The sequence below is a fragment of the Pan troglodytes genome, chromosome 8 (assembly GCF_028858775.2).
Source record: "Pan troglodytes isolate AG18354 chromosome 8, NHGRI_mPanTro3-v2.0_pri, whole genome shotgun sequence".
NCBI classification, from domain to species: domain Eukaryota; kingdom Metazoa; phylum Chordata; class Mammalia; order Primates; family Hominidae; genus Pan; species Pan troglodytes.
In genome coordinates this window covers 110444753-111598185 of record NC_072406.2, presented here as the reverse complement: position 1 = coordinate 111598185, position 1153433 = coordinate 110444753, and the positions used below count along the sequence as shown (strand labels likewise).

The window sequence follows — 1153433 nt, the reverse complement described above, 5'->3', positions numbered from 1 at the left end:
TTATAAATAGGATTGTGTTCTTGATTTGACTCTCACCCTGGATGTTATTGGTGTATAGAAATGCTACTGGGCTGGGCGTGGTGGCTCACACCTGTAATCCCAGGACTTTGGGAGGCTGAGGTGGGTGGATCACAAGGTCAGGAGTTTGAGACCAGCCTGGCCAACATAGTGAAACCTCATCTCTACTAAAAATACAAAAAATTAGCTGGGCATGGTGGCGGATGCCTGTAATCCCAGCTACTCAGAAGGCTGAGACGGGAGGGTCGCTTGAACCCGGGAGGCGGAGGTTGCAGTGAGCTGAGATCGCGCCATTGCACTCCAGCCTGGGCAACAAGAGCGAGACTCCATCTCAAAAAAAAAAAAAAAGAAATGCTACTGATTGTCGGACATTGATTTAGTGATACATTATCTTGATTACTGTGGCTTTATAATAGTGTTAGTCCTTCTACTTTTCCTTTTTCAAAGTTGTTTGGACAATGCTTCTTTTCAAAGTTCTTCGGACTTTGCATTTCCATATAAATTTTAGAAATAATTTTTCAAATTCTACTAAAAGTTTGCTGGGATTTTTATTGAAACTGCATTGAATCTACAGATCATTTTGGGGAGAATCAACATCTTAAAAATTTATGCTTTCAGAGTCATGAATATGGTGTATCTATTTAGGTTTTTAATTTCTCTCAATGTTGCTTTGAAGTTTTCTATGTACAATTCTTCCACATCTTTTGTCAGATTTATACATAAGCATTTACATCCTTCGTCAGATTTATACATAAGCATTTACATCTTTCAATGCTCTTGTAAACAGTATTTTAAAATTTCAGTTTCCAATTGTTCATTGCCGGTGTATAGAAATATCATTATTTTTTGCATATTGATCTTGTATCATGCAACCTTGCTGAACTCATTCTAGAAGTTTTTTTGTAAATTCTGTAAGACTTTCTGCATAGATGATCATGTCATCTGTGAATAGAGAACATTTTACTTCTTTCTTCCCCACTGGATGCTTTCATTTTCTTTTCTTTATTATTTCATTGTCTACATTCTCAGTACAGTGTTGAATAGGAGTATTAAGGGTAAATATTACTATCATGTTCCTGCTCACAGGGAGAAAGGATTCAGTCTTTCATCGTTAAGTATGTTAGCTGTAGATTTTTTAGAGATTTAAAAAAAAAATCAGGTTGAGGATGCTCCGAACCTTTCCTAGTTTGTTCATTAAAAAAAAAAATCAGAAATGGATGTTGGGTTTTGTTAATAATTTCTCTGCATTTGTTGAGATGACTATATGGTTTTTCTTTTTAATTTAGTTAATACGGTGAATTACACTGATTTTTCAAATGTTAAACCAACCTTATATTCCTGGGATAAACCCCACTTGGTCATGAAGTATTATCCTTTTTACATATAGCTGGATTCATTTTGACAAATTTTGTTTAGCATTTTTGCACCTATGTTCATAAGGGATATTGGTCTGTAGTTTCCTTGTAATGCCTTTATCTGGTTTTAGTATTGGGGTAATGCTGGCCTCATCAAATGAGTTGAGGAGTATTCCTACTTTTTCAGTTTTCTAGAAGAATTAATATAGATTTGGTATTATTTCTTCCTCAAATGTTTGGTAGAATTCACCAGTGAGGTCATCTGGGCCTGAAGTTTTCTTTGTGGAAAGGTTTTTAATTACAAATTCAATGTCCTTGATAGATAAAGGGCTATTCAAGTCATCAATATCCTTTTGAAGAGCTTTGGTAGTTTGTGTTCTTCAAAGAATTTGTCAATTTCATGTAATTTGCTAAATTTATTGGCATTGATTTTTCATAATATTCCTTCATTATTTTTTAATATGTTTAGCATCTGTGTGGTCCCTGTCTTATTTCTTATATTAGTAATTTTTATTTTTTTTTTCCTGATCAGTCTGGTTAGAGTTTTATCAATTTTATTGATATTTTCAAAGAATCAACTTTTGGTTTCATTGATTTTTTTTTTTCTATTTTTCTCTTTTCTACTTCATGTCTTTCTACTTACTTTAGATTTAATTTGTTCTGTTTTTTCTAGTTTCTTGAGGTGGAAGCTGAGATCCACCAATGATTCAGTTCATTGACGTGAGATCCTTCTTCTTTTCTAATATAGACATTTAATGCTATTAGATTCTCCCAAGTAGTATCCCACAAATTTTGATATGTTGTATTTTCATTTTCTTTCAGTTAATATTTTCTTCTTCTCCCCCTCCCTCCCCCTCCCCCTCCCTCTCCCTCTCCTCCTCCTCCTCCTCCTCCTTCTTCTTCCAGAGTCTCGCCCTGTTGCCTAGGCTGGAGTGCAATGGTGCGATCTTGGCTCACTGCAACCTCTACCTCTGGGGTTCAAGCAATTCTCCTGCCTCAGGCTCCTGAGTAGCTGGAATTACAGGCATGCACCACCACACTCAGCTAGTTTTTGTATTTTTAGTAGAGGCAGGATTTCACCATGTTGCTCAGGCTGGTCTCGAACTCCTGACCTCAGGTGATCCACCTGCCTTGGCCTCCCACAGTGCTGGGATTACAGGCGTGAGCCACCTTGCCCAGCCCCCTTAAAAGGGGGATTAATATTTTCTAATCCCCCTTTTGATTTATTATTTGATTCATGAGTAAGTTAGAAGTTGTCATTTGATTTCCAAATACTTGGGGATTTTCCAGAGACCTTTGTTTTCTGTGTCTACCTTAATTCCATTGTGGTTAGAGAACACACCTTTTATGTCTTGAATTCTTTTAAATGTATTTGACTAATTTGTGGCCGAGTATCTTATTTATATGTTGGTGAAAGTTCCATGTGCACATAACAAGAATGTGGGCTCTGCTTATGTTGCATAACATGTTCTATAAATGTCAATTAGGTCAAGTTGGTTGATTGTGTTGTTTAAATCTTCTCTACCCTAATTTTCTTTCTACTTGTTTTATGAATTGTTGAGAGAAGGGTATTTAAATGTCAAATTATAACTGGATTTGTCCATTTGTTTTTACAGTTCTACCAGTTTTTGCTTCCTGTATTTTGAAGTTCTGTTCTTAGGCGCGTAAATGTTCTAGATTGTTATGTCGTTTCTTTTTCTTTTCTTTTTTTGAGACAGGGTCTTAATCTGTTGCCCAGGGTGGAGTGCAGTGTCACGATCACGGCTCACTGCACCCTCCACCTCCCAGGCTCAGGGACTCTTCCTGCCTCAGCCTCCCAAGTAGCTGGGACTACAGGCACATAACACCACATCCAGCTGATTTTTAATTTTTTTTTTTTTCTGTAGAGATGGGATCTCGCTTTGAGATCTCATCTAGTCTCAAACTTTTAGTCTCTAGTGTTCCTCCTGCCTTGGCCTCCCAAAGAACTGGGATCATAGGCATGAACCACCACATCTAAGTGTTATGTTCTTTTGATGAAATGGTTTGACATCTTTATCCCTGATAATACTCTGCTCTGAAATCTATACTGCCTTAACATAGCAACTCCAGGTTCCTTTTGCTAAGTGTCAGCATGGAATATCTTTTCCTGTCCCTTTACTTTTAACCCATATGTGTCTTTAGATTTGAAGTACATTTCTTATAGATAGCATACAGTTGCTTCTTGCTTTAAAAAAATCCAATCTAACTATCTCTGATTTTGAATTGTAGTAGACCATTTACATTTAATGTTGTTATTATATGGCTAGGTTTAAATCTATCATCCTTTGCTCTGAGGACTTGACTGGGGAGGGAAATGGGGGGAGGGAACCAATAAATCTATTATCTTGCTATTTATTCCATCTGTTCTTCTACCCCTTCCATCCTTTTCTGCCTTCTTTTGGGTTAATTTTTTTATGATTCCATTTTATCTCCTTTGTTGCCTTATTATCTATAACAGCTTTTAGTGGTTGCTTTAGGGATTATAGATACATGTCTAGTATATCACAGTTTACTTTCAAATGATATTATTCCACTTTATATTTAGTATAACAACCTTACAATAGTATACTTTCCTTTCTCCCCTCCTGACCTTTGTGTGATTGGTGTCATACATTTTACTTTTACATATGTTATAAACTCCATGCTACATTGTTATTTTGTTCAGACAATAAATGGGCTTTCAAAGAGACTTAAAGAAGTATAATAAGACATATATTTACCTGTTTCCAGCTTTCTTATTTCTTTGTGTAGATCCATATTTCCATTTGTTATAATCATCTCTCTGTTGGAAGGATTTATTTTAATAATTCTCTTAGTATGATCCTGCTGGTGATGAATTCTTTCAGCTTTCGCTTTAGAAAGATATTTTCACAGGGTATAGAATTCTTGCCTGATACTTTTTTGTCCTTTCAATATTTTAATGATGTTCCTACCTCACAAGGAAGCATTTGCATTGTTTCCAAAACCAAATCTGTCAACCTATCTTTGTTCCTCTGTAAGCAGTGTGTCTTTCTTTCTTTTTTCTGGCTTCTTGTAATATTTTCTCTTTATCACTGATTTTGACTAATTTGTTTATGATGTGCCTTGGTGTTATTTTTCATTTGCCTTATACTGGAGGTTCACTGAGCTTCTTGGATCTATGGATTTTCATAATGTTTGGAAAAATATATTTTTGGCCCTCTTCCCTCTCCTTTTCTTGGAGGACTCCAATTATGTGTATAATTAGGCTTCTTAAAGAAATTACTAGTGAGGTAAATTGGCTCATGCCTATAATACCAGCATTTTGGGAGGCTGAGTGAAGCAGGTGGATCACTTAAGCCTAGGAGTTCAAGACCTGCCTGGGCAACATGGCAAAACCCCATCTCTACAAAAAATGTAAAAACTAGCCAAGTGTGGTGTCATGTACCTGTTGTCTCAGCTACTTGGGGGGCTGAGGTGGGTGGATTACTTGAGCCCAGGAGATTGAGGCTGCAGTAAGCCAAAATCATCGTGCCACAGCACTCCTGCCTGGGTGACAGGGCAAGACTCTGTCTTTAAAAAAGAAAGAAAGAAAGAAATTACTGATTCTCTGTTTTTATTTTTATTTATTTATTTAATTTTGTCAGATCTAATGGTGGGATGTTTTTAAAATACTATATTTTCTTTGTTCCATTTTGGATAGTCCTATTGCTCTATCTTCAATGTCACTAATCTTTGCTTGCTGTGTTTAATTTGCCACTAATATCATCCAGAGTATTTTTTATCTCACATATTGTTTTCATGTCTACAAATGTGATTTAGATTTTTAAAAAATATATATTCTTGCTACAGCTGAACAAAAAAGAATTTAAAAATGGGCAAAAAGTTGAATAGACATTTCTCCAAAGATGATATACAAATGGCCAATTAGCATATGAAAAGATCCTAAACATCACTAATCATTAGGGAGATGCAAATGAAAAATACGGTGAGGCCTGCATGGTGGCTTACACCTGTAATCCCAGCACTTTGGGAGGCCGAGGCGGGCGGATCACCTGACGTTGGGAGTTTGAGACCAGCCTGACTAACATGGAGAAACCCTGTCTCTACTAAAAAAAAATACAGATGTGTTGGTGCATGCCTGTAATTCCAGCTACTTGGGAGGCTGAGGCAGGAGAATCGCTTGAACCCGGGAGCCACCTCCCGGGCAACTAGAGCGAAAGTCCGTCTCAAAAACAAACAAACAAAAAGAAGAACACAGTGAGATATTACCTTATATTCATGAGGATGGGTACTATCAGAAAGACCTAAGTTTACCTACATAACAAAACTGCACATGTACCCTGAACCAAAATAAAAGTAAATTAAAAAAAAAAAGACCTAAATAAACAGAAAAAAAAAAAGTGCTGGTCAGGATGGGAGAAATTGAAATGCTTGTTTACTATTGATGAGAATGTAAAATGGTGTTGCCACTATAAAAAATAGTAGGGTGGTTTCTTAGAAATTAAAAATAGAATTACCATATGATAGTAATTCCTCCTCTGGACATATATCCAAAAGAATCTAGGCCAAGCAATATCAAAAAGAGATATTTACACTCCCCAGTTAACAGCAGCACTATTCACAATAGTTAAGAGGTAGAAGCAACCCAAGTGTCCATTGCTGGAGAGGTAAAATGTGGTATATGCACACAATGGAAAATTTTTCAGCCTTAACAAGGAAGGAAATTCCGACACATGCTACAACATGGATGAACCTTGAGGACATTATGCTAAGTGAAATAAGCCAGTCACAAAAAGACAAATTCCGTGTGAGTCTACTTATATAAGGTATATAGTGTAGTCAAATTCACAAAAACAGGCCGGGCATGGTGGCTTATGCCTGTAATCCCAGCACTTTGGGAGGTGGAGGCAGGCGAATCACCTAAGGTCAGGAGTTCGAGACCAGCCTGGCCAACATGGTGAAATCCCGTCTCTACTAAAAATACAAAAATTAGCTGGGAGTGGCGGCATGCTTCTGTAATCCCACCTACTGGGGAGGCTGAGGCAGGAGAATCACTTGAACCTGGGAGGTGGAGGTTGCAGTGAGCCGAGAACACGCCATTTCACTTCAGCCTGGGCAACATGAGCAAAACTGTCTCAAAAGAAAAAAAACCCAAAAAACAAAAAGCAAAACACATTTATAACAACAAAGTAGAATGGTGGTTTCCAGGGACCAGGGGTAGGGGGAAATGGAGAGTTGTTATTTAATGAGTAGTTTCAGTTTTGCAAGATGAAAAAGATTTGGAGATGGGTTGTACAACAATGTGAATATATTTAACACTACTGAATTGTATACTTAGAAATGATTAAAATGGTACATTTATGCATTTTTTACCACAATAAAAAATCCATAACAAATTATGAACAAGATAATAAGAAGTCAATTAACATAATGCCAAAATATTATAATAAACAAGAAGTCTATTAACATAATGCCAAAATATTTTTGGGAAAAGTAACATATTGGTTGTCCCTCAGTAAAGTCCATTTTTAAAACATGTCCTTTCTAACCACATAATTATAAATAAATGGTATTTGTTTTTAAGAAAATATATCTTCCATGTCTCTACTTAACTTTTGGAGCATATGTAATAGTTATAATTATTTTTAATGTCCTTCTCGGCTAAATCTAAATCTGTATCTGTTCTGTTTCTGTTTCAGTTGTTAATCTCCTTGCTATAGATTATACTTTCTTGCTATTTTGATGTCTGGCAAATTTTTACTGGATTCCAGGCATTTAAATTTTTTGTTTGGTGCTGGTTATTTCTGTATTCCAATAATACTGTGGAGTTTTGTTCTAGAATTTGGATAAATCACTTGGAAACAGTTTGATCCTTTTGGCTCTTGTTTTTAAGGTTTGTTAGATAGGACTGGAGCTGTGTTTGGTCTAGAATTAACTAGATCTTACCACTGAGGCAGTGCCCTTATATAGAGTCTCACATACCCCACCATGAACCTTGAGGTCTTCAAGTCTGGCTGGTGAGAACAGATGCTATTCCCAGCCTTATGGGAGTGACTGCCACTGTTATCTTTCTTTTCTTTTCCTTTCTTTCTTTCTTTCTTTCCTTCTTTCTTTCTTTCTTTCTTTCTTTTTTCTTTTTGAGACCAAGTCTCACTCTGTCACCCAGGCTGGGATGCAGTGGCACGATCTTGGCTCACTGCAACCTCCGCCTCCTGGGTTCAAGTGATTCTCCTGCCTCAGCCTCCCAGTAGCTGGGATTACAGGCTTGCACCACCATGCCCAACTAATTTTTGTATGTTTAGTAGAAATGGGGTTTCACCATGTTGGCCAGGCTTGTCTCGAAATCCTGACCTCAGGTGATCTGCCTGCCTCGGCCTCCCAAAGTGTTTGGATTACAGGCGTGAGCCACTGTGCCTGGCTCCTTCCTTCCCTCCTTCCTTCCTTCCTTCCTTCTTTCACTCTTTCTCTTTTGACAGGTTCACACTGTCACCCAGGCTGGAGTGCAGTGGTGTAATCATAGCTCACTGCAGCTTTAATCTCCCGGGCTCAGGCCATTCCCCCACCTCAGCCTTCTGAGTAGCTGGGACTACAGGTGCATCCACCACACCTGGCCAACTTTTAAATTTTTAGTAGAGACAGGGTCTTGCTATGTTGCCCAGGCTGGTCTCAAACTCCTGCCCCCAAGCAATCCTCCTGCCTTGGCCTCTCAAAGACGTGGGATTATAGGTGTGAGCTATTGTGCCCAGCCAGTTACCTCTAATTTTTTGGGTGTTTTTTTTTCTGGCCTCCGATAGTTTCCTCATGTGCATCTGCTGATCGGTCCTTAGCTGAACACTTGAGTGGGAACCCTCTGCAAACCTCAGGAATGTCCTAGCAGCCTTGGTCTCCCCAGATTCTCTGCTCTGTATTCTCAACTCATGGAGTTTGGTTCTACCCAGGTTCCCCTTTCTTTGTGGTGTGGCTTGCAAACTCTCTCAAGGCAGTAAACCATGGCAATTGTAGCACTTACTTCATTACATCTCTCGAGACCACTGTCCTTTTTTGCCTGATATCCAGTGTCTTTCAAACTGTTGTTTCACGTATTTTGTCAATTTATTTGGTTGTTTCAGCCAGGAGAGTAAGCCAATCCTTGTTATTCAATGTTGGCCAGAAGTGGAAGTCTACATTTAAACTTTACAGCATGCTTTTATCCTAAAAGTTACTTATGTATTTTGCAGAATTAAAACTAATTGATTTATGTAGTTCTCAAATCAAACCATAGTTTTGTTCACCTGAAAACGATTCCTGACCAAGTGGATTGCCCTTTAACAGGAACCCCACTTCTCTCTCCAAGAAGTTAGAACAGAGCTGCATCTGAACATAAACCAAGCTGCATTAAATCACTGTGTGTGTACTTCACAATGACTGGTGAAACACAACTGTAGTTCTAGGTATAGCCACTTGAACGAGAGCAGCAGCGTTAAATCTTTGCCTCACTCAAGTATGGCCATTCTGTGGTTTGCTTTACAGTTGACACGTCAAAGACATTATGAGGAAGAAGATGAAACTCAAAGGTAAGATTTATAAACATATGCTCCCTGCTCTCAGATTAAGTGTCCCTGAAGACTTCAGCCTAAAGTGGATCTCTCTAAGTCAAAATCCTGATCATGCACATGCTGATGTCTTCTATTTGGACGCCAGTGCAAACTCTTAAGTGACTATGTAAATCTGACGATAGTGAAACACAACCATTTATTTGTTGGTGTTGAATGGGGGAGCTGCAAAATGTGAAGCAGTAATAAATGGAAACTTCCTGCAGACCTAGAGGAATGACAAGGATATTTCAGGCATGTACTGAGGTATTAAAGTATAAGTGTACTATAGAAAGGATGAGGACTCTGCAACCTGGATGCAAATCCTGTCTGTGACAATTATAGCTGTGTAACCATGGGGAAGTCACTTAACCTTCCTGTCTTAGTTCCCACAATACAACCTCCCAGGGTTATTGCAAGAATTAAATAAGATAATATGTGCAAAGCACTTAAAACAGTGCCTGGACATAGTGCACTCCATATAAATGTGAGCTATTGGTATTATCATCATCATTATTGTTGTTATGGACAATTGCAAAGGCGGGAAGGGATGTAGAATGCATGGAGCATCAGCAGGGAAGGCCTCAACAAAGTGGACTCTAAGCTGCGCTTTGATGTATAGAAATTTTCAAGTGATGGAAATGGACAGTGATTCTGGGTGTAGGGAACAGAATAAGCCAAAGTCCAAAAGAAAAAAGTTTGAGATATGCTTAGAGAAAAAGTAGGCAGTCTAGCTGAAGTTTATGATGTTGTTGGGAAGTAGAGAGTGATCAGGCTGAAAGGGGAAAAATTATAGGGTTTGGCAACATTTTGATATGACAACTGAAGAAGGAGGTGTTGTATATAATCCAAATATAAGCTGTACATCCACATAACTCAGTCTCAAAGCAACACTGAACTGAAAAAAAATCTAACAATCAAAAGTATTTTAAAACTAATTCAAAATTTTACTTGCCGTTCTCTAAGAACTTTAAAAAGCATACAATTCATAGTTTAGAAACAATTTTTAAACTTCCCTTTTCTGTCTTTAGTACTTAGGACTCATCAGTTCTGGAGTTTCTCACTCTTCTAACCTCCTACTTTCCATCTATTTTTCCTGGAAACTCTCAAAAGCCTCAGCCCATGAGGCCCTTGTCTTTTGTTCTTTTCTTTCCTTCCTTCTGCCTCTTCAGTCTTATCTTTGTTTATCCATTCTCTTGATTTTGAATCATGAAACTCAAGGGACCAGCCTGAAAAAGGCTAAGAGGGCAGGCTTAGCCAAGCTATCAAAGACAACATTCTCTTATGAGTAGGTGGTAGAGAGATTGGGGACATGCTCATATTAATACATTTTTTAATTCATCATACAAAGATAACGCTAAGATTTGGAGCCTTGGTGATAAGATAATGGGAGGTATACCATCAAGAAATGAAAGAGCTTTGGGGGTAAGATGTTGAGTTGGGCACTGAACATGAATTGGAGCCTAGAACATCATCATTTAGATATAGATGGACAAAAGAAAGCAGGATAAATAAGTCATGGATCTACACAGATTTGAGCATCATCCTGAAATAAGTGATAGTTAATGATGTAGGAGTGAATGAGAAGAGAAATAGAGAAAAAAACAGAAATATGAGGGTTACAGACAGAATTTTAGACAATATCTGCATTTCAGGGAGAGGACTCATGAAAGGAGAGAAAAATGAGAAATCCTGGTGTACAGGCCTCATCCAGACCAATTCCATCAGAATCTCTGGAGCTGAATTCATGCATTAACATTGGTTAAAACTCCCCGAGTGATTCCATATGCAGCCAATGTTGAAAACCATTGTTCTAGTGGCTCATGCAATGCTGAATGTTTTTAGAGTTTTACAGGAAAGCAGTGGTTAAGGAATGAAGTCCTAGTTCATTGGATTTAAAATCCAGAAACTTCAACACTCTGATTTTGCTGAGGAACTTGAGGCTCTAAGGGACTGATTAATTTTGGACCTTAAACAAGACACTTAATGAATTTCCAACCTACTGCTTACCTCCATTGCCACTGATGCAAACCCCTCTTTCTCCTCTTTTCTTGCTCCAGACTTCCTCACCCTAGCCCAGGTCCTCTACCACCCTTGCCCTGAAACTTCCTGCCCCTAGTTTCAAGGCTGTGCAGTCCTTCCAAAGGCTCTTGGTTCAGGTCTTAGAACACCAAAATCTGTCAGGTTAAAGGCTCATTTGAGGTACTTTCAGCAGCGGCAGACCTAGAGGAATGATCTGCATGGAAATGCTGCCAGAGGAAAACTGTTGAAGGGGTTTTCTCATAACTTTGTGAGCCTGGAAGGAAAGTTTTACCTCTAGAAGAAAATGGGAGGGAGGGAGGCATCCAGTATTTTTAGGTGCTGGAGGTAAAGATGCCCTGACTTCTAGCACAGCCCCCTCCTCAGAGACTCCAGCAACGCCCTCCACACTGTTTATAAAGTGGTGGCGTTGTCTGGGGCTGTGGTGGTGAGTCCTGCCAGAGCTGATGAGGACACAGCATTTGTGGGAATTCTGTGACTCAAGAGGCAAAGGGTCAGTTTCTTTTCATTGACTGTGTTCTTGCTGCCCAAGGGTTTATCTCTGAGAATCTTGACTGGTTTCCAGGGTCAGGCTTCACCTCCATTGTTATCTGGAAACACAGGAACAGCCCTTTTGTCGTGCCAGAATGGGTGAGACAACCCCATTCCCTGTGGCACTGTAATCACGCTCTTCCCCCATGAGTAAAGTTCCACACACTTTCAAAAGAGCTAGAAGAGGATTTAAAAAAATATATACAAGCCAGCTCATGTTTTTCTCATGCGTAGACATTTGTGCTTGACTTACACCCTCCTCTATATTTCATTTTCGCTATGGTTCCACAAAATACCCATGAATGTGTTCTAACAATGGAATGCACCCTGGAGCTTGAGGATACGCCTGGAATCCCTTGCAAACATTGGTCTTTCACTTGTCCTCATACACATAAAGGATATGCACGTGTAACCCCTGAACTCGCATATGACTCCAGCCCAAAGGCACGCTCAATGTGGGTTCGAGTTACACATATGCTGCTTACACCTTGGTTCACAAAACCCCACCTGGAGGTTTGTGTCCATAGGGCCGTTCACTCCTAGCAGAGCCGGCATCTGTGTTCACAGTCACATGAAAAATACACTGTTAGGTTTCTGAGAAACAAACGGCAACAGAGAAGAGAGCCAGGGCAGCTGAAAGAGTGGAGCTGCTCCTTCCGCCTCTGTCCTGAAGCAAAGCAACCAGGGTGTTTTGGGCGAGTTTAGTGTGCTGGGTTCCAGTGTAGACTCTCATAACAGACCCTGATTTAATTCCAAGGCCATGAGCAGCAATCTCCTCCCCAGCGATGTCTGTTGGGTTCCTCCAGCTGTCTCCAGGGCAGTTCTCCCTCAATGCAAACTATTAGCATTTCCTGTTAAAACATTTCTAATAAATAAATGAATACATCATCTTCCCAACCCAAAACAGGTCTCAAAGCAGCCTTAGGAACTGCTCTGAGCTAAGGACCGACATGGACCACCCAGCACCAACCCACTGGCCCAGAGCCAATGCTGCTTTTGTTTGAATTCCTGTATGAGTAACTGCTCGGGCTGACGCCAGCCAAACTCAGTGAAATATTATTTTTAATATTAAATAAATAGATGGTGGGGTGTGTTGATCTTTTTTTTTTCTCAGTAAATTGCAGCATCACAACCTAGAAGTTGGCGCTTGTATCCAGATTTCCTCAGATAGCAGAAGGAAGGTTGACATTCTCTTTGACCTTCCTCATGGAGCACTTACCCCCCAAGAGACAGAAAAGTCCCAGTTGGTGTTGACAGGACCCTATTTGGAGTAAACTGGGACTTTAAATGGTAACAAAGCATATAAACGATCACCAACCATTTTTGTTAATTTTTCTAATTTATTGTTTCCTTTCAATATACAAAAAACATATGCTCTTTTATATAAAAATCAGAAAGCACAGATAAACAAGAAGAAGCTGAAATGAACTACCCTGGAAGCGAAGATTACTGATAAATTTTGGTGACTGCTCTTCCCAGCTTCGAATATTTATATGCATATGTCACACTCAGTGTATGTTGATTTGACAGAAATGGGATCACAATGGGCGTACGTATGTTTGTTACAGAAAATTATTTTGGGGTATCTATTTTTAAATACTCTTCTAAAACTCCACTCTTCAGAGCTACCTGATTATATGAATACGCCACAGTGTACTCAAACCATCTTCCATCATTGGATATTAAGGTTGTTCTCAAGTTTTTGTTATTACAGAAAACACTCCAGTAAAGAATCCTTTTAGCTAACTCTTTGCATCCATTCTTAATTGTTTTCTTAGGCTAAAGTCCCTCAAACAGAATGTGTTGCTTTTTTTTTTTTTTTTTTTTCTAATATAGGGTCTTAATCTGTTGCCCAGGCTAGAGTGTAGTGGTGTGATCACAGCTCACTGCAACCTCTGCCTCCTGGGCTTAAGTGATTCTCCTACTTCAGCCTCCCAAGTAACTGGGACTACAGGCACGTGCCACCATACCTGGCTAATTTTTCTATTTTTTGTAGAGATGGAGTTTTGCTTTGTTGCCTAGTCTTGTCTCAAATTCCTGGGCTCAAGAGATCCTCCTGCCTCAGACCCCCAAAGTACTGGGATTACAGGCATGACCCACTGTGCCTGCCCCACCACTCAATAGAATTTTAAGGCTTTGGCTACATATTACCAAATTGCCCTCTGCAACGATGGGAGCATTACTACCAGCAGGGAACCAAAATATTCCCCTGCTTGTACCTCTGCCACACTGCAAGTATTCTCCAAAAATCATCTTTGACAATTTTTTAGAAAAAAAAAAAAAACAAACAACCAAAGGGAGGTGAGCAATACAGGACTTTTGCAAGTCTGAGTGGTAGGTGGCTGCAGGGTGGGCAGTGAAGGCGGTCACCCAAAAGGGAGACCCTGACTGTGGTGGCCCTCAGCACGTGAGAAGACACCTTGACATCAGGCTTGGCTGGATGAAAGAAGTGCTCAGAAGCCCCAAAGTGAGGAAGACAAGAGGCTCTACCACAGAGATTCTCAATGAGATTCATTTCTTTGGAAGGAAAATGATGCTGAGGTCAGGAAGTTTGGGGAGCTCTGGGATAAGGCAAGTTAGACAGTTTCTTCACAGCAGAATTTCTCAGAACCTGTGGAATGTGGATGCTCCAGGAAGCCGACACTATTTCCTGAACTTATTGAATCACTGATGGCCCTGCTTCAGACCCATCTTTTTTATTTTCCACAAAGCAACCTGTGGATCCAGTGCTTGGTGGAACACACTTTGGGAAACAGTCTGATGCCATAAAGGGAAAACAGTTTTCGCAGAAAGGGCAGCGAAATAGGACAGAAAAGAAAGGATGAGGGAGAGAAGAAAAAAGGGGAGGAGAAAAAGCAAGAGAATAAAAAGGGAAATTAGAAAAAAAGGACAGGAGAGACACCAAAGGAAATGAGATAAAGAGAGGGAGAAAACAATTTAAGAGAATAAGGAAAAGAAATTGGGAGCAGGAGAAGTATAATAGAGAAGTCCCTTATTACTAACCACCTCCCCATTGCTTTTAGGAGAGATGTGGGTGCCTGTCATCTCTTCCAGGCACAGGGCTCCTACAGGCCACCCCAAACCTCAGCCTGTCACTCTTCAAGGTGCTTTTCTCTGAAATGTTCTCATTTGATAGCTTTTTCCTCAATGGCTATTACTTAAAATGCAAGAGTTCACTGGCAAGGGAAACTCAGATAGAAATAAATGGTAGGCCCGGCTGGGCATGGTGGCTCACGCCTGTATTCCCAGCACTTGGGAGGCGGAGGTGTGTGGATCACCTAAGGTCAGGAGCAAGACAAGCCTGGCCAACGTGGTGAATCTCTGTCTCTACTAAAAATACAAAAATTAGCTGGACGAGGGTTGGCACTCCTGTAGTCCCAGATACTCAGGAGGCTGAGGCAAGATAATTGCTTGAACCCAAGAGGCAGAGGTTGCAGTGAGCCAAGATCATGCCACTACACTCCAGCCTGGGTGACAGAGTGAGATTCCATCTAAAAAAAAAAAAAAAAAAAAAAGAAGTGGTAGGTCCTAAAGAAACCCTGGAAAAATAGAAAGAAATTCCAAAAATATGTAATCATGTCTTTTATGGTTGTTGTGTAGCTTTATGTTGAAGCACAGTAGGACATGACCAAAATGAAACAAACACCCTATGGGCCTACCCACTTAGAAAGCCTGGTTGCCTAAAGAGCCGACAAGGCAAATCGATGGCTTTTGGACACCAGCTGGGCCTTTCATCTATGACGGCCTGCTTTCCGGCAAACTGAAAACACCAAAGTAGTCAAATAAATGAAAAGCTTAAATGCAGTGTATGTACACAGTCCATAAACCCTTTAGAATTCTGCAACAAAAAGACAATTATTTAATAGAAGCTGTTTATGTTATTTTTTTCAAAAAAGTCTCAAGTAATTGCATACTGAAATAGAAATAGGCATTTTGAAATAAACTCATGGTGTGTTCATCCAAATCTGAAGCCCCTAAAAATTTCAGAATTACTGGGTAGGATTTGAAGCAGTTACATTAAGATTGATGTCATATTTCATTAGAACATTGATTCCCAGGCTCTTAATCACCAGGAGTCTCTTTATTACCATTGTTCTCTTCAAGCAGTCACTTATCTTAGGTCATCACTGTGTATTCAAGTCCACAATTGCTCATGGGTTCAATTGGCATCCTGGACTGTCAGGTGGACCAATAACATTCCGGAAATTTCTGTGACTTCAACAAATGTCAATCATAGCGACTAGCGTGATACGCCATTAGTGAATGGAGTAGATACTGTTCTGCTCAAAAGGAAAGAACCTTGACAACCCTATCATAGGGAAGGAGTTGGGCCTTCATATTATCAAAAATAAGATATAAGTCATTATTACTAAGTTTGTAAATGCCTCACGAGTCAAGACCCCAAGGATGGAAACGCCTACATTTGAGATTTTTCTGAAAACCTTCCAGCTTTCAATAATTGTGACTTTATTTATTTATTTATTTTTAATTTAAGACGGAGTCTCACTCTGTTTCCCAGGCTGGAATACTGCAGTGGCACGATCTTGGCTCACTGCGACCTCCACCTCCCAGGTTCATACGATTCTCCTGCCTCAGCCTCCCAAGTAGCTGGGATTATAGGTTGCCATCACGCACAGCTAATTTTTGTATTTTTAGTAGAGATAGGATTTCACCATGTTGGCCAGGCTGGTCTCGAACTCCTGACCTCAAGTGATCTGCTCGCCTTGGCCTCCCAAAGTGCTGGGATTACAGGCCTGAGCCACCGTGCCCGTCCAACACTTTTCTGAGTTGACTCATCTTGAGCCTGTCAACCAAGGACAGCTAGTGATGCCACAAATGTGGCTGTTCTCACTTCCCTGTCTGTGCAGACATCTCCAACCCATCTATATTCTTTCCCATTGAGTGATTCTTCTCAATGTAATGTTCTAAGCAACCAATGAACCAGAGCTGTTACTGCAGATGGAAGTCACTTGCCTTCCTGTATCCCAGGTGATTTGTCCATAAGGCAAGTATGAGGGATACAGGCTCAGATTCTCTTAAGTAGGGAAACTTGAGATGCCATGATAAGGGTGGAAGATATAGACATGAAGGGAACGAAGGGATATAGAGGTCACCTCAAGAATAAGAATCTGGCCGAGCACGGTGGCTCATGCCTGTAATCCTAGCATTTTAGGAGGCCGAGGCAGGTGGATCATTTGAGGTCACGAGTTCGAGACCAGCTTGGTCAACATGGTGAAACCTCATCTCTACTAAAAATACAAAAATCAGCCGAGAGTGGTGGTACACACCTGTAATCTCAGCTACTAGGGAGGCTAAGGCAGGAGAATCACTTGAACCCAGGAGGTGGAAGTTGCAGTGAGCAGAAATCACACCACTGCACTCCATCCTGGCAACAGAGCTAGACTTTATCTCAAATAAATAAGAATCTGACTTCTCTTCCACCCCTATTGACAAGTGACTATAAATCCTTATTCTTTTTGCCTCCTGTGCTCTTCCATGCACAGATACAAGGGTTGAACAAAAAGGTATCAGAGTGAATAGGAAAGGTTAGTCCAAGAACAAATTAAAGGAAACTTCCAAAGTATTCTTGGGAAAATACCCTACACAACAAAAAGGCCAGAGCTTCCTGTTCTCCCAAGTCCTTTTTCTCACATTAACTACTTGGAGCTTGATGCTTCTATGAGAAAGGGAGAGAAGGTGTTGGTGTCATCCTTTCTTTCACTCATGATGAAAGAGAAGCTTAAAGATGATGAGTGGTTTTTCAAGATCAAGACTAGGAAAGCATGGTATTGGAAAAGAACTTAGATTTAAAACTCTAAGTCCAGTCCTCTTTCTGATGTACATGTGCTTCTCATATTGGGGTGTGAACATCTCAGGGCAAGCACGGTGGGACTAGGAAATTATTTCAAAGATTTGAGATAAAATGGCCCTTCTCAAAGGTTTTTAGGGAGACATTTTGATATAAAAAATATAAAGGCACATGATGAAGTAGAATACAGAAACTGCATAACTTTTTATGACAAAATACAGGATTTCAAAGATATTGGCACAAATGGTAATGGCTTTTCTGGCTGTACCCTGAGACGTCCTGATGGTGTGCTTTCATTGTTCTCTGCTGTTCTGGTGGAGATGAGAAGTACTACTCTTCACCACAGCGCCTCACTTCTTTCCCTCTTCTCCTCCTCTTCCTCCTCTTTGTTGCTCTTCTTCTTCATGTTTTTAGTTGATATTGCCACTCTCTCAGCACTCCAATGACAGCTTGTTTGCAAGATCATTTCAGAGGCATGATGCTGCTGTCAGGACTGCAGTTGTGGGAGGAGCTGACTCTTCCAGGGGTGATGCGGACAGGGTTGGGAAGAGACTGAGTCACACTCTAGGCTGAGTCACCTTCACTGGGTAAGTGTGGACCTGCAGTTGAACCACTCTGCTGGTGGCATGTACCCTAATATGCCTGTATCAGCGTATTAGTCAGATTGGGCTGCTGTAACAAAATACCATAAACTAGGTAGCTTAAACAATGAAAATGTGTCTTTTTTGCAGTTCTGGAGGCTGGACATCTGAGATCAGGGTGTCAGCATGGTCAAGTTCTGGTAAGGGCTCTCTTCCTGGCTTGCAGATGGCTGCCTTCTTGCTGTGTTCTTACGTGGCAGAGAGAGAGAAAGAGAGGCTTTCTAGTACCACTTTTTATAAGGATACTATTCCCATCTTGAAGGTCCCATCCTCATGACCACATCTAAATCTAATTATCTCCCAAAGTTCCAGTCTCCAAATACTATCACGTTGGGGGTTAAGGCTTCAGCATATGGATTGGCGGAGAGTGGAGGAGAACAATTAAGTACATAGTAATCAGTGAGGGTGATTTAAATTGTAAGTAACGGAAGACCCAACTCAAAGAAACTTCAACAATGACAGGCATCTGTTGGCCCAGGAAACTGGAGGCACGTTAGGGTGGCTGTCAGGAACAGTTGATGCTGAACAGCCTGAACCATGGAGTTCTGGTGTCCATAGCACTGCCTTCATCCTAAGACTGCTTATTCTTTCAGTGTTGAATGTCTGAGACTTCATGCTTCCTAGTTCACTTCCAGTGAACATGTCTTCTAAGTTGAAATTATGTCAGGGCCTCATTCCCACATCAATTACTGTGGCCAGTTAAACCAATCAAAGTTTTTTTCTGGGAGCTGAAGAATCAACCCATTCAAATTCCATAGCTACTTCATAATCTGAGAAAGAAAGGAACAGAGATGGTAGGAGATGATTATGTTGCCCATTACAGTTTTCTCTTTAAAATTGTCCACTTTAAAAAGTTGACTGTGTCTGGTGCATGGTAAGTTCTCAGTAAATATAAGTAGTCTAACTTATATCCTGCCTGTGTATTAGGAGTTATTGTGAATGTCCAGGGAAGGGGTAATAATGATATGGACCCTACGGAAAGCATAAAGGGAAATGCTGTCAACACCTCTCTGAACTCTTACGTTGTGGCAACACAAAGAAATTCAAGAGAGAGGCAGAAGTTTGTGGCCCCAGAAGCTGCATTTGGGGTTTCACTGGGATCACATTGCATCTGTATGCACTTCCTCTTCCACATCTGGGGAGAGCCATTTTCATTATGGAAATTGGCATTGGGTCAAGCCAGCCTGGTAGGATCTGAATTTTCTCTTTACTTAAAACATTCGCCTGATGTCAGGAGTTTAAGACCAGCCTGGGCAACATGGTGAAACCCCATCTCTACTAAAAATGCAAAAATTTAGCTGGACGTGGTGGTGCATGCCTGTAGTCCCAGCTACTCGGGAGGCTGAAGCAGGAGCATCACTTGAACCCGAGAAGTGGAAATTGCAATGAGCCAAGATGGCGCCACTGCACTCCAGCCCAGGCGACAGAGCGGGACTCCATCTCAAAAAAAAAAAAAAGAAAAAAGAAAAAAAGAAAAAACATTTACTATGACTTATATCCATACATCACATTGTAAATGACTTTGGAATATATCTAGTTAACAAGCTGGGAGTCCGTTATGCTAAGTGAAATAAGTCAGTCACAAAAAGACAAATACTATGTGCTTCCACTTATATGAGGTACATAGGGTAGTCAAATTCATAGAGACAGAAAGTAGAATGGTGGTTGCCAGGGAGTAGGGGAAGGTAGGAATGGGGAGTTAGTGTTTAATGGATACAGAGGTTTCAGTTTTGCAAGATGAAAGGCGTTCTGGAGATGGATGGTGGTGATGGTTGCACAGCATTGTGAATGTACTTAACGCCACTGAACCCTACATGTAAAAGTGGTTAAGACAGTAAACTTATGTGATAAATATTTTACTATAATTGTTTTAAAATTAGGAGTCACGTGTGGGATTTCCATTTTTACCTTTTACCATCATTTTTTTAAAGCTCTTTTCTATTGCTACTTTAATCATCTTACTTGTACAGTCAGCAAAAAAGATGATTTGTTTTTCCACCCCAGGCACCAAGATTTCTTTTTTAAGGTTAAATTTAGACCTTCTAGTGAGGTACTCTAGATTATTTTCTAGATTTACTATGTATTACTTTTCTTCTAAAATTTTCCTTTCCATTTTTGCCCTCTCTGATAGTGGAATTGTTTTGCAGCTCATTTTTCTCCTTTTTCTTTTCCCAAAATTGACTAACTTTAGTGGCTATTAGAGTTACTGTCATTATACATTTTCTTGGGAGGATCAGAACAGCCCAGCCAAGTTTTGGGTAAGATATAGCAAAAGCCAAATTCTCCCATGTATTGTGGCTGTAGCCCGAGTGTCACATCCTTCGCCAGGTGCTCAACTGTCACCTACTTTGCCAGGTCCCTTATAAACATGACTTCATTAGCTTGTCACAGCTTCCCTGTGAGGTGTGTGTCTCATTGTCATTATACACCAGGACACTCAGCGAGGTTGAGTAACTTGTTCAAATCTCACAGCTGATATCCTTGGCCCTGAAGCTTGATAAGGTTTTTTTTGTTTTTTTTTTTTGTTTTGTCTGTTTGTTTTTGAGACAGAGTTTTGCTCTGTTGCCCAGACTGGAGTGCAGTGGCGAAATCTCAGCTCACTGCAACCTCTGCCTCCCAGGTTCAAGTGATTCTCCTGTCTCAGCCTCCCAAGTAGCTGGGACTACAGGCGCGTGCCACCATGCCCCGCTAATTTTTGTATTTTTTTTAGTAGAGATGGGGTTTCACCATATTGGTCAGGCTGGTCTTGAACTCCTGACCTTGTAATCCGCCCGCCTTGGCCTCCCAAAGTGCTGGGATTACAGGTGTGAGCCACCACACCCGGCCAGATCTTTCTTTTTATACTCCACTGCCTCCATCCAGTCTTTGCCTCCTATCAAGGCATTAGGATAGCCCCATCTCTGACCTCCTGGGGCACTGTCTGCCTTTGCAGGGGAGTGAAAAAGCCTGCTGGGAAGAGCTGGTAGTAGAATCCCCTGTAGTAAGAGATGGGTTATCCTGGCTTTCGAATTGCCTCCCACCTTATCCTCCCTCCATCTGCCCAGTTCCTCCAGGTTCCCCTAGTTCTCCAGCTGCTGTCACCACATCTAAACCAAAGGACACTTTGATCCTCTCTTGGAGCCAACATGGGTGTGGACAAACCCCCTTATTCTCTGTGTTCAGCAGAAACAAGGATAGCACTTTTCACAAGTAAAGGAACATTTTCCAAGAAAGAAGACGAGACCAAGCTGCAACCAGAAAAGACAAAAGCATCCGAGTAGATGTACTGACAGTGGATGTACTGCTTCTCTTTGTAATTTAACTGCAGTCCTTCCAGAGTGGCTAAGAGTTTTTTTTTTTTTTTTTTTTTTCCCATAAGTTATTGGAGTACACGTGGTATTTGGTTACATGAGACATTCTTTAGTGGTGATTTGTGAGATCCTAGTGCACCCATCACTCAAGCAGTATATACTGCACCATATTTCTTGTCTTTTATCCCTCACTGCCTTCCCACTCTTCCCCACAAGTCCCCAAAGTCCACTGATTTAGCTGCAGTTCTACTTCTCAGTCCCCTCAAGGGGAAGCAGAATCCCAATTCTTTCTTCCTTCCTGGGGCAACAATAGGTCTGAGTGGCCGGTGGACCGCTGCCCCTCAGGAGATAACGTTCACATTTCTCCAGGGTTAAGGTTACATGACCAATTTCCACACGTGGAACTTAGTGTCCTCCTCTCCTGACAAGGGGATGAGGAAACTGACATACTGAGAGGAACTTGACAGGAGTTTAATCCTCAAGACCACTCCCACAAAGAAGATATTGTAAAGAAGAGTTAAGAGTGTGTTCAAATTCCAGCACTGCCCACTGCTAGCAGTGAGACTTCAAGGTAGGCAAACTGTTCAGCCCTTTAAAGTCCCACTTTCCCCATGTAGGGGCTCAGGGAGAATTGAAGAGGTTTGTACACACAGTGCTCAAAAAAACCCCAAAACATTCAATGTTATTAACGACCCTGGGAACTGGGTGTCAATACTCCACTTTTACAATTAAGGTAGGTCGGCTGAGCTCAAGGCCCACGTTCTTTCTATTTCCCCATTGCTGCGGCCCTCATCTGAGCACTTGTTCTCATACTGCCTTGCACCATTACCAGACTCTGCATTTGTGGAGGCCATAATAACCCTAAGTAAATAACTGTTTGAATTAAATGCATGAATGCCTGTGTTAGTAAAAGGAGAGGAAATGATTTGAATTTGAGAGACAGCAAAAGTACTTATACCAGAGGCGAATAGATTAATTCATTTAGACAGTTAATATTTACTGAGTATTCACAGGGTACCCAGCCCTATACATGCTGATTCCACAATTTTGGATGCCTGGAGGGCATGGGGAAGGTAGGGCGGGGTGACTGGAAGAATGGGGAAGTTGGTCTAAAAAAGTCTGAATTATAATTAATATCCTTCTTTTCAGATAATTATAATCTTCAAGTTGGGTTGAAAAAGTATTGTTGGATTAAGTAAAAAAAGATAATATCATTTGCGATAGCTATACTAGTTATTATTATGGGAAAACATTTCTGCCTCTTCTATCCCCAAATCCTAGTTCATGAATACTTTGCATACTCTCACAAAGCTAGTAATTTTAATTGTAAATTAGTATAGAGTCCAAGTGAAGCTTTTTATTAGACTGTTCCTATGGGCAGAAAGGGACACCATGCCTAGGATCAGGGGACAAGATGCCGGAGAGCAGGACTTCCTGTCTTGAAGATGGCATATGATCGCTGACTTGGTCATTCATTTAATTTAAGAACAGGACAAGTAGCACAGGTGGGAATCCCAAAGGTCACAGGCATCTGCAGTCAGTTTGGGGTAACATTGCCATTGCTACAAAGGCTTGATGCAGTCAGGGTCCTGGATAGATTGGTGAAGTGAGGGGAAGACATGGAGGATTCCAGGGCTGAGAATCCCTCAGTGTGGGCATCTGCAGGTTCAGACAGGTAAGAGAACAGACAGGTTAAAGCAGGTTGGATCACAGATGACACGGTGAGAAAGGACCCATAGGAGCATGAGTTCTTGAAAGTAGTGTTAAAATCAGAGTGAGATGAATCTGGGGACCTCAGTTCTCTTGCAATCAATCTTGAGTCATTAAATGGATTTTGGCTGATGCAAAAAGGGGACTTGTGAAGGCAGCCTAGTAATGTGCCTCCAAGCATATAGTATTTGAATCCCAATCTGTCACAAGCTGACTGATAGCAGTAAAGTATGTAATCTTTGGGCTTCCACTACCTCATTTGTAAAGTGGGGATGACAACAGTACTTGCTTCATTTGGATGTCATGAGGATTAAATAACTTGGCAAAGGTTACATGCTTAGCAGTACCCAGCACCTAGAAGGTGCTCAGTACAAGGCAGCGATGATTATTATGAATGCGTAGGACCTAGAGTTGCCACATTTGGTTTGTGAGTTCCTCGAGGGCAGGTTCTATGGTTTTGTCTTTAAGTACTCATCAAATTACTTAGTTCATCACCCTTATTGTTGTTAATAAAATAACTCTCAGCTACTTTGAAACATGGCCTCTGCTTCCAATGGCGACTACTGTCTGATACCAAGCAACCTCTCCGTGGACCTGGAACCAATTCTTCCAGATTATTTCCACCAGCAAAGAGATAGCTGAGCCATGGCAATGTGCACAAGCTATCACGTGAGTCATCCCTGTGCCCATCACATACCGCTACACTATTCCCTGGACCTCAGATCCCAGTAAAGGCGACAGTAGGGAGTACTTCTGAAAGCAGAAGTAGAGAATTGTGGACTCAGAGGGTTGGAAGGGATTTTGAAGGTCCTCCAGACCAACCACCACACAGTAACAGTAAAAGTAATTAGAGTAACGACAAGCAGGAAATGGAGAGTAGTGAAGGGAGGAAGGAAGGGAGTCCTCCGAGAAAAGGCAAGTGTAAAGGCCCTACGGTGGCACAACAGAAGCCTTGCTTCTAATTATGAGGTTATCAACTGTTCTCCTTTAATTTGGGTGGTCTGGGATCCCTGGGGAATAGACAGGACATCTCTTCTTCAAATACTGAGGCCTCTGGCTGAGAATTACTTTTGGAAAGAGGCAGCTAGCATTTCTTGTGTATGTTCTCATCAGATAATCTTAGTTAAATTATAGAGATTTATAACTTTTTTTAACCTTACTCTCTTTTGTGTGGCTTTCTTAGTATGTAATGCATGTTACCATCTTTCTTTCTTTGCAGTTTTTAAATGTTAAGGCTCTCTACATCTCATACATTTAGAGTAGAATTTTTTTTTTAAAAACTCCCTTCATTTTCTTGTTTTCTCTACTCTGCCTCTTCAATTCTTTATATTCTGCCCCTTTGCCATTGTCTTCTTTATTTATTTTCTTTTCTGTCTTATTCTCTGTTCATCTTGCTCTAATATTGCATATGAGTTTCTATTCAGTGAAGGTTTTCATTGGACTGTTGCTATGGGCAGAAAGTAGTTAGAAAGTATCTTCAGCCCATGACAACTCCATCTGTTTATAGAGAGGGAAAGCTGGAGGTTCAGCCCTGGACTGGAAACCAGGATTCTGGCCCTTCCCTTATTGTGTGGCTCTGACATTCCCTTAGTGCTTTCCATTCTTAGGTCTTAGAATTGAAAAGAGAGAATAAACTAGGGCATTGCTCAGTGATGCATTCCATGAATCACCTTTTTACGAAAGTCTTAGAAGACACAGCTTCACCATTCAAGGTGCAAGATGTTCCAGGCTGATATTATGCTCTCAGAGAACTAGGTGTTCTAGCTGAAGCCCAGTCTCTGCCGCTCTACTGTCCACAGGCATTGTGACCTTTGTATTTCTGGGTAGGCTTTGCTTTAGAATCAGAGACTTTGTGGGAAAGGTTCTTCAAAGTCATGCAGTCCATCTAGCCATCTGATGTCTGAATCCCTGAATCCAGGGAAGGGAAACTCCTACTTCCCAAGGCAGCCCAATTCATCCCATGGCCAAATAATAAAGCTGAATTTTCAAAGAAAACATCTCTATGTGGTTGTTTGCTTAGCAGACACTCCTTCCATTAATTACAAGGTTATCAATTGTTTTCCTTTGATTTGAATGGTCTGAGACCCCTGGGGAATAGATAAGAGGTCTCTTCTCCAAATACTGAGGTCTCTGGCTGAGAATCACTTCTGCAAAGAGGCAGCGAGCACCTCTTGTGGATAATAGCTAGTCTTAATTTTCAGTAGTCATGGCTCATTTCCTTTCTATTAAGGTTTTTGCTGGGTGCAGTGGTGCACACCTATAGTACCAGCTACTTGGAGGCTGAGCATAGGGTGGGAGGATCACTTGAGTCCAGGAGTTTGAGTCCAGCCTGTGTAATAAAGAAAGATTCCATGTAAAAAAAAAAAAAAAAAGAAAAAAGAAAAGAGAGAGAGACACAAAGGGCTTTAAAGTTATCAGAATACTCCATTAATATTGCATTATTTTTCTTAAATTTAGATATGGAGGTAAAAATGTGTCTCTAGTGCATGGATCCATGCTCATCATCCATAGCAGGTCAATGATAATAGCTAACACTTCTATAATAGCTTCCACTTCTATAGACACTAACAATTCTAACACTGTTATGTGCTAGGCACCATTCTAAGCATTTTGCAAAATTAAATCAAGAAAATGTCATTTTTCTAAACAACTTTCCTTATTTGCTTCCCTCCAGGGGCCCAGAATATGATGCCACACCAACAAAAGAAAGAATCTGATGTCGTCTAGTCCAATACCAACTTTCCAGATAAGTGTCAGGATATATGCCTCACTGAAGGCCACACAGCTATTAGGGGCAGTCAGATCTCCTGGCATCTGGGCCAGAAAATACCCTGAGCACTTCAAACATCTTAACAAGAACAAGCTGACTATTCGTAACCAGGATCAAGTAAGGTATTTTAGGAACCTGAAATTATTTTATCATAAGAACCAGTCTCATTTTGCTCAACATGTGTGCAATACTCTTCCACAAGATGGCAAAATCACCTTTCTATTTTTCTGAATCTTTTTCTTTAAAAATAAGCCCTTCTTTGAATTTCCCTTTAGGCACTTGTATCATCGCTCTTTCCATTTCCCAGGCTCTTTAAAAACCTTCCTTATGTAGCCAAGTGAATTTTTATTCAAGTTAGGACAGGGGTTTCTGGAATGGGAGCAAAATAGTCATTCAAATTTCTCTACAATTGACTCTCTTATCAGAACTGACAAACACAGTTTGGTTGACCTATTCAAGATCTGTTGGATCTTCCTCCTATGTGGCTTGTGGTGAGGGATATAAGATCAGTGGAGGGAGATGCCAGAGAGAGGGAAACCCTGAGTAGAACAGGGACAAGGATGGCATCTTAGCTGGCTGCATAATGAACAGAACACACCCTTAGAGGGAGAGAAGAGCTGGCTCCCTGGCTGTTTGCTTCCATGGAAATCCATCTGATACCTGCTTCTGGGGCTGACCAGAAGCACCATATGGAAACTCACTGACCAATTCTGCTTCTCAACATTTCCTCCCAAGAATCTCTGCCTGTGCCCTCTCCACATTTGGAACCAGGCCTGGCAACATCAATAAAGATGAAAGACTTTAGTGTTCTCAGAACATGGGGATATTCTAAGTCAATAGCAGTTTTTCAATAACAGTTTGATGAATCAGTATGTGGATTACATAGAATATTCTAAAAATCATGTTTGCCTGCAAGAAGTGACAGCTTTATAAACAGCATGGACATGGATGAATGAGTCAAATTCACTTTAAAACATATGCTAAGACAATATCAAAACGATTTTGTTGTATAAGATATTGTCCAGAATGTATTCATTGGGTTTGAGCTTCTTTTAATTTTACAAAGAAATTATTATAGCTATATTTGTTGGGGAAAAATACTGAAGATAGATTGGTTGATTTTTAGTTAGGTTTTGGGCAAAACATGTTTTCTCTAATTATCTGAACTTTTCTCCACTTTAGTAACTAACAAGATGGGATTTGTATGGGTTTTAGAGTCACACACACCTGGGACTTACAATTGTGGGAGCTTGTTTATGTTACTTAACTCTCTGAGTCTCTGCCTGCTTACATGTGATAGTACTTATCTCACAAGCCATGGTGAGCTTCAAATAAGATTTTGCACATAGAATATATTTGTACAGTACTAGGTATACAGATATTCTGTAAAGGTTTCTCTCTCTCTCTCTCTCTCTCTCTGTGTGTGTGTGTATGTGTGTGTGTGTTTGAAGAGAAGAGGAGGAATTGAGTTGAGTATGAATTGGAGGACCGTTCCAGAAATAAAGGATCTGTAAACATCATAAGTAACTAAAAACCAAATACAAACCCAGAAAGGAACAGAGATGAGAAATAGAAAAAAGAAGTTTGGAAAAATGCTGTCAACAAAAGATATTTGTTAAATACCTGCATTTAGGGTCCTTTGCCAGGTAACCAATGTATGGGACTGAAGGATAGTTCTTGTCCTCGAGGAGTCTTTAGTCCATTTGAGGATACAAGACTTATTCATGTGTAAAAGACTTAATTAAAATGCAAAGGAATCATTACTGTTGCAGTTGAGAGGAGAGAGCAATCTCTGTATTTATCATGTCTTTAGAGACCATATAGAAGTTCAAGGGTGCTGTGGGCAGAAGGAAAGGGCAGATGTGAACATTTTGAAAGCACCAGCCTGATGAGTCTGATGACAAAGACTCACAAATGTCTACACATTTAGTTTTGTTAAAACAGCAGCGGTGAAAAATTATCTTAACAATCTTGGAAACAACAGAAAATCCCCAAACAATGCTAAGTGGGGCCTGGTAGCCTCGCTGCACTTATGCCAAGGGGGAGGGGACGGGTGGACTAGCTGAAGATGTTCAGTGCTTACTCCTGCCTTCCTTATTCGGTCTAAGAGACACCGACACCGTTTGTAGAGTTATTTATCCAGATCCTCTTTAAGCTCCATTTCTTTCTCTTCCCAGCAGATCCCTGGAGAGATGCCCTTTCAACCCTCCATCTCTGCTAAATGCCTGTTGGATCCCAGCAGTGGAGGCTGCTAGATGGTTGGATTTACTTAGAACAGACTATTATGAAGGTCTGTTAGGGTTGGTGAAAAGAATTCTAGACAAATCTTCCAGGTTAGAAGATAAATGACAGCTCTTCCCAAAGGTATTCCCATGAGAAAGCACAGCCACCATCCTACAGAGGGTTAATAGTCTCCCCCCTCTCCAACCCCCAACTTGCTGTCAGAGATCAGCTAATCTGATAATTACGGCAACAAACACAGTTTAGACAAACAAGACCTGACCCTGAGGGTTTGGAATGAAAACATTTACTCTCTCCCTCCCCAGAGAGATGGTGCCTGGAGCATACACACAGAGAGACACTGGGAAAATACCCTTGTACTGGAGCAACAGGGTGAAAACATCTGTGTTCCTGAGCTGCTTAGGAAGATAAAGTTGCTGGGGAGGCGGCTCGGGCGGGGGAGGCAGGAGGAGCGGGGAATGGTGCAGTCCAAGGGTGTGCATGTTTGGAGCAGATGGAAAATGTACCCCCATAACTGGAGATGTAAGCAAATTATAATTGATTTTACAACAGAGACAGAGTGAGAGGAAAGGTACAAAGGACACTGATGCAGGATTTGAGTGAAAATCTGGGGAGTGGCTAACAGAAGAGAAACAGCTTAAAACACCAAAGTAGGATTTATTCCCGAGAGCAAGAGAGGAAAGATCTTCACAGCAGTCTTGATTCTAAGCAAATCTAATATCTGCCTGCCAGTGAGGAAACCCAAGTTCTAACAGTCTAAGCTGGCCAGTCATCCTCTTCCTATCCCCTAGTTTAGCTTCTAAACTGAACAACGTGCCCTTTCCCCGTCACTGCCTGTCCTCAAAAATTATCAAGCTATTTTTCCCCTTTTACTTATAAAAGCAGCTTCCTAGAAGAAATCTTTCTGGGTTGCTTGAACCAGAGATTGTGACTTGGATCTGCCTCAACCTGGAATTCCAACAGTTACTCCTTTCCCAACTCCAGCCTGAAGTTTCCCACATATCCCCGTCCTAGCAGCCACACATCATTTCGGTTTTGCCCATGACTGAGGGTAAGTCAGCGGGCAAACACTCCTTGCCCCTTAGGATTCTCCAAATTAGATCTAGGCATCCACATCCTTGGGGTATTTGCAGATCGCATGTATGGATGCACCAAGCTAAGAGGATAACTGCTGTGACTGATGATAGGATCAAGATTTTAAATGAATTTCATAAGCTGAAAGATGGTCTCAAATCAATAAGAATGCACCAGGAAAAAATGCAAAGCACTGCATTTAGGCCCAAAAATCAATTGCACAAATATAGGATGGAAAACAAAATATAGACCTACAAAACAACAGTTGAAAAAACAGACCAGTTTTTGTTCTACAATTGGCTCAGTATGAGACAGCAATTAATCTATCTGCTTAAATAGTGAATGCAATCATAGTAGGTATTAATAAAAGTATCGTGATCACATTAATAGTTCCCTATGTTCTTAACAAGGGAAAGGTAGGATAGGACTGAACAAATCTTTTTTTTTCTTTTTTCTTCCAACTTTAGCTGTTGGTTGACCAAGTACATGGAGTCCTGTAGGCTGTGCAGAGCAGTTTTGTCTTTTGTTTTGATTTCAGGTTCAAGTCCCCTATTGCAATCTATACAAGGTCCACCTTGGCAATTGTGAGTGGCTCCCACATCCTGTTTATCCTGTTTATCCCACTTGCTCCTGTGTTTTGAGGCTCAGTTGGCTGCTCCTCTGCTAGTCTGTTGGAGAGTCCTCTACTCCCAGAGACAGAGACACCTCTTTCCAGACAGAACAGTTCCTCACACACACCATGGTCATTTGTTCATTCATATATCCATGGAACATCCACTATGTTCCAGGCACTGTTCCAGGAACTGGGGATTCAGTGGTGAACAATAAAGACAGAGTCCTTGACTTCATCAAGCTTCCATTCTCATGGAGGTAGGCAGGCCCAAAACAAAAACTTTAAAATGTCAGAAAACAAGAAGGTATGAGAAGTTACCTGGTACTTGAAAAACCTTCCACCTTCTGCCTAGACTTTTCAGAATGTGACTTCCTGCTTCCTAACCCAGCTCAAGTTCCACTTTCCCCTTGGAGGCAGAGAACTCCTCTGAGCCGTCATCATCCCCGAACTGTTGCCCAGGGGCTTGTACCACATAATTTAGCACTTAACTGTGCTCTGTTTCCCTAATGCCAATTTTGCTTCCCCAACAGACTGTAGGAGACTGTTAGCTCTTTGAGGTTATAAGATATGCCTTCAATTTAAATATATTTAGTCAAGCGCTAGCTAGGATGCTCTTTAGAGGGAAATGAAAAGCACAGTTCAAACATGACTTTAGGTTTTTAAGCCGATTCCCAGATAACAAAAGAACTTCTTCCTGTGCTCCTGAAATCCTCTAAAATACGAATGTAAAGTTAGGACAATAGTTTGTTTATTTGCTGAACTTACATCCCCCAAAGAGTCCTAGACTCTGTAAGGAAATCTTTAAAACAACAAACATACCTTAAATCAGGCAACAGCAAGATTAGGAGGGACCAGCAGGAGAGAAACATCCAACAAGCTCAAAGAGGGAGAAAAGGTAAGTACAAAAAATGTCAAATTCCAAAAAATGCTTAGTTTAGAGTTTAGCCCAAAACAATGTTCTTCTGGGCCCCCTCACACTCTGTGGAATCAAAGCAGGCCAAGAAAACCCAGAAACAATACAAATGGTCATCAGTAAAAGACTGGTTAAAGAAGTAATGGTGCCTTCATACCGTGGGCTGGTATGTGGAAAAAATTAAGTTGGTAAAGCTATATACAAAGATATAAAAAGTTTGATCATTATATAGTTTAAGAAGCAAGTCTCAGAGCAATATAGATAATAGAATCCTTTCAATTTAAAAAGTATTTGTATATATGTATGTGTATATGTGTGTGTGTATGTATATATGTGTATATATATATGTGTGTGTATATATATATATACCAAATTGTTTGCCATGGATATTTCTGGTAATGGGGTTACAGGTAATAGGTTGGGGGAGACAGGGGAATTTAATAACTTATTTTTGCTTTATATACTTGTGAAATGTTATATATCCTACACTTGTTTTATTTAGAATGAGCATTTATTGTTTTGATAAAACAATAAACAATAGAAACAACCAGAGCATTCATTGATCTTTCTTTTGGAGAAGACACACATGTTGTAAGGAACATGTTCATTACTACTGTTTGGTTTGCTCCTTGGAGAATTGTGGGTGCCTTTTGCACCTGTGGGAGCACTTCTGGAGATAAATCCTAAGCATTTGTCAAGGGACTGTACGTGGTTATCCCCTAGGGTACACTCCTAGGGGGAACGAAAGCATATCCAAACTGAAGACATGGCAAGGCACACCAGGGGAGAGATGTGGAGGCAGCTAGAGGCAGGTTTCACAAGTTTGCTTCCTAATGCAACTCAAGGATGCACTCAACAAATGCCTTGACGATTTTTTTGTTGTATAAATGAATTCCTAGAAAAATATGTATAAGTAAAATTTTATATCAACTGTAATTTTAAGCAGCAAGGGAAAACAGTATTTAAGAGGTGTTGAGGTCCAGAGCATGGCTCTGGAATGTTAGAGATGTTTTGAATTCTAAGTTTGCCACTTACTAGCTTTGTGATTTGGGGCACATTGTCACCTCTCATGTTTTCTTACTACCTCTCTGAGTCTCTTTTGGGGACTCTTCCTTCTCTTTCCATTCCTGAAATGCTGGCACATCCCAGGCTGCTGGCCGAGGCCCTCTTTGGTCTTTCCTTGGTAATGTCATCTTCCCATAGCTTCAGTTCCCACTGCATGCCCATGGCACACATTGGCTCAAGCCAAATCTCCTCAGCTACATGCTTTGACTAATACCTTATGAATCTCCATAGACACACAGTAAAACCCTTTAAGGTGTTTTATAGGGTGCTTCTAAATCTGGGTCCAGTGTATCTTGATACAAAATATTTTACATATTTATGGGGTACATGTGATATTTTGTTACATGCATGGAATGCATAAGAAGTCAGGAGTATTTATCATTTGTAAGTGTTGGGAACATTTCAAGTCCTGGCTTTCAGCTATTTTGAAATATACAATACATTGTTGCTAACTATAGTCACCCTACTCTGCAACTGAATATTAGGACTTAATTCTTCTAACTGTAAGTCTATATCCATTGACCAACTTCCCTTCATCCCCCTGCCATCCCACACACCCTTCCCATCCAGTGTACCTTTTCAGTCTTGTTGCTGAAACCTCTCTTTCCTCTCCACTCTAATCATACCAAATCACTTTTCAGTTCTTTGACCATGTTATATGCTCTCTTAACTCTGGGGCTTTGCAACTGCTGTATCCTCAGCTGTGAGTCCCCTTTCTCCTGCTTTTGTGTTGGCTAATTTGTGCCCATATTTAGATCTCAGCTTATACCTCACTTTTTCTGAGAAACCCCTCTTGATCCTCCTTGTCTAGGCTAGTGTGTTAGCACCTAACCTAGCAATTTCCTAGAACTGCTCTCCTCACACTGCACTGAATGGTTCATTTATACATTTGGATTGCTCTCAAGATTGTTAGCACCATGAAAGCCAGACAGTTGTGAGTCCCTTGGTATCTGGAGGGAACTGGTTCCAGGACCCCTGCAGATACCAAAATGTGGAGATGTTCAAGGCCCTTATATAAAATGGCATAGTATTTACATGTGGCCCATGCACATTCTCTCATCTACTTTAAATCATCTTTAATTACTTATAATGCTTAATACAATATAAATTCTCTATAGATGGTTGCTATACTGTATTGCTATATTTTAATTGTAATTTTTAATTTTTTTGTCTCAGATATTTTCAATCAGCAGTTGATTGAATTCATGGATGGGGAACCTGTAGATTGGGAAGACCAATTGTATTTGTCTTGTTTGTCACTGTATGCTTAGAGCATAACCCCTAATACTAGCACTTAATAGTCCCATAATAATTGTTGTATCAATTACTGTTATTATGAATATGAGCAAGGTGATATAATGGTTAAGAGTTGAACTCTGGTTTCAAATTTTAGTTCTTAACAGCTAATAAAAAGCAATTGGCTAAAATCAGCAGCTACTATGACAAAGTCATGTGGCAGCATCGGGCTCAGCAGGGACTTTATTGGGAGTTACCTTCCAGATGGGCATCTGAGAAGTTGGCACTGGGTGGTCTCTGGGAGGCGCTTCTGCTTCAGGGAGTGGTCTCTGGGGACTGTTGTTATCTTCAGAAGAACCCTGAAGATGAACTGGCTCTACCTTTAACAGGAACAGCTGCTGAGAACCAAGTCTGGGCTTGGCAGCCAGTGGGGAGGGGAGCTGCCCCAAGAGGTGCTTCTTGAGGGTGCTCTTAGGAACCCTGGCTAGAGGTGCTGCCCTGGGCAGCTGCAGATAGTAGCATTGCTTCTCAAAGGGGCCCCAGGATTACCTGCAGCCAGACTCACCTAGAGAGTTTGTTAAAAATGCCTATTCCTTGGCCCTGCTCCAGATCTTCTGAATCAGGATCTGTATTTTAAACATCTTTTTAGGCTGGGCACGGTGGCTCACGCCTGTAATCCCAGCACTTTGGGAGGCCAAGGTGAGCGGATCACGAGGTCAGGAGATCAAGACCATCCTGGCTAACATGGTGAAACCCCGTCTCCACTAAAAAATACAAAAAATCAGCCAGGCATGGTGGCAGGCACCTGTAGTCCCAGCTACTCGGGAGGCTGAGGCAGGAGAATGGCGTGAACCTGGGAGGCGGAGCTTGCAGTGAGCTGAGATCGTGCCACTGCACTCCAGCCTAGGCAACAGAGCGAGACTCCACCTCAAAAAAAAAAAAACAAACCAAGAAAAACATGTTTTTAAACATCATTTTAAAAGTCTGCTTCACAGATTTTTCTGAGGTATGTTAAGATTATAAGATTGGAGAACCACTGACAGAGGCTGAGTTGAAGAGACCTTGAGATACCAATGCATCCCAGCCTCTGCTGTCTGGAGTGGAGAGGCATTTTTGTTTCATTACACTCCCCTTCCTGAAAATCCAGCAAAATCAGAGTCCCAGGCCCTCTGCGTGGAACCTCAGACTGACTTCTCAGATCTTAAGTGGTTGCCAGCCCTCAAAGACCAGCTGGAGGATGTAGCCGGGAAGAGATGTTTGTAAATCAAAGTGTAACTTTCTTTGAATTATTAGGCATTATATGTACTTTTCTGAGGAGAACATGAATGAGCATTTGGTTTGCAGGAACTGTCTTGTTAAAAATGATTTTCTTTTGCGAGAAATCTCAATTATGGTAGATGAGCCTTGGTCTGGATTCTTCCTGTTGGGTCCTTTGAGGTCGACAGGGCCATCCCGGCACATTTGGTTGAGGTGAGTGAAATGTTTTGTAGGTGACATCTACTCTCTGTATCTGTCAAACAAAGATGGATGAGCAGGGCCTCGGCTGCCGCGGGGGACATTACCACCTTGGTTTTCCCATCAAACTCTGTCAGGCTTTGTAACTTGAAGAAATGAAACAGGAGCTGGAGAGGGACAGTTCCTAACGAGCTGTCAGCAGGGCCGCCACGATCTGGAAGCCTCCCTCTCTGTCGGCCTGCTTCAGCCCTGACTTTGTTCCAATGCCATTAGGGCAAAATCCTTGATTTTCTCCTACAGAAAAAGAAGTGGCCTGGAGCTGAGAGGCACAGATTTATAAGTAGTTTCTCTCATTATGCACTTCCAATGCTTAATCACCATTTCAAAGAGGAAGAGCTATCACAGCAGACTTCGAGGATTTCTCCCTAGACAGGATGCAGATCCCTGCTCCTGCAGCTTAGTCAGTGTACTTTTCTCACTTGCCTGAAATGGAGGCGACCTAACCCTCAGCGAGGCTGAGTTGTAGATGGCTGTCTGTACCCGGTGATTTTTAGGGCTGGGCCGAGGAAGGATTTACAAAGTACTAACATCAAGATTCTTCTAGAAGTACAGTGCTTGCCTGGGTGAGTTTTCCAAGGGAGCAGAGAGGCTGTTAGAGTCAATGCCAAGCATAACGTTGGATAGGGAGGGTATCCAGAGAAGTCAGGGAAACACAGTTCCAGCCATCTTAGGGTCAAGAAGTGACAGGCTCCATAACAAAAGCCCTGCGTGTCCTAGGAGCTTTTGTTTTGAGTTTATATTTAGATTTGCTTTGTTTTTTTGTCAACCACTATATTATTTATTATAGAATTATTCACTCAAAATTGTAATATTAAAATAATAGTTTAAATAGTCTATTATCCAGGATTATAGATGGTATGACAGCTGACAGCCCTGGAATATGTTTTGAATAGTTATGCAAGCAGTGCATGAATATGTTTTTGTTGTAAAATGTTTAGAGGTTTACACAGCAAAATGTCCCTTTCCCTTCCATTCCTATTCCCAGATGTAACCACTGTCAACAATTTGGTACATGTCCTTCAGTAATCTTTCTAGACGTTTATGTATATGTGCATGTATATATGCACATAGCTTTTACATAAATGAGTTCATATATCACGTATTGTTGTGCGTTTTGTTTTACTTAATAGTATATATCTTGGAGATGTTTCCACAGCAGTACATATAGGTCTGCCTCATTAATTTTAACAGTGCAGTATTGCATCATATGGATGTGCCCTACTTATGTAATCACTCACTAATTGGTGGACATTAAAACTGTTTCCATTATGTTTGTTATTACAAACAATGTTGCCATGAGCCTTCAGGTATATACCTCCTTGTACACATATTTTGGCAGGACAGATTCCTGGAGGTAGCCTTGCAGGGTCAGTGGCAAAGCTCAAGCCATATTTTTCAAGCAATTTTTAGTCCCTTAGCATTTCTATGTTTGCTTATTACACAATGGATCTAACTCTCCTCATCTCAGGACTCATCTCTATCAATGGTTTTCAACTCTGGCAGTATGTTAAGATTCACTTCCACTGAATCAGAATCTTTTGGGAATAGGGCTCAGGCTCTGGATTTTCAGAAAAATTTAGAAAATTCTGAAGTGCAGCAAGGATTAAGAATCATTGATCTAAACAAAATAAAACAGAACTCTAGAACATTTCAAGATAATATTTAATATAACCAATTATGGAAACAAATAGTCATTGATTAATCTTTAATTTACTCTAAAAAAGTTTGAATAAGTCAAGTTGTCCAGGTGCAAATAAATTTTATATTTAATAATTCTATTGCACTTTTATCTTTTGAAAATGCTTTCTTTTTTAAATTTTTTTTTTTTTTTTGAGATGGAGTCTCACTCTGTCACCAAGCTGGAGTGCAGTGGCGCAATCTCGGCTCACTGCAACCTCTGCCTCCCAGGTTCAAGTGATTCTCCTGCCTCAGCCTCCCAAGTAGCTGGGACTACAGGTGTATGCCACCATGCCCAGCTAATTTTTGTATTTTTAGTAGAGATGGGGTTTCACCATGTTGGCCAGGATGGTCTCGATCTCTTGACCTTGTGATCCGCCCATCTCAGCCTCCCAAAATGCTGGGATTACAGGCATGAGCCACCTCACCCAGCCAAAAACTAATAATAATAATAATAATAATAATTTTTTTTTAAATCTCAGAGCGTCTTCCCTTCAAAGCTGTAAGCAGGGTGGGTCAGGAACGGCCTTGTCCATTTTATAGTCCAGGAAGCTCATGGGAGTAAAATGATGCTTCTTTATTTATTGTGCTTGGGAAAAATCTGAGGATCATCTTAAAATGCAGATCCTGATTTAGTAGGCCCAGGGTGGGGCCTGAGATTTTGCATTTCTAACAAGCACCTGGGTGGCGCTATACTGCTGGTCTGAGGACCAATCTTTGATTAGAGCACCTAGATAAAAGTCAGCTCAATACAAGGGAGAAGGAAATTCCCTGGAAGAAACTATGTGTCATCGAAATGATAAATACTTGCCATAACAAAGAAGTGAAAGGAGAAGGAAATACAGGGTGGGGAAGGGTGGGAGACAAAGAGGCCCTTCCTCTACATCAGCTAAGCAAGGGTGTCCTTCATCTTAGGGTCCATTGCCTTAAACAGGGGCATGTCCTGAATATGACATTAAAGGCATTCTAAGCTGTTGATTGTCACACCATCTATGATTCTGAAACTTTTCCAATATTGTTTCTTGCCTCTGACTATATATAACCTTCCCTTCTGGGGGATCCTGATGGAGTTCATGGACCCTTTAGTTCTCATCGCACTGCTTTCCATGCCTCACTCACAGCCCAATCCTCCCTTGGGGGAACCAGAGGCCCCAGCTCTGAGCTTGACCTGTCTATGCCCATCACCTGCTCTTTTGACACAACGGTCTTCCAGAGGAGACTTTGCAGCCTAGCTCTGGCCCCCATGCCCATCACACATGAAGGAGATGCTGCATGTCACTTGGTGATGTCCACGTACCACCAATGACAGAGCTGTCCTCTTTGGGCAGTGCCAGTATGTTTTCCTTTTAACCTTTAGAGATTCTTGTCCTATGTAGTATAAGAATAACAAACACAAATAGATGTTTCTGGTTCTACCTTCTCTTGATATTTGTGTCTTCCTTTAACTTGATAAAGATCTATATTATTCTTACAGGAAATGTCTTATTCTTCACATTTCCCAACAGAAACACAAAGATAAAAGTACTTATATCTTATGAATGCAAATTAGATTTTTAAAGTGATGTTTTTGTCTTTTGGGGAAAAAGCTAGAAGCAATAATAAAATGACAAGACGATAAATTAAAAATATTATTTTTAATGGGCCATTTTCTCTTAAAAACATTGGCTGCCAACATGGACTCCAGAACTTTGTCGTATGTGCAAACTGTAAGGTCTAAGAGGTATAGCTGGGGTAGGAATTAGAAGTGGAATGCTATCCATGCTGGATGGAAGATTCTGAGGGGGAAAGAACTGGTCTCAACTAGATTAATTCCCTCTATTTTATGCTTTCATGGACTTTTTCCATGAAGATATGTGGCACTTACCATGGCTGTAATTTAGTAATCTCAGATTATTAAGATATGTAGCACTCAGATATGGCTACAGTTTAGTAATCTTAGTATTTCATTTGTGCAATACTCTTATTATCTGTTTCCCCATTAGATTTCAATCCGTGAAGAAAGGGATTTTGTCTTTTTGTTCATCATGTTATTCTTAGCACCTAGTGCAATGCTGGCGCATAGTAGATGGTCAATCAATATTTATGGAATGAATGAATCATGAAAAAAAGAAACACTGGTATTGTTATGGAATGGAGTTAAACTAAGGTTAAAATGAAAACTGGCTGGGCGCGGTGGCTCAGGCCTGTAATCCCAGCACTTTGGGAGGCTGAGGTGGGCAGATCACCTGAGGTTGGGAGTTCGAGACCAGCCTGACCAACAATGGAGAAACCCCGTCTACTAAAAATACAAAATTAGCCGGGTGTGGTGGCGCATGCCTGTGATCCCAGCTACTTGAGAGGCTGAGGCAGGAGAATCACCTGAACCCAGGAGGTGGAGATTGAGGTGAGCCGAGATCATGCCATTGCACTCTAGCCTGGGCAACAAGAGCAAAACTCCATCTCAAAAACAAAAACAAACAAACAAACAAAAACAAACAAAAAACAAAAACTAGCCAGCAGGGTGGGTTGTGCTTATAATCCCAGCTACTTGGGAGGCTGAGGTGGAAGTATTGCTTTTGCCCAGGAATTTGAGGCTGTGATAAGCTATGATCATGCCACTGCACTCCAGCCTGGCAACAGAGACTCCATCTTAAAAAAAAAAAGCCTACAAAGCTTAGATACAAAAAAAAAGATTCCTGATTGAAAAAGTTGGAGACTCATTGCTTTAGTTATGCAAAAGATTAAAATACACACAAACAACCTTACCCCTTTAAACAATTTTGACATTGTTATGTAATTCTCTGTAGGCCCTATGCCTCTTCCATTTCTAGAGCAAGATGTTTCTGTGTTTGGAACTTGGAAGTGTTGTCATGGAAATGAATATGATGTCAAAAAACAAATACAGTGATTTTATCATAGGAACAATGACCTCCCATGTTCTTTTTAAACACAACTATTAAACCAGTAATACACTAAAACATGATTTTAGAAATATGCTCTACCTCAAAGGGAAGTTGTGGGAATGATTTTTAGACATGATTTGATATCAAATATTCTGAGCTTTCTGGGGCAAAAGCATAATATAATTTCAAAAACAGTAACACTTTATGCATTCTTACATTTAGTAAGTTTTTACCGTGTGGGATGCAATATGGCACCATGGAGAAGTGACCCTGGAGGCAGACTGTGTTCATATCCCCACCATTGTCTAGCTGTGCCATCGTGGGCAAGTTACTTAATTGCTCTTTGCCTCAATTGCCTCATCTGTTAAATGGAATAATTAGACCACCTGCTTCACTTATACAACTTGAATGAGTTAGTGTTTGTGAAGAACTTAGAACAGTACCCAACATATAATAAGCACTATATAAATTCTTTTAAATAAACCTTTGTGATGTGTTAGACACGTATAAGTAGTGAACTAGTTATCTATTAAACACTTGTTGTAGAACAAGTAATAATCATTAGGCAATTTTACATCTATTCTAATTAAAACTCGGATGCAAATATCCTCATTCATTCCTTCAGCCAATATTTATTGTCTGTTCGATGTCAGGAGCTGTTCTCGGTCTTTGGATACAGAATTGTGGGATTCATTTTTTTTCTTCAATTCTCAAGTTCAGGAGTACATGTGCAGGATGTGCAGGTTTGTTACATAGGTAAATGTGTGCCGTGGTGGTTTGCTGCATAGATCATCCCGTCACCTAGCTATTCAGCCAAGCATCCATTAGCTGTTCTTTCTGATGCCCTCCTTCCTCCTACTCCCACCCCTGACAGGCCCCAGTGTGTGTTATTCCCCTTCATGTATCCATGTGTTCTTCATCATTCAGCCCCACTTATGAGAACATGCAGTATTTGGCAGTATTTGGTTTTCTGTTCCTGCGTTAGTTTGCTACGGATAATGGGGATTCATATTTTTAAAAATCACTATTTTATTAACTAAGGAGCATCAATAGCTCCCCAGATTTCCAGATCAACTCTAAACTGTAGCACACCACATTGTTCTTTATTTAAAAATAGTTTCTCATAGTATCTGAAGTTTTAAGTTACTACACACATACATACTTTGCTTTGGAGAATTACTTTTTCCTGTCCTACTTCATTGTCATTGTTAGAAACTATCTAAATTTTCTATTCCTGTGAAGTGTCTCTCAAGCCTGTTTTTAAAAAATTTTTATTTATTTTTGTTGACTCAGCAGGTGACTTGTTACACACGCCTTAGTGGATTCGACTTCCATGGCCACTGTCCTGCTTCAAACCTGTCATTTTTATTTTCAATAAAAACTTGATTTTTTTTTAGGCTACAAAAATAATACATGTGTTTACTCTTTTTCTATTAAAGCAAAGCTACAATGCATAACTGTATGCCTACATACCTATCTTTGAAAACTTGTATAAATTTCTTTAGGATAGATTCCTAGAGGAGAAATTGCTTGGTCAAATGGTATTATGTGCATTTTAATTTTGACTGTTACTACCAAAATACAAGAAAAGGCTTTATTCATTGACAGTCTCCCCAATAGTGCATGTCATTGCTCTTTTCCCTCAACACTATTTTTTGAACATTTAAAATGTTTGTCAGTCTAATGGGTAAACATTGATAAATCAGCGTGGTTTCAATTTTATAATGAGGATGATTTTGGACATGTTTACTGGTTATTTGTATTTATTCTTTTCTGAATTTCTTTATATCCTAATTTTTCCACCAATACAATGAAGCTCTGACTATATAATAGATGTGACTAATAAGCATGTTGCAAATATTCTTCCATGTTATCACATATTTATTTATGGTGCCTATAGCCATGCAAAGTCAATTATTTTCTTTATAGCTTCTGAGATTGTGCCATGATTAGGAAAGTCTATTCTACCCCAATACTGTGTTTCAAAAATATTATTTTCCCTACATTGTTTAAAATATTTAAATCTTATATCCATCTATAATTTATTTTGTGCAAAGGAGAAACCAATTTTTTAATATATCAAACAAATTTGACATAATTGACGGTCACAACATCAGATGAAAATCTGTGCTTGAAAAGGTGCATTGTTTTTAAAAGAGTTAAATACAATCTTGCCATCCTGAGAGTTCCAGAACTCTCTACAGCCAATGCAAGGGCCTTTTCTAGGACAGTTTCCCGTCATACTCCAGGCCTCACACGTACCGGCCAAATAAAAATGCTATTGTGATACCAATAGTGATTAGAAATAATACTTTATTTTCAGTAATTAACAAAAGTCAGATATCCTGAAAATCAAATAATTGGCAAGTGAGTTTATATTTTAACCTGATAATTTCCTTCTCATAAATGTTTAATTGTATGTTAGACATAAATCACTCAAGAAAGCATTTCATAGCGGCACCTTCTTTTCTGGCATCTATTTTCAGGTTTATAGAAAATGGCTAGGCCAGGCACAGTTGCTCATGCCTGTAATCCCACCACTTTGGGATGCTGAGGCGGGTGGATCACTTGAGGTCTGGAGTTCTAGGCCAGTCCTGGCCAACATGGTAAAACACCATTTCTACTAAAAATACAAAAATTTGCCAGGCGTGGTGGCAAGCACATGTAATCCCAGCTACTCGGGAGGCTGAGGCAGGAGAATCACTTGAACCTGGGAGGCAGCAGTTGCAGTGAGCCAGGATGGTGCCACTGAACTCCAGCTTGGGCGACACAGCAAGACTCTGTCTCAAAAAAAAAGAATTCTGGATGAAAAAGTCCTAGGGATGTGTTGCACAACAATGTGCATATAGTAAACACTAATATACAGTATACTTAAAAATGGTTAAGATGGTAAATACATGTTTTTTTACCACAATTTTAAAAAGAGTTAATTATGTCTTGTGGTTTATGTTTTTAATCAACCAACAAATATTTGAGTACCTAGATACCTTGTTGTGGAGGATACCAAGAAGTGCAATTGATGGTTTCAGTTCTCAAGGAACTAGCAACCAAGTTGGGAGAAAATATTGAGTATACATAAAAGTTAATTAACAATCTCAGGCAATAGAATGATACCAAATGAGGAGAAGAGACATAAAGTCTTCTAGGCAGGAATCTTTTTGGGCTACAGTGATAGAAATATTCATTAGGTACTTAAATGGCTTTCAAACCATTTTAATACATATTTTCTAAATTGACCCTTTTAATAAATCTAGGAGGTATTATCTCCATTTAACAGATGAAATAAAAGCTCAGAGACTGTAATTTGCCCAACTTCACATGGCAGAGCTGGGAACTAGACTCAACGTCTTTCAGTGCTTATTCCTAGTGGGATTTATCTAAATTGGCATTGAAGATTTGCTGCCAAAAGAGTTTTCAGGGTTAAACAGAATCCAAATGTGCTAGGATTACCATGGTTTTGTATTTGCTAAAATTAGAATTATTCTGTCAGCTTGCTAAAGAGCATCAAGTAACTTTAGTAAAAAATAACAGATCATTTTTTCTTGCTGTTTACCGGTTAGGGAAACTCAAATCATACTGTGATAGAATGACGACGAGCATACAAGGCTTCAATTTCACTACTTATACACAGCCATTTAGCCAACTGCAGTCCCATGAAAGACATTCTTTACCCATCTTGTCTGACACCACTCCTTAAAGTCATAATACACATACTGTATTTGAGCTAGTTCTGACCTGACCCACGTATGACAGAGAGCAACACTAACACAGCAGAATAAAGGCAGTGAATAAGAATTTAGAAGCACTTATCAGGGCTAAGACTATATGAGTTACACACATTTTTTAAAACCACATCCTGCTATTTCAGTAGATTGACTTCTATCCAGAACGTGCAGGAGCATTAGGTCTGTTCATACAATAACCCTATCTGATTACCCAGGGTCAAGCTACTGTTTATCTTTACTAGACAGAACCCATATCCTGAGTGGGGGACCTCAAACCTTCCGTGTTTTTTGCATTACCTGGTGCACCACTTCCAGGCAATCCAGGCTCTGACATTCTTTATACATAATCACCTAAACCATAATAAAAATACTCCAATTTTTTGTTTTTTTTTTAATGATAAAAGTAAACACAGACACAGGGGTCAGGAGCTTTGCCTTTATTTTCCTTCTCAAGAGTGCTCAACATTTTGCAAAAGAAGGACAGTGCTGCCCTCTACTGCTCAATGTTGAAATATTATTAATAAACGAGGTTCCTACTAGCTTTGTGTACTAGATTACCACAATTTATTACACTGTTTTAAACGAACCCTTTAAGAGTTATTTAAAAGACTGTGTTCTTGGCAAACACATTGAATTTGTTTCCTTCATTATCTCTTCATATACCTTCATCTTGTACCAAAGAGTAGGATTTTAGGACACGACACAACCAAAAGAAGGACATTACAACTTTGGGGAAGAAAGCTTAACATGGCTCTAGAAGTAAGAGACTGTACTGATGATCCATTTAAGGAGAAACGGGGCAAGGAGAGGAAATTTTCTTCTGACTTCAAGGTCTGTAGCCTTCCCATTCTTCTGTTATTTGGAGTGTCTTCATTTGTTTTTTTGCTAAGGCAATCCATTTCCTTCTTTCTGTTTCTTTGGAGAAGGCTGCTGCCCCAGGATGTGGAGAGAATAGTGTTTCTAAAACATTTTTCTATTCTTCAGAAAAAGATAATATAGCTATACAAAGGGCTATCATTAACATTTACATTTTAATTAATTATTAATAAAGTTGTCTTATTACCTTTAAATTGCCTTGAGATTTTATAGATCTCTACAAAGACTTCTTGGAGGGCTCTAGATATTTTGAAAATTGTGTTCTCTGTTTTCTTTTCCATTTGAAAAATATTTCGGAGTACACGCCTGCAAGGGGCCAGATCAGGCAGACTTCAAAGAGAGTTTGCCCAGCCATTAGCACCCTACAGCAACCCAGGGACGAATTTCCTCATATGACAATAGTAAAAACAATAATTTCTATAACTGTGTTAAATGTGTGTATATCAACACTAAGCAAAATTCTTTTTAAAAGTAATTTACATATAAGAATATTAAAACTCAGACACATCAAGTAATTTACTCAAAGTTTCAAAACTATAAGAGGCAAAGCTAGAATTTGACTCCAGGCCCCAGCCTACGTACTGTTCTACTATGCCGCTCGTAATTTAATAAAAAAGCTAAACAAATCTCAAAGGCAAGTGCTTGTAAACAACATCTGTGATGATAATAACGGTCCCAGTTAATACTTGAGTACTAAGTGTCAAGTACAATTCAGTTTTGTATGAAATCATTTAATTAAATTAAATCATTTAATCCTCATAGCAGTCCCATGAGGTAGAACTATTATTATTCCCAGATGAGGAAACTGAGGCATACAGAGGCAATCTAGTTCCAGAGGCCATGCTTTTAACCATTATGCCAAACTGTTTCTTAAGCAACATACGAAAACTATACAACACAATTTCTAAATGGTGCCATGGAATTTAGTCACGTTCAACAAGTAAGTAAAACCATCAGTAGTTTTCAGTCCTATTGATCTATCTGTTATACAAAGATTTCAGCAGCTTTAAATAAAGTTCTGCATATGTGGGTACTTAGTTCAGGAACTAACCTTAGACCGTGTCCACTCTATGCCCTTCTATGAGGTAGGAAACAGAAAAATACCCTCACTTGGTTCAGTCCATGTGTGCGGATTATGGGAGGAGTCATACGTAAGGGAGGGAAGGAGAGAACTGAGGGAAGAGAAGGAGACATGGTTCCATGAAGGCACACTCACGAAACAAGCCAGTGAATTTGAGAGGAGAGGTGATAAAGGATCACTTTCCTTAGGAAGAAGAGTAAACTCATTACAGTGGGAGAACAGCAACACCTCAGGAGCCCTATGCTTATCTTATCGCACACTATTTAGCCACACTGTGCCTCTATAACAGATCTCATACGGCTTTGGTTTTTAAAGAAACATTTGCTCAGTACACAACTCAGCTTCTAAATAATATCCTACCCATAGTGCCAGCACTCACCCAAATATAACGACTCCAAAGAATGATAAACTCATCCCTCCCCTGACTTTTTCCTAAGTTTAGACCTTCGGGTATTCAGGGGCAAGACTGAGTAAAATAAGCATGTGTGGCCTGGTGCAGTAGCTCACGCCTGTAATCTCAACACTTTGGGAGGCCGATTGCTTGACCCAGGAGTTCGAGACCAGCTTGGCCAACACGGCGAAACCCCATCTCTACAAAAATTAGCTGCACATGTTGGTGCACACCTGTGGTCCCAGCTACTTGAGAGGTTGAGGTGGGACAATCACCTGAGCCCAGGAGGCAGAGGTTGCAGTGAGCTGAGATCGTGCCACTGCACTCCAGCCTATGCAACAGAGTAAGGCTCTGTCTGAAAAAAACCCAAAAAACCATCCACATGCAGATTTACTTACAGGTTCATGCAGTGCTCACTGCTCTTCTTGCCTGTCCAGCCCTGCAGGCTTCAGATTTCCAAGACAGTATGTTCTAAAGGAATTCATTCCAGGTGATGCTGTTGCTATATGGGTTCCCAGTTCCTCTTTTCCACTTCTTTTGAAGAAAAGGTTTCAGGGACAGGAGCAGGGGAAGGCAGAAGAAAGATGCTAGGAGGACTTCTGAACAGACAGTCATAAGGAAGGCAGGAGGCAGTGAGAACACCAGCCTCTTTCTCTTCTGACCCTTACTGCTCTTTCCCTGGACACTCACTTTATCTGGCTGCCTACCTGTCTGGGCAGCATCCAGCTCTTGAGTTGTTTGCTTGAATTATCCATTCAGCAAGGAGGCAGTGTTGAGTCAATTCTAAGCAATTCTAAATTTAAAGTGTTAAAATTAGCGATGACTTGGAAAGCATTCTGTTTATTTCAAGACTGGCATTAAATTAGAGGGGCAGCCTACAAGGCTCAAGACAGAAAGGTACTGCACTTAATCTCCAAGAATCTCACACTCCCTAGGAAAGCAGTTTGAGACTTGGATCCTACATAATATATAGGCTTCCTTCTCCCCCAGTAATTGCCTTTTAAAATTCAGAGCAGATATTGTGGGGACATGGAGAAAAACTGCACATGGCACCTTCTTTGTCCCTATCAGCATTGGCTTGATTATGGGGCTGCTTAGGATGTTAATAAATATTTGGTCTTCGCCAACATTGTTTAGGTAACCTAGGGTTGTTTTTCTCCCAGGGAATGACGTAGGGAGTGACCATGATATTGCTGGCCAACGCTGTGAAGATCATACTTTTAAATCAAATTCTGGGAAGGTTAGGCTATACAATGCCCCCCTCAGCAGTTGCCCTCTGCCCCTGCTTTTGGAAGCACTGAAAGTTCGTTGTCATTTGACCTTCAGTGTTGAACTTGTAATGCTTAAAATGTTATTAGTGAAACACTGTGGGCAGTTACCTTTAAAACCAGAGGCAATGTTTTGGAAAAGAAATAGATAACACAAAAAGTTGACGGATGTTATACAAAGTTCTTTGGCTTGTGTTTATTACTCTGAATGAAAATTCATTTTAAGATTTATAGTATTATCCAGTGGAGAGGGGCTGTGATATTGTTTTCTTCTGAAACACCAAGAGAATTGACTCTTCTACCATTTGTTGAAGGCTTAGTAAGTGCAAGAAACCTAGGGAGACTCACAGGTCCCTAGCCAAAAGAAGCTACATGGCCAACAAGCATATAAAATACTCAACATCACTAATCACTAGAGAAACCCAAATCAAAACTACAATGAGATATCATCTCACACCAGTCAGAATGGCTATTAATAAAAGTCAAGAAATAACAGATGCTGGTTTCTGGTGAGGTTGTGGAGAAAAGGGAATGCTTATACAATGCTGGTGGGAATGTAAATTAGTTCAGTAACTGCGGAAAGCGGTGTGGCGATTTCTCAAAGAACTTAAAACAGAATTACCATTCGACCCAACAATCCCAGTATTGGGTCTATACCCAAAAGAATATAAATCATTCTACCATAAAGATACATGTACATGTATGTTCACTGCAGCACTATTCACAATCGTAAAGACATGGCATCAACCTAAATGCCCATCACCAGTAGACTGAAGAAAATACAGTACATATACACCATGGACTACTATGCAGCCATAAAAAAGAAAGAGATCATGTCCTTTGTAGCAACATGGATGGAGCTGGAGGCCTTTATCCTAAGTGAACTAATGCGGAAGAGAAAACCAAATACTGCATGTTCTGACTTGTAAGTGGGAGCTAAACAGTGAGAACACATGGACACAAAGAAGAGAACAACAGACACTGGGACCTACTTGAGGCTAGAGGGTGGGAGGAGGGAGAGGATCAGAAAAAATACCTGTCAAGTACTATGCTTACTATCTGGGTGACAAAATAATTTGTACAACAAACCCACATGACAAGCAATTTACCTATAAAACAAACCTGTGCATGTATCCCGAACCTAAAATAAAAGTAAAAAAAAAAAAAAAAAAAAAAGCAGTTTACCATCTACGAGGGGTGTGGCAGATATGCAATGTTAATAATAGCTGACATTTAGAGAGTCCTTCTTACATGCAACTAACCACTTCGTATATGTATTAACTCACAAACTCCCCACACCAACTCTGAGGAAAATACTATTATTTCCACAGAGCAGGAACTTCCACAGAGAGGTTAAAATAACTTGACTAAACCTGCCCAAATTCGTAAGCGGCAGCCAGAATCTAAACCTAGATAGTCCGGTCCCGGAGATAGGTTTTTAACCACAAAGGCATTTTCTAAAATTGTGAAAGTACAGAAGCACAGGAAAGAGACATTTTGGCAGAATAAGGGTTAAGGGAAGGCTTCATGGATGAAGTGGCATTTTGCTCTGGGTCTTGAAGGTCAACAGATGGAGAGGGCTCCTGGGGAGGAAGGACTCTAACGGGGAAGGAACAGCCTGACGAAGAGGAACTTTGGGTACCAGCCAGCTGACGACAGCAAGATCTGGTCCGGTGCGCGCGGGAGGAAGCTGGGAAGGGACGTCGCGCCCAGATCCCGAGGTCCTTGAGGACCAGGCCCTCTCTGCAAGGAATCGGGGAGGAAAATCTCAAACTATTAATAGAAGAGCGGCAAAAAGGAATTCGTGGGCACCCCTCTCTGTTGGAAGGACCTTCCCTGCCAGAGACCAAGGCTGGCAGGACAGGTATACTTCCCTCAGGGGGAAACAGCCGACAAAGGTGGTCAAGGTCGCCCGCGCGGGCTCCGGAGCTGCACGTCCTGGCCGAACACTCGCGTCCCGAGCACAGACGCTGGGTATTTGGCTGCCAGCCCGAGCCCGCCAGGCCGGGCCTGGCACCGCCAACACCTGCTCGGCGGGAACAGGAAGACCTGTGTTCGGGAACTCCCTCCGGCCACCTCCCCGTATCCTCCTGGCCCTCGAAGGTCGAAAGGTGGCCTCTCAGGGACACCCGCCGCTCGCTCGGCTCCTCCCCTCAGCCAGGAGACCCAAGGAATAACAGCCTCTGCGATAGGAGCACGCTCTACCAATCAACCGTAGTCTCCGCCCACGCCTCAGCCGGAGGAAATTGCATTGGTTGCATCATTCTCGGCAGTCGATAAATTGTTTTCTTGGATTGGCTAATAGCGTTCCTTCTCCCCCGTGTCTTCGTCGTCAGAAGCTGGCGATTGGTTAATCGCGTTGCCAAGCTTTGGACGCGGCTCGACCATTGGAGGCCGCGGGCCCGCCCCCGCCGGCTAGGTGAAGGTGAGTGTCTCCTCCAGTCGCAACGGCCAGACCTGACCGGCCAGCTCCGGGCGTGGGGTGAAATCTCTTGATTCCTAGTCTCTCGATATGGCACCTCCGTCAGTCTTTGCCGAGGTTCCGCAGGCCCAGCCTGTCCTGGTCTTCAAGCTCACTGCCGACTTCAGGGAGGATCCGGACCCCCGCAAGGTCAACCTGGGAGTGGGAGGTAAGGATGTAGTGCTCTGGAGTGTGAGCAGCTCGGGGAGTGGAGCGGACCCAACCCAGGTCGTGGAGACTGTGGGAGAAGCCGAGGCCCAGTGTGGCGCTGCCTGAAGAGGGCGGCGCCGGAGAGGAGGCTGGATCCACGAAGGCTTCCTAAAACCTGCCCATTTTACAGATGCAGGTGTGGAGTCCCTGGGAAGGGGCGATGTGTCCGAGGCCGCACAAACCAGGTGTAGCAGCCAAGACACAAACTCAGTCTTTCCGATTCCCCATTCTGCCTTCTTTATACTGCATCCTCCTAAGAAATGAGGCTGCCGGAGCTTGTAGAGAGAGGGAGAAAAATAGGAAGCCTGATAGGCTTAGGGTTCTGGTTGCTAGGAAATGGGTAAAGGAGAACTTTTAACGCTAGAAAGCTCTGTTCTGAGTCGGTAAATATTTGAGTGACCACCGAGTATCAATCAGCCACCTTATTAAGCTTTGTAGGGGGAGACTGAGGCTTGATTTTGCCCTTAAGGATTTAAAAATCTGCTGGTGTTACACAATGCTTTGAGACAGGTTAATGCTGCCCCCGGGGGGTCTGGGGAGATGGTTCTGGCCGTCACAGATGTGGTAGGAATGGGTAGAGATGGTGGAAAGGAGTAGAGAGAAGTATGGATGGTAGAAGCTTACTTTCCACACATCCTATCTTCATTTCTTGATTCAAGTGATTCTCATCTGTACCTTGGACAGCTCAGAGCATGGGCCTCAGTTTCCCCATCTGCCAAGAAGATTTATATTGGAGTGCCTCTCAAATTTTTTACCCCTAACCCTCTCTGATGAATTTGTTATTCTTCTCACTATCATTTGGATGTTTGAAGCCCCACAGACACTTACTTTCTCCATTTGGATTTTGCCACGTGCAAAGACCAGCCAGAGAGATGAAAATGGGTAGGATAAAGTCTTATGCTAGGGAATAGACTTAGAATAAAAGGACTAGAAATTGTGGAAAGAGAAGGTGGAATCATTTTGTAGCAGAGTGTGACATGAAGGACGCTCAGAATCAGGTTTCTCATAGATAACGTTTTGTCTGTGCATAGCATTTGTTAAAAAAAAAAAAAAAAAAAAAAAGTCGGCCGGGCGCGGTGGCTCAGGCCTGTAATCCCAGCACTTTGGGAGGCTGAGACGGGCGGATCACGAGGTCAGGAGATGAGACCATCGTGGCTAACACGGTGAAACCCCATCTCTACTAAAAATACAAAAAAGTATCCGGGCGTGGTGTTGGCCGCCTATAGTCCCAGGTACTCGGGAGGCTGAGGCAGAAGAATTGCTTAAACCCGGGAGACGGAGGTTGCAGTGAGCCGAGATCGCGCCATTGCACTCCAGGCTGGGCGACAGAGCGAGACTCTTTCTCAAAAAAAAAAAAAAAGTCTTCACTAAGGAGTATGGGGAGGGGTAAGGAAAAATCCATTGAAAAGTGATGGTTTGTTGAAGCTGGTAATTTGTTGAAGCTGGGTGATGGGTACATGGGCATACGTTATATTATTCTCTCAGCTTTTGTATAGGTTTGAAATTTTTCATCATAAAGCTTTTAAAATAAGTCAGTACTACATAGTTTGGCCCATTGAGGGAAAATGATGTTTTTAGCAGGCAACTGAGTGGGAGAAATGTTGAAAGATTGCCTCAAATTGAATTTGAATGGACACCATTTGGTCTCTTAATTTAAAACCAGTCCAAAACCTCCAAGCGTTTCTTTGCAGCCAGATGTATACAAAGAACTAGTATTACTGTCAATCTAAATACATCTTTTTAAAACGTCAGATTTTGCCTGCCACGGTGGCTCACGCCTGTAATCCCAGCACTTTGGGAGGCCAAGGCAGGTGGATCACCTGAGGTCAGGAGTTCGAGACCAGCCTGGCTAACATGGTGAAACCCCATCTTTACTAAAAATACAAAAATTAGCCAGACGTGGTGGTGCACACTGGTAATCACAGCTACTTGGGAGGCTGAAGCAGGAGAATCGCTTGAACCTGGGAGGTGGCGGTTGCAGTGAGCCAAGATCACGCCATTGTACTCCAGCCTGGGTAACAGAGTGAGACTCCGTCTCAAGAAAGAAAGAAAGAAAAAAAACAAAAAACCACGTCAGATTTATTTTATTAATTCAATTTACCTTTGAACTATCTTACAGGGTTTCTGTGAGGATTAAGTACATTTAAAGTGTTTATAGCTGTATCTGGCACATAAGTAGGATTTATGTAAGTGTTAGGTATTACTGTTATTGTTGTTTTGGCATTTCTTTGAGTGATTCTCATAAAAGATATTGAATAAAAATTTTCAGTTCAAGAACTGCAAAATGAACTAATTTATGACCTTGGTTCAGAAATAAATTGCTCATGCAGAGAAAAAGCACCCCGACAGCACAGGCCAGAAGCAATGGACTCAGAATTGGAGTCATTGACTCAGACGGCCACCTCAGCTGTGATGGTGCCTATGTCATGTTTTCCAGGAACTCTAACTCCTTACCATGAGCAAATTATTTATGCATGTAATCTCACTGAATGCTCACAACTCTGGAGGGTGGTTTATTACTATTACTGTTTAGAGGCAAGGAAGCCGAAGACTGGAGAGGTGAAGCAATTTGCCCCAGGTCATTTGACCACTGGGTGGTAGAGCTGGGAATCCAGGCCAGGTCTCTCAGGCCTCAGAGTCTCTGCCCACACCTGTATTTCAGGTACCTCCAGGTGGTAGCCAGTACACTGTAGTGGGAAGAGCCAGGAGACCTAGGTACAGGCCCAGCACCGTGGTCCAGCCATGTGACTTGGAAGGGTTGTTTAACATCCCTGGGGCTCATCTGTTAAATGAGGAGACAAGATTGAATGACCTCTCTCCCAAATTCTACTCTTAAGACTCTACTGGGCCAGGCATGGTGGCTCACGCCTGTAATCCCAACGCTTTGGGAGGCCGAGGCGGGCGGATCACGAGGTCAGGAGATTGAGACCATCCTGGCTAACACGGTGAAGCCCCGTCTCTACTAAAAATACAAAAAAATTAGCCGGGTGTGGTGGCAGGCGCCTGCAGTCCCAGCTACTCGGGAGGCTGAGGCAGGAGAATGGCGTGAACCCAGGAGGCGGAGCTTGCAGTGAGCTGAGATCGCGCCACTGCACTCCAGCCTGGGCAACAGAGCGAGACTCCGTCTCAAAAAAAAATAAATAAATAAATAAAAAAGATTCTACTGTACTAAAAGTCAACTCCACAATTCACTAGCACATTCTATGACTGTAGCGTAGGATAATAATTTTACTGGCCTCATCAGTTGTCTGAGGATTAAATGAATAATTATATGTGAAATGTGATATGTAAATGAAAAGTGTTATATATAAATGTTATTTTTGATCATCACTGTGACTCGTCTTTTTGTGGATAGCAGGTGTTTGGATAAGGATCTAATTAGAGTAGAATAAAAGGTCTCCTTCCAGCCGTTATATGTCCTAGTCTTATTTATACACATCCCCAAGTATACCCCTTGTGAAGAAAATGTAATTAATCATTGACCTTAGCGAAGATACTTTTTTTCCCCCAAGTTAAGATAAAACCTAATGGAGGTTATCTAGTTAATGTTCCAGTGATTTTGGACACGTTTAGAATAAACTGCACCTGTAATCTCAGACAGTTCCTACTTGCAGCTAGTTTCCTCAGTTTTTCTTCTTGCTGTGATGATTTAAATAATTTCCTTATAGGTAAACAGAGGAGAGTATCACATTTTCCACTGCTAAGCACAATGCTTTCTAAGTTGATCATTTTAGTGCTTCTCAATGCTTCAGACTGAAGTGGTTTTAAGGACATGGGAAATGGATCCAACCTGGTGCAACCTGTAGCAAGAAGTTTCTTCAAAGACTCCAGTCCATTTTTTCATGTGAGCGTAGCTTTCTTTTGGCCCAGATAAACTCTGCTAGCTTTAATATTTCTTATTTTCAACATGGTTTCCTAGCATCTTCAAATAAAATAGTTGGAAAAATATGCTTTATCAGATGTTTCTGAGTACCCCTGGCCTTCTCCCCAGTATCCTAATAGGCTCTTGAGTGGGGATAGGTGAGGGAAGTGGCGATCTTAGGAGGAAGATGAGGGTGATGGTTTGACCATTTAAATCTGTGTTCTTTCTTCCTTTCCTTCTGCAAAGCAAGACTGCTGGGCCCACCTGTAGACTGTGTGACTCCCCTAAAAGGGTTTATGTCCAGGAAGAAGAGCAGTGGGGCGTGGAGCTGGGGAGCATGCTGATAAAAAGGCCCCTGACATGGTCCCAGGGGCCTGCTTGCTTCAGGCTTTCTCTAGACATCTCTTGCTTTTAAAAAAGCACATGGATCCATGAACTTAATAGTATGACAGCCTAGCTCTTGTTATCTCTGTGATCCTGGGCAAATGATTTGACTTTTCTGGCTGCAGCAGCCAGATCCTTAAAATAGACATCACAATATCTATTTTGTGGGTTGCTATACGAATTAAATGAGAGTAAAGAAATGTATTTAGTGCAGTACCTTGTATGTACAAAGTATTTAGTAAATCCGTGTTGTTATTTCTCTGCCCTCAGGTTCCGTCAATGTCTTTCTCCATGCCCCAGACCTCATCTCTGAATGTCAGGCCTACAGTGGACACATCCTACAACTCCCTCAAATTCAGCATGTTCAAAGCACAGCTCATCATTTCCACCTTCCCCTTGATCTTTTCTTCTATCTTCCCCTTGTGTTCTAGATCTTGGTCGACCCCACTACCACCATCCACTCATTATCCAGACTTGAGGGAGACCTTGGAGTCAATAGCAGCCCTTTCCCCAGTCCCCTGTCTTTTTATTTGGTCAATAGGTTCTGTCTTTTCTACCTCGAATCTATTTCCAGTGGCACCCCTTTTCTTCATCCCTGCTGCCATTGTGTGAATTCAAGGCCGCATTATTTCGCTTCTGGAATATTGCAGTAGCTTTCTACTCCTTCTACTTCTAGTAACTCACCCTTCTTAACTACTGTCTCTGTCCTTCTCTCCGGTTTATTTTCTGTGGTGTCACTCAAATGATCCCATTAAAATGTGCAGCTGCTCATGTCACTCTCTTGCTTAAATGCTTTCAGTGGTTACCCATTGAAACTGAAGTTCCCTAAAAGAGACTCCAGGATTCTTTTAGCCACTCCCGGCTAATCCTTAGTGGATTCCACATCAGAGTCATGAAAATGCAGATCCTCAAAGACCTCATGCTCCCCAGGCCTCTGGGGCCTTGCACAGGTGTGGCCTCTCGCATGCCCTTCTTCCCTTGTTTACCTTTTAAACTCTTATTCATCTTTCATTCTTCATTCTCTGTAAAATCTTCTCTGATTCCTCAAATTAGAATTAAAGGCTCTATCTATGCTCTGTGTTTCTTGGAGAGCAGATGGGATCTTATTTTATCAGTCTCTATAGCTTCTACTAGCCAGTGCCTGGCTCATGGTGAGACTTAGTAAGTACTTGTTATGTGAGTGAGTGAATGAAAGAGTGAATGAGAAACTCAAGGGTCCAACAAATAGGAATAAAAATTCTTGGGGAGAGCAGGAATAGTGGTTGTTGTTAATGCCTGACCTCACTGCTCCAGTCACCCAAGAGGAATCTGGTTCTGCTTCACTAGGGCAGTTAGGAGAGGCATCAGAAACAAATCTAGAACTCAACCTGGGAAAAACTGGGCAATGGAGAAGGAAGGGGAGTTGTAAATTGGCCAGTTTTTTTTTAGTCACAGTATAGACACAATGCCTCTCCAACCATCCCCAACCCAAGTAGTAGTATTGGAATTTTAGAGTTTCACAGAGTATTCAGTAGTGGTAAGAACAGCAGTATTCCAGTCTTTTCTTTCTCTTTCATATTTTATTTATTCATAGCACATTATTTGTGAATGACATATTATCATAAATATAAACACATAGCCTAATAATGTTATAGAATAGATATAACACCCAGACACAGAACTGAAACATAACAGAACTGGTTTTTCTATAAACATCCCAAATTTTTTTGCATCTACCTAGTATCCTTTGTAGGTAGTTCAAATACGCTTTTCTTGTTCCAAGATTTCTAGAAACCCCTTTTAGACTAGCTATCAAGGCATGTAGGACCCACACAAGGGATCATTTTTTAAAATAATTGTTCTCTGTGAGTTTTACCCAGCTTATTCACCCACTCTTTTCAATGGAGATGATGCAAATGCTATTCCCGAAAAATAATTGACTTTCAAAGGACAAAGATTTGGCACTATTGAGGCTATTCAAAATAATGAGATGTTGCCTCTAGAAACAATTCCAAAAGAAGTTTCAAGAATATTTTGAACAATGGTAACGTTGTGATCATAGATATGTTGATGTGCTTTAGGGACAACTCTTACTTGGAAGTAGCTATTTTGGTACATCTTTAGAGAAACCAGACCAAATCCCAGCTGGCGAAGGAGGCTTTTTGAACTTGTTGAGAAGTTTGGTGGACTAAGGGGTATATCATGAATGGTATGAGAGTACTGTGAGTTGGGCCAGGCATGGTGGCTCACTCCTGTAATCCCAGCACTTTGGAAGTCCGAGGCGGGAGGTTTGCTTGAGCCCAGGAGTTTGAGACCAGCCTGGGCAACAAAGTGAGGCCCTGTTTCTATGAAAAATTAAAAAAAAAAAAATTAGCTGGTCCTGGTGGTGAATGACTTTGGTCTCAGCTACATGGGAAGCTGAGGCAAGAGAATTGCTTGAGCCCAGGGGGTTGAAGCTGCAGTGAGCTGTGTTCATGCCACTGCACTCTCACCTGGGCAACAGAGTGAGACCCTGTCTCAAAAAAAGAAAAAAATATTGTGAGTTAGATTCACCAGAGCCGGAGGGTAGACTATGAGTGGTATGAGAGTATTGTTTGATTCACCTACCCAGAGGCATTTGGTCAGTGGCTCTGTCAGTCTGTAGCCCTGTCCACATTTCTATTACTAACTTGAAATGTTTCTCAGATTTGCAGATGACATATTCCTGGAGGGTAGAGTTAGCTGATCATTCAAAATGATCTTATAAAGTCTTTTTGCTGTATATCCTGTGACCTAATAAATTAACATTTAGATATTTTTCCTAAGAAAACACTCACGAATATGTGTAAATATATGAACATTTATCACAATGTTTATAACAGCAAATAATTTAAAGCAACACAGTTAATAAATTATATATAAAACAAATATTTATCCACTAAAATGATGTTGTAAATGGCTCATATTTGTGAAAAATACCCAATTGCATTCATAATAAGATAAATGCAAATTAAAACTACTTGACATATTATATTGGCAAAAATACACTCAGTGCGTAAGGCTGTGTGGAAGCAAACACTCTTAAACAGTGCTGGTGGGAATGTAAATTGATATAATTCCTGTATCAATTTGGACAATTTGGAAATATTTGTCAAAATTACAAAAACACATACTTCTTAGCCCACTCTTTTGTTTTCCACCCGGCATCTTACAGATATATTTGCATACATGTGAGATGACGTATGTACAGGGTCGTTCACTGAAGTATTGTTTTAATAGCCAAAGATTGTAAACAACTCAAATGTCCAACAAGAGACTGGCAAAGTAAAATATGGTACATTCATCAGCTAAGCAGCTGTAAAAAAGAACAAGGACGCTCTCTATGCGCAAATGTAAAATGATTTTCAAGTGGAAAAAGCAAGGAACACAAAACAGTGTATAGTATGCCGTATGCTACCTTTTGTTTAAAAGGGCATATGTAAGAAGCTGTGTTTGCTTGTGTAGGCATAGGGAAATGCAGGAAGGATATGTAAGAAACTAACAGTTGTTATTTATGGAGGGAGGGATTTGAGAACTAGGTAGATAGAGGATAAGAATGGGATGGAGACATGCAAACATGTCACCTATTAGAAGAATAGTTAATGAGGAGGAAAAATGCATAGTATATATTTAATGGAAAAAAGCATGTTGAAAATTCTATGTATAGTTTGATCCATATTTTATAAAAGAATATGCCCATCAAAAATAAAGCTTAGAAGGTTGTACACCAAAATTTTCATACTCCTTGTCTCTGAGTACTGGGATTATATGTTATGTTAGTTCTCACACTGCTATAAAGAACTACCTGAGACTGGGTAATTTATAAAGAAAAGAGGTTTAATGGACTCATGGTTCCACCGGCCATATAAGAAACACGGTTGGGAGGCCTCAGGAAACTTACAATCATGGAGGAAGAGTGAAGCGCAAGCAAGCACCTTCACATGGCCCAGCAGGAGAAGAGCAAAGCGGGAGGTGCTATACACTTTTAAAAAACCAGATGTAGTGAGAACTCACTCACTGTCACAAGAACAGCAAGGCAGAAATCTGCCCCCATGGTCCATCAACACTGGAGATTACAATTCAACATGAGATTTGGGTGGGGACACACAGCCAAACTATATCCGTCTACTCCTGACCCTTATCAAATCTCATCGCCTTCTCACATTTCAAAACACAATCACATGTTAATTATAATGTTTATTTTTTACCTTCTGGGCTTTTCCCAATTTTCTACAATCAACACGTGTTGTTCAGTAAATGGTAACAACAACCCTAAAATGTAATTTTTTTTTAAGTCAGGGATTAATTTTGGGCAGAAATCAAGAAAATAAAAATCAGTATCACTCTAAAATTTTGTTTCCATTTCAAAATCACTTGCGTAAGTGTAGGATTATTGAGGACCTAAACATTCAAACAGAGAGGCAAATGACCCCTGCCAGGAATCCTACTTGGACAGATTATTGGCGTGGGTGCAAAGCTAAAGTAACTGCCCTGTAAAGCTCTAATCCTAACATAATCATAGAATAGTGTAGGGAAAAAAATTGGTGCTGGATAACTCAGAGTGACTTAAAAATACTTTCAGAGGAAGAGGAAATGCTTAGAGGTTTACTGTAGAGCAGGATTAAATATTGTGAAATAGATCAATGAAAGGGTGAGGCAGATGAAGTGGGATGAAGTCAGAAGGGTAAACACTGGCTGAGGTCAAAATACAGAGAGAGGATAAAGATGTGTTTAAGTGGGTCCTTGGGTGATTGTGTCACCTGTCATTGAAATCGTCAGGGCATTTGCTTATCATTCGTCTTATTTCTGTTCCTCTGGGACAAGAGGAGTGGTGGGCCTTCTTCCACTCCTTCTCCATGTTTGTGTTAAAGGTGCCAGGTTCATGTGGAAGTAGCACCTAGGCTTTTTCTGGAAGTCTCTTGGGGAGATGCAGAAGGAAGAAGACTGCTGGGCCAATGGCCTAGAGACCTCAGTGCACTAGTGATATTGACATGACATTTGCAAGATGCTTTTTGCTTTGCAGAGTGCTTTTCTATGTACTTTCTCATGTGACCAGGCTCTGTGATGTCCCAGTTTTATTTCAGCATTCTACTTTTTGGAGGTCACATAGTTAAGAGCTGTAAGTTCCACAAGGATGGGGACCACATCTGCCCTTATGTTTGCCCAGCACCTAGCCCAATGCTTGGCTCAAATTAGGTACTCAGTAAGTGAACAAACTTTTCTCCAATTTCCTTCACTGTTCTGTTTTGACTGGAAGGTGGTGGGATTCTCCTAGTTCACAGTTACAAACTCTTAACTTGGACACAGCATGAGCCTCCACTATGTATAACTCTTTTCCATTCTCCAGCATATCGCACGGATGACTGCCATCCCTGGGTTTTGCCAGTAGTGAAGAAAGTGGAGCAGAAGATTGCTAATGACAATAGCCTAAATCACGAGTATCTGCCAATCCTGGGCCTGGCCGAGTTCCGGAGCTGTGCTTCTCGTCTTGCCCTTGGGGATGACAGCCCAGCTCTCAAGGAGAAGCGGGTAAGTTTTGGGTAAGGATGTATTTTCTCTTTAGAAACTGAAAGTAAAAAGATGTTGAGAATACAGTTTGTTTAAAATATTAGGCGTTATGTCTATTGAACTGCCAATGAATAAGTGTTTCTGTAGCGCGAGTTCAGGAACCTGATAGCGCAAATAATGTGGCCATGTACAAAGCACGGCTTTTTCACTTGTTCAGTTTTGCCCAGTAGATCATCAGATTTTAGCTACTGCATTTGAAGCAGTCAGTGGAGATGCCAAGTAGAAAGAATTCAATGGAGTGATAAAGACACCAGGGTTCTAGATCCAACTCTGCCACTACTTTTGATCATAGGCAAGTCATTGAGCCCTCTGGGCTCACATACACATGTTAGAAAATGACCACATAGTGCGATTCTGTGATCCCATGAGGAGCACTTGCGTAGGGAATTGTTTAAGGGGCCTCTGAGTCCCCTGAAATTATATGCAGAATTTTGTGTGTACTTATTTCTTGGGAGAAGGTGCATAGCTTTTATCAGATTTTCAAAAGGTGTCTGTGGCCCTTCAAGGGTTCAGGAGCTACTAGTAGATGCTGTCTAAAGTCCCTGCCAGTTCTAATATTCTTTAATACTTCTACTGTTGATCTCAGCATCTATCATTTAAGTGCTTCCTGGTATATAGTCTATGTGTAACTGGAGATACATGGAGGAAGAACACATTTGGAAGTAGACACAGCGAGATAGGCTGTGTGTTCCAGGAAGTGGAACAGATTCTCAGTGTTGTAGGAATTCAGAGGGGAGGGAGACCTATGAGTGCTGGAGATGGCACTTGAGCTGAATCTTACAGAATGTGTGAGCGAGGCCGGGACACTGGTTCTCAGCTCCAGCTGGATATTAGTATTACCTGGGGAGTTTTTAAAAACATACTGTGGCTGGGCCCTGTGGACCCCATGCCAGGCCAGGTAAATCAGAATCTTGGAGGCACCACCCTTCTCCCCTCTCTTTCACTCCCTTTTCTTCTCCCCCATGGGCATATTTTTTAAATACTCCCCAGGTGTTTTCAAAGTATAGCCAGTTTTGAGAACCATAAAATATGGAAGAGGGGCAAGAGGAAGGATATTCATCTTGAATGGTAGGAGTCCAGGGACAGAGGCAAGAGCTAAGCAGGTCTAGCTTGTAAAGAGACCTACCTGATGAGAGCTGGGAACATGTTGGATAGGTTAGGCAGGCTGATTCTGGCAGCCAGGGCAGGAGAAGCCAACTGAAGGTTGGAGCAGAGGAGTTACCCAATAAAAGTGTTGTTTGAAGAAGATAAGTCTGATTGGGTGGGTGGGAAAAAGAAGAGCTCAGATTTTTGCACTAGTCCAGTTGGGAATTGCACAGTTTAAACCAGTGGCCATTATCATTCCCCTGGGTCAGTGTTGTGAGGTAGCCTGTAGTTCATGCATTGAGGAAACCACATCTTGGAGTCATCTGATTTATTCCCCACATGCTGTGTACAGTAGGTTTTCCTTTTATATATCATGTTACCCAGATGCCCTGATAAGCAGAACGGCAGAGGACAATAAAGGTTGCACACCCATACATTTGTACATGTACCAGGAAGCAGGGAAGGCCCTGGTGAAGGTCTTGGGACTCAGGTCCATGGTTAGGCAAGTAATGAACTTCATTAAGGTTTTGTATAGATTGGAATGAGAGACTATGATTTGCCTCAATGAACTGAAGTCATATGGTTAGAATAGTTAAGAGTATAGAGATTATTAATCATATTGGTAAGTTTTTCTGAAAATCCAGTGTTTCTGCAGAGGTGGAGGAGAATCCTAATGAAGTTTGAAAGTGGGGAACTGGCCAGGCATGGTGATGCACGCCTGTAATCCCAGCACTTCGGGAGGCCAAGGTGGGCAGATTACTTGAGCTCAGGAGTTCAAGACCAGCCTGAGTAACATGGCAAAAACCCGTCTCTACAAGGAAATACAAAAATTAGCCGGGCATGGTGGCATGCATCTGTAGTCCCAGGTACTTGGGAGACTGAGGTGGGAAGATTGCTTGACCCCAAGAAGTGGAGGCTGCAGTGAGCCATGATTGCACCACTGCATTCCAGCCTGGGCAACAGAATGGGACCCTGTCTCAAAAGAAAAGAAAAAAAAAAAAAAAGAAAGTGGGGAACATAGGCCACTGGGGCCTCTCTTCTGAAACTAAATAAATTAGTTGGAATTCTGTTGCTGACAAATGAAAACAGAGATTCCATGTTGGGGAGTTTCTTCCTCTAATACTGCATTTCTTATATAGTTGTTAACTATGTTGGGCAGATGCTGTTCCTCTGCCCATTGATCTCCATTTGATGACTTACACTGTAAGACTTAAGGCTATTTTTTGTAGCCTTGACCCTGGGAACGTAGCCCTCCCTCTTAGTCTAGTTTCTCCTGTTTTATATTTTTGATCATAAAACAATTTTAAAAGGCCATCTTCATGGCAGCAAATATTTGAAGATATACTTTTTGGATACTCTCTTGGCATCTATTAATACATCACTGTGGGTACCAGTGGTTATTGAGCTCTGAGCCTTTCTTTATATATATATATATATAAAGATATATATATATAAAAAATACATATTTTTTTATTATACTTTAAGTTGTAGGGTACATGTGCATAACATGCAGGTTTGTTACATATGTATACATGTGCCATGTTGGTGTGCTGCACCCATTAACTCATCATTTACATTAGGTATATCTCCTAATGCTATCCCTCCCCCCTCTCCACACCCCACAACAGGACCCGTGTGTGATGTTCTCCTTCCTGTGTCCAAGTGTTCTCATTGTTCAATTCCCACCTATGAGTGAGAACATGCAGCATTTGGTTTTTTGTCCTTGCGATAGTTTGCTGAGAATGATGGTTTCCAGCTTCATCCATGTCCCTACAAAGGACATGAACTCATCCTTTTATATGTGCCACATTTTCTTAATCCAGTCTATCATTGATGGACATTTGGGTTGGTTCCAAGTCTTTGCTATTGTGAATAGTGCTGCAATAAACATATGTATGCATGTGTCTTTATAGCAGCATGATTTATAATCCTTTGGGTATATACCCAGTAATGGGATGGCTGGGAAAATGGTATTTCTAGTTCTAGATCCCTGAGGAATCGCCACACTATCTTCCACAATGGTTGAACTAGTTTACAGTCCCACCAACAGTGTAAAAGTGTTCCTATTTCTCCACATCCTCTCCAGCACCTGTTGTTTCCTGACTTTTTAATGATCACCATTCTAACTGGTGTGAGATGGTATCTCATTGTGGTTTTGATTTGCATTTCTCTGATGGCCAGTGACGATGAGCATTTTTTCATGTGTCTGTTGGCTGCATAAATGTCTTCTTTTGAGAAGTGTCTGTTCATATCCTTTGCCCACTTGTTGATGGGGTTGTTTGTTTTTTTCTTGTAAATTTGTTTGAGTTCTTTGTAGATTCTGGATATTAGTCCTTTGTCAGATGAGTAGATTGCAAAAATGTTCTCCCATTCTGTAGGTTGCCTGTTCACTCTGATGGTAGATTCTTTTGCTGTGCAGAAGCTCTTGAGTTTAATTAGATCCCATTTGTCAATTTTGGCCTTTGTTGACATTGCTTTTGGTGTTTAAGACATGAAGTCCTTGCCCATGCCTATGTCCTGAATAGTATTGCCTAGGTTTTCTTCTAGGGTTTTTATGGTTTTAGGTCTAACATTTAAGTCTTTAATCCATCTTGAATTAATTTTTGTATAAGGTGTAAGGAAGGGATCCAGTTTCAGCTTTCTACATATGTCTAGCCAGTTTTCCCAGCACCATTTGTTAAATAGGGAATCCTTTCCCCATTTCTTGTTTTTGTCAGGTTTGTCAAAGATCAGATAATTGTAGATGTGTGGTATTATTTCTGAGGGCTCTGTTCTGCTCCATTGGTCTGTATCTCTGTTTTGGTACCAGTACCATGCTGTTTTGGTTACTGTAGCCTTGTAGTATAGTTTGAAGTCAAGTAGCATGATGCCTCCAGCTTAGGATTGACTTGGCAATGGGGGCTGTTTTTTGGTTCCATATGAACTTTAAAGTAGTTTTTCCCAATTCCGTGAAGAAAGTCATTGGTAGGTTGATGGGAATGGCATTGAATCTATAAATTACCTTGTACAGTATGGCCATTTTCATGATATTGATTCTTCCTATCCGTGAGCATGGAATGTTCTTCCATTTGTTTGTATCCTCTTTTATTTCGTTGAGCAGTGGTTTGTAGTTCTCCTTGAAGAGGTCCTTCACATCCCTTGTAAGTTGGATTCCTAGGTATTCTATTCTCTTTGAAGCAATTGTGAATGGTAGTTCACTCATGATTTGGCTCTCTATTTGTCTGTTATTGGTGTATAAGAATGCTTGTGATTTTTGCACATTGATTTTGTATCCTGAGACTTTGCTGAAGTGGCTCATCAGCTTAAGGAGATTTTGTGGTGAGACGATGGGGTTTTCTAGTTACACAATCATGTCATCTGCAAATAGGGACAATTTGACTTCCTCTTTTCCTAATTGAATACCCTTTATTTCTTTCTCCTGCCTGATTGCCCTGGCCAGAACTTTCAACACTATGTTGAATAGGAGTGGTGAGAGAGGACATCCCTGTCTTGTGCCCGTTTTCAAAGGGAATGCTTCCAGTTTTTGCCCATTCAGTATGATATTGGCTGTGGGTTTGTCATAGATAGCTCTTATTATTTTGAGATACGTCCCATCAATACGTAATTTATTGAGAGTTTTTAGCATGAAGGGCTGTTGAATTTTGTCAAAGGCCTTTTCTGCATCTATTGAGATAATCATGTGGTTTTTGGCTTTGGTTCTGTTTATATGCTGGATTACGTTTATTGATTTGTGTATGTTGAAATAGCCTTGCATCCCAGGGATGAAGCCCACTTGATCATGGTGGATAAGCTTTTTGATGTGCTGCTGGATTTGGTTTGCCAGCATTTTATTGAGGATTTTTGCATCGATGTTCATCAGGGATATTGGTCTAAAATTCTCTTTTTTGGTTGTGTCTCTGCCAGGCTTTGGTATCAGGATGATGCTGGCCTCATAAAATGAGTTAGGGAGGATTTCCTCTTTTTCTATTGATTGGAATAGTTTCAGAAGGAATGGTACCAGCTCCTCCTTGTATCTCTGGTAGAATTCGGCTGTGAATCCGTCTGGTCCTGGACTTTTTTTGGTTGGTAAGCTATTAATTACTGCCTCAATTTCAGAGCCTGTTATTGGTCTATTCAGAGATTCAACTTCTTTCTGGTTTAGTCTTGGGAGGGTGTATGTGTCGAGGAATTTATCCATTTCTTCTAGATTTTCTAGTTTATTTCCATAGAGGTGTTTGTAGTATTCTCTGATGGTAGTTTGTATTTCTGTGGGATCGGTGGTGATATCCCCTTTATCATTTTTTATTGCGTCTATTTGATTCTTCTCTCTTTTCTTCTTTATTAGTCTTGCTAGCAGTCTATCAATTTTGTTGATCTTTTCAAAAAACCAGCTCCTGGATTCATTGATTTTTTGAAGGGTTTTTTGTGTCTCTATCTCCTTCAGTTCTGCTCTGATCTTAGTTATTTCTTGCCTTCTGCTAGCTTTTGAATGGGTTTGCTCTTGCTTCTCTAGTTCTTTTAATTGTGATGTTAGGGTGTGAATTTTAGATCTTTCCTGCTTTCTCTTGTGGGCATTTAGTGCTATAAATTTCCCTCTACACACTGCTTTAAATGTGTCCCAGAGATTCTGGTATGTTGTGTCTTTGTTCTCGGTGGTTTCAAAGAACACCTTTATGTCTGCCTTCATTTCCTTATGTACCCAGTAGTCATTCAGGAGCAGGTTGTTCAGTTTTCATGCAGTTGAGCGGTTTTGAGTGAGTTTCTTAATCCTGAGTTCTAGTTTGATTGCACTGTGGTCTGAGAGACAGTTTGTTATAATTTCTGTTCTTTTACATTTGCTGAGGAGAGCTTTACTTCCAACTATGTGGTCAATTTTGAAATAAGTGTGGTGTGGTGCTGAGAAGAATGTATATTCTGTTGATTTGGGGTGGAGAGTTCTGTAGATGTCTATTAGGTCCTCTTGATGCAGAGCTGAGTTCAATTCCTGGATATCCTTGTTAACTTTCCGTCTTCATTGATCTGTCTAATGTTGACAGTGGGGTGTTAAAGTCTCCTATTATTATTGTATGGGAGTCTAAGTCCCTTTGTAGGTCCCTAAGGACTTGCTTTATGAATCTGGGTGCTCCTGTATTGGGTGCATATATATTTAGGATAGGTAGCTCTTCTTGTTGAATTGATCCCTTTACAATTATGTAATGGCCTTCTTTATCTCTTTTGATCTTTGTTGGTTTAAAGTCTGTTTTATGAGAGACTAGGATTGCAACCCCTGCCTTTTTTGTTTTCCATTTGCTTGGTAGATCTTCCTCCATCCCTTTATTTTGAGCCCATGTATGTCTCTGCACGTGAGATGGGTTTCCTGAATACAGCACACTGATGGGTCTTGACTCTTTATCCAATTTGCCAGTCTGTGTCTTTTAATTGGAGCATTTAGCCCATTTACATTTAAGGTTAATATTGTTATGTGTGAATTTGATCCTGTTATTATGATGTTAGCTGCTTATTTTGCATGTTAGTTGATGCAGTTTCTTCCTAGCCTCGATGGTCTTTACAATTTGGCATGTTTTTGCAGTGGCTGGTACCGGTTGTTCCTTTCCATATTTAGTGCTTCCTTCAGGAGCTCTTGTAGGGCAGGCCTCGTGGTGACAAAATCTCTCAGCATTTGCTTGTCTGTAAAGGATTTTATTTCTCCTTCACTTATGAAGCTTAGTTTGGCTGGATATGAAATTCTGGGTTGAAAATTCTTTTCTTTAAGAATGTTGAATATTGGCCCCCACTCTCTTCTGGCTTGTAGAGTTTCTGCTGAGAGATCAGCTGTTAGTCTGATGGGCTTCCCTTTGTGGGTAACCCGACCTTTCTTTCTGGCTGCCTTTAACATTTTTTTCCTTCATTTCAACTTTGGTGAATCTTACAATTATGTGTCTTGGAGTTGCTGTTTTTGAGGAGTATCTTCATGGCATTCTCTGTATTTCCTGAATCTGAATGTTGGCCTGCCTTGCTAGGTTGGGGAACTTCTCCTGGATAATATCCTGCAGAGTGTTTTCCAACTTGGTTCCATTCTCCCCGTCACTTTCAGGTACACCAATCAGATGTAGATTTGGTCTTTTCACATAGTCCCATATTTCTTGGAGGCTTTGTTCATTTCTTTTTATTCTTTTTTCTCTAAACTTCTCTTCTCACTTCATTTCATTCATTTGATCTTCCATCACTGATACCCTTTCTTCCAGTTGATCGAATCGGCTACTGAAACTTGTGCATTCATCACGTAGTTCTCGTGCCATGGTTTTCAGCTCCATCAGGTCCTTTAAGGACCTCTGCATTGGTTATTCTAGTTAGCCATTCATCTAATTTTTTTTCAAGGTTTTTAACTTCTTTGCGATGGGTTCGAACTTCCTCCTTTAGCTCAGAGAAGTTTGATCTTCTGAAGCCTTCTTCTCTCAACTCGTCAAAGTCATTCTCCATCCAGCTTTGTTCCGTTGCTGGTGAGGAGCTGCATTCCTTTGGAGGAGGAGAGGCACTCTGATTTTTAGAATTTTCAGTTTTTCTGCTCTGTTTTTTCCCCATCTTTGTGGTTTTATCTACCTTTGGTCTTTGATGATGGTAACATACAGATGCGTTTTTGGTGTGGATGTCCTTTCTGTTTGTTAGTTATCCTTTTAACAGTCAGGACCCTCAGCTGCAGATCTGTTGGAGTTTGCTGGCGGTCCACTCCAGACCTTGTTTGCCTGGGTATCAGCAGCGGAGGCTGCAGAACAGGGAATATTGGTGAACAGCAAATGTTGCTGCCTGATCGTTCCTCTGGAAGTTTCGTCTCAGAGGGGTACCCGGCCATGTGAGGTATCAGTCTGCCCCTACTGGGGGGTGCCTCCCAGTTAGGCTACTCAGGGGTCAGGGACCCACTTGAGGAGGCAGGCTGTCCGTTCTTAGATCTGAAACTCCGTGCTGAGAGAACCACTACTCTCTTCAAAGCTGTCAGACAGGGACATTTAAGTCTGCAGAGGTTTCTGCTGCCTTCTGTTCGAGCTCTGAGCCTTTCTTCTGCTTGGAAGGCCTCACCATTCCCAGGCTGCTGTCTTAGTTCACTAATAGCCTCTTAATTTACCTTCCTGCCTCTAGTCTCTTCCCTGTTTTAGTACATTCTGCATGCTGCAGCCAGGATGACCTTCCTTGGCAAAACAAGCTACTCATGTCACCTGTTCCCACTCCCCACCCCCACCGCCCATAGCTCCCTCGTTGCCTGTAGGGTAAAATCCAGACTTTGAGCTTGGCATGCAGTGAAAGTAGGTGACAGGTGACAGTCTTCATCCTGTTCTTACAGTTGCTGATTTCCCCTCACTCCACTAGAGGTCCTGACATTCTAAGAGCCTTGCTGTTTTCTAGACCTACTGGGCCCTGTCAAGACTAAGAACCTTTGCCTGGCCCTTCTCTCCATTTGGAATGCCCTCCCTTACTGCTCTAGCTATCCAGTCCCCACCTCTAAGTCCTTCAATAGCTGATCAAGGGTCACTTCCATACTGAATCCTTAGGTATTTTAGGCAGAGCTTGTTGTTTAAGCTCTCTGAGTTATCACAGGACTTTGTTCACAGCTTGGGAATAACAGTACTTAACTGTTCTTACTATAATGGATAATTTTATAAGTCTTCATCTCCCACAAGGCCCTAACTTTCCCCAGGGCAGGGATCATTGCTTATTTACCTTGCAGATTTTCAGCATTTGGCTCCTATCCAGGTACCTCAGGTTCCAAAGGTTGGGATTCATTCATTCCTTTAGTCATCAGATGCCCACTACTAGAGCCAGGCACTGTTCTAGATGCTGGAGCACAGCAGTGACTCAAACACACAGAATCCCCTGCCCTTGCATTCAGTTTCGGGGAGAGGAACAGACTCTAAATGTAATCTTTTTGACTATATCAATAAGAAAATGATGTAGTATACTAAAGATGATAAATGCTATAAAAATAGAGCAGGAGGAGGCATGTTAGGAATTCTAGGAGTGGATACAGTTTTAACTAGGGTGGTTATGATAGAAATAGAAATGACATTTGAGCCAAAACTTAAAGACGAGACATAAATGAAAGAATGAGTGAACAAGTAAACCAACAGTAATTGTTTCTTCCCTTAGATTTTTCTTCTCCAGATTCAACATTTCCAGATCCTTTACCCATTTTGAGGAGACCTATTTTCTAGACTCCTCACTGCCTTGTATTACTTTTCCACTTTCAGATCTTAGGATCCAGACAGAAATGTCCATTTTTCATCTCCGGCATAGTGCTGTTTCAGCTTTGAGATTACTGAGCATTGTAGAAAGGAGGGCTCATGGGCCATAACTCATTGTCACATCATGACATCCCACTCTCGCTTTGATTGCCTCTAGGCGACTTGGGGCTTCTGCTGTGACTCAGATCTTTTCACCACTGTCTTCTTTCTTTATCTAGTTCAGCACATGCTTATGTAGTACCATGTGCCAGATGCCGTGAGAGATGCTGGGGGCACCCAGATGAATGCAGCATGGCTCTGGCCACAGGCAGCTCCTGGTTGCTCTCCTACTCCTCATGGTGAAGTCATAGTATCGGCAAATTGTTATCCCAGACAAGGGTTCTAGAATCCAGCAATCTTATGCTGACATGTCCAACAGAGGCCTGCTCTATCTAGCTTCATACCAAGTCTTCCTGGATTTCCCTTGTTCTGGATACTCTTGTTTACCCAGGTCCAGTTGCCTGGCTCCTTGAGAAGTCTGTACTTACTTCCTTTGATGTTATTATTTTCCTTTATAACAAGTACAGGACATTCTTAGGCTGTAGGACAATTTGCCAAAAATCAGTTCACAGAATGACCACATTGCTATATTATTGATTCACCAAAAACTTGTTTCTGTTAGTTGCTGATGTTTAGAGCAACTTGTGTTTCACTGAAGCCATCCAGTATTTAATATATTTTTAGGGAGTGATAACTTCTTGAGAATTTGATATTTCAAGTGTCATATATGTCATGAATGTCAAGGATTAGTTAATGTGGAGTGGGTTTATCTCTTCTAAGCACATTTTTAATGTATTCTACTGATTTTTTAAAAAATGAATTTGCTTTCTGTAGTGGGAGAGAAAGGGTGGAGTTAAAAGTTGAGCACAGGAAATGAAAAATTATGCCTGGGAATGTTTCCACTGGTATCTATGCATCTATCGTGTTTCCAGAAGTTAAAACCATGTTCAAGGGAGGTCTTGCTCATTTGCTTAGGAAGTATTAGCACTCTAGAGTGGCTTAGGTATCTGCAATGTGAAGTCATGTATGAAACTGACATTCAACTTAGCTGGATGACAAATCCATAAAAAATAAATGCACATTTGTGTTATATCATCTTGGTAGCAATTTGCATAAAGAATTCAGGTAAACCACAATGTGGGGGCAAAACTTTTAAAGTAATAGCAAAGGATGAGTGCTCAGTAAGGATCACTGTAAATAACAGAGTAGTTAGTCCACCAAATCTGACACACACTGAGCATTTTCACCCCAGTGCACTGCCTTTGCCCCTCTCTGTAATGTACAGCTATGTTTAGTTCTGCATCCCCTTGAATGTCAACTTTGCTTATATTTCATATTTCAGATAGTATTCTTTCACAGATGCTCACACCTATAAATACAAACAGAACATTGGTGCATAATAGTGCCGATAATTGGTAACATTACCTTGTTGTTGGCTTAAATGGGATTTCTACTAAACGATTCGTTGTTTTTAAGCTGACTTATGGGTTAAATGAATTTTTTTCAGTCATTTTCAGGAAGTACCCACTGTTTCCTGTTTTACTAAGCATTTATCTCAGGAATAGCCAAGCTTTTCTTACCTGTTGTCATGATCATTTGGGTTTTCTCTATCTAGCAGCATGATTGGTTTTATATCTCTTATAATCCATTCATGGGATGACTCTCAATCAAGGGGGTAATTTTAATGTACTGCTGGATTAATATTGTTCATTAATGTTTACTTGGGAAGTTAGCATCAAGGTACGATCTAGGTCTCTCATTCTACTTTTTTCCCTTTTGTTGTCTTTTAGCAGCAATGTTATGTTAGGTTCTTGAAAAGATTTAGGAAGCTTTTCTTCTCTAAGAAGAGTTTTAAAACCTTTTTATTGGCCAGGCGTGGTGGCTCATGCCTGTAATCCCAGTACTTTGGGAGGCCGAGGCAGGCGGATCACGAGGTCAGGAGTTGGAGAGCAGCCTGACCAACATGGTGAAACCCCATCTGTACTAAAAACACAAAAATTAGCTGGGTATGGTGGTACGTGCCTGTAGTCCCAGCTCCTCAGGAGTCTGAGGCAGGAGAATCACTTGAACCTAGGAGGCGGAGGTTGCAGTAAGCCAAGATCGTGCCACTGCACTCCAGCCTGGGCAACAGAGCGAGACTCTGTCTCAAAAAACAAACAAACAAAAAACACAAAAAAAACCTTTTTATTATGGAACATTTCAAATCTATATGAAAGTAGAGAAAACAGTATAAAGAATGAATCCCTGTGTATCCATCACCTAGCTTCAACAATTATCTGTATAGGGTCAATCCTGTGTATTTCCTTCTACCCCACTCCCTGCCTCCCTGCCTCCCTGCCTCCCTGCCTCCCTGCCCTCCACCAAAGCTGGATTATTATTTAATAGTAAATCCCAGACATCTAAATAGGTGTTTTAAATTGTAAAATTTTATGACTAATACATGAATACATTCATCTTATTTTTAAAAAAACGACTTATAGATTAGGCCAAAGTCCCTTTCAACCACTATTCCTACATCCTTGGACCCCTCCCCAGAGGTTGCCACTGTTAGAAGATTGGCGTGTGTCCCTCCTTGTATTTATTTATTTATTTATTTATTTGAGACAGAGTCTCATTGTGTTGCCCAGGCTGGAGGGCAGTGGTGCGATCTTGGCTCACTGCAACCTCTGCCTCCCAGGTTCAAATGATTCTCACGTCTCAGCCTCCCGAGTAGCTGAGATTACAGGTGTGTGCCACCATGCCCAGCTAATTTTCTTGTATTTTTAGGAGAGACAGGGTTTCACCATGTTGGCCAGGCTGGTCTCAAACTCCTGGGCTCAAGTGATCCACCCACCTTGGCCTCCCAAAGTGCTGGGATTACAGGCGTGAGCCACTGCGCCCGGCTAGATAGACTTTTTCATGTGATCTTTTTCTTCCTTTCTCTTCAATCCTTTAGTCAAATTGGGCAACATGGGGTTTATGACATTTTTCTGCTGAGAGACTTATGCTGAAACCTAATTAGAATTTTGAAGAGGCAAAATCAAAGATCTATAGGCAGAGAACTACATCATAAGAATGTAGTGACTCCATCTAGAATGGAAAACCTGGATTTGTGCTGAGCTGTGCCACTCACAACTGTGTATCCTTTGGGAAAAACATGTCTCTGAATCAGTTCCTCATGTTTCAGGGGATATAGACTTGACTTTAGAGGGCATGTGGGCATTGAGTATACATGAAAGCATTTTGTAAATGATAAAATATAGGAATAGAAAACCAAACACTGCATGTTCTCACTTAAAAGTGGGAGCTGAACAATGAGAACACGTGGACACAGGGAGGGGAACATCACACACGGGGGCCTATCAGTGGGTGGGAGGCAAGGGGAGGGAGAGCATTAGGACAAATACCTAATGCATGCAGGGCTTAAAACCTAGATGACGGGTTGATGGGTGCCACAAACCACCATGGCACATGTATAGCTATGTAACAAACCTGCACATTCTGCACACATATCCCAGAACTTAAAGTAAAATAAATAAATAAATAAATAAATAAATAAATAAATAAAATATGGCTTTTATTATTGCCTATGTTAGGTCACTTTAGGATGAGAGGAAGCCAGCCAGGCGCAGTGGCTCACACCTGTAATCCCAGCAGTTTGAGAGGCCAAGGCAGGCAGATCACAAGGTCAGGAGTTCGAGACCAACCTGGCCAAAATGGTGAAACTCCATCTCTACTAAATATACAAAAAATTAGCCGGGCATGGTGGCAGGCGCCTGTAGTCCCAGCTACTCGGGAGGCTGAGGCAGGAGAATCACTTGAACCTGGGAGGCGGAAGTTGCAGTTAGCTGAGACCATGCCACTGCACTCCAACCTAGGCGACAGAATGAGACTGTCTCAAAAAGAAAAAAAAAAAAAAGATGAGAGGAAGCCAAGGAGAAGAAAGTAGTACTCATGCATCACCTCTGTTTTGTTAGAACATACTTCTAAGGATTAATAAGCCTGAATTCTAGAGATGAGGAGTAGCACAGATTGATGTCAATGACAAGTTAGGAACACTGTTTTAGAGGCTTATGCTAGAGGGTAAGTTTGATCTTAGGATGGGTGCTGAAGAGATGGGTTTGCCTTCCAAGGCATGTGCGTGCATGCACACACACACACACACACACTAATGTGGCCTCGGTGTGTCCTCTACCTCTGTGTTCAGAAGGGAAGCTTCTTCTAGTGTCAGACCTCCTGGGTTGAAGACTGGCACTCCTGCTCAGTAGCTGGTAACTTTGAGCAAGGTTCTTCACCTCTCTCAGCCTCAGTTTCCTCAGTTGTAAACATGGGCAAATCATAGTACCTTTTTCATGTAGTAGTTGTAAGGTTTTGATGAGATAATAATTAAAAGCCTTAGCACAGAGCAGGCACAGAGTAAGTGCTCATTATTACCTTATTTTTGTAAATATTATCTGACCTCACCATTATCAGCCTGTGACCCTGTTTCTTCTCTTTCAGGTAGGAGGTGTGCAATCTTTGGGGGGAACAGGTGCACTTCGAATTGGAGCTGATTTCTTAGCGCGTTGGTACAATGGAACAAACAACAAGAACACACCTGTCTATGTGTCCTCACCAACCTGGGGTGAGTCTTTCAGCTGAAGTGAGAGGAAAAACAGAAACCAGAGAGAATTATCCTCATGACTCTCCCTGGTTACACAGAAAATGTAATCCAGCCCTAGAACAACTGACTGTTGGGAATGGCTTGAACAGTGGGTTATGGCAGTGCATGAGAAACCTGCTGCTCAAAATCAAGTTAAGAATACTCTTTCTCAAGACTCTTAGTAGACTTGTATCTACCAAGGCTATGTTGAAACTCCCCAGAGGAGGCATAGAATGTAGATGCAGGAAGTATCATTGTAGTAGAATATAAGTCTGGCATTAATGTGACTGGTTGAACTTGTTCTTGGTTACAATCATTCCTCTACATCTTAACCCCCAGCCTGGATGATGCCCAGTGGACATTGAGCCTGGGAGGGCCCTGGAAGCTGACTTGCATCCTTTCCACTCATGCCTCCTAGTGTTTGTAAAGTGCTTAACTTTTTACTTCTTTGCATGCAGAGAATCACAATGCTGTGTTTTCCGCTGCTGGTTTTAAAGACATTCGGTCCTATCGCTACTGGGATGCAGAGAAGAGAGGATTGGACCTCCAGGGCTTCCTGAATGATCTGGAGGTGGGTGATTTAGAGGAAAAAGTAGAGAATTGCATGGTGTCAGGAATCTCAGGCAAAGTCTTTGGACCAGTTGCTAAGTGAAGGAGTCTGAGACACCTTCCCCATACCTGATGGTGGTTTCTGACATAGCATGTAAGAGAGAGGGCACAAAAGAGACATGAAAGAGTGACAAGAATATGGTTGCCCTTTGCCCTCCATCACTGACCAATCTGCTGCTGACTCTGTCTCCCAATATTCCCATCAGTGTCAGAGCTGACATAGCTTCCTTCTCCTCAGAATGCTCCTGAGTTCTCCATCGTTGTCCTCCACGCCTGTGCACACAACCCAACTGGGATTGACCCAACTCCGGAGCAGTGGAAGCAGATTGCTTCTGTCATGAAGGTAACTGCCCCTTCAGAGCATCTCTTAAAAAATAGTATATATTCTTATTTAATGTATTTAGAAGCAATACCTGTTTGCTGTTTGCTGAGGAATTAGGAAAATGGAGAAAAGTCCAAAGAAGAAAATAAGTGTTAACTGTAAATTTTATTACCTAAAGAAAGACACTGTTAATGTTTTGGTAGATAGAATGTCAGACTGTGTGTGTGTGTGTGTGTGTGTGTGTGTGTGTGTGTGTGTGTGTCTAGTTTTATGTATATGTTTTACAAAGATGAGATCATTTTGTCTGTACTGTTTTGTGCAACACAATTTGTTTTTCATTTTCACTTCTTTATATACATGTCATTGAATATTTTGCAGCATCATTTTTCATAGCTATATTATATTCCTTTCATGGATATGTCATATTAGGGATGGGGTAAATCATCTGATGAATATTTAGGTTTACTTCAGATTGCTTGATCTGATGAAAAATTATGTAACAAAATTTCCTTTTATTATTTCTTTGGCGTAACTTTCTAGGTGGGAATTCCTAGCTGAAAGTCTGTATATTCTTCCTTAATGAGTTTGTAGAATACGTATTAAGGAACTGCTGTGTATTGGACACTGTGGGAATACAGTATTGAATGGAGCAGATGCAGTCCCTACCCTCAAAGACAGACAGCCTGTTTGGGGAGATGGACGAGTACTAAGGCAGCTGTGATGCTGTGAGATAGCTGTGTTGACAGTGTTATAGGGGGGTACATAGCCCAGACTTTGGGCAGTGTATATGTGGGAGTTGGGGGGTTGGTGGCAGGAACCTTCCTGGAAGCAGTGGTTTCTATGTTGAGTCCTGTAGGATGGGGAGGAGCTAAGAAGGCATCAGCAGACAGGGGTTGACAGGGAAGGGATGTGCTCTGCAGAGGACGGAGCATGGTCAGAAGCCCCAGGCAGACATCATGGGGAGTGTGAGTGATGAGGCTAGAGTGAATAGGGGCAGGGTCTGTGCTGAGGCTTGGACTTTATTCTCAGGGCAGTGGGGAGCCACTGAAATCTTGGATGTCGGGGAGTGACATGATTGGATGTGCATGGTCTTAAGGCCACCCTGATGTCATAGCAGGGAATGGGTCAGAGAGAGGCAAGACTAGACAGGCCGTGGGAGCAGTTAGGAGACCATTGCCATAGCCCAGGTAGGAGTTGATGGTGACCTGGATGAAGTAGGTAGCAGTGGGTTCAGTGAGATGCAAAAGGATTTGGGAGCTCTGAAGAGACAGGACTGATGAGACTTGGGGAGTGCCAGGATGTGGGGGATGAGCTGCAGAGTTAGGAGTCCAGATTCCCCCCAGTCCCGCCTAGTCAAGATAAACCTAAGAGATGGGAATCAAAGTACAACCAAAGATTTGGACAGTTCCGGGGAGGGAAGTGGTGTCCACTCAGAGAGCACAGCTGTAGAAGCAGGTTCCCTGTGGAGAGCTCTTTGAGGAGATGAGTGACAGGAATGGAGGCTACTCTGTTCCCTTCCTCTTGAGTACCTAGCAGAATAGCCCATGAGGAGCCCTGGGGATACCAAGCCTACACTTGACTAAGGCTCTCACGCCAGAAATTCACAGAGGAATATCCACAATGTAGGACATTGTCTCTTTGCATCAAAAGTAAGCCCTGTTTCTCTAAGCTGAATTGGGACACTCTAGGACAATTTACTTTTAAAAAGTAAAGTTTACGGAAAAGGTTACACTTGTTGGTTGTAGAGAGAAATGGATGTAAAGTGGTGCTTGGGTGCATATAGTCAAGAAATAGGAGAAATGGACAGCATTTGAAATTCCCTCCAGGCATCAGCTGGGGAAGGAAGGCCAGTGTCTGAGGTTGGTGCCAGAAGGATTTCCTGCCCTGACTCACTTTCCTTCCCCGCAGCACCGGTTTCTGTTCCCCTTCTTTGACTCAGCCTATCAGGGCTTCGCATCTGGAAACCTGGAGAGAGATGCCTGGGCCATTCGCTATTTTGTGTCTGAAGGCTTCGAGTTCTTCTGTGCCCAGTCCTTCTCCAAGAACTTCGGGCTCTACAGTGAGTGCTCTCCTGAGGAGTTACAGCCCCACCTCCTCGCATCACTCCCTGCTTCAGCAGCCACAGCTGATTCTGGTCCCTCTCTTTAGATGAGAGAGTCGGGAATCTGACTGTGGTTGGAAAAGAACCTGAGAGCATCCTGCAAGTCCTTTCCCAGATGGAGAAGATCGTGCGGATTACTTGGTCCAATCCCCCCGCCCAGGGAGCACGAATTGTGGCCAGCACCCTCTCTAACCCTGAGCTCTTTGAGGAATGGTAAGGGGCTCCCAGTCTGGTGGGCCGGGGGGTGGGGAGTGCAGAACAGTAATTGTCCCAGTACATTTAACTGGGTCTCTTCCTTTCATTTTGGCAGAAGCAGGATAAAATTACTTTAACTTCTTTGACTCTCAGATATTTGTAAAACAGGGGCTGATATCTACCTCACATGTGCATAACACAACACCTGGAAGACAGGAGGGGGCACTCGATGAATGGTAGTTTTCCCCAATTTCCCCCCCACCCAGTCTTCCTCCCCATGAAGTTGGAAAACCCAAGAAGGTATTCCCAGCAAAATAGAATATCGAACGTCTAGGCAGTTTAACAGTTTGGGAGCTCTTGGTTTTTATCTGTAATTTACATACACTTTATCTTATTTTAGAACAGTAATTTTTATATAGTAGCTAAATCTGCAATCTTTATTTAGTAAGTCCTGATGAAACATATTACCCTATTAATATCTATAGCAGCACCTCAGTGAAGCCTGAGTTGAAATGTGAGTGTATTCTAGCCAGTATACCCAAGACTAGCACTAGACTCACTAGTAAATGCAGTCCTTTCCTTCTGCCCCCTAAGTCTCTCTCTCTGGTATGTTAATCCACCCATCCAGACATCCACATGCCATAATAGGCAGGTTATGATCCCATTGTCAGCTGTCGTTTAAATTAGAGTTTTTAAACCTGTGTGTTTTCGGGTACCATCTTTCCTGTCTGGATTGGTATTTATGTCGCTGTCCATGCTTCAGGACAGGTAATGTGAAGACAATGGCTGACCGGATTCTGTCCATGAGATCTGAACTCAGGGCACGACTAGAAGCCCTCAAAACCCCTGGGACCTGGAACCACATCACTGATCAAATTGGCATGTTCAGCTTCACTGGGTTGAACCGTAAGTGGCCCCCACCACCTCCAGCCCATGCGTGCATGTAGACACACAACATTCCTTTCAGTCGCTTGCCTTGAGCTGAGCTCACCTTCACAGCCTTTGCCTAATTGGGCAGCCATTGCTTTGGACCAGGACAAGTTAGGTTTTCTTAGGGTGTCCCACCATCTCATAAACTGGGTCTCAGAAGAGTATTGTGGTCTGCCCTGCTGACCCACAGCCAAGATATTTCCGTGTTTGTGGGCTGGGAAGTGGCTCAGAGCCAGCTGGGAGGTAACAGGATTGGTAGCTGGGAGCCGTAATTTATGAAAGGTTCTTATAAATGCTCAGGTACATTTTGGGTTTGCCTTAATCCTGAATATAATGATTATTCAGGGAACTGATTTCTTAACAGGTCTTTCCTATTTCTAGGTATTATCCTCAAAAAGAGATTACAAAGTTATCTCTGCATTTCATAAACAAGAACCTAGATTGGGCTGGGCACAGTGGCTCACACCTGTAATCCCAACACTTTGGGAGGCCGAGGTGGGCAGATCACGAGATCAGGAGATCAAGACCATCCTGGCTAACATGGTGAAACCCCGTCTCTACTAAAAATACAAAAAAATTAGCCGGGCGTGGTGGCAGGCGCCTGTAGTCCCAGCTACTCGGGAGACTGAGGCAGGAGAATCACTTGAATCCAGGAGGCAGAGCTTGCAGTGAGTCGAGACCGCACCACTGCACTCCAGCCTGGGCGACAGAGCGAGACTCCATCTCAAAAAAAAAAGAAAAGAACCTAGATTGGTGGTTGGAATTAAAAGCTGATTGAAAATCTAGTAGGTGGTCATGCATGGTCTTTGTCAGTTGTCAGTAGGGCACATCTGCCATCTGCAGTCCCATCTGATGACAGAAGAGTCATTTCTTCTTTTTTTTTTTGAGATGGAGTCTTGCTCTGTTGCCCAGGCTGGAGTGCAGTGGTGTGATCTCGACTCACTGCAACCTCCGCCTCCCGGCTTCAGGTGATTCTCCTGCCTCAGCCTCCCGAGTAGCTGAGATTACAGGCGTCATTTCTTTAGTAATTCCCACAGTGCAGATGTGGCGACTCACCTGTGTGTCCCAGTGACTCTAGAGAGGGATGTGTGGCTGGCTTGGTTTGTAGGCAGAACGGCAGAGGCCGTGGGGAGGTATTTAACTGGGGCCATCACAGTGCCAGTGTGAAGTGGGCTCAGAAAAATCCAAAGGAAATAAATATAAATGGCAGTTAATAGAGCTTGTATTGTGGACCCCTCAAAATACTTTGGGGTAAAATGAAGCTACCTAAGAAAGTAAAGAAATAGCTCAGTTAGCTGTAGATGTCCTCTTGACTGAGGAACAGAGAATTAGTTCACTCACAATTATAAAAATATTACATGTAACAGAAATATTAATAGTCTTTAGTAGTAATAGTCTAAAAGCTCACAATATGGGAATGTCTCCCTGTAAAATATCCATATCTTCCCATTATCCACAGGAGGAAATTAGTTTTATTAATATCATGAATTGGAAAAATGATGAGAATAGAACTGTGCTTATAACACAAAAGTTATATTTTTAGCGCTTGGCATCATTTGCCCTTATTAAAAACAGGGGTTTTGTTTTCCTCCCAACTTTTTTTTTCTTTTTGAGACAGAGTCTTGCTCTGTTGCTCAGGCTGGAGTGCAGTGGCACAATCTTGGCTCACTGCAACCTCCACCTCCTGGATTCAAGCGATTCTCCTGCCTCAGCCTCTCAAGTAGCTGGGACTACAGGCATGAGCCACCACACCCAGCTAATTTTTGTATTTTTAGTAGAGACAGGGTTTCACCATGTTGACCAGGCTGGTCTCAAACTCCTGACCTTAAGTGATCTACCTGCCTTGGCCTCCCAAAGTGCTGGGATTACAGGCGTGAGCCACTGTGCCTGGCCTTTTGTTTGTTTGTTTGTTTCAGACAGGGTCTCGCTCTGTCACCCAGGGTGGAGTACAGCGGTGCAATCTCGGGCCACTGCAACTTCTGCCCCCTGGGCTCAGGTGATCATTCCACCTCAGTGTCCGAGTGGCTGGGACCACAGGCGTGAACCACCATGCCTGGCTAATTTTTTGTAGAAACGGGGTTTCACCATATTGCTCAGGCTGGTCTCAAACTCCTGAGCTCAAGTGATCTGCCCGCCTCGGTCTCCCAAGGTGCTGGGATTATAGGCATGAGCCACTGCACCTGGCCAGAAAAGTTTTAAACATACAGAAAAGTTGGAGGAATTGTACAGTGAACCCCTATATATCCGCCACCTAGTTTCTACAATTCTCACATTACAATACTTCCTTTGTTATCTTTTTTCTGTCAGAATGGGGCTTTTAACCTGGAATCCCTGGATGTACATTTAGGAGAACTGTGAAGCCCCTGAAATGATGTTTAAAAAATTGTATATGTGTATTTTGGCCCTGCTCTAGGGAAAGAGTCCATAACTTTTACTAGCTTTTCAAACTGTGACACTTCCCTTCTCTGAAAAAGTAGAAAGGGCTCATTTTTACTAAAACAAAACCAAAAGCCAGGGTAGGAGTCGTTTAATCACTGCCTCAGGGCACAGGCTTTTAGAAAGAGTGGCACACCCAGGGCTGTGTTGGCTTGAGGCTCTATCCCCTTGGGTGACCAATTCACACAGGTAAACCTCTTCTTAAGCTTGCTTTCTTTGTTCACTGGTTTGGAGGGGTCAAGGGAAAACTTACCCTTTGCCCTCTGAAAGTTTGCTGGAAATCAGCTGACAAGAGGCAGATTAATAGGAGAAAAGGCATACAAATTTATTTATTTATTTTTGAGTCAGAGTCTCACTCTGTTGCCCAGGCTGGAGTGCGGTGGCACAATCATGGCTTACTGTAGCCTCAACCTCCCAGGCCCAAGCAATCCACCCACCTCAGCCTTCGTAGTACCTGGGACCACAGGCGTGTGCCACCATGCCTGGCTAATTTTTAAGATTTTTTTGTAGAGACAGGGTCTCCTTATGATGCCCAGGCTGGTCTTCAACTCCTGGGCTCAAGCAATCCTCCCTCCTCGGCCTCCCAAAGTACTTGGATTACAGGCATGAGCCACTGTGCCTGGCCAGCATGCAAATTTATTAACTTGCACAGGTGTCTTACAAAATAGAACTCAAATAAATGGCCAGATGATTGATGCTTTTATACCATCTTGGGGTTATAGAAAGAATGGGAGCTTGGAGCTTGCCAGAACAGATTATGGCAGGCAGAGAAGAGAAGGCCTGGTTAGCAAAGGTGGTCTTGTTATATTATGTAGATAAGACAGGTAGCAGCCCTCGGAGAAAATAGCGGTAAAGGTCTATTTCTTTTAGACCTTTAAAGGCATCACACTCTCAGTTAATCTCCCCTAGATCTGGACAAGGGAGGGCCTCAGAGAAAGCCTAGCTGCAGCCATGCAGATTTTCTCTACAGATACAGATCTCTCCCACAAAAGACAGCTTTGCAGGGCTACTTCTGTATGTAGGCCCTCTCAACAGCCATCTCAAAATATGTCAAAGTATATTTTGGGGTGAACTATTTTGGTTTCCTTCAAGGAGCACTGAGTCCAGGGTCCAGATTTTTCACTTCCGTAGAGAGGCAGTGTAGCATCACGGGGGCAGTGTACAGCCCAGACTTGAAATCCTGCCTGAAAATCCCACATCCACCATTGACCAGCTGTGCAACCTCGGAAGGCCATTTAATGTCTTTATGGCCTATCTGTAAAATGGGCATGATAAAGTTATTATCAGGATGAACTAAGATGCAGTGCTTAGAACACTGCCTGGCACATAGTGTTCACTCCTCTGATTATGATGATTCATTATTATTCCATTTCCTCAGGTTGGTGGTATCTTAAAGGTACTAATTACTTAAGCAATAATTCACTAAAATTCTTTTTTTTTTTGAGACAGAGTCTCACTCTGTCACCCAGGCTGGAGTGCAGTGGTGTGATCTCGGCTCACTGCAACTTCCTCCTCTTGGGTTTCAAGCAATTCTCCTGCCTCAGCCTCCTGAGTAGCTGGGACCATAGGCACATGCCACCACGCCTGGCTAATTTTTGTATTTTTAGTAGAGACTGGGTCTCAGCATGTTGGCCAGGCTGGTCTCGAACTTCTGACCTCAGGTAATCCACCAGCCTCAGCCTCCTGAAGTGCTGGGATCACAGGCGTGAACCACTGTGCCCAGCCAAATTCACTAAAATTCTATCAATGGATTTGCCAAATAGCAAAACTGCTTTAGAGACTGCTGTATAAAGGAAGTACAGGTAGTCTCTTCTTACCCATATGTGATGCATTTCTGATAACATGGAAAAACTACTGCATCTGAGAGAAAGCTGAGAAATGAACAGAAGTCTGATGGTGCCAGGTCAGAGAGGTCTGTGTCATTTCTCAGCTCATTGGTTAATTCACACAGGATTGATCAGGTACCTCATGCATGGGGCCTTACCCAATGTATTGTAAAAATGAAATGTCAAAGGGAGGCTGCCGCGGGTACTCAATGCAAGTCCAGGTTAGGGAAGAACTAAAGGAAGCACTTCATAGCCAGCATTTCATATCGCTGTCCCTCTGATGGTTGTTTTTAGGTGATAGGGGTGTCCCGGTGGATATAATGTATAAGGCTTGGTTGGAAGGCAATCTCAGATTAAAATTCCCATCAGTAGTAGCCATATTGAATTTTCTGGGGATTCAAAGGTGAACTAGTAAGAGTACTTTCCAGAATCTAGTGAGTATATTTTTCTGTTTGTCAGTTGGACAAAATAGCGCCTTTTGTTTTGCTTCTCTCTGTTAAGGGGAAAGAAGTAAAGCTGTAATTGTCATATAATTGCTGAGCCTCCACTCCTTTAAGGATCCCCTCTGCTCTGATTATGTCTTCTTTTGGTTTTCAACAGCCAAGCAGGTTGAGTATCTGGTCAATGAAAAGCACATCTACCTGCTGCCAAGTGGTCGAATCAACGTGAGTGGCTTAACCACCAAAAATCTAGATTACGTGGCCACCTCCATCCATGAAGCAGTCACCAAAATCCAGTGAAGAAACGCCACCCGTCCAGTACCACCAAAGTAGTTCTCTGTCATGTGTGTTCCCTGCCTGCACAAACCTACATGTACATACCATGGATTAGAGACACTTGCAGGACTGAAAGGCTGCTCTGGTGAGGCAGCCTCTGTTTAAACCGGCCCCACATGAAGAGAACATCCCTTGAGACGAATTTGGAGACTGGGATTAGAGCCTTTGGAGGTCAAAGCAAATTAAGATTTTTATTTAAGAATAAAAGAGTACTTTGATCATGAGACATAGGTATCTTGTCCCTCTCACTAAAAAGGAGTGTTGTGTGTGGCGGCCACGTGCTTCTAGGTGGTGTTTGACTCTGTACAAATTCTAGTCCCAAAGATCAAGTTGTCTGAAGGAGCCAAAGTGTGAATGTGGGTGTCAGCTGTGGCATTAAACTCATCATCTCAACCCAGAGTGTCTGGTCTCCCTGCTCTTTCTGCATGGTTGTGTCCCTAGTCCTAAGCTTTGGTTCTTTAGGGTGACTGTGCTAAGAAGGATATTTAATCATGACATGCACGGACACATACATATTTAACTGAAACAGAAGTTTTACCAAACAGTATTTACTCGTGATGTGCGTAGTGCATTCTGATATTTTTGAGCCATTCTATTGTGTTCTACTTCACCTAAAAAAATAAAATAAAAATGTTGATCAAGACATGGAGTTGATTTTATGACCACTAATGGGTTGTGACCCACAGTTTAAAATGAATGCTTTAGAGGGTTTTACTAGTGGCTAAAGGAAAAACTACAATGTGTTCTTACAGTATAGCTTCCTTCAGTGAACTCACCATATAACTCCCTGGTGATTTTGCGGGCTTGTCATTTGGAGGCCAGCTGTCTTATGTTACTTAAGAAACTGGACTTCTTGGACTGTGAGAGGAGATGACATCACTCAGGTTGATTATAGAATATCAGCCCGTTCCCTGCTGTCAGAGTCCCTCCTGGTTTATTGAAACAGAACCACAAAAACATAGATCACAATTTCCAGAGTCCAAGGGCCGCTCCAAATGGCCATTTTGTAGAATTTGGTGGGGTTTGATGTTACTTAACACAAGAGGTCTATTATTTGGAGTTTTTAAATATTTAAAGTTAATTCTTGTGATTTTAATAGGATCTGCCACTTTCTAGGACTCATTTGGGTTGTTAGAAAATCCTGCAGTCCTGAGGGATGACTGGGGCCTCAGAAGTCATCAAGTCCTGCCTCTCCGCCAGTGAAATAGTCTCTCCATATTGTCTCTGACTCATCCATTTCAACTGGTGGGGTGGTGGTGGTGATGGATTCTTTAAATACCTGGTGAGGCATCCCCTTCTGCTGGTGGAGCCTCTTAATTAAAAAAAAGAGGCTCATTTACCTTTTGCTCACGGTAAAAGTTCATCTACCTTGAACCAGAATTTGATCTTTGTTCCACTCCCCTGCCCCTCCTTTCCTTCCTTTAAACCACAGATAGTAAATCTACTGGCACTTCTAATCTACCACCTTTCAAATATTGGAAAGTAGCAGTTGTCATTCCTTGTTTACACTTTTCCACGTGAACTGCCTCTCCCCCACCACTTTTGTTTCTGCACAGGATGTGGTTTCCAGATCCTTCCCTGTCTGGCTGGAGCCCCAGGAGTCCTTCAGAGGACACTTACTCTGCCAGTGTGTGGTTGGGCTGGTGGAAGTTCATGAGTGAATGTGATTAGATGCCCTCCCACCCATCTCTTCACAGCTTTCTGAACATATCAGTCTTTGTTCTCCTCCCAATGTAAAGATGCTTGTTGTTAGTAAGGGAAGGCAGCCAGCAGAGAAGTCGAATGATTCTACCTTCTGTCAATCTGCCATTCTCTCCAAATGCTTTCAACCACTCATTCTCCATGGGGACGATACTGCCTCCATGGGGACGAAAATTGGCTCTCTGGGGCAAAAAAAAAAAAGCCTGAAATACTAAAATGTTGCCTTCCAAAGTGCAATCCTACCTGACCATCTTATTAGTATTTAATTTCTCTTGTTAGGGAAAATTAAAATTTTCTCTTTAGGGGGCTGCCAAAACCATTAAAGATAAACACATCTTTAAATCTAAGTGACAGTACCAAAGTGCTCAAATGTTTTTAGCACTTGAAAAAAGCCCATCTCAATGGGAATCTGGCCTTCTTCTATTCCGACAGATATGTTGGTTGGTGTGGTTCCCACTGCGTTCACCTGAAAAAGGGCTGTGAGTTTGGGAAGCCGGCAGGACTCCTCAGGCCTCTGACATGCCAGTGAACTTTAGAGGTGGGATTGTTTCACCAATTTTGCTCACTCAAGAGCAGGGCACTCCAACCTCCAGGCTCTGCCAGTTCCCAGGTGTGTAACCGTGAGCAAGAAGACAGTAACCTTGCAGACAGTAACCCCTCCTCCACAGGGTGGTTGAGAAAGAAATGAGCTAGTGGGTACTTAGCAGAATACTTGGAACATAAAGCCCTTGGCAAAATAGTTGTTTCCGTTATTTATTATCACCGTTAGTGAAATGAATAGCCTCTACTGAGGTTCCTGAGAAGAATCTTAAGAGGTTTTGGCATAGGCCCCTGATCCTCCTGTTTGCTTTGAGAAATGAGTAGTAGGTGTCAGATTTCAGCCTTCCTTCCACACAGGTATTATATGCCCAAACACATCTTCCCACCTGCCTGGCTGTTCCCTCCCTCCAGCATCGGCTTAAAACTGACCAACAGGCCTGGCCCATTCTTGTGTTCCGTTCCCTAGCCTTTGGTTGCAAACTGCCAGAGTCATGCCACTTGGACTCCTTTCTGAAGGTTCTGCAGAAGCGAGCTAGTGTGACCAACATTCTGTCTCGGGCTTGTCTGGGTTTAGCCCCCAAGACCTTGAATTTGGACGGCACCCAGCACAGCACCTCACCCATCACATGGGTTCAGCAAATGCCAGCCCTTCTCACTGTCGTCTTAGTTCCTTCCTTGTCTTTATGCATACTGGCTTCTCATTTGGGTTTTACTTCTCATTTCTGGCATTCACTCCTGCAAAATCTTACCATCTGGCCTCCCAAAGTAGTGTGCCAAGGCTTCCCCGTGACCTCACCGCAGCCTCACACCTGGCCCGGAGCGGCATGCCTCTTCAGGCAGGTGGTGCACAGGTGAGATCATCACACGTGGGCATCACTCAACCTGCATCTCAAATGAAGCCACGTCAGAAGATTCCAGGGGCAAGGAAAACAGCCACATTCCAGGAAAGGCATTTTCATTTTATTTAAAAATTATTTACAATTTATTGAGCCTTCATAAATGCTTTATTTTAAAATCTTTTTTTTAAACTTTTTTTTTAACCTGAAGAAAATCTTTGTGGGGTGGGGGTATATAGGGAGGGGAGCGGTGACAGGCTCCATAGGGATTTTGCAAAGGGATGGGTGTAATGCAACAGCAGTGGCTTGAGCCTGGTGGCCTCGGGTGATGAAGACCAGCCAGGCAGGCACCCCTGGGGCCAGTGGTCAGCTGGGCAGGAAGCCTGCATGATGGTAGTTCTTGTTCAAAACTCACCATTTATTGGTTTGGGTCTAAGTACCCAACATTGAGGGCTGACACTTCGCCTGTTCCTACCAGGCAAGAGCAGGTGTTGGGACTGGATGACTGTGAAGTTATCTACGAGAAGTCATGCACTGCTGAGCCTCAGGCCAGGCCAGGCGAGGGGTGTGGTGAAGTCAATAATCATTGCTGGAAAAGGCATCTCTAGCTCCAAAGTCTTTACTTCCACACGCTGTGGCCCTCCTGTCTGCAACACCTGCTCTGGGTTGTTGGGGAAGAGGGGACAAAGTTATGTGGGGGTGTTGGTTGTACAATACTCTAGGGTGTGCCAAGAATTTCTGAGGACTTCCACTTCTTGGTGGGTGCCAGCCTTCCCCATCAATTGATGGACATTTGAAAAGACCACTTATGATTAAAAACCTGTCTCGAACTGCCCAGTATCCACTTCACTCTGCATTGCAGAAACGCTGGGCTGAAAGTTCCACTATTTAAAATAGTAGTGTTTTTTTTTTTGTTTGTCTGTTTGTTTTAACTCTTTGTAGGTCTGAGACCTTTGAGAACCTTATGAAAGCTTTAATGCTCTGGAAAAAACATACAAGAATAAATACATTAAATACTGACAGTTTTAGGGGTTTCATAGACCCTCTGAAGTCCAACTATGGACCCCCTGGGGTGATGGACCCCAAGTTAAGAACCCCTGAGTTAACAGTTCCAGTGGGTAAGCATTTTCTTTTGAGATGCAGATAACCCAGAGGAATGATCAGTCTCCCTCCTCCCTGTGAATGACTGAATGGGTGTGGGGAGGTGGGAGGGAGGGTTTTGGAGGAAGGGGAGGGAAGCTGGATGGTATACTACGGGGAAAGGTTTGGGAATGGTTTGGAGATTTAGCAGACAGCACTCGATCAATGAGTTCAGTGAGTACCTGACTGAGAACATCTAAAGAGTAGGAGACAGATCAGAAAGGGAGATAGTTATTCTGAAGACAAATTTCACTTACTTCCAAGTTTTCCCTAAGGCTGGCTGTGGTTGCTTTTCTTTTCTTTTCTCTTTCTTTCTTTCTTTCTTTCTTTTTTTTTTTTTTTTTGCGGGGGGAGACAGAGTCTCGCTCTGTTGCCTAGGATGAAGTGCAGTGGTGTGATCTCAGCTCACTGCAACCTCTGCCTCCCAGGTTCAAGCGATTCTCCTGCCTCAGCCTCCCGAGTAGCTGGGACTACACGCCCAGGAGAGATGGGGTTTCACCATGTTGGCCAGGCTGGTCTCAAACTCCTGACTTCAAGTGATCCACCCGCCTCGGTCTTCCAAACTGTTGGGATTACAGGTGTGAGCCACCGCGCCCGGCTTTGTGGTTGCTTTTCAGAACTGTTTTATTCTTGGAAGCAGGTATGCGCGGTCACTCTGCCATCTGGTGGTTACGCTTGGAATTGCACCTGCCCCAACTTCAGGAGAAAAACCAGAGATCCAGTAAGTTCTTGGAATAAAGTACACTCAGCTGATCTGCTAGGGTGTAGTAAGGGGGTGGGAAAAGGACAAATGCATGAAAAAGAAGAATGATTCTTCAACATTCCTGTGTAACTCTCACTGAAGTCCCATGAGATTATGTATCTTTCTTGGCTGACCTGGGCACTCTTTGGTTTATCATGGCTAAACTTGCTTTCAGCACTTACAGTTTTTCCATGTAAGTTTTGTTTGTTTTTTGCTTTGATTTGCACTTAAGACCTGAAGTTCCATCTCTGGCTCCCAGTTGGGTCTCTCTGCTCCCTGTTCCTTCTCTTCCAGAGCAGAATTATTGATCGATTGAAGACTGCTGATTGGGAGCCAAAACAGATGTGTCCCTGGTAAAAACAGTGACTTGAGGTTCCATCTCACATTCTTTCCATTCCAGCTGAGACATACTGCCCCAGGCTGCTGGAACCCTTATCTAACAGGAAACCAGTCACTAACAGTTTTCTGTGCTGTAATGTCAATCACGCGCCAACATGGCTGAGTCCCACTTCTTTAAAGCTCTGGGGGAAATTCTTGGTCCATCCCCTGAACTAATCTTCAGACCTCCTACTCCAGCCTCCCATGTGCCTGTCTGCCAATGGCACCTTCTGAGCCAAGCTATGCATGAAATGTGTTAGAAAGTTAACATTTTGTTGTGGGGGAAAGAATGGCAAGTTCCAAGACGATAGGTCTCCTATGGCATCAGGGGACCCAAAGAACAAAGAAGAGCATCAGGGGTCCCAGAGTGGCATTGTCAGCTTGCAGTCAGACATCTCTTTTCCAGTCCCAGACTATGCTGTGGAAAAGACCATCTCTAGCATGTTCTATCAGAGGCACCTCCTTCTGTTATGGCCATGTCAAGGTTCTGAGTCGAACTGGAGGTAACGAGGGAAAATCTGCCAAACTGACAGCTAGGGGTGAAGAGACGGAAGGGAAGGCAGAACATTCTGTCACCTGTGGGAGGCCTTGGGGGAAGCAGATGATGGGAGGGTGGATTCTCCCCCACAGCTCTGGAATTTCACACACCCAGTGAATGCTGGCTTTGCCCTGTCATGTGATCAGAGGTGTTAAATTGGAGTTGTCCTCAGAGGTTCTCTCTCCTTCTGGTGACCTCTTCCTTTTTTGGCCACCTGAAAAAAACAGGTTGCAAGTATCAGCCTGTAACACTGGAGGAACATTCATAATTGCTTGGCAGTCTGAGTTCTTTTCAAAACAGAAGCAGAAATGGAGACAAAGCCCTTGACAGCTTGGTTAGAACTAACCGGCATTGTATGCTGGTGCTGATATTGGCATATTTACATCTTGAAAGATTAGGACGTACTTTCCACATAAGATGCCATCTCTGAAAAGTCACAAACCCAGGCTGGTGCCTGGAATTGAGACTTCCTGGAGGGGACTGAGTAAAGCCCATGTAACACCTCAGGCCCATGCCTCCTGCGCCCCTTGGGGGCCAGCCCCTCTGACTGCCAGACACCCTCAGAGAGGACCAATCTCATAGACTTTGATGTCCCATGAATCAGGGTTGGTGGCTGTAGCTGCAAGCCATTTCCAGGGACCTGCGTTCTCTAGCTCTGAAGCAACCTCCCTTCTGCAGTGGGGCAGGTGGGCATAATTACATAGTTGTCCTCAAGGTTGAGAGAGCAATCTGTTCCCAGGTCTGTTTTTAGGAAGGAATATCTTCACCTTGTTCTCTCCACCATTGACTTCCATCTGTGGAGGAGATTGCTCTCTTTCTATTGAGTCTCCTGGACACCAATTCTTTAAAGGACTAGACAGAAAATATTAGAGGCCTGTGGGCCATATGGTCTCTGTCACAATTACTCGACTCTGACATTGTTGCCATAGATAACAAATGGATCTGTCTGTGATCCAATAAGTCCTTACTTACAAAAACAAGTAAAGGAGGGAGGTCAGAATTGACCTGTGGGCATGGTGTGCAGACTTCTGTCCTAGAGGACAAACAACTGAATGGGACAGATCCCAAAACTATCAAGGGTGCAGTGCTGGCCCAACCCCTTCTGCGGATTTCCACAATTGTACCTCATTAGGGTTTCTAAGCGGAGTCCATGGCTCCTCCCCCAAGAGGAAGATGCTAACATGCTTTTCCTACTAACCATCAGCAGGGTGGCTCTCATTTGGGTGAAGAACTAGCTACTCACTCAAGGTTCTCAGCAGCTTCTTGCCCACGTTTTCCTCAAAATCGCTACTGCAGGGGCTGGTCTCTGTATCCAGGTTGATGTTACAACATTCACTATCTGATGCTGAGAAAGGAAAGGAGAGAACTCAAGTTGTCTCAACCTACACACTCAGGCATCAAGAGAGGGTGATTCTGAGTGATGACATCCCTCAGCAAGTGAAGTTTAAGACGTGAGCCAAGGTGAGGGTGGTGTAACAAGGCAGGGACGCCCAGGAAAGTACAGGGTGTCATTAGTTAGCAAGAGGCATTTTAGTGCCACAAAAGGAACAAAAAGATGGAGAACAGGAGCCAGAATCCAACGATCCATGCAAAGTCAGAAATCATTCCCTCTTCTCAAACACTGTTTGGCAAGAGAGAGGGTTTAGAGAACAATGTGTTCTCCACCCAGTCTACTTGCCAGACTAAAAGCACACGTGAGGATAGGTGGAGGTCTCCTTGGTCTATTTGCACAAACCCTGGAAAGCCACAGGGTTCAACAACAATGCCCCTGTCTTCTCCCACAGGACTCAATGGGAATTCAAAGAGTTACAGAATCTGAGAGCCCAGAAGGGGCCAAGCCTTACCACCAATGCAAATAAAAACCTAAGGCAGAGCGGTGTGTTGGAAATGGCACTGCACTGAAGCCATGAGGCTGAGCCTGCTTCTGATGCAGTTTTTGGACTTGAGCAAGTTATTTCCCTTCTCTAGGCCTCCAGGGTCCTCAAATGTCACAGGACGAGGGTGGACTAGATGATCTCCAAGACCACTCCATCGCCTTCATTCTTATTCCTTTGTTACATTTTCTTGCTATGTGCTTTAGCTACTAGATTTGGTGTTGGGGGCAGAAAAAGAACATCAGTTCTAAATTCAGGTCCTGGAACAGTGACTATGTATGTCCCAGATTTTCTGGGTCAGCCACAAGTTCGAACATATTGTCTTGTTGACTTTAAATTTTTTTTTTTTTTTTTTTTGAGATGGAGTCTCACTCTGTCACCCAGGCTAGAGTGCAATGGCGCCATCTCGGCTCACTGCAACCTCAGCTTCCCAGGTTCAAGCGATTCTCCTGCCTCAGCCTTCCGAGTAGCTGGGATTACAGGCACCCATCACCACGCCCGGCTAATTTTTGTTTTTTTAAGTAGAGACAGGATTTCACCATGTTGGTCAGACTGGTCTCGAACCCCTGACCTTAGGTGATCCGCCTGCCTGGGCCTCCCAAAGTGCTGGGATTACAGGCATGAGCCACCGTGCCCGGCCAACTTTAAAAATCTTGGAGCACTTTTTCAGGTTGTTGTTCTGGACTTGAGAGGTCTTATACTATGGACTGAAGTAGGTCTGACAGGTCGGGTGGGGGAACTGCTGGCTTGGGTGCAGGCATAGGGGGCTACTGAAAGCTTGGGGAAGTACATCTTAGTGAGGCAAACACAGAAGCTTCTCAAGACTGCTGGGACCCTGGGAGCTCAGAGCAACACCACTGTCAAGGCAGAAGTGTTCAGTGTTTCAGAGAGAGGTGATATGGTCTTAGACCTCAGGAAAAGTCTTATAGGATACACCTTTGGTCAAAGCCACAGCTAGTTAGAATGATGGCTGACATCAGTTTCCTAATCTGTAAGGTAGGCCTAATAATAGCTATGTAACATTTATAAAGCATGGTACTGAACACTGTAATATGCCTTTTATGTATGTTATCTCATTTATACTCAAAGCTACTTTATAAGATAGCTGTCATAATTTATACCTATTAACATAAGGATACTTATCCATTCAGATAAAAAAAACCGAGTCTTAGGTTCAATAACTTGCCTAAAATTGCATAACTCCTAAATGAAGGAGCCAGGGTCTGAATCCAGGCAGAAACCCAACTCCTAATACTGCCCTACACAGTTTTCCTAGGAGAATGAATCAGACAGGGCCTGATGCATGGTAGATGCTCAGTAAATGTTTCCTTTCCCTGGCTGTGTAAGGAGGTCGGAGGTTTAACGCACGGGCTGCGGTCCCAGGGCTCCCCTCAGCCAGCTTTCCCTGGGCCATCCCAGTGCCCAAAGGCAATGATCCCCCTTGCTGCACTGGGCCCAGCTGGCCTCCCTGACCTGCTCTCGTGGGAACGGCTGCAGGAGACAGCGTGAGCTGCTGTGTGCTGTGCTCCTCGAAGTCAGTCATTTCTTCCTGGGTGAAGGCCAGCTCCTCCATCCTCAGGTACACTACCTCGCTGGGGCTTCTCAGCCCATCTGAGCGGCTGCCTGGGGAGGACAGTGAGTGCATCACCTCTCTGCTTTGGAGAAGACCCAGGGCTCAGGTGGTGTGAGCCGTGGGAAGGGCTAGAAGAGGAAGGCAGGGTCGTCCTCACCCCACACCAGCCCAGCCTGCCCGTCTGCCCAGCTGACTTACACGGCAGGCTGTTCCTGTTGTTGAGGAGCGTGATGGCGGGGTCATCCTTAGGGGTCTGGGGTGTGCCCCGGGTTGTGGGGGCCTTAGTGGAGTCCCCGTCTGTGAAGGCCTCCATGTCAGGGGACTGAGGTGAGCTGTCCATGTGGCAGGCAGTGAGTGCGTTCTGATATTGCTGCCGTGTGATCTGGAAGGAAGAGGGCAGGAGCTTAGGAGCAGCTAGGCAGAGACCACCCGGATGCAGCCAGCCTTCCCAGGCTCGGGGGCAGCCTCGCTGGGGTGCTTGGAACCCTCGGCCTCTGAGGCCTGAGATCCACGAATGGGGGCCTTACCCACGCTGTAGCAGTCCAGCAGGGACAGTGAGGCGGCCCTTTGCTGGTCTGCCACCAGCTCCCACTGTTCATTTTTATTGGCACCTGGAAGAGCCAAACCTTCTGAGACCCTGGAGAGGATGGAGGGCATCTTCTGAGAGCAGGGTGGTTGCCCATGGAGAAGTTTAAAACACCCATTTATACTATTGCCAAAGGCCCAAAGGGTCAGTCGGGGGTGACTTGGTGAGAATAAGGTAGGACTCCAGCAGGGAAGCTCTCATGCCCTAGGTCTCAGTGTTGGGAAGCTGGAGGCTAAGGCCTGAGAGAACACGGGCATTTCTGATTTGGACTAAGCCCATCCCTGGATGTAGGGTCATGCTCCTATGCTGGCTGGGACCACAGCAGGGAGGTTTCCCAGCTGTCTCCTCAAATCACAGGAGTCAGACTTGTGACTTTCCTGATGTGTCAAACATCACCCACAACTGAAGGCATCCGGAGGGTCAGGCTGCAGCCAGACCAGACAGGAGTCTCCACGATTCCAGGCAGGAAAAATATGGATCAAATATCTCTTCTAAAAGGCAGGAGGGTGTCTCTGTCACCCCTGTTCTCTGGGTGTACATAACAGACTGGCACTGTGAATCCTTGCTAGCAGTGAAAACAGACTAGGTTGTGTGCCACCCAGTACAGGAATGTGAAACCACTCATCAGCGGCTGGCACTGGGGGAAGAAGGGAAATGGTACATGGCATAATATCCTTCCCAATCATACCATCTCCTAAAGCGTTTTCATCCCTCCTTCACTGCATTAGTGCTAGTGAACGGACAAAACCACAAATTCTGCTCATTTTGCCTTCTCTTTCCTTTGGGGCAGAATTGGTATTACACGTTGAAACAGAAAATATTTCTGCTGGAAATAGGAGAGGGGATGGTTAAGGCTTACATGTTGGGAAAGAGAGTAGGCTTGAAGTTGTCTTTGTATCCGGCAAGGTCTCAACAGTGGCTCCTTGTCAACTACTGACAAGACGCATTATTTTACTGGACACGATCAATCCTTTAACAAACTTCAGGATATTTTGCAAGAGAACCAAGCAAATTCTAAGCACAACCAATCGAATCACAAAACACCAGTTAAGAATACGTGCCTTTTTGCAGAGCATATGGGACACATACATGCAGAGATTCCAGGCTTCTAGTTATACTACTGCCCATTTGAGTGGGCAAATAGAGTTTTCTCTTGATGGTTTAAATCAGTGATTCTCAAACCTCAGCATCAGAATTATCTGAAGGACTTGTTAAAACAAGATTTTTGGGTTTAACTCTCAGAGTTTCTAATTTACTAGGTCTGGGGTGGAGACTGAGAATTTGCATTTTTAGCAAGTTCCTGTGTTCCTGGTGCTGCTAGTCTGGAGATCACACTTTGAGAACTGCTGACTTAAGACCTAGTTAAAATTAGTTACAGGTACTACTCAGGTTTTGGTTTTTTTCTTCTAAAGGATTTTACAGGACAAAGCAGCAAAGTGTTAACAACTGGCTTTGATATTTTTCAGGTCAAAATGGTATGGAACCACAGGTCTCCACTTAGCATTTATCCAAAGTCTTCAATCGATTCAATGTTCTTGTTGAAAACACCTGACTTTTGCAATTCCCTCTGTTGGGAAGTGAGAAGTCAGGTTCCAAAATTTCCCCCAAAGATGAGGAAATTGGCTCTAACACCAAAGGACGGGAAAATTCCCTAAATGACACTTGGTAAGCCCAGTAAAGCAGTTGATCTTACTCTATTTGGGTTCTTTAGTTATTTAGATTTGGCTTCTAGTTTAGTCAAAGGCCAAATGTCCCTTCACCTAAGAAATATGGCAGGAAACACAGTGCCAAGAACTGAAGTTCAAGTCCCAATTTTGGCACTTTCAAGCTGGGAGACCTTGGCCAAATACATATACATTTTTAATCAGCCAATGGGCAAATGAATACACTGGCCACATTGTTAACCTCTCTGATCTTATAAAAGAGGCCCAGAGATAATGAGATAACATGAGTGAATCCATTATACAAAACTGTTAGGAATGGTTGTTTAAAACATGCCCACATGCATGTCTCACCATTTGACTTTATAATGGGCATACATTTCAAAGACAGCTGTCAAGCTTACCATCTCATTATGTCTAAATTGCTGATGCCACACACAGGGTGGAGGTGGGGGAAGGAGCAGTGTCCCCTCTGCCCCCAAAGTCAGTGTGACTGGAGATTCTGTGAAAGCAAGACTAGGTCTTGGAAAAATAAAGCCTTAATCAAGAAAATAAAGCAAAAGGGAAAGTAGGGGAAGGAAGGCAATTCCAAGTATGGACAGTGGAGAAGCGGGACAGAAGGAAAGGGACAGTGAGTGAAGAAAGGAGAGGAGGAAGAGAGAAGGAAGGGGCTGTTTCAGTAGGCTTTGAAATGGATTTCCTGGCTCAGGGCCCCTATAAGTTGGTAGACTGGCTGCGTCCCCCAAGCTGGAAGTCTCTTGGGAATGACTACTGTTGCAAAATGCTCTATATTATTTAACTAATTTATTTTTGGAAAAGTTCTGCCCAGATTTTATCTTCAGTGAGTTGTACCACCCTTTTTTTAAATTTTTTTTTTTTTTTTTTTTTTTTTTTTTTGAGATGGAGTCTCGCTCTGTCTTGCCCAGGCTGGAGTGCAGTGGTGCAACCTTTGCCTCCCAGATTCAAGCAATTCTGTTGTTTCAGGCTCCTGAGTAGATGGGACTATAGGTGCACACCACGACGCCCAGCTTATTTTTTTGTATTTTTAATAGATATGGGGTTTCACCATATTGGTCAGGCTGATTTTGAACTACCGACCTCAGGTGACATCACCCTCCTCAGCCTCCCAAAGTGCTGGGATTACAGGCGTTAGCCACTGCGCCCGGCCTCTTTTTGTTTTTAAAAAACAATGATAAGCCCCTCTTGTTACCTGGAATCAAGGATCCAGGAACTCTAACCCTCTTTTTAAGCATTGTCAGGGAGGAAAGGATGGGAAGAAACTATTTTTGGTAACAATACTGAGTGAATGGGACACACTTCCTCGTAAGGTACCGAGTTCCTCATCATTGGAGGCATTCACACAGATGTTAAACCACCACTTGTCAGTGATGCTAAAGAGAAGATTCAGACAGCCACATTAGTGGGAAGAAGCACGGCAGTGTATGGCAGTGAGGGTGGGGAGGGGTAGGGGCTGGAGAGGGTCTGCACTGTTGGTGGGTGTTTATATAAAAGGAAAGGTACCACCCAATGGCTAAATCCTCTATGTGACTCACAGCCTTAACAGCCTTGCTTTCTTTCACACAGCTCTCTTTTTTAAAAAAAATTTTTTTTAAATCATGAACTCCTGCCATGTCAATGTGTTGCCTTAAAAGAAATTGTTGACAAGGTGCCAATGTATCCAGGGAAGCAACTCTGCTCTGCCTCTCCCAGAGGCATTTCTAGGTTCGGGTATCACTTCTTGTCAGTTCCTTCCCCTTGTTCAACAACTCATGACAACTTATTTTAATCTAGCATAATACTGTTGAAGAGAAATGTAACGTGAGTCCCATCAGTAATTCAAAGTTTTCTAGTAGTCACATTTTAAAAAGTAAAAACAAGTTAATTTTAATAACATATTTCATTTAACCCAATATATCCAAAATAATTTCACATCATCATGTGATTAGTTAAAGTGATTAGTGAGGGATTTTACATTCTTTTTCGCACTGGTCTTGAAATACAATGTGTATTTTGCACTTATAGCACATCAGTTGGAAAGAGACACACTGCATGCGTTCAACAGCCACATGTAACTAAATGGCTGTATTTATACATGGCTATTGGCTGCTGTACTGGATGGTGAAGGTTTAGTGGACGGCCTAAACGGCTGTGCCCAGTTTCGATGACCTGGCCTCGCAGGGCCAGCAGCACTCCCACTACTCACCAGGACAGAACCACTGGTCCCGCCCAGCTTCTCTCTCTACCCAGTCCCTCGAATGCGCCATGTCTACTTGCCTTCCATACCTGTTTAAGGGTGTCCCTTTGCATGGCATTGCCTTAATTCTCCTCTTGTTCTTTCCAAATTCCTAAAGTACATTCTCCAGCCAATTAGTGCTTAAAAAATTCCAGATAGTGGCTCACACCTGTAATCCCAGCACTTTGGGAGGCCGAGGCGGGTGGATCACAAGGTCAGGAGTTCGAGATCAGCCTGACCAACATGGTGAAACCTTGTCTCTACTGAAAATACAAAAATTAGCCAGGCGTGGTGGCGCACGCCTGTAATCCTGACTACTCAGGAGGCTGAGGCAGGAAAATCGCTTGAACTCAGGAGGCGGAGGTTGCAGTGAGTTCACTGAGTTGAACTCAGTGAGGTAGAAGATCACGCCACTGCACTCCAGCCTGGGGGACAGAGTGAGACTCCGTCAAAAAACAAAAAAAAATTCCACATAATTTTGTAATAAATTAGATAGTACCCTGCATTGGTCACTATTATTTAACTTACCTTAAGCTTCCTCTCTCTAACTGGTCTTAATCTACTTATAAGGCAGAGGATATATTTTTATTAGATTTATATTTCTGTAGTATAGCTCATGGCACCCAGAACCATTGTTAATGCTTAACAAATACTTATCAATTAGTTGACTGAGGGAATCAAGCCACTTTTCAACAGACTCCATGTTTTTGTTTCCTCTTCATTGCAGTAGATATAACCATTTATTAGCAACAGCTTTAGTTCAAATTGTCTTCTCTTATAGAGTGGCCAGTTTAGAATCCAATCACCCACTAAGCTACAAAGGAAGTGGAGGTCTGTTTATTCTGAAAGTAGTGAAAAGCAAGGGTGCCTTTCTGGACTTTTTGACTTAGCAGCCAAGGTGTCCAGAAGTTAACCTTTAGGCTAATGTGATGTCTCCTGTCATTTTATTTTAGAGACAGGGTCTCACTCTGCTGTGCAGGCTGGAGTGCAGTGGCATGATCACAGCTCACTGTAACCTTGAACTCCTGGGTTTAAGCAATCTTCCTGCCTCAGCCTCCCAAGTAGCTGGGACTACAAGTGCATGCCACCATGCCTGGCTAATTTAAAAATTTATTTTTATAGAGATGGGGGTCTCACTTTGTTGCCCAGGCTGGTCTCACACTCCTGGCCTCAAGTGATTCTCCTGTCTCAGCCTCCCAAAGTGGTGGGATTACAGGTGTGAGCCACTGCACCTGGCCTCCTATCATGGTATGATGTTGTTTTCACTTTCAAGTGGTTTATTCATCCCTGAAGACACAATGCTGCAATCTAGGGTGATGAGGAATCTTGGTCAAGGTTACGTAGTTCAGACTGTAAGACATCTGCCAAGTAGTCTTAGCTTAATGATGACACAGAACACATTTCAAAAAACTTGCTTCATAAGAATTCTTTGGTACCTTCATAACTTATTAACTACCATTAATCATGGCTTTGTTTAACACCTTTCCCAGATAACTATTAGATGCACCTTTCTATCTCATTTTGTAACTTATCTTGAAGTTCAATTACTCCTGGACTTAATTCTGGACCTTCAGTCTGTTGGATATAAAAAGCCCTTGAGAAACCTTCCAGCAGCCAACCACAGGGGCTTCGCCCTGTGAAAACACTCATCTTGCAGTCTTCTCTTTAGCTTCCCCCAAAACCCTCATGTTAAAAAACACAATAACAACAGAAGGAAAGATGGGGAGAGACAGGTGAGGGAGGTAGATAAATGAGCGGCCTAAATAACGTCCCTAACACAGTCTAATCAATCAGGAGGAGGTAATTTTCAAAGTTAATCTAAGGCAGAATCTTATATTAAAAAAAAAAAAGAAAAGAGAAAATCAAAACAAAAAAGACACTTGTGTTAAAAAAAAGAGCTTGAACTCACAGAATTCCTTTTTGGAGAACTACCCATTTTAATCAAAGTTTTTTTTTTGTTTTTTTGTTTTTTTTTTTTGAGACGGAGTTTCGCTCTTGTCGCCCAGGCTGGAGTGCAGTGGCGCCGATCTCGGCTCACCGCAACCTCCGCCTCCTGGGTTCAAGCAATTCTCCTGCCTCAGCCTCCCGAGTAGCTGGGATTACAGGTGCCTGCCACCATGACTGGGTAATTTTTGTATTTTTAGTAGAGATGGGGTTTCGCCATGTTGGCCAGAGTGGTCTTGAACTCCTGACCTCAAGTGATCTGCCTGCCTCAGCCTCCCAAAGTGCTGGGATTACAGGTGTGAGCCACCGCGCCTGGCCTAAAGAGGTTTTTGAATAACACTCTTTTTTTTCCTTTCTTTTTTTTTTGAAGACAGAGTCTCACTCTTGCCACTCAGGTGGAGTGCAATGGCCTCGGCTCACTACAACCTCCGTGTCCTGGGTTGAAGCGATTCTCCTGCCTCAGCCTCCTGAATAGCTGGGATTACAGATGCCCACCACCATGCCTGGCTAATTTTTCTTGTATTTTTAGTAGAGATAGGGTTTCACCATGTTGGCCAGGCTGGTCTGAAACTCCTGACCTCAGGTGATCTGCCCACCTCAGCCTCCCAAAGTGCTGGGATTACAGGCGTGAGCTGCTGCACCTGGTTGAATAACACTTAATTGGCTTCCACCTTCTTCTCAACTTCTCTACTTCTGACATTTAGTCTTCTTGATTTCAAAATATCCAGGTGGAAAGAAAAATCAAATTTTGTGCTGCTCAGCTGCACTGATTGCGGCAAAGTCTTCTGTTTGGACAAAAAGGACAGACACCTACACCCGAGAACTGACCTGGGACTTGGGGTTTTCAACACTGACACTATCTCATGTTGGGAAACAGACTTTTATGTTCCTTGTGATTTGTAGAATGTTCCCTTTCCTTATGTTCTAGGGTTGGAGATATGAGATCATTGGCAAGTTTTGTTTTGTTTTTTCTTTTTTTTTTTGAGGCCGAGTCTCCCTCTGTCACCCAGGCTGGAGTGCAGTGGCACGATCTCAGTTCACTGCCACCTCCGCCTCCCAGGTTCAAGTGATTTTCCTGCCTCAGCCTCCCGAGTAGCTGGGATTACAGACGCCTGCCACCATGCCTGGCTAATTTTTGTATTTTTAGTAGAAACGGGGTTTCGCCATGTTGGCCAGGCTGGTCACAAACTCCTGACCTCAGGTGATCCACCCATCTTGGCCTCCCAAAGTGCTGGGATTACAGGTGTGAGCCACCGCACCCAGCCCATCAGCAAGTTTTAAGAAAATCCTTACAAACCTAATGCTAGGTGATCATCTTAGCACATTCCTCTGAGGAGTTGCCAAATCCATCTCCTGAAAGTACTGTCCAATCTGTAAAGCCTAATGATGTTTTGCCCATTGAACATGACTCTTCAAAATCTCCTTCACTTTTCTACTCCAAGCAGCAAACCAAATCTTCATACTGATTTTCTCAACTTCTGATATGAATGGTTATGGACTGAATGTTTGTGTCCCCTCAATATTCATATGTTGAAATCCTAACCCCAATGTAGTGGTATTAGCAGGTGGGGCCTTTGGCAGGTGATTAGGATATAAGGGTGAATTCCTCATGAATGGGATTAGTGCCCTTAGAAGACGAGAGCTTGTCAGCACTTTGGGAGGCCGAGGCAAGAGGATCACTTGAGGCCAGGAGTTTAAGACCAGCCTAGTCAACACAGTGAGACCCTGTCTCAAAAAAAAAAAAAAAAAAATAGAGAGAGTTTACTTCCTTTCTTTGCTCTCCACCATGTGAGAATACAATGAGAGGTAATCTGCAAACTAGGTAGTGAGCCTTCTTCAGATGCTGGATCTGCTGGCACCTTGATATTGGACTTCCCAACCTCCAGAATGGTGAGAAATAAATATCTGTTGTTTAAGCCACACAGTCTATGGTAATTTGTTACAGTGGCCAAAACTGACTAATATAAATGAAAAGAGAAACAAACTTAAAAATTCTGGCTGAGTGCCGTGGCTCATGCCTGTAATCACATCACTTTGGGAGGCTGAGGTGGGAGGATCGCTGGAGGCTGAGAGTTTGAGACCAGTCTGGGAAACATAGTGAGAATCCTGTCTCTACAAAAAAAAAAAAAAAAAAAACCCCGCCACACTTAAAATAGAATCCAAATTCCTTACTATGGCCTAAAGATACCAGGTGATACCACCTGTGATGCTACATTCTCATGGAGCCTCTGCCTTTGCACACCATGGGCCGGCACTCAGACCCTTAAACTACAAGCTCCTTCCAGCCTCTGTTGTTTCCATCTTGAACATTCACCCACTCCCCTTTCAAGTCTCAGCAAAAATGTCCTTTCTCGGCCTGTCTGATAACCATTTCAAGAGCAGTCTCCTTGCCTTCTCTGCCCAATTACTGATCCCAATTACCTCTTTATTTCCTTCACAGCCCTTATTATTACGACCTGAAATTACCTAGGTTATGTATGTGGTTGTTGTCTTTCTCCCTCATTAGCCTGTAAGCTCCCGAAGGGCAGCAGCTTGCTGTCTTCACCACAGTATCTCAACAGTGCCAAGAACAGAGCAGGCCTCCATTAAATATTTGTTGAATCATGTAATCATACTATGATTTTCCATTTCTTTCCCCACAGATCACATGTCCAACACGAAAACCAACCAGACTTAACATATTAGAGTTCCTCTTTTCCCACTTTTTCCCTACCTCCCCTTCTGGGGAAGGTCTGCATTAGCAATGAGAAGGCTTCTGGAAGCTATGAGGAGCAGAATCGTGGGCTATGATTTTCTAAGGTTTAACCTCCTTGTCACATTAGACTTAAGTGTCCACAGTCATATGCACCCATGAGCATTGCTCGGTCAGCTCGTAAAGGCACTTCCCTGGGGTTCCTTTAGCTCTGATGTCCTGCCGCTCACTCTAAAGCCCACTGACTTCAGGGCTTGGATTCTGGAGGCAGAAAGACCCAACTTTGAAGCTTGGCTGTGCCATTTACTAGCCATGTGACCCTATACTCCTCAAACCTGAACTCTTCATCTAGAAAATGGGAATGACAGCAATACCTACCTCATAGGGTGGCTGTGAGATTAAATGGATAATTCAAACAAAGGACTCAGTAAAGTGCCTTGCACAGTTTACTGCAAAAAAATAGTTATTGTCTCACCCCATCCCCCAGGTTCTATCCCTCCCTCTGGCAACATTCCATGGTTACTTTTCAAGGTTACTTTTATAGGCTGATGTCAGTTTTAACTCAGGGCTGTCCACAAAGTCCTGAAACACAGAAAACCGGCCAGCACACACCCCTCTCCAAATAATGAAGGCGTGCGTTCTGGAAAGAAGGACCTTCTTCCACCCTGGTGATTTCAGTGCACCTCTCATGACCCAGCCTGCAACTGTGCAACAGCTACCAAGTGAACTCACTGGGTGTTCTGCTGGCCTGGGATAAATGGGGCTCTAGCTAGATCTCAGGACAAAGTTTGTCATGGTTTGCAGAATACTAGGAAACAAAACAGGCTGGGCGCGGTGGCTCACGCCTGTAATCCCAGCACTTTGGGAGGCCGAGACAGGTGGATCATGAAGTCAAGAGACAGAGACCAACCTGACCAACATGGTGAAACCCCGTCTCTACTAAAAACACAAAAGTTAGCTGGACGTGGTGGCACGTGCCTGTAGTCCCAGCTACTCGGGAGGCTGAGGCAGGAGAATTGCTTGAACCTGGGAGATGGAGGTTGCAGTGAGCCGAGATCACGCCACTGCACTCCAGCCTGGGCAACAGAGCGAGATTCTGTCTCAAAAAAAAAAAAAAAAAAAAAAAAAGAACCTACGGAAACAAGAGGAAAGGGGAAAATGTTAAAGGCTCCTGTGCAATGCCAATCCCAGTGAGAGGTATGAGGAAATAGCTCCCCTCCTCTTTAATTATGATGCCATGAGCCTTTTGCTACCTCTCTCCTGGGCAATTGCACATGGTTCTCTTCAAATAGCTTAGTAATTTTCAAGGGGTCTTACTAGTGACTACAAAAGATTTTCAGTTAACACACAGGTCAAGTTGTGTTTTAGACTTTAAGGTATAAAATTATATTATCACATGTAAAAGTATAGCATGGTTTCTTCTTTTTAACCAACAGACAGGCAGATGTATAGCATGGTTTCTTCTACACATCACTTTGTTTATTAATCACCTGCAAACTTATCTTAGAAAAATCTTATCTTAGAAAAACCAATGAATAAAATCAAACTGATGCCAATGGTAGGGGATGCAAAGGAAATGGTTCTGGCAGCAACTTGTGTCAGGCAAGCTAATCTATTGCTTTGTGCCTCATTTCCCCACATGAAAAAAGGGGGTCAGGAGATGTTAAAAGAGTGACAAATAATGAACCGTCCTAAAGCTTACTGAAAACAGCCTTTATACAGCCAGTAGCAGTTACCACCCAGCACTGTATTGGAACACAGGGGAATGGTGCGCACATCCCTCCTAGGAATGGGGGTGGTCTTCTTGTCCCGCTCAGCCAGCCAACACTGCCCACTGGGAGGGAGAGGATAACCTTCCTGGGGGAGTTACCTTCACAAACTGCACATCGCTGAGGATGTGGACTGAGTAGTCAGGCATGTAGAGGTTGTTGCTGCTGCTGTACAGCTGGGTGTTGCTGCCCCCAAAGTCACTGCGCTCTCGGTTTGGAGACTCAGAGCGATTCAACCCACTGCAGCGAGAAGGGGACCGGTTTACTGCAGATGGTGAGAGATGGAGAAAAGACAAGGAGGGATGGGTGGGGAGGAAGAAGGGGGAGGGAGGGAGACAGGGAAGGAGGGAGAGACAGGTGTTGTTTACTGAGGTCCCATACGACTTTCAGGCGATGGTAACACTGGGTGGTGGTGATGGGCCTCACCCTTCCCATCAGAGCCCGAGGAAGGAGCTGAGCTGCTTTGTTGATGTTTATTCCTAAGAGGAACAGATACCTAAGACAAACTCATGGCTCCCTTCCACTCAGCTGCTCCCCACAACCTCTCCCAGTGAGGAGCTGGAGCATCTATTTTCCCCAGACAGGGGGGACAGGTGGTTCACATCTTCCTTGGTTCTTGTCTTCAGGTTAGGTGCACAAGGACCCCGAACGAGATGAGGGCAGTACTACAAGCATGGCTTGCTACCCTAGACCATGCGCCCCTCTACCATGGTGAGGCATTTTACATCAACTCCAATCACAAACCTTATTTTAGAAAGGCCAAGGCCTTGGGTTTGCCCTCAAAACCATCTGTCACAGCACAGGCAACCAATCCTCATGTGGCCATACATTTTAGTGGGAAGAATTCAGGCCTGCCCCCACATTGGCAGGGCCTGAGACAAACGGAAGCCCACAAACCACAAGGATAAATATTTTTAAGTTAGAAGTCACATTGATAAACGGTAAAAATAGGCTTTATCCTCTTCCTTGACAAATATTCATAGCAACCATGCCAGAAAACAGAGCTGTGGGTGGATAGCCAGCACTGGCCCTAGGGCTTCTGGACCCCTGGTCCCCTAGGATTGTTTGGGTGGGGATTCCAGGATTCTGGATATCTGAAATGTGGTTTAGAAGGGAGGACACAGGCTCTGGCTCAGCACATCCCTTTGGCCCTGAGAACTCTTTGCCCCATATAGATGGACTGGACTGAGAAGGGCCAAAGTGTGGGTCTAGGGCTGGGCCCCCTCTTGCATAGGCCTGAGGGGGGCACTGGGATCATCTGCAGGCCTTCCGTCAAAGATCTCCTGAATGCTTAGCCAGGTTCTTTTCACATTTTAAAGAAATACTTCTTGGAAAAGTTCAATTAAGACCATGTCACTTGGTTTTATGTGAGCTGCCCTCTCCAGGAACAACAGAAAAGAGGATACCGAAGGTGACTCCAAACATCATCTCAACCGTGGAACCACCCCAAGTGATAGACTGCAAAGCTCCCCCAATCCTTCTGCTTCTTCCAAAAAAGGGGAGGAGGAGGCTGTCAGCTTCTCTTAACACAGATTTAGCTCAGGGGCCTCAAATGAAAAATCAGATTCTTTATAGATTCTGCTCTTTCAGGGTAGAACCTTGGGAATTTAATCCTGTCTCTTGAGATAAAGCAAAATATTTGATTAGCCTCTATTTAGAATGAGTCATGGAAGGTTGATGATCTATTTAGCTGCCAAGCTGTTGTCTGGCAAACCATGTAGCAGAAAGAGTAAAATAATAGGTTGAATCATTTTCTCATTAGAACCATAATCATCACTGCCTTGATCTGATTATGGAATTAAGGAGTCCACTTCCAGTCTTCCCCCTTCTCAGTAAGTGTCATCCACTTACATGCAGTTCCTGAAACCAGAAACCCCAGGATTGTCCTCGACTCCTGCCGCTCCCTCAGCCCCACATGCAGCCTTGCGATCCATCTGACATAATGAGCCCATCGGTCCTATCTCTGTCTCCACTCAAATCCCAGCGACCTCAGCCTCACCTGGACCACAGTCTCCCCACTTAGAATCTTATAATCTGTTTTCACCTCAGCTGCCAGAATCACATTTTTAAAACACAAATCAGCTTCCTGTTTTGTCTGAATAAAATCCAAATTCCTTGCTGTGACCTGGCCCCTGCTTTCCTATCTGATCTGATCTTGGGACCTCCTTTCCCCTCTCTTGCTTTGCTTTAGCCACTGGCCTCCCTGGGCATCCTTAACCAAGCAGGCTTTCCCCACCTCGATGAATGCCATTTCCCTTCCCCACCCCACCTCCTCCCGCCTCAGCTAATGGCTGTCTGCTCCTCAGTCACTAGTTCTCAGCTGAGGCACCACCTTCTCTGAAGACCTTGTCTGGTCACCTAGGAAGATTCCTCCTGTTCTCCTCTATCATGACTCCCTGTCCATCCTTTCAAAGCACTTTCACAAGTATTAATTACATATTAGTAACTACTTGTTACATCTACTTAATTCAACTTTTAATTCCATGAGGGCAGAGACCTTGTCTTCTCTGGTTATCCTCATTGTACACCCAGCACCTGGCACAGTGCCTGGCCTAGAGAAGGTACTCAAGGAAAACGTGTAGAATAAATGAATCAGCACGTCAAGGTCCCACAGGGCGATACAATGACTCTTAAAGTTTATAATCTAAATTTGTTTTATAAAAAGGTTTCACAGCTCTTAAATCATCACAAAGCTAAAGTCATTAAAGCTCTTAAATCATCAAACTAAAGCTCTTAAAGTCACTAAAGCTCTTAAATCATCACAAACCTAAAGTCATTCTGGGGAAGCTGACTTCCCCAAGAAGTAAGGGTGGGGAGCAAGACACTCCAGAAATGTGGCTGGATAGAGTAAAATAGTGTGCAACTAGAATCAAAGGGCATCAAGAAGCCTCAGGCCTTGACCCAGTAACTTGAGGAAGAGGCCACATGGAGCAGCAAGACTGTTTGTTTAATAAGGGCATGTGAAACAAGGGGTCCTGAAGTCAGATGCCCAGGGCTCTACCCATCCACTGTGTGATGAAGGACCAGACCCTTCTCCAGAGTGACTAAGAACTGACAAGGACAGGGACAGTGATGGTGCTGTAGAGAACAACATGAAGCACCAAGGTAATTGTAAAAAGCAGAAGTGTTGGGCAGAAAAAGGTACATTTCACTTCTGGGCCTGATTCCTTGAAAACAAACTGATGAGTTCTTAAAAATATAACTACCATTCAAGCCAGAAATCCCACAACTGGGTATCTACCCAAAGGAAAAGAAATTATGTAAAAAAGATACCTGTACGTGTATGTTTCTTGCAGCACTATTCACAATAGCAAAGATACAGAATCAACCCAAGTGTCCATCAATGGATGACTGGATAAAGAAAATGTGATTTTGTATATGTGTGTGTGTGTGTGTGTGTGTGTATGTGTGTATACACAATGAAATATTATTCAGCCACAAAAAGAATGAAATCATGTCTTTTGCAGCAACATGGGTGGAAATAGAGGCCATTATCTTAAGTGAAATAACACAGAAAGTCAAAGACTGCATTATTTCCCTTGTAAGTGGGAGCTAAATAATATGTACAAGTGGACATAGGGAAATAATACACATTGAAGACCCAGAAGGGCAGGAGAGGGTGAGGGATAGAAATTACTTAATGAGTACAATGTATACTATTTGGGTGATGGCCACACTAAAAGCTCAGACTTCACCACTATGTAATATATCTATGTAACAAAAATGCACTTGTACCCCCTAAATCTATTAAAAAAAGAAGAAAAGAGAAAGCAAATTGATGAGTTCTGGCTTGGCCAGACCCATTTGTAGCTGTTTTAGGGTGGTGGCTGGATAAGTCTGTGTTCTTTCCTCCAGGCTAGTTGTTGCAGAAAAGCGGGGCAGAGAGTCCTGCCCAAGAGTAGCTTCTTTGGCCCCAGTGCAGCATCTGGAAAACCATACCTTGACCTGGTGGGTTTTGACCTCAACTCAGTTTGGACATAACCAAGGGAAGAGAGTGTGAGCAGGGCTTGTGGCTTCAGCTGCCCAGAGAATCACCCCCATTCCTCAATAATCCTCCACTTTGCCTGGCCAGACATGGGCTTCACACACCCTACACCAGTTGTTCCACATCCTCATCTGTTATGTCACAATTAAAGATATGTTCAGGAAAGACAACAGGGAAATAGCCCTATTTTATCTACTAAACTCCTTCCATCCGTGGAAGCTTCTCCTGTTGAAAACAGAGGCAACAGCTACATCCCAGTTCCCTCCAAAGCTCTCATCATTTCACTGGCACCCAGGGTAGATGACACCCACAGGGACTCACATGTCAAACACAAGCTACATCACTATTGTGCTGGGAGGAGGAAAAACATGTCTTTTTTTTTAAGTAAAAACAATGTTATTGAAAGTTTATTTATAAAATCATAAAGGATTCCCAACACCAAACGATACAACTGTCTTACAAAGATCGAGTCTATAAAAGCAATTTTTAAAAGAAAAAAGAACCTTTACTCCGTGAGAAAGTCCCAGCCCCTCTGAGTATTGCGCGAGATCAATGTTTTCGTGTCCTGGAGTCTGACATTCCTTAGTAGGTTGGATGCTGATGACTTGGCATTTTGGTAATTATGCATATACACTCAGAGGTTTCTGAGCAAGGGACATGGAAATGCTTTTAATAAAAAGCAGAAGAAATCAGTAACAGACGAGTGTCCTAGCAGCATGGCAAACTAGTTCAAGTTGTGTAATTCCCCTTGGCATATCCTAAGAGCACAGAGGCACAGCTTGGGGGAGTGAAGTGAGGAGGAAAATCCTAAGCATAATGCAAGGAGGTCTGGAAGGAGACAGATCAAACAGTATGATATGTGACACCAACCAAGGGACCTGTCAGCAGGCAGCAGGCCAAGCAACCAACCCATCCCTTGCCCACTCTTGCTCTTGCATCAGACCCTCGGGTTGGCTCAGGTGTAACCGGGTGATGGGGAGCAGGGTTTTCTGCTCTATGAAATTGTGGCAGACCTCATTCCTGCAGCCTTTGAGTGGTCAGTCTCTAACAGATATCTGTCCTGGGTTGGCTACTTGGATTGCTGAGGTTTGGGTGGAGAAGGCACTAGGGTAAAATTGGGGGCAGGGTGGCAAAGGGTATGGAAGAGGACTTCACACTGTAATTGGGGCTGGATGGAAACTCCTCTCCTTCTGCAGTAATAGTCAGGGGCCCTGAAAATCTATACACAGCAGCTCTGGGACTCTTGCTTCATTTGTGACACCTGTATCCAGGGAGCCTTCACAACCCTATCCTGGAATCAGACCCCAAGATACAGAAGTAGAATGCTAAGCTCCCATTTTCCTTAAGAGGATTTGAGGAAAAAGGAGGGTTCAGGGGTTGCCTGCCTACATCTTTTGTACCATCAGTGAGGGATGAGGGGGAATGGCCTACTTTGGTCTGACTGTGATTGTGCCGTGGGCCATCTCTCTTCTCCAAAATGGATGAGGAAGCTTAATTACATAGACCTGTAAGAGTACAAACTAGAATTGTTAAAATTCATTATACTGGGGCAATATTTAGCATCAGACAACCGAACACCAAAGCCAGCTGTCTGTCAAAACTACAATGTGAACTCTAAGCCCAAGTTAGGATCCCAGATGAACTCATTCACTTTACACGGAGCTTTAATGGTTCCCAAATGTTCATCACACAAGAGCCAACCCGAAGGAATATTTCCACTTACCACATTTTGCAAAGTAGAAATATTATTTTTAGAGATTCCCTGTATATTCAAGCAGAAAACTGTCATTATTGATCTCAGTGCACATTATGAATAGATAACCGAGCACTGAAAAAGAACCGTTGGTTCCAAAGTCTCTGTCTCTGTGCTTTTGTGGATTTGAAAGGACTGTCATGGGGAATTCAAAATTATCTCCACCACCAGGAGAAGAAAGAAGGAGTGAATATGGGGAAAGGGAATGCTAATTGCAGTGGGGCCGTGTACTTTCAGGGGAAACCCCTGATCAGAAGTTTCATTTTTAAATGAAAGCACCTGCCAAGTTGGTTAACCACACCACAACCTGGAGGTAATCTGTGAACCACTGTGTTCTTATTTCAAACTAAGGCTCAAATAGAAAGAGACTCCCTATGGATAATGATGGCAATATTTGGTGCAGAGACCCCTAGCCTCAATCTAGTGCGAGCACCAGATTCGTAATTAGCACTGCTTTCAAAATGCAAATAAATCACAGCCCTCTAGGGGCACAAAATGTCTATATTCAGAGGTACAGCAAGGTCCCAGGCAGTAGGTGGAGAGCAGGATCTAAGACTTAGATTCCAGTCCTTGTCCCTCTGCCTACCTAAGACACATACAACACTGACTGACTTTCTCAGAACCTGTTTTTTAATCTGTTGTTTTTCAATGACTATTCCTGCCTATCTCCCAAAGTGATTGTGGGGAGTCAAATAAGACAATGACAATTCTTTCTTAGACTTCAAGGCCCTACTAATTTCTAGGATTTATTTTCCTCCCATATAAGATACGGTTGAGATTTAGCATATATGTAAATTAATGTATCTGGATCAGAAATCAATATTTCCACTTAGCACATTTTGCAAAGTAAAAAAAATTTTTAGGTACTTTGGTATATTCTAGGAGAAAATGGCATCATTGTTGATCTCAATGCACACTATGAATGGACGATCGAGCACTGAATAAGAGCCCTTGGTTCCAAAGTCTGTGCTTACAGGGCCAGAAGTTACCTGGAACTTCTTTCTACAAAAATCCCAGACCTCTGAGGCTACTTCTTTTAATGATATGGAACAAAAGCAAGAGTGACAGAGGAAATACCACAGAATAGGTCCTGTGGATGTCAGCTGATCACTGGGAAGGCACAGTGATTAGCTCTAGATAGAGACCAGACACAAGGTGGAGAGGAATAAGCCAAAGGAGAAACTAGGCACTCCCTACCTCTGGTTTTCTCCCACTGTACCCACCATTGCTCCACCCTGCAGAGTTAAACCAAGGGTGGGAATAAGCTTACCTCTTTATGGGTAGGGTTTCCGTTGTGTTGACACTAATCTCCTGTTGTGTTGAATATCCACAGTCATGGAAAAGGGGGGAAAGTTGAAAATACTCTCAGGGGCACATGACACCACCCAGAGTTGGATCAGAAGTCTCAGCACTTCCTGGGGGTTCTGCACAGCAGGAGGGAATCACTTTCATCTCTGTCTGCCATTGGGTTATCATGGACTTTATCATAATCAGTACAGATGAACTAGAATTAACCTTCCTTTAACTGGGAAGTTACAATTAACTAGGTCATCTGGTTAACTGAAGGTTAATTAAAAAGGAAAACACATCCTCGCTTTGATCTTTTGGGCTGAAAGTCTTTTAAAATGTGCATCTCCCCTTTCCTCTGAACCTTCACAGCACACTCGTGGCATTCACCAAGATTCACTGCATGTGAAGGAACTTGAAGGTCCATCAAGTGGTCATTTCTAATTTTGCGGGCATGTAGGAGTAGACCATTTAGCTGGTGAGGGCACCAGATTGGCATTTCACATTGACTGTCCGATCCTGTAGTCATTATGAAGGCATGAGCTCTCACAAAGCAAGAAAAACTATTTCTTAGTGGAAAATCACCATCGAGAGAGAGAGAAAACTTTGGTGAAATTTGAGAAGGTGGTTAACTTATCTTGTATAGATCAACATGAGGACCAGATGGTTTTTGATGAAAAAAAGTGATTTTGGGAAAAAACAGAAGTCAACATAAATACTTCTGAGGTTGCAAATTGGAGGGTTTGAAGTCTCAAAACATGGCCTTTTTTAAATGTTGAGGGTCTACTATACAGACAGAGAAACATAAGCGATTTCTTGATGACTGAGGATATGGTGGGGTCTTAGTATCATTACCCCAGCAACGTGATAAGGGATACAGATTTAGAGGGTAGAGGAAATTGGACTGTGTTCTAACTGCAGGGCAATTTAACAAATACATTCCTGGTTTAGTCATTAGTTGCTCTATGAGCCCAAGAGAACCGCTGGAGATGAAAACAAACGGTTGATCATTCAGATTTGTGGCATTCTACTCAGTCATTGAATCATTGTCTAGCTCTATGAGGAATCGTTACCTGATTAAAAAGAAACCCAGTGACTATTTCATTTATCAACAAAAGAGGTTAAACCTAATGAAAAGTTGTTTTGAAAGTTTTACATATAGCATCCTTTGTACGAGCAGAGCTAGTGAGCATATGATCATCACATAGTAACATTATTAGGAAGATGAGGACATGGAAGGAAAGAAAGGTAGAAAGAAAATAGGTAGAAATAAAGCATAGTATTCCACTATTCCTACTTCATTCATGCTGTACTCCTCATCCCTCCATTCTGTAGTCAGACAAATGAGGAAAAACTCACACTATCCCTCACCCCCACCATTTTTCCATGTGCATACACAGATACATTCCTGGGAGGTAAACTCACAAATGACACCACTGAACCAGCAATGCCTGGGTGGTATGTGCAAATGAGTGCTATTTGTGCAAAGTGCTATGCCTTAGTCACAGGAGTGCCTGTTGGAGAGATTAGTTCTCATGCAGGAAAGTGACAGAGACCAAAGGCTTCTTGCAAACCCCTCTGGATCTACAGAGACCCGAGACACCCATGCATGTTTACCTGGGGAGCCTGCCAGAGAGTCCCCTCTGCTGACAGCGAAGGTACGAGACACAGAGACGGGCACTAAAGAGTCAGGGGCCAAGGATTTGTGAGTTGCGAAAGGGAAGATATAAACACAAAAGGAAAGAGACAAAGAACAAAGTGGGTGAGACAGTCTTTTCCTGGATCTTCACAACATCACATTTCTCTGCAAAAAGGAATCTTGACTCTGAAAACACAGGAATCACATCCTCTTACAAAGTCACTCTCCAGAAAGACAAGAAAATAAAATGGATTTTGCTGAAGGTCATCTGAAAAGATGTGCAACACATCTTGGAATCAGATGTACAAGCACAAGCCGAGCCCTGTGGGAAGCATGTAGGCAGCATTCTCTGAGGCTCCCATTTTGAGCCAGAAAACATGCTGGGAGCCCAGCGCTGCGTTCCCACCAAGCTCTCCCAGCTCCCATGGAGCTCAACTGCCAAGGGCACCTGCATAGGTACTCAGAGGCCTGAATGGAAAGCGTGTGCTCCTGCTAGGGGCATCCTTGAGGAAGCTAGATGCTGCCTCAGACTCCTAGGAGATCCCTCTGGTCACAGTGTTGGTGAAGAACTGTGCATTGCTAGAGGATAGGGATAAAGGAAGAACAATATCTCTAGCAGTGTTAATGTGAATCAACTTGATGAATTAAATCAAAGCCACTTTGTGGTAAGTACCAGTGGTCCAAAGTATCTCTCCATTCCATTGTCCTTCTCTTTCCCCACAGAGTTTGAAATGGTGCTGGCTATCACTGGGGGACCCGGCTAGAGTTGAGTGTGTATTAACAGTCCAGCTGCTCCCCCTTCAAGTGGTGTCTAGGCAGGGGAACTATGGGAACCTGTCTTCGTCTCTCTTATCTGATCATTCCCAGAGTCCTTTTTAAGGAGCTAAATGAAACCAGTCTGCAGATGATAGCATACGGAAATAGACTGCTTCTGCAGTTTTATTTGCTACATCAAATGATTTTATTTGAAATTACCTACCTGATAATCCTTTGCTCTGACATGAGATGTTAATGAATATTAGAATGGGCCTCTAATATTATGAGACACAATGGAGTTAAGAAACTCTCTATTCTCAAGAAGAATCATAGTTCTAAATGTATAAATGTATACACCAAACTGTATACATTGTATACACCAAACAGACAGGAGACCTGTTCTTTCCACATCTGCACACCTGTGTGTGCACCTATTCCAGCTACCCTGGGTTCCTGGCAATCAGAACCAAGAAGAAGAAGACAGTGTAGATTATGTTCCCTTCACCTCATGCAGGAAAGCCAGAGACTTCTTTGTAGCCTCAAGTTCAACTTTGAAGCATAGGTCATCGTGCCAGTATTCCAGCAAACTCATAATCTCACTCCTCATCCTCAAAGGCTGATTAAGCTAGCTTCAAGCATAGGGGGACGGGGCTGGGCCAAGACCCTACAAGATTTTATTGCCTTTTAGCTTAGACTTAAGCTCTCCCTCAACCTATAGGTTGAGGTTCTTGGCCAGTGAAAGATGCTGGGTGGCTGGACCATGGGCTGAGCATTCACCCGGGATAACTGTGGGGTATGGCTGGCCTTTGCAGTTACTTCACACTTCACTACACTAAGTTTGGGTTCGGGGAGGATGGAAAATGTCTTTTTACTCCATTGGCTAATAATATTTCTTTTTCCTTCTGAAGATTTACAGAGATGCTCAGTAACATGGTGAGAGAAAGAGAAAGAGTGCTATGCTTCTTTTCAGTTAACTAGTTTTAAAGGAGAAATCAATGTTGCAACTTTATTTCTATCTCACTGATGCAACTGAAAGCTTTTGAAAGAAAGAACTAGAGACAAGAAGGAAGGAAAGGAAGAAATCAGATAACATCTTCCTTCTACTTAAAACAATTTTTTTTTTTGAGATGGAATCTTGCTCTGTAGCCAGGCTGGAATACGGTGGCATGATCTCGGCTCACTGCAACCTCCACCTCCCAAGTTCAAGCAATTCACCTGCCTCAGCCTCCCTAGTAGCTGGGATCAAAGGCACGTGCTACCATGCCTGGCTAATTTTTGTATTTTTAGTAGAGACAGGGTTTCACCATGTTGGCCAGGATGGTCTCGATCTCCTGACCATGTGATCCACCCGTCCTGGCCTCCCAAAGTGCTGGGATTACAGGTGAGAGCCACCATGCCTGGCCACAGCAATTTTATTTTATTTATTTATTTATTTATTTTTTTTTTTTAAGAAAGAAGGTCATATAAATTGTGTGGGCTAGGAAGCCATATGTAGGTCTTTTTTTCTCAGAATTTCCACCTCTTTTAGTCTTCTGGAAGAGATCACAGACATTTCTAGGTAACATATTAGAATCCCAGGAGTAGTCCCTAATGTGATGGATGATGGAGATTTCCTTTAGAGAACTAAGGTTTGCCAAAGTCCTGTAGCCCGTCCCTCACCCATCCAGAGTTCTACTGAGCACTGATGTTTCCTTCATCAACCTTGATTGAGATTCATTGTCTTAAGTATAATAATGTACCAGGGTCTTTTCAATTTTACAGAGCTCCTCCAACTCAAGTTCTGCCACTCTTCACACTGGGCAGGTACTTCATTTCAGCCACTGGCTGGGCTATTACACTGTAACAATTACACTGTAAATTGTTCCACTATTTCCACTTAGAAATTGCATTCCAGAATATGATGGATCTGAAATCTGTATTTTATTGTGCTGTGTGAACTAGCCAGGACACCAGGAAGCATCTTGGCCGCTCACCAACTTACTGGGTGATTTGAAGCAAGTCATTTCCTTAGCTTCACTCATGTTAAAATGGTATCTACCTTGCCATGTTCCAGGGACTATGATATCAAGCTCTGGGACCCTCTGATAATTCCCACCACAAGGCAATATGTAAAATCTTTTTTTATGATGAGAGGAAAGACCCTATTTGGCATTGAAGTCGTCACTGTAAACACTAACAGCTGAAAGCAATGCAAAATTCGGAACCGTGAATCAGAAAGAAATCTAGAGAAATAATTCTTTCTGTATCACACTTTTAATCACAAAAAATGCCATGCCCTTTAAGCGCAAGTGCAATAACTACACAGGAAACAGCAAGAAGGCACAGCACAGAAAGGGCAGAGCAAACCAGCCATCAGCCCTGTGCCTGCCCCCGACCAAAAGCATGCACAGCCAGCTGGCAGATACCTCTCCACTAGCTGAGAGGTGGAGAACCAAGAAAGAGAGGCAGATAAGCAACGTACTGCACAAAGGTGGAACTTACATCCCCAAATCTTGCAGTCACTTCTTACTGAGGACAAACCCCACAGACACAATAATAGCATATGAGAGTGTTTGAGTAAAGGCCATGGGTGAATTGTTATTGCACAGGAGGAAGGGCTGAGCCTCTGTCCAAGCACACAAATCACCTGCCTGCATTCACTGGAAGGTGGCAATAAGCAGTGCCTTCCCTCACAACCCCTGCATCCCCCCAACCAGGTGAGCAGAGAAGCAGCAGAAAACATTCCAGACACACAGAACCTAAGCTCCCATGGTCTGTGGGTACCTGGCAGGAAGCAGTGTTCCTGGCAGAACATTACAAAGGGGCTGCCAGCATTTGTCTTAGCCCCAGCCCAGGCTCAAAGTGCTCGGTCCAGGTCCCCAGAGCGGGCTGAGGCAGGACTACGATGGGGAGGACGAGGAAGGGGTTTGAGAGATACATACGAAAGACAGAAGATCCAGCCAGACTTCCAACCTTCCGCACGTCATTATCTAAGGACAGAAGGATGCAGTGGGTTTCAGAGGCAACTCAGAAAACACACTTCTTATGGGAATCTTCCCTCTTCTATCCACCCCCAGCAACAATTAACCCTGTAAAAACCAGGCAATTAAATGGAAGGGTAGGGAACAAGTATAAAAAGCAAAATAAACTTGTCTTTTCATACTGAAATCTACCACCCTAGATCCCTAACACTTGACAATATTACTGCTTTTTACAATTCAATTTTTTGCACTTTTTTTAAAGCACTAACTGAATGAAAAGTGATTCATACACCCATTTTGCAGAGGAAGGAACTAAAGCCAAGGAAGTTAAATGGCTTGTCCAGGCTGATTAACAAGAGTCAAAGGGGGAGTCAAGACTTGAACCCCTGTGCTTTTTCTACCATATCCCATTACTTTCCCAATAAACAAATGGAAACTAGAATACCTGAGCAGGCAGTGGTCATGATGGCTGGGACGCCATAGTAAGTAAAGGCTCCATTTTCAAAGCGAAGGCCTTCCTTACCAACCTCCACCTCCACTTTACCCTGGAAAAAAAAAAAAAGGAAGTGTACTATGAATGTGTATGAGCACTTCCAGTTCTACTATTGACTAGAATCCTAAGCATTTCTGCTTGGATAACAAGTGGACTAGACCCATGTTCTTATCACAGAGGAATGTTAATTCTCTCCAGATTTACATGTGAGAAAGCACCACCAGCTTTAGTAGCTCTTTGCAGTAAATTCAGTGCTTCGTTGTTCATAAAATAGCATCCAGTCATGAATAACCAAGCTGTCCTTGTGTACTGTAGTGGCCCTTCCATGATGCAGGCCTAAGCACCAGCTAATCCAGGGCCTCATAAACTGCCCCACTGGTTTAGTCAAAGATTGGACCATTTCTAAGTCAGGTCAAGATAAAATCTAGGCCGAGTGCAGTGGCTCACGCCTGTAATCCCAGCACTTTGGGAGGCCAAGGCGGGTGGATCACGAAGTCAGGAGTTTGAGACTAGCCTGGCCAATATGGTGAAACCCCATCTCTACTAAACATACAAAAATTAGCTGGGTGTGGTGGTGCACACCTGTAGTCCTAGCTGCTCGGGAGACTGAGGCAGGAGAATCGCTTGAACCAGGGAGGCAGAGGTTGCAGTGAGCTGAGATCGGGCCACTGCACTCCAGCCGGGGTGACAGAGCGAGACTCTGTCTCAAAAAAAAAAAAAAAAAAAAAAAGATAAAATCTAATTCTGTGTGAAGCTTGTTTAATTCATTGCCAACAATAGTGATAGCTGATATGTAATGCATAGCATGCATGGACATGACACTGTATTATGTGCACTGCATAGATTCTCATGCAATTAGCCCCACAACCCCATGAAGCCTATGCCATTTTAATCCCTGATTTACAGGGGACTCAATTTTGAGGCTCAGAGATTGAATAACTTGGTCAAGGTTAGTTAGGAAATGGCAACAATGGAATTTTAAAGCCATAGTTTTCAAATTTCTGAGCGTACACTCTTGCTACTACATTTTATTCCATGTTTTATTTGAAAACCGTTAAGTTTATATTCAGCATAAGACATGAAACTATGTGATCATTACATTATACAAACAATGTAACAGGATTCTTGTTGATTTCCAACAGTGAAGCACATGACTACATTTTTTGGAGAAGAGAGGTCACTTTGTTCAGACCATTTGGAAAGATATATGTGAGGCAAGTTACAGTGACAGAGCAGAGAGGCTGGAAGTGGACAGTAACAAAGAGACCATTTCTAAGTTCATGTGAGCTTAATCAAGATTTTAAAATACAATCAGTGTATTTAGGATTCACAACATTATGTTGGGAAGGGACAGGGAATCAGTGACAGAGCTAATGGTGAAGCCAGACAGGGCACCAACAGTGTTACAAGCTGCAATCATGTCAGACACTTATTTAAGACAGGCCTATTCAGGTATCCAGAGCAGAAGGTGATCATACTTATGTGAGCACTGGGGAGATGTTGCACTTCTTTGAACAGGTCATTTTCCCCCTTCCTGGTCCTCTGAAGGGGGAGAAGATTTCAGGAACTGCAAAGGCTGAAATGCAGCAGAGAGAATGAATGTGTCCCATGTACCTCCAGAGAGCAGAGCAAGGACCAGTATGGAAGTCACAGATGGTGAGATTTCCACTTGACAGAAAGAAGGGTTTAAAGAAGAGTTGTCTAAAGTTTAGGAGGCAGTGGGCAGTTTCATTTCAGGGGATGTTCAAGCAGAAATGAGGAGGTATTATAGCTTCCGCAGAGCAGCAGTTCTGGAAGTTTAGAAGCAGAACCCCTCTATTGGAGAGGTATTCAACCCACCCCAAACATCGCTGAGTTGTCAGACTAAATGTCAAAGATCCCAGCACTCCCAGGACACCAGTCTTCCATGTCTAGGCCCCTCCTGTGGGTCATGAAGAAATGTCCACCCAGCTGGCCTTGTTGCTGAGGCAGCCAGCCAAGTCTTGGAACTTGGTGCTGAAGGAGGCATGGCCATTTCTTCACCCTGGAGATGCCCTCCTCCGGCTCTCAGAGGTTCCCTGACTTTCCTACTCACCTGTAGAAGCAGCACAAAGTAGTCCACAGGGCGGTTGCGCTGGTAGAGGTAGTGTTCCGGGGCCTTCTTGTTCTTCTCATCAAACTTCAGCTCCTGGATCACGTTGGGATGTTTCAGGAGCCGGAGCAGGATCTTCTCCGAAAGGTACAGAGACTTAAAGGGCTCCACTTCTAGAGGAGAGTGAGTGGGAAGGGAGGAATCAGCATCAGCTGTGTCCCACCCATTCCAGCAGTGGCAGCTGGGAGGAGTCAGAGTGGGCACAACTGGGACCCCTGTGCATGTACCTGGGCACCAGGCTGGCAGGGCTTCTGCAGTTCCTCCAGAGTGGAGGATCCTAATCCCAAGTGTGCATCTCAGGGCCTTACCCACGTCCTCTGGAGATGTGTGTCCCTGCACTGGCATCTCAGGAGAAACAGGTCTCCATTTGGAAATGTCTGTTTCGTTATTAATTTTCTTTGATTTTATTTAAAATTGGACATGGACAACTAAGCCACATAAACAACAAAGACTTTAATGCTATAATTGAATGAAATGCAGATAATTTAATCTGGCTTATTTGTATGACATATATCTGCTGAATGAAATGAAATCCCATGTTACTAAAGACAGGAAATTATTTAAATAATAAGTTGTCAATAATGTGAGGCATCATTGCATCATATTTTTATATTACAGCTATTGCTTATATTACATATGTTAAACTTATATTACTTATATAACATAGGCTCTGGGAAGTAGTTAAAAAAAATCTGTACTCAGAACTAGAAATTCTATCTTAAAACAGCTCCAACTTAAAATTTTCTACTCTTTAGCACCTAAAACAGTGCTAGCACTCATTATATACTCCATAAATATATGTTGGATTAATTAAATATTGAAGTTAGTGATAGATATGATCATTCTAGGTCAGCACATTAATTAGGCATGGATGGTCAGAGGGTTCAAAGACAAACTTTATCTTCTTCACAAGAAGGAGTTTATCTTTGGATTTTCTCACTTTTTTTTCTTTCTAAAGATCCCAAGATTCACAATACACTTCTGTATTTTAAAAATTCAAGCTCACAGGCTTCTGTGGCACTGCTCTAGGGCACTGCAAGTCTAACAGACAGGGAGATGGCCTCGGGCTTCAGCGAGGAAGTGAGTAGAAGAGGGAAAAGTGCAGCAATGGTTTCTTTAGCTCTTTTCTCTGGTAGAAGAGTTGAGTTATACTCATTTCTTCCTCTATAAGATCAGGCCTGGGGCTCAATACAACAGTAGGTGGCATCCATTACCCTGTCTAAAGCAACCTCCTTCCTAGAACAGTGCTTCTCAGTCCTGACAGCACACTGGAATCAGGCTGGAAGGTATTAACAACGATTGGTGCCTGGGTCCCACCCTAGAGATTCTGTTTTAGCTTCTCTGGAGTGGAGACTTGTCCTACCTGTGGCCATGAAGCGGTGTGTGGCTAGCAGAAGCTGTGGTGAGATCTTCACCCGCATCTCCGTGTCCGAAAGCTTAAACAAGGAGAAGTCATGCCGCTTCCGCTCCCGGTGCGGGACCCTCTGCTTTTTCCGATTGTCAGCTGTGGGGTCACAGAGGACAGATTACAGCTATCTCAGAATCACGTTGGTCTTTGGAGGTTTTCCCAGAATCACAGGGGACAGATAGAACATTTCTGCAGTGTCAACTATGGGTGACATCACAATATCACCCAGGAAGTAGAAGGATGTTGGTGAGGGATAGACAATGGGAGACTGCCATCATTTCAGTGTTTTCCACACTTAGGGGGTGTATAGTAGAAAAAGGGGAAAGCAGGCTTGGGGTACCCAAGTCTGGGGTTCTGGGGCTGGTTCCCCTACTTACTCACCATGTAATCTCTCTAAGCATCAGAGTTTTTATTTTAATCTGTACAAGGAGGCTAATAATATTTAATATAGCTCTCATACTCATCTTGTGCAATTAATTATGAGACTCCAACTGGAAACTACCTGTGAGAATGCTTTTACACAAAGTCATACACACACAAGGGACCTGCATTCTTAGTATCAAGAGGGTTGCAGGGGCCCAGGGAATTTCTGACTCTGTCCCCCTCCTTTGCCCTGAACTGGCCTCACCTAGTCTCCTGCTGCTTATGTGAACCATGCTCTGAGTGGTACCTGAAGCATGCCACACAAGGAAGGAGGGCAGCCACCACCTCTTATCTCACATTCCCTGCTTCAACCCCAGTCCCTCCACTGGGAGGGAATCAGGGGAAATATAGGGAAGAAGAGAGGAGAAGAAATAAGATTGGACCTATAATCTCTAAAGGTGGGTTTTCTGGATGGGGGCCTCAGGCAGGGTCTGGTACCTCCCAAGAGCCTATGTATCAGGCATGTAATTATTGGTTGAAAGCATTTGCTTTTTCCAATTTAATTTGTTCTCATTCTTTTTAAAGCTTGTCTAAATATATCTACTTCCCCCCCAGCCCCCGCTTTTTTTTTTTGTTTTTCTTTTTGGTAGAGGAAATGTCTTCTTTGGTTCTTTCTCTTTTGCTTTCCCTGAGTTTTGAGTAAAATTTTGAAACTGCTAGCCCATCTTATCTGCACTAAGGGGAACAGGGAGAGGGATTTGGGTTTTCTCCAAACTTCGCCTAAAGAGAAACAGGGCTGTGGGGGAACGTCTGGTGCAAGCTGAGTGGATGCAGTGAGAATGAAAGGGAATGAACCCCTGTGGCAGGAAAATAAGGCCCCAGAATCCGGCTCCCTGGTGTGCCCCCTCTCCTTTTGGGGCCTGCTTTTGGGTTTCCTTCTAGAAGGGTCAAAGTGCCCTCCTGCCGGTGCAGCTCTTCCATGGCCCGCTCTGACTCTGGGCCTTCACAGTCATCTGGCCCCTGCTTTGACACTCCTTTTGCTCAAGTCACAATGGGCAGACCCAGACCCAGGTGTCCAGATCACGTAAGAGGTCAGGGTCATGCAAGAAGAAAGACAGTATCCCTGGCTTCTGGGCCTTTTCACAGCTCTTAGGGAATCATGCCAGCAGCTATTTATAGGTAGAAAGACCCTAACCTGCTCCTGTAGAAAGAGGATCACTCAGCAAAAGAGTAGCAAATACAGGCTATTAGCCCAGCTCTTTCGCTCTCACTAGTGAGCAACTTTCTGATTTGTATGATAAGTTTGCCTAAATAGCCCCCTTCTCCCCCATCAGATTGCCACTTAACATGGCATTATTAGGGAATCATTCCTCTCATCGCCCCCTTCATTCCTTAGATTTCAATAGTGTGTGTTGGAAGCCTTAAGGTTGTTCAAACAAGTGCCCTGGGAGGAGCTTACTCATTTAGACTATTATCAGTACCTAACACCTTCACTAGTTTATCTGAGACACCTGGGGTTTTTTTTTTTTTTTTTTTTTTTTTTTTTTGAGACGGTCTTGCCCTGTCACCCAGGCTCCCATGCTGGAGTGCTGTGGCACAATCTCCACTCACTGCAGCCAGGACCTCCCAGGCTCAAGTGATCCTCCCACCTTGGCCTCTCAAGTAGCTGGGACTACAGGCACACGTCACCACGCCTGGCTAACTGTTGTATTTTTTGTAGAGATGGAGTTTCACCATGTTGCCCAGGCTACACCTGAGAATTCTAAATCAAGAGTGGCAGGCAGAGGTGGGGGAGGGAGAGGACATTTCCGAGCTCGTTCCTCATGTGAGGAAGACACGCCTGGTCCGGGCAAGCACAGCAGTGCCCAGGCTCTTGGAGGGAGGTGCCATGACTCTCTTGCTTGTCTTTGCCAAGGCCTGGCCCACCTTTTAGAGTTGATCTCTTCTTTGTCTAAAAGGAAGGCACTCTTTCTGCACTGCTCACTGCCTTATGATATCAAAGCTCTTTCTACCAGGAGCCAGTTTCTGAAAGGCCGCATCTCACAAACTAAGGACCAAAGTCTGAAATGAGTTATCTGCAAGGAAGAAAAGGATGGCTATTCCATGAGATGAAATTCTCAGGAGGAAACACTTCCCAGCCTAGGGACTCCCATGGACTTAGATAACATTCCAATCCTAAAGACAAAGCATGCCTTTGTAATGTTTGCAAGCAAAGCTTTGATAAGGTTCAGTAACCCAAAGTACTCACATCTGCATAGAAAAGTCTGTATTGTTCCTGAGTGAGGGAGTTAGGAGGGGCAGCAGACCAGAAAGAAGGAAGCAGAGACAAGAGCAGGGATGCTGGTGGCAGGGAGAGAACAGAAACCCAGGGTGGTGGGCTGAAAGGCATAAGAGGACAGGGAAGTTTGTAAGAAGGAATATTCAGTTTTTGGCTTAGGCTGTGAGTAGGCAATCTCATGACAGTCTCCACTGCTCACTGCGATGTTCTGATGTGAGTGGAACCCCTGTTGGGGTCTGCATCTAGGTGGATGAAGCAACCAAACAAGAACACGGGGGACAGAAACAAGGGCAGAGAGGCCTCTGGGCACCGTCCTGGGAACACTGTGTTTCCTGTAGTCCCTTTTCTATCCAAAGGCTGGGAGGTCTCCTTCTCATAGTCTTGGCTCAGTTCCTGAAGGTTCCCTCCTGATAAACACTTAGCTAGCATGTTCCCAGTGACTCAGAAGTGATTCCAACTAGGGTATCTTGCCACAGCAGCACCTGGCATAGGTGGCTGACACACATCAGGGCATAGGGTTTGCCCTGACACCCTTTCTATAAATCAAATGAGGCTTTACCTGAGAGTCTTGGAGGAAAATAAGATGACCCTGGAGAACAGCCAAGGCCGTGCACTTACTGTAGAGATCAGTTTCATCCAGGATCTCCGACTTGATAATCTCCTCTATGATATCCTCCAGCGTGACAATGCCCATCACCTCATAGAAAGGGTCCCCTTCTCCCTCATTATTCACCCGCTGGACAATGGCCAGGTGAGATTTTCCTAGAGAACAAATGAAATCACAGTTAAGTATCGGGGACATTTTCAGAGATCTTTTTTTGTGAGAAAAATGATACAAAGTTGCTGTCTGACCAATCTCAGGATTGCACTCATCCCTGGACCTCCTTAAAATATGAAGTTTTTATGCAAGCGCTTATAAATGCAAGGGCTTATAAATGCAAACCTTATTCTTCTAGATTTGTGTTTCTATTTAGGGAAGTTACTGAATATACTCAAAACCAGTTAGTTTTTTTTCTTTGAACTTTTACGTATTAGCAAGTATATGTTAGCTGATATAATATATACTAATTGAAAGAGCAAGAATTTAGAGTCAGAATTATGGTAAAAGTCATTCTCCTCCCCTAAGCCCCCTTCCCCGCTAACTATCCCAGTTACTATTCCTTGACAAATCATTTAATCTCCACTGAATTACCATCTCTCATCTCGAATCAGGAAATAATGCCAGTGTGGTGATCTTAAAACATGGCCTTCGTGGTATGCCTCCCACGGAGAGGTGTGATCTACAGCCCCTCCCCTTGAATCTGGGGGGGCTTGTGACTACTTCAACCAAAAGAGAATGGGAAATGAATGTTCATTATAGGACTTCTGAGGCTAGGTCATAAAGGCATGTAGCTTTTGCTGCAAGAACATTGTAAGAAGTCTGACTACTACCCTGAGGCCACCATAGTAGAGAGGCCAAATGTAGGTACTTAGGTGCCAGTCCCAGCTGAGCCCACCCTTCCAGGTTTCCCACCAAAGTGCCAGGCAGTTTGGCAGAAGAAGTGGTCTTGGAAGTGGATCTGCCAGTCTCAGCTGATCCAGCCCCTTGTCTCACTCACTCCCCAGCCTTTCTTTCTTCCCTCCCTCCCTCCTTTCTTTCTTTTCTTTCTTTCTTTCTTTCTTTCTTTCTTTCTTTCTTTCTTTCTTTCTTTCTTTCTTTCTTTCTTTCTTCTTTCTTTCTTTCTCTTTCTTTCTCTCTTTCTCTTTCTCTCTCTCTCTCTCTCTCCCCCTCTCTCTCTCTCTCTCTCTTTCTTTCTGAGATGGAGTCTCTCTCTGTCGCCAGGCTGGAGTGCAATGGTGTGATCTCAGCTCACTGCAACCTCCGCCTTCCGGGTTCAAGTGATTCTCCTACCTCAGCCTCCCGAGTAGCTGGGACCACAGATGAGCACCACCACGCCCAGCTAATTTTTGTATGTTTAGTAGAGATGGGGTTTCACCATGTTGGCCAAGATGGTCTCGATCTCTTGACCTCATGGTCCATCTGCCTCGACCTCATGATCCACCTGCCTCGGCATCCCAAAGTGCTGGGATTACAGGCATGAGCCACCTCGCCCAGCCTCCCCCCAGCCTTTCAAGCAGCTCCCAGCTGTGGCCCCAGACACTGTGAAGCAGAGATAAGCCATTCCCGCTGTACTTCTTTTGAATTCCTGACTCACAGAATCTGTGAGCATAATAAAATAGTTGTTGTTTTATGGCTCTAAGTTTTGGGGTAGTTTGTTAGCAGCAATGGTAGTTTGAACAATCAGTACCTATAAGGTGACTGTGGAGCTCAAATGACCTAGTGAATATGTGAAAAGACTATAAACTACAATGTGTCACCGGCAGAGATTTCATAAACTTCATTTTTATTGCGCGATGACAGAATAATAATAGTTTCCATTTATTCAGGTCTTACTATGTGCCAGAGAACTCTAAATTTATCTATTTAATTCTCATAAAAACCACTGAGGTAAGTGCTATTCTCCACATTTTACAGATAACAGAACTGAGGCACAGATTGGTTAAGTAGCATGCCTGAAGTTACACAGCCTGTAAGAGCAAAGCTGGATTGCAAACCAGGTAACTAGGTTCAGTACTAACCCGGGACTGAAGTTTTGTCTAATAGTCCTGCTTCATATTGGTTTGTTTCCTTCTGCGGTATAGACACATTTCCTGGTCCTTTTTCTAAAATAAAAATCTGGTTGGTTCTTTCCCTTGGCTCAGAGACATTTAAGGAGAAAATCTGGGGTACTGATTCAGATGTTATTATGGAAAACAATAAAAAGCAAGTTCATGCTTTATTAGTACCCTTTATAAACTCTTTTTTTAATTATACTTTAAGTTTTAGGGTACATGTGCACAACGTGCAGGTTAGTTACATATGTATATATGTGCCATGTTGTGTGCTGCATCCAGTAACTCGTCATTTAACATTAGGTATATCTCCTAATGCTATCCCTCCCCGCTTCCCCCACCCCACAACAGGCCCCAGTGTGTGATGTTCCCCTTCCTGTGTCCGTGTGTTCTCATTGTTCAATTCCCACCTATGAGTGAGAACATGCGGTGTTTTACCCTTTATAAACTCTTGCTTGGCCATTGCTAAAAAATATCAGTCAAGAGGAGTGATCAGTTAGTGGGAGGCATAATTAACCATTAAAATGTAAATGAACTTCTGTATCAAATATCTGAAATCATAAGATAGCTACCCCTTGGAGTTTTTAAACTGAAACGAAATTGGAAAGATGGCATTTGTATCACCCAAGAATGGTCTCTAATTTTTTCCCCACCTTCAACCTAACCTTCAGCCTCCTTCTGTACTGATCTGATCATGTTACAACTCTCCTCAAAAACACTCTATGGCTACCTACTGCTTACAGAATCAAGTCCAGGCTCATTAGTTTGGTGTAATATCATCAAGATTCCACAATGTGGCTCTTCCCTGTCTAACTGTATGCCCTGCTACGTCCCCTAATCATTCTATACTTCAGGCATACCAGGTTACCACCACTTCCTTGATTTCTCTTCCCCATTGCTGCCATCTCCCCTACCCCCAACTTCGAGCTCTAGCCCAGGTACCAGCTCTCCAAGAAAGCTCCCCCAGATCTACCCAACTCTGAATCTGAACCAACCTCTCTATTACAGCATTTATCACAAATTGCTACTTCTTGTAACTAGCAATGTATGTGTCCTACACTAGACAGCATTTCCTCCTCAGATCATGAACTACTTTAGGACAAAGGATCATAGACTTAAATAAAGTTCCCTCCATATATCAGACAGCCCATCAGTGCCTGATGAACTGAAGACTGAATAAAAACTCATAATTTATACAATAGGTGATATTAAAACCAGATACTAAAGAAAGCCTTTATTTTTTGATAAAATATAACAGTATGTTTAAATTAAAATTTAAACCTTGCATCAGTGGTTCTAAAATTATCCTTCTTGGAAACAACTACATCCTACCCAGTTTGGCCAAAGTACTTTGTAGCTTAAATTAGATTATATTAATTGTTAGAATGTGCTCAATTTAAAGTTTTTCATTTCTAACACATTTTTCTTAACTTATGGCACCTATTCTCACTTTTCTGCTAATATGTGCTAGCAGATGACAAAACAAATAACTAGTATAACAAAAAGCCTTGGAAAAGTGATTTCTTAAAATTGCTTCCTATAATTGGTTATTTTTTGGTAATGTGAACCCTAGAATACATATAATACAGCCATACTCCCTACCACTAACATAATTTATTCATATGATGAAATTAAATTAACAGTTTTTGATATTTTACAAAGAGTACTATAATTTCCACATTAAAAAACCATCATTGCTCTACACTTTGAAAGTTCAGTTTGAGGACACACTATGTTATCACCAAGGAATAGAGATTTTAAGCCCTAATTATATAATATTTAAGATAATGTACCTAGGTAAGCTATTTAGAAACATTTTATAATTTACTCTCAGCCTCTGAGCTTCCCTCCAAAGCCTGTTGAGATCTGCTACACACAAATGAAGGAAGCCATTTCTTCTTAAGTACAGACTGGGATGGGAATTGTCAATCACAATCCTTATTCCGAGTTGACACTCACAGAGACAAGAAAACCAGCTGTTTCCATGTCACACATACCACACACACTCATGAAAGGTTGGTCTTGAAGAGCCCTATGCCTGCACCTCCCTTACTCCCTTCCTGGGCCCTAGAGGTGCTGGGGGTGGCCCTATGTGAAGCCAATCTTGAGACAAGCACAAGTCACTCCCTCCTGCCACAGCACTTTGTACACATCTCTGTATTGGCATTTATAATAACAATAATAGCTGTTATTATTATTATTGAAGCTACCTGTTGCTATGCACACTCTAGGGGCCAGGCACAGTGTCAGGCATTGCACACACATTATTTGACCTTGGTTGTTTTCTATTTATATGTGATCCCCACCCCCACCCATGAGGGTAATCTCCCTGAGAGGCAACAGGTATGCTACATCCTATTTACTTCTGTTTCCTCAGAATCTAGAATAGCATCTGGCATATCATCAGTAAGGAAATACAAATCAAAATCTTACAACTCTTAAGAAGACAACTCCAAAAGTGGGCAAAAGATTTGAGTAGATATTTCTCCAAGGAAGATAAATAATTGGTCAATGCACATGAAAAGATGCTTAACATTGAGAAGTCAACAAATAGTAGCTGGTAACTGGATATCCACATGCAAAAAAGTGAAGTTGGATGCCTACCTCATACTATACATAAAAGTGAACTAAAAATGGATCAAGCACCTACATATAAGAGTAAAAACTATAAAACTCTTAGAAAAAAACATAGGAGAAAACCTTAGAGTAGAGATTGATTTCTTAGGACACCCAAAACACAATCAAATTTAAAAAATAGATCAAATGGACTTCACCAAAATTAGAAACATCTGTGCAAAGTACACCACCAAGAAAGGTAAAAGACAATTCACAGAATGGGAGAAAATATTTACAAATCATTAGATAAAAGACTTATATCCAGAATATATAATGAAATATTACAACACATAAAAAACCAACTCAATTAAAAAGTGAGCAAAGGATTTGAACAGATATTTCTCCAAAGAAGATATACAATTGGTTAATAAGCAAATGAAAAGATGCTTAACATTGTCATCATGAAGGAAATTCAAATCAAGATGCTAATGAGATACTTTATACCCACAAGATGGCGATAATAAAAAAGACAGATAATAACAAATGTTGGTTAGGATGCAGAAAAAATTGAACCTCTCAGACATTGCTGGTGGGATTGAAAAATAGTCTGGTGGTTCCTCAAAATGTTAAACACAAAATTATCAAATGACCCGACAATTCTACTTTTAGAGAAATGAAAACATATGTCCACACAAAAACTTGTACATGTTTCCAAACAAAATGTGTTATATCAATACAATTGGATATTAACCTGCCATCAAAAGGAATGAAGTGCACCCTACAACATGGATGACCCTTGAAAGCATTATGCTAAGTGAGAGAAGCCAGACACAAAAGGCCATATGCTGTATGATTCCATTTATGTAAAATTTCCAGAATAGACCAATCTACAGGGGAAGAAGTAGATCATGGTTGCCAGAAGCTGGGGAAAGGAGAGTGTGGGGCATGGCTAAGTGAGTACAGAGTTTCTTTTGGGGTGATGAAGTGTTCTGGAATTAGATTAGTAGGGATGCCTGCACAACTCTGTATATACTAAAATGCATTAAGTGTGCGCTTTAAAAGGATGAGTTTTATGGTACGTGAATCCTATCTCAATGAAGCTATTATTTTTTAAAAAGAAAACCAATTGAAAAAAATAATAATCCATGCCTGAATGAGCAGGAAGTTGGTGTGGCTGAAAGTTACAACCTGCAACACAAGTTGAGTAAAAGTAGGGACTGCTTCATAAAGAGAATGGGTTGAAATGAGAGGAATGCTGGTTTGGACTTGGGTAATAACTTACAGCACACATGATCATTTTGTGCTCTAGGATGTGTGGAGAGTAAAAATGGTCTGCCACAGGTGAGGCCACTGGGAGACAAGAAATAGGGGAGAAGGCACCATATTATGAGTTTTGTGCAGGCGGAAATGGTGAACAGGGATGAGGGCTTTATCACAGGCAGGAGAGGGAAAATATGAGAACAAAGAGCTGTTGGCCTGGTTCACATCTTTCAGAAACCTCATCAACTCTCAGGGATGACTTGTGAATATTTACAACTCCTAAACTGGGTCCAACTGGGGCAGTGGGCGCTCAAATATCCCAAGCATTCCCATCTTTCTCTGGGCAAATGCTTGTATCTAACACACATTATTTCTCCTCTCTACCTGTTTACCATTTCTACCTTTACTTCCTAATGGCATATGTGGTAAAGTGGCTTAAATTTTGGTTTTTCTCTTCTGCCTTCCTATGAGATTATGTGAATGAGAACTGTGGCCTTTTCTGTTGAGCCATCCCTCTGCAGACTAGCAAAAATTCTCAAATGCCTTCTCACAACTATTAGTCCGATCTCAATTTCCTTCCAACTTTCTAGAAAAGTGAGATGCCTGTGAAATAATTTAGGCTAATAATGAAGAAGAATATCATTTATACAGAACTTCGTGGTTTGTGAGAAGGCTTTATACAGAGTACAGAAGAGCACTGAAGTTGGATGTTCTTCAGGACTTCCTGTACCCCTCATGGTGTGAATCAATGACTGGACAGGCTCTCAGCTTTCTCCAGAATCTATTGAGACATGTGTCTTGTGCATATTTTTAAACAAGTCAGCCTTGTTTCCAACTTCCGTTAAAGGGTTCTATCTCATTTGGTGGGCATTTTCCTTGGCGAGGTGGTGGTGGTGGCAGGGTGGAAGCAGAGACTGTATTCCCTTAGGATCATTACTACAAACAAGACCACACAGTAAAGTCATATTAAGCTACAGATGTTGAGGAGTAGACTAAGCTAAGTTTGTTCCACACACTCTCAGTCTTAAGTCAGGTCCAAAACAATTGGGGCCCTGGCAAAGTCACCCTTCCAATTGCTAAAAATAGTAAAAGTGACAAACTTTAATCCTGCTAAGTCCAAGAGCATAATGTATCTCATAAAGATTCAGCAGAGGCAAAAGGTACTTCTTTGGGTGGAAAACTCTTGAATGATACTAGTTTATGAGGCATTTTTACATGTTTCTTGAGCATACTACTGTGCCATTGAACATCAATAGATGAGAAATCTCTGGGCTGAGTTGAAAAGTAAAGAAACGGTGGGTTTTATGAAAATGCACTTTCTAGGCTACATCTGTCTCTGAGGTCTAAAGAACATATTTAACTCTGGGCTCACTGGTGTCTCACTTCAGATCTGGTGACTACAAACTCTGGCCTCTGGCTTGATTTTCTGCCATGTTCCTGGTGATCAGCCTCAACAGAAGCCCAGCTCTGTCCTGATGGCCTTTCCTGATTTCTACCAGCTGTGAGCTCCTCAAGCCTTGGTTTGCTTCCCTCGAGCCTTGACGACTACTTCCCAGCCCAGCCTCTGATTTACAATCTCTGGCTCCAATCCTGCCCACATCTTGATGAGACACAACAAAGATGATCTGCAACTGAGATTTGAACCTTGTTTGGGCTACAGTGTTGGGATGCATTTGGGTGGAACAGGAGAAATAATCCTCAATGAAGCCTCATGGGTTGGAGTCATACTTCTCTAGGATTAACTGATATTTACTGGTGATCTGTCTTTCCTCTATTAAACAGGGCCACCTGGTAAGACCCTCTACTCTCAATGCTTTGGACTGCATCTCACCTAGTTCAATGGTTTTCAATGCTGGCTGTGCATTAGAATTACCTGAGAAGCTTTAAGTATATTCTATTAATATAACTTGATCTCACACCTGGAAATTCTGATTTCATTGGTGAGGGGGTGGCATCAATAGTTTAAAATGACCCCCAGGTGAGTCTAACGTTCAGCCAAAGTTGAGAACTACTATCTTGGCTTATGACATTGGTCCTCAAAGTGTGATCCCTGGACCACCAGCATCAACATCACTCGAACTAATTAAATATGCAAATTCTGGCTGGGTGTAGTGGCTCATGACTGTAATCTCAGCACTTTGGGAGGTTGATGCCAGGGGATTGCTTGAGCCCAGGAGTTTGAGACCAGCCTGGGCAATATGGGGAAACCCTGTCTCTATCAAAAAAAAAAACCACAAAAATTAGCTGGGCATGGTGGCATGTGGCTATAGTCCCAGTTACTACAGAGGCTGAGGTGGGAGGATCACCTGAGCCTGGGGAAGTTGAGCCTGCAGCAAACTGTGATCGTACCACTGCGCTCCAGCGTGGGCAACAGAGCAAGCCCTTGTCTCAAAAAATAAAAAAATAAAAATGCAAATTCTCAGGCCCAACCCTAGACCTAGTGAATCAGAATCCCTGGGGGCATAGCCCAGTGATCTGTGGTTTAATAAGGTTTACAGGTGGTTTTGATGCAGGCTAAAGTTTGAAAAACACTGGTTTATGGGTAAGATTTGTCACACTGGTTATGAGGAAGAGAAATCAGTACCAAGATGTCTAGTAAATCCTGGTCCCTTTGGTGTACCTAGCTTAAGGGTCACAAGATGCTAAGTATTCATGAAAAGAACCTCCCAAAACAAAGGGTAGCTGCAGTGGCAAGGTGATTAATGCTCTATCTTATATTGTGTGAGTGGTTGTAGTATTTTGTTGACATGGGCAAAAAGTAGTAATTGACTATTCAACGCTGGGTTTGGGAAAGGGTCTCTTTGTGGCTTCTGTACTAATCTCCTCTGAGACATGCTTGAGATACCACATTACCTATTAGGTTCTTGGCACATTTGAGGTCAGTAAAATTACCCATTACTGAAGGTCAAATTAGTGTTTTCCATTGCCCCAAGAATCCAAAGGGCAGTCCTAGTACTGGTTACTGGCAGTGTTCTACCTAAGGTGTTATCATCACTACCTCGTATTGACATACCCAAACTACAAGTCAGATTTCTTAGAAGATGAGGTTTTCAGGCATTGCTTTTAAAGCAGTGGTTCCCAAATGGAGGTGATTTTGCCCCCCAGGGGACATTTGGCCATGTATGGAGACAATCTGGTTGTCACAACTTGGGGCAGGGAATGCTACTGGGCATTTGGTGGGTAGAGGACAGGGATGAAGCTAAACATCCTTCAATGCACAGGACAGTCCCCTTCACAAAGAATTACCTGGCCCCAAACATCAATACTATTGAGGTCGAAAGCCCTGGCCTATTGGGGTGTGGGGTTGGGGGAGGGAGAACATTAGGAAAAATAGCTAATGTATGCTGGGCTTAATACCTAGGTGATGGGTTGATAGGTGCAGCAAACCATCATGGCACACATTTACCTATGTAACAAACCTACACATCCTGCACATATACCCCGGAACCTGAAATAAATAAAAATGTAAAAATATACAGAAAGGCAGTGGCAGCAACATCACAACTGTATTTTGATATCTGAAGAAGCTAAAATAGCCTCCAAAGTCTTTAATAAATATAGCCTTATCTATTCTACATGGTTTAGGCACATCCATAGATAAGAGCTCTCAAGGACTCCATTAGCATACCTCTGATGCCTTAGGGGAACAAAAAGGCAAATAATTGATTTGCTTCCTCTCTTCTTCAAAAATAGCTACAGCACTTTGGTAACTGTTCCCAAGATAAAATAAAAAGCTAGGAGGAAAGCATATTGCTTGGAAATAGAGAACTAAGCAAAATCGTTTTATGGTTTTATGGTTTCTGCCTCACTTGTGACCTTCACCTTATAAAATATAGTGGCTTTTGCTACGTTCTTCTTCCAGGTGTGCTTGCAGCATCTTTTATTCATTTGGTAGACAGCATTGAGTGTCTCCTCTTTCTTACCTTGGTCTTGGTCACTTGGTACCAATGGAAATGTATTCCTTGGAGTAGCAGCATGAACACTACCTGGGCCTTTGTTCAAAATGCAAGATCTGAGGTCCCATCCCTGCCCTACAGAATCAGGACCTTGCGGGGTGGGGCAGGGTCCAGATAGCTGTTTTTTGTGGTTTTTTTGTTTTGTTTTGTTTTGAGACTGTGTCTCACTCTGTTGCTCAGGCTGGAGTTCAATGGTGTGATCCTGGCTCACTGCAACCTCTGCCTCTCGGGTTCAAGCAATTCTCCTGCCTCAGCCTCCTGAGTAGCTGGGACTACAGGCACATGCCACCACGCCCAGCTAATTTTTGTATATTTAGTAGAGACGGGGTTTCACCATGTTAGCCAGGATGGTCTCAATCTCCTGACCTCATGATCCGCCCACCTCAGCCTCCCAAAGTGCTGGGATTACAGGCGTGAGCCACTGCGCCCAGCCCAGATAGCTGTTTTAATGAGCTCTCCAGGTGATTCTTATGCACACTAAAGTTTGAGAAACACTGCTCTTGACATGTGCTACTCAAAGTGTGGTCCTTGGATTGGAAACATGGTATTACTTGGGAGCTTGTGAGGGAAGCAGAAATTCAGGCTCTCATCTTAGCTTTCTGAATCAGAATTTGCATTTCCTCAGTATCTCCAGGTGATTCTTATGCACACTTGGGTATCAGAAATCCTGGTCAAGACTACCCTACTTCTCTTCCCACCCTTATGATTGGAACTTTTCTATTTCCATTGTGGATTCCTTTTTTTTAATCCTCACCTACAGATAAATATATCTTAAAGACTCCGACTCGTGATTCTCGACCCTGGCTACACGTTGGAGTTACATACTGATGCCTGTGTCCCACCCACAGAAATTCTGATCTAATTGATCTTGGATGAGGCTGGGAAACTGGAATGTTTAAAACTTCTTCAGGTGATTCTAATGGGCACTTGCAGTTAAGAACTTCTGCTCCTGTCCTTGATCTTCTGCTCATCTCTCTTGCTGATTAAAGATCCCAGCAAAGCCTATTAATTTAAATATCACAATCACCTCTTTACTGAGAACTGGATTTATATCTGAACATAGGTTTCTATTTTTTTATTTTGAGACAGGGCCTCACTCTGTTGCCCAGGTTGGAGTGCAGTGGTGCAATCTCAGCTCACTGCAACCTCCGCCTCCCAGGCTCAAGGGATCCTCCCACCTCAGCCTCCTGAGTAGCTAAGACAACAGACTCAAGCCAGCAGGCCTGGCTATTTGTTTGTTTGTTTGTTTGTTTTTGTAGAGATGGGGCTTTGCAATGTTGCCCAGGCTGGCCTCGAACTCCTGAGTTCAAGCAATCTGCCCACTTTGGCCTCCCAAAGTGCTGGGATTACAGGTGTGAGCTACTGTACCTGGCCTCGATGTCTATTTTGAACACCCTTCCTGTTTTAGATATTTTGCCTGAGCTGTCCTCTTGTCAAAATCACTTACCCAAATAGGAACTCCTAATCTTCAAGACACATTGCCCCTGCTCTTCCTCCGTCTTCACTACAGTAAATGATACCATTAACTCTAGTTACCCTAAGTCATAACCCAAGAGTCATCTTTTATCTTTCCTTTATGTCAATTTAGAAAAAAATCCCCACATTCTTTCAATTCTTCTTCCTTTATTCTTTTAACAAGTACTTACTGAATGACTACTACATGCCGAGCGCTCTTCTAGGCACTTGAAATGCAGCAATGAGCACAATGCACAAAATCATTTTCCTCCTGCAGCTTACACTCTTGTAAGTAGAGGTAAGAGATAATAAAGCAAATACATATCTAAAATATATAGCATAAGGCTGGGCGCCGTGGCTTAAGCCCATTATCCCAACACTTTGGGAGGCTGAGGCAGGAGGACTGCTTGGGCCCAGGAGTTTGTGACCAGCCTGGGCAATGAATCAAAACTTCATCTTTACAAAAAATTTAAAAAAATTTAGCCAGGTGGAGTGGTGCATGCCTGTAGTCCCAGCTGCTTGGAAGGCTGAGGCAGGAGGATTGTTTGAGCCTAGGAATTTGAGTCTGCAGCTAGCAATGATTGCACCAATGCACACCAGCCTGGGTGACAGTGAGATGTTGTCTCAAAAAAAAAAAAAAAAAATATATATATATATACACACACACACACACACACACACACATCATATATATAAAAATATATATATAGCACAGTGCTAAGGGGAAAGCGAAGCAGGGAATAGTGATGAGGGAGTGTGTGGGAGTGAGAGAACAGGTGTTACAATTTTAGGGAAGGGAGACCGGGGATGAACTCCCTGAGGTGATGTTTCAATAAAGCCCTGAAGGCGGTGAGGTAGGGAGCCCTGTGGAGATCTCTGCAGTAGAACAGGGTGTAAAGGTCATGCATTGGGAGTGTAACTGATGTGCTTAAGGAATGGCAAGGAGGCCAATGCGGTGGCTGTAGAACGTGGGAGAGGAAAGTAGTGGGAGCCAAGGTCAGGGAGTTGAGGGGTAGGGGAGGTGCCAATGTGATAGAGCCAGGAAGGCCTTTGTAAGGACTTTGGGTCTTACTCTCAGTGACATAAAAACAAGCCATTGCAACATTTGTGTGTGTGTGTGTGTGTGTGTTGCAAAAAGGTGACGTGATCTGACTTATGTTTTTGTTTTGTTTTGTTTTTTTTGAGACAGAATCTTGCTCTGTCCCCCAGGCTGGAGTGCAGTGGTGTGATCTTGGCTCACTGCAACCTCCGCCTCCCGGGTTCAAGCGATTCTCTGCCTCAGCCTCCCAAGTAGCTAAGATTACAGGTGCCTGCCACCATGCCAGGCTAATTTTTTTGTATTTTTAGTAGAGATGGGGTTTCACCATCTTGGCCAGGTTAGTCTTGAACTCCTGACCTCGTGATCCACCTGCCTCCGCCTCCCAAAGTGCTGGTATTACAGGTGTGAGTCACCGTGCCTGGCTGACTTATATTTTAAAAGGAACTCTAGCTGCTGTGTTTTTTTTTCCTTTTAACTTTTATTTTAGGTTCGGGGTATATGTGCAGGTTTGTTATCTAGGTAAATTCGTGTCACAGAGGTTTGGTATACAGATTATTTCATCACCCAGGTACTAAGCATAGTACCCAATAGGTATTTTTTTCTAATCCTCTCCCTCCTCCAGTGCCTGCTGTTGCCCTCTTTGTGTCCACGTGTTCTCATTATTTAGCTCCCACTCATAAGTGAGAGCATGCGGTATTTGGTTTTCTGTTTCTGTGTTCATTTGCTAAACTGCTGTGTTAAGAATAGACATAAGGCCGAGTGCAGTGGCTCACGCCTGTAATCCCAGCACTTTGGGAGGCTGAGGCAGGAGGATTGCTTGAGCCCAGGAGTTCCAAGATCAGCCTAGACAACATAGTGAAAGCCCATTTCTATAAAAAATTAAAAATATTAGCTGGGCATGGTGGCTGACACCCGTAATCCCAGCTACTAAGGAGGCTGAGGTGGGAGGATCACTTAAGGAGTGTGTTTGGCAAAAAGAGTAGGAGCTCAGTTTTGGGCAGGTTTAAGTTTGAGATGTATTTTAGACTTCTAAGTGGAGATGTTCAGTGGCAATTAAAAATGTAAGTCTGGAGTTCATGTTGATAAGTTTGGGAGAATGAATGAAATAATCGAGGGAATAAGAGTAGACAGAGAAGAGATCAATTTCTGAGCCCTGAGGCACTGTAACATTTAGAGGTCATAGAAATGCAACATTCATGGGACAAATATTTGAGCATCTGCTATGGGTAGGCACTGTGCCAGGTGCTGAAGATACATCTGTGGATATGATGTAGGCAGAACCAGTAAAGGAGACTGAGGAGGAGTGTTCACATGTCATGAAGTCTAAGAGATTTTTTTCCTCCTCTAATTCAAAGTGTCCTTAATTTCTATGCCCTCATCCCATCTTGGACAACTGCACCAATATCCTAACCATTCATCCTTTTGGTTTTTCTAGCCCTAATACATCTTGTACACTAAAACCAGATTAACGATCCCCCAAATACTGCATTTGTGAGGTTACTCCCCATCTCAATCACATGTAGGAGGATCATTTAAGACTAAGCAGGATCATTTCTGAACTCTTCTTCCTTGCATTAAAGGCTCCTATGATTTTTTGGTATTTTTTTTTTTTTTTTGCCTTATTTCCCACTACTATGTCAAAACGTATTGTTTTTAAAATAGCTGGTCCAGAGGCAATGCAGAATCAAGGGTGGTGGCTCATAATCCCAGCACTTTGGGAAGCTGAAGCGGGAGGATCACTTGAGGCCATGAGTTCGAGACCACCCTGGGCAACATGGTAAGACCCCCACCTCTTAAAAAATTTTTTTTAAATTAAAAAATATAAAAGAAAACAAAAATAAAATAACTGCTCCAAGAATACTCCGCCAATAAATGGTGAAGCCAAAATTGAGCCCTGGTTAGGATTTCTGGAAAGCTTCAAGACCCAACCAGAAAAATCTGGATACATTAAGCTCAGCCCTCTCAGATACAGAACTGGTCTTGGAGACTGCCTGGGCGGTCAGTTTGACTCTCTCTCTCCGGGTTCAGCCTAACCATACCCAGAATCCCCTGCTTAAAAATCACCATGGTGACCCAGAGTGATTTGGCTATGCTTTGGCAGATGCTGTCATTCTCAGGTCACAAACCAACCTCAGATATGAGGATGATACATTGAAAGGCAAACAGGGCCAACTTTAGTCATCACTTAGTTCTGGGCCAGCCAGGGAGTGTGGTCAAGCTAGGCTAGTCCCTGGAAGAAGAGAGATATGTGGACTCTCAGGGGCACTATTCGAAGTAAGCTAGATACCTGAGATAATCTTAAAATCCACGCTTTTGAAGGTTTTCATTGCAGCTGAAGACAGCCTACAGATTCGTCAGTGTTCTCCATATCATTTTTTATCTAAACCAAGCTGAATCCTGAGACTCCATTTCCTAGTTTTTGCCATAGTAGTTTCTGTAATACCTACTGTACATTGGGTGCATATGTTACCTTTGGTCTTCATAATATCTCTGCAAAAGGGGGGTTGTTATTACTAATATGTAGATGAGGAAACTGAGACTTGGAAAAATAAAATGACTTATCCAAGGACAATATTAGTATGTGATGGAGCCAGGAACAACCCCAGGTCTGTCTGCCTCTTGACCTTGTGCACTTTCCAACACAATGCGGACTCCACATTGCAGGCCAAATCTCAGGTTTACTGTCTCTGACGTGTTAAGAGCAATGGGCACATATTCTGTAAATGCCTGGAGGCTGCAGGAAGGCATGCTGAGCTAATGCCCGGCACCTCCCTAGTGATTAGCAAGGGAGGAGAACGGCTTTGAACTGGGAAGGGGAAAGGAGTCACAATTCCACCTCTTTGCTACACTTCTGCCTTCAAGTCCAAGCCTTCTTATGTTTAGCCTGATATTTTATTTTGGTAGACTGCTTGGAGCTTTGAGGAGTTTTGTTTATATGGCTGTGTTATTTGTTTATATGGTCAGGTTTTTTTATTTGCCTGAGATGTCTGAGGAAGGGCAGAGTGATGGGGGAGGAAACTGAATTCTAACTGATGACAGGATAAAAGAAATGGAAGGAACCTCCTACGGTCCAATTTTCATCCCCTGGGCCCTACCCAAAGTAAACAGCTTTCAATTTTGTTTTCTTATTATATACAGTTTTACATGGGCTGGATCAGAGAGAGAAAGGACTTGTTATACAAGATGACTAACTGTATAAAATTCATTTAACTAGATGAGGGAGGTAAGAGGCAAATGGTGGAGTCTCTTTAGGGCTATACTGGAATTGTCTTCAGCCTTCACAGTAAACTCACAATGTAGTATCACTACTCCCCCCCACCCCCACCTTTTTTTTTTTTGAGACGGAGTCTCGCTCTGTTGCCTAGGCTGGAGTGCAATGGCATGATCTCAGCTCACTGCAACCTCCAACTCCCGGGTTCAAGTGATTCTCCGGCCTCAGCCCCCTGAGCAGCTGGGATTACAGGCACCCGCCATCATGCCCAGCTAATTTTTATATTTTTGTAGAGATGGGGTTTCACCATGTTGGCCAGGCTGGTCTTGAACGCCTGACCTCAGGTGATCCGCCCACCTTGGCCTCCCAAAGTGCTGGGATTACAGGGGTGAGCCAGCACACCTGGCCTATCTTCCTTCTTCTTAAAAGGGGAATAGGCCGGGCACAGTGGTTTATGCCTGTAATTCCAGCACTTCGGGAGGCCAAGGCGGGCTGATCACCTGAGGTCAGGAGTTCGAGACCAGCCTGGCCAATATGGTGAACCCCATCTCTACCGAAAAAAAAACAAAACAAAAATTAGCTGGGCATGGTGGCGGGTGTCTGTAATCCGAGCTACTCAGGAGGCTGAGGCAGGAGAATCGCTTGAACCCAGGAGGCAGAGTTTGCAGTGAGCCGAGACCATGCCACGGCACTCCAGCCTGGGCGACAGAGGGAGACTCCATCTCAAAACAAAAAAACAAAACAAAACAAAAAAGAAGGAAGACAAGTCTCAGAGTGATATAGTGACCTGCCCCAGTCGTAGCTAGTCAACGAAGGTGCTGGGATCTGAGTTCAGGCCTCTGGGACCCTCTGTCTGTGTCCATGGCTCCATGGTCTGAGGTGGCAAGTCAGACGTGTGAGTTCTGGTTCCACCTCTGTCACTAGCATTGAGCAGGACACTTCTGTCTTTAGATCTCTGGTGCTGCATATACAAAATGAGGATAAAAAATGCTGACCTCACATTTATGGTGGGCACACAATGAATTACTAAACTGGAAATTTTGTTTATATGGCTGTGATATTTGTTTATATGGTCATTAAAAAACATTTGCCAATAAATAAACGTAACACCTTTGCAACTACAAGGGATTATCATTTCTCTTTTTAGTATTTGTCCTTTCCGTGCCTCAGTTTTCTCAATCATAAAAGATGTGCCGGGCGGTCACGGTGGCTCATGCCTGTAATCCCAGCACTTTGGGAGGCCGAGGTGAGCAGATCACCTGAGGTCAGGAGTTTCAGACCAGCCTGGCCAACATGGTGAAACCCCATCTCTACTAAAAATACAAAAATCAGCTGGGAGTGGTGGCAGGCGCCTGTAACCCCAGCTACTTAGGCTAAGGCAGGAGAACTGCTTGAAACCGGGAGGTGGAGGTTGCAGTGAGCCGAGATTGTGCCACTGCACTCCAGCCTGGGCGACAAAAGTGAGACTCCATCTCAAAAAAAAAGAAAGAAAGAAAGAAAAAAAAAGATGGGACCAGGTGATCACCAAGGTTCCATTTCTGGCTCTAAAATTCTATGCTTTTATAAGTCTAAACAGTTCTGGGCTACAAAACAGTTTGGTTTTACAGGATACTTCTTTGCAATGATATATGCCAGAATTTTAACAGTGCTGTTAGAGCCTCTTGTGTTTATAAAGGGCTCTGAGCTCCTAATCTTTGTATCTTAATATTTGAAAGCCTCCTTTGGAATGAGATGAGAAACAGTTACCTTGACACATACTAGATTTTTGTTGTTGTTGTTGTTGTTTTTAACTATACAATCAAGTGAAATCATTCTCTACCAAATCAGGAAGAGAAACACAAAAATGTTATTCTACCAATCCTGCAGCAACCGCCTTGATTTGGAAAAACAAAACTGTCCCTTTCTCTAGCTTAAAAAAAAGGCTGTACTTTATAGTAATTATCCTGCTCTATTTTATCAGAAATAATCAACACCTTTATCACAAAATAACTTCTTGAGCCACTAAAAGGCAATTATAAAAAAGCCAACTGTGTCATCCAGAGCACCATGGTAACCAACATCACTAGGGCATGAAAAAATAGTTGTTCGTCACTAGAATCTAAGCCAGTTGGTGGTTTGGCTTGCTAAGCAACACTGTAAAAATAGCAGAGTAACAACCCATTATCTGGAGGTCTGACTTCCCACTGTTTTGAATACGGTCCCAGAAAGAACTGTCCCAGGTCTCTCCATTGACTCCCTACCCTAGGCTTACAGTCAAAACCTAACTAATCATTTAACCAACAAGTATTGATTGAAGTATACTACATATCAGGCACATGATTCTCAACATGGTATTCACTTAGTTTATCAGTGAAACAGAAACTGTAAGTGAGATAAACACAGGAAGAGTGGTTTTGTGGAGAACGGTGGGGCAGGGATTTGCTGGAGGCAGATTCAAAGAGAACTAACAGCTGTCAGCCAGAGGACAGAAAAAAATGTAAAAAATAGGGAATACAGCATAAAATAACTACACTCTCATGATCATGATCCTGCGTCATCAAGAAAAGATTAAGTTATATTTAGAATCCTTTGTTAAGAAAGGCAGGAATGGGTATAAAACATTTTAGAAATATCACCATCAAAAATGGTTAAAATATACAGTTTTAGCATTTGAAGGAAACAAAATTATGTTTGACAAATATCTTCGGCTGCCTAGCTCCCCATTTTGCTGGAAGAAAAGCAGCATTATGATAATGGCTTTCCCAGCGTTCAGACACAGTGTCGGCTCCCTCTCTGCCTTTCTTTTTCAGCTCAAACTCCTGCCTCAGCTGGAACACTCTTCCCTTCATAATTGCTTAGCAGGGTCCTTCTCCTTCTTTAAGGCTGAGCTGAAATTCCACTTTCTCAGAAAAGTTTTCTCAGATCACCCAGGGACTATTTCTCCCTTCCCTTTTCACCCACAGATGTTTTCTGGATTCCCTTGCCTGTACCCCAGGCTGCCTCTTATCATCATTTCCATCATGGCCCTTCCTTCTTTCTCGTTCCTGGAGGGCAGGGTCAGCACTGCATTTATATCCATGTCTATCTGCCGAGCCCTGGTACTCAGTACATGCTACTGAACTGACCTGCCCAGACGATGTTGAGAGTCACTGGGGGAAAACAGGAGGGTGGCTGGCAGAGGTGGCACTTTCCCTCCTGGATGTCACACAGCCCAGGAGCCCAGCATGGCACCCATGCTGGCCCTCCTTCCTCAGGGCCTTTGCATGTCTGTTCCTGTCTCCTGGGAAGCTCTTCCTCTGATGAACTCCTTCTCACCGTTCTTTAGGATTCAGCTCAAATACCACTTGGCGAGGGAGAGTCTCTTTACCTATAAGACCAAGTCTATCTATTATATGTTCAGAGCTCCCTATACTTTTTCTTCAACTCACTTAGGACAATTTGTAATTATTTATTGCTTGGTGTCGCCTACTCGACTGCAAGCCCTAGGAGGGCAGGAATGGTGTCTGTCTTGTCCACACTGCATCCCCAGTGCCTAACACAGGCCTGACAGAGAATGGCCATTCAATACAGGCAGGCAGGCAGGCAGGCAGGCAGGAAGGAAGGAAGCGGGGAAGGAGAGAAAGAGAAAGAAAAGAAAAGAGAAAGAAAGAAAGAAAGAAAGAGAGAGAAAGTAAGAAAGAAAGAAAAGAAAGAAGGAAAGAGAGAGAAAGAAAGAAAGAGAGAGAGGGAGGGAGGGAGGGAATGAAGGAGGGAAGAGAGAGAAAGAAAGAAAAGAATTGAGGAGAATCCCATTTTGAAAAGGAATATAACAGTAGCAAATAAAAAGAGAATTTAGAGTTGTTATTGAAGGTCCCAGAATCCCCAAACATGGGCCTAGAAGGAACTCGTTTTAAGACAGTACTACTAGGAAAACCCACAGACCTTCCTTGGAGACACCCAAATGCTGTAAGGGAGCGAGAAACACAATCAAATGTATTTGGTAGCTAAAAAATGGAATTGAGATGAGCTATGATATTCTTCAAATAAAAGAATACTCACAAAGGATGATAAATGGAAAAAATGGAATTTAACTGCAGCCTGTGGGATTTAGTTAGATAAAAAGACAAGTTTGACAATGAAGGCTGGTATGGCCTGGGAAAGATAACTAAATCTGAAAAAAGTGTGAATGAGATTCTCTCACAGGTTTTTTCAGTGCCCCTTCCAGTTCAGATTCTATTGTTACCTGGCATTTCTTTTGCCAGGCTGGAAAAAAATGAACATAACAACATTATAACAATGACAATGAAAATGTTTAAAGGAAAAAACCCCACAAGTTTATCATCTTGAATATTATTCTCACTTTTTCATTTCCTTTCATTCTTTCTCTCTATATACAATGGACTACACTTGGTTTACTGTTTGCTCTATTGTTTAGAAAGTAAGCATCTCATTACAAATTTTACTAATTATTATTTAGCAACATTTAACACATTTTAAAAACGTAATACATCTATTTATAACAGTGAAATGTAACTGTGAATGAAAAAATTTATTTTCTTTTATGGAAGACAAAGAATATAGCACTAATGTTTTGGCAGGTATAGAATTAAGCAATGGAATGGTTATTCTTCCTGCAAAAATAGCTACGGTCAGCATTTGGAGTGTAAAGTAAAACACTGGCATTTTGGACTAGATTATTCTGCAGTGAAAAGGTCACATTGTGTGTCTGGGCCAGGAACACTTACTGGCTGGTTGGAATACTTTAGGCCAGAGGTCCCCAACCTTTCTGGCACCAGGGACAGGTTTTGTGGAAGATGATTTTTCCATGAACTAGGGTGGGAGGGGGCACAGTTTGGGGATGGAACTGTTCCACCTCAGATCATCAGGCATTAGATTCTCACAAGGAGCACGCAACCTAGATTCCTTGCATATGCAGTTCACAATAGGGTTCTCGCTCCTAATGCCCCAGCTGATCTGACAGGAGGTGGGGCTCAGACAGTAATGCTTGCCCACTGCTCACCTTCCACTGTGTGGCCCAGTTCCTACCAGGCCACAAACTGGTACCATTCTGCAGTCTGGGGGTTAGGGACCCCTGCTTTAGGCAACAGACCACTTGCAGGAAGACCAAAGATGGAAGAGGATATTTTTAGCTCCATAATGTCTGCCTAGCTCACCACTGTATTCCCAGAGTCTAGTGTAATGCCTGGCCCAAAGCAGGAATTCAAAAAATGTTTACTGAATGAATCAATGAATAAGCAAAGACTGAGTATGGATTGTGCAGTAGGCTGTGTTACAGCCATGCTAGCGTACAGGTGGAGCAGCCTAGCATACGTGGGTTGTGCTCTTTTGTTTGCAAAGATGGTGTTACTAGCCCAGCAAAGCTAAATTGTTTAATTGAGTTAAATGTCAGTCAGTGCTGTATTACTCAGAAGCTTTGACTTCAGAACAAAGCTTTATTCCTTTCCCCTGTTGTCTATACAGAACTCAGTGTCTCCTAAAAGCAATCCAATAATAGAGTAGTAAATTTAAGAAGTATGATAAATCTCTACGGCTCCGTTTTTAAAATTAGTCTTCCCAAATTATAGCACTCAACCCTGAGGAAACTATAGCAAAAATACCACCCTATAAGAAAATCACTCTTAAGATTAGAATGGGACATTTGATTTGTGCTTGATGGCAGGACAATGGGTTTTTCCTTTTGTTTTCTTTTTAAGAATTTCATTAAGATTGTTATTATGTGCAATATATTTTTAATATGACAAAATATTGAGTTACTATTTCAGGACAGTGGGATGATTATCCTCATATGATTTTCATACTTCTTTTTTCTACTATTCTATATTTAAATTTTTTCTGTATAAATTATAGAAACATAAACTTCAGTAAAAAATTTATAAAAGCAAAATATGACTGGGTGCAATGGCTCACACCTGTAATCCTAGCACTCTGGGAGGCCGAGGTCGGCGGATTGCCTGAGCTCAGGAGTTCGAGACCACCCCGGGCAACACGGTGAAACCTCGTCTCTACTAAAATACAAAAATTTAGCCGGGCATAGTGGCACATGCCTGTAGTCCCAGCTACTTGGGAGGCTGAGGCAGGAGAATCGCTTGAACCTGGGAGGCGAGATCACACCACTGCACTCCAGCCTGGGCGACAAAGTGAGACTCCATCTCAAAAAAAAAAAATGCCACCTAGTCATAGTTATTGTATCCTCCATGTTCCCATTGCATTTTTGCATTTCTAGTATAGCACTTTCATTTTAATGCTTTATGTACCAAGGTCTGTCTTACCCATATCCTGTACTTATATACTGAGACATGACTTGTAAATTCAAGGTCACTGGAAGTCATGGGAAAGGTGAGTGTCCAGCTTGCCTTCTAGCTTTGCAAAGGGAAGTGCTATTCATCCACCATGCTTTAGGCTCTTTGGGAACAGAGATTTTATCTCATACCCCTAACTCTTAGCACAGTGCTTTACATGTGAAAAGAAATTGTTGTAATAAATATTAATAGATGTACCTAAAGAAGCTGAGAAACAATAGATGCAACACTTTTCTTCTAACACTAACAAACTTATAAGTTTGATTTGTTCTGCTGCATAGTCCAAAATGATTTAATTCATTTTCTAGTGCTCTGCAGATCTCTTCCATTATATTAAAGTTTAACTCCTTAAGTCATCCATTCAGTCCTTAAACAAACATTCATTGAAAATTTACTATGTGTCATATCCATCGTTAGCTGCTGGAGCTACAAAGATAGATAAGAGTTTTGCCCTGGAGATGCTCATTATATGGGTGGGAGGCACTTATAAACAAACACTGATAGTACAGCTTGTTAGTTCAATGATTGAGATATGCACATAAAACAATGAAGCTGGCCAAAATATCTATTTTTGTATTTTGGGGTTTACAGGAGAAGTCTCCCAAAGGAGGAGGCCCCTGAGCTGAGTGTCAAAGAGCTGGCAATGAATTAGTCAGGCAAAGCATATTCCTGACAGAAGTGCAGTGTGAATAAAGGGACAAAGGCAAGAATAGCACAGTGCACCACAGAGTTCAGCATTGCTGGAGGGTAAAGCTGTGGCAGGGAGTGGTGAGCGATGAGGCTGGAGGGGAGGGCAGGAAGCAGGTCATGAGTGCATTGCTGGCTGCCTTACCAGCTTAGCCTCTCTCCCGTAGGCAGCGGGGAGCTGCAGAAGGGTTTTAAGCAGTGACATTACTGGAGATTATTTTAGTGGCACTAGAGAGAACGAATTTGAGGGAGACAAAAATGTGAAAAAGTGTAACTTCTTAGGAGGCATTTGCATAAATGAGTAATAGACTTGTGTTTATATTTAATAATCATAGCTAACATCTACTTAGTACTTATATGACAGGTAGTAAGTAAGCATAATGCAATAGTCTTAATATTTCACACAATCTTATGAGTAAATATAAGTATTATTTTCATTTTACAGCTAATGAAACAGACATAAACAGTTAAGTAATTTGCCCAGGGCCAGTATCAACCCAGGCATTCTAGTAAGTCTTATGTTCTTTTTTTGAGACAGGGTCTCATTCTGTTGCCACTGGAGTTCAGTGGCATGATCTTGGCTTACTGCAACCTCCCTGCCTCAGCCTCCTGAGTAACTGGAATTACAGGTGTGCACCACTACTGCCCGGCTGATTTTTGTATTTTTAGTAGAGACGGGGTTTCACTGTGTTGGCCAGGCTGGTCTCTAACTCCTGACCTCAAATGATCCACCTGCCTCGGCCTCCCAAAGTGCTCGGATTACAAGCGTGAGCTACCACGCCTGGCCAAATCTTATGTTCTTAATCACTATCCTGTTTGTTTAATTTCTGTTTCCTGTATTAGAGTGAAGCTCTATGGAGACAAGGACTATGTTGATGATGTTCTCCACTGTGCCAACACAACTATTTGTTGAATAAAATCAGTGAATAACCTAAGTGGAACAAATAGTGGATTAAATTATGTACAGATTTAAGAAATCGCATGCACTGCTTAACTATGGAGACACTCTCTGAGAAATTCATTGCTAGGCAATTTTATGATTGTGTGAACATCATAGAATGTACTCACACAAAACCTAGAGGATATAGTGTACTACACACATAGGCTATATGTTATCATCTATTGCTCCTAGGCTATAAACCTATAGAGCATGTTACTGTGCCAAATACTGTAGGTAATTGTAACACAATGGTAAGTATTTGCGTATCTAAACATAGTAAAGGTAATGTGTTGCCTTAAGATGATGTTAGGTGTTATGACTGCTAGGACATCACTAGGTGACAGGAATTTTCCAGCTCCAATGTAATCTTATGGGATCACCATCATACATGCAGTCCATCATTGACCAAAATGACATGACTGCAGTTGGATGCAATATTGGCATTCAATTATTTGGTCAGCTTTGGTGATTGTTATGGACTGAATGTTTGTCTTCCCACAAAATTCATATGTTGAAGCCTAACGACACCCAGAGAGGCCTCTAAGGAAGTATAGTAGTTAAGATTAAATGACGGCATAAGGGTGGGCCCTAATCCAACAGGATTGGTGTCTTTCTAAGAAGAGAGGACCAGAGCCTCTTGCTGTCTGTGGACAGGCACTGAGGAAAGGCCATGGAGAGAAGGCACCCACATGCAAGCCAGGAAGAGCGTCCTCACCAGAAACTGAGTTGGCCAAAACCTTGATCTTGGATGTCAAAGCCTTGAATTGCGAGAAAATAAATTTCTGTTGTTTAGGTCACCAGTCTATGCTATTTTGTAATGACAGCCTGTGCAGACGACAATGATTAATAGGATGAGGTGAATGCAAAGGAAAGCTTTCTAGTCTGGGAGACTAAAGGGACAAGTGGTGCCACTTACTGGGGACAGAGGCCCATGAAGAGGAAGAGGAGAGATTTGCTGGGATCAAGGAACAACATTAATTATTCCGTACATAGGGTTCACCTCACTCAAACATAGAAATATAGAAGTTAGGTATTTAAAACCATTTATTCAATAAATGGTTATACATCCCCTAGCCATGGCGGTCACTATACTTGTCCTGAGAATACAAAATAAGTAAGATTCATTCTCTGTCCTCAAGGAACTTACAGTCCAGTGGTGAGAAATATTGTTGCCTTTTGTAAACCTCACACTCTAGTGTGAAAGACCATTTTCCTCTTCCCCACTTCTAAAGACTTGCAACTCATAAGAAGTAAAAAGATAAAATCCCATATCATCACCTGTAACTGCAGAGTTGTTTAAGATTGGACAAGAGAAGGTATATAGAAATGTTTTATCAAGTGCAATATGCATGTTAGCAATTACTGTAATTATAAAGCTACACTACTAACCTGCAGAAACTGGAGGTGAATCAGCCATGGGCAGCAATCAGAGGTGAAAAGGCAACCTTTGAACCCTGTGGGTGGCAGGAATTCCAGGATGGAGGAAGGAATAAGACAGGTGTAGCAGGGAAAGAACAGGCTTTCGGGTCCTACAGATGTAGTTCACATCACAGTTCAGTCAGTTATTAGTTATGGAAAGTTGTACAAGTCATGTTATTGATCCGAGCTTTAGTTTCTTCATCTGTTAAATGTAGTTAATGACATCTACCCAGGAGGGTTGTTCTGAGTATGTAAAGGGCCTGGCATGGTGCCTGGAAGAACTGTTGGTGCTCAATTAATGGTAACTGTGGCTCCTATTAATATCATCATTTTCCTCTTCTACCTTCGAAGGGATTTGTTGGTGGTTACGTTACTTGAGAAGCAAGAAAGTAAGGAAAATGGAAGAGCTATTAAAGACCTGCTTTAAAATTATTTTTTTCTTATTTATTTATTTATTTTGAGACAGAGTCTTGCTCTGTCACCCAGGCTGGAGTACAGTGGTGCGATCTCAGCTCACTGCAACCTCCGCCTCCTGTCTCAGCAATTCTCCTGTCTCAGCCTCCCAATTAGCTGGGATTACAGGTGTGTGCCACCACACCTGGCTAATTTTTGTATTTTTAGTAGAGATGGGGTTTCACCATGTTGGCCAGGCTGGTCACGAACTCCTGACCTCAGGTGATCCACCCACCTCGCCCTCCCAAAATGCTGGGATTACAGGCATGAGCCACTGCGCCCAGCCAAAAAAGTTATTTTTAAAGGTAAAGGAAAGCAGTTCAACCCAGCTTTCATCTCCACTATGTTATATGGCTTGCAGCCTGAGAACATCCACCTTGTTCATTATGTCTTATATTCTATCTTAAGTAGATCTACCAAACACTGTTAATAAGGGGTCTCTGAAGGCAATGCTTCTCAAACTTTAATGTTACATAGGAGACACCTGGCAGCTTGCTAAAATGCAGATTTTCATTCAGTGGATTTAGGGTGAGGCATAAAATTCTGCATTTCTAATAAGCTCCCAGGTGAGACTAATGCTGTTGTTTCATGGACCTTACTTTGAGGAAGTAGCAAGGCTATGAAAGGAAGTGGAAATATCTTCCTTGGCATAGTATTCTCTGTAATGGCTTGCTTCTCTTTAGTGATCTGCCTAAATACAAAGTAGCTATTAATAGAACACTAAAGGAGCTTTTTTCGACCAGGTTTAGAAATTCTGCACAGGGATTCATTTCAGATCAATATCAACTTTTTGGAACAGCTTACTATTTACAAGGCAATGTGTAAGGTGCTGGGGACATAAGAGTTGATATGACAATTCCTGCTTCAAAAGACTGCTCATTATGCCCTGTATATTGCTAACCTCCTGAGGACAGTCTTCTTGTCTCCCCTGTTGCCTAAAACTGTATAGATGTTTTAAAAATACTAAATGAGGCCAAGTGCAGTGGCTCTTGCCTGTAATCCCAGCACTTTGGGAGGCCAAGGCAGGTGGATCATCTGAGGTCGGGAGTTCGAGACCAGCTTGGCCAACATGGTGAAACCCTGTCTCTACTGAAAATACAAAAATTAGCCAGGCGTGGTGGTGCACTCCGGTAATCACAGCTACTTGGGAGGCTGAGGCAGAAGAATCACTTGAACCCAGGAGACAGAGTTTGTAGTGAGCCGAGATGGCGCCACTGCATTCCAGCCTGGGTGACAGAGTGAAATTCTGTCTCAAACAAACAAACAAACCTAAACAAATGAATGAATGAGTTCATAGGAGTTTCATTTAAAACATCTTCTGCCAGCACATAACAATGAGACACTATCTTAACTGCTCTGTATCTTAACTATCAGTTTTAAGAAGTGACTGAGTTAAAATGAGGCCATTAGGGTGGGCTCTAATCCAATCTGACTGGTGTCCTTGTTAGAAGAGAAAATTTGGACACACAAGGAGACACCAGGGATGCATACATACAGAGGAAATACCATGTCAGGACACAGTTAGAAGGTGGTGACTGCAAGCCAAGGAAAGATGCCTCAGAAGGAACCAAACCTGCCAGACACCTTGATCTTGGACTGCTAGCCCCCGGATCTTTGAGGAAATAAATTTCTGTGGTTTATGCCACCCAATGCCCGATCTAAGACCCTACTTCTGTAAGATATACAAAATGTAAGCATAATTCTAAGAGTGGATAGATGAACCTCAAGTTGCAGTGGGAACTATGAATGCAAGGATTAAGGCGAGATGGACTGAACAGGGTGAGACAGCAACCGAAAATGGACTAAAATAGCTGCCATATATACATTTCTCTCCCTTCTCATCATACCAACACAAAGTCTAGGGCTGTTCTCTCAAATCTGAGACTGAAAGTAACTTTTAGACCTTTTTCCCCCCTTCCAGGCTACATTTTAATATTTAATATGATTTCAAAATATTGTGGCAGGAAAAAGACCCCAGATTTGTTTGTATTCAAAGTTCTAAAGATTATTTATGATGTTAAAGTAGTGAGATTGAATTTTCCCTTCCCTCCCTCCCTCCCTCCCTCCCTTCCTCTCTCTCTCTTTCTTTCTTTTTTGAGACAGGGTCTTGCTCTGTTACCCAGGCTAGAGTTCAGTGACACAGTCATAGCTCACTGCAGCCTTGGGCTCAAATTATCATGACATTAAATTTTTGACAAAAAATTTATACAAAATGCAGTTAAATGAGAGTACTGCTAGCCATTAGGAAGCTATATCTGAAGGCTGAATCTGAAGTCAAGGGATTGATTTTTTTGGTTTTTGTTTTTAATAAACATTCCAACTCATATCAGATGAATGCCTCCTTCAAAGGAGTCATTCTGGGAAGTTCTACACTTATTCTAATTATGTCCCTGTTTTCAAATTATGATGTCTGGAGTTGCTTTCAGGGTTTGGGAGATAGTCTTTTGAATGCTCTCAGTGTTGACTCTTGAAAGTAGATTTGATTTTAAAAAACAATCAAGGGTTCTGGGCCAAATCTGGTGAACTAGGGGGGCGGTCAAACTGTGTAATGCCAAGAGGGGTGACTCTAATGTATCCAGGCTGATTTTTCTTGAGTGAATTTGTAGTCATCAGAAGGCACTTTCTGAAGACAAACTCAGACATGAAGTAAACATGTTATAAGCATGACATCAAGCTTGAGTTTGGGGAGGAGAGTTGGAAGATGGTGACTGCGCTGAAGGAAACCCCACTCATTTGGGTATGCAAGTTTTCTAGGATCTCCTCTACCCAGAATATTTCTTCAGGTCCAGATCTATCCTATTTCACAGGACCACAGTTCCCAGAATTACAAGGATCCTACTGCCTTAGTCAACTTTTAACCCCCAACCTGTGTACTTCCCTCCCCCCCGGGCAAAGACAGGGTCTTGCTCTTTTGCACAGTGGTGGGATTACAGCTCATTGCAGCTTTGAACTCCTGGCTCGAGTAATCCTCCCGCCTCGGCTTCCCAAAGTGCTGGGATTAGAAGCATGAGCCACCGCGCCCCTGGACCTGAGTACTTGATATGTGTGCAATCAATACCTGATGGGAAATTAAGTATGGGGAAGAACGTCTAAGGTGTCTGGGTTTAGTCTACATAATTCAAAAGGCAGAAGAGCTAGGAGGATTTGGAGACACAAATTCTGCTCCATATGAGGAAACATTGTCAGCCACTGGAGCTGTCCAGCAATGGAATTAGTTTGCTCTGTAAATAGTGAGCTTTCAGCCCTGGGAGGAGTTTAAAGCAAAGGCTGCTTGTATGGGAACCTGCAGAGGTGCCTCCTGTAATAGGTGGGGAGCTATGCAATGACCTTCAAGGGCTATCTCCCACCTACACAGTATCTGACACTTGGTAGGCCTTGGGAAAACCTGGTAGAATGGAATAAATAAGGAATATGGTGCATCTTGTGAATCAAGTAGAGAGGAAGAGGCCTGGGGCTCAATCAGGAGCAAGAAGTGAGGCAGAAGTGAGATGAAAATAGCCAGGGAGGCAAGAGGTAGAGTCTTCCTTGGGTTTTTAGTACCATAGGAGAGAAATTGCTTTGGGTACCTAGAGCCTCACGTGGTTAGGAAAGGATAATACCTTAGAAGGGGATAGGAGTTGGGGGAGAAGATAGACTACTGCTCACCCTTCTTAAACTCCTCCAGAACCGTGTCCAGTCGGGTGTCATTGAAAACACAATGCAGGGGCCGGTTGTAGAAGCGGGTGACAGTGAGGAGCGGGGTGCAGTCGTCGGGGTCCACGAAGGCCAAGTCCTTGACAAATAAAATGTCCACAATGTTGTGCCGCTGGTCACCCTCGTACACTGGGATGCGAGTGTAGCCGCTGCGCAGGATCTCGGAGACAGTGGCGAAGTCGAGCACCGCGTCTGAGCGCAGCATGAAGCAGTCTCCCAGGGGGGTCAGCACCTCCTCCACCACTTTGGTGCGCAGCTCCAGGGCACCCTGAATGATGTTGAGCTCCTCCTTCACCAGGTCACTGTAGGGGTCTGCGGCCCGCAACGTCTCCAGCAGCTTCTCCCGCGTGTAGAAAGTGCTTATCTCCTGGCGCAGCGCCCAGTCCAGCAGGCGGCCCAGCGGGTAGCACACGGGGAAGGCGGCTGCCATCAGAAGCCGGGTCAGGCACACGCTGTGCGAGGCGATGGCCAGCCCGTGCCGCGAACACACTGAGTAGGGGCAGATTTCGGCGCCCAGGAATACCGCGCCGGTGCACACGAGCGCCGGCAGCCACGGGAAGTGGATCCCCTCTTCGCTGTAGTCTTCCCCGGTGCCCCCGACGCCCGGCGGCAGCGAGGTGTACAGCCAGCCAGCCAGGGCCGCGTTGGCTCCGGCTTGGCCCAGGAGTAGGGTGCAGAGCAGATGGGTCCCCCTGCCGCGAACGGCCTGCACGCGGCGCGCCTGCTCCTGCTCGGCGGCCGAGCCGCTGTTCCGCAGCACCCGTAACTCCACCGGGTCCAGCGACAGCAGGCTCAGGCGCAGGCCGCTGAACAGGGCCGACAAGGCTAGCAGCAGGAGCGCCCCGAGCGCCCGCAGCCACGCAGGGGGCAGCAGGTCCCCGCCTGGGCCGTACAACCGCGGGCGGACGCGCAGCAGGAAGCCGCCGGCGGCGCCGTGGTGGTGCCACGCGCGCCCATCCCAGGCGCAGAGTGAAAAGAGCTTCCCGCCACCGCCCGCGCCGCCCCGCTCCGCCTCGCCCTTGCGCAGCTCCCGCACTCGCACCTGGACCAGGGCCGAGCCTGCCACGCCCCCGGGACGCAAGGGCCCCAGGACTTCCACGTCCGATGCCCAGTCACTCTGCTCCCTGCAGCGCTGCGGTCCCGGGGGGCGCGTGGGGACCGCGCTGGGGGCCACGCCGTTACCGCCCGGCGGCTCCTCGATGAACACCAGCCGCGGAGCCCAGTCGCCGGTGCCATTCTCCCCCGAGTTGAGGGTCGGTGAGGGCACCGGTGCGGCGGTGGCCGGCGGTCCTGGCTGGAAATAGACACGCAGGAGGAAGCTGGTGCCTTCGGCGGCGCGCAGGGTGCCCCCCTCCAGGGACACGCGGCCTCCAGCAGTGTCCTCGGGCCGCAGGCCCAGCAGCCAGGCGGCGGCGGCCGGGGGCCGAGGAGACAGGGAAAAGAAGAGCAGGAGCACCGCGCCTCGGCTGCAGCAGTCCCGGAGCCTGACACCCACCGCTGCTGCCGCCGCCGCGGCCGCCGCCATCCTGCACCCAGCGCGGCTGCACGTGATACTGCAGGAAGCCGAGGGAGAGCTGGAGGGAGGAGGAGCCGGAGCTGGGAACCCAGCCGCAGGCAGGTCACCACGTGTACGCCCACTGCGCGCGTGGGCTGGTGGCGGTGGGCATTCAGACTCCGCCTGGGCAGGAGGTCCCCGCTGGAGGCTGGAGGTGGCCAGGCATCACCGCACTGTGCGTAGCGGGTACACACTTCGGTATATCTGAGATGCAGCCTGAAAAGTCTGGGTTTGCAGCATGGCCTCCTACTCCAAAAGTAAGGTGCTCCTCTGCGAACTCCTACCCGGCAGTAATTCCCTGCCGGCTCCACTGCTTCCCCATTGGCCCGGGAAATTTCCCAGCTTTTCGCTTCTCCTGCCACTTGCATTCCCCCTTCTGGTCAAAAGAATATTCTGGAGTCAAGTCTTGAATATGTGAAAACTTTTAGCCTCAACTCCAGCCGACCTTTCATTATTGTAAAAATTTCTGGATTATTTAAGTTCAATTCTTAGTTAAGATCCGAATGTCCATCAATAAGAAACTGTTGAAATAAGTGAAACCACTGTGCAATGGAATACTATGCGGCAATAAAAAATAATGCGGTGGATCCGTTGTATATGTGATATGGAAAAAAATCTCCAAAGTAATTGTAGAAACAAAGTAAGGTGCAGAACAGCAAGTATAATATGCTACCATTTGTGTTAAAAGTATTTATGTATAAATTTGTACACACATACTTATATGAGATTTATTTATTTATTTATTTATTTTGAGATGGAGTCTTGCTCTGTCGCCCAGGGTGGAGTGCAGTGGCACAATTTTGGCTCACTGCAACCTCCACCTCCCGGGTTCAAGCGATTCTCCTACCTCAGCCTCCTGAGTAGCTGGGATTACAGGCGTGCGCCACCGCGCCCAGCTAATTTTTGTATTTTTAGTAGAGATGGGGTCTCACCATGTTGGCCAAGCTGGTCTCGAATCCCTGACTTCAAATGATCCGTCTGCCTCGGCCTCCCAGGGTGCTGGGATTACAGGCGTGAGCCACAGCGACCCACCGGTTACATATTTTAATTAATTTATTTATTTATTTTGAGACGGAGTTTCGCTCTTGTCACCTAGGCTGACGTGCAATGGCGCGATCTCGGCTGACTGCAACCTCCGCTTTCCAGGTTCAAGCGATTCTCCTACCTCAGCCTCCTGAGTAGCTGGGATTACATGCGCCCGCCATCACGCCCGGTTAATTTTTGTATTTTTTTTTTTTTTTTTTTGGTAGAGATGGGGTTTCACCACGTTGGCCAGGCTGGTCTCGAACTCCTGACCTCAGGTGATCCGCCTGCCTCGGCCTCGCAAAGTGCTGGGATTACAGGCATGAGCCACCGTGCCTGGCCGGTTACATCTTAATTATAGTACAATATCAAAAGCAGGAAGTTGATATTGGTGTAATGTGCGTGTATAGTTCTCTATCATTTTATCACGTGTATGGATGTATATGACCATCACTGCACTCAAAATACAGATCTATTATCACCAAGATCTGGGAGGGAGACTTTCTTATTAAATTCCTTATATTGTTTGAATTTACTCGACTATATTATTTTTATGCATTTATTTTTAAACTTTATATAGTAAAATTCACTTTTTGGTGTACTGGTCTATGAATGTTGACAAATGCATATACATGTAAACATCACAATAAAAAGTAATTCCATCACCACCACCCCCCAAATTCTCTTACTGTCCTATTGTATGTAGTCAACCCCTCCCTTCGTCTTATCCTCTGGGAACTACTGATATGTTCTCCCCTATAGTTTTCTTTTCCGGATTATCATATAAATGGAGAATACAGTCTGTAGCCTTTTGGGTTCTCCCTTCCTTTACTAAGTTAGCATAATGCATTTATGATTCATCTATGTTGTTGTGATTTTCAGTAGTTCATCCTTTTGTATGGCTGAGTAGCATTCCATTATATGGATGTGTCACTGTTTGTTTATCCATTCAATAAAGGATATTTAAGTTATTTCCAGTTTTTAGCAATTATTAATAAAGTGGCTATGAACATTTGTGTGATGGTTTTTGTGAGAACATAAATTTTTATTTCTCTTGGGTAAATTTATCATAAGTCTGTATTACATTTTAAAATATAGTAATCCTAACTACTTGGTAGGCTGAAGTAGGAGGATCTCTTGAGGCCAGGAGTTAGAGACCAGCCGGAGCAGTGTAGGGAGGCCCTGTCTCTAAAAAATTAAAAATTAAAAAAAATTAGCCAGGCATGGCGACACATGCCTGTAGTTTCATCTACTTGGGAGGCTGCAGCAAGAGGATCACTTGAGCCCAGGAATTCAAAGCTGCAGTGAGCTATAATCGCATCACTGCACTCCAGCCTGGGCAACAGCATGAAACCTTGTCTCTAAAAATAATTAATAAATTAAAAAGGAAGAGTTATTTTACATACCACCCTTGGCACCTGGGTTTAGTGTAAAATCATCCCTATGTGTGAAATCTCATTTTCCATGGCATTTGTGACATGCCATTGTCTCAAAATACACTAGATCCTGTCCACTATAAGCTGCTTTTTGCATGGGCTACTTAAGAGACAGAAGGGAGGTTTAATCTTATGAGGGAACATTGAGGCATTTATTGGAAGTATAAGGGAAGGAGAGAACTGGGGTCAACCATATGATTGTTTTTCTTCCTTTCTTTCTTTCTTTTTTTTTTTTTTATTGAGACGGAGTCATGCTCTGTCACCCAGGCCGGAGTGCAGTGACGCGATCTTGGCTCACTGCAACCTCCGCCTCCTGGGTTCAAGCAATCCTCCTGTCTCAGCCTCCCAAGTAGCTGGGATTACAAGAGTGTGCCACCACACCTGGCAAATTTTTGTGTTTTTAGTAGAGATGGGGTTTCACCATGTTGGCCAGGCTGGTCTCAAACTCCTGACCTCAGGTGATCCACCTGCCTCGGCCTCCCAAAGTGCTGGGATTACAGGCGTGAGCCACCCGCCCAGCTGATTGTTTTTCTTAAGTGCAAAAAAGTGCTTACTTCTCTCCTGAACTTAGACTTCTTTCCCTTCCCAACCTAAACTCCTCAGCACAAAGATACCTGCTATCCTAAGGGCTTTCCCAGCCCTTTTAGACCACAGAACATTATCATCATTACAATACCACTTAACATCTTTAACAAGCTTTAAAGTTATGAAGGAATTTCTTATTTATTATTCCATATACACAAGAGCCCTGGGAAGTAGGTATAATTATACCCATTTTACAGATCAGGTTAAATGACTGGTAAAACTTCTTTGGACCCTAGGTTGATGCTTCCTTTATCTGGTAGAGCTGACAGAAATAAAATGTTTAAAAAATATTAGAGCAGGAATTAAAAAACTGAAATTTCTGGTTATAAAGTATTACATGCTTATTAACAAAAATTTTAATGCAGAAGAACATATATAAAAATACACCATGACCCACCAACTAGAGATAAACACTGTTAACATTTTTTATACTACTTTTTACATTTTCTACATAGATAAGTAATGGAGAAATACATGCACACACACACACGTGCTCTCCATATAGTTACATATTTTATAATTAAATATGTATTATATATAATTCTAGTCAGCTCCTGTTACTTAACACATCAAGGGCTTTTTCCCCAATGTAATAAAAAGTCATTCATAAATGTCATTTAAATAAATCAAATATATATGTATTACATATGTATTGAGAAAGAGAGAGAACTGTAAGAATGAGCCTATTCCCAATTGCACCAGCTCTATTATTAACAAATGTTAGGCTTGGAAAATCAATCTACTTTTCTGGGCTCATTTCCTCATTCGTGAAATGACAGTTTTAAGCTCCCTACCCTTTCATGAGTCAGTACACTGTGTGAAGATAATCTAGAGAGACTGAGTACTTTTCCTTTTACTGAATAGGAGGTTCTGGAAAAGTACTGGGTTTCCAGAGCTCTGCTGTAACTGAAAGGATTCCTGGGGACAGGTTCAGGCAGTGTGATTCTCCTAAGGAAGAGCTGCCAAAAATAGCTCCCCAGAATCTGAATGTTTACTGTCTTCTTAGCTTACAAGATGGGCACTTCCTCGCTTCTCAGAGAGATGGAGGAAATAATACTTACTTTTAATATCATGACTATACTATTTCAGAATGTACATGTTAAAATGCTTTTGTTTATTTCATTTCTTGTTCATCCATTCCATAAATATTTGCTAATCATCAAAGTGCCAGGCCTTGTGCTAGATATTGGGCATATCTGACACCATCTTTGTCATCTTGGAGCTTAGATTCTCCTGAGGAAGACAGACATAAACCGGAAATTACCTACCTGCCTAATTAATTAATTATTGCCATGAAGGAGCTGTTCAAAGTGCCCCGAGGGTGCATGGGACCCATCATCTAGGGAAGAGGGTCTGGGAACTCTATCCACAAAAATTAGATGTTATAAAAATGGAAGAATTTATACATTAGGAAGAACATAAAATTATTAAATTTTGTATCTTCTATTCCTTTTTTGTACTTTAAAACTATGACAGTATATTAGTAATATTCCTAATAATATAATCTGTTAGCTTTTTTTTTTTTTTTGAGGCAGGGTCTTGCTCCATCGCCCAGGCTGCAGTGCAGTGGCGTGATCTCCACTCACTGCAACCTTTGCCTCTGGGTTCAAGCGATTTTTGTGCCTCAGCTTCCTGAGTAGCTGGGATTACAGAAGCACGTCACCACTCCTGGCTAATTTTTGTATTTTTAGTAGAGATGGGGTTTCGCCATGTTGGCCAGGCTGGTCTCGAACTCCTGACCTCAAGTGATCTGCCCACCTCGGCCTCCCAAAGTGCTAGGTTACAGGCATGAGCCACCGTGCCTGGCCTGTTAGCATTTATTGAGTGTTTGCCATGTGCCAAGTACATTATCCCTCTTAATTCTCACAATAGATGAGAAAATTGAGGCTCAGATTAGGTGACTTTGTGAAAGTCACATGATTAATGGCTAGTGAAGCTCAATGGGACACATAGTTTGAGTCCAAGGTCTACAGTTCCAAAAGTTAGGAAAACGGTAATACCAGGTAACCTTTACAAAAGGCCACTATGTTTCATGCATAAATAAACTTATTTAATTCTCATAAGAACCTTTGGAATTAGGTGTTATCATAATTTCCATTTTACATGAGGAGGCTGAGCTACAGAGAAATTAAGTACACTGGTGTCCAAGATTATACAATGAATGGCCAAGGCACTGCCAATACACCACACTATTTTATACAACACTACATTATAGCAATCTGTTGTACTTTTATTTACACACATCGTTTTACATAGCTGCACTTATAATGTTCCTTTTTTTTTTTTTTTTTTGAGACAAGAGTCTCGCTCTGTTGCCTAGGCTGGAGTATAGAGGCGTGATCTCGACTCACTGAAACCTCCGCCTCCAGGTTCCAGCAATTCTAGTACCTCAGCCTCCCTAGTAGCTGGGATTAAAGGCGTGCACCACCATGCCTGGCTAAATTTTTTTTGTATTTTTAGTAGAGATGGGGTTTCACCATGTTGGTCAGGCTGGTCTCGAACTCCTGTCCTCAAGTGATCCACCTGCCTCAGCCTCCCAAAGTGCTGGGATTACAGGTGTGAGCCACTGCGCCTGGCCAGTTGCACTTACAATGTTCTTACCATTGAAGTATTCTTAACTTTTTTTAAACTCCTCATTATAGCATATTTTCCCTCACTAAAACTATAAACATGCTTTTCCTTTTTCCTTCCCTTCTCCCACCCTCAGTTGTTGTTGTTGTTGGTGTGTGTTTGTTAGTTTTATCACAGGCACAGATAATTGAGTTAATCATCTTCCTCAGTTGATAGTTGATGGTACACTAGCATCATTGGCTATAAAAAGCCTCTCTTACCCCATTCTAATCCCCAGTCTCATCCCTTCCCCTTTCAGATAGCCACTCCAATATTGATTGATATATCTTTAAGTATGTATGTATCCTTGTAGAATACTTAGTATTGGTTTGTGTTTTTCTTTTATTGAGATACAATTTACAAACCATAAAATTCATCCTTTTATTTTTCTGTTTTTTAGAGACAGGGTCTCTGGAGTGCAGCACCAGGATCATAGCTCACTGCCCTCTTGACTGCCTGGACTCAAGTGATCCTCTCCAGTAGCTGGGACTACAGGTGCACACCACCATGTCCAGCTAATTGTAATAAAAATTAAAAAAAAAAACTTTGGTAGAGATGGAATCTCTCCATGTTACCTAGGCTGGTCTCAAACCCCTGGGCTCAAGTGATCCTTCCACCTTGGCCTCCCAAAATTCTGGGATTACAGGTTTGCGCCGCTGTATTCGGCCAAATTGACCCTTTAAAAAGGAAAAATTCAGTGATTTTTTTTTAGAATATTTACAAAGTTGTTCAACAATCACCACGATCTAATTCCAGAACATTTTCATCACACCTAAAATAAATCCTGTACCCATTCACAGCTTCTCTCCAATCCCTGCCCCAAGCCTCCAGCAACCACTAATCTACTTTCTGCCTGTGTATGTGTTTTTAATTTTCATAAAATTACTATAGAACTTGTCCTTTTTATTACATTTTCACACAACACTCTTCGTGTAAAATCTGTTCATGTTGCTGAATGTATAGCTGGTTTGGTGTTCTAAATGCTGCATGGTGTTCCATAGTGGATAGCCAGAACGTTATTTTTATCCATTCCTTTGGAGATGGACATTTAAGTTACTTCCCATTACTACTGATAGAGCCACAGGGGAATCCTTGACCATGATCTTACTGGATCTGTGAGGCAATTCCTTTAGGATGTAGCTGCCATGGGACTGTTGGACCACAGTGTATGCGTTCCCTCAGAATTGCCTCTCCACCAGTAGTGCCTAAGGTTTTCTGTTTTCCTACATCATAGCCTACATTTGGTATTGTTCACTTTCCAATTTGGCTAAGCTAATGGGCATGAAGCGTTATCTCATTCTTTCAGTTTGAATGTCCCTGATTCCTAACAACTTTGTGCCTCTCTTCATATATTTGTTAGCCTGTCAGGTGTGAAATTGGGAGCTAAAGTTTTCAGCTGGCATTTAAGGTACATCTGTTCTCTATTATAGGACATTCCACATTCAACAGAGCTTCACATATGAAAACATGAACCTATGCTTTACTGTGCTTGAATCTCTGGACCCAACTCAGGCAGAAGCTGAGAGATACAGCTTCCATTCCACAGCGTAGAGCTGGCTGCTTCTACACCTGCCAGTAGAGCAGGTACAAGACCATCTAGACTTGTTAATGCCGACAAGAAATGATTAGTTTTGTGTATAGCATTTCTGAGATAAGCTGTTTCTATCAGTTAATAAGAGAAGCTGCCTAGGCTAGGGAGGTTTTTTGTTTTACCAAAAAGGTTAAGAAGTTTTTCTGGAGGGAATGAGTAATCCACAGCTTTTGGGCAGTCAGAAGGTCAATCCCACTTTGGCTACCAGTTTACTCAACACCTGAATCAGGGTGGGGTGTCAGACTAGCTCAACAGAGAGCCAGAAGCAAAGGTGATAAATTCTAGCCAAACCGAAAAAAGATTGAAGACGTTTTCTTTACTGAGAGGAGATGAAAGAATGGAAAGCTGTATATATGTAATTGGCTTTGAGTGTTGTTTGTCAGGATAATCAGGCTCTTAAATGGGTAGGGGGAAAAGGTCTGCCTGATTGAGACAGCCTTTAGCACAGTTAAACATTCATTCTTTTTCTTTATAGAGCAATGATTCTCAAATTTTATTGTACATAAACATCATATAAATCACCTGGGGAGTTTGTTGTTGTTGTTGTTGTTGTTGTTGTTGTTGTTTCTGCTTTGTTCTTTTGTATTTTTCAGGTTCTAAAAAATATACAGAAAACTGGTAACAGTGGTTGCCTCGCTGAAAAGAAACCGGTAGCTAGGAAACAGGCATAGGAGATTTTTTGACCTTTCAAATTTTGTACAATTAACGTACTTATCCCAGTCAAAAATAATTGACATTCCTATCTCCATTTGCATTATGTATGTTTAGAATAGGGCCTAAGAATCTGCATTTTACTAAGCATCCCATGTGATTCCAATAGAACTGACTGTTGGCTCAGTCTTTGAGAAATAATGATATAAAACAAAGGTTCTTAATCTTTTTGCAGTTTACACACTCCCATGAGATTCTTTTTTTTGTGTGTGAGACAGAGTCTCACCCTGTCTTCCAGGCTGGAGTGCAGTGGCGCCATCTCGGCTCACTGCAACCTCCGCCTTCTGAGTTTAAGTGATTCTCCTGCCTCAGCCTCCTGAGTAGCTGGAATTACAGGTGTGTGCCACCATGACCAGCTAATTTTTTGTATTTTTAGTAGAGATGGGGTTTCACCATGTTGACTAGGCTGATCTCGAACTCCTGACTTCAAGTGATCCACCTGCCTCGGCCTCCCGAATTTCTGGGATTAGAGGCGTGAGCCACCACACCTGGCCCTCCATGAGATTCTAATGAGAGCTATTGGCCTTTTCCCTAGAAAACTGCATATCTACTCAAGGATACAACAATGTTAATTTATTGTGAATACAATCACAGGGGTGCATGGGAACCCCAGTGTGCCATCGTGTCTGTGATCCCCATGTTAGGGATCCCTGATATAGACATTTTGTTCATGTCAAGGACTGTGTGTGTGTGTGTGTGTGTGTGTGTGTGTAAGAAAAGAGTAGAGACAAATTCTACTTTTGATGAATGGGCTCCTTCTCCATTTCTAGAACCAATACCTAACTAATAAAGGAACAGAAGATGAGTCCCTCAGCACTTCCCTTCTAGCTACATCCTGTCCACAAACATGTTAATGAAATTTTCAGATGACACTAAAAGAAGACATGTTGCAAACACCAGGAAAGTAAAATAAATTATATAAAACATTAACAATATGGCAGAGGGAATGACACTCAACTTGGAAAAATTTCAAGCAGAAGCATCTGGGGAAAAATAATTGGAAAGAAATTTTTTCATGAGGCAGGCAACACCTGGAAAACAGTAATAGCTGTAAGAGGCCCTAGGGTGATGCTAAACGGCAAATTAGATACATGTCTGCTGTATAATATTGTGAGAAAAATATGACATTGGTTTCTTGTCATAAAGCAGGGAGATAATAGCTCTTTCTGTTTGGCCCTAGTGAGATAGCACCTGGGATGCTGTTTTTAGTTTTGGACACTTCATTAGCAGAAAATTGTTGATTAGCATTTGGGAATTTGGAGGCAAGAAACAAGAACAATTAAAAGCATTTATTTGACATGACTCAACCATTTAAAACCAATGGCACAAAGGGAAAAAGAAATAATACAGCTCTGTACTTAGATTGTGTTGCTGAGAAATCAAAGGTCTCTTCAACTTCAGCATCGAATCACTGATTATTAGAATAGGAGGGACTTTGGAGATGAGTTTTCATGAACTTTAAGTTCCTGGGCAGTGCTGAAATTTTGTTAGCTGAGCAGGTTGCTTGGGGCAATGCGTTTCACAGAGATCTAGAAAAGGTCTTCTTAAAACATAGCCCTGATAATATTATTTACCTGCTTAATACCCTTCAGTGTCTTCCCATGACATTGAAAATAAATCCAGCCTCTTAACAGGATACACATGGTTTTGCTGAATCAGGCCTTCACCTAAACGTTGGCTTAGCTTCCGCCACTCTCCCCTGAGCTCACCAATCATCAGCCACACTGGCCTCTTGTTGTGAGAACTCTCCAAGCTCTTTCCATCCTTATGATGGTTCTTATGGTCTTTAAATTTGCTGCTTATTTCTCCAGCTCCTTGCATTGTTGATTCCTTCTCATTTTTCCTCTGTCCCTGACCATCTTACCTAAAGTCTCCATCCTCATTCCGTTATTCTCTTTATAAGATTATCATACTCTGCGGTTATCTTTATTTACTTGATTGTTTATTATATTCCCCCTCATTAGTATATAAAGTCCAGGAGAGCAAGGATCTTCCCTATCTCACTCATTGCTATATTCCCAGTGCCTAGCATACAGTAATAGCCAACACTTATTGAGTTCTTAGAATATTCCTGACTCTGTTCAGTATTTTACATATATCAACTCATTTAACCCTCACAGTAACCCTATGAGACAGGACCATTATCTCTACCTTACAGATAGGGAAAGTGAAGTGAAAAGTGGCTAAGTATAACTTGCCTAAGGTCACACAGCAAGTAAGTGGTTGAGCCGGGATTTGCATCTCAGCAGTGTGACTTGCCCAGGGTCTAGAGAACAGGCAATGAATTAATTACTTGGATAGTTATGGATGATTATCTTTTTTCCTATGAGAAATTCTGGTAAATAAGAATTTGCCTCCCTATTTGAGAATGTGTGATCTTGAGTCATTTCTTTTGGGGATAATGAGGAAAAGAGACAGTTTAGGGAGAGGAAAAGGGAAAAAAAAACAGGAGAGAAAACATATGTAAGAACAAGATTTGAGCTTTTTGCGATACAGTCTGGGAGAGTCAAAGGAAGCTAAGAGGAAGTAAAGCAAGGATTTGTTTTCTGGTCTATTAAGAGGCAGGGAATTGGGCTGGTGTAAGAAGAGTTGAGGGCATGTGCCTTGTCACGAACTTATGTATCATGAGCTGAAACAAGATCTACAACCCTGTATTCTGGTTAGAGGATTAAGAAATACCTCTTCAGCTAGGCATAACAGACTAAAGTGTGCCGAAGGCCTTTCTGTATTGAGTACACAAGTGACTCTGTCTCTGTGAACCTGTGGGATCAAGGATAATGGGAGTCAGAGACAACCCTGTGTTACAAAATCAGAAAGACATATTTGGATGGAGGAGCCAATAGGGACATCTTTTTAGTTTGCAGATTATCTGCAACGAAGCAAAACAAATTTCCAATCATCTTGTCAAAACTGGTAAGTTTTTGGCAAGCAAGGGATGATAAATTGAAATTATTTGGACACATTGCTATTATTCACGTAGGTGAATGTTAACATTGACAGCCTTCACTGTTTTATTAGTAAGAGTGAAAACATATCTATAAGGGATTTCATTGGTTCACTCATGGTGGCCTTGGCTTCTTCAAGCCTATTTTTCCTGACTCCCGTCTTGTTTTGTTTTTCTCCTCCGTTCTTTACAAGGCAGAGAGTAATCTTTATACAATATAAATCTAATTATGTTAATCCCCTGCTTAAAACCTTCCAGTGGTGCTCTATTGTTCTTAGGATATATCATATACCCCTTAATATGGCTTCTCAAAGTCCTTCACAAGCTGCCTTTTCCAATCTTTTAAAGATATTTAATTTTATTAACTTGATTTTTTAAATTGACAAATAATAATTGTATATATTCATGAGGTACATAGTGATGTTTTGATACATATACTGTATGGTGATCAGATCAGGGTAATTAGCATATCTATAATCTCAAACATTTATCATTTTTTTGTGTTGGGAAAATTCAGTATCCTCCTTCTAGCTATTTGAAACTATTATTATTGTTAACTATAGTCATCCTACAGTGGTATACAACACTAGAACTTATTCCTCCTATCTAGCTGTCATTTTGTATCCTTTAAAAAAAATCTCTCCTCTATGCCTCCCTTCCTGCTTCTCAATAGTGGCAAGTGGGATTTGAACACAGATAGGCTACCTCCAGAACCAATAGTCATAACTACTCCCTGCACTGCCACCATTCAGCCATATTGAGTTTGTTTCAGTTTCTCCAATGAGCCATGCTTTCTCTTGTCTTCTCTTGCTACACGCTGTGGCTTTTGCCTGGAAATTTCTCTGTCCACTTTCCTTGGCTTAGAAAACTCCTCCTTATTTGTATTTTAGGTCTCAGCTTTGAAGTTTCTCTAAGCTTTCCATGATTCCCCAAGTGTGGGTCAAAAGCACCCCCATGTTGCCACAGATTCTTGTTCTTCTCCTGGCATTTATAATATAATTACTATATCCATTATAAAATGATATTATTTTACATATAATTATTTTATAATTAATTATAAATGTCAGGAGCACCCCCATGTTCCCACAGATTCTTGTTCTTCTCCTGGCGTTTATAACATAATGGATAATAGCTTATTTTTATTTAATGGTAAGTAAACTGGCCAGTAATAGCCAGTTTTATTTATTGCCAGGAATTTGGATTCTGTCAAATTCTTGCCAATAAATGATGCATATGATGATTCCAGGGACTGGAATATTTCCAGTATCCACCACACAGTAAGAGCTGGGAATATATTGTTTGTATAAACAAACAGAAGATTTAAAAATCCATAGTAGGGGGTTCTCCCACTCTGGGAGTTTTCAGAAAGTACACGCTAGGTGGCCAGGAGAGGTGGCTCACGCCTGTAATCTCAGCTCTTTGGGAGGCGGAGGCGGGCGGATCACCTGAGGTCAGGTGTTGGAGACCAGCCTGGCCAACATGGTGAAACCCTGTCTCTACTAAAAATACAAAAATTAGCCATGCGTGGTGGTGCGCACCTGTAATCCCAGCTACTGGGGAGGATGAAGCAGGAGAATCGCTTGAACCCCGGAGGCGGAGGTTGCAGTGAGCGGAGTTGGCGCCACTGCACTCCAGCCTGGGCGGGTAGAGGGATACTCTGTCTCAGAACCACCAGCACCACCACCACCACCCAGGCTGGGTTTGGGAAAGGAATACAATAGTTATTTTCTTGTTTGGCTCTGAGGGGGCGGGGGAAGATACTCTGGGACAAACGGAATCCGGTGCTGTTTTGCTCCGAGGGCTTCCTAGTCAATGGCCCTTCTCTGCTGGTGAATCAGTATTTTGTCTGGGTGGGGCTGAGACTGCGAGGTGAGAGGCTGCGGCCACACACTCCCCTGCATGAGCGCCGGGCAGGCTGCTCGCCCTCAGCCAGGCCCGCCATCGCGGAGCCTCCTCACAGGCCCGGAACTTTTGCCTTTGAAAGCGCTTCAAGGGTCAGGGAAAGTTCGAGAGCTTCCTCATAGGCCATGACTCTGCAGCGACCCTCTAACACGTGTTCCGCCTCTGCCCTGACATTCTGTGGCTTGAATGCCTCAGAACAGCGGACTCGAGTCAACAGAACCTGCGGAAGAATAGTGGTCTCTGGAGCTGAGCTCCTGAGAGGAAAAGGCGCCCGAGCGCACAAGAGCCCGCCTGAGCCCCCGCGGAATGGCAGCGAGAGCAGCCAACCGAGGCCTGGCGGGAGCCTGTGCCCTCTGAGGGGCAGACCGCGGAGGGTCCAAGAAAAGCGATGATTGATGTCAGAGGGGCGAGAAGGCTCTACTTCCAAACAAGAGGGAGCCAGAGAAGATTATTTTCAGCGCCCCCGGGTGGGTGGACAGAAGATGCTGACGACAGCGCGGAGCCGCCGGCACCCAACAGTGGGCTGAGGGACCCAGGGTTGAGGAACCGGGAGCTGAGGGACCTGGAGATGAGGAAGCCGGAGCTGTGGGACTTGGAGCTGAGGGTCCGAGAGCAGCAGGTGGCGGCTGAGAAGAGAGGTGAGCATCCCCCTCTTTGAGGACTCCTAGAGGGACTAATGGGGAGGGACTATCCCAAGAAAATATGGACTCCCTGTTAATTAAGGGCACACGATTTGGAACGTGTCTGTGAAGATGCTGTTTGGGGAAGAGGGCTGAAAATCCTGGTTGTATTGGGACTTGCAGTTCTGCAGCCGGGTGACCCTGTTTATGGAACTGAGGAAGAGATTAGTGGGTAGGACTCAACTGAAGAACCTAGTTGTTATAAAACGTTGATATAAAATCGCCATAGAAATAACCACATCGCTGGCTGTGAATCTGCAAGCTTTTTGTGTAGCCCGAGCCCAGAGATTGAGATAGATTTCCTTCTTGCCTGTCTTCATTCCATTCCTTCTACCTGTCCGTCTCCTCCTTTCCTCGCTTCGCTTTTCACCTCTCCCCTGACTGCTTCGCTTCATCATCACTCCCTTCTTCCTTCCATTGTTAAACTAGGAGTTCTTAACCCTAGAATTCTGGTCGTCTGTGAACGAGGGTGGAAAGAAAAGAACATCTTTGTTTTGTCTAATATCTGAGTAAAGGTTAGCATCTTCTTCAGTTATGAAAACAATCACAAAGCACAGTAATTTTAGCAGTACCTGTGACTGTCACCAATAGAAATCACAGGAGTGTTAACAGTACCCGTACTCTTGTCACCATGGAAATCATGGAACTGTCACGCACCTTGTGGTATGTAGAAATATTTTTGCTCACGGCTGTGAAATTATGAGGTATTTGACCTACTGCCTGATCTTTTACTTAATGCATTAACATTAAAGCATATTTAATACTATGTCCCTAGTTTTAAAAAATATCTTGATAACTATACTTAAATAAAATTAGTGTTCTTTGTGTACTTCTCATCCATTCCTACTCTTGCTAAGGTGCATAGAAGGAAAATTGGTGCTGGTCCTGAAGTGATTGACTCAAATCTTGGAGCAACAAATCTTTTTCAGTTTAGGTGGTTTCTTTCTTTCAACCAAATTGAAGAAAGACCTAATGTAGCTATTAACCAATAGATAATTAAACGTAATTTTAAATCATAGATCACCATGGGATGTTTGGTATGTAACTCTGAGGAGATCAAAAAATTTTGTGACATTGCCATTAAAGAAATGGTCACTTTTCCTATCTACTTATTTATGTAAGCAAGCTTTCTCAGAGCTTATATTTAAAAATAAAATAAAAAGGATTTATTTTGTACATTGACTAATACTATTATAAGTGCACAGATTTGTAAAATAAAATCCACATTAATCTCATTAAGAGATACAGCCATACCTCGGGGATACCGCGGGTTTTGTTCCAGACTAACACATTGCAGTAAGTCGAAGTTTTTGGTTTCCCAGTGCATATGAAAGTTATGTTTACACTATATTGTAGTCTATTAAGTGTGTAATAGCATTGTGTCTTAAAAAAACAGTGGACATACCTTAATTTAAAAATATTTAGGCCAGGCTCAGTGGCTTATGCCTTTAATCCCAGCACTTTGGGAGGCTGAGGTGGGAGGATCGCTTGAGTTCACGAGTTCGAGACCAGCCTGGGCAATATGGCGAAACCCTGTCTCTACAAAAAATACAAAAATTAGCCGGGCATGGTGGCCTGCACCTATAGTCCCAACTACTTGGGAAGCTGAGGTGGGAGGATGGCTTGAGGTCAGGAGGCGGAGGTTGCAGTGACCTGAGATGGTGGCACTGCATTCCAGCCTGGGCTGCAGAGACAAACCTTGTGTCAAAAAACCAAAACCAAAAACTTTATTGCTGAAAAATGCTAAAGCTCATCTGAGCCTTCAGTAAGTCATAATCTTTTTGCTGGTGGAGAGTCTTGCCTTGATGTTGGTGTTTGCTGACTGATGGGGTGGTGGCTGCTGAAGGTTGGGGTGGCTGTGAACATTTCTTAAAATGAGATAACAATAAAGTTTGCTTCTATTCACTTAAAAGATTTCTCTGTAGCACGTGATGCTATTTGATAGCATCTTACCTACAATAGAACACCTTTAAAAATTGGAGTCAATCAGCTGGGTGCGGTGACTCATGCCTGTAATCCAGCACTTTGGGAGGCCGAGGCGGGCAGATTATGAGGTCAAGAGATCGAGACCATCCTGGCCAACGTAGTGAAACCCTGTCTCTACTAAAAATAAAAAAAAAATAGCTGGGCATGCTGGTCATCACCTGTAGTCCCAGCTACTCAGGAGGCTGAGGCAGGAGAATCACTTGAACCCGGGAGATGGAGGTTGCAGTGAGCTGAGATTGCACCACTGTATTCCGGCCTGGTGACAGAGTGAGACTCCGTCTCAAAAAAAAAAAAAAAAAAAAAAATTGGAGTCAGTCGTCTCAAACCCTGCTGCTGCTTTATAACTAAGTTTATGGAATATTCTAAATCTGTTGTTTTCATTTCAATAATATTCACAGCATCTTTACCAGGAGTAGATTTCATCTCAAGAAATAGCTTTCTTTGCTTATCCATTAGAAGCAACTCTTTATCCATTCAAATTTTATCCTGAGATTGCAGCAGTTCTCTCACATCTTCAGTCTTCACTTCTAATTCCAGTTCTCTTGCTATTCCCACCACATATGCAGTGATGGGAACCTCCACTGAATTTTGGAACCCCTCAGAGTCATCCATGAGCATTGAAACCAGCTTCTAAATTCCCGTTTATGTGGATATGTAGTCCTCCCATGATTCACAAATGCTCTTAATGGCATCTTGTATTAGTCTGCTCTTGCATTGCTAGAAAGCAATACCTCAGGCTGGGTAATTTATAAAGAAACGAGGTTTACCAGATTTAAAGCCTGCACAGTTTTGCAGGCTTTACAGGAAGCATGATACTGGCATCTGCTCAGCTTCTGGGGAGGTCTCAGGAAGCTTACAATCATGGCAGAAGGTGAAGGGGGAACAGGATTGCCACATGATGGCATAAACGACTAGATCTCATGAGAATTCACTGACTATCATGAGAACAGCACCAAGGAGATGGTGCTGAGCCATTCATGAGAAGCCCATCTCCATTATCCAGTGACCTCCCACCTGTCCATACCTACAGTATTAGGGATTGCAATTCAACATGAGGTTTACATCTATAATAATGAATCTTTTGCAGAAGGTTTCCAATTGACTTTGCCCAGACCTGCCAGAGGAATTGCAGTCATAGCCTTATGAAATGTATTTCTTAAATCATAAGACTGAAAATTAGAAATTATTTCTTCATCCATGGGCTACAGAATGGATGACGTGTTGGCACATGTGAAAACAACATTAATTTCCTTGTACATCTGCATCAGAGCTCTTGGGTAACCAGGTACATTGTCAATGAGCAGTAATGTTATGAAAGGAATCTTTTTTTCTGAGCAGTAGTTCTCAACGATGGGTTTAAAATATTCAGTAAGCTTTGCTGTAAACAGATGTGTTGTCATCCAGGCTTTGTGACAACAAAATGGAATATTATTTATACAACACAGGCAAAGTAGATTTAACATTCTTAAGGGCCCTAGGATTTTTGGAATGGTAAATGAGCACTGGCTTTAGCCTAAAGTCGCCAGCTGTATTAACCCTTAACAAGAGAGTCAGCCTATCTTTTGAAGCTTCAAGGCCAGGTGTTGACATCTCTCTAGCTATGGAAGTCCTAGGTGACATCTGGTTCCAAGAGAAGGCTGTTTTGTCTACACTGAAAATCCGTCGATTAGTGTAGCCACCTTCATCAGTTATTTTAGCTTGATCTTCTGGATAACTGGCTGAGGCTTCTACATCCAGCACTTACTGCTTCATCTTGTAATTTTATGTTATGGAGATGGCTTTTTTTCTTAAACCTCGTGAACCACACTTTACTAGTCCCAGCTTTTCCTGGGCAACTTCCTCACCTCTCTCAGCCTTCATAGAACTGAGGGGAGCTAGGGCCTTGCTCTGGATTAGGCTTTGGCTTAAGGGAATGTTATGACTGGGTTGATCTTCTATCTAGACCACTAAAACTTTCTCCATATCAGCAATAAGGCTATTTCAGTTTCTTATCATTTGTGTGTTCACTGGAGTAGCACTTTTAATTTCCTTCAATAACTTTTTCTTTGTATCGATAGCTTGGCTAACTTTGGCACAAGATGCCTAGCTTTCAGCCTATCTCAGCTTTTGACATACCTTCCTCACTAAGCTTAATTATTTCTAGCTTTTGATTCAAAGTGAAAGATGTGTTGCTCTTCCTTTCATTTGAACACTTAGAGGCCATTGTAGGGTTATTATTAGGACTAATTTTAATATGGTTATTAATAGGACTAATTTCGATCAGGGAATAGGAGGTCTGAGATGAGGGAAAAGATGGGGGAATGGGCCAGTCAGAGGCGCAGTCAGAACACACACAACATTTATTGGTTAAGTTTGTCATCTTACATAGGCATGGCACCCCCAAACAACTACAACAGTGATACCAGAGATTACTGATTACAGATCACCATAACGAACATAATAATCATAATGAAAAAGCTTGAAATATTAACAAGAATTACAAAAAAGGGACATAGAAACATGAAGTGAGCACATGTTGTTGGAAAAATGGCATTAATGCAGGATTGCCACAAACCTTCAGTTTTGTAAGAAACACAGTGTCTGCAAAGTGCAATAAAGTGAAGCACAATAAAATGAGGTATGCCTACACATTGCCAATAAAATTTTTATGTTCAATATCTATATACATTTTATGATGTTTATGTTATTTTGCTCAATTGGGTACTAATAGTAATTGTCATGACAATATGACTCAGAAGACTTTTTTATTTTTTAAATACTCAAAGCCTTATGGTCAAAAAAGTTAAAATATTAAGTTTATCATACTTTTTTGTATCAGAGAATTATGATAGGATGATTGATAGATCTCCAAATATAAAAGTATAATACACTCAGATTAAATGCGGTAGGGAAAGTGGAATGAAAAATTATGTTATAGGAGAAATAAAAATGATATGAATTTCTGAAGATCTCATTATTCTGTTTTTAAAATGGATGATGGGTGGCTCATGCCTGTAATCCCAGCACTTTGGGAGGCTGAGGCAGGCAGATCACTTGAGGTCAGGAGTTTGAGACCAGCCTGGCCAACAAGGCATAACCTCATCGCTACTAAAAATACAAAAAAATTAGCTGGGCGTGGTGGCTCGTGCTTGTAGTTCCAGCTACTCGGGAGGCTGAGATGGGAGAATTGCTTGAACCCCAGAGGCAGAGGTTGCAGTGAGTCGAGATCACGCCACTGCACTCCAGCCTGAGCGACAGAGCGGGACCCTGTCTCAAAAATAAAAATAAAATGGATGATGCTGGGTGGGTATTAAATCATTCCAATATTTACATTCCACTGGGTAGATCTGAAGGGGTGATATAACAATTTTCTTTAAAAATATCTTTAAAAATTATGCTAAAATTCACTGTATATCCTTTCTAACTATTTACACTTTACAATGAAAAATTTTAGATGTTAATTAATGATGAGCAAAGAACACTGTAGGTTTTTCTTTTCTTTGAAGTATAACATGCACACAGGAAAAACTAATCAATTACAAGGTTACAACTCAATATGTTTTTATGTATTTTAGTGGCTCTATATGCCCTGGAGTGGAATTGTTGGATAGGCTGATAATGGCTCCCAAAGATATGTCTATGTCCTCATACCAGGAGGCTGTAAATGTTACCTTATTTAGAAAAAAGATCTTTGCAGATGTAATTAAATTAAGGATTCTGAGATAAGGACATAATCCTGGATTTTCCAGGTGGGCCCTAAATGCTATCATAAGCATTCTTATAAGAAGGAGCTGGTAGGAAGTTAGAAATATGCAGAGCAGAAGGCAATGTGAATATGGAGTGATATAGCCACAAACTAAGAATGCTGGCAGCCACCAGAAACTGGAAGAGATAAAGAATTTTCCCCTAGGGCTTTTGGAGGGAGTGTGGTCCACTTGATACTTTGGTTTCAGACTTCTGGCTTCCCAAACTGTAAGAGAATAAATTGTGTTGTTTTAAGTCACTAAGGCTGTGGTAATTTGTTACAGCAGCCACAGGAAACTAATACACAAATATATAGCATATACAAATGTTGAGTTACAGTAGATACTGCCGTATAGTTTTCCAGAATGGTTGCACCAATTTATAGCCCCAGTAGCAGTGTATCAGAGTTCTGGTTGCTTCACATCAAGGGTGGTGGGCCAGATATTAATAAGCTATATAATAGATATTTTAGGCTTTGCAGGCCATATGGACTTGTGGCAGATACTCAGTTCTGTCTTTGTAGAATGGAAGCCATAGACAGTACATAAATGAATGAGCATGGCTGTGTTCAATAAAACTTCATTTAGAAAAGTAGGTGGTGCATAATAGTTTGCTGACCCTGCTCTGTGTCTTCATAAACTCTTAGAATTTTCTGTCCTTTTCATTTTAGCCATCTGGTTGGTGTGTAGTAGTATCTCATTATGGTTTTACTTCACATAACCCTGATGACAAATGAAGTTGAGTACCTTTTCACAAATTGACTGTTTAGTTGTACTCTTTTGTGAAGTGCCTGTTCAAATGTTTTGCTCATTTTTAAATAGTTTGAGATATATTCCACGTAATATAAAACTAATCCTCTTAATGTATACAATTCACTGGTTATTAGTATATTTACAGAGTTGTGGAACCATTATGACTACCTAATTTCACAGCATTTTCATCACCTGCCCCCCAAAAACCCACTTATACCCATTAACAGTTACTCTCCATTCTTTCTACACCCAGCCCCTGGCAACTACACATCTACTTTCTGTTTCTATGGATTTTCTAATTCAGGACATTTCATATAGATGGAGTCATACAATGTGTGGTCTTTTGTATCTGGCCTCTTTCACTTAACCCTTTTCTTGTTTAGAAAAAAAAAATACAGCTCTCTGCCAGCACTCATTTAATTTTACATAAACATACTCTTTGAGGCTGAAGCAAATCTGCCTGTTTCTCAATGTGAAAATAAAATACAAGAACTGTTCTTGGAGTTATTTCTAAACTGAACTAACATCAGCATCATCTGACTCATCAGAATCGCCTATTTTGGAAAAATTAGATTCATCAAATGAATCTTTGGCCAACAATTGTTCAAGAATGATGTTATCATCCCACGTAGGAATGCTGTGTTTTCTAGGATTTGACATTTTCAGTGATCAAGAATTACTATATTTTGTAAATGGAAATGCCACTACTAAAAACAGAATTCTATGAATAGAATGATATATTTTGTCTCCAAAGTTGATATACTAAAGTGATGCAAAAATAATAATAAAAGTGAGATATTCTGTGGCAAAGTTATCTCTGGGTAACCCTTGCAGCCACAGGTGCTGCTGGCAAGTATTCCTGGGGCAAACGGAAAAAGGGTTAACGAATTTCGTATAATGTTTTCAAAGTTCTTTCATGTTGTAACATGCATCAGTACTTCTTTTCATGGCCAAATAATATTCCATTGTATGGATATGCCACAGTTTGCTTATTTCATTGGTTGATGGAGATTTTGATGGTTTCCTTTTTTTTTTGAGACAGAGTCTTGCTCTGTCGGCCAGGCTGGAATGCAGAGGCAGAATCTCGGCTCACTGCAACCTCCACCTCAAGCAATTCTCCTGCCTCAGCCTCCTGAGTAGCTGGGATTTCAGGCGTGTGCCACCACACCCGGGTAATTTTTGTATTTTTAGTAGAGACAGGATTTCACCATGTTGGCCAGGCTAATCTTGAACTCCTGATCTCAGGGAATCTGCCTGCCTCGGCCTCCCAAAATGCTGGGATTACAGGCATGAGCCACCGCGCCTGGCCGATTGTTTCCATTTTCTTGCTATTTTGCATAATGTTGCTTTGAACATTCATGTATAAGTTTTTGAATGGACATATGTTTTTAACTCTCTTGTGTGTATACATAGGAGTAGAATTGCTAGGACATATGATAAATTTAACATTTTGAGGAACTGCCAAAGTGGTTTCCAAAACAGATCTTATTTAGATCAAATTGTGAACCTCTGTTTCAGGTTTTTGTTTCTTCCCACTGTAGCCATTTGTGTGTGTGTGTGTGTGTGTGTGTGTGTGCATTTACTAGGTATAATTCAAGGGGACTCTTCTCTATTATGCTCATATTTATCATTTTTTCATTCAGAGATTCTCAAATTCATATAATCAGGGTCAAGGGCATACCCCATGGTAATGGTTGTTAAGGATTTAAGGATCCCGGGTTTAACATGAGCCTGAATTAACTCCTTGGCTGTGCCATGGGGGTGCCATAGATATTTTCCTCTATAACCATAAGGATCAGAATCTTCTTTTTTTGGAGCAGAGGCCTAGCCAGCAGAAGCAGAAGCAGAAGCAGAGGTGTTTAAGGCATAGGGTGTTGTTGAGCCATATGTTCCTGGAGGAGTGGACTTCAGCACGCCACTTGGTGTCTACTTCTCCTCCACATGAGTGATGGGCCATGTATCACACAGTGTATTGGTCTTCTCTCTGAGTGTTCTATAAAACAGGGGCTACCATCTGATTGAGGTGCACAATCAATAGTCACAGGGTAAGAGTCATTCCCCTAAGTCTAGTGTTATAGCTTATGCTGGAATTGAGACATACGATTTAATATGAAACACACAGATAAATCCTGGTCGAGACATATGACCCAGGGCCATTTTAAGGAGGGATCCACTCCAATACTCCTGTTTCTAAGTGCCAGCTATTGAAACTTCCAATGTAGGTCTGTTAAATTTCAAACAGGAGTCAGTAAATGGAGCACAAAGCAGCACAGCTCCAACTGCAAACTCTCCAGCAGGCAGCAGCATAGCTCAAAGAGTTCACTTGCCAGCAGGCAGCAACTTAAAGTATATTCTTACTAGCAATCAGCAAAGCCAGTTAGCAGGCTAAAACAAGTAAAGAAAGGCCAGGCATGGTGGCTCACACCTGTAATCCCAGCACTTTGGGAGGCTGAGGCGGGCGGATCACCTGAGGTCGGGCGTTTGAGACCAGCCTGACCAACAGGGAGAAACCCCGTCTCTACTAAAAATACAAAATTAGCTGGGCATGGTGCCGCATGCCTGTAATCCCAGCTACTCGGGAAGGCTGAGGCAGGAGAATCACTTGAACCTGGGAGGTGGAGGTTGCAGTGAGCCGAGATCACGCCATTGTACTCCAGCCTGGGCAATAAGAGCGAAACTCTGTCTTAAAAACAAAAAACAAACAAACAAAAAAACAAGTGAAGAAAGATCCCCATGGCGATGATCATTGTCTCAACATCTTGCTCACAGTACCAGTTGTCTTATGGTTGCCCTGTGGAGGTCAGGATCAACACACTCCACCCAACATTTCATTCATATGTTGGGACTGATGATGCCACACATACACCAAGAGGGCATAAAAAGATATATTATTCACATAATGAGGTTTTTTTGGGGGTAACAGGGCAGGTTGCAAAGCAGACCCCCAAAATGGCTTGAGAGAGCAAGGAGGAGAGACTGGCTTTAGCTTTTATTGTGGATAGAGGGTGGAGCTGGAGTAAGTGCACATTGGCCAGGGCTTACGTGATTTGAACTTCTTGCCAGTGCCAAAGGAGAGAGCATGCAGGCTGTCTTATTGGCTTGTCCAGATATGGGTCAAGAGGGTAAAATGGAGGAGGAGGGCTTGAAAGCTGCCAAAAAATGGAATCAAACAATTACAGTGGGTCTTTCATCACTTTTAGAAAATCCTCCAACATATCTCCTCAAATACTGCTGGTGTTCCATTTCCTCTCTGCTCTCCTTCTGGAATTCTAAATACATGTATATTAGATATTTTGCCCATGTCCCACAAGTCTCTAGCACTGTTTTCCCTCTCTGTCTGTGTCTTCTTCATTTTTTTTCTTCTCTCTTCCTTTGTCCTCTCCTACTCCCCAGCAGTCTGGTGTGTGTGTGTGTGTGTGTGTGTGCGCGCGCGCGCGCGCGTGTGTGTGTGTTTGGATATTTTCTATTGATTTCTTTTGAGTTTACTATCCTGTCTTCTGTTAGGTCAATCTATTTTTACACACATCCATTGAGTTATTAATGTCAGATATTTAGTTTGAGTCAGAATGTCCATTTGATTCTTTCTATAAATTCCATTTCTCTGTTGAAATTTTGTATCTTTTCATTTCTACTGTCTGTCTTTTCCTTTATTTGAATATATATTCATATATATAAGTCATAGGTATTTTAAAGTCCTGGTCTGCTAACTCCAATATCTGTATGACCTATGGGTCTGCTTTTATTGGTTATCAGCCATGTAAGATGTATTATGTTAAAATAATAACACCCCAACTCTCAAGGCTTCAGAAGATGGTTTCTTCCACCAGAGGTGATTTACCCATCGACGCTTCCTTCCTTTGTTTTTTCCTTCCGTCCTTTTAAACACTTATTTTTAAAATTAAGATTCACCCTTTCCTAGTCTAAGAAAATAGAATGGGGATCTGAACACCTTAATCCAGTTTATGCACTTATTTAGGTCAAGTCTGGTTTGCAATTTTGGTCAGACTAGTCCACTTTTGTTTCCCTGTTCCTAGGAAGTGGTACTTCATGGCTTTTCATTGAGAGCCTGGGGTCCTTTGTTTAGAACCAAGGCTCTGTGGAAATTTTCACTCCACTTTACAGAGGTTTTGGATTAGCTCTTTAGCCTTCCACCCCATGAAGCTTCAAAATATCACAGATTTATTGAGGAATAGAGAGGCTGCTGGTTTAAAGTCTGTCAAGTCTCCAATTTTGGTACAACTGTACAACTGCCAAAACTCCACCAGTTTCTCTATTTTTCAGAAGCAGCCTTCTGACAAGTGTGGATTCTCAGCCTCTAGCTGTGCCCATATTGGCAAATGTGACAGCAGATGTTAGTATTAATCTCCAGGGCTTTCACCTGCCATGGCTGTATTCAAGGCTCTTTTCCCTAACCAGTCTTTGTTTCCTAAATAATAAGTATTCATAGACTCTAGGAAATTCCATTCTGCTTTTCTAAAGTTTTGGCTCATCTTAAAAATTCAGAAAATACCTTGAGGAGGAAGCTTGTGTTTGAGGCTTCTTAAATCTTCCATTTTGTCACTCCTGCCCATGTGTCTATAAAAAGTTTCATTCGTTTCTGTCTGTAAGCAGCATTCCTGTGCTTGGCCCAATTCCAGATCTCAGCCACTAGCCAAAGTCCTTGTCCCAGGAGTGAGCACATACCCCAAATATTTGCTCAGAAATGGCAAATGCCCTGAAAGCACTTTAGACCCTTAGATCACCTATGAATGGTTCTCTGCTCTCTGGAATTTTGTTTCTGATACTCCTTATTGCCTTTGTAGCTCTTTGATACCTTTAAACGTATGATTTTTACAATGTATCTGATGCAGGGCAGGCAAGCCCCAAAGTGGAGCTTAGCCCGCAAGGGTTCTTGGCTTTGCCCAGGAAAGAATTCAAGGGCAAGCCAGAGGTAGAAGAAAACAGCATTATTGAAGAAGCAGTGTTACAGCTCTGTGAAGCTCCTGCAGAGCAGGGCTATCCTGTAGGCAGAGAGTGGCAGCTCAGGGCAGCTTTGCAGTCATATTTATACCCACTTTTAATTGCATGCAGATTAAGGGGCAGTTCATGCAGAAATTTCTAGGGAAGCAGTAGTAACTTTTGGCTCACTGGGTCATTGCCATGGAAAGGGGCAGTAACTCCTGGGTGTTGCCATGGCAGGCTGGTAGGCATGTCTGATTGAAAGTTGCTTTTGCTCTGGCCCTGTTTTAGTTAGTCCTCAATCTGGCCTGATATCTAAGTCTCACCTCTGGAGCTGAGTCCTGCATCAGATTAGATACTCCTCCTTAATCTTAAACAGGCTTCAGAAGGGTGGAGGTCCATCTTCTGTTACTGCTTCCTGCTGAGCTTATGGGCATAGGCTCAAACCATAGTAAAAAATCTCTGGATGCCTAATCTAAGGGGCCCAGAGGCAGAATGCTTTTATTCTCCAGGTCAGTAGATGGGATGGGTTGGAAGCCTTGTGCCAGCATTGTTTTACCTGGAACGGTTGTAATCTAGAATACATTAACTTTAAGAGGCTAAACAAGCAAGGGCAAAACATTAGTGAAAAGATAGTGATCAAAGATCCTAGGAGGGGTAAAAAACAGAGCAGGAAGAAGAGCAAAATTAAAGTGCCTTTTCCTACCCACAGCATCATGTTACCACTTCTGGCTGAGTGTTGATTCTTTTAAGCAAGTAGCAGAGATCCTCCAAAGGCTCATATATGTAGTTTGTGGTGTCCTCCTTTTGTGCCTGCGACTCATACAAAACATGTTTAATCCTGAACGGGTGTACCCAACTAGCTATTCCCTGAAGTTTAACAGTAGTGTGGGTACTCAATAACACCTGATAGGGGCCCTTCCATTTTGACTGTAATTGATCTTCAGGGGATCCTTCTTTCCAAGTTTTTAGCAGGACTAAGTTTCCTGGTCGAATAGGGAGGTTAATTATTTCCCTTTGGGGAGGGGGCAATATTTTATTTCCATATGGTTGGAGGGCCTTCAGAACCTGGCCTAAGTTGATAATATGGGTGCTCATTCTATGTGTCTCTTAATCATGCAGGAGGTCTGAAGTTAAAAAGGGTCTCCATGAGTCAATTCAAATGGACTAAGTTTCAGAGTTCCCTTTGGAGCCATCTTTACACATGAAAGGGCTGTTGGTAAGAGAGAAACCCAGGCCTCTGAGATCTTCTGACAGAACTTTGCTAATATCCTTGTTAAAATATGAGCTTTTGCTGCGTTACCTGAGGACTGAGGTCTCCAGGAGGAGTGAAGTTGATAGGTAATACCTAAGGCTAAGGAAACCTGCTGGGTCACTTTAGCTGTGAAGGAGGATCTGTTATCACTCTGCAGACTTTTAGGTAATCCAAATCGTGGGATGATCTCTTTAAGTAAAAATCTGGACACTTTTAATGCCTTCTCTGTCCTTGTAGGGAAAGCTTCAGTCCACCTAATGAAAGTGTCTGTAAATACTAGCAAATATGTTAGTCCCCTGAAAAGTGGCATCTGAGTAAAATCTAGTTGCCAGTCCTCCCCAGGGTATGTCCTCAATATTGTACAGATTTGAGTAGAGGTGGGGCTATGGGGTGTCTTCCTGGGCCATTACAGGCACAAAGTTCATAGGCCTTGGTGACCCTCTTTACAGTCTGGAATAGTTTCTTTCCCAAAAAGATTTGAAAACCTAATTTGAATAGGGAGTCCCATCCCAAAGGTGAGGAGTCATGGAAATACTTAACTATCTTCCATTGCTCAGCCTTGGGAAGAAAAAGTTTGTTGCTTCCTAGTAACCATCCTGAGGGATCTTTTTGTAAGCCTTTCTGTTCTGCCCAATTAATTTCCTCATAGGTATAATATCGTGTGGCTGACATGGGTGGAGTACCTGGCATTAGTGCAGTGGCCTGTAATACTGGTGTTCTTTAGCTGTGGTCTTAGCTGCTCTGTCAGCCAGAGCATTTCCTTTGATAATAGAGATTTCTCCCTTTTGGCGTCCCCAGTAGTGAATAGTGTATAACTGCTACCTCCTTTGGGAGCTGGACAGCATCTAAAAGTTCCAGGATCTCAAAGTGATATTGTATGGGGGATCCCTTAGCTGTTAACAGTCACTTTTCTTTCCATTTAACAGCATGAGTATGGAGCAGCAGAAACCCATATTTAGAGTCAGTATATATATTGACTCTTAAGTCTTTTCCTGATTGGAGGGCCCCGATTAATAAAGCAATTAGTTCTGCTTTTTGAGTGGAAGTCTGGGGAGACAATGTTTTTCCCTTAGTGACTGCTTGTTGGCTAACTGCTGCATAACCCACCCTTTTTACTCCCTCATGTGTAAAGCTACTCTTCTCTGTAAACCACTCAACATCAGGATTAGGCAGGGGCTCATCTTTGAGGTCAGGCCTGCTAGAGTAGATCTATTCTGTGGTTTCCACATAGGCATGAGTGAGTTGGGGATCTGTTTCCTGGTACATGAACTTTGGTAACAAGGTAGCAGGGTTTAAAATTTTACATACGTTAAGAGTTACATCTGGAGTGTCAAGCAGAAGGGCCTTGTATTTAAGTAAGTGAGCTCCTGTTAACCATTGGTGTCCTTTTGCTGCTAAGACCTCCTGTACTTGGTGGGGGCTCATGATATCTAATTGTTGTCCAAAGGTAAACTTTCTGGCTTCTTCTACCAGTAGAGTGGTGGCAGCCATGGCTCACAAGCAACCTGGCCACCCTGCTGCCATCTGGTCTAGCTGTTTAGAAAAGTAAGCCACTGGTCTGGAGCTATTCCCTAACCTTTGAGTTAGGATGCTGTGTTAGTCCATTTTCACACTGCTGATAAAGGCATACCTGAGACTGGGCAATTTGCAAAGGAAAGAGGTTTAATTGGACTTACAGTTCCATGTGGCTGGGAAGCCTCACAATCATGGTGGAAGGCAAGGAGGAGCAAGTCCTTGGGACCAAAGTCCTTGTCCCAGGAGTAAGCACATGCCCCCAATATTTAACCTTCTGCAAAGATCTGGGCTATATGGGGGGATACCTGATACCCTCACTTTCCCAGAAAATTAAAGAGCTGGATTGTGTCTCTCTCAGAGTCTTCCCTAGTAGGGCTAGAAACTAATAAGTCATCTACATATTGCAAGAGGGACCCATTAGTTTACTGTAGTTCCCTTAACTCTTTGTCCAAATCATTGCCACAGAGGTGGGAACTATCCCTAAAACCTTGGGGAAGGACTGTCTAGGTAAGCTGAGATGCAGCATGAGTGTTTGGATCAGTTCATTCAAAAGCAAAAATATACTAGGAATATAAAAAGAAAGCATCCTTTAAGTCTAACACTGTGAACCAATAAGCATCTTCAGGGACTTGGGTCAATATTGTAAGGATTAAGAACTATTGAGTGAACTGGGACTACTGCCTTATTAACTGCCCTTAGATCCTGAACAAATCTATACTCCCCATTTGGTTTTTTTACAGGTAAAATGGGGGTGTTACATGGAGACTGACAGCATTGTAATAATCCATACTTTGGGAACTTTGTTACTAGGGCCTGGATGCCACTCTGAGCCTCGGGTCTCAAAGGATACTGTTTTTTCCATGGGTAATTAACATTGGGTTTTAAAACAACCTCAACTGGGGGTATATTAACAGCTCTGCTGGGAACTTCTGTGTCCCAAACAGAGGGGTCTACTTGAGAAACAATATGTGACGGAAGGGAGGTCTTCTTTCTGTGTTAAGAAAAGCACTTAGAGTTAGGAGAAGTGTCCCTTCCTGGCCTGTTGCCTTCTCATGAGGCATCCCAAACTGAACTGTGGCCTGTAATTGGGAAAGCAAGTGTCTCCCCATGAGAGGGATAGAACACTCAGGCATGAGGAAGAACCTGTGGGAAAACATATGGTACCCCATGGTACAACCAAGGGGGTGAGTGAATCTCCTAATTTTTGGCTGGCCATCAATTCTCATTACTGTACAAGAGTAGGAAGACAGTGGCCCTGAGAAATGGGTTAAATCTGAGTAGGCTACTCCTATATCCAATAAGAACTCAGTATTTTTGCCTGTTCCATCAGGAGTTACCCGAGGTTCTTCCATGGAGATTGTAAGGTGTCCAGTGGGAGCCGTAGAGGACCTTGGGCCTCATCAGTCCTCTACCTTCTTGGCCATTATGGGTCTGGGTGTCTTAAACTCCCTCTTAAGCCTGTGGCAGTCTTTCTTTCAGTGGCGTTCTTGATTACAGAAGGCACACTGATTTTGACCTAGAGGCTGTTGAATGGGGGGCTCTTGTCTGAACATCCCAGATGCTGATCTCATGACATTTCCTTGACATGGGTATCCCTGAGGCAGTAGGGGGCCCACAGCAGCGTCTAACAATTGTGCTTTTTGGCCAATTCTTTTTTTTTTTTTTTTTCTTCTCCCTCTGCCCTGTCCCTATTATTGTAAACCCCAAAAGCAATGTTTAAGAGTTGACTCATGGAAGTTTGGGGTCCCATTGTTCCCTTTTATAACTTCCTACTAATGTCAGAGGCAGACTAAGTAACGCAATGCACACCCAGGAGAGCTCACTCTTCTGGGGAGTCTGGGTCTGTAATAGTATATTTCCTGAGTGCCTCAACTAAACAGCCCTGAAATAGAGCAGGATTTTAATCTTTCTTCTGAGTTATTTCTCTCACCTTTTCATAATTTACTGGGTTGACTGCACACTTCTTCATACTATCTATTAAACAAGTTAACATATGATTTCTGCATTCAAGATCTTGAGGTCCTCTCTGGTAATCCCACTGAGGGTCGAAATCTAGAGCTGCATCTCTTCCCACACGATACATGGCATGGCCTGGATTATGCACAGCCACTCCATCTGCATATTCATGAGCAATACCTTGAATTCTTTGTTTTTCCTGTACAGTACAACAAGTGGATGATAATTTCTGCATGCCATGCCAAGTTAAAGCAAAAGACATGGTCAACTTAACAAACTCCTCTATAAACTTTCCTGGGTCCTCTGAAAACCAACCAACCAAATTTTTCCTTGCAGAAAGCCAAATCAAACATGGGAAAAGGCACATATTCTCTGATTGTTTCTCCATCTCCATCAGCTGCCTCCTGCAGTAGACACAAGTTCAATTTAGGGGGCTGATCTGGGGCCCCACTCCTAGTAGTACTGGTCCGGCTTACTTCCTCAGGCAATGGGGAATAGGGACCAGGGCTTGTTGGATGAGGGGTAGGGGTTCCTGATGACTTTGGAGTAGAATTCTGCACTAGAGAACTAGTGGGGCCCCTCTCAGAACTAGGGGGGAGGGGAGGCTCCAAAGAGGGAGCACAGACCTCCTATGGGGAGCAACTAGGAGGGGGTCATCTAGGATAGCTGATGCAGCTTCTGGGTCTCTGGGAGTATCAGGAGCCAGAGACATTCTACAGCTAGCCCTTAAGTTAGCATTCTGGTAGAGAGCTATAAAAACCTGTACAGGCTGGGCACAGTGGCTCACACCTGTTATCCCAGCACTTTGGGAGGCCAAGGCAGGCAGATCACAAGGTCAAGAGATGGAGACCATCCTGGCCAACATGGTGAAACCCCATCTCTACTAAAAATACAAAAATTAGCTGGGCATGGTGGCACATGCCTGTAGTCCCAGCTACTCAGGAGGCTAAGGCAGGAGAATCTCTCGAACCCGGAAGGCGGAGGTTGCAGTGAGCCAAGATCATGCCACTGCACTCCAGCCTGGTGACAGAGCGAGACTCCGTCTCAAAAAAAAAAAAAAAGAAAAAAGAAAAAAAAAGCCTATACATAGGGAACTTCTTCCCATTTTCTTTACTTTTTACAAAACAAGTCTAATTGTACAGTATCATTATGACAAAGAACCATATCTAGGCCAGATTTGTTGATTTGCTAATTTTTATTGAACCCAAACTTTATTGCCATAGTAAATGAGTTTTTTCTTTTTCAATTTGGCTGATAATGTGAACTAACTCCAGTTGTCTAAAAGACACCTTAGTGGCAAGGCTTTTGGGTTGCTTGCTGTTGTCCCTATGTCTAGTAAGGGTCACTACAAGGGGTTTCAGTTAGCCTAAGTTTAGTAAATGCCTACTTACTTTTCTCTTTTCATTTCCCACTTTCTATTGATAGCAAGGTGTTACAAAAGTAGATTACAAGCTTCAAATGGGCAGTTAGGTGGCTGTTAAGCCAAAATTCCACAGAGAGTGAGGGTTGTGCAGAGAGATGGGCTAAACAGATGGTGACTGTGTAAGGGAGGAAGGGAAGGGTAGACAGCGTTGCCCAGGTGGAGACCTCAGAGGCTCTGACTTGCCAGAGAACCTACCCAGTAGCAGAGACACTGAAAAAGAATATTGGGTGGCCACTTGGCTAATGCTGTAGGTAGCTCTGTCAGGCCAGGGGCCTAGGAACTCCCATTTCCTTTGACCAAGAGGGGCTTGAGCAAAGCAGTTATAAGACAGCACACAGGAAAGCACTTGGAATTGGCAATTAAGAAAATAATACTTCAAACTTTAGGGCAGAAAAAGGCAAGACCAACATTCGCCTGGGGGAGCGGCTATAACCCACAATACTAGAGGGAATGTCAACACCAAATACCCCAAAGCATCTGGAGGGTGGTCAAAATTACCAATGCTGAAAATTCAGAGTGTCCAAATTACAGCCAATAAGGGTCCCCTCGCCAAGTGTTGAAAACCCTGGGCCACCCAGGGGGTGGCCAGCAGTGAACCCAAGACCAAGTTGGGGTCACAGAACGACATGACTCTGGCATCCTAGAGTGAACAAAACAGGGGTCTCTCACAATCAAGTGTCTTGTTATAATTACCCACACACAATTAACAGAAAGTTAAAAGCAAACATAAGACTGCACCCATTTTAGGACTGAAAATAAAATGACTGATGGAACAATACAATGGAGTCAGAAGACAAAGGAGTGGGAGAAGGGGTGACAAGGACATGCTTTCTGGCATTCAAACAATGAGGGACTTCTAAGCAATTGCCTAGCCAAAGGCTGTTACTTTATTCCCTAGTTCTCCTGATACTATGGGAGTGTGGGCAGAAGGAACAGTCACCTCTTCACCAGAGTGGAAACGGCGCTGACTGATTTTTAGTGTGGGACCTTGGTGAAGATCTCTCCAGGATACCTCAACTTGCATGGGCTTGGTTCAACTGCAGCAGTGGGAAGGGCTTGCATGGGTGGTAACCCACCGGGCTGCCAGCAGGAGGGGCGGGTGTCACATGAGGCAGACTGCATTATGGCCACTCCACCAGTAGGCTCAACTGTGGCAGTGGGATGGGCCTGCACAGGTAACCCACCAGGCTGCGGTGGGGAGAAGCAGGCCCTACACGAGGTAGTGGAACTGTGGCTGCTTGCTCTTCTGATGGGCTCTGCTGCTTGCCGGGGAAAATGTAGCTCTGAAAAGAGCCCTTGGTTGGTGTTAGAGTATTACAGCTCTGCTTTGCTGCCTCTCTGCTCCTCATCTCGTCAATTGCCACCCACTGACTGCTGTCCTGCCTTCCTGCCCTCCCATCGATGATTGCCTTCCTGCCAACTGCTGTCCAGATGATTACTTTCCTGCTGACCATCACTCTGTGGATTGCCAGCAGGCAGATCTCTGACTGCCGCCTGGCCAGTCCTTGACTACTGCCCTGCTGACTGTCACTGGCCGACTGCCACCTTACAGACTGTGGCTCCCAGATCTCCGACTGCCATATCTCATGAAGCCATCTTCTTTCTTCACCCTACATTGGGTGCCAAGCTGATGCAGGGCAGGCAAGCCCCAAAGTGGAGCTCAGCCCAGGAGGGTTCTTGGCTTTGCCCAGGAGAGAATTCAAGGGCAAGCCAGTGATAGAAGAAAACAGCATTATTAAAGAAACAGTGTTACAGCTCTGTGACTGCTCCTGCAGAGCAGGGCTACCCTGTAGGCAAGAGAGTAGCAGCTCAGGGCAGTTTTGCAGTCATATTTATGCCCACTTTTAATTGCATGTAGATTAAGGGGTGGTTGATGCAGAAATTTGGGCTCATTGAGTCATTTCCGCAGAAAGGGGCAGTAACTCTGTGTTCATGGCAAACATAAATTGAAACGGCATGTTGGGGGGGCATCTGATTGAAAGCTGCTTCCACCCTGGCCCTGTTTTAGCTAGTCCTCAATCTGGTTCAGCATCTGAGCCCTACCTCTGGAGTCCAGTCTCACCTCCTATCTCATATCCAGCCTTTCCAGTTATTGTAAGTGGTAATGTTTACATGCTTCAGACTACTGCATCCTACATGGAAAGCTAAATGTTCAGAGGCCTGTATTTAATAGAAGTCTTTTGGAAGGCTATATGAGCAAGCTTTTTAAAGTTTGCTTCAAACTTCAAAATAGCTATTGAAGTTCCCCCAAATAGAAAGTGATTAAACAGACAATACTCAGTGTGATAAGTGATACGTCACATTTGGGGTGTAATTGCTCCTAAGCCAAGGCTAAAGAAGCTAGATTTAGGCAGTCAGGGGACACTTTTTGGAGGCAGTGTTGTCTAAGATGATAACCTAAAGGTTATGCTGGCCTGTACTTCAGACTGAGAAATAATACCAAATTTCTTTCCAATTTGTTTCCACCTGAACCATCTTATTTGATCTTTGCAGTGATTGTAGGGTTTGTTTATATCCCCATTCTACAGATGAGGATAAATCTTCCTTACAGGGTTTGGGTGGAGTGTTTGAGGTTTTTCAGCATAAGTTTTTTGATTCCAAAGGCATAATCTTTATCTGCCTAACCTTGCTATTTTTCATAAATAAGTTTTTGAAAACAAAGTGTATCGTTGAGATCTATTCTCTCATCAGCAAAAGTATGGCTGTACTTTCCAGTTGCCTCTTGTATAAAAAAGTTAAATACAGTATTACAAAGATTTTAGAAAATATAGGGAAAAAAGAAAAAAACATCTTTAATTCAGTCTTGTTTTACTTAGTTGGAATAATAAGTGTGAGTGTGTTTATGTATGATTTTATCTTGCTTTTTTTCACTTAACATTACAACATAAGCATTTCCAAAGTTTGAATACATCATTCATAAACCCACATCAGTGGTTATTTAGTAGTCTATTGTGTGGACATACCATAATTCCATTCTCCTGAGAGGCAGTATTTTATGGTTGTTGAGAACACAGACTTTGGATTATTTCCTGGTTCTACCACCTTTTATCTGTATGACTTTGGACATCTTAATTTGGGTATGTCAATTTCTCTATTTTAAAATTGAGAATATAGTACTCGTCTGTTGAAAGGATTAAATGAGTCAACACATGAAAACCTCTTAGAATATTGCCTGATACAAAGTAAATGCTATTTATGAAAGGCTATTATTACTGTTAATTTTCCACTGATAAGTATTTAGCTTAAATTCATTTCTTATCTAACAGATTATGCTATTATGAAGATCTCTGTTTTTATAGATTTTTGCGAGGCTATAGTTACTTCAGACTTCAGAGAGTAGAACTACTGAGTGAAAATGTGTGTGTGTTTTGAGACTGAGTCTCACTCTGTTGCCCAGGCTGGAGTGCAGTGGCGCCGTCTCGACTCACTGCAACCTCCACTTACCAGGTTCAAACAATGCCCCTGCCTCAGCCTCCTGAGTAGCTGGGATTACAGGCGTGGTGGTACACACCTGATTTTTTGTATTTTTACTAGCTGATTTTTTTTGTATTTTTAGTAGAGACAGGGTTTCACTGTGTTGGCCAGGCTGGTCTCAAACTCCTGACCTCAGATGATCTACCCGCCTCGGCCTCCCAAAGTGCTGAGATTACAGGTGTGAGTCATCACGCCCGGCCAAAGTGTACTTTTTTAAAGCTCTTGAAATATCTCTCCCAGTAGATTGCTAATTTACAACTTGCCAGTCCCACTTACAATGTCTTAGAATGAGTATTGCTCTGTCCTGTGAATGCTGTTGGTAAAGTATAATAAATATAGCGCAGCAACATATATATAATATGTATTTATATATAAATATATTATATATTATTGTATATGTTAATATATTATATGTATGTATTATATATTATATATGTATATATTATATATTTATATATTATATGTATATTATATATTTATATATTATATATTATATGTATATATTATATATATTATATATTATATATGTATGTATTATATACTATATAATATATACAAATTTACATATAATATATAAATACATACACATATAGCACAGCTCATCTCTCTCTCTCTCTATATATATATGTGTACATATAAATTAGAATATGTATCTTCATAAGAGTGGGGATTATCGAAACCCTGGTGGTCTAATGCTCAAGTCTGCACTCTTTACCACCATCCTATTTTGAGTGTTAAGAGGTGTTAATTTAGGTGCAATCTTATTAGATATAAATTTTTAGAACATAATCCACTGGTCAGACACTACTGCCGCATTCACCTGAGATAAATATCTTGAGGAAGGGTCATTCATGCCCTAAGTAGGTTTACTAGCAGGTGAAGACTGAGGAGGAAACCTGAATCTGGTTTGGAGTTTAAGATGTTAGCCTTGTCCATCAGTGCTGGACCTGGACAAGAATTTGTCCAGGCATTTGGACAAGGATTTTGTCTGATAGACCTGGGAAGTTATAGGAATAATTTGGGTTTGGACTGAGAGAATAAGACATTTATACCTTTCTCTGTAGGCCATGCCCTGCACATATTTTCCTCTATTTTCTGTCTCTTGTAATTGACTATAATCTGGGCTGAAATTTTGAAAACTCGTAATTGTTGTATTATTGATTAAAGTATAATGTTCTGTTTTCTTGATTAATTTTTTAGTTACTCTTTTGTCACTATATACTTTTTAAAACTGTTTAAAGATTAAAAAAAGCTTCGCCAGTGTCTGTTTTCTTTTAAAACTGGCAGCTGTAAAAACCAGTTATGTTTCACTTGATCATGACCCTTAATCTACCAACCTATCCATTTTTATAGGAAGAACAAAATGTTCTTATCCCTTTATGTAAAAGTTATCCTAGAACTGGGTACACAATCTTCTCAGAAATTTTTAAAAATGCATTTTAAGTGATGAATGGCCCAAGTTTTCAAATTCTTATTTTTATATGACAAAGGCAAAGTATTTTATGTTTTATTTCAATGTGCATTATTCATTTTTCAAGATACAGTTCAAATCCCATTCTCTCAATAAAGGCTTCCCTGACTGTTCTGGCCTATCCAATGTTTCTCAGTTCTAACTTATACCATTTGCTGTATGATCAGGCACTACTTTTTGAATCAACTTATATAGCTTCCTTTTTTTTTTCCTTTTTGCTGTTTACTTCCCATGTTACTATTTTATTTTATATTTGTGTGATGTTAAGATTTTATGACAATTTTCAAATAGATGTATGTGTGAGTGGTATGTGGGGTATGGGTAGCTAAGTATCAGACCTTACAGGTGAAGAGGGTCATTTATACCCTGGAAAACCATAGAACTTTTGGCCCCCTGCTTTAGCCAGCAAAGTAGAGATTATCAACTGGGTAGGAAGGGAGAGGCGAAAATAGAGAATTCCTGCTTGAACAAGGAAGGGTTTGGGGAGGCGGGAGCAGAGAAGGTGTATATCAAAAACTTCAGACAAATGTAATATTTATGTTTATCAAAAGAAGTTTGAGAAGTATTACTCTAGATCTGTACCATCCAATAAGGTAGCTCACATGTGGTTTGTGAGCACTGGAAATGTGGCTAGAGCAAATTGAGATGTGCAAATACACAGTGGATTTTAGACTTAGTACGAAAAAAAGAATGTAAAATGTAAAATATCTCATTTTTATATTAATTACATGTTGAAATAATATTTCAGATATGTTTGGTTAAATAAAATATATTATTAAAATTAACATATCCATTTATTTAACCTTTTAAAATATAGCTGTTAGAGAATTTTAAAATATATGTGTGGCTCATATTTGTGGTTCTCATTATTTTTCTGTTGGACAACACTGCTCTAGAATGTGAGTTCCATGAGTGCAGAGGCTGTCTCATTCATGTCTATAACACCTAGCACCTACCACAGTGCCGAGCATGTGGTAAGCACTCCCTGAATGCTTGTTCAATCATATGTCCTCCCTCCAACTAAATTACAAACTTCTCATGACTCAGAGTGCATTTTAATGTTTTGAGTACTTCCTTCTGGGCTTAGAAGAGTGTTATACACTAGTAGACATTCAGAACATATTTATTTGATGAATGAATAAATAAGAATGCTTTCTGGTGCAAATTTCCAGCCAACTTCCCAACTATTTACTTACTCTGCTTTTAGCCAGTTCCCAGCCTGTTTTCAAACATTTTCCATGTGATGTGTCTGGCTACTTCCTCCTCTCCCCTTTCCTCCCCTCCCTTCATACTCTTCTGCTTTTTGGACGTTTTCAAACCAACAGGATATGTAGGCCCTTACAACCTTTTATTTATTTATTCAAAAGCCATTTATTTGGCCCCCTCTGGTTTCTAGTTTTTTGTTCATTCTTAAAAATTCATTTAAATTTAACTGGAGGGGAATGGAGCTTGCCAAAAGCTGAATGGAAGAATCTGGCTTTTCTCTGTCTCTGCCCAGACACCTGTGCAGGCCTTTCTCAGTGGGGCTCACTACAGTGTGATTTACTCGACAGTTTGGAACCCACTATAGGCCATTATCTTTTATAACTAAATAACTAAATGGGAGTGAGAACAAGAGAGAGAATGTGAGCCAAGGAAGAAAAAGTATGCAAACCTAGATCTGAAGATCTGAGTTTGTCTGGGTGATGGGCCTAGCCCTATCACTTACTAGGAATGTAGTTTTCGAAAATCTCTTCTCTTGAGGCTTCATGGATCTTCATCAGAAAGAAAAAACGAGATAGGATGCCAAAAGGTTGATTTCCATGGTCTCTTCTGGCACTAACATATGGTGATTCTTTTTTTTTTTTTCAGATGGAGTCTCGCTTTGTCACCAGGCTGGAGTGTAGTGGCGCGATCTCGGCTCACTGCAACCTCCGCCTCCTGGATTCAAGTGATTCTCCTGCCTCAGTCTCCCAAGTAGATGGGACTACAGGCAAGTGCCACCATACCCAGCTAATTTTTGTATTTTTAGTAGAGATGGGGTTTCATCATGTTGGCCAGGATGGTCTTGATCTCTTAACCTCGTGATCTGCCCGCCTTGGCCTCCCAAAGTGCTGGGATTACAGGCGTGAGCCACCGCATCTGGCCCATGTGGTGATTCTTTAGCCACTAATCAGAGAGGGCAGAAGTGAGAAGCAAATGAAGACCAGACCCTTGTAAATTCAGGATGGGACCTCCATTGGTTTTGATCCATCCCCTGTGGCCTTGTGTGCTAATTCATGTTATTCTGACATCAACCTTGTAAACTCTTTTACCCTTTACTCCTACTTGTAATTGTTTCCTCCCCAGTATTCCTTCTGGGGACAGAATACTCATAAGAAGGGGGCTTCTTCATGGTTCACTTTAGCTCAAATTACTTTTCGTTGTTCAACAATTATTTTTACCCTTTTCACTTATATCAGACCAAAAAGTCTTTTTGAATGATTTCTAAATGTCAGTGACTATCCCTAGGACTTAATTTTCTTGATTAGAAATATTGATGACACCTCCAAATATCCTCAGAAATCTTCAGCTCTGTTGATCCAGCAGCTCAAGAAAGTTCTACACCTCACATTCCAATAATTTATCTGGGTCACCTAAGGTCATAGAATGTTAAAGTTGAATTAGACCTTTGAGATTATTTGGTATAACCTTCTGTTACCATTAAACTGAGGCTTGGAGAAATTGTTGTTCTCCACACAGCTAATTTGTGGGAGGTTCATAACTAGAAACCAGCTGTTTTATTCCTTACAACTCTGTGCCCCAACCCACTATGGGCCAATAGTCCATAAATGGAGCAGTGATCAGAGAGAAACATAAGAACCACCTGGTCTGAGGTGGAAAATTTCCTCAGGCTTTTCGCTCCACTGATAGCTGTTTCTTAGTAAATCACATGATCATCTCTCCAGTAAAGAGATGGATCCCTTAACAGTGAGTTGCTCTGTTGTCAGTTGGGCTCAGTGGCACCCTTTGCCCTCCTGGAAGGAATGTAGGAAGATATGACTGACATCATTGGGAAGCCTTACTTAGACCTTGTTCAATAATCCTTTTACAATTCTTACAAGGTATGAGGCATAGTGTTGGGTACTAGGGACACAGAGATGAATGAAATACTCAGGGTTCTGCCTTTTAGAAGCTCCAAGCTTTTTCACTCTGGCTTTTTCACTTCTCCATTATATCTGCCCTGAACCCAAATAAAGGCAAAGAAAACTTTAAGACGACTCTCTTCCCTGCCCCCTACTCTCTTTATCATTTTATGAAGATGTAAAGTTAAAAAAAATAATTTTAATCAAATATATTTTCATAATTTAAAATTTAAACAATCTATAGGTTTATAGATCTATAAGTGGGCGGGGAGGGGAAGCTGTTCTTGGTCCAACCCCTGCTTACCTCTGAGTCTTCTGTCAGAAGCAACCATTTTTAGTTTCTTCTTTAGCATATTAGATATTGGGTGCCTTCTGTGAAAGATGAGGATTTTAGTTCATTTATACTGCCCTGTCCTCCTCCTGCTCCCCTTGTCTTCTAGTTATAATATAACCTTTCGTTAGCTGGTATTTATTTATTTCAGCAGTACCGTTTTAAATGTAATTTTGTTTAACTGAAACCATAATTTAATTTGCCGTAAACTGAAGTGAAAGAACATTACAAATAAGCTTTTGGCTTGAGTGTCGGTTAAAATAACCCTTTGCCAAGACGTCAGAATTTAAAGAAAATGGCATTTCATTGCAAGTAGGGCACCATAAGTTGAAGAAAAAGAAAATAACTACTTAAAAAAACTAGTCATCTGTGATTGGAAAACCTTAACTTTTATATGAAATAATATTTTTACTCCACTGATATTCCCCCTATGTTAAAATACTCTTGGCACTGAGTAAAAAATTAATTAACTTTCAAGAAGATGACTCAATCAGAATAATATAAACTGCATTCTAAAAAGAAAAATCATGGATAACAATTTTTTATTGCTAAAAATTGCCACCAGTAATTGTAGGATGTGAAAAATAAAGGAATAGGACATTTACTACAACCAAACGAAGAAGAAAGTTCCAAAAAAAACCAGATGATGTCTCCATTAACACACTCTTGGGTTCTAATATTAGAAATAATATTTTTTGCAGCCACGTAAATTGTTTCATCTTCTATTTATGATTTAGTTTAAGTACTACAGATTTTTTAGAGACTTCACCTTATTTACGCAACCTGAAATTTTGCAATCTGTTGCACTGTGGATGGTTTCAAACATCAGCTGCCTCTCAGTCCATCTTTAGGCACTCCTGATGCTTCTTAAATTGCCTCTCCTGTGACCCAAGTCTCCATTTTTTGTCACTTCTTACAGGGACGCAGAATGTTACCATGTGAAAAAATCTTTTGGGGCTTGGTAAAACAGAAGACAGTGACCATGGCCCAATTTAATGATATTAGATTTTTAGCTGGTATTTTAATGATTACTAATACTATGAAAATATTCACAGCTAAACTATATAAGTATACCATAATTAAATTTCTTTCTTACACAAATTTTATTTTCCTTAGGGTTGAGAATTACCTGGCTGATTTTTAAATGCATCTATCATTATTTCATCCCAGATTCTCCATTATGTTTCCTCAATTCACTCAAACATATAATCTACCAGTTTTCATTCTTTTTTTTTTTTTTTTTTTTTTTGCTTGAGGCTGTCCCTCTTGCAGCTCTTTCATGTCTTTTTCCAATCTGGATTGATTGTTCTCTAGGCTGCTGTACAGCTGTATAGTTCCCAGTGTCCCCCTTCACCATTACCTTGGGTTCCCTTTGCTTTTCTCCTGTGTTGAATTCCCTGGTTCCTGGATCCCATGTATTTTTCCTCATTTCATTCCCTCATTTTGGTGGAAAGGAGATAAACTTTTCATCAGTTATATGTCTTATTTTAGCCATCCTTCTCCTCCTCCTCCTCTGCCTTTTACTCTTTTTCAGAATTTACACCTTCTTTTTATTCTGGGATAATTAAATTCTAAAAGCTTAGAACTTCAAGATACCTAGTTGCTTTTGTATTAAAGTGGCAGAAGTCTTTTGTATCATGTACATAAATATATACAACATAAAATTACACATGGAACTTATGTGTAAGCTATCCTGGTAGAGCTTAACAGAACCATCCACCGTGACCCTACCAATTCAACATCATGTTCTAGATTTTCTTGCTCAGGGCTCCCTGGAACACAATTTAAAGAACACGATGTAATCTAGCCTATCCCTTAGATTTTAGGAATGGGGAAACTGAAGCCCTGAGAAAGGACTTACCTAGGGTCTTAACTTATTTCCTTCACTCTCACTCTCATCATGTTAAATTTCTCAACTTACTGTGAACCCTATTCTTACATTTTTGCAACTCAAATTATTACGTCAGTTCTACCTGTAAAATTCAAAATATGACATGACCTAACCCCTTTAGCTACAGCTTCTAGAAGAATCTAACCTCATGCTGTCTTAATCCAATGACTAGTGTTTCACAACATTTCTTTCTTTTTTGACTTGGGTTTAGGATCCCCTACCAGAAGCCATTTTTAGTATAAACTATTTTTACTCCTCAGTAACTAGCTTTCTTATTTACCAGTTATTAAAGATAAGCAACTTTGGCAAAGTAATGGCTGAATGAGCTTGAGACATCAAAATATACATCTCTACATTGAGATATGAATACTATTGATTTTCAGACTCCCTTGTTTTAAAGTGAACCACCTAGGGAAAAATTTCCATTTTCTTAAGGTAAATGTTTGAAGTTGGTGTGATAATCCTGGAGGTGTACTGCTCAGATCTCCATTTAAGAGGATCTGCTGCAAGAAACATAGCTGGATGACTCCAGATGTTCACACCAGACCATATTCTCTTCACATTGTCTGTGATGTTCACTCCAAGCCACACACCCCTGCCACCCTCACACCCACTGCTGCTCCCAGCCAATGACTGACCTCAGCTGGTTTACTAGGTTGGGCCATTTCTGCTCAACTGGGACTCCTCTGATGGCAGTCTTTGCTTGGACACTCCATGTTGGCCTGGTGAAGACTTTCTCTGAGCTGTGCTCTAGCTTGAGGTTCTTCCTGCCCAGTCCTCATTCCTTCTCTTCTTTCACAATTATCATACCTAATCATAACTTGAAGGCTCTCCTCATTTATTGCTGCTTCTTCTCTCCTTGATCCTTCGTGGGCATTTCCTAAGTAAATCTCTTGGATGTCTGATTCCTTCTTGGCATTTGCTTTTCAGAGGACCTGAACCAACACATTTGATATTTGCAGGATTAGCTCTAAGATAATTCAACAAACATTTAATGAATCCTGCTCTAGGGAAGGTTCTGTACTAGATGCTGGAGATACAAAGATAAATGAAACAAATCTCTGCTATTATGTTGTTTGTGAGAGGTATTTAGCAATCCCCAAGTATAGGATAGTGATTAAGAGGGTGAATTTCAAGTTCAAATCTATGCATCACTGCTTACTGCAAGCTCTCTAAGCATCATTCTTCTTATTCAAAAAATGGGATGATAAAAGTATCTATCTTACAGTGTTACAGTGAGAATTAAATGAGAGACTATCCTATTAAGCAGTTTGCACAGTTCCAAGCATTTAATAGTACTCAAGGAATACTGGTTGGTATCAACATTAATGTAATGGGATAAGTCTTAAATATTTTGTTTTTTAACACATTAATTTTTTTCATTTATAAAGCTTTTTTATTGTGATGAAATATACATAACAGAAAATTTTCATTTTAACAATTTTAAGTGTATAATTCAATGTCATTATATTCACAATGTCATACAGTCATCACCATTATTTCCAAAACTTTTTCATCACCCCATACTGAAACTCTTTACCTATTAAGCAGTAACCCTCATCGCCCACTTTCCCCAGCCCCTGGTGACCACTAATCTATTTTCTGTCTCTATGAATTTGCTCATTCTAGATATTTCATATAAGTGGAATCATACAATATTTGTCCTTTTGTGTCTGGCTTGTTTTGCTTAGTGTGTTTTCAAGGTTCATTCATTTTTATGGCTGAATATTCCATTGTGTACATATATAAGATTTTATTTATCCATTCATCTGATGATAGACAACGTGGATCATATTCACCTTCTAGGTTATTGTGAATAATGCTGCTGTGGGCATTCATGTAGAAGTATTTGAGTCCATCTGTTCAATTATTTGGATATATAACAAGTGGAATTGTTGGGTCATATTGTTGGTAATTCCACGTTTAATTTTTTGAGGAACTGCCAAGCTGTTTCCCCAGCAGCTGCGTAATTTCACGTTCCCATTAGCTATGTATGAGGATTCTGATTTCTCTACATCCTCAGCAATATTTCTTCTCTCCCTCTCTCACTTTTGTTATAGCCAACCTAGTGCATGTGAAGTGGTGTCTCATTGTGGTTTTGATTTGCATTTCCTAATGACTAATGATTGGAATATGTTTTCATGTGCCTGCTGAGTGTGTGTGTGTGTATATATATAATTTTGAGACAGGGTCTTGCTCTATTCCCCAGGCTGGAGTGCAGTGGTGCAAACTCAGCTCACTTCAACCTCTGCCTCCTGGGTTCACATGATCCTCCCACCTCAGTTTCCAGAGTAGCTGGGATTATAGGCATGTGCCACCATACCTGGCTAATTTTTGTATTTTTTGTAGAGACGGGGTCTCACCATGTTGCCCAGGCTGATCTTGAACTCCTGGCTGCAATCCACCCACCTTGGCCTCCCAAAGTGCTGGGATTACAGGTGTGAGCCACTGCACACCCAGCCTCATTTATATATTTTCTTTGGAGAAGTGTCTATTCAAGTCCATCACCCATTTTATCCTTCCTTCCTCCATCCCTCACCTTTCCCTTCCCCTCCATCCTCCCTTCCTCCCCTCCCTCCCTCCACCCCACTCCTTCCTTTTCCTTTCCCTCCCTCCCTCCCTCCCTCCCTTCCTTCCCTTTCTTTCATTTGCACTTCTTTTTTTTTTTGAGATAGCATCTCACTGTGTTACCCAGGCTGGAGTGCAGTGGCACACTCAGCTCACTGCAGCATCAATCTTCCAGGCTCAAGTGATCCTCCACCTTATCCTCTTGAGTAGCTGGGACTACAGGCATGTACCACTCTGCCAAGCTAATTTTTTTTTCCTTTTTTTGTAGAGACAGGGGTCTCACCATGTTGCCAGGCTGGTCTCAGACTCCTGGGCTCAAGTAGTACTCCCATTCAGCCTGCCAAAGTGTTGGGATTACAGGTATGAACCACTACCTCAGCCCATTGTCCATTTAAAAAATTTAAATGGGCCATTTAAAACCCATTTAAAAAATTGGGTTGTCCCTGCACATGTGCCCCTGAATCTAAAATAAAAGTTGAAATTATAAAATAAAAATAATTGAATTGTCTATTTGTCATTGAGTCAGAGTTCGTTATATATTCTGAATAGTAAACCCTAATTACTTAAGTGGTTTGCAGATATTTTCTCCCACTCTGTAGGGGTGTTTTTTCATACTCTTGACAGTGTGCTTTAATATACAAATGTTTTTAATTTTCCGTGGTATATATGTATCACATTTTCTTTATCCAGTCTATCATTGATGGGCATTTAGGTTGATTCCATGTCTTTGCTATTGTTGAATAGTGCTGCAATAATCTGTATAACAAACTCCCATGACACAAGTTTACCTATGTAACAAACCTGCATTCATACCCCTGAACTTAAAATGAAAGTTAAAAAACCCAAATATTTTTAATTTTAATGAAGGCCATTTACCTATTTTTTCTTTTGTTGCTTGTGCTTTTGGGACCATATTTAAAAAGCTGTTGCCAAAAAAGAGAGAAACTATTGCCAAATACACAGTCATGAGGATTTGCCCATGTTTTCTTCTAAGATTAAGAAACTTTTATAGTTTTAGCTCTTAATTTTAGGTCTTTGATCAATTTTAAGTTAATTTTTGTATCTGGTGTAAGGTGAGGTCCAGCTTCATTCTTTTGCCATTGAGTATGATGTTAGATGTGAGTTTTTTTGTATATGGCCTTTATCACTGTGAGGAATTTTTCTTCTATTCCTAGTTCAAGTGGTTTTATCATGAGAGGGTATTGGACTTTGTCAAATGCTTTTACTCTATCAACTGAGGTCATTATATGTTTTTTTCTTTCATTCTGTTAATATGGCATATTACATTGATTAACTTTGTATGTTGAACCATCCTTGCATTCCCGGGGGTTAATCCTACTCACTTGATTGTGGTAAGTAATTTTTTTAATATTAAGCATTTAATATGCTTGCTGGTAGTTTGTTGAGGATTATTAACATCTATGTTCATAAGGGATATTGGTCTGTAGTTTTCTTTACTTGTGTGTTTGTCAGGCTTTGATAACAGGGTAATGGTGGCCTTGTAGAGTGAGTAAATGTTTCTTCCTCTTTAAGTTTTTTGGAATAGTTTTAGAAGGATTGGTGTTAATTCCTTTTTAAATGGCAGAATTGGTAGAACTCATCAGTGAAGTCATCCAGTTCTGGACTTTTCTTTGTTGAAACATTTTTGATTACTGATTCAGTCTAGGTTTTTGATTACTGTTTCAATCTCCTTACTTGTTTTAGATCTATTCAGATGTTCTGTTTCTTCTTGAGTTAGTTTAGGAGTTTGTGTGTTTCTAGGAAATTATCCATTTCCTCTAGGTTATCCAATTTTTTGGTTTACAGTTATTCATAGTATTCTCTTTTAAGCCTTTTTATTCCTATAAAATCAGTAGTCATGTCCCCTTTTTCTTTCTGATTTGAGTAATTTGGGTCTTCTCTCTTTTTTTATCTTAGTCAATTTGCCTAAAGGTTTGTTAATTTTGTTAATCTTTTCAAAGAACTAACTTTTTATATTGTTGATTTTCCCTTTAAAAAAATTTTTTTTTAATTTCTTTTTTTTGATTTTTTGTGAGGGTCTTGCTGTGTCACCCAGGCTGGAGTGCAGTGGTATGATCAGCTCACTGCAGCCTTGACCTCCTGGCTCAAGCAATCCTCCCACCTCAGCCTCCCAAGCAGCTGAGATTACAGGTATGAGCCACTGCAGCCAGCCTGTTGATTTTCTCTTATTTTTTTCTCTATTTTATATATCTCTAATATTTATTATTTTCTCCCTTCTGATAGCTTTGGGTTTGTTTTGCATTTTTTATTTGTAGTTCCTTAAGTTTAGGTTATTGATTTGAAATCCTTCTTTTTTTTTTTTTTTACCTGAGACGGAGTCTTACTCTGTCGCCCAGGCTGGAGTGCAGTGGCATGATCTTGGCTCACTGCAAGCTCTGCCTTTTGGGTTCACACCATTCTCCTGCCTCAGACTCCCCAGTAGCTGGGACTACAGGCGCCTGCCACCATGCCCAGCTAATTTTTTTTGTACTTTTAGTAGAGTCGGGGTTTCACCATGTTAGCCAGGATGGTCTCGATCTCCTGACCTCGTGATCTGCCCACCTTGGCCTCCCAAAGTGCTGGGATTACAGGCATGAGCCACCACGCTCAGCCCCTTCTTTTTTTAACATAGGCATTTATAGCTATAAATTTCCCTTTCGCTTTTGCTGCATCTCGTAAGTTTTGGTATGTTATATTTTCATTTTTATTTGTCGCAGTGTATTTCCAAGTTTCCCTTGTGATTTCTTTTTGATCTGATTGTTTGTTTAAGCATGTGCTATTTAATTTCCAGATATTTGTGAATTTTCCAGTTTTCCTTTAGTTGTTTTCTTGGTTTCTTTCTATTGTGATTGGAAAACATATTTTGTATAATTTTAGTCTTTTAAAATTTGTTCTGTGGCTTAACTTACAGTCTGTCCAGGAAAATGTTTCTTGTGCACTTGAGAAGAATCCGTTCTGTTATTTTTGGGTAGAGGATTCCGTACATTTGTTAGGTGTTATTAGTTTGTAATGTTGTTGAAGTCCTCTATGTCCTTGGTGATCTTCTATTTGGTTGTTCTATTATTGAAAGTGAGTTATTGAAATCTTTAACTATGATTATAGAACTATATATTTTGCCCTTTAGTTCTGTCAATTTTTGCTTTATTTATTTTGGGACTTTGTGCATATGTATATAATTGTTATATCTTGATGAGTTAAGCCTTTTTTCAACATACAATATCTTAATTTGTCTTTTGTAACTTTCTTTCCTTTTTTTTGAGACGGAGTCTTGTGCTGTTGCCCAGGCTGGAGTGCAGTGGCATGATCTCAGCTCACTGCAAGCTCCCCCTCCCAGGTTCACGCCATTCTCCTGCCTCGACCTCCTGAGTAGCTGGGACTACAGGCATCCGCCACCATGCCTGGCTAGTTTTTTGTATGTTTAGTAGAGACAGGGTTTCACCTTGTTAGCCAGGATGGTCTCGATCTCCTGACCTTGTGATCTGCCTACCTTGGCCTCCCAAAGTGCTGGGATTACAGGCATGAGCCACCGCACCCGGCCTGTCTTTCGTAACTTTCTTTGGCTTAAATCTTTTTTTTTTTTTCTGATAATAATATAGCCACCTCAGCTCTCTTTTGGTTACTGTTTGCATGGGATATAGTTTTCTATCCTTTTACTTTCAACCTGTTTGTGTCTTTGTATCTTCTTAAAACCCTGAAATGCCTTTCTGGTATATTTAGAATTAAATCTAAACTGTTTACCATGATCTACAGGGTCTTACACGATCTGTTCCTTGCTTAACAATCTTAATTTAAATGAGACAAACTCTTTTAATAAAGTAATCCAGTAGAGTCACAGGATTAATCACAACCTTTAATGATAAAGGGAAGATAAAGGAAATTTCAAAGCTCTTTCACTTACTTAAGAAAGAAACTTCCCAAGTAGCATACTTTTCAGAAAATAGATAATAATTCAAATACTATTGCGAGAGCAGTAAGTTATTAAATGAAATAATCAAGAATGGAGAATTTTAGGAGTTATAAGTTACTTTCGTAGGACAAAGCAACAATTACTGATTTCTTGTGTTTTTACAAATGACACTTTTATTATAACAGTAAACAGAATATATGTTTTCAGATGTTCTCAAATGAGGTGGCAGAGTAAGTTGGATATTTTGTGAATTCTCTCGATATAACACTTTATTAAATATAGTAATTATAAAAATAGTACAATAATAAGTAACGTATTACTTATACAATGTATAGTATATATAGTATATATTATTATATATTAGTATAGGCACTATTCTGTTTTTAATATTTACTTAAAATTAATAAGATGTAATATAAAATTAATAAGATAATATTAATAAGTTATTGTTTAACAATAATAAGTAACATACACAATGTACAGCATCTATGGTGTATGTTGTTATATATTAATATAGGCACTATTCTAAGTTTTTAATACGTACTAACTCTTAATCCTTCTAATAACTCATGAGATAGGTACTATTATTATCATAATTTTACAATGAGATTTGAGGTACAGAAAGTTAAGTAATCTGCCCAAATCACACATTTAGTATGTAGCAGCTCAGAATTTGAATCCATGCAATCTGGCTCCAGGATCTAGAGCTGTACCTCACACATAAAGGCACTTAATATTTGTTGAGTGAGTGAATAAAAAAAGTAGCTGAACCTCAGGGATTTAAGTGTCTAGTTCAAGGTCACAGAACAATTAAATGGAGGAGTCTGGATTTGAATCCAGAGCTGGAATTTTAATAACTGAGCTGTATGGCCTAGCTTGCAATGTGAGACAGACATACTCACAGTTAATCATAACACTAGGTGGCAGGAAGTGAGAGCTGTGTTACATATGCAAAGTAGGTAGGGAAGGTACTGAGTAATTCCCGAATTTGGTCAGAGGTGCTTTTATACTTCAAACTGTGACTGTTCCATTGTCCTTAAGAGTCTAGGAAAGGGAAGGGGAAATTCTGTCGTTGTTAGCTTCTCTAATGAAAGGTGTGGAAGGGAAGTTGAAGTAATCATTAGGCAGTTGATATTTGGGAATGCATATGAATCTAAAATGCCCATTTTGTTCCGTTTTTATGTAACTGGGTACATTTGAGGCTTTACTATACAGCAGATGTTAGATAAATGTAAGTGTGCTTTAAAAGTTGCAGTGGTATTCAAAACCCTTCATGGTCTGGCCAGACCTCTCTCTTCAACCTTTTCTCCTGTTATTACCCATACTGAATCCTTCTTTACATGATCAGGTTCATTCACTGACCCTCTAATAGACCTTTCACTCTCCTTTCCTTAGCTCTTGCCTCATGAGGCCTGTAACCTGCCTTGTGACAAATCTGTGATATTCACAAACTAATCATTTTGGATTTGGAAGGGACTTTGAAGAACTTCTGATTCAGAGAGCTGAAGAGACTTGTCCAAGGTCATACAACAGTTAATGGCAAAGCCAGTGAAGAACCCAGCTCTCCTGGACCTTATAGTCACAGGCTCTGTGCATAGCCCCACTCTATCTCATTTTTGGGTTGCTAGAAGGAGTCTCCAAAGGATTTGCTGAGAAGGCCTCTGGGTCTCCTCTGACATCAACTTAAAAATATGTGCCAGTGTGAATTTTCATATACAGAGTATGGGATTTTTCAAGAAAGTCACGTCTGTTTTATTTACTCAGTGTAGTCCCTGACAGCAATATGCAAATAGAGAATTTATTTAGTCTGCCTCCTCTGGTGACTTGCCAATCTCTGAGGGAGTGGAACACATTTTATGTTTCCCATGGGTTTTGTTTGTCATAGCTTGGTTTCCCATAGTAAAAAGAGCCCTGGGTAGCCCCATATGGGACAAAGCTGGAGATTATTAAATGCTTCTGTCTTATGTACACTGGGCATTCATATTTACTTATGGAGTTGTTCCGTGCATTAAATTTAGAGCTTGTTAAAACCTACCACTCAAAAGTTAGTTTCACGGGTATTCTGATGAACCACAGTATTTGACAAAGGAAAGCTATTCTTTTAGTTATAGTGTAAGAAATTGGAACCTGGATTTTATTTACAATTTAGGAATCTCTCTAGTAAAGCATACTCCCTTAGGTAAGTAATAAAAGCCTTGATTTTTATTGAGAACTATGAACTCTTTTACTTCTGTTTTTCCTGTGCCAACATGTTCTTTATCAGAGTGGATGTTCTTGGTCCAAAAATCCAGCATCATCCTGCCTTTCTGTATATAATTTGCGTGTAGTACTCCTCTGAGATAGCTCATTTATGTGCTATCACTTTCCATGGTATCAGTAAAGAGCAATGGAATCCTTTCATGAAAAGAATCAATTTTCTTTCTCCTTCCTAACTGGTTCTGTCTTCTATCAAAAAGAACAACAATTGCAACCCTGTTGAAATTCTGAAATGATATTTCTTTTTTTTTTTCTGATGATAAATGAAGATCCAGGGAATCCATATGAGCTCAACAACTAGGAGAGAAACATAGTTTTTGTAAATTGTGATTTTGATGACTTAGTTATCTTTGGTAGTTTGAAGTGTAGAATCTAAACAGGCATTTTTTGAAAGGGAAATACTTGCCTAGAACATAGTCTCCTTTAAACATTTCATGATTATTCTTATTCTCCATTGCAGAACACTCTTTTGGTACTTTCAGTAAAGGAATGACCTGAACCTTTCATTTACTGAACACCTACTGTGTGATAGCTACTTTTACATACTCTCCCTTCAATAAGTTTATGAAGTGGCTATTTTAATAGTAAATTAGAAGAAGAAATAGAAAGTCCAAATAATTTGCCTAAGATCACACAGTAAGTTTAGTGGAACTGGGATTTAAATCCAGATTTATTGATTTCTGTGGCCATGAATGCTTGTTGCCTACTCAGTATTCATCCTTTTTTCATCCTGATAAACAGAAGCCCACATTTTATTTGAGGCAGCAAAATTATGTATTTCTCAGCCTCCTTTTTAGCTAGGAGTGGCCATGAGATATAAGTGGAAATTTTTGGATGGGAAATCCAGGAGTGACGCAGCCATTCCTGTATAGAAATTAGATGTGATGACTGGAGTTCCAGCAGCTGTCTTCTGAATGTGAGAGAACCCTGAGAATGGAAGCTGCATGCCAATGATAGGGCACAGTGTAAAAATAGGAATTTGAGACCCTGGTGATAGGGTCAAATTTTATTTTTTAAAAATTATTATTTTGTGAGGACATAAGTAATATGTATTTATTATAGAACATTTTGGAAATATAGAACACTATAAAGAATAACAGAAAATCACTTGTAAATCCAGAAACAGCCTTGTCTATCTTCCAAACTTTTTTTTCACATACATATTACTTTACAAATGTTCATTATCAAAATATTGTGAAGAGTCTTCTATCCCTAATTTATTAAGTTTGGAGTTTGGCATGTCAGTTTTTTTTTTTTTTTTTTTTTTGAGAGGGAGTCTCGCTCCCAGACTGGAGTACAGTGGCGCGATCTTGGCTCACTGAAACCTCCGCCTCCCGGGTTCAAGCGATTCTCTCGCCTCAGCCTCCTGAGTAGCTGGGATTACAGGTGCGCACCACCATGCCAAGCTAATTTTTGTATTTTAGTAGAGACAGGGTTTCATCATGTTGTCCAGGCTGGTCTTGAACTCCTGACCCTAAGTGATCCACCTGCCTTGGCCTCCCAAAGTGCTGGGATTACAGGCATGAGCCACCATGCCCGGCCGCATATCAGTTTTTTTAAAAGTGAGGTCCACACATGTTAAGCTGTATTATATGATATTTTTCCATCTTTTCTTAGGAATTTGTGGATTTATATTTTACTGTATTGTGCATATGACATTTATACACAGAAAAACCACCATGATACACAAACGCTAAATGTTTTTATTAGAAATATTAAATAGAAATGCTACATATTTCTATTAGATGCCTGTAACATGGAGGGTCGGGAGGGGATCTTAAGTTCCCTCAGGGATAGAAGGGCTCATGGAGCTCTCACTTGGTGAAAAACCAACACTCTTCCACTATTTCTGTCTTTTCATGGTTTCATCCAGTGACACTGAGCTCACTACCTCATAAGGGATTCATTTTATCTTTGTTGAACAGCTTTACTTGGCAGACTTTTCCTTAAACTGAGCCAAAAACCTTATTTTCGTTTACTTTTTACTTGTTGGTTCTAACTCTGCTGTCCACAGCAAAACAGAATAAAATGCTTGAGCTTCTTTCTGATTTTCTCAAAGTGGTGTAAACATCCCAGGAGAATTAATGAGATTATCTATGGTTTTTAACTTATATTTTTGCATGCATGTGCACCTGTGTGCACAATTTTGACTTTATAAAGCCATAAGATGATATGATAGAGATGATTGTTTTTATGTTATTTATATCCCCACGGGATATCTTGATTTGAACGGGTGATAAATTAACTCCTAGCAATTTTCAAATGTCTGCCTTAAGTAGTTTCCCTGTAATTAGATAAAAACCCACAAGATGGCAGTCACTATCCATTGTCGCCTCTGTCCCATTCTTTCAGAATTGACCTGGTAATTTAGCTTATGACTGGGTAATATAGCACCATAATTTAATATTTCTATTCTAAGCGGGTGACAGAAGTATAAATGGTTTCAATCAGCAGTTTTGGCGTTATTTTAAATTTACAAATATGCTCAAATATTATTATAGTAGGATAATATTTTTATATTACAGTATTCTTTCCAGTACCTAAGTCACTCCACGGCATCTAATTTGACATACTAGGGTACTTCTGTAGAATTAAATGGCACCCCTGTGGCTTGAATAAAAAAGAATTTGCCTGTCTTTGTATTTGTGTCATTGTGCCTAATTTAACAACCTCTGCAGAGAACTCAATATTGTTTCTTGTCTGCTATTACTAATAGCAGCTTATCCTATTTATCAGTTATGGGGATTTCAAGACTCCAAGCATAGATTAAAAAAAAGATGTAAAAAGAATTCTGGAATGCATTAAAGAACATTATAAATATAATTCGTATGAGGTTATGAATGTTCAGATGAGAGCACTAGAGAAAATAAGGGGCTAATAGGTTATTTGAGACATATATATGAAAGAGATTAATGTGTAGTGAAAAACCCTGGGCTGGAAGCAAAATTCTTTAAAAAGTGATGGCTAGACAACCATGCCACACAAATACCCAACTATGCAATTTTAATACTTTTCTATAGAGTTTTCTTTGCTAATGAAATAAAGACATTTAGTGATACAAAGAATAATCATTGGGTTGTAGTGTAAATAGGCATTAGTAGAGAAAATGTATATGAAGCACCAAGTATATAGTGTCTGGCTCACTGTAGTTGTTACTAAATGGAGTTGTTATGATTGTTGTTCCAACGAATATTGTATTTATATGTAATAATTCAAAAATTAGTTTTATTCATTTTTCAACATAATTATTGGGCATTTACTACAGGCGAAGCACTATGTGTGATAAAAGGAATAAGATCCTAATGTTTTGGGTATATATACTACCATTATTAAATATTACTAATAAAACCAAATTTTCAGTTATTTCTATTGGGCTGTTTTTTTCTTATCTATGTCCATGATACGATGTGCTTTTAATAAGTCATTAACATTACCAGGATTGCACATCACATACACACACCCACACCCACCCCTTCATGTAATAATCTCTTCCCTTCATTCCCAATAGAAGGGTTCTCTTACAGTCCCATGCCCTAGATGTTCTGGCCTGAAGGAGCCTGCTCTGAGCTGGTACCAGAGATGGTGTTGCCTGCCTTAGGGGAAACACTACAATCATTTTGTTGGGGGCAAGGGTATGGAGAAGACCCAAGACGGATGTTACTGTTGGAAAGAGGGAGGATTCAAAGAGCATGGGCTTCACATATCCTTGGGATGGAGTTTAGGATTAGAAGAATGCCGTAAAATGGGTCAGGATTAAATTCAAAAGGAAAGAAGGGAGAGGAGCTGTTGCTGGGATGGTTTTTAGCCCAGACAACCAAAGCAGGTAATACTTAAGAAGGGTGACCATAACATGTTCCAGTTTGTCTAAGAAAGTCCACTTTATGTGTTGGTCATTGTTTACTTATTAGTAATATTCCCTTCAGTGCTCATAAATGTTCCAAGTTAGATAATACATTATGTGGTCACTGTACCCTTGGGGTACTAAGGCGTACGAGTCAAGAAAGACTTCCTGCTTCATGCCATCTGCATGAGCACCTGCAAAGAAAACAGAGATGTACTAAAGAGGAATGATAATAAAAAGGGTTAACTGTAAATGGTAAAATAAACTTTAAAGATTTCACCTCAGTTTGGCTTTATCTTAATCGAAAAAATTAGAAGCTGAATGCAAAAGTACTTCAGTTCTCTAACAGCCATTACTTTTTTTCTCTTCCCAGATATTTTTGGAAGGAACTAATACTGGATTTGGGGGGAACTGTTTTCTAAATTTGAGTCACTCACTTGCTACAGTAACTTGCTCTCTGGCCCTGCAGGAGCCCAAATTTCTACATCTGTAAAATGAAGGGCTAGATTAAATTATTTCTTAGGTACCTTGCAGTTCTGATATTAAATAATAAAATTTTCATGAGAACTGGACTGGAAAAGGGTGCCCTTGAAGAATTTTATTCTAGTTTAAAACGTTACACCTATGTAAGTGAGACAGCTAAGTCTGCTTTGGCGAAGTATATTTCCCAGATGAATGTTGTATGGTTTGACTTTATGCTATGTGAAAACTTCCTCCAGTTTACTCTGGAAATTTAAAAAGAAGTTATTTTTCAGACAGCTGCAGTACCATCCTTGTTAGAGAATTTCATTAGCTGCATTTCGCCTCCTAATAACTAATCTCAGAGAGAATGGGAAGTTCTGAAAGCATCCAGCTGCTCCTGGAAATGTTATCTCTCTTTTTTGTGGTTGCATTTTTTTTTAACGTATATGACAGTCAAATTTATTTTTTAAATGGTTAACACTTTAAATATTTGGACACAGACTACAGGCTTGACATATTTAAGTATAAAAATAACTTGAAGGAAAACCTTACTTCTCTATTAATGCTTTTTAATTTTTGTTAATTTTTATGAAAACTGAGTCTTAAAAATAATTATTTCTTTTCTGTTTGAAGGGTTTTTTTTAAATTTTACTTTATTTTATTTTAAGTTCCAAGGTACATGTGCAGGACGTGCAGGTTTGTGGACTTCTTGCCTTACACTGTTTCTTTTTATTTTGAGACAGAGTCCCAGGCTGGAGCACAGTGGTAGGATCTTTGCTCACTGCAACCTCCGTCTCCCAGGTTCAAACGATTCTGCTGCCTCAGCCTCCCGAGTAGCTGGGATTACAGGCGCAGGCCACGACGCCTGGCTAATTTTTTGTATTTTTAGTAGAGACAGGGTTTTGCCATGTTGGCCAGGTTGGTCTCAAACTGCTGGCCTCAAGCGATCTGCCTGCCTTGGCCTCCCAAAGTGCTGGGATTACAGGCGTGAGCCACCGCACCTGCCTGCTTTACACTGTTAATAGGCATGTAGCTATTCTTTACTTATACAGATGTTACCAGGGAAGTTATATGACTCCAGATTGATTAATGATGGGTTTGCCTTTCTCTTCTGTAAAGGCTTGCTTCAGACTGGATCTTAGAAATTATGTCCCTGGCAGCAGAGATAGTGCACACATTCTCACTGGCCAAAGGATCATGGCTTCTTTTTGTCTCTGTCATGGTTAAAGGGCAATCCCTCCCACCTGTAGTACTCACTTTTAAAAGAGAGTTCTGTCAGTTACTGGATCATTTATTTGTCCCTCCCTGCATCTGTTTGTCTATCCATCTTTCCATCCATCATCCATCTGTGTGTCCATCTGCCCATTTTATATGTGTTCTGCCTAAATATATGCATCAAGCAATTCCAGGAGAGAAGACTTATGTCCTCTGTTTCTCTTGGAAACTAGTCTCATATCTTTAGGGGTTGGTTTATGTCTTGGACCTGATTCTCCCAAATTTCAGTGCCTGGATTTAGAACCCAATTTTCTCAGATAACATTTTCCTTGTCTATCATTTGTAAATTATTGCATTTAGGCCAAAGGCAGAGGCAGAAGGAAAATTCTCAGACCATGATTTTTTTTCTTCCACTAAAAAAATTTTATTTATTTATTTATTTCAATAGGTTTTTGGGGAACAGGTAGTGTTTGGTTATGTGAATAAGTTCTTTAGTGGTGATTTTTGAGATTTTGATGCAACCATCACCTGAACAGTGTACACTGTAGCCATTGTGTAGTCTTTTATCCCTCATGCCCCTCACTCTTTTCCCTGATTCCCCAAAGTCCATTGTATCATTCTTATGCCTTTGCATCCTCACAACTTAGCTCCCACTTATGACTGAGAACATACAAAGTTTAGTTTTCTATTCCTGAGTTACTTCACTTAGAATAATCCTCTCCAATTTCATCCAGCTTGCTGCAAATGTCTTTATTTTGTTCCTTTTTATGGCTGAGTAGTATTCCATGGTAGATATATACCACAATTTCTTTATCCACTTGCTGATTGATGGGCATTTGGGCTGGTTCCATATTTTTGCAATTTTGAATTGTGCTGCTATAAACATGCATGTACGAGTATCTTTTTCAAGTAATGACTTATTTTCCCCGGATACCCAGTAGGGGGATTGCTGGATCACATGGTAGTTCTTCTTTTAGTTCTTTAAGGAATCTCCACAGTTTTCCATAGTGGTTGTACTAGTTTACTTTCCCACCAGCAGTGTAAAAGTGTTCCCTTTTCACCACATCCATGCCAACATCTATTATTTTTTAATTTTTTTTATTATGCCCATACTTGCAGGAGTAAGGTGGTATCGCATTGTGGTTTTGATTTGCATTTCCCTGATAATTAGTGATGTTGAGCAATTTTTCATATGTTTGTTGAACATTTGTCTATCTTCTTTTAAGAATTGTCTATTCATGTCCTTGTCTACTTTTTGATGGGATTTTTTTTTCTTGCAATTTGTTTAAGTTCCTTATAGATTCCGGATATCAGTCCTTTGTCAGATGTATAGATTGTGAAGATTTTCTCCCACTCTGTGGGCTGTCTGTTTACTCTGCTGATTGTTTTGCTGTGCAGAAGCTTTTCAGTTAATTAAGTCCCATGTATTTATCTTTGTTTTTGTTGTATTTGCTTTTGGGTTCTTGGTTGTGAAGTCTTTGCCAAAGCCAATGTCTAGAAGGGTTTTTCCAATGTTTCCTTCTAGAATTTTTATGGATTCAGGTTGTCTTTGTCCATCTTGAGTTGATTTTTTTTTTTTTTTGAGATGGAGTCTCACTCTGTTGCCCAGGCTGGAGTGCAGTGGTGCAATCTCGGCTCACTGCAACCTCTACCTCCCGGGTTCAAGCAATTCTCTGCCTTAGCCTCCTGAGTAGCTGGGATTACAGGCGTCTGCCACCATGCCTGGCTAATTTTTGTGTTTTTAGTAGAGACGGGGTTTCACCATGTTGGCCTGGCCAGTCTCGAACTCCTGACTTCGTGATCCACCTACCTCGGCCTCTCAAAGTGTTGGGATTACAGGCGTGAGCCACTGCACCCAGGTGTGTTGATCTTTGTATAATGTGAGAGAAGAGGATCCAGTTTCATTCTTCTACATGTGGCTTGCCAGTTATCCCAGCACCATTTGTTGAATAGGGTGTCCTTTCCCCATCTTATGTTTTTGTTTGCTTTGTTGAAGGTCAGGTGGCTTTTTGGCTTTATTTCTGGGTTCTCTATTCTGTTCCATTGGTCTGTGTGCCTGTTTTTATACCAGAACCATGCAGTTTTGGTGGCTATGGCCTTATTGTATAGTTTGAAGTTGGGTAATGTAATATCTCCAGATTTGTTCTTTTTGCTTAGCCTTGCTTTGGCTATGTGGTCTCTTTTTTGGCTCCATATGAATTATAGGTTTGTTTTCTCTAGTTCTGTGAAGAATGATGGTGGTACTTTGATAGGAATTGCATTGAATTTGTAGATTGCTTTTGGCAGTATGATGATTTTCACAATATTGATTCTACCCATCCATGAGCATGGGATGTGTTTCCATTTGTTTGTGTCATCTGTGATCTCTTTCAGCAGTGTTTAGTAGTTTTCCTTGTAGAGGTCTTTCAATTCCTTGGTTAGGTATATTCCCAAATTTTGTTTTGTTTTGTTTTGTTTTGTTTTGTTTTGTTTCACAGCTATTGTAAAAGGGGTTGAGTTCTTGATTTGATTCTCAGCTTGGTTGCTGCTGGTGTATAGCAGAGCTACTGATTTCTGTATATTAATTTCATATCCTGAAACTTTGCTGAATTCCTTTACTAGCTCTAGGAGCTTTTTGGATGAGTCTTTTGGGTTTTCTATGTATACAGTCATGTCGTCAGCAAACATTGACAGTCTGATGTCCTGTTTACTGATTTGGATGTCCTTTATTTCTTCCTCTTGTCTGATTGCTCTGGCTAGGGCTTCCAGTACTATGTTGAATAGAAGTGGTGAGAGTGGGCATCCTTGTCTTGTTCCAGTTCCCAGGGGGAGTACTTTCTGCTTTTCCCCATTCGGTATTATGTTGGTTGTGGGCCTGTCATAGATGACTTTTATTATATTAAGGTATGTCCCTTCTATGCCAATTTTGTTGAGGGTTTTAATCATAAAGAGATGCTGGATTTTCTCAAATGCTTTTTCTGCATCTATTGAGATGATAATGTGATTTTTGTTTTTAATTCTATTTATGTGGTGTATCACATTTATTGTCTTGCATGTATTAAACCATCCCTGAATTCCTGGAATGAAACCCCCTTGGTCATGGTGGATTATCTTTTTGATACACTGTTGGATTCAGTTAGCTAGTGTTTTGATAAGGATTTTTGCATCTGTGTTCATCAGGGATATTGGTCTGTAGTTTTTCTTTTTTTGTTATATCCTTTCCTGTTTTGGTATTAGGGTGATACTGGCTTCATAGAATAATTTAGGGAGGATTCTCTCTTTATCTTGTGGAATAGTGTCAGTAGGATTGGTACAAATTCTTCTTTGAATGTCTGATAGACTTTAGCTGTGCATCTATCTGGTCCTGGACTTTTTTTTGTTGACAATTATTAAATTACCATTTCAATCTCACTGCTTATTATTGGTCTGCTCAGAGTATCTATTTCTTCCTAGTTTAATCTAGGAGGATTGCATATTTCCAGGAATTTATCCATCTCCTCTAGGTTTTCTAGTTTATGCATGTAAAGGTGTTCATAGTATGATCTTTTTGTATTTGAATAATTTTTTGTATTTCTGTGGTATTGGTTCTGTGGCATCTCCCATTTCATTTCTAATTGAGCTTATTTGGATTTTCTCTCTTCTTGTCTTGGTTAACCTTGCTAATGTTCTATCAATTTTATTTATATTTTCAAAGAACCAGCTTTCTGTTTCATTTATCTTTTGTACTTTTTTGTTTCAACTTAATTTAGTTCTCTGATCTTGTTATTTCTTTTCTTCTGCTGGGTTTGGGTTTGGTTTATTCTTGTTTCTTTACTTCCTTGAGATGTGACCTTAAGATTGTCTATTTGTGCTCTTTCAGACTTTTTCACGTAGGCATTTAAGGCTGCTATGACCTTTCCTCTTAGCACTGCCTGTGCAGTATCCCAGAGGTTTTGCTAGGTTATGTCACTATTATTGTTCAGTTCAAAGAATTTTTAAATTTCCATGTTGATTTCATTGTTGACCCAATGATCGTTTAGGAGCAGGTTATTTAATTTCCACATATTTGCATGGTTTTGAGGGTTCCTTTCGGAGTTGATTTCCAATTTTATTCTGCTGTGGTCTGAGAGAGTACTTGATATAATTTTAGTTTTCTTAAATTTATTGAGGCTTGTTTTGTGGCCTATGATATGGTGTATCTTGGATTATGTTCCATGTGATGATGAAAAGAATGTGTATTCTGCAGTTGTTGGGTAGAATGTTCTGAAACATTAAGTTCATTAAGTTCTAGCATAACATTAAGTTCATTTGCTCGAGGGTATAGTTTAAATCCATTGTTTCTTTGTTGACTTTCTGTCTTGATGACCTGTCTAGTGCTGTTAGTGGAGTATTGAAGTCCCCTGCTATTATTGTGTTGCTATCTATTTCATTTCTTAGGTCTAGTATTAATTGCTGTATAAATTTGGGAGCTCCAGTGTTAGTTACATATATATATTTAGGACTGATATTTTTGTGTTGGACAAGTTATTTTTATCATTATATAATGTCCCTCTTTGTCTTTTTTAACTGCTGTTGCTTTAAAGTTTGTTTTGTCTGATACGAGAATAGCCACTTGTGCTCACTTTCAGTGTCCATTTGTATGGAATATCTTTTTTCACTCCTTTACCTTAATTTTATATGAGTCTATGTGTTGTTAGGTGAGTCTCTTGAAGACAGCAGATGCTTGATTGGTGAATTATTTTTTTTTTTGATGAAGTCTCGCACTTGTCCCCCAGGCCAGAGTGCAATGGCATGATCTCGGCTCACTGCAACCTCTGCCTCCCAGGTTCAAGTGATTCTCCTGCCTTGGCCCCTCAAGTAACTGGGATTGCAGGTACCTGCCACCATGCCCAGCTAATTTTTGTATTTTTTTTAGTTGAGATGGGGTTTCATCATGTTGGCCAGGCTGGTCTCGAACTCCTGACCTCAGGTGATCCACCCGCCTCAGCCTCCCAAAAGTACTGGGATTACAGGCGTGAGCCACCATGCCTGGCCCATGAATTCTTATCCATTCTGCCATTCTTTATCTTTTAAGTGGAGCATTTAGGCCATTTACCTTCAATGTTAGTATTGAGATGTGAGGTACTATTCTCTTCATCATGCTATTTGTTGCCTGAATACCTTGTTATTTAATTAATTAATTAATTAATTAATTTATTGTGTTTCTGTTTTGTAGGTCCTGAGAGATTTATGCCTTTTTTTTTTTTGAGACAGAGTCTTTCTCTTTTGCCAATGCTGGAGTGCAGAGGCCCGATCTCGGCTCACTGCAACCTCTGTCTCCCAGGTTCAAGTGATTCTTCTGCCTCAGCCTCCCAGGTAGCTGGGATTATAGGTGCACACCACCACACCTGGCTAATTTTTGTATATTTTTTTAGTTGAGATGGGGTTTCACCATGTTGGCCAGGCTGTTCTCGAACTCCTGACCTCATGATCCACCCAGCTCAGCCTCCTAAAGTGCTGGGATTACATACAGGCGTGAGCCACTGCACCTGGCTGAGATTTATGCTTTAAGGAGGTTCTGTTTTGGTTTATTTGGAGGATTTGTTTCAAGATTTAGTGCTCCTTTTGGCAGTTCTTGTAGTGTTGGGTTGATAGTGGCAAATTCTCTCATCATTTGTTTGTTGAAACAGGCTGTATCTTTCATTTTTATGAAGGCTTCTTTGCTGGATACAAACTTCTTGGCTGATAATTGTTTCATTTAAGGAGGCTAAAGATAGGGCCCCAATCCCTTCTAGCTTGTAGGGTTTCTGCTGAGAAATCTCTGTTACTCTGATAGATTTTCGTTTATAGGTTACCTGGTACTCTTGCCTCACAGCTCTTAAGATTCTTTCCTTCATCTTGACTTTAGATAACCTAATGACTATGTGCCTAGGCAATGATCTTTTTGCAATACATTTCCCAGGTGTTTTTTGAGCTTCTTGTATTTGGGTGTTTAGGTCTCTAGCAAGGCCAGGGAAGTTTTCCTCCGTTATTCCCTCAAATACATTTTCCAAACTTTTAGATTTCTCTTCTTCCTCAGGAACACCAATTATTCTTACGTTTAGTGTTTTTTTTTTTTTTTTTTTTTTTTTTATGGAGTCTCGCTCTGTTGCCCAGGCTGGAATGCAGTGGCGTGATTTTGGCTCACTGCAACCTCCGCCTCCCAGGTTCAAGCTGTTCTCTTGCCTCAGCTTCCCGAGTAGCTAGGACTACAGGCCCCGCCACCACGCTGGCTAATTTTTGTATTTTTAGTAGAGATGGGGTTTCACCATATTGGCCAGGCTGGTCTTGAACTCCTGACCTTGTGATTCACCTGACTCAGCCTCCAAAAGTGTTGGGATTACAGGCGTGAGCCACCATGCCCGGCAGGTTTGGTCGTTTAACATAATCACAAACTGCTTGGAGGCTTTGTTCATTTAAAAAAATTTTTTTTTCTTTGTGTTTGTTGGATTGGGTTAATTTGAAAACCTTATCTTTGAGCTCTGAAGTTCTTTCTTCTGCTTGTTTGATTCTATTGCTGAGACTTTCCAGTATATTTGTATTTCTGTAAGTGTGTCCTTCATTTCCAGAAGTTGTGATTGTTTTTTATTTATGCTATTTCACTGAGGGTTTTTCCACTTGTATCTTGTATCATTTGTTTGTTACCTTTCTCTGGTGTCTCCTTGATTAGCTTAATAATCGACCTTCTGAATTCTTCTGGTAATTCAGGGATTTCGTCTTGGTTTGGATCCATTGCTGGTGAGGTGAGCTAGTGTGATCTTTTGGGGGGTGTTAAAGAACCTTGTTTTGTTATATTACCAGAATTGTTATTCTGGTTCCTTTTCATTTGGGTAGACCATGTCAGAGGGAAGATCTGGGGCTCAAGGGCCACTGTTCAGATTCTTTTGTCCCATGGGGTGCTACCTTGATGTAGTATTCTCCCCCTTCCCCTAGGGATGTGGCTTCCTGAGAGCTGAACTGTAGTGATTGTTATTTGTCTTCTGGATCTAGTCTCCCAGCAGAGCTGCCGGGCTTCAGGCTGGTACTGGGGAGTGTCTGCACAGAGTCGTGTGATGTGAACAATCTTCAGGTCTCTCAGCCATGGGTAGTAGCACCTGCTTTGTTAGAGGTGGCAGGGAAGTAAAATGGACTCTGTCAGGGTTTTTAGTTGTAGTTTTGTTTATTGTACTCGTTTTGTGTTGATTGGCTTCCTGCCAGGAGATGGTGCTTTCAAGAGAGCATCAGCTGTGGTAGTATAGGGAGGATTAGGCAGTGGGTGGGGCCCTAGAGCTCCCAAGAGATTATGTCCTTTGTCTTTGGCTACAAGGGTGAGTAGAGAAAGACCATCAGGTGGGGCAGGGTTAGGCGTGTCTGAGCTGAGACTCTCCTTGGGTAGGGCTTGTGGCTGCTGTGGGGGATGGGTGTGTTGTTCTCAGGCCAATGGAGTTATATTCTCAGGGGGATTATGGCTGCCTCTGCCGTGCCATGCAGGTCACCAGAGAAGTGTGAGAAAGCCAGCATTATAGGCCTTACTCAGCTCCCATACAGCCCAAAACGTTGGTCTCATTCCCACCATGCCGCCACAACAGCACCCAGTTTATTTCCAGGCAGCAGGTAAGCAGGGCTGAGAACTTGCCTCAGGCAACCAGCCTCCTGGCTGAGAAAGCAAAGCAGGGCATTCAGATTTTGCATCTCCCGACCTGCTGTGGCTTCTGTGCTGTGTCTGCGCTGGCGATTCACTCCCTCCCCCAAGTTCTGTCCGGGAAACTTCGTGTTAGGTTGAAATTGTTACAAAGTTCAACTGCAAGTTTCCTTCTCCCTGTGGTCTTTTCCCAGTTCCTCTGGTAGCCCTCCCCAAGAACCTCTGTGAGACAAAGTCAGAAATGGCTTCTCTGGGGACTGAGAGAGCCCACAGGCTCTTCTTGCTGCTTCTTCTACCCCTGTATTTCACTTGGCTCTTTAAATTTGTCTCTGCTCCAGGTAAGGTCAAATCCTTCTCCTGTGATCTAGACCTTCAGGTTCCCCTGTGAGGGTGTGTGTTTGGGCGTGGACAATCCCTCTTTCACACTTTGGGCACTCACAGTTTTTTGTCTGTCTCCCAGGGCCTGCAGGAGCAATCCACTTCCTTCAAAGGGTCTGTGGACTCTCAGCTTTCCTGGTATGTTCCTGTGGTAGTTCTTGGAGCAAAGGTTCATTATGTGAGTTTCCACACACTGCTCTGTCTGTCTGAGTGGGAGCTGCAATTTAGTCCTGCCTCATATCCACCATTTTTCGCTTTCACTCCTTTCTTCAACTTTTAAGTTCAGGGGTACATGTGCAGGATGAGCAGGTTTGCTACATAGGTAAACGTGTGCCGTGCTGGTTTGCTGCACTGATCATCCCGTCACCTAGGTATTAAGCCCAGTGTCCACTAGCTATTCTTCCTTTTGCTCTCCCCACCCCAAGCCACCCGACAGGCCCCAATGTGTGTCATTTCCCTCCATGTGTACGTGCATTCTCATTGTCATGCATGTCCATGTGAAGAGACCACCAACAGGCTTCGTGTGAGCAACAAGGCTGTATATTTCACCTGGGTGCAGGTGGACTGAGTCCGAAAAGAGAGTCAGCAAAGGGTGGTGGGATTATCATTAGTTCTTATAGATTTGGGTTAGGCGTACAAAGGACCTTCTTAAGGGCAGGGGAGAATATTACAAAGTACCTTCTTTTTTTTTTTTTTTTTTTTTGAGATGGAGTCTCGCTCTTTCGCCCAGGCTGGAGTGCAGTGGCGCGATCTCGGCTCACTGCAAGCTCCGCCTCCCGGGTTCACGCCATTCTCCTGCCTCAGCCTCCCAAGTAGCTGGGACTACAGGCGCCCGCTACCACGCCCGGCTAATTTTTTGTATTTTTAGTAGAGACGGGGTTTCACCGTGTTAGCCAGGATGGTCTCGATCTCCTGACCTCGTGATCCGCCCGCCTCGGCCTCCCAAAGTACCTTCTTAAGAGCGAGGGAGAATATATCGTGTCAGTTAGGGTGGGGCAGGAACAAATTACAATGGTGGAATGTCATCAGTTAAGGCTATTTTCACTTCTTTTATGGATCTTCAGTTGCTTCAGGCCATTTGGATGTATATGTGCAGGTCACAGGGGATATGATGGCTTAGCTTGGGCTCAGAGGCCTGACATTCCTGTCTTCTTATATTAATAAGAAAAAACAAAATGGTGAAGTGTTGGGGGGGCGAAAATTTTTGGGGGTGGTATGGAGAGATAACAGGCGATGTTTCTCAGGGTTGCTTCTAGTGGGATTAGGGGTGGTGTGGGAACCTACAGTGGGAGAGATTAAACTGAGGAAAGATTTTGGGGTGAGGGGTGATACTGTGGGGTTGTTAGAAGGAGCATTTGTCATATAGAATTAGTGGTGATGACCTGGAGGCAGTTTTGTATGAATTGAGAAACTAAACGGAAGACACAAGGTCCAAATAAAAGAAGGAGAAAAATAGGTATTAAAGGACTAAGAATTGGGAGTAACCAGGACATCTAATTAGACAGTGCCCAAGGGGGTTCAATGTAATTATTTGCTTGGTTAGCGAGTTTTTGGGCTCCACCCTTGAGTTTTTTTATGTTGTCATATGCCAGGCCAGATTCATTTAGGTAAAAACAACACTATTCATTTAAAAATATAGAGTCCCCCTTTTTTTTAGCAGTGAGTAAGTCAGGGCCTTGGTGATTCTGGAGGAAAGAGAAATGCAAAGCCAGCAATTGTTCGTTAAAGATGGATTAGAAACTGCTAGGAGAGGCTGGGTGCGGTGCCTCACGCCTGTAATCCCAGCACTTTGGGAGGCTGAGGCGGGCGGATCACGAGGTCAGGAGATCAAAACCATCCAGGCTAACACAGTGAAATGCTGTCTCTACTAAAAATACAAAAAATTAGCCGGGCATGGTGGTGGGCGCCTGTAGTCACAGCTACTTGGGAGGCTGAGGCAGGAGAATGGTGTGAATCCGGGAGGCAGAGCTTGCAGTGAACCGAGATAGGGCCACCACACTCCAGCCTGGGCGACAGAGTGAGACTCCATCTCAAAAAAAAAAAAAGAAAAAAAAAAAAAAAAAAGAAAAGAAACTGCCAGGAGAGAGTGAGTGAGATTGATAGCGTGGTTGAGATAGCTGGGGAGAGGTAGAGGGTGGCATAAGAACAGGAACGAGAATAAGAGTGAGTATAAAAGTAAAGAATAGGACTTCATCAGGGTGAAAGTATTGGAGTGTGTCCTGTCAGCAAAGATCATCTCTCCACTCCAAGAGGGAGTCAAGAGTGGTGGACTGGAGATGGATTTTCACGATGGAAAGGAAATGAGAGGTTTTAAGAGGTGGGCTAACAGCTTGTAACCTACATGCAAGAGGTTATGAAACGATGACAGAATAGAATGAGCCTGTGAGGCTGGAAGGAGATATTTTTTTTTTTGGTCTAAGAACCATCTGCGTTGAGTGTAGAGGGATTGATAGGTGGAAACTTCAGTGGGAGAGTAAATAGGAGTGACCAATGAGAAGGAGAAAAACTGGCCATGAGGGACAGAAGTTGGAACACTAGCTGCCTCTTTGGCTACCTTACCAGCATAAGTGTTCCCCTGAGTGATGGAATCTGATGCCTTTTGATGGCCCTTGCAGTGAATGACTCCAGCTTCCTTCGGAAGTAAAGCAGTCTTGAGAAGAGTTTTTATTAAAGAGGCATTAATGATGGAGGACCCTTGCGTAGTGAGGAAACCTCTTTCAGCCCATATAACAGCATGGTGGTGCAGGATATGGAAGGCATATTTAGAGTCAGCATAAATATTGACATGTAGTCCTTTTGCAAGAGTGAGGGCTTGAGTTAAGGCAATGAGTTTGGCTTGCTGAGAGGTAGTGGAGGGGGGCAGAGCAGTAGCCTCAATGATAGATGTGGAAGATACTATAGCATAGCCTACCTTTGCTGGTGAGTGGCGATTAGGCCTGGTGGAACTGCCATCAATAAACCAAGTGTGATCAGGGTGAGGAATAGGAAAGAAGGAAATATGGGGATATGGAGTGAATGTCAGGTGGATCAGAGAGATACAGTCATGGGGGTCAGGTGTGGTATCCGGAATAATGTGGGAGCCAGCTTAAAACAGTAAGGTCAAGTTGTTTGGACAGAAAGGCTACAGGGCACGGTCCTGGCTCTTGTGTAAGAATTCCGACCACACAGCCCCACACTTCGGCTGTGTGTAACAAAGAAGGTTGGGATGAGTCAAGGAGAGCTAGTGTGGGAGCAGCTTTTAGGGCTGTTTTTTAAGGAATGGCAAGGGGAGTGGGGAAAGGATTTAGGATTTATGGGGTCAGCTAGGTTTATCTAGAACAGCATAATGGGTTGTGGAGGGAGGTATTGAGGATAGGAGAGTATATGGATTTGGCACCATGGGGTGGATAGGCAAGACAACTTGGTTGATAAGGCACAGATCCTGAACCAACCTATAAGACTTGTCTGGTGTTTGGACAGGTAAAATGGGGCAATTGTAAGGAGAGTTTATAGGCTTTAAAAGGCCATGCTGTAACAGGCGAGTGATAACAGGCTTTAATCCTTTTAAAGCATGCTGTGGGATGGGATATTGGCATTAAGCAGGGTAAGGGTGATGAGGTTTTAATGGGATAGTAAGGGGTGCATGATCAGTTGCCAAGGAGGGAGTGAAGGTGTCCCATACTTGTGGATTAAGGTAGGGAGAAACAAGGGGAGGATGCAAAGGAGGCTTTGAACTGGGGAAAAGGGCGGCAGTGAGGTGTGGCTGTAGTCCAGGAATAGTCAGGAAAGCATATAATTTAGTTAAAATGTCTCAACGTAATAAGGGAGCTGGGCAGGTGGGGATAACTAAAAAGGAGTGCATAAAAGAATATTGTCCAAGTTGGCACCAGAGTTGGGGAGTTTTAAGAGGTTTAGAAACCTGGCCATCAATACCCACAACAGTTATGGAGGCAAGGGAAACACACCCTTGAAAAGAAGGTAATGTGGAGTGGGTAGCCTCCATATTGATTAAGAAGGGGACGGGCTTACCCTCCACTATAAGAGTTACCCAAAGCATCTGTGATGGTCCTGTAGGCTTCCGAGGCGATCGGGCAGTGTGAGTCTTCAGCCACTAAGCCGAGAAGATCTGGGAAGGAGTCAGTCAGAGAGCCTCGGAGTGTCTAAGGGTTGTTGCCAAATGGGCCATGAACTGGGCTGGGTTTTTATATTTGGTGAAAAAGAGCCTAAACGCTAACTGATTTGGGAGAGGTTAGATAAAGAAAAAAGGAGCATTAACCTTGACTATGCCTTTAGCTCCAGCCACCTCTTTAAGAGGAAATTGTTGGGTAGGTTGGGGAGGGCTATTCGAGGAACGAAACTGTAAGCCGGACCGGGTGTGAGGAGGGGAGGTGATAGAAGGATTATAGGGTGGCGGAGCAGAGGCTGAGGAACAATTGGGACCTGACTTGGCCTGGCAAGGAGCAGCCTGGGGAGGAGGGGAGAGGTCAGATGGGTCTGTAGAAAAGGAGGATTCACAGAACTCAGAGCTTTGGGTGGAGACTGAAGGAACAGACAAGAGAGAAAGAAGAAAGATGTGGGATGAATCGCATTGGGAGCAGAGACTAGGGAGGGACCAATGTGTAAAAGAATGCCTGGACAGCAGGCGCACCTCAGACCCATTTGACCATTTTTTGACAAAAATCATCCAGCTCTTGTAAAATGGAGAAATTAAAAGTGCCATTTTCTGGCTATTTGGAACCACTGTCGAGTTTGTACTGGAGCCAAGTGGTATTGCAGAAGAAAATAAGACGTTTAAGTTTTAGGTCAGGTGTGAGTTGAAGAGGTTTTAAGTTCTTGAGAACACAGGCTAAGGGAGAAGAAGGAGGAATGGAGGTCGCAAGGTTGCCCATAGTGAAGGAGGTAAGTTTAAAGAGAAAGGCAGAGACACGGAGAAGGGGATGGTGAGCAGCCCTGGGCTGCAATGTGGGTGAGCAGCCAAACCAGGCGTCCCCACATTTGACTTGCCACCAAGGGAATGTGGGTGAATGACCAAGGCAGGCATCCCCACAGTGATTAAACACCAAGGGAAGACTGTCTTCCCGAGTCTGGGACTGCGCCAGAGTTTTGGGTCCACGGATAAAATGTGTCCTCTTGTCTCTACTAGAGAGGAAAAACAACTGGAATTGGAAGGGCAGGGAGATTGAAGGGTAGCGTGAGAGGAAGATTGAAGGGTAGTGAGAAAGGCTGGAGAAGAGTGAAAAGACTGCTTACCTGATTTGAAATTGGTGAGATGTTCCTTGGGCTGGTGGTCTGAGGACCTGATGTTGTAGGTGGATCTCCTCATGAATCGAGGGCAAGGACAGGGGACCAGTCTCCCGAAAGAGTCCTCCTATCCCGGGTTTTGGCACCAAATGTCACGCGCATCCGTGTGGAGAGACCACCAACAGGCTTTGTGTGGGCAACAAGGCTGTATATTTCAGCAACAGGGTTTTTTTTTTTTTTTTTGTAGGAGCTCATGGCTGTTGCTATATTTGAGATTGCTGTTTCATCTATCATTATTCTCACAAAGATGCATAGGCACATCTGTGGGCTTTAACTTTAACAATATTTCTGATTGATCTATTCCATATTTTAGAATTGTTTACTTACCATCAGTAACAAAAATCTTGAAATTCTGGGTTTCTGCTACTGATGGTGAATAAGCAATTCCTAGAGCAGCAGTCCCCTACCTTTTTGGCACCAGGAACCAGGTTAGTGGAAGACAATTTTTCTACGGGGGAAGGGTTGAGGGTGGGGATGATTTTGGGTTGAAACTGTACCACCTCAGATCATGAGGCATTAGATTCTCATAAGGAGTACACAGCCTAGATCCCGCGCATGGACAGTTCACAATAGGGTTTAGGGTCCTATGAGAATCTAATGCCACCTCTGATCTGACAGGGGCAGAGCTCAGGTGGTCATGCTTGCTCGCCTGTTGCTCACCTCCTGCTGTGTGGTCCCCCTTCCTAACAGGCCACAGACCCATACTGATACCAGTCTGTGGCCTGGGAGTTGGGGACCCCTGCCTTAGAGTGTTTACCTAGTCCATTTCTGTTGTCTTTGATGTTGGAATATTGTTTTATTCATGACATCTTGGTATTGCATATTCCTTTCTTCCCACATTTCATTGTGGCTTTAATTTGCAACTCTCTTACTGACTAATGATGTTGAGCATCTTTTCATGCAATTTTTTGTAATTCATGTATCTTCTTTGGCAAAGTATCTGTTTAAATATTTTGCCCACTTTATTATTAGGTTGCTTGTTTCTTATTACTTTTGGAATGTTCTTTATGTATCCTGTATACAAGTCTTTTATGGTATATGTGCTTTGCAAATATTTTTTCCCAGTCAGTAGCTTGTCTTTTCAGCCTCCTAACAGTGTCTTTTTTTTTTTTTTGGCGGGGGGAGGGGGGTGGGTTTCGCTCTTGTTGCCCAGGCTGGAGTGCAATGGAGTAATCTTGGCTCACTGCAACCTCCACCTCCCAGGTTCAAGCGATTCTCCCGCCTCAGCCTCCCAAGTAGCTGGGATTACAGGCATGTGCCATCATGCCTGGTTAATTTTTGCATTTTTAGTAGAGATGGGGTTTTGCCATGTTGGTTGGGCTGGTCTTGAACTCCTGACCTCAGGTGATCCACCCACATCAGCCTCCCAAAGTGCCTAACAGTGTCTTTTGAAGAGCAAATGTTTTATTTTTCACAAAGTCTTTTATTACATTTTTTCTTTCATGTGTTTTGCTTATTGTGTTGCATCTAAGAGAATATTCCTTAACCAAAAGTCATAAAGAACTTCTATGTTTTCTTCAAAAAGCTCTATAGTTTTAGGTTTATAGTTGGGTCTATGACCCATTCTGAGTTAATTATTTGTATGTATGGTGCTAAGTTTTGTTTGTTTATTTTACATATGGATAGCCACTTGTTTCAGCAGCATTTGTTAAAAAGGCAACCCTTTCTTTATTGAACTACCTTTGCATCTTTGTCAAAAATCAATTGTCCATGTATGTGGGTCCATTCTTGGACTCTATTCTGCTCTACTGATCTATTTGTCTTGATGCCAATAACACATTGCCTTGATTACTGTAGCTTTATAATAAGATTTGAAATCAGGCAACGTTGGCCCCAAATTTGTCCTTTTTCAGACTGGTTTTGCCTGTTCTAGGTCCTTTGTATTTTCATCTGCATTTTAGAACCAACTTGTCATTTTCCCTTAAGAACAAACTGGGATTTTAATTGAGATTGTGTTGAATCTACAGAACTATTTTGGGAGAATTGACCTCTTAACAAGATTGAGTATTTCAACACAGGGTCAAAGTATATATATATATATGTATATTACTCCATTTAGTTAGATTTTCTTTCACTTATCTCTCAATGTTTTATAGTTTTCAGGTCTTGCACATCTTTTGTTGGCTTTAATTCTAAGTATTTATCTCTAAGTATTTCCCAGGTGTTTTAAAATTCCTGAGTTCTATTATAAATGACATTGTTTATGAAATTTCAATTCTTTATTTGTCGCTAATACATAAAAATACAATTAACTTTTGTATATTGATCTTATAACCCACAATCTTTTTTTTTTTGAGATGCAGTCTGGCTCCAGTCACCAGGCTGGAGTGCAGTGGCATGATCTCAGCTCACTGCAACCTCCGCCTCCTGGGTTCAAGTGATTCTCCTGCCTCAGCCTCCCAAGTAGCTGGGACTACAGGCGCACGCCACCACGCCCAGCTAATTTTTGTATTTTTAGTAGAGACAGGTATCGGGAGAACCTGTCCCCGATAGTCACGTAGGTTCTTTTCTATTTTCCCTAAGTGTCGGCTGGTCTGAGAAATAAAAGGACAGAGTACAAAATAGAGAAATTTTAAAGCTGGGTATCCAGGGGCAACATCACATGTCGGCAGGTTCCGTGATGCCCCACAAGCCGCAAAACCAGCAAGTTTTTATTAGTGATTTCAAAAGGGGAGGGAGTGTATGAATAGGGTGTGGGTCACAGAGATCACATGCTTCACAAGGTAATAGAATATCACAAGGCAAATGGAGGCAGGGCAAGATCACAGGACCACAGGACCAGGGCTAAATTAAAATTCCTAATGAAGTTTTGGGCACGCATTGTCATTGATAACATCTTATCAGGAGACAGGGTTTGAGAGCAGACAACCAGTCTGACCAAAATTTATTAGGCGGGGATTTCCTCGTCCTAATAAGCCTGGGAGCGCTACCGGAGACTGGGGCTTATTTCATCCCTACAGCTTCGACCATAAAAGACAACTGCCCCCCGAAGCGGCCATTTTAGAGGCCTACCCTCAGGGATGCATTCTCTTTCTCAGGGATGTTCCTTGCTGAGAAAAAGAATTCAGTGATATTTCTCCCATTTGCTTTTGAAAGAAGAGAAATATGGCTGTGTTCTGCCCGGCTCACCAGCGGTCAGAGTTTAAGGTTATCTCTCTTGTTCCCTGAACATTGCTGTTATCCTGTTCTTTTTTCAAGGTGCCCAGATTTCATATTGTTCAAACACACATGCTCTACAAACAATTTGTGCAGTTAACGCAATCATCACAGTGTCCTGAGGCGACATACATCCTCCTTAGCTTATGAAGATGACAGGATTAAGAGATTAAAGACAGGTGTAGGAAATCACAAGGGTATTGATTGGGGAAGTGATAAATGTCCATGAAATCTTCACAATTTATGTTCAGAGATTGCAGTAAAGACAGGCGTAAGAAATTATAAAAATATTGATTTGGGGAACTAATAAATGTCCATGAAATCTTCACAATCCACGTTCTTCTGCCATGGCTTCAGCCAATCCCTTGATTTGGGGTCCCTGACTTCCCACAACAGACAGGGTTTCACCATGTTGGCCAGGATGGTCTTGATCTCTTGACCTCGTGATCTGCTCGCCTCAGCCTCCCAAAGTGCTGGGATTACAGGCGTGAGCCACCAAGCCCAGCCATAACCTACAATCTTGATAAATTCATGTATTAGTTCTAGTAGCTTCTTAGTAGAGTCCATCAGGTTTTCTATAAAGACATTCATGTTGTTTGAGAATAAAGATAGTTTTACCTTTTCCTGTCAAATATAAATGCTTTTTATTTATTTTTCTTGCTGATTGCACTGTCCAGAACTTCTAGTAGAATATTGAATAAAAGTGGTAACAGTGGACATTCTTGTGTTATTGCAGGTCTTAGTGTCATAGTCCATTTTGTGCTAACGGAATATCAGACTGGGTAATTTATAATGAACAGAAGTGTGTTGGCTCAAGGTTCGAGACACTGGGAAGTCTAAGATTGAAGGGCTGGCATATCATAAGGACCTGTTTGGTGAGTCATCTCATGGCAGAAGGGCAAAGAGAGGGCAAGAAAGAGCAAGAGATCAAACTTGCAGGCTCAAGCCTTTTTATAAATGGCATTAATCCATTCATGAGGGTGGAGCCTGCATGACCTAAATACCTCCCATTAGGCTGCACATCCCAACACTATTGTATTGGTAATATGGTTTGGCTCTGTGTCCCCACACAAATCTCATGTTGAGTTATGATCTTCAGTGGTGGAGGAAGGGCCTGTTGGGAGGTGATTGGATCATGGGGGCAGATCTCCCCCTTGCTGTTCTCACGATGCTGAGTTATCATGAGATCTGGTTGTTTAAAAGTGTGTAGCACTTCCCCCTTCACTGTCTCTCTTTCCTGCCAGTCATGAGAAGATGTGCTGGCCTCCGCTTCGCCTTCTGCCATGATTGTAAGTTTCCTGAGGCCTCCCCAGCCATGACTCCTTCACAGCCTGTGGAACTGTGAGTCAGTGAAACCTGTTTTCTTTATAACTTACCCAGTCTCAGGCAGTTCTTTATACTGGTGTGAAAATGGACTAATGCAACTGGGGATTAAGTTTCCAACATATGCTTTTGTGAAGGTGGAGGCATGTTCAAACCATAGCAGGGTGAAATCATTCAGTCTTTTGCCATTAAATATGATGCTACCTATATATTTTTCATAGTTGCTCTTTATTAAATGAAAAAAGTTTCCTTTAATTCTCATTTTGTTGAGAGTTTTTATGAGGAATGGATTTTGGATTTTATCAAATGACTTTACTGCATCTATTGTAATCGTGTGTGTGTGTGTGTGTGTGTATGCGTGCATGCGTGCATGTGTGTGTATTAATTTGTTAGTATGTTGAGTTATATTTATGCTTTTGAATGTTAAAACAACCTTATATTCCTGGATAAGCCCAACTTTGTTGTGATGTAGTATCCTTATTTGTCAGTAGTTTTATTTTTTTCTAATATCTTTTTCTGGTTTTGGTATCAAAGCCATGCTGGCATCATAGAATAAATTGGGGACAGGTATCTCCTCTCCTACTTCCTCGAAGAGTTTGTATAAAACTAATACTATTTCTCCCTTAAATGTTTGTTAGAATTCACCAGTAATCACGTTTTCATACACAAATTTAAAATAAACAAATATAAGAAACACATTAAACCCTTTTAGTGATTTGATAGACGTCTAAATATTGCTGTAACTTTTCTAATGTCTGTCCTTTGGGATCATTAGTTTTCAATGTGTTCAACTAGGCTGAAAGAAAATTTTCCTTATATATTTTTAAGAGCCTTATTGAGATAAAATATATATAGCACAAAATTTACTGATTTAATATATAAAATTCAGTGTTTTATAGTATATTCATGGATTTTTATGGTCATCTCCATAATTGAATTTTTAAACATTTTCATCACCTTCAGAAGAAACTCTTTACCTGTTATCAGTCATTCCTCATTAACTTCTTCCCAATTCCTGACAACCACTTATCTATTTTTTGTTTCTATATGTTTGCCTGCTCTGGATATTTCATATAAACAAATTTTGTATTATGTGGTCTTTTGTGACTGACATCTTTCACTTAGCATAATGTTTTCAAAGCTCATCCACATTGTAGTTTATATTAGTACTCCATTTCTTATAATTGTCAGATAGTATTCCATTGTAAGGATCTCATACATTTTAAGAAAGACACTTTCAACTTACATTAGATACGCTATAGGAAAAACTAAACTTTTAGTTAAACAATTAGCTATTTTCAGTCAAGATTAAATTACACCTAATCACATTAATAATGGTGAATAACATTTATTCTTTTTAAAATTTTTTTTCAACTTTTAGATTCGGGAGGTACATGTATAAATTTATTACTTGGTTATATTGCATGATGCTGAGGTTTGGGGTACAAATGATCCCATCACTCAGGTACTGAGAATAGTAACCAATAGTTAGTTTTTCAACCTTCCTTCTCTCCCTCACTCCTCTAGTAGTCCCCAGTGTCTATTGTTGTCATCTTTCTGTCCATGAGTACCCAATGTTTATCTCCCACTTAGAAGTGAGAACATGCATTATTTGGTTATCTGTTCCTGTGTTAATTCACAGCTGCATCTATGTTGTTTCAATGGATGTGATTTTGTTTTTTTTATGGCTGCACTGTATTCCAAGGTGTATCTGTACCACATTTTCTTTATCCAGTCTACTGTTAATGAGCACCTAGGTTGATTCCATGTGTTTGCTGTTGTGAATTGTGCTGCCGTGAACATGCGAGTGCATATGTCTTTTTGGTAGAATGATTTGTTTTCTCTGGATGTATACCCAGTAACGAGATTGCTGGATTGAATGGTAGTTCTAAGTTCTTTGAGAAATCTCCAAATAGCTTTCCATAGTGGCTGAGCTAATTTACATTCTCACCAACAGTGTACAGGCATTCCTTTTTTAAATAATAGCTATTCTGACTGCTGTGAGATGGCAACTCATTGTGGTTTTATTTGCATTTCTCTGATGATTAGTTATGTGGAACACTCTTAAATGCTTGTTGGCTGCCTGTATATCTTCTTTTGAGAAGTGTCTGTTCATGTCTTTTTCCCATTTTTTTAATGAGGTTATTTAGTTTTTGCTTGTTCAGTTGTTTAAGTTCCTTATAGATTCTGGATATTAAGCCTTTGTTGGGTGAGTAGTTTGTGAATATTTTCTCCCATTCTCTAGGTCATCTGTTTACTCTGTTGATAGTTTCTTTTGCTGTGCAGAAGCCATTTAGTTTACTTAGATCCCACTTGTCAATTTTTGTTTTTGTTGTAGTTGCTTTTCAGGGCTTAAGTATAAATTATTTCCAAAGGTTGATGTCCAGAATGGTGTTTCCTAGGTTTTCTTCTAGGATTCTTATAAATTGAATTAATTTTTTCATATGGTGAAAGGTAGGGGTCCAGTTTCATTCTTCTGCTTATGACTAGCCAGCTATGCCAGCACCATTTATTGAATAAGGAATCCTTTCGCCATTGCTTTTTTTGTTGTTGTTAACTTTGTCAAAGATCAGATGGCTGTAGGTGTGCAGCTTTGTTTCTGGGTTCTCTATTCTGTTCCATTGGTCTGTGTTTTTATACCAGTACTATGAGTGGTACAGTTTTGGTTACCATAGCCTTATTAGTATGGTTTGAAGTTAGTTAATGTGATACCACTGGCTTTGTTCTTTTTCCTTAGGATTGCCTTGGCTTTTCAGGTGTTTTTAGGTTCCATATGAATTTTAGTATAGTTTTTTTCTAGTTCTGTGAAAAATGACATTGGTAGTTTGATAGGAATAGCATTGAATTTATAGATTGCTTTGGGCAATATGGCCATTTTTATAATATTGATTCTTCCAATCCATGAACATGGAATGTTTTTCTATTTGTTTGTGTCATCTGTGATTGCTTTTAGCAGTGTTTTGTAGTTCTCCTTGTAGAGATCTTTCACCTCCTTGGTCAGATATGTTTCTAGGTATTTCATTTTTTTTTTTTTTTTTTTTGAGACGGAGTCTCGCTCTGTCGCCCAGGCTGGAGTACAGTGGTGCGATCTTGGCTCACTGCAAGCTCTGCCTCCCAGGTTCACGCCATTCTCCTGCCTCAGCCTCTCAAGTAGCTGGGACTACAGGTGCCCGCCACCACGCCCAGCTAATTTTTTGTATTTTTTAGCAGAGATGGGGTTTCACCGTGTTAGCCAGGATGGTCTCGATCTCCTGACTTCATGATCTACCCACCTCAGCCTCCCAAAGTGCTGGGATTACAGGTGTGAGCCACTGTGCTTGGCCGGTATTTCTTTTTTTTGTGGCTATTGTAAAGGGATTGTGTTCTTGATTTGGCTCTTAGATTGAACATTATTGGTGTATAGAAATACTACTGATTTTTGTACATTGATTTTGTATCCTGAAACATTGCCGAAGTCATTTATCCATTCTAGGAGCCTTTTGGTGGAGTCTTTAGGGTTTTCTATGTATAGAATCATATCATCCATAAAGAGAGATAGTTTGACTTCTTTTTTTTTCCCTATTTGGATGACTTTTATTTCTTTCTCTTGCATGATTGCTCTGGGTAACACTTCTAGTACTATGAAGAATGAGTGCTGAGAGTAGGCATCCTTGTCTTGTTCCAGTTCTCAAGGGGAATGTTTCCAGTTTTGCCCATTCAGTATGATGTTGGCTGTGGGTTTATCACAGGTAGCTCTCATTATTTTGAGGTATGTTCCTTTGATGTCTAGTTTCTTGGGGGTTTCTATCATGAGGGGATGTAAGATTTTATCAAAAGCTTTTTCTGCATCTATTGAGATGATCATATGTTTTTTGTTTGTATGTATGTATGTGTTTCAAGACAAAGTCTCACTCTGTTGCCCAGGCTGGAGTGGTATGATCATGGCCAACTGCATCCTTGGCCTACTGGGCTTAAGCAGTTCTCCTACCTCAGCCCCCTGAGTAGCTGTGACTACAGGCACGTGCCACCATACCTAGCTAATTTTTTTTTTTTTTTTTGGTAGAGAGAGTATCTCACTATGTTTCCCAGGCTGGTCTCAAACTCTTGGTCTCATGTGATCCTCCTGCCTTGGCTGCTTAAAGTGCTGGAATTACAGATGTGAACCACCATGCCCAGCCAATTGTTTTTAATTCTGCTTGTGTGGTGAATCACATATATTGATTTGCTTATGTTGAACCAAACTTTCATCCTAGAAATCAAGCCTATAAGCCTATGTGATCATGGTGAATTAGCTTATTGAATTAGCTGCTGGATTCGGTTTGCTAGTATTTTGTTGAGGATTTTTGCATCTATGTTCATTAGGGATATTGGCCTGTAGTCTTTTTCGGTTGTGTCTTTGCCAAGTTTTGGTATCAGGTGATGCTGGCTCCATAGAATTAGGGAGGAGTCCCTCCTCCTCGATTTTTTGGAATAGTTTCACTAGAATTGGTACCAGCTCTTCTTTATATGTCTGGTAGAATTCGGCTGTTAATCTTTCTGGTCTGGGACTTCTTTGTTTTTTGGTAGGTGCTTTATTACTAATTACATTTCTGAACTTGATATTGGTCTGTTCAGGGTTTCAATTTCTTGCTGATTCAATTTTGGGAGATTGTATGATTCCAGGAATTTATTCATTTCCTCTAGGTTTTGTAGTTTGTGGCATAGAAGCATTCATAATAGTCTCTGAGGATCTTTTGTATTTCTGTGAGATTGGTTGTCACTTCTGTCATTTCTGATTTTGCTTATTTGGATCTTCTCTATTTTTTCTTTGTTAATCTAGCTAGCAGTCTATTGATCTTGATCCTTTCAAAGAACAAACTGTTGTTTCTGTTGATTCTTTGTCTGGATTTTTGTGTCTCAATTTAGCTCAATTCTGCTCTGATTTTAGTTATTTCTTTTCTTCTGCTAGCTTTGGAGTTCTTGTTTTTCTAGTTCCTTTAGGTGGAATGTCAAATTGTTAATTTAAGATCTTTCTAATTTTTTTGTGGTAGCTATTTAGTGCTATAAACTTTTCTCTTAATATTGCTTTTGATACAACTCAGGGATTTTGGTATGTTGTGTCTTTGTTTTCATTTTTTACTTCAAAGAATTTTTTAAATTCTGTCTTAATTTTGTTGTTCACCCAAAAGTCATTTAGGAGAAAATTGTTTAATTTTCGTGTAATTGTGTGGTTTTGAGAGATCTTCTTGGTATTGATTTCTATTTTTATTCCACTGTGGTCCAAGAGTATGGTTGGTAGGATTTTGAGTTTTTTGAATTTATTGAGACTTGCTTTATGGCCTAGCACGTGGTCGATCTTGCAGTATGTTATGTGTGCAGATGAGAAGAATGTATATTCTGTGGTTGATGAGCAGAGTATTTTGTAGATGTCTACTAGGTATAATTGGTCAAGTGTCATGTTTAAGTCCAGATTCTTTGTTATATTTGTGCCTCAATGATCTAATAGTGACAGGGTGGTGTTGAAGTTCCTCACTATTATTGTGCTGCTAAATCTTTTTGTAGGTCTATTTATTAGTCTATTCTTTTGTTGCTATTAAGAAATATCTGAAACTGGGTAATTTATAAAGAAAAGAGGTTTAGCTGGCTCACAGTTCCATAGACTGTACAGGAAGCATGGTTGGGGAGGCCTCAGGAAATTTTCAATTATGGCAGAAGGGGAAGCAGGCATGTCTTACATGGCTGGAGCAGGAGGAAGAGAAATAAAAGGGGAGGTGCTACCCACTTTTTTTTTTTGAGATGGAGTTTTGCTCTTTTGCCCAGGCTAGAGTGCAGTGGCATGATCTCAGCTCACTGTGACCTCCACCTTCCAGTTTCAAGTGATTCTCCTGCCTCAGTCTCCTGAGTAGCTGGGATTACAGGCACCCGCCACCATGCCTGGCTAATTTTTGTATTTTTTAGTAGAGACAGGGTTTCACCATGTTGGCCAGGCTAGTCTCGAACTCCTGACCTCATGATCTGCCTGCCTCAGCTTCCCAAAATGCTAGGATTACAGGCATGAGTCACCACACCTGGCCACTACACACTTTTAAACAACCAGATTTCATGAGAACTCACCCACTATCACAAGAACAGCAAGGGGCAAATCCACCCCCATGATCCAATCATCTCTCACCAGGCCTTTCATCCAAAATTGGGGATTACAATTCAAATTGAGATTTGGGCAGGGACACAAATCCAAATCATATCATTCTGCCCACAACCCCTCCCAAATTTCATGTCCTTCTCACATTGCAAAATATAGTCATCCCTTCTTAACAGTCTCCCAAGTCTTAACTCATTTCAGCATTAATTCAAAAGTCCACAGTCCAAAGTCTCATCTGAGACAAGGCAAGTCTCTTCTGCCTATGAGCCTGTAAAATCAAAAACAAGTTAGTTACTTCCAGTATACAATGGAGGTGCAGACACTGGGTAAATACACCCATTCCCAAAGGGAGAAATCAGCCAAAAGAGAGGGGCTGCAGGCCCTATGCAAATCCAAAACACAGAAGGGCAGTCATTAAATCTTAAAGCTCCAAAATAATCTCCTTTGACTCCATGTCTCATATTCAGGGCACACTGATGCAAGGGTTGGGCTCCCAAGGCCTTGAGGAGCTCCACTGCTTTAGCTCTGCAGGGCTTAGCTCCCATGGCTGGTCTCAAGGGCTGGTGTTGAGTGCCTGCAGCTTTCCCAGGCACACTGTACAAGCTGTTGGCGCATCTACCATTCTGGGGTCTGAAGAACAGTGGCCCTCTTTTCACAGTTCCACTAGGAAGTGCCCTAGTGGGGACTCTGTGTGTGGGATCCAACCCCACATTTCCCCTCCACACTATCCTGGTAGAGGTTCTCCATGAGGGCTTCACCCCTGCAGCAGACTTCTGCCTGGACATCCAGGCATTTCCATACATCCTCTGAAATCTAGCTCAAGGTTTCCAAGCCTCAGCTCTTGCCCTCTGAGCATCCAGAGGCTTAACACCACATGAAAACTGCCAAGGCTTATGGCTTGCACCCTCTGGAATAGGAGTCTGAGACCTATCTGGGGCTCTTTTAGCCATGGCTTGAGCTGGAGGGCTGGGATGCAGGGAGCAGCGTCCTGAGGTTGCACAGGGCATTGGGGTCCTGGGTCTGGCCCACAAAACCATTCTTCCCTCCTAGGCCTTGGGGCCTGTGAGGGGAGGGGCTGCCACAAAGGTCTCTGAAATGCCTTTGAGGCATTTTCCCCATTGTCTTTGCTATTAACACTTAGTCCTTTTTACTTAGGCAAATTTCTGTAGCTGGTTTGAATTCTTCCCCTGAAAATGGTTTTTCTTTTGTACCATATGGCCAGGCTGCAAAATTTCCAAACTTTTACACCTCCCTTTTAAATATAAGTTCCAGTTTTACATCATTTTTTTGCTCATGAGTGTGCATAGGCTACTAGAAACAGCCAGGCTACATCCTGAATGCTTTGCTGCTTAGAAACTTCTTCCACTGGATACCCTAAATCATCACTTTCAAGTTTAAAGTTCCAGAGATCCCTAGGGCAGTTGCCCAATGCCTCCAACCTCTTTGCTAAAGCATAGAAAAGTGGCCTTTTCTCTAGTTCCCAATAAGTTCCTCCTCTCCATCTGAGACCATCTCAGCCTGGACTTCATTGTCCATATCACTATCAGCATTTTGGTCACAAGATTTTAACAAGGCTCTAGGAGGTTTCAAACTTTCCCTCATCTTCCTGTCTGCTTCTGAGCCCTTCAAACTGTTCCAACCTCTGCCCATTATCCAGTTCCAAAGTCACTTCCACATTTTCAGATATCTTTATAGCAGTACCCTGCTCCTGGTACCAATTTTCTGTATTAGTCATTTTCACACTGCTATAAATAAATACCCCAAACTGGGTAATTTATAAATAAAAGAGGTTTAGTTGGCTCATGGTTCTACAGGCTGTACAGTAAGTATGGCTGAGAAACCTTAGGAAACTTACAATCATGGCAGAAGTGGAAGTAGGCATGTCTTACATGGCTGGAGCCTGGGATAGAGAGAGAAGGGGTAGGTGCTACACACTTAACCCAATCTCATGAGAACTCACTGAGTGTCATGAGAACAGAAAAGGGGAAATCCACCCCCATGGTCCAATCACCTCTCACCAGGCTCTTCCTCCAACATTGGGGATTAGAATTCCACATGAGATTTGGGTGGGGACACAAATCCAAACCATATCACCATCTCTTTACTTTAAGCCTATGGGTGTCATTATGTGTGAGATGTGTGTCTTGAAGAAAGCAGATGGATTGGTCTCATTTTTTAAAAAAATCAAATCACCACTCTGTGTCTTTTAAGTGGGGCATTTAGACCATTTATATTCAAGGTTAATATTGATATGTGAGGTGTTGATCCTATCATGACATTGTTAGCTAGTTGCTTTGTAGTTTCTATTGTGTGGTTGCTTTATAGGATCTATGGGTTATATACTTAAGTGTGTTTTTGCGGTAGCGGGTATCATGTTTTCATTTCCATGTTCAGAACTTCCTTACTTTTAAAAATACATAGTAAAGCTGGAATGAACTTAGGTTTGACAGCAGAACTAATTCTTTTCATGTTGCAGTAAACTGCCTTACTAAGATTGTTTTCCTGGGAAGTGATCTTTACCAAAAGGTTTAAAAATGTCTTATGGAAGTCTTTAAAGGAGATTATATGTTTATCTAATTGGGGAAATTAAGATAGTTTATCTTTGTGAGTCTTAACTGTATAGCATTCTGTGACATTTACAGTGGCGATGGAAGGGTATGTGTGTATGCTTGTGTGTTCTTGATTTTCTTAAATGACATGAAATCTTGTAAGAAAGATACTTCCTACTCTCTAAAACTAGGGTCCTGAACTATATGATTTCTAAGATTTCTTCAAGCCCAAATATCCGATTATGGGTATGATTATTTTTGTTTTTGAGAACAGATTGTGAGGTAGTTGGGGGAATTTCAAACATTTCCACCAGCAGATGGCACTCTAGCATTTCTACAGCAGGCAACCCTTAGCTATTACTAAAGTAGAAGCTAGGCAAAACTGGACACATAAAAAGAAAAACAGTATGAAATATTTTAGTAATTATTGTGATGCAAAATTACATATGTATCAAGTAATAGGCTTCTATATATACAAATTGATTTTTTTTTTTTGAGATGGAGTCTTGCTCTGTTGCCAGGCTGGAGTGCAGTGGTGTGATCTCGGCTCACTGCAACCTCTGCCTCCCTGGTTCAAGCAATCCCCCTGCCTCAGCCTCCTGAGTAGCTGGGACTAAAGGTACGCTCCACCACACCTGGCTAATTTTTTGTATTTTAGTAGAGACGGGGTTTCACCATGTTGGCCAGGATGTTCTCAATCTCCTGACCTCAGGTGACCCGCTTGCCTTGGCCTCCCAAAGTGCTGGGATTACAGGCATGAGCCATCACGCACGGCCGCAAATTGATTTTAAGTCATAATCCCTTATTGTGCTCCACAGCACCTTTCACCACATTTTTATTATAGCACTTATCAAATGGATTTGTTAGCCTGTTCATTTTTCCAGGTACACTGTGAGGTTTCCAAGGGCAAGGATATTCTTATTCCTCTTTGGATCTCAAGGTGGCAGGAGGACACAATACCCGGTCCATTGTCAGACCTCAATAAATATTTCTTGTATTTCCCCCCCATAATTGGTTAAGTATTGCCTTGAATGTAAGAGACTGTTTACGAACATTGGTCCATGAAAAGTCTTTTTGTTTTATTTTCTTTTTCTTTCAACAACTATCTTATAGGCATCAACTCTAATGCATTTGATGTATGTCCTTTGATGTTTCTGTATCCTTGTAAAATATATTGTTTAACATATGTGTTTAATTTGCACTAACATTTTGCTATAGGTATCATTCTGGTTTTGCGTGTTTCTCACCTATCATTGTATTTAAAACCTATTTTATGTACATATGTATGTGTGTACATTTAGTTCATTGCTTCTAACAGTTGTCCTCATTTTACCTATCTATTTCCTTTATGATGGACATCTAGGTGTCTCCAATTCCTCACAATTAAACTCAGTGCTTTACTGACCATCTTCATTCAAATCTTTTAATGGCCTTTTTGCAAATTTTACTACTGGAGTTTATGCCCAGCAGTGGGATTACTGGCTCTTAGGGAATATACATATTTAATTTCACTAAGTATTGCCAGATCAGTCTCCAGAGTGGCCCAATTACTTTATACTTCCATCAGCATGCAAGAAGTTTCCCATTTTTCTACATTCACAATTAGCGTTATTCAGTATTTCAAATTTCCTAATCAGATGGTATAAAGTGAAAATATTTATTGAATGAAAGAATGATCAGTTTGAGAATCTGTTAAAGCTAGTAGGATGTATGGTATTTACTTGCATAATTTTCCCCCTTAGGGGATGGTCCCTCTCTATCTGAACTTTCACTTTCTAAATTAGGTGTAGAATAGATTCCAGTAATTTTTTTGAGATATCCCTTAGAATCTGACCTATTTCTCCTCATTACCTGAAACCTAGGAATCAAATAGATTAAATAATGTGGTATCCTTTGTCATCTAAATTTGCTCTCTGAAATTAGAAACCAAATAGAATTGTATAGTGAGGGATCTGGAATATTCTCAGGCCCTACTCCAAATAAATTATTAAAAAGCTCCTCAGATGATTTTAATGTGCAGCCAGGGGTGAGAATCCCTGACCTAGGCTTGCACATTATTTTCATTTCTACTTGAAAGGGGAAAAGACTATTTTTAAGTATTTCAGCACAGGAAATACTGTTTTATTGTGTGGTCCAGGCTTCAGAAAATCAAAAGAAGAATTTAAAATTTAAGTGTCTGATCAAAATTAAATATACTTCCCAAGAGTCATCAGCATGTCAATATCTCTAGATAATGAAAAGGACTAGAAGTATTAGAAAATTTGGTGACAGGGCTGATAAGGTTTAATATAACTAGTATTGAATTAAGGAAGGTCTTGGATCTGCTTATGTGGGGACAAAACTACTCCAAAGAATTAGGGGTCTAGATGTTAATTCAAGCAGAAGTAAAATATTCTATTGAGTAAGTATGTACTACTAAAGTCTGTCAGCTGATTTTGATTATTGAGTAGTGGAATGAATCAGTGGTAAGCCTTCTGTTGTAAACATTTGCTTAACTCTCCTTATAATGAACTAAACATATTAGAGTATTTAAAAAGGTCAAAGTCTCATGCCTGTAGTCACAGCATTTGGGAGGCTAAGGTGGGAGGATTGCTCTAGCCCAAAAGTTTGAGACCAGCCTGGGCAACATGGTGAGACCCTGCCTCTACCAAAAAAAAAAAAAAAAAAAAAAATCCAGGCATAGTTCACACCTGTGGTCTCAGCTACACAAGGCTGCTGAAGTGAGAGGATTGCTTGAGTTTAGGAGGTAGAGGCTGCAGTGAACCATGATCACACCATTGCGCTCCAGCCTGGGTGACAGAGTGAGACCGTGTCTCAAATAATAATAATAATAATAATAATAGAAATAAAAATAAAAAGGTCAAAGTATGCCATTAGCCTAGAGAACAAAAGAAAATACCGTTGTAGGCCGGGCGTGGTGGCTCACGCTTGTAATCCCAGTACTTTGGGAGGCTGAGGTGGGCGGATCACGAGGTCAGGAGATTGAGACCATCCTGGCTAACATGGTGAAACCCTCTCTCTACTAAAAATACAAAAAATTAGCCGGGCACGGTGGCAGGCGCATGTAGTCCCAGCTACTCGGGAGGCTGAGGCAGGAAAATGAGCCGAGATAGCGCCACTGCAGTCCCGCCTGGGCGACAGAGCGAGACTCTGTCTCAGAAAAAAAGAAAATACAGTCGTAGCTAGTCAGTTTTTTGGAGTTGACAAACACAATTGTATTACAGGCAAATGTTTTATTACAGGTCCATTAATCTCAATGTTTGAGATTAATATTTTATTTTATTTTCGAGACTGAGTCTCTCTCTGTTGCCCAAGCTGGAGTGCAGTGGGGCAGTCTCTACTCACTGCAACCTCCGCCTCCCAGGTTCAAGCGATTCTCCTGCGTCAGCCTCCTGAGTAGCTGGGATTACAGGTGCTTGCCACCATGCCCAGCTAAGTTTTGTATTTTTAGTAGAGATGGGGTTTTGCCTTGTTGGCCAGGCTGGTCTCAAACTCCCAGCCTCAGGTGATCTGCCTGCCTCAACCTCCCAAAATGCTGGGATTACAGGGAGATTAATATTTTAAATGTATTGAGATAAATATACATGATTTATATACATTGCTTTCTCAGAAATTATCTTTAAGATTGATTAATATGTAATAACTGTCTAAGAAAACTACATATAAAAACAACTTATACATACATACATAGTTAATGAAGCTATAGAACATGTGAAAGGCAATCTGATTTTTTACCCCTAGGATATTAAAAGTTCTTGGTATTTTCAATAAGAAACATACTCGAAGTGTAGTCAGTAGAGCTGGCATTAGTTTCAAATTCTTCAAGAAACAGCTTGAAAATTTTAACTCTATAATTTTTTTTTTTTTTTTTTGAGACAGAGTCTTGCTCTGTCGCTGAGGCTGGAGTGCAGTGGTGCAATCTCAGCTCACTGCAACCTCTGCCTCCTGGGTTCAAGCAATTCTCCTGCCTCAGCCTCCCGAGTAGCTGGGACTATAGGCATGTGCCACCACACCCAGCTAATTTTTTTTTATTTTTAGTAGAGACAGGGTTTCATGGAGTTAGCCAGGATGGTCTCAATCCCCTGACCTCGTGATCCGCCTGCCTCAGCCTCCTAAAGTGCTGGGATTACAGGCGTGAGCCACTGTGCCCGGACTTAACTCTAATTTTTTATCCAAATTATGAAGATAAAGTCTGTGCTTTTTTATGCTATGAGCATAAAATTAAATAGCATATATGTAAATTATATTTCAAAACCTTAGGTTGTAGGTATATAATTTCCTTGTAACCCATCTGTGCAAATTACACTCATTTCCACAGTGAAACCCAACCAGGAGAAGGACAATGAGTAGCAACTATATGCCAGGTACTAAAGATATTATCTCATTTAATTCTCACAACACATTTGGAGGGAAGTAATCTTATGCCTGTTTTATAGATGGGGAAATTGGGTCTCAGCAAGGATAAATAACTTGTTCAACAAAGGTCACATTAGCAGATATTAAATTGGGAATTAGATTTTAATCAGTCTATCAGACTCCAAAGTCCACGCTTTTTTCAATATAATATGATGCTTTTCAGGACTTACCTGAATGTATAAATGGCAAAATTGGCAGGGATGGTAAAAGATAGGTTCTTCACTGGGTGTGACTAAGACATGAGTAATTTTAATCTGCTTTTCTGTTAGTTTTCTATCTCTAGCAGTCCCTCAAGTAACTGTCATCCCTACCTCCAAACATGCTAAGGGGTTTCAAACTGAACTTATTAGAGTCAATCACATTTATTATGGTTATGATCTTCCCCAAATAAATGTACTGCTTGATGGCAGTAGTAAGGACAAAGACCAGAGTTTTCTTAATATGATGAGGTGGAGCAATCACAGTTATAAATTATGAAGCCATCGAACACATGAAAGGCAATCTGATTTTTTTCCCAGGGATATTACACATAAAAATTCTCAGGTATTTTCAATAACAAACATCCCCAAAGTGTAGTCAGTAGAGCTGCCAATTATTTTCTCCTTCAGCATTCCATATGGAGAAAGTGTTGTCATCCCTTGCTTCTCCTGGCAGGACAGAGACAGTCCTTGATGGTAAAATAACATACTTTGTAACCAGGGTTCTCTTGTACTGTCCTTTGCCTATTCCTGTTTTCCCTTTCCTAGTAGAAAATCAAAGACATATAAAACCTACTCTAATTTCTTCCTTAAAAGATGCTAATCACAGGCAGAAGAGCCTACATGATTAAAATATGTGGTATAGACTTGTTTGACCACGTTTATTAACACCATATTATATTAGATAGAGTTCACCTTTTGTTTCAGGTTTACCACTAAGTCATTCATGTATAACTTAATTCTTACCATAGTCATTAGTTAAGGGGATGTATTTGTGGCACGTGTGGGAGACAGGAAATAAGAATGAATAAGAAAGCGATAGCACAATTGTATAATTTTTTTTTATTTTTTTGAGATAAGGTCTCGCTCTGTTACCCAGGCTAGAGTGCAGTGGCATGATCTCATGGCTCACTGTAGCCTTGAACTCCCGGGCTTTAGTGATTCTTCCCACCTCAATCTTCTGAGTAGGTTGGACTACAGGCATGTGCCACCATACCCGGATAATGTTTTAAACATTTTGTAGAGACAGAGTCTCACTGTGTTGCTCAGGTTGGTCTCAAACTCCTGGGCTCGAGCAATCCTCCCGTCTTAGCCTTCCAAAGTGCTGGGATTAGCATGAGCCACTGTGCCTGATTGATTGTATATTTTAGAATTTATAAAGTACTTTCCCCGTACATAAACTTACTAATTATTGCTTTACTCTTGGATATTATATCAGTTTGACAGATAAGGCAGCTGAGGCTTAGAACCATTAAAAATTTTATCCAAGTTTACAAGACTAGATCTGGTAAAGTCAGGACTTAAACCTAGAGCCTCCAACTCCTGCTCTAAGGTTTTTTTTGTTGTTGTTTTTGTTTTCCCACTATACATTGATAGGTTCTGGAGGGTTATACAATACTTTAGCCACTTGTGTTGACTAAGAACACAAACCTAGGGTTTAGAGTCAGATGGCCCTTGGTTTAATTCTGTGTGGGTACTTATTAATCTGTGTACCATGAGAAAGTCAATATCTGAGTCTCAATTTTTTCATATGTAAACTAGGTATAAGAAGAAGTTTATACAAAACTCTTCTTAGGGTTTTTTTGAGAGCACCATGCTTGAACCATGAGATCTCAATAAATATTAGTCATCATAGTTGGGTATACAGGCAGTAAGTGAGGACACAGTGGACTGGCTGTTATATCTTCATGCTTCCCAGTCCTAGTTACAGTGTAAAGCATTTTTTAAAATTTCTATTAGACAGCTAGGCATAATTATTACAGAAGGGGAAAATGGGAATAGTGAAAACTAAGCTTTGAATGTTTAGTAGAAGGAAAGGGCAGGCGGCATATAGAGTTAATGAGTTTGTGACAGGCTGAAAGTGAGAAAAAGGCATAGGAAAAGTCAAAAGAAATCATTGTAGGCTGGGCGTGGTGGCTCACGCCTGTAATCTCAGCACTTTTGGAAGCCGAGGCGGGCAGATCGCGAGGTCAGGAGGTCGAGACCATCCTGGCTAACACGGTGAAACCCTGTCTCCACTAAAAAATACAAAAAAATTAGCCGGGCATGGTGGCGGGCGCCTGTAGTCCCAGCTACTTGGGAGGCTGAGGCAGGAGAATGGCGTGAACCTGGGAGGCAGAGCTTGCAGTGAGCTGAGATCGCACCACTGCACTCCAGCCTGGGTGACAGAGTGAGACTCTGTCTCGAAAAAAAAAAAAAAAGAAAATCATCGTAGTCAAGATGACCATTAGCTGTACATCTTGTAATACTATATGCTACAAAGTAGAATCTGGACATAAACACGGAATAATATCTCAGTAGTCCCATTCACCAGTCCTAGTAGCCATGTTGGTCACTGGTATATATTTCCACTTGTCTGAGATGAAATGATAATAATATAGGGATTTTTCTTTTCTTTTTTTCCTTTTCTTTTCTTCTTTTGAGATGGAGTTTTGCTCTTGTCGCCCAGACTGGAGTGCAATGGCATGATCTCGGCTCACTGTAACCTCCACCTCCTGAGTTCAAGTGATTTTCCTGCCTCAGCCTTCTGAGTAGTTGGGATTACAGGCACCCGCCACCATGCCCAGCTAAGTTTTGTATTTTTAGTAGAGACTGGGTTTCACTATGTTGGTCAGGCTGGTCTCGAACTCCTGACCTCAGGTGATCCACCCACCTCGACCTCTCAAAGTGCTGGAATTACAGGTGTGAGCCACTGCACCTGGCCGAGATTTTTCATAAAGCTAAATTTACTCAGTTTAAACAACTGCTCTTTATTTTGACATGTCATTTTAGCTTTTGTTCAGATGTTAAAATTTTCCTTTCTTTTGGAAAGTAATAGAGATAAGTAGTTGACAGTTTTTATTAAGGTCCTTACTAGACAATATAAAAAGTTGACAAACGGGGCTGGGCGTGGTGGCTCATGCCTGTAATTCCATCACTTTGGGAGACTGAGGTGGGTGGATTGCCTGAGCTCAAGAGTTTGAGACCAGCCTAGGCAACACGGTGAAGCCCCGTCTCTACTAAAATACAAAAAATTAGCTGTGCGTGGCGATGTGCGCCTGTAGTCCCAGCTACTTGGGAGGCTGAGGCAGGAGAATTGCTTGAACCCCGGAGGTGGAGGTTGCAGTGAGCCGAGATCATGCCACTGCACTCCAACCTGGGCAACAGAGCGAGACTCTGTCTCAAAAAAAAAAAAAAAAAAAAAATCCTTGACAAACATTATGTCCACTCCTCCCCATTAACTAATATTTATTTTGAAAAACCAAAGTCTAGAAATCACTGAATCAGTTAATCTTCACGTTTTCTTACAGTTCTGGGAACCTGGGCTCTTAGATATCAAAGCAATTTATCTATGAAGACCATTCAGTAGGCACTAAGCAGAGCGTTTCCAAGGAGACATCAGTGCATCTAGTTCCTGACAGTTCATATTTTATTTTTTTAATTTTAATTTTACTTTTTATTTTTTTGAGACAGAGTCTTGCTCTTGTCACCCAGGCTGGAGTGCAATGGCTCCATCTTGGCTCCCTGCAACCTCCTCCTCCCAGGTTCAAGCAATTCTTCTGTCTCAGCTTCCTGAGTAGCTGGAATTACAAGTGCCCACCACCATGCCCAGCTAATTTATATATTTTTAGTAGAGACGGGGTTTCACCATGTTGGCCAGGCTGGTCTCGAACTCCTTACCTCAGGTGATCCGCCTGCCTTGGCTCCCAAAGTGCTGGGATTACAGATGTGAGCCACTGTGCCTGGCCTGACAGTTCATATTTTATACAGAGGCCCAATACTTGTCTTCTAGGAAGTTACAATCTAAGACAAAACAGAGATGCAGATTGCTGTCACCTAGCACACAGAAGATAGGATAGAAACATCAATCTAATATACTGATTACTAATGAACTACTTACAGCATATTAATAGATAAGAGGCAAGACAAAAACCATGATATGGTGTATGTGTGGCACCTATTTGCAGAGTATCTCTGGAGATCTAAACCCAAACTAAAGCAAAGGACCAAACAATCAAATCATCTTAGAGACCAACGAGGGCTAACCTCTTAAATATCAGTTATTTCTTTCCCCTGATGTCCTCTATAGAATGACTTAGAATTTCAATGGCTAGACTAGGGAAATGGTTTTCATCAGGAATTAAGAAAACAAGCACTTTGTTTTGTTGGTTTTGATTTTAATACCACATACAGATTCTGATGAAAACATTAAATACTACTTAGTTAGGCCAATAAACCATTATAGAGTAGTTAGGTCAGTAAGCAAAAATGGTGAAAATTCATAATTATGTGCATTCTCATTATACTCAAGTTCATTCTTGGTCACAAGAATAGGTATTTTTGAAAGGTATTAATTATAGACATCTAGTGAATATACGTATTCAAATTGTCTTCCATTGGTCCCAATTAACATGGCTTCTAAAAGTGCATTCACTTGTAAGCCAAGGGTATTTTAGGCCCTTGGAAAATCTGGCTCGTTGTTAAAAATATATAATTTTAAAAATTCTTAGTATAGCAAATGAACTAATGCCTTTACATGTTAAGTATTTTTTGAAGGAGATGGCCAGGAAAATGTTAATAACTGGGAAAACAAATTATTGAACAGAGACCCAAAACATAATTTACTGTGACAAATAAAAGTATTTATTTTTCACATTGTTCTGGAGAGGGGCATATTATTTCAGTGTGTTGAGCATGATTGGATTTACCATTAATTTACTTCACAGAATTTATTGAGTGCCTACTAAGTGCTCCAGTCTGGGAACACAAAGACAAAAGTGTTTGCTCGCCAGGCTGTTGCCATCTCTAAGAGGTGCTCAATACATACTTAAAAATTACAAGAATTTCAACAGAAATTTATGTCACACCACACACCCACACACAGACACACACACACAGTTTAAAGGATCTAGATGTGTTAGAAATGTTCAGGAACTGAAGGAAACAGGCCTTAGGGCTGGAGCCAACATCCAATACTTCACTATGTAACAGCTTGATTTAAAAAAATCATCTTTAAATAATATGACTTGCATTTGCTTTCTCCCATATCCTCATCTTATGCAGTCCTATTTCTAGAAGGTCGTCATGGTGCTTCACAGATGAATGCAACATAATCTCGATTTCCTGGGTGCTTAGGTTGGTAGAGGCTTTTCAGGGAACTTCAGTTGAAGGTCATCTATTCCAGCTGTTTTCAGATTTGTTAATCCTGGTCTGGGTGGAGGTAAGAGGATACAGGTTGCTATTACAGCGTTTGCTGGGCTTTAAGACTAACCCTTGTCCATCCACCTCTGGGGAAAACCCTTGCTCTGCATTTTAGGGTTTTGCTTGTTTGATACCAAGGAGGGCCCTGGACGCTTCTGCGTTTCTGACTGCCCGCACTACATAAAGTAGTTCCCTTCATCTGCCAAGTAGAAGGCCCATTTTGTCTCAGAAAGAAGCCGAAAGTGGGGCCCAGCAATGTGACTGCAGCAAACTGTGCCTGATCCCTTTCCCGCGCTTCAGGATAGGACCTAGAGTTCAATTTGCAAGCTGTTGTGGGGTGGAAGCTCAATGAGCAGCGGCGGGTCGTGCATCACAGCGGCTTCCGGCTGTTATTCCCCATCCAGGGCTATGTGACTCTGGTTTTGACTGGGGGCCGAGATGGAAACCCGAAAGTGTCACTATGGTCCCATCTGGCACTGTAAAGGCGCACTTCCCTGCAGGAGGGCTAAGTATAGGATTGACCTCCAGGAGGGTCTGGAGGGGGGACTCTACCTGTGCAGCAGAATAGAGTGGCAAAGAAGTGGCACAGTTGGACGCAGAGCCGCCCTGACTATCCAAGCACAGCTCAGGTAGCTTCGACTTGGCCAAAGCCAGCATGTATTGACGCTCCCAAGACCCTTATTCCTCGGTTGCGGGAAGAGCAGAGCAGAGCGAGGGCGCATGTCCCTTTTGGCCCTCGGATCGGAAAAGCTTCTTGACCAGGTCACTGTGTTTTTCCTTCTTGCTACTCTTTGCCCTATGGAGGTCAGAGGATGCTTCGGTGTGGCTACCCAACGCGTCACAGAGATCAGGGCTCTTCTTCGGGGAATGTCCTTCAGGGCTCTATGCTTTGACAGGAATCACCGCCTCAAGACCCCTCTGCAACTTAACCGCCCTTGGTATTGCTGCTTCAACCAGAAAAGGGCCCTGAGCGGACGAAGTGCCTGACGCTGTCAGGAGAAACAAGCGTGCTGTCGGTGGGAACTCTACCCCAGCGCGTCCCGGGTTGGCGCTGGGGCTTTCGGGTCGGAGTCGGAGCTTGAACCGCCCTCCAGAGCCTCTCAGGGAAGGACGTAAAAACGAGACCCTTTGCTCTGTACCCAGACGGTACAACGGCATGGTTTGGATTCCTCCCTCTGCTTCCTGACCCTAGAGGGTTAAATTAGGAGGGTACAACGCCACCCTTTTCTCCTCCTTCCCGCCTGCTCCCCTCCCCTTACCTTTAAAAAGTTAAAAAATGTCTGCAGTAGAAATCTCTTAAAGGGGCGGTGCCGGTGTACGAGTTCTCTTGGCAAGAGTCACGGGGAAGGCTGGCTAGGGGCGTGAGTTCGCTCCACCAGCACCAAAACACTGAAAAAAAAAATAAAAAAAAATAAATAAAAAAAAAAAAACGAGCGAGCGAGCGAAAGAGAGAGAGAGCGGGAGAGAGAGAGAGTGTGTGTGTGTTGGGGGGGTGGTGGGAGGAAGGGAAAAAAAGGGGGGAAAAAGGCGGACAGACACACACTTTAGATAAGGACAATTAGTCACTAGCGAGACCCAGTAGGAAGAGAGGTTTAAATCAGAGGGATTGAATGAGGGTGCTTTGTGCCTTCCCTGAAGCTATGCCCTCCAGCAACTCCCGCCCCCCCGCGTGCCTAGCCCCGGGGGCTCTCTACTTGGCTCTGTTGCTCCATCTCTCCCTTTCCTCCCAGGCTGGAGACAGGAGACCCTTGCCTGTAGACAGAGCTGCAGGTTTGAAGGAAAAGACCCTGATTCTACTTGATGTGAGCACCAAGAACCCAGTCAGGACAGTCAATGAGAACTTCCTCTCTCTGCAGCTGGATCCGTCCATCATTCATGATGGCTGGCTCGATTTCCTAAGGTAAGGCAGGGGTTTCGATGGATCATTTAAAATTTTTTAGTAACACCCCCTCAAGCCCTTCCTATCCCCCATTCCAAAGGGGAAAGAAGAAAATAAGCCAAGCAGATCTCTCAAAGAGAAGAAAGGAGGTTTTCCTTCTCCTGGATTGTGTGCTGTGAGGCTGTAACTAGTGATTGAGAAAAGCAATGTTTTCTATTAAGATGCACATGTTTGCAATGCAGAAGGCATTTCAGAAACTTATCAGTTATGACTGAAAAAATGTTGTGCTTACATATATCCACAATTAGCCTTCCCGTCTACTTCTGAAAAAGAAACAAGAGGTTCAGAGCAGTTATAAAAGCGAAGAAAAGGTCTCAAACAACAAAGAGCTGAAAGGAATGGGTATGTGTGTGGGTGTGTGTGTGTGTATGTGAGACAGGAGAGTGTGTGTGTGTCTGTGAGTGTTCAAGCGGGATTGCACGAAAGTGGAATTTTCCACGGAAAGATCGTTTCGTCAGTTCTCTCCCACTCTCAGACAGAAAACGAATTTAAGCAGAGGCTTGAGTGGTGGGCAAGTTGGATCGGAGTTAAAATTTTTTATTTTATATCCTCCGCTGTCATTTCCAGACTTCAGGACTTTGTAAGGCGCTTTTTATAGACGGAATGCCCCCCTCCCCCCGCCAGTTCCTCCTCCTTAAATCTCCTGCGGTAACTGCACAGTTTAGCTTTTCTTTAAAGGAAAAAAAAACAATCCTCGCTGGGGTCACAGCGTTATAAGGGAAGCGGTAAGAGTCCTAGAAATACTCCAGGGAGGCTTCGGAGATCTGAACTCCGCACCAGCAGATTAGCAAACCCGGAGGTTTGTGATCCCCTTTGCTCTAGGGCTTGTAATCTAATTGGGCTCACACTCTTCCCGGGTTGTTGCAGTTTGGCAGTTAGGCAACTGCGATCCCTTCCCATCAGGGACAGAGTTGCAGTGTAAAATAAGAAATAAATCCTCTGCAATGTCGAATCCAAGTGTTGAGTTTTTAAAAATTCCCTACAAGTTGGAGCCTCAGCTGTGGGTTCCCCTCGAAGAGCCCTCAGCGCTCTCAGTCCCACTTTGCCCCGAGGCCAGGTCCGTTGTGCGTCCTTCGTATTTTTCACTCCTTGCGAAATTCGAGTTTTGCTTCTTGAGGTGCGCCCGCCTCTCAGCTCTTGGGGTTGTCCCCCTGGCCCGGGTCGGGTCTGCGGACGCGGCAGGTAGCGGGAGGCGCCACGTGGAGCGCTCCTTCCACGTGGAGGAAAGGTAGCCGGAGGACTGAGAGGCTGTAGCTGCCCTTGCCGAGGCCGTTTCGGTTCCTGTTGGTGCGGTTGCCGCGAGGGCGGAACAGCCAGCTCCGCGCGGCCCAGCTTCCTCTTCGAAAGCTCTTTCGTGCAGCAGAGCGCGTCTATGAGCTCGTCCGAATGTAGGGTGCAACGGAGTTTTCCGCAACGCTTGTCCCACTTTCATTGAACTCCTTCAGCTGCGCAGACCCCCTTTCCCCCACCAGCTTTCTTTCTTTTTTAAAAAAATCTGCCTGTTCGCCTAATGCTTTCCTGCCTCAGAAAAGAGTCTGGAAGGCAGATTTTCGGGGAAGAAGTCCTGGCGGAGCGCATTCGCATTGGCTGTGCAGGCTTCTGGATGAAAGGTTGTTGGAACTGCCCTTTCCCCAGGACCGGATTCGCGCGGACGTCTCCTTTGCCACAGTAGGCCCACGCGACGCCCTGACTGTGCCTGTCCTGGAGTGCGGTCCCGGAGACTTCTGCCAAACGACCATTCTGGTTACAAGACCCTGGGGTAGCCACGTCTCTTCTCAAAAAACTCTCCAAAAGCAGAGTCTGTTTTTTCTTTCTCGTATCCACCTTCTTTATGATGCTCTTTAACGTCACCATGTGGATTTGGGTTTTCAGAATCTGAAACAGTAAAGCGTTAAAAAATAATTTACAGACCCGGAACTCAACAGCTGATCCCCTCTGCATTATCAGTATCTGCATTGCTCCTTTTCTACTCCTTCCCAAAGCAGCAGCCTTTGGCTTTTAAAAAACCTATTGATGGAAATCCTGACCTTAAATAGATGCAAATGCTATTGTTTTGTGCTCATTTAGTATCCCATAACGCGCAGGTTCCACATTTCGGCAAGCTTCATTTTCCCTAGCGGTTCCAAACGGCCCCAAGTGGGAAAGAAGAAAGATGGAGCCTAACTCGGGGGTGGGGTGGGGAGGAGGATGTTACCTTTCCTGAGATCAGGCGGAATTATTTCAGGGGCCAAAGAGACTTTGCCTTTACTGTGTGTGTGTGTGTGTGGTGGTGGTGGTGGTGAGGGAGTGGAGAAGTGTTCTTGGAAAGGCGAGGGTTTACCCTGGGGATCTCTCCGTCCGGGTATTTGGGAAACAATGCAGTTTTTACAATATAGTGAAAAAGGAAAATCAACTCGGACATTAAAAGAAAGAAAGTAGGAATCCACTTAAGCTCAGGCGCCGGGCCTGGTCTAAGAGCAACAAGGCAGGTTTCACCTCCTGCACGGAGGTTTGTGGGGCCCCTGGGGCTGCGGAGGCAATGCCGGCTTTCAGCATACAAGTTTTTGGCAACAGTCGGAAGCCAGAGGTAGGCGCGCCTAGCGCGTCTCCGCCCGGAGCGCTTTCCTGGCAGTGGCAGAAGCCGGGCAACTGCGCTTTAGCGCCGTGTTCGTAGCACGTACACCCACCCCATACAAACACTCTATGAACAAACAGTATCTGTAGCCTTTAGGAGATCAGGATCTGGGTGTCTGGGGGAGGGGGCCGCTGCGGGCGCCTGGAAGCGGGAGGCACAGCCCCCGGAGCCGGGCGGTGAGGGCGGGCTGGGGCGCAGGGCAGCGGCCAAGGGCCAGCGTGGACTGCCGGCTGGGGCAGGCACAGAGCCTCTAGCCCCGGCCAGGTCGCCCTCAGGGAGTAGGAAGAGGGCCCTTCTCCGTGCCCCACGCGCTCTCGTCCTGTCCTGGGAACCTTTCCTCACTTATTCTCTTCCTCTGCAGCTCCAAGCGCTTGGTGACCCTGGCCCGGGGACTTTCGCCCGCCTTTCTGCGCTTCGGGGGCAAAAGGACCGACTTCCTGCAGTTCCAGAACCTGAGGAACCCGGCGAAAAGCCGCGGGGGCCCGGGCCCGGATTACTATCTCAAAAACTATGAGGATGGTGAGAAACTTGATTACCATTCTTTATTTGGGGAGCGGAAGCAAGCACCCGCTGTGTTTGTGTATCTGTGTGTTCGTGTGTCTGTGTGTTCGTGTGTGTGTGTGTGTGTGTGTGTGTGTGTGTGTGTGTGTGTGTGTATGCATGCGCGCGCGCGCGTTGGGGCAGATTTGGAGAGCCTGGTTGCAGCTCGCCTGAAAATGAAAAGTTGGAAGCTTCAGATGAGGAGACTCTGCAGTGTGGAACTCCTGACCTCATTGCGCAAAGGGGGTTCTCCAGGTTGTTCTCACCCAGCTGCCGGCCTTTTGCTGGGCGGCTGTCTTGGAGGCTGAGAGCTGGTAGCCCAAACTGCTTAGCAGGCTGTTCCTGCGGGGTGTAGATGCAGCAGGTTTTTTGAGAAAATTCAGCCAGGTTCATAGATTATTAAAGGTCAGAGTCATATTTCATTGCTAAAATTCTAGGCAAAGTGCCTTTCTGTTTTTCTTATTTCTTGCCTTCCTGTGATTAGGGTACAGAAGGAATTCAGCCGTTTTTGAAACCCACTCTAAAGTTTTCTGGAATAATCCCTTTTAAATTGGTCCCTTGTTGAGGAAGGTTTGGAAATCTCCACAGTTAGTTCTTCTTCAGATTGCCTAATCTCAGAGTTGCATTTTTTTTTTCTGTTTTAAAATGGGATTACAAATGCCAGCTTTCTTTCCTGACGGGATTAGATAAGTGTTGGAAGGGCTTTGAAAACTTGAAATCCTATTTCAATCTGAGAGGCCAATCTTTTTTGGTTTGAACGGTCTCATTTTTACTAGGGAAAAAAAATGAAAATGCTATTGAAAAATTTTTGTTTAGAAGGTTAGGTGTTAACATCTATGAACTTCCTGTTTAAGTGGAGGGATGTACTTTCAAAGAGGCACGATGAGGGTATTGGCGTTTCTTGAGCTATTGACACTGTTAAGATTGGATAGAAGAGGCATTAGTGTCCATTCTTGGAGGGCTATCATCCCCGTTGCTGTTCCTTCTCATAAGTAAACTACAGTTTTATATGTAAAGGGCTCAGGGACAGATTTTCAGAGCCTTCTGAATTTTGTTATATCTTGTCCTTACAAATCAGCTAAAGGAGCAAATGCCCTTGTATTTTCTTGGGCCTTCATTGAAAAGTACTTCTGGAGAGGTATTGGAATGTATTTCAAGGGTGGCAGAGGAACATTTTTTTTTAAGTGCCAGAATAGAGAAAGAGGGCAAGGCTAAGGCTTCTTGAGTTTGGAGCATGACTAGGACTTACTCTTTTATAACATTTGCCAAAGCATGTAGGTGTTTAAGGCTATATCTTTTCAAAGATAAAAGTCATTGCTATGAAAGTATGGATTGCAAGTAGACTTTTGCTGTCACTCAGCATAAATGCTGAAAGGTAAAAGATAGTCTTTAACAGCACCTCCTATGGTAATTTGACCCAGAACCTTATAGCTCCCAGAGTCACTGTCAGCTCTGTGATCAGACATAAGAAGGGAGAATATTAATGGTTTTTCTGATATTAATGGTTTTTCTTCTTCCAATCCATATGAACTACTTCCTCTTTAGTTTGTGGGAAAACTTGTAAGAGCCCCAGGAATTGCTGGGGGTGAGGGAGGGAGGAAAGGACCATTATAAGCTTAGAAATTGGTCTGTTTCTCCCAACCTTGTACCTAGGATTATGTTACACTGAGAACAATGAGATCTGCTTAAAATGAAGGCTACAATTTGTTTCCCTTTGTGAAAGGAGAAAGTGGGCATCATGGGGAGAAAAGAAATTGGCAGAAGGCAGTGCCCTGTAAAACTATATAAAATTTAAAAAAAACATAAACGGAAAAGATCTAAGAGGTTACCTTCAGTCCTCTATCACGTCAGGGGCCAGTATAGGATCATTCCATATGGAATCCTTTTCTTGTTTTGTCCAACCTGGCATTAAATATCTCTAGGAATGTAGTTTTTCACCACTCACAGGGGAGAGAGTTCTTCTGTCCCATAAGCTTTTGCTGGGAAATTTCTCCTGAATTTTCCCTTTATAAGGATTTACAATTATTCCTGTTTGCATTTTTTAGACATCTATCTTCAAAATAATTTGTGCCTTTGGTGTGAGTGTTAGCTTTAAAAAAAAATGTTTCCTTATAGCTGTTTTTTATCTAGACTACCTGGATCTAATTCTTTTAAAACTTTCTTTAAAGTCAGTCCTTCCAGACACTAATCTGTTTTATTGCTCCTAGCTGAACTCCTTTTGATTTATGTTTTCCTAGTAATAAGATGCTCTGAACTATATCAGTATTTGAGGCTTTAGCAGAGTCAAAGAGAATGAGAATGTCCTATTTCTGCCCTTTGAAGCTCACATATCCTTAAATTACCCGTACTGTCTTTGTTGTTGCATGTTGCATTGCAGAATTCAAGGCAAAATGTTCTTGGTATAGTCTCAGCAATTTTGAAAACATTATGCTTCTGTTGTCCCTTTTCATCTAGTGATAACTGTTATCATCACGAGCATCTTAAAGTAATTAAGCCTTCTTAGGAAATGGCCCTGTAGTAAGCACTTGGGCATAAAGGCATCTTATTAAAAAATGTATTTACTTAGACGTAGTACAGAATAACAACATACATTTTGAGTAATAAGATATACCTACTGGCACATTATGAAACTGAATGATACAGTGAAGAGAAAATGGAATTTGGACTTAGGAAGATTGCACTGCATGCCTGGCCCTATGACTTATGAATGTGTGGCCCAGGGCTTACTGTTTATAGCATGTGGATGATGATGATTACCTGCTGTACATTGCTTCTCTGAAGGTTCTAAGAGGTAATGTTTGTAAGTTATTTTTTTGACTGCACAACACTATAAGAAAGGTAAGGATTCTTACATTCATTAAAGGCAACTTCAGCAAATTTCTAATATATATTTAATGTTTTAAAGTGGGATTAAGGAGTGAGTAAGATTTCATGAGACTGAAGCTTTTACAGAAGGCAGAAGGTAGATTTATGGAATTACCTGAGAGGATTGAGAGAATGTAAGGAGAATTATCTTTAAGGAACAGAGTTGAGAACCAAAGGTGGCTTTTGTTATGTACTAATGTTAAAATGAATGGATAGTTGTAGTGTTGAGCAAAAAGCTTCCACTTTTCTGGTTAATCCGTTTATATTGCTACCCTGATAAGATTTTTTTTTTTTTTCGAGATGGAGTCTCCTCTTTTGCCCAGACTAGAGGGCAGTGGCATTATCTTGATTTACTGCAATCTCTACCTCCCGGGTTCAAGTGATTTCCATGCCTCAGCCTCTTCAGTAGCTGGGATTACAGGTGTGCGCCACCATGCCCCGCTAATTTTTGTATTTTTAGTAAAGATGGGATTTCACCATGTTGGCCAGGCTGGTCTTGAACTCCTGACCTCAAGTGATCTGCCCAGTTCAGCCTCCCCAAAGTGCTGGGATTACAGACATGAGCCACTGTGCCTGGCCCCTGATGTGATTTTGTTGTTCCCCTTGTTTTCCCATGAATTAATAATGCAATTAACAACTCATGTGTCTTCTGTTTTCCAGATACTTTCTGAGCACATTAATGCAACTGTATTTTCTCTAACTTTGTAAAACCACTGTTTATGTATCACTTTGGGAGCTTCACTGGTTACTCCTTTAATGCAGTTAACTATTCTACTCTATGCTTAGGCACCTTGAATTATATACACAAATAGTGATGATGGAAGAAGTAAAAATAGAGTTGTTCTTTATACCCAAGGAATCTTACTGTTGCCTAACTTCCTTTTTGTTCTATGTAATGTTATGCTTTACCTGCTCTCAACAAGGAAATCTTGGGTTATTCTTCTGTTCTTAAGTTTATTTTTTTCCAATCTTCCCCTCTTTGTATTGTATTCAATGTGATTTATTTGTATGCATGTTTTTTTAAGACCATAACTGCATCTTTAATGAAGATGTACACCATTTTTTAATGTACATCAAAAGCCAGCTTAATATTTCTAAAATGTCATATTCATCATGTCGCTCTTTTGCTAAAAAACTATGGTTATTTTTGGATTGCTTACATAATATGTTCAGACTCCTCAACCTGACATTCAAAACCTTTCACATTTCAGTCTCAGCTTACTTTTACTACCCTGTGTTTCCATATACCTTTTATTACAGCCCAACTTACTTGATTGTTCACTGTCTTCTTAAAGCACCTTTATTATCTCAACCCCGTACCTTTGTTCAGTTACTATATGAATATGCATTGAATGTATTTCTCTTGGCTTAAGTCAGAGCTTATTCCATCTCACCTAGTTTTTGAAGGCCCATTGCAAATGTTCCTTATTTGCACAAAACTGTTCTTGAACAGGTCATTCCACAGTGATCTCTTCTTTCTTTAGACTGCTGTAGCTTTTACTCTTTATGCTTTTCTTTTGGCTCCTTCTGCCTTGTTTTGCCATTTAATTTTATGTATACATATATATATATACACACACACACATATATACACATTCAACTTTATATATATATATAGACATTCAACTATATATATATATATATATATATATATATATATATAACCTTTCCATCTAGAATGCAAATTCTTTATAGGAAGAGACCATATCTAATTATTGTATATCCACAATGTCTAGCCTTTATGACACATGGTAGATCTTCAGCAAATTTTCTTGGGTGTATGCTAGGTTAAAAGCACTGTGAAAGGCCCTGGGAAAATGGAGGTGACCAGTGGAGAAATGACTGAAGGTATACATGAAGATTCTATTCATTTTACACTTTCAACACATATTCCCATGCAGTCCATTCTTGATGCTTATTTTTTAATGGCATTCTTCATGATTTTAACCATGTGCTCTTTATCTGTGGTTGTCTAAGTTGTCTTTATTTTATGCTATGTGTTAAATTAACTTTATTACCCAGTTTAAAGCCTTGCACTAGAACTACATTTTAAAAAATTGTATCTGTTTCTACCTTGCCTTTACTTTTGCTTTTCTTTGTTAGTCTAATGTAATTTCTATTCCTGATTTTTCAATTCCTGGTGTAACAGTGCCTTTTCACAACTTTCAAATATCTTTTATCTTTATCTCCTGAAGATTTTTCTCTTCAGAGAGCTTCTGAATTCTAAATGATGAATGTGTGTATACTTTGTAAACTCTAAGACACTGTATAACTATTATTATTCTCTTTTCTCTAGGAAGCTTTTCCACAGATGAAGTAGTTAATTCTTTTTCTTTTTAATCCCATTCTATCAATCAAGACTTATGGTGTAAGAACAGCACAACTGCCAAAATACATATTGCCTTGAACTTATCCACTTTCTATTATCTCATTTTATTTCACATAATGGTTTTGAAATTCTGTTACATTTAATAAGTATGTACTGATTATCTACTCTCTGTTTAGTTTCATGCTAGACAAAGAATGGCAGAATATAAAATAAATAAAAGATGCTATCCCAAATCACCATTAGAACACAACAGTAATAATTGCTTTAGGCGAGATACCTTAATCAAGTGTTGGACTTAGTGGGTGGAACTTTAAAAGAGGATATTTGCATAGCCTTAAAGCATCTCCCTCATAATATTTATTAACTAATTATTGTGGTGGTTTTAATATATGTCCACAAATTCTCCACCTCTGGGAGGTGGAGCTTAATTCTTCTTCCCTTGAGTGTGACTTGGATTTAAAGAAGAGAGTCTCCAAAGGGGAAAATAGTAACTTTTCACTGAAGAAATTGACAGATATCATTTTATCAGTGACTAAGGTTAACATCAGCAGATAAGTCATATTGATATCATGTATTATTCTCTGATATGATATAATGAGAAGGGCACTTCACCATGTAATATTCTTTCCCCAAATCTGTAACTCTCAGTAAACATGAGAAAACATTAGTCAAACCCAAACTGAAGGATACTCTACAAGATACCTGACTTGTATTCTTCAAAAGATACTGCATCTGCTGTCAATGAACCAATAGTGTAGTTGGTGAGACAACATTAACACTGACAAAACTGAAGAATAACAGAAAGACAATTTAGAATGAAGTGCTAAGTGGAATATAATAGTTTGCCAGGGTATAACAAGAAAAGTAGAGTTGAATGCTGGTGAGACTTAGGTGGGAGTCAGATAGGTAGGTAGACCTTAGAGAGAGAGAGACAAGAAGAGAGGATATGCAACTCAAGAGAAAGAGCATGAGGCAAATCCTCGTATATATTTGGGCAGGAAGGAGACCACCCTGGCTACATAGAAAGTATGTTAGAATTATCTTCATGTGGTAGAACCATGTCAAAATCTCTTTTATAGAAGCCTATTTACACATTTTTGTTAAATAGAAATGTTTATAATTAAAGAAAAATGTATAAAAATAAAGTACATTAGAAATTATCCCAAGCAAAGTTCATATTGCTAGAATTATGTTTAAATTGAGTTTTAATACATTCTAATCTATTTTTCTTAACTTCAAAATATGTAATTGAAGAAGAAGAAGAAAAAGAAAGTACATGTGTGAGAGAAAATGTTGGTTGGGTAAATCCAGATCAGATTATGGGAATCTTGAAATTTAGGCATAGTAAAATGGAATTGGCCATAGAGGAAAAAAGAGGCTATTATAACTTATTTTACTTCATTGGAGAAGGGAAGGACACATTTCAACAGGGGCCTTCCATGACACTTGCTCTCTCCCATCTTCCCTTTCCAAATCACTAGACACATTCATCCCCTCCCTCTAACTAAACTGTGTTATAATAACTGCATTTGTCAAGGTTTGAGTTACAAAGCATGCTTAAAAGACAGATCCTAAAATTGAATTATTAATTAGATCCTTACATTGCAAGTTTTATAAAGTAAAAGGTCTTAAAATTTGCTTGTTATTTTATGTTATTCTTCCTTCTTTTGTAGAGTAAATGTAGGCTAGTATTTTATAATCATTTATTTACTCATTGAGTAGGCATCTAGTTTCAGGCCTCTGTTTGACACTGAAGCTGGGAAGATTAATGGGGCCCAGGTGTGATTGTCAAATTACTTACTATTGACTTCTTGTTACTTCAGCAGCAGCAGCTAAAAGCAGTTTGTAGAGAATTTTAGGCCCAAGAAAAGACCTCATTCTAACTTCATCCTTGGCATTTCACAATTTGTCTGCCAATAACTTTAGAAGGATTTGATATAATTTAATATTGTATTAAAAAGTGTCAGTAATCACCTGAAATTTTATGTATGTTTATTTATGAAGTTTTATTTATGTTTATTTTATTCTGCCTTTTGAAATCAAAATGGATGCATTTCTGTAATACCTTTGAAATTTTGTACCCAGGCCCTGAGTGTGAGCTGCAGTTCACTATATCCCAGTAAATTTGAATCTTACAAAGATTTAGTCACCATGTCTAGTCACAGTGTAGTCATTGTGGCCACGTGCATACTGCTAGAAGTGGTAGAGACCAAGAAATACTGGTCCATTACTTGTGGAGGTGGCTTAATTAATTTCAGTGAATCAGAAAAGCCAGTAAATAAACCTTTTAATGCTGACCCACATTTGTATAATTTACCACCTTGGGGAAAAAGGTAATTCATCAATTTTTTTTGTACAATGCAACTGTACTACTGTTGCCAATACCAAATTATTATTTCATCTGCCAAATTCATTTAAATTATCTCTCCTGGTCTCGCAATCCCTACTGATGGGATGGGGACCTCATGGAAGAAAAGCAGTTTCTTTCAAAAAGTTTTCTGGTTTTGCTTAGTCTGCTGCTCACGTGATCTGGACTCCTGTAGTCAGAAGTCTTGTCTGAGAATCCTTCATCAAAATGGATTAGATGTTAAGAATCTTGATTTGGGTACTTCTTAGTTCCTTAATCATGCTTTCAGCTATCTCAGTCTGTAAGACAGTAGATTGAAACTCTGAGCTATGTGTGTGTATGTGTGTGTGTGTGTCAGAGAGAAAGAGAGTGAGAATGAATATGAGAATGAGAGAATTTTGTGTTTCATTCCCTGAACTTGTCTATCGGTGGTAATTTAGGCAAAGTGAAGACATATTTCTTGACTAGTGGTTAGTGCTGTTCAAGGTTTACATACCTTGTACAAGTTTGTTGAGTTATCCATTGGCTTTCATGATCTAATTGAGTTGAGTTCAGTTCCATTCAGTTTTCTTCACTTTGATACGGTAAAAGACAGTGTAATTTTGCTCAATTCAATAAATGTTTTTTGATTATCAGTTATATATAAGCCAGACTTAGTGCTAGATATTGAGGCAACCAAGAGGAATAAACATGAACTGTACTCTCAAGAGTGCTGTGATCTTATATATTAAACATAAATTTTGTAGTAGTCTCCAGTGTCCTCTCTTTAGTTAGACCAATCTTTGCTTAGTTCCTCTACTTCTCCACTTACATATATTATACTTTCCATGTTGAACACACATCTCCCTCTCCCCTGAAATTGAAAATTTTACCTGTTCTTGAAAGCTCTGCTCAAATTCCATCTTTCATTAAACCTTCTGCTAAGTCAGTACCCATTAATTTCCCTCTTTCTCTAATTTTTCTAAAATTCTTTTCTGAATATGCACTCCAATTTAGTCCAAGTACCCAGACTGACTTAAGCAAGTCATTTTTGTCCTTAGGAATTTACAATAAAAATACACCGCTATTGTTTCACATACAAAAACCAATATAGATATAACCATCATCATACTGCATGGAACAGACACATTAAGTCAAACAAAGTATTTATGTTATTTACAAACCTAAATATATGTGTTTTGGTTTTTGTGTAGCAGATAATGAAGAGTGAAATGTATATGCTGTATATTTAGAAAAGATGGGTGCATGCATGTATCTATATGTTTGTGTTGAAGGAATTAGGGGTTAAACCAGTACCTTATTTTCACTTGGTTTGGAATGTGAAGTTAGAAAGCTGGGAAAAGGTAAACTGCCCAGATTTGGGACATTATCTCTTAAATACTATGGAAGAATGAATGTTTCTCTGCAGCCCAATAATAGTAATAACACAACCATAATAATAATACTTAATGTTATTGAATGCTTATTATGTGCCAGGTACTGTTTTAAGCAGTATACATGCATTAATACATTAATCCTTCCATCAACCCTATGAGGAAAGTACTGTTTACCCCATTTGACAGATGGGGAAACCAAGGCACAGAGAGGTTAAGTAATTTGCCCAAGACTACCCAGCTAATGAGTTGTGCCACAGGGACTCAGTGATATCAATCATTAAACCTTCAAGCTTAAATGGAGCCTCTGCTATGAAGTATTAAATAGCTGGTAGAACCAGGATTAGATCCCAGTCCTGTATTGTGCTTAGGTAAGAGAGGGATTCAATCTTTGAATCATGCATTGTCTTATTTATTCGTCCATTCATTTGTCTGGCTCCGAAACCCCTAAACTAAGCATTGTGGAGCATTAAAAAAATGTGTGCCATATGCCTTCCTATGAATATAGTCCCATGAACATATTCAAAGGTCTTGTGGGTTATGACACAAAATAGTTGTTAGGTAAAACAGAGAACGATAACTGCAGGAAGACACATGAACAGTTGAAAGAAATGATTGTCACATTTTAGGACATGTTGAAGGAGTAGAACAACAACTGATCCAATGTAGGAAAGGACTTATAGTTTCTCTAGGAAGGAGGTATATTTTGGAAGCAGATGCATTGAAGGGAATAATAGAAATGGATCAATGGTGTTATTGATGTAAGGGAAATTTCAGGAAAAAAGAGAAATAAGAATATTTGAAAAAATTATTGGACAATTTTGAGAATATTTGAAAAAATTACTGGGCAATTTTATAATTACTTTTTATTTATACACTGAACCATACTCTGACTTATTCTTCCTTCAAGTTTTAAGCCTAGTGAAGTCCTGTGAAGAGAAAAGGGAATTGATAAAGGTGAGATTTCAAGAAAGCCTTTTCTTCATACTTCTTTGCCTTATCTTTCTGTTTGAACTGAGATTTTGTTAAATTCAAGTAGGGAACACAGCTATAGACACTTAAAATGAAGAAATCAAGGAACAAAGAGGTTATATAGTCTGCAAAATGTCTCAGGGGTTAAGTAACTGTACTAGTAAATGGCTGAGCTGTGGTTGAATCCAGGGCAGTCTCTCTCCAAAGCTGGTGATTTTCATTACCCCTGTTATAACATAGCAGCACAGTGTTTCTCATTCCTCTACCAAGTCAGCTTCAAAGGCCTTTCCCCTAGAGGAAAGGCCTTTATATTAGCTGGAGTCTGATATGAAAGTTTGCTTGTAAATAGGGCTAAATGATAATTATTGTTGTTTCCCTTGTGACTGTTTTCATCTGGTTTGGGCACTCATCACCTCACACCTGTTCTGTAGCACGTCTCAGCTGGGTTTCCTGTTTTCAGCCTCTCTCCATCTTGTTGTCTTATTAACCTTTCTGAAGCTCCACTTTCCTCCTGTCACTGCCTAGCTCGAAACCTTCACCGACATCCCTTGTCTGCTAGCTCAAGTTTTTGAGCTTTCCAAGGCTCCCTACGGTCAGTCTGCACTCCATGGCCAGCTTCTTCTCTCCGCCTCCCTATAGGAACCTAAGTTTATTCACAAGCAGATGGTATAGCTTGTTACTCTACTTCTACCCTCTCTGACATTGTTTTCATTTCTAACCCTCTGGATATTCCACCCTATCATCCCTCTGCCACATTCTACCCATTTCTGAATTCTGCCTACTTTTCAAAGCCCTGCTCAAGTTTTTTCTCCTTTTCTATGATTCTTTGCTATCTTAGCTCAAAGTGTTTAATTAATTCATTTATGAAACACTTATTGAGCCTGAGTTTCTAAAATACTTATTGTCTAAAAATCACCCTTGTGGCCATTTTCGTATTCTGCTTTATGTTCTCAGGTATTTTTTTGTGAATGTTCATGTAAACTTGGCTCTACTCCTAGATTATAGGGCACTGTGAGAGTAGTGATTGTAACATTTCTGTAGTTTCTACAATCTAGTAAAGTGCCTTTTATGTAGTAGCTCTTCAGTAAGTACTTGTTGACTGGTTATTTCCCACTTATTTGGTAGCTAATATGCTAATAACCTCTCTCCCACTTCTAGTTGTTGCTTAACTTCTTCATACTTCTACAGATTTATGCTTTTCATTCATTTTATTATCAATGTAATGCATGCACATGAATACTCTCATTAAATAATATGTACATCAAATAAAAACTGAAAGCCGGCCAAGTGCGGTGGCTCATGCCTGTAATTCCAGCACTTTGGGAGGCTGAGGCGGGCGGATCACCTGAGGTCAGGAGTTTGAGACCAGCCAGGCCAACATGGTGAAACCCCGTCTCTACTAAAAATACAAAAATTAGCTGGGCGTGATGGCGGGCACCTGTAATCCCAGCTACTTGGGAGGCTGAGGCGAGAGAATCGCTTGAACCTCGGAGGTGGAGGTTGCAGTGAGCTGTTGCACTCCAGCCTGGGCAACAAGAGTGAAACTCTGTCAAAAAAAAAAAAAAAAAAAAAAAAGTGAAAGCCTCCCTTCATGTTCCATTCCCACTTTTTTTTTTTTTTTTTTTGAGACGGAGTCTCACTCTGTTGCCAGGTTGGAGCTGGGGTGCAGTGGTGCAGTCTCAGCTCACTGCAACCTCCACCTCCTGGGTTCAAGAGATTCTCCTGCCTCAGCCTCTGGAGTAGGTGGGACTACAGGCATGCGCCACCACGCCCAGATAATTTTTGTATTTTTAGTGGAGACAGGGTTTCACCATGTTGGCCAGGATGGTCTCAATCTCTTGAACTCATGATCCGCCCACCTCGGCTTCCCAAAGTGCTGGGATTACAGGCGTGAACCACCACACCTAGCCTCCATCCCCAATTCTATTCCATAGGTATAACCACTTTCAACAGTCTGACCTGTATCTTTTCAGATCATTTGCCATGCATACAGAAGTATATACATTTTAAAGTATATAGATAGAATCACATTGTTATAAAACTTGCTTGTCTAGATAACCTTATAGTTGGTAATTATGGTGTGTTTTTCAGTGGGTAAAGAATATATGCAGAGGACCTGTTTATTCTCTTTCATTGGTACTTTTTTTTTAAACAAGAAGTTATCTGTTTGTTATTTGTGCTATAGTATCATATTTCTCTGATCTAAATTAATTCTTTCCCTGTAACATCTCTTTAAACACCATTATCCATCTTAATCCTTTTAATAACTATAGTACATTCTTTGGGTAAGTGTCACAAAAATGGCCATAGCAAAACTAACCTTATGCATCAAAATATGATATCCTTTCATAAAACAAGTGCTTTGTAAAGTTTTGGATGCAGATAGAAAGTGACACTAACATTATTTTGATTTTTGGCTCAAATAGTATATCACTGTGTCATTTGTAAGAAATCCTGGCTAAGGAATTTTTGATTCTCTTTGAATATTACTCATCTCATTAATGCTGCTCTGTGAATTTGAATACTAATCAGCCAACAAATAAAGATTTTTAAATACCTGGGATAATTTTTAGTTAGAAACAGACTAAAGAAGGCAGAAGGTCGCCATTTTTGAATAGTTCCCTAGCCAGTTGTCTGCAGGAGAAAAATAATTACACTTTACATTTGTAATATTTAAAGATTATAAAAACTCCTCTGATTTTCACAGTACGGTAATCTTATTTTAAGTTGGCATCTCCATTTTATAACTGAGAAAACAGACTCAAGGAAGTTGCTCAAAATAACAGGGCTTTTACATAGAAGAGCCGGGATTAGAACTCAGTACTTATACATTTAAGCATGACATTCTTAAATGAAGTATAACAGCTAAAAGTAATCCCTCCACTCCACTGAAGTGAACTGGCGTAGGTACTTGTGTTTTGGGGGTGGTTGGGCCAATCTGAAACAGGTTCTCTGGGAGACTAGAGTGGGTCTGTGGTTTCTGGGAGAGGCCATGTGTGCTTGTAGGTGTGCAAGGGTGAGTTTACTCCTGGATTCTTCCATGTTTTTAAACTGTCATTCATTGACAGACTCCTGAAGAGGCTGTAGAATGACATTCTTGGAGACTTAGGACTTGAATCCCAGACCCCCTTTGCAGTAGGCCCCAAACCCAAGGTGTGGTTAGAAACCAGTCCAGAGAATAGGAGCACTATTTGAGAGCACTCTGTGGGATGCCAAAATCACTTCTGAAACTTCCAAAAAGATTCTAAAAGCCATTGAAATGCAGACATTCATTAGCTATCACAATGCACCCAGTGAGAGGGAGGAGGAGTCTGCTTCCTTTACTGCAGAGGAGGCCCATAGTGAATAAGCAGAGGAGTGGAAATATAACTTGAGCTTTCTGGTGACTTAGTCACTAAGCCATGCACACTTTAAAAAATGAATGTAATCACCATTGAGGTAAATCTTTGGTTATCTCTCAGTGGCCTGATAGGTATGTTATTCTCATCTGGGAGTTTATTTCCTTGTAATTGTTGGAAAAGCAGATCATGGACTTATTTGCCTGGCCATTACGAATCTCCTTGGAAGAGTAGACTTAGGATAAATCCTGTGAGATGTAGATTCAAAAGGATCTATAGGCTAGGCTTAGCCAAGTTAAAATCCATAGGTGAAACTAAACATGTAACCTAAAACTATTAGAAAAATAAGTGCTATTGTTTCATAGAACATTTGTAGAAGCAAATGAATGGCACCCCTGTCCAAAAGTCAGGATTTTCAACAACTTGCAGCAGAAAACTTACACTTATGAAATGTCTTCACTTGGGGTTTTTGTGTCACTGAATGACTGAGGTCTTTTGTTTCTTTTGTTTTTCTCATGGCAATAAAGTTGAAATTTAGCAAGCTTTCAAAATGAAATTTCTCATAGAAGTTATAACCACAGGTTTTAAGTTTTCATCACCTAAATGTGGAACAGAACGATTGAAAACTCAGGGGGAGGGGAAAAGAGAGTCGAGGACACATGTGGTGTGTATCAAGAATCAGTGTAAATCAGAAAGGTGTGGTAAGGGGGATTTCCTGTGTTACAGCCTTGTTGAAACTATGCTCCCCCACCTTCCATCAATAAATTTCAAATGAAGGTGCTGGCCTTTCTGACACCTTGCCCCTTACCTGACACTCTGAGTTTCCTTCAGAAAGCTTCAAGGAAACTCAAAGTGTCAGGTAAGGGGCAAACTTGTCCTTGGAGATAATGTGTTCTTTGACTGTGGCAGTTACTTACCTGTAGGATGGGACCAGACTAGTACAATCTGAGCCTATTCTTTTTATCCCTGTTGTTGCATTCATTTCCGGGTTTCCAGGTATTATAATAATAACTACCATTTGTTGATCACTTAAATGTTACAAGTACTGGACCAAGAGCTTTTCAAAGGTGATCAGGTTTGGTCTTCACACCCCCACGAGGCAGCTACTATTAATTGTCCCATTTGATAGAAGCTTATAGAAGTTAATCAGTGGTTCCCAACTCTAGCTGTCCATTAGTATTAGCTAGGGGAGCTTTAAAAAATATTGGGGGCAGGCACAGTGGCTCACATCTGAAGTCCCAGAACGTTGTGAGGCTAAGCCAAGAGGATTGTTTGAGGCCAGGTGTTTGAGATCAGCCTAGGCAACATAGGGGGACCCCATCTCTACAAAATAAAAAGTTAGCTGGGCTTGGTGGCACACACCTGTAGTCTTAGCTACTCAGGAGGCTGAGGCGGGAGGATTGCTTTAGCCCAAGTGTGAGGCAGTGAGACATAATCATGCCACTGCACTCCCGCCTGGATGACAGAGATTTGTCTCAAAAACAAACAAGCAGCAGCACAACAACAACAACAACAACAAAACTGGGTCCTAGGCCAATTCAATCTCTAGGGTGGAGCTTAGGCATTTTGATTTAAAAAAATCTCCCCAGGTGGTTCTAAAATGCACACAGCATAAGAATCTCTGAGTGAGTTGATTTGCCAAATGCACTTCAGATGGTCTGTAGTGGCCTTCAAATCTAGAGCCCAAGTATAGCCAGCTTGAATCTAAAGCCAGGCACAGCCAGCTCTTACAGAAAAATGCCTAAAGTTTTAATGTGCATTTGAATCGCCAGTGGATCTAGTAAGAAATAAGATGCCGAATTTCTAACAAACTTCCAGGTGATGCCCTCCTCCTGGCCCGGGAACCAGGAGGAGGGCATCACCTGGAAGTTTGCAACAGCAAAGCTTGCTACTAGATACTAATGTTACTACTTATGGTAGCAAGAGGAGAAAATGTTCACCGAAAGGCAGAAACAACATGGGGAGCTGGGAGGGGCTGCTCATGCATTTTGCTTTAGTGATGATGGCAGGGATCACAGGCTGATTATATAAAGTTCTTAGTGTTTTCCTAGGGCTATCATAGGCTTTCCTAGGGTTTAAATAAACTGTTATGGGTTATTTTTCTATTCTTGAGAATGCTTGGAACTTCAAGACTGTGGTGAAACTAGTAAAACTTTACTTGTTGAGGTGTTTTAATCTGTTAGGAAAAGATGTGATTGTAATTAAACTGGTCAGTTATCAAACCCTTTCTTCCTGTTCTTAAAGGGGGCTGAAACAGGAGTTCAGATAGATGAGAAATGATAAGATAGCCATGAATTTTCACAGTTACATGTTCATTCAATTAAGCACCTACTATGTACCAGCATTGCAATATGCTGTCCTTATAGGATACAAAAATGAATGAGACATTGTCTTGTCCTGATAGAACTTACACTTTAGTGGGAAAAAATGACGTATAGAGTAGATAATGATATAGTAGAAATCTGAACAGGCAAATTACAGAGGAAGAAGCAGTAAACCTTACCTGAAATAGTTGAGGAGGATTCCACAGGTGTCACCAGACAAATTTACTGTTGTTATTATCTCTGATTGTTGTAAATGTTTATAAGAGTTTGGGTTAGGCCGGGTGCAGTGGCTCATGCCTGTAATCCCAGCACTTTGGGAGGCCGAGGCGGGCAGATCACCTGAGGTTAAGAGTTCGAAACAAGCCTGGCCAATATGGAGAAACCCTGTCTCTACCAAAAATACAAAAATTAGCAGGGCATGGTGGCAGGCGCTTGTAATCCAAGCTACTCAGGAGGCTGAGGCAGGAGAATCGCTTGAACTCCAGAGGTAGAAGTTGCAGTGAGCCAAGATTGTGCCACTGCACTCCAGCCTGGGCAACCAGTGAAACTCTGTCTCAGAAAAAAAAAAAAAAAAAAAAAAGTTTGGGTTATTAGACCATTGCCGAGATTTTTAAAAGCTTCCTCTGCATTTCAGAATGGTTTCATAATTTTGAGATTAAAGGACCAGGTTATTCTCATCAATTACATGCATGACAAACATTTTTTAGATTAAACGTATTTTCTTCTGGAAGTAGCAACAATATCAGCAACATTATCAGACTACATTTATTGAACCGTTCCAAGGTGCTAGGCACTGTGCTAAACACTTTACAAGTATTTGTCTTATTTAATCTTCCTTTAAAAACAGCTTTACTGAGATAGAATTCACATCCTATACAATGCACATACCATTTAAAGTTTACCATTCAGTGACTTCTATTATAGTTAGAGCTGTGCAGCCATTGCCACAGTCAATTTTAAAACATTTTCATTAGCCCAAAAGGAAAACTCTCACTCCGTGGCCATTTCCTCATAACTTTTCCATCCCAGCCTTAGGCAACCACTAATCTACCTTCTGTCTCTATTGGTTTGCTTATTTTGGATATTTCATATGATGGGAATCATACAACATGTGGTCGTTTGTGATGCTTTTTAAAATTTTATTTTACTTTAAATTCCAGGGATACATGTGCAGAAAGTACAGATTTGTTACCTAGGTATACTTGTGCCATGGTGGTTTGCTACATCAACCTGTCATCTAGGTTTTAAGCCCTGCATGCATTAGATATTTGTCCTGATGCTCTCCCTCCTTTTGCCCCCCTACCCCGCCGACAGGCCCTGGTGGTGATGTTCCCCTCCCTGTGTCCATGTGTTCTCGTTGTTCAGCTCCCACTTATGAGTGAGAACATGCAGTGTTTGGTTTTCTGATCCTGTGTTAGTTTGCTGAAGATGATGGCTTACAGCTTCATCCATGTCCTTGCAAAGCATGATTTCATTCCTTTTTATGACTGCATAGTATTCCTTGGAGTATATGTACCACATTTTCTTCACTGGTGAAAATAAAGAAATGTCCGTCATTGGTGGGCATTTGGGTTGGTTCCATGTCTTTTCTATTGTAAATAGTGTTGCAGTAAACATATGGGTGCATGTGTTTTTATAGTTTAGGTTGGGCCGGGTGAGTTATATTCCTCTGGGTATATACCCAGTAATGGGATTGCTGAGTCAAATGGTACTTCTGGTACTAAATCCTTGAGGAATTGGTGCACTGTCTTCCCCAATGGTTAAACTAATTTACATTCCCACCAACAGTGTAAAAATGTTACTATTTCTCCACAGCCTCACCAGCATGTGTAGTTTCTTGACTTTTTAATAATCGCCATTCTGACTGATGTGAGATGGTATCTCATTGGGGTTTTGATTTGCATTTCTCTAATGATCAGTGATGTTGAACTTTTTATCATATGTTTGTTGGCCACTTAAATGTCTTCTTTTGAGAAGTGTCTGTTCATATCCTTCACCCACTTTTTGATGGGTTTTTTTTTTCTTGTAAATTTGTTTAAGTTGCTTGTAGATTCTGGATATTAGACTTTTGCCAGATGGACAGATTGCAAAATTTTTCCCCCATACTGTAGGTTGCCTGTTCACCCTGATGATAGTTTCTTTTGATGTGTAGACGCTCTTTAGCTTAATTAGATCCCATTTGTGTGACTGTCTTCTTTAAGTTAACAAAGTTTTCAAAGTTAATACTTGTTATAGCACATATTAGTATTTCATTTCCTTTTATGACTAAATTATATTCCACTGTATGAATATACCACATTTCATTTAACCATTTATTAGTTTAATTGACTTTTTGGCTGTTATGAATATGCTGCTATGAAAATTTGTATACAAGTTTTTGTATGGACATATGTTTTCCCTTCTCTTGAGTATATACCAAGGAGTAGGAATATATGCTGGGTCATGTGGTAATTCTATCCTCTTTGAGAAAATGACAAATTGTTTTCCCCAATGGCTATACCATTTCACATTTGAACCAGCAGGGTATGAGGGTGCCAGTTTTTCCACATCCATGCCAACACTTGTTAATGGCTCTCATTTTGATTCTTGACATCCTAGTAGGTGTGAAATGGTATCTCATCATGGTTTTGATTTTTATTCCCCGATGGCTAATAATGTTGAGCATCTTTTCCTGTGCTTTTTGACCATTTGTAGATCTTCTTTTGAGAAATGTCTCTACAGATTCTTTATCCCTTTTTAAATCCATTTATTTGTCTTTTTATTATTGAGTTGTAAGAGTTTTTCATATATTCTAGATATAAGTCCTTTATCAAACATATGATTTACAAAATTTTTCCCTCATTCTGTGGGTTCTTTTTACTTCCTTGAGCATGTCCTTTCAAGAACAAATGTTTTTTAATTTGGTAATTATCTCATTTAATTTTCACAATGTCTCTGAGAGGTAGATTCTGTTATTATTCCCATTTTGTAGAAGAGGAAATTGAGGCTCAGACTTGCATAAGGCTGCATAGATTATAAGGAACAGAGCCAGGATTTCACATTCATGCTCCCCCACCTCTGCCCATTGGTGGGCAGTTTGACTTGGTACATAATTCTTAATGCCTCATTTGAATTTTTTTTTTTTTCTAAAAACGTGAACCCAGAGCACAAATACTCAAGGGAGAACATAAGCCTTCTATGCCTCTTAATGGCTCTGGCAATTGACAGTGACATTGTATAAGATATATGCCTCAAACTGAAGTTGTGTGTGGGTGTGATGCCTCAAAGAAAATGGTGTTTTTTGTTTTTTTTGCCAAATGCTCAATGAAATATGATGATGCTTTCCTTTGATCATGGACATTATGATCTTGGACAGCGGAGGGATGGAACCTATGGCTAGAGGTGGTCTCTATAATAATTGTATGGTTCTTTATCAGAGATTGTTTATGAAGTAAATCATCAATGTTGAACTCTTTAGAGAATTTTTTTTTTCTTCTTGTTCAAGTATAATGACCCAGAATATTTTATTCCAAGAGTATTTTTTCTCTTCTCTGTATTTTGGACTTACCTTAGAAGTCTTATTTTTTCTTAAGGTAGAAAAAAAATTTCATTCTTATTTTGAGACTCAGTTTTTTCTGTAAGAGAACATTTCTTTTAGTTCGAGTATAATGAAGCTTTTTTGATACAGTGCCAATTCTCTTTCCTACCTGTTTGACTGCTTTTGGTATTTCTCACTCTACCTTTGGTCTGTTATTGTCCTATTCCAGGCCTTATGCTAAAATGGTAACCTCCTTATTGAAGTCAATGGCCCTAATTTCTTTGAAAGGAAGGGAATAAACATTTCTTGAGCACCTACCCTCTGCAAGGCACTTTATTTATTTAATTGGCAAAAACATTCTATATTATTTACAATATGGTGTTTTGAAATATGTATACCTTGTGGAATGGCTCAGTGGAGCTAATTAACATATATATTACCTCACATACTTTTTAATTTTTCTGTGGTGAGAATAATCTGTTCTCTTAGCGATTTTAAAGAATATTGTTACTAACCGTAGTCATTATGTTGTACAGTGGATCTCTTGAAGGTATTCTTTTATAACTGAAATTTTATATCCTTTGAGCAATATCTCCCAAACCAACCCTCTGCCCCACAATAACCACCATTTTACTCTCTGCTTCTGTGGGTTTACAAATATAAGTGAGATTGTGTAGTAGTATTCTTTTTGTGCCTGGTTTATTTCACTTACCCTAATGTCACCTAGGTTCATCCATGTTATTGCAAATGACAGGATTTCCTTCTTTTTCAAGGCTGAATAATATTCTGTTGTATATGTATATATACCACATTTTCTTTATTTATCTGTTGATGGACACTTAAGTGGGTTCTTTATCTTGACTATTGTGAATAATGCTGCAGTGAACGTGGAAGTGCAGCTATCTCTTTGACATAGTGATTTCATTTCCTATGTATATATATCTAGTAGTGGGATTGCGGGATTTTTAGTTTCTTGAGGAACTTCCATACTGTTTTCCATAATGGCTCTACTGATTTACATTCCCACCAAGTATGCAAGGGTTTCCTTTTCTCTACACCCTCACCAACACTTATTATCTTTTGTCTTTTTGATAATAGCTATTCTAACAGATGTGAGATGATGTCACTATGGATTTAATTTGCATTTCCCTGATAATCAGTGACGTTGAACATTTTTCCATATACTTTTTGGCCATTTGTCCATCTTCTTTTGTGAAATGACTTTGCCCATTTAAAAATATTTGTTTTCTTGCTATTGAGTTGTGTTCTTTATATATTTTGAATATTAACTGCTTATCAGGTGTGTGGTTTGCAAATATTTTCTCATTTTTTAGGTTGTCTCTTCCCTGTGTTGATTGTTTCCTTGGCTGTGCACAAGCTTTTTAGTTTGATGTAATCCCATTTGTCAAATTTTTATTTTGTTGCCTGTTCATATCCAAAAAATTATTGCCCAGGCCAATGTAATGGAGCTTTTCCTGTATGTGTTCTTCTAATAGTTTTATAGTTTCAGGTCTTAAATTTAACCTTTTAATCCATTTTGAGTTGATGTTTGTATAAGATGTGAGATAAAGGTCTAATTGCATTCTTCTGCATGTGGATATCCAGTTTCTCAACACCATTTATTGAAGAGGCTGTTTTTTCCCTATTGCCTGTTCTTGGCAATTTTGTCAAAAATCAGTTGAGTGTAATGTGTGGCTCCATTTCTGGCCTCTCGGTTCTGTTCCATTGGTATATGTGCCATTTTTTAATGCCAGTACCATACTTTTTTTTCTTTTTATTACGATACCTTTGTTGTCTATTTTGAAGTCAGGTAGTGTGAGGCCTCCAGCTTAGTTCTTTTTGCTCAAGATTGTTTTGGCTGTTTGGGGTCTTCTGGGGTTCCATATGAATTTTAGGATTTTTTTCTAAATCTATGAAAAATACCATTGGGATTTTGTTAGGGACAGCATTGAATCTCTTTGGATAGTATGGATATTTCAATGATATTTATTCTTTGAATCCATGAACATGGGATAGCTCTTATGTGTACGAGTCTTTTACCTGTTTGGTTAAATATTTCTAAGTATTTTTTTTTGTAAAAGCTATTATAAATAGAATTGTTGTCTTCATTTCTTTTTTTTGGATAGTTCATTGTTAGTGTACAAAAATGCTTGTGAGTTTTGTATGTTGATTTTGTATCCTGCAACTTTACTGAATTTGTATATAGTTCTGACAGTTTTTTGGTTGAATCTTAGGGTTTTCTAGATATAAGATTATGTCTGCAAAGAGGGATAGTCTAACTTCTTCCTTTCCAACTTGGATGCCTTTATTTCTTCTTTATGACTAATTGATCTGTCTAGGACTTCCAGTTCATATTGAATAGAAGTGGTGAGAGAGGGCATCTTTATCTTATTCCTCATCTTAGCAGAAGAGCTTTCGACTTTTCACTGTTGAGTATAATGTTAGCTGTGAGTTTGTCATACATGGCCTTTATTGTGTGGTGGTACATTCCTTCTATACTTAATTTGTGGAGAGTTTGTATCATAAAAGGGCATAAAATTTTGTCAGATGCTTTTTCTACGTCTGTTGAGATGATCATAAGGTTTTTGTCCTTCATTCTATTAATATGGTGTAACACATTTATTGATTTGTGTATGTTGAATCATCCATGTATCCCTGGGATAAATTGTACTTGTTCATGGTGAATGATTCTCTTAATGTGCTGTTGAATTCAGTTTGTTAGCATTTTGTTGAGGAATTTTTCAACTATATTCATCAGAGATATTGGTCCATAATTATCTTTTCTTGTAGTATCATCGTCTGGCTTTTGTATCAAGGTAATTCTGGTCTCATAAAATGAGTTTGGAAGTATTCCCTCTTCTTCAATTTTTTGGAAGCATTTGAGAAGGATCGGTATTAGTTCTTTAAATGTTTGGTAGAATTTAGCAGGGAAGCTGTCGGATCCTGGCCTTTTCTTTGAGGAGAGATCTTTTATTTCTGATTCAGTCTCCTTAGTCATTATTGGTCTGTTCAGATTTTTTATTTCTTCACGATTCAGTCTTGGTAGGTTGTGTGTGTCTAGGAATTTATCCACTTCTTCCAGGTTATTCGATTTTCTTGCATATAACTGCTCTTGGTAGTTTTCTTAGGTTCTTTGTGTTTCTGCGGTACAAGTTGTAATGCCTCCTGTTTCATTTATAATTTTATTTATTTTAGTTTTTTCTCTTTTTTCTTAATCTAGCTAAAGATTTGTTGATTTTATCTTTTCAAAAAAACAGCTCTAAGGCTGGGCGCAGTGGCTTACGCCTGTAATCCCAGCACTTTGGGAGGCTGAGGTGGGCGGATCACGAGGTCAGGAGTTCGAGACCAGTCTGATCAATATGGTGAAACCCTGTCTCCACTAAAAATACAAAAATTAGCCAGGCGTGGTGGCATGCACCTGTAGTCCCAGCTACTTGGGAGGCTGAGGCAGAAGAATCGCTTGAACCCGGGAGGCGGAGGTTGCAGTGAGCCAAGATCATGCCACTGCACTCCAGCCTGGGTGACAGAGCGAGACTCCATCTCAAAACAAACAAACAAACAACTCTTAGTTGTATTAATATTTTCTATTGTTTTTCTAGTCACTATTTTATTATTTCTGCTCTGATCTTTATTATTTCCCTCCTTCTACTAACTTTGGGCCTAGTTTGTTCTTTTTTTCTAGTTCCTTCAGGCATAATGTTAGGTTATTTAAAATCTTTTTTTTCCCCTGTAAGCATTTATTGCTATAAACTTGCATCTTATTTTGCTGCTTCCCATAAGTTTTGGTATATTGTGGTTCCATTTTTATTTGTCTTACAATATTTTAAAATTTGCCTTTTAATTTCTCCATTAATCGATTGGTTATTTAGCAGCATGTTGTTAAATTACCATGTATTTGTGAAATTTCTGAATTTCTTCCTGTTACTGGTTTCTAGTTTTATACTATTGTGGTTGGAAAATATATTTGATATGATTTCAGTCTTCCTTAATTTGTTAAGATTTGTTTGTGGCCTAATATATGACCAATCCTGGAGAATTTTCCGTATGTGCTCAAGAAGAATGTATGTTTTGCTGCTGTTGGATGGAATGTTTTATATTTCTGTTATGTCCAATTGGTTTGTAGTATTGTTCATGTCCAGTTTTTCCTTATTAATTTTCTCTCTGGATAATCGCTGAAGGTAGGTTATTGAAGTAGCCTGCTATTATTGTATTTGTCTATCACTCCCTTGAGATCTATTAATTTTTGCTTTATATATTTAGGTGCTGCAATGTTTGTTGCAGAGATATTTTTAACTATTATATGTTCTTCATTAATTAATCCCTTTATCATGTTTTATGACCTTTTTTGTCTGTTTAACAGCTTTTGACTTAAAGTACATTTGATCTAAGTTATAGCTACCCCTCTTCTCTTTTGGTTTCCTTTTGCATGGAGTAGGTTTCCTCATCCCCTCATTTTCAGCCTGTGTCCTTAAAGGAGAAGTAAGTCTCTTGTAGGCAGCATCTAGTTGAGTATTTTTAAAAATCCATTCAGTCACTCTATGTCTTTTTTTTTTTTTTTTTTTTTTTTTTGAGACTGGATCTCACTCTGTCACCCAGGTGGGAGTGCAGTGGTGTAATCATGGCTGACTGCAGCCTTGACCTGCTGGGTTGGTGATCCTCCCACCTCATTCCTCTCACATAGTTGGGACTATAGGCATCCACCATCATGCCTGGCTAATTTTCTATATTTTTTGTAGAGATGGGGTTTTGCCATGTTGCCCAGGCTGGTCTTGAATTCCTGGGCTCAAGAAATATGCCTGCTTTGGCCTCCCAAAGTGCTGGAGTTACAGACATGAGCCACTGTACCTAGCCACTCTAATGCCTTTTGATTGGACAATGTAATTCATTTACATTCAAGGTAACTATTGATAGGTAAGGACTTACTACTGTGATTTTGTTAATGTTTTCTGGTAGTTTTGTTTGTTTCTTTCTTCCTGTCTTGTCTTCATTTCTGATTAGGTGATTTTTTTAATAGTATTTTGCTTTGATTCGTTTTTGATCTTTTGTGTACAATAGTTTCTTTTTGTCCATCGTTTTGCTTTCTGAACTTTGAGTTACTATGGTACATTACAATAAGATATTTTGAGAGAGAAAGAGGAAGAAAGAAAACATTTACATGTTTGAATTTTATTATGGTATAACTTGTTATAATACTATTTTATTATAGTATAACTTCTTATATTATAATATAATTATACTATAATAAATTATAGTATATTGTTATAATTGTTCCATTTTGTTATTAGTTATTGTTAATCTCTTACTGTGCCTAATTTATAAATTAAACTTTATCATAGGTATGTATGTATAAGAGAAAACGTTATATATATTATATGGTTTGGTACTATGTGTGGTTTCAGGCATCTACTGGGGATCTTGAACTGTATCCCTTGTGAATAAGGTGGGGGGTGGCTATTAAACCTACTATAGGTTTTTGCTTTGTATTTAGAATGAAGCTTACATAAAAACATAGTTATTTTAGGCTTTTTTAAACTGTAGTAACTTCGATCACATAAAAAACTCAACACCTTCACTCTACTCCCTCCACATGTTATGTTTGTGATGTCACAATTTATATCTTTGTATATTGCATATTCTTTAAAAACTTTTATTGTTAAGGTTCCTTTATTATAGCCATTATTATTTTTAGTACTTTTAGTAATTTTGTCTTGTAAGCATTATACTAAAGATATAAATTATTCACATACTATCATTACAGTATTTTTCTGAATTCGACTCCCTTTTATCAGTGATTTTTATATCTTAGTGGGTTTTGGTGTTGCTAGTTAGCATCTTTTTCTTTCAGAACTCCCTTTAGCATTTCTTAAAAGACACGTCTGGTGATGATGAGTTCCTTAGCCTTTATTTGTCTGGGAAAGTCTGTCTATGTTTTATTTTGGAAAGGCAGCTTTGCTGGGTACGGTATCTATGATTGGGTATTTTTTTCTTTTAGCCCTTCAAATATGTCATCCTTCTGTCTCCTGGCCTATAAAGTTTCTGCTGAGAAGTCTTCTGCTAGCCTTATTATAACTCCCTTATATGTCATTTGCTGCTTTTCTTTTGCTGGTTTTGGAAATCTCTCAATCTTTGATTTTTAACAGTTTGATGATAAAATGCCTTGTAATCTTATTTGGATTGCAATTGATTAAAGATCTTTGACTTTCCTGTGCCTGGATATTTATATCTTTATCTAGATTTGGAAAATATTCTGCTATTATTTTTTAAAATAAGCTTTCTTTCCTAGTCTTCCTCTTATTCTTTTTGAACTCTTATACCTAAAAAATTTGTCCTTTTGATGCTGTCTCATAAATCTTGTAAACTTTCTTCATTCCTTTACACTTTTCTCCTCTGGTTATATATTTCAAAATAACCAGTCTTTGATTTCATTGATTCTATCTTCTGCTTGATCAATTCTGCTGTTGAGGCTCTCTATTGCATTTTTCAGTTGATTCATTGTATTTTTTAAGCTCTAGAATTTATGGTTAATTTTAAAAGATAATTTCAATTTCTCATTATACTTATAATTTTGGTCATTTATTGGTTTCCAGATTTCATTTGTTTCTTTTTACCATTGACCCTGGAACAACATGGGGGTTAGGAGTGCCAATTTGCCATGCATTCACAAATCCGTATAACTTTTTTTTTTTTTTTTTTGAGACAGGGTCTTGCTCTGTCAACCACTGCAGCCTTGACCTCCTGGGCTCAAGCGATCCTGCTACCTCAGCCTCCCAGGTAGCTGAGACCATAGCGCATGCCACCACCCCCGGCTAATTTTTTGTAGACATTGGGTTTCACCATGTTGCCCAGGCTAGGCTTGAATTCCTCAGTTCAAGTGATCCACCTGCCTTGGCCTCTCAAATTGCTGGGATTACAGACATGAGACACTGTGCCCAGAATATGCATAACTTTATTTCTGAAAAACATAAGTACTAATAGCCTTCTTTTGACCAGAAGCCTTATGGAACAGTAGATTAACACATATTTTGTTTTTTGCAAATGTGTAAGGTTTTTGCACCTGCTGTTGTAGCTGCACTGACAGTTTCACAGATTTCCTATTCTGTTTTTATAATGATCTTTATGCTGGATTTATCTATCTTGAAATGGTGGACATCTGCAGTTGCAGACCTCAACCTACAGTATATATCAAGCAATTGAACTTTTTCTTATAATGTCATTACTTTTCTCGGCTTCTTGGGAGCACTTCCAGCATCACCAGTGACACTTCATATGAGTCCCATGATGTTAGTCAAGGTTTGCAGCATTGTACTAAACATGGTGGAAAATATGTGAGAACCATAAGAGATCACTTTTTACTGCCATATGTAGTTTATTGGAGAGACAAATTGCTCATTTGTTAGCATCACATGGCATTTTAGGTTGGTGCTCCCAAGACTTGAACTTACTACATAGCAATAGCAGGTGGCTACAGAATTAATATAGTAGTATGGTATGTACAACAGTTAATTTTACGCAGTTATGGTTTAATACTGCATTTTATATCTTTTTACATTTCTTTTGACTGTGAATTGGCGTGTCCAGTTTGTGTTTGTGTAGGTTTTGATATATATGTATATTTTTATGTGTGTGAAATTTCACATGAAATCCAAGAAAATGAGCTTTTTTTTTTTTTTTTTTTTTGAGACAAAGTCTCACTCTGTTGCCCAGGCAGGAGTGCAGTGGTGTGATCTCGACTCACTGCAACCTCTGCTGCCCGGGTTCAAGCGATTCTCCTGCCTCAGCCTCCCGAGTGGCTGGGATTACAGGCACCTGCCACCATGCTTGGCCAATTTTTATAGTTTTGGTAGAGACGGGCTTTCACCATCTTGGTCAGGCTTGAGCTCCTGACCTCATGATCCACTCGCCTCAGCCTCCCAAAGTGCTGGGATTATAGGCGTGAGCCACTACACCTGGCCTATTTTTTTTCTTTTAAACATTACTCAGACCAGATCTGGTCTATTTTTTTAGTTTTTAAATTTTATTTTAGATTCGGGAGCTACACGTGCTTCTTTGTTACATGGGCATGTTACATACTGGTAGGGACTGGGCTTCTAGAATACCCAGTACCCAAATAGTGAACATTGTAACCAATAAGTAATTTTTCAGCCCTTGCTTCCCTCCTACCTTCCCTGCTTTTGGAGTTGCTGGTGTCTATTATTTACATCTTTATGACCATGTGTACCCATTGTTTAGCTTCCACTTATAAGTGAGAACATGCAGCATTTGGTTTTCTGAGTTAGTTCACTTAGGATAATGGCCTCAGCTCTATACATGTTGTTGTGAAGGACATTTCATTCTTTGTTATGGCTGCAAAGTGTTGAAAAATATTAACTCATAAAGATTTGCATATATTTTATGGCAGTAAATAACATAGACTACTATCTACATATATTTTATGAATTCATGCCATACTTAACATTTTCTTTTTTTTAATATTTCTGTGCTATGCAGTTTATCTGCAACTTTTTTTCAAATTGTTGCAAATCTCCAAAAAATGTTTCCATATATTTATTCAAAAAATCTGCATATAGTTGAACCCATGGAGTTTATTTACATGGTGCTGGTCACAGGTCTACTGTATTTTCTTGAGGTTTGTTGAGCTTCCTCAAAATAATTACTTTAAATTATTTATCAGGCGGTTTATACATCTCCATTTCTTTGGAGTCAGCTATTGGGAGATTATTGTGTTCTTTCAGTGGTGTTAATATTTCCTAGGTTTTTTTCATGTTTCCTGTTACCTTACATTGATGTCTGTGCATTTTGTGAAGTAGGAACTTATTTGAATTTTTGCAGACTGGTTTTGTCTAGGAAAGCCCTTAAGCAGTGAGACAGTCCAGAGATTCAGGGAAGGTTATCTGGCATGGTCCATGGGATGGACTGCTGCTGGAGTCATCAGGCAGGCTGGCCTAGTTCCTGAGTCAGCAGGTGTGTGGGCCTGGGACCTGGTTACATGGGGTTGGACCTGGAGCCTGGATCTACTGGGGTGGGTCTGTTGTTTGGGTTTGTGGGATTGGGCCTCGAGCCTAGGTTTTTGAAGGCATGCCTGGGGCCTGTATGAATGGTCATCAGCCTGAAGTCTGGGTCCAATGTAGGGGACCTGGCGCTGGTGTGGGCCTTGACCTGGATTGTACAGGGGCTGACAATGTGCTGGGATGTACCTGGCTCCTGGATCCAATGGGACAGGCCTGGAGTCTGTGTCTATAAGATCCACTGAGACAGGCTTGGAGTCTGTGTCTATAAGTGCTGGCCTATAGCCTGGGTTTCTAGGGGTGGTCCTGGAACCTTGGCCTGTGGGGTCATATCTGTCACCAGGGTCTGCTGGAGTGGGCCTGGACCCTTGGGCCTGGTGGAGCGGGCCTGGCTTCTGGGTTTGTGGCAACTGGCCTGGAGCCTGAGATTATGGGTGCTAACCTGGTCCTGGAGCTATGGGTGCTGGCCTTGGAGCCTGGGGCCATGAGGACTTCCCTGGAGACTGGGTCCACTAGGGCCAGCCTGGAGGTTGGTTCAGCGTGTGGGTGCTGGCCTGGATGGTAGGTTTTCGAGGGCTGGTTTCAGTCTTGGGTCTGGAACCTGGGCCCACAGGGAGCTCCTGAAGCCTGTGTCTGTGGGGGCCAGTCTAGTGCAGGAGTCTGTTGGGATGGGCCTGGATCCTGGGTCTGACTGAGCAGGACTGAATTCTGGGTCTGCTGGAGTATGGGGCTGCAGGGATTGGCCTGGCACTGGGCGGGCCTGGAGCCTGTGTCCATAGCTGTTGGCCTGGTACATGAGGCCAGGGTTGCTGACCTGGCTTGGATGGTCTGAAACCTGGAGTAGGATTGGAATCTGAGACCACAGGGACTGGCCAGGTGTTTGGTGGGCTTGGAGCCTGTAGTCGTAGGAGCCTGCGTACAGACTGGGTTTGAGGGTGCTGGCTCGTGACTAGGGCTGCAGGGAGCCATCTTGGAGCTGGGGATTGTCTAGGATCTCATGTCACTGGGGCTATCCTGGCCCTGGGGGCTGGCCTGTAGTCTGAGTCTCTGGGGGCTGGCCTGTTGCTGGGGTTGGGCCAGGCTAGTGCTGAGGCTGGTCTGAAGCCTGGGACTGCTGGGGTCATCCTCGTGGTGGGGTGGGCCTGGAGACTGAATCTGCTAGGCAGGCCAAAAGCTGATGCTGCAGGATCTGGCTTGGCATGAGGGAAGGTTTGGAGGCTCGTTCTGGGGCCATGGGGGCCTGTCCAGCCCTGGACTTTACTGAGGAGGGCCCAGTTTCAGGGTCCAAGGCAAAGTCGGATTGCTCACTTCCTTCTCTTTCCTTCTCTCTCCATGATGTGCTGCCTAGAGTCGGAGGAGGGGTGACATGGGTAAAATTGTCCCTCTTATTCTCTTCAGTATGTCTTTTCTTATTTTTTGTGCTATGCCTAGGTGCTATAATCTCTCACCTAGTTTTCTTAGCTATTGTGAAGGTTCGTTTGTGTGTGGTTAGTTGTTCAAATGGATGTGTCTATAGGGGTGATGAGTGCTGGAAAGTCTTATTCTACCATCTTGCTGACATCTGGCTGGGACTCTGCTTTATATTTTATCTCATTTAATCCTCACAACTACCCTACTAAGCAGGTTTCCAAATACCACCATTTAATTCATTTTTAAATTGATACATAATAGATATACATATTTTGGGGGTACATGTGTTAAAATACTGCCATTTTAAAGATGAGGAAACTGAAGTTCAGCAGGGGTTAAATAACTTGTCCCAGCTTTACAACTAGGATTTGGGAATTAGTGCTAATGATTCTAAAATCTGTCGTCTTCAACAATACATGGTTACTCTTGCTCCATTTAAAAGTATCATCATTTTTAGTTTAGCGATGAATATATATGGTTGATCAGAAATACTTGCATCCTTATATTGAATTTCTGAATACCCTTATAACATTTAAAAGCCAAATAGGGGCTAACGATCCTCTTAGTATCAAATAATGATGCCTGAGGATTTGCTCTGCATTTCATCATCTCTGTTCCTGGTATCTCTGCTCTTGAGTATATCATGGTGTTTTAAAAATCACTATATATAACTGATATCTCTATCTCTATATCTGTCTATATCTATATTATCTATATCTATATCTCTATCTATCTATATATCAGATGTGAGGAGGGTAAAGATTGTATTCTGGCCTGGCAGTGGATTTACTTTGTTACTTCCAGCACCTGGCTTGCTCTTCCAGTGATCTCATTTTATTTACTAGAATAGGAGATGGCTGTGGTTAGAGTATGGAAGTGAGCATTGTGAGACCCTGGTGATATTGTGTTGGGCTAATGAGTTACCACCATGGAGTATGGCGTCGTGTTCATCTTCTGGCCATTTTGGTTTCTTGGGAGTTGGAAGGGCTCTGGAAAAAACTAGGAGTCTAGGCTGAGAAATAAGGTTTTCTTGGAAATGAAGGAATATAGAATGAGTTTTTGTTTTATGCATATTAACCTTTGATCCGTTTTCTGAGGTTTTTAGTCATAATCAGGAGTATTTGGAAAGGAAGGGATATTCTTGTTTGTGTTTCACAAAGTGCCTAATGTTTGGAAATGGATAAGTTACAGATAATAATAATGTGTCATTGGGCAAATTCCATTTCCAATATACTAATGTAATTTAGGAACTAGTTGTAAAAGACTTTCCTTGAAAAATGAAGTTGTAGGGGGTTGAGATCAGATTGTGGAAGACAATCTGAGACAGCTTTAGAATTAAGATAAGGGGATTTGATTTTTCTTTAAACAATAGGGAGTCAAGGAAGGATTGTGACTAAGAAAATTATGTGTGATATTTTAGGAAGATTTATCTCATGGCTCCTCACAGGACAGAATAGAATAGTGATGAGGTTGCCTAGGTTAGAAGGACCAAAAAGGCTAGTGAAGATATTCAAGAGTGAGATGAGCATGATTACATTAGTCAAGCAGCAGTGGAAAAGAAAGGGATAGTTAGGGACTCATTACAAAGGAAAAATTGACAGGATATGGTAATTGATTTGATCTGGTTAATATCCTTTGCAATTATTTGTATTTGAGTTGCAGTATGAAAGGGAGACATTTCTATTTTTTTGGAAAATTTACTGGGATCAAATAATGCTTATAAACTGAGGAGTTAATAACATGGGCATGAGTCAAACTTAATTTTCAAAAATTCAGTGCAGATTAGATTTTTGGCTCTGTCAAATCAACTGAAAACAATTCACTTTTCTGCTTTTACCTATTTATTCTTTTTGCCTGAGTCCTCTCCTAAAAGCCAAAATGCAGGCAGACAATTTGATAGTTGAGGATGGGTTAAAAAATGGTTTCCAAGTATTGGTACATGGGTAGGAAGTACTTTTGTATGTGAGATACCTTCTTATACAGCTAAATATGACATACCAGTGTGACAGATACATATGAATCTGGTTAATATAGAGGGGAAAATCTTTCTGTAGCTAATAATGTGCTGCTAAACCTAACCTGTTTTCTTACAATTATATGTTCTTGCTTAGAAACAAGGACTGGGTGAGTGAATGGCCCTGTTACTTGTCATCATCATCATTGTCATCATCATTTTATTATTGATGATACTTATTAAAACATTTAATATGAACCAGGCATTGTATTCATATTATACCTACCATTTTATTTAATTATCATAACCATCTTATGAGGTAGGTACCATTTTTATTATTGCACAAATGAGGAAGTTTAAGCTGAAAATGTTAAATAACTTGTTGAAGGTTGTACTGCTAATAAATGTCAGAGCTAGGACAGGAACTCAGATCACTTGACCCCAAATCTCTACAATATCTGCTAAAACACTTCCAGGTACCTCTTCAGCATCAGTTTTAGAGCTATAAAAACTTGCATCCTAATATTATTGTACTTCCTAATGAGAAATCTGGTTATAGGGACAAAGAGTTACTTATAAAATGTTTGATGTCATGTTTCCAGATGCCTATCGCTTTGCTACATGCAGAACACATTTCAGTCAGGCAGTTACTAATAGTAATGGGTCACTAGCTGCCCAGGTGATTTTTTTAATTGTGGTAAAAAAAACATAATATAAAATTTACCATTTTGAACTAATAATTCAGTAAAGTTGTAGATACAAAATCAGCATACAAAAATCAGTTGCATTTCTTTACACTAACATTGAGCTATCTGAGAAGGAAATAAAACAATTCCATTTACAATAACATCAAAGAGGGTAAAATATTTAGGAATAAACTTAAGGAGGTGAAAGACTACTATGCTGAAAACTACAAAACATTGATGAAGGAGTTGAAGAAGACACACATAAATGGAAAGACATTCCATGTTCATGGGTTAGAAGAATTAATATTTTTAAAGTGTCTATACTACCGAAAGAAATCTACAGATTCAATGCAATCCCTATCAGAATCTCAATGTCTGTTTTTTTTCTTAACAGAAACAGAGAAAACAATTCAAAAAATCCATTTGGAATCACAAAAGACCTTGAAATGCCAATGCATTCTTGAGAAAGAACAAAGCTGGAGGCATTACGTGTCCTTGTTTCAAAATATATTACAGAGCTACATTAATTAAAATAGTTTTGTAAGGGCATAAAGACAGACATATAGACCAAAGGAACATAATTGAGAGCCCAGAAATAAGACCATGCATATATGGTCAAATAATCCTTGACAAGGGTGCCATAAATATACAATTGGAAAATGACAGTCCCTTCAACAAGTGATGTTGGGAAAATGGGATATCCACATGCAAAAGCATAAAATCGGACCCTTATTTTATACCATACCCAAAAATCAAGCCAAAATGGACTAAAGACTCAGTATCACTAATCATCAGGGAAATGCAAATTAAACCACAGTGAGATATCACTTCATACCTGTTAGGATAGCTGTTATTTAAAAAATGATAGCTGTTGGTGAGGATGTGGAGAAACTGGAACCCTTTTATACTATCAATGGAAATGTAAAATGGTGCAGCCACTATGTAAAACAGTATGGAAGTTCCTTAAAAAATTAAGATACTTTATGATCCAGAAATCCTCTCATTCCAAGAGAATTGAAATTAAAATCTCAAAGAGGTATTTGCACTCCCATGTTCCTTGCAACAATATTCACAATAGTCAAGATGTGGAAATAACCTAAATGTCCATTGATGGATTAATGACTAAAAAATGTGGTATAAAAAGACAATGGAATATTATTCAGCCTTAAAAAGAAAGCAGTTTTGTCATATGTGACAACATGGATTAACCTGGAGCACATTATGCTAAGTGAAATAAACTAATCACAGAAGGACAAATATTGCATGATCTCGCTTATATGAAGTATTTGAGATAGTCAAACTAATAGAAACAAAGAGTAGAATGGTGGTTTCCAGGTACTGGGAGAAGAGGAAAATGGGAAATTATTATCCAGTGGGTATAAAGTTTCACATATGCAAGATGATTAATTAATTAATTCATTAAGATCAGCTGTAGAATTTTGTGACCTTAGTTAACAACAGTTATTTGTAAAAACTGAGGGTAGAGCTCATGTTAAGTGTTATTACCACAATAATATAAAAAATTTCCATCATAGCCTTCATATTATAAAACCCTAAAGTTTATTATATATACATATTAAGGTTTTAAAGTGTTGTACTATGAGTCTTACCTATAGTTAGGTCATGAGTAGTTATTTGCCATTTCAATAAAATCATGCCATCTGTTATTATTTATGGTATCATAACTCAATTGTAAGCTCTATAAAAGTGGAGTCCATGTCTTTTATTTCTCCCATACCTCGTGCAATAAAAACGTTGGAGAATCATACAGTAGTTAGTGCTTTTGATTTATGCAAAGATTTATTAATTATGAGGAGAGTAAGCTCCTTCAAACTAAATGCTGGAAACTGTTATTTTTGAACATTAACTGTGTACCAGACACTGTCCTAAATATTTAATATAGTTTGTTTCATTTAAACATTTATTAAACCTTGAGAAAAAATTATTATTACTCACATTTTAAAGATGAGGTATCTGAGATTCAGAAACGTGTGAGTTGTGTGAAATGACATAATTAGTAAGATTTGAAACCAGGCCTTTGCTGTTTTTGATTGTTTTTTATTCCTCAAGAAATGTATCTTATTAGCTGGTAATAAATTACTGTGGCCTTGGAAAAAATTCACTTTTTTTTTTTTTCGAGGCGGAGTCTCGCTCTGTTGCTCAAGCTGGAGTGTGGCACGATCTTGGCTCACTGCAACCTGTGCTTCCTGGGTTCAAGCAATTCTCTTGCCTTAGCCTCCCGAGTTGCTGGGATTACAGGTGTGCGCCACCACACCCGGCTAATTTTTGTATTTTTAGTAGAGCTGGGGTTTCACCATGTTGGCCATGGTTGGCCAGGCTGATCTCGAACTCCTGATCTCAGGTGATCCACCTGCCTTGGCCTCCCAAAGTGATGGGATTACAGGTGTGAGCCACTGTGCCTGGCCCATTGTAACCATTTTAAGTTTACAGTTTAGTAGTGTTATGCTCGGGTGTTACTGAGTCTATGAAAATGATACATTCTCTCTGGTTTATCTTCATCAGACTCATGTTTTATATTAGTATTTCTATATTACATTTACATGATATTTTACTATTTGCTAAGTGCTTCGCATGTATGTGTCATTTAATCTTCAAAAAACTGTCAGGTGGATACACATTCTTTTCTTAGCAGTATTATTTATTTTGTTTTCTTATTTTTATTTTTAATTTTTGTGTACATAGTTGGTATATATATTATGGGATACATGAGATGTTTTGATACAAGCATGCAATGTGAAATAAGCACATAATGGAGAATGGGGTATCCATCCCCTCAAGCATTTATCCTTTGAGTTACAAACAATCCACATACACTCTTGTTATTTTAAAATGTACATTTTATTATTTACTGTAGTCACTCTGTTGTGCTAGCAAACAGTAGGTCTTATTCATTCTTTCTATTTTTTTGTACCCATTAACCATCTTCACCTCCCTGCCAACCCCCCATGACCCTTCCCAGCCTCTGGTAACAATCCTTTTACTATGTCCATGAGTTTAATTGTTTTGATTTTTTAGATCCCACAAATAAGTGAGAACATGCAATGTTTGTCTATCTGTGCCTGGCTTATTTCACTTAACATAATGATTTCTATTTCCATCCATGTGTTGCAAATGACTGAATCTCATTCATTTTTATGGCTGAATAGTACTCCATTGTGTATATATACCACATTTTCTTTATTCACTCATCTGTTGATGGATACTTAGGTTGATTCCAAATCTTAGCTATTGTAAACAGTGCTGCAACAAACACAAGAGTGCAGATACCTCTTTGATATACTGATTTGCTTTTTTGGGAGGTATATACCCAGTAGTAGGATTGCTGGATAATATGGTAGCTCAATTTTCAGCTTTTTTGAGGAACCTCTAAACTCTTCTCCATAGTGGTCATACTAATCTACATTTGCACCAGCACCAGCAATGTACAAGGATTTCCTTTTCTGCACATCCTTGCCAGCATTTGTTATTGCCTGTCTTTTGGATGTAAGCCATTTTAACTGGGGTGAGATAATATCTCCTTGCAGTTTTGATTTGCATGTTTCTGATGATCAGTGATGTTGAGCACATTTTCATATGCCTGTTTGCTATTTGTATGTCTTATTTTGAGAAATGTCTGTTGAAATCTTTTGCCCATTTTTTTGATCAGATTATTAAATTTTTTTTCCTATAGAGTTTGTTTGGGCTCCTTATGTATTCTGGTTATTAATCCCTTGTCAGATGTGTAGTTAGTAAATGTTTTCTACCATTCTATGGGTTGTCTCTTCACTTTGTTGGTTGAATCCTTTGCTGTGCAGAAGCTTTTTAACTTGATGTGATCCAGGGTATTCATTTTCACTTTGGTTACCTGTGTTTGTGGGGTATTACTCAACAATTTTTTGCCCAGACCAATGTCCTAGAGATTTTCTGCAATGTTTCCTTTTAGTAGTTTCATAGTTTGAAGTCTTAGATTTAAGTTTTTAATCCATTTTGATTTGATTTTTGCATACAGTAAGAGATACGGGCCTAGTTTTATTCTTCTGCATATGGATATGCAGTTTTCCCAGCACCATTTATTGAAGAGACTGTCCTTTCCCCAGTGTATGTTCTTTGTACCTTTGTTGAAAATGAGTTCACTGTAGAGGTATGTTTTTATTTCTGGGTTCTCTATTCTGTCCGTTGATCTATGTGTCTGTTTTTATGCCACTACCCTGCTGTTTTGGTTACTATACCTCTGCAGTATAATATGAAGTCAGGTAATGTGATTCCTCCAGTTTTGCTAGGTTTGCTAAGGATAGTTTTGGCTATTCTTGGTCTTTTGTGGTTCCATATAAATTTTAGGATTTTTTTTTATTTTGATGAAGAATGTCATTGATATTTTGATAGGGATTGCATTGAATCTGTAGATTGCTATGGGTAGAATGGACATTTTAACAATATTGATTCTTCCAATGCATGAACATGGAATATCTCCATTTTTATGGTGTCCTCTTCAATTCCTTTCATCAATGTTTTATAGTTTTCACTGTAGAGATTGTTTACTTCTTTTGCTAAGCTTATTTCTGGGTGTTTTATTTTATTTCTTGCTACTGTAAGTGGGATTACTTTCTTGATTTCTTTTTCAGATTGTTTGTGTTGGCATATAGAAATGCTATTGATTTTTGTATGTTGATTTCATATCCTGCAACTTTACTCAACTTATCAGTTCTAATAGTTTTTTTTTAATGGAGTCTTTGTTTTTTTCCAAATATAAGATTATATCATGTACAAACAGGGATAATTTGATTTTTTTTTCCAAATTTTGAGGCCCTTTGTTTTTTTCTCATCTTATTGCTATATCTAGAACTTCCAGTACTATGCTGCATAGCAGTGGTGTAATTGGGTGCACTTGTCTTGTTCTAGATCTTAGAGGAAAGGCCCATTCAGTATGATACTAGCAGTGGCTCTATTGTATATGGCTTTTATTGCGTTAAGGCATATTCCTTATATACCTAGTTATTTGAGGGTTTTTATCATGAAGAGATGTTGAATTTATCAAATGCTTTTTTAGCATCAGTTGAAATGATCTTTTTTTGTCCTTCTTTTTGTTGACATGATGTATCATACTGATTGATTTGCCTATGTCGAGCCATCCTTGCATCGCTGACATAAATCCCCCTTGGTCCGAGTGAGTGATCTTTTTAATATGTTGTTTATTTGGCTTGGTTGAATTTTATTGATTCTTGTAACAATGTTCATAAGGGATTTTGGCCTGTAGTTTTCTTTTTTTAATATGTCTGGTTTTGGTATCAAGATAATCCTGGCCTTGTAGAATGAATTTGGAAGTCTTCCTTCTTCTCTAATTTTTCAGAATAGTTTGAGAGGTTTGGTAATAGTTCTTCTTTAAATGTTTAATAAAATTCAGCAGTGAAGCCATTGGATCTGGGCTTTTCTTTGCTGGAAGACTTTTTATTAGCATTTGATCTCATTACTTGTTATTGGTCTGTTCAGGTTTTGGATTTTTTTCATGGTTCAATCTTGGTGAGTTGTATGTGTTTGTTTCTTTTAGGTTTTCCAGTTTATTGGCATGTAGTTTCTCAGGTAGCCTCTAATTATCTTTTGAATTTCTGCAGTATCAGTTGTAATGTCTTCTTTTTCATCTCTGATTGTATTTATTTGGGTTTTTTTTTTAATCTGGCTAAAGATTTGATTTTGTTTGTCTTTTCAGAAAATGAACTCTTTGTTTTATCAATCCTTTGTATTTTTTGTTTCAGTTTCATTGATTTCTGCTCTGGTCTTTATTATTTCTTTTTTGTATTGATTTTGGGTTTGGTTTGCTTTTGCTTTTACAGTTCGTTAAGATGCATCATTATATTGTTTATCTGAAGTTTTTCTACTTTTTTTGATGTAGGTATTTATTGCTACAGACTTTCTTCTTAGTACTGTTTTTGCTGTGTCCCATAGGTTTTGGTATGTTGTGCTTCCATTTTCATTTATTTAAAGAAATTTTAAAATTTTCTTCTTAGTTTCTTCATTGTGCCACCAATAAGTTAGGAACATATTGTTTAATTTCCATGTGTTTTATAGTTTCAAAATTTCTCTTATTATTAATTTCTAGTTTTATTCTGTTACATTCAGAGAAAATACTTGATATGATTTTAATTTTTTGAACTTTTAAGAGTTGTTTTGTGGCCTTACGTGGTCTGTTTTTGGGAATGACCTATGTACCGAGGATAAGAATATGTATTCTCCAGCTCTTGGATGAAATATTCATTAGATCCATTGGGTCTCTAGTGCAGATTAAATCCAGTATTTCTTTGTTGATTTTCTATCTGGATGATCTGTCCAATGCTGAAAGTGGGGTGTTGAAGTCTCCAGCTACTATTGTATTGGAGTCTATCTCTCTCCTTAGCTCTAATAATATTTGCTTTTTATAATATATCAGGTGCTCCAGTGTTAGGTGCCTATATTTATAATTTTTGTATTCTCTTGCTGAATTGACCCCTTTATTCTTATATGATGACCTTTTTGGTTTCTTTTTGTAGTTTTTATCTTGAAATCTATTCCATGTGATATAAACATAGCTACTCTTGCTCTTCGTTGGTTTCCATTGGCACTGAATACCTTTTACTATCCCTTTATTTTCAGTTTGTGTGTGTCTTTATAGGTGACGTGTGTTTTTTGTAGGCAACCGATCACTGGGTCTTGTTTTTTTTTTTTTCTATCCATTCAGCCACTGTATGTCTTTTGATTGGAAAGTTTAGGCTTTTTAAATTCAATGTTATTATTGATAACTAAGGACTTACTTCTGCCATTTTGTTATGTGTTTTCTACTTGTCTTGTAGTCTTCTCTTCCTTCTTTCCTTCTTCCTGTCTTCCTTTTAGTGAAGGTGATTTTCTTCGGTAGTATGTTATAGTTTCTCACTTTTTATTTTTTGGTACTTGTATGCTTTTTGATTTGAGGTTACCATGAGACAAATAATACCATATAACTCATTGTTTTAAACTGATGACAGTTTAACACTGATTGTACAAGAAAAGAGAAAACTAATAAAAACTCTACTCTTTCCCCTCTGCTTTTAAACATTTTATTGTTTCTATTCATATCCTATTGTACTGTCTATGTCTTGAAAAGTTGTTGTAGTTATTATTTTTGATAGGTTCATCTTTTAGTCTTTCTATTCAAGATATGAGTAGTTTACATATTACAATTATAGTGGTATAATATTTTGTATTTTTCTGCACACTTACTATTACCAGTGAGTTTTCTACTTTCAGATGTTTTCTTATTGCTCATTAACATCCTTTTTTTTATATATGAAAAACTCCCTTTAGGATTTCTTGTAGGACAGGTCTGGTATTGATGAAAATCCTCAGCATTTGTTTGTCTGAGAAAGTTTTTATTTCTCCTTCATGTCTGAAGGATATTTTTGCTGAATATACTATTCTAGGATAAAGTTTTTTCTTTAGCACTTTAAATATGTAATGCTGCCCAGGCACAGTAGCTCATGCCTACAATCCCAGCACTTTGGGAAGCTGAGGATCGCTTGAGCCCAGGAGTTTGATAACAGCTTTGGGAAATGGTGAGACCCCATCTATACAAAATAAAAAAAAAATTAGCCAGATATGGTGGCAGATGCCTGTAGTCCCAGCTATTTGGGAGGCTGAGGTGGGAGGATCACAGTAGCCTGGGAGGCTAAGTCTGTGGTGTGCTGTGATTGTGCGACTGCACTCCAGCATAGGTGACACAGTGAGACTCTGTCTAAAAAAAAAAGTCATGCTACTCTTTCCTGGCCCATACGATTTCCACTGAGAAGTCCACTGCCAGATGTATTGGAGCTCCTTTGTTACCGGTTTCTTTTCTCTTGCTGCTTTTAGGATCCTTTCTCTAACCTTGACCTTTTGGAGTTTGATTATTAAATGTCTTGAGAGATAGTCTTCTTTGTATTAGATGTGTTTGGTGTTCTATAACCTTCTTGTACTTGAATATTGATTTCTTTTCTAGGTTTGGGATGTTTTCTGATATTATCCCTTTGGATAAACTTTCTACTTCATTCTTTCTTTCTACCTCTTCTTTAAGGACAATAGCTCTTAGATTTGTCATTTTGAGGCTATATTCTTGGTCTTATAGGTATGTTTCATTTTAAAAAATTCTTTTTTCTTTTGTCTCCTCTATGTATGTTCAAATACCCCATCTTCAAGCTTACTAATTATTTCTTCTGATTAATTCTATAATTAAAGGATATTGATGCATTTTTCATCTCCAGATTTTCTGCTACTTTTTAATTATTTCAGTTTCTTTGTTAAATTTATCTAATAGGATTCTGAATTCCTTCTTTATGTCATCTTGAATTTCTTGGAGTTTCCTTAGAACAGCTATTTTGAATTTCTGTCTGAAAGGTCACATTTCTCTGCCTCTCCAGGATTGGTCCCTGGTGGCCTATTTAGTTCTTTTGGTGAGGTCATATTTTCCTGGATGTTGTTGATGGTTGTGGATGTTCGTTGGTGTCTGGGCATTGATGAGTTAGATATTTATTGTAGTCTTCACAGTCTTTTTGTACCCATTCTTCTTGGGAACGCTTTCCACGTATTCAAAGGGATTTGGGTGTTGTGATGTAAGTCTTTGGTCACTGCAGCTATATCTGCATGAGGGGGCACCCCACGCCAAGTAACAGTGTGGCTCATGCAGTGTCATGGAGGTACTGCCTTGGGAGTCTTGGGTAAGATCCAGGAGAATTCACTGGATTAGGCAGAGACTCTTGTTTCCTTCCCTTACTTTGCCTGCAAACAAATGGAAACAGTCTGTGTCTCTCTGTGCTGAGCCGCCTTGAGATAGGGGAGAGGTGACTTAAGCACCACTATGTTCACCACCCCTGGGACTGCACTGAGTCAGACCTGAAACCAGCATAGCATTGGGTCTCGGTGACAGTTCATGGTTATAACTGCCTGGCTGCCACCTAAGGGGTCTACAGTCAGCAGTGGTGAAGCCAGCCAGGCTTGTTTCCTTGCATTCAGGGTGGCGAACTACCCCCCAGCCCCAGGTAGGTCCAGAGGTGTTGTCTGGGAGCCAGGGCCTGGAGTTGGGAACCTTAGGAATTTACCTGGTACTCTATTCCACTGCTGCTGAGCTGGCACCCAAACCTCAAGACAAAGTCCTTCTCCTTCTTCTTTCCCCTTTCTTCAAGCAGAGGAGTCTCTCCCTGTGGCCACGACCACCCTAGGCCTGCTGCGAGTACTGCCTGGCTACTGCCAATATTCACTCAAGGCCCAAGAACTCTTCAGTCAGCTTGTGTTGAATGCTGCCAGTCCTGAGTCTCTCCCTTCAGGGCTATGGGCTCCCCTCTGGCCCAGGGCAGGTCCAGACACGCCATCTAGGAGCCAAGGCCTAGAGCTGGGGACTCCCAGGAGCCTGCCTGGTGCTCTGTTCCACTGTGGCTGAGCTGGTACCCAAGCTGATTTTTTTATTTTTATAAAGGTGCTTTTTTTTGTATGGATAGTTGTTCAATTTGGTGTTCCTGCACGGGGATGGGTGGCGGAAGGGCGAACACAATTGCTGGAGGCTTCTATTTGGCCATCTTGCTCTGCCTCCTCCTCTCCATTTTCCATAGAACATGCTTTGAGAAAGTCTGGGCCTGAGAATATTTTGGGAAGTCAAAGTGGTATAGCAGTTAAGGACGCTGGATTTAGAGTCAGACAGACATATATATGAACTCTAACTGTGTGATCTTGGACGAGTCAGTTAATGTTGCTAGGCCTTAGTTTTTTGTTGTTGTTGTTTTTTAATCTGTAAAACAGAAATAATAAATAGCTAATACTTATTGAGTACTTCAATCTTTATGGAAATTCTATGTAACAGATTCTTTCATTATTTCTGTATTATAGATAGATATGGAAACTAAGGAACAAAGAGATTATGTAACTTCTGCAAGGTCCCTCAGCTTATAAGAGATGAAATAAAGACATTTAACCCAAGTAGTCTGACTCTAGAATTTGAACTATTAATTAAAACTCTGTATTACCACTTTGTGTTGTTGTGAAATGACATCATATTATATATGTAAAGTATTAGCACAATGCCCAATGCATAGTAGGTAGTTAACAAATGGTAGTTACTCTGTTCATTTAGATAAGTCACTACATGGTGGCCCCATAAAGTGATTTGTGACAGGAAGGACTCAGTACTGAAAGATGTTAGAAAAAGCCCATAGAGAGGAAGACAGTGGAGATTCATTAACAGAAGGATCCACCTAGGCTAGTTCGCAGAGGGTTGGAGGCCCTGTCTCTGCTTCCAAAGCTGGCCAAAGCAGCCCTTGGGCCCTCTCTGACTAAAGAACAGCAACAACTTGGTATCAGACAGTGTGGTCAATTCATTCCAAGGAAGGGAAGACATTTTAGAAATTTTCAAGGGTTTACTTCTGTCTCAAAATGGACCCATAAGAGATGCACTGTTCCCTTTAGACCCACAGTCGGAGCCCATTCAGAAGATTATATTCTACATGAATAAAACCAAGCAAACAGGCAAACAAAACAACAGAAAAATCCTTGCTTGGTATGGCATTGGTTATCTGTACCCTGCAGCCAAATGCATTCTTTCGGGACACCAACTTTGGAACTTCCTAATTTAGGGTTAAGCTACAGTTTTCATGTGGTTCTGGTGTTATTTTGTGCATGGCTCCCATATACACAAACTTTGCAGTAGAGAGCACTTTATTAGAATTTCAACACAATGACAGAACCGCTTAAGTAATTTCATGCTTTTTATTGAGGCCCTCTCCTCTCCTCCCAAGGTCAGGGTCTTTTTCTCCTTAATTGTCTACTCTGACATGTGGAAAAGGAGAGAAAGTTAGGTGTTTCTGTCTTTTGGGGAAATGTGGTATCTTCCATTTAAACTTACTCTCATATTGTTTTGCTTTCTTGGCCTGTTTATATAAATACAAGAAGCCAGAAGCCGGTAAAAATAAAAATCATGAAGTTATCCATGAGACATGCAGAAGCAGCCTCCTTGTATGATAAATAAGCTCAGCTGCAGGAAGATCTGTGGTCTGATATTCATTACTGGAAAACTTGCATTGGATGGACAGTTTGTCTGGATGAGTTAATTAATTTTAAGAGTTCTCTGTCTTCTTAGAAATATACCATTCCAGATTGGCTGAAAGCATGTTTATTTTCAACATTCATCAGTAATTCTGGGTCAGCCACTCCACAGTTTGGTTTGCCTTGGTGCCAGCTGCATGTGGCAGAAAAGTTAATTAGATGTCTCTTGTGTTAAAAGAGGAAAAAGTCATGTGGAGGAACAGGACTCTTGCAGAGAAGGGAGTGTAGAATTTCCAATTTTCCTCAGGACTGAGAAGTCATGAGCACACAGACTAGTCCATGAGGAGCTCAGGGAGTTTTTCCAAGGGTAGCTTCTCATCTCTGCAAATGAATTTACATTTCGATGTTATAAAAATATTTAAGCAAATTATTTCACTTGTCCAAAAGCTCTTTTTCTGTCTCACATTTATCCTGCCTTCCAAGTCCTATTTGAGTCCTACTTTTACTCCCAAACATTCTCTTATTACAGTGGCTTTAAGATTAAGCCTCCTCTTCTCTGAAGTTCTAAAGAACTAGGAGATGATAGCCATGCTTTTTTCCAATATGTTGTATGATTTGCTGTTGTTTCCAGTATATTTAGTAGATATCTCAATTAGATTTAGGCGAGGAATTACCCTGTGAATGGGTAAAACAAGAGATAACCTTCGCAAATGATTTTAAAAGAATTCCTGTTCCTTCTCCTCCTCTTCCCTATCGCCTTTAAATTGGTCATTATTAGGTAAAATTTGCCAATTTTTAAGTATATAATTTGGTGAGTTTTGATAAATATGTTCATTCATTAGCTACTACCATACTGATATAACATTCCTATTCCTCAAAAAGTTTCTTCTTGCCGCTTTACAGTCAACCCTTCACCCCACTCACCCTAGGAACTACTGATCTGCTTTCTGTCATTATAGTTGGGCTACTTTCACTTAGTGTAATGTTTTGGGGATTCATCAATGTTGTTGCATAGTTTGTTTCTTTTTATTGTAAGTATTATTATGTTGAATGTATATATACACTTGTCCCTCAATATCCATAGGGGATTGGAGGACCCATCGTGGGTATCAAAATCCATGGATGCTCATGTCCTGTAGTTGGCCTTGCAGAAACCATGGATATGAATTTGCTTACTATACAATTTGCTTATCCATTTACCACCTGATGGAAATTTAGGTTGTTTCCAGTTTTGGGTATTATGAATAAAACTGCTATGAAGATTTATATCTTTTCATGGACATGTGTTTCTATCTCTTTGGAGCAAATACCTAGGAGTGGTTTTCATGGATTGTGTAGTAGGTATATGTTTAACTTTTTAAGAAATTGCCAAACTTTTTCCCCAAGTGCTTGGACCATTTTTGCATTCCCACCAGCAATGTGTGAAAGTTAAAGTTGTTCCACATCCTTATCAAAGCTTATTATAGTGAGTCTTTTTAATTTTAGCAGTTCTAGTGAGTATTCAGTAGTATCTTACTACATTTTCATTTGCATTTCCCTAATGACTAATGATAATGAGCATTGTTTTATGTGCTTATTTGGCATTTGTATACTTTGGTGAAATTGCTGTTCACATCCTTTCTTTATCTTTAAATTGAGTTGTTGGTCCTATTATTGAATTGTGTTTTTATATATTCAGAATACCAGTCTTTTGTCAGATATTTGTTTTGTAAATATTTTTCCTTGTATCTGGTTTGCCTTTTCATTTTCTTAAAGTGTCTTTTGAAGAGTAAAAGTTTTAAATTTTGATGAAATGCAATTCATAATTTAAAAAGTAATTTGTGCTTTTTATGTCCTAGAGTTTATAAAATACATTTTAAAATAACCAGTCTTCTTTCAAAAATTATACTGCTTCATGCAAAGTATAAGTACACTTCTCTGTCTTACCTCTTGCTGTTGATGTCATAATTTCACTCCAACATATTCCATACATGAAATTTTTTGTTCCCATCTTTGCTTGAAACATTGTTACCTATTAGGATGATTAACAATAAGAAAAAAAGTGATTTTGATTTTATCCTTGTTTCTTTCTTTTCTGATATTATTCAATTTTCTTTTATATTCAAGTTTTTGAGGCTGGGTGGGGTAGCTCATGCCTATAATCCCAGCACTTTGGGAGGCTGAGGTTTGGGGATTGCTTGAGTCCAGGAGTTCGAGACCAGCCTGGGCAGCATGACAAAACTCCATCTCTACAAAAAATACAAAAAACTAGCTGGGCATGGGAGTGTGTGCTTATAGTTCCAGCTACTAGGGAGACTGAAGTGGGAGGATAGCTTGAGCCAGGGAGGTTGAGGCTGAGGCTGCAGTGAGCCGTGACTGTGTCACTGCACTCCAGCCTGGACAGCAGAATGAGACCCTGTCTCAAAAAAAAAATGTTTTTGACATATATTCCTTCTGTCTGAAGGCCTTTTCTTTAATATTTTTTAAAGAGTAAGCATGCCTCCAGGAATTTAAGTTGTTTTTCTTCATTTTTGAAGGATTTTTTGCATAGTATGGAATTTGAGTTAACATTTTTTTCTTCCAGCACTTTAAAGATGTCAGTCCATTTTCTTCCATAGTTTCTGATGACAAGTCTGCTGTAAATCTCTTTTTTTTTTTTTTTTTTTTTGAGATGGAGTCTCACTCTGTCACCTAGGCTGGAGTACACTGGCGTAATCTCGGCTCACTGTAACCTCCGCCTCTCGGGTTCAAACGATTCTTCTACCTCAGCCTCCCGAGTAGCTCGGACTACAGGCACCTGACACCATGCCCAGCTAATTTTTGTATTTTTAGTACAGACAGGGTTTCTCCATATTGGCCAGGCTGGTCTCGAACTCCTGACCTTGTGATCTGCCTGCCTTGGCCTCTCAAAGTGCTGGAATTACAGGTGTGAGCCACCATGCCCGGTCTGCAATTGTTATTCTTATTCCTTTATAGGCAATGTATCTTTTTCCTTTGGCTGCTTTCAAGATTTTCTCTTTGTCTGTGGTTTTTAGCAGTTTAATTATGATATGCCTTGTGTGTGTGTGTGTGTGTGTGTGGTGTGTGTGTGTGTGTGTGTGTGTGTGGTTATTTATCCTGCTTAGTGTTATCAGTGTTTATTGGATCTGGCCATGGTTTATTGTCTGTCACTAATTTTGGAAATTTCTCAGCCATTATTTCTTTGGCCCTGTTCTTTCTCTCTTTGCCTTTTAGGATTCCAATTATGCATATACCAAGTTTCTCTGCTCTTGAATTCTCTATTCCATTTTTTTCACTCTTTTTTCCTCTTTGCATTTCATTTAGATAATTTCTATTGATCTATCTTTTCTTGCTTGTATTGTTTCTGACAAAACATCCGCCATCATTCCTCCCTGCCCCACCTCTATTTTTCTTTTCTTTTTTTTTGAGATGGAGTCTCACTCTGTCGCCCAGGCTGGAATGCAGTGGCGCAATCTCGGCTTACTGCAAGCTCCGCCTCCCGGGTTCATGCCATTCTCCTGCCTCAGCCTCCTGAGTAGCTGGGACTAAAGACACCCGCCACTACACCAGGCTAATTTTTTGTATTTTTAGTAGAGATGGGGTTTCACTGTGTTATCCAGGATGGTCTCAGTCTCCTGACCTCGTGATCTGCCCGCCTCGGCCTCCCAAAATGCTGGGATTACAGGCATGAGCCACTGCACCTGGCAGCCCCACTTCTATTTTTTAGTACCTGTATGTGCCTTTTTCATTTGGCTAATTTTAAGAATTTCTTTTCATCTCCAGTTTTTGGCAATTCGGTTATGATGATTATGGTATTGTTTTCTTCTTATCTCTTCTTCTTGGGTGTTCTCTGGGTTTATAGTTTTCATTTAGTTTAGAAGTTTGTGTTATTTTTTATTTTTTTGAGACAGAGTCTTTGCTCTATCACCCAGGCTGGAGTGCAGTGGTATGAACTTGGCTCATTGCACCCTCTGCCTCCTGGGTTCAAGTGATTCTCCTGCCTCAGCCTCCCTAGTAGCTGGGATTACAAGTGTGCATCATCACACCTGGCTAATTTTTTTTTGTATATTTAGTCGAGACAGGGCTTCACCATGTAGGCCAGGCTGGTCTTGAACTCCTGACCTTAGGTGATCTGCCAGCCTTAGCCTCCCAAAGTGCTGGGATTACAGGTGTGAAGCACTGCACCCAGCCAATTTAGAAGTTTTGACCATTAAGGTTTCAAATACTTTTTTCCTGTCTTCTCCCTTCATTTTTTTGGAGGTACCAATTACTTGTATGTTAGGCCAGTTAATATAAGCTGTTAGCTCAGTGATCCTCTGTTACATCATTTTTTCAGTGTTTCTGTCTGTCTCTCTCTCTCTCTCTCTCTCTATATATAATTTTGGATAGTTCTGTTGCCACATCTTCAACTCCATTGGTCTTTTCTTCAGCAATGTTTAAGTTACTGTTAATCCAATCTAATATTTTTTCATTTCTGCTATATATTTATTTTTAGAAACTCAACTTGTGTCTTTTATACATTTTATAGTTCTCATTATTACTCTCCTGTTTTCCTCTACCTTCTTGAACATATGTAATATATTTCTTAATGGCCTTCCTCTTAGCTTTTTTTTTTTTTTTTTTTGAGACAGTCTCGCTCTGTTGCCCAGGCTGGAGTGCAATGGCATGATCTCAACTCACTGCAACCTCCACCTCCTGGGTTCAAGTGATTCCACTGCCTCAGCCTCCCGAATAGCTGGGCCCATAGGCATGCACCACCAAGCCTGGCTAATTTTTATGTTTTTAGTAGAGACAGGGTTTCACCATGTTGGTCAGGCTGGTCTCAAACTCCTGACCTCAAATGATCTGCCTGTCTTGGCCTCCCAAAGTGCTGAGATTACAGGTGTGAGCCACCATGCCCGGCTGCTTTTTTCTTATCTTTGCTTACTCTTTCTACCATCTGTGTCATTTTGATATCTGTTTATGTTTATTGATTTTTCTCCTCTTTATGGATCATATTTTCCTGCTTCTTCATATGCCTGGTAATTTTTAATTGGATGTCAGACATTTTGGGTTTTATGTTGTTGGGTGCTAGTTGATTTGATATTCCTTTAAATATTTTTTTGTTTTTTTCTGGGATGAAGTTAAGTTCCTTGGAGTCAGTTTTTTTGTTTTTTAAGGCTTTCTTCAAAATTTGTTAGAGTGGTAAAAAACAGTTCTTAGTCTATGCTAATTTGGCTTCTCTACTGAGGCTTTCTGAGGCTGTCAGTACCCTTCTGTATTCATACCCTTCTTACTGAGTGCCTTACGTGTTATGAAGTCTTTTCAGTCTGGCTGTCCAAAGTGAACTATTCCTGGTCCTATGTGAACTATGGTGATTGCTTCACTTACTTCTTCCTGGTGGTTCTGTTATAGAAACACCAGGAGTTTGGTCTAGGTCCTGCTGCTTGCCGCACAGAAGGCCAATGACTGAGATGACAAGTATTGTCCAGGAAGAAGGCTTTAATTGGGTGCTGCAGTTGAGGAGATGGGAGCTCAGCATCAAATCCATCACCCTGATTGACTAAAATTAGGGGTTTATATAGCAGGGAAGAAATGTAACAATGTGTAAGAAAACAGGAATTAGGGAGGGCCAAGGAGGCATGTAGTGTGGTGATCTTGTGAGTTTCTGTTCTTTGATACTTTTTTGAGAGGCCTGAAGGTCCTTTCTTGAGGATAAAACAAATACAAGTTTCCAGCTTTAACAGCAGAAAGATCAGTTTCCATGTTTATCCAAAAACAACTGTGTACAGGGACTATTGGGGCCATTTATGTTACTTTCCTTGCCTCAGTAGTATCCTTACATATATGCATAGGTCATTACCTAAATACCATCAGGGAACCTCTCTGTGGGTCTCTGGAGCTTTTGCTGTTTGTGAAGCTCCGTCTCCTATACTCTGTCCTATAAATTCTAGTTGCCTTGGCCACTCTTAACTCTGAATTGTGTTTCCTTGACTCAGTAAGACTACTGAGCTCTGTTTGGAATCCTCCTGCCTGTAATACAGTCTGAAAACTGTCTGTAGGCATTGAGGTGGGGGTACTCATAGGGCTCACCTTATTTGTTTTTCCTTCCTCAGGGATCACTGTCCTGCACTTTCTGTTTACCTATATCTGAAACTGTTGTTTTATGTATTTTGATTTGTTTTTTAGTTTTTGTGTGTGTGTGTGTGGTGGCGTGATCTCTGCTCACTGCAAGCTCCGCCTCCCGGGTTCACACCATTCTCCTGCCTCAGCCTCCCAAGTAGCTGGGACTACAGGCGCCTGCCACCACACCTGGCTAATGTTTTGTATTTTTAGTAGAGACAGGGTTTCACCATGTTGGCCAGGATGGTCTCGATCTCCTGACCTCATGATCCGCCCCCCTCAGCCTCCCAAAGTGCTGGATTTACAGGTGTGAGCCACTGTGCCTGGCCTGTTTTTTAGGTTTCCAAGATAGGATGGTTAATCTGGTTCCTGTTATTCCATAATTACTGGATACCAAAAATCATATTATGATTTTAAGTTTCTCAGAATGTCTCCCTGTCCCCAGATATCTCCTGGACTGCCTTTCAGGGTGCTTATAATTCCATCATAAAATAATCATTACTTTGGATCTTTTTATATTTGAATATCTGCTTAGCATACAAAAGTGTCCCATGGGAAAGGAAGCATAACAGTACAAGCAGCTTGCTAAATATTTGTAAGGCATCTAAAGGCATAGAAATGTTGTAGAACTGGAAGTCTGGATACCTGGCTTTTAGTCTTGGATCTACCGCAAACAAGGTGTGATCTGGCTAAGTTATTTGACTTTTTTGGGCCCAGTTTTATCTCTTGTAAAATAAGGGGGATAAAATAGGTAATTAGTTGGCCTCTGACCTTGTGTACATTGGCAGAATGTAGAAGCCTGGAATTAGAAAATTTGGAGGAGTTGAGGAAAATCGCTAAAAGAGAAGGAGTAAAGAGGTCTCTTTTAAAATTATGCTTAAGCTTAGTACATTAATTTGCTAGGGCTACCATAACAAAATACCACAGACTTGGTGGCTTAAACATCAAACATTTATTAATCACAACAGAAAATTATTCCTCCCAGTTTTGGAAGATAGAAGACTAAGATTAAGGTGTAAGGAGGTTTAGTTTCTTCTGAGGGCTCTCTCCTTGGCTTGCAGATGGCTCTGCCTTTTCATTGTGGTCTTACGTGGTCTTTCCTCTGTGACCAAGTGTCCCTGGTGCATCTCTTTGTATATCCTAATCTCCCTCTTCTTTTTTTTTTAAATTATGCTTTAAGTTCTGGGATACATGTGCAGAATGTGCAGGTTTGTTACATAGGTATACACGTGCAATGGTGGTTTGCTGCACCCATCAACCTGTCATCTACATTAGGTCTTTCTCCTAACGCTATACCTCTCCTAGCTCCCCACCCCCACAGGTCCCAGTGTGTGATGTTCCCCTCCCTGTGTCCATGTGTTCTCATTGTTCAACTCCCACTTATGAGTGAGAACATGCAGTGTTTGGTTTTCTGTTCCTGTGTGTGTTTGCTGAGAATGATGGTTTCCAGCTTCATCCATTCCCTGCAAAGGACATGAACTCATCCTTTTTTATGGCTGCATAGTATTCCATGCTGTATATGTGCCACATTTTCTTTATCCAGTCTATCATTGATGGGCGTTTTGGTTGGTTCCAAGTCTTTGCTATTGTGGACAGTGCCATAAACATACATGTGTGTGTGTCTTTATAGTCGAATGATTTATAATCCTTTGGGTATATATCCAGTATTAGAATTGCTGGGTTAAATGGTATTTCTGGTTCTAGATCCTTGAAGAATCATCACACTGTCTTCCACAATGGTTGAACTAATTTACACTCCCACCAACAGTGTAAAAGTGTTCCTATTTCTCCACATCCTCTCCAGCATCTGTGTTTTTTTTTTTTTTTTTTTTGAGATGGAGTCTTGCCCTGTTGCCCAGGCTGGAGTGCAGTGGCTCAGTCTTGGCTCACTGAAACTTCTGGCTCCCGGATTCAAGCAATTCTCCTGCCTCAGCCTCCTGAGTAGCTGGAACTACAGATGCCTATGACCACGCCTGGCTAATTTTTTTGTGTGTATTTTAGTAGAGACGGGATTTCACCATGTTGCCCAGACTGGTCTCGAACTCCTGAGCTCAGGCAATCCACCCACCTCAGCCTCCCATAGGGCTAGGATTACAGGCATGAGCCACCGTGCCTAGCCAGTTTCTTGACTTTTTAATGATCGCCATTCTAACTGGCATGAGATGGTATCTCATTGTGGTTTTGATTTGCATTTCTCTAATGACCAGTGATAGGAGCTTTTTTTCATATGTTTGTTGGCTGCATAAATGTCTTCTTTTGAGAAGTGTCTGTTCATATCCTTCACCCACTGTTTGATGGGGTTGTTTTTTTCTTGTAAATTTGTTTAAGTTGCTTGTAGATTCTGGATTAATGGATAGATTGCAAAAATTTTCTCTCATGCTGTAGGTTGCCTGTTCACTCTGATAATTAGTTTCTTTTGCTGTGCAGAAGCTCTTTAATTAGATCCCATTTGTCAATTTTGGCTTCTGTTGCCATTGCTTTCAGTGTTTCAGTCATGAAGTCTTTGCCCATGCCTATGTCCTGAATGGTATTGCCCAGGTTTTCTTCTAGGGTTTTTATGATTTTAGGTCTTGCATTTAAGTCTTTAATCCATCTCGAGTTAATTTTTGTATAAGGTATAAGGAAGGGGTCCAGTTTCAGCTTTCTACATATGGCTAGCCAGTTTTCCCAACACCATTTATTAAATAGGACATCCTTTCCCCATTTCTTGTTTTTGTCAGGTTTGTCAAAGATCAGATGGTTGTAGATGTGTGGCATTATTTCTGAGGCCTCTGTTCTGTTTCATTGGTATATATATATCTGTTTTGATATCAGTACCATGCTGTTTTGGTTACTGTGGCTTTCAGTATAGTTTGAAGTCAAGTAGTGTGATGCCTTCAGCTTTGTTCTTTTTGCTTAGGATTGTCTTGGCTATGTGGGCTCCTTTTTGGTTTCATATGAAGTTTAAAGTTTTTTTTTTTTTCTCATTCTGTGAAGAAAGTCAGTGGTAGCTTGATGGGGATAGCAATGAATCTATAAATTACTTTGGGCAGTATGGTCATTTTCACGATATTGATTCTTCCTATCCATAAGCATGGGATGTTTTTCCATTTGTTTGTGTCCTCTCTTATTTCCTTGAGCAGTGGTTTGTAGTTCTTGAAGAGGTCCTTCACATCCCTTGTAAGTTGGATTCCTAGGTATTTTATTCTCTTAGTAGCAATTGTGAATGGAAGTTCACTCATGATTTGGCTCTTTGTTTGTCTGTTATTGGTGTATAGGAATGCTTGTGATTTTTGCACATTGATTTTGTATCCGAGACCTTGCTGAAGTTGCTTATCAGCTTAAGGAAATTTTGCGATGGGGTTTTCTGAATATACAATCATGTCATCTGCAAACAGGGACAATTTGACTTCCTCTTTTCCTATTTGAATACCCTTTATTTCTTTCTTTTGCCTGATTGCCCTAGCGAGAACTTCCAATAGTATGTTGAATAGCAATGGTTAGAGAGGGCATCCTTGTCTTTTGCTGGTTTTCAAAGGGAATACTTCTAGTTTTTGCCCATTCAGTATGATATTGGTTGTGAGTTTGTCATAAGTAGGTCTTATTATTTTGAGATGCATTCGATCAATACCCAGTTTATTGAGAGATTTTAGCATGAAGGGGTGTTGAATTTTGTCGAAGGCTTTTTCTGCATCTATTGAGATAATTGTGGTTTTTGTCTTTGGTTCTGTTTATGTGATGGATTACGTTTATTGATTTGTGTATGTTGAACCAGCTTTGCATCCCAGGGATGAAGCCAACTTGATCGTGGTGGATAAGGTTTTGGATGTGCTGCTGGATTCGGTTTGCCAGTATTTTATTGAGGATTTTCGCATCGATGTTCATCAGGGATATTGGCCTGAAATTTTCTTTTTTTGTTGTGTCTCTGCCAGGTTTTGGTATCAGAATGATGTTGGGCTCATAAAATGAGTTAGGGAGGATTCCCTCTTTTTCTGTTGTTTGGAATAGTTTCAGAAGGAATGGTACCAGCTCCTCTTTGTACCTCTGTAGAATTTGGCTATGAATTTGTCTGGTCCTGGACTTTTTTTGGTTGGTAGGCTAGTAACTATTACCTGAATTTCAGAACTTGTTATTAGTCTATTCATGGATTTGACTTCTTCCTGGTTTAATGTTTGGAGGGTGTGTGTGTCCAGGAATTTATCCGGTTTTCCTAGATTTTCTAGTTTATTTGCGTAGAGGTATTTATAGTATTCTCTGATGGTAGTTTGTATTTCTGTGGGATCAGTGGTGATCTCCCCTTTATCATTTTTTGTTGTGTCTGTTTGATTCTTCTCTCTTTTCTTCTTTATTAGTCTGGCTAGTGGCCTATCTATTTTGTTAATCTTTTCAAAAAACCAGCTCCTGGACTCATTGATTTTTTTGAAGCATTTTTCGTGTCTCTATCTCCTTCAGTTCTGCTGTGATGTTAGTTATTTCTTGTCTTCTGCTTGCTTTTCAATTTGTTTGCTGTTGTTTCTCTAGTTCTTTTAATTGTGATGTTACAGTGTTGATTTTAGATCTTTCCCACTTTCTCCTGTGGGCATTTAGTGCTATAAATTTCCTCCTAAACACTGCTTTAGCTGTGTCCCAGAGATTCTGGTACTTTGTGTCTGTTCTCATTGGTTTCAAAGAACTTATTTATATCTGCCTTCATTTAGTTATTTACCCAGTAGTCATTCAGGAGCAGGTTGTTCATTTTCCATGTAGTTGTATGGTTTTCAGTGAGTTCTTAATCCTGAGTTCTAATTTGATTGCACCGTGGTCTGAGAGACATTTTGTTATGATTTTTGTTCTTTTGCATCTGCTGAGGAGTGTTTTACTTCCAATTATGTGGTCAGTTTTAGAATAAGTGCGATGTGGTGCTGAGAAGAATGTATAATCTGTTGATTTGGGGCAGAGAGTTCTGTAGATGTCTATCAGGTCGCTTGGTCCAGAGCTGAGTTCAAGTCCTGAATATCCTTGTTAATTTTCTGTCTCATTGATCTGTCTAATATTGACAGTGGGGTGTTAAAGTCTCCCACTATTATCATGTGGGAGTCCAAGTCTCTTTACAGGTCTCTAAGAACTTGCTTTATGAATCTGGGTGCTCCTGTATTGGGTGCATATACATTTAGGATAATTAGCTGTTCTTGTTGCATTGATCCCTTTACCATTATATAATGCCCTTCTTTGTCTTTTTTGATATTTTTTGGTTTAAAGTCTGTTATATGAGATACTAGGATTGCAACCCCTGCTTTTTTTTTGCTTTCCTTTTGCTTGGTAAATATTTCTCCATCCATTTATTTTGAGTCTGTGTGTGTCTTTGCACGTGAGCTGGGTCTCCTGAATACAGCACACTGATGGGTCTTGACTCTATGCAGTTTGCCAGTCTGTGTCTTTTAACTGGGGTATTCAGCTCATTTACATTTAAGGTTAATATTGTTATGTGTGAATTTGATCCTGTCATTATGATGTTAGCTGTTTTTTTTTCCCCATTAGTTGATGCAGTTACTTCATAGAGATGATGGTCTTTACAATTTGGTATGTTTTTGCAGTGGCTGATACCGTTTTTTCCTTTCCATATTTAGTGCTTCCTTCAGGAGCTCTCGTAAGGCAAACCTGGTGGTGTGAAAATCTCTGAGCATTTGCTTGTTTGTAAAGGATTTTATTTCTTCTTCACTTCTGCAGCTTAGTTTGGCTGTATATGAAATTCTGGGTTGAAAATTCTTTTCTTTTAGAATGTTGAATATTGGTCCCCACTTTCTTCTGACTTGTAGGGTTTCTGCAGAGAGATACTCTGTTAGTCTGATGGGCTTCCCTTTGTGGATAATCCGACCTTTTTCTCTGGCTGCCCTTTACATTTTTTCCTTCATTTCAACCTTGGTGAATCTGATCATTATGTGTCTTGGGGGTTGCTCTCCTCAAGGAGTATCTTTATGGTGTTCTCTGTATTTCCTCAATTTGAATGTTGTCCTGTCTTGCTAGGTTGGGGAAGTTCTGGATAATATCCTGAAGAGTTTTTTCCAACTTGGCTCCATTCTCCCTGTCACTTTCAGGTACACCAATCAAACTTAGGTTTGGTCTTTTCACATAGTCCCATATTTCTTGGAGGCTTTTTTTCTTTTCATTATTTTTTCTGTAATCTTGCCTTCACACTTTATTTCATTAAGTTGCTCTTCAATCTCTGATATCCTTTCTTCCACTTGATTGATTTGGCTGTTGATAGTTGGGTATGCTTCACGAAGTTCTTGTGTTGTGTTTTTCAGCTCCACCAGGTCATTTATGTCCTTTTCTAAACTGGTTATTCTAGTTAGCAATTCGTCTAACCTTTCTTCAAGGTTCCTAGCTTCCTTGCATTGGGTTAGAACATGCTCCTTTAACTTGGAGGACTTTGTTATTACCCACCTTCTGAAGCTTACTTCTGTCAGTTTGTCAAACTCATTCTCCATCCAGTTTTGTTCCCTTGCTGGAGAGGAGTTGTGATGCTTTGGAGGGCAAGAGCCATTCTGGTTTTTGGAATTTTCAGACTTTTTGTGCTGGTTTTTCCTCACCTTCATGGATTTATCTACCTTTGCTCTTTGATGTTGGTGACCTTCTGATGGGGTTTTTGTGTGGATGTCCTTTTTGTTGATGTTGATGCTATTCCTTTCTGTTTGTTAGTTTTCCTTCTAACAGTGAGGCCCTTCTGCTGCAGGTCTGCTGGAGTTTGCTGGAGGTCCACTCCAGGCCATTTGCCTGGGTGTCACAGCAGAGGCTGCAGAACAGCAAAGATTGCTGCCTGTTTCTTCCTCTGGAAGCTTCATCCCAGGGGGACAGCTGCCAGATGCCAGCTGGATCTCTCCTGTATGAGGTGTCTGTTGACCCCTGCTGAAAGGTGTCTCCCAGTCAGGAGGCGTGGGGGTCAGGGACCCACTTGAGGAGGCAGTCTGTACCTTAGCATAACTCGAACCCTGTGCTGGGAGATCTGCTCCTCTCTTCAGAGCCAGCAGGCAGGAACGTTTAAGTCTGCTGAAGCTGCGCCTGCAGCTGCCCCTTCTCCCAGGTGCTCTGTCACAGGGAGATGGGAGTTTTATCTATAAGCCCCTGACTGGGGCTGCTGCCTTTCTTTCAGAGATTCCCTACCCAGAGAAGAGGAATCTAGAGAGGCAATATGGCTACAGCAGCCTTGCTGAGCTGTGGTGGGCTCCGCCCAGTTGGAACTTCCTAGCTGCTTTGTTTACACTGTGAGGGGAAAACCACCTACTCAAGCCTCAGTAGTGGTGGACACCCCTCTCCCAACAAGGTCGAGCATCCCAGGTCGACTTCAGACTGCTGTGCTGGCAGCGAGAATTTCAAGCCAGTGGATCTTAGCTTGCTGGGCTCTGTGGGGGTGGGATCCACTGAGCTAGACCACTTGGCTCCCTGGTTTCAGCCCCCTTTCTGGGTGAGTAAACAGTTTTGTCTCGCTGGTGATCCAGGAACCACTGGAGTATGAAAAAAACAAAAAAACTCCTGCAGCTAGCTTGGTGTCTGCCCAAATGGCCACCCAGTTTTGTGCCTGAAACCCAGGGCCCTGGTGGTATAGGCACCTGAGGGTACCTCCTGGTCTGTGGGTTGTGAAGACCATGGGAAAAGCATAGTATCTGGGCCGGAATGCACTGTTCCTCATGGCACAGTCCCTCACAGCTTCCCTTGGCTAGGGGAGGGAGTTCACCACCCCCTTGCGGTTTCTGGGTGAGGCAACACCCCACCCTGCTTCTGCTCGCCTTCCATGGGCTGCACCCACTGTCTAACCAGTCCCAGTGAGATGAACCGGATACCTCGGTTGGAAATGCAGAAATCACCTGCCTTCTGCGTTGATGTCACTGGGAGCTACAGACTGGAGCTGTTTCTATTCGGTCATCTTCTCTCCCTCTTCTTTTAAATAAACCAGTCAGATTGGCTTAGGGCACACCCTAATGGCTTCTTTTTAATTTAATTAGCTCTTTAAAGGCCCTGTCTCCAAATACAATCATGTTCTCAGGTACCGGGGGTTAGGGCTTCAACGTATTAATTTTAGGTGGATACAATGCATCCTGTAACAGCTAGTAGTTCCATAAGTACAAACTGGACAGGTACCTAATTATTCACTACAAATGCCTGAATTTCTGTGGTTAGACATGTTACCAATCTAGGATTTGAAGTGGCTGATCTCAAGTATTGATACCTTTATTAACTTTGCAGGATAGGGCACAGAATAATGGTCATCACCATAACAGGGAGGCTTGCTCCCATAGTAAGATCATTGTTGACGATACATCTCCTATATGGTTAGCTCTATGATAGGAGCTAAAGAAGCTACAGAAATAGACCCTGTGTTAGTTTTTAAGGAACTTAAATATAGTTGGAGAAATACGACAAAATTTTCTTAAAACTCCAGCAAATCATAAAGGACAATGAATATTATTTATGCCAAGTGCTATGAGAGTTCAGATGTCAGAACTAATAAGATCTGAAGAAATAAGATAAGGGTTTGTGACAAAGATGGAACTCAAGATGTTCCTTGAAGATTGGATATTTTTGGATAAGCCAAAGAGGACAAAATAAAGGGAATAAAATGTTCACATTTGTTAGAAAAATTTCATTGTCTAATGAGAGTTTTGTCTTCTGTGACTGGGTCAATATCAGGGTGTTATTTGTGAAAATGGATATAATTGCTCCTTATCACTAAGGGATGACAATAATTAATATTGTAATTGTGGTTATAACTCTTGTAGTTCTTTTTTTTTTTTTTTTTTTTTTTGAGACAGAGTCTCGCTCTTGTTGCTCAGGCTGGAGTATAGTGGCGTGATCTTGGCTCACTGCAACCTCTGCCTCACGAGTTCAAGCTATTCTCCTGCCTCAGCCTCCTGAGTAGCTGGGACCACTGGTGTGTGCCACCATGCCCGGCTAATTTTTGTACTTTTAGTAGAGACAGGTTTTGCCATGTTGGCCAGGCTGGTCTCGAACTCCTGACCTCAGGTGATCTGCCTGCCTTAGCCTCCCAAAGTGCTGAGATTACAGGCTTGAGCCACCGCGCCTGGCCTCTTGCAGTTATTTCGAGATGGTTATAATATAATTTTTTTCAGAGTTATAAGTTTTACAGACCCTTTCCAGCATTTATTAAACACTTTTCAGATCTAATTTGTATCACAAATAAAATTTACTAAAGTTCCTCAAATAAAATTTACTAAAGTTCCTCATTATCACTTCTCTTGGCTTCTCCTGTGTTCCCTACTTTGGATAAGGGCATCACTGTCTACCTTGGGTCTTAGGGAAAACTTTGAAGTATTTTTGACTCTTTCCTGGGTCTAATCTCCTATTCATTTGGCTACTAGGTATAGCTATTCCTACTTCTATATTAACCTTTCTTACCTCTTTCTTAATCTATTGTGGCAGATTAATGGACCTCTTTGCTTCCCAGCTCTCCTAATATCTTCCTTATACTGCTATTAGAGCATAGCAGTATACTATGATGGGATGTTATTCCAGTGAACAGACTTCAGTAGACCACTTTTCTGAGGGCCTCTGACATCTCTCCAGAACCTGCAGTATAAAGCTCAAACCACAAGGGCACTTACAAATTTGCTTCTAGCCTGGCTTTCTAGCTTTCTTCCCACCCTACTATACTCCAGGCTTAGTATTCTGAGTATCACAGCAAGTGGAAAAGGGGGTATTCTAAACAAGAAGGCATGAAAATGTGTAATGTACTTATATCCTCCATTAGATAGACTTGTACTTACTCTTTAAGGCTTGGTGAAAATGTCATCCCCTTGATTACACATTCTCTGACTTCATTCCCTTTCTTCTTTTTCTTCTTCTTCTTTTTTTGAGACAGAGTTTCACTCTTGCTTAGGTTGGAGTGCAGTGGCGCAATCTTGGCTCACTGTAACCTCCGCCTCTCAGGTTCAAGCGATGCTCCTGCCACAGCCTCCCAAGTAGATGGGATTACAAGCATGCGCCACCACACCTGGCTAATTTTTGTATTTTTAGTAGAGACAGGGTTTCACCGCGTTGGCCAGGCTGGTCTGGAACTTCTGACCTCAGGTGATCCCCCCACCCTGGCCTCCCAAAGCCCTTTCTTAATTTATACAGATTATAAGTACTTACTATATTGTTTCAGAGTTATTTCTGTTCTTACATGTTTCCACAGTAGGCTGTGAGCTCCTTGAGGGTAGATAGGACCAATATTTATTCATCTTTATATTCCTAGTGTCCAATATAGTGTCCAATATAGTCCAATATAGGGCGTATTGTAGGAATTGATGTGTTCGTTTGAATTGATCACCAGCATACATAAATTATACTCTCTTTTGAAAGCCTGGTTCTTCACAAGGCTCCTAGCTCTGTAGGTCCCCTGAGGCTGCCACTAGGAGGCTCCAAAGCCATCCACATGAGGAATTTTGGTTTGCTTCCAGGTTAGGCAAGAAACTGATGATGCTTGACAAATTCTTATAAAAAATTCAGATGTTTTCAAGATGGCAACAGTACATGCTGGGGACTAATGGGTGAGAGAAGGAGGGAGGCAAGGCTTGAAAAACTAACTCTTGGATACTAGGCTCACTATCTGGATGATGGGATCATTCGTATCCTAAACCTCAGCATCACACAATATATCCATGTAACAAACCTGCACATGTACATTCCCTGAATCTAAAATAAAAGTTGAAATTATAAAAAGTTATGATACCTAAATCTTTATTTTAATTTTTAGAATTCTGTTTTGTTTTCTGGTTGATGTTGGCATTTAGCAGCTTTGGATTACACCAAAGGGCAATCCCTTTGGTGAAGTTATTCCTAAATGATAATAAGTCAGGAATATAAACATTTCAATCCTAGACACTCTAGGGGAAAGTCAATTCTCAAAGAGGTTAAGTTTTTTTTTTAGTCACAGAATGAAGGCAAAGGCTATTGATGCCATAATCCAAGGCCTAAATACTTATTTGCTTCTTCATCAAAAAGGATGTATCAAGTGTCTTTGCCCATTATTCAATTAACTTCCAAAGGATGTTCATATACCAGATTCCAACAGAAATTGCCATCTCTGATTATTACTGCTCAATGGTCAAATATATCAGGGTATTGGCTCTAATTGGCACTCATGAATGCTGCTTTGGTGTAGTCAATTCTAACTAATTTTCTTATAAGGTTGTTTTTATAGGGTCCTCTTGATATTAGGATAATCCTAGAGCTTCTGTTTGGAGGTGAGGAGTAAGAGAAGAACATTCAGAGCTACATCCATCTCTTCATGCACCTCTGTCTTTTTTTTCCCACATCTAAATTCTGTCTTTATGGCTGAGTTCATCTTCCATGAGGGCTTCTCCAGACTGTAGTAGTTTCTTTTTCCTAAATTAGGAATAACTGCATCTTAGAGTTAGAATAACTTTAGTTAATGTAGTGCGATATTCTACCCAAAGTGTGAATTCCACCAAGTGTGGTTTAAAATGGCCCCAGATACACTGAGTGAATTAGCACATGTCTTGGTTTTGGCCTAGGCTAGTTATGTAGCTGTTTTTTATCTAAACGCAGTCCTCTTGTAAGAATGAATACTTTCTTCAAGCTAGGTATATCACTGCTGACTGTTTTTTATGATTATATTTGTCCCTTGGTATTTGTGGGGGATTGGTTGCAGTTCCTCCAGTGGGTACCAAAATCTGTAGATGCTCAAGTACCCGATATAAAAGGTAGTATTTGCATATAATCTGTACATATCCTCCTGTATACTTTAAATAATCTCTAGATTAATTTTAATACTTAATACAATGTAAATACTATGTAAATAGTTGTTACACTATTGTTTAGAGAATAATGACAAGAAAAAGTCTGTACCTGTATAGACACAGTTAAAAAATGTTTTCGATCTGTGGTTGGTTGAATCAACAGACACAAAACTCATGGATACAGAGGGCGGACTGTACTCAGTCCTTTTATTTAGCACTTTTGTGAAGAATCAGCCAAGCCAAACAAAATATCAGTGTGCTTGGAATCACAGAAATTGCAGGTGAAAGAAATGAAATAGATTTGATACATTCTGATACTTTGTATAGATTAGTATTAGATCCAGTTCTGCAGGGATTTTCACTTGAAAATACCCTTCACATCAATTGGATATGAGTTCTAGTGTACCGATGAAAAATCATGGCTGTGGTCAATACTATGAGGAGGGCCTTAGAAATATTTAGCATATGAATGATTTATGCTGATTTGTTGTGGCTGCTGCTGGGTTCAGCCTCCAACCCAATTGTATTGCATGTTTTCATGAACATTCTGGAGATTAAACTATAATGTCTTCATCTGGGAATGATGTAAAGCTAGAGAAACAATGCAGGCCAGAGAGGAGGGAGCTGGAGCAGACTTGAATATTCATGGATATCTGCCAAGTATCCATATATATTTGCATACATTTAGAAGTGGCTAAAAATAGTTGCTGAGGCAGTTCCTGCCAGAGTGTCGTTTGTTCTGCTGGGTGATACAGTGAGAAGAGCATTAGCAGTCAGGAGGCTTGGAGTCTAATCTTTCCTTGGTACAAAATGGCTGTGAAACCTCAGGCAAATCACTTCATCCCTAGCCCCAGTTTTCATATCTGTGAAAGGATATTCTACTCTACCCATTCCTCTCAAGCAGGAGTCAGCAAAGTACAGTCTGCAGACCAAATTCTGCCACCACCTTTTTTTGTATAGTTTTATTGGCACACAGCCATGCCTATTCATTTATGTATTGCATATGGCTGCTTTTGTATTTGGTATCAGAGTCATATTTTGTTTTTTTAATTTAGAAAGAAGATCTTTATTTCCCATAGAGAGTTGCAGCCCAGCCACAGAGTTGAGTAGTTGCAAGAGATTGTATGACCCACAAAACCTAAAATACTTTCTGTTTGGCTCTTTATAGAAAAAGTGTGCTAACCCTTGCTCTAGAGAACATTTGAAAAATTAGGGGGACTTTTCCCCCAAGAGACTGGGGATGCTACTGGTATCTGGTTGGTAAGGCCAAGAATGTCAACTGTCCTGCAGGGCAGGACACAATGAAGCACTGTCTTGCCTGAAATTCTGATATTCTGATAATTCCCTCTTAAATATTCCTTCTCCTTTGTGAAAGAGAACAGCCACTTTGAAAGCTATATTAACTATGCAGTTTTACAAGTTAAATGGGTCAGGACTTTTTTTTTTTTTTTTTTTGAGACGGAGTCTTGCTCTGTCACCCAGGCTGGAGTGCAGTGGCGCCATCTTGGCTCACTGCAACCTCCACCTCCCGGGTTCAAGGAATTCTCCTGCCTCAGCTTCCTGAGTAGCTGGGACCACAGGCGCATGCCACCACGCCCAGCTAATTTTTTCTATTTTTAGTAGAGACGGGGTTTCACCACGTTAGCCAGGATGGTCTCGATCTCCTGACTTCGTGATCCGCCTGCCTCGGTCTCCTAAAGTGCTGGGATTAAAGGCGTGAGCCACCGCGCCCAGCCTGGCTCAGGACTTTTTTTTTTTTTTTTTTTTTGAGACGGAGTCTTGCTCTGTCGCCTAGGCTGGAGTGCAGTGGCGCAATCTCAGCTCACTACAAGCTCCGCCTCCTGGGTTCACACCATTCTCCCGCCTCAGCCTCCCGAGTAGCTGGGACTACAGGCGCCCACCACCACGCCCGGCTAATTTTTTGTATTTTTTTAGTTGAGATGGGGTTTCACCATTCACAGGATGGTCTCGATCTCCTGACCTTGTGATCCACCCGCCTTGGCCTCCCAAAGTGCTGGGATTACAGGTGCGAGCCACCATGCCCGGCCAGGTCAGGACATTTTTTAACCACTCTCCTTAACCTGAAAAAGGGTATCTACCTTGAAATGAAATCATTTTTTATGTTTAATGGTGAAATATTACAGCATTCCCTTTAAAATCAGGAAGAAACCAATGATGCTTACAGATTATACCAGAGATTCTAACCAGCACAATAATGACAAGAACTGTGAGAGGACTGAGGTTTCACCCTACCTGCAAGCTAAGCTAAGCTAATTGCCTGAAATTCTGATATTCTGATAACTCCCTCCTAAATATTCCTTCTCCTTTGTGAGTCTACCTGCAAGCTAAGAAAGATAGCCTACCAGAGTGCAGAAACTCAAGAGTTTTATGTCTTACTACAAATAAGAAAGGTAAAGTAAATAAAAATGTAAGAGTTGAGACAGAAGAAACAAAATTGTTATTATTAGCAGATGATATTTCCATAGTGAATTCATGAACATCTCTAGATAAAAATAGAAATAATGGGAGAACTCACCAAAGTTTCTGAATTGAAGCTCCATATACCAAAACCAGTTGCATTTTTATAGAGGGGCAAAAATTTAGAACATACTATTAAAATGATACCATTTATCAGGGCAGCAGAACTCAAAGTACCTATGAATAATCTGACAAATGTTATACCAAATTTTAATAGAGGAAATTATAAAATTTTATTGAAAAACATGAAGACCTACATGGAGATATGTCATATCATGGATAGGAAGATGAAATATCTTGAAATTGTCTCCAAATTAATGTATAAATTCAATGCAATTCAAACTCCTACAAGCCGTGTGTGTGTGTGTGTGTGTGTGTGTGTGTGTGTGTAAATAGGCTGATCACCTCAATAGATGCAGAGAAAGCATTTGATAAAATTTGGTATCCATTCATGATAAAAACTCTCAGCAAACTGGAAGAGTAAGGAACTTCCCTAACTAATCTAATAAAATGTATAACGAATATATTTATGTGTATAGAGCTGAAAACTACAAAAAGTGGTGAAAGAAATCAAATGAGAGAGAGAGAGAGAGAGACAAAATGTGTTCATGGATTAGAAGACTCAGTATTATTAAGATATCAGTTCTTCTCGATGTGACCTATAGATATTAAACTCAATCCCCAAAAACCATAGAAAACTTTTCTGTATACGTGTGTTTGTGTGTGTATGAATATATGGACATGAATACACACACACACTAACTAGAATAAGTAAAACAGTTTTATAAAAGTAAGACGACAATATAGAGCCATTATAATCAAGGGAGTATGGTATTCATAGAAGAATAAACACATAAATCAGTGGAGCAGAATAGAGAGCTTAGAAATAGACCCACAAAATAATGTCAACTGATTTTTGACAAAGATGCAAAGGCAACTCAGTGCAAAAAGGAGAGTCTTTTCAACAAATGAGACTAGAAAAATTGGAAGTTCTTATGTGAAAAGATAAACCTTGCTACATTCCTCATACTTTATGCAAAAAATAACTAAAACAATCATATACCTATATGTAAAACACAACACTTATAAAACTTCTAGAAGAAAAGGGAGAAATCTGTGTGACCTTGGAATTAGCAAAAAGTTTTTAGATACAATATTGAAAGTATGGGCCGGGCACGGTGGCTCATGCTTGTAATCCCAGCACTTTGGGAGGCAGGTGGGTGGATTACTTGAGGCTGGGAGTTTGATACCAGCCTGGCCAACATGGTGAAACTCCTTCTCTGCTAAAAATACAAAAATTAGCCAGGTGTGGTGGCACACGCTTGTAATCCCATCTACTAGGGAGGTTGAGACAGGAGAATTGCTTGAATCCGGGAGGCAGAGGCTGCAGTGGGTCAAGATTACGCCGCAGTACTCCAGCCTGGGCAACAGAGCAAGACTCTGTCTCAAACAAACAAACAAACAAACAAAAAAAAAACAAAGAGGAAAGAAAAAAGAAAAAAAGAAAGTATGATCCATAAAAAGAAAAATAGATAAATTGGCCTTTGTCAACATTTAAAAAATTTTGGTCTGTGAAAGACCCTTTAATGAAAAAGCGAAGCCACAGACTAGGAGTGATTTTTTTTTTTTTTTTTTTTTTTGAGACGGAGTCTCACTCTGTCACCAGGCTGGAGTGCAGTGAGTGCAATCTCGGCTTGGAAGGAATATTTTAAAATCACAAATCTGATAAAGGATTTGTGCCCAGAACATATAAAGAACTCTTAAAATTTAAAAAATTAGAAAATAACCAAATAAAAAATGGGCAAGAGATATGAACAGTTTACCAAAGAAGATAAATGAATGGAAAATAAGTATATGAAAATATGCTCAACATCATTGTCATTAGGGAAATGGAAATTAAAACCACAACTAGATACCACTACAAATCTATTAGAAGTTGAACAAAGATAACTGAAAATACCACAATGAGATACCCCTATAACTGTATTAGAAGTCTAACAAACAAAACTGAAAATACCAATTATTGTTGAGAGTATGGAGCACCTGGAACTCTTATTCAATGCTGGTGAGAATGCAAAATAATACAGCCATTCTGGAAAAAAGTTTGACAGTTTCCTATAAAGCTAAATGTGTAATTACCATATGACCCTGTAGTTTTGCTTTTATGAATTTACTCAAGTCAACTGAAAACTAATGTTCACTGGAAAACTTGTATATGAATGTTTCTTGAAACTATATATTCATTCTCGAAAACTAGAAACAACCTGGATTTCCTTCAGTGGGTGAATGGGTAAACAAACTATAGTACAGCCATTCAACGGAATATTATTCAGCAATAAAAAGGAATTAACTATTGATTCACAACAACTTGGGTGAATTCTAAATGCATTTTGCAAAGTGAAAGAAGCCATATCCCAAAGGCTACATATTGTATAATTCCATTGTTATGACATTCTGTAAAAGAGAAAGCTATAGAAACAGATAAACAAAACCAAAAAACAACAAAGTGTTGGCCAGAATGAGGATGAATGGAGGGGTTGATAATGGAAGGTAACATGAGGGAGTTTTTTAGGGTGATCATATTATTTTGTATGGTAATGGGCTAGTGGTTACTTGATTCTATGCACTTGTCAAAACCCACAGGACTGGCTGGGTGTGGTGGCTCATGCCTGTAATCCCAGCACTTTGGGAGGCTGAGGTGGGCAGATCAGGTCAGGAGTTCGAGACCAGCCTGACCAGCATGGTGAAACCCCGTCTCTACTAAAAATACAAAAATTAGCGGGGCATGGTGACACGCATCTGTAATCCCAGCTACTCAGGAAGCTGAGGCAGGAGAATCACTTGAACCCAGGAGGTGGAGGTTGCAGTGAGCCGAGATCACACCACTGCACTCCAGCCTGGGTGACAGAGCGAGACTCCATCTCAAAATAAATAAATAAATAAATAAATAAATAAATAAATAAATACGTAAATAAACGAACAGAACAAAACAAAACCCACAGGACTGTATGCAACAAATAGTGAATTTTACTGTCTTCACATTTTAAGAAACAACCAGGATATTGGGGGAACGTAAGGCAGACTACAGATCTGGCAAATAAATTTAAGTGTATTGTGATGAATGGCACAATCATACTGGAAACTTGCAGAAGAAAGAAGCTGAATAACTTTATTTTGAATAGACACTGTAAGGCTAAAGAAAAAAGAAGTATGCAGCACTGTACTGTGGTTGGTAAATATGTTTCTTAAAGGAGTATGGGTTAGCAATTCTGAAACTACTTTGTATGTGTATTAGTGTTGAGCAAATAAGCAAATATATTGTAGTTTATGAAAACCAGGCTTTTTACTGTCAGAGAAAGAAATTACAGATAAAATGAGAATGCTAAAATGAATTCTTTTTTTTTTTTTTTTTTGAGACAGAGTCTTGCTCTGTTGCCAGACTGGAGTGTAGTGGCGCGATCTTGGCTCACTGCAACCTTCGCCTCCTGGGTTCAAGCGGTTCTCCTGCTTCAGGATCCCGAGTAGCTGGGACCGCAGGCGTGCGCCACCATGCCCAGCTAATTTTTTATTTTTAGTAGAGACGGGGTTGCACCATGTTAGCCAGGATGGTCTCAATCTCCTGACCTCGTGATCCGCCCACCTCGGCCTCCCAAAGTGCTGGGATTACAGGCGTGAGCCACCTGACCTCGTGATCCGCCCACCTTGGCCTCCCAAAGTGCTGGGAATACAGGCATGCGCCACTGCGCCTGGCCTAAAATGAATTCTTTAGTGTTGGATTGGAGTTGGACTAGAGTGTCCTTCTTTTCCTTTTAAGATAGTGAAATAAATATAGATATATATGTGTACATCAGTTAGTAAGCCTATATACCTCTCTGAGCTCTTTCTACTTGAGAGGGTCTAGAAGTAGTGATACCCCAGTAGCAATGAACACATGTGGTGCCTAAATCTTGGTTTCTAAATATTATTCTCCAACAAAAGGAACCAGGTTTCGTTAGAGGAGTGGATGATTCTAGGATGGGCGGGAAAAATACAAGATGAGACTGGGACATTTGTGGTGCCAGAAAGTAAGGAAGTGCTTAAAAAAAAATAGATTGAGGATATGTCAAAAAATTATAGAAGCTCAGCTGAAAAAGCTCTCATTAGCCAAAGCTGGAACAGTTTGTCCAACAAAATAAAGAAATGTGGCTTAATAAAATAACATTCATAAGTTCATATATATATATATATAATGCTTGAATAAATAAATGAGTGGAGAAGAGATAACTCTCTTCCTTATAGAAGAATTCCAATTAATAAATGTAGAGGGATTGAGAAAATAAGAATTGGAACACCAGAGTAATTATTGGTGTAGGTGAGATCCATTGAGGATTGCTAAAATTAGTGGGCAAAAGTTTACAGAATAATGTGGTATTGCATAGCCTTAAAATATCTCCTACAAAATATTCATTAATTACAAAGGCAAAATAGTAACGTTGTATGGAGAAACCCACCAGAACTATTTTTAACCAAGGGAACAACTTTATTAATGTCACCATTAATAAGAGCTAAACATACCTTTGTGGTATCGTTCCACAAAATCTGTAACTTATTTCAATTATAAAGAAACTTCTGTCAGCCCAAATCGAGGGATATTCTACCTAAAACTGGTGAGTACCTGACCAGTACTCTTCAAAACCACCAAGATAATGGAGACAAGGAAAGACCAAGAAATTATCACAGTTCAGAGAAGACTAAGGAGACGTGGAAACTAATGCAATATGGGATTCTGGTTTTGGTCCTGGAATAGAAAATAGTTCTAGTAGAAAAACTGGTGAAATCTAAACAAAGTATGCACCTAATTAAATTTATGTAAACATTGGTTTCTTAGTTTTGATAATTTCCCTTGGTTGTATAAAATGCAATAAAAATATAAACCAATGTATGTTTTTTATTCATATGATGAAAGCCCATACATGTACACACATGTGTACATACATATAAGAATATTACTTTCAGGATTTATGATGTTGGTTATCTTTCTGAGGAGGTGGAAAGAGGAAGGAGAATGTCATCACAGAGTGGTAAACTGAGGACTTTACGTATTTTTGAACTATTTTGTTTCTTTAAATAAATCTGAAGGAAATATGGCAAAATGTTATCAAAGAATAGAATGTGAGGGTGCATGGATGTGGATGGGCATTTTTTGTATGCTAAAAAATATTTTATTATGAAAACAATGTTAAAATGAAGGCTATTTTTTTTTTTTTTGAGATGGAGTCTTGCCCTGTCACCCATGCTGGAGTGCAGTGGCGAGATCTTGGCTCACTGCAAGCTCGGCCTCCTGGGTTCATGCCATTCTCCTGCCTCAGCCTCCCTAGTAGCTGGGACTACAGGCGTCTGCCACCATGCCTGGCTAATTTTTTTGGTAATTTTAGTAGAGACGGAGTTTCACCGTGTTAGCCAGGATGATCTCAATCTCCTGACCTCGTGATCTGCCTGCCTTGGCCTCCCAAAGTGCTGGGATTATAGGTGTGAGCCACCGCGCCTGGCCATGAAGCCTATTTTCCAAAGATGGTATGCTGAATGCCTCGGAGATCTATGAATCTGGATTTATGGATGTTGTTTTGGACTGTTTTAGTTATCCAGATATGAAATAGATAGTATTAATTGGAATAGAAAAGAAGGGGACAACACTGAGACATTTTGAAGCCAAAGTGGATAAACTTGGTAAACTGAAGGGGCAGGGAAAAAGAAATAAAAGATGACTGAGGGTCAGAGACTAGAAGACTAGGGAAATTAAAGGACAAGTTATTTGAAGGGAGAATAGGGTAGATAATGAGTACTTTGGCTTGGGAATATTAGGATCTCAGCACAGAAGCTCTTCTAAAGTCTGTGAACCTGTTTCAAGGATCTGAGGAAGAGTCAGCATCTTCCTTTTCTTGCTGCTGTTGTAGTGGCTGCATTGAAGACAGGAGGGAAGGGAGTGGCACTAGTTTTAGCCCTGTCCCTGTGTGTGAGGGAAGCCAAAGCATTCTTTCAGGTCTGCACCTGATCTTCTGGACCCAGCACTGTAACAGCAGCATACAAAATTCTATCCAAGTTTTAATATGCAATCTCATATAATCTGCAGAGAAGCAGAATATACATGATGTAACAATGGCATTTGAAGTCCCAAGGTTTTAAGACGGTTCATTTTAAACTACAGAGAAAACTCTGTAGCTCTGTTTCTTTTTATTTATTTTTATTTCTGTTAGAGTTTTTTAAAAACTATGGTTAAATACACAGAACAGAATTTACCATTATAACCATTTTTGAGTGTATGATTCAGTGTTATTAAGTACATTGATAGTTGTTGTACAAACCATTGCCACCATCCATCTCCAGAACTCATCATATTGCAAAACTAAACTCTGTACCTATTAAAAAATAACTCTTCATACCCATTCTCCTCAGCCTCTGTCAACCACCACTCTATAAATTTGACTACCCCAGGTACCTCATATAAATGGAATCATACAGTATTTATCTTTTTGTGCCTGGGTTATTTCATTTGGTATCATGTCCTCAAGGTTCATCCACATTGTAGCATATGACAGGATTTCCTTTCTTTTAAGGCTGAATAATATTCTTCTTTATGTATTTATCACATTTTGTTTATCCCTTTGTCTATTGATAGACACTTAAGTTACTTCTACCTTTTGGATACTGTAAATAGTGCTGCTGTGAACATGGATGTATTATTTTTGTGACTTTTTGATAGCTTTTTTTGGAGCTATAATTTACATATTTTCATAAAATTCACCCATTACAAGTATATAGTTTAATTATTTCTATGAAATGTGTAAAGGCTTCCAACAATTATCTTAATCCAGTTTTAGAACATTCTTATGCTTGTTTACAATCAAGCCCTTCTCCCATCCCAGCCTTAGAAAACCACTGATATGCTTTCTGTCAATTGATATGCGTTCTCCAGAAATTTCACATAAATGAAGTCATAATACGTGGTCTTTTTGTGTCTGGCTTCTTTCACCAGACACAAAATCTAGTCTAATGTTGTTGAGGTTATCCAGGTCTAGAATTTATTAGTAATTAGTTTCTTTTTATTTCTGAATGGCATTTCATTTTATGGATTTGCCACATTTTGTTTATCCGTTTACTAGTTTCTGGACATTTGGGCTGTTGCCAGTTTTGGCTGTTATGCATAATGCTACTATAAATATTCATGTACAAGGCTGTTTTTTTTTTTTTTTTTTTAACAGAGTCTCACTCTGTTACCGAGGTGGGAGTGCAGTGATGGGACCATGGCTCACTATCGCCTCAAACTCCTAGGCTCAAGATGTCTTCCTGCCTCAGCTTCCTGAGTAGCTGGGACTACAGGCACATGCCACCACGTCTGGCTAATTTTTAAATTTTTTGTACAGATGGGGACTCCTTATGTTGCCCAGGCTGGTGTCAAACTTCTGGCCTCAAGCCATCTTCCCACCCTGGCCACTCAGAGTGATAGGATTATAAGCATGAGCCACTGTGCCTGACCTCATGTAGAAATCTTTATGTGGACATATGCTTTCATTTCTGTCAGGTAGGCTCTCAGGAGTGAGTTTGTTAGGTTGTACAGCAAGTTTATTTTGTTAAGAAACTACCAATGTGTTTTCCAAAGAGGCTGTAGCATTTTACATTCCCACCAGCAATGTGTGAGGGCTCTTGTTTCTCCACATTCTTGGCAGCACTTGGTATTGTCGGTTTTCTGGGTTATAACTATTCTAGTGGGTGTGTAGTAGTATCTCATTGTGGTTTTAGTTTGCATTTCTCTAATGAATAATGATATTATGTATAATTTTATGTGCTATTAGCCATTTGTATGTCTTTGGTGAAATGTCTATTCAGATCTTTTGTCCATTTTAAAAATTGGGTTGTCTTTTTATCAAGGTGTAAAACATTCTTTATATATATTTTATCATATATGTAATTTTAAAATATTTTCTCAGTTGGTGGCTTATCTTTTCCTTAGCTTAATTATATCTTTTTTTTTTTTTTTGTCAGAGTCTAGAGTGCAGTGGTGCATTCTTGGCTGACTGCAACCTTCGCCTCCCAGGTTCAAGTGATTCTTGTGCTTCAGCCTCCCGAGTCGCTGGGATTACAGGCATGTGCCACCATGCCTGGCTAACTTTTATATTTTTAGTAGAGATAGGGTTTCACCATGTTGGCCAGGCTGGTCTTGAGCCCCTGGCTTCAAGTGATCCGCCCACCTCAGCCTGACAAAGTGCTGGCATTACAGATGTGAGCCACCATGCCTGGCCTAATGGTATCTTTTAAAGCGCGAACACTTTTACTCTTGATGAAGTTCAATTTATTATTATTTTTCTATTTTGAAGTATACTTTTGGTGTCATAACTGAGAAATCTGTACTTAACCTAAGGATACAAATATTTTTTCTTATATTTTTGTCTAGAAAATTTATAGCTTTAGATCTTATATTTAGGTCTGTGATTGATTTTGAGGCTTTTCTTTTGTATATGATGTAAGGTAAGGGTCTAAATTCTTTAAAAAATATTTTGAAATAACTTTAGACTTACAAAAACTTGCAGAAGTTGTACAGAAAAGTTAAGTAAGCTACAGACTTTATTCATATTTCACCAGTTTTACATACACTCATTTCTTCTATGTGTGTGCACGTATAGTTCAATGAAATTTTATTACATATATGAATTCGTATAACCAATATAACAATCAGAATGCAGAACTGTTTCACCACGCAAAAGCAACTACCTCATACAACCTCTTTATAATCTGTTCTGTATCATTATAATTTTGTCATTTTGAAAATGTTTGAAACCTTTTGCAAATGCCTCCCTCCCTATCAATTTTGGTAATTTGTGTCTTCTTTGTCATCCTAGCTCAAGGTTTTTCAGTTGTATTAATCTTTTCAAATAATCAATATTTTGTTTTATTGACTTATCTTTTTGTTTTCTAGTTCATTGATTTCCATTCTGATCCTTTTTTCCTTTTTTTTGCTTGCTTTGTGTTTAAAATTTTCTTATTTTTCTAGTTTGTAAGTGCGAACTTAGATTATTGATTGATTATTGATGTGAGAACGTTCCTTTTTTAGAATATAGATGTGTAAAGATAAAAATTTCTCTCTAAGCACTGTTTAAACTGTGTCTCATGAATCTTTTGAAACTCAATCTGACAGTCTCTCTTTTGATTGACTGTTTAGTCCATTCAAATTTAGTGCAATTATTAATATGATTGAATTTATGTCTTTCACTTTGATATTTTCTATATTTCTTTTGTTAACTGCCTTCTTTCTGTTAAATGGATTATTAAGATTAAAAAGACTAGTCAGTTAATTACTCTGTTGATTTTTACACTATGTTATTTTCAGTTGTTTTCTTTTTTTTTTTTTAATTATACTTTAAGTTTTAGGGTACATGTGCACATTGTGCAGGTTAGTTACATATGTATACATGTGCCATGCTGGTGCACTGCACCCACTAACTCGTCATCTAGCATTAGGTATATCTCCCAATGCTATCCCTCCCCTCACACCACCACAGTCCCCAGAGTGTGATATTCCCCTTCCTGTGTCCATGTGATCTCATTGTTCAATTCCCACCTATGAGTGAGAATATGCGGTGTTTGGTTTTTTGTTCTTGCGATAGTTTACTGAGAATGATGATTTCCAATTTCATCCATGTCACTGCAAAGGACATGAACTCATCATTTTTTATGGCTGCATAGTATTCCATGGTGTATATGTGCCACATTTTCTTAATCCAGTCTATCATTGTTGGACACTTGGGTTGGTTCCAAGTCTTTCCTATTGTAAATAATGCCGCAATAAACATACGTGTACGTGTGTCTTTATAGCAGCATGATTTATAGTCCTTTGGGTATATACCCAGTAATGGGATGGCTGGGTCAAATGGGATTTCTAGTTCTAGATCCCTGAGGAATCGCCACACTGACTTCCACAATGGTTGAACTAGTTTACAGTCCCACCAACAGTGTAAAAGTGTTCCTATTTCTCCACATCCTCTCCAGCACCTGTTGTTTCCTGACTTTTTAATGATTGCCATTCTAACTGGTGTGAGATGGTATCTCATTGAGGTTTTGATTTGCATTTCTTTGATGGCCAGTGATGATGAGCATTTTGTCATGTGTTTTTTGGCTGCATAAATGTCTTCTTTTGAGAAGTGTCTGTTCATGTCCTTCGCCCACTTTTTGATGGGGTTGTTTGATTTTTTCTTGTAAATTTGTTTGAGTTCATTGTAGATTCTGGATATTAGCCCTTTGTCAGATGAGTAGGTTGCGAAAATTTTCTCCCATTTTGTAGGTTGCCTGTTCACTCTGATGGTAGTTTCTTTTGCTGTGCAGAAGCTCTTGAGTTTAATTAGATCCCATTTGTCAATTTTGTCTTTTGTTGCCATTGCTTTTGGTGTTTTAGACATGAAGTCCTTGCCCATGCCTATGTCCTGAATGGTAATGCCTAGGTTTTCTTCTAGGGTTTTTATGGTTTTAGGTCTAACATGTAAGTCTTTAATCCATCTTGAATTGATTTTTGTATAAGGTGTAAGGAAGGGATCCAGTTTCAGCTTTCTACATATGGCTAGCCAGTTTTCCCAGCACCATTTATTAAATAGGGAATCCTTTCCCCATTGCTTGTTTTTCTCAGGTTTGTCAAAGATCAGATAGTTGTAGATATGCGGCGTTATTTCTGAGGGCTCTGTTCTGTTCCATTGATCTGTATCTCTGTTTTGGTACCACTACCATGCTGTTTTGGTTACTGCAGCCTTGTAGTATAGTTTGAAGTCAGGTAGCGTGATGCCTCCAGCTTTGTTCTTTTGGCTTAGGATAGCCTTGGTGATGCGGGCTCTTTTTTGGTTCCATATGAACTTTAAAGTAGTTTTTTCCAATTCTGTGAAGAAAGTCATTGGTAGCTTGATGGGGATGGCATTGAATCTGTAAATTACCTTGGGCAGTATGGCCATTTTCACGATATTGATTCTTCCTACCCATGAGCATGGAATGTTCTTCCATTTGTTTGTATCCTCTTTTATTTCCTTGAGGAGTGGTTTGTAGTTCTCCTTGAAGAGGTCCTTCACATCCCTTGTAAGTTGGACTCCTAGGTATTTTATTCTCTTTGAAGCAATTGTGAATGGGAGTTCACTGATGATTTGGCTCTCTGTTTGTCTGTTATTGGTGTATAAGAATGCTTGTGACTTTTGTACATTGATTTTGTATCCTGAGACTTTGCTGAAATTGCTTATCAGCTTAAGGAGATTTTGGGCTGAGACAATGGGGTTTTCCAGATATACAATCATGTCATCTGCAAAGAGGGACAATTTGACTTCCTCTTTTCCTAATTGAATACCCTTTATTTCCTTCTCCTGCCTAATTGCCCTGGCCAGAACTTCCAACACTATGTTGAATAGGAGTGGTGAGAGAGGGCATCCCTGTCTTGTGCCAGTTTTCAAAGGGAATGCTTCCAGTTTTTGCCCATTCAGTATGATGTTGGCTGTGGGTTTGTCATAGATAGCTCTTATTATTTTGAAATACGTCCCATCAATACCTAATGTATTGAGAGTTTTTAGCATGAAGGGTTGTTGAATTTTGTCAAAGGCTTTTTCTGCATCTATTGAGATAATCATGTGGTTTTTGTCTTTGGCTCTGTTTATATGCTGGATTACATTTATTGATTTGCGTATATTGAACCAGCCTTGCATCCCAGGGATGAAGCCCAGTTGATCATGGTGGATAAGCTTTTTGATGTGCTGCTGGATTCGTTTTGCCAGAATTTTGTTGAGGATTTTTGCATCAATGTTCATCAAGGATATCGGTCTAAAATTCTCTTTTTTGGTTGTGTCTTTGCCTGGCTTTGGTATCAGAATGATGCTGGCCTCATAAAATGAGTTAGGGAGGATTCCCTCTTTTTCTGTTGATTGGAATAGTTTCAGAAGGAATGGTACCAGTTCCTCCTTGTACCTCTGGTAGAATTCGGCTGTGAATCCATCTGGTCCTGGACTCTTTTTGGTTGGTAAACTATTGATTATTGCCACAATTTCAGCTCCTGTTATTGGTCTATTCAGAGATTCAACTTATTCCTGGTTTAGTCTTGGCAGAGTGTATGTGTCGAGGAATTTATCCATTTTTTCTAGATTTTCTAGTTTATTTGCATAGAGGTGTTTGTAGTATTCTCTGATGGTAGTTTGTATTTCTGTGGGATCGGTGGTGATATCCCCTTTATCATTTTTTATTGTGTCTATTTGATTCTTCTCTCTTTTTTTCTTTATTAGTCTTGCTAGCGGTCTATCAATTTTGTTGATCCTTTCAAAAAACCAGCTCCTGGATTCATTGATTTTTTGAAGGGTTTTTTGTGTCTCTATTTCCTTCAGTTCTGCTCTGATTTTAGTTATTTCTTGCCTTCTGCTAGCTTTTGAATGTGTTTGCTCTTGCGTTTCTAGTTCTTTTAATTGTGATGTTAGGGTGTCAATTTTGGATCTTTCCTGCTTTCTCTTGTGGGCATTTAGTGCTATAAATTTCCCTCTACACACTGCTTTGAATGCATCCCAGAGATTCTGGTATGTTGTGTCTTTGTTCTCGTTGGTTTCAAAGAACATCTTTATTTCTGCCTTCATTTCGTTATGTATCCAGTAGTCATTCAGGAGCAGGTTGTTCAGTTTCCATGTAGTTGAGCGGTTTTGAGTGGGATTCTTAATCCTGAGTTCTAGTTTGATTGCACTGTGGTTTGAGAGATAGTTTGTTATAATCTCTGTTCTTTTACATTTGCTGAGGAGAGCTTTACTTCCAAGTATGTGGTCAATTTTGGAATAGGTGTGGTGTGGTGCTGAAAAAAATGTATATTCTGTTGATTTGTGTTGGAGAGTTCTGTAGATGTCTATTAGGTCTGCTTGGTGCAGAGCTGAGTTCAATTCCTAGGTATCCTTGTTAACTTTCTGTCTCGTTGATCTGTCTGATGTTGACAGTGGGGTGTTAAAGTCTCCCATTATTAATGTGTGGGAGTCTAAGTCTCTTTGTAGGTCACTCAGGACTTGCTTTATGAATCTGGGTGCTCCTGTATTGGGTGCATATATATTTAGGATAGTTAGCTCTTCTTGTTGAATTGATCCCTTTACCATTATGTAATTGCCTTCTTTGTCTCTTTTGATCTTTGTTGGTTTAAAGTCTGTTTCATCAGAGACTAGGATTGCAACCCCTGCCTTTTTTTGTTTTCCATTTGCTTGGTAGATCTTCCTCCATCCCTTTATTGTGAGCCTATGTGTGTCTCTGCACGTGAGTTGGGTTTCCTGAATACAGCACACTGATGGGTCTTGACTCTATCCAATTTGCCAGTCTGTGTCTTTTAATTGGAGCATTTAGTCCCTTTACATTTAAAGTTAATATTGTTATGTGTGAATTTGATACTGTCATTATAATGTTAGCTGGTGATTTTGCTTGTTGGTTGATGCAGTTTCTTCCTAGTCTCGATGGTCTTTATATTTTGGCATGATTTTGCAGCGGCTGGTACCGATTGTTCCTTTCCATGTTTAGCGCTTCCTTCAGGAGCTCTTTTAGGGCAGGCCTGGTGGTGACAAAATCTCTCAGCATTTGCTTGTCTGTAAAGTATTTTATTTCTCCTTCACTTATGAAGCTTAGTTTGGCTGGATATGAAATTCTGGGTTGAAAATTCTTTTCTTTAAGAATGTTGAATATTGGCCCCCACTCTCTTCTGGCTTGTAGGGTTTCTGCCGAGAGATCTGCTGTTAGTCTGATGGGCTTCCCTTTGAGGGTAACCCGACCTTTCTCTCTGGCTGCCCTTAAGATTTTTTCCTTCATTTCAACTTTGGTGAATCTGACAATGATGTGTCTTGGAGTTGCTCTTCTCGAGGAGTATCTCTGTGGCGTTCTGTGTATTTCCTGAATCTGAATGTTGTCGTGCCTTGCTAGATTGGGGAAGTTCTCCTGGATAATATCCTGCAGAGTGTTTTCCAACTTGGTTCCATTCTCCCCATCACTTTCAGGTACACCAATCAGACGTAGATTTGGTCTTTTCACATAGTCTCATATTTCTTGGAGGCTTTGCTCATTTCTTTTTATTCTTTTTTCTCTAAACTTCCCTTCTCGCTTCATTTCATTTATTTCATCTTCCATTGCTGATACCCTTTCTTCCATTTGATCGCATCGGCTCCTGAGGTTTCTGCATTCTTCGCGTAGTTCTCGAGCCTTGGTTTTCAGCTCCATCAGCTCCTTTAAGCACTTCTCTATATTGGTTATTCTAGTTATACATTCGTCTAAATTTTTTTCAAAGTTTTCAACTTCTTTGCCTTTGGTTTGAATGTCCTCCCGTAGCTCAGAGTAATTTGATCGTCTGAAGCCTTCTTCTCTCAGCTCGTCAAAGTCATTCTCCATCCAGCTTTGTTCCATTGCTGGTGAGGAACTGCGTTCCTTTGGAGGAGGAGAGGCACTCTGCATTTTAGAATTTCCAGTTTTTCTGCTCTGTTTTTTCCCCATCTTTGTGGTTTTATCTACTTTTGGTCTTTGATGATGGTGATGTACAGATGGGTTTTTGGTGTGGATGTCCTTTTTGTTTGTTAGTTTTCCTTCTAACAGACAGGACCCTCAGCTGCAGGTCTGTTGGAATACCCTGCTGTGTGAGGTGTCAGTGTGCCCCTGCTGGGGGGTGCCTCCCAGTTAGGCTGCTCGGGGGTCAGGGGTCAGGGACCCACTTGAGGAGGCAGTCTGCCCGTTCTCAGATCTCTAGCTGCGTGCTGGGAGAACCACTGCTCTCTTCAAAGCTGTCAGACAGGGACATTTAAGTCTGCAGAGGTTACTGCTGTCTTTTTGTTTGTCTGTGCCCTGTCCCCAGAGGTGGAGCCTACAGAGGCAGGCAGGTCTCCTTGAGCTGTGGTGGGCTCCACCCAGTTCGAGCTTGCAGGCTGCTTTGTTTACCTAAGCAAGCCTGGGCAATGGCGGGCGCCCCTCCCCCAGCCTCGCTGCCGCCTTGCAGTTTGATCTCAGACTGCTGTGCTAGCAATCAGCCAGACTCCGTGGGCGTAGGACCCTCCGAGCCAGGTGCGGGATATAATCTCGTGGTTCGCAGTTTTTTAAGCCGGTCCGAAAAGCGCAATATTTGGATGGGATTGACCCGATTTTCCAGGTGCTGTCTGTCACCCCTTTCTTTGACTCGGAAAGGGAATCCCTGACCCCTTGTGCTTCCCAAGTGAGGCAATGCCTCGCCCTGCTTCGGCTCGTGCACGGTGCGTGCACCCACTGACCCGCGCCCACTGTCTGGCACTCCCTAGTGAGATGAACCCGGTACCTCAGATGGAAATGCAGAAATCACCCGTCTTCTGCCTCGCTCACGCTGGGAGCTGTAGACCGGAGCTGTTCCTATTCGGCCATCTTGGCTCCTCCCCCTCATTTTCAGTTGTTTTCTTAGTTGCTCCAGGGATTTACTATGCATCTTAATTTAGCACAGTCAATTTAAGGTTAATGTTAACTTAATTTTTATAAATTACAACAACTTTACTCAAATACAGCTTCTTTTCTTATCCTTTCTATTGTGTTAATTTTGTTCTGTATATTACTATTACATTTATATATGGTATAACTAAAACATATTTTCTTCTTTATATAATCTTACGAGTTTTTTTTTTTTTTTTAAATTGATCATTCTTGGGTGTTTCTCGCAGAGGGGGATTTGGCAGGGTCATAGGACAATAGTGGTGGGAAGTTCAGCAGATAAACAAGTGAACAAAGAAACAAGTGAACAAAGGTCTCTGGTTTTCCTAGGCAGAGGACCCTGCAGCCTTCCGCAGTGTTTGTGTCCCTGGGTACTTGAGATTAGGGAGTGGTGATGACTCTTAACGAGCATGCTGCCTTCAAGCATCTGTTTAACAAAGCACATCTTATACTGCCCTTAATCCATTTAACCCCGAGTGGACACAGCACATGTTTCAGAGAGCACAGGTTTGGGGGTAAGGTCACAGATCAACAGGATCCCAAGGCAGAAGAATTTTTCTTAGTACAGAACAAAATGAAAAGTCTCCCATGTCTACTTCTTTCCACACAGACACAGCAACCATCTGATTTCTCAATCTTTTCCCCACCTTTACCCCCTTTCTATTCCACAAAACCGCCATTGTCATCATGGCCCGTTCTCAATGAGCTGTTGGGTACACCTCCCAGACGGGGTGGTGGCCAGGCAGAGGGACTCCTCACTTCCCAGTAGGGGCGGCCGGGCAGAGGCGCCCCTCACCTCCCGGACGGGGCGGCTGGCCGGGCGGGGGGCTGACCCCCCCACCTGCATCCCGGATGGGGCGGCTGGCCAGGCGGGGGGCTGATGCCCCCACCTCCCTCCCGGATGGGGCGGCTGGCCGGGCGGGGGGCTGACCCCCCCACCTCCCTCCCGGACGGGGCGGCTGGCCGGGCGGGGGGGCTCCTCACTTCCCAGTAGGGGCGGCCGGGCAGAGGAGCCCCTCACCTCCCGGATGGGGTGGCTGGCCGGGCTGGGGGCTGACCCCCCACCTCCCTCCCAGACCGGGCGGCTGGCCGGGCGGGGGGCTGACCCCCCCACCTCCCTCCCGGATGGGGCGGCTGGCCGGGCAGAGGGGCTCCTCACTTCCCAGTAGGGGCGGCCGGGCAGAGGTGCCACTCACCACCTGGACGAGGTGGCTGGCCGGGCGGGGGGCTGACCCCCCCACCTCCCTCCCGGATGGGGCGGCTGGCCGGGCGGGGGGCTGATACCCCCACCTCCCTCCCGGACGGGGCGGCTGGCTGGGCAGAGGGGCTCCTCACTTCCCAGTAGGGGTGGCTGGGCAGAGGCGCCCCTCACCTCCCGGACCGGGCGGCTGGCCAGGCGGGGGGCTGACCCCCCCACCTCCCTCCCAGATGGGGCAGCTGGCCTGGCGGGGGCTGACCCCCACCTCCCTCCCAGACGGGGTGGCTGCCGGGCGGAGACACTCCTCACTTCCCAGACGGGGTGGCTGGCCGGGCGGAGGGGCTCCTCACTTCTCAGACGGGGCGGGTGCCAGGCGGAGGGTCTCCTCACTTCTCAGACGGGGCGGCTGGGCAGAGACACTCCTCACCTCCCAGACGGGGTCACGGCCGAGCAGAGGCGCTCCTCACATCCCAGACGGGGCGGCGGGGCAGAGGCGCTCCCCACATCTCAGATGATGGGCGGCCGGGCAGAGACTCTCCTCGCTTCCTAGATGGGATGGCGGCCGGGAAGAGGCGCTCCTCACTTCCTACATGGGATGGCGGCCGGGCAGAGACGCTCCTCACTTTCCAGACTGGGCAGCCAGGCAGAGGGGCTCCTCACATCCCAGATGATAGGCGGCCAGGCAGACAGGCAGAGATGCTCCTCACTTCCCAGACGGGATGGCGGGCAGGCAGAGGCTGCAATCTCGGCTCTTTGGGAGGCCAAGGCAGGCGGCTGGGAGGTGGAGGTTGTAGCAAGCCGAAATCATGCCACTGCACTCCAGCCTGGGCACCATTGAGCACTGAGTGAACGAGACTCCCTCTGCAATCCCGGCACCTCCGGAGGCCGAGGCTGGCGGATCACTCGCGGTTAGGAGCTGGAGACCAGCCCGGCCAACACAGCGAAACCCCGTCTCCACCAAAAAAATATGAAAACCAGTCAGGCGTGGCGGCGTGCGCCTGCAATGGCAGGCACTCGGCAGGCTGAGGCAGGAGAATCAGGCAGGGAGGTTGCAGTGAGCCGAGATGGCAGCAGTACAGTCCAGCTTTGGCTCGGCATCAGAGGGAGACCATGGAAAGAGAGGGAGGGGGATGGGGAGGGGGAGGGGGAGGACAATCTTACGAGTTTTTAAAACATGTAAAAGAGAAAAGGATTTTTGTTTATTTACATATTTACAATTTCTAGTGTATTTCATTTCTTCCTGTGTATCTGAGTTATTACTTGATATCATTGCCTTTTAACCTGAAGCACTTCCTTTAATATTTCTTGTGTTGCAGGTCTGCTAGCAACAAATTCTCTCAGTCTTTTTTTTTTTTTTTTTTTGAGGTGGAGTCTCGCTCTGTTGTCCAGGCTGAAGTGCAGTGGTGTGATCTTGGCTCACTGCAAGCTCCGCCTCCCAGGTTCACACCATTCTCCTGTCTCAGCCTCCCAAGTAGCTGGGACTACAGGCGCCTGCCACCATGCCTGGCTAATTTTTTGTATTTTTAGTAGAGATGGGGTTTCACTGTGTTAGCCAGGATGGTCTTGATCTCCTGACCTCATGATCTGCCCGCCTCGGCCTCCCAAAGCTGGAATTACAGGCATGAGCCACAGTGCCCAGCCTCTTTTTTGTTTGTTTGTTTTTTAAATATGGAAATGACTTTATTTTGCCTGCATGTTTGAATGATAGTTTTGCTGAACATAGAATTGTTGGTTGTCAGAAGTTTTCTTTTAGCGCTATTTATTTATGAGATAGGGTCTAGCTCTGTTGCCCAGGTTGGAGTGCAGTGGTGCAGTTATCGGTAACTGCAACCTCAAACTCCTGAGCTCAAGCAGTCCTCCTGTTTCAGCTTCCTGAATAGCTGGGATTATAAGTGCATGCCATCATGTTTGGCTAAATGTTTCCTTTATTTTTTTTTAAGAGACAGAGTCTTGCTGTTACTTTTCGCCCTTTGTAAATGTCTTTCTACTGCTTTCTAGTCTCCATTGTTTCAAATTGGAGGAAGTCAGCCATTAATTGTATTACTTGTTCCCTTTATGGATTAGTTTTTTTCCTCCCTGCTTTTAAGATTTTCTTTTTATCTTGGGCTTTTAACATTTTTATTATAATGTATCTAGATGTGGATCTCTTTTTGCTGAGTTTTGTTGTACTTGTGCTTGAGGTTTGTTGTACTTCTTGAATCTGTGGATTAATGATTTTTATCAAATTTTGAATGTTTTTGGTCATTATGTCTTCAAACAATTCTGCCCTTTATTTTTCCTCTCCTTGTAGGACTCCCATTATGCATATGTTTGATTGCTTCATGTTGTCCCATAATTCTCTGAGGCTGTGGTCATTTTTCCTTGGTCTTTTTTCTCTTTGTTTTTCAGGTTAGGTCTTTTCTATTCACCTATCTTTAAGTTCTCTGATTTTTTTTTTTTTTTGCATGGCTTGTAATATTTTATTGGAAACCGGCCATTTTAGACAGGTTATAGCCAATCTATACCATTCCCCTCTTTCTGATCTTTGTTGTTTTGTAATCAAAGTAGTTCTTTTTTTCCATGACAATTATTGTTTTATGTTTTCTTTGTTTTTAAGTAAGTTATTTGGACTTTATATCTTTTTGTTGTGCTGTTACTGATATTTCTTTATAGTTTTAAAATTTTTTTTTTTTATTTTTTAGCTTGGTTTCCTAGGGTTTGCCTCTGAGTCTGCATAGCTTAGTGATCAGCCAATGACTGTTCAGAGATTATGTTTAAAACATTTTGGACCCTTAATGTTTTCATGTTCAGCTGATGGATTTCTCTGTGGATTGATAAACACATTAAGTTTTGTGGCATTTTTTAGGTCTTTTTCACTTTATTTTTTCCTGCTGATCTCTTGGGTCTCTCCCATGTTTGTGCATAGCCTCCCCATTAGCCAGTTATGTGTGAAGAACTTAGCCTATGTTGGGGCTCCCTTGCATGTGCATATAGCCTGCTAGTCAGCCAAGCTTGCATGGAAAGCATATGTAGCTCATTTCATGTCTCCTGAAGTGCCAGATTCTTTCTATTAAAATGTTTACCTAGGCCAGATTTGGTGGCTCATGCCTGTAATCCCAGCTCTTTGGGAGGCTGAGGCGGGAGGATTGTTTGAGACAAGGAGTTTGAGACCAGCCTAGGCAACATAGTGAGATTTCATCTCTACAAAAAATTTTTAAAATTTAGCCAGGTATGGTGGTGTGTCCCTGTAGTCCTGACTGTTTGGGAGTCTGAGGTGGGAGGATTGCTTGAGCCTAGGAATTCGAGCTGTGGTGGGCTATGCCACTACACTCCAGCCTGGGTGACAGAGTAAGACACTGTCTTAAAAAATTTTTTTGGCTGGTCTGCCAGTCTGTCATTTTTCTCAACCAGAACTGCCACCTTAGGCTAGCACTGCTGTGGGTTACTAACTGGTTAGTTTATGGAAAAGGTGTGGAAGAAAGAATAAAGAACAAAAATACAAATGCTTTTATACCTAGATGTCCAGAAATAATTATAGACAATAAATTGATTCTAGTGCATCAACTTTGGTGCAAGATGCCCGCTCCTTTGTTGCATCTGTCAGGGGATATATTGGGTATTTTGGCATCCTTGAATTGTATACTAGGGTAAGGATCATAAGGGGAGATGGGAAGAGGAGTATGGATAGCTTCATATTTGGACCCAAGTTTGGAACTCTACTTTGATTACATAACAACAAAGAATATCTGTAAGAGGGAAGAACTAGCAGGGGGAATGAAGAGGTTTAGAGATCATCCAGGCCAGAAACTCCCCAGTTTGGTGTACCAGGAGAAAAAAAAAAAAACAAGCATAGGGTTCTTAATTTTTCATTTAGAGTTTTATGATTATTTGGTAAATTACTTAAATGTATATCTAAGTTTTCTGGCTTTGAGTCTTTATTCTTTGTATTATGTCTGATAAAGACATAAGAAAAATACACATTTTTGTGGAACCATAAAAGTGTTGAAATGACCTAAAAGAATAATACTATCCTCCAATAATAACTTTCTGATATTACAATGTGATGTTATTATTGACAACCACTGAAACATCTGGCACTTGTTGAATTCCTAATATGTCTCTATTACTGTGATAAGTTCATTAAAATTAAACTATTGGTATTTTCATGTTTCTAAAAAAGGAAATTCCCTTCTTTATTAGGAAATGCATTGAGAGATTTAGTGGTTTGTCCAAGAGCTCTCTGATAGTAAGTACTAGAGGGATCCAAACTTGTATATATTTGAATTCGAAACCTGTGCTTTTAACCATCCTGCTGTATTGCTTCACATAATATAGGTGAAAATACCTAATCTTGTATCTGGCAGGTTTTAATATCTGTATTGAAATTACTTCATAATGCCTGGGTCACCCATTCTCTGCTTGAATATCACCAGGGATGGGAAACTTACTCCTTCATGAAGTAGTCCTTTTCCTTATTTGACAGCTTCTGTTGTTAAAAAAGTTTTCTCACGTGGAACTGAACAGGTTTGGTTCTTGGGTACTCCCATAATGTTTGGCTTTTTAGATTTCCACAGAATAAGTCAACTATTTCTTCTGTATGAGAAAGCAAGTCATCTTTGGCTCTTTCTTTGCCAGGCTCAGTTTCAGCTATTTTTTTTTGTATAAATATATATATTTATTTTTTAAATTTCAATAGTTTTGGGGGAACAGGTGGTGTTTGGTTACATGCATAAGTTCTTTAGTGGTGATTTTGGAGTTTTGGTGCACCCATCACCCAAGCAGTATACACTGTTCCCATTGTATAGTCTTCCATTCCTCACCTGCCTCTTGCCCTTCCCTCTGAGTCCCCAAAGTCCATTGTATCATAGTTTCAACTATTTTATTTATTTATTTATTTATTTATTTATTGAGTGGAGTTTTGCTCTTTTTGCCCGGGCTGGAGTGCAATGGCGCGATCTTGGCTCACTGCAACTTCTGCCTCCCAAGTTCGAGTGATTCTTCTGCCTCAGCCTCCCAAGTAGCTGGGATTATAGGCATGCGCCACCATGCCTGGCTAATTTTGTGTTTTTAGTAGAGACGGGGTTTCACCAGGTTGGGCAGGCTGGTCTCAAACTCCAGACCTCAGGTGATCCGCCCACCTCGGGCTCCCAAAGTGCTGGGATTACAGGCGTGAGCCACTGCACCCGGCCAGTTTCAGCTATTTTAAAAGATCAACATTATTTTCCATATTTGTACTTTTCTTTGGACTTACTCTAGATTACCAGGATTCATCTGAGACTATTATAGCTGGAAATATATAATACCACAACCAGGATACTAATAACAAAAATAATTATAGGTACTCTTTATTGTGCTCTTATTGTATGCTTAGTGCAATGCCTTTTGTGTATCTGTACAATAACAGTAGCTAAAGAAATGTAATCTTAGAAAGGTGTTTTGTCTGCCACTTTTGTAACTAATAAGTGAATACCAAGCCAGGATTTGAACAGAGGTCTGCTTAACTCCAAACTCTTCACTGTGCTGCACTTGGTAGGCAAGGAATGTAGAACAGCTGTGTTGCCTTCTTTATTCTGCATGTTCTGGTTCTGTTAATTTAGACTAAGATTGCATTAATCATTTTGGCAGCAATATCATAGCACTGACTTATATTAAGCTGGTATTCAACTAAAGCCTACAAATCTTAATAAGATCTTAAGTATATGAGCTTCTGTTTGGTCTGGCTTTCCCATCTTAAATCTTATGTCATTAATTTTCAGTATAAATGTAGGATTTGTGTTCATGTCTTTACCTTCCATTTTTGGGATTTCAGCCTAAGTTTTTAGATTTCCAAGATAATTTTGAATTTTGAGTGTGTCATACATGATACTAACTCTTCCTCCAGATATATTACCATGTGCTTCTTTGATAAGTATCTTTGCTTTGTGTTTATCTAGTCATTGATACAATTTCAAGCAGATTAGAGTTGAATAAGGAATTCATACTTTTACTTTAGATACAGCATATCTATTTTTTTCCCTAAACATTTTTGAAATCTGCTTTTCTAAAGTTTAGGACATACGTTTGGCCATGTTCATAGTTTTCTTTTCTGACTGTTATTAATATAAAGGTAATGTAGTTACTTTATTTCAAGGTTCTTGTTGGAATGATGTTGAGGATATCAGTTGTAATTGTTGCTTCTGCTGCATTCTGAGCAATATATTTATTAGATAGGAAATAGGGAGTTTAGTTGGTGTTCTACTCTTCAGATTAGACTTGTGTCAGAAGATATCAGGGTAATTGAAACTCTCCTTCACTTTTTATAGTATGTTTTGATACAAGTTTTATAATTTTTTCTGAGAAAGCATTCATATTTCTTTTCCACACAAACAGTCTACGGAATACCATTGTAACAGTATAACTCAGTTTTTCTTTTTAGTTCTTCCTTTTATTGTTTAATGTAATTCTACTCTTAAGCTCATGAGTTTCATATAGGAGCTCTGGAAAGAGCACTGAAATTGGCTTTGAACATCCCTGGATTTGAGGACTGACCAGGTTTTGTGAACTTGTGCAAGTCAAGCTTTGTGGACCTCAGTTTCGTCGTATTTAAGATAGAGGCAATAATAGTGTTCTTTATCATTTAGGATTATACAACAGGTTACAATTTTAAAAACAGTTAACTCTTAATGACTTACATAAATAGTATATTTGTCTCATGACAAGAAATTAAGAGATAGGCAGTCTAGCACAGGTATGGTAGGTCAATAAAGACATTAGGGACTTAAGCTCTTTACATTTTTCTGTTCAACACTTTTAGTGTGTAATCCTTTACCCTCTTGCTTATTTTTATTTTTATTTTTTTTGATGGAGTCTCACTCTTTCACCCAGACTGGAGTGCAGTGGTACGATCTCAGCTCACTGCAACCTCCGCTTCCTGGGTTCAAGTAATTCTCCTGCCTCAGCCTCCTGAGTAGCTGGAACTACAGGCATGTGCCACCACGCCCAGCTAATTTTTGTATTTTTAGTAGAGGTGGGGTTTCACCGTGTTGCCAGGCTGGTCTTGAACTCCTGACCTCAAGTAATCCACCTGCCTCAGCCTCCCAAAGTGCTGGGATTACAGGCGTCAGCCACTGTGCCCGACCCCTGCTCTTGCTTCTTAACTCAAGGTTACAAAGTGGCTACTAGAACTCTGGGCTTCATGTCTATGTTTTAGACATAGAGAATAGGAGGGACTAAAGGACTAAAGGGAAAAACTGAGTTTCTCTTAGTGAGGCTCTCTCTTTTAATCTGGCAAGGGAAGTCCCCCTTTAAGATGTCTGCCTGCAGCTCATTTTCCAGAACCATGTTACATAACTACCCTTTTCTGCAAGGAAAGCTGGGAAATTGTATAGTGTAGTTTTTCAGTCTCTATAATAGATGAAGCCAAGGGAGAAGGGATTATGTTTAGGGTTTGGGCCAGCCAGTCAACAATGTCTGCCATTTACTTTGGTAATATTTTTGGAAGGATCCAATGAGATGATGTAATCCAAAAAGTTTTATAGAACGTAATTTATATAAATGTAAACTGCATTGTTCCTCTTGACTTCTATTGGATTGTCTTAAAAGCTAGTATATTCTTGAACTTATTTATACAATTTTTGTATTTAAGTCTCAGAAAATCTGTGAGACTAGTTATTTGTTAAATGAGTTCATTTTATTACTCATATTCAAGAAATTGGTATATACATGTTTAGGCATAAATACTGCATTATTTCTACTCAGCTCTCCTGTTTTAATCTAAGAATTAGTGAGGACCATTTTCACATCTGGCTTATCTTTGTGTGCCACACATCCTAACTCTCATAGTCATGGGTTTGTATTTATACCTGGGCTTTTCTTTTAGAAATCTGAAAGAAAAGACTACTTCTCCAGAACAGTGTTTCACCCTTTTCACCATATGCCCTATTTTCTCTTAAGTGTCACTGAATATAGCTTTTCTTTTAGTACCATTAACATGGGCATTAGTTTTATTCTTTCCAAAATCATTGGTGTCAAAAGTGGCAAAGCAGTTATTTTTTAGCGCCTTCTATTAAAATTCTTCAGTTTTGTTATGCAAAACTTGAAAGTTTTTAGAGTTGCCACCTAGATTACTGCTGATGGTATCATTTGTACCTATGAGAATCAGTTGAATTATATTTTAATTTGTAAAAAATTAATAAATAACTTTAGGGCATAAGAGCTTCGTGCTAATTGGGAAGCATTCTTTTTTTTTTTTTTTTTTTTAAGACAGAGTCTCCCTCTATTGCCCAGGCTGGAGTGCAGTGGTGCATTCTTGGCTCACTGCAACCTCCGCCTCCTGGGTTCAAGTGATTCTCCTGCCTCAGCCTCCCAAATAGCTGGGACTACAGGTGTGTGCTGCCACACCCGACTGGTTTTTTTGTATTTTTAGTAGATACAGGGTTTCACCATATTGGTCAGGCTGGTCTTGAACTCCTGACATCGTGATCTGCCCGCCTTGGCCTCCCAAAGTGCTGGGATTACAGGCGTGAGCCACCACGCCTGGCTGAAGCATTCTGTATGAATTTTTCTTTTTGAGGAAGCTGTTTTCTGGAGACTATATCTGCTTTGAATGAAAATCATTCCGAAGTATAAAAAGCAGTATGGGAAAATAATTGGGGAAAAGGCAGATCTGCCATGACTCTAGACCTCCTGTGCTCTCTTCAGTGACTCAAAAAATATTTTTGGTTTGAAAGAATGAGTATTGAGTCAGAATTAAACTATTTTACTCGAGATACATGAAAAATAGCAGGAAAAACCCTGACCAGGTAAGCCATAGATCGGCAGCTCTAACTTGAGCTGAGTAGGCTGGCTGGCAGGTGAATTTAAAAATAGACCAAGTATCCTAAATACACATGCTGGAGCTATCACCTGGTCCTGTAGCACGAGGTAGAGAGAATGACCTTCATAATTACCAGTATTCAAAATTGTATTATAATACTTTTTCCCATGGAAAACGGTAAGATATGTTAAGAAAAGGCCCCAGGAGGTAAACAAGTCCTGAAGGGCTGGGAAGGAGAATTGAGGAGTGAGAATCTTAAATGATGTCAGAAAGAGCTAAGAAACAGATAGATCTCCAAAGAATTTGGAAATGACCAGAGGAACTTTCAGGATGTGTCATGGAGTTGGAGAGCCTTCTGATTACTTCTGCATCTCTTTAGGTTGATGAAAATGCTGGTAGCTTATTAATTCTGTCATTTTGGGTGAAACAAGACTTTGATGATATATTATTTTTTGTTTTGTTTTAGTTTTTGCTGCCTGCCTTCTTTCTTTCTTTTTGTAGACATTGTTCGAAGTGATGTTGCCTTAGATAAACAGAAAGGCTGCAAGATTGCCCAGCACCCTGATGTTATGCTGGAGCTCCAAAGGGAGAAGGCAGCTCAGATGCATCTGGTTCTTCTAAAGGAGCAATTCTCCAATACTTACAGTAATCTCATATTAACAGGTAAGGCTATTGGAGGTGGTTGAAATCTTAGAGCATTAAGTTAGTAACTTGTTTTTTGGGGTACACATCTGTCTGTCTACACCCACTATATCACTTTTTAAATTGTGATGACTTGTCTTTCTATTACAAATATTCCTTGTAGTTTGCAGATATATTTTGGTTTGAAGTTATGGGTGATTCAGCATGTGTTTTCTTCTCAAAACACAGAACTGATGAAAACCTATTGAAGCCTTTAAAAATACGACTTTCTAAATGTATGCCAGTAGATTTGAGAGAATTACTAAATTTGGTGTCTTTTAAGAAGCAGCTATTTTCCTCTTTCCGTGTATGCCCTTTCTATGAACCCAGTGAATATAAAGATGAAATGTAAAAGAGATAATGGTCTTCAGGCAGAGCAGAGAATGTTCTATTCTTGGTGGAGTTTGGAAATATCTGGGGAATTTGATTTTCTTAAGACAAAGAGGCTATGAGACTGAGCCGTGCTCCCTTACATCCTTGATTCTAGGAGGAAAGTGAATATGTGTCAGAGCTACAAGGAGAATCAACTTTTTTCAAGGCTGCTTGCAGACTTGCTGGTAATGAGCAAATGAGCTGCATGCTTTTGTCAGGCTTTGGAAAAGATTATAATAGCAGAATCTTATGTGAGAATCATTAAGGATTTGAGATGAACTCAGAAGAGCAGTCCAAGTTACCTCCATTTTCTTGAGACCACATAAGGCAGACCTACGTTATAGTGATCCAAATAAACTTTAACAAATCAAAAGTATGTGTTTTCCCTTGTTTATGAATATTAAAAAAATAAAAAGATGGATTGTCTGACAGGCTATGAACATCTCACACTTATTTTTGTAAGCTCTAAGTTAGGAAAACTTTAACTTTTTTTTTTACAGACTTCTTGGCATGTCACCAGGAATTGCTGAGTGGCAACCAAATTGTTTTGCTTTTAGAAAAGCACAGGACTCTTCCAGCTTTTCATCTTGTACCTGGTGAAAAACCCAACAGCATGAGATGAAAGCCAGACTTAAATGTGGCTTTGGTGAGCAGAAAAGGGGATTATGGATTTCATAAGTATAGGTCCTGTTTTTTGCTCTTTGATAGGTCATTAAGAAGGGAAAACTTAAAAGTGATTTATGGCCAATGCATGTATTTCCCTAAATTGGTTAGTGAAATTGGGTTTAAGTTTAGATGTTTGGGAAGAGCATAGATGTTTCTTCAGGTTTTTTCAGTCAACCTCATATGTATGTGTGCATGTGTGTGTGTGTATAAATACGTGCGTGTGTGTGTGTAATATTTTCCAATTCAATGAGTGGAAATGAAATATTTTTATTCCATCTTTATTCTAATATTTTTAGGCACTTATAAGAGGGGTCAGACCTTGTGTTCTTTAATGTGGTATAGAAAGGGCTTAGGGTAATTCTAACCCTAAACCGAGGCTCCAGAGTATGGCTTGAAGGCATATTATCTTTGAAAACACAAGTGTTCTATTGAGTTTAGTGGAATCTTTTCTAATTCTCAGTAACATAATCCCTTTGGATGTTTATTCGCAGTTCAAACTGTTGGAATCAACATTGTCAACTTTTACCCTGACAACTTGCTTACTTTCTACTAAACAAACTTACCCTAGAGAAGAGCCTCTTTCCTGCTCTCACTTCTCCTAAGCTGCTTCAAAGAGTCCTCAGGCATTTTCCACATTGTTCACCCAAATGCCTGTGCAGAGGTGGTACCTTGCTGCAGACAGAGCATTCTGCATGTCCTCATTTATTTACATGAAAGTTCAAAAGGTTTTGATTCCAGGTGTTGGGAAGAGATGGAGCCATTTCAGTTTAGCACCAATGGTAAAACTATTTTAATTTCCTTTAACTAAGTCTTTGATTTTACACAGTGTGGTTTTCTAATTGTTATGAAGTTTAATCCTTGATTTCTTGTATAAATCTTGAGAACATGGTCTCCAGACAGCTAAACATAATATTTAAACATAACTAAACTAACTTTTGTAAATATTTCCCTTTTCAGTGATGAATGTATATTGGTAAGGAGGGTGAGGTTGAAGGGGCAGGAACCTCTCAAATGAAGTGACTTTCTTTACCAGCACATTCAGAACACATAGTCCAGGATTTCTTTCTGTATAAGTCTGGCATAACCTTGAAATATCTGCAATGAAAGTATTTATGTGCGAACACAATGAGGAAACTGGGCCTCTGCAATCTCAGAAAGAGATCACTTTTTACGTCCTTCTCCTCTACCCACCAGTTATTTATAGAATTTCATGTGTATGGGTGTATAGTAATTGTTTTCTGGTCAGTTACTGGTATATTCTTTATTTTAAAAATGGGACAACTAAGATATCAGTATAGTAACAAAAATTAAGTGATTCAAGTGTCAGATGGTTAAAAGCATGTTAAAAATGATAGTTGTTGAGTTCCACCTCACAAGCAAGTCCTCATTCTTTGATGTTCCACCTTTACCTGATGTGACTGTCAGCTGTTGATGGGAGAGGCATGCCTTCATATTCTGCATTACAGCTAATGATCCCGGTTAAACAGCCACTTATTTACTCCAGATAAGGGCAAATTGTATTCTAGCTTTGAAGGTCTTTTAACCATTTAATAAAAGAAAACAACTCTACAATTGTTAGTGATAGCCCAGTTAATGGAAATAATAAAAACTAATACAATTTAATATATATACTTCGTTGAAGTATTCCTTATTACATTGTATTTGTAGAAAAGTAGATTCTTTTAATATATTTTTGCATAGTTTTAAACTTGTCTTAATGTTTTCATGTCAACGGTTTATATGATACTGGAAATAATGTTAGCCTCACCTAGCCTAGAGGGTTTTTAAAGTAAACTCTAAGGTTACAGGGAGATGATGGAGTAATTCCAGTAGAGCATCAGTGATGGAACTGTTTTAAATGGTGATGAGTCATGTACTGCACTTTTCCCACTGACTCACCTATGGGGGCGTATATGTTTGTCCTGCAGTTTCTTGAGCTGGAGAGTGTTGTTATTGTGCATGTCACTCAAGGAGTGGCTAATGAGGGGGAGAATTGGGTAGGAGACTTTAAAAAAAGAACAGGAATCAGATGTGTTCTTTGTGCTCTCATGATTCTTAATACAACAATGCTCTATAAATTTGTTGAAAATGTTCTGCTGTGTACATAAAGAATGAATTCATTAGAAGACTACTTTTTTTTTTGAGACAGAGTCTTGCTCTGTCACCCAGGCTGGAGTGCAGTGGCACAATCTCGGCTCACTGCAAGCTCCGCCTCCTGGGTTCAAGCGATTCTTCTGCCTCAGCCTCCGGAGTAGCTGGGACCACAGGCAAATGCCACCACATCCGGCTAATTTTTGTATTTTTAGTAGAGATGGGGTTTCACCATATTGGCCAGGGTGGTCTCAAACTCCTGACCTTGTGATCCGCCCACCTCGGCCTCCCAGAGTGCTGGGATTAAAGGCGTGAGCCACCGCACCCAGCCAGAAGACTACTTTTTAGGTATAATATTGACGTGTATTTCAGTTGTCTCCCTTAACCTTGCTCCCTCCCCTTGAGGTATAAATTGAACTTTTGAGGTAGATCCTTGTGCTGTAATCAAATGAAAAACATAAAAGTTAAGTCAACCTTATGGGGAAATAACATTTCTAGGATTTTGTTTAGAACATAAACTCCTAGAAGGCAAGGAATATCATATGTGTGCAGCATTCTGGATTGCATGTAAATCATAGTGAATGATCCTGAAATGAGGTCAAATTTCTAAAAATGTATTTGTGTTGTGAAAGTCATCTAGTCAACCGTCTGTATCCAGACAGCTTGAAACTGTAGCCAATAATTATAGATGGATGGCATTACACAAGACATTTTCTAATATTCCTTTATGAGGATTCTTGTCATGTGTTGGCTGCCATTTTTGGTTTTCTACCTCTTCATTCAGTCATTAGACTCCAAACTGGACTGAGATTCCAATGGTTGGCTTTATAGTGTTACTGTGGCAAATAAATTAAGCAAAAGAGACTTCCACTTCCAGTTGTGGCCCATTCTGTTAACTTCAATTGAGCAAAAGTGTGCAAATCAGTGAAACAAGGACTGTTTTTTCAGTTAGCACAAACCATAATTATCTGGGGACTATTGCTACTTTATCAAAGTAAAATAATGTTTAAAAAAACACCTTGAAAAGTGATTATGTAGCATTGTGTACTATTTATTTGCATGTTTATTAAAATACTATAGAGTGATGTGGATTATATCACCATTATTTTACTTTGTCTGATAAAGTTGGAAGCAAATGCCAGGGGGATAAAACCTGGTATTAAATAGTCTGCGATCCAGGAGTTTGGGTTGTGCTGTACATTCAGTCACACCCACCTGGGTTGATATTGATACACAAATGTATTTTCCTACAAAGCAGAAAGTAAATGAAGTAGATAGTTCCTTGTCTCCTGACACTAATGTAAAATGTGACTCTTCTAGAGGGCTAAAGATTGTATCACATGTATGTATATATATATCTTAAATTTTCTAGGGAAATTTTTCCATATAAAAATTTATAGACTAGCCCCTGCAATGGTGAAAGACATGTTTTACAACTAGCTGATAAATGAAATCCTTGTGTTCGTGCTTTATAAGTAATAAATATAGTAAACATCATAACTATTCAAGCACACTTGATGGGATTTGTAGTGTAATTTTGAAGTAACACACACATATATATATTTAACCTCTCTTTTCAGTTTTAGTTTTATTTGTTTATTCATTAATTTTTATTATTTATTTATTTAAAATGTCAACAGCTTTAGGGGTACAAGTGGTTTTTGGTTTTATGGATGAATTGTGTAGTGATGAAGTCTGAGATTTTAGTGCACCCGTCACTTGAGTAGTGTATACATTCTACCCAATATCTAGTTTTTTGTTTTTCTCCTTTCTCCCCCTTCTGCTTCTGAGTCTCCAGTGTCCATTATACCACTCTGTATGCCTTTGCAAACCCATAGCTTAGCTCTCTCTTATAAGTGAGAATATACATTATTTGGTTTTCCATTCCTGAGTTACTGCACTTAGAGTAATGGACTCCAGCTCCCTGGAAGCTGCGGAAAAAGACATCATTTTATTCTTTGTTATGGCTGAGTAGTATTTCATGGTATATATGTCCCATTTTCTTTATCCACTTATTGATTGATGGGCCCTTAGGGTGGTTCCAAATCTTTACAATTGTAAATTGTGCTGCAATAAACATATATGTGAAGGTGTCTTTTTGATATAGTGGCTTCTTTTCCTTTAGGTAGATACCCAGTAGTGAGATTGTTGGATTGCATACCTTTAGCCTCTTTTAAAAAAATGATTAATTTCTGGGGTACATGTGCAGAACATGCAGTTTTGTTACATAGATATACACATGCCATGGTGGCTTGCTCCACCCATCAACCTGTCACCTACATTAGGTATTTCTCCTAATGTTATCCCTCCCCTAGCCCCCCATCCCCCAAAAGGCCCTGGTGTGTGATGTTCCCATCCCTATGTCCATGTGTTGTCATTGTTCAACTCCCACTTATGAGTGAGAACATGCAGTGTTTGGTTTTCTGTTCTTGTGATAGTTTTCTGAGAATGATGGTTTCCAGCTTCATCCATGTCCCTGCAAAGGACATGAACTCATCCTTTTTTATGGCTGCATAGTATTCCATGGTGTATATGTGCCACATTTTCTTTATCCAGTCTATTATTGATGGACAATTGGGTTGGTTCCAAGTCTTTCCTATTGTAAATAGTGCCACAATAAACATATGTGTGCATGTGTCTTTATAGTAGAATGATTTATAATCCTTTGGGTATATACCCAGTAATGGGATTGCTGGGTCAAATGGTATTTCTGGTTCTAGATCCTTGAGGAATTGCCACACTGTCTTCCACAATGGTTGAACTAATTTACACTCCCACCAACAGTGTAAAAGCATTCCTATTTCTCCATATTCTCTCCAGCATTTCTTGTTTCCTGACTTTTCAATGATCACCATTCTAACTGGCGTGAGATGGTATCCCATTGTGGTTTTGATTTGCATTTCTCTAATGACCAGTGATGATGAGCATTTTTTCATATGTCTGTTAGCTGCATAAATGTCTTCTTTTGACAAGTGTCTGTTCATATTCTTTGCCTACTTTTTGATGGGGTTGTTTGTTTTTTCTTGTAAATTTGGTTAAGTTCTTTGTAGATTCTGGATGTTAGCCCTTTGTCAGATGGATGGATTGCAAAAATTTTCTCCCATTCTGTAGGTTGCCTGTGCACTTTGATAATAGTTTCTTTTGCTGTGCAGAAGCTCTTTAGTTTAATTGGATCCCATTTGTCAATTTTGGTTTTTGTTGCCATTGCTTTTCGTGTTTTAGACATGAAGTCTTTGCCCATGCCTATGTCCTGAATGGTATTGCCCAGGTTTTCTTCTAGGATTTTTAAGGTCCCAGGTCTTACATTTAAGTATTTGTTCCATCTTGAGTTGATTTTTGTATAAGGTGTAAGTAAGGGGTCCAGTTTCAGTTTTATGCATATGGCTAGCCAGTTTTCCCAACATTTATTAAATAGGGAATCTTTTCCCCATTGCTTGTTTGTGTCAGGTTTGTTAAAGATCAGATGGTTGTAGATGTGTGGTGTTATTTCTGAGGCCTCTGTTCTGTTCCATTGGTCTATATATCTGTTTTGGTACCAGTACCATGCTGTTTTGGTTACTGTAGCCTTGTAGTATAATTTGAAGTCAGGTAGCATGATGCTTCCAGCTTTGTTCTTGTTGCTCAGGATTGTCTTAGCCCTGTGGGCTCTTTTTTGGTTTCATATGCAGTTTAAAGTAGTTTTTTCTAATTCTGTGAAGAAAGTCAGTGGTAGCTTGATGGGGATATAGCATTGAATCTATAAATTACTTTGGGTAGTATGGCCATTTTCACGATATTGATTCTTCCTATCCATAAGCATGGAATGTTTTTCCATTTGTTTGTGCCATCTTTTATTTCACTGAGCAGTGGTTTGTAGTTCTCCTTGAAGAGGTACTTCACATCCCTTGTAAGTTGGACTCCTAGGTATTTTATTCTCTTAGTAGCAATTGTGAATGGGAGTTCATTCATGATTTGGCTCTCTGTTTGTCTATTATTGGTGTATAGGAATGCTTGTGATTTTTGCACATTGATTTTGTATCCTGAGACCTTACTGAAGTTGCTTATCAGCTTAAGGAGATTTTGGGCTGAGAAGATGGGGTTTTCTAAATACACAATCATGTCATCTGCAAACAGAGACAATTTGACTTCCTCTCTTCCTATTTGAATACCCTTTATTTCTTTCTTTTGCCTGATTGTCCTAGCCAGAACTTCCAATAGTATGTTGAGTAGGAGTGGTTAGAGAGGGCATCCTTGTCTTTCGCTGGTTTTCAAAGGGAATACTTCTAGTTTTTGCCCATTCAGTATGATATTGGTTGTGGATTTGTCATAAGTAGCTCTTATTATTTTGAGATATGTTCCATCAATACCCAGTTTATTGAGAGATTTTAGCATGAAGGGGTGTTGAATTTTGTCAAAGGCCTTTTCTGCATCTATTGAGATAATCATGTGGTTTTTGTGATTGGTCCTGTTCATGTGGTGGATTACGTTTATTGATTTGCGTATGTTGAACCAGCCTTGCATCCCAGGGATGAAGCCGACTTGATCGTGGTGGATAAGCTTTTGGATGTGCTGCTGGATTCGGTTTGCCAGTATTTTATTGAGGATTTTCGCATCGATGTTCATCAGGGATATTGGCCTGAAATTTTCTTTTTTTGTTGTGTCTCTGCCAGGCTTTGGTATCAGGATGATGCTGGGCTCATAAAATGAGTTAGGGAGGATTCCCTCTTTTTCTATTGTTCGGAGTAGTTTCAGAAGGAATGGTACCTGTTCCTCTTTGTACCTCTGGTAGAATTCGGCTGTGAATCTGTCTGGTCCTCAACGTTTTTTTTCGTTGGTAGGCTATTAATTACTGCTTCAATTTCCGAACTTATTATTGGTTTTTTCAGAGATTCGACTTCTTCCTGGTTTAGACTTGGGAGGGTGTGTGTGTCTAGGAATTTATCCATTTCTTCTAGATTTTCCCGTTTATTTGCGTAGAGGTGTTTATAATATTCTCTGATGGTAGTTCGTATTTCTGTGGGATCGGTGGTGATATCACCTATATCATTTTTTATTGTGCCTATTTGATTCTTCTCTCTTTTTTTCTGTATTAGCCTGGCTAGTGGTCTATGTATTTTGTTGATGTTTTCAAAAAACAGCTCCTGGATTCATTGATTTTTTGAAGGGTTTTTCATGTTTCTATCTCCCTCAGTTCTGCTCTGGTCTTGGTTATTACTTGTCTTCCCTTAAATTTTGAATTTGTTTGCTGTTGCTTCTCTAATTCTTTTAATTTTGATGTTAAAATTAAAAGAATTAAATATTAAATTAAAAGAATTTAAATTGTTTTAATTTTTTATCTTTCCTGCTTTCTCTTGTGGGCATTTAGTGTTATAAATTTCTCTGTACACACTGCTTTAAATGTGTCCCAGAGATTCTGGTATGTTGTGTCTTCGTTCTCATTGGTTTCAAAGAATGTCTTTACTTCTGCCTTCATTTAGTTATTTACCCAGTAGTCATTCAGGAGCAGGTTGTTTAGTTTCCATGTAGTTGTGCGATTTTGAGTGAGTTTCTTAATCCTGAGTTCTAGTTTGATTGCACTGTGGTCTGAGAGACTGTTTGTTATGATTTCTGTTCTTTTGCATCTGCTGAGGAGTGTTTTACTTCCAATTATGTGGTCAATTTTAGAATAAGTGCGATGTGGTGCTGAGAAGGATGTATATTCTGTTGATTTGGGGTGGAGAGTTCTGGAGATGTCTATTAGGTCTTCTTGGCCCAGAGCTGAATTCAAGTCCTGAATATCTTTGTTAATTTTCTGTCTCATTGATCTGTCTAATATTGACAGTGGGGTGTTAAAGTCTCCCAACTGTTATTGTGTGGGAGTCTACATCTCTTTGTAGGTCTCTAAGAACTTGCTTTATGAATCTGAGTGTTCTTGTATTGGGTGCGTATATATTTAGGATAGTTAGCTCTTCTTGCTGCATTGATCCATTTACCATTACGTAATGCTCTTCTTTGTCTCTTTTGATCTTTGTTGGTTTAAAGTCTGTTTTATCAGAGATTAAGATCTCAACTCCTGTTTTTTTTTTGCTTTCCATTTGCTTGGTAAATATTCCTCCATCCGTTTATTTTGAGCCTATGTGTGTCTTTGCAGGTGAGCTGGGTCTCCTGAATACAGCACACTGATGGATCTTGACTCTTTATCCAATTTGCCAGTCTGTGTCTTTTAACTGGGGCATTTAGTCTGTTTACATTTAAGGTTAATATTGTTATGTGTGAATTTGATCCTGTCATGATGCTAGCTGGTTGTTTTGCCCATTAGTTGATGCAGTTTCTTCATAGTGTTGATGCTCTTACAATTTGGTATGTTTTTGCAGTGGCTGGTACCAGTTGTTCCTTTCCAGATTTAGTGTTTCCTTCAGGAGCTCTTGTAAGGCAAGCCTGGTGGTGACAAAATCTCTCATCATTTACTTGTCTGTAATTGATTTTATTTCTCCTTCACTTATGAAACTTAGTTTGGCTGGTTATGAAATTCTGGGTTGAAAATTCTTTTCTTTAAGAATGTTGAATATTGGCCCCATTCTCTTCTGGCTTGTAGGGTTTCTGCAGAGAGATCCACTGTTAGTCTGATGGGCTTCCCTTTGTGGGTAACCCGAACTTTCTCTCTGGCTGTGCTTAACATTTTTTCCTGCATTTCAACCTTGGTGAATCTGACGATTATGTGTCTTGGGGTTGCTCTTCTCAAGGAGTATCTTTGTAGTGTTCTCTGCATTTCCTGATTTTGAATGTTGTGCTGTCTTGCTAGGTTGGGGAGGTTCTCCTGGATAATATCCCGAAGAGTGTTTTCCAACTTGGCTCCATTCTCCTCATCGCTTTCAGGTACACCAATTAGATGTAGATTTGGTCTTTTCACATAGTCCCATATTTCTTGGAGGCTTTTTCTGTTCCTTTTTATTCTTTTTTCTCTAATCTTGTCTTCTCTATTTCATTAAGTTGATCTTCAATTACTGATACCCTTTCTTTCGCTTGATCGATTCAGCTATTGAAACTTGTGTATGCTTCACGAAGTTCTTGTGCTGTGTTTTTCAGCTCCATCAGGTCATTTATATTCTTTTCTCAGCTGATTATTCTAGTTAGCAATTCGTCTAACCTTTTTTCAAGGTTCTTAGCTTCCTTACATGGGGTTAGAACATGCTCCTTTAGCTCAGAGGAGTTTGCTGTTACCCACCTTTTGAAGCCTACTTCTGTCAATCTGTCAAACTCATTCTCCATCTAGTTTTGTTCCCTTGCTGGAGAGGAGTTGTGATCCTTTGGAGGAGAAGAAGCATTCTGGTTTTTGGAATTTTCAGCCTTTTTGCACTGGTTTCTCCCCATCTTTGTGGATTTATCTACCTTTGGTCTTTGATGTTGGTGACCTTCGGATGGGGTCTTTGAGTGGATGTGCTATTTTTTTCTATTTGTTAGTGTTCTTTCTGACAGTCAGGCCCCTCTGCTGCTGGTCTGCTGGAGTTTGCTGGAGGCCCACTCCTGACTGTGTTTGCCTGGGTATCACCAGCAGAGGCTGCAGAACAGCAAAGATTGCTGTCTGATCTTTCCTCTGGAAGCTTCTTCCCAGAGGGGAACCTGCCACATGCCAACCAGAGCTCTCCTGTATGAGGTGTCTGTTAGCCCCTACTGGGAGGTGTCTCCCAGTCAGGATACATAGAGGTCAGGGACCCACTTGAGGCGGCAGTCTGACCCTTAGCAGAGCTCGAATGCTGTGCTGGGAGGTCTGCTGCTCTCTTCAGAGCCATCAGGCAGGGACATTTAAGTTTGCTGAAACTGCACCCACAGCTGCCCCTTTCCCCAGGTGCTCTGTCCCAGGGAGATGGGGGTTTTATCTATAAGTCCCTGACTGGGGCTGCTGCCTTTTTTTCAGACATGCCCTGCCCAGAGAAGGGAAATCTGGCAGTCTGGCCACAGCAGCCATGCTGAGCTGCAGTGGGCTCCGCCCAGTTTGAACTTTTCAGAGGCTTTGTTTACACTGTGAGCATAAAACCGCCTACTCAAGCTTAAACAATGGTAGACGCCCCTCACCTCACCAAGCTCATGCATCCCAGGTCGATCTCAGACTGCTGGTGTGCTGGCAGTGAGATTTTCAAGCCAGTGGATCTTGGTTTGCTGGGCTCTGTGGGGGTGGGACCCGCTGAGCCAGACCACTTGGCTCCCTGGCTTCAGCACCCCTTTCCAGGGGAGTGAACAGTTCTGTCTCGCTGGCGTTTCAGGCGCCATTGGGGTATGGAAAAAAATAACTCCTGCACCTAATTCGTTATCTGCCCAAATGGCCACCCAATTTTGTGCTTGAAACTTAGGGCCCTGGTGGGGTAGGGACCGGAGGGAATCTCCTGGTTTGCGGGTGTTGAAAACGGTGGGACAAATGCAGTGTCTGTGCCTGAGTTCCTCAGGCTCAGTCCCTCACAGCTTCCCTTGGGTGGGGGAGAAAATTCTCCGACCCCTTGTGCTTCCTGGGTGAGGCGACGCCCCACCCTCCTTCATCTTGCTCTCCATGGGCTGCACCTACTATCCAACCAGACCCAATGCGATGAACCAGGTACCTCAGTTGGAAATGCAGAAATCACCTGCCTTCTGCATCAATCTCGCTGGGAGATGCAGACCGGAGCTTCTCCTATTCGGCCATCTTGCCAGCAATCCCCCATTCAGCCTCTTTTAAATGATTCTTGCGATTCTGGATTTCAGGCTTCTTGAATCAATATCAAAGAGTTCATTTTTTACATTTTATTAATTTTACTTCAATAGTTTTTGGGGAACAGGTGGTTTTTGGTTACATGCATAAATTCTTTACTGGTAATTTCTTTTCTTTCTTTCTTTCTTTCTTTTTTTCTTTCTTTTCTTTCTTCTTCCTTTCTTTCTTTTCTTTCTTTCTCTTCTTTTTTAAGACGGAATTTCCCTGTTGTTGCACAGGCTGGAGTGCAATGGCACAATCTTGGCTCTCTGCAACCTCTGCCTCCCAGGTTCAAGTGATTCTCTTGCTTCACCCTCCTGAGTAGCTGGGATTACAAGCATGTGCTACCACATCTGGCTAATTTTTAAATTTTTAGTAGAGATGGGGTTTCATTATGTTGGCCAGGCTAGTCTTGAACTACTGCCCTCAGGTGATCCTCCTGCCTCGGCCTCCCAAAGTGCTGGGAATACAGACATGAGCCACTGTACCCGGCCTTTAGTTGTGATTTCTGAGATTTTGGTGCACTCATCACCCAAGCAGTGTACACTGTAATCAGTGTGTCATCTTTTATCCCTCTCCAACTCTGAGTCTCCACAGTCCATTGTATCATTCTTATGCCTTTGCATCCTCATAACTTAGTTCCAGCTTATGAGTGAGAACATACAATGTTTGGTTTTCCAATCCCTGAGTTACTTCACTTACAATAATGGTCTCCAGTTCCATCCAGGTTGCTGCGAATGGTCTTATTTCTTTCCTTTTTATGGCTGAGTAGTATTCCATGGTGTGCATGTGTGTTTGTTTCTGTATATGTGTATATACATATATATATATACACATATATAAATATATATCACATTTTCTTTATCTACTTGTTGGTTGTTGAGCATTTAGTCTAGTTCTGTATTTTTGCAATTGCAAATTGTGCTGCTATAAAATGCATGTGCAAGTGTGTTTTTCAAATAATGACTTCCTTTCCTCTGGGTAGATACCCAATAGTGGGATTGCTGGATCAAACGGTAGTTCTGCTTTTAGTTCTTTAAGGAATCTTCATACTGTTTTCCATAGTGGTTGTGTTTTCCCTGTTCAGTATGATGTTCACTGTGAGTTTGTCATAGATGGCTGTTATTACATTGAGGTATGTGCCTTCTATGTTGATTTTGCTGAGGGTGTTTTAATCATAAAGGGATGCGGGATTTCCTCAACTGCTTTTTCTGTATCTATTGAGATGATCATATGATTTTTGTTTTTAATTCTGTTTATGTGATGCATCACATTTATTGACTTTGTAATGCCCAACCTGGTTTTTACTAACTCTGTTTTCAGACTCTCCCTTTTCCTTTAATCACCTAGCCTTGTTTCCACCTGAATTGACTCTCCCTTAGCTAAGAGAGCCAGACAGACTCCATCTTGGCTCTTTCACTGGCAGCCCCTTCCTCAAGGACTTAACTTGTGCAAGCTGACTCCCAGCACATCCAAGAATGCAGTTAGCTGATAAGATACTGTGGCAAGCTATATCCACAGTTTCCAGGAATTTGTCCGATTGATAACTCCCAAAGCCCCGGGTCTGTCACCTTGTAATAGTCTTAAGGCCCCTGCACCTGGAACCGTTTACTTTCCTGTAACCATTTATCCTTTTAACTTTTTGACTACTTTACTTCTGTAAAATTGTTTTAACTAGACGCCCCCCTCCCCTTCCTAAACCAAGGTATAAAAATTAATCAAGCCCCTTCCTTGGGGCCAAGAGAATTTTGAGCGTTAGCCATCTCTTGGTCGCTGGCTAATAAAGGACTCTTAATTCATCTCAAAGTGTGGCCTTTTTCTAACTTGCTCGGGTACAACAACTTGTGTATGTTAAACCATCTCTGCATCTCTGATATGAAACCCACTTGATCACAGTGTATTATATTTTTGATATGCTGTTGGATTTGGTTAGCTAGTATTTTTTTTGAGGATTTTTGGATCTATGTTTATCAGGGATATTGGTCTACAGTTTTTTGTTTTTGTTATGTCCTTTCTTGGTTTTGGTATCAAGGTGATACTGGCTTCATAGAATGATTAAGGAAGGGAACCTCTTTCTTTATCTTGTGGAATAGTGTCAGTAGGATTGCTACCAATTATTTCACTGTTCAATAGAATTCAGCTGAGAATCCATCTTCTCCTGGACTTTTTTTTTTGTTGGCAATTTTTAAATTACCATTTCAATCTCACTACTTGTTATTGGTCTGTTTAGAGTTTCTGTTTCTTTCTGATTTAATCTAGGAGGGTTGTAGACTTCCAGGAATTTATCCATGTCCTGTAAATTTTCTAGTTCGTGCACATAAAGGTGTTCCTGGTAGCCTTGAATTATCTTTTGCATTTCTGTGGTATTGGCTGTAATATCTCCCATCCCATTTCTAATTGAGCTTATTAAGATCTTCTCTCTTCTTTTCTTGGTTAATCTCACTAATGATGTATCAATTTTGTTTATCTCTTCAAAGAACCAGCTTTTTGTTTCTTTTATCTTTTTTTTTTTTGGTTTCAATTTCATGTAATTCTTCTCTGATCTTGATTTCTTTTCTTCTGCTTGGTTTGGGTTTGGTTTGTTCTTGTTTCTCTAGTTCCTTGAAGTATGATCTTAGATTGTCTGTTTGTACTCTTTCAGACTTTTTCATGTAGGCATTTGATGCTATGAACTTTCCTCTTAGCATTGCTTTAGCTGTATCCCGAAGGTTTTGAGAAGTTGAATCACGGTTATGATTCAGTTCAAAGAATTAAAAAAATTTCCATCTTGATTTCATTGTTGACCCAAAGATCATTCAAGAGCAGATTATTTAATTTCCATGTATTTGTATAGTTCTGAGGGTTTCTTTTGGAGTTAATTTCTAGTTTTATTCACTGTGTTCTGAGAGGATACTTGATATAATTTCAATTTTTAAAAAATTTACTGAGACTTGTTTTGTGACATATATGGTCTATCTTGGTGCATATTCTATGTGCTGATGAAAAGAATGTATGTTCTACAGATGTTGAGTAGAATGTTCTGTAAATATCTGCTAAGTCCATTTGTTCTAGGTTATAGTTTAAGTCCCTTGTTTCTTTGTTGTCTTTCTGTCTTGATGACCTGTCTAGTGCTGTCAGTGAAATATTGAAGTCCCCCACCATTATTGTGTTGCTGTGTATCTCATTTCATTCTTTTATAAATTTGGGAGCTCCAGTGTTAGGTTCATATATATTTAAGATTGTGATATTTTCCTGTTGGACTGATCCTTTTAGCTTTATATAATGTCCCTCTTTGTCTTTTTAAACTGTTGTTGCTTTTAAGTCTGTTTTTTCCGATATAAGAGTAGCTACTCCTGTTCACTTTTGGTGTCCGTTTGCATGGGATATCTTTTTTTCACTCTTTTACCTTAAGTTGATGTGAGTTGTTATGTGTTAGGTGAGTCTCTTGAAGACAGCAGATACTTGGTTGGTGGATTTTTTTTTAAAAATGAAATGAAATTTTAAGTTCTGGGATACATGTGCAGGATATGAATATTTGTTACATAGGTAAACATGTGCTATGGTGGTTTGCTGCGCCTATCAACCCATCACCTAGGTATTAAGCCCAGCATGCATTAGCTATTTTTCCTAATGCTCTTCTTCCCCTTGCCACATCCCCCAGCAGGCCCCAGTATGTGTTGTTTCCCTCCCTGTTCCAGGTGTTCTCACTGTTTAGGTCCCACTTATAAGTGAGAACATATGGTGTTTGGTTTTCTATTCCTTTGTTAGTTTGCTGAGGATAATGGCTTCCAGGTTCATCCATGTCCCCACAAAGGACATGATCTCATTCCTTTTTATGGCTGCATCGTATTCCATGGTGTATCTTCTGTACCACATTTTCTTTATTCAGTCTATCATTGATGGGTATTTTGGTGGATTCCATGTCTTTGCTATTGTGAATAGTGCTAGAATGAACATATGCATACATATATCTTTGTAATATAATAATTTATATTCCTTTGGGTATATACCCTGTAATGGGATTGTTGAGTCAAATGGTATTTCTGGTTCTAGGTCTTTAAGGAATTGCCACATCATCTTCCACAATGGTTGAACTAACTTACATTACCAGTTTGGTGGATTTTTATCCATTCTGCCATTCTATATCTTTTAAGTGGAGCATTTAGGCCATTTACATTCAACATTAGTATTGAGATATGAGGTATTGTTCTGTTCTGTATTCTAATTGTTGCCTGAATACCTTGTGTTTTTTTCCCCATTGTGTTATTGTTTTATAGACCCTATGAGATTTATGCTTTAAGGAAGTTCTATTTTGGTGTATTTTAAGGTTTTGTTTCAAGATTTAGAACTCCTTTTCGCATTTCTTGTAGTGCTGGCTTGGTAGTGGTGAATTCTCTCAGCATTTGTCTGAAAAAGACTTTATCTGTCCTTCATTTAAGAAGCTTAGTTTTGTTGGATACAAAATTGTTGGCTGACAATTATTTTGTTTCAGGAGGGTAAAGATAATACTCCAATCCCTTCTGGCTTGTAGGGTTTCTGCTGAGAATTCTGTTAATCTTACAGGTTTTTCTGTATAGTTTACCTGATGCTTTTGTCTCACAGGTCTTAAGATTCTTTCCTGTGTCTTGATTATAGATAACTTGATGACTATGTGCCTAGGTGATGATCTTTTTGCAATGAATTTCTCAGATGTTCTTTGAGCTTCTAGTATTTAGTTGACTAGATCTCTAGCAAGGCCAGGGAAGTTTTCTTCAATTAGTCCCTCAAATAAGTTTTCCAAATTTTTAGATTTCTCTTCTTCCTTAGGAACACCAGTTATTCTTAGGTTTGTCTGTTTGACATAATTTCAAATTTCTTGGAAGCTTTGTTCATTTTTCTCAAATTCTTTTTTCTTAGTCTTTGTCCGATTGGGTTAATTCGAAAGCCTCTTTGAGCTCTGAAGTTCTTTCTTCTACTTGTTCTAGTCTATTGTTGAAACTTTCCAGTGCATTTTGTATTTCTCTAAGTGTGTCTTTCATTTCCAGAAGTTGTGATTGTTTTTCTTTATGATATCTATTTCTCTGAAGCATTTTTAATCCATATTCCATATTGTTCTTTTAATTTCTTTAAGTTAGTTCTCTCCTTTCTCTGGTATCTCCTTGAGTAGCTTAATAATCAATCCCCTGAATTGCTTATCAGGCAATTCAGAATTCTTCTTGGTTTGGATCCATTGCTGGGGAGCTAGTGTGATCTTTTCAGGGTATTATAGAGCCCTGTTTTATCATATTACCAGAATTGTTTTTCTGGTTCCTTCTCATTTGGGTAGACTATGTCAGAGGGAAGATCTGGGACTCAAGAGCTGCTGTTCAGTTTCTTTTGTCCCATGGTGTGATCCCTTCATGTGGTGCTCTTCCCCTTCCCCTAGGGATGGGGCTTTCTGGGAGCCAGACTGCAATGATCATTATTGCCCTTCTGGGTCTAGCTATCAAGTGGGGCTCCCAGGCTCCAAGCTGGTTCTGGGGAATGTCTGCAAAGAGTCCTATGATGTGATCCATCTTTAGGTCTCAGCCATGGATACTAGTGTCTGCTGTGGTGGAGGTGGCAGGGGAGTAAACTAGACTGTGTCAGGGTCCTTAGTTGTAGCTATGTTTAGTGTGCTGGCTTTCTTGAATGATGGATTATGCTAGCAGTAAAGTTGTCATGTGTAGAGACTCAGAACCTCTGGTTAGCCAGGATGTTGCAGGCAGTAGAATTACGTGTTGTTTCCTTCTTCTTGGGGGAGAAGGGTTATTTTGTCATGAGTTGTTGTAATGGCCTGAGTTGGTTGACCTCCAGCCAGAAGGTGGCACTTTCAAGAGAGCACCAGCTGCAACAGTAGTAAGGGGATCTACGCTTGCCATACATTGGCCAGGGTAACTATTCTGGTTTCCCAGGCGATGGGTGGGGCCATAAAGCTTGGATGAGCTTCTGTCTTTTCTGTTCAGCTACTAGGGCAGGTAGTGAAATACCATCAGGTTGGGGCAGGGTTAGGTGAGTCTGGGCTCAGACTTGGGCAAGGCTTGCTGCGGCCACTGTGGGGGATTGGTTGTGGTTCTCAGGCCAATGGGGTTATATTCCAGAGGGGATTATGGCTGCCTCTGCTGTGTCACATAGTTCACCAGGGAAGTGGGGGAATAGCTGGTAGCAAAAGGCCTCACTCAGCTCCCACACAGTTGGTAAGGCTGGTCTTGTTCCTGCAGTGCCTCACTCAGACCTTGCACCAGGTTGTAAGCTTCCCTGCTGAGAAAGCAAGCACAGATTTCAGGCCCTGCCCCTCCCATCTGCTCACACTGTCATCACCAGCTCCTGTGCTCGTATCTGCAGCAGTCCCCATTCGCCTCCTGGATTCTGCTCATGAAAATTCACTCCCAGTCAAAATTATTACCGATTTCAGTTGGAAGCTTCTTTCACCCTGTAGCCCCTCCCTAATTCTACTTGCTGCCTTCTCTAGGGACCCTTGAGAGATAAGTTAGGGATGACTTCCTTGGGCTCGAGCTAAAGACTAGGAGTGCCTACAAGGCTCTTCCCACTGTTGCTTCTACTTCTGTATTTTGCATGGTTCCCTAAATCCATTTCAACTATAGGTAAGGTTAAATCTTTCTCCTGTGATCTGGATTTTCAGATTCCCCATTGGGGATGTGTGTTCAGAGGCATGTTTTCCCCCTCTCACGCTTTGGGAACTCACAGTTTTTTGCCTGTGATGGAGAATTTGCAGTGGCATGCCACTTCTTTCAAAGGATCAGTGAATTCTTTCAGTTTTCCTAGTACGTTCCCATGGTGGTTCTTGGAGCAAAAGTTCACAGTGTGAATCTCCACATGCTGTTCTGTCCATGCCAGTGGGATCTGTGTATTAACCCAGTATCCAATCTGCCGTCTTCCTCAGCTATCTCAGCTTCCTAATATTAAAGTCTAGGAGCCAGGGGATTACATAGAGTCTGAGCAGTGGCCTCTCCCATGCCATAAAGAAAAGTTCAAAATTAAATTTTTATCATGGAAGGACCAATCGTAGACACAGTCTCTGCATGATTCACTCTCCAGGTAGTGTAGCAGAGTTCATTTTGAAGTATGGTTTAAAATAAATGAATTTTCAGGATTTTTATCCAGAGCAGTGATTCTTAGGTTTCCTTATTAGGGATCAGGAGAGGAAGTTTTTGTGTGTGTGTAATGAAGAGGTTTTATAGCTATTTTCTGCCTGACTGGGGGCATGGGTAATCAAAATACCCTGATTCAACTTTCAACAGCATTTGCTGAGTGCTTACTGTATACCACTATCTTCTGCTGTTACTCACAATACTGTACTATGTCATCTTTTGGGACACTCCATTATTAGACTTCCCTTATGCTATTGATGGCAGTGGCAGCCCATATGGAGTGGCTGCTGTGAAGATGCCAGCTGCAGTTTGGGAGGCACAGCCAGGGCTGCACACTCCATGGAGCTGGCAGGAGCCCCACTCCATTTTGAGTTGGCACAGTGGGAGCCCCATCTTTCCAGACAAAGCTGAAGCTGCCCAGTGATGGCTGCGGACCCAGGGATCTCTGCACTCTCAAATGCCAGGGAAGCTCCTCTGCCTCAGCAGGCTCGGAACTGCCTACTCCTGCTGTCTGGCCTTGCCATGCTTCTGGTGCCTGCACCAATTTTGGAGCAAAGTTGAGGCCAAGCCTGGGTACTGTTGCAATCTGGCTGGGTCAGCATGTGCTTGGGGCAGTGCTGACACACCAGTCCCCTGCTGCCTTGGCCCCCTCTGGACTTTGGGTGCCAACAAACACAGGAGGGAGCCTGAGGGAGGGGCTGAGGGTGGCTCAGCACAGGCCTGCAGGCACCTCTTGGCACTAACAGCCTGGGAGTTGTGGACATGATTGATGGTGGCAGGAGGCAGACAGGCTTCTGGGCAGAAAGTGTTGGGTATCTGGTGAAGCCCCACCTTCAAGCCAGGAATTGCCTGAAGCATGGGGGCCAGGCTGTGAGTTCTGGCTGGAGTCTGCGGACCAGAGTGAGAACTTACGGTCCTTTTTCCGGGCCCACCCATAGCCACCCATGGACCAAATCAGTACACACTTTCTCCCTTCTAAGCCCGTAAAAACCCTGGACTCAGTCAGACTCAGGCAGAAATCAGGATGACCTGCCTGCAGATATGAGCCACCCACTCCAGGTCTCCTCTCCACTGAGGACTGCAGAATCAATGGGACAACCTACCTCAGTGCCCAGGCGCAGCCTCAACTTTGCTCTGAAATTGGATAGGAGCTACCCACTCCATGTCCCCTTTTTGCTGAAGGCTGCACAGACGTCAGGACAACCTGCCTACGGATAGGAGCTACCCACTCTGGGTCTCCTCTCTGCTGAGAACTGCACACTCATCAGGATGACTTGTCTGCAGATAGAAGCTACCCACTCTGGGTCTTCTCTCCACTGAGAGCTGCACAATTGTCAGGACGACCTGCCTGTGCATATGAGCTACCCACTGAAGGTCTCCTCTTCACTGAGGGCTGCAAACTTGACAGGATCACCTGCCTGTGACTAGGACTGCTCACTATGGGTCTCCTCGCCACTGACAGCTGCACTCATCAGAACCACCTGCCTATAGAAAGGAGCTACCCACCTTGGATCTCCTGAGAGCTGTATAGTCACTCAATAAAGCAACTCTTTGCCTTGCTCACCCCTAGTTTTACATGTACCTCATTATTCCTGGACACAGGACAAGAACTCAATGGTGGGACTGAAAGAGCTGTAACACAAACAGTGCTGAAACACGCCCCCACTTGCCTTGTTGTGGGCAACAAGAAGGAGAGAAGCGATAAGGAGAGAAGAGCTGAAACCATGCTCTGCCTTTAGTGCTGTTTTTAATCTTTTTTAGTCTAGCAGGCAAAGCCTTTAGTGTTCTTTTAAAGTTTTTTTTTCAGTCTAGCAGCTAAAAAACATCTAATTGTTGCAGTTTTCTGACTATAATTGGGGTTTGTATATTTTAACCTGTTTATTGGTGATTTGCCTATCCTCTTTGGTGAATTACCTTTTCATATTCTATGCCTTTTTAAATTGGGTGTTGATCTTTTTCTTAATAGTTTGTAATTGCTCTTTGTGAATAGAAATGTTAATCCTTTGTCATATGTATTGCAAACCATTTTTCACTCTGGATATAATCTATTTTTTGACTTTTTAATTTAGAGCTTTACTCTTTTACTGTGACTGGAATTTATGTTTACATGTAGTGTGATGTGTATAAGTATATAAAATTTTCTTCCAAATGACTAGCCAGCTTTGTCTACACTGTTTTTAAAACATTTTTTGCCACTGTATTGAAATACCATAGTTATTATATATTATATTATACTCCCACATATATTTGTACCTATTTCTGAATTCTGTTTTCTGTCATTTTCCTATTCTTTATTTCTGTGCCAATGGTATACTGTTTTGATTTCTGGTAAGGCTTATTAACTACTCTCTCATTTTTCTTTTTAAAGATTTACTTGACTATTCCCATATAATTACTTTTCAAAATGAACTTTTCATTTTCTCCAGTTCAAGAAAATTCATCACTGGATTCCGTTTGGAATTACATTCAAATTATTGTCCAATTTGGGAAGGATTGATATTTTTCAGTATTGTCTTCCACTTAAGAAAATAGTATATATCTCCATTTGTTCAGTTATTTTGTGTCACTTGGTAACTTGACAATATTTAGAATTTTCTTTCTATTCTTTCTTATTAAATTTATTTTAAGATATTTTATAGTTTTATTGAGAGTGAATTTTTTTCCCCTTGTAAGTTTTTTTCTGGTGTAAAGAGAAAATGCATACTTTAATTATTTTAAACTTGTATTCATTCCTTTTACCAAATTTTCTTAATTCTAGTAGCTTATTCATAGAGTGTTTTGTGTTTCATAGGTATACAGTCTTATCAAGGACAAAGGTATATTTGTCTTTTTTCTAAATTTTTACCGATTATTTTCCTTTTAATTTATCAAAATCCCCAAAAGAAGATTGAAAAATAGTGGTGATAGCTGCTTTTCACATGATTTAAATGCAAATAACTTTATTATTTAATGTGCATAACTATCTGAATATTTTCCCACTGAAGCCAGTACATTTGAGGTAAAAATAAGTTTATATATATTTAAAAGTAGGATAACTTCTGTTATTATTTCTGATTATAATACAGATAAAAATATTTTGATTTTCTTCTAGTCATCTCTCTATGCATTCTCGTACACATGCAAATGTAAGTCATAAACATAGAAGCACATACATATACATAATTTTATATAAATCCAGTAATACAGTATGTGCCTGTTATCTTGTTACCACCTTAAAATTTTGTGGACTTCTTTCTGTCTATAGCAGTAAGTATAGGATCATATTATTTTTAATGGCTACATTAGAATTACATTGTATGGATGTATCATAATTATTTAATTGATCTTCTGTTGATAGCTCTCATGGTTGTCTCTAATTTTTCATGATTATAAATGATGTCATGATGAACATCATTGTAGATATATTTTTGCACAATTCCTAGAAGTGTGATTGCTTCCCGCATATTTAAAATTTTAATGTATTTAGTAAAGGGACTTTTATAAATGTCCTGCCAGTTTATACTTATCCCAACAATACACAGGAGAGCTCATAAATCTTGTCTCATATTAATCCTGATTATTTTCCATTCTTTTATCTTTGTCAGTGTAATAGACAATAATTGATATGGCATTGTTGTTTGTAATTTTATTTCATTGACTGCGAGGGAAGTTAACTGTCTTTTTACATTCTTTGTTATTTTTATTTTTTCTGGGAATTATCTTTTAAAAATATTTTCTTTTAAGTTAAAAACTTTTTTTAAACTTGTTTCTTTTTGTAAGCTTTTATTTAATATATTTTTTAAGTTCAGTGGTACATGTGCAGGTTTGTTAGATAGGTAAATTTGTGTCATGGGGGTTTGTTGTACAGACTATTTGATCACCGAGGTATTAAACCTAGTACCCATTAGTTATTTTTCCTGATCCTCTCCCTCCTCCCACCCTCCACCCTCTGATAGGCCCCAGTATCTGTTGTGCCCCTCTATGTGTCCATTTGTTTTCATTGTTTAGCTCCCACTTGTAAGTGAGAGCATGCAGTATTTGGTTTTCTGCTTCTGTGTTAGTTTGCTAAAGATGATGGCCTCCAGCTCCATCCATGTTCCTGCAAAGATCATGCTCTTACTTTTTATGACTGCATAGTATTCTGTGGTACATTTTCTTTATTCTATCTACCATTGATGGGCATTTAGGTTGATTTTATGTTTTTGCTATTGTGAATAGTGCTGCAATGAACATACGCATGTATGTGTCTGTGATACAATGATTTACATTCTTTTGGGTATATAACCAGTAATGGGATTGCTGGATTGAATGGTAGTTCTGTTTTTAGCTCTTTGAGAAATCACCACACTGTTTTCCTCAATGGTTGAACTAATTTACACTCTCACCCATGGTGTATAAGCATTCCTTTTTCTCTGCATCCTTGCCAGCATCTGTTATGTTTTGACTTTTTAATAAAAGTTAGAATGGTTGGCCGAGCATGGTGGCTCATGCCTGTAATCCCAGAACTTTGAGAGGCTGAGGCAGGTGGATCATGAGGTCAAGAGATTGAGACCATCCTGGCCAACATGGTGAAACCCTATCTTTACAAAAAATACAAAAATTAGCTGGGCGTGGTGGCACATGCCTGTAATCCCAGCTACTCGGGAGGCTGAGGTAGGAGAATCACTTGAAGCTGGGAGGTGGAGGTTGCAGTGAGCCAAGATCGCATGATTGCAGTCCAGCCTGGGCAACAAGAGTGAAACTCTGTCTCAAAAAAAAAAAAAATTAGAATGGCTATTATTAAAAAGTCAAAACATAATAGATGCAGGAGAGGACATGGAGAACAGATGCTGACTGTTATTATCTTTGAAATGGTATCTTATTGTGGTTTTGATTTGCATTTCTCTAATGATCAGTGATGTTGAGCTTTTTTTCATAGGATTATTGGCCGCATATATGTCTTTCAAAAAGTGTCTTTTCATGTCCTTTGCCCACTTTTTAATGGTTTTTTTAAATCGTAAATTTGTTTAAGTTCCTTATAGATGCTGGATATTAAACCTTTGTCGGATGCATAGTTTGCAAATATTTTCTTCCATTCTGTAGGTTGTTTACTCTGTTAATAGTTTCTTCTGTGGTGCAAAAGCTCTTTAGTTTAATTAGATCCTGTTTGCCAATTTTTGCTTTTGTCGTGATTGCTTTCGGCGTCTTTGTCATGAAATCTTTGCCTGTTCCTATGTCCAGGATGGTACTGCCTAGGTTATCTTCCAGGGTTTTTAAGTTTTGTGTTTTACATTTAAATCTTTAATTCATCTTAGTTGATTTTTGTATATGGTGTAAGGAAGGGGACCAGCTTCAATCTTCTGCATATGGCTAGCCAGTTAGTCCAGCACCATTTTTTGAGTAGGAAGTCATTTCCCCATTGCTTGTTTTTGTCAGCTTTGTCAAAGATCAGATGGTTTTAGATGTGCAGCCTTATTTCTGGGCCCTCTATTCTGTTCCATTAGTCTATGTGTCTGTTTTTGTACCAGTGCCATGATGTTTTGGTGACTGTAGTTCTGTAGTATAGTTTGAAGTCAGGTAGTATGATGTAATGCCTCCAGCTTTGTTCTTTTTGCTTAGGATTGTCTTGGATATTTGGGCTCTTTTTTGCTTCCATATGAATATTAAAATAGCTTTTTCTAGTTCTGTGAAGAATGCCATTGGTAGTTTAAAGGAATAGTATTGAATCTATAAATTGCTTTGGGCAGTATGACCATTTTAACAAAATTGATTCTTCCTGTCCATGAGCATGTAATGTTTTCCATTTGATTGCGTCATCTTTGATTTCTTTGAGCAGTGTTTTGTAGTTTTCCTTATAGAGATTTTTTACCTCTCTCATTAGCTGTATTCCTAGGTATTTTATTCTTTTTGTGGCAGTTGTGAATGGGATTGCATTCCTGATTTAGCCCTCAGGTTGACTGTTGGTGTAGCAATGCTGGTGATTTTTGTACATTGATTTTTTATCTTGAGACTTTGCTGAAGTTATTTATCAGTTTAAGGAGCTTTTGGGTGAGACTATGGGTCATCATGTCAACTGTAAACAGGTATAGTTTGGCTTCCTCTCTTCCTATTTCAGCCTTCTCTCCCTCCCTCCCTTCCTCCCTCCCTCTCTCTTTCTTTCTCTTTCTTTCTTTCTCTCTCTTTCTTTTCTTTTCTTTCTTTCTTTTCTTTCTTTCTTTCTTTTCATTTTGTTCTGTCATCCAGGCTGGAGTGCAGTGGCACACTCTTGGCTCACTTCAACCTCCACCTCCCAGGTTCCAGTGATTCTCCTGCCTCATCTCCCAAGTAGCTGGGAATACAGGTGCCTACCACCACGCCCAGCTAATTTTTGTATTTTTTGTAGAGACAGGGTTTCATCATGTTGGCCAGGCTGGTCTTGAACTCCTGACCTCAAGTGGTCTGACCACCTCAGCCTCCCAAAGTGCTGAGATTACAGGCGTGAGCCACCACACTTGGCCCGGGATGCCCTTTATTTCTTTCTCTTGCCTGTTTCTCTGGCCAGGACTTCCAATACTATATTGAATGGAGTGGTGAGAGAGGCTATCCTTGTCTTGTGCTGGTTTTCAAGGGTAGTGCTTCCAGCTTTTGCCCATTCAGTATGATATTCACTGTGGGTTTGTCATAGATGGCTCTTATTATTTTGAGGTATGGTTTTTTTTTTTTTTTTTTGGAGAAGGAGTCTTGCTCTGTTGCTCAGGCTGGAGTGCAGTGGCGTGATCTCAGCTCACTGCAAACTCTGCCTCCTGGGTTCATGCCATTCTCCTGCCTCAGCCTCCTGAGTAGCTGGGACTACAGGCGCCCACCAACACACCTGACTAATTTTTTTGTATTTTTAGTAGAGACAGGGTTTCACCATGTTAGCCAGGATGGTCTCGATCTCCTGACCTTGTGATCCACCCACCTTGGCCTCCCAAAGTGCTGGGATTATAGACGTGAGCCACCACACCCAGCTGAGGTAGGTTCTTTCAATACTTAGTTTATTGAGAGTTTTTAACATGAAGGGGTGTTGAATTTTATGGAAAGCTTTTCCTGCGTCTATTGAGATAATAGTGTTTTTTTTGTCTTTAATTCTGTTTATGTGATGGATCACATCTATTGATTTGCATATGTTGAACCAACCTTGCATCCCAGAAATAAAGCTTACTTGATTGTGATGAATAAGCTTTTTGATGTGGTGGATAAGATTTTTGATATGCTGCTGGATTCAGTTTACCAGTATTTTGCTTAGGATTTTTGCATCGATGTTCATCAAGGATATTGGCCTGAATTTTTCTTTTTTTTAATTGTGTCTCTGCTATGTTTTGGCATCAGGATGATCCTGGCCTCCTAGAATGAGTTAGGGAAGGGTCCCTCATCCTCAATTTTTTGGAATAGTTTCAGTAGGAACAGTACCAGCTTTTCTTTGTATAACTGGTAGAATTCGACTGTGAATCTGTTTGTTCCTGGGCTTTATTTTGGGTGTTAGGCTATTTATTACTGTTTCAATTTCAGAGCTCATTATTGGTCTGTTCATGAATTCCATTTCTTACTGGCTCTGTCTTGGGAGGGTGTATGTGTACAGAAATTTATTCATTTCTTCTGTATTTTCTAGTTTATATGCATAGAGATGTTTATAATAATTGCTTATGATTATTTATATTTCTGTGGGGTCAGTGGTAATACCCTCTTTGTTGTTTCTGACGATGTTTATTTGGGTCTTCTCTCTTCTTTATTTGTCTAGCTAGAGTTCTATCTATTTTATTAGTTTTTTTTTTTTCCCCAAAAAAACAACTCTTGGATTTGCTGATCTTTTGAATGGTTTTTTATGTCTCAGTCTCCTTTAGTTTAGCTCCGAGTTTGGTTATTTCTTGTCTTCTGCTAGCTTTAGAGTTGGTTTTCTCTTGGTTCTCTGGTTCTCTTAGTTGTGATGTGAGGTTTTTTGTTATTTATTCTGTGAATTATCTACTTATTTAGGATTAATTTAATTTATTTATTAATTTAGAATTGTTTGTTTACATGACTTTTATATTGGGGTATTGGTTTTCTTGAATTATAAAATCTCTTTATTAAGGATAGAAATCTTTTGTCATGTATATTGCAAAAAAAGGTATTCTCTGGCTTTTAAAGTTTGTGTTGTATGTATTGCTTAGTAGTCTTTCTTTTTGTTTTTCTTTTCGCTTTCTTTCTTTTTTTGTTCTCACCCCTACCAGGTTAGCAGTTTAGGGATTGTCGCTATTCTGTCTTTAGTGTTCCCAGACCAGAATCTGTTTGGGGGCTCCTGCTCTTTGGTGATATTTGGGGGTATTGTACTTTCAGTTCCTGAGCCATATAACCTGCCTGCATTCTAGGTGGCAAGGCAATGCGTTTATCCTCTCCTGCAGCCCCTATCTTCCCTTCTCCCTGCCACTTCCCATCAACTGTTGCCTCTGGTAGCAGGCAAGCAGTACTTTTTTCTTTTTGTGTTCTAATTAGGGAGTCTGGCTTTTGTTCTCCGTGTCTCACAGGGCACTTTTTCATCTGCATTCTCTCTTAGAAGTTCAACAACTGGCTGCCACTTTGACAGAGATGAGGTTGGCAGGTTCGGAGTAGGGACTACTTATATATGGCAGTCAGGGAAGGCCTCTCTTAGCTGTGACTTTTCAACTGTATAATTGTTAGTGTTAGAAATCTTGGCATCCTCGTCATTGATAGGTGGGTAGTAATATTTGCATTGCTTTGATCTTGGGGTTATTTTAGGAATCATTGTCTTCGAGGGTGTCAAAACTGGACTAATAATTTTCTGGTTTTTTTTTGTATTTGAATAATAAGATAGACTGTAAAAATATAAATGCCAAGAAATCTACATCTTTTTATAGATGAAGGAATCATAGTGGGCCCTTGGTGCAGAAATGTGCAAGTGGTTGGACAACTTTAATTCCACATAGTATATTGATTCACAATGTGAGGTTTGGAATTTAGACTATTAGAGTTTGAATCTAGATCAGTGTTTCTTGGTAATCTAGGATGTACGTAAGGATTAGTGAAATAAAATGCAAAGAATCACTCAGTCCCCTGGGAAATAAAGGTCTGAAAATGTGTCTTGGGAAGCATTGTCATATTTTAGCTAAACATTTTGGGTTCTTTTAAGGCATGATGCTAACTAGATGAACATTTGTTGGTATTAGAATTCTTTCTGATTACCCTAAAATGAAGTTGAGCTGAACAAAAATTAGATGGCATTTTACATTTTTAGAATGAGCCTAATGCTGTTATCAACACAATGGAATGTCTGTGTAAAAGTCAATGGCCATGCACAAATGTGGTCATGAGATTAAAAGGCACATGACTAGAAGTTCCCCTTTTCTCCAACTGTTTTAAGTCAAATTTTAAGTACAAAGATATGCTCTCTGTTGCTTAGAAGTCCTCTTACAAACCATCACATAAGTGAATACTTTTTTTTACCAGCTCAATTTTTCATTAGATTCAACCTTCATAAAATTGTATTTTATACATATGATCAGAAAAAACAATATGGGAAAAAGGTTATAATTACAAAAACTGTACGTATTGTACAGTAAAAGCATTGCATTGGCAATTAATACAGAGAATCACTAAAGGAGGCCAGGTGTAGTGGCTCACTCCTGTAATCCAGATTCTTTGGGAAGCCAAGATGAGAAAATTGCTTGAAGCCAGGAGTTCAAGAACAGCCTGGGCAACATAGCAAAGCCCTGTCTCTACAAAAAATAAAAAAAAAAATTGGCCAAGCGTGGTGGCTCACGCCTGTAATCCCAGCACTTTGGGAGGCCGAGGCGGGCGGATCATGAGGTCAGGAGATGGAGACCATCCTGGCTAACACGGTGAAACCCCGTCTCTACTAAAAATACCAAAAAAATAGCTGGGTGTGTTGGCGGGCGCCTGCAGTCCCAGCTACTTGGGAGGCTGAGGCAGGAGAATGGCGTGAACCCGGGAAGCAAGAGCTTGCAGTGAGCCGAGATGGCGCCACTGCACTCCAGCCTGGGTGACAGAGCGAGACTCCGTCTCAAAAAAAAAACAACACACATTTAGCTGGGCGAGGTGGTGCATGTGTATAGTCCCAGCTTCCCCGTTGGCTCAGGCAGGAGGATCCCTTGAAGCTGAGGAGTTGGATGTTAACGGCCAACTATGTTCCTGCCACTGCACTCCAACCTGGGTGACAGAGCAACCCTGTCTCAATAAAACAAAACAAACAAGCAAACAAAAAAACTAAAGGATATATATTTTTAAAGTGGTCATGTTCTTCTTCTTCTTCTTCTTCTTTTTTTTTTTTTTTGAGACGGAGTCTCAGGCTGGAGTGCAGTGGCGCCATCTTGGCTCACTGCAAGCTCCGCCTCCCGGGTTCACGCCATTCTCCTGCCTCAGCCTCCCGAGTAGCTGGGACCACAGGTGCCTACCACCACGCCCAGCCAATTTTTTGTATTTTTAGTGGAGACGGGATTTCACCATGTTAGCCAGGATGGTCTCGATCTCCTGACCTCGTGATCCACCCGTCTCAGCCTCCCAAAGTGCTGGGATTACAGGCATGAGCCACCGCACCCAGCCGTTCTTCTTTTCTCAGGATTAGACTTGGGAACATTGATTTATTTATATCCTAAGTTGTTGAAACTTTGTCTTTATGAATTTCAGAATGAACTTCCTCCATGTTTGTAGAAGTCTTTGTGTTAAGAGATCTGAAGAGATGATGATTACTTCTTGTTTTTCATCTTCCTTTGTTAAAGATGATGTAGGAAGAAGTCCTTCGAATTCATTTTAACTTTAGCTCTCCTGTTTTCTCAGTATGAGAAGCAGTTTCTTAGAGGTTCCTTCATTTAGTTTGATGACGTCACATCCAAACTCATTGAATAAAAAGGAATTTTTTTTGGACGGTGACTTAAATGCAGACAGCTCTTTCCAGATTTGGTTGAATATGGGTGAATTTTAGAGTATTTAGTTAAGTGCTGTCCAAGGTCAGGTGTGGGCCAGAGAGGGTGTAGAGGCACTCCAGAAGATATGCAAGGAAATCCCCTGGGTGGGGAAGTTTTGCTAATAACCTGTCAGAAGATGACTTGTTTTGTACATTTCTGGTTTATTCTGAGATTGGAGTGGAAATTTTTCCTAATTGATTAGTTTATTTCCAGTGTATTTCAACGTGTTGCAGTTCACATGTCCCTAGCTAAGTGGACTTAAAGGGATTTTTGAAAATAAATTGGATTAAATATAGTACTAATAATGTCAGCACATAGGAACAACAAGAAAATTGCAAAGCTAATGGTTTGTCTTTAATATGAACTCTTGGTCAGCCATGTAATGAGGTAAAAATAGTCCGAAAAGAAGTTGAGCAAAAAAAAAAATCTAAATTACTTCACTAATACACAGTATATTCATGTAACACAACTGCACTTGTACCTCTAATTTTATAAAACTAAAAAATTTTAAAGAGTTAAAAAAGTCTAAGTTATTAAAAAACTATTTGAAACTTGGATTTACATTTGTTATATTTCATGAATCTTATTGAAAGTTTATATAATGCCCAGAACATAATTATTAATACTGTTCTTTAAATGGAGCAAAATGGTTTTTGAACCATTATCAAAGTAAAACAAAATTTAAAAATATTACTTAATTTTCAGCTGATTAATTTAAAATTCTATTTGATCTGTTTTATAATGTAATTATATATTACTGCAGTAGGTGCATATGTAATATACATGTGTGTATATGCGTATGTATATATGAATGATATATGTTCAAAAATGTTTTATCAATAAGTATATACAATAAAAATATTTAGAGACCACCAGCCTGTGAAGTCCTTTATTCCTAAAAGCAACATAGAAGAATGGTTATGAGCAGGAACTTTGGGGTTAAACAGACGTAGGTTTGGATTCTGTATTTACCATGTACTAGTTTTATGGAGCTTGTGCAAACTACTTGATCTCACTCCCATTTATATAGTAGGGAAAGCAATATAAGATCATGAGGATTAGATTAGCTAATATTATTGAATTCTTAATAAGAAGCCATGCACTCAATGAATGGTTGCTATTGTTGTCATTGTTATGTTGTTACTAATAGAGGGTTGCCTATCCTTTACAAAAACTTCCATAAATAAGCTCATGTCTCAGATACAATCACAATGCAAAGTGAAAATGAGCTAAATGGAGTCCAAAAGAAGTAAGTCCTTAAGTTTCATGGTTGTCAGAACTAAAATTTTCCATGCATGTGTGTATGTGTGTGTGTGTGTATGAGTCTAGGCCTTAAAAGAAACATAGTTTATTATAGAGATTGCGTGGGTGTGGGCAATTGAACATACTTGCCACACTACTTTCCCAGAGCAGTTCTGGTCTCTGTTACAGTTCTGAAGAAGAGAAATGCAACCATCCTACCAATTCTTTAGTGTTCTGTCTGTTTCATTAGAAAGTAATGGCTTCAGCTATTATATGTTACCTGTTCATTTTTCTTAGTATGAAGAAAATTTACAAATCTGAAAATAAAGTTCACATATAATCTGGGTGAGGGTGGAAGTATGGTGGGAGTAGGAAATGATAAATTGTACTTAGCCAGCAGGGAAAAATAACTTTATCTTCATTTGAAATAGTCATTTTTGGCCGGGCACGGTGGCTCACGCCTGTAATCCCAGCACTTTGGGAGGCCGAGGCAGACGGATCACGAGGTCAGGAGATCAAGACCATCCTGGCTCACATGGTGAAACCCCGTCTCTACTAAAAATACAAAAACAAAACAAAACAAAACACAACAAAAAAAAGCTGGGCATGGTGGCAGGCGCCTGTAGTCCTAGCTACTCGGGAGGCTGAGGCAGGAGAATGGTGTGAACCCAGGAGGTGGAGCTTGCAGTGAGCCAAGATTGTGCCACTGTACTCCAGCCTGGGTGACAGAGCGAGACTCCGTCTCAAAAAAGAAAAATTAAATAGTCATTTTGTTCTCCTATGGCTTATGTTATAAAATATATTATTGTTACTGTATTAGGGAGAAATTTTCAGAGTTGAGAGACCTGGATTTTAGCTTTGCCATTTGCTTCACATGTATTCTGGGGCAACCCTCAGCTTCCTCATTCATAAACTTGGAATTAGAGTATTTGCCTTTTGTTAATATTCACTCAACCCATATTTGAGCACCTAGAATGTGCTGGCATGTGCTAGCACTGTACTACTCACTAGGGATATGTAGATGATAAGACTTGACCCAATCCCTGCCCTCACTGAAGTTATACTTCAATATGTACAATATTTAATATTTGAAATATGTACAAACAATTACAGATCTCTAGCATTGGGGCTATATTGGAGGAATAGGAGTCTGAGTTGGCCTAGGGGAATTAAAGGGCTCTTCATAAAGGAAGTGGTACTAAAAGTTTCCTACTCTTACACTAAAATTCTGGTTAGCATCTGTTTTGGAAATTAAGAACTGTTTGAAAACTAAAAGGCATAGGCATAGCAGCACAGTTTTCTTCAAAGTTGTTGGTAGTATCTGATGCTTTCAAATAAAAAAACTGGTTTATAGGTAAGTAACATATCTTTTTTGTATACTGAGATTAGAGGTACTATATTTAGGCACCTGTAGATATGTGGTTTGGAATTCGAATTGTTGAACAATTTGAAAGGAACGCAGTCTTTCTTCCTTCTTGTTCTTTTTCTTCATTTCTCTCTTCTCCTTATATAAGGATATACAGCAGGGTCTCAGCCCTCTGCCTTCTCCCTCTAGATTTTAATCTATAATCATAACTTGAACTATGCAGAGGTGGGTCCTAATTTTGTGGAGTCTGTAGCTTACAGAATTACAGAGGCTCTCTTTAAGAAAAAGAATACAAAATTATGAATTCACTTATAAAAGTGTATATGGAAAGACAAAAGAACTAGAATAGCCAACACAATACTAAAGAGGAAGAACAAAGTCAGAGGGCTGACAAGTCCCAACTCAATACTTACTATAAAATGACAATAATCAAGACCACGTGGTATTGGTGAAAGAATAGACAAATAGATCAATGGGACAGAATAGAGAGCGCAGAAATAGACCCCCATATATATAGTAAACTGATCTTTGACAAAGGAGGAAGGGTAATTCAATGGAGGAAGGATAGTCTTTTTGACACGTGGCACCAGAACAACTGGCTATCTAGATACACAAAAAAATGAGTCTGAAAACAGACTTTATATCTTTCATAAAAATTAACTCATGGATCATGGATTAAAAATGGATTAATAAACCATTTTAATGGATCACTTAAAATGGATCATAGACCTAAGTGTAAAATGATAAACTGTAAAGCTTTTAGAAGATAACATAGGAGAAAATATAGATGACAACATAGGAGAAAATGTAGATGACCTTGGGTCTGTCCATGAGTCTTTTGATAAAACAACAAAGGCAGGAGAATAATTTGACACAAAATAATGATGATTTGACTGATGCTTTTGCAAATTTTTTGGGTACTTTCAATAGAATTTTTGTGCTTTCTAATATATTAGTAAAGGAGAGATTAATAAAAGTGGCATTTTTCTTCTGTCATTAGGATTTAAGTATAATATTTATTTTATCCATAAAATCATTATTTTTAATGGCCAATTTCTATTTACTCTGAACGTATTTTCCCAGGATTACTACTTTTCAACTTCTTTTGTGGAAAATGGGATTTTATATATCCTTGTATAATTGAGTCTTACTTCTCCAAAGTCTTCTCCTTTCCAGTGCATTCAAGTCATAATCTGTGTTGAAAGGACGGAGAATACTTATTATTCTCTTCTCATAGGGCAAGGAGGACATAGTATGCCTTTCAAGGGTGGAGCTTTTGCACATACCCTGAGGAGCAGTTTCTACGTTTATTCTGTGGCTGCTGCACCACTCTCTTAAGAGAGGATTTACGGCTGAAGAGCCAACTAGGCTCTCCAGCTGCTAATGCAGTCTCTTTTTCAAGTGGGCCTACCTAGCCTAAAAGAAGAGTATATACTAAGCAGAAAACACTGCAGTAAACTAGTGCTATAGAGCATGTCTTTTTCTTTTAAAATAGTTTCAAGATTATATTCTTTTAGGAGGAAAAACCAACGAACTAATATCCTTATGTCTTTGAGTCAGATAATTCTCTTTATGATGTTTAAGAGATGTTTGCTTGTGATACAAATTTTTGCTATCGTATAATTTCTGGAGAACAAGTTGGTCTGCCTTCCTTAAATAATTTTTATTTACGCTTCCCTCCCCCACCTCACATCACTGACTCCAGGCCTTTATTTCTTGATCCTTCATATGAGTAGATTCACAGAACTTGATTTTCATGGGACCTCCACAACCCAACTCATATTAAACATTTTTGTTTACTAATTTTATTTCTTCCAACTTAATTGTTATCTGTGATAACTCCATAATATCTTTTCTCATGAACTGGCAATACCCAACCTAGTGTATGGAAAATTTTTCTTCATGTCATCTTTAACCTCTTTGTAGAAGAGGAGAATGGAAGAGAAACACAGGGCCCACATTGATTTTGTAGCCAAAGCGCATTCTGGAGTGTTGGTGGGTATTGAATGCTGCCAGTTTTATTCTTGAGAACACTTCTCTTGAGATGAAGAGGTAGTAAAGAGACAACCCCATATAGCACAAGACCTTCCTGGTTAGCATTATCATTCCTTTCTCGGAGTTGGCCAGTTTCAGCTGTGAAATAATCTATTCCACCCTGTGCTAGTTGGGAATGACTCTTTTGTTTGCTTGGCTGAAGTCATCATTTTAGCATTTAGTACTCTAGGCAAGAATTCCAAGCAACTCATAAAAAGTTAACCAGATAAAAAAGTTTCCAAATTAAATAAAATTTAATTTGAAAGGGTTATTAGAAATCAAGTTTTACCCTGATAACATTGTAGGTAGATAAACTGAGGCTGTTTTTTCAAGGTCACACAGTTATGTAGGTGGGACTAAAATCTAAACTTTGGATTTTGAGTTCATTGTTCTTCCCATTACATTGTAAAATGCTTTCTTTCCTGGAAATGAAGTAACATTTTGCCCAATTGGAAAACAGTTATACAATTAAAGACTTGATTTGTATATGTACTCCACAATTTTTATTGAGAGGCTGCTTTGTTGAATGCAGAGGTTGTCACTCACAAAATGGTTGCCATAAGTACATTAGTGTTTCAACCCTGGGTGAGCCTTCCTGACCGAGATTCATGACAACACATGGAGGATAAGTGCTGTACTCTTAGAGATAGGGATAAAGTGTTGTGGAACTCAGACTAACTTGCCTGGGGAATAGGGAGGGGCTTCACTATGTGGATGTCTTACCTGAGTCTTGAAGGAAGAATATGAATTGTAAAATGCATGAGAGGATATAGTTAAATTTTATTGAAAATGTGCCATACACTTAACCTTTTATGGCCTCCTGAGACTTTTAAGTCCCTGTAGTAAAGGTGTCACTTACAAGAGCATCTAATTTAAGAAACCACTTCATGCTAAAAGGACTAAGGCTACAGTATAAACCTAGGAGGGACTTCTAAATTTTCTATAAGTCTTTCACTTTTATTTTTGATGGCTATTGGTAGTTGCTAATATGGTCTCGTTATAGAGTAATGAATAAACTTTAGGCAGGGATAATGGAGAAAAACAATATCCCTCTATCACATGTTGTGTTTTTAATAGAATTATGATTGTTTATGTGATAAAATAAGTTAGCCATGAAATATATACAGTGAAATTGGAAGAAACAGATATCTAAACATAAGGGGTATACTGTGTTACTAAAATGAACTGATTTTTTTTTTTTTCTAAACAGTGTCTTCTCTCAGACTTACCACACTAGTTGCTACAGGTTTCTTTCAGTATGGCCTCTTTTTAGCTTATGCCTGTTAGTCCAAAGTTATAAAATACTTGCTTAGTACTTTTCTTCTAATCTCTCAGAGTATAATAGGCTTTCAACAGACTCTCAAATCCTCTGGCACAAGTCACTTTTCCAACTGCCTAGTTACCTGTCTCTTTTTTTCATTCTTAGCTGTTTGCTATGTAGTAGCTCAAAATAACAGTATCTTTGCTTTCCAGGTGCTCTGAACTATCTTTCAAATAGGAGGCATGGAATGTCACTATCTGCTTCAGCCATTTTTAATTCCTTCATCTAGAGAGGAATAGTCTGTTTAATTTATAGGAGTTAGGTCTATATTTTTATATCCTAATTGAAAAAGCAAAACAGATTTAAGCTCTTAAAAGGTCTCCTTACAAATAGTTCAATCTTGCTTCTCAGTGGAATATTAATATTTGCAGAAGGATAATAGGATGCTCTTTTAGAATAATGAATCCAGGAAATACTTAGTGTTCATTTTCTTCTCTTTCTTCATTCCAAGAAAACCAAATATACTAAATGAGCGTGTACCTGGGAGGTACTTGTTGAATGTTCATCTAGAAGTTCAGGAACTTCCATAAAATTTCCAATAATGTGCTATTGGTATTTTGAGTAGTCTTTTATCAGTCAATCATTTATTAACTGAAAATTAAATGTGTATATAGGTATAATGGTGCCATGGAGAACAATAAGTTGAATATATGTTCTTGATTTCCAGGGTAGCTCACTAAACAAAGTGTTAAATATTGATCTAAAAATAAATGCAAATTAAAAATATAATTTAGAATTACAATCTTAATAGGCACATGTAAAATTAAATTTATGCTTAGTGTTGCTTGAGGTAGAAGACGGCATGGTTTGATGGAAAGTACTAACCCATTTTCCAAATTAGATGGGAAATATGGAGATAATTGCTAAGACATGATGAAGGGCTAGAAAAACCAATGGTAGAAATTTCAAAAAATTACAGTATCAGAATAGAAACTGATTGGTATTTAAAAGTATGGTTGGTTAATCTTTCATAACTAAAGGAAAGTTTCTTTAAGGGAAAGTTTAAATACTCTGTTTCAAAAGATGTCTAAACTATTATCAGATTAATATCAGAGAAAAGGATATAGAAAAATTAGTGAAAAGTAGTAAATTCTTAAAACTTAAGAGTCAGCGGCCGGATGTGGTGGCTCACACCTGTAATCCCAGCACTCTGGGAGGCCAAGGCGGGTGGATCCCCTGAGGTCAGGAGTTTAAGACCAGCCCAGCCAACATGATGAAACCCCATCTCTACTAAAAATAGAAAAATTAACCAGGTATGGTTTTGCACACCTGTAGTCCTAGCTACTGAGGAGGCTGAGGCAGGAGAATCGCTTGCACCCAGGAGGCAGAGGTTGCAGCAAGCTGAAATCACACCACTGCACTCCAGCCTGGGTGATAGAGTGAGATGCCATCTCAAAAAACAACAATAACAAACTTAAGAGTCAGAAAGGCCTAGAATGAGTCAGCAGGAGTAGAATGCTAACTTTAACATTAATAGTGAAACTTTGGAAAATAACCACTTTAAGCCCCAACTTTCTTAGCTATAAATGGGGATAATATTATCTACTTCATAAGGTTATTATGAAGATTAAGTAGTTTGTATGTTTAGGTTTAGCACAGTATCTATCTTATAGTAAGCCCTTAGGTAAGTGGCAGCCATTATTAATATTATTATTATTATTATTTTTAGATACAAAGTTCTTTAATAACTTACTAACAAAGTCAATTCAACAACATGTAAAACTTATAAAAAAGATTACATATATCATTACCCAGTTGGATTTATTTCAGAAATGCAAGATTGTCTTTATATTTGAAAATCAGTAGTGCAATGTATATATCATATTAATAGAATGAAGGACAAAAATACATCATCTCAAAGATGCAGAAAAAACACTTGATAAAACCCAACATTTATAATAAAAATTCTCAGCAAACTAGAAGAAACTTCATTCTGATAAAGGGCATCTACCAACAATTTAACAAAAGTACGATAATTGTACATTGCATTTTATAAACCATTCTTGAAATAAAGAAAATTTAAAATAGAGAGACAGCCTATGATCATGGATTGGAGAACTCAATATTGTTAAGATGACAGTTTTCCTCAAATTAATCTGTAGATTTAACACAATCTTTATCAAAATCCCAGTAGGCTTTTGTGTAGAAATTGACAGGTTTCTCCTAAAATTTATAAAGAAATGCAAAGGATCTAGAATAACCAAAATAATTTTGAAAAAGGAAGAACAAATTTAGAAAATTTTTACTACTCAATATCAAAACATTTTGTAATACTATAATAATGGAGACAGTGTGGTATTTGTGTAAAGATAGGTATACAGATAAATGGAACAGAATTAAGAGTTTGCAATAATTGCTTATGATTTTTGACAAAGGTATTAAAACAATATAAGAGTGAAAAGCTAGTCTTTTCAACAAGTAGTACTGGGACAAGTGGATATTCGGATTAAAAAAAATAAATTTAGATCATTACCTCAGACCACACACGAAGTTTAGCTCAAAATGGACCATAGACATAGTGTACCAGATAAAACTATAAATCTTCTACAATAAAAGATAGGAGAAAGTTCTCATGTTCTTGGTGTGGGCAAAGAGTTCTTAGACATAACCATAACAGCTAGGGCCATGAAAAAAAATGATAAATTTAACCTCATTAAAATTAAAAACTTTTGTACTTCAAAAGACACTATTAAGAAAATAAAAAGACAAGTCACAAGCTGGACAAAAAATTGCATATTATATATCTGGTAAAGGTCTTCTATCCAGAATAGAAAAAAAAAACTCTTACAACTCGATTATAAAAAAAAAACCCAATTAAAAAGAGACAGAAAACACTCACAGAGAAAAAAAAAATAACCTGATTAAAAAATGGGAAAAGGACATGATTAGACATTTTTCCAAAGAAGATATTCAAATGGCTAATAAGCACATGAAAAGATGCTTAACATCATTAACCAACAGGAAAGTTGAAATTAAAAGCACAATATGATATCAGTGCACATCCACTAGAATCTCTCTTGAGAAGATTATAGTCTGGTTGGAAAAGACAGACACATAAATACTATCTGTTACAGTTACTACCAGGGAAATCTAAATAGGGTTTAGTTAGACATAAAAAGGCCATGGATGAAAAACTGTAGCAATAGACAGACTGGATACCCCTCACTAGACTATGATGTTTCTATGATGTTTTGACTCCTAGCTTTTCTTTTTTTTTTAATTATATTTTAAGTTCTAGGGTACATGTGCACAATATGCAGGTTTGTTACATATGTATACATGTGCCATGTTGGTGTGCTGCACCCATTAACTCGTCATTTACGTTAGGTATATCTCCTAATGCTATCCCTCCCCTCTCCCCCGACCCCATGACAGGCCCCGGTGTGTGATGTTCCCCTTCCTGTGTCCATGTGTTCTCATTTTTCAATTCCCACCTATGAGTGAGAACATGCGGTGTTTGGTTTTTTGTCCTCGCAATAGTTTGCTGAGAATGATGGTTTCCACCTTCAGCCATGTCCTTACAAAGCACATGAACTCATCCTTTTTTATGGCTGCACAGTATTCCATGGTGTATATGTGCCATATTTTCTTAATCCAGTCTATCATTGATGGACATTTGGGTTGGTTCCAAGTCTTTGCTATTGTGAAGAGTGCCGCAATAAACAAACATATGCATGTGTCTTTATAGCAGCATGATTTATAATCCTTTGGGTATATACCCAATAATGGGATGGCTGGGTCAAATGGTATTTCTAGTTCTAGATTGTTGAGGAATTGCCACACTGTCTTCCACAATGGTTGAACTAGTTTACAGTCCCACCAACAGTGTAAAAGTGTTCCTATTTCTCCACATCCTCTCCAGCACCTGTTGTTTCCTGACTTTTTAATGATCACCATTCTAACTGGTGTGAGATGGTGTCTCATTGTGGTTTTTGATTTGCATTTCTATTCATATCCTTCACCCACTTGTTGATGGGGTTGTTTGTTTTTTCTTGTAAATTTGTTTGAGTTCTTTGTAGATCCTGGATATTAGCCCTTTGCCAGATGAGTAGATTGCAAAATTTTTCTCCCATTCTGTAGGTTGCCTGTTCACTCTGATGGTAGTTTCTTTTGCTGTGCAGAAGCTCTTGAGTTTAATTAGATGCCATTTGTCAATTTTGGCTTTTGTTGCCATTGCTTTTGGTGTTTTAGACATAAAGTCCTTGTCCATGCCTATGTCCAGAATGGTATTGCCTAAGTTTTCTCCTGGGGTTTTTATGGTTTTAGGTCTAACATGTAAGTCTTTAATCCATCTTGAATTAATTTTTGTATAAGGTGTAAGGAAGGGATCCAGTTTCAGCTTTCTCCATATGGCTAGCCAGTTTTCCCAGCACCATTTATTAAATAGGGAATCCTTTCCCCATTTCTTGTTTTTGTCAGGTTTGTCAATGATCAGATGGTTGTAGATGTGTGGTGTTATTTCTGAGGCCTCTGTTCTGTTCTATTGGTCTATATCTCTGTTTTGGTACCGGTACCATGCTGTTTTGGTTACTGTAGCCTTGTAGTATAGTTTGAAGTCAGGTAGTATGATGCCTCCAGTTTTGTTCTTTTGGCTTAGGATTGTCTTGGCAATGTGGGCTCTTTTTTGGTTCCATATGAACTTTAAAGTAGTTTTTTCCAATTCTGTGAAGAAAGTCATTGGTAGCTTGATGGGGATGGCATTGAATCTATAAATTACCTTGGGCAGTATGGCCATTTTCACGACATCGATTCTTCCTACCCATGAGCATGGACTGTTCTTCCATTTATTTGTATCCTCTTTTATTTTGTTGAGCAGTGGTTTGTAGTTCTCCTTGAAGAGGTCCTTCACATCCCTTGTAAGTTGGATTCCTAGGTATTTTATTCTCTTTGAAGCAATTGTGAATGGGAGTTCACTGATGATGTGGCTCTCTGTTTGTCTGTTATTGGTGTATAAGAATGCTTGTGATTTTTGTACATTGATTTTTTATCCTGAGACTTTGCTGAAGTTGCTTATCAGCTTAAGGAGATTTTTGGCTGAGACAATGGGGTTTTCTAGGTATACAATCATGTCATCTGCAAAGAGGGACAATTTGACTTCCTCTTTTCCTAATTGAATACCCTGTATTTCCTTCTCCTGCCTAATTGCCCTGGCCAGAACTTCCAACACTATGTTGAATAGGAGGGGTGAGAAAGGGCATCCCTGTCTTGTGCCAGTTTTCAAAGGGAATGCTTCCAGTTTTTGCCCATTCAGTATGATATTGGCTGTGGGTTTGTCATAAATAGCTCTTATTATTTTCAGATACATCCCATCAGTACCTAATTTATTGAGAGTTTTTAGCATGAAGGGTTGTTGAATTTTGTCAAAGGCCTTTTCTGCATCTGTTGAGATAATCATGTGGTTTTTGTCTTTGGTTCTGTTTATATGATGGATTACGTTTATTGATTTGCATATGTTGAACCAGCCTTGTATCCCAGGGTTGAAGCCCACTTGATCATGGTGGATAAGCTTTTTGATGTGCTGCTGGATTCGGTTTGCCAGTATTTTATTGAGGATTTTTGCATCGTTGTTCATCAGGGATATTGGTCTAAAATTCTCTTTTTTTGTTGTGTCTCTGCCAGGCTTTGGTATCAGGATGATGCTGGCCTCATAAAATGAGTTAGGGAGGATTCCCTCTTTTTCTATTGATTGGAATAGTTTCAGAAAGAATGGTACCAGCTCCTCCTTGTACCGCTGGTAGAATTCGGCTGTGAATCCCTCTGGTCCTGGACTTTTTTTGGTTGGTAGGGTATTAATTATTGCCTCAATTTCAGAGCCTGTTATTGGTCTATTCAGGGATTCAACTTCTTCCTGGTTTAGTCTTGGGAGGGTGTATGTGTCCAGGAATTTATCCATTTCTTCTAGATTTTCTGGTTTATTTCCGTAGAGGTGTTTATAGTATTCTCTGATGGTAGTTTGTATTTCTGTGGGATCGGTGGTGATATCCCCTTTATCATTTTTTATTGCGTGTATTTGATTCTTCTCTCTTTTCTTCTTTGTTAGTCTTGCTAGTGGTCTATCAATTTTGTTGATCTTTTCAAAAAACCAGCTCCTGGATTCATTAATTTTTTGAAGGGTTTTTTGTGTCTCTATTTCCTTCAGTTCTGCTCTGATCTTAGTTATTTCTTGCCTTCTGCTAGCTTTTGAATGTGTTTGCTCTTGCTTCTCTAGTTCTAATTGTGATGTTAGGGTGTCAATTTTAGATCTTTCCTGCTTTCTCTTGTGGGCATTTAGTGCTATAAATTTCCCTCTACACACTGCTTTAAATGTGTCCCAGAGATTCTGGTATGTTGTGTCTTTGTTCTCATTGGTTTCAAAGAACATCTTCATTTCTGCCTTCTTTTCATTATGTACCCAGTAGTCATTCAGGAGCAGGTTGTTCAGTTTTTATGTAGTTGAGCGGTTTTAAGTGAGTTTCTTAATCCTGAGTTCTAGTTTGATTGCACTGTGGTCTGAGAGAGAGTTTGTCATAATTTCTGTTCTTTTACATTTGCCGAGGAGTGCTTTACTTCCAACTATGTGGTCAGTTTTGGAATAAGTGCTATGTGGTGCTGAGAAGAATGTATATTCTGTTGATTTGGGGTGGAGAGTTCTGTAGATGTCTGTTAGGTCCACTTGGTGCAGAGTTGAGTTCAATTCCTGGATATCCTTGTTAACTTCTGTCTCGTTGATCTAATGTTGACAGTGGGGTGTTAAAGTTTCCCATTATTATTGTGTGGGAGTCTAAGTCTCTTTGTAGGTCTCTAAGGACTTGCTTTGTGAATCTGGGTGCGCCTGTATTGGATGCATATATATTTAGGATAGTTAGCTCATCTTGTTGAATTGATCCCTTTACCATTATGTAATGGCCTTCTTTGTCTCTTTTGATCTTTGTTGGTTTAAAGTCTGTTTTATCAGAGACTAGGATTGCGACCCCTGCCTTTTTTTGTTTTCCATTTGCTTGGTAGATCTTCCTCCATCCCTTTATTTTGAGCCTATGTGTGTCTTTGCATGTGAGATGGGTTTCCTGAATACAGCACACTGATGGGTCTTGACTCTTTATACAGTTTGCCAGTCTGTGTCTTTTAATTGGAGCATTTAGCCCATTTATATTTAAGGTTAATATTGTAATGTATCAATTTTATCCTGTCATTATGATGTTAGCTGGTGATTTTGCTCGTTAGTTGATGCAGTTGCTTCCTAGCCTCGATGGTCTTTAGAATTTGGCATGTTTTTGCAGTGGCTGGTACCGGTTGTTCCTTTCCATGTTTAGTGCTTCCTTCAGGAGCTCTTTTAGGGCAGGCCTGGTGGTGACAAAATCTCTCAGCGTTTGCTTGTCTGTAAAGTATTTTATTTCTCCTTCACTTATGAAGCTTAGTTTGGCTGGATATGAAATTCTGGGTTGAAAGTTCTTTTCTTTAAGAATGTTGAATATTGGCCCCTACTCTCTTCTGGCTTGTGGAGTTTCTGCCGAGAGATCTGCTGTTAGTCTGATGGGCTTCCCTTTGTGGGTAACCCGACCTTTCTCTCTGGCTGCCCTTAACATACCTTCCTTCATTTCAACTTTGGTGAATCTGACAATTATGTGTCTTGGAGTTGCTGTTTTTGAGGAGTATCTTTGTGACGTTATCTGTATTTCCTGAATTTGAATGTTGGTCTGCCTTGCTAGATTGGGGAAGTTCTCCTGGCTAATATCCTGCAGAGTGTTTTCCAACTTGGTTCTGTTCTCCCCGTCACTTTCAGGTACACCAGTCAGATGTAGATTTGGTCTTTTCACATAGTCCCATATTTCTTGGAGGTTTTATTCATTTCTTTTTACTCTTTTTTCTCTAAACTTCTCTTCTCACTTCATTTCATTCATTTGATCTTCAATCACTGATACCCTTTCTTCCAGTTGATCGAGTTGGCTACTGAAGCTTGTGTATTCGTCATGTAGTTCTTGTGCCATGGTTTTTAGCTCCATCAGGTCATTTAAGGACTTCTCTATGCTGGTTATTCTAGTAAGCCATTCATCTAATCTTTTTTCAAGGTTTTTAGCTTCTTTGCGATGGATTCGAACTTCCTTCTTTAGCTCGGAGAAGTTTGATTGTCTGAAGCCTTCTTCTCTCAACTTGTCAAAGTCATTCTCCACCCAGCTTTGTTCCATTGCTGACAAGGAGCTGCGTTCCTTTGGAGGAGTAGAGGTGCTCTGATTTTTAGAATTTTCAGCTTTTCTGCTCTGTTTTTTCCCCATCTTTGTGGTTTTATCTGCCTTTAGTCTTTGATGATGGTGACATACAGATGGGGTTTTGGTGTAAATGTCCTTTCTGTTTGTTAGTTTTCATTCTAACAGTCAGGACCCTCAGCTGCAGTTCTGCTGGAGTTTGCTGGAGGTCCACTCCAGACCCTGTTTGCCTGGGTATCAGCAGTGGAGGCTGCAGAACGGTGAATATTGCTGAACAGCAAATGTAGCTGCCTGATTGTTTCTCTGGAAGCTTCGTCTCAGAGGGATACCCGGCCATGAGAGGTGTCACTCTGCCCCTACTAGGGGGTGCCTCCCAGTTAGGCTACTTGGGGATCAGGGACCCACTTGAGGAGGCAGTCTGTCCGTTCTTAGGTCTCAAACTCTGTGCTTGGAGAACCACTACTCTCTTCAAAGCTGTCAGACAGGGACATTTAAATCTGCAGAGGTTTCTGCTGCCTTTTGTTCAGCTATGCCCTGCCCCTAGGGTTGGAGTCTACAGAGGCAGGCAGGCCTCCTTTAGCTGTGGTGGGTTCCACCCAGTTCAAGCTTCCAGCCTGCTTTGTTTACCTACCCAAGCCTCAGCAGTGGCAGTCGCCCCTCCCCCAGCCTCGCTGCTGCCTTGCAGTTTGATCTCAGACTACTGTGCTAGCAATGAGTGAGACTCCACGGGCATGGGTCCCTGTGAGCCATGTGCGGGATATAATCTCCTGGTGTGCCATTTGCTAAGACTGTTGGAAAAGCACAGTATTAGAGTGGGAGTGACCTGATTTTCCAGGTGCCGTCTGTTACAGTTTCCCTTGGCTAGGAAAGGGAATTCCCTGACCCCTTGCACTTGCTGGGTGAGGCGATGCCTCACGCTGCTTCAGCTCACACTCGGTGGGCTGCACCCACTGTCCTGCACCCACTGTCTGACAAGCCCCAGTGAGATGAACCCGGTACCTCAGTTGGAAATGCAGAAATCACCCGTCTTCTGCATCACTCACGCTGGGAGCTGTAGACTGGAGCTGTTCCTATTCGGCCATCTTGGAACGAGAATGCTATTATTAATATTATATAACCAAAGCTTTGAAAAAAAGGAGATGTTTAAAATATAATAATGCATATTTAATGTTAACATTGTTTTTCTCTTAAATTAAAATCAGACCTGCTCTTTATGTACTAGTTTATGAGAACCCTAGCACTTTAGTCAGCCTATGCAGGTTCAAAAATTGTTGGTGAAATATTACTGATAAAATATTATTAACATGGTATGTAAATTGAACCCAAACCCTGTTAAAGTCTATGTCAATAAAATAATTATCATAATTGAAGCTGATTCTGTGACTTTTTTCTTATGGAAATTTCAGAACATATTTTCTATATGTAATAAATAAAGTAGCAATATTTTAAGAGATTTTTAAGAACCAACGTTTTCTACATACCTAAATGGAACAGATGATTTTTGCATTTTAATGATTCAGGTAAGGTGGAGTTAAGAATAAAAGTGGCACATAAGAAGTACTCATCTAGGGTTTATTATATCATACCAAAGAAATAGTAAGAGAGACTTAAGCTCTGTAAAATTCAAGAAGGCTAAAAGCAATGGAATTGAAAATAGCCTATTTGCAAAATATACAGTCATCTCTCAGCATTTGTTGGGGATTTTTTCCAGGACTCTTATTGATACCAAAATCTGAGGGTGCCCAACTCCTTGATATAAAATGGGTTAGTATTTTCATATAACCTACACACATCTAGATTTACATCATTTCTAGATTACTTTTAATACATAATACAGTGTAAATTCTATGTAAATAGTTGTTATGCTGTATTGGTTTTTAAATTTATATTATTTTTATTGTTGTATTGTTACTTTTCAGTTATTTATTTCCAACACATGGTTGATTGAATTCATGGATTGAAATCTGTGGAACCCATAGATATGTAGGACCAACTGTATAGACTTTCTTAAAATATGAAATGTTAGTAATATTTGTGTCAGAATTGAATGACAAAGGGCTGAGGTTGGATTACACTTGGAAATGGAAAAGATAGACCCTCAGCGGGAAGTATAGAACCTTCAAAAATAAGGTATAGCCGTAGAAGCCCTAGCCACATCAGAGTCTTGACAACTTCATGAGGAGACAGTGACTTTTCCTGTCTGCTTTGTTTTTTGAAAGCAGAAGATCTGGGATTCAGTCCTGGTTCTTCCATTTACTACCAGTTTCATTTTGGACATATTATTCAATTTCTTTAAACCCATTGTCTTATCTATAAAACGAGTTAATTTCTTTCTAGTTCGTAGGATTATAGTTTAGATTAAGTGAAATAAGTTACATTAGAAGTACTTTACAAATTGTAAAATCTTGCTTAATTTTGTAGTAGTGTTACAACATAGGGATATTCCTAGGTGTTATCTATATTGTGTTTAAGAAAATAATTTTAAAAGATTACTATTGTGAAGTTATCACTATTAAAATAAGTTTGCAACCATGTAAAATAAAATCTTATTAACCTTTTAAAAATTTAGTTAACAGAGATGCTTAAATTTTAAAAAGAGAATGCTAGAGTTTACTGCAAAAAGAAAGCTTTAGAACTAATTGGGCCAGGTCAGTTATTTTCCAGAATATTAGAGAAACCCTAAAACACATTAAAGACATAAAATTTTTAAATATTATTCAAATGATCAAATGTCTCCTAAGATGGAAAAGAGGCTTTGCTTTTTAGCTTTGTAGGGACTTAGGAAATATAAAAGTTCTTAAACCAAAAGAAAGATGCCTTTTCTTTGAACTTATTTTTTCTTTGTTACCTTATAGTAGATGTAAGGGCAGTGAACTGTCTCTGTCCCCTATTTGAAGCACAGATGCAAATAGTGGTGTTGCTTTTTTCTGAATTAGTGTTCAAGTATGTTGGCAGAGTGAGACTTAGACCCTGGCCTTGTGCTGGTCTTGTCCTTGGGTATATACTGGCTGATAACTAGTGAGCCGGATTTAGTGGACTTCATTCCTAGGCAGCATATTTGCATATGCTCCTAAAGTCTGCAAATGATATAACTCCTGATGGAACCTTAGATGCAGTTTTGTCAGGACCTAGTGGTCCACCCTGTCTGGCATGGCTTTACCTTGGCTCCCACCAATGCTGCATTTGTCTCAAGTCTCTGCCATGCAGTGTGGATAGCTCTGAGCCAGCCAGCTGCCTCTTGTGCCCTTTTCTATGGATTCCCCTTTGGTCCTGAACATAGAAAGTCCCATATCATGATTGCTGTAAGAACAGTTACCTTCTCATTCTTTCCTCAGGGGTATGCGGAAACCTTTGGGTTTACTCAAGGATGCTTTTCCCCCGCTGTGGGAAAATAGGAAAAAAAAAACAAACAATTTAGCTCAATTTCCACAAGTTAGAGAAAACACCATTCCTGGGAAACATTTTAATGTCCAATGATATGGATTATCCCTAAATGGAAAAGTTTAATCCGTCAACCCAGAAGAGGTACACTGAGAAGTGTATAGAATATAGACAGTATAGAGGGATGTTTTAATAAAGTAGAGGGGAACTACATATTTAGGACATTCTTATTTTTAACTTTGGGAACATTGTTCAACAACCTTGGACCTCAGTTTTCTTATCTCTAAAATAGGCAACAAAATGTCTACCCCATAGGATTGTTGTTAGGATTAAATAAGTGAAGCACTTAGATAAGTGCCCAGTACACGGTATTGAATAAATTTAAGTAATACTGTTATTTTCATTGTTTACAAAATCTAGGAGAATGCTAGATAAGAAAACAACCACATTTTAAAATTATGTGCTATTGTATAATTATTCAGTGGAATGTTATGCAGCTATTAAATTTATAGATTTATTTTTAATGAAGAGGAAAAATATTTGTGGATAATGTTAAGGAGAAAAACATGTACAAAACCCATCTGCTGAATGATCTCAATTTCGTTTTGAAAAGGAATATATGAACTTTATGAAGATTTGAAGAAGATATATCAAAGACAGTTTATACCTGAGTATACCATTATGGGTGGTATTAATTTTCTTTTTATGTTTTTGCATATGGTCTTTATGCATCCAGTAAAATAATAGTTTCAGATTTCACCATAAGGTAAGACCACCGTCTGTTGTATACAAGCAAAGAAAGTACTTTAAAATGCAATTCAGAAGAACTGAAAATAAAAAGTGTGAAAAGTATACCAGGATGTCCACACAAAAACTTGTATACAAATATTTATAACAGCATTAGTCATAATTGCTAAAAAGTAGAAATTACTGATGAATGGATAAACAAAATGTGGTATATCCATACAATGGAATATTACTTAGCAATAAGAAGAAATGAAATATTGATACATGCTACAACATGGATGAACCTGGAAAACATTGTGCTATGCCACTCACAAATGGTTACATTATTGTGTGATTCCATTTATATGAGATGTCTGGCATAGTCAAATCTATAGAGACAGAAAGTAGGTTAGTAGTTAACTAGAACTGGAGGCTTCGAAGGACATGGGGAGTGCCTGCTAATAGCGTTTCTTTTTGTGAGTGATGAAAATGTTCTAAAATTGAATGTGGTGATGGTTGCACAACTATAAATATACTAAAAACTATTGAATTGTACAGTTTAAATGGTTGAAGTATAGCAGAATTCCATCCCACTGAAGCTGTTTAAAAATGTCACCAGGTAAATACAAAAAAGGAGTCACAATAGAAATATCAGTGAAAGTGAATGTTAAACTAAAAAGCATTAAATGAGATGAAACTAACTTTACCATGCTGAATACTAATAGATACAATATGCAATGATAGTTGTGAATATCTATGTACCAAAACAACTTTTCTCATATTCTTTTCTTTTCTTTTTTTTGTCTTCTAAAAGACAAAGTCTCAGGTCTGTTATCCACCTAAAGTGCAGTGGTGTAATCATAGCTCACTGCAGCCTTGAACTCCTGGGCTCAGGTGATACTCCTGCCTCAGCCTCCCTAAGATGGGACTACAGGCACACACCACCACACTCGGCTAATTGTTAAATTTTTTGTAGAGATGGAGTCTCACTTTGTTGCCCAGGCTGGTTTGGAACTCCTGACCTCAAGCGATCCTCCCACCTTGGCCTCCCAAAGTGCTGGGATTATAGGTGTGAGCCACTGTGACCAGCTCCAAACTTTTCTAAAGCGGAAATTTAAGAGATAAAAAAATAAGGTATTTGGCCTGGTGTGGAGGCTCATGCCTGTAATCCCAGCACTTTGGGAGGCTGAGGTGGGCGGACCACTTGAGGTTAGTAGTTTGAGACTAGCCTGGCCAACACGGTGAAACCCTGCCTCTACTAAAAATACAAAAATTAGCCAGGTGTGGTGACATGTGCCTGTAATCTCAGCTACTCCAGAGACTGAGGCAGGAGAATCGCTTGAGCTTGGGAGGTAGAGGTTGCAGAGAGCCAAGATGGCACCATTGCACTCCAGCCTGGGCCACAGAGAAAGACTCTGTGTCAGAAAAAAAAAAAAAAAAAAAAAAAAATATATATATATATATATATATATATATGAATGATAAAAAAGAGAGAATAACTGAAATGTTAATATTCATGACATCATGACTTCTCAGTTCAACATAGAGCAAGTAGACATCAAAAGTATGAATTGGATATAGAAATGTATATGTGTGTATACACATACTTTTACTTTGAAATAAAGAAGATAAACCTTTTTAAGTACTCCATGGAGTATTTTCTGCACTTGACTGTAAAATGTTCACAATTCATAGAGAACGTTTCAATATAGTCCCAAAGATTAAACCATGTGTGCCTCAATAAAGCTAGAAATTAATAACGTGAACGATGACAAACCCTGCTCCAATCTGGAAATTAAAAAACAAAAATAAAAGCCCCCAAACTCTCTTTTAAGTAATTCATGGGTCAAACGGAAAATATAAGCAACTTTAAATTATAAAATTTCTGGAAAATAATGGTAGCAAAATATTAGAAACTGTGAAATAGAGCTAAAACAGTGGTCCTAGGAAAATTTGGAGTCACAGATAATTATCGATAAAGAAAGAGTAAAAATCAATGTATTGAGCACTTAATTTAAAAAGTTGAAAAATTGAAAATATATATCTATACACATAGTATGTGTTTGTGGAAAGAAATTCAAGAGAGAAATATAAGAAGCAAATAAAAGTGATTATCTAGAGATGGACACAGGCAGGGTATGGGATAAATAAAAATAGATTAAGAGGCAGTTTTTTTCTCTCCATGCCTGCTATAGTTTGAATGTATCCTCCAAAATTCATGTGTTGGAAACTTAATCCCGATGCAACAATGTTGGGAAGTGGTGCTTAATGGGAGGTGATTAGTTCATGAGAGTTCCATCCTTATGAATGTATCAATGCTGCTATAAAAGTGCTTTTGGGAGTGGGCTCTTGCACTTGACATTCCACCTTCTGCTATGTGATGATGCAGCATGCAAGGCACCATCTTGGAAGAAGATGGCCTCACCAGTTACTGAACCTGCGGGTGCCTCAACCTTAGACTTCTCAACCCCCAGAACTACGAGCTACTAAATTTCCCTTCATAAATTACTCAGTCTGGTATTCTGTCATGGGAGTGCAAAACAGTCTCAGACAATGCCTCTTTATGATGTTTTGCTTCGTAAACCACGTGAATGTAAAAATTTATTCAAAATTTTAAATTTATAAAGTCAATGTTACTAGTTTTTTTTTTCAGGAAAATATTCTCATGCAAAAATTTTAACAAGACAGTTATGATTGATAGCTAGTTAACAGAGCTGAGAGGGGAATTCCTGAGTGGTAGAAAGGGCAATACTTTTTTTTTTGAAATGGAGCCTTGCTCTGTCACCAGGCTGGAGGTACAGTGGCACGATCTCAGCTCACTGCAACCTCTGCCTCCTGGGTTCAAGTGATTCCCCTGCCTCAGCCTCCCAAGTAGCTGGGACTACAGGCACACACCACCATGCCCGGTTAATTTTTTGTATTTTAGTAGAGATGCGGTTTCACTATGTTGGCCAGGCTGGTCTCGAACTCCTGACCTCGTGATCTGCCCACTTCGACCTCCAAAGTGCTGTGATTATAGGCGTGAGCCACTGTGCCCAGCCAGCAATACTTTATAAGAAATGTCCTTATTGGAAAATGAAGTACATCTGTTTATATGACCAAATATTATATAATTTTAGATTCCCGGAAGTCAACAAGTCTCATTGGAACCACAAAAGCAGTTACATTATTTTTTTGATGTCTACTGTGTCCTAGGTGTGTTGTTTCTAATTGTTACAACAACTTTGCAAAAATTGGTGGTGATATTATCAATTATGTATTAAGAAAATGGTGGCTCAGAAAGGCTAAGGGACAAGGCTGACTTTGAATGTTAGGCTGGCTTTGAATGTTTTACTCCAAAACTCAGTTAGGCACCTTCCCTCAGACCATGCTGTACCATGCTGTATTCAAACTTCAGTTGATTATGCTTGCAGATATTTTGAAGTAGTAGCATTTTGGAAGTATTGTTGCTAAATACTTAGGTTTCTGAGGGTTTTCAGAATATTCTTCTCTGTGAAATTTCTATTGGAGATTGTAAATTGACATTATTTTCAAAGGTCAGTGAAGGTGCTTGCTTTGGACTGAACACATTAGGACCACAGTTTACCATTTTTAGAGTAATAGATTAGTTGAGTCACAATACTTACTGACCTGATTATTAATGCTAATGACAATAATATCTATCACATAGTAAACTCTTATTATTTAGTACGCATTATGTTTATTGTGTTTCTAATGTTTATCATATAGTAAAATTCTATGGGATTTTATTAGATGTTGTGTGGTGGGGAAGAGGTTGCATGGTTATGCAGGTTTGGGAAATACTGAGTTAAAACAGTTTTTCCTATAGGACTTATCCAAGCCTTTAATATGCTGATATATATGTGAATCTCAATGAGATGAATATAGAATGTGGTTTTCCCTAATTTTATTTGATCAGTAACTCTTTTCCTCCCTGTTTTCTCCCCACTTTCCCAGCAAGTCTTGAGACTGGAATGATCTAAAGAATGTATTTTCAAAAGTACCCTCTAAAAGGATTTGTTTGGAAAGGATTCTCAGCAATTGAGCTCATGCATGTAACAAAAATGACAGCAACTTTTGAGTTAAAGAATTTCTGAAAGCTCACAGATAATTAAAAATCCATAGTGAATTTTAAGTTAATGAAGGAAGTGACATGTCCTTTAATGAGAGAGAATGTGGTAAAAGGATGAGAAAAAATGATACGGCAGAACTACAACATCAAGAACATTTGAAATAGGGGACATAGTAATGACATTCATGCCCCCATAAAAGAGTAAATTAAAAGCAGCTGGGCAGAAGAATATGCTAGCATAGCTATCAAAAAGTACCACAATAGGGAATGGAGCACAGAATGCCAAATGGAGCATATTTAGGAGACTTTGTGCCTTCATTTTTTTTGTTGTTGTTTTTGTTATCTTATATTTTAAGTCAGAGCAACTCCATTTTTAAGAAAACAGAGAATGGGTTCAAAATCATAGCAAGTAGTGGCTGTGCTTTTAAAAAAACTTTGTTAATAGATTGATGTAGCAGTGAATATTTTAGAAGTAATCATGGACATAGAGTCTAGAGACCTGGGTTCAGCTTTTGCTCTGCAGGTACCAACTAAGTGGCTTTGAACAAATAACATAGTGTTATTTATTCTCTTTTTCACAAGGTTTAGTTTTAATAAGGTAATGGGTACACTTCTCTGTGCTACATAGGCATTTAATAAGTTTAGTTGTAGTTCTGTGTCTCTTTGAGTGCAGAAAAGAAGGTTGGGATATGTTAGAGCTTCTGTTTCATTTTTAATTTGATGGGATGCTATTACCAGAAACTGCTAAGGACTAATAGTTTAAAAGAATATTTTTATCATAGGTAGAAACGTTGATCTTTCAATATTTCTGAAGGCTTGTTAGCATCAAAAGAAGACATGGCTCTTTTGTTTGGTGTTTTTTTAAATGTGTAGTTAAGGTAAAATCTAAATGTTGAAATTAAAAGAGGATCTGGATTCAAGGAGAGAGCCCTGTGGAAGGCAGGCCAGGACAGAATTGTCTGCAGTGGATTTTGAGGACTGATAAACTAAAACAGTAGTTTTCAAAAGTAAATAAGCATAAGAATTACCTGAGGAACTTATTAGAAAAATGAAGATTAATAGGCCGCAACTTCAGAGCTCTTGAGTGGAGGCAGGAAATTCCTTTTTTTTTAACCAATAAACACCTTAGATATTTTGAGGTAGACAGATCTTTGATTACAAATTGAAAAAATTGAGGTACAACCTATGTGAAACTATCATTAAATAATGGTAGATGATATAATAATGTTATAACAGATGAAATAATGGTTTTTAGGAAATTTAGTATTTTCACATATTTGGTTACTGTGTCAAAATAAATTCCTTGAAATGTTTTTCTTATCCTACTCATTTATTTATTTGTTCAAATATTTCTCATTTATGCATGTATACTTAAATTTTATTTAGCATTTATTGATACTTAAATTTATTTATATTTATATTTTCACAAGGAAAGTATTCTGGTAATGGTTTACTGCTTTGGGAAGGTCTTGTTGCAGTAGAACTTCTGAAAAGCTCTAGGCTCTTCTTAAAAGTTCCTTCCTTCATTCAGAACATATTTATTGGGGATGGACTATGTACCAGGCACTGTTTAATTACTGCAGAATATAATAATGACCATTTTAGAAGAGAAGAGAAAATAAGCTAAACAAAATGTTTATTCTGCTAGATGGTGATGAGTGCTATGGAGAAAAATTACAGCAGGAAAGGGGAGCTAGGGAGTATTCAGTTCTAAATAGGATACTGAGTACTAGCCAGAGCAATCAAACAAGAGAAAGAAGTAAAGGGCATCCAAATCAGTAAAGAGGAAGCCCAATTGTCACTGTTTGCTGATGACATGATTGTATATGGAAAACCCTAAAGACTCATCCAAAAAGCTCCTAGACTGGTAAATGGATTCAGAAAAGTTTTAGGATACAAAATTAATGTATACAAATCAGTAGCCCTGCTATACACCAACAGCAATCAAGCTGAGAATTAAATCAAGAACTTAACCCCTTTTACAATAGCTGCAGAAAAATAAAATACTTAAGAATATACTTAACCAAGGAGGTGAAAGAACTCTACAAGGAAAACTATTAAAGACTGCTGAAAGAAATCAGAGATAACACAAACAAATGGAAACACATCCCATGCTCATGGATGGGTAGAATCTTTATTGTGAAAATCACCATACTGCCAAAAGCAATCTACAAATTCAATGCAATTCCTATCAAAATACCACCATCATTCTTCACAGAACTAGAGAAAACAAACCTATAAATCATATGGAGTCAAAAAAAAGAGCTCACATAGCTAAAGCAAGACTAAGCAAAAAGAACAAACCTGGAGGCATTACATTACCTAGCTTCAAATTATATTATAAGGCCATAGTCACCAAAACAGCACAGTACTGGTATAAAAATAGGCACATAGACCAATGGAACAGAATAGAGAACCCAGAGGTAAAGCCAAATACTTAACGGCCAACTGATCTTCAACAAAGCAAACAAAAACAAAGTGGGGATAGGACACCCTGTTCAACAAATGGTGCTGTGATAACTGGCAAGCCACATGTAGAAGAATGAAACTGGATCCTCATCTCTCACCTTATACAAAAATCAACTCAAGATGAATCAAAGGCTTAAATCTAAGACCTGAAACCATAAAGATTCTAGAAGATAACATCGGAAAAACCCTTCTAGACATTGGCTTATGCAAAGAGTTTATGACCAAGAACCCAAAAGCAAATGCAACCAAAACAAAAATAAATGGATGGGACTTATGAAACTAAAAAGCATCTGCACAGCAAAAGAAATAATCAGCAGAGTAAACAGACAACCCATAGAGTGGGAGAAAATCTTCGCAATCTATACATCCAACAGAGGACTAATATCCAGAATCTACAAGGAACTCAAACAAATCAGCAAGAAAAAAAGCAAATAATTTCATAAAAAGTGGGCTAAGGACATGAATAAGCAATTCTCAAAAGAAGATATACAAATGGCCACAAACATGAAAAATGTTCAACCTCATTAATTATCAGGGAAATGCATGTGATACCATCTTACTCCTGCAAGAATGGCCATAATAAAAAAAAAATAGATGTTGGTGTGGATGTGGTGAAAAGGGAACGCTTTTACACTGTTGGTGGGAATGTAAACTAGTACAACCACTACAGAAAACAGTGTGGAGATTCCTTAAAGAACTAAAAGTAGATCTACCATTTGATCCAGCAATCCCACTCCTGGGTATCTACCCAGAGGAAAATAAGTCATTATACGAAAAAGATACTTGCACATGCATGTTTATAGCAGTGCAATTCACAGTTGCAAACATGTGGAACCAGCCCAAATGCCCATCAATCTATGAGTGGTTAAAGAAAATGTGGTATATATACACCGTAGAATACTACTCAGCCATAAAAAGGAATGAAATAATGGCAATTACAGCAACCTGGATGGAATTGGAGACCATTATTCTAAGTGAAGTATCTAAGGAATGGAAAACCAAATGTTATGTTCTCACTCATAGGTGGGAGCTAAGCTATGAGATGCAAAGGCATAAGAATGATACGATGGACTTTGGGGACTCAGGGGAAAGGGTAGGAGGTAGGTGAAGGGTAAAAGACTACACATTGGCTACAATGTATACTGCTTGGTTGATGGGGGCACCAAAAATCTCAGAAATCACCACTAAAGAACTTATTCATGTAACCAAATACCACCTGTTTCCCCAAAACCTATTGAAATAAATAAATAAATAAAGTATTGAGGGGAGAGGTCACTGGGAAAGTGGCATTTGAGGGAGACCTAAAGTACTTGGGGAGCAGGTCATAAAGGTAATAGGGAAAGTATTCCAAGCTGATGGAGTATCATGGGTAAAAATCCATGAGCCGTGAGCATGTTGACTGTGTTCCAGGGACTTCCAGGAGCCCAGTGTGGCTGGAGAGGGATGAACAAGGGGAATCTAGTAGGCAAATATGTTTAGAGAATTAATGAGAAGGGGGGGTTCAGGAATTAAGGGATGGAAGGGAATGGATGGATAGCTTATGATCTTGGGAATTCTGAAGTTAGAAATTCAATTGAAATCTATAAGAAGTCATAATTTCAACTCTTCAGATAAAAGTACTCTTCTGTATTGCCATATTTAGACTGTGAAATAAAAGTTCCTGTTTTTAAAATTATCAGCATTCATTGGAATCTCAGTTTTATTTTCTCTTTAAATAGGGGGTAGATCCAGAAATGAAAAATTTTGCTGTGGGCTAGTCGTCAGGACAATAGTGGACCCAGGGACTTACAGGACATGAAATCTCATTCTTTGCTTAGGTCAAAAGGCCACACAGGATCCCAGCCGGTTACGCATGTAGCTTTTCACTTGATCGCAGCCTTCATGCATCATTTCTGGTATTGTGTGCACATCTAAGAGAAAAGGAGCCAAAATCAAACCAGTCTTAACAAACAGAATTTCAGCAGTCATGTTAGGAATATGCAGAGGACCATAGTCTGGCCTTAGATGCACACCCAGAATTTCCATTGACGTCAATACTTATTGCTTACGTGTATCCAAGGGCAGGATCTGGTCCTTAGAAATTAAATTAAATAATTCCCTGTGTGGGACGCCAGAAAGTATCACAGATTTACTGAGAGACAGCGACAAGCTACTAACCATGAAAGGGAAGTTTTTCTGTGGTAATGTCAACACTGACAAACTTAAATGACCCAGGGATGCAAAATGTGGGCCCCGCCCATTACTGTTTAAGTTTACAAACATTATGATCTGCAAATATGCTTTTGAAAGTACACATGATTTTTCAAACATGCAAGAGATGGCTCCAGTGAAGTTTTCATTTGTTGCCTGCTGTATGCATTTAAATGCTGTGAAATTAAAATTCTAACCCCTAAGATTTTAAAATAACTTTCATTCTATAATTTTAGCTTGGAATAATATGGAGAAACCCAAACATTCTTCAAGCTAGTGCTACATTTCATCCCTTGGTGGATGCATTTTCTACAATGAAGTTGTCTGGAGTTTAATACTTGCTAGGGATCTTTTGGACTGAACAAATAGGATGATAATACTCTGTGTTATCTGATTTGGGAGTTGGATGGAGGTCAAGCTCTTGTCAATCCTCAGAAGGAGAGAAATAGTTTTATGCTTTTATTTGGCATAATAGTAAATGGCATTTAGTCTTCAAAATGGGGAAACACATTTACTTTTTGGATGAAAGATGAGATTAGGATGATTTGTTTTCTATAACAGATCCAATTCAAATATATAGAGAGGTAATTATTTAAAATCTTCAGATGAAAGTACTTTTCCGTATTACCACCTTTAGACTGTTTAATGCTGGTTAATAATAATTCCTTTTCTTCAAGCCTTCAATTCACTTAAAGTAACATTTATTGTGTAACTCTTTTATGTTAGTTTGAGGGCTAGCATTCTGGGCTAAACACTGAGTCCTAACTCTCTAGTACTCAGCATCCATTGAAGGGGCCAGACATACTATACTATATATAGAAGATAGAGTATGGTAAGTTCTGTAATAGGCATATAAACAAAATTCTGGAAGAGAATGAAGTGGGGGTGAAAGAGCTTAAATTTGCCTGTTTTTGGAACTGCCTTAAGTAGCCCTGATCATCTGTGGTGTACTTTGGAAATGAATATGATTTTGACAGGAGACAGAGGTATGGGCAGGGCAATAAGAACAGTATTCTAGGTGGAGTGATAACCCTGAACAAAGAATTAGATGAGTGCTTGATGTGGATATTAGGGAGCAGTGAGGCATCTGATGTGTTTGGAACATAAGTTATATTGAATAGGGATAGTGGAGATAAAATAGTTGAGGCCAACCTTTGACCTTTGAATGCTAAACTGAGGAATTTGACTTTTGCCCTGAAAGTACACATTTCTTACTGTTTTTTGTCTAATCTCAGTCCATAACAGGATAAAATTCTGGTCATTTTGCTTAAAAATAGGCTCAGACATAATATCACATACACACACCCAGTTTTTATTTTTTTAACCTTCTCTCAATACTTTTAATAAATATGATTCCTTACCCGCTCAGGAAGGTTTTAATGCTGAGTAAACAAGTTTATGAAGCAGTATGATGGATGTCATAGAAGGGACTCAAGGTGAAAAGAAGTGATGTGAAAATCTTTGGGTGAGAAAAAGAGATACCAAGAAGCAGAAACAGCTTTCAGTTCTTATCTTCTTAGGGGAGTCTTCTTTTGCTTAGAGATAATGTAGATTTAAAGCACAGGCATGCAGCTAGCCCCATCGTGGCACACTATGGTGCTGGGACATACTGGGCCTTGGTGTTAGCTACAAATACAGGAGCTTGGACAAATTACTTCTCTAGACCTCATTTTCTTTATTATGAAAATGAGAAGTTGGTCTAAACAAGTTCTAGGTTCCCTTCCTTTTCCATGATTCAATACTGAGCAGTCACGGCTGCATCTAGTAAGAGAGATCGCTCTTGGATTTGTCTTTGCTGCTGCTGGGCAATGCTAAAGCACACTAGCATCTCACTCTGGATGCATTTGCAGATTCCTGCACCTGGCTTGCACTCCTCCCTCCCTTTGCTTTGCACCTACAGGCCACGTGAAGGGTGATGGAGGAGAAAGGTAATAGAAGTGAAGAGAACGAGAAGTGCTAGAGGTAAGGGAAAGTTGGTAGTCAAAGGTGTACTTTGAGCTGGAGGTGTGACGTATGTAAATTTAGGAGAGGGAGAATTACAAAATAGGCAAAGCTGTTCTTTCTCACTGCAGAGTTTGTTACTTTTTAATGTACCTTCTGTGTGTCAGGCAGTGGTAACAGGGGCAAGTTGGTCCATTGGCTTATTTTTACAGATTTTACTCTGTTTACTTCTTTAAATACAATTGCATTGTTTGCTGGCAGCCAAAGACAAGCATTTACAAGAGGTTCTGTCTCTGCCTAGCTTTACTAGAATTTTGTTTTTGTTTTTTTGTTTTTGCCTTTTAGAGTTTTGTCCCTTGAAGAGGTAAAGTTCAAATTGATGGCCTCATGCAAATCAATTTCTAACCAGTGGAGCCAACCTGTGCAGCAAAAATGGTTCCCCAGGGAAACTCACTGTGGCGTTGTTTGCAGAAGTCTCTAACTTTAAAAATAACTCTCTGAGTATAAGGAAAAGAAAACCCATACCCTGAGAATATTTGGATCCTTCCTCTTTTAGGAACTTTGACCTACCTGGGAACAAATGTGCACCTTGTGATTTGTCAGTGAAAGGGGCGAACACATATTTGCATAGAAAAGAAAGTCCACTTTACATTTTAATTTCCCCCTGGCACTTTTCTTAGGGGAAAAAAAAGAACCTGAAATAGCTGTTTTGTTCTTAGTTCTCAAGAACTGAAAGTATGGTCTTCAGTGCCCTTAAATGCACTGGTTACCAAGAAAAGCAAATGCTTCTCTGTGGCATTCTGTTGACGTTCTGCGTTACTCTGCCTAGCATTTATTTCAGGATAGGGAGGAACTGAGTTTTATGGTCCTTGCTGCAAAGGGCACAAGACAAACAAGTCTTGGACTTCTAAGCTGGCTGTGAATGACAGCCCTTTTCCAATAGCTATATTTTCTGTTTCAGATCAAAAATGGGATAACTGAGTCTGAAATGACTCCTGGGAAAAAACCCTGGGCAGTTACTTAAAAAAAAAAAAAAAAAAAAAAGGCTTTCACACATTCCCATATGGCTTTTTTGGGCCTTTAGTCCAGACTTGCAGATGAACAATGCCTTCTGGCTCAGGTATTTCCAGTCTTTTGCAAAATTCACATTGTCTTCTTTGACTTTTGTTCTTTTTCCTTCAAGACATTTTCTTTTCTATTATTGGCACCAAAAGCATATTTGTTGGAGGAAAAGAAACTCAAGAGTCCCTCTCAACAAATACCTCTTCCCAAGAAAAATAAATGAAAAGATAGTTGAGAAGGGATAGAGAACTTGGTCTATTTAAAACCAAGATTTCTGATCTCTACCCATCCCCCCGTGCCCCCTGATTTTTAATCCTTCAAGCTGAGGCAGTAAATCTGGGGTACCATGTCATATAAAATAAAGAAGTAAAATATTTAGAAGCCCACTGTAAATTGTGAAATGCTATCTAAAGGTAAGATCTTATAAAAAATGGAAGAAGGGATTTAAAAGAGACCTCCTAGACCTATTATGTGATTTACTTCAGGTACTTGGAAATGCCCTATTTTTCACAGATGCTTTTGATTACAAAATTTGTAGAATAGTGACCTTGAGGTTATCTAGTTCACATTTTCCTTTGGGCAGAAATCCACTTAAATCATGTTAGAAAGATGGATACTCTTTTCATGAAAGTCTGTAGAGTAGGAGAATCCATATCTCTTTTGACAGCCTTTGCCAGTGTTTCACATCCCTTGAGATATGAATTCTGATTTTTGATCTAAAGACCTCCTGCTAGTAATGTAAGGCTGTTCCTTTGTCCCATTCTCAATGGAAACAGGATAGCTGTAATATCCCTTTACATGCTTGAAGGCTTGGCTTCTCTAAATGAAACATGTCTGGTTGCTTTTGAATTTCTATGTAGTGTCTATTTCCTAAAACTTTATTCTTCTAAACATCTTCTCAATTCCCCAGATCTTGTTTTAGTTGTAGAGGCCCAAAGTAGAGCTCTCTAAATAAAGGCTTCCTCAGTGCTGTAAAATGAATTTGTATCTCTTTGCTGTTCTCTTCTTTTATGTATTTCTACATATAAAAATCATGTTTATTTGTTTTGCTACTAAATGGCATAATTTATTTTCGAAATTCAGTTATTTTTGTATTTTGCATGTTAAGGCTCTAAGCCTTAACTTAGGGTCTGGGTAAATATGAACTCCAAGACTCCTCGAAAATAGGGTAGAAATAATAGCAAGATTAATGATGTTTGTATTCCCTGTGAATTTATTTTTTCTTTCATTCAACACAGAATGTGTATCTAGTACGTGCTAGGCATTATAAATTTAGCAGTGAACAAAGATGATAAAATCTCAGCTCTCCTGGAGCCAACGTTCTAGTGAAAAATTTCTCTTTCTTCTACTTTTTCTGTTGACATTTATATGGTCTAACAATGTAGCTGAGGCTGGGTATATAAGGTGGATGAAAGTAGGTACCTGCTCAGCTGTAATATGGAATGAATGACCCCTTAGCCATGAACTTCTAAGAAAGCAGTAGCAACAGACAGATTGTCCAACGTTCAGAAGCTTAACTCGGGTGCTCAGCCTTAACGAAGATATGAAAGAGTCTGTGCAGCAACTTTTTCACTCCATGTCTCAGTTTGCTATTGTGCTCGTGCATTATTCCATTGTAATTATCTTTGAGGTCTTTTGGGAACTTTCCAGCTGATTGTACAGCAAGTGCTTCAACTTTCTAGTATATGTGTATTTTAGAATTTTGTTTTTTCTGATAGGTTTAGATTTAGGGTTAGGGTGAAGTTTTCTTCTCATTGACGTGGTGACCACATGTAGCAGGCCCCTACCCTTTCTTTGCCATCTCTGCCCCTTTATAAATTTGTGTGCAGCAGCTTTTATAGACTGTAAATGACAGATTATGTCATTGCTTTTAGTCATCTGAAGAGCTTTGAAAGAAGGATTAACCATGGTACAATTTAAAAGGAAACACATTTTAGTTCACTGTGTAGAAGGGTTTTGCAATAAAGCTGTCTGAAAATGAATTGGTAGCTTTAAGAAATTGTATCATCATTGGCTGGGCGGGGTGGCTCACGCCTGTAATTCCAGCACTTTGGGAGGCCGAGGCGGGCGGATCACGTGGTCAGGAGATTGAGACCTTCCTGGCTAACACAGTGATACCCTGTCTCTACTAAAAATACAAAAAATTAGCCAGGCATGGTGGCGGGGGCCTGTAGTCCCAGCTACTCGGGAGGCTGAGGCAGGAGAATGGCGTGAACCCGGGAGGCGGAGGTTGCGGTGAGCCGAGATCGCGCCACTGCACTCCAGCCTGGGTGACAGAGCGAGATTCCGTCTTTAAAAATAAAAAATAAAAAGAAATTATATTATCTCATGATCATCATCATCATCATCATCATCATCTTTAGTAATAGTAGAATAGCACTCTAGTAGCTGCTTGAGCTACTAGTGAGTGCCTAATATATCCAGATACTCTGCTAAGGGCTTTAAAGACATTATTTTTAATCTTTAGCACATCCTATAAAATATCATTATTCCTGTTTTGCAGATGAGGCACCTGAGACTTAGAGAGTTTGTGAGTTCTCAATTCAGCATATAGGCTAAATGATAAATGGCAATCTTGTAAAGTGATTGAAACATTACATGGGAGAAGATGGACTACTATCCATCCTTATATTGTGCAATGCAAGTTTTAAATACAAACAAAAGAGCATTTAACTTATATGTGGAACCACAGGATTTTATAGTTCATACATGCATATGTATTTCTTTCTTACCAGAACAATGGAAATGCTGTGCAAATTTAACAGTTTTTTACTTTACCTTTGGATGTTTGCACACTCTACCAACATTCTCTACTTTTGGTTTACTCATGAATAAGGAAGGCCTGAGGCCGGGTGTGGTGGTTCACCCCTGTAATCCCAGCACTTTGGGAGGCCGAGGTAGGTGGATCACGAGGTCAGGAGTTTGAAACCTGCCTGGCCAACATGGTGAAACCCCATCTCTACTAAAAATACAAAATTTAAAATTTTAGAATTCAAGAAACGTAGCTTCAAATATTCTACAGTCAGCATTATATAAGAGATAGGTACTTATTCCAAATAAACTGAACCAAGATGTGTCTGTAAGAGGAATTTTGGCCTATGAAAGTGAAAAAAAACCTCATTGTATATGCTAAGAGAATGCATTTGGCAAGAGCATCGGCTTTAGTGGAAACTGATAGAGCTGGTTTATATAAAGCATCTTTAACCCATCTGCCACTTGAATGATGGCTTCTGACTCAGTCTCCTTATTTCAAAGGATACCATTTGAGTATTGTCTTAAATCTCAAAGAGCACTTGTAAAACAGCACTTTGATTTGCTAAGTGGAACTAAATTAGAAACACGTAGACTTGGCATCCCTAAGATTTACAAAATGAGCAGTGTCAGGGTAATGCCAAGTAAAACAATGCGATAAATTCTAAGTATTATTTTCTCACATACCTAAGACTACAAGGTTCAAGGCACTCCAGTGTCAATGCCAGAGATGCCCTCACCCTGATAAGACCTATGGCTTTAAGAAGGAAATGTACCATGGTATTTGACCCCAAAGCCATTTCCCCCACATGCCATAGCCTTGTTTATATTGTTTACTAGATAGTTAAGAAGCAATGAGAGCACTTTTTGTTGCTATTATTGGTTTTTTTTGGCTAAGATAATTCAAACTAGGCTCATTAAAGTAGTGTCCGCAAGGAATATTAGGCCAACAACTTAAAACTCAAACATAATTTTTTAAAATAAGACATTATTGAGCAAGGATGAAGGATAGGAAGCCTAGACTCTCCTTTCCTGCACAAACACATCTGTTTAACAGCAAAACATGGACAAGTTTCTTTTTTGAGACATCCAGAAACTAATTGAGAGGCTTTTATATCCTGGGTGAGTGTGAAACCAGCCACATTAAAACTGGTATTGAAATTCAGGATACCCTTTCACAAGAATTGCTACCCTGGCACAGTACCATACAATCAGAAAGAAACCTCCTAATTCTCAGCTTCTCCTTGGGAATGGAAAGAGTTGGACCACGTATCTAATACTCCAACTTTTTTGGGGACTTCTGAGAAGACTGCTATATGTCTTGAGTATCTTGGAGTGCTGACAGGACCTGGCATACTTTAGCTGCTTGGGCACCAGTTTGGACTGAGTGTCACTATAGCCCATGCCCCCAACTCAGCACAAAGCGAATGGATGAATAAACCCAGCTCCCAAATTTTTCCTGGTGAGAAAATGAGTTGGACCACACATCCAATGCCTCAACTTCTCTGGAGGTGCACTAAAGACTAGATCCTGTTTTGCCTGTTATGGGATGCTGACAGGTCCTGGCATATTATAGCAGCCTTGGAACCAGTGAGATCAGACATGGTGGTTTAGGCTGGCTTTTACCATAACCCCCAATCCCAGCTCAGCACAGAGTGAATAGGTGAATAACTCCAGATCCCGGCTTCTCCCTTGGATGAGATAGAGTTTGACCATGTGTCCAATACCCCAACTTGCTTGTGGACTGCCCAAAGGACTACCATCTGTCTTGCCTGCTCAGAGTGCTGATGGGGCCTGGCATACTCTAGCCACTTGGGGCCAGTGAGAACCGAGGTGGTGGTTTGGGCTGGCGGTTGTCATAGCTCCTTCCCCTGGCTCTACACAGAGCAAGCAGATGAATATACCCTAGTTCCCAGCTTCTCTCTGGGGAGGGAAAGAGCTGGATCACACATCCAATGCCCCAACTTCTCTGTGGGCTGCCAAAGAATGATTTCTTTCTTGCCTCTTATGGGGAACTAAGGGACCCAGCATACTTTGCTGCCTGGGGACCAGTGCAGACAAAGACTGTGGTTTGAACTAGCACACTCTCATAGCCACTTTCCATGACTCAATACGGAACAAATGGGCAAAAAATCCTGCATCCCAGATTTTTCTTGGGGAGGGAACGAGTTGGATAGAACATCCAAAGATCCAACTTTTCCAGAGGCTGCCTAAGAGACTGGATTCAGTCTCGTTTATCTCGGAATGCTGACTGGACCCAGCATAATCTTGATGCCTAAGGGTGGCTAAGAGCAAAGAAAGCAGGTTGAACCAGGACACAGGTTTGAAAAGTCCCCAGAATTTCTAGCCAGGCTGATTGAAGAGGGCTTTTACCTTTGCAAGGCCAGTCTGTGAAAGGTAACTGTTCTCTAATGCACAGATACCATCACAAATAATCAAGGAAAATAAAGAAACAAGGATATATGTCCCACACAAAGGAATAAAGTAAATTTCCTGAAAACAACTGTAATGAATTGGAGATACAGTGTTGGCCCTCCATATCTGTGGGTCCTGCATCCATGGATTCAACCAATGACAGATCAAAAATATTTTTTAAAAATTTATATCCCAAGGCTCAGCATCATGCAATATATGCATGTTTAAAGTAAAAAAAATGCATCTGTATTGAACATATTCAGACTTTTTTGGGGTTATTATTCCCTAAATAATATAATATAACAACTGTCTACATAGCATTTACATTGTGTAGGTATTACAAGTAATCTAGAGATGATTTAAAGTACATGGGAGAATATGCATAGATTATATGCAAATACCATCCCATATTATATTAGAGACTTGAGCATCCATGGATTTTGGTATCTGTGGAAGGTCCTGGAATCAACACCTGATGGATAATCCAGGGATGACTGTATATGACTTACCTGAATTCTCTGACAGATAATTCAAAATAATCATAATGATGATTGTGTTGGTCTATTTGTGTTACCATAAAGGAATAGCTGACTGGGTAATTTATAAAGAAAAGATGTTTTATTTTGGCTCATGGTTTTGTGGGCTGTACAGGAAGCATGGTGTTAGTATCTGCTTCTGGTGAGAGCCTAAGGAATTTTCCATTCATGGTGGAAGGTGATAGGGGAGCAGGCCCATATCACATGGAACAGGAGCAAGACAGAGAGAGGGAGAAGTGTCACACTCTTTTACATAACCAGATCTTGTGTGAACTGAGAGCAAGAATTCACTCATTACTGTGAGGAGGGCATGAAGCCACTCATGAGGGATCCACCTCCATGACCGAAACACCTACTACCAGGCCCCACCTCCAACAGTGGGGATTTCATTTCAACATGAGATTTGGAGGTGACAAACATCCAAACCATATCATGATCAATGAAATCAGGAGAACAATGTATTAACAAAGTGAAAATTTCAGCATAGATAAATTTGTGTGTGTGTAGTACACACACACACACATATATATACACACACACATATATCTGAAATGGATATATATGGATATTTATACACCTGTATATATTTAATGGATCTAAATATGAAATGGATGTGTGTATATATATGAAGTCGATACACACACATATACACATACACACACATACACTCACACACAGCCCCAGACAAATCTTGAAACTGAAGAATAGAATAATTGAACTAAAAAATTCAATGGGAGGTTGAATAGCAGACTAGATCAATCAGAAGAAAGGATCAGTAAACTCGAAGACAAATTACCAGAAATTATTCAGTCAGATGAACAAAAAGAAAAACAAGTGAAAAAGAATGAAGAAAACTTAAGAGACGTATGGAACACCATGAAAGCAGACCAAGAGACATATTATGAATGTTCCTGATGGAGAAGAGGTGGAGAAAGGGGGAAGAAAGCTTATTCAAAGAAGTAATGGCTGAAAACTTTTCAAATCTGGTAAAGAAACTTGACATCCAGATCCAGGAGCCCTAACAGACCTCAAATAAAATGAATCCAAAGACATCCACACCAAGACACAATGTAGTCAAATTGTCAAAAATCAAAGAGAAAGAGAACCTTTTGAAAGCAGTAAGAGAAGAACAATTTGTCATATACAAGAGAACCCTCATAAGACTACAGTGTATTTCTCAGCAGAAACCCTGCAGGCCAGAAGGAAATGGGATGATATATTCAAAGTGCTGAAGGAAACAAAAAGGTCAACCAAGAATCGTATACTTGGCAAAATTGTCCTTCAATAATGATGGAGATAAAGACTTTCTCAGGTAAACAAAAGCTGAGAGAGTTCTTTACGACCCAGACCTGCCTTAAAAGACTTATTAAAGGGAGTTCTTTAAGTGAAAACAAAAGGACACCTAACAGTAATACAAAAGCATAGGAAAATGTAAAATTTGCTAGTAAAGGTAAATATATAGACAAATACAGAATAATGCAATATTGTAATGGTGGTAGGTAAGTCACTTTTAACTCTAGTGTAAAAGCTAAAAGACAAAAGTATGAAAAATAGAGTCAGGCATGGAGGCTCACACCTGTAATCCCAGTACTTTGGGAGGCCAAGGCAGGCAGATCACCTGAGGCCAGGAATTCAAGACCAGCCTGACCAATGTGACAAAAGCCCGTCTCCACTAAAAATATAAAAGTTAGCCAGGTGTGGTGGCTCATGCCTGTGGTCCCAGCTACTGGGGAGGCTGAGGAACCAGAATTGCTTGAACACAGGAGGTAGAAGTTGTAGTGAGCTGAGATCACACCACTGCTCTCCAGCCTGGGTGAGAAAGCAAAACTATGTATCAAAAAGAAAATATGAAAAATAACTATAAATATAAAAATACGTGAATTGATACACAAAATAAAAAGATGTAAAGGGAGAAGTAAAAGTGTACAGGTTTTTCTGCAATCAAAGTTACATTATCAGCTTAAAACAGATTATTATAACTATAAGATATTTTATGTAAGCACCATGGCATTCACAAAGAAAACACCTATAGAAGATACACAAAAGAAAAAAAGAACCAAAGTATATCAATACAAAAAAAAAATCAATGAAAAACAAGGGAAGACAGCAAGAGAGGAAAAGAGGGACAAAAGAACTACAAGACAAACAGAAAGCAATGAAAAAATTGAAAAAACAATGAGAAAAACCTATGAAAAAAATGGTCCTTTCCTATCAGTGGTTACATTACATGTAAGTGGTTTGAACTACTCAGTCAGAAGGTATAGTGTGGCTGAATGAATTATAAAAAACAAGATCCAACTATATATATTGTCTATAAGAAACTCATTTTAAATTTAAACACATACATAGGCTAAAAGTGAAGGGATAGAAAAATATATTCCATGTAAATGGTAACCAAAAGAGAGCAGAGTGGCTATATAAGACCAAATAGACTTTTAGTCATAAACTGTTACAAGAGACAAAAGATGTTATACAATAATAAAAGAGTAAATTCACCAAGAAGATATAAGAATTATAAATATATATGCACCCAACATGAGAGCACTTAAATATTTAAAACAAACATCGACAGAATTGAAGAGAGAAGTGGATGACAATCCTATATTAGTGGGACACTTCAGTATCCCACTTTCAATAATCAATAGAACATCCAGATAGAAATCAATAAGGAAACAGCTGACTTGAAAAACACTATAGACCAAATGGACGTAACACACATATATCAATTATTTAACTCAACAACAGAGGAATATATATTTTTCTCAAAGGTACCAAACATTCTCCAGGATAGAGAATATGTTTAGCCACAAATCAAGTCTTAGCAAATTTAGGAATGTTAAAATCATACCAAGTATCTTTTCTGATCACAGTGGAATGGAAACTAGAAATAAACAGTAGATGGGAAACTGGAAAATTCACAAACATGTGAAATTAAACAGCATACCCCTGAAGAGCTAATGGATCAAAGAAGAAATCATAAGGGAAATTAGAAAATATCTTGAGAGAAATGAAAATGAAAACACAACATACCAAACCTATAAGATGCAGCAAAAGTGATCCTAAGAGAAAAGTTGATAGTGATAAATGTCTGTATTAAAAAAGAAAGAGATCTCAAGTAACCTAACTTTATACCTCAAAGAATTAGAAAAAGAACAAACTAAGCCCAAAGGTAGAAAGGGAGGAAATAAAGATTAGAGCAGAAGTAAATGTAATAGAGAATAGAAAAGACCAACAAAACTAATAGTGGGTTTGTTTAAAAAGAGCAACAAAATCAACAAATCTTTAGCAAGATTAACCAAGAAAGGGGAGAGGGTTCAAATAAATAAAATTATAAATGATAGAGGAGACATTACAATTGATACCACAGAAATAGAAAGAATCATAAGAGACTACTATGAACAATTACATGCCAACAAATTGAAAAACCTAGAAGAAATGGGCATATTCTTAGATATATCAGTCTACCAAGACTCACTCATGAAGGATTAGAAAATCTGGACAGGCCAATAATGAGTAAAGAGATTGAATCAGTAATCAAAAACCTCCCAACAAAAAGCCTAGTGCTAGGTGGCTTCACTGGTGAATTCTACCAAACATTTAAAGAAGAACTAATACTGATCCTTCTCAAACTCTTCCAAAAACATTGAAGAGGAGGGAACACTTCCAAGTCCATTTATGAGGCTAGCATTACCCTGATACCAGAGCTATACAAAGACACTGCAAGAAAAGAAAACTACCGGCCAATATCCCAGATAAACATAGATGCAAAAATCCTTAACAAAATACTAGCAAACTGAATGAAAGAGCACATTAATAGGAAAATACACCATGATTAGATGGGATTTTTCCCTGAGATGCAAGGATGATTCAGCCTACAAAAGTCAGTTAATGCAATATACCCCATAAACAGAATGAAGAATAAAAATCTCATAATTATCTCAATAGATGCAGAAAAAAACATTTGACAAAATTCAACACGCTTTTATGATAAAAACTCAATATATTAACTGGGAAAAGAAGGACATTACCTCAACATAATGGCCATATCTGAAAATGGCCACATTTAACATTATATTTAATGGTGAAAAACTGAAAATTTTCCCTCTAGGATTGGGAACAAGGCATAATGCCAACTCTCATCGCTTCTGTTCAAAATTATACTGGAAGTCCTAGCCAGAGCAAATAGGCAAGAAAAAGAAAAGTCAACCAAATCAGAAAGGAAGAAGTAAAAATTATTTCTGTTGGCAGATGACATTATCTTACATGTAGAAAATTAGAAGGATTCCACCAAAAAAAAAAAAAAAACTGTTGGAACTAATAAATGGATTGAGTAAAGTTTTAGGATTCAAAATCAACATATAAAAGTCACTTTTGTTTCCATGCACTAACAATGAACTATCCAAAAAGGTATTAAGAAAACAATCCTACTTATGATAGCATCAAAAAGAATAAAATACATAGTAATAAACTTGACTAAGGAGGTGACAAACTTGTACACAGAAAATGACAAAACATTGATTGCACAAATTTGACACACATACATGGAGAGACAGCTCGTGTTTATGGATTGGAAGACTGAATATTATTATTATTTGTTAACCTTATTTTGTATTTTAAGTTCCAGGGTTCATGTGCAGATTGTGCAGGTTTGTTATATAGGTAAACGTGTGCGATGGTGGTTTGCCACACCTATCAACCCATCACCTATGTATTAAGCCCAGCATGCATTAGTTATGTTCCCTAATGCTCTTCCTCCCCCACCCCACCCCCAACAGGCCCCAGTGTATGTTGTTCTCCTCCCTGTGTCCATGTGTTCTCATTGTTCAACTCCCACCTGTAAGTGAGAATATGTGGTGCTTGGTTTTCTGTTCCTGTGTTAGTTTGCTGAGAATAATGGCTTCCAGCTCCATCCATGTCCCTGGAAAGGACATGATCTTGTTCCTTTTTATGGCTGCATAGTATTCCATTGTGTATGTCTACCACATTTTCTTTGTCCAGTCTATCATTGATGGGCATTTTGAATGGTTCCATGTCTTTACTATTGTGAATAGTGCTGCAATGAACATACACGTGCATTCATCTTTGTAATAGAATGATTAATATTCCTTTGGGTATATACCCAGTAATGGGACTGCTGGGGCAAATGTTATTTCTGGTTCTAGATCTTTGAGGAATTGCCACATCGTCTTCAACAATGGTTGAACTAATTTACATTCCCACCAACAGTGTAAAAGCATTCCTATTCCTCTGCAACCTCTCCAGCATCTGTTGTTTCTTGTCTTTTTTTTTTTTTTTTTTTTTTGAGACGGAGCCTGGCTCTGTCACCAGGCTGGAGTGCAGTGGCGCAATCTCAGCTCACTGCAACCTCCACCTCCCAGGTTCAAGTAATTCTCCTGCCTCTGCCTCACAAGTAGCTGGGTCTATAGGCATGCACCACCACGCCCAGCTAATTTTTTTTTTGTATTTTTAGTAGAGACAGGGTTTCACCATGTTGGCCAGGATGATCTCTATCTCTTGACCTTGTTATCCACCCGCCTTGGCCTCCCAAAGTGCTGGGATTACAGGCATGAGCCCCCATGCCCGGCTGACTTTTTTATAATTGCCATTCTGACTGGCATGAGATGGTATCTCATTATGGTTTTGATTTGCATTTCTCTAATGATCAGTGATGTTGAGCTTTTTTTCATATGTCTGTCAGTTGCATGAATGTCTTCTTTTGAGAAGTGTCTGTTCATGTCTCTTGCCCACTTTTTAATGGGGTTGGTTGTTCTTTTTCATGTAAATTTGTTTAAGTTTCTTGTTGATTCTAGATATTAGACCTTTGTCAGATAGATAGATTGGAAAATTTTTCTCCCATTCTGTAGGTTGCCTGTTTGCTCTGATGATAGTTTCTTTTGCTGTGCAAAAGCTCTTTAGTTTAATTAGATCCCATTTGTCAATTTTTGCTTTAGTTGCAAGTTGTTTTTGGTGATTTTGTCATGAAATCTTTGCTGGCGTGTATGTCCTGAATGGTATTGCGTAGATTTTTGGAAGACTTCATATTATTAAAATGTCCATACTACCCAATGCAGTCTCTACATTCAATTCTATCTCTATCAAAATCTCAGTGGAATTTTTTATTTACAGAAATAGACAAAACAATTCTTAAATCCAGATGTAACCACAAAGGACACTAAATAACCAAAACAATTAAAAAAACAAACAAACAAAGTTAGAGGCAATCCACTTCCTGAATTCAAAATATATTATTACAAAGCTACTGGAATTAAATCAGTATGGTACTGGCATACAGACAGACATATACCAATGGAACAGAATTGAGAGCTCAGAAATAAACCCAGTTGACCCATTTACAGTCAACCTATCTTCAACAACTGTGCCAAGAATAGGCAATGAGGGAAAGATAGTCTCTTCAATAAATAGTGTTGGGAAAACTGGATATTCACATGCAAAGCAATGAAATTGGACCCTTTTCTTACACGTGGACAAAAATTAATGCAAAGTAGATTAAAGATTTAAACATAAGATTTAAAACTGCATAACCACTAGGATAAAACATAGGAGGAAACCTTCATGTCATTGGCATTAGCGATGGTTTCTTGGATATGACACCAAAAGCACAGACAACAAAGTGTAAAGATGCTTAAAAACATTACTTATAAGGGAAATGCATGTCAAACTACAATGAGATAGAAATCACTTCATATCTGTTAGGATGGCCATTATAAAACAAACAAAAGATTAACAAATTCTGGCGAGAATGTGTAGAAATTGGAACCCTTATACTCAGCTGGTGGGAATGTGAAATAGTTGCAGTCACTATGAAAGATATGACATTTCCTCAACAAATTAAAAATAGGCCAGGCACGGTGGCTTATGCCTATAATCCCAGCAGTTTGGGAGGCTGAGGTGGGTGGATCACCTGAGGTCAGGAGTTTGAGAACAGCCTGGCCAACATGGCGAAACCCCGTCTCTACTAAAAGTACAAAAATTAGCTGGGCGTGGTGGTGGGTGCCTGTAATCCAAGATATTCAGGAGGCTGAGTCAGGAGAATCGCTTGAACCTGGGAGGCAGAGGTTGCAGTGAGCCGAGATCATGCCTCTGCACTTCAGCCTGGGTGACAAGAGTGAGACTCCATCTCAAAAAAAAAAAAGAATTAAAAATAGAAATACCATATTATCTAGCAATCCCACTTCTGCATACCTATACAAAATAATTGAGAACAGGATATTGAAGAGATATTTTCACTCCCACGTTTGTTGCAGCATTATTCACAACAACAGATGTGGAAACACTCTAAATGTCCATTGATGGGTAGATGAATGGACAAAGAATATGTAGTAAACATGTACAATGAAATATTATTTAGCCTTACAAAATAAGGAAATCTTGAAATATGCAGCAACATGGATGAAACTGGAGGACATTATGCTAAGTCAAATAAACCAGTCACAGAAAGACGAATACTGTATTATTCCACATATACAAATTATCTAAAAGAGCCAAACCAATGGAATCAGAAAATAGAATTGTGGTTGCCAAAGGCTGGGGGCCTGGGGTGGTAAATGGGGATCTGCTATCCAATGGGTATAAAATTTCAGTTACACAAGATGAATAAGTTCTAGGCATCTGCTGTACAACATTGTACCTGTAGTTAACAATACTGAATTATATACTTGATTTTTTAAAATGGTAGATGCCATGCTAAATGTTCTTACTACAATAAAAAAGAATTATCTTTTATCTCAATAGCCAAAGTATTTTACAAGTATTTTAATTTTTACCCTTTTTAGATCATAGGTAGTAGTATCTCACTGCAGTTTTAATTTGCATTTTACTAATGAATAACAGTGTTGAGCATCATATGTTTTATTTGCCATCAGTATATCTTCTTTGCAGAAGTGTGTGTTCAAATATTTTGTCCATTTAAAAAATTTGGTTGTTTACTAATTATTGAGTTTTGAGAGTTCTTCATATTGTAGATCCAAGTCATTTGTCAGATATGTGATTTGCAAATAATTTCTCCTAGTTTGGCTTGTCTTTTCATTCTGTGAATGTCCTTCAAGCAGCAGAAGTTCTTAATTTTGATAAAGTCTAGTTTATCAGTTTTTTTTTCTTTTGTGGATAATGCTTTTGGTGTTATTACATTCTTAATGCACGGAAAACCTTTTTAAAAAGCTTTTAGACATCTCTCTCTAAATTGCTCTGGACAACAGTGCTGAAAAACCTTGCTTTACACTTTCCTCAAATTTCCTCAATGCCTAGATATGCAGACTCTTTTTGTTTCACTGCCCATATCCCACTTTCCCTCTCCTTGTTATGGACAAATTATCCCAATTTTATTTGTTCAAGTAAGTATAGTTTTTTTTCATGTTACCATATGAGAAGCTGTTACTCTTACAGTGGTTGTCTGTGTAACCCTCTTTAGATAAGAACAAACATGAACAATGTGAGCATTAGATGAGATGATACATGAAAACACTGAGTACTAAGTAAATACTAGATGTGACTATTATCATTGCAATTTTATGCTGATTTTTAGCTAAATACTTTTCGTAACATCACTCACAACTGTGAAGAAGATTGAGTATTAGTACTGTATAGCTATAACTGTAGTGAGCATGTAACAAATGTAAATACATAAGAGGGAAGGAGAGAGGGAAGAAAAAGTATTTTTGTATTATATTCTTTAATATTTTATTTCAATTGGAAAATCACTTCTTTTCCATAGATGTAATAACCTGAAATATGAGATATCACCTAAACAAATAAGCACATCCAAAATCTATACAGTAATTGAAGAACTGCGAGGTCTAGCTCTCATGATTTGATTCCAGCATTGCACTGCAAGCCAAAACGTCCTACTATGTTACCTTATGGACTTTGAAGGTAGCTATTCTCAATTTCCCCATGATAATGGCCTTAAATATTTCAAGGACTTCTGAGATTCAGGTTGGTTCTAGAGCTTTCTTAACCTGTAGTTGGACAAAATTTCTAGCTTCCCAGATAGCCTTAAGAAACTCAGACTTACGAGAACCAACTGAGTTCTACTCTTCTGGGTTTTGTTTCAACTGGGTTTAGAAGTACTCGCAGGGAAATACTGAACTTATAGAATGAGTTGGGAAGTATTCCCTGCATCTTCAGTTACTGGAAGAGTTTGTGAAGGATTGGCATTATTTCTTCCTAAATGTTTAATAGAATTCACCAGTAAAGACAGCTGGGACTTGGCTTTTCTTTGAGTGAAGATTTTTAATTACTAATTTAATCTTTACTCATTATAGGTCTGTTCAATTTTTCTGTTTCCTTGAGCCTGTTTTGGTAATTTTTCTTTCTAGGAAGTTGTTCATTTCACCCAAGTTGTCTAATTTATTGGCATAAATTTGTTCATAATACTCACTTACATTTTAAAAAATTTCTGTAGGATCAATGGTGATGTGCCCTCTTTCATTCATGATTTTGATGATCTTTCCTCTCTTTCTTTTCATAGTGGATCTTGTTAAAAGTTTGACAATTTTTTGAACATTTTAGAGAAGCTTTTAACGTTTTGTTTTTCTGTTGCTTTTCTATTGTCCATTTAATTGATTTGCACTCTCGATATGGTTCAGCTGTATCCCTACACAAATCTGACCTTGAATTGTAATAATCCACATGTGGGGCCAGGTGGAGATAATTGAATCATGGGGGCAGTTTCTTCCACACTGTTCTCACGGTAGTGAATAAGTCTCACAAGATCTGATGGCTTTATAAATGGAACTTCTCCTGTACAAGCTCTCTTACCTGCTGCCATGTAAGATGTGACTTTGCTCCTCATTTGCCTTCTGCCATGATTGTGAGTCTCCCCAGCCACGTGGAACTGTGAGTCAATTAAACCTCCTTCCTTTGCAAATTACCATATGTCTTTATTAGCAACATGAGAACAGACTTATACAGTAAATTGGTACCGAGTAGTGGGGCGCTGCTGTAAAAATACCTGAAAATGTGGAAGTGACTTTGGAACTGGGTAACAGGCAGAGACTGGAACAGTTTAGAGTACTCAGAAGACAGGAAGATGCGGGCAAGTTTGGAACTTCCTAGAAACTTGTTGAATGGCTTTGAGCAAAATGCTGATAGTGATATGGGCAAGAAGGTTCAGGCTGAGGTGGTCTCAGATGGAGATGAGGAACTTGTTGGGAACTGGAGTAAAGGTCACTTTTGCTATGCAAAGAGACTGGTGGCATTTTCCCCCTGCCTTAGAGATCTGTGGAACTTTGAACTTGAGAGTTATGATTTAGGGTATCTGGCAAAAGAAATTTCTAAAAGTATTCAAGAGGAAGCAGAGCATAAAAGTTTGGAAAATGTGTAGCCTGACAATGCAATAGAAAAGAAAAACCCATTTTCTGAGGGGAAATTCAAGCCTGCTGCAGAAATTTGCATAATTAACAAGAAGCCAAATGTTAATCACCAAGACAATGGGGAAAATGTCTCCAGGGCAAGTCAGAGACCTTCACAGCAGCCCCTCCCATCACAGGCCCAGAGGCCTAGGAGGGAAAAATGGTTTTGTGGACTAGGCCCAGGGTACCTTTTGCTGTGTGCAGCCTTGGAACTTGGTGCCCTGTGTCCTAGCTGCTCCAGCTGTGGTTAAAAGGTGCCAACATACAGCTCAGACTATTACTTCAGAGGTTGCAAGCCCTAAGCCTTGGCAGCTTCCACATGGCATTGGGCCCACAGGTGCAGAGAAGTCAAGAATTGAGGTTTGGGAACCTCCACCTAGATTTCAGAGGATGTATGGAAAGGCCTGGATGTCCAGGCAGAATTTTGCTTCAGGGGTGGAACCATCATGGAGAACCTCTGCTAGAGCAGTATGGAAGGGAAATGTGGGGTCAGAGCCCCCACACAGAGTCTCCAGTGGGGCACTGCATAGGGCAGCTGTGAGAAGAGGGCCACCATCCTCCAGACCCCAGAATGGTAGATCCACTGACAGATTGCACCATGCACCTGGAAAAGCCACAGACACTCAACGCCAGCCTGTGAAAGTAGCCAGGAGGTGGGGTGTACCATGCAAAGCCATAGGGACAGAGCTGCCCAAGGCTGTGGGAGCCCACCTCTCGAATCAGCATGACCTGTATGTGAGACATGGAGTCAAAGGAGATCATTTTGGAGCTTTAAGATTTGACTGCCCCATTGGAGTTTGGATTTGCATAGGGTCTATAGCTCCTTCGTTTTGGCCAGTTTCTCCCATTTGGAATGGGTGTATTTACCCAATATCTGTACCCTCATTGTATCTAGGAAGTAACTAACTTGCTTTTGATTTTACAGGCTTATAGGTGGAAAGGACTTGCCTTGTCTCAGTTGAGACTTTGGACTGTGGACTTTTAAGTTAATGCTGAAATGAGTTAAGACTTTGGAGGACTGTTGGGAAGGCATGATTGGTTTTGAAATGTGAGGACATGAGATTTGCGGGGGAGTGGGGGGCAGAGGCAGAATGATATGGTTTAGCTGTGACCCCACCCAAATCTCACCTTGAGTTGTGATAATCCCCATGTGTCAGGGGTGGGACCAGGTGGAGATAATGGAATCATGCGGGCAGTTTCCCCCATACTGTTCTCATGGTAGTGAATAAGTCTGACGAGATCTAATGGTTTTATAAATGGGAGTTCCCCTGAACAAGTTATCTTGCCTGCCACTATGTAAAACATGACTTTGCTCCTCATTTGCCTTCTGCCATGATTGTGAGGCCACCCCAGCCATGTGGTACTGTGAGTTGGAGTTACCCAGTCTCGGATATGTCTTTATTAGCATCATGAGAACAGACTAATACAACTCTAATCTTTATTTTTTTTCCTCTCTTTTCTTTGCTTCGGGTTGAGTTTACTCTTCCTTTTCTAGGTTCTTAAGGTAGAAACTTAGGTCACGTATTTGAGAGATCTTTTTCCTTTTCTAATAGAGCCATTTAAAACTATAAATGTCCCTCTAAGTATTGCTTAACTGAAAATGGATAAATTTATTGCTGATTATTTTTACTTCAGAAGATGTAGTAACAGTTTGTAAACTTGGTTTGGCAGAGACTATCCAGATATTTGTTCTGTTTGGATATTGGGGTTGAGTATTTACTGCCCTGCCAAAGCTATAATCTTTAGGGGCATATACACTGTTTCTGGGAATTCTGTTTTGTCCCAAACATTAGTCCTCTAGAGAAAGTTTTAGAAAACAATTTTCCCAGCTGCCTGCCTATACTTATTCACTTTCTGCCTTGTACTTATGGATTTCTGTGACTTATCATTTTACTTGTTCAGTTGTTTTCCATGATCCCTTAAAGCTGAAGAGAGGTGAAGAAGGGAGGGTAATAGTATTCCAAATGATGAAAGAAACTGGAAGTTAGAAGGGTTGGATTTTGTTCCCAACATCATTGCTCATCAGGGTCAGACATGTATTTTGGATAAAACCGGTGATGTGATTTCAGAGGTATCAATAAATCATTTTTCATACTTCCTTCCTCCCACCCACTTTTGTCTGGTTAATGCCTACTCACTCTTCAAGCCTTGGCTTAGATATTTCTTCTAGAATTCTCTGAGTGTTTGTACTTGATTAGACCTCCTCTTTCATAACACTCTGCCTTAACCCTATCATAGTGATTATTACAATTTTATGTAATTGTATGCCTGTTTATCTGTTTTCCATGTTCTCTGAGGACAGGGCCCATCAATTTGGTTCAACTCATATCAAATACCTGGGAATGTGGGGGGTTCATGTTGAATAAAAATAATTGATTTTTAAAATTTAGCAGTTATAGCTATATTCCTTTGTATTTTTTTTTTTTTTTTACTAATCAATGTAAATTTGTTTTTCACATCCTTTCCAGAAAGTAGGCTTTGTTGGGAGGGAGATGGATATCTTGGAAAGCAGCACCAAAGGCAAACTGGGTGCAGAAGGAAAATGGGCACACCAAAGGCAGACTGCACTGACCCAATAGTTTTGGATACTGCTGCTCCATTTGCCTCTGAGCTTAACACAGTTTTTCATGATTCGTATTTTTGGATAACATCATAACATGTTTATATTGTCTTCCCTGAAAATGGAAAGAATATCACAAAATTGAGCTGGTGGTCTTGTACCAGAGAGAAATATGTTCAAATTTAAAATTATCTGACAAACTGAGAAAATGGGAAGATATAAAAAGAAGGAAATTTAAGTTTGGTGTAATTATTTTAGAAGACAACTAGGTCAGGGAAAGCTTCATGTTCTAGGAATAATATTAATATCTGCAATAAGCTTTAAACATGAGAATAATAGTAGAGGAGGAAAAAATTTACAGGAATTTTTTCTGATTGTGTTGTTTCTAAATAGTGTTATAATTCTGTATTTTAAATCTAGAATTACCACATTTCCTTATGTCAAGCATAGGAAGCTTGAAACAACTTTTAAAAAATTTTCCTTGACTCAAATAATTTTAAATAAGAAATTCTGACAAGAAATAGTAACACTTCTTACTGTGTATCACCTTAATTTTTTTTTGGTTGATAAGATGTATTTTAGAATAATATTATGCTTTTTTAAAATAATTGGCAAAACTTTTAAATGTTAAGAAGGAAGTTCATGTTGGTTGGGGAAAATTACGGGATATATATATATATATATATATATATATATATATATTAAGTAAATATTTTCCCCATAATTGAGAATAGGACAGTGATTGCATATAACTATAGTAAGGTCATGGTGGTGGTGAGGAGAGAGGGCATAGAGGAGGGAGAAATGGGCATGGAAAGCAACTGCGCCAAGTCTTTTATTAGTTTGCTTCCAAAATCCCTATCAAGAGGTTTCTGCTTCAACTGGCCAGTAACTTACACTGCTTATGAGTTAGAATCCTAACCAATATTACATTATAGGGTAGTGTTTTATTTTATAAGAGGATTAAACTATGCATAGTGTTCTGTATCTTGCTTTCTTTATTTGATGATTACTCCCTCACACAAATCTTACTTCTTTGTTAGATTTCAGATGGGCTAGGAGGTACATGGCAGTTTACATATTTAAATAAAATATATAAAGTACAAGTTCCTCCTACCCCAACTCTTGTTATCTAACCCTGTTTCCCTGGAATAGATATCATTAGCAGCTGTATAAACTTCCGGACCTTTTTCTGTTTTTTGTTTTTGTTTTTTTTTTTTTGAGACGGAGTCTCGCTCTGTCACCAGGCTGGAGTGCAGTGGCACGATCTCAGCTCACTGCAACCTCCGACTCCCTGGTTCAAGCAATTCTCCTGCCTCAGCTTCCTGAGTAGCTGGGATTACAGGCACGGGCCACCATGCCCAGATAATTTTTGTATTTTTAGTAGAGATGGGGTTTCACCATGTTGGCCAGGATGATCTCAATCTCCTGACCTCAGGTGATCCACATGGCTCAATCTCCCAAAGTGCTGGGATTACAGGCGTGAGCCACTGCGCCCGGCCTTCCAGACCTTTTTATATGCACATATGAACATATATTTATATTTCTATGCACATATAAGCACATTTATATAAACATATGTAACAAATGCATAAATATAAAATGTCTGTGTATAGGCATTTATTTACCATTAATTTAGTTATTTTAATCTGCATCCTTTTATGTGTATTTTTATGAACTTGTGATAATATTTCTGATTGACAATTTACTAGAAGTAGAATTGATAGACTAAAGGTTATTCACATTTTAAACAGTACAGGGAAATTGCCCACCTAAATGGTTTACACTCTTTTCAACTGTGAATGTGAGTATCCTTTTTCTCCACATCCTTGCCAACATGGGTATTACCGATCTTTTTAATTCTTGCCAAGCTGAAAAGTGGTATCTTCCTGTTTGCAATTTCCTTATGCCTAATGAGATGGAGCCTCTGGCATTTCTTCTGCAAGTTGCCTATGTATATCCTTGCTGTTTTTTTTTTCTGTGTGTGTGTTGTTTGTATTTTTCATATTGATTTGGGAGCATTTTTGGATTATTGGGGTACTAACATTTTGTTAAATACTTGTCATAAATATTTTCTTCAGTCTTATGTTTATCTTTTTTAACTTTTCTTCCAAAAAATTTATTTTTATTTTGTCAAATCTTTAACATTTTCACATATATTCTCATATAACTCCTAAAACAAACTTATGAAGGTAAGAATTACTATCACCATATATAGATGAACTAACTGAGGTTCATAGGGCTTCAGTGACTTGTTCCAGAAGGAAGGGCTCACATCTAGGCTCACACTAGAAATGCACACCATGGCAAGGGAAAGTAGAAAATAGGTGAATGGGAGCCACAGAACAAAGAAGGCTTTAGTACTATCCTTGTTTTCTTTCAGACTAACTGCTTCTCAGGGACCAGCCATTGGTTAACAGTGTTTAAGGAGAGTGTGCCTAAAGCAGGGCTAATAGTTTAGTTTTGCAATGGTCTCTGGGTGGTTCTGGTTATATGAGGTGTTTGTAACTTCTTTGGCTTACATTTGACACCCATTTCCCTTCCTCACCTCTCCTCTGCCAATGTTGTTTTATGGCTCTTGGCTCACATCTTAGATATTAACTTTGCTTACTTCATGATTTCTGGCTGTGATCATTGGCTGTGCCTATGGACAGATTACTGGCTGAAATCTCAGTGGTTCCCTTGATTCCAGATACAAGGTTTTGGCTCTGATTGAAGGTAATGGTGCTGATACTGGTCTCTTAGGCCTTGTATCCGTAGATAACAGAGAGATGGCAAGTAGAGAAAAATGCAACAGAAAAAAAAAGCTATTTAAAATGCTCTCAAAATATTTAATGGGAAGATTTGGCTACTGGATACCAAATGTCTGTGAATAAGAAGAATGACTGGAAGAATGTTGGAAGAATGGTACCTTTCATTCTTCTGTCTAACTGAGAACTAGTTGTGGGCAGTTTACTATCCTAGCATGGATTAAATAATATAAATTCTTCTTAAACATTCTGTCACCTGGAGTTGGACAGGAGCAGGGACACTAGGAGAAACTGGCATCCACCTCCTAGCCAATCTGAAATCTAGAAAGCAAGGTAAGACTTGTGTGAGGGAGTTATCAAATAAAGAAATCAAGATACAGAACACTATGCATAGTTTAATCTCGTTGTAAAATAGAACACTGCCCTAGGATGTAATATTGGTTAGGATTCTAACTCATAAGCAGTATGAGTTACTGGCCAGTTGAAGCAGAACCTCTTGATAGCGATTTTGGAAGGAAATTGATAAAAGACTTGGGGCAGTTGCTTTGTATGCCCATTTCTCCCTCCTCTATGCCCTCTCTGCTCTCCTCACCACCACCATGACCTTACTATAGTCATATGCAGTCACTGTCCCATTCCCATCCATGGGGAAAAAACCAAAATTATCTCCCCAATACTTCTCAGTAGATGGAAACTCCTACCTTATGAATTTATTTTTATTAGCAAAAGTACTTTATGTACAATATCTCATTTAATCCTCACAACAAATGTATTTGCAGATAGGGAACATGAGACACAGAGAGTAAGTAATTTGCCCAAGCTCAAACAGCTAGTAATTGGCAGAGCCAAGGGCTCCATAGTCTGTGCTCCTAACCATCTTTACTATGCTGTATTGCCCAACTTAGGTGAAAATATGGGAGAGGATGAATATGTTCTTTAACAATAGCTAACATTTATTGAGTTTTTATTATATTCCAGGACATCTACTACATACTTTACAGGTAAAGTGTTACTTAAAGCCATAAAATCAATAATGGCAGTGCTGGAATTTAAGCATAGATTTGTCTTATGCTAGAAACTGTATTAACTGTCCTGCTATACTGATAAAAAACAAATGAAAACAAACCCCAGCTACATTTAGTCTTCTAAGTAAACCTAAAATTATAAATTGAGATATTGAAAGGCAACTTTTGGAAAATTTTGAGAGAGTAACAGAAATGAACACACATCACTTGAGGACTTGGTGTAGGGGAGGTGTGTTACAATGGATGCATACTGGGTCATCTGGGACATGGGACACTAGAGTTGGAGTCCTAGATCTGATGCACCACATCTTCCTCTCAACATCTGGATTTCTTTTCTGCAGAGCTCTATGCAGGACCATGGTCCTCTGTAAACCACCACCCTAGTCCACAGCCTTCTTTGGATTCCTGGATTAATTTTCATGTGTACCTGTCAGCATATAATTAATTACCTTGAATTCTTTATTGTTGTCTCCCTCACCCATTTTTCTGTAAAATTTTAAATCCTGTGAGCTTAAACTTTTTTAAATTTAAAAAAAATTTAAATTTTTATTAACTATCCTGACTCTCTTACCCCCAACAACTGCCATTCCCAGCCTCTGATAACCATTATTCTACTCTCTATCTCCATGAATTCATTTGTTTTAATTTTTAGTTCGCACAAGTAAGTGAGAACATGCAAAGTTCATTTTTCTGTTCCTGGTTTATTTCACCTAATGACCTCCAGTTCCATTTGTGTTTTTGCAAATGACAGGATCTCATTCTTTTTATGGCTAAATAGTACTCTATTGTATGTATGTACCACATTTTCTTTATCCATTAGTCTGTTGATGGACACTTAGATTGCTCACCTTTTTTTTTTTTTTTTTTTTGAGACAGAGTTTCGCTCTTATTGCCCAGGCTGGAGCACAATGGCCCAATCTCAGCTTACCGCAACCTCTGCTTCCCTAGTTCAAGTGATTCTCCTGCCTCAGCCTCCTGAGTAGCTGGGATTATAGGCATGCACCACCACGCCTGGCTAATTTTGTATTTTTAGTAGAGACAGGGTTTCTCCATGTTGGTCAGGCTGGTCCCAACCTCCTGACTTCAGGTGATCTGCCCACCTCAGCCTCCCAAAGTGCTGGGATTGCAGGCGTGAGCCACTGCGCCCAGCCTGATTTTTGTTTTTTATGAAGGTGTTTTTTTGGGTAGATAGTTGTTAAATTTAGCGTTCTTGTGTGGAGGACAATCAGTGAAAGATTCTATTTGGCCATCTTGCTCCACCTCTTCTAAGCTTAAATTGTTTAATACATAGTTGACATTACACATAAAAATATGTCCCCAAATATATGCCTCAAGGACATTCTTTTATGCCCATATTATCCTTTTCTTATGTCTTTTGTTATTTATTTCCCATATTTTACTATATTTTAAATGATTGTCCTCTTTTTCTTTTTGAATAATTATTCTTTTATATCCATAGGTTTATTTGTGTGTGTGTGTGTGTGGGGGAGATGTTGTATTATATTATTGCTTTTTATGGCATATTTCTAATTACAATTTCTGTAGGTTTTTATTTTTATTATGTCAATATAGAATTTTATATTGCTATAAATTTTCATATATGTTGAATTATGTGAAGTATTTGCAGTTATTATATTACTCTTTTGTATGTCTTTTATACTTCTACAACTAGACTGTACATTTTTTTAAGAGCAAGACCATATTTATTAGCTCTAACAGCTTATGTCCTGGTATCTTTATCTATGTGTAGTCCCTTTAGTGAGAACTGTTAAAAGTATTTGCAAACACTTTACAGTTATAAATTTTGTGCTGCTCTTGTGTATTTTTTTGTGCCCAACTGTTTTTCTCTTTTAAAATGACATGCATTTGTCATTCCCAGAAAATAAATCTCTTAAGATAGATATGCTGATTTATTTGGGGGGACATATTAATATTTTTATTTAAAAAAAGAGAGAGAAAAGAAAGGTACTGGTACCTGTATTAGCCTTTATTAATACCAAAATAAAACACTAGTAAATACTTGAAAATGCTCATGATCACCAAGAGACTGCTTTTTCTTTATGCCAATGAGAATGAAAGAAAATGTATAAAAAGAATGGGCAAGTAGAGAATTTTTGAAAGTTTGAAAGTAGTGAAGAAATTTATTTCAGATATATATTTATTTAGACTTCCAGACATCTGCTGATCCTGACAGCGAAAAATTCACAGTTCTTCTTAGTAGAATTGAACACTTAAAAAAATCTATTCTGGGTAAGATACCATGTAAGACTCTTACTGCAACCATTGTGGAATTCTAAAGCTGAAACTTGTATAATGGTCTTTACTGGTATGTTACAAGGATTGGTAAACTATGGCTCATGGGCCAAATCTGGCCTGCTTCCTGTTTTAGTATGGTCTGCAAACTGAGAATGGTTTTAACATTTTTAAATGATTGAAAAAAATCAAAGGAAGGATAATATTTCATGACATGTGAAAAGTATATGAAATCCAAATTTCAGTATTCATAAATTGGAACACAGCCATGCTCATTCATTTACATATTGTCTATGGTTGCTTTTATGCTACAACAGCAGAGTTGAATAGTTGTAACAGAGCCCATATGGCTCACAAAGCCTAAAATAATTACTATCTCCCCTCCGAAAAGGTGGGTAGCAGACTGAGGCAGAATTTCTTTCCTGTTACCTTTTATTTCTTCCCTTGCCCCCCATTTCCAAGTAAGCTCTATTCTTCTTTCTCTTTCACACATCCCCACCCAACTCCACCTTCAAATTCACAAACACATGTATGTTTGTGAAAAAAAGAAAAATCAAAGTCTTTCATTATTATGACAGTTACTGGTTGCTCTTAGTTTTTTAAATCATATTTTCTTTTACTGCTTAAAATACAGAGTTTGGATCATCTTGGAAAGAGCTGAGGATCTCAGTATGTAGGCTCTCCATTTGGCAATACCTAAACGAAGTGCTAAGACTAGTCAAGAGGAGTGAAAATGAAAATGAAGCTTTGTTGGCTGGTATTGGGAAATTTGGATCAGATCCAACAGTTTGAGTGCCATTTTTGACTACCATGCTGGGAATCCTGTTTTGCTCCTTGGTACAGGAAACGTTTAGGGGTGAGACTCCAAACATTCAGGTCTTTGTGAGGAAATGGAAATGACAACACAAAACTAGAGGCTCAGTTTGGAGGAGAAGCTGAAACTGATTCAAACAAGATTTCATTAACTAATTTGGGGAAGATTTGAAGCTGTTTTGAGCTATACAATTACCCCCTTTTCTCATCTCTACTGGCACTCTGAGAATCAGATCACCTGGGGAAAGCAGATTTAAAAAATTCCAGATGGTGTGTGTGATGCTCCAGCTGTGGAGAATCTCTCCCAGTCAGGCAATCTGCCTTTCTGCCGGAACCCTCTAAAACTGTGCTGCCCATTTGTCATGCTTCTCCAATTGCAGCCTTCTGGATAGCTTCTCTTTGCCTTGTCTGACTCTTCCTTTACAGTTTTTATCATTCCCCTCCATGAGCTAATGTAGTAACATCCCTTCACTGGCTATAAATCCATAGAAGAACCCAATATAAAATATGGTTTTGTGAAGGAAAATTGGAAGACATCTGTTTTTTTTAACCCATAAGATTCAGCGTTCACTTGTCTTGTAAGACAATGTGACTGTTTGTGCATGAATGAAAAGAAAAGAAACAGGAAGAGGGGCGGGAAAGGATAGCATGAGAGTGAACAAGAAAGAATTCATGCGTGTATTTTTGCAGCCAGCTGGACAAAATAAGTTCATCACCATGTCAGCTTGATTAGAATCCTGGGTTAATGTTGGGAAAGGTCAGTCTTCCTGACTTGAATGAACTTGATGGGTCTACTGAGGAAGCAACTGCTTCTGGATTGGACCTGGTTGTTGTCTTGTTGACAAACTGAGTGTGGAGTTATCCCCAACTTATGGTGGCAATGTCTGAAAAGCTTATAGGCATTTTTTGATCTCCACAGAGGTCAGGTGGGTTTTTCTTGGAAGTTTAGCATTGTTGGGCGGTGGTTAAGGGAAGAAGCAGATGACAGATCAAATCCCATGCTGTTGCCTACCCTCCTTTTGTGTATATTCACAAAAAAATTCTGAATATACCTTTCCTAATCTGTAGAGTATTAAATGGGAGGATTTTAGAATCTTTCATTTTAGCTATGTTATGGTCTGTAGTTTGGTTCAGGTAAGGCACATGGGTCACTTGCTGTTATTTTATTTAGTACTTGGTACTTACTGAAATCTAGATACAAAATTACATAAATTGGTAGGAACTGAAAGTTTTTCCCATATTGTAACTTTTAAAAATTGAAGTAAAATTTATATGTGGTAAAATGCAAACATCTTACATGTACAATTTGATTAGTTTTGATAAAATTATACACCTATGTAACCACCACCTCAGTCAAGATCTAGAACATTTTCATCACCCAGAAAGTCCCCTTATCATTTCTTTCCAGCAAATCCTCACCTCCCAAAGGCAACCTGTCACTATAGATTATTTCACCTGTTCATATACTTCATACGTACTCTTTTGTTTCTTGTTTAAGCTTAACATAACGTTCTCAATACTCATCTACTTTGCTGTATGTATCAGTAGTTCACTTAAAAAATTTCTGAGTTGTTTTCCATTGTATGAATATCCTACAATTGATATATGATTTCTCATGTTAACTTCTAACTTGTTTTCAGTTTTATAGAGTAGAAAGTTTTGATTATGATAAAATCCAGTATATCAAAATTTTATTTTATGGTTAATGCTCTGTGTCCCATTTAAGAAATTGTTGTCTACTCCCAAGGGCATAAAATTTTTTCTCCTTTGTTTTCTTCTACACATGTAATAGCTTTAGCTCTTACGATGAAGTTTATGATCCATTTCACATCAACTAATTTTTAGGGAGATTAATATTCACTTTTCCCATATGTTTATTCAATTGTTCCAGCAACATTTGTTGAAAAGACCACCCTTCCCAGAACTTAGTTGAGGATTTGGGCTATTGGTTTATAACCTTTTTTTCTTCTCAGATTAACAGCTTGTCAGATTTTTGCATCAGGCCTAAGCGATCTCATAAAATGAGGTGAAAGCATTCTTTTCTCCTTTATTTTCAGAAAGCATTTGTGTACTATTGATGTTAAGCCTTCCTTCAAGGTTGAATTTACCAGTGAACCCAATTGCACCTGAAGTTTTCTTTTTGGGAAATTTTTATTATATATTTAGTTTCTCTAATATGTATGGGAATATTCAGATCTTCTGTTTTTTCATGAATTAATTTTGTTAAGTTGTAGTTTTTTTTTTTAAAGGAATTTGTTCATTTCACTTAAGTTACCAAATGTTTTGCCATAAAGTTGTTTATAATAGTTCCATATTGTTCTTTTAATGTCTATAGGATCTGTAGTGATGTCTGCTTTTATTCTTGATATTGTTAATTTGTGTTCTTAAAGTCTTTTTCCTTATTCTTGCTAGGTGCTTATTAGTTTTATTAATTCTTTAAAAGAAAAACTTTGGATTTTATTAGTTTGTTCTATTGTTTGCTGATTTCAACTCTGATCTTTATTATTCCTGTCTTACTACTTACTTTGGATTTAATTTGCCCTTCCTTCTCTAGCTTGTTAAGGTGGAGATTTAGATAATTGATTTTAAATATTTTTCTTGTCTCTAATATAGGTGCTTAAAGCTGTAAGTTCCCTTCTTCAAACACTGTTCTGGCTGCATCCCACAAATTTTGATACATTATGTTATTATTATTCAGTTAGAAATACATTCTAATTTTTCTTCTGATTTCTTCCCTGACCCATGGGTTATTTAGAAATATGTTATTTAATTTGTAACTACTAGGAGATTATCTAGATATCTCAGTATTATTGATTTTCAATTTAATTTTGTGGTAAGATAACATACTTGTGAGTTTCAGTCTTTGGGTTTTAAGGTTTACAGTGGGTGTTTTTCACCAAAATTGGGAAATTTTTGGCCATTATTTTTTCCAATATTTTATCAGCTCCAGTTTCCTTCAGGACTCAATTATATTATGTCATTTTATATTGTTCCAAATATCTGCGAGGCTTTTATATTTTCCAATAATTTCTTCCCTCTCTTCTTCAAAGTGTATTATTTTTATTGACTTGTCCTCAAGTTCACTTCTCTTTCTTCTACAACCTGCTTTTAAGCCCATCTAGTGAGTTTTTAATTCCAGTTCTAGTATTTTATTTGGTCCCTTGTATGTGTATTTAGTTTCCATTTCTCCACTGTTAATCTCTTAACTGACTAAAACTACATTTTCTTTTAATTCTTTACATATTTACAATAGCTGCTCGAATGTCTTTGTCTGCTAAGTCCAACATCTGGGCCATTTCTGATTTGGTTTCTGTTGACCAATTAAAATGCTTTTTTTGGTTTATTTATTTATTTTTGACTATGGATAACATTTTCCATATATAGCTGGTATTTGTTTCTTATGTATCTGGTGAATTTTTAATTGAATACCGACATTACAATTAAAAATATTGTAGAGCAGGCCGGGCGCAGTGGCTCACACCTGTAATCCCAGCACTTTGAGAGGCTGAGGCGGGCAGATCACAAGGTCAGGAGTTTGAGACCAGCCTGCCAACATAGTGAAACCCTGTCTCTACTAAAAAAATTCAAAAAATTAGCTGGGCATGGTGCTGGGTGCCTGTAATCCCAGCTACTCAAGAGGCTGAGGCAGGAGAATCGTTTGAACCCAAGAGGCGGAGGTTGCAGTGAGCCAAGATTACGCAACTGCACTCCAGCCTGGGCCACAGTGCGAGACTCTGTCTCAAAAACGAACAAACAAACAAACAAAAAACAATAAATATTGTAGAGTAGTTGGATTCCATTATCGTCCTCTGAATAGTATTGATTCTTATTTTAACAGGCAATTCAGTTACTGGCTGGTCACCTTAAACTATTGTAGGCTTGGTTTTATGCTTTGTTAGTACAGATCTGTGGAAGATCTGTGATCTTGAGGTGTTTCTTCAGGTCCCTCTATTTTAATAGGACTTAACTTGCAAACTGTGTCTCTGTTGTGGATCTCATCAGTACTTGGTTTCAGACCTTGTTAGTGTGGATTTAGGGGAGATCTAAACTAGAGCTTGGCTTTTACTTCTATAGTGTAGCATTTTGATGTCTCAACTGAATGCTAGCAGTGTTATTAAAGTTATTAACAAGATTGCTCTGTTCTGATAGGGCCAGGAACTCTGCTTTTACTCTACTATTGCTTTTCTTCTAATATCTCTGTTCCTTTCTCAACTCCTCTGTAATATCTGCTATCTGATAAACCTAGCACTATCTAACTGTGAATTAAGTTAGGAATCACATGCAATTTTCCATGTAAACTCCTGGGTCTCCCTTCTCTTCATAGCCACCTTTTCTCTGATGTCTTGTCTCGTAGATTACAGTGACTTTCACCAGCCTGAACTCTAATTTCTGCTGCCTCAGGTCAGTGGGATCACTTTGATCTGCTAAGACTGCAACTCTTGACCAGGCACAGTGGCTCACGCCTATAATCCTAGCACTTTGGGAGGCTGAGGCGGGCAGATTGCCTGAGCTCAGGAGTTCGAGACCAGCCTGAGCAACATGGTGAAACTCCATCTCTATTAAAATACAAAAAAAAAAAAAAAATTATCTGGGCGTGGCAGCGTGCACCTGTAGTCCCAGCATTCGGGAGGCTGAGGCAAGAGAATTGCGTGAACCCAGGAGGTGGAGGTTGCAGTGAACCAAGATTGTATCACTACACTCCAGCCTGATGACAGAGCATGACTCTGTCTCAAGAAAAAAAAAAAAAGACTTTAACTCTCTGTACTTAATTCAGGAAATTGTGTCCAGTAAAAGCTAGATGCTCACATCATTAGTTTCCTTTCTTTCAAGGGTTATAATCAAGTCCTATCTATTGCCTACTCCCTGAAAATGGTTTCAACAAATATTTTGTTCAAGTTTATAGTTGCTTATGTCAGGAGGGCTGGTGTAGTACCAACATGATTGGAAGTGGGATTCTAGGTGTCGTTTTGTTGTTTCCTTTGTCCTGTCTGTTTTGTTTTTCTTCTGTTTTTTAAATTCCTGCTTTATTTTGGGCTAATCAAATCTTTAAATGTTTTATTTTAATTCTTCTAATGTCTTTTTAGCTATAACTTTTTGTACTGTTTTTTAGTGGTTGCTCTAGAGGTTACAATATGGGTCTTTAACTTATCACAATCTACTTAGAGTTAATATTATACTACTTCCATACAATGGAAAAGTTTTGCAACGGCATAATTTTATTTAACTTCTCACCCATCCTTTTTGGTACTGTTGTCATGTATTTTACATTTACATATATTATAATCCCCACAATATAATATTATAATTTTTTCATTAAACTACCAATTTTTATTGTGGTAAAAATAAATTATAAAATTTATGATCATAACCATTTTAAGTGTACAGTTTAGTAGTGTTAAGTATATATAGGCAGTTTTTTTTTTCAAGAAATTAATAAAAGATGGAAAATACCATCTGTTAAAATTATCTATATATTTATCATTTCCAGTCCCCTTTATTTCTCTTTGTATGTTTGAATTTCCATCTGGTATTATTTCTCTTCACCAGATAACTTCTTTGGCATGAAGTGTGTGTTTTTTCAAGATAAATCCTCTCTGCATTTGTTCATATGAAGATGTCTTTATTTCACTTTCATTTTTGAAGGGTATCTTACCAAGCTATAGAATTCTAAGTTGATAGTTTTTGCTTTTTATTTTTTAAATGTCTTACTTTCCTCTTGGCCTTTTCTTCTTTACAGTGAGGAGTCAGTTTTCATTTGCATCATTCCTCCTTTATATGTGATGTGTCATTTTGCTCTGGCTGCTGTCAAGATTTTCTTTATTACCTTTGGTTTGGCTATTTTACTATGTGCTGTGTGTGGTTCTCTTTATGTTTTTCCTAATTTGGTTTATTGAGCTTCTTGGATCTAAAAGTCAATGTTTTTAAATCAAATTTGGGAAGTTTTCATCCATTTTTTTTTCATAATTTCCCCCCACAATTTCATACTTTTCTCTTTTTGAGATTCTAATTACACATATGGCCAACTATTTGATATTGTTCTACAAACCCTGAAACTCTATTCATTTTGTCCTGTCTTTTTTTCTCTGTGGTCTTTAAGGTTGTTCTATTGTTCTGTTTTCAAATTGGTGACCTTTTCTTGGGGATGGCTTCAGTCTTCTGTTAATCTCATCTATTTACTTTTTTATTTCACATGTTGTACTTTTCATTTCTAGAGTTTCCACTTGGTTATTTTTTATAATCTTTTTTACTTAGATTTTCCATCTTTTCATTCATCATGATCATTCTTCCCTATAGTCCTTGATTATGTTTATAATATCATCTTTAAAGTTCTTGTCTGTATTTGTAACGTCTGTGTCAGTTTGGGGTTTCTTTCTATTGACTGCTTTTTCTTTTAATTATGGGTCACATTTTTATTACCCTGTAGAGTAATTTTTATTGTAACTGGAAATTATATTTGATATACCCTGGAGAATCTGGATTTTGTTCTTGTTCCCTGAAGAGTGATTTTTTTTTTTTTTTAATTTCAAGCAGACAGCATAGTTATTGACTGATCACCTTAAACTAGTGTAGGCTTTATTTTACACTTTTCTAGAGCAGGTCTCTTTTCATTTTTCTTTTATTCTTAGTGTGAATCTATAGTCCTGAGACATAGTCTTTACTCCTATGGCATTACTACTTTCTGCAGACACACTGGAGAGTCAAAGATGTTTATCAAAACTCTTTAACTTGACAGGATTCAAACTTAAAACACACTCTCCCTGAATTAGGTAGCAGCTGAAACCTCTGTTCAGACTTTTCAGCTTTCCAACTGTTGCTTTACCAGACTTTTTGGAGTCTCACAGTTTGGAAGTTAGTTTATACTTAGATTTTATACTTAGTCTTACAACCGTATGCCTACAATTTATGCTTAGTTCTGGTAACTCCCTCTTCTATGGCTTTTTCTTCTCCTGGATTTCCTATCTCAATTACTAGCTTCTTTGCCTGCCCTGAACTCTGTGTACTGGGGATTTCTGTACCATTTGGCACAGACTGATGAATGCCATGAATAGAGTATTGGGTAAGTTATTATTTATAGGTCTTTCATTTTTTTTGTTTATGTGCTAAATCAATGCTGCATGGGAAAAATGGAGAATATTTTACAGGGATATTTTGGAAATATTGCAGGTTCTGTTCCAGACCATTGCAGTAAAGCAAATATTGCACTCTGTCGCCCAGGCTGGAGTGCAGTGGCACGATCTCGGCTCACTGCAATCACTGCCTCCTGGGTTCATGCCATTCTCCTGCCTCAGCCTCCCAAGTAGCTGGCACTACAGGTGCATGCCACCATGCCCGGCTAATTTTTTTGTATTTTTCTGTCTTTTTAGTAGAGACGGGGTTTCACCAGTGACATATATTTTTTTCACTGAATTGTTCACTTTGTGTTTTCTTATTGGATATTAACAAATGATAACTGTATATATTTATGGGGTACAAAATGATGGTATGATATTTTTTCCATACACACACACACACACACACGATTGAATCAAGCTAATTAACATATCCAAACCTCAAATATTTATTATTTATTTCTGCTGTGTAACTTAAACATTGTACCGTTTGACTAACATCTCCTTATTATCCCTACTCTGCAGCCTTTGGTAACCACCAGTCTGCTCTCTGCTTCCCTGAGTTCGATTGTTTTAGATTTCATGTGGAATTTGTCTTCCCATGCCTGGCTTATTTCATTTATACTAATGACCTCCAGGTTCACCCATGGTGTCCCAAATGACATAATTTCCTTCTTTTAAATGGCTAATTTTTTCTATTGTGTATATATACCACATTTTCTTGGTGTCCATTGGTTGATGGACACTTAGGCTGATAGACACTTAGGTTGATTCCATAACTTATTGCAGCAATTCCACGTTTATTGCAGCGTTATTGTGAATATGAGAGAGCAGTTATCTCTTTGACATACATAATTCAAATCCTTTGTATATATACCCAGAAATAGGATTGTTGGATCATATGGTAGTTCTATCTTCAGTTTTTAGAGGAATATCCATACTGTTTTCCATAATGGCTGTATCAATTTATATTCCCACCAGTAGTGTACAAAGGCTCCCTTTTCTCCACATTCTTACCAACACTTGTTATCTTTTCAAGTTTTAGGGGTTTTTTTTTGAGACAGAGTCTCACTCTTTTGTCTAGGCTTGAGTCCAGTGGTGCAGTCATACCCCACTACAGCCTCAAACTCCTGGGCTCAAGTGATCCTCTCACTTCAGCCTCCCAAGTAACTGGGATTACAGATGCATGTCACCATGCCTGACTAATTTAAAACACTTTCTTTGTAGAGATGAGGTCTCTACTATGTTGCTCAGGCTGGTCTTAAATTTCTGGCCTCAAGCAATCTTCCTGCCTTGGCCTCCCAAAGTGCTGGAATTACAGGCCTCAGCCACTGTGCCCAGCTTACATTTCCTTAACGACTGGTGATGTTCTCTATATTTTCATGTGCTTATTAGCCATTTATATATAGTGAAATGTCTGTTCAGTTCCTCTGCCCATTTTTAATTGGACTGTTCATTTTTATTTTTAAGTTGTCAGAGTTCATTATATATTCTGGGTAGAAGTCCCTTATTAGATAAGCAATTTGCAAAAATTATTTTCTCCTGGTCTGTAGCTTGTTTTTAAACTTTTCTTAATGTTGTTTTTTGAAGAGCAAATGTTTTTTATTTGATAAAATCCTTTTAATTATTATTTATTATTATTATTATTATTATTATTATTATACTTTAAGTTTTAGGGTACATGTGCACATTGTGCAGGTTAGTTACATATGTATACATGTGCCATGCTGGTGCGCTGCACCCACTAACTCGTCATCTAGCATTAGGTATATCTCCCAATGCTATCCCTCCCCCCTCCCCCCACCCCACCACAGTCCCCAGAGCGTGATATTCCCCTTCCTGTGTCCATGTGATCTCATTGTTCAATTCCCACCTATGAGTGAGAATATGCGGTGTTTGGTTTTTTGTTCTTGCGATAGTTTACTGAGAATGATGATTTCCAATTTCATCCATGTCCCTACAAAGGACATGAACTCATCATTTTTTATGGCTGCATAGTATTCCATGGTGTATATGTGCCACATTTTCTTAATCCAGTCTATCATTGTTGGACATTTGGGTTGGTTCCAAGTCTTTGCTATTGTGAATAATGCCGCAATAAACATACGTGTGCATGTGTCTTTATAGCAGCATGATTTATAGTCCTTTGGGTATATACCCAGTAATGGGATGGCTGGGTCAAATGGTATTTCTAGTTCTAGATCCCTGAGGAATTGCCAGACTGACTTCCACAATGGTTGAACTAGTTGACAGTCCCACCAACAGTGTAAAAGTGTTCCTATTTCTCCACATCCTCTCCAGCACCTGTTGTTTCCTGACTTTTTAATGATTGCCATTCTAACTGGTGTGAGATGGTATCTCATTGTGGTTTTGATTTGCATTTCTCTGATGGCCAGTGATGATGAGCATTTTGTCATGTGTTTTTTGGCTGCATAAATGTCTTCTTTTGAGAAGTGTCTGTTCATGTCCTTCGCCCACTTTTTGATGGGGTTGTTTGTTTTTTTCTTGTAAATTTGTTTGAGTTCATTGTAGATTCTGGATATTAGCCCTTTGTCACATGAGTAGGTTGCAAAAATTTTCTCCCATTTTGTAGGTTGGCTGTTCACTCTGATGGTAGTTTCTTTTGCTGTGCAGAAGCTCTTTAGTATAATTAGATCCCATTTGTCAATTTTGTCTTTTGTTTCCATTGCTTTTCGTGTTTTGGACCAGAAGTCCTTGCCCATGCCTATGTCCTGAATGGTAATGCCTAGGTTTTCTTCTAGGGTTTTTATGGTTTTAGGTCTAACGTTTAAATCTTTAATCCATCTTGAATTGATTTTTGTATAAGGTGTAAGGAAGGGATCCAGTTTCAGCTTTCTCCATATGGCTAGCCAGTTTTCCCAGCATCATTTATTAAATAGGGAATCCTTTCCCCATTGCTTGTTTTTCTCAGGTTTGTCAAAGATCAGATAGTTGTAGATATGCGGCATTATTTCTGAGGGCTCTGTTCTGTTCCATTGATCTATATCTCTGTTTTGGTACCAGTAGCATGCTGTTTTGGTTACTGTAGCCTTGTAGTATAGTTTGAAGTCAGGTAGTGTGATGCCTCCAGCTTTGTTCTTTTGGCTTAGGATTGACTTGGCGATGCGGGCTCTTTTTTGGTTCCATATGAACTTTAAAGTAGTTTTTTCCAATTCTGTGAAGAAAGTCATTGGTAGCTTGATGGGGATGGCATTGAATCTGTAAATTACCTTGGGCAGTATGGCCATTTTCACGATATTGATTCTTCCTACCCATGAGTATGGAATGTTCTTCCATTTGTTTGTATCCTCTTTTATTTTGTTGAGCAGTGGTTTGTAGTTCTCCTTGAAGAGGTCCTTCACATCCCTTGTAAGTTGGATTCCTAGGTATTTTATTCTCTTTGAAGCAATTGTGAATGGGAGTTCACTCATGATTTGGCTCTCTGTTTGTCTGTTGTTGGTGAATAAGAATGCTTGTGATTTTTGTACATTGATTTTGTATCCTGAGACTTTGCTGAAGTTGCTTATCAGCTTAAGGAGATTTTGGGCTGAGACAATGGGGTTTTCTAGATATACAATCATGTCGTCTGCAGACAGGGACAATTTGACTTCCTCTTTTCCTAATTGAATACCCTTTATTTCCTTCTCCTGCCTAATTGCCCTGGCCAGAACTTCCAACACTATGTTGAATAGGAGTGGTGAGAGAGGGCATCCCTGTCTTGTGCCAGTTTTCAAAGGGAATGCTTCCAGTTTTTGCCCATTCAGTATGATATTGGCTGTGGGTTTGTCATAGATAGCTCTTATTATTTTGAAATACGTCCCATCAATACCTAATTTATTGAGAGTTTTTAGCATGAAGGGTTGTTGAATTTTGTCAAAGGCTTTTTCTGCATCTACTGAGATAATCATGTGGTTTTTGTCTTTGGTTCTGTTTATATGCTGGATTACATTTATTGATTTGCATATATTGAACCAGCCTTGCATCCCAGGGATGAAGCCCACTTGATCATGGTGGATAAGCTTTTTGATGTGCTGCTGGATTTGTTTTGCCAGTATTTTATTGAGGAAAATCCTTTTAATTATTATTTGTTAATAATTGTTTATCTGGTATATCTTTATTATACCCTTGCATTTATAGTATACTTTTGCTGGATCTAGAAACTTTGGTAGACAAGTTGTTTTTTTTCCCTTGTACTTTGAATATGTCAGTCTACTGCCCTCTGTTCTCTACTGTTTCTAAATAGAAGCCAGCCTTTAATTATATTGTTATTCTTCTGTGTATAATTAAGAGTTTTTCTCTTGCTTTCAAAAGTTTACTTTGCCTTTGTCTGTCAAAATTTGACTGTGATACTAGGTTTGGATCTCTTGATGTTTATCTTACTTGGGGTTCTTGAGCTTTTTCAGTATTTAGTTTTTATATTTTATCATTTTGGAGATACTTTCAGCCCCTGTTTCTTCAAATATTTTTTCTGTTCCCTTTCTCTTTGCTTATTTTTAGAAAATATTATGTTGTAATGCTAATGTTTTAAAACACTGGAATAAATGAAAAGATCAATGGCATAGAGTATAGAAAAGAACTATAAAATATATGGGAATTTCTTTTAACTTCAACTTTTATTTTAGATATAGGGAGTACATGTGCAGATTTCTTGTACGGGTATATTGCATCCAGGTAGTACACATAGTACCCAACAGGCAGATTTTCAAGCCAAGCCCTTCTCCGTTCTTCCCTCCTCTAGTAGTCTACAGTGTTTATTTTTCCCATGTTTATGTCCATGTGTGCTCAATGTTTAGCTCCCACTTATAAGTGAAAATATATGGTTCTTGGTCTTCTGTTCCTGTGTTAGTTCACTTAGGATTATGGCCTCCAGCTCCATCCATGTTGCTGCAAGTAACAGGATTTGATTCTTTTTTATAGCTGCATAATATGCCATGGTGTATATGTACCATATTTTCTTTATCTAGTCCACCACTGATGGATACCTAGGTTGATTCCAGGACTTTGCTATTCTGAATAGCACAGTGATGAACATAGAAGTACATGTGTCTTTTTGTATAATGATCTATTTTCCTTTGGGTATATACCTAGTAATGGGATTGCGGGGTTGAATGGTAGCTCTGTTTTAAGTTATTTGAGAAAGCTCTAAACTTCTTGCCACAGTGGTTGAACTAACTTACATTCCCAAAAACAGTGTATAAGCGCTCCCTTTTCTCTACAGCCTCACCAATATATCTTGTTTTTTTGACTTTTTTAAAATAGCCATTCTGACTGCTTTGAGATGGTATCTCACTGTGGTTTTGATTTGCATTTCTCTAATGATTAGTGACAGTGAGCATGTTTTCATATGTTTCTTGGCCACTTGTATGTCTTCTTTTGAGAAGTGTCTGTTAATGTCCTTTGCCCCTTTTTGAATGGGATTGTTTTTGCTTGCTTTTTTTTTTTTTTCAATTTGAGAGCAGGTACTATTTATTAACTGACCAGCTTAGAAAAATAAAATGGGTGGTCTTTTTCTTCATTCCACCTTGTGGAGAAGATACTTTGAAGGGCCACAGGAAGTTATTTGCTTCTTTGAAGCATTTTCCAATAGTATAGATCTCATGAATCAGATCCTCCGTGCAGATGATGCCATATTTACCGAGAGATCAAGCAATCAAAGGGTTATCTGTCAAAGCAATTTGCTTCTTATTGATTTTGCCATAACCACGCTTGTAGATTAGTTCATTTACTGACTTCATATTTGGGTACCCCCATGCAATATATGGTTCTATAGTCCACAGCATATTAATTGCAGCCTTGTTGAGCTTCGCAAAGGTTTCATTGAAGACTTGATGAAGGCAAAGAAACTGAAACATCTTTCGGACCTTTGGGCTAACACCATCGATACCTCTGATCCTGATGACAAACGCCAGTTTGGGTTCTGAAGGTACATTAAAGTTGCCAGCTTTTCTTGCCATCCTCGCCATTCAAATTTCATTTCTGTACATCTGCCTATATTCCTTGTGATAGTGCTTTGCTTTTTTGTAGATAAGCTTCCTTCTTGCCTTTTGAAGCATCCTTTGGGCAAACTTCTTTCTCAGGCGCTTGATCTTCAGCTCTGTGAAATTCCTTCACTTTTTCCTAAGGGTTTCTGGCACAGCAGGAACCTTCTTCTTCTCTTCTACACCATCCATGGTTCCAGCCAGAAAAGAGCTGCTTGTTGATTTAAGTCCCTTATAGATTCTGGCTATTAGACCTTGGCATATGCAAAGTTTGTGAATATTTTCTCCTATCGTGTAGGTTGTCTCTTTAGTAATAGTTTCTTTTGCTGTGCAGAAGCTCTTCTGTTTAATTAGGTCCCACTCATCAATTTTTGTTTATGTTGCAATTGCTTTTGGGGACTTAGCCAAAAATTATTTGCCTAGACCAATATTGAAAAGTGCATTTCCTAGGTTTTCTTCTAGGATTTTTATAGTTTGAGGTTTTCCGTTTACATTTTTAATCCATCTTAGGTTAATTTTTGTATATGGTGAAAGGTAAGGGTCTAGTTTTATTCTTCTGCATATGGATAGCCAGTTAATCCCAGCACCATTTATCAAATAGGAGTTCCTTTCCCCATTGCTTGTTTTTGTCAGCCTTGTCAAAGATCAGATGGTTGTAAATATGTGGCTGTATTTTTGAGTTTTCTACTCTGTGTCATGGGTCTGTGTGTCTGTTTTTTATACCAGTTCCATGCTGTTTTGGTTACAGTAGCCCTATAATATCATTTGAAGTTGGGTAGCATGCTGTCTCCACATTTGTTCTTTGTGCTTAGGATTGCTTTGGCTATTTGGGCTCATTTTTGTTGTTATTCCATATGAATTTTAGAATATCTTTTTCTAATTTTGTGAAGAATGATGCTGGTAGTTTGATAGGTATAGCACTGAATCTGCAGATTCCTTTGGGCAGTATGTCCATTTTAATGATATTGATTCTTTCCATCCAGAGCATGGAATGTTTTTTCATTTATTTGATTTATTTCAGCAGTGTTTTGTAGTTATCCTTGTGGAGCTCTTTCACCCCCTTAGTTAGCTATATTCCTAGGTATTTCATTTTCTTTGTGGCTGTTGTAAATGGGATTGTGTTCTCAATTTCACCCTCAGCATGGACATTATTGGTGTTTGGAAATGCTACTGATTTGTGTATATTGATTTTGTATCCTGAAACCTTATTAAAATCATTGATCATTTATAGTAGCCTTTTGGGGAGTCTTTAGGGTTTTCTAGGTATAGAATCATATCGGCAGCAAAGAGAGAGAGAGAGTTTGATGTCTTCTTTTCCTATTTGTGTTTTATTTCTTTTTTTCTTGCCTGATTGCACTGGCTAGCACTTCCAGTACTATGTTGAATAACAGTAGTGAGAGTGGGCATTGTTGTCTTATTCCAGTTACCAAGGGGAATGCTTCCAGTTTTTGCCTTTTCAGTATGATGTTGGCTGAGGGTTTGTTATATAGCTCTTACTATTTTGAGGTATGTTCCTTCAGTGCTTAGTTTGTTGAGGGTTTTTATCATAAAGGCATGTTGGATTTAATCAAAAGCTTTTTCTGTATTTATTGAAGTAATCATATGATTTTTGCTTTTAATTCTGTTAATGTGGTGAATCACATTTATTGATTTGCATATGTTGAACCAGCCTTGCATCCAAGGAATTAAAGCTTACTTGATTCTGGTATATTGACTTTTTAATGTGCTGCTGGATTCAGTTTGTTAGTATGTCATTGAGGATTTTTGTGTCATCAGGGATATTGGCCTAAACTTTTATTTTTTCACTGTGTTCCTGCCAGGCTTTGGTATTAGGCTGATGTTGGCTTCCTAAAATAAGTTAGGGAGGAGCCTCTCCTCTTCAATTTTTTGGAATAGTTTCAGTAGGATTGCTACCAGTTCTTCTTTGTACATCTGATAGAATTCATCTGTGAATCCATCTGTTCCAGGGCTATTTTTGGTTGGTAGGTTTTTAAATTACTGATTTAATTTCAGAGTTTGATATTGGTCCATTCAGGGTTTCAGTCTCTTCCTGAGTCAATCTTGACAGATTGTGTGATTCCAGAAATTTATTCGTGTCCTCTAGATTTTCTAATTTGTGTGTATAGAGTTGTTCATAGTATTCTCTGAGGATATTTTGTATTTCTATGGGATCAGTTGTAAAGTCATTGCTGTCTTTTCTTATTGTACTTACTTGGATCTTCTCTTTTTTTCATTGCTAATCTAGCTAGCCATATGTTAATCTTGTTTATTTTTTTGGAGAATGAATTCTTGTCTTCATTGATTTTTTCATATGGATTTTTGCATCTCAATTTCATTTGGTTCTTCTGTAATTATTGTTAGAGAGGAACTGCTAGCTTTAGGGTTGGTTTGTTCTTTTTTCTTCTAGTTCCTTTAGGTGAAGTGTTCGATTGTTAATTTGAGATCTTTCTAACTTCTCAAAGGCATTTCCTCTTATACTGTTTTAGCTGCATTCCAGAGATGTTGGCATGTTTTCTTCCTAATTTCATTAATTTCAATGAATTTTTTAATCTCTGCCTTAATTTCAGTGCTTACACAGGAATTATTCTGGAGCAAATTGTTAAATTTCCATGTATTTGTGTAGTTTTGAGATATCTTTGGTTTTTATTTTTATTGCACTGTGGTCCAAGAATATGGTTGATATTATTTCAATTTTTTTGATTTTATTGAAGTTTGGTTTATGACTGTGCATGTGGTTCATCTTAGAATATGTTCTGTGTGCATGTGGGAAGAATGTATATTCTGTCATTGTTGGGTGGAGTGTTCTGTAGATGTCTATTAGGTCTAATTGGTTAAGTGTTGCGTTTGAGTCCATAGTTTCTTTGTAAGTTTTCTGCCTTGATCTGTCTAATGCTATCAGTGAGGTGTTGAAGTCTCCCACTATTGTTGTGTGGTTGTCTTAAGCTTTTTGTAGGCCAAGAAGAACTTGTTTTATGAATCTGAGTGCCCCAATGTAGGTGTGTATATATTTTAGGATAGTTAAGTCTTCTTGTGTGCTTGTACTCTTTATCATTATGTAATGCCCTTGTTATTTTATACTGGTTTAAAACTTATTGTATCCGATATAAGAATAACAATTCCTGCTATTTTTTTTTTTGTTTTCTGTTTGCATGGTAAATGTTTCTCCATCTTTTTACTTTGAGCCTGTGGGTGTTGTTACATGTGAGATGGATCTTTTGAAGACAGCAGATGGTTGGGTCTTGTCTTCTTATTCAGCTTGCCACTCTATGCCTTTTAAGTGGGGTGTTCAGTTCATTTACATTCAGGGTTACTTTTGAAATGTGAGATTTTGATTCTGCCATTATGTCGTTAGCTGGTTGTTTTGTCAGCTTGATTGTGTGATTGCTTTATAGTGCCTGTGGCATATGTGCTTAAGTGTGTTTATGTGGTAGCAGGTGTTGTTATTTTGATTCCATGTTTAGCATGCCCTTAAGGACCTCTTGTAAGGCTGGTCTAATTGAAATGACTTCTCTCAGTGTTTCCTTGTCTGAGAAGGATTTTATTTCTATTTCACATTTCAAGCTTAGTTTGGCAGGATATGAAGTCTTACTTGGAATTTCTTTTCTTCAGGAACACTAAACAGAGGTCCCCTGATTTCTTCTGGCTTTTAAGGTTTCTGCTGAGAAGAAACCTTAACAGGCTAACCCTGTTAGCCTGATGGGGTTTCCTCTGTAAGTGACTTGACTCTTCTCTCTAGCTGCCTTTAAGATTTTTTATTTTGTAGTGAATCTGATGACTATGTGCCTTGGGGATAGTCATATTGTATAGTATCTAGCCAGGGTCCTTTGTATTTCTTGGATTTGCATACCAACCTCTCCAGGAAGATTAGGGAAATTTTCGTGGACTGTATTCTCAAATATATTTTCCAAGTTGTTTATCTCTCTCCTCTCTCAGGAATGCCAGTGAATCATAGATTTGGTCTCTTTACAGAATCTCATATTTCTTGGAGTTTTTTTTATTTTTAAAAATTCTTTCTTCTTTATTTTTATCTGATTGGGTTGATTTGAAGAGCCAGTCTTTGAGCTGTGATTCTTTCCTCAGTTCGGTCTATTCTACTATTAATGCTTCTGATTGTATTACAAAATTCCTGTAGTGAATTTTTCAGCTCTAGAAGTTCAGTTTGGTTCTTTGTTAAAATTACTATTGTATCTTTCAGCTCTTGGATCATTTTACTGCATTCCTTGGATTGGGTTTCAACTTTCTCCTGAATCTTGATGAGCTTCCTTGCCATCCAGATTCTGAATTATATGTTTGTCATTTCATTCACATCCAACTGTTTTTGTTTGTTTGTTTGTTTGTTTTTATGAGATGGAGTCTCACTCTGTCGCCCAGGCTGGAATGCAGTGGTGCAATCTCAGCTCACTGCAAGCTCCTCCTCCTGGGTCCCAGATTCATGCCATTCTCCTGCCTCAGCCTCCCTAGTAGCTGGAACTACAGGTACCCACCACCACGCCCAGCTAATTTTTTGTATATTTAGTAGAGACGGGGTTTCACCGTGTTAGCCAGGATGGTCTCGATCTCCTGACCTCATGATCCACCCACCTTGGCCTCCCAAAGTGCTGGGATTACAGGCATGAGCCACCATGCCCGGCCTCCAACTGTTTAAGAACCATTGTTGGGGAGCTAGTGAACTTATTTGGAGGGAAGGGGACACTGGCTTTTTGAATTGCCAGAGATCTTACGCTGATTTTTTCTTATCTCGGAGGGTCGGTGTCCCTTTAACTGTGGTGTAAGTTGAGTATAGTCAGTTGGCTTCGTTTCTGGATGTTTTTAGTGGGTCAAGTCCCTGTGTGGGGTCTGTTTGTGGCCGAATTCTTGTCCTTAGTTTCACAGGGATGTATATTAGCAAAATATTTTTGGTGTTGTTGTTTGGACTGTGATCCAGTAGATGGCGCTTAAGGCCAATAGACTTAGTCTTGTGGCTCCTTTATAGTTTCTGACATTTGCAGCCCTGCTCTGTGTTGCAGTGTGGAGAGAGGTGACCCCCTCAGCAGGTCCACTCCTAGGCCTCTGGAGAGTCCCCTCTGATCACTGGGACTGCACCTTCATTTCTTTTGTTGAATGTTAGGTGAGGGGCCACGGGGCTCTCTCTGGCAGAGGCAATGGCAGAGATAAGCCACACCTTTCTCGGTGGGCCCTTCCGAGGGAGGCATGCACTGCTCCCACGGCAGTCCACAAGCCAGCCAGACTCACCCCTTTTTGTGCTCTGAGAGTGTGCACTGCTCTCCCGCTCCAGTGCTGGTCAAAGATCTTGGCTTAGCACTCCCAAGCTTTGCACTGCACCCCTGTGGTGAACTCAGGCTTTTTGTTCCCCCTCATCTTGGGGGCAGCAGGAGTGGGGACCGTAGTGGTTGGCGTGGCAGAGGGACTGTCTGGGAACTCCACCCCAGATAAATGCCTCTGGGAACTCCACCCCAGAGAAATGCAGAGCTGCTTCTGCCAGTTGGGATAATCAGCTGTGGGTGGGCAGCTGTGCTGTGGGCCCAAGCCAGGGACACCTTGTCTGGCCAAGGGTGGGGCAGGGGTCAGGAGTTTACATGGAACACAGTCTGGCCTCTTCTCCACAGGACAGCTGTGGTGGTGTGCTGTCGGTGCAAGAAAGTAGTCAGGCTCTTGGTTTCCTCCCTGGCCTGTTGGGAGGAAGGGCAGGGACCAGGGCAGAAGCAATAGGAGAGGGCCTGCCAGTTGTCTCTAGGGACTTCCACCCCAGAGAAACACTGAACTGAAGTGATCAGGTGGGAGTGTGGTGGCTATGACTTGGGTTTTTATACCTAAAATTAAAAACTATACATGTGAAGGTCTGTGTGTACAAATATGTGTGTATGTAATATGTGTGAGGAGCAGTGAACCATATGGAAAACTGTCCAGCTGTCTTTTAATATGGTAGCTGCAGCATGTTGGAGGCCTGTGACTGTTCTCAGGCTCTTAGCTCCCTTCCCAGCCTCAGGGTAGCAGGGACTATAGAGGCAATCACAACGGGCCTGTCGGTTATCTCTGTGAGCTCCATCCCAGAGAAATGCAGGGCCAGAGTGCTTAGGTGTGGGTGGGATGACTACACTGGGGGCCCAGGCCAGTTGGCTGTTCCTGGTGAGGTGCAGCAGAGGTGAGGCCTGCAATCCGTGCACTCCTCAGCACTATGGATGCGGCCCCTACCCTAAGGGCACATGAGAGTGCCTGGCCTCTGTTGTTGGTGAGGCTAGGGAAGCTGGTGCTGGGGTGTTCAGGAGTCCAAGGCCTGTGGGGCTCAACCTGGGTTTGAGTGGGTAGTTCTGTTCAGACTCCAGGCAGCTCTCTGTGTTAGTTTGGAGTCCCAGAGGGACTGGGGGTTGGGAGGATTGCCCATACCCAGGATTGCAAAGATCCATGGCAGAAGTATGGGTCCCCAGGGGGTCTCACTCATTCACCCTTCCCTAGAGGTAGGGAGCCTCCCCTGGTTCTGCTGACAATCCTGGGTGGGCAGCTGTTCTGCCTCGCTCCTCTCTGCTCCTTGTGGGTTGCTGTTGCATCCTTTATGAATCTCAATGTTGCCTCCTGGATGATCCACTTGAAGAGCCTGTTTACTCACCACTCTGTTCTCTGTGAGAGCAGTGTGCACTAGCTACTTCTAGTCAGCCATCTTGGAACTTCCTTTGGGAATTAGTACATAAAAAAGGTTGTGACATTTCAGATCAATGTGCTGAATACTTGACTATGCAATTTTTTTTTTTTTTTTTTTTTTGAGATGGAGTCTCGCCATGTCACTCAGGCTGGAGTGAAGTGGCGCGATCTCTGCTCACTACAAGCTCTGCCTCCCAGGTTCATGCCATTCTCCTGCCTTGGCCTCCGGAGTAGCTGGGACTACAGGCACCCGCCACCACACCTGGCTAATTTTTTTGTATTTTTCGTAGAGACAGGGTTTCACTGTGTTAGCCAGGATGGTCTCGATCTCCTGATCTCGTGATCCGCTCGCCTCGGCCTCCCAAAGTGCTGGGATTACAGGCGTGAGCCACTGCACCTGGCTTGGCTGTGCAATTTTAAGAATGTAAATTTAGATTTTATTTTCTATTTCATATCACATATAAATTCCAGATGAATTAAGAATCTAAATAGAGTTCCTTTTGTAACTATAGAGATGTTACTATACTATAGAGATGTGGAAGTTTTTTTTATTTTTGGGTATAAATATTCAAGTCATAAAACATTGAAATAATGACATAAATGAGCGGCAGATTTGATTGCATAAAAGTACACTTCAGTTTTACAAAATGATATGTAAAGTTAAAATGATACGTAAAGTTAAAAGATGAAAAACAGATTAGAAGAAAATGGATACGAATGTAGAAGACAAAGTGTTGGTGAACATGTGTCAAAATGGACTCTACTGGTGAGAATATAAATTGGTATACAAATTAAGAGATACACTCTTAATAATCCTAAATCTAGGACTCTATTTCGTAGAAAAGTACCATGAGTATATTAATATACATTTTCTTTATAGCATACTTTAAAATGACAAAATATTAGAAATAATTAAATGTGCATTAATAGAGTAACGATTAGGTAAATTTTGGTATATCCATTCAATTGAAATACATACAACTATTAAAAAGAATGCAGTAGAACTATATGTGCTGATATGGAAAGATGCCTGTGATATATTTTAAAATGAGAAATGCAATTTGAAGAATTATCTGTGTAGCATTACCCAACCTCTACAAAAAGAAAACTGTACCTATGAAGGTCTATGTATACAAATATGTGTGTATGTAATCAATAATCTATCTGGATAATCATAGAAAAATTATGGAAGAGTGAATATTATACAGGCAACAGCAGTTACATATAGTTTTAAGGGATGAAGGTAGACATTTGTACTTGAAAATCACTTTCAAAGAATATTTAAGGGTGAGTAAATATACAGCCCTGACTCTGGTTATTTTTGTTTGGCCAGGTCAGAAGTGAGACAGCTGGATTAAAGAGCTGACTTCTTTCCTTTCACTCTTAACATTAATTTTCCCTTTCTACTGATTGATTCCAAGCCTCCCAGAGACTATTTCCATTTTACTTGCTCCCCTTCCTTGTGCTATAATCCCTAGCTTGGACCTATAATCCATTGCAATATGATGATCTTATTGAAGACTTTCTATGATTACACCGATAGATAATTATACACATATATTTGATGACTTACTCTCTATCTGCAAAGGCCAAACAGAACATCACAGACCAGAGTACCAGCTGCTTCAAAGATAAAATGGCAAATATATATTATAATATGATGTTATATATAATATATAATATACACACATATATGTATATATTTAATATCCTAATAGTCTTCATTTTTAAAGGACTTTACATAATGATTTTACATGGACTATCTCAGTTGATTATTCCAGTAGTTCTGCCAGTTGGGAAAGGCAAGTATTCCTATTTTAAAAAGAGGCTTGGCATGGTTGGTGTCGTATTCAAGACAGTTGAGATAAGTGGTAGCAAGGAGTGAAAACTTAGATCTATGTATCTACTCAGAATGAGAGAATGACCAACAGGACATGAGATAACTCCAAAATTTGGGCAGAGCACTGGCTGGGAAACAGAAGCCTATGGCTTTGAACATTTCGTTTTACCTCTTCAGATTTCTGCTTCACACTATTGTAAAAGATTAGTCAGGGTGACAAACTCAAAAGTCTTTAAGGATTAGACAGGATTTTAAATGAGTGGAGCACAGAGTATAAAGTTATAAAGCAGTGGAAACTAGTAAACTACAGCTGATACGTGCCCTCTGAAGACTGATACTTAAAAAAAAATGTATTGTTGCTGCCAATTGAAGACATTCTGCTGGCCAGATCCAGCCTGTGGGCTTCTGTTCTGGTTTGCAATTTCTAGGTTAGTTGATTTCTTTTCAACTCTAAAATTCTCTTATTCTTTTTATAACACAGAAAAGCGATTGAATGAGGGAGGCAATTGGTAGAGGATATTAAACTTATATAATGATATTTAAAAACTTTTTATTTGGAAGCATTTTAGTGATAAGCAATATACAGGAAGTTGCAAAGATAATAGAGAGCGGTCTCCTATATCCTTCACCTGGCTTCCCGCATTAGTTACATCTTGCATAACTGTAGTATAATATCAAAACCAGGAAGTTGACATTGGTATGAAGTGTGTGTATAAATTCTATGTCATTTTTTCATATATATTAATATATTTGTATAGCCACCGCCACAGTCAAGATACAGAAATATTCCATTGCTGCAAAGATCTCTTCTTGTTACCTCTTGATAGTCACACCTACTTCTTTGCTTCCCCCCAATTCCTAACCCCTGGCAACAACTAATCTGTTTTCTGTCTCTATAATTTTGTCACTTCAACAATGTTATATAATTGAAATCATATAGTAATTGACTTTTTGAGATTGTCTTTTGTTTGTCAGCCTAATGCTCTTGATAGTCATCCAAGTCGTTATGGTTGTTAATTGTTCATTTCTTTTTATTGCCAAGTAGTATACCATGGTGTGGCTGACCCCTGTTCGTTTAACCATTCACCTGTTGTCAGACATTTTGGTACTTTCCAGTTTTTGGCTATTGCAAATTATGAGCAATTGTGTGCATGTTGTTGTGAGGACATAGTCTTCATTTCTCAAGGATAAATCCTTAGGAGTATGATTGCTGGGTGGTATGGTGAGTGTATATTTAGTTCCTTAAGAAACTGCCAAACTATTTTCCAAAGTGACTATACCATTTTCACACTCTTACAAAATGTTTCTTTGCATTCTTGCTAGCATTTAATATTGCTACTACTTTTTATTTCAACTGTTGGAATAGATATGTAGTGATATCATCATGGTCTTAATTTGCATTTCCCTAATGGCTAGTGATATTGAACATTTTTTCATGTGCTTATTTGTCGTCTGTATCTCCTTTTTGATGAAATATCTGCTTATGTCTTTTGCCCATTTCTAAGTGGGTTGTTTTTTTACTGTGAGTTTGGAGAAATTCGATTTGGCGTTATATTTTATAATGCTATTTTCTTTACTTTTCAGGTTTTTCTTATTTTTTAACCTAATAGGCAAAGTATTATTGAATTAATCATTTCCCTCATGTCGTAGAACATTATCATCATTGATTGATGCAAGTCTTCTCTCATTTTATTTCTTTATTCCTTTTAATCCCTGTACTTTACTCTTATTCCTTTCTCCTTCTTGTAAATCACAATTCTAATATATTAATATTATGTACATATATGTATGTATTCTTGCAAGTTTGTTTACACTTTGCATTTAATTGATGTCCTTTGAATTATATACCATGTTTCTATGTTTTTAAGGTTAATCTATATAGCTAAATGCTTTTTTAAACTTTTAATTTCAAACTAATTTTATACTTAGAGTTGCTAAGATAGTACTCTTTACATATATGCGTCACCAGCTTCCCCAATATAATCTTGTATAACTATGGTATGATTATCAGAACTAAGAAAGCGATATTGTATAATACAGTTAACTGCAGATTTTATTCAGATTTCCCCAGCTTTTCTACCAATGTCCTTTTTGTGTCCCAGGATCTAATACAGGATACCACATTAAATTTAGTTGTCATATTTCCTTAGTCTCTTCTAATATGTGGTAATTCCTTGGTCTTTTCTTCTTTCATGACCTTGACAGTTTCAAAGAATACTAGCCAAGGAACGTCCCTCAATTTGGGTTTGTCTAGTGTTTTCCTATGTTTAGACTGAAGTTATGGATTTTTGGGAAGTTTACCACAGATATGATGTGCCTTTCTCTTTACATCATTTCAGAGGGTACATAATACCAGTATTTCTTCTTCTTAGTGATACTAATCTTGCTCTTTTAGTTACTGTGGTGTTTGCTAGGTTTTTTCTCTGTTAACTTACAATTTTCCCCTTTCTTTGACTATTCATTAGAAGCAAACAACTAAGCAACTGAGTAAGTATGCTCACTCTAAAGAGGATGGGAATTAAGCTTCACCCCATGAAACGAGGAGTATGGAGGGATTTCTGGACATATGTTAAAACCACCATAGTAATTAATAAGTATCTTGGGCAGAGATTGTTTGAAGCTATGAAAATATCCATGACCTCTTTAAACTTTTACCCACTAATTTAAGCATGCATTTGTGGACCTTGCCTGTAGCAATTATTATTGTGGTGTTCTAATGCTGATTTTCATTTATTTCATTCATTTTACCTTTATAATTTGAAATTCTTCTGTAAGAAAGAGTTAGTTGTCCTTTCTTGCTCATTTATTCATTTATCCAATTTTAAATTTTGTATCACTAAGGACTTAGGGATATTTATTTTATTCTTTAGGTAGTGATTCAATACTAATATTATTTATTTTGTTTCTCAAATTGTTCCAGCTTTGGTCATTGAGAATTCCTTCAGGTTGACACCTGTGTTTTTTAGATATGTCTCATTCTTATTGTTTTGAGCACCACCTGTCTTTCTAGCAACACAAGATGCTCCAGGCTCATCTATATTTTCCCCATCTTGATTTCCTTGGAATTAACTATTTCTCTAAAGATCCCTGGTTTCTTTTATTGTAGAATCATATTTATTAATTTTTATTTTATTTAGTTTATTTATTCTGAGTCAGGGTCTTGCCCTGTCACCCAGGCTGGAGTGCAGTGGTGCATTCATAGTTCACTTCAGCCTCCCAACTCGTAGGCCCAAGCAGTTCTTCCACCTCAGCCTCCCAAGTAGCTGGGACTCTAGGCACATGGTTCTATGCCTAGTTTAAAAAAAAATTTTTTTTTGTAGAAACAGGGTCTTGCTTTGTTGCCCTGTCTGGTCTTGAGCTCCTGGCTTCAAGTAATCTTCTGCATTGGCCTTCCAATATGCTGGGATTACAGGCATAGGCTACCAGGCTCAGCCTAGAGAATGGTGTTTAGAGACCACTATCTGGATGTTAAATGTGCTTATTGCTGCTGGAGTGTCACTGCATCTTGGTTCTCTCACTGGACAAAGCTAGAAAGTATTGTACAGTCATGCACTGCATAATGACATTTCTGTCAATGATGGACTACATATATGATGGTTTATGAGAAAAATTCCTGCCTGAAAAATTCCTATCACGTAATGACATTGTAGCTGTCATAACATTGTAGCACAGTGCATTACTCATGTGTTTATAGTGATGCTGGTGTAAACATCATCTGTTGTGCTGCCACTTGTATAAAAGTATAGCTAGCACATAAAACTATATACAGCATATAATACTTGATAATAAATGATTATGTTACTGGTTTACGTGTATACTATGCTTAGTATTTTAAGCACACTCTTTCTAGTTATTAAAAGAAAACTAAGTGTAAAACAGCCTCAGGCAGGTCCTCAAGAAGGTATTCCAGAAGAAGGCATTGTTATCATAGGAGATGACAGCTTCCCATGCATATTATTGCCCCTGAACACCTTCTAGTGAGACAAGATGTGGAGGTGGAAGACAGTGATATTGATGATCTTGATCCTGTGTAGGCCTAGGTAATATGTGTTCGTGTGTTTGTTTTTAACAAAAAGTTTAAAAAGTTAAATTAATAGAAAAACGTTTATAGAATAAGGATTTAACAACACATTTTTTGTATATTTTTTGTTCGTGTTTTAAGCTAAGTGCTATTACAAAAGCGTCCAAAAGTTAGAAAAATGTAAAAGTTTATAAAGTAAAAATGTTAAAGAAAGCTACGGTTAATTTGTTATTGAAGAGAGAAATACTTTAACAAATAAATTTAGTGTAGCCTAAGTGTACAGTGTTTATAAACTCTACAGTAGTGTACAATAATGTCCTAGCTCTTCACATCTACTCACCACTCACTCACTGACACACTCAGGGAAACTTACGGTTCTGCAAGTTCCATTTGTGATAAATGCTCTATAAAGGTACACCATTTTTTAAAATCTTTTATACCGTATTTTTACTGTATCTTTTCTATGTTTAGATATGCTTATATATACTCACAATTACCATGTGTTAGAATTGCCTATAGTTTTCAGTACAATAACATGCTGTTCAGGTTTGTAGCCTAGGAGCATAGCCTAGGTGTGTAGGAGGCTATAACATCTAGATTCGTGTAAATACACTCAATGACATTTACACAACAAAATCACCTAACTGTGCATTTCTCAGAACATATCCCTTTGTTAAGTGATGCATGAGTGTATGTTTACTAATGTATATATATACACACATGTGTCTGTTTTTCTATATCTGTGTATTTATGTCTCTGTGTACACATATCATGTAATACAGGTAGAATCATTTGTCACAGTTTGCATTTCATCTTCCTCTGATATTGTGGTTAATTAAAAAAATTAGAAACAATAAACTTTACTCTTGGTGGTGTACAGTTCTATGGGTTTGATGAATTTAGACAGTCATGTATCCACCCCCACTATAGAACAGTTCTATTATTCACTAAATTTCCTCATGGTACCTGTTGATAGTTTATCTTTCCTTCACTCCAACCCATGGCAGCCACAGATCTGTTTTTTATCCTCATAGTTTGCCTTTTTCCAACGTCATATAAATGGAATCATACAATACATAGGTTTGTATATATACAATACAACCAGGCTTTTGGATCTGGTTTCTTTCATTTAACAAAATACATTTATTATTTATCTATGTCGTTGCATAAATCATAGTTTGTTCCTTTTAATTGTTGAATAATATTCTATTATACGGAAGTGCCACACTTTGTTTACTCAAGCATCTATTGAATTGCATTGGGGATCATTTTCAGTTTTTGCAGTCATGAATAAAGTTGCTAAACATATGCACATATAGGTTTTTGGTGAGCATGTTAAAACTTCACTTGCGTTTGATTCACTCTACTTTGGAGTGCAGAGTGGGATTTCCAGGTCAAATGGTAAGTGTGTGTTTATAGGAAACTGCCACACTGTTTTCCAAACTGACTGTACCATTTGCATTTCTACCAGGAGTGTATAAGGATTTTGGTTAGTCTTTGTCCTTTATAGCACCTGCTGTTGTTGCTGTTGTTGGTTTTTTGTGTTTTTTTTTTGAGACGGAGTCTCTGTCATTCAGGCTGGAGTGCAGTGAGTGGCGCCATCTCGGCTTACTGCAAGCTTCACCTCCTGGGTTCACGCTATTCTCCTGCCTCAGCCTCCTGAATAGCTGGGACTATAGGCGCCTACCACCATGCTTGGCTAATTTTTTTGTATTTTTAGTAGAGATGAGGTTTCACCGTGTTAGCCAGGATGGTCTCGATCTCCTGACCTTGTGATATGCCCGCCTCAGCCTCCCAAAGTGCTGGGATTACAGGTGTAAGCCACTGCGCCTGGCCTGTTACTGGTTTTTTAATGCTTTTCTAATAGGTATATAGTACTGTATCATTGTTTTGATTTGTGTGTCCCTAATGACTGTTGTTGAGTGTCGTGTCATATGCTTATTTGCCATCTGTATATCTTTTTTGGCAAAGTGTCTATTCATACTTTGGATTTTAACTTAGAAATCATATTTTGCCTTCTTTTAAAATAAATAAGTTTTTTGAAGAAAAATTAGAAAATACAAATAATCTCCCCCCAAAAGGAAACAGAAAACATTTCACCACCCAGTAATAACCATATTGTTACATATCTTTCTAGACCTTTTTCTATTTGTAAATAAGAAATATATATGTATCTAATCAAATGCACATTCTGTCTATTGTTTTCTACATACCTTTTTGAAACTTCAGTGTTGTAGTAGCTGGAAGAATGTCACCCCTCTCCTCCATTCCCGATATCCATGTCCTAATTTCTGGAAATCTGTGAATATGTTAACTTACATGGCAAAGGGGAATTTAAGTTGTAGATGAAATTAAGGTTTCTAGTCAGTTGACCTTAAAATACAGAGATTATTTTGGATTGTCCAGGTAGATCCAGTGTAATCACAAGGATCCTTAAAAGTGGAGGACCTAGGCAGAAGAGCAAATGTGAGAGATTAGATGTGATATGAGAAGGACTTGACTTGTTGCTGGCTTTGAGGATGGAGGAAGTGGCTTATGAGCCAAGGAGTGTGGACAGCTTCTAGACACTGGAAAAGGAAAAGAAATAGACTCTCCCTTAGAGCTTCCAGAATGGAATGCAGCCTTCCCAATACCTTGATTTTAGCCCACTGAAATCCATTTCATACTTTTCCATTTATATAAGACCAGTTTGTATTGTTTAAGCCATGAAGTTTGTGGTAATTTGTTATAGCAGCAATAGAAAACTGAAACAAGTGTCAAGATAATTTTTCTACATCAATATGTTCATCCACTATAGGTTTTAAAAAAATTATAAAAGCAGAGGCATAAATAAATATTAAAATAGATAACATGGGTTTGAAAGGGATGGGGCAGGGAGTAAGTGGGGATCCTGGGTTACTTCAGTGGAATCCTTAGTGTTTCATGGAATTCATGTTGAAGATTATTGATTTTTAATGATTGGATGATGGTATGATTTTCTGATTTTCATGTACTCATAGTTTCTTATTTGACGATTTTTTTTCTTTCCACCCCTTCTTTAAGCAGTGGGTGAACAGAGGGGACATCATGATCTCAGGAAGTAATTGCCAATTGAAGACATTTTCTAAATATTGCCCTATGTGCAAATGTGTGTCTGCTGAATCTAGATACAACAGCTGTTTCTCACCTTCTTACTGATGTCCTCCAAACATTCAGCAGGATCTGTAAAAAACGCCTTTCAACGTCATATTTATGATGTGGCAAGTGGAGATTGAGATTATTGTGCTTATATTTAAGGGAGATATATGTGGTGTGATTGATGTAGACATTCAAACTAAAACTAAAAGCCTAGGTTGATTCATGCATATTTTGTGAATGTTGGGATTTCTCTCATGCTTAATAAGGTAGCAGAAATCCCAGGAACAAAAATCCCTAATAGCTTGCCATATTTGAACTTGGCTGGTATTTTCTATATAAACGTAAAAAGTGCTGAGCCAGTTCCTTTTTGATTGTCAATATTTCACATTTACCTTAGAGATGGACTTACTGACTTAACTGTTTATCAATGTGGTTGAGGACTTTCACAGTCTTTCCTGCTGTGTCTTCCAATATTACACTGTAGATAACCCAAATATTATCAAAACTGGTTGTTTTCTGTTTCCCATAACTAGTTGTATCTTTTCCTTTACTCAACTTTGAATTCCTCCCACTACTTAGAATTCTCTCCAATCATACCTCCATTTTAGTGTACTGAAAGTTCAAGCATTTTAAAAATTCAGGCTCAAATTCTATCCCTTATATGAAATATATTCTTATTCCCTCTGAATAGGAAGAAATGTGTCTGTCTCATAGAGAGGACTGTGCTGTGTATTATGGAAATTTGAGTATTCACTAACTCCTTGAGATAGGGAATTTCTGATTCTTTTCATTCCTCTAGGACCTAGTAAAAATTTTAGTTTCAGGGGATAATGCATAGGGTTATATGAGATTAATATTAAAGTCGAAAAACTAAGACTATGCACATGGTCCCCCACATAGAAAATTCTTCACATTAAACATTTTTTTTGTTTTAAATTTTGTGGGTACATGGTAGGTATATGTATTTTTGGGGTACATGAGATGTTTTGATATGGCATGCAAGGTGAAATAAGCACATCTTGGAGAATGTGGTATCCGTCCCCTCAAGCGTTCAGCCTTTGTGTTACAAACAATCCTATTATACTCTTAGTTATTTTAAAATGTACAGTTGAATTACTATTGACTATAGAACCCTGTTGTGCTATCACATACTAGGGTTTGTTTATTCTTTCTATTTATTTTGGACCCATTAACCATTTCCTCCTTCTTCCTGCCCTCACCACCTCACTACTCTTTTCAGCCTCTGGTAACCATCTTTCTACTCTCTCTGTCCATTAAGTCCAATTGTTTTGATTTTTGGATTCCACAAATAAGTGAGAACATGCGATGTTTGTCTTCTGTGCCTGGCTTATTTCACTTAACATAATGATCTTCATTTCGTCCGTGTTATTGCAGATGACTAGATCTCAGTCTTTTTATAGCTGAATGGCACTCCATTGTATATATATATACTACATTTTCTTTATCCATTCATCACTTAGGTTGCTTCCAAATCTTGGCTATTGTGAATAGTACTGCAACAAACTTGGGAGTGCAGATGACTCTTTGATACACTGATTTTTTTTCTTTGGGGTATATAGCCAGCAGTGGGATTGCCGGATTGTATGATAGCTCTATTTTTAGTTTTTTGAGGAACCTCCAAACTGTTCTGCTTAGTGGTTGTACTAACTTACATTTCCACCAATAGGGTACAAAGTTTCCCTTTTCTCTGCACTCTTATCAGCATGTGTTATTGCCTTATGGCTAAAAGCCATTTTGACTGGGGCGAGATGATATCTCATTGTAGTTTTCATTTGTATTTCTCTGATGATCAATTATGTTGAGCACTTTTTCATATGCCTGTATGCCATTTGTATATCTTCTTTTCAGAAATGTCTGTTCAAATATTTTGCCCATTTTTGATTGGATTTGTGGACAGCAAGCCACCCAGGTGCCGAGGCAAGAGACCAAGGACATGAGCTGTTCCAGTATAATAAAATATAAAACAAGAATAGTTATACCAGATATAGATCTTAGATATGATTATATGCGAATATCATTAATCATTAGTTGGTAGTAATTACTCTTTATCCCAATATTATAATAATCCTCGCTCTATAATCATAACCTAGGAAAAACCAGGCCATACAGAGATAGGAGCTGAGGGGACGCAGTGAGAAGTGACCAGAAGACAAGAGTGCGAGCCTTCTGTTATGCCCAGACAGGGCCACCAGAAGGGCTCCTTGGTCTAGCAGTGATGCCAGCGTCTGGGAAGACGCCCGTTGCCAGGCAGACCGTGGTCTAGTGGTAGTGAAAAGTGTCAAGGAACAACACCCGCTACTTAGCAGACTGGGAAAGGGAGTCTCCTTTTCCCCGGGGGAGTTTAGAGAAGACTCTGCTCCTCCACCTCTTGTGGAGGGCCTGACATTAGTCAGGCTTGCCCACAGTTATCCGGAGGCCTAACCGTCTCCCTGTGATGCTGTGCTTCAATGGTCACACTCCTAGTCCGCCTTCATGTTCCATCCTGTACACCTGGCTCTGCCTTCTAGATAGCAGTAGAAAATTAGTGAAAGTACTAAAAGTCTCTGATATGCAGAAATAATGGTGTAAGCTGTCTTTCTCTTTGTCTCCTCTCTCTCTCTGCCTCGGCTGCAAGGCAGGGAAGGGACCCCTGTCCGGTGGACACGTGACCCACGTGACCTTACCTATCATTGGAGATGACTCACACTCTTTACCCTGCCCCTTTTGCTTTGTATCCAATAAATAACAGTGCAGCCAGACATTTGGGGCCACTACCGGTCTCTGCACATTGGTGGTAGTGGTCCCCCCGGCCCAGTTGGCTTTTCTTTTATCTCTTTGTCTTGAGTCTTTATTTCTACACTCTCTCATCACCGCACATGGGGAGAGACCTACCGACCCTGTGGGGCTGGTCCCTGCATGGATTATTATATTTTTCCTATAGAGTTGTTTGAGCTCCTTATATCTTCTGGTTATAATCTCTTGTCAGATGGATAGTTTGCAAATATTGTCTCCCATTCTATTGTTTGTCTCTTCACTTTATTGATTGTATCCTTTGCTATGCAGAATCTTTTTAACTTGATGTGATCCCATTTGTCCGTTTCTTCTTTGGTTGCCTATACTTGTAAGGTATTGCTCAAGAAATCTTTGCCCAGACCAATGTGCTAGAGATTTTCCCCTATCTTTTCTTGTAATAGTTTAATAGTTTGAGGTCTTAGATTTAAGTCTTTAATCCATTTTGATTTGATTTTTATATATGGTGAGAAGGACCTAGTTTCCTTTTTCTGCATATGGACATTCACTTTTCTCAGCACCATTTATTGAAGAGACCGTCTTTCCCCCAGTGTATGTTCTTGGCACTTTTGTCAAAAATGAGTTCACTGTAGGTATGTAGATTGTTTCTGGGTTCTCCATTCTGTTCCATTGATCTATGTGTCTGTTTTTAATGATAGTATCATGCTGTTTTGGTTACTGTATCACTGTAGTATAATTCGCAGTCAGGTAATGTGATTTCTCCAATTTTATTCTTTTTGCTTAGGATAGCTTTGCCTATCGTAGGTCTTTTGTGGTTCTATATACATTTTAGGATTGTTTTTTCTATTTCTGTGAAGAATGTCATTGGTATTATGATAGGGATTGCATAGAATCTATAAATTGCTTTGGGCAGTATGAACATTTTAACAATATTGATTCTTCTGATCCATAAATATGGAATATTTTTCCATTCTTTGATGACCTCTTCAATTTCTTTCACCAGTGTTTTGTAATTTTTATTACATTTATCTTTCACTTCTTTGGTTAATTCCTAGGTATTTATTTGTGGCTATTGTAAATGGGATTACTTTTTAAATTTCTTTTTCCCATTGTTCACTGTTGACATATAGAAAATACTACTCATTTTTGTATGTTGATTTTGTGTCCTGCAACCATACTGAATTTATTAGTTCTAATAGTATTTTTTAGTGGAGTCTTTAGTTTTTTCCAAATATAAGATCATGTCCTCTGCAAACAAATATAACTTGACTTCTTCCTTTCCAATTTGACTGCCCTTTACATCTTTGTCTGGTTGCTCTAGCTAGGACTTCCAGTACTATGTTTAATAACAGTGGTGACAGTGGTTATCATTGTCATGTTCCAAATCTTAGAGGAAAGGCTTTCAGTCTTTTCTTGTTCAGTATGATACTAGCTGTGGGTCTGGTGTATGTGGCTTTTATTACATTGAGGTATGTTCCTTCCCCAGTTTTTTGAGGGTTTGTATTATGAAGGGATGGTAAATTTTCAATTAATTTTCAGCATCAATTGAAATGATCATGTGGTTTTTATCCTTCATTTTGTTGATATGATGTATCATATTGGATGATTTGCATATGTTGAAACATCCTTGCATCCCAGGGATAAATTCCATTTGATCATGATGAATGATCTTTCTGATGTATTGTTGAGTTTGGTTTACTAGTATGTTGTTGAAGATTTTCGCATCAGTATTCATCAGAGATATTGGCCCATGGTGGTGGTGGTGGTGGTGGTGTTTTTCATGTGTCTTTGTCTGATTTTGTTATCAGGGTAATCCTGGCCTCATAGAATGAGTTTTGAAGTATTCCTTCCTTTCCTATTTTTCAGAATAGTTTGAATAGGATTGGTTTTAATTCTTCCTTAAATGTTTTGTAGAATTCATCAGTGAAGCCATCAGGCCCCAGGCTTTTCTTTAGTGGGAAACTTTTTATTACAACTTTGATCTTGTTATTTGTTGTTGGTCTGTTCAAGTTTTGGATTTCTTCTTGATTCAGTCTTGGTAGGTTGTGTCTAGGAATTTGTCCAGTTCTAGATTTTCCAATTTATTGGTATATAGTTACTCATAGTAGCCACTAATGATCCTTTGGATTTCTGCAGTATCACTTGTAATGTCTTTTTTTTTTTCATTTCTGATTTTCTTTATTTGGATCTTCTCTCCTTTTTTGTCAGTCTGACTAAAGGTTTGTCAATTTTGTTTAACTTTTCAAAAAAACAACTTTTGGTTTCATTGATCTTTTGTATATTTTTTCATTTCAATTTCATTTATTTCTGCTTTGATCTTTATTATTTATTTTCTTCTACTATTTTTGGGTTTAGTTTGTTCTTGCTTTTCTAGATACTTAAGATGCATTATTAGATTTTTCATTTGAAGTTTTTTTCTTGTCTGATGTAAGCACTTATAGCCATAAAATTCCCGTAGTACTTCCTTTGCTGTATCCCACAGGTTTTGGTATTTTGTGTTTTCATTATCATTTTTTTTCAAGAAAATTTTAAATTTTATTCTTAATTTCTTTACTGACCCATTGATCATTCAGGAGCATATTGTTTAATTTCCATGTATTTATACAGTTTCCAAAATTATTATTCTCCTTAATTTCTAGTTTTATTCTATTGTGGTCAGAGAAGATACTTGATACTATTTCAATTTTCTGAATGTTTTAAGACTTGTTTTGTGACCTAACCTATGGTTTATCCTTGTGAATTATCCATGTGCTGAGGAAAATAATGCGTATTCTGCAGCTGTTGAATAAAATGTTCTGTAAATATCTCAGATCCATTTGATCTGTAGTGCAGATTAGTTCTGATGTTTCTTTATGGATTTTCTGTCTGGAATATCTGTCCAATGCTGAAAGTGTGGTGTCGAAGTTTCCAGCTATTATTGTATTGAGGACTCTCTCTCCCTTTACCTCTAATATTAACCTTTTTGTACTTATATATCTAGGTGCTCCAGTGTTGGGTGCATATATATTTAAAATTTTTATGTTCTCTTACTAAATTGACCCCTTAATCATTATATAGTACTTTATTTGTCTCTGATAGTTTTTGTCCTGACATCTATCTGATATAAGTATAGTGACTCCTGCTTTTTATTGGTTTCTACTGGCATGGAATATCTTTTTCCATCCCTTTATTTTTAGTCAATTTGTGTGTTCATAGGTGAGGTGTGTTTCTTGTAGGCAGCAGATCAATGGTTCTTATTTTCTCATCCATTCAGCCAGTGTATGTTTTTTGATTGGAGAGGTTAGTTCATTTACATTAAATGTTATTATTGATAAATAAGAACTTACTCCTGCCATTTTGTTATGTGTTTTCTGGTTGTTTTGTGGTGTTCTCTTCCTTCTTTTTTTTCCTTCCTGTGTTCCTCTAGTGAAGGCAATTTTCTCCGCTCATATGATTTAGTTTCTTGCTTTTTATTACTTTGTATCCATTGTACGTTTTTTGGTTTGAGGGTAACCTGAGGCTTGCAAATACTATTTTATAACCTATTATTTTAACCTGATAACTTTTTTTAAACTTTTCTTTTAGGTTTGGGGGTACATGTGAAGGTTTGTTACATAGGTAAATACATGTCACAAGGGTTTTTTGTACATATTATTTCATCACCCAATGTTATTTCATCACCCAGGTATTAAGCCCAGTACACAACAGTTATCTTTTCTGCTCCTCTCTCCTCTCCCTCTTCCTACCCTCCCCACTCAGGTATACCCAGTGTCTGTTGTTTCCTTCTTTGTGTTCATAAATTCTTATAATTTAACTCCCACTTATAAGTGAGAACATGTGGTATTCAGTTTTCTGTTCCTGTGTTAGTTTGCTAGGGATTGTAGCCTCCAGCTCTATCCATGTTCCTGCAAAATACATGATCTTGTTCTTTTTTTATGGCTGTGTAGTATTCCATGGTGTATATGTACCACATTTTCTTTATTCAATCTGTCATTGATGGGCATTTAGGTTGATTCCATGTCCTTGCTATTGTGAATAATGCTGCAATGAACATTTGCATGCATGTGTGTTTATGGTAGAATGATTCATATTCCTCTGGGTATATACCCAGTAATGGGATTGCTGGATTGAATGGTAGTTCTGCTTTTAGCTCTTTGAGGAATTGTCACACTGCTTTGCACAATGGTTGACCTAATTAACATTCCTACCTTAACACTATTTGCATAAACAAACAAAGCAGCAAAAAGAAAACCAATAAAAACTCTACACCTTAACTTCATCTCTCTGCTTCTTAGCTTTTTGTTGTTTCTATTTATGTCTTATTGTACTATGTCTTGAAAAGTTGTTGTAGTTATTATTTTTTATTGGTTCATTGTTTAGTTTTTCTACTTAGGATAAGAGGAGTTTACATACTACAGTTACCATGTTATAATATTCTGTGTTTTTCTGTGTACTTACTATTATCAGTGATTATTTATTGCTTTCTGTGATTATTTATTGCTCATTAATGTCCTTTTCTTTCTGATTGAAGAACTTCCTTTAGCATTTCTTGTAGGATAGGCCTGGCATTGGTGAAATCCCTCAGCTTTTGTTTGTCTGGGAAAGTCTTTATCTCTCCTTCGTGTTTCAAGGATACATTACTAGACATAATATTCTAGGGTAAATGTTTATTTTCTTCAGCACTTTAAATATGTCTTGCCATTCTCTTCTGGCCTGTAAGGTTTCCACTGAAAAGCCTGCTATTAGACATGTCGTATATTATTTGTTTCTTTTTTCTTGCTGCTTTTAGGGTCCCTTCTTTATCCTTGACCTTTGGGAGTTTGATTATTAAATGCCTTGAGGTAGTCTTCTTTGGGTTAAATCTGCTTGGTGTTCTATAACCTTTTTGTACTTGGATATTGATATCTTTTTCTAGGCTTGGGAAGTTCTGTGTTATTATCCCTTTGAGTAAACTTCCTACCCCTATCACTTTCTCTGCTTCCTCTTTAAGGCCAATAACTCTTAGCTTTGCCCTTTTGAGGCTATATTTTATTTTATTATTTGTGTATCCATTGCATGTTTTTTGGTTTGAGGATACCCCGAGGGTTGCAAATACTATTTTATAACCTATCTAGATCTTGTAGGTGTGCTTCATTGTTTTTTATTCCTTTTTCTTTTGTCTCCTCTGTGTATTTTTAAATAGCCTGTCTTCAAGCTATTTCTTATGCTTGATCAGTTCTGCTATTAAAGGACTCCGATGCATTCTTCAGTATACCAATTGCATTTTTCAGCTCCAGAATTTCTTCTTAGTTGTCTTTAATTATTTCAATCTCTTTGTTAAATGTATCTGATAGAATTCTGAATTCCTTCTCTGGGTTATCTTGAATTTCTTTGAGTTTCCTCACACAGCAATTTTGAATTCTCTTTCTGAAAGATCACATATCTCTGTTTCTCCAGAATTGGTCAGCAGCACCTTATTTAGTTTATTTGGTGAGTTCATGTCTTCCGGGGTGGTGTTGATGCTTATAGATGTTCTTTGGTGTGTGCACAGTGAAGAGTTAGTTATTTATTGTGTTCTTCACTATCTGGACTTATTTGTAGCTGTCCTTCTTGGGAAGGCTTTCCAGATATTTGAAAGGACTTGGGTGTTGTGATCTAAGCTGTATCTGCTTTTGGGGGCACCCCAAACCCAGTAACACTGTGGTTCTTGTTGACTCATAGAGGAACTGCCTTCATGGTCTTAGACTAGATCTTGAAGAATTCACTGGATTATCAGGAGACTCTTGTTCTTTTCCCTTACTTTCTCTCAGAGTCTCTCTCTCTGTTCTGAGCAACATAAAGCTGGAGCTGGAGTGACACAAGCACCTCTGTTGCCGCCATTACTATGACTGTGCTGGGTCAGTCCTGAAGCCAGCACAGCACTGAGTCTTGCCCAAAGCCTGTTGTATCCACTCCCTGGCTACTGCCTATGTTCATGCAAGGGCCCTGGAGCTCTACAATCAGCAAGTGGCAATGTCAGCCAGGCCTGGCCTGTATTCTTCTTTTCAGGTCGGTGATGTCCCCCAGTCCCAGCTAGGTCCAGAAGTGCCATCCTGGAGTTAGGGACTAGAGTCAAAAACCTTAGAAGTCTACCTAGTGTTCTATTGTACTGTGGCTGACATGGCACTCAGACTACAAGATGCAGTTCTTCCCACTATTTCCTCCCATTTCCAAAGACAGAGGAGCCTCACCCCGTAGCCACCGCCACCCCAGGCCACAAGGAATACTGCCAGACTTTTGCTGATGTTCCCTTAAGACCCAGGGGCTCTTAAGTCAGTATGTGGTGAATGCTGCCTGGCCCAGGACTCACCCTTCAGGGCATTAGTTTCTCCTCTAGCCTAAGGCAGGTCCAGAAATGGCCAAGAGTCAAGTCCTGGAATCAGGGACCCCAAGAGCCCACTTAGTGCTCTATCCCACTGTGGTTGTGCTGGTACCTAAGGTGCAAGACAAAGCTGCCTTTACTTTTCCCTCTGTTTTTCTCAAGCAGAGGGTGTTTTACCTTGTAGCCAGCACAGCTGGTAATGTGGTACATCTTACCTGAAGCCAGCAAGTCTCAGAGGCTCACCCAAGGCCCTTGATTATAGTACCTGGCTATCGCTGCTAGTTATTCAGGGCCCAAAGGCTCTTCAGTTAGCAGGTAATGAATGCTGCCAGGGCTGGGTGTTTTTCTTCAAGGCAGGGGAATCTCTACTGGCCCAGAATGTGTCTAGAAATGTCATCTAGAAGTAGGGCCTGAAACGTGGACCTCATGACTCTGATCAGCGCCTATCCTGCTGTGGCTGAGCAGGTATCCAAGATGCAAGACAAAGTCTTCTCTACTCTTTCTTTTCTCCTCAAGTGGAAGGAAGAGATCTCTTACGGAGCCTTGAGCTGTGCAGCCTGGGGTTAGGGGAAGAGTCGTGCAAGCACTTTCTTGTCTTCTCCAACTTGTGTCTCAGTATGTCACATGCCCCCTCAGTCCACTGTGTCTGGGCCTAGTTTAACACTAGGATTTGCCTAAGAGTTGCAGTCCTTATGGCCTAGACTGCCTTTCAAGTTTATTTGGAGACACAGAGTGCTGTAGCCCTCCCTGGCAAGGTTTGCAGGCACTCAAGTTCAGACAGCTGGGATTGGTGATTCCCTTCTGGCTAGGTCTAGTTTAAATTCTCCCTGCATGGGTGGGCATCAGCTGAGTTTGGTCCAGTTTTCTTGTCTTCTTTATCAGGATGGCACTGAGTTCAATTTCTCAGAATTTCTGTGTTCTTCCTCCCCTAGTGCCCAGAGAAACTCTCTGCACCAAGCTGCCACTGCTGGTAGGCAGAGAAGGGGTAGTGTCAGAGATTCAGGCTGTATTTTCTATCTCTTCAGTGCCTCTTTCAGTGATATTAAGTTAAAACCAGGTTGTGGGGTGGGGGGAGGGGGGAGGGATAGCATTAGGAGATAAACCTAATGTAAATGACGAGTTAATGTGTGCAGCACACCAACATGGCACATGTATACCTATGTAACAAACCTGCATGTTGTGCACATGTACCCTAAAACTTAAAGTATAATAATAATAATAAAAAAACAGGTACAATGAGTGCCTCCCTGATTTTTGGTTCTCATGAAGGTGTTGGGTTTTTTTTTTTTTGGTGTAGATAGTCATTAACTTGGTGTTCTTCCTTCATATATAACTGTGTGAGGAGGTGATGTCTGCAGCTGCTGTAGCCATCTTGCTATTATTAAGGCACAAGCCTGAGGACAAAAGCCAAGGTTCTAAGGACATCAGAGAAGAAATTGGAAAGGACTTGCATTATACCACTAAGCTACTCAATTAATCAATCCTTAAAACACCTTTGTCTTCTCTTTTTATGTATTACATTTATGTATTGTTTTTTTTTTCTTATTTGCTGTTGTAAGTGTCTTAATTAATTTAGAGTAGGACCCTTAGCGAGACGCTCTATATCTTGTCTTGCCTAAACCATCAAGCAGGCAATAAATGTGGTGACCAGGAACATGAGTTTGAAGTGAATCAGATTTATATTTAAATCCCGGCTCTGGTCTTTTATAAGATGAGTAAACTTGGATGAATTATTTAACCTTGCTAATCTCTTTTTTTCTCATCTATGAAATAAGAGTAATAATTTTAGCTGTTTTACAGTGTTATTAGGGTTAATAATGCATTCACACCCTTCACATAGTATCTCTTACATACTAAGTGCTCAATAAACTCTTATTATTAATTTTTATATGTGCAGATTGATGCCATTGTCCACACCATTTATGCATTAAGTAAATATTGATTAGGGACCTAGTTTGTAGGTTGAGTGTTAAAGACAGCTTGCTTCTCTCCTATGGAGACAGGTGTGTAAACTGTAAAGCTTTTAATGGAGGGATCAGATAATTTCGAGTTCTTTACTGCTGTGTCTTCCAAGACCTGGAAAGGAATAAATGGACCATCTTGTCCTGCTACTTTGACTTTGGAGATAATGCTTCAGAAAGCCCTGTCTCTACTCTCGCAACCAATAAATATCATCCTCTGCCATAGTTTTCCAGAACATATCCATGGCCTGTGTGTTCCCTGGCCCTGTAAGTTGGCCGGCTCACCATTTTCAGGTAGTATTTATGAAAAAGCTGGTGGTGATTTTAGAAAATCACCTAGAATGTCTCCCTTCACCTGTCCCCAGGTACATCTCTTTTTCACTGTGGGTAGGGATCATGAAAGGCTAGGTGGACACTGCTGTATTTCTTGTACTAGCATAGTCTTGTGTGTTCTTCACAAAAGTTTAGAAGACCTCCATTATGACATTCAGCACCCTCCCTCAACACATACACTTGCATACACACTGCCCTTCCCTCAGGTAAACCTCAGCAAAGAGCAAAACATTTTAAACTTGCAAAAGGAGGTAAAAAACTTGGAAAGCCCTGCTCTGGAGAAGCTGCTATGAGACTGCCTTGGAAAGGGAATGTCAGATCATCTTTCAGTCCAGGGAAAGCACACTGAAATGCACTAGGATACAGAGTGAAAGAGAACTGGGCTGGGAGCCAGGAGACCAGTATTCCATAACAGACTTATGATGGGACCTTAGAAAGTCACTTCACCTTTCTATGTCTGTTTACTCATCTCCAGTTAACAACTATACATTCGTTGAATAGTTATTTAATTTATTTAATAATTATAAGTAGTTTATGAATTATATATTTATTTCAATAATTACCTATTTGATTATTTAATTAAATATCTCCAGATCAGAGACTACATCTGGTTCTATTTGGTATTGTAACCACTAGTATAATGCCTGATGTAGAGTAAGTGCTCAATAAGTAATTATGAAAAATTTATGACTGAACAAATGAATCTGATAGGAATGAGCTCTGGGAGAGGATCCTGAAGGTCCCTTCCTATTCTATAAATAAAGGGAAAGTTATGTTTCCTCACATCCTCTTTAGTATAAAACTGAATAGGCTGGGTGCGGTGGCTCACACCTGTAATCCCAGCACTTTGGGAGGCTGAGGTGGGCAGATGACTTGAGGTCAGGAGTTTGAGACCAGCCTGGCCAGCATGGTGAAACCCCATCTCTACTAAAAATACAAAAAGTAGCCAGGCATGGTGGTGCATGCCCATAATCTCAGCTACTAGGGAAGCTGAGGTGGGAGAGAATTGCTTGAATCTGGGGGGCAGAGGTTGCAGTGAGCCAAGATTGCACCACTACACTCCAGCCTGGGGGACAGAGTGAGACTCCATCTCAAAACAAAAAACAACAAAAAACTAAATAGTGCTTCTTTGAAAAGGAATACAACTGCCGTTGTATTTGAGAGGGGGAAAACCACCTCAAGAAACTGGAAGCACTAGAATGAACTTTTGAGGAAAATCTGGCTATTTTGACTCTACAAGAGTGTATTTGGCAAAGCCTGAAAGTATATACATGTATGTACTTATCTTAAAAACCAAGGTAGAATCATATAAAGGGAAGACCATTACCTTGGACTATTTAGTGTCAATCAGAAATAAGAGAAAGTCCAATTCTTCATGTGTTGAAATAAATTTGGGGGCTTCCATAAAGAGTTGTAAGGAAACTAAAGAATTCTGCAGGAGAAATTAACTCCCATATAGTGAGATGCCTCTGATGCAGAGGACATCTTGAAGTAATATGCAACACTTGATGACACCTCTTCAACACTTAGTAAATCTGACCTTTCCTTTCATCTGTCGTTATGCTGAATCACATGGCCCAGCAAGCAGCTAACACATTGCAACCAAACTTCACAATTGCAGGCTGGGAACATGTGCTTCCTTACATTGATTAGTGATATTACCAGTGTTTAAGCCCATTTCCTGTCACCTTGGAGGATGGAGGTTACTTGACAGGAAGTCATTCTGCTGTCATCCAGCAGGGCTGCCAATGAATTCTTTAAACTTGTCAATGAGTAGAAACGCAGCCGGCTTTACTCTGGCTTAAAGCTTTTGCATATGTTGAGTATGCATTTAGTACATCATGGAAGCACCTAGTTTTGATACTAATGGAATGTGCATTTCTTTGAAATTTCTAAATTCCCAAAGCTTTAGGCAAATGCTGACATGAAAACTGTTTTAGTTAAAAATGAGCTTACTTTATGCTTAAAGGGTCATTTTGCATTAGCTGTGTCTTCGAGTCGATTTTGAAAAATCACCTCTTTGAGGAGTGGGCAAAAAAGGAGTCCCAAGAGGTAGTCCATTTCCTTTAATAAATTCAAGCAACTTTTTCTTTGTATTGAAGATATTATTTGTCATACATTTTCCTTGTCATATTGAGCATTCCCAGACCATCATTTAAAACAGATTGGTAATTTGGCCCTTAATTTTGGCACCTGTACATCTTTTAAAGCTCTGGGCTGTGTTTGGAAACTTTACTACTCTGTAAGTTAATACCCTTTTAGGGCCTAAACACTACCATTAACAGCAAATTGGCCTCCCAGGATGCTGGATAGAACCATATTTCATATTTATTTGTTTAATCTTTATTAGCCAAAGGTTGTCCAACAGCTCTAAGGGAGTGATTTGCCCATGAGGCTTGGAAGCATGTTTAAATCTTTCCCTATAACTTCAGGATTGGGAGAGAATACTTGAGGCTGCTTGTAATTCCAACTGCTCTTTCTAGGCAGCCTTGAAAACCCAGCCGTAAACTACTCCCATTCCCTGGCCTTTAGGCCTAGTAAGTCTAGATTTTCATACTAGAGGAGACCACAAAGATCATGTGGTCAAAACCCCTTATTTTATAGGTGGGTAAGCTGAAGTCCAAAGTGGGGAAGTGATTAAGCTGCTAGAGTTTTAAGTTATTTCTCTTCCCAGGGGATATTTGCTTTGTAATAGAAGTCTTCTAACAAAATCTTCAAGAATCAAGGGAACAGATTCCTACTGATGAGGTTTCATGAACTGTTAGGTGGTAAGGAGCTATTCATAGACAGGGAAGCTCTTAAGTGGGTACATATTCCTTTTACTTTTCCTCTTTATTATTACTGAACCCTCCTCTGCTAGGGTAGTAAAAGTTTTTAAGGTTAAAGAGGCTTCAAGAAGCTTCCTTCCATATCATGTCAGAGTATCTTTATTTCAGGACAGCGCCTAAGCATGGTGCCTGGCATGAAGTAGGTGTTCAAAAATGTGTATTGAAAGCATATATCAGAGTCACTTTAAAAATATCAACATAAGGAAAAGTAATATTCTTTTGAAGAAAGAGCATTATTCTTAGGAGTAAAGAGTCCCAACTCCTGATGGTAGCCACGTCAAATAACAGGCTTTGAAATTGAGGTAGTGATAAATAGGCTATCAACCAAAAAAAGCTCAGGAGTAGACAGATTCACAGCCGATTTCTACCAGACATACAAAGAAGAACTGGTACTAATTCTACAGAAACTATTTCAAAAAATTGAGGAGGAGGGACTCCTCCCTAACTCATTCTATAAGGCCAGCATCATCCTAATACCAAAACCTGGCAGAGATCCAACAAAAAAAGACAACTTCAGGGCAATATCCTTGATGAACATCGATGCAAAAATCTTCAACAAAATACTGGCAAACCAAATTCAGCAGCATATCAAAAAGCTTATTCACCACTTGATAGTAGGCTTCATTCCTGGGATGCAAGGTTGGTGCAACATACACAAATCAATAAACATGATTCACCACATAAACAGAACTGAAGACAAAACCACATGATTATCTCAATAGATGCAGAAAAGGATTTCCATACAATTCAACATCCATTCATGTTAAAAACTCAATAAACTAGGTATCGAAGGAACATACCTCAAAATAATAAGAGCTATGTGTGACAAACCCATAGCCATCATCATACTGAATGGGCAAAATCTAGAAGCATTCCCCTTGAAAACTGGCACAAGACAGGATAGTCTCTCTCACCACTCCTATTCAATATAGTATTGAAAGTTCTGGCCAGGACAATCAGGCAAGAAAAAGAAATAAAAGGCATGCAAATAGGAAGAGAGGAAGTCAAACTATCCTTGTTTAAAGACGACATGATTCTATATCTAGAAATTTCCAGTCTCAGCCCAAAAGCTTCTTAAAAAGATAAACAACTTTAGCAAAGTCCCAGGATACAAAATAAATGTGCAAAAATCACTAGCATTCCTACATCAGTAACAGTCAAGCTGAGAGCCAAGTCAGGAATGAACTCACATTCGCAATTGCCACACACACACACACAAAATACCTAAGAATGCAGCTAACTAGGGAGGTAAAAATCTCTATAAGGAGAACTACAAACCACTGCTCAAAGAAATCAGAGATGACACAAACAAATGGAAAAAGATTCCATGCTCATGGATAGGAAGAATCAATATTGTTAAAATGGCCATATTGCCAAAAGCAATTTATAGATTCAGTGTTATGCCTATTAAACTACCATTGACATTGTTCACAGAACTAGAAAAAAAAACTATTTTAAAATTCATATGGAACCAAAAAAGAGCCTGAATACCTAAGGCAACCCTAAGCAGAAAGAACAAGGCTGAAGGACTACCTGACTTCAAACTGTACCACAGGACTACAGTAACCAAAACATCATGGTACTGGTACAAAAACAGACACATAGACCAGTAGAACCGAATACAGAACTCGGAAATAAGACCACACACCTACAACTGTCTGATCTTCGACAAACCTGATAAAAATAAGCAATGGGGAAAGGATTCCCTATTCAATAAATGGTGCTGGGATAAATGACTAGCAATATGCAGAAGATTAAAACTGGAACCTTTCCTTATACCATATATAAAAATTAAGATGGATTAAAGGCTTAAATGCAACACTCAAAACTTTAAAATCCCTGGAAGGCAACCTAGACAATACAATTTGGGACATAGGCACAGGCAAAGATTTCATGATGAAGATGCCAAAAGCAATTGCAACTAAAGCAAAAATTGACAAATGGGATCTGATTAAACTAAAGAGCTTCTGCACAGCAAAAGAAACTATTAACAGAGTAAATAGCCTACAGAATGGTAGAACATTTTTGCAAACTATGCATCCAACAAAGGTCAACTATCAAGCATCTACAAGGAACTTAAGCAAATTTACAGGAAAAAACCAAGCCCATAAAAAAGTAGGCAAAGGACGTGAACAGAAACTTTTTTTTTAGTTTTTATCTATTTATTTATTTTAATTATACTTTAAGTTTTAGGGTACACGTGCACAACGTGCAGGTTAGTTACATATGTATACATGTGCCATGTTGGTGTGCTGCACCCATTAACTCATCATTTAACATTAGGTATATCTCCTAATGCTATCCCTCCCCTCTCCCCCCACCCCACAACAGGCCCCAGTTTGTGATGTTCCCCTTCCTGTGTCCATGTGTTCTAATTGTTCAATTCCCACCTATGAGTGAGAACATGTGGTGTTTGGTTTTTTGTCCTTGCGATAGTTTGCTGAGAATGATGGTTTCCAGCTTCATCCATGTCCCTACAAAGGACACGAACTCATTATTTTTTATGGCTGCATAGTATTCCATGGTGTATATGTGCCACATTTTGTTAATCCAGTCTATCATTGTTGGACATTTGGTTTCGTTCCAAGTCTTTGCTATTGTGAATAGTGCCTCAATAAACATACGTGTGCATGTGTCTTTATAGCAGCATGATTTATAATCCTTTGGATATATACCCAGTAATGGGATGGCTGGGTCAAATGGTATTTCTAGTTCTAGATCCCTGAGGAATCGCCACACTATCTTCCACAATGGTTGAACTAGTTTACAGTCCCACCAACAGTGTAAAAGTGTTCCTATTTCTCCACATCCTCTCCAGCACCTGTTGTTTCCTGACTTTTTAATGATTGCCATTCTAACTGGTGTGAGATGGTATCTCATTGTGGTTTTGATTTGCATTTCTCTGATGGCCAGTGATGATGAGCCTTTTTTCATGTGTCTTTTGGCTGCATAAATGTCTTCTTTTGAGAAGCGTCTGTTCATATCCTTCGCCCACTTTTTGATGGGGTTGTTTTTTTCTTGTAAATTTGTTTGAGTTCATTGGAGATTCTGGATATTAGCCCTTTGTCACATGAGTAGATTGCAAAAATTTTCTCCCATTCTGTAGGTTGGCTGTTCGCTCTGATGGTAGTTTCTTTTGCTGTGCAGAAGCTCTTGAGTTTAATTAGATCCCATTTGTCAATTTTGGCTTTTGTTGCCATTGCTTTTGGTGTTTTAGACATGAAGTCCTTGCCCGTGTTTAAAAGAAGACATACACTCTCAATAGAGATTAAGAGAAATTACCTAATACCACCAGGGGAAAAAATGAGTAACTATGTGAGATGATGGATACCTTAATTTGTTCCTCTATAGTAACCATTTTGGTATATATTTGTATCTTTTTAGCATCATTTTGTATACCTTAAATATACACAATAAAATTTATTTTAAAAAAGCAAAAAAAAAAAAAAAAAAGAAGACATACATGCAACCGACAGTCGTGAAGAAAATCTCAACATCACCAATCACTAGAGAAATGCAAATCAAAACCACGAGATACCATCTCACACCAGTTAGAATGACGATTATTAAAAAGTCAAAAAATAACATATGCTGGTGAGGTTGTGGAGAAAACGGAACACTTATACACTGTTTGTGGGGGTGTAAATAGTTCAACCATTGTGAAAAACAGTGTGGCGATTCCTCAGAGACCTAAAGACAGAAATACCTTTCAACCCAGCAATCCCATTACTGAGTATATACCCAAAGGAATACAAAGCATTCTATTATGAAGACACATGCATGCACATGTTCATTGCAACACTATTCACAATGGCAAAGACATGGAATCAACCTAAGTGGCCATGAATGATACACTGGATAAAGAAAACATCATACATATACACCATGGAATGCAGCCATAAAAAGAATGAGATCATGTCCTTTGCAGGGACATGGATGGAGCTGGAGGCCATTATCCTTAGCAAACTAACACATGAATGGGGAGGACGGTGGCTTGCGAGGCTCGTTGCAGACAACTTGGTGGCAGTGTCCACGAGCCAGGTGAGTGTGTGGCAGTAGCAGGGACTCGCGTGTGGCAGGGTGACCTGGGTTTTGGCCTCCCTCTGGTTCTCTGGAAGTGGGCCAGCAACCAGAGCGGGAGCAGCTGCAGAGACAGAGGCTCCAGTGTGTCTCTCTCTGCCACCCCCTTAGCCTGAGCCAGGGAGGCCAGGCGGTCTGGGTGTCTGGAGGCGGGGTCCACTGCCCGAGAATGGGAATTCTCTTCACCAGGATATGGAGACTGTTCAATCACCAGGAGCACAAAAGTATCATTATTGGGCTGGATAGTGCAGGGAAAACTACCATCCTTTAACAGTTTTCTGTGAATGAAGTTGTACATACATCTCCTACAACAGGAAGTAATGTAAAAGAGATAGTGATTAATAATACACGTTTCCGGCTAGTAGCTCACACCTGTAATCCCAGCGCTTTGGGAGGCTGAGGTGGGTGGATCACCTGAGGTCAGGAGTTTGAGACCAGCCCAGCCAACATGGTGAAGCCCCGTCTCTACTAAAAATACAAAAATTAGGTGGGCATGGAGGCACGCACCTGTAATACCAGCTACTCGGGAGGCTGAGACAGGAGAATTGCTTGAACCTGGGAGGCGGAGGTTGCAGTGAGCTGCGATCGTGCCAGTACACTCCAGCCTGGGTGACAAAGCAAGACTGTGTCTCAAATAATAATAATAATCATAATCATAATAATATACATTTCCTAATGGAGGATATTGGTGGCCAAGAATCTCTTCGTTCTTCCTGAAACACTTACTATACTAACACAGAGTCTGTATAGTTGTTGTGAACAGTACAGACAGAGAGAGGATTTCTGTAACTAGAGAACTCTATAAAATGTTAGCACATGAGGACCTAAGAAAAGCTGGATTACTGATTTTTGCTAATAAACAAGATGTTAAAAAATGCATAACTGTAGCAGAAATCTCCCAGTTTGTGAAGCTAACATCTATTAAAGATCACCAGTGGCATATCCAGGCATGCTGTTCTCTAACTGGTGAGGGATTGTGCCAAGGACTTGAATGGTTGATGTCACGACTTAAGATTAGATGATCTCTACTGACCTCTTCTCATAGACTTTGTATAAATGAAGTGCTAAACTTTACCTGAAAGCTGCAGCAATTGAAGATTTAGATATATTTATAATCAACTGATTTAAACTTTTTCTATGAGAAGAAAAATTAAGACCACTTATTTGAAAACAAAGATGAAGTCTCACCTTCCAATCTGCTTTCTCATTAGTTTTTTCCAAAGTAAGTTATTAAAGCTGTGAATCACATTTTTCTCATAATGAATCCTCTCAGGACATTGTGTAGCCCCTGGTAAGTACAAAGGGAGAGGAAGACATTTTGAATTTTGAGAGCTTTATTATCAGTATAACCCTCCCTATTTGAGTGTTATTCTCTTCTTGGTCCGTTAAGTCAAAATACAAATCAGCAGAGATATTCAGTTTCCAGTATTTTAAAATACGTTACATATGGGAAGTATTTTGCATAAGGTTGTATATGTATTGTGTATGTACCTCAAGTTCAAGTTAATGGCTTTGATTTAAGTTCTAAAGAAAAGCAAGTAACACAAATATTAATAATATCCTTAGCTATAACCATAATGAGATAAGTACTGGCATTGGTGTTAGGTGCCATTTTATACTTTCTCCCTATATTCTCTGTATTGTATTAACCAACCCTCCAAATCATTGAGCTGCTTGTTAAAAAAAAAAGGAAAAGGAAAAAGCATGATATTGTGTATCTATTTTTTGTTGTTGACCAATCACACAGATGGAAACATAATTCAACAGAATGTGATAGCGATCAGATTCTTGGCTTAGTATTACTAATGGGCAGGATTGTACAATGAGTAATTATCAGATTATTACTTTCAATGGTTCTTATGGCATCTAAATTACTGAATAAATTTTTAATCCATTAATCAGTCTATCATAAATTGTGATTAAAATTATCAAATGAATTATCTGCATTAATTGGAAACTGTTGTGTGAAACATGTCTACTCAGAGAAATAATATTCTATAAATATTATAAAATAATTTAGCTATATTATTTTTAAGTATTAAATTATATGTCAAGCAGTTAAAGTGAATTTCAAAGTAAAAGTAAGGTATGTTTTCTGAACAACATTGATAATTCTTTAATTTGCAAAGTTCTTTTTTATTTTAGGACTGAGAATATAGTGTGAGATTTTTTATTTATGTAAAATTTGTTGTATCTTCTGTAATATAAATACATTGTTTGAGAATTATAAAATGCAAGCATTTTTTGAATGCTTTTAAGAATTTCTTTTAAAGATTGATTGATACAATGTATTATTTGTACAAAGAAGTAACTTGACCCAAAACACTCTTCATGCTTGCTTAGAGCATTTTTTTTTTTTTTTTTGAGATGGAGTCTTGCTCTGTCGCCAGGCTGGAGTGCATTGGCATGATGTCAGCTCACTGCAACCCCTGCCTCTTGGGTTCAAGCAATTCTCCTGCCTCAGTCTCCCGAGTAGCTGGGACTACCAGCACATGCCACCACGCCTGGCTAATTTTTGTATTTTTAGTAGAGATGGGGTTTCACCACGTTGGCTAGGATGGTCTCTATCTCTTGACGTCATGATCTGCCTGCCTCAGCCTCCCAAAGTGCTGGGATTACAGGCATGAGCCACCACGCCCAGCCTGTATATCTTTCATGGCCTGAAAATCTGAAGGTTAATCCAAACTGATATGTTTTAGCATATTTAAGAAAAAAAAACTAATTTTAATATCAGCCTTTTAAATTTCAAGAAGATTTTACTGAATAATAGTACATACTATAAGTATTGATCCAACTTTGAAAGTTCCTTTCTGTAAAATGTGAAATACTCAATATCTAAATCTAGATCAGGCGTAGGAGATCAGTATTTAACATTGGATGTTTTGTGTTTCATATTTATAATGTTCAAAATGCAAGCATAACATTTAATATTTGTCTACATGGTTTTACAAAAGTAAATCCTAAATTACCACCCCCCCCAAAAAAAACCTAACACAGGAACAGAAAACTAAATACCACATGTTCTGATTTACAAATGGGAACTAAATGATGAGAACACATGGACACATAGAGAGGAACACAACACACATTGGGGCCTACAGAGGGGTGAAGGGTGGGAGGAGGGAGAGGATCAGGAAATATAACTAATGGGTACTAGGTTTAATACCTGGGTGATGAAATAATCTGTACAGCAAACCCCCATGACACAAGTTTAAATATGTAACAAACCTGCACATATACCCCTGAACTTAACAGTTAAAAAAAAGACTGATGATTACTGACTTGTCAGTGTTCTGAAATTGTGCAATTAATATTCATCCTCAAGAGAATTTTGTGTCTATTCTCGAGTATTTGACTAATATTTTATTGATTCTTGGCTGGTAAGGGCCAGGGTGGGAAAGGAATCCTAGATTCTTAGAGTTAGATGGCTTCTCAGAGGTTATCTGAGCCAATCTACTACCTTGATTTCCCTTTTCAGTAAAGCTGCCAAATTGTTAACCAGGTTTTGCTTAAGCACTTCCAGAATAGGTTGGCCTCCCATACCATGAAGTTGCCCAGTCATCTTTGAATTTACTTAGGAAGTTATGCCTCTAAAAACAAGTTCTTATCTTTATCTATATACTGCCTCTCTTAAAATTTCTGCCCATTTATGGTAATTCTGATCTCTGGAATCAATAGGAGTCAAGTAAATCCCTCTTTCACAAGGCTGCAATTCATGAGCCTGCTTTTTCCCAAGCTCAGGAAAGTATATCATTAACATTATTATTGCTTCTAGGCAAAGGTGAAGATTCTCAAACAGGCTGATTTCATGGTCATTTTTCCCCAAGTATATTTTATTTACCTTTTATAATGTTTTATGCTAAAGGATTTTCAAAGATAAAAAAATAGAAAATAAACACATTTAGTTTACTTCAGGTCTTTTGGCTTTCCAAAACAATGATTGCTACAAGTCTCATTTGATGTCCTCTTTAAGCACAGTAAATCATCTCATTCCTTAAAGAATCTCACTGAGTTTTAGATTATTAGTTTATTGGAGGACAGCTGTGGTCACAACAGAGAGGATTCTAAGGGTCTGCTATTAAGAATTAAACTAGCTAATCGTTCCCAAACAATGGTCTATAAATGAATTTCAGTTTATGAAGTTTTTAGCAACTTGGGACAAAATAAGAACCAAGTGACAAGTTTTTAATGAAACTAAATTTATTTAATTTTTAAGTTCCAAGTTTATGTCCTTCCTATGTTTTTGTTATTGAAGTTATGAAATGATGTTGATAATTAATGGTAGTTGCTATTTTAAATGCCTTTGTTTTGCAAAAGCAAATGACTATGAAAAAAATGAGCAACTCTATTTTGGTGCCCTGATATTTTTCTTTTTGAAATATTACTGGTCCTGAAATCCGTAAGTATGTGAATCACTGGCTTAGATGCTGTTTGTCTCCTCCCAGGGTTAACATTCTATAGTCTATGAATTGTGGTTTAATCAGACTTGGACATGAAACCCCTATGGAAACCAGGTGCTACAGGAACTGAAGTTTGGAATTCCACAAGAAACAGGCTGCCTTTTCCCTCTGGTCCACTGTTGAATCAGTACTTCCAGATGGTGGCAAGGAAATGTGGGTGCCAGTAGTAACCCGGCTCTGGAGGGAGACTGAATGCTATCCCTGATGCTCAGTCCTGCTTTTTGTTTGTTTGTTTGTTTTTTGAGACTGGATCTCAGTCTGTCATCCAGGCAGGAGTGCAGTGGTGCAGTCATAGCTCATTGCAGCCTCAAACTCCTGGGCTCATGCAATTCACCCACCTCAGCCTCCTGAGTAGCTAGGCCTACAGGGCATGTACCAGCATGCCTGGCAATTTTTTTTTTTTTTTTTTTTTTTGTAGGCACTGGGCCTTGTTATGTTGCCCAGGCTGGTTGTGAACCCCTGGCTTCTAGCGATCCTCCTACCTCAGCTTTCCAGAGTGCTGGGATTATAGTTGAGCCACTGTGTCTGGCCTCAGTTCTCTTTTAATAGCCTTCAGAACATTTCTAAAAGCTTTTGCACTGAAAAACTACATAATTGAACCAAAAATGTAGATTTTCATAATTCCCCTCAACTGTTGCAAAGTTTTTGGTTCAAACTTGACACAGCAGCAGGAACTTTCAGGTTGAAGTTATGAAAGTGGTTTCGGTTAATAGTAAATTGCAATTCTACAATAATGGATGTTTTTAGAAATAGGACTGAACTCTGTTGTGACAATAAAGGGATCATTTAAGAAAAGCTTATCAAAACTGTCTTCAGGGGTGCTTCATTTTATTTCCATTTTAGTCCCTATATACATTTCAGTCCCTTAAGCACTGAGTCTGGCTGCTTTAGAATTGAAACAGATGGACTTGAGGGTTTCTGTATCTAATTTTACAGTAGCATATCTCTCGATTATTGACACGTTAAAGGCAATATATTTCTAGTTTAGAAATCTGATGCTAATTGGCTTTGGAATATTTTGTTTAAAAACATTTTCCAAATGGGGCTGTGAATTGTTCAGTTTCTTTATTCAGGATTAAAGAAAGCATTAATTCTGCCAGGAAAAGATTGTCCAGTGGGGCAGAAACATTAGAGCCTTGGAGTTTACCTGTCAATCTTGTATTTTCATGTCCTTTGTCTAGAAGCAAGCCTACAAGCTAATTGACTTCTGTTTCTTTCCTTTTGGCCTCTCATTTTTCTGAACATAAAGACTCAAGTTAAAACAAAGATAAAATTCCAGGGGAAGCTGGCGTTGATCAAGGTTTGGATTAAATTAAATTAAGTGCTTTTTATTGAACTCAGCAGTATTAGTTATTAAAACCAGAAGGCTTTATCCTTGCTAGTGTAAAAAAAGAAAACAATGACTCATGCTGGGGCACAGATTTTATTGGGAAGTTAAAGCACTCGTTTTCTCTTATTCCATTAAAACTTTTGCAGATAAACACATGTAAACAAGATCAGGAGATGGAAAGCAGTGAGGAGTCAGTCCTTCTGGGCTCTGGTGCTCTATGGGTTCTAGCCTTCAGCTGCAAGAACTTAGGGAAAAAATCTTATCTGGGAAGAAAGCAAGAAGTCATACTAGGATTTTCTTTTTTGGACTGCCTAAGTCAGTTGAATTGCCAAAGTGTTTCTCTTTTTTTGAGTGACTTGGAATTATGCATACAGGGCATGGGGAGAGGGTGGCAGCATCATGTAGCATAAAAAGCATTAGCCAGGAAGTTGGACCCTGAATCTCAGCTTTAGGTCCACTGCTTACAGACTGGTTGGACCTGGGTAAGAAACTTAACCTCACTGCTCCTGCTTTCTCAGATGTGAAATAAGGGGCTAGACTCTAAAGGCCCTGCTCCCATTTTGTCATCTATTTCTGTTTTGTGTTATGACTGTAGGAGACCATCATGACCTTCAGTAAATATGGCAATTAGACTGGATTCAGGAAACTATGGCCTCCAGGCAAAATCTGGCCTTCCATCTCTTATTTATATATATTTTAATTAACTAAAGTCCAGATTGATGTCAGCAAGATGGCAGAATATGACTTTCCAGTGATTGTCCTCTGCAAAAACATCACTTTGAACAACTATTCATGCATGAAAATTCCTTTACATCAGCAACAGAAGCCAGGTGAGAGATTTCAGCACTTAAATATAGCACAGAAATAAGAAAGGACACATTGAAGAGGGTAGGAAAGACAGTTTTACATCACCTGCATCTCTCCTCCTTCAACTCCAGGCAGCACAGTGTGGAGATAGATACTCTCTCCATGGGGGAGGGTCAGGGAAGTGACCATCGGATGCTGCCTGGGACCCCAACACTAGCCCTGTCCCAGTAAAACCCAGTGCCACACAAGCCCTCACAGCCCCAGACTCCAGGCTGGTATGTGTGGACTCAGTGTCTAGGCTCATCTTGGTGTCAGACCAGATCCTGAAGCTCTACACTCCAGGTCTACCCGGAGGACTTATTCTATGTGCTACCCTACACCAGGTTGATCCCCACAGTGCTAGGCTCCAGGCCACCCCCAGCAGTGGGCTAGTATCAATAATCCCAGGCTTCAGGCCTGCCCCAGCACCAGACTGGCCTCTGAAGCCCTGGTCTTCAGGCCAATACCTGTGGACACAGCCTCCAGGCTGGCTTCTGCAGAAACAGGCTCCAGGCCCACGTAGCCCCAGGCCAGCTCTGGAAGCCCCAGGCTCCATACTAGTACCTGTAAATTGAGCTTCCAAGCCCACCCTGGCACAAAACAGAATCCTGCAGCCCTTGGCTCCAGGCCTGACTTGCACATTAGGTCTTGTGGCTGCCCCAATACCAGGCCTACCCCAGTAGCCCCAGGCCTGAGACTGGTACCAGCACTGAGCTGGCCTCAATGGCCCTGGGTTTCAGGCATGACATAGCACCAGGCCAACCTCTACAGACTTGGGCTGTAGGTTCACCCCTGCATGAGGCCATCTCCTGAAGCCCTAGTCATCAAGCTGGTACCTATAGACCAAACCACCAAGCTGGACATCACAGATATAGGTTCTAGGCCCACCCAGTGCCAGGCCAGCTTCTGGGACCCCAGGCTTCAGTTCTGCCCTAGATTTTGGAGCCTGGAGCCATAATAGCCCATGACTGCCAAAGCCAGGATGGTTGCAGGCCCTTTTCAGGCTTTAATCTCACTCTAGCACCAGGTCATAGCCTCTGGCATCAGATACAAGGCAAGCTCCTGTGGATATAGGCTCTGGGCCTGCTCAGTGCCAGACTTGTCCCTGTGGTGCCATCCTCCAGGGCAGTCCTTGTGGCCACAAGGTCCAACAGATCCAGGGTCCAGGCCTGCTCCAACAGACTCTGGTTCTAGACTGGTCCCCATGGATCAAGACTCTAGGACCACCTTATAGATCCAGAACCCAGGCTCACCCTTGTGTCCCATCCCCACTCTAGTTCCAAGCCAGCCCCTGTGGACTCAGTTCCCAGGACCATCCCAGCACCTGGCTGACCCCTGCAGACTTGGGCTCAGAGACCACCCCAGTGCCAGATCAGTTCATGTGGATACAGGCTTCAGGGAAGCCCCTGGACAAATAGGTTCTAGACCTACCCTCTGTGACCTAGGCTCCAGGTCTCCTCCTGAGGAACCAATCAACAGGTCCACTCTGGTGTGTTTAGGCCCTAGGCTTAACCCCGTGGAACCAGGTTCCAGGCCCACCCACCTGCTGACCCAGTTACGAGGCTACCTGTCCAAAGACTCCAGCAATAAACCCACCTATGGACAACTTACTCAGAATACCAGACAACTTACTCAGAATCTCTGGATGGACTGAAAAGGAAGGGCTCTCCCATACAAAGCCAGTCAGCAAAAACTAGAGTGAATTCCAACTTCTTTCCATGTGCAAGCTTCAATGTAAGATAAGAGGAAACATGACAAACCAAGGAGATATAACACTACCAAAAGAGTACAATAATCTCCCAGTAGCTAACCCTCAAAGAAATAGAGATTATGAACTGCCTAAAAAACAGTTCAAGATGATTGTCTTAAGGAAGCCCAGCAAAATTAAAGAAAATACAGAAAAAAATTGTATGAAATCAGGAAAATAGTAAACTACCAAAGTGAGGAATTTAACAGAGAGATTGAAATTGTTTTTAAAAGTCAAAAAGAAATTCTGGAGCTGAAAGACACAATGAATGAAGTGAAAAATGCAATAGAAAGCATCAGTAGCAGCAGTGATCAAGCAGAAGAATGAATCTGTGAACTTGAAGACAGATTATTTGAAAATATATAGTCGAATGATAAAAATTAAGAAGAAAAGGAGTGAAGAAAACTTACAGAATTTATGGGACAATGTAAAAAGAGCAAATGTCTGAGTTACAGGATTTCAAGGAGAAGAGAAAGATAAATGGGGTAAAAAGCTTACTGAAAGAAATAGTAACGGAAAGCTTTTCAAATCTGGGAAAACACATAAAGATCCAGAGATCTAGGTAAAAGAAGGTCAAAGGTATTCAATCAAATTCAGTTCACACAAGATTATGCCAAGACATATAATAATAAAACTGTTAAAAATCAAAGACAAAGAGAAGATCCTGAAAGCAACAAGGAAAAAGAAGCAGATCACATATAAGGGAGTTCCAATAAGGCTATCAGTGGACTTCTGAACAGAAACTTTATAGGCAGGAGATAGTGGAATGGTATATTCAAAGTACTAAAGGAAAAAAGAAACCCTGCCAACCAAGAGTACTGTATTCAGCAAAGCTGTCCTTCAGAAATGAAGGCAAGATCAAGACTTTCTCAGACAAATAAAAGCTGAGGGAGTTCATCACCACCAGACCTGTCTTATACAACATACTAAAGGTAGTTCTTCAAGTTGAAAGGAAAGCACACTAGTTAGTGATACAAAAACTTATGAAGGTATAAAACTCACTAGTAAAAGTAAGTACACAGTCAAATTTAGAATTCTCTAATACTATAAAGGTAATATGTAAATCACATACCTTTAGTATGAAGGTTAAAAGACAAAACTATTAAAAAGATTAATAGCTACAAAAATTTCTTAAGGATTACACACTATAACAAGATGTAAACAGTGACATCAAAAACATAAAATATTGGAGGAGGAATGAAAGTGTTTAGTTTTTTTTAATGCAATCAAATCTTTGGGTTAACAGAGCCTGTTATAACTATAAGGTTTTATGTAAGCCTCAAAGTAACCACAAAGCAAAAACCTATAATCGATACACCGAAGATCAGAAGTAAGATGTTAAAGCATACTTCTAGAGAAAAATCACTTAACTGCAAAGGAAGACAGCAAGAGAGAAAGAGGTTCTACAAACAAAACAAAACAAAACAAGAAAACAATAACAAAATAACAGTGATAAGCCCTTACATATTAATAATTATCTTGAATGTAAGTAGATTGAATTCTTCTATTAAAAGACATAGAGGGGCTGAATGGATTTAAAAAAAGCTGGGCCAACTATGTGCTGTATACAAGAGACTTATTTCACCTTTCAGGGCACACAGGCTGAAAGTGAAGTGATGGAAAAAGATATTCCATTCAAATGGAAACAAACAAATGGAAAAGAACAGGGTAACTATACTTATATCAAATAAAATAGTGTTGAGAAAACTGAATTTCCACATGCACTAGAATGAAATTAAAACCTTGTCTCACAACATATACAAAAAACAACCCAAAATGGATAAAAGACTTAAATTTAGAATCTGAAACTTTACAGTCACTGGAAGAAAATCTAGGGAAAAATTGCATGACTTCAAAAGCACAGGCAAAAAGAGGAAAAATAGACAAATGGGATTATATCAAACTAAAAAGTTTCCACACAGCTAAAAAAAATCAACAGAATGTTGAAAGAACCTATAGGATGGGAGAAAATATTTGCAAACCATCCATCTGGTAAAGGGTTCATATCCAAAATGTGTAAGGAACTCAACTCAATAGCAAGAAGAGAACCTGATTAATAAATGGGCAAAGGACCTGAATAGATATATCTCAAAAGAAGCTATAAAAATGGCCAACAGGCATACAAAAATGTGCTTAACCATCAGAGAAATGCAAATTAACACCACAGTGAGATATCTCCTCACACCTATTAGAATTGCTATTATCAAAAAGACCAAAGATAACTTGTTGGTAAGGATATGGAGTCAAGGGAACCCTTGCATGCTGTTGGTGGGTATGTGTACAATTATTATGAAAAATAGAATGCACATTCCTCAAAAAACTGAAGATAGAACTATCGTTTGATGCAGCAGTCTCATTAATGGGTATTCAAGGGAAATGAATTCAGTATATTGAAGACATATCTGCACTCAAATATGTTCATTGCAGCATTATTCATAATAGCCATATATGGAATCAATCTAAGTGTCCACAAGCAAATGAATTGATAAAGAAAATGTGGTATATACACAAAATGGAATACTATTCAGCCTTAAAAAAGGAGGAAATCCTGTCATTTGTGACAACATGGATGAACATGGAGGACATTATATTAAGTGAAATAAAGAGGCAAAGATAAATACTGCATAGTATATATGTGGAATCTAAAAAATTGAACTCAGAGAAGTAGAGGGTAGAATGGTGGTTACCAGGGGATAGGGAGGATGGGAAGATGTTGGTCAAAGAATACAAAATTTCAGTTAGATAGGAGACATATGTACAAAGGATCTATTGTACAACATGGTTAACTGTAGGTAATAACAATGTATTGAGTAGATTTTAAGTGTTCTCATCACAAAAAAGATAGGTATGTGAGGTAATACCTATGTTAATAGCTCAGTTGATCCATTCCACCATGTATACATATTTCAAAACATTATTTTGTATACGTATTTTGTAATTTTTATTTTTCTATTAAATAAAAATATAAAATACTTTTTGATCTGAAAAAATTAACCAAAGCCCATATTTTATAGATATTTACCTAGTTTTTACATGTGTTCATTTTCTGTTCAGGATCTCATCCAGATTAGTCATCATGTCTCTTTAGACTCCTCTTGACTGACAGTTTCTCAGACTTCTCTTGTTTTTGATGATGTTGACAGTTTTGAGGAATATTGGTCAGGTATTTTATCAGGTGCCTGTATGAGATTGGTCTGCTATTTTTCTTACAATTTAAACTGAGGTTATAGATTTGGTTATAAGTCACTATCAATATGACTTATCACTGTTCATGTTGGCCTTTATCACCTGGCTGCGGTAGTGTTTGTCAGGTTTCTCCAGTGTAAAGTTACTTACCCTTCCTCGGTATCCATACCGTAGTTTTTGGAAGGAAGTCACTACTATGTGCAGCCCACACTTAAAGAGTGGAGAGTTATGCTCCACCTCCATGAGGATGGAGTATCTACATCAATTATTTGTATTCTGCATGAGATATTTGTCTTTTCTCCCGATTTATTGATCAATTGCTTATTAATAGTGAATATGGATATTTATTTTATATTTTGGGTTATAATATTACTTTATTTCGTTGTTCAAATTGTTCTAGATTTGGCTATGTGGAGCTCTTTCAGTTGGCTCCCATGTCTCTTTGATGTAACTCCTCATTGCAGATTTTTGTTGATGAGTAGTTGCTTTTGCCATCTGTGTTTGTAAATAAAGTTTTATTGGAACACAGCCACAGTTATTATCTTATATATTCTTTATGGCTACTTTTGCACTACAGTGGCAGAGTTAATTGACTGCAACAGAGACCATATTTCCTGTAAAGCCTAAACTAATTACAGTCTGACCTGTTACAGAAAAAAAAAATTGGTGACTCTTGATCAGAACATTCTCTATGATTTTTAGTAATGTACTGTAGCTTGATGGATTATAATTTCCAGGATTTTAAGATTCAAATTTATGTCATATTTTTTACTCATAACATTATCTTTACCCTAAAGTATAATCATCAATGGTGTGTACCGTCAACAAGCCTTTACTGAACATTCATGGGTTTGTGTGGCTGTGGTCCTTTGGCCATTACTGTTTCCTTGCTTGGCATTTGACTAGTTACAAAGTATCTTTTCTGTCAGTAGTTTTTTTGGTGAAAGAAAAAATTTAAAGGTAAAATCTATTTTGTCTTTATTCTTTTTACTAACCTGAACTAAAGTAATTTATGTAATCATGGCCTGAGTTATTTAAATGGCTATGTGCTTGAGAAATTTCTTGTTGGTAGCACTAGGACTACCTCATGGAAGCAGATAAGTAGAGAATTTCGTTACAGTGAATAATGTTGACTAGAGTTTTGCACATGTCCATCAAGCTTATTTTATTGGTAAATTTAGTCAAACTAGAACCAAAGGTTCCAGGAATGAAGTATGAGTGCATTAGCCTACTTCTCTTAAGTGTTCTCTAAGCTATATGCTGTGACCTATAGTGAGAGAAAATAAATCATAAGGCTTCATAGTGGTTTAATAAGTGTAAACATCTGGATTTAAATATAAATCTTATATCAATATGGTTTTCACACTTCAACATCATCATCATTTACTAATTTACCAAATTAGTAAAGTTGTCAATAGAGGGTGATTAGAGAAATGAGGTTGTTTATTTCAGATAATAAACATATTAAAATCCCAAAGAGACAACATTAGTTTTATAAATTCAAATTACAGTTCGACTATTTAATAACACAGATAGGAATGGGGTGGACAAGTCTATTACTCATATGCTTTCTTTGGTGTATTGAAACCAATATCCTATATAACACTGTGCACGCAGGGGACAGGACAGGATTTGACCCACGGTATAGCTTAATTCCGGTTGTAGCATAGTGGTGCTTTAAAATAGAATTTTACTATAAAAATAAAAATTAAAATAATGGACTGAAAAAGTTAAAGTTCTCCTAGAGACATTAAGCTTAGCGTATAATATAAAACCCCCTTTTTTCGTCTTCTACTGCCAATCTTTTCAAATAAGTAATCTGTCTTACATCCTCCATTTTCAATTCACATTCTCTTTAGCTCTCAGAAATCTGCATTTTCCTAATTACTTGCCTGAATCCAAGCTCTTGAAGGTCACCATGACCTCCTAATTGTCAAATCAAATAGTCTTTTCCCAGCCTTAGTGTCTTTGATTTGCATGCAACATTCGATACTGTTTTGCACCTCTGAGTATATGCTTTGTTTTGTTCTTGCACCCTGTTCTTAGCCATTATCTCTTGTCACTCTATGCAATTTTTCTTGGTGATTTTGTTTCCACTTTGGTTCCACCACTGTAAAGATGATGGACAAATCTAAATTTCCAGCCTGATCTTTCTCCTGGGTAATTGTGTCCACAAAACATTTTCATGAGGCATCTTGAGTTGTCTCAAATTTAGTGTTTCATAATCTTAACCTGTTATTTTTCTTTCTTAAATTTGGTTCCATTCTTCTAAATTTCTTACTTCTGTTAATGATCCCACTATCATCAAGGTTGTCTGGGTCTGACATTTGAGTGACAGTTAATACACACTTTCTCTTGTTTTCCATAGCCAGTAAGTTAACAAGTTCTAATGATTCTCTCCTCACACTGCCTTTTTTTCCCCCTGCTCTGCCTTTTTATAAATGTTATACTTACTAATTAGTGTCTACTGCATGCCAAGGATTGTTTTTATTTTTATTTTTCTCTCCATTCTGTCCTAGTTTACCATTTCACATTTGCACTGCTAAAACAAACACCTCAGACTGGTTTCTCTATTCTTTCTCCACTAATTCATCTATCATACTGCAAATTCACTTTTAAGATGATATTTCTTAAAAGTGAATTCAAAAATGTCATTCAAAGAACTATAGTGGCTCCCCATTATCAAGAAAATAAGGCAACACTTAAGCTTAATGGTAAAATCTTTCCATGATTTTGTCCAGGCCTATCTTTGGAGTGTTAGTTCCCTCTTCTTTTCTATATAATCTTTCCTTTAAAGCAAGCTTCCTCGTTGCCCACTTAACTGGTCTTTTGTTTGGGCTTTTCTGCTTGAAAATCATGGTAGAGTCTAGTCTGCCTACCTAAAATGCTTTTCCTGTTCCTCTCCACAGAATATCCTTCAATTCCCAGCTCACATCTCACTTCCAATGAGATTTCTTCATTGCAGACTGGCAACATAAAAAAGCAGCATGGTGCATGGGAAGAAAAACAAGAGATTTGAACTCAGAGGACTTACTTCTAGTCTGCACATGAATGACTTTGGATAAATCACTTTTGCCTGGCCAACCATTGTTTCCTCATCTATAAAAATAAGAGTATACAATTACTTTCACAAGGATGTTGGGAAGATTAAATAAATAGGCACACGTAAGCTCTTCAGGCACCTGGAAATTGCCCACAAATGTTTGTTGCATCTGAGTTTCCAAAATCAAATTGCAATAGCATTGTTTGCAAAACTCATATTTCCTCCATATATTTATTGCCCATTATGATGAGTTAGCTCCTTCTGATCTCTCTTTTTCTCTCTTTACACACACATACACACACACACACACACACACACACGTAGTCTATACCACTTAGCAGTGTGCTTTGGGCCAGTAACTGAGACATTATTTCATTTGATGGCGTTAGTGTTTTAGTGCAATAATTTCTCTCCTTTTCTATAAACCTCAGTCATTCTAAGAAACCCCTCTCCTCATACATACAAACCCATATACTTGGATCCAAGCAATAATAGATAAATGTAATTCCAGCCTTATATGGAATTCCATCTCTAACTTGGCTTGCCCTTCAGGCAGAATTGAAGGGGAATAATAACATGTCCTTTGATAAGGTTGGAGTCTCATTAGTATGCTTTGGGATCCAGGAGGTGTCTCTACAGCCTCATATGCCTTGTGAAAGAGTAGAGTATACCTTTTGCATGGGTAGACCTTTTATTTTAGTACAGAACTCTGGGTACTGGGTTATCTTTACCTGGCTTTTTAAATAGTGAATACATGAGTATAAAGGGGGAGGCATGGAAATTCAAGATACAAATTCTTATGTAATCCTGAGAGTCATGGGAGAGTTGCTGGAGGACTGAGTGATCTGGTTCACTTCCTGTGTTTGGAAAAAATGATTTGAGGTCTAGCATCCAGAAAAGTTTGGAACTAAATGAAGGAGAACCTACGTTTCCAGGGAGCTAAAGCCAAGGTGTGACGATTATTTACAGACATGTTGATGCCCTTCTTACAAGAAGCCTTCTTAGGCAGATACTACCAGCCAAAATCACATGAAGAAATCCGTGGTCTTCTTAATCTCTTCTACATCTATAATTCTCCTCTAGGATTAATGAAACTAGTTGAGCTTTCATCAGGAAGATACTTTAAGACTATCACAGGAAAAAACACTGAAAATTTTCTTCTTTAATTTGGCAAAACAAAATGAAAAGTATTTGAAAAGAAAATGAAAAGGAGAATATTTTCATGATAATGTATTTGCCTGTAGTCCCTTAACCCAAATCACAACTTTCTCTTTTCTATTTGCCTGTGATGAAATATATCCAACTAAGTGTTGGCTTGAGCTTCTGACATGAAGATAAAGACCTTTTCAAATTTCAGCACAGCTAAACTTGTATGTAGTGTAGTACCTGGAATGGAGACTTCAGGAAGGAATGTTTTGGGCATGGCTAGTGGGAGCATTTTTCCTGTTGTATTAGAAATGCCACCAATGGAAGGAAAAGATCACTGTGCTGCGGGACATACCTTCTGTGAGATGAGGCTCTGACCACTAATGACACTTGTGCTTTTCATTACGACAGATGTGTTAACCATATTGTGCTGGTCATGCTCCAGCCCAAGCCATTGTAGCTTTCTGCTTTTGCAACCTTCCTCGTCTTCACTTTGGTTGGCTGTAGAATTCTTTACTTCCTGTCCTAAACTTTTGTGAGGTGTCATGGCTGTTAAACAGCTGCCATGTTGCAGGCCAGATGTGGCTGCATTTTAGTGTGCATGAAATGTTCTTCCTATAAAATATTAGATAGTTTAAAAATCTGTTTTGAAGGTTTGTAAAACACTTAGGATTCCTTCAGATAAGAGGGCTATTTGTATATTCTTAAATTGTGTGTGAAATTGTGCCAAAGTATAAAATACAAATGCTGGAAATACTGCAGTCCCTTCAGTCTCCTGTTTATGATAAGTTGCTATTTTGAATGGAATAAATGTATATAATCCAGTTAGACTTTCAAAATCTATAACAAGCCTTCTAATCAAAGGCCTCTAAGATGTAGTCATTGCATTGAGTGTGGAGTAGAAAGGTCTGTTTTGGCTGGGCACAGTGGCTGAAGCCTGTAATCCCAGCAGTTTGGGAGTCTGAGGCGGGTGGATCACGAGGTCAGGAGTTCAAGACCAGCCTGGCCAATATGGTGAAACCCCATCTCTATTAAAAATAGAAAAAAAAATTAGCCGGGCATGGTGGCATATGCCTGTAGTCCCAGCTACTCTGGAGGCTGAAGCAGAAGAATCGCTTGAACCCGGGAGGCGGAGGTTGCAGTGAGCTGAGATCGCTCCACTGCACTCCAGCCTGGGTGACAGAGTGAGACTCTGTCTCAAAAAAAAAAAAAGGGCCTGTATTGACTAAAGTTAGGACGTTAGGGACAGGAAATAAAAAGGAATAAATACATACTTAAATTATTAAAAATTTTTTTATTGAGATATAACTTACACACAGTGAAGTGTAAAGGTCCTAAGTGATCAGTTTTCACAAATGCCTACTCTTGTGTTACCCCAACACTATCAGCACCCAGTACATTTTCATCATTCCCAGAGAGTTTCCTTATGCTCCTTCCCAGTCAGCACTTACTTAGTCCCAATTCTAAGCAACCACTCATCTGATTTCTATCACTATAGATTATGTTAGACTATTGTAGAGCTTCATATATATAGAATCATGTAGCATGTACTTTTTTGTGTCTGGCTTCTTTCACTTGGCATAATGTTTTTGATATTCACTCATGTTGTTGTTTATATAAATGCTTCATCCCTTTTTCTGTTGCTGAGTACTGTTCCATTAAATGAATATACCGCAGTTTATCCATTAACCTTTTGGTGGATGTCTGAATTGTTGATGGATATCTGAATTTACTGACTGTAAAGTATTTGGTTATCATGAGTAAAGCTTCTATGGACACACCTAAGACTTTTTATAGACATAGATTTTCGTTTTTCTCATAAAAATATCTAGGAGCAGAATTTCTGAGTCATAGGGTAGCTAGAGATATGTTTAATGTTTTAAGAAACTGCCAAACTATTTTCCAAAGTGGTTCTACCATTTCACACTCTTACCAACAATATATGAAAGTTCTGGTTGCTCCATATCCCCACCAACATTAATTTTTTTACTGATTCTAATGGGCGCTTAGTGTTATCTTGTTATTTTAACTTTTAATTTTCAAACAATTTTGGATTTGCAGAAGAGTTGCAAGTTCCCATAAACCTTCACTCAACTTTTCATAATATTAACATTTTATATTAATCAAAACTAATACATTGATAGGTTGGTCAAAACAAATTATAATTGTTATAATATCATTAACCAATCTGTAGATTTTATTTGAGTTTCCTTAGTTTTTACCAATCTCTTTTTTTGGTTTTAGGATCCAATCCAAGATATGACATTGCATTTAATTTGTCAAAACAAATTATCATTGTTATAATATCGTTAACCAATCTGTAGATTTTATTTGAGTTTCCTTAGTTTTTACCAATGTCTTTTTTTGGTTCTAGGATCCAATCCAGGATACCACATTGCATTTAATTTCAGTATGCTTTTAATGTGTGCTTTCCTGCTGACTAATCATGATCACCTTTTCATGTACTCATTGTCCGTTTATAGATTTTTCTTTTGTAAAGTGTCTGTCCAAGTGTCTTGCCTGGTTTTCTTTTGATTCTTTTTTGAGGGGGTTGATTATTGGCTTTTTATTTACTGATTTTTAAGAATTTCTTATTTGTTCTGGATATAATTTTGTCAGATATAAGTGTTGTATTTTTTTCCTTAGCCTATTACTTGTCCATTTATTTTCTCAATGGTGTTTTTTGATAAGTAGAAGTGAATAGAATATTTATCTTAAGGGGGAAGTATAATAGGGTTCCTATGGAGCAGAAAGAGAACTCAGGTTTAATATTTTAAAAATTTATCCGGAGAGGAGAATAAATGGTGACTTTTTCAAAGAGGTAGGTTGAACTAAGTTTTTCTGGACACTGAAAAAACAAACCTGAAGGGGGATACATCAGGAATGGGCCTAATATTACGGCAATAATAAAAATAGTAATTGATAATACTTGTTGTGTGCTTACTATGTGTAGCAGACCCGTTGCTTATTGTTTATAGGCATCATCAAACTCATAAGGTAGAATTATTATTATCTACATTTAAAGGTAAGGAAACCAAGGCTTAAAGATGGTAAATACAATTTTGGGAGACAAGACGGCTGACTAGATGCAGGTAATATGTACCTTCTCCATGTAGAGGAGCCAGAATAGTCAGCAGATATATTTTGAACAGATCATTTAGGAGAGAATGCTAGGATTCACCAGAGAAGAGATGGGAAGCACCAGAAGCAAGTAAGGAGAGGGTTCGAAGCACCTTCCTCAGCCAGGAACAGGCTGAGAGTTGGGAAAAGCTCCTGGACATGGGGAAACAGTGATAGAGAAACCCCCAGGAATCAAAAATGGGCTTTTGCAATCTTGGCTACATGAGAAGCCATAGACCCACTAAGGTCTTGGCCCAAAGGTGCTGTTTTGAGAGTTTAATGCTAGGCTGCACCCTACCCTTGGCTTGACTTTGGGCTGATGTGGCTATAGCCACCACTCTGCCAAGGAGGGACAGGGAAACCAGGTTATCCTATGCATATCTAGGACAATACCCACTTCCCTACAACAGGTTGCTTTGAGACTAAGATGTGAGTGGACCACAATTCCTACAGCCTCTTGTCCATGCTGCTTGCTTGGGAGGGAACCCACCCTCTCTGGTCCCATGACCAAGGGACCTGAGAATTCAACACTGAGCTGTGCCTCACTCTTGGTCTGAGTTTGGGCTGACATGGCTATAGCCACTGTCTGGCCAAGGAGAGACAGGAAAACCGGGCTTTACTATGCATATCTAGGACAAGATGCACTGCTCTGCAGTGGGCTGCTGTGAGACTGAAACATAAGCAGACCACATGCCACATAGCTACTTGCCTATGATGCCTGTTTGGGAAGGGTCCCATTCTCCCTGGTTGCAGGCCCGAGGAGCCATTTTGAGAGTTTAATGCTGGGCTGTGCCCTACCCTTAGGCTGAATTTGACTTGACGTAGCTGCAGCTGCTGTCTGGTTGAGGAGGGACATGGAAGCTAGGCTCTCCTATACATACCTAGGACAATACCCACTGCCCTCCTATGGGCTGCTGTGAAACTGAGACCTGGGCAGATTACAGTCCCCACAGCTTCTTCTCCATGCTGCTTAACTGAAAGGAGGTGCACCTTCTGTGGTTATAAGCCCACAGCTGGCATCATTTTCAGAGTTTAACACTGGGATTTTCCCCACCCTCAGGCTGAGTTCAAGGTGATGGCAAGAAAATGGTGAATTAAGAGTTTAAATACAGGCAGTCTGACTTCAAAGCCTTCATGCTTAATTTCTGTGCTATTCTGGCAGAAAGAAATATAATACTGAACTTCAGTGTGGCTACCAACATGGAAACCAAGAGCTATGGAATACTGTTCCAGATGTCATCGTTGTGGCAAAAGAAGTATGTTGATAATCTCTGGAAAACACTGTTTTATCCTTGTGTAAAACTGGTGCCCTTCTATCTAGGACACCATGTATAATTTTTGGGTCACTATACTTCAAAATTATGAAATCAGAAAGGTCAACTACTATAGAGTGAGGAGGAAGTGTGATGGTGTTAGAGATGCTGTTCAGGAAAAAATTTATACAGATTGGAAGTGATGCATGAAGCTGAAAGGGAATGTAACCAATCCATTAAAGTATCCAGAGTATGGACAACATGAGCATAGTCTTAGTTGCTGGATCTCAGTACTATAGCATTAGAGGACCAACACTGAAGCTTCCTTAATAAATGGAAGCTTAACTAAAAGGAAATAACTCTTTTACATAATTTCTGGAATGTATTAACTGAAGAGGCAGTGAAGAGTAAAAATAAAAATATATTCAAAGTAAAGTTTCAAAGGTTTAATGAATGGAAGTTCCATGAGTTAGTGGAGCTATATACTATTATGGCAGTCAAGGGAAACTAGGCTGTGACAGAGACATGCCTAAACTTTGAAGTTGATGTCCAAGAGGACAACCATATTCAGTTTTAACAAATCATTGTGATACTTTAGAACGTTGTATATGTCTGAGCAATTTATCTTTTCCAGAATATGAAATTGTATGTTTATGTTGTTATACATGCAGTTCTCTCTGGCTCAGATGCCGTAGCCCTCTTCATTTTTTAAGGCCTAGCCAAAAGGCATCTCTTATGTGAAAGCTTACCCAGCATTTCCAGGCAAATAGTTACTCCCTGCTCTATGTTCCTTGTAATTTACTCTATTTTAGCACTGATCACAGTATTTAGGAATTTTACAGCCTAAATTTTTACTGATGAATGACTGGATGGGGGGACCATGGCGCTAACTTAATATATGATAAATCATAGCGATCAAAGAAATCAAAGAAGGGACAAGAAAATACAATTCTTCTATGTACTCAGAACTAGAAACTGGATATTGGTTAACTGTAGAAATTCCCATAACTATTATCCCCATTGTGAACTGGGACTCAAAGAAGTGAAATAATTTGTCCAAGGTCAAACAGCTGCAAAGAATTATAGCCAGGATTGGAACCCAGTGCTGTCTAACTCCAAACCCTGTGCTTCTGGCCAGTACAGTATGAAGGTGTTTTGATTCCTGCATCACATTTTAACTTACTGTACACATGGCTACCATTGAGAATACTTGTAGGGAAGAAAGATGTTATTTCTTTCTTTAAGTACTTTGTGCCTCCTTTATAGGCATCATTCTGCTATTTTTTGTATATAATTTCTTGCATAATAAGATCCTTGACTGCAAGACTTTTCTTTGTGCTTTTCTTGACAGATCTAGCCCAATGCCTTGTACATAGTAGGTACTCAATGAAAACCTGTTGAATTGAATTAAATCCTACTGTGCTTCAATGATTCAACACAGAGGCTGAGCTGTGGCTTGGAAATCAAACCCTCATGGCCTCAGCTTCCCTATAGATCTCCCCAGTAAATGATTAGCAGCAACATAATCTCATGCCTGTGTTCTGGAAAACATTAACATTTTCTATTTTAAAATGTCTTATTTTGGTCCTTTTAGAGAATTATTACTAAGAAATTCTATTAAAAACCCAAATCAGTTACTATGAAAAAAAAAAACTATTTAAATTATAGGACAAGTCCTAAAGAAGGCAGAAAGCTAAAGGGAAAAGGGGCTATTCTAGTTTCTTAAAGCCCAAGGGAACAATAAAGTATTTTATCCAGTGAAATATGTTTTTGTCATTTTTAACATTTCTTTTTAAAAGTTGCCTTGCATATGAGTTTATCCTGTTTTTGTGAATATATAGTCACATTTTGTCTCTATCCTTAAGGAAATTAAAATTTGATTGGAAAGACAAGATAAGAAAAAAATGCAATTGATTCATTTCTACATGAGTGGAAAGGCATTGGTGCTATATGGCTTTAGAGAAAGGTATGTGGAACTGATAAAATGAAAATGGTGATTGAAACCTAGAATGGTCAGGGAGGGTTTTGGAGACAGTGGAGCCACCTGGGAGAAGCCTGCTTCAGACCTGCTCCTAGCCAGTTTTATGTTGGTGGAGCATGACTTCGCTAACTGGGTTTACTTTCCTTTCATGATCATTAACCCAAAATAGGTGTTGGTGATGCCCACCAATCTTACTGCTTTTTTTTTGTCCACCACCCATTCTCCTATTCTCTTCACTTTCTCTTCTCTCTTCAAAACCTACAACACTTAATTTCCCTCCTTTATCCTTTACTTTCATTGACATATATACATGGATCCTTTTAAACCTAAGTTGAACCATGTGACTCTTCTGCTCAAAACCTCTTAGTGGCTTCTCATGTCCCTCAGATGAAAGCTACCATCTTGCAGTGACTTACAAGGCTATAAAGTCTGCCATCTACCACCCACTTAACTCCCCACTGTCTGCCCACTCTCTGACCTTTCTTCTCCTACTCTCTTATTTGTTATATTCATTGGCCTCTTTGCTCTTCCTTAAAATACAGAGCATGCTCTAGTGTAAGGGCCTTTGCATTAGCTGTTCTCCTGCTTGAAAATTTCTTCCCTCAGATGCCTGTGTGGTTTCTCATTTCCTTCAGGCATCTGTTCATATATCAGAGAGGCTTTTTCCTGGCCATCTAAATAAAATACCAGTCCCCACTCTGACCTCAGCACTTTCTAACCCCTTTATTTCTCTTCACATTTTATGCTTGTTTAGCAATTTATTGTCTGTAACTTCTTCTTTGAATGTAAGGAACTTTGTTCTGTGTTATATTCTTAGAGCCTATGTGTTATAACACTTGATGAATGAATGAAGTAGACATTTTTAAAAAATGGGTAGCCATTTGATAGATGAAGGCTAGTTAGGTCACTTCACATTAGGGAAATGGTATGAGAAAAAAGTGGAGGTGGGAATATGCATGATCAATTATAGAGACAGTTAATAGACCAGTATGACTGGGGCATGGGGTTTGATTTGGGAAATGGATGGATAAAATTTAGGATGTTATGTTAGAATATACTGGGAAAAGTTCTGAAGAATAAACTAAGACATTTTGTGTGTATGTGTAGGTAATGTGAAATGATTGCAGAAGAATGGAACATGCCTTTCTTGCTATTAAATAGGACAGACTCTATTAGGCACATCCCATAGAAGCTAACAATGTCTCCAATGTCCCTGTTGCTAGAGCTCCAGGATCTAAGCTTGGCTATTTTGGAATATAGATGAACAGATTTCAATTAATTTTCATTTTAGAGATGGAAGACTCATTTGACATCATGTTGTTCAAGCTACTATCATGGTATTATAAGTGCTTTCATGGTAAAGACCATTGTTTAGCACACGTGTTCCCAACCTCCAGGCCACAGACCCCAACCAGTCCATGGCCTGTTAGGAATCAGGCTGCATAGCAGGAGCTAAGTGGCAGGGTGAGCGAGCGAAGCTTCATCTTTATTTACAGCCACTCCCCATCACTTGGCGTTACTGCCTGAGCTCCACCTCCTGTCAAATCAGCAGCAGCAATAGATTATCATAGGAGTGCAAACCCTATTGTGAACTGATCATGTGAGGGATCTAGGTTGTGTACTCCTTATGAGAATCTAATGCTTGATGATCTGAGGTGGAGCTGAGGCAGTGATGCTAGTGCTGGAGAGTGGCTACAAATACAGATTAACATTAGCAGAGAAGTTTGATTGCACAGAGACCATAATAAACCAATTTCTTGCAGACTGATATCAAAACCCTATCAGCAAATGGCAAGTGACAATTAAGCTGCATCTGTTGGCAGGTGAGTTGATGTACTTCAGTTGTACAGCTGCATCTGGTGGCAGGCTTTAAGTCAGAATCTGACACTTGTTTTAATCTCCACATGGCCTGCCCATTACTTTTTTTACTTCTTTTGTTTGCGCCTCTTTCTAACACTGTGCACTTGTCTCAATCACAGTTTTGGTACGCCCACAAGCTAACTCTAGGCAAAATGAGTAAAAAACAAACATCACTAGAGAGCTTCTTTGAAAAGGAGGAAAAATTCAGTGATGAGACAGCAGAAGACTCTAAGAATGCCAACAAAAGAAAGCTGCATTTAAATGAAAATACCAAGAGTCCTACTTAAATTATGATTCATTGCAACAGGTGATATACATTCTCCAAGCCTGCTTTGTATATTGTGTGGCAATCAGCTATCCAAAAAAGGCCATGAAATATTCAAAACTGCTTCACCACATGGAGACCAAGCATCCTGGATTAAAAGACAAGGCTTTTTGAGTTTTTTTTTCTTTTTTTTAATTATACTTTAAGTATTAGGGTACATGTGCACAACGTGCAGGTTTGTTACATAGGTATACATGTGCCATGTTGGTGTGCTGCACCCATTAACTCGTCATTTAACATTAGGTATATCTCCTAATGCTATCCCTCCCCCCTCCCCCCACCCCACAACAGTCCCCGGTGTGTGATGTTCCCCTTCCTGTGTCCATGTGTTCTCATTGTTCAATTCCCACCTATGAGTGAGAACATGCAGTGTTTGGTTTTTTGTCCTTGCGATAGTTTGCTGAGAATGATGGTTTCCAGTTTCATCCATGTCCCTACAAAGGACATGAACTCATCATTTTTTATGGCTGCATAGTATTCCATGGTGTATATGTGCCACATTTTCTTAATCCAGTCTATCATTGTTGGACATTTGGGTTGGTTCCAAGTCGTTGCTATTGTGAATAGTGCCACAATAAACATACGTGTGCATATGTCTTTATAGCAGCATGATTTATAATCCTTTGGGTATATACCCAGTAATGGGATGGCTGGGTCAAATGGTATTTCTAGTTCTAGATCCCTGAGGAATCGCCACACTGACTTCCACAATGGTTGAACTAGTTGACAGTCCCACCAACAGTGTAAAAGTGTTCCTATTTCTCCACATCCTCTCCAGCACCTGTTGTTTCCTGACTTTTGAATGATCGCCATTCTAACTGGTGTGAGATGGTATCTCATTGTGGTTTTGATTTGCATTTCTCTGATGGCCAGTGATGATGAGCCTTTTTTCATGTGTCTTTTGGCTGCATAAATGTCTTCTTTTGAGAAGTGTCTGTTCATATCCTTCGCCCACTTTTTGATGGGGTTGTTTGTTTTTTTCTTGTAAATTTGTTTGAGTTCATTGTAGATTCTGGATATTAGCCCTTTGTCAGATGAGTAGACTGCAAAAACTTTCTCCCATTTTGTAGGTTGGCTGTTCACTCTGATGGTAGTTTCTTTTGCTGTGCAGAAGCTCTTGAGTTTAATTAGATCCCATTTGTCAATTTTGGCTTTTGTTGCCATTGCTTTTGGTGTTTTAGACATGAAGTCCTTGCCCATGCCTATGTCCTGAATGGTATTGCCTAGGTTTTCTTCTAGAGTTTTTATGGTCTAACATTTAAGTCTTTAATCCACCTTGAATTAATTTTTGTATAAGGTGTAAGGAAGGGATCCAGTTTCAGCTTTCTCCATATGGCTAGCCAGTTTTCCCAGCACCATTTATTAAATAGGGAATCCTGTCCCTATTTCTTGTTTTTCTCAGGTTTGTCAAAGATCAGATAGTTGTAGATATGTGGCATTATTTCTGTGGTCTCTGTTCTGTTCCGTTGGTCTATATCTCTGTTTTGGTACCAGTACCATGCTCTTTTGGTTACTGTAGCCTTGTAGTATAGTTTGAAGTCAGGTGGTGTGATGCCTCCAGCTTTGTTCTTTTGGCTTAGGATTGACTTGGCAATGTGGGCTCTTTTTTGGTTCCATATGAACTTCAAAGTAGTTTTTTCCAATTCTGTGAAGAAAGTCATTGGTAGCTTGATGGGGATGGCATTGAATCTATAAATTACCTTGGGCAGTATGGCCATTTTCATGATATTGATTCTTCCTATCCATGAGCATGGAATGTTCTTCCATTTGTTTGTATCCTATTTTATTTCACTGAAAAGCGGTTTGTAGTTCTCCTTGAAGAGGTCCTTCACATCCCTTGTAAGTTGGACTCCTAGGTATTTTATTCTCTTTGAAGCAATTGTGAATGGGAGTTCACTCATGATTTGGCTCTCTGTTTGTCTGTTATTGGTGTATAAGAATGCTTGTGATTTTTGCACATTGATTTTGTATGCTGAGACTTTGCTGAAGTGGCTTACCAGCTTAAGGAGATTTGGGGCTGAGACAATGGGATTTTCTAGATATACAATCATGTCGTCTGCAAACATGGACAATTTGACTTCCTCTTTTCCTCATTGAATACCCTTTATTTCCTTCTACTGCCTGATGGCCCTGGCCAGAACTTCCAACATTATGTTGAATAGGAGTGGTGAGAGAGGGCATCCCTGTCTTATGCCAGTTTTCAAAGGGAGTGCTTCCAGTTTTTGCCCATTCAGTATGATATTGGCTGTAGGTTTGTCATAGATAGCTCTTATTATTTTGAGATATGTCCCATCGATACCTAATTTATTGAGAGTTTTTAGCATGAAGGGTTGTTGAATTTTGTCAAAGGCCTTTTCTGCATCTATTGAGATAATCATGTGGTTTTTGTCTTTGGTTCTGTTTATATGCTGGATTACATTTATTGATTTGCTTGTGTTGAACCAGCCTTGCATCCCAGGGATGAAGCCCACTTGATCATGGTGGATCAGCTTTTTGATGTGCTGCTGGATTTGGTTTGCCAGTATTTTATTGAGGATTTTTGCGTCGATGTTCATCAGGTATATTGGTCTAAAATTCTCTTTTTTTTGTTGTGTCTCTGCCAGGCTTTGGTATCAGGATGATGCTGGCCTCATAAAATGAGTTAGGGAGGATTCCCTCTTTTTCTATTGATTGGAATAGTTTCAGAAGGAATGGTACCAGCTCCTCCTTGTACCTCTGGTAGAATTCGGCTGTGAATCCATCTGGTCCTGGACTTTTTTTGGTTGGTAGGCTGTTAATTATTGCCTCAATTTTGGAGCCTGTTATTGGTCTATTCAGAGAGTCAACTTCTTCCTGGTTTAGTCTTGGGAGGGTTTATGTGCCGAGAAATTTATCCATTTCTTCTAGATTTTCTAGTTTATTTCCATAGAGGTGTTTATAGTATTCTCTGATGGTAGTTTGTATTTCTGTGGGATCGGTGGTGATATCCCCTTTATCATTTTTTATTGCATCTATTTGATTCTTCTCTCTTTTCTTCTTTATTAGTCTAGCTAGCAGTCTATCAATTTTGTTGATCTTTTCAAAAAACCAGCTCCTGGATTCACTGATTTTTTTGAAGGGTTTTTTGTGTCTTTATTTCCTTCAGTTCTGCTCTGATCTTAGTTATTTCTTGCCTTCTGCTAGCTTTTGAATGTGTTTGCTCTTGCTTCTCTAGTTCTTTTAATTGTGATGTTAGGGTGTCAATTTTAGATCTTTCCTGCTTTCTTTTGTGGGCATTTAGTGCTATAAATTTCCCTCTACACACTGCTTTGAATGTGTCCCAGAGATTCTGGTATGTTGTGTCTTTGTTCTTGTTGGGTTCAAAGAACATCTTTATTTCTGCCTTCATTTCGTTATGTACCCAGTAGTCATTCAGGAGCAGGTTGTTCAGTTTCCATGTAGTTGAGTGGTTTTGAATGAGTTTCTTAATCCTGAGTTCTAGTTTGATTGCACTGCGGTCTGAGAGAGAGTTTGTTATAATTTCTGTCCTTTTACATTTGCTGAGGAGTGCTTTACTTCCAAGTATGTGGTCAATTTTGGAATAGGTGTGGTGTGGTGTGGTGCTGAAAAGAATGTTTATTCAGTTGATTTGTGGTGGAGAGTTCTGTAGATGTCTATTAGGTCCACTTGGTGAAGAGCTAAATCCAATTCCTGGATAGTCTTGTTAACTTTCTGTCTCGTTGATCTGTCTAGTGTCGACAGTGGGGTGTTAAAGTCTCCCGTTATTATTGTGTGGGAGTCTAAGTCTGTTTGTAGGTCTCTAAGGACTTGCTTTATGAATCTGGGTGCTCCTGTGTTGGGTGCATATATATTTAGGATAGTTAGCTCTTCTTGTTGAATTGATCCCTTTACCATTATGTAATGGCCTTCTTTATCTCTTTTGATCTTTGTTGGTTTAAAGTCTGTTTTATGAGAGACTAGGATTGCAACCCCTGCCTTTTTTTGTTTTCCGTTTGCTTGGGAGATCTTCCTCCATCCCTTTATTTTGTGCGTATGTGTGTCTCTGCATATGAGATGGGTTTCCTGAATACAGCACACTGATGGGTGTTTACTCTTTTTCCAGTTTGCCAGTCTGTGTCTTTTAATTGGAGCATTTAGCCCATTTACATTTAAGGTTAATATTGTTATATGTGAATATGATCCTGTCATTATGATGTTAGCTGGTTATTTTGTTCGTTAGTTGATGCAGTTTCTTCCTAGCCTCGATGGTCTTTACAATTTGGCATGTTTTTGCACTGGCTGGTACTGGTTGTTCCTTTCCATGTTTAGTGCTTCCTTCAGGAGCTGTTTTAGGGCAGGCCTTGTGGTGACAAAATCTCTCAGCATTTGCTTGTCTGTAATGTATTTTATTTCTCCTTCACTTATGAAGCTTAGTTTGACTGGATATGAAATTCTGGGTTGAGAATTCTTTTCTTTAAGAATGTTGAATATTGGCCCCCACTCTCTTCTGGCTTGTGGAGTTTCTGCCAAGAGATCAGCTGTTAGTCTGATGGACTTCCCTTTGTGGGTAACCTGACCTTTCTCTCTGGCTGCCCTTAAGATTTTTTCCTTCATTTCAACTTTGGTGAATCTGACAATTATGTGTCTTGGAGTTGCTCTTCTCGAGGAGTATCTTTGTGGCGTTCTCTGTATTTCCTGAATCTGAATGTTGGCGTGCCTTGCTAGATTGGGGACGTTCTCCTGGATAATATCCTGCAGAGTGTTCTCCAACTTGATTCCATTCTCCCTGTCACTTTCAGGTACACCAATCATATGTAGATTTGGTCTTTTCACATAGTCCCATATTTCTTGGAGGCTTTGTCTGTTTCTTTTTATTCTTTTTTCTCTAAACTTCCCTTCTCGCTTCATTTCATTCATTTGATCTTCCATCACTGATACCCTTTCTTCCAGTTGATCAAATTGGCTACTGAGGCTTGTGCATTCGTCACGTAGTTCTCGTGCCATGGTTTTCAGCTCCATCAGGTCCTTTAAGGACTTCTCTGCATTGGTTATTCTAGTTAGCCATTCCTCTAATCTTTTTTCAAGGTTCTAACTTCTTTGCCATTGGTTCGAACTTCCTCCTTTAGCTCGGAGTAGTTTGATCGTCTGAAGCCTTCTTCTCTTAACTCGTCAAAGTCATTCTCCATCCAGCTTTGTTCCATTGCTGGTGAGGAGCTGCGTTCCTTTGTAGCAGGAGAGGCACTCTGATTTTTAGAATTTTCAGTTTTTCTGCTCTGTTTTTTCCCCATCTTTGTTGTTTTATCTACCTTTAGTCTTTGATGATGGTGACGTACAGATGGGGTTTTGGTGTGGATGTCCTTTCTGTTTGTTAGTTTTCCTTCTAAGAGTCAGGACCCTCAGCTGCAGGTCTGTTGGAGTTTGCTGGAGGTCCACTCCAGATCCGGTTTGCCTGGGTATCAGCAACAGAGGCTCAGAACAGCGGATATTGGCAAACAGCAAATGTTGCTGCCTGATCGTTCCTCTGGAAGTTTTGTCTCAGAGGAGTACCCGGCCGTGTGAGGTGTCAGTCTGCCCCTACTCGGGGGTGCCTCCCATTTAGGCTACTTGGGGGTCAGGGACCTGCTTGAGGAGGCAGTCTGCCCATTCTCAGATCTCAAGCTGTGTGCTGAGAGAACCACTACTCTCTTCAAAGCTGTCAGATAAGGACATTTAAGTCTGCAGATGTTTTTGCTGCCTTTTGTTTTGCTATGCTCTGCCCCCAGAGGTGGAGTCTACAGAGGCAGGCAGGCCTCCTTGAGCTGCCGTGGGCTCCACCCAGTTCGAGCTTCCTGGCTGCTTTGTTTACGTACTCAAGCCTGGGCAATGAGGGTCGCCCCTCCCCGAGCCTGGCTGCTGCCTTGCAGTTCGATCTCAGACTGCTGTGCTAGCAATGAATGAGGCTCCGTGGGCCTAGGACCCTCCGAGCCAGGCGCGGGATATAATCTCCCAGTGTGCCATTTGCTAAGACTGTTGGAAAAGCACAGTATTAGGGTGGGAGTGACCCGATTTTCCAGGTGCCGTCTGTCACCCCTTTCCTTGGCTAGGAAAGGGAATTCCCTGACCCCTTGCACTTCCCGGGTGAGGCGATGCCTCGCCCTGCTTTGGCTCACACCAAAGTTTGAGCTTTACTTCCCAGCCACAAAAGACCCCCAACCTGGGAAGGAATGGACCCACGACCCATTTGTGAATAAGCCAGGTAAATTGACTTTGTCTGTGCTAGAAGAGGATCAACTGCTTGAGATCGCAAATGATGGTGGCCTTAAAAATAAGTTTGAGACAATTTCAAATCTCCATACGTTGTGGATTAAAGTCAAAGTGGAATATCCCGAGATTGCCAAAAAATCACTGAAAAGCCTGCTTCCATTTCCAACATCGTATCTTTGTGAAACAGGGTTTTCTGCAGCGACAGCAACCAAAACGAGATTACGGAGTACACTAAACATAAGCAACACACTTCTGGTTTCACTGTCTCCCATCATCCCCAGATGGGACCATCTAGTTAGAGGAAAACAAGCTCGGGGCTCCCACTGATTCTACATTATGGTGAGTTGTATAATTATTTCAGTGTATGTTACAATGAAGTAATAATAGAAATAAAGTGCACAATAAATGTAATGCGCTTGAATGATGCCGCAACCATCCCCCGCCTTCCAGTTCGTGGAAAAAATTGTCTTCCATGAAACTGGTCCCTGGTGCCAAACAGGTTGGGGACTGCTGGTTTAGCACATTGTCTGGCATTTAATAGTAGCCAGTAAATATTGATTATATGAACAATATTTGTTGAGTAGAAACTAATTTGAAAGAATTTGAATGACTTACCTTAAGCTCAGCCAATAGAATGTCTCCCGAACTAGTCTTGGCAGTTGTTTTTCATGTTTTCTAGAGAACAAGTAATTCAAGTGATCAGCCACATAGTTCAAACTCGAGACTTGACTTTTTCACCTCAATAATTAACTATCAGAATTTGACATTATTTGTTTTATTAGAGGTAAATAACTAAATGAGATAAACTTTGGATTAAAATGGAATAGATTAGTACTGTAAGCACAATTTATTTTCCTTGTGACTAGTTTCCTATCCTCAGTTGATTGCTTATTAGGATTATAACCTTATCTAGAATGCATAGTGAATGTTCTTTGTCAAAATTAACTTTATTTGGGACTTTACTTGGTTACTTACTGGCAACTTTGCCATTAGAAAGCCATATCTGTTTTTAGCTGCTTAAAAGCTCCCTTTTCCTGATTCTTCCTTCGTATCAAGAAGAGATAAAAATTTGTTTTACTTTTAGATATCAAATGTTCAGTGACTTTAAAAACTGAGCGAGATAGGAATTTGAATCGATGAGAACCTTGTGTTAGAAAACATATTGAGTTTATAAAACTTTCTTTATAAAGCTTTCTGTTACCCCTAGATCTTCCATCTGTTTTATTGTGTTGTGTGTGTATGTTTTGAAATTAACTTAAATATCTTCGAACCTGGCAGTTTTACCTTTATTTCTCTTCTCACTGCTCCAGATTCCTCACAAGACAGCATCTCTTTGGGTAAATTCCATAGCAGTTGAAAGAGAGCTTTCGATGACACTGTTCAGATCAGTGGGAGTTTTTGTTTTTCTGACAGGTGATCTTTTATATCTTTACCTGAATTTCTGATGGAGGTCAAGGCTTTTTTCTCTAAAAAAATTATTTAAAAATGTATGTTGAACGAGGAGAAACAAAATCTAATTTTTGAAAAAAAAAGGATAGAGAACTATTTTCTCATAGTAATAATTTGGAAGCAGTGCTTTAAGTTTAGCATGGGGTTAGTGACTAGTCAAGTGGATAGTTTAAGAAAAAGAGGCCAGTAAGGAGGGTATTGCATTGTTCCAAGACTCAGTTATTAGGGTTACAGGGAACTCAGTTATTAGGGATTGGGGTATTAGGGAAATGGGAAAGAATATATGAGTGTAAAGGTAGGATTGACTTTTCTAGAGAGTAGTAAGGGAGAAATACAAATAGCTGTAGAAATAAGGCATTCAGGAGGGAAAACCAGTTTTAGATATTTTGAGGGGTTAGAAGGGGAGAAGGACAAGGAGGTAGAAATAGCTACCAGATAGGTGATCAATTGGACAAGAAGCTAGAAGAGATATCAATTTCTGAAATAGAGTTATTAAATTTCAGGAGTCTAGTGTCCTTTTATGCAAAGACTGGATTTCTCAGTGGAGATAGAACAAGGAGAAGCAGGAGGAATTAACATTCTTGAACCTGTCTGTAAATCATATATCATGCCAACTTTTCATAAATGTTATTTCAATGATTCTTACACTAAGCCTATGAGGATATGAGCCTCCCTTTTTAGATGAGGATGTTAAGGGACTTGTCCAAGCTCTTACAGTGAGTGCACTTGGCAGAGCCAGAGTTAAACTCCAAAGCCATACTCTTCCTATTTATATCACATCGACTCTGACATCTAGACAGGGAAAAATTGGAAAGGAACTTTGGAGGTAGTAATTAAGAAATGCATAGGTATAAGGCAGATGGAGAGCATGAAGGAATTAAATTGTTTTAAAAAGAAAACAGAGTAGCTCAGGCAGGTAAGAATTTGACTGTTTCACCAGTAATATTTTATTCAAAACCTGGTTATATAAGTGTAGAGTTGATTCTACATGAGATTTATTTCAGTTTTCTGGTGGCTGGTATGCTCGAATTTTTCTCTTGATATTTCATCTACTCAATATTTTGGAATGTTGCCAAGTAACGTAAACATATTACCATCTTTGGCTAGAGATTCCATGAGAGATAGCTACTAAAATTGTGAGAATTTAGAAAGATTCTTATTATAATATCTTATCATACTCCTGACTAGTAACCAAACCATGGCAAATATTGAGCCATAGAGGAAAAATATTTTGATTTGGCAACCAAAATACCTAGCTCTGACACATAAATGTTGTCTTTACTGTTTATTTAACATTAAAAGTTGAGCTATGCAATAATATTAGATTTGATCATAAGAAATTGCCAATTGTTAAATCGAACTAAATATGGCCTGAGAAAGCGTCCATACTTCCATATTTGAGTCCTTGTGGACAAACCGTAACCTAACTTAGTAGGTAGACAAGACTGTAAACCTAACTTAGGAGTATGCTACTGTAACAACAGCTGTGTATCAGTCTATCCCAGCGGCCAGACTTCAATCACTCATACACTGCTGACTGTTCAAACTGTTCAAATAAGGCAAAAGCCAAGCTGTAACCAATCCAGCTGTTCCTGTACTACACTTCTGTTTTCTGTATGTCACTTCCCTTTTTTTGTCTATAAATTTGCTCTGACCATGAGACATCCCTGGAGTTTCTCTTAATCTGCTGTGATTCTTCAGGCTGCCTGATTCATGAATTGATTTTTTTTCCTTGCTCAATTACACTCTGTTAAATTTAATTTGTCTGAAATTTTCCTTTAACACCAATATTCCATGATTTTTAACAACAGTAATAACAAAATAATAAACTTTATTAACATTATTAAATCTTTATGATGTACTAAATGATTAACATAATTATTTAATTCTTAAAGCAAAATTGTGAGATTGATATTATTTCCTCTTTTTAGAGATCAGGCTAAAAAATGTTAAGAATTGTCCAATGGCACTTAGGTTGGATGGTAGCAAAGTTCGGGTTTTAGCCAAGATCTCTCTGACTTTATATGTCCCGCGTTGTAGAACACTAGGTTGATTCCTTATGGGGAATTACAAACATGAAGATACATTTAATAATAATTACTGGCCTGCAGCGTTCATCTGACATAGAATGTGTTAGTTTCATTTCAACTAAGCCATACAAAAATGGATATCCACTCTAGCTGCTTGTGAGTTCCTAATGTGGCTTTGAATTTAGAATAACCCTTTTTATCCTTTCTGAGGCCAATCCAATATGGCTTTTCCTCATTCTTCTTGAAAATTCCTTCTCTAACGTTTCTGCTTTTGTTGCTTAAATATCCTTTGGAAAATAGGGAAGATGTTTGAAACAGCATATCAATAAGAAATGATTTATTTCCTTTCTATTTGTTGTTCTGTAGTAGTTCTGTACTATAAAGTTGCAGCAAACACTGAATTAGCAAATACAGAGCCATTGCTACTAGGAGAAATACAAGGTTAAGTTTCTGGTCACATTTTTAATCAACCAATCAATACATAACCTTGTTTAGTATATGTTTCTGTTTAAAAACACCTCTTTAATATGTCTTTTGTACAAATAATTAACTGAATACAGTATTCCTTTATAATAAAGCACTAGCTGAAAAGGATGTAATTTTTTCCAAACCTTGAGTAATGTGACTATAAATTTCTTTGGTTTTCAGCCTCACAACAATGCTGTACACTATGCTTATTTTTTAAAAAATAGGTCATCATCTCATGAATCCACAAATTTAGCCACTTTTTCATCTTTTCCATAGCTTCATTATGCACTGTAGATGTTATTTTAGCACTGTCTGGTGTGGCCTCTGGTATCAATTACCAAATTTCTTCTTTCTTTTTCTGGATGTGTTGTATTGTTCATTCATTAACATTGAATTCATGGCCAGCAGTACCCTAGCTCGTGCTTGAAGTAGGTTTACCTCTAGCTGGTGCCTGAAGGAGGTTTACCTAACACACATATTTTCTCCATCAGGCCTATCACAGCCTTCTTGCACTTAGAAACACTTGGCAACACTTAAGCACTGTGCTTGGAAGCCATTTTAAACAGCAGAATCACCAACAAAAAGCACAAAAATGTAAAAACGGTGGCACTAAATAGGCCAAGAAAAGAACACGTGTTCACAGTTCGAGAGCTGAAACAAGAAGGCAGAACATCTCCTTGTTTGACCTCAGTTGGGAACATGCATGTCCAGCGACTCCAATTTTTTACCTTTCTGTGTATGTCCACAAATGACCAAGTGTCAAGGATACTGACTTTAGGGTTACAAATAAATTTTATCAAGTAGACAAATATGCAAATGCAGAATTATCAAAAACAAGGATCAACTGTAATTAGATTTATTGCAAACCACAGTTTTGTATGCATTGCAATTTTCAGGACTTTTATGATGCTTTGAAGGAATTAGCAAGAATGTAGTAATTAGTAAGAATAAAGTTGTCACATGCTTTAATACTGTATATTTCTCAGAATACCTACGTAAAGAAAATTTTTAGATTTATTATCAGGTTACTATTAGCCATATAGAAGCTGAAGTAAGTAATTATTTTCAAATCACAGAATAAGCTACCAGTTGGCTAAAATGCAACTGTGGCAAAACAGTACTGGATTGCTAGGGTTTTGTTGTTATTGTTGTTTTCATTTTTGTTGGTACTACCTAATACTTGTAATTAATATTATAACAGAAGGAAAACAAGATTCATTCTAAATTGATAATAGGAATAGCTAACCTAGAGTTAATGGTAGCAGAGTCTGTGAAGCAAGTCTCTTCTCTATGACTTCATTACAAAACAAATAATAAATAACAGGGATTTTTTTTAAAGGCCTGCTTATAGAAAATGATTCCTTCGAAACCGTAGCCTTTTAAAAAAATTTATCTCCTATGCCCACTCAAAGGTACATGTTTATTTAATACATACTTATTGAAGGCCTTAACAGTATTTTCAGTTTTTAACATTTGCATAACAAATCTGATAGTAGTGATTAAAATCTCAGGCTGTGGAATTAAGCGTGTTTCAAATCCTGGCTCTACCTTGTACTAGCTATGTGGATTTGGGCATTATATTTATTGTCTCCGAGTTTGTTTTCTCCATTTGAAAAACTGGTGAAATAATAATACATTATTTCATACATACTGTAAATATATGAAATATAATCATGGGTATATAAAATATATGAGATCTATATTTTAAATATACACCATAAAAATTAGTATATAATTTATATACATAAATAATTTTTAGGTTGTGAGAGTTAAATTCATAATCTGTATAAGATGCATAGCACTTTCTAAGCATTTTATAAAAAGTATATATTATTATTATAAAAAACCTGTTTTAAATGAGAATACAATAACTTTTGACTCTTCTTGTGGAAAGGCAGAGAGGCAAAAGTTGTTGTAGTCTCATGAACGAATATAATGGAAGACACTATGGAAGACAGTGTTTATATCACCCCTGTTATTTATTAGTTGTTTTATAATGAAGTCCCAGAGAAGTTAAGTGACTTGCTTGCCAGACTCTACCACTGTTAAATCTGGGCCAGCTGTTCCTCTTATGAATTTACAATGAATCCCATTTTCCCACTGTTATTGATTACAAGAAAATGTAATAAGTCACTTGAAATGACATATGGGCCAAGATCATATTTGTTGTCTTTGTGGTTCCTGGTTGCCCAGCTTATTGCCTAGTACCTCCCCAGTGTACATCCACAGTGTGTGATTATTGAATAAACAGGTTAAATGCATAAGGTCACACAGTTTTTATGTTGTAAATCAGCCTTTTTGTTTTCCATTTCCACTTTTATTTTCCAATATCATTGCCATTCTATCTGCACATCATAGGCACTACACTAAATTGATAAAGGAAGGGCTACAAAGATACATAAAACACAGTTCCTGTACAAGGACCTTCTAGTCTATCACAGATAGCAAATGGATGGTTTCCTATGGTTGCTATAGCAAATTACCACAAACATGGTGATATAAAACAATGGAAATATACTCTCTCACAGTTCTGGAGGCCAGATGTCTGAAATCAAGGTGTCAGCAGGTCCAGGCTTCATTAGAAGGCTCTTGAGTAAATTCTATTCCTTGCCTCTTACAGCATCTGGTGACTCTAGGCATTCCTTGGCTTGTGGGTGCATCACTCCAATCTCCACCTGTCACATTGCCTCCTCTTCTTCTATCTCTTTTCCTCTGTGTGTCTTTTATAAGGATACTTGTTATTGGATTGAAGGCCTGCTCATATTGTCCAGGATGATCTCATTTCAAATGCTTAATTACATCTGCAAAGCCCATTTTTTCCAAATAAAGTAACAGTCACAGTTTCCAAGGATTTGATATGGATATTTTGAATGACTTTTTTTTTTTTTTTTTTTTTTTTTTAGCTTACCACAGATAGCAACAATTGTCAGTCCATTTTTATGAGGGAACAAACTGTTCCTTACTTCAGGTGTGAGGAATGATTATGTTGCCAATTATAAGCAGAGAGATGGTAGTATGTACAAAACACAGCTCAGCTTAAGAATTGTATTGTTAGAGTATGTTAAATTCTGAATATCTTCCCAACCACCCATGCTAAATTGAGAAATTTAATATGCAGCTCCCATCCCCACCCCTGGAAGGATAGTGGAATGCAGGCTCTGGAATTAGATTACTTGGCTATAAATCCCTCATCCTATCCCCATCATTTACTAGCCACATGGCCTTAAATAAGTCTTGCCTGTAAAACTGGAATTATAATCGTACTTGTTGTGAGGATTAAATGAGCTAATACATGTAAAACATTTAGAACAATACCTGGCACCTAGTAAGCACTTAATATGCATTAACTATTATTAGCTATTGCTATACTTGCCTTTGTTGGAGATACAGGAGAAATATATTATAGTAAATATATATATATATAGTCTCTTTCCTTGAGGTCTCTAATATCCTGTAGAGGAGACAGGATGAACATAGCTGAGTTCTGGTTGTAGAATGATATACCAAAAGTCTATCTCAGAGGTCGTTGTATTAAATCTTCTGCAAGATAAAGGAGGCCTGAACTGGAGCTGTGATATGATATAAAAAGGTTGGCTAAGTGAAGAGTTTTTAAGGAAAAATGGACAAACCTTGGTAACTTTATTCTACCTTGTTATGAGTGGGGAAAATACTCTTTTCCTTAGTTCTATTCTATTTCTAAAACCTGCATTGATTAGCCCTTTTCTCTAAAATGAATTAATTATAAGATTCTTTCCAGATATCAAGATATTAAGTTTTCTGAATCTGAACTCTTTTGATTTCTGAAGAACCCCCGATGTCCAACAATTTGTTCAGGCAAACTGAGTGCCCAAAGCCTAACCTAGCTCCAACCTCAACTGTTTGCATTATTCTCTGGTGAATAATCTACACTTACATCTACTTGCTTCTTCTCTTGCAACTCTTGAAACACATGAGCTGGGTTTCAAACACCTCTGATATGAAAGAGAATTTCCTGAATAAATTACATATGCTTATATTTTTCAATAAATATTTATTCTCCTTGTAGGCATCCAACAGAATGAACACTGATTGAGCCAGATATTTCAACATTCTAATCTCAGCAACTGTTGCAGTTTCTTCATTAAATCTAATAAGATTTCATGAAAAGCAGTCACCCAAACAATACCAGAACACATGACTATTGTGTCTTCCATCCATATAATGGATACTTTAAGATGAATATATTGGTGCCTCAAGTTGAATTTCCATGCCTAACATACAACTAGAGTTTGATGTAAATAGAAATAGCCAAGAAGAAAGAGTAAATGTCTTATGAAAAGAGGTGGCTGTTGTTTCTATTCTTTGATCAGTTAGTTTACTCTCACAGTAGTTTTTCTACTTTGTAGACATCCAACAGAGTGCACACTGATTCAGCCAGATATTTCAACATTATAATCTCAGGAACTGTTGCAGTTTCTTTATTAAATCTAATAAGATTTCATGAAAACCAGTCACCCAAACAAAAGTGAAACAGGAATCCACTTAGGAAATAAGGCTGAAGAAAATAAAATCAAAAGTAAATTAGAAGAACACCCTTACTTTATTTTCATAGTTCAGGATTCATACAGTTGTTATTCATTCAAAGATGATAAATCCCACATTTCATCTGCTATATTGAATACTAGAATAACAAAACTACTATGTTGAAGATCAAAATAATAAAAGTAATAGCATTAAATTTTCTTACTAAATGAAGGCTTGATGTTATTTTTATTCAACATCTGTTCCTTGCTTCCAAAATAATATTAGTACCGCTACATACAATCTTTAGTTAGTGTTGCTTATGGAGAGGTATTTATTAACAACAAAAGGGAATAAGGTGACACAATTTTTATAATGATTATATTGTGTCTTCCATCAATATAATGGATACTTTATGATGAATATATTGGTGCCTCAAGTTGAATTACAATGCCTAACATACAAGTCGAATTTTCCACGATCTTTTTGTAGGAACGCCAGGTAATCCTTTTGTCTATAAAGTTGCTGTAGACTTTTAAAATCCTACCTTAAGGATAATTAAAAGCAAAACTAGGCCAGGTGCAGTGGCTCACACCTGTAATCCCAGCACTTTGGCAGGCCAAGGCGGATGGATCACGAGGTCAGGAGTTCAAGACCAGCCTGGCCAATATGGTAAAACCCCATCTCTACTAAAAATACAAAAATTAGCCGGGCATTAAGGTAACACCTGCCTGTAGTCCCAACCACTGCACTCCAGCCTGGGCAACAGAGCGAGACTCCATCTCAAAACAAACAAACAAACAAAAAAACTTTGGCATTACAAATCTTTCTTTCTTTCTTTTCTTTTCTTTTCTTTCTTTTTTTTTTTTCCAGAGTCACTCTGTGTTGCCCAGGCTGGAGTGCAATGGTACGATCTCAGCTCATTGCAACCTCTGCCTCCTGGGTTCGAGCAATTCTCCTGCCTCAGGCTGAGTAGCTGTGATTATGGGTGCACACCACCACACCTGGCTAATTTTTTGTATTTTTAGTAGAGATGGGGTTTTTCCATGTTGGCCAGGATGGTCTCCAACTTGTTGTCTCAAGTGATCCACCCACCTCAGCCTCCCAAAGTGCTGGGATTACAGGCGTGAGCCCCCATGCCCAGCCTACAAATCATTCTATTTGATCATTTACTCTTCCCCATATTTTAAACCCCTCTTTTGTCACTGTGTAAGTGGTTGGTGTATCGGTAATAGGGGTATGGAGGATGATGAGGATGAATATAGTATTTTAAAATAAATTATATCTCCCCCCCTTTTTTTCCATTTTACTCATTATAGGCAATATGGAAAATACAAATTAGTAGAAAGGAAAGTTGGAAAACATCTCCCCAATGTACTTCTTGAAAATTCCAATGAAAAACTCAGGTCCCTTATTTTTTTCCTTGGCAAAAATGCTATATTCTTGTTCTTAGAAGTTGTTCACATTTGGTAGGGTAAGCTTAAGATTTACCTTTTGTTATAACTAAGATGTGATCATCAAGACAATATATTTCAGAATTACTATTTATGTGTCAGATGCTTTTTAAAGTTTTGTAGGCCTGGGTATTTTACCTTGGAGGCAGCATCTTCAGTATACCTGAGAATTTACCTTTGGAGACAAAGGTGTTTGCAGGCAGGAAATTCTTTGAGGATTCTCAGATGGTAATACAATGTAGGGATAGCCTGCAATTAATGGCTTACCTTGGTGCTTTTACTTGGGTAACAGCTTTCTTATGAAAGATGCTTCCTTCTTTGGGTCAAAGTTGTGACTTGTAGTTTATCTAGACAGAAGATTGCTTATTTATTCAGATAATTTTGACAGTTATAATCATGGGTATATAGCTTAAACATAGAAAATTGCAAACACTGTCAATTTTGTGTTACTACTTTGTTGATGGCTTTCTTGGAAAGGGTTACTGCAGGCTCTGATTGATGGAAGGCATAATAAGCCTTAAATTTATAATTCAATAATGTAGTTTATTATCATTTCCACCTGATCTGTATGAATTATTTCAAAATTATATTGTATAGTAGAAATCACTGCAGTTCTTGTAAGAACAGTGATTTTGTTGCTTAGTGCAATCTAGAAGAATATACAAGCAGTTCCACATAATAGTGTTACTAATACATGACTCAGGAATCAATATATAAAATTTATCGTCTTTAAAAACCTGGTCATCTGTATCCAAAGTGTTTTTGGCTTCTAAACAAGGAACTTACCCACCTGGAGCTCCCCACCCCATACATGTCTTATAAATACATTAAGAAGAACTACATTAACGTGAGACTACATTTCTGGGAGTGTAAAATGCTTTATGCATTGCTGATTAAGGGCAGGACTAAAGAAAATGGAACTAGGATGGTTGTCTTTCTTCCATTTGTAATCAAGCTTTTAGTGCAGAGTATTGAGGGAGTGGTTTGAGCTAAGTAAGAGAAGACAGGAATAAGGAAAGACAGTAGCAAAGTTGTTTTTATTAGCTTATAAATAACTCAATGATACAATTTCAGATAAACAGCCTGAGGGAGCAGAATGGAGATCTCAAAGAAAGAGCCATGTGTGTATCACTTACATATGATAAAGTGGCACTAGAAATCAGTGGACCTATATGTGAAAAATAAGTCTATAAAGTTAATAGAAGAAAAAGTAAGTGAATATCTCTGTGAACTAAGGGCTCGAGAAATGTCTTCTCAAGAAAATTTCAACCAATAAAGCACAGCCAATAAAGGAAACATTAATACATTAAAATTCAGGATTTTTGTTCAACAAAGCTTCCAGGGGCAATATTAAAAGGCACATAACGTAAGGAAAGAATATTTTTGCTATGTCTGTAATCAACAAGAGATTAGTATCTTGAATGTATAGAATGCCTGGAATCAACAAGAATACAGCAACAAGAAAAGAAAAATAGATGAAGAATAGGAACAGAAAATTTACTTAGGAAAAAACCCTAAAAGCTAACAAACACATGTTCAAAATGATTAATAATTTTAAAGATACTAATTATAAAAACAATGAGATATTACTTTCTACCTATTAAACTGGCAAAAGTAAAAAGTTTGATAATGCCATACGTTGAAAGGCATGAGGGGATATAATTTAAAAACTATTAATAATAACTATAGATACAATGATTTGTTAAGGGATAAACAATATAAAAAGAGGTAAATTGTGACATAAAAACATAAAATGTAGGGGCCTGGGGAGTAAGACTAGGGGGTATAGGAACCTTCATATTCTGCTGGTGGGATTGTACACTGGTATAGCTATTCTGGAAAACAAATGAAGGGTATGCTCACTCTTTGAATTTGAAATTTCACTTATGTGTTTATGCTCCCATGGGAATTCTCATGTGGGTCTATAAAGGGCCAGATATGAGGGTATTTGTTGTAGCTTTATTTGTGGTGGGGAGTTGTGACAATCTGGATGTTCATTTCAAGGAGAATGCATAGATAAAATGTAATGATTGCACAACAAGGAATGTTATGCAACAATTAAAAGCAAACAGTTTGATGTTATATCTAACAACATGAGTGAATAACATTGTGAAATAAACGGGCAGCAATATATAGTACAATAACATTTACATGAATTAAAAATACATGCTCAGATAATAATACACATTTATAAAAGCATATGCAAGGAAAAATATATTAAACACATTTAAGTGGTTGTCTGACTTATGAATGGGGATATGAATGTGTTATGGGTACAAAGAGAATTAAAAAATGAAAGAGAGAGGCTTTGCAAGGATCAATGATGATGAAGTGTCATTAACTGAGTAGAATTAATTATATCCTCTGCATTTGAGATCACAAGTAAAAATGATGTTAACAATGTCATAAAAATAACAGAATTTTTTTAAAAATCCACAATTCCTCTACAAATTCTAAGTTGTTTGGAAGAATGGATTATGTTGTTATTCTTGTTAGTCTTTGTAACTCTGGTGCCTCACATGTAGTAGTCAGTATTAAACGTTTGTTAATTTAATGAATAAATGAATGGATGGATGAATAGAACTAATTATTTTCAGTAATTCTGTATTCCTTACAGTTGTTATCAAATTTTAAACTGCTTTGAATCAGGGAAATAAATATAGCCTCTGTAATGTACACCATATCACAAACTGTGAAGATGATACCAGAGGCTTCTTTCTGAAATGCAGATTTAATTACTTACATGATTAAATATTTTATTGGTTTTATTTAAGGTTTTTGGGGGAAATAACTTTTTAAAATTTAACAGGCACATGATTTGGCTTCTGATTACCTATTTTTTTGCCTCATCCTTTCCCTCAAGTACCTTGAGCTTTATGCCATGGGAAACTTCTTTCATTTTACAAATGGGGCATGTTGTTTGATGACCTTTTGCTTTTATACATTCTGATCTTGAAATAAAGCTCTTTCTCTCATGAAGTCACAGGGTGGTTTCAGATACTTGATACAATCAGAAAAGTTTATTTTAGGCCACTTTTTTGTGTTAGCACTTTCCTGAATTCAAGGAATGCAATGATAAAAGGGTATATTGCTTAAGTCAATGTGCTTTTTAAATATTAGCCCACTTTGAGAAGTGTTATTGAATCATTAATTTTCTACTAATCTAAGCTTACCTGTCCTTTCCCTCATTGGGGCAAAGATGTTTCCATAATTATAAAGTGTCAGTGTTGCAAAGGACCTGATACGGTTTGAATATGTGTCCGCTCCAAATCTCATGTTAAAATGTGGTCTCCGGTGTTGGAAGTGGGGCGTGGTGGGAGGTGTTTGGATCATGGGGACGGATCCCTCATAAATGGCTTGGTGCTATCCCTTGGTGAAAAGTGACCTCTTGCTCTGAGTTTACATGTGATCTATGTGTTTAAAAGTGGGTGACAGGCCAGGCGTGGTGGCTCAGGCCTGTAAGCCCAGCACTTTGGGAGGCCGAGGCAGGCAGATCACCTGAGGCCAGGAGTTCCAAGACCAGCCTGGCCAACGTGGTGAAACCCCATCTCTACTAAAAATACAAAAATTAGCCTGGTGTGGTGGCGGGCACCTGTAATCTCAGCTACTTGGGAGGGTGAGGCAGGAGAATCGCTTGAACCTGGGAGGCAGAGGTTGCAGTGAGCTGAGATCACGCCATTGCACTCCAGCTGGGCAATAAGAGCAAAAGTGCATCTCAAAAAAAAAAAAAAAGTGGGTGACAGCTGTTCCCCACCTCTTGCTCCTGCTTTTGCCACGTGAAACACCTTCTCTCCCTTCACCTTCTCCCATGATTGGAAACTTCCTGAGGTCTCTCTGGAAGCCAAGAAGATGCTGGTGCCATGCTTCCTCTACAGCCTACAGAACTATGAGCCAATTAAACCTCTTTTCTTTATAAATTGCCCAGTCTCTGGTATTTCTTCATAGCAATGCAAGAATGGCCTAACACAGGACCTTTTAGGTCACTATAGTACAAACCCTCAGGACATTGGTTACAAATGAAAGGGAATAGGAGAAGTGACTGGACTAATGTCATAGCATGTTCTGTCTTCAGTCAAGGGTACTTTGAAGAAACCACATCATGTTTCTTCTTAATTAATCTCCAGCAAGAACTCAACACTTACCTAGGAAGATAAAAAAAGAAACATGAAGAAGAGAGAGTTAAAGTATAGACTTGTCCATTTGCTACCTTGAGAGTTGTGGGATTTTTCCTTTCCTATTGCGTAGGGGAAGTCTGGGCAAAAATAGTTGGCACTGGGCCTCAGACCAATGCAACTATTAACTATCTGATCTAGGAATGAACTGTGGTTATTTCCTTTATGATGCTGAAGGGCAGGTAGAAAAAGGAAAGATTAGTATAGAGACCTTTTGGGTTCTAAGGCTTGACTTACATAAACTTGACTTTATGTAGTTTCCCATAAGCCAAGATGGAATTTTGGTGCTTATATTTCATATATGCCATGCTCAGCCTTGAGAATTGATTGTGTGAGGAATGAGATGACTAGACATGAGTCTCATTGAGATGTCATGCTCTCTCGCATTTTGTAAAATTACAGATAATCATTTTGTTATCTAGTAATGTAAAGTGACTTTGATTTATGTTAAAAATACTTACCTAAGAATTTCCATAATTAATTTTATGGAATGCAGGACATATTTTGTGATATTTATTTATTTATGTTTTTTATTTCAATAGTTTTTGGGATTCAGGCAGTTTTGGGTTACATGGGTAACTTCGTTAGTGGTGATTTCTGAGATTTTGGTGAACCCGTCACCTGAGCAGTGTACACTGTACTCAGTATAGTCTTTTATCCCTGACCCCGCTCCCACCCTTCCTCCCAACTCCCCAGAGTCTATTATATCATTCTTATGCCTTTGCATCCTCATAGCTTAGCTCCCACATATAAGTGAAAACATAAAATATTTGGTTTTTTATTTCTAAGTTACTTCACTTAGAACAACAACCTCCAGCTCCATCTAAGTTGCTGCAAATGCCATTATTTCATTCTGTTTTATGACTGAATAGCATTCCATGGTGTATATATACCACATTTTCTTTATCTACTCATTGATTGATGGACATTTAGGTTGGCTCCGTATTTTTGCAATTGTGAATTGTGCTGCTATAAATATGCATATGCCTGTGTCTTTTGCATATAACAACTTGTTTTTCTTTGCGTAAATACCCAGTAGTGGGATTGCTGGGTCAAATGGTAGTTCTACTTTTAGTTCTTTAAGGAAGCTCCATACTGTTTTCTATAGTGGTTATACTAGTTTACACTCCCACAAGCAGTTAAAAATGTTCCCTTTTCACCACATCCACACCAACATCAATTATTTTTTGGTTTTTAAATTATGGCCATTCTTGGAATGCAGGAAATGTTAATAATAAGAAACCTGAACAGTGTATCTATGGGGATCCAAACAGTGCTAATTGCCCACAGGTGAACTAAGCATATGCTTAGGGTGTTTGCAAAAATAGGGTACCGTATGTTTTTAAAAGAATTTAAATTATTAATTTTTAAAGGCATAAGAATGGCCATTGTGAGGAAATTTAGAAACCTGTCAAGCTTCCTTACATGTTTTTTTCTCTTATAGGTTAGTATTGTTTTTATTTTGAATTACATAGTGGGGATGTATAGGGAGGGGGAGGTCTATGATTTTCAGTCCTTTAAAGGTTTTAGACCTTAATCTGAAAAATTCATTGTTCAAGCCAGGAGTAAATGAGTCATGTGTGTAACAGACTTTTTTCTAGTATTCCCCAGGGCCTCAGAATTTCAGTCTTTACTGGTCAGATATTCCCTCTCCTTTTGCTTGTAGCCTGTGGCAATTTGAAAGGTTACCCACCATAATTGGGTTGTTTCTGGGCTCTCCCAAGTTAAAATCTTACATCTATCTGCAACAAGTGGCAGTTTGGGGTCACTAGTGGTTACTCAACTGAATTATCATTCAAATATTTAACTTTATTTGCTTTACCAGTTCATTATTTAAATTATTTTTTTTCCAAACTAAGCTTAGAGTCTGTCTGAGGCTTGACCACATGTGAATTCTGACATTTTTAAAGGTCAGCTGGTTTGAGTTATTTGTATGTAAGAGTCAACAGATTTGTTTTTCTTTTTAAACAGGGAAATGTCTATTGTTTTTTCCAATTGAGAAACCAAATAAAACGTACAAATATCTCATGAGCTTTCCTCAGAATTTCCCAGAAAGAGTTTATATTTGTGCTGAGACAAAGCACAGAGAAGTTGCAACCTCAAATGGCTTGGAGACAGTTCACATTGAAATAGCTGAAGAGTTAGGTAAATCTGTAGAAAGAAGACTTCCACTGGATTAAGTGTGAAGAAGAAAATATGACTTTGTTTTCTCTGTGTTATAGCATTCTACAGTATCATAAACTCCAATGGAGAACCACATTTGGGGCATGGCTGGGGTGGGGCTAATATGGTAGCATGTGCTAAACTCTTTCTAGGATATTCTCTTGCCTCTGAGCTTATACCCAGCTCCATTATCTATATCAGCTTTTTGAGCCTAAGTCTCCATGGCAACTGCCAGCTAAATGCTCGGAAAAAAACCGTTTGGAGTCTACCCCCTTCTCCTAATTTATTTCTCCTCTAAATCGTGGTTCACTCGTGCCAGTCATGGCAGAGGGTGATCTTCTTAGGATGCAAATTAGATAATCTTCATAACATAAAGCCCTAACTTTTTACCTTAGCCCGGAAGAGCCGCACATGATCTGAACTCCAGCCTGGAAGGATTAAAAAATCTTTTTGATATATTTGTACATATTTATGGAGTACATGTGAAGTTTTGTTATATGCATAAAATGTGTAATGATCAAGCCAGAGTATTCAGGGTATTCGTCACCTGAACATTTATCATTTCTACGTGTTGGGTGCATTGCAAGTTCTCTCTTGTAGCTATTTTGAAAAATGCAATATATTGTTATTAGCTATAGTCACCCTACTCTGCTATCAGGCATTAGAACTTATTTTTTCTACCTAACAGGAGAAGGATTTTAATGTCAGCTGAGTTGAGGGGGCGCGTCACAGAGGGAGTAGAGGTGTGGCCATTAGTTGGTAGAAGAGCAACAATCAAAATACAGTCCCACCATTTAACTGTTTCCTGTTTTTATCACCCTGGCAGCTTCCATGCTGCTACTTCTGAAGTCCTTTCATTATAGTATAAACAGCTCTCATTCAATATATGACTAGTACCTGTTTAAAAAATATGGCACTTTGATAGTATATGCTTAGGGGAAGGAACTGCTTCCCCTTCTCTGCCACCTTATGCTGCTTCTCTCTAGTGCCTTTCTGTCTCTCTACCTGATCTCTTTTTCAGTTCCTTTATTTTGCAAAACTATTTTTCTGACCTCAGAACCTTCACACAAGCTGCTCCTTCTTCCTGGAAGCTTTCCCTCCCTCTCTTTGCCTGGCCACTTTCTACTCATCCTTTAAAACTCAGTGTAACTCAGTCCTCATCAAAGAGGGCTTTCTGGCCAGGCACAGTGGCTCACGCCTGTAAGCCCAGCACTTTGGGAGGCTGAAGTGGGCAGATCACTTGAGGTCATGGGTTCAAGACCAGTCTGGCCAACTTGGTGAAACCCTGTCTCTATTAAAAACACAAAAATTATCTTGGAGTGGTGGCAGGCACCTGTAACCCCAGCTACTCAGGAGGCTGAGGCAGGAGAATCGCTTAAGCCCAGGAGGCGGAGGTTGCAGTGAGCCCAGATTCGCGCCACTGCACTCCAGCCTGGGTGATAGAGTGAGGCTCCATCTCAAAAAAAAGAACTTTCTGTAAATGATTGAATGAATGAACAGGGCATACAAAGAGGAGCCATGCAGATTAGTAGTCTTCAAGGAGCATGTAATGTTGCTAGAATGATATATTCTGAATACATGAAAAGTTGATGATGCAAGACAACTAATAAGTTAAGAGACGTGAGTGCTAGAGGCAATGACCACTTTTAGATGAGGTTTATGTTGAAGACTTCATAGAGTAGGTAGGTTTTGAAGAGAACTTGAAGGATGATAATATTTGTGTAGGTGTAGAGGAGAGGCACAAGAGAATGGAAGAATTTCTGTTTGGGAAAAGTGAATACGGGAGTTGGACTGGAATTGGAAAGACTGATTAGAGAAGAGAATCATTGAACTTTAGAGGTAGAAGAGACCTCATATTCAGATTCAGACTGATTGAATGCCTACCATGTGTCATGCACGTCAGTTGTTTTTTTTTTTTTACTTAATTTGTATTTACCCCAACTATTTGAAAACATTCTTATTTATCCTTATATTCTAAATAAAGAATTTGACATTCATAAGATCACACAATTACCAACTAGCACTAGTATTTAAACTCCTTATCTCCTCACTCAGAGTCTAGTATCCTTTATACTTTCCTGAGCTATTTCTTACAAATAATCCCCAAATAAGAATGTTAAGTTGGAAATCATGGAGAATTTGATGTGAAATTGGAACTTTATTTTCTAGACAACAGTACCTATTAAAGATTATTTTGATCAGAGAATTGCATGATGAAAGTAATATTTCAGGAAGATTATTCTGGTAGGTATGTACAGGATAGGTTAGAAGTGGGTGGTCTGTTGAGAGAGAAACTAATAAGGAAGGTATTGCAGTAGTCTCTGCATGAGATAATAATAAGTGGCTCTATCTGGAAATTGGAAACATGAGAATCAAGTTATGAATATTAAGAAGTCTAAGGAAGAACCAGAAGTGCTTGTTGAGGATTAAATGTTATGGGTAAGAGAGGGAAACCAAAGGAATGGTTTACCTCCATTAAGAGAGAAAGATAAATCAGGGATTGGCATTGATTTGGGGGAAAATATAATGAAATTGAGTTATTTGTATGATGATAACAAGACATATAATTAAAGATGTTCTGTAGCATGTTAAGAAGATATGACTAGAACTTGAGAGATAAGTCAGGTCTTGACAGATTTATTTAATAGTTGACTAATAAAAGAGGTATCAAATATCTTGAATGCATATGAAGGATTAGGAACTTTTGATAGATACAAGAGCAGAAGATTGCAAATAGATCCTTGATGAATACTAACATCTAGAGTGAAGGAGTGGGAGGAGGTACTTGAAATATAGAGAGTAGAGTGATTAGTGGATGGGAAAACCAAACTAGAGGAATTCTATGGAAAGGAAGGAAGGTGCATTAAGAAATCAAATGTAATAAGCAATGTGCTAGTAGCAGATGCTTGATACTGGCAGATAATATGGATTCTAAAAGATTATTAAAACAATAACAATTACTGTTGTTATTAGCTAGGTAAATTAATGTCAATGAATACCAAGTACAATTTAATTCCACTTTTAATAAACTTCTTTATTTATAATATGTGACAGTTATTTTCTTTCAAAGAGCTTAGATTTCTGTACAGAAACCTTGAAATAGGAATTATGTTATACATTCATGAAAAGGGAAGGAGAAAATAATTGAAAATAAAATAAAAGACACAAATTTAGGAAAGGGTGGGCAGTTGAAAGATAAAAATTCAGGAGGGCAGTAGTGACAGTTCACTGGACAGGCTCTGGAGTGAGGAAAACTTTTTTGTTAATTTATTGAACTATGAACTATGCAGGTGTTCCTCATATAGTAATAGACGTGCTCTTCTGAAGTTGTGTAAACACGCAACTATTTATCCCATTGACTTGCATTATAATGTGAAATATTTTATCTCCATCAGGCATTAGGTTTAGATAATAGACCCTGCTATTCTGTGTTCTGTAATCAGTGTTCTTTGCTAAGTCATTAACTTTATCTTGATCTTTGTTTCCTAGTCTTACAAAGGCATCTCTAAACCTTTTCCAGCCCACACAGCCATGTCATGATTCCATTAGTCATGATTCCATGACTAATCCTCAATTGGAAATGCCCACTATTGATGTTTTTCACTTAGAGAAACATTCTGATGCACCTTTTCAAAACTCTTTTTATGTTTCCTGTTAAGTTATGCAATGTCTCTACTTGGAAAAAGTTTGGAAGGGGACATTTGTAACCATACTTACGTATTTCTTGATGTTTCTCCATTACTTTTCATTCATGTGGCTGGCATATAGAAACCAAATATAAAACAAGGTGGCACAAGAGTGTATGTGGGGATGAGTAAGAAAATGAAAGCCAGAAACACTATTTAATACACAAATGCATTCTCAATTTTGAAAACAAGCATGTTGAGACTCAGTCCTTGTAAAAGAAAGCTTAGCAACTGTTGGAGAGGTACTAATGACATACTAGTGTGCCACTGAGACACAAACAAAAAAGACTGAAAGAAAACACTCTAAAATATGACTAGCAGTCATCTGCAGGTGTGGGAATTAGAGTTTATTAATTTTTATACTTTACGCTTTTTGGCCTTTGCTTTTTGTATTGTCTAAATTTTCTGCAATTATATTTGAACTTTTAAAATCAGAAAACAAAGAGTTATAATATGTCTTTTTTTTTCTGCATACTCCAAAGGACTTGAACATGATAGAAGGTCAGAAAGTACATATTGATTATTTATTGACTGATATTTAAATAGTAAGTAATGAGAATCTCATGCTATAGAGAAATCTTATGCTATGTGCATCCTGTAGGTCCTTAAAGTGATTACCACTATTCCACAGGTGGGATGGAGGTGAATCAAGTTTTCAATTCAACAAACATTCACAGAGAATGTGCTCTGTAGAACACAAAACAGATCCTTAAAAATGAATAAACCAAAGACTCTGACTTCTATTTAGGGAATATAAGAAATGTACATAGTTAACTGTAATTCAAAGAAGATGAACTCATGTTGTATTAGATATACAAACAAGGCTGTGGAATTATAGAGGAGGGATAGATTAGCTCTGCCTTGGGGTAGTAGGGGGATACAGTTTAAACTTCCGTTTTCAGGTTGTATAATAATTAGTATCTCCCACATTTACTCATTCTCAGCCCCTTTTCATAATTTTTTATCTGCATACAATTTTATTCTTGATTAATCTTTTTAACTTAAATAATGTAAATAAATGAATTTAGAAAGTAAACTTTATTTTACTACTATAAATGGAAAAACAATTCAGTTGCCATAAATAGACCATAACTAAAAATAAAGACAGTATAAACAAAATGGTGCTATTAAATTCTATCTAGGTAGTATTGCCTGTTCCTTGGCTTTGAGACTGAGTCTTTGTAACAAGAACTCTTAACAACTGTGGGAGAGGTACTAATGACATACTAGCATGGCAGTGAGACATGCTTCTTAACAAATCAGAAATTCAGAAAAAGCAATGAAAATAGAATAACTTTCTCCTATGTGATTCAATGTTATTTCATGGCATCCCTTACCCACTTGTGGTACCAGTCTCACTTCCTTGGAAGTATTTTGGTGAATCAACAGTCCAGATTTTAGGTTTGATGCATATAATCTCAGCAGGAAGGAAAGAGGCAAAGTTTATGGAAGAAGTGGTGTCTGAGGCTTTTGACTGGCAGAATCTGAGGCAAGGATATTCCTGTGGGGGGAAAAAACTTTGCAGAAGCATATTGGCTTCTATGGTAGCAGTAGAAAAAGGAGAAAGAAGAGGAGGAGGGATACTTGCTCTTATTTCATAGCTTTATTTTTCTGCCCCTAGAATTCATCTTGGGTCTAGATGTAAAAATGAGCTTAGTGTCAGCTTTCCCACATTTCTAATGCCTTCTTTCTAGTTGTCTCTACATAGATGAAGGCCTCCACCCCCAATCTGTCCATGTGTCTGTTTAAACTATAAATGTCTCCGCAGATGTGAATAATGGATGCCTTTTCAAATGCAGATGAAGTTTATGTACTGAAAATAGACTTCACTAGGGAGATTTTGCTGGAGTTTATCAGCTTCAGAAATACAGCCTCTCAAATGTAGATCATTGAACACATTAGTATCATTTCACAAAACGTTTTGGGCACAAACAGTGCTTTGATGCTTTAAAATCCAAGATAAATGCTGTCAGTCAAGACAGAAAGTGTTATTTATTTATGAGCTAGACCTTTGAAGAGATATGGGTGTTTGGATTTGGCAGGACATCAGCAGCCACTGGGCCTCCTATCCACTGGCCTTTTTTTTTTTTTCTCCCAGAGATAGTTTTGACAAGAAACTGGAGAGAATCCTTTTCTGTTCTGTGGGGAATGTGAAATTATTAGGTTTATAGAATCTATTTTGTTTGCCTCAGAAGAGCCCAGCTTTAGGAATGTTAAGAATTGTAATTTGTAGCAGAATGCAAAGTAATAATGAAAGCACTCCATTAGAAAATATGAATTTACATCTCATGCTAATGTTTATAAAACATGATCTATGTCCTAGTCACCTTCTTCTTGGAATAATAGTAAATATATTGCCTTTCATATTTGTAGTGCCTTCTATGCTTACTACATGCTAAACATTGGTTTTGACTTCATATACATTATCTCTGCTCTTAACATCAACTCTTTAAAATAGATATTTTTCCCACTTCAGATGGAGAAATTGAGGCTCTTATGGAACTAGCCAGGGTCACATAGCTAGCAGTGGTTGGAGCCAGTACTTTCTAACTCTAAAAGTCTGTGTTGTTAAATTTGGTTCCTAATTTGATATTATGCTTCAGGTGAGGTATAGGAATTTAATCCAGTAGAAATATTATAAACTTTTAATATTAATGTAGCTTAAGTTTACATTTTTCATTGTCCTTCCTACCCCATGTGGCATATAAGTATCATATAAGCATAAGAAGCTGTTAGAGCACAGGGTTTAGTTAGGCAGATCTGACTAGAGTTCAGCTCAATCACTTACTGTTTCTCAGATCTTGGCAAGAAATTTAATCTTTAGTACTGTTTCTTTAACTATAAAGCAGTTATAATAATACTGCCTGTCTCTTAAGGTTATTATTATTAAATGAGATAAGCCTTATTTCATTTAATATGTGCTAATTGTTTAGCATGTAGTAAATGCTCAATAATAGATAGCATGCATAATAATCATTATCATTATTTATTCATTTAATCAAAGTTCAACTTTTCCTGTTGCATTAGAGTCTCCTTTGTTCCACAGTTCTCTGTGTGACCTCTTCCTTGCATTTTTTTTAACCTTGTTATCTGTTTGACTAATCCTTGACTTTAACTTGGTCTTTAACCTGCCAGGTTCTGCACATGTATTAAAATTGTTTCATATGCAAATTACTTGGCCTGCTTTAGCTGTTGTATATGTATACAAATTTGTGTGTGTGTGTAAATATATGTGTGTGCATTTCAGTGTGCAGTGAGTGACATAGACAAAGAAAACCCTCTGAGACACTAGCCTTATAGGGCATTATTTTGTTCACAATCCTACTAATCTCTTGGGAATTTAGATCCATCTTTAAACAGCTGAACTTTCTGGAAGATCAGTGACTCAGATTATCAGAGTTTACAGAGAGCAAATGCTGGAAGAAGAGACAACCTCTCCAGCTGTTCCCTTTCTTCTCTCTGCAGATGTGAACACTCCCCACAAACCCCTGTATGAAATCTGGGCAAATCCGAAGGGAAACTGTTGAGCTGTTTATTTTATTGCAAACGAAGGTTAAGAGAGCCTTTTCTGGATATTTTTCTTGGAAGCCAAGAATGAAATCTTATATTACTTGACTGATATGTTTATTTTGAGGGAATTTAAGATTTAACTACCTTGAATTGTATCTCTGTTCATGGCATGCCTACATGATCTTGTTAAAGCCCAAGCACTCCAAAGTCACAATTGGGAAAAGCTGCTAAGGAAGTCGGGAGAGAGAGAGTGAGACTCAAGAACCAGAGCCACGTTATTAATAGAGCTATGGAATCAGAAGACTGCTGTGTGGGCATGCATTTACAACAAGAAGACTTAGATAAATTGGATGTTTGATGGCTCAGGCTAAGGCAGCCTTACCCTTCCTATCATAATGGGCATGGCCCTTTCAAGGGGACTGGAAATACTCCAATCTAAACTTATTACCATGACTTATTATTAAATCTAATATGCCAGTCTTCTGACTTCATGCTGTAGCACTCTGTTCTGCAGTGAGAACAGTGAGCAGGTCTATGCAAAGCTACCCCTGAAGGCCGAGGGAGCTGAGAGGCCAGAGAAAGAGGCTGACAAAGCCAGTTTCTCAGAAAGAAACATTTAATAGGGACTTACAAAGAGGTGCCATTTCTTGGGTAGCTGCTAGATAGTGGATCCTCACACCTGCCCTCTAGAAAGTATCCTTCATATAGCATGCTTTTAGTGTAAAGACATGTGCAGCTGGTCATACCTCAGACTTTCTTGCCAAACTTGCGACCACTGGGGAGGTTAGATAAGCATCTTTATGGGGGAATTATCTATGCTACAAGTATTGTTCAAAGCCTTTGCTGCAGAACATGTTGGTATGCAACATTAGTCATCATGGTGATTTCACTTCAATATGGCATCACTCTTGGAATGCAACAGACTGTTTTCCTGCACACTCTCTCATTCAATTTGTACCAGTGCCCTGGCTTTCTTGTGATTCCTAAGGTATACAGAGTTCTTTCCCACTTCAGGGATTTTGCACTTGTTCTCCTCTTTGAAACCTTTCATCTCCAGATCCTTTCATGGCTACCTTCTTTTCATCGTTGAGGCTTCAGGTCATATGACTCCTCAGAGAGGCCTCCCTTTCTTTCTTTGTTAGGCACATTGCCACACAGCTGAGCAACTATATTTTCCAACGTCCCTTGCAGCTGAGTGTGGCCCTGTGACTAAGTTCTGGCTAATGAAATGTAAACCAAATCGTACTGTGGTACTTTGAAAGGAACTGTAAAAGGAAAGAAGTGTATTCTTCTTTCTCCTCTTCTCTATCTGTTGTGTTCCCTGGAATACCTAATGTGGTGGCTGAGCTCTAGTAGCCATCTTAGACCATGGGAGAAAGGGTATTCACTAGGTATGGTAGAGATCTAGAAAGCCTGAGTCTCTGATGAATTTGTGAGGCTCTACAGTAGCCCCGAGCTGTCTACCTCTATGCTTCTTTTAAATGAGAGAGAAATAAGTTTTATCTTACTTAATCCACTGTTATTTTAGGTTAGTTTGTATATGCAGCCAAACTTACTCCAAACCAATTTAACATATCATGTTTCCTGCCTGAACACACCATGCTCTATCATACCATTATTCTCTGGTTTGTCTTCTTCATGGCTTGTTTAATGACTGGAAATTCTCATTATTTTCTTTTTTTTATTGTTTGTCCTTCCTGCTTTAAATATAAGCTTTGTGGGAAGAGTCCTCATCTTCCTTGTTTACTGTGTTGTATTCAGAGAGAAAACAATGTCTAATAGGTACTCAATAACAAATTACTTTTTGTTTTTTTTTTTTAATTTAATTTAAGTTCTGGGATACATGTGCAGGATGTTCAAGTTTGTTACATGGGTAAACGTGTGCCATGGTGGTTTGCTGTACCTATCAACCCATTGCCTAGGTAATAAGCCTGCATTCATCAACTGTTTATCCTGATGCTCTCCCTCCCCTTCACTCCTGAGAGGCCCTGGTGTGTGTTGTTCCCCTCCCTGTGTCCATGTGTTCTCGTTGTTCAGCTCCCACTTATAAGTGAGAACATGCAGTGTTTGGTTTTCTGTTCCTGCGTCAGTTTGCTGAGGATAATGGCTTCCAGCTCCATCCATGTCCCTGCAAAGGACATAATCTCATTTCTTTTTATGGCTGCATAGTATTCCATGGTATATATGTACCACATTTTCTTTATGCAGTCTATGATTGATGGGCATTTGGGTTGATTCGATGTCTTTGCTATTGTGAATAGTGCTGCAGTGAACATACATGTGCATGTATCTTTATAATAGAATGATTTATATTCTTTTGGGTATATACCTAGTAATGGGATTGCTGGGTCAAATGGTATTTCTGATTCTAGGTCTTTGAAGAATCGCCACTGTCTTCCACAATGGTTGAACTAATTTATATTCCTACAAACAGTGTAAAACCATTCCTGTTTCTCCACAGCCTCACCAGCATCTGTTGTTTCTTAACTTTCTAATAATCACCATTCTGACTGGCGTGCAATGGTATCTCATTGTGGTTTTGATTTGCATTTCTCTAATGATCACTGATTTTGAGCTTTTTTAAAAAATATGTTTGTCCACATAAATGTCTACTTTTGGGAAGTATCTGTTCATGTCCTTTGCTCACTTTTTAATGGGGTTGTTTGTTTTTCTCTTGTAAATTTGTTTAAGTTTCTTGTAGATTCTAGATATTAGACCTTTCTCAGATGGATAGATTGCAAAAAATTTCTCCTATTCTGTAGGTTGTCTAATAACAAATTGCTGAGTGAATGAAATCCATAGGTTAAAATTCCTTCCACTTATATCAGCATTTGTCTCTGTGATTCTGTTCCATGGCTGACCAGTGAATCACCATTCTTTTGGATAGAGTAATACATATAAATAGGTCTTTCTAGCCTTAGAGTTATATATAAATAAATATGTGTGTGTATATATATATACATATATATGTATATATATAATTGATGCTTAGATCCACTGAGTATTTAATACTCAACTTTCACTTCTAAGTGTTTTTTGGGGAGACATCCACTGTCATCTCTAAGCATGTACACCAATCAAATTGGGTTATTGTTAGTTTCACTATCACATAACCTAAGCTATATATATAATGAAAAGAAACTAGGTGGAAAATGCGGAGTTTATATTGTACTGACCTTATGTTTATGACTGTTGCCTCAAATCAAATGGAATTTTTTCATTCAATTTATTTCTTCCTAAAGTGATCAATGGGATAAGGTTAGTGCTTTCAGGATCCCAGTGGCTACGTGATGCTGAAAGGTGTTCAACTTGCCATCTCTTTTGACCCCACAAAGAAAAACACATTAAAAATGATTCAGAGGCAACCACTGGTGATATAAGAAATGCTGATTTAGAGTACTTTGCAAGTAATGGAAAACTAAGGAACATTCATTAACTTAAATATTCTTAATGTGTTAACTCTCACAAGTGTTAATTTAATCAGGAAGATTTTTAGTGACACGTTCAGTGTCCTAGGGCTCCCAATAGAATGGAAAAGGGAATGAGGATTTTTAGGACTTCCCCTCACTTTCCTGCTTACAGCCTTCCCCAAACTTAGTGCTCTTTTTTTTTCCTTTGTTTCTTTTTTTTGAGATGGAGTCTCACTCTCTCGCCCAGGCTGGAGTACAGTGGTGCGATCTCTGCTCACTGCAACCTCTGCCTCCCAGGTTCAAGTGATCTCCTGCCTCAGCCTCCTGAGTAGCTGGGACTACAGGCATACGCCACCACACCCAGCTAATTTTTGTATATTTTTTAAGTAGAAATGGGGTTTTACCATATTGGCCAGGCTGGTCTCGAACTCCTGACCTTGTGATCCATCCGCCTCGGCCTCCCAAAGTGCTGGGATTACAGGCGTGAGCCACCGCATCCGGCCAACTTAGTGCTCTTTTCTTCCCAGTTCATATTTCTTCTCAATAGTAATAACTACTATTTATTGAATGCTTATTATAGATTTGGCAGTATAATCAGCATTTTGATTATGTTACCTTTTCAGTCCTGGCAAAAACATGAATTTGGAGGTGTTATTTCCAGTTTAAAGATGAAGAAGCTGAGGCTTAGAGGAGTTGAATAGAGTATTCAATGTTGCGTAGTCACCAAAAGGCAGAGCCGAGGTGAAGACCTAGGTTTATTGAGCTCTAAAGCCTGTGTTTTTAACCAGTTTCCCTGCCGTATGGCCATATTATACCATCCCCATGATGCCTGTTTTTTTCACTCTCTAGTTGCCATGTAGCATACAAATATGTCTTAACCATCTTCCCCAATTCCTCAAGCTCCAAAACAGTTCCTCCTTCCACTCCGTCAATGTGGAGCTGTGTACTCTGAACCAAGTGAGCCCACAGCCCTCAAGCAGGGCTAGATAGATAATACAGGATACTACAGAACACAGACCTAGATCGGGGGTAGAAGGGACCAGACCTAGGCAGCGTGAGCAGAGTTTGATGTGGTGAGATGGCTGAATCTGCCCAGGTCCTTGCTGTATTAGATAGAAACATGGTGAGGTAAGCTGGCATTGATAAGGCCAAAGGGTCGTAGTCACAGTGGCAGAACTGGATTAGACATGTGCAGTGTGGGATAAGGCCAAGTCAGCAAGGTTCTAGTCATGTGGGAAGAATCCTATCCCAAGACCCCTGCACCGAGGAGAACACCAAATGAATTACAGCTCTCACAGAAATCTTACAGCTGGAGCCTTTTATTGAACATCTTAGAGTTGCCGGGTTTACCCTGCTACCAGAAGGAAGCCCAGCTCTCTTGTTTAAGACATATTCCCCTTGTCCACCAGGAGCCTTCAGCATCTTTTTTCAACTATGCGACAGTCTCAAGGACTCATTCCAGGCCCTGGCAGAAGTCGGTGGGGGGGGAGAGAAAGTGCGTGTTGGGTGTCACAGTCATCATTCTTTGTCAGAGCTTACTACCACTACTGCTTTGGACTGAATTGTTTCCCCCACCTTCCCTAATTTCGTATATTGAAGCCCTAACTCCCAATGTGGGCTATATTTGGAGACAGAGATTTTAGGAGGTAATTAAGGTTCAATTAGGTTATAAGGGTAGGGTCCTATTCCAATAGGATTGGTGGCCTTATAAGAAGAAGAGAGATCATGCACATGCACCAAGGGAAGGCCATGTGAGGACACAGCAAGAAGGTAGCCATCTGCAAATCAGGAAAAGAGCCCTCACCAGAACCCTACCATACTAGCACCCTGGTCTTGGACTTCCAGCCTCCAGAATTGTGAGAAAATAATTTCTGTTGTTTAAACCACTTATTATATGGTATTTTGTTATGGCAGCCCAAGCTGACTAGACTAATACAATGTTTTTGTCCTCAGTGGCTGGTCATTTTCTTTGGCCAGAGCAACAGGAATTCTTTTAGTTTCTAAGAGAAAAGCAAACTGATCAAAGTAATTCACATTGAGTTGTGAATGACTGATAAGTCTTACTTGGGGAAGAAAGGATTTACCGTTTTAAAATGAAATTTTTGCAGCCCACCTTCCACTCCTTTCCACCTTCCAAACCCTCGCCCATTTTGCCCTACTATACCCACCCTGACACACACACACACACACACACACACACACACACACACAAATTCTTTTGAGCGGGGAATCCTTCCTCAATGGTCTTACATTTTCTTGACACCCTCTTTACACACACTGGAGTGGCAGAGCCACGGGAAAAACAAGTGACCTGCTTAGCACCTCACTTGTGAAAAGGAGTTTACCTCTGGCAGTAGATTATTCTTTTCTGACCATGACAAGTGAAAAACAAAATCCTATGAAATAGAATCAGAAAGGGGTCACTCATGATCCACTTGTATACCTAAGAACAGCAATTCAAATCTGCCATCATTTGGTATAGGGTTAAAAGTGGTTAAGGCTTTGGAATCAGCTACCTGGGCTTGAATCTTGGCTCCACAATATAGTTGTAAGAACTTAGGCAAGTCACGTTACCTCCTAAACTTTCATTTCCTCATCTATAAGATGGGGTTTATGGTAATACCTATTCAAAGGGCTGGGGGAATTTAAGCTTATAGTAGAGAATCTGGCTGAGCAGTGAATAAATGTTAGCTTTATTATTATTTAGTAAGCATCTCCTGTAAAGGGCACTATCCTTGGAAATATGAAGGGAGATAATGGTCTGTTTCTGTCTTTGGGGAGCTTATGAGTCTGAAAAATGGCATGCAGGATTCCTATGAGATTAAGAGATCCTCATAGACACCAAGTCTTTTAAACATCTTCAGAATTCCCATTTTCCAGTAAAGCCACTGTCACATTTTCCTGCACACGTAGTTTATCTGCCTTCCTAAATCTTTTTGAAGTCAACTACACTAGGCTTTTTTGCATCCTTCTTCCTGGCCCTGTGCACAATGTGGCCAAATATTATACCTCATGTATTATTTTTTTGTCACTTCCCTGGTGCTTCTCCAAAGCAGACCCTTTTCTTGCATGCAAAGGAGGGACACTTCCTTGGAAGAACATCTAGTGCAGAGGCTCCACGTATCACACATGCTGACTGTCATTTCTTCATGAAGACAGTATATTTTCTTGTAAAAACAAAATAAAACAGCTCTGTAAGAATGATCAGGGCATCTTAATGGTACCAACTAAGATAAAAATATTTTTGCTTCTATTATTAGTTGGAGACAAGTCTGCGGCATTTCTTTAGTCTTACTGTTGTCATCCAGAGTTGACAGTGTGCTTTTTGGCTTAAAAAAGAAAAGGGGCCAGTGATTATCTCCTCATGCTTTTAAAATGGCTCTTTCATCTTCTTCCTCATCTTGTGCCCCTCTACCTTGTCTAGTTAAACTAGTAGTATGAGAAAGGGGCTGACCACCACTTTTTTTTGTCACTTGTACTTACAGGCCTATCTTGGATTGTCATCTTGTGAACTTTCTTTTATTACAGTCTCTGACATAAAGTGGCACAGAAAGCCAGACAGAGGTCAGTACATGTGTAAACAGTGGTACCAATAGTTAGAACAAGTAAAGATGGGGTGGATGAGTCTTGCTACTTCTCAAGAAACTAAACATCACAATGGCATTATATGGTTTTTGGAAAAGGTAGCATGTTGTCAACTCATAGCTTAGCATTTGAGTTGCCTATCCTCTTGAATGAGTTATTTGAGATGGGAATGCTGATTTGTTTATTGAGTGAACATATGTCAATATTGCACTGAAGTAAAAGGTGCTGGTGTGTTCCGCCATCACCATAATACCAAAATTAAATGCCAGATTAATTATATTGTTTCTGTGTTCCTGACTTTAAGAAAATCAGCGTGAAAGAAGTTGGTGCAGCCACAGAGATGGTCAGAGACATTAGGAAATATTGAGAACATAGCAGGAAAACTATAATTGATTTTTTCAAAAAGGATAGCATCATTTTTTCCATTCATTTTAATCATTCAACAAACATTTACTGGGTACCTTCTAATGTATTTCAATGACTCTAACACTTGGATTGTGAAATACATTATTATTAATATTTCAAGTACTACTAGTGTGTCAGGCAGGTTGTAATATGACTGCCACTAATCCCTACTCCTGGGTATTTATGCCTTTGGGTAATCCTTGTGTGTGGGTGGGCTGGATCTAGTGACTTGCTTCTTAAGAACAGAATATGGCAAAACATACGGGTTATCACTTCATATAGGCTACAAAAGACTAGGACTTTAACCTTACTAGGACTTTCTCTTTCTTGCTGGCACTCTTCTTTGCCTTCTTGCTTGCTTGTTCTGATGAAGCAAGCTACCACGCTGTATCATGCTCTATGGAGAAGCTCAACGTGAGAGACTAAAAGAAGAAGAACCAGTTAAACTGCACCTGGATACCATATAAAGAAAAAAGAAAAACACTAGGATGGAATCAGCTGTTCCTGAAGATTCTCAAGAGTTTTGTTTCCTAACTTAATAAAGAAAACTTGATATTTTTAAAGTTTCAACTTGACATAAATGCTGTTACCATTTTTGTTCATTTGCCATACTTCTGCCTTCCTGTTCTGTTTTCCTCTTTTTATATATCTTTCCTTTAGCTGCTTTTTTCTTCAGTGGGATGCAACTTGTCTTTATAAAAAACACATGTGCTTCCAGGCCAAAGCTAACTGACTTCATAATCTTACTTAATTTTTTTGAACTTTAGGTTTCCTATGTGTAAAAAACAGGAATAATAATATCTTCTATATTAGGCATGACTTTTTATTTCAAATGATAGAAACCCAGGTCTGTCCAACTTAGACAAACAATAACCATATAAATTTATTGATTCAGGTAACTTCAGAAAGGGGTGCAATTGAGGCTCAGGAATTACTGACATCAGGAACTAAAATGTTGTAAGAATTGCCTGATTCCATCTGTAAACTCTGCTGCTCTCTGGTCAGCTTCATCTTGTCAGACTGGCTTTTTTCATATGGCTGGAAGCTTGGTTACTAGCAGCTCCTATTTTTTACATCTCTGACACAACTTTGCCACCAGAGAAAGACTGAATTTTTCCCCCAGCTCTGGTGTGAGAAATGCCATAGAAATACTGATTGGCCCACCTTGGGTTACATCCATTGTGGGGAGGGGTAAGGGTCTATATTAACAATCCTCAAGAAGACTACCTGGTTAGAATTTGTGTGTGTGTGTGTGTGTGTGCGCACGCATGCGTGTGCGTGTGCGTGTTGGGGGATTACACTTTTTTTTAAAGGATTATTGTTAGAAACAAAAATTCTTTTAAAACACTTGGTTATTTTATTCTTGTTTTTGTATGTGGGTGAAAGGAATAGTCTTATCTGTGTGTCTAAAATACAGACTACAGTTGACCCTTGAAAACACGGGAGTTGAGGGGGCACCAACTCCTCGTGCAGCAAAAAATTTGCACATAACTTTTGACTTCCCCAAAACTTATCTATTAATAGCCTACTGTTAACCAGAAGCCTTATTGATAACATAAACATCCAGTTAACACATATTTTATATGTTGTATTTATTATATTGTATATTCTTATAATAAAGTAAGCTAGAGAAAAAAGGTTATTAAGAAAATCATAAGAAAGAGAAAACATATTTACTATTCATTAAGTAGAAGTGGGTCATCACAAAAGCCTTCATGTTGAGAAGGCTGAGGAGGATGTGGAAGAGGAGGGGGTGGTCTTGCTGTCTCAGGGTGGCAGAGGGTGAAGAAGTAGATGAGGTAGAAGGTGTGGCAGGAAAGGCAGGCACACGTCTTGTAACTTTATAGAAATACCGTCATAATTTCTGTTTGACTTTTCTGCTTTTTCTTTACTCTAAAAATGTTTTTATACAGTACCAATCCTTCTTCTACCATTTGCTTTAGTTTCAGTGCCCATATCATATAGAAGTATCCATGTTGTAAAGGAAGTCAAAAGCAGTCTTGAATAATCAGAACCCTTCTGCCAGATTGTCTAATGTCAATTCGTTTTCTGGCATTGCTTCTTCCGCTTCGTCTTTCTCATCATCTGGCATTGGTTTGGAAGCACTCATCTCCACCAAGTCATATTCTGTTAATTCCTTTTGTGTGGTGTCCATTAGCATTTGAATTTTCTCTAAGATCCACACCTTGAAACCCTTTACCCCCTCACCTTTTTTGCCATATCTATAATATCTTTCATGATTTCCTTGACTGGCTCTGTCATAAATCCTGTGAAGTCATGCACAAAATCTGGGCACAGTTTTCTCCAGCAGGAATTTATTGTTTTGGACTATGGCTTTCACAGCTTTTTATTTTTAAACAATGATGGCATCTTCAATGTTGTAATCCTTCCAGACTTTCATGATGTTCTCTCTATTAGGGCTCTTTTCCATAGTGTTGAAATCCTTTCCTGTAGTACTATGTGTAATGACCCTTAATGGTCCTTATGACCCCTTGATCTAGGGACTGAATTAGAAATGTTGTGTTTGGGGACAAGTAGCCCACTTTGATGACTTCAGTGTTGAATCCATGGGGTTCTGGGTGGCCAGGAACATTGTTTAATATCAAAAGAACTTTAAAAGCCATCCCTTACTGGAAAGGTGCTTCCTGACTTCAGGGACAAAGCATCAATGGAACCAGTCCAGAAAAAGGGCTTTTCTTGTTCAGGCCTTCTTATTGTACAACTAAAAGGTGGGTAGCTTGTATTTATCTTTTTCCTTTAAGGCTTGGGGTTATCAGCTTCATAGATGGGGCAGTCCTGTTCATAAACCCTACTGTATTTACACCAAACAATAAAGTTAGCCTGTCTCTTCCTACCTTAAGTCTTGGTACTTGCTTCTCTTTCTTACTAATAAATGTCCTTTGTGTGGCATTTTATTCTAGAATATGGCACTTGTCTGCACCAAAAATCTGTTCAGGCAGATATCCTCTCTCCTTAAAATTTTCTTAATGGTGCCTGGGAATTTATCCGCTGCCTCTTGTCAGCAGGAGCTACTTCTCTTGTTATCTTGACTTTTTAAAAGCCACATCTCCTTCTGAAATTATCAAACCATCCTTTGCTGGCATTAAATTCTCCAGCTTTAGATACTTCACCTTCCTTTTGCTTTAAGTTGTCATATATGTCCTTGCTTTTTCTCTAACCATATTATAGTCTATAGGTATGCCTTTCTTATAGCAGTCCTGTACCTACATAAAAGCTGCATTTGCAATATGAGATAAGAAGGTATTTTGCTAAAAGTGCAAGGTTTTCACACTTTCTGGAATAGCTGCAGTGATGGCTTCATGATTTTCCTTTTCTTTTTTCACCATGGTCCTTATTCTTGGTTCATTTATCTTGAAAAGGTGACCATCACATTACAGCCGCAAACCTCAATCGGTGGTATGTGTCAAGCAATTCAACCTTTTCTTGTAAGGTTATGACTTTCCTCTGCTTCTTGGAAGCAGTTACAGCATCACTAGTGGCACTCCTTATGGGCCCCATGGTTTCTGGTATTGCACTTTAACATGATAAAAAATAGTGAGAACTCCAAGTGCTCACTTTTTACTGTGATATGCAATTTACTGGAGAGACAAATTGCTCACATGAAGATGATTAGCCTCACATGGTGTTTTAACGGAATACAACTCTTGAGCTCACCACAATAGCCACAGGAGGTAGCTACAGAATTATTACCATAGTACAATAGATACTAGTTAATTTTATGTAGTTATGGCTTAATACTGCCTCTTTACATTTGTTTACATTTCTTTTAACTGTAAATGGTGCCATTTATAGTTTATAAGTGTTTGTGTGCATACTTTTTTTTAACAATGTCTTCACAACATTCAATTTTTAAATTAACTTTTAATTTTAGGATAGTTTTAGTTCCCAGAACTGCTGTGAAGATAGTAAGTTCCCATATACCCAACACTCTGTTTCCTCTGCTGTTCTCATTTTACATTAATATGTTGCATTTGTCACAATGGGTTTTATTTCTTTTCTTTTTTTTTTTTTTTGAGTGAGGGTCTCACTCTGTTGCCCAGGTTTGAGTGCAATGGTATGATCATGACTTACTGCAGTCTAAAACTCGTGGGCTGAAACGATGCTCCTGCCTCAGCCTCCCAATTAGTGAGTAGCTAGGATTACAAGCATGTGCCACCACACCTGGCTACTTTTTATTTAATAGAGATGGGGTCTCACTATGCTGCTCAGGCTGGTCTGGAACTCCTGACCTCAAGCAATCCTCCCACCTTGGCCTCCCAAAGTGCTGGAATTACAGGTGTGAGCTGCTATGTCTGGCCATGCACGTAAATTTTGACAAATTTTAACCTTCTATAATAGATTTGTGTAATATTTTATGGTAGAAAATGATAAAGTAGACTATAGTTATACATATTTTATGTGCTTATCACAACCTTTTCCTTATTTTTTTGATATTTCTAGGCTACACAGTTTGTCTGTTTTTTCAAATTGTCACAAATCTTGAAAAAAATTTCTGCTATATCTTATTGAAAAAATCTGCATATAAGTTGACCCGCACAGTTCAAACTTGTGTGGTTCAAGGATCAACTATATAATCTGTGCTCTGTCTTCATCCCAGCTAATTTTGAGGAATGGGAACAGTGAAATATTGCAATGTGAACGGTAAATGCTAAACAAGACATCAGAATTATCTAATTGTTTCTCTTTTTAGGTACCATTTCATTTCCTCTAAAGGAGTTTTGATAAGGAAAGCAGTAGATAGAAAATTAAAGAAAAACTTTGAAAAGAAAGTAATTACCCAGAATTCCATTTACTTAATGCACTTTTGCATACTGTCTTCTAAGCCTCTTCGCATCCCAAAAACATTTACAGAGTTATAATTGTGTCTACCTCTCACTTTCTATTCTGCTTTTAATATTATATAGCAAGTATTTTCTGTCTTTCTAGGTAGCAATTAAAATGATAACCTAATGGTATATTATTTCATTATGTTGATGGATCATAATTACTGCATTTCCTCTTTATTGGTTGGGTTAAGAGGGTAAAGAAAGCAATGAGAGAATCTTTCTGTATCATCTACAAATATGATAAGTAGAGAAAGCTATCAGCAGATCAAATGTGAGCCAAACGTCATTTTTTAAAGAAAAGGAGTGAATTCTGGAAATATTAACCTAATAATAGAGTGCTTTTATATTTCAGTATCTGTAAAAACAACTTGGGGAATTATAAAACTTGTACATTGTGACCATTTAGAAGAAAACGTGTTAATCAGTAAGAGCCGACTTAGGTTCACTAAGAAGAAATCCTGCCAAAGTAAATTCACTTCTTTTTTTGGGTGGGGATAGTGGCTTGATGTATTGGGGAATTCCATACACAAAAGGTATATTGATTTCAGCAAAGCAATTTGCACAGGCTTCCATGTCATACATCTTGTAGCTAAAATGATGAATTTGCACCTAAGTGAATTTGCAGTTGATTGAGCAACCATTGTGGCGTGACAGCAAAACAATCTAAGGCAATCTTAGGCTCTGTTAATAGATATGTAGTACTCATAAAAAGAGGCATAATGGTTTCCCCGGTTATTAAAATGAATAGTGCTCAGTAAGGTCCTTGGCTTTCAGGTACCCTTTCTTTCCAAAGTTAGCAGTGTGGAGAAGATAAAAGAATAGATGTAAAAACTTAAAAAGGTCAAGGACGGAGAAACTGGAAGCTAACTAAGGATTTCAAACATGGATGAATGAAGGAGGATACTTGTTACTTAAGCTAATAGGCAGGCATTGTGATAATGTTAGGCCAGGCAGAATTAGTGGGTCCCTTGAGGAATGGTATTGTGCCTTATTGACCTTTCTAATCCCTTCTCCCCTCTAAAGCCTAGTATGTTATGCCTAGAACAGAGGAAATACTCAGTAAACAATTACTGAATAAATGATAATGCATATGCATAAAATGGGTTGCTTTCCAGACTGAGAAGATGCCCTACCAATAGCTTTTCCCTCAAAACCACTGAAATAGTATAAACTATAATTCACCTAAGGCAGTGCTACCACCTCTAGCATTGTGCAAAGAGAATATTCTAATGGTAGAATTTATAGTCATCCTATCTCTTTCCTTTTTAGATAAGAAAACTAAAGCCCCAGAGTGACCGAGAGGCTTGTTCAGTGTCCCATTTGCCTTAAGAAATGCTGGTCTTTTAAATCCCAGTCCAGCAGAGCTCTTTCCTGCCTCCTTGCTGTCCTCTTGCTCTCTGCCTCTGCTGCTTTAGATACTGTCCCTTAATACATTTTCCATCTGGGCACTTATGGACTCATGTCAATCATTCTTGAGCTCATTACCTGTCACTACCCTTTGCCTTTCAAATTGATCTGCCTTCTTGTTCTTAAACTATTTGGCCCATCAGCATCTTCCCTGTACCTCTAGCTGCTCCCTCTCTGGGATTTTGGTCCTCAACCCTATCCCATGTTTTTCTTTTTCTCTTAAAAAGTCAAAGATGATTGTTTTATTAGATATCTATTTCTGTGTAACAGACTACTCCAAAACTGAGTGGCTTAAACTACAAACATTCATCATCTCAGTTTCTGTGGGGAAAAAATTGGAAGCTGCTAAGCTGGGTGGATCTGATTAAGGTCTCTCATGAGATTTCATTCAAAATATTGGCTGAGGCAGCAGTCTAATCCGAAGGCTCAATTTGGGGAGGATACATTTAGAAAATCATTCCCATGGTTTTTAACAGTCCTCAGTTCCTATCTAGCTGTTGGTCAATGGCTTTAGTTCCTTACCACATAGGCTTTCTATAGGCTTCCTGAATGTCCTCATGATATGACAGCTGGCTTTATCCAGAGCTAGTGTATAGAGACAGCAGGGGGAGAGAGAAAAAGAGAAAGTAAGAGAATAAATAAGATGGAAGCCATTGTCTTTATCATACAGTCTTGGAAGTGACACACCATGTGTTATTTGTCACACAGACCTTCCTAGTATGATGTGGGGGGTACTACACAGGGCTATGAATACCAAGGGGTGGGGATCATTAGGGCCTGTCTTGGAGGCTGTCTACCACAAGGGTACAGAAATGATCTTTGCAGAAACCATTGCAATTTATTTTAAAAGCTATTTTAATAGGTAATACATTTATGTAGTCTAAAAATCAAAATAATATTAAAAGATACTCAATACAAGTCTCCCATTTTTACCCTCATCCTTTACTCTTCTCACAGATAATTATTTTTATTTTTATTTATTTATTTTTTTATTATTTTTTATTGTATTATTATTATACTTTAAGTTTTAGGGTACATGTGCACAATGTGCACATTAGTTACATATGTATACATGTGCCATGCTGGTGTGCTGCACCCACCAACTCGTCATTTAGCATTAGGTATATCTCCTAATGCCATCCCTCCCCCCTCCCCCCACCCCACAACAGTCCCCAGAGTGTGATGTTCCCCTTCCTGTGTCCATGTGTTCTCACTGTTCAATTCCCACCTATGAGTGAGAACATGCAGTGTTTGGTTTTTTGTCCTTGCGATAGTTTACTGAGAATGATGATTTCCAATTTCATCCATGTCCCTACAAAGGACATGAACTCATCATTTTTTATGGCTGCATAGTATTCCATGGTGTATATGTGCCACATTTTCTTAATCCAGTCTATCATTGTTGGACATTTGGGTTGGTTCCAAGTCGTTGCTATTGTGAATAGTGCCGCAATAAACATACGTGTGCATGTGTCTTTATAGCAGCATGATTTATAGTCCTTTGGGTATATACCCAGTAATGGGATGGCTGGGTCAAATGGTATTTCTAGTTCCAGATCCCTGAGGAATTGCCACACTGACTTCCACAATGGTTGAACTAGTTGACAGTCCCACCAACAGTGTGAAAGTGTTCCTATTTCTCCACATCCTCTCCAGCACCTGTTGTTTCCTGACTTTTTAATGATTGCCATTCTAAACTGGTGTGAGATGGTATCTCATTGTGGTTTTGATTTGCATTTCTCTGATGCCCAGTGATGGTGAGCATTTTGTCATGTGTTTTTTGGCTGCATAAATGTCTTCTTTTGAGAAGTGTCTGTTCATGTCCTTTGCCCACTTTTTGATGGGGTTGTTTGATTTTTTCTTGTAAATTTGTTTGAGTTCATTGTAGATTCTGGATATTAGCCCTTTGTCAGATGAGTAGATTGCAAAAATTTTCTCCCATTTTATAGGTTGCCTGTTCACTCTGATGGTAGTTTCTTTGCTGTGCAGAAGCTCTTGAGTTTAATTAGATCCCATTTGTCAGTTTTGTCTTTTGTTGCCATTGCTTTTGGTGTTTTAGACATGAAGTCCTTGCCCATGCCTATGTCCTGAATGGTAATGCCTAGGTTTTCTTCTAGGGTTTTTATGGTTTTAGGTCTAACATTTAAGTCTTTAATCCATCTTGAATTGATTTTTGTATAAGGTGTAAGGAAGGGATCCAGTTTCAGCTTTCTTCATATGGCTAGCCAGTTTTCCCAGCACCATTTATTAAATAGGGAATCCTTTCCCCATTTCTTCTTTTTGTCAGGTTTGTCAAATATCAGATAGCTGTAGATATGTGGCATTATTTCTGAGGGCTCTATTCTGTTCCATTGATCTATATGTCTGTTTTGGTACCAGTAGCATGCTGTTTTGGTTACTGTAGCCTTGTAGTACAGTTTGAAGTCAGGTAGCATGATGCCTCCAGCTTTATTCTTTTGGCTTAGGATTGACTTGGCGATGCGGGCTCTTTTTTGGTTCCATATGAACTTTAAAGTAGTTTTTTCCAATTCTGTGAAGAAAGTCATTGGTAGCTTGATGGGGATGGCATTGAATCTGTAAATTACCTTGGGCAGTATGGCCATTTCACGATATCGATTCTTCCTATCCATGAGCATGGAATGTTCTTCCATTTGTTTGTATCTTCTTTTATTTCATTGAGCAGTGGTTTGTAGTTCTTGAAGAGGTCCTTCACATCCCTTGTAAGTTGGACTCCTAGGTATTTTATTCTCTTTGAAGCAATTGTGAATGGGAGTTCACTCATGATTTGGCTGTTTGTCTGTTATTGGTGTATAAGAATGCTTGTGATTTTTGTACATTGATTTTGTATCCTGAGACTTTGCTGAAGTTGCTTATCAGCTTAAGGAGATTTTGGGCTGAGACAATGGGGTTTTCTAGATATACAATCATGTCATCTGCAAAGAGGGACAATTTGACTTCCTCTTTTCCTAATTGAATACCCTTTATTTCCTTCTCCTGCCTAATTGCCCTGGCCAGAACTTCCAACACTATGTTGAATAGGAGTGGTGAGAGAGGGCATCCCTGTCTTGTGCCAGTTTTCAAAGGGAATGCTTCCAGTTTTTGCCCATTCAGGATGATACTGGCTGTGGGTTTGTCATAGATAGCTCTTATTCTTTTGAGATACGTCCCATCAATACCTAATTTATTGAGAGTTTTAGCATGAAGGGTTGTTGAATTTTGTCAAAGGCCTTTTCTGCATCTATTGATATAATCATGTGGTTTTTGTCTTTGGTTCTGTTTATATGCTGGATTACATTTATTGATTTGTGTATATTGAACCAGCCTTGCATCCCAGGGATGAAGCCCAGTTGATCATGGTGGATAAGCTTTTTGATGTGCTGCTGGATTTGTTTTGCCAGTATTTTATTGAGGATTTTTGCATAGATGTTCATCAGGGATATTGGTTTAAAATTCTCTTTTTTGGTTGTGTCTCTGCCCAGCTTTGGTATCAGGATGATGCTGGCCTCATAAAATGAGTTAGGGAGGATTCCCTCTTTTTCTATTGAGTGGAATAGTTTCAGAAGGAATGGTACCAGTTCCTCCTTGTACCTCTGGTAGAATTCGGCTGTGAATCCATCTGGTCCTGGACTCTTTTTGGTTGGTAAGCTATTGATTATTGCCACAATTTCAGAGCCTGTTATTGGTCTATTCAGAGATTCAACTTCTTCCTGGTTTAGTCTTGGGAGGGTGTATGTGTGGAGGAATTTATCCATTTCTTCTAGATTTTCTAGTTTATTTGCGTAGAGGTGTTTGTAGTATTCTCTGATGGTAGTTTGTATTTCTATGGGATTGGTGGTGATATCCCCTTTATCATTTTTTATTGCATCTATTTGATTCTTCTCTCTTTTCTTCTTTATTAGTCTTGCTAGCGGTCTGTCAATTTTGTTGATCCTTTCAAAAAACCAGCTCCTGGATTCATTAATTTTTTGAAGGGTTTTTTGTGTCTCTATTTCCTTCATTTCTGCTCTGGTTTTAGTTATTTCTTGCCTTCTGCTAGCTTTTGAATGTGTTTGTTCTTGCTTCTCTAGTTCTTTTAATTGTGATGTTAGGGTGTCATTTTTGGATCTTTCCTGCTTTCTCTTGTGGGCATTTAGTGCTATAAATTTCCCTCTACACACTGCTTTGAATGCATCCCAGAGATTCTGGTATGTTGTGTCTTTGTTCTCGTTGGTTTCAAAGAACATCTTTATTTCTGCCTTCATTTCGTTGTGTACCCAGTAGTCATTCAGGAGCAGGTTGTTCAGTTTCCATGTAGTTGAGCGGTTTTGAGTGAGTTTCTTAATCCTGAGTTCTAGTTTGATTGCACTGTGGTCTGAGAGACAGTTTGTTATAATTTCTGTTCTTTTACATTTGCCGAGGAGAGCTTTACTTCCACCTATGTGGTCAATTTTGGAATAGGTGTGGTGTGGTGCTGAAAAGAATGTTTATTTTGTTGATTTGTGTTGGAGAGTTCTGTGGATGTCTATTAGGTCCGCTTGGTGCAGAGCTGAGTTCAGTTCCTGGGTATCCTTGTTAACTTTCTGTCTCGTTGATCTGTCTAATGTTGACAGTGGGGTGTTAAAATCTCCCATTATTATTGTGTGGGAGTCTAAGTCTCTTTGTAGGTCACTCAGGACTTGCTTTATGAATCTGGGTGCTCCTGTATTGGGTGCATATATATTTAGGATAGTTAGCTCTTCTTGTTGAATTGATCCCTTTACCATTATGTAATGGCCTTCTTTGTCTCTTTTGATCTTTTGGCTTAAAGTCTGTTTTATCAGAGACTAGGATTGCAAACCCTGCCTTTTTTTGTTTTCCATTTGCTTGTTAGATCTTCCTCCATCCTTTTATTTTTAGCCTATGTGTGTCTCTGCACGTGAGATGGATTTCCTGAATACAGCACACTGATGGGTCTTGACTCTATCCAATTTGCCAGTCTGTGTCTTTTAATTGGAGTATTTAATCCATTTACAATTAAAGTTAATATTGTTATGTGTGAATTTATCCTGTCATTATGATGTTAGCTGGTTATTTTGCTCGTTAGTTGATGCAGTTTCTTCCTAGCCTCGATGGTCTTTACAATTTGGCATGATTTTGCAGTGGCTGGAACTGGTTGTTCCTTTCCATGTTTAGTGCTTCCTTCAGGAGCTGTTTTAGGGCAGGCCTTGTGGTGACAAAATCTCTCAGCATTTGCTTGTCTGTAAAGTATTTTATTTCTCCTTCACTTATGAAGCTTAGTTTGGCTGGATATGAAATTCTGGGTTGAAAATTCTTTTCTTTTAAGAATGTTGAATATTGACCCCCACTCTCTTCTGGCTTGTAGAGTTACTGCAGAGAGATCAGCTCTTAGTCTGATGGACTTCCCTTTGTGGGTAACCTGACCTTTCTCTCTGGCTGCCCTTAACATTTTTTCCTTCGTTTCAACTTTGGTGAATCTGACAATGATGTGTCTTGGAGTTGCTCTTCTCGAGGAGCATCTTTGTGGCGTTCTGTGTATTTCCTGAATCTGAATGTTGTCGTGCCTTGCTAGATTGGGGAAGTTCTCCTGGACAGTATCCTGCAGAGTGTTTTCCAACTTGGTTGCATTCTCCCCCTCACTTTCAGGTACACCAGTCAGACGTAGATTTGGTCTTTTCACATAGTCCCATATTACTTGGAGGCTTTGTTTGTTTTTATTCTTTTTTCTCTAAACTTCCCTTCTTGCTTCATTTCATTCATTTCATCTTCCATCACTGATAACCTTTCTTCCAGTTGATCGCATCGGCTCCTGAGGCTTCTGCATTCTTCACGTAGTTCTCAAGCCTTGGCTTTCAGCTCCATCAGCTCCTTTAAGCACTTCTCTATATTGGTTATTCTAGTTATACATTCGTCTAAATTTTTTTCAAAGTTTTTAACTTCTTTGCCTTTGGTTTGAATTTCCTCCTGTAGCTCGGAGTAGTTTGATCATCTGAAGCCTTCTTCTCTCAACTCGTCAAAGTCATTCTCCGTCCAGCTTTGTTCCGTTGCTGGTGAGGAACTGCGTTCCTTTGGAGGAGGAGAGGTGCTCTGCATTTTAGAATTTCCAGTTTTTCTGCTCTGTTTTTTCCCCATCTTTGTGGTTTTATCTACTTTTGGTCTTTGATGATGGTGATGTACAGATGGGTTTTTGGTGTGGATGTCCTTTCTGTTTGTTAGTTTTCCTTCTAACAGACAGGACCCTCAACTGCAGGTCTGTTGGAGTTTGCTAGAGGTCCACTCTGGACCCTGTTTGCCTGGGTATCAGCAGAGGTGGCTGCAGAACAGTGGATTTTCATGAACCGCGAATGCTGCTGTCTGATCGTTCCTCTGGAAGTTTTGTCTCAGAGGAGTACCCGGCTGTGTGAGGTGTCAGTCTGCCCCTACTGGGGGGTGCCTCCCACTTAGGCTGCTCGGGGGTCAGGGGTCAGGGACCCACTTGAGGAGGCAGTCTGCCCGTTCTCAGATCTCCAGCTGCGTGCTGGGAGAACCACTGCTCTCTTCAAAGCTGTCAGACAGGGACATTTAAGTCTGCAGAGGTTACTGCTGTCTTTTTGTTTGTCTGTGCCCTGCCCCCAGAGGTGGAGCCTATAGAGGCAGGCAGGCCTCCTTGAGCTGTGGTGGGCTCCACCCAGTTCAAGCTTCCCAGCTGCTTTGTTTACCTAAGCAAGCCTGGGCAATGGTGGGCACCCCTACCCCAGCCTGGCTGCTGCCTTGCAGTTTGATCTCAGACTGCTGTGCTAGCCATCAGCGAGACTCCGTGGGCGTAGGACCCTCCGAGCCATGTGCAGGATATAGTCTCCTGGTGCGCCGTTTTTTAAGCCTGTCGGAAAAGCGCAGTATTCAGGTGGGAGTGACCCGATTTTCCAGGTGCCGTCTGTCACCCCTTTCTTTGACTAGGAAAGGGAACTCCCCGACTCCTTGCGCTTCCTGAGTGAGGCAATGCCTTGCCCTGCTTCGGCTTGCACACGGTGCGCTGCACCCACTGTCCTGTGCCCACTGTCTGGCACTCCCTAGTGAGATGAACCCAGTGCCTCAGATGGAAATGCAGAAATCACCCGTCTTCTGTGTCGCTTAATGCTGGGAGCTGTAGACCGGAGCTGTTCCTACTCGGCCATCTTGGCTCCATTGTCACAGATAATTATTTTTAAAACGTTATTGTATATTGTTTTAGAGGAGGAGGTTGAAAAACTTAAAATTTTCCAAAAAGTTGGAAAACTTGTTTTTTGTTTTTTTTTTTTTTTGAGATGGAGTCTCCTACTGTCGCCCAGTCTGGAGTGGAGTGGTGCTGTCTCAGCTCACTGCAACCTCCGCCTCCTGGGATTAAGTGATTCTCCTGCTTCAGCCTCCTGAGTAGCTGGGATTACCAGTGCATGCTGCCACGCCCAGCTAATTTTTGTATTTTTAGGGGACACAGGGTTTCACCATGTTGGCCAGGCTAGTCTCGAACTTCTGACCTCGTAATCCACCCACCTCGGCCTCCCAAAGTGCTGGGATTACAGGCGTGAGCCACCGCACCTGGCCAAAACTTTCAAAATAAGTAAGTATTTTAGGCTTTATGGGCCATATAATCTCAGTCACAATGACTCAACTCTGTTCTTGCAGCATTAAAAGCTCTCATAGCGAAGAGCAGAAGCAGGGTGGGGCGTCGCTTCACCTGGGAAGTGCACGGAGTTGGGGGCACCTCCCTTCTCCAGTCAAGGTAGCAGTGAGGGACTGTGCTACCCACTGGGGGTACTACGCTTTTCCCAAAGAGTTTCGCTATCTGGGGATTAGGAGATTCCCTCGTGAGCCTACACCACCAGGCCCCTGGGTCTCAAGCAAAAAACTGGGCAGCTGTTCAGGCAGGCACTGAACTGCAGTTTTTACATACTCCAGTGGCACTTGGAACTCTAGTGAGACAGGAGAACAGTCCACTCCTGTGGAAAGGGGGATGAAGCCAGGGAGCCAAGTGGTCTTGCTCAGTGGGTCCCACTCCCATGGAGCCTAGCAAGCTAAGAACCACTGGCTTGAAATTCCCATAGCAAGTACAGAAGTCTGGAGTCTGCCTGGGGGGATCGAATTCCCAGGCAGGGGCAATGCAACTGCCATTACTGTGGCTTTAGTCGGCGGTTTTCCCCTGACAGGGCTAAGGAGACTGGGAGGTTTGGACTGGGCAGAATTCTCCACAGTGCAGCAAAGTGGCTGTGGCCAGACTGCTTCTCTAGATACCCCCTCACCGGGCAGGGCATCCCTGCAGGAGTCCACCAGCTCCAGTCAGGGGCTTACAGACAGAACTCACATCTCCTTGGGACAGAGCATCTGGTGGGAGGGGTGGCTGTGGTCCCAGGTTCAGCAGACCTGATCTTTCTTGCCTCTTGGCTCTGAAAAGATTGGCTGATTCCGAAGAGGGGGATTCCCCCAGCACAGCACACCAGCTCTGCTAAGGGACAGACTGCCTCCTCAAGAGGGTCCCTGACCCCATGCCTTCTGTCTGGGTGAGACCTCCCAACAGGGGTTGGCAGATGCCTTATATAGGAGAGCTCCAGCTGGCATCAGGTCAGTGCCCCTCTGGGATGAAGCTTCCAGAGGAAGGAGCCGGCAGCAATCTTTGCTGTTCTGCAACCTTCACTGGTGATACCCTGGCAAACAGGGTTTGGAGTGGACCCCCAGCAAACTGCAGCAGACCTGCAGAAGAGGGTCCTGACTGTTAGAAGAAAAAGAAACAAATAGAAAGCAACAACAAAATCAACATCAACAAAAAAGACCCCACAAAAACCCCATCCAAAGGTTGTCAGCCTCAAAGATCAAAGGTAGATAAATCCAGAAAGATGAGGAAAAACCAATGCAAAAATTCTGAAAATCTCAAAAGCCAGAATGCTTCCTCTCCTCCAAATGATTGTAACTCGTCTCCAGCAAGGGCACAGAATGGGGCTAAAGCTGAGATGGATGAACTGACAGAAGTAGGCTTTAGAAAGTGGGTAATAACAAATTTTATTGAGCTAAAGGATTATATTCTAACCCAATGCAAAGAAGCTAAGAACCATGACAAAAGATTACAGGAGCTGTTAACTAGAATAACCAGTCTAGAGAGGAGCATAAGCAACCTGATGGAGCTGAAAAACACAACACGAGAACTTTGTGATGCAAATAGAAGTATCAATAGCCAGATCAACCAAGCAGAAGAGAGAATATCAGAGCTTGAAGGCTATCTTGCTGAAATAAGGCAGGCAGACAAGATTAGAGAATAAACAATGAAAAGGAACAAACAAAACCTTTGAGAATTATGGGACTGTGTAAAAAGACCAAACCTGTGACTGTTTGGATACCTGAAAGAGATGGGGAGAATGGAACCAAGTTGTAAAACACCCTTCAGGATATCATCCAGGACAACTTCTACTTCCCCAACCTAGCAAGACAGGCCAATATTCAAATTCAGGAAATCCAAAGAACCCCAATAAGATACTCCACAAAAAGATCTTCCCCAAGGCACATAATCATCAGATTCTCCAAGGTCAAAATGAAGGAAAAAATGTTAAGGGCACTAAGAGAGAGAGGCCAGGTCACCTACAAAGGGAAGCCCATGACACTAACAGTGGACCTCTGAGCAGAAACTCTGCAAGCCAGAAGAAATTGGGGGCCAATGTTCAACATTGTTAAAAAAGAGAAATTCCAACCCAGAATTTCATATCTGGCCAAACTAAGTTTCATAAGCAGAGGAGAAATAACATCTTTTTCAGACAAGCAAATGCTGAAGGATTTTTGTCACCACCAGGCCTGCCTGGCAAGAGCTCCTGAAAGAAGCACTAAACATGGATAAGAAAAACCATTACCAGCCACTACAAAAACACACTGAAGTACACAGACCAATGACACTATGAAGGAACTACATTAACAAGTCTGCAAAATTAACCAGCCAGCATCATGATGATGGGATCAAATTCACACGTAACAATATTAACCTTAAATGTAAATGGGCAAAATGCCCTAATTAAAAGACACAGAATGGCAAGCTGGATACAAAGAGAAGACCTGTTGGTGTGCTGTATTCAAGAGACACATCTCATGTGCAAAGATGCACATAGACTCATAAGAAAGGGATGGAGGAAAATTTACCAAGCATATGGAAAGCAGAAAAAAGCAGGGGTTGCAGTCATAGTTTCTGACAAAACAGACTTTCAACCAACAAAGATAAAAAAAGACAAAGAAGGTGCCGGGCGCACTGGCTCAAGCCTGTAATCTCAGCACTTTGGGAGGCCGAGGTGGGCAGATCACAAGGTCAGGAGATTGAGACCATCCTGGCTAACACAGTGAAACTCCGTCTCTACTAAAAATACAAAAACATTAGCCGGGTGTGGTGGTGGGCGCCTGTAGTCCCAGCTACTCGGGAGGCTGAGGCAGGAGAATGGCGTGAACCCAGGAGGCGGAGCTTGCAGTGAGCCAAGATCACACCGCTGCACTCCAGCCTGGGCAAAAGAGCAAGACTCCATCTCAAAAAAAAAAAAAAAAAAAAAGAAAAAGGCAATGAAGGGCATTACATAATGTTAAAGTGTTCAATTCAACACGAAGAGCTAACTACCCTAAATATATATGCACCCAATACAGGAGCCCCCAGATTCATAAAACAAGTTCTTAGAGACCTACTAAGAGATTTAGGCCCCCACACAATAATAGTCAGAGACTTTAATACCCCACTGGCAGTGTTAGACAGATCATTGAGACAGAAAATTAACAAAGATATCCAGGACTTGAACTCAGCTCTAAATCAAGTGGACCTGATAGATATCTATAGAACGCTCCACTCAAAAACAACAGAATATACATTTCTTTTTGGTGCCACATGGTACTTATTCTAGAATTGATCACATAATTGGAAGTAAAACACTCCTCAGCAAAGGAACTGAAATCATAAGTCTCTCAGACCACAGTGCAGTCAAATTAAAACTCAAGATTAAAAAGCCCACTCAAAACCACACCACTACATGGAAATTGAACAACCTGCTCCTGAATGACTCTGGGGTAAATAATGAAATTAAGGCAGAAATCAAGAAGTTCTTTGAAACCAACTAGAACAAAGAGACAACATATCAGAATCTCTGGTACACAGCTAAAGCAGTGTTAAGAGGGAAATTTATAGTACTAAATACTCACATCAAAAAGCTAGAAAGATCTCAAATCAACACCTTAACATCACAACTAAAATAACTAGAGAACCAAGAGCAAACAAACCCTAGAGCTAGCAGAAGACAGGAAATAACCAAACTCGGGAGATAGAGACCTGAAAAACCCTTCGAAAAATCAACAAATCCAGGAGCTGTGTTTTTGAAAAAATCAATAAAATAGATAGACTGTTAGCAAGACTAATAGAGAAGAAAAGAGAGGAGATTCAAATAAACACAATCAGAAATAATAAGGGGGATACCATCACTGACCCTAGAGAAATACAAACAACCATCAGAGAATACTATAAACACCTCTTTAAAAATAAACTGGAAAATCTAGAAGAAATGCATAAATTCCTGGACACATACACCCTCCCAAGACTGCACCAGAAAGAAGTTGAATCCCTGAATAGACCAATAACAAGTTGTGAAATTAAGGCAGTAATAAATAGCCTACCAGCCAAAAAAAAAGCCCAGCTCCAGATGGAGTTACAGCTGAATTCTACCAGAGGTACAACGAGGAGCTGGTACCATTTCTTCTGAAACTATTCCAAACAATTGTGAAGGAGGGACTCCCCTCTAACTCATTTTATGAGGCCAGCATCATCCTGATTCCAAAACCTGGCAGAGATATAACAAAAAAAGAAAACTTTAGGCCAATATCCTTGATGAATATCTATGCAAAAATCCTCAATAAAATACTGGCAAACAAAATCCAGCAGCACATCAAAAAGTTTATCCACCATGATCAGGTCGGTTTTATCCCCAGAATGCAAGGCTGGTTCAATATATGCAAATCAATAAATGTAATTCATCACCTAAACAGAACTAAAGACAAAAATCATATGATTATTCCAATAGATTCAGAAAAGACCTTCAGTAAAATTCAACATACCTTCATGTTAAAAACTCTCAATAAACTAGATATTGAAGAAACATACCTCAAAATAATCAGAGCCATTTATGACAAGCCCACAGCCAATATCATACTAAATGGGCAAAAGCTGGAGGCATTCCCTTTGAAAAGTGGCACAAGACAAGGATGCCCTCTCTCACCACTCCTTTTCAACCAAGTGCTGGAAGTTCTGGCCAGTGCAATTAGGCAAGAGAAAGAAATAAAGGAAATTTCAAATAGGAAGAGAGGAAGTCAAATTGTCTTTGTTTGCCAATGACATGATCCTGTATCTAGAAAACCCCATCATCTCAGCCCAAAAGGTTCTTAAGCTGATATGAAACTTTAGCAAAGTCTCAGGATACAAAATCAATGTGCAGAAATCACAAGCATTCCTATACACCAACAACAGACAAGCAGAAATCAAAATCATGAATGAACTCCCATTCACAATTGTGACAAAGAGAATAAAATACCTAGGAATACAGCTAATGAGGGGAGTGAAGGACCTCTTCAAGGAGAACTACAAACCACTGCTCAAGCAAATCAGAGAGGACACAGGCAGATAGAAAAACATTCCATGCTCCTGGATAGGAAGAATCAATATTGTGAAAATGGACATACTGTCCAAAGCAACTTATAGATTCAGTGCAATGCCCGTTAAGCTACCATTGACATTCTTCACAGAATTAGAAAAAACTTTAAAAATTTATATGGAACCAAAAAAGAGCTTGCATAGCCAAGACAACCCTAAGTAAAAAGAACAAAGCCAGAGGCATCATGCTACCCAACTTCAAACTGTACTACAAGGCCATAGTAACCAAAATAGCATGGTACTGGTACAAAAACAGGCACATAGACAAATGGAACAGAATAGAGAACTTAGAAATAAAACCGCCCATCTACAGCTATCTGATCTTTGACATACCTGACAAAAACATGCAATGGGGAAAAGATGCCCTATTTAATAAATGGTGCTAGAACTGGCTAGTTATATGCAGAAAATTGAAATGGGATCTCTTCCTTACACCTTTTACAAAAATTAACTCAAGATGGATTAAAGACTTAAATGTAAAACCAAAAACCATAAAAACCCTAGAAGAAAATCTAGGCAATACCATTCAGGACATAGGCATGGGCAAAGACTTTATGAAGAAATCTCCAAAAGCAATTGCAACAAAAACAAAAATTGATAAATGGGATCTAATTAAACTAAAGAGCTTCTGCACAGCAAATGAAACTATCATCAGAGTGAACAGACAACCTATGGAATGGGAGGAAATTTTTGCAATCTATCCATCTGACAAAGGGCTAATATCCAGAATCTACAAGGAACTTATGCAAATTTACAAGCAAAAAACAACCCCATCAAAAAGTGGGCAAAGTGTATGAACAGACACTTCTCAAAAAAAGACATATGTGCAGCCAACAAACACATGAAAAACAGCTCAACATCACAGAGAAAATCAAAACCACAGTGAGACACCATCTCAGGCCAGCCAGAATGGCGATTGTTAAAAAGTTAGGAAACAACAGATACTGGTGACATTGTGGAGAAATAGGAACGCTTGTGCACTGTTGGTGGGAATGTAAATTAGTTCAGCCATTGTGGAAGACAGTGTGGTAACTCCTCAAAGATTTAGAACCAGAAATATCATTTGACCCAGCAATCCCATTACTGGGTATATACCCAAAGGAATATAGATCATTCTTTTATAAAGATATACGCACACGTATGTTCATTGCAGCACTATTCACAATAGCAAAGAAATGGAATCAACCCAAATGCTCATCAATGATAGACTGGATAAAGAAAATGTGGTATATATACACCATGAAATACTATGCAGCCATAAAAGGTAATGAAATCATGTCCTTTACAGGAACATAGATTAAGCTGGAAGCCATTGTCCTCAGCAGACTAACACAGGAACAGAAAACCAAACACTACATGTTCTCACTTATAAGTGGGAGCTGAACAATGAGAACACATGGACACAGGGAGGGGAACAACACTTACTGGGGCCTGTTGTGGAGAGTGGAGGGGGAAGCATTAGAGAAAAGAGCTGATGCATGCTGGGTTTAATACATAGATGATGGGTCAACAGGTGCAGCAAACCACCATGACACACGTTTACCTATGTAACAAACTTGCACATCTTGTACATGTATCCCAGAACTTAATTTTTTTTAAAAAAGCACTCATATACAAGAGATCATGGCTAGAGGCCAATAGCCAATAAAACTTTATTTATGGGCACTGAAATTTTATTGGCTATGTGCCAATAAAACTTTATTTATGGCACTGAAATTTTAATGTTTAAAAATAATTTTCTGTGTCATGAAATATTATTCACTTTTTTCAACCATTAAAAAATGTAAAAATAATTCTCAGCTCATGGGCTGTTTGTTTTAAACAAACACAAACTTAGGCTGATTTTTCCCACTGGCAGTAGATTGCTGATGTCTGTTCTAGACTTTCTTTATCGAAATAGAAGCAAATATGAATATATAGTCTTATTTTTTCTCCATTAGGGACATTAAACAATTCTGGGTCACTCCAGAGCAAGCCTCTTATCTATAGTCTTTCAACTTTTGAACGTTGGAATTCTTCTGGCAACTAACTTAGGTCTTCAGAAGCCACTCAGCTTCTTTACAAAACTGGGCTTATCTTCTCGTTGTTCAATATGAAGATAGCTTTAGTATGTAAAAACCTGGATCAATAGGGCCAGAAAGGATCTTGAGTATTATCTTTTCTACCTCCATTTTCCATTTTGCAGACAAGAAATCTGAAGTCTAGAGTTTTAAATTTTTTATTTTATCAGGAGTAGAGGTAGTACCACAACCCTGGTCAAGGAAAGCCTTGCTTAGCTATAGGTTATAAACAGTGAAAAAATGGAAGATTATAGGATCTGCAGTGTCCACTGATGCTGAAGCTTCCAATTTCTTTGTTCTTTTGCCTGGCATATTGACAGTGGTTTGTGCTTCTGGAACTTTGTGCCTGCTATTTGTGCTTACAAGGGCACACGTGGTATACCATGAGTATTAATAGGAAAGAAGGTATGGGTTTGTGGTAGAATTCTGGCATTTGGTGGTAAATGGATAAATAAAAGCTTAAGCTTGTTTGTTTTTTTCCTTTTTTTTTTTTGAGATTAAAAATTATTTATTTATTTATTTATTTATTATTATACTTTAAGTTTTAGGGTACATGTGCACAATGTGCAGGTTAGTTACATATGTATACATGTGCCATGCTGGTGCGCTGCACCCACTAACTCGTCATCTAGCATTAGGTATATCTCCCAATGCTATCCTTCCCCCCTCCCCCCACCCCACAACAGTCCCCAGAGTGTGATGTTCCCCTTCCTGAATCCATGTGTTCTCATTGTGCAATTCCCACCTATGAGTGAGAATATGCGGTGTTTGGTTTTTTGTTCTTGCGTTAGTTTACTGAGAATGATGATTTCCAATTTTATCCATGTCCCTACAAAGGACATGAACTCATCATTTTTATGGCTGCATAGTATTCCATGGTGTATATGTGCCACATTTTCTTAATCCAGTCTATCATTGTTGGACATTTGGGTTGGTTCCAAGTCTTTGCTATTGTGAATAATGCTGCAATAAACATACGTGTGCATGTGTCTTTATAGCAGCATGATTTATAGTCCTTTGGGTATATACCCAGTAATGGGATGGCTGGGTCAAATGGTATTTCTAGTTCTAGATCCCTGAGGAATCGCCACACTGACTTCTACAATGGTTGAACTAGTTTACAGTCCCACCAACAGTGTAAAAGTGTTCCTATTTCTCCACATCCTCTCCAGCACCTGTTGTTTCCTGACTTTTTAATGATTGCCATTCTAACTGGTGTGAGATGGTGTCTCGTTGTGGTTTTGATTTGCATTTATCTGATGGCCAGTGATGATGAGCATTTTGTCATGTGTTTTTTGGCTGCATAAATGTCTTCTTTTGAGAAGTGTCTGTTCATGTCCTTTGCCCACTTTTTGATGGGGTTGTTTGTTTTTTTCTTGTAAATTTGTTTGAGTTCATTGTAGATTCTGGATATTAGCCCTTTGTCAGATGAGTAGGTTGCAAAAATTTTCTCCCATTTTGTAGGTTGCCTGTTCACTCTGATGGTAGTTTCTTTTGCTGTTCAGAAGCTCTTGAGTTTAATTAGATCCCATTTGTCAATTTTGTCTTTTGTTGCCATTGCTTTTGGTGTTTTAGACATGAAGTCCTTGCCCATGCCTATGTCCTGAATGGTAATGCCTAGATTTTCTTCTAGGGTTTTTATGGTTTTAGGTCTAATGTTTAAGTCTTTAATCCATCTTGAATTGATTTTTGTATAAGGTGTAAGGAAGGGATCCAGTTTCAGCTTTCTCCATATGGCTAGCCAGTTTTCCCAGCACCATTTATTAAATAGGGAATCCTTTCCCCATTTCTTCTTTTTGTCAGGTTTGTCAAATATCAGATAGCTGTAGATATGTGGTGTTATTTCTGAGGGCTCTATTCTGTTCCATTGATCTATATCTCTGTTTTGGTACCAGTACCATGCTGTTTTGGTTACTGTAGCCTTATAGTATAGTTTGAAGTCAGGTAGCATGATGCCTCCAGCTTTGTTCTTTTGGCTTAGGATTGACTTGGCGATGCGGGCTCTTTTTTGGTTCCATATGAACTTTAAAGTAGTTTTTTCCAATTCTGTGAAGAAAGTCATTGGTAGCTTGATGGGGATGGCATTGAATCTATAAATTACCTTGGGCAGTATGGCCATTTTCATGATATTGATTGTTCCTACCCATGAGCATGGAATGTTCTTCCATTTGTTTGTATCCTCTTTTATTTCCTTGAGCAGTGGTTTAAATATATATGCACCCAATACAGGAGCACCCAGATTCATAAAGCAAGTCCTGAGTGACCTACAAAGAGGCTTAGACTCCCACACATTAATAATGGGAGACTTTAACACCCCACTGTCAACATTAGACAGATCAACGAGACAGAAAGTCAACAAGGATACCCAGGAATTGAACTCAGCTCTGCACCAAGCGGACCTAATAGACATCTACAGAGCTCTCCACCCCAAATCAACAGAATATACATTTTTTTCAGCACCACACCCATTCCAAAATTGACCACATACTTGGAAGTAAAGCTCTCCTCAGCAAATGTAAAAGAACAGAAATTATAACAAACTATCTCTCAGACTCCAGTGCAATCGAACTAGAACTCAGGATTAAGAATCTCACTCAAAACCGCTCAACTACATGGAAACTGAACAACCTGCTCCTGAATGACTACTGGGTACATAACAAAATGAAGGTAGAAATAAAGATGTTCCTTTTCTTTTAATTTACAGTTTGGGAGCAGACTTTTCCTGGCATGGGAAAAATAAGGATAAGTAAGGGACAAGATGTATCACAACTTTTAATTTAATGTGTCCTAATCACTGCCTTTTAATTTTTTTTTACCTTTTGGGCTTGGTGGGAAAAGTATGTCTCATGCTTATTTATTGGTGCCTTGAAGACAGGTTGATATTTGAGCATTGTTTTCAATGCTGGAGAGAGAGTGATTAGAAGGGAAGACAATAAAAAGGTATTTAGGCAGACAGGTTGGTGACAGTTTAAGGGGACCGAACTTTTTCCACTACCCAAAAAGCTAATATGAAGCATGCCTCCTTTTTCTCATGCTTTATTTAGTGCTTGCTTATCATGAAGGAGACTAAATTAGATCTATTTCCAAGAGTGGGTAATCCTAGCTGTATTGTACCATTACCTTCCCTCAGTTGAGCTCTGTAAAGTCTGTTTCACTACCATCTGGTTATATTTAATATTAATTTTGTCTCCTACTTGTAATTCTTATGTAGACCTTTCCTTCATTCATATTGACCTTCAGACCTCCTCCCACTGGTTCAGCACCAATTTAAAAAATAAAACTTAAAAATGATGTATTTTCCAATAGCACGCATTTGTGGCTTTATAAATTCATTCAATAAGTTACTATGGCCATATAAAAAGCATGCCCTTTTGAGGTTCACTTTCTACCAGGGGGATATAGATAATAAAGAATGTATATTCAGTATTTTAAAAGGCAATGACACCTACTTCTACTGCCAAAAAGATAGAGTAAATATACTTTCCCCTATTCCTCCTATTAAGGGTAACTAAAAACTCTAAATATTATATATAAAAAACATATAAGAAGACTCAGAGGTTGAAAAGAAGTCAGCCAAGAACCCAAGGAACAACATGATGGTGAGTTCCCTGGGTTTTCTTCTTGTCTTTAATATCCCAAACTTGGCGCTGAAGAAGCTGGAAACCTGGAAATCTCAATGAATACAAACACAAAAGACCCCAACAAAAGCCAGTTTTCTCTAGCCAAGGAGAACAATAAAGGACCAATCTGGCAAGACAGAAAGGTTTTACACAATAACCACTCCACCCTAGCCAAATGTCATAAAAAATTTGTGTCCTATTTCTCACACAAACAAAGGCTGAGTAGGGAGCCTGGACTTACCCTCATGAAACTCTAATGTGCTCCTGCAACATCCTTGCCAGGATGGTGTCCAAGTAGAGAGCCTGCACTTCATCCCCATTGGTTGATATTGAGGGAACACCCTCCCACTTCACTGCAGTATTAGTTGAGACTCTGGAGATGTGGAACTTACCCACCTGCTCAGCAATAATGAGGAGCCTCCCCTTAGGTGTCAATGAAGGCTGAATGGGCAACCTGGACTTTGACATCCACCTGGCAGAAACAAAGCAGTGCCCTCACTTATACCCTGCCAGAGCAGTGTCAAAAAAAAAAAAGCCAATTAAAATAGAAGGTTTAAATAAGATCTAGGGAGGTGGAGCAATATGGTTGGGATAGAAGCCTTCACTGTTTGTCCCTCTGGCTTGAACACCAAATCTTAACAACTATCTGTACACAGAAAAGCCCCATCACAAAAACCAACAATCAAGTGTGCAATCACAGTACTTGGATTTAACGTCATATTCACAGTACTTGGATTTAACGACAGAGGCATTGAGGAGGGCAGAAGAGATACTTTAGAATCACTGACACCACCTCACCTCCATCTCCCAGCAGTGGCCATGCAGTGCAGAGAGAGAACTTGAGCACTTTGGGGAGGGAGAGCACAGCTGCTGGGGGACTTTACATTGAACTCAGTGCTGCCCTGTTACAGTGGAGAATAAAGCTGTATTGAGCTCAGCCATTGCCTGCGCACAATGGGAGCATCTGGACCAGCCCTAGCCAGAGGGGGGTCACCCATCCCAGTGGTCCAAACTTGAGTTTCTGTGCAAACCTCACCACTTAGGGCTAAAGTGCTCTGGGGTCCTAGGTAAACTTGAAAGACAGTCTAGGACACAAAGACTGCAATTCCTAGGCAACTCCTAGTGCTAGGCTGGGCTTCAAGCCAGTGAACTAGGAGTGGAACATGACCTAGGGAGACACCAGCTGGCACAGCTATGGGAGAGTAAATAGAAGTCATCCCTCCCCCAAACCCAGGATTGCAGCTTGTAGCAATGAAAGTGACTGTTTCTTTCCGTTTAAGGAGAGGAGATCAAAGTTAAAGGGTACTTTGTCTTACATCTTGTGGAAAGGGGAGGGAAGAATAGGAAGGACTTTGTATTGTGGTTCAGTACCATGCAAAGTCCTTCCTATTTTTCCCTCCCCTTTACTTCCTTTCCCTCAACTTAGCTTCCGTAGAATAGAACATCACATAAGTTTCTAAGGTTTTTGACTCCAACTTCTGGCTCCCAGACAGCATCTCTGGACACACCTGGAGCCTACAAGAACTCACTACCCTGAAGGGAAGGGCCTTGGGCAAGGCCCAGTGCTGTGCTGGCTTTGGGTCTGACCCAGCACAGTCCCAGTGGTGGTGGCCACAGGGGTGATTGCATCACTACACCCCCCAGTTCCAGGTGGCTCGGCACAGAGAGAGAGAGACTCCATGTGTTTTGGGGAAAGTAAGGGAAAAGAACAAGGGTTTCTGCCTGGTAATCCAGAGCATTCTTCTGGATCTTACCCACGACCACCACAGCAGTACCTCTATGAGTGTACAAAACCCACCGTATTATTGGGCTTGGGGCCCAAGTCTCTTTGAATACCTGGAAAACCTTCCCAAGAAAGACAGGCACAAATAAGCCCAGACTGTGAAGACCACAATAAATACATAACTCTTTAATGCCCAGATGCCAAAGAACTTCTACAAGTGCCAACATCATTCAGGAAAACATTACTTCACCAAATGAACTAAATGAGGTACCAGGGATCAATCCCAGAGAGATAGATATATATGACGTTTCAGACAGAGAATTCAAAATAGCCGTTTTGACGAAACTCAAAGAAACTTAAGATAACACAGAGAAGGAATTCAATATTTTATCAGGTAAATTTAACAAAGAGATTGAAATAATTAAATAGAATCAATCAGAAATTCTAGAATTGAAAACTGTAGTTGACATGCTGAAGAATTTATCAGAGTCTCTTAATAGCAGAATTGATCAAGCAGAAGAAAGAATTAGTGAGCCTAGAGACAGGCTATTTGAAAATACACAGAGGAGACAAAAGGGAAAAAGAATAAAAAAGAACGAAGCGTGCCTACAAGATTTAGAAAGTAGCCTGAAAAGGACAAATCTAAGAGTTATTGGCTTTAAAGAGGAGGTAGAGAAAGAGATAGGGATAGAAAGTTTATTCAAAGGGATAGTATCAGAGAATTTCCTAAACCTAGAGAAAGATATCAACATTCAAGTAGAAGAAGTTATAGAACACCAGGCAGATTTAACCTAAAGAAGACTACCCCAAGGCATTTAATAATCAAACTCCCAATGGCCAAGGATAAAGAAAGATTCTAAAAGCAGCAAGAGAAAAGAAACAACACACAGTGGAGCTCCAATAGGTCTGGCAGCAGACTTTTCAGTGCAAACCTTACAGGTCAGGAGAGAGTGGCATGAGACATTTAAAGTGCTGAAAGAATAAAACTCTTATCTTAGATTAGTATATCTTGAGAAAATATCCTTTAAGCCTGAAGGAGAAATAAAGACATTCTCAGACAAATAAAACCTGAGGGATTTCAATACCATACCTATCCTATAAGAAAGGCTAGAGAGAGTTCTTCAGTCTGAAAGAAAATGATGTTATTGAGCAACAAGATATCATCTGAAGATATAAAACTCATTATTACCATAGTAAGCACACAGAAAAACACAGAATAGTATAACTTTGTAGTTGTGATATATAAACTTATCTTGACTAAAGTAGAAAGAATAAACGATGAACCAATCAAAGATAACAGCTACAACAACTTTTCAAGACATAGACAGTACAATAAGACATAAAGAGAAACAACAAGCAGTTAAAAAGCCAGGGCACTAAGTTAACATGTGGAGTTTTTTTAGTTTTCTTTTTCCGTGTTTGTTTGGAATGGTGCCAGCAAGGCCCCTACTGTCTCTGCTGCTGGCCATACTTGAAGTATATTATACCATGTATTTATGGATTCTGAGTACTAGATATCAGATCACCCCAATTGGTGCCCATGAAAGCTGGATACCTTCACCATCAGCCTTGCCAGAAAATTAATTCCACGTATACAGGGCCATGTTCTTCATTTTTTTCTGTTTATAATTCAAATCTCATGTGGTTGTTTCTGATTGGTCAAGCATGCGTTACCTTCCAATGCATTAGCTGAAAGGGAATCTGAGAAATTGAGTTCTCCCTCGTATCTTCATGAAATGAGACTCATAATATGAAAGCTACCCCAGGACAGAAAGAGTGTTCAAAAGATGCTAGGTACCCCAAAATGACAAACATCCATAACAGTGTCTTGGTCTTTTATAGAACTTTGTCATTTCCCAGTCCAGCTCCCCTGAAGGGCACTCTCCATATGGACATACTGAGCACTTGAAATGTGGCAAGTCCAAATTGAGGTGTGCTGCAAGTATAAAATACACATGGGATTTTGAAAACAGTATAAAATATTAAAAATCACATTAATAATTTTATACTGATTACATGTTAAAAGAATGTTTTAGATATATTGGTAATTAAATCATTTCTATTAACTAAAACCGATTTTATCTGTTAATTTTTTCTTCTTGTGGTTAGTAGAAAATTTAAAATTTTAAATGTAACTTGCATTTGTGACTTACATTATAATTCTGTTGGACATCACAGGTCTAGAGTGCAGATCTGAGACTTAGCCCTTTCCTTACAGCTAATCACTTGCATGCAGCACACCAGTCTCTCCCCATGAATTGGCACCTACTTATTTATAGTTACTAACCCTTACTTTAAAAGAGAAACAAGAGTGTAGGTGACAGAACTCCATGAAAGATATTCACGTAATAAGCTTCTCCTGCACCTGTGGGAAGAAATCTGTGACTGCATTGATTTCAGAAAATGTCCTCATGGAGCACTGGCCTCAGCTGCTGGGGAATATGAAAGGAGAAGGTCTGCTGATAAGTGATGTCACAGTTGGGCAAAGGAGTATGTGCTAATGAACCATGCAAAGCTCCAGTCACTAAAATTGGGGGTTTACAGATGTGTTTTTATGGATTCTTATTTACCATGAACATTTAGATGGTAATTGGAGCACAAATTGTCTGTTAAAATAGTTATTTCAGCTTTCCCCTGACCATCGTAATCTTCTGGTAATCCCTCTTTTGGCCCTCTCCAGCTGTCTACCCCTAATTCAGAAAGAGGCCAGCTTTCCCTTTGCTGCTGTGAGTGAAGGCTGAGCCTTAATGTGTGGCCACATACATAGCTTCTCAGCTTTCTAGTTAAAAGAAAAATGCCAGATCATTTTATATGGCCACTGGTTTCTTCAGTGTAGATAAGCAACTCCATTTATTCTCAGAGCAGATGCTTCCACTAACAACAATGACATACATAAATAATTTCCAATTACTGAGTGCTCAGTATGTGCCAGAAACTGTGCTAAATGCTTCATCTGCCTTGGCCCATTTAGTCCTAACAACAAGCATATGAGATAGGTACTAGTATTATATTCAGTTTACATATGAGAGAATGGAGGATCAGAGAGGGGCAGAGGGAAACATGCCTGAAGTCACCTAGTTTGAGCACCTAGTAGAACCAGGATTTAGATGCAAGTGTGTAGGAGTACAGAGCCTGCACACTTAACTATGGTGTCAGACTGCCTCCCTTGACTAGAATTCTTGTGTGTTGACTCTAAGGCAATGTCATCCAAATATTCTACTGGCAGCTGGACGAAGCTGTTTGCAGCAGGAAAGGCAAATTCTCCTGAGAAGGTGGATGAACGTTGTACTCCAGAGGAGACTATGTTGTCTGCCTGAATTGCTTGTGCCCCTGGAGCTCAAAGAGCAGACTATGATTATTTAAGCTGAGAATTCACTTAGTTGAAAATAAAATTCTTATGGAATAGTTTTCACTATTTTTAGTTCAATCCAGTTTTTATGGGAAGTTTAATTTAATTCAATTATATGAAATGTTAGTAAAAGATGTTCTGGAAGTTAGAATGGAACATATGGCCCAAGGGAGGTGGGTAAGTCTTTAGGAGTAAAATATCTGACAGTGAGGGCTGTTAAACACTGGGCTGGGTTGTGTACTCTTAAGAAAACCCTGAGGCCAGGGTGGTTTACATGTAAGATGCTCTGAGGAGGAATTCACATTTCCCTGTGATTTTCATTCTTAATACATTTACTTAAACTATTGTGTCAGTTAAGGTCCTTTGAGGAGCAGACACCAAGATGCAGTTAGACACATAACTTTTATTTGGAGAAATATCCATGCTGAGTAAAGGGGAAGAGAGCAGGAGTAGGCAGGGAGAGCCTTCAGCCAGTGATGCAGGTCTGATATCTATGAAAGGAGCAGAGGAAAGAAAGAAAATTGGGCAGGAAGAGCCCCAGTCCATAATGCAGTTCTGAGAACGTCTTGGCCAGGCTGGGAACAGAAGTCTTTAAGCAAAAGTTCCCCATTATAGAAATCCCACATTACAGGGAAAGGATGGCTTAGCTTGACTGTGCCTTCTGTGCTTAGTCATTGCCTGGGAGCAGCATAGGGGTCAGAAGGTGTGGAAGTGGGGAGCATGACCTCAGAGTGAACACTGCAATGGATCTAAACATACAGCAGCTGGAGACTATCAGACAGCTATGCTTCTAGCAGCAGGTTCTCTTGACAGGAGATCTGAGCAGTGCACCTCCATGTCTGCCACCGTTACATACTGTCTTGCCACACTGGAGTACTTTCTTCAAATTTACTGCTAATGTCAAGTGAAACAAGAAGTGACTTTCCATTTCAGTGATATTTTCTTCTTAAAAGTAAATACTGTAGTATCAAAGCATCCTCCATAAAAACCTCTTCGTTCCTTCTTTTCCAGATACCATATCCAACTATCTGTACTTTTATTTTTATTTTTTCTGGAATTCGTTAAAACTTTGCCACTTGGTATCTAATATTTTTTCTAAATGCTTCAGATTTCTGTTCTGATATGAGCAGAAAGAACACACTTGTACATACTTTTCACTTTTATTTTTCCATTAATATTGATTAATCTAAAATGATTGTTAATTTTATCTCTTGAATATATTTAAAATGTATTCATTCTCTCTATTCCTTGTACTGTTAGATTAGCTTAGTTCCCTCATCCTCACTTCCTTGGGTTATTTTAGTAGCTTCCTATCTTTTCTCCCTACCTCTAATCTTGTCGCGGTTTAGTTTGCCTTCTGTATAATTTCCAACCCAAATCTGACATTTTTGGAGGCCTTCAATGGCTTACTAGCATTTAGAGGGAAAAAATAATCCAAGCTCCGTAGCATGGCATATGAGGCATTTCATGAATTTATCTATGTCCACTTTGCTAACTTCATCTCCTTCTATTCTCCCCTTCATGCTTTCTAGTCCAGTGCTATGGAACCAATTACACATCTGCATATTATCTGCTTATGTGTATACTCGTTTCTTTGTGTAGAATGTGCTCTACTTGTTCACTTTACACACTGCTACTAAATATCTGGTCAGGTATTTAGTTTGAAGTTTTTCTTGATTTCTAGTCAGCATTGATCACTTTATCTTTTATATTCCTATTAAATCTCTTAGCAGTCTGTAATTGCAGGCTCTATGTTTTATATTTTAATTATTTGTGCCTTTTTCTCAAGGCCCCAGGCTGTATCTTATTTTTCTTTACAACCCTTGCACCTAGCACAATGCTTGGCCCATGAGAGGTACTCAATAAATGTTGGTTGAACTATGCCAAAATTGAGTTACATTCTTTGTATTGCTCCACAATATGTACCACAGAGTCTTTTTTTATTGTTTTTTTATTAATTGTCCTTTTATTTTTTATTTTTATTATTATTATACTTTAAGTTTTAGGGTACATGTGCACAATGTGCAGGTTAGTTACATATGTATACATGTGCCATGCTGGTGTGCTACACCCATTAACTCGTCATTTAGCATTAGGTATATCTCCTAATGCTATCCCTCCCCCCTCCCCCCACCCCACAACAGTCCCCAGAGTGTGATGTTCCCCTTCCTGTGTCCATGTGTTCTCATTGTTCAATTCCCATCTATGAGTGAGAACATGCGGTGTTTGGTTTTTTGTCCTTGTGATAGTTTACTGAGAATGATGATTTCCAATTTCATCCATGTCCCTACAAAGGACATGAACTCATCATTTTTTATGGCTGCATAGTATTCCATGGTGTATATGTGCCACATTTTCTTAATCCAGTCTATCATTGTTGGACATTTGGGTTGGTTCCAAGTCTTTGCTATTGTGAATAGTGCCGCAATAAACATACGTGTGCATGTGTCTTTATAGCAGCATGATTTATAGTCTTTTGGATATATACCCAGTAATGGGATGGCTGGGTCAAATGGTATTTCTAGTTCTAGATCCCTGAGGAATGGCCACACTGACTTCCACAATGGTTGAATGAACAAATGTTTGTGTAATGGGATGTAAATGAATAAAATGAAAATGTATTTAAGGAACTGTAAGAAAACTCAGTTTAAATATTCAGTGAATAGATTTGTTATTGTTGATGCTTTTATCTTAATCTTCTCCATTTTCATTACTTGAGAGCAGTTGCCTTACTTGCCTCACTACTGGGTCAACACATTTTATGTGTATAACATATGTGTACAGAAATGTGATGACGCAAGAGGCAAGAGTTGACGGCCTGAGTTATGTTGCAAGTATGGCCCTGAACTGGTATCACTTTAATTTCTGTATAACCTGTACCTGAACAGTTATATTGTGTTGTATCTGTAGAAAACTGTAATGATGTGTGCTGGCTCTTCATTAAAATTCCTTACAGGCATTGCCATCAGAAAGACTAACAGAAAAGAAATGAAACTTCCTTGCTGGATGCCTACCAGTTTCTCCTGTACAAGTGTTACTAAACGTTTATTTGTTCCTTCATTCATTCACTTTCACTCACCTATTTATTCATTCATCGTTCAGCTTACAGTGGTAAGTGAAAACAATCCATGAGAAAAATAATAATAATAAGGGTAGGTACCATTTACTGAGTCCTCATTCAGGCACCAAACTGGGTGACTTAAATGTCAGAACAGCTCTCTGAGAGAGAAAATTCTATTTTCCTTTTAAAGATGAAGAATTGGATGCTCAGAGAAGTTAAGTTGTAGAGCTAGGATTTTAAGGCAGAAGTTAATCCTTTCAAATAGTCTTATTTCAGGATTGATTTCAGAATTATCTGTTTCAGAATCATTTCCACCCACTCACGTGATGATTGCTTATATAATTTATATTGCTGAGTTTTTTTCCACTCAATGTTCGAATCTGATGATGCCAACTTCTAAATTAGATGATGGCATACAAAATACAATTCTGGAATCACCATTATGTTTATTGAATACCTAATGTATAATTAGAACCTTTGTAGCTTAGTTCTTATTTGGCTATAAGAATTGTTTCTATTAAAAATGTTAGTGTTTCCCTCTCAAATTCTTCCCATTTTCAACAGACTAATAGTGAGTGGGGGTGTCAGGGTGGTCTGCATGTAAGTTGACAATGATAAAATAGTCTTGGATGGATCTGTTGATTCCTTTCATACACCCCCAACAAAAAAGCAAGAATCGAAAAACCCAGCACAACCCTTGTAATAGTTGCCAAGTCCCCATGTGAGGCCTTTATTTTGCTTTTAATAAAGACAGACCACATATAGCCTAAGGGGAACTTCAGTCAGACCAATAGCAGCCTCATTTCCTCCCAGTAGGAGGCATGGTAAACAAATGGTTCTGAAGATAGATGCTCTAGAGATATTCATAGCAATATGGATGTGGAAAAGGCTGAGGCTGATTAAAAGGAAATTCAGAGGAAGGGACTGGGACTGAGCTATGTATACAGGCAGGGGCCAGACCTATGTGTTAAGGTTAATCAGAATAGATTATCAGACTATCTTCCAGAATATAAACACCCAAACTTAATATTTCTATTTATGTTGAAAGAAATCAAGAAACAAACTTTGTTATGTTCTTTGGAATAAATCTGTGCAGATGGTAAGCAGAACCAGAAACTGTTTGAAGTTTTGTGACAAGCCAGAGGCCTACATGAATATGGTAACTTTTCCCTTTTGAAAGCACTTGATTTTATCAGCTTGTTTACCTATCTGTCACAACAGAACATAAAACCAAGAAACAGTTTCATAAACTGATATGTGAGAAATGTGTTCCTGGTAGCTGAGAAGAATTAAGAGAGTCATATATCAGTTTTCTGCTCCTCATTAGATGCAGTAATAAACTAGTTTTTTAAAATCACCTAACTGGATGTCAAATAGTATGTGACAGTGGGCAAATTTACAGCAAGGGGTAGACATTGTCTGTATAACAAATTGCTCTCTTGTACCAGTATTTCATGCCCTGTGCAGATAAATCAAGAGCAATTTGTCACATCCTCAAAAATGCATTCCCATTAAGTTGTTAAACATAGCAAGTAATTTTGGTACAGTTTTATATTCTTTAGTCTTCAAAGAACACCATTTGGTCCTCTGACAAACCTGGATGGTTATCACAGCCAGAGCAGAAATGGTTAAATCTGATTCTGTCTTCCAACAGGGAGCTAAAAAGAATTGCAAAATATCTCATCCCCGTTGGCTCTGAGTGTAGATTTAAAATTAAATTGGTTCTGGTTAGCAAGCTAGAACAGGGCAACTAAATTGAATTTTCTGAGGAATGTTGTGAATCCTATGTGGAAAAAAAAGTCATACAAAGTTTGTGTTTCCTTCTATCCTTTCTTTGTACACTACCCTCTCCTGTCCATTGCACTCTTTCCATACTCTCCTCCCCATTGGTAAGCCCAGCTTCTATTGTATCTCATTTGGAGTTTTATATGCATTTCTACCCATTTCTCTGAAAGTTTCAGTCATTCCTTTCCGCATGCTCTTTCTTTTCCCACTTGAAAATTGCTCTCTTTATTTTTCTTCTCATTCACACTTTTCATGGAACAAGATTATTGAGAGCATTTTATCAAGTTTTCACAGAGGAAAAGCAAGCACAGAAAAGACCAGAGACTGGGGCATGTGAAGTGTTAGGCTTTTGGTTATGTTGTTAAAGCGTGAGTACAGAGTTTTGATGATTCTATCTTTCAGAATAGATGATGGTGTTCTAAAGATTCTAGAAGCATTTATTTAGAAGTAAATTTTTCCCTCCCTCTCATTTTTCTTTTAACATTTATTTTCTTGCTTGCTCATTGTAAAAAAATGGAAAATTGGGCTGGCACGGTGGCTCACACCTGTAATCCCAGCACTTTGGGAGGCAGAGGCAGGCAGATCAGGAGGTCAGGAGATCAAGACCATCCTGGCTAACACAGTGAAACCCCGTCTCTATTAAAAATACAAAAAATTAGCCAGGCGTGGTGGTGGGTGCCTGTAGTCCTAGCTACTCGGGAGGCTGAGGCAGGAGAATGGCATGAACCTGGGAGGTGGAGCTTGCAGTGAGCAGAGATCACACCACTGCACTCCAGTTTGGGCGACAGTGTGAGACTCCATCTCAAAAAAAAAAAAAGGAAAATTTAGAAAACTATGTAGAACAATATAAAATTGCATCAAAGTTTATCGAGGTTATATAAGTATATAGAAGAAAAATAATTATATCATCAAAGACAAAAGCAGTCAATGATTTGGCATATTTCCTTCCAGTGGTTTTTTTTTTCAGTGCATATGACTTTCTAAATGGTTGAGATTATCCTGTGTGTATACTTTTGTATATTGCTTTATCTTTGGAAAGTTTTATAATGGATTTTTCTTAAATTGATCTTTGTCATAGGAGTCGGGTGTTGGGGTGAAGCTCACCAAATTGGCTTCAGTTTGGTAACAGATGGATATCCATCTTCTATTTTCCCTTTGCCCTTTAGTATTAGAGGACAGGTATCTTAATGCTGCCATGGTTCAGATTTATCAGCTTATACTAGGGTGCTTTTTCACAGGACCTGGGTAACTTTTCTTTTATAATTTTATTTTTTAAATTGACATATAAGAATTGTACATATTTATTGGGATCTGGGTAACCTTTCTTATTAAACATTTATTCTATATGTAAGAACATACTAGATCAGACATGCAGCTGATGTTACATCGAGTTACCAAGTACAGTTGCCCTGGATTAAGAAGTGTTTGCTATTTGGCCTTTATGCAGCATATTGGAGCAATCTTAATTTTTATTTTATAGTTCCTTCCAGCAAGAAAATGCCCCAACAGATACTAAATTGTGAGGATTTGAGAAATTCATAGTGTTTTTTATTTTACCTCTGTATTAGTCCATTTTCACACTGCTAATAAAGACATACCCGAGGCTGACTAATTTACAAAAGAAAGAGGTTTCATTGAACGTACAGTTCCACCTGGCTGGGGAAGCCTCACAATCATGGTGGAAAACAAGGAGGAGCAAGTCACATTTTTATGTGGATGGTGGCAGGCAAAAAAAATGAGAGCTTGTGCAGGGAAACTCCCCCTTATAGAACCATCAGATCTCATGAGACTCATTCACTATCACAAGAACAGCACAGGAAAGACCTGTCCCCATAATTCATTCACCTCCCACTGGGTCCCTCCCACGATATGTGGGAATTGTGGGAGTTACAATTCAAGATGAGATTTGGGTGGGGGCACAGCCAAACCATATCAACCTCTTATTTTTGTTGAAGGAATAGTACTAAATCCTCCATTTTCACCTTCTAAAATTTCATTTTCCTCAGTGATTATATGGGAAAGAGAAAAAGCGTATGAGTGCTTTACTTTGTTACCACAATTATTTGTGGATTTAAGCTCCACCAGTCATTTAGTAGGATATTTTGCTTTTATTAAGGAATCTTCCCCTTCCTTTTAAGTTCTTAAATGTTTCCCTTTCAAGAAATCTGCTTTTAAATTTTTTCAAGCTCTACAGCAGATGATCTCAGTGAGAGCTTTAATTTCATTTTATTGCTCTAATTCAGGCATCTCCAAGCCATGATGGGCAGGCAGTCAGTGGTCTGCATCCTTGGGGATTTTCAGTGGCATTTGGGCTGCTCATTTTGGTAGCTTTTAGGCCATTTTTTCCTCAAAAATGAAGTGTCTTTTGAGTGGTGTTATCTGGGCTTTCGGAAGGAGCCCAAAAGTTAGGAATATGTGAATCTTCTCTAAGGTCAATTCTTTTTTCAACTATTATTGGGCCCTGCTTCACCTCCATTGTGCAGTAACTGAAGATGCCATAAGAGAGAATAGAGATTTACACACAACTTACTTCACTATAGGAAAATAGTTTATAAGTGATTTGTGTCCTGTAATTGATCTCAACAGTTCTATTAAAGCAGATAAATAAAGTGTTGATTGACTTTCAATATGTACAATACCCAAGTTGCAGGAACAGTGACTTTAATCATCTCCAGTTTGGTTGCAGGACTTCTTTATTGGCTACTGGAGGTTTCACTACAAGTATATGGAGTTCTTTTAACATTTGCAATTGATGTTGTTGCTAATTAGATAACAACTCTACCTTGGATCTAAATTACTTGATACAGTTTTTGAATATATTTATTTTGAAAATTTGAAATATTTGAATGGAGAATTTTTAAAAATTATGTATTTTATTTATTTTATTTTTTATTTTTGTGCCTACATAGCAGGTATATATATTTATGGGGTACATGAGATACTTAGGTATAGGCATGCAATGCATAATAATCACATAATGGAAAATAGGGTATCCATTCCCTCAAGCATTTATCCGTTGTGATTCAAACAATCTAATTATACTTTTACTTAATTTTAAGTGTACAATTAAATTATTATTGACTATAGTCCTCCTGTTGTGCTATCAAATAGTAGGTCTTATTAATTCTTTCTAACTATTTTTTTTTTTGTACCCATTAACGATCCCCACCTCCTCACTGCCCCGGCTACTATTCTTCCTAGCCTCTGGTAACCATCTTTCTTCTCTATCTCCAAGAGTTCAATTGTTTTAACTTTTGGATCCCACAAATAAGTGAGGACATGTGATGTTTGTCTTTCTGTGTCTGGCTTATTTCATTCAGCATAATGACTTCCGGTTTTTGCAAATGACCCTCTCATTCTTTTTATGTCTGAATAGTACTCTATTGTGTATATGTACCACATTTTCTTTATCCATTCATCTGCTGATGGACAATTAGATTGCTTCCAAATCTTAGCTATTGTGAACAGTGCTGCAACAGGCATGGGAGTGCAGATAGCTCTTTGATATACTGATTTCCTTTCTTCTGGGTATATACCCAGCAGTGGGATTGCTGGATCATATGACAGTTCAATTTTTACTTTTTTGAGGAACCTGAATGGAGAATCTTTAGCCAATGAAGTAGAAGAAATATAAGAAAGAAGAGAGACCTACATTCACACCAAATGACATTGCTGGAAGATTCTGTTCTACTAGGCATGGTGTCTAGCAGCGATAGATGTTAGCAATTCAGTATGTTGGTATTAAATGTCTTTGTTGCAGAGAACAAAGTAGTTGCTAAATATAGGATTTTTTCCACTCTCTGCATTTTTCCCAAAATAAACATCCAATTAGTCCCCAAATCCTGTTGATGGTAATTATCTCATAAATACCTCTTGAATCTGTCTCCTTATCCTCAATGCCACTCTACTACCAATGCATATGTTACTAATATTTATCACTTAATATGTAGCCAGATACTACAAGACACATTATCATATTTAATTATCATAACAATTCTGCAAGGATAATATTATTTTTATTTTATGGAAGAGGAAACAGAGGTTTGAGGAGATTTTTTAGTTTCTCAAGGTCAAATAACTTGTGACAAAAGCCAGGTTTTAAACCCATATCCATCGATTCTAAAACTCCTTCATTTGCTGCCTGTTCTATTTGCAACAGCCTCCTAATTTTCCTGCCCCCATCCCCACCGTTATCTCATTGCTATTTCTTTCCAGTGATCCTTTTTTGCAGTACTACTGTGTTAATACTGAAATATACAAACATCAGTATGTCCCCCTACTCAATGCCTAAACAATGAAGTCTAGCCTTCTTGGCTTGTTTCAACCCGGTTATAGCTGGACCCCTACCTCATCTCTGATTACTCTCCTGCCCATTTCCTATCCCTCTACCTCAGCTCCTTATGTTTCAGCTGCACCACATGTGGTGATATTATGTGAATGCTTAATGTGTCTGTGCTATTTCAGTTACCTAGAACACACTCCATACCTGCCCTCTTTGGTCCATGAGCTCCTATTCATTTTCCTACACCCAGCTCCAGTGTTCCTTTCTTTGTGAGGCTTTCCCACAGCTTTCCCAAGCAGAATTAGTAACTCTAATCTCTGCACTTCCATTACACATGCAAGGAGCCTTAATCATTTATGTATCTATTCCCCCTCAGAAGCCTGTGAACCCCTTACAGGCGGGAGTCCAGTATTATTCTTTGTACTTATCTCCTGCAGCTCCTAACAAACAATCTGGAAGTTGACTCCAATTAATGTGCTGCCCCTAGAAAATTTGGAACCACATCATGTCTTGCTCAAAGAAATACAATCCCAAGACTACAGCCACATTTGTTGAGGTCTTTTACCCTCTAAACTACTTCTATGCCCAACAGACTTGTTTCTCATTGATGTCTGATAGTTTTTCCTTCTTCCCTTTCCTCTTTCTTGACTAACCTCTCTTCTTGCTTTTCTTCTGGCTCAATTCTGTTTTCCTATTCTGATTTTTTATGTTCTGCATCAGAAAGTCTCAACATTTTCTGGTGGAGATAGAAATTTCCTCAGATAGAGGGTGGCCAGTGAAGCTGAGTAGGCAAAACCTCAATTCCTTTTAGTTAAGCAAGATCTTAGAGGAAGTCTGTGAGCACTCATGCCTTAATACCTTAAAAATTTTTTTTCAATCCACAAATGTATTTTGTGTTGAATTTGGTATAGTGGAAAACAACTGGATATGATCAGCCGACGTGAGTTCAAGATCTCTATTCTGAGTAATGCTGAGCCTTAAATGCAGTATGTGATGTAGAAACACTTTGTAAGCTACAAAGCAATATGTTGACACTGAGAGATTACTGTTCCTCTGGGCCTGTTCTCAGGCCTGCACTGAGCATTGTTCCTTCTTGTTCTGCCTCTAAAGCCTTCTTCTGTCTCATTTAGGAAGATGCTGCTGCTGAATTTAAAAATACATATTTTGTTATTTAATATAGCATACAAACTGAAAAACACATAAAACATATGCACAGTTCAACAAATGAAACCATGTAACCATCAAGAAATGGAACATTGCTGGCAGCCCTTGAAGTTCCCTATGTGTCCTTTTGCTGATTTGTCAAACTTCTAGCACTGGCTTCTTTATTCCCTTCAGTTGAAATTTCTCTTTACTGGTGACTCATAAACCTTCTTGAGTCTGATGCTATACTGAGGGCAGCAAGGGTGTCTGACCAGAGAGAGCTTTATCTAACAAAGCAGCTCTGTCTTAGTGCCTTATCTCCACCCTGGGCACCAGAAGTACTAGCCCCTCCCTCACAACTGTCAGTCTCTTTCCTCTGTGCTTGGGGAAGGTAAGCAGATGGTCTGTAAGTGCCCTTCCCAGTAGCCCCATTGCATCAATGATACTGCTGGTGCCTTTATCATAGCACAGTTAGGTATTATTTTTATGAACACTTTTTTTCTTCTTATAATAGCATTATGATCTCCTTTCAGAAAACTTGGAAAATACTATAAAGTATAGATGAGTATTAAGTAATCATGCAGAGATAGCTTACATCTCTGTTAACAGTTTTTTCCATATTTGAACAACTTTTAATCTTGGTTTTTGTGTCATCAAAGTTTTCATTAAAATAATTTTAATGGTTGCCTAATATTCCATCACGAGTATAGTTTACTAAAGTTTTTTGTGTGTGAATGGCATTTAAGTTGTTTATTTTTTTTGAAGTTTTATAAGTAACCTTATAATAAACACTTTGATGTGTAAGTTTTTGCCTGCATTTCAGTTTATTGGCTTAGGCTAAATTTCCCAAACTGAAATTACTGAGTTAAAAGTCATGCATTAAAAAAAAACAAACTTTTTTTCTTTTTTTTTTTTTTTTTAATTTTGAGACGGAGCCTCACTCTGTCGCCCAGGCTGGGTGCAGTGGCGCGATCTCGGCTCACTGCAACCTCCACCTCCTGGGTTCAAGCGATTCTTCTGCCTCAGCCTCCCGAGTAGCTGGGATTACAGGTGCCCGCCACCATGCCCAGCTAATTTTTTCTATCTTTAGTAGAGATAGGGTTTCACCATATTGGCCAGACTAGTCTTGAACTCCTGACCTCTGGATTCACCCGCTTCGGCCTCCCAAAGTGCTGGGATTAGAGGCATGAGCCACTGTATCCGGCCAAAAAAAAAAAAAACTTTTTTGAATACCAGTTGTAGAATTATTACATGTTCCTTACTGGCATTTTGGAAAATACAGGAAAAGAATAAGGAAAATTACAGAAATTACCTTATCAGTTACTGAGATAACAAACCCTGAAATGTCAGTAGCATAATACATTAGTAGTTTATTTCTCTCTCAGAGAAATGCAGATAAGGCCTTTCCTGTGTGACTGTCTTTCAAGCGTCAGGAACCCAGGATACTTCTATTCGTGGCTCCACCATTTTGTTGCCTCAAAGTTACCTTGATGGCATAACTGACTGACAGGAGGAAAGGAAAATGTGGAAGACCACACATAGATTCTGTCCTGGAGTTGCCCTATACCATTCCCACCCACATTCTATCACCTGAATTCAGTTACATGGCCAGGGGAGTGACAAAGCTATAGGGGAGAGGGTGTTTAAGGCAGGAATGTGTCTTTCTGTGACAGGAGGAAAATGAAATGGCTTGGAGGAATAAATAGCATTGTTTTTTAAGCATATTACCCACAATTCTGTCTCCCAGAAATAACCCTTGTTAGTATGCTGATATATTTCCCTTTAGCCCCTTTATATAAATATATGGAATATTAAGCAAATCACAATTACTTTCCATATACCATCTTTTTTTTTTTTTTTTTTTTTTTGAGACGGAGCTACGCTCTTGTTGCTTGGGCTGGAGTGCAACGGCACGATCTCGGCTCACCACAACCTCCACCTCCCGGATTCAAGTGATTCTCCTGCATCAGCCTCCCAAGTAGCTGGGATTACAGGCATGCACCACCATGCCCGGCTAATTTTGTATTTTTAGTAAAGATGGGGTTTCTCCATGTTGGTCAGGCTGGTCTTGAACTCCCGACCTCAGGTGATCCACCCGCCTCAGCCTCACAAAGTGCTGGGATTACAGGCGTGAGCCACTGTGCCCAGCCTCCATATACCATCTTATATCTACTATGGATCATCTAATATTTTAGGAATATTTTTATATTATTAAATATTCTAACTATTTTTGAAGCTCTTGATGTATCATGACAAGTTGTTTTTCAAAATGTGGCACCAGCTCTGCGTGAGAGTGACTTGAGTGGTTCTTTGTTATTTCACATTTTGCTTAACTTCTTTGGGTCTTGGTTTCCTTATCTACCTACCTTATATGATTATTGTGACTAATTAACAACTTACTGCAGGTAAAGAGCTTAGAATAGTGCCTAGCACAGTAACTATTATTGATTACAGTTGTATGGAGATACTTGGACTTCCCAAGTCACTCATCAGTCTTATGCTTTCACTTTGGTATCTTGGGTATGTTTTGCATCTCTTGGAACTTGATAATGAGTGTTCTGAGCACTTTTAGGGTAACTTTTTATTCACAAAATAGACTGATTTTTATCAAATAAGCTTAACTACAATGGTGAAAGAGATTTTCAATATATACTAAATGGTTTTGGGGGATACAGGAAGTAAAAGGAAATTATAGTTTGTTGAATATCTACCATATGCCAGACCCTGCTTTTTATACTTTTATACCATATCTCATGTAATTATCCTAGCAACCCTGGAAAGCAGGAGTAGTGTTTTTATCCAGATTGACTCGATAAGGAAAGTGAGGTTCAGATAATTAATCCAAGACCACAAATGCTAGTTAAGTAGCAAGATCAGGATTTAAACCCAGATCTGTCTCCCATCAAAGTCTACTATACCATCATGCCTCCTATTTATCCTGTTTTCCTATTGCCCTTGTGGTATGTTCATGTGGAATAAGGTCCTGATTTTAGACCATGCCTTGTCAGAACAATTACAGTGACTATTGTTAAGCTGAAGAAAGAAAACTGTGTGTATTGTTTTGTTTTGTTTTTTTAATTAGAGAGCAGGTCTCACTATGTTGCCTAGGCTGGCATCAAACTCCTAGGCTCAAGCAATCCTCCTGCTTCAGTCTCTTCAGTAGCTAAGTCTATAGGCACATGCTGCTGCACCCAGCCTATGAATGTGCATGGAGACATACTTCCTCCTTAAGATTTATATATTGATTACTTACCTTGCTGGCCATTTAAAACTATATTTGACACGGATAGCAACAGAGGCCCCAAAAAGGCTCTATAATTTGTCCATGTCAACTAGTCAGTTTCTCTCTGGATTTAGGAAAAGTAAGCAGGCCTTTTCATCTTCTCGGATTCTAACAGTATACATGAAGAGGCAGTAGCTCGGACAAGTTACTTTACCTTTGTAAGCCTTAATTTCTTTGTCTATAAAATGGGCATAATAATTGGACTTCCTCACAGAATTGTTGTGAGGAATTTAAATAAGATTACGTGCGTGCCTAGTTCCCAACATAGAGTAAACTCAAATCATTGTTATTGACATAATATTAAATGAATAAATGTCCTTCATTACTAAGTTGGTCTACTATTCTAGCATTTTTTTTTTTTTTTTTTTGAGACAGAGTTTCACTCTGTCACCAGGCTGGAGTGCAGTGGCACAATCTCAGCTCACTGCAACCTCTGTCTCCCAGGTTCAAGTGATTCTCTTGCCTCAGCCTCCCAAGTAGCTGGGACTACTGGTGCGTGCCACCACGCCCGGCTAATTTTTGCACTTTTAGTAGAGACGGGGTTTAACCAAGTTGACCAGAATGGTCTCGATCTCTTGACCTCATGATCTGCCCTCCTCAGCCTCCCAAAATGCTGGGATTACAGGCGTGAGCCACTGCACCCGGCCTATTCTAGCATTTTTAATTATTGGAACACATTTCTTAAATCTAACCTAAATTTTACTGTCTGTTTTTGTACTGTTGATTTTCACCCTATCATTCGTCTCTAAAATAAATATTTCAAATTCCTTTAACCTTTCCTCTAATGTTCCTTTGGCACCTCTGTCTCCTCTCCAGATTTTCTGTGGCTTATTCAGTTGATCACCATACCAAGCAAGAACCTGATCTATTACTTAGTGTCCTGGATTACCTAGAGATGTGTGATGTTCCTAATATCATGGTTTCTTCACAATGAAACTCCATGGCAGTAGTTCAACATCTTCTTGGCTTGCTGGTTGGGTTTCCAAGAAAGCAGATTCTGAGATGGAGATTGGCATGAAGGGAATTTTGGGGGGAAATTGTTCTTCAGAATCAACACTTTTGGGGAAAGGGAAGAAAGCAGAATTGGGCAGAGGAAGACATTGGTCTGTGATGCCTCCTAAACAAGGACTCAGTGAGCCTGAAGCTCTGGAGCTGGGATGGCCTTTCAGAGTGGAGATGAGAGGATCAGACCTTCAGACTCTCACATTGACCAATCATTGGATGCAGGCAGCAAGACCTTGGGAAAGATGGGTCTTTTCAGCTAAGGACAATTCCTAGAGAGGGTTGTCAGCTGGCAACACTCCCAGCAGCCAGGAGACTAAGTTCTTCAATCCTGAAGGGAGATCTGGTGGGTGCAACATACATCCACTACAGCTTGTTTTGTGCAGATGTTGTCCCTGACCCTGAAGGGCATTGTGTTCCATTGTCTCTAGTGAATATCATTCTTTTAGTTTCCAATTCTTTCTTCAGTTTGTGTCCTTGTGGTTTAGTCTCTAAAATGATAAAGGGTGCATCTGAACATAATGAAGGAATTTTCAATCCAGGGCCAGTTAACTCTCAACCTAGTACTTTCCTGCCTTTATTAAATAATATAATATTGGAGCTATTTATAGCAATTTATTGAGAAAAATTTTATAACCAGTTGTGTTTAATGCTGGTCTGGGAGCAGGGGTCACTGAAATGCCATGGGTATATCCATACCTATAGGCTGAATGAATAGAAGTCACTGGATCCTGAACATGTAAGTATTTTTCTAGGTTACTAAATAAAATGTCTCCCTTTTCCTAAGTTTAGCTTGTTCCCCCCGCCTCTCACCCCAACTCTCATCTGTCAGTTTCTGTGCTCCAATTAGAAGTACTTGTTAGTAATCGTATAAAAGTATATAGGGATAAATACAAGCATTTAGCCCATATATGTGATGAATGTTTTCTGTGTTCTCTATTTTCCTCCTGTCTCTTATTATGCCCATGTATGTAAGAGCTGGCGATAATGTATTAAATGTTAAAGACTTTTTGAAAATACTTTACATTTTTATGTCATTAAGATTGAAATGTTTACACAGAAGAGTCAGAACATTGAAATATTAAATGTCAAATAGTACTATTCACTCTGGTATATTACACTGAGTATGTCATTTCAGATTATATTTTAAATTGTTTGTCCAGACAATTTGTATTGTAGGGTGATTTTACTTTTACCATTATTTTTTTCTTGACTTTATATGGATCTATGATTACTTGTTCTTTAGCTTATAATTTCTTCCATTGTTTTTTAAAGGATTGGAGAGGCATAGGAAATATGGAGATAATTCACAGTTTTTACCAGAAGCCACCATTCTACAGACAAGCAAACATTAAATCAATCAGAAAACAGACTGTTTTTATCCCTATGTATGTAGATGCTTAGGTCCTAATTTGTGAGAAACTGGAACCATAGTAGAACTTTGTATTTAAATTATTCTGGGAGAAGATATTGTGCTCACTGAATTACCCTCACTTTCTCCTTTTTAAAAGAAAATTTATGTGATTAATAAAGATATATGGCAAGGTTGTGCTTACTAAATAAGATTTCTCTTCATCTTCAAAGCCCTGCCTTCTGCACCATGTTTTCTACCATGCCTGTGCTCTCGTCAAGCTTACTATCTGGTTGGCCTTTGTCTCTTCCAACCATTATAGCCCTTCTTCCATGTTATTCTTCATCTTCTTCATTACATTTCAAACTGTTTCTTTTCCCCCAAAAACTATTAAAATTCCATCTGTTATTCTCAGTTACAGGAAAAATATTGTATTAATTATTTTTTCTCAGATTTTAAAGCACATTACTAACTCTATTCTCACTAATTTACAAAGAAAGTTAACAAATCAATGATTATTTCTAAAATATCGACATATCACAGTGTACTATAATACACAGTGATACTATGTAGTTTATACAATACTTTTGTAGACATGTTTGCATTTAATTATCACAATAACCCAGTGAGTTGGGTGGCATTTTCTCCATTACACAGTTGAAAAACTGAAACTTTGAGTAGTTAAATGACTTACTTAAGATTATAAAACTACTAAGCCTATATCATTTAACCAAATTTTCTAACTCTACATCTAGTGGCAGAATCTGTTCTTAGCACTTTTACATGCTTGAATTATAGTACATCTTAATTGATATATTGCTGTGTGTTTACACATCTGTCTCCCTTACTAGATTGTAAACTTTTTGATGGCAGGCACCTGGTCTTATTTGACTTTGTACTTTAGGCGTTTAACAGAGTTTCTGACACAATGTAACCACTCAGTATAAATTTGATAAAGTGAATGAATGAAATCAGGAAAGCATCACAAATTATTGTAGTCCAAGAACAAAAGTAAAATATAATTTCAAAAGAAAATCTGAGATGCAGTTTTCTAGGAATATTTAAGAAAATTGCGAGTGCCACTGAAGCAAGAAACGAGAGAGAGAGAGTGAGACTGCTTCTTGATCTTAGCACTAAAGAGGTATAGGGTAGAGAAGAAACTGCAGAGAGACCGAATACATTTTTTGCCTTTATTTTTTTATCTTTAACATAGTTTTCTTGAGATATAATTCACATACCATACAATTCATCCATTTAAAGTGTACAATTCAATGTCTTTTAATATATTCATAAAGTTGTGCATTTCTATTGCAATCAATTTTACATTTTCACTACTCCAAAAATGAAACCTGTACTCACTAGCCATCACTCCCCAAATCCCCACTCCCCTAGGCCTAGGCAGCCACTAACCCACTTTCTATCTCTATAGTTTTTCTTATTCTGAGCATTTCATATAAATGAAATAATATAATATGTAATCTTTGGTGACCGTCTTCATTCATTTAGCATAATGAAGTTAAGTTTCATTCATGTTGTTGCTTGTAAAAGTACTTGCTTTTTATGGCTGAATAATATTCCATTGTATGACTATATCACATCTTATTTATCAATTCTGCTGATGGACATTTAGATTATTTCTCTCTTTTAGCTATTATGAATAATACTGCTATAAGCATTGTGTTCAAGTTTTTGTGTGGGCATATGTTTTTAATTCTCTTGGGTGTGTATATCTAGGAGTAGAATTGTCATCTCACCTGGTTTACCCATTTGAGGAAATTTGTCAACTATCTATCCATCTATCCACCCATTAATCTGTCTTATTTTTGGTGCCTTTTAACATAAGTTGCAGAAATCATTACACTTAAGCCCTAAACATTTTAGCATGCATATCATTAACTGAAATTTATTATTTGTATGTAGGGTTTTAAAATTTTCACATAAAGTTTGCATACAATTAAATGCACCAAAAATCAGTATATGTTCACTAAATGCAATCACATGTGTAACCCAGCTTATAGGGTTTTAAGTTAGAAAGTACTGTGGAGGTATTAGACAACACCCTCCCATTTTACAGAAGAAAACTGATGTCCTGAGAGGGTGAGTAACTTGTCCAAAATCAAAGGAGAAGCAGAGCATCAGCCTAGCATGCTTTGACTCATATTGTCATTCATACTTTAGGTATTGAGGTTGCTATAATCTATAGGCAGCACCTTAACATGGTGATAAAGTTACCTGAGATCTTGGGCTTTAAACTCATGCTTATTGTACATAGATTTAAATGAAGTAGGACTTTATATGTCAAGTAGTAAAGTACTCTTGTAGCAAATGAGTTTGGACCTTGGAAAGTCTAGCCAAGATTACAAGTTAAATTCTCACTTCTTCAGTCAAATGCACCTTTATTCATATACCTCCTAGTTTGCAAAACTGTATTCAAGTACTACTTCATCTGATAATTTATTCTAAATCTCTTCTAATCCTTTTTCCTTTATTGTTTGCCTCAAATAATTAACACTTCTTAAGTCAGCATTTTATGACTACGGATTCAGATCCTAAGGCATCTTTAATGTCGAAAAAATAATGGATGACAGTATGAGTTGTGATTACATGAACAAATTATAGCATTTTTAGGAAACCTAGATGTTGAGCACTCTGGAATTAAAGTCTTAGAGACTAAGGTACCTGGTGTTGATTAGCCTGTGTGAGAAAGATAAGGAGAGCTGGTAATTATAATTGAGCATGTGCCATATGCCAGGCGTTATGTTAACTGCTTTACATGCATTACCTCTTTAATCCTTATAATCCTCATAGTGCTATTATTATGAATATTTAACAGCTGAGGAAACATAGGCCTACAAAGGTTAAGTAGCTTGCTTAAAATCATTCAAAAGTGATGTGGTCAGAATTAAATTCTAAGCCTGTCAGTTCTCAGAGCACATGTTATATAAACTCTCTCTGTTATACTGTCTGCAAGATAGGCAGCTTTTAATATTTGAAGGCTGTCAATAAAGATTATATGAGAGTAGCTCCAGAGGGCAGAACTTGGACCAAATATGGCCATCAGAGGGAAGTTTATTTAGACTCAGCATGGAAAGATTTTCTGACCGAGCTGTCAAGAAGTGGGCAAGGCAGCCCTGTTTAGCAGCAAGCTTCAGACATAAGAAATATTCAGGTAGGGCTAGGTGACTGTTGTAGGAAATGTATTTGCATTCAGTTGGAGATTGGATTTGCTCAGAGATTTCCCTAATACCAGAATCACTTGGAGGACACTTTGTTTTCCAAATCAACTGTATTGAAATAAAATTAACACACAATAAAATGTACCCAAATTGTAAATGTTTGACAAATTTATACAACCATGTAACTGCCATCAAAATCAAGATATAAGGTATTTCAGCAAGCTCCAAAAGTGTTGTTGTGCTCCTCCTTGGCTAACACCTCCTCCGTCGCCAGCCCCAAACAATCACTAATCTGCTTTCTGTCACCTTAGGTTAAATTGTTTTTTTCTAGAGTTTCGTATAAATGAAATCATTCTGTATGTCATCTTTGTGTCTGGAGGTCTTTGCTGAGCACAGTAACTCTGAGATTCATTCATGTTGTTGCACATATTAAGCACTCATTCCTTTTTACTGCTGAGTAGTATTCTACTGTATGAATATACCACAATTTCTTTATTCATATACCTGTTGATGGACATTTGGGTTGTTTCCAGTTTTTAGCTACTATTAATAAAACTGCTATGAGTATTTATGTATACATTTTTATATGTACATATATGTTTGTTTCTCTTCAGTAAATAACTAGAAGTGGAATTCATGGGTTGTATGGTAAATTCAAGAAATTGCCAAATTGTGTTTGCAAAGTGATAGTACTATTTTACATTCCTTCAAGTAATGTATGAGAGATTTGATTTTTCCACATCTTCACCAACATTTAATATTATCAATATTTAGTATTTTACATTTTATCCACTTTGACGAACATGTACAGGTATCTGGCTTTATGTATTTTTTATAACAGTTTTGTTGGAGTATAATTGACATTACAATAAGCTGCACTTAAAAGTGTTCAATTTGATAAGTTTTGGCATATCATATATAATGTTCATGCATAACTAACATGTACTGTATATCCATATCATACATAATGTTCATACATTTGTATGAACATCTACTGTATATCCATCATCCCCCAAAGTTTTCTCACGCCTCTTACCAACTTTTCCCTCCCTTCCTCCACTTTGTCCCAGGTAACACTGATTTGCTTTTAATCACTATATATTAGTTTGTATTTTCTTGAACTGTACATAAATGGAATGTTACAGTTTGTACTGGGTTTTTGGCTTCTTTTACTCCGTACAATTATATTAATATTCATCCATGTGGTAGTGTTCCTTTTTATTGCCAAGTTGTGTTCCATTGTATGGCTATACCACAGCTTGCTTATAAATTCATTTATTGATGGACATTTGAGTTGTTTCTAGCTTTTGATTGTTAAAGATAAAGCTACTATGAATATGCTTGTACAAGTCTTTATGTAGACATATGCTTTTATTCCTTTTGGTCAAATACCTAGGAGTAGAATGGCTGAATCACAATTGGCAAGTGTATGTTTAACTTTGTAAGAAACTGCCAAAATACCAGGAGTTTGAGACCAGCCTGGCCAACATGAAGAAACCCTGTCTATACTAAAAATACAAAATTAGCTGGCCGTGGTGATGCACACCTGTAATCCCAGCTACTCGGGAAGCTGAGGCATGAGAATTGCTTGAACCCAGGAGGCAGAAGTTGCAGTGAGCCAAGATCACGCCACTGCACTCCAGCCTGGGCAAGAGCATGTTTGTCTCAACAGCAAACAAACAAACGAAACTCAAAAAAAAAAAAAAAGACACTGCCAAAATATTTTTCAAGTGATGGTACCATTTTACATTTCCATCAGCAATGTTTAAGAATTTTCATTCCTCTACCTCCTCACCAAAACTTGCTATTGTCAGTCTTTTATTTTTAGCCATTTTAATAGGTGTGCAGTAGTACTTCATTCTGGTTTTAATTTACATTTTCCTAATAATTTATAACGTTGAACATTTTTTTCATGGGCTTATTTGCCATCTATATTCCTTTGGTGAAGTATTGGTTCAAATCTTTTGCCCATTTTAAAATTTGGCTGTTTGTTTTCATATTATTGAGTTTTAAGGGTTGTTTATATCATCTGGATACAAGTCCTTTATCAGATATATGGTTTGTAAATATTTTTCTCCCTTTGTGTTACTTGTTATTTCATTCTCTTGATTGTGTCTTTCAACAAGCAAATGCTTCAATTTTAATGAAGTCAAATTTATCGATTTTTAAAATAGGCTATGCTTTTGTTGTTCTGTCTAGGGCCCATGGGTCAAATCTGGCCTGCTGCCTGTTTTGGGCAATAAAGTTATTTTGGATCACAGCCATGTATTCTTGTTTACATGTCGTTTACAATTGCTTTCAAGCTACAAAAGCACACTGAATTGCTGGAATGAAGACCACATGGCACACAAAATCTGAAATATTTACTTTTTTGCCCTTTGCAGAAAAAATTTATCTAAGCCAAGTCACAAAGTTTTTCCTGTAGTTTTTGTATACTTTTGGAGTTTTATGTTTTGCATTTAGGTGTATTATCCATTTTTATCTTTTTCTTACATTTAGAGTTATGGATCAAAGTTTGCTATTTTATACATGGACATATGTTCCAGCACAATTTGTTGAGCAAACTATTCTTTCTCCACTGAATTGCCTTTGCACTTTTGTCAAAATCAGTTTTCCAAATAAGTTTTGTTTATTTCTGGACTCTATTGTTTTCCATGTGTCTATCTGTTGATCTTTACACCAGTTGGATTGTATTGTTACATTCTGCAGTCCATCTTGGAATCCTCTGATCTCCTAAATAGTTTTCTATAATTTGCGTACGTTAAGGTTCACTTTTGTGTGCTGTTTTATTTTTTTGTCAAATGGATTGTGTCATGTACCTACTGCTATAATATACAGAATAGTTTCATCACCCTAAAAAAAATCTCTACTGTCTATTCAACCATCCCTTCCTTCCTCTGAGCCCCTAGAAACATTGATCTTTTTACTATCTTGATATTTTGCCTTTTCCAGAATGTCATATATTTGGAATCATACCGTACCATACCCTTTTCATATACTAGTTTCTTTTACTTAGTATGCGTTTAAGATTAATCCATGTCTTTGTGGCTTGATAATTTCTTTCTTTTTATCACTAAATGAGATTCCACTTTATGATGTACCATATTTGTTTATACATTCACCTGTTAAGGTTATCTTGGTTACTTCCAATTTGGGGCAATTATAAATAAAGATGCTGTAACATTCACATGTAGGGTTTCTTTGTGGACTGAAACATTCAAATCAGTTGGGTGAATATCTGTGAGTGTGATTGTTGGATTGTAAGGTAAGACTATGTTTAGCTTTGTAACATAGCTGCCAAACTGTCTTTTAGTGGCACTACTATTTTTATTTGATTTGCAATACCTTAATGACAGATGAGGCTGAGCATCTTTTCATATGCTTATTTGCCATCTTTATATCTTCTTTGATACAGTGTCTGTTCATATCTTTTGCTTACGTTTTAATTGGGTTGAGGTTTTTTTCCTCATTGTTGAGTTCTAAGAGTTCTTTGGTGTATTTTTGGCATAAGTCTTTTATCAGGTATATATTTTGAAAATCTTTTTTGCCCAGTCTGTGGCTTTTCGTTCCATTAATGATATCTTTTGCTGAGCAGAAGTTTTTAATTTTAATAAAGGCTAACTAATCAATTTTTTTCTTTCATGGGTCGTGCTTTTGGTGTTTTATCTAAAACTCATTACCAAACCCAAGGTCTCAACCATTTTCTCCTGTTTTTATCTAGAAGTTTTGCATTTTACATTCAAATATATAATACATGTTGAGTTAATTTTTGTGAAGGGTATGAGATCTGAATCTAGCTTTGTTTTTTATTGCATATGGATGTCCCATTGTTTCCATACCATTTTTTTTGAAAGATATCCTTTCTCCATTGAATTGCCTTTGCCGGTTTATTAAAGATCAGTTGACTTTATTTGTATGTCATTTTCTGGACTCTCTACTCTGTTCTATTAATGTGTATATCATGGTGTCTTGATTACTGTCACTTTATTGGTCTTGATTAATGTAGCCTTATGCTGTTTTACTGTAGTCTTTGAAATGGATAGTGTGAGTCTTCCAATGCTGTTCTTCAGTATTGTGTTGGCTATTCTAGATCTTTTGCTTTTCCATATAAACTTTATTTTTCTATTTTATTTCAATAGTTTTTGGGAAACAGTTGGTTTTTGGTTACACAAATAACTTCTTTAGTGGAGATTTCTGAGATTTTGGTGCACCTATCACCCAAGCGGTGTACACTGTACTCAATAAATAGTTTTTTATCCCTCACCCTAATCCCACCCTTCCCCTCAAGTCCCCAAAGTCCATTATATAATTCTTATGCCTTTGCATCCTCATAGCTTAGCTCCCACTTATAAGTGAGAACATACAATATTTGGTTTTCCATACCTGAGTTACTTCACTTAGAGTAACGGCCCCCAGCTCCATCCAAGGTTGTAGCATTTCTTCCTTAAATGTTTGGCAGAATGTCCCAGTGACACCATGTGAATCTGGTGCTTTCTTTTTTTAGAATGTCATTATTAATTCAACTTCTTTAATAGATATTGGCCTATTCAGATTACCTATTTCTCCTTGTGTGAGTTGTTAATTTGTGTCTTCTGAGGAATTGATCCATTTCATATAAGTTACCAAATTTGTGGTCACAGAGTTTTATCTAGCATTCCATTATTATCCTTTTAATATCAATTGGATCAGTAGTGATGCCTCCTCTTTCATTTCTGATACTGGTAATTTGTGTTGGCTCTCTTTATTTCTTGGTTAGCCTGGCTAGAAGTTTATCAGTTACTGATGGTTTTAGTTCCACCGTTTTTCCCTGTTGCTTTCTTAATTTCAATTTCATTCATTCCTGCTCTAATTTTTATTGATTCTTTTTATTCTGCTTGCTTTAAGCTTAAATTGCTTTTCTTTCTCTAGTTTCCTAATGTGAAACCATGTTATTGATTTTAGGTGTTTTTCTCTTTTCTAATACATGCATTTTAATGCTAAAAATTTCTCTTAAACCATGTTTTTTCTTCATCACCATTTTGTCCAGGTTTCAGACAACCAACCAACCATATGATTAGAACTACTCCCTGTTGCACTGTCTACTGTGTTGAATATAGAATCTCTGGTAAATTCACCTGTAGCCACAAATTAGCTGGTTCTAAAAGTATTTTTCTCTCTCACTGGTCTAGCTCCCTCCAAATTTCCCCCTAAATAGTTTCCACCAATGTATAATTAGCCAATCTTTTACTGTGCAAGCATTTTCCTCCTGGGTTTGACTTTGCAATTCGCCACCTGGAAATATACTAGGATCAACTGTAGGCAATGAGATATTTAGATGAAACATGAGAAAAATGGTATCTCATTGCAAGGGAACTACTTTAGAAGAGATACTATAGATGATTTTTTTTTCTTTTTTTAAAAATTATTATTATACTTTAAGTTTTAGGGTACATGTGCACAATGTGCAGGTTAGTTACATATGTATACATGTGCCATGCTAGTGTGCTGTACCCATTAACTCGTCATTTAGCATTAGGTATATCTCCTAAGGCTATCCCTCCCCCCTCCCCCCACCCCACAACAGTCCCCAGAGTGTGATGTTCCCCTTCCTGTGTCCATGTGTTCTCATTGTTCAATTCCCATCTATGAATGAGAACATGCGGTGTTTGGTTTTTTGTCCTTGTGATAGTTTACTGAGAATGATGCTTTCCAATTTCATCCATGTCCCTACAAAGGACATGAACTCATCATTTTTTATGGCTGCATAGTATTCCATGGTGTATATGTGCCACATTTTCTTAATCCAGTCTATCATTGTTGGACATTTGGGTTGGTTCCAAGTCTTTGCTATTGTGAATAGTGCCGCAATAGACATACGTGTGCATGAGTTTTTAAGTAAGGCAGAAATAGGCTTCTCAAACATTGGGGTGAAGTTCCTTTGGTTGACAGAGTAGACAAGAGTAGTGTTTTGAAGATCAGAGTACTTAGAATTATCTGAATCTTCCTAAACTTTCTCAATGAATGTGATTACCTTTACACAGAGACCTGATGAGGTGAAATAATTAAAATACACACAGAATTGGATTCTGCATCCAATTTTCAGCTACATGGACTCTGTGGCTTTAAGAAAGTTTATTCTACTGTGATCATAGAAACTCTGGCTAACTATATCTTAGGCAATGAATTTAAAACATTGGGCCTATTTTGAGAAGCAGTATTTTTTGTTATTGTTCAACTCTCTGTATTTTCTATATGCTATTTTTTTCTTACCTGAAAAAATCATATGTATGATCAGCTGTATAGAATTGTGTTTTTAATTTCTATACATATGGGTTTTTCTAATTGATTTTTTTTGTAATCCTAATTTCAGTGTTTACTCTCAGAAACTGTGATGGTCTGAGAGTATGGTATGGTAAACACTCCCAAATTTTTTTTAAACTTCAGATGTCTTTGTTTCACTCTCATTTTCGAAAAATCGTTTTGGTTTGTATACAACTTGTATACAATTCCAGGTTGATGGTTATTTGTTTTCTCATCACTTTCAGGTATTATTTCACTATCTTTTGGCATCCATTGTTGCTTCTGAGAGGTCAGATGTTAATATAACTCTTCCTGTGTGTACCATTTTTCTTTTCTCTCTAGCTGCTTTTAAGATCATGTCTTTGATGTTTTGTATTTTCACTATGTCTTGGTGGAGATGTCTTTTGCTTTATCTTTCCTGGCAACATTGTTATTCCTCAATCTGAAAATTCACGTTTTTATCAATTCTGTAAAATTCTTAGTTATATCTTTTAAATATTGTCTCTTACCCTGATTGTTCATTATTTTCTCTGAAATTTTGTTTGGACATATGTTGAACCTTTTCAGTCTAACCTCATTGTCTTTCAGTTTCTCTTTCATATTTTCTATATCTTTGACTTTCTATGCATGTTTTTAGGTAATTTCTTTAGCTCTATCTTCCATGTCATTAATTGTCTGAAATTTTGCTTTCCCATTCTGTTTAACCTTTTACTGAACTTTTGCTTTCCCATTCTGTTTAATCTTCTATTGAACTTTAAATGGTAACATTTTTCACTTCTGGAAGTTCTGTTTGATTCATTTTAAATTTTGCCCCATTATTTCAGTGTTTAAAATATCCCCTATTATATCATTAAACATAGAAAACATGTTTGTCATATTCTGTACCTGATAATTTCAATATCTGAAATATTCTGGGGTCCAATTCTAATATCTGCTGTTGTACTTGCTATTTCTTGCTCATGGTGCCTTGTTTTCTGTTGTTACTTATTTGGAGATGATTTTTTCAGTCCTGAACTGAAGGATTGTTTTCTTCAAAGATTATTTGAGTGTTGTTTTGCCAGGTGCTTTTGGGCACCAGCAGTCTATGACCACTTAAGAATAAATAATAAGATTATGATTTTTCCAGTTATACCACTAGTGTGAATTTAGGTTCTATATGTGAAGGCCAATCTGTGGCATATGTTTTCAGAAAATAGTTGTTTTCTTTCCATCTGTCCATTTCTTGCCAAAGTCAAGAGAGGCAGTTTTCACTGTTGCCACTTTTTATGGATTTTTTTTTCTTTACTGCCTATTTTTTTTTTCTAGTTTACCACTTCATTATGGTATAACCCTTTGAGGTCCTGGCTTTATATAGGGATCCTCTGTCTGACTTCTTGCCTTGTGAAGCTCTAGACTTTGTCTTCAGTCCTTACAGCAATATCACAATACCACTCAGGGTCTCCAGGCAGTTAGAGATGTTCCCAGGGCTTTTGGCTTTAGTGCTTACTTTTCTTACTGGATTCCCTAGTTTGTACCCTCTTTGGTTTTCCTTACTTTCTTACCAGCTCACTAATGCATTTTACAAGATATTTTTATGTTTTATTCAGAATTTTTTTAATGCAGGTCAAGTAGTGTTCAGGGTATCTAATTTGCTATCTATCTAGAAATGGAGTTCAGGCATTTTCTTTTAATATTTGATCTCCTAGCCCATGACTTTCTTATAATTTGAATCTATAAATGCAGATGTTAACACAGAATGCATACTCTTTTATCTTTAGGAAAAAGGGATATGTTTACTGGCTTTGTTACTGTGTACCAGTTAGTTAGCCTTTTTAGCCTTATTCTAAAAATGAAAGTGATGGCTAGGCGTGGTGGCTCAACGCCTGTAATCCCAACACTTTGGGAGGCTGAGGCGGCCATATCACCTGAGATCGGGAGTTCGAGACCAGCCTGAGCAACATGGAGAAACCCTGTCTCTACTAAAAATACAAAATTAGCCAGGTGCGGTGGTGCATGCCTGTAATCCCAGCTGCTCGGGAAGATGAGGCAGGAGAACCGCTTGAACCTGGGAGGTGGAGGTTGCAGTGAGCTGAAATCGCACCATTGCACTCCAGCCTGGGCAACAAGAGCGAAACTCCATCTCAAAAATAAATAAATAAATTAATTAAATTAAAAATAAAAATAAAAAATGAAAAATAAATGAAATTGATAATGACACCTACCTCATAGTATTGTTTACAAGAATTAAATGAGATAATGTACCTAAAGCACTCAGACCAGTGTATGGCATTTGTAGGTACCCCAGTTAGCTGCCCTCCTGTTCCCTGCTCCAGGACAGAGGACAGCTCTACAAAGGTTTAATGCTGGGGGAAAAGAAAACAAAAACAAGAAAAAAACCACAATGTTAATAGCTTTTTAAACAATGTACTCCTCACTTCTGTCACAGAAGTTAGTCACAATTCTTGGCTGCAGGGATAATTAAAATCATTCAGGGGAAGTGAGAGACTTGTCATAAGGCAATTTATTTTACTTGTCAGACAGTTAACTTGTTGATGAATTAGCTTGTGGTTTTTGGAAGTTGAGAATGAAATTCAACTCAGTAGAAAAGCCACTGGCCCAGTTGTGAGCATCTTTTTTGTTCCTAAAGAGATCTATAAAGGATAATAGAGAGTTCTGCTTAAGAAACATCTGAGAGTTCGTAGACTGGGAAAGGTTCACATTTGTTCATTTCTGGATTTATTTCTTTTACTTACTCCCATGCCTTGAACATGATAAGCACTCAACAAATATTTGCTGAGTTAAGTAGAAGGTGGACTTGGTGGTGTCAGGATAAATTAAAGAATATTTATTCAAATTTATTCTAAAGCTCATTTAGAAATCTCTGGGATCATGATAGGGCTTTGGTAGTCATACTAAGTCTTGAGCTTTGATAACTGAAGATTCGGATAATGCAACAAAGATATGGTCCACCTAATCCTGAGGTATCTCTTATAACATATAGTGTAAATTTTTCTTTTTTTCCCCCTTTCACTTAATTTTGAGATTTTTCAACTTTTTGCTAATCTTTTTAAATGTTTTCCATCCCCAGTTTTGTGTCTGAAAGACCTCTAATCAGATACTCAAAGTATACATAATGTCCCCATACTCTCAGTTTAAGAATGTAACTGGCCAGGCACAGTGGCTCACGCCTGTGATCCCAGCACTTTAGGAGGCTGAGGTGGGCAGATCACTTGAGCCCAGGAGTTCGAGTCCAGCCTGGGCAACATGATGAAACCCCATCACTACTAAAAATACAAAAGTTAGCCAGGTGTGGTGGCACACGTGTGTATTCCCAGCTACTCAGGAGGCTTGAGGTGGGAAGATCACCTGAGCCAGGGAGGTGCAGGTTGCAGTGAGCCAAGATCATGCCACTGCACTCCAGCCTGGGCAACAGAGCAAGAGCCTGTCAGTAAAATAAAATAAAATACAGAATTTAACTGTTATCCAGGTGTGGTGGCTCATGCCTGTAATCTCAATGCTTTGAGAGGCCGAGCTGGGAGGATCACTTGGGGCCAGGAGTTCAAGATCAGCCTGGGCAACACAGTGAGACCCTGTCTCTGTGAAAAAATAGTAAATAAAAATTAGTGGTGCATGGTGGTACATGCCTAATAGTCCTAGCTACTCCAGAGGCTGAGGTGGGAAGATTGCTTGACTCCACGAGTTCCATGTTACAGGGAGCCGTGATCATGCTGCTGTATTCCAGCCTGGGTCACACAGAGAGATACTGTCTCTACTTAAAAAAAATAATAATAATATAACTGTTAATTTGCTAAGATTTAACAAGTGGTAATGTAATTTCATTACATTCCATGAGTAAATTAGAAATAAATGTTCCACATCTATGGGCTTTCAGGTCAACCTATGGTGTGAATTATTTAATATATGGTTTGAATTATTTAATCAGTTTATTCTTAACCATTTTATGCTAATTGGATCATTTTGAAGTTTTGATGACTTGCTATTCAAATGGTTTTTACTGGATATTGGTACTATTTGGATATGGTTCTTTACATTTTGGGGAAATGTAAAGGACATTTTGGGGAAAATTCTGAGAAATAGAAACTCTTTGAATGTACCCTAGAACCTAGATCAATAGAAGCTATGTCTGAAAATTTTGAAGGGAGCAGGTTTTATAAAACAAGAGATTGTTCTGATATTCATAAATTTTAAAGTACCTATCAGAAAGTGTAGTGACAATAAAATTAAAATAAGATATGTGCTCCATGTATACAAGTGCATTTATATGGTCAAATTGCAATAAGAAAGTTACTATATTTTTATTAGTTAAGAGTTCAATTGATATTTGGAGTAAATACTTTGATGGAGTGATCAGAAATGTTTACAATCTAGTCCTGTCACTAAAATAGCCATGTCAAAAGCATATCCTCTAATCATCCTGTGTGCACAGTATCGGTATGTGTAAGGCTCCACCTAGCTAGTAGGATGCCCTGGGCTTGGTGCCCCTTTTACAACCCCAAGGGAGTTAAAACTGGCAGTTATTAATGTTATCCTTTACCTGGAAGGGTTTTTTCTTTTGTTTTGTTTCATTTGTTCATTCGTTTTTATTTACTTATTTGTTTTACAATGCATTATTTAACAATACCATGCTAATCTTGAAAAAAAATAAAGGAGAAACATTATTCAGTTTATTCAAATATTGACTAACTTCAGTTTTCCATCTTTTCTTGCCTTCATATACAAGTATGTACATTTTATATAGTTAAAATCATAATGTACAGGCAATTTGGATCATGCTTTCCTCAGTTAGTACTATATCATTCATATTTTCCCACAATATTGTCGACTCTTTATAGTAATTACTTCAATGGCTTCTTAATTCTCTATCAGGTTTACTACCACTTTTCAGTTGTTGAACATTTAGGTTTTTTTCAGTTATTTTTTTCTGATTGCAATCAATGATACCACAAATTATCAAGTACCTTTGTTTTTTCTTATAATGATTTCTTAGAGATAAATCCCAGGAGTGGGGTTATTGGGTAAAAACAAAATAAAAATGATAACTTACATGTTTTCAGTACTTACCAAGGGCCAGGTTGTTAGTGGGGCAGGCCTTTACCTGAATTTAATTTAATTCTCGTAACACCCTTTCAGACAACTACATATAAGATAACTATGTTAAACAACTTAACTAAATGGGCATTGGAACTTTGCCATTCTGAAAATTAGAGATTGCCAACTTTGAACCACTGTTTGAGTCTCATGTTCTGGATGTATTTTACCAAATTTTCCTTGTAAAGAGTTATACTAATTTATAGCAGTTCTCCATTCTGTTCTGCCCACCCAGGCTGTAAATGAGAGTACGAATTTTATGAACCTTAGAAAGGGTTATGCATCCCCCCCATCTTCCATTCCAAACTCTGTAAGTTTTGTTAATTTGATAGAAGCAAAAGGTACTCCATAGTTAATGATAGAATTTTGCCACTGGAAGGGAACTCCTGGAATATCATCTTAGTGATTAATTAATTCAAGTTCACAGGAGTGAAGTAATTTTTCCAATATCAACCCAGGGCCCACTTGACTCCCTTGACCAGTGACTTTTGCAATACACTTTGTTATCACCCAGATATTTGTATTTTCCTTCTATATTCTTTTTCTTGCTCTCATTTGGTCTTTGCCAATAGGTACCAACCACAAATTTTGCAGAGCTAGCCCAAGAATAAAAGTTTAAAAACCGGCTGGGTGCAGTGGCTCACACCTGTAATCCCAGCACTTTGGGAAGCCAAGGCAGGCAGACAGCTTGAGCCCAGGAGTTTGTGACCAGCCTGGGCAACATGGCAAGACTCTGTCACTACTGAAAATACAAAAAAAAAAAAAAAAAAAGAAAAGAGAGAGAGAAAAGCCTGGCGTGGTGGTACATACCTGTGGTCCCAGCTACTCGGGAGGCTGAGGTAGGAGGATCGCTTGAGCCATGGGTGCAGAGGTTGCAGTCAGCCCAACCTGGATGACAGAATGAGATCCTGTTTCCAAAATAAATAAATAAATAAAGTTTAAAAAACAAAGCAAAATCTAGTCTATAAGATTCAATCAACTTCACTACTGGTTCATTTTTTATTGGGAATGGGGCAAGAGAAAAAATCTGAAAAAAAAATCTATGTTGTTTTAAAAGAGAAAGTGATTGATCTGACACTGGTATCACTGGTGAGACTTCTAATTTTTTAATAGATTGGGGTCTTGCTATTTTGCCCAGGTGGGTCTTGAACTCCTAGCCTCAAGTGATCCTCCTGCCTCAGCCTCCCAAAGTGCCAGAATTATAGGGATGAGGCACCATGCCCAACCAAGATTACTAATTGTGAGAATGTAGGACTAAATTACTAGTTTTCACATAGCTTTTAAGCAAATCCAAATTGAAAGATTCTCAAATTTAATTGGTTTCCCATGATTCCTTGTTTTTTGTTGAAGAAATGGCATGTTCAAAGTTAACAAGAGATTTACTTACTAAGGCCTTGTGGGCTATTGAGAAACACCTTTTGATATATAAATGAATTATGTGTTTTTCAGTGTCTTTATGCCAGCCAGTTTGGGGAGAAAAGGAGACAGTAATTGAGCACTTAACATGTACCAGCTTTATGCGTAACATACCTTCACTTATACAATCCCTAAACAGAGGTTTACAAATGAGAAAACTGACGCCCAGAGAAGTTAATTGACTTGTTCAAGGTCAAAACAGGTAATTAGGAGGTGAGATGATATCTGATTCCATTATGGTTTGTTTTCTCATAGAAGCTCACTGATATCTTTTTCTTAATTTCCTAGTACAAAATTAGGATAGTCAATTATAATTATTATGTTTTTAAACAATAAGCAGGTAAAAATATGTATCCTTTTCGCCTTCAGTAAAGATGATTTCTTTATAGTGACCCTAAGACTAATTCTGAAGCAATTTTCTTAAGTTTGAGAATGTAAGTGATCAAATTCACTGTCAGATTTCTATGGAAACTATATGTCAAGATAACAAAGGATCTATTTGCTCCATTTTCTTCAGGGCTGATTTCTTTAGACCTTATCATGCGTGTGTGTGTGTGTGTGTGGATGTGTGTGTGTGTGTGTGTGTTTGTTTTAAAACCTATCCCTTTTGCAGGTGTATTAATCCCCTCAAGCATTTATCCTTTGAGTTACAAACGATCCAGTTACATTCTTTATGTTATTTAAAGGTATACAATTATTATTGACTATAGTCACATTATTGTGCTATCAAATATTAATAGTAGGTCTTATTCTTTCTTTTCTTTAATTTTTTATTTTTTATTTTATTATTATTATTATTATACATTAAGTTTTAGGGTACTGTATACAACTGTACCTTATTGGGGGTGTGCGTTCACATCTTCATTTTAAATTACTTTAATTCTATCTTCCTGTGTCATATTGTTTTCACCAAGGCTTACATTTCCTGTTTTCCAAAGGAAACATTTGAACTAATTCTTGGAGATGCATTTTTCATCTCTCACCCATGCAACTTCTCTTATTTTTCCTTTGGTAGGCTGTCCCTTTGTCTTTAATATTGCATTATGTCTGTCCCTCCTCCCTTTTTGCCTTTTATGTTAGTGTCTGGTCTGCCAGATTGTTTTTCTTCAAATCACATCCCTGAGAGTATTTCTTGGGTTAATCCTACTTTACTTTTGAACTCCCCTTCACCTCGGATGTTCTGTCTTTTCTGGCCCTATGGCTTTCATAATGCTTCTCTGTATACCCTTCTTGCTTCCTCATTTACTAGACTCACTGATCCTGCGTTGTCCACATGGTTCACATTTTTAAAACCAGAAACATCTGCATGGAGAGGAGATGCTAATAGTAAATAATTAAATTTAGCACTTCCCATGTCTTAGACCTCTTCATCAGTGTTATTTAGTTCTTTCACACAATAGTGGAGCTAGTAGGCCATATTATCTTTTTCCCCACTGCAGAAATAAAGAAGGTTAATGACCTGAGGAAATTGAGATAAACTGAGATCCAGTCTTGGAATTTAGTCAGTATTAAAGTTGATATTATGGTTCTTAGCCTTGACCTGAAAAAATGAACTAATACTGTATGTTTGTGTTCTATAAGACCATTGATCAGAGGTGATGATGTAGGTTTTGTGATATAGGAAAACTCATACTCATTGTTTGGCATATTAATCATTTCAACTTTGTGACTTTTTGTGACAGCTTCTGAGGCATTCCTTTGTACTATCTCTATAAATTTACAGAGGATCCAAAACCATTAAGTCCGCTTTGCCTTCTTCAGAAATCAAAAGATTGAGAAAGATCTGACCACATCATTTAATCTTCATATGCATATAACTCATTGCAAATAATACCATTGAAATGCCAGACCCATGATTCATCCTATCACTTCCTGTTTAATAAATATTCTGACTTCCAGTTCCCTGTTGAATTGAGGAAGCTCTCCTAGAGCTCTACCAGCCCTACTCTACTTTAAAGACATTTACTCTGTTCTTGTCTTATGCTTTTCTGATTCTCTCAATTTTTATCTCCACTACTAATTAGCTTACCAATCAGTCCATTCCAGTATTTTGCACTAAGCCTTTAACACGGTAGGAACTTCATGATTCTTTGTTGAATCAGTGAATCTCAAAGCTCCTCCTAATGAGTTCTTTTCTCTCTCTCCTTTGAATCTTCCTAACGTTTGCCATGAGCCTTCTCTATGGCACTCTTTCCTTACTACACTCTTAATTTGAGTCATTAGCATGTATCTCCTCTGTCTCTTAATAACACTTTAATTCCTGGCTAGACATTATGTGTTGCTGTAGTGTTAAGGCATTATACATAATAGATGCACTGTAAATTTTTGTGAACTTTGGCATATGTGGAAGTAGTGTAATTATATTTTTAAATATGTTCTATTAGATTAGATTTGCATGCCTTTTATTTAATCCCAGCAAAGGTGTTTTTACCTTATGTGTCTTGGATGTATCTGGAATATAGCTACAATATATGAATATTTACAGTATTTCCTCTGCACACTTGTTTTTGAAAAACCATGTGGCAGGAGATTTGTAACTGAAATATATGAGAATTTATGGCAAAAATAGTCTTAGGGGAGGTGAACTAAGACCTCATATATAAACATCTTTATAAAATTCTTATTTTTGTGTATCTTAATATTGATACCTCAAAAGAAATTTTTAGTTTTGTTTCATCCTAAAGTTTTAAAAAGATGCTCATAAATGACTATGAATTTTTTGGCAGATAATATGGATACTAAGAGGGTGTTTGTTTTTCAATAGCTGGCCCTTCATCTAAACTTTCAACACCTTTCAGATTTTATACTGTCTCCAGATTTCACCATAGTAACAGAGATGAAAGTAATTTGGATGGAGACATGCCTCAGAGATACACAGGTTTGGTTCTAGACCACCAAAATAAAGTGAATATCTCAATAAAGCAAGTCATATGAGGTTTTTGGTTTCACAGTGCATATAAACATTGTGTTTATACTGTACTATAGTGTATTAAGTATGAAATGGCATTATATCTTTAAAAAGTACATACATTAATTAAAAAAAAAAACTTTAGTGGCAAAAAATGCTGACAATCACCTGAAACTTCAGTGAGTTGTAATGTCTGTACTAGTGGAGGGCCTTGTCTCTATGTTGACAAATGCTGACTAATCAAGGTGGTGGTTGTTGTAGGTTGAAGTGGCTGTGGCAATTTCTTAAAATAAGACAGCAGTGAAGTTTGCCATATTGGTCAACTCTTCCTTTCATGAAAGATTTCTCTGTAGCACATGATGCTGCTTGATAGCATTTTACCCACAGTAGAATTTCTTTCAAAATTAAAGTCAAACTCTGCAGTTGCTTTATTAAGCTTATGTAATATTTTAAATACTTTGCTGTCACTTCAACAATGTTCAGAGCATCTTCACCAGGAATAGTTTCCATCTCAAGAGACCACTCCCTCTGCTCATTCATGAGAATCAATTCTTCATCCATTAAAGTTTCATCATGAGGTTGTTGCAATTCAGTCACATATTCAGGCTCCACTTCTAATTCCAGTTCTTTTGTTATTTCTACCACATCTGAAGTTACTTCCTCCACTGAAGTCTTGAACCCCTAAAAGTCACCAATAAGGGTTGGAATCAATTTCTTCTAAACTCCTGTTAATGTTGCTATTTTGACCTCCTCCCATGAATCACAAATATTCTTAATGGCATCTAGAATGGTGAAACATTTCCATAGGTTTTCAATTTGCTTTGCTGAGATCCATCAGAGGAATCACTGCCTATGGCAGTTCTGGCCTTACAAAATGTATTTCTTAAATAATAATACTTGAAAGTCCAAATTACTCCTTGATCCATGGGCTTCAGAATGGATGCTGGGTTAGCAGGCATAAAAACAACACAAGTCTCTTTGTACATCTCTGTCAGAGGGATCTCTGCAAGGGATCTAGGTTGTGTGCTCCTTATGAGAATCTAAGTAATGCCTGATGATCTGAGGTGGAACAGTTTCACCCTGAAACCATCCTCCTCCCCAACACCCCACTACCTCCACCATCCATGAAAAAATTGTCTTCGACAAAACCAGTCCCTGGTGCCAAAAAGGTTGAGGACTGCTAGAGTAAACCATGCTGTAAACAGATGTGCTGTCATCCAGGTTTTGTCATTCCACTTATAGAGCACAGATGGAGTAGATTTTGCATAAATCTTAGAGAACCTAAGATTTTTGAAATGGTAAATGAGCACTGGTTTCAACTTAAAGTCCAGCTGCATTAGCCCCTAACGAGAGAATCAGCCTATCCTTTGAAGCTTGGAAGCCAGGCATTGACTTTTTCTCTCTAGTTATGAAAGTCCTAGAGGGCATTTTCTTCCAATAGAAGGCTGTTTCAACTACATCGAAAATCTGTTGTTCAGTGTAGCCACCTTCAACAATTACCTTGGCTAGATCTTCTGGAGAACTTGGTACAGCTTCTACATCAGGACTTGTTGCTTGATCTGGTACTTTTATGTTCTGGAGATAGCTTCTTTCCTTAAACCTCATGAACCAACTTTTTCTTCAGCAGCTTCCTCACCTCTCTCAGCCTTCAGAGAATTAAAGAGAGGTAAGGCCTTGCTCTGGATTAGGCTTTTGCTTAAGGGAATTCTGTGGCTGGTTTGACCTATCTAGACCACTAAATCTTTCTCCATATCAGTAATAAGGTTGTTTAGCTTTCTTATAACTTCTGTGTTCACTGGAGTAGAAATTTCTATTTTCTTCAATAACTTTTTTCTTTACATTAACAAGTTGGCTAACTGTTTGGTATAAGAGGCCTAGCTTTGAGCTTTAGCTTTAGACATGCCTTTCTCACTAAGCTTAATTGTTTTGAGCTTTTGATTTAAAATGAGAAACATGTGACTCTTTCACTTAAACACTTAGAGGCCATTGTAGGATTATTATTTTATTTATTTTACTTTTTAGAGTTGGTGTCTTGCTGTGTCTCCCAGGCTAGAGTGCAGTGGTGCAATCATAGTTCACTACAGGCTTGAACTCCTAGGCTCAAGCAATCCTCCAGCCTCAGCCTCCCGACTAGCTGGCACTACAAGCACATGTCATTATGCCTGGCTAATTTATTTGTATTTTGTAAAGATGGGTCATGCTATGTTGCCCAGGCTGGGTTTGAACTCCTGGCCTCAAGTGATCCTCCTGCCTCAACCTCCCAAATTGCTGAGATTACAGGTGTGAGCCACCACACCCAGCCAAGATTCTTAATTATTAGCTAGCTCTAAAAGTTTCTAGCCATTTTGGACATTGAAAAACTCTGCTTTATTTCTACTGTAATAAAAGCTTTTATTAACTGACAGTGAATGTCTATGTTTTTAGAATAATTTTCATAGAATTATAAAGTTTCTTGGCTGAAAGAATTTAAGGTTTTAACTATCTTTCAAGCTAACCATATTTTCCATATGATTTTGGAATCTTCTTTATAACACCCATGCCTTGTGGTCACCTAGGTATTTACTTGGATACAAGCCATCATTGAGAAGTTTTTACTGTTAAAAAGTTTTTTTTAAAATTGTGCCAAAATGTATATTCCTTTGATCTCTCAACCCACTACCTCTACCAAGGGTACCACATTTTTACAACAAATAAAACAAATCTTGTCTCTCTCTTCCATATGATAGCCCTTTGGAGCTAGGAAGATGGTCAACACATGGCTTTTCCTCTCCATGCAAAACTGCTCTTATTGCTTTAAACATTGATCACAGGACATGTTTGGGCGGAGGTGAATCAGACTGATAAAGTATACAATCTTCGGCATCATACTCCGAAGGTTCAAATCTTATAACAACAACCTGCTAACACTGTGATATTTGCATACTTATTATCTCCTCTGTATCTCAGTTCCCCAAACTGTAATAGGGAAATTGTGTTTATTCCGTAGTATTGTTGTAAAGAAATAAATAAATAATTGGTGTAGAGCACTGGGCTAGATTAGACAGTCATTGTTCTGAACTTCCCATAAACTCTCTGTGTTAAAATATTTTACATTTATCCTCTTTGCCACTATGCCGGGCCTGCCACTGTGAGTAGAACATACTTTCCTGTCTCATTGATGTTGGGTTTAGCCAAATGACTTGCTCTAGCCAATGGAATGTTAGCAGAAGTGATAAAATGAAAAACTTTAAACATACTTGCGTGGTTTTCTAGTCTCTTACACTCTAATGATCTTCTATAAGAACTATGCCCCAGAGAGTCACTAGTACAAGGAAAATAAGAAAGCACACAAAGCTGATTCGAACCCAATTTACAATCTGAAGCCAAGCCTAGCCTATTTCAGCCATATCCAGCAGAGCCGCAACTGACTCATGACTTTTGAGAAAAAAAATATATTGTAGTAAGTCATCGAGACTTTGAGGTTGTCTGTTAGTATATTAATCAATTATTGCCACAATAGTGCTGCATAGCAAACTCCCCCAAACTCAATAGTCTTCAACAATAAACATTTATTCCTAGCTCCCTTGTCTGCAGGTTGGCTGAGGTTCAACTGATCTAGACTGGTCTTGGCTGGAATTCACTCCAAAGGCTGCTGATCGGGTCTGGGTCTGCTCCAAAAATGCCCCTTCTTACTCAGACTAGCAGCTACCCAAGGCATGCTTATCTAATGGTGAAAGGCAGGAGTGTAGGAGGGAAAAGCCAACTAAGAAGACACACAAAAAGCTGGGCTTTTGCCTGTCACCTCTGCTAGCTTACCATTGGTCACAGAAAGTCCTGTGCTGAAGTCCAAAATCCAGAGGAGGGGAAGTAAACTCTGCCAACCATGAGCCCAAAACAAGTCACATAGCCACATTCAACATCAAATGGGGTGGAAAAGTATACACTTCCAATGGATGCAGGGGAGGGAGGAGTGAATATTTACTAAAAAATAATGTAATCTACACTGTTATGCAACAAAAACTAGTATAAGCACTCAAGAGAATGTTTGGTACATAGAAACTGGTAAACAAAGGCTAGCTGTCATAACTAAACATCATCACAGTGATTTCAGGTTCTTCTCCATTTTGATTGTTCTCCTATAAGTGCAGTTTATTATTGTCTCTCTCAAAAGTAATATGTTGATATAGAAAGCAATAGTTATATATGGTCTAATTGGATGGAATTATCACAGTTCTCATTCTATATTATTATTCGAAAACATCCTAAGCATTAATGTTTTGTTAGTACCTTCACTGTCACCTAAAATCCTAGTTTATCTTTCATCCACACTGATATGCAAACATCTCTTCCCATCAAGTAACCAATCATTTAGCTATATGTATATTTAGGCCCATCTTGCTATATTTAATTTGGTTGCAGCCTGTTCAGATAGTTTTGGATCCTGACTTTATTACTTAGCACATCCCTCCCAACTTCCTGTCATATGTGCAATCCCTACCTTCATCCATGTCATTGACTGAAATGTATATTGCCAGTGTAGGAAGGAATGACTTGACTGGACTTGATCTACCAAGGGAAGCCGTGGAATCCCTACCCATAAGAACAGAGCCAACTGCTTCCAGCAAGAATAAACCTCCCAAAAGCCCTGGTAATTCTATGAGTTCATCATTCTATGTTCTTCCTGCACAGCTGCTTGCAGCCTGTGCTGAGGCCAGAGACTATAGAGAAAGGAGGGTGAAGGCCCAGATCTGGAAGCAAACAAAGCTATGCTTCTGGGCAGGGATTATTGGGTCCTGAGAGCTGTCCTCAAATAGAGGAACAACGCTATGGGATAGAGAGAGCAGCAACAGCAGCAGGATTTACATCCTTTGCTGGCATGGCAGACTTCCCATTGATAGTAGAGAGGATTAACCAGTTAGGACTGGGAAAGCAATCTTAGGAATACCTGACAAAACAAACTAAGAAAATAAAGTTTCTCACAGTTCACAAGATGGGGGCTTTTATTCATATTGATTTTGCTTCTTTGTTTTTAACAAAGTCATATTTAAACATGGAAAAAACCTCCAATGGTACAAAAGGATATACAGTGCAAAATAAGTCTCCTTCTCATCTTCAGTTCACCCCTGGGGCAACACTTGTTACTTGGGTTCTGTAATGGCTCTGCAGAGTCATTTCCATGTAAAAATAAGCATATTAATTTATATATACTTGATAATCAAAAGGAAGCAGAGCATATGGAGTCATTTAATTTTGAATATTCATTTTGCACCTGGTGAGAGCAGGACATCTGAGTTACACATATGAAGCTCCTGAGGGTCATAGAGGCTAAGTGACAAAGTCACAAGTCTAAAAGAGGCAAAAACAGTATCTGAACTGAAATGCCAGGCCTGGAGCAAGACCTAACCCTAACAGGCATGAGTTTACATAAAGGAAAAATACCCATGATGTGATGTAGTAAAGGTTTTCCAAATCTGTGAATAGGTTGTAGGTATTTGAAGGGGGCAAAAAAGAGTTGCAGGATACTTAGTTGTGACTATAACTCAAATCCATGCCCTGCAACCTCAGCCACACCGTGGCAACCTAAAGGAGTAACTGATGATTATTTTGTGCACTTTTTGGGTTGGGGATCTAGTATTTCTCAAAACCCTAAAATATTCTAACTGAAAACTGTCTTAAGAAAAAGGAAATGTTTCTATTTGAAATCCTTAATTAAAATCACATTCATAATTTTAAGTATTTTAAGAGAAAGTTAAAGAAGAAATTTACATCACAGAGATTATAATAAACACAGAACCTTGCCAAAAGACATGCCTCCAGCTGCACTGAAGTAACATCAGAATAGAGCAGCACTGCAGCTTCAGCAAGTGAAAGACTGAAGGCAAAGTCATGTACAGAAAGGCAAACAACTGTAATGTAAAACTCATGTTCCCTGGTGGAGTAGGATTCTGCAGAAACACATCACACACAGACACACACACACAGACACACACACACATGCACATGCACACCAACTGTTGTTTCCCAGTATTAACTAAAAAACTGTCAACTGTAAGTCTGTTTTCTTGAGGTCCACCAACGCCACAGATGTTTGCTCCATAAAACCATTTCTAATTTAGGGACAAGCTCAATCAACTTGTGCCTGAAAATGATTCACATGGGTCTTTACACTGCAGAGCTCATTACTTCAGGGATTTCCCAGAGCTCTACATTCCTGGCTCCCTGCTCCAATAAGAGAATGCATATTTATTTTGCTAGGATACACATCATGGTAGGAAAAAAAATCCTTCAAAATTCCTGTAATTCCTAAGAAATCCATTGCCTCAAATGTGGAATGCTGTACCTGTAAGGGAGGAAAAAGTGCGTCCTCACCAGACACCAGTTGGAACAAGAGTAATGTTTTCTGGTTTCTCTGTTGAAAATGTTTATAGTGTATGTATTGTGTATAGAGGCTTATTCTAGAAGCTACAAAGAAACAGAAGTAGTATATAGGAAATCACAGACTAGGAGCATCTCTTACAGCATGCAGATATGTGTGAAACACCTTAAAACAAACTACTGAGCATACAGACAAGTAAGAAATAAATAGTATACTTACATGTACCATGGTGTGACAGGGCTTTTTTTATCTGCATCCATGACTTCTATACCATTTACATGGTAAAAACTCCCGTATCTTGCTGGCACTCTCCTCCTGAGCTCTAGACCTGTGTATTCACCACATTGACAGCTCCACTAGGATATTTCACAGGCATGTCAAGTGTAATATTATCAAAGTTGGATTTATTTTGTCTTCCTCCCAATATGCTCCTTCTTTAGAATTATCTCTTTGATAAAGGACATTGTTCTTCTCCCAGTTGCTAGACATAGAAACAGTGAAGTCATTCTTGACTTCCCTCTTTTCCTTTCCTCTCTTGCCAGATATTTAATCTATCCTCCAGTCTCTCTCACTCATCTTTATACTGTAATCCAGTCTCTATAATCGTTTATTGGGGCATTTGCATTAGCTTCCTAAATGATCTCCTTGCTTCTAGCCCATTCCAACTCATTCTTGACTTGGAGCCAGAGTAATGTTTTAATTATACAAAATTGATTCGATCTCTTGTTTGTTTAAAAAACATCAGTGGCTTCCCATTATCATTATGATAAAGCATCACATTCTTAACATGGCCTATAACCTGTTGCATGCTCTGATACCTGCATCATTCTCCAGTTTAGTCATAACTCCTCAACCACAAACTCCTATTTTCATTCTAATCAAACTAAATGTCTAATCACTAGGATACACTAGGATCTCTTCAACTTCTGGGTCATTGAACCTTCTCTTTCTTCAGTCTGGAACATTCTTTTACCCATAGCCACCTTGTCCTGCTTATCTCTTATTCATCCACCAGAAAATAAGCTCCGTGAGAGCAAGTACCTACCTTGTCTTTCTTGTTTAACTGTGCCACCTAGCACTTAGAACAATCAATGCACAGATGCTCAACAGTACTTGCTGAGTGAATAACTAAATCTTTCAAGTCTCAGCATAAACATCATTTCCTCAAGGAGGCCTTTCATGACTCCCAGGAAAAAAAAATAGATCTCTTTATTATATCCTCCTACAGCATTCTGTACGTTGGCTATAACCTAGGAACGACTTCCAGGCAATACGTTGGAGAAGTTTGTTTTTCTTTTCTCAGTGATCACAGCACTGTGCTGGCTGTTGTCAAAGATTTGAAATGTCTTGTATATTTTGTCCAGGTTTTCAGTTGTTTAAGTCAAGAGGGTAATTCTGTTTCTTGTAATTCTATCTCAGCTGGAAGTGGAAGTTCCAGGTCACATAATTTCTCTTGGAATTACTCTATATTAGCATTCTCTGAGGTTTGGATTTTATTTCTCCCTGAAGTTAACCTTTTACTCTTAGACCGTCTTAAACCTAGAAAGTTATCCATTCGGCTAAGACTTTGTTTTGTTTATTTCTGTATCCCCACAGCCCACAGCATCATATGAAGAACATAATAGACACTGAATAAATTAAAGGTTGCATGAAACCTGCCCTGAACATACCCTCCCTCATTGCATATCTGCTACTAGAACACAGGCCTGGGCAAATCACAATCCTACAAAAAATTGGTATGTTAGTTTTGGAAGTGAGAAAACTGCACATTTAATTTTTAGCTATATCGATTCTTTATCAGTTTATTCTTCATAATGATTATATCCTACTTATTTTTTGTCACATTCCTTAGTTTTGAAGTACACCTAATATTTCTTTTCAGTTATGATTTGCCAAGCACTATACTAAACATTAACTGATATAATCCTGCCAATAAACTTATGAGATGGGGCCTATTTTTGTTCCCACTTTATCGATAAGAAAATGAGGCATCGAAAGATTAAACAAAATGTCAAGATAGCAGCTGAGAAGCAATGGAGCTAGGATTTGAACACAGAGAGTTTGAGTGTGCATTTTTTCTAAACTACCTAAACTGCTTTCTAGTACTTCTTGCTTCCAAGTAAGATTATAGATGGCTTACAAAAAAAAAATCTAGAAAACATATTATTAAAATAGAAATTTAAAATAAAAGTCATGGTGATAGGAAGCATATATTCCCTTAAGAACCCAAGCTAATATGTGCTACTGTAAAAGGACATTAACTTAAGTTTCAAGCTTTCCATCACTCAGGAGTAAAAAGGAAATTCAGTCAGTCAAATAAATTTTGTTTTATAATAAAACGAAGGACGCTCATTCATTTTCTAAAAAGAATTTGTACAGCAGGTTCTTATATAAGAGATATTTCACAACAAAAAATGTTTTTGAACATGGATTTTTTTTTACAAAATATTCAGTAGCATGCCCTATATAAAGGTCATGCCTAATACTATTAATAAACTTCAGAGGTGTAACAGAAAAGCTCAGTGAAGACATATGTACAGGATATTAAGTAATGAGATTCAGGTAAATAGTCATCTATTGGTTTTATCTGGTCTGAGAATAGAACTTGGAATTCATAGAAAAGTAGAGAGAGGTAGTATGTCTTCAATTTCTTCAACTGTTAATAATCTCAGCTAAGATTGTAGCAACAATTCTGCAAGTAATATTTTGAGACAGAGCTCTCTAGTGAGTCAGCCATGAAGATATTCTGTTGATGCTGCTGCTTGCAAGAAAATTCATATGCTTTGAATATTAATGTACAGTTGGCAAAGTTGCCATTTATTATGACTAAAAAAATCCACCCTCAGTCTGCATAGAGTTAGGCTATGGGATGGCTGAAAATAGGCTCAATATTTTCCTTAAAAAGTAAAATAGAAAAGGTGGGTTTTAGCCAAGAAGATTCTATTGGTCTGCATGCCAGTTAAATGCATTAATTCGTCATTCAACAAGTATTTATGGAGTGCATGCCATGTGCCAAGTTATGTGCTAAGTTCACTGGTCACTAAGAAATTTTAGAGTATTTCCATGGAACATTTGATTTGGAAGGCGCTGCCTCTTGGTGGCCCTACCAGAACTGGTTAACTCATTTATAACTAACAGCCTAGCATAACACTTTGCAAAATTTAGTCACCACCATAAGAATTTTAGCTATAGCCTTCTACTAGCTATACTATAATATTTTTCTCCACATTGACCACTTTTTTTTTACTTCTCAAATTTTGTTTAAACATAAAGTTAACTCCTTCCTATAATGGGAAACCATTATCACCTCCTAAAAGTAAGTACAATAGCTGACATTTATTGAATATTTTCTAGTGCTTCATACTATATTATTTTTCATGAATTAGGTCTTTGATCCTCACATGAACCCCATTAAGTAGGTACCATTATTAGACCCATATACAAATGACAGCAAAGAGACACAGAAGAAACCTACCCAAGAAATCAGTCAATAGTTAGCAAACCTGTATTTTTTTAATTCAAGCTGAGTGACTTCAAAGCCTGTAATGCCTAACTACTGTAGTATATTACTCTGTAAACATAGATACAAATGACAAACAAAACAATACTATTTAAATATAATTACGTATTGTTGCCTGCTTGGTGAAGTTTTTGAGAGATAATCACCTAGTGCCAAACCAAGTGTTTATTTGATGCAAATAGAATTCACGGAGGATTGAAACTAGAATAACTTCCTGAAGTTTTCATTTTTTGTTGTGTCTCTGCCAGGTTTTGGCATCAGGATGATGTTGGCTTCATAAAATGAGTTATGGAGGAGTCCCTCCTTTTCAATTGTTTGGAAGAGTTTCAGAAAGAAGGGTACCAGCTATTCTTTGTACCTCTGGTAGAATTCAGCTGTGAATCCATCTGGTCATGGTTATTTTTTTGGTTGGTAGGCTATTAATTACTGCCTCAATTTCAGAACTTGTTATCGGTCTATTCAGGGATTCGACTTCTTCCTGGTTTAGTCTTGGGAGGATGTATATGTCCAGGAATTTATCAATTTCTTCTAGATTTTCTAGTTTATTTACGTAGAGGTATTTACAGTATTCTCTGATGGTAGTTTGTATTTCTGTGGAGTCAGTGGTGATATCTCCTTTATCATTTTTTATTGTGACTATTTGATTCTTCTCTCTTTTCTTCTTTATTAGTCTAGTTAGTGGTCCATGTATTTTGTTAATCTTTTCAAAGAGACAGGTTCAGGATTCATTGATTTTTTCGGAGCGTTTTTGGATCTCTATCTCCTTCAGTTCTGCTCTGATCTTAATTATTTCTTGTCTTCTGATAGCTTTTGGATCACTTTGCTCTTGCTTCTCTAGCTCTTTTATTGTGATGTCAGGGTGTCAATTTGAGATCTTTCTAGCTTTCTGATGTGGGCCAATATCCCTAATGAACATTAGTGTGAAAATCCTCAACAAAATACTGGCAAACCGAATCCAGCAGCGCATCAAAAAACTTATCCACCACGATCAAGTCAGCTTCATCCTTGGGATGCAAGGCTAGTTCAACATATGCAAATCAGTAAATGTAATCTATCACATAAACAGAACCAAAGACAAAAACGACATGATTATCTTCATAGATCCAGAAAAGGCCTATGATAAAATTCAACATCCCTTTATGTTAAAAACTCTCAATAAACTGATATTGATGGAACATACCTCAAAATAAAAAGAGCTATTTATGACAAACCCACAGCCAGTATCACACTGAATGGGCAAAAGTTGGAAGCATTGCCTTTGAAAACCGGCACAAGACAAAGACGCCCTCTCTCATCATTCCTATTCGACATAGTATTGGAAGTTCTGGCCAGGGCAATCAGGCAAAAGAAAGAAATAAAGAGTATTCAGAAAGGAAGAGAGGAAGTCAAATTGTCTCTGTTTGCAGACAACATGATTCTATATTTAGAAAACCCCATCATCTCAGCCCAAACATTCCTTAAACTGATAAGCAACTTCAGCAAAGTCTCAGGATATAAAATCAATGTGCAAAAACCACAAGCATTCCTTTACACCCTAGACAAGCAGAGAGCCAAATCATGAATGAACTCCCATTCACAATTAACTCAAGATGGATGAAAGACTTAAATGTAAAACCCAAAACCATAAAAACCCTATAAGAAAACTGAGGCAATACCATTCAGGACATAGGCATGGGCAAAGACTTCATGATGAAAACACCAAAAGCAATTGCAACAAAAGCCATAATTGAAAAATAGGATCTAATTAAACTAAAGAACTTCTGCACAGCAGAAAAAAAAAAACATCAGAGTGAACACACAACATACAGAATGGGAGAAAATTTTTGCAATCTACGCATCTGACAAAGGTCTAATATGAGGAATTTACAAGGAACTTAAAAAAATTGATAAGAAACAACTCCATCAAAAAGTAGGCAAAGGATATGAACAGACACTTCTCAAAAGAAGACATTTATGTGGCCAACAAACATATGAAAAAAAGCTCAAAATCACTGATCATTAGAGAAATACAAATCAAAACTGCAATGAGATACCATTTCATGTCAGTCAGAATGGAGATTATTAAAAAGTCAAGAATAGATGCTGTCAAGGCTGTGAAGAAATAGGAATGCTTTTACAAACTGTTGGTGGGAATGTAAATTAGCTCAACCATTGAGGAAGACAGTATGGTGATTCCTCGAAGATCTAGAACGAGAAATACCATTTGACCCAGCAATCCCATTACTGGTATACACCCAAAAGAATAGAAATCATTCTACTATAAAGTCACATGCACCTGTATGTTTATTGCAACACTATTTACAATAGCAAAGACATGGAACCAACCCAAATGCCCATCAATGACAGACTGGATAAAGAAAATGTGGTACATAAATACCATCGAATACTATGCAGTATTCCATGCATAAAAAGGAATGAGATCATGTCCTTTTCAGGGGCATGGATGAAGCTGAAAGCCATCATGCTCAGCAAACTAACACAGTAACAGAAAACCAAACACCGCATGTTCCCACTCATAAGTGGGAGTTGAGCAATGAGAACACATGGACACAAGGAGGTAAACAACACATACCAGGGCCTGTTGCGGGGTGGAGGGTGAGGGAAGGCAACTTAGAGGATGGGTCAATAGGTGCAGCAAACCACCATGGCACGTGTATACCTATGTAACAAACCTGCATGTTCTGCGTATGTATCCAGGAAATTAGTGTAAAATAAAAATAAACAAATACAAATTAAAAAAAGAAACTAGAGTAACTTCCTCTATGGGATTCAAGTGTTATTTAATACCATATTCATGAACCATGTGAAATCAATTCATATACCACAGAAAATTGTACGTCCTATGCTTTGGGAAACAAAACTCCAGCATTAAGTAAAGTTAAATAGGGGCCCTTGTAACCGTGATGGCTCTAAGATGACCAAGTGTGGTCAAGTTTAGCCTTCTCTTCTTCACCTTCTAAACAGAGCAAGCAGATGCTGCTTAGTGTCCCTTCAACGGAAGCCACATTCTGAAATTTGCTGAGTAAAAAGATAGGAAGTAAATAAATCTTTGGGTCTTCAATTATTCATAAGTTTATTCATACAAGTTTACTGAGAAGTTACCACTTGCCAGAAACTGTTCTAGTTACTGAGAGTCAGTGATGAACATGACAGCTTCGTACTCCGAATTGACAAGAAATAATATCTAGAACTTGCTGTAGTTTTCTTAGCATTTTCCGGATATTTTCTTAGATATTCTAGTCAGCTATGGCAAGAGACAGAGGTGAACTGAAATTATCATTGCTCAAAATATTGTCTATGTACCACTGGTTGCTCTGAGTGATAGGGGGCAAATTTAATTTCCTGTGGATTAAAAAGTATAACTAGCATGTCAGACCTGAGATTTTACAGATGTTTTTACCCTAGATGAAGTAAATATAAGTATTTACATTAAAAATAAGGTGCTTTTTTGTAACACTTTAAGTTACTCCAAAGAAAAATTTAAGTTGACAATAGAAAAGATCCTAAGTGGATATGGCAAATATGAAGATAATAGAAAATTGACTAAATTTCTAAAGTTTGAGAACCTCTGCCTCATGCTAATGCTGGGTATTATATATCTCATGTTGAACACCAGAATTTGACCTAATAATCTCTACAACACAGGAAGGAAGGGAGACATTCATTCTATCAATAGGGCTGGAGACAGAGTAGAGCAGGATGTCCTTGTGTTCCGTTCCTTTTAGAGGAATTTGATTATATTCCATTTCTTAGTGAGGGGAAAAAGCCTCTGCAGAAAACGGTCCTTCCTTTTCATCCAGGCTGCACATCTCTTTCTTGACCAGTATTTAGTCCTAGTCCATATAGTAACGGACCTCACAAAAATGCCTAAATGGTGGATACAGTGGTATATAGAAGAGAAAAAGGATTTATCCTAGATTTTCAAAGTTTCTCTTCTGGATAGAGATGGGATATAAACAAGGACAAAGAAGTAAATTGGTAGATTTTCATTTTTGGGCCAAAATCAATTTATTTTTTGCATTTAGTATTTTGTATTTTCAATGCTTTCCTATCCAGTTTTCAAGGTTCAACTTCTATTGCTGAGGCTGTTTTCACAGTAGATACAGTCTCCAATTTGATTAATAAGTCCCAGTGGCCTTTTGTTCACGGAGTTGTCAGCTCTACCAAAGATAGGCAACATTTTTACCTGCTTTCCTCTAGTAGTCAGTTTTCCAGAATCCCTTCCTTAGGCTGTTTTTCTGCTTGGAATAACCTGCCCTACTAAATCTGCCTGTCCAAATCCTTCCTTCTGTGCTCTAATTAAATGCTGCATCATAGTGTTTTCAGCATGAATTTAGTAAATATTCATTTAATCAAGGAATAAATAATTTTAAATAAAATATAATTCTGTAACATAATTGCTTAATTTTATATATTTGCCATTAAATGTCATTAAATTATAAATAATATTAAATACTATTAAATTATTCCTAACATGCCTAATAAGCCAAGAAATTTTAGCTAAAAGTATACAGTATACTTTTTTTTAAGCCAGTATCCAGTAATACCAACACTTCTATGGATATATGAAAGAAAAGCATCTGGTTCTGTCTTGCTCCCTATGAGAGGGTAAGGACCCATTTGGGTGCAGCTCCTAGCTGTACTTTTCATATCAATTATGATGGATGTAGTCAAGAGGATCTATCCTTAAGTATGGGTTGTATGGATTAGAGCCCCAAAATATAAACTGGGCATATAATCAAAATCCATTTATTGAGCATCTATATTAGGTGTTTTTCATCCACTATCTGCATTGCCATAAAGGAATACTCAAGACTGAGTAATTTATAAAGGAAAGAGTTTTATTGGCTCTTGGTTCTGCAGGCTGTACAAGAAGCATAGTACCAGCATCTGCTTCTGGTGAGGGCTTCAGGAAGCTTACAATCATGGCAGAAGGGAAAGGGAGCCAGTGCGTCCCGTGGTGAGAGAGGGCAAGAGAGAGAGGAGGAAATTCCAGCCTCTTTTTTTTTTTTTTTAAATAATGTAAAGATCTCATTGTGAACTCAGAGTGAGCACTCACTCATTACTGCAAGGATAGCATCAAGCCATTCATGAGGGATCTGCCTTCATGAGGGATCTGCCTCCATGATTCAACCACTTCTCCTACCAAGTCCTAGCTCCAACATTGGGAATTGTGATTTGAAGGGGGCACACATCCAAACTCAGTATCAGTATCTCATGACAACAATTTTTCAAAGTAGGTAGAATTATTCTCATCATATGGAAATGGAAGTGAGATCACTTTCCTAAGGTCACTTAACTGTAATTGTCCGAGCCAGGGTATAAACTTAGATCTGTACTTGTACAGGCTTTATTTTTTGCATTTAGTATTTTGTATTTTCAATGCTTTCCTATCCAGTTTTCAAGGTTCAACTTCTATTGCTGAGGCTGTTTTCACAGTAGATACAGTCTCCAGTTTGATTAATAAGTCCCAGTGGCCTTTTGTTCACGGAGTTGTCGGCTCTACCAAAGATAGGCAACATTTTTACCTGCTTTCCCTGTTCTTGTCCCATTACTTTATCCTGCTTCTGAAAGGTTTCCCGAAGACACTGTGGCTTTAGCCTTGGCTGCTGCTTAATGGGTAGTTTGAGAGCCAGCTCAGATCTCTGTAGCCATACACCCTTCTGACTCTAAGGACATCTCAGCTGCTTTGGTTGCCAATTAAATTATACATTCAACTTTGGGTTCTGATCATTGAAAGGCAATGTAATAAAAGAGGAAAACACTGGATTCCTGGGTTCAATTTTGTTAGAGTTCACAATTAACTGTATATTCACTGGATAGTTTGTTATTTTCTGACATCTTTCTACATTATATGTGACCTATTATTAGGTATATACTTTAGACCTGCCTCCCCTAATAAAATGACAGTTGCAAGCACTATATTTTTCTAAATCCAAAGAGTTAAAACTTACACTACAACATTAAAAAACAAACAAGAGTATGTAATGAAATAATACTCCTGATAAACATTTATCTTCTCTCTTTTTTTTCTTGAAGCTCCAAGTCAGGCTGTCTCAGGTTGTTGCTTTTATATGCTATTGATTTCCTATTGTAATAATTGAATAATAGACTTTGACAGTATCCCTCTCAATACACTTCAGAAGAAAACTATGGCTGAGAGGAAAAGAGAAATTACTTGCCCATGATCACACAATTTATTTAGTGTCCAAGTCAGGATCAAAATTCTTTCTTTAGGAAATGGTATGTTTATTCCAAATTTGCCACCATTGGTTCTCCCTGGGCACTACTTTCTGAGTCTGTAGCATATTATTGTAAATACTCTCACTGGTGGTAAGTCAGAAGGCAATCTGGAGCCAAATTAGAGAAGAAAGTCTGTGACTGAACTGTATAATCACATTTGGAGTAAAAACCAATGCTTAATTACAATATAATGAAATAAACGTTGTTCATATGAGGCCATAACATAAAGGTCTGGAAGCTAATTCCCAAAAACCAAAGGACAAAAATGTTTAGAGTGATAACAACATTGTTGTAGTAAGTGTCTGACGTCATAAGAACTACTTTAAAGGGATTAAAACTCATTTGGACATTAGGGCTCTGATATGCTTGTTTTAAAAAGATGTCTTAATAATTAAAAGAGTGTCAAGTCACCAGAAAAAATATTATAATTTTTATTTAACTAAAAACATAGCTTCAAAATATATAAAGAAAATCATGACAAACTACAAGGAGAAACAAGCAAACATATAATCATAGTGGTATACTTTAAGATACTTTCTTAAAAACTGACCAAACAAGCAGACAAAAAAAATCACTAAGGATATAGAAAGTTGAATCTCAAAATGGCAAACACATTGTTTTTGAAATAAATAGATGACTCGAAAACACACACACGCGTGCGCATGCATACACATACATGCACACATACACACCACACACACACAGAGACATGCACACATGCAATTGGGCACCACAAAAAGCAAGTCTAAATACATTCTAGAGGACTGAAATAATTTAGAATGTAGTTTCTGACCACAAAATAATTTTAAAAGATTTTAACTAGAAAAATCCACATTTGGAAATTCAAAAACTCCTCTAGTAAACATTAGTCAAAGAGAGAAGTATTAATCATGAAAATTAGGACATTTTTGAACTTTGTAATAAAAATACAACAATCAAAATTTCTATGATACTGCTAAGGTAGTACTTTAGAGAGAGATTTATCATGCTAAATGTATATATTAGAAAATCAAGAAGACTGGAAGTTAATGTGCTGAGCATTCATATTAAATTTTTAAAAATTTTTTAACTTTTGTAGATACATAGTAGGTGTACATATTTATGGGGCACATGAGATATTTTGGTGCAGGCATACAATCCGTAATAATCACATCTTGGAAAATTGGGTATCCATCCCCTCAAGCATTTACCGTTTGTGTTACAAGCATTCCAATTATATTCTTAGTTATTTTTAAATGTACGATTTAATTACTATTGACTACAGAACACTGTTGTGCTATCAAATACTAGGGTTTGTTCATTCTATTTTTTTTTTTGGACCCATTAACCATCCCCACCTCCCCGCTGCCCACACCACCTCCCTACTCTTCTCAGTCTCTGGCAATCATCCTTCTATTCTCTATCTCCATGAATTTAATTGTTTTGATTTTTAGATCACACAAATAAGTGAGAATATGCGATGTTTGTCTTTCTGTGTCTGGCTTATTTCATTTAACATAATAACCTCCAGTTTCATCCATGTTGTTGCAAATGACAGAATCTCATTCTTTTTATAGCCGAATAGTACTTCATTGTGTATAAGTACCACAATTTCTTTCTTTCTTTCCTTCTTTCTTCCTTCCTTCCTTCCTTCCTTCCTTCCTTCCTTCCTTCCTTCCTTCCCTCCCTCCCTCCCTCCCTCCCTCCTTTCTTTCTTTCTTTCTTTCTTTCTTTCTTTCTTTCTTTCTTTCTTTCTTTCTTTCTTTTTTTCGTGGAGATGGAGTCTCTGTCACACAGGCTGGAGTGCAGTGGCACGATCTCTGCTCACTGCAACCTCCACCTCCTGGGTTCAAGTGATTCTCCCGCCTCACCCTCCAGAGTACCTGGGATTACAGGCATCTGCCACCACCCCTGGCTAATTTTTTTGTATTTTTAGTAGAGACAGGGTTTCGCCATGTTGGCCAGGCTGGTTTTGAACTCCTGACCTCAGGTGGTTGGCCTGCCTTGGCCTCCCAAAGTGCTGGGATTACAGGCATGAGCCACTGCACCCAGCCCACAGTTTCTTTATCCATTTGTCTGTTGAACACTTAGGTTGCTTCCAAATCTTGGTTATTGTGAATAGTGCTGCAACAAAAATGGGAGTGCAAATAACTCTTTGATATACTAATTTCCTTTCTTTGGGGTATATATCCAGCAGTGGGATTGCTAGATCATATCGTAGCCTATTTTTAGTTTTTTGAGAAACTCCAAACTGTTCTCTGCAGTGGTTGTACTAACTTACATTTCCACCAATAGTGTACAAGTTCCCTTTTCTCTACATGCTCGTCAGCATTTGTTATTGCCTGACTTTTGGATAAAAGCCATTTTGACTGGAATGAGATGATATCTCATTGTGGTTTTGATTTCCATTTCTCTGATGATCAATGTTGTTGAGCACTTTTTCATATGCCTTTTGCCATTTGTATGACTTCTTTTCAGAAATGTCTATTCAAATCTTTTGCCCATTTTTAATTGGATTATTAGATTTTTTTTTCCTGTAGAGTTGTTTGAGTTCCTTATATATTCTGGTATAATCCGTTGTCAGATGGGTAGTTTGCAAATATTTTCTCCCCAAAATTTCTTTATTCCCTGTTAGTCTGAATGAAGTGCTTTGGTCTCCCCAGACTGTTATCTCTATCTCCTCAAATCAAGGAGATTACTAAGGTCCTTTCACTTCATCGTTCCTGTGTCATGACCTATAAACTCTGTTAATGCAGAAAGCTGAAAAATTATAGTGCTCACCTTATTTGGTTTCTCTGTGTTCACTGTCCTTTATTGTCTGGTTGCTCAAACCATTGTAAGTCAGGGACTATCTGTAGTTACCATTTCCAGTACTCTATATTATTTCATGTAGATACAGATTTCTATTTGTTATTATTTTCATTCTGCCTTAAGGACAATCTTTAACATTTCTTATAGTTCAGGTATTCTGGTGATGAATTATTTGTCCTTCTGTCATTTTGAAAATGTTTTTATTTCATCTTCATTTTTTGAAAGATATTTTTACTGGCTATAGCATTCTAGGTTGACAGGTTTTTTTCTTGTTGTTGTTTGTTTTATTCTTTAAGTGCTTTAAATATGTTGCTCCTGTTGTCTCACTTGCATTGTTTCCAGTGAGGAATCTGAAGTCTTACTTATCTTTGCTCCTCTGTAGGTAATGTGTTTTTCTTCTCCGGCTACATTTAATATTTTCTGTTTATTATTGGTTTTGAGCAATTTAGTTCCTTGGTATAGTTTTCTTTATGTTTCTTATGCTTAGGATGCTTTGAGCTCTTTGAATTTGTGTTTTATGGTTTTCATGAAATTTGGAAAGTTGTCTGCCATAATTTCTTCAAATATATTTTTCTGACCTTTCTTCTCTCTGTTCTAAGACACCAATTATCTCTATGTTAGGCCACTTAAAGTTGTCCCAGAGCTGACTGATGCTCTTTTCATTTTTTGGGATTCTGCTTTCTCAGTGGATTTCATTTTGGATTGTTTCTAATATTACTCCTTCAAGTTCACTAATGTTTTCTCTTGCATTGTCTAATCTACTGTTAAACCTTTGTGTATTTTTTGTCTCACACATTGTAGATTTCATCTCTAGAAATTCAATTTGGATATTTTAAAATATTTTTCTTGTCTCTCTTAGAACATATGGAAGTACAGTATGTCATTCTTTGATAATTCTAACATATCTGTCAGTTCTGAGTTGTTTTGGATTAATTGATTATTTTTCATATCATGAGTCATGTTTTCTTGGCTCTTTGCATACTAAGTAATCCTTCACTGAATGAGAGTTAATTGTACATTTTGCCTTGTTAAGAGTGTATATTTTTGTATTGTTCTGAGCTATGTTTATGGGGAGTTAAGTTATTTGGAAACAGTTTGATCCTTTCCTGTCTTGCTTATATGATTTGTTAGGAAGGGCTGGAGCAATGTTCAGTCTAGAGCTAATATTCTCCATAACTGAGGCAAGACCTCTCTGAGTACTCCATCTAATGCCTTATGAATTATGATTTTTTTCAGGCTTACTGGCAGGAATAAGTACTATTCTCAGTCTTGTAGAACACATTATTCCTTATAACTTTCAGATGATTCTCTACCTCTGGTAGTTTCTTCATACTCATGTTCTTATTTGTATTCTGCTACATATTTGAGAACTTTCTGGAGATGTCTAGAGTTATGTATGTCTCCATGCATCCCTTTATTTGCTGTTAGTCTGAATGAAGTGCTTTGGTCTCCCCAGACTCTTACCTCTATCTCCTCAAATCAAGGAGCTTACTAAGCTCCTTTTCATCTTTTCTGTGTCATGACTTGTAAACTCTCTCAATGCAGAAAACTGAAAAAATTACGGTGCTCAGTTGCTTGGTTGTCATCTCTCAGAGTTCACTGTCCTTTGTTGTCTGATGTTCAGTGTTTTGGAAACCATTATTTCATATATTGAATCTGGTCCTTGTTACTTTATCTGGGCCAGAAGTAGAAGTCTCTCATATCTTTTTTCTTTAAACTACATTTAGTGACTTACCAATTTGGAAGTATCTTAGGAATCAGTTAACATACTTTCTAACTTAAAAATCTGTGATTTTATTTTTTTCTATGGCACCTAGATTAAATTCCTCTGGTTGGGAAGAAAGGTTCTCAGCTATAATTTAATTTAAGTCTTACTTCCTCTCCTAACTAGGAGTATGATTATTGGGTTTCAATTGAGATCATCTCTTAAGAATCTTTTTAATGCCAACATTTTATGCATCTGTCTCTTGTGACAACATTGATAAAAACACTGAACAAAAAGCATAACTTGACATAATTACATATCATTGCTGCCTGCTAGAATTACCCAAGAGTAAAACTTGCTTTCACATAACCTCTAAGGTGTTGAAGAAGGAAATGGTCTGCAAGCCATATTTGTTTAAATTACTTGGACTTTAGAAAATGAAAATGTCAAAACATTTAAAAATGTTAAATAATATATGTTTGATCAATAATACTGAAAAATTATTCTATACCAAGCCAGCAAAACTTTGCAGGCTTAATCAGACAATGAATGTCAAAGAAAAAAAACCTGGTCATATACATAGCAGCTTTTAATGCATAATGCATGGCTTTGACACTGTCATTCTTTAAGGGCAGCTTGTGTTTGTGAGTGTCCTATTAGCTGCTCTAGGAAATGTACCATGTATAGTGTTTCCACTCAGTCCTTGTGTGGACTTAATGAGTCTAATGAACTGGATAACTTTATTTAGCCTCTCTCAGTCTCAGTGTCATCTAATAAAATGGGAATAATACTCACTTTAAGGATTATATAAGATAATGAATATAAAGTTCCTTGGCCCGTGTATTCTCAATAGAAGCAATATAGCCTTCAAGTTGGTGAAAAATTGGTACTTGGTGGAGTGTGTGTGTGAGAAAAATTAGGTATTACAATGGTTTGTTCTCCTCCAAAGGTCACAGTATGAACAGTATAAAATAGATATACAGTATATGTGTAGTGTTAAAATTTCATGGAGGACAATTAAGAAAAATAAATATCTATAAGGGGTCCTTGGGGAGATGATAATTTAAAAATGTTGAGAAGCTCTGCCTTAGTCTAATGTTTAGCCATTGCTTATTATTAGCTTATTAGTTTATTAGTCATCTTAAGTTTCCTAGTTCTGGGTTGGTCACTTAGAACCCAGAATGCATTTTCTATGTAAGATTAGTGATGTAAATTAATGATTCCAAACATGTGGACTAGAGGTTTCTGGTAATCTCAGAATTAGAAGAGGTTTTTTAATTCATTTACACACAAATCATCAGCTATAGGCTGAATAAATTTTGTTTTGCATAATACGTGTATATATATATTCATATACATATATAGTACATATTTTATAATATGTACAACTTCTTGGGTATATTTATGATGATGGTGAATAATAATGAAATTCACTTAAAAGTTTTTGGGTTCACAGCAGCTCTCTTCATTTTGTATTTTCTCAATTAATAGATTCTAAAAAATCCAACTACCATCATTTGATAGCTTGAATATAAAATATTTTTCTATTAGCAAAGGCTCATTATACTTCATATAAGGTTTGTAAACACACTTATAAATGACAGTTAGGGGTTTTAGGCCAGTCATTGAAGGAATATTTAACCCATAGGGTAGCTAATCTGTCTTACTAATTGCAGGTAGGCTTGAGCATCTCTGAGACGATCCCTTTCTAAACTTGAAACAGGAGGCTACAGAAGAAGTAGAGGCTGCCTGTAGGTTTCTCCTGCTGACTAACCTTCAGTGGCATCGGACAGGGTGGGTAGGAGGAGCCAAGAAATCACAGTGTATGTACATGTGGGTAGTTCACAAGACAAGTTTTCTATCTTTTTATCTATCTATCAAGATATCTATAACTGCTTCCCAATTCCACTCTCTCTCTCACACACAGACACAGACACAGACACAGACACACAGATACACACAGACACTTTATTTTTTTTGCCAGGTCTACTCCTGTTTTCTAGGCACTGGAATTACTGACAAGATCTCTCAGAAATAATGTCAGTTATTTGGCACATTGGAATTCCCTAGATTCTATGAAATGCTTTGTAATTTTCGTTTCCAATTTTTTCCAAGGCTTGGGTCTCATTGCCTGTGATTTTTTCTGGGAACCAATGGTCAACAAAAATTCACCCCTTTTCTTCTCTTCTCAACTACTGACATGTTTCATTCCTGGGGGAATCAAGGATTTTCCTTTCCACTTAAAAACTACATTGTTGGCCTTGCACAGTGGCTCACGTCTATAATGCCAGCACTTTGAGAGGCCAAGCCGAGAGGATCACATGAGCCAAGGAGTTTGAGACAAGCCTGGGGAAAATAACAAGACCTCATCTCTACTAAAATCTTTTTAAAAAGTAGCCTGGCACAGTGGTACATGCCCACAGTCCCAGCTACTTGGGAGGCTGAGGCAGGAGGATTGCTTGAGCCCAGAAGTTCAAGGTTATAGTGATCTATAATCACACCATGTCCCCCAGCCTGGGTGACAGAGAAGACCCTATCTTTACAAAAAGAAACAGCAACAACAGCATTGTTTTCACCTCTGGTCCCAAGAGTCCTAATCACCCCTCCTTAATAGTTGTCTCTTGCCTACTCTACTCTTTTGGGGCTTCATGTACAATTCCGATGTTTTATCCCAAAAGCTTCTATAGGGATTCTTCTCTGCTAAGCCTAGTATATCCTTCCATGATCACTCTCCCAAAAGCATGAGAGAACAGAACTGCAGATTCTAAGTTAGTAATCTGATAATAGCCTTAAAAGGGTGACTATTTTGAGTTCATCATCCACATTTCAGTATGAGATTAACAACACCATGAGATAGGACAAGTATTACAAGTGCCACTGTACATATCAGAGAGATTAAATATCAAGTTAAAATCTAATAAGTGGAAGTGTCAGGACTTCAAATAAAATTTTCTGAATCCAAAACTAGGGATTTTTCTGTTTCTAAGGACTGATATTTGGAATATATGAGACCCCCAAGTTCTTACCAATTTGAAGATCGTGGATAAAACTCTTTAATTCTCTATTTCTCTCTCTGGAAAAGCTGCCTTTTTTCTTCGGCTCTCATGCTGTGTGCCTGATTCCAGTGCCCCTGAGGCTCAAGATTGCATTAGAGCCAGAGATGGGCTCAACCTATCTCCACACAATGAGATATCTATCTGAGCTTTGGTTTCAGCGCAGCCAGTACCACTGTTATGGATTAAAACAGAATGATTTCTTGTTGTGTCTGTTAACCAATATTTAACTAACAGCACATACTTTTCGTCAGTCCAAACATGGATTTTTCACCTTGATATTATACTGGACAACTCACTATTCCTGCAAATGCTAGAAGGCCTATATTTCAAAGATCCACTCCCACCAGCTGATTTTTAAATCATGAGACATCTTGGAGTAATAACTAACAGTTGCCACGTTCTTTACCATTGGTGATGCAAGCCTGGTGCAATGTTGAGATGTGGCCCTCAGAGTCCTTTTTCCTGCATCCCCTTTTGAAAGCACCCAGCATCATTATCTTTTGATTGTCCAGTGACCCTCTGGTATGGCTGCCCTCTCATATCTGTCCTCTCCTGCATCCCTGTAGATCCTTTCTTGACCTCATATCTATCAAAATTTATTACACATTATGTCAAAAGGCAAGTATTGAATGCTGCCAAGGCCCTTTCTTGTTCTAGGGATAATTGAAGATGTAGAAAATAATAAGTAATAACGAACAAAAATGTGTTACTGAATTAACATGCATTCAGTATAGTTTTCAAGCCAAATTGTGCTATGTTCTAGAAGTTCTATGGTGGTGCCCTAGGGGTCCCTTGGAGGTGGAAGGATTCTAGAGCTTCATCTTTCCTTGCCTCTCTACCCTCTACTGCTTCAATTACAAGATATTTCATTTCATTGATTTTATATTATAATTTGGACTTCCATATAGGATTTTGTTAAATAAAATATCAGCAAATAAGAAAGACTGGAAGATCACTGCCTTAACCCCAAAGAGAGATGAATGTTGGGGGCTTCTGTTTCTCTGGCTAGATCTTGTATAAACAAGATAATTTCTTCAATTATCCTGTTTGGCTATACTTAAGGCTTGCTTCAGGTAGTTATGTAGATTTGAAAAGAATGTCTTGGTTATGACTCACTTTGAATAGTGAATGAAACCAAGCTCCCTATCAAACATGTTAATATCTTTACCACCTGAGGAATTATATCCATTAGAATGTTTTGTTTAATATCAGGAGCCAACTGCCTTTGCATTCATTCACTCAGTTATTTGCAGTAGATGCATTTGTGAAGCACCTGCTCTGTATGATGTAATGGATTGTATGTTTCTTGCCCTGAATGAGCTTAAAATTCACATTTTGTTTATGTATGTGCCTAAGGTTGGGAGTGCATCATGTAAATTAGAACACAGAGTAAAATGAACTGAGTACTTTTATAGACAAATAGAGGGCTCATAAAATCATAAATACAATTATTTTGAACTTGTGGGCATGGGGAATCTTGGAAAAAGGCTTTATGAAAAAATTGGCATTTTAATTAGGCCTTAAAAGTTGAAAGGGCTTTCAAAAGTTGCAAAAGAGGTTATAGCCTTGTGGTTAGTAGTTAATAGCATAATATCTGAGATTGTGTTAGATTTCTAGGGTTTATGCCCTAGCTCTAGCACTTACTAGAAGTGTGACTTGGAGCAAGTCTGCGTTTCAGTTTCCCCATCTGTAAATGGGCATATTAATAGTAATTCTCTCATTCTGTTGTGTGGATTAAATAAAGTAATACATGTAAAATGCTTAAAACATGTAGAAAATGCTCAATTTTCTTAGCTCATAAATATTAGCCATTTTTATGGTTTTTCTTGTCGGGGAGAGGTATTCCAAACTGACTGAACAGCATGAGCAAAGGTAGAAAGTATGTCTTTGAAAAGTATGTTCTGATATTCAAAGCTTCCACAGCTGGAAATGCCACCAGAATTCTCAAAAGAATTCAAGGCATAGACTTTGGAATTCTATTAACACCACAGCACAACCACATTTTAAATGATACTGGCTTTTGCCAGCCAACCTGGGAATGTAATAATATTTTATAAGAAGGATCAATGTATTAGTCAGAGTTCTCCAGGGAAACAAAATAAATAGGGAATATATAGATATATAGTAGTCCCCCCTTATCCATGGGGGATACATTCCAAGACCCCCAAAGGATGCCTGAAACTGTGGATAGTACCAAACCCTAAAGACACTATGTTTTTCTCTTACATTTATATACCTATGATAAAGTTTAATTTATAAATTAGGTACAGTAAGAGATTATCAACAATTAATAAAATAGAACAATTATAACAATATATTATAATCATAGGCATATGAATGTGATCTCTCTCTCTCTCAAAATATCTTGCTGTATATAGTAATTTTGGACTGTAATTGACTGAGGGCAACTGAAACCTCAGAAAGTGAAACCTCAGATAAGGCAAGACTACTGTTTGTATATAGGAAATTTATCATGGGAATTGACTCATGTGATTATGGAGACTGAGAAGTCCCACAATATGCTTTATGTAAGCTGGTGGTATACTTCAGTCCAAGTCTGAAGGCCTGAAAACCAGAGGTGGCTATGATTAACTTCCAGTCTAATGCTGAAGGCCTGAGAACCTGGGAAGGGAGAAGAGGGTTGGTCTAAGTCCTGAAGTCCAAAGGCCTGAGAATCAGGAACTCCATTGTCCAAGGGCAGGAGAAGATGAATGTCTCACCTCAAGGAGGGGAGAGCATTTCTACTTCTCCACTTTTTGTACTATTTGGGCTCTCAAAGGATTAGATGATGCCTGCCCACATATGTGAAAGTGGACTTTCTGCACTCACTTTTCTAATTTAAATGCTAATCTCTTCCAGAAACACCCTCACAGATACACCAAGAAATAATGTTTTATCAGCTATTTGAGCATCCCTTAGCCCAGACAAGTTGACACATAATATTAACCATCACAACCAGGAAACTTTTAATGTAAAGGGCCAGATAGTGTATATGTATGTGTATATTTAAGGCTTTGTGAGTCGTATGGTCAAAACTACTCAACTTTGCTGTGATGTGTGAAAGTAGCTGTAGGCAATACATAAACAAATAAGCATGGCGGCATTTCAATAAAACCTTATCAATGGACACAGAAAATTGAATTTTCTCTATGAAAAACAAAATTTAAAAATATTAACTTGGCACAGTGAAATGCACCTATGGTCCTAGCTACTCAGGAGGCTGAGGTGGGAGGATTGCTTGAGCCCAGGAGTTGGAGGCTGCAGTGAGCTATGACTGTGCCACTGCACTCCAGCCCGGGCAACAAAGTGAGATCTCGACTATGAAAACGAAAAACAACAACAAAAAAAACAGATGATAGGCTGGAGTTAGCATGTGGACTATAGTGCTGGTTTCTGATTTGTAACATTGTTTCCATGGTGCAATGTATTCTGCATTCTAAATAATTAACTTTGAAATAGAATTAAAATACAACCTGTTGGTAAGGTAGGTAGGGGCTATGTAGCCTCTATTTCTTCTAGCAGCCCCATCTGCTGGTTGGTCTTATCCACAACCACATCATCGTGAACTTAGATTTCTTGGAAATCATTCCCCTTACAAATGATTTGTAATACCAACTGCCATTTATTAGTAACACTGAGTTTGGGACCCTTCACACAATTCCACAGAGGCTTTTTCAGCAACTTTTAATCTCTAGCTTTTAGCCTCATATACAGGCCCACTGTTCCTTCTCCAAATCTGCTTTACTCTAATGTCCTGGTGAATTATTAATGAAAATTGTGGCATTAAAACCATGGAAGTCAACCTACCAAATACAGGAATGAATTTCCTATTGCCCAATTTGGTTTTCTATTAGTTTCCCTAAACATATTACAGATCTGTAAAGTTGCCAAGGAATCAAAGCTTAATAATCATGCTTCACAGGGGTTTTGTTTTTGTTTAACAGGCTGCTAATTGCCAACACATATTCTATTTCAAACTATCAAGGTCAAGAGTGGCAGAATTTACAGTTTCTGGGTCATCCTTTGTCTTGATAGTTGGAAAACCAAATTTCATCTTCCAAAGATTCGGATGTGAATAATTAAGACAAGTTCATTCACATAGACATTCAACAAGCATTGTTGTAGCATTGGGCAAGCTACTTAAACTTTCTGAGCCTCAGTTAGCTTCTCTATAAGATAGGAAGAATAGCTAGTTTGAAAGATTGTTAAAGATTGAATGAGATAATGTATGATACTTGATAGCTATTGATAGCCATGAATATTATTTGATCGCCATTATTATTTGCTCTAAGACCAGTGGTTTTCCTTTATAAAATTATATTTTTCTCAAATAAAAATACAGCCCTCACATTTTTTCCTACTCAAAATATTTTGTGAGATTGCATTACGTTTTATGCTTATCACTTGGACATTTTATAATCTAGAAAAGACTCTATGCCTTACAAATGTAAATATTCTACTCTGTATTCCCTGTTTCAGATAATGGATAAATATGCCAAATTAAACTGTCTTCAATCAGGTCCTTGGGACCCTCCATTATTAGTACTTCATTATTAAAAGTCACATACATTTAACTCTCATCTTTGCTTCTAATTATTAGTATAATTATTTTTCTATTATAAGACACAACTCCATTGAGATCCATGACACAGTTTTTTTAAAAGTCATTTTATGCCTTGATTTTTGGTGTGGTGTATGTGTTTACTATTCTGTATTTTAAAACCTCATTTTTATGTTGTAAGTATTGCACTCATATTAATCTACACTGGGGAATGATTCAAGTTTGTGGTGTTTAATGTTCTCAACCAATAAAGAGATATTTCCAGCTCTAGAAGATCATACTGTTTCTATTCCAACTCACAATTGGAGGACTGGATTGCCTTCACATTATAGTGAGCCATCATCTAGCTTATACAGACATATAAAGGTGTTTTATTTCTTTTATTATGTATAGGTCTGGCTGCAAAGTACAGATAAGAACTCCTGTCTATCTGTGCAAGTAAGGTACCCACAGAGGACTGTGGAGTAAAGTTAATGACCCTAGAATAAATAGGAAGGGCTAATCTTCTTAAGGTAGACAGAAGATCCAAGAGTAAGATGATGAATTAGCTCAAAGACCCCAAAATGGATCTGACTTTACAGATTTAGTCTGCTATCTCCTGAGAGATGATGCCTCTGAGTGACCCTACTAATTCTAACATTTTGTGATTAAGACTTGATGGACATGGACCTGGAGAGAAGAATCAGCTGAGGAGAAGTTAAATGTGAGGAAGTGATAGAGGAGAAAGAAGATATTATCCATATTGTGGAAAAGCTAGATTGCCCATCGGGTCACTGAGTGTTGGCCAGATTGCAGCTAATTATTGGCTGTCTTGAACAACAGGGATTCTCATGTGGGAATAATACAAAAATAGTTCCTAACACAATGTTTCTGATTTTTTACTTAAAATAATGAATGACTACATGTGGGGTCACTAGGAAACAGTTGAAAAAAATCTCTATTTCTCTTTCATATTTTTGAAAATAATCTTTGTAGTGATAAAACATACATCACATTTACCATTTTAAACATTTTACAGTCCAGCGGCATTAAGTACATTCAGATTGTTGTACAGCCATCACAGCCATCCATCTTATTCATATTCTGAAAGATTTTTTTTTGCTTATGAAATTCTAGGTTAACAATTCTTTCTTCCAGCATTTATCTTCTGGTTTGCATGGTCCCTAATAAATCTACTATAATTCTTACCTTTGTTTCTTTCTATGTAATGCATTTTTTCCTCTAGCTGCCTTTAGGAATTTTTATTTCCTTGGTTTTCAGAACGTAAGTTTGAATATATGTCTATGTATTTTTGTTTGCTTGTTTGTTTTAATCTGGTTTAATGTTCTATGAACTTTCCGAATCCGCTTATTCAGTCACCTACTTTTTGCCTCTGGAACTCTTAACATGTTAATTATAATTGTTTTTAAATCCCTATCTGATGGTTCTCACATCTAGATTATATCTGAGACTTATTTTATTGATTGTTTTGATTCTTGTTAGGGGATTGTTTTTCTTGCTTCTTTGTTTGTCTTAAATTTTTTGGTTGAAAGCCCAACAATTATGTGTAGGACAGTAGAGACTGTGTTAAGTGGTAGTTATGTCTGCAGATGGGTGTACCTCTCTTTCTGCTAGGCCTTTAGTATGTATAGATGATGTTTGAGTCAACCTCAGGAGTTTGCATTTTATGGTTTGGATTTTATTGGTAGCTGGGTTTGGATTTTATTGTTGCTATGGTTACCTCATTGCAATGTCAGTGTCAAATTCCTGTATCATTACCTTGTGCTTAGGTAAGGGCTGCATTGCCAGAGGATTTTTTCTCAATGTTCCTGTAACATCCTCAGCTTCAGGCATTCCTTGTGAGTCTACACCTGAAAAAAGGGTCTTTCTTCACACTCTTGACTCCTCAGTGGTAGATTGCCACTATTTGTTACTCATTGCTTGCTAGCTTAGTTGGGAAAGGCAAGGGACAGGGGTTCAGCCTATGTTGTTCAGGTTCAGCCTTAGTCTTAGATTGGCATTGTGTCTCTGGGTCTTAGAGGTGGGGCTTTCTCGTCAGTCATTTTTGTTTCATTCTGGGTGACTGGGAATCCTTAATGGTCTGAGCCCAGGACTGCTTCCTGCCCCACCCACAGAGAAGTAGGTATTTTCTGTTTCCTTTTCACGGTTGCAATGGGTTTTCAACTGTGCCCTGAGAGTCACAGGGTATATTTCCTGTCCCCTAATAGCGTGGAGCTTTTGTACCTTAAAGTTAAGAGAGGACAAAAGGATCTGAGCTAGGCTTTGTGCCTTTCCCAGAGTGGTTATTACCACCCTTCCCACCCCCCATTTCCAGGCCTGAACCACCAAGGGCAGCTCTCCTTGGTCTTCTGCCTTGTCTCCCTCCTCTCTATCCACAATCCCCACACACCCAATCATTTTAAAGCATGCCCAGTGAGATTTAGGGATAAGAACCTGTGAGTAAATGCAAAACTCTTTTGTGTGTGAGACTCCCAGGTGTTCTATACACTCATACTAGTCCATACTCCACCTTTTGCAATATGTTGGACCTCTTAGCTGAGTTCTTACCAGCTTGTATGGTGCTTGGTATCACCTGCTCCCATTTTCTGCAAGTGCAGGTATTTCTTCTCTTTTTGGAGGTGCCTGTCTGTAGAATTCATGCTAGTTGGTTGCCCTGAGATTTTTTAACTTTCTCTGACGGGATCTAGATCCTGTAAATTATCTTCTAAATTTTCTTGTCATTAAGGTGACAGTGAAGTTCTTTATAGCTTCCCGTATCCTAAGTAAAGGTCAAAACTCCAGTGAGTTAACATTTGAACTTTTAAAGATGTTGAATGATTAATTTTTTTCCCTTTTTAAGCTTTATTGGTTATTATAGGTAAATATGATGTATAAGAATCCTCAGTGGTTTAAAATACCTTCCTATAAAACTAAATCTACAAGTACAGAGACTTGGTTTTTCTTGCCCATCAGCTAGTAGTGAGTGCCCTCTCTCTTAGTGCCCGTGGATCCTGATTTTCATGTTTCTCAATATGTTACTTACATGTTATATGTCCTTTTCTTTTCTCTCTACCAGAATTTCAACTCCTTGAGGGCAGCAGTTTTATCTGTTATTCATATTTGTCCTTCCCCTTGTCCCCCTAGCTGTTTACGTGTAGCAGTAGGTACATCCATGTTTGGTGAATGCCAATTAAAGAAATTTATCCTCAATTATAAATCACTGCACTATTAGGTCTTTAGTGTGTCATTTGATTTCCTAAATGAGAAGTTGAAAAGTTATGAGTTGGCCTTGACAAGCAAAGAAATGCTGACCTATTACAGCTAATGACGTTACAGCTAATGATACATTAAAAAGAAAAACAAAACAAAAACAAAACAGATTTCAGTCTTCTCTGTGTGACCAGCACTTTTAGCAATTCATAATTGAATCTCTTGACCCTTGAGATAATTCTCTCTGCTTGATTACACAGTAAACCATTTCTCATAAAAGAATCATCAACTCATAAAATAGTCATTACGATGCAAAGTGCATGTGAAACATGCAATATAAGTAAAGTAGCCTAGAGGAAATTAAGAAAAAGAGCAGAGGCCATTTAAGAAATCTTCACTGTTAAACTCTCATTCTTAACTGTAGATCTTCTTTTCCCAGAGTAATGGAAAAGAGGCAACTTTTTTGTTGTATTATTCCAGATCACTTTTCTTAATATTTTTAAAATTATTGAGACATACAAGTATTACTTATTTTCTTGGTACTTCTGATCAGCCTACTTAGAAAAAGACCAGAAGGACGATGAAGAAGATAATAATGTTCCCTTTCACTTGTCTTACACTTTACAGTTTACAAAACAATTTCATGTATCTCATGTGTGAGATAGTTGGGACCCTTAGTTCCATTTAACAGATAAGTAACTGAAGCTCAGAGCAAAGTCACGACTGGCTCAAAAGGCCACACAGTTAGTAAGAAGCAGGGTTTGGGTTATCGCTTGTGGCTTAGCATCATACATTTCCTCTTTATAACTGCCTTTTTATAGTTAGGATTCATATATGTATGTTTCAAATATATGCAATAGTACAGTGGGCAGATGGGATTCATGGGAGTGATACAACTTTTACATTTCCTTGGCCATTTTATTCTAAATCATGCCACCTCACTATGGCAAAACATTTTTCCTAATGATATGTGCAGAAAAGGGATGAGATGAAAAGAAAGGGGAGGTGATAAGGAGACAAGATAAAAAAAAGAGAAAAATGAAAATGAGAAAAAAATAAAGATAGGGAACTCTTTTTCTTGCTGTCCACTGTCAATATCAAAGGCAATAATGTTGACTGGGAGAACTGAGATTATAACTGAAATCTCAGGGAGTTTTGTTTGCTGAAGCACTTTCCTTCTCTGGAAAGGAATGAAACAAATTATCTCAATGCCTTCTTTGACTTTATGGCAAACAAGAGGGAAAACATCTCCTCTTTGTGTTTTCTTTTAAAGCCCCTCACAAATGCTGGAAATTTTTAGTGGAAGTTGTACTGTTCCTCCTCATTTAGCTGTGAAAATAGAATGGCTCAGCCTTCCATAAATTGCCTATTGCATAAGAAGTTTTCAAAGAAGATTAATGACAAAGATATTTATGAAAATGTCTCTGTAACATTTGCAACTATTCAGATATGTGGCTTTTGCCATTTGTGTTTAATTTACATTTTAAAACTTTTGTTTTGTAGCTCAGTCAGACAACATAAGGCCCCAAAGAGGGCCTTAAAGCTGTGTAAACAAATAAATAAATGATCAGTGTAGGTTATATGCATATAGGCGACTTCTTAGCTCTTGTTCAAGAAGGTCAGCAAGCCCCTAGTGGCAGGTGTATATAAGAGCTCATCTTACTTTTCCCAATTTATTTTTTCAGTTTCTTCCTTTAGTTTATGGTTGTTTTTAGAAAAAATATAGGGCTACAAGGTGTGTAGAAAAAAACAAACTAGTTTCCTTCTATTCTCACACCACAACAGTCAATACAAGAAGACTTCTGTTACATATGGGAGACTTCATTGAATAGGCGTGATTGAAGCAGGGACAGCCATGTAGAAACGTAATTGGACAAAAAAAGTATGATCTAATACTAATAGACTGAGTGGGGAAACCCAGCAAGGCCTGTCTGTTCAAATTCTTCTTGGCCTCTGTATAGCATTCTTTTCTCTTGAGTATGGGGCAGGGTTCATTTTGAATTGGGAGTCTTAAGCCAGGTACAGTGATGCACCCCTGGCTACCCGGGAGGCTGAGGCCAGAGGACCACTTGAGCCCAGGAGTTAAAGAGAAGCATAGGCAACATAGTGAGATCCTGTCTTATGACCTATAATCAGACAAGGTAGGTCAGAGAATTCTTTATGGCCAGCTCCAACACAAAAAGCTGGGGGAAGATTTCTGCCTTGGGCAGAAAAGGTAGCAGGTGAAAGGAGGACTGGATAAGGTCAGAGTGAGAGAGATTCTGTTTTCTGAGACCTAAAGTGCCCCAACATTGTAATAAGGGCTATGGGAGTTATCAGCTGGGAAGGATGGATGAAAACCAAACATATATATATATATATATATATATATATATATATCATAATATACAAGGTTTGCAAAACCTTCCTGTAAAGAGGATTAGTTTTTTAAAGGAAATGAATGTGCGAACTGCTGTAGCTGGACACCGGTAGTGCTGTCTGCAAACTTAGTCTGATATGAATTCATGATAAATCTTAAATTTGAAAGTCATTTTTAATTTCCCTTCCTGGTTTTCCTCCTAATTACAGTATCTGTTTCTCCCAGCTCTCTTAGAAGACAAAGTAAGGAAGAAGCATTACCAACCTGGCTTTGTCTAGGTAATAAGTGATTTTTATTACTTAGGATACTTAGTTGTAGTGTAAAGAATTCCAGATATAATTGGTATGATCCCATATTGAAACTTTCTTGGAGGTGGAAGTGAGCTTATTTGTATCACAGTTAAAGTAAATACTGGTTTACTCTTTGTCTTAAAATGACTCAAGAAGTCAACATTCTAGCTAGATTTTAAGAGAAATATGTGTTGGATTAGGGAATTTTTTTAAGGAAGATTCCCTCAAAATGCAGAGGAATCTGGGAAAGAAAGAAGACACAGTGGTGAAAAGCCAAGGAGGGACTATAGAGAAGGGATTGTTCTATGTGACAGACGTTTGCTCTTTGTAGAAAGAAGAAAAGCAGAAGAATCCAGGAAGTGGCTACAGGAGAAGCAGGTGTTGGTTATGGAACATATTTTCTTGAGGAATGCCTTTCTGGTTTGTGCTCAACAAAAATGTGAAATCTTTTCACTTCATGAAAACCTGTGCAGCAAGAGGTTAAGGATAAGTGAGAAGGGAGACTGTTGAGGTATTCCAGAGAGAAATAGCAGCACCCACAGCATCACTAAAATTCAGAGGCCCCCTCTCTGCTCAGCTAGCCTCCCTGTGTCTTAGGTAACTTCCTGCCTATGTCTTCAAGACCTTTTGGAGATTCACTTCAAATATTCTATAAGGTCCAGAACACATGGCTATCTCTCCTGAGGTACTTTTTCGTTTTAAATTTATCTCTACCCAACATGTATGGTTAGCAGTTTAAGCCATGCTATCACTATGTGGAATAATCTCAAAAATACAAACTGTTAGTTTTCAGATGTTTAGTTTCACTCGCATTGCCAACTCGGTTTGACATTAATTCACAGTAAATCCTAAGTTTTAGAGTCATTTTTAATCCCCTGTTCTTGTTCATCTGCTAATTACACATCTATTTCTTCCAATTATCTTAGAAGACAAAGTAAGGGAGAAACAGTGTCTATCTGATGTTGCCTAGGCAAGTTATTCAACGTCTCTGATATTTCTCATTTATAAAATTGCAGTTTGCAGCTATTGCATCAAACTGTAGCAATATCCACTTTGCAGGGGTATTAGGAAGGTTAAACTAATAGTTCCTTTTTTTTTTTTTTTTTTTGAGATGGAGTCTCGCTCTGTCGCCCAGGCTGGAGTGCAGCGGCGCGATCTCCGCTCACTGCAAGCTCCACCTCCCGGGTTCACGCCATTCTCCTGCCTCAGCCTCCCGAGTAGCTGGGACTACAGGCACCTGCCACCACGCCTGGCTAATTTTTTTGTATTTTTAGTAGAGACGGGGTTTCACGTGTTAGCCAAGATGGTCTCCATCTCCTAACCTCGTGATCTGCCCGCCTCGGCCTCCCAAAGTGCTGGGATTACAAGTGTGAGCCACCGTGCCCGGCCCAAAATACTATTTTTAACTCACTATAATACCTGGATCTCAGTTTGAGCACTGGAGTTTACCAGTTGGCACCAGAAAAACTATTTTTTTCTAAAGTTACTAGAACTGTTCCTATTAATTCTTTCTTTATCACTTCTAGGCTATACTTCTCACTTATGTCAGAGCTTTGAATATCTGTTGAACAATGTCAGATAGAAATATGGAATGTATAGCTCACTCTATATGGGATGATTTGTGTGCTACAGAGAGGCCTTTTTTTAATCAGAAAACTTCTCTACCATTAGCATGTATAACACTAGCGCTTTTTAGCAAAGTGACGCTATTGGTGTATTGAATTTACCTTTTTCATAAGCCAAGTAAGAATAAATATTTTTGAATTTGATTTTCTTATTTTTACTTTAAAAAAAAAGATTGGCTGGGCATGGTGCCTCACAGCTGTAATCCCAGCACTTTGGGAGGCTGAGGCAGCTGGATCACCTGAGGTCAGGAGTTCAAGGCCAGCCTGACAAATGTGGAGAAACCCCGTCTCTACTAAAAATACAAAATTAGCCGGGCATGGTGACCCATGCCTGTAATCCCAGCTACTCGGGAGGCTGAGGCAGGAGAATCGCTTGAACCTGGAAGGCGGAGGTTGCAGTGAGCTGAGATCGCACCACTGCACTCCAGCCTGGCGACACAGCGAGACTCCGTCTCAAAAAAAAAAAAAAAAAATCGAGGAGCTTAAATAGGGCCAACTTAAAACTTAAAATACTTTATTTTATAGCCAATTACAAATTATTTCTATTTATTCATTTATTAAGAAATAAGAATGGGGTCTTCCTAATTCTCCAGTTCTCATCTTTCCTTTCCCTTTAGGAGAGGTTATGGCCATAGTAAATCCTTGACTTTTACTTCCAAAGCCTTTGGTGAAGCCATTTCTTAATTTCTTGGTGACGAATTCAGATAGATTTCTTGCATAGTTTATCCTGAACCCTGAAATGTATTGTCTTTTGTAAGCAGAAGGATGGTTCTCAGATATTTCTAATCTTAGCTTACTCTTTGGCTTATTTACTCTGATTCTGTTTAATGATGGTGTTAAATTATATTTGCTTAACCTTTTGCAAGGTGCAGAGTACTTTCATATATACCTAGTGTTATCCTTCACACATGTGCTTATATATGTGTGTGTATGTATGTGTGCATACACATGATGAAATACCTCTCTGTCAATTACACAGACTATGGTGAAAGTTATTTAACTGGGAGGGAAGGAAGGTATCATTAACTTTCATGTTACTAATTCTTTTTCATCTCCTCTTTATTACCCATATTCTACATTAGATGGTTGATTTTGGACAATTGCTTAACCTCTTTGGACTTCAGTTTCTTCATTTTTAAAAAGGACATAGTAACTCACTGCCCTATGTGAACAATTGCTTTGTAAAGTGCTATGAAATTATAATGGTTTTTTTTTTTTTGTCTTTCCCACTCGACTGTGGGCCTTCGAATTGCAAAGTGAAAATCTAATTCACTTGTGTAAACCTAAAGTACTTTCAATATAGCTGGCCCTCAACAATGTCTTATGAGATGAAAAAGTGGGAAGAGTAAAGAAAGAGGGGAAAGCAGCAAGGGTAAGGACAGAAGGGAGCACAGAAGTTAAGAGGAAAAAGAGAAGGTGTAGGAAAACTCTTCCCTGCATGTGGTACTTTTTCATCGTGGTTGAGTTTAGCAGGTGAGACTGTTGAAGCTAAAGGAATGCATTGCAGCTAAATGAAAGTTAGCCTTACTTTCCTGCCATTGTCTCAGGTCCTGGGCGCTCTCACTCATTTCACTCATTTCTGTGGCCTCAGAAATAAGGAATAGAGCTATAAGGAATAGTACATGTTTCTTGTGGCCACAAGACTAACTCTGACTCATCTGTTTTGGTGTAGCAAAAAAATTACCAGAATATAAACAGTAAGCAAACAATTGTTTCTTAAGAGTAAGAGATGGTGTTTATGAGTTTCCTTTGATCTGATTTCCTCTTTTTCTCTAACCTTGCTGCTCTTTGACCTTATTTTTTTAATTTTTTTTTTTTTTAGACAGAGTCTCAATCTGTCACCCAGGCTGGAATGCAGTGGTGCGATCTAGGCTCACTGTAACCTCTGCCTCCCAGGTTCAAGCGATTCTCCTGCCTCAGCTTCCTGAGTAGCTGGGATTACATGCTCATACCACCATGCCTGGATAATTTTGGTATTTTTAGTAGAGACGGGATTTCACCATGTTAGCCAGGCTGGTCTGAAACTCCTGACCTCAGGTGATCCACCTGCCTTGGTCTCCCAAAATACTGGGATTACAGGCGTGAGCCACCACACCTGGCTCTTTCTTAATTTTGAATCCTTTTGTTCAGCTACTCTCATACCCTGAATTAACTCCCTTGGCTGTGAATAAGTCTGTTTACTCTGAGTTTTAATCTTTTAACGACTATTTTTTACCTGAATTATTTTATGAATTATATGCACAGAGAACATCTAGCTAGTGCATAAAGTTTCGTTAACACTTTTTAATTGATATGCTGGTTCTTCTCATTCTCCCATCCCAGTTGAGCCACACATTTCTTGTGGGAAACTTAAGTCTGGTCCCTGTTTTCCACAAATAGTACAGGGACCACACAGTCTGGGTATTCTAATAAAGTACCATTTAGGGAAATTTCATTGACAGACCATTTGTTCTGATATTAGTGTGATAAAATATGGTCACACAGACATGTCATAAACTGGTCTGCAGAGTAGATCACATATCATACACAGAGCGAGCAAGCATTACCTAAGGCAGAGGTGGCAAATAACTGCTACATGTATCACCACTACCATTTTTCCATCCCTTGCCATAGCAGACATCAATAAGCTATCATGATTCTTTTTCCCACTGAATTTACACTTTGCCTAAGAATAGAGAAATGTATTTCTAATCCAGGCAAATTGGCACATAAAGTAAAATACAATAGCCATGCCTGGGGTAGTGGTCAAAACCATAGGCTTCAGTGTTAGGCAAATTTGAGTTCAATTCCAGCTCAACCACTTATTACCTGTGTAACCTCTCTAGCGTTAATTCCCTTCTCTATCAAATGAGGATAATAATACTTTTAGGGTTGTTACAGACATTAAATGCGACCATATGAAGCACTCGGCAAATTCCTGATGCATAACAGGCGTTCAATAAATGGTAGCTACTATTACGATTAGAATTAAATGAGTTACCAGATATATTTTTGAGAGGCAGTATGAGCCATCTCTGATGGAAAGGCAAGGGGACATAGACTCTACTCTTTATGCAGCATTCATATAGCTCTGGAAAACCTCTTACTAATTCTGAGTTTGTATCTTCTGTCAAATGTTGTTATTGAATCTGAAGGTAAATGGTGAACTGAGGAGATGACTGTGCTAGACAATGCCAGGATAGCTTGGGCTAACTTCACCCATCAGTACTCTTCCTCTGTAGTTGATGTTTGCTTGAAACTTCTCTGAGATCATGACGTCATTTTACCTCTGCATATACACACCCTCTGATTTGCACAGAATAATATTGTGGAATTTGTCTCCTGGACTTTAAGTGTGAACTCTGTCATTGGAAACAATGTGTCAGAGCCGGGCACAGTGATGTGTACCTGTAGTCCCAGCTACTTGGGAGGCTGAGGCAAGAATATTCCTTGAGACCAGGAGTTTGAAACTAACTTGGGCAACATATTAAGACCCTGTCTCTAAAAAAGAAAAGAAAACAATGTATCATAGCATTTTGGCAGCTGTCTTAGTAAAGCTCATTTAAAAGAAGCATTTGTTTATTTGTTTGTTTAAATATGCTTGTTTGTTGGCTTGAGTCTCAGTAACTTTTTGAATTTTTAGGTTTTATTGAAAGCTTTTTCATTAATGATGAAGTTGTTTGAACTGTGCATCATTTATTCCAGAGAGAGCTCCAGCAGATGCTACTATACTCCTGGGTTGCCTCAACAACAAGGAGAAAAATGGGTGCAGAGGAGATATGTAGCAAAGCATGTTTCCATGCTCAGCATACTCACTACAGCCTTGTGCTGTATTTTTAAAGTTCTTTTTCATCTGATCACAAACTTCAAAACCCAGGTTTAATTTTCTTCACAGTCAAGTAATTTTATGTTGGATCCAAATAGAGTATTTTGCTTTTCAAAGCACTTTCATATAAATAGATCTGAATAATAATCTCAGGAAGTAGGCAGGCAGGGCATGACATAGTTATCAAAAATTTCAACTTTGACTTCTATCTTTTAAAAAAACTCTAAAAAGCTGGTATAGGCTTTTGATCCAGCTTATTTTCTTGTTAAGTTGCATAAAGACAAAATCAGTAAGTTTATAATAGTATCATATTCCCCTGAAGAATCAGTCATGACAAAAACTCATCTGATGGTGAATAAACTATAGCTGTAAAGAGAATCTGTAAAGTTATCTTGCTTGATAGGAAACAGAAATCCCACACCACATGCCAGGCCCAAGGCCCCTTATTCTGCATCTGTTCAAGGGGAAAATACTTGGAATGGAAAAGAATTCCTATTGGTTGGGAAACACCACTACTGGTAATTAAAAGCTCTCATTCCTTTACTGAGCAATCCCAAGACAATCAGTAGGAGCTTGTGCTCTAAAGACTCCAGCTGCCTTCAGCCTGCAAATGACCCAGTTCCCAACCTTATTTTAGTCCATGACACACCTGTGCACCGGTCAGGACACACTGGAGAGTAGACGGGAAGTCCCCTGTCCAGCCTGCTCCCAGCCACATCAGAGACACACACCAGGTGTGACTGGAAAGTAATGAGGCTCACTTACAAACAAAACAAGACAAGTGAACTAAGAACAGGATTTATGCATCCAATTGAGGATTGTTCCACAAAGTGGTCACCATGGAAAATAAAAAATGCTGCCATTGCTCATAACATTTTTAGAATGGCTCCTTCGAATGGCCTGTAGAGGTTATGATTCTCTCATGAAAATTTGCCCATTACTTTATACTCACATGTTGGTCTTTTAACCAAAAACTTTGTGATTTGCTATATAGATCCATGCTCAAAAGAAAGGTCTCTATAGGAGAGACAGACACCATCAAGGATGTCATCACTGCTACCAACCACCTGTAACAAACAGTATAAACTAGTTGAGAAACTAATATTGGAAGACATCTTTTTGGCTGCTCACCTATCCTCCAGCACTACAGCCTTGATTTGAGTGGGGTGAGAGGAGTCAAGGAATAGGCTCTCCTGCTCTTACCCCATGTTCCTAACTTAGTTTCACAAATAGCTTTTATTTCTTTCACCAACTCTCTCATTCCTGTCTAGCTCCCAGGCAGAGGCAATTTGCCTAGAATTATCTTCCCTTTCTTGTTCCTAGCCAATGCTTAACTTCCTTTCTCCTCCAAGTTACAACTTTAGGAGTTACCTTCATTTTATTTGTGTCACATTTGGCAATGTCTTCAGCCAGGAAATTAACATCTTAATGGCATTTAACAGCTGCCTTACTCTGCACATAATAGAAATAAATATTCTTGATTTGATATAATTTGCTAATGGAAGAGCGCACCTGAAGGAGGTTGGGGTTTTCAATCAGAAGACCAAGGTTAGAATTTTGGTGTTCTCAATGAATGTCACTACTTTGAGCTTCAGATTTCTTATCTGTAAAATGGGAATACTGCTACCTATTTCTCAGGATGTGTTGTAAAGTTTAAATATTAGAAACATGTATGTAATATAAACCAACATAATGCCTAGAACATAGTGTATATTTAGTATGTGAGAGCTATCATTAAAATTACATGCTGAAGTTCACAGAGGCTAAGCGACTTTCCTAAGGCCATATGGCTGATTGATAACCTGGTATAGACATGGGTTCAAGTATGTCAAATTTATGATTACTACTAATCCATGGCACTAACTTTTCATTTCAATAATATTTCTCTATCTTTGTCTCTGAAACTTTCCTGTGCACAGGTCAAATATTGACAAAGGTCCAAATTCTTCAATGTACTGTCTAGTTCCAAGAAATTATGCTTGGACATACTAGTATCTTTTAAATAATTATCAAAATCACATAAGAATATGAATAATATAAACTTAAGCATGACCTAACACCCCAAAATGTAAGAACCTCTAAATGAAGATTCTTGGAGTCTAAAGACTGACCACTCCTTGCATAGCCAGTTGTTCTTTCTGGAAGCTTTAATCTTACAGATGCCTTCCGACAAAGCACATCCCTTCTGAGGAAGCTCCTCTTCCCATATTTTATACTAATCAATTCAGAAAATACCAAAGCTGGAAGAGACCTCAGAGATCATGTACTCCACTTCCTCAGTTTGCTGGTGAGGAAACTTAGGCCCAGAGAGGGTAAGTGACTTGCCCAAGGCCACATAGCTTAGAAGTAGAATCACATTCAATATTGCTTGATATAAATAAGCCCCCTGCCACTGGGTAACTCTCCAGAAGCATCAGGGAATTCCTGTTTTACAATGAAACTACCATCCTAGGAATGAAAGAGAATCAGTCTTTAATCAGAATTAGAATTGAAGCAATATATCAACAGTTTCTTAAAAGTTTTTTTAAATGGAAGATATATATGTATCTAAAATTAAGTCAGAAGAGTCAGAATTTTATTGCTTTTGTTCACCAGGCAGTAAGCCCATCACTTGGAAGCTTTGGAACCAAAATATTTCAATAACCTTTCCCCAACCTGGGGAAGGAGCAGTGCACAAATAGAGCCATTTAGAGAGAAAGGAAGATTTATTGTTTGTAGATTTGTTGTAAAATGCTGGTTTTTTCATGAGAGGTGATGTTATGTCTACTTTCAACAGTGAGTGTAGGAGTGGGAATAGATTTTAGCAGGAAGTAGGTTAGGGAATTTGAAGAACTTTTCATTTATTTTTCCATAGTCTTTATATTGTAGCTTAATTATTGAAATTTTATATAGTTTCCAAACATCTCTGTTTTCAAACATAAGTGCCCAAATTCTAAAGCCAAATACAAATGTCTTTTGAATTAAGTATATCATTGTTTCCCTCCAATTTTGCAATAATATATTGTGTTCTATATTGGATTATCCTAATACCAACCATTTCCTGTATACCCCAATCTAAAATTTTAAGTTTGAGACTTTAACTTATTTAAACTATTAACCTTAGGAAACTAACATAGGAACAGAGAACCAAATACTGCATGTTTTCACTTATAAGTGGGAGCTAAATGATGAGAACGCATGGACACATAGAGGGAAACAACAGACACTGGGGCCTATCGGAGGGTGGAGGGTAGGAGGAGGAGGAGGAAGAGTATCAGGAAAAATAACTAATGGGTAGTAGGCTTAATACCCGGGTGATGAAATAATCTGTATCACAAACCCCCATGACACAGTTTACCTGTATAACAAACGTGAATATGTACCCCTGAACTTAGAAGTTAAATTAAAAAAATAAGAAGTGAGCTATCAAGCCACGAAAAGAATGGAGGAAACATAAATGTATACTACTGAGTGAAAGAAGCCTGTGTGAAAAGACTGCACACCATATGATTTATGGCATTCTGGAAAAGGCAAAAGTATGGAGACAGTAAAAAGACAGTGGTTGCCAAGGGTTAGGGTGGGAGGGAGTGACAAGTGGGTGGTGAACAGAGGACTTTTAGGGAAGAGGAAATATTCTATATTAGATTATAATAGTAGATGCATGTCATTATACAATTTTCCAAACTTACAGAATGTACTACACGAAGAGTGAACCCTAAGGTAAACCATGGACTTTGGGTGACAATGATAATCAATGTAGATTCATCAGAAGAAATGTACCACTCTGGTGGGAGATGCTGGTAACAAGAGGAGACTATGCATGTGCAGGGACAGGGCGTATATAGGAAATCTGTGGAACTTGCTCTCTATTTTGCTGTGGGTCTAAAACTGCTTTTTTTTTTTTTAAAGACATTTAAAAACAAAAAAGAAGAACTAGTAAAAAAAAAATCAAAAGAAGTGATATTAAAGCTCAATGAATTCAACTTTACATCATTGACATGACAGATTGGCAAACTCTATCAAAACCAGTTCAACCAACTGGACGCTGCCCCCTTGTAATAGTAACTTGTGGCAGAGACCATGTAGCCATGACAAGCTTGGAGGCTGCATTATGTTGTCACTCCTAGGTAAAGCACACATATAAAAAGATAGTATCTTCTGAAGACCTACTCTGTCTTTAGACCACTGATGTTCTACATATACTTCAGCATATACTGCTGTATCTCCTTATCTGGCTCATAACAGATACTCAAGAAATTACAATAGTGGATACATGTCATTATACAATTGTCCAAACTTATAGAATGTACTGTATTTACTCAATAAATTTATTGAGTGTCTGGGCCGGGCGCGGTGGCACGCCTGTAATCCCTGCACTTTGGGAGGCTGAGGCGGGCGGATCACAAGGTCAGGAGATCGAGACCATCCTGGCTAACATGGTGAAACCCCGTCTCTACTAAAAAATACAAAACTTAGCCGGGCATGGTGGCACACGCCTGTAGTCCCAGCTACTTGGGAGGCTGAGGCAGGAGAATTGCTTGAACCCGGGAGGCGGAAGTTGCAGCGAGTTGAGATCATGCCACTGCACTCCAGCCTGGGTGACAGAGCAAGACTTCGTCTCAAAAAAAAAAAAATTACAAGGAAGAGTAATCCCTGCAGAAAGTCATGAAATTTACATTCCACTGGGGGAAGATAATGTACTTTTTGTTACATCCTTAACAACTCTCATGTTAGCATATACAGTAAAATTATTGAAAAGGCATCTTCATGGAGAATATACTCAGATGAAGTGATTGCTGCCCCTTTTCACTCACAACCACATTTCTGGGGGCAAGACTAATAGGATTCCAAAGATGCATTATAGCTACATAGAAGTAAGGATGAATTTTAGCAATACTATTGAGTGAAAAAGTTAAGTTCCGGAAGATTACTTACAGTGTGAGGGTTAAAAAGTCAAGATACCTTTTTTTAATAAAGCTAAATACAAATAAAGCTTAAAAATGTTTATTTTAGGAACATAGGTATGATCAAACTGTATTTTTTAAAAACACCAAAGGAATCCTAAAGGACTGGGATAATAGTGGCCTCTGAATAACAACTATCAGAGAGGTGGAGTGAAGGAATGTGGAAGAACCATATAGGTAAATGTGTGCTATTGTAAGTATTATAGTTGTTTTTGTTGTTGAGATAGCGTCTCTTGCTCTGCCGCCCAGGCTGGATACAGTGGTGTGATCTCGGTTCACTGTAACCTCCGCCTCCAGGGTTCAAGCGATTCTCATGCCTCAGCCTCCCAAGTAGCCATGATTACAGGCCTGCACTACCAGGCTTAGCTAATATTTTTAGTAGAGATGGGGTTTCTCCCTGTTTGCCAGGCCAGTCTCCAACTCCTGGCCTCAAGTGATTCGCCCCCCCTTGGCCTCCCATGTGAGCCACCAAACCCAGCTGTACCTATTATAGTTCTTCTGTCGAGTTTTAAGTTCATAAGTGTTAATTAGTTAACCAAACAATAATTACAGTATGTCATGAACCAAGAATTGTGAATAATCCAATGCTGTGTATGGTAAATTAAAACTTTTTTCTCTCTAAAAGTGACAGTCCTTTAAATAGTTAAATCTGGCTAACATGACTTGCTTTTATTTTTTTAGTTCCAGGCTAAAAATGCTAATTTCTTTGTATCATTTTCATGTATCTTGGTATGACTAAAACTTGACTTATTTTCTTCCCATTCTTTTCTTCTCCATTTCATGTTTCAGCTGATGACGCTATACTCCTCTGAGCCACTAAGACATGAGAATTTGGAATCATCTCTGAATCCCTCCTCATTTTTTGTCTCTTCCCAATCCAATCAGTTTTCAAGCCCTGCGGAGTCTATCTCTGCTTTTCCCGCTTCCCTGCTGTCTTCTCTGTTCCCACTGTCATCACCCTAGTCGAAGCCCTTATTATCTCTCTTCTGCAATATTGAAATAGCTCCCAACTGCTGTCTCTGCTTCTAGCCTATCATCTCTCCTATCACTTTTCCACTGTGCTGTCAGATTTATTCTTTCTTCATACTTTCAGACTTCGAGGCATTCCTCTGTTCAAAACTTTTTAACATCTACGGATGGAGTCCAAATTTAATAGGTTGCTCTTCTAGACATTCTGCCATCTACCCCTGCTTATTTCCAACAATTTTTCATACTCTTCTCCTTTATCTACCATATAATCCCGCCCAGCTGAACTATTAATTCACTTTTCCTCAAAAGATCCTGTAATTTTCTGCCCCATACTGATACTCATGAGGATTTCTTAATTAAAAAAATAGTTCATTTACTGAAATGAACAATGGACATAAAACAAGACAACTTGAGTTCAGAATCACCAACTATAAGGCCTTGGACAAGTCACTGAATTTCTCTAAGTCCTAATGTCCGTATTTGCAAAAAAGAAAAATCCAACTAAATGATTGTCATAAGGTTTAAATAAGAATGTATATTTATAAATGTTTTGTAAAATATTGTTACATGTAATGTTTCTCCCATTTATGCTTCTCAAAGATTATCTTAAATGCCACTCTTGGAAATTTTTATTTATCATCATCACTCCCTCCTCCATTTGAATCTAAGCCTTTCTTTTTGTGAATCCTGGTAGCACTTTCCCTATGCTTTACCATTTATGGGATCCACAGATATGCCCATATGTGCATTGTCAGGAGAGCTCTGCCTTATAGAGGTCATCTGAGAACTCAGGAGGTCAATAGCACGGATAACATAGGGAAAAAACATCTTCCCACATTCCTTTATAATCATTTGAACACCTAGCACTGTGTTCCTGTGAGGAATATAAAAATGAATCAGGCTTGGTCACTTGACCTGTGTACCTTTTATTCTAACTATTTATGTGTATCTTCTATTTCTCCTACTAAATTGTGAGGATTTGGAGGACTGGTTATCTTTGTATCCCCTTTCTTTAATATAATATGTTATCTTAAACATATTTGGACTTTAATTTATAAAGTTTCCGTATTTTAATTATGTCTAGATGAATGAAGTAAATTTTCTTTATATGGCTCATTACCTACATTAGTAAAGACATACTGTAGTAAAATGTGAATCACATACTCTTTGCTGGCCTATTTCTAGAACTGATCTATTACAGTTTTATACTAACTTCTCTAGATGGTTTATGAATTTTAAATTTGTACTAGATCATAACTTTCTAACCTCCCATAACCCTGTGAAGACTGTTCATGGGATCTACAGATGAGCCTATATGTGCATTGTCAGGAGAACTGCCTCCTAGAGGTCAGCTGAGAGCACAGGAGGCCAGTAGCATGGATAAGATGGGGAAATGGACAACTTCCCACATTCCTTTGTAATCATTTGAACACCTAGCACTGTGCTAGTGATGTGAGGAATATAAAAATGAATCAGGCCAGGTGTAGTGGCTTACGCCTGTAATCCCAGCATACTGGGAGGCCAAAGTGGGAGGATTGCTTGAAGCCAGGAGTTCAGGACCACCCTGGGCAGCATAGTGAGACCCCACCTCTAAAAAAAAAAAAAGTTAAAAAATTAGCCAGGCATGGTGGTGCATGTCTGTAATCACAGCTACTCGGGGGACTGATGCAGGGGGATCAGTTGAGCCCAGTAGTTTGAGACCAGCTTGGGCAATATGATGAGACCCCATCTAAAAAAAAAAAAAAAGAATGAGGCCTGGATTCTTCTCTGAAAGAGATTAAAATGTGAAAAGATAATTATATCACAGATAGAAATAATGTAATGCATTCAGCTATGTGCCAGGCTCTCTGTACATTATTATTATATTTAATATAGTCAATCTTTACAATAAGCAGGTGAGATACATACTATTATCTACATCTTACAGATTAGGTGACTGAGGTTCAAAGAGATAAATTAATTTGTCTGTGGTTATACAACCAGTAAGCTGTGGAGTTGGGATTTAAACCCAGGTCCGCCTGATTCACAAGTCACAAGAGGATTTGAGCCATAGGTGAGAGAAACAAACCACTATAGGAGATTAGAGAGAGGAAATACTCCCAACTTGTTATGTTAGGGGCAGTTTCAAATGCATTTGATACAAATTTGTCTGAAATATGTCATATACTTTTCTAAATATTTCAAGCATGCAGAATAATGTAGAAAATAGTATAATGAATATTCATGTATCTATTACTCTGGTTTCTCTTACATTAGTATTTTATCAAGTTTGTTTCAGAAATTTTTAAGCAAAACCGCACAGATATACTTGGAGGTTTCTTTTTTTTTTTTTTTTGAGATGGAGTCTCGTTCTGTCGCCCAGGCTGGAGTGCAGTGGCACGATCTCGGCTCACTGTAAGTTCCGCCTCTCGGGTTCACGCCATTCTGCTGCCTCAGCCTCCCCAGCAGCTGGGACTGCAGGCGCCCGCCACCAGGCCCTGCTAATTTTTTTTATTTTTAGTAGAGACGGAGTTTCACCGTGTTAGGCAGAATGGTCTCGATCTGCTGACCTCGTGATCCGCCCGCCTCGGCCTCCCAAAGTGCTGGGATTACAGATGTGAGCCACCGTGCCCAGCCGGAGGTTTCTTTGTATTCCTCTTAGATCCCATTTCTTCTCTCTCCTGAGGTAACCACAATCCTGATTTTGGTATTTGTTCTAAATTTGATCTTTGTTTCCTATACATAGAAAATAGAAAACAGTAATAGTTCCAGGGGGTGAAATTAGATGGCAACTTTAGCACCTTCCATATTTTTCTGATGCCTGTCCCATTCTTTGAAATAGACAACTGTCATTTTTCTACCTTATATAAAGTACACTATAAAGGCTGTTTAAGCTCCCATTCTAATTAGTTTACTGCCTCCAAGTCTCTCCACACAAAATCTTTTGGGTCACCACTAACTAAAAATAATGCATACATTTCTTGATGTTGCTGTTTCAAACTATGAGTATTAATGATTATTCTCTCTTATACTGTGATGGTATTTCTGATGTGTCAACTTGAATAGGTTAAAGTCCTCAGCTATTTAATCACAATCCAATCTAGGTATTGCTATGAAGATGTTTTTTACATGTGATTAAAGATTATAATCAGTTTATTTATTTGTTTGTTTGTTTGTTTGTTTTTGAGACAGAGTCTCGCTCTGTTGCCCAGGCTAGAGTGCAGTGGCACCGTCTCAGCTCACTGCTACCTCTGCCTCCCGGGTCCCAGTTCAAGCAATTCTCCCTCCTCAGCCTCCCAAGTATCTGGGATTACAGGCACACGCCACCATGCCCAGCTAATTTTTGTATTTTTAGTAGAGACGGGGTTTCTCCATGTTGGCCAGGCTGAGCTTGAACTCCTGACCTCATGACCCACCTGCCTTGGCCTCCCAAAGTGCTTGGATTACAGGTGTGAGCCACCGTGTCTGGCCCATAGTCAGTTTATTTATGAAAGATTATCCTACATAATTTAGGTAGGCCTAATTTGATCAGTCAAAAGCCCTTTAAAGCAAGGTTGAGGCTTCCCCAGAGAATAAATTCTTATGGTCAGCAGCTTCAGTTCATGCTCATGAATTCCAGTCTGTCCTTACTCATGACCTGTTCTACACATTTCAGACTTGCTAGACAGATTCCATAACTGCATAAACCTTGTAACAATTTTTTTATCAGAAGTTACTTTAAAGCTTGTTAGATTCATGATGTAATTGGTTCCTGAGAACCTACTTTTTGTCAGTCTCCTTCAAGGAGGCAGATATGTAAATGGTAAAGACAATAAAGCATTCTGGGTTCTGTGCTAGAGATTTGCATGGGGGTATTTGAAGGGTCTGAAGGAGGCAGGAAATTACTTTATAACTCAGGTTACTAACTAACCATGTGAAACACTTTATTTTCAAAGGTGGTTTTAGACTCTAAGAGCAAAATTTCAACGAATTGAGTTTTAAAGGTCTAATTGGCTTTTATTAGCAATTCACAAATGAGACAACACCTCATCTATGAAATAGAAAGGTGTTCTGCAGAGCTAAGCAGAGGGAGTGAGCTTTATTTGTAGGAAAGGCTGAATAAAGTAGAAATCAGAAACAAAAAGCATATTGCTGATTTCAAAATTACTTTCCTTGTATGGATTGAAGCAGAGAGGAGTTTCTTATCATGCTGGCTCATGTTGACTAGGCCCCTTTTGATCGATTGCTGTAAATCTCCTGTTTTTAGAAATACTGTCCTGTCTTCGAGTTCAGTTTGATTACATGGCACCTAGCATGAGTGACTCCATTCTGGTTTGGTTTGATTTGTTGGGGGTCTAGTGCAGGAGCTCAGTCGAAAACAATGGCCTCCCATAAATTTTATTTGACAATTCCAAAGAAAAGGTGTGAGGACCCATGACCCACAATAAGAGAGTTACAGACACAAGAACTTGAGAGGCATATAGCTAGTATCATCTTTTTAAAATATGTGACTGAAGAATAGTCTCTTCAAGCTGTAACACATCCAATAATATTGTATAATGGTTAAGCATACAGGCTTTGGACTCATTCCTGTACTTGGCAGGATTAAGTGACTCCATAACTTGCCATATTTTATTGAGTACTAAGAACTCTTTATGGCTTGATAAGTTATTATAAGGTAAACACCTTTATAACCAGCACTTAGGTCAAGAGAATTTTTTAAATCACCTTGAGTCCCCTCTGTGCATTGCCCCAATTAACCCTCTCCCTACCTCCAAAGTAACCATGATAGCAATCACTTTCTTGTATCTTTAAATATTTTTTATTAACCAAGGGTGCATTCCTAGATACTATAGTTTTGTCTTTTCCATTTGTGTGTGTGTATAAATTTCATGTTTTTGAAGTGTCTTTAAATCTAAGCTATTTTTCTATCCTTTTCTGTTTCTTACAGTTTGCTTGTGGAAGAATTCAGGGCATTTGACCTGTAAAGTGTTTTACAGTCTGAATTTTGCTGATTAGGTACTTACTAATATGTTGCAGATCAACATGTTCATCTGTCCTCTGTATTTCCTGAAAATTGGCAACCGGATTCAGGGACACAGTCAGGTTCCATCTCTTTGGCAAGACCAACAATTCTCAAACATTTTAGTTTGAGAAATAATCCTCTTTCATTTCTTCAAGACCACCCCCTTCCCCCGCCAAAAGCATTTGTTTTTGTGGGTCATACTTACCAATATTTGCCATATTAGAAATTAAGATAGAGAAATTTAAAAATATTTATGTAGTAATTCGTTTTAATATAACAATATAAACTAATTACATGCTAATATAAATTTTTGAAATCATAAGTCACTATATTTTGCAAAACAAAAAAAAGCCTGGTGAGAAGAATGACATTGTTTTACATTTTTGCAAATCTTTTTAAAGCCTGGCCTAATAGAAGACAGCTGGATTATCATATCTGCTTTTACATTCAATCTGTTGCATTGTGTTCTTTTATTTGAAGTATATGAAGAAAACCTGGCCTCATACAGATATGTAGCTGGAAATGTAAGGACCTCACAGATCTCCTAAAGGGATCCAGGATTCTTAGACTACACTTTGAGAACCTCTGGGTAACTCTATATGTGATTTTGAGATTTTTCACCATGAGGGACATTATTTATACTTGCTCCTCTTTTTTTAATGGTGTTAGCAGCTATTGATGCTGAGTGTACAAATGCATTAATTCATTGGATGTTGCAAAATGGTGATATTCTATCAGTTCTTTTAAATGGTCATAATACTTTTATGCAAACCTGCTTCCCTTCATTTGCTGGCTACTCAGTGGTACAGTTAGTACAGGAAAACTAGAATAAATCTTTGATTCTTTTTCCTTATTTACCATATTTTCAAGATAATGAATTGTTTCTCTATCATCTTGCAGATGTCACCAATTAGTTTTTAAAGTATCACTAATGGATTAATGGAATTAGTATACTTCATGGGTCTCAATCAATTGCAGTTATCATTTTGAAGCTTATTTTGTCCCATCTTTAACAAGTCAGAACTTCCTGAAATTGTCTTCTGAGTCCTTATAGTAAGGAAGCTATAAGTCTTGTCATTTCTTCACAATTTGGCATCTCTGAAATAAAGGTGTGTTTTACAATCAGTTGGGTGTTATTGTTTATTTGGCAACTTTTTTTTCTTTCTTAGTGATGTGTAAAATGACAGTGCATATGCAATCAGTAGCATTTTAAAGGTATTTGGTACCTTTAAAATTTTAAGGTATTTGGTAAAATACCTTAACGCAACTGAGATTTATTTCTTGCTTAAAGTCTGATTGAGGCATGTTAGGCATACCTCCTTCATTTTGTTATATCATCTGAAACACTGGTCTCTAAGCTCATTTTTGGCAGGGTTACAAAAAACCTGAGGATTGTACCAGATGTTTTAAAGGTCTAGGCTCAAAAGTGGTTTCTATCACTTCTAAACATGCTTCCCCTTGGATGAATTTAATCACATGATTACAACTTGTGCAATGGATGTTGGGAAATGTAGTCTCTGTGCCTAGAAAAAGGTGGTGTGACGAACATAGCAGTGTCTCTACAACATTAAGTAACTTGCATAACATCTGTGTCTCAGTTTCCTCATTGGTAAAATAAAGATAATAACAAGACATACTTTATAGGGTTATGTTAAGTATTAAATGAACTAGTGTAGTACATGTAAAATGTTTGGTACAGTATCTGACATAAGTGCTCAATAAATGTTACCTATTAATAACAATATCATTTTGATGGTAATGTTTTAAAACAAATCCCTAATATAGTCCAGAAGTCTGAAGCATGGTTATTCCTTAAAAGGTATTCCTCAGAACATGCTCAGATTCAAGAAGCACAGAAGACTTTGGCACATATATCTATGCTCTTAACCAATCCTTTAGTAAGCCCATCTTTTTTGAATTCACCTTGGATTGTCAGGTCAAAGAATAAGATATCCAGGAAGAAAAGTAGTTGGTAGTCATGGCTGGGTTTTTGCTTCTTCCCCAAGGAATCCAATTCCATTTTTGTGTCTCTAAAATTCTTGTGGATTGTTAGGTGTTTGGAGAACTGTCTACTTCTTAACTATTTGAGAATGCTTTTAAAAGGTTCCAGAAAATGCTGTTTGTTGATAAATCAGAATAATCAGAAAGAAGAGTATTAGTGAAACTGTAAAAGTAAGAACAAGATTTTATGCAGTGGTGCCAGCTGTCATCCCACTTAGGAACACACATCATAGATTTCAGTGCTTTTCAGACATCTGCTCGCTTAGCCATATAAAACAGCCATTCTGTCAGCAAAACTCCTGGCAAAAGAGCTCCATTATTTCAGGAATCACATTCCCAGGCTTGCTGCCTGTATCCCTCTTCATAGTTGTGGATATGGAGAAGTCACATAATATTCTCTTGCAAAATTAGCTCATGACCTAGTATACACATTTTCTTACCACCTAATGTACACATTTCTTACCCCCATGGCTGGAATTCAAGCTCCTTTTTATATTATCTAAATACATTGCACTGGATCAGTGGTATCTGGTCACCTTCTCTGTCTCCTAATCTGAAAAGAGTGGTCGTTATCTAAATCCTTTCCCACGTGGATCCTGACCACAAGTTGTCTCTAATCTGGTGCAGATTCTTAGCTACCTCACCTAGACTTTTAGAATCCTCCAAACTGAACTCATTTCTCATGACAATTATCTAAACCCTTAACATTTCAAGATTGAACCCAGATCTTGCAGTTTATTTCAAGCTGTTTGTCAGCTTTCACTTGAACCTAGAAACCATTGTTGTCATTTGAACTCTTTACCATTTGACGATTGAAACCAGACCCCAAGCGTCTTCCAAGCATTTTAATGACAAGAGATTGAACCCAGACCTCATTCCTGACATCCAAAACTCTTACCATTTGAGGATTAAACTTATTCCCAAATATCATCCAAGCTTCGTGACATTTGGAGACCAAACTTTAGGTCTTAGGACTTTTATCTAAGTCCTTTACAGTTTCTGGATTTAACCCATGCTGCTCATATGTTATCAAAGCATTATATCAATTGGAGATTGACTGAACACCACAAGGCGGACAGCCAACCTCTTTAGCAGTTAGATATTGAACCCAGACCTCACTGAGGATTGTCTTCCAAGTATTGTGCCAGCTGGATTTCTAGCCCAGACTGTGGCTGCCTTCCAACCTGTTTATTGATGGGGGAGAAACAGAGGTCCCCCAAACCACTTTAAGTATTCTATCCCAAGGGATCAAACCTATCAGCGGTCATTATCCAACCTCTTTACCAGCTGTGGATTGGACTCGCCTGTCAAAAACTAAGCAGAAAGATCGGTTGAAAGTCTATTTATTTATTTAATTAGCTATAAAGATCTTCAATGATGATCTTAGTAGCTCTGAGGAGCAGTACTTCTCAAAATGTGGTTTTCTATCACCTGCATCAGAATCACCTGAGGCTGCTTATTAAAAAGCAGACTTCTAGGGTCTACCCAGATCTCCTGGCTCACAATTATTAGACCTGTGGCTGTGGAATTTGCATTTTTAGCAGGCACTCTAGCTGATTCCCATGCACACTAAAATTTGAGAACCACTGCCCTTGAGCAAGGTCTCTCTTATCTGTTGGAGAACAATCCCAAATTTCCAGCTGCCATGCAGCTGCTCACCAGCTGGGTCTAAAATGCAGGTTCTTATTAATATACACTATCAGTGCATTACTTTATTAGCTTGGATGTATAAGCCAAGTTTTTCCTGTTACTCAGTTGTGCTAGTTTATAGGATGGGGTTCATTCCCTTGTTTCAATAAATATTGGGGGGAAGGGAGTTAGTTGATTCGTAGTACAGCATAGCCAACTCTGCCACAGAGTTTTTATTTCCCACTTAAAGAGGGCCACCAACATAGTACCTTGCCTTGGAGGAAGCACACTATCAGCCCTGAATGCATATTCTTCTTCAGGACTACACCCTCCTGCAAATACAGGAAGGCCAATATGGCTTCTATGAAGGTGAAAACTGGTCTTCCCCAGCTTACTCTAGCAAAAAAGTTGGTCTGATTGGCATAGCAGATGAGACCCTAGATTTCTTGCTCACCCTATTTCTTCCTGCTCTCTTGTACCACCCTCCCATATTTAAAATTTCAGAATATTTACAAATGTGCTGTTGTATAAGGAAATGCAGAGGGGTGGAGAATGAAAAACAAACAATCTAGATGTTAACATCTGGAGCAGACTAAATTAAGACATAGAACTCATTACTGCAGCAATTACTTACTAAGTCTGGGAACTTAAACCTAAATCTGGGCTGAAATTTTTCAAGCATGCCTTCATGTAAAAATAACTTGGGGGAAAAATCTGCATGGACTATTGTGAATCAAATTGAATTTCATCTCCATTATTGAAAATTCATGGCCTTCCTTTCCCATTGATTATGGGGAGAATCATACTTTCTAGGGCTGAAATGGGTGCCTTTGTTTTTGACCAAAGGATGCTAAGTTAAATAATATTTTAAGTCATAAAGTCTTTTTCCTACTAACAAGATGGCTGTTTACTCTTTAAATCTCTTGGTTAAAGCAAAGCTAAAATTCTCATAATGTTGGGAGTCTTGTTAGTAAGCCTTGCTTATGTCTACACAGGCACATTTTCTATAGAATTAGACTTAGTAGCTATCAAGCATAATTTTTGTAAATTCTTCACCCTCTTCCCAGTAGAGTATAAGCTCTGAGGCCCAGTGTTCTGTTATTGAATTTACTGTTTGCAGATTGAAGCCTTTTATTTGTGAATTATAGGTGTCCTTTGCCCATTAGGTAGAGGAAGGCATGATATATAGGGCATCTAAAATAGTCCCCTCCTTCCCATTAAGTCCTGTTCCTTATCTTGCTTTGTTCCTTTCTTCATCTTTTCCTCTTCTTCCTCCTCTCCCTACCCCTCTTCTTCATCACATTTATTATCTTCCTCCTCCTTCTCTCTATTGCGTTTATTGTTTTCTGTCTTCCCCAATAGAATGTAATCTCCATTAACACAGGGACTGCATATGCCTCATTCACTGCAGTTTCCGTAGTGCTTGGAACATAGTAGGCAATAGTATTTATGGACTAACACCTGACTGTCTGATTGAATAAACGAATGAATGAGTGAGTGAATGAATGAATGAATGAGTGAATGAGAATAGCCAGAAAAGAAACAAGTAACTTTAAAAATCCCCATTAGTGAACAACACACACCAGGGCCTGTTGGTTGGTGGGAGTTGAGGGGCGGGGAACTTATGGGATGGGTCAATAGGTGCAGCAAACCATCATGGCACACATATACCTATGTAACACACTTGCACATTCTGCACATGTATCCTGTTGTTTTCTTAGAAGAAATAAAATTTTAAAAAGAAAGAAAATAAATAAAAATAAAAATCCCCAGTGGTATTAGAGAAAAGTGAGAGGTTAAAATTTTCATATAAGTAGTGTTGAAAAATCACTTTGAAAATGCAATCTAGCCCATGTATTAAAGGCTAGATAAAGTTTTTGGTCTTTTGTTTGTTTGTTTTTGTTTTGGGGGGATGTTTAAATTTTATTTTTAATTGTGGTAAAATATACATAACATAAAATTTACCAGTTTAATCATTTTAAGTGTACTATTCAGGGCCATTAAAGAGATTCACATTGTTGTGCAACCATTACCATCATCTATCTCCAGAACTTTCTTCATCTTTTTTTTGTTTTTTTTTGAGATGGAATCTCACTGTGTCACCCAGGCTGGAGTGGAGTGGCATGATCTTGGCTCACTGCAACCTCCACCTCCTGGGTTCAAGCAATTCTTCTGCCTTAGCCTCCTGAGGCTAACCTCACCACGCCACCACACCTGGCTAATTTTTGTATTTTTAGTAAAGAAGGGCTTTCGCCATATTGGCCAGGCTGGTCTCGAACTCCTGACCTCATGATCCACCTGCCTCGGCCTCCCAAAGTGCTGGGATTACAGGTGTGAGCCACTGCGCCCAGCCCAACTTTCTTCATCTTGTAAAACTGAAACTCTTTATTCATTAAACAATAAGGCCCCATTCTCTCTTCCTGTTATCCCCTGGCAACCACCATTCTTCTAACTCTATGAATTTGACTATTCTAAGTACCTCATATGAATGGAATCATCAGTATTTGCCCTTTTCTGAGCAGCTTATTTCACTTAACATTAATGTCTTCAAGGTTCACCTATGTTGTAGCACATGTCAGAATTTCCTTCCTTTTTAAGGCCAAATAATATTCCATTTTTTGTTTATACCATATTTTTTAATTCATTCATCTGCCTATGACACTTGGGTTTCTTCCACCTTTTAGCTATTATGAATAATGCTACTATAAATGAGTGTACAAATATCTGTTCATGTTCCTGCTTTCCGTTCTTTTGGTTATATAGTCAGAAATGGAATTGCTGGATCATATGGTAATTCTAATTTTAATTTTTTGAAGGACTACTATACAGTTTTATACACCATTTTACATTCCCACCAGCAGCACACAAGGATTCAAATTTCTCTCCACTCTTACCAGCCGACACTTACCTTATGGGGTTTTTGTTTGTTTATTGTAATAGTCATTCTAATGGATGTGAAGTGACATCTCATTGTGATTTTGATTTGCATTTCCTGAATGATTAGTGATGGTTGAACATATTTTTATGTACTTATTGGCCATTTGTATACCTTTGGAGAAATGTCTATTTAAGTCCTATGCCCATTTTTAATTGGTTTTGTTTTTGCTGTTGAGTTTTAGGGATACATGAGATTTTATTCATGAGAATGTATCAAAGTTAATACAGAAGGCAAGATGATATAGTACAAATAATTGGTACCAGGAATCAGACGATTATGAGTTCTAGCCAGGCTCTACCACTTACTCAGCCTTGTGACTTTGGAAAAATTCTTTATTCTTTCCCAACTTCACCATCCTTGAAATTTTCATTCTGCTTACCTTTCAAGGTTGTGGGCATATAATAAGACAATATACATGAACATTCTTTGAAAACTACAAAGCATTATTCAAAAAGAAGCAGTGTCTATTAGTTACGGTTCTACAGAGAAACAGAACCAATAGACTATGTCTGAGAGACAGAGAGATGGAGATTTATTTTAAGGAATTGGCTTATATGATTGTAAAGATTGGAAGCTCTAAATCTGCATGGTAGGCTGGTAGGCAGGACACCCAGAGAAGAGTTGAAGTTTGAGTTCAAAGGCAGTCTGCTGGCAGACTTTTGTCTTTTCCTGGGGAGACCAATCTTTTCAAATTGAAGCTTTCAACTGATTGGATGAGGTTTACTCACATTATGGAGAGTATTCTGCTTTACTCAAGGTCTACTGATTTAAATGTTCATCTTATCTAAATAAATAAATAAAATAAAACCTTCACAGAAACATCTAGAATAATGTTTGACCCAATATCTAGGTATTGTGATCTACATAAAATTAGCTATCACATGGTAATAATAGTGGTCGGATATGTGCCTTGGTGGCACCACCTGGCTTCAGCAACCTTAAAGCAGTTTTTAACTACGAATTTTTACCACATGACAAAATATGTAATTCATCCATACTTCTATTTCTCCAGTCCTTTGACTACCTTACTTAATAACTACCATTACCGTTTCCCCTTTGTAATCAAATTTAAGCTGTCCTTCTCTAAACATCTTTCTGCCCTTTTCTGTTGAAGGGTGTTTCAGTTTTATGTTGCTGCGTAACAAACCACTGTTGAAAACCTAATGGTGTAGGGCCGGGCGCAGTGGCTCAAACCTGTAATCCCAGCACTTTGGGAGGCCGAGGCGGGCGGATCACGAAGTCAGGAGATCCAGACCATCCTGGCTAACATGGTGAAACCCTGTCTCTACTAAAAATACAAAAAAATTAGCCGGGCGTGGTGGTGCATGCCTGTAGTCCCAGCTACTCGGGAGGCTGAGGCAGAAGAATGGCTTGAACCCAGGAGACAGAGCTTGTGGTGAGCCGAGATTGTGCCACTGCACTCCAGCCTGGGCGACAGAGCAAGACTCTGTCTCAACAAACAAACAAACAAACAAACAAACAAAAAACCACAATAATTATTTAGCTTAGGTTTTTAAAAAAAAAATTTTTTTTTAGAGACAGGGTCTTGCTCTGTTGCCTGGGCCTGAGTGCAGTGACACAATCCTAGCTCATTGCAGCCTCTAACTCCTGGTCTCAAGCAATTCTCCCACCTCAGCCTCCAGAGTAGCTGAGAATACAGGCATATACCACGACACCCAGCTAATTTTTTTAAAAAATTTTGTAGTGATGAGGTCTTCCTATGTTGCCCAGGCTGGTCCCAAACTCCTGGTCTCAAGCGATCCTCCTGCCCTGGCCTCCCAAAGTGCTGGGATTATAAGTGTGAGCCGCCATGCCTTGCCTGATAAGTGTTCAATTTGTGCAGTGCTTGTGAAAGCAGGCTCACCTCTCTTCTATGTGGTATCATCCAACTGGGCAGCTTGAGCTAGTGGATTTACTCCCAATATGGCTGACTCACATGGCTGGTAAATTGGGGCTAGCACAATGTCTACTGAAGCTGAAGCCTAGGGGCCTCATTTCCTCTTTACTGGGTCTCTTCTTGGGATATTTGTTTTCCTCATGGCATGATGGCTAGGTACCAACAGTAAGCATTATAAGAGATAAGAAGAGGAAGCTGCCAGTTTTGTAAGAAGCCTGGTCCTAGAAACTGGCACACTGTCATTCCTGGAATATTCTATTACTTGAGTAGTCACAGAGTCTGAATTCAAGGGCAGGAGATATATACCCCAACCTTTCTGTGAAAATGGTGTCAAAGAATTTGGGACCATATTTTAAATCTGCCCCAAAGGTACTTCCACAAACCCCAATATTTAGTCTTGTCGATGCCTTCCTTTTCAGTGTTGCTATTTGAAGTTAAAATTTTATACAGTGTGGTAAAATGAATGTAAAAAACATTAGAAATAGAGTCTTTTTTGTTGACCCTACACAATACAGACATAAAATCCTTTCAGAGTTTTCTCATGTATTCATTCAATAAATATTTATTGAGCATCTGCTATGTACTTGGCACCATTCTAAATACTTGGAATACAGTGGTGAACAAGATAGACAAAGTCTTTGCATTCTTTGGAGCATACATTTTAGTGGGGAAATAAATACATAAAAATCAAATGATGATAGATACAATGCAGAGAATTAAACTACAATGATGTGTTAAATGACTGAAAATGAATGCTGTCAGCTGCAAGTAACAGCTGAATTTAATTAAGAGTAATTTAAATGATGAGGAGTCTGGAAGTAGGGTGGTTCTGGCTGGTTAATTTAGTGGTCAGAGACATCATCAAGAATCCAGGTGCTGTCCATCTTTCTCCTCTCATAGTCATAAAATGGCTGCAGCTGTTTGGCACCACATGCATTCATGACCATGTCCAATGACAAAGAAGGGGAAAAAGGAGTGTGTGTATATAAGTCTTCTCTTTTCCTTTTGCTTAAGTGAGAGAAATTTTCTCATAGTAGGTTTCTTTTATGTCTCATTGGGTAGAACTGTGTCACATGCCCATGCTTGAGCCAATCCTAGCAATGGTAGTGAGACCACTATAATCAACTTACACCAATTAGGTTTCACTCCCCCCCCCACCACCTCCCCCACCCCCGCCCCCAACCCGGGGGCTAGAGCCTGTATCCCTATAAGCACCAGTGTGCTCAGAGAAGGATAATTTAATTCTTGTTAGCAAAGGAGGAAAAGGAATTGGCTTCAGCTTCAGTGACTAGGTTCAGAAGTTAGGGAAGGCCTCCCTTGAATAGTTGTTGTTTAAGGTGAAATCTGAATGACAGGAAAGAGCTAGCCTTGCTCGAGGAAGAGCAAACACTTAAGGACTTATATAATTGGCATCTTACCTAGTTCTCCAGCCTTTTCTCAAATAATTATCCACATATCCATCCCAGCCTTTGTTTATCACATTTTGGCTATACACTCTTTTTTCCTTTCTTTCATCATAGTAATACCTACTTTTTCCTTTAGGAAAGCTCAGCTCAAGTATTACTTCTTTAGGAATGCATTTTTTCCCTCTCCCCACCTCACACACATCCAAAAAGAACATTAAACCTTCTTGGATTGATAAACTCTGAAGAAGTATGTACCTCTCTTTTGTTATAAGTATTACAGCAGGGTTTTAAGGTATACTTGAGAAGTGTGTGCAGCTCCTACTCTACTGTTGTTTGCAAGAATAAAGATCATATCCAGTTTTTTCTTTGTATCCCTAATGACTATCACAGTGCCTGACAGACAGTAGATTATTGATAAATGTCTGTTGAGTGAATAAAAGAGAAGGAGGAAGGAAGGAAATGTTCACCGTTATGAAACATACAGGCTACTGAGGAAGATGGGGAAATAAGCAAATAACTGCAATGAAGCCTGCTAAGTGCTATACCACAAGGAACATTTGAAGAGGTTTTAAGAGCAGAAGCAACAGCAGCTACCTGTGACTTGAGGGGTTTTCTTGAAAACAATGCAGACTCATGAAATGGTTTTGATATTCTAGAAAACTCACATTATTTAATTCTGTCCTCAGATGGACAAGCTGAATATGGTTCAAGGGAATAAAATAATTTTAGTAGGATAAGCAGAATGTAACTAAATCTTTCTCCAGGTTATAGAACCATAAAAGATTAGAAATGAGATGCATTTCTAAAGGCACCTAAAAATTAGCTCCATCATTTTAGAGATAAGATAAATTGAGTGACACTTTCTTAACCTAGATAGCTTCATATGATAGTAAGAGACATTAGCACACACACAAAATCTTCAAGCACCACCGGAAATAAAAATGAAGAAAAATTTTTCTGAGTTATGTTAGTAACATTTTAGTGAATTAAAACATACATGCAGAAAAGTGCACACAGTATTAGTGAATAGCTAGATGCATTTTCATAGTGAACACACAGTGAACACAACCGCTCAGATCAGAAAATGGATCATTACCAGCACTAAGATGGTCCTTCCATGACCACCCCCACTCACTAACCTTAATCTCCTCTTTGAAGATAACCATTATTTATCTTCTTATTGACTTTAAAAACCATGAAATTAGTTCTGCCTGGTTTTGAACTTTGTATATATGGAATCATACAGTGTACACTCTTTTTATTGTTCAATTCAAGATATTTTCCAATTTCCCTTTTGAACTATTGTTTGACCTGTGAGTTATTTTAAAGAATGTTGCTTAATTTCTAGTTATCTTTTAATCTTCTTCATTTAATTCTACTGTAGAGAACATACTCATCAATCCTTTAAAATTTGTTAGGACCTGCTTTGTAACCCAGCATATATTCTGTTATGGTAAGTGTTGATTGAAAAGCATGTATTTTTTCTGTTTGGAGTTCTATAAATATTAGGTGACGTTTGTTGATTATATCCTTTAAACCTTATATTATCTTATTGACAGTTTCTATCTGCTTCTAAAGGTTATTGTTAGAGGTATGTTAAAATGTCTCACTGTGACTTGTGTACTTGTTCATGTATGCTGTTTTCTTTTTTAATGCATTTTTGAGGCTATATTTTTATGGACATGAAAATTTAGAATTATATCTTCTGGTAGATTAATGCTTTAAATCATCTATCTCTATCTATCTATTTATTTATTTTTTAGAGATGGGGTCTTGCTTCGTCACCAGGCTGCAGTGCAGTGGCATGATCATAGCTCACTGCATCCTTGAACTCCTGGGATCAAGCAGTCCTCTCACCTCAGCCTCCTGAGTGGCTGGGACTACAGGCATGTACTACCACGCCCAGCTAATTTTTTTGTTTTCTATTTTTTGTAGAGATTGGATCTCGCTATATTGCCCAGGCTGGTCTTGAACTCCTGGCCTCAAGCGGTCCTCCTGCCTTGGCCTCTCAAAGCGCTGGGATTACAGATGTGAGCCACTGTGCCTGGTGCATTATTTATCTGTATAATAATCCATCTATATTCATTTTGACTGCTGCTGTAACAAATCACAAGTTAGTGGCTTTAAACAATGCAAATTTATCATCTTACACTTTGGGAGATCAGAAGTCTAAAATTCATTCTCCACAGCTGTGTTCCTTCCAGACGTTCCAAGAGAGAATCTGTTTCCTTGACCTTTTCAGATTCAGGAGGCTGCCTGCATTCTTTGGCTTCTGGCTCCTTTCTTCCATCTTCAAAGCCAGAAGCATAACATATTCAAATCTCTTTCTCTCTGTCCCTCTGCTGCTTTTGTCACATTGCCTCCTATCTAACTTTGACCCCACCTGTATCTCTTTTACAAGACTTGTAATTATATCAGGCTCACTTGGATAATTTAGAATAATCTCCCCATCTAAAGATTCTCAATTTCATCACATCTTCAATATCTCTTTTGCCCCATAAAGTAATATTCGTAGGTTCTAGGGATTAGGATGTAAACATTTTGGTTGGGAGAGGGCAGCCATCATTCCGCCAACCACAACATCTTTAACTTTTCATTGTCTGATAGAAATATATAGGTACATACAACTTCCTTTTGGTTAGTGTTTGCATAGCATTATTTCCCATCTTGTTACTTTTATCATTTTTGTCTCCTTATAGTTAAAGTTGGCCTCTTTTTCAGTAACATATTGTGGGTTTTGTTTTCTGTTTAGCTGACAGTCTTTGTCTTTTAATTGGAATTCTTAATCCATTTCCACGGAATGTTGTTACTGATATATTTGGATTTACATCTACACCTTATTTATTTTCGAATCATCCTACATTTTCATGTTCATTTCCTGTATTTAATTTTAAAATTCGTGCTTAGTATTTCATTTTCTCTATAAGCAGTTTATTAAACATTATAATTTTTAGTGATTATTCTTGAAATTATATAATACATTCTTATATAGCATGATATTATTAAGTTAAAAAATCCTTTGACATGGAGGTTAAAGGAAATATCTTACAAATTTTAACTAGAACATATTTATAATCTTGATATGGAGGTGGCTGAATGAAATCCATTTGCCAAACCTCAGAGTGTCCATTAGGTAGGTTAAAATGACCTGGAACTATCTGAATTGTCTTTCCTGGGTTGAATTTTGGACAAACAGTACAAGACAGTTGTAACTATTTGGCAGCCCTTGAAATGTTTCCCCACTAATAATACTGCTTTATAAAATTTATCAGTTTCCCAGTTAGTCATCTGATATGTCATTTTGAGTAAGGTTTTTAAAAGACATATAGATTCTGGTAATAGCAGTTTATTACTGGGACCATACCATAAATTTGTTGTTGGGCAAAAAATGCAATTGTTATCAGCTCAATATGATTTTTTATATGATGCCCAAGACTGAGCACCTTTCACAACATCATTTAAATCCTTTTTTGGAAAACAATCCATATCAGCTATAAGGTTTTTAGTCTTAGTGGAACTCTAGGTAGTTGCTTTTGCTGCATGATTAGCCAAGTCGTTTTTCTTAGCCTTTCTAATTTAGAGTGCCCAGAAATTTTGATTATAGCCAAGGCAGAGGGAAGTTGAATTGAATTTAATAAATTATTGACAAAAGTTCCATTTTTAATTTGGTTCCCTCTGGAGGTTAAAAATCCTTTTTGTTTCCAAAGCACACCAAAATCACGAACAACCCCAAAGGCGTAATGGCTATTGGTGTAAATGTTTGCAGTTTTATTTTTACCAGAATATAAGCCCTGATTAAGGCATAAAGTTCTGCTTGTTGGGCTGAAGTAGCCATCAGCAGTGCAGCTTCTTCAACTATAGTCACGTGCTGCATGTAGTCATGTGCTGCACATTTTTGTCAACTGACCACATATATGACAGTGGTCCCATAATTGTAATACCTTATTTTTACTGTACCTTTTCTATGTTTAGATATGTTTAAATATACAAATACTTAGCATCATGCTATAATTACCTACAGTATTTAGTACAGTAATATGCTATACAGGTTTTTAGCCTAGGAGCAGTAGGCAATATCATATAACTAGGTATGTAGAAGCCTAGGTTTCAGTACACTCTATAATATTCTGTTCATACAATGATGAAATTACCCAACAATGCACTTCTCAGAATGTATTCCTGTACTTAAGAGATGCATGTCTGTACTTCAAGAAAAGTTATAATATATCTAGCACAATATTCTCCTGTATTATCTGTCATTTATGATGTGTCAGTAAACCATGAAAGTTCTGCATTTGGTCTAGGAATTTCATGTAAATTGACTTTAGGTTTTAGCTGGCCACTTAGATTTGAACAGTCATGATGTGTCTCATCAACAGGTAGGGGAAGGAGGGTTACTGGATTAAGAGTATTGCTGTGAGAAAGAATGTGAGAAATCAACAGCAAGATCTCATAAGAAGTTAGTCTGCTCAGAATAATACTGAGTATGATGAGAGTTCTCTACGGTTTCTACAAAGCTTCTACAGCATGAGGAACATAGACAGTGAGAGTAGAGTTCATGATTATCTCTTCTGAAGAGTTAATTAAAACTGTAGTGGCTGATATAGCTGTCATGCAGAGAGGGAGTCAGCTATTGAACCTAATTGCTGGCTATAATAGCCAATGGGTCTGTGTTGAACTCAATGTTTTGGGGTAAAGAACCCCCAACACATTTATTTCTTTTTATGCACAAAAATGAAGAAAGAGAGCTGATGATTGGGGTACCTTAAGGCAGGAAGACTTAGAAATCCTTCTTTTGATAGAAGGCCATACAGGCATTCTCTTTTTAGCCCAGGGGATCTGGGTTGTCAAATTTCTGAAGGGCATATAAGGGTTATGCTATCAAAGGAAAATTAGGTATTCAGTTTTGACAGAACCTGCCAGCCCCTATCTCCTTTGTAATAGTCTCAGTCTGAGATTGAGGAAAGTTTAAATACCATTAAGTCTGTCAGGATCCAAGAGAAGTCCTTGGTTTTATATCATCTGTCCCAAATGTTTGACATGGTCCTGGGTAAATTATAGTCTTTCCCTGGAAACTTTGTGGTTTTTGTCTGCTAGAAGTTTAAGGAGATGAACATAATCATGTTCACAAGGAACAAAGAAGGAGGTCATCAACATACTGCAAGAGAGTCAATCCTTGGGGGAAAGACATGTCTGTTAAATATGTCTTCAGTATCTGAAAAGTAGGGAGGGCTTTTTGTATACCCTCAAGACATTACTATCTAGGTATATTGTTGACTTTCCTACGTGAAGACAAATAAAATTTGACTCCCAGTGTCCACATGAATGCTTTTTTTAAAAAAGCACTATAAAAGTATGTCACTATAAAATTTACATTCTGTGAGGATGGAAGTCATGAGAGTATGGAGATTTGGAATGACAGGGTGTCAAAGAGTGACAGTATTATTAATGTTTCATAGGTCTTGTATAAATCTCCATCCATGTCCATGAGATGTCTTTATAGGAAGGATAGGAGTACTACAGGGGCTAGTACGAGGCACCACAAGATTCCTAGCTTTACATTCTTCTGTAATTGGCTTAATTTCTGCAGAAGTTTCAGGATTTAAGGAGTATTGTCTGATATTAGGAAGGGGCTTGTTTGGGTCAATTTGAGTCTTTATCAGGAGAGCCCAGTGGATTTGTCCAATGTCTATTGTAGATTTTCCAAAACTTCCTCAAAAAGCTCTTTTAAAAAGAATTAAACTGTCAGCATTTTCATTATTTAGGTTAAAGACAAAAGTAGGCAAGAGTGTTGAAGAATTTTCACTGTTGTCAGTTAAAGGTGATGGGGATGTAAATCAGCTTTAAAAATTATCTTACCCTTATGGGAAAAGGTAATGGCCACATGATGTTTTTCTAAGAAGTCCCTTCCAAGTAAGTGAACTGGGGCCAAGAGAACTGGTTAAAAAAAAAAAAAAAAAAAAGCATGATTGTAGAACCTAATTGAAAAATCAAGGGGAAAGATTTGTAAACTGTTAAAGGTATATTAGAAACTCCTACCATTTGCATTTTTTTTCAGTACTTCAAGGAAGGAACTGGTTGAGGCTGATGAGTGTCAAATACAGAGGATTGCCCCAGTGTTGATAAGGACAGTGAGAATCTCCTTTCTGATCATGACAGGGGTTGCACCCAAATGATTAAGAGACAAGATTGAAAGATCGCCTGTAGGTTTTTTGGAGCACCCTCAGTCTATAAGGAACATAGAGGGTGGCCTATTAAAGGGGGTCATTTATCTTGTTTTAATTGTATGCAATCTCCCCCTACTCCATGTCCAGGCTTTTTGTAGTAGTGGCAGACTCCTTTAACATTTAGTTTTATAGTGTTAAAGTACCATGTTTTATTATGAGGGATAGAAAGATGGTGAAGCTGTAGGTTCATTATTTTCTTTGCCCTCACTTTATCCACCTTACAAATTGTTCAGGCTAATTGGCTGGCCAGGTTAACTGAATCAGAGGTGGACATTGCATTGTTTCCCATTCAAGGTGAACCTATTTAGAATTGTAAGATCATCATCTAAACTATTTAGAAACATAGAATTAAAAGCCACTTGGATAGATTTGGTGACCGAGGGGAGTCCAGAGTTTTCCTTGATAATGATTTCATGTCTATTATAATAATTATGTACTGCCTCAGCTTTCTTTTGGGTGCAGGCCTGGATCTTGTTTTAATCTACTGGTTTAGGGAATGTTAAAGGATAGGTGGATATAAAGTTTTGGCTCCTCGTTGGACTTTCTCCCTATTGGAAGGCAATATTGCTTTGGAGGCCTGTTAGAGCAGGGATCCACAACACCTGGGCCACAGAGGGGTACTGGTCCATGGCCTGCTAGGAACAGGTCCACATGGCAGGAGGTGAGCAGCAGGCAAGCAAGTTGAGTGCTGACTACCTGAGCTCTGCCTTCTATCAGATCAGCAGTGGCATTAGATTCTCACAGGAGCATGAACCCTACTGTGAACTGCACAAGCGAGGGATATAGGTTGTGTGGTCCTTATGAGAATCTAATGCCTACCGATTGGAGGTGGAACAATTTCATCATCCCCCACCCCCGGCCTGTGGAAAAAATTGTCTTCCAAGAAACCAGTCCCTGGTGTCAAAAAGGTTGGGGACTGCTGCATTAGAGGATTGTTCTAACCTGCCTTGCCATCTAACATTGTGCTGATGTTCTCTGATGGGCATACATGTACAGCTAAACATTGAATAACACAGATTTGAAGTACATGGGTCCACTTATATGTGGATTTTTTCAACCAAAAGTGGATTGAAAATACGGTATTCACAGGATGCAAAAGCTGCATATATGGAGGGCCAACTTTTCATATATGCTGATTGGTGGGGCCAGCTGAGGGACTGGAGTATGAACAGATTTGGGTATAGCATGGGTCCGGAAACCAATCCCTTGTGTATACTGAGAGATGACTGTATTAATGGATAAAAGTTAGAGAAATCAGATTTATGTGTTTGGATAACAATTTTAAATTCTTCAGCAAATTTATGAGGGTCCTCAGTAATCTTGGTGAACTCTTTAGCTATATCTCTAAGTTCAGCTTTTGTCCAAAGTGTATAGGAAGCGTTTAGTAGAGTGACCTCATTATTCCGATGGAGCTTGAAAGGGTGAATTTAAACAGTTTTAACAGAAACAGGGGAATCAAGGAAAGCTTTAGAGTCAGAAGAGTAGAAGGGAAGGTCAGCAAGTGTAGGACATAGAGGTTGGAGAGCAGAAATAGGAGAGTGAGAGTTAGTAGAAGAAACCAGAGCTTCAAGGACTTTTTCTTTCTCTTTTGGTTTTTTTATTAGCTTCTGTGAGTTTAAAGACTGCTCTAGCAAGAAGCAATTTTAGAGTCCTGAATGTGTTTGGATGCCTCCAGACGCTAACTAAAATATGTACTTCATTCAGGTTGTTTTGTTTTAGAGCCATGGTCTTCCAATTTAATTTGGAGAAGCCTAGTTTTGGGGAAAAAAGAACCCCAATTTGGTTATTGTAATTCTGAAGTATCTTTTGTTTAGAAAGTCAACTGTTCCAGATTAGTACAGATGGAAGGCCCATAATTTTTGAACAAATAACCAGCTGTAGTCTCAGAAAGGGGACAATCACTGCAAGGTTTAGAATTAAAGAATCCAAAACATAATGAGAATAATAATACTGACCAATAGGAAAATTTCCAAATAATAGGAAAACTAACATACCTGGAAAAATTTCCACACAGGCTAAAAGCCTTTGTGGGCACAAATGGAACAACGTCCCCAAATTCCCAAATAAAAGCATTGACCTCAACCAAAGGGAGGGAGGGAGGAGCTCAAGAAGACTTACAATTGAGGGTGCCAGCAGTCCAAGGAAGCAGAGAAGGACCTCATCCGATTGTAGGTAGGTACAATCCGGTTGTAGGTACCTCATCCGATTCCAGAGAAGCCAGTCCACTAGAAGGTAAGATTACTTCAGGTCCTGCTTCTGACATCAACTATGTTATCTAAAAAATAAAAATTAGAAAAAAGATTGACATGGAGGTCAAAGGAAATAGCATTTACTTGGTAAACAGAGAATTGCAGTTCAGGTACACTACCTCAGGACAGCCCTGAATAGTGTCCCATAAGGCAAGTATAGGACAGTGTTTTTAAATCAGGGATTTTCACAAAAAGTTGTTTATGGAGGCAGTTCATTGGCTGGGCAGAAATCCTAAATTGTAAACCTCTTCTAATTGGTTAGCTAATTGGGGTACTTCCAGCTGGAGAGATGTTGAAGACTGGCAGATACTAACCTCAGTTGTTTTTCCAAGTCTATCGAAACATTCCACCTTTAGCAGGTGTGAGTGCAGACCTCTCACAATCTACCCACTCTACTTTAGAAAGCCTTAGCCTTAGTTACCTCATTTTCTTTCACAGTGTAAATTAGTAATTTTATAATGTACTCGACAACACAAGGGCCATAAAATACTTTCAATCTATTTATCCACTCTCCATCGTTTATGCTGCTGTTGTCATTTGCCTTATTACTCTCTATATTTTGCAGCCCACACTCCCAGAACTGGAAGCTCAGCTCCCAGGCATCTGTTGAGAAACACCTTTGACTGTAAAAAAACAAAAAACAAACAAAAAAACAAAAAACAAACAAACAAAAACCTGTAGATTGTAATGGCTGCTTCTTATCTTTTGCATTTTAAATCTTTTTTAAAATTATTTTATTATTATTATACTTTAAGTTTTAGGGTACATGTGCACAACATGCAGGTTTGTAACATATGTATACGTGTGCCATGTTGGTGTGCTGCACCCATTAAATCGTCATTTAGCATTGGGTATATCTCCTAATGCTATCCCTCCCCCTTCCCCCCACCCCACAACAGTCCCTGGTGTGTGATGTTCTCCTTCCTGTGTTCATGTGTTCTCATTGTTCAATTCCCACCTATGAGTGAGAACATGCGGTGTTTGGTTTTTTGTCCTTGCGATAGTTTGCTGAGAATGATGGTTTCCAGCTTCATCCATGTCCCTACAAAGGACATGAACTCATCATGCATTTTAAATCTTACGTAAATTCGTTGTAAATTCGTTGTTGGCCAACTCTAACATAGAACGATATGGAGAAGAGGACGTGGAGAAATGTAGTTTCCAGCTTAACCAAGTTAGCACAACACAAACCATCACATCATTTTCTTTCAGTAAATATTTCCTGGCAGACAGATTAGAGGCCAGTTATCTCAATCCTAGTTGGAACCCCGCTGACTTGAAGCTTGTTTCTGTCTTTGTAAGGACCATTTTATTTCTGGTTCATTCTTACTCTTAGGTTGCATCCTTTCAGGTTCCCAACAGGAAGCATAGGAAATTTACCAGGGCATATCCTCCCAAACTACAAGTGCTGTACTTGTATCCCAGCACTGTGAGACTGCCAGAAACTGTGCTCAGCTTCTTAGCCTCTTAGCTGCTGCTTTCTCCTTATTCAGCTTCTTGGCTCTGTTTTGCATGTGAATCGGCAACTGCTTTGAAAGGAAAGCCATGAAAGACAGCTAACCTCAATTAGGGATTTTTCTTTCATAGATCTACCTGTTATATACTGCCTGTCTTGACAACTATATGATGCCTTCAAACTGATTTTTTTCGAGGTAGTGTCTTGCTCTGTTGCCCAGGCTGGAGTGCAGTGGTGCCATCATGGCTCGCTGCAGCCTCAACCTCTCAGGCTCCAGTGATCCTCCTGCCTCAGCCTCCTGAGTACTGGGACCACAGGTGCATGCTACCACACCAGGCTAGTTTTATTTTTATTTATTGTTTTACTTTTGTGGAGATGGGTGTCTCCGTTTGTTGCCTGGGCTGGTCTAGAATTCCTGGCCTCAAGCAGTCCTCCTGCCTTGGCCTCCCAAAGTGCTGGACAGGCTCGGGCAACTGCCTGGCCAAACTGATTTTTAAAATTGTTTTTTTCTAGTTATTCTCAGCAGGAAGATTGGTCTGATACAGCCTGACTCTTCATAACCAAGAATGGAACTCTCTTGAGTGTTTTTAAATTAATCGGCCACAATGTATAACGTAATAACAAATTATATTGGACAATGAAGAGTAAGGGACAAAGATAGCATTAAGAAACAACAAATAATGGCTGTTTTATTGGCTGATCTCCCTATTGCTGAAGAGAATTGTCTGCCATAGTTAAATAAATAAAACTCTGCTGCTTCTTACCCTGGAGCATTGTAATACTTGAAGTTGCCCAAATAACAAGCATGCAATAAATTGCAGTTTGATGTATCTGCCCTTAATGTGTTTCTTAATTGATTGTTTTCTCTGTCTCTGGTATTTTAATCAATGTTGCCTTTTCCTTTCTTTGGGCAGTCATGTGGGTCTGCAATCATGCTTCACTTTCAGCTGCTTGTGATGATGATTGTCTGCCTCTTTAAACGGTCCTGAAAGTCATCTCCTGATAGACTATTATTAGCCTAATCACATTATATTTTCCAAATTTGATAAAAATTTATGTAGTCATTTTTACTTGACATGGAGCAGAGAAATAGACAAGTTATATAGATTGGCTCTGTATAATCTACAAAAATACTGGCAGGACTAATAAGTGAGTTTAGCTAAATTATAGGCTATAAAGTCAATACACAAAAATCTATTATATTTCAATATATTAGTCACAAATAACTGGAAAATAAAATATTAAAAAATTTTTTTTCAATTTTATTAAAAACATTAAAAAACTCAGTATCAAATTTGATAACTTTGATCTGTGAAAATTTACATAAAATGATTTTATTAACATTTATAAGGGTATAGTGAAAAGGCCAAGGCCTTTTGGGTAAAACAAATTCAAACTCTTGCTCCACTACTTACTTGCAGGGTAACCTATAACAAGGTACTTAGACTCTCTAGACTTCAGTTTCCCCTTTTTTAAAGTGAGAATAGTAGAAATTACCTCAAGGGGTTGAAATGATTTGATATATATGGCAAATGTTTAATACATATTGGTTGTCTCTTTCCTCTTTGTATAACAATGTAAGGACCATCTTGTACCTCTGAATTTAAAATGTTTTATTGCAAATTTGGCTATCTTAACATTTTCAAGATATTGATTGGTTCACTAAAGCAAAAACATATTGAAAGAGAGTGCAATTTAAAGATATAATGAACATAACCATTTGTTAATTCAAAATAAAAAGTTCAGGGAACTGTCATACTGGAAAATATTGCTTTAAGTGCTGATAGTAACAAATAAGATTAGTTATGGAGAAATAGTAATTTGGAACCCATGGGATAAAATGGGTCCCAATCTGATTGATTCCAGAATCTCTGTCCTTACATTTTACATTCTACTCTTGAGTAACATCCCTTTAATTGAGCTGGTTCTATCTGAGCTTTGTGGGCAGGGCCACTTTTGTGCATAGATGGAGAAGGCAGTGATTTTGGGGATTCTAAGATCAGCAATTCTTCCTCAACTTCACAGTGTTTTGGAGACTATGAATTGAAGCTTCTTATTAAGGCGAGTATGTTCAAGTTAATGACTGAGATTCTGCCTATGAAAGAGACATCCTCCTTCTTACCTAGGGGATTTAATTTAGAGACGCAGAATACTAGAATTTCTGGAATTTTTGATGTATAGGAAGAAAAATGTGAAGTTCTGGTCACATGTCTTTGGTTCAAGTTTGAGGTTAAGTGGCCCAGATCTTGCTATGAGTGATAATTCGTATTAGTTGTTTAACGCTTGGTAAGAATGCTAGATCAGAAAGCAGTTTTCCTGGGAGGAAGAAAGCAAGGTCATTGGGGGTAATAGAAATATCCTTGAGGAAGAAGTAAATAGAATTGGGAGGCTGGAGAAAGCCAAGACCAATAATTCTTTCATGTTCTGAGATCTCTTTATCAAGAGTTCAGCCTTATCCAGCCCATAGAAACTATTTGCCTGAGAGCCTACATGAGCTTTGGTTCATGCCCTGCTGCTGTGATTCCCAAACTTCCCTGAAAATATGAATCACCTACAGTGGCACATATTCTTAGGGTTTCCTATCCAAACCTACAGATTTAGAACTTTCAGGGGAGAAGCTTATTAATTTATTGTAAAAAAGCTTTTATGGAAAAAAAAGAAGAGACAAAGTTTGAGGTGACTTTTATTATCAAACAAGTTGAGCAATATTGCTTAAAATCAAATATTCTTATGAAAGTGCTGTTTCAAATGAATAGCCACTAGCCACATGTGGCTACTGAGTGCTTGAAATGTGGCCAGTGCCACATGTCAAAATGATAATATTTTGGATATATTGGGCCAACAAAAATATATTGTTAAAATTAAATTTATCTTTTTTAAAGGTAGTACTACCAAAAAATTTTAAATTACATATGTGCCTTGCTTTTCTGGGCAGTGCTGCTTTACAGAGTATAGAATGTAGACTAGTATTCCTCAAGTATGGTTCATGGACCATCTGCATCAGACTCACCTGAGGTGGCTTGCTAAAATGGTTGAAGTCTCAGAAATCTGTATTTTTAATAGGTGTTCACAGGGGATTCCTGTGTATATAAATTTTGAGAATTCCTAGAGTAGCCCTTTATTCCTGTCTTTCCCTTTCCAAATTATAGGAGTCAGGACAATTCAGGTTAAGAAGTCAGAATCACCACCAGATAATCTCTTATGGGTACCTCCTGATTCATTCAAAATCCTCCCTAAACAATATTCTTTGTGGATTGAGGATGGAGCAACGGTTACCCATAAGAAGACTGTTCTGTGGTTGAAACCTGTCTGACATTAATATAGCATTTTCCCTGGCTAGTGCTAAATAGATTTATGTTAAAGAACCACACAAATCAAATGAAAGCTGGATTGTCTAGGAAACTTCAAAAAATCTACAAAAATGTCGCTGGAACTAACTGAGATTAATAAGGTGAAGGATACAAGATCAATATAAAGAATTGTATTTCTATATCCTAACAATTAACAATCACAAATTGAGACTTTAAAATACAGTATTATTCACAATAGAACACTAAACCATGAAATGACTAGGTATAACTCTAACAAAATTTGTGTAAGATCTGGATGCTGAAAACTGTAAAACAATGATAAAAGAATACCTGAATAAATGGAGATATTTGCTATGTTTATGGTTTACAATACACATTGTTAAGATGTCAATCTGATCTTTAGAGTGATCTGTAGAGTGAACACAATCTCATTCAAAATCCAGAAGGATTTTTTTGGTCAAAATCAACAAGTTTATTCTAATATCTACTTGCTAATAAGGTTCTTCTGAGGATCGAATGAGATAATTGCATATAAAGATAATTGCATACTACAAAGTCTAACATTCAGCAAGCAATAAATATTAGCTATTATTAATAAATATTTTATTGTTCTCTTTGACCAGTGAATATTTTGATCCTAGATACTGTCTTTTCTATAATACATACTGAGAGTTCTATCCTCTTGGACATTAGTCTTCATTCATTTATTTCTTCATTAATTCTACAAATATTTATTGAGCACCTACTCTGTATACAGCATTGTGGTAAACTGGGGAAACAATAAATAAACAAACACACTGTCACCCTTACTTTCATAGAGTTTTCATTCCAGTAGCAAATAGGTATTAAACAACTTTTTACAAAACTCTGTAATTACAATTGTGAGGAGTGTTTTTGAGGAAGTAGGGAATATCGTGAATGAGATTACTGGGAGACTTAAACTAGGCTTCAAGTCTTTCTTGACAAAGTAGCATTTGAACTGAGCTGTAAATGGTGGAGTTGGGATGGGAAGAGGAGTCTGGGCAAAGGAAACTACCTATGGACAGGTCCTAAGGCAGTAAGAGAAGGTTAATGTAGTTGGAGTATAGAAGGTAAAGAAGAGATCAAGATGCAGTTGGAGAGGAAGGCAAAGGCTGCGTTATACAGTAATTTTTTATCTTAAGAGTGGTAGGAAGCCATTAAAGGGTTTGTAGCATATATTTGATAAAAAGGAGTATGAATCCACCCATCCCTGCCTTCCTGCTCACAGCTATATTTTTGAGGATCTAATAAAAACTTGTCCAAACCATGGCCCACGGGCTGCATGTGGCCCAGGACAGCTTTGAATGTGACACAACACAAATTTGTAAAGTTTCTTAAACAAGAGATATTTTTGTGTGTGATTTATTTTTATTTTTATTTTTTTATTTTTAGTTCATCAACTGTCATTATTGTTAGCATATTTTATGTGTGGCCCAAAACAATTCTTCTTCTTCCAATGTGGCCCAGGGAAGCCAAAAGACCGTATACCCCTGGTCTAATACATTTAAGGCACTGTGCTGAGTGCTGAGAATACGGCAATAAAGAAGTCACACATGGATTTACCGTGAAGTTAATGAAGCTCATACTTCAGTATATACCACTTTCCTAGGCTCTTGTAAATGCCAGTAATGGGAAGGGAAAGCCGGGTTGTAACTGAAATGCATTTCTATGTAAACATTTCTGGTAAATTGTCTAAAGAAGTCTCAGAAGAGAAGGATCTTAATCTCTAAACCTTCAAGAATGTGTTGTGATTTTTTTTCTCATTTTAAATAAATATAAATATTTATACATAATTTGATATTTGTAATTTTGTATATTTTTTTAATGTAGGCTCCCTAAATTGTATTAGTTTCAAGTCCCATAAAACTTGGATCCACCCCTGGTTGCAGCCCACTTGCAGTCTTACAGGGGAAGCAGATAAGTAAACAATTTCGATAGAGTATGACAAGTGTTATGATAGAGGAAGACACCTGATCCAGATTTGGGTGGAGAGATAGTGAAAGGCAGGGAAACTTGGACATGAAGACTACAAAAATCAGCAGTACAAAAGCAAGGATAACTGCAAATTCTCCTTAGGGGAGTGGTAGGAATATCTTTGGACAAAGCAGAAATATACAAATTGACTTCGATCATGATTTTACAAAAAATTATGAATTTGGACTAAACGAGGGGCAAGAAAATCTTCTATGGTTTTCCGCCATCTGTTTTGCCCGTAATGGGAAAGATCAAAGAATTAAGTAAAACCTTGCCAGAAAGTAACAGAAGGCAGTCCCAAATAAGGTTGGTAGAAAAAGCACTTAATTAAAGTCAATGTCTTGAGAGAATACATCAAATAAGCTTATTTTGCCTTCAATATGTAGCATACTTTGAAGCATAGATGTACACTTTTATTATTCTTTAGTATTTAATGCTCCCAAGAATATAATCCTCAAGATCCACCTTGCACTAAATATTTCAGTTGTTAATATGATTTTCTTTATTTTTAAAATTTTCAGATGTTGGTTATAAAAATTATTGCAGCAAAAAGAGTAAGCTATGATCATCCACTGTAATTCTTAATTACCAGGGTTAGCTGTTAGTTTGGTGGGTCCAAAGTAACCAGATTTTTATCTGTGGATATACAAATATATATACACATAAACACATACATACAGAATTTGTAAAACCCAAAATGGAGCATTATTGTTTATCAAGTTGCTATCTCACTTAATAATATATCATAGCCCTATTTCTGTGAGTACAGATTGATCAATCTTAATTGTTTCTAGTAGTTACATTATATTAATAGTACCCTAATTTTAAAAGGTTGTATTATGGAAGAAATTTTAAACATATGCAAAAAAGTAGAGAGAATTATATAATGAACCCATCACTGAATTTCAACAATTACCAACTCATGACAATTTTGTTTCATCAATACACTTACCCTTATTCTACCCACTTATGAATAGACATTGTTATGTCTTAAATTCTGCTAGACAAATGCAACTATAGTGAATATATTTGCAAATGAATCTTTGTATATTTATTATCAAAACTATGAGTCCCAGAGTACTGGAGTGAGTCAATGTCAATTGGGGTATTCTCTGAAAAAAGAGTCACCTGGGAAGGTAGATATCTGGACGATACTATGATACATTGCAAGAGAAAAGCTAAGCAGAAAGTTAAAATCTGTAAATTAGCTGTTTTGTATTGCTGGGGGATTGGTTTTAATAGAAGCCAGTCATTAGAGATAAGTGTTCTCAGTTAAGATAAGCTCTAGGTTGTATGTTAAGCTAGTAAACTGGAACTTCAGAGCTATGTAGCTAGGACACTAATTGGAGACTATCAAGACTGGAACTTTATGGCACCTTTGAAGGGCACTGTAAATGTAATAATGGGAATATAAGTCTTTATATAGAGACTGTAAAAATTAGGGAAATGTGAGCTGTATTTGAGAAAGCCCAGATTGTGCTCAGATTTTGTTGGTGTGATTTCTTTAAAGATTATCAGATGTTTGCATTATTCAGACCTAGTTATAAAATAACATGCTTTACCAATAAAGAGAACTTTGTTTTTTTTCTGGCTCAGAAAAAGAATTTATGTCTTTTTAAACTCTTCTAAGTGTTAGTTGAAGGGCTGCTCAGGCATGACTCTCACTTAATTCCTAAAAGTGTTTAGAATTCTGGTTTCTTGATTAAATGTTATATGCTAGAAAGTGTATTTTATTGACTCCATGAGCTATTGCATTAATTAGGCTGGATGAAGCTGTAATGCCCCTATTAGTGGAGTTGGGATAAGAGCAGAACAAATAAAATAAACCTTTCTAAGGAATAATCACTCTTTGTCTTGGATGTAAAAATGGAAGGATGAGTCTCTAAGACAGTCTGACACAGGAGTGATGGCATCATCAACAGAAACAGAGGGTTTCTGAGAGGGTTTGAGGGGGCGATGATGAGTTTAGGTTTGAATATGCTTCTTTGGGGGTTCAGAAGTTTCTTAGAGTCAGACAAAGAATTGTTGGCTGGAGATGTTTATTTTAGAATTCTTCATATAGAGATGCAGGCTGAAGAAATATAAGTAAGTCACCCATAGGAGCTTGTGCTAGATGACGAGTCAGTGGGTGCAGCGCACCAGCATGGCACATGTATACATATGTAACTAACCTGCACAATGTGCACATGGACCCTAAAACTTAAAGTATAATAAAAAAAAAAAAGAAAAATCTCAAAGAAGAGGAGTAGGTCTTAGAATATGTCCCCATTTAGTATGCAGAAGGATAAAGTGAAGCTGAGAAGAACTTATCAGAGAGGACAGACATAGGTTGAGCAGTGACCTAGAAGAAGTCAGCATTTTTCTGTGTCCTTCACAGTGACTCCATCATTAAAGGAAAGTCAAAGCTATTTTCTGTTTGCCTACCAGTACGCTTTAATAAATGGCTGCAGTGACTTCAGGAACTTCTCACTTAGGCTATGGAGCTTATTCTATTTCTTTTATAATTATTTTAAAAGTAAATACTATCACCAAGAAGATATAAGGAACTCTTTATTACATTTATATCATTTAGGAAACTTAATTTGGTTTAAATGTCCCACCTTGATAAGGTAGAAAGGAACAATGAAGAAATGTCAGTAAAATACTCCAAATAAAACTTGAGAGCCATCACATCAGTGAAATGGAATCCATCGTGTTATCAGCACAACTCTCTGGGAACAGTCATACCTATGAATGGTGGGAGCAAGTGAGCTAACATTTATTGAGTACTAGCTATATGATGTTACAGAACATCCTTTAAAATTCACAACTTTGAGAGATGGATGCTATGATACTCATTTTGCTGAAGAGGAAACTGAGGCTTAGAGCAAAAAAGTTTCATACCAATTTGGATGAAAATTAAAGTGCTAGATGTCTGATTTAAAGAGTAAGATCTTCATAATTATCCACTGGATAGGTGGGAAGTGGATGGAAGTTTAAGACTAGCAGACACAGCAATATGAATGTAGTTAATGTCATTGAACTGTGCTCTTAAAATGGTTAAAATGGTATATTTATGTATATTTTGCCACATATAAAAAAAGTGGCAGAATTTTGAAAATATTGAAGCTGAGTGATGCATATTTGGGATTCATTATATTATTATTATTTTTTTAATTTTTGAAACGGAGTCTCGCTCTGTTGCCCAGGCTGGAGTGCAGTGGCGTGGTCTCAGCTCACTGCAACATCCACCTCCTGGGTTCAAGCAATTCTCCTGCCTCAGCCTCCCAAATAGCTGGGATTACAGGTGCCTGCCACCACGCCCAGCTAATTTTTTGTATTTTTAGTAGAGATGGGGTTTCACCATGTTGGCCAGGCTGGTCTCGAACTCCTGACCTCGTGATTCGCCTGCCTCAGCCTCCCAAAGTGCTGGGATTACAGGCGTGAGCCACCGCGCCCAGCTGGGATTCATTATATTCTAATCACATTGTAAATGTTTGAGATTTTTCATAATTAAAAGTTAAAAAAAATCTTTAAAGGCAGATTTAAACATATGCAACATCTTTTCTGAATCATGAGAATTAGAGACATGAAATATGTTACACAACATTCACATAACAGTCTAGTTACTTAAAAAGTATTATATCCATTTAACTAAGTAGTGACTATGAGATCATCACCATTATATATTCTAATAGTTTTACTATCTGTTGTTTTTCACAAAGCACTTTCACATTGAATATACGTAACATTTTTATGAAGTAGGTCTTAAGCATTCCCATTTTTCAGAGAGCTGAAGTGACTTGCCCATGGTCTCATAGGAAGTAAGAGGCAGAGCTGAAATTCAAATACAAGTTTGCTGACTCTAAGTCCAATGCTCTATTCCATGAGCTCCCTGGGTAGTGGTATTTTGATAGTGACATATTTATGATGTCTCTATTAGCATTCTGGGGCTCTAAGCCTAAACTGTTTGCTCATCAGTAGTGTCCCTGTGGGTGACTTTGGGCAAGTCAGTTAACTTTAATTCACTTCATTTTCCTCATTTGAAAACTGAGGGAACTGGACCTGATGAAAGTCTTGGTTTTTCATTTCTAAAATTCTGCATATTAGATTTGAACGTAACAGGTGCTAATAGAGTTCTGGTGATCAAAAGGGAAACAGTTGTCCTGATGTATGCGCCAGGTCACATACAGACTTTAGCTTTTATTTTTGCAAACTGTATCTTAAGGAAGACTGATAAAGAAAACTATACCAGAGAACAATAGTCCATGCACTGAAAGCCTTTATGATTCAGTCGACTATTTAAATTCATGTTGCAGAGCTTCTTGCTTATTCCCTATCTCCTCTAATTTCTTATATTCTCTATATAGATTTTGGGTTTTCTGATCTTTTCCTTCTCCATTATCCCCAGTGATAAAATTTACAACCACACTTTTCCCTTGTTTGTTTACTTTTAGCTAATATTCATGGCAAAATAAATTACACTATACTTGGAAGAAAAAAATTGTGGAAATCTTGCATTTGCCACTGGGTGTCTAAATTAATTTCAATTCATAAATGATCAACAATTTCTTTCCACATTGTCTATGATGTAAAAGCAACTTATTTATTTACCTAAATATCTAGTCTATTTTATTTAACTATATAAATTTATATTTAAAGTCAGTTATTTTTATTTGTTGAAAGTTTGTAAACATGTCTTATTTCTTATCATTAACAGTGCAAATTCTATTTTCCATCTCTTTATTTTTTTAATTTTTTTATTTTTGTGGATACATAGTAGGTGTATGTGTATATATTTATGGGGTACACAAGATATGCCCTATGTACCCCATAAATGTATACACTTGCTTTGCAATAGGCATGCAATCACATTATGGAAAATGGGCTATCTATCCCCTCAGATTTTTATCCTTTGTGTTATAAACAATCCAATTATACTCTTTTAGCTATTTTAAATGTACCAGGTCTTATTCATTCTTTCTATTTTTTTGAACCCATTAACCCATTTATGCCAAAGGTTACAATTTTTTTGTGTGAAAAATCAGACCTTGGCCATGACCTTGAGTAGTAGGATATAAATAACTCCCACAGCTTAGCGTTCCAGTAATAGAACACTGGGCATAAATGGGTTAATCATACCCACCTCCTCCCCACCCAGCTCCCCACTACCTTTCCCAGCCTCTGACAACCATCCTTCTACTCTCTTTTCTCCATGAGTTCAATTGTTTTGATTTTTAGATCTTCCAGGTAAGTGAGAACATGCGATGTTTGTCTTCCCTTGCCTGGCTTATTTCATGTAGCATAATCACTGCCAGATCCATCCATATTGTTGTTGCAAATGACAGGATCTGATTCTTTTTCTGGCTGAATATTACTCTATTGTGTATAAGTATCACATTTTATTTATTTATTTATATGTTATGGACACTTGGGTTGCTTGCAAATCTTGGCTTTTGTCAACAGTGCTGCAACAAACATGGGAATGCAGGTATCTCTTTGATACACTGATTTCCTTTCTTTTGGGTATATACCCAGCAATGGGATTGCTGAATCCTATAGTAGCTCTATTTTTAGTTTTCTGAGGAACCTCCAAACTTTTTTCCATAGTAGTCGTACTAATTTACATTTCCACCAACAGCATAGGAGCATTCCCGTACCGTCCACATCCTCTCCAGCATTTGTTATTGCCTGTCTTTGGATGAAAGGCATTTTAAATGGGGTGAGATGGTATCTCATTGTAGTTTTCATTTGAATTTCTCTGATGATCAATGATGTTGAGCCCCTTTTCATGTGCCTGTATGCCATTTGTATGTCTTATTTTCAGAAATGCCTATTTAAATCTGTTGCTTGTTTTAAAATTAAATTTTTAAATTTTTTCCTGTAGAGTTGTTTGGGTTCCTTATATAGTTTGGTTATTAATTCCTTGTCAGATGGGGAGTTTGCAAACATTTTCTCTTATTCTGTGGGTTATCTCTTCATTTTGTTGACTGATTCCTTTGCTGTGCAAAAGTGTTTTAACTTGGTGTGATCCCATTTGTCCATTTTTGCTTTGGTTGCCTGTGCTTGCGGGGTATTGCTTAAGAAATTTTGCCAAAATCTCCTTAAGCTGATAAGCAACTTCAGCAAAGTCTCAGGATAAAAAATCAATGTACAAAAATCACAAGCATTCTTATACACTAATAACAGATAAACAGAGGGCCAAATCATGAGTGAACTCCCATTCACAATTGCTTCAAAGAGAATAAAATACCTAGGAATCCAACTTACAAGGGACGTGAAGGACCTCTTCAAGGAGAACTACAAACCACTGCTCAATGAAATAAAAGAGGATACAAACAAATGGAAGAACATTCCATGCTCATGGGTAGGAAGAATCAATATCATGAAAATGGCCATACTGTCCAAGGTAATTTATAGATTCAATGCCATCCCCATCAAGCTACCAATGACTTTCTTCACAGAATTGGAAAAAACTACTTTGAAGTTCATATGGAACCAAAAAAGAGCCCGCATCGCCAAGTCAATCCTAAGCCAAAAGAACAAAGCTGGAGGCATCACACCACCTGACTTCAAACTATACTACAAGGCTACAGTAACCAAAACAGCATGCTACTGGTACCAAAACAGAGATATAGATCAATGGAACAGAACAGAGCCCTCAGAAATAATGCCGCATATCTACAACTATCTGATCTTTGACAAACCTGAGAAAAACAAGCAATGGGGAAAGGTTTCCCTATTTAATAAATGGTGCTGGGAAAACTGGCTAGCCATATGGAGAAAGCTGAAACTGGATCCCTTCCTTACACCTTATACAAAAATTAATTCAAGATGGATTAAAGACTTAAACGTTAGACCTAAAACCATAAAAACCCTAGAAGAAAACCTAGGCATTACCATTCAGGACATAGGCATGGGCAAGGACTTCATGTCTAAAACACCAAAAGCAATGGCAACAAAAGACAAAATTGACAAATGGGATCTAATTAAACTCAAGAGCTTCTGCACAGCAAAAGAAACTACCATCAGAGTGAACAGGCAACCTACAAAATGGGAGAAAATTTTTGCAACCTACTCATCTGACAAAGGGCTAATTTCCAGAATCTACAATGAACTCAAACAAATTTGCAAGAAAAAAACAAACAGCCCCATCGAAAAGTGGGCGAAGGATATGAACAAACACTTCTCAAAAGAAGACATTTATGCAGCCAAAAAACACATGAAAAAATGCCCACCATCACTGGCCATCAGAGAAATGCAAATCAAAACCACAATGAGATACCATCTCACACCAGTTAGAATGGCAATCATTAAAAAGTCATGAAACAACAGGTGCTGGAGAGGATGTGGAGAAATAGGAACACTTTTACACTGTTGGTGGGACTGTCAACTAGTTCAACCATTGTGGAAGTCAGTGTGGCGATTCCTCAGGGATCTAGAACTAGAAATACCATTTGACCCAGCCATCCCATTACTGGGTATATACCCAAAGGACTATAAATCATGCTGCTATAAAGACACATGCACACGTATGTTTATTGTGGCACTATTCACAATAGCAAAGACTTGGAACCAACCCAAATGTCCAACAATGATAGACTGGATTAAGAAAATGTGGCACATATATACCATGGAATACTATGCAGCCATAAAACACAATGAGTTCATGTCCTTCGTAGGGACATGGATGAAATTGGAAATCATCATTCTCAGTAAACTATCGCAAGAACAAAAAACCAAACACCACATGTTCTCACTCATAGGTGGGAATTGAACAATGAGAACACATGGACACAGGAAGGGGAACATCACACTCTGGGGACTGTTGTGGGGTGGGGGGAGGGGGGAGGGATAGCATTAGGAGATATACCTAATGCTAAATGACGAGTTAATGGGTGCAGCACACCAGCATGGCACATGTATACATATGTAACTAACCTGCACATTGTGCACATGTACCCTAAAACTTAAAGTTCAATAATAATTTTTAAAAATTAACTCAAAAAAAATAATAAAAAAATAAAATTAAAAAAAAAGAAATTTTGCCTAGTCCATTGTCCTGGAGAGTTTTCCCAATGTTTTCTCTTGGTAGTTTTATAGTTTGAGGTCTAACGTTTAAGTCTTTAATCCATTTTGATTTTATTTTTGTGTATGGTGAGAGATAGGAATCTAGTTTTATTCCTCTATATATGCATATCCAATTTTTCTAGCATTCTTTATTGAAGTGACTGTCTTTTCTCCAACATGTTCTTGGAAACTTTGTCAAAAATGAGTTCACTATAGATGTGTGGATTTGTTTCCGGTGTTCTTGATTTTGTTCTGTTGGTCTATGTTTTTAAGCCAGTACCGTGCTATATTGGCTACTACAAGCTCTGTAGTATAATTTGAAGTCAGGTAATGTGATTATTTCAGTTTTGTTCTTTTTGCCCAGGGTAGGTTCGGCTATTCTGGATCTTCTGTGTTCCATATAAATTTTAGGATTGTTTTTTCTATTTCTGGGAAGAATGTCATTGGTATTTTGATAGGGATTGCATTGAATCTGTAGATTGGTCTGGGTAGTGTGAACACTTTAACAGTATTGATTCTTCCAATCCATGAACATGGAATATCTTTTCATTTTTTTGTGTCCTTTTCCATTTTTTTCGTCAGTGTTTTATAGTTTTTATTGTAGAGATATTTCACTTATTTGAAATTTCTAGGTATTCAATTTTATTTGTGGCTAATGTACATGGGATTACTTGTTTGATTTCTTTTTCATATTGTTCACTGTTGACATATAGAAATACTACTGATTTTTTTCATGTTGATTTTGTATCCTGCAACTTACTGAATTCATTTAGATAGTTTTTTGATGGGGTCTTTAGGTTTTTCCAAATGTAAGATCATATAATCTGCAAACAAGGAAATTTGACTTCTTTCTTTCCAATTTGGATGCCCTTTATTTTTTTTTCTTGTCTGATTTCTCTAGCTAGGACTTCCAGTACTATGTTAAATAACAGTGGTAAAAGTGGGTATTTTTGTTTTGTTCCATATATTAGAGGAAAGATTTTCAGTTTGTCCCTGTACAGTATGATACTAGCCGTGGGTCTGTTGTATCTAGCTTTTACATGTTGAGGTATGTTCCTTCAGTACCTAGTTATTTGACAATTTTATCATGAAGGGATGTTAAATGTAATCAAATGGTTTTTCAGCATTAATTGAAATGATCATATGGTTTTTGTCCTTCATTTTGTTGATATGATGTATCACATTGATTGATTTGCATATGTTGAATTATCCTTGCATACCTGGGATAAATCTCACTTGGTCATCAGTGTATTGTTGAATTTAGGTTGCTAGTATTTTGTTGAGGATTTTTGCATGAATAATCGTCAGAGATATTGGCCTGTAGTTTTCTGTTTTTGATGTGTCTTTGTCTGGTTTAGCTATCAGGGTATCACTAGCCTCACAGAATGAGTTTGGAAGTATTCCATCCTCCTCTATTTTTCAGAATAGTTTGAGTAGGATTGGTATTAGGTGTTCTTTAAATGTATGGTAAAATTCAGCTGTGAAGCTATCAGGTCCTGACCTTTCCTTTACTGTGAGACTTTTTATTATGACTTCAATTTCATTACTTGTTATTTTTCTGTTCAGATTTTGGATTTCTTCATGGTTCAATCTTGGTAGATTGTATGTGTCTAGGAATTTGTCTATTTCCGCTAGATTTTCCAATTTACTGGCATATAGTTCCTCATGATAGCCACTAATTATCCTTTGAATTTTTGCAATATCAGTTGTAATGTCTCCTTTTTAATCCCTGATTTTATTTTATTATATATGTTATATTTATATATTGTATAAATATACATTTTATATAAAATCATATATGTTATATAAAATTATAATATATATTTATGTATATATTTTATATATATTTTTTGAGATAGGGTCTCACTCTGTCATCCAGGTAGAGTGCAGTGGTGCAATCAGAGCTCACTGCAGCCTTGACCCTCTGGGATCAAGAGAGCCTCCCAACTCAGGCTCCTGAGTAGCTGGGACTACAGGCATGTGCCACCATGCCTAGCTAGTATTTTGTATTTTTAGTAGAGATGAAGTCTCGCCATGTTGCCCAGGCTGGTCTTGAACTCCTGGGCTCAAGCAATTTGCCCACCACAGCCTCCTGACGTGCCGGGATTACAGGCATGAGCCAGCACTCCCAACCTGGTTTTATTTATTAGGGTCTTCTCCCTTTTTTTTTCTTTGTTAGTTGAACTAGAGGTTTGTCAATTTTGTTTATCTTTTCAAAAAAACAACTTTTTGTTTCATTGACTTTTGTGTTGTTTTCCTCATTTCAAATTCATTTATTTCTGCTCTGATCTTTATTATTTCTTTTCTTCTACTAATTTTGAGTTCAGTTTGCTCTTGCATTTCTAATTCTTTAAGATGCATCATTAGGTTTTTTTAGTTGAAGTTTTTATTCTTTTTTGATGTAGGCACTTACAGCTGTATATTTTCCTCTTAGTATTGCTTCTGCTGTATCCCATAGGTTGTGGTATATTGTGTTTTCATTATCATTTTTTTCAAGAAATTTTGCAATTTTCTTAATTCCTTCATGGACTTACTTGTCAGGCAGGAGCATATTGTTTAATTTCCATGTGTTTGTATAGTGTCCAAAATTCCTCTTGTTATTAATTTATAGTTTTATTCCATTATGGTCAAAAATGCTGTATATTATTTCAGTTTTTTGAGTATTTTAAGACTTGTTTTGTGACCTAACATATAGTCTATCCTTGAGAATGATCCATGTGCTGAGCAGAACTACGTATATTCTGCAGCCAGTGGATGGAATGTTCTGTAAATAACTATTAGGTCCATTTGTTCTATAGCGCAGATGAAGTCCGATGTTTCCTTCTTGATTTTCCATCTGAGAGATCTGTCCAATGCTGAAAGTGGGGTGTTGAAGTCTCCAGCTATTATGTATTGGGCCCTATCTCTCTCTTTAGCTCTAATAATATTTGCTTTACATATCTGGGCACTCCAGTATTGGGTACATATATATTTACAATTGTTATATCCTCTTGCAGAATTGACCCCTTTATCATTATATAATGACCTTCTTTGACTCTTTTTATAGCTTTTATCTTGAAATCTGTTTTGTCTGATATAAGTATGACTCTCCTGCTGTTTTTTGGTTTTCATTGGCATGGAATATCTTTTTCCATCCCTTTATTTTCAGTCTATGTGTATCTTTATAGGTGAAGTGTGTTTCTTATAGACAACAAATAATTTGGTCTTATTTTTACATCCATTCAGTCACTTTATGTCTTTTGATTGTGGAGTTTAGTCCATTTTCCATTCAATGTTATCATTGATAAGTAGAAATTGCGGAGTTTAGTCCATTTTCCATTCAATGTTATCATTGATAAGTACAGACTTACTCTTGCCATTTTTAAATTTGTTTTCTGGTTGTTTCATGGTCTTCTCTTCCTTCTTTCCTTCCTTCTTGTATTTCTTTTAGTGAAGGTGATTTTCTCTGGTGATACAATTTAATAGCTCATTTTATATTTTTGTGTATTTGTTCTAAGTTTCTTGATTTGAGGTTACAATGAGGCTTGCAAATATTATCTTACAACTCGTTATTTAAAACTGATGACAACTTAACACTGATTATATAAACAGACAAAAAGAAAACTAATTAAAACTCTATACTTTAACTTCATCCCCTCAATTTTTGACTTTTGTTGTTTCTCTTTATGTCTTACTGTACTGCCTATGTCTTGAAAATTTGTTGTAGTTATTGTTTCTGATTGATTCATCATTTCTTCTTCCTACTTAAGAATAGTTTACACACTAAAATTACAGTGTTACAATATGCTATGTTTTCATGTGTGCTTACTGTTACCATTGAGTTTTGTACCTTTCAATGATTTCTTCTTGCTCATTAACATCTTTTTCTTTCAGAATGAAGAACTCCCATTAGCATTTCTTGTAAGACAGGTGTGGTGTTGATGAAATTCTTCACCCTTAGTTTGTCTCAGAAGGTCTTTATTTCTCCTGCATGCTTGAAGGATATTTTACCAGATATATCACTTTAGGGTAAAAGTTTTTTTTTTTATTTAGCATTTTTAATATGTCATGCTCCTCTTCTTCTGGAGTGTGAGGTTTCCACTGAAAAATCTGCTGCCAGACCTATTGCAGCTCCATGGTATGTTATTCCATCCTTTTCTCTTGCTGCTTTTAGGGTCCTTTCTTTATTCTTGACCTTTGGGAGCTTGATTATTGAATACCTTGAGTTAGTCTTCTTTGAGATAAACCTGCTTGGTGTTCAATAACCTTCTTGTACTTGAATGTTGGTATCTTCTCCAGGTTTGAGAAATTCTCGATATCATCCCTTTGAATAAACTTTCTACCCCATCTCTTTTTGTTTTTGTTTTTTTGTTTTTTTTGTTTTTTGTTTTTTTGAGGCGGAGTCTCACTTTGTCGCCCAGGCTGGAGTACAGTGGCGTGATCTTGGCTCACCGCAACCTCCGCCTCCCAGGTTCATGCCATTCTTCTGCCTCAGCCTCCCGAGTAGCTGGGACTACAGACGCCCACCACCACGCTCGGCTAATTTTTTGTATTTTTTAGTAGAGACGGGGTTTCACCGTGTTAGCCAGGATGGTCTCGATCACCTGATCTCGTGATCTGCCCACCTCGGCCTCCCAAAGTGCTGGGATTACAAACATGAGCCACTGCGCCTGGCTTACCCTTATCTCTTTATCTGCATCCTCTTTAAGGCCAATATCTCTTAGATTACCCTTTTGAGGTTATTTCGTAGATCCTGTAGGCATGCTTCATTCTATTTTATTCTTTTCTTTCTTTTGTATCCTCTGACTGTATGTTTTCAAATAGCATGTCTTCAAGTTTACTGATTCTTTCTTGATCAATTTTTCTATTAAGAGACTGATACAGTTTTCAGCATATCAATTGCCTTTTTCAACAATAGAATTTCTGCTTCTTTTTCATTATTTCGAGCTCTTTGTTAAATTTATCTGATAAAATTCTGAATTCTTTCTCTGTGTTACCTTGAATTTCTTTCGAGTTTGCTTAAAACAGCTGTTTTGAATACTCTGTCTGGAAGGTCATATATCTGTTTCTCCAGGATTGATCTCTGGTGCCTTATTTAGTTCATTTGGTGAAGTAAGATTTTCCTGGATGGTGTTGATGCTCGTAGATGTTCTTCAATGTCTGGGCATTAAAGAATTGGGTATTTATTATAGTCTTCACAGTCTGGGCTTATTTGTGCCTGTCCTTCTTGAGAATGCTTTCCAGGTATTCAAAGGGACTTGGGCTCCAAGCCTAACACTGTGGTTTTTGCAGATTCTTAGAGCTACCACCTTGGTGGTCTTGGATAAGATTTTGAAGAGTTATCTGGATTACCAAGCAGAGCCTCTTGTTCTTTTTCCTTACTTTCTCCCAAACAAATGTAGTCTCTCTCTGTCTGTACTAAGGTGCTGGAACTGGGATGTGGTGATGCAAGCACCCCTGTGGTCACTACCACTGGGACTGCACTGGCTTAGATCTGATGCTATCCCAGCACTGGGTCTTGCCCAAGGCCTGTTGTAACCACTTACCAGGCTGCCATCTGTGTTCACTCAAAGCTCAATGTCTCTATGATCAACCAGTGGTGAAGCTAACCAGCTTTGTGTTCTTCCCTCAAGGCAGCAAGTTCCTCTAGACCCCAGGCAGGTTCAGAGATGTATCTAGGAGCCGGGGATTGGAGTCAAAAACCTTAGAAATTTACCTGATGTTCCATTTTACTGTGGTTAAGCTGGCACTCACACCACAATACAAAGTCCTTCCTACTCTTCTCTCCGCTTTTCACAGGCAGAGGAGCCTTTCTGTGTGGCCACCACCATCAGCAGCCCATGGGAGGTTCTGCCAGGCCACTGCTGATGTTCACTTAAAGCCCAAGGGCTCTTTGTTTGCTTGTGGTGAATGCTGCCAGGCCTGGGACTAACTCTTCAGGGAAGTGAGCTCCTCTCTGACCCAGGGAAAGTCCAGAAATGCTGTCCAAGAGCCTAGGCCTGGACTCAGGGACCCCCAGAAACTGCTTGTCGCTTTACCTCACTGTGGCTGAGCTGATACCTAAGGCAAGGTGCAAGACAAAGTCCTTTTTACTTTTCCCTCTTTCTCAAACACAAGGAGTCTTTCACTGTAGCCACCACAACTGAGAATGTCTTGGGTCACACCCTAAAGTGAGCACATCTCAGAGCCCAAAGCCAATGGCATACTACTTGGGTATCATTGGTGGTTATTCAGGACCCAAGGGCTCTTCAGTCAGCAGCAATGAATCCTGCCAGGACTAGGACCTTCTCATCAAGGCAGCTGGTTCCATTTTGGATTGGGGTGTGTCTAGAAATGTCAGTGAGCTAGGGCCTAGAATGAGGGCCGCACCATTCTGTCCAGTGCTCTCTCCTACTGTGACTGAGCTGGTATCCAAGATACAGACAAAGTCCTCTTTACTCTTAGCTCTCCTCTGTATAAGTAGAAGGAAGGAGTCACTTTCATTGCTGCTAGCTGCACTGATTAGGCTGGGGGAGGGGCGGCACAAGCACTCCCTTAGCCACCCTGGCTGGTATCTTCCTAGGTAACATGTCACCTGAGTCTACTGGCTCTGAGCCCAGCCTAGCTCTAGGAGTTGCCTAGGAATTGCAGTCCCTGTGGCCCAGACTGCTTTCAAGTTTACCTGGAACCCCAGAGCACTTTGACCTGTGGCGGTGAGACTTTCTAAGAAACTCAAGCTCTGACTGCTAGGATAGGTGATTTCCCTCTGGCTAGTCTGGTCCAAATGCTCCCTCCATGCACAGGCACTGGCTGAGTGCAGCACAGCTTTGCTCTCTGTGACAAGGCAGCACTGAGTTCAATGTAAAGTCCCCCATCTGCTGTGCTGTCTCTCCCCCAAGTGCACAGACTTTCCGTGCTGTAAGGCTGCTGCCAGGGGATGTGGGAGGGTTGGTGTTGGTGACTCAAGACTGTCTCTCCTACCCTCTTCAATGCCTCTTTTCAGTTATATGAAGTTAAAACCAGGTAGTGTGATTATTCACCTGATTTTTGGTTCTTGTGACAGTGATTTTCTGTGTGCAAACAGTTGTTAATATTTGATATTCTTGGGATGGGGAACAGGGAGACACATGCTATAGGCTTCTATTCTTCCATCTTGCCCTTTCCTTCTTTCCTTCTTTCCTTCCTTCCTTCCTTCTTTCCTTCCTTCCTTCCTTCTTTCCTTCCTTCCTTCCTTCCTTCCTTCCTTTCTTCCTTCTCTCTCTCTCCTTCCTCCCTCCCCTCCCTTTCCCTCCCCTCCCCTCCCCTCCCCTCCCTTGGCTATGGTTGCAGTTTTGAACAAGGAAAGAAAGCCTTCTTGCATTTGCTTTTAATTCACAGGCATTTGCCTAATTATATTTCTAGTTTTACAATTAACATTATATTTTTGCAATCGTTTAAAGCATAAACATACATTGATCTCCTCCTAGCAAAGCATACAATTTTTAAATCCCACCTTCCCAGCATATTAGTAATGGAACAAGGTGACACTCTGTACCTCTCCTGATATGCTATATTGAAAAGGATAACTTTTTTATAACGTGTGTCACCTGAATCTAATCTCAAGGAAACATCAAACAAACCTAAATTGAAGGACATACTGCAAAATAAATGGCAAGTTCTTTAAAAAAATTTCAAGTTCATGAAAGACAAGAAAATATTAGGAACTAAAGAGGCATGAACATTAAATGCAATGCAGCCAGGTGCAGTGGCTCATGCCTGTAATCCCAACACTTTGGGAGGCCAAGGCAGGTGGGTCACTTGAGGCCAGGAATTCAAGACCAGCCTAGCCAACATAGTGAAACTCCATCTCTACTAAAAATACAAAATAATAGCTGGGCATGGTGGTTCGCACCTGTAATCCCAGCTACTCAGGAGGCTGCGGCATGAGAATCTCTTGAACCTGGGAGGCAGAGGTTGCAGTGAGCTCAGATCTCACCACTGCATTCTAGCCTCGGTGATAGAGTGAGGCTCTGTCTCAAAAAAAAAAAAATTAATGCAATCTATAATGCTGGGCTCTCAATAACTTTTCTATAAAGGACATTTTGGGGGCCATTAGCGAAGTTTAAGAAAGATTTATAAATTAGATAAAATATATTCATATTATTTTCCGATTTCAATAACCGTACTATGGTTATAACAATGAAAATTTCCTCATTTTGGTAACTGTACTTTCATAACTGTCCTTGATCCCAGGAAAAATACACTAAAATATTTAGGAGTTAGAAAAAACTTTACAGTTTTTGAGATCCCTCATGTATAACTCCTTCATGATCTAGCAGCTCCAACTTGCCTCTTGGATTTCTCAGAACTCATATCCTACCTGCCACTTCCTTTTATTAGTATTCAACAACCTTGGCTTTCTTTTTGCTCATCAAAGATTCCAAGCTTGTTCTATTTTCAAACCTTTGTACTTGCTGTTTTCTCTGCTTACAGCATTCTCCTCCCAGACCTGTACATGCTGGCTTCTTGTCATCATTGGGCCCTAACTCAAAAGTGACACTTTAACACCTCATCTCACAGCAGCAGTTTTTTATTATTCAGACAAAAGTAGTTCTCCGAACATTATCAATTACATTAACCTGTTTTCTTATCTTCATGTGACTTATCACTATCTTAATGTATGTTGTTTAAGTATTGCCTGTTACTTCCCTCATCCCACACTCTTCTGTTCCTACCTATCTGGAATGTAGGTCCATATAGCCAGACCTTGTCTGTTTTGATGACTTCCATAATCCCTTTGTCTAGAACAATAGCAGGTGCTCAGTAATATTCGTTGAATGGGTGGATACATTTATATGTACAAAGAACTAGAGATGAATAGCAGCAGCAAAGAAATCAGTTGTTGGAAGTGATGTTATGGATAACCAAAAAATTTATTTAATTCAATAGCCAGTTGATTTTATGATAGCAAAGTGCCTATGACCCCAAAAAAGTTAACACCTAAAGTGCTGTCTGTTGTAACAGTAGCAGTAACTGGTTATAGCTACCTAAAGCCAAGAACCTGAAGGGATAGGACATGCATAAGGCTTAGGGAGAACAGAGTTTTCAAATTTAACTTGTATTACAGTTAAGGGAGAACATCTGAAATACAAACAGTCCTTGACTGTTTAACGGAGCAATAGATACATCCCTGAGATAGAAGCAGTCTCCAGGCTGGTGGAAAGAGGCCATTCACATACTTTTAGAACAACCCATTGGCCTGAGGGCCTATACTAATGAAAAATTTCACATTCCAATTTGTTTTTTGTCTGTGAAGTGAGTATGTCATTATTTAAGACATGCTGGAGATGAGCTAAGGCAAGTATTTGTTTAATAAAGGCCCTAAGTAACAACGTTCCTCATTTCATCTTCTTCTGACCTTTTCAAAGACATCCTTCAAAGCTGTTCTCTCTGAGGCTGTATTTACCCCATATTAAATGTCTCTCTGAGTAAATTATTTGGGTAAGGGCCAGTCTTCGTGGTGTACTTGCTAATGCAAGACTTTGGAACTATATAAATGACAGGTCTCCTTTGTACAGTTGGTTGGAGAAACAACCACCACTCTGACCCCTGGGTGGCAGGAACCATTTTCCATTCTTCGTGTTTTTTTTTTTGTTTTTTTTTTTTTGTAGGAATTTGTATGGAGCTGGGCTTCATTAGACTCTTTTAAATGTACAAAAATGCCAACCACACTTTGCAGACATGATGTTTTCAGGCACTGTAAGTTCAAAAATACCCTTTATTCTTTCCAATTCAGTAAGAAGGCTGTTCCCCATGGAGGTCTAACCACAAAGCAGGTTTGAAGTGTTCTTTTGTTTGACTTATGTGGAGTTACCGGTGAACTAGTTATAGAAGCCCCTCCACCTTTTTCTCTATATTTGGGGTGAGGAAATTGAATGAGAAGAACAAAGCTAAAGTTGTCTTCCTTTCACTCTTTCTTATGTCCAAAGGATTAGATTTTACTTAGATTTACACAAATACAGAAACTGATTTTCACCTTGATGATAAAAATAAAAGAAAAATGAGTGTGTACAGATTAGATTTATTGGCTGAAAAAAAAAACCTTTTGATTGTGTGGTGAGACTGTTTGTATTCTAGTAGAAGTACCTATCCACCTGAAACAATAAGCACAGGATTTTACCTGTGCAACAGTGTGGTGATTTATAAATTATTTTTGGTTTAGCTCAATATTATACTCAGTTTTACACAAAGCAGAGATAATAATGCGCATATTTTCCCATGCTGTTCGGGAGACAGGTAACTTTTAACTGTTACATATCTGAGACAGCATGGAAACTATTCAGAACGGGGTAATTTCATATAGCCATTGTCACTTTATACATGTTGAAAAAATAACGTTGATAATAAGTGGAAAACTTGAATAGAAATCAAGTAACAGAAAAAGGAATTCAATAAAATGAGTATGGAATTATACATCAGAAAACTTTGACTCATGGCTCTGTTTCTCTCTAGCTGTGGAATGTCAGGCAAATCTTATGTTCTCTATAGACCTTTATTCAAACATTCACTCAGTAGACAATATAAGAAAAAGGTATGAAATTATTTTGAAAAGAAATAAGTGCTATAATATAGAGGGACTAAAGGAGTTGTTCAGTTAAGTAGAAGTGCCTCTGCAACACAACTGCGTTTGTTTTATAGAGATATTTTTATGTGAGGCAATTGCCGTTTAAGAGGTATTTTGGTCAAATATTTGAAACTTACATATAAGGTAAACAAACTCTTATTTGGAAAATAGTTCCTTATAAGGAAAAAGTCCACCTATTTTTCCTTCTTTTTCTTTTATAGCAGATGTGCTAAACATATAGTCTGTACTCACTGCTTCTACTTTCTCAGCGCATTCCCATTCCTCAACATTAGGCAGTGTGGCTACCACTTCCATCACTATTCTTCATTTCCTTGAAACTCATCAGTCATCATCTGATTGTTAAATCTAACAGCCTTTTGTTAAGGCTTTGTACTTTGTATCTACAATAGCATTGCATTTGCTCCCTCCTCCAGGTTCTAATGCCAGTCTCCCTCCCCCTCAGCCAATTCCAGCATTCATTATATCTTCATGTTCTAAAAGGAAAAACAATGATAAGTTGTGGGAAAATGATATAACATGAAACACAATGCTATAAGTTGTGAAACATAAGATAGTCTCTTTGTTCTATAACAATAAAAAATTTGCAGAATATTTATTGATAGAAACTCAGAAAAAGAAGGAACTATGAGTGCCATCTTGTGGCAAAACATGCCCTATCACATCTGCTTTGACATACCTCATCACCCCTGCAAATATTTTGGCTGTTTTGCCTGTCTCTGTGTCATTTGACACTGAAGGCCACTCTTTTTTGAAGCTTTTTCTTATCTCTAATCTTTTAGTCACTGCAGTAATACTCAGTCATCGTCTTTTACACATCTTTTTCATTTTTCAAAATTCAATTTTATATCACATTATTTTTCTTTTAATTGACAAATTATAATTATGTATGATAAATATACATACATACTGACCACACTCCAGTACAATGTGATATTTTGATCTGTGTACACATTGTAGAAATATTCAGTCAAGCTGACTAACATATCCATCACCTCATCAACTTATGATTTTTTTGTGGTGAGAACATTAATCTATTCTTTTAGCGATTTTGAAATACACATTGTTATCAATTGTGGTCAGCATGCAGTACAATGGATCACCAAAACTTAATCCTCTGCTCTGAGAGTTTGTACCCTTTGATCAACATATTCCCTTTCCTCATCCCTCCTTCTCCCTCCCAGCCTCTGGTAACCTCCTTTCTAATTTGTTTCTATGAGATCGACTTTTTTAGATTCCACATATAAGTGAGATCATACAGTATTTGTCTCTTTGTGCCTGGCTTATTTCACTTAGCATAATGCCCTCCAGTTCCACCTTCTGAGTTTATATCCAAAGGAATTGAAATTGGCATATTGAAGAGATATCTGCATTCCTGTATTCCTTGCAGCATTATTTACAATAGCCAAGGTATGGAATCAACTTATTTGTCTATCAAGGAATGAATAAATAAAATGTGGCACATATACACAATGGAATATTATTCAGTCTTCTAAAAATAGGAAATTCTGTCAGTCACTTCATTATTTTGAAAGCCACCTCCTTCTTTGTATCTCAATGCTATTACTTTATCTTGGTTCATGGATCATTCTCTGACTTTCTCTCATCTCTTATTGACAATTCCACTTACTTCTCTCCTGACCACTGAGACTCTATCCTGACTCAGCCTTTAGTAGAGCTGACAAATAAACACAGGACACTCAGTTAAATTTGAATTTTAAATAAACAACAAATAATTTGTTAGCATAATTGTGATTCAACTATTACGTGGGAATATTTATATTAATAACTCACTTTGCTATTTATCTGAAATTTAAATTTGAATGGGTGTTTATATTTATACTTGCTAAATCTGGCAACTCTAGCCATTAGCCTTCTTTTCCCCATTTGTGGTAGATATGGAGATATACTGCTCATATTTCCCTTAAAAAAAGTACTTGCCATCCAGCTATAAGAAATGAGGTCAATAGACAGCTTCCGGCTGTCATCTCCTTTAGGATCTGCCTTATCTGCAGAGAGTAGCCTCATCCAAGGTCAGCCCTACTCAAGACAGCCCACATCAGTGACTGAATGAGATGGGGCTATAAAGGTCCAACTATTTGGGTCTATTTCAGGACAACTCTGACAGGCAGCATTTACTTCACAGTTTTCTACCAGTTTGGCTGAGGTATTTCCAGCCTGCATTGCAATTTGACTTCTTTCTCTAACCAGTCTGCTTCCTTTCAAAGTTGTCGATCCTTAATAAACACCCAGACTTTTACTCAGGATTTGCTCTTGAAGAACCCATCCTGCAACATTCATCCTCTCAAGGAACTCATTCTTATGATTTCAACTACGACTGTTCCAACTATGTTAATGTGTCCCAAGCATGTGTCTCTGGATCTCTCATACTAGCATTCACAGTTCCCCGTAGTACTTCTCCACTTAAGGTCTGACCATTTTTTACACACAGCTAAAGTTACCATCTTTATATTCATTTATCCAACAAATATCTATTGAATGTCTGCCATGTTCCAAGCCCTGTATCACTGGGCTGTAACAAACCAAACAGATACAAATTTCTGTCCTCATGGAGCTTACATTCTACTGGGGAAGAGAGATAATAACATAAATAGGTAAAATTTACTGTAAGTTATAGAGTGACAAGTGCTAAAAAGAAAAAAAAAGTGAGAAGGATAAGAAGTGGATATATGGGTGTTTTTCTTTCATAGGGGCAGAGGCTTGTGGAAATTTTGGGTATGGTAGCCAAGCAAGATGTATTAATCAAAATAAGCTATGCTATGCTGTAGCACTAAATCTAGATGTTAGTGGTTTAGCCCAACAAAAGTTTAGCTTTTGGTCAGAATAAGTCTGATATAGGTGGCTCATAATGTCATCTAGTGACTCAGGATTCCAGGCTTCCTACATATTGTGATGCTGCCACAGAGACATCGTTTCTAGGGGCAGAAAGAGATAAAGGTAGATCAGTATTCAGCAAGTTTCTTGGCCTGGAAGTGGCACATCACTCCTACATACATCCCACTGGCCAAAACTAAGTCATATGCTCCCACCCTAATGACAAGGGAATCCAGGAAATGTTCTTCTGTCTGCCCAGGAAGAGGAAATGGTGCAGTGATCATTCCATTTTTGTTTCCTGCCACACAAGACTTCACTGAAAAAGTGACATTTGAGTCAAGTCCTGAGAAATTTTCTCAGAAGTTTTGCTCTGTTTTAAGATCTATTTATTTCAATTATATTATTACTCACAACTTCCTTCCTATTGAAAACTTGCAGTCATCTTGCATTTTTTTCATCTTCCCTAGCCAAGCAATCAAAAGCCTATTTTGTGGCTATGGTATTGCAGTGATCTCCTAGATTCTCTTTCTTTCTCAATCTCCACTATTCAGCCCCCTGGCCATCTTCCCTGCTGTAGTTGGAATGAAAGTTCTCAAACAAAACTGCTATTGATTTTTAATTGTCCTTAAAAGATGTTTTATTGATATAACAAACTCAATTGTAAGTATGCATCTGTGATTTTCCCACTACGATTATTTATACATGACTTAAAAGTTATAACAAAGAGCAAGTTTGGAGAAAATATAAACATTTAAGTACAAATGAAATACCTTCTAATAAAAATTTAGCTATTTATTTAATCATTGCCAACACTATAAACTAAATTTTCTATAAGAATTAGAGATCTTCTGTCTTTTGTGTTTGATTATGGTTTCATTTTTATATCAGCACTTTGCAAGCTTCCCTCAGCTCTTAAACTTTCTGCCCATAACTTACCAGAAAGAAGACATCACCTGCTTTCTGAGCACTTTGTAAACAGATCTCAGAACCTCCTTTCTAATTCTGCCTTCCTACATATACCATTTCTTCCCCTTTCCCTCTCTTCCTCCCTCCATTTTATTGTCATAGAGAAAACAATTTTAGTTCATGGAATTTTTAAAAATTTTTCTCAGAGAAATCTGAGCTTGAAGGAGAAAAAAATATATATTATGAGAGACCCCCGTGCTTGTAACTAATGTGTGACTCTCTAGCAAGTCTCTTAGAAATCAGGCAATTCCCTACCCTTTGATGTCAGCCTCTTAGTAAAAACCTTCCAAGTTACTTCCAGTGGTTTGGACTTGAATATAATTACTCTCAAAAACACTGGCAGTATTAGGTCTGGTTTCTAGTTTGTGAGCTTTTAGAAATTAGGGACTGTCTTATTCATTTTATATTCCTTTTACCTCAGTGCATGCTATGACTCGATATTCAATAAATGTTGAATAAATTAATGAATGAATGCTAGAGTCCTCTTAAAATATTCTTATTAGTTTTGCTTCTGAAGATCTAAGAACATTTTAAAATAAAAATTTATGACCAACAATACATGTTAATATTTGAATTCTGAAGATAACTCTGTTAGAGCTTATGTGGGTAGAGGAGAACCCATGGTGTGTGTAAATACATCTGCTTTTTCTGGTATCACTATTTGCCTGAGCTATCCCCTGAATAAAGGGGTGAAATTGTGGAAAGTGGTACCTTTCCTCATTTGTTCTTCCACTGCTCACATTGAGTGAGTTGAATAATGTGGGAGGGGTTCTTTCTCTAGCTTTAAGACACTTGATTCCACCCCACCCAAGTGTCCATTTCAGTGTGTGGAAAGAGCTTTGAGTCTTTTGAAAGAAAAGAGAGTGAGAGATTGAGTGATTTCAAAGTATTCTTTTATTAGTTATATTGGGTACTACTCTTCCCCAGAGCTTTAAATAATTTATCTCTGAATCTAAAAGGTGATGGAAAATGAGACACTAAGAAACTAATTTTTCTCCTTCATGGGCTACATTTACATAGATTCACAGACTCTGAGCCTGTCTTCTGCCTAGTAACCGAAAGAGGAGCTGAATTTCATACTGCAGTTTAAAATTAATCTGTCTCTTAACGTCTTTTTCAACATGTTATTTAGATATTCATTTGCAATTTGATATAAATCTTAAAGATGGCATGTTTTGGATTTCTTTTATATCATCAGTGAAGTCCATTAAACCTGACTGTGATTTGGAACTTTATCCTTTATTTGACTTTCACAACTTCGTTAAGATAATTTCTCCTAAGAAAATCTCTTCTTTGCTAAAATTTAATCTCCTTTGTAATTTATTCATAGCAAGTTCATAGATTCATGGACATTGAGAGCACAGAGCAAATGAACATTGGAGATCATCTGATTTAATCATCTACTTTATAGATGAACAAACTGAGGCTCATTGAGGATAAGGGATTTGCCTAAGTAGCCAATATGGAAGCAGTGTAGTGAATTCTTGTAAGTGTGTGTTGCCTTGGCATCCATTTTGAATATAAATTTTACTTTCTTATACCAGAAGCAGGGCTCAGTCACCCTTGACAGTTTCCATTTACACCTCCTCCCAGTTTCTCAGTGTGGTTGATCCAGATATAACTGCCTCCTGACCACTTCCCTGTGGAACAGCTAGATACAACTTACTTGACTTGCCCCACTGACCCTCACATCCCGCACTAACTGTGTAGATATGCCACAGAGACCACATCTCAGTCACAGTGTGACCCCCCAGTACTCATGCCTTCTTGCTCTAAACCCACCAATTAGAGCTTCCTAAGAGAAACCTAGTTGGGTAATACCCTAGATCCCAATAAAGGCTTTGGCTAACAGGTCTTTCTCGCTTTCTCTATCTCTCTCTTTCTCTCTCTCTCTCTCTCTCTCTCCCTCTCACTCTCTCACTGAGCATCCTGCAGTCTCCAGATTTCTTGTTGGTCCTCATGGGCATGTGCTTCTCCCATGGATCTTTAATAAAATTATTCTGTTATTTCATGTGTTTTGTTATGCACCCACCTCTGTGTCCCACCTAACTGACACACCTGACCCTAACTTTCCTCCCATTCGGGGCTCTCCTTGAAAGTGGGTGTCCTGGATTATGGCCACTATGGAGAGAAACCTCAAGGCCAAACCAGAAGAAATCATAGCAAGCAGAATCATGGTGTCCTGACTCCCTGTATGTATAGAGTTGGTCTTGTGTGTTGCTGTGTCTAGTATGTTTGCATTAGGCATACCTGTGCCATGAAGGGCCACATCATGTTTCCCTTGATTTAAACTACCATCAAGAAATCCTGGTGGCCTGACAGAACCTGTGCTTTCAGGTAAGTACAAGTAGTTAAATGTGGCTGTAGCTTAGGGCATAAAAGAGCATGATGTGACAAGGGAAGAAGAAGGACAAGGAGGCAGGGACTCCATAAACAACCTCCGGGTTGCTCGTCTAAATGCAATAAGAATTTTTATCAGGTCTTAACATAGAGGTTTTTAAAAATTGTTTTGTTATAAAGCAAAAGAAAATTATACAGGACAAACAACAAATTAATAATGCTAATAGAAGAGAAACCAAGACTCAACCATCCTGTTTTTAAAAAGGTAACGTGTTTACTCTTGGAAAACCTCTAATATTATATAATAATGCACATTATTGGTTTGACAGTTATAAAAACTCTAGTATGGAATTCAATTTGGTTTTGCCTTGGTTTTCCCATTTCTAAAGTGAAGCTAAGTATCTCATTTGGTTGTTATGAAGATTCAATGAGAGTTTGCATGTAATTGTTTTTATATTCTTGTGTATGTAAAAAACAAAATGACTGGTTTGAATTCAATTTGTCTGTTGAACTACCTATCTACTTCTATATATAGCTTTTAGGTTTTGGGTCAATTGTGTTATTGTGTTTACTCTCTAATTAAGCCTGCCCAAGGTGATAGGGATGAGAGTAAATGGCTTTGGTAATTTAACCTTACTGACCTCCCTACCATTTGTTTTTTAATCTCCCAGAACTTCAAGTTGTTTTTGTAACATGAAAGTTGTCTACTGGAAGAAAAGTTTAGCAGTGGTGACTGGCAAAGATCTTTTCTTTCTTCTTATTTTCTCTTCTTAACTTTTTATTTTGAAAACTTTTAAACATAAATGAAAGTTGAAAGACTAAATTAATCAATTGTTTACATTTTACCAAATTTGCTTTCTCTCTATCACCTATGTAAGATTGGCTGAATTGTTTGAGAGTAAGTTGCAAACATCATGACATTTTAGCCCTTAGCATGCATCTCCTATACTAAGAACATTCTCCTGAATAATCACAATACTATTGCTACACCTAAGAAACCCAATATTCATTGATTCAATAATCATCTAATACACAGTTTGTATACTAATTTTTCCTAATTATTCAATAATGTGTATGCTGGCTATTCCCACCCACTACCCCACCAATCTCGGATCCAAGCAAGAATCACACTTACATTTAGTTTTCTTGTCTCTTTAGTCTTTTAAAATCTAGACTCGTTTCCCTAATTATATTTTGTCTTGTGTGACATTGACATTTTTTTAAGAGTGCAAGCAAGTTTTCTTATAAAATGCACCTAAATCTGGATTTATCTGATTGCTTCCTTATTGTTAGATTCTGTTTAAATATGTTTGGCAAGAATACTACATAGGTGATCTGTAGATATGCTGTTTATTATTATTATTGTTGTTATTATTATTTTTGAGACAGAGTTTCACTCTTGTTGCCTAGCCTGGAGTACATGGCGTGATCTCGGCTTACTGCAACCTCTACCTCCTGGGTTCAAGCGATTCTCCTGCTTCAGCCTCCCTAGTAGCTGGGATTACGGGCATGCGCCACCACACCCAGCTGAATTTTTTTTTTTTTTTTTTGTATTTTTAGTAGAGATGGGGTTTCACCATGTTGGTCAGGCTGTTCTCAAACTCTTGACCTCAAGTGATCCACCTGCCTCAGCCTCCCAGAGTGCTGGGATTACAGGCGTGGGCCACTGTGCCTGGCCAGATATGCTGTTTAGAAAGCTCCCCGGGAAGAAATGTGCAGATTCTGTGGGATTGAAGGGTGCTAAATGGGAAGGCTGTGGCAACTATTTGAGTGAATGATATAGAGGCCTGAGTTAGAGTAATGGTTGTGGGGACTGAGGAGGGACAAATCTAGGAAGAGTTTAAAAGATGAACTTGATGACCTGTTTTGGTTATGATTAGATAATAGAGAGGAACCTAGGGCAATTTCCAGGTTACTGAAATATGACTGTGTTATTCATCAATTCAGGGAATATAAAAAAAGAAACAGATTTATTGGGGTAGCTGATGAATTTATTTTTTCACATGCACCAGTTGAAATGCCTGTGAGTTGTTCAGATAGAAATGATTGATATCGCTGGCCTGGAGTTCAGAAGAAGCCTGGACTGGAGATTTAAATTTCGGACTACAATATTAGTATATAGGTAGGGGGTAAAGCCATATGGGATAGATGAGTTTGCCTAGACAGAGTATTAGATGAAGAGAGATAGGTGATAAAGCATTCTTAGTGAAGATTTAGCAGTAGTTCCTAGTACAGTGCTCTTTTCCTATAGTTGTTGCACAGTTTTTCAGAATTTTAAGTTCTAAGGTTGTCCCACTGATTTGCTCTTTAGATATCAACTAAACTTAGAATTGTTGGGCTTCATCACAGATTGCATTTGCCCCAACTAGACTAGAGAATAACTGGCACTCACCCCATACTCATAGTGATCTATGTTTCATCCTGGTACCCTTCGATATATGTGAGACTGGTTTCTCCCAATGGAGATGTGCCCTAGTTAAGATGGGGTTCCAGACCGCCTCCATCATTACTTGGTTCAATCCCAGAATGTGCTGAGGCACAATATGCAAATCAACCAGAGACAAGAAAGATGATCATATATCAGCTGTGCATGTGCACATGTGTGTTTCTGCAATCTGGATTGCAATTCTGCAATGGAATAGTTCCAGACTGGCCTAGCAGAAGAAAAAGGAAATCTAAGGAATGTTCTCTCAGCTCCATTTAATACTTTGGCTTTATCAAATTTGTGTGCTGTGTTTCTGCCTGTATCTCTCAGCATATGGAGAAAAGAGCCAGGACTCAGTTGTTTCTCCCCATTCCTCCAAGAAATCTTTTATATTTCCTCCACAGGTTGAAGCCTAGGTCACCAACAACACTAAAGTGTGTTTTATTTGACACTTGTGGATTCTATTGCCACTTTTCCATTTCCAACATACTTAGAATCATGTCAGATGAATATCTACAAAATGGAAATTTTTATTCAATGAACTCTAAAGAGTCCCACGATGAAGGAGATGGGGCAATGCAAGAGGAAAGGGAAAAGCCTAGGTACTTCTTGCAGGGAAAGGAAACACTGAGCCCAGTGGGGAAGACTACGTGTTCAGCTGCCAGTACCGGTTACTTAAGGTTGACATTTTCCAGATCTTACTTCAGGGAAAGCAACACCTGATTTCACTTAAAACTGCAGCATCTGCCCTGCTGCTTTTTCCTGACCAGCCCCATGCCTCACCCACCAGATCCATGAAGACTGAAGGAATGGAGGATACAATTAGTGGGGAAGGGGGTTGGGATGAATAGGAACCCCTTGAGAGCCTCCACCAGATTTCTGATCTGATTGTGCAGCTGACTTAGGTTTCTCCCACATGGATAACACTAACAATACAGTCAAGTCCCAAGAAGCAAGAGAGAGAGAGAGAGAGAGAGCTGACACAATCATTTAAACAGAATACTACTTTTTTTGTTGTTTGTTTTGGTAGTGGTTGTTGTTTTAATAGCTGTGGATGTCTAGCTTCTGTTTTCTGCTTGATATATGGAGCAAATAGGAATTTTTCTCTTGAATATATTAGTCTTGCCAAGGAGAACTGTAAAAGATGATCAGAGCACTAATACTCAATTATTTTGTTCTTTTTTATTCTAGTCCTTACTGTCTCTCTGCTTTCACTGTGTATGTGTGTATAGATAGGAATGTATATATGTATTTACAGACATATGAAAATATGTTTTAAGTATATATATTTATCCAAAAGGTGATCCAAATTTTCTGATGTTGATTTTTATCCTTTTTTTGCTACAGGATGTCACTCCGTCACCCATACTGGAGTGCAGTGACACAGTCATGGCTCACTGCACCCTGCACCCTTGATCTCCTTGGGCTCAAGTGATCCTCCCACCTCAGCCCCCCAGTAGGTGGAACTACAGGCATGTACCACAATGCCTGGCTAATTTTTAAAATTTTTTGTAGAGATAAGGTCTCACTATGTTGCCCAGGCTGATCTCAAACTCCTGAGCTCAAAAGCAATCCTTTCACCTTAGCCTCCCAAAGGCATGAGCCACTGTCCCTGGCCTCAAAAGATAAATTTTTCTATAGTACCTTTATTGATTGAATTTCATCCTATAGATTTATTTATTCACTCTTCTTTTTAGTCATCCTCTCTGTTTGCCATGAAATAAAGCTGAGATGAACATTCTTATGCACTTGTGCATCCCATTCTGATTATTTCCTCAGAAAAAAATTTTAGAAGTGGAGATTTTTAGTCAAAGCATATATACGTTTTTAAAGCTTTTGATACATATTGCCAAAATGTCCCTTTCCAGAAGAGTTTTTGGAGACTTATAAGGATGACCCAACTTAAAATTTCCATATGCAGATTGGAGTTTACAGCAGGGAATTACAAATTATAAGGGAGATCACTGCTATATATCCTAAAAGTATCTAGACCAGTTTAATTGGGTAGTTATGTTTGAAGACTATGCAATAGTAAGTCCTATCCACCCTTCTGGACTGGCTTAGAGAAAGAAAGACAATCTGATAACTGAACCTTTGATTCTCTATTGATGGTGTATTAATTAGAGAAATGAACCCACAGGATCCTAGAGCTAGTCTCATTTAAAAAATTATAGGAGAATATAAGGATATAATGTTGTGTAGAAAAGTAGTTAAACTGTAAAGGAATAGATTCTTGCATATGTCCCTACTGAATTAAATACTTCTGATACTCAGAATGCCCTTGACTGCTGGTTGGAGGCTCCTATGCCTCTGGCTAGGATCTTGAAACAGATCACCATAGGAAGAAAGCTTTTAAATGGAGGGCAAGTGAAGTAGAAGTTAAAGGCCTCTAAAAGAAGAGGAAATACGTCCTTCCTAATCAATCATAATTCTTTGTTGACCTCGTGAGCTTATTTCAGCCTAATGGAAGAACTGTCCTTGCAATTCTTGCCTTTCCTAGAAACCTTCAGTCTAATAAATTCTTGCTTAGAATTTCAACCTCCTAGCAATAACTCTCATATCAACATTTTTTGCTAATTATGTTTTTGCCTGTAGAATTTGTACATGGAAGATTATTTTTTGTAGTCATGTCCAAGGAATAAAACCTTTCTCCTTATTTTTCATAACCATTCTTGTAGTGAATCAAATCAGTCAATAAGTAATAGGCATCTAATTTGCATTAAGCACAATTCTAGGATTCCACTTATTGCCTGGCCTCCATAAATTCCTCTGGAATAAGGAGGGCATGATAATACTTTGGGTTTCCAGGTGTCACTGTCTGCTCAGAGCCTGTATTAAATATTCCTCAAAATGTATTTGTTTTCTCCTTTTCCTTAGTTTACAGTCACCTGAGTAAATGACCATAGGTCCCTTTGGGGAAGGAGAATTATAATATATAATGCTACAGCACCCATCCTAAAGTCCTGGCCATGTCTTCAGTCAAAGGGTTCTGGATCTGCAAATTGGCTCAGGACCAGGAACTAACTAGCAAAGGATCAGGACTCTTGATTGGGGCAACCATCCTCAGTTTCCCAGTCATCCATTTTTGTCTTTTTTTTTTTTTTGTGATTACAGTTGTTAACTAACACTCATGTAGTCTGCCCATCTATTATATTTGCCCCTGGGGATGTCATGCTCTGTTAACCACTTGTGTAACTCTCTGCCAGTCAAGCACCCTTGGCTGCCCCTCTGACCTTGCTAGTCATTATAGTAATTGTAACTTTTTGGCTTCTGGAAGTTAAGCACCGACACCTAAGGCTCTATTGCTTTGCCTCTCCAACCACCATCCTTACGGTTATTGCCAAGTCCAAAACTGGCCTGCAGATAAGAGCCATCACTGAACTTCTTAGTGATGCTGTGTGCCTCTCACCAGCACATTCCTAATGGCCTTAGCGAATGGTGTCCTTTGGGTTCTCCCCTGGAACATCCTCTGATGAATCTTCTGTCCTTATTAATATATCCATTCCAACCACTTCCTTCAGTCTCTTTTATACATACCTGTCTTTACCATCTGCCAGGGCAACTCAGGTACTTCTACGTTGCTCAACATGGCTATTACTTTTTGCAGACCTCTAAAAGTCACCCTAGCAGGGAGTTTGCCCCATCCACTGGGATCCATGCCAGAGTGTTAAATCCCACATCTCAAGAGAGTAACCTGAAGTCACTGAATTCTTGGTTATCCAGTTGTACATCCTGGCCCCCTTGATCAAGCTCTTTCAAAATCCAATCCTAGGAGTACATCTCTGGCTCCTATTGATACATCTTAGCTAATTTTCATAACTCCTGGCTACATAGTCTCATTTGTTTTCTTAGTTGGGCTATCCTGGGCTTTAATTCTAGTTATCAGCCTGGTATCCAGGAGAGGAGGTGGGAGTGGCTCCCAAAGGGATCAACTGTTGCCTTGCAGGGATAGGCTTCTGCCAGGTTTTCCAACACAGGACAGGTGCTACCTCTTATTAGGGAAGGGTGGTCACTAAACTCTGAGGGTTCAGGGAGGTCTTCAGCTCCAATATTTGGAGCTGAAATCCATCTAAATGGGCCTATCTCATATTTCAGGGTACTGGGTTTTTCCAATATAGCCCTGATAGCATAACAGACCAGCTTAATTGATTGAGTATTCAAACATCTCTGAATCCCTATAACTCCATCAGATCTTCAGTTTTCTGCTTAGCCATGTCTGTTTTTCCACCGCAGGATGTAACAGCCCTTTTATTAATGACCAGAGAAGTCCTCTGGCTCTCCCACTTAGCCATTAGTTACTTGTTAACTCCCTCAGTTTCTCATTTTTTTCCAGGGCCTCAATATAATTTTGCGGTAGCCTGCAACTCTGCTCTCTTGATAGATATTTTCTCCTCATGTCTTTTAAATCCCAGAATTATTGCAGCTGCATCCCTCTACCTGGCTAAATTCTTAGATAACCACTAATGAAATATTTAGTAAATGAGCCATCACCTTTTGTCAGGGGCTGTTCATGCTCACCTACCCCATTCAGGATGGCCCCCCTTTTCCCTTTTGGTTGGTGAGTCAGTCACAAATCCCCATCGTATTCCCTGCTTTTTTGCTCCATTTTCACTGTTACTTGCAGTAGATTGAGTCTACCAAGAAGCAGACACTAAGATACGATTAGATGTTCCAGAGATTGATTGGAAGCAGGGAGGAACTGGTGAAGGTGAAGAAAGCCTTCAGACCAGTCTAATGTCTGTGGTGGGGGGGAGGGGAGGCGAGGAGAGGGGAAGGCATCTTAGACTAGGGCATTTCCAAAAATGATTCAGCCAGGCTCATGGGGAGTCCTCAAGCCAAAATTATCTGCAGGAAGAGTACTATAATTTGCTGGAATAAACCTGCCTTAATATCCTTGGCTACTGTGTTCAGTCATTGACTAGAAGCAGCTCATGGGAAGTGTGACCTTGGCACAAATGCAGTGATATATGTAGAAGAGGAGTAGCTAGAACCATTAATCAGTTATGCTCCCTGTGGCAGATGTGAGTGGTGCATTTTCATGGCACACACATACACATGCACACACATACACAAACACATATATACACACAGATAGTTACACCTAGGGATCAGATTCCACCATTCCATTAGTATTATAATTCCTTATTCAGAATGGATTTGTACAACCTTTTTTTGGCCCATCTAAAGAAATGACCCTCACTTGTGGCTTTCTTTCAATGTGAAAACACATACCAAGTTTCCAACAGCTGACTCACAAGTAAGTCTTTGGAACACAACAAAATTAAAAGCGGAGAACTTTCTAGCCATGAGAGGCCACTTGGACTATTTCTGGGAACTTTGAGATATGTCACCAAGTGCGTGCCCTATTACTATTTCAGTGGTTTGGGCAAAGGGATTTCTCTTTCTAGATATACTTTGCACCTTTTAGATAGACTCTTCAAAGTTAGCAATAACATTCCATCTTTGTTTCCAAAAGAAAAATAATATACTAGTAATATAAAAGTGTGACTTTTGTATGTGATCAATATGAATAGTGCATATGTTTTTGACTCATTATTCCATCCCATGTTGATAGTCTGCTGGTTGTGTCCAAGTTACTTATGTCTCAGCCTATAAATTCCTTGAAAGCAAGGACCATGTCTCAGCTTTGATTATACTCAGTACCCAAGTGACTAATTCAGTGCCAACAAATATTTGGTGACCTCTTTTCTTAACCATCTCCTTCCTTCCGAGGCTAGCTCTTTATAGTCTCACATTAGAATCACAATATTTGGAGAGAGGCCCCATATCTCTACATAGTCATTGCTCTTCCCTGGATTATTTAGCACCCACACCCCGCACTCATGGGACAGCCAGGTCTGTCCTAGAGCCAAAATGGTTTTAAGTCAAGTAAGAAGTGTTATACTTGTTACTGCGTTATCACAGGCTCAGTGGAACCTTTGCCAGAAACTGAGTAGTGTGTCTTCATGCCATCTTAAGAAATTTCTTCCTAAGAAAACATCTTTAATTATGACTAAAGATGTCCATTTCCATAATATTTCTACACAAAATATCATCCCCCAACTCCCACCTCCACTCCACCAAAACAACAAGCTATATTCAGACTTTCAAGACACATATATGGAAAGAGGGTGTTTTTTATGGTCACTAACATGTTCTGGAAAACCATGGACCGTGGATATTTATGTGATGATATGATCTCTTGAGAATTCTTCCCAATCTTCCAGTGGTCTCCTACATTTCTTCAATTTGCGTATACTTTATACCTTTCAAGAACAGTTTATTGATATCCATTTTCTTATTTGAAACTTAAAATAATGTTGGGACATAGACAAGTTATTATTATGATTATTACTATTATTTGAGATGGAGTCTTGCTCTGTCATGCAGGCTGGAGTGCAGTGGCGCGATCTCCCTTCACTGCAACCTCTGCCTCCCAGGTTCAAGCAATTCTCCTGCTTCGGTCTGAGTAGCTGGGATTACAGGTGCTTGCCACCAGCCTGGCTAATTTTTGTATTTTTAGCAGAGATGAGGTTTCACCATGTTGGCCAGGCTGGTCTTGAACTCCTGACCTCAAGTATCCACCTGCCTCAACATCCCAAAGTGCTGGGATTACAGGCGTGGGCCACCATGACCAGCTGAGACAAGTATTATTATTGACTTTTGTAAAACAAGGAATCTGAAGTACCATAGAGTTAAATGATTTGTCCAAGGGAACAGAATAAATTTGGGGCCAGTGATTATAAAACAGACATCATATTTATATATGTGGACTATAATATTTAGTAAATAAAATAAAACAAACAGTAAACATGTACTTAGTAACCACTCTGTGCTGGGTACTGATGCTAAACTTGAAAACTACAAGATCAAATATGATCAAGTCATCAAATAATTTAGAATCTGAAATTGTGCTCACCATTTTCTACTATCAGTTCATTTTTATTAAAAATAATTTTGTGAGAATTATAAACTGACAAAAACAAATCAAATAGTAAAGAGGAGCTCACGGTGAAAAGCAAGAGTCTCCTGCCCGCTTTCCTCCTACCACCACCTATCCCAGCCCTTCTCTCCAGAGACAAACTTTTTAATTGGAACAAGTAAGTGTGTTGAACTTTTTTTCCTTCTAGTATTTTTATTAGGAAAAAATAAAACTATACAAAAAAGTGTAGGGAATTATGTGACAAACACCCATCACCCACCAGTAAGTAACTTTGTTAAGATTGATAAATCTTTACACAAGGACTATTTGCTTCCAATATTTTAGAAGAAATAAAAGAGTATAGACATAATTTAAACCTGCCTGAGTATTTCTCTCCAATCCCATTATTTTCCAATATAACACAGAGGAGGTACAGTATCCTGAATTTTTAATTTACATTTCCCTTTGTTTTATTTTACTTATACTATATAAACAGATAGTTATTTTTAATGTATCACTATTATATAGTTATATATTACTATGCCATATATAAATATTTATCAGTTTAATATATTATATGCTTATTTAATATATATTTCTATATAAATGTTTATATAGAACATATGTCTTTCAAGGATATAAATGTTTATATAGTAATATATATTAAATAAGTATATAGTATATTAAATTTATACATATTTATATATGATGTAGTAATATATAACTATATAGTATTGATACATTAAAAATACATGAATGTTTATATATGAATTTATTATATATCATGTATAAAAATATTGATATAATTTATAGATACATAAATAATATATTTAAAATAAATATTAATAAATATTACATGTTAACATATACTATACATGTTATAGTATTGTATATAACTACATATTATATATAGCATTACATAATATACATATATGTATATACAGTATTATATATAGTATATATAGTGCAATATGCATAACATATGCATGTATATATCATGTATTATATAAACATATAATGTATTTCCATAATAAATTTATAGTACTATTTTGTATGTCTTAACCATCATACAAATAGTATCATGATGCATGTATTATTAGGCAACTCCCTTGTTTTTCTCTGTAAATTATGTTTTTGAGATTTATTTCTGTTAATACATGTAACTCTGGTTTATTTTTCAAAAAATTACTTATCAATTCTTATAGATGGACATTTAGGCTATTTCTAATTTATTCTTATTGCAAATAGCCTTTCAGTCAAAATTCTTGTTCTTGTCTCCTTGTACACAAGTGAAAAAGCTTCTCTGGAGAGAGAAAACATTCAATTTTTCACTATTAAATATGACATTAGCTGGAACATTTTGTAGATGCCATTTATCAAACTAAAGAAGTTCATAGCTATGAATTTTTTAAAATAATGAATTAATGTTGAATTTTGTCGGATATATTCTCAGCATCTGTTGAAATTATCATGTGCTGTTTCTTATGTAGTCTGTTAATATGGTGAATTACATTGATTTAATATTGTGGGGTTTTTTTTGTTTTGTTTTTTGTTTTTGAGACAGGGTCTTGCTCTGTCACCCAGGCTGGAGTGCAGTGGTGTGATCATGGCTCACTGCAGCCTCGACCTCCCAGGCTCAGGTGATCCTCCCATCTCAGTCTCCTGAGTAGCTGGGAATACAGGTGTGCACCACCATGCCCAGCCAATTTTTGTATTTTTAGTAGAGATTGGGTTTCGCCATGTTGCCCAGGCTGGTCTCCAATTCCTGAGCTCAAGCAATCTGCCTGCCTCAGCCTCCCAAAGTGCTGGGATTACAGACATGCGTCACCACACCCTGCCCATTGATTTAATTTTGAATGTTGAATCAGCCTTTCATTGCTGGAATAAACTCCACTTGGTTGTGTTATTTTTCTTTACATTTGTGAATTAATTTGTTAATATTTTGTTGGGGATTTTTATTACATTTTTATGAGAGATGTTGGCTTATATCTTTTATTTCTTGTAATGTCTTCATTTCATTTTGTTACAAGGATAATGCTGGCCTCAAAATGCATTAAGAACTATTTCCTTCTGTTTTCAGGAAGAGATTGTTTAGAAATGGTATTATTTCTTCCTTAAATGTTTACTGATGTAGAATTGGTGTCAGCAGTGAAATCAACTAGTGTATGTTCTGTGGTTTTCTTTGTTGAAGGTTTTAAACTATGAATTCAATTTCCTTGGTAGATATATGATTATTCCTATTTTCTGTTTTTTCTCGAATGAATTTTGGTAGTTTGTGTCTCTCAAGGCATTGTTCTGTTTTATGGACGTTATTCTTGAATTTATGGATAGTGGATAGTTCATAATATTTTATTTTCCTTTTAATATTTATATGGTTTATATTGATTCATCTCTTCCATTCTTGATACTGGTAATTTGTATGTCTCTCAGCTCGTTTTTGGTCTGTTAGAGTTTTATCAATTTTACTGATCTTTTTGAAGAGCCAGCTTTTAGTTGATTGATTTTTATTTATTTCAATTTTATTTCTACTCTATTTCTTTCTGCTTGCTTTAGATTTTATTTGCTTTTCTTTTTATAGCTTCTTAAGGTAGATGATTAGATTAATGATGTGAAACCTCTCTTCATTTTATTTTTTTATTTAGACGGAGTCTTGCTCTGTCACCCAGGCTGGAGTGCAGTGGCGTGATCTTGGCTCACTGCAACCTCTGCCACCAGGGTTCAAGTGATTCTCCTGCCTCAGCCTCCTGAGTAACTGGGATTACAGGCACGTGCCACCATGCCATGCCTGGCTAATTTTTGTATTTTTAGTAGAGATGGGGTTTCAGCATCTTGGCCAGGCTGGTCTTGAACTCCTGACCTCATGATCCACCCATCTCGGCCTCCCAAAGTGCTGGGATTACAGATGTGAGCCACCACGCCTGGCCTCTTCATTTTAAATAAGAGCATTTTTTGCTATCAATTTTCCTGTAAGCACTGCTTTGGCTACATCACACAAATTTCGATATGTTCTATTTTCATTTTTATTCCATTGAATATATGTTATGATTTCCCTTCTGACTTGTCTTTTACCTAAAAGTAACTTATAGCAGTAGTTTAATTTCCCAATATTTGGGAGAATTTTCCAGATGTTACCTTTCTGTTACTAATTTCTGGGTTAATGCCATTATGGTCATATAAAATACTTTGTATGATTTGAGTTCTTTTATATTTGCTTAAGTTATGGCCCAGAATATGGTCTGTCTTGGTGAGTGTTATGAGCACTGCTAAAGAATGTACTTTACTATAGTTGTCTTCAGTGTTCTTCAAGTTTCTGTTAGGTTAAGTAGGTTGATAGTATTGTTCAGGTCTCCATCTACTTGTTCTATTGATTACTGAGAGAGAAGTGTTGAAGTCTCCATTTGTAATTGCAGATTTGGCTATTTCTTCTTTGAGTTATGTCAATTTTTGCTTCATATGTTTTGGAAGTTTATTAGGTACATGTACTTTTAGGATTGTTATATTTTGTTTGCGAATTGACCTGTTTATCATAATATTATGGCCCTTTTTATTCCTAAGTTTCCTTTCTCCAAGGAAAATACAGACACTCTAGTTTTTTTGTTTGTTTGTTTGTTTTTTATGACGGAGTCTGGCTCTCTGGCTCTCTGTCACCCAGGCTGGAGTGCAGTGGTGCCATCTCGGCTCACTGCAACCTCCGCCTCCCTGGTTCAAGTGATTCTCCTGCCTCAGCCTCCAGAGGAGCCGGGATTACAGGCAGGTGCCACCACACCCGGCTAATTTTTGTGTTTTTTTAGTAGAAGACAGGGTTTCACCATGCTGGTCTGGCTGGTCTCGAACTTCTGACCTCAAGTGATTCTGCCTGCCTCTGCCTCCCAAGGTGCTGGGATTACAGGCGTGAGCCACCATGCCTGGCTTATCCATCCTTTTAACCTATTTATATAATTATATTTTAAGTGGGTTTCTTGTCATAGCATATAATTGGATTTATTTTTAAAAATCAAATCTAACAAGTTTGTACTTTTTGGTACATTTACATTTAATCTAATTATTGATATGGTTCTATAGATTTTTAAATTTGTTTTTATTTGCTTTCTTTTTGTCTTTTATTTGCTTTTAACAAATTTATTTATACCCCTCATATTTTTTTGGTACCTCTATTCCCCCATTTCTCCCATTGTTTGGATTAAATGAATATTTTTAGTGTTCCATTTGAATTTATTGATTTTTGACTACATTTGCAGTATTTTAATGACCTCTTCAGGAATTAAAAAATACATAACCTTTCTCAGTTTACTTAGAATTAGTATTTGACCATTTCTACCATTTTTACTAAATTATAACAAAAATTATAATTATAACCAAAATTATAACATTATCTGAAGGAATTTCAACATACATAGATGTAATTAATACATTAAATAACTAGGGGCAAGAGGATAGTTGTTTGATGTATTACATCTATGTATGTTGAAGTTCCTTCAGACAATGTTGTGATTTTTGCTTTAAACTGCCATACATCTTTTAAATTATTTGAGAGGAGAAAAATAGCCTATTACCTTTACCCCCAAATTTACTATTTCTGTTGCTTCTCCTTTGTTCATTTCCTTTTGGCATCATTTCTGTTTAGCCTAAAGGACTTCCTTTTGCATTTCTTTTAGAGCAAGTTTCTTCACAATGGATTCTACTATTTTTTTTTCATCTGAAAATGTCTTTGTAACACCTTTATTCCTGAAAAATATATTCTCTAGATATAGTCTTTTCTTTTTCAGCACTTTGAAGATATTTCACTTTCTTCTGATCTCCATAGTTTCTTATGATAAATACATAAGAAAAAAACCCTTTTCTCGTCAGAAAAATATATATTTGGAACTAAAGAAGTGAGGAAAAGAGTCTTTTAAATCCAGATAGAGAAAATGTTTGAGAGCTGGCAGAAGATTCCAGAGAAGAGAACACATGAGAAGTACATGATCATTTAAATCATTTTTCTCTTATATGTAATATGTTGCTTTTCTCTGGCTATTTTCAAGATTTTTTTCTTTATATTTGGATTTAATCAGTTTTATGATTATGTGTCTGGGTATGTATGGGTTTTGTTTTGGTTTTTAGTTTACATTGTTTTGAGAGTCACTGAGAATCTTGATTTTGTTAAGTTTATTTTTTAAATCAAATTTGGGAAGTTTTCAACTACTGTGTCTTTAAATGTTTTTTTCCTGCAGTAATGTCTTTCTTTTCTCATTTGGGATGCCGATGACATGAGTCTTAAACCTTTTGATATTGTCTCACAGTTCACTGAGACTATGTTCATTAAAAAAAAAATCTGTCTTTAAATTGTATATTTCTCCTGTTTTATCTTTAAGTTTATTGATTTTTTTCTTCTGTCATTTTTGTTCTGGTATTAGGCCCATCAAGTAAAGGTTTTATTTCAAATATTATATATTTTAGCTCTAAAATTTTCATTTGGTTCTATTTTATGGTTTCTATTTCTTAGGCATATTTTATTCATTTAAAACATGTTCATCACTACATCATGGGTGATGGCTATACTGGCTGCTTTCAAGTCTTTGATAATTGTTATTATTATTTGATAATACAATGTCTGGATCATCTCAGGATTGTCCTCTGCTGATTGTCTTTTCTCTTGAGAATTGGTCAGACTTTCTTTTTGTTTTGTTTTATTATTTTTTTCATGTGGCTTAATATGAATCATATTCTGGACATTTTGAATGTTACATTGTCAGAACCTGTGTCCCATTTTTTTTTAAAAGTATGGGATCAATGTGGTTATGTTCAGACTGTAAATTTGGTCTCATCTCCCATGCATGGTGGTTTCAATGTCAGTTCTGTTATTAAAGTTGGAGTCTACCCAGTACATGTACCACTCAGAAATTAGTCTGGGACTTGGCCCATGGTTTTATCACATTTCAATTCTTAAATACTTTTCTGTGCTTCTTTGGGTCTCTTTTGCCTGCAGGTAACTCCAGCATGATCCTGGTACTTCTGCTGTTTCATATCCAGAATTAGATGAGTCCCCTTCTCCAGTGTTCTCTTCTTGGGAATCCTCCAGCCCCGAACATTTTCTCTCTGTCTCTCTCCTTCTCTCTGGATTTAAGAGACTTTTCCTCACTTCTTTTGTTCCAAATATATTATCTTTTTTCTCAAGGTTTTAGCACCCCCTACCCCCAACCCCCGCCAGGTTTTCAGTTCTGTGAGACTGGGACTTCTTTAGAGGCAAACTGGTGAGAAAGAGGGATTTTTTAAAAAGGAAATTCTTCCACATTATTTAAGGAACAAGGTCCCATTTTTCAATTCTTCTGTGCAGAGAGATAAGTCCCTTCTCAGGATCTTAGGTGCCTCTGTCATCAATGTCATAGCCATAAAACTCTGTAAGTGGCTAGTCCTATGGGCAGGGCTGGGAGAGAAATGAGAAGAAAGGAAAGGGAAGGAAAGGAGAGGAGAAGAGGGGAGGGGAGGGGAAGACAGGGGAGAGGAGGGGAGGGGAGGTAAATGAGTATTCTCAAACTGTCTGGCATGTGGGGGGGGCCTCTTTTTCTGATTCTATGGCTAGAAATAATGCTTTGTTTTTCAGAATTTCTACTTTTAGCGCCTATCACACTGTTCTGCCACTTGGGCCTTATCTTAGTCAAAGACTGGAGGTAAAGGAAGAACATAAGACCATGAAACTCACCTTCATTACAGATCATTGTCCAGATTGTAAGTTAAGTCCCCAGTCTGCTTGCTACTGTTTACTTTTCGGAGTTCTTAGGTAATTGCCATTTGTATTCTGTCCAGAGATTTTAGTTGTAGTCAGTATGAAATATACACTGTAGTTGGCTTACTCCATATTGGTTGACAATGGCAGTCATGTCTTCATATTTGGAAGCTATTTTGTTCTGGGTAAATAATTTTATGTTGAAATTTTCACTGTCAGAATTATAAATGAAGAAGGAAGTTTATAGTAATAAATGCCTACATTAAGAAAAAAGAAAGATCTTAATGAACTTTTTATCTCAAGGAATTAGAAAAAGAAGAACAAATGAAACCGAAAGTTAGCAGAAGGAAGGAAATAATAAAGACGAGAACAGAAGTAAATGAAATAGAGATTAAGAAACAAATAGAAAAGATCAAGAAAGCTAGGAGTTGCTTTGTTGATGTTATCTTTTCAAAAAGCCAACTCTTAGCTTCCTTGATCTTTTCTATGGGTTTTCTAATGTCTATTTCATTTATTTCTGTTCTCATTTTTATTATTCCCATGTTAGTTAGACTAAACAAAAAAGAGAGAAGACTTAAATAAAATTATAAATGAAAAAGGGGATGTTACAACTGATACCATAGAAATACAAAGGATTATAAGAGACTACTACAAGCAATTGTACACCACATATTGGATAACCTAGACAAAATGGAGAAATTTCTGGAAGCATACAACCTATGAAGATTAAACCATAAACAAATAGAAAACCTGAACAGACCAAAAATAAGTAAGATTCTATCAGTTGTCAAAAACCTTCTAACAAAGTAAAGCCCAGGACCAGATGGATTCACAAGTGAACTCTACCAAACATTTAAAGAATTAATACCATTCCTTCTCAAACTCATCCAAAAAATTGAAGAGGAGGGAACACTTTCAAAGCCATTTTATGAGACCAACTTTAGTGATACCAAAGCTCATATCAAAGACCTGATACCAAAGCTGGACAAGGTCACTACAAGAAAAGAAAATTATAGGAAAGTATCACTGATGGACAAAAATGCAAAAATTCTCAGTAAAATACTAGCAAAGCAAATTCAACAGCACAGTAAGAGACTAATTTATCATGATCAAGTGAGATTTATTCCGAAGATGCAAGATGTTCAGTATACACAAATCACTAAATGTGATATACCATATTAACAGACTAAAGGACAAAAACCATGTGATCATCTCAATAGATGCAGAAAAATTATTGGATAAAATTCAACATTCTTTATGATAAAACTCTAAACAAATTGATATACAAAGAATGTATCTCAACATAATAAAGGTCATATATGACATGCCCACAGCCAAAATCATATTCAACAGTAAAAAGCCAAAAGCTTTTCTTCTAAGATTAGTAACAAGACAAGGATGTCCATTCTTACCACTTATATTCAACATAGTACTAGAAGTCCTACCCAGACCAAGTGGACAACAAAAAAGAAATGAAACCTGCCAAGGCTAAATCATAAACAAATTATTAATAAAAAGGAAAAAGTGAAATTGTCTGTTTACAGATGACATCGTTTTATATAGGGAAAACCCTAAATACTTCACTAAAAAATTGTTAGAATTAATAAATGAATTCAGTACAGGTTGCAGGATATAAAATCAACATACAAATATCAGTAGTGCTTATATATATTAACAACAAACTATCTGAAAATGATATTTTTTAAAACCCCATTACAATAGCATCAGAACAAAATACTTAAGAATAAAATTAACCAAAAAGTGAAAGATTTGCATACTAAAAACTATAAAACATTAATGAAAGAAATAAATAAGATACAAATAAATGGGAAGATACCCATGTTTATGAATTCAAATAATATTGTTAAAATGTCTCTACTACAAAAAGCCATCTACAGATTCAATGCAATTCATATCAAAATTCCAATGGCATTTTTCACAGAAATAGTAAAACAATTCTAAAATTCACATGGAACCACAAAAGACCCTGAATAGTCAAAGCAATCTTGAGCAAGAAGAACAAAGTTGGAGGCATCATACTCTCTGATTTCAAAATATTATTACAAAGCTAAGCCAATAAAAAGAGAATGGTTCTGGCATAAAAATAGACATATAGACCAATGTAACAGAACAGAGAACCCAGCAATAAACCCACACATTTTTAGTCAACTGATCTTTAACAATGGTTCTGAGAACTCACAATGGGGAAGAGATAATGTCTTTAATGTATGATATTGGGATACTGGATATACACACACTGAGGAATGAAATTGGATCCTTATTTAACACCATATGCAAAATTTAATTCAAAATGGATGAAAAACTAAAACAATAAGACCCAAAACTTGTAAAATTGCTGGAAGATATCACAGGGGAAAAGTGTCTTGACATTGGTCTGGGCAATTACCTTTTCTTCCAACTTTTATTTTAGGTTCAGAGGAGACACGTGCAGGTTTGTTGCATGGGTAAATTGTGTGTCATGAGTATTTGGCATACAAATTATTTCATCACTCAGGTAATAAGCATAGCACCCAATAGGTAGTTTTTCAATCCTCACCCTCCTCCCACACTCTACCCTCAAGTAGGCCCTGGTATCTATTTTTCCCTTCTTTGTGTCCATGTATACTCAGTGTTTAGCAATAACATGTCAGTGAGAATGTGCAGTGTTTGGTTTTCTGTTCCTGCATTAATTCACTTAGGATAATGGTCTCCAGTTCTATCCATGTTGCTGCAAAGGACATGAGCTCATTCTTTTTGTGGCTGCATAGTATTTCATGCTGTGTATGTACCACATTTTCTTTATCCAGTCCACCATTGATGGGCATTTAGGTTGATTCCATGTCTTCACTATTGTGACTAGCACTGCATTGAACATATGCATGCATGTATCTTTATGGTAGAATGATTTATATTCCTTTGGGTGTATACCCAGTAAAGGGATTACTGTGTCAAGTTCTAGTTCTGTTTTGAATTCTTTGAGAAATCTCCAAACTGCTTCCCACAATGGCTGAACTAATTTGCATTCCTACCAACAGTGTATACGCATTCGTTTTTCTCCACAAGCTCACCAGCATCTGTTATTTTTTGACATTTTAATAACAGCCATTCTGCCTGGTATGACATGATGTCTCATTGTGGTTTTGATTTGCATTTCTCTAATGATTAGCAATGCGTTGAGCATTTCTTTATATGCTTGTGGGCCATGTGTATGTCTTCTTTTGAGAAGTGTCTGCTCATGCCCTTTGGCCAATTTTTAGTGGGATTGTTTGGCTTTTGCTTGTTAATTTGTTCAAGTTCCTTATATATTCTGGATATTAGACCTTTTTTGGATACATAGATTGCAATTATTCTCTCCCATTCTGTAGGTTGTCTGTTTACTTTGCTGATAGTTCATTTTGCTGTGCAGAAGCTCTTTAGTTTAATTAGGTCCCATTTGTCAATTTTTTTTTTTTTTGTAATTGCTTTTGGAGTTTTCATCATGAAATCTTTGCCAGGGCATATGTCCAGAATGCTATATCCTAGGTCTTTTTCTAGGGTTTTTATAGTTCTACATTTTACATTTACATCTTTAACCCATCTTGAGTTGATTTTTTATATGGTGGAAGGAAGGGGTTCAGTTTCAATCTTCTGCATATGGCTAGCCAGTTATCCCAGCACCAGTTATTGAATAGGCAGTCTTTTCCTCATTGCTTGTTTTTGTCAAGGTTGTTGAAAATTGGATGGTTGTAGACGTGCAGCTTTATTTCTCAGTATTGTAACCATTCCATTGGCCTATTTGTCAGTTTTTGTACCAGTACCGTGCTGTTTTGGTTTTTGTAGCCTTGTAGCATAATTCAAAGTCAGGTAATGTGATGCCTCTGGCTTTGTTCTTTTTGTTTAGGATTGCTTTGGCTATTTGGGCTCTTTCTTGTTCCATATGAATTTTAAAATTTTTTTTTCTAATTCTGTGGAAAATGTCATTGGTAGTTTGATAGGAATAGCACTGGATCTGTAAATTGCTTTGGGCAGTATGGCCATTTTAACAATATTGATTCTTACTATCCATGTGCATGAAATGTTTTTCCACTTATTAATATTTGTGTTGTCTCTAATTTCTCTCAGCAGTGTTTCATAATTTTTGGTGTAGAGATCTTTCATTTCTCTGGTTAGCTGTCTTCCTAGGTATTTTATAATTTTTTTATGGCTATGGTGAATGGAATTGCATTTTGGATTTGGCTCTCAGCTTGGACAATGTTGGTGTATAGAAATCCTACTGATTTTTGTATATTGATTTTGTATCCTGAAACTTTACTGAAGTTGTTTATCCATTCCAGGAGCCTTTTGGTGGAGTCTTTAGGGTTTTCTAGGTGTAGAATCATATTGTCTGTGAAGAGAGATCATTTGAACTTCCTCACTTCTTATTTAGATGCATTTTGTTTCTTTCCCTTATCTGATTGCTCTGACTAGGACTTCCAGTACTATGTTGAATAGAGGTGCTAAGAGTGGCCGTTCTTATCTTGTTCTGGTTCTCAAGGGAAATGCTTCTAGCTTTTGTCCATTCAATATATTACTGGCCGTGGGTTTGCCATAGATGGCTCTTATTATTTTGAGATATGTTTATTTGATGCCTACTTTGTTGAGCGTGTTTAACATGAAGGATGTTGAATTTTATGGAAAGCCTTTTCCGTGTCTATTGAGATGATTATGTGGGTTTTGTTTTTTGTCCTATTTATGTGATGAATCACATTTATTAATTTGAGTATTAATATGCAATGTTGCATCCCAGGAATAAAGCCTACTTGATTGTGGTGGATTAACTTTTTGATGTGCTGCCAGATTAGTTAGTTTGCTAGTATTTTGTTGAGGATTTTTGCATCTATGTTCATTAGAGACATTGGCCTAAAGTTTCCTTTTTTTGTTTCCTTCCTCTGCCAGGTTTTGGTACCAGAATGATTCTGGCCTCATGAATAAGTCAGAGAAGAGGTTCTTCTCCTGGATTTTTTGGAATAGTTTCAGTGTGATTGGTACCAACTCTTCTTTATATGTTTGGTGGAATTTGGCTGTAAATCCTTCTGGTCCAGGGCTTTTTTGTTTTTTGGTTGGTAGGCTTGTAACTACTGATTCAATTTTAGAACTTGTTATTGGTCTGTTCAGGGTTTCAATTTATTCCTTGTTCAGTCATGAGAGGTTGTATGTTTCCAGGAATTTATCCTGGTTAGGTTTCCAAGTTTGTGTGCATAGAGGTGTTCATAATAGTCTCTGAGGGTTTTTTTATTATTATTTCTGTAGGTTCAGTGGTAATGTCCCCTTTGTCATTTCTGATTGTGTTTATTTGGATCTTCTTTCTTTTTTCTTTATTAGTCTAGCTAGTGGTCTATCAATCTTATTCTTTCAAAAAACAAACTTTTAGTTTTATTGATATTTTGTATGGTTTTTCACATCTCAATTTCATTCAGTTCAGCTCTGATTTTGGTTATTTATTTTCTTCTGCTAGCTTTGGCATTGTTTTCTCTTGTTTTCCTTGTTCCTCTAGGTGTGATGTTAGGTTGTTAATTTGAGGCATTTCTACCTTTTTCATGTGGGTGTTTAGTGCTATAAACTTTCTTCTTAACACTGCTTTAACTGTGTCCGAGATTCTAGTATGTTGTATCTTTGTTTTCATTCGTCTTAAAGAATTTCTTGATTTCTGCCTTAATTTCATTGCTTACCTAAAAGTCATTCGGGAACAGGTTGTTTAATTTCCATGTAATTATATGGTTTTGAGAGATCTTTTTTGTTTGTTTTTTGTTTTTTTGAGACAGAATCTCTCTCTGTTGCCAGGCTGGGGTGCAGTGGCACCATCTCGGCTCACTGCAACCTCCAACTCCCTGGTTCAAGCAGTTCTCTTACCTCAGCCTCCCGAGTAGCTGGGATTACAGGCATGTGCCACTACGCCCAACTAATTTTTGCGTTTTTCATAGAGATGGGGTTTCACCATGTTGGCCAGGATGGTCTCGATCTCCTGACATCGTGATCTGCCCACCTGAAACTCCCAAAGTGCTGGGATTACAGGTGTGAGCCACCACACCCAGCCAAGAGATCTGTTTAGTATTCATTTCTATTTGTATTGCACTGTGGTCTGAGAGGGTGGGTGATATGATTTTTTAAAATTTTTTTGAAAATTGTTTTATGACCAAGCATGTCTTCTATTATAGAACATGTGCCATGTGCAAATGAGAAGAATGTATATTCCGTTGTTGTTGGGTGGAGTGTTCTGCAGATATCTGTTAGGTCCATTTGGTCAAGTGCTGAGTTTTAGTTCCCAAATATCTTTGGAGTTTTCTGCCTCGATGATCTAATACTGTCAGTGTGGTGTTGAAGTTTCCCATTATTATTGTGTGGGTATCTAAATCTCTTCATAGTTCTCTAATAACTTGTTTTATGAATCTGGGTGCTCCAGTGTTGAGTGCATATATGTTTAGGATATTTAAGTCTTCTTGTTGAATGAACCTTTTTTCATTATGTAATGCCTTTCTTTGCCTTTTCTGATCATTGTTGGTTTAAAGTCCATTTTGTCTTAAATTGGATTAGCAACCCTTACTCTTTTTTGTTTTCTGTTTGCTTGGTAGATTTTTCTCCATCTCTTTACTTTGAGCTTATGAATCATTGCATGTGAGATGGGTCTCTTGAATACAGCATATAGTTGGGTCTTGCTTCTTTATCCTACTTGCCACTTTGTGCCTTTTTTTGTGGGGCGTTTAGCTGATTTACATTCAAGGTTACTACTGACATGTATAGATTTGATCCTGTCATCTTGTTATTAGCTGGTGTTTATGCAGACTTGATTGTGTAGTTGCTTTATAGTGTCAATCAAGTGTGTTTTTGTAATGACCAGTAAAACAGTCTTTTGTTTTCATGTTTAGTACTCCGTTAAGAACCTCTTTTAAGGAAGGTCAGGTGGTAACAAATTCCCTTACCTTTTGCTTGTCTGAAAAGGATTTTATTTCTCTTTTGCTTATGAATCTTAGTTTGGCTGGATTGAGCACCTGTAGTCAGCATTCTTAAAGAAAAATTCTAACCCCAAATTTTTTTTCTTTAAGAATGCTGACTACAGGTGCCCAGTCTCTTCTGGCTTGTAGAGTTTCTGCTGAAAGGTCCACTGTTTGCCTGATAAAGTTCCCTCTGTAGGTGACCTGCCCCTTCTCTCTAGCTGCTTTTAATATTTTTTTTCACATCAACCTTGGAGAATCTGATGACTGTGTGCCTTGGAGATGGTCTTCTTGGATAGTATCTTACAGGGGTTCTCTGAATTTCCTAAATTTAAATGTCAATCTCTATAGTGAGGTTGGGGAATTTTTCATGGAAAAAATCCTCGAATATGTTTTTCAAGTTGCTTGCTCTCTCTCTCTCCTTTCAAGAATGCCAGCGAGTCATAGATTTGGTCTTTTCACATAATCTCATATTTCTCAGAGGTTTTCTTCATTACATTGTATTCTTTTTTCCCTATGTTTGTCTGATTGACTTGATTCAAAGAACTAGCCTTCGAGCTCTGAGATTCTTTCCTCAGCTTGATCTATTCTGCTGTTAATACTTCCAGATTGTATCACGAAATTTTTGTAGTGAGTTTTTCAACTCTATCAGATCAGTTTGGTTCTTTCTTAAAATGACTATTTCATCTTTCAGCTCTTGTATCATTTTATTGGATTTTTTAGATTTTTTGGATTCAGTTTTGACTTTCTCCTGAATCTCAGTGATCTCCATTGCAATCCAGATTCTGAATTCTATATCTCACTTCAGCCATTTCAGCCTGGTTAAGAACCATTGCTGGGAAGCTAGTGTGGTCATTTGGAGGTAAGAAGACACTCTGGGTTTTTGAGTTGCCAGAGTTCCTATTCTGGTTCTTTCTCATCTGTGGGTGCTGATGTTCCTTTAATTTTGAAGTTACTGTCATTTGGATAGGGTTTTTTGCTTTTATATTCTTTGATGCCCTTGAAGGTTTGACTGTGGTATAAGCTGGATTCAGTTGACTAGTTTCTTTTCTGGATTTCAGGGGCCGAGGCTCAGCTAAGCATTTCTGGGCTGCATGCTCTAACCCTGGGGGGCTGGTACCAGGCCCAAGGCTTTGTCCTCCGGCCCCCAAGGTTAAGCACTTGCTGCTGTGCTGGAGGGGCCAATATGTTCCCAGTCTGCTGGCCACAACACTCTGATGGAAGGTGCCAGCAAAAGTGCTTCATTCCTTTTTATGGGTGAATAATATTCCAATGTATTGATATACCACATTTTGTTTATATATTTATTAGTAATGGACACTTGAGTTTTTTCCACCTTTTTGGCTATTGTGAATAATGCTGCTCTTAACATTGATGTACAAGTATCCTTTTGAATCCCCACTGTCAGTTCTTCTGGATATATACCTAGCAGTGAAATTGTGAATCATATGGTAATTTTAGATCTAGCTTTTTGAGAAACCACCACTGTTTTCCACAGAGGCTGCAGCATTTTACATTCCCACCAGCAATGCAAAGGTTCCAATTTCTCTTACCCACGCCAGCACTTGTCATTACCTGACTTTTTTTCTCACATAGTTATCATTTTTTTAGTGAGAATACATAACATCTGTTCTCTTCACATTTTTACAGAATACAATGTATCATCATTACCTATAGTTGCCTTGTTCCACAATAGATCTCTTGGAAATTATTCCTCCTATGTAACTGTAATTATGTATTCTTTAATCAACACCTCCTCACCCCCACCTCCCAACTAAAGTCCTCAGCATCTGGTATCCACCATTCTACCCTCTGCTTCTTTGAGATCAACTTATTTTAGATTCCACATATGAGTAAAATCATGCAGTATTTGTCTTTCTGTGCCTGGCTTATTTCACTTCACGTACTGTCCTCCATGTTCATCCACATTGTCACAAATGACAGGATTTTATTCTTTTTATGGCTGAGTAGTATTCCATTGTGTATGTGTGCTACATATTCTTTATCCATTCATCTGTTGATGGACACTTAGGCTGATTCCATATCATGGCTACTGTAAATAGTGCTGTGATAAACATGGGAGTGCAGATATCTTTTTGGTCTTTTGGCAGTATTTCTTGATGCTCTTACAGCTCTGTAAGATGAGAATATTAATATTGATGTCCTTTTATCTATGTCCCCTATACCCTTTCAAGACTTTTGCCATTTTCACTAACACGTTTATTTTTACTTTATCATTGGTGTTATTACATTTTGTTCTGCAATCCCAGCCAAATTATTTACAGTTTTCTGTAGAAAGTATCCAGATACTGAAAAGCAATGAAGAGTATTTATATAATTATGATGATATTAATGTCATTTACTGCTGGGACAAGATCTATGTTAGGTTAATATTTTCTGCTATATAGTCTAATGTTAAAACCCATAGGCTACCCAAAGAATCTTCCTATCCTCAAGGTCAAATTTGTCTGTCTTTACTTTGTACTCTTTTAACTGCTTAAGACCATATCACATTTTAGTTTATTTCATATTGGACTTGACTTTCTTATGCAGCTCTTTTGTTCCCAAGTTTTTCTGACTTTTTTCCTTATAAAATGTGTCTTTGTCACAGTCACATATTTTTCTATCCTTTTCATAATAGTGTTTATTTTTCAGAGCCTGAAAATTCCTTTCATAAACCTAGATAAGAAGAATCCAAATGTTCTTTGTCTCACTACAACCAAATGCAAGGTTATATTAAGAGCAGTGAGTAGGGAGCCTGTCCTCTCCAAAATATACATGGAATAGACTGATAGAAAGATTGAGAATTGTGTTTAAAAAGAACAGAGTTTATGAAGAAGAGTTAAGCAATAGCATTAAAGACTTATTTTTTAAAAAATCTTTCCACAAAAGTAAACCCTTAAATTTTAACTTCTCAGTAATTTTGACTTCCAATTTTGCTTCTTGAGTTCTATCACAACTCATTAAAGCTTCTTCATAGCTCAATACTTAAGATGTCATCCCTAGTATTAACCCAACCCCAAATAGGCCCCTTTCCATCGCATGTTTTTCCCCCTTGGGGAACTATGGGGAAGCTGTTCTCAGAGGCCTGACATCAAAGCGTTGAGTTCTGTTCAAGTATGTCCAGTCGCTAGATTTTGTTGTTCATGCGACTTGATAATCTGTCCATATTCTCACATGCTCACAATTAGAATAAGTTGACACTGTTCTATAGGCACCCATTTTTCCTTCTGGAGTCACCAGCCCTGTCTTCCAAGAGCTAAGGGTCTGGATCATGTGCCCAAGTTTTTAACCACACAGAAAAAACACTCTTTCTTCATGTGAAGATTGCAAAAGAATAAAGTAGTCACAAAGGGGTATTAGAGTTATTTTTGCCAATTAAGAAAAGAACAGTATTGAACTGAGTCCTTAAAACAAATTAACTATGTTTTCTATGTGAAACTTGCATACACTTGGTCTCAAACACTAGTCTAATAAAATTTGTGCCAATTTAATTCCCAGGTAACAGTTGTTGCTCCATCATTTCTATGGAAGAGGAGCTTAGAGGGGGCCATCAATTTGAAAAGTGAGGGCTGGAGCCATGTCTATAAGCTTTGTTTGCATAGTAGCTTACAAAACATGAAGAAAATGTTAATCGTCTCTGTCAAATAATGGAGGGAAAGTAAGGTAGCTGTGACTTTGAGGGAAATACGTAACAAAAATAGGATAAAAAGGTGGGAAGTTAATTCTGAATACGGAATCAAGGAAGGTGAGACTCAAGTAGATGCTCAGCATTAAGGGGAGGAGGGGGAAGAGCTGGGATGGAAACTAAGCTACTTTAATGACATTGGCATCTGTAAACTGGAAGATCCCTATGACAGCTCCTGTCTCTCTTCTTTCCAGTAAAAGGTTCTCTATCTCTCCCAACCTTTGAAAATGTTTTGCTTAATCAGCTTTATACTTCCCATCCACATCCCACTGCTTAACTCTGGATTTGCATATTCTGCCCACTCAAATTATTTACCTATACATCTAAGGACATTACAAACTTAACATGCCCCAAGCCCAAATTCTCATCTTGGCCTTCTTCTCTCTTCTCCCAATCTTTCACACTTCCTTCATAAATATCAAGTTTATCTTTCTGTTGCTTAAGCCAAAAACTTCAGAGTTTCTTGACTCTTTTTTTCCTCACACACCACATTCCAATCCTTCAGCAAATCTTACTGGCTCAACCTTTAAAACATCCCCAGAAACCAACCACTTCTACCACTCTGCTGCTACCACCCTGGTCCAAGCCACAATGATCCCTTGCTTCAATTATTGCTATAGACTCCTAATTTCCTTGCTTTCACCCTTACTCTTCCCATCCCCTTCAGTCTCTTCAGCTCAGCAGCCAGAGTGATGATTTCACAATGTGAGTTGGGTCATATTCAAAACCATCTAATGGCTTCTATGTCAATGAGGGCAAAAGCCAAAGTTCTTATAATGACCAGTAAGGCCCTTCGTGACATGTCCTTGCTACCACTGTGATCTCATCTCCTACTGCTCTCCCTCTCATTCATTCTGGGGCAGCTACACCAGCCTCTCAGTGTTCTTCACATTCATCAGTCTCACACGAGTCTTGGGCCTTTGCCCTTACTGTAGGACCCTCTGCCTGGAATTCTTTCCATAGTTATCTACTTGACTTGCTCCCTTCTTTCCATTGGGTCTCTGATCAAATGACACCTTAATTGTGATGCTTATTTAAAATAGCATACTAGCTACTATTGGTTCTATACTATCTCCTACCCTGCTTTACTTCTCCTGCCAGCCACATTAAATGTAACCTCCATGAGGGTAGGGCCTGTTTTCTGTTTTGCTCATTGCAATATAAATGTGTGTGTAAGTGTGTGTATATATATATATAGTGTTTAAAATATATATATATAATATATAAATTACACATGCAGATGCTCCTCAACTTATGAGGTTATGTCCCAATAAACTCATCATAAGTTGAAACTATGGTAAGTCAAAAATGCATTTAATACACCTAACCTACTGAACATCATAGCTTAGCTGGGCCTACCTTAAATGCACTCAGAACACTTACATCAGCCTACTGTTGGGCAAAATCATCTAACTGAAAGCCTATCTTATAATAAAGTATTGAATATTTCAAGTAATTTATTGAATACTATACTGAAAGTGAAAAACAAAATGGTTGTGTGAGTATTTGAAGTACGATTTCTACTGAATGTGTATTGCTTTTGCACCATCATAAAGCTGGCACTATTATATACTATATAATCTTCTTTTATATATGTATATCTATCTTCTTGTATGTATGTATATATGCATATATATATCTGTATATATACATGCATGTATATATGTATATATGCATGCATATATGTATATATATGCATGCATATATGTATATATATATGCATGCATATATGTATATATACAGAACAGATATATATATATGCATGTATATCTGTATATATACAGATATATATGCATGCATATATGTATATTTACAGATATATATGGTGTATAATAGTGCCTGTCACATAGTAACTGCTTAATAAATATTTGTTGAGTAATTTAATAAGTTAATGAATGTCCAATTTTTTGTTTGTTGGATTGCTTGTCTGTTTGGTTTTTAAAGTGTCAAGTCCTAGGGAAACTAAGAGAAATAATCTGTCATTCATATCTTAGTGTGAATTCATTGACCCTTATCTACATTTTCCTAATAGAAAACTGAGATTAACTTTATTAAAGAAGTAGCTTTCCTTGGATCTTGCATTTAAAAAAAAAACAATCTGGTTCTTCTCTCATTACTATTTTGTTTCTTTTCTTCTTTTTATTGCCACAGAACTTCAATAAGTAAGCTGAATGTATCAGAATCTATTCCTTGTTCATCTACTCATTCTTTAAGTTCTCATCACAACCTAAATCTAATTTCTAACCTCACTGTTTGATTAATCTAATGGTTTTTTTTTTCTCAGTCCTTTTCCTCCTCAGTTTGTCATGAACACCTACTGTTATGGAACAGCACCTCCTTGCAACTCTCTTCTTTTGGGTTCCTTAAGACTGCATATCTGGGTTCTTCTTCTTCTCTTTTTTTTGTTGTTGTTGTTCTCCATGACCCTTATATGTGGACATTTCTTAAGGTTTTCTCTTCAGCCATCTTTCTACATTTTGCCCTTCAGAAATCTCAAGAACTTTCACAGCATCAACTGTCAGCACTGAGTGACACCCAAGCCTGTATACTTTTACATCTTTCTCAAGTCCCAGCTCCTCATCTTCAACTGCCCACTATCCAGTGCTTCTTAGAATTATATGCCTGTGAAATGTCAATGCACCCTGACTATAAGACAGAGAGGCATTGGCCCCCTCTGGTGGAGGGAGTAGAAAGTCATCTTTAAGTATCTATTTGTTTTGATGGAACCTGAGCAAATTTTCTAAGGGAGATTACATGTGTTGAATATCTACTAAATTCTCTATATTCAAATATATGTACTTTTCTAATAAACTGTAGAACATATGTCTTAGATTAGCAATAATTATTGTTTTTTGAGACGGATTTTCACTCTTGTCACCCAGGCTGGAGTGCAATGGTGTGATCTTGGCTCACTGCAATCTCCACCTCCCAGGTTCAAGCGATTCTCCTGCCTCAGCCTCCTAAGTAGAGTAGCTGGGATTACAGGCATGTGCCACCACACCCAGCTAATTTTTTTGTATTTTTGGTAGAGACGAGTTTCACTATGTTGGTTAGGCTGGTCTCGAACTCCTGACCTCAGATGAATCACCCGCCTCAGCCTCCCAAAGTGCTGGGATTACAGGTGTGAGCCATTGCGCCCAGCCTAGCAATAATTATTTTAGACAGATCTCTCTTTCGCCTCTTTCTACTTCTTATAGGCCACTTTTATGCAACACAAAGGATTTGGGCCTTGAGAACTCTTCGGCATGATATTAAGGCAGAAAATTGCTGTGTGTTAGATGCTATGAAGGATATAAGATACGGTACCAAACTAAAGAAACTTCACAGTTTAACTGGGAAAACAAGTTGTTCACTCTGGAGAAGTGAATAAATCAAGAAGTAAATCCCAAGATAATATTATGTCACAGATAATATGTCACAGAGCAGTGAGATGCCAAAAAATGGTATAGCTCTTGAGTTTAGAGAAAGTCGAAATCACTTTCGGGAGGTTGGTGTGTTCAGGAATGGCGTCATGGAAGAGGCAGGACTTAAACTTATTCTTAAAGAAGTATTTCCCAAACTTTTAGCGTTCTAGTTCCCAATTTTTGCTATGTGAACAAACTATCCATACTGTTTCTCCCATACTGCTCTTTATGTTGACACATTTTTTGTAAATACATTTTGCCTTGCCTTAAACCATCAAATCCATGAAATCAAAGGTTTGATATGCTTTTGTGTTTGATGTGTGTTTGTGTTTCTAATACATGTGAAACATACACAGTAAAATACTCATTATATGGAAATAGTTTTAGAAAAAGATGACTTAAATGGAATCAATCTATCCAAAAGGAATATCAGTCATTCATATTAAATTTTGATGCAAACATTTGATATGGATTTTAGTATATAAATGAAACCAAAAATTATGAAAATAAGTAATTTTATTGCATGCTTAATAGATGTCATTGAAACTATGGATGAATAAAATGTTATTTAATTGAATATTGAGTATTTTTTATGATAATATAACTTTCATGACATGAATAATAGAGGACTTAAAAATGGACCTCTGTTGATCTTATAATATTCAAATTATTTTTTGAGTAACCTAGAATAATAATTCTCAAATCTCAAGGAAACTTCTGGATAAAAGTTATTATATCTAAAGCTCATAGTATATTAGAATGACTATTGAGTTGTAGATATATAATTATCCAATATTGCCAGTGTTCTGTTAAATAGAGAGTTATATTTTCCTTAGAATCTGTTTAGTTTGGCCAGTTTCTTAACCTATTTATTTTTTGCATTGTTTCCCTCTCCCCACAAAGGATACCAATTCTAATGGTATAGATAAAAGAAACTTCAGTTTTTCTTTAAAAAAAAAAATCCTACTAGATTTTTTTTGTATCTTATACAAGTGGGCCTCAAAGTCTTAACACAAATTTCTGTTGTATCAATACTACTGAGGTATGGTAAATGCAAGTCCTATTTAAAACTAAATAGGACAACTATTTTAGACAACTATGATTGAAAAGAAAAAAAAGAGTAGTTATCTGTCTTTCTTGAAATTAATTTCATTATTTCCTTTTCATAAATTTGAAAATCTTATAAGGCAAACATAATTTGTTTTTGTTAAGTAACTAGTTTAAGCCACAATGCGATAAAATTTTTCTAAGGGTAGGTTTGTTAGGTTTAATTTAAATAAAGGTTATGAATTTACTTTAATATTATTTTGAATATAAAATGTATTAATGATGTTGAATAGTAAAGCATGTAAAACTATACATCAAAGCAATATGAATAAAATTATAGCCTATGATACAATTTTATATGATACTTTGACAAAAATTATTTTTTTACCTAATGGCATGTAGATAATTATAAAATTATTACATACTGGTTTCATGATCACTTTACTAAGCTATAACTGCATTTTAATTTCAATTGTTATTTTGGAACTAAAAATAATAATTAAATGTATTTCCTGAATGTGAAATTTATTCCTTTTGTTGTTGTTGTTGTTGCCAAATTACTCAATTCTGGGTAGAGTATGATGTAAGTTGACATCGATTTTATTTCTGGGTAGAGTATGATATAAGTTGACAGAAATGAGACAATTTCTGTCCTTGTTCTTGGTGCTTCTTAAGAAATACTTTCTTATATATGTGAGAAGATGAAAATGGCAGTCTTCCTATATCCTGCTTCAAAAACTGATAAAATACTCAACCCAATGATAATGGTTCTTTTTTAAAGGACTAAAAGATCTATAACAAAATTGCTAATGGGGTAACTTGGACACTCTGCATCATCTCTTGCAGAACCTCTGGTGACCTCTTGTGGAACCCTAGTGTTTCACAGAACCCCATTTGAGAAACTCTGCATTAGGTTTAACGGCTACTAGGATAACGTAAACTCTTCTACATAATTATTAATCTAAGAAGCTTTTTAAAACTGTGTACTACCTGAAGTCATATTATCCATACCTTGGGATACACTGTGTAAAAGGACAAGTAAAATATGGATATGTTTTAAAAAGCAGTAAGGGCATGACAAATAAGGAGAGCAAAGGTCAATGGGGCAAGGAGTTCTCTAACAAATAAACTGGCTGACATCAACAAAGAACTCATTAAGAGAAATAGGCCTAAAGTTGAGGGGAAAATTATGGGTGAGTTGTAGAAGCCTTGAATTAAGGAAGAAAATGGTCTTGAAAATCCATTGGTTTTGAGGATTGAGTAAAACTGGCTGAGAGTGACTGGGGGAAGATGAATTGGCCGGATGGGAAGAATCTAGAAGTAGACAGGCAAGTACAGAGATTATAGTAAGTTATCCAAGTGTAAATGACAGCCAGAAAAAGAATGGTGGCAATAGAAATGAAGGAATGGGATAAATAGGAGACACATGGTGATAGAGTTGATGGTATCTGGTATCAACCTGATAATGAACATATTTCTTTTTTTATTTTATTTATTTATTTGAGACGGAGCCTCACTCTGTCACCCAGGCTGGAGTACAGTGGCGCAATCGCGGCTTACCGCAAGCTCTGTCTCCCAGGTTCACGCCATTCTCCTGCCTCAGCCTCCTGAGTAGCTGGGACTACAGGCAGCCGCCACCGTGCCTGGCTAATTTTTTGTATTTTTAACAGAGACGGGGTTTCACCGTGTTAGCCAGGATGGTCTCCATCTCCTGACCTCGAGATCCACCCGCCTCGGCCTCCCAAAGTGCTGGAATTACAGGCGTGAGCCACCACGCCCGGCAATGAACATATTTGTAGTAGTGGTCATAGTATTTCCGTTGTCAGAAATATTAGAAATCTGGACTTCAGTGAAAATTTTCGGAAATCATACTAGGCTGAGCTATTTTCCAAGACTCACCAGCCAGTTATCCTTCCTGGCCTTGTACCCTATTATTCATCTTATGTCCTGTAGGAATATGGACCTAGCAGTGCCATACTGTCTGACTTTTCAAGGAAAATTAAGAAATTCAGCTACTTTGTGAAATCTTCCCATTTTAAAACATCAACAATTTAACTTTGTTAAATAAAACATATGATGGACTAGATTTGGTTGCCAATTTGCAACCTCTGTCTGGAATTCTCTCTGCTGATTGTTTTTTTTGTTTGTTTGTTTTTGTTTGTTTTGTTTTGTTTTTGAGACGGAGTTTTGCTCTTGTTGCCCAGGCTGGAGTGCAATGGTGCAATCTCGGCTCACCACAACCTCAGCTTCCCAGGTTCAAGCGATTCTCCTGCCTCAGCCTTCTGAGTAGCTGGGACTACAGGCATACACCACCACGCCCAGCAAATTTTGTATTTTTAGTAGAGATGGGGTTTCTCCAGGTTGGTCAGGCTGGTCTCGAACTCCCGACCTTAGGTGATCTGCCCACCTCGGCCTCCCAAAGTGCTGGGATTACAGGCGTGAGCCACCGCGCCCAGCCCTGTCTGCTGCTTTCTAAAGTCAACTTGAAATGTACCCAGACCAAAAGGTAATAGTCCCTTTTAGAAGCCTGTCTGTGTTATTCCTTATTAGTGGGAAGCTCATAGAAAGGCTTTTTATATTAGCTACTATTTTCCTTTTGTTGGAATGTTGCTTTGAAAGTTACAAGCCTTTCTCTGCTTCTTCCCAGCCAGGTCCCTAGACAAACTTTATAACTTTGCTGATTGCTCTGGACTCCACCTGATATTTGCTCTAAATGCACTGCGTCGTAATCCCAATAACTCCTGGAACAGTTCTAGTGCCCTGAGTCTGTTGAAGTACAGCGCCAGCAAAAAGTACAACATTTCTTGGGAACTGGGTAATGGTAAGTAAGGATGTTACTTCCTCTGAATTGACAAAATAAAGGGGAAAAATAAGTTGGCTTGTGATACAGTCTCAATCAGACCATCTCTAGTACCCTGGCCCAGAAAACATTTGTGATGTTTGGCCACTGAGTTGACTATCCAAATGGTAAAAGACCAAATAGTGAAGGACAGTATATTTAGTGAATACACACCATTTGCATCTATAGTTATCTCTAGTTACCTCATTCCAAATATGGGGAAAATGCCACAAAACGGGAAATATATAGTGATTTATGACTAACAAATTGATTTTATAACCTGTTTGCACAGCCTGAGCTGCCTTTTCCAATGTGTGTTCTGTGGAACATTGGTCCTACAAGATGATCCTTCTAAAATAATAATTGAAAAGAGCTTTGGTCAAATATATTTGAGGACCTTTATACAGTATGTGAACCTCCTGAAGGTTCACAGTGCACATTAGTATATAAAAGGCTATAAGAAGTCTTGTTGCAAAGAAATCTGTTCGACATTTTTTAACCCAACATTTCTTAAACAATTTAACCGAGGCTAGTTTCAAGGGTGTGCAGCCTGTGCAGTCACATAGGGCCCATGCTTAGAAGAGACCCATTCTTGGCTGGGCGTGGTGGCTCAGGCCTGTAATGCCAGCACTTTGGGAGGCCTAGGTAGGCGGATCACGAGGTCAGGAATTTGATACCAGCCTGGCCAACATGGTGAAACCCCGACTCTATTAAAAATACAAAAATTAGCCAGGCGTGGTGGCAGCCGCCTATAATCCCAGCTACTTGGGAGGCTGAGGCAGGAGAATCGCTTGAACCCAGGAGGCGAAGGTTGCAGTGAGCTGAGATCATGCCACTACACTCCAGCCTGGGCAACAGCAAGACTCCATCTCAAAAAAAAAAAAAAAAAGAAAAGAAAAGAAAAAAAAAGAAGAGACCCATTCTTGGTTTCATTCTCTGCAGTCACCATCTTGAAATTGATAATAATGTTTTAACGAGGGGACTCATACTTTCATTTTTCATGGGGCCCTGAAAATTATGTAGCCAGTCCTGTTTAATCATTAAAGTGTGTGTGTGTGTGTGTGTGTGTGTGTGTGTGTATGTGTGTGTGTGTATGTGTAGCATAAGTTATCATTCATTCCATGGAACAATACTCCATGGAACACAATTTGGAGAAATATTTCCTAAATCTTGCTATTTTCTCAATGATATATATTTATTTGTGACATATGTTATTCTGTAGATTTCATGACTGTAATATTGAGTCAACATGGATTATAGTTAAAATTATTGATAGTATAGATATGAAAATATGTGATTCTCAAATTAAAGACCTTTTGGTATACTTTAGAACAAAACAATTGAATCAAACAAACCAAGAATTCTCTTAAAATTACTGATGCAAATTGATTCCAACATTTTCATTAACAGTCTTATATGTCTCTAGCTAACCCATATTTGTTTGGAGCACTATATGTGTGAGTGTGTGTGTGTGCCCATGTGTATTTATTGCATCTTGGAATTTGAATTTCTCAAAATAAGATGGCAAGGGAAGAAAAGAATAAATGTCCAACTTTCCTACCAGTAGCCACTAACTGGAACGTAGCCCTCAGTTTCTTTCCTCTTTCTCTGCTTTTCTCTCTTCTTTACCTGTGGAAATTTGGGGATAGTTAGTTGACCAAATGGAGACCTATTGAGTTAAACTGAGGATACCATGACTGTAGGAGTCTCAACTAGGGTAGCCTGAAGTTTTTCGTATTCCAGACTTGCCTGAGTATCATACATTTGACAACAAAAGCAGGAATGATATGATCAGCTTTGAAGTAGGCAAAAGTATTACATTGTCAGTAAAGTCTTTTACTGATCCCTTTCCATCCCATCTTCTATTTATATTTTTTGACATTTTTTGGTATTTTATGTTGTATACTCATGACCACTCACCTAACCTTACCCTCCTCAAATATCAGGCTCTGCCCAACTTAGCTTTATTCTCCAAACAGGGCAAAATATTCTTCAAACAGGGCATGACACCTGCCATGAGAGACCAATTAAGCATAATGGTTAAAAGAGGTGAGTATCAGACACTAAAGAATGGTGGGGCTTTTGTTGAACTGGAGAATACATGCCCAAAGGCTTTGTTTGGTTTTCTTGTAAAAATATTGTGCTGCCTACATAAAATTGGTTTGTAAAACATCTCAACTAATAATAGATATGCCCAAAGCAATTAAAACTTACCTACAAGTGATTGATGGGAATAATTATTCTAGGGTTTTTGGCATCTCTGAGTGTGGGAGCTTGTTAAATTAAATAAATCTACAACTGGCATAATTGGAGTGATTTTGTGGCGGGGGTGGGTTGGAGGAGAGAATATATACATCTTTCTGTATATATCTGTTCCAGACACGTAAGAACTTGCCCCTCCCCATCAACCTCCTTCCTTCAGACTGTGCTACATAGTTCAGAAAGGGAGCTAATTACACTTAAAAAAATGTTATTTAGACACCTTAACCACACATCATTTGGTTCCCATCATTGTCTTTTAAAGTGCCTCATCAGGGGTTAACAACAACAAAGAATTATTTATAAAGAGGAGAAAAGGCACTGTCATTGATAAGAAAATAGGAATATAGATAGGAAAAGAACAAAAAAAACTCAATAAAGTGAAAAATAGCCAATAATGTGTATTTCTGTAGGTCATTATGAATCTCGTCAGAAAATCTAGATTTAGTGTTTTCCCCTTAAAGTGCCTTTCTATTTTTTATGTAACCATAATAAATGATTAATAAATAATAAAAGATTATTAATGATAATCATTTATTAAAGCTACATTTTAGAGTCTAAAGAATACATTTTATTGTTTGAAGATTTATTTTGCTGTTTCTCTAATTCATTTTACAACTACTGATAGTTTTTCTTGTACTAGAATCATCTCTCTTAAGATATCCAATGTACAGTATTCTGCTCAAAACTATTCTGTGTTGTATATTGAGCCTCTTCCCCCTCAAAATATTTTCATGGTAGACATGTTTCTCCAATATTCTAGCCATTTCTGCTTTGTAACCTTATCTTTTTGGACAGAGGTAATCATTTAATCATTATATTCACATTCAGGAAAGGACAATAGAACAGGTCAGTCTTCTTATCACTCATCTTTCCATATACCTACACCATGTTAACAAGTATTTTATCTCTAGAGCAAATCTAGCATTGGAAAAAACAAAGTATAAGTTTCTGTGATTGTTTCTTCTAGAGTGGCTAAACTTTAAGTGACTAACCTACCTCTTTTCCTCTTCTTTGAAAGCAGTGAATAGTGTGGGCTACAGACCACAAAAGCAAGATATACCCAATATCAAGAGGCAAAGATGAGAAAGTTTAGGATGTTAAAGAATATGAAAGAATGACTTTCTTCAGCCAGGCATGGTTGCTCACACCTGTAATCCCAGCACTTTGGGAGGCCAAGATGGGAGGATTTCTTGAGGTCAGGAGTTTGAGACCAGCCACAGCATAGCAAGACCCCATCTCTACAAAAAACTAGAAAATTAGCTGGGCGTGGTAGCATGCACCTGTGATCCTGGGTACTTGGGAGACTGAGGCTGGAGGGTCACTTGAGCCTGGGAGGTTGAGGCTGCAGTGAGCCATGATCATGCTACTGTTCTTGAACCTGGGTGACATGGTGAGACCCTGTCTCAAAAAAAAAAAAAAAGACAAAAGAAAAGAAAATCAAAAGCAAAACAAAAAAAAATGACTTTCTTGACACCATACTTTTTTACAATTACTTTCTTTGGATATAAAATATTTCCCTAAATGTCCATAAATTGTAAACTCTGTAACTGATTAACGTAATGATTACAGATTTTTACATTTATATTAACCATTGGTGAATCTAAAGTAAGAAAGAACTGGAGAAATTTTGAAGCTGGGACTCAAACTCTGGAAGTGTATATAAATTCTAGTCCAACTCCATTTCAGGGAAATGGTGTTTGTTCTCTAGAGAGCTATACTTAATCACAAAAATTACCTTAAGATAATGTAATACCTCTAATTGAATGAACACTGAACTACATTATGAACTATAAATGTGCTTCCCAAATACATCTGCCCATTTCTATAAGCAAGTAAAAGCTACTATAATTAATTATTGAATCAATATTATATATTCATACCCATAACCTGACCTATATACATTCACATGTTATTCTTTTATAAGAATTAGTTATATGACTCAGTTCTCTGGAGCCTGTCTACTAAGTAATTTTGTAAAATCAAGTTTCTGACCTTAGAAAGTCAGAGATAATGATTCTTATGATTCTGGCAGCACAGCTTGATTAATGCATTCCCTCAATATTTATTAAGCTTTTAGCCTGAGTTTAGGTGGATAAACGTATGATGTATTTATGTACTTTTTTTTCTTTTTTTCTTCTTTTTTTTTTTTTTACATGTGCAGAATGGGCAGGCTTGTTATATAGGTATACATGTGCCATGGTGGTTTGCTGTACCCATCAACCTGTCATCTACACTAGGTATTTGTCCTAATGATATCACTCCCCTACCCCACTCCCCATGACAGACCACAGTGTGTGATGTTTCCCTCCCTGTGCCCATATGTTCTCATTATTCACTTCCCACTTATAAGTGAGAACATGCAGTGTTTGATTTTCTGTTCCTGTGTTAGTTTGCTGAGAATGATGGTTTCCAGCTTCATCCATGTCCCTGCAAAGGACATGAACTCATTCTTTTTTATGGCTGCATAGTATTCCATGGTGTATATGTGCCACGTTCTCTTTTTCTAGTCTATCACTGATGGGCATTTGGGTTCGTTCCAAGTTTTTGCTATTGTGAATAGTGCTGCAATAAACATACGTGTGCATGTGTCTTTATAGAAGAATGGTTTATAATCCTTTGGGTACATATCCAGTAATGGGATTGCTGGGTCAAATGGTATTTCTAATTCTAGATCCTTGAGGAATCGCCACACTGTCTTCCACAGTGGCTGAACTAATTTACACTCCCACCAACAGTGTAAAAGCATTCCTATTTCTCCACATCTTCTCTAGCATCAGTTGTTTTCTGACTTTTTAATGATCATAATTCTAACTGGCATGAAATAGTATCTTGTTGTGGTTTTGATTTGCATTTCTCTAATGACCACTGATGATGAGCGTTTTTTCATATCTTTGTTGGCTGCATAAATGTCTTCTTTTGAAAAGTGTCTGTTCATATCCTTCACCCACTTCTTGATGGGGGTTTTTTTTCTTGTAAATTTGTTTAAGTTCTTTGTAGATTCTGGATATTAGCCCTTTGTCAGATGGATAGATTGCAAAAATTTTCTCTCATTCTGTAGGTTGCCTGTTCACTCTGATGATAGTTTCTTTTGCTGTGCAGAAGCTCTTTAGTTTAATTAGATCCCATTTGTCAATTTTGGCTTTTATTGCAATTGATTTTGGTGTTTTAGTCATGAAGTCTTTGCCTATGCCTTTGTCCTGAATGGTATTGCCTAGGTTTTCTTCTAGGGTTTTTATGGCTTTAAGTCTTATGTTTAATTCTTTAATCCATCTTGAGTTAATTTTTGTTTAAGGTATAAGTAAGGGGTCCAGTTTTATGAATATGGCTAGCCAATTATCCCAACACCATTTATTAAATAGGGAATCCTTTCCCCATTGCTTGTTTTTGTCAGGTTTATCAAAGAACAGATGGTTGTAAATGTGTGGTGTTATTTCTGAGGCCTCTGTTCTGTTCCATTGGTCTATATATCTGTTTTGGTACCAGTACCATGCTGTTTTGGTTACTGTAGCCTTGTAGTATAGTTTGAAGTCAGGTAGTGTGATGCCTCCAGCTTTGTTCTTTTTGCTTAGATTGTCTTGACTATATGGGCTCTTTTTTGTTTCCATATGAAATATGAAATTTAAAGTAGTTTTTTCTACTTCTGTGAAGAAAGTCAATGGTAGCTTGATGAGCATAGCATTGAATGTATAAATTACTTTGGGCAGTATGGTCATTTTCACCATATTGATTCTTCCTATTCATGAGTATGGAAGGTTTTTCCACTTGTTTGTGTCCTCTCTTATTTCCTTGAGCAATGGTTTGTAGTTCTCCTTGAAGAAGTCCTTCACATCCCTTGTAAGTTGGATTCCTAGGTGGTTTTTTCTCTTTGTAGCAATTGTGAATGGGAGTTTACTCATGATTTGGCTCTGTGTTTGTGTATTATTGATGTATAGGAATGCTTGTGATTTTTGCACTCTGATTTTGTATCCTGAGACTTTGCTGAAGTTGCTATCAGCTTAAGGAGTTTTGGGGCTGAGATGATGGGGTTTTCTAAATATGCCATCATGTCATCTGCATACGGAGATAATTTGACTTCCTCTCTTCCTATTTGAATATGCTTTATTTCTTTCTCTTGACTGATTGCCCTGGCTAGAAATTCCAATACTGTGCTGAATAGGAGTGGTGAGAGAGGGCATCCTTGTCTTATGCTGGTTTTCAAAGGGAATGCTTCCAGTTTTTGCCCATTAGTATGATATTGGCTGTGGGTTTGTCATAAATAGCTATTTTGAGATATGGTCCATCAGTACCTAGTTTATTAAGTGTTTCTAGCATGAAGGGGTATTGAATTTTATCAAAGGGCTTTTCTGCATCTATTAATTATTATTTCCATTCTTTTGCTGAGAAGTGTTTTACTGCCAATTATGTGGTCAATTTTAGAATAAGTGTGATGTGGTACTGAGAAGAATGTATATTCTGTTGATTTGGAGTGGAGAGTTCTGTAGATGTCTATTAGGCCCACTTGGTCCAGAGCTGAGTTCAAGTCCCGAATATCCTTGTTAATTTTCTGTCTTGTTGATCTGTCTAGTATTGACAGTGGGGTGTTAAAGTTGCCCACTATTATTGTGTGGGAGTCTAAGTCTCTTTGTAGGTCTCTAAGAACTTGCTTTATGAATCTGGGTGCTCCTGTATTGGGTGCATATATATTTAGGATACTTAGCTCTTCTCGTTGCATTGATCCCTTTACCATTATGTAATGCCCTTCTTTGTCTTTTTTTGATATTTGTTTATTTAAACTCTGTTTTATCAGAGACTAGGATTGCAACCCCCCCCCTTTTTTTTTTTTTTTTTTGCTTTCCATTTGCTTGGTAAATATTCCTCCATCCCTTTATTTTGAGCCTATGTATGTCTCTGCACATGAGATGGGTCTCCTGAATACAGCACACCAATGGGTCTTGACTCTATCCAATTTGCAAGCATGTGTCTTTTAATTGGGGCATTTAGCCCATTTACATTTAAGGTTAATATTGTTATGTGTGAATTTGATCCTGTCCTTATGATGCTAGCTGGTTGTTTTGCCCATTAGTTGATGCAGTTTCTTCGTAGTGTCATTGGTCTTTACATTTTGATATGTTTTTGCAGTGGCTGGTACCAGTTTTTCCTTTCCATATTAAATGCTTCCTTCAGGAGCTCTTGTAAGGCAGGCTTGGTGGTGACAAAATCCCTCAGTGTTTGCTTGTCTGTAAAGGATTCTATCTCTCCTTCACTTATGATGCTTGGCTGGATATGAAATTCTGGGTTGAAAATTTTTTTCTTTAAGAATGTTGAATGTTTGCCCCCACTGTCTTCTGGCTTGTAGGGTTTCTGCAGAGACATCTGCTGTTAGTCTGATGAGCTTCCCTTTGTGGGTAACTCGACCTTTCTCTCTGGCTACCCTTAACATTTTTTCCTTCATTTCAACCTTGGTGAATCTTATGATTATGTGTCTTGGGGTTGCTCTTCTCAAGAAGTATCTTTGTGGTGGTCTCTGTATTTCCTGAATTTGAATGTTGGCCTGTCTTGCTATGTTGGAGACGTTCCCCTGGATAATATCCTGAAGTGTGTTTTCCAACTTGGTTCCATTCTCCCCATCACTTTAGGGTACATCATCAAACGTAGGTTTGGTCTTTTCACATAGTCTCATATTTCTTGCAGACTTTGTTTGTTTCTTTTCATGCTTTTTCCTTAATCTTGTCTTCATGCTTTATTTCATTAAGTTGATATTCAATCTCCAATATTCTTTCTTCCGCTTGATCGATTCAGCTATTGACACTTGTGTATGCTTCACAAAGTTCTTGTGCTGTGTTTTTCAGCTCTATTGTGTCATTTATATTCTTCTCTAAACTGATTATTCTAGTTAGCAATTCCTCTAACCTTTTATCAAGGTTCTTAGCTTCCTTGCATTGGGTTAGAACATGCTCCTTTAGCTTGGAGGAGCTTCTTAATACCCACCTTCTGAAGCCTACTTCTGTCAATTCATCAAACTCATTCTCTGTCCAGTTTTGTTCCCTTGCTGGCAAGGAGTTGTGATCCTTTGGAGGAGAAGAGGCATTCTGGTTTTTGGAATTTTCAGCCTTTTGTGCTGGTTTTTCCTCATCTTCTTGGATTTATCTATCTTTGGTCTTTGCTGTTGGTGACCTTCGGATGGAGCTTTTGCATGGTTGTCCTTTTTGTTGATGTAGATACTATTGCTTTCTGTTTGTTAGTTTTCCTTCTAACAGTCAGGCTCCTCTTCTACAGGTCTGCTGGAGTTTGCTGAAGACCCACTCCAGACTCTGTTTGCCTGGGCATCACCAGAGGAGGCTGCAGAATAGCAAAGATTGCTGCCTGCTCCTTCCTCTGGAAGCTTCATCCCAGAGGGGCACCCGCCAGATGCCAGTCGGAGCTCTCCTGTATGAGGTGTCTGTCGACCCCTTCTGGGAGGTGTCTCCCCATCAGGAGGCACTGGGGTCAGGGACCCACTTGAGGAGGCAGTCTGTCCCTTAGCAGAGCTCGATCACTGTTCTGGGAGATCCACTGCTCTCTTCAGAGCCGGCAGGCAGGGACATTTAAGTCTGCTGATGCTGCGCCCACAGCTGCCCCTATCCCCAGGTGCTCTGTCCCAGGGAGACGGGAGTTTGATCTAAAAGCCCCTGACTGGGGCTACTGCCTTGCTTTCAAAGCTGCCCTGCCTAGAGAGGAGGAATCTAGAAAGGCTGTCTGGCTACAATGGTTTTGCTGTGCTGTGGTGGGCTCCACCCCGTTTGAACTTCCCGGCGGCTTTCTTTACACTGTGAGGGAAAACCACCTACTCAAGCCTCAGTAATGGTGGACGTCCCTTCCCCAACCAAGCTCAAGCATCCCAGGTTGACTTCAGACTGCTGGGCTGGCAGTGAGAATTTCAAGCAGTGGATCTTAGCTTGCTGTTCTCTGTGGGTGTGGGATCTGCTGAGCAAGACTGCTTGGCTCCTTGGCTTCAGCCCCCTTTCCAGGGGAGTGAACAGTTCTGTCTCACTGGCATTCCAGGTGCCACTGGGGTACAAAAAAAAACTCCTGCAGCTAGCTCACTGTCTGCCCAAATGGCTGCCCGGTTTTGTGCCTGAAACCCAGGGCCCTGGTGGTGTAGGCACCCAAGGGAATCTCCTGGTTTGTGGGTTGTGAAGACTGTGGGAAAAGTGTCATATCTGGGCCAGCAAGCACTATCCATCACAGCATAGTCCCTCATGGCTTCTCTTGGCTAGGGGAGGGAGTTCTCTGACCCCTTGCACTTCCTGGGTGAGGTGATGCCCCACCCTGCTTCTGCTCACCCTCCCTGGGCTGCACCCACTGTCTAACCAGTCCCAATGAGATGAACTGGGTACCTCAGTTGGAAATGCAGAAATCACCCGCCTTCTGTGTTGGTCTTGCTGGGAGCTGCAGAGCAGAGCTGTTCCTATTTGGCCATCTTGCCAGGGAATTGTATTTATGTTCCTTTATGTATAATATATAAATGTGCATTTATATATTTTGGTCCTGTATTTTTATGTGTATATAACAGGTGAAAGCCAAACATAAGATTCAGTCACAGTCTTCACACATATTGTCAATTATTTATGAGGGTAGGTCACAGCTAAGAGCTTTAGAAAACTGTATTTTCAGAACATAGAGTTTTGATAGGGAAGGAGAGGAGGGGAAAAGAGGAGGAGGAAGAAAAAAACAAGAAACCATATAGTCTTTTTACCTGCTTCCTTTCTCAGTTTTCTCTTCCTGTCTGCTTCTCTCCTTCAACCTTCATCTTCTCAATTCTTTCCCCACAGACTCTTATCCAGAAACATACTCTCATGGTATTTAGTCATTCTTGCATTAACTATGTATGTGTGAAGCACCTGCAAAATATGCCAAGTGTGAAATGGGTGTTGGAGGAATCCTTGAATTCCTTCTCTGGCCACTACTTTATAGCTTGGCATAACATACTATGACACAGAGTGAATATACAGAACAAAGAAATTCTAGTCTCCAGGAGTTTATTATCTAAAGGTAAAGTTAGGATAAACTTAAAACTATTAAACTCTTATATGCTAGAACTGGAGGAATCTCTTATAGTTTGAAAGAAGTGAAGAACTGAATCAGGAAAATTGTTAAACCAACAAATAATATATAATAAAAGTATAAATTAATGCACAAATGTATTCATAAATTCATAGCTTACATTTTTAAGCACTTAAGTTAATTATCCTTTGATTATTAAGGGAAGTGAGTGAAGTTTGAGTTACATTGGTTCTTGGAGTTCATTATCATGGTGGAGAATCATGTTCTCTCACTAAAATTCTGGTTACTGTCACAGTTAGATAGTTACAGAACACATTTGTGGGACAGCTGCTGTATAAAGTCCATTTTCATGCTGCTGATAAAGACATACTCGAGACTAGGTAATTTATAAAGAAAAAGAGTTTAAAGCACTTACAGTTCCATGTGACTGGGGTGGCCTCACAATCATGGCAGAAGGTGAAAGGCATGTCATAAATGGCAGCAGCCAGAACCGAATAAAAAAAAACCAAGCAAAAGGGGAAACCCCTTATAAAATCCTCAGCTCTTGCGAGACTTATTCACTACCGTGAGAACAGTATGGGGGAAACTGACCCCATGATTCAATTATCTCCCACTGGGTCCCTCCCACAACACATGGGAATTATGGAAGCTACAATTAAGATGAGATTTGAGTGGGGACACAGCCAAACCAAACCATATCATTCTACCCCTGGCTCCTCCCAAATCTCATGTCCTCACATTTAAAAACCAATCATGCCTTCCCAACAGTACCCCAAAGTCTTAACTCATTTCAGCATTAACTCAAAAGTACACAGTCCAAGGTCTCATCTGAGACAAGGCAATTCCCTTCTGCCTATGAGCCTGTAAAATCAAAAGCAAGTTAGTTGCTTCCTAGATAAATGGTAGAACAGGCATTGGATAAATACAGCTGTTCCAAATGGGAGAAATTAGCCAAAATAAAGGGGCTAATGGCCACATGCAAGTCTGAAATCAAGCAGGGCAGTCAAATCGTAAAGCTCCCAAATGATCTCCTTTGACTCCATATCTCACATCCAGGTCACGCCAATGCAAAAGGTGGCTTCCCGTGGTCTTGGGCAGTTCTGCCCCTGTGGCTTTACAGAGTACAGCCCCATTCCTGGCTGCCTTCATGGGTTGGCATTGAGTCTCTGGAGCTTTTCTGAGGTCTAAAGGGTGGTGGCCCTCTTCTCATGGCTCTACTAGGCAGTGCCCCAGTGGGGACTCTTTGTGGGGGCTTCAACCCCACTTCTCCCTTCCACACTGCCCTAACAGAGGTTCTTTATGAGGGCTTCACCCCTGTAGCAAACTTTTGCCTGGATATACAGGCATTTCCATACATCCTCTGAAATCTAGGCAGAGGCTCCCAAACCTCAGTTCTTGACTTCTGTGCACCTGCAGGCTCAATACCATGTGGAAGCTGCCAAGGCTTGGGGCTTGCACCTTCTGGAGCCACTGCCTGAGCTGTACCTTTGCCCCTTTTAGCCATGGCTAGAGTGGCACCAAGCCCCTAGGCTGCACAGAGAAGGGAGGCCCTGGGCCCAGCCCACAAAACCATTTTTTCCTCCTAGGCCTCCTGGCCAGTGATGGGAGGAACTGCTGTTTAGGTCTCTGACATGCCCTGGAGACATTCTTCCCTTTGTCTTGGCGATTAACATTTGGCTCCTTGTTACTTATACAAATTTCTACAGCAGACTTGAATTTCTCCTCAGAAAATGGGTTTTCCTTTTCTATCACATCATCAGGCTGCAGTTTGCCTTTTAAGACTGAGTGTTTTTAACAGCACCCAAGTCATATCCTGAATGCTTTACTGTTTAGAAATTTCTTAGCTGGGCATGGTGGCTCAGGCCTGTTATCCCAGCACTTTGGGAGGCCAAAGTGGGTGGGTCACCTGGGGTCAGGAGTTTGAGACCAGCCTGACCAACACAGTGAAACTCCATCTCTACTAAAAATGCACAATTAGCTGGGCATGGTGATGCATGCCTGTAATCCCAGCTACTTGGGAAGCTGAGGCAGGAGAATCATTTGAACCTGGGAGGCGGAGGTTGCAGTGAGCCAAGATTGTGTCATTGTACCATTGCGCTCTAGCATGGGCAATAAAAGTGAAATTCCATCTCAAAAAGAAAAATAATTTCTTCCACCGGATACCCTAAATCATCCCCCTCAAGTTCAAAATTCCACATATCTCTAGGGCAGGGGCAAAATACCACCAGCCTCTTTGTTAAAACATAACAAGATTCACCTTTACTACAGTTCTCAACAAGTTCCTCATCTCCATCTGAGACCATCTCAGCTTGGATGATTTCCTTCTTTGTCTTTTTGAGATGGAGTATCACTCTGTCACCCAGGCTGGAGTGCAGTGGCATGATCTCAGCTCACTGCAACCTCTGCCTCCTGGATTAAAGCTATTCTCCTGCCTCAGCCTCCTACGTACCTGGGATTACAGGTGTGTGCCACCATGCCCAGCTAATTTTTTGTATTCTTAGTAGTGACGGAGTTTCACCATGTTGGCTAGGCTGGTCTTGAACTCCTGACCTCAAGTAATCCACCTGTCTCAACCTCCCAAAGTGTTGGGATTATAAGCATGAGCCACCATACCTGGTCCTCAGCCTGGATTTCATTGTCCGTATTATTATCAGCATTTTGGTCAAAGCCATTCAACAAGTCTCTAGGAAGTTCCAAACTTTCACACATTTTCCTGTCTTCTTCTGAGCCCTTCAAACTATTCCAACCTCTGCCTATTGCCCAGTTTCAAACTTGCTTTCGCATTTCGGGTATCTTTATGGCAGTGGCCCACTACCCGGTACCAATTTACTGCATTAGTCCCTTTTCTTGCTGCTGATAGAGATATATCCAAGACTGAGTAATTTATAAAGAAAAAGAGGTATGGTACTGTAATGGTGGATACATGACATTTTGCACCTTTCGAAACTCACACAACTGTATAACACGAAGAGTAAACCCAAATGTAGACTATGGATTTCAGTTAATAATGATGTGTCAATATTAGTTTATCATTTGTAACAACTGTATCAGACCAAGGCAAGATAATAATGGGAAATTGTGTGTGTTTATGTGTGTGTGTGTGTGTGTGTGTGTAAGGGACAAATTATATGGGTACTCTTTGTACTGTCTGCTCAATTTTCTGTATACCTAAAATTGCTCTAAAAATAAAAATAAAGTTTATCAATTAAAAAAAAGTGTGAGTCATGATGAAGACCTACTTCTTGGAAATATGAATATCATTTGCTGTCTTGTTTCACTCATATTAAGGACAACACAAGAAGCAGTTAAAAGAATATTTTGGACAAAATATTTCGTGTCTCCAAAGAGGATATACAAATGACAAGAAAGTACATGAAAAGATGCTCAACATCATTAGCCATCATGGAAAAGCAAATCAAAACCACAATTAAATACCACTTCACACTTACTAGGATGGCCAAATTTTAAAAAGGAAAAGTAAAGTAACAAATGTTGACAAGGTTGTGGAGAAACTGAAACCTTCACACACTGCTGGTGGGAATGTCAAATGGTACAGCCACTTTGGAAAATAGTCCAGTAGTTCCTCAAAAAGTTAAACATAAAATTACCAAGTAACCCAACAATTCCACTTCTAGATATATATCCAAGAGAAATGAAAACATACATCCATACAAAAACTTCTACATGAATGTTAATAACAGAATTACTTTTAATAGCAAAAAAAGTGGAAACAACCTAAATGACCATCAATTGATGACTTGATAAATGAAACGTGACAAATACATACAAAGAAATACTATGTGCTGCAAAATGGAATGAAGTACTGATACATTCTACAAATGGATGAACCTTGAGAAGATTATGCTGAATGAAAGAATCCAGTCACAAAAGACAACACATTGTATAATTCCCCTTATATGAAATGTCCAGAATAGACAAACCTACAGAGACGGAAAGTAGATTAGTGTTTGCTTAGGGCTGGGGAGCCCATGAGGAGTGAGGGGTGACTGCTAAAAGGCACAGAGTTTTTTCTGGGATTATTAAAATGTTCTAAAATGTGTTGTGATGGTTGCACAACTGTGTGAAAATACTAAAAACCATTGAATTATACACATGAAATTGGTGAATTGTATGTGTTTTATATCTCAATGAAGCTATTTAAAAAGAATAACGTGTTTAGCTTTCATTTTAAAGGGTATAAAATGCCTATTTCTTGCCACCGGTTGATTACAAAGACTTAGTGTTACTCTCTTAGAGGTTTATATTTGTAATTATCAGCAATATTGTCATCCTATATTTGCATAGTATTTAGTTTATGTAGCACTTCCAAATAGACTCTTCTATTTGGACCTCAAAATACTAAATAAAGTGCCTGATAAAGTATTAAACAAGTGAAGAAACACATTCAAAGAGGTGACGTGATTTGCTAAAGGCAGCAGTAAGTACCAAATCTATGTCAGGAACTTGGGAAATCTAATAGAAAGTGAAGTACGTTTTCTACTACCCTATGGTTATTACTTTTTAAATTATGTTTAGATTTCTTGGCTTTCTTCACTAGGTTAGAGAGATACAATGGTAAATAACAGGCCAGTCATGGTGGCTAATGCCTGTAATCCCAGCACTTTGAGAGGCCAAGGTGGGCAGATTGTTTGAGCTCAGGAGTTTAAGACCAGCCTTGGAAACATAATGAAACCCCATCTCTACAAAAAAATACAAAAAATAAGCAGAATATGCTGGCGTGCACCCGTGGTCTCAGCTACTCAGGTGGCTGAGGTGGGAGGATCACTTGAGCCCAGGAACTCAAGGTTGCAGTGAGCCAAGGTCGCACCACTGCACTCCAGCCTGGGTAACAGAGCAAGACCCTGTGTCACACACATACACACACAATAGTAAATAACAGATGAATATAACTGCCTACATCCTTATAGAAGAGATAGATATTAAATAGAAGGACCTGAAAACAGTTGCTCTTCCCTAGTGACTAATGTTGTTGGGCACCTTTTCATGTACTTACTAGCCATTTCTACTTCTTAATTTGTGAAATATCAGCCCAAAGCTTTTGCTCTTTTAAGTGGGTTATTTTATTATTGAATTGTAAGAGTTCTTTATATATTCTGGATACACGTTTTTTTTTAAAAATTCAAGTATATGATTTGCAAATAATTTTTTTACTTCATCTTTTGTAACTTGATGGCATCTTTTAGTCTAAAAGCTTTGAATTTTGATAAAGTTCAATTTATGAGGTTTTACTTTATGGATTATGCTTTTGGTGCTATAATCTCTGCTTAATCCAAGATAACAAGGAGTTTTTTCCTATATTTTCTTCTAAAAGTTTCATTGTTTTAGCTCTTACATTTGGCCCTAAATCTATTAGGAGTTAATTTTTGTGAACGTTGTGAAGTAAGGCTATAAATTAGTCTTTTTGCATGTGGATATAGAGATTCCCAGTACCATTTATTAAAAAGACCATTTTTTCCCCATTTACTTATCTTGGCACCTTTGTAAAAAAAAAAATCAATTGACCATAAATAGTTTTGTTTCTATACTCTTAATTCTGTTCCGCTGATCTGTATGTCTTTCCTTATGCTAGGACTACATTGTCTTAATTACAATAGCTTTACAATGAGTGCTAGAATTTGGAAATGTAAATCCTCCAACTTTGTTCCTTTTTTTTTTCAAAATTAATTTGGCTATCCTGGGTGTTTGCATTTCCATGTAAAATTTGGGATTAGCTTGTTAATTTCTTCATCAAAGCCTCCTGGAATTTTAATGGGATAGCATTGAATCTATAGATCAATTTAGGGAGAATTGCCATCTTAACAATACAAAATCTTCCTATCACTAGCTTAGATTATCTCCCCATTTATTTAATTTTTAATTTATCTCAGCAATGTTTTGTAGTTTTCAGTGTATAAGTTTTGTACTTCTTTTGTTAAATACTTGTTCTTAAGTATACTATTCTTTTTGATGCAATTGGGAATGGAAGTATTTTTATAATTTCACTTTTGGATTGTGTATCAATAGTACTTAGAAATATAATTGATTTTATAAATTGATATTGTATCCCCTCCAACCTTGCTGAATTTATTCTTTAGATTTTGTATTTTTTCCCCTCCTGTGTGTGGATTCCTTAGGATTTTCTGTATGTAGGATCATATTGTCTGAGAATAATAACAGTTTTGCTTCTTTCTTTCCAATTTGGATGCTTTTTATTTCTCTCCCTTGCCTGACTGCACTGGCTAGAATCTCTAGTACAAATGTTGACTCTTAAGTGGCAAGAGCAGACATCCTTGTCTTCTCCTTAGTCTTAGGGGCACACAGTCCATATTTCACCATTAAGTATGATGTTAGGTCTAGGTTTTTCTTAGATACGCTTTATCAAGTTGAGAAAGTTCCCTTCTATTCAGTTTGTTGGGAATATTTATCAGGAATGGGTGTTGCATTTTGTCAGATGAGTTTTGGTGCTGTTGTTGCAGCTATTGAGATGATAATTTAGTTTTGGTCTTTTGTTCTATTACAATGGTATTTTACATTAGTTAAAAGGCTTTAATATTAAATCAACCTTGCGTTCTTGGCATAAATCCCACTTGGTCATAGTGTATAATACTTTTCATATGTTGCTGGACTTACTTTGTAAATATTTTGTTGGGGATTTTACATCTATGTTATGAGGAATATTTGTCTGTAGTTTTCTTGTGATGTCTTTGTTTTGTTGTTGTTGTTGTTGTTGTTTTTGAGAAAGGGTCTCACTCTGTCACCCAGACTGGAGTGCAGTGGCACAATCTCGGCTCACTCCACCTCCCAGACTCAAGCGATTCTCCTGCCTCAGCCTCCTGAGTAGCTGGGATTACAGGTGTGCACCTCTAATGCCTGGCTAATTTTTGTATTTTTAGTAGAGACGGGGTTTCACCATGTTGGCCAGGTGGGTCTTGAACTTCTGACCTCAAATGATCCACCGGCCTCAGCCTCCCAAAGTGTTGGGATTATAGGCGTGAGCCACCGCACCCAGCCTCTAGTGATGTCTTTGACTGGCTTTGGTGTCAGGGCAATATTGGCCTCATAACATAAGTTGAAAAGTGTTCCCTCTTCCTCCATTTTCTGAGTTTGTAAAGCATTGGTGTTTCTTATTTAAATATTTAATAGAATTCACCAACTAATCCATACGGATCTGGGCTTTCTTTGTGGAAAGATTTTTAATTACTACCTCAATGGGTTTTCGTTGTTGTTATGTGTCTATATAGATTTTCTGTGTCTTATTTAGTCAGTTTTAATAATTTCTGCATTTTTTAAAAAAATTTACCATTTTATTTAAGTTTTCTAAATTATTGGCACAAAGATTTTCATAGTAGTTCCTTATCAACTTAATTACTGTGAGATTGTTTAGTGGTGTTCCCTTTTGGTAATCTGTGACTTCTCTCTCTCTTTTTTTGGTGGTCAGTCTAACTAAAGGTATATCGGTTTTGTGGTCTTTTCAAATAACCAACTTTTGCTTTCCCTGTATTTTCTCTATTTTAAAAATATCACTGATATCTACTCTAATTTTTATTATCTCATTCCTTTGTTTTGCTCTGGTGTAGTTTTCCGTTCTTTTTTTCCTTTCTTAAGGAGGAAACTTAGGTTATTGATTTGAGATCTTTGTTCATTTCTAATATAGGCGCCTAAGGCTATAAATTTCCCCCTAAAGCATTGCTTAAGCTGCATCCCATATCTTTTTATGTATTTTATTTTCATTTTTATTCCACTTTAATTTTGTTTATTTCCTTGTGATTTCTTCTTTGATCAATGGATTATTTGTTAAATTTTCAAATATTTGGGGATTTCTCAATTTTTGTTGAATTCCAGTTTAATTCTATTGTGATTAAAGCACATCCATTGTATGATTTTAATACTTTTAAATTTATGAGATTTGTTTTATGTCTTACAATATGATCTGTCCTGAAGGATGTTCTCTATGTACTAGAAAAGAATATGTATCCTGCTGTTGTTGGGTGGAATATTCTGTAGATGGCAATTAGGTAAAGTTAGCTGATAGTGCCAGTCAAGTCTTCTATATTCTTGCTGATTTTTTTATCCAGTCATTTCATCTATTATTAAGAATGTAGTGTTGAAGTCTCCTTCCATTGTTCTTGAATTTTCTATTTCTCTCTTCAATTTTGTTTAATGTATTTTGATGGTGGTGTTAGGTATATATATGTTTCTAATTGTTATATCTTCCTGATGTTGAGACCTTTCTTCTCATTATAAAATGCCTTTTATCATTATAAAATGCCTCATATTATCTCTAGTAATGTTTTTATCTTAAAATCTATTTTTTCTGATATTAGTATAGTTATTTCTGCTCTCTTATGGTTACTGTTTATATAGTCTACCTTTTTAAATTAATTAATTAATTTATTTATTTTTTGAGACAGAGTCTCGCTCTGTCACCCAGGCTGGAGTGCAATGGCGTGATCTCGGCTCACCGCAAACTCCACCTATCAGGTTCACGCCATTCTCCTGCCTCAGCCTCCCAAGTAGCTGGGATTACAGGCGCCCGCCACCACGCCCGGCTAATTTTTTGTGTTTTTAGCAGAAATGGGGTTTCACTGTGTTAGCCAGGATGGTCTTGATCTCCTGACCACGTGACCTACCCATCTTGGCCTCCCAAAGTGCTGAGATTACAGGTGTGAGCCACCATGCTGCAGCCTACATAGTCTACCTTTTAAAAAAAAATTTTACCTTCAATCTGTTTGTATTTTTGAATCTGAAATATGTCTTGTATTAGGATCTATTTTTTATTCAGTCTGATAATTTCTGCTTTTAATTGGAGTATTTAATCCATTTCCATTATTTGAGATTGTTGATATAATTGACTTTACATGTGCCATCTTGCTGTTTTCCATTTATCTCGTGGCATTTTTGTTCCTCTGTCTCACTTTTCATGCCTTTTTATGTAAAAGAAATATTGTCTAAGGTACTGTTTTCATTGTTTTGTTCTTTTCTTTTCTTTTGTTTCATACAAGGCCCTGCTCTGTTGCCCAGGCTAGAGTGCAGTGGTACGACTACAGCCAACTGTAGCCTCAACCTCTTGGGCTCAAGCGATTCTCCCACCTTAGCCTCCTGAGTAGCTGGGACTGCAGGTGCATGCCACTACACCCAGCTAATTTTTAAAATTTTTCGTAGACATGGGGTTTCACTGTGTTGCCTAGGATGGTCTTGAACACCTAGGCTCAAGCAATCCTCCCACCTCAGCCTAGCAAAGTGCTGGGATTACAGGCATGAGCCACCACACCCACCCTGTTTTGTTATTTTCTTAGTAGTTTCTTATCACAATACATCTTAACTCATCACAATCTATTTTCAAGTAATACTAACTTAATTCTAGGTTTGTTCGTTTGTTTGTTTTGAGACAGAGTCTCACTATGTCACTCAGGCTGGAGTGCAATGGTGTGATCTTGGCTTACTGCAACCTCTGCCTCCCAGGTTCAAGCGATTCTCCTGCCTCAACCTCCTGAGTAGCTGGGATTACAGGTACCCAGCACCACACACGGGTAATTTTTGTATTTTTAGTAGAGACAGGGTTTCACCATGTTGGCCAGGCTGGTCTCAAACTCCTGACCTCAGGTGATCCACCCACCTCGGCCTCCCAAAGTGCTAGGATTACAGCTGTGAGCCACCATGCCTAGCCCTTAATTCTAGTTTAATACAGAAACTTGCTTCAGTACAGTTTCATTCCCCAGTCCTTTGTGCTATTATTATTCTAAATATTATATCTTTATATTTTATAAGCCCAACAATAGAGTTGTGTATTTTTGTTTTATGCACTGTCTTTTAAATCAGTTAAGAGAAGAAAAGAGTAATGAATATTTTTTACAGTTATTCATGTAATTACCTTTATTTATGTCTTTTATTTCTTTGTGTGATTTTGAGTTACCATCTGGTATCATTTTATTCCAATCTGAATGACTTCCTTTTTTATTTCTTATAAGGCATATTTGCTCACAACAAAATCTCTTCTCTCTGTTTTTCTCAGAATGTTTAACTTTGCATGCAGTTTTCAAGGATAGTTTGCTGCATATGGAATTCTTGGTTATCAGTTTTGTTTTGTTTTCTTTCAGCATTTTGAATATATCATCCTACCATCTTCTGGCCTCCATTTTTTTCTGATAAAAACTCAGCTGTTAATCTCATTGTGTTCTCCTGTATGAGATTAGTCATTTAAGTTCAATAATTTTCTTTGACTCTTTTTTATAATTTCTTTTTCTTTATGTATATTTCTATTTGATGACACATTAACACTATACTTTCCTTTAGCTCTTTATTATTTTTAGTTTGTTTGTTTTTTTTTGTTATTGTTTTTTGTTTTTTTGAGACAGTGTTTCACTCTGTCACCTAGGCTAGAGTGCAATGGTGCAATCTTGGCTCACTGCAACCTCCGCCTCCCAGATTCAAGCAATTCTCCTGCCTCAGCTTCCCAAGCCAAGTATCTGGGACTATGGGCGCATACCACCATGCCCAGCTAATTTTCATATTTTTAGTAGAGACAGGGTTTCACTGTGTTGGCCAGGCTGGTCTTAAAATCCTGACCTCAAGTGATCCATCTGCCTTGGCCTCCCAAAGTGCTGGGATTACAGGCATGAGCCACTGTGCCCAGACTGTCTTTAGTTCTTGAACATATTTATAAGTCGTTGTCTGCCAAGTCTAATATTTAGGCCCCCTAATATAGAGGCAGTTTCTATGTTTTTTGCTGGTATGAGTCAAACTTTTCTATTTTTTTCATGTATAATAGCTTTTTTGTTGAAAACTACATATTTTAGATAATATACTGGACCAACTCTGAATTCTGTACTTCCATACCATAGGTCCTGGACTAACTCTATAGAGTCTGTCTCCCTTGAGTCATGTAGCTACTGATATCTCTTAAGTTTTTTTATTTCTTAATCATTTTTTAATTGTTAAGACAAGTCTCCTGGGGGTTGCACTTGAGTCAACATAGCTTAATGGTGAGCTGAAGATTGATCAGAGGTTTTGCTTAATTCCCTTGAGCCAGTAAGCCTTCCACCTTTTGCCAGTGCATTTCTGTGTTGGTTGGGAAACACATTAAAAATTTAGGTCTTTTACAAGTCTAACTGGGATTTTACTCTCAGTCATGGCATCTGATGTTTCCTTTATAAGTGTCCTAGGTTTCACACTTATCTGGAAATGTGTGGATAGCTAGGAATCTTCCTACTATCCACACTTCTATCCTGTAGTCCCTCCTAAGCATATTTAGCCTTCTAGATTATAGGGAGTATGTGTGAGATTGTCAAGGTTCACTGTGGCTGCCTTATTCCCCAAATTTTCCTATTATATTTCTTTTATTATTATTATTATTATACTTTAAGTTTTAGAATACATGTGCACAATGTGCAGGTTTTTTACATATGTATACATATGCCATGTTGGTGTGCTGCACCCATTAACTCGTCATTTAGCATTAGGTATATCTCCTAATGCTATCCCTCCCCCCTCCCCCTACCCCACAACAGTCCCCGGTGTGTGATGTTCCCCTTCCTGTGTCCATGTGTTCTCATTGTTCAATTCCCACCTATGAGTGAGAACATGCGGCGTTTGGTTTTTTGTCCTTGCGATAGTTTACTGAGAATGATGGTTTCCAGCTTCATCCATGTCCCTACAAAGGACATGAACTCATCATTTTTTATGGCTGCATAGTATTGCATGGTGTATATGTGCCACATTTTCTTAATCCACTCTATCATTGTTGGACATTTGGGTGGGTTCCAAGTCTTTGCTATTGTGAATAGTGCCACAATAAACATACGTGTGCATGTGTCCTTATAGCAGCATGATTTATAATGCTTTGGGTATATACCCAGTAATGGGATGGCTGGGTCAAATGGTGTTTCTAGTTCTAGATCCCTGAGGAATTGCCACACCAACTTCCACAATGCTTGAACTAGTTTACAGTCCCACCAACGGTGTAAAAGTGTTCCTGTTTCTCCACATCCTCTCCAGCACCTGTTGTTTCCTGATTTTTAATGATTGCCATTCTAACTGGTGAGAGATGGTATCTCATTGTGATTTTGATTTGCATTTCTCTGATGGCCAGTGATGGTGAGCATTTTTTCATGTGTTTTTTGGCTGCATAAATGTCTTCTTTTGAGAAGTGTCTGTTCATATCCTTTGCCCACTTTTTGGTGGGGTTGTTTGATTTTTTCTTGTAAATTTGTTTGAGTTCATTGTAGATTCTGGATATTAGCCCTTTGTCACATGAGTAGGTTGCAAAAATTTTCTCCCATTTTGTAGGTTGCCTGTTCACTCTGATGGTGGTTTCTTTTGCTGTGCAGAAGCTCTTGAGTTTAATTAGATCCCATTTGTCAATTTTGTCTTTTGTTGCCATTGCTTTTGGTGTTTTAGACATGAAGTCCTTGCCCATGCCTATGTCCTGAATGGTATTGCCTAGGTTTTCTTCTAGGGTTTTGATGGTTTTAGGTCTAACATTTAAGTCTTTAATCCATCTTGAATTAATTTTTGTGTAAGGTGTAAGGAAGGGATCCAGTTTCAGCTTTCTACATAAGGCTAGCCAGTTTTCCCAGCACCATTTATTAAATAGGGAATCCTTTCCCCATTCCTTGTTTTTGTCAGGTTTGTCAAAGATCAGATGGTTGAAGATATGCAGCATTATTTCTGAGGGCTCTGTTCTGTTCCATTGGTCTATATCTCTGTTTTGGTACCAGTACCCTGCTGTTTTGGTTACTGTAGCCTAGTAGTATAGTTTGAAGTCAGGTAGCATGATGCCTCCAGCTTTGTTCTTTTGGCTTAGGATTGACTTGGCAATGTGGGCTCTTTTTTGGTTCCATATGAACTTTAAAGCAATTTTTTCCAATTCTGTGAAGAAAGTCATTGGTAGTTTGATGGGGATGGTATTGAATCTATAAATGACCTTGGGCAATATGGCCATTTTCACGATATTCATTCTTCCTACCCATGAGCATGGAATGTTCTTCCATTTGTTTGTATCCTCTTTTATTTCATTGAGCAGTGGTTTGTAGTTCTCCTTGAAGAGGTCCTTCACATCCCTTGTAAGTTGGATTCCTAGGTATTTTATTCTCTTTGAAGCAATTGTGAATGGGAGTTCACTCATGATTTTGCTCTCTGTCTGTTATTGGTGTATAAGAATGCTTGTGATTTTTGCACATTGATTTTGTGTCCTGAGGGTTTGCAATCCTAGTCTCAGATAAAACAGACTTTAAACCAACAAAGATCAAAAGAGACAAAGAAGGCCATTACATAATGGTAAAGGGATCAATTCAACAAGAAGAGCTAACTATCCTAAATATATATGCACCCAATACAGGAGCACCCAGATTCATAAAGCAAGTCCTTAGTGACCTACAAAGAGACTTAGACTCCCACACAATAATAATGGGAGACTTTAACAACCCACTGTCAACATTAGACAGATCAACGAAGACAGAAAGTTAACAAGGATATCCAGGAATTGAACTCAGCTCTGCACCAAGTGGACCTAATAGACATCTACAGAACTCTGCACCCCAAATCAACAGAATATACATTCTTTTCAGCACCACACCACACCTATTCCAAAATTGACCACATATTTGGAAGTAAAACACTCCTCAGCAAATGTAAAAGAACAGAAATTATAACAAACTGTCTCTCAGACCACAGTGCAATCAAACTAGAACTCAGGATTAAGAAACTCACTCAAAACCGCTCAACTACATGGAAACTGAACAACCTGCTCCTGAATGACTACTGGGTACATAACGAAATGAAGGCAGAAATAAAGATGTTCTTTGAACCCAACGAGAACAAAGACACAACATACCAGAATCTCTGGGACACATTCAAAGCAGTGTGTAGAGGGAAATTTATAGCACTAAATGCCCACAAGAGAAAGCAGGAAAGATCTAAAATTGACACCCTAACATCCCAATTAAAAGAACTAGAGAAGCAAGAGCAAACACATTCAAAAGCTAGCAAAAGGCAAGAAATAACTAAGATCAAAGCAGAACTGAAGGAAATAGAGACAAAAAACCCTTCAAAAAATCAGTGAATCCAGGAGCTGGTTTTTTGAAAAGATCAACAAAATTGATAGACCGCTAGCAAGACTAATAAAGAAGAAAAGAGAGAAGAATCAAATAGACGCAATAAAAAATGACAAAGGGGATATCACCACCGATCCCACAGACATACAAACTATCATCAGAGAATACTATAAACACCTCTACGCAAATAAACTAGAAAATCTAGAAGTAATGGGTAAATTCCTCGACACATACACTCTGCCAAGACTAAACCAGGAAGAAGTTGAATCTCTGAACAGACCAATAACAGGCTCTGAAATTGAGGCAATACTTAAGAGCTTACCAATCAAAAAATGTCCAGGACCAGATGGATTCACAGCCAAATTCTACCAGCCTTACAAGGAGGAGCTGGTACCATTCCTTCTGAAACTATTCCAATCAATAGAAAAAGAGGGAATCCTCCGTAACTCATTTTATGAGGCCAGCATCATCCTGATACCAAAGCCTGGCAGAGACACGACAAAAAAAGAGAATTCTAGACCAATGTCCTTGATGAACATTGATGCAAAAATCCTCAATAAGATACTGGCAAACCGAATTCAGCAACACATCAAAAAGCTTATCCACCATGATCAAGTGGGCTTCATCCCTGGGATGCAACGCTGGTTCAACATACAAAAATCAGTAAATGTAATCCAGCGTATAAACAGAACCAAAGACAAAAACCACATGATTATCTCAATAGATGCAGAAAAGGCCTTTGACAAAATTCAACCACCTTCATGCTAAAAACTCTCAATAAATTAGGTATTGATGGGACATATCTCAAAATAATAAGAGCTATCTATGACAAACCCACAGCCAATATCATACTGAATGGGCAAAGACTGGAAGCATTCCCTTTGGAAACTGGCACAAGACAGGGATGCCCTCTCTCACCACTCCTATTCAACATAGTGTTAGAAGTTCTGGCCAGGGCAATCAGGCAGGAGAAGGAAGTAAAGGGCATTCAATTAGGAAAAGAGGAAGTCAAATTGTCCCTGTTTGCAGATGACATGATGTCTATCTAGAAAACCCCATCGTCTCAGCCCAAAATCTCCTATTATATTTCTTGCAAGTCTACAGGTTTATTTCTTGTACCTGCCAGTATCATAGTCTCAAGCCAGCTGAGATGTTGGCCTTTCCTGGGGTATGCACACCATTCCAAATCAAATTAGCCTCCTCCAGCTGTGGAGCTGCTCGTTTCAGGGAAATTTTCTCCCCTTTTAGAACTACCAAGGTAATGGAAGCTGAAAGAGGAGGCTTTGCTCAAAATTACTTCAATTAGCTACTTTGTTATTAATGAATATTAATATTTTTTCTGACTTTTTGGCAGTGAACATCTTTATGAAGATTTCACTTCTTACCATGTGTATTAGTTTTCTAGGCTTGCCATAACAAATTATCACAAATTTCGTGGCTTAAAACAACAAAAATTGCTTCTCTGATATTTTAGGAGGCCAGAAATCTGAAACCAGAGTATCAACAGTATTGGTTTCTTCTGGGAGTTTTGAGAGAGAATCTATTCCATGCCTCTTTCCTAGCTTCCGGTGGCTGCCAGCAATGCTTAGCCTAGCAACATCTCTCCAATCTTTGTTGTCACGTGGCATTCTTCTCTCTGTGTCTGTGTATCTGAACTTCCTTCTCCTTTCTCTTATAAAGACAGAAGTCATTGGATTTAGGACCCACTGTAATCTAGTATGACCTTATCAGAACTAATTATATCTTCAGAGATCCTGTTTCCAAATGAGCTCACATTCTGAGATTCTGGTAGACATAAATTTTGGGGGACACTATTCAATCCAGTATACCATTCGTTATGAAGTAGCACCTGAAAATCTGTATGGTCTCCGGTGTTGATTAGGTTATCTTTTTGTGAAAATTAGTTTGAAAATGAATGGAACAGCAAGCTAACTTGACCTTTTTTTGTTTGGGTGGTTCTTTAAGTTAAAATAATTCACACCCACTTTTTTATTGTTTTTTTTTTTCATACTATTAAGAAAAAGGCAGAGAGATCTGTGGACAGGAAAGTGTTGGCAGAACCTTACACTTCTCATTCTGACTTACATGTCTGCTTTTAATCTAGAGCCAAATAACTATCGGACCATGCATGGCCGGGCAGTAAATGGCAGCCAGTTGGGAAAGGATTACATCCAGCTGAAAAGCCTGTTGCAGCCCATCCGGATTTATTCCAGAGCCAGCTTATATGGCCCTAATATTGGGCGGCCGAGGAAGAATGTCATCGCCCTCCTAGATGGGTAGGTCAGATTATTTAGCTTTTCTTATGACATTGTTCATTTAATGAATTAATGTATTTGCATTTCTCTTGGTTATTTATTTATTTATTTATTTTGGTCTAAGAAAAAAGGAGGGACTCTTTCCATAGTGGCTTCACCCACTCTAAGACAGAGATTCTCCATCTTTCTCATCTTTCTAGGCCTTCCATAGTCAACAGGGGGTGGTGGGATGGGGAAGGTATATCACAATCTCTAGATGGGTTGGAAAGGAAACATTGTTTGAAAAACCACAATTAATATTATGCATCTTATAGCATCATTTTATATTTTTTAAAACAAAAAAAAATTACTCTATACCAGTGTCCTCTTGTAGAAAGTGAAGCTTTACAAAATCTTGGCCAGCAAAGCTGGGTTAAAAAGTTGCAAAACACTACAAATACTGGTAGATTAAAGGTCTTAATAGGCCTATTAGCAGATATTCTAGAGAATTGCTACCACTTTTCCTATTTAGTTTTGACTGAATCAGACAATCATTTTTTAAAATCACGCAAGGCAAGGAAAGATACTGATCAGGAATTTTTCTTTTATGTGTCAGAAAAAAAAATAGAGATTTATCTCTCTTAATGTGTATGTACTAAATATACAGTGAAATATAACTAGAAACACATAAACATCCCCAGCAACTTGAACTAACAATAACAAAAATGTCAGCACTCTAAATTACCAGCTCTGTATTCCTTTCTAATCCTCCTGGTTATACAGATATAATTTTACATAGTTGTGATCATTGTATATGCATCATTTTGAGTGCTGCATTTTTTACTCATTGCTTCACATGACCCTTTCCTTATTTCTACATAGTTCTCATATTGTCATTCTTAATAGCAATAAAATATACCATTGCATTAGTGCACCAAAATCTGCCTAAGCATTCCCTCACTGTTGGGCATTGGACTGTTTCCAAATTTTGCTTGTAATATATAGCACAGCTATAAACATTTTTATAAAAATCGGTTATTTATTTCTTTTGAATTATATCCTTGGGCTATATTCCAAAAAGTAGGGTTTCTTGGTCAAAGTATATGATAATTTTTATGGCTTTTATATTTGTTGCCAAATTTTTTTCAGAACAATTTCATCAGGTTTCAGGGCAGCAATGTATTAGTATATCTTTTTCCTCAATATCTATAGCAATAAATGTTGTCAATTTTATTAATTTACCCTATTTTAATTAATGCAAGATCATGTTGCATGGTTGTTTTAACTTGAATTCTGTTAACTATGAAAAGAACTCAGCATTTTCAAATCCTTATGTTTCCTCTTATCCCCCAAATTTGGTTAGTAACACAACCAAATTCTTATGTTTCCTCTTATCCCCCAAATTTGGTTAGTAACGCAATAACCATTTTGCCTGAGACCCAGACATGGAAGCCGTTTTAGATCAGTCTTTTCCTTTGTTCACACACTCAATTCGTTATTAAGTACTGTAATTTCTGATTTCTTATTATCCCTCATATCCCATTTTCTTTTCATTTTTATTTTAAACTTTATTTTATTTTCAACCTTACTGTTTTTAATCCTAAGTGATTTCTTGGTATCTAGCTAGCCTCAAACTCTAATAATCTTTCCATATAGATTCCTGAGTAGTTATTTTTTATTGTTGTTTTTTAAACACAGAGTCTCACTCTGTCAGCCAGGCTGGAGTGCAGTGGCATGATCTCGGCTCACTGCAACCTCCATCTCCTGGGTTCAAGCAATTCTCCTGCCTCAACCTCCCGAGTAGCTGGGATTACAGGTGTGTGCCACCATGCCTGGCTAATTTTTGTATTTTCAGTAGAGATGGGGTTTCGCCATGTTGGTCAGGCTGGTGTTGAGCTCCTGACCTCAGGTAATCCACCTGTCTCGGCCTCCCAAAGTGCTAGGATTACAGAATAGTTTTTTTTCTTCTTCTTCTTCTTTTTTTTTTTTTAATGCAACATCTGGTCAAGTCACTTCTGCTTGAAATCCAAACCCTTTCAGATGCACTCATGACGTTTAGGGTCTGCGCCTGCCTAAATTTGCAGCTAATAAGCAGCGATACCCCCTTGCCCTCTAATTACATCTAACTACATCAAAGTACAGTAAATTTTTAATGTAAATTTTGGAAGATACCCTACTCTTTTATACCTTTACATCTTTTTATTTTGTTTCATTTTGTTAAGAATACCAGCCTCTCCTCTTGTTTTTCTCCTTTCTCTAGATCTTCTCTGACATGTTGAGGCAGGGTTTCTTAGGGCCTCCTCTGTCCTTGCATGGCACTGTATTTTTCTGCTATAGCACTTATCAAATTGATGATAACATTTGTTTATATATCTGCCAGCCATGATAAACCACAGAGTAGGGTCAGGACCCCATTTGTTTTATTCATTCTATATCTTCAGAATCTAGGAACATAGTAAGTGTGTTATAAATGCTTGTTGAATGAGTAGTATCTGTCTTATTCAACAACTGATTTTAAGGTCATCTAACGTAAAAACAGTATGCATAATTGTAATTATGAAGCATTGAAAAGCATTGTATAAATAATGATTTGAATGGCTTATGTTGATTTTATACATCATGACTAACTTCAGTTTTATGAAACTATACCAATGTCTAAGTTTTTAAAAAATTTTATTGATACATAAAAATCGTACGTATTTGTTGTACATATTTATGACAATTTTTAAATTATTTCTTTGTGTTGGGAACATTCCAAATCTCTTCTAGCTATTTGGAATATACAATAAGCCACTGTTAACTATTGTCACACTACTGTGCTATTGAACACTAGAACTTATTCCTTCTATCTAACTGTGTTTTTGTACCCATTAACCAACTTCTCTTCATCCTCCCTCTCTCCTTCCCTTCCTAGCCTCTGGTTACCACCAATTCTCTACCTCCGTGAGGTCCACTTTTTCATTTGCTCCTACATGTGCATGAGAACATACAATATTTGTCTTTTTGTGCCTGGCTTGTTTCACTTAATATAATGTCTTCCAGTTCCATCCGTGTTGCTGAAAATGACAGAATTGCACTCTTTTTATGGCTGAATAGTATTCCATGTGTATACATACTACATTTTCTTTATCCATTCATCCTTTAATGGACACAGGTTGATTCCATATCTTGACTATTGTGAATATTGCTGAAATAAACATTGAGGTGTGCATAATCTTTTTGATACACTGACTTCCTCTATTTTGGATACATACCCATAGGTGGGATTGCTGGGTAAGCTTTTTTATTGAGGTAGTTACAGAACTAAACAGGACTGTCTTTCCAGTTAGGATATGAACTCTATGAAGACAGAGATAGAATCTTCATGTTCGTATTTAGTATCTTCAGGGATCAGCCTGTGGCCTGGAAAATGGGAATTACTTAATAAAGTGCCTATTTTATTGTTTTCATTTCCTTATTTGGGAACTGGCTATTCTTAATCATCAGTTTTATCTAAAGGCATGAGAATTACTATTTAGAGTTATATCAGTTTCTTGTTTTTCTTTTGTAAACTTTTATGCATCATCTATGTAATGACAATTTTATCTTAATCTAGTGCTTTTCTTGTGTGTGTCCTAAAACATGTTTTTAATGTTTTAGAATATTCTTTTCATTATGGTTTTTCTTGTCTCATATTGTTCAACAAGCTCTGCCTACAAAATAGAAATCCTAGTCAAAAGGAGATTTATCTAAAAAAATTATATATCCAATAACAGCGAAAAACCTATACCTCTACCTTGACAAATCTACTTAGTCCCTAATTTTTAAAAATGAGTACAGGCAAACCTCATATTTATTGCGCTTCACATATATTGAATTTTTTATAAATTGAAGGTTTGTAGTACCTCACTTCATGTGTCTGTGTCACATTTTGGTAATTCTTGCAACATTTCACGCTTTTTCATTATTATTATATCTATTATGGTGATCTGTAATCAATTATCTTTGATGCTGCTATTGTAATTATTTTGGAGTGCCATGAACTATAAGATGGCAAACTTAATCAACAAATGTGTGTTCTGTCTGCTCCACCCACCAGCCATTCTCCCATCTCTCTCCCTGTTCTCAGGCTCTTCTATTCCCTGAGACGCAACAATATTAAAATTACACCAATAAATAACACTACAATGGCCTCTGAGTGCTCAAGTGAAAGACTTACATGTCTCTCACTTTAAGGCAGAAGCTCAATACGATTAAGCTTAATGAGGAAGGCATGTTGAAAGCCATGACAGGCTGAATGCTAGGCTTCTTGTGCCAAACAGTTAGCCAAGGTGTGAATGTAAAGGTAAAGTTCTTGAAGGAAATTAAAAGTGCTACTTTAGTGAATACAAGAATGATAAGAAAGTGAAACAGCCTTATTGCTGCTATGGAGAAGGTTGTAGTGATCTAGATAGAAGATCAAACCAGCCACAATATTCCCTAAGCCAAATCCTAATCCAGGACAAGACCCTAACTCTCTTCAATTCTATAAAGGCTGAGAGAGGTGAGGAAGCTACAGAAGGAAAGTTGGAAGCTAGCAGAGGTTTGTTTATGAAGTTTAAGGAAATAAACTATATCCATAACATAAAAAGTACAAGGGGAAGCAGCCAGTGCTGTACAGAAGATGCAACTTAGATAATTAATGAAAGTGACTAAACAACCGATTTTCAATATGGATGAGACATCCTTCTCTTGGAAATCTGAAACTCTGAAAATCGTAGGGTCTCTATGAATTATGTTAAATCTGCTCCACCTGTACTCTATAAATGGAACAATACAGCCTGGATAACAGCATATCTGTTTACAGCATGGTTTACTGAATAGTTTACACCCACTACTGAGACCTACTGCTCAGGAAAAAAAGATTCCTTTCAAAATATTACTGCTCATTGACAATGTGCCTGGTCACCCAAGAGCTCTGATGGAAATGTACAAAAGAAATTAATTTTTTAAGCCTGCTAACTCACCCTCCATTCTGCAGCCTAGAGATCAAGGAGTAATGTTGACTTTCAAGTCTTATTATTTAAGAAATACATTATTTGAGAAGTACATTTTATAAGGCCATAGCTGCCATAGATAGTGATTCTTTCTCTGATGGATCTGGGCAAGGTTAACTGAAAACCTTCTGGAAAAGACTCACCATTCCAGATGCCATTATGAACATTTGTGATTCATGGGAAAAGGTTGAAATAGCATTTTTTAAAAATTTATTTATTTATTTATTTATTTTTTATTATTATACTTTAAGTTTTAGGGTACCTGTGCACATTGTGCAGGTTAGTTACATACGTATACATGTGCCATGCTGGTGTGCTGCACCTAATGCTAGATGAAATAGCATTATTAACGGGAGTTTGGAAGAAGTGGACTCTAGCCCTTGTGGATGACTTTGAGGGATTCAAGACTTCAGTGGAGTAAGTAACTGCAGATGTAGTGGGCATAGCAAGAAGACTGGAATTAGAAGTGTAGCCTGAAAATGTGACTCGATTGTTGCAATCTCATGATAGAATGTGAATGGATGATGAGTTGCTTATAAATGAGCAAATAAAAAGGTTTCTTGAGATGGAATCTACTCCTGATGAAGATTCTCTGAACAGTGTTGAGATGATACAAAAGGATTTAGAATATTACATAAACTTAGTTGATAAAACAGTGGCAGAGTTTGACAGGATTGACTCCAATTTTGAAAGAGTTTCTACTGTGGGTATAATGCCATCAAACAGCATTGAATGCTACAGAGAAGTCTTCCATGAAAGGAAGAATCACTTAATGTGGCAAACATCCCTGTTGTTTTATTTTAAGAAATTGCCACAGCCATCCCAGCCTTCTAGTAATCACCACCTTGATCAGTCAGCACCATCCATATCAAGGCAAGACCCTCTATCAGCAAAAAGATTATGACTCACTGAAGGCTCAGATGATCGTTAGCATTTTTAGCAATAAAGTATTTTGAATTAAGGTATATACATTGTTCTTTTAGACATAATGCTGTTGCATACTTAATAGACTATGGTATAGTGTAAACATAACTCTTATATGTACTGAGAAACCAAATAATTTGTGTGACTCTCTTTATTGTGATATTCACTTTATTGCAGTGGTCTGGAACTGAACCTGCAATACCTCTGTGGTATGCCTGTAGAGAGCCAAAGATCACAAGACACAAAAAAGAAATCAGTAGCATGAAAGATAAAAACCAAGATAAATTAATTAAACAATTGACCCAAGAAGAATTATAATTCAAGATCCAGTGCTTTAAAAATAAAAATCTGTAATTGGTATCCTTATAATGACATAGAAATATATGATATTTATGGAGTAAAAGCAATTTCCATGAAAAAGCTATGAATCAGTACAAAAAGATCATTTTGAAAGTAAATATATTCTTGCTGAAATTTTCTAATAAAGTTTAAAGAGTGATTTCTTAGATACAACACTAAAGGCAAATGTGATAAAATATATCAATGATAAATTGGACTTTACCAAAACTAAGAACTTTTGTGTGTCGAATGACACCATCAAGAATGTGAACAGATAACATGCAGAATAGGAGAAAATATTTGCAAGTCATATATCTGATAAGAGAATGGTATCCAGAATATATTTAAAGAATTCTTACAACTCAACAATGAAAAGACAAATTACCTAACTAAAATATGGACAGAAAGGATATGAGTGGACATATTTACCAAGTTATACAAATGGCCAATAAGCACGTGAATAGATACTTAACATTGTTAGTTGTTAGGGAAATGCTAATCAAAACCACAGCGAGATACCACCTCACATCCACTAAAATAGCTATAATCAAAAAGATTATATACAATAACAAGTATTGGAGAGGATGTAGAAAAATTGGAACCCATATACAATGCTAATGGGAATATAATATGGTTCAGCTGCTTTGGAAAACAGTCTGGCAATTACTTAAAATGTTAAATGTAGTTAACATAAGGCTAAGCACTTCCTAAGAGAAATAAAAAAATATATCCGCACAAAAACTTGTACACAAATATTCATAGCAGCAGTATTCATAATAGCTAAAAAATAGAAACAATCCAAAGGTTCATCACTTGATTAATAGGGAAAATGTGGTATATCCATACAATTAAATATTATTAGACAATGAAAAGAAATGAAGCACCAATACATGTTATAACATGGATAAACCTTAAAAATATTATGGTCACTGAAGGAAGCCAGTCACAAAAGGCCATACATTGTATGGTTCCTTTTATATTAAATGTCACAAATCAATAGAAACAAAACATAGTTTAGTAGTTGCTTAGGGCTGGTGAAGATTGTGGGGAAATGAAGAGTGTCTGTAATGGATACAGGGTTTCTTTTTGGAATGATGAAATATTCTAGAATTAGATTGTTAATGGTTGCACAACACTTACAATATAATAAAAACTACTGAATTGAACACTTCTCTGAGTGAATTGTATGATATGTAAATTATATTTCCAAAAAGCGTTTAAGAGTCTAATAAAATATTTAGAAGATAAAAGATAAAGCTCCTATACACCAAGCTTTATACAGAGACAGAGAAATATTATTGATATAGAGAATCAATTAAGGATATCCAACAGCTGGCTTATAGGACAGCCAGATCCCGAAACAAGAAAGAGAACTATAGTTACAGAAAGAATGAAAACTTTGCCAACCTTGGCAATATAAAAGTAAAGGGACAGTTGATAGAAATAGAAGGTAGAAATGGAGAGAAGAAATACCATATGTGAGGGGTGATATCCTTACATAATATATGATGATTCAGAAAATATTGTCTAAACTATTAGAATAATAAATGGAGAGGTAAAGGAGAAGGGACCCAGTAAACCAAGCACATGGAATTTGCTTGACTCTTGGTTAGAATGACTTATGGCAGCACTTTCTTAAGTATGCTCTGGAGAATATCACTTCTACAGGATATTAACATTATGTGGAGGAAAAAAAATAAAACGTTCCATGGTCAAGTAAGCTTGAGAAATGCTGGGATCCACACATTTACTGAAACACTTACCTGTGCTTTTAATATATTAGTTTACATTCGGAATCTCCAAGAAGGGGATTTAGCATGCAGAATTTTCTGAATTTTTTTGACCACAGCATCTTACTTTCAGAGACCATCTTGAGGGATTAATGTTCCACTAACATGTTTGGATCACATTGACTTCGAATATGCACTCTGGTTTTGGTGGGTGATGGCAGTAAAGGAAACGTTAAAAAAAAGAATTACAATTTGGAGGATTCAGAGAACCTGGATTGCCTCAGTACCCTTATTACTACTCTGCTTGCGTGCATCTTGTTCCCCTCCTATCTGTTCACTCAGTTGCCAGAAGAATCATTTACAAACCTAGTTCATATGATGTCAGTCACTTGCTAAAGATGCTTTAATGACTTTTCATTTCTCTTAGAATAAAATGTAATCTCTTGACCATGGCCTGCAGGGCTTTACAATGAATGAGCTGACCTCTATCCAGATCTTCATTTTTATCTTCTACCACATTCTCTTTTTCTTACCTCACTCAGTCCTCATGGGCCTGGTTATGTGCTAAGCTAGTACCATGCTAGAGCAGTCTCCTCCCCACATGGCTGGTTTCTTCTCATCCATCAGAGTGCTTTCTTGAGTCATCTAGCAAAGTAATTCTCTATCTAAACTAACAGGCTATAGATAGTTATACTTTCTAACTATATATTTATTGTTTGTTTGCTTGTCCTTTATAGATTATAAATTCCATAAGAGCAAGAAGTATGTTGTATTTACTATTGTATATGCAGTGCTAGCAACAAGCCTGGTACATTATAGGTACTCCAGTTTGTTGAATGAGTGAAGAATGAAGAATGGAAGTTAATCCAACATTCTACAGAATTGCTAGTGGAATATTCTAACCTGAACCTGTGTTAGAATAGAAAGCTAGACAGTTTTCTGCTCCTATCGTGGCTCAGAGAGCTATGGGAAGCATTTAAAGTTGAGCAAAGGAGATAGAAGCAGGACAAAACTAGGAAGCAAATAATGGTCTTTGCCATCATGGCAGACCACATGATATATGCTATATGTTCAATAAAGCACAAATAGAAAAATTGCCATTTTATATCCAGATTTCTGTCTTTAGTTGTGTCTAATCACCAACACTTCTACTAAGTGCCTAATCCTGATTTATTGATTCCATCTTTTCCTCAAAGCATGGGTAGGTATGAAAGCTGTATAAGAGGATGAGGATGGAAATTTTACTGTATTCCTATACACAGACTTCCATTGTGACTTTTATGGGCCCAAGGCACTTTTGACTTCATGAGTCCCTTCCTTAAAGACATATTAAAAATTATATTTACACTCCATTGGTATAAAGACATATAACAATTTTTTTCAAACTTAAACTTGTTTTTTTTCTTCTAATTTTAACAACAACAAAAAAAATACTGTCATTATAATGGAGGATGTTTCTCTCTGTCTCTAATACCAGAGAAGTCAGTCTGTCGAACATTGGAGATGGAGGCTGGAGTCCTGAAACATAGACTTCGATTTGACACTTTACTAGTCAGATGGTCTTGAGAAATATTCTTCCTCACTTTCTTATTTTCCAGTTTTTCCTCTGTTCCCTCTTCTTTCCCTCACAACCCTGCTTTCCCCTCCAAGAATGCTCTCCCCTTATAGGTGCTGCTAAGATCAGAATTTGTCAGAAGTATAGTCCATGGTCCTCCTGCATTAGAAGCACCTAGAGGGATTGCTAAGCATGCAGCATGATTCTTAGGCTCCAGCTCAGACCTCCTGAAGCAATGTGTGGGGATGTGAGCCAGATATTGGCATTTTGAATAAAGACCTCAAATAATTCTTTACACACTAATGTATGAGAACCACTACCCTGTAATATAGGCAAAGCAAGTTTTATTATCTTTATTTTACAGATCAAAGAATGTAGGTGCACAAATATTAAATGATTTACAAAGCTCAAAAACCAGAACCAAGAAGAGGAAACTGACATTTATTGAGTGCCAACAGTGTACCAGACACTACCTTTGTTTCTCGTTTTCTTGTTAATTCTCACAACACTTTTGGGAAATAGGTTCTGTTCTTTCCATATGACATGGATCAAGGAAGTTAAACAACTTACCCAAGGTCACATGGCTAATGAACTGTGGAGCCAGGTCACAAATCAGATAAGTGTCTGACTCTGGGGCCCATGCTCTTGCTATTCAGTGATGCTATTTTTCTGAATCTTCATATTTCAATTAAGCTAAATAGTCTAGCATACAAAATAAAATACAGTTCTTCTCAACCTCAGTTCCTCAATGTTCACACTTACAGTCAGGTTTATAGCAGGGCTTAAGCTCCAAAAGAAAAAGTTTGCTTTTTCATGTGAAATAAATAACAAAATCCTGATGCATTTTTCCTCCTTCTCACCAGGCCCTACAGCCAGGTCAAATCATTTCAGGTTATTAGAGCCTTCTTTGCTTGAATCCAAGTCTTTACAACTTCCTCAGCAGCATTTTGGACTGTCAAGGGGTGTGTATCATGATCTTCTAACCAGCACCTTCCAGCTCCAGCCAGAGCCTTCCAGATCTCTTTCATCATCTTTTCTCATCATCCCCCATTTCCCTGTCTTTTTCTTCTTTCCAATCAAGCAAATCTATTTGGTCCTCCTATATGTGTTATTCTCTCACATCTGCCTCTATCTTGTTCCAGACATTGTCCTATAGCCTCCCATCTCTCAACCCTTCACTGGCAGCAAATAGGCTTCATCTTGGGTGCCAGTTTTAGTAAACAGGGCCTGGCACTCTATCTTGAGAAAAAATCTTAGGCCAATTCTGAGATAAATGAGGGAGTATTGAGCTCTCTTACTATAGGCTCAGCAAAAAGGAACAACACCACATGTAGTACAAATTTGCCAACTCTGCATGGTTATAACAAGGGCTTTAGAATCAGAATTGGGTTTGAATCCCAGCTCTGCAATTAACTGCCTGTGTGATCTTGAGCACAGTTTCTTATCTAGAAAATGAGATAAATAATACCAACCTTATAGAGTTGTAAAATAGATAATCTGCTTACCAAATGCCTGTCAGTCGGCAAATGGTAATTAACTTATTTTTTCCTTTCTTCATTCAGGATTCTCCTTAAATTAAACTGCAAGGAAGTAACTTTTATCAACAAGATGGATTGGTCGAAGAGTCTCACCCATCTTAATTCCTGTATATTTAAGCCTCTATAAACCTATCAAACTAAGGAAAACATAAGCTCCAAGGGAAGCCTAAATAGAGATCTGCACTAGCCATTAAAGTCGACAAACATATAACTATATACTTTTTATTGGTCCACTGCCAATGTGATATTATTAATATACATAAATAGGGATGGGGAGAGGAGAGGCAAGGAGTGAGTAAAGGAGAAAGAAATGGAGGACTGAAGGTGAGGGAGAGAAGGAGAAAGGGAGAAAGAGAGAGAGAGGTCAATATTTCATTTCTTCTATGTAGCACCCAGTCTAGCTCGACATATAATTAACCATGAAAAAGTAAGTGGCTTTGGACCAAATGAAAGATGCCCCAAAATGTTGTTTATCTAGAGTTCAGCCTGGTTTACTATAACTCAGGATGAATTATTTTCTCACAAGCTTTCCCTAGGCTTTTGTGTAGAATGGCTGTCACATCTTATTTGTGTTAGTTAACATAACCAAAGATTCTCTTTGTGGACAGGAAAGATCAGGCTGCTATGCTCTTATTAAAGTATGTACTCAGTTGGATATCCAGTTCCTGGTGAAGGATTTATCCCCTTTCCTGGGAGCAAAATTCAGAAATCAGATTTTAGGGTTGCAATCTGTGATCCAGAAGTAGAAATCAAACCCCAAAGACCATGAGTAAAGATGGGCCTTATTATAATAGAGAGCTGTGATATGCCCTGGGAGAGAAGGCTCAACAATATTTCAGATACATCATATGTGCAGGTGGATAACAAAGGAAAGAAATTCTCCCAGATTTGGAGTCCCCTGTTGGGTGGGGGTAGGAACTCTCATAATGAAAGGAGATATTTTGTTATTTTCTATAGTAGCAGAATGGCCCTGATGGGAAGGCCCCCAAATACCGAAATGTCTGCCTGGCACTGGCCAATTTCATTAGATACAGGCCCTGTCCTCTTCCCTCTCTTACACTTTTCTGTGTGACTGAAGATCAGCATGAGGGCAAAGACCCCTTGTCCTCTGAGATCATAGTCCAGATTTCTGTCACCATAATTCAGCTATGGAAACATCCAACCTTGGAAAACCAAGATATTCCACTCTTGTCAGTATTCACAGCCTGAGTCATCATTAACTTGTACCTTCATAGACCTAAATCTAGGGGTTAGAATGGAAGTGAATGGTAGAAAGTCCTTGGATAATACCAGACCCTAAACAGAATTTCACTCTCCCAGTGGAATTTCACTCCTGACAGCACTATTCCGTGTGCATGTTATTCCACCTCTAATATTACTGTTGCTGAGCATTTTGCAGCTGTGTTGAAGTTGTTCATTTATGTGGTTTGGGCCAGTTTCTGAGAAACAGGCAGAACTAGAGAGCAGAACAATCTATCAATGTTAGATTTGAACAAAGAAAATAATGATCTTTTTGGAATTGTCCTCCACAGTGTCAATACAGATATAAAAATGGAGTATAGGAATGGTATAGATTTCTGCATATAAGATATAGAAAGCCTAACGTTCAGGGAAGTTTCATGGGGGCAGGGAGAATACTCCAAACTCATTGACTGTAATAGCTGTTCTTTGGAATTGTATCTAATTATTTTTCTTCATGAGTTATTTCTGTGGTTGGCTTTCCTTTTCTAGTTTTTAAAAAATATAAATATTATTCGAAGACTTCTGGAAACAGAATAGTTGTCCTATTTTAGATGAGGTCTTTCTAAAAAGAGAAGGATGTGTTTGGTCATCTTGCTAGAATTTGGAAATGCATATTTTGTTTGACATTGTTTGCAAATTTGATTTTTTCCTCCTCAAACTAAGTGTAGAAATGCTTCCATATGGTTGAAGTTGATCTCATCATTTTGTTAGGAAGGAAAAAGGAAAAAATGTAGCTTACAGCAATTTTTACATGAGCACATACTTAATAATGGTGTTTCCTCAAAGTCAGGTAAAACAACTTTTCTACTGCTTCAATATACCACTAAGGTTAAAAAATAATATAATTTGTCTAAAAATATTAAATTGGGATTGAATTTTTTTTTTTTTTGAGACGTAGTCTCACTCTGTCGCCCAGGCTGGAGTGCAGTGGTGTGATCTCGGCTCACTGCAAGCTCTGCCTCCTGGGTTCAGGCCATTCTTCTGCCTCAGCCTCTCAAGTAGCTGGGACTACGGGCGCCCGCCACCACGCCCAGCTAATTTTTTGTATTTTTAGTAGAGACAGGGTTTCACATTGTTAGTGAGGATAGTCTTGATCTACTGACCTCGTGATCCGCCCACCTCAGCCTCCCAAAGTACTGGGATTACAGGCGTGAGCCACCGCGCCCGGCCTGAAATTTTTTAAATATAATGAAACTAAACTACATTTTAATATTTTGATTTCTTATACAGAATATTAGGTGAGGATCTGACTTTAATTTTTTTCCCAAGTAGACAACAAATCACATAGCACATTTCAAAATGCTTCAGTTTTTCACATACTGAATTCCTTTTTATGTAATAAATTCTTATATAGTTTTTAAAATTTTATTCCATAGATCTCCTTACTAAATCTTGAATGTTTTAATCATTACAAATTTCATGATAATATATGGTAGATCCAATAAATGCCCCTTCATTATTCCAATTTTTCAAAATTTTCTTGGCTTCTTCCAGATGAATGTTAGAATGGTTTTGTAAAGCTTGAAAAATATCTGCTGGGACTTTTTATTCGAATTTCATTAAGCCTATAAATTGGTTTAAGAAGAATAATTGATTTTCCTCTGTAGGATCATGGCAGCTCTTTTCCTATATCTGATTTTAAAATATTTTTCTGTAAACTATATACTATTCTACTTATGGGCTCAGGATATTTCCTATTTAATTATAGATATTATGGATTTTCTTTGAGATGTAGGGTGCAGATGTGGAGAGAATACAATAACAGTACTTTAAATATCACTAACATTTAAATAATAGTTTTCTCATTTTTTATATAATGTTCCTTTAGTTAATAGAACATTATATGAGGACTTAATTCTCACATATAGCAGAGAAAACTATTCAGTGCATATGAGGATCTCCTGATTATAGTGTCATGAAGGACCAGTTTCCAATTTTCAACATGCCAAATTAGAAATGTTCTGAATTGCCTGTCCAGAGACTTTTAGCCAAGTAGGGCATTAATGATTTATTTGGTCTTAATTTTCTTATGAATATAGGGCTGTTAATATCAATGACTAGTACTTCAAGTTATTTGAGGCATATTCAGAAGGACTGGAATATATTTACCAGCAGTGGCATTGAAAGTCCTCTCCTGGGTCTCATCTTGGATAATAGCATTCATTATTGCAATTAAAATTTTGGCATTCCCTTCTTTCTCTTGAGCACACCAACAGTGTTTCTAAAGTGGGCCTTTTTTTTTTCATTCCTACATTTCAAAGCCTCCCATGTCTCTGTAGTAATCTCTTGCCAGCTTATCTTCACCAGTATCTTTCATTTCAGTATTTAGCCAGATCCTGAAATGCAAATCTGATCCTGAGAATCTCTTGTGTGTGTTTAAAGATGGAATAAATTCAACAAACATACGTGGAAGACGAGCTGGCTATATTTTACAATATTATGTTGGGTGCTAATCATACAAAGGTAAATAGGACCTGGACTTGTACCTTGTTGTTAAGGGTAAAGGCCAGACTTATAAAGGCAACACAGGGTAGCTCCTAGTGATCTGACCAACCTGACCTCCTGCCATTCCCTTACTTGTTCCCTGACATCTATCCATACTGGACTTCTGTGAACAGCTCATTTTGACTCTTCCTTGTTTTGCTCATGCTATTCTTTGCCTGGGCTGCTCCTCCTGGCAAAATCCTACCCTTCTTTCAATCTCATATTCAACATTGTAGACAATATGAAGGTTTTCTTAATCTGTATTCCTTCTGACACCATAAGGCAGACCTAACTGCTCCTCTTACTGAGGTCCTCTTACTGTACTACTGGTACAAACTAATAATCTGTTACAGCACACAGAAATTTTGGTATGTCCTTGTCCACATTTCTGTCTCCTGGGCTTCATTGTGGTTGTCTTGTAGCAGAGGCCCTGAGCCAGTCGTCTTTTGATACCTGCATCCAGCACATTGTCTTACAATAAGCATTGAAGGGCTCAAGTCTGTGAGAGGAAGCTAACAAGCAAAGAAGGTGCTCCAGCTTTTTCCTTTTTCTGATCAATATGGTAGCGTTTTCTCCAAGCAAAAATTCAGCTAATTTTTTGTATCTTAGAGTTTACTATACTTCCTAGCCTCAGTGAAAACAGCTTGGAGGCAGCATAAGATACTGGAAAGATGATCGGATTTGGAATCAGAACCTGAGTTTAGCCTGCACTAACTACATGAATTTGAGCAAGTCTCATAATCTCACAACCTCCTCCACTGAAATACAGAAATATCTATGTTTTGAGGACTATGGGAAGCTATACATATAAGAAACTGAAAAGCATTTTATGACAAAGCTCTATTAATGTCAGTATTGTTTTCATTATGGTTATTTGTATATGATTATAAAACAGTTTCACATAAAATATTTCTTTTGTTTTGAATTTTACTTTAAGTTCCAGGATACAAGTGCAGGACATGTAGGTTTGTTACATAGGTCTACGTGTGTCATGGTGGCATCCTGCACCTATCAAACCCGTCATCTAGGTTTTAAGCCCGGCATGCATTAGCTATTTATGCTAATGCTCTCCCTCTCCTCACTCCCCCACCCCGTGACTGGACCCAGTGTGTGTTGCTCCCCTCCCTGTGTCCATGTGTTCTCATTGTTCAGCTCCCACTTATGAGTGAGAACATGCAGTGTTTGGTTTTCTGTTCCTGTGTTAGTTTGCTGAGGATAATGGCTTCCGGCTTCACCCATGTCACTGCAAAGGACATGATTTCATTCCTTTTAAGGCTGCGTATTATTCCATGGTGTGTCTGTACCACATTTTCTTTATTTAGTCTATCATTAAAGGGCATTTGGGTTGGTTCCATGTCTTTGCTATTGTAAATAGCGCTACAATAAACATACATGTGCATATGTCTTCATAGTAGAATTATTTATATTCCTTTGGGTGCGTACCCAGTAATGGGATGGCTAGGTCAAATGGTATTTCTGGTTCTAGATCCTTGAGGAATTGCCACGCCATCTTCCACAATGGTTGAACTAATTTACATTCCCACCAACAGTGTAAAAGCATTCCTATTTCTCCGCAGCTTCGCCAGCATCTATTGTTTCTTGACTTTTGAAATAACTGCCATTGTGAATGATGTGAGATGGTATCTCATTGTGGTTTTGATTTGCATTTCTCTAATGATCAATGCTGTTGAGCTTTTTTTCATATATTTGTTCACCACATTAATATCTTCTTTTGAGAAGTGTCTGTTCATATCCTTTGCCCAGTTTTTATGGGGTTGTTTTTTTCTTGTAAATTTGTTTAAGTTCCTTGTAGATTCTGGATATTAGACCTTTGTTAGATGGGCAGATTGCAAAACTTTTCTCCCATTCTGTATGTTGCCTGTTTGCTCTGATTGTAGTTTCTTTTGCTGGGCAGAAGCTCTTAGTTTAATTAGATCCCATTCGTCAATTTTGTCTTTGGTTGCAGTTGCTTTTGGCATTTTCGTCATGAAGCCTTTGCCCATGCCTATGTCCTGAATGATATTGCCTAGGTTTTCTTCTAGGGTTCTTATGGTTTGGGGTTTTACATTTAAGTCTTTAATCCATCTTGAGTTAATGTTTGTATAAGGTGTAAGGAAGAGGTCAAGTTTCAGTTTTCTGCATATGGCTAGCCAGTTTTCCCAGCACAATATATTAAATAGGGAATCCTTTCTCCATTGTTTGTCTTGTCCAGTTTGTCGAAGATCAGATGGTTGTAGATGTGTGGTGTTATATCTGAGGTCTCTGTTCTGTTCCATTGGTCTTTATGTCTGTTTTGGGACAAGTACCATGCTGTTTTAAATACTGTAGCCTTGTAGTATAGTTTGAAGTCAGGTAGCATGATGCCTCTAGCTTCCTTCTTTTTGCTTAGGATTGTCTTGGCTATCTGGGCTTTTTTTTTGGTTCCATATGAAATTTAAAGTAGTTTTTTCTAACTCTGTGAAAAATGTCAATGGTAGTTTGATGGGAATAGCATTGAATCTGTAAATTACTTTGGGCAGTGTGGCCATTTTCACGGTATTGATTCTTCCTATCCATGAGGATGGAATGTTTTTCCATTTGTTTGTGTCCTCTGATTTTCTTGAGCAGTGGTTTGTAGTTCTCCTTGAAGAGTCCTTCACATCCCTTGTTAGCTGTATCCCTAGGTATTTTATTCTCTTTGTAGCAATTGTGAATAGGAGTTCATTCATGATTTGGCTGTTTGTCTATTGGTGTATAGGAATGCTTGTGATTTTTGCACTTTGATTTTGTCTCCTGAGACTTTGCTGAAGTTGTTTATCAGCTTAAGGAGTTTTTGGGCTGAGATGATGGGGTTTTCTAAATACAGAATCATGTCTTCTGCAAACAGAGACTACTTGACTTCCTCTCTTCCTATTTGAATACTCTTTATTTCTTTCTCTTTGATGATTGTCTGTCCAGAATTTCCAATACTATGTTGAATAGGAGTGGTGAGAGAGGGCATCCTTGTCTTGGCCAGTTTTCAAAGGCAATGCTTCCAGCTTTTGCCCATTCAGTATGATATTGGCTGTAGGTTTGTCACACATAGCTCATTATTTTGAGATATGTTCCATGAATACCTATTTTATTGAGAGTTTCTAACATGAAGAGATGTTGATTTTTATCAAAGGGGCTTTCTGCATCTATTGAGATTATCATGTGATTTTTGTCAGTGGTTCTGTTTATGTGATGGATTATGTTTATTGACTTGCATATGTTGAACCAGCCCTGCATCCCAGGGATGAAGCCGACTTGATCACGGTGGATAAGTTTCTTGATGTGCTGCTGGATTTAGTTTGCCAGCATTTTATTGAGGATTTTTGCTTCGATATTGGCCTGAAGTTTTCTTTTTTTGTTGTGTCTCTGCCAGGTTCTGGTATCAGGATGATGCTGGCCTCATAAAATGAGCTAGGGAGGAGTCCCTCCTTTTCAATTGTTTGGAATAGTTTCAGAAGGACTGGTACCAGCTCTTCTTTGTACCTCTGGTAGAATTCAGCTGTGATCTGTCTGGTCCTAGACCTTTTTTGGTTGGTAGGCTATTAATTACTGCCTAAATTTCAGTACTTGCTATTGGTTTATTCAGGGATTCAGCTTCTTCCTGGTTTAGTCTTGGGAGGGTATATGTTTCCAGGAATGTATCCACTTCTAGATTTTCAAGTTTGTTTGTGTAGAGGTGTTTATAGCATTTTCTGATGGTAGTTTGTATTTCTGTGGGGTAAGTGGTGATATCTCCTTTATCATTTTTTATTGTGTCTGTTTGATTCTTCTCTCTTTTCTTCTTTATTAGTCTAGTTAGCAGTCTATCTATTTTGTTAATTTTTACTAAAAACCAGCTCCTGGATTCATTGTTTTTTTTCTTGAAGGGTTTTTCATGCATCTATCTCCTTCAATTCTGCTCTGATCTTAGTTATTTCTTCTCTTCTGCTAGCTTTTGGATTTGTTGGCTCTTGCTTCTCTAGCTCTTTTAACTGTGATGTTAGGGTGTTGATTTGACATCTTTCCAGCTTTCTGATGTTGGCATTTAGTGCTGTAAATTTCCCTCTGCTCTAGCTGTGTCCCAGAGATTCTGGTACGTTGTCTCGTCTCTGTTTTCATTGGTTTCAAAGAACTTCTTTATTTCTTCCTTAATTTAATTATTTACTCAGGAGTCATTCAGGAGCAAGTTGTTCAAATTCCAAGTGGTTGTGTGATTTCTGAGTGAGTTTCTTAATCTTGAGTTCTAATTTGATTGCACTGTGGTCTGAGAGACTGTTACGATTTCCATTCTTTTGCATTTCCTGAGAAGTGTTTTACTTCCAATTGTGTGGTTGATTTTAGAATAAGTGCCATGTGGTTGACTTGTGGTGGAGAGTTCTGTAGATGTCTATTAGGGCCACTTGATCCAGAGCTGAGTTTAAGTCCTGAATATCCTTGTTAATTTTCTGTCTCGTTGATCTGTCTAATATTGACAGTGGGGTGTTAAAGTCTCCCACTATTATTATGTGTGAGTCTAAGTCTCTTTATAGGTCTCTAAGAACTTGTATTATGAATCTGGGTGCTTCTGTATTGGGTGCATTTATATTTAGGATAGTTGGCTCTTCTTGTTGAATCGATTCCTTTAACATTATGTAATGCCCTTCTTTGTCTTTTTTGATCTCTGTTGGTTTAAAGTCTGTTTCATTAGAGACTAGGATTGCAACCCCTGCTTTTTGTGTGAGTGTTCCATTTGCTTGGTAAATATTCCTCCATCCCTTTATTTTGAGCCTATGTGTGTCTTCGCACATGAGATGGGCCTCCTGAATACAGCACACCAATGGGTCTTGACTCTTTATCCAATTTGACAGCCTGTGTCTTTTATTGGGGCATTTAGCCCATTTACATTTAAGGTTAATATTGTTATGTGTAAATTTGATCCTGCCATCATGATGCTATCTGGCTATTTTGCACACTTGTTGATGCAGCTTCTTCATAGTGTCATTGGTCTTTATATTTTGGTATGTTTTTGCAGTGGCTGGTACTGGTTTTTTCCTTTACATATTTAGTGCTTCCTTTAGGAGCTCTTGCAAGGCAGGCTGGTGGTGACAAAATCCCTCAGCATTTGCTTGTCTGGAAATGATTTTATTTCTCCTTCATTTATGAAGCTTAGTTTGGCTGGATTTGAAATTCTGGGTTTAAAACTATTTTCATTTTATTTTATTTTATTATTATTATACTTTAAGTTTTAGGGTACATGTGCACAATGTGCAGGTTAGTTACATATGTATGCATGTGCCATGCTGGTGTGCTGCACCCATTAACTCGTCATTTAGCATTAGGTATATCTCCTAAAGCTATCCCTCCCCCCTCCCCCCACCCCACAACAGTCCCCAGAGTGTGATGTTCCCCTTCCTGTGTCCATGTGTTCTCATTGTTCAGTTCCCACCTATGAGTGAGAATATTTGGTGTTTGGTTTTTTGTTCTTGCGATAGTTTACTGAGAATGATGATTTCCAATTTCATCCATGTCCCTAAGAAGGACATGAACTCATCGTGTTTTATGGCTGCATAGTATTCCATGGTGTATATGTGCCACATTTTCTTAATCCAGTCTATCATTGTTGGACATTTGGGTTGGTTCCAAGTCTTTGCTATTGTGAATAGTGCCGCAGTAAACATACGTGTGCATGTGTCTTTATAGCAGCATGATTTATAATGCTTTGGGTATATACCCAGTAATGGGATGGCTGGGTCAAATGGGATTTCTAGTTCTAGATCCCTGAGGAATCGCCACACTGACTTCCACAATGGTTGAACTAGTTTACAGTCCCACCAACAGTGTAAAAGTGTTCCTATTTCTCCACATCCTCTCCAGCACCTGTTGTTTCCTGACTTTTTAATGATTGCCATTCTAACTGGTGTGAGATGGTATCTCATTGTGGTTTTGATTTGCATTTCTCTGATGCCCAGTGATGGTGAGCATTTTTTCATGTGTTTTTTGGCTGCATGAATGTCTTCTTTTGAGAAGTGTCTGTTCATGTCCTTCGCCCACTTTTTGATGGGGTTGTTTGTTTTTTTCTTGTAAATTTGTTTGAGTTCATTGTAGATTCTGGATATTAGCCCACTGTCAGATGAGTAGGTTGCAAAAATTTTCTCCCATTTTGTAGGTTGCCTGTTCACTCTGATGGTAGTTTCTTTTGCTGTGCAGAAGCTCTTTAGTATAATTAGATCCCATTTGTCAATTTTGTCTTTTGTTGCCATTGCTTTTGGTGTTTTAGACATGAAGTCCTTGCCCATGCCTATGTCCTGGATAGTAATGCCTAGGTTGTCTTCTAGGGTTTTTATGGTTTTAGGTCTAATGTTTAAGTCTTTAATCCATCTTGAATTAATTTTTGTATAAGGTGTAAGGAAGGGATCCAGTTTCAGCTTTCTCCATATGGCTAGCCAGTTTTCCCAGCACCGTTTATTAAATAGGGAATCCTTTCCCCATTGCTTGTTTTTCTCAGGTTTGTCAAAGATCAGATAGTTGTAGATATGCGGCGTTATTTCTGAGGGCTCTGTTCTGTTCCATTGATCTATGTCTCTGTTTTGGTACCAGTACCATGCTGTTTTGGTTACTGTAGCCTTGTAGTATAGTTTGAAGTCAGGCAGCATGATGCCTCCAGCTTTATTCTTTTGGCTTACGATTGACTTGGTGATGCAGGCTCTTTTTTGGTTCCATATGAAATTTAAAGTAGTTTTTTTCCAATTCTGTGAAGAAAGTCATTGGTATCTTGATGGGGATGGCATTGAATCTATAAATGACCTTGGGCAGTATGGCCATTTTCATGATATCGATTCTTCCTACCCATGAGCATGGAATGTTCTTCCATTCGTTTGCATCCTCTTTTATTTCATTGAGCAGTGGTTTGTAGTTCTCCTTGAAGAGGTCTTTCACGTCCCTTGTAAGTTGGATTCCTAGGGATTTTATTCTCTTTGAAGCAATTGTGAATGGGAGTTCACTCATGATTTGGCTCTCTGTTTGTCTGTTATTGGTGTATAAGAATGCTTGTGATTTTTGTACATTGATTTTGTATCCTGAGACTTTGCTGAAGTTGCTTATCAGCTTAAGGAGATTTTGGGCTGAGACAATGGGATTTTCTAGATATATAATCATGTCATCTGCAAACAGGGACAATTTGACTTCCCCTTTTCCTAATTGAATACCCTTTATTTCCTTCTCCTGCCTAATTGCCCTGGCCAGAACTTCCAACACTATGTTGAATAGGAGTGGTGAGAGAGGGCATCTCTGTCTTGTGCCAGTTTTCAAAGGGAATGCTTCCAGTTTTTGCCCATTCAGTATGATATTGGCTGTGGGTTTCTCATAGATAGCTCTTATTATTTTGAGATACGTCCCATCAATACCTAATTTATTGAGAGTTTTTAGCATGAAGTGTTGTTGAATTTTGTCAAAGGCCTTTTCTGCATCTGTTGAGATAATCATGTGGTTTTTGTCTTTGGTTCTGTTTATATGCTGGATTACATTTATTGATTTGTGTATATTGAACCAGCTTTGCATCCCAGGGATGAAGCCCACTTGATCATGGTGGATAAGCTTTTTGATGTGCTGCTGGATTCGGTTTGCCAGTATTTTATTGAGGATTTTTACATCGATGTTCATCAAGGATATTGGTCTAAAATTCTCTTTTTTTGTTGTGTCTCTGCCAGGCTTTAGTATCAGGATGATGCTGGCCTCATAAAATGAGTTAGGGAGGATTCCCTCTTTTTCTATTGATTGGAATAGTTTCAGAAGGAATGGTACCAGTTCCTCCTTGTACCTCTGGTAGAATTCGGCTGTGAATCCATCTGGTCCTGGACTCTTTTTGTTTGGTAAGCTATTGATTATTGCCACAATTTCAGAGCCTGTCATTGGTCTATTCAGAGAGTCAACTTCTTCCTGGTTTAGTCTTGGGAGGGTGTATGTGTGGAGGAATTTATCCATTTCTTCTAGATTTTCTAGTTTATTTGTGTAGAGGTGTTTGTAGTAGTCTCTGATGGTAGTTTGTATTTCTGTGGGATTGGTGGTGATATCCCCTTTATCATTTTTTATTGCGTCTATTTGATTCTTCTCTCTTTTCTTCTTTATTAGTCTTGCTAGCAGTCTATCAGTTTTGTTGATCCTTTCAGAAAACCAGCTCCTGGATTCATTAATTTTTTGATGGGTTTTTTGTGTCTCTATTTCCTTCAGTTCTGCTCTGATTTTAGTTATTTCTTGCCTTCTGCTAGCTTTTGAATGTGTTTGCTCTTGCTTTTCTAGTTCTTTTAATTGTGATGTTAGGGTGTCAATTTTGGATCTTTCCTGCTTTCTCTTGTGGGCATTTAGTGCTATAAATTTCCCTCTTCACACTGCTTTGAATGTGTCCCAGAGATTCTGGTATGTTGTGTCTTTGTTCTCGTTGGTTTCAAAGAACATCTTTATTTCTGCCTTCATTTCGTTATGTACCCAGTAGTCATTCAGGAGCAGGTTGTTCAGTTTCCATGTAATTGAGTGGTTTTGAGTGAGTTTCTTAATCCTGAGTTCTAGTTTGATTGCACTGTGGTCTGAGAGAGTTTGTTATAATTTCTGATCTTTTACATTTGCTGAGGAGAGCTTTACTTCCAACTCTGTGGTCAATTTTGGAATAGGTGTGGTGTGGTGCTGAAAAAAATGTATATTCTGTTGATTTGGGGTGGAGAGTTCTGTAGGTGTCTATTAGGTCCGCTTGGTGCAGAGTTGAGTTCAATTCCTGGGTATCCTTGTTAACTTTCTGTCTCGTTGATCTGTCTAATGTTGACAGTGGGGTGTTAAAGTCTCCCATTATTATTGTGTGGGAGTCTAAGTCTCTTTGTAGGTCACTCAGGACTTGCTTTATGAATCTGGGTGCTCCTGTATTGGGTGCATATATATTTAGGATAGTTAGCTCTTCTTGTTGAATTGATTCCTTTACCATTATGTAATGGCCTTCTTTGTCTCTTTTGATCTTTGTTGGTTTAAGAATGTTGAATATTGGCCCCCACTCTCTTCTGGCTTGCAGGGTTTCTGCTGAGAGGACCACTGTTAGTCTGATTGTAGTCCCTTTGTAGGTGACCTGGCCTTTCTCTCTGGCTGCCCTTAACATTTTTTCTTCATTTTGACCTTGAGGAATCTGATCATTACGTTTCTTTGGGTTGATCTTCTCGTAGATTATCTTAGTGGGGTTCTCTGTATTTCCTCAATTTGAATGTTGGCCTATCTTGCTAGGTTGAGGAAGTTTTTCTGGATAATATCCTGAAGTGTGTTTTCCAACTTGGTTTCATTTTCCCCGTCTCTTTCAGGTACTCCAGTCAGTCATATGTTCGGTCTTTTTACATAGTCCCATATTTCCCAGAGGGTTTGTTCATTCCTTTTCATTCTTTTTTCTCTATTCTTGTCTGCATGCCTTATTTCAGCAAGATGGTCTTCAAACTCTGATATTCTTTCTTCCACTTGGTTGATTTGGCTGTTGATGCTTGTGTATATTTCACAACGTTCTCATCCTGTGTTTTTCAGCTCCTTCAAGTTATTTATGTTCCTCTCTAAACTGCTTATGGTAGTTAGCAGCTCCTGTACCCTTTAATCAAGATTCTTAGCTTCTTTGCACTGGGTTAGAACATGCTCCTTGAGCTCAGCGGAGTTTGTTGTTACCCACCTTCTGAATGAAGCCTACTTCTGTCAATTCATCCATCACATCCTCTGTCCAGTTCTGTGCCCTTGCTGGAGAGACACTGTGATCATTTAGAGGAGAAGAGGCACTCTGGCCTTTTGGGTTTCCAGTGTTTTTTTTCACTGCTTCTTTCTCATCTTCATGAGTTTGTCTACTATCGATCTTTGAGGCTGCTGACCCTTGGATGGGGTTTTTGTGGGACATTTTTTTGTTGATGCTGTTGTTTTTGCTTCTGTTTGTTTGTTTTTCTTGCAGTGGTCAGGTCCCTGTTCTATAGGGCTGCTGCGGTTCACTGGGGGTTCAGTTCAGGCCCTATTCATGGCTCCAGCAGGGGAAAAGCACAGCCTGGAGTTGTAGAGATGGCTGCCGGCCTTCCCCCACCCTGGGAGCTTAGTGTGTTAGGCAGCTATGGGTCCCAGAGTTGGCTGTCGCGCCCCCCCCCCCAAAGGAGCTCAAAGGCTTAGACAGCAGGGAGCCACAGCTGTGGTGCTGGTCACCCCTCCTCCTGGGAGGTCAGCAGGCTTAAGCAGACTCTAGCTTAGTGGCTGTTGAGAATCTACGCAGCTCCATGGTTAGGACCCTCGCCCCAGTGGTGTGGGCTCATAAATGGGATCTTCCAATCCATGGGTTTACACAGTTCCATGGAAAAAGCACATTTTCCCAGGCTGGGTAGCACACTCACTGACTGCCTTTCCTGACTGAGGATCGGGGCTTCCCTGCCCTGTGTGGCTCTCAGGTGGGCTGCAGCACCACACTGCTCTTCCTTCCTCTCTGTGGGTCACGCCAGCTGCCTAGTCAGTTCTGATGACAGAAACTGAATACCTTGGTTGTTGGTGCAGGATTGGCTCGCTATTATGGTTTTTTTTTTTTTTTTTTTTTTTTTTATGGGAGCCTCTGATCATCTCTGCTTCTAGTTGGCTATCTTGGCCCTGTCCCTACATAAAATATTTCTATTTCAGAGATTTTAGAAATTATTTTGGAGAAGTAAATTCCATGTAAACATTTGTTTTTACATTTCTTTCTTTGAAATGACATTTGTGTCTAAGATTGTCTAGGTTTTTTAATTTTTGGAATATCTGAGAAGGAGGTACAAAATTTCATCTCTTCCTCTTTATTCTTGGGCCATCCTACTTCTAAGATTATTATCAGATCTTCCCTGCTTAGAGTGGCATAGATGGCAGGGATAATATTTTGAATATTAATCTGTTTTCTTTCTCCTTGTATTTTTCAATTTTCCTTCTATTCATTTAAGAGCTGGTTGTGTGCCTATGACAGGATAGCGCGTGGCAGGAGGAAAAGGCAAATACTGCATGAGTCTTTCTGGTTCTTGAATTCCAGAAGAGGAATTTTAGAGGCATAGGGCCAGAAATAGTGAGGAGATTGGAGCTACTCTCCCAAACCCAAAAGAGATTGTCCTGGGCTGGGGAAAGGAGATAAGATAAAGAGGAAGAGAAATCCATGGGCTTCAAAAGCAGAGGATATCTGTGCCATGCTTCCCAATGACTGCTGCTAGGAGGGGTGGCATGACTCCATCAAAAATTGGCTATTTGGAGTGTTAGGAGATGTACTTCTCTAGGCAATAGGGAAGCTGGTAATCTATATAATGGAACTGACAATATCCACCTTACCAAGCAAGGCATTTTTAAGAATTATAAGAAATAACATGTGAATGGCTGGCACTCAGTAGGTACGTAGTAAATGTTACATTCCCTCCAGCCCACGTTGACATTTTGGCCCTGCCCATCAAACCAGTTCTATTCCTCGATCATTCCCATGTGTCGTTTTCTACTTTCTTGCTTGAGGACTGCTGAATCGTACTGGAGAAAGAAAGGCAAAACCATTCAGCCAAAGGCCAAGCCAGGGCTTCTGTGGCCTTCTCATCCTCCGTCCTCGTCCTCCTTCTCCTCCTCCTCCTCTTCCTTCTCTCTTTCTTCCCCCTTTCTCAGACCCATCCTGTCCTTGCCCTTCTTCTTTTCCTCTCCTTTTATAAACTTCACTTTAATGCTAACCAACAGTCCTGGCATCCAGCCCTATGTTTCTCTTATGTACTCCTCCAGAGAAACTCAATTCTCTTCTGCTGTCACAGCAAATCAGAGCCTCTGTTTAGGCAATACACAGCAACCCACACAGCATGAGCAACATGCATCTGCCTTGCAAGATTATGCTGGGGTAAAGTAGAGATAGGGCCTTCTAGACAAAACACCATCCTTCTCCCTGGAGGAAGAATTCTTCAGTTAAGAAGTACCATTAAAGATTGCTTCTCCCTCTGAAGAAAAGTTCCCCACCAGGGTCTCCGGACTGAAAGGAATGTCTTAAAGAGCTGAGATACTCCTTTTGGTTTCCTGTGCCTGGGTAATGACTCCCTCAACTAGTAGTTATAACCATGATAGCACATGGCCTCAGAACATGTGGATAGGGAGAAGGAGGTAGGTAATTGAGTTATTCACAAACATGCAATTTATGAGAGACCCTGTGTCATCTTTGGGCCCCCAGATGCATCCTCTTGGCCTATTGATTTTCCTGAAGCCTCCAGAAACACAGAAGCTGGGGAACTGCTGGCAAGGCTTTGATGTGTGCTTAACTGCACGGAACCAAGTCTGGCTTACCTTTTGAGCTGAGCATGATTGTCAGATAACACTCAGTACTCTACTTAGCTGCTCCAAAAGTAGACGATAGACTTCTCTTTGTGCTGCTCAACCTTCTACACGGAGACAGATGTGGCAGCCTCTCACTGGGGCATATTTGATGGTACTTTTTACTTGTATAAATAAACTGGGTTTTCCCATACTCGCTCTAGGAAAGCCTGAAGTTTTTCAAAGGCATCTTTTGTGCTGTCATCCTTGGGAAATATTACTGTTTGTTTCCTAGCAGAGATTGGAGTCCTTAGAGAATAGGAAATGGGACAGACAAGTTTCGGTTATGAGGAAATTGATGTGGGAGTCATCAGGCGTGGGCTTGGGAAGACAGATGTAGATAGAATGCCTTATTGGGATTTTGATTTCCAGATGGTGAGGGATGTGTGGGGAGCTGGAAGTATGGTTACTTTCACTTTCTGTATAGTTTGACCTCCAATAGCTGTGTCTAGGCCATGATTGTGGCTATGGAGGATCCTCTCAGAAAGCATACCTGCTTAAGGATTGGTCTAATCTGTCTCAGTTTATTTCCTTTTGATTTAGGGGATGTGGTTTAATCTAAGTTGTAATATCTTTTTTCTTTCTATTCCTTACAGATTCATGAAGGTGGCAGGAAGTACAGTAGATGCAGTTACCTGGCAACAGTAGGTATTCACCATTTTTGCTCTTACTTATTATCAGCTGCTGTGAAACGAAAGATAATTAGTTGTCACTAAGTTCATAACTGACATTTAATAAGCTATCCTTCATCCTCCAGGAAAAAATTTGAAAGTAACTCCAAAGTTGTTTTTATGGCACATACTGTCTCATAGTACTATAATTTTGTTTGGTTGTTTTCAGAAAAATTTAAGAAAACAACTAACGCATTTTGGAGATTTCAGCTATTATGTACCCTTTTAAATTAATCTGTCATCAGTGAACAGGTAATGGGGATCTGAGCATGCCACTGTTTTCCCATAGGCTTTTCCTTTGGGAATAAATTTCCTTGTATAAGACAGGCAATAATTTTAATTGCTCAATATATCATGGGAAAATGGAAACATTTTGTTATATTAATGTCAGTGGTCTTAATTATTGCCAAGTGAGTCTCTAAAATGAAGCAGCTTTTTTTTAAAAAAAAGAGTATCAGAACCACTATGAGATATCATCTCACACCAGTTAGAATGGCAATCATTAAAAAGTCAGGAAACAACAGGTGCTGGAGAGGATGTGGAGAAATAGGAACACTTTTACACTGTTGGTGGGACTGTCAACTAGTTCAACCATTGTGGAAGTCAGTGTGGCGATTCCTCAGGGATCTAGAACTAGAAATCCCATTTGACCCAGCCATCCCATTACTGGGTATATACCCAAATGACTATAAATCATGCTGCTATAAAGACACATGCACACGTATGTTTATTGCGGCATTATTCACAATAGCAAAGACTTGGAACCAACCCAAATGTCCAACAATGATAGACTGGATTAAGAAAATGTGGCACATATACACCATGGAATACTATGCAGCCATAAAAAATGATGAGTTCATGTCCTTTGTAGGGACATGGATGAAATTGGAAACCATCATTCTCAGTAAACTATCGCAAGAACAAAAAACCAAACACCGCATATTCTCACTCATAGGTGGGAATTGAACAATGAGATCACATGGACACAGGAAGGGGAATATCACACTCTGGGGACTGTGGTGGGGAGGGGGGAGGGGGAGGGATAGCATTGGGATATATACCTAATGCTAGATGACGAGTTAGTGGGTGCAGCAAACCAGCATGGCACATGTATACATAGGTAACTAACCTGCACAATGTGCACATGTACCCTAGAACTTAAAGTACAATTAAAAAAAAATAAATAAAAAATAAAAAGGAATGAAATAATGGCATTGGCAGCAACAACAACAACAACAAAAAAAACAAAAAACAAAAAAAACAAACATTATGATACACTGGTTTCAATTTTGGTTGTGCTATTACCTATAGAGATAATAGATATCCCATGATAGAAAATAAAAAGAATGCAAAGTTTAAAAAAAAAAAAAAAAAGAGTATCAAGATGAAGCAGCTTCAAGAAAGGGAATAAACTCCAACATTGCAGGAAGAATCTTACAATGGAAAAGACCTGTTACTGCAGGATAATGAAAAATACAATTATCTGATAAATAAATTTAAATATTCTATAAGTTCCCTTAGGGCATTTGTACCAGAAGGTCCAGCCCTTAACAGTCAATGTCTCACTATTTGTATACTGGAATCCTGTTCTTCTTTTCTCTGAGAAATCTATTTCACAATATCTTCCAAATCATCTCTTGTCTAATGTGGTGCTCTCAACTCAGACTGTGCTTTTACTCAGGGCCCTCATAGGCCTTGGCAATGGCCCTCTTTCTCAGTTACTCTAACCCTTCCTGCCTAGCATATGTACTCCTTCTGTCTATCCTCTGTTTGAAGTGGGTCACACTATCCACTGTGGATTCATTACAGATGTGAAAGAAAATGAAGTGGATTAAATCTTTATTAAGATTGCTTCTCCCTCTGAAGAAAAGTTCCCCACCTAAAGTGTTTTTGTTTGCTGGCAATCAATAACTTCAATCATAATGGGAAATATTTCAGTCTACATTTATACTAAGTTCCCTAAAAAACAAGTTCCAAATATTTTCAGAAATTCTTATTCTTCTTCAGTTTGTTTGTTTGTTTGTTTGTTTGTTTGTTTGAGACAGAGTCTCGCTCTGTCGCCCAGGCTGGAGTGCAGTGGCGCGATCTCGGCTCACTGCAAGCTCCGCCTCCTGGGTTCACGCCAATCTCCTGTCTCAGCCTCCCAAGTAGCTGGGACTACAGGCACCCGCCCCCATGCCCGGCTAATTTTTTGTATTTTTTAGTAGAGACGGGGTTTCACCATGTTAGCCAGGATGGTCTTGATCTCCTGACCTCGTGATCCACCCACCTCGGCCTCCCAAAGTGCTGGGATTACAGGCCTGAGCCACCGCGCCCGGCCTTCAGTTTGTTTGTGTGAGTCATGGATTGAGTAAGCCAGAGGATCTTGTCATTCCCTTGCTTAAAAACCCACAATGTCTCTCCTTTGCACTTGGAGCAAAAGCCAAACTCTCCACACTGGCCTTTTGTGTTTGGCCTCTGCTACTTTCTGATTTCATCTGGTGCCACTCTGCCCTTATTCTGTCCCAGCTAACTAGTGGTCTTTCAGTTCTTTCAGGTCCATGTGCATATCTGCCTCTGGATCTCTGTATATGCTAGTCCTTCTGCCTGAAATGCTGTTCTCCCTACTCTTCGTGTGGCCAGCTCCTTTTCATCTTTTAAGTCTCACCTTACATGTCATTTCCTGGAGAGGCCTTCCCTGATGATTCTATCCAAAAACAGGTCCCCCATTTCATTCTTTTTCTTAGTTCTTTTTTAATAGCACTTATAATAATTTATAATTACTTTTTTCCTTATGACTTGTTTTTGTAATTTGTTTGTTTTTCTCTTCTACCATAATGGCACTTATTCAATTCACCAAGTACTTATTTAGACAATAGTTTATTAGGCATTTACTATGTGGAAAAAATAACAATGACAATAAAAATAACAATGTACCAGGAACTGTTCTTAAACTTTATATGCCTTATTGTATCTGATCCTCACAACAACCAAATGAGTTAGGGACTATTTTTATCTCTATTTTACTTTAACTTAGAGGAAATTGTAGAAAATCCAAAGATTACACAGAAAGTGGAAAATGTTGGACTTAAAGTTGTGTCTGTCTCACTCCAAGGGTTATTGTCTTAACTACTACTGCTTTGATAACAAGATAATGTCCCTTTACTGAAACTCTGTTCAGTGTCCTCACCAAAAAGGCTATCTGGATAAAGTAGTATAAAGGCTGAACCTTTAAGAATTTATAGGATTTGTGGAGAAAGATAATGATATCAGCATAAAAATATTATTGGCTAAGAATGTATGGCTTTAATTATTATGGCTGACAGGGAGGGATAAGAGAAAGCTTTTCTTTTCTATTCAAGTACTCTTCCTGGCACAAATGGAATGAGATGAGCACAGTATTATTTTTATGATGCAAAAATACATTTTTAATAAACACATTTTGTTTATTGACTACTTAAAAAATATTGGCCATATCTCCAGATAAATATCACTGTTTGCAACTACTCCAAGAATACCCTAAAAAGCAAGCAGGGGGTTGTATTTCTTTTGGCTCCAGGATCAGCATTCATTAGAGGACAAATAGCACCTGGAATCTACAATTTATCCTTTCCAGCCATAGTTTTCAGTGAAGACTTGGAAAAGTCATGGAAGAATCCCAGGCAATTCTGGCCAGGAGGACTTCATGAAAATTAAAGCCAAATGCCACGTTTCTTCAATCCTGAGAAATACTGAGGTGAAGATGTCCTAATAATGTAAAGAAATTGAGGGACATTGTTAGTAAAAAAAAGGCTGGGGGAGACTAACATAGAATTTGTCATTTGTCACTACATATGGATGGCCAGAAGAATCAATTCAGTATTGGGATGTTGAGCTTGGAGCTTGAACAGCCCAAATTCTAAGTCTGAAGTCATGAATAAACAGATCTCTGTAGTTTGACTATTTTGATTTGGAAGCATATTCTTGGGTTTGCTATATTTTGTGCACCAAAATATATGACTTAATAATTGGTCCTGCCCACCAACCCATTTAGAAAACCCAGAAAAAGTTATTAAGATGAAAGTATAATTACAAGTATAGTGGAGTAGCTTGTATCATAATAACCCTTATATAGAGAGCAATGATAAAATATAAAGTATTAAAAAAAAAAACCACTGGCTTATGACCAAAAAAGGCAGAAACCAAAGGAAAGTATTCAACCTTTGAAAGAAGTGAACAGTACTGCATGAGATCTACTTTTATTTGACTTTTTCACTGCAGTTATTATTATTATTTTTATTTATTTATTTTGAGATGGAGTCTCGCTCTGTCACCCAGGCTGGAGTGCAATGGCACGATCTTGGCTCACTGCAAGCTCCGCCTCCCAGTTCATGCCATTCTCCTGCCTCAGCCTCCCGAGTAGCTGGGACTACAGGTACCCACCACCACGCCAGGCTAATTTTTTTGCATGTTTATTAGAGATGGGGTTTCACCATGTTAGCCAGGATGGTCTTGATCTCCTGACCTCGTGATCCACCCGCCTTGGCCTCCCAAAGTGCTGGGATTACAGGCATGAGCCACCACACCCGGCCTTCTCTGTAGTTACTTAACAATTCATGCATCGGGAGGTAACTGAACTCAAACAGAAATGCATGCTCATATTGGCTTGAAGTGTCAAGGAGAAGGAGTCAGAGGCTGGAAATTGAGGGTGGAAATCTCAAAAAGAAGGAACTCCAAGGTAAAAATACAAAATATGCATATAAACTTCCCTCACATCTTTGTCTGATCCCTGAAATGTATATATTCATGAGACATTCCAAGGAGCCTAGTGAAAAGAAACAGCTGGAAGTCTGAAAAAGTTGAACAGAGATTTCAGCTGCCATTTGTCACATGAGAGACAGAGGTTGGAATTTGAATGTCACAAATTTAGAAGGACTTGATAAACACCTTGTTTTTATCTAGTGAAATCTAAAAGAGTTATGCCTTAGGTGTAAAGTCTGTCTCAAGTCTAAGGATTTGCTCTAAGACTCAAATATAACCAAAACAGACTTGTCCAAAAAAATCATAAACTGATGCCTTCACAAGAACAAGAAGATCAGTCATTCATTTAACTTCCTGCTAGATTCAAAATCAGCATTCTTCTATCTCTGTAGTATATCATCCACACTATGCTACATACAATAAAAAAATTACCAGACATGCAAAGAAACAGGAAAATATGACCATGATGAAGAGGATAAGCAATAAATAGAAACCTTGAGATGACCCAGGTATTAGAATTAGCTGACAAGGATTTTAAAGAAGCTATTATAATTCATATTATATATTCATAGAGTTATGGGGAAAATATCCATATTGAGAAATATTAGCCTGGAGAAATATCAGCAGTGAAATGGAAACTATAAAAAAGAACCAAATGGAATTCTTGAAGTGAAAAGAAGAGTATCTGAAATGGAAACTCATTGGATGGGCTTGTCAAGAGATTGGAAACCACAGAAGAAAGAGTAAACTTGCATACTGAGCAACAGAAATTATACAACTTAAAGAAGAGAAAGGAAAAAGTAGCGGAAAAAAATGAACAAAGTGTCAGTGACCTCATTGCTAATACCAAATAGCCTAACATATGCACAATTAGAGTTCAGACGAACAGGAAAAAGAAAATGTGGCAGAAATTTTTTTTTTAAATCAAAGCTGAACTTCTCCCAATTTTGGTGGAAAATATTAATTTACAGATTCAGGAAGCTAGGTAAACCCTAAGATGGAGAAATACAAAGAAAATTTTATCTGGGCACATTATACTCAAACTGCTGAGAACAAAAATAACGTAAAAATCTTTAAAGCATTCAGACAAAAATAACACTTCATATATAGGGAAAAGGATGACTTATTTGACATCAGAAACAATGGAGGACAGAATACAACAGAACAATATTCTTAAAGTGATAAAGAAAAAAAAATGTAAAGCCAGAATTCTATATCCAGCAAAAATATTCTTCAAAAATGAAAATTAAATAAAGACTTTTTTTTGTCAATGAAAGCCAGTAGATCTGTGTCACAAGAAATACTAAAGGAGACCAGGCATGGTGGCTCATGCCTGTAATCCCAACACTTTGGGAGGCTGAGACAGGTGGATCACCTGAGGTCAGGAGTTCAAGACCAGCCTGATAAACATGGTGAAACCCTGTCTCTACTAAAAAATCCAAATATCAGCCGGGCTGGTGGCAAGTACCTGTAATCCCAGCTACTCAGGAGGCTGAGGCAGGAGAATCACTTGAACCCGAGAGGCGGAGGTTGCAGTTAGCCGAGATAGTGTCATTGCACTCCAGCCTGGGCAACAGAGCAAGATTCTGCCTCAAAAAAAAAAAAAAAAAAAAAAAAAAGAAATGCTAAAGGAAATTCTTCAGACAGAAAGACAGTAGCACCAGAAGGAAACTTGGATCTCAAAAAATAATGAAGAGCATTGGAAATGGTACATTTGTGGCTAAATATAAAAGGCTACTTTTTCCCCAATTTATTTACAAAATAATGATTCATGCAAAAATATAAATTGTATTATGGGGTTGATAACATATGTAGATGTAAAAATACATGGCAATAATACCACAAAGGATGAGAAAAAGAGGAGTCAGTAAATGGAATTATAGTATTACAACGTTCTTTTATATAAGTAGTACAATACTTACTCTGAGAAGACTGATAAGCAAGGGTGAAAATTATATTACTACAGCAGTCCCTTTAAAAATAATGACAAAAAGTATAGCCGAAAAGCCATATTAGGATTAAAATAAGAAATACTGAATTAACCTCAAAAAAGCAAGGAGAAAGAGAGGAACGAAAAATAAATGGGAAAAAAATCAAATAGCAAAATGATAGACTGAACCATGATTATATCAATAATTATACTAAGTGTAAATGTTCTAAACAGTGTAATTAAAAGGCAAAGATTGTCAGACTGGATGCTATAGAAGACTCAATTATATTCTGTCTGCAAGAGACACACTTTAAATATAAAGACACAGATTGAAAATAAAAGGATGAGAATAATATGTCATGCAAGCCGTTATCATAAAAAGCTGGTGAGGCTATATTAATTTCAGGCAAAGTAGGCTTCAAAAAAAGGAGGATTACCAGAGAAAAGGAGACTATTCATAGCAATACAAGGATCAATTCATCAGGAAGACATAATAATCGTAAATGTATTGTCCTGTGATAGGCAGAATAATGAACCTCCCCCAACCTCCCCCAAAGATATCTGCATTCTAATCTCTAGAACCTGTAAATATGTTACATTATATGGCAAAGGGGAATTAAGGTTGCAGATGGAATTAGTTGCTAATCATCTGATTTTAAAGTAAGGAGCTTATTCTGGAATATCCAGAGGGACCCAATATAACCACAAGAGTAGAAGAGGAAGGCATAAAGAGGAGGCATAGGGAGTTTTAATAGAGAGGAGGTTAGAGAAATGCAATGTTAGCAGGACTTGACCTACAATTGCTGGATTTGAAGATAGAGGAAGAGGAACAAGAGCCAATGATTGCAGGTATCCCATAGAAGCCAGAAAAGGCAAGAATATGGATTTTCCCTTAGCATCTCCAAAAGAAAGATAGCCTTCCACATACTTTGATTTTAGGCCAGTGAGACCCGTATTGATTTCTAACCTGTGGAACTATAAGAGAATAAATTTGGATTGCTTTAAGCTACTGTTTGTGATGATTTGTTTAGAGCAGCAATCAAATACAGTACTGAAGAACAGAGATTCAAAATATACAAAGAAAAAAATAACAACAAAAGGAGAAAAAAATAGAAAAATCCACTATCATAGTTGGAAATTTAGAAACACTTCTTTCAGTAATTAACAGGACTAGATTAAAATAAATACAGTAAGGATATAGCAGATTTTAATAACACTGTCAAACAGACTGACAATTCACATTTACAGAATGCAGTTGAACCACATTTTTTTCAAGTGTACATAGAACATTAACCAAGTTGGACCATATGCTCAACTGTAAAACAAGTCTCAATAAATTTGAAACAATTGAAATAATGCAGAGTATGGTTTGGGATGACAAAGAAATTAAGTTAGGTATTAGTAACAAAAATATCTATAAAATGCCTAAATATTTGGAAATAAATAACACACTTCAAAATAATATATGTGCCTGTAATCCCAGCTACTTGGGAGGCTGCAGTAGGAGGATCACTTGAGGCAAGGAGTTTGAGGCCAACCTGAGCAACATAGCGAGACTTCCATCTCTAAGGAGAATTTTTAAAAATCTGCTGGGCATGGTGGCTTGTGCCTGTAGTCCCAGGTACTTAGAAGGCTGAGGCAGGAGGGTCCCTTGAATCCAGGAGTTTGAGGCTACAGTGAGCTATGATCATGCCACTGCAACCTAGCCTTGGCGACAGAGCAAGATCCCATCTCTAAATAAATAAATAATCTATGAATCAAAGAAGAAATCATGAGAAAAGGTAGAAAACTATTTTGAAATGATTATGAAAATACAATATATCAAAATTTGTGGAATCCAGCAAAAGCAGAACTTGGAGAGAAATTTATAGTCTAATATGCTTATGTGAGAAAAGAAACACTTACAAGCAATGATCTCCATTTCTATCTGAAGAAGCTATTAAAAGAACAAACGAAGCACAAACTAAGTAAAACGAAGGAAATAAAGATATAAGCAGAAATCAATAAAGCAGAAGTTAGACAAGTGGTAGAGAAAATTTACAAAACCAGAATGTTTCTATGAGTAGATTAACAAATGTGAAAAACCCTAGACAGAGAAACAGAGAAAGAATGAGAAGTAAAGTACAAAATTACAAGTATCAAGAATGAAAGAGGGATTCTTACTACAGATTGCACAGACATTAAAAATACTGCAAGGGATTACTATGAACAGCTTTATACCAACAAATTTGACAAAGTAGATAAATTCTTTGAAAAATACAACTTACAAAAATGATATAAGATTTAAAATTCTTAAAATCCTGCAATATCTGGTTCATTTTGGAAAATCTGGCAGTTTCTTATATAACTAAGTATATGCCGGTCCTATGACAAAGCAGTTCCACTTCTAGTTATTTACCCAAAGGAAATGAAAACATATGCCACCAAAAAAAACTTTTACAAGATGTTTATAGCAGTTTTATTCTTAATAGGCAAAAATTTGTAAAAGCCCAGGTGTTCATCAGAAGGAGAATGGATAAACAAATCATTGTATAGTCATACAAAGGGATACTACTCAGCAAGATAAAGAAATAAACTAATGATATATGCCACAACATGGATGAATCTCAATATGCTGAGTGAAAAAGCCTTATAAAAAAGCACATTTCTATTATTTCAGTTATGTGAGGTTTTGGAATAAATTTTTAAAATCAGTGCATTGCTTTAGTGAGTGTCGGGGTAGGGATACAAATTGAGAAGGAAAGGGCATGAGGGAATTTTCTGGAGTGATTGCAATGTCCCACATTTTGATAGGGTTTGTGTTATGCAGGAGTATGCATTTAATCAAAATTTATCAAATGATATGCTTAAGATTCATGTATCTCATCATATGTAAAATTGCATAAGAAAAAGAACCATAAATAGATATTAAACTCTGATTAGTGGTTTGCCTGACGACGTGTTCAGGATGAAGTGTACCAAAGTCAGCAACTTATTTTGAAATGCCTCAAAACATACAATGGATCAATGGATGTATAGAAGGATAGACAGACTGATATATTTATGAAAAACAAGTACAGTAAACTGTTAAATGCAGAACCTAGTAGAGGATAGATGATGTTCCCTATACAATTCTTTCCACTTTGAAATTTTTTCTAATAAAATATGGGTAAAGAACCTAACCTATTACACCTAAACAAATATACTTATCTATTATGAAATTATATATTGCTTTGAAAATATATATGACAAACATAAATGGGAAATAATTTTGTTAGGAGTGTTAATCCTTGGATGTAGGAAGTATAGGGAATCTTTTTTCTTATTTTTACTTTTCTGTAGTTTCCTTTTTTTTGGTAATGAGCTTCTAATACATTTTTGTTTATAATTTTAAAATCATCAGTGCCCAGCTCCTCCCTTCCCACCCAAATTTCCCCACTCCAGAAGCAACCTTCCCAGTGTTAGGCACTTCTGACATCTGCTTTCATGTTTCTAAGTAACAGTCTGATGCTCCTATGGAAGATGAGAATTTAGCTCTCATACCTCCTAACCATTCATACACCCAAACTTACTTATTTACATACTTTTCTCATCCTCCAAGAGTTTATATCTTAAATATTGGTCAGAATTCATGGTTTACATTTTTGTTACTATGTAAATATTATTCACAGCAGGGACATGTGGTATGCTATGATGACATTTTCTTTCTTTCACAACTTTTGTTTACCCTGGAGTTATTTATTAACTATCTCTTTTTTTATTTGCTTAGCTTCCTATTAATCTATTCTAAATTCATCCCTAAACTGTACCAGCGTAGTAAATCTCCTGTTTCTATATGCAGACACCTCAGGTAACCATGAGTTTCATCTTCTCCTTGGAGATATCTGCTCCTGGAGCCATCCCTCCTTCTGTTCCCATCTGGATGGGTTGATTGCTGTGTTTCCTGAACAGCTGTTGTCCTGGGAGTGCCCTTCACCATTATCCTGGGGATTCTTTTTGACTCTTATTTGTTGGATTTGTGCCCTTTTTGAGGTTTACTCCCTCATTTTGGTGAAGCATTTCTTCCAAGAACTTCCTGAGAAAAGATAAATGAGAGGTCAACACATTGAGACCCTGTAGTAGAGTTTGATTTATGTTTTGGATGCACATAGATTTCCCTCAGATTTTGATGCTTTTGTTCCATTTCATCTTAGTTTTCCTTTAACTAGTGAGAAATCCAGTACCTTTTAAAATTTCCAATCCTTTTCTTGGTCCTGCTTTTTTTCTGTCTTGATACTTTTAAGATCTTCTCCCTGTTCCTAGTGATCTTTAATTTGGCTCTCTTTCTATTCTGTTCGCTAGGTATGTGGTTAGACCCTGTCAATCTGAAATTAGTGCCCTTCAGTTTAGGGAAATTTTCATGTTAATTTTTTCTTTGATAATGTCATTCTTTCCTTTTTTGTGCATTCCTTCTGAAATTTTTATTAGTCAGATATTGGAATTCCTCAAACAGTACTCTAATTTTTATATATTTTCTCTTCTTTACTTTTCCTCTCTTTTCTGATAAACCTCCTTAATCACCTAAATTTTCTGTTGAAACTTACATGTTGCTATCATATTCTAATTTCCAAAAGCTCTTTTTTATTCCTCAAAATGTCCCTTTTATAGCTTGTTTTCTTGTTTTTGGATGCAATGCCTTCTATTTTCTCTCTGAGGATATCAATTTTAGTTTTATTTATCTTCTTTTCCTATTTTTTCTTTTTTCTTTCTTTCCTCTTTTTTTCTTTTCTCCACTCAGTTGCTTTCTTTGCTTTTCCAGTAGGTAGTTTTTTTTTTTTTTTTCATGGTCCCTGAATTACTGTTATTTCCTCTATGTCCTTCCCTCTTCTCCCTATTTGTCTTACTCCCTGGCTTTGACTTTAAACCTTTTCCTCAAATATCTGATGGTCCCTGAATCTCTACTCTTATTTAGGAGAGAGGCATAAAAAGGTGATTGGATGATTTTGTTTATAGACATTTCTTTTTAACTAGTAACAGTCTACATAAGGTGATTTGATTAGGTCATTAGGGGATTCTTAACTGTCCATATCTGTTCATCTTTTCTCTTGGGATATTTAGTTGTTCCAGAGAAGAATTCTCTATTCTACCATTTTGGAAGTATAAATCTTCTAGCATACTCACATCTGAGAGAAAGGGCTGGATGTCTTATTGCTTAGAATATAGCCTTTCACATAATCCTCTAGGTTTCATTGTGATTACCCTCTGCCTTCACTGTGCTTGATGGTCCTGACTGTAGTTCAGTCTCTATCACTCTGCTTTCTTGGAAATGAGGCAGTTTGTTAACTAAATAAGGAAGTGGTTTCCCAACTTTTTTGTCTCAGGACCCTTTTCACTCTTTAAAAATATTAAGGACTCCAAATCACTTTTGTTTATGTGGATCATGTTTATAGACTATATAAATGGGTCCCAACTTACAACGGCTTGACACAACTTTGTGACTTTACCATGGTGTGAAAGTGATATGCATTCAGTAGAAAATATACTTCAAATTTCAAATTTTGATCTTTTCCTGGCCTAATGATATGTAGTATGATATCCTCTCACAATGGTGGGAAGGGGCAGTGAGCCACAGCTGCCAGTCAGCCACCTGATCATGAGGGTAAGCAACCAATACTCTGTATTGTGTTACCAGATGATTTTGCCCAACTCTAGGCTAACATAGGTGTCACAAGCACATTTAAGGTAGGTTAAGGTATGGTATGATGTTTGGTTGTGTGTTTGGCTGTTCTTATATTGCTATAAACACCTGAGACAGAGTAACTTATAAAGAAAAGAGGTTTAATTGGCTAACAGTTCTGCAGGTTGTACAAGCATTGTGCTGGCATCTGCTCACTTCTGGGAGGACTCAGGGAACTTTCACTCATGGTGGAAAGCAAAGTGGGAGCACACACATCACATGATGACAGCAGAAACAAGAGACAGAGAAGGGGAGAGTGCCACACACTTTTCAACAACCAGATCTTGGGAGAAATCCCTAACCATCACAAGGATAGCACCAAGGAGATGGTGCTAAACCATTCATGAGAAATCCGCCCCTATGATCCAGTCACCTCCCACCAGGCCCCAACTCCAACACTGAGTATTACATTTCAACAGGAGATTTGAAGGGGACATCCAAACTATGTCAGGTAGATTAGGTGCATTAAATGCACGTGGTATTTTGAATTTACAATAGGTTTATTATGACATAACCCCACAGTAAGTCAAGGAGCATCTGTATTACAATTAAAACACATTTTAAAATATTTATTTACTTAAAAATAATAAGCCCATTACATTTTAACATAAATATTCTTGTGGAAAGTATATTTTCCAAAACCAGAACAATTAGTTACAAGAGTGACATTATTTTATATTCTCACAAATCTATTCAATATCTGACTTAATTGAAGACACGTGGATTCCCATATCTTTTGCATTCTGTAGAAATGTGTCATTTTGGTTTGTTTAAGAATATGAAGAAAATTTGACCTCATAGAGAGAGGTAGCTGGAAAAAAGAGGTGTATTTGAATATCCTTTTCAGGTAATTGTAGCTGTTCTCATATACTATAACAAAATTCAACAAGTGATAGTTTCTTAAAAGTTAGTTACAATGTGGACTATTAAACCATGTGCATGAACTTTTCATGTTTTAATGTATCAAATTCCACTGGTCTTGTACTTGGAATAGACCTTTTACCCATGCATGATTTTATAACATCATGAATTGGTCATTTGGAAAATATTACAAAACCAGTTATGAGTTATAAAGATGTTCCAAATGTTGACGCATTTCATTATAAAATATTTTTTTTTTTAAATCACATTCACTGGTATCACCACTTATCTAGTCAGAAGTCTTGAAGTTTTGAAAAGCTGACAAGTTCACGGTGGCAGATACAAATTTTTGAAAATTTTAATTTTCACTTAACAGCTCAAATTTTATAATCAGCCACAGGTTTTATCAGATGTTTTTCTCGACAAGCTCACTTTGTTCATTTTTGAGAAAGTATCTTTCAAAAGCCTAACTCTAAATAATTTGTCTTTAATTGTTTCAAGTGAAAAAGTTATTCCATTAAAAAAAAAAATGACCAATTCAGGGACAGGCATGGTGGCTCACACCTGTAACCCCAGCACTTTGGAAGGCTGAGGTGGGTGGATCACTTGAGCCCAGGAGTTTGAGACCAGCCTGGCCAACATCTCTTAGTAGAGAAACCCTGTCTCTACTAAAAATACAAAAAATAGCTGGGCATGGTGGCATGCACCTGTAGTCCCAGTTATTCTGGGTGCTGAGATAGGAGGATTGCTTGAGCCCAGGAGGCGGAGGTTACAGTGAGCCGAGATCATGCCTCTGATCTCCAGCCTGGATGACAGAGTGAGATCCTGTCTCAAAAAAATAAAAATAACAAATGACCAATTCAGTTTGCAGCTCAATCATACAAGTGCTTTTCCTCAAGACAACAACCATATTTTGCTAATGGAGCAAAGTATGTGCATTTCCCATTTAGTTACACAGAATTGTTTAATATGTGTACTCAATAAAATTAACTTTAATTACTTTATCAAGGACATTCTTAAGTGAAAGTGACATTTTTGTTTTATTCCAAGTATGTGACAATGACCACCAGTACAGTTTGATGTTCCTGACTTGATTTGTGCTAAGGTACCTGCAGTTTTACCCACTGTTGCTTTAAACAATCAGTCCAAATGTTAACATAGTTTTTCCAATACAAACGATGAGAGTCAAATAAATGATTTAACACTTTATATATTTCATCATCACTTGTATTTATTTCCAAGCATTCACATAAATGATCTTGATCAATGATAGTGCTGATACTGGATAGATACAAGAAAAAAAAAAACTATGTCTATAGATTTATCCATTTGTAAGGAAAAGTACACTTTTACTAACAAGATAGTAACTTTGTCTTCATGTTTGCAACTAAATATTTCATTTAACAAGTTATTGAATTGTTGGGAAGTGCCACTGGGTATGATTTATTTTAATCACTTTTCATCCAATGGGCATTCAGCAATATCAACTGTACAAAGCTCTTTTAATCTCTGAGCTACTGTGTGTATTTTTCCAGTCAATGCAGCGCAATAACTTACCCTCTAAGATGCTTTTCTAAATTTAAAAATCAGTTTCCAAAAAATGTTTCAATGTTATTGGAAAACAGAATAACGTGGCTGGGCCCAGTGGCTCATGCCTGTAATTCCAGCACTTTGGGAGGCTGTGGCAGGAGAATTTCTTGAGTCAAGGGGTTTGAGACTAGCCCATCTTTACAAAAACAAACAAAAAAAAAAATTAGCCGGGTGTGGTGGCGTGCATGTAGTTCTAGCTACACAGGACACTGAGGCAAGAGGACCTCTTGAGCCCAGAAGTTGGAGGTTATATAATGAGCTATGATCACACCACTGCACTCCACCCTGGGCAACAGAGCAAGACCCTATTTCTCAGAAAACGAAAACTAAAATAATCCCACAAAGTGTTCTTATTTCCATGTAGGCACAAGAAAAACATTAGGACTTCAAAATAATAACTTATTGGATGTTTATGAGCTTATACTGGTTATAGCAGGTATAAAAATAGCTTATTTAAAAAAAAACACAGTAGAAAGTATTGAGAGCAAACTGAGTCGACCTTTGAAAACATATATACGTATACTCCAAAACCATACCTTAAAAAAGCCTAGAAAACAAGGATATACAAGCATACATTCCATTAATTGTCAGAGCAATGACATTGTCACATGTCATATGGACTCTGGAAAATGCCGCTGTGCACTCATGAGAGGTGAGAATGAAAAAGGCAAATAATGTCTTGGTATTGTTATGAAAATAGTTTTGATCTCAAGGACTACTGAAGGGGTCTTAGAGACCTCCAAGAGTCCCTGGACCATTCCCTGGAGAACTGCTGATGTAGAGTGAGGATGGGAATCTGCAGGTCTAATTGCCTTTCATTTCTCCTGTTTCACTCCATGCATCCCCTCATTCTCAAAGACACATGGTATTTCCAGCTCCTGAGATTTTGTGGGGTTCTGTCACAAGAATCAGCAACTTTTAGACTTCCCTCACCACAGGTATATAATTCAACTTTCTCTGGTCAGCTAAGATAGTTACCACTCTTCCTTCTGTTTTCTAATACCAACATTTTTATTGCTGTTTTTCTTGCCCAATTCTTTTAGACCTTGTGAGCTAATGCCCTGGGTTTTTTGTTTGTTTGTTTGTTTTGGTTCTGTTACTATTGTTTTGGTGGTGTTTAGGGAGACAGCTTTAGTAAATGCCTGTACTTAAACCACCATTTTAACCTGAAATCCTACTTTCTGCATTTTTTTCTCTCTCTAGGATTATTTTTAATAAGGCAAATTACAATTTTATCTCCAAAAAATATGAAATTAATTTTTAATATTTATCGAGTTAGCCAAACTCAGATGTTCCCAGTGCCTGCCTAGCTCCCACCAGAGACCAAAAAAATTTTTAAGAGACCAAAAGAAGTAAAAAACAAAACAAAATTTCTGGCTGTGTGATCCAGACATCAGTATTTTTAAGAAGTTCATGAGGTGAGTCTGAACTACTACTGCCCTGGAGCCACCTGACTCAGCACAATAACCCCTGGGTGCTTAAACTCCATGGAGCACACTCTAAGTGTAGTTTCTAGATCAGCATCACCTGAGAACCTGTGAGAAATGCAGATTTTCAGGCCCCATAAACTTCGGGAATGGGACCCTGCAGTGTATTTTAATCACCCTCCAGGTGATTCTGATGTGCATTAAAGCTTGAGTACCAGTACCATAGAAGATGGCTGCCTGGATCTGATTTCTCAGAATACATCCATCATCACATTTTTTGGCATAAAACTTTCTTCAGTAGCTTCTTCTCTGACATGTGGATGGGGGGAAAAATGTAAGAAAAATTGTCCTGGGAATTGGCCTTTAGAAAATTCCTGCCCTTTATACTGAAAGTCATAGTTTCAAGTCATCTAATTTTCAATACATTTTTCTCTTATATAAAAGTCAGCACTTTTTCTCTCTTTGGTCTTAGTCCACACTTACATTCATCATTCTTCACTTCTGCTGTTGCAGAAAAACAAAATATGGTGGGTATACTGCAGCTGTAGGCTTAAAGAGATCGATTTGATAATTCAGATTTTTAGCTATGTTTAAAGCCTAAAAATGAACACTTTCAAAAGTCATTGAAAGAGCAGCTATGAATTATCCCACAATATAAGTAAACATGAGCAAAATGACTCTAATAATAGCATCTATTGGAAATTCATGAATATTTCCAAGGGTAATGGGACATTAGAATGACTTGTTAAGCAAAAATTCTGCTTAAAAAGAAAAGCTAAAGAAATCCATCACAATTTTTTGTCAAAAATCCACCACTATTTTTAGAGGTTATCTGTCTCTAGCATAGATTATCTATCTCTTGTATAGTATGGTTTGGTAGAAACAACAAGGTCTTTCAAGTCAAATAGGCCTGGTCAGAATCCCTCTGACCTTTAGTAGATTTGTGGCCTTGAGAAAAAATAAATCCTTCAGAGCTCAGTTTCCCCATCTGTTAAGTGGGGTTAATGTCCATTTCACAAAACTATCATGAAGACTAAATAAGGTAACATGAAAAGCATTTGGCTCAGTACATACAATACATTGAGCCCTCATAAAATGTGAGTTTCCTTCTTTTTTTCTAGATCCCTCACAATTTGTCTCTATTTATGAAAGTGTCTCACTGTAGAATATACAGATGTTTAGCCCATATTTCTGAGCATTTTTATACATTCTACAGATATTACAAGGCTTTTGCCTATGGCCATTTCAGCCAAAGGAGGAAACTAGATGGTTCTGTGGGGTAACCCTGTTACATTTTATTTATTAATTCATTCAAAAGATAGTTACTGAGCACCTACTATTTGCAGGCACTGTGACAGATGTTATGAATAGACAAGGGAATAGAAAGAAACAAAATCCCTCACCCCAGGAAGCTTAGTTAGCAAGGAGTTTCTCCCTCTAGTGACCACTTCTACAAGTATAGCTTATTTTCTTTCTTCTGAAAGAGATGGTAGAAAGGGAGAGGTGCTCCTGGTGGAGGAAGTAAGGACTCCATAGGGAGAAAATTCTCGTGGGCCCCAGACAGAACTATGACTAGACAAATATCTGCTGCAGATGATTTAAAAGGGAAAGGGAGGAAAGGGAACCATTAATGACATATGGAACTTAGCTGAAAAAAAAAAAAGAGAGAAAATGGAACAGAAAGAAAAAGACAACTTTCTAAAAGCAGGTTAAAGAAGCAAAAAGAGTGATTTGTTTTAAGAAAGAGAATACTATGCACGCACAATAAAATCCAAAACACAGTCAGGAGAGCAAAAAAGTGAACTTTATACTCTCTGTCTAACTCCCTTGGACCTAAGCTCTATATCTAAATGTAGAGTCTCATGGCCTAGATCTCTAGGGGTCCCCTCATAGTGACCCCCTAGTCAGTGAACAGTGTTCTACATGAATCCTCTCCTCTACACTCCCTGCCAAATATCTCAGCCCTTTTACCTCCTTTTCTTTCTCCAGATTCTTGCCCAGTTAGTTCACTGCAGGTCATCAGTTAGCCAAAGGAGAAAGATCCTGCCTCATGAGCTAATTGATTTCTTCTGGCTCACTGACTAAGGTAGTGGCCTTAAGAAATTGTAATGATTCTTTCTAGAAGGGCCTGGGGCTGTACTCTCCAAAAGGGAACAGTATTTCATGGAGACCTAGATGTAGGTCCAGCAAGTATTCAAAGCCATGGGATAAACAAAGTTGCATCTTTCTGGATTTTACTTGAAGAGTAAGGCTGGAGGGCTATACAGTGTTTAAAACTCTGAACAACAGTCTGAGCAAACTCCAGCTCTGTTCACAGGTATCTCCCTGCCTAAGGAGGGAAAGTTTGAGAAACTGGTTTAGGACCTTGCACATAGTTAATAACACTGGCCACTCATTACCGCTTCCCAAGCACATCGCATACATTATATCGGGGCATGTGTTAAATGTGTGGATGTTAAAAGGGCTATTGTTAAAGACTTACTAGGCATGAAATCCCCAATCTACCCTTCAAAGGGTTTAGCCCTCACTTCCTTTTTTTTTTTTCTTTGAGGCAGCGTTTTGCTCTGTCACCCAGGCAGTGGCACAATCAAAGCTCACTGCAGCCTCTATCTCCTGGGCTCAAGCAAACCTCCCCCCTCAGCCTCTAAAGTAGCTGGAACTACAGTTGTGCACCACTGCACCAGCTAATTTTTTAAAAAATGTTTGTAGAGATGGGTCTTGATATCTCTACAAAAAAATTTCCCAGGCTGTTCTCAAACTCCTGGGCTCATGCAATCCTCCCACCTCAGCAAAGTTCTAGAATTACAGGACAACCCTCTCTTTCTTTTTTCTGTCTCACTTTCTTTCTTAGATAGGGGTCTTATGCTGTCACCCATGCTGGAGTGTAGTGGCAGTAGCATAATCATAGTTCACTGTAGCTCCAACCTCCTGGGCTTAAGTTATCCTCCCACCTCAGCCTCCCAAGTAGCTGGGATGACAGGTGTGTGCCACCATGGCTGGTTATTGTGTGTGTGTGTGTGTGTGTGTGTGTAGACAGGGATCTCACTGTGTTGCTTAGGCTGGTCTCAAACTGCTGGGTTCAAGCAGTCTTCCCGCCTTGGCCTCCCTCCTGTGCTGGGATTACAGGTGTGAGCCACTGTGTCCAGCCCCTTGCTTTCTTTATTCATCTGTTACACAAGTATTGCACTAGTCTGGAGTCAGACTATCTGGTTTTGAATTCTGGCTCCAATACATATTTATCTTGGACAAGTCATTTATTGCACTGAATTTCAGCTTTTACATTTGTAAAATAGAGTGATCTTTTAGAAGGTGAGATCTGAACACAGATGTAAAAGAAGTGAGGGAGGTAGCTAAGCAGACACCTTAGGGAAGTATGTTCCAGGCAGAGGGAGCAGCTAGATAGAAGGCTTCAAGGTGAGAGAGGTTTTTAGGTGTCATAACAGTTCCCACTACACAGTGTTATTGTGAAGAGAAATGAGATGATGCATGTAAAGCATCTAGCATCATATGTGCAATCCCAAGTGTTTAATACGTTTTTTATAATTATTATCATTGTTATGAAAGTCACATTTCTAAATGTTTAGTATGTTGTAGAATCTTTAAAATGATCCATAGAACACATTCATGTAGTGGTGCCTCTTTGAATTTGCTATTTTCTTCTCTGTCGCCCAGGGTGGAGTGCACTGGTGTGATCTCAGCTCACTGCAGCCTCCACTTCCCAGGTTCAAGTGGTTCTCCTGCCTCAGCCTCCCAAGTAGCTGAGATTGCAGGCCCACACCACCACACCTGGCTACTTTTGTGTGTGTGTGTTTTTAGTAAAGACAGGGTTTCACCATGTTGGCCAGGCTGGTCTCGAACTCCTGACCTCAGGTGATCTGCCCACCTCAGCCTCCCAAAGTGCTGGGATTACAGACCTGAGTCATTGCGCCTGGCTCTCTTCTTCTCTATATATTTTTGACTTTTATACACAATCTTGAGATGAAAACATTTATTATTTCTGAATTATTTTCTTCCTTGGCAAGAGCCATGCCAATGGTGTAAACTATGTTATATTAAGAATTTTCCAAAAGCTAAATGGAAGATGTGATTACTGTTCTCATGTCTTCAGTTGCTTTTATCAAGTTCTCAGTGCTTTTTATCTGGAAGGCTGCTACTGTCAAAAGCACAGCCACTTTCTAGGGAGGACTTTCCATTATTCCCAACCAATCTAGCCATCTTTCTTTTCCATTTCTCTCTTCATTTTAGAATAAAAGAGTGGGGAGATTTTATGTAATTGGAATTCTATTTTGCTGCCTCAAAATGCATATCCTCAGAGAAATAGAAGTTCTTGCATGCACATTAGTGTTTTGTGTAGTATACTGTATGGGAGTGAGGATGATGAAAATAAAAGGTAAGAAATAACATTAATTGAAAGCCTTCCATGTGCCAAATATTGTTGTAGCTTCTTTATATAAAGTTAAATCCTTGAAAGACCTTCCCACCTTGGTATTAAAGTGTGGTCCAGACCAACAGCATCCGCATGACCTGGGAGTTTCTAAAAAGGGGGACTCTTGAGCCCCAACCTGGACCTACTGAGTAGAAATCTGTATTTTAATAAGATTTCCCAGGTGTTTCATATGTACATAAAGTTGAGAAGTACTTCTCTAGCAAGACAAATATCATTAACACCATCTTCCTCCATGGGGTAAGTATGCTTTAGAGAGAGTGGATAACTTGTCTAAGTACTCACAGGTAGTAAATGGTGGTCCAGGATTTAACTGAGGTCTATTTATGGAGTGGAGTTCATGCTTTTTCCCCTGCACCTTCCCTCACTACTTCTTTTTAATAGGTATATTTCATAATCTGTTTTACAGAAAAAAAAAATACAAGAAATCAGTCAGCTCCCACTTGAATGCACTTTGAAAGCATTTACCCAGACAGACAGGCTGAGTATAAACACCTGGTCCAAAGAAGAAGGACGGGAAGATGATAATTGAGTTTGTGTGTGGCTGTGGGTGGATGAGTCACATGCTCCCCTGCTCTCTTGAGGTAATCTGCCTTTCTGTTGAATTAGGGAACCCAAGGGTAATTGTTGGCAGGATTCTCCTAAAATTCTGCTCTGATGAGCAGAAGACAAGAGCAAATGGGGAAAGGCAGACCATGGCCTGAGGAGATGAACAATCTGGCGTATGAGACAGGGAATGTCTTTTTTTATGAGCAAAGAGGTATTTTTATGGTTTGCCTTGAGTGAGTAGCCTCTGATGCTGGAAAAACAGACTGGTAACAGCTGGACCACACTTTGGATCAGTTGCCACAACAACTTGATACATTTGTCTCTAGTGTCATTTGATCCCTTTGAGAGCTGTATTATCTCAATGTAGATGTTTGACTTTTGGGCCTACTCTGTGCAGTGAACACGTCTGTTTGATTATATTCCTCAGATTACAGACAGTTATTCATTTGGGAGCTTGCATTCTAGGATTACAGACGCTGGCAACCTCATAGGTGACTGGAACCCAGGATCTTTTGGAACCATCTTTATATTTACCACCCTCAGAACGCTGATTTCAGGGGCAAATTATACCTTATAGCATCTGGGAAAATCATGCAGATATTCAAAGTCATCCCCAATTTCTGATAATATATTCCACTTCCTCATCTTAGGTGATCTTTGCAAGCAACACTTTTCAAACTTGATCTCAGTACGAGTTATCATTAGTAGTTATCTTTTTTTTTCTGGAAAAATTAAGCAAGAGACACTCACCTTTTAAAGGTTTACAAAACAAAATTGAATGCACCTGTGTGATTTCAAGAGCTGTTTACATTTTTCTTCTTAAGAAGCTTAGAAATGATTGAGGTCTTGATGACAAATTGAGAGTGAGCCCAGCTACTGTCATTAGAGAAAGGGCTGAGTGCTTTGCATGAATCATTTACTCTGATAGACATTTGTTCTCCTTAGGAAAAGTATCCACTTTCTCCTCTCTTTGATGAGAAATGGCCAAGCACTCTTATCCCATCTCCCAAATTTATGGCACTGAAACTGGAAGTCCTGATAAATTATATTACATGTCTGTGCCCACCATCACCACCGCCATCATCATCTTTGAAACTCATAGCTTGTTTCAGAAGAACAACCCATGGGAAAGCATAAAAGCAAACATAAACAAATGTCATTAGAAGCTATGGAAGAGGGTTTTGAGCTTGTGTAAGATGTAATTTCGTTATTGTCTAGAGTTGCATGGCTGTTTCTGGGATCAGGGAGTTTCCTAAACAGAATATACCATTGTTAGATGGCAGCATAACTGTGGTTTTCTGCTCGTATTTTGGTATGAAGGTGGATAGCTGTTTCCTGTCATTTTTTCCCCTTTTTCTCTTCCTTGCCACTTCATTTCATCTAAATAAAAAGAAGCAAAGTTAAGGGTAACATGAAAGAACTACCAACAGCAACCACTTCTGTTAAAGTTCTGTACTTGGCCTATAGAAGTCAAGGAATTCAAAATTTATGTAATTTTTTATTCATGTACATTGTATGTAATTAGTATAGTTTTTCCAGTGCTTTAATGTGAATCACATGAAAAATGTCATCAAACATTATGAGCACTTCAATATTTGCATTTCCTGTTCTGTGTAGGTAATTTTGTTAATTTGAGGTTAGCCTCACAAGCTTTGAGGGGAGCAGGAAGGGATATGGCCAGGTGGGTTATTTTTCCACACTGTGCTCCTCCAAGCTAATGCAATTTTTTCTCCCTGGGGTGCCTTTCATTCCCTTCATCATCTTACAGATTCTTACCTCTCCTGTAAAGTTGCACTTCAATGCCAAACTTTCATCTTCTTTACTAAGCCTTTCTTAATGAATCTACATCTCAACATAGGAACTATCGAATTGGAATTTCCTTCTTTCCCTTCCCTTTATCACCCTTTGAAACTGGGGCCTGTTCTTTAGCACTAAATTTAAAGACCCACAAGGGGCGGGGGTGAAGAATTACAAAGTGTATTAGCAAACTGAATGCAACACTATTATTCACCTAGAGTTATTATTTGAGGATTGGTTGTTCTTAATCAGTTGATAAGTGAACACTGAATGACATATAGAAGTATTAGACAAGGTCTGTTAGATTATCCTCCTTTATAGTGTGGTGGGGAAGCTATAATTTTTACATGAAACTATGTGAGTAATACAAAACAGTAGGTAATAGAGTGCTAATTTTCAGGCATGGACTAAATCAAATTTATAGATCTTAGTACCGAAGGCACATAAAGAGACCATTTGACTTGGCTCTCTAACTCCAAGCAAGAAGATGAGGTGACCCCATTTTACAGTGGGGTAAGTCCCCAAATCAATGACCAAGTAGTAGCAGGAGAGACCATAACTCAGGATTTTATGTTCCTCGTGTAGAACCCTTTCTTCTACACTACCACCAGGCAATTCATTAGCAAATCCTGTTAGTTCTGCCTTCAAAATAGATCCAGATTTTAAACTCTAGTTATTTTTACTACTACAGTTGAGTATCCCTAATTCAAAAATCCAAAATCTGAAATGCACCAAAATCCAAAATTTTTTTAACACCAACACGATTCTCAGAGGAAATGCTTACTGTGTAGCAGGATGAGCTGCAGACAAAACCTCTCAGACACCAAGTTGTAGAAGGAAGGGCTTTATTCAGCTGGGAGCATTGGCAAGCTAATGCCTTAAAATCCGAGCTCCCCGAGTGCACCATTTCTGTCCCTTTTAAGGGCTCACAACACTAAAGATTTCACATGAAAGGGTCGTGATTGATTGAGCAATCTAGGGGATATGTAACAGGGGTTTCATGCACTGGTAGTCAGAGAGAAATAGAACAGGGCAGGGAGTTTCACAATGTTCTTCTATACAATGTCTGGAATCTATGAATAACATCAGTTTCTAAGTTATGAGTTGATTTTTAACTACTGGGTTTAGGCCAGGCAGGCCCAGGCCTGGTTTTGGGCCTGGCGCCGGGCTGCCTGTCTTTGATTCCACTTCCTTGTTTTTTCTTAAAACAGGTACTGAGTATAAAACAATATAAAACAATATGAGAGGGTCTCTCTCTTCCCTCAAATGGAGCATTTCAGATCTTGAATTTTCAGATTATGGATGCTCAATTAGTAACAATATAAATGCAAATATTCCCAAATATGAAAAAATCCCAAACCTGAAACACTTCTGGTCTTGAGCATTTCTAAGGGATGCTAAACCTGGATCAGCAAAATTCAAAGACAGTTTTTATTTCTTCCCCAGACTATTGCAATAGATTCCTATCTGCTTGCTTCCACCTATACCCTATTCCAATAAGCAACTATGTTGATCCTACCATTCCTCTGCTCAAAATCCTTAATGTCTCTTCATCTGGCTTGGAATAAGAACCAAAGCCCTTAGAGTGGCCTGCATGGCCCTACTTAACTGGCTGCCTGAACTCATCTCCTGCACCACTGTCCTACACTCTGCCACTCTCTACTCTGGCATACCTCGTGTTCCTTGAAACATGACAATGACGCTCCCACTTTAGATCTTTGCATTTGCTTCCCCTTTACCTAGAATAGTCTTCCTCTAGAAATCTGCATGACTCCTTCATTTCTTTCAGGACTCTGCCCCAATGTCAAAGTGGCCTTTCCTGGCCTCCTTTTGTAAAAGAGCAATCTTTTCTCCCCATCTCAACCCTCTTTGTAACCCCTTCTTTACTTTTTCTTTTTTAAAATTTTAGATTCAGGGGGCACCTGTGCACATTTGTTACATGGGTGTATTATGTGATGGTGAAGTTTGGGGTACAAATGGTCCTGTCACCCAGGTAGTGAGCATAGTACCCAACAGATGGTTTTTCATCCCACACCCCCTTCATTCCCTCCTCTGTTCTAGCAGTCCCCAGTGTCTATTGTTCCCATGTTTATGTCCATGTGTATTCAAAGTTTAGCTCTCACTTGTAGGTGAGAACATGCTGTAATTTGGTTTTCTCTTCCTGTGTTAATTCACTTAGGATAATGACCTCAAACTACATCCATGTTGCTGCAAAGGACACAATATTTTTATGGCTGCATAGTATTTCATGCTGTATATGTACCAAATTTTCTTTATCCAGTCCACCATTGATGGGCATGTAGGTTGATTTCCTGTCTTTGCTGTTGTGAATAATGCAGCCATGAACATAGAAGTGCATGTGTCTTTTTGGTAGAACGATTTATTTTCCTTTGGGTATATACCCAGTAATGGGATTGCTGGAATGAATGATAGTTCAGTTTTAAGTTCCTTGAGAAATCTCCAAACTGCTTTCCACAATGACTGAACTGATTTGCATTCCCACAAACAGTATATAAGCATTCCCTTGTCTCTGCAGCCTCAACAGCATCTGTTATTTTTCACTTTTTAATAATCACCATTCTGACTGATATGAGATGGCATCTTATTGTGGTTTTGATTTGCATTTCTCTAATGATTAGTGATGTTGAGTATTTTTTAATATGTTTGTGAGCCACTTGTACATCTTCTTTTGATAAGCATCTCTTCATCTCCTTTGCCTATTTTTAATTGGATTATTTGGGTTTGCTTGTTTATTTAAGTTCCTTATAGATTCTGGATAGTAGACCTTTATTGAATACATACTTTGTGAATATTTTCTCTAGGCTATTTACTCCATTGTTAATTTATTTTGCTGTGCAGAAGCTCTTTCGTTTAATGAAGTCCCACTTGTCAATTTTTGTTTTTGTCGCAATTGGTTTTGGTGACTTAGCCACAAATTCTTTACCAAAACCATATGGAGAAGGGTATTTCCTACATTTTCTTTAGGACTTTTATAGTTTGAGGTATTACATTTAAATCTTTAATCCATCTTGAGTTGAGTTTTGTATATGGTGAAATGTAGTCCAGATTCATTCTTTTGCATATGGTTAGCCAGTTATTCCAGCACCGTTGATTGAATAGGAAGTCGTTTCCACATTGCTTATTTTTGTCAAGTTCATTGAAGATCAGATGGTTGTAGCTGTGTGGCTTTATTTCCATGTTCTCTATTCTGTTACAATGGTCTATAAGTCTGTTTTTGTACCCATACCATGCTGTTTTGGTTACTGTAGCCTTTTAGTGAAGTTGGGTAACATTATGTCTCTGGCGTTGTTCTTTTTGCTTAGGATTGCTTTGGCTAATCGGGCTCCTTTTCGGTTCCATGTGAATTTTAGAATAGTCTTTTCTACTTCCTTGAAAAATGACATTGGTGTTTTGATAGGGATAACACTGAATCTGTAAATTACTCTGGAAAGTGTGGCCATTTTAACAATATTGATTCTTCCAATCAATGAGCATGGAATATTTTTCTATTTATTTGTGTAATTTCATTACTTTCAGCAGTATTTTGTAATTCCTCTTATAGATATATTTTACCCTCCTTGGTTAGATATATTCCTAGGTATTTATTTTTTATGGCTATTATAAATGGGATTGTGTTCTTGATTTGGCTTTCAGCTAGAATGTTATTGGTGTATTGAAATGCCACTGATTTCTGTATATTGATTTTGTATCCTGAAACTTTACTGAGATCAATTATCAGTTCCAGGAGCCTTTTGGGTTTTCTATGCATAAAATTACATCATCAGCAAAGAGAAATAGGTTGATTTCTTCTTCTCTTATTTGGATGCCTTTTGTTTCTTTGTCTTGCCTGATTGCTCTGGCTGGGACTTCCAATACCATGTTGAATAGAAATGCTAAGAGTGGGCATCCTTGTCTTGTTCCAGTTCTCAAGGGGAATGGTTGTAGCTTTTCCGCATTCAATATGATATTGGCCGTGGATTTGTCATAGATGGCTTTTATTATTTTGATGTATGTGCCTTTGATGCCTAGCCCCTGTTGAGGGTTTTTGCAATTAAACAATGTTGAAATTTATTGAAGGCTTGTTCTGCATCTATTGAGATGATCATATGGTTTTTGTTTTTGATTCTGTTTATGTGGTTAATCACAATTATTGATTTGCATATGTTGAACCAACCTTGCATATCAGGAATAATGCCTACTTGATTGTGGTGAATTAACTTTTTGATGTGCTGATGAATTTGGTTTGCTAATATTTATTAAAGATTTTTGTGTCTGTGTTCATCAGGGATATTGGCCTGAAGTTTTCTTTTTTCATTGTGTCTCTGCCAGATTTTGGTATCAGGATGGATACTGGCTTCATAAAATGAGTTAGGGAGGAGATCCTCTGCCTTTATTTTTTGGAATAGTTTCAGTATGATTGATACCAGTTCTTCTTTGTACATCTGGTAGAATTTGGCTGTGAATTCATCTGTCTGAGGGCTCCTTTTAGTTGGCAGGCTTTTTATTACTGACTCAACTTCTGAGTTTATTATTGTTCTGTTCAGGCTTTCACTTTCCTCCTGGTTCAATCTTGAGAGGTTGTGTGCTTCTAGGAATTTATCCATTTCCTCTAGATTGTCTACTTTGTGTACATAGAGGTGTTCATAATAGTCCCTGAGGATCTTTTCTATTCTATTCTATTTCTGTGGGATTGGTTTTAATGTCATCTTTGCCTTTCTGATTGTGCTTATTTGAATCTTTTTTTCCCCTTTGTTAATCTAGCTAGATGTTTAACAATCTTTTTTATTCCTTTGAAGAACCAACTCTTGGTTTTATTGATCTTTTGTATGGACTTTTGGTTCTCAGTTTTGTTCAATTCTTCTCTGACTTAATTATTACTCTTTTTCTTCTAGAAATAATTATTTTTTGTCTTATTTCTCTAGGTGCAATGTTAGCTTATTAATTTGAAATTTTTTAACTACTTAATGAAGGTGTTTAGTGCTATAAACTTTTCTCTTACCACCACTTTAGTGGCATCCCAAGGATTTTGGTAAGTTGTATTTCTATTTTCATTAGTTTCAAGGAATTTTTTATTTCTGCTTTAATTTCATTGTTCGCTCAAGAGTTATTCAGGAGCAAGTTGTTTAATTTCCATGTTTTTGTGTAGTTCTGAGAGATCTTCTTGGTATTAATTTCTATTTTTATTGCACTGCAGTTCAAGAGTATGCCTGGTATTATTTTGATTTTTTTAAATTTATTGAGACTTGCTCTATGACTGAGCATGTAGTCAATCTTAGAATATGTTCCATGAGCAGATGAGAAAAATGTATATGCTGTGGTTGTTGGGTGGAATGTTCTGTAGATGTCTATTAGGTCCAATTGGTCAAGAATTGCATTTAAGTCTAGACTTTCCTTGTTAGTTAGTTTCCTGCCTCAATGATCTAACACTGTCAGTGGAGTGTTAAAGTCCCCTGCTATTACTGTGTGGCTGTCTAAGTCTTTTCATAGGTCAAGAAGAACTTGTTTTATAAATCTGGGTGGGTGCTCCAATTTGGCTGCGTATATATTAGGATAGTTAGGGCTTCTTGTTGAATTGAATCCTTTATCATTATGCAATACTCCTTTTTGTCCTTTCTGATTGTTGACTTAAAGTCTGTTTTATCTGATACAAGAATAGCTACTCCTGTTCTTTTTTGCTTTCTGTTTGCATGTTAGATCTTTATTCATCCCTTTACTTTGAGACTGTGGATGTTATTACATGTGAGATTGGTTTCTTGAAGACAGCAGACAGTTGGGTCTAGTCATTTTATCCAGCTTGTCACTCTATGCCTTTTAAGTGGGGCATTTAGACCATTCACATTCAGGGTTAGTATTTATATGTGAGATTTTGATCCTGTCATCATGTTATTAGCTTTTTGTTTTGTAAATTTGATCGTGTAATTGCTTTATATTGTCTGTGGGCTATGTGCTTGAGTGACTTTTGTGGTAGCAGGTATCAACCTTTTGTTCCCATGTTTAGCACTCCCTTAAGGACTTCTTATAAGGCTGGTCTGGTAATAACCAATTCCCTTACTATTTGGTTGTCTGAGAAGGATTGTATCCTCCTTTGCTTATGAAGCTGAGTTTGGTGGGATATGAAATTGTTGGTTGGAATTTCTTTTCTTTGAGGATGCTGAAAAAAGGCTGCAATCTCTTCTGGCTTGTAAGTTTTCTGCTGAAAGGTCTGCTGCTAGCCTGATGGGGTTCCCTTTGTAAATGACCTGACCTTTCTCTCTAGCTGCATTTAAGATTTTTTCTTTTTCATTTACCGTGGTGAATCTGATGACTGTGTGCCTTGAGGATGGTTGTCTTACATGGTCTCTCACAGGGGCTCCCTGTATTTCTTGAATTTGCATGTCCACATCCCTAGAGAGATTGGGGAAATTTTCATGGACTCTTTCTTCAAATATGTTTTCCAAGTTGCTTACTCTCTTATCTTCTCTCTCTGGAATGTCAGTGAGTCATAGATTTTGTCTCTTTACATTATCCCATATGTTTCAGAGGTTTTGTTCATTTAAATTTTTTTTCCTTTAGTTTTGTCTAACTGAGTTGATTTGAAGAGTCAGTCTTCAAACTGAGAGTTTCCTCAGCTTGGTTTACTCTGCTGTTAGTGGTTCTGATTATATTATGAAATTCTTCTGGTGAATTCTTCAATTCTAGAAGTTAAGTTTGGTTCTTTCATAAAATGGCTACTTTATCTTTCAGTTCTTGGATCATTTTACTGGATTCCTTGGATTGGGTTTCAACTTTCTCCTGGATCTCAATGAGTTTCCTTGCCATCAAGATTCTGAATTCTGTGTCTGTCATTTCAGTCATTTCAATCTGATTAAGAACCATTTGGGGGTTGGGGTGGCTATTATATTCTTTTGGAGGTAAGGAGGCACTCTGGCTTTTTGAATTGCCAGAATTCTTGTGCTGATTCTTTCTCATCTGAGAGGGCTTGTCTTTCTTTGTTTGTGACGTAAGATGAGTATAGTCAGTTGGCTTCATTTCTGGGTGCTTTCAGAGGGCAAAGGCTCTTAACAGGATCTTTATTTGTGTCTAGATTTTTGCCTTAGGTTTCACAGGCGCTATATACGGGCAAAATATTTTTAGTGTTGTAATTTGGATTACCGTCCAGTAGATGGCGCCTGAGAGCGATGGCCGATAGATAAGCCCTTAGCCACCGGGCTCTTTTGTATTTCAGCGCATTGTCGATAGTGCTCTGTGATAGAGGGTGAGAGAGGTGATCCCTTTACCAGGTCCATTCCTGGGCCTTGGAAGAGCCCCTTCTGATCGGTGGTACTGTGCCCACGTTTCCTTTGCCAGGTGTTCTGAGCCATGGCGCTGCCTCAAGCAGATTCCCTGGCTGGCAAACAGGCTACACCCTTCTTGGACTGGCCCTGCAGAAGGAGGTAGGCCCTGCTTCCCTGCCAGCCCACAAACCCAGGCATCTCACCCCATTCAGTGTTCTGAGAGTGGGGGCTCTTCTCCTGCTTGGGCAGTGGGGGTGGGTGGAATCACCCGGTCCACCATCTGGGTGTTTACCAGGGTAACACAGTTGTGCCCACTGGCAGAGTTTAATCAGGGTCCCAGCCACTGTACTGAAAGCCCAAGCAAGTTTTGCCTGGCTAGGAGCAGCTGAGATGGGTAGAGTCATCTGGTCTGCCATCTGGGTGCCTACCAGGGTAACACAGAGCTGTACCCACCAGCAGAGTTCAAGCAGTGGCAGAGTTGCTGCCCTGGAAGCCCAAGCCAGCGAGTCCCACTCTACTAGAAGCAGCAGGGGTGGGTGGAGTCAGCCAACTCACCTTTTCCCCAGCCAACATAGAGCTGAGCCTACCCACAGTGTTCAGACAAGGGCAAGGTCACCGTGCTGGAAGTGGGAGCCGAGCTTTGTCTGACAAAGAGGAATGGATCAGTCTGACGGTTCCCTGGCACCGTGACTGTGACCACTACTGGTGTTATGGTAGCTGGTGCCAGGCTGCTCAAGGATCCAAGGCCTGTGGGGCTCCCTGTGGTCTTGAGTGGTACCTCTACAAAAATCTGGGTGGCTCTCTGTATCAGTCTAGAGGCCCATGGGGTTCAGGAAAGTTCTCCTGTTCCCAAGATTGCACAGGTCCTTGTGGGAACTGTGATCACCTGGTGGTTGTTACGTTCTCATTCTTTCCCCATATTAGGGAGCATCTCCTGGCTCTGCACTAGTCCAGGGCAGGCGGCTCCCCAGCTTCAGTCTTCTCTGTTCTTCCTGTGTCCCCTTGCTCCCTTGTTGGATCCCAACATGGTTTCTTAAAAGAGCCACTTGAAGAGTCACTATTTACTACTTTGTTTCCTCTCTGTGAGAGTGGCACATACTAGCCACTTCTAGTCAGCCCTAGAACCCTCTAGCCCTATTTTTTTTCTTATAGCACTTATCCTCAATATGAGTCCCTTATTAGGTTTTTTTCACCCTTCTAGAATATAAGTTCCATGAGAGCAGAGGCATTGTCTCTTATTCACTGCTCTATCCCAAGTACCTAGAACAGTGCCTGGTACATAGCAGATACTTGGTAGTGATTGTTGAATGAGGGAACTAAAGGAAGATTGGTGAAGACTGGGGGCCTAATCAAACTGATTTTCGTTATGCCCAGAACATGTTTTGTGTTTTCGTGGAATGGCTAACCCTCATACCCCTGCCCTTAAGTGTGTTCATCCTTTGTGACCCATATTAAGTCTTACTTCCCCTATAAATATTAAATGATCTTCATCTATTTCTAAACTCTTGTGGTCCTATCATGTCCTATCTTGGTCTCATCAAATTGTTCTTTATTGTTTTTTAAATCTTTCTGAATTTATTATATAGGCTTGTATTATTTCCCTAAATAGATCTCTGTTTGTTTAATGCAAGTCAAACAGTATTTTTTGAGCTATACTGTTCAAGCATGTATTAGATGCTGATTATCCAAAACTTCTATGAGTTCTTAGCTGTAAAATAAGAGGAGGTTGGACTAGACTAGACATTGTTTTCTCAAAGTGCATTCTAAGGAAAATTCCACAGCATGACAATTGTTCATTTTAGGTTCAATGGTACATGTACAGGTTTGTTATTAGGTAAACTCATGTCACAGGGGTTTGTTGTACAGATTATTTCATCACACAGGTACTAAGCCCAGTACTCAATGGTTATTTTTCTGATCCTCTGCCTCCTCCCATCCTTCACTCTCAAGTATATCCCAGTGTCTGTTCCCCTCTTTGTGTCCATGTGGTCTCATCATTTAGCTCCCACTTATAAGTGAGAACATGCAGTATTTGGTTTTCTGTTCCTGTGTTTGTTTGCTAAGGATGATGGCCTCCAGCTCCATCCATGTTCCTGTAAAGGACATAATCTCATTCTTTTTTATGGCTTCATAGTATTATTAAATATATTTGTGAAACCCTAGATTAATTCATGTATGTTCACTGTGGTCTTCTCAGTCTAATGTGTACTGTCAGTTTCTGGGGGGGCACCCTTTGGGATGAGTGTTCCATGAACATACTTTGGAAAAATGCTACAGCAAATGGTCGTTAAAAGTCCTTCCATTTTGGCCAGGCGCAGTGGCTCATGCCTGTAATCCTGGCACTCTGGGAAGCCGAGGCGGGCGGATCATGAGGTCAGGAGATCGAGACCATCCTGGCCAACATGGTGAAACCCCGTCTCTACTAAAATACAAAAAATTAGCCGGGCAAGGTGGCACGCGCCTGTAGTCCCAGCTACTCAGGAGGCTGAGGCAGGGGAATCGCTTGAACCCGAAAGGCAGAGGTTGCAGTGAGCCAAGACCACTGCACTCCAGCCTGGTGACATAGCAAGACTCCATCTCAATAAAACAAATAAACAAAAAGAAGATTCCTTCCATTTTGAAAAGGCCGAAGTCCTAACTGACTTGCCCAAGGCCACACAGCTGCATAGTGTAAGAGTTTAGACTTAAACTGATTTCTCTTGGACATTCATTGCACAAGGTCATTTATTTCACCTTTGTCTGTAATAGCAACAAATTAAAAACAACTTAATGTTTAGTAACAGGGAATTGACTAGATAAAAATTATGGTACAGGCTTGTAATGGAATACTAATTCAGATTAAAAAGGGAAAGAGGAAGCTCTTTGTGGACTGATATGAAACAAAGATATATTGTTTAGGTAAAAAAAGGAAAGTTAAGAACAATGTGCATAGAATATTATATAAAAATATGTTTTGGGGAAATATATACTCTGCTTATATGTGCTTAAAGTCACTTATATAAAAGAAACTGATAGCATTTGTTGCTTGCCTCCAAGGAGGGAAATAAAGTCACTAGGACATAGAGATGAGAGGAGACTTTTTACCATATGCTTTTTGTTCCTTTTGATTTCTGAGCCTTGTACATATATTAGCTACTCAGGAACTAAAATTAAATAAACTAAAAGCAATCCTAAGTGATTCTGATGCAACAGAGATTTGGAAACCAGTAAACTATATTTTCTTCTCCAAGACCAGAATCCTTTCGGACTTCATTAGTCCAAGTTTTATCATGCTGCTTCCAGTGACTTTTCTTATGTATCCTTTGAAGGAGATAATTATTTCCCATTACCTTCATCAGCCTCTCTGTCTTCTCAGCCTGCATCGGGCTTGTGATTCCCAGGGGAGCATTAGTGCAGGTTATCCTATGCCAAACAGGCTCATACACCCTGGGAGGAAGGCTGTGTCAGGGCAAGGAGGAGCTAAAGAATGACTAGCAGTCCAGATTCAAGGTGGGTGTCCTGAGATGTGTCCTGGCCTCTGGTGCCAATTCAGCCTACTCCCTCTTTACATTTTAAATTTCTCCTCTTGAAAATTAGGATAATGGAGCCTAACTAGGAAGGTTTTGAGGTTCACTGAGAGTGTAGATGAAAAGGTACTTGGCAAATATAGTGGGTTCCATATAGATGAAAGACAGGGATTCATTGTGAAGAGAAAATTGCTCAAGGGACACCAAATGCCATGACCATATGGTAGCATTGTTGCAAGGTCTCTGGTTCTACCCCCATCCCTCATAAAGGAAACAGAAGGAAAGGAAAGATGAAGGTCATCTTCAAACTCTGAAACTTCATCCTGAGTGTATAAGGGCCATTATGGGGAAGCCAAAGTGCAGAGACACAGCTGATGCCAAGAATTGCCTCCCTGTTCAAAAGGGCTCCCTTGCCAGCCCTTTGCCAAAATTTTTCCTATGGCCAGGAGAGGCTATGGCATGCCAGGGGCACCTTTTAAAATCTACGTTTTTAATAGTGGCTAATTTTAAAAGTAGAACTTATAACTATTTTCAGAGGCATGGAAAGGAGCCCCAATAATAAGTTGTATGACCTTGGACCACAATTTCACCTCTCTGGGTTTCTACATCTATAAGTGAGAAGACCTTTATGATCATGTAGTCCCTTCCAGTTCTAAAGTAATAAAACCACCCAACACAACAGGAAAAGGGAAAAAAGAAATCCCAGGCATTTGTATAATTCTGCACTCATAGTGTTAACAAATTTAGAAAATAAATTTGCAATGAGAAGATTGTGCTGAGAATCCCTCAGGGATCAGCTGCCTCTTACTCATTAACACATGACCATTCTTTTCCCCTCATGTGTACTTCTGTTTGATCTGCCCCCCAGCAGCACTTTCTCTCTTCATTCAGACAACAAACAAATAACCAGCCTGGTAGCCAAGAATGAAATCAGTAGCATGCAGAACAGCTTAGTTTTAATGATGCTGCAACCAAAGTTTAATTGAAAAAATAGTTTAACTTTTCCCATTCTTAGCTTATTAATGCCTCACGAGTACTCAGTGAAGTTAGCAATACCCAGTCTCCTAGGGAGAAAAATGCTAATACTCTTGGCATCTATTATCAGCTTTCCTTTCCTCTTCTCTAAGTGAACCCATTGTCCTGTGTAATTTCAATTTCACTCTAACCCAGATTGTCTTTGTTTTCTTTATCTTTCTAATTTTTCATGTGGAAATTTGTTCAAAGGAGACTCTTTACTGACTCTTCTGAGGTGAGAGTGATTTCCATCCATAGGACCTTCCTACTGTTACTGTTACCCAGTGGTTTCACTCATAGGTGTGTATGCTCCAAAGAATTGAAAACAGGCATTCAAACAAATATATGTTCATGAATATTCATACAGCAGTACTCACAATAGCTTAAAGGTAGAATCATCCCAAATGTCCATCAACAGATGAATGAATAAATAAAATATATCAATACCATCGAATGTTATTCTGCCATAAAAAGAAATGAAATACTGATACATGGTACAATGTGAACGAACTTCAAAAACATTAAGTGAAAGAAGCCAGTGATAAAGGACAACATACTGTAGGATTCCATTTATAGTTGACTCTTAAACAATGTAGTTTGAAATGTTCAGGTTCATTTATACATGGATTTTTTTTCAACCAAATGTGGATGGAAAATTACTGGGATGCAGAACCGGAGTGTACAGAGGCCTGACTTTTTGTTTACACAGGGTCAACAGGGCAGACTGCAAGACCTGACTATGTGTGGATTTTGGTAACATGGAGGTCCTGGAACCAATCCCCCACATATACTGAGGGATGAATGTATATTAAATATCAAGAATAGGTAAATCCATAGAGACAAAAAAAATGATTAGTAGTTTCCAGGTTCTATAGGGAGGTGGGAAATGGTGAGTGACTGCTTAATGGATATAGGATTTCCTTTTAGGGTAATGAAAATATTTTGGAACTAGATAATGATGATGGTTGTACAACTTTGTGAATGTACTAAACGTCACTAAATTGCACTTTAAAATGGTTAATTTTATGTTATGTGGGTTTTATCTCAATTAAAAAAAAAAAAAAAACTCGGCCAGTATCAATCAAGATACATACAAAAGAAACCACAACGATGTAAATCATAGTCAAATTGCTGAAGTCCAAATTTGGCTGTCTAAAAATGTCATTTCATTATCTTCTGGCCTCAATAATTTTTGTTGATAAATCAAATATAAGTAATATGGTCACTCTTTTGAAAGTAATGTCTTTTTTCTTTGGCTGTTTTTAGGATTTTTGCTTAATCCATACCTTACATCATATGTAAAAGTATTGTGTGAAAGGGAAAACACTGAAGCTTCGGAAGAAAGCATAAAATACTCTTATGACCTTAGGGTAGGCAAAGATTTCTTAAATAGGACATAAAGCTCACCAACCCTAAAAAAAAAAAAAGATTGATTAATTGGATTTTATTTCAATCAATGATAGTGATAAATCAAGTCACGAACTGAGAGAAGATATTTACCAATCCTGCCCATCATGGGTTTTTGTATGGCCAGTGGGCCTAACAGCATGTTTTATGTCTTTGCAAATGGTTGAAACAAAAACAAAAATAACACCTTGTGATGTGAAAATTATTTATATATGAAATTCAAATTCTAGTATTCACAAATAAAATTTTCTTAGAACACAGCTATGCTCATTCATTTATGAATTATAAATTGCTTTGATATAGCCATAGCAGAGTTGAGTACAGGGAACATCTAGCTCCCAAGGCCTAAATTACTTGTTATCTAGCCCTTTCCAGAAAAAGTCTGTGTCCCCCGGGCATGGCGATAGTCCTTCATCGTATCGTTTAGGCCCATCCTTTACCCTATAACCCCAAAACTGCCTCCACTTTTCTGATCCTCCCCACCCTCAAACCATATACACTCTGATGGAATGTGCCCTGCAGTGAAGTCCCAGACTTTCTTCTTCATTATGAAGGAAGAGATAAAACAAAACTTTGTCTGTTCTCATTCCAAAAAATCCCTTAAGTTTGTTATCTGCAAAGTACTCTGTGATCTTTGAGAAAATATGTCCTAAAAATACCAGGTAGTCCTGATTATATTAATTTTTCAACCTTACCAACTATTGGTGCCACTTAAGATGGTCAATTCCAGCCCCAGGAAAACATAAACATGTCTAAGAATTATCAGAAAGGGAAATCTATTTACAGCAGACTAAAGTTAATGTCTTTGTGATTCAACCTTAAACTGTAGTATACCAAATACAGTATTTTATCTGACAAAGAGTGTTTTTAAACTTAATAAGAGAACAGAGCTTACTGAATCTTTCCCAATATCTTATAATATAAAAAATGGATTTGGGGCCAGGCGTGGTGGCTCACGCCTGTAATCCCAGCACTCTGGGAGAGCAAGGCAAGCAGATTGTTTGAGGTCAAGAGTTCGAGACCAGCCCGGCCAACATGGTAAAACCCCATCTCTACTAAAAATACAAAAATTAGCTGGGCGTGGTGGCGTGCACCTATAATCCCAGCTACTGGGGCGGGGGGTGTTGAAGCACAAGAATTGCATGAACCAGGAGGTAGAGTTTGCAGTGAGCCGAGATCACACCACTGCACCCCAGCCTGGGTAACAGAGTGGTAACAAAACAAAACAAACAAATAAAAAGGATTTTGGAGGAAAGAGGGAAGGAACATAAGCAGGATACGAAACTGAAGGTCTTTGCATTGCTTTGTATAAATAAGGGCTAAGTATATAGTTTGGGAATTATTGAATGCTTTTTTTTTTTTTTTGCACAGCTTCTCTCAACCTCTCTTCTGGTTACTTTGCTGTCCAATAGCAACATTATTTTTTAAAAACTGAGGAAGGAAGAGTAAATGGAAAATAGGATTAGAGTAGCAATAAAGTGATGAGAAAATTAGTACTCTAAAAAATGCCCATCAGGCCAGGCGTGGTGGCTCATGCCTGTAATCTCAGCACTTTAGGAAGCCAAGATGGGTGGATCAGCTGAGGTCAGGAGTTCAAGACCAGCCTGGCCAATATGGTGAAACCATGTCTCTACTAAAAATACCAAAAATTAGCCGGATGTGGTGGCGGGTGCCTATAATCCCAGCTACTCAGGAGGCTGAGGCAGGAGAATCACTTGAATCTGGGAGACGGAGGTTGCAGTGAGCTGAAATCAGGCCACTGCACTCCAGGCTGGGCAACAGGAGCGAAACTCCATCCCAAAAAAAAAAAAAAAAAAACCTATCAGCTGATTCTATTCTCTTGTGAGAGATGGGGTATAAGTTTGACTCTATGTTTCATAATGGCCAAAGCAAAGTGGAAAACAAAATCTAGTGTCTGTAAGTAAGAAATTAAAGTAAGTTTTCATGAGAAGCATCATTTTCCTGATACTAAGCCTTGATATAAATTCTTATGGTGAGTCCTCATAAAAAGGTCAATTATGTGATGACACGGATGCTGATATCTGGTATAATATAAATGCTCTTTGTCTGTCTTATTCTCTCAAAGGCATAGAAGCACAACCCACATTAAGGAAGAGGCATGCATAGGGACAGTGCAAAACAGCAATGATTTATCAATCTCATGTATAAATGAAAGTGTAGAAAATCAAACTCAAGTCTGGGCATGGTGGCTCACACCTGTAATCCCAGCACTTTGGGAGGCTGAGGCAAGTGGATCACGAGGTCAGGAGATTGAGACCATCCTGGCTAACACAGTGAAACCCCATCTGTACTAAAATTACAAAGCATTAGCCGGGTGTGGTGGGATGCGCCTGTAGTCCCAGCTACTCAGGAGGTGAGGAAGGAAAATCGCTTAAACCTGGGAGGTAGCAGATGCAGTGAGCTGAGATTGCGCCATTGCACTCCAGCCTGGGCAACAGAGCAAGACTCTGTCTCAATTAAAAAAAAAAAAAAAAAAAAAAAACTCAAATAGGAAACTAATGTGAAACCTTTAGGAAAGTCATTTTGTTTTGCTTTTCTCACATGTTGGATTTTATCCTGTTCACATCTGTTGGACAACATTCTACACAATGCAGTTTCACTGACTGAAATATAGTACCTTCATATATGTTGAGGGGACACCCTATGGTATCATTTCACTGTGTCAAAGAGGAGACCTTGAGTCTTGGATCTGGAAAGGGCCTTAGAAAGCATCTTGATCAAAATGACACATGTGTATCACATGTGCCTTTATTCCTTACTCTCATAACCGTGGCAGACCAAAGTAATTGATCATATTAACCTACTAATTGACAATACAAAGTGGAGATTAAGGGTATTTCCCAGCACAACTGCAAAAGGTCAGTGTTGACATGCATGATGAGAATTCCATCAGTGGACTTCTGGTTTCACCTCAAACATGAAAATAGGAAGTTGTTACTTCCTATTTATACAAGAAAAAGCTGAAATTTCATACAAGCAAAAGCTAAACAAACTGACAATCAATGACTTTTCTTGAATGCATCAGAGAATTGATGTTGCAGAGCAAACACCACCCTGAAATCTGGAGAGACAGGTGAATCCACAGTTACCACCAAAATTTGCTTAATAAGAGCAGAAACTGCTGAAGCCATAAGCTGGTATCAGCACTTAAGTGGTAATTCCCATGAATTGCTGGAGACTTCGTATGAACTAATTTGAGCTTAAAAACCTGGGAGCTGCAGTCTTTGGCTCAACACTTTTGTGGGATCCAAAAAAGATTTCCTAGTAACTGTGTCAGAGAGAGAGAGTAAATCATTGTGAAATATGACCATAGCATTTTCCATTAAAAAAAAGCCAACTCTCCAAGCCTTATCCCAGATGAGAAAGGGCATTCCCCACACTCTAGCCCCCTCTAGCCTTTCCGTCTTACATACAGGGGGAAAGCTATGCTACTGGGAAAAAAAGGTGAAGATCATAGCCCAGGGACACAGGTCCACTAAAAGACTGAGATTTAACCATAAAGTTACAGAACACTTCCCTTCTCCCACAACTTACTGCCACACCAGCAGCACAGTAACAGTGAATACAACTGATAGAGTTCACCAGACACAAATTCTCTCTGAAGAGGAGTAATTAGGAAAGCCTAAAGTGAAGAACAGAGGCATAAACAAGGATACTAGGGGGCTTTGAAGCCTCTGGCATCTACTGATATAGCAAACACAGTCCAACTCCTCGCCCAAAACCTCACGCCAAAGGTCTTTTTCCTCAGTTCCTATTACCTAATTCAGCATGTCAGTTTTCAACAAAAAAAATTAGAAAGTAAGCCAAAAGCAAGAAAAAACACAGTCTGAACAAAGTATCAGAACCAGTCTTATATATGACATAGTTATTAGAATTACTAGATGGAGAAGCAAGAAAAAACACAGTCTGAACAAAGTATCAGAACCAGTCTTATATATGACATAGTTATTAGAATTACTAGATGGAGAAGCAAGAAAAAACACAGTCTGAACAAAGTATCAGAACCAGTCTTATATATGACATAGTTATTAGAATTACTAGATGGAGAATTTAACTATGATTAATACATTAAGTGCTCTAATGGAAGTAGACAACATGCAAAAATACATGGTTAATATAAGTAGAGAGATAGAAACTCTACAATGGAATCAAAAGGAAATGATAGAAATAAAAAACATTGTCACAAAAATGAAGAATGCCTTTAGTAGGCTCATCAGTAGACTGGATACAGCTGATGAAAGAATTGGTGAGCTTGAGGATAGGTCAATAGAAATTGCCCAAACTGAAATTCAGAAAGGTAAAAGAATGAAAACAACAGAATAGCCAAGAAATGTGTGACAATTTCAAAATGTGTAACGTACACATAATTAGAATAGCAGAAGGAGAAGAAGGAGAAAACAGAGCAGAAGAATAATGGAAAATAATGGCTTGAAGTAATTCAAGTGTTGAAGTAATAATAGCAGAGAACTTTCTGAAATTAATGACAGCTATAAGACCACAGATCCAGGAAGCTCAGGGAACACCGAGCAGGATAAATTCCAAGAAAACTACAGCCAGGCATATTATATTCAAACTGCAGAGAACTAAAGAAAAAAGAGAAAATCTTGAAAAACAATAGGAAAACGATACCTTACCTAAAGAGGAACAAGGCAATGAAGTGCATTGATATGAAGCAATGTGAACAAGGATCTGAAGTATCATAAGAAACAATGCAAGCATGAAAATAGTGGAGTGAAATCATTAAAATGTTGGAAAAAAAAACTAGAGTTCTTTATCCATGAAAAGTGAAAGAGAAATAAAGACTTTCTCAGACAAACAAAAACTGAGGGAATTTATCACCAGCAGACTTTCCCTGCGTGAGAGATTGATAGAAGCTTTTCAGGTAGAAAGAATGTGATATAGATCAGAAATGCAAGTCTACAAAAGGAAAGGAAGAGTGTCAGGGAAGGAATAAACGAAGGTAAAATAAAAATTTTATTTTCCTTATTTTAATTTGTCTAAAAGATAACTGTTTAAAGTAATAGTAGCCACAATGTACTGGGTTATTATAGCATATATATAAGGGAAATGAATGATAGAAATGAAGGGTGGGATAAATTTAGGATACTCTATTATTACCTGTACTGCATATGAAGCAGTATGGGGTTATTTGAAGATACACTGAGATTCATTAAAAATGTATATTGGAAATTCTAGGGCAACCACATAAAATGTTTTAGAAAGAAATATAATAGTATACTAAGAGAGGAGATAAAATGTAATTATATAAAATGCTCAATTAAAACCAGAGAAAACAAAAAAAGAAGAGATTAAAAAAATAACAGATACAAGGAATAGAAAACACTTAGAGCATAATAGATATTAATCCTAACTATATCAATCATCATTCTAAATGTGAATAGCCTAAATATACCAATTAAAAGACAAAGATTGTCAGGGAGGATATAAAAACAAACTTAACCATATGTTGCCTACAATAAACCCAATTTAAACATAAAGACTCAGATAGGTTAAAAGTAAAGAGAGAAGTACACCATGCACACACAAATCAAAGGATGGCTGAAGCAGCTATGTTTCAGACAAAGCAGACCTCAGAACAAGGACAATTAACAGGGATAAAGAGCACCATTACATAATGATATATAGATTAATTCTCCAAGAATTATCCTAAACATGTATGCATCTAACAACAGAGTGTCAAAATATGTGAGGCAAAAACTGGTAGAATCCAATTAGTTATTAGCCATCCTTGATCTAGGCTTAAAAACCTAGGTAGATGAAAGAAGACAAAAGAAGCTAAGTGACTTGCTTAAGGTGACAAGACTAATGATTGGAAAACCAGCTCTCCTAGCTCCTTGTCCAGATTGCTATCTAGTAGGTAAAAATTTTGTTTGAATAATTATTATCTTAGTTAATGCAAATTCAGACAGGATTAATAACCACTGGGTAAGAGAGAAAGAGTCCACGTCACATTTTAGCCAAGATACCATTTAATTAAGCCTAGGCTTTGTGTGGAGAAGGCTGAACAGATGAAGGTCTCCAAAGACCAGTCATGTAGACCTTGTAGTTTTGCCAAGAAGGGTTGCACTGCCTGGAGAATGGAAGTGGAGGTTAAGCCTTGGTTTGCCACTCAAGTGACAGAACTCAGGGGATTTGGAGTAGGTGCTAGATAGTGGGAGATTGGGAATGGGCAGGGGGTAAAAACTGCTCTGTTGTGTTTCACTGACCAAGGTAGGATTGGACAAGTGGTGGTATAAAGCTAGTGAATCATGGGAGGTCACTTTAGGGACTTGGTGATTGAAAAAAGCAGATGGCTGAAAGGGTATATGTGGGACTGGTTGTTGAATGATGAGGCTTAGTAGGATACACAGATGTAAAGAACAGAGGCAGAGACGATGAGTTGGCTTGGGGGAACCAAAAGATCCCCAATGCACTATGTTGGTGTTTCCTTCCTCATCTGGCTCTTCCTATTCCCTATTTTCCTTTTGTTCTATGTATATACTTGCTTCTACTTTAATTGTCTAAAATATGTGATGAGAATATATTAAATGAAATTTTACCATTTTTGATCTTAATTTAGAAAGTGAACTATCATTGTTTCTTTCAAGGAGCAGTTGCTTTTTATTTCTGTCTTTAACTTTTAAAAATGGAACTATTTCTGGCCGAGCGTGGTGGCTCACACATGTAATCCCAGCACTTTGGGAAGCCGAGGCAGGTGGATCACCTGAGGTCAGGAGTTTGAGACCAGCCTGACCAACATGGTGAAACCTGTCTCTACCAAAAATACAAAAATTGGCCAGGCATGGTTGCGGGTGCCTGTAATCCCAGCCACTCGGGAGGCTGAGGCAGAGAATTGCTTGAACCCAGTAGGCGGAGGTTGCAGTGAGCCAAAATCACACCACTGCACTCCAGCCTGGGTGACAGAGCGAGACTCCATCTCAAGAAAAAAAAAAAAAAAAAAAAAGGAACTAGTTCTTTAAAGGGGATCTACCCTTCTACTTAACATGACTTCAAAATGATAGCAGTCATCTTTCTTTCTCTTTGTGTTCAAACCAAATCTTTCCTCAATCACAGAGAAGAAGATAACATGCTGATATTTCTCTAATTCTCAGACTCTTTTTGGTTAGATAACCAAAGTGAATTTGTAGGAGATTGGAGGGGGAAAAATACGATATTTTAGGGTACCGTTTCTTAAAATTCCTTGAAATTTTTTAAAAGAAAGGATGGTAAAGAAACATTCTGTTACGGAGGGACATGTGAAATTTTACCTTAGAATTATGACATTAGAATTCCTATTAGCTGAATAAATTTAACTGAGTCATCTATCAGTTTCAAATATTATATATTCTGAGCACTAGTTCAAGGAACTTAAATTTTATTTCCTGGTCCTGATGTGATTTGCATCATATAGAACTGACTGTCTCTCCCTCTTAATCTCTTTCTGTTTCTTTTAACACACATCTACACACATGCTTGTATGCACACACATATATCACGGTAAATAATGCCTTTAAAGGCTTTATATGGTGAGAGCTAACTTTTCTTTTTAAACAGAGAAGTGACAATTGTCATAAAAAGAATCATAGTGAGGTAAGATTTCCTTTCAGTGCAATATTCTCCACAGTGAGCATCCTTTAAGAAGGTATAGCTCTATGACATTGAATTTGCTGGTTGTAAAAGTTAGGTACAGGAACTAAAATATACAGGGTGTTGGTGAGTGTAGGTAGAAAAGCAGTTTGATGTGTGTGTTGGGTTGTCTGGACATAAGAAACATCATGCAGGCTAGAGTTAAACCTCTAGCTTTTGTGATGCATGCAAGTTAGGACATGTGATTTCATATCCTCAGTGAGATACCAAATAATGAGAATGTCTCAATAAATCTACCTCAAACTGTTGGCTGTCCCTGGGTGAAAACTAAGGTATCTAGAAGCCTAATGGAGAACATTCTATGTCGTCAAAAGGCTGCCTCCTACTGATATGTGACCTTTATTAACTGGCCTCCCTTCCAACATTATAGATTCCATGTCCTTTTTGGTCATTAGTAATCACCTTGATCACTGTGTTTTTACACCAGGCTGAGTATGTCTAAATATAGAAAAATAAGAATAATATCTCCCCTCATCAACTGTTCTTGCATGGGATTACAATGAAAGTTATTATTCAACCAATCACTGGTAGACAATCAATTCAAACTAGAATTGTAAGTAAGTTCTCCAGGCTAATCTTTTTAATTTTCATACAAGGACAGTTTCTCCTCACAGGAAAACCTCTTTTATTATGAACTGTTGGTCAAACAGATTGATTGGTATAAAGGTGTTTTGTTGTAATGAATGCCCATATATTAGTTAATATAACACAAATTGTTTTAACAATTAAATCCCCACATTTCAGTGGCCTGGCAATAGAAGTTTGCTTCTCACTAACGTGACAGTCCAATGCTGATGTACCTTGGGGATGGCCTCACATGTGGCCATTCCAGGACCCAGGTATTTACCATTTTGTGGCTTTTCCTCAGAGACTTTTCCATTCAGCTGGCAATGGGGACAGACACTACAAAGAAGACATGGCTTCTTAATTTCTGCTCAAAAGTGAAAAACACCTACATCTACTTTAGCCCTGAAGTGTCACATTATTTCTGCTCACATCGTTTTGGCATTCCCCTGCCTCTACCATGTAAGAGGGGCAAAGAAATGTAGGTTCTGCCTGGGCAGCTGCTTCTTGGCAACAGCTCAGCACTATGGAAGGGAAGCTCAAATTTTGGTAGTCAGTAAACTATCTTTACCCTGTCCCAAGGAGCAAGCTCAGGTGAATGGGATCTGAAGTTCACCTCAGGTGCCCTACCGTCTCTCAAGAATCGCAGCCTGAATTGGTTGCTGTTCAGTTCTATCATGGCTGAAACAGGAAGTACTACTGAATTTGGTTTTAACCCAGCATTTCCTAAACTTATTTGACCATGGAGCCCCTTTTTCTTTATATAACAATTACTAAAACACTTTGAAAAACTTTTTTGCAAAGAAAAGAATAGAGTTTTACCACCTCCATGCTTTTACTTATCTACCCCGGTTTTTGCTTTTGTTATTGTTTTGGGTTGGTTTTGTGGTAATTGTTTTGTTTTCTTGAGAAATTTGCATTTAGTTCAATATTGTTTAAATTTGGTTGAAGTAAGCAAGACTAAAGGCAGTTGAAAAACAATTTTACTTGATTACAGGACCAATGAAGTAAGCATGGTGCTGTATTGTTGGGACATTTGGCAGATCAAAGTACAAAGGGAAAAGGTTTTAGTGTCTATTACTTAGTACCTATATGATCTCTGGTTTCCTACTTACTAATACTGTGTGAGCTGTAGTTTCTAATCTGCAAAATAGAGAGTGTTCATGAAGATTAAATGACACGATATGTAAAATAGCTAGCAAATAAGAAGGAACTTAATATATGTAAGACTCCTCCCTTCCTCTTTCTCCTTTCTATTTTCTCCTAGTTAGTAATATACTAACTTAATTATAGTTCAGTTGTGCTATTCTGCCACGAACAATGACAATTACATGAAAAGAGGCCAGGGGAAGGATGTGGCAACAGTATAAGCAACCCCCAATTTGCAAACACTGAGTTTTTGAAAATACTGCACATAGATGGTTGGGTTCTGGCAACTTAGATAGACCCTATCATTCCTTCTATTAATGCCTCACGATTTAGATTTACCATGAAGCTAATGAATTAAGCTTCAGACCCCTCTCTTGCCTTGATTCCTATGAGTGCTGAGAGTTGTAGGATGTTCTAGGTGGTAAGGGGTAAGGGAATGGGGGCAGGTTGCTATGAGGAAGCATTATGTAAACATTTCTAGTAAATTGCTTGAAGAGCTCTCAAAAGAAAGGAACTTGATTCTCTAAGTTTCTGGGAGTTTGTTGTGATTTATTTTGTCATTTGATATAAATACTTACTTTTGTATCTATCATGTGTTTTGTAGTTTAAAAAATGCTTTCTAATTTTTTTTTTAGAGAGTCTCGTTCTGTCACCCAGGCTGAGTACTGGTGCCGTAATAGCTCACTGTAACCTCAAATTCTGTGGCTCAAGTGATCCTCCTGTACCACTACACCCAGCTAATTTTTTTATTTTTTGTAGAGACGAGGGTCTCGCTATGTTGCCCAGGCTGGTCTCAAACTCTTGGCCTCAGGAGATCCTTCCACTTTGGTCTCCCAAAGTGCTGAGACCACAGGCATGAGCCACTGTGCCCAGCCTTGTTTTGTACTTTTGATGTCCTCCTCTTAAAGAGGGCCCCACAACTTGTGTTAAGTTTCAGACCAAAAGCACATGGATCCACTTCTGCCCACAATTCTGGTGCCATCACCTGCTACTATTCTGAAAATTTTTAGAGGTCCCTCCCTAGAGCCTGCTCCAATGGCTGAAGCTGCATGTGATTTCCCTACCCCTTTCCTTTCCCAGCTTCCTGTACACCTCTCCTTAACACCGCTAGGATCAAGATGATTTGAGCCTCTGCCCACACTCAGTGCCTCTCCACATACAACTCTGGATATATGGGGAAAAGGGTCTGGGCTTGAGGCGCAGGACCCAAAGCGTGCAAAGAGTTAGGAGAGCAAGAAGATGAAGAAAATGGAGCCCTTGGCATGGCACTTGAGCCTCGGTTGGCTCATTGTGGGTTAAGTCATACAGGCACTCATTCTTTCATTAAAGACATTATTTGCCTTTAGTATTGCTCACAACTCTGACCTTTACCTGTACTATTTTTCTATAGCATTTTTCCAGAGTACAAACTCTTTCTTACTGAACTATGTCCCTTTAGTAGGTTAGATGATTCCTGTATGGAATTATTTGAACTGGTTTAAGAAAGCCAAAGAAACATCTGTATTTTGTAGAACCTTTTTTTGTAACAGTGTTCATTTCATCTAAGCTTTCCTGCCCAAAGCAGTTCTGAAACACAGGATAGGAAGGTTGACTTTTTTTGTAACAGTGTTCATTTCATCTAAGCGTTCCTGCCCAAAGCAGTTCTGAAACACAAGATAAGAGGGTTGACCCATTGCAAAGAAGATGAAAACTAATGTAGCCTCAGAAGAAAAGCTTGATGGCAAGTGCTCAGCAGGAGCCCAGGCTGAGGGCCTTTGGAGGAGGGGCAAGTGCAATTTATAAAGCCTAAATACTCAAATCAGCCTTTCTCCAGTGTTTGCTTCGAGGTGGCAGAATAGGTTTTATAGGTCAACGGGGTTTTTCTAATGATTATCCAAGCTTCTCCCCCTTCAGTAGGGAAGGCTCCAATTTTCTGGAATTACCTGCCCAGTCAGCAGGCTGGGTGTTAGAATTCTGAGCAGGCTGCCCCTCCTCCTTGAAACTAGCAGGGAGCAAAATAAGTCCGGAAATTCCTGAGCACTAGGAAGCCCGCACTAATGCAATTACCTGAAATAAAAGAAGGGGTCAGATAATAAAGGGCAAAGGTTTTTCCTTTTAAAGTAAAGGGCCAGGTAAACAAAACCAGCTGCCCCTGGAGCCAACAAACTCTCCTCATTAAATGTTTTAAAAGCCTAATGGGCATAAGTGGCTAATTGTAGTACAATCCTGAAGACTGAATCTAGGGGCCTGATGAAGGGGGTCAGTGGGATGGGAATGGGGTTAAAACTTGGCTGACAGAGACAGGAAGGAGGTGAGCTCTGCTCCTGGCAGAGGACCTCTAAATGGCCAGAATGAAATTAAAATAAGAATAAGATGCTTTGACTGGGAGTCTGTAATCTTTCTGACAGTATCCCTGTGAGATGGGCTTGGATGTCTCATTTGGAGCAATTTTAAGTTTAAATGCTAGTTGAATAGGATCTGGAATACAGGTTTATTAAAAAACTAATTAGGGGAAATTTTATGTTTATTTACTATGAAAAACTGGAAGAGTATGCAGCAAAATGTTGCAATGAGCTTCTCTAGGTGTTGTGCTTATTATACTGTAGGTGATTTTCCATTTTCCTATTTCTATTTTGTTCATGTTCATTCTCTAATTCGTCTACAATGAGCATTTAGTTCTTTTGTAATAAAAATAAAGGGCAACACCAAATAAAATAAGATGAAGATTATTGTACTGGAACTAAAATGTAAAATTAAGGGGGACAGGAGAGTTGGTGAATACACTGATAAGTGGTTCCTTTTACTTTGTATAGTCTGCTATCTTTGCCACTTCCCCAGAGATATGCTTGATATGACCTGCCAATCTAGAGGTAGGAATGAATTGCTGGCATTGGGTGAGACAGACCTTTTGATGATGTATTAATACAAAAGTTTCAACTTCATTGCCTTTGTGATAGTTCCCAGAAAGGTTATTTCTACACAGCCTTTCTTGGCTTTGGTTTTTAGTGGAACAGCTCGACGACTTGTGGTATGATCTTAAGTGATGCTGAATTTCAAGAGAGCTTGGAGGATAACCATGATATACCTAAAAGTGTCAGTCTAGGTAATTCTAGACCATTCAGCCAGGGTTTTTTTTAAAAAAAAAAAAAAAAGAAAAAAGAAAAAAAGAAATCACCATTATCATCATTTTTAGCAATTTATTCTTATAAAATGGTCACCACAGACTACTCCATCTCCTTCATGCCCAAATATAAATGACATATTTATATTGGACCTATCACCGCATGCAACTACCATCAGTGAACCAAAGCTCTGTAACTGGGAAGAAGCTTTCAAATAGCCACGGATTGTTGATGCTGAATGTTTTCTTAGAAGCTTCACATTTACAATGGGTAAGTACAGTAAGTTAGTTGTCCAAGCATATCTAAGAAAAAGGTTTAGGCATTGATAAATGCATACCCTATGGGTTTTTCTTTGTTTGTTTGTTTTTGTTTTGTTTTGAGACCTAGTCTTGCTCTGTTGCCCAGGCTGGGGTACAGTGGCACAATCTCGGCTCACTGCAAGCTCCGCCTCCCGGGTTCACGCCATTCTCCTGACTCAGCCTCCGGAGTAGCTGGGACTACAGGCGCCCCCCACCACGCCCGGCTAATTGTTTGTATTTTTAGTAGAGACGGGGTTTCACCATGTTAGCCAGGATGGTCTTGATCTCCTGACCTCATGATCCGCCCGCCTCAGCCTCCCAAAGTGCTGGGATTACAGGCTTGAGCCACCACGCCTGGCCATACCGTATGGTTAAATGATCCCCTCTCTTAAAAGTGATACTGAATTCTGGATGACCAAAGTTCATATTTCCATAGTACAATATAAATGTGGGTTTAAGTTTGCAAATGAAAGTTGCTGAAACTTCTCAGTATAATGTGAGGATTCCTTTGACATTCAAATGTGAATTGGACTCAGACTGAAGTTATTAAAAAGATGCTGTGATCATCAGGCTAGGGGAGGAAGGGGTCCTTAGCTGAGTCAAAGGTAGAGGCAATGCCCAGGGCCATATTTTAGAAGCATTTTGAAGGGTCTCTGACATCTCTGTTAATTTCCCTTATTCTCTTGAAGAGCTCATCTGCAGCCATGGCTTTGGCCATTACTTACAACCTGAAAAAGACCCCCACGTCAACATTTCTTGGCTCAACTTTTCTCTGTACCTCTTTCTTATATCCCCAGCTACGTGGTATATAGTTCTTTCTTGATATTCTGTATATTTTTGATATGTCAGACAGTATCTTTCATCTCTCTAAACAAATTGTATTCCTGTATGACTAACCTACATCTCTTTGGCAACAGTGTTCTCCAAGGCAATCTCTCTTATATGTTGATGGTCATCAGTGACTCCCTTCCTCTCTTTTACCCTCTACAGAAGCTTTATTTGTTCTTCCTTCATCTCTGCTTGCTTTCACTTTTCTTGTTCCCTCACTTATTTAGACCCAGATCATTTCTTGCCAGCACTATTGAGATAAGATAACTTTATTGGTTTCCATGCCTGTATCTCCTCCTGCTCCAATCCAATTCACAGCCCACGGAAATAGCCCAAGATCACCTGAGAATGATTGGATACAGCTTGTAAGGGTAAAACTGGGGACAAGAATAGGCTAAACCGCTTAAGCCAAGGTTACTGGATTTCATCTCCCATGTATCACATGAAGGAGCAATTGGACCATTTCTGGGTTCAAGAAGATATAATGCTAGCCATTGAGAGTAAGTAACAGGGATCAGATTTCAGCACCATGTCAGAAGAGCTTTTTGTCAATTAGAGCTGTGATGCAGTGAAGCAGTCCTAGTAGTGTATGACAGTGAATTCTTGTCCCTGGATATGTTCAAGCAAAGCCAGAAAATCACTTCTAAGGGATATTGTAGCAAGCTTACATGCTTTAGGCCAGCTGACCAGTAAGGTCTTTTCAAACTCCAAATTTTTACAACATAATCACAGCCATCTCCATCCCTGCCTCTGCCTCACACCTGCTGGGAATCCAGCATCTGTTCTTGCTGCTCTACACTTTCCTCACTCCAAGTTCTACAGCGGATAGCATGCTCTCCTCCAGAGGGATGCTCCCCTGCCCATCCCATCCCATGGCCTTTCAGTGTAAGTTTCTGCTGCCTTGGGCCGTTAAGTAATCTGAACAGAGTAGATCTGGTTATTGAATAGCTTTTATATGACAGGTCCCGTGCCCAGCATTTTTCCTTATATGATCAGTACACCAACCCTGTGAAAATATTATAGATTTGGATTTTTTAAAACCCACTTTAAAGAAGGGATTGAACCAAGGTTTTCTAACTCCAGATTCTGGGTACTTGAGAAAAGGAAGGAGGAAAAGAATGAAGGGACCATCAACCATGGGCCACAGATTGGGGTAGGCTAGGGAGGTTCTTCACAGGAAATCCTACCTACTGAAAAATTACATCTGGAATTTTTATCTCAATAGGTATTAAACTATGTGTGTTGCTAACAAAAATTATAAATACTGATGTGTAATGTAGTTACTGGGAACTAATTGAGAAAAGAGGAAAGTGTAATATATTTGATTAAATAATAAAAGAATAATTACAATGCATTACTTGTCAAATTCCTGGTCACCATATAATATAGTAGCAAGTATTCATGTCCTCAAATGTGTGTTAGATTAGCATTGCATAAATTATTTTTAATTTTAACACTACTCTGTCTCAACATGCCTGGCTTTCATGTAGTATGCCATGTATCTGATCTTTTTTCAAAAATCAGAGGTGCTAATTAAGTATCTGATCTTTTTTCAAAAATCAGAGGTGCTAATGAAGAAGTACTACTATGAACAGGTTATGAGATAGGATAATGGACATGGATATGCCCAGCACTATGTGTTGCACATAATAAATGTTTATTGGATCTGAGTCTGGCATCTATACAAGGGATGAGGCAAAGGACATGTTATTATTTTATTTCCTGATATAAGTAACCATCAAAAATTTTCAAATACATGTACCCCCAGCAGAGAAATTCCACTGTTATAGTGTTCTATATTTACACATAACTTAATTAATCAGTCTCCTATTGTTTATAATCCCATCTTTGTGAGGTGACAATTAGGAAGAACTAAAAGTTGTTCAGTCCCTACTGTATGCCAGGAACTTTACATTTGTTAGCTCATTAATTCTCAAGCCTGAGGAGAAGATATATTATCCCCCATTTAAGAATAAAAAAACTGAGGCCCATAGAGACTACGTAACTTGCCCAAGATCATGTAGTTATTAATACCAGATCTGGAATTTGAAGTCAGATATTTCTGGCTAAAAGCCAAATTTGCTCCAACATTCCAATGGTTTAAGCACTGGATTCTGTGGAAATGTCGTAAAGTCGTAAGTGAGGCCAAAAGGAAAGCTGAGTAGGTAGATCATCTACCACCCTTACCTCAACTAAAGTACCTGCCTTACAATAAAACAAAAATTTAAAAATTAACCATTCCAATACATCACATGTTGGTATGGCAAGTTGACATTGAAAATAATTTTCACATAGTTCTATAATATGTAGTGATGGGTGGCTGCTTCTTAAAAATGAAATAATTTATCATTAGCCAACAACCAAGGATAACTTAGTGGATTGGAAAAGGCACCCAGGAATCACAAGCATTTAGAAATTGATTGAATTCAGAACTTTGCCAAGATGGGGGTAAGGGAAGGTCTGAGGTAACGAAGATCACCTAACCCTGTGTCAGCCTTAGCTTAATCTTCAGCAAAGAGTCTCACAAAGGATATCTCCACAAAGCTGGATGGGCCTGTTTTGGTCAAATATTTACAACATAGTGTCAACAACTTAATATTTCATTTAAGCTAAGAAAAACCAAATCAAAACAAAAACCAATGAGTATCAAGTTGTTACTATTTTAGGAGAGGGCCCTTCCACCTTTGTACATTCATCATTAGTTTGTTCATTCATTCTGGAGGTAGTAGGCAACCACAGCATATTTTGGTAGTAGGCTGACTACAGAGTGTTCGCCCACAGGAATGAGCTGGAGACTCACTCACTACACTAAGTCAGATTTTTGCTTTGGTGTTTATTTTCTTATTTAAAGGTATGGAAAAATTTATTAAAATGATTGAGTATTCCTTCAAACCTCTCACATACCTTTATTACTTTAAGGTGGGATTAGTGATGGACATGGGATGGGTGTTAAATTACTTTCTCAAGGGGAAAAAAAAGTATTCCTCATTATCCAATTTGTATTATGGAATTTCCATCAATTCCAGCAAGTAAGCAATGGGGTTTCATGTGACAAAAGCTGAAAAAAAATAACAGTATTAGCCCACAAATAGTGGTGGAAATGGAGAAGATAAAAAGGTTATTATTTGTTTGAAAAGTACCCAGGTTCAAAACCTTTTAGAATATGAGAGCCCAAGTGGAACCCTGGTTTGTTTCCTCGGGCAACAGAGACCTTGGGCTAGAGAAGTGTATTTATAGTCCCTTGCTTGAGATTTTATCTGATTCTTATTTTATTTTTATTCCAGTTGCTACATTGATGGCCGGGTGGTCAAGGTGATGGACTTCCTGAAAACTCGCCTGTTAGACACACTCTCTGACCAGATTAGGAAAATTCAGAAAGTGAGTAAAAGTATCCTGGGAAGAAAAGGAGCGATTCTGGGGGTAAGACAAGGAAAAAGACACAAAGTCCCAGCTGGGCATCAGCACTGTGGGAACCAGGGTAGAAAAATAGGAAAATAGTGCAGTCTAGATGGGCATGGTCACAAGCTCCCCATCACAGTTGTTGCCTGTCATTTATTGTTTTTCAAATTGAAAAGGGTCTGTGTGTGCCATATCAAGGTTTAAAGCGTCTCTATTTTTTTTTTAATTAATTTTTTTTTGAGATGGAGGCTTGCTTTGTTGCCCAGGCTGGAGTGCAGTGGCATGATCTCAGCTCACTGCAACCTCTGCCTCCTGGGTTCAAGCGATTTACCTGCCTCAGCTTCCCGAGTAGCTGAGATTACAGGTACAAGCTGCCATGCCCAGTCAATTTTTATATTTTTAGCAGAGATGGCGTTTCACCATGCTGGCCAAGCTGGTCTTGAATTCCTGACCTCGAGTGATCCACCCACCTCAGCCTCTCAAAATGCTGGGATTACTGGTGTGAGCCGCTGTGCCTGACCTAAAGCATGTCTATTTTAATATGAAGTATTTGTTTATAGTTTGCTTCTTGTGAGTTTCATAAGGGAAGAATAGATTTACTTGATATTTTCTTTTTTGGAGGGGTTTATTTTAGGTTACTTTAAGGAGAAAATGATTATATTCATTCAGTGAAATTCCAGTCTGGGCACTGGCAATTCTGAGCCATATTTACACTGTTCCTAGGTGTCTTAGAATTAGCCAAGTAAGATCTTAATTTTGTAAAGTTGAGAGGAAAGCTATATTATATTAAGCAATTGCATGTAAGTGCTATCAGCACACCTTTGGTCAGTGATTCTCAGACTTGAGTACAATCAGAATCACCAGTGGTGCTCACTAAAGTTTCTAATTTCACTCCTGATGTTCTGATTTAATATGGCTGGAGTGGCTCCCAGAGGTCTCTATTTTTAATCATCTGTCAAGTGATTTTCCATAATGCCAATTATGGATCACATTTTGAACTACTGGATTAGTTAATTCTAAATTGTGAGGATCTTACATCTACAATTGTCATGGGCCTCTACAATATATTATTATCTTTTGTTGCCCAGTTAAGGTTCTTTTCCAGGGAATGGGGACCCTTTGAATAGTTTGCTATTTCTCGAGCGGATTAAACAAATCTTTGCAGAAAAATTATAACAGGTAGGCCCTCAATAAATATGAGATGAATTAATAAATAGACAAATGAATAGCTCATTTATAGCTCTGAAAGGAAATCCTATTTGAATAAATCATAGAACATCAATTTTGAGAGCTAAAGTGGAGGTCTTGACCTTTTTTGTATTCATCCCAATGTCATACTCAGATTATAAACAGCCTCTGGAATTCTCTTGTTCTCAAGAGTTTGATAGGCTGAGAAGCCTCAGAGTTTCTGAACTACTACATCCCAATCTGATCCCTCCAGGGATCAGGTGCATTGGCCAGCACCCTTATCTGTCACTGCCTTCCACTAGGCAAAGCCTAGGAGAACTAAATGATTTGAAATATTTCTACCAGTCCCTGTTTGATATTCATTTGGTGAAAAATATTCACTGAGCATTTAGCAAGTACCTAAGGCAAAGTGTCAGATGCTGGGGATACAAAGTGGTATAAGACATGGTCTCTGCCCTCAAGGTAAAGTAAGTTTTAACACTTACTTTCAGCAGATTGAAAACATATTACCTAATGTAATAGAATGTTAACCTATTGAATACTCTAGCTTTCTAAGCACATTATGCTAATCTGATATTACATATTGCCCTCTAGAAGGAGGGAAGAATTTTCTGTCATTAATTCATTTGTTTATTGCTTCATTCAATAAATATTTATTGAGTGCTTAGTATATTTAGAAACTGTTCTAAGTGTTTATATTACAATAGTGTACAAGATAGTCAAGTTCCTATAGTTTTGGCTTTTCCAGTCTTGAGTTTGATCAAAGGGCTGTTGTTGGAAGTAAAATGATTCAGTTCTATCAAGGCACTGAGAGTGAAGGTTCTAACTGTGCTCATGTTATTATTTAAGTATAGCAAGTGGCTGTAGGTTAGAACTAAGACAAAGGTGTTGGAAGTTAGGTTCTTTCCTTTATCCCCACTTCCCATTACCGTCCCACACTGCATATGCCTTAACCATATAAACCAATTTGAAAACTGAAATAACTTACTTCCCGATTTATCCAGGGCCCAAGAAACTTAAGGAAAAGAGCTAAAACCCTGCGTACAATTGGTATTCAGATCTTTAAAAACAAACCTAATGGACTTAGAAGGGGAAGGGGAAGTGCTGTCACTGGGAGGAACAGTAGAGCCCCTGAGAGATGACCTATATGCAGAAAGCAACTGGCAGGGAGGGCTAGGCTTAGCAGCAGGGTCTGAACTTACCTTTTGGCAATTGCAAACAGAACATGCCCAGGGTCCCCTCAAGCCAGGGCTCCTATTCCGATTATCTCTTGCTGTGCAACAAATTACCCCAAAACTTAGTAGCATAAAACAGCCATTTATTAAGCCAATGCATTGTATGGGTCAGGAATTCTCAAAGGGTACAGAGGGAATGGTTTGTCTCTGCTCCATGATATCTGAAGCTTGAGCTAAAAGACCTAAAGGCAGGGATTACTGAAAGGTTAGTATCTGGGACCATCAGAAGGCTTGTTCACTCCCGTCTCTGACAGGTGATGCTGTATCACTTTTCCTAACCTACCCTCAGAAGTCACATGGCATCACATTAGCCATATCCTGTTCGTTGAAGTAGTCGCCAAGACCCACCAAGCTTCAGGGCGAAAAGAAATAAACTCCTCCTTTCAATGCGGGAGTGGCAAGATTCTGGAAAAGCATGTAAGACCAGAAATGTTTTTGCAGTCATTTTTGGAAAATATGATCTTCCACAGTTTCATCCTCCCCGTTTCATTTAGTAGGCTTTAAGTCATTTCCCTGTTTTTTCCCCTGATTCTCTTTTACAAAGCTCTTGCCAGATATTGCCTTAAGTGAGTATACGCTAGAGGTGTTGCTGGATCACAGATTCCCTGAGATTTGAACCACTGGATAGACTTCTCATTGGCTAAAGCAGTCTGGACCCAGTTGTTAGGGCCTCCAAGAGGAGAGTCTCTCTCACCACAACCCAAGGTGTGCTAAGCACTGGCCTTCCCTGGGGACATGAGAGCTAGGAGACTAGACAAGGATCCCCAAACTTTGATTGTTGAAATGTTGCTTTGACTGTTCCTGAAGTCCCTGGTGGGTGGGGAGGAGGGTTCTTGGGAATTAGGGTCCAAAGTGCAAACTAGGGCCCACTAGCCAAATGGCTTTCTTGCAAGTTCCTCAAACCATTTCAGAGATGGGCCAAGTTAGGTTTTATGTTTTTTTAATTTTTAATTTTTTGTGACAGAGTCTCGTTCTGTCACCCAGATTGGAGTGCAGTGGCGCAATCTCAGCTCACTGCAAGCTCCGCCTCCCGGGTTCACACCTTTCTCCTGCCGCAGCCTCCCGAGTAGCTGGGACTACAGGCGCCTGCCACCAAGCCCAGCTGATTTTTTGTATTTTTAGTAGAGATGGGGTTTCACCATGTTAGCCAGGATGGTCTTAATCTCCTGACCTCGTCATCTGCCCGCCTCAGCCTCCCAAAGTGCTGGGATTACAGGCGTGAGCCACTGCACCCAGCCTTTTTTTTTTTTTTTTTTTTTTTTTTTGAGATGGGTCTCACTTTGTCACCCAGGTTGGAGTGCAGTGGCAGGATCTCAGCTCACTGAACCTCAGCCTCCCAGGCTCAAGCAATCCTTCCACCTCAGCTTCCCGGGTAGCTGGGACTACAGGCTCATGCCACCACAACTGGCTGATTTTTGTATTTTTGGCAGAGACAAGGCTTTCACCATGTTGTCCAGGCTTGTCTTGAACTCCTGAGCTCAGGCAATCCACCCGCCTTGGCCTCCCAAAGTGCTGGGATTATAAGTGTGAGCCACCGTGCCTGGCCTTCCAAGTAAGGTTTTACTGTCTATATACCTAGAACCTTCACCCCAAAGCTAGAAATGTACTTTGTTTCTTCTCTCTTTGTAGAAGTGAAGTCCTAAGGACCCCATTAGGCCCACAGTGGTAGAAAAGGGGCAGATTTTTCACCAAAATGACGCCATGTGGGAGTGGCTTGATAAATCACTGGTAAGGCTGTTTGAATAGGGTATTGGGCCCAGGATTTGAAGTCTGATGGCCTGGCTTAAGTATAGCTGTGTGGCTTTGGGCCAGTCACTTACTTGATTTCTCTGATGTTGTCTCTTTGTTTGTAAAATGAAGATGCTAAGGATACTATTCTCCCTCCCTCTTAGGTAGATTAGGAAAGTCATGTGAGAAAGCCCTGTTTTGTTCATTGTTATTGAATGCTAGTTCTTATTGCTATTATTATTGTTGTTATAGTTATTATAGCTATTTTTAATAATTTCTGTGACTACAGAAGCTTTACATTACCTTTATCCTCAACTTGTTCTTTGCTTTTTCTCCTCTTTCCTCTTTTTTTTGAACTCTGGGGAATATGATAGGTGATATTTTTGGCACCTGAAAGACAATGACTCAATTGCTAAAAACAGCTGTGGTTTGCAAATTTGGATTGCCACTTAGAGAAGAATTCTCAGTTTTCTGAGCAGTGGGTGAATTATCTGGTTATATGAAAATCTACATGATGCATTTGAAAGCCAAATAGAGACATGTTTGAGCAGTGTGTGGACAAATCACCCCTTTGGATGATCCACACACTCTTTCCCTTTCATTAGAATGATGATGATCATGTGTACATTGGGAGATGAGTCAAAGGAAAGAGTTGATAATCTAAAAATACAGGGAAGAGTCAGATGGGAAAGTGAGAAAGTTTAGGACACAGTGCAGATGGTATAGTCTGGATAGCTGGGCTGACTCCAAAACAATGACTTAAGAACCCAGAAGAACCACTTTGGCTGAAGTCCTTTGGACTCTGTGATTTGTGTCTTCATCTCCTAGAGGAATCAGAAGAGGAAATAACACTTTTTGATATTATTTTCAGTAATTCAATAAGCACAGAAAGGAGTTGGTGAAATCCCAGTCATAAAGGAAGTGTTTCCAAAAGTACTGTCCGTATTATTGCATTTTGAATACTAACTAAACTCAACAATTGGCTTCCCCAATATTTGAAAAATTTATTCCTTTCTTCCTTCCTTTTTCCTAAAATTATTTTTAATTGACATATAATAATTGTACATACTTATGGGGTACAGAATGATATTGCAATACGTGTATACAATGTGTAATGATCAAACTAGGATAACTTGGCTGGGCACAGTGGCTCATGCCTGTAATCCCAGCACTTTGGGAGGCTGAGGCAGGCAGATCACCTGAGGTCAGGAGTTTGAGACCAGCCTGGCCAACATGGTGAAACCCCGTCTCTACTAAAAATACAAAAATCAGCTGGGCATGGTGGCAGGCACATGTAATCCCAGCTACTCAGGTGGCTGAGGCAGGAGAATCACTTGAACCCAGGAGGCGGAGGTTGCAGTGAGCCAAGACCACGCCATTGCACTCCAGTCTGGGCGACAGAGCGAGACTCTGTTTCAAAAAAAAAAACAAAAAAAAAAACAGGATAATTCACACATTTATCACTTCAAACATTTATCATTTCTTTGTGTTGGGAACATTCAAAATCTTCTAGCCATTAGAAAATGTACAATAAATTATGTTAATTATAATCACCCTACAGTGCTATCATACACTAGAATGTATTCCTTTTATCTGGCTGTAATTTTGGATTTGTTAACCAGCCTCTATCTCCACTCCCCACCCTTCCTAGCTTTTAGTAACTACTGTTTTACTCTCTACTTTTATGCGATCAAATTTCTTAGCTTCCACATATGAGCAAGAACATATGTGGTATTTATCTTTCTATGCCTCACTTATTTCACCTAAACAAATGTCCTCCAGGCTCATTCATGTTGCCTCAAATGACAAGATCCCATTCTTTTTTTATGGCTCAATAGTATTCCGCAAATATATATGCCAGTTTATCCATTCTTTTTTTTTTTTTTTCATGAGATGGGGTCTTGTTCTTTTGCCTAGGCTGGAGTGCAGTAATGCAATTATAGCTCACTGCAGCCTTAAATTCCTGGGCTCAAGCGCTCCTCCTGCTTCAGCCTCCCAAGTAGCTGAAACTACAAGCCCACGCTACCACACCTGGCTAATTTTTTAATTTTTTTGTAGAGACAAGGTCTTGCTGTGTTGACCAGGGTGGGCTCAAACTTCTGGTCTCAAGTGACTCTCCTGCCCCAGCCACCCAAAGTGCAGGGATTACATACCTAAGCCACCACACCTGGCTCCGTTCATCTGTTGATGGAGACAGGTTGATTTCATAACTTGACTATTGTGAATAGTACTGCAGTGAGCATGAGAGTGCAGGTATCTCTTTGGCATACTTATTTTCTTGTGGATACATACCCTGTACTGGGATTACTGGATCATACAGTAGTTATATTTCTAGCTTTTTGAGGAACTTCCATACTGTTTTCCATAATGGATGTCCTAATTTACATTCCCACCAACAGTATGTAACAGTTCTCTTTTCTCCATACCTCACAGCATTTCTTACTATCTTCTTTATAGTAGTCATTCTATTTGCCTTCATTTCCTTCTTTCTTCCCTTCCTTCCTTCATTTATTGACTACTTGTAACATTCTTAGAATTTTCCAGGTCCCTGAGAATAAAATGGTGAGCAAGACTGACGTGATGCTTGTCTTCATAGACCTTATGGTCCAGTGGGGAAAACTGATAATTAAGCAAGCAACAGTAATAAGATGTTATGATTCCTATTACAGGGTGCTCTAGGAGTCCACGGTGGGAAGTACCCACCTTAGTTTGTGAGGGAAAGGAAATCAGGGAAGTCCTCTCAGAGAAAGTGACATTGAGGCTAACACCTAAAAGTTAGACTCTCTAATTTATACAGTTCTTCTTAGGGTATGATCAGAGAACCACTCGTGGTAGACATGTATGGATAAAGGAATGGTTTGTATGGTTCATCATATGAGCATGATTATTCATTTGTTATCCTTGCTTATGACTGTTTATATTTAATAAAGATCAACTCTTTTGAAGTCTCAATAAATGCAGTGACATTATGCCACTTCTTCCAATATATTGTAGTTGCAGGACCATGGAAGTAAGGAAGAAGGACATGTAATTTCTTTGAAGTAATTAATAGATTTTAAAAGAAATTCTTGCTTTTAACCAGCTTTCCAGTTTACCTGCTTATTTGATCCTCTTAGTAAATAAGAAGAAAAGAGCAAAACAAACAAACAAAAACCCACTTCTTCTTGAGCACCATAGAATAACTCGAGGCACAATTAAAGGAAACATGAGGACAATGATAATATTAGTCTTCTCTAATGGAGAAAACTGGAAAATGAAAACACATTACTAGGGTAAGAACAGTAGTATCACCACAAAAATCAGTATTTGTTTGATTAATTCATTAATTCCCTCATTCATTCGGCAATATTGACTGCTTATTTCAATGTCCCAGTGCCTATCACATAGCAGGTGCTCAATACATGTTGGAGGGAAGGATGCACAAAGCGAGGGGCAGGTGAATGAGCAGAATAAAGCACCTGAAGTATAAAAGAAGTAATGTCTTATCTCATTCACATTTATATGTGCTGTCTCTGCTGTTCACACTGCAGAAGAAACTTATCTGCTGCTAACTTTGTGGTAGTGTTGAATAGATGGAAATCAGTTTAGACAGCCCTATGAGCTATGCCTACGTATAGACATAGTAGGAAAGTATCTTCAGTGTATCTGTTTAGGAGTGATGGAAAAGTCTTTTTGTGGCCCCAAATAATATTTCAGTCTGTTTGTTTCAGACATTTCATTTGAGTGAACAATCTTTCATTCTACATTAGGATGATGATGAAGAATGTAAGCAATCTGGGAAGAGGTAGACTACACTGGCTTAAATTCACACTAAGGCTTTAAAGGCAAACAGAAGATCCTTTCCCAAGAGCAGGTTTTGATGGAGGGGAAGAGAAACACACGCCAAGGAAATACAGTTGGCCCTTGAATAACATGAGGGTTAGAGGCGCTGACTCCCTTGCATAGTCGAAAATTCATTTACAGCTTTTGACTCCCCCAAAACTTAACTGCTAATAGCCTGCTGTTGACCAGAAGCCTTACTGATAACATAACAGAAGACTCACTGATAACATAACATAAGCCTAACTGATAAACATATTTTGTCTGTTACCTGTATCATCTGCTATATTTTTATAATAAAGTAAGCTAGAAGAAAGAAAATGTTATTAAGAAAATCATGGGCTGGGCGTGGCAGCTCACACCTGTAATCTCAGCATTTGGGAGTCCAAAGCAGGTGAATCATTTGAGCCAGGAGTTCGAGACCAACCTGGGTAACATGTCAAAACCCCATATCTACACACACACACACACACACACACACAAACAAACATTAGCTGGGCATGGTATCACATGCCTGTGATACTAGCTACTTGGGGGGCTGAGGTGGGAGGATTGCTTGAACCCAGGGAGGTTGAGGCTGCAGTGAGCTGGGATCCTGCCACTGCACTCCAGCCTGGGCAACAAAACAAGACCCTGTTTCCAAAAATAAAAAGGGAATAAAAAGAAAGAAAATAAAATCATAAGAAAGAGAAAATATATTTACTATTTATTAAGTGGAAGCAGATCATCATCATAAAGGTCTTTGTCCTCTTTGTCTTCACATTGAGTAGGATGAGGAGGAGAAAGAGGAGGCGTTGGTCTTGCTGTCTCAGGAATGGCAGAGGCAGAAGAGGTGGGGGAGGTAGAAGGGCAGAAAGGAGAGGCACGTGCACCCAATGTAACTTCTACTGACGTAAATTAATGTATAAGTGAACTTGCACAGTTCAAACCCATGTCGTTTAAGGGTCACCCGTACTCAGAAGGCACAGGACCCCAAATACAAACTGTACCACATTAATACCTCGGGATAACATCAATGGGGCCTGACATTTATACAATGGGGACCTTTATAAGGAAAATAAAACAAGGAAATCTGCAAATTATGTAAATATTTGACGATATGAACACATTAGCAGAGCCCTTCTTAGGATATTGTTAGATGCCTGTGAAAGCAGGGAGCTGGAAATTTAAGCTCCATGAACTTCTCGGTAAATTAGCCTCTGTGACCCCACTTGGCTGTGCATCTGCAAATGGGAGAATATGACCTAAGGGAAACTTTGACTCTTGGCCTTCATATACAAGACATGAAAAATATTATAGTTGGGGAGTCTAACCTGAAAGATATGTTTACCACCAAAGAACACCAAAGTTTTAGTCATTGTCATTCCATGAACCTTAATTTCCTTGATTCTTACATACAAATATTTCCTTGAATCTTAGAACAAATATTAGAGAATTCACCATTAATTTAATAACAACTGGAAAGGGAGAGGGTAAACAGCAGGCAAGTTTCATTTGATATTGATTTTGAATAATGTCCTGATTTCAAAAGCATTGAATTGTGAAAAATGCATCATTAACTTACAGAAATATAATAATTATATTACCTTTTGGGTTATAAATGCCATTTATTGAGTGCAATATATATTATTAATCTATTAAATAAACCAGTGATTTGCTCAAGCCAACAGAGCTTTTTAAGTAGTAAAATTGGAGTTCAAACTGAGGCTCATCTGACTCTAGAACCAGCACTCTTATCCATTACACTATTCAGTATTGCCCACACTTATCAACTATTTATTTTATAACCCATGTAATATTTATATTCCTAACCACCCAGGATTAGGAAGGCTTTCAAAGGAGAATACTGAATGAATGTTCTTGGTGAAAGAACATCATCTAGGGTGGGTGTCCTGGAAGTGAGGGTTGAATGAACTGAATGGATGAATGAAGTAAGGGTTGAATGAATGAATGAAGTTGAGTATCATGATATTAGGCAAGTGATAGTGGAAGACGACAAGACTTTTTAGAGGGTTATTTGCATTGATCTACTGGATTCCATTCATATGTTTCATATGCACAGGTTCTTGGTCAGTGTTTAGTAAGGTCCTGTTATATGCAAGGCAATGACAATGTGAAGAAGGTATGTGCTACCCATGGACATTTGGAGGAATGGCCCTGGGAGCAAATTGCTGTTTGGGGCAAAAAGCTTCTTCAGGAGGAAGGGGCAACTTAGGATGACCATCCAGTGTTTCAGCATGTAAGTGGGAGGATTATAGGGTTTGTCCTAAGCAAGAGTAAAATTACCAGTGAGGCTGCTGGAACCTATGACTTGTAAGTAGGTAGGGGTTGGTTAGTCACAGAAAAGGACTGGGAAAGAGACGAAGAGTAATTTATGTGCAAGTGGCTACTTTCCAATCTCTCTCTCACTAGCACTTATCCTTGAACGTAGTCATTGCTTTGGGCTCTGTGAAACTTTTCTTTCCCATTTTCTTGCATATGATCATAATGTCCTTGCCTCCCCAGTGACTTTATCTTTTTTGTGTATGTCCTTATTTTAAATTTATGTTTTGTTGCAATTACATTCAACTGCTTTTCTGTGGTTTGAGATAACAAGTGCAGAGAATGGAATTTTAAATCCTAAAAATGTCACAGAAACAGAAGCCGCAAATGAAAAATTGATCTGATACCAAAAGAAAATGGGCAAAGATGGCACTCCAGAACACAATGATAAAAAGAAATTATACAGAAAAAGATTAATGAAACTGACAGGAAGTACATTAGACAGAAGAAATGCATCAAGAGGAATGTGATGAGATACTGGAATGACTGAGCTCAGAATAGCCCAGCTTGTCTAACCTAAGAAGGACATGTTAAATATGGAGGCAGTTTAGCCAACCAGAAGTTGTGGGTCTCCTCAAACAGGAAATTGAATTAGAAAGTGAACAGAGCCCTAAACTGGAACTGTGAGGATTTGGTTTTTGCCCTTGTGATACTGAGATTATTAGTTATCTTCTCTGAAACTTAGCTTTCTCATCAGTAAAATATTATCTCTCTCATTTATTTATAAATATTTTATAAGCAAAGTAATTGTCAAGCATTCTATAGGGCATGCAAAAAGGAAAAAAAATAGAAAATTACAATTCAGTATAATAAGGTCAAGGTCAGAGGTAGGTCCAAAGAACTTTGGAACCCAGAGGAGAAAAGAATTAACTTTCTGAAGGTTTGAGGAAAGTTTCACAGAGGAAATAACATTTGAAATAGGCTTGAAAAAAAAAAATCAAAACAATGCAGATGAGAAGTGAGCACGGGAAAGGTAATCGGTAAAAAACTATTATGGCCGGGCGTGGTGGCTCACGCCTGTAATCCCAGCACTTTGGGAGGCCAAGGCGGGCGGATCATGAGGTCAGGAGATCGAGACCATCTTGGCTAACATGGTGAAACACCGTCTCTACTAAAAATACAAAAAACTAGTTGGGCGTGGTGGCGGGCGCCTGTAGTCCCAGCTACTGGGGAGGCGGAGGCAGGAGAATGGCGTGAACCTGGGAGGCGGAGCTTGCAGTGAGCCAAGATGGCGCCACTGCACTCCAGCCTGGGTGACAGAGCGAGACTCTGTCTCAAAAACAAAAAACAAAACAAAAAAAGCACGATTGCTTCGTGTAGTTGAAAAGTAGGAGTCCTTTCTTTGTAGTGAACCATAGGTCTTCCTCCCACAGGGGAGCAATGGGGGAAGAGGTAGCTAAGGGATGGTTGTGAAAGTCTAAGATAACAAGTTAAATAAAGCAGTTAGCATCTTATCCTGTGGTTCGGTGGTTCTCAACTTTATTTTATCGTGTCTAAAATACTCCCATGGACAAATAGATAAAATAGACTATGGGTTATATGCAATTACTAGCTCCTTAGCTTTTTTTCCCCAGTTAAGGAAACATTTCAGAATTTTGGCGAAATATTGTTATGACAACTTTGAATCCACTCTTTTTATTTTGAACTAAATTATTCCCAAATCACTGTTTTCAATAGTATCTGAAACAAGTTGCTTGTAGCACATCTCCCAGCTGATCAAACAGACCTCTCTGAGCACAAATAATTGAGTACCACTGCTGGCAGTAGGGAACCACTGAAGGTTCTTAAGCTGAAGAGGGATTTGTCAAGTTAACAAATAGCAGCAGTGTGAAGGATGGACTAGAAGAGGAAAAGATTAGAGGCAGTAAGACCAAGGAACAAATGACAAGATCCAGAACTCGGAGGGGCAGTGAGGAAGAAGAGGACAGAGTCAATATCCTCTGCTCTAATGTAGCAAGTAAGTGGAGAGTCAAAAAACACAAAAGAAGGATGGAAAGAAACATGGGAAGGGCACAGAGCTCTCGCCTTGACCACTTATAAATACAATAAGGAACAAAGACTGACAAGAGGCAAGGATGTCCCTAAGAAGAGCTCTGTGTGTAGGTAAGGTTTAAGAAGCTTCCTGTAGCTATTCAGCTCTTTGTAACCAACTCTGTAGAGGACCAGTTTGGGTTACTTAAAGAGCTACTGTTCTTCGTGAAATTCTGGGGAAGGTTGATTTCCAACTAGATGAGATGCTAGAATTAATGAGCTCCAGCTTCATTTGGAGGGTGGGCCTCCTGCCAGGGCTGATTAGCCCAGCTGGCCTGTCCGCTATTCCTGTTTTATTGCTTCCTTTCTCATTAAGGAAGGTGTTGGGTTTGGATAACCATAAACAACATGTCTGCTGCTACAAGGCTACCACTTCTTACACAGCCAGTGGCTGAAGCCAGGCTCTCAAGAGTCTTTTTAAAGGACTTAGATCACAGTTTTAGAGGCAGGATATCAAGGAAACACAGGAAAAGGAAGCCCAAATTTGAAAATGTGCTACATAAATTGCTATTTTCTTATTTTTACTGTTTTTTTTTCTTTTTTCTTTTTTTAATTCAAAGTGGTAGGGAAAATAAACTAAAAAATCCAGGCTGTTTTCTCTAGTCTCCCCTCTCTTTCTGTCTCCCTATTCCTCCCTCAGCATGTCCACATGAAACAGTACTCATAGTCCCCAGCCCTGAAATATGAAGGAATGGAGCTAGAAGGGTTTCCCTTTATACAACTCTGCCTCTAGCAGGCCCAAGGATTCAGAGCAGCCACTGGCCCTTTACTGAGCAATTTTCAGGGTACCTGAAAGCCCCCTTGACCACATGCACCCAAGGATTGAAGTCTATTTGGGAACAGAAGAACAGCTGAAAGGCAGCCAACCACTCAGCTCCCTTTACCTTCACTTAAGTAATTTCAGCATTTGTACGTCTTACTCCCCAGACAGTGTATCCCTTAAAATAACCTTCACTGGCACATCATTTCTCACCAGGAACTGTACCCTTTTTCTTTCCAAAGTACTCCAAGTTTCTCTCTTCTAGCACAGGGAGAATCATGTTTACTACAAAAAACCACAGTGTTGAACTATAGCCCTCAGTTTCTTAGAGTTTTACTTTCTAAGGGAATTTTGCAGCTGGTTCCATCTGTTTCTCCTAATTTTTTTCTCTCCTCTTCTGCCCATGCTGATTTCCTTCCTGGACCCAACCAGCACCCAGCTTCAGTGTCTGTACCTCCACTACATGTCACCATCATGCTCTTCTCTGCTCATGGAAGATACAGAGTTCATAAGCCTCCCACGGTGCCCCAAACAGTAAATACTCAGAAAATATTTGTTGGTTTGTACTGACTACTCCTAGAACCTTTAACATTAATAATTTCTAGAAATATTTCCCCAAAAAACATTTCATATAACTGGTTTAGTTTTTGTATCAAAGTTGTTCCTCACTGTGTGTTTTTTGTTCATGTGGCTTGACAGGAATTACCCCTGTGCTGAGAATGGATGAATGAACTACTCTGAATGATAATTATGTTTGTGTGAGTTATCCATGTGCATTTTAAATTCTAAACTGGCCTTTCCTGCTGCTTAGCATGCATCTGGGCTATTACCTATCACCACAAGTCCTACGTCTGAAGGAAAAACAACCAACTCTGATGTTATTCATTCAAACACGAGCTCATGTGCCTTGGACAAGGAGAGTGGTCTAGGTAATATTTTGGTTTACACCTCTAAGTGCTTACTATATGCCAGACACTACTTCAACTGCTTTATAAATATTATATAATTTAAATATCATAAAATCCTCTAAGGTAGATATGATTCTGATTTTACAGCTGAGAAAATTGAAACACAGACAGGTAATATAACTCATTCAAAGTCATGCAGTAAGTAAATAATAGAACCAGAATTCAAATGCAGGCAATCCATCTCCAGAGTCCATGCCCCTAACTGCTCCTCAATTTTAGATTGTTTCCTTTCAAATCTCCCTGCAAGTCAGAAGAGAATTCTGATTAACTTTTTTATTTTTTATTTTTTAAGAGACTCTCATGCAGGCTGGAGTGCAGTAGTGTGAACATAACTCACTGCCTCCTGCCTCAGCCTCTTGAGTAGCTGGGACTACAGGCACAAGCCACCATGATTGGCTAATTTTTTGTTTTTCTTTTTTGAGACAAGGAATTTAGCTGTGTTGCCCAGGCTGGTCTCAAACTCCTGGCCTCAAGTGATCCTCCTACCTCAGCCTCCCAAGTAGTAGGGCTACAGGCGTAACTTTTATTTACACAGAGTCTATGTCCTTGAAGGGTCTTGTAGACACAGTATTTTATAAATCCAACCGTTTTCTGGAATCAAGTCCTCACTTAAAGGAGCTAGAGTTTGAACTCCTTTTGAAAAATAATCATCTCAGCCGGGTGCGGTGGCTCATGCCTGTAATCCCAGCACTTTGAGAGGCTGAGGTGGGTGGATCATGAGGTCAGGAGATTGAGACCGTCCTGGCTAACACGGTGAAACCCCATCTCTACTAAAAATACAAAAAATTAGCTGGGCGTGGTGGTGGGCACCTGTAGTCTCAGCTACTCAGGAGGCTGAAGCAGGAGAATGGCGTGAACCCAGGAGGGGGAGCTTGCAAGTGAGCCGAGATTGCACCAGTGCACTCCAGCCTGGGCAACAGAGCGAGACTCCGTCTTGAGAAAAAAAAAAAGAAAAATAATATCTCATACAAATCACCCCTCTGAGTTGGGCATGCCACCATCCAACTAAGTACAGTAGATTCTTGAATAATTTCATTTCATTTAACATCATTTTATTATAATATTGATGGAAAAAAAATCAATTCCCAGCTGGGGCCACTGTCTGTTTGGGTTTTCTCCGGATACTCCTGCAAATATGTAGATTGCATTAGGTTTCTTGGGTGTCTAAATGGTCCCTGTCCAAGTGAGTATGGGCATGGGTATGAGTGGCCCTGCAATGGAATGGTAACCTGTCCATGGCTGGTTCTCACCTTGCACTCTGAGCCTCTGAGATAGGCTCTGGCTACTCTCAACCCTGAACTGGTATAAGCGGGTTGGAAAATAAATGAATGAATGAATAAAAATTATTGTAAAATAAAAATTTGTAAAGTCTACAATAATTATACAAATGTACAATAAACGATGTGGCACTAAAGCACACAGCAAGTCTGTCATATTTGTGATTGTTTTTGAATTTCCCGGTGGTAGGAGGTGCTCCTTTTTGCTTTGCAAACAAATTCCTTGATTTAACCCCCACCTCCATGACTACCACCACTCACTGATTCACCAAAAATTGGGTAAGTAATTTTCTTACTTGTTTTTATTCATCTTTTTTCTTTTTTCCTTTTTTTTTTTTTTTTGAGACGGAGTCTCACTCTGTCGCCCAGGCTGGAGTGTAGTGGTGCGATCTCAGCTCACTGCAAGCTCCTCCTCCCAGGTTCACGCAGTTCTTCCGCCTCAGGCTCCCAAGTAGCTGGAACTACAGGCACCCGCCACCACACCCAGCTAATTTTGTTTTTGTATTTTTAGTAGAAACGGGGTTTCACCGTGTTAGCCAGGCTGGTCTCTATCTCTTGACCTTGAGATCCGCCCACCTCGGCCTCCCAAAGTGCTGGGATTACAGGTGTGAGCCACCACGCCCGGCCTATTCATGTGTTTTAAATGTGTATATAGATCACACTTATTTCAGTGATTAGTATGAAAAGTTTTGGGGTCTTTATTTAGAAATTCGGTGATGTTTTTGTGACCAGAAATATGTCATAGGAACTTAATTCTTATTAGTATCATTTAGCCTATAGCAACATTGGTTATATTATACGTTCTTTTGCTTAAAGTTGCCGTTTCCAAGGACCTATTGATGACTTTAAGTGAAGACTTATTGTACTTACAGCAAACATCCTCAAGTGATAAATGTGGAAATACATGATTGTTTCTTTTCTTCATATCAGAATATTATAACGAGCTTGATAACACATAAAATCCTTCTGGTATCCAAATCACCTTGTATGGTAATTGACCTTTAACACTTCTGAGGTTATTGGAGTCCATACATAAATTACCTGCTAAGCAAAGCACAATTTTCCTTTTCCTTCTCAGATCAAGGAGAAAACCCCAGGCCTGATATCCTGAGATTTGGCAAATAAGCATGTTGCTCTTCTCTAGATCTTTCATGTTGTAATAGGTTTTCATTATATGTTTTTCCTGATCTCTAAGGTTGTTTTTGCAGTCAGCATATTGCTTCCAATTCTTTGATCAGGTTTTAGTCGCCCTTTATCAGGTCACATGACTTCCTTAAGGAGTAGCAGTTTACTGTAAGCTTGTGCAAGGGCAGGTATGGAATTGCATTAACTTCTTTGTGTTACACACAGTCTCCTGTGAAGCACTTACTCTGTGCCAGGCATTCTGATAGGAAGTAAATACAAAAGTGAATAAAAGTATTCCCTGCCTTCAAAGAGCTAATGGTTCAAGGTTTCTAGGAAATTTCCTGAATTTCTTACTTGGATCGAAAATGGTAGTTCAGAATCCTACCACCAAACCATAAGAATAATTGGCACTAGTTCCTCTGAATTCATGCATCACCGTAGAAGGACCCACATAAATGTTTATCTGCTAGTTCTGTGCTCCTTTTCACTAATTCTCAGGATCTTCCTGTGATTGGCCTAGTGTATGTGTCTTTGGCCTTTGACAAGGAAAGATCCTTAACACAATCCTATCAGGTATTATTCCAGCTTACATGTGAGGAAATTGAAGCTCGAAGTGGTTATAAAATAATAAAACTTTAATTTGTATATCATTTTACAGTTTTTATCATTTTACAATTAAAATGATATACAAATAACTGTATCATGATACAGTTTCATTATATATATATGATCTCATAGCAGCTGCAGGGATCTTTACATAAGTCAGATCAGATCACTTTCTTGGTTAAATCCCTCCAATAGCTTTCCATCACACTCAGAATAAAAATACTCCTTTCTTCTCTGACCTCATTTTTAAATATTTCACTCCCTTACTTTCTACACTCCAGATAGTCTTCTTTTGGTTCTAAAAACAGCAGACCTATTTCCACCTGAGGTCCTTTTTCTGTGCTGTTCTTCTAGATCCATTAAGAGGCTGGCTCCTTCACTCAGTTCTCAGTTCAGATACCACCTTCCACATGAGCCCCCTCTGACCGCTATCTAAAGTACTGACCTTACCCTCCTGTCAAATTGCTCTCTACCGTGCTACTCTGTTTTGTTTTCTTCCATCACTTATTATTATCTAAATTTCTTTTATTTGTTTACTTGTTTATTATTATTCTCCTTCCCTTGACTAAAATGTAAGACAACAAGAACAAAGACTTGTTATGCTTCATTGCTATAGACCCACCACTAGAACTCTGCTTGGCATATAGTAGGTGCTCAATAAATATTTGTTGAATGAATTAGTTAATGCCCTTGATAATGCATTAATGTTTTTAGATGGGAAATCCTTAGCCCTTTCTAGCCTCATGTTTATATATTCTCCCTAGGCAATTTCATTTACTCCTGTGGATTTTTCTACCTTTCTCAGCGTTTTCCTCCAGCCCAGATCTTTGTTTCTGAGATGACCAACTCTGAGCTGTGTTTGACTTTTTTTTTCATTTCCCATACTTGTTGTTTTAAATTTCAGAATCAAAGATACTCTAGACCTTTGGGTGATAACCAAGGAAATCTACATTAGCATTATAAAATACTAACACATTTTAACATTTATATTTAAAAGGAAATTAGAGTTCATCTACTACAAATTCATGACTTTAAATGTGGATGAAGATATTGAAGTCCAAGATAATAACTGCTACAAGTGTCACAACTAGCATGTAGCATAACCCAGAATTTCCAGGGTACATTCTTGTTTCTACATTATGGTTATTTGCCTACTTAGACTATACCTCTCCTTTTGTTAATGTGTTCTTTTACACGTATTTATTTACTGAGATATAATTCACATAGCATAAAATTCACCCTTTGAAAGTATGAAATTCAGTGGTTTTTAATATAGTCACAGAATTTTGAAATCATCTCCACAATCTAATTTTAGAACATGTTCATCTCCTCCAAAAGAAACCTCATACTGATTAGCAATCACTCTCCTTTCCCCCTCCCATCTTAAACTTCCTCTTCTTCTTCAACCCTAGGAAACCATTAGTCTACTTATTGTCTCTATGAATTTGCCTATTCCGAACATTTCATATAAATAGAACCATATCATATGCGGCCTTCTGTGTCTGGCTTCTTTCACTTAGCTTAATGTTTTCAAGGTTCATTTATGTTAAAGTATTCACCTTTTTGTTTTGTTTAACCAAAGCTCCTTTCTCTAACTGCCTTTAAATCTATCTTTGAGCACAAAATTAAACATTAAATATCCTGCAAGCCGAAGACAAAAAAAAAAGAAAAACACAAATATATTACTCTGCTCTGGTTACTTATAAAGGAAGTGCATAGTTTATCATGTACACAGATTTTTTTAGCACTATATTTTAAGGGAAATCATAGATGTAGTCCTTTAATCTGGCCATATGGATGTGTCTTTTGATTATTTAAGGCATTTTTCTTACTTTCTTGTTCCTACAATTCCCTGCTTCCCTTGAGTTGGGCATGAACAGTATTGAAAGGGGTGAGAGGACTACCTAGTGGTATCTTCAAACGACTCTTCTTTTTTTGTGTATAAAAGTGAATTTTTACTTAATCTTTACCAACATGCTATTGACCACCACCGTTAATTCTCAGGATTTTTCTTCCATTTATGATCATAATACTCACTTTAATCTCAAATTTGTGTAATTTTCTTACAACTTTGTTTCTGAAAAGGGTCAGTAACTTTGCCAACCCAAAATATGTTCCAAATAATGCAAATTCTCTAGCAAATGTGGGGAGAGAGGGCAGGGAGCTGTACCTCACTAGAAATGAAAAGAGGAATATGATTGATTGTTGATGTCTATGTACCCATGGGTTTGGCACATATATGTTTTCTTTTTGAAGGCCCTCAGGTGCAGAGAATTAAATTAACGTAATACTCCTAAACTAACAGCAAACTATTATCATCAGTTCATGAAAGGTCTTGTTTTTGTTTTAATTTTCACCTCTCTCTTATACAATCTTTCCTTATGTGTTTGATATATGTTCTTAAGAGGCATGTGTCATTATAGGGTATTTAGTGTTATTAGGTGTGAATGAGCAATTTTATAAGTAATATTGTGCCATAAATCTCACTCAGTGTGTTTTTTTTTAATTTACCACTAAACCTTTAAAGACTATTCATGATGTTGGATTTACATTGACTTTATTGTTTTAACTGCTGCATAATATTGTATAGTATATATCCACATTTTATTTTTCCATTCTTCTAGCAGTGGACATCTGCTACAGTGACATAGAAAGAATTCTCATTCTTACCTCTTTGGAGACCTGAAGAAGAATTTCTTTGGTGTGTATGTCTAGGAGAGTGGCTGGGGGGCCATAGGACCTAAATACACTATTTTCTTTATCCAGCCTCATTAGTGCATAGCTGACATCCTCCCAGTCCCACCTCCTACTCTAGCCATCATTGTAGAGATCAGGGCTGAGCCAGCATGCAGGCTGCAGCCAGCTAGGTGTCAGTGTACTACGTAGTACCTCACTTCTTATTTCCTTCTCTGAGGCAGAGATGAGGAACACTCAGAGAATCTGCTCAGCACTCAGGCCTGCACATGAAATAGGGATAGAGGGGCAAGGGGTTAATGGTCACAAGGCTACTCATGCTTTCCCTTGTATCCCCTTGGGGGTCAGTTCTGAGACACAGTCTGTAAGGCTCTTACCAAGATCCCTGTGAGACTGAGTTTTTGCCAGCAATGGTTGTCAATTTGAAAATGCATCCTTGTCTTAGTTTTCCCTTCTTCCCTATTTCAGTCCCCCAGTCCCTCATTCCTGCTCCTTGGTATTATTTCTTGAGTGAACTACCTATAAACAAGCCTTTGACTCAGGTTCTGCTTTTAGGGGCTACCCAGTATACAATCTTACTCCTAAGTGCCGATTGCAGCCCCAAGCATCTGCACACTGATCTGAATAGTTTGGTCAGTCTTCACCTTGTGGGTCAGAGACTGGGCCATTTCAAATCTTCAGTGTGCCACCTTTCGACAAGAAGTTTTGCTTCTGCTTGGAAGGCATGCAATTATTCCCTGTGTGGGATGTGTCATTTGTGGGCCAGTGACTTTTCTTTTTACCCTTACTGCAGTTATTTTCAAAATGTGATTACAATATACCTGGACTAGTAATTATAAAATAAATCTCCCACGAGCATTCTCTCTACCTTCTTGTGATTTGTGGCTTTTGATGCTTGTGTTGCATTCATGGCTTTTAGGTAGTACGTGTGTCATAGATGTGCTATAAGAGAGACTGAAAAGCATTGTTTCTCAATGCTTGTTGATATGGAAACACAATATGATTTATATTTTTTAGTGGAAAGTACTGCAGTCAGTTTACATCCTAGAGTATGCACTTGTTCTGTCACATTATCACTTGGGTTTACTTAGGGAAAAATGATAATTTCTTTAAGTGGATATGTGTCAATGTTAATGCATTTTGGTTTGTGAATGCCAACTCACTGAACTGGGTGCATCATCATAAAAAAGCACAAATCATGACCCCCTGAAAACAGGAAATCAGATCAACTTCCTTAAGGGAATGTGTGTTTCTTCTCATGTGGGAATAGCTTTTAAAACCTCGTTATCCCCTTCTGCTTTTGTTGTGTAAACAGGTAGTTAATACATACACTCCAGGAAAGAAGATTTGGCTTGAAGGTGTGGTGACCACCTCAGCTGGAGGCACAAACAATCTATCCGATTCCTATGCTGCAGGATTCTTGTGAGTAACACCTGCAAGTTCACACCCGGGGGCTTTCAGGAGGGAAGGACAGTGAATCTCTGGTGTTGCTGATTATTCTGCCCATCCTAGGGGTGAGGCATGTTTCCCGTTGAAAGTTCATTTCATTCATTCGTGTGTGTCTTAAACCATTCAACAATGATCAACACCTTCTCTAGATATTAAAATGTCAGGCACAGGCATCAGAGCAAAGATTATAGTAATAGTAGTAACAGTAATAATTATAGTAATAACAGCTTTATTGAATGTCTAAAGTTCAAAACACAGTGTAAACCACATACATTTTCTAAGCCAATTTTCACTATAGTCTTGGGAGATAGGTAACAATAAGGCATGGTTTTTTCCCTCCAGAAAAAAATATGATTGATGGAACTGGGATAGGAGATAACTACATTGTAAAGCTGTAGGAGGTAAGTGCCGTAGTAATCATACTTTTAATGATACGGTGCTTACCACTGTCTGAAGTGCTTTATTTATATTTCATAATTTAACAACCAATGAAATCGATGCTACTGCTTTTATAACAATTTAGTGAAATAGATGCTGTTATTATCCCATTTACGGATGAGAAAACTGAAAGAGGTGAAGTAACTTATCCAAGATCACTCATTTAGTTTGTGGCACAGCTTGGACTCAAACCCAGGCAGTTTGCTCCAGAGTACAGCTTCTTTACCACTGTGGTAGACCACCTGCCTTTCTTCCTCACATGGTCTGTCTACAAAAGAAAAATGACAGACATGCAAAGGAATGAAGAATTTCTGTGACTGGGAGTATCAGGGAGGACTTCATGGAGGAAGTGGCATTTGAGTGAAGCATAGTAGGATTACTCTAATTTCTATAGGTGGGAGTCATGGTGATGACAGAGGAGAGCCTTCTAGGCCCAAGGGACATTATGAGCAAAGGCACAGAGGAGCAGAGAATGACTAATGTGACTAAAGCCTTGTTATCTGTGAGGATGCAATGAGGACTGAGACTCAGGAAAGGGTTTACCACCAAATTACAGAAGGTCTTAAAAACCCGGTAGAGGAAGTGAGGCCTTGTTCTATATTCACAGCAAGCCACTGAAGATTGTGAAGGAGAGAGACAGAGAGAGAGAAAAAAAATCTGGAGAATCTGACTTGTGTTTTAAAACTTTGACTTTATCAATGGTAGTCACAAGAGTTGGGAAGGAATGGGAAAATGAATTTGAAGGCTACTACAGTGGTCTGGAGAATGACTTAAGCCAGAAGCATAAGGGCCTCTCATTAGCCTGCCAGTGTCATGTGGCAGGGACAAACCCCTCAGGATCACTAAGTAAATGACTTGTTACTGCTCCAATACAGTCCTATGGCCTTGGATTTTTGACTGAGCAATGTCCTCCTAAGAACCATAGCTTTGCCCTCAGCTATGTGTTTTGCTACTAACAGCTGTTCTTAATTATGCAGCTTCCGTTCCCCTGCATAGAGGCAGCTTCTTTAATACATTAATGAAGGACAAATCAGGCCAGTCAAGTGGATTGCCTTTGCAGATGGAGTTCTGGCAAACGCAGATGAAGAAAATGATTCAGTGTAATTCATAGTGATACCTTGGGTCTTCCATTTCTGTGTCCTCAGCATCTAACGTTATGTAGCACAAACAATGTCAGCAAGCATGGTTCAAATGCATGAAGTGGAGTGAGTCACCTTTGATATAATGTGGTTAAGAATCTTCTTTCAAAAGTACACTCCCAGCCAGGCATCGTGGCTCACGCCTGTAATCCCAGCACTTTGGGAGGCCAAAGTGGACAGATCACTTGAGGTCAGGAGTTTGAGACCAGCCTGGCCAACATGGTGAAACCCCATCTTTACTAAACATACAAAACTTAGCCGGGCATGGTGGCATGCGCCTGTAGTCCCAGCTACTTGGGAGGCTGAGGCGGGAGAATTGCTTGAATCTGGGTAGCAGAGGTTGCAGTGAGCTGAGACTGCATTCCAGCCTGGGCAACAGAGCAAGACTCCGTCCCTCCCCCATGCCCTCCAAAAAAAACCCCACAAAAGTACACTCCCACCCTCCACTGGCTTGATATGAGACCTGTTGAAAGAGTGAGAAGCCAGGGTGTCAATGCTGCAGGGACCCCCTTGGAATCAGAGGAATGGCATTTGCTCAGCACTCACTATAGGACGCTGCTGCAGGGCCCAGCAAGCAGCTCAGTTGTACTGAGTGGTTTTGTGAGCATTCTTCCCTTTAGGGAATGATATGAAATGAGAAATACTGCAGACCTTCATGGAGGAAGTTGGAAAAGAGAACTGCCTTTTCATGAGCATCAGCCAAATAGCCATAGATCCCTACAGTCACTTTGTAGAACACAGATCAACATAGTTGTTTATATTCCGGCTGTAATTCAGATATCCAATGCTTAGTTGACACAGATCTGATGAAAACTAGTTTATTCTGCTCCCGATCTCTCTTACCTCTTTGTCACCCATTTGGTCTCAACTCCACTGACAGCACCCAGCAATGTGCCCTTTGAGTCCAGTTCTCCAAGGGGCATAAATTGCTTCCTGTCGGGGGTGGGGGAGTAGGGGAGCAGTAAAGCATTCTAGGAAGCTGTAGGAGGCTATCAAGAAATTGAAAAGAAGGCATTTTTCCAGCCTTTTTGAAATGTTTATATATCACATAACTCTGAGTTCACCGGGACATATACGTGCACGTATGCATAAATTGGGATTCTCTGCTACCGAGTGTTCAAAAGTAGAGTTTCCCAGCTAGCGCTTTGAGATTCTTTGGTGGACCACAAATACTCTTGGTATGCTGCTGTGTCTCAAGCACCTAATAGTGTCTGGTACATAGTAGATATTCACCTTTAGTGGAGTGGAAAATAACGGCAGGGTAGCATCTTTGGTTAGATATACCAGTCATTTTATCAACTGTCTGTAGCTAAGCATAGAATGGGAAGACCATTGCTTTCCCTCTCTGAGGGGTCTTGTTATTATAGGAGGAAGATGAAGATAACTTTCATATTAACCATTCTATTCCTAAAGCCATGGGAAAGCAGTAGTTCTGGTTCTAGCCATTTTTGAATGCTCCAGATCTTGCATGTGCATATAGGGATGTAGGTTTGCAGGGAGAATGCATATTCTTAATTTCTTAAATATCTTCCTATACACTAGTAAAAACATCAGGTTTATGAATTGATATTTATTTGTTGAGTATATACTCTATGCAGGTCACTAAGCTAAGCTCTGTAGAGGTCAAAAGTAGAAATTTGATATGATTCTTTTAAATGTGTATACACAGGCATTTACATGGTCACACAAGCGTTTTTTAATATCTTCTCAATTCTGAAAACAATGCCTAGCATTTAGCATTGACTAATGTTATTGCATAAATAATGAATGAGTAAACAAGTGGGATCTTTTCACATATAAAAACACCAAGATAGAGCCCTGTATTGACATGAAGATGCTGCTAGATGGAGGGACTCACATATGTGATTATGTGTTTCTTCATTGTTTTGTTTCTTCCTTCATTTGACAAGCATAGGGATGGAAAGTTGAATAAGACAATTTGCTTTTAAAATACCTGTTAGATATAGAGCCTATTGTATTTGTGCCATTTCAATATAGAAAGAACACTACTTAGGAGGCGTTAGCCCACAATTCATGTTATAGTTCTACCACAGGACAGCCTTTGACCAGGTATTTCATAGTATGTCTCAGTGGCTAAAGGAAAAGCTAAACCTGTTATCTTGATTTTATAGGATTACCAAATTAATAAAAATTATGAAGGCAAGTAGCTTGCTTAGCCATGTCATGTTCCAAAAGTAATTTCAATTCCCTGGGTCACAATGTTCCAATTTGAAGAACAACAACAAAAATGATTCTACTATATTACAGTCAGATTTCCCTTTTGATTTAAAACTTTTGTGTTTTGCTTTGCTTTTTGTTTTGTTTTATTTTTATAACTCTAATTGTCAGTAAATATTTGTTAGTTTTTTTGAGAATAAAATATAATTGTAAATGTAAAAAACATTTGAATATAGGAATAATATTTATTCACAATATAAAAATTAGCAATGCTCTTTATTCCAGCAAGGAAAAAACTTAATTCTTCAAGTCACGGGTTTGGAGCTCCATATGGTTTCAGATTTAGGAAATCATAACTATGCGTAATTTTCCCCAGTGTGCTGAATGGTGATTCTCAAAGTTCCGAGAATCTAATTTTATCCAGACAGATTTCAAGTCAACAGAGTATTGAGTACCTACAGTGTGCCAGGAATGGTGATGGGTGTTTGGGGTACAAGTTCAGACATTGTGTCTATGCTTGATGAACTCAGAACTGACAGAGGAAAGGTGGAGAAATAAGTTAAGTGATTCTTTCTGTGGACTTTCTGAGGGTATGAATAAGAGATCTGGGGAAGTACAGAGGAAAGTACCACTGTTGGCTGGGGCAGCAGAGTTTAGAATAAAATGACACTTGATTTGGAGATTAATATATGAGAAGAAATCTGCCAGATGAAAAGGGGTAGGTTCAAAGAAGAGTAGAAGGGAATTCTAAGCAGAAGTTAAAACATGTATAAGGACTTGGGTAAGTGTGAGAAAGCAATGTGTATTTGGGTAGCCAAGAGTAGTTTCATGTGTCTTGGAGCCTGTGGGAAATGGGGTCTAGGGTGAGAGAAGATGGGGAAGAGGTGACAGATAAAGCTGGACACACATATGTTTAGGACAAGTTGTGAAATGCCTTATCTTTCATATAGAGAAGACTGAATCTCTAAGTCACATTTATTCTATGTATTATTACAAGTAGAAGTTTCCCTAAGTTTCAGAATTAGGAAGAGAAAGAGAAGCCCAAATGAATGCATGAATGTGTAAATAGTGAAGGCAGAGTCAGCAGTGTTGGAAGAACTAAGAGGGCAGTATTTTTGAAGGATGGCATGCCCTGGAAAATAGGTGTTTGGCATAGTAGGATAGATGATAAGTGTGTGAACAGTGCAGGTCCTCCACTGCAAAATATGTGTGATGGTAGCATACTTGAATCCCTGAATAGTGCCAAGGAAAATTATTATTGCATTGACTACTGACAGTGATATATGAGGGTTGCTAATGACTAGACTATATTTGCATAGGTCATAGGAGTATATGAGTTAGAGTTCTGTTAAAGGTACATATTCAGGGACAGGGTATAAGCAGGGGAGTTTGAGGGATGGAATGCACAATGTGCGCTCTTCTGTAATTGTATGTCCTCTGGCCAGGAGGGATATTAGGCTTACAAATGGCTAGGGTGTTCATTTGTTAGTATTTCAGGAATAAAAAGTCAAGTCATTAACAACAAACTATTTAATGATCAAGGGCAGTTCATTTTACTCCTCTAGACCTCTGTTTCTTTTTCTATCAAATGAAGAGGTTGGATTTGATAATCTCTAAAATATATTACAGCTGTGAACTTAATGCTTAAAATAACCCTTTTTAAAGTACTAGGTAAATTTGGTGACTGGAGATTGGTGTATATGTGTATATAGTAGCCAATCTCTATAGAGCTTGTTATATGCCATTTTAAAAATATATTGATGTAGCTCTTTTTCTCTGCCTTTTAGATGGTTGAACACTTTAGGAATGCTGGCCAATCAGGGCATTGATGTTGTGATACGGCACTCATTTTTTGACCATGGATACAATCACCTCGTGGACCAGAATTTTAACCCATTACCAGTAAGTGTGGGATAAAGATTCCCAATCCCTTTTCCATGTCATTCAGTTCTTTTGATCATGCCTTGTTCCATACTAGGAGAATATTTTTCCTCTTGCTGTTACCAGTTAATTTCATTCATTGAACAGAAACATTCCTGTCTTTGTTCCCTTGATCCATTTTACAGACTTTTGGCTTCAACACACACACACACACACACACACATCTGTTCACTCACTCACTTTTATATATACACATACATATGTATGTGCAGTATGCAATATACATATATTCATTTATATATATTTGTATATTTATTACTATTGTTTTAACAATCCAGGCCGGGCACGGTGGCTCACGCCTGTAGTCTCAGCACTTTGGGAGGCCGAGGCGGGTGGATCACGAGGTCAGGAGATCGAGACCATCCTGGCTAACATGGTGAAACCCCGTCTCCACTAAAAATACAAAAAATTAGCTGGGTGTGATGGCGGGCACCTGTGGTCCCAGCTACTTGGGAGGCTGAAGCAGGAGAATGGCATGAACCCGAGAGGCAGAGCTTGCAGTGAGCCGAGATGGTGCCACTGCACTCCAGCCTGGGCGACTGAGCGAGACTCCGTCTCAAAAAAAAAAAAACAAAACAATCCTTGTGTAGTTGAGATTCCCCATCGACTTGTGGCCTGTTTGAACTCTGCTTGAGAGTGAATTTTTCCAGATTGTTTTATTTTAATGCTAATAGGAGACATTAGTTAACATCAAATGCAACATGTTGAAAGCAGATGGGGGAGTGTTATCCAAGATCAGACACACTAGGAACCCATCTCTTGAGGAGTGGCTGAAGTGCAATTACAGTTAGATGATGAGCCCCGTGTGACAATGAGGGGATTTACCAAGAGCGTCAACTTCTCTAGGAGAGAAAAGGAAAGAGAAAAATAAACTAGAATGGCAAAAGCATAAATATGGGTTTGTCTAGTCACCTTATTGGCCAATCAGAGAAATTCCACGGACCAGAAAAGCTACGCTTATCAGAAATATTACACGGGTTATCCTTTATCAGAGAAGTCATGGTCATGACAAAAGATCAGACTGCTCTCATCAAGTCATAGAATTTCAGAGCTGGGATCCCTCCTTGAGATGATCCAATTCCACCTCATTTAACTGAGGGACTGCTAGCTAGGGGAGGGGCAAGGAGGTGGGACATGTAGGGCTAGCCCTAGAACCTGTTCCTGTGCCCTGGTTCAGTGCTCTTTCTACAGAACTATTTGTTGCCCTGGGGCCCACAATAAACAAACCCAAACTGGAACCAGTGAGCATTCCTACCACTTGCCTCTCTCTGCCTATTTCTACCACTCCCTCCATTCCCCAAGCCCTAAGCCAGGAAGCTTCCAAGCCCAGAGCAGAGAACAGCTCAGCACCCACAGCACCATTTCCACGTCTCAATTACAACCAAGTAATTGTTGTATCACTTGGTGTACATGACTCCAAAAGTCCAATTAAATCACAAAGAGTAAAACTAACTAGCATAATTGCTTACATTTGCTGGACTAGTGTACCTCTCCCAAGATACATGTGTGGGAGACTGGGGTGGAGAGGGGTAAAAGAGAGTTTTCAGCATGGAACCATAGAGGATTGTTTTGTTTTGTTTTTGCAGAAATAAAATAATTAGAAAAGTATCTATGAAATGTAAGCACTAAACAAATATAATGGCACACAGAAATAAATATTTTTTGAACATCAGGCACTGGAGAGGACTAGTAATAGATAAGTGAATCAACAAATAAGAGAGCACTGCTTGGGCCCTTCAGGGTACATGTGCAGGAAAGCCTTCTCTGAGAAGGTGACATGTAAGCCAAGAGCCAATGACAGTAAAGAGCCAGCTATGCAGATTTCACAAAAGAACTTTCCAGGCCTGGGAAGAAACTAACACAAAAGCTCCGAGGCAGGAACAAACTTGGCACGTTTGCGGAAACACAAGAACACTAGGGTGACCGGGGCATGATGAGGAAGGGGGAGAAGTTGGAAATGAGGTAGGCAGGAGTCATATCACCTAGGGCTTTGTAAGCTGAAAGGAGTTGACTTGTAGATAGTATGAAAAGCCACTGGAAGGCCTAATTAGGGAAGTAACCTGATCTAACTTACATTTTAAACAGATCACCTTGGCATAATTAACGCATCAAATGTTAGTTATAAAAGATGCAGATAATACTTAACAATGTACAGATCACTTTCATAAATGGCATCTACAATGCTCTGAACACTTCCCTCTGTCCTTTTTCCTTTCTTTCCTTTTTTCCTTTATTCCTTTCATCACTCATTCAAATTTCATTCACTCTTCTTGATCATGTACTATGTGCTGATTGCTATTCCTGGCAATAGGCCACTGTGGGGAACCAAAAAGACAAGGTTGCTGAACTCTTGGAGTTTACAATGCAGTGAACTGTACTGAGAAATGGAAAATAAATAAACATAAATCAGAGAATTGCAATTTGTCATAATTGCTCTAAAAAGAACCTGGTGAGATGAATATGACTATTTATACTAATTTTGCTAAAGAGAAACTAAGGTTCTGTGACATTATTGAGTGACTTATCCAAGGTCAGACGAGTAGTAAGAAAACTGGAACTCAGAGTTTTCCAGTTCTAAATTGTGTTTTCTTTTCACTGGACTACACTGTTTCTTATGGTAGCCTCTTTGATGTCTTTGCTGTGTCTGAGGCCAACATTGCCTTAGAATTGACTCTGGAAATGAAAACAGGCATGTTGAGAAATTGGAGAGAAGAAAACAGGCTGGAAAAAGATGGTCTTTGGGTGACTAGACAGGCTTCATTTCCAGAGTTGGACAAACTTGGATTCCATATCAACCCTCTTTGGACCTTTGCATGGCCATGTGTAAGTTAAGGATGTCAGTCCTCATGGCTTTGTCCTCCTCAAATAAGAGTTGCTGTCAGTGACTTTCTTTAAAAGCATGGCACAAAAGACCTCAGTTGATACATGGTGGAGCAGAGCTCATAGAAGTTCATAGGAAGAGAAAACAAGTTCCACTGATTCAGCACAAAGACTCAAATGATCTGGGCAGCTGTATTTCTGGAAACACCAAGCTGTAATAAAGAAACTGTATGTAAAAGCACTTAAAAAGGTAGCAGGCTTTCTTTTTATCTTTCTTTGCACTAATAAATTCTGCACCTTATAAGTAGAGAACTTGGCAGCTGAGAGAGTGTGTCCTAAGTCTCCCCTGGAAGGAATTTACAAGGCTAGACCAGAACACCAATCTGACACACATTGCCAGCAGGCCCCTGGAATGTGTAATGGAGACAGACCTGGGAATCGTACTGGTTGCCACTTCAGAGAGTTGTGCAATTGATAACTAAACACTGCCAATAAAAACTTGTGGATTTTACATTGTGATTAAATCTTCAAGAGAGTTTGTTAAGCGCTTAGGGGATTAGTGAGTTGCATTTTGCCTCCCAAAACCAGTGCTTTTGAATAAATTGAGAAAAGTGAACATCCTGGCCTTATGGCTCTTCAACCCATATCCCATTTTACCCCTCCCCCTGCCCAGTCAACTTTAATCCCAGTTTGTGGCATTCTAGCCTAGCTCTGGCAGGACCATTTCAACAGCCCCAATCTAAGGTAAGAGAGAATATGAGGATAGCTCTTTAGAAGAGAAACTTGTCCTTAGAAAAGATCATTTTCAAATATACCCCATGTTCTTCATGGTTATTCCTCCAGAAAAGTGCCACCCACCTCCTGCTATGACATTTTCCTTCTCCTGGGAGGAGAATATTTAGTTCAGCCATGCTTCATTACTCGACTCCCACTCCCTTCCCCTGGCCCCCCCAACACTGGGAAAGTGGGGACGTGTGAGTCTCCACAGCTGGTCAGTCAGTCACGGGCTCCCTTGGGAGTAGGCGATGTTTGTGCAGAAGAGATCTGCACATTTGGTGGACATAGTCCAGACCCCACCAGTCATGGGCATTTCTCCTCAGAGAGGGTTTTGGAATTTAGCTTGCTGCTTTTTTTAAGAGCTTGATTTACAGAGCTTTCAGGGAAAGGAATGGTGAATTACTAGTCGACATCTTCTTAACTCCCACACCAGGCTGTCTTCACACAATTCAATTCAAAAAGCATGGACACCTCGGTTGTGTCTGGCTTCATGCTTGACATTCTAGGGACGTGCACATAAATTCATCTGTGGAACTAATAATCTGATATGTGTTTGTGGGACTACAATTTAGTCCTCTATTTGGAATAAAATAAAAAGCTAGATCACATTGGATTGCCTTTTCCACAGTGGGCACAGTGGTATGGAAATTTACTGCCAGCATGCTTTTTTGCCTACTTTCCCTGATGAATCATATACATTCATTTCAGCCCAGTGCACACTTATTGAGTGCCTGCTGTGCACATTGTTCTGGAGTATAGTCATTGGTCATGGATTGGAGTACAATTCACTAGTCTATGGTGAGATTGAACCTGTGGTTGCAGTTCCCATAGCAACATGCTCTGAGCCAAGCCATCGCTGTTCAGATGTCATTTGACCGTCAGAAGGAAACTCTAACTCTTACTGGTGCCTGCCTAGCACAGTTGATGAGCCTATCACAAGATCCTAGGACAAGATCCTAGATGCTCCATCCTTGTTTCCCTCCAAAGTGTTAGAGAAAATGCCCAGTATGCACTGCCAAGCCATGGTGTGGACACAGGGCTTAAATCTCTCCCTGTGTAGAGCAAGGACACCCAGTTACAAACCCATGTTCCATTGATGCTGTATTGATACAAGAACACCACCTGAGGCCAGGCACAATGGCTCACGCCTGTAATCCCAGCACTTTAGGAGGCCAAGGCGGGCGGATCACGAGGTCAGGGGATTGAGACCATCCTGGCTAACATAGTGAAACCCCGTCTCTAGTAAAAATACAAAAAACTAGCCAGGCATGGTGGCGGGCACCTGTAGTCCTAGCTGCTCGAGAGGCTGAGGCAGGAGAATCACTTGAATCTTGGAGGCGGAGGTTGCAGTGAGCCGAGATCATGCCACTGCACTCCAGCCTGGGCGACAGAGTGAGACTCTGTCTCAAAAAAAAAAAAAAAGAAGAAGAAGAAGAACACCACCTAATTAGAAGGCATCATAGGAAACAGCAGGAGCCTGGAACTATGGTAAGATTCATGAGTTCTAGTCCTAGCTCTGCCATTAATTAGATGTGTATCTTGGTATTCCAGTTTTCCCATCACTTAAATTGGAATAAAAATGCCACCTCTACCTCCAGAAGTTACTGTTACAATCTTTGAGAAAATTAGGTATAAAAATAGGATTCTGATTTGGTATATATACATACATGTAGAAAATTACAGAAAGGGACTACATCTAAATGTTAAAAGTGGTTTTCTTTGGGTGGTAAGATTACAGGCAGTTTTTATTTTCTTACGTGAATTTTTTGTATGGAAAATTGCTGCAATCAGCATTATTGCTTTTAAGATCTTAAAGAAGGCCTATTTTTCAAAGAAAAAAGAGTATTTCAAAAGGATTGTGTTTAAATAACTATGCAAATGTTCACTTATTATTCATGTTTCACTTATTCGTAAACACTTATTGCATTCATGCTATGTGCTAGATACTATGCTAGACACTAGAGACACTGTCCTGCCCTCAAGGAGCTTACAGTAGAGATAGGGAGATAGACAAGTTAGCAGGGACTGTAACAGAAGCCCTATAGTGTATTAGAAGAGGAGTACAGAAGTCATACTGGGTGGAGGACAGGCATGGGGCATCAAGGAAGGCTTTCTGGAGGAAACAATGCCTGAGCTGAATCTTTAAAAAGGGCCAGTTAGCCATAAGAAGAAGAGTTTGGGGTCTGGGGAGGAGCTTCCAAACAGAAGCAGTAGTATATTTAAGGTACAGAGGCATTAATTTTCCAGTGAGTCATGTTAGATGGATTAGGAAAAATTAAGAAAACTTTTCCCATTGCTGTCCAGTGGCCACACAGGGTGTATGAAAATTAAAGAATTTCAAAGCTACAGACCTGGAGGTGGTAGGGCGGGGGAGGCACAAAACCCAGCCAAACCAGCCTGTGACCTGTTTCTTGGTGAAGCCGCCTTTCTCTTTCTTTTCTTTCCCGTGGGAGCCATCAGGAAGATGAAAGAAGCAGAGTGTACCTGTTTAGGGGTAGCTGTGATGTGAAACCCAATGCTCCCATTAGGGGCCCTGACAAAGACTTCACCATGTGCAGCCTTCCTTTGTGGGAACCTGCGGCTGCTGAGAGAAGGGCATCCTTGGCTGCAGGATCAATCACTGAGACTCAGGCTGGCTCCACGTCAGTGGCCGAAGTGCCTGGGCTGCATGCCCAGGGAACATGACTTGCTTCTTTTCTCCTCTGTGTCTTTAAACCCTGGCTGCTCAAATCAGAGCCTGTGCTCTGCACTATCTGACAGGAAGGCAGTTCTTTTGCCCCTAATGCTTTCACGTAGACGCTCCTCTGATTTTCTACTAGGAGTTCTCCCTTGCTTATTTATCAGCCTGAGCGGTGTGCACAGGATGTCGGCAACAACACTAGCAGTTGTAACAGCTCACGCCGATGCAAGCCCCCTTGGGAAACAGAAAGCGCTCTAGACCTAAAATCAGAAGGTGCAAGCTCAAAATGCACACCACAATTTTCTAGTTACATGAGTCTTCATTTCTTCCTCTGTGAAATGGGGCTAACTGTGCTGGTGTTAGAGACAGGGAAGTATTTGAATGTACTGCTTAAAAGTATTGGCTTTGGAATCTGACTGACCTGAGTTTCAAAACCAGCTCTACCACTTACTAGCTATATGTCCTTGGATTTATAAGCATCAATAAACATCAATTTCCTCTCATAAAATGGAGACAATAATAGTGTCTACCTCAGAGGGTTGTTGGAAAGATTAAACGAGCCAATGAATATGTATCTTTTACCACATAGTAAATACTCAATAAATGTTAATCACTATTATTATTTATAAAGTCACTTTGTTAAAATTCTATAAGTCACAATAATTATCATTAATAACCTGAATATAACTGTGGTAAGATAATAAACATTTGTTATCAAATATATATTTGATATGTATTTGATATATATTTGATGCATTTGATACCTAATATACGTTTGATATGTAGTTGACATGCATTTGATATTTAGATATCTGGAAATCAATTCAAGCAATGATGACTAAAGGATGAAAAGTAGATTTTTTGGTAAAAGTAATTTAACTTTTTATAATTTTCTAGCAACTTAACTAGAAAATGAGAAGAACAAAAAAGGAAAACCATGATTCCTTCACTTGAGAGGAATTGACTGCAAAGGTTAAAGACAAACTAAAAATTACATTTTATTTCCCTCCGGAGAAGATGCTGGCAAGCTTTCCCAGTGAAGGCAATTAAGGCAGTAACCAGGCTGCAATACTAGCCCCAACACCTTCATTTGGTATTTATAAATGGCCCAATAAGCCCTGGAAACCATGATATGTCACATCAAAGTGCTAATGACAGCACATTATGTGAATCACTGAGAAGCAACAATTGAAAATCCCACTCTGCCATCAGCCATTTATATTGTTCCCAGATTGCAATACTGAGGGATTACAGCTACAGCAAATTGTGTGGCCTCCTAAATAAATTAGGGAGAAGAAGCAATTATAGTCTTGCTGCACTTGAGTTTAGGAACATGATTTGCCATCCTTGAAGCAACGTGCAGACAGTGAGGAGCAAGGTCAGCTCTGGAATGAGAAGAACTGCACTCACCTAACCTCATCAGCTCACTGAAAACACTAAACAATTATCTAAAAATGACCTGAGAAGAAAGAGAGGGAGGGAGAGAGGGAGGGAGGGAGAGAGGGAGGGAGGGAGGGAGGGAGAAAGAAAAAGAAAGGAAAGAAGGAAGAGGAAAAAAAGAAATGTCCTTTGCTAGGTTGGAAGGCACTTTTGTGAATGCCACAATATGACAAATTTAAGAATATTTCATCTTAAAGACTATATTTGCAAACATTAAGGGCACAACGATGTCTGGTTGTGACCTGTAGGAACCAAAAAATAAGACGCTGATAGAACCAAGATAATACGTTATGTTTTTTTCTAACTCAATTATGGTTTTGTGCTTGTTTAAATAAAAGCAAAAGTCTTTATTAAAAAATAGAACAAATAAAAATAAATTCTGCTTTTTAATTCTTATTTAAATGTACTACACTATAACATTTAAAAAAAAATCTGTCAGTCATTAGATACCTCACTTACTAACTTTCAATTATTATCAATCTCTGCTTATTTCATCCTTGATTTGGTTTTAAGCATTGAAAGGATTCAATAGAACACACCATTTTTATTTACCCTAAATTTGACGGCAGAAGACCTGCCTTCTATTCTAAAATTCACCCTCGTCTTGTTGTCACAATCCTTATAGCCTTTCTTTGTTAGAGCAGTGGTTCTCAAGCCTGGCTGAACATTATAGTCACCTCGGGAGCTTCTTAAAAATACCTGTGCTTAGGCACCAAACCCAGAGATTCCTGTTCAAGTTGATCCGTAGAGGATCCCAGGTGTTGATATTTTTTTAAAGTCCAAGTGATTCTAACGTGAAGCCAGAATTGAGAACTGTATTAGAGGTTTACATTGCCCTAATTAAATTAACTACCTTTTTATTTTTCTCTACTCCTCTGTACTCAACTCTTGCTTCAATTTTTGAGATATTAACAAAATATTTAGTACTGTCTCTCATTCATTCATTTGACAACTATTTATTGAGTACCTAGTATGTGCCAGACACTTCTAGATTCTGATGAAATGGAGGTGAAGGGGAAAGACAAGATCCCTGTCCTCATTGGAGGTTACAGTCTAGAAGGGGAGACTAAAAATAAACAAGTAAACTAACAATTAATTACAAAATTCTGAATGCTGTGTAGGAAGCAGTTGCTAAGTTGAATAATGAGGAGGGGAGGCTTCTTTAGAAAGTGTGGCTAAGGAGGTCTTCACTGAAGAGGCAGCCATTAGAGAGGCTGGTGGAAGAGCAGAGCATCGCTCAACAGGAACAGCATCTGCAAAGGCTGCAGTGGGGGAAAGACACTCAGTCACACATCAGAGGTCACACAGTGTCCCTAAGACCAACCTGAGGTATGGTCCACCCACTGCCAGGCACAGAGGCAGGCAGCACTGCTCAGCAAAATTTAGCTCAAGCTCCCTGCACCTGATGCTCTATCCTGCCCTTGCCACCAGCACTTGGCAAACTTCATTGCTTCCTGTTTATTGCCCTTCATACAAATAATAGTGGTGTATCTCACTGCCTGGCCCTTTATCTGGGATCCCTGACTGAACTTGGTGCCTAGAGTTTCCCTGTCACTGGCCCAACCATCCCCATTTACACTCTCTGTCACCTGTCATCAGACTTTGAAACGAGAATGGCAGAACATTTGGTGATTTATTATACTATTCCGTTTTTTAGTATCTTTACAAATTTCGCTGATAATTCTTTTTAATATCTTTGTTCGAGAACCTTATGACATACACTAAAACAAAGCACTGTTTTAGTTTCTGTAGAACATAAAAAATAATGTTAGATTCCTTCTCTCCATGTTTACAATCTGTGTTGGGTGGCATAAAGCCTTGGAAAGAGAGTTAATAGATGATGGATGTGTATGTTAAATTGTCTTGTTCACTCATTATCCCCAGAGCCTAACATAAGGTGCCTTGCATAGGAAGTACTCGATAAATATTTGTGAAAATAAGAGAGGGAGGAAGGGATCCAAACGATCAGTAGACAATAGATTTTTTAGATGTCTGAGGTAGGAGATATTACTACTGGCTGGAAGAGAGGAGCTAAAGGGAAGACTTGGAAAGACTGTGCAACAAGACGTCATTGGCAGATATTTGTAATATTAGTTACCCAAATAATACATGTTCCTGAGAAGGCTCCTTACCCCAGGGCACCACAATGAAGTGACAGCAGGAAGGAAGGAAGGCCTTGGGATAGAAGGCTCACCTACTGGAAGACCAGGAGTTCTGGATCTGATTCCACATTCTGACACCAACTCACTCATTGTAGGGCACTGGGCGCTCTGGGTCTGTCTCTAATGTAGAGGTTGAATTGGACAATCTGAGGTTCCCTTCAGCTCTGAAGTTTTCTGATTCATTTCAATATGTTATTTCCATACCACTATCTTCAGATGGACCTCCCAGCTGAACCTAAATTAATAAAATCTTTTAAAATAAAACTGCACTGCTTCCCTTTGAAACCATTCAGGAAATAAAGCTTTTTTCTTCAAGGCTCCTGTAGCCCTGTTATAGTACTTACGACTGTCTTTTGTTATTAGAATTGTTGGGGTCCATCTACTACTACATTCTCAGTCATTATTGTTTCAATTATTTCTTCGATTCCTTTCTCTTTCTTCTCCTTCTAGTTTGTTACACCTTTTGTAGTTGTCCCACAGTCCTCTGATATGCTGCCCTGTTTTAATCAGTCTTTATTCACTTTGCTGTTCAATTTGGGAGATTTCTATTGATATATCCTCAAATTCAGAGATTATTTCCTCAGCCATGTCCAGTCTACTAATAATCTTATCAAGGGCATTCTTCATTTGTGTTATAGTATTTCTGATCTCTAGCATTTTTTTTTTTAGTTCTTTCTTAGGATATCCATCTCTCTGCTTGCATTGCTCATCTGCTTTTGCATACTATTTGCTTTGTCCATTAGAGCCTTTAGCATATTAATAATAGCTGTTTTTAATTCCTGTTCAGATAATTTCAGCATCCCTGCCATGTCTAATGTTTGCTCTGTTTCTTCAAACTGTGTTTTTTCCCTTTAAGTGTGCCTTGTAATTTATCTGGATAGCTGTGATGTATCAGGTAAAAAGAACAATTGTAAATAAGCCTTTAGTAATATGGTGGTAAGGTATGGGGGGAGAGGAAGCATCCTATAGTCCTATGATTAGGTCTCAGACTTTTTGTGAGCCTGTGCCTTTGGACTGTGAACTTCACAAGTGTTTTTCAGTATTTTTCTTCCCCCTTTTGGTGGAACAGGATGGCTAGAGTGGGCTGGAGTTGTTATTTCCCTTCTCCTGCATGGAAGGCTAGAGCTGACTGGAGTTGGGTATTTCCTTTTACTTTGGTCAGTTAGGCTCTGATAATACCCCAACAGGGTATTATTAGGCTATGGTTAACTAGTTTCTCCTGAGGGCAGAACTTGCTAAGAACAGAGGCCAGGCACGGTGGCTCACACCTGTAATCCCAGCACTTTGGGAGGCCAAGGTGGGCAGATCACGAGGTCAGGAGATAGAGACCATCCTGCCCAACATGGTGAAACCCTGTTACTACTAAAATACAAAAAATTAGCCTGGCATGGTGGTGTGTGCCTATAGTCCCAGCTACTTGGGAGGCTGTGGCAGGAGAATTGCTTGAACCCGGGAGGCGGAGGTTGCACTAAGCCAAGATCAAGCCACTGTACTCCAGCCTGGCGACAGAGCAAGACTCTGTCAAAAAAAAAAAAAAAAAAAAAACAGAGTGCTCTGGCGTATTTCAAAATAGTTCCTTTCCCCTTACTCCTACTGAAAGCATGAAGAATTTTTGGCCAGTATTTGCTGTGAGATCCTGGTTGAGCTCCTGGAGGTAAAACTCACAAAATTGTGGGGGTTTTCCCAATGACTGAGTCCTCCGGGAGTTGCAAACTCTCAAACTTGTCCACACTGAGCCTCCAGCACAGTCACAGTTCAGGTTGTCTGCTGCAGTATGCCATGACTTCCTGTATTTGTCTGCCTGTCTCTCCAATTTTGGGGGCAGTGGTTTGCCCTGTGTCCTCACCTCTCTAATGGATCCAAGAAAAATTGTTGATTTTTCAGACTGTTCAGCTTTTTATTTATTGTTCAGAAGGAATGGTGACTTCTAAACTCCTCATATATGGAAGTGGAAACCAGAAGTCCAATAATCTGTGTGTTGTCTTTTTATTTTCTTGATGGTGTCCTTTTAAGCGCAAAAGGTTTTAATTTTGATGAACTCTAATTTATCTATTTTTTGGTCATTTGTTCTTTTGGTGTTCAATTCAAGGCCACAAAGATCTACTCCTATTTTTTCTTCTAAGAATTTGTATAGTTTTAGCTCTCCTATCTTTAGGTCTTTGGTCCATTTGAGTTAATTTTTGTACATGATATGAGGTAGAGATTCAACATCATTCTTTTGCATGTAGATACAGTTGTCCCAATACCATTTGTTGAAAAGACTATTCTTTTCCCATTGAATTGTCTTGGCACTTTTATTGAAAATTAAGTGACCATAGATGTAAGGGTTTATTTCTGGACTTTCAATTTTATTCCATAGATCTTTATGTCTACCTTTATACATATATGTATATGTACAGTAATCAAGAGAGTATGGCCAATACCATAATCTCTTGATTACTGTAGTTTTGTATTAAACTTTGAAATTGGAAAGTGTGAGTAACTGCAAAAATGAATATGTTCTTTTTCAAGACTGGTTTAGTTACTACTTTCAGTTTTGAGTGGTGTGACAGCTGCTCACAGCTCAATCAAATGAATTTCCGATGTTTTCAGCCCTTCCAAAGCCCCATGTCAGGTGGTAAGTTCATAATTACTGACATCATCTATTTCAGCTTTCAGTAAGCACAACCACATTGCATTTGGGTTAGGATCACAGGGCTTGCTATCCCATTGTCAAAATAAACATCCTTTCCCTCACCCTCCTTGGGAAAGTGACCAACAGCCAAGGTACCATTTTGGTGGCTTGTTTCAATCCTATCACTGTTTGCCTCCAAATAATTAGTTCTACTTTTGTTCATTAAAAATAGGACACTGGGGAACCCTTACTCCTCAGCATCACTCATTACTTTGGTGAGAGCACTTACTACCAGCTCCTGGGAATTCTTTTTTTTTTTTTTTTTTTTTTTTTTTTTTTGAGACGGAGTCTTGCTCTTTCGCCCAGGCTGGAGTGCAGTGGCCCGATCTCAGCTCACTGCAAGCTCCGCCTCCTGGGTTCACGCCATTCTCCTGCCTCAGCCTCCCGAGTAGCTGGGACTACAGGCGCCCACCACCACGCCCGGCTAATTTTTTCTATTTTTAGTAGAGACGGGGTTTCACCGTGTTAGCTAGGATGGTCTCGATCTCCTGACCTCGTGATCCGCCCGCCTCGGCCTCCCAAAGTACTGGGATTACAGGCGTGAGCCACCGCGCCTGGCCGCTCCTGGGAATTCTTATATCCCCAACCCAACCTGCAAAGCCTCTGTCCTTCCTCTTTCAGAAAGTCATGTCACTGTTGGCATCCCGTCCTTGTCGCTATAGCTGTCAAGAACTGTGAAGGGCCTGAGAGTTACCCTATTTGCAAGCTAACAAGTTTGCCTTTGCTGCTTCAAGCCCAAGTCTTCTAGGTCAGAAACAGAAGACTTTATCTACTCAGCAAGCATCATTAGCATATTTGCATCGGTTTCCCTGGCCACCGAGTCCCACAGGAACAACGCAGTGGGCCCAAATTTATGCTACACAGGCAGTGGGTCTAAGCTGCAGCTGAGGAGTTCAGGCCAAAAGTCTAGCACTTTTTAGGCTATCAGCAAACATTGTGGAAGCAGCAAACAAGCCAGTATTCCTCCCCGCAGGGGTGGGTAATTATATGTTAGTCATGCTGTGGTCATTTTGACAACTTAGTTGCCTGTGTAAGTAGCTGCAGAAACTACTTTTTATCAGAAGACATAAGTCTTGCAGTCTGGCACACTCATCAAGAACATGCAGAGATAATCAGGGTTGGTAGTCAACTACTTCTCCCAACAATCCATCCGTCAGCCCTACATGTTCTTGGCTGAACTCAGATTTACACTGAGTATGCCACTCCATCAGCTACTCTGATTAATCTGATGGATGGAGGCTGAGACCAAATTTGTTCCATTTTTCTTATATAGTATGATGGTTAATTGTATGTGTCAACTTGGCTAGGCCGTGTTACCCAGATAGTTGGTCAAACATTATTCTAGATATTTCTATGAAGATATTCTTTAGATGAGATTGATATTTAAATTAATAGACTTTGAGTAAAGCAGATTACCCTCCATAATGTGGATGGGCTTCATCCAATCAGTTGAAGACCTTAATAGAGAAAAGACTGGCCTTCCCTGAACAACAACAACAAAAATTCTGCCCCAGACTGCCTTCAGGCTTGAACTGCAACCTCAGCTCTTCCCTGGGTCTTCACCCTGCCAGCAGCCTACCCTACAGATTTTGGACTTCCCAGCGTCCATAATTACCTGAGCCAGTTACTTAAAATCAATCTGTCTGTTTCTCTCTCCCTCTCTCTCACTCTCTTTCTCTCTCTCTCTCTCTCTATATATATGTATATGTATATATACGTATATATATATAATATGTGTGTATATATATATCTTTGTGTATATCTACACACACACGCACACACATATGTGTATATATACATACATGTTTATGTATGTATGTATGTGTGTATTTTTTGTGTGTGTATGTATATACATATATATCCTATTGGTATAGGTTCTGTTTCTCTGGAGAACTATGACTAATACATACAGCATTTAATTAAGGACTGATATGAAATACTGAGCATATTACATTGCAGTTCATCTGTTTGTCTCTTTTTTTCCTCCTTCTCCATGAGGAGGAGAAACATTTGGGTTGAAAGTGACTGAAATCTGACGTGCAGAGACTTTGTTTCTGGTAATCTCTATACTCCTCAGACACAGTAGGTACTCAATAAAAGTTCGATGAATGAAAGAGGAACTGAGTGTGTAAGTGTATGATTGGATTTCTTCAACACTTATAATTACCTTCCCCAACATCTCCATTAAACAAAACTCAAGCTGCCTTTCAAAGTTTATCTCAAAGACCACCAACTCTTTCTTGATGCTTTTCTTGAATTATCCTAAGTGAATGTTTTCTTTTCTGCTTCTAAAAATCATTAACATGTTATCTGTATCCTTTTATGCATGTAGTATATATGGTGTTACCTACAGGTATTTATAGTCATTTGTAAACTTGTCATTATTTCCCTTCCTAGAATATGAGCTCCTTGAGGGTAGGGACTTGATATACTTTTCCTATATTCTAGCAAGCAGTAAACATCCATACCTAACACACACTAAAAAAATATTTGCTGAATTGGACTGTCTCAAACCAGAGTAGAAAATCACTGGTGCAAATGTGCTAATTACCCACAGCTGGTCTTAAAGGTGTTTTGATTATTAGTTAGCGGCTCAGATTCCCTTTAGGAAACATGACCTTTTTGCTAATGATCACTTTAACCACTACACATCAATGTAATGACTATTTGCCTTTAAAATTAGCCAATAAAGAAGGCTGGGAGTATAGCAGCAAGATGGCAGGATAGGACTTTCCAGAGCTTGTCTCCCTGTGGAAACATCCATTTGAACCACAACAATTATGTGTGAAAATACCTTCACAAGAGCTAAGGAAGCCAGTTGAAATATTATAGCACCTAGATAGAGCACAGAAATAAGACACATTGAAGCTCTTCAATATGGAAGGAAGAACAGTTTTATACCACTCCTCCAACTCTAGGCAGCATAGCATTGAAAGAGATACCCTGCACTTGGGGGAAGGAGAGGGAAGTGAACACCAGACTTTGCTTCAGACCCTCAATACCAGGACTGCACCCAATAAAACTGAGCACTGGTCAGGCCCCCATGGGACCAGACTCCAGGCCAGTACCTACAGACTGAGTCTCCAAACCTGCCCTGCACCAGTCAAGACCTCACAGCCCCAGGCTCTAGGCCTGTCCCACTATTGGACTGGCCCTAGTGGTCCTGGGCTTCAGGCCCACCCTGAAGGGCCAGGTCAGGCCAGCCCCAGCAGACACAGTATCCAAACCACCCCTGCAGTCTTAGCCATTGAACAGGATAGCACCGTTCTATTCAGCCTTCAGGCTGGCCACCGTGGATACAGACTCTAGACCCATCTAGCACCAGGCCAGCTCCTGTGGCCTCAGGCTTCAGGACTACCCCAGAACCAGGTTGACACATGTAGCCTTAGGCACCAGGCTGACACCCATGGACACAGAATCTGGGCATGCCCAGTGCCAAGCCAGTCCCTTTGTCCTATCCTTCAGGTCAATCTCTGTGGCCCCAAGCTCCAGCAGACCCAAGGTTTAGGCCATTCTCAGTAGATCCCAGTGCTGGTTGGACCAGTCCCCGTGGACCCAGGCTTCAGGACCACCTCTGTGGACCCAGGTTCCATGATAGCCCCCATGGCCTAAGGATCCAGGTCACCCCTCAGAGACCTAGTTTCCAAGCCAGCACCTATACACCCAATCTCCAAGCCAACCCCAGTGGACCCAGGCTTCAGGCCAGTCCCCATAGCCCTAGGTGCCAGCCAGTACCCATGATCGCAGGCTCTATACCAGCCCTTATAGACCCAGGCTCCATGCCTGCTTCATCACTGGCTAGCCCCAGGATCCAGGCCAGTCCTGATGACACCAGACTCCAGTTGACCCAAGGTCAAGACCCACCCGAGTAGATCCCAGTGCCAGGCCAGCCCCTGTGGGCCTAGGACCCAGGTCTGCCTCCACAGACTCAGGCTTCAGGCCTGTCCCAGCACCAGGTCAGTTGCTGTGGACCAAGACACAGACCCATCTTCCATGAGCTCAGGCTTCAGTCACAACGCTGTGGACCCAGGGATGAGACCCATCCCAGCACCTGGCTGGTCCCAGAAGATTCAGGCTCAAGGCCCACACCAGCACCAGGTCAACCTCTATGGAGGTTGACCTGGCTTAGACTGGCTGTCATGGATACAGTCTTAGACTGGCTGTCATGGATACAGGCTCCAGGTTCATCCCCACAGATACAGGCTCCAGGCCTGCCCTAATTGACCCAATTAATAAGTCTACCACAGTGGATCCAGGATCCAGGCCCAGCCCTGAGGACTTACACCAGGCCTGCTAACCTGACCCAGGCACCAGGTCAGCCTGCCCAAAGACTCCAGCAGCAAGCCCATCTATGGACCACTCCAGACAACCTGCCCAGAATCTCCAGATGGGCTGACTGGTAAAGCCACTCTGCAGCAAATAGAATAAGTCCCTACTTCTTCAAAATGTGCAGATATCAACCTAAGGCAACAGGTAACATATAAAAACAAGGTGACATACCACCAAAAGAACACAATAAGACAAGTTGTTTGAAAATATACTGTCAGAGGTGGAAAAAAGAAAAAAAAAAAAGAACGAAAGGGAATGAAGAAAGCCTATGGGATCCATGGGACAGCATCAAAAGAGCAATTTTTTTTTTTTTTTTTTTTTTTTTTTTGAGATGGAGTCTCACTCTGTCACCCAGGCTGGAGTGCAGTGGCATGATCTCGGCTCACTGCAACCTCCACCTCCTGGGTTGAAGCAATTCTCCCACCTCAGCCTCCCGAGTAGCTTGGATTACAGCCACGCACCACCATGCCCAGCTAATCTTTGTAGTTTTAGTAGAGACGGGGTCTCACCATATTGGCCAAGCTGGTCTCAAACTCCTGACATCAAATGCCCGCCTCAGCCTCCCATGATGCTGGGATTACAGGTGTGAGTCAACACATGCGGATGAGCAATTTTTTTTTTTCTTGAGACGGAGTCTCGCTCTGTTGCCCAGACTGGAGTGCAGTGGCACAATCTCGGCTCACTGCAACCTCTGCCTCCTGGGTTCAAACGATTCTTCTGCCTCAGCCTCCCAAGTAGCTGGGACTACAGGCACATGCCACCACATCCGGCTATTTTTCTTTTTTTTTTTTTTAGTAGAAACAGGGTTTCACCATGTTGACAAGGCTGGTCTCGAACTCCTGAGCTCAGGCAATCCGCCCACCTTGGCCTTCCAAAGTGCTGGGATTACAGGTGTGAGCCATGGCACATGGCCACAAATTTTTTAATTGTAGAAGTTCAAGGGGGAGCAAAGGGACAAAGGAATAGAAATTTTACTTAAAGAAATAATAGCAGAAAACATTCCTCATCCAAATCTGGGAAAAGATATAAATATCCAAGTACAGGAAGGTCAAAGGTCTCTGATACTGTTTGGCTGTGTCCCCACCCAAATCTCATCTTGAATTGTAGTTCCCGTAATCCCCATGTGTTGTAGGAGGGACCTGGTGGGAGGTAATTGAATCACGGGGGCAGTTTCCCCCATGCTATTCTCATGATAGTGAGTAAGTTCTCATGAGAGCTGATGGTTTTATAAGGGGCTTCCCCCCTTTTGCTTGGCACTTCTCCTTTCTGCCACCATGTAAAGAAGGACATGTTTGTTTCCCCTTCCACCATATTGTAAGTTTTCTGAGGCCTCCCCACTCATGCTGAACTGTGAGTCAATTAAACCTCTTTCCTTTATAAATTACCCAGTCTCGGGTATGTCTTTATTAACAGTATGAGAACGAATTAATACAGTCTCCAGTCAGATTCACCCCACACAAGACTACACTAAGACATATTATAATTAAATTGTCAAAAATCAAAGACAAAAAGTAGTTATTGAAAGCAGCAAGAAAAAAGAAGCAAATCGCATATAAGGGAGTTCCAATAAGGATAGCAGCAGACTTCTCAGCAGAAACATTACGGGCCAGGAGACAGTGAGATGATACATTCAAAGTGCTGAAGAAATAAAAACAACAAAAAACCTGCCAACCAAGAATACTTTACCCAGGAAAGTTGCACTTCAGAAATAAATGAAAGATAGACTTTCCCAGACACACAAAAGCTAAGAGAGTTCATTACCACTAGACCTGCCTTAGCAAAAATGCTAAAGGGATGCCTCAAGCTGAAAAAAAAAAGGATGCTAATTAGTAACATGAAAACATAGGGTAAAAATCACTGGTAAAAGTAAATATAGACTCAAGTTCAGAATACTTTAATACTGTAATGGTGTTGTGTAAACCATTTATATCTTTAAAATGAAGATTAAAAAACAAAACTACTAAAAATAACAATAGCAACAATAATTTGTTAGGGGATACACAATATAAAAATATTTAAATTGTTGTATCAAAATTATAAAATGTGGGAGCAGAGAGTAAGAGTGTAGGTTTTTTGTGATCAAAGTTTATTTGTTCTAATACCAAAGCCAGATAAGGTCACTAAAAGGGAAAGGAAAATATAGGCCAATATTCCTGATGCATATAGATGCAAAAGTCTCCTAAAAAATACTGGCAAACCAAATTCAACAGCACATTAAAAGGATTATTTATCATGATCAACTGGGATTTATCCCAGGGATGCAAGAATGGTTCAACATGCATAAATCTATAAAGGTAATACACTACATTAACAGAATGGAGGACAAAAAACATATAATCATTTCAATAGATGTAGAAAAAGCATATGACAAAACTCAACATTCTTTCATGATGAAAACTCTCAACAATTAGGTATACAAAGAATGTATTGCAAAACAATAGAGTCCATATATGACAAACCCACAACTAACATTATACTCCATGGTGAAAAGTTGAAAGCTTTTCCTCTAAGATCAGGAAAAAGGCAAGAATGTCCACTCTCAACATTTCTACTCAACATGGTATTGGAAGTCCTAGCCAGGACAGTTAGGCAAGAGAAAGAAAGCAAAAGCATCCAAATTGGAAAATAATAAGTTAAATTGTTCCTTTTTGCAGATGACATAATCTTATATAAGGAAATCCTAAAGACTCCACTAAAAAAACCATTAGAACTAATAAATTGATTCAGTAAAATTGCAGGATATAAAACCAATATATAAAAATAGTAGCATTTTAATATACTAACAAGAAACTATCTGAAAAAGAAATCAAGAAAATAATCTCATTTGGCCAGGCGTGGTGGCTCACGCCTGTAATCCCACCACTTTGGGAGGCTGAGGCAGGTGGATCATGAGGTCAGGAGAGCGAGACCATCCTGGCTAACACAGTGAAACCCCATCTCTACTAAAAATACAAAAAAATTAGCCAGGTGTGGTGGTGGGCATCTGTAGTCCCAGCTACTCGGGAGGCTGAGGCAGGAGAATGGTGTGAACCCGGGAGGCGGAGCTTGCAGTGAGCCGAGATTGCACCACTGCACTCCAGCCTGGGTGACAGAGCAAGACTCCATCTCAAAAAAAAAAAAATCTAATTTATAATAGCTACAGAAATACTTAGGAATAAATTTAACCAAGGAGGTAAAAGACCTATATCCTGAAAACTATAAAACATTGAAGAAAAAAATTGAAGAAGACACAAATAAATGGAAAGATCTCTTGTGTTCATGGATTGGAAGAATTACATGTTCATACTACCCAAAGTGATGTGCAGATTTAATGCAATCTCTATCAAAATTCCAGTGATCTCTACGGAAATACAATACACAATTCTAAAATTCATGTAGAACCACAAAAGACCTCAAATAGCCAAAGCACTTTTGCACAAAAAGAACAAAGCTGAAGACATCACACTACCTGACTTCGAAATATACTTTAAAGCTATAGTAATCAAAACAACATAGTACTGGCATAAAAACAGACACACAGAACAGAACAGAGAACCCAGAAATAAATCCATGCACTTGCAGTCAATTGATTTTTGACAAAGTTATGACAAACACACAATGGAAAAGGACAGACTCTTTCATAAATAGTATTGGAAAAACTGGATTTCCACATGCAAAAGAATGATGATAGACTTCTATCTCATAACATATAAAAAAACTCAGAATGGATTAAAGACTTACATATGAGACCTGAAACTATAAAACTACTAGAAGAAAATATAGGGGGAAAGCTCCATGACATTGGTCTCGGCAATCATTTTTGTTTTTGTTTTTCTTTGGATATGACCCCCAAAGCACAGGCAACAAAACAAAAATAAACATATAGGACTAAATCAAAGTAAAAAGCTTCTGCACAGCACAGGAAACAGCCAACATAAGCAATAGACAACCTGTGCAATAGGAGAAAATATTTTCAAACTATACATCTGATACGAGCTAATATTCAAAATCTATAAGGAACTCAACTGAATAACAAGTAAACAAATAGTCTGATTTAAAAATGGGCAAAGCACCTGAACAGACATTTCTCAAAAGAAGATATACAAATGGCCAACAGATGTATGAAAAAATGCTCAACATCACTCATCATCAGAGAAACGCAAATTAAAACCACAATGAGATACCACTTCACACTTATTAGAATGACTAATACAAAAAGATGGAAGAAGTGTTGGTGAGGATGTAGGAAAAAGAACACCCTTTGCACACTGTTGATGGGAAGGTAAATTAGTACAGTCATTATTGGAAAACAGTATGGAGGTTCCTCAAAATAATAAAAATAAGCTACCATATGACCCAGAAATCTTGCTGGTAGATATATATCCAAAGGAAATGAAATCAATACATTGAAGAGATATCTGCCCTTCCATGATCATTGCAGCATTACTTACAATAGCCAAGATATGGAAACAATCTAAGTGTCCATCAGCAGATGAATGGATAAATAAAATGTGGTATATATACACAATAGAATACTACTCAGCCTTAAAAAGAAGGGAATCCTGTCATTTGAGACAACATGGATGAACTTGGAGGAGGACATTATGGTAAGTGAAATAAGCTAGGCACACAAAGACAAATACCACATGATGGCATTTATATGGAAAATAATAAGTTAAATTGTTCCTTTTTGCAGATGACATGATCTTATATAAGGAAATCCTAAAGACTCCACTAAAAAAACCATTAGAACTAATAAATTTATTCAGATATATAGATATATGTCTGAATTGATATTTGGATATAATCTAATAAATTGAATCTTAAAAAGTTGAATTCATAGGAGCAGAGAGTATAATGGTGTATATCATGGGCTTGTGGTGGGGAAGGGGAGGCAGGGTAGGGAAATGTTAGTCAAAGGATACAAAATGTCAGTTCCATAAGAGGAATAATTTTAAGTTATCTATGTACAATGTGGCAGCTCTAGTTAATAAAAATGTGTTCTTGAAGATCACTAAGAATATATTTGTGTTCTCACCACAAAAAATGAAAAGTATGTGAGCTAATACATATGTTAATTAGCTTGATTTAGCTGTTTCACAATATATACATATTTCAAAACATGTTGCACACCAAAAATATGTGTATAATTTTCGTCAATTTTAAAATGAGCCAATAACTAGATATTTATAGAGATACATGTGAAAGATATTTAAATAGTATATACCAAAAGTTCAGAGACCTGAAAAGCATGGGTATTGATTTGTTCTGGAAATCTTAGTTCACAAACCTCATTTTCATTTTTATTTTTTGTGTTACCATGAAATGAGAGCCTGCTGTATGCCAAGAAGGAACTAAAACATCTCATACTATGTTTTTTAAATCCTTAATATAACTGGAGATATTGTCTTCAATCTATTGTTAAGAAAAGGAAGACCCCAACAATGTAGGTAATTTACCCAGAGATCACTCACAGCCTATCCTGTCTTCATATCTTACTCACCTCTAAACTCTATGAAGCCCATCTCAGCAATGTGTCTCAAATCCAAGCCATCCACTGTCATTACTTTAGTCTCTGTCATCAGTCAGAGCCTCTATATTTCTTGTCTGGATCATCACAGCAGTCTTCTGAATCTTCCCCTGCCTATAGTTTCTTTCACTTCCAATCTGTCTTCCACATTATCATAGTTAAACATATGATTATATCATTCTTTGTATTTAAAAAAAAAAAAACCTTCGTTGGATCCCCTTTGCCTACATAATGCCCCAGACTCCTAAGCATGCCATCCAACGCTTTCCATAATCTGGATTTTCGCTGCCTTTTGAATCTTATTCCAATGAGCCAGTCCCAGATTGCATGTCTTCCACTGTAGCCACCTACTCTTAATTACCCACAACATACTCAGTAATTCCTAAGTGCAGCCATATTTCCATATTCCCTGATGTCTCCAATAGGAATTTCTGGTTCTTTCATAGCACTTTGATTATATGTTACATTTAGTTCCTTCTATCATAGTTTAAATAGATGGATCAATTTTTCCTTTTAAACAATGAGCAAATTGAAGGCAGGAAATATTATGACCTATTGTACCTAGCACATAAGAGGTACATAGTGAAGTATTATTAAACTGGCTGGGATTAAATTGAAATGAATTTTAATTTTGAATGAATCAGCCATTAGAAGCCATAGCCCACTCTGAGGAGCAGTTATAGCTGCTGCATAAAAGAATCCTGATGATAAATTATTTAATCGCTCTCTATACTGTAAGATACCCTCCATTCAGGCAGTTATATATCAACTATAAAATGGACAGAATGGCATCTCAGATATTCAGGATGACTTTTTGAAGTATCTTGCCAGCATTGAAAAGCACCTGGGTAGAGTTCCATACCAACTCAAATAAGACGCAAGAAGGAATTTGAAGGGCAAGAGAGGTAGCTTGCCAAATGTAATGTCTTAGAAACACCAATTCAATGACTTATATATAAATTAATCATAAGCATGTGGATTAAATTTCCCCCAGAAAACACATGTTTAGGCTCTCTCTGGACCACAAAAAATTGAAAAATGATTGGAGATATTTCCTGAGCTCAAAGACTGAGAAGGAGCAGGTCTTTAGTTCTTTAACTGCACATAATAATGCAATAGATAAATTATCCAGGGGGTCTGGGGAAGTTAAAAATATGGACAGGAAATAAGAAAATGAGATTTAGCTTGAAAATATTTTCCAGATACATTTGGAACAAATAATCAGAAATAGAGGATTTTTGTTTGAGGGAGAACCCAATAAAGTTATGTAAACTACAAGACATTTAGGGTGATTTCTAGTTGGCATGGTCCATGTGACAGAAGGCTGGTTATTCTGATTCCTGAGGATGCAAGAGGAAAGGCCCTGAACTATGGAATATGAAATCATATCCATTGCCCACAGAGTGTGAACAAGGTCTTCACTTTGGTTATATCAAGATTTACCTGGTGTAGAAAAGGTTTAACTAAAATCAGATTAATTCCTCCAGGTAACTCAAGGAAATGAATGACCAAAGTCAAGACTGTAGCAGTCTTTGAGCATGGATTACAGAAGCAAAATGGAGTCTGAGATCCAAACCAAGAGAAACTGAAGCTTAAGTTCCAACAGGATACCTTCTTTAGGGAAGGACACAATCTGTTTGAAGCTGTAAATGCATCATGAGCCATCCACAGGAGTCTTGCCTAAAAGTGTTTTATCCTTTCCTTGTCATTTGGAAACACTTTTGAAGAGATCAAATATTCATCCAAATAGGCCAATAAGCCAAACTGAAGTATAGTGATCACAGGCAAGCTCTGACCTTGAAAACTGGGGCCGTGTAATGCAGTGTTATACATGCGCTGATACATTGAAATGAAGATGAAATGCTCTAATGCCAAGGAAATGCAAAGGGGCTTTCTTCAAGTCTAGAAAAAAGGGTTAAAGAAAATAATCAATTTCTTTTTACAAGGCAGGATATCCTGATTTATTTATTTATTTTATTTTATTTTATTTTGAGATAGAGTCTCACTGTGTCGCCCCAGGCTGGAGTGCAGTGGTGTGATCTCAGCTGACTACAACCTCTGCCTCCCAGGTTCAAGCAGTTCTCGTGCCTCAACTCCCAAGTAGCTGGGATTATGGGCGCACACTACCACGCCTGGCTAATTTTTGTATTTTTAATAGAGACAGGGCTTTGCCATGTTGCCCAGGCTGGTCTCGAACTCCTAGCCTCAGGTGATCTGCCCCTGTCAGCCTCCCAAAGTGCTGGGATTACAGACATGAGCCACCATGCCTGGCCGATATCCTGATCTTATACATGTCTCTGGATGCCAATTAATAGTGAGAAGAATGATGATCAATGATATTAATGACCTTTTACATTTGTACAGTGCTCTGCCATTTACGTGGTGCTCCATGTAAATTGTCCCATAGTCTTCTCAGTAACTACCAGGTAATATTACTATCTCATTTTTGCAGATGAATAAATTGGAGCACAGAAATGATAAATAATTTGCTAGCTAGTGGCAGTGTCAGGGGCTCTTTTTTTTTTTTTGATCCCTATTTCAGCGTTCTTCCTGTATCTAAATAAATGTATATAGCTCATAGGTATAACTGTACAGGGAAGAAGATTACTATAGCTTGTTCAGAGTCTCTTGACGTAATTTACATCCCTTGTTGACTGGATTAATTGAATGGTCTAAGCATTTTACATATATTAATGCATTTAATGCTCACAACAACACTATGAGGTAGACCTTATTATTGCCTTCATTTAAAAAAATCTTTCCATTTCATTTATTTATTTTTTAAGGTAGAGAAACTCAGACACAAAGGAATTAAGTGACTCTCCCACTGGCTAGTAAGTGGAGGGGCTGGAATTCAAATCCAGGCAGTCTGGCTCCAGAAACCACTCTGTAACCACTAGACTGTGTTGAACTTAGAAGCTACTTTATCATAAATTTCATTTTCCCGGTGTGGGAAAGCTATTGGAAGTTGGCATACAATCCTGGGTGTATCTAATCCTGGTGTACAGATTTCAATTTACTGCATGTTTCTGTACTGGAGAAATGCTTATGTGACATGCCTATCAACAGATAAGCGCATCATGGCTCCAACCTAGACAAAACTCTTTTCTCAGCCACTAGTGGCTGTTGAGTCCTGAATGAAAAAGAGAATCCGAAAATGAAAGAATAAAGGGTGATATTTAAACAAGACAATGTTTGAATGATATGACCCCTAGAAGCATAACCAGAGATTCCCACCCAGGCTGGAGTGCAGTGGTGCAATCTTGGCTCCGGTGCAAGCTCCGCCTCCTGGGTTCACACCATTCTCCTGCCTCAGCCTCCTGAGTAGCTGGGACTACAGGTGCCTGCCTCACCCTTGGCTAATTTTTTTGTAGTTTTAGTAAAGACGGGGTTTCACCATGTTAGCCAGGATGGTCTCAATCTCCTGACCTCGTGATCCACCTGCCTCGGCCTCCCAAAGTGCTGGGATTACAGGCATGAGCCACCACGCCTGGGCGAAAGTTATCTTTTATGATTAAGGCTTTGGGGGTTGGTGTTAGAACATGCAGTAAACCCCTTCTTTACTCTCTTACTTTTCTGTTCTTGCTTTGTAGAGAAGTAGTGATCAGGGAACTTGGACCCAACAGCTGACTTTCTAATTAACCTCATCTCTTTGTTTAAACCTATCAGCATAAGGGAGATAAGGTAGGGAAAATTGCGAACATCTGGATAGTTGAATCACAGCTGCCAGCGGCCTTCTCCTGACAGGATGACTAAATTCTGTATAATTCCAAGAGGGGTTTGAGTCAAAGATGAGGATTCAAGGGAATGAAAAGAACCATTCCAGTCATGGCTGAGGACAAAAGTGGAGTCTTATCAAGCAGTTATGTGTTAACAGTGTGAAGTTACTATGAAGGGAATATAGGTAACTTGCAAATACTTTTAGGGAGAGCAGTCTGGATGGTGACAGGGTGATGGATCATATGATGTGACTGTGGATTAAAAGTTCTAGAGAAAGTAGACCAACGAAGGACAAGCTCACAGGGGAGACAAAGGTTGTCTTCTGACATCTGAAAGGCTGTCATGTATGAGAGGGCTGATTTCTTTTATTGGGCATAGATTTCTTGTAGGGCACAGAACTGCACTCCTGGGTGGAAACTAAAAGGAGGAAGATTTCAACTCATGCTAAAAAGTGATGAGCCAGGATTGGAAGCAGGAAGTCTCATCCCAGGGCTCATCATCTTGACCACTATTTGTTAGATTCCAGCCCAAGCTGAGGTCTGAGGGGAGTCAGTGGGGTGGCAGGTAGCTGAAAGAACACTCAAGAGACCACAGGTAGGTGGGACATGGCTTTATTCAGCAGCTCACTCAACTGTCGGTGTTGCATTTATGCACCTCACAGACAACAGTGGCTCACAGCCGGGTGATGAGCCCTCGGATGTTATGACTACACAGCTGTGATTATACAATGCATGGGATTGTGCGCCTGAGTTCCAATCCTGCTGTGTCATGCTGTGCCAGATGTGTACCTTGGCCTATACTTGACTGCAGTGCACCCATCGTCCTTACACTATGTTATTTTAACAGGAAGCCTTGAATTCATATTCTACCAATCAGATATTTTTTTAAAAACACACTTGATTTCATGAATTGATCACTCTTGAGCCCCTAACTCTGCTTGGAAATAACAAAATCACAATAACTACAACAACAAAAATCAACTTTCCAGTTAAAGGTAGCTCAGTTTTTTCTTTCTGGTAATTTTTCATGTTTTGTAGAGTTTTGAACTCTTTCTCCTTTTTTTCCTTCTAGATGCCATCTAGGTACTAAGAGCTGCTAACACCATGTGCTGGCACTGGGCAGGGGCCTTGTGGCTCATGTGCTATCATCTGGTTACTTACTGGCCTTCACTCAGTCATCCCCATCCCTGATTACTTGGTGCACTACACTGGTGTTTACTGAGCTGTGCTGGGTGCTGTTAGATCTTTTTGGCTTTGTCTCGGTGCCTGCTGTTGAGCATGAGCATTACCATTGCTCCATGTTAAGCTGTCCATATTTTGAGACTTCCCTGTACTGTCACCAAGATTATTTCAGAAAGCCAGTCACCTCAGCAGTTCTCTGTGGCTTCACAGAGCACATAGGAACTTGTGGATCTCCTGCAGGAAAGCAAAGGCCATGGCAGACTAGAAGCACTGACTTAGGTCTTGTCTTTGCAGAATCACACCAAGACACTGTTTCTGTGCCACTGTAGCTGCCCTAGGTTGGTAAAGCCTCCCCACAGCTCCATATGAAAAGTCAAACACTTGCATGCCTGTCTTTCAGTTTCTCCTTCTCCCTGGCCTGAAAATTAGTAGGATAAACACTGGGCCTCTTTTCTGTGATGCAGGCAATGTCCTGGCCCTGGTCTCATCCCCTCCAAACTTTCCCTACATCATATTCTCAATCCTCTCTAAGGCTTCTAGTGAAACATTATGTCAGACCTCCAAGCTTTGCTGTGTTAAGAAAAGCTTTGACAATTTAGAGAGAAAAAACTTACTTAATAAAATCTGTTTTCCAAGACTTTGCCTGAATAAATGTTTTTAGGCTAATTTGAAACTCAAAGCTGGATATTGACCTTTTTGTTCTAAGTAGTATCTGACCTTCTGAAGAAGCTTGGATGTCCTCAATTCAATAGATAAAGAGCTGAAGGGCAGCATGATATATAGAGAATGAAAGCTAAAACTGGTTACAGAGAATGAAAACTGAATTAGCTATTTCATGTATTCTTTTGTTTCAGTGAAATATTTTACAATTTTAAAAAGTTTAAAACATTGGTTTAAGATCTCTAAATATCATTCTCATGACACTTTACTGTTTTCTGGAGTAAAGCAAATCAACCAGAGAATGTTAGCATAAGCCTTTACTCAAAAATGCCAGGTCAAAGAAGGTTCTGAAGGAGCATTTTAACTTGGGGAAGGAGGGCAGAAGTGTTTATAGGGATTCAGAGGGAGGGGTGAACTGAAGTTCATCTAGTTTCAGAAATATTTGGATCAAGACAGTTCTCAGAAGAGGAGGAATTGTACTCAAGAGTTAGCAGCCATTGTTTGGTAACTTGAATTTTTTATTAAGAGGAGTAGAAAGGAACAGCTGTGGGAGGACAAGGGCATGCTAGGGACATGTGGAAAATTATCTGGCCCTAAGTGTCTTGCCTCTTAATTTACAAAGTAGAAACATGTATCAGTTGCTCTTTTCAACATGTATGAGGCTGTTTCCTGAGCAACTGTTCTGATGATATGGCCATAACCTGCCTGAGTGCTCAATCTCTTGCAGGTTTAAATTTGCAGATTTTTTTCCGAATCATGATATGACTCACAGAGCTTTGGACAGAGTAGGCTTTCAATCAGCGTGTGCTTTGCTCTGCTCTGCTGAGAAGAGGCTTTGCCTTTGAAAAACTCACTAAACAATGAGTGAGACAGATATAAACAAGTCATTCAAATGAAAGTATGTTCAGAGTGTTGTGAAATTTCAGGGAAGAAACTGGCATTTTTACAGAGGGTATAATATTTGATCCATGCCTTAAAGGATGATAATGATGATAATGATAAAGATAATAATAATATAAGCTATGGTTTATTAAGACATTTCATATGCTAGCCATCTTATAAATACCTTATCTCAAATCCTTCAAATCTCCTGCTGAGGTTGATCATATTTACTTAAGAAGACAGGAAGTTTACAAAGGTCAAGTGACCTGTCCAAAGCCAAATTTATAAATGGCAACCCTCAGGTTTGAGCACAGAACAATCTGGCCCCAAAGCCCACCATTATTCCTCTGCGCCAATGTTTCCCAAAGTGTGGAGCACCCACCACTGATGATACTGGAGAGGAATCTAGGTATCCGACTGTGAGTAGGAGAAACATGGCATGGTATTATATAACATTGAATCCCACCGTGGGAGAATTATTTCCTTTTCATTATTCTGATCAAGTCTAAGAGGAAGTTTCAGTTTGTTGGAATATGTCCTCAACTCTTTAATCTTGCAATCTCCTATTTTACAAAGAGTCTCAGAATCAGAGCATCTGTTAGCTTTCTAGCTAGAATATAACAATGTATTTTTTCCAGAGTATTTGTTTTTATGGTTACTTTCTAATTATGGAAAGTAATGCTATTTAAATTTTTACATAATTTGATATTAAGTTTCCCATTTATATGCTTAAATTAAGAAAAAACATTTAAACAAGTATTAGAAAAACACCAGTGGAAATGGATGTAGAAGGTGTAATAGTGGCCTATGTGAATGTCGTTTAGGACATTAAAGCACAAAATGCCTGGCTGAAAAGGATTTCACTAGATAAACAGGGATGGTGGAACACAGCTGTTGGTGGTAAGAGGGAAAAGAGCACTCCAAGGATAGAAAATGACTCATAAACTCAGAAATATGTCAAAATACGATGCATCTGCAAACAGTGAACAGTTTGGGGAGCTAAGATATGCATGGTAGATACTGAGGCATGAACCTGGCAATTCTATTGTATATGAATCCTTTACTTTTTACAATTTCCTAGTAGAGATGTAAGTTACATTAAATAGTGTCCATGTCTTTTTTGTTGTCTACTGTGAACTCTCTTTCCCTTTGTATCAATGTTATGCCATAATAATTGGAATTAGAATAATTGGAATAATAATTGTAAAGCTTCATTTACATAAGTAGGTAAGAGATTAAGGACTTTTTTTTTTTTTTTTTTTGAGACATAGTCTTGCTCTGTCACCCTGGCTGGAGTGTAATGGGGCGATCTCAGCTCACCGAAACCTCTGCCTCCCGGGTTCAAGCAATTCTCCTGCTTCAGCCTCCCGAGTAGCTGGGATCACAGGTGCCCACCATCATGCCCAGCTAATTTTTGTATTTTTAGTAAAGACAGGGTTTCACCATGTTGGCCAGGCTGGTCTCAAATTCCTGACTTCAGGTGATCCACCCACCTCGGCCTCCCAAAGTGCTGGGATTACAGGCGTGAGCCACTGCGCCCGGCCTTAGTAAGTTTTTACTTACCAAAAACATACTTCTTTAGCGTAAAACATTTAGCATCAAATAAACATTAGGTGGCTGTTCCTTTGAAAATACACTGCTGTAGGCCGGGCATGGTGGCTCATGCCTGTAATCCCAGCACTTTGGGAGGCTGAGGTGAGCAGATCACAAGGTCAAGAGATCGAGACCATCCTGGCCAAATGGTGAAACCCCATCTCTACTAAAAATACAAAAAATTAGCTGGGTGTGGTGGCGCACACCTGTAATCCCAGCTACTTGGGAGGCTGAGGCAGAAGAATCACTTGAACCTGGGAGGTGGAGGTCGCAGTGAGCCAAGATCACGCCACTGTACTCCAGCCTAGGTGATAGAGTGAGATTCCATCTCAAAAAAAAAAAAAAAAAGACACTACTTTAAAACAACTTTTAAAATAAAGAAGCGCTTTTGGTAGAACTTGGTACCTTTCTTACTGATTATAACTTTTCATGTAGCATCTAACCCAAGACTCAGAGCAAACTATGTGATTTAAGTCATCCTGGTCATGGCTTAGCCATACAACCCCCATGTAGCACCAGTAGACCAAACTGCAGAGGATTTTGGGGGGATTGAGTAGGTAGATTATTGGAAAGCTCTCAGAGAACTTATAGTCTAATAGAAAATTTAAATTATGTTTTCTTTGTTTTTCTCATTCTACTACTCTAATATTTTGTGACTTTAAGCAAGATTCTTCTTAGTACTACAGGAGCCTTTTACTACTCACTCCTAGGCAAGTCTGACCATCCAGGTAGGGAGGCAAGACACCTGTCTATACATGTATGTGGGGTTGCAGGCTTCCTTTCACAAATATCCACTGTCAAATCTTAGCTTTCCCAAAATATCTCCAAAGCAACCTGTTGTTAAGACAAAACTGAGTTTGTTTTTGCTGGTGGAGAAAACACTATCTAAACAGACTCTTGGTAGCATCTTAGAATGGGGAAGGCAAAGTTAGAATATTTATGAGAGTTTTGAAGTCTGGTTTATCCTGGGTCTTAGTTAAGATTAGCTAAGGATTATGATATAATGGTTTAGTATTAGTGAATGGCCAGGTGGGGATTTTGAGGTGAGGAGTTCAAAGGAGACTTGAGGTACAAACTATTGTTTGCTACTTTCTGTTGAGGGGTTGATGGATTTTTCAGGAAGTTCCTGGAATCCACAATTAAATTATTTGCAGCTTTTATCTTCCTGACCAAGAGTTTTCTGGAATAGGAAAGCTACATTGATGAAGACATTGGAATGGTAAAGTCAGGTTACTAAGGACAGTAAGAGGTGTGGCTGTAGTTTTGATTCCTGCAACCCAACCATCCAATTTCTTATTTCTGCCCTTACACAGGGGAAGATTCAGTCCAGTGAAGGCTTTTTGGTCCTCAACATAGTACAACCAAAAGTACATAGATTTTGGAGTTAATGTATGTTTTATGCTCAGTGCTCAGTGCATGTTTACTCCCTTCACACTCTTTTTACCCCCTACTTTCAAAGACTTCTATTAAGATGTGGAGCAACTGGAACCCTCCTACATCGCTGGTAAGATTGTAAAGAGGTGCAGCCACTTTGAAAAAACAGTTTTGCAGTGTTTCAAAAAGTTAAACAGAGTTACCATATGCCCCAGCATTTCCATTGCTAGGTATATACCCAAGAGAATTAAAAACACATGTCCACACAAAAGCCTGTAGGTGATTTTTTATAGCAGCACTACTCACAGTTGCTAAAAAGTGGAAACAGCCCAAATGTTCATCAACTGGTGATGAAGAGGTAAATGAAATGTGGTATGTCCATGCAATAGAATATTATTTAGCAATAAAAGGAACAAAGTTCCATGCTACAGCATGGATGAACCTTAAAAAATTATGCTATATGAAATGTCCAGAATAGGTGAATACATAGAGACAGAAAGTAGTGTGAACATGAAATAAATATGAGTGATGAATCTTCAAGCAAAGGGTTTATTTAGAAATAATATACAAGAATTATAATTTGGGGCACACAAACCAGGCAGCTGTTAGGTATGTCCTAGAACAAAGGGAAAGCCTGGGGTTTTATTGGGGGAAAAGAGGAAGGTTACATACGTTATTTTGAAATAAAGTTAACTGGTGTGGGCATTGTTTTGCAGGAGCAGGCAAGTTCTGATTGGTGAATGGCAGCAGTTTCTAGGTAAAACTTGTATTTTAAAGGCATAGTGTTACCAGTGGACGGTGTCTAGGTTCTTGGCATTTTGAACAAAGAATTGGACAAAACACACAACCAAAGCAATGAAAGAAAAGCACAGATTTATTGAAACGAAAGTACACTCTACAGAGGGGGAGTTAGCTTGAGCAAGCGGCTCAAGAGCACTGGTTACAGAATTTTCTGGGGTTTAAATACCCTCTAAGAGGTTTCCCACTGGTTAATTGGTGTACGCCTGTGTAAATGAAGAGGATGAAGTGAAGTTACAAAGTTATTTACTTGGGTGTAGAAGATCAGGGTTTTTCCCTTTGATTTAGTTCTAGGAAGTTCTTAGGTTCCCTGCCTCCAGACCCTATTCTCCTGCCTCAATAGCAGGCTGATGCAGTTTTGGATTGGACTTGTAAGACAGTTCCCGGAGTAGGCATTTGTGACCTGCTTCCCTATGCCCCCCTAGTCTTCGTTGGTTGGGTATGACAAAAATGAGTCCATTTTGTATAATCAGTTTGCAGAGTAGATAAGTGATTACCTGGGGCCAGGGATTGCAGAGGAGAAAACGGTTGGGGGTGGCAGGGGGTACAGAAATAGGGAATGACTACGAATAGTTATGGAATTTCTTTTGTGGGTGATGAAAATGTTCCAAAATTGATTATGGTGATGGTTACACTACTGTAGACATACTAATTGGGTTATAAACACTAAATGGGTGAATTATATGATATGTGAATTATATCTTAATAAAGGTATTTACTTTAAAGTAAAGGCTCCTGTAAAATGTAAATACTCCATAGAGACAGTTATGCCATAAAAGAATACGTTAACTGACTGCAGAGAGCAAAACTTCAGAAGTGGAATCTTGAATTGGCAAAGCTAGGGTGAGGCCTGGGAAGGGACAGGGCTTGAAAGACGAGACACAGATGGAGCTGATGAACTGGTGCCACACTCGTCTGCTTCACAGTACTGCCTGGTCTTGCCCTAGCAACCTGCCAAGTCATGCATGGGCATGCTTAGTGTGTTTGGCACCCAGAAGCGGATCATTTTTCAACATCCCCTTCCTCAATATGACAGTTAATCATAGTGATAATCTGTAATAGTATTATTTTCTTGATTCCTTTTATAGTATTAAAACAGTTGACAATTTAAAAGAGCAAATACATTTCTATTTTAAAGATCTTTCTATTTAAAGGTATTGTTCCATTTCAGTAAAATATTTTAGTGTAAACTAAAACTTGCATTTGTCCAACAGAAATAGAGCATAGCTTGTACTCTTTCCGTTTACATTTTCAACACAAAATCTCTAAGTGGCCACATAAATTGACAGAGTTGAAATAACTCTAGTTCTGTTTTTTCATCTTTAAGATCACGATGCTATCATGGTTTATTTCAAACCCTCTGTTTAAGTGCAGGAGGATGTAGTACCATTAGGAGTTGGAGATGTGAAGTCCTGGCTGGAGAAGAGCTTGCACAATGTCAAACAGCTCACACAGTCACAAATTCATTCTCACAAGGAACATGTGTGTGTAGGGGACCCACTAAACAACTGGGAGTTCTTGGAATTGACTTTCATCTAGAGTACAATATTTACTAAAGGATAAATTATTAAAATGTGTTAATTTGAAGCTTACACACATATTATTAAAACTCAACAGAAACCACAGGGGTTGTTTAGAAGTTAGAACCAACAAAAGATTGTTTCAGGGAGGAGTATTTTATGACTGGCAACGTTTAGAATTGTTGGCACATGGCAATAATAAAAAGCAGACTAACTTTTATTTCGTTTTATAATTGCTTTAAAAATCTCTACACACAATGTATCCCTCTCAATGCCTGTACCAAGGGTGAACTATTCCCACTACCCTACACGTGGGATGCCACAGTTGCATAAGCCTGCATGGATTTAATCATATCTGTGGTAAATGATTCCTTATACATTCTGACAGCTGTACTTACTGTGATTCAAATATGTTAACTAATAGTAAAAAAATATATATTATTTAAATCTAAATTACTATTAGTCTGTTATACGACCCTAGCCCTGGAATTCAAAGGTAAATTTTTATCAAATCTCTGACTTATAGAGGCTCTAAAGCCCACACTAAGTTGTTGTTAAGTTAAAATGGATTTGTCAAGGTAAAAATTGGTTTTGATCATTAAGAAGAAAATACTAACTTTTATAAACTACTTATAGCCAGATGTTGAGCTCTTGGGACACCCAACACAAATTTTGTTTTTAAATGTTGAAAATATTTTAATATAAAAAATAGCACATAAAAAGATGAATAGACTGGGCACAGTGGCTCACACCTGTATTCTCAACACTTTGGGAAGTCGAGGTGGGTGGATTGGTGAAACCCTATCTCTATTAAAAACACAAAAATTAGCCAGGCGTGTTGGCACGCACCTATAATCCCAGCTACTCAGGAGGCTGAGGCAAGAAAATCACTTGAACCCAGGAGGCAGAGGTTGCAGTGAGCTGAGATCACGGGACCACACTCCAGCCTGGGCTACAGAACAAGACTCAGTCTCAAAAAAAAAAAGAAAGATGAATAATAATTATCAAATAATTTTAATAATGCCACATAAAAGCCATATATATATATTTTATATATATCATGTTTATCACACACACACACATTATATATATATATATATATATATATATATAAATAAAACCAAGCACAACTTGACTAAACAGATTTGGGGAAGAAACATAACTCTTCTTGATAGGTATTCAGCGCAGTTTATAGAAGTAGGAATGTGGGCAAACCGGTGAATAGCCTAATAGCCATGAGCATTCAGCATGTATACATACTGGAAAGTGTCTGTTGATCCAATAAGTTGGTTGATGGAAGTCAGCTAAGAGAGCCCACAGTGTATTATATTCAGAAACCAGCACAGCAAGCTACATTATATATTAAAAGCAGAAACAATGAAAATGTAAGGACCTCTTGGAAATTAAAAATATAATTCCCAAGCAAAAATAATAATAAAAGGACTGGAAAATGAAATAGAAAAAAGTCCCCAAATACAGAACATAAAGAAAAACAAAAAGATACAAAATATTGAAAGAAAAGTTATAAAATGGAGATGAGAAGGTTCCCCTATTTCACTAGTAGATGTGGAGAAGGAGAGAACAAAGAGAACAGAGGAGAGAAAATGATCAAGGAAATAATGCAAGAAAATATCCCATAACTGAATATGCCCCTGGGTTGAAGGGATATAAAAGTCTTGATATTTGAAGGGCCTAGTAAATTTCAAGCAGAATGAAAGAAAACCAATCCACATGTAAACACATCACTGAAAAAAATTTTAAAAACCAAGAATAAATAGAAGGTACTGAAACCTTCCAGAGAGAAAAAGGAGTAAGGCTAAGATTGGCATCAACTTTCTCATCAACGCGGGAGACTGCAATACAATAGAGCAATACTTTGAAAATTAGTTGTCAACACAGAAATGTATAACTCACCTGACTTCTAATCAAGTGTGAGGGCAGTGACATTTTCAGACATGAAAGTCCAAAAATCACCAGCTGGGTAGCAGACTTAACAGTGCAGACAGTCCAGATTGGAGCAGAAGAATGGAGGACTCCAGGAGGAAGGCTTTCTGGGCAGAAAATGGCAATTTGATGAAACAGGTAGTATATTAGAGATTTGGGGAAAAACTGAGAACATGATAAAGGCATAGGACTTCAAGAAGCAGAGAAAAGCCTTTTAGAAACTGTAAAGTGGAGGGGAAGGGTGAGAACTAAATGAGAAAGTCATGATTCAAATATGAGTAAACTAAAAGTTGATAGGTGGTTTTCAACACTTAGACTACATCTTCCGATAGCCTTGGTTAAAGAATAGATTACAAATATTATCAGCCTTGGAAAGCTGTAAAAGGAAAGCACAGCTGACAGAATTAGGAAGTGGAAGAGGGGAGAAGTGGTGGAGGGAAGGATGGAAGAACTAATGACCTCCTCTTACAAAATGGAGTTGAGTGCCTGCCGGCTCCCTGAAAACATCAGCAAAATAACCTGGCGATCAGGCAAAGCTGAGTGACTTGCTTACCACAGTAATGGAGAGAACTACCTTGGCAAGTCTTACTCTGTTTTTGTTCTAAGACTCTTTAAATCTTCAGTGAGGTGGTGGAGGTCTGGCCGTAGGACTGTTTCCCATTCTAGATTTTGCTTGCATATTAAATCCTGTATTTCTAGGCTATTCACAAAAAGTGAAGAGAAACTGGGATCAGCTCTGCTTCAGGATCTGCCCCTGAATGCTGTCCAGTAGTGTTGAAGAGCTGATCCTTCAAGTCTCAAATAGGCATATCCTTCTTTACTTATGGGACTGCATCGGAGCTTCTGATGCAACTCTGGGTCTTTTAAGTCATTCTCCGGGTCTTCCCATTCTTCGTTCTCCATCCAATTTTTTTGCAGCTGAGATTCCCACTGACATATAAGCTAATTGGTATAGATCTGGGAGCCCCACATTATATACAATTAAAACTATTTTAAATTCCTATGCAAATTTCACAATATCTTATCTAGGCTTTGGAAAGTCTTTTTTCAATGACTCTCAGCTCAGATTGAGACAACGAATTAAAAGCCAGGGGTTTTCCTGTTCTGAAAGGGGTTTAATTTTAAGGGGTAACTGAGCTTTGAGAGTTTCTGGCTAGCCAGGAGAGTAGGGGAATGCATCTGAAGAAGAAAGAGAAGCAGAGGGAAATGGAGGAGCATAGGATGAGGGAAGAGGAATAGGAAGATGAAGACGGTTTGTGTCTCAAGTTGTGAGTTGTAGGGGGTATCTAAAGGAAAAAAATTTTAAGTGTTTCACAATTTTTCCTTTGCTTTGGCCAAGGAATCTGTTAAAGAAGTAATTTTATAATTTTAATTTCTTTTGTATGCTTGTTTATACTAATCAAAAATGCATACTATTTGATATTTACTTTGTTTTTTATTCTGAAGTGTTTCTCAAGTGAACATTTTTGTTCCTATTAAAAATTCTGTCATTCTAAATTATACTTGATGAAATTGTGCCATTTAGAAAGAAAGTTCACAAATTTGGATTTTATTTAAGAACATGTAAAAAGCAGGAGTGTGGCCCAGAAGATTGAAGCATTCGATTTAGACTGAGACAAACCCATGAGAGTGTGGAAATAGTTGGTTGAAAGTGTCGCTGTGCACCTCATGACTTGGGTCCCCATCCAAAAGACTGGGCCATCTCCAATGGAAAGTTTGATGAATTTTCAGTTCCCATGGGACGGAAGGTTTAGAGAGGAGATCTCATCAAGAATCAGAGTCTCAGAGACAAAACAGCAACAGTGAGAAAAATTCTTAGGAGGTTTTGAAAACTGACCCAAAGCATAGTTTTTCCAAAGGATGCTGGTCAAGAAGAAACCTTCTGAATTTCTTAGTCCTTGGGGCCAGCTTGAGAAGCAGACTCTGAGTCTTTATCCTTTCCCTTCAAACTTTTCTTTAAAGATGTACAAGAAGAAATGTCAAGGACAGATAGAAACAAATAGCAGGGTTAATAATAAGGCAGATTTCCATCAAGGATAAAAGTTTTCCCAATCTTATCAAATAATGAAAGAATTCCTGAAAAGGTTTCTTAACCCTAGGATGCAAAATAAACTCAGCATTTGGAGAGCTCAAATAAATGAAATGAAAAAGAAATCAGAGCCAAGTCCAATGCAGGACTTATAAACTTTATTGTCAATGTCAGAGAGATCCCAGCAGGAGGCAACAGGGCTCAGGGGAGCACTGTTTTAGAGTTGAGTCTTAGGTAGTGATAGTGAGCAGGTCCCAAATGAATTTCAGTGGCACTGCCAAAATTGTGGAATGAGGGCTCCAAAGTACCACCAAACTAACCTGATGAGAAGGCAAAACTGAGTTTATTGCTTACTGTGGTAAGAGAGAGAAAAATACCTCTCCAGAGTTTTAATAGCACCTCAGAAGAGCAAGGACAAAATGGGATATTTATGAAGACTTTTGTGAGATCTGGTTTGAAGTGAATCTTTCATTGTGGGGCTTGATTAGGGCTAGGTAATATCATAATATAATAATATAGGACTAGTGAATACCACAGAGCAATAACATTGGGTGAGGGTTATTCACTTTGTAGCTTAGTTTACACAGGATGAGTCTTAGAGAGTAAACAGTCATTTGATACTATCTATTGAAAATTTGTGCAATCTGATGTTTATTTAAGTGGGATTTCAGGAAATTGCTGAAACAAACAATAAACATATTTTCAAGTTGTATCTTCCTGGGCAAGAGCTTCCTGGGACAGTAAAATCATATTGATAAAGACAATAGAATAAATAAAGACAAGTTAAAGTAATCAGCAAGCTACTTGCCTGTGGATGGTTTCCATTCTCGGTGGGTATCATGGATAACTATGTATGGTTGCTACCAAAAGAATTATAGGTTTAAATATGTTGTTTGGAGTTGCAGAAGTGAACAGAAGAGAGTGTGAGAATATAACTTCATCAGGAGAAGGAAGGAGAGAATAGAATGTAGGGGTTTTTCAAGAGCTAAATCCTCATCTTTCGTACCAGAAATTCAGAAATAGTGGTATATTTGATGGGAGAAGCTGCACTCACCATGATAAGCTTTTTGGCATTTTTTTTAACCATGTGAATATATTACTGTGGTAATTTAAAGAAAAACAATAAAAAAAGAAGGGCTAATTAGCAATTGAAAATCCAATAGAAAGACTATAGAGAACAAGGGCTGTGATTAGAGCAGGGGTCCTGGAGATCTGTTTTCTCAGACTGTGTTGGGGGCGGAGGGGCAGGACAGGATGGGGGAGGGGAGAAAGCAGAAGCAAAGGGTGTGCTGGAGAAGTTTAGCAGGCAAGGAAACAAAGGAATTAGGTAGACCTGAGGAGGGCCCTCTGTGAAACACAGGGGGTCTGACAGTGAGAGATGTGGAGGTGCCTGGGACCCCGCAGAGCTTCCTCTTCTCTCCTCTGTCCCCCACCTCACTCTCTGCTTCTCCTTGTCCTCTTTTGCTGGCTGTAACATGGGCCCGAGGTAGTTTTTATTACAGTTTTTGGTATATTATTGAGTATAGTTTTATGTTTCCTGTTCATAATTGAAAAAGCAGATGAGTTCAACATTTTCTGTTTCTTCCAAAAAAAAATATTAAACTGAATTGAGTTGCTTTTTATTTCTCTGTGGTCTTCAGTTGTCTTCATTCTGTGGGTGAGTGGCCTCAAAGATTCACCCCTCCCCTCCCCAGCCTACAGGATTCCCTTTGGAAAATGTAATCTGCCTTCTCATATGCCAGAATTTTTATTGTTTCCCTGGTGATTTGTGCTCTTCCATGACACCTTTCATTATTTTAACCTACTCTAGGTTTTACCTGTGATATCATAAGTTGTTCACTTTGTAGCTTAATATATATTATTCCAATTATTTCGAAATTCATTTTTTACCTTTACATATATTTCTTCAGTAAAGAGTGAAACAGGGGCTTCATTCCACTCAGAAACAAAAGAATCAATTTCAATTTTTAGCTAAATAGTGACAATAAACACCTAAATTATAAGTATCAGCTTATGAAAATACTAAGTGGAGGTGCACACAAGATGAGTGAAATTCTACAAGGTAATTATTTACTAATATAACCTCTTGTCTTTATCAGGTGAATTTAACTCAAACATACAGTTAAAAATGACAAGAAAAAGTTTAGTAGTCTGATTTCAAATTAGAAACTCTGGGGAATTAAAAATGATGGTGGTTGTTGGAGGCTAGGGAAAGAAAGTCAAGAATCTGCACCATGGCATGATAATAACATTGCACTGGAATCAGAAGACATGATATTTTGTTCTAGCCCCCAGCTAGCAGTGTGACCACAAGCAAATTACCTCATCTCTCTGAGCCTTTATTTTTTTATTCATAAAATGAAGGTCATGATAGCATCTACATTATAAGGCTGTTGTGAGGATTAATTGAAATAATAAATATGAAATGCTTAGCATAGTGCTTGGCACATAGTAAGCACTTAATAAATATTAACTATGTTATCACTATTACTATGACTGTTGCTACTACAAATTCACCGTTTGACTTCAGGCAAGTGACTTTACCTGTTTAAACGTCTGTTAGAATTGATGAGTTCTATCTTATCTCTGTTTTTTGTGACATTCCAATTTGGCTGTCTTCCACCTAAGAGCCATCATTTATCATCACGGCCATGTGGTGCTGTGTGGAAAATGGGTACCCTGAGAATGGGTACCTGTATTCCAATCCTAGATGTGTAGATAGCAGATATTCTTTCTAAAGTCATCACAAGCAAATTCAGTTATGCCTAGGTCTTTAGCATCTCAGAGTCTATTGAAAATGAAGGTAAATTCTTCTCATGGTCCATAATTGATTGCTTAAACCGAGGAGCCTATATGACGCCTTTTCCTTTTAAAGGTTGCTCAGACTGTTTGCTGAGGGCTCTTTCCCTACAGTGGTTGGTTGTGGGATCAGCCTATCCAGCTTTCCTCTTCCCTGCTTTCCCAGGAAATGGTAAAAATAAAAAAGAAAAGAAAAAGGACAAAAGGTCCCCCTTTCCCCCTTTTGTTTCAAGATCTACTCCACTAAATCTGTGGAGACCACTGAGGTCAAGACAGTTCCCAATGTCCTGGGAGCTGGATTTCCATCTCAGTATGTATGTACAGATACACAGGGTCCTGGATAGTGTAGTTCCTGCCCTCCTTATATTTCCCTGGAGCTTAACAGTGTCTCTTACAGTTCAGAGTCCCCAGTCTTGCTACCTACTTCCCCTTAAATTAGTAGGAAATGAGGACAACTGAGGTTGTCCTGTGGTTGAAGTAGACCTTCTTCTCGATGCCAATGCACAAAGGGAATCACTGCTCCCTGGGCTTTGCTTCAGGGCTGCATCTTATCCAGGGAGTTTTTCTGCATGTTGGGTAGACTGGATGGGTCTGTGGGATCAGAGTGGTTCCAGATTCTTCAGCAGCATCAGGGAAGCTTGGACTTCCTGCCCAATTCCATTTGGGACTTTCCAAGGAAAGCTCCTGCTTCTCTTTCTCTTATTTCTACTGTTCTCTTTTGAATTAATTTTTAATTATAGAAGTAATGCATGAAAAGTTATCCTTGAAAAAAATTAATAGGAAGAGTCCTCTTTGCATTCTATTCCTAGTCTTATTCCTCTCTCCCCCTCCCTGGGGGTCTCTTCTTTTATCATTTTGATGTATATTCTTCCAGATTTTATATTTATGTGCTATGTAGATCTACGTTTTTTAATGCTGCAGTAATCCACAGTATGACTGCACTTTATTTAGCAACTCTCCTTTTGTCATACACTGAAGATACTGCTGTCTTTAAGAAATATAGTAGTATTAAGTGAAAGAAGCCAGTCACAAAGGACCATATGTTATGATTCCACTTATACAAAATGTCCAGAATAGGCAAATCTGTAGAGGTGGAAAGTAGATTAGTGGTTTCCTAGGCGTGAGGGGTGGGGTAAGGGGTTGGGGGATGAGAGCTGAGGGATGCAGGGTTTCTTTTTGGGGTAAAAAATATTCTAAAATTGATTGTGGTTGTGGATGCACAACTCTGTGAATATACTAAAAGCCATTGAATTATACACTTTAATAGGTGAATTACATGGAATGTGAATTATATCTCAATACAGCTGTATAAGAAAAAGAAATACAGTAGTATTCTCATTAGGTATGCTTCATTAAGACTAACTAAATTAGAGGCCATCTCAAGGACTGCCTGATAGAGCTCGTGGTTTTTAACCTCAGCTCCTCATCTATACAGCTAGCATATTCTGTGACGAACCTGGTTTCCTTTGCAGATAAAGCCTTTTTTAGGTTTGAGCCATGACCTGTGTGACCCATGGCCTTTCTGAAAAAGTGCGAGGTGAAAAAGATAGGAGCTGAGCAGTGCTGAGTTCCTGCTGGTTTCCATTTTCCATCCTAAGAGCAGGAGTCAAGCGGGAAACGCTCTCACCCCATTTCACCTGTGCTTTTAGAATGGGGGACAACAAAACAAATGTTCTCTTCATTCTTGTGGGCCTGAGCAACAAGCAACACTCCCAGAGTGGGCTCTCCACAGAGTCCCTCTTCAGTTGCCTCATGGTAAAATCAGGCCCTTTTTGGGGAAGTAGAAACATGTTCTATATGCAGGCCTCAAGAGTCAGGCTTACCAATAAGCCTGGGACAATTTCTTTCTAATACATATTAAAGGCATCTCTGAAAGCTTTTCTACAATAGAAGTGAGTTCCAGATTTTGTTTGGCTGGTTCTAGAGTTCTAATAGTAAATGCTGCTGTTGTATTTAAAAAGAATAATAACAGTAAATTATTAAATGTCATTTATTGAATGCCTAGTATATACTACTTGCACTAGTGAATCCTCACAAGAGCCGCTATGAGATAGGTATCATCTCCTTTTACAATTGAGGAAAATAAGGTTAAGTAACTGGCCCAAGGTCACTCAGATCTGTTGCCCCAAATCTAGTGCCCTTTCTGCTACACCATGCTGTAATCTATGTATTTTAGTCTTGAATATTGTGCCAAGGACCTTAGAGCTCTTTGAGGTCAGGAACCATACTCGATTAATCCCTGTCTCATCCACCACTCCTAGCAGGGTGCTGGGCACACAGTCAATTCCTAGTACACGTCAGTAGAAATACTCTCTTAGAACCCTCCGCTTCACTTAGTCTGGGCAGGCCTTGCCTGTTCGTGGCCACGTACCACCTGAGGCATCTGAGCCTTGTTGGGGGGATTTCACACAGGAGGCATGTGGAGCCTGTGACTAACTCCAAGAAGGGATTTTCTTTTTAAAAAGAGGATGTTAGGAAAAGTCTAAAGGGAAATGTTAGGAAATTAAAATCTGTAGAATCAGCATGAAGGCTGCTTATGGATTGCATTAGTCATGGAAGGTGAGTTCACTCTCGAGAAAGCAGAAAAGTGGAGAGATGGGAGGATGCAGTTGGCAGGATGCAAATGACAGGTATAAGAGTTCACAAAATACCTTGAGAAGGAAGAAATCCAACCCCAGGCATCCCTAATGCACATGAGCGTGTGTGGATCAGGTCAGGAAGGAGAGAAAATTAGAGCAAGCAGCCAAAGCAGAAAGATCCACATTGAGATATGGTTATATGTTCACAGAAACAAATAAAACTGACCTCTGGAACATGCAGATGCTATCCCCAGGGAATAAATAAATCATCAATTATAGTATCTCTCCTTAATGGAAAATATATACTATATTTAGAAAGAAGTTTTGTTTTGAAATTAGAAATAAAACCAGGTAAGAAAAGAAAAGGCCAGGCACAGTGGCTCACACCTGTAATCCCAGCACTTTGGGAGGCTGAGGTGGGCAGATCACCTGAGGTCAGGAGTTCGAGACCAGCCTGGCCAACATAGTGAAACCTCATCTCTACTGAAAATACAAAAAGTAGCTGGGCGTGGTGGTGGGCACCTGTAATCCCAGCTACTTGGGAGGCTGAGGCAGGAGAATCACTTGAACCCAGGAGGCGGAGGTTGCAGTGAGCCAAGATCACGCCACTGCACTCCAGCCTGGGCAACAGAACGAGACTCCGTCTCAAAAAAAAAAAAAAAAAAAAAAAAAAAAGAAAAGAAAAGGAATTCTCTTGCTCTGAATTAGAACTCCAAGGACTCATGATCCAGAATAGATAGATAGAAATCTGAGTGAGACTCACAGCTATGAAAATAAGCTTGGCTTAACTGCCAATGTCTGAAATGAATCAGGCTGGGCTGAAAGACCCTCCCTCGCCTAGCAGTTATTTTGTGTGAGATTTTTATGGAACTTTGTCTCGAAGGCATCTTTGAATGCCTTCATTTCTGCTCACAATTTCTTAATCTCATGAAATACATCAGTAGTCCATGAATGTTGTAATTTTGAAATTGGAGTCCAGTATCTGGAGTAAGTAAATGTTGAATATAGTTCTAGGTCTACTACGGATATGTTAGAAGACTCAAGTTAGTTACTTCCTCTTTGTTCCTCAGTTTCTCCTTTTGTAACAGAGAAAATGTAATTTTATTGGCCAATTACATCAAGATAAATGCTTTTTTTAAATGTAAAATTATTTTACCCCTTTGAAGCCCATTCAACGATCATTCATTACACATTGGTCTCCTTTTGCAAGGTTCAGGGTTAGTCTGTGTAATATGATCCCCCATGATTTTTTAAATTTTGTTTTAGTAGTAGTAGTAGTAGTAAGGATAGAATCTCACTGTGTTGCCCAGGCTGGTCTTAAACTCCTGACCTCAAGCAATACTCCTGCCTTGGCCTCCCAAAGTGCTGAGATTACAGGCATGAGCTACATGCCTGGCAGGTCCCCATGCTTAATCCACAGGATTATTGTACCAGGCAGCAAATGGGCCAAGCACTGACATACATTAGGTCTTTCTACTTTCTTTTCTAGAAATATTTCTCCTGGAATTCAACTCTGGAATTTCCTGACTGTTCAAAGTTTAGATAATAAATCTTCGATTGCACTAGTACAACTTAATGCCTTTATTTGCTTGAATTATATTTTAAAAAGAAAGTTGTACAGTCCCACTGCCCTCAGCGAGACCACAACAAGCATATGTCATTAGATTTATACACTTGAGTTTCTACACTGTGCAGCACTACGAACTTTAAACATGCAATAACTAACACTACGTGGTTGAAAACAATCTGAGAAAGAATCGTATTTTTTTAATTGGACAGGATAAATCATTTCAAACCCCAAACTTAGAGCCAGAAGACATGAGGTGCGTGTTATAATGGGACTCCAGTTGACCTATCCAGGTTAGTTGTCCACCCCTAGACCCTTTATCTGTGGTGCCAGGGTCCCATTTGTAGAAAATGGCTGCTTCTGTGGTCTCATCTGGTGGGTCTATTTTATGTGAAAAAGCTAAAGGAATTGGTAGATGGGGTCTGAGCAGACAAAGCAATGTATCCAAGTACCAAGTCATTACTAACTGCTGTTTTTTTATTCTAATGCCCAGGTCAAAAAAAGGGAAAAATTACAGTCCCCTCAGTGCCTAGCATTTAGGCAATTCAGAGCTAATTAATTATCAGCTTCTTATTTTAAAAACAAGACCAAAAAAAAAAAAAAAAAATCCACAAAAACACTTCCTCTTAGTCCAGAGGGAAAGTTCCGAAGCAGGCAGAGGGTTTGTCTTAAAGAAGAGAAGACAGCTTTCATTTGAGTACCTACTGGGTACAGAGCATTGTGCTGTACCATGAAGGCATAAAGCAACAGGAGCCGTGCCATGCAGATAGCAGCAGGAAGGGCAAACAATAGACAGCAAGCTGAGCACAGAGACAGCAGGTAAATGAAACAAGGCTCCTTAGGGGAAGACTGCCTTCAAGGAGAAGGAATGTTCAGAGCTGGCCTTGGAAAGAGGTGAGGGGCAAGGAAGGAGCAGCTTGGGGCTAGGATTCCACCTGACAGGAGGAACCTTTGCAGAGACCCATAAACCAGCTGGCCAGAATAGAGTGGAAATGTTGTGAGGTGGCCAGAGATGCCAGTGAGATACAAAACAGCTGTCTCAGAGAAGCCCTCTTAACACTTAGTTGGATTGTGTGTGTAATTGGAGTCATTGGAGTTCTTAATTAGGAGACTAAAGTAAATGAAAATGGATATGAAGAAGTTTAATTTGTGGCAGTTGTTTGGGAGTTGGAGGACCCAGGAGGCAGGAAGGTTGCCTGGGCATCAGTCCTGGTCTGAAATGGAGACTGGGGAGCTATCCTGGAAGAGGTAAAAAAGAGACTTCTGGGTAGAGGAGATCCTAGGAGTGGTATTGTTAATATCTTCCTTTAGCCCTGCTCATCTGTGCATCCCTGAGCCTAGTCCCGTGCAAAACAGATAGGAATAACTTAGCACAGATTTGAAAAGTGATTAGAAAGATACTTCTTGGTAGAGACCAAGAAAGCCTTCATGGGATAAATCTAGAAGGATAAATTGAATTTTGACAGGTACAGTACTACTTGAGGAGGAGAGAGAATGAGAATGAGAATGAATATGGATTTGGAGGGATAGAGGTGGTATATCATCTTGATTCAAAATGCTATGTGGTATAACTATATTTTTGTTAAATTTGTATTTTAAATTTGTAATTTAAATGTATCATTAAATTTATTTTACATTTTAATTAAAAGTAGAGGAGGACAGAAGAATGTAAAGCTAACTAAATAATCAGACTTCTGGCCAGGCGCAGTGGCTCACGTCTGTAATCCCAGCACTTTGGGGGGCCAAGGTGGGTGGATCACCTGAGGTCAGGAGTCCAAGACCAGCCTGACCAACATGGTGAAACCCCATCTCAAAATACAAAAAAATTAGCTGGGCGTGGTGGCGGGTGCCTGTAATCCCAGCTACTCGGGAGGCTGAGGCTGGAGAATCGCTTGAACCCAGGAGGTGGAGATTGCAGTGAGCTGAGATCGAGCCATTGCGCTCCAGGCTGGGCGACAAGTAAAAAACTCCATTTCAAAAAAAAAAAAAAAAATCAGACTTTTTAAAATAACAACTTTATTGAGATATAACACAAACCATAAAATTTACACTTTTAAAGTGTATGATTCAATGGTTTTTAGTATATTCACAGAGTTATACAACTATCTCCACTATCTAATTTTAGGACATTTCATCACACCAAAAAGAAACCCCAAACCCGTTAGCAGTAGTCTTACCTATTTTTAATTTAAAACTCACAAAAGCAATGAGTAGATTGCCAGGAATTAGGAATTCTCTGTCTTCCTTAGCTGGGTGGAAACCTTGAGTGACTCATTAATCTTCAAGTCCCATGTCACTGCTGCTCTAAGGAAAAACATCCTGGTGTGGCTAGGCTGCCAGGGTGGGGTTGAGGGGAAAGAACCTGAAGCCCGGAAAGGAAAGATGTATAAGAGAACCTCAAGGCAGAGAAAGGAGTTGTTGGACCTAGAGAGAAAGAGAAGTCAACCAGGGTTTCAAAGAAGATAACAAGACCACACTTCTCCCAGAAGCCCCAGTAACCTGAGAACCTTAAAGGACAATCTTGAGACTGCTCTATGCCCACAGACTTCTGGGGCTTGGCCGACAGGAAGTTATCTCCCTTTGTCTACCCATCCCTCCTAGAGCAGTATTCATCCCCACCTTCAGCCATGGCTCCTGAAATGTGCCAGTCCCTGACCTAGGGGCTTTTTGGTGCCATCTCACTTAATCCCCACAGCAGACCTATGAAGTAGATATGGCCATTTCCCATTTTTATAGATTAACAATTGCAAGTTATATAGAAGTTAAAGTAACTTGCTCGGGATCATACACTTAAATTGATTTTAAACTAAGGACTTCACCCAGGACTCATTTTGCTTCTGGAGCTTTACTGTCACTGTCTCAGCAGGGTCAACAAGATTTCTTCTAAAGAGTTTAGTTCTTCTGCATCCTCCTTGACATGCTGAGGCAAAGAATCAGGGCACAGTAGAAAGTCTGCTACCTAAGTCTGATAAAAGCATTATGGTGACTAAGGTTACAAAACCCATTGAACCCTGCACTAATGTTTTTGAGAGCTATGTGGTCTTCCCAGCAGTGTCTTTTCCATGTTAGCCCTTTGCACATCTGGCATGCTTGATCCCAGATGTGTGATTTTCATCCCATGAGGTGGGGCCACAGTACTGGGGATCCTGCCGGCTCAGCTGTGTTCGCAAAGGCCTGTTTCTTTGACAGGGCCTGCAGGAGGTAGCTAGTGGTGGTTTTGTAACCCCTGATTTATTACTGTCTCCAGTCAGAGGCAAGTGCTACACAATTTGCTACACTTACATGTATATACACACACACACACACACATACACCATCCATTTGTAGAGAAACACGAAGGAAATATTCACAAGGCATCACCATTGATTCCTCTTTTCTCCTGTATCAGCTGGTCTGACTTTTCCCTGTTGCCTCCTTTGCCTGTGGTCTGTCAGCTGGAGGTGATGACAAGGAATATTTCAGACTCTTTTCCCATCTGCTCCAAACACCAGGAAGCTGCAGGCCTGCTTCCCTCCAGGCCAGCTTAGAAATCCCAGTGTCAGGATAGAGCAGGCTTCCAAAAGCCAACCACAGAACATTTAATACCTGTGCAAACCCCACATAGAATTCATATGCCATGGGGTCATGGCTTTATGAGTGTTTCCATGACATGGTATTATTACACCCCAAATCTCTCACCTCATATGTCACTCAAGCATTCTCTGTCAGGAAACCAAGGAATAAACATCCAAAAAGAAGATTAATATTAGAGAGACTAAAAGAGTAAAGTTCACCCAACCATCTGGTTCAGCTCAGAAGGGATGTATGTGAGCCCTTCTCTCTCTTCCTTCATCCCTGCCTTACACCTCATCCTGTCTCACACTCCAATAGGACTCCCTTTACCACTGTGTTGCTTGGGCTACCTGTGTCAGAGTCGGTGGGGAAGCTTATAAAAAATGCAGCTTCCTGGGAATCATAATTTCTGGGATATGACTTAGGAATCTGCATTTCACAAGCTCCCCAAGAGATATCTGTGCACTGCAGACTACCTTATCCCCTTCCTGAGAAGCAAGTCATCTACGAGTGTTTGAGTACAGTGAGCCATGTAGAACTCACTACTTCCTTGGGCAGCTAAGTCTAGTAAAAGATTATGGTAATGAGGGGAAAAATATCTTTTATTGAGAAGAATTTGACCTTCTATAATTCTCACCCATTTTTCTTTTCATTATTACTCTTCCATCTGGAGTAACAGGAACTAAGTCACCTCCCCTTCCATAGGAGAGCCTCTAACTCAAACCCTTCTGTGTCCCACCTTAGGAAGTGGAGAAATGAACCCAGTTCTCAAACATAAGCACATTGTGTTCAGGGGCAAGTTTTCCCCAGCTCTCCAGCTCATGCTGTCTCACACCTTCCCTGGGCACTTGGGCAGGTTACTGATGGCCTGATGTTGTGCTGCCTTCGCACAAAGTCTTGGAGAAAATGGGCAGAAAAATCTACCTGCTATGAAAATAAATTTGATTTTTAAAAAGCCATGGTTGCTTCTGTGTCCCTAGGTCTTTAGCGTGGCCTTCTAGAGAACAGGTAAGGAACTTACATAAAAGGTGTAGCTTGAAGGCCACTAGAAAAGTTCTCCATCCCCAAATGCCTCCGTGCATGTGCAATGGTGGCCAAAATCCCCCTGTTCAAAGATCATCCCTTGTGGTAGGCTTTGCCTTTCCAAAACAACTCAGTTAAAATGGAAATACCCACGAAGAAGATCACATGTTAAGTCATTAGCAGTTTGTGAAAAGAGCAGTCAGAGCCAAGTCCTAGGTCATCAGCCTAGCTATGCCACTTTTTCTCTATATAGCTTACGTTTCCTTCCTGAGCCTCAATTTTCTTCATGTATTAAATAAGAAGAATGATAACCTTCACTAACCGCCTCACAGGGTTGTGAGGATTCAAGAAGAGAATGTATATTTCACACATTTGAAGTGTTCTGAAGTATTTTTATTGTAACACAGTATTGTAGGGATAGCCAGTCTGGGCTGGGCACTGCAGCAAAAGGTCTTGTCTTGCCAGGATCTTGCAGGAGGCCTGGAGGGGAGCATGTTGGCTAAGAACACAGCCTCTGGACTTCTTCTTTGGGAAGATCCTGGCTGTAGAGCCTTGGCTGATATGCTCTCTCTCTCTCTCTACCTCTTGGTGACCCATTTCTTCATCGGCAAAACAACAATAATGATGATGATGATGATGATACAGGTTTTTATGAAGATTTAATAAAACAATACTTTAAGACACTCACCTAGTATACCTATTAAGTGTTCTGTAAGTATCATCATCAAGGACAAGGAATAAATTCTTCCAAGTTTTTCTAGAACCAGAAACCATTTGACCCAGCAATCCCATTACTGGGTGTATACCCAAAGGACTATAAATCATTCTAGTATAAAGACGCATGCACACGTATGTTTACTGCAGCGTTAGTTACAATAACAAAGACATGGCATCAACCCAAATGCCCACCAAAGATAGACTGGATAAAGAAAATGTGGTACATATGCACCATGGAATATTGTGCAACCGTAAAAAAGAATGAGATCATGTCCTTTGCAAGGACATGGATGAAGCTGGAAGCCATCATCCTCAGCAAACTAACACAGGAGCAGAAAACCAAACACCACATGTTCTCATTCATAAGTGGGAGTCGGACAATGAGAACACATGGACACAGGGAGGGGAACAAACACACTCCGGGCCCTGTCAGGGGGTGGGGGACAAGGGGAGTGAGAGCATTAGGACAAATAGCTAATGCATGCGGGGCTTAAAACCTAGATGACGGGTTGATAGGTACAGCAAACCACCATGGCACATGTATACCTATGTAGCAAACCTGCATGTTCTGCGCATGTATCCTGGAACTTAAAGTAAAATTAAAAAAAAAAAAATTCTTCAAGTTTTGTCTGTCTGCTTGGGTTTCTGTTTCTTTTTCCCTCATTCCACAAATTGACAAAAAAGTAAAAGCTTAAGAATATAAGGTTGTTATGTAGACCATGGGAACCAGTTGTTCTTTTCTGCTAAGTACCAAGTAATATAATGTGGACAACACTCAGAACAGGACAAATGACCATACAGGATGATGTCTGTGTGTCCTAGTTTGTCCAGAATTGTCCCAGTTTGGATTTTGTCCCATCCTGGTTTGGATGATAAATTGTAGAGTCACCCCAGAATTAGATTTTCAGAAGAACTTTCAATGATGGTTGGAAACATTAAGACAGGTTATTGAGAAAGCTTGCAAAATTTTCTTCCTTGGAAATATTTAAAACATGGCCATCTGGCTGAGATGATTTAGAACAACTGCAAATAAGTACTCATTTATAAACCCCCTAAAATGTGTGTTTGGTTTAGTTTAACTAAACTGCCTTGCCCTGCCTGCAGGAGGTACGTAGGTAGTAAAATTAATGGAAACAACATTTTTAACTACTCAATTTGCCAAACAAAAATTGCTTTGTGCTGTGAACTAGTGGATGTGGATGAGTAACCATTATGAGTTTGCAGCCACAAAATTCTGCTTCAGATTGTATAAAAGAAATACTGTAAGTTTGGAACTTAACAAATTACTGGACAACTAAAAATTTGAAAGAAGAACATAGAATACTACATAAAGAAATTGCAACAATAGTTAACAATGTGCCATGTTCTCTGCAAATACTACCACACTTCATCCTCAAAAAAATGCCTATAAATTTAGTACTACTATTACACATATTTAAAGATGAGGAAAATGAGTCACAGAGAGTAAAGGAACTTGCTCAAGTTAATGGCAAAGACAGAATTTGGCCCAGAAGGTTTGGATCTAGAGCCTACGCTCTCAACCTCTGTGCTTCATACTCCTGGGAAAGAGGTAACACTTTCATTTAAACAAAGGCAGAGAGTGGGGACAACAGCACTAGCTAGGTTTTAGTACATTGTGGCTGGCCACTGGTAAGAGCAGTCTGCCTTGCAACTGAGGGAAACAAACCAGCTCTCACTAAAGGGAGGAGGGCTGGGAGGGACAAAGGAAAATAGCACTTATTGAACTTTGCGTTTCATCTTCTTGACAGGCATGGAAAGTAGGTGACATCATTTCCATTTTACAGTTACAGAAACTGGAGGTTAGAAAGATTAAAGAGTTTCTCCAGCTCTCGTAGTATGCCAGGGGCAGAAGCAAGGTTCCTACCCAGGAATCCTGTCTGACCCCAGGACCCCTGCTTATAACATTTGTGGAAAGTGCTATGATTCACACTAAGCCAAACAAGCAGACTACGATCTTGAATATTGAAAATGACCCTAGTTGTGTATGTTTGTGCAGCCACACACACATGTGCATGTGGATATACAGAAAAAAAAATAAGGAGAAAGTATAGCAAAAATGTCAAGTGTGGTTATCTCTGAGTAGTAAAATAATGGGTAAGTTGTTTCTTCTTTGTATATTTCTTTATTTTCTAAGTGTTGCTTAAGGAACATGCATCTTTTTTATAATGGCTTTATTTGACATATAACTTACATGAGCTACAATTTACCCATTTAAAGGATACAATGCAATGGTGTTTAGCATAGTTACAGAATTGTACAATAATCACTTTTTGTACATTTTCATTACCCAAGAAGAAACCTCATAATTATGAGCACTCACTACCGGTACGCCCCCAACCCTCCCAGCCCTAAGTAATCACTAATACAATTTCTGTCTCTATAGAATTACCTATTCTGGACATTTCTTATGTATTAAATCATACAAGATATGGTCTTTTGTAACTAGGTTCTTTGACTTAGCATAATGTCTTCAAGGTTCATCCATGTTGCAATGTGTGCTTATACTTCATTTTTTTATTATAGAATAATGTTCCACTACATGGATATATCATGTTTTATTTATCCACCCATCAGTTAATGGACATTTGAATTATGTCCACTTTTTAGCTATTATGAACATTTGTATACAAGTTTTTGTGTGTACACATGTTTTCATTCATCTTGGGTATATATCTAAGAGTGAAACAGCTAGGTCATATGGTAACTGTGTGTAACCTTTTGAGGAACACATATATCTTTGAAAAGATTTTTTGGGTTTGTTTGTTTGTTTGTTTTTTAAGCCAGAGCCCCAGGAACCATTTGTGTGACACCTGGCTCAAGGAAGATTATCCTAACATCAGATTTGCTATATCAAACCTCTTGTAAAATCATCCAAATAAAAAAATCAACCCATCCAAATAAAAAAAGAATAAAAAAGTAACTAATCCTCAAGAGAAATTTGTACATAGAATCATTTGTTTATCCTACAAATATTTTTGAATATCTATTGTATAAAAAGAGTAGACCAGCAGATTTTTTTTTTTTTTTTTTTTTTTTTTTTTGAGACAGAGTCTCGCTCTGTTCGCCAGGCTGGAGTGCAGTGGCGCAATCTCGGCTCACTGCAAGTTCCGTCTCCCGGGTTCATGCCCTTCTCCTGCCTCAGCCTCCCGAGTAGCTGGGACTACAGGCGCCCACCACCACGCCCGGCTAATTTTTGTATTTTTAGTACAGATGGGGTTTCGCCTTGTTAGCCAGGATGGTCTCGATCTCCTGACCTTGTGATCCGCCCACCTCAGCCTCCCAAAGTGCTGGGATTACAGGCATGAGCCACCGTGCCCGGCCAACCAGCAGATTTTAAGTCAGAAGACCTGATCTCTGCCTTTCCATGCTCTCAGAGGCTGTCTGTGAGGATCCAACAGGATTGAGTAGAGTCATGTATCACTCAACATTAAGGATATATTCTAAGAAATGCATTGTTAGCAATTGCATTGTTTGTGTGAACATCATAGTGTGTATTTATGCAAACCTATACAGGATAGCCTACCACATGTCTAGGCTATGTAATATAGCCTATTGCTCCTAGGCTACAAACCTGTACAGCATGGGACCATATTAAATACTGTAGGCAACTGTCATGTAATGGTAAGTATTTGTGTATCCAGATATCAAAACATAGAAAAGGTACGGGAAAAATATGGTATAAAAGATTAAAAAATGGTACACCTGTATAGAGCAGTTACCATGAATGGCGCTTGCAGGACTGGCAACTGCTCTGGATGAGTCAATGAATGAGTGTTGAGTGAATGAGATGGACTAAGACATTACTATACACTACTGAATTTATAAACACTGTATACTTACACTACACTAAAGTTATTTAAAAGTTTTGCTTTGTTGTTGGGTTTTTTGTTTGTTTGTTTGTTTTTGAGACTGAGTTTAGCTCTATCGCCCAGGCTACAGTGCAGTGGCACGATCTCAGCTCACTGCAAACTCCGCCTCCTGGGTTCAAGTGATTCTCGTGCCTCAACCTCGTAAGTAGCTGGAATTGCAGGCGCCCGCCACCACACCCGGCTAATTTTTTTATTTTTAGTAGAAACGGGGTTTCACCATGTTGGCCAGGCTGGTCTCGAACTCCTGACCTCAGGTGATCTGCCTGCCTTGGCCTCCCAAAGTGCTGAGATTATAGGCATGAGCCACTGCACCTGGCCAAAGTTTTTCTTTCTTTAATAATAAATTAGCCTTAGCTTACTGTAACTGTTTTACTTTATAAACTTTTTAATTTTTTAAAACTTGTTGATGCTTGTATAATAATATTTAGCCTAACAGCTGTACAAAATTTTCTTTATATCCTTATTCTTTAAGATTGTTCTGTTTTTTACTTTTTAATTTTTTTACCTTTTGAAGTTTATTGTTAAAAACTAGACAGAAACACACACATTGGCCTGGGCCTACAAGGGGACAAGATCATCAGTTTCCTACTCGGGAGACTGAGGCAGGAGGATTGCTTGAACCCTGGAGGCAGATGTTGCAGTGAGCCGAGATCATGCCACTGCACTCCAGCGTGAGTGACAGAGCAAGACTCTGTGTCAAAAAAACAAACAAAAAAAAACAGTATCACTTTCTTGCACCTCCACATCTTGTCCCCCTGGAAAGTCTAGTTCCATGGCCTGGAGCTCTCACTTCCTATACCAATGCTTTCTTCTGGAATACCTCCTGGAGGATCTGCCTGAGGCTGTTAAATTTTAATAAGTAAAAGGAGTAAATTCTAAAATGATGATGAAAACTATAGTATCATAAATACATAAACCAGTCACAAAGTCATTTATTATCATATCAAATATTATGCACTATACATAATAATTATATGTGCTATACTTTTATACAACTGGCTGTGCAGTAGTTTTGTTTTTTACCATGATTACCACAAACACGTGAGTAATGTGTCACACTACATTACAATGGCTATGATGTCATTAGGCAATAGCAATTTTTCAGCTCTATTATAGTCTTGTGGGTCCACCATTGTATATGTAGTCCGTCATTGACTGAAACATCTTTATGCAGTGCATGACTGTACTTGGCACATTGGAAATGGCTGTTCAACTGTGAAGGAGTTGTAGTGGGACTGATCTAAAGGAGGCAATGTCCTGCTGGGGTGGACCAAGAAAATACACTCGGTGAAGAAAAAAAGGCCTGAGTGGCAAAGAGGAAGGTGGGGCCTACATGGGGCCAGGACTGGGCTTTGGTCTCAGGCTGCTTAGGGTTCATCAGGAGATCCCCAAGGGAGTGGCAGGCCATGGGACCACCTGTGAGGTGCATCTCAGGGCAGAGACATGTACTGTGTGGCTTTGCCCCTTCCTCCACCTGCCTGTTTGTCACAATGAAATCTGGTTGAGAGAAGCCAGCTCATCCAGTCACACTTTCAGGAGACCCCTGGCTTATCAGCAAACGAATAGAGAGAAAGCAGTGGGTGGTGCCTATCATTCACAGTATCTAGGATCTGCTGTGCTGATTGGAGGACAAGACTTCCAAGGGTATTTGGAGATTAGATTGGCAGTAATGATAGGTTGAGCTTAAGGGGGAAACTAAGCGACTCAGAGAGAGTAGGAGAGATGAACATGGATGAAAGATTCTTTATACTCCTGGCTCTGCACTCTATTTTTAAAAACCTTTTAATAGTCTTCACTACCTATACAATAAAGTCTGTAGTGAGGCCTCCATGACTCTCCATGGTCTGACTCCAGCTTATTTTCCACCCTAACTTCCCACTGCTCCCTTTTAGGACATACAGCCACAGTGAAATACATACTCCTTCCCACATGAACCCAGAACCCAGTCTTTGTCTGGAAGAGTCTCCTTTACTCTCTGCAAATCTAAATAGCCGCCAGTTTTAAAAAATACAGCTCACAAACCATCTCTTCCACAAGGCCTCTCCAGAACCCCCACATTCTCCTCCCAGACAGAATAAATCTCAGACTTCCCACGTTCTTATAATGCTTTATCTGTATAGTGACTCTCCCAGGCTGTCTTTACTTCTCATCAGAGGGTAGGGACCTCGGGACAAAGACTATCCCGTCATTCACCTGCTCTTCACCTGCTCTTGAACAGTCTGGCACATAACAAGTAGTCAATAAATGTTTGTCGGTCGGTGAGTGAGCGGATGGACTAATGAAATCAGGAAGCAGATAAGGGGAGAGTGAGAAGGACTTGGGGCATGTGAGGATAGACATAATCAGATGAGTGCTAGCACAGGTCAGGAGAGAAGCCTTCAGGGTAAGATGACTGGAGAGTGTGCTGAGGTACAACCACAGTGGGAGTGTAGAGTTGGGGCAGGGGGAGAATAGAGGACAGAAGGAAAGAGTACACAGGGCAAAGAGTGAGCTCTATCCTGGGGACTCAGAACTGAGTTAAAGAACCAATAGACAAGGCCGGGTGCAGCGGCTCATGCTTGTAATCCCAGCACTTTGGGAGGCCAAGATAGGTGGATCACTTAAGGTCAGGAATTTAAGACCAGCCTGGCTAACATGGTGAAACCCCATCTCTACTAAAAATACAAAAATTAGCCAGGCGTGGTGGCAGCTGCCTGTAATCCCAGCTGCTCAGGAGGCTGAGGCAGGAGATAGCCTGAACCTGAGAGGCGGAGGTTGCAGTGCGGCAAGATTGCGCCACTGCACTCCAGCCTGGCCAACAGACTGAGACCCTGTCTCCGAAAGAAAAACAAGAACCAACAGACAGACAGGCTTCGATTCCCAGGGACACAAACTCAGATGCCTAGAAAGGCTAGACAGGGAACATGAATGAGCAAAGTGGGTAGCGAATGGTGTATACCCTATCTCAAGGGTACGGCCTCTGCTCAGCTCCAGAGGATTCTTAGAAGTAAGCCGCCATGAACAGATCTTCAGATGTTTTCAGAAGCCAGAAATATGTATTTTTTGGTGAAATCTCCCTTTTGTGAGATATTGGAAACAAGTAGGGTTTTCAAAAACTTTTTGTTGAAACATGACACATGTATAGAAATGTACACATATCCTAAGTGAATTTTCAATGAATGTTCACAGACTGAAAATGCCCACGTATCCAGTTCCCTGATCAAGTGTCGGAATATTACTAGCAACCCAGAATTCCCCTCCCCAAGTTCTCCCTTCTAGTCATTGCTGTCTGAATAGTAACCACTATCCTGACTGCAAATGATGTGGAATAATTTTGCCAGTTTTATACTCTATAAATGGAATCATAGAGTATTTTTTGTGTCTGGATTTTTTCGCTCAACATTATATTTGTGGGAAGCATCCATATTTTTGGGTATAGTTGTGGATTGCTCATTCTCATTGTGGGATGGTATCTCACTTGAATATACCACAATTTATAAATCCATTTTATTGTTTATGGACATTTAGAGTTTCAGTGTTTTAACCATTACACACAGTGCTGCTAGGAACATCTAGTGGACATCTTTTAGTAAACATATACGTACATTTCTATTGGATGTATACCTAGGGATGGAGTAGCAGGATCATAGAATATGTTTACATTTGGCTTTAATAGATTCTGCCAAGGTATATAAACTTTTATTCCTACCAGCAGTGTATGAAAATTTTGGTTTCTCCACAGCCTTGTCAACACTTGATTTTTTTTTTCATTTTAGCCATTCTCAGATACATGTAGTGGTGTTGATTTTGTTTTATATTGCTGTGATTAATAATGACATTCAGCACCTTTTCCTATATTTATTGGCCATTTGGATAGTTACTTTTATGAGATGTCTGTTCAGGGTTTTATTCATTTTTCTATCAAACTGTCTGTCCTTTTCTTTATATATTCTGGATATGAATCCTTTGACAGATGTAGTGGCATGATCTCGGCTCACTGCAACCTCCGCCTCCTGGGTTCAAGTGATTTTCCTGCCTCAGCCTCCCAAATAGCTAGGACTACAGGAACATGCCACCATGCCCACCTAATTTTTGTATTTTTAGTAGAGACAAGGTTTCACCATGTTGGCCAGGCTGGTCTCGATCTCTTGACCTCATGATCCGCCCACCTCGGTCTCCCAAAGTGCTGGGATTGCAGGCGTGAGCCACTGCACCTGGCCTCAATGGTGTCTTTTGATAAACACACATTCTTAACTTTAACATTGTCCAGTTTATCCATTTTTTTCTTTATGATCAAGATTCTTTGTGTCTTGTTTAGTAAATATTTGCGTACTCCACTGTCACAAAGATGTTCTCCTATGTTTCTAAAAGCTTCCTTGTTTTACCTTTCATATTTAGATCTGTAGTCAATCTGGAATTGTTTTATTGTATGGTATAAGGTAGAAGTCAATAAACATTTTTCCATATGAATATTCAATTGACTGAACAGCATTTATTGAAAAAGATCATCCTTTCCTCAGTATACTGCATTGGTGCCTTTGGCATCAATCAGATGATCATATATAGGTAAAGGTCTGTTTCTGGACCTTGTATTATGTTTCATTGGTCGGTTTGTCTATTCTTGCACCAAAACCTCGATGTCTGAATTACTATAGCTTAATTTTTTTTTTCCTTTGGAGACAGAGTCTTGCTCTGTTGCCCAGACTGGAGTGCAGTGGTGCGATCTCAGCTCACTGCAAGCTCCACCTCCCGGGTTCATGCCATTCTCCTGCCTCAGCCTCCTGAGTAGCTGGAACTACAGGCGCCCACCACCATGCCCGGCTAATTTTTTTTTGTATTTTTAGTAGAGACAGGGTTTCACCATGTTAGCCAGGATGGTCTCAATCTCCTGACCTCGAGATCCACGCCCCCTCAGCCTCCCAAAGTGCTGGGATTACAGGTGTGAGCCACCGTGCCTGGCCAATTACTATAGCTTTATAATAAGTCTTCATATCTGGTGGTATAAGTCTCTTCCAACTTTGATTTTCTTCAAGATTACCTTTGATATTTTTGGCTTTTGGCATTGCCATATAAATTTTAGACTCAGCTCATTAGTCTACACAAGAACCTGCTGAAATTCTGACAGAGGTTGCATTGAATCGGTAGTTTAATTTAGGATTAATTAACATCTTTACAACATTGAGTCTTTCATTCCATAATATGGTAAATCCCTTCATTTATTTTGAGTTCTTCATTCCTCTCCATAAGGTTTTATAGTTTTCAAGGCAGAGGTCTTACCTACTTTCATTAGATATATTTCTAGGTGTTTGATGTTTTTGAAGTTGTATCTTTCTTAAAGTTTTATTTTCTTCATAGTTGTTGGTAGTAGATAGTGATCAAATTTACATTTGTATGTTGACCTTATATCCAGTGACGTTGCAAAATTCACTTAGTAATTCTAATAGTTTGTAGATTCTTTTGAATTTTCTACATACACAATAATAGTGTCAGCAGATAAACAGTTTTCTTTCTCCTATTCTAATTATTATTCATCTTTGAATCGAGCCATCTATTTGCAGAAGTATGTGAATGGGGGCAGCGTACTATCTCTGTTAGGATCTGTTGTTCATACTTCCTTCCACCAAGTTTGCATGTCCTGTGCTCTGGGAGTACACTCCCTCTTCTGTTCTCCACATTCCAGAGGTCAGTGCAGCTCACAGCAATTTCCCTTAGATCTAGACTCTGTGTCGCTATCTGGTAAGCTCACCCCTTTCTTTATCACTATCAGACTTTTTTGGCTAGAAGCACATGTGGCAAATAATAAGTCAATTAATAATAATAATAATAAAAGTCAGAGTTTAATATGGGTTCTTCAACTCAGTCTTTTCTGTGGTGAAGAGCTAAGTCTTTATAGAGACACTCTCCACTTCCACCTTTTAGAGTTCTTAGTATGCTTTCAAGGCTGTGACAGTTTTCAGGACTCTTTATTCTACCTCAAGCAAGCAAGCTCAGTACATGGTAAGTATGCTTTGTAATTATGGTGCTTGGTATTATGGCTGTTTACTTGCTTCATTGATAATGGCCTTCTTCTTAAGGCTGCTTTACGTTATTTTTGTTGTTGTCAAATTGGTTTCGAAAGAGGAGAATTAAGTTACAATGCCTTTATTCCATCATCTGCAACCAAATGTCCTCTTCACAGTTTTAAAAACAAAAATTTATAGCTTTTCTTATTATAAACTTTATACATGTTCATTGTATAAAGTATAGAAAATAAATGGAAATACACAGAAGAATAGTTAAGTATAGAATCGTGTGGGCTTATTTGCTTGAGGCAAGGGCAGCAAAGACTTTACTATAACTGCAAGACAAGAGGTGTTAATGGACAAACGAATCCCGTGGAGAGCCAGACTGTGCCAAAATATACAGCCCTCAAAGGGGAGCTTAGTTAGACAAGTCCACAGGACAAGCCGAGTGTGCAAACATAAACAGCCCTCAGAGGGGAGATCCGGGCAGGCAGACACATACAGGACTCTGCAGGAAAGCGGAGGCTGCAGAAAAGGCAGAATGTGCAAACAGCACCTCACTCAGAGGGGAGGCATAAAAAGGGTGGAATCCCAGTCATTAGAGGTGCTGGAAGGCTTATTAAGTTACATTCTATTCCCTGAGGGTAATGCTGAATCATTCCCATTCAAGATTCATTTAATGCATTTTGTTAAATGGCTCAAGAGGGGGCATAACTTCCCCAGAGAAGATTTTAAAGTCCTTAGAGCTGAAAGGAACTTGTCTAAACCAGTACCTCCTAAAGCATGGACTATGTGCCATTAGTGGCATAGGAAGTTATTTTAATGGTACATAGATTTTTATTTTTACTTAACAGTTATATTTAATTTATGTTAACAAATCATAGCTGCTGCAATGAAACCGCAATTTCACAGATATTCTTATTTAGGATAAGGCTAAAGTTGGTAGTAATGTTAGGCCTTGGGTGATTTAAACTATTAAGCAAATAAAGTACAGATACTGCAAAAATTAAGGTTTGGGAAATAGTGATCTAGAGCAACCCCTTTGTCTTAGCTATGAAGAGACCAAGCCAGAGAGGAAACATGACCTACCCAAGGCAGAACCAAGACTAACACGCAAACCCCTTAATTTCCAGACTAGTGTGCTTTCTAAGGGCAACTGACTTTCCTGTTAATTTTAGAGAATTCAAAATTGCAAGAGTTTCTAGGTGTTCATCTTACTCTTCTGGAATATTACTTACTTTTACAATACTTGCATCATTGTAAGCAATCTCTCTACCTTTGTGTAGTCAACCATTTAGTAAACATCATGAGGCATTTTGGTGCTGATGTAAGGAATACTGAGACAAGATGGAGTCTCCGACCACAAAGAACTTAAAATGTTATGGGGAATTAGCTAAGTACTAATAATCATTCAAGATACAATGAAGTACAGACACAGCAATGCAAGAAATCTGTTGTGGGAGAATAGAGAAACAGACAGTTATTTTCAGGTAGAGACTGAGAGACTTCATGAAGGACGTCCTACTTTAGTCAGATTTGAGTAAATGAATAGGATTTCAGTGGCCAAAAAGGAGGAAAGAGAATTCCGGGCTTAGGCAAATAATAGGAACAAAGATTGAGAGGTGCCTGAGTCCATGGGGAGTTTGGATGTTGTTGTATAGTCTGATCTGGCTGGAAGCCTACGGAGAGGAGACAGTGTGCAGGATGCTGGGAGAGGTAAGGCTTGGAGGACAGGTTGAGTCTGAGCCTTGGTGGGCATGGGATGCACTGCAAATTTCTCTCAGGATTATGGGAAAAGGTAGATGATGGGACTGAGACATTACATATTATTATGGTGACATAACATGCCTGTAACCCATTTACTTAATGCTAAGAGTACTCAAAGTACCCTTGGATCCTTAGTGAGCTCTATGGAGGAGAGAGTACTCAGTGAACAAGATCACAATGCAAGATTGTACTGTAAAAAGAAACAGGGGCCAAAAGACTGACTGGACACAGACACATGTGGCTGTCCACCTGAAGATGAGAAATTCCACTGAGAACAAAACAGCCCCCCAAAACAGCACAGGAAGAGCCATAGAGAGAAAAGAGAGAAACAAAATAGCAATCATCAGTGACAGCAATTAAATTCGTCTTTCTTATTGTGACACTGGATAGGCTTTATTAACCTGTGGCCTTGGAAAAGAAGAGAGGCTAGTGATCTAGGATCCAGAAGGTGAGAGGTGATATTAGTGCTTGAGCAGTGGGATGGCAGAGTCAGAAATGGTGGAGAGAAGGATGGTAGAAAATTCAGCTGGAACAGACCAAGAGAATTGACCTGGCCATTGCCAAGGCTTGAGGTGTGTTCTGTGCAAAAAGTAGGCTTGGGGAGGAGGTGAGCTCTTTACTTCAATAATGATGCATGTCTGAGCATGTAGTTGACCCCTAGGGATTTGGTGAGACTGAACACACAGGTAATGGCCACCCAAAGTCTCACATGTAAACAAGGAAAAGGAATAAAGCTTCATTAACAGAAAGAACAGCGCAAACTAAGATAACACATAAAGTATCAACATCTGTAGTAATTACACAGTTATTAATATGTGTATGAACAGTGTTTTCTATTCTCAATATAACTTTGTAGTAAGATTTCTGGTCTTATCTTTTTAATATTCCCAGAATGCTGGGAATATGCTTCTTGAAATAGTTCATGTAACCAACCACCTGGGGAATTCACATTGTAGATGCTTTGAATTAGATGTAATGTTAGTAATCTGGAAACAAGTGTGTACTCACACATGTCAAATTAAGAGATGGGAACTGCAATGAGACTAATTGCAAAATTATCAGAAATTCTAAAAATAATTTATATCCTGCTTTAGAATTCAATTTAATCCAAGCAGTTTTTATTAAGGGTCTTTTGCAGGCAAAACCATTTAGTGTGTCCTTTGAGAAACAAAAGGAAGAGTCAGAGATGTCTTGACCCTTGGGGTTCTTGCAGTCTAGTAGCTGATGGACGACTCTAATATTCAGCAGGCTAAAATAAATGTTATAGAAGAGGCTGATATGGGATGTCTTTGAGGTTCAAAGAAGAGAGATCATACTTCTCATATCATCAAATCTAAGATGCTGTCAACTGAAAGACACACCATTATTTTATGCACCACTAAAAAAGAAAGAACTCTGATAATTAAACAATGACATGTCATTGATGGCAAGAGGCATTCCTTTTCCAGAGATGTGAAAAATGTGAAAAAAGTCATCATAGAATTGATGAAATGTTGTCGAAGAATTTTGATAGGTTGAAATAAGACAAAAAGCCCACCAAGTAGAGGTCCTTCTGTTTTTTATATACTGTAGGTCCATACATTCTTAGATCATTCACTTCTGTGACTTCAGTCACTCCCTTTAGGATCATAACTCAGAAGCCTTAGTCTTCTCTCCTAAAATGCAGACCCTTATATCCCACTTTTTTCATTCATTTCTCTGCCACTTATGTAGTACCTATATGTGCCAGGCACAGTTCTAAGTGCGTTAATATTAAGTGTCATAAAACCCTATGAATAGGTATTATAATTACTAAGATGATGATGATGATGATCATCATCATCATCATCTCCATTACACAGAGAGGCTAAGTAACTTATCCAAGGTCACACATCTAGTAAGTGGCAGCACCATTTACTAGCTACCTATTTTCCCTTAAATATCCTGCATTATCTAAATATCAGCATATCCCAAAACTAAATTCATTGTTCCCCTATAAACATGCTTCTCCTTAGCTTTTAGAGCATCATCATCCTGATAGTCACTCAAGTCAGGTCCCTCTCCTCATCCACCACATCCAACTTATCACTATGTCTGTCAGTTTCTTTGTTTTTCTTTCCCTGCTGTCTTTGCCCTAGTTAGGTGTTTGCCAAGTTTGCCTGGTTATTAAAACCTACCAGAAAAAATGTATTAATGATAAAGATTCCTAGGCTGTTCCCCTGGGGTTACTGATTCAGTGATTTTGGCTAGGGTAGGATCCAGAAATATGTATTTTTAACAAGCACCTTAGATGATGTTTATATTCAGGCAAGTTTGGGATACAGTGCTGTATCAATTAGGATACTTTGGTTGTAAGCAACAGTAACCAACTCTGGCTAACTTAAGCAAAAAAGAAAAAAAAAGAATTTATTAGAAAGATATGGATAGCACACAGACTATTTTAAAAAGCTAGGCAACCAAGAAAGGGTAGGAAATTGGATAACTCTGGGGATCCAGGGAGCAGGAACAGTCTCTTCAGAGGCCACAATTGGGATGAATGAGCCCCAGTCATTTTTCAGTCTTTGTGTCACCCAGTTTGCGTCTTTGATTCCAGAGAGAGAAAATTTGATTGGCTTAGTTCGGATCATACTCCTGCCCCTTGGTGGGAGTGCGGGGCATCTTTATTGAAAGTCTCAACAGAACAGCATCCAGTGGGGAATAGATACTTTTTATAAAAGGAAAATGGGAGCACTGTTGTCAGAAGAAATGGGAGTTGATGACAGGCAGGCAAAAGCAGCAGATGTTCAGTACAAACAACCCAAACACATAGTCCACGTCTTCATTCCCCTTCATCTAGAGAAGTACCCATCCTCTCTAATCTCTTTTTTCTGCAGCGCTGTCAGTATGATCTTCCAAAACATGCAACTGGTTGTCTTACTTTCCTGATTGCAACCCCTAGCAAACCCAATCCCACATACAAAATAAAGATAAAGCTTCCCAACAATGCTCACAGCCTGCGGTGAACTGACCCCTGCATACCACTTCAGTGTCATCTTTTGCTGCTTCCCCTTTCCCACCCCCTCACCCAATTCCCTTTATGCTTCAGTCATAAAACTATTTATAATTCCTCAAATGTGCTATACTGTTTGATGCCTTTGTATTCATTTATTCTTTTGTTCATCAGTGAATAGTTATGGAAGGCTCAACCATAAACCAGGTACTGGAGGTACAACTGAGATCAAAACAAACTAGTCCTGGCCAAGTTCAGTGGCTCATGCCTGTAATCCCAGCACTTTGGGAGGCCAAGGTGAGAGGATCACTTGAAGCCAGAAGTTGGAGACCAGCCTGGGCAACAAAGCAAGACCCTATCTCTACAAAAAAAATTTAAGAGGCCAGGCGCAGTGGCTCACACCTGTAATTCCAGCACTTTGGGAGGCCTAGGCGGGCATATCACGAGGTCAGGAGATCAAGACCATCCTGACTAACACAGTGAAACCTCGTCTCTACTACAATACTATAATACAAAAAATTAGCCAGGCGTGGTGGCGGGCGCCTGTAGTCCCAGCTACTCAGGGGCTGAGGCAGGAGAATGACATGAACCTGGGAGGTGGAGCTTGCAGTGAGCTGAGATCGTGCCACTGCACTCCAGCCTGGGCAACAGAGCAAGACTCCATCTAAAAAAAAAAAAAAAATTTAAGAAAGAATTAGCCAGGTGTGGTGGCCTGCACCTGTAGTCCCAGCTACTTGGGAGGCTGAAGCAGGAGGACTGGTTGAACTCAGGAGTTTGAGGTTGCAGTGAGGCAGTGAACTATGACTGTGCCACTGCACTCAAACCTGGGTGACAGAGAGAGAACCCATCTCGAAAAAAAAAAAAATGCTAAGCATTAATAAGGATGGAAGGGCTACCCTGAGAAAGGGACATTCAAGCTAAAGAAGTTTACTAGGCTGGGAAAAGAAAGGAAGTTTCTAATAGAGGTAACACAGGCTGTAAGGTGGCATTTTAAATGGAAAGAAGGCCAGCATGACTGGAACACAGAGAGAGAATGGGTTGAGAAGAGATACCAACAGGAGTAAGTCAGTCAAATAAAATTCCCTTTGGAGGGAAAATGTTTAAACTTGAATAAGCTGAGTTTTTAAGTGCAGCAAGAAATGCAGGTACAAATGACCCCGATTGAGTTGGAAATACTAGTGTGTAGATTTTCTCAGGTATCAGGCCAGGGATATGATCTGGGAGTCAGATATAGAGCTGAACCGTGGGAGTAGATGATATTGCTCAGGAATAAATCTGGTAAAAGGAGACTGAGGACAACTTGAGAAAAGACCACGTCTAAGAGAGATGCAGAGAAGGCTCGTTCTGAGATGTAGGAAGCGAGTCATGGAAGGGAAAGGAAGAGAGTTTCAAGAAGGAGGAAGTTGTTGGTCAATATTCAGTTGCTATTAAACGCAGAGGTGGAGAAGAAGAGTGACGAAGAAAAGCCCTCATATTTGGTAGACGGAAGTCTACTAGTGATGAAAAAGAACACTTGGACCAAATTGATTAGATAGAAACAAGTGGGTAGGTGATTTTAAAAGGGGGCAAGGGCTTTTTAAAGAAGTTTGTCAATGCTGCAAGGGAGACCCACAGTACTGTAGCAGGATAAGGAAATAGGTTTTTAAAATGGAATTTTGAAGTAGCAAGGGAATAGACCTAATGGAAATAAGTCAAGATATAAGATGTAGAGAATTAGAGTGAACTTCTGAAGGAGGCCAGAGGAAAGAGGACCTTTAATGAATACGACATTTATCTTCATTCTCAGCAATAGAGGGATAATAATAATAATAATAACAGTTATTTTGTAGTTTTATGGAATATCAGGCTCTATTCTCAGTAGTCTAGAAGTATTTAATTTTATCAACGACTATATAAGGTAAATACTATTAATTTCCTCATTTTACAGATGAAAAATCTAAGGCTCAATTTTTTTTAGCCCAGTGTTTCTCTGTGAGAGACAGTAAGTGGTATAAGCAAAATTTAATTCCAGGTAATTCGATTCCAGAATTTCTACTCCTAAGCAGTACACTGTAAGATAATAAAGATTTTGAGGTTGCTGGAATGGAACCTTAACGTGAGTACTTTAGGATATTCATATCAGATGACATACAACTTTGTAGGAAAATAGGACTTGAAGGTATCTGCTGCAAGTGGGCGAAAGAAGGTGCAATTGTGGGGCTCTGTGGGAACAGGGATGATATGGGAATCTGTTGTGTGAGAAATTCAATAGGGATCTAGTAAAAGATGAATCGAAAGACTGATCCTCTTACCTGCCACAGTGAGAGATATATGAGTCTCACAGTAAGATTAATGTTCTTGTTTTTCTTGACCATTTCAAGATGCCAGATGCTGAAGTACTTGGTTGTAGAATTAAGGCCAGGGGCAATGGGCCTAACATCTCAGCTTCCAAGTGTGCTCCTGCGCAATTCCTACTGTGGAATGCCTATGTCAGCACTTGTTCCCCTTACCCCAAGGTTGAAAACAGTACACATTCATCTCTAAATTTCTTTTTTTTTTTTTTTGAGATGGAGTCTCACTCTGTTGCCCAGGCTAGAGTACAGTGGCACTATTTCCACTCACTACAACCTCTCTCTCCCAGGTTCAAGTGATTCTCCTGCCTCAGCCTCCCAAGTAGCTGGGATTACAAGTGCACACCACTATGCCCAGCTAATTTTTATATTTTTAGTAGAGACTGGGTTTCTACTATGTTGGCCACACTGGTCTTGAACTCCTGACCTCAAGCCATATGCCCACCTCGGCCTCCCAAAGTGCTGGGATTACAGGCGTGAGCCACCGCACCCAGTCTCATCTCTGAACTACTGAAAGTAGGAGGTAGAGGGGGAAGGGAATTTGCCTACCCACTGTCAACAATATACTTTTTTCTGTCTAGCACCATTCACTAAGTCATCAGAGAATCAGGATTACAACCAAAGTTTTATAAGAGCTATTAGAAGTGAGTAATATGTTCTTCTCTGTGGCCATAATGCTTTGTTCTTTTATGGAATATACGACTATCATTATGTTATAGTTATTTATGGGCATTTTTGTCCCCCTATGAGACCATCAGCTTTGGAAGACAAGGACTATGTGTTGTCCATATCTGTATTTCCAATGCCCAGAATAGTGCCTGGAATCTCATAAATCTATTATATGTATTTAAATTGAATTATTGTAGAAGAAGAGACCTCTTGCTCAACTTCTTGAAATTTTGTCTAGTTCAAGTAATTCTGAATTTAAATGAATGTTTAAACATGGAAAATTCAGTTTCAATATCGTCACTTGAGTTTGTGTGTGTGTGTGTGTGTTTGTGTTCTATTCTTTTTTTTATTATTATTATACTTTAAGTTTTAGGGTACATGTGCACAATGTGCAGGTTAGTTACATATGTATACATGTGCCATGCTGGTGTGCTGCACCCATTAACTCGTCATTTAGCATTAGGTATATCACCTAATGCCATCCCTCCCCCCTCCCCCCACGCCGCAACAGTCCCCAGAGTGTGATGTTCCCCTTCCTGTGTCCATGTGTTCTCATTGTTCAATTCCCACCTATGAGTGAGAACATGTGGTGTTTGGTTTTTTGTCCTTGCGATAGTTTACTGAGAATGATGATTTCCAATTTCATCCATGTGCCTACAAAGGACATGGACTCATCATTTTTTATGGCTGCATAGTATTCCATGGTGTATATGTGCCACATTTTCTTAATCCAGTCTATCATTGTTGGACATTTGGGTTGGTTCCAAGTCTTTGCTATTGTGAATAGTGCCACAATAAACATACGTGTGCATGTGTCTTTATAGCAGCATGATTTATAGTCCTTTGGGTATATGCCCAGTAATGGGATGGCTGGGTCAAATGGTATTTCTAGTTCTAGATCCCTGAGGAATCGCCACACTGACTTCTACAATGGTTGAACTAGTTGACAGTCCCACCAACAGTGTAAAAGTGTTCCTATTTCTCCACATCCTCTCCAGCACCTGTTGTTTCCTGACTTTTTAATGATTGCCATTCTAACTGGTGTGAGATGGTATCTCATTGTGGTTTTGATTTGCATTTCTCTGATGGCCAGTGATGATGAGCATTTTTTCATGTGTCTTTTGGCTGCATAAATGTCTTCTTTTGAGAAGTGTCTGTTCATATCCTTTGCCCACTTTTTGATAGGGTTGTTTGTTTTTTTCTTGTAAATTTGTTTGAGTTCATTGTAGATTCTGGATATTAGCCCTTTGTCAGATGAGTAGGTTGCGAAAATTTTCTCCCATTCTGTAGGTTGGCTATTCACTCTGATGGTAGTTTCTTTTGCCGTGCAGAAGCTCTTAAGTTTAATTAGATCCCATTTGTCAATTTTGTCTTTTGTTGCCATTGCTTTTGGTGTTTTAGACATGAAGTCCTTGCCCATGCCTATGTCCTGAATGGTAATGCCTAGGTTTTCTTCTAGGGTTTTTATGGTTTTAGGTCTAACGTTTAAGTCTTTAATCCATCTTGAATTAATTTTTGTGTAAGGTGTAAGGAAGGGATCCAGTTTCAGCTTTCAACATATGGCTAGCCAGTTTTCCCAGCACCATTTATTAAATAGGGAATCCTTTCCCCATTTCTTGTTTTTGTCAGGTTTGTCAAAGATCAGATAGTTGTAGATATGCGGCATTATTTCTGAGGGCTCTGTTCTGTTCCATTGATCTATATCTCTGTTTTGGCACCAGTACCATGCTGTTTTGGTTACTGTAGCCTTGTAGTATAGTTTGAAGTCAGGTAGCATGATGCCTCCAGCTTTGTTCTTTTGGCTTAGGATTGACTTGGCGATGCGGGCTCTTTTTTGGTTCCATATGAACTTTAAAGTAGTTTTTTCCAATTCTGTGAAGAAAGTCATTGGTAGCTTGATGGGGATGGCATTGAATCTATAAATTACCTTGGGCAGTATGGCCATTTTCACGTTATTGATTGTTCCTACCCATGAGCATGGAATGTTCTTCCATTTGTTTGTATCCTCTTTTATTTCATTGAGCAGTGGCTTGTAGTTCTCCTTGAAGAGGTCCTTCACATCCCTTGTAAGTTGGATTCCTAGGTATTTTATTCTCTTTGAAGCAATTGTGAATGGGAGTTCACTCATGATTTGGCTCTCTGTTTGTCTGTTATTGGTGTATAAGAATGCTTGTGATTTTTGTACATTGATTTTGTATCCTGAGACTTTGCTGAAGTTGCTTATCAGCTTAAGGAGACTTTGGGCTGAGACAATGGGGTTTTCTAGATATACAATCATGTCATCTGTAAACAGGGACAGTTTGACTTCCTCTTTTCCTAATTGAATACCCTTTATTTCCTTCTCCTGCCTAATTGCCCTGGCCAGAACTTCCAACACTATGTTGAATAGGAGCTGTGAGAGAGGGCATCCCTGTCTTGTGCCAGTTTTCAAAGGGAATGCTTCCAGTTTTTGCCCATTCAGTATGATATTGGCTGTGGGTTTGTCATAGATAGCTCTTATTTTTTGAGATACGTCCCATCAATACCTAATTTATTGAGCGTTTTTAGCATGAAGCGTTGTTGAATTTTGTCAAAGGCCTTTTCTGCATCTATTGAGATAATCATGTGGTTTTTGTCTTTGGTTCTGTTTATATGCTGGATTACATTTATTGATTTGCATATATTGAACCAGCCTTGCATCCCAGGGATGAAGGCCACTTGATCATGGTGGATAAGTTTTTGATGTGCTGCTGGATTCGATTTGCCAGTATTTTATTGAGGATTTTTGCATCAATATTCATCAAGGATATTGGTCTAAAATTCTCTTTTTTGGTTGTGTCTCTGCCCAGCTTTGGTATCAGGATGATGCTGGCCTCATAAAATGAGTTAGGGAGGATTCCCTCTTTTTCTATTGATTGGAATAGTTTCAGAAGGAATGGTACCAGTTCCTCCTTGTACCTCTGGTAGAATTCGGCTGTGAATCCATCTGGTCCTGGACTCTTTTTGGTTGGTAAGCTATTGATTATTGCCACAATTTCAGATCCTGTTATTGGTCTATTCAGAGATTCAACTTCTTCCTGGTTTAGTCTTGGCAGAGTGTATGTGTCGAGGAATTTATCCATTTCTTCTAGATTTTCTAGTTTATTTGCGTAGAGGTGTTTATAGTATTCTCTGATGGTAGTTTGTATTTCTGTGGGATCGATGGTGATATCCCCTTTGTCATTTTTTATTGCATCTATTTGATTCTTCTCTCTTTTCTTCTTTATTAGTCTTGCTAGTGGTCTATCAATTTCGTTGATCCTTTCAAAAAACCAGCTCCTCGATTCATTGATTTTTTGAAGGGTTTTTTGTGTCTCTATTTCCTTCAGTTCTGCTCTGATCTTAGTTATTTCTTGCCTTCTGCTAGCTTTTGAATGTGTTTGCTCTTGCTTCTCCAGTTCTTTTAATTGGGATGTTAGGATGTCGATTTTGGATCTTTCCTGCTTTCTCTTGTGGGCATTTAGTGCTATAAATTACCCTCTTCACACTGCCTTGAATGTGTCCCAGAGATTCTGGTATGTTGTGTCTTTGTTCTCATTGGTTTCAAAGAACATCTTTATTTCTGCCTTCATTTCATTATGTACCCGGTAGTCATTCAGGAGCAGGTTGTTCAGTTTCCATGTACTTGAGCAGTTTTGGGTGAGTTTCTTAATCCTGAGTTCTAGTTTGATTGCACTGTGGTCTGAGAGACAGTTTGTTATAATTTCTGTTCTTTTGCATTTGCTGAGGAGAGCTTTACTTCCAACTATGTGGTCAATTTTGGAATAGGTGTGGTGTGGTGCTGAAAAAAGTGTATATTCTGTTGATTTGGGGTGGAGAGTTCTGTAGATGTCTATTAGGTCTGCTTGGTGCAGAGCTGAGTTCAATTCCTGGGTATCCTTGTTAACTTTCTGTCTTCGTTGATCTGTCTAATGTTGACAGTGGGGTGTTAAAGTCTCCCATTATTATTGTGTGGGAGTCTAAGTCTCTTTGTAGGTCACTCAGGACTTGCTTCATGAATCTGGGTGCTCCTGTATTGAGTGCATATATATTTAGGATAGTTAGCTCTTCTTGTTGAATTGATCCCTTTACCATTATGTAATGGCCTTCTTTGTCTCTTTTGATCTTTGTTGGTTTAAAGTCTGTTTTATCAGAGACTAGGATTGCAACCCCTGCCTTTTTTTGTTTTCCATTTGCTTGGTAGATCTTCCTCCATCCTTTTATTTTGAGCCTATGTGTGTCTCTGCATGTGAGATGGGTTTCCTGAATACAGCACACTGATGGGTCTTGAGTCTTTATCCAGTTTACCAGTCTGTGTCTTTTAATTGGAGCATTTAATCCATTTACATTTAAAGTTAATATTGTTATGTGTGAATTTGATCCTGTCATTATGATGTTAGCTGGTTATTTTGCTCGTTAGTTGATGCAGTTTCTTCCTAGTCTCGTTGGTCTTTACATTTTGGCATGATTTTGCAGCGGCTGGTACCGGTTGTTCCTTTCCATGTTTAGTGCTTCCTTCAGGAGCTCTTTTACGGCAGGCCTGGTGGTGACAAACTCTCTCAGCATTTGCTTGTCTGTAAAGTATTTTATTTCTCCTTCACTTATGAAGCTTAGTTTGGCTGGATATGAAATTCTAGGTTGAAAATTCTTTTCTTTAAGAATGTTGAATATTGGCCCCCACTCTCTTCTGGCTTGTAGAGTTTCTGCAGAGAGATCCGCTGTTAGTCTGATGGGCTTCCCTTTGAGGGTAACCTGACCTTTCTCTTTGGCTGCCCTTAACATTTTTTCCTTCATTTCAACTTTGGTGAATCTGACAATTATGTGTCTTGGAGTTGCTCTTCTCGAGGAGTATCTTTGTGGCGTTCTCTGTAGTTCCTGAATCTGAATGTTGGCCTGCCTTGCTAGATTGGGGAAGTTCTCCTGGATAATATCCTGCAGAGTGTTTTCCAACTTGGTTCCATTCTCCCCGTCACTTTCAGGTACACCAATCAGACATAGATTTGGTCTTTTCACATAGTCCCGTGTTTCTTGGAGGCTTTGCTCGTTTCTTTTTATTCTTTTTTCTCTAAACTTCCCTTCTCGCTTCATTTCATTCATTTCATCTTCCATCGCTGATATCCTTTCTTCCAGTTGATCGCATCGGCTCCTGAGGCTTCTGCATTCTTCACGTAGTTCTCGAGCCTTGGTTTTCAGCTCCATCAGCTCCTTTAAGCACTTCTCTGTATTGGTTATTCTAGTTACACATTCTTCTAAATTTTTTTCAAAGTTTTCAACTTCTTTGCCTTTGGTTTGAATGTCCTCCCGTAGCTCGGAGTAATTTGATCATCTGAAGCCTTCTTCTCTCAGCTCGTCAAAGTCATTCTCCATCCAGCTTTGTTCCGTTGCTGGTGAGGAACTGCGTTCCTTTGGAGGAGGAGAGACGCTCTGCTTTTTAGAGTTTCCAGTTTTTCTGCTCTGTTTTTTCCCCATCTTTGTGGTTTTATCTACTTTTGGTCTTTGATGATGGTGAGGTACAGATGGGTTTTTGGTGTGGATGTCCTTTCTGTTTGTTAGTTTTCCTTCTAACAGACAGGACCCTCAGCTGCAGGTCTGTTGGAGTTTGCTAGAGGTCCACTCCAGACCCTGTTTGCCCGGGTATCAGCAGAGGTGGCTGCAGAAGAGCGGATTTTCGTGAACTGCGAATGCTGCTGTCTGATCATTCCTCTGGAAGTTTTGTCTCAGAGGAGTACCTGGCCGTTTGAGGTGTCAGTCTGCCCCTACTGGGGGGTGCCTCCCAGTTAGGCTGCTTGGGGGTCAGGGGTCAGGGACCCACTTGAGGAGGCAGTCTGCCCGTTCTCAGATCTCCAGCTGTGTGCTGGGAGAACCACTGCTCTCTTCAAAGCTGTCAGACAGGGACATTTAAGTCTGCAGAGGTTACTGCTGTCTTTTTGTTTGTCTGTGCCCTGCCCCCAGAGGTGGAGCCTACAGAGGCAGGCAGGCCTCCTTGAGCTGTGGTGGGCTCCACCCAGTTCAAGCTTCCTGGCTGTTTTGTTTACCTAAGCAAGGCTGGGCAATGGTGGGTGCCCCTCCCCCAGCCTCGCTGCCACCTTGCAGTTTGATCTCAAACTGCTGTGCTGGCAATCAGCGAGACTCCGTGGGCATAGGACCCTCCGAGCCATGTGTGGGATATAATCTCCTGGTGTGCCGTTTCCTAAGCCCATCGGAAAAGCGCGGTATTTGGGTGAGAGTGACCCAATTTTCCAGGTGCCGTCTGTCACCCCTTTCCTTGACCAGGAAAGGGAACTCCCTGACCCCTTGCGCTTCCTGAGTGAGGCAATGCCTCGCCCTGATTCAGCTCATGCACGGTGTGCTGCACCCACTGTCCTGTGCCCACTGTCTGGCACTCCCTAGTGAGATGAACCCGGTACCTCAGATGGAAATGCAGAAATCACCCATCTTCTGGGTTGCTCAGGCTGGGAGCTGTAGACCGGAGCTATTCCTATTCAGCCATCTTGGCTCCTCCCCCAAGTTTTTTTTTAAGTAGTTTGTTAAGGCAATTGCGATGTTTTAATAAATATTATTCTTCCATTTGAAATTTGTCTTATGCAGTACATTTCAAAAGAACAAAGATCGCCTTTTAAAAATTTAATTTTAACAATGAAACACTAGAGTTGCACTATAAGGATAGCATAAGGTTAAAGCCTTTTAAATTATAATTGAAAAGAGGAAAACATTTTACAACTACAAGGATTCTAAACATTTACCCCACTCTAAATTATTACATTAAAATCTGTTTTTTAATTATATGAAGAGAATTAATGAATGATTCTCTATCTAATGAGTCCTTGGAGTCCTAAATAAAGATTCTTTTCAAAAGAAAAGCTATTTCTCTTCCTCACATTGTTCTTGCTTTTCCTTTTTTATTTGATACAGTTTATATTATAATCTTTAAGTTCCCACAACCTCAAATTTAATTATCCTCATATTTCCTCTTTACATCTAGAGTCCAATTATATCATGGTAGATGCATTTGAAATGGCTCTGCACTTCAAATTTGCTGTTTCCTGACTGGTTTATAAGTCTTAATGTGCTATTGATAAGTTGCTTTTGTTTACTTAATTTTCTTGCTGTTTAACCTTCTCTCCATCTTGCATACTATATTTCCAGAGAGCAAGCATTATCTATTTCAGTTATTTATGTACTTTTGAAGGAGTTTATGTTTTATATCTTTGACTTATTACCCCAAGATGCTCTGGATTCTGTTCTCTTTTCAATGTAGTCTGTTTTTCAAAAATTATTCTTTTGCTTTGTTCATATGCTCTTGATTTTCTAAAAAATGTGTTTAAGACATACTTGTAAATGGCTTTAGAGAATGGTCAAATGATCTATAATTGCATTTGGCCTACTACATCTTTAGGGTCCTACGACGGTCACGGTCATGGGCTCTTTACTTCATGGGCCAATTTATGTCACACCATTTACAGATCACAGACCTTGCTCATGACCTTGCTCAAAATTCACACAAATGTAGATTTTCATGCCCAAGAGAAAGTAGGGGAAAACATATGTATGAATAAATGCAAATTCAACCCTATTGCTAAAAAATGGTTTAATGTATATGCTCTGCCATTGGTGGTTTATTCAGGCAACACATTTATTCATTTATTCAACAAAAATTATTGACTTCCTCCTATGTTCCTAGCATTCTTTTAGTTACCAGGAAACACAATGAACAAAAGAGACTATTTCTAGCCCTATTCAGAACCATTGACTCATACCAACTTTATTTCTATGTGCAGAAATTGAGACCCAGAATGTGTAAGTGGCTTACCCCAGGTAATACTGCTGTCACTGACCAGGCAGGGCCTGAAATCCCGGTTCCCTACTTCTTCACTCAAGGGTTTTTTCTGCTATAGTGCCTTCTCTTAAAGATGAAGAAAGACTGTTGAAGGGTGCAGGGCGAATAGCAGAAGACAGAAGGAGGAAAGGTGTGCCTAAGGTGGGGGTAAAATCAGGAATGAGTATGGAAGTTAAAAGAGAAGAATCAAAGTGCTTAGGGCAGAGTGCCAAGAAACTGCAAGAGGCAGAGGGGTGTGAGAAAGATAAGAAAAGAAAAGCAATTAGAGGGAGAGTGAAGAAAGATAGTATAGGCCAGAGACAACCAGGAACAAAAAAAAGAAGGAGATACAGAGAGGGTAAGAAAAAGGTAGATGAGAAAGTCCCTGAAGTAGAATGCAACCCACACTTTTCTGATAATCTGAGTAAAATGCTAAAAACAGGATCACACAGCTTTGTTAACATGCTTTTTTGTTTGTTTGTTTGTTTGTTTGAGACAGAGTCTCGCTCTGTCGCCCAGCCTGGAGTGCAATGGCGTGATCTGGGCTCACTGCAACCTCCGCCTCCCGGGTTCAAGCTATTCTCCTGCCTCAGCCTCTCAAGTAGTTGGGATTACAGGCATGCACCACCATGCCCGGCTAATGTTGTATTTTTAGTAGATACGGGGTTTCTCCATGTTGGTTAGGCTGGTCTCAAACTCCCAACCTCAGGTGATCCACCTGCCTCAGCCTCCCAAAGAGCTGGGATTACAGGCTTGAGCCACAGTGCCCAGCCTAACGTGCTTTTTAAGGAAGGGTAAGTGTCATGCCTCGCAGTTACCAGACTGTTAAATATTGTGGGGCTGATTTGTTGATAAAATGGTTTGACAAGAGAGGACCAAAAACTGATTGCAACCTCTTTACCACTTTCCTGAGCCTAATATCAAGCAGTCACGTTTTGCCTTCCCCTATGTAATGGGTCAGTAATTCTGGAGAACAGTATTCTGATTTCTGTTTGGCGCTGCTAGGAGAGAACCAGCCTACGTTGCTGGCTACCTATGGACAATTTAGACAAGATGTGTCAAAGTACTTGACAATACACATGAATCCATTGGCTATGGCCCCATCAGTGTCTTCACTGTCCCCGCAAATGCGTATGCTTATGCCTCTGTTCACTTGTATCCCTGAAGGGCCTGCTCAAACTTTGCAATTCTTCCATTAAGCTAAACAAGCAGTTCTCTAGAGATGAATATATGTCCTTTATTTGGAAATGCTGATGCAAAATCAAAAGCCACATTAATTAAGTAGGATCTAGGTCAGTTGTTCTCAAGCTTGGCTACACATTTAGAATCATCTGGGGAGCTTTAAAAAAATCCAATTCCCAGGCAGCAAAAGCAGAGTTGGCAGGGAATCAGGAATAGGTCCCATTTATCAGTATTTTTTAAAGCTCCCCAGATGATTCCAGTGTACAGTAAGGTTAAGAACAACTGACCTAGGCCTTCTTAATGAGATATTCTGGGGGACATTATATAGACATAGGGAATAAATAACTGCCTTGTTTGCTCTTAGCTGCTTCAAGAAACTAGTGTAAAATACCAATAAATACATTCCTAAATCTACTGGTAATATTAGGTAAACCTAGTTTCAGGAAGGTTCGAGACTGTCAGGACCCATAAAAAGATGAAGAAAGCCCAATAGAAAAGGAGACTATTATCTATTTGTCACTCACATGTAGGGTCCAGCCCAAGGGGCTTAGCGGGTGTTCTCCCCATGTGCGGAGACGAAAGATTGTAATAAATGAAGACACAAGACAAAGAGATAAAGAGAAAACAGCTGGGCCCGGGGGACCACTACCATCAAGACGCAGAGACCGGTAGTGGCCCCAAACAGCTGGGCTCGATGATATTTATTGCATACAAGACAAGGGGGCAGGGTAAGAAGGGTGAATCTTCTAAGTGATTGACAAGGTGAAGCAGGTCACATGATTACAGGATGGGGGGCCCTTCACTTTTAGGTAGCCGAAGCAGAGGAGAAGGCAGCATACGTCAGTGTTTTCTTCTCTGCACTTATAAGAAAGATCAAAGACTTTAAGACTTTCACTATTTCTTCTACTGCCATCTACTATGAACTTCAAAGAGGAACCAGGAGTACGGAAGGAACATGAAAGTGGACAAGGAGCGTGACCACTGAAGCACAGTGCCACAGGGAGGGGTTTAGGCCTCCGGATGACTGCAGGCAGGCCTGGATAATATCCAGCCTTCCACAAGAAGCTGGTGGAGCAGAGTGTTCCCTGACTCCTCCAAGGAAAGGAGACTCCCTTTCGCGGTCTGCTAAGTAACGAGTGCCTTCCCAGACACTGGCATTACCGCTTGACCAAGGAGCCCTCAAGCGGCCCTTATGCGGGCGTGACAGAAGGCTCACCTGTTGCCTTCTAGGTCACTTCTCACAATGCCCCTTCAGCACCTGACCCTTTACCCACCGGTTATTCCTAGGTTATATTAGTAATGCAACAAAGAGTAATATTAAAAGCTAATGATTAATAATGTTTATAATAATGATTGATAATTGTTCATGGTCATCTCTATATCTAATTTGTATTATGACTATTCTTATTCCAACTATTTTCTTTATTATACTGAAACAGTTTGTGCCTTCAGGCTGTTGCCTCAGCACCTAGGTAATCCTCCGCCCACACTCACAAATACATATGTCTTGACCATTTCTCTCTTCTGGCCTTCAGCTTTCTGCTGGACATAAACAACTGGATGTTTCACAGGCATGTTTATCTAAATGTAAGCTCAACATCTCCATTCCCCTACCTCTCCATTCCCTTGCCATAAGTTTGAATCTTCTCTAGCATCCATATCTAAACAAATGGCATCACTATCACACAATTGCCTGAGTTAGAAACTTAACTTACTCCTTCATCTTACTCCCCAAGTCTCCTTAACTTATTTTGGCCTCTCTTTCAATCATTTTCTACACTGAGGCCAAAAATATTTTATAAAACACAGTGTATGTTAACACCTTCTTAAAACCCTTTAATTCACTGCCTCTGGAATAAAATTCAGATTCCTTAAAATGGGCCACAGAGACCTGCATGATTTGACCTTTACCCACATCTCCAACCCCATCTTGTGCCATCCTTCTTCTTGCGCTCTGTTCTCCAGCCAAACAGAACTTATTTTAGTCCCTTGAATGTGGTTTATTTGTTTTCCTCTGAGTAAACTCTCTTACATTCATGGCTGCAATCTCAGTGCCTACCACAGTCCCTGGTACAGAGTCAGCACCAGGAAGCATTTGTGGCATGTGTGTGCATGGGTGAGACAGTGAATATGTACCTAAAGCTTTAGACGTTCTCTTCCCTGGCAATGAGCTAATTCTCCAGCACGAATCTGTTGATTCAGAGCTACGAATCTTCTCCTGCCTTACCTGACTCTGTTTCCCTTGGCCTTAGATGGCAAACATGACTACACTTCCTGATGTTTCCCCACCAACACTGGCCTTCCCCTTTTTTCCCTATCTCTTGTAATGAGATTCATCTGCACTTCACTTTGCCTTCACAGTTCAGAAGGAAGGACCATCAGGATTCTTTGTTCATATCAGAAGTGCTCTCTCTTTCCAGCATCACCTCAATGGTTTCCACCTGCCCTGCTTCATTAGCAGTTTTGTTTGGATTCCCCACTAACCTAAAATAAAGCGATAAAGAAATAGTTGTGTCTGAAATGATCTTTCGAATAATAAACTGAGAATATCCTTTCAGCTCCACCATGACTCTGATTCTGATTCTCATTGAGCCTTTACTTTTGTAACAAGTGGGACTTTTCTGTTGTCCATTCCACCTGAAGCCCCAAAGCTGAGGTTGATGGGTATAAAGTGCCCATACATCTTAAAAAGAAGTTAGAGCTAACCTGTCCATGCAGGACTTCCTAAGGGGTAGCCCCAGACCAGCTCTGGACCCAAATGAGATGGGACCTATTGCCCATCTTTTGTCTGCATTTAAGAGGGGGCTGTGAGGTTAATGAGGGAGAAGATTCTGTCTGTGTTTGAAGAGAGCTGTGTCAACCTGGCAGTAGGAACAGGAGGAAGGCTCTTCTTCTCCACTCCAAGCCCAGTGATAGGGTTCCTTGGCCCCAGAAGCACTCTAGAGTATCAAAAGGGTTCTTGGGAAGCCTTGATATGTGCTGAAGTTTGGCAGGCATGGAGCCCAGTGCCTGGTTCTCATCTGGAAAGGTCTAATGAAGAGGCAGGCTGGAACTGTCCCTAACAGTTGAAAGAGGTGAGAGGGTGGTTGTATTATGAAATTATATCTCTACTAAGGGCAGAACAAAGATGCCTCTCTCTCCTGGGCTAGAGTAGTGGTAACCAAGCTTTCAGTTATCTTTAAAGAATCATGTCCCAACAGAAAGAGACTGAGATATATATATCAATAGTATATGCTTAGAGGAGTTTCAAGTGGTCCACCAGAGTATACTGCCTGCCTAAGAAAACAGTATGACATGGGGGTTTCCAGCAGGAAAGCATTGGAAGAACCCACAAAAATGTCTGGCAAGAGAGGGCTCCATGATTTGGCATCACCCTCAGAGGGTGAACCAAAGCCAAATTACACCACCACCAGTCAATAAGCATGGTTGTCCCAATTATACCTTTCTTCTTTCCCTCTGCTCCTTCAGGAATTGGTAGGAAGAGAATTTTTAAAAAAGCAAACAAAAATATGTAGCCTCTCCCCTCACTGCAGTTTTCTGATTTATGTCAAGCCTAAATTGTCCAAGATGTAAATCAAATTGGATGAAAAACTAGTTTTTATATAAAATTGCCTGGACTTTTTAAAATCTGAAAATGAAATTGTTCATTATTATCTAAAAGCTAAGAAATCTGCTTTGAGAAGACGGACATTCACGGATAGGAAAGCAGGTTTCAAAGACAGTAGTAAAAATATAGTATGAAGTTGTTTTCTGTAGGTAACCCACAAAGTTGAATCATTTCACTTGCTCTCCTAACATCTGAGAGGCGGGTGGAAGGGAAGGTTCTCCTTACACATGAAGTAAGCTTAGGAGGTAACATGCTAACTTTTTATCAAACATCTTAGAGCTTATATACCCAAATGAAGGAAGCTTTCTTCAAAAAAAGTCACTTCAGAAGGCTCTAGTTCTTTTATTGATGTTGCCTTTGCTGAAAATATCTGGAAATATCTCTTTAGGAATTGCTCTCCAAGTTTATAGCACATTCTTTGGTACCTTATCCATCACTAATCTTACCTGTTAGTGCTAAGCTGGATTTTTCAAAATAGACAAAAGTTATTTGATGCCAAAACTAATGAATAGGCTGGGTGTGGTGGTTCATGCCTGTAATCCCAGCACTTTGGGAGGCTGAGGGGCTGATCGCCTGAGGTCAGGAGTTCAAGACCAGCCTGGCCAACATGGTGAAACCCTGTCTCTACTAAAAATACAAAAATTAGTCGGGTGTGGTGGCACACGCCTATAATCTCAGCTACTCGGGAGGCTGAGGCTGGAGAATCGCTTGATCCCAAGAGGCGGAGGTTGCAGTGAGCAGAGATCACATCACTGCACTCCAGCCTGGGCGACAAGAGTGAAACTCTGCCTCAAAAAAAAAATAAAAATAAAAAATTCTAATGAATAAAGTGAATAATTAAACTGGGAAATTTCAGTTGGGGTGAAAAAAATCTCAGGTTATGACTATGAGGCAGATTTCTTCCATAACTTTTATTGGCTCAAAAGACAATTCCAATTTAAATATCCAAATGGTTATGAGTCATGGCAGTGTTATTTGAAGCACCAAGTGGGAAGGAACTTTAAGAATCAAATTGTCCTCCATTTCCTTGTAGGATAAAACAGATAGTAGTTGTCAGATCTTCAGAGCAGATGCCACCCATTCCTCCATATCATGGTTTTTGCCAGTTCTCATTGTGATGTCCTGGCATTTAAAAACTTATGTCTAACCCTATTTCTGTCACTTTTTAAACTGTAAATTTCTTATTGTCCTGAAAGGCTAAGTCATCTCCCAGCCTCCTTTTCTTAAGACAAAACAACAAGCACAGTTGTTGGATACCAACAAAAAGTCTGGTTAATTGCTCTCTGAGGACTGAGTGAAACTGTTTCACATCAGTAGAAAAAATGAAAATGGTCATTTTGAAATTCAGATGACTATTAATGACCAACAAAATCAGCATGTTCTCCATCTGCATTTAAAGTCCCCATGAAAGGGTTCTCACATTGGCTTTCATTGTTCTGTCCGATTTTCAAATTTCCAGAGTCTACCAAAGTCTGCCGGACAGCTTCCCAACTCCATCCATTACTTAGGGTGAGCAGTATTTACTGAGCTATCCCAGGCTTCATGCTTTGTTTCAGGAAATAGTCTTCCTCAGCTGACCCCATTGCTGGAGTGATCTAAGGTTTTCTTCTTTCTTGACTAGCAATCAGAACCACCTCTGAAAAAAATCAGATCCTAATTTCATCAAAGAGTTAACTGGTGTTTGGAACTATACAGGTCTATTCAATATAAAAAACATATGTTTAAAATTGACATTTGGACCAGTTTTTGCATCCATTAGATCCCAGATTTAGAAGAATTGCATGTGATTAACATTACGAAACATAAACACTGTGTTCCAATGACTCAAAAGAAAGCCAGGAAATTTTGTATTAAGGCATTATTCTATCTTCAAACTGTCCCATTGTGACTTCCATAAACACCCGCAAAAGCCTACCTTCTATAAAATTCTACTTTACGCTGTTTGACCCTCAAATTATGGTGATGCTTCCTGACATCACAGCTGCTTCATTTGTAGTCCTAGCCATTGGCTGAAATCTTTGTTGCCCACACTGCCCTTGAATGCATCCAGCTTTGTAGCAGTCAAGGCCAAACTTCAGCTGGAAAGGGGTACCAGTTTGGATTCACAGACTCATAGAACATTGGCATTAGAAGGGATCTTAGAGATCATCCAGTCTCTACAACTGAGAAGACTGAGGCTCCAAGAAGACACATATCTAGTTCTAGTTCTTCAGTGAATATCAAAATAGAAAGGGATCAATGTAAGCCCAGAGCATCTGTTAAAATGGAAATAGGCTCAGGCCCATGAAAGAGAAAGAATCAGGTCAGCCCTCATCCCTGAAAATCAGTAAGGCCAGAACAATAAAGGCCAAATAGACAAATAAAAGGAAGTTCTTCCAGGGTCTGCAGTCTATTCCCTGAATCCCAGAGAGAGAGAGAAGGCTATTGTTCTGCCCTCTGAAAGGAAAGATGATGGAGGCTAAAAAAAGCTGATTACACCTGGAAGAATCTTTTGAAACCATCTTCTCCTACTCCTTTATTTTACAGAAAAGAAAGTGCAGCTCCAACAATTATTATTGGAGATTAATAGTGACACACTTGGACGAAAACTCTGTAACTTCAACTTCCAATCTGGTCTTCTTTACATTATGCTACGAGAGCTAATATTATTGAGTGTGTATTATGTATCAAGCACTATAATAATAATGCTTTACCCAAAATGTATTATTTAGTCCTCTCAGTAACCCCCTGAGGTAGGCATCTTTATCATCTTTGTTTTTTCAGATAAGTGAGGCAAAGGGTGCTTAAGGTATGGGCCCAAGATCATGAAGCAGAGGCAGAATTCAACCCAGGCTGGATTCAAGGGTCCATGAGTTTCCCATTCCCAACTCCCTTTATAGCAATAGGCATTTCAAGATTTCTGTGCTGGCCCTTTGTGTTGTAGGATCTGATGTACCTTCTCCTCTATTTCTGAAGCTTCGTACATAACAAACAATTTGGGAGAGGTGTTGAAGAAATACTAGAGACTCCCAACATAGGAACAGGAGAGTTTTCTTCTCCAAGCTCTCAAAGAGCTTCTCAGCCCTAGCGATAGATTAGGGGTCTGTCTTGTTAAACAGGCAAACATTGCACATGGCCTGGCTTAGGAAGGGCCCTCTTGAAATCCAGATAAAGAGTTCTGAATTAAACACATGAAAAAAATAGAAATAAGGACCTTCTGGGGCTAATTTACCTTAAAATATATTTGCTTGGTTTAAATGTCAATATGAAAAAACAACTAGCAGTTATGGAGTACTTATAAGTATTAATTCATTTAATTCTCACAACAACCCTATGAGTTTAGGTATTATGATCCCCATTTGTGGATGAGGAAAATTGACACACAGAGAGATAAAGTAACTTGCTAAGGGTCACACAGTTGGGAAGCAAACAGTAGAGGGGAAATACAGAGTCACCAGGGGGCTTCCTGTGTTAAACTTTCACCTTAGATATCCAGAAAAGTAGCTACTGTCTTTCTTATGTCACAGGATAGAGGTTAAAAAAAAAAGAAAAAGCCCACATGCCTGATAAGGCTGACATGTGGGAAAGATGAGAAATGTAAGATTGAGCTTGTTGCCCTAATTTGAGAAACTGGACATCTTTCCCTAGAAAGACCCTCTTTGGAATTATAAGCCATGATCATTAGTCATGAGTTCTCCCCATTATTAGCCCGCACGTGCACTACAGTTGCTTGAATACCAGGCCCAGAGTACAGTAGATCCCAGCAGTGACTACCAGTGTGGATGACTGGAAGACACCCTTGGATGTCGGGCTGCAGCCAGGAAGAGCTGGTGCTCTTGATAGCACTAAGTAAAGGCTTTGAAATATGCTGTTTTCCCATCGGAAAGGGGTACCATACTAAGGGGAGAGCTTAGCTGTTTCTGTTCTCCAAAGCACAAACTCCTCGTTCTTCCCATTCTCCTCCTGGAACAAGTTAAAATGCCACCCTCTTATTGAAGTCTTTCCTAATTTCTTTTGTCAGAATCCATTGTTCCTACCTATGTGCTCCCTGTATTTCCATGTATTTGCATTTTAGCACCTATTGCTTTTGATCTTCTATGGTAGTCACTTAATATCTGTCTTTGCCACTGGGATATAAAATGTTGGAGGGTGAGGACTGGGTTTTCCACATTTGTTGTCTCTAACTTCCATAGTATAGTGCCTGGCACGGAGATATATTCAGTTAATATTGAGGGAAGAAAGGGAAGAAGAAAATGGCCAGGCAGGCAGGGAGGGGAGTAGAGAAAATCAAGGGCAGAAATGACTGACTGACTTTCAGGGCCTTCTTCACAGGGTCCAGACCTCTTCCTTCAGTAACAGGCCTCAGTAGAGGGTCCCTCTACTCGCTCCTCCTGGAGTCTTCTCCAGTAGGGCCACCTTGGGGGTGGGAGGCATCATGTTGGGGAAGGGATGAAAATGCGGGGCTGCATCCTTTCCTACATCTGACTCTCCAAAGCCCTGCTACAGGTTACCTATGGATGCTGTGTATACACTACAGGGTGGGGGCTGCAATCCTGGAGCCAGTCCGAGCAGAGCAGACACATTCCACATGGCTACTTGCCACCTCTCTAATGCAGAGACTGCCAGGAGCTTGTCAGGCAGTGAAATCAAAAGCCTTTGGACTGAGAGCTAACAAAAGGGATGGATGCTCTCCTGTATGACCTCATGACACTTGCCTCAAGATCCCTTGTACATGGATAAAGGAGAGTCAAAGTTAACCCACTGAAGTAACAGTTCTCAAAGTAGAGTCCCAGACCATCAGCATCACCGAGAACCTGTTAGAAATGCAAATTTTGGAGTCCACGTCAGTCTTACGGAATCAGAATCTCTGGGGATGGGGCTCAGAAATCTGGTTTTAACAAGCCCTCTGGGTGATCCTTTATACATGCTAAAGTTTGAGAACCACTAGAAGATTTAAAGTCCTCCAAGTGAGGGATGGAACACAGAAGGTGAACTGAAGTAAATCTGGCTGGCTTAGTACCCTTGAGCAGGAGAGAGCGCAAACCCCGCCCCACCTCATCCCCATGTATATACACTCCTCCATACATCTGTCTAGAAATACAAATGAAGCAGCCAGAAGGAAACCAAAAGGAGCCAGTGGGCACCAATTTGCTCTGCAGGTTTTTCCAATCAGATGAGGTCCTGGCAGTTGGTAAGGATCCAAGCAATCTGTCCCAGAGTCAGCAGGGATGACTCCAGTCATCTAGGTGCTCTATCACAGAGTGCTCTACAGCTATTTAGGTGTGGCATAAACCTTTTTCAATACCATGGCTGAAGATATAAATGTGTAAGCATATCTAAATCCAGGTGAAAGTTAGAGGAGTGAGGATGCAGGAGAGAAACAAGGTGAGAGATGACAGACAACAGAACCTAACCTTGCTTAGGAAGAACAGCGTTTAGCACATCCAATTTGTGCAGGAGAAAAGAGAAGGGTACAGTGGCAATCATGCATAGATTTGGTGGTAATAAGAAAGGAGAGCTTCCAAACCATAGCTTTCTGTACTGCTTGAAGTGCGAGGCAAGGCTAAGAGGAAGGGAAGTGATTGGAGAAGAGATTTTGAAGAGAAAGGAAAAGTGCAAAATAGTCATATCAGAGATTAGAAAGGCAAGCTTGATAAAGAAACTAGAGAAACATCTAGGATTACTGCAGAGTTGAGGGCATGTGAGGTTTGAGATCATGTTAAAGTGAAACCTATTTGCCTGACTATGCTTTTCTCCAGCTACATTCAGCTGCTTGAGTACAAAAATGGAGAAGATGGATGGCTAGGGATGTCTTTGTATATTTTTACATGTCTTTAATAAAAATACCTAGAAATAGAATGACTGGGTTAAAGGGTATGTGCATTTTAAGTGTCGACAGAGATCACTATCAATCAATATTTGCAGATTTAACTAGAAATTTAAAATCTGTTTTTCATCCCTGTTAGTCTATCTCAACACAACAAAAATAAAAACATTAACTGGATAATAGAATTATTAAGACTGATAACTTAGAAGTTTCAAAAGAGGCTTAATTCAATTTAAGAGAGAAAATAGAAAATTTACTTGCATAATTCATCTTCTGTGTGTGAGGCTATCACTGAGTGTGTGTTGGTTGAGTAAGAGTTTGTGTGTGTGTGTGTGTGTGTGCGTGCGCGCATTTGAAAATGGAGGGTGACCCTGCCCCGAATGAACCCAAAAACATCATGATTAAGCCCAGGGCGTACCATAAGTGGTTTGCGGTTATTACCACTGATTTTTCACAGTGTCTTCCCACTGTGCAAGTCTCTGTCAGGAAAATAGAGTGGTTTGGCTGGAGATGACTGAGGTTTGCTATGAGTGGGGTGGAGCTGTCAGATTTATATGGCTTTTTCTCTTAAAAATACATGGCCTTTCTTTTTCATTCACAGTAACCGTAAAGCCCATTTGGGGCTGCTGCTTCCCAATCACTTGGCTCCCCATGTTCTAATGAATGCACAGTACTTCCCTCGGAAAGGCTGCCCTTCCGGCTGACACATAATAGGATAGGAAACTCAGAGGGATTTGGTCCCGAAATTCATTCTGGGTGTCCAGGTTTCCGTAGTTCCTTCCTTTCACTTACCAGTCAAAGGTTATTATAACTAATTGGGTGTCTGTTCTCCACCGGCTCTCCTGGTTTGATCTGCACACACCGTGCTTCACTGATGGAATCACCATGTGGCCTGGGAAATGAGTGTTGATCAAAGCATCATCCATCCTCTTTGCTCTCCTGCTTTTTTTTTGTAATTCCAGCTCTGCCTCCGGAAATGCCCTCTAAAACTCACATCATATGCTTTTTTGAGAAAATGACATGACTCAGAGAATGTAAGTATCTAGAATTATAAAGCTCAGCTTTCAAAACTTAAGTGTATTTGAATCTAAGCCAGTCAAATGAACTAAAAGCTGGCTGGGAGAAGGCAAACACAGGAGAGTGATGAGTGGCTCTGGCTGAGCAGGGAGTGCCTGCTGGGAGGCTGTCAGGGATGAGGATCCCTTTAATTGTTGTCTCTCTCATCATCATTCGGGATCTAGAAGACAGATGTTAAAGCCACCTTAATGAGAATGCGGGTGATACCAAATTTAGAGACATTCTTCAAGGCATAGAAAATACAGGTAGGAAGTAACAAAAAAAAAGTTTTTTCAAAGCTGCCACTGCTACAATAGAAGGTTCAGAGAACACCTGACACCGAATGATACCCACCTGTCCCACTGCTGAAGGGCCTCAGATCAGCAACTTGGGGGCTTAAAATACATAGTTCAGTTTACTGTTCAGGTACATTCATTAGCTCTGTGGCTGTAGATATCCCCCCTAGGAATGACCATGGGATTCAGAGGTCCAGTTTTTAAATATGCTGGGCACAGCAGTGGCCCATGATGAGAGACAGGTCTAGTTACTCCTCAAATATTTATTGAGTGCCAGCCTTGTGCCAACACTGTGCTAGGCTCCGGGAATATAGCTACAAAGGAAACAGACATAGCCTCTTACTCTCAAGGAGCTCAGAGTCGATCTAGGGCAGAGGCAAATAAAAATAAGTAACTGGATAAATAAGATCATTCCAACAGATTGTGGAAAATGTAATAAGGGGTTGGAGAATTCTGGGGAAGTGGCCACTTTAAATAGGTAAAGATAGGTCTCTGAGGAGGAGCACTCAAGCAGAGACCTGAGGGATGAGAATGACGTGGGCTCTTGAGGAGCTAGAGGAAGCACCGTCTTGCGCAGGGGCCTTAGAAGGGAGAGGGTCCAGAGGGTTCAAAGAACAGAGAGGAAAGCTAGATGTAGCAAAGTAGTCACGTGGTAGGAAATGAGGTTGGAGAGCTGAGCAGGGGCAGATCATGCAGAGTGTGCGGATCACCATAAGGAGCTTGATTTTTAGTCCAAAAGCAGTGGGCAGCCAATGAAGAAACTTTACAAGGAACTGATATAATTGGATTTAAGTTATAGGGGAATGACTTTAGCTGCTCTGTGGAGAGTAGATCATAAAGAGTCAAAAGTATAGGCAGAGAGCCTAGAGAGGAAGCTATTGGCTCAACTAGGGTAATGGCAATAAACAAGGCAGAAGGGGACAGATGAAAGATATTAGGAGGTAGAAATTAAAGGACATGTGGATGAATCAGCTAGGAAGGGGTAAGGTTAAGAGGGGAACCAAGGGATAATTGTTTACATTCTACTCCTTTTTATGCACACCCGGGATAGTATTATCCTAAATCACATCAATACTGCACAAACCCGAGTGGGTTTGAGGTCCCTTTAAAAAAAAGTTTTTGCCCCTCCCAAAGCTTGCAAGTGTGGACCAGTTAAATATCTTTGCAAGGGATTTGAATTCATAGTAACACAGTTGGACCCTCAGTGCTATGCCCCAGAAATTTATACCAGCTTCATCCCCTCAACCCCAGTGAGCCTTGGTCCTAGTCTAGTCATGACCACACAAAACCAGTCCTTCTCCATCGTTTGCTTTTATGGTTAAGATGTTCTCCCCAGGCCTCTACCCTGCATGTACTCTTATTGGAATTCCTAACCCGTCCTTCGTCCCATTAGTGTCATCTGTAAACTTAATGATGACCATGTTCTGTATTTCAGCCTCCAGGTCTTTTAGAAACAATGTTCTCTGTATTTATTTTTAAAGTCCTGAGCAGATACCATGCTGCCTGAGCACAAGCACTGAAATTTGAACCAAAGAAATGTGATTTTTGAATAAGGCTGCTTCCCTGTAACTAGTGCTAAACTTTATACTACAGGAGTTTAACTTAATATAGGAGTTGGTGTTGTAACCAAAATGAAACTTACATCGGAGTTGCTCTGATACATCTAATAATATGATTGTTATGCTACAAGAGGAATGACATTTGTGTAAATGACTTACACACATTCTATTTCACAGCCACATGAAAGTTTTAATTTTCCTTATAACTTTGCAAATACCAACTCACAGTAAAAGACAAAGATTCTATGTAGACCTTCCTTCTAACCATTATACCCAGAGGGCTGAGACTTCCTTGCTACACCCAGTCTTCTATACCTTCCGCCCACACCCAGGTCCTTCAGTAGCATATATTACCATTTTCAGCATCTACATACTAGCAGGCTAGAAATAGCAGAAACTGTGGCTTCTGAGGCTGTGGAATTTTTGTGTATGGGATGATGGCAATTGTCATATCCCTGTTCTACAGAGTAACGAGGGTATATGTAACGTTGGGAAATACATCTTAGACAATGCATTCTCAGATTGTTGTTCCTGCAATTTTGCCTTGCATGCATAGGAGCATCTAATATACAGGATTGGTACTGTTACTGGAGTGTTACATCAAAAAATTGAAGTTCAAATATTATTCATGGTTAGTGTTAAAAGCTGCCAAATAATACTTTACTTTGCTGCCAAATTTCTGAGTTCTTTTATGGAGGTAAAGTATTGAAGAGTCTTTCTGCCAGTCTCAGCCCTCTGAGTTACATGCCCCCCAACCCATCCCACTCCCATATTTCACTTCCTGCACTTGCGAGATCCAAAGGCCACCCAGGTAAATAGCGGTCACCACAACAGCCCAGAGGCCTGCTTTGCTTTCTCTAGAATTTGTGGGTCTCACCCATCAAACTCAATTTTCACCAAAGGAAGATCCTCCCATTTCCCTTAACCAGCAGCTGCCATGGTTTTCTCCTGTAGCTTTTCCTTTCATTGTCAAAAAGCGACTGTGGGGCTCCCTTAGGCCCGTCTTCCCAGCAGGTAGTCCGTAAGTGTCTCTTCTGTTTTTCAGACTCCTATTCCATTTTATGGCATATGCCTATGAATTGTATGACAAGACGAAGGAGATGTTGTGATGGCATAGAGTTGTTAGGGTGGGGACTAAATGGGCCATGAAATGCGGGACCTCTACATTTTAAAAGTGCCGTTAGGCCCAGCGCAGTGGCTCATGCCTGTAATCCCAGCACTTTGGGAGGCCAAGGCAGGCAGATTTCCTGAGGTCAGGAGTTCCAGACCAGACTGGGCAACATAGTGAAACCCCGTCTCTACTAAAAATACAAAAATTAGCTGGGGATGGTGGTGGGCACCTGTAATCCCAGCTACACAGGAGGCTGAGGCAGGAGAATCACTTGAACTCAGGAGGTGGAGGTTGCAGTGAGCCAAGATCGTGCCATTGCACTCCAGCCTGGGTGACAAGAGTGAAATTCTATCTGTAAATAAATAAATGTGCCATTAAAGGTCCCAAAATGTAAAGCTTTGTCTTTTCTTCCAGTCTCTCTCTTGATCTGTCATGGTATTTTTAATGTGCTATTTAACATTGTTCTACGTAAAGAAAAGTTAAAATTTTAAATAATTAGCATGAGTGTTACCATTAGTCTTTATATTGTGCATGTAAGATTTAAATGCTAATAACATAAGAGCATTTGTTATATGCAAAATTACCAAAATTATGTAAACTTGTATTTCACAGCTTGTATAATACACACATATGTATTTTGTTCTTACCAAAACCATAGAAACATTACACAAAACTAACTCAACCCTTCTTATCTCACTTAATATGTGTGCTTTCTACCAATACTTTCTACCTTCAGATTAATAAGTAAGGAAGGACTGAAAGAAAAAAGAACAACTAGTTGCCTTATCTTTCCCTGTCCTTCTATATTATTATTTTCAGCAAAAGTGGTTGGCTAATACAGAGAAGTAACATGAGGAAGAAAGGATATGATCAGGCTCTTTGGTTGTTTGTGTTACTTAGAATAAATACCATTGCTTTCTTCCTGCATTCAAAAAAAGTTCTGGGGTGAAAGAAAGTGTGGCCTCTCGGACAGTCAGCCCCACCACTCCCTACTTACACATACTTATCTTGCACGCACTTGAGCATCATTGAAGTCCCCCACTGGCATTACAACTCCACCAGAACTCTGTGCTCACGGGGCATTGCAACACTATATGTTAATATGACAGCAAGGATCTTTGGACACGCATATTGTGCACAGCTCCTCAACTCATGCGCGTGTCCCATTATCCCATTGGACTTCATTTACAAAGCAGCGGTTCAAAGATAAAATTATTGAGAATTTCAGGATGTCAACAGCAGAGCATTAAGCCAAGCACAGGGCCCTTTGGAGCATGGGGCCTTGTGCAACTGTACTGGTTGCGTGTCTTGAGGTTGACCCTGGGACTGAGAAAGGGTTCAAGGATTGGGTAGCTGGGAGAAAGCAGGTGAAGGAGAAATCCTTCACTCTGCCAAAAGAAATCTTTTATGATATTATGAAAGGCCCCTAAGCTATTGTACTTTCTGGTCCAATTTCTGTTAAGAACATCTGAAATTTTTGTTTATATCTTTGGCTAAGGAGGTAGAGAAGATAGGAGACTCTGCCAATATTTACATTAGAGTTGACAAGGAAACTTTACTGAGGCAGAAGTGAGAGATCAGGTAGTGAACCTATACTATATAGACTTTAATTCGTAATCATAAAGGAAATTTAAAAATACATTTTTAGTATCCCACTTATATGTTTAAAACAACTACTGGCCCTTAAAACTGCAGAATGGTGATCAGAGCAAAATAAGGAAAATTTTTCCATCCAGCTTATTTTGTATGAGAGTTTGATTTTGTGCAATTCAAGATTGATGTCATTATGCATTTGTAAATGTCAGAATTATCAAATTACATAATGAAATTTATAGTAATGTCTTTATTTGGGATTCAATAAGCTATCTTCCAGCCTGCAGTTTTCTGAAATTGGACTTTCCTTTGAATTTTGAAAAACTTTCACATTTTCAAGAGTCTATATTCTATTTCATACTGGGTTTCTGTGCCAAGGTGGCAGTTCTTTCCAACTTTCTCATCAACTAATGTTTTCTTATACAAAGTCTGTAGAACCCCATAGCTAAAGCTCTTTAGATTTGTAATGATTGGTTTCCAATATTTGAGTAGTTGTGTATGAAAATATCAAAGGCAGTTACTGAGTTGGTACTGTGCCTTCCCATGTACATCTGTTAAGCATAAGAATATAAATTGGCAAAGTACCAGCCCCAAAGTGTTCCTGTCACTCACCCACAATTACCTTCTGAATAGTAAGGACAAGGTGATAGCTGGAAACAAACAATCAAACAAACAAACAAAACAAAACAAAAACTTTCCAATGGTTGGGTGCTGTGCCCAACTGAGAGAACTGCTTGTTGTCCCTGGTCATAGGACAGCATCCATATAGGAAGAATTAAGCCGCAGCCCAGAAAAATCCTGCTGTATGGATGGCCACTTTGGTTCATTTTGTTTCTAGTATATTTTCTCTTGGGAATGATCCAGTTTGGCAGTGTGGGCTTGCCAGTTAGTTACCAGTCCTCTTCCTTACTAGATGTCAACAAAACTATCTGCAAGACTCAGGATAAGATGCAGGTCTTCTGCCTTTTCTCTATACTGTGTCCATCTCCTCCTTTCAAAGATTTGCTGACGAAGGCGGGACACGGTGGCTCACGCCTGTAATCCCAACACTTTGGGAGGCTGAGGCGGACAGATCACCTGAGGTGAGGAGTTTGAAACCAGCCTGGCCAATATGGTGAAAGCCCATCTCTACTAAAAAATCCAAAAAAATTAGCCGGGCATTGTGGTGGACGCCTGTAATCCCAGCTACTCAGGAGGCTGAGGCAGGAGAATCGCTTGAACCCGGGAAGCGGAGGTTGCAGTGAGCTGAGATCATGCCATTGCACTCCAGCCTGGTGACAGAGCAAGATTCCATCTCAAAAAAACAAAAAACAAAAACAAAAAAAGATTTGCTGACAGAGATGGCCTTATTCCACAAGACCTATTTCCCCCGCCCCCCCGGAACTGCCTCACACTTTGCTCTTCATAAACAGCAAAGTACCTATTAGTTTCTCTTATAGTGGATGGTGGGGAACAAAGATTCTCTATCTCTCCACAGCCTGATTCTTTCTTTTTTTTAAAATTATTTTATTTTATTGTGTTTTTTTTGCATATTGAAGAGTTTATTTTGTTTACAAACCCTAATACATATCAGCCACTGTTCTAAGCCCTATATGAAACCATTTAAACTTCCTAACAATCCCATGTAGTTGATTCTTTTTTTTTTTTATAATTATACTTTAAGTTCTAGGGTACATGTGCACAACGTGCAGGTTTGATACATAGGTGTACATGTGCCATGTTGGTTTGCTGCACCCATCAACTCGTCATTTGCATTAGGTATTTCTCCTAATGCTATTCCCTCCCCCAGCCCCACACCCCCTGACAGGCCTCGGTGTGTGATGTTCCCTGCCCTGTGTCCAAGTTATCTCATTGTTCAATTCCCACCTATGAGTGAGAACATGTGGTATTTGGTTTTCTGTCCTTGTGATAGTTTGCTGAGAATGATGGTTTTCAGCTTTATCCATGTCCCTGCAAAGGACATGAACTCATCTTTTTTATGGCTGCATAGTATTCCATGGTGTATATGTGCCACATTTCTTAATCCAGTCTATCATTGATGGACATTTGGGTTGGTTCCAAGTCCTTGCTATTGTGAAGAGTGCCGCAATAATTGTATGTGTGCATGTGTCTTTATAGCAGCATGGTGTATAATCCTTTGGGTATATACCCAGTAATGGGATGGCTGGGTCAAATGGTATTTCTAGTTCTAGATCTTTGAGGAATCGCCACACTGTCTTCCACAATGGCTGAACTAATTTACACTCCCACCAGCAGTGTAAAAACATTCCTATTTCTCCACATCCTCTCCAGCACCTGTTGTTTCCTGACTTTTTAATGATTGCCGTTCTAACTGGCATGAGATGGTATCTCATTGTGGTTTTGAGTTGCATTTCTCTGGTGACCAGTGATGATAAGCATTTTTTCATGTGTCTGTTGGCTGCATAAATGTCTTCTTCTGAGAAGTGTCTGTTCATATCCTTTGCCCACTTTTTGATGGAGTTTTTTTCTTGTAAATTTGTTTAAGTTCTTTGTAGATTCTGGATATTAGCCCTTTGTCAGATGGGTAGATTGCAAAAATTTTCTCCCATTCTGTAGGTTGCCTGTTCACTCTGATGGTAGTTTCTTTTGCCGTGCAGAAGCTCTTTAGTTTAATCAGATCCCATTTGTCAATTTTGGCTTTTGTTGCCATTGCTTTTGGTGTTTTAGACATGAAGTCCTTGCCCATGCCAATGTCCTGAATGGTATTGCCTAGGTTTTCTTCTAGGGTTTTTATGGTTTTAGGTCTAACACTTAAGTCTTTAATCCATCTTGAATTAATTTTTGTATAAGGTGTAAGGAAGGGATCCAGTTTCAGCTTTCTACCTATGGCTAGCCAGTTTTCCCCACACCGTTTATTAAATAGGGAATCCTTTCCCCATTTCTTGTTTTTGTCAGGTTTGTCAAAGATCAGATGGTTGTAGATGTGTGGTGTTATTTCTGAGGGCTCTGTTCTGTTCCATTTGGTCTGTACATCTGTTTTGGTACCAGTACCATCCCAGCTTGATTCTTTCTTATTCGTATTTCTACACTTATGCCTTGGCTTTAAGGTACAACAATACACTTCGGAAGTTGCAAAGTTAACTATTATTTTTTAATTACGTAAATCCTAATATCAATGAAAATGTCCTAAAAGCCGTTAGATATACAGTTTCTTCTTAAAGGATAGATCTTACTTTGCGCCTTGAAGCCCACTTTACTGTGAGGCTTGGCTCCACTCGAGTTTGGACTTTGGAGAGCAGGGTCTGCTGTCCCCATGGGTTTAGTGGGCCCTGTGAAAGCATAGACAGTATAGTCTACGCTTAAAAACGTGAAATGTGAGGTTACTTGGGACCATTTCTTGGGAATGGTTTGTAAGTCTCTCTGTACATGGTCTGTATGTTGTAGCCTGTCTAGCATCTGAACTGCTCACGAGCGAGGAGAGAAATGGAGGCACTGGCCTCGTTGTCTGCAGCCAGCATTTCTTTTCCTCAGAAAAGACCCTAAACTTAGAACTTCCTCAAGCATAGAAAACATGTCCCCAGTGTTCAGAGAATCAGGAATGGCCCCTTCTCCCTAACCCAATGGAGTTCTGGGTATAGCTGCCCTGCAGAGGGTGGATTGATAGACAGAACTCCTTTTGTCATGCTTTCCCACCAGTTACACATTGTAGCCATTTCAGATTCAGCCATGCGTGCCAGATGGAATTAAATGCTTTTTTTAAAGTCTCCAAAGCAGGAAAACATCTTTCTCTGACGGGTATTTTTTTTACATATTTGTTAATGAGTGTCTGCACAATAAAGATGTGGTCTGTAGCTTATTTTCCAAGGAGGAATCCAATTTGGCTCTCATGTATGTTGCTGCTACTCAGATACAGTTTAATTCTTTAATTGAAGCAGCTGCAAAATAGCTTGTGGACAATGCAATGTTCCACAGGCTTTCCTGGAGGGGTCTGGGTGGAGACCACCTTCACTTTTGTTTTCTGAATCCCCTAAGCCCATCAGAGTGACTGTCAAGAAAATGTCTCTGTGGCTGGTTGACCCAGCTGTTGGCCTGTTAAAGCTGCAGTTAGGTCTCCACCTGACTTCACAGACTTGATTCTACTCTTTGTAGCCAGAAAGATGCTAGCATGATGCCCACCCTGGGCAAAGGAGTCAGCCAGTTACTTCCAACTGCCCTTCCAGAGATTTCTCCACTGGCTTAGCTTCTGCAGCCTGCCAAGAAGGCAGTGGTTATTATAAAACCTCTTCTTTAAGCACAGCACATGCACTTTAACTTTCCTGACTTGTAGAAATACTTTTGGTGCAGGAAAGCTTAGGTGGTAAAAGAGGGCAAGAGCATTTGGGGAGAAAAAGGGCTTGCTGAAGCCCACAGGGGCTCGTACTCCTCTGCCCACCAACATCCAAAGGATGTGTCAGTGAAAGAAGGAACATGGGACCTAAGAATTAGCTCAAAAACTCTACTTACAGAGACTTCCCTGGCTGTGGGCCAACTAAACTATGAGCTCTTCAAGGTGTGAGACTTCATCTTAGTTATTTCTATCTGTCCAATACATCACAGGTGCTCAGCAAATGTTAATGAATGATGATGATGATGATGATATCTAGCCAAAAAGCCCTTCTAATATCTATCTGTTTGTTTCTATTCAATGTAGGGCCTTGCTCCTAGCCCGAATGTGAGACTTTCGGGCACATGCATAAGTGGTCCCCAGCTTTCACAGAAAGTTGCACTATTCACTTTTGACCTTTGTCTTTTTTGCCCACTTCCTTTTTTCTGCATCTTTTCCCCCATTGGTACTTTATCCTCAGCTTGTTCTTTTGATTGGTCAGCTGTTTGAGTTCTGTCTTATCTGTCTTGGACCTTGTTTCCCTATTATTTATCCTTTCAAGAATATATTCAGATGTGCTCATATTGTGCAGGCATTTACAGAAGATGATTATTAATATAACATCAGCTAATATTTCACAGTGTCTACTACTCACCAGGAACTGGGCCGATCTCTTTGCATGCATTATCTTGTTAATTTTCACAACAACCTGATGAGATAGGCTAAAGTATCATCTTTTTTTTTTTTTTTTCTTGTGGGATGGAGTCTCACTCTGTGGCCCAGGCTGGAGTGCAGTGGCACAATCTCAGCTCACTGCAACCTCCATCTCCTGGGTTCAAGCGATTCTCCTGCCTCAGCCTCCTAGTTAGCTGAGATTACAGACACGCACCACCACGCCCAGCTAATTTTTTTTTATTTTTAGTAGAGATGGGGTTTTACCATATTGGCCAGGTTGGTCTCGAATTCCTGACCTCAAGTGATCCACCTGCCTCAGCCTCCTGAAGTGCTGAGATTACTGGTGTGAGCCACCACACCTGGCCCATCCTGTTTTATAGATGAGGATTCTGAGGCTTAGAGGAAAAGTTTTTGCCCAAGGTGATGGTCTCATCTAGAAAGTGCTGAAGTTGAACTAGAATCCACATCTAACTTCTAATTACTGTCACCTGCATTATAGCTTGCAGAATGATGTAGAAGAGGTCTTCAGAATGAAACAAAACCTCTGCACCAGCAGACCTCTCACCCATGGGTGGACACTCTCCCCGAAAAAGCCCTATCCATCCAAACTCAGTCTTTAATTACTGCCTGCCAAGTTGCTTCTGACCAACTCCAGGCAAAAACTGTAAGTCGCATTCAAAAGCCTTCCCTGATTATCCCAGTATTACTTCTTCTCACCCAGTGTTATTTCTTCTCACCATGTTTTGGGAAGAGCTGAAGGAATATTCTGGGGTACTAGACACTGGGAGGGAAGCTTTCCCTTACTGTTACTTTTTGGGTAATAATCAAGCATTGAAGGAAGAAAACATTTATAAGCAGGAACTGGTTGTACCAACCAGGCCTGTGCCAGGCCCGTCTCTTGGCTTCATCTCATTCAGTTTTGACCACAGTCAAATAAGAGAGGTTTTTATGGTTGAGGAACTTGGATCTCAGAGCAGTTTAGTGACTTGCAGTGAGCACAGGTAAATAAAAGTTTTCACTGGAATTTCAATCCAGGGTGCTTGACTCCAAACCCCATGCTTTTCTATCTACTAGGGATGTACACAAACATCCAGAAATCCAAAATGGTCTGGGGAACCAGCTCCATTCCAAAGACTAAGATTGTAATACAAGCATTCCATGCTTGGAAACCTTAGTTGGCTGGGTGAATGGAAAAAAAGTTTCTTAAGTGAGGATTAACAAAAGATTAGACATTCTTACATATCACCATCAAACATGAAATGTTAGGTTAATGGGACACTTTCTCCCTTCTTCCACTCCAGGTAAATAAACAAGCATCATGTGTCCACGTGTGTATTTACGAGGTACTCTCTGATGTTCTATGGGAAGGGAATGAACCAGTGTTTTCCATTTGCCACACTCTAGATCAGCGGCTCTCCAAATGAAGGCGTGGGATGGGAAGTGTGGGAAGTGTGATTTTGCTCCCCAAGGGACATTTAGCAATGTCTGGAGACATTTTTGGTTGTTATAGCTGGGTGGGGCATGAGGGGTGTGCTACTGACATAGGACAGGACAGGGCTGCTGCTAAATATCCTGCAATGCACCCCCTCGCCTCGCCGCCCCCCCCCCTCCACCCAACAGAGAATTGCCAGGCCCAAGCTATCGATAGTGTTGAGGATGAAAGCCCTGCTCTGGGTCTTAGGATCTGGGAAATAGTATGCTTTCTCTCAGGTTCCTGGGATTCGAAAGAAGGGATTATTCCTACAATATTTTCCTGGATAAAAATAACCCCTGAAACTAAGAACCACTCAGAGAGTCAGGGAGCTCCTGGTAAATTTAGGAACTTTGGCAATCCTAGAGAAAAGCAGGAGATTTCTTATCACTCAACTTTTCTGCTTGCTGAATTCCAGCTTAAAATTGAGATTTTGGCAGCCTGTTCCTTTTCTTTTCAAAGCAGTGCTTCATTGATTATCACATTTGTCCCAGGTTTGTTCTTTGTATTTCAGGCCCCTACTCACAGTGTGAAGGTCTGGACAATGAGCTTCACATCTGGTGTTCTGGCTCTGTTCAGGTATTCCAAGTGCAGCAAAGAGGGATACAGGGCAGCTTGGGGGCAATTCAGGTGAGAGAGAAGCGCTTTTACCTCTTGCCTTTCCCTGCATGTAATTCAGCCAGTGAAGTGTACCCTCCTGGTTTAGTAATTCTCACAGAAGCATTCAGAGACAGAAAAAAATGGGACTGATTTTTATCTCTAGGCAGTAGTGGCTCTGAATTTTTAAGAGAGTTTCACAGTGAAGTCACTAATTAGTGAGATAAGATGTTTTTCCCCTTCTGGCTACATACTGACATTTTACCCATTTCATCAGGCACTTTTAATTCTGGCAACGTTTTTTATTTATAGATTCAGAAAACTGCAATAGGGAGATTTAGCTACATAATTTTAGTACATTCATTCATTCATTCAACAAATATTTATTTATAAAGCACCGAATACATACTTAGACCCTGTGCTGGGTGCTGAGGCTGCAACTGTGTCACTTGGGTAAATTGCTTTCTGTCGCTGAGTTTCAATATCTTTATTTGTAAAATAGGACAAACAACAGTACCTCTTTATAGGATTGTTTCCTGAATTCAATGAGATAATATATGTGAAGGGCCGAGCACATCTTAAGTACTCTAGAAATGTTCACTGACATTGTTATGAACAAACACGGACCCTTCTGCCACTGAAGGGTCTCATAGAGAGGACAGGTAAACAGGCAATTCACATATAGTGTGAACCGTGCTGTAAAGGATGGAGGTCAGCAGGGAGAACTGCAGGAATCCACAGGGTGGAGTACAAAAGAAACCCTAACCTGGACTTGGGAGTTCAGGGAGGCTTCCTAGAGGAGGTTTCAGTGGAGCTGGTGGGGAGAGGGAGGAATTGATATATTTGGGTATTTTACATACGAGGTGCTTGTAGTGCTGTAGAAAAGGCAGTTAGAAACACAGATCCATTTTTAAAACAATATGACTTTGAAAGCCGAGAAATAATCAGATCTCCCATTTTAAGAATAAGGAAGTTATCAACAGAAATATGTGTATATATCTTAAAAAATGAAAACTTTTTTTCATTTTAAATGTTCATTCCTGAAAGTTTAGAAAATATTCTTAAAAAGAAAATGCTCTATAATCCTGCTACCCAGAGATAACAACTATTTTCATTTATATGTATATCCTTCAGGTTTAACTGCACAGAGACATGTTTTATTTCCCCTTAAAACAGGATAATTCTATTTTAGAGTCTGCTTTTATTCTGCACACTGTAATGACCATTTTTGACATCATTATATTCTTCTAAAATATAATTTCTAGTGACTACAAAGTATCCATAGTTGGATCTACAATTTGTTTACTCATTAATTGATTTATTGAACTTTGCTTTCAAGATTTTTCCCCATTAAAAATAATGCTATAATGATCATTGAACCAAGATTCTTTGGTAATAAAAAAATTAAGGAGGAAGGGAATGTAGGTAACTTAAGCAGAGAAGAAAAGGTAAAGCAGCCGGCTTGAAAAGGGTAGGATCCAGGGCAACACAGGAGATCTAGATGTCGGCACCCATGGTACCTGGATCCTATCCTGTCTTAAGATCAGTCTCCTTGGAGTGCCACTCCATGGAATAAATCATCTCCAGCCACTCTCAGTCGGCTTGACCACACCACCCAGTTTTCAGATTCCCTGGAGAGAAAGTCCAACGAGTTCAATATGATTGCTTGCCTCAAGGGAGACCAGGGAACCTAAGTAAACAGTATATAACGGGCTGGGCGCGGTGGCTCACGCCTGTAATCCCAGCAATTTGGGAGGCCGAGGCAGGCGGATTGCCTGAGGTCAGGAGCTCGAGACCAGTCTGGCCAACATGGTGAAACCCTGTCTCTGCTAAAAATACAAAAAAAAAATAGCCGGGTGTGGTGGTGGGTGCCTGTAATCCCAGCTACTTGGGAGGCTGAGGCAGGGGAATTGCTTGATCCAGGTAGGTGGAGGTTGCAATGAGCTGAGATCGCACCACTGCATTCCAGCCCGGGTGAAAGAGCAAGACTCTGTCTAAAAAAAAAAAAAAAAAAAAAACAAAGTATATAACCACAGCCAAATGATTTCCTGAAAGAAAATCCAGATGCTGTGACCAGAAGGAGGATATTAGAGAAGAAAACCAGCAATGGTCACTACAACCATCTTACAAATAAATCTTTGAACAAATCTGTGATTATCTCCTAAAAATAAATTATAAGAAGTGAAATGGGTATGCAGCAATTAAGGCTTTTGATACATATTGCCAAGTTACTCTCAAGAAAGTTTATCTCCAGAAATTCATTCCTTTTTTCTTTTTTTATTGTGGTAAAATATATATAACATAAAATTTGCTGTTTTAACAATTTTTAAGTTTACTATTCAGTGTTATGAAGTACATTCACGATGGTATGCAACCATCTCTACTAGCTATTTCCAAAATTTTTTATCACTTTGAATAACAACTCTGTAACCATATGCAATATCTCCCTATTCTTGCCTCCCCCTTCCACCTTTGGTAACCTTATTCTACTTTTTGTGAATTTACCTATTCTAGATCATTCATATAAGTGGAATCATACAACATTTGTCCTTTTGTGTCTGGCTTATTTCACTTAGCATGTTTTCGAGGTTCATCTATTTTATACCATGTTTCAGAAAGTCACTCCTTTTTACATCTGAATAATATTCCATTTATGTATGTATATAAATATATATATATACATATGTGCCATATTTTGTTGATCCATTCATCTGTTGATGGACTCTTGGGCTGTTTTCACCTTTTGACTATTGTGAATAATGCTGCTGTGAACATCCATGTACAAGTATGTCTGAGTTCCTGTTTTCACTTCTTTTGGGTATATGCCTAGGAGTGGAATTGCTGGATCATGTGATAATTCTATATTTAACTTATTGAGGAACCACCAAACTTTTACCTAGTGGCTGTACCATTTGACAATTCATTATTGATACTAAACACTAGGAAATGTTTCACTGGCATACCAGATTTTCATGATCTGACTCTCCAAGTTGTTGAAACAAGAATAGTTCAAATGCATTTCTGCCAAAAAATAGCTCTTACCAAAGGCATATTGTTGTCATTTTTTTACAGCAAACTTGTCAGTTCTGCCCTTGATTTTTTGAGCCCAGACAACATCATCTACCTTTTGACAGTGAGCAGATGAAGGCATTCCTTTGTAATTTTGTGTGCAAGTTTATGATTGCTTTCACTTGCAGCACACCTGGAATTCTGACTTCATGTTCCAGGACTTCTGGTGCCCCTTATGTGATGACCCTCTGGACTGTAATTCAAGGTTGAGGGCTTCACGGGTCTCCATTCCACTCAATTCTCTAGTTTGAGCATCTCCCCCATTGTATTGGGTTAAATGTTTCTCACTGCTGCCACTGGCTGCTCCGTGGAACCCCAACTGAGCTAATGCCTTCTCCCACTATTACTCACATCTGGGTTTGATGAGGCTGAAAACATAAAAATTCTGTAATTTTTTTCAAAGTTTATTACCTAAAGTCCAGCCATAGATAAGACTGGGTAAGAGAAGCAAGGGGTAGGAGGCCATACAAGGGGAACATAGATACCTTAAGGCCCTCATAGTTACAACCGTTTATTGAAAACCCTTATGTTCTAAGTGCTGTGTTAGACTCTAGGGATACATCTGTGAGAAAACATAATCCCATCATTATGAAATTCATAGTCTAGAAGGAAAGACACATATGAATTGGATAATCCCACCAATAAATATGTAAATACAAATTGAATCAAGTGTCCCAGGAGGAAGAAATGGTTCTATGAGAACATATGATACAGAAATGTGATTTCACCCAGGCAAGGGATGTGGGTGGTCCAAGAAGGCTTCCATGGGAAAATGACCCTTGAGCTAATATCTCAGTTGAGTTAACAAAGTGTGCCTGTGTATGTGTGTGTGTGTGTGTGTGTGTGTGTATGTGTTGGGGGGTGGGAGTGGAATGGGTCTGGGAGGAGTGGAGTGGGAGGTAAGTGGAGAAACAGAAAGGCCCTATCCTTGAAGGGTGGGAGAAAACCACCAACATCCTTAAGCATGGAAGGCCAGATAGAGAAAGGTGAATCAGTAAGGAGACAATTCATATTAAAAAGCACTGATCTTCCTACTTTACCCAGCAAGAAATGGGAAGCCATTTGACAATTTTTTTTTTTTTTTGAGACGCAGTCTCACTCTGTCACCCAGGCTGGAGTGCAGTGGTGCGATCTTGGCTCACTGCAACCTCCGCCTCCCGGGTTCATGCCATTCTCCCACCTCAGCCTCCCGAGTAGCTGGGACTACAGGCACCCGCTACCACGCCCGGCTAATTTTTTGTGTGTGTTTTTAGTAGAGACAGGGTTTCACCATGTTAGCCAGGATGGTCTCGATCTCTGGACCTCGTGATCCGCCCGCCTCGGCCTCCCAAAGTGCTGGGATTACAGGCGTGAGCCACTGCACCCGGCCACCATTCGAAAATTTTAAGTAAAGTAGCCAAAAAATGGATTGGAGGGTATTTCATTACCTCTAGAGGGGCAGCAAGGGAAATAGTAGCTTTCAAAATTTCCAAAGATGCTTAAGTCACATGAAAACTTTCTGGATCTGCCTTGCAGCTCCCTCTCTGTGGAGGAAGTTGGGGCAGCAGAGCTCTTTCCCTCACACATTAGCTCTGGCATCCTGCCACATCTGGTGCAAAAACCAATGGTAATGTTCCACTCCATTTCTTCTTGGCTCTCCAAGGTCAAATATCTAGATGAAGAGTAGCTACTGGGTTAGCATTTGTGCCTATTAGAATTAATTAGGTTTTTACAACTTTGGAAACCACACAACAGGCTCCAGGAAGGAAAAATATTTGTCATTTTGCCATCACACTTCGGAGCATTTATAATTCCCAGAAGCAAAAACTGTTGAGATTAAACAAGCTCATGCACCTGCAGCAAGACCTGTCAGTGCCCAGGAAAACCATGACCTTTGAACTTTGCAGTTATTTCATTCTCAACAGCTTCAGGAGGTGAATCTTAATTTGATCATTTATTCAATCAAAGAATATTTATTAAATCCCAATATCTATGGCACTGGGAATGCAAAGATACAGGCCCTGATCTCAAGAAACTTCCTTCCAACCATCCTGAACCTTCCCAACACACACGTGCGCACACACACACACAAACACACACACACACACACACACCATAGTTATGTTTTCGGGACAACTTGAAGCATACCTGTGTACATAGTGGAATATTTTCATGAGGTAAAAAATATATTTTAATTAATAAAAAGAAACAGCAACACATGGCTGGGCGCGGTGCCTCACACCTGTAATCCCCGCACTTTGGGAGGCCAAGGCGTGTGGATCATGAAGTCAGGCGATCAAGACCATCCTGGCTAACACGGTGAAACCCTGTCTCTACTAAAAATACAAAAAATTAGCCAGACGTGGTGGCATGTGTCTGTAGTCCCAGCTACTCTGGAGGCTAAGGCAAGAGAATCGCTTGAATCTGGGAGGCAGAGGTTGCAGTGAGCCAAGATCGTGCCACTGCACTCCAGCCTGGGTGACAGAGCAAGAATCTGTCTCAAAAAAAAAAACAAAAAAACAAAAAAACAAAAAAAACAGCAACACATTAAATACTTCGTTAAATACTTTTATGTATCAGGCACTGTAATAGATGTTTCCAGATATATTATCTCATTAAATCCTGATGAGGAAACTGAAGTTTAGAGTCAATACATAACTTTGTAGAATTTGAATATGTGTTTCAATTCTAAGCAAATTACTTCTCCACTTTTGTTTCTTGGTGAAGTTGTCTGCAAATTCCTCCAGCTATAAAAAATAATTTCCTCTTCTGAATTCCCAAAGTACTACAAGTGGTTCCCGCTCATGTGATGTTTACTTTAGTCAGCCTCATTTCACAGAGGGTTGTTTACATGCATCTTTGGCCCTGCGGCCCTCCATGACAGAAGGATGTCTTGTTCATCTTTGCATTCCCCCAGGCTGCACAGGAAACCTTATGCACTAGGAATATGTGCTCAGAAAATGTTTGTAGAATGAAAGGACTAGCTAACATATTCACTGCTGTGCCTGAGTTGGTCAGAGCCTAGGGTCAGAGTCCAGGGCCACAACGCAGTTTCCCCTTCTCACCCCTGGCTCTGTAGTGTATCATCAAAAGTCTCATGGTCCTGCAGTGTAGACAGTCCAGTTCACAAACCCAAGCCTGATCACACCTCCATAAGCAGGTTCCCTTTGCTACCTTTCTGGCCTAGCAGTGCACACTCTACTGGTTTGCTCTCAGGAAGCCAGACTCCAGGTTGCAGCCCATGCAGATCCTGGCAAAAAGCTAGGGATAAGATCTGAGCAGAGGATTCAGGGGCCTGAGTATTCAGAGCATGGTCTAGAAAGGGGTGCTAGCTCTAGGTGGGCATAAGTCCTTGGTCCTGTGGACTTGCCCCATGGAAAGGGGTGTGACTGAAAGAGAGCTGGGGCTTGGCCTTCTGAAACAAGGGTCCTCTTGGCCAGCTATAGGTGTTGGAAATAGGAAGCCTGAGAAATAGTGAGTGAAGTAAGTAAAGACAAAACATTTCAAAAATATGCGTTAGATTCATATTTATCAGTAAATGTGATAAAAAAAACTTCAGAACTAAATTTAAGGAAGACATAATGCACATTCGTGAGTTAATATTATTACTTTGATTCTTTTTTCTTTTAGTATGCTCCCTGGGAAAATGACCCTTGAGCTAATATCTGAGTTTCAGTTAACAAAGTGTATGTGTGTGCGTGTGTGTGTGTGTGCGTGTGTGTGTGTGTGTCCCTGGCAGAGCTTGATAGCACTAAGCTTTTATGGCTGAGGTTGGGATAGGAGGGGCAGGGTGAGGAGAGAAGAGAAATGCTGCCGTTGTTGCTGCACTGCCAGCAGCCATCCCAACCTCCCGAGTTAAGCATTTGAGCATTTAAAAAGCTATGAAGCCAGGTGCGGTGGCTCACGCCTATAATCTCAGCACTTTGGGAGGCTGAGGCGGGTGGATCACGAGGTCAGCAGTTCGAGACCATCCTGGCCAAGATGGTGAAACCCCATCTCTACTAAAAATACAAAAATTAGGCAAGCACGATGGCAGGCGCCTGTAATCCCAGCTACTCAGGTGGCTGAGGCAAGAGATTTGCTTGAACCCAGGAGGCGGAGGTTGCAGTGAGCTGAGATCACGCCACTGCACTCTAGCCTGGGTGACAGAGCAAGACTCCGTCTCAAAAAAAAAAGGCAAAAAAAAAAAGCTATGAATCCTGTTTTATGCTCATTCTGTATATCCAGTCAATCACCAAATCTTATCAATGCTATCTCTTAAATATCTCCCAAACCTCTCTTCTAAGTTAACTTTCTCACTTTAATCAAAACTATCATCTTTCATCTAAACTAACCTCTTTTTTTCTTCTTCTGTTTTTGTTTCGTTGTTGTTGTTGTTGTTGTTTTTGAGACGGAGTCTCTGTCGCCAGGCTGGAGTGCAGTGGCGCGATCTTGGCTCACTGCAACCCCCGCTTCCTGGGTTCAAGTGATTCTCCTGCCTCAGCCTCCCAAGTATCTGGGACTACAGGTGCACACCACTATGCCCAGCTAATTTTTGTATTTTTAGTAGAGACAGTGTTTCACCCTGTTGGCCAGAATGGTCTTGATCTCTTGACCTTGTGATGCACCCGCCTCGGCCTCCCAATGTGCTGGGATTACAGGCATGAGCCACCGCGCCGTCTAAACTAACCTCTTAAGTGGTTTCCTCCAATTTACTTTCTACATAGCTGTGAAAGTCAACTTGCTAAAAGTAAATTGAATAATGCCGTTTTCTCTCCTAAAATTCTGCAATGGCTTCTCATTTATTGTAAGATGAATTCTGAAATCCTTAGGTCTCTATGATCTGCCCTACCACCCTCATCTTGTCCCACTATTGCCTTAACTTGCTGAGCTCCAGCTGAATTGGTCTGCTTTCAAATTCTCAAACACACCAAACTCCTTCCCATCTCACAGTATTTGCGTATGCTCTTTCTGTTGCCCCAAACACTTTATGTCCCCTCTCTTCTTTTCCTCAAATCTTAAATGTTCCTTCATGAGAGACTTCTTCCCTGGCCCTCAGACATGGTCACATCTTCTAATGTCTGCTCTCATAGAGTCCTGCCCTACTTCTTCTTACCATTAGCACTGCGAAAATTAAGTAATTGTTTAACTCATTGGCTTAAGGACTGTCTTTCTTGCTAGGTTAGAAACTTCATGATGCCAAGAACTTAATCATAGTAGGCATTCCATAATTAAATTCTAGCACCTCCTATAGCCAGGCACTCTACTAGGCACTGGGCTATAGGAATCGGTAGTGAGTCTTAGACCTCGGGGAACACATAGTTGAGCAATTAATCCAGCAAATTCTGTAACCTTCTGTCAGTTTCTCTTTTCCTATTTATTTTGGTTCAACTCACTCCATATACTACTTTGTCTAGCTTTCAGACAGCAATTGACTTTTTGACAAATACTAAAGAAAAAGAAAAGATTTAAAACCTCTGTCTTTTTAGTGTCATCTGCTATTAGTTTTCCCTTTCCAACTAATAAATGGACACTATTTTTCTTCAACCTCTCCTCACGTCTAATACATTTAAAGAATGTCTGTCTGTGTCTCTCTTTGTCCCTTGGAAATTGTAATGCATGCCTTCCTTTGGATTTTCTTTTATTATAGACATTTAAAAAACATTGTATTTGCCTTCCTTCTTAATGACTCTTACTGTCTGCAAACTTTTCATTACCTTCCATCTTCTAGGCAATGTCTTTGTTGTTGTTATTGTTAGATGTGTCTGTGTATTCTTTCTTTTTTTCCTATCCTCTGCATAAAGATAACTTCTTTTATGCATTTTCATGTCATTGCCTTAAGAAATATTCAGGAGTCATTTCATTTGTTTCATTTTATTTATGATTATAAAAATGGAACCCATTCATAATAAAATGAAAGAAAGATGGGGAGGGAAGAAGGGAAGGAAAGAAGAGAAGAAGGAGGAACGAAGGGAGGAAGGAGGTGAGCATGGAACTCTAATTTGATTCTGCTGAGAGCTGGATTACATAAGGACATGATAAGGATAGAGAGGGGGAGGACGGAGTTTGAAAAAGATAGCTAGAATAGATAGGGAACCGAGGGAAATGCAAGGATGAAAAAGGAGTCTGAAAATGGTACATGGAGCTAAGAAAAGGTGAAAATTCCATATTCACCTGGCTTTCAACCCACTATCAGCCAACTTAAAAACCAAAACCCTCCGTTGCCCTGAGGGAAGACATGGTAAACTAACAGCAAATCATCATAAACTCTTCTCTCTTTGGGTAAAACAATTCAGAGATGGCAGCCTATACCTGGGTCAATAACGTCGTCTTCCTAAAGGAAGCTCTGATAAACAAATAATATAAAACTTTTCATGTATTATGTTTTAAATATATTATTTGACACATACAAAACATTATCTGTGCCTATATGTTACTTTTAAAGCAAAATAATACACTCAGGACCTGTGAATCCACCACTCCACCCCAAAACTAAAACATTACCAATAACTCCCATCAACCTATGAGTTACCTTACTACCCCATTTCCCTGATTTCTCCTGTCCCACCCAAGGTAACCATTATTCTAAATTTTAAGTTTATTAACCTGTTCGTATACACATAAACACACAACTTCATTACAAATATATGTGTGCTTAAGCAATATGCATGCGCTAATTTTAAACAGATATTTTTAAAAGCAAAAAGAGCAAACATTTGCCTACAGTATACGAGAAGCATACAGCTATTACCTATGTCACATGCTTTACCTGGTTACACTATCCTTGAATTGGGGATGGGAGTGAAAAATGAAGGCTTCTGTCCAGTAATGTACACTTTTGGAAATGGAAATGAAGAGATCTATCACAAATGGTTTTCATAGAATATCAAAAGGGTAGATAGGGAGAAGAGAAACGTAGAAGCACTTTGAAAGCACTCTCTAGAAACGGAAAATCAGGCCGGGTTCAGAAGCTGACGCCTGTAAATCCCAGTGCTTTGTGAGGCCAAGCTGGGAGGATCACCTGAGGAGTGATCAGGAGTTTAAGACCAGAGTGGGCAACATAGCAAGACCCTGTCTCTACAAAAAAAAATTAAAAGTTAGCTGGGTATAGTGGTGCACACCTGTAGTCCTGGCTACTTGTGAGACTGGGGGAACCTGAGGCAGGAGGATCACTTGAACCCAGGAGGTCGAGGCTGCGATGAGCTGTGGTTACACACCACTGCACTCCAACATGGGCAGCAAAGCAAGACCTTGTCTCAAAAAAAAAGAAAGAAAAGGAGAAAGAAAGGGAAAATCAGTGAATCTGCCAACAGGACAAGTTTGGGGGTTAACACTGTATTTTCCTTATTGCTTTGCATACTACTAAATGGTTAATAGCAAACTCCTAAAAATAAAATGTTTTTTGACTTAATTCTCTAAACTGAAAAGGTTTTCATATTTTCTCCTCCATTAAAGATTTATTTTCATTATAAAAGATCTAGGACCATTTCTTAATAGAGAAAAAGTACATAATTGGGAACTTTCACCTTCAAAGCACAAAGAGAAAATAAAGATTCCCTACTTGGAAGGAGTTCTTTTTCAGTTTTTTTCATCTTTATAGATAAAAAGACTCAGTATCATAAAAAGGTAAATTCTCCTTATTTGAATTATAAATTCTATGCAATTCCAAAGTTCCAACAGATTTTGTTTAGATACTAGATAATCTGATGCCGAAGTGTCTATAACTGAGCAAAGACTAACGATTAACAAAGCCATTTCTAAGAAAGGAGGACTTGCTCTATCAGATTTCAACACAATATAAAACAATGGTAATTAAAACAGTGTGGTATTAGTGCAGGACAAAGAAACAGGGCAGAATAGAGGTCCAGAAACCGACTCATGAATATGTGGGAGTTTAATACAGGACACAGGGCATTTCAGATCACTAAAGAAAGGAGAGATGATGTAATAAATGATGCTGGTATAATTGGACTATCCATATGGAAAAATATGAAATTAGATACCTATCTCATAAGTACCCCAGACCAATTCTAGATTGGTTAAAGACTTATCCATGAAAGAAAAATAACTTTAAAAGTTTAAAAAGAAAATATAGAATATCTTTATGAACTAGATATAGGGAAGGACTTCTTAACACACAAAAAGAGAAAATTAAGAAGTCTGAAAGTGATGAGTGTGGGCAAGGATGTAAATCAAGAGGAGACCATACGGACACTGGTGGAGGGAGTATAGTTGGAATAGCTGGAATCACTTTGGGAAACAACTGGGCATTATCCTGTAAAGTGTCATACATATACCTGTATATGACACAGCAATTCCACTCTTAGGTATATACTCTAGAACGAGCTTCTTAAACTTTAATGAGCATCAGAATCACCTGGAGTGTCACACAATTTTGGATCCTCACTCCCTGGAGATTCTAAATCATTAGGCTTGGGGTGAAGTCCGTTAATTTGCATTTCTTTGAAGCACCCAGCTGATGAAGTTGCTGCTGGTCCCCAGTCACAGTTGGAGTAACATTCCTCTAGATTTTCTCACTTGTATGTAAGGAAACAGGAACAAGAATTTCAAAACCACATTGCTTATAATAGCAAAATCTAGACACACATATCCATCAGTAGGAGAATAGATAAATAAATTGTAGGATGTTCACACAAAGAAGTATTATACAAAATTAAAAAGGAACAAACTGTAAGTGCATGTAACGACCTGGATGAATCTTAGAAGCATAAAGTTAAGTGAAAAAATTAAGACACAGGAAATTACGTACCGTTTTTATAAAGCTAACACGCTGAATAATATATTGCTTATGAGTAGATATGTGGATAAAGCTGTAAAATATAAAGTAAGGAAATAATGGCAAAGAGAAGAATCACATAACTCAATGCAACAGTATGGGTATTACGGTAGCTTTTTTTTTTTTTTTTTGAGACGGAGTCTCCCTCTGTCACCCAGGCTGGAGTGCAGTGGTGCGATCTCAGCTCACTGCAAGCTCCACCTCCTGGGTTCACGCCATTCTCCCGCCTCAGCCTCCTGAATAGCGGGGACTACAGGTGCTTGCCACCACGCCCAGCTAATTTTGTTTTTGTATTTTTAGTAGAGACGAGGTTTCATGGTGTTAGCCAGGGTGGTCTTGATCTCCTGACCTCGTGATCCATCAACCTCGGCCTCCCAAAGTGCTGGGATTATAGGCATGAGCCAATGCACCTGGCCCTATTACAGTAGCTTTTACAGTGGATGGTAGGTTCTCATGTGCTTCAGAACTATCATGTAAGTTACATATAGTCTGCTGTATATGGAAAACACATACATAATATACATAAAATGGAAAAAAATTTAAATGAGAGTCACACAATAAGGTGAGCTAAAGGAGACAAGAAAAGATTACAAGGAAACTAAAATTATAATAACAATTAAAATGTTCATTGAACATAGTAAATAACAGAAATAGTCCTGAAAAAAATAGGTATAGCAATGTGGAAGACAAACTTGAGACAACCTCTTGCAGAGTGAAAAACAAAATGTTTAAAAAATAATCAGAAAGGAGATGATGTGCAGAACTGAGGATAGAGATCTAATAGATTCCTGAAGCAGAGATTGGAGCAATAGAAAGAAATACGAATTCAAAGCTATATTTATTTATTTATTTCACCTTTCGTATTCTACCTTAATCCAAAAAAATCTAAATAAGTTATTCACTGATTTTTTTCCCATAAGTTATTGGCGTAAAGGTGGTATTTGGTTACATGAGTAAGTTCTTTAGTGGTGATTTGTAAGATTTTGCTGTGCCCATCACTTGAGCAGTATACACTGCACCCTATTTGTAGTCTTGTATCGCTTGCTCCCCTCCCACTCTTCCCACCAAGTCCCCAAAGTCCACTGTACCATACTTATGCCTTTGCATCCTCATACCTTAGCTCCCACATTATCAGTGAGAACATGTTTGGTTTTCCATTCCTGAGTCAGTTTACTTAGAATAATAGCCTCCAGTCTCAACCAGGTCGCTGCAAATGCCATTAATTCATCCTTTTTATGGCTGAGTAGCATTCCATTGTATAAATATACCACAGTTTCTTTATTCACTTGTTGATTGGTGGGCATTTGGGTTGGTTCCATGATTTTGCAATTGTGAATTGTGCTGCTATAAACATGCGTGTGCAAGTATCTTTTTCATATAATGACTTATTTTCCTCTGGGTAGATACCCAGTAGTGGGATTGCTGGATGAAATGGTAGTTCCACTTTTAGTTCTTTACAGAATCTCCACACTGTTTTCCATAGTGGCTGTACTAGTTTACATTCCCACCAGCAGTGTAGAAGTGTTCCCTGTTCACTGCATCCACACCAACAACTACTGTTTTTTGATTTTTTGATTACAGCCATTCTTGCAGGAGTAAGGTGGTATTGCATTGTGGTTTCGATTTGCATTTCGATCATTAGTTATGTTGAGTGTTTTCTTTTACTCTTTTTTTTCTTTTTTTCTTTTTTTTTTTTCTGATGGAGTCTTGCTGTTGTCACCCAGGCTGGAGTGCAATGGCGTGATCTTGGCTCACTGCAACCTCCACCTCCCGGGTTCCAGCAACTCTCCTGCCTCAGCCTCCTGAGTAGCTGAGATTACAGATGCCTGCCACCATGCCCAGCTAATTTTTGTATTTTTAGTAGAGACGGGGTTTCACCATGTTGGCCAGGCTGATCTCAAACTCCTGGCCTCAGGTGATCCACCCGCCTCGGCCTCCCAAACTGCTGGGATTACAGGCGTGAGCCACTGCACCAGGCCTATTGAGCATTTTTTCATATGTTTGTTGGCCATTTGTAAATCTTCTTTTGAGTATTGTCTATTCATGTCCTTAGCCCACTTTTTGATGGATTGTTTGTTTTTTTCTTACTGATTTGTTTGAGTTTGTTGTAGATTCTGGATACTAATCCTTTGACAGATGTATAGATTGTCTGTTTACTCTGCTGACTGTTCCTTTTGGTATGCAAAAGCGCTTTAGTTTAATTAAGTCCCAACTATTTATCTTTGTTTTTATTGCATTTGCTTTTGGGTTCTTGTTCATGAAATCCATGCCTAAACCAATGTCTAGAGGATTTTTCCAATGTTGTCTTCTAGAATTTTTATAGTTTCAGATTGTAGATTTAAGTTCTTAATCCAGCTTAAGCTGATTTTTGTATAAGGTGAGAGATGAGGATCCAGTTTCATTCTCCTACATGTGGCTAGCCAGTTATCCTAGCACCATGTGTTGAAAAGTGTAACGTTTCCCCTCTTTATTTTTTTGTTTGCTTTGTCGAAGATCAGTTGGCTGTAAGTATGTGGGTTTATTCCTAGGTTCCCTATTCTGTTCCATTGGTCTATATGCCTATTTTTATACCATTACCATGCTGTTTTGGTGACTATGGCCTAATAGTATAGTTTGAAATCAGGTAGTGTGCGATGCCTCTAAATTTGTTCTTTTTGCTTAGTCTTGCTGTGGCTATGCAGGCTCTTTTTTGGTTCCATATGAATTTTAGAATTGTTTTTTCAAATTCTGTGAAGAATAATGGCAGTATTTTGATGGGGATTGCATTGAATTTATAGATTGCTTTTGGAAGTATGGTCATTTTCACAATATTGACTCTACCCATCCATGAGTATGGGATGTGTTTCCATTTGTTTGTGTCATCTGTGATTTCTTTAAGCAGTGTTTTGTAGTTTTCCTTGTAGAGGTCTTTCACCTCCTTGGTTAGGTATATTTTTAAGTTTTTTTTTTTTTTTGCAGATATTGTAAAAGGGGTTGAGTTCTTGATTTGATTCTCCACTTGGTTGCTGTTGGTGTATAGAAGAGCTACCAATTTGTGTACATTAATCTTGTATTCAGAAACTTTGCTGAATTATTTTATTAGTTCTAGGAGCTTTCTTGGAGGAGTCTTTAGGGGTTTCAAAGTAAACGATCATATCATCAGCACACAGTGACAGTTTGACTTCCTGTTTACCAATTTGGATGCCCTTTCTTTCTCTTGTCTGATTGCTCTGGCTAGGACTTCCAATACTATGTTGAAGAGGAGTGAGGAGAGTGGGCATCTTTGTCTTGTTCCAGTTCTCAGAGGGAATGCTTTGAACGTTTCCCCATTCAGTATTATGTTGGCTGTGGTTTGTCACAGATGGCTTTTATTACATTGAGGTATGTCCCTCGTATACCGATTTTGCTGGAGAGTTTTAATCATAAAGAGATGCTGGATTTTGTCAAGTGCTTTTTCTGCATCTATTGAGATGATCATGTGATTTTTGTTTTTAATTCTGTTTATGTGGTGTATCGCATTTATTGACTTGCATATGATAAACCATTCCTGCATCCCTAGTATGAAATCCCCTTGATCATGGTAGAATATCTTTTTGATATGTTGTTGGATTGATCCAGTTAGCTAGTATTTTGTTAAGGATTTTAGCATCTATGTTCTTCAAGGATATTGGTCTGTAGTTTTCTTTTTTTGGTTACGTTCTTTCCTGGTTTTGGTTTTAGGGTGATGCTGGCTTCATAGAATGAATTAGGGAGGGTTCCTTCTTTCTGTATCTTTTGGAATAGTGTCAAAAGAATTGGTATCAATTCTTTGAGTGTCTGGTAGAATTCTGCTGTGAATCCGTCTAGCCTTGGACTTTTTTTTTTGTTGGTAATTTTTAAATTACCATTTCAATCTCGATGCTTGTTATTGGTCTCTTCAGGGTATCAAATTCTTCCTGACTTAAGCTAGGAGGGTATTTTTCCAGGAATTTATCCACCTCTTCTAGGTTTTCTAGTTTATGTGCATAAAGGTGTTCACAGTAGCCTTGAGTGATCTCTTGTATTTCAGTGGTGTCAGTTGTACTATCTCCTGTTTCATTTCTTAATGAGGTTATTTAGACTTTCTCTCTTCTTTTCTTAATCTTCTTTTCTTCTTTTCTTGGTTATTCTTGCTAATGGTCTATCAATTTTATTTATCTTTTTAAAGAACCAGCTTTTTGTTTCATTTATCTTTTGTATTTTTTGTTTGTTTCAATTTCATTTAGCTCTGCTCTGATCTTGGTTATTTCCTTTCTTCTTTTGGGTTTGGGTTTGGTTTGTTCTTGCTTCTCTAGTCCCTTGAGGTGTGACCTTAGAATGTCAGTTTGTGCTCTTTCAGTCTTTTCAATGTAGGCATTTAGGGGCTATGAACTTTCCTCTTAGCACCACCTTTGCTGTATCCCAGAGGTTTTGACAGGTTGTGTCATTATTGTCATTTTGTTTGAATAATTTTTTAATTTCTATCTTGATTTCCTTTTTGACCCAATGCTCATTCAGGAGCAGGTTATTTAATTTTCATGTATTTGCATGGTTTTGAAGATTCCTTTTGGAGTTGATTTCCAGTTTTATTCCACTGTGGTCTGAGAGAGTGCTTGATATAATGTCAGTTTTCTTAAGTTTATTGAGATTCATTTTATGGCCTGTCATATGTTCTATCTTGGAGAAAGTTCCATGAACTATTGAGTAGAATGTGTATTCTGCAGTCGTTGGGTGAAATGTTCTGTATATATCTGTTAAGTCCATTTGTTCCAAGGTATAGTTTAAATCCATTGTTTCTTTGTTGACTTTCTGTCTTTTGATGACCTGCCTACTGCTGTCAGTGGAGTATTGAAGTCCCCCACTATTACTGTGTTGCTGTCTATCTTATTTCTTAGGTCTATTAGTAATTGTTTTATAAATTTGGGAGTTCCAGTGTTAGGTGCATATATGTTTAGGATTGTGATATTTTCCTGTTAGACAAGGCCTTTTACCATTATATAATGTCCCTCTTTGTCTCTTTTAACTGCTGTTGCTTTAAAGTTTGTTTTGTCTGAAAAAAGAATAGCTACCCCTGCTTGCTTTTGGTGTCCATTTGCATGAAATGCCTTTTTCCACCCCTTTACTTTATGTGAGTCCTTATGTGTTAGGTGAGTCTCTTGAAGGCAGCAGATAGTTGGTTGGTGAGTTCTTATCCATTCTACAGTTCTGTATCTTTTAAGTGGAGCATGGAGGCCATTTACATTCAATGTTAGTCCTGAGATGTGAGGTACCTTTGCATTCATCCTGCTGCTTGTTGCCTGTGTACCTTGGTTTTTTTGGTTTTTGTTTTTGCTTTTTAACTTGTATTTTTGTTTTATAGGTCCTGTGTGATTTATGCTTTAAAGAGGTTCTGTTTTGATGTGTTTCCAGGATTTGTTTCAAAGTTCAGAGCTCCTTTTAGCAGTTCTTGTAGTGGTGGCTTGGTAGTGGCGAATTCTCTTAACATTTGTTTGTCTGAAAAAGACTGTATTTTTCCATCATATATGATGCTTAGTTTCGCTGGATTCAAAATTCTTGACTGATAATTGTTTTGTTTCAGGAGGCTGAAGATAGGGCCCCAATCCCTTCTAGCTTGTAGGGTTTCTGCTGAGAAATCTGCTGTTAATCTGACAGGTTTTCTTTTATAGGTTACCTGGTGTTTCTGTCTCACAGCTCTTAAGATTCTTTCCGTCATCTTAACTTTAGATAACCTGATGACAATATGCCTAGGTGATGATCTTTTTGTGAGGAATTTCCCAGGTGATTTTTGTGCTTCTTGTATTTGGGTGTTTAGGTCTCTAGCAAGGCCAGGGAAGTTTTCCTTGATTATTCCCCCAAATATGTTTTCCGAACTTTGAGATTTCTCTTCTTCCTCAGGAACACCAATTATTCTTAGGTTTCATCACTCAACATAATCCGAGACTTCTTGGAGGCTTTGTTCATGTTTTCTTATTATTTTTTCTTTGTCTTTGTTGGATTGGGTTAATTTGAAGACCTTATCCTTGAGCTCTGAATTTCTTTCTTCTACTTGTTCAGTTCTATTGCTGAGACTTTCCAGAACATTTTGCACTTCTATAAGTGTGTCCAGTGTTTCCTGTAGTTTTGATTGCTTTCTCTTTATGCTATCTATTTCCTTGAATATTTCTCCCTTCACTTCTTGTATTGTTTTTTGGATTTCCTTGCACTGGGCTTCACCTTTCTCTGGTGCCTCCCTGATTAGTTTAATAACTAACCTCCTGAATTCTTTTTCAGGTAAATCAGGGATTTCTTCTTGGTTTGGATCCATTGCTGGTGAACTAGTGTGATTTTTTGGGGATGTTAAAGGGCCTTGTTTTGTCATATTACCAGAGTTGGTTTTCTGGTTGCTTCTCATTTGGGTAGGCTCTGTCAGAGGGAAGGAAGGTCTACAGCTAAAGGCTGTTGTTCAGAATCTTTTGTCCCATGGGGTGTTCCCTTGATGTAGTACTCTCCTCCTTTTCCTATGGATGTGGCTTCCTGTGAGCTGAACTGCAGTGATTGTTGTCTGTCTTCTGGGTCTAGCCACCCAGCAAGTCTACCCAGTTCCGAGCTGGTACTGGGGGTTGTCTGCAGAGTCCTGTGATGGGAACCATCTATGGGTCCCTCAGCCGTGGATACCAGCACAGTATTTAGGGTGTCTCCCAGGTCCTGCAGAAGCAGTCCGCTTCCTTCAGAGGGTCTGTGGGTCCTCTCAGGATTGCTGGTTGTTCTTGCAGTTGATCTGGAGCTAAAATTCACGATGCGAGCCTCCGCATGCTGCTTTGTCTGTCCGAGTTGGAGCTGCAATCTAGTCCTGCCTCTTGTCCACCATGATGATCCAATCTCCTCAAAGCTATATTTAAAGAAAGTTCTCAGAGGCTAAAGAAAAGTGTTTATCTTTCAGATCAAAAGTGCTCTCCCTAATACTGGCAAATTAATGCAGAAACTCATATTGACAGATTTCTGGCCAAAGTTCATAAAATTAAGGATAAAACATGACTTCTATAAGCATCCTAGCAAAACACAAATACTAGAAAATAAACAGGCTACCTATACATAGAACAAAAATCATGCTAGCTTCAAAATTCTCTGCAACAGTGCTACAAGAAAATGATCTCATTCTGCTTGAGGTCAATATTGACATTTTTTAAAAAGAAAATGATTTCAAAATTTATTTGGAAAAACAAATGAGTATGAGGTGATGGAAATCTCAGTTACATTGACTTGAGATTTACAAATTTGTGATCAAATTAAATTATTGCATGCACCCTGAAAATATGTATATTGATTATGTATCAATTTCAAAAATGCTTTAAATAAATATGCCTAAATAAGAAAAGTTTGAACAAAATAATAAAAGTATAATGAAATAGACTTGAATCTGTAGATATTAAAATAAATGATAATAATGAAAATGCTGTGAAACTGATTAAAAATTGAGAGTTCAGTGGAAGAGAATAGAAAATCTAGACACAGAATTATATATAGTTTATCAGTATATCATGAATATCCCACATCATAAGATGCACACACATACACACAAAGTCCTCATTTAATGTCATTGATAGATTCTTAGAAACTGTGACTTTAAGTGAAATGATGTACAGCAAATCCTCAAATAATGTCATTTTGCTCAATGTCATTTCATTGTAATGTTGATAAGGAAAAAAGTGGTTTTGTTACACATCATTTCACTTAAAGTCACAATTTCCAAGAACCTCTTGATGACATTAAGTGAAGACTTACTATTACTTAGTATGTGATAAGGATGGGCTTACGGATAGGTTATTCATTATATGATACTAAAATAATTACTAGACTACTTAAAAAATAGCAAACTTAATAGTATACATCAAATCATTTTCAATGAATTAAAAGTTTAAATCTTTAAATAATATAAAAAAGAACTAGAAGAAATATAAGTGAAGATGTATCTAATCCTTATATGAGGAAGGACTTACTAAGAATTAAAAAAAGAAACCAAGAGAAAAATATTGATGTGTTTTCCTATAATTTTTTTTTAATTCTCCATGTCAAAAAACCATAAAAAGTTATAAAAGTCAAACTACAAACTGGAACAGAATAATTATACTGTATACAACTAAAGGATTGTTACTACCAAAATTAAAAGCTATGTTACAGAGGATTCTGGAAAGATGGTAGAATAGGAAGCATCATGAATCTGTCTCTTCACTCAGACAACAATTGCACTGGCAGAATCTGTCTCATGTAACTGTTTTAGAACTCTAAGGTCTATTAAAGGCTTGCAAGTTTCAAGGGAAGGCTAGGAAGGTGAATTGCAGTTAATTTTGGTCAATTTCAGCTCTTAGCTCTGTAGTGACTACCCATTCCCCACCTCTTAGCCCTATGGCAGGTAGCTGTGTATGTGTTCCTGGAGCAGTTTGCATACAGCTTGCAGGAAGTCAGAGTGGTCAAAAAATACCCCATCCTCTAAATACCAAGGATCTCTACTCTCATCTCTGATTACTGCTTCTGACCAAAAGGTGCAGATAAAGAGGCAGGCAACCACTGTTGTTGCACCTCTCTCCATTGATGTAAGCCCCTCCCCCTCTGGCTGAAGTGACTGTAGGGGATTTAAAAGATTGGTGCCTTTTTGTTTTGTTTTGTTTTTTTACTCTCCTCCTTTTTTCCTCTTTTTCCTTTCACACATTAAATACAGGAACATTCAAAAGCAACTGTGTGTACAGGGAAAAGTAGAAAGTACGCATACCCAAGAAAAGGTGCAGGCTCAAAAAAGACCTGAGAAGACCTTAAGTTTGTACCTCAGGCTGATCCTTGGCACAGAGGCAGCCTACAATAATTAAACACACACATACTCACCCACACTTACACACACATACACACCAAAAACAACTAAAAATCAGCAAACCCTAGGGAGGAAGAGGATGTGATTTCCAGAGTCACCACATTATTAGATTCAAATGTCCAGTTTCCAGCAACAACAACAACAAAATTACAAAGCATACAAATAAACAAGAAAGTATGGCTCATTCAAAGAAAAAAATAAATAAATCCATAGAAACCATTATTGAAAAAGACTTGATGGCAGATCTACTAAGCAAAGACTTTAAACCAATTCTCTTGAAGATGTTAAATGAAGATGTGGAAAAAGTCAAGAAAATGATGTATAAACAAAATGGAATATCAGTAAAGAGAAAGAAAACCTGTAAAGAAACAAAAAAAAAATTCTGGAGCTGAAAAATATAGTGACTGAAATAAAAATTTATTAGAGGAATTCAAAGGCAGATTGGAGCAGTCAGAAGAGAGAATCAGCAAATTCAAAGACAGTGGAAATTATCTAGTCTGAGGAACAGAAAGAAAAAAGATTGAAGAAAAATGAACAGGGCCAAAGGGACCTGGGGGACACCATTAAGTGGACTAATATACACACTGTGGGAGTCCCAGAAGGAGAAGAGAAAAAGGATCACAGAAAATAATCAATGAAATAATGGCTGAAAACGTCTCAAATTTGATAAAGAACATGCACATAAACATCCAAGAAGCTCAATGAATTCTAAATAAGATGAATCTAAAGAGACCCACACCAAGACACTTTTAATCAGATTTTAAAGGCCAAATCAAATCTTGAAAGCAGCATGAGTGAAGTGAATTGCCAAATATAAGTAATTCTTAGTAAGATTATCAGCAGATTTCTCATCAGAAACTTTGAAGGCCAGAAGGCAGTGAGCCAATATATGCAAAGCGCTAAAAGAAAAAAAACTGTCAACAAAGAATCCTATATCCATCAAAATTTTTTCTTCAAAAGTAGGGGAGAAATTAAGACATTCTCAAATAAAGAAAAGCTGAGAGATTTTGTGATGACTAGACTTGCTCTGCAAAAAATGCTTAAGGGAGTCCTGCTTGTTGCAATGAAAGTATACTAGACAGTAATTCAACGTTGTATGAAAAAATAAAGATCTCAATAAATATTAAGTATATGAGCAAATATACAAGCTGGCATTATTGTAATAATAGGTTTTAACTCCTATTAAGACAATAGGTTTTAAACTTTTTTTCTGCATGATTTAACAGACTAATACCTCTTTTAAAAACAATTATTAGTCTAGAAGCTAGTGTTATTGTTACTTTGGTTTGTAACTCCAATTTTTGTTTCTACATAATTTATGAGAATAATGTATTTAAAAGAATTATCAGTTTATGTTTTGGGGACACACAATGTATCAAGATGTAATTTTGTGACATCAACCATTGATGTAAAAAGAGAAATAGAGGTTCCTCTTCAAAGACTTTCCTCCCTGTCTAATTAGGAATAAATAGTAACTTCTCTTAAAAGCAAAATTTATTCAAAGACCTGTGCTAACATTCTTAAATATCTGCTAGCCATAATAAAGAAATCAATGTACTTTATGTTCTTAGCTCCCACAATTTAGCCTAAATATTTGCCCTGGCATGCTTATATTGGTCCAAGCAAGCATTAGGTCATAGCCTGTTCCTCTTCCTTATTTAAAAGTGTTTTTATCTTTCTCAGCATTCCACAAGTTACTTCCTCCTTCCTTTGTTCTCCTCTACCTTTGCCTCTTTTAAACAGTTCTAAGTTGCTAGCCAATTGGGACAAATACAGAATGTGAGGTCCCGTTCCAGCCAATGGAAACCAGACATAGCAGTAGGGTGGACGCGTCAGGTTATAAATGACCCTGTCTCCTTTGTTCAGTATACTCTCATGGCAAAACTGCTTGCAGGTGTACCCTTTCTGCAGGAAGTAAAAATGACCTTACTAAATAAATTAAATTTATGTTCAAGTGCTATTTCTTTATGGCACCAGAGAACAAGCATTTCAAACAATTGAGAAGGGTGAGGACAGAGCTGTAAAGGAGCAGAGTTTTTGTATGTTGTTAAAGTTAAGCTGGTATAAATGCAAATTAGAGTGTTATAATTAGGATGTTAAATGTAATACCAAAGTAACCACAAAGAAAATAGTTATAGAATATGCACAAAAGGTAATGAGAAAGGAATTTAAACATTTCACTAAAAAATATCAACTAAACACAAAAGAAGATAGTGATATAGGAAAGGAGGTACAAAAAAGCTGTAACATAGAAAACAGCAAAATGACAGATGTCCCTCCTTATCAGTAGTTACTTTAAATGTAAATTGATTAAACTCTCCAGTCAAAAGACAGAGATTGGCAGAAAAGATTTTAAAAGAAAAACAGGATCCAACTCTATGCTGTCTGCACAGAGATTCACTTTAGACCCCAAAACACAAACAGATTGAAAGGATGGAAAAATATATTCCATAAAAATAGTAACCAAAAGAGAGTAGGGGCAGCTTTACTAATATCAGACAAAATAGATTTTAAATTTTAAAAGATTATAAGAGACAAAGAAGGAAATTATATATTAATAAAAGTTTCAGTGCAGCAATAATATATAACATTATGTTTACACACCTGATTACAGATCACAAAAAAATATGAAGTGAAAGTTGCCAGAATTGAAAGAGAAACAGACACTTCTGCAATAACAGTTGAAGACTTCAATATCCCATTCTCAATAATGATAAGAAAAACAAGACAGAAGTAAAGAAGTAGAGGAGTTAAACAACATAATAAACCAACTAGATCTAACAGACACACCAAACACTTTACCCAGCAACAATAGCATATACATTTTTTCTCATTGCATATGGGACATTTTGCAGGATAAGCCATGTGTTAGGCTGCAAATTAAGTTCAAATGTGGTATACAAATGCAATGGAATATTATTCAGCCTTACAAAAGAAGAAAATTCTGACATATGCTACAACATGGATGAACCTTGAGGACACTATGCTAAGTGAAATAAGCCAGTCACAAAAAGACAAATACTATGAGTTCATTTATATGAGGTACTTAGAATAGTCACAGAGGCAGAAAGTGAAACGATGGTTGCCAGAGACTGGGGGAGGGGGAATGAAGAGTTAATGTTTAATGGGTACAGAGTTTCAGTTTTACAAGATGACAAGTTATAGAGATGGACAGTGGTGATGGTTATACAACATTATGAATTTACATAATACCACTGAACTGTACACTTAAAAATGGTTAAGATGGTAAATTTTATGTTATGTGGATCTCCCCACAGTAAAAAAAAAAAATTGGGAAAAAATGTTGGTCATTAGGAATTAACCTTATCAACTTCTTTTATATATGGATCCCAAACATCTTTAGAGTTTTACCCAGGTATCCTCATCTCCTTTTTTAGAGAGTGACATGGTATTTAGCTATCTCCTATTGAAAAGCAGACAGGTTTCAAGTTAATAAATCTAAAGTTTGCCACTCAATTATGGTGGGGATTATATAAGTTTATTTTTTATCTCTACATAATTATTGAGAATTAAACGTAATAAACATAATATCTCTTTTCTTTTCTTCTTTTTTTTTTTTTCTTTTTTGAGACGGAATCTCGTTCTCTTGCCCAGGCTGGAGTGCAGTGGCGCAATCTCGGCTCACTGCAAGCTCCGCCTCCTGGGTTCACGCCATTCTCCTGCCTCCGCCTCCCGAGTAGCTGGGACTACAGGCGCCCACCACCACGCCCTGCTAATTTTTTGTATTTTTAGTAGAGACCGGGTTTCACCGTGTTAGCCAGGATGGTCTCGATCTCCTGACCTCATGATCTGCCCACCTCGGCCTCCCAAAGTGCAGGGATTATAGGCGTGAGCCACCGTAAACATAATATCTCTTTTTTCCAAATGTGAGTGGCTTGCTTACAAACATGTCTCACATTAAGTGAAAATTGCTACGACACAAAGGTAATGGCTATACCCAAATGCAAGTTTGAGAGCAAGCCTGTTTAGCTTTTTCAAATTACCTAAATAAAAACAGGGGTGTTTGTGATAAGACATTGGAATGAAGGATAAGAAAAATGAGAAAGAACTGTAGTGAGCCGGAATTGGAGAAACAGAAGTGTTTTGTGCTTTTTGCTGTTCTTGTGTTCTAAATGCTTTGTGAGTGTAAAAATCAGAAATTAAATTTTGGCAACCTCTATACAAAAAACTAAGGATCCCTTCCGGATTCTATACCCACCCTTTAGGTTGAATTCCTTGTTTTTCAGCTGCCTTGTGTCTTTATATAATATGACTTTGTACTTCACAGCATGAAGGAAAGCGTTGTACAGCCATTGGAGGCAAATGGATCCCTATTTGCTTTCATAGTCTACCATTCACTAGTTTTGTGACCTGAGATATCCCTTGAAACATTCTCATATCTGTAAAATAAGAATAATAATCCCTATTACTATATCAGAGGAGCTACTGAGAAAATAGTAAGCTAATCCTAGCTAACTTACAGTTTTTTACTTTTATTATTTAAAAGAAAGTACATTGCAAATCAGTAAGAAAAAGGTGGAAATTCCCTTGCAATGTGAAAACCACTTCATAAAGTAATCATCAAAAACACAGAAATTGTAATCAAATTTGAGCATCTTAAACCCACAAAACTTTTTCCATCTATATAATTGATAATGATTATTTGCCTTTTTTAATATTAGGAGACCATATTTAACAGCCATCCTAAGGCCACTTAAAATTAAAGTAAATGGTTGTGCATGGCTTAGAGCACACTACTCAGGGCAGATTTGGAGCCATTCTAGTGGCAAAGGGGCGTTGAGACTTTATTCTGATTTATGCAGTTCATCAGATATTTTTAAGCAGCTGATATTATAAATGACCACACAAGAAAAAAGAAAAGATTATCAGAAGGCTTCTGCCTGAAAATATGAAGGCTAATAAACCACGATTGATGTCTTTAAGGCATTGAAGAGTATGCACTGAATAGTATATTCACTGAATTCAGGAATTTGAGTGGGGTAGGGGGTCCTAAATGTTATTAGGAAGCCTTGTTTTATACAGTGAGTTATAAACACTGAAGTCATTACCTCACAATAGCTGGTAAGAGCTTGCATAACAGAAATGTAAATTTTATATTTATGTCAGATGCAAACACAAAATATGATAATAGCAAATGCAACAGAAATTAAGGTGGGTTTTTGTAAGCTCATATAAATGTGTGCCACAGATTGAATATTTTTAAATCAATTACACATGGAATGGTTAAAGCATCACATTCTTTTTAGTTTAGAATTACACTTTTTATTGTCAAACTGTTGAGGATAACCAAGAATTAGCACCATGGTTGCAAACATTTTTCTGTTTGCCTTTCTGGCTCTGGAATCAAGGACTCTGGTCTCCTATGTGGAGAAGCTTCACCTCAGTCCCACTGCTCTAGTAGTCTTCAGTGAAAATATTTGGAGAATGACAGTTTGGATGATCATGTTAGTAACAATTCTAAGGAATGGAAATAATCCATTCCATAATTAAACGGAAATCATAAGCCGCTATAAAAGTAAAGTCATAGGAAAAGAAAGTTGAAAATGTAAAGCCTCAAATGGTTTTATTTCATCTATGAAAATCCTTGATTGATTTGTTCATATGCTGCTGTGGATCGACTCCACTTACACATCCCAGTTTAGTTGAAAGGCCACTTTAGACAGTGTCCATTTCATTATCAACCCACGTTCATGTTTCATGGGGCTGACCATGCTTGTAGGCTTAGGGCTGCATTGATCATGACTCATGACTCCAGGTAGGAAGTGATTTCTGGCCCGTGTGTTTGTGTGTGTCATGTTTACTCAGAACACCTGAGCATGTGTTCTCTCACTGACCCTCTCCCTGTCTATTCTCCTCAGGACTACTGGCTCTCTCTCCTCTACAAGCGCCTGATCGGCCCCAAAGTCTTGGCTGTGCATGTGGCTGGGCTCCAGCGGAAGCCACGGCCTGGCCGAGTGATCCGGGACAAACTAAGGATTTATGCTCACTGCACAAACCACCACAAGTAAGTCCTCAGAAAGACGGCAGAAAGGCCACCTGAGGGGCTCCCACCCCATACCATTTGGGACCCCTTCAAGACTCATCTCCATTCACTAATCTTATCAAAAACTTTTTGCCTCTGGAATCACCATACCTGCTCTTTGCAGGTTTCAAATAATTTCTGGTAAATAGCTTTTACTCCAAGTAAACCCTCCCTTCTCATACTTAGAGGATTAATCATAAAAGGTTCCTAAAATTCTTGCCATTTGTTCATTTACTTATTCATCCAACACATTTTTATTGAGCATTTTCTCTGTGCCAGTTGATGTAATGCCCATGAGGCTTTTTTGTGTGCCTAAGCTTTAGCCAAGTCAAGAGGTGTAAAATCTTTTCCTATGATCCACCAGCAAAGCTTGAGAAAATAAATGTCCCTTTCTAAGATGCATGCTGGAGAGATATGCCGCTAGAAACCTAGCCCTAGACCAATGCGTGTCAAGCTGGGGGTCCCCAGAACTAAAGGAGTGCCCAGAGATGGTCATGCCAGCTTAGAGCCATTTCCAGTGTTTTGAAAATCTTTTCAGCTATTTTAAAAATGAAGAGGCTAAGTGAAATCTGGGCTTCCTTTTCTGAGGGCTCTGGACTTACAACAACCTAATGTGGTAGTGTGGGGTTATCCTCTTTTTGATCTGAAGCACCGGTTGTCATTACAGTTGTCTTTAAAACAAACAGGAAAATTAATTGTCAATAAATATAAGCTTGGCAGATAAAAAATTTTGACACATGAAGACCATAAGGGAAAACTATAATCAGGGGTGGGGGGTGCCTAAAGCAAAATCCATCTGGCCAAATATGGCTTTCTTACATCACTTCCTGTTTAAAGCAGAGTAGGCTGCCCTGGAAAAGATAATTCTTTCTCTTTCTCTTAATGCAAAGAAAACCTGGTGGGGGGATATGGGGCAGGGAATGGTAAGCAAGTGCCTCCAGCCAGACCTTCATTCCAGCCCAGGCCTATCAGGAACTGATCAAGGGGAGTACCTAGTACAAAGAGCTTGGAGTGGTCAGGTTACAACAGATGCTCCTTCTGCTTCCTTGATGAGAGAGGAGCCAAGCCAATTAATTTATCATGATAAGACTTTTCAAAGAATCACTCTGAGGAGAGGCGGGGCAGGGGCCAGTTGTCTTGTCAGTAGATACAAGTGCCTATTGTAAATGAGGGGAGGCTGGCTTGGGCAGAGGCCAGAGGCTTTCAACATCCCTTTTGCTCAACAGGAAGCTCAGTCCAATACCTGACAGAGAGTGACTGCTTTATGGCCTTGGCCTGGAGTTATCTGATCATCACACAAGGAAACATTGTATTCCTTGTCTCTGCCCTGGCCCTGAGGTAACCACCCAAAAGGTGGACCCCCAGACTCAAGATAGAAAAATTACTCTTGGCACCTTATATCCCTGTTGGAAAGCATATCAGTCTGTGGCCTTTATACTGTTAATCTGAGGACTTGGGGGAAAAAATATCTGCAGCCATGGGCTTAGCATGATTTGCGTCTCCTCATAGAAGCCTCCTCACGTAATCTCGAGTGTTCATCCTCATTCTTTAACATCCTCATAGGAAGTTGTCATTAATATTCTGAGTGTACCATGAACTCAGAGCCAGTGTCTCATTCATTTTTGTATTCTTGGTGTCTAATATAGTGACTGGCATGAAGATCCCAGGAAAGGTTTGCAAATGAATGAACAAATGCAGAATTTGGGCATCAAGATGTTACTGTTGATTTAGAGTTAGAGCTTTCTTCCCCTTTGATATTACAACATCAGCCAGAAGGAAATGGTATGGTGGAGTGGTTAGGAATTCTACCATTCCATAGCATGAGACCTCAAACAAGTTACTGAAATTATCTGCATTCAAGACTGTCTGTCTACACCACCAGCTCTCCTCTAATTTCTATGCAAAGTCACTCCAGAACCTCTCTAGAGAAACGGTGTCACTGGGCTTCTATCAGTACAACCTCTCTCACTCTCTGTTAAAAAGACAGAAAGAAAAGACTTTCATAATCCGTTCTACATGTGACCCTAATGATAATAACTGGGTTGAAGGTGTTTTTGTTCCTATTAGATTCATAAAGAAAACCCACAGTGAATGCACGGAGCTGGCTGAGGTTGCAGGGCTCCTCCATGTCAACAGGTGTCAGTGTCCAGCTAGGGCAGCTCAAAGGTAGAAGAAGTATCTGTTCACCTCTCTGAGAAATCATGTGCCATTAAGGAAGCACTGCTGAGTCATTTATCTGTGGCCAATAGGCCAAAATCACAGAATTATCCCAGAGTGGGCATGGTGGATTCACACTATTCAACCTTGACGAATACTCTGAAAATATTTGTCCCTGGTCAAAACAGGGATTGGGGAGAAGGTATAAACTTATGAGTAGAATCATCCAGAGAAAGTGTCTATTAAAATAACAACCCCTGCACTCCAGTGTGTATTGAATACTTGCTGTGTGACAAGCATCTTTCCAGATATTTGCACTTATTTTATTGAATTTCAAAGGTTCTACGGTATCACATCTACATGCAAATAACAGCATTAATAATGCAAAGAATGTTACATTTGGAAAGAGCCCTTAGAAATCATTCAGCTGAGTGCCTGTTCAACACAGGAGTCCATTTCACATCACCCTGACAGTCATGCAACCCCTATGTGGATACCTCACCGCCTGTCATGGCAGCCCCTTGCATTGTGGGTCATTTCTGATCTTGTAGAGTGCTGTCTCTTATGATTAATTTAGGAGAAAAAGTTAGATCCTCATACCACCACCAGCAGGTGCTTTTCTGTTTTCTGTTCTAGAATTAACAAATTAGGACACTGACAGAATGGCAGTTCTCATCCTCGATCTTCTTGTTCAGAGAACAATCAAGTTTTGACGAGGAAGCCTCTTTTTATGAGCCATTCTGCTGAAACAACGTATGTTTCTGGGGTGGAGATGAGGTCCTTAGCCAAGTTCAGAACCAATTGGAACCTGGTGGATGCTGAAGGAAAATTAAGCCTTTTGGGGTTCAAGTTCATTTATTATTGGCAAAACATGACTTCCTGTTTTTCAGAAGAAGTTTTTTTAAAGACTCATAAAAATGGTTCCTGAGGCTTCTTGGACATCAAATGGCTCTTACAAAACAATATTTTGATGAGTTAAGTGTAAATGAATCAGAAACATGTGGATTAAATTTCCCTTAAAATACACAGGGGCTTTGAAATTAAGGGAAAAAATGTTTGGCAAAACATGGCCTGGCTTTTACCGAACCCAAAACCTTTGAATTAGATTTGGAGACAATGGATCAACCCAGTTTCAAGCACATTGACTTTCAGTGGGAATGACCGTGGACTGCAAAGCATCATCCTCCTTTCCCTTTCCCAGCCTCCCAGCTTCACTGGAGACATTTCTAGAACATGACTGTTTTCTATCTGGAAGTCAAGATGCACCTCCCCATATGACATTCCCCACCTCTTACATTTAGGATATTCCAATTCCAGCCTCCCTTCCCTGACTCACTTCCCCCTCCTCCCATGGCAACACAGAGAAATCTCAGGCAGGAAAAGAACAGCCAGAAAAAATGAACTCCAGATACATGGATTCTCTGCTGGTGCAAAAAAAATCTCACCCATGAGTGAGACATGGGGCAAGATAGATGGTCCTCTCAGACAACTTCTCTCCTGAAAGGAACATTCACTAAGATAACCAAAAGCCACCTGGACTTGATAACCTCAGAGGGCCAGCAAATGCTTGCAGGCCAAGCCTTCAGACACCATTTTCTCCAAGATTATTTTTCTGTGGTCAGAGAATATATGTTCCTCAGGAATTTGGATTCTCAACACACTACTTTCAGGTTGGTGCTGCACTCGCCAGCCAAGAATGGGTCTTTGCAGCAAAAAGGCCTGGCTTAATGTCCTTGCCCATAAGCCAAGCAGGGAGAGGGATGGCTGAGGCAGTCTTTAATGCCAATTCCTACCTGAGAAGGCGCTATGAGTTCTGAGAGCCTCTATATGTTGGTCTCTGGGCTGTACTGGTTTGTCTTCCCCAGGGGAACTATGTAAGTGGAAATCAGACCACTGCCAAACAGCTTGAAAAAGACAGCTTTCCCTGCAGCAGTGCTGTGATTTCAGGTCTCCCTCCCACCCACCACTTCCCCACATCCCACCTTCTCTTCTGCAGTCTCCAAGGGCTCATTCTGCCCCAGCTCTGCAGAGGAGAAACTCATAAATGCAAGCACGTGGCTCTCTCCTCCTCCACTGCTGGCCTTTGAGAGTGTTGTTTGATGGTAGCTAGCAAAAGAGTTTACGGCAGTCTGGCAAAATTGATACCCATCCACATGTATTTTGCTCCCACTCTGAAGCCTAGAGATCCTGCAATTAATGGTGTCTTCCTCAGTTTTACAGATAGCTAAGCTAAGCTGAAACCCCACCAATGGGATAGAGTCGATGTTCTTCTTTAATGATGGTTAACACTGATTCAGGCTGCCAGCATCCTTCTTCAGAGTTCTGGGGACATAAGTCTGCTTAAATCAACTGGCATTCTCTTCTGACCTAACTCATTTAGCTACAAAAGCTAGTTCACATGTTGCAGGAGATTAAGAAGGACCGGAGGAGGAGGAACTGGATGAAAGAGTCGTTTTAATAATTTATCAGAACACAAATGCAGGCATCCAAAAGCCTTGAACACAATAATGTACCCTCCTGCAGATGCAAGAAAAATCTTCTGACGCACAGCCAGCAGGATATACTTCAGTAGTTCTTCTCATAATCTTAATGGATTGTTCTAAGCAAGTGGTTCCCAAACCCAATTCATCTGCCAAATATCCCAGAAAGATTTTTTTAAGTATAGATTCCCAGTCCCTAATCCCAAACTGATTGCATCAAAATCTCCAGGGAAGAGCCCTGGAAACTGTGCTTCTAAACAAAAACAAAAATAAAAAACTCCATGTCACCATACTGACCTGTCCTTGGTCACTCAACTCTTAATTAGCACCTTTAGAAGCAGAGGTGAGTGACCCAGGATGGAGGGGTGTTACTTCTATAAGGAATGATGCTTTCCTCTGGGCAAAGTTGACTTAGAGTTTCTCTGAACTCCTCCTTTGAAGGTGGGGCTGAGTCATTTTTTTCTGTTTCCTCTCATTAACCTATCCAGATGGGGCCCTAAGGGACCCCTTAGAAACTAAGCATTTTTTCCTACAGAGAGAAGGAAATCATTATAGTTTTGCTGATACATGCTGAAGGGCTAGTGCATGTAGGCATATAGTTCTCTCAGACTTCTGAAGATCTTATGCTCATTTAAAAAGATTCCAAAATCGTGAATAGTTTTATAATCTTGAGGTAGGTAAAACAGCAAAAGAAGAAATCAAAAAGATAAATTTGACTACATAAAAGTTTTTTAACTTTTATATATTAAAATACAATGTAAATAAACTGAAACGGTCAAAGAAAACTGGGGGAAATTTTGCAGACAAAAGACTGCTCTTTAATAAATAGTTTTTATAAATCAACAGAAAAATAGGCAAATGTGTCTGGGCATGGTGTCTAACGCCTGTAATCCCAGCCCTTTGGGAGGCCAAGGCGGGTGATCACTTGAGGTCAGGAGTTCAAGACCAGCCTGGCCAACATGGTGAAACCCCATCTCTACTAAAAATACAAAAATTAGCTGGGCGTGGTGGCGCACGCCTGTAATCTCAGCTACCAGGGAGGCTGAGGCAGGAGAATTGCCTGAACGCGGGAGGCGGAGGTTGCAGTGAGCCCAGATCGTGCCACTGCACTCCAGCCTGGGCGACAGAGAAAAAAAGAAAGAAAGGAAGGAAGGAAGAAAGGAAAGAAAAAGGAAGGAAGGAAGGAAGGACAGAAAAAGAAGGAAGGAAGGAAGGAAGAAAGGAAGGCAGGCAGGCAAAGGACATGGTCAGCTTACAAAAGAAGAAATGAAATGGCAAATGAAAAAATGCTGCATGTCAGTATTAATTTTTAAAAATACAAATTAATACAACATTGAAATCCCATTTTCACCTCTCAGGTTGACAAAGGTATTTTAAAAGAACACATTGGAAGTGTTCTTAGGGGTATGAGGAAATAGGTGCTCTCATATAGAGCAGGTGGGAGCAAAATTAGTGAAAGCTTCCTAGAGAGTTAATATCAATGGCATCAAAAAGTGTGTATCTGTCAGGATAGGTGAGGTTATGCTGCAATAATGAATAGCCCCCAAATCTCCAAGGCTTTCAATAAGAAAATTTATTTCTCATTCACACTACTTGTCCATCATGGCTCAACTGTACCTCTGCCCACATCATCTTCATTCAATAGAACAGCCTTTGTCAAGAACATTGTCAGTCTTCTGGCAGAGGGAAATGAAACGTGGCAAAAGATGGGCTGAGTCCTAAAGCTTCTGCCTAGAGGTTTTTGCCATGTCCACTCACATTTCATTGGACAAAGCAAATCACGCGATCACTCAGTAGGGCAGGAAGAAAAAATCTTCCCACAGGGAGGTGCACCACTGGGAATGAACTGGAAAATTTGGTGAGGAATCATACAACACACATTTCCCTTGGACTAATGATTCCAACGTCTAGGACTTTATCCATCAGAAATAATCAAAAAGTTTATACACATGACATAATTTATAATGGCAAAAATGTTCAAACATGAGTTGTCTGAACTGCAAACATAGGGGATTAGTTAAATAATGTTACACTTCTATGATTGAAAAGTTTAGCATTCTTCTACAAGTAGAAAAAGAATCACATGGGAATATGTTTAAGATGTTCATTAATGGAAAAAAATCTCTGTGAATAATGTGATTCCAGTTATGTAAAAACTGAGTAATAATGTGTCAAAGTACTCAATAAATATTTGTCAAATTAATAAACTAAAAAATACTGGAAGGATGTTTGCCAAAATATTATCATATCTCAAGATATGAGGGTTATGGGGAATTTTCTTTTTCTTCTTTTTGTTTCTCAATATTTTTCCTTTTTTGCAATCAGCATGTTTTACTTCCATACTATGGTAATATATGCCATAAAATATATACATTATATTTTCTAAAATCATTGCAATAAATTTAAACAAAAACAAAAGAAGTATGGCAGGAAGTGGCTATCATCTTTGCAAGAAACCACAATAACAAGGCCTTCCTTTCTTTTAGGGTCTATGGTGGCCAAGTTTTTAAGTGCCATTTTCAGGGCTGTTCATATTTTGTACAGTCTATAAATTATTTAGAAGCATCTAACTGACCACTTTGTTTCCATCTTTCACTTCTCTCTTTCTCTGGATCTCAGCCACAACTACGTTCGTGGGTCCATTACACTTTTTATCATCAACTTGCATCGATCAAGAAAGAAAATCAAGCTGGCTGGGACTCTCAGAGACAAGCTGGTTCACCAGTACCTGCTGCAGCCCTATGGGCAGGAGGGCCTAAAGTCCAAGTACGTGCCAACCTGAAAATAGCTCGGGAGCAAGTGCAGCAGGAGCTGAGGGAGGGGGAGGCTGAAGACACCAAGGTTGCTACTAATTCTCTCAAGGGCTCAGTGGGATGGAGTAGGACAAAGAGTGGTCTGGGGTCAGGTGACTGCTGACTCCTTTTGGGAACATGTTCAAGCCCCTCCCTATCTTAGATTCCCCAATTGTAAAGTCAAATGGTGGAGAAAGTATTTCTCAACAAGGATACTCTTGGTATTTGAGCCAGATGATTCTTCGTTATACACAACTATCACATTGTAAGCTGTTTAGCATCCTTGGCCGCTGCTCACCAAATGCCAATAGTGCCCCATGGTCATGTAGCAACCAAACATCCTGGTAGTTGAGAACCATGTCCCTCACAGCTGTAACATTCTGTAATGCTGACTCCCTTGTTGTTACCATCTATTAACCTCACAGGGCTTACAGGAAGGAGCACTAAACAAAGAGTTTAGTGCTCAAAAGGTCAGAGATAAAGAGTCTGTCCTGCCCCTAACTTTATGACTTGAGCACATCACTGCTCCATCTCAGCTTCTTCATCTGAATAATAGGACAGAGATTATATTTTGAGGGCTCTGTGACCCTTTCAAAACTCTACAAATAAACGATTCTGTGACACTCCCTGCCTCCCTCAGTCTCTATTAGAGACTTGACAACATGGATCTCTACAAACAGAACAACTCTAGGCCACAGTGAGAAGGGCCTGGCCAAGGGCAAGGCCACCCCAGCTCCCCGAGTGAGGCCTCTCAGGAAGGGTATGGGATGCTGCACAGACTGGAGGCATTCCTATTCCATTTTTAATGTTTACCAAGTTTAACAAAGCTGTAAACTTGGAGCAGGTGGCTTGCACTCCAACAGCTGCCCACAAATATTTGTGCTTTAATTATTCACTGTTTCACTGCAACCTTGGTGGCTTGCATTTGGCTTCCAATTGTATTTGCAATGGGAGCAAAAAACAATCTGGGAAGTCACTTATTGAGTCTCTTTAGCCCACGCTAGATCTTCATTTTCAGTCTCGGTTCACATGCTGGCTCTTTTTTCTGGCTACATGTACATTGCGTCTGCTTTTCTTTCTTCCCAGTCCTACCTATGTCAGCAGGACTCTACTGAGTATTTTATCCCCTTTCTCTTCACTTCTGAGTAGTTCATGATGAGTGTGCTAAATTCCTGGCCTTCATCCTAGGCAGGAGACCTGGTTCTGGTCCCTGCTTTACCACTAAATAATCATATGACCTAGGAAAATTATTTTATCCTAATCCTTTGGCCTCAGTTTCCTAATCTTCAGATTTCAAGGGTTGTTGTACATGTGGTAAGGTCCTGTGCAGCTTGAAAACTCTCATCCTGGGTGTGATTTTCTGAGGATCATGAGTGCATTTAAATCTCCTGCTGCCATTAAATAATGATCTGCAAAGCCATTTCTGACAGAAGGGCTGACTCTGCAGCAGTGATTAGGGTCCTCTGGTTAGGGTCCTCTGGAACCGAAGAGCTTAGGAGCTGAGCCTGCCCAGTGTCAGGAAGACTGTGTGCACTGTGTGGAGGGGACTGGCCAAATGCTTTAGTCTAACAAGCCAAGGTGTCCATCCCTGCTCTGTTACTTGCTGGCTGTGTGTCTTTAGGCAAGTTATGTCATCTCTGTGAGCGTCAGTTTCCTCATCTGTGAAACCTCTTTTGTGGAGCAAAGTAAATGAGGTAATCTGTGTAAAGTTCCTGACACATAGTAAATGCTCAATAAATGTCCATTGCCTTCCTTTTCCTCAACTCAGAAATCTGGCTGGTTGAGAAAGAGGAAGGATACAATTGCTTTCCCTAAGAATGTTCTTCCAAAGAGGAATGTTTTCAGACTTTTAAGATAATGTGTTGACAAGACATTTGTTAGGATTATGATAAAAAGTCATGCTAAGAATTACAAAAAAGCAAAAGGATGAAACAGAAGATGATAGTCAAGGGTAGCATTTTTTAATGAGCTTATTTTCCCTCCAACCAAGGATGCAGGCAGGACTCTAAACCTATTTGCCCCACCCCTATGTCCCTGCCTCCAAGATGATTCCCCTGCTGTTTGGAGCTGGCCATACCTTAACCCCTGTCTTTCTATACCTATCCTTAAGGGTGACTGAAGGGACTGACTCCCACTAGCTAGCGATATGTCATATGTTCAACTTTTGCCATCACCATAATAGTGAGGAGTTGTGTTACAACTTTGTTAAGAATGTAGGAAACCAGCCAGGCACAGTGGCTCACATCTGTAATCCCAACACTTTGGGAGGCTGAGGCGGGGGAATTACTTGAGGTCAGGAGTTTGAGACGAGCCTGGCCAACATGGTGAAACCCCTTCTGTACAAAAAAAATAAAAAAATTAGCCAGGTGTGGTGGTGAGCACCTGTAATTCCAGCTACTTGGGAGCCCGAGGCAGGAGAATCACTTAACCTGGGAGGCAGAGGTTGCAGTGAGCTGAGATCACACCACTGCACTCCAGCCTGGGCAACAGAGCAAGACTCTGTCTCAAAAAAAAAAAAAAAATGTAGGAGAGGGACAAGGACAAAGAGAATTTCATTCTACAGGGATCCTTAAGAAGGATTTGGTAACACCCACTGAGCTCAAATAATAATGTCAGGTAATTGGAAGAACATTAGAACTGGAATTAGAAGGTGAGGATCTGAATTCAGATGCTACCATTTATCTTTGTGATCAAACCTGAGCTTCCTTAACTGTCAAATGGGATTATTATGAGACTCAATTTGGAAAATATGGTTGAAATAAAGCCTTCCACAAACCCATGCATATGCATACATCTATAAATATAAATACAGATACACACATAACGATTTTACATATGTTGGATTAGAGAGTTTTGGATTGGAATTCAAGGGAACTGGATTCCAGCCCCTGATCCTGCCACTAATTCACTGTGAAATGTTGGGCCCTTCATTCTTCTGAGTCTGTTCTGCCTATAAATTACTGCCAATTTAACACCTCTCCTATTCTAGACCTCATTGGCTCGACTCTGGGCTGTGCCATGGTGGACTGTAAGCTTCCAGACAGGGACTGTCATGTACATGTTCAAGACCACATCTAGTGCTCTGCTCAGCAACTACTAAAGAGCTGAGTGGTCTGTGATGGGGGTCTCACAGGAAGGGTGTGGTTTCAGTGAAGCAGACTGTGCAGAAAGGGATGAAAGAAAATGCTAGGAAGTGATTTCAGCCTTTGGTGTCTCTTTCTCTCTTTTATAAGCCTCTGGGGCCAGACTCTGTGTTCTGTGTCTGCTAGTTCTTGCTACAGCTTAAAGCCATATTAGCTCAGAAGGGGATAGAAAGTTCTGGGAGCAGGAGAATGTGTAACTGCTCCTGTCTGGAGGAACCAGGAAGAGGATATAGAGCAAGTCAGTGCCCCCCACCCCAATTCAAGCCACCAGTTGGGTATTCTGGTCTAGTGTTTCAGTAGTAGGGAGAGGCCAGAAGACTTCTTTGATTGCTCGAGGACATGGGGTAATTCTCATTCTCTTAGAATTGCCACTGGGCCTGGGAAGATTTGAAATCTCTGAAAGGGCAACTCTATGTGAACTCAGAGCTAAGGTATGTCAAGTATCACACAGGAAGCACCCTTGGGGTCACTATTTATGTATGGTCTAGGCAACCACCTTCACAAGAAGATTCTTGTTTCCCATCTCAGTGAATGAACCAATCGTAAGACCCCCCTACTCCAGTCCCAACTCCTTATATAAGAGACTGTTCTTATTCTAGGAACCAGACAAAAAGTAGGTGCTCTCTAGCCCATAGGACAGAAGTTTTAGAAAATTGCAGTGTGTACAAACAAGAGTATTCTGCATCTGGAATACATATTCTTCAGGGAATAGCTGAAGGAAATGGGGAAATTTAGTTCAGAGGAGAAAAGTAAGGTAAGTCATGAGGACTTTCTTCAGAGGACTGCCAAGTGAAATTAAACAGATTTGGCCTAGAATACTCCAAAATGACAGAAAACCAAGGAGTGCAATTTAAAAGAGATAGATTTCACTTCAAAATGAGCTCGTTTTCCAAAGGCTTGCCTGGTCTGACCGAGGTCAGGATAGGCTTTCTCAGGAGGTAGCCTATTAATCAGAGTGTGAGCAGCCATCTCAGAGGTGCTCTAGGATTCCTTCCTCAGTCGGGGGTTGGACAAGAGATTATAGCTTCCCTTTGAGCTCTGAAATTCTATTCTCTTCTGGTCCCCATTCCCCCTACTTCCTCTTCACTTTTGGAGCCTGTGTTCTCAGTGGTCACCAGCAAAGTCAAGCCACTAAGAGGCCACACAAAGAGGCTCTATGACTAGAGGAAGTGGTGGCAGTAGCTGGCTAGTTTTGTTTTCCAGAAAAAATCCAGCTGTGGGTCCCTCCCTTGTCATGTTCCCTGGTTTCTCACCTTTCTCAGAAGAAGATGGCCCCATTCACGTCCAGAACAATAGTTCCCATTCTGGATAAGTCAGAGGAGATTTTGGGGGCATCTGCAAAATACAGAATCTACCCATTGCCTTGTGTGATCACAAAGCAATAACCACTGTCCTCTAGGGCAGTGGTCCCCAACTGTTTTAGCACCAGGGACTGGTTTCATGGAAGACAGTTTTTCCACAGACTGTCGGGGGGTTGGGGGTGGTTTGGGAATGAAACTGTTCCACCTCAGATCATTAGGCATTAGATTCTCATAAGGAGTGTGCAAGCTAGATCCCTTGCATGTGCAGTTCACAATAGGGTTCACACTCCTATGAGAATCTGATGATGCTGCTGGTCTGACAGGAGGTGGAGCTCAGGTGGTAATGCTCACCCACCACTCACCTTTTACTGTGCAGCCCAGTTCCTAACAGGATTGGTCCATGGCCCAGGGGTTAGGGAGCCCTGCTCTAGGGAATCATTTGTACCTGATAAATATCTCCAGTGTCTCTCAACAAACAGAGAAGCAACATGAAGTTTGGCCTCACAAGCCAACTGACATCTAAAATCGAAAGGACTTACCTTTCCAGAGAAAAAGAAAACCAAAAACAGGTGTTAGGTCAGATCCCAGTGTTCTCCCTTATGTGCCTTGTTCAATTCCATTTGGAGGCAAAATACTCCAAAAATTAGGAAAGAGGGAAGCAACTTTCATCACATTGGCTGTTCTGTTCTGACACACTGACCTGAGGGAACAAGCAGATGCTAAGAATCCTGAGGTGGAGTGACACTGGGAGGTGATCTGGCTCTCTCCCCCAGCCTTCAGTCTGTGGCCAAGCCATCTGGACCAGAGGATGCCCCACATTTAAAGACCTCTCAGAAAGGAGTGACCACAATTTCAATCCTGTCTGAACACTTAATTGTATAAGAACACTGGGGCCCACTGTACCTATGGCTGCAACTTTATAGATAATGAAAAACTTTAATAGCCATTATCTCATTTAACCTTCTGACAGAACCATGAAGCATATAGAATAATTCCTGCCTCCCTTCCATTTTAGAGTTGAAGACACTGAGTCTTAAAGTATTAAGTGACTTATTCAAGTGTCACACAACTAGTAAGTGACAAAGCTAGAAGTCCCTAGGATCCAGTTCCCCTGACCCTTACTCTAGTGCACTTTTTTCAACAATGTGCTACACCAACAGTCCAGTACTATAAAATTACAATTACATAAGTTGGATATACATATGGATAACTGGACTCTGTCATGATATTGTCTGGGTTCATTTCATCGTAGGCCCCTTATAGAATGAATATATTTGAAGAGTATTAGGTTACCCAGAAGTTTTCTCCTTCAGGCTAATTCACGCCAGTTTCATTAACTTTTCTTCACAAGTCCAGAATTCAGACCGCCCCCCCCCCTTTTTTTTTAGACAGACTCCCACCCTGTCACCCAGGCTGGAGTGCAGTGGTGTGATCTCAGCTCACTGCAACCTCTGCCCCCCAGGTTCAAGCTATTCTCCCGTCTCAACCTCCCGAGCAGTTGGGACTGCAGGCATGCACCACCACGCCCAGCTAATTTTAGTATTTTTAGTAAAGATGAGGTTCCACCATGTTGGCCAGGCTGGTCTCAAACTCCTGACCTCAGGTGAGCCACCTGCCGCAGCCTCCCAAAGTGCTGGATTACAAGCATGAGTCACCATGCCTGGCCTCAGACCCTTTTTTTTTTTCTTTTTCTTTTTTATTATTATTATACTTTAAGTTTTAGGGTACATGTGCACAGTGTGCAGGTTAGTTACATATGTATACATGTGCCGTGCTGGTGTGCTGCACCCGTTAACTCGTCATTTAGCATTAGGTATATCTCCTAATGCTATCCCTCCCCTCCCCCCACCCCACAACAGTCCCCAGAGTGTGATGTTCCCCTTCCTGTGTCCATGTGTTCTCATTGTTCAATTCCCATCTATGAGTGAGAACATGCAGTGTTTGGTTTTTTGTCCTTGCGATAGTTTACTGAGAATGATGATTTCCAATTTCATCCATGTCCCTACAAAGGACATGAACTCATCATTTTTTATGGCTGCATAGTATTCCATGGTGCATATGTGCCACATTTTCTTAATCCAGTCTATCATTGTTGGACATTTGGGTTGGTTCCAAGTCTTTGCTATTGTGAATAGTGCCGCAATAAACATACGTGTGCATGTGTCTTTATAGCAGCATGATTTATAGTCCTTTGGATATATACCCAGTAATGGGATGGCTGGGTCAAATGGTATTTCTAGTTCTAGATCCCTGAGGAATCGCCACACTGACTTCCACAATGGTTGAACTAGTTGACAGTCCCACCAACAGTGTAAAAGTGCTCAGACCCTTCTAAAAGTTCTTCTCTGAGCTACTTCTAAGACTGTCTCCCAATCACAGAATTCTAGTAAAAGCACATTTTTTTTTCCAGAAAAAGTGGGGAATTCCCTTCTGTTTTTATTATGCTCTTCTCAAACAAAGGGATTATTAAAAACCAGCAATGACTCTAGATCTGTTTAATTTGAGGTATATAAAAATCTATATCAATAGGTTATATTCCCGCCCCATATACACAGGCACCTTCAACTCCCTCACACCTAACGGAGCCCATTCTCAGAGGTATATTTCTGAGGGAAAGATGCCAACAAGGGAGGCTTCCCAAGGAAACTGGAAAGTATATCTCTTCATCCATTCACCAGTTTTATTGATCCTACTTTGTGTCAGACATAACTTCTTCCTCTTCAGTGATCTAATTTGCAATGACTAACTAAAATTTTAAAAGAATTATGGTCCCGGGCTGGGCGCGGTGGCTTACGCCTGTAATCCCAGCATTTTGGGAGGCCGAGGCGGGGGGATCACAAGGTCAGGAGATCAAGACCATCCTGGCTAACACGGTGAAACCCCGTCTCTACTAAAAATACAAAAAAAATTAGCCGGGCATGGTGGCGGGTGCCTGTAGTTCCAGCTACTCGGGAGGATGAGGCAGGAGAATGGCATGAACTCAGGAGGCGGAGGTTGCAGTGAGCTGAGACCACGCCACTGCACTCCAGCCTGGGCGACAGAGCGAGACTCCGTCTCAAAAAAAAAAAAAAAAAAGAATTGTGGTCCCATAACTGTAAGGGCTCAAGAGTTCCAAGTAGACAAATTAGGGGGAAATTCTGAATGTAAAGTTCAATGTGAATGTTTCAGATCAGAATGTCCCTTGATCTTTCTGTTGCTAGGCCATATCCTCACCTGGCTTTCAAGAGCTATTTAATGTGGGGTGTTTTGGGGTTGTTGGGGAGGGGATTCTGAGATGAATCTCAGAATCTCCTAAAGGAGCTCAGAAGAATCTCCTAAAGGAGCTCATCTCTGTCACTAGAAACAAACAACTAACAGGAAGCAGCCTGTGGGTGGTGCCATAAATAGACATGTAAAGTATTTCTGCTTTGGGGCTAATAGGTTCCATATTAATGTTTAAATTTCAGATCTGCATGAGCCTCTCCTTTAGCTGAAAAAAATCTCAAGGCTCCTATGAACCAAAAATCTTATTGCCTATTCTGTGAAGAAATGCACATCTTTTTTTTTTCCTTTTTCCACATACTGCTCATTTTTTCCATCTCTCTGGGATATAACTTTTGCTTTGATTTCACCCTCATTAAAACCTATATCAAAGAAAAACATTGGCATCTAACTGCATGCCTTTAGAGAGGTGTCATTTGATGTTAACCAAACAGAATGGTTCTGAAAATACTCAAGTAACTCCCAGGTGCTAAGACTTTAAAAATATCTTCGTGTCCCTGTTGGAACAGACCAGACCATATTATGATATTTCATCTCTGGATTCAGAGCTTGGCTAATGTGAAAAATCCTGAGGGGTGAACTGGCCACCCACCTGACCCGCCACAATCTCTCACTAATGATACCTGAAAGCACCATGTTTAGTTTCTGGACACAGAGAGATCAGGTAAAAGAAGCTTTGGGAAAAACCTTAACCCCATTAATTCAATACCACGACTCAGACACTCAAAAACAAAATATGAAGACTTGTTTCTGGGACCAGTAGGCCATTTGTCCATTTATCCCAGCAGACTCAAGACATCTAAGTATTTTAGTTCTACACTGCTGATATTATTTGGTACCTACATTTTTTGAACTCTGGTCAACCAGATGTACTCCCTGCAGGTTTCCATTATCTTCACTTGTCTGGGATCATTTAAATTAGTTTCTTTCAAAAATAAACCATTCTATGAAAGTTCTGTAGTTAGTAAAAGATGACTTTATAAAGGAAAAATTTCAAAGAACTCATACGGGTCAAGAGGTTTCTTCTATAACATCCCCGACAAAAAGCTTTTCAGTTTCTGTTTGATGGGATGGCTCGTCTCAGGAATTGGCTCATGCTAGGACTAGACAGCTCTGATTGTAGGAAAGAGCCTCCATGTATTAGGCCAAAGGTGTTTTCTTGCCCTTTCTACTCTTGCTTTGGAAAAAGTAAGAAGAGAAAATCTATATCTTCTTCTTTATCAGTTTTTCTATATATCTACCCTAAAAGCTCTAGTCTCCAAGCTAAACACTCTCAGATCCTTCAACCATTCCTCAAATGACCTGGTGTTCAGATTGCTCACCTTAGAATTCACTGAGTTTTAGAATTTTATCTCACAGGATTAACCTTTCAATTTTCTCTTTCTCTCTTTCTTTCTTTCTTTCTTTCTCTCTCTCTCTCTTTCTCTCTTTCTTTCTCTTTTTCTGCCTTCTTTTTTTTTTTTTGAGACAGAGTCTCACTCTGTCACCCAGGCTGGAGCGCAGTGCTGCAATCTCGGCTCACTGCAACCTCCACCTCCCTGGTTCAAGGGATTCTCCTGCCTCAGCCTCCTGAGTAGCTGGGACTACAGGTGCGTGTCACCAAACCCGGCTAATTTTTGTATTTTTAGTAGAGACGGGGTTTCACCATGTTGGTCAGGCTGGTCTCAAACTCCTGACCTCAGGTGATCCACCCATCTCGGCCTCCCAGAGTGCTAGGACTATAGACATGAGCCACCGCGCCTGACCACCTTTCAATTTTCTTACCTCATCCAAACTTAGTTGAAGAGGTCTGAGATGGAGGAGGAAATATGAACATTTTGTTATTACAATTCACCTCACTAACACAATATAGTAACATTTTTTACATCTTTGCCAACTCCATAATAAAAAAAGTATTCTTATGTTAATTTCTATTCTTTGAGCATTAATGAGCCTGAAGATTTTTCATATGTTAGTATTGTATTGCTTTTATGAATTTTCTATGTCCTTTGCTATTTTTCTGTTGGGGTATTAGTCTGTTTTATTAAGTTTGCTCTAATACAGGTATAAGGCAATTTCCTCCATTGCTATCTATGTATTGAAATATTTTCTCTAGTATTTTATTTGCTATTTTTCTAACTATTAGAAAGAGTATTATCTTGACATACAGAAATATTCCCTTTTATATAGTTAAATATGTTTACCTTTCTTCCATTCTACTTATATGTGTATGAATTTACATTCTTGAAATCAGATCAATATGCATCTTTATTTTCTTCCAGATTCTTTTTTGTTTCACTTGTATTCATTTCTTTGATTCACTCGGAATCTGTTTTGATGCATGGTGAAAGGTAAGGAGCCTCAGTGCCTATAACGTTCAGGCTGAGAGCATGTGAGGAAAGCTGTTAACCCCTGCAGGGCTTCAGATGTTAAAATATCAGGAAAAAATAGGATAATTTTTTACAAAGCAAGACTTAGAATGAGACATCTTTGACCTGGAGCAAAAGGCCCCCCCTGGTGCAGATCAACCACATCAGCTGCAGCCCTTTTGAAAGGCCATTCAGAGCCCCTCAGCAGGAAAGACAAGCTGCAGAGGCTGAGAGCACCGAATGGCAAGAAAGTGCCTGGGATCAGGGAGATTTACGAGCTGGCTGTGAGTTAACAGGAAAGTGGTACTTACTCTAAACACTAGCATTCAGGTTAGTGCCCCAGTTCAGAAAGGCCAAAATAGACACTGTAAAAAGCGGAAATATAAATATATATGTAAGAGTATATATATATATATTTATAAAAATACTTAAGGTTCTGAGGCAGTATATAGAAAAAAAGAAAGAGAAGTAAATATGTAGAGAAATGAGCCTCACAAATCTTGTTAATGCAAGCTTACTCATTGAAACCCAGAGGAGTTTGGATTCTTTTAGCCCTTCTGCTAATTTAAGAGATAGTAGCTATAACCAATGTTAGCTACATAAATAAGTATATACATATCTGAAAACAACAGTGAGGATACTGAATGACACATTCTTCATTCCCTTAGTTCCTCTTGCCTGAAGAGAATTTGAACCACTCTTTGTCTATAAGGAGCTCTCTGCAACACAGTCTAGAACTTGAGAGAAATCTGAATGATTTTATAGAAACTGACTTTCAAGAAAAGAAAAAAGTTGTTCTTTTCAGTGTTCAAGAAACACAGAGTTGGCTCTCAGCGCTGATGCTTCATCTGATTTGTTTCCTAAGTCATCCTGTAAAGTGCTACACATGAACATCTCTGGTACACACCGAGGAGCATAATCATCCCACCAAGGTACAAGCGGGAGGGGGCAAGACATTCAGCGAAGCAGTTCCAATGAAATAGCAAAAATGCTCCCTTCAGTCTATGGAGCAAAAAACTTGTCTTTGGAAAGTTCACATCTTCCTTTTAGGTTAAAAAAAAATGTAGCCTCCTGACATGGCACTCAAAAAGTAAGAAAATCTCTTTTTATTCGAAATAAATTCAGAATGTAACGGTTAGAAAGATATCTGAGTCCCCTCCACCCCCAGCTACAAACATATCCCCGCCCCTTCTTCTACCCGTGGTGTTCAACCTTGGCTGCACTTCCAACTACCTGGGGAGCTTTAAAAACCCCAATGCCCAAGCCACACCCCAGCCAATTAAACCAAAATCTTTGGGTTGGGACCAAGGCACCAGTAGTTGTTAAAGCTCCCCGGGTGATTCAAATATGTGGTCAAGGTTGAGAACCACTGTCCCTCTATAAACTGCTAGAACAAGATCCCAGATGATTTGTATCTTCGATTTTTCCCAGATTATATTCTTCATTCAGGCGCTATGCCATTTTGCCAAAGGTGTGAACATGCCATGAGCCCCTGGGAGTTCTCTGTGACTGAGTGGAAGGATGAGTGCTGGCTTCTCAAAGGCTTTATTGTTTGTTTTGCTTTAGCTCCCAGATTACTAATGTGGAGATCACTGTGCCGATTAGAGGATTATGAAATGCTTTTATGTTTTACAGCGACTTAATATCTGAAACCAAGATGTTTAGGAATCTAGGCTTTTCACTGTTATTTTCCAAGAGTTTTTTGTTTGTTCTCAGATCCAGAATATATTTTCCTCCAGTTCACTCCCAGCAGCTGGAAACTCTCTGCATAGCTGTCCATTAAGGCTGTGGTCTCCCCCCTTCACCTCCACTCACTTAGGGACCCTCGTTGTAGGCAGGGATTTCCATTCTGTCCCAGATGACCTAGACGAAACACCTGTAAATGGGCAAGTTAGGGTAGAGCTAACATATTTCTAAACAGTTGATTCTAAAGTGAGAGAGCAGCAGAATATGTGGGCAGTTCTGGCTGACTGAGAAGAAATGGCCCTTGTCTTCTTCTTCCCCTGCACCTTCCAGAGGCTGTGATGAAGAAATGTAAGCCTTAAGGAACTGAAAGTTCTAATCCAGCTTATCCCTATAGTGGGGCCTGGGCCCTGAATTGGTGTTTCTTTGGCTGCTAAGCATCAGGAAGCCCAGGGCAGGATGTGGCTCATTCCAGACAAGGGGCCTGGAGCATTAAACTGTGGACCCACTGCCAAACACCAGCAATACCCGTGCAGACTAGCCTTCCCTGCTTACCCTTGCAACAGTGATTCAGAGTCATCCCACACTTTGCACTTGGATATCTGTGGGATCTGGAACAGAGCCTGTACCACCTGAGACATCTTTTTTCCCTTTTGAGATTATACCAGTACACCTGATGTCATGGGGAATACTTTGTCAAAAGTTAATAAAACAGGTATTTATCACCTTAACATGTGTGTTAAACATAACTAAACATGTTATGTTTAAAACGTGTGTTAACATGTGTGCATAAACACACACACACACACCTGCCTTCCTACCTGTCTTCACTCCACCTGTAGACTGCTGTAAAGGGGATGCTTTGTACCCCCACATTGTCTCCTCCAGCTCCACACAATTAGGGCTGGGGAAACCTGGTCCCTCTCCACAGAGGATACCTTAACTCAGAGACAAAACAGACCACCTAAGGGTAAATATAGGAGATGGGATTATGAGAAAGAGAGAGATTAATTCTGACTTGGGAATCTGAAAAGTCTCAGGGCTGAAGGCCGTGGAGCTGGAGCTGGAAGGATGTGCCATACTTCTAGGAAAGGCTGTAGGAAAGGCAACTTCCAGCAACAGGATGAGCTCACTGAAGGTTTGGAAGTACAGAAGTTCAAGGCTCATTTTGTTTGGGAGGTGGCAAATCATCTCATGTGACTGGAATACAGGATGCTTTGTGGGGCAAAGGGAAAGGCCACAAACACATAATAAGCCCAGACTGCAGAAGGCCTTGAAATCCAGGCTAAGTCTGATTTTCCTCCCTTCCTGCTCTTTGTGTAATATGTTTATTATGGTGTGTCTGCTCAGACATTTGCATATTTCAGTGTTTTCTTAGAAGACAAGGAGTAAGTCTATTGTAATTTAATTGGTACAATGAAAAGAACGATGGAACTATGAATAATGCCCCTTAAACACTACTTGTAAATGTTGATGATGATGGCACCAATTCTTTACAGTGGTAGGGGGACATAGTTAACCACATGCTGAAGTTTCCATGGTTTTTATAGCTGGTTCCTATTGTGTCCTGTGGTTTGAGTGTGATATGCCTATGACATGGAGCTTTGAGATGGCTGCAGGATCAGATTTTCTTTCCAAACTTCCCCCAGATGATTCCCTCATCTGCTGGGAGTTAACAATATCAGTATAAATCCAGATTCCTTAGTCAGGCTCTCATCTTGTCTGCCAAGTGTGCGAAGTTATTTTAAGCCATTAGAAGCACATGGTAGAGTCCATTATGGATTGGATCACTATTACACAGACTTGGATAGAATACAGATCAAATCCTGACCCCCAAACCACACTACATCCAGGAAAAGCCTATATCCCTAACAACTTGCCTATAAAACCCCCAGCTCTGCTTGTATAAAGGGTCCTGGTATTTTCTCTGGTCATGATACAGAAGCTAGATCAAAACTGCTCACCATTTCAGCATGTCCCTCAGAGGGTAGGATGGAGGGCAAATAAACTTCTCAGCCTCAAAATGTCTTAGGGACAAGGAACTCCAAATAGGGTATGGGCTGTTGGAAGGGCAAAGGAACAGGACACTATTTTCCCCATTTTCTCTCTCTATCCCTTACAGTCCTCTCTGTTAACAACAGTAGAGGAAGAGATTGGAACATACAGCCAGGCATGACTCCTAGAGCGGTTGATTGAGTAGAACTCAACAAGTATTAACTAAACAGCTATCATGGACAAGAAGGCACTGAGCCGCATACTATTGAAAATCGAGAAATGAAAAGTCAGTAGCAGACAAAATGACCCAAGCACACAGATAAAATAAGCCTGAGAGGGACACTAAAAGGGAGATGCAGATAATGTGCCGCTCTCCCAGCTTGTTATCAGGTGAGGTCCCAAGCAGGAGGCTACCTCTGACAGGGCCTGGAGGGAAGAACAGGCTTTTGAGAGATTCCACCGGATTCCAGGTAGAGCAAAAAATACATAGAAGAAAAGTTCAGGACACACTTGAAGTAATTGCCCCCGTGACTCCTGAGGAGTGGGAGCACCCCAGAGAGGGTCATGACGGTCTTAGAGCCTTTCCTCCAGCCGGACATGGGGTACCAGGCGACACCACCTGCAGGGGCCACTTCTGAGCAGCCTTCCTCAGCGTGGTAGCCATCACTCAAGGCAATTTCAGACGAACTTCCTGTTCAAGCTGCCCCAGATGCACCGTCTCCCCACCGAGCAGGAAAGGGAAGCAAAGCCCCTCTGTCCTCAAACCTGACTGGGCCTCCTCGGGACTCTAACCTGCCCCTGACCTGGAGAAGGGCAGGGCAGCTGCACATACCAGCTTCCTCGCTCAGCGAGGGGGCCGGGAGCCTGCAAAGCACAAACAGGTGCGGGGCCGACCCGACTGGCGGCCGGGGGCAGCCCGGGGACCCGGAGCCCGGGAGAGCCCAGCGCCGAGTCGTGGCGGGCGCCGCAGACCCCGCACCTGCCCTGGGACCCCCCGTTCTCTGCACGCTGGCCGGGAAGCCGGCACCCCTGCAGGAATTGCAGTCCGGTTTCGCACGTTTCCTTAATATTAGGCCACATTCCAGGTGGGACCCTTGCCAACGGGACCGCAACGAAGTTCTGGTTGGGATTTGATTGATTCTGTGATTTGTTCCTCCGGGAGGCCAAGCGCAGGGCACATCTCCCGGCCTTCCTGAGACTGGAGTGCGGGATTTGGAGGCAGGCGGACGCATTCCGGCTTCCTGGGTGCCACCGCGAAGTCAGACTGTCCTGGCACCATTGTGTAGGACAAGAGTGACCTCTAGTGGCCCCTAGGAAAGCACACTGGAAGAAAGGGAGCTGATAACTCAGGCGCAGGCCCAAGCAAACACACAGTCAGACTTATTCTCTCCCCTGCCCCTCCTCCTTTCTCTCCCCCTTCCCTCTCTCCCTCTCTCTCATCATTTAACAATCCAGAAACTGAGACCAGAAGCGGCTGGTCACATACCTAGACCTGCACATTTCATGTCCCAAGCCTGGACTAAAACGGGTTTCTGGCCTTCCTGTCCAGTGTCTTTCCTTCTAGGTAGTAGTTCTTTTGCCCACGTGTTTATATCCAATGTGTCTTTTATTGAGGCCTCCTGTGTGAGTGGGCGGACAGAAGAGTGACGGATGAGTAAGACACATGGGCTTCCAATCTAGTGGAGAGACTGACAAGCAGTCAGCTCAGCGGTCACAATACTGTGTGACAGGAGCTGAGATCCAAGAAGTACTGGGTCCTGTGGGAGCACCCCTGACTTGAAGGACAAGTAAGAGTTAGCCAGGAGAAGGAAGCTGGAAGGGAGGAGGAGGGCATATGGAGAAAGGTCCGGGTAGAAGGAAACCGTGTGCAAAACCCCTGTGCTTAGGCCGCGATTAGAGAAATGGCCGTAAAGAATGAAAGGAGGTGGGGGTGGAAGGGAGCTGGAAGGGGCGGGAGCTAGAGTGAGCCTCTTGGCAGTTGGAGAAGTAGATAATAGGGCCTGTGCATGGGGACTTCAGACAATGTTCTAAGATCAGCGGGAAGCCACTGAATATTTAGACAGGTGAATATCATGGTCAGATTTCTGTTTATGCAGGATCACTCTGGGCTTGGCATAAAACTTTGCCTTAGGCTAGCTGTTAGTCATAGGCAACCCAACTGAAAAACGGTTAAGCCAGAAGGGATCTTAGGGTTCATCTGATCTATCACCCCTCACCTTACAGATGGAGAAACTAGTCTCAGAGAAGGCAAATGTTCTGAAGGTGGGTGAGGCAGAACTGATTTTCTTTTCTTTTTTTTTTTTTTTTTTTTGAGACGGAGTCTCACTCCGTCGCCTATGCTGGAGTGCAGTGGTGCAATCTCGGCTCACTGCAACCTCCACCTCCCGAGTTCAAGCGATTCTCCTGCCTCAGCCTCCTGAGTAGCTGGGATTACAGGCACCTACCACCACGCCCGGTTAATTTTTGTATTTTTAGTAGAGCCAGGGTTTCACCTTGTTGACCAGGCTGGTCTCGAACTCCTGACTGTGATCTGCCTGCCTCGGCCTCCCAAAGTGCTGGGATTACAGGCGTGAGCCACCGCACCTGGCCAGAACCAATTTTCTTTAAGTCCCTTCACCTCCCACTCAAGGCCCCAAAATATGCTATGCCAGCCTGAACTACACACCAGCTCCCAAGGCTGCTCCTGATAAAACACATAATTCCCCACTAAAGATCCCCTCTTGCCAGACTGTAGTCCAGAAAATTATCTTCAAGCTTTAAAAAGGACATGCTCCCTGACTTACTTCCCTGACACCTCAGAACAGTTGAAACCTTGCTTAAATATCCATGGCTATTGAGAACAGTGATAAGACATGAAGACCAGAGACTGTAGACAGGTGGGCGGAGGGTAGCGGGGGAGTGACCAGGCCAAGGGGCTCCCATGGAGACCTGGGGAGCAGAGGGCTTGACTCCAAACTGACACTTTGAATCCCATTTTAAATAACATTCAAAATTAATAAAACAAGTTTAGGGATTGGAAAGTAACTCAGACTTTGTAAAAACAGATGGTGATAAAATGCAGTTGTCCTAATATTTGGATAATTTAAATACCCTCAGCAGTTCAGGCAAGCTAGGGAATTAAGAGAAATAGTTCAACCTAGGCTGGATCATTCAGCATTTGATTTAAAAAGTCACGGGCCATTTAGGAGGTCTCAGAATATGATGAAAATATGATAAGGACGGTTTTCAAAGAAAGAAACATAATCCTGGTGAACACCAGCTGGAATTGGAGAAACAACATGAAATAGTAGAAAGAGGTGGTCAGGAAGCCAGAATTTGAGACCTAGCTTAGCCACTTATTAGCCACATGACCTTGCCCAGGCCACTTAACCTGTCTAACCTTGTCCCCATAGTAAAGTTACAATAATAGTAATACTGGCCTATGTATCTCCTGGGGCTCTTTAGCAATCACATGTGACAAGGGAGGCCAGATAGGGCTATGGTTAAGGGCGTCAGTGCAAATCTCAGCTCTACCACTCATTGGCTGTATGGCTTAGGTGAGTTTTAGACCCCTCTAAACTTTGATTTGCTCATCTGTAATACAGGAATGCTAACACCTGCCTCAATTGTTGTAAGGACTAAATGAGATAGTCAAAATAAATCATAGCATAGTGCCTTTTGCATAAATAGTGCTGCATAATTGGTGAATTTTATCATTAATGTGATTATGTTTACAAGCTTACAAGCTGTTCAATGTATCTAAATGAAAGATTATTGTTATATTTAGCATGATATGACTGCTGGGTAACAAGATAAATATTAAAAGAAAAATATAGGCAGGAAGAATAGAATGGAAGTGATAAAGCACATGGCCCATCTTTATAATGAAGGGACTTTGTGGATAAGGATGTATGAGGACTCAAGGTCTCACAAAACCTTATTCACAAAACTAACTTATGCCCACTTAGCTAAGAGATGGTCGCATAGATCTTTTTTAAGGATGGAAAACACTAGCAATGATCAATGGTCTTATGTCAGGTTGGGATGAGGTATCTAGTGAGTGGCTGAGAGAATCAGTGATAATTCAGATCTTATCTAACATCTCCACAAGCCAACAAGAGCAATAGTAATTGGCGCATTAATGAAATCTGTAAACACACTCAGCAAACCTCCAGGGAGCCTCTTTAGAGCTGGAGAAACTCAATCCAGGAAGATCAGAAATAATGCAAAAGAGCCTCAAAAGCCCATTCACTTGCTCAGAAAATATTTAGCCCCTACTCTGTGCCAAGCACCTCTTTAGGCATTGAGGATTCATAGCCCAGTGAGGGATCAAACAAGTAACTCACTACAATAAGGGCCACAGTTAGAAATAACTTTGGGTGCTAAGAGAGTCCAGAAGTGGGGCTCCAAACCCAACCTAGGGGTCAGAGAAGGTTCTCCAGAGGAGGCAACACCTACACAGACTCTGCAAGGATCCTTTGCAGTTAGTCTGGCAGAGGAGGACAGCTGGAGGGAGCACCGCACAGAATGATATGACTCGGAAGCAAAACTGCAAGTCATTTTATTTGGTCATGCTAGGGCACGGGGGCTTGGCCTCTTCAAGCATGTGGGTTCCTTTTAAATGTCGACAATTGTCACGGTCTTCCACATTATAGTAATTGTCCTTTCAAAATCTATTTCTTAAAAAGTACATGATACCTCCCTCCCCCCAAAAAAATCTATTGGGAATTGAAGAACAGTTTTAAATGAACTTATGTTTTAATCCCAAAACTGCTGACTAGCATTTACTTTTGAAAAATATTTTCTTTCTTTTTTTTGTGTTTTTTTGAGACAGAGTCTCGCACTGTTGCCCAGGCTGGAGTGCAGTGGTGCAATCTGGCTCACTGCAACCTCTGCATCCCGGATTCAAGCAATTCTTCTGCATCAGCCTCCTGAGTAGCTGGGATTACAGGTGTGCGCCACCACACCCGGCTAATTTTTGTATTTTTAGTAGAGACAGGGTTTCACCATGTTGGTCTGGCTGGTCTCAAACTCCTGACCTCGTGATCCACCCACCTCGGCCTCCCAAAGTGCTGGGATTACAGGCGTGAACCACCACACTCGGCCTGAAAAATGTTTTCTACCTTTTTGTTATTTTGGAGACAGGGTCTCACTGTGTCACCCAGACTGGTGTGTAGTGGCACAGTCTCAGCTTACTGCAGTCTCAATGTCCTGGGCTCAAGCAATCCTCCCACCTCAGCCTCCCAAGTAGTTGGGACTACAGGCATGTGCCACCACACCCATCTAATTTTGTTTATTTTTTTGTAGAGATGGGGGTCTCACTATGTTGCCCAGGCTGGTCTCAAATTCCTGGACTCAAGTGATCCTCCTGCCTCAGCCTCCCAAAGCGCTGGGATTACAGGCATGAGCCACCACACCCAGCCTACTATACTTTTGAATTAACTTGTGTATTTCAATCCCAACAATATCTACTTACATTTTCATTGAGAAATATTTACCTCATCTCTGTGAAAGACATTATTTTTTCATTCGTCATCTTTGTGTATGCATATATTAATGAAATTCTTACAATAACTGGCAACCCCCTACCAATGCCCACTCCCAGAGGTCTGCGATCCACAGTGAGCGTTGGAGGGGGGACTGGCGGGATCTGAGACTGGAGAGGTAGCTGGAGCTGGGTGTCATTGTTCACAATAAAGTGTAAGGGAAGGGGAGTGTTGGCAAGTTTGAAGCGGTGCAGTGACAACAGATAACTGTCAGCAATGTGGCACAGAGATAGGTTAGGAGGCAAGTTCTGAACTAAAAAGATAGCAGTGGATGGAGGAAAAGGAGCAGATTTGAAAAACACTATAAGGTCGAATTATTTTGACTTGGCTACCCTACACATGGGAATTGGGGGAGAAGTCTCAGAAGACTCCAAGCTTTCTGGCTACAGCAATAGGATAAATGGTGGTACCATCACAAAGATAAAAAAAAAAAAAAGCAGAGATAAGGACAGAGTTTGAGGAGAAGATTTTGAATTTGGACCTAGTGACTTTGAAATTCCTGTGGACAGCCAAGTGGAGATACAGAAGTTCATAGAAAGAATGTAGGTAGGGTAGAGATACAGGCTTAGGGAGCATCAGCATGTGGATAGTGACCGAAGTCAAGGGTGAGAGCAGCAGCAATCTGGGAGGAGTGCAGAGTGTGGGGACAGAAGAGTCCAGGGACAAAACACTAGGAACCCTAGCATCTGAGAAGCAGGCAGAGGGGAATGGCTCCCTCTCAAAAAAACAAAAACAAAAACAAAACACCATCCAGAAATGGAGGAAAACAGAGAGAAATATCATGGGAGCCAAGGGGAGAGAGGGTTTTGAGAATGGAGACTTGAAAAGTGTCAGTACCACAGAGCAGTCAGGTATGATAAGGACCAAAAAGTGCATCTGTCCACAGTGACATTAAAAAGAATAACAACAACAGGTCAGACACGGTGGCTCACGCCTATAATCCCAGCATTTTGGGAGGCCAAGGCGGGTGGATCGCTTGAGGTCAGGAGTTCGAGACCAGCCTGGCCAACATGGTGAAATCCCGTCTCTACTAAAAATACGAAAATTAGCCAGGTGTGGTGGCACATGCCTATAGTCCCAGCTACTTGGGAGGATGAGGCAGGAGAATCATTCGAACCCAGGAGGCAGAGGTTGCAGTGAGCCAAGAATGTACCACTGCACTGCAGCCTGGGCAACAGATCGAGACTCTGTCTCAAAAAAATAAATAAATAAAAATAAAAAGAACAACAACAACAAAAACACCATATCTTAAGTATATGGTTCATTATGCTTTCAAAGCACTTTCATATTTCTTATTTCATTTCTTTGGTGCCTATATAACGTTCTTACAGATGCAAAAGCTATAGGGCAGTGAGGTTAGGGGATTTGCCAAAGCCATCTAGCTAGTTAGCAACTTGGCTCCTGGAATTCGAGATTTCAGTAGAGAATCTTCACCATGCTTCCTGGTTCTACTCTTAGCTTTTTAACCAACCAATAAAGAAACCAGAATAGGGCCTGTTCCAGGACAGCTACTCCTTATTAGTATAGATTTTTAAAGGTTTGCTAATCACACGTTGTTTTGCACTCCCCAGAACCCAAAGATGTCAATACTGTGGGATCATCTGAATCTAAAAGGGCATTACCTAATTCTTCAGAAGATAGGTTTGCACCTAATTCTGTATATGGGAGAAACCATTGAAGGTTTTCTAGCAGAGACCTGATATAAATTTGAGTATGCCTTAGAAAGATTAATCGGTATTATTGAACTTGTGTTTGACTGTGCTTATGTCTGGGTGATAGATATTCATAGCACCTGAAACAAAATAATGAAAATACACTGTGAAGACCCATCTGGGCTTCTTTTGTAACTGAACCACTCTCCACACCCTGCCTTCCACTCCAATGAGTAGGCTGTCTTCACTAGAGAGGGTCACTTCTCATATTTGGAAGCAAAAGCTCCTTGCATATCTGATGCGGTCAACACTGACCTTCAGATCTCAATTCTCCCACCCCCATGCCTTCCAGAGGCAGGCCTCGCTCTCCATATAGGAGCCTCCTACTCACTTATTCACTCAGTCATTCTAGCAAGGGGAGGGGGCCTGCTCCCTCTGGCCTATCAGATCTGGACCTAGCCCAACTTACCCATGTGGGGCCAGGCCTGGATCTCTTCTCTGCCTAGCTCTCCATTGGGAGCAATTTACAACACACTTATCTCTGGGAATTCACTGCTCTATTGGGCATGGGTCTGATTATCTCTCTCTAACGCAGTCTATCATTCATAGCACAGAAGGAACACTAAACAAAGACCTCTATATCAATTTGTAACATTCTGTTCTCTTTACAGCTCAGATGATGTCACGGCAATGTTATCACACTGGAGGTTGGGCAAGGCCCAGAAACAGTCATCACTATGCAATGTTGATTTTCTGAGGGTGACTCACAACCTTATTTCTAGCTGGTGGCCTGTTTCTGGCCTTTTCTACTGACCCATAAAACTAAGCTTCCACCTGGGTGCATGGCTGTCAGGAACAGCTGGAACATTATCTGGATTCTGGTACCATAGGTCAAGGATAGGTGGCATTTCCCTCTATCCAGCATAAGATGAGCTGTTTCTCTTTTTTAAGTTTGCTATGTATGTAGTCCCCCTTCTCAGGGTGAAAGTGGCTGGCTATACAGAAAGAATAAAAGCAAGATAGGTGAATTGTGATCACAAATGCCTACTTTATCACCTACTCTGCTGTTTTGCTAAATGGAAACATCTGTTAATATTAAATATGAAAACTCATTCTTTTTTTTTTTTTTTTTAGGGACAAAGTTTCTCTGTCACCCAGGATGGAGTATAGTGGTGTGATCTTGGCTCACTGCAGCCTCAACCTCCCAGGCTCAAGTGATCCTCCCACTTCAAACTCCTGAGTAGCCACCATGCCAGGCTAATTTTGCTTTTATATTGTTTGTAGAAATGGGGTCTCGCTATGTTGCTCAGGCTAGTCTCAAACTCCTGGACTCAAGCGATCCTCCCTCTTCAGCCTCCCAAAGTGCTGAGATTATAGGCATGAGCCACTGCACCCAGCCAAAACTCATTCTTAAATTAGAAAAAGTAGAGGTGTTACCTATGTCTCTGTCTCCCTTCCATATAACCTTAGACAAGCAAGGTAATGTCAATTATCTAATCTGTCAAGTAAATTAATGAGATATGAGTTAAATAGATTTCTGAAGTCATCTTAAGCCCATGTATCATTCCACAGGTAAAAACTCTTTAGGTGGAAAAGTCAAACTGAGCTGATATTGTGATTTTTAAAAAATAGGAATGAAACATTCTAGCTTCTGCATCACAGACTTTTCACTTGTCTAAATGTGTCTCTAGAGGTAGACTACCTGGGTTCAAACCCTGGACCTCCAAGCTGTGTGACTTGGGACAAGTCACCTAGCCACTCTAGATAAAATGGGGATAAAGATATTAATAGTTACTTACCTCAGGGGAGTGGGGGGTTGTTGCGATGTTTGAATGAGTTATTAAAGTAAAGCACCTAGGTCAGAATCTAGGGCATAGCCAGTGCCAATAAGTGTCAGCTGTGTGTGTGTATCAGACACTGCCAGGCCATCTGGGGCTAGGCTTTGTTGCAGTGGCTCCCTTATAATGCAATAATGAGTCCCATACTGTTTTTCCTCACTGTAGGTCAGTGCAACTGAATGGCCAGCCCTTAGTGATGGTGGACGACGGGACCCTCCCAGAATTGAAGCCCCGCCCCCTTCGGGCCGGCCGGACATTGGTCATCCCTCCAGTCACCATGGGCTTTTATGTGGTCAAGAATGTCAATGCTTTGGCCTGCCGCTACCGATAAGCTATCCTCACACTCACGGCTACCAGTGGGCCCGCTGGGTTGCTTCCACTCCTCCACTCCAGTAGTACCCTGTTTTCAGACATCCTAGCAACCAGCCCCTGCTGCCCCATCCTGCTGGAATCAACACAGACTTGCTCTCCAAAGAGACTAAATATCATAGCGTGATCTTAGCCTAGGTAGGCCACATCCATCCCAAAGGAAAATGTAGACATCACCTGTACCTATATAAGGATAAAGGCATGTGTATAGAGCAGAATGTTTCCCTTCATGTGCACTATGAAAACAAGCTGACAGCACACTCCCAGGAGAAATGTTTCCAGACAACTCCCCATGATCCTGTCACACAGCATTATAACCCCAAATCCAAACCTTAGCCTGCTGCTGCTGCTGCCCTCAGAGGAAGATGAGGAAGGAAAAAAACTGGGTGGACCTACAAAAACCCATCCTCTCCCAACTCCTTCTTCTCTGCCTCTTTCTTGCTGCTGCCGGTTTTTGACACATCTCTTTCCATAGGGGAGTAATGGGTGTGTCAGCCCTGGCCTGCTGGGAGAGCTGTTTATGTGATTTCCCGGCTGATGTATGAGCGTGCACATCTGGGTTCCTGACAGTGGCATCCATCACTGGCAGTTCCTCTGGGAAGCGGGTGCTTCAAAAGTAAAATTACAATCACACTCCAGATTTGGTAAGAAGGTTCTATTCCTCTGTGAATCCAGATTCCCCCAGAGTTGTAATGGGAGTCAAGTAACAATATTCATTGAGTGGAGAGCAGCTTATTAGGCACAACAAAAAGTAATCATCATTCTTCATGTTGCTATGAGGGACAGTTTGAGTACAAAGAGAAAGCATACTGAAACATCAGGTACACACACACACCCCAACTGGACAAAGCAAATTAGACCTCTCCAAAATTAAGAGAATATTAGGGGCTCTATAGGGTAAGCCCTTAATTGTTTGGTTAACTCAAATCATTATTTTAAAAAAAGAAGAAAAAGGTGTGAAGCAAGGTCATCACTGGAAGACACAACTGAATCTAACCTTTTTGCCTCTTCCCAAGTAGCCTATTTGAGCTAGAACAAAACTTTGTTAGCCATTTTGGGAGAGAATAGGGAATCTAGAGAATGAAGATCTGGCCAAAACTATGGAATGGTAGGTAGGAAGCTTCTGAGTTGGGCAGGTGTGAAGTGGGGGATGAGGACGTTCTATATGATTCAAGGGGCATGAGGGTCTTTGCCAATGAGCTACAGCTGAAATGACTTTCTTTTCTGTGGATGTGATTTTCTTTCTCAGGATAAATGACAGGAATGATGCTTTTGTTAGAAGGAGGAGAGATTTGACGCTGTTCCAAGTGAGACGGTGATACAATTTCTGCTGTTTGTGAAAGGACAGGAATGGGGCGGGGGCAAGGCAGGGTTGCCGAGGGCAGAGACTAGGGAGGCTGCCTAAGACGCACACGGAGTTAAGGATTTGGGCCAAGTCTGCAAAGTGAGAGATGGAAGGGAGATTAGACCAAAGAGGAGGGAGAGAATTCTGAGCTTGGAGAACGGTGGATTTGGGAGAGGGAAGCTGACTACCTAATTCCAGGAAGCGAGGGGACCGGGTTTTGACATGCTTATCATTAAGCACAGGAGGAACGGCATACAGCAGATGTACTACAGCGAGCAAGAAAGGGAGAGCCCGAGGACCAGGCTGCACCAGGTCAGTGGCTGTGCTCAGCATGGAAGCAACTGGAGAGAGAGGGGCAGACCCTGAGACTGCCCTGCAAGGCTGCCCAGAAGGGGCCCGTTTCTCTGGGACCAGGCACCTCCCACTGAGGCTTCAGCTCTGAGAGGGCAGGAAAGTGAAGTACCAAGATGGGGGCGGGGCGGGGGGTAGGAAATAAGAGAAAGAAGAAACAGATTGACAGGCCAAAGTGAGGAAAAGAGAGGAAAAGAGAAATGAGACTAAAAGGTCATTCCCCCAACTGTTAAAAATGTGTGCAGATATCAACTTCTCTTCTACATACTGGTACAGGTGCGACTGCAGGGCCCCCTGATATAACAAGAGTAACCAAAGGTCCCTAAGAGCCTGGCCCTGGGGACCTACGGTTTGCTTTGCGTCCTTAGTAACCCCATGATAAAGGGGCTACTACTGTTATCCCCATTTTTCCTACGAGGCATGGAGAGGATCCATGGCTTGCCCAGGGGCACCCGGGGAAATGGGTTGCTGAGCGCGAAATAATCCAGAGCCTGCCCACTCAGCCACAAGGCTCAGCGGCTCCACAGGTCCAGACACCTCCTTCACATCTTTGTAGGTTCTGCTCATTCAGAACAGCCAGAACTCCACTCAAACACACTTTCTGTAAATAAGTGTTGATTTTTTTTTTACTAAACCTTGCAGAATATGGGTAATTCCCGCTTCTTTTATCTTTCTCTGTGTATTAAATGCTGCTCTCATGAGATTTAAGTTTTGTTTATTTTTTAGTTAATAAAAGGAAGAGGGAATTACTGAAATTTATCTCTGGAGTCCTGCAATTCTAACTTTGTAACTGTTTCACAGAAGAAATATGTGCATTGTTCAAAGGATACCAGAAAAACTCACTGTAAAATCACATTCCATAGAAACACCTTGGCTTTTTCCCTTGGAGGGGTGGGGGTTGCGTGTCATAGGGATACCCCTATCACACTCACCCGCAAAAGACAGCCTGTGGCAAAATGCAGCATCACAATGCACTTCAAGGGAGCAGGTTGCCAGCTGGGAGCAGGGACAAAAGCACAGAAGAGCTCGTGGGGCAGCTGCCCCAGATCAGATATTTCCTTCCTAAAACAAGATGTGGCCATAATAATCTGAGACTTAAAAGCTACTTTATTTTAAACCTAGAATGGGCTGGCAGAAATGCTCATTTGAAAGACTAATAATGCATAATGAAAAGTTTCTGCCTATTGTTGAGCCGGTTTTCTGCTTCTGCCTCTAGGAATGATCTTCTTTCTCATTTCTTATCACAAAGGCTCAGAAGAAATACTCATTGTTATTTGGAGAGAAAGTCCCAATTCTTCTAGTGCCCTGAACAATGCTGCAGCTGTGGGATTATTAGCATTATCTCTGCTGGAGAAAAGTTTGAAAATACCAGAACTGAGCTACAGTGAGACTAAGGCCTGGGGCTCCCAGAAGCTCAATTCCCAAAAGCCTAGTGGCCCTCTGCAGCCTGACCCTTCCCCAGCAGGGGGGCGGTCCCTAGGCAGGTGGGCTCAAAGCCTTGCACTCTCCAGAAGGGCAGAGGTTGCTGGTGGATGCTGCCTGAAGAGGCTCCCACCTGCTGTCAGCACTGGGAGTCTCTGTGGCCCCCTGGCAGTGAGGACTCGTGTGCTAACCACTTAGCCTCCGGTGGTCATGGCGAGGCCCAGAATCTGCAGGTGTGCTCCACAGGCACTCAAGGCCCCAGTGTCTGGGATGGATGCAGCTGCAGGATTCACCTTGGAAATCCATTGAGAGTAGCTTTATGTTTGAAAACAAAAGGGCAGTGTTGAGTCTCTGCAGAAGCAAAGGTGAACCAGGTGGATCCCTCTGACGATAAAAGCACAAGGGGAAGGGAAGACTAACATTTTGAAATATCAATAGAGCAACCAAAATTAATAGCGCTGTGGCTTGGAAAAGGCAAGAGAAGAAAGGGCATAAACTTTACCTCGCATGGCTTCCTCCACTTCTCCTCTCTCCAGCATTGGCACAACTGCCCCAGCCTGGCCCCTGCTGAGTGCTCGTTTCCACCAACTTACTCTCCACGTCCACAGACTCCCCTCTGCCAGCCACTCTGTGCCCAGCCAGGAGCCCAGGGAAATCTGCTGTATTGAAGTGAAGTTTCCATTTTAGAATTGTTTGTAATCTTTTCTTAGGATATACCAGGATTGAAAAGCAGATAAGAAGTACTCCAAAGAGAGATAGTGCTAAAATGAATTTTATTATTATTATAAGGCCCAAACAACTGGGACATACAGAACCCTTCTCTCTGAGTTCCACTAACCATGGCACAAAGGCTTCTGTGGCTGCCCTTCCTTGATCAAGTGCCTTCTTCTTATCAGACGTGCTATTTTATTGAATGCTCACAGCAGTGCTGGGTGGTGTGGTAAGTGTTCAGACCCAATTATAGATGGGGAGGATTAGAGAAAGAACTTGTCCAAGACCACCCAGAAAAACAGTGTGGCAAAACTAGGAGTTGAACCCAGGTCTGTTAAATTTCAAAGCCTGCTATCCCTACACTGTGCTACCTCTCACCTGACTGATTGTAGCCACCTATTTCTCATCTCTGTATTGCCCACAGCTAGATTCCTTAACATCTCATGTGTGTCCTACAGAGAACCCTAGCAGTGCCTTACCCCCAGTACAACCGCTCTCTGGTTTGAGGATGCCAACCAGAAGCTCTTGTGAGTAGTGAGTAGTAAGTAGTGTTGTGGACAGCCTTTGCTGTAGAACTTTTGAGTCCAGGTTCACCTTGGCCCATCAGTGGTCCTCCTGGTCTGTTCCGCTATGATTTTCTTTTTTCTTTTTCTTTTTCTTTTTTTTTTTTTGAGATGGAGTCTCCCTCTGTCGCCCAGGTTGGAGTGCAGTGGCACAATCTCGGCTCACTGCAAGCTCCGCCTCCTGGGTTCACGCCATTCTCCTGCCTCAGCCTTCAGAGTAGCTGGGACTACAGGCGTCAGCCACCACACCTGGCTAATTTTTTTGTGTTTTTAGTAGAGACGGGGTTTCACCGTGTTAGCCAGGATGGTCTTGATCTCCTGACCTCGTGGTCTGCCCATCTCGGCCTCCCAAAGTGCTGGGACTACAGGCATGAGCCACGGCGCCTGGCCTCCACTATGATTTTCTATAAAGCAGTTTTAAGGACCACTCCCACCATCGCCACCAATCGTAGGTGAGAATCTTCAGTATTCCTAAGGCCTGAGAGGTGAGTGGCAGAGCCAGCCAGCAGCCCGCCCCCGCCCCGCAACACACACACACACAGCTTCTATGAGTGCTGCTCCCTGGCCCCCATGACCCAAAGGTCAAATCCATTAACCATTGCCCTCGGGGTAGTATTTGCAAATACCACTTTAAAAAAAGAAAGTCAAAATCCAGCAAACCAACTGCTTTGGCACCACCTCCTTCCAAACACCAAGGCAGCCCCTGTGAGCGCTGGGAGCATTTTGGAGGAGTTGACCAAGTTCCATATGACTGGCTCATAAGTAAATCCCAGGGTCCCAGGGTCCTATGCACACAGCAGAGAAAAGGCGCCCTTCCCATGTGAACATTACTCTTCTAATTATTATTCATGAAAATATTCTAGGATTCTTTTTCAAGTTATAAATGTTATTTGATAATTTATGTTTTTGGAAGAAGCAAAAAGAAACTTTAGTTTTGTTCATCTGGAAGTTGGCAAAATGAGTTCAGGAATACCTCCCAGAAAAAGTTTCCTCTCTGTGCAGGGAAATTTAACAAGTTAATATTTTCTTCCAGAAAACAGAGCAGATTATAGTTTATGGAACCTGGTGATTGTAGAGAGTTTGGGTCCAGGGGGTAGTTTGCATTTCGAGGTAATGTTTTGTAAGTAATAAGATGTGACTACTCTAACTTCCTATTCTCAGGGTGTTCTGTGGGGAGAGGGAGGCAACTGCTGCCCACACTACACCCTGACCTTAAGACTGATTGACTGATGAACTAACACATACTGGGGATCTCTGATTTCATGGTGTGCTGCCCTCCTCCCCTCCCCCACAACCTTTGCTTCAATTACTCTAAGTAGAAATTGAATTTCATAACTCCAGTTAGATGTCATTGACTATATTAGTTAAAGTCATTCTTAACTATAATAACAGTTAAACCCCAGAAACTCAATGACTTAACACAGTCCAAGTTATTTCTCGCTTATAATTCATGTAAAGTTGAATTGGTGGTATTGGGGTGGTGGTGGTGTTCTGTTCCATCGACGTGCCCAGAGCAGTTGGAGGCCCAACCTGGAACTGGAGTCAATCCTTTCCACTCAATTCTATTGGCCAGCAGTCATTTGGTCCCATCTGGATGCTAGAGGAAATACAGTCCTTATCTGGGCAGGTACTTTCCAACAACAGCTGTGTTTCATGGAAAAGGAGCACAAAACTATGATGGATGCTAGAAGACCAGAGAATGGGTCAATGCTGTTAGATCCCTCTAGCTGATTTGTCTTCAAGTGAGTATTACATACCATTTGTGTGTGGTGGTATCTAAATCCACAGGACCTTTTTGCACACTCCATAGTAACCTAAGCTTCCTTCTCCATCTCCTCCACTTCTAAAGTCCTGCCTCTCCTAGTACTTGGCTGATTTTTGTCAGAAAACAATCTGTGTTGCTCCACTGCCATCCAATGTAGATGCACATAGTAGAAGATGCTGCCCCCTCTACCAGAAACATCAAAAATATAATTTGAAACCTCAAATAGCAAAGTGGGTTAAAAGGTAACCAGAGAATCATAGAGGCCAACTCTAGACCCAATGAACAGTCACACCTGGAGATCACAACAGGCTATTCCACTGATTTTATCCACCTCAGAAGACAAGTCACTCAGCCTCTCTGGACCTCAGTGTTCTCATCTATAAAATGAGGACTTTGGATTTAAGTGAAATCTAAGTTTACCTGAAACTCCCTGTTGTCCGATGTTATGTCAGATGGTCTCTGGTCCAGGTGCTATTGTTTTTCTATTTCCTCCTCATGTTAGCTTATATATTAGATAACATCCTTTTGAGACGTTTCAAAGTTAGCTTTAAATTGTTGCTATTTCTACATAAATGCAACGTGCCTTCTAGAATGCATGCACATGAAATTCAACACAGATAACACATTTTGAAGATCCTCTCACCCTCAGGGATAGTGTCCTGATTTTATTTTTGAGTTAATTACTTGACTCTTGCCACCCCAGTTTCTTCCAAGCCGTGATTTAATGCATATTTAATGCAGACTAAGCATGCCCCAAGGCATACTCACCTTGTTAGGTTTTTAAAAGGAAAAGATTGACCTCACATAGGAGAAATTAGTTAAATTGAATTTTAAGACAAGTACGTGGGGTTGCTCCAGCAGCAACTGAAATGTATTATAGTAGAATTTCACCACGTGTGCACCTAATGTCTTGGAACTCAACTATGTCTACAAGTGCATGGGTGGTGGGAGGCTGAGAAAATTGGAGGAGACAGTGAAAGGAAAGATGAAGACAGACAGGGAGAGAAAGAATGAACAATCAAAATAATGCAGTGAGAGATGCAGGAAAGAATAAAAAGCAACGTGAAGGGTAATTATGTGGGAAACTCTAAATATAATCTAATAATAACAATGTCTCTTGCAATTTAAAATAGGTAAATAATTAAAAATGCATTACAATAATACCATACATATTGAAAGCTGGTAAATGGAAGATATATTAACATCCTTACATTTTCAAGAAAGAGGTAAAACTACTAATTTACATTAAACTTTGATAAGTCAAGGATACATGTTTTAGTCTCTATGGTAACCACTGAAAGAATACTTAAAAGACTATATTCTTTAAGTGAATGGAGAGGCAGTGGAATCATAACAAAAACGCTTCATCTAACAGAAAGCAAGAAAGAAGACAAAGATAATGAAGAACAAGACAAACAGAAAGCAACTAGCAAGATAATAGATTTAAAACCAAATTTATTTGTAATGGCACTAAATGTAAATGGAATAAATTCTCCGATTAAAAGATGAAGGTTGTCAGATAAGATAAAAGAAAGTTCAATTAAAAGCTATTTCAAAAGAAATATCTAAAATATAAGAAATTAAAAGGAGTAAGAAAAAGATATGCCATGCAACAAAAGGTGATGTCCTTATGTTTATATGAGACAATAAATGCTTTTGTAAAACCAAAAAGCATTGCTAGTGATAGGGACATTTCATAAAGATGAAAGTTTTGATTTAACAGTAAGATATATAATTATAAATCTGCATGTACCTAATGACATCTCCTATATGTGAAGCAAAAATCTAACAGAAATAAAAGGAGAAATAGAAAAATTTGCAATTATAATAGATTTTTAACTGCTATTTCTCTCAGAAAATGAGAGAAAAGGCAGACAAAAATCAGAAAGAATAGAAAAGATTTAAACAATACAATTAACATTTTATCTAAATGATATATGGAGAACATTACAACAACAAATGAATAAAGTCCTTTTTCAACAACACATCGAAATATTTATAAAACGTGGTTATATACTGTGACATAAAGTTTCAAAAAACTTCAAAGAATAATAACATACAATGTATTTCTGACAGCAGTGGAATATAAGTGGAAATTATAGATAGATGATAGATAGATAGATAGATAGATAGATAGATAGATAGATAGATAGAAAACTAGAAAATCTCCCTGTGCTTGAAAATTAAGAAACACACTTCTAAATATTCCATGAGAAAAAAATCAGAAATCACAATAAAAAGAAAATATTTTAAACTAAATGGAAAAGACTACATATAAAAATATGCAGAAAGAACTTCCAATTTCTGGTAATGTTACAGTTGTATCAGACTGACCCTTTTGCCAATAACAATTACGAACCTTAGACAAAATTTGAAAAAACAATTCTTTGAAGGCAATGCAGTACAGCTAAGAGCAGGCAGAAACTGCAGGAGATATAGCTCTTGAATGAAGAAAATCACACTGGGTGATATCCACATTTATTTGGCTTTTCTCCTGAAGGAATTCCCCTACTTCACAACAAAGAGCAAGGTCCATCAGCAAGCAGCTATTATATTAGACCGTGGAGTGACATTGGTGTTCAAGACTGCCAGAGCAGCTGAAAATTGAATGGAGAGGGAAAGGGAACAGGTGGGAGAAACTTAAAAAGCTGGTACAAAGTACACTCAAATATCTGACTGACCTCTGAACTATACTCTAAATAAATCAAAAGAAAAATTAGCATTTTAAAGTAATTGAAAATGAAAACATGGCAGATAAAAAGTTGTGGGATGCTGATAAAGCAGGACCTTGGGGAAGATCTACAGCACTCAACTCCATTAGAAAAGACAAAAGGTCTCAAATCAGTGGCCTCTGTTTCTAGAAGAAAAAAAACCCAAAGTAAACAGAAGACACGAAATAGTAACTATCAGAACAGAAACTGATGAATTAAAAAACAGGATCAATAAAAATTGATTCAACCAAAAACTGCCTCTAAGAAAATCAATAAACTCCTTTTAAATTTATTGAACATAGACTCCAAAAATAGATTCACACACAGATGGTCAACTGATTTGAGACAACGTGCCATGATAATTAATTCAATGGAGAAAAGATTTATTTATTTATTTATTTGAGATGGAGTTTCACTCCTGTTGCCCAAGCCGGAGTGCAATGTCACGATCTTGGCTCACTGCAACCTCTGCCTCCTGGGTTCAAGCGATTCTCCTGCCTCAGCCTCCCGAGTAGCTGGGATTACAGGTGCATGCCACCACGCCCAGCTAATTTATTTTTTTGTATTTTTAGTAGAAATGGGGTTTCACCATGTTGGCCAGGCTAGTCTCCAATTCCTGACCTCAGATGATCTGCCCTCCTGAGCCTCCCAAAGTGCTGGGATTACAGGCGTGAGCCACCACGCCTGGCTGAGAAAATATTTTTTTTTCAACAAATGGTTCTAGAAAAATTGGACATCTATATACAAAAAAAAAAACCACACACACACACAAAAGACTAAAACCTCAACCTTCTTTCACATCACACACAAAAATTAACTCAAAATGGATTGTGAACCTAAAAACAAAATCTACGACTATTAAATTTCTGCAAAAAAGAAAAAACAGGAGAAAATCTCTGTGACCCTGGCTAAGCAGAGACTTTACATAGGACACAAAATGCACAAAGATTTCTGCTCTTCAAAAGTCACTGTAAAGAAAATGAAAAGACAAAGCCACAGACTGGGAAAAAAAAATATAATAAAGGGCTTGAATTCAAACACATAAATAATAAGACAAACAATCCAATTTTTAAATAGGCAAAATTTGAACACTTAACATACTACCACATACCTACTAGAATGGCTAAAGTTAAAATAGGACAATATCAAGTGCTAACAAGACTACAGAGCAATTACAACTCTCAGTGTTGCTAGAAGGAATGTAAAATGGTACATCCACTTTGGAAAATGGTTCAGCAGTTTAATATAAATTTAAACACAGACTTACCATACAGCCCAGCAATCCCATGAGTAGATATTTACCTAAGAGAAATATAAACTTATGTTGAACTACCTCACACCCATTAGGATGGCTACTATAAAAATTTTAAAGAAAATAGAAAATAGCAGGTGTTGACAAAGATGTGGGTAAACTGGAACACTTGTTCCAGGTTGGGAATGTAAAATGATGCAGCTGCTGTGGAAAACAGTATGGTAGTTCCTTAAAAAAATTAAAAATAGAATTACCATATGATCTAGCAGTTTCTCTTCTGGGTATATGCCCAAAAGAATTGAAAGCAGAGTCTCAAAGAGATATTTGTACACCCATGTTCATAATGGCCTTATTCACAATGGATGTAACCCAATTGTCCATCAGCAGATAAATGGATAAGCAAAATGTAGTATATACAGACTATAGAATATTATTCAGGCTTAAAAATAAAGAAAAAAGGAAGGAATTCTCACATGTGCTACAACATGAATGCACCTTGAAAATATTATGCTAAGTGAAATAAGCCAGTCATAAAAAGACAAATACTGTATGATTCTACTTATATGAGGTACTTAGAGTAGTCAAATTCATAGAGACAGAAAGTAGCATTGTGGTTGCTACGAGGAGGAATGAAGAATTGTTGTTGTTGTTGTTTTTGTTGTTGTTTTTGAGATGGGAGTCTCGCTCCGTTGCCCAGGCTGGAGTGCAGTGGCATGATCTTGGCTCACTGCAACCTCTGCCTCCTGGGTACCAGCAATTCTCCTGACTCAGCTTCCTGAGTCGCTGGGACTACAGCTGTGTGCCACCACACCCTGCTAATTTTGTATTTTTAGTAGAGACAGGGTTTCACCATGTTGGCTAGGCTGACCTCAAACTCCTGACTTCGTGATCCACCCGCCTTGACCTCCCAAAGTGTTGGGATTACAGGTGTGAGCCACCACACCCGGCCAGCATTGTTGCTTAATGGATATAGTTTCAGTTTTAAAAGATGAAAAGAGCTGTGGAGATGGATGGTGGTGATGGCTGCATAGCATCAGGAATGTAGTTAATACTACTGAACAATACACTTAAAATGCTTAATGATCAATTTTACATTATATGTATTTTACCACAAACAAATTTGAAAAAAAGAAACATGTTGACACAAAAAACCCGTACATAACTAAAAAATAGATTATATTGGATTACATAAAAATATAAAACTTTGGTGCTACAAATGATACCACTAAGAAAGTGAAAAGACAAGCCACATAATGGGAAAAAAAACTTTTGCAAATCAAGTATCTGATAAGGGGCTTGTAACCAGAGCATATAAAGAACTCTTACAACTCAATAATAAAGACAATTTAAAAATGGATAAAGGATTTGAATAGACATTTCTCCAGAGAAGGTACACAAATAGGCAAAAAGCACATGAAAAGATGCCGAACGTCAGGGAAGTGCAAATAAAATCACAAGACACCACTCCACGCTGGGTTACTATACTTAAAAAAAAAAAAAATCAACAATAACAAGCATTGGTGAGGATGTGGAGAAATCAGAATCCTCATACATTGCAGTTGGGAAATGGAAACTACCAGTAGGGGAATGAATAAGTAAATAACAGCATATCCATTTGATGGAATTCATTCTACCACTGAAAGCATAGTGAGTGAACGATCTCAACGGTGGGCTGAGGAAACAGATGCGTGTGGCAGGGCTATGTGCTGTAGATGGAGAGTTGGAAGAATTTGCCCTAAGGTGGGCTGGAAGGGGTGGGTAGTGGGTTGGGGGGAGTGATGCTCTCTTTGATCTGCAGGTGGTGGAGATATTGATTCTTAGCCTCTGCCTTTCCCCCAAGGGATGCTCAATCTACTATATCCCCAGCCAGTTCCTGCAACCCATACCTTGCTGGGCTGGGCTCAAAGCTCCCAGGTGGCACCCAGGCACTGAGGGGTGGACTGTTCGGGGATTTAGGCCCTTCCAGAGCGCCCCCCCACTTCCAGGCACCCCCAATACACTTACGATTTTTTAAAATAAATATTGCAAACATAGGTTCAACACAAAACTCCTAATGTGCACTCCACTCCCAAAATAGATTGAGAACTCCTATAAATTCCAGCGTTGGCACTCTGGGGGCAACTGAGCCCTTCTGTGCGCTGTGTCACCTCCCCAAAGGTCAGGGAGAGCAGTCACAAAAGGACAGCTCTAGCCCCAGAACTTCAGTTCATTAAGCAAAGCCTGAGGTTCCGGGGCATGGGGAGGAGAGAAGGGATCAGCTGAGGAGCCAGGAAACCTGGGTTCTGAGCCTGGTTCGGACCCTCAGCAAGTTATTTCTTCTCTCTGCGCCTCCGTTTCCTCTTCTGTAAAACGGGGCATGGGCAAGGCCTGGCAGGGGCGGGGCTCGAACCCGCGGAAGGCGACGGCGGCTCCGGCCCCTCCCGGGGCGGGGCGGTCACGTGCGCGATCACGTGCGCGATCACGCGGTCCTACCCGGAAGCGCGCCCGGGCTCCTGCAGGCGGGGCGCTGTGCGCGCCGCGATCCGGTACGTGGGCCTCCGGGCTGTCCCCTCTGGGGGCGGCGATCCTCCCTCCGGAGCCCCTCTTCAACCCTCCCGGAAGTGAGGTAGGGGCCCTAGGGGTCCCGGGCGTGTGGCCGTGGGCCGGTCGCTTCCTCGCTCGGGGCCAAAGTTCCTCAGCCGTGAAGAGGGGTGGATGTCACAAGTCAAGCCTCCTTCCCAGGGTGGCCGTGAGGTTCGGGGGTGGGGGGAGTGGGGATTTGGGGTGAAACTGGACAGAAACTGGCGTGCTAGGCAAACGGGAGCCCCGCGGCGGCGAACCGCTGACTCGCTCTCTCCAGAGACTCAGGGGCAGGGCCGGGCTCCGAAGGTGTGGGACCCCAGAAGGAGCTGCTGAAGACGGGACCAAGGGCCACAGGGAGGTTTGCTGGGGTCCAGATGGTGAAAGTGGGCGCTGGGGGTCGCCCCAGGTTGGCCCCCCGCCATCTGGAGTTCCTTTCGCCAGTGAGTCCCCTCCGAGTTCCCTTTCTAGGGCAAGATAGCGAGGTGAAGCGGAAGTCTCAGTGTGACACCGGCGAGGTTCTCTTCCCAGCAGCCTTTGGGAAGCATCCCCCTGTTTCGGGAATATGGCATTCGGGCCAATCATGTGGGTGATGGAGCCCGTCTCAGGGTTCGGTTGCTAAAGGCCGAACTCGTAACAGCAGTCTTTGTGGCGGGTAGTCACTTGTCTCTTACTCGCTCACAGTGCTTGACTTCCTAATTAAGTTTTCTATTGTTCCTGCCCTCTATCCAAATATGAATGATTCCGGAACCAGATTGGTTAATCCTGTTATTTGAAGAAGGGAAGCTGGGAAATAGGAATAATGATCCCCACACCTATGTAAGAACGCAGTTTGCTAAGGTTACTTTGCAGCTTGCCTGGTCACTCCCATGATCTAACCCTGTAGGGAGGTAGAGTAGGGGATGTTGCTCTGTTTCTCCGCAGGAGTTTGAGGCTCAGAGAGGTTTATGCGACTTGGCAAAGCCAAAACTAGAACCTGGTCCCAGATGCCTTTCCTGTTAGTTTCCTTCCATTCATCGTATCATCCCAGGATCCCCACTCCCTTCACTGGGACTGCATCCTCACCGCCTGGGATGTGCTATGCTGTCTCCCGTCAGTCACTCCTAGCAAGCTCCCTGGGGCTGCTTGGGGAGCTCTGAGTGACCCGCAGAAGTGAGAGCACTTCATGGGAACAAAGGAGGAAGGAACAAAAGTGGGCACCTGCTCTGTGCAAAGGGCTGTGCTGGCCGGGTTCCTGTTCTCCATTGTGGGAGGTGAGGGGCAGGATCCCAGATATGTTCTTAGCAGACTGCCTCAGGGCCTGGAGAGACCAGGGACCACGCAGCCCTTCTCCAGCTTGTCCTTTCTCAACGGGCAGCAGTCAGGACCAGGGCATCTGCCTGCCCTCATATTCTCTCTGTTTTAAGCATTTGCAGGACCAGGGATGCTGTGCTGCTCTCCCATGAGCCAGTCACCGAGTCTGTCTGCTGCAGCCCTTTCTGAACCTCTGGCCGTCTGGATGCTCCACTGTGCTCCTTGCCAAGGTAGATGATCTTGCCCCACCTGGGGAGGACAGGGAGGCAGGCAGCATCCACCCTGGGGCTTTGGGAGGCAGATGGAATGAGGTAGGCAGTGGACTGAGTGCTCCTGGGCTCTGCACACCTGCTCATCCCCTCCCCAGCCCTGCATCCTGAGACCACCCCCATCCTGGTGCCTCATCTCTCCTTCACCCCTCGAATCCAGGTGGGTCATCACAGCCTGCTGAATCTTTAAAGCTCCTCCCGGCCCCCACCAAGGGGTGAGCACTCATTACCTGACACCCGCACCTAGATGACCGCCTTCATGACCTTGACCTGCCCATCTCCAGCCAGCCGGTCACTTCTCCGCTCACAACCACAGCCTCCATTCCATAGCCCACTGCTCCCTAACCCATACACTCTGGTCAGCTTTGTCACATGTACCTGGGAGTCCCAGAGCAGCCTCTTCAGGTCCACCCGCCTCTCCCAGCAACCTCCTTTTCACACCTGTTGCACTCTCAGTGTCTGCCTTGGCATTGAGTAATTCTGTGGGAATAGGCTGCATTCCTTCTTCACTGTGCTGTTATGTCTCCTGGCATTTGCCATAAATACCTTGGGACCAGTTGCACCGAGTTAGTTTGGGAGGAATTCAGTAAGGACCACTAAGCTGGACATGGGGATGACGGAACACAAGACCTGGAGATGCTGTGATCCTCCCAAGAAAACTGGAAATCCACTTGTGTGAGAGTTACAGCAGAGCTTCCTAATCATTGTCATGGCTTAGCACACATACCACATGATTATATCTGCGTGACACCCTGAGGCACATAAGAGGATTTGAAACCACTGCCTGAGGCCTCTTAGCTGCAGCAGCCAGCCTGGAGCACTGTCCTCACCAGCCTGGTCAGGCTGCCCCAAGAGTTTTAGAAGATCAAGGGTTTGCCGCACGCAGAGGGCCATGGCACACAGTGTGGGAAGCTGTATTAAAGATCTTCCAGTGGGTGAATAGTTAAGACGTTTGTTACATAATCAAGCACAGAGTGTGTGGTGTGTGTGTGTGGCGGGGGTGGTGGTGGGGTGGGGAAGGAGATTTGGGAGGGCTGAAGACACTGGTGGCTGTGGCCCTAGAAGCTGCAGCCTACTAGGTACAGGGTCTTTAGGCAGCCTCTGTTCTCACCATGAACAGGGAGAGCAGCATTTGAATGAAACTTCTGTGGTGCTGAAGTAAATTCAGGGGCTTTGAGGCTCATCTTCTGGAGCTGTTTTTTGTTTGTTTGTTTGTTTGTTTGTTTTTTCAGACAGAGTCTCGCTCTGTCACCCAGGCTGGAGTGCAGTGGTGTAATCTCGGCTCACTGCAACCTCTGCCTCCCGGGTTCAAGCAATTCTCCTGCCTCAGCAATTATCCCGAGTAGCTGGGATAACAGGCACTTGCCACCATGCTTGGCTAATTTTTGTATTTTTAGTAGAGACTGGGTTTCACCATGTTGGCCAGGCTGGTCTCGAACTCCTGACTTCAGGTGATCCACCCCCCCCCCCCCTTGGCCTCCCAAAGTGCTGGGATTACAGGCGTGAGCCACCATGCCCAGCCCTGGAACTGTTTTTATCTGAGGGAGAGATATCTCTGGACTGCCCAGAGATGGAGGTGCACCAGTGCCCTCCGATCCACACCAGGCACTAACTGGCTGCCATGAGCATGGCCTCCCTGGGCATTTGGCTCCATGTCTAGGCCAAGACCTGGGTCCCTTCGTGTTCCAGTCTGGTTCCAGTAGGCCCCATGGTGGGTCTGTTGCTGTGCTGATAGGGACCAGATACCACATAGGAAAGGGCCCCAGCCTTGGCATCAGACATGTCTGGGTCCAGATCCCAGCTTTGCCACTTCAGGCTGTGCCTGTGTCCTGCTCTCTAAAATGGGGATACCTGAAGAGTCCTACTTTGTCCAGTTGTGAGGGTGCAACAAAAATGGAAGTCCCTTGTGATGCCTGGTGTGCAGAAGGGGCTCACTGAATGTTTGCTGAGGTTGGGGTCCTCTTCGTTACTCAGACTGAGCTCATGGATGTTGGGGCTGGAGGCTGACCTTGACCTTGCCTTTCCCTGGCAGATGAAGTGTGTCTTGGTGGCCACTGAGGGTGCAGAGGTCCTCTTCTACTGGACAGATGAGGAGTTTGAAGAGAGTCTCCGGCTGAAGTTCGGGCAGTCAGAGAATGAGGAAGAAGAGGTGAGTGCAGGGTAGGCAGTCCCAGGAGGGGTGGATAGGAAGGAACTATACAAAACTACCAGCAGGCAGAGAGGCAGGAAAACCTGTGTTCACCCTGTCCTGGGCAGCATGAGCAGGGTGCTGTGTGGGGTCCAGCATCCTTCACACCTAGACCCTTATCCTCAAGGTTGGCCTCTTGATGCTCTGAGCTCGGTGACCCCACACCCACACCCCACCAGTCCTCTCTGGACTAAATGAGGGCAAGAAGAAGTCGAATTTTATCATGTAACAGAAGAACTTGGAGCCATCAGTTTCTGTAACCTAAAAAGTTTAACAAGGCTGGGCACGGTGGCTCACGCCTGTAATCACAACACTTTGGGAAGCCAAGGTGGGCCAATTGCTTGAGCTCAGGGATTTGAGACCAGCCTGGGCAGCATGGCGAAACCCTGTCTCTACAAAAAAAATACAAAAATTAGCCAGGTGTGGTGGTGCGTGCCTATAGTCCCAGCTACTTGGGAGGTTGAGGTGGGAGGATCACTTGAGTCCAGGTGGTAGAGGCTGCAGTGAGCCAAGATTGTGCCCATGCATTCCAACCTGGGCGACAGAGCAAAAAAAAAAAAAAAAAAGTTTAAAGTAAGCTGAACACGTTAATTTTTTAATAGCTGTATTAAGGTATGATTAACATACCATAAATTGCACATAAAGTGCACAATTTGATAAGCTTTGATATGTATATACCTATGATTCTATCACAATCAATAAAAGGAATATATCTACCACCTCAAACATTTGTAATCCCTTCTTTCCCATCCCCATCGTGTAGGAACTGCTGATCTGCTTTCTGTCATGGTAGATTAGTTTGTATTATATGGCCTTATATAAATGGAGTCATACAGTATGTGCTTGGATTTAGTTTGGTTTTGGTTTGACTGCTTTCACTCAGCATAATTATTTTGTGATTCATCTGTGTTGTGGCATGTATCAATCGTTCATTCCTTGTCATTGAGTAGTAATCTATTGTATCAGCATGCCACCATTTGTTCATTCATTTACTTGTTGATGGACATCTGTGTTATTTTCAGTTTTTGACTATTACAAATAAAGCAACTATGAACATGCACGTACAAGTCTATGTGTACATGGATGCTTTCATGTCCAAGGACAGATACTTAGGATAGACTGGAGGATAGACTGGCTAGGTCATGTAGGTGTATGTGTAACTATTTAATAAGATGCCAAACTTTTCCAAAGTGGTTGTATAATTTTTGATTCCACCTGTAGTGTTTGAGAGTTCAGTTCCTCCATATCCTCACCAACACTATAGTCCGTCTTTTTAATTTTAGCCATTCTAATAGATGTTCACTAGAATCTCACTGTTTTAAATTTCATTTCCTTAATGACTAATGCTTTTGAGCATCTTTTCATGTGCTTATTTGCCATATCTTTTGCCCAGTTTTTATTTGAGTTGATTGTTTCTTCTTCTTATTCTTACTGAGTTTTGAGAGCTTCTAATATATTTTGGATGAAATCCTTTATCAGATATATGTTTTACAAATACTTTCTTTCAGTTTGTGGCTTGTGTTTGTATTCTCAATGGTATCTTTCAAAGAGCAGAAGTATTAGAACTCGAGTTTATCCATTTTGCATTTATGGATTATGCTTTTAGTGTTATATCTAAGAAATCTTTGCCCAACTTACAAAGAGTTTTCTCTACATATTCTTTTGAAAGTTTTATAGTTTTAGGTTTTATATCAGGTCTGATGATCTACTTTGAATTTTTGTGTGTGGTACGAGCTATGGATTGAAGATCATTTTTTTTTTTTTGCACGTGGACATCCAGTTCAACACTTTAACATTACAACTCAGAAATACTTGTCATTTTCACTTACATAATTTCCACTCTACATTTTAAAGGAGTAATTTATTTTGAAAATGTTTTCCAGATTAATTTTGGGTTAAAAATATTTTTACTGGGGATGCAGTGGAAGGTGTTCTTACATTTCTGCAGCATGGACTGATTGCCTCTCTTGCCCTTTCTGCTCTAAGGGGTCTCATCATCCAGCCAATGAGTGAGCTGACTCCACTTCAGGGAGTCCATTTACCATCAACATCACCCGTGTTCTCATCACAGCCTTTAGGCAAACACAAGATATCAGAGATCATAGACATTCAAGTGGTTTTATTTAAGCTAACTGTTAGGCTTTTTTTATTTTTTAACAGTCAATACATATAATATTTAAATTAAGAATTTTTAAATATTTCAGTTTTTAAACTACTGTTACAACTATGTCAACTTAAGAAGCAAACTATTTGGTGGCCTTTCTCTTCCTCTTTATTGAAAACCTGGCAAAGGAACGAACTCCTGAATTTTCAGTTCCTAAAAATGAGTATTGTAAAGGAAAGGTGGTCTTTAAAGTTTTTTTTGTTGTTGTTAATGTGCAACACATTCTTTTCTCATCATATAAATAATGAGTTAATTGTAGGAAATTTGGAAATACAAAGAGATAGTTTTTAAATGACCTATAATTCCATGACCCAGAGCTATTAGCTTTTTAATATACTTTCTTTGGGTCTTTATTTTTTCTATATAATTGGGATTATACCACATTTACAGTTTTACTGCCTGTTTTTTTTTTTCCACTTGCCATTATATCAAGATATTTCTTCTATTTTCTTAAATAGTCTCAGAAGCATAATTCTTAATGGAAACATTGTACTCCAGTACATGAATCAGTGTATCATCCTTTATTTAACCATTTTCCTCATATGGACATATATATTGCTCCTAATTTGCTATATCACTCTTGCTTTAAGAAACATTTGTGCTTAAATTTTATCTCATGTCAGATAAATTCCTCGGATAAATTTAGGATAAATTCCTAAAAATAAAAATGTTGAGTCAAAAGCCATTCAAAGACATTGTACTACTTTATAATTCCACCAAGTAATGTATGAGTATGCTCCTTTATATACACCAAATATTTTTATCTCCCCTGTATTAGTCCATTTTCTTACCACTATAAAGAAATGCCCAAGACTGGGTACTTTGTAAAGGAAAGAAGTTTAATTGACTCACAGTTCAGAAGGCTGTGGAGGCCTCAGGAAACTTACAATCATGTCGAAAGGCAAAGGGGAAGCAAGGCACCTTCTTCACAAGGCAGCAGGAAGGAGAAGTGCTGAGTGAAGGGGAAAGAGCCTCTTATAAAACCATTAGATCTCATGAGAACTCACTGTCACAAGAACAGCATGGGGGAAACTGCCCCCATGATTCAATTACCTCCATCTGGTTTCTCCGTTGACATATGAGGATTGTGGGGATTATGGGGATTACAATTCAAGATGAGATTTGGATGGGGACACAAAGCCTAATCATATCATTCTGCCCCAGGACCCTCCCAAATCTCATGTCCCTTTCACATTTCAAAACCAATCATGCCTTCCCAACAGCTCCCCAAAGTCTTAATTCATTCCAGCATTAACCAGAAAGTCCAAGACTAAAGTCTCACCTGAGACAAGGCAAGTCCCTTCCACCTATGACCCTGTAAAATAAAAAACAAGTTACTTCCAAGACACAATGGGGGTATAGGCATTGGGTAAATGTTCCCATTCCAAATGGGAGAAATTGGCTGAAACTAAGGGGCTACAGGACCCATGCAAGTCCGAAATCCAGTGGGGCAGTCAAATCTTAAAGCTTTGAAATGATCTCCTTTGACTCTATCCACGTCCAGGTCACACTGATACAAGAGGTGGGCTCCCAAGGCCTTGGGCAGCCCTACCCCTGTGCTTCTGCAGGGTACAGTCCTCTTCCCAGCTGTTTTCACAGGCTGGTGTTGAGTGTCTGCGGCTTTTCCAGGTGCATGGTGCAAGCTGTCAGTGGATCTACCATTCTGGGGGCTAGAGGATGATGGCCCTATTCTCACAGCTCCACTAGGCAATGCCCCAATGGGGACTCTGTGTGGACGCGTCTGACCCCACATTCCCTTAATCACTCTAGCAGAGGTTCTCCATGAGGGCTCTGCCCCTGCAGCAAATTTCTGCCTGGACATCCTGCCATTTCCATACATCCTCTGAAATCTAGGTGGAGGTTCCCAAACCTCAGTTTTTGATTTATGTGCACCCGTGGGCCCAATACCACATGTAGGCCACCAAAGCTTGGGGTTTGCACTCTCTGAAACAACAGCCAGAGCTATATGTTGGCACCTTTTAGCCATGGCTAGGACGCAGGGCACCATGTCCCCAGAGCGCACAAAGCAGCAAGGCCCTGGGCCCAACCCCTGAAACAGTTTTTTCTTCCTAGGCCTCCAGGCCTCTGGCGAGAGGGGCTGCTGTGAAGACCTCTGACATGCTCTGGAGACATTTTTCCCATGGTCTTGGTGATTAACGTTTGGCTCTTCATTATTTATGCAAATTTCTGCAGCCAGGGCTTGAATTTCTCCTCAGAAAATGGGCTTTTCTTTTCTATTGCATCATCAGGCTGCACATTTTCCAAACTTTTATGTTCTGCTTCCCTTTTAAACATAAGTCCCAATTTCAAACCATCTATTAGTGAATGCATAAAACTGAGTGCTTTTTAGAGCACCCAAGTCACTCCCTGATTGTTTTGCTCCCTAGAAATTTCTTCCACCCTAAATCATCTCTCTCAAGTTCAAAGTTGCACAGATCTCTAGGGCAGGGGCAAAATGCTGCCGGTCTCTTTGCTAAAGCATAACAAGAGTCACCTTTGTTCCAGTTCCAAATAAGTTCCTCATCTCCATCTGAGACCACCTCAGCCTGGACTTCATTGTCCATATCACTATCAGAATTTTGTTCAAAAGCATTCAACGAGTCTCTGGGAAGTTCCAAACTTTCCCACATCTTCCTGTTTTCTTCTGAGCCCTACATACTGTTCTAACCTCTGCCTGTTACCCAGTTTCAAAGTCACTTTCACATTTTTGGGTATCTTTACAGTAGCACCTCACTCTCTGTGGTACCAATTTACTGTGTCAGTCCGTTTTCATACCACTATAAAGAACTGCCTGAGACTGGGTAATTTATAAAGAAAAAAGGTTTAATTGACTCACAGTTCAGCATGGCTGGGGAGAACTCAGGAAACTTAACAGTCGTGGTGGAAGGCAAAGGGGAAACAAGGCACCTCCTTCGCAAGGCAGCAGGAAGAAGTGTCAAGAAAAGTGGGGAAGAGCCCCTTATAAAACCATCAGATCTGGTGAGGACTCACTCATTTTCATGAGAACAAGTTGAGAACAGCCTGGGGGAACCACCCCCATGATTCAGTTATCTCCACCAGGTCTCCCTTGACACGTGGGGATTATGGGGATTACAAGTCAAGATGAGATTTGATGGGAACACAAAGCTTAACCATGTCATCCCCTCACCAAAAAAAAGTTCTATTCCTGCAGAAAAAGCTATAGTCATGCCCTGCTTAATGATGGTGATACATTCTGTTAATAACAAATTCATCATTAGGTGATTTCCTTGTCATGTGAACATCATAGTGTGTACTTACACAAACCTAGATGGTGTAGCCAACTACACACCTAGGCTGTACAGTATGGCCTGTTGCTCCTAGGCTGCAAACCTACAGCATGTGACTGTACTGAATACTGCAGGCAGTTGTAACACAATGGAAATGTTTGTGTATCTGAATGAACATAGAGAAGGTATAGCAAATATGAAGCAATATAATCTTATGGGGCCACTATCATGCGTGGTCTGTTGCTGACCAAAACATTGCTCTTCAGTATGTGACTATACCGCTTTTACGATGAGTTTCTATCAACATCTAGATTCATAAGTGACTTCTCTATTAATAAAATTTGTTCAAGAAAATCATGGTATATGAATAATTCAGCAAATATTTGAATTCTTGCCTGTTTATGGAATTCTCGCCTATCTGTGGGGTATTCATTAACCAAATATTAATTGGGAACCTACCATGTGCCAGTCTCTCGGGGTAAAGCAGTAAACGTAGCAACATGATCCTTGCTTTCATGGAACTCAGAGTCTAAAGAAGGACATTGTACAGTGAACCAGATGGCAAATAAGTACCATGAATTCAGATAGTGACAAATAGTCTGGAGAAGTTAAATGGGGTATGGGACGGGGAGTGACAGAGGTGGAGGGCGGTAGCCTGAGGTGGCCAGAAAAAAAAAATCTGAGCTGGAACCAGAATGATAAGTAGGAGCCACTGTGAAAGCTGGACAGACTAACTGTGGGAGCTGGGCACAGTCCTTGGTTCCCGAATGTTGGCAGGAAAACCTACTCCATAGTGCTGTGTCCCACTTGTACTTCAATGCTGCACCTTCCCACTGGCCAGTTGCCTGTCTTTCTTTTCAAGGCAAGGTCTTACTCAGCTTCTTGTAGACTTCCCCAGCTCCAAGTTAGGACTGTGCCTTCCCCATATTTCATTCACGTCTCCTGAAATCTTCTTGGGAAGTCTGCTGTTTTCTTCCTTTCTTTTTATTCCACTACGGAGAATTTGAGTTGTAACTGTTCCACTGGCTTTATCCCATTTTATTCACACATTTGCAACAAACTTGTCCAGTTCCTTTTTGTTTTTGTTTATTTGTTTTGTTCCTTCTTTTGGAGAGCTGAGAGAATGGATGGAGGAAGAGCTTATCAAAGTCAATGCAGGCTTGTTATGGAAAATAGGAAAAGTACAGAAACATACTTAAAAATAGAGGGAAAAAAATCACTCCTAATTCCTCTATCCAGAAGTAACTTTAATAGTGTTGGCTTTCTCAGTATTTTATCAATACTTCGTTTTTTCTATGCATTCACATTCTTGTTTTATTTTTAGCTACAACATTGTATCAGAGGAATTTTCCATGTCATTGAAACACTCTAATATTTTAAGTGGCTATAGACCCTTCCATAATTTTGATGTACTGCTATTTATTTAACTATTTCCCTGATACTAGATGTTAACATTTTTTTCCAGTTGTTTGCTATTATAAATTATGCAGTAGTGAACATCTTTGTGCATGTGTCTTTGTCCCAATCTCTGATCATTTTCCTTAGGACAAATTTTCCAAAGTAGACTTATTGCAAAAAACAGCATAGACTTTGGTACATGCTACAAACTTCCTTCCAGCTCCCCGTTCAGTGCTCCCCACATTCCACTGTTGTAATGAGGCCCAATTCCTTAATGTTTCCTTCTAGATTCAGAGCCTAAACAGCACCATTACCCAGCTGGCCCTCCCCATTCTTCCTAACCACCACCCAAAGTGTTGGGGACAGTCTCTTTTTGCCCCCCTCCCTACCAGGACAGTGATACCCTCCCAGGAGGGTCTAACACTATGGAACCCTTGATATCAAGGCCTGATCTTGTCCCTTCCTTTGTTCTTGGTGTCTGGCCCACTCTAAGCTGTGAAATTTTCCCCCATTTTTGCAGCTCCCTGCCCTGGAGGACCAGCTCAGCACCCTCCTAGCCCCGGTCATCATCTCCTCCATGACGATGCTGGAGAAGCTCTCGGACACCTACACCTGCTTCTCCACAGAAAATGGCAACTTCCTGTATGTCCTTCACCTGGTGAGTCTATAGCTCTGGGGCCCATGTTCCTCTTCCCTCAGCTTGATGGGGAGTCCACAGGCCTCTCTTATTTGGAACTTTAGACTCCTTTAGAAGGCAGAAACGGCATCTTATCAAACCCGCCTGGTACCCGAGCCTCCCCTGGCTTGTCTGCAGAGACCAGGGCAGGTGAAGGGAGTGCTCTTGGGGCTGGCTGACACTGGCCTGCCTGTGCCTGCAGTTTGGAGAATGCCTGTTCATTGCCATCAATGGTGACCACACCGAGAGCGAGGGGGACCTGCGGCGGAAGCTGTATGTGCTCAAGTACCTGTTCGAAGTGCACTTTGGGCTGGTGACTGTGGACGGTCATCTTATCCGAAAGGAGTGAGTCTTCAAAGCTGGTCCCCTCTGTCCTTTGCCGAGCACCCTCGCTGGGCCAGGCAGCGTGTGCCCAGCCCCTGTGAAGCTGCCATTTTTCACACACTGCCCCCAGCTGGGTCCCTAGGTCAGAGAAACAGCTCAAGTGAACCTTGGAGACCATCTGGTCTGACCCTCTGACTTTATATCTGGTGAAACAGAGCAGAGAATGGAACTCACTTGCCTGGGGTCATCTGACTGGTTGGTGGCCACATCCAAACTGGATATTTGAGCTCAGGACTCTCAGTCCAGTGCTCTTTCCATCCTCCCAACATCATCGCCCGTCATTACAAATCTGGTCTGAGCTAGTCCTCTCTGGCTTCTCAAGCTTCAGACTCTCCCTCCAGAAAAACACAAGCCCATGCACACTCATACAGTCTCGTGAAGGTTTTCTCAGGAGACAGACCTTAAAACCTGTCTCTGGGCCCACAGTAAAGAACTTGGGGAAAGAGAATCATGGTTCAGAGTATACACTGAGGTGGGAGGGACCCCAGAAAAGGCTTGTAGTTGAAATGTAGACCTAGAAAAGAGAAGTTCATGGTATCACCACCCCCTGATTCTCTAAGATGGATTGGGAAGCTGCGGAGTGTGAAGCTCTGGGACTTTAGAGTTTTGTGGCGATATGAGCAACTACCCATATTGAGGCATTTCTCAAATGCACAAACATTGTTTCATGAGTCATTTTAGCCCAGATAGGTCATGGTTTCAGTGGCAAATGCTGCAGGTGGCGGATGCCTGTTACATGAACCACAGTGGCCAGTGCAGACGTTGCCAGCATCCGAGATGGCTGCGACCCTGAGTAGGGCCCTGATGATGGACCAGATCTTTCTGTGTTCAGTGGCCTCTGTGTGAGAAGCTTAAGCATCACCCTGGCTCTCTCTAGCTGGCTTTGTATGACATGTGTTTGTGTGACAGAGGCTAAGGAGTGAGGTGATTTGCTCAGCTGCCTGCCTTCTGGCTCCGTGCCTATCCCACCCCACTCCACAGCTAGAGCTTGGCCGGAAACGTGGCCCCCTTTCCCAGCTGTGTGGGCAGGTCACATGGGCTCACCAAGCTCTGATGCTGAGCTGAGACTGTGGTCCTTTGGTTGGGTGTGGGGGAGACCAGCTTTCTCGTGATCTCTCCCACCCTCTCTGGCTCTGCCCCCAGGCTGCGGCCCCCAGACCTGGCGCAGCGTGTCCAGCTGTGGGAGCACTTCCAGAGCCTGCTGTGGACCTACAGCCGCCTGCGGGAGCAGGAGCAGTGCTTCGCCGTGGAGGTGACTACTGGGCGCGGGAGTCCTCAGGACTTGAAGCTGTCAGGTCAGAGGGGGCGTCCAGCTTTAAGACCATGTTTTAACCCTAATGAATGAAGGCACAAGCAGCCCCTGAAACTCGTGTATTCAGAGAGAGTTGTTCTTTCTGGCCATATGGAGGGTTGGGTACCCTGATGGGCTTTCCCATGGTAAAACAGCTCGATCCTGGATAACACAGACTTTTAATGTAATTTTTGGGTTCACTGTAAATTACAGAAATCTTTGAAGACAGTTCCTTCAACCCTCCCCTCCTTTTCCCACAAAATTTTATTGAGCTGGAACTGGAGGGGAAAGCAGTGGAGAAAAACACAGCGCTAAAGGCAAGATTCCCTGAGTGCAAATGATACCAGCACTACAGCCAGTAAATAGCCTTAGGCCAGCAGCAGCATAGGAGAGCTGAGCCTGCAACTCTAGGTTAAGCCCAGCCCCAAAAAGTTAAAGTGGCTACTGGTCCTTTTATAAAGCCCTAGTAAATAAAAAACTAAAAAATTAAAAATAAAAACTAAAGTGGCTGATGGTCAGTAGCACTCCTTGCCTTCCTAAAGAGGTAAACCAAATTCTCTTTCAAGCAGTGGTTTTCATACTCCAGTGTGTGTCAGAATCCTCTGTAGGGCTTGTTAAATACAGGTTACTGGGCCTCGCTTTCAGCATTTCTCATTTAGCGAGTCTCGGTTGGGGGCTCTAGAACTTGCATTTCTTTTTTTTCTTTTTTTTTTTTTTGAGATGGAGTCTCGCTCTGTTGCCCAGGCTGGAGTGCAGTGGAGCAATCTTGGCTCACTGTGACCTCTGCCTCCCAGGTTCAAGCAATTCTCCTGCCTCAGCCTCCTGAGTAGCTGGGATTACAGGCACGTGCCACCATGCCTGGCTAATTTTTGTGTTTTTAGTAGAGATGGGGTTTCACTATGTTGGTCAGGCTGGTCTCGAACTCCTGACCTCATGATCTGCCCACTCAGCCTCCCAAAGTGCTGGGATTACAGGCGTGAGCCACAGTGCCCGGCCCTAGAACTTCCATTTCTAAAAAATTCCCAGGTGCTGTTTATTGTGGTTGTCCAGGAACCACACTTTGAAAACCACTGCTAGAGCAGGAAAGGTAAAGATCAAACAAACGTGAACTCACAACTGAAGAAAATCAGATATGGAAGAAAATAAGCCACCATGAGTGAGAGTCAGGAAAATCAATCACCAACAGATTTAGATCCCAAGGCACTTGATACATTGGAACTATTAGGTATAGAATATGAAATAACTATGAAATATTTAAAAATATGAAATGTAGAATCACAAAATGAGATAAGAAGAAACTCTAAATTGACCAGGCAAATTTGAAAAAGAACACGTACAGATATTTTAGAAAAGAAAACATAGTTGTTAAAATGAAAAACTCAAGGGATGTGTTAAATAGCAGATGAGACATAGCTAGAGGGAGAATTAATGAGCTGGAAAATAGATCTGAAGGAATTCATTCTCACACCCCCACTCATTCACTCTTCCAATAAACATATAGTACCTATTATATGCTAAGAGGTGTGCCAGGCCATGGGAATAAAGAGATGAATAAAGACATATTCACTGCCCTTGAGGGGAAATCAGCCATGTATATACTAAAAGATACAATAAAGAATCCTGGTGCCATATTAGGTTTTTCATCAAAAGCCATGGTGGCACAAGAGATGGAGTGGTAAACTCTTTCTAGGACATTAGGAAAGACTTCTTTTAGGAGGTGACCTAATGCCATTAGTATAAAATCCAAACTCTTCCCAAGCCTACCAGGCCCTGTGTGATCTATCGCTGCCTGTTTCACTCCAGCTTCATCTTATGCCTCTCTTGTCCACACTTACTGAGTGCTAGTCACATGAAACTTCTTTAAGTTTCAGGAAAACTATATTTAGATCTGTCCAATATGATAGTCATTAGCTACATGTGGCTGTTGAACATTTGAAATATAACTAGTGCAAATTGAGTTATGCTATGCATGTGAAATATATACCAGATTTTGGTAACTTAGCACAAAAAAGAATGTAAAACATTCCATTAATAAGGCTTTTATATCATATGGTGATAATATTTTGGATATATTCAGTAAAATGAAATATATCATTAAAATTAATGTCAACTGTTTCTTTTTACTTTTTTAATGTGGTCACTGGAAACATTTAAATTATGCATAGGGCCTTCCTTTTATTTCTGTCGGACAGCACCATTCCAAACTCTCTCCCCATCTCAGGGCCTCTGAATATGCAGTTTCCTTGACTTGCAGTGTTCTCTCTCTCCCTCTTTCTCTGGTGGGCCATCCGGTTGTTTAGATATTAGTTTAAAGGTGACCTAATTCAGGGACATTTCTTTGGACACCCTACCCAAGGAGGTCTCTGCTATTTCTCTCTAGCCTAGTGCTGTGTATTTTGTACTTGGTGCTTACTTACAAATGGCACTTACTTTATTTCCTTGTGTATTGCCTTGCCTCATCCACTGGAGTCTAGTGGCCAGACAGTAAGCCTCAGGAAGGCTGGGACCTGGTGGGTCTTAGTCCCCCTGTTTCCAAGTATCTGGTGCAGAGTCCAAGCTCACTGTGGACAGAGTGAATGTCCCCACTAGCCCAGGGCTTGGAGTGGGGCAAGGTTATTGGTGATATGACTTCCTCTCCCTTCCTGCCCTGGCTAGGCCCTGGAGCGACTGATTCACCCCCAGCTCTGTGAGCTGTGCATAGAGGCGCTGGAGCGGCACGTCATCCAGGCTGTCAACACCAGCCCCGAGCGGGGAGGCGAGGAGGCCCTGCATGCCTTCCTGCTCGTGCACTCCAAGCTGCTGGCATTCTACTCTAGGTGAGCTCAAGGTCCGGCGTGTGGTGGCTAAAGGCTCCCTGGCCTCACTCCCCTATTGCCTCTGCCTGAAAAGCACCACCTGCCCAGCGAAGAATCACCTCCTCCATGAAGCCTGAAACCTTCCCAGATTTGATTCTCCAACCTTTTTCAGCTCACTCATTTCTCTGTATCATTCCTTCCTGGAACACTGTCTTAGAGTCTCAATCTAGAACTTCCTTTTATGTTGTTCTTGGTCCCTGGTGCTTTCCCAGTGCTGAATCATTTTCTTTTCTTTGCTCTATACAACCAAGTTTTATTTTGAAATTTGACGAGTTAATTAATTGTATTTGTGCCTTGCCCATCTCCAGAAGTACATTGCTCCTTCAGGGCAGGGGCCAGGCTCCACACTCCTTTAACCTGCCTGCCCCGTCTCCTGCTGGGCATGTGCTGATGGGTGGCCATGCTCCTGTGTCTGCAGCCACAGTGCCAGCTCCCTGCGCCCGGCCGACCTGCTTGCCCTCATCCTCCTGGTTCAGGACCTCTACCCCAGCGAGAGCACAGCAGAGGACGACATTCAGGTCTCAGGGCAGCTTTCTGGGCAGAGGGAGGCCATTAGGGAGGTAGTTCAGAAAACCTGCCTGGAGATGGTGAGCAGGCTCCCCCTGGGGACTCCATGTTTTCTAAGTCACAATTCTGGGTGTGTGGTTGGGCGTGACTTCTTTCCCACTGCTTTCAGATGTAAGGGGAATTCTGGAGTGCACATGGTCCAGTGGGTTAAAAGTGCGGATTTTTCAAGTCAGCCATGGTTCGAAACCCAGCTTCAACACCTGGCTGTGTGAGCTGAGCCTGTACTTGCACCCCTAGAGCCTCAATGCCCTTATCTGTGCAATGGGAATAACAAAGCATCTACCTCTCAGGGGTATTTGGAGGGACAAAAGGGGTGGTTCCCACAGAGCCCGGCACTGCCTGGGGCATAGTGAATGCTTAGTGAGTGTCAGCCACCACCATCGCTGTTGACCCTTTCACCAGGGGTAGTGGTGGGTTGGATACCATTGTGTTGGAATTTCTCGAATTTCCACAGAACAGACCGCCTAGAATCGAATCCCTGGGAAGTCTGAGGACCACACACCCAGGACTGTACCTGGAACGGGTGGAGGGGTGGAGGGGTGGAGGCTTCTCTGTGAAGCGCTGGGAGGCAGAAGGGGTGGAGGGAGCCAGGTCAGATAGCTAACCAGCCTCTCCCCTGCCCTGCACAGCCTTCCCCGCGGAGGGCCCGGAGCAGCCAGAACATCCCCGTGCAGCAGGCCTGGAGCCCTCACTCCACGGGCCCAACTGGGGGGAGCTCTGCAGAGACGGTGTGTGCTGTGCACTTCGTGGAGTCAGGGGCAGGAGGGGATCGGCCTCTGCAGGCGACCAGGCCTTTCCCATCCCTCCTGGGAGAGCAGGGACAGGGTTGAGCCAGCTGGGAGAGCCTCTCAACCTGAGCCACCTTCTCCATTCCAGGAGACAGACAGCTTCTCCCTCCCTGAGGAGTACTTCACACCAGCTCCTTCCCCTGGCGATCAGAGCTCAGGTGAGGCCCGGAGGAAAGCAGGAGGAAACAATAGCTAGCTGCGTGCGACAGGCAGCCCAGGACATCTGTCTTAGGCTTCAGTGGACCCCCGTGCCTCCTAAGGCTTGAGTGCAGGTACCCGTGTTCCTAGAGCACAGGACACTGTCTGCGGCTCCCCATCTTCCCTGCCAGCTCCAGCCTGAACTCAAGGACTGTTAAGACCACTCCACTGATCCCTAAAGCTGTTGATGACAAGTTGATTCATTTAAAACTTCTGTACATGCATTCTCAGACTCATCTTTTTTGTAATTAAAATTAAAAATTAAGTTAAATTTAGTAATAATCATCTAATTTCTATACATTCTAAAATATATTCAGCATCTGTAGTTTATACTTTGTTTCTCCAAAGTATGTGGGTAAACAATAAAAAAAAACTATAAATATTCAAAATGGTTGAGGTGTGGTGGCTCACGCCTGTAATCCCAGCACTTTGGGAGGCCGAGGCGGGTAGATCACCTGAGGTCAGGAGTTCGAGACTAGCCTGGCCAACATGGCGAAACCCCATGTCTACTAAAAATACAAAAATTAGCCAGGTCTGGTGGCAGGCGCCTGTAATCCCAGCACTTTGGGAGGCCGAGGCGGGTAGATCACCTGAGGTCAGGAGTTCGAGACTAGCCTGGCCAACATGGCGAAACCCCATGTCTACTAAAAATACAAAAATTAGCCAGGTCTGGTGGCAGGCGCCTGTAATCCCAGCTACTCGGGAGGCTGAGGCAGGAGAATCGCTTGAACCCGGGAGGTGGAGGTTGCAGTGAGCCGAGATCATGCCACTGCACTCCAGCCTGGGCGACAGAGCAAGACTCTGTCTCAAAAAAAAACAAACAAAAACAAAACTACAAATATTCAAAATGTTAACAAAAAATGGACAACCTTGCTTAGAGAAGTAGATAAACCAAAATCCAGACTGTTGTGGTCACTATGAATAAACATTACATTTATTTCTGAAGTTCTTAGGTAAAAAAAAAAAAAAAAAAAAAAGTGTCCTGTGGTCCCTCCACATCATATGATGGAAGAAAGAAGGCCAGGGTTTCAGGAGGAGAAACCTATTGGGGACTAGGATTTGAAAGGAATTTATTATGTGGCTGCTTTTAACCCAACCCTGGCACATTGGAATCACCAGGCAGCTTCAGCCAGCCCAATTAAGTTACAGTCTGTGGGCCTGGGACCCAGGTGTGAATACTTCTAGGAAATTTTCCCAGGTGAGTTCAGTGTGCCTCAGGTGCAAACCACTGCTGTGCACAGATTTAGGTTACAGCATGCTTTGCCCCCTGGCTGCATATTGAACTCACCTGGGGATCTTTAACAATTATTGAAGCTGAGCCTGTACCCGGAGATGCTGACTCAGTTGGTCTGAGCTATGCCCTGGGCGTCAGGATTTTGTAAAAGTCCCCAAATGATTTTCATGTGTAGCCGAGGTTGACAACCACTGGGTTAGATGCTTTTAACTTTAGGTCTGGCTAGAAGCCTAGGACCCCCTGAGACTGTGTGCGAACTCATTGATGCCTGTGCATTCCTGGGGTGAGGGTTCCTAGCTCTCTTCAGATTCCCTGAGCTCTTGATGAGCCTGAGACCTGTTGAGAAGCAGAGTTCTGGGTAATCTCCGAAGTTCCTCTTACCACTCCCTTCCTCATTCATCACCATCTTCCTCCCAGTCCCTCTCTCTTGATAGTGGTTTTTTATGCCTTAGAACTGTAAAAAATAATGCTGTTCCACCGTGCAGAGAACTCACAACTTACAAATGGTTTGGGTTGCACTCATCCATTTGTAAATCAGGTGTTTAAGATGTAGGAACACACTTCCCCCAAAGAAACATGATTATAAATGAGGGTTGTTTGCAATGAAATATAAGAGGTAACAGTATTATTACAGACACATAATATTTCAGATATGTGGTGGGTTCAGTAGGTTTTTGTGCGTTATATTAGGAAGGAAATCCACCTCAATTCCCAGCACACAGCAGGTGCTCAGTAAGAGCTTGCTGGTTGAATAAATGAATGGGCAAACGTGGACTGTGTGTGCTGACTCCTGAGGGGCGGGTTGAGGCCTGAAGGAATACAGGGGACAGAACAAGGAGGGGATTGGGGGCAAGGGAGGGGGGAGGAAGATGCCCCTCTACGCCCTGACCACCATTACCAAACATGTCCTCAGGAGCTTGATTCTCAGCAGCTGGCTCTGGGGGCGGCTTCTCTGCCCGGCCCAGGCCGCCTTAGCCCTGGTACTGCAGAGTTCACCTTGTGCCTGCCAACTTAGGATGAAGGGGTGTTGCCCCAGCCACATTAGCACCCCTGCGTGGAGCTGGCGGCCAAGGGCTGAGGTTGTGGGGGGTACCTGGGCCCCCTACCCCATGCTGTTGAGCCATTGCTTACATCTCATGGTACTTACATCGTTATGTTATTACCTGTGGCCTGCAGGTAGCACCATCTGGCTGGAGGGGGGCACCCCCCCCATGGATGCCCTTCAGGTGAGTTTCTCCCGTGCCTGCCTGGGCGCCAGCTGATCTGAGATGCCGCAGTGAGTATTGGGGGCTCTGAGGGTTTCGCCTCCAGGGTGTCTCTACCCATGCCAGCCCTCCTCCTGCCCACCCCAGGGCTGGTCAGTGCAGGTGCCTGTCCTGGTGCCAGAGCTCAGCCCAGAGGCAGGGTCCAGGAATGGGCTGTGAGGGGTGGCGAACTTGCCCCTCCCCTCCCCCAGGTGCTGTCCCTCAGCTCCATTGTTCTTGGGAGTGAAAGTCCAATAGAATTTTTTATTTTTTTTAAGTGAGCATGTATATTGTAGAAAAATCAGGAAATACAAAAGTAAACTATAAAAAAGGGAATAAAAATTACTCTTAATTCCGTCCTCAAAGTGAGATTAACATCTTGGGGTGTTTCCTTCTAGTCTTTTTTTCCTATGACTTTACACACACACACACACACACACACACACACACAACTACATATGTACACGTGTATTTTAAAAATCAGATTTGGATACTAACGTGTTTCATTATACTTTTTTATTTAAACATTTTTCTGTTTCCTAAGCACTCCCACAGTGTGGTTTGTAATGATTGGGAGTCCATCACATGCATATGTTATTTATCTAGCAAATCCTCAGGAAAATCGCGTCACTGTGTCCAGTGTTTGCTGTTACGTATGACACTGAAGAGGAATTTTTGTGGCATCTCTCATGATTTCCTTAATTCTATAATTTTTTGCACTAAAGGCTTTCTTGCTTAGATCCCTCTGTAAGGCTGGAGCCTTGCCCATTTGGTCACTTTATGCCTCAGTTTCCCCAATTTAAGTGGCTGTTGGGATGTTCTGAGGGTGATTGAAATGATACAATGTTGAACGTTAGATACCTCCATCTGTTGCAAATGTGGGGAGGGAACCTATCCCCGTCCACTCCCCATCCACGAGTGTTTCCCTGCCTTCTCGGTCCTCTGTGCCACCACCCAGCCCCTCTGCCCCTGCCCACTGCCCTGCTTGGCACCCGGGCCAGACTCTGGGCAGAAAGGCCCAGGAGCAGCTGAGGGAGAGGGGCAACAGCGAAACTGGAGCTGCGAGGGCAGGTTCAGCAGAGTGCAGGAATTTAAAAACTGGAGTTTCTTGGAGCTAAAAACGATTATTTCTTGTGGTTCACAGATAGGGCCGCAATGGGTGGGTCCAACTTAGGGATCCCACCTCTCACTGCAGCTCTTCTTCCTCTGTAGATAGCAGAGGACACCCTCCAAACACTGGTTCCCCACTGCCCTGTGCCTTCCGGCCCCAGAAGGATCTTCCTGGATGCCAACGTGAAGGAAAGCTACTGCCCCCTAGTGCCCCACACCATGTACTGCCTGCCCCTGTGGCAGGGCATCAACCTGGTGCTCCTGACCAGGGTAGGAGAGCCCCTCACCCTGCCCTGATGATGCTTAGGGCTGGCACGTCTTCCCCAGGGGCAGCCCCGTTCACCCACCTCTCGGCCCTTACCCTCAGAGCCCCAGCGCGCCCCTGGCCCTGGTTCTGTCCCAGCTGATGGATGGCTTCTCCATGCTGGAGAAGAAGCTGAAGGAAGGGCCGGAGCCCGGGGCCTCCCTGCGCTCCCAGCCCCTCGTGGGAGACCTGCGCCAGAGGATGGACAAGTTTGTCAAGAATCGAGGGGCACAGGAGATTCAGGTAAGACCCAAGTTCCAGTCCTCCCCACCTGGGGAAGAGGCAGGGCTGGCAGCAGGGTGCATCCGGTCCACAGCAGCTGAGGGGCCAGCGGGCCTGGGTTCCTGTCCGGGCTCCACCTCCCCCGGGCCTACGATCCTTGTTTTCCCTATTATGAAATGATATTGAAAACTTAGCTGCTTTTTGGTTTTCAGAATCTTTTTATGTGTGTTTGGCAGAATACGAATTATAATTCCCCTTTTTTAGGTGTGGAAACTAAGGCTTAGACAAGTTTTAACTTGGCCAAGATTATGCGGCTCATGAGCAGTGGAGCCAGAGCCCGGATGCCGTGAGCAAGTGCAGTCGGGATCCGCCCGTCACGGGCTTCCTCTCTGCAGCGGGGCTGTGTCCCCGGGCTCGCAGGGCAACACGGGGATGTGCAGGTCACGGCTCCACCCCACCCGCAGTGAGCTTAGGGCCCAGGTGGGGAGCTGAGACCAGGAGACAGGTGAGAATGTGCAGGCAGTAGAAACAGTCCATCACCCCGTGCTCTGACAAAGCCCAGATCAGGGCCTGGACGGCAGTGGGGCAGGTGGGGCTTGACTCTGGATTTAAGCAGTGGCAGCGCCTGGTGTTTGAGGAGCTGGGACCCATTGTGGCTGGAGTGCCTGTCAGTCTGAAGGCTGCAGGATTGGCTGGAGGAGGCAGAGCAAGCAGCTGATGCCCCAGACCCAGGCTCCTCTTCACGGAGGCAGAGGCAGTGCCACATCCCGCAGTGCCTCAGGGTGTCCTAAGGAGCACTTTCACTAGAACGCCAAGTTCTTCTGCTTTATAGAGATCCCATGAGGCCGCCCCCTGCATGGCTACCCCATGCCCACCCCATGCCCTCCCAGCTCCTGCAGCAGCACCTCCTCCGCACACCCCAGCCGCTGCCCTATGTGTGCCCCCCACCCCGAGGGGCTGGCCTGGTTGCTGTGACGGTGCTACTATGCGTGCCTGTGCCCGTCAGACAGCGAGCCCCTGGAAACTGCCCTTTAAATAAACGCTGCTGAGTGACTAGAACATGGCACACTGAAGTCTGCAGGGGGCTGGTGGGGCCTGCCAGGGTAGCCTGCATTGGCCAGACGGGCAGATTTGTCTGGGAGCCCTGTGCCCTCTCAGAGCCTGATCTGGGAAGGACTTTGGCCTGGACCTCACTGGAAATATGGTCAGGATGCAAACCTGCCCCCTGTCTTCCTTCCAGAGCACCTGGCTGGAGTTTAAGGCCAAGGCTTTCTCCAAAAGTGAGCCCGGATCCTCCTGGGAGTGAGTGGTGGGCCTCAGGACAAGGGGTGGGTCGTGTGCCCAGGGGACTGTTCCCTGGGAGGCCACATCTCCTCCACCACTGCACTTCATTTATCAGCAAAATAATTTCAAGAAAGGAGATTTCTTCCCACATACGTGGAGCACCACGTGGAGAAGCTGGGAAGCTCCTTCCTATTGCCTGATCAGCTGTGGCTGCCCCCTTAGGTCTTTCCATCTGTCTGTCCTGGGTGCAGGAGCAGGGTGGTCCACCTGGGAGTGAGGGGCTCCCCAGCTTGGTCTGTCCTGGGTACAAGAGCGGGGTGGTCCACAAGGGGGAAAGGGGCTCCCCAGGTCTGTCTGTCCTGGGTTCAGGAACAAGGTGGTCCACACAGGGCGAGGGCCTCCCCTAGGTCCCTTCTGCTGTAATGCCCTCCTCTCTCATGCTCAGGCTGCTCCAGGCATGTGGGAAGCTGAAGCGGCAGCTCTGCGCCATCTACCGGCTGAACTTTCTGACCACAGCCCCCAGCAGGGGAGGCCCACACCTGCCCCAGCACCTGCAGGACCAAGTGCAGAGGCTCATGCAGTAAGTGCAGTGCGGCCCCCTGGATGGCCAGGGCAGGGTCTGGGGCCCGTACTTCCTTCACGCAGCCTGAGCTTGCCTCGGCAGGGAGAAGCTGACAGACTGGAAGGACTTCTTGCTGGTGAAGAGCAGGAGGAACATCACCATGGTGTCATATCCTGACACCGGGGCCCCAGCCAGCCCAATAAGCCTCTTGGGTCTGCTGCCTCCACACCTGCTCCCTGGAGGGACTATGGGCCCCAGGGAAGGGGAATATATGTTCCACCCTATCAGCTGCTCACCACCTCTCTGAAGGAAAATAATGGGACATAGTGGCCCATGTGCCTTGTCTATAGGAATACTTCAAGCTGAAATTTCAGGAATTCCTCCTGTCCCAAAGTTAATTCACAAAAGCCATAAAGACCCTTTATGTCAGTGTTGCCCAGCTGGCAAAATGGTAGTAGGTATTCCACGAGGGGTGGGGATGGGGTGGGTTCCTGTGGTCTAGTTTGGTTGAAAGGGCCATTGTCCTTCTTAGATCATGACAGTGCACAGTGGCATGTAAAAGCTCTAGAAGGCCTACAGTAAATGTTTATCCCTGTTTCAGAAGCCATTCCTAAGACTATTTGACCCTTTTATTATGGAACACTAATTTTATCGAATACTGATTTTCCATGAAAATTCATGTAAAGCAGCTTTTCCCATATCATCTCTGAAATGTCCAGCCCCCAGTCTCCTGAGGCAGGTCCTCAGTGGGCAGGTGAAAGGATGCCAGAGGGCCTCTTTAGCCACCAGCTGCTGCCCTTCCATGGATGTCTCTTCCCCTCCCAAATGGGAGCCTTCCAAACTCTCATGATGAAGTGTAAGGGTTTAGCAAGATCACAGTGAGGTGCATAGGTTGGGCAGTCAGCTAGGCTCACTCATGAACCAAGTGGCTGTGCTCACACTCCAGCCTCACGTGTGTCTGACTTAAATTCATCCCTCATGAAAATGATGCATACCATGTTCCTGTAGGGCCAGAACTGCCCTTGTCAAATGTGCAAGTGTTGAGGATCTTACAGCTTTTCAAGGCCTGGGGAGCTGGGAGGTAGTGGGGGATCTCAGGAAGCAAGGATACAGGGGGCTTGGCTGAAATGGAAGCTGCTGGAAAGAGGCAGTCCTGGCCCTCCTGCCACCATGACTGGGCACAGCTAGAAGCCCAGGACAGAGGCAGGCCGTCCCTAGCTCCTGGCTTGTAAGCACCTTAACTCAGACCTTCACCTACCTAGAAGACTTCCCAGGCCTGGTGCACTTCATCTATGTGGACCGCACCACTGGGCAGATGGTGGCGCCTTCCCTCAACTGCAGTGAAAAGACCTCGTCGGAGTTGGGCAAGGGGCCGCTGGCTGCCTTTGTCAAAACTAAGGTAACCATTTGGACCCAGGGTGGGGATGGGTGGGCCTCAGCCAATATTGGGTAGCCCTTCCTGGTGTGATCCACATGCCTGGGGCTAGCAGAGTGCGCTGGGCAGCAGGCCCGAGGAGGCAATGGCCAGTGCCGGCATAAATAAATGCTCGACAAGTATTTGTTGAATGAGCTAGAATGGAAAGAACGGCAAGGTCCATCAGTTGGGCATCAGAATTTGAAACAAGGTGATTTCTGTTAAGGAAGCATTCCCTGGAAATTCTTTTATTCTCCTTATTTAACTGACTGTTTTTCATGACAAAGTTGTATTTTTGATAGGGGGAGGACCCCTGCCACTCTCCAAAAAAACTATACGTGTGTGTGTGTGTGTGTGTGTGTGTGTGTGTGTGTGTGTGTGTGTGTGTTCTTTTCTTTCTTTGTTTTGGTGGGGGAGGCAAGTAAAGTGTATTCTAATGTTTAAAACAAGGTGGGAAGATGGGTGGTGGAGGCATGTGTTGGAAGCCCAGCCCCGTCTCCCACCAGTTATGTGGCTTTGGGCAGTACTTAGCCCAAGGGTCAGTTTCCTCATCTGTAGAAGGAAATAATAGTGCTATTTACATCACAGAGTTATGAAGAGTACATGACAGGATACGTATCAAATATTTAGCATAGCACGTAGCACAAAATACAGATACAGTTCATTCAGTACTTACTGGTGGCATCATCATCACCATCTTCATCCTTGCCCCTCATTCTGGAGACAGTTGGGGTTATCTTGGTACGTTTCTTTCTGTTGGTTTTCTGTGCAGTTTGTTGTAGTTGAGATCACTCTGTATGTGCAACTTTGCTACCATGTTTTCATTTCACATTATATCAGATGCTTTTCCTCATGCCATTAACTCTTTATAGACATGATTTTTAGCAGCTCCATAATAGTCCATCATGTGAATGTAACATAATTTATTGAACCATTTCCCTGATGTTTAGACATACAGATTATTTCTAGGCTTTTGCTGTTATAAATAATTCTGCAGTATACACCTTGCATACATCTGGGTCCCCATCTCTGATTATGTCCCCAATATGGATTCCTAGAAATGGAATTATTAAGTCAGATGGGAGGAATGTTTTTAAGATTATTGATGGATGTTGCCAAATTACTTTCCTGAAAAGTACAGTCAATCCATGGCAGATTTAATGAGTAATCGCACGGCGATGCAGTTTGGAGCAGATCGCCTGTTCCTCCCGTTAAGGGTAGAGGAGAGGGCTCCTCGAGTCTCTTCCCAGCCCTGAGAGGTGGCAGAGAGCCCACTGTCCCTGCTGCCTTCCCTGGGGCACTTCACCGGCAGCACTGGTGACAGTCCCTGCGTCAGGCAGGAGGACATTCCCAGGGGAGCTAAGGCACATGGTTTCTCAGGCCCTGTGTTTCCATCTGACCCCTTGGTGAACTCTGATTTGGACTTCCCCCCTGGCTCAGGACATCCTACAGGGTCACTCACCTGTGCCATCAGTTCCCAGCTTGAAGGGCACTAGGTGAGTGGGCGACCCCAGGCAGAGGAGGGGATTCAGGAGACCACACCTTGTTCTCCTGTGTTCATTAATGATGTCCCTGGCTATTCTCTGGCCCGAATGATCATTTCACTAATTTATTTTTTTTTAATATTATTATTTTTTGAGACAGGGTCTCACTTTGTCACCCAGGCTAGAGTGCAGTGGCACAAGCACAGCTCACTGCAGCCTCGACTTTCTGGGCTCAAGCGATCCTCTCATCTCAGCCCCCCAAATAGCTGGGACTACAGGTGTGTGCTACCACACCCGGCTAATTATTTTGTATATTTTGTAGAGATGGGGTTTTGCTATGTTGCCCAGGATGGTCTCGAACTCCTGAGCTCAAGCAATCCACCTACCTCAGCCTCCCAAAGTGCTAGGATTACAGGCATAAGCCACCACACTAGCCCAGTTCACTAATTTATGGCATATGTGTATAGTAAAGTTACACAAAGCTTTTTTACATATATTTTGCCCCCACGCTAACTGGAGGGTAGTCCATCCATCCAATAATGATTTATTGTTGAGCCTCCTGCTCTGAGCCAAGGCAGTGCCCGGGTACTAGGAGAGGCCCCTGGCACTCACGGAGCTTCTCGGCTGTGCGCTTTCCTTCCTTCGGAGGTGAGAGTTGCCCAGGCAGACCAAGGCTGGGAGAGTGGTAATGCTTGCTGTCTTTTCCCCAGGTCTGGTCTCTGATCCAGCTGGCGCGCAGATACCTGCAGAAGGGCTACACCACGCTGCTGTTCCAGGAGGGGGATTTCTACTGCTCCTACTTCCTGTGGTTCGAGAATGACATGGTAGGTGAGGCCGAGTCCCTGGGCCAGGACAGGCCGCACACACTTCCCGCTCTGTAACTCTTGGATTCCTTTCTTCTGAATTGTTGTCTGTCTGTCTCATCTTCTCTTCTTGTTGCTGGTAAGCCCAGCAGGTTGGGAGCCAGAGTTCAGAGGTCACATTTTCACATGGGCGTTTAACTGCTTTGTGATCCCTCTGCCCAGCTCTCTGGCAAACTCTTGCCATTGTCCACGTGGCATCCAGGCACACATGTGAGCAGATAGGCACATGCCCCACTGTGAGAAATGCGACTCAGACCACACACTTTGTCGCTAGTGCTTCCATGTCGCCAGCGTCACGTGCCAAGTGTGGCACATGGTCATCCCTGTGGCATAGGCCCCTGAACTCAAGAGCATAGGCCCCTGCTTGAAGCAGTGAGCCAGGCTGCCCGAGGAGACACTGGTGGTGTGGCTCGGGGCCCTGGCCTCCAGGCCCTGCACTGCTTCTTCTGGGCCTCACTGTTACTGCAGAGTAGGGTCCAGTGAGGGGAACTTACTATCATTGTGTCCCCATCCATACAACGGGGTCAGGGATCCCTGCCCCAGCCACTGCACAGGGCTGTGAGGGGTGCAGTGGCTGGGGCTCCTCTCCTCGTGTCTCTCGCTCCTCTCTGTCTTTTCCCTTTCTTCGCTTTCCTCCTGTTTCTCTTTTATTTGCATCTCGCTTGTCACCATAAGTGGTTGTTCCAGCTCTCAGGAGTGTTCCTCCTCCCTCGCAGCCCTTGGTCTCTGGGTCCCTGCACTACTGTGCCTTCCCCTGCACCCACCCTGCACTCTCTTTGTTCACTGAGGGTGACAGCCATCCCTTTCCATAGGGCAGGGCGGTTACTGGGGCTCTCCACCACTGTTCTCTCAGTTACCCCCTCACAGCCCTGTAAAGTGGCTGGGGCAGGGATTCCTGACCCCGTTGTACGGATGGAGACACAATGATCCGGAGATCAGACACCATGGCCAGGGCCACCGAGGCTGTAAGTGAGGAAGCCGGAGCCCAAGCTCTGCTCCCCCGGCCTGCAGGCTCCCAGCTTTCCTCTGTGCCCTCAGAAGTTCCCAGGACGTGTGTACAACAGAAGTGCTTGAAAATTCCTGTGACCTTTACCTTCACTTCTAGGGAGGGACAGGATTCTGTGTGCTTGGGTGGCCCCATGGGGTGATAAAGTGAGGCAGAGCTGTGGGCTGGAGAGGCCAGGTTTGAATGCCAGCCACACAGCCCAGCCGGTGCCGTGGGGGCAGCCCTGCACACTATGGAGTCCACTCCCCCTGCAGGGCAGGCCACGGTGCCCACGCAAGCATCAGCTAAGCGCCATGTTCATGCCTGGCACACAGGGCACGTCCAGCAGATCTTAATTCCCTTCCCCACCTTATCCCACCCTGGGAATTCCCAATTCTTTCAGAGCAGAGGCTTGGGCCTTTTGTGAATGCTCTGCTCTTCAAGACCTGTATGACAGCCCTGCAGGGTGCCCTCCTGAGCGTGTGTTTGTGACCTGTACAGGTCCAGGTATTGATGGTAATGAGAGCTACCCTGCTGGCCCTTGAAGCTTTGTATACTTTTTCTCTAATGTTCATAAGGTGACTGTTGTTATTCTGACTTCAAAGATGAAAAAACAAGGTCCAGGCATTTTCCCAAGCACCCAGCACACATGACAGAGCCAAGCCAGGCCACAAGCCCGGTGCGTCTGACTCAGGCCCTTGCACTCCCCCCACACCCACTGCCTCCCTGTCCTCCCTCCTCAGGGGTACAAACTCCAGATGATCGAGGTGCCCGTCCTCTCCGACGACTCAGTGCCTATCGGCATGCTGGGAGGAGACTACTACAGGTGACGCTGCATTGGGAGCCACTGGGGACAGATGCCCCCATTTGGGTGATAAGTGCTCGCCTCTGCCGGGAGCAGCTTCTGCTTCAGCAGTGCCCTACCTCAGACCCAGAAATCCACGCTGGGAACACCTTCCCAGCTGGCCCTGTGTGCAGCGAGGGAGGACGGGTGTGGAGGGTACATCTGTGTTCCTACCACCTTCCTGCTGGCATGGTCTTGGCAGCACGGGGAACGTCTGTGCCCGGCCCAGAACATCCCTGCTGCTACCTCGTAGCCAGGATGGCACTGTTAGGTCAGTGAGGAACCGGAGCGGGTGTCAAGGCCCACATGCAGGGGCCTAGTGAGATGACCGAGGGCATGGGCATTTGCTTGCGAGGGCCCAGAGAGGCCTCTGGCGCTGGAGGAGTGCCACAGCCTCACTCCTGAATCCCATCCTCCCCTTCCTCCCCAGGAAGCTCCTGCGCTACTACAGCAAGAACCGCCCAACCGAGGCTGTCAGGTGCTACGAGCTGCTGGCCCTGCACCTGTCTGTCATCCCCACTGACCTGCTGGTGCAGCAGGCCGGCCAGCTGGCCCGGCGCCTCTGGGAGGCCTCCCGTATCCCCCTGCTCTAGGCCAAGGTGGCCGCAGTCTGCCTTTGCATCCTGTCCTCCAGCCACCTTTGCTTGCCACTGTTCCCCATGACGAGAGCCTCCTGTCTGCAGTGGCCATCCTGAGGATGGGGCAGAGTGCCCAGGGTGGCCCCAGGGTTTCTAAAACCCCACCTAGACCACCCTCCATGTCAGGTACTGAGCAAGGCCCCAGATCTTTCTCTCTGGAGGAAGAGGGAAGCCCAGGGGTCCTGTTTGTAAAACAACAGTGGCAGCAGCTCCTCTTCCAGAGCTGCCTCTGCCTTTATCCTGGGAGATGGGGAGGAAGCCCCATCTCTGCTGTTCCCTGCGTGGAGGAAGCCCACCCAGTAAGCTCTCTCCTACCCCAGGTAAAAGGTGCTCCTTTGCCTGGGTTTGAATTCCAGTGCTGCCACTTCCTCTCTGCACCTCCTGGCAAGTTTCTTCTATTCCCCACATTTAAAGCGATGGCACCTCCCTCCCAGGGTGGTGTGAGGATTACCCAATGTGGTAGGTGCTCAATAAATGTTGGTCATTGTTATCACTGAAGCCCAACATGCTAGTGCTTCTAGACCCTTCTGTCAGTGCTGATAAGCCCTTGCTAAGTCCCAGCCCCTTCATGCTTGGCTGGCATCTGCCCTAGGGCTGGGGTTCTCAAGCCCCTGGCCCTGGCCCAGAGATTTGGATTCCCTTGGCGGCCGTGGAGCCCAGGCTTTGATGTCTTTCAAAGCTTCTGTGGTGCGCCCTGGATTGAGAACCACCACCCGAGGGGTACAGCCCCTCTCTTCCAACTGAGAAGTTCCTGTCCCAGAATGGACCCAGGGACAAGAGACCCTGAGAGCCCTGGGACTGGGAGTGTCTGCTCCTCTGAGGCCAGGAGGCCGGTGCTGGGCCAGAGAGGACGGCGTGGCGAAAGTCAGCGTCCACTGCAGCACAGGATCAGATGGCCGCGTGCTGTGCGTGCAGGAGCCTCGCCTTCTGTGTCTTCAGTCTTGAGCCAAAATTTGCTCAAAGACTGGTCTCTTCCTTGCAGGGAACAGCGTTGGGGCTGGGGGAACTAGAACCCACATGTTGGTCTAAACCCTGAGAAGGTGGCAGTGAGGAAGCATCCCCTCAGGTGACTGGATCTGTGTTCCTCCTTAACATCATCTGATGGAATGGCAATGAAAAGCATGGATTGTGGAAAATACAGAAAAACATAAAGGAAAAAACTCCAATCCTCTGAGCCCACCACTGTTCAGGACCCCTGCTTTTGTCACCTACTATTTCCCTTTAGTTTTCAGCAGCGGCTGGATGTGATATGTCTAGTTTAACCAGTCCCCTTGATCTTTCTATATAATAACACAGGAGTGAACATCCTGAATCAGATCTTAGCAGAGATGCTCACATGCGGGGTAACTGTCCATGGTGTGTGGAGGGGTCCTCGGAACCCCCTCTTAGGATCATCTCCACATACTCTCCCAGTTCTGAGATTCGTTACCAATAGCAGGTTTCTATCACACTGCGATATCAGAGCAGTGCAGGAACTCTCCGCTCCAAGGGTTTTTTTCCTCCTAGGGGAACACTCTGCTAAGTAATGGGCAGAGAACAAAGGGGCTCCTAATTCAAGGCAGGCCTAAGGGAGGGTCAGAAAGAACTTTAGCTGGAGGTATTTACACATGTGACCTCGAATCCTTGGGGATTCTTGGAAAATGGGCAAGGTGCCAAAAGAGGAGAAATGGCCAGGCCTTCAAAATAAAAAAACCCAGAGAATTACAGACAGTGAACTTGCCCCTAAGCCCTCGTTGAGGGGTGTGTTTGAGCATTTAGGAGAGGACTCCAGTGCTCCTCAGTGACAGACACAGCCGCCTCTGCGGTGTCTGAAGGCCCTGGTCGTGGAGACGCTAGATGGCCGCCCTGGGCGCCTCCTGTGGGCGTAGAGGCATCACCACTCTGCACTGCAGACTCAGCATGGAGTTGGAGCAGAGTCTGACACGAGCACTTGCCATCCCAGGCGTTTCAGTTCTGACTGAGAAGGTAGATGCACAGGGGAGGAGAGGGCCCTTTCGAGCTCCGCTCTGCCTCCACCACTCATTCCCTAACCCCGCAGCCTCAGCGCCCTCATCTGTAAAATGGGGAGTTTTGCCTACAGGGTTCAGCACAATGCCAGCCTGACATAGGAACCCCAGTGGATTATCAGTTTTGCCATTATCCCCTGCATCCTGGAGGTGACACCGCCTGGTTAATAGGCAACACTCCCGACGGCCCAGCACAGCCCCAGGGCAGCAGGAGGCTGGCCTGTGGCCAAGAATGCATGGTGGAGGGGGCCTGGAGGGGGACTGCAGCTCCTCCTCTTCCTGCTTCCTCCCTGCTCCACCCCGTGCCTAGGGCAGCACAAAAGCCAATCGCTAGCAAACTCCCTGCCTAGCAAGGCCCAGCCTGGGGCAGAAATGGCTGCAAGTGGCCGAGGTCTCTGCAAGGCTGTGGCCGCCTCTCCCTTCCCGGCGTGGAGACGAGCTAACACGGAAGCCAGGGGAGGTCTGAAGCCTGAGTATGATGCGGTGGTGATAGGAGCAGGTAAAGTGGTAAAGCAGGCCGGGCCAGAGCTGAGGGGCGGGAAGGCAGCCCTGCTCAGAGCTTGGTGGGGAGGGGGAGGGGGAGCCAAGCCCCACTGCTCTCTCCTCTGGCATAACCCAGCCAGAAGTTTATACGCTAGCAGGGGCTGCAATGGAAAGCCCTTCCATCTGGCAGGCAGACACCTGGGATTCCGGTGCTGGCTCTGCTGTGTGGCCTGGGGCAAATGCTTGCCTTCTCTGCGCTTGGATCTTCCCATGGAGAATGACAGGAAGACTAGGTGAGCTCAGGGGTTTCCCTATATCTCTTGCAAAGTGACCTAGTTTCCACCACATTCTCAGCCTATGGTTTGTAAGGGTTGGAAAGAGCCCTGGGCCAACAGACAAGTGAAATCCAGCACCCCGCACCCTCAGTGCCCTGAGTTCTGGTCACCACTACCTTACCACTGTGGCCACCCCTCGTCACAAGAAACTGCAGTCATTTCATAAAGGCCAGTTAGGATAAAACAGGAGTCCCAGAGTTCCTACTGCGTGTCTGCAGAGGGAGATGGACCCCATTGCCTTGCAGCTCTGGGACATTTGGGGATCTGCAGTGATCCTGCCACACTTTGCCAACCCCTGGGCTCAGAGTATCACAGTCTACTGGGTGCTAGGGGAAGAGGCAGGCCCAGGACCAGGTGGTCTTTCCTTAGTGCCTTCCTTTCACACTTGCAGAGGGCCCCAAATGCATGATTGCCAACTAGGTCTATACAGAGATAATGACGGGACTGAAAGCAGACAGCACTCAACATGCAGCTTTGAGGGCATGCCTTCATTTTCATATGTACTAAAGCAGTTGCGAGCTGGTAGATTCTCAACACTCACCTCTCCAGGGAAAAATGTGTGATGTATGTGTGTGTGTACATGTATATATATATATATGTATATATACACACATATATGTGTGTATATATACATACATATATATACACATATACACATGCTTATTTTAAATATTGAAATAAAAGATACACTGCACACAATTTTACAAATAAAGATACAATACTCTCAATTTAAATGCAGTCTACCCGAGTGATTCTTACCAAAGGCTTTCTTTGATTTTTGCCAAACTCAGTAGCCAACCTATAGTTGCAAATGACAAATGAGGGTAGCTCCAAAGAGAATGGTGCTCCATATTTTCTGTAAAGAGTAGGATGATCATGAAACAAATGAAACAACAAAGATTTATGTCCCAACCTTACTCCTTTATTTTTTAAAATTTATTTTTATTTTATTTATTTATTCATTTATTGAGATGGAGTCTTGCTCTGTTGCCCAGGCTGGAGTGCGGTGGTGCAATCTCGGCTCACTGCAACCTCCGCCTCCTGGGTTCAAGCGATTCTCTTGCCTCAGCCTCCCGAGTAGCTGGGACTACAGGCGCCCACCACCACGCCTGGCTAATTTTTGTATTTTTAGTAGAGACGGGGTTTCACCATGTTGGCGAGGCTGATCTCAAACTCCTGGCCTTGTGATCCACCCGCCTCAGCCTCCCAAAGGGCTGGGATTACAGGTGTGAACCACTGCGCCCGGCCTCCTTCTTTAAATGACAGGAATGATGTTACTCAAATAAGATAATATTGTTCTAATACTAGAATATTTCCTTCAATTTTTGTGCTATTTATTCATGCTATAACAGCTAACGCTGTTAGGTTTAATCTGCGTTATTAGCATTTTCCTATCACTTTCTTAAGCCTGACCACAAAAATAAATTCAGCCCTTCTGTGTAATATTTGCTGATGACAGTGGTGTAAATACTCCCACCATAGCCTTTTCTATTACCAAGATGAGGTTGCTCAATGTGATTTAGGAGAGATACCCAGTAGCACATCATTGTATAGTGTGTCCACCATGCAGATATGTACATAGAGGCCAGTGACTGCCAGGGCATGGGCAACATTGTATAGTGTGTCCACCGTGCAGATATGTACAGAGGCCAGTGACTGCCAGGGCACGGGCAACAGTGTATAGTGTGTCCACCATGAAGATATGTACAGAGGCCAGTGACTGCCAGGGCATGGGCAACAGTGTATAGTGTGTCCACCATGAAGATATGTACAGAGGCCAGTGACTGCCAGGGCACGGGCAACAGTGTATAGTGTGTCCACCATGCAGATACGTACATAGAGGCCAGTGACTGCCAGGGCATGAGTAACAGTGTATAGTGTGTCCACCATGCAGATATGTACATAGAGGCCAGTGACTGCCAGGGCATGGGCAACAGTCAAATGTAGTAAAACAAATAGGAGGTAGTGTGTTTTGAGTATTTATTACCTTTGTTTTTAATTTATTTAATTGTAAGCTTATATAATTTGGTTTATATCAATGGCTGTTTGACAGCCGGCTCACAAACTCCCCGGGCTGGTGGGAGCCATCTCCAGCACCTCACTTAGCCTCAGAGAAGCCCCCTGCCTCCTTCCGTGCTCGGCCACAGCTCACCCTGCTGTCTCCTAATGGGGAAGGTTGACTTTAGGTCACCAGCTGCCTTGGTGACTTGCCTACAAGTGCGAGTGAGTCTCAGTGTGTGAGCTTTTCCTTGACATGATTTCTTTAGTTGCTAAACATACCATAAAGCCTGGTTTAAAGGCATCTTGGGCCTCAGTGAGGAACAGAACAGCATCTTCTGAGACAAGGGTTACCTCTGAGTCCCTGAAGGCACACTGGCACCTGGCCGCCACCTTGAAGATGAATCTCATTTAGTCATTTGACTAAATGTGCCTGAGAGTGACTGAGGGGCTTGTTAAAATGGAGATTCCTGGCCCCGTACCTGGTGACGAGCATTCTGAGGGCGGGAGGTGACTCCCAGAGGTCAGCACATCCACCCAACCAACACTGCCTGATGCAGGCAGCTGCAGACCCCACGCCCAGAGCAGCTCCTCAAGGGCCCAGGCGCCTGCTATGGGGCCCCTGAGGCAGGTCTGGGGATTAGCAGAGCCCGCAGCTGAAGTCCTCTTCAAGGGAACAGAGGTGTCACCAGAAGCCAAGGAGGGCTCAGCCAGGACTTGAGGGTGGGCACTGGGAGGGGGTCTTGTGCTTTGGATCCTTGACCTTACTCATTTGAGGTCTGCCATGATTGAACTGGACCCAGTTGCCTGGAAAACTATGAGTTTTCCAAGATCGATCATCAGCACCAATTAAAAGACAAATAGCTCCCATTTATCTCATCCTTGCCACACTGCAGGGTCCCTGGCACCCTCTGTTCCCCATGTGAAGAAAAGGCTCAGGGCAGCTGATGACTCTCTGAGGTCATGCCCTGGCAAACAGCAGAGGCTGGGCTGAGCCCAGGACTGTCTGCCTTTAGTTTGCTGCATGTCTTTGAGAGACAGATTCCATCTGTTCATGAGTCCCACTGGCACATTGTTTAAACTTTCTTATGAACATTTTCAAAAGCCCATACAAATAAAGAGTATGTCAACCAGCACTTTTTAAGATGAACTGTAACCAACTAGCTTCTCACATGCTTCTCATATGGTAAGAGTTAATTTTAGCTCATGAAACTTTTGGTTCTGTGAAACACCTGCTGAACAGACTCCTGGGAAGGGGGTCTGTGGGAGTTGACATTTATACAACCTCCCAGGTGATTCTGAGCTTATCAGAGCTGGAGAGGCACTTGCTACCCAGGGGCTTGGTGTGGAACGTGAGATGCCAAAGCCAAATTCAGGCCTCTCAGCTCAAGGCACCCTGAAGCACAGCTAGTCACTCCAGCACATGTTGAAGCTGTGCATGTTTACTTCATGTTGAACTGTTCATGTTTTATTTTTGGAACACTGGGGATTGGCAAAAAAAAAAAAAAACCCATGTGAATAAAGCCTTCTAGGGCACCACTGTGCCGACTGTGAACCACACGTGGACAAAACAAGCTGCGCTTGACAGCACCTACCTACATGACCAGCACTCCCCTGGATGCTGATGCTGCCATGCGAGACGGGACGTTGGCGCACCAGCATGCCAGCCACCCATTGCTTCTCCTGCTTGCCAGCTCAACCGTGCTGCTCCCTCAGACACCATCACTTGCGCCTCCCAAGCGATGGAAGCTCTGGCGATGCTCTCATGAGCGCCTCACTCCAGCAGAGCCCCTGACCAAGCCAGGGGAGCAGGACTTTTCCAGCCAGGGCAAGAACCAGGGTCTTCTGACTCCTTGAAGATCTGGTGTTTCATGGAGTTGAACTAGATGCTGTTCCAACATCTGAGTGCGGGAAGGGGAGGGGAGGGTCACCAAGGATCTTCATGGCATGGGGACGGGCAGCGGGGAGCACATTCCTCAAGGACTGTCTGTCTGCCTGCCCGCTGACCAGTGATGCTTTCCTTCCCTGTCCCATTTTGTTGCAGGACACAACGGACTGGTGGCTGTGAGTACCTCCCCACTTGATCCCACTTCACTGGCCCCTGGGCGTGTGGCTCTCAGCAGCCTGGGAAGGAGTGTGAAGAAGCAGGTGGGATAAGGGCCTTGAGAGAGAAGGAAAAGGCAGCCTAGTCGATGCTCTCTGCTCTCCAGCACTGACTGGGGGCTGGGTCGAATGCTCATCTGCAGCCAGCTGAGGACATCACAGGCTCCTTTCCTCCCCTTCCCCTAATGGGGAAGGGTGGTTTCCCCATGGCCTGTGAGGGAGTCAGGGAGCTTCCAGAAACAAGCTGACAAGGTGGGGAAGCATGTAACCAACATAGCATGGGAGCAGGTGGGAACCAGGGGATTGGGCACCTGGGGCGGGGTGGGGGCCCTTGACTCCAGATCATAGGCAGCCCTTGTGTCTAGAGCCCTGTGTTCCCAGCCAGGTCCAGGCCAGGTACCACCTTGGAGTACATAGCTGCTATGTGGCCAAAGTGTGCCCTGGAGACATTGAGGAGCTCAGTCTAGCAGAAGGGCCTGTGCCCTGTCCCCAACACAACTGACTTCAAGATCCCAAACTGAGCTGGGTATCCCAGAGCTATCCTTAGCTTATGCTTCTGTAACCTGAGTCCAGATACCTCCAGGAGGCCACAGAAGGCATTCAAGGCCACAAAACAAATGTGGAATATCTTCTTGAAGCAGCAGCAGCTCTAGAACATCAATATAGGGGGAAACTGTGGGTGTGCTAACGGACTGATGTTAAACCTTAATACTTTGCCTGATGTCTAAGTTTTACTTGAACATTTTACGTGGGGCATTTTGTAACTCAATGGATCAGTAATTTAAAACATTGATTTTATTTTATTTTAGTTTAATTTTTTTTGAGATGGAGTTTCGCTCTTGTCACCCAGGCTGAAGTGCAATGGCATGATCTCGGCTCACTGCAACCTCTACTTCCCGGGTTCAAGCAATTCTCCTGCCTCAACCTCCTGAGTAGCTGGGATTGCAGGCAGCCGCCATCATGCCTGGCTAATTTTTGTATTTTTAGTAGAGACGGGGTTTCGCCATGTTGGCCAGGCTGATCTCAAACTCCTGATCTCAGGTGACCCGCCTGCCTCAGCCTCTGAAAGTGCTGAGATTACAGGCGTGAACCACCACGCCCGGCCTGATTTTATATTAATATAAACACAGATTCATCTCCCAGCTCTGCCACTTTGTGAAGGTTAAGGTGTCACTTAGCCTCTCCGGGTCACGGTAAAATGGAACAATGGCACCTGCCCTCACAGAGCTGCTGTGAAGGTAATAGATCATTTGCTGCTAGGACCTGGCACATGCAGCCTTGCCCAAATGGTGGCTGTTATTACTGGAAGTTTCCAGGCCAAGGAAGGCTGGCATCCACGCCCTTCACCCAGAGCCCACCAGGAACACACTTGTAGTTAGTCTAGTTTGGTTTCTTGCTCTTTGCAGCGAGGGAACTCACATCAGGGGAACCTCGGGTTGCCTCAGTAGGAAGGTGTTAGAAAGAACCTAGCACAGGATTTGAGCTTTGGTGATTTGAGGGAAGGCCTACGAAAATAGGGGTTGCCATAGATTAGATACTGTCAGGAAGGAGGGACAGCCCTGCAACTGGGCAGCTCAAGAAATCTGATCTGTAGGGAGGAGAGACGAGTGTGCAGAGAGCAGTAATTGATAAAGAAGTAGCAGTCACTCATTTCAGCCAAGAGGGGTGTTCGGTATTTTCTGGATGGCACAGAGACATTGCTTTTGTTTGTGCTTGCCTCATTTTATCATAGTCTCATAGAAACCTTATTTGAGGTTGTCAATCTGTGAGATCATTCCTGTGTAATAGGAGAATGACGCAGCTCACCTTGCGTGCCAGGCCTCAGCCACTGAGTGACAGCTGCTGTTTCTTTCTCAGTAGGTTATGATAGGAGGTTATGTTAGGAGGATAGATGCTGGTTTCACGCTGTCTGGTTTCAATTCCCAACACCTCTACTCATCAGCTCTGTGAGCCTGAGGCAAGCTGTTAACCTCATTGGGCCTCAGTTTTCTCATCTGTAAAATGGGAGAATCATAGTACCTACCTCTTGGCTGGTGGGAAAAATTAAACAAGACAATGTACTCACTGCTTCTGGCACATAATAGCTGCCAAGTGAGCTTTTTGAAAAGTCCGACTTTTGCATGGCACCATTCCTGTGGTCACAGGGCCAGCATTTTAGATCGGTAGATTCATGACCAGTTTGGTTCAACAAATATTTATTGATTTTTCCACTAAGTGCTAGAAAAAAATTAATAGAAATCCTTGCATCATTTGTTCTCCCAAAATAAAGCTCTGCTATGAACCGCTTCATTTACTGAGTACATTCTCTGTGCCAGGGACCACTTAAAGCCCTGTCTAGGAACCAGCTCAGTTAATCTTCACAGCAGCCTTATGAAGTGGGTAAAGCCGGGACTACTTTCATCAGCCCCATTTTTGCATGTGAACAAACTGAGGCCAGACGGATCAGGTACTGAGGCTGCAGCAGTAGAGAGAGAACGAGGGGCTGAACCTGGGTGGAAGGGTCAGCATTCACAAGTTCCACCTCACTGTGCTGCGCTTGTAGGAGAAATGAGGCTTGCTCCCTGCCTGGAGGAGAGCGACATCCCAGGGCAGGGTGGCAGGAAGCAGCGTGAGTCCCCGAGGCACCAGGCCTCTAAGGAGGGAAGACCACCTTCAGTTGGGAAGTGGAGGGGCGGGAGCAGGCCTGTCGGATCTTAGAGGACATCTAGAAAAGGCGAGGGTGGAAAGAGAAGCACAGGGAAGGGCATTCCCAGAGGCAGGAACAGCATGAGCAGGGCAGGGAGGCCATGGGGTGTGGGCCATACTGGCCTATAGTGAGGACCTTAGTCTGCGGGTCAGCCCGAGGGAGCCCTGACATTTCAGAGGGATAAAGGGAGGGCCCTGTGTGCTGCCCCACTTCCCAGGCAGCGTACCTGCAGAGACTGGGGGTGAACACCGCCGTCTTCGAGAGGCGCCATGTGATCGGGGGTGCAGCTGTCACTGAGGAGATCATCCCAGGTGAGCTCTGATGTGGCATGGGGGAGTAGAGGGCAGTGACTCCGGGTGACAGACTTCATCCCTGGTGACCCCGGGTGACAGTCTTCATCCCTGGTGACCCCTGCTGACAATCTTCATCCTTGCTGACCCCTGCTGACAATCTTCATCCCTGCTGACCCCTGGTGACGGTCTCCATCCCTGGTGACCCCGGGTGACGGTCTCCATCCCTGGTGACCCTGGTGACGGTCTTCATCCCTGGTGACCCTGGTGACGGTCTTCATCCCTGGTGACCCCTGGTGACGGTCTCCATCCCTGCTGACTCCTGGTGACGGTCTTCATCCCTGGTGACCCTGGTGATGGTCTTCATCCCTGGTGACCCTGGTGACGGTCTTCATCCCTGGTGACCCCTGGTGACGGTCTCCATCCCTGCTGACCCCTGGTGACGGTCTTCATCCCTGGTGACCCTGGTGACGGTCTTCATCCCTGGTGACTCTGGTGACGGTCCTCATCCCTGGTGACCCTGGTGACGGTCTTCATCCCTGGTGACTCTGGTGACGGTCCTCATCCCTGGTGACCCCTGGTGACGGTCTTCATCCCTGGTGACCCCTGGTGACAGTCTTCATCGGATTCGGTTTCAGGGTTTAAGTTCTCCCGTGCGTCCTACCTGCTCAGCCTGCTGAGGCCGCAGATTTACACTGATCTGGAGCTGAAGGTAGGGCCCCCCCGCCGGCCTGATTGCACAGAGGGAGGAGGCAGTTCCATCTTCCCAACCTGGGTGGGGGGTCCCTGTTCTGTGCCCGAGGTGATGCCCGCCCCTGAGGGCTCCCTCTTCCACCCAAGTCTTGTGTATCCCACGTGGTCTCCCTGCTGCATTCCCACAGATGGGTTTTGTCTCGTCCATGTAGTGTCTTGAAAAGTGGGAAATTTCATCCAAAAATCAGACTTCCTTTGAAGAATGAGCTTTGTCACCCTCAGGCCCACATGGGACACCTATCTGAAGCCTTGGGCGCCTGAGCTTACAGCTGCCTTGGGACATGAGCCCGATTTCTGCCCTCATTGAACTTGAGAGCTGCTTCCCTCTCTTGGCAGCTGGAGCAGGAAGTGGGGCCTGGGGACTTTTCTGGCTCCCGGGCTTTTTGGAAGGTTCCTGGGAGTCTCATCTGGCGCTGTTTGCCTCTCTTAGTCTGCTGACCTTTGTCCACAACCTGGCCCAACCCTGCCCCCTACCCTTTCACCTTCCTTCACCCCTACTGTCTTATAAACCGCGTCACCACATTCTTGAGGCTGATTGGCTTCTACCTGCTTAGTGCCACTGTCACTCACCACTCAGAGAAAAGGGTTCTTGGTGCCATCTGCAGCTGCCACTCACGTTGGTGCCATCCTTTTTTTTTTTTTTTTTTTTTGAGACGGAGTCTGGCTCTGTCGCCCAGGCTGGAGTACAGTGGCGCGATCTCGGCTCACTGCAAGCTCCTCCTCCTGGGTTCATGCCATTCTCCTGCCTCAGCCTCCCAAGTAGCTGGGACTATAGGCGCTGCCACCACGCCAGGCAAATTTTTTGTATTTTTAGTAGAGACGGGGTTTCACCATGTTAGCCGGGATGGTCTTGATCTCCTGATCTCGTGATCCACCTGCCTCAGCCTCCCAAAGTGCTGGGATTAACAGGCGTGAGCCACCGTACCCGGCCACGTTGGTGCCATCTTTGCTCTAAATTCAAAATTTTAAACTAGTAAGATGTCCAGCTGTTGTTCACAGCTCTTTGGCTGCTCTAACTGGTTCATGTAGAGAGTTCTTCAAGCCACTGAAACAGAGTATGTGCATCCTGGTACCAGGACTGGATGAAATCTAGCCAGGCCTGGGGATGGGTCGCTGGTCTCCAGTCCAGAGCAGACCATAGCAGCAGGCAGTTTATAAATGCACCACTTATTCATAGTGGCAGATGTTGGGGAGCAGGGACCCTCCTTTTGGCAAACCTGATTTAAGAGACTAAGAATCACAGAATGCACATTTTCACTTGATTATTCTCTTTCTTTAAAAAAACGTTACTTATTTGAAATGGTATTTGTCATAGTGTTCCTTGAACTAGAAGCTCCCAAGTGAATTGAGTAGATGCTTTAACCTCTGCCTTGGGCTGCATTAATAGGAGTACGGAGCTCAAAGCAGGGAGAAAGCAGTCCTGTTGTGTGATCCGCAGGACTCACTCCATCTGGAGCACCTTGTTTTAACAGGACATTGACAGCCTGGAGGGCATTGACAGGAGGACAACTAAACTCCTTCCAGGAATATTGTCTTTCCAAAACTATAATGGAGAGCGTTTATTTTACCAGCATCACATCTTGCGCTATGACCTTTAATGTTCTATCTCAATTGATCCTTACCTGTAAGTCAAGAGCCATGTTATAATCAGGGAACTAAAGTTCAGGGGTTAAATTCACACAGCTAGAAAGTGATGGAGAATTCAAGCCAAGGCCTGACTGTCTCCTACTCCTTGTTCTTGAGCTATGATGCGCTCAGGCCTCTTGGTACTGATACCACCCAGACTCACACGTCTCTAGCTCTTTGTACTTTGCGGTGAACGTGGTGATAGAGTGCCCCTGGCAGCTCCAGCGGGGTGTGCACAGAGGCTGAGACTGGAGCTGCTGGAAACCGGCCGGCTGCGTCTGCCTCCCTGCTCCACAGCTCACCAGCTGCGTGACTTCACCACGTGGTGCCTTCTTTTCCTCATCTGTAACAGGGAATAGTAACAGCAGCTGCCTCCTAAGGCCACATCAGCACAGTGCCTGGTGCACAGAGGGCTCAGTACTTGTCGCTATTATTATTACCCCCATTTGGCACTTGAGAAAACTGAGGCTCCAGAAAGACCCATGGCTGGAGACTACTCACCCACCCTGCCACTTATAAGGCTGTATCCAATTAGAGTGAGCCCTCAACTAAAATGAGAGGCTTGGCTTTGGCACCACTGCCCCTCCTCCCCTCCTTGAGCCAAAGCACCCTCCACTGACCCGCTGTGGTCCCCACCAGGGCCTGCCTCCCCTTCCTGGGTGTTAGTTTCCACAGCTGTCAATGCGAGCACTGACTTGGATCACCTCCCGGTTCCATCCACCTAGTAAATGAGTTTGCTCTTGCAGCGGCCCCACGCTGGATGATGGAATCCAGGCTGGAAGGGCAGAGCCTTTGCACTGGCGGAGAAGGGGGTGTGGAGGGGGGCTTTTCATCCCCTTCAGCCATAAGCCACCTTCCCCATCTCCCCCTGGGCCAGCCTTGACCTCATTGCCAGAGGCAATCCCATCCTCCCTCCCCTCCCTCACTGACCTTCTGGGTCTCACTCAGCCTTATTCATTTTGTTCTTGCTTTTCTCCTGGAAATCTCTCTAAGGTAGGGCTCTAATTTGCAGGGCCACAAAGTATGACCTGGGAAACTGCTGGGGAAACTGCTGGGGAAACCCCAGGGGTTCTTGCTCACGAGTCTGATTCTGTGGCAGTGGTGGGGCCCAGAAACGGTCGTTTTTATGGCATTCTCAGGTCATTCTGAAAGAGGAGGCCCCCAGAACATAACTTTGAGAAGCACACCCTTTAAATCTCTTGTATCTCTGGTCCTTTAGACACACACACAGATACACCCTTCACACACACACACCCTTTCCAACAATTTCCACCCAGGATGACTGTGCATGCTGAGAACTCTCATGGGGTAAATAAAAGAAGGGTTTGCTTTCATTTTGTTTTTTTTTTTTCTGTTTTTTAAGAAAAAAGCTTCATAATCCGAACAAATCTTGTGGATATAATTTGATGGTTATTTAACATTCCCCTTCTCATTCAGACTCCACATAATTAAAACTATTGTTAAAAGAAAAACCTTCACTAAATTAAATTTAATAGAGTTTAATTGGGCAAAGAATGATTCATAAATGAATCAGGCTCCCGAGCTGGAGTATGCTCACAGTCTCCAGCACAGCTCCATGGTAGAAGAAGATTTATAGACAGAAAGTGAAAAGTGATGTACAGAAAATGGAATTGAGGTACAGAAACAGCTGGATTGGTTACAGCTCAGTGTTTGCCTTATTTGAACGCGGTTTAAACAGTTGGTCCCCTTTGATTGGCCAAAACTCGGCGATTGACACAGGAGTAGGTTACAGTCTGTTTATGCCTCCTTCTAGGTTATAGTTCACTATGAACAGAGAAACCTTTAGGTTGAGCTTAAAGTATTTAAGGAGGCAGCTTTAAGCTAAATTTGATTTAACACCATTAAGAATGACAGAGCCTCCATTTAGAAGAGCCTCCATTTAGGTTTCATTATGAATCAAATGAAAAGTGATTCATAGTCAATTAGTTATACTTAAAATAACTTTTGGATTCCTCTTAGGTCCCTGATTTGGAGGGTTTATTCGTTCATTCAGTCCATGTTTCTGAGCACCTGCTATGTGCCAGGCACTGAGAGAAGCCCTTGGGTGTACAGCAGTGAACTAGGAAGGCAAGGACACTGCTCTTAGGCAGAGAACTTCAGAGAGAGTGCCAAGAAGAAAAGAAAAGAAGGCAGCATTAGAGAGAGAGAGTGGAGATTCCAGCCTAGATGGTGACCAGGAAGGACATCTTCCTCAAGGAGGTGACATTTGAGCTGGTATTCAAGTACCAAGAGGTCACCAGCAGCAGCCATGTGGACATCTAAGCAGTCTCCAGTCAGAGGGAAGAAGAGAAGGACCCACCCAGGCAGGCGTGAGCAGAGGGCAGGTCAGTGTGGACAGAGCAGACAGGCAGAGAGCACCAGATTGGGGTGGGAGGGGCAGGAATGCATTTTATCCAAGTGCAGCGAGAAGCCAGTGAGGTGTGTGATCAGGAAGTTCACTGCTAGGATTTGTGACTTTACAAAGGTCAGCCCACCTGCTGGCTGGTGAGGACTCGGCGGAAACAGGAGGGGGTCTCATGTGGACCACGAGGGCGCCGCTGCAGCGGTTCCCAAAATGGCGGCTTGGAGAGACGCGCACAGATTCTGGAGGCAGCGGATGGGATGTCAAGGATGACCAGGAGAGAGACTAAGGATGCCTCCTGGGTATGAGTGAGTTTACTACATTAAGAAGAACGAAGCTGGAAGTTTCTCTAGCTTAGAATAAAGAATGTCTCCATCTTAGGGATAGGAGGGACCCCAGCCGTCTCCTGGCCCCGGCCCCCGCCAGCATCGGAAATCTCCTCCACAGAGTGTCCAGGGCTGCGGCGAGCCTGCCCGCCTGGAGCATCTCCAGTGTGGAGCAACTCCAGCGGTAATTGTTGGAAAAGCCTGTTTTTGGTTTCCTCGTGCTTTTCTAAAACGTCTACTCTCAGATCTCATTTCTCTCCTCTGGGGCCATACCTTGTCTGCAACGTAGCATTCATTTATTCAGAGTCGACGGAATGCTTATTAACTACACTGTGTCTACATGCGGAGGGTACAGCGGTGAACAAAACGGACAATGCCCCTGACTTCACAGGGCTTACATTCTACTTGGGGAGACAATGAAAACACTAAATATGTGATTAGCCATGTGGTGACAAGTGCTTTGGAGAAAAATATTGCAGGGTGAGGGGGCAGGGAGTGCGGGGGAGGCCTGGCTGATAAGGTGGCATTCCAGCCAAGACCTCGAGTCGTGAGGTTGCAGGCCACGGATCTGGAGAAGGAAGCCTCTCGACAGCAGAAACTGGAGGCGACACAGGCCCCTTTTGTTTTATCTGTGCCTGCTTTGAAGAAGTGGATGTGCTCTTGGAAAATTCTGTGTGCTAATCAAATATTTGTAAATCAAATCATATTTTAAATGCATCAAAGAAACTTCCATTTAAAGTGACCCTGGAGTAAATGAGTCTGCAAAGTAAATAAAATGTTCTGATGTGAATAATTTATCTACCTTGTAAGTATAGATTTTCACATAACCATTGCTTGATTGTGTCTTTCTTAATTTAATTATTTATTTCTGAAGTGGGGCAGTTACAGACCGGTGCTGAGAGCTGGGGCTTTGCAGTTACAGAGCTGTGGTTTTGAAACCCAGACCTACCTCCTAAAGTGACCTGGGACAAATTATTTAACTCCTATGAGCCTCTCGTGTTGCTTTTGTACAATGAGGATAATAAGACAGCCATGTGCCACCATGTTGGTCAACGATAGACTATGTACAGTGGTGGTCCCATAAGCTTACAATGGAGCTGAAAAAATTCCCGTCCCCTAGCGATGCCATAGTTGCACTGCAACATATTATTCATGTGTTTGTGGTGATAAGCCTACTGTGTGGCCAGTTGTCAAAAAGTCTAGTACATATAATTATATACAGTACATAATACTTGATAGTAAATGACTTTGTCACTGGCTAATGTATTTATTATACTATACTTTTATTATTATTTTAGAGAGTATTCCTTTTCCTTATTTAAAAAATTCACTGTCAAACAGCCTCAGGCAGGTCTGTCAGGAAGTATCCAGCAGAAGGCATTGCTCTCTAGGAGATGACAGTGCCACGTGTTACTGTCCCTGAAGACCCTGCAGTGGGGCAGGATGTAGAGGTGGAAGTCAGTGACATTGATGATCCTGACCCCGTGTAGGCCTAGGCTGATGTGTGTGTTTGCATTTTACTTTTTAGCAAAAAAAGGTTATAAAGTAAAAAATAAAAATAAAAAATTTTAAAAACAGAAAAAAGCTTATAGAATGAGGATATAAAGAAAATATTTTATATAGCTGTACAATGTTTGTGTTTTAAGCCAAGTGTCTTTTTAAGAGAATCAAAAAGGTTTTAAAAATTAAAATGTTTATAAAGTTTAAAAGTTTGCAGTAAGCTAACTTACTGAAGAAAATTTTTTAATAAATGTAGTGTAGCCTACGTGTACTGTATTTATAAAGTGTGCAGTAGTGTACAGCAATGTGCTGGGCCTTCAGTCACTCACCACTCACTCGCCCAGAGCAACTTCCAGTCCTGTAGGCTCCATTCATCATGAGGGCTCTATACAGTATCATTTTTCTTACCTTTTATGCCATATTCTTAATGTACCTTTTCTATGTTTGGTTTTTTTTTTTTTTTTTTTTGAAACAGAGTCTTGCTTTGTCACCCAGGCTGGAGTGCAGTGGCGGCAATCTTGCCTCACTGCAACCTCTGCCTTCCAGGTTCGAGCAATTCTTCTGCCTCAGCCTTCCGAGTAGTTGGGACTACAGGTGCGTGCCACCATGCCCGGCTAATTTTTGTATTCTTAGTAGAGACGGGGTTTCACCATATTGGCCAGGCTGGTCTCGAACTCCTGACCTCAGCTGATCTGCCCGCCTTGGACTCCCAAAGTGCTGGGATTACAGTCATGAGCCACTGTGCCCAGCCTAGACATGTTTAGATACCCAAATACCATTGGATTACAGTTGCCTCCAGTATTCAGTGCAGTAACATTCTGTGCAGGTTTGCAGCAACAGGCTACACCCCACAGCCTATGTGTGGTAGGCTATCAGATCTAGTTTTGTGTAGGTACACTCTGTGATGCTCAAACTATGATGAAATTGTCTAGCAATGCATTTCTCAGAACATATCCCCATCGTTAAGTGATGCAAGACTGTACTTACAAAGTTATTGTGAGGTAACCATTGTAAACCCTAGTACAGTCCCTGGCATGGAATGAGTGTGCCATGCTGTGATGTGGTATGACATGGCATGGCGTAGTGTGGTGTGATATGGCATGGTATGGTATCACATGGTGTGGTAGGGTGTGGTATGACATGGTGTGTGTGGTGTGATGTGATGTAGTGTGGTATGGTATGATGTGGCATGGCATGGCGTGGTGTATGGCATGGTATGTGTGGTATGTATGGTATGGTGTAGAATGGTATAGTGTACTGCGATGTGATACAGTATCGTCTACCATAGGGTACTTGGGCAAGAGGGCTTTTTATAAACTTATATTTAAAAAACAGACACCAGGACCATACACTTGGGAACCTACACACAGGTACCTAAATGGTCACACAAACACAATCGGAGAAAGATGATGGGCAGAGACCACAGAGCCATTAATATGTGGCCCATGCTATTTGTGTTTTGCAGAAACATGGGCTGAGGCTTCATCTTCGAAACCCCTACTCCTTCACCCCCATGCTGGAAGAGGGTGCAGGCAGCAAGGTGCCCAGGTGCCTTCTGCTGGGCACAGACATGGCAGAAAACCAGAAGCAGATCGCCCAGTTCTCCCAGAAGGATGCCCAGGTAGGGAAGGCAACCAGTGACTGAGCTCCTGCTCCCTCAGCAGCCTAGAGATGGGCCTGGTTGGATTGTCCTAGAACAATTGTTCAAAGGCCATGGGCACTGGGCCAGGCCACCCCACATTCCTAGGAGGGCTCCAGTTGGTGGCAGCTCTTGATCTCAGGCACTGCGAAGAGAAGCGGGTGGAGGATGCTGATTAAGACCAGTGGACTGGGAGACCTGCTTACCTGCGTGTGTTCAGTATGGGGCCACTGTCAGAGGGGCTGTGCCTGCTGAGTTCAAGAAGAAATGCACTGGCACGTTCTTACACTGGCGTGTGCTTCATGCCCCTCCAGCTTTCAGGCAGAGTTCCAGGTGTTTGTCCACATTAAAGCACATGAAAGCCAAAAAGGAGGATGAGGGAAGATCAGAGAAAATTAAGGATAAATAAACTGAATCAGGAACTTAGGACAGGAGAGTTCTAAATATTCATTCAATGTGGCATCCCAAGGCTCCCTCCTGGCTGCCCAAGGCAACAAAGTGTCCATGATGGTGTGCAGGTCTGGTGACAGGATGAACACATGTTGGATGGAGAATGCACTTTTTTCCCTTGGAACTGCATTCTAGGAACCTACTGGGTGGCCTTGTCTAGATGAGCCACTGAGTTCCGTAAGGGCCCTGCCACAGCTGGTTCTGTGGTGCGATCTTGGCTCACTGTAACCTCTGCCTCCCGGGTTCAAGCCATCCTCCTGCCTCAGCCACCTGAGTAGCTGGGATTACGGGCATTCACCACCATGCCCGGCTAAGTTATTTTTAATTTTTTTGTAGAGACAAAAGTCTCACTATGTTGCCCAGGCTGGTCTGGAACTCTTGAGCTCAGCAATCCTCCCACCTCCACCTCCCAAAGTGCTAGGATTACAGGCATGAACCACCACACCCGGCCTGAGGAGCTTAGCTTTTTTAAAAGTGCTTCTTTGGTGGTTCTTTTGTGCAGCAGATTGGAGACCACCACCTGTATCCTCTCGTCCAAATCCTACCCATCTCAGAGGCACTTGAGGGGATTCTGCACAAGGCCAGGTCCCCGGGCCTGCAGGACACTAGCTGTGGCCCTACATGCCAGCGATCACACACGCTGGAGGCAAGTGCCCATTTCCCATCGTGGAAAGTAAGGAGCTTGATTTCTGGTTTTGTCTTTCCATGCTGTCATATTAAAGGCCTGCTTAGAGAAAGCTGTTTAACTTCATTTTTACTAAGACTTCTCGAATGTATTTTAACATGGAACTTTTCTTTATGTAACACTTATTAAAATGCCATGGGTATATCCATGGGTAGAGATGGACCAAAATTCAAAGTCCAGGGCTAAGAAGAGTCAGGTAGGGCCTCCAGTAGCACAGGCTTCTATCACTGCTCCTGTGCCCTCCAGGGAAAGGAGGGTGGGTGTCAGAAACCAGGCTTTCGAAAGTGGATTCTGACATGGGAGCTTGTGGGGTGAGAGAAGGCAGGCTTCTGTGACTGCAGGTGATGAGATGGCATGGGAGACGACCTACAGACTGGAAAAGAATACAGGCAAAGAGGTCTAACTTCTACCAATAATATAGGAAAGGACAGAAGGACAGGCCAGCGTGGCGGCTCACGCCTGTAATCCCAGCACTTTGAGAGGCCGAGGCAGGCGGATCACTTGAGGTCAGAAGTTCTTGACCAGCCTGGCCAACATGGTGAAACTCCGTCTCTGCTAAAAATACAAAAATTAGCTGGGCATGGTGGCAGGTGCCTATAATCCCAGCTACTCAGGAGGCTGAGGCAGGAGAATCACTTGAACCTGGGAGGCAGAGGTTGCAGTGAGCCGACATCGCACCACTGCACTCCAGCCTGGATCACAGAGCAAGACTCCATCTCAAAAAAAAAAAAAAAAGAAGAAAGGACAGAAGGAAGAAACTTCTAAGTGGTTTCATGGTTTATCGCAGAGACCACACCCTAGGATTGTTGCCAGTTTTCTGTGGGTGACACTTCGTGTTAGCCAGCATTAGCTCCTTGTCCCTGTCACCACTCCCAGTGACTCTCCTATTGCCCAGGGTCTCCTGACCACCACCACCCCACCCCATGCACTCTTCCTGGTGTTGATGTTAACCCAGAGACCTGGAACTGGGGGAGCTCAACAGAGCCAAGCCGAGCCACAGCGGGGAATGAGGCCTGAGGAACCGTCAAGCTGTGGGGGGTGACAGGCCATCTGGGGACAGCATGGAGGGCAGGGATGTGGACAGTGGGGCCTTAATGCAGAGCTCTGTTCCAGGTCTTTCCCAAATATGAGGAGTTCATGCATCGCTTGGCATTAGCCATTGACCCTCTGCTGGATGCGGCCCCCGTGGACATGGCGGCCTTCCAGCATGGCTCCTTGCTGCAAAGGATGAGGTCGCTCTCCACCCTCAAGCCCCTGCTGAAGGCAGGTAAGTCCAAGTGCGGGCACCAGGGCATGATGAGTGACCTTCAAGGAGGTGAGCCCATTGTCTCGATGCCTAGACACAAGCCTGAACCTCCATGGCAGCCTGCCAGCTGGGATCAGTTAACATGCTGCGATCAATTAGGGGCAGCCTGGAGCACTTTGTTGAGAGCATCTTAGGCTGATACGCCTTTAAAATAGAGCCTGAGACCAAGGCTTATGCGTGGGTAGTTCATTTGGAAGGGTGACCCCAAGGCACAAAAATAGCAGAAAGTTGGGGTGAAAGTGGACAGAGAAAGAGTCAATACCAGAGTGTGTGATCGCACTAGCCAGCACTGTGGGTGACAAGATGCTGGACCTGTGTGGGCCCTCTGGGAAGCCTTATGAAAAGCATTTGAGGAACCTTCTCGGGAGATGGAAAGGGAACTATTTATCCATTGGGTTCTATCTCCCATTGGCCAAGTGTTGCCTCACAGGGCATTGACTCCCACACTTCTGGGATGTGCATCTGTGGGTGCCAAGTAGGTTCCCATGAGTGCCCTGCCCTGGTGCCAGAGAAGCCCTAGGGAAGAAGTAGAGAGGCTCACTTTTCAGGACTGAAGTGAGTTGCTGTGGAGTTGCCTGTGTGAAGCTGATCAAAGCCTGCTTGGAGCTCAGCATCATGGCTGTGGCTAGAATAAGATATAGGGGCCAAGAGATTTGAAGAGCTGCCCCCATACAGGAAGAATGCTAGATTTGGGCTCAGCAAGGGGAAGTTCTGTGATCAATTAGTAATGTCTGCCATGAGTATGCGAATGGAAGGCTCATTAAGTGTGCTATTATTTTCTACCCTCCTTGAGGGTATACAGACCAGTTTAACCTCTATATCCTAGAAAAAAAAAATCATTTGTTTCCCACATGTCTTCGTGGTTCAGCTGATTCCAGCTGGCTCAGCTGATCTGGTTTGGTCTCAGGCATGTGTTTGTGTCTGCAGCAGCTCAGTGGAGGCAGCTCTGTTCCACATACCTCTCATCCTCCTTGTAGAAGCACATGCTGATCTGGGTGTGGACTTTTCACATCAGTGGCACAAGCACAGAGGGCATGCCCCAATGTACAGGCCTGTTTCAGTTCTGGGTTTGTGTCACATCGGCAAACATTCCACTGGCTGGCCAAATCACATGGATGAGCCCAGAGCCAAGGAGCCGGGCAGGTTAACCAAGTTGTGGTGGGTTGGGAGGCACTGCAGACTTATACATTGCAAAGAGTATGGAGCCAGTGGAATCTATTACAAATGCAAAAAGTAGACACTGCCTCTCAGATAACCAGTCCAAGGAGCTCTGTGTGAAAAACAGGCAAAAAACATTTATTGAGCAACTACTATGTGCCAGGCACTAAGCTAGGCCCAGGGGCTGTAAGGCTAGAGACCATGATTTCTACCCTGAAGGCCTTAAAGCCTAGTTTCTTTCTGAAATGGTCTGAATCAGGGTCATAGGAATGGATCAGCCATGCCAGCCATCTCCCAGGATATGGGCCTTCCAGAGTTCGAAATAAGGGAATAAGGTACAAGTTTAAAATTTTCCAAAAATAATGCTAACTGCTTAAATGTATTAAGTACCCATGAACTTGCAAATGCTTTACCTAGCTCATTTAATCCTCACCGTAGCCCTTGGGGTGTAAAATAGGATTCCCATTTTACAGGTAAAGAAGCAGGTTCAGAGATGTTAAAAATGTGTCCCAGGCACTGCAGCTAGTGAGAGGTGTGGCCAGGACTCAAGCTGGATCTGTCCCTGCATTGGCTGTGCTATACCACCTCCTGGCAGGAAGTCTCGGCCTCCTCCATCCTTTTATCCCCCAGGCCAGGTCGGAGGGTTTCCCTGTCACCTGTTTCAACTTCTGTTTTGTGGATCTTCTCTTGTAGGCCGCATCCTGGGAGCCCAGCTTCCCCGATATTATGAGGTCCTCACAGCTCCCATTACCAAGGTGAGTGGTTCCCCAGCCTCGGGCCCGACCAGGCAGTGAGAGGGCCCTCCTCCCATCGAGGCTCCTAAGCCCTTCTCTCTGCTGTTGTGCTGTCCAGGTGCTGGATCAGTGGTTCGAGTCTGAGCCTTTAAAAGCCACTCTAGCCACAGATGCAGTGATTGGAGCCATGACAAGTCCCCACACTCCGGGGAGTGGGTGAGTGAGGGGGGTGAGGCGGGACACAGGAGTGGGGCATGTTCCCCAACAGGAGTGAGGACAACAGTGGCAGTGGCAGCAACAACAGCTGCCACTTAACAGAGCTCACCCAGTGAGCCAGGAACCGAGCCAGGCACATCACACACGATCCACTTAACCCTCAGAGCAACATCTGAGAACTGCGGTTCAGAGAAGGGAGTGTCTTGCCCAAAGCCACTCAGCTGGTAAGTGGCAAGGCTGATTTCCAGCTTGAGGTGTCTGACTCCCCAAAATCTTCCTTTTTAGTGACTGTGCCCTACTGCTTCACTAAGAAAAGCCTCTCTCCCACCTCCCGCTTGATAGCTCAACATTAATATCTTCTTTTCTCTCCTCTTCCCTTCCCTCTTCCACCTCTCCACTCCCGCAAACGCCCATTCTCCCTTCTCTCTCACTGTTCTTTCCCCTGGGCTCTGGTACACACTCACACAGACACCTTAGGATGGACAGGAAGCTGCCTTTTTCTTTATGAGTGAGGGTTTGTGCTGACAGCCCAATCCGAGAGGTGGCAGTCAGACACAGCAAAGCCTGCAGTGTGGTCTGACTTAATGAGCCCCCGCAGAAGCAGGAATGGAGGGGTGTGTGTGTGTGTGTGTGTGTGTGTGTGTGTGTGTGTGTGTTGGGATGGAGAATGCAGCCAAGGGTTGGGCCGTTTCCAGTGCACCAGAAGATACAGCTAGAAGCTAGAAGCTAGAAGCCGTCGACGTGGCTTTTCTCTCAAGGGATGAGCACACCCTTGGAAGTGGTTTTTCAACACATTTTAAGCCAGCCCCAAATTCCCCCAGGGCGATGGAGACGGGGGCTTGGCAGCAGTTGCCACACATTGGCCAAGCTGTGATCTACCAGCCAATCTGGATCTTCCAGCTGGGGCCTCCTGCCCTTTTCTCTTCGGATCCCTGGGAGGCTTAACCAGTGCTCCGTTTGTGATCTTTAAGTAATCTGTTCCATCATTAATTCTTCCAACAAATATGGATGAGCGCTTGCCTGTGCTAGGTGCTGGGGATACGGTAGTGAGCGGAGCAGATGTCCTGATGGGCGAGAGACACAGAGCGAGTGATGATGATGAAGTGGCGTGAGTGTGATGCTAGGAGGAGCAGCCGGGACGCAGCCTGGTCTAGGGTCAGAGAAGCCTCTACATGGAAGAAGTGTTTGATCTGAGACCCAAAGGACAAAGAGGAGTTAACAAAACATAAGATGAGGGAGGGAGGGGCTTCAGGCCGACAGAACAGCAGGGGAAATGCTGGGGTTGAGAGAACGTGTGATCCACCCAGGTAATCGAGAGGTTCTGTTAGTTAGGAGGATGGGATATGGAGAGGGGGACAGGATGAGGGATGAGGCTGGAGTGCCTGCTAGAAGACTGGCCATTATCCTAAGAGCAGCACCAAGCCGGGGAGGCTTGGAATGGTGATAAGTGAGTGGCAGGAGCAGAGCTGGGCTTTAAGATAGGGCTCCAGGATATATGTGGACAAGACCTGCAGGAGAGAAAGTGTGGGAGAGGGGGTCCAATGAGGGGCACTACTGCAGCAGCATAAGGAAGAGAAGAGAGGCTGAGAGGTGGGATGACCTTGAAAGCCCTTTGGAGGCTGAGTTGGTGTTGCTTTGTGGATGTAGATGGGGAAGGATGGTAGCAGTCAAGGCTGACACCTGGATTTCTGTCGGAAACAGAACCTCCTGTTGAAAGGTGCCGTTCACTGGGATGGGAAAGATTGAAGGGGAAGCAGCTGGAGAATGGGGAAAAGGTGGTGGGTTTAAGATGCTGCCAAGAAAGGGTCCAAAGGGAGATATCTGTGGGTAGCTGGGCACCGGAGCTGGAGCTCAGGAGAGGGCTGGAGCTGCAGGTTTGGGCATCGTTGCCTTCTTTGTGGTAATAAGCTATGCACATAGACACACTTGTTAGGGAGAGGGTGTAGAGAAGGCAAAGGGCTCTTACAAGAACTTGAGCTCATTGAAGGCTACTGGGAGAGGGCTGGATGGTGGCAGGGAAGGGCTGAAGATCAAGATGGAAAGGAATAGTTGCACCTGGAACTCTGGGGAGATGAGATCCCACCTCCAGGATCTGAGTCGGATGGTCTGTCCACAGGTATGTGCTGCTGCATCATGTGATGGGGGGCCTGGAGGGAATGCAGGGGGCCTGGGGCTACGTCCAGGGGGGCATGGGTGCCCTCTCTGATGCCATCGCAAGCTCAGCCACCACGCATGGAGCAAGCATCTTCACTGAAAAGGTGAACGGCCCCTCTACTCCACCCCAGTTATTGGTAAGGATCCCAGGACAGAACAAAGTCTCAGATTTGGAAGGTCCCTTGTTTTACCGATGAACAGAGGGGCGGTGAGGGGATGGGTTGCAGAATCAAGAGATTAAGGTCATGCAGTCTGTTAGTGGCTAACCACCCCGTTGGAATTCCCTGGTCACTGAACTGAGACTGAGTGTTTCATGGAGAAGCTGAGGCTTCATGGAGAAGCTGCAGAACTTGGTGGGATGGGTTTGGGATGAAGAAGCTGTGAATGCCTAGGAGCAGCACAGACCATGGAAATCCCAGAAGATCTAACCTGGATTTCCTTTCCTGCGGTTTCTGGGGCCTTGTTCTGGTGGGCTCTAGACAGTGGCGAAGGTGCAGGTGAACAGTGAAGGCTGTGTTCAAGGAGTTGTGCTGGAAGATGGCACAGAGGTGAGAAGCAAAATGGTGCTGTCCAACACATCACCGCAGATCACCTTCCTGAAGCTGACGCCACAGGTGAGGCTGTGGGCAGGAGGGTGGAGCTTAGATGTCTGCCAAAACAGGGGTTAGAAATCGTGGGGATTGAGGGAGCCAGGATTGCATCAGGGTGTGAGATGCAAAAGCCAAGTCTCTGCATTTGGGAAACAGGCGGGTAAGGGCAGGTAGCAAATGGGGAAGAAGCCTCACAGGTGAGGAGAAGGGGCCAGAGAGGTGAAGTGACCAAGATTCCGGCCATTGGCAGAGCCAGAGCTAGAACCCAGGTCTGACTTTCAATCTAGAGTTATTTCCACAACTTTCCTACTTTCCTGATTTCTCCCCTCTCACCAGCTCTAATTCCATTGTCTTTGTCAATGATCTGTTGTATTATCCATGATTATTAATTAATCAATTAACAAAGAGCCACAAAACTTCTGGGCATACAACAAGAAATACTGGCACCCAGAACTGGAGACTTGAGTTGATCTTGGTAGATTTCAGCTGCTTAAGGCTTGCTCATGCATCTGCAGCTGGCTGTGGGTCAGCTTGCCGGCTGCTGATCTTGGCAGGACTCCTTCATGTGCCTGGGCGCTGGCTGGTGGTGGCTGGTCCAGGACCGTTTCTGCTGGGATGACCGGGTGGGGGACTCGGCTATGCTCCATGTGTCTGTCCTCCTCCAGCACGGTAGTCCAGGCATGTTCTCAGGGTCTGGCAAAGGGCAAAAGCAGGCAAGCTCAAGCATGCATGCAAGCATCACATGGTTTGATCTCTTTGCATCCTGTTTGCTACCATTGGCCAGACCAAGTCTCATGGCCAAGCCTAGAGTCAGAGTGTGAGAGCACTGCAAGGTTACACAGAAGTGGGTGTGCAAACAGGGAGGGGTGAGCTTTGGGGCCAGTTTTTGCAATTGACTTACCCTGTGCCCAAAAGATATGATAACATGTATACGCACATGAAGCTCCCAGCCATTCTTGGGGGCAATTTTTAGGGGCAAAGCACTACTTTTTCTGAGTGATTCCATTACTAAAATTCAACAAACATCAGTAAAAAGAAACTTGTTAAGGCAATTCTGAGATCGTCGAGGCTTCCAAGAGCTTACAGACCAGTAGTGAAAAGAGGCCTGCAAACCACTGACCCCTTTGCAAGCAGGGAGGGGTGCGGACTATTTCACAGTCAGAACTGCTGGCCAAGCGCGGAGGAGGAAGTGGTTAGAGCTGAGTGGGAGGGGATCTAGGAAGGCTTCACAGGGGAGGTGGTTTTGGCTGAGCTTTGAAGGATGAAGAGGATTTCCGGAGGGAGCGACTGAGGGAACTTCCTGAGTAAAGAAAGAAGGCAGCTTCCTTGGGGCCTTGGACATCTGAGGCCTTTCATGGAGGCTTCTCCTTCCAGGAGTGGCTTCCTGAGGAGTTCCTGGAGAGAATCTCTCAGCTGGACACCCGGTCGCCTGTCACCAAGATCAATGGTAAGAGGCACACCACATTGCAGCACTGTCTCCTTTGACCCATCTGAGTGAGAAACCTCCAGGCTGGGGGCAGCTGAACTCAGTCATCATCTCCATTCCCGGACCTCCAGCCTGTGTCCCCCTGCAGCCTGGTCAGAAGGTGAAACACTTGCTCATACTTTCCTACTCCCATCCGCCACTGAGGGTAGCAGGGTGCTGGCTGTAGAGGGAGGACCTTGTGGGGCTAAGACCTGACCCTCCTCTTTGGTCCCTCAGTGGCTGTAGACAGGCTGCCCAGCTTCCTGGCGGCCCCCAATGCTCCCGGGGGCCAGCCGCTGCCCCATCACCAATGCTCCATCCACCTGAACTGTGAAGACACCCTCCTCCTTCATCAGGCCTTTGAAGATGCCATGGATGGCCTGCCTTCCCACAGGTAGGGGCCCTGGACTTTATGTTCCCTGATGTTCTTCCACATGGGCCTGGGAGGCGGGGCTGTCCATGCCACGCACAGCAGGGATCAGGCCTGGTGTTCAACCTTCACAGTGACTTAGGATCTGCCAAAATCCATACTCCTAAGGACAGGAAGTGCATTCCAGGTGAAAAATCTGAGGATGAGGGCAGGTAAGGGGTGAAGAGCGGTTCAGGTTAGCAGAAGGGGCAGAGGGGCAGAGCGCTGCCCAGGAAAGTGCTGGGGCTGGGGAAGAAGAGGAGAAAATGTGTTCTGGGAGAGCAAAGGAAGTTCTCTCATTCAGAGCCCGTCAGAGAGCACGCACTCACCGAGTCCCCTGCTCCGTAGCCTTTCTTTTTCTGATAATCTGCCTTCTTGCAAAACTTCTAAAAGCATTTCCCACCTCCCACTGCAGCTGTATTTCCATTCTTCTGGAACAGGCAGGGGCGCTATAGGAGCAAGCGCCTTTCCATCCTGTCCACTGTCCAGCACACACTGTTGAAAACCTACTCAGTGCTGGGCTCTGTACTGGGTATGGACTGGGAGAATTAGCGGGGCAGGGGCATGAAACTGACACAAAGCTTATGATAGGACAGGTACACAAATATTTGTAGCATGTGGTAAAGAGGATGTGCGCCTGGAAAGAAGGGTATAGGGCAAAGTTCATTCATCCATTTATAAATATTCTGGGGTCTCTATTCTGTGCCAGGCTTGGTTCAGTGAGTGGGCACAGATCAGCAAGCAAAGCCAAGAAAGTCTCAGGTCGTTGACTCTCTATCCATGAGAGGAAGACAATCAACAAGTAAGCACTGATGATGAGCACTGTGGAGAAAAATAGGCAGGGAAGGGGAGGAAAGGCTTCTCTAATAACGTGGCACTTGAGCAGAGACCAGAAGGAAGTGAGAATACAGATCTTATGGGTATCTGGGGAAAAAACGTCCAGACAGAGGGAGGGTCAGGTGCAAAGGCCCTGGGGCAGGAGTGTGCTGCTGTGTAGAAGGCACAGGGACGAGGCCAGAGTGGCTGGAGAGAGAGCACCTGGGAATGAAGGGTCTCAGATGGTGCTGGGTCTTGTCAAGTGCCCTGGCTCTTACTCCAGGAAAGTTTGTGCAGAGCCTGCCTTATGCTTTAAAAAGACCAACCTGGACACCGTATGCAGAAAAAGTTAAGGCATCTGTTGCAATGGGTTACTGTTGCAGAATCCAAGGGAGAGAGGACAGTGGCTTGGACAAGGGTGGGGGCAGGGGAAGTGATGAGAAGTGTTGGAAGACTGGGTATATTTTGAAGGTGAAGCCAACAGGACTTGCTGTTGGATAGGGAGTGGGACGTGGGTCAAAAAAAGGAGTGACTGTGAAATGATGCCTCCATTTACTGAAAAGAGGAAGAGGTGGTGGGGGTGGAGCAGATTTTAGAGGCTAATCAGGCATTGGGGTTTGAACAGGGGATGTTTGAGATCCCTGGTGGACATCCGAGTTCAGCGAGAACATTGCAGCTGAGGGACGCAGGGAGAAGGGGCATTTCCTGTGGCCTTGAAGGAGACTCATATTTGGAGATCAGAGGGAGAACATGCTCCAGGTAGAAAAGGTGTGGCAGGCAAAGGTGGTGGGGTGGGAAGCAGGTCACAGCTCTGCTGGGGCTCGGGGCAGCCCTAGCAGCTCTGTCTTCCATTGGTCTGCTCTGGAAAAGGCAGTCAGGCCACTAAAGCCTGGCTGAAATCTGGCTGCTTGGGCACCTGCTGTCTTAGGCCTGGCCCCTTTCCACACTCCCACTGTCTGTGTGGACCTTTGAGACATTTGCGTTTGGGAGCTGTGGTTAGAGCACAGCGTGTGATGAAGGCAGGCAAGGACAGGCCATGCATTCGGGGGTCTGGGGTCAGGCGAGCTCCTCACAGGTGCTCTGGACCACGCTAGCAGCCGCTAAGCCCGTGCAGGTGGACAACCACTGTGGCTGTACAGTGACAATCGCCCAGAATTGGTGTCATCTCAGGGCCTCCACTGTGTCCCAAGTCATCTCAGATGCCCTACCCTCCGCACTGCTGCTCTTTAGACCTGCCGTCTCTCCTCCCTGCCCGCACAGGCCTGTGATTGAGCTCTGCATCCCTTCCTCGCTGGACCCCACCCTGGCTCCCCCTGGCTGCCATGTAGTCTCCCTCTTCACTCAGTACACGCCCTATACGCTGGCTGGAGGCAAGGCCTGGGACGAGCAGGAGAGAGACACTTATGCAGACAGAGGTAAAGACAGCTGCACGTTCTGCCTCCAGAGCCACAGCTGGGCATGCGACCCGACTGGGCCTGCTCCTCCTCACTGCCCCATTCAGGATTGACAACTGCAGGTGCCGTTCCAAAGGGAGGAAATAGTCAAGGGAACCTCAAGTCAACATAGTTGACTGCAGGGGTCAGGAACCGGGCTAAGAAAGTCAAGAAGACACAGTTCCTGCCCTCCAGTTGCTCACAGTCTAGCAAGGGATGGAGGAGACTAATTAAGAAACCTTTTATTACAGCACAGCTGACTGCACGAACCAAAGGAGAAGCATGAGCCAGAGAGACAAGGAAGGCTTTCAAAGGAAGGGACGGTCAAGCTGGGTTTCCGAGGATGACTAGGAGCTGGCCAGGCAGCAAAGGGCATTCCAAGCAAGAGAAACAGCTTGATCAGGCCAGGCGTGGGGGCTCATGCCTGTAATTCCAGCACTTCGGGAGGCCGAGGCAGGCGGATCACCTGAGGTCAGGAGTTCAAGACCAGCCTGACCAACATGGTGAAACCCCGTCGCTACTAAAAAAATTAAAAAATTAGCAGGGTGTGGTGGCACATGCCTATAATCTTAGCTGCTCAGGAGGCTGAGGCAGGAGAATCATTTGAACCCAGAGGCGGAGGTTGCAGTGAGCTGAGATTGCGCCACTGCACTCCAGCCTGGGTGACAGAGCGAGACTCCGTCTCAAAAAAAAAAAAAAGCAAAAACAGCTTGAGAAAAGTGAAGAGGTGAAAAAAGCTGCATATGCAAAAGGAGATCAGCAGCTTCATGTTTAAGGTTGGGGTAGGGAAGTGGGGAAAACTGGGAACTGGACTGGCCTACCCATGCATCTTTGGGATGAATTAATCATTTGCTTGTGGACTGATTTTTGTTTTTCACCTATTGAGGCCTAATTTGCATATGATAAAATAAGCCCATTTCTGTGTGTAATTTAATGACTGTTAGTAAATTTGCCAAGTTGTACACCCATAGTGCCTCCTCTTCCTCCTAACACCATCTCATTTCTCTGTTTTTGGCACCCCAGTGTTCGATTGCATCGAGGTCTATGCCCCTGGCTTCAAGGACTCTGTGGTTGGCAGAGACATCCTCACACCACCAGATTTGGAGAGAATCTTCGGGCTTCCTGGAGGGGTACGTATAAGCCTAGGGGGTCTCTCACCATAGCCTTCCCTCTGCACCCTCACTTCCTGGCTGTGACCTCTCTGCTTTATCTTGTCCCTCCATACTCAGCTTTCATCAGGAAGGGAGGACAGTGGCAGGGACCCCGGCTGAGAGAGGGCAGAGAAGCAGTCAAACCGAGGGAATGGGGGATCCCTAGTGGGGGCTCAGAAACACAGGCAGGACAGCCCCCACTGAGAAGGTCACCAGGATTGTGGCCCTCTGCCTTGACAACTATGCTGGCTCTGCCATCTGACTTTCTTCAGAGAGAGCACCCCCTTCTCAAGGCAGCAGCACATCCTCAGACTTGTCAATTTATCAAAAACTAGAGATTGGAGACAGGGAGACCAGATAGGAGGCCAGGCTCCATCGCCTCATTGCAGCTACTGAGCACTTGAAAGATCAGAGACCACCCTAGGCAACGTAGTGAGACCTCATCTCTGCAAAAACAAAAACCCCGCCAGGTGTGGTGGTGCGTACCTGTGGTCCCAGCTACCCAGGAAGCTGAAACAGGATGATCGCTTGAGCCCAGGAGTTTGAGACTGCAGTGAGCTGTGATGCGTCATTACACTTCAGCCTGGGCAACAGAATGAGACCCTATCTCTAGAAAGAAAATTAAAAAAAAAAAAAGCAAAAGAAAGATCTGAGACCAAAGTGAGATGTGCTGCAAGTGTAGAATGCACACAGTATAGAAAAAAATGTAAAATATCTCATCAATAAGTTATATATTGATTACATGTTGAAATTATAATATTTTGGATATATTGGGCTAAATAAAATATATTATTGACATTAGTTTCATCAGCTTGCCCTTCCTTCCTTCCTTCCTTCCTTCCTTCCTTCCTTCCTTCCTTCCTCCCTTCCTTGTTTCCTCCCTCCCTCCCTCCCTCTCTTCCTTCTAGAGATAGGTCTCGTTCTATCACCCAGGCTGGAGTGCAGTAGTGCAATCACGGCTCACTGCAGCCTCGACCTCTGGGACTGAAGCCATCCATCCTCCCACCTCAGCCTCCTGAGTAGCTGGGCCCACAGGCATGCACCACCACACCTGGCTAATTTTTTTTTTTTTTTTGTAGAGATGAGTCTCCCTGTGTTGTCTAGGCTGGTCTCAAACTCTGAGGCTCAAGTGATCCTCCCACCTTGGCCTCCCAAAGTGCTGGGATTGCAGGCATGGGCCACCACAACCGGCTCTGCTTTTACTTTTAAAATGTAGCTACTAATAAATCAAAAACTACATATGTAGCTCCCATTACATGTTCACTGAACAGCACTGGTCCAGGTATAGAGGAAAGAAGGCCAGGCAGCAGGAAGGAAGGGAATGGCTGGGTACAGCAGGCATGGGGCGGGCAGACTTGAGAAGCCTTGGTGACAGTGTGCACATAGGAGTCAGGGTGGAGGTGATGTGAAGGGTAGGCACAGAGGCCAGGGGGAGGAAGGTGGTGTCATTCACTTATGCAGGAGGATGGGGAGGAGCAGACTCGAGGGAAGAGGATGGCCTCAGTTTGGGGAAAGGTGAGGAGGGCAGTGGGGGGGCACTCCTGTGAGGATGCCCAACAGACGTCAGGCTTCTTGTCCAGACCTGCCCCCCGAGTCTGACCTTCGCTTGTCCCATGCTGCCTCCCTTCTCAGCCTGGGGCTGGTCTCACCCAAGCCAGGGGGGCAGAACCATGCTCGGGCTCCGTTGCCCCTTGTCTGCCATTCACAGTGATCCTGCTGGAGCTTGGACACTGGGGTCTGGGCTCAGGTGGATGCCTTGCCCAGAGAAGGGAGTTCTCGCAGAGACGCATGCCAGCAGCCACAATAAGTCAGACAATTCTGTTTTTCCAACAGAGTGAGAGGGATGCAGAGTAGAGAGCAAAACCCTCTTTTCCTTCCCGTTCAGTTCGTGTTCCCCACCCTGCTTTCTTCCTCAAAAAGCCTCTGGAAAACTTCACTCCCAGCCCCAGGGCATGTGCCCATTCCGTCTCATCTCCTTCCCTTTCTGCATTTTAAAACCCAAGAAAATATCCTGGAAGGAGAAGAACATTTGCTGAAGAACAGGGGAGGGGAAGAAACCCAGCCAGAGCAGGAAAGGCTGTAACTCTCCTGTGCTGATGACTGTGGCCCTGCCTCTGCAGAACATATTCCACTGCGCCATGTCCCTGGACCAGCTCTACTTCGCCCGCCCCGTGCCCCTGCATTCTGGCTACCGCTGCCCTCTCCAGGGCCTGTATCTCTGTGGAAGTGGGGCTCATCCTGGTGAGTGACCTGGAGTCCCACTACCCTGTGGGGACTGGGAGGGCTCACTGGAGGCCAGAGACTTGGAGAAGGAGGAAGTTAAGCAATGAAGGTGGCAGAGAGGGAGAGGAGCAGGGAACTCCAAACATAAGCTGCCCTGTGTTCAGAATTATCCATGCACAGGTGAGCACACAGCCGCTGCCTCCACCAGGCTGACCACAGCCCACAGTTGAGCTCACACCTCCCCTTCAGGAGGCCTGGGGATGCATCCTGGTGGAGACATCTCACCACATTCCAATGTGGGGTTGTGAGAGACCCATGTCCCTAAATTCCCCATCCGTATATATATTTAGACAGGGCTTCACGCTATCGCCTAGGCTGGAGGTGCAGTGGTATGATCACAGCTCACTGCAGCCTCAACCTCCTGGGCTCAAGTGATCCTCCTGCCTCGGCCTCTGGAGTAGCTGGGACTACAGGTGTGTGCCACCATGCCTGGCTAATTTTTTATTCTTTTGTGGAGATGGGTTTTGTTAGGTTGCCCGGGCTGGTCTCGAACTCCCGCGCTGAAGTGATCCTCTCCACTCAGCTTCCCAAAGTGCTGGGATTAGAGGCCTCCATCCATATTTCAGACCAGGAAGGATGGATAAAGTTAACTTCTTCAACTTTACAATTCTTTCTTGTGCGCATTCCAAGCCTAACGGAGCTGGCTGAGGCTGTCATTTGCTATGCACACTTTCTCTCAGCTGTGTAGACTTGGTACCCTGGAAAGAGTCTGGGCTTACACATCTTCCCCCTCCCCCCAGCCCCTTATTCTGAAATTTTAACTTCACTTACTAAGCGTCTGCCCGTCCAGCACGTCCACCCTCAGCCGTTGAGACTGTGGGCTGTGGACCTGGCCCCTCCCCAGACCTTTGGTGCAGGAAGCCTGGAGGGAGCCAGAATCTATTGAGTGGCTGTCTTAGGTGATTCCAGTGCCCATGCCCCCGGACCCCTGTAACCAGCCCCACTCTGCTTTGTTGCTGGATCTCTGTAAGCCCTGTCCCCACCCCCACCCTGGCGGGTTTTTGAGCGGAGCTTTGGTTCATAGGAGATTCCCTTCCAGGAGGAGGTGTGATGGGAGCTGCTGGGCGAAATGCAGCGCATGTGGCCTTTAGGGACCTCAAGAGCATGTGACCCTGAACCAGCTCTGACCCAGGAAGAAGACTCCACCCCTGAATTCCAAGTGCTCCATTGGATCAGCTTCCCAGGAAGTTCAGCTTCGGGTTAGTACATAAGGCCACCACAATGCTCAAGAAATTATTTTAGAAAAAACATACGAGTTACATTTAGTGCAAGTTGACCTTATGCCCATGCCTCCATACATGGACTGGTTCTGTTTTATTAAAACTAATATTTCATACAGATTATTTTGCTTGTATTTTTTCTCTGTGTTAGTTGGTGGGATAGACTTCTCTGGGGTACTCATAATTCTTACATCAGCTAAGAAGCAGTCCATTTAAAGGCCAGGCATGGTGACTCATGCCTGTAATCCCAGCACTTCGGGAAGTTCAGGCAGGCAAATCACTTTGAGGTCAGGAATTCAAGACCAGCCTGGCCAACATGGTGAAACCTCATCTCTACTAAAAATACAAAAATTAGACAGGCATGGTGGCGGGCGCCTGTAATCCCAGCTGCTTGGGAGGCTGAGGCAAGAGAATCACTTGAACCCAGGAGGTAGAGGTTGCAGTGAGCCGAGATTGTGCCACTGCACTCCAGCCTGGGCGACAGAGACTCCATCTCAAAACAAAACAAAACAAAAAACAGTCCATCTAACCAGTGGAAGAGTCTGATCCAAGCATCCCCTGTCCTTGCCTGGGACCCCCACTACCAACAATTGGAGGACTGCCCAGGTGGGGCCCAGTCAACCGCTGTCACATTCCTGGCAAGCTATAAGAATGGACCCAATTTCCCCATGATCCACAGAGTCACCCTCAAAGGCCATGGTCCTGAACAATGCTGGGCATCTCAAGCCACAGAATCCTCCAGTCAGGCAAAAAGCAGCCAAGGGTGACTGCAAAGTGGATTCCACTGAGGCCATCTGGGAGCCCGGTCTTCCTGATTCCAGAGCATTCAGGCTTCTGCCTCCCATGAGCTAAGTCTGTTGCATCACCAATACCTTTCAATATAAACCTCTGTAATTCTAAAGAGAGTTGAATTGTCACTCTTGTCCAGGAAAATCCATCCAGAGTTCCCGTGGTAATGCAGCCCTCCCAGCCAGCTTCTCCAGTTCCGGCAGCCAAGGCCACAGTCCAAGCCGTCCCATCTGCAGATAAGGCAGGATCTTCCCTGGGAAAGCTTCCCTTCCTCCATTTCCTGGGCAAATTTATACAGGTTCAAATAGATCCACCTCATTACTTAATGTTGGTAAACTCAGATTTCTCAGCTGTAAAAGAGTTGTTTTAAAGCTCACATCAAACAATAGATCATGTTTCCATCCAGTATCTAGCACATGATAAGCATTCAGTACATGGTGGAGCTGCTGCTGCGGCTTTTATTGATGAAATCGTTTTTGTCATTTTTGTATTCTGCAGAAGGTGATCTTTTCTATATACTTTTTAACCTGGCACCCAGAATTGAAACTAGCCCCCTAGAAGCATTGTGACCAGGACAGTGCAGAACAATGTTTGGATCCCCAAGCTTTTTCGAAAGTAGCCAAGCCCCCTCCCTCATTCAGCATCAGGACCATCAACTTCTTGATCTTGTTGAAAATTTGTTTTTGGTCAATATTGCTGGTTTTCTGGAAGGAAAGAAGGAAGACAGGGAGAGAGGGAGGAAGAATGAGAGAAAAAAAGGGAGGGAGGGAGGAAGAAAGAGGAAAAAGAGAAGAAGGAACAAAGAAAGTGAGGGAAGGAAGGAGAAGGGAAGGGAGGGAGGGAGGGAGGGAGAAATGAACATAGAAAATCTTCAAAGGCCTGGGGCAGCTCACATCAGACTTGGTCTTTAAAAATAATAACGATTTTTAGCCGGGCGCAGTGGCTCACATCAGTAATCCCAGCACTTTGGGAGGCTGAGGTGGGCGGATTATGAGGTCAGGGGATCAAGACCATCCTGGCTCACACGGTGAAACCCTGTCTCTACTAAAAATACAAAAAAAAAAAATTAGCCGGGTATGGTGGCACACGCCTGTAATCTCAGCTGCTCTGGAGGCTGAGGCAGGAGAATTGCTTGAACCCGGGAGGTGGAGGTTGCAGTAAGCTGAGATTGCACCACTGCACTCCAGCCTGGGCAACAAAAAGAGACTCTGTCTCAAAAAAACAAAAAATAAAAAAACAAACAAAAAAAAACTTTATTTATTTATTTTGGTAAACAAAGGTTACAAATGCCTAATGTAGGAAATTTTAAAAATATAATAAGAGAGAAACATAAAATGCACACATAATTTTTCCTGCAGAGATAATTGCAGTTCCCATTTTACAATATTTCCAGGTAGTCTTTCAGGTCATTGGTATTCCGTGTTCTGTATGTGGGCTTTACATCTTTCCTTCATTTCACTTCATGTCATAAGCAGTTTTCAGTGCCATAAAAATTCTTTGAAAACATTATTTTTAATAGCTGCCTAATATTCTCTTGTAAGGATGTGTCATAATTTATTATGGGACATTGGGTTCAGCTTTGGCCTTGATTGCTAATTAGTATAAGCCAAAGGCCCGAAAGCTTCTTTTATCGCTGCTGTTCCTGTTTTAATGGTTCCCTGTCATTTCTGGGATCACAAGAGTGCAGCTGTTCTCCAGGCAAATGTTCCCTGTAAAGGAGGAGGAACTTGGAGGAGGCCAGGGAGAGAGGGGAAAAAGCACCTTTAGCACCAAGAAGAAGAATTTCCCACTGTTTGGTGACTTCCCATCCTGTGTCTCATGTCTCTGAAAGATGACATTTAGTCCAGACCGAGAGACAAGATAAGGCCTCAGCACTACAGGGTGCCTTGGTTCCTCCAAGCCCCCAGCACATGCCGACCCTGCTGAGCAAGGCAGGCTGGTCTTACCTAAAGTGCTGACTCTGCAAATCAGCCATGAACTGGACAAATGTGTCCCTTGCTGGCCCTAATATGTAAAACTTTTAGAAGGATAAATAAGTCAGGGCCTCATTGTTACCTGATTTACAATTGCCTGTTTCCCCAGAGCAGCAGGGAACACTTCCTTCGAGGCACAGTCCTGTACACCTCTGAAGTGCACTGGAACCTCAGCTGCTTAAGTCGTTACCAGCAGGCCCTCCTGATCTCACAGCCCCTGGGTGATGGTGTCCAGAGACTCAGTGAGATGTGAGGTTTACAGCTCTGGGAGGAATTTGGCCTTCCTGGTGGGAGGAATGACAGATGTGGCTGACCAAGCTGGCTGTGGGCTTGTGAGCGTGCATCTTTCTAACATATGTTCAATTTGCAAGGCAGGTGACAATTACCAAGTTATTCCGTGGAACCTTTGTAATACTCCTGCCCTGATGTCTGGAATGAGGGGAAAAGAGACCTGCTGAGCACAGGATGTCATTCTGTGAGGGAGTGGAGACACATGAAATGAGAAAAAGGAATGCAAAATGCAAAGCAAGGAGAAACGCAAATGGACAGCAAACCTGAAAAAAATATTTAAACTCACAAGGAATCCGTTAAATGCAATGAAAACCAAACAATCATGCTTTACCTATAAAATTGAGAAAAAATATTTGTATAGAAAATTACTGGTGTGGGCAAAAAAGACACTCTTCTATGCTGTTGACAGCGGCATAAATTTGTATTTGATCATGAGACTCAAAAGCCAACATCCGTGTGCTTTGTGGGTTGTTCTGCATCTTATCACTTAGCCTAAGGAAAATATCAGAAGTGTCCCTGAGGATTTAGGTAGAAGGATATTCATGCAGTATTATTTGCAATGGCAAAATACTGGAAACAGCCTAAATGTCCCAAAATAGAGAATTAGTTAAATTAATCATGGTAACGGCACGTGATAGAATATCAAACAATAACTTTAAAAGTTACATTTTTGAATGTACTTTTCTTTTATCACATGGAAAAAATATGCTAATAAAAAGTAAGATATAATGAGACCTGAATTTTATTGATAGGTGATAGATGGGTAGACAGATCTCTCATATATATGTAAATATACATTATATATACTAACTATAAAAAACATACTTACCCACACAGACAGAGAAAGACAGAGACAGAGAGAAAGACAGAGATGGAGAGATAGAAACAGAGAGACAAATGGGAAAGAACAAAGTATACCCCAAAGTACAGTCTGCTAGCAGTAGCCTGAAGTCTTTCTGACCACTTGGCAGCAGCTTGGAAAATGTTCCTCACTACCTTCATGGAATCTATCATAGCATAAGAACCAGCCCAAAGTAAATGGATGGGAATTTGAATTTTTGTTTAAAAATGATGGCCTGTGCCTGGTCAAAATGGCGTGTGAATGGCTTATGCATTGATATATATCGATTGGCATAAGTCAGAGCGCTTCAGACCTGGTCTCGGTCTAAGAGATCCTCAGTGGAGACGTGGCGTCTTTGGTCATCTAAGATCCCTGCAGCATCACAAAGGGAAAGGGCGGCATCTTCTAGTGTTTACACAGCCCAACAGAAATCCTGTGTTCTTGTAAGGAGGTGACCAAGGTGGACCTGAACCTGGATTTTGTCTGGTTTTATCTGAAACTAGTCAATGCTGTTATGTAGGTTGTCAGACCAGCAGCTCTGCAGCTGGCTATATATGTCTTTGACTAATAAGAGAATCACAAGAGGAATTAAATGAGACTAACCAAAGGACATTTGATTGGTATGCAGAAGTCTTCAAAACAATGTGTCTCTTAAGAAAAAAAAAAAGAAAGAAGGTTGTCAATAGTGAAAAGATAGGTGAAACCTACACTTTCTGCACTGCACCTGTCGGCCTTCCTTCCTGTCTGATCTTTCAGGACCCATGGAGAAAGTGTAGGTCTGACCCAGAAGTCTGTTGTGTATAAAGAGGATGACGTTGCCTCCCATAGAGGGATGTGAGGATTGTATATACATAAACACAGCTCAAAAAATATGCACACTGTGTGACTCAGCACACCCACTCCCAGATATACCCAGCAGAAATGCTTACTGGTGTTCACCAAAAGATACATACTAGGCTGCTCCTAGCAGCACTACTTGTAATACCTCCAACCAGAAAGCTACCCCAATGCCCATTGAAAGTAGAACGGATAAGTAAATTGCGGCACCTTCGCATGATGGGCTACTATTCAGCAATGAGAATGAACAATCTAGAACCACATGCAACAAAACTATTTTGAGTCAAAGAAACCAGAAATGAAATAATACATGTTGTAGGATTCTGCTTATAAATTATACAGAAACAGTTTAAATTAATAGTTCCTATACTGTTAAAAGTTCACCTTTGGTTGGGCACAGTGGCTCACACTTGTAATCCCAGCACTTTGGGAGGCTGAGGTGGGAGGATTGCTTAAGGCAAGGAGTTCAAGACCAGCTTGGGCAATGTAGCAAGACCTCATTTCTAAAAAAAAAAAAAAATAGCCAGGCATGGTAGTGCATGCATGTAGTCCTAGCTACTTGGGAGGCTGAGGAGGGAGGATCACTTGAGCCCAGGGGTTGGAGGCTACAGTGAGCTATGCTCATACCACTGCATTCCAGCCCGGGCAACAGAATGAGATGCTGTATTGAAAAAAAAAGTTCACCATTGAGGGTGTTAAGGCCTAGAAGGAAGCCTGAGAAGGGCTTCAGGGTGCTAGCAGTGTATCTTCCTGTTTGATCTGTGTGATGGTTACATAGGCATGTTCAGTTTCTGAAGAATTCATTGATTTCTATACTTAGGATGTTGCAGTTTTCTGTATGTATATTATACTTCAATAGAAAGTTAAAAAAACTAGTGCCTGGAATATGGTGATGTCACTTATTAACATCATTACTCTAAAGCTAATATTTATTGGCAAAGCCCTATGTCTGAGGCTAGACTTGAAAGGGGAAATGAAGAAAGAGGGTAAGGAAGGAGAAGAGGAGAAAGGGAAAGAGGGATGTGGTGGACAGACCTGTAGGGTGCCCCCTACCCAGGACTCCTGCTTACTGGTGCCCATGGCCTTGTGTGCTCCCCTCCCCTCAAGGGTGGGTGAGGTCTATGAATTGCTTCTTACCAACAGAATATGACAAAGGTGAAAGGAGGTATGTGATTATATCACACACAGCATAATCGTGCAGGAATTTCAGTTCCTGGCTGGCCGTGAGGAGGCAGGTAGCCCTGTTGAAAACCCCATGTGGCAAGTAACTGCAGTAGCCTCCAGCTGACTGAAGCTCTCAGACCTACTACCTCAGAGAATGGATGCTGCCAACACATGTGAGCAAGGAAATGGATGTTTCCCCAGTTGAGCTTCCAGATGAGAACACAGCCTGGCCGGCACTGTGAGTATAGCCTTGTGACACCCTGAACAGGGAGTCCAGCTGTGCCTAGATTCCTGAACAGTGGAAACTGTGAGATAATAAATGTGTGTTGTTCAAAGCCACCAAGTTTGTACTAATTTTTCACACAGCAATCAATAACTAATACAAGGGAGAAGGCCACATAGCCATGCACATGATGGGTGCAAAATACGATGATATGAATTGAAATTATGCCCCTAGATTTCAAAGTTTTCCCATTCAAAATGACCCTATGAGTTGGACTTCACTCCCATAGTGGCTGGGCGTCCATCTCCCAGCAGGGCCAAGCCTGGAGTCACTATGACAGAGGGCATCAAGTCAGACACACCTGTGTTTGGATCCTGGCTCTACCAGCATTGGATTTTAGGCATGTTCCTAATGCTTCCGAGTCTCAATTTCTTATGTGACTCATGGAGATGGTAATTTTTTTTGTCTGGCACAAGGCATACAGCAAAAACTAGTTTTTTTCCTTCCTTATACAACAACATGTTACTACATATACTCAGAAGCACAGGAATCAGACACAGTGAGAGGCCTTCTGGAACATTCTATGCCAACCTGAAGCAGAGGGATGAAATTAAAGCCACCACAAAAAGAAATGGAGCAAGATTTCCCTCGATTAAGGCTTTGGACATCACTCAATTAGAGGGCTCCCAATCTAGGAGCTTCCATCCTGGGACCACAGCACACACAAACACACACACACAACCCTATACAATAAACTACACCAACTCACACATGCAGATCAATACGCCAGGGCAAGAGAGAAGGAAGCAGGCAGGGCAGTTTGCCAAAGGCAGAAATCTGTGTGTGGGATGTTGAGCTGTATTTCTGGTTCAGTAAATCAATCTGCCTTGAAAGGGCTCCTCCAACTTCATGACTGTAATTGGAGCTACCTTCCTCAGGGGTTGTTTGTTACATTTAAGGTCAGGTGACAAGCACTGTTTTTCAGAGTCTGCACGGTCACTCTGCATCTGCCTCTGGGAAAAGTTCTAGCAATATCTGGAGAATCAACTAAAAATGAGTATGCCTGAAGCCTGTTGAAAAGTTGGGAGAAATGCAATTGGGTTGACTTCTGATTTCTCTCCTTGTCGGATTTCCAAAACTCACTTCAACATTCTCTCCAGGATGCCTCCCCTAAAACCAGGATCTATCTCCATTAATTTGATGCTTGTTAAGACTCACTGTAGCAGAGGCACTAGCCCCAAACTAACCCGATAATAATAATGGCTGCTATTTAGTGAGCCTTGATTTCATGCCAGGTACTGCACCAAGCAAGAATTTCCCATGCTTTAAATCTACAATAAACCTGGGGGCCGATTACTGTACATCTCTGCTTTTACAGATGAGGAAACAAACACTGTTAGGTTAAATAGTTTCCTGAGGTCACAGAGCTGGTAGTTGACACAGTCAAGATTTGAACTGAGGTCCTTCTGACAGCAAAAATCATGCTCTAAGCAAGAAACAACACTCTGGACACACCTAGTGGACAACTGGTTGTAGGGTCATCAAGTTCCATCAATTGTTGGCCACCTGTGTAGGGCTATACATGAATGTTAAGGAATGGTTCCTTGTTGCAAAGCATTTACAGTCTAGTGGAGGACGACAAAGAACACTCATATAAGAATTATTAACAACTCCAGCTGCATGAATCTGTGTGAGCACACTAGTGGAATTTGGAGAGACAAGCTGCCTGTTAATTGGTAGGGTCAGGAAGTATTTCTCACAGCAGAGGGGACTGAGCTAGAGTGGGGTCAAGGATGCACTAGACATGATGAGTGAAAAGAATAAGGTGGGCATTCAGGGTCTTCTGGGCACCATGTGACAACGGTGGGATGGAGGGATGGGCAGAGAGTTCAGAGCCACAGTCGGACGGGATGAGGATTGTGAAGAGCAAAGGCGAGAATAAGGCCGGATAAGAGGGTCAAGCTGCAGATGCCATGCCGGGCAGAAGGTGGCCTTCATTCTACAGCCAACATGGAGTTTGCTGGAGGAGGTATGGGGATTTTACACACATGGGAGGACGTCCAGTCTGTTAGCCTGTTAAAGTGGCCACATTTGCAGTGTTGGCAGAGGCCAGGGGACAAACTCTTGGGCTTCCTCCTCCCCACCTCCCCTCGCCTTCTCCCAAGGACTCAAATGAGCAGTTGAGAGATGGACATGAGTTGGGAGTGGGAGCTTCTCACTTGGAGGCTAGAGCCAGATCTTCAGACTACTACACCCCTCTGTCTGCCAAGCCCAGGTGCTCAGTGGAGGGCCATGAACAGAGGCCAGCGTGCCTCCTTCTCATCTCCATAATACAGCCATGTTCTCTGCAGCCTCAATGCAAACAGCTCCTCATTCACCTCTGCCACAGACAGAAGACGGATCCTGGCCGTGGAACCTGGATCTGGGAAGCTTTAGTGGCAGCACCTGTTTTTGGCTGGAGGTGTTTGTAACACCTTGTAGGTATTGTCCCCTGGGGCAGCATGGACACCTCTACCTGCTTTGAGACTGTGGATGACCTGCATCTCATCAAGGACCGAGGCAGATGGGGACCTGGGCCTGGATTTCTACTACAGAAGCCAGAGACTCATCTGCATGCTGCAGAAACTGGAGCAGCCCATATTTGGAGTTCGGAAGAAGTTTAATAATAGTACACAAACTTCCTTGGAAAGGGCTAGCCTAAAGGGGAACTGGTTATTAGGAGAAAAAAAACCCACCGCTGTTTTTACAGTAACCCTCCTCAGTCTATAATGAGCAAACCTCTCTTCTGTATAGAGCAGCCTCCTAATGTGAGTCACTCCAAGACTTGGCTTCCAACCGCTGCCCCTTAGCCCAGGAAGCAGGAGCACAATGGAGCAGCCAGGTGTCAATTACAGGAGACGGTCAGGGCAGGAAGCAAGGTGAGTTATAATAGGAGAGCAAATTAATTTCACATAAGTAGGATTAGTAGTTAAATAAATAGAAGTCCCACCACTAACCCTGTCTGGAATGCTGAGTGTCTGTCCTCCACCAGAGGACAGAAAAAGCTCACAGCTGAGCAGGAATCAGGTCACCACAGGGTTACCTACCCACTGTTAAGGACGACCCCCTGGAAATGTAAAGCAAGGACATGCTTAGGTTAGAAAAGACACTCTGAGCCGGGAAAAAGAGATGGTATGTAGGGAAAGATGTCTCCCACTGATGGCTTAGTCATCTATGACAGGGCCACGATGCCGTGTGAAGCAGCTGTACCTAAGAACAGTCTGAGCAGTGGAGGAGGGGTCACCCAGGATTTGGGGTAAATTGCGGGTGGTGAATTCTAAGGATGACTCCATCAGGAGCTTCCATTCCAGGCTGAGTTTGTGTTGGCTTTATTTTTAAATTGTCAACCTCTTGTTTGTTCGTTTGGGCTTTTTAAAGCTTCTGTCCCTTTCCCAGTTTTCAAGTGACCTTTGTTCAGGTGAGTGGAGTCCTGGGTTCCTTGGGACTTCAGGGGCTGAGGGAGCATGGAGGGGAGACCAGGGCTCGAGGTGAGCCAGGTCAGGGCAGCCGGGTTCCAGATCTACAAAGTAGGGTCAGTCATACATCACAGCATTGCTGTGAGGACTAAGGTAAATTAAGTCCAAAGCAAAAAGCCCCTAATGAGAGTTCTGACAGCTGGAGATAAGCTTGAAAATAAGCAGCAGCTTTCTGTCCTCCTCTCCTGCCTTCCTGTCATGCAATGGAGCCAGAGAAGAGAACTCATAGCGGACACTATGCAAAGGAGGCTATACACAAAATCTTCCTAGGGCGGGAGGAACTGCCTGCCCGTTAGGGAATTCTCAGTAAGGACCTCCGGGGAAGCTTCTGAGCTGCTTCTGACTCTGCATTGGCTTAGGATTTTGAGCACGGTCAGGGTGGATCTGCAGCCCCAAGCTGTAAGAGGTAGGGCAGTCTAGGAGTCCTTAACTCGGGGGTTCCTAAACTTCTTTGACTATATCCACTTGAGTGGGGCCAAAGGACACAATGTCTCACCAGTTCCCCCTCTCTCCTGAGTTTGGTAATTATAGGGGTGGGGCTTATGGGAAGGAGAAGAGGATTGCAGAGGAACCAAACAGACATGTTGCACTAAACCTGCTGAGCAGGCAGTATACATGGTTCACTTCCTATTTATGTTAAAGAAAAATCTGCCATTGTACACTTGATTTTATATTATAAATGAACGCCCCATGATCTCAAAATAACCCTACTAATTTTATTATGCTAACCTTGATTGCAAGACGAAAGCGATGAAAAAAAAATAGCACAAATTCACCGGCAAGGAAGCCACCAATGAAGTGTCCTTCTATAATAGGGTGACCGACCGTGGGAGTTTGCTCAGGATTCTCCCAGCTTTAGCATTGAAAATTCTACATTCCGGCAAACCTCTCAGTCCTGGGCAAACCACTATACAAGCAAAATATAAAGGGATCATGTATACACCTCCCTTAGCAGTAGGGGTACATGAGTGATTAATTATTCAACTGCAATTCATTTACATATAATGTCTAGAAATTGCACAATTTTATAATAAAAGCCAAAAATTATCAAAGTAAATACTTATTACTACCCATTCTAGGACAACCCCAAACTCTCGCCAGACTCAATGGATAATGAGGGCACAAAACCAATAGTAATTTATAAATATAAAGTATGAATAAAAGCGGTTGAAAACCATGATAGCTCAAAATAACTGCTGAGGAGCTAACGAAACAGCGTTTTTCCAAATCTTGGGGAAATTCCAACTATGTAAAGTATAGTGTAGAATAACAAATTGGAGTCCTCAGTAAATCCCAGGAACACTAATTTTAGTTTATGAATACCAAATTTTTGTGGGTTAAAGGCTTTACTTGTACATAAGACGTAAAGTCTGGGGGCCACCTCTGTGACCCACCTGGAGGAACCACAGGAAAGATTTGCGTGCTTGGGTCACTTCATAGTCATCAGAATGATACTCAGGTCCCACTTTGAGAGTCACTGCATTAGCTCAATTAATAAATGAGAAAACAGAGGCCCCGAGAAGTCAAGTGACTTTTCCAAAGCTACAGGTGCCATGGGTCCTCCACGGAAGGTTCTCTGAGGGCTGGAGGGGTGTGTTAGGGGCAGAGGTAGGATTTTAAAATAGTTTGTCTGTCTTAGTCACTCCCTCCACATACATCTGACATAGTGAAAGAGCATTGGTCCTCTTGAACCCTCATAGGGCCTGTTAGGGTCTAATTGTGTCCCCCAAAAAGACATGTTGAAGTTTTGACCCTCAGTACCAATCAACGTGACCTTGTTGGGAAACAGGGTCTTTGCACATGGAGTCAAGTTGAAGTCCTAAGGATGAGTCCTAATCCTATATGATCATGTCCTTATAAAATGAGGGAAGTTGGGACACACACACACACACACACACACACACACAGTGCCTTATGAAGACACAGACACAGGGAGAAGACGGCTGTGTGAAGTGGAGGTGGAGATGGGCGGGATGCTGCCACAAGCCAAGGGTGTCTGGGGTGACCATGGAAGAGGCAAGAAAAGATCCCCCCGCCACCCCCCAGGAGGTTTCAGAGGAAGTGTGGCTCTCCTAACACCTCGATTGTGGTCCTCTGGCCTCCAGAACTGTGGGATAATAAATTTAAACCACCCAATTTGTGGTTCTTTGTCATAATAGCCCAGAAGACAAATACAGAGACTCGCAGTTGCTCCCCGTGCCTGGCCTGGGTACTCTCCTTCTCACACTCTCTCTGCAGCTGGTTGGGAGCAAAAGCCTCAGGGAAAAGTACAGATCCTCTGGTTTCTCTTTGCCATGTCTCCTCCATGCCTGCCTTAGTAGCATCAGAGAGTGTGCCCCTGGGAGGGGACGCAACTTGGGCATGGAGCGGGTGGCCCAGTATCAGAGACCGTGTCATGCAACAGGAGGGCAGGGGAGCCCGGCTGGCACCCCTTGTCCCTGAGGGTGCTGGGAGGATGAATGCCTCTTCCCGGTCAAGTGCTTCCAGCAGAGACACTTGACATTTTCCTGTCCACACACCATTTGGCAAGGGCGAGAGCTCCGATGGGCCATCCTGACCTTTGCTGTATTTTTCTTGGATAAAAGCAAAGAGCTCATCAGATTACAGGGGAAGGGGCCTGCCTCTGTAGAGACTGAGCATGGTATACCTTCCCTTGTTTTACCTTTAACATCTTATAGAGGCAACATAAAGACTTGGTTGAGCTGCAGCTCTGTGATTTGCCTGCCTGTGAACTTCCACCCAGAGGCGAGCACAAGCCCCCAGGGACTGGGATGGCACCAGCCAGGGCAAGGTCGATCTTTATAAATACTCACCAGATGCAGAGTATGATCCCAGTTTTATAAAATAAATGCACTTATGTGTCTATCTGCATATTGAATTGTCTGGAAAGAAAGCGCCAAATGTTATCTATCCAGGGGAGAATTATAAATGTTATTTTACTTCTGTTTATCTCTTTTCTAATATTGCTGCTATAAACAGGAAGGAATGATGTAATAAAAACGGCCAAAAGACAAAAATTATCCATGGTTACGGCTTCTGAGTGCAAATTTTGTTCATATTTCTGAGTGCCTGATAGATAAACAAAAACACCAAAAGAGAGAGACATAATGATATAGCTACACATAATACACAATATTAACCCTTTCTTACTCCAGAAAGGATAAAGATGCTTTTTCCAGTGAAACACTTTTTTCCTCTAGTCTGATGATCCTGTGTTTACAATACTGTGATTTCACTTAACATGCTATCAAGCATTTCCCCATGGTGTTCTAAACCTTTCCATTCATCATTATTATATGTTACTTACTTAAAGTCCTTATAATTGAACATTTTAGTTTTAAGCTTGGAATTTTTAAATTAGGAATGTTACATTTTACTTCTAGCAGCAAAACTTAGAGAGTCAGGCAATTTACAAGTTGCATTATCTTTTTTTACCCCACTGGTTTATTTTGATTGATACACAATAATTTACAATGTAACTCTTTGTGGTCACATATGTATTTATTTATGGTTAAACAGTGTTCTCTCTTTTTCTTTAAATTTCAATTTTTAAATTTTTTATTTTATTTTATTTTTTGAGATGGAGTCTCTCTCTGTCGCGCAGGCTGGAGTGCAGTGGTGCAATCGCGGCTCACTACAACCTCCAACTCCCAGGTTCAAGCGATTCTCCTGCCTCAGGTTCCCAAGTAGCTGGGACTACAGGCGTGTGCCACCATGCCTGGCTAAATTTTTTATTTTTAGTAAAGACAGGGTTTCACCATGTTGGCTAGGCTGGCCTCAAACTCCTGACCTCAAGTGATCGGCCCTTGGCCTCCCAAAGTGCTAGGATTATAGGCCTGAGCCAGTGCGCCTGGCCTAAATTTCAATTTTTTCAATTACAATTTTTTAAACGTCTCCAACATTTTGTGTTCCAAGATCCAGTTTGATTTGCTGTCAGGGAGTGGCAACTTCCCTCCTGCTGAGGTTGAGAGAGGGCTTGCAGAAATTTGTTTAGAGCCAGATTCTTGTAACATGTCTGGTACATAAAGTTCGCTGCACCTGGTCCAAGGCAGGAGGTGGACGGATGGTTTCTCCCCAACCCCCTACCGTTGTGCCTGCTGACACTTGCCGGCTGGAAATCAGCTTGAGTCGCAGTTGATTGTTTCATTTGGATCTACCCCTGTTTTGCCCCACACCATCCATGTCTGGGCCAGGCATTCTCACTCCTATTTTTCAATTTGCTACTAGCCTTGTTGGTTTGAAAGTGATTTTGAATGTCAATTGATAGTAAAAGAAACACTATTTCTGCCACTAAGTTTCCATTTTCCTAAAAAACTTTCAACATGATTGCTGCCCTCCCTTCATCCATGGGACATCCCTGCCTTTCTGCAAGGAGGGCAAGTATGCGGTTCAGGCCACGCTGCCCCTCCTCCCTTGCTTGTGGCCAGCGTCACCAGACGATCACTGCATTCTCACGGGCAAGGCCTAGACACGGTGTTGATAGGGCTGGCAGCTAGGACAGAAAACTATTTGCTGTTCCTGGTCTTGATCGTGTTAAATATCTTCTTTTAACTCTGATATTCTGTGAATGTTTTTCCAAATTATTCCATTTTTACCTTTTTAATTTAAAATCTGAGTTATGTATGATTGCAAACAGAACCTACGAAGTCTCTGCAATTACTAACACAAATCCTGACAGAGCAATCCTGGCATGAAAAACTGAACATCTCTGCAGTGACTGATGTGGAGCAGCAGCAGCTGGAAGTTGGGATATAAGACCAGCAACGAACGCACAGACAATACCTCCAAACCGGGCAGAAACAGAGACCACACTTCCTTCACCACACTTGGCTGGGATTTTCACCAATCCGTGGTGAGGAGTGATTGGAAATTAATCTCAGAATCCCACTCTGCGTTTTTAGTTCACAACATATAATTATGCCTAAGTTTACTTTATAGTAAACCATATATAATTCTCATTCCACAGTGCAGATTCTGCCTCAGACAATCCTTTTATTGTTTTTAGAAGCCCTGTGGTAAAAGCCTTACTGGATGATAGCATTTTAATTATAAATCTCTACTGGAGGGTCCCCCAAGCGACTGCAGTAGACAAAATTCCAATTCCCAAAGTCAAGGGCCAGGTAATTTAAACCCTGTCCAAAATGCTGCTTTAATAATACTTAGTTTTGACTGGGGAACTACATGTTATAGCAGCATCGGAGAGCTTATACATACAGGCCCTGATACACACACATATCTGTGCTAGGTGCTGGGGATACAGCAAAAAATAAAACAATGTTCATAGCCTCAAAAATCCTCCAGGTAGTAAATAAACCATGAAGACATGAGTCACACTAGGACCTTTCTTTTCTTTCTTTCTTTTACTCACTACTATACCAAAGAGGAGAGTATGAGGATAAGAAGAGAAGGTCTGGAACAATCACTAAAGGACAAGGATGAGGGAGATGATGAGAAATTAGTAAAAGGACTGATGTAAGACCACACTCATATTGTTATGGACCAAGTCCATGGAATCTGTATTAAACACTTAGAATAAAGAGACAAGAGGACTGGCCCTTCTGTTTCACGCTCCAAGAGCGTAAGTGGTGCAAATAGTGAGATTCCAGCAGAGGATTTGGATGGGGTTGCACATTAGGATGTTAGGCGGCAAGTCCCCTGTAGAGTGTGCAGATGGCTTGAAGTGGGGCATGTGAATGAGGAGAGGAATGCGCATCCTCCTGGATTGGGGGAGATGGAGCTATTAGGGAGCGATGTCTGAAAGGCTCATCTTGGAGCACAGCTGCAGGAAGCAGAGCCAACGCGATACAGCAGGCGCTCAAATGGGGCCGTTTCATCAGGTTCCATCTCTGTGCAGTGCCAGCCTGTGGAAGGAAAAGAAGGGAAACTTGGAGACAACCCAGCTTTGTGAAGGCTCAGCCTCAAGAAGCCTCATTGCCAGGAAAGGCTTAGCAGTTGGGTTCTCAGTAAAGAAGACAGAGCTTAGATGAGGCTAATCAGGGCTTTTCAAATTACCGGTTGAATGTATAACTCTGCCCTTGGGCCATTTGGCCTTGGAATGGGTGAAGGGATGTGGTGGAGTTTCATCTATTCACAGTGCTTGAAGTAGAGAGCAAGCTGGAAGCACAGAGGGCCCCATTGCCCGGACTTTCACCCTCAACTCCTCCAACCCCCGCTCGTTAGGGCAGCGTGCAGCCGCCTTCGGCCTCCTGCCACACTCCCAGAGCAGCCTGGCCTCGCTTGGTAATAGTGAAAAGGACAACAATGCCTCTTTGTATCTGTATGGCTCTCACCGTTTACAAGCTGATGACAATTTTTATTTCATTTGATAGAACAACATACAGATAGAGGTGGAGTACGCGTTATCCCCCTACTGTGCAGCAGAACAGACTGAGGCTCAGAGAGGAGGTGGGCATTTTCTCTCTTACAGCTGGTAATGGTGTTAGAATTCCAACTCAAGAAGTTTCACTCTAAAGACCACTGCCCTAGGAGGAGTCTTTATAAAACAGTGTGTCCAGAGTGTTGATTGTAAGCTGCTCATTGTTCTGCAAACTTGCTGCACGGAGTTTTTGAATGAGGACTAATTCCTGAGAGGAGAAATGCTTCCTCCCAGAAGCCAGGTTTGGAAGAGGTGGGGGCCCAGCCCGTCTCTGTCAGATGGAATTGGTGGTGACAGTGGTGGCCATTTCAATGTCATGAGAAAGACTCAACCTGCGGGGCTCAGCCCTAATGCAGTTTGGGGCAGATAGAATCAGCCCCTGATACCTGCAGGCAGCTCCTAAAAAGTTCCTGCGTGGTTGTCATCTGTGGTTTGGGTGCTCTGTGTCCGTGTCCCCTTTGTTTGATAACAGCATTGGGAGTTGGAGCTCTCTCCTCCATCATGTGACATGTTGGTGTTCTTAGCTCCCTTGACTTAAGGGTAGGCAAGTGACCCCAATACAACAAATCAGACTGTTTCCTGGGATTCTCTCCTGCACAGAGAGTGGGGGAAATGTTTGGAGCATACTTATTTCAGGGGCAGAATCTCAAGTAAGCTGTCAATTAATTTCTCCTGCCCAGACCCCAGAACACTGTGGTTCTTGACCCTGCTCTCCTACAGTCTACTGGATTCTGAAAGCCACCTGGCGCCCCTCCAATCAAACCCTTTCCCATCTAAGATAGCTAGAATCAGTTTCTGTTGCTTGCAACCAGAGAACAATTGGTGGTCTCCACTTCCCTTCTATTTCACTTCATTTTCTCTCTCCTCTAGTCCCCTCTCAGGGGGAGCAGAAGATTAGAAAGGAAAACGTCCTGAAATCGAAGCCAAAAATCTGAATTTGAATCTAGTCCCTGCCACCTCATAGCTGAGTGATCTCAGACAAACTAACCTTTCTGAAAACTCACGAAAAATGTGAGTGCTGATGCGAATGTCACCTGTGTGTTGTGAGGGCTACATGAGGTAATATATACAGGCCCCAGGGTAGCACCCAGCACATATTTGCACCTTCCTTCCTTCCTACTTTTCAGCTCTGCTCCCCGCCCTCCCCCTCCTGGTCATTTCCATCTGTCCACCTCTCTCTCCTTTCCTCTTTCATCTCCCTCTCTTGTAGTGCCTCCATCTCCTGTCTCAGCAAGTAACCAGCAAGCTGATGACATTCGGGGCCAGGCCGCAGCTTAACAGCAAGTTCATAGTGAGCTACACACACACAGGACACGTGGAATGGTGCTTTGGTCAACAGGTCAGGAGACGTCAGGTCAATGAGAAACAGCTTCGGAGAAAAGTAAGAATAGGAAGGAATTCATAAAGCTGAGGGTGAAGCTGTTTGCCCTGGGGGAAGAGGACGGAATGAAAGCAGGATCTATACTCCTTCCCTGACCTAGAAAGGGAGCATTGTCTTAGGTACTTTGGGAGAAAAAGAGGACAGGCCCAGAAATATGCCCTACGAAGAAGGGTAAAAAAGCTGGCACCCTGGGCACCAAGCGAGACAACTACCCCTTTTCATTTGGGGATAAAGAGGGCAGTGAGTCTGTGGCCAGGCGGGTGGCGGGTGGGTTCAGGTGAAGTGGGAAGTTCCGGCTTCGTCAGGCTGGCTCCGGGTCAGGCGGTGTGCGGCTGAGCAGGTCTTTCCTGCTGTGCTTCTATTTCAGGGTGTGTGTAAGATGAGGGGTCACCGAGGCTGTGTGCAGGCCTCTGTGCGTTACCCAGTGGGGTGTGTGGGCTCCTGGCTGTAGCCAGGCCTCAGGAGGTCAGCTGGCCACTGAGACACCAGGGCTGCCTGGCACTGGAGGCCTGGGCTGCGCAGATCCCATCCTGCTGTTTTGGCTGCTGTGAGCAGCTCCTGCTCTTCTCTCCCACCTGCTTTCCTCTGAGTCCCTGTCCACTGAACTTGAAAACTGCAATTTTTTTTTTGGTCTTCAATGATAGTTAGCAATTGACTTGGCTCCACACAGCCACCAACAACCCAGGAGGCAGGATCCTTCTATGCGGAAAGACGGACGGAAGTTCTGACAGGGGGCCTGACTTGCACTTCCTTTGTTCTGAGCCAGAATTCAGCTCAGATGACGCCTCCATCAGGGGACCTTGTGAAATTCAGATGCACCTGCCCAAGTGAGCACCATCATTTGGGCCATGTCAGTGGGCATTCTGAGACTTTGTATCAGATGAGAGCTGTCTGAACAGGGCCTTTCATGTGGCCCATCTAAAACTGTGTCTCTACGTAAGCACTTTCAAAATTGTTAAAAAAACAAAACAACAAAACAAACAAACAAACAAAACCTCAACTGTGTCTGAAAGCATGGAAAGGGTTTAGGTGGCCTGTGAGCCCTCAGAGGGCAAAGCCTGACATTGGAAAAGGAAAAAGGAAAAGGTTTTTTTCACACACCCCCACCGCTGAGGCCATCGGCATCTGGGACTCTGGTCCCATGCATCACATCGCTTCCCCTTCTCCCTCCTTTTTCTCTTCATCCCCAGTGGTGAGGAATAGAGAACTGGTGTACCAGAGGATATCATCGCTGGTGATACATGTTGGCCTGGAGAGAGACCATGCCCCCTTAAGTAAGGAGCAGGATCCACTTCATAGCTTCATTCACAGGCTTCTGTTTGATCTCCTGTAATTCTCACTGTGACTCACTTATGTCATACTCAGAGTCACTCTCAGAGGGGCAGGCTCCGCCCCGCTCCCCAACTCAGCAGGTACGAATCCCCACTCCAGCACTTGCTAACCACATGGGCTAGTGACCCATGTTTCTGAGTGATGCTTCTTCATCAAGGGACAGGGATGCCAGCACTTCAGAGAATTGTTGTGAAGCTTAAATAAGATGAAAAGTAAAGCATTTGGCACATAGCAGGTGTTTAATAAATATCAGTTCCCTTTCCATGGTTGACTGATGATAGTAAAGGCCACAGTTTGCTCCCTGCCCCCACATCCTTTGGTGGTGCCTCCCACACTGACTCTGGGCTTGGCCTCCCACACTGATGCTTTGGCCAGTGGGACAGTAGTGAAAGGAAAATCAGGAACACGTGAGAAGTGGAGAGCCCAGCAGAGCACAGTAAATTATTTTAGGATAAGAGCTGTAGCTTTTGGGAGTGTATCAGAGGCTTCTCTCTATGTGGCACCACTGCTTGGTCCTGGGGCAATGGATCCTTGGCTTTTCAATCACTAGAGACCCCTCCAGGCCTGGCTGAACATGATCTCAGCAGATTAGTCAACCAATGGGGAGTGCCCAACTGGGTACTCTGCCCAAGGCTGGGCTAGGGGTTAAAGAGCAGGCTGAGACCCCTGCCTTAAGTGGCTTACACGCTACCTCCTGGAAACCATGCCAACCAGATCCAGAAACGTAAGTTCAGGGCAATACATGGAGAAAGAAGTAGGAGCCGAATAGTTCAGTACACGTGTCTGGAGGAGAAAGCCTAGAGTCAGACCAGGAGAAGTGATTAGAATTTAATAACAGAAAAAAGCTTTTGGCCTTGGATCAAGACAGGTCGGCGCAAAAGGGGGCCATCCAGGATGGACAGCGTCTGCACACATGGATGACAGCAGCAGGCCCTCTGTGTGCCCTCTCTGACCTGGGTGACAAAGTCCCTTTGATCTTAACAGTCCCTGACTAATGGCACTTGGTTTTTAGATACGGCCATGGCACCCACAGTCCATGTGACCTGGAGTGATCAAGGGTGGGGAGAGGCAGGTATTATACTTACCTTGTCTGGGTTTCTCACCTAGAAAACTGAGGCATGTGTTAGACTGGTGAAGAATCCTCCCAACTGCAAACATGCTGGCCACCACGGGCAAACAAAGGAACAGCCAGAAACCCTAGAGAATAATAGATGGAAATAACAAAATTAACATAAAATTCAGACTTACTTTTGGGAAGAGGAAGGAGAATTCTACTAGGGAGGGCTTACAAGAGTATCTGTTACTGGTGATAATTCTGTCTTTTAAGCTTTCTGGTAAGTGCTTGGATATTTGTTACAATTTGTATGGATTTCATATGCACTTTAAAAAATATATTTTGCATATACATATAAATGCACAGTCACATGATTAGATCAAGTAAGAGAAATAACAGACTGGGCACAATGTCTGACATCAGCCTTGTCTCAGCTGGGCGTTTTCCTCCAGGGCCACCTCCTGTCTGGTTCCTTGTTGAAGGGCCCGTTCATGACTTCCAGTGCTGTGTGGCAGTAGCGACCCAGGACTTGGAGTTGGAAGACCTGTTCTGCCACTTATTAGCTATCCACATTTTACTATTGTTGACATTATTGTTCCCCGACCAAACTGAGGGTCAGGCTGCTATTTCTCATGGCCCAATAACGAGATGCAGATGAACTAGGGAGGAAGATAATTTTTATTTCTGCAACCAGGGAGAAGGCCTGGAAATTATCACCAGACCAACTCAAAATTACAAAGTTTTCCAGAGCTTCTATACCTTCTAAGCTACATGTCTACATGGAGGTGTGCATTCATCTAAAGACATAAGTGATTAACTTCTTTTCATCTATAACTAAGGTCTGAGTCTTGAAGACCTTCCTCTGGAGCCTCAGTAAGCTTACTTACTCCTGCTTTTTTTTTTTTTTGAGACACAGTCTCGATCTGTCGCCCAGGCTGGAGTGCAGTGGTGCGATCTCGGCTCACTGAAAGCTCCGCCTCCCAGGTTCACGCCATTCTACTGCCTCAGCCTCCCAAGTAGCTGGGACTACAGGCGCCCACCACCACGGCTGGCTAATTTTTTTTTTTTTTTTTTTTTTTTTTTTAGTAGAGATGGGCTTTCCCTGTGTTAGCCAGGATGGTCTCGATCTCCTGACCTCGTGATCCTCCCGTCTTAGCCTCCCAAAGTGCTGGGATTACAGGCATGAGCCACCACGCCCGGCCAGCTTACTTACTCTTAATGGGTCCAGTTGCTGGGGTGATTACCCTTATCTTCTCTCCTGCTAAATCACAGGTTTGAGGAGTTCCTCCAGACCCCCAATAAACTTGTTTAATCCTAAATGGGTCCTGTTAAGAATTCCTTCATTATTCTGTGATGCTTTAAGGCCCAGGAAAGGCCTAGACAAAACTCTTGGTGGGCTTTTGTTACATCCTAGCCTTTGTATAAAGGCACTGGCTTTTAATATTTAACTTAACCACTCAGTCAGTACTGAAGCGGTTGTTATGGAGGCCTGTGTGAAACTTGGCCTGCTACAATATTAGATTCTCCTCAGTAAAATGGGGATAGCAACTGCCTGCATTAAAGTGTTGACATGGCTGGGTGCTGTGGCTCACGATTGTAATCTCAGCACTTTGGGGGGCCGAGGCAGACAGAACACTTGAGCCTAGGAGTTTGGGACCAGCCTGGGCAACATGGTGAAACCCCATCTCTATAGAAAATACAACAATTAGCTGGGCACGGTGGCGCATGCCTGTGGCCCCAGCTACTGTGGAGGCTGAGGTGGCAGAATCACCTGAGCCCGGGAGGTCAAGGCTGCAGTGAGCTGTGATTGTGCCACTGCAGTCCAGCCTGAGCAATTGAGTGAGACCCTGTCATAAATAAATAAATAAATATATAAATAAATAGTGTTGACATGAGGGTGAGAGATGATGATGATGAATACCAATGTTCCAGAAAGTTCCATGTTTTATTAATGGCTTCCATGACCACCATCTCCAAGGCTCCAGTAGTGTGTCTCTGTGCCTCTGGCGCCTTCTTCAATCTTCCTATGTCCCAGTTTGCCTCAGAAGCTCTGGTATTGCAGTCCTCAGAAGCTGGCTGACAGTCCTCTTCTGATCAAGCCAGGGAACTGCCTCTTAACAAAAGCTTTGCCTCCTCCGACCCCAGGCTGTCAGAGAAGGGACCTCCTCCTCTGGACATTACCTCTCGTTCTTTATCCCTAGACGACACCTGCCTCTGGGGCCCAGAGCCCCAGAAATCAGGTGTGTGTGACTCTCTCCCAGGCGAGATAGTCCCTCCCTCCGGAAGATGCTCATCTCAGGCTCTCCCTACTTTCACTCCTTTTAGGAAACCACACGGTGGCCTTACCCCAGCTCTCTGAGCAGTGCCTAGTCATCCCAGCTGGCATCATTCACTTTCAGGAGGCACTAGGGCATATTAGGCAAAGCCCCACTCAACCCACGTATCTTCATTATCACTTGCTGTGTTACGAATGACTCCAAAACGTTTATTATCTTGCAGCACTGTGAGTCAGGACTTGAGAAGTGGCTTAGCTGGTGGTTCTGGCTCAGGGTATCTCATGAGGTTGCAGTCCGGTTGTCAGCCAGGACCGCGTCATCAAGAAGCTTTCCTGAGGCTGAAGGATCTGTCTGCAAGCTCACTCCCAGGGCTGGTAACAGAAGGCTCTTGTTCCTTGCCGGCTATTGGCTGGAGGCCTCAGCTCCTCACCATGTGGGCGTCCCTCTATGACATGGCAGCTTGCTTCCCAGAGGGAGTGATCTGAGAGAGCGAGCAACGCCAAAGCCATGATGTCTTTTTAAATATTTTCAGATTCCTCATTATCTTTTATTTGGTATTTTCAGAAACCATACATAGTAATACTGACAAACTCGATTTTAATGTTTGACATTAGAGTTCAGACCAGATCATAGAGATCTGCTATACTTTGCAATGTGATTTTTGTTAATTTATTTATTTATAATTTTTAATATTTAAAAAAATATTTTGCAATGTGATTTTTAAAAAATAACAGCTTCAGGCCGGGCATGATGGCTCCCACCTATAATCCTAGCACTTTGGGAGGCTGAGGTAGGCAGATCACCTGAGCTCAGGAGTTCGAGACCAGCCTGGCCAACATGGTGAAACTGTCTCTACTAAAAATGCAAAAAATTAGCCAGGCGTGGTGGCAAATGCCTGTAGTCCCAGCTACTCAGGAGGCTGAGGCATGAGAATCGCTTGAACCTGGGAGGTGGATGTTGCAGTAAGCCAAGATCACTCCACTGCACTCTAGCCTGGACAACAGAGAGAGTCCCTGTCTCCAAAATAAATAAATAAATAAAAATAAAAATAACAGCTTAATTGATATGTCATTTGTGTACCATACAATTCACCCATTTAAAGTATACAATTCAGTTTTTAGTATATTCACAGAGTTGTGCATCATCACTGTGATTAATTTTAGAACATTTTCATCACCCCAAAAAGAAATCCCGTAACCATTAGCAATCACTCCTCATTTCTCCCTAAGCCTCCCAGCCCTCGCTAACCAGTAAGCCATTTTCTGTCTACATGGATTTGCCTATTCTGTACATTTAATATAAATAGAATCATACAAAATATGTGGCATTTTATAATTCTTTCATTTAGCATAATGTTTTCAAAGGTCATCCTTATAGTATGTATCAGTACTTCATTCCTTCTTATTGCTGAATAATATTCCATTGTATCGATATACCACAATTTATTTATCCATTCATCAATTGATAGACATTTGGGTTATTTCCTCTTTTTGGCTACTACAAATAATGCTGCTATGAACATTTATGTACAACTTTTTGTGTGAACATGTGTTTTTATTTCTTTGGGTATTTGCCTAGGAGTGGAATTGCACAGTCATATGATAACTCTATGTTTAACATTTTCAGGAACTGCCAGGCTATTTCTCAAAGTGGCTGCACCATTTCACAGTCCCATCAGCGATGTATAAGGGTGCCAATTTTTCTACATGCTTGTCAACACTTGTTATTATCTACCTTTTCTATTATAGCCATCTGCATGGGTATGGAGTGGTGTCTGCCAGGTTTTGATTTGCATTTCACTGATGGTCAATAATGTTAAACAACTTTTTGTGTGTTGGCCATGTGTATATTGTCTATTCAGATCCTCTGCTTGTTTTTTAGTTATTGGCTTTTTATTATTGAGCTGTTAGAGATCTTTATATACTCTAGATATGAGATCCTTATTAGATATGATTTGCTAAATTTTTCTCCCATTATTTAGGTTTTCTTTTCACTTTCTTGACCAAGACTTTTGCCTTGAAGCACAAAAGTTAATTTTGGTGATGTATAGTTTGCTTTTCTTTTGTTCTCTGTACTTTTGGTGTCATATCTAAGAAACTATTGACTAATCCAGAATCACGAAGATTTTCTCTGTTGTCTTCTAAGAGTTTACAGTTTTAGCTCTTAAAATGGGTCTTTGATACACTTTGAGTTAATTCTTGTATATGGTGGAGATAAGGATCCAACTTTATTCTTTTCCATGGGAACACAATGTATTTTATAACCTAATCTCAGAAGGCATTTATCATTATTTCTGCCATATTCCATTGGCCACATAGGCCAAGTCTGTTACAAGAAGGATGAGAACCACATGTCTCTTTCTAGTCATGAAGACCAAGAGGATAATTGGGCACCATCTTTGAAGCTGGTTACCATACCACAGATTTTCAGTATTCATTAATCAGGGAAAATTGATGATATTTTCTGTGTTAGTTCCTAACACACAGCCAATTTTTCTATATGTTCTTTTTACGCCCCACTTATTGGATATTAAAACAAGGAGGTTTTTTTTTTTTTTTTTGAGACGGAGTCCCACTCTGTCTCCCAGACTGGAGTGCAGTAGCACTATCTTGGTTTCCTGCAAGCTCTGCCTCCTGGGTTCACGCCATTCTCCTGCCTCAGCCTCCCGAGTAGCTGGGACTACAGGCGCCTGCCACCACACCAGGCTATTTTTTGTATTTTTAGTAGAGATGGGGTTTCACCATGTTAGCCAGGATGGTCTCGATCTCCTGACCTTGTAATCCACCAGCCTCGGCCTCCCAAAGTGCTGGGATTACAGGCGTGAGCCACTGCGCCTGGCCTAAAACAAGGAGTTTTTAATCTTCCATTTATTGATAAAGAAACCACAGAAGAGGTTAAATGACATATCCAACGTCACTCAGCCAGGAAGTGGTAGTCACGTTATAAAACCTTAAGTTGGTTCATCAGACTTTAGAATCTACCTTTCCCTCATCGACTGCTGCCCAACAGTCTCCCAAATGTGTAGGTTGGGGCTGAGCCTTGCCTGATTCTCTGTCCTCTCCATGCCACACAAAGCTGGCTGTTCTTAAAAGCAGCTTCCTCAAAACACTCAGAAATATAGACCACGGAGCCATCAAGCTATGAGATTCACTAGATCAAGCTGCAGGATTTGGGCAGTGATGCCGTGACGGCAGATAGGTCCAGTGGGATCTGTTTGATTCAGTTACCATTCTTGTAGCTTCAACAGATTTCTAAGGTATTGTACCAAACTTCAAAATATAACCCAAGCACATTTTTATTTGCATTTTATAGTTTATTTTGAATAGCTGAGCTACTTAATGGTTATCCAAAATAGTATTTTCCTTTAAAAACACACTTTAAAATGTTTCACAGCATTAAATATGATTTTATTACATCTCAGAATCAGAATGCTTTCTAAAATTAAGGTATAATTTTATGACTCAAGACTATCAGAAAATAAGCCTAGTTACACATTCAAAAATTACATTACTGGACACTTTTATGTGTACCCATTTCAAAAGGAAATATAATACATCTCTCTCTTTCTCCGCACTGCCCACCCCTCTCAAATTTCAAGGAGAGTCAGAGACTAGCTCATGGGCATTAGAAACAAGAGGAATAGTTTTGGTCCTCAAAGAAATGTAAAACCATTTTCAAACATTAAATTTCTTGTACCTCTTGGGGAGGGTAAGGTTTTGCAATCTGGGGCTTTTTCACTGTTTAAGCATTTCCCATTAAAATACAGCTGCCGTTTTTCTCCTTTACAACATGCAGAAGAAACCACACAGGCCAGGGGTTCGCCTTGTGCTCCAGTCATTTCCATTCACTTCCCATCCCCTGGGGATTTCATGGTTCTAGGGAGGGGCAACACATTGGAAACCTAATTCACCTAGCAAAGCTTCAGGCAGATAGAGAAAAAGCAAATACATTAGTAAAAGCGCCTCATTTATTTTGCTGTATTTAGCCACTTGATGGTCCTCATGTGGCTGTCAAGTTCCCCAGGTCACAGAAACAAGCATCTAGTGCCAGAGTGCTGCCTGCAGCTCCAGGGGGCCTTCTACACATGCAAGCACAAAAGCACCCCTCATTTATACAGGCTTATTCGTGCGGCTGGAAGGTGGCAGCTCGCCTAGACCACTGCAGCAGCTTCCCAGCTGGTCTTCCTGCCTCTGGTCCCTGCCTCTGCTCAGACCCCCACACCATTGACTGACCTTTCTGAAATGCCTACACTTCTCTCCTGATATGATTTGGCTCTGTGTCCCCACCCAAATCTCACCTTGAATTGTAATAATCCTCACATGTCAAGGGCAGGACCAGGGGAGATAATTGAATCATGGGGGCGGTTTCCCTCATGCTGTTCTCATTATAGTAAGTGAGCCTCACAAGATCTGATGGTTTTATAAGCATCTGACATTTTCCCTGCTTGCACCTATCTCTCTCCTGCTGCCCAGTGAAGAGGTGCTTTCCCCCATGATTGTAAGTTGCCTGAGGCCTCCCCAGCCATGTGGAACTGTGAGTCAATTAAACCTCTTTTCTTTATAAATTACCCAGTCTCGGGTACTTCTTCATAGCAGTGTAAGAATGGACTAATACATCTCCCAAGCTTAAAATCACTGTGGTGGTTCACACCTGTAATCCCAGCATTTTGGGAGGCCAAAGTGGGCAGATCACAATGTCAGGAGATCGAGACCATCCTGGCTAAAATGGTGAAACCCCATCTGTACTAAAAATACAAAAAATTAGCTGGGCGTGGTGGCACGTGCTTGTAGTCCCAGCTACTCGGGAGGCTAAGGCAGGAGAATCACTTGAACCCAGGAGGCTGAGGTTGCAGTGAGCCGAGATCGCGCCACTGCACTCCAGCCTCGGTGACAGTGAGACTCCATTTCAAAAAAAAAAAAAAAAAAGTCACTGTGATGGAAACAAGAGGGACAACCAGGCATTATGAACCTCTTGAAGTTGTATTGAAAAAAAAATCAAACCTGAATATAATGACATCTGTAGCTCAAACTTCCAGTTTATAGGAAGCACACAGATAGAAGCACATGTTAAATGACATCATGAGATGCAGCTCACAAAATCCAGACTGCAGGAAACTCTACAGGACAAATGACAGAAAAAATAGATGGAAAGGGACTCTACGGGTTGAAGGAGACTTAAAGAAAGCAAGGTATGAACTCTATATGGACCCTAAATCAAATTAACAAACTGTTTAAAAAAAAAGTCAATAGACATTTAGGGAGATGTGAACACCTGACTGAATATTTGATGATATTAAGGAAATATTGTTAAACATTTTAGATGACTTAATGGTATTGTGGTTGTGTGTTTTTTTAAAAAAAATCCTTATATTTTAATCCAGAAACATATTGAATATTTTCTTTAAGATTAGCATCAAATCAAGCCTGAGGTTGTGGGAAGAGGTGAAGGTGCAAGTGAAACAAGACCAGCCACAAATTGATCATGGTTGAAGGTGGGACATTGAGTTCATTATATTATTACCTCTACTTTTGGTATGTTTGAAAATCTTTATAATAAATAACTTTTTAAATGAAAAACAATATTCCAATAGGTCCCCCATGGCCTATATCAGCATTGATGGCTCTGGATCTCATTGTGACCCTGAAGGAGTATGTAGACTCTCCTCTTAAAAAATACATTTGCACTCAGATAATTGCATATTATTTGAGCAGTTACAGACCCTGATGTCTCTTAAACTTCTGGCCTTTAGGTTCATGTGTTAACCAATTCCCTCTGTGGCCTGGGCTGACCTATCCAGGCTCTCCCCAACTCCCCATCATAGGCTCTGTCACACCTGCTCCTCCATGCCTCTACTCATGAGGTTCCCTCGGTCTGAAGATACTTTCCTAAGGCCCATGCCAAATCTCACTTTCCTTCCAGCCAGCCACACACCCACTGCCCTGACCCCAACCCAGGAATAAATTCTTCCAGCCCTCTTGCCCTCTAGCCCCCATGTATCCCACCCTATAGTGAAAGCCAGAGATCGCAGTTTGCTTCTGTTACGTCATGATCTCCCTGTGGGGCCAATTCACCATTTTCTTTACTGTGCTGAGCCCAGAGCTTTGTACACACCCAATTAATGTGGGTTAAAATGAATTCAATGGGAAATTTAAAGCCTCAGGGTCTGAGGAGAGCTAATGGGATCTCACAGCTCAAATACCAATATTACTGATATGTCAGAGCAGGAGAACAAAATGCTGAGCTCACCACAGCTAGGTCTTTGGTCATATTTGTCAGATGAGGAGTCTGTGCCCTGGAAGTTGTGGAGGTGGAAGTGGAATCTCTGGTTGGTGACTGACACAGCCTCACATGTGGGGACTCTATCCTTGACCTCACCTAAGAGGCAGAGGCTGCCAAAGGTGGGGGGACATTTGACTCCTGCATTTGGTGTTTTTTATTCTCTCTCTTGACAGCACTGGAGAATGTTTGGGGTGGGGTTAGGCGATGCTCTTGGGCAAATCACACTGAAGACAGGTGCTGCCCATATCCCCTCACCGCACTCCACCCATGACCTCTCCTTTCCTCACCCCTTCTGTACTCCTGGGCTGGAAACATTCCCTAATTAAGTCTCATTCACCCCTCAGTGTCAATTAGTGCAGTCTGCTAGCCTGAGGCAAGATGAAAGACTTTGGACATCCAGGAGGCAGCTCAGGCTTCTGGGCTGCAAAAACAGGGAAAAGAATTCAGAAAGGGAAGCCCAACCAGAACAGATGGGCCAAGATGAAGTCCAGGACAAATGGAGTGGCTGGAACCAGGAAAGAAGCCACCAGGAGCCAGAGGAGAGTGCATAGGGCTTGTCAGGAACAGACAGAGTCAGTGCAAGGCCTGAAGGTGAGTCCCAGGGTCTGCAAAGCTCTCCCTGCACCCCAGCACTCACCAGGGCTCTTGCCTAGCACTTGGCCTTTCTTTTAAATGGTGTGGCCTTTCCTATTTTTTAAAAGGCATCCTTGGGCTTGACAAGATGAGAGAGGAATAAAGGGATAAAGCTCAGACATGCTTTCTTTGAGCTTGCATCGACATCTAAATGATGATGGTAGGGACAGCCTGGACAACCGCAAACAAAGATTCTATCTGCTCATCCAGGCACCTTGGCTTCCCTCACTGCAAGGGAAAGGAAAATGTTTCTTGAGGGCAGTACTAGGGTGTAACTCTGGCCACTTCACCTGCTCTCTAAGGTGGTCTTTATCATCCTCTGCAGGAGGTCGTGTCATTTCCATTGTATAGTTGAAACAGACTCAGCAAGTACACTCAGAGCAGATAAGTACCTTGTCCAAGGACACGTGGTCAGCCACTGTCACTTTTCACTTGTTGCTGATTCTTTTAAGGCAATGAGGCTCTAGTCTTCTTCAGATGATATACTTGTGCCTTGAGTCATTCCGTCAGCTCCCTCCACTAACAGTAATGCCGTTCAAACACCAGCCCTGGTGTCAAATTAAAGTCCTTGCAGATATAAGATGGTATGGACAGGGGAACTGGATTTCCCAGCTGTAAGGGAAGCAGACAGGGAAGCTGACCCCAGCAGGTGAGTGTAGGGTCATACCTACCACTGCCAGTGTGGCCAGCCTTTGCTCTGTCTCCAGCTCTCTCCCTCTGTGAATGATGAGTCAATTGCTAGTGGAAAATTCTTCAATGAACTTAACCATTCTGGAAGCAGTAGTCCCCTTCCAGGGCTTCTGTGTCCCTGGGCAATGTTTCTGCTTTAAAATCCCCATTTCCCCTTCCAGCAGTAGCATCTTACATGGACCCCCAAATTGTGTACCAGTCTTAGTCACACCCACGTTTGCTGACAGATCTGGAAATTGCTCTTATTAACCTCTCATTATCTCAATAGTGATTTGGTTGTGACTTGCCGTGTTTTGTTCTTCAGAGCTCCTGTGCCATCCGCTCCCTCCTTCCTATGGCTTGATGAAGGAAGGACTTGCAAAGAGAGCTGGTCTTATTCCCTCCTCCTTCCTTTCTTGTTTGCAGAACTATAGTTCCCTTATTCATTCTTTCATTTCTGCTTTAATCACAGGTTCCTGCATCCGTACTTTCATACTTTCCATTTCCTCCTCTTTGTGCTTGGAAGACTTCCTGGGGATCTCCTCCGTTTCCTGAACCTGTTCTGTCCAGAGCTCACGTCTATGCGTATTTTCACAATGACTTCCTTTGTTGATTTTAATTCCTATACAGCAATTCCAGCCAGCTGGGTAAAGGGATGATTGTAGATGACCCACCTCCCTCGCCTCCTTACCCCTTCCCTCTCCCAGGAAAATGCTCCCAGACACCAAAACCTCTGCCTCTTCACATGTCATAATAGCAACATTCAGTAGCATTCCAGAGGTGTGGTTCAATGTTCAAGGCCTGTTCACTGTTCCAAGTGAACCTCCCAGCCACCCCAGAAAGAGATTTTATTCTTGCCATCCCTATTTCACAGCAAGGGAAACAAATTCAGAGACGGACTCCTGAGGTTTCCCCACTGGTGAGAGGCATTGGAAGGAGCATGCAGCAGGTGCCTGCAGTTCAGAAGCACCCACTCCTTTCATTTCATTGATCTTTACCAGCAAAAGCCTGAGATATGCAAGACACACTCTTCCACAAAGACCCAGTTGTAGACATGTGTGGATCTTCCAAACTGAATTCCCCAAAAGCATTGTCCATGCACACCCCCACCATCATGTCTGGAAGTGTGTCTGTTTCTCCACATGCTCACCAAAATTGGAAGGGTAGGATTTGGGCTGCCTGTTTGTTATTCCTGCAAAGGAAAGATGGTATCTGCTCTTCTTATTCCTAGGATCCTGGGCTTCAGGTCTTCTCTTCTTTATGGAAGACAAACGAGGAAAGAAAGGAGTTAGAGCCTCTCCATATGCTCATCTGCAACCAAAGTTCCCATCTCGGATCAGAGGTCCTCTGGCAGCTGGTTTAAGTGACGCTCCCCCAATACTCCAACCTGATCAAAATCCTGAGGCGTCTTCTCCGCAGACTGCAACAGCCCCTGCATTTTACAATCTGCCACAGATAGGATCTACTTTTCCTTTATGAACATTTTAAAATACTACCTATCAGGTTCACACGGAGGTCTCTTCCATGGTCTAACTCAGACACGAACATCCTTGGTAACCGGGTCCTGCCATTCACCTCCCCTCTTCTTCCTGGGCTCAGACATTTCCCTTGATTGCCTCTACCCCCTGGAATCTCTCCCTGGTTCTTATCACTGAGCCTCTGGAACTTGTCAAAGTTTAAAACCCTCCATACTTGTTGCTTTCCTTCTTGGTTTGGACAGACACAGAATGTTTTCTCATCCTTGCTGGAACAGAATTCCGTAGCTCGAGCCATCACATCTTTCAAGACAGGACTTTCGCCTGAGCTCATGCTCACAAGCTTGGCACATCCCCACAGTCCACACCCTATGGCCACCAGCAAAACCCATTATCCTCGGTTTCCCTACAGGGCCAGGCATGTGGGACCGTGGAGAGCCCTGCTCACGTAGCGAGGTCGCCCTTCAGCACGAGATTCCCCCTGCATAGCCTGCATGTGTCTTACTGGGGGTGGGGCAGGGGTGGTGGAGCTGCCTGGGGTCTTGCTGGGGTGGGGCAGGGGTGGTGGAGCTGCCTGGGGTCTTGCTGGGGTGGGGCAGGGGTGGTGGAGCTGCCTGGGGCAGTGATACACCAGGGAGTTACCAGGGGACTGTAGCTCTGAGGCAGTCTCCAGCAGAGCCAGGGTGAAGGCTGATGCCGTGAGTCTGAGAGATAGTAATGAACCTGGAGACCAGGGCAGCCGTGAAAGTGCAGCAGGGTCTGCAGCCAGCACTCAGCAGTCATACAGCAGAGCAGGGAAGGAAATGAAGTCTCCAAACAGTACTAATCCCACCACAGCTATTCCCACCCCATCTCCTTTTTTACCTTCCTGGTCTTTTTTTTTTCTTTTCTTTTCTTTTTAATCTTGAAATAATGATAGGAAGTTGCCCAGTGGTTACGGGAATAACTATCACACAAAATCTGAACCAGGAATTTGACACCAGGTCAGTGTGTGTGTAGCTCTATGCCATTTCCTCACATGTGTACATTTGTGTAATCATCACTGCACTCAAGATACAGAACTATCTCATCACTACCAGGAGTATAGCTATTCCTTTTATTGGACCCTAAAGGTATTCCAGCTACCATGCTAAGCATGATTTTGTTTCTTCCTAAAACACCCTAGAAAATAGGGTCTCCAATTATCTTCATTTCACACATCAGAAGACTGAGGCTCAAGGTGGTCATGTTTCTCACCCACATTCTCATGGGTAATAAGAGCAGAGGACTCAAGCTGGTGTCTTGGTGTCTCCATTACACAGCCAAGCATCATGTACTGTCTCTGCACGTGGGTCAGGAGGATGCTTTTAGTCTAGATCTGTCGGGTATCAAGCTGGACTGGACACCTTGAGAAGAATATCATCCTCACATCTGTCTTGTCTGATTTCATCAACAAACGGGTTCATGTTGACAAACCTTTAGAGTGGAAAGTGGTTTGTGGCAGACAGTGGAACAACAGCAACATTAAGGAGAATCGACCCTAAACAAGAGAATGAATTTGTAAGGAACAAGATCAAGCAAGAAGCACGTTTTCTCCAGGATAGCAAAAAAGGGCAGGCTTAATCAGAGTTGTGAGTCAGGGGCTGAAACAGCAGATGGGTGAGTGTAAGAGCCATATAGCATGAGAGTTGGAAGGGAACCAAAGCACTCAGCAGGTGTGCTCTGGAAGGGGCTCCCTTCCCGCCTCCCAGGTTCAAGCGATTCTCCTGCCTCAGCCTCCCAAATAAGCTGGGATTACAGACGCCTGCCACACCTGGCTAATTTTTGTATTTTTAGTAGAGATGGGGTTTCACCATGTTGACCAGGATGGTCTCAATCTCTTTACCTTGTGATCCTCCCACCTCGGCTTCCCAAAGTGCTAGGATTACAGGCGTGAGCCACCATGCCCAGCTGCAACATATTTTTTGAAAGTCAAATGCAAGTCTGTTTGGCCTGGTGCAGTGGCTCACACTTGTAATCCCAGCACTTTGGGAGGGCGAGGTGGGTGGGTCATTTGAGGTCAGAAGTTTGAGACCAGCCTGGCCAACATGGTGAAACCCGGCCTCTACTAAAAATACAAAAATTACCTGGGCATGGTGACAGGTGCCTGTAGTCCCAGCTACTCGGGAGGCTGAGGCAGGAGAATCGCTTGAACCCAGGAGACAGAGGATTCAGTGAACTGAGATCACACCACTGCACTCCAGCCTGGGTGACAGAGTGAGACTCTGTCTCAAAAAAAATAAAAAATAAAAAAAGTCAAATCCAAGTCTGTTTGAGACTCTAGCAAGGACTGTGGTCAGGATCTCTGGTGCAGTCAGTGTAGCTGCTGGCAGAAAATCACTAATTTTGAAATGTCTCAAAGCGGTTTCCACTTGAGGAGCAAGATAACTGCTGTTTAGTGAGATGGGCTTTTGGAAATGGCTTGATGTGGCCATTCACGCAGCCATAACTTATGCATAACTTCTCTCTTTTTTTATGGCTGCAACATTTTATGGTTACATGTTAATCACATTTTCTACTTCCTTCTCCCCTAAGCTCAGCCCAGGCAGTGATGTTTAAGAGCCTCCTCTCAGCACGAAGTGAGGATGCCTGAGTTCTTAGTTGACGGCAGCTTGCAGACTTGGAAGCGTTCCCTTCAGTTATCCTAGAGAATGTGGGCTTGTCTGAGGTCAGGATGCAGGAAGTGTCTGTGTTGGCCCGACCTGCTGGGTCCCCAGGGAGCCATATTTCAACAGCAAGAAAAATGTATAGTTCTTGCTTTTAGTTTCAAATCCAGATGTGCACACTCTGAGGAGGCAGCATGCTGAGAAGTGTTCGAGGTGAACATTCAGGGCAGCTGCTCTTCAGAAGCAAGGCTTGTAATGTGGCCCCAAGTACCCTCTCCTGCTGTTGGTCTGGAATCGACATTGCCGGTCCAGATGTTTTGAGATAAGCTGTAAATCTCTCCCTGCCTCTGATTTGATCTAATGAGAGGGCGTGACTCATGGTACTAGTGGGCGGGATGACTCCTCAGTGAGGTACCTCCAGCCATCCTTCGGGGGTGGCCTCAGGGTGTGAGTTATGGCCCCAGCGGATTCATCATTACTTGAAAGTTTTGCACATGGAATTGTTACCTATGTCTGCAGATACCAGGAGGGCAGGAGAACTTAAATGTTCCAACAGACTGGTTGATTCTTTTAGCTGTGATCCCAAAATTCTGTGGAGAAAAGCACAAGAAGCTCTGGGATGTGAATCCTGGAGACACAGGAGAGGCTGGTATTGCTGAGAGACGAACACTCTTATGCCAACCCAAAAGGTAACTGATAAGCAAATGGGGACTTCAAGGCCACCGTCCAGAGGAGGCAGCCTCGAAGGGGGCAGGCTGCTGTTGTTTTATCAGGTGATCACACCGAGAAATTGTTACTGGGGTTCCTTGCTCACAGAGCTCCCAAGATGGTGGCGAGCCGCTTCCAAGATGGTGGCAAGCCGCTTCCAAGATGGTGGCAAGCCTCGTGTTCTCTGACCTGGGTGTCTTGGCCTCACGGATTCCAAGGAATGGAATCTTGGGCCATGCGGTGAGTGTTATAGCTCTATTAGAAGCTGTGGGTCATGGAAGAGAACTATAGAACCCAGTGACTAGTGTTCAGCTCGATTAGGATGAACCCAGGACCTTAGCCATGCAGGAAAAATGGCAAGCCTTTAGCACGATCGGGAGTGGCAATGGGTGCCTCACTGGATCAGGAGCACAGCGGACACCCTGCCGGATCTGGAGGGATTGAAGTGAGCAGCAGGTCTGTGACTGTGGCAAACAGCAGTGGTGGACTGTGAGCGAAAGCTCAGCTCAAGCCATAACAAACACAGAAGAGTGCAGTTGCAAGATTTAATAGAGTGAAATAGAGTGAAAACAGAGCTCCCATACAAAGGGAGGGGACCCAAAGGGGGTTGCCATTGCTGGCTCGAATACCTGGGTTTATATCCTGATCATTGTCCCTCTCGCTGTGCTCTCAGGCAACAGATGATTGGCTATTTCTTTACCTCCTGTTTTTGCCTAATTAGCATTTTAGTGAGCTCTCCTTACTATCTGATTGGTCAGGTGTGAGCTAAGTTGCAAGCCCCATGTTTAAAGGTGGAAGTGGTCACCTTCCCAGCTAGGCTTAGGGATTCTTAGTCGGCCTAGGAAATCCAGCTAGTCCTGTCTCTCAAAATGTTCTAGTTTCAAGATGTAGGTATCTTCCTTTAAATCTAACTTTTTCTAAGTGTTTTACTGTGCCCCAGATACCCACATGCAGATTTTTCACTTGATCCTCATAATAGCCTTTTGCAGTAGGTGTTATGATCCACATTTTACCAATGACCACAATGAGGCTCAGAGAGAAAAATAACTTGCCCAAGGCCCCTCAGCTTGTAAGTGGCAGAATGAGCATCCAAATCATGCTTCCTCCTTGAAATTTTTTTTACCAAGGGAGTGTCTTAGTCAGCTCAGGCTGTTATAACAAAATACCACAGACCAAGCAGCTTAAATGACAGAAATTAATTTTCTCACAGTTCTGGGAGCTTGAAGTCCAAGATTTAGGTGTCGGTCCATTTGGTTTCTAGGGAGGGCTCTCCCCCTGTCTTGTGGACAGCCGCATTCTTGCCATGCCCTCACATGGCCTTTTCTCTGTGGCAGAGAGAGGAGAGAGACAACAGAAGCGCATCCTGGTGTCTCTTCTTGTAAGGACACTAATCCTATCAAGTCAGGCCTGCACCCTTGTGACCTTTTTAAACCTTAATTACTTCCTTAAGGGCCCTATCTCAAAGTACAGCCACACTGAGTTTAGGGCTTCAACATATTGTTGGAAACAGTGAGTTCCTCTTCAAAGGTTCAGCTTGTCCTCTATTTTCAAAGCCTAACTTCCTTGCCTCCTTGCCCCCAGTTATGGTAAACAACCTTCCAGCCATTCCCAATCTGTAACCCACATCTGTTCCCAATCTGTAACCCATATCCGTTCCCAGTCTGTAACCCACATCTGTTCCCAATCTGTAACAACCCACATCTGTTCCTTATTTGGCACCCTTAGTTCAGAAACTGCTCTTCCCTCCACTGTAGCCCCCACCCCTGCTCAATTTTGAAGTAGCCAGTCGGGATCAGCTTAGATGGTATGGTGCGACCCCAGCCAATGGAGACCGGACACAGTAGTAGGGACTGACTGCATTAGGGATAAAAACCCCTTCCCTCCTTTGTTCGGTGTGCTCTTGCAGTGACCAGAAGAACGAGCAGCACCCTTCTGCAGAAGTAAGTTTGCCTTGCTGAGATATCCTTTATTTAAGTGCTCATTTTCTTTGCAACTCTGAGCTCTTATTTCCAACAATGTGAATTTGGGGGTGTTGAGGGACAAAACATTCGGCCTGTAAAAGGGGGCTGCCAGTTCCTGTTCCACATGGTATGTGGAGGTCATGAACAAAGAACCTCCAGGGTCAGTTCAGCATGGAGTAAACAGTGGTCTTCCTTACACCAAGAGAGAATGCCTGGCTGAAGACGGGGCGATGGGAGCCGAGGCCATGTGTACCAGTGAGAGGTATAGTCTGGCTGGAGAAGGAGGATGCAAGTCATGAGTTGCTCTGAGATGGGTGAGGGTGGTGTCTGATGTTCCTTATCAAGGGGCGTGAGTTGAGGATGAAAAGAATTCTCAAGGAAGGGAAATGGCAGAGATCCCAGATCATTCCTCTTTTCCCTTCCCTCTTCCCTTTCCTCCCCCTTTCCCTTTAATTAATTAATTAGTTAATTCATTAACTTATTTTGGACTTTGCCTCTGGAACCCTGCAGATTAGAATAAATTGTGGCCATGGAGGCCCTATTATATCTCATTTAATAACATAGTTCCTCAGTTTACCTACAACATTAGTGCCACAAATTCATCCAGCCTCTTCTTGAATTTCTCCTCTGTCTAGAAACTCACCACCTCCTGAGCCAGCCCATTCTATTCTCAAGTGTCTTTAACCGAAACAAACGCCATCTCTCTGTAGGTCCTGGTTCTACTTTCTGGGGCAATAAAAATGGAGCCAGCTTTTTAGAAGACAGAACAAATCTTGTCCTACTCAATATTCACAGATCTCTTTTTGTTTGTTTGTTTTGAGGTGGAGTCTCACTCTGTCACCCAGGCTGGAGTGCACTAGTGCAATCTCGGCTCACTACAACCTCTGCCTCCTGGGTTCAAGCAATTTTCCTGCCTCAGCCTCCTGAGTGGCTGGGTTACAGGTGCACAGCTAATTTTTGTATTTTTAGTAGAGATGGGGTTTCACCACGTTGATCAGGCTGATCTCAAACTCCTGACCTCGTGATCCACCCGCCTCAGCCTCCCAAAGTGTGAGCCACTGCACCTGGCAATATCCACAGATCTCTTATCTGATCTTCACACTTGGTGTTTCCTTCCATATTTTGATCTCCAAGATGACCTGGTTACTTTCTAAGATATATTTCATTTTACACCAGCAGCAAATTCTCATTAAAAAAGCTTGCAGGCTGGGCGCAGTGGCTCACGCCTGTAATCCCAGCACTTTGGGAGGCCGAGGCAGGTGGATCATGAGGTCAAGAGATTGAGACCATCCTGGCCAACAAGGTGAAACCCCATCTCTACTAAAAATACAAAAATTAGCTGGGCATGGAGGCTGAGGTAGGAGAATCACTTGAACCCAGGAGGCAGAGATTGCAGTGAGCCAAGATTGCACCACTGCACTCCAGCCTGGGTGACAAGAGTGAAACTCTGTCTTAAAAAAAGAAGAAAGAAAGAAAAGAAAAAGAAAAAGCTTGCATTCCCCAGAATTAAGCTCATTTTAACTGTTCCCTACATTGCTTCCTTCTGAGCCATAAGGCCACCATTCATCCCCTCAAAAACCACTTAATGATATTTTCTTTGTTCCAGTACCCCCCAAGGCACAAGGAACATAGCTCTGAGCAAGATGGACAGAGTTCCTGATTTCAGAGGGTTTACAGTCTAATGGGGGAGGCAGGGAAGACAGGCAAACAAAGAAGAAAGTCAGGTAGGAAATGCCATGAAATAATAATGTTTTCTTTCACAATCAGACTACAGTTCTAATGCCTAGTGAGCACTTATTTTCAGCAAGGCACTTTGTTAATTATGAAACGAATAGTCTTCTATGCAAGTATAGCTTTCTAAAAAAAAAAGTTCATAGGGCTCTGATCCTAGCAAGAACCTTGTAAAGTAAACAGGATAAGCATTATTCTGATTATTAAGCCCACTTTGCAAATGAGGAAACTGAGACTTATTTTAGTAGCAATGCAGCCAGTGAGTGTGCAGGAACTCATAGCCTCTGACACCAGCTGCTCTCTACAGCGCCTCACCGCCACTCATTGACGAGTTTGCTGATGACTTACCCTCATTTCCCAAGCCAGCTCTGGTTTAGTCATTAGTAGTATTATCTGCCAGTTTTTTGGCAAATGTATGCATTCACACATTTATGTGATGACTTTGGTGGTTTGGAAAACAGATCTTGCATCTCAGCCTTTGTAGGGAGGACGTTGATGCAGGGAGCCAGGAAGAGGCTGGCCAGCATCCAGAGGCCCTACTCTGGATAGGGGGTAGATTTCCACATCAGGAAGTGCAGAGTGAGACATCTGGCGAAGTCAAGTGGCCACTCAGTCAATAGCCAGGATTTGGGGTCAGGTCATAGCAACAGCTGAAGGAAACAACCATGCTGGGTCAGCGGGTCCTGGGGCTTTGGGACAAGCAAAATGTGACATCTCCCAACCACGGAGGAGGAGGAGGAGGCAGTGTTTGGAAGTCTGCTAAATGAGGGGCAAAAAATGTTTCTGCCTCCATCACTCAGCACCTCCCCTGGCTGCTGTGCCCCTGAAGGACTGACTCTCAGGCCTTCCTTCTACTTGCTCAAGAAGGGACGATCCCAAAATGAATGCACCCGTCTTTCTTCGGATTTCTCATTATTAGTCTTTTCTTGAATAACCTACATAGGACATGTTTTATTCATCTCCTAATTTGTTCCTTAGTCGTTCTGCTGTGGAACCTTTTCATGACATACCTGCATTGGACATACATCAATCCCTCGTGTTTGCAGGGACTGTTCAGTTACCTAGACCAGGGCCAAATAGGGGAGCCCCGGGATTTGACACTGAGATGGTTCGGGGCTCTGCCAAAGACACCACGTAAGACAGAGGCATAGTGGGAAGCAGGCTCTCTACAAGGAACCAAATAGACTCGAAGCAGACTTTAACTTTGCAAGGGAAGGTAAGATGAAGCGGCATGACAGAGGGGAGCAGAGGCTTTTCATCTTCTTCCCTCCCACCTTCACCAGCTGGATCTGGACCCTGCAGAAGGTCATCTTTTCCAAGTAGCCTGGTCCCAGTAGCAGATTCAAGGCTCTGAGCTGTGGTAATTATTATTATTAGGGTCTGGGGCCAACTGAATGAGCATCCCCACCATGCACTCAATAGTTAGACCATATTGGTCTATAGTGAGCAGCATGAGTTGTCCTTAAAATGACATGTGGGGTGGAAGTAAAATGAAAACCAGGGAGTCGAAAGCAAAGTAAAAATGTAAACTAGGGATCCAAGCCAGCGAAGCTGTGATTGATGGGGATGGCCTTTGATGTGTTCTTTTCTTTCCTTTTCTTTTTCCTTTTTTTTTTTTTTGAGATGGAGTCTTGCTGTGTCACCCAGGCTGGAGTACAGTGGTATGATCTCAGCTTACTGTATCCTCTGCCTCCCCATGTTCAAACAATTCTCCTACCTCAGCCTCCCAAGTAGCTGGGATTACAGGCATGCACCACCATGCCTGGCTACTTTTTATATTTTAAGTAGAGACAGGGTTTCACCATGTTGGCCAGGCTGGTCTCGAACTCCTGACTTCGGGTGATCCTCCCACCTCAGCCTCCCAAAGTGCTGGGATTATAGGTGTGAGCCACCACGCCCAGCCTGATGTGCTCTTTAATTAGCCCTGGATGACTTTCATTAGCCCTCTGAGCCTATTTCCTTGTCTGTGACACGACAGGGATGAACCAAGTGAACCCCAAGGTCCCATCAAGCTTGAAGACCCCAGGTTCCTGGGAATAAACCTTCTAGAGGAATGAGAAAGCAGAGGAAGACTTACAAAAAATTATTTAAGGCTAGGAGATGTTTCCAAATGTTGCAAATTTGCCTTCTATTTGCATTTACATTTCCCAGTTTACAGTGTTTTCACAAATACTAATTCCCTTGTTAAATCCCCACAGTGACTATGAGCCCCCTGGTCTTATAGAGATGGAGCTGATGTGGTTCTATGGAGTTAAGAGAGTTGTCCAAAGTGGCGTCTAGCATGAACGAGGATGCAAACCCAGGATGACTGGCTTGGCCGCCCTTGCCCACCACCTTGACCTTGAACCCATCATATCATCCCTCTTTTCTCTCTACTCCGTCACCCGCTCCTCATCTCATGGGCTCTCAGCCTCTTACCTTGACTCCTGCCTGCAGCATATATTCATCCCTGTCTGTGAGGAACTGGAATTGTTCTCCTTTTACCCTCTGTGGTCTCCCTTCTCCCACCACAATCTGTGCTCAGCTTTAGGTCGCCTTTGGTTGTTGACCCAGGTAATATTCAGCTCAGACCCTGAGACTTGGCCTGGTGCTGGCCGATATGACCAGTATCCATAAGAAAGGATTTCAACAATCGCCACACAGAAGAATTATGCACACAAAACAAGAGGGTCTTTCTGCCACATCTCTGAACAGGAAAATCAATTCAACAAATATTTATTGGCACTTACTCTGTGCAAGGCATAGTCTGTATATTAAAAAGAGAAATGGTATGGCCTTGAGGTGGTGGAGAAAATAAAAACATGGTTCAACCGATTTGTAAACGTCTGAGAGACTACAGGGAACAAGGTAGACTCCATAAAGTGCTTGTCCAATCAAACTAATATCTCTATTTATTCCACAATAAGAATAATGACAGCTGGAAAGATATGTCATCCCTTTGGACAGGTGTATGACTTCTCTTCCAGAAGCCAAACAATGAGCTGCATCCAGAGGCATCACTGTGCCCAAGGGAGTGAGTGGAGGGACCAGAATGCAGGCGGGGGATGCAGGCACGGGCAGGCACCCATGGGACTTGACTTACAAGTGAAGTGGCTTCCATAGTTGAAGCTGCACGGGGAAGGTTAGCTGGGAATGCTTGTGCTGATGGTTCCTCCCTGGCAGGAAGGAGGTTCCTGGAGTCTCCTCCTTCCAACTCTAGTATCCAATTTGACTCCATATAGATCTTGTGTGTTCTTTTTTCTTGTAGAAGAACTGCTGTGCATACCTTCAGGGCACATGAAACTACAAGATTAAGTTATGACTTGCAGGACTGTATTTGTCTGATGGAAATTGCAGGTGGCTGGCCAGGCGCGGTGGCTCACGCCTGTAATCCCAGTATCTTGGGAGGCCAAGGCGGGCAGATCACGAGGTCAAGAGATGGAGACCATCTTGGCCAACATGGTGAAACCTCGTCTCTACTAAAAAATACAAAAATTAGTCGGGCGTGGTGGTGGGCACCTGTAATCCCAGCTTATTCAGGAGGCTGAGGTGAGAGAATCCCTTGAACTTGGGAGGCAGAGGTGGCAGTGAGCCGAGATTATGCCACTGCATTCCAGCCTGGTGACAGAGTGAGACTCTGTCTCAAAAAAAAAAAAAAAAAGAAAGAAAAAAAAGAAAAGAAATTGCAGGTGGCTACATGTTCTCACTTAAAAAAAAGAAATTGCAGATGGCTGCATGTTCTCACTTATAAGTGGGCTAAGGAATGTGTACACATGGACCTAGTAGAAAGACACTGGGGACTCAGAAGGGTGGGATGGTGGGAGGGGAATGAAGGATGAGAAATTACCTAATAGGTACAGTGTACACTATTCAGGTAATGGTTACACTACAAGCCCAGACTCCACCACCACCACTCAGTATATCAATATCACGAAACTACACTTGTAGTCCCCGAATCTATAAAAATAACAATTAAAAAAAAAAGAAACTAGAGGTAGAAATGAAAGAAAGCTGTCAGGCTAAAAAAAGTATCTGCCAGGGCATCCCATGGAGTCACAGAACTGCAGGGACCCCAAGGGCAAGTGACCACTTTGCAGCAAAGGGCACCAGCCTCAGCTGGGACATCTGCCCTGGCCCTGGCACACTGCCTGTGCTGGCTCACCAGCCCACCTTCAGGCAGCTCTGCTTATCAGCACACTCTTTCTTAATACTCACTTTGATCACTTCCACTCGGTGATGGCAGCTTCTGCTCCTTAAGGCCATAATGAACAAGCATAATTCATAGACTTTTTAGTGTTGGGGACTCTAATGCAAGATTAAGAACTCCTAGAGTGCAGGGACCAAATTAAACGTTTGAGATTCTTTTAAAATTATGAAAGAAATACAAGCTGCTGGTATAAAATTCAAACCGCACAGAAGCAGGCATAGTAAAAACATTCTAGTCTCCCTTCGCCCCTGCCCCAGAGACACTCACTATTAACAGCTTCCAGACTTTTTATTATGCATTTATATTAATGCGAGCTGTGATTCAGTCCGATTTGCACTTTTAAAAAGCTCTCTCTGGCTCCAGGGTGGAGGACAGACTGGAAGAGCCAGGGGTAAGAACAGGAAGTCCACTTGGCCAAGGTGAAAAATAACAGTGACCCAGACAAGGTGGCAGCAAAGGAGATAGAGCTGAGGGGGGAGATCCGATGTCTTTGGGGGTGGTAGAACCAGCACACAATTGCTGAGTGACTCACTGGACCAGTGTTCACGGTGATCTTCCCTCCCTTCTCTGCACTGCTCTTTTGTCCAAGTTCTCCCTGGCAACAGTCAGAGAAGCAGAAGGTTTTAAAAATAGACCTGAGCTTCCCCTCACCTGCCACCAGAACGTGGTCTCAGAATAGCAGAGCAAAAGACAGAGCAGAGAGCTGCCCCCTACTAGAGGCAAAGGAGACATTTCCTTTCAAATCTCTATTTTTAAATTCTGAGCACTTACTAGAAAGTGACCCGCTAATGTACCCGGGTATTTATTTCTTGATGGTTCCCAACCCGTGGGTAGAATTCGGAGAGGCTGGGTATTTGGGAAAATAACTGACTTGTACCATGTTTGCAAGTGCCCCAGATTTATCCCTGGGGTGTGAACCTATTTGCGGATTTCTTTTCTTTTTCCTTTTTCTTTTTTAGATTGCCTGAGCCATGCCTATACATAGCCAGAGAAGAGGCTGACTGCAAATAGCTGCTTAAAGAAACAGAGCAATTTGGAATAAGCAAAAATAGCTCTTTGTGGTAACTTGAGTGTCTCATTTTCAATATTGATTTCTGTGTCCTCTTGAGTTTGGTTTTCTGGAACTGCATGGGCAGGCAGGTGATGGTACCACCCTGTTTATTTCCGGATGCACACAACATGCAGTGGCCCTCTGGTCACGTGTGCTTAAATACTGAAATAAACCCAGGGAGCAGACTTATTTTCACATGTGGTTGTTAAAACTGTGGGTACCACACTCACCTTGGCCCACAGATGTCTTACAAGGTCTTTCAGGTGCACAGAGCAGCCCATAGCAGATCTTCTATGGAATGTGATTCCTACCATCAGGTGCTACCTGAACTCCCTTTTTTTTTTTTTTTTTTGAGAGAGGGTCTCACTCTGTTACCCAGGCTGGAGTGCAGTGGCACAATCTCAGCTCACTACAACCTCTGCCTCCCTGGTTCAAGCAGTTCTCCTGCCTCAGCCTCCCAAGTAGCAGGGATTACAGGCACCCACCACCACGCCTGGCTAATTTTTGTATTTTTAGTAGAGACGGGGTTCCCTGTGTTGGCCAGGCTGGTCTTGGACTCCTGACCTCAAGTGATCTGCCCACTTTGGCCTCCCAAAGTGCTGGGATTATAGGCATGAGCCACCACACCCAGCCTGAACTCCCTTCCTTTTGCTTATGTGTTCACTGCCCAGGTGAGTTTTGGAAATTAGTGGCATTACTTCAAAACAGAGTTTCACAACCAGGCCACACTTCAGACCTTTGAAGCCCTGGGGATGAAGTCTAGGCACACGCAATGTGAAAAAGTTGCGTCCAAGATTCTGGTGTGCACCCTGGTAAGTCCTGTGGCTTTTGAACCAGCTACACTTGCACATACTGGGACACAGGGAGCATCAGAGTGCTCAAAAGACAAGTGTTAGAAACCCCAGGCAGCTGCAATAATACACTAGAAACCCCAGCCAGGACCTTGGAGAAGCACCCCACTGGCCTGCATCTCTCATTTAGAAATACTTTATCCACCATGTGCAGAAAGAAAAAAAAAAAAACAGAAACCAAGTTGAGATTCATCCAAAGATGGATGGATTTCAAAATAATCATGCTGAGTAAAAGAAGCCAGACAAAAAATGAATCATATGGTATGCTTCCATTTATAAAAAGTTTAGAAAATGCAAGCTAATCGATAGTGACAGAGAGCAGATCCGTGTTTGCTGGGGGACAAGGAGAAGGGAGGGATGGATTGCAAAAGGGCAAAGGAAACTTTTTGGGGTGATGGATCTGTTCATTATTCTGATAGTGATGATTTTCACAGGTGTGTACCTATGTCAAAACTCATCAAATTGTACACTTAAATGTGTGTAGTTTATTGTATGTCTGTTATATCACAACAAAGCTGGAAAAAAGAAAGGCTACTCCAAAAGTGAGTTCGCTAGGCGGTGCTATTCCTGAGTCACAGGAAGGTCACTAGACTGTAAGAATAGTTCACCTTCAGCACTATGCCAGGCCCGTGCTATGCCTTTACAAGCATTATCTCATTTAATCCTGAAACAACCCTAGGAGGAAAGGGAGGTGTAGAGATGATGAGTAGTCTGCTCAGATTCCCTCAGTGGGTCAGTGGAGCTGGGGTTGGATCCATGTCAAAATGACGCCACAGCCCAAGCTCTGAAATCCAAGGAAGCATTTTGTTCTGGCTGTACCACTAAATGGCCGTATGACTGAGTTGGGAGGGTCCTTAGGCAAATATCCTTTTGGGAACCTACATAATCCCCAAGCAATATCTCTTTATAAGAATTTCTTTGGGGGAAAAGTCACCAACCCCAAATTAGTCAAAGCTTGTAGGTCTTAAATAGAAAGCTAGCTAATATCTCATAAGTACAGTGTATCATTTTGAACTTAGGAGTCACTGGAGGTTTGAAGGGTGCGTTGGGCTTTCAGCTGTATACTTCTTTTTCCCCCCTGAGATGGAGTCTTGCTCTGTCATTCTGGCTGGGGTGCAGTGGTGTGATCTCAGCTCACTGCAACCTCTGCCTCCCGGGTTTAAGCAATTCTCTTGCCTCAGCCTCCGGAGTAGCTGGGATTACAGGCACCCGCCACCACGCCCAGCTAAGTTTTGTATTTTTAGTAGAGAAGGGGTTTCATCTGTTGGCCCAGGTTGGTCTCGAACTCCTGACCTCATGATCCACACACCTCAGGCTCCCAAAGTGCTGGGATTACAGGCGTGAGCCACCGCATCTGACCTCAGCTGTATACTTTTAAGGGATGGGTGGGTTGCTTGTTCTGGGCAGCCAGCCCCTCAGTGCCTGGCCTCTCTCAGCAAGAGTCCCTGACGGCCCCCTACCTGGGGCAGCCAAGGTAATGACTACAGTACGAGGTCGGTGCCACTGATGCTGGCCCTCAGGGCCCACAGACACAAGGGCTGCTCCCTTCCCACCAGGGGAGAAAGTTTCAGGATCTTAGAACCCTTCATGCCTTCTCCACAGCCGGGTGCTCTCACCCGACGTGGAGGAGGACTAGGTTTTCTTTCTCTCTTACTGGACCACAGGCTAGTTTGGCTCACACCCGGTAAGTCTCCAACTATTCTCCCACCCTCTGCTTTCCCCATGTAGTGGCAAAAGGACCTGCTGCAAATTCCCGTCTGGAATGAGCAAAGGATCCTCTAATCAGACGAAGGGCATGAACTTGAGCTTCAGTCGTCCAGTTTCTTCAGATCTAATAAAAATAACAATTAATTAGTTAAATGACATTGGGCAAATCACCTAACTTCCCTGTGCCTAATTTTCCTCATCTGTAAAATGGGATACAAATAGCAACTAACTCATAAGGCTGTAGTAAGAACTACATGAAAAAATGTAAGCAAAGTGCTCAGAACAGAGCCTGGTGCATCAGACAGATCTGTTGGCTGTGGGGGAGTCGTTGTTGCACTTTGCCATTCACAAGGACTTTAGGTGTTAGTTTTACCTCCATTTTACAGAAGAGGGACCTAATGTTTGGGAAAGTGTAAGTAACTTGCTTAAGGAGTACAGAGCTAGAACTTGAGCCAGGAATTGACTAGATAATGAAAAAGTGTCCTCTTGATCCAGTACTCTGTAGTCTTTCTTCTTCCTGACATCAGTGATAACTTTGTAATCTCCTTCATAAAAGGTCCTCCAAATCCCTTTCGACTCTTGGATTTACAGGGAGGGATGAGAGGGGAGTGGGCAGGAGGGACCCTTTGTGCTACACTGTCCTGTTGGCAAGGATGTGGGGAGGGGTGAGCAGGTGGCACTCCCAGGGGCACAGTGCCCCTTATTAGCAAGACCCCTAACCCTGAGCAGCCCCTCTAGTTAGCAGTCTTCTGCTCATCTGCCATCCACTACTTCCTAGAAAAGGGGTTAACTTTCACTTCCAAAAGTTGCAGCTAGTGAATTTGCAAACTTTTCCTGATATGAACTCTGAAGTTCTTTGGCACTGGATGTAAAGCATGCCCAGGAATGTTGAATCAACAGCAATCCTGAAGGATACCCAGACATTTGATTTAGAAGGCATCTTTGTGAATCAGGCTAAAACCCTGGGATGGCAATGCCAAAACTATAACTTCTGATTTTTCTTTATTTACTGCTGCAAAATCCCAAATCTTATCTGGCAATTCAGTGATCTAGTTAAGGGGAACATTTTTCAGGGACAAAAACGTTGAACTGACTTCGCCTTCAAAATTGAGAGAGGAAAAAAATAGCTGGGTTTTGCTTTGTTGTTGGTGCCTTAGCTTCTCGGTCAAGTAGTAGAAATCCACTTGGACGGATTTCCATAAAACAGTTATGGAAAGAGCAAGAGGCATCTAAAGGCCACGCCACAGACTCATGTAACTCATGTTCACATTGTTTTTTTTAAAGAGGATCCACAAGTTGTACAAGCTTCAGGGCCCACAAAAGCTGACGGCATTCTGTGTGCCATGCCTCTGTGCTCTCTGCAAGGGGTCCCTCCTCCAGTGTGCCGTGGCGGAAGTGGCTGCCTCAGGCCAGACTATGTGCCATTCACTCAAGCCCGACTTCGTGGCCCAGAGTCTCTACCACCCTCAGCTCCAATCCTTGATGGAAAGGATCAAGCCAATTGCTGACCTACCAATACCTTGACTGCCCCTCCCCCCCACACATCCAATGACCTGGAAGAGTGGAGGGGACAGGAATCTTTTGGTATAAAAATAGATCCAGGCAAGGCATGGTGGCTCACACCTGTAATCCCAGCACTCTGGGAGGCCAAGGTAGAATTGCTTGAGCCCAGGAGTTCAAGACCAGCCTGGACAATATATAGACACCCAGTCTCTAAAAAAAATAAAAACATTAAAAATAAAAATTTTAATTAGCTGGCATGGCGTGTGCCTGTAGTCCCAGCTGCCTAAGAGGCTGAGGTGGGAAGATCACTTGACCCTGGGAAGTCAAGGCTGCAGTGAGCCATGATCCTACCACTGTACTCCATCCTGGGCAACAGAGCAAGACTCTGTTTACAGAAAAAAAAAAAAAAAGTATGTCCTCTCTGCATAGCCTGGGAGTAAGTGTGGTCCCAAACAATGGTGGCTCCAGATTGTGTTAACTACACAAGAAAATAAGACAGAAAGACCCCAAAGAAAATGATCAAGGCTTCAAGCTGCTCTTCCTCCTCCTCTCCCTCTTCCTTTCTCTTTTTTTTCCTTAGAGGTGGTGCAGGGCCAGGGCCCTGGAAGGGGCTGTGAGCTGGATGGCAGTGGCAGGGCCAGGGACTCAGAGCCAGTTGGCATCGTCAAGACCTGGGTTACATTAGGGGGACTGACTGAAGGAATAAATAAATTGAGGTTAATTGGAGCTAGGTTTTTCACCGTTGGAGAAGGGATTGACATATATGGAAAGGGGGAAAATAGAAAGAATCCTGAGGTGATAAGATTGTAATTAAAAGTGTCAATGTAACCTTGTGATCAGATAGATAGATGATAGATGATAGATAGATAGATGTGTTTATGTGTATTCATACATATAAATATATACTACTCAGTGAGTGTGTGCACATATATACGCACATATAATTCCTAGCTCTGCCTGCCAAGAGGGCCTAGAAAACCATCGCACTCCAGGAGGAGGGAGCATCCAGTGTTTGGTTTCTAAACACCACCCTCCACTAAAAGGAACCAGAGCTTCTTGGAGAAATGACTGATTCCAGGGCTGAGGCAAGAAAAGTACAAGACAAGGGTGGAGCATCTTGTTCCAGAAAGTTCTTTGATATTCTTTATGTCAAAGAACGATGTAGACCTGTCAAAAGGACACAGGAGGAAGCTTGAATGGGCTCATTAGTCAAATCTGTGACAACTGAGCACCGAAATAAATAATGGTATTCATGGGTTACAATTCATTTTCTATACCAGGGGTGCCCAATCTTTTGGGTTCTCTGGGCCACATTGGAAGAAGAATTGTCTTGGGTCACACATAAAATACACTAACACTAATGATAGCTGATGAGCTAAAAAATATATATTGCAAAAAAAAAATCTCATAATGTTTTAAGAAAGTTTACAAATTTGTGTTGGGCCGCATCCAAAGCCATCCTGGGCCGCATGCAGCTAGTGAGCTGTGGGTTGGACAAGCTTGGTCTATACTGACGTGAATAGGTAGATAGGTAAGTAGATAGGTAGATAAGTAAATCAGAAGAGATGGCTCTTCTTTGCCATGAAATATCAACAAATAAATGCAGACGGAATGGTGGAAATCAATTATCACCATTTGGCAACAATCACTGAGGTTGTAAATAAAGGCATTAACAGGCGTAGTAATTGGTGGGGAGATACTCAGAGGCTCTGCCAATATCATGTTCATTGATCCTCTACCCAGCCCCTGATATTGGTGTAGCCTTGGAATATCTCTCCACCAAATACTTGTCAATCACAAAGAGGGAAATGGTGAGTTTATGGTACAGAAGTCTGGCAGACACCGTGACCAGCAGACATTCAAGGATCACATCCCGGTGGTGTGAAGGGTCAGTATCACGTGTCCTGATGAGATGCACTGAGAAGAGCCCTAATTTCTGTGATGTTCCATCAAAATGCACAGCCTGAGCACGAGGCACTGGAAGCACTGGAAAAAAACAACGAGAAATCTGTACTCTTCATAAAATGTCAAGGTCAAGAAAGATAAGGAAAGATTGAGAAACTGTTCCATATTGAAAGGAAATAAACATGACAATCAAAGTAGCATATGATCCTGGATTGGAACCATGTGAAAAGAAAGAAAAAGAGAAAGAGAGAGAGGGAAGGAATAAAGGAAGGGAGGGAGGGAGGGAGGGAGGGAGGGAGGAAGGAAGGAAGGAAGGAAACAAGGAAGGAAGGAAATAAGGAAGGAAAGAAGGAAAAAAAGAAACATTGATCGGAAATTCATTGATGGGAAATGTTGGCAAATTCTGAATGAGGTCTGTGAATTGGATGGTCATGTTGTATCAGCATCTTTTCTGGATTTGGAAGGTTTGTGATTGTTATGTAGGAGAATGTCCTTGATGTGGTGAAGTATTTAAAGGTATGGGGTATGCGGTCCACAACTTATTCTCGAAAGTTCAGAAAGAGACTAATGCTAATGGGTTGATGTATAGAGAGAGGGAAGACAATGGAACAATTGGGGTAAAATGTTAACAACTGAGGAATCTGAATACATGGATATGGGAGTTTTTTATACTCTTCTTGCAATGTTTCTGTAAGTTTGAAAGTGCTTCAATATAAATATTTAAAATGTGTTTACAAAACCACAAAGTGCTGGAATTGCTATCCATGCCCACCAGACTCTTGATAAAGAGCAGGGAGCTCTTCTCTCCTGTTTGAGCAGAGCCTCCTAAAAAGTTCTAGCCATTATCCACTTCAGTGAACCAAGCACATCCCCCTCTTCTGCTGACTGCTGCAAAACACCAAACCAACTAAAATAAATTTTAAAATCTCTCACGAGAATAAATGAGCACCCGATACTGCTTTGGTAAGAGACTATAAAGTAACCCTTTGTTTACAATGTTAAAAGCAAACAACTGATTCATGCCGGAAACAGAAAGCATTTAAAACTTTAGAATTAAGTGCCTCTGGCAAACAGTTGGAGCTGTTTGTCTCATGCCAAGGCCAAAAGTATCGGGCTAAGCATTTTCCTCTGCTTTAGTCATGTTATCAATATTGACACCAAGGGAGATGGACCTAGTACTGCAGAAAGAGTTCAGTCTCCGGAGTCAGACAGTGATGGGTTCACATTCAGACCCCTCCACTTTCTAGCTGCATGGCTACAGGCAAGTTACTCAGCCTTTCTAAACCTTGGTCTCTTCTCCTATGGGGTGTGGAGGACAGCAACTATTTCCCATGGCTGTAGGAAGCCTGGTGAGATGGCACGTGCAAAGCGGCCCGCATTCAGAAGACCTCCATATAGACCTGTTCCCTTCCTTTCTGTAAAACACATGGAGAACCCATGTGTCCCATCCACACCCCCAGGCCACACTGTAAGAACCATTCTAACAAGGAGACATGTCACCAGCTTCATTTGGGTCTCTTCAAATCCAGGACTCCTGTCACCTGTGATTTCTTTCTTTCACTCTTATGACATTTTTTCCTGCCTGTCTTTATTTCAACCAGACATCCCTTAATCTCATGGCACAAAGGCCTGGTAATATTTGTGACATGCCCAATGTATTCTTTTCTGTTGAAGACATATCCTTTCACTTTTGTGGCTTATAACCTAGGGAGACCAAGAAGAAAAATGTTCGTCTGTCTTAGCCTGTCTACAAAGAGGAGCAACATGGGAAGAAATTGAACCGGGATGAATTTTCAAAGGGCTGAACTTAATAGCAAAAAGCCAAACAAATCTCATGGAGGGTACACACGAGATGCAGGGGCACTGCTTTGGGTCCCTGTCTCTTAAAGCGGGTCTTCCCTGAGAAGAACATGTCATCTTTCAAAAGCTGGCCTGACATCAGGGTTGGCGATTGTTGTTCTTGTTCTTGCTTCCTGGCATTTTCCACCTCCAGTAGGGGGCATCACCCACATGCCACTGTCTCAGAGCAAGCCCCATAATCATCTACCCGAGGAGCAGGAGAGAGAGGAGGGAAGGGCGGACGTGCTGTGCTCTCATGCAAATTGCTTCAAACCCAGGGAGGGACACAAATTAAAGGACAGAAGAGACAAATGGCCCAGAGATGCCTCATCCTGTTCAGCTCCAAATTCCTATTCTGAAACAGGGCAAGCCTCTTCCCAATGGGGTCCTTAAAGATCATCCCAACATTACGAGTGTTCCTCTAATCTTCCTCCAGAAAACAGAACTATGAAATAGTACTACTTTGAAAAAAAAATGCATTTTCTTTCATTTTTTTAATTACCAAAAAAAGTCATAATAGAAAATTTAGTAAATGCAGATAAACCAGAAATAGGAATAGGGAGGAGAAATGAAAATCATCTATAATCCTACTGATATGTACATTTTTCCTTTTTCCAAGAATAGAAAGATCCTGCACATGAGCTTTTGAAACCTGCACTTTTTATTTAACAGAGGCCCATAAAACAGCCCCCTGCCACTAGGCATCCTGCCAAACTGTCCTCTGTGAAGGTTGTACTGTGTTCCTTAGGACCACCATTTATTTAACTACATCCCTAATGGTGAAGATTTAGGTTTGCTAAATGTGGAGTGGGTTTCCCCACATTTTGCTGTACAGATAATGCAGTAAAGAATACCTTTACAACTCAATCTTCCCATGTGGCCATGATTATTTCCTTAGAATAAGTTTCCACATGTAAAATCAACGTAGTGAGGGCAGGCACGTTTTTAAGGTTTTGCCACATATTGCCAGTTTTCCTGCCAGAGAAATTGTGCCAATAAAGCAAAATGTTCTTATGATCAGGGGGCACAGCTGCCAAGCTCCTCCACGTCTTCTTTACCATCTGTGAAACCACACGATGCAGAAGGGAAGGGTTAGGTTTAGTAGCTTGTCAGAGAAGCAGAAACAGGAATGAAGATTTCCATGGCTCTGAACGTCTTATTCCCACCTGCTCGGAAGGATGTCTGTTCAGGAAGACACGGACCATTGCTAGTGATTCCTCTCCACAATTTAAAGACCTCAGAAACAGGATTTAGGAAAGAAATTTTCTTTCTCTTTTTTTTCTGTTTATAAAATTATACTGGCTCAATCAATCTTAGAAGATTTAAAAAGTAAAGAAAATTAAAAGGAGAAAGAATCCTCCAAGTTCCCACAACCCAGAGTTTACCACTATTAACATGCTGGTGAATTTCCTTTTAGTCTTTTGTCTTTGCATATATGTTTTGTTCACATAAATGAAATGAGATGGTTGTAGTCCATTTTGTGGCCTGATTATTCATGTTTCTTCCTATACTAAGGGCTTTCTTGCCCTTCACCCACTCAGGACTCTGCCTTGCTTAGCGATCGTGCTTCCAGGAGGATGTGGGCCATGCGGTGCCCATCTGGGAGTCCTTTCTCAGCCTGGCTCCAGGAAGAAAGCCTCACATCGCTCCCAGTGTTTGCCCTCTGCTCCAGGGCTGACCTTCTAACGCTCTAACTGGGCCTGTCTCTTCAACAATCTATAAGCCATTAGCTGGGGCTATATTAAATCTAGAAGGGTTCATCCCGAAGACCTCAGCTTTTATCCAGGGTCGATATAATAAACGACCGTCTGAAGAATGCTTCTGCATCTTCTGCAGGAGTCTTGGAGGAGAGCGTCTGTTACGGGCCTCACTGTCCCCCTCTATTGAGATTCTCATGATAAATTTGTGCTCACATTGAGTGTCAGGGAAAAGTTTGGCTCTCCTGACAAATAGCTATACTTCCCTTTATCCAATAACTCATCTTATTTTCCCTTTCGCTTTAGCTCAATTTAATGTGCAATTGCAGTAACTATCTTCTGCTAGGTTTCTGGGTTAATCATTTCTTCCCTTCATCCCTATGACTTTCGATATTTTATCTTTAATCTTGCTGTCCTGGGGCCCATATTTTTAATTGTCAGTCATCTCAAATTTGTTTGGAAGTTAAGAGGAATACAAATCACAAATAAAAAAACAATGATCATGACCCCTAGGCCATCTCTTTAAAGCCATGCCTACCTTAGTAATTAATAATCCCCTTCACCAATACCAGGTTCCCTCCTGGCATTTTCAGGCAAGTGCACTTTAAGAGCCATTTTAAGATGCATTTGGGTACATTTGGCCTGCCTGAGAGGCATGGAATTTTTAAGGAATGAATTGTTACACAGTGATATCACTTAGTCATTTTCCGGTATACCTGAAGTCCTGGTAAGTCTCTGATCAAATACAGTCTCTTTCTGATATAACGCTGGGCGATTTCCCTACAAGGATGCGAGCCATTCCACTTTTATGCCAGCCCACTTGGCAACTGATAAAGTGAAATGGAGAGGTCCTGGCCAGTGTGGCTTCGTGGTAGTGCCCTGGGACCCATGGAAGTGGACACTGTTGTTTCTACCTGAAGCAGTTCTGCTCACTTAACATTTCCTTAAGCCCCACCGCAGACCTTCTTTGGTCTCTGTTTCTTTGGGGATCTCTCTGCCTCCTACATCTACTCCTATGCACTAGGGTTCACTCTTTAAGTGAAAGGTCAAATTGGAGACTGCAATTCTTCACCCCTCCCTGTAACAACATCCTTGCTGTAGCCTCCACATGGGCAGAGTATACTTTCCTTTTATTTGCGGGGTAGGGGGCACGGAATCCCGCTCTGTTGCCAAGGCTGGAGTGCAATGGCACAATCTCGGCTCACTGCAACCTCCACCTCCTGGGATTCAAGTGATTCTTGTGCCTCAGCCTGTCAAGCAGCTGGGACTACAGGCGTGCACCACCACGCCTGGCTAATTTTTTGTACTTTTAGTAGAGATGGGGTTTTGCCCTGTTGGCCAGCCTGGTCTCCAACTCCTGACCTCAAGTGATCCACTCGCCTTGGCCTCCCAAAGTGTTGGGATTACAGGCATGAACCACCATGCCCAGCCACTTTCCTGCTCTTTGATTTTTAGCTTGGCTCAGTAACTTGCTTTGGTTAATAGAATGAAACAGAAATGAGTGTGCCAGCTCCAAGCCTAAACCTTAAGTGGCCTGGAAAGCTTCTGCCTGCTCCTTCATGCTTCTGCCACAGCCGTGAGCACAGCTTTTCCTGGGTAGCTGCTGCTCCTTCAGCCTGGGGACCATATGAAGCAGAGCTACCCCAGACAACTCACAGATTCATGAGTAAAATACATGCTTGGTGTTGTGTGCTACTGAGATGTTGCAGCTATTTGTTATGCAGCAAAAGCTGACTGATACACTCTGTAACAGATCCTTCCTGGAAGATCTGATTCTTCTTCTTGTTCTTATCCATTTGGCCTTGATTCTTTGGACCATTCAGCTAGCTCCTAAGTCATCTGGAAATTAGACTCCACTCCTATGTGCAGTCCCAGCCTGTGCCAAGGACCTCAGCTCAGGTGAGAGTCCTGGGCCTCCAGCTTGTCCCATAGGATTAGAATCTCTAGGATGTCCTAACGACAAGTAGGAAAGAACATGTGCATCTTAGTCACTGGGATTTGGGTTATGGGCACTAAAAATAGCTAACACTTACCGAGCATACACTAACAATGTGCCAGGCCCCACACTCAGGAGCCACGTATGTTATTTCGGGTACTCCTCAGCCTTCTAGTACACACAAAAAGACTGATGCACTCAGAGGACTTTCCTGAGCCTCACAGCCATGTGGAGAGAGAGCTCAAACCCACCTGTGTCCAGCTCCAGAGCCCACACCATGCGACTGCCCTGGGTTGACCTAAATTGTGTGACTCACTCTGTGCCCTGTACACTAGGTTGGCAGACAAGGCCATTTCAATCACAGCTGAGCTCTCTCCCGATCTGTGCTCAGGGCCAGAAAGCTAAGCCCTCGGTCGGTGGTGGCTGCCATTTTTGCTATTGCTCCCTCCTCCCAGTCCGGACCCTGCACTGCAGGTGGATTCCTAGACAGGAACTGTGGCAGGAACCTGAAAAGGACAGATCCCCTGTGCTGCGTCCTGCTGAGCAGCAGCAAAGCCTTGGGGAGCCATTCTGTGGCCAGTAGAACTTAGAACTCAGAGGAAAGGGAGCAGTGGGGTGAGCAGAGAGGCTTTCCAGAAGCTTTTGGGGGGAGCACCATGCAGCTTGTGGGAAGACTGGATCATACTGATCCTCCAGGGTAAAGTCCA

General features: G+C 40.2%; 5 protein-coding genes, 4 long non-coding RNA genes and 2 pseudogenes across 64 annotated transcripts; 7 read left to right on the top strand and 4 right to left on the bottom strand.

Moving 5' to 3' along the window:
• Positions 1 to 41228: 41228 nt before the first annotated feature.
• LOC104008273 (uncharacterized) lies at positions 41229 to 47941 on the bottom strand. Of its 3 annotated transcripts, XR_010147004.1 has the most exons (5): positions 45714 to 47941; positions 45405 to 45605; positions 44586 to 44706; positions 43722 to 43840; positions 41229 to 41713 (listed from the first exon to the last, which is right to left on the bottom strand). It is a non-coding gene; the product is annotated as an uncharacterized LOC104008273 (long non-coding RNA). The 3 variants fall into 3 exon arrangements; XR_010147003.1 differs by lacking the exons at positions 41229 to 41713; positions 44586 to 44706 and adding an exon at positions 43081 to 43636 and having other exon boundaries at positions 45714 to 45799; XR_010147002.1 differs by lacking the exons at positions 43722 to 43840; positions 44586 to 44706.
• A 720-nt stretch (positions 47942 to 48661) lies between these two features.
• GOT1 (glutamic-oxaloacetic transaminase 1) lies at positions 48662 to 82532 on the top strand. Its single transcript, NM_001098541.2, is given in 9 exon segments — positions 48662 to 48904; positions 58536 to 58717; positions 72553 to 72676; positions 73153 to 73265; positions 73542 to 73646; positions 75534 to 75684; positions 75774 to 75939; positions 76685 to 76827; positions 81714 to 82532. Coding segments are annotated over 9 exon segments (1242 nt in total). The 5' UTR covers positions 48662 to 48786; the 3' UTR covers positions 81854 to 82532.
• On the top strand, positions 52614 to 54271 carry LOC134807201 (uncharacterized). The gene is made up of 2 exons (XR_010147005.1): positions 52614 to 52789; positions 53462 to 54271. It is a non-coding gene; the product is annotated as an uncharacterized LOC134807201 (long non-coding RNA).
• A 2536-nt stretch (positions 82533 to 85068) lies between the features above and the next one.
• Positions 85069 to 154290, bottom strand: CNNM1 (cyclin and CBS domain divalent metal cation transport mediator 1). Of its 6 annotated transcripts, none has more exons than XM_016919080.4 (12): positions 150701 to 154290; positions 121768 to 121911; positions 118464 to 118604; positions 117044 to 117213; positions 114922 to 115021; positions 114438 to 114485; positions 110739 to 110801; positions 102198 to 102361; positions 91410 to 91593; positions 91112 to 91261; positions 89008 to 89109; positions 85069 to 87978 (listed from the first exon to the last, which is right to left on the bottom strand). In XM_016919080.4, the coding sequence occupies exons 1-12, from the start codon at positions 152271 to 152273 to the stop codon at positions 87899 to 87901; spliced, it is 2919 nt and encodes a 972-aa protein (XP_016774569.1). In that variant the 5' UTR covers positions 152274 to 154290; the 3' UTR covers positions 85069 to 87898. The 6 variants fall into 6 exon arrangements, 4 of the variants coding, with proteins under 4 accessions (XP_016774569.1, XP_016774570.1, XP_003312773.2 ...); XR_010147000.1 differs by having other exon boundaries at positions 86709 to 87978; positions 91112 to 91257; XR_010147001.1 differs by lacking the exon at positions 110739 to 110801 and having other exon boundaries at positions 91112 to 91257.
• Positions 118751 to 129718, top strand: LOC107966809 (uncharacterized). 2 transcript variants are annotated; one of them, XR_001706775.3, is made up of 3 exons: positions 118751 to 119329; positions 123665 to 123747; positions 129006 to 129718. It is a non-coding gene; the product is annotated as an uncharacterized LOC107966809 (long non-coding RNA). The 2 variants fall into 2 exon arrangements; XR_001706774.3 differs by lacking the exon at positions 118751 to 119329 and adding an exon at positions 121811 to 121900.
• A 91269-nt stretch (positions 154291 to 245559) lies between the features above and the next one.
• Positions 245560 to 1024011, top strand: HPSE2 (heparanase 2 (inactive)). 2 transcript variants are annotated; one of them, XM_001166372.7, is made up of 12 exons: positions 245560 to 245930; positions 248945 to 249102; positions 338437 to 338598; positions 730644 to 730817; positions 757275 to 757446; positions 785131 to 785178; positions 838291 to 838384; positions 859474 to 859580; positions 865150 to 865264; positions 990849 to 990994; positions 998269 to 998415; positions 1021353 to 1024011. In XM_001166372.7, the coding sequence occupies exons 1-12, from the start codon at positions 245641 to 245643 to the stop codon at positions 1021516 to 1021518; spliced, it is 1779 nt and encodes a 592-aa protein (XP_001166372.1). In that variant the 5' UTR covers positions 245560 to 245640; the 3' UTR covers positions 1021519 to 1024011. The 2 variants fall into 2 exon arrangements, with proteins under 2 accessions (XP_001166372.1, XP_054515826.1); XM_054659851.2 differs by lacking the exon at positions 730644 to 730817.
• On the bottom strand, positions 436398 to 437141 carry LOC104008286 (large ribosomal subunit protein uL30-like; annotated as a pseudogene).
• On the top strand, positions 470920 to 471922 carry LOC107966808 (ADP-ribosylation factor-like protein 5A; annotated as a pseudogene).
• A 10087-nt stretch (positions 1024012 to 1034098) lies between the features above and the next one.
• On the top strand, positions 1034099 to 1064916 carry HPS1 (HPS1 biogenesis of lysosomal organelles complex 3 subunit 1). Of its 28 annotated transcripts, XR_010146662.1 has the most exons (22): positions 1034113 to 1034281; positions 1035642 to 1035758; positions 1037830 to 1037946; positions 1045316 to 1045453; positions 1045674 to 1045816; positions 1046999 to 1047107; positions 1049802 to 1049962; positions 1050420 to 1050519; positions 1051198 to 1051296; positions 1051445 to 1051514; positions 1053965 to 1054014; positions 1055245 to 1055412; positions 1055510 to 1055689; positions 1056909 to 1056970; positions 1057398 to 1057532; positions 1057617 to 1057677; positions 1058761 to 1058913; positions 1061123 to 1061236; positions 1063004 to 1063086; positions 1063535 to 1063868; positions 1064063 to 1064201; positions 1064725 to 1064916. XR_010146662.1 is itself a non-coding variant. In XM_054659841.2 (20 exons), the coding sequence occupies exons 3-20, from the start codon at positions 1037830 to 1037832 to the stop codon at positions 1063695 to 1063697; spliced, it is 2106 nt and encodes a 701-aa protein (XP_054515816.1). In that variant the 5' UTR covers positions 1034099 to 1034201; positions 1035642 to 1035758; the 3' UTR covers positions 1063698 to 1064246. The 28 variants fall into 28 exon arrangements, 21 of the variants coding, with proteins under 21 accessions (XP_054515816.1, XP_054515820.1, XP_016774555.1 ...); XR_010146663.1 differs by lacking the exon at positions 1064725 to 1064916 and having other exon boundaries at positions 1034099 to 1034201; positions 1064063 to 1064246; XR_010146661.1 differs by lacking the exon at positions 1064725 to 1064916 and having other exon boundaries at positions 1064063 to 1064246.
• Positions 1064917 to 1065988: 1072 nt separating this feature from the next.
• Positions 1065989 to 1098042, top strand: PYROXD2 (pyridine nucleotide-disulphide oxidoreductase domain 2). 19 transcript variants are annotated; one of them, XR_010146677.1, is made up of 18 exons: positions 1066059 to 1066247; positions 1066422 to 1066524; positions 1070609 to 1070628; positions 1073571 to 1073664; positions 1074282 to 1074355; positions 1081676 to 1081831; positions 1084098 to 1084251; positions 1086142 to 1086203; positions 1086301 to 1086398; positions 1088515 to 1088689; positions 1089032 to 1089166; positions 1090517 to 1090589; positions 1090845 to 1091001; positions 1093093 to 1093247; positions 1093517 to 1093768; positions 1094289 to 1094395; positions 1096537 to 1096657; positions 1097739 to 1098042. XR_010146677.1 is itself a non-coding variant. In XM_063781035.1 (17 exons), exons 2-17 carry the CDS (start codon positions 1066509 to 1066511, stop codon positions 1097807 to 1097809), a joined length of 1635 nt encoding a protein of 544 aa, XP_063637105.1. In that variant the 5' UTR covers positions 1066059 to 1066247; positions 1066422 to 1066508; the 3' UTR covers positions 1097810 to 1098042. The 19 variants fall into 19 exon arrangements, 9 of the variants coding, with proteins under 9 accessions (XP_016774564.1, XP_063637103.1, XP_063637107.1 ...); XR_010146674.1 differs by lacking the exon at positions 1066422 to 1066524 and having other exon boundaries at positions 1065989 to 1066247; positions 1088515 to 1088656; positions 1093517 to 1093736; XR_010146670.1 differs by lacking the exon at positions 1066422 to 1066524 and having other exon boundaries at positions 1065989 to 1066247; positions 1093517 to 1093736.
• Positions 1098043 to 1113039: 14997 nt separating this feature from the next.
• Positions 1113040 to 1129544, bottom strand: LOC104008272 (uncharacterized). Of its 2 annotated transcripts, none has more exons than XR_001706772.4 (3): positions 1127174 to 1129544; positions 1117745 to 1117838; positions 1113040 to 1113413 (listed from the first exon to the last, which is right to left on the bottom strand). It is a non-coding gene; the product is annotated as an uncharacterized LOC104008272 (long non-coding RNA). The 2 variants fall into 2 exon arrangements; XR_001706773.4 differs by having other exon boundaries at positions 1117727 to 1117838; positions 1127174 to 1128278.
• Between the last annotated feature and the right edge of the window lie 23889 nt (positions 1129545 to 1153433).

Bases quoted from the DNA above. Each gene is read 5' to 3' on its own strand.
- CNNM1 (XM_016919080.4), bottom strand. From the start codon at position 152,273: ATGGCGGCGGCCGCGGCGGCGGCAGCAGCGGTGGGTGTCAGGCTCCGG. The intron at 115,022-117,043 runs GTGAGTAGGAAA...TTTTTTTTCCAG, and splicing joins ACTTTGTGCTGCTTCTACAG to GGTAAAGTGGAGGTGGAGGT. The intron at 89,110-91,111 runs GTCAGGGAGGCC...TTCCTTTCTCAG, and splicing joins AGCCGTTCCCACGAGAGCAG to CATCAGATAGTGAATGTTGT.
- HPSE2 (XM_001166372.7), top strand. From the start codon at position 245,641: ATGAGGGTGCTTTGTGCCTTCCCTGAAGCTATGCCCTCCAGCAACTCC. The intron at 859,581-865,149 runs GTGAGTAACACC...TCTGCCTTTTAG, and splicing joins TCCTATGCTGCAGGATTCTT to ATGGTTGAACACTTTAGGAA. The intron at 990,995-998,268 runs GTAAGTCCTCAG...TCTGGATCTCAG, and splicing joins CACTGCACAAACCACCACAA to CCACAACTACGTTCGTGGGT.
- HPS1 (XM_054659841.2), top strand. From the start codon at position 1,037,830: ATGAAGTGTGTCTTGGTGGCCACTGAGGGTGCAGAGGTCCTCTTCTAC. The intron at 1,055,690-1,056,908 runs GTAAGACCCAAG...TCTTCCTTCCAG, and splicing joins GAGGGGCACAGGAGATTCAG to AGCACCTGGCTGGAGTTTAA. The intron at 1,056,971-1,057,397 runs GTGAGTGGTGGG...TCTCATGCTCAG, and splicing joins GAGCCCGGATCCTCCTGGGA to GCTGCTCCAGGCATGTGGGA.
- PYROXD2 (XM_063781033.1), top strand. From the start codon at position 1,066,121: ATGGCTGCAAGTGGCCGAGGTCTCTGCAAGGCTGTGGCCGCCTCTCCC. The intron at 1,093,248-1,094,288 runs GTAAAGACAGCT...TTGGCACCCCAG, and splicing joins AGACACTTATGCAGACAGAG to TGTTCGATTGCATCGAGGTC. The intron at 1,094,396-1,096,536 runs GTACGTATAAGC...CTGCCTCTGCAG, and splicing joins TCTTCGGGCTTCCTGGAGGG to AACATATTCCACTGCGCCAT.